At 41.5% G+C, this 1132644-nt stretch overlaps 7 protein-coding genes and 1 long non-coding RNA gene across 15 annotated transcripts; 5 read left to right on the top strand and 3 right to left on the bottom strand.

Annotated features, from left to right (window-relative positions):
* Positions 1 to 14895: 14895 nt before the first annotated feature.
* Positions 14896 to 140851, bottom strand: vamp2 (vesicle-associated membrane protein 2). 2 transcript variants are annotated; one of them, XM_087993701.1, is made up of 5 exons: positions 140705 to 140851; positions 30756 to 30897; positions 27635 to 27793; positions 21615 to 21666; positions 14896 to 20182 (listed from the first exon to the last, which is right to left on the bottom strand). In XM_087993701.1, coding segments are annotated over exons 1-5 (372 nt in total). In that variant the 5' UTR covers positions 140707 to 140851; the 3' UTR covers positions 14896 to 20165. The 2 variants fall into 2 exon arrangements, with proteins under 2 accessions (XP_087849827.1, XP_087849826.1); XM_087993700.1 differs by lacking the exon at positions 140705 to 140851 and adding an exon at positions 34966 to 35045.
* A 64582-nt stretch (positions 140852 to 205433) lies between these two features.
* On the bottom strand, positions 205434 to 770353 carry LOC122556323 (calsyntenin-2). 3 transcript variants are annotated; one of them, XM_087993699.1, is made up of 20 exons: positions 770017 to 770353; positions 769572 to 769795; positions 616917 to 616952; positions 525716 to 525838; positions 367667 to 367862; positions 364760 to 364968; positions 363214 to 363363; positions 361363 to 361548; positions 348713 to 348970; positions 346487 to 346608; positions 288184 to 288346; positions 253480 to 253646; positions 252912 to 253060; positions 240063 to 240271; positions 234093 to 234263; positions 232881 to 233026; positions 232555 to 232681; positions 229628 to 229812; positions 223801 to 223870; positions 215102 to 215224 (listed from the first exon to the last, which is right to left on the bottom strand). In XM_087993699.1, exons 1-19 carry the CDS (start codon positions 770034 to 770036, stop codon positions 223850 to 223852), a joined length of 2862 nt encoding a protein of 953 aa, XP_087849825.1. In that variant the 5' UTR covers positions 770037 to 770353; the 3' UTR covers positions 215102 to 215224; positions 223801 to 223849. The 3 variants fall into 3 exon arrangements, with proteins under 3 accessions (XP_087849823.1, XP_087849824.1, XP_087849825.1); XM_087993697.1 differs by lacking the exon at positions 223801 to 223870 and having other exon boundaries at positions 205434 to 215224; XM_087993698.1 differs by lacking the exons at positions 223801 to 223870; positions 616917 to 616952 and having other exon boundaries at positions 205434 to 215224.
* A 77795-nt stretch (positions 770354 to 848148) lies between these two features.
* LOC122555834 (nicotinamide/nicotinic acid mononucleotide adenylyltransferase 3) lies at positions 848149 to 911916 on the top strand. Of its 4 annotated transcripts, XM_087993695.1 has the most exons (6): positions 848212 to 848297; positions 855573 to 855718; positions 872079 to 872262; positions 881010 to 881113; positions 903647 to 903756; positions 909607 to 911916. In XM_087993695.1, the coding sequence occupies exons 1-6, from the start codon at positions 848254 to 848256 to the stop codon at positions 909658 to 909660; spliced, it is 642 nt and encodes a 213-aa protein (XP_087849821.1). In that variant the 5' UTR covers positions 848212 to 848253; the 3' UTR covers positions 909661 to 911916. The 4 variants fall into 4 exon arrangements, with proteins under 4 accessions (XP_043557951.1, XP_087849821.1, XP_043557950.1 ...); XM_043702016.2 differs by lacking the exons at positions 848212 to 848297; positions 909607 to 911916 and adding an exon at positions 848149 to 848171 and having other exon boundaries at positions 903647 to 904290; XM_043702015.2 differs by lacking the exon at positions 909607 to 911916 and having other exon boundaries at positions 903647 to 904290.
* An 8362-nt stretch (positions 911917 to 920278) lies between these two features.
* rbp1.1 (retinol binding protein 1, cellular, tandem duplicate 1) lies at positions 920279 to 946020 on the top strand. Of its 2 annotated transcripts, none has more exons than XM_043702022.2 (4): positions 920279 to 920530; positions 922990 to 923168; positions 937375 to 937476; positions 942075 to 946020. In XM_043702022.2, exons 1-4 carry the CDS (start codon positions 920458 to 920460, stop codon positions 942126 to 942128), a joined length of 408 nt encoding a protein of 135 aa, XP_043557957.1. In that variant the 5' UTR covers positions 920279 to 920457; the 3' UTR covers positions 942129 to 946020. The 2 variants fall into 2 exon arrangements, with proteins under 2 accessions (XP_043557957.1, XP_087849822.1); XM_087993696.1 differs by lacking the exon at positions 920279 to 920530 and adding an exon at positions 922313 to 922421.
* A 9199-nt stretch (positions 946021 to 955219) lies between these two features.
* LOC122555835 (retinol-binding protein 2-like) lies at positions 955220 to 991621 on the top strand. Its single transcript, XM_043702020.2, has 4 exons — positions 955220 to 955377; positions 981197 to 981375; positions 987554 to 987655; positions 991381 to 991621. Exons 1-4 carry the CDS (start codon positions 955305 to 955307, stop codon positions 991432 to 991434), a joined length of 408 nt encoding a protein of 135 aa, XP_043557955.1. The 5' UTR covers positions 955220 to 955304; the 3' UTR covers positions 991435 to 991621.
* Positions 991622 to 1062657: 71036 nt separating this feature from the next.
* LOC148148331 (uncharacterized) lies at positions 1062658 to 1069077 on the top strand. The gene is made up of 2 exons (XR_015759207.1): positions 1062658 to 1064725; positions 1064867 to 1069077. It is a non-coding gene; the product is annotated as an uncharacterized LOC148148331 (long non-coding RNA).
* Positions 1069078 to 1070559: 1482 nt separating this feature from the next.
* copb2 (COPI coat complex subunit beta 2) lies at positions 1070560 to 1101433 on the top strand. The gene is made up of 22 exons (XM_043702023.2): positions 1070560 to 1070892; positions 1074501 to 1074638; positions 1075068 to 1075154; positions 1076231 to 1076357; positions 1076582 to 1076730; positions 1076978 to 1077124; positions 1077997 to 1078096; positions 1079773 to 1079915; positions 1081750 to 1081949; positions 1083135 to 1083245; positions 1083328 to 1083416; positions 1084429 to 1084535; positions 1085798 to 1085941; positions 1086235 to 1086365; positions 1087311 to 1087518; positions 1089303 to 1089413; positions 1092664 to 1092878; positions 1093487 to 1093579; positions 1093691 to 1093874; positions 1093971 to 1094042; positions 1094686 to 1094832; positions 1101014 to 1101433. Exons 1-22 carry the CDS (start codon positions 1070890 to 1070892, stop codon positions 1101107 to 1101109), a joined length of 2802 nt encoding a protein of 933 aa, XP_043557958.2. The 5' UTR covers positions 1070560 to 1070889; the 3' UTR covers positions 1101110 to 1101433.
* Positions 1101434 to 1101614: 181 nt separating this feature from the next.
* mrps22 (mitochondrial ribosomal protein S22) lies at positions 1101615 to 1130303 on the bottom strand. The gene is made up of 8 exons (XM_043702024.2): positions 1130168 to 1130303; positions 1121305 to 1121459; positions 1120247 to 1120411; positions 1118458 to 1118601; positions 1110272 to 1110355; positions 1109265 to 1109410; positions 1106179 to 1106287; positions 1101615 to 1102683 (listed from the first exon to the last, which is right to left on the bottom strand). Exons 1-8 carry the CDS (start codon positions 1130301 to 1130303, stop codon positions 1102564 to 1102566), a joined length of 1059 nt encoding a protein of 352 aa, XP_043557959.1. The 3' UTR covers positions 1101615 to 1102563.
* Between the last annotated feature and the right edge of the window lie 2341 nt (positions 1130304 to 1132644).

Here is a 1132644-nt window from a genome sequence, read left to right as displayed (position 1 = left end):
TGTAAAACATGTGCTGGCTAAAATGCAGTTACATCACGAACACTTTAAGTGTTATTTTTATTGTGTGATTTTTATATAGTGTGCGGCGGACAAGAATGCAACTATCGCATTATAGAAGAAATGATTGTACGCGTGGATTCCTATACTTGAGTACATGTGACAATAAAATCTAATTCTAATTCTGACATGATAGAACTTAACATTCAGCTTGAGGGTGAGAAACTTGGGTTGGAAACAACTGTGTTTAACTTAAACAAAGGGAATTACAATGAAGTGAGGATAGAGTTAGTTAAAGTGAACTGGAGTGGATTGATAGGAAAGACAGTAAGCAAGCAGTGGCAGACAATTAAGGAAGTTATTTGTGACTCTCAGCCAAAATACATCCCAGTAAGAAGGAAAGATTTTCAGAGAGGAATAAACCAACCACAGCTAACTAAGGAAGTTAAGGAGAGTATCAAGTATCAAGTTGAAAGAAAAAATGTATAAGGAGGCCTAAGTTTGTGATACCCCTGAAGATGAGGATGAATCCAGAATCCAGCAATGGAGAACTAAGAAGATGGTAAAGACCGAGAAAATGAACAGCGAGCTTGCAAGAATTATAAAAACTGACAATGAGAACTTCCATAAATATACAAAAAAAGGTCAAAGCGAACATAAGCCCCTGAGAGAATGAATCTGGGAGCTGTTTTTGAGGAAGAAGAAAATGGCAGAGAAATTAAAGACATATTTTGCATTATGGTGGAAGATTAATTAACGTTAAAGTGTACAGGGGAAGAAATTAGGTACCATCACCATCACTAGAGAAGTAGTATTAGACAAACTAATGGGGCTAAAGGCATATAAGCTCTCTGGTACTGATAGCTTGTATCCTGGGATTCCAAACAGGTGGCTACAGAAATAGTGGATGTATTAGTTGTAATTTTCCAAAAAATGTTGGATTTTGGCAAATACCAAAGGATGGGAAAACTGCTCGTTTGACATCTCTGTTCAAAAAGAGAGGGACGCAAAATGTGGGTAACCATAGGCCGAATGGACTAACATCTATTATTGGAAAATCAATTATTAAGTGTGTAACAGCAGCACATTTGTTAAATCATAATCCAATCAAGCAGAATCAGGGAAGGGAAATTGTGTCTGACTAATTTATTGTTTTTCAAGAAAGTTTCAACCAGAGAGGATAGACCTCAACCATTAAATGCGTTTTATTTGGAATTCCAGAAAGCCTTTGACAAGATGCTTCACAAAAGATTAGGTCATAAAAACACCGTCTCGTTTTTAAAGTATCAGTTGTATATGGTAAAAATGACAAATAAAAAGCTACTCTACTCTAAGAGCCCATTGTGTGGGAGGTAGCATGTTAGCATGGAGAGAGAATTGGCACATGGGTAGGAAACAGCAACTGGGGAGAAGGGTTCTTTTTCAGGTTTGCACCCCATGACCAGTGGGGTTCTACGGGGCTCAATGCTGGATGTGCAAACACTGAAAAGCAATACAAATTTATTATAAATATTAATGACTTGGAGGAAAGAGGTGAAGGTACAGCCACCAAATTTGCAGATAACAGAAAATAATTGGAAAAGCAGGTTGCGAGAGGGATAAAACAGTTCACAGAAAGCTATTGATAGGTTAAGTAAGTGGGCAAAAACTTTGCAAATGGAAAATATCTCTAAGAAGAAGAGGGTGGTTATGATAGGGGACTTTAACTTTCCAAACCTAAACTTGAACTGCCATAGTGTGAAGGGTTTAGATGGAGAGGAATTTGTTAAGTGTGTATAAGAACATTTTCTGATTTAGTATGTAGATGTACTTACTAGAGAAGGTGCAAAACTTGACCTGCTCTTGGGAAATAAGGCAGGGCAAGTGAGTGAGGTATCAGTGGGGGAGCACTTTGGGGCCAGCGACCATAATTCTATTAGTTTTAAAATATGATGGAAAAGGAGATCTAAAAACTTGAAGTTCTAAATTGGAGAAAGGCTCATTTTGATGGTATTGGGTAAGAACTTTCAAAAGCTGATTGGGGACGGATGTTTGGAGGTAAAGAGACAACTGGAAAATAGGAAGCCTTCAAAAATGAGGTGAGAGTCCAGAGACAGTATAGTCCTGTTAGGGTGAAAGGCAAGACTGGTAGGTGTAGGGAATGCTGAATAACTAAAGAAATTGAGGGTTTGGTTAAGAAAAAGAAGGAAGCATATGTCAGGTATAAACAGGATAGATTGAGTGAATCCTTGAAAGAGTATAAAGGCAGTAGGACTATACTTAAGAGAGAAATCAGGAGGGCTGAAAGGGGACATGAGATAACTTTGGCAAATAGAATTAAGGAGAATCTAAAGAATTTTTACAAATACATAAAGGACAAAAGGGTAACTAGGGAGGGAATAGGGCCCCTCAAAGATCAGCAAGGCGGCCTTTGTGTGGAGCCACAGAAAATGGGGGAGATACTAAATGAGTATTTTGCATCAGTATTTACTGTGGAAAAGGATGTGTAAGATATAGACTGTAGGGAAATAGATGGTGACATCTTGCAAAATGTCCAGATTACAGAGGAGGAAGTGCTGGATGTCTTGAAACGCATAAAAGTAGATAAATCCCCAGGACCTGATCAGGTGTACCCTAGAACTTGTGGGAAGCTAGGGAAGTGATTGCTCAGCCCCTTACTGAGATATTTGTAACATCAATAGTTACAGGTGAGGTGCCGGAAAACTGGAGGTTGGCTAACGTGATGCCACTATTTAAGAAAGGTGTTAAGGAAAAGCCAGGGAACTATAGACCAGTGAGCCTGACATCGGTGTGGGTAAGTTGTTGGAGGGAATGCTGAGGGACAGGATGTAGATGTATTTGGAAAGGCAAGGACTGATTATAGATAGTCAACATGGCTTTATGTGTGGGAAATCATGTCTCACGAATTTGAGTTTTTAAGAAATAACAATGAGGATTGATGAGGGCAGAGTGATAGACATGATCTATATTGACTTCAGTAACGTGTTCGACAAGGTTCCTCATGGGAGACTGGTTAGCAAGATTAGATCTCATGGAATACAGGGACAACTAGCCAGTTGGATACAGAACTGGCTTGAAGGTTGAAGACAGAGGATGGTGGAAAAGGGTTGTTTTTCAGACTGGAGGCCTGTGACCAGTGGAGTCCCACAAGGATCGGTGCTGGGTTCACTATTTTCATCATTTACTGCAATGATTTGAATGTAAATGTAGGAGGTATAGTTAGTAAGTTTCCAGATGACACCAAAATTGGAGGTGTAGTAGACAGTGAAGAAAGTTACCTCAGAGTACAATGAGATCTTGATCAGATGGGCAAATGGGCAGATGATGGCAAGTGAAGTATAATTCAGATAAATGCAAGATGATGCTTTTTGGAAAAACAAATCAAAGCAGGACTTACACACTTAATGGTAAGGTCCTGGGGAGTGTGGTTGAACAAAGAGACCTTGGTGTGTTGGTTCTTAGTTCCTTGAAAGTAGAGTCACAGGTAGTTAGGATAGTGAAGAAGGCACTTGGTATGCTTTCCTTTATTGGTCAGACTATTGAGTACAGGAGTTGGGAGGTCATGTTGTGGCTGCACAGGACATTGGTTAGGCCACTTTTGGAATACTGTGTGCAATTTTGGTCTCCTTCTTATCAGTTTAATCCAAACTCTTACGACACGGGGTAAACTCTCCTGCTTAATTTAAAACCAGCGACACAGAAAAGATTTATCCTGTGCAGCAGTCTGTGAAAATTCGAGTGGCCAAGAACTAGTTAAAGTAAAAATTAACAACTTTATTTCTTAAAGTATAACAGAGAATAATTAACTAACAACTATTTACAATTCCTTCCTCTAACCTATCTTTTACCTTCCCTTCTATAATACTAGCCCGATAAAACTCTCAATTAAGATTTACAAAACAACACTTCTTATCACAAAACCAGGCAACTTTCAGTTTTCTCTGAATTGCTGTCTTCTTTTCTTCTTGGGGAGTCTGCTTCACAGGTTACTGATTGATAAAGATACTTTTTAAGAGAGCTATTTTTCTGGGCAGTGTGCAGATGTCGTTAGCTTGGCAGTTCTCCTCTCAACTGTTCAATTTTCCCTGGTCTTATACTCACAAAGCATCGGATTTCGTCATTGGCTTTTAAGATTGTCGCTATACTAAATTCAAACGGGGTTGGACTTTGGTATTTTTCGGGATATAATTTAAATTGATTGGACTAATTTGAATCTATTTTGTCGTTTCCTGGCAACCAGCTAATTTAGCTTTCGACCAAGTGTTACATTGTTACCTTATTGAGAACACTTGGTGCTGTCAGGTAGCTCTACAAGCTTTTAACTCTCTTAAAGGTACAGTACACCCACATCTTTATAACACTGGCAAGAAAGTCCAAAATATTTAGCAATTTTTTTTATCAGTGTTTCAAAGGAGAATCAATCACAGAAACCTGCAGCTGTGTACATTTTATACATTCAGTTGATTTACCTATTCTGGTCATTCTGTTCACCCGCCATCAGACAATGCCTTCAAAAGCTTTTATTTTGTGTCCTTTTACCATGCCCTATTTCTCTTTTATAACGTGTATGTTGTCTGTATTTTCTTAGTGTTGTGATTTCTCTTGATTTTTCTCTGTCCCTTTTTTTGTGTAAAGAATTGATAAACAAAACTCTAAAGATCACATCCATAAAGAAAAGTATTCCTTACAGGGGTGGTAGTAACACCACACCAAAAATAAGAATTTCCAACAAATGCAGGAAATGACGAGTCTGAGTTGAGTTCCCCAAAATAGTTTTACAAAGCCTGTGATCCATCCAAAACCATGACATTTTTCAGCTTCCAAAAATACCAGCCCATATACCCACCACAATTTCGAGTAGATACTGACTGATCATCATTAATACAGGCAAATTGCTAAATAACATATAGAGCAAGCTACATGAAATTAAATCCAATTGGAGTTTTGAATTTGGTTCCAAAATAACATTGAGTTAATTTCTTTTCAAATTATTTTTGTCAAAATAAATTTTGGTGTAGCCCATTGCAGAATTGAAATCATTTATCTGGTTTCACAAATAACATTGGAATAAAGAAAGATTTTGTTTGGTTGAGATTTATTGTAGAATCACAAATCATAATTTAATACAGAATCTGAGATGTGCATATTTCAGAAATTATGCTGCTGTTGCTGGGCAATTTAGCAGATTAAATTTTGCAAATATGTTTTAACGCTTAAGCTTCAATTGTAATCTTAAGTGAGGTCAGCGTCAGCTAGCAAGAAGCCCTCATGCATTTGTTGGGGTGAGGCCCAGGCAATTTATAATGCAGCTGACGGTGGCATCATGGCTTTCAGATGGGAGGTTAAACTAGCACAGAAGCTGGTCATTGCATGAGATGCCAGGAAATGGTCCCTTGCGTTCTGAAAGTGACAGAATGGGAGTGTGAGAAAAGTTGCAGAATAGGTGGTCTTCAATAGCAGCATTCCAAATCTAAATCTATGCATTTGCCTGGGACAAGTATATTATTGCAACTTCAGTGCTGTCATTGGGCTATGATCACCATAATTTGATTAAGCCCAGACAGATTTTCTGTGCTGGGTAGCACCATGCTGTGGAGTCATAGCAGCAAAAATGGCTGAGCAGAAGAATTGCTATCGTAATACATCAGCTTTCCCAGGCTATCAATTTAACCTACCCCCATTCCTAACTTCAATTGAGACTTCTGTTTCTCCTTCAGCTAAAACATTCAAAGGAAATTAACCTGACATGACACCCACTTTTTGATTTAATCGATAAATTGCATTTACAGGTTTAAATCCCTGTGTGCATTATTGTTGGAATGTTGATATAAAATTTTGAATGATTTAAGCACCTACGATGAAATAATATAAAACAGGCTGGTCTACAAAAATATATTCTTTTCCTTGTAAACCAACAATAGTTTAGAAGAAAAGAAACCAAGCACATAAAGTTCTGGATATAAACTTTTAATAATTAACAAAATTTATTCCCCAAAATTGGACTTAATATATTTTTTCTTGTCATCATTTGTTTTTGTCTTCTGACATGTTACAAAAAGGAGGTGAACTAAGTCAAACAGCCAGAAAAGCTCAACTCACCTCGTAATCTGTTAAAATATGAGTGACAGAGAACTCCCAAATTCTACAATTTAAAGGAAAAAATATAAATTTTTTTTAATCCTAAAAGTGAACATTAAACAACAACTATTCACAACTCTAAGCCCCTCTTTCTCTTAGCTGCATACTATCCGCCTTCAACTCTATAACAATATGCTGTTTTAATAAGGCACTTATTAAAATTATATCAACGTCATTTTGGAACTGCACAGACACTGTCATCTTCTGTGTCTTTCTTTTTCCAGCTGAGGATCTCCCTGGGTCATCTTCTTTCTTTTTACTGCAAGTATGTTTCATATGAAAAGGTACCATTGATAGAGAGTGTTTCCTAATTTCTTGGAGAGCAAGATATTAGCTCTCCATGCAATTCTCTCTCAACAGTAGTTGCTCTCTGACTAATTTTCAAAAGGTCCGCAGTTTATATCTCCCCAACATCGGATCGTCTCATTGGTTCGATGTTGGCAAGACAATAAAATTCAAACTCAATTGGATTTTATTATCCTGGGATATAATTTAAACTTGTTAAATTCAAATTGTTGTGAAAACAGCACCCAAAACTCAGGTATCCATTTCACAGCCAAATGCTACATCTTTTCAATTTTCCAATAGACTCTGCGATTGCCATCTAGCCATATACACAGGTGCTTGTAATCTCTCGGTCCAGAGCAACATTCTCTCTCTCTCTTCAAGGTACAGTACATGTTTTCAACTTCATAATAATATCAAGAACTGGAATTTAATTTTGTGTAGTGAATTTTTTGACTATGACTGATTTTTGCTTGGAGTAAATGTCTGTGGATTGAACAGTGTTGACATGAAATGTATCACTTAGGAATTCTTTCAATTTTCACATGAATATTCCTTGACTGGCAATTACATTCAGCCCTTAAGGTAAGAAAGTGTCTTCATGGATGAGTTTGGTCATGTTTTCTTACGTCATCAGCTTTTTATAAAAAAAAACCTTCAGTTTCTAGGATCATGTCATCTGACCCTCATGTCATTCATACAGAATCCCAACAGTGCAGAAGGAGGCCCATCATGTCTGCACCAATATTCCAAAAAGCATCTCACACTAGCCCCCAACCTTACATAAACCATGCATTTACTGTAGTTAACCCACCTAGCCCACACATCCCTGGACTCTGCAGAGCAATTTGGAACAGTCAATCCACCTAACCTGCACATCTTTGGACTGTGGCAAAAACCTACACAGACACAGAGAACATGCAAACTCCACACAGTCATCTGAGGCTGGAATTGAACTTAGGCCCATAAGACCAGAAGACACAGAAGCAGAAATTAGGCTTTTTGGCCCATCAAGTCTGGTCTGCCATTCGATTATGGCTGATTGGTTTCTCAACTCCATTTTCCTGCTTTCTCCCCGTAACCTTTGATCCCTTCAGCAAACAAAAACTTATCTATCTCTGTTTCAAATATACTCAATGACCTGGCCTCCACAGCCCTCTGTGACAATGAATTCCACCCTCTGGCTAAAGTTTCTCCTTATCTCTTCTAAAGCATCTTCCATTTCCTCTAAGGCTGTGCCCTCAATTCCTTGTTTCTCCTACCAATGGAAACATCTTCCCAACATCCACTCTGTCCAGGCCATTTAGTATGCTGTAAGCTTCAATCAGATTCCCCCATTTTCGCATTTTGAAGGCCGTATTGCGTTGGCTAGCAAGAAACCCTCATGACCCACTGAGCCACTATGCTGCCCCAATATATTATTGAAGTTTCAGACACATAGATCACAGCCATGAGAATTGCTGTGCTTTAAAACTTCGCTAGAAGCCTTGTGTTCCTGAGATTATTTTAAAGTTAAATTGTATTTGTCAGTTCTGAAGGATGCTCCAAATTCAATGCAAACCTCTCCAGTGTTACCCAGGAAAAACCCAACTGTGCACAGCTTGAAGTACATGCAATCATCAATAATGATTTGTGCAGGGTAAAGCTTTAAATTGCCAAAGGCAAATAATGCATCAAGTCCTTTACCATTCACAGCAATGTTACTGTATTATTGCACCGTGATTCCAAATGATTATATATGTATACATATACATACATATGTAAAACATATAATTTTAATTTTTATTCACAAAATTAAATTATTATTTGGAAAATAGTACTGGATCCTGAAGCGTGATTGGAAGGTAATTTCTGAGTTAAGCACTGACTCTTAAGACAAAATAATCCTACTTATGTACCTTGTCTTCTGTTCACATTTCAATGGAAAGTTTTGTTTGCTTTTCATCTATTCGGAAGATTGAGGTATCTCTGGAAAAGTCAGTTTTTATTTTATTCATCTACCCACCCTTGGTTTAGCAAACTTCAACTATAAGACTATAATGGCTGATAGTAATTGAGAGGTGATCTCACCAGCACCTTCTATAGCTGCAGTAACATTTCACTACTCTTTTATTTCCAGTCCCTTGAAATAAAGGTCAATGTTCTGTGATTAAATTTGAGAGGTCGTGGGTTCAGATCCCGGACAAGCCCCCAATACTGTTACAACATGGAGTAAACTCTCCTGCTTAATTTAAAAACCAGCAACACAGAAAAGATTTATCCTGTGCAGCAATCTGGGAAAATTTGATAGGCCAAAAACTAGTTAAAGTAAAAATTAACAACTTTATTTCTTAAAATATAACAGAGAATAATTAACTAACAACTATTTACAATTCCTTACTCTAACCTATCTCTTACCTTCCCTTCTATAATACAAGTCCAATAAAGCTCCCGATTACGATTTTACAAAGCAACACTTCTTATCTCAAAACCAGGCAGCTTTAATTTTCCTCTGTATTTCGGCCTTCTTTTCTTCTCCTTGGGATACTCCATCACAGATTACTGATCAATAAAGGTACCTTTTAAGAGAGCTATTTTTCTGCGCAGTGTGCAGATGTCATTGGCTAGGCAGATGGAATGGTCCAAGGATGTATGGGTAATGCTAGTTCATAATAAACTGTTAGGCAGACCTAGTGAGGTATTTGCCGCGCTGTGAGATGAGATGTTAAGAGATTATGAAAAGGTTAAACAGGCTATTTTAAGTGCTTATGAATTGATACCAGAAGCATATAGACAGTGATTCAGAAATACAAAGAAGGAACCAGGTTAAACTTATGTTGAGTTTGAAAGAATTAAACATAGTCATCTGATAGATGGGGTGTGTGCTTTAAAAGTAGATAAGACCCATGAGGCTCTACGAGAGATTATTCTGAGATTATTTTGCTGGAGGAGTTTAAAAACTCACTTCCAGAAATGGTTAGAATTCATGTGGAGGAATAGAAAGTTTGGAAAGTTAGAAGGACAGCAGAATTAGCAGATGAGTACATGTTGGTGCATAAGACCCGCTTCTGGCTGGAATGTTGTCCTGTGAGGGTTAGAAGTTGGGAGAAGGGGAGATCTTATACGATTAAACCAAGAGTAGAGAGCACTGGTAAGAATTTACCACAGAGTAAAAAAGAAGCCGAAGAGGCTGGACAGGAGGTGAAAGGCTTCAGGTGTTTTCACTGTAATGGAATGAGTACAGAAAATTACAGTGCCAGTGGTTTCAGAAGGGTACTGGGAAAAGGTGATTTCACTGCCAGAAGGTGGGACATGTAAAGACACAGTGCTAGTCATTAAAGAAAGGCACTGTAGGAAAAGATTTGGTAAAAGAAGCTAAGCCAGTGGCATTAGTTAAGGTATTAAAGGAGACCCCAAGAAGAGCCGAGGAGCTGCAGGACAGTGCACCGTGTAGGCAGGGGCTGGGTATGGAGTTAGTAACTGATCTCTACAAAGAATTTGCCTCTGTGGGTAAAGTTTACTCCGAAAGAACAGGGAAGAAGGACAAGAAGTTATAATTTTGAGAGATACAGGATTTCTCCAGTTGCTGATAGTAAGAGATGAGTGAATATGCTCTCTTTTTGATTTGTTAACCGAGAATGTAGTAATTTGTGAGATAGATGGACAGAAATTCAGCATTTCCCTATGTAAGATCAGATTGGAGTGCCACCTCAAGACTGGGGAAGTTACAACAGGAGTGATTGACAGACTGTCAGTTCCAGGAATTCAATTTGTTCATGGGAATGATTTGGCAGGGTCCAAGGTAGTTGTGACACACTTTGTTGTGGAGAAGCCCAAGGAAGACCAAGAAACTGAGGAGTTAAAAACAGGCATATCCTAGGATTTTCCCAGACTATGTGGTAACCAGATCCCACCATCATAAATCACAGCACGAAGTGAAAAGTAAAGAGAAAGATGAAGGACTTGAGGTTCAGTTAGCGGACACTCTGTTTGACGTAATGGTGCAGGAAAAACCTGACTAGGCAGTGGGTCAGACAGAATTGTTTAGCCGTGAAAGGCTAAGAGACTTGCAACAGCATGACAAGATGATAAAAGATATATATGTAGATGCATACTCTGAAAAGGAGGCAGAGAATATTCTGGAGGGTTAGTATCTGAAAGATAAAATCCTAAGATGGAAACAGAGACCACGGCAGGTTAGTGCAGAAGAGAAATAGGCCGATGTGCACCAGATTCTGTTGCCAGTAGCATACAGACAGGAGGTGTTATGGGTAGCACATGAACTATCTGTAAGAGGTCACCTAAGGGTATGAAAGACTCAGGCTAATGAACAAAAACATTTTCATTGGCCTGGAATGCACAAAGGTGTGGCTTACTTTTGCCAAATGGTAGGTAAGTCACAGTGAGTAATAAAACTAGCACCTTTTTGCCAATTCACACATTTAAAGAACCTTTCCCGTGGGTTATAACTGATTGTGTAGGTCCCCTCCCATGAACTAAAAGTGGATGTGGCTACAGATTTCTGGAGGCAATTGCATTACGGAGTATCAAGGCAAAAAGGGTAGTAGAGGAGTTAGTAGCTTTCTCCACACGGTATGGGCTACCCAGAGAGATTCAGTCAGACCAAGGGTCAAATTTTACTGCTAGACTGTCAAAGGAGCTTATGGATAGCTTAGGTCTATAGCACTTTAAATCCTGCGTGTATCATCCTGAATCTCAGGGAGCTTTAGAAAGGTGGCGTCAGACGTTGAAGACCATGTTGAGAACATACTGTCAGGATTACCCAAATGATTGGGATAAAGGTATCCCATTCATGTTGTTTGCCATTAGGGATGCCGCAAATGAATCTACTCAGTTCATACCTTTTGAATTAATATTTGGTCATGAAGTGAGAGTTCCTTTGAAATTAATTAAAGAAAAATTGACAGGACCAAATTCCGAGATCTCATACTTAGATTATGTATCGGAGGTGAGGGAGAGATTAAATAAAGTAAGTGAGTTAGCTAAACAGCACCTAAAGACAGCACAGTGTAGAATGAAACAGGTGGTCGATAAAAGCTCTGAGACTAGGATGTTTTCCTGAGGGGATGACATGTTAGTACTGTTACCAGTGATAGGAGATCCCTTCAAAGCCAGGTTTAGTGGTCCTTATCAATTTGAGAAAAAGTTGAGTCAGGTGAACTATCTAGTAAAGATCGAGAAAAAAAGGTATCGAGTATGTCATGTAAACATGTTGAAACCGTGTTATACTGGAGAGAAAGAACTAGAGAAGCGGGTGTTAGTTACTGCCTCGCAGAGTGAGGAATCAAATCCAGATGATGTGGATTTTGAGGTGCCTCAAAATAGATTAAAAAATAAAGAAGTCCTTGCGGAGAGTGATAGGTTAATAAGCTATCTGTTTCAGGAGCATAGAACACAGTTGAAAGATTTGTTACTGAGTATAAGGACATATGTAAGAATCAGATGGGGAGTGCTAATGCTATTGTACATGAAGTAGACACAGGGAATACTCTTTTGATAAAACAATACCCCTATCGGCTTAGTCCTTTCAAAGCCAGACAGATCCAGATGTAGGTGGAGGCCATGCTCGACAAGGACATCATCAAACCGAGCCAGAGCAAGTGGAGTTCGCCGATCGTTTTAGTTGCCAAACCAGACGGGACTCAACAATTCTGTGTGGATTATCGGAAGGTCAACGCCGTAACAAAATTGTACTCATATCCAATTCCTATATTGGAAGCAAGTCGGACAAGCCAGTTACATCACCAAGTTGGACTTAATGCGTGGTTACTGGCAGATACCTTTATCAAAGATGGCAAAAGAAATTTTTTGTGTTTGTCACTCCAAATGGGCTATATAGGTTAAAGTGATGCCTTTTGGAATGAAGAACATATCTGCCACATTCCAAAGACTCATAAACAGAGTTGTGGCTGGGTTAATAAACTGTGCAGTCTATTTGGAAGATGTAGTGATCTTTAGTAAGTACTGGAAAGATCACATGGTACAGTTGGCAGAACTCTTTGAACGACTATGAAAAGTAAAACTGGTGATAAACTTAAATAAAATGGAATTCGTGAAAGCAAAGGTGACGTTCTTCAGACATAACATCAATTATGAAAGACTGACCCCACAGAATGCAATGACAAAGGCCATTGAGGAATTTCCACGACCAACATCGAAGAAAAAGGTGCTTCGATTCTTAGAACTCAGCGGGTTCTATCGGATGTTTGTTCAAAACGTCAGCAGTGCCAAACATCGGCACCGTTAACCGATTTGCTGAAGAAGAACACAAAGTTTCGGTGGACAGAACAATGTCAGAAGGCGTTTCACCATTTGAAAGCCACATTAACCACCAAACCAGTTTTAGCTACACCAAACTTTTCAAAACTTCTTAAAATGATCATCAATGCTAGTGACACAGGAATTGGAGCTATACTCCTACAGGAAGATGAGGATAGGTTTGAACTTTTTGAAGAAGATCAACATCCACCAGAGGAAATAGTCCACAATCGAAAAGGAACCATTGAGCTTGGTACTGGCCTTACAGCATTTTAATGTATAGGTCACAAACAATATGTCAGAGATGGTTGTGTACACTGACCACAATCCGCTTACATTCTTAGAACACTTTAAAGACAAGAATATGAGACTATTTCATTGGTGTCTTATGTTACAGACTTTTGATTTAAGAATCATACATGTTGCGGGATGGAAGAATGTAGTCGCAGATGCGTTATCGTGGATTTAACTGATAAAGTTTAGATGAGATTTATATTTATTTAATGTTATATATACACAGGTATATGGGAAGAGTTTAAGTGAAGTTGTATTAAGGTTATCTGTATGTTAGGGTAATGTGTTTAAAAAGTAGGAAAAAATGAAGCCATCTTTTCTTTATGATGGTTCAATGTTTCTTAAAGGGGGAGGTGTTCTGAAAGTGTGGGGTGTACTGTACCTTTAAGAGAGATAAAAGCTGTTGGAGCCAACTGACAGCACCAAGTGTTCTCAATGAGGTAACAATGTAACACTTGGTTGAAAGCTAAATTAGCTGATTGCCTGGAAACGACAAAACACATTCAATTTAGGCCAATCAGTTTAAATTATACCCCAAAAATACCAAACTCCAAACCCGTTTGAAATTAGTATATTGACAATCTTAAAAGCCAATGACACAATCTGATGCTTTGTGGGTAGAAGACCAGGGAAAATTGAACAGTTGAGAGGAGAACTGCCAAGCTAACGACATCTGCCACTGCCCAGAAAAATAGCTCTCTTAAAAGGTACCTTTATCAATCAGTAACCTGTGAAACAGACTCCTCAAGAAGAAGAAATGAAGACAGGAATTCAGAGAAAACTGAAAGCTGCCTGGTTTTGAGATAAGACCATAAGACATAGGAGCGGAAGTAAGGCCATTCGGCCCATCGAGTCCACTCCGCCATTCAATCATGGCTGATGGGCCTTTCAACTCCACCTACCTGCATTCTCCCCGTAGCCCTTAATTCCTTGTGACATCAAGAATTTATCAATTTCTGCCTTGAAGACATTAAGCGTCCCAGCCTCTACTGCACTCTGTGGCAATGAATTCCACAGGCCCACCACTCTCTGGCTGAAGAAGTGTCTCCGCATTTCTGTTCTGAATTTACACCCTCTAATTCTAAGGCTGTGATAAGAAGTGTTGTTTTGTAAATCTTAATTGGGAGTTTTATCAGACTAGTATTATAAAAGGTAAGGTAAAAGATAGGTTAGAGAAAGGAATTGTAAATAGTTGTTAGTTAATTATTGTCTGTTAAGTTGTTTACATAAATTAGTTCTTGGCCAATAGAATTTTCACAGATTGCTGCACGGGATAAATTTTTTCTATGTTGCTGGTTTAAATTAAGCAGGAGCGTTTACCCCATGTTGTAATACCAGCAAATATTTCTATTTCTTCTCTCAATTGTGCAAGTTTTGTTCTGAATTAAGTAATGAAAAGGGTTCAGAAAAGAAAGGTTTATTATTATACTGTTCAATGTGGCTAGTTAATCCCTAATACATCTTGATTGTTACATAAAGTACTGATGTCTATTTATACACAGCCTCAAAATTAACAGAATTTGAGAAAGCTGAGATAAATTTGAGATTGACTCTAATTATAGTATATTAACTCTCACTCTCTCATATCTCTTAAAATAGACGGTCGGTAATTTACATAGGAATTAGCTTGTGTATTTTAGTGATTAAGGTCATGTCTTGATTAGCAGATCACATGATGAAAATAAGAAATGGCAAAGATCACATCCACAAGACTTAGATATTGTTCTATTCTCCTTGCCAAGCTATTTTCTGCCTATGGTGGTTAATGTAATGTTTCATGCTAATCACATGTAGATGTAAACCTTGTAAAAGACAGACTTGATGTTAACAATCTCAACATTGCAAAACCAAGCCTCATGTAGTTCTTCATCAACGTTTTTGAAGGGGAAACCTTTGAAAGCAAGTGAACAACAACCAGCAAAGTGTTTTTTAAAACAAAAGTTTATTTGCCAAGACAATTACATCAATGTTGCACATAACATGGAAGTTGCATTCACCAATTTAAATAAAAACACACACACGCTCACGCACACACAGAATACAAACTCAGTGTTAACAGGTTCATCATTGCGACATCAAATTGGTAAATACCTAATGCAACATTTCCATGCAATTCCCAATGTTTTATGTTTATTGGGGTGGTGGTGCTGTTAGGTGGGACAGGGACAGAAATGCACTCACCTCCAGGTTAAGCACTTAGAAAATCCAGTTTTGGCTCTTACAGGTTAACGTTATAAAGTACTATAAGACATTAAAGAAAAATACTAACAACTACAGATTCATTGGAATGTCCTTGAGAGCAAAAAGATATAAAACATTACAATTTTTCTAAATTGTGGTATAACAATATTCCAAAACCATTATAGAAAATTAACAACAGCATTGTAGGTGTCCATTTATTTTCAGCTAGTATGTTTCTTCAATTCTGGTATTTTTCATTGAGTTAAAGAAATCTTGGAGGTCTGAAGTAAAAATTGAAACCTCTGCTCTGACACAAAGTCCCGCCTACATTAATTTGTCATTTTTTCTTTTAAATACTGACTGACCCATTTCCTGCATTCTCAGTTTCCTTCTCCAACATATTTCATTGAGCTCTATTCCACTACCTACTAAGGTACAACAAAATATGCCTTGTATAATTTTTTCAACAAATTAATCGAGCAATCTGACTTACAGTAAGCATTTCCCAATGTTTCTTTCCCCTCCAAAGAACTGCTGAAATGTTCTGTGGCTAAGCTGTCTTTAACAACAGAAATCAGGTGAAATCTATATAAATTTCACCTTGTATTAATCTAGACTAAGTTAATATTTCGGATGTCCTGTTATCTAAGGTCAGTCCCAAGTATTATTCTTCTGAGCATGTCTGGTGACAATGTCATGGATTGTCACTTCTTGTTACGACACATTTCTGTTTGTGTTTTTAACCCTGGTTCTGACCCATAGTTCTAATGCAAACTATCAACTTCCAACTTTAACCTGAACATCAAAGCCTTAATTGCAACCCTGATACCTTGTCCCCAAACCCTAAAGTTAATTGTGGACCCTGAACCTAACCCCAACTACTCTAACTAAAAAAAAGTCGCTAACAACTCACCTGAATAAGTAATAATAAGCAAACTTCTAAATTTAACCACCAATTCTAAACCTAAAATAAAAGTGTGATGTAGGCCCAGCTATTGTGCCATCATTACGGATGCAGGTCAACAGCAATTCCATACTTAATTTAAATAAAAGAGCTAAAATACTTCCAGTTATATGGTTACTTGTGGAATTTTACATTTCCTCTGTTTCTTAATGAAATTGATGCATTCTCAAAATACTGGAGTCCGGGAAGGGATTAGGTGGGTGTCAGGGAGTTGTAAAGGAGAACTGGAGTCTGAAAGGGAAAAACCCAAAAGGCAAGAGACAGATGGGTGCTCAGAGGGGAAAGGAGAATCTGGTTCCTGAGAAGGTAGAGCTGAATGATGATGTGAAGGGGTCAGGAGAACCAAAGCTCAAAGTGAAGAAGAGAACAGGGCCTCGATAGAAAGAAGTAGGCAAGGCTCAGTGGTGGAATGGTGTGAAAATGTGTTGCTGATTATTTTAAATAGGTTAGTGCCTTTCTTAAATTAATGAACAGAAGAAGTCCATGTGAACACATTAATATTATCCTATACCAAAGTCACACATCTTAATTTCAACCAAAGCATTTTTATAAAAACGACTGTACGAAGCACGCCTACGGACCCCTCTCAATACTCCTTCCACTTCATTCATTTTTTAAACAAGATTATTCCATTTGAAAAATTGACTGCAGTGCTTGAACTCACAAGGAGTATTGTAAGTTTGGTATGGCCAAATGTTGCACAGCAGCTGTTCACAAATAAATCAGAACAAGTTGAAGAACGGGCTGTTGAAGACTACATTCACTTAACAGTGCTGAGAATAAATCAGTTCAAATATTCAAATGTAAAAAGAATAAACTTGATAATATTGTCAGTGGTCAGATCTGTGAAATAATTAATTATCCTTATATTCTCCATAACTTGGAAAAATAAAATTCTGAAGCATCATACAAACTACACCATATTAGTCAAACGTTTTATATATGGGGAAACTTAAGTTTGGGTCATGAAACGCTCACTGTATCCTCTGTGGATTGATCCTGTTGGCAATAGTACAGTTTAATTTAACAACAAGCATCAAATTGTTCAATAAATCATCAGAAAACTTTTTTTTAAAAAGTGACTTTTCAATTTTTGGTGAAGTGGACCTTCAGTTTAAAACTGACTGTAAACTTCTGACTGCCATGAGAACATAGTTGATTCAGGTAATCACATCACTCAAAAAACTATCAGAAGTCATAAGGCAAGGTGGTCACAGTGGCTCATTACCAAGGTGTTGCACCATAAAGAAATGGAAGGATTTAAGGTTTCCATTCAGGGTGGATACAGTTTCCAGCAGGTTATAGCATGAAGGGGCAGGTGGGAAGTGAGACTGAACACTTTCACAGCAGCAGAAAAAGGGAGACAACAAAATGATGAGAGGACAGTTGCAAAGGCTTCAACTGTACAGTATCCCATGAGTAAATTCAACTGGTGGCATTAGCAGACACAGAGTTCAAGACCAAACAACTGACTCCTTCCACTGATTGTGACCAGTGTGTAGGGGAATTAAGAATAGTAAAGGGAATACTAAAACTTAAAAATGGAGGGGAGATGTATGAAATATAAAGCTGTAAAGCTATATTATTTTTACTTTTGTGGGACACTGCAGAAATGCATGTACAGCATGGAAATATACACAAAGCTTTCAAAATCAGTGTACAATCAAACTACTTACAATACATTTAGCAAATAGGGATGCATGTATTCTGCAGTTCCCCTTTCACGGTTTCAGAGGATAGCACATTACAGATTACACCATATATACAATAATGGAAGAAGGAGGTAAACACTTATTAACCCAACATTTTAAAAATAGATTATGCAATCCATTCTAATATCACATAAGATAATTTCAGTGAATAGGGGATCCAGAAAGTTAAGACCTTTGAATAAGAAAAGACCCTTAATGAAGATATTATAAACCAAAAGAAAAAAAATGGACATCATGCAAAAGTGTGGAAATATCAGTTTTAATCAGGGAATGATGATTTAAAATTGAAATTTTAAAAAATATGAGAACTTCAGGGTTCTGCAAGTTATTTACAGTCAGGTCCCAGGTCACGGATTGGATGGTATTTAAATTCTGTGGCCCATTCAAAGCACATTCTGTTTGATTGTTGAAAAGAAATCACATGAAAAATCAATCTCTTTTTTCCTGCATTGGTATGCCATGATGGTACAATGGTCTGGTCGAAATCAATCTTTTGTTAAGTAACTCTGTCTGCTCAGAAGATGGGATTTTATAGGTCTTGTAAAAAGAGATCTTTAGTGACACCCATGCCATTTGACAAACAATCCACAAATGATCGAAGTGAATAGGTCTGCTGCAGATATTGAATATACTCTATTTATACCAAAACAGGAAGATTGTTGCTTACACTATTTTCTTAATTATTGTTTCTTTCTTTCCACAACCCAAGTTCTATTCTGAAAAGCGACTGATAATTGGGCAATACTTTATTAATATAATGTAATCCTGGAGACTTCACAGACTTTAAATACAGTGATTGCCTCTGCTATTTTATATAAAATCACTATAATTAGGCGAGATTGCAAAGTCCAGACTGAGTCTCTGTGCCACAGTATAGAACTGACCCTGTTCTAAGTCTTGGGTTTGGGTTGTGAACATGATTCAGGCAGATGCCCACATCATTTGCAGCATTTCATGGGCATCAACTCTGTCAATGATGGATCAGGCTGGATGAAATGGCCAAAAACATGCTTTCATTACTTGGGTGCTTCTTGGTACTATTGCTTCTTTACTATTGGAATTGGTATTGGAGGTGCCAATATACAGATGTTGTACAGCAAATATGTTTACATTAATCTGTACATGAACTGTAGATTAGGTCAGTAATCGTGAAATTTGTGGTGCAGATTGACATCTGTCAGTCCTGCTTTAAATCCTAAAATCATAATGAAGAACAAAATGGCTGGAAAAATCAGCTGAACTTAATCCATCGGAATTTTATATTGGGCATAAAAGGAAACAAATGATTAGAGGAAATTACTGCACCCCCTGTATCCAATTTGTGTGATTTCTGTCCAATTTGTGCGATTGGTCATGATTGTTGTCACAAATAAATTCAAGGGTGTCTCTGATCTCGATTTTGAAGGCGGCATTTCTAGTCAAACTTTTAGTATGTCAAATTTGGATCATTATTTTCTTTTCTCTTCAACAAGTTTATTGGAACTGTGTGTAGCTTAGTAAAAGTTTGATATATTCCACATGGTTTACTGACTACAGACAATTTGGGATAGATTTCTATTCTGAGAAACCAGTTACTGTCAGACATAATCCCTAAACCCAGCAAATGTTCACATATCCTAAACAAAACATTGTTTGCTCTGTGCTGAAGGCTATGGTCATGCAATTACCCTTACTCAGCCTAAAGTTGACCTTGTTATACTTTAAAATCAATTAACATTTCAGGGACTTTTTTTATCTGATCTGAGACAGCTCCAAATATTGAACAGTCTGTTTAATTTTATTACTCAGTTGTTATGTTCATAGTACTAACACCAAGCCTAATTTTTTGATTTTGTATCATCATGTGTAAGATCTGCAATGCAATGATTAACTTGTTTTAAAACTGGAATGTTATGTTCAGATCCAAGATGTTACAAATTTCTGGTGATTTTATATTGTACAATTTAAGTCTGGGATTTGTTCTGATGGTTGTTAAGGCTTTAGGCATTTCAGACAATTACCTCGGGATGACTTGACAAGTCAGAAAAATGTCACAGAGATATATTCAGAAACATGATCCAACTATTGAAGGCCAAACTATATTGTGCTAGTTTCATCTAGGAATGTTTAAGACATGAACCTACATACATAACTATTCGGCAGTAAATAGCTGGTTAAATTGTTATTCAGATTTAGATATCAATCGATGTACCCTTTTGAATAATTAGGGTAGCTTAAAGACAAAATAAAAACAACCATGGTTATAAGCAGAGATTAATAAATAATATCTGACACTGGAGAAGGTATGGCTGACGAGAACAAAGCTGAGCTGCATTTTCAGTCGGACTTCTTTCTCCTCAGGTGCAGAAATAGACTGGAAGAGAGCCACAAGGAAGAGTTGAGAATCAGATAGCACAACCATACTGGCAAAAGACAGGGTTCTGAAACTAAATCACTTTAAAAGGGAAGTGAAAACCAGTGTGTGGATTTACCATCCCAAAGCAAGGGCAAAGCTGTGTTGGGCCAGGAGACAAAGGTAGGCACAAATTCTGGGATTCTCACCTCTCTCGTTATTGTGTGGTATCTTTATGACCTTAGGATCAGGGTTGGGTTATAATCCTGACACCAGCAGCTCCACTTTGGAAGTGGTTATGTTAGAGCCCCCTTCAAGTTTCATAGAAATGGGCATATTCCTGATGACTGCTGTGTTTCTTACCAGTTTGGAGGTGTCGTGAACCATGGGTGAAACCATATTGGTCAGGTTAATGGTCACTAACCTTTATAAACAAAGCCATATTATCAACCCCAAAGTTAAGGTCACAAATCGTGCAGATTGTGACATGTGAAGTTAGCAATAACTTTTAAACTTGTGTGTCAATTGTTTCCTGACTCCAGAACAGGGTTCCATCATGGTTCTGATTCTGAAGTCATCATCCCCATAATGGAGTTAGGAGGCAGGAACTGCTGTCTGCAGACTTGTGAGCTGCAATCTTATTGCTATAAAAATAGCATACTCCAAAACAGGAATGAAGGTAGGAATCCCAGAATTATTCCCAATTCTTTTTACATTATCCTGATATGTCCTTGTCGTGATGGCAAAATTTAGGCTCATGTGTATTTTACATGCTGCTACTGTAACAAAAGCCATCCAGCCACTAAAACTAAAGCTAAAATGGCAAATGAAGCTTAATAAACATCAGACAACTTCAACTGGAAGTCAAGGGCGGGAATCATTCAAATCTCCAGAGTGAGAGCCTCCCATTTAGCAGATCACATCAAAAAAGAGTATCAGCTTGGAAAAGTCCCAAACTGGATAAAGGGGCAGAGAAGAAAAGATCATAACATTTTAAAAAGTAGGAACAGAATCATACCTGTTCTGCTATTCAATCAGATCATGGCGATCTGACTACTTCCGAGAACCCTGGAATCCCTTGTCGATCAAAAATGCGTTGAATGCAGTCGGTAATTTATTAAAGATCTAGTCTCTCTTCTTGGAGAAGAGAATTCTAAAGATAAATGTTCTGCAAATGACTCTCTGAGAGAAGAAATTCCTCCTCATCACTGTATTAAATGGGAGGCCCCTTATTTTCAAACTGTATCCCCAGTTTTAAAATCTCCCACAAAGGGAACATCATCTTGGTATTTACCCTATTTAGTCTCCTCAGAATGTGATAAGCTTCAATAAGAAAGCCTCTCATTCTTATAAATGCCAGTGAGTATTTCTTCAAATCTAAATTAAAGCTATGAGCTAAGACAGCTTGTTTAATTAATGCATAGTTATCATGTATTTCAGACAAGGTACTTACTTATGATAATGATGATAATGAATGCACATATTGCTCCAAGTATAATCATCATCTGAAAGTATGACAACAGAAAAATTAGTTTAGCAGTAAGACCAATGCTACAACATCATAAAGTCAGATTTAGTTAATTTAATTATTTTCTGAATACATTTTATACATCAATCCTCAATCACTTATAGTGATACATGTCACATAAAACATAAATGACTGGAGTTGTTATTGTAGGGTCAATAATGTGCACTTTGCTACAGAGTACTAATGTTGGTTAATACAGAAGTGCTAATAAGAATGGAAGATTGCTGTGTATCTGTCATTTTTACCATTATTGTGGATTTCAGTTTCGCACATACTACATTATGTCACACTTGCAGCACAAAACAAGCCATTTGGCACAACTGGTCTAGGCTAGTATTTATGCTCCACTGGTGCCTCTCAAATTACTCATCAGCAAACTCTATCACCATACCCTTCAAGTCATCTCTTCTCCTAATTTCTCCTCCTGTTCTGAACCCTATCTTCTGAAGTGTATCTATGCTCTTCACCTCAATACTCCTTATAGCAACATGTTCTACATTACTAGCACTTGGGATAGCACAGCAGCTCAGTGGTTAACGCTGCTGCCTTACAGCAGCAGGGACCCGAGTTCAACTGTACCCTTGGGCTGCCTGTGTGGAGTTGGCACACGTCTACATGGACTTCCTCTGGGTGTTCTGGACTCCTCCCATAGTCCAAAGATGTGCAGGTTAGTGGATTAGCTAAATTGCCCATACTGTTTAAGGATGGGCAGGCTAGGTAGAAATGCAGGGTCTAGGTGGGATGCTGTTCGGAGGGTCAGCACAGGCTGAATGGCCTGTTTCTGCACTGTAGGAAATCTTTAAAAACAGAAACAGAATATTATTTTCAAAAGCCTTTCAAAGGTGTCCAATTTTCAATGTAATCACGTCTTGTCTATAAAACTTCAGTTTGAGTGCTTTGAAAATGTTTTGAGTTGAAACTGTAACTCTGTTTCTCTCTCCACAGATGCCGTATGTCCAGCTCCACGTTTCTGATACTTTCCAAGTTTATTCACATACTAGTCAATCTGTAATGTAAACCAGGTGAAAAATTCTTCAGGTGAAGTGGATTTAGATGTGAAGGACATTTGGACCATGATAGAAAGAGGTCATTCAGTCCTAATTCTAAAGTCATATACTCAACCTAAATACTTAAATAATTATAACATTATAATGGTCATGATTTAATATCAAAATAGAAGTGGGACTAATGGTGCTTACCATTATCCTTTGCAAATTAGACAGCAACTCAGATGAGCAAAGATGTATAATTAAGCACAAAATTCCATGAGTTCTTGGGCAAGATGCACTCTCTGCATACGCTGTACGAAAGTAATGGCTCACTATTTGGCTCCCATTCTAATGCTGACAAACGACTTTAAATTTTTGAACTAAAGTCAGAGGTGAGCTAAACTTGCCACAAAAAGAGTAACTCTCACTTAGTCCACTTTAAGTTCTTTTTCTATCAGCATGATAATTCTTAACTGAAGCAATCAAGAATCTTTGAATAGTAGCTGATACAAGTGCGGAATCTATGCTTTTATGATTTCAATTATTGTTAGAGGTTTTAAAATGGTTAAAAGTTGATTTTAAAAATAATCATTATTTAACTGGTCTAGGGTGGCATGGTGGCTCAGTGGTTAGCACTGCTGCCTCACAGCACCAGAGACCCAGGTTTGATTCCAGCCATGGGCCACTTTCCTGTGGAGTTTGCACATTCTCCCCGTGTCTGTGTGGGTTTCCTCCAGGTACTCCAGTTTCCTCCCACATTCCAAAGATGTGCAGGTCAGGTGAATTGGTCATGCTAAATTGTCCATAGTTGTTAGGTGCATTAGTCAGAGGAGAGTGGGTTACTCTTCAGTGGGTCGGTGTGGACTTGTTGGGCTGAAGGGCCTGTTCTCACACTGTAGGGAATCTAATCTAATCAAAAAACTGCAACATTAAGGGACTTGGGAGTATTTGTAATAAAACACAGAAAGCTAGCACACAGATGCAGCAGGTAATCAGGAAGGCAAATGGAGTAATCACTCTTATTTCATATGAGTTGGATTATCAGAGTAGAGAAGTCTTATTGCAACTGTACACAGTGCTGGTGAGACCACGTCTAGATTACTGTGAGAAATTTTGGTCTCCTTATTTAAGGAAATATATCATTTAACCTGAAACAGTTCAGAGAAGGTTCATAAGGATGATCCCTGGTATGGAGCATTGTTTTTTGAGCAAAGGCTGAACAGGCTGGTCAGTACAGACATGGTGGGTCAAAGGGCCTGTTCCTGAGCTGTGTTATTCTATAGTCTCATTGAAACATATTGGATTTTTAAGGGGCTCGACACGAAAAATCCTGGGAGGGAAGATGTTTCCCCTCGTATAATCCTGGAATCCCTACAGTGCATAAAGAAATGATTCAGTCCATCAATTCCACACCAAACCTTGGTGAGATGCTCATCAGAGGTTTGGTGTGGAATTGATGGACTGATATATTTCCTCAAATAAGGAGACCAAAATTTCTCACAGTAATCTAGACGTGGTCTCACCAGCACTGTGTACAGTCGCAATAAGCCTTCTCTACTCTGATACTCCAACTCATTTGGAGTACCCCAGCCCCCTACCCTATCCCCTAACTGCTTCAGGTTAAATGATATATTTCCTCAAATAAGGAGACCAAAATTTCTCACAGTAATCTAGACGTGGTCTCACCAGCACTGTGTACAGTCGCAATAAGCCTTCTCTACTCTGATACTCCAACTCATTTGGAGTACCCCAGCCCCCTACCCTATCCCCATAACCCTGCATTTACCCTGGCTAACCCTAGCCTGCGCATTTCAGGACACTACAGACAATTTAACATGGCCAATTTACCTACCTGCATGCCTTTGGGCTGGGGGAGGAAAGCAGAGCACCAGATGGAAACCCATGCAGATGAAGGAAGAACATGCAAACTCTACAGAAACAATTGCTCAAGGCTAGACTCAAACCTGGATCCCTAGTTCTGTGAGGCAGCACTGCAAACCACTGACCCACTCTCATGGTAGAGTCTTAGAGCAGAAAGCATAGTTTCAGAATAAAGGCCGTCAATTTAAGCCTGAGATGAGGAGGAATTTCTTCTTTCAGAGGGTAGTAACTCTTTGGAACTCCTTTGCTATAGAGAACTGTGGGGGTGGAAGAAGAGTCCTTGTGTATATTTAAGGCTGAGATGATTAGATTCTTCATCAGTTGGGGAATCAAAGGTTATGGGAAAAGGGTAGGAGGATGGATGTGAGGAATGTCCGATCAACCATGATCCTGTTGAATGGTGGAATGGGCTTGAGGGACTGAATGGCTTACTCCTGTTCCTATTTCTTATGGTCTCCCTAAATCCAATTGATTTTCTCAGTCTATCTGACACAGAATTGAACTCTGGATTCTAGTTTGCATTCCCTGGTTTAGACCCTGTTTTTCCCAATAATAATTTTCAACCTGATTGATTAAGGAGATGCAGTTATTTGCCTTGATCATATCGGTCCTAGATCTCTTATTGAGGGCACAGTGCAGGTTAGATCTCCCACTTACAGCAGCATGTTTTGCGAAAGTTCATTGAAATTAGACCCACAAGAGAAGTCTAACTATTTGCTGGTTATTTAAATTCTGGCACATTACTATGGATAGTTGAATACCAACCCAAACAACAGCTTGGCAAGTGGAAAAGAAGCATTGGTATAGTATAATAGTCTCTCTGAAGTAGACAGTGAGAGATAACATAGCACCATCACTAAGAGGTGGCTGGAATTACAGTGTTAAATGTTTCCTTTACAAAAATGGAAACAGAAGGTTTCTAGTGGGAAAAAGAAAGTTGACACAAAGATGTCATAGGAAACAAAGTTTTATAGGGAAGAAGTGTATGTAATTGCTATTGATATTCATTTGGTTGTAATCACTTAGATAATTATTGTGACAAAATTCTGATTGCCAACATTCTTTCTTTCAAAAGCAACAGGTTAGATCTTCTAATTTGCTTCTCTGTGCTCAGGTTAATTTTGTCAAAATGATTGCTTATTATCTGTTTTACAGATAATCTGTGTGAATAAAAGTCTACACAAGCTTTCACAAGCTACACGAGCTTTTTCAGCTTTTATAGATTTAACTGCTGGTACAAATTTTGTGTTACATGACTCTGATTCTAGAAAGATTGTGACTCTTACTGTAGCAGTGGATCACTTGACTTCAATATGCAAAAAGGTTTGAACTAATCACATCCATGACATAACCTTGATAATTTGTGCTCACATTGCTGACATGAGAATAGCAGAAAAAAGGTCCTTGAATTTGCTTCCAAACACTTGAAGGTCCTGTTTCTCTAAAATTGCAGCAATCTCACAGTGGATAGTAGATCCCACATGACACAAAACATCTAATACAAATTAACTGGTTTTAAGTAAAGTATTGAATTATTAAAAGGTAAAAATGAGTGAAAGAATAGAATAGGAAAATTTTAACAAAGGTAATATTTCTCCAGTTGCAAGAACGTCATAAGTAGTGTTTTGTTTTAAAATTTGAGAGACATGTCAGAAAAAAACTCCAACTATTTAACAATTTGTGTTTACTTTTGAAGTAAAGCTAGTCTTGACATTTAAAAGGATTTATTCCTTCAACATTATTATGTTTTACTTTTTATGACTGAATTCATAAACTATGTGATAAATTTTGTGAAAATAATCTTACTCAATTAAACATAATATCAAGCCTGCAACAGTAAACATTTTGATTGCATTCAAAATGGTTTTAAATACGTTATTTAACAGAAGATTTGGGCAAATTCAGGACTGTAACAAAATTTAGAAGTTTAAATGTCATTCCTGAAAAACTGACATTTTGTGGTGGAAGTCTCCCTTTGTTTTTTAAGTGTGGGTGTGTGTGTGTTAGGTGATGGTACAGCTAAAGAACCCAGCAAGATAACACCCAATTTCAGCATATAAGAACTGCTGAGCAACTATCTCACCCTATCAGTATGAGTCACCAGACACTGCTGGCCAAAGAGAGGGCAGCAACATCAGGGTTGCGAAGTCTGCCAGTCGAGGCCTACTCCTTTAGGAATTCTGTGGCGAGATAAGAAATCATTTTTCCATTTTCGTTGCGGGTTGTAGGTGGTTAGGAGAAGCAGGTCACAAGGGTCAGAGGCAAGGACGAGGAATGGCTTTTATAAGAAACATCCTTGCCCTCATTCATACCTCTGACTGTTCCCAGACTGTCCCCAATCTAAGCTGGCAGGCAGTCTGAAATTAGCTGTATTTTCTTCTACGTGGGCAGGCAAGTGTTCAAAGAAGTGGAAAGTTTCGACCTTCAAATGACAATTAATTAATAAATCAAAGGCCTTAATTGCTGGCAAGTTGAAAAACTCCCACATAGATGTCCCTGCCCAGCTTTTAGTTGATGCAGAGTCCAGGGTCAACTAACCCCATTATCTCTCACCATTGCCAGGGACAGGAAATACTTCTTGCAGTTTATGCTTTTCCTCACAGACTTTGAAACTCTTTTCAGCAAAAGAAAGATGGAGAAAGCAGAAACTTGGAATATTTTAAAGGCACAAGCAGCTAGACTTCTGATAAACAAGGTTACGGGAGGAGGGTATGGAGTAGAATATTGGAGTAATCAGATTGGCCATGATCTTATTGATTGGTGGAGCATAGTGGCCTACTGTTGTTCTGAATTCATGTGTCTGTACATTAATGCAAAATCATCCATAATATCATACAGTTGCAGTGTATGCTTGATTTTCGTTTGTAGGCCAGGTATATATAGAATTGCACACATACTGTTAGATAGTTTAATGTACATATATGATAAATATCAATATTTGTACATCTTTTAACCTTCTGTAATATGGAAACTAAAACACATTTATCACCCACTGATGCCGAGTTCCTTACATTATGCTTCCAGGCATTGCTCAGTTTGAGAGTATATAATATTCTGTTGGTTCAAACTTCTCACCTTGCAGTTTTTCCACCAATACTTCCTCTTCAGCTTAGCAGCACTTGTTTCAAATTGTGATGCTCCAGCTTGGAGAGCATCTGCCCGGTCATCAAGCTCTGATAGCTTCTGATCTCGCTCGAGGACTTTGTCCACATTCACTCGCATGATGTCCACCACCTGGAAAGAACAGAACATTTCCCAGTGTCTCACTCTCATATACGTTTATTATTTTACTGCTGTCTCAATGCACTGTGTTAATCTTCAAGAGAGTTCCACGGCTTTCACAGGGCTTGGAAGGTGGAGAAATGCACTGTTGTGACAGAGTTATATAGTTCAGCTACAGGTCTTGGCAGGACACGTTCCATTCCATCCATGCACTCTTATAGTTCTTGGCTGGCTTTGCAGCCCTGGTGGAGACACCATTCTGTAGATGAGACATTAAACTCAGGCCCTGTTTATCTCCTCAGATAGATATAAAAGATCCCATAACAATGTTCAAAGAATAACAACTGTATTCTACCTGCATCCTAGTCAATATTTATCTGTTAACTAAAACCACTGAAACCAATTTGTGTTCATTTACTTCATTTTGTTTGTGGAGCGTTATTGGGGAAAAACTGTTGATGCATTTCCTGCATTATAACAGTGACTACACTTCAAAAGTATTTCATTGGCTGTGAAGAAGTTAGGGAAGTAAGGTTTGGAAAGGTGCTATATAAATGCAAGAGATTTTTATTTTTAAAAACCTGTGCATTAAACAGGAGCATACGTTTTCTAGTATTACTTCTCAACTTGGAACTTCACTGTACAACTTCTCCTAACTCACAGGCCTACAAGACAAATACCCATCACCCTGACATATTTCAGTATCTATGTATGTCTTTCTACCCATGTCAACACTCCATTGTGTGTTGTTTGTTGTAAAGGAAAGAAGAGCATACAACACAATAGAGGGGACCAAAACAGAGAGTGAATGAAGAAAACTTTGCCTCTCCACATCTAGGGATGTCAAAGCCCTGAAAATGTTTCACTCAACCGATCCCAAGTGTAACAGCCATTATTTATCTGACTGAGGGAAGAGGTGATTCCTCCGTTGCAAACGTTTGCACTTCAGTAGGTGATGGCTGAGATTTTTAAGGTTACGAATTGCAGTGCCAGACTGCACAATGTCCCTCACACCAACATCTTCATGCTTGAGAATGTCCAGCAGTCTCTGGATCCAATGAAGTAGCATGATATCAGGTCAAATATAGGCAAGGAAACTGCCTGATCATTTTTCAATGTCTTCATACCAAACTGCTTCACCTCACACTTTTTGAACATCATCTAAGAAAAACACTTGACTGGTACAACATGCACAAATGTTCACTCCCTTCACCACCGGTGTTCAGTAATAGCTATGTGTATACCATCCAAAAGATGCACTATCAAAATTTAACAAGGCTGCTTAGACAGCACCTTCCAAACCCACAACCACTACCATTTAGAAGGACAAGGGCAGCAGTTACATGGGAATAAAACCTACAATCTCCAAGTCATTCACTATCCAGACTTGAAAATATATTGCCTATCCTTCAGTGCTATTGAGTCAAAATTTGGAACTCCCTCCCTAACGACATTTTGGGTATACCCACACCAAATAGATAGCAGTAGTTCAGGTAGACAGCTCACCGCCACTTTCTCAAAGGCAACTATGGATTGGTAATAAAGGCTGGCCCAGCCAGCAAAGCCCACAACATATGAATTAATAAACCAAATTGTCCAACTGGATATAATTTTGATTTAACAGACAGGGAAGGAGTAGGGAGCATCAGTCCATTAGTCAAAAACATTTACGATTTAATGTCAGAAACTGTTCATATATTTTCCTGTAATTTCAGATGCAAGAAAAAGAAAACTAAGTTTACAGCAGATAATCTATGCCCTCTTCACGATTGATGAATTCCATCAATATATTGTGCTGTTTACAATTGTTTAAAAGCATAGGCTTTAAATATGTGTCTTTTAAACAGACTATTTCAAAAACAATTGAAAATATGTGTGTTTTAGAAATGTTAAAATCTTAATGGACCAGCAGCGAAAGAAGTCAAATTTGTTACCTATGAAAAATGTAGGCCTTAAATGTTCGAAAATGTCTCAATATTCTCCAAACAGCACAATGAGACAACATTTGAAATCAATAAAATGCGAGTATTGCAAGCACATTTGCAAGCAAATATGTTTATGACCTATATAAATTAGGTCTGTGTGTAGGTAATTCTCAGAGGCCAATAGTTTTTACAACATTTTTTGTTGTCAGCCACACCACCTCACATGGAAACATAGGGCCACCTAGTGACTGACTTACAAAAGTGGCAGAATGCTGAAAAGATTTCAGGCCAAGAAGTGGAGTTCATTCATTACTATGCACATATTGTGTTCAGACATATACTGGAATTTTAACCTTTGTTTTTATACCTTAGTTCTTTTTTGGAAGAGGCGATTAAGGGCATATTCCTAGACAGTTGTCAACGGAATGTACTCAGAGAAGTAGTATGCTGTTTTGGCTTATCTTTCCACAGTGCCGAACAGTGTGGTGCGGGAAAAGCAGAGTCGGTCAGGCTGCATCTGAGGAGCAGGAGAATCAACATTTTGGGAATAAGCCCTTCATTGATTCTCCTGCTTCTCGGATGCTGCCCGACCTGTTGTGCTTTTCCAGCGCCACACTTTTCAACTCTGATCATCGGCATTTTACACAGTGCCTCTGGCAGTTCGGCTTTTATTGAAACCGTTAAAGTGTGGAGCTGGAAAAAGCATAGCAGGTCAAGCAGCATGAGAGGAGCCAATGTTTCAGGTCGGAACCTTTCATTAGGACTACCTTTATTGGAACTTCAGGTTTGCTAATTTCATGCAATACTCCGACTAATCCTGCTCTAAAATCTTTCCACTGCAGAAACCATACTTTGGTTATGGACATGTTTTGAAGTGTTTGTAAAAGCTCCTTTTGTGCACATGAAAAGAATGATGAGGCATCTGATTATAATTTTAAAACCACCCCCTTTGTCCATTCTTGTGTGTCATATCTCAAATCAACTAAATCAAATGTCAATGGGCTAAAGTTTCCTTTTTCCCCACACAGCCCCAGTGGAAATGAATTTACCTCATCGACTTGAGCCTGTGTTTGCTGCAGCCTTCTGTTGCTGGTGGTATTGACTGGTTGTGTAGGTCCTCCATCTCCTGGATTTCCTGGCCCTCCTGGTGGACCTCCTGCAGGAGCAGCAGCAGCTTGGGATGGGGCTGACCTACAAACCAAAGTAAAACAGATCTCTTGTTGACAATACGGTACCAGCATTTCATGTGGATGACAAGTCACTGAACTTAGCATTCCTGAAACAGGTAAACCGATAAGGCTGTGGGGGCATTTTACAGCCAAAAGCAGATCACCACTGAAGGTCGAATTATTGAAAAATGAACTATTTTCAGGTATCATGATGAAACTCTTATTCATCCATGGAGGTGAACTCCATTTTACTTCAACCAAAATAAACTCAAATCCACTGAGCTAGTCAAATGAAGTTTAATTCTTCAGTTTTAATTCCAAACGTTGACTCCAAAGTTTTTGCCTTAATAAAGAAGACGTTGACAGTTTCAGTCTGCTTCGTAATTATGTTTTCTGAGCCATAATTTCATAAGTCTGGAGGAGAAAAACAGTCAGACCACAGAAAGGGAAGAGGGGAAGGATATTTTGTAGAGGAGTTAGGGCCATGATGCTTGGGTCAAACTAGATCCCAGCCCATGTTGGAAATTGTTGCCCAATATGAGTTTCAAGGAAGTGGTTTAATGAAGAAAGGAGGGACAGCCTCCCGATATTGAAGAGCGAATAGGAGATCGCTCCAGCACTGTTCATTTCTGGAGTATATTCATACCTGAGGAGCTTTCCTTTCTTTTGTGGGTACATCACATCAAAGTCATGTTAATGAATACTTTATATTAGAATACTTGTGTTGGTTACCAGTATTCTTGGTAGGAAAAAGTGTACAGAGATAAATGGAGTTTAATTTTGGTTAATTGCAAATGATCAAATCCTGATCTATTTTACAGATTAAAAAGACTCCCACTCAACAACTTATATTTATACATCATTGTATAATGATGACATTTAACAGAATATAAAGAATTCCAAATTGTGTGACAGGAATAATGTCAAGCAAGCTACAACCATGAGCTGAATAAGGAGATGATGACCCAGATTTTGCAGCCCCAATACAGGTGAACAGGAATGTTGTCATTGAGACCTGGGCGTTTGTACTTGCACTAAAACCTGTAGATTGCTGCACACCTCATTAGCTCCAGAGAACTCTCCATAGGACACCTTAGTGTATCATTCTGTAAAGCGGCAGCTCTCCATAGTTTGTCAATTTGGGAAGATGATCAAAACATAGCTTGGTCTAAAACATAGTGGTGTGGTTTTGTGTGTAGTTACACAAATTTACCTATCTCACACTAGGTATACAGACTGTTTATTTGAGGATCAGTAATGAGATTGCTCAGCAGGCAGACTTGTTCCAATAGCTCATCAACTAGAACAAAGAGAACAAAGAAGAACAAAGAAAATTTACAGCCCAGGAACAGACCATTTAGCCCTCCAAGCCTGAGCCAATCGAAATCCACTGTCTAAATGTGTCACCCAATTCCTAAGCATCTGTATCCCTCTGCTCCCCACCTATTCATGCATCAGTCCAGACGCACCTTAAATGAATTAATCGTGCCTGCATTTACTACCTCTGCTGGCAACGTGTTCCAGGCACCTACCATCCTCTGTGTAAAGTACTTGCCGTGTGTATCCCCCTTAAACTTTTCACCTCTCACCTTGAAAGCATGGCCTCTCATTATTTAATCCTTTATCCTGGGAAAAAGCTTATCTCTATTTACCCTGTCTATACCCTTCATGATTTTGTAGACCTCAATCAGGTCCCCCTTCAATCTCCTTTTTTCTAATGAAAACAAACCTAACCTATTCAACCTCTCTTCATAGCTAGCACCTTCCATATCAAACAACATCCTTGTAAACCTTCTCTGCACCCTCTCCAAAGCATCCACATCCTTTTGGTAATGTGGCAACCAAAACTATACACAGTATTCTAAATGTGGCCGAATCAATGTTGTGTACAATTTTAACATGACTTGCCAGCTCTTCTACTCAATACCCCGTCTGATGAAGGCAAGCAGGCCATACATCTTTTTGACCACTCTATCCACCTGTGCTGCAACCTTCAGGGTACAATGGACCTGAACTCACAGATCTTTCTGCTCATCAACTTTTCCCAAGGCTCTTCCGTTTACTGTATAATTCACTCTAGAATTAGACTTTCACCTCACATTTGATTGGATTGAACTCCATCTGCCACTTCTCCACCCAACTCTCTAATCTATCTATATTCTCCTGTATTCTTTGACAGTCCCCTACGCTTTCTGCTACTCCACCAATCTTTATGTCATCTGCAAACTTGCTGATCATACCAACATTGCCCTCTTCCAGATCATTTATGTATATCATAAATAACAGTGGCCCCAGCACTAATCCCTGTGGAACACAACTGGTCACCTTTCTCCATTTTGAGAAACTCCCTTCAACTACTACACTCTGCCTCCTGTTGCTCAACCAGGTCTTTATCCACCTAGCTAGAACACCCTACACACCATGTGACTTCACTTTCTCTGTTAGTATACCATGGGGGACCTTATCAAATGTGGACTTGTTGGGCCAAAGGACCTGTTTCCACACTGTACGGAATCTAATCTAATCTAAAATGCCATACTAAAGTTCATGTATATGACATTAATACTGTAACTACTGTTACAGGGAAGCACAGCTATACTCGGAGAAGTTTCACTTGTTCAACACTTTTCTATCACCTTTTCTCCTTTCAGGCGCTCTTTAAATGCTACCTGGTGTCTTAACACTGGAACGAAAAATGCTAACAAGCAGGATGTTGAGCATGTGATTAGTAGCCAATGCCAGGCTAGAATTGCAGCATATAATGTTAGACAGCAGTTGATGAACTATTTTATTTTCTATCAGCATATTGCTACTAAAATTCACAAAGGGATAGGTTGGCAAGATCAGAGTCATACAGCACGGAAACAAACCCTTCGGTCCAATGATAACTATCTTCTCCAACCCAAAATGGTCATGATAATTTTGCTCTGCATGATATTGTAAGCCTGTTGATAGTATTAGAAATAAAGCATACAATGTATGCCCAATAATTATGCATAATATGCACCACTAGGGTGCACCCCTAACCTTAGGAGGGTTCATAAAACAGCATCGGAATAAGATTTTAGAGGACTGAATTTCCACTAACTAGCCCACTGTTTTCTCTACATGGTAACTACTATGCAACTGCTTGGAAGAAAAGGTTGAATCTGATAATTACAATTCCCATTTAGTAAAAAGTGGGAGGAACATCCAGTTATATGTATAATGTTGTTTGAAAGAATATACACAAGTCTTTATGACAATAGTAAGCTGTTCCTAAACCAAGCGTCTCTGAGATTCACTGGGGAATTCCATAGAAATATAAATCCTAACTACAACCCACAAAGCCAAGAACTCAGGCTATTGTTAAACGGCTTCATCCCTCCTATCTTTGTAATTTCCTCTAGCATCATTGCACAGATCATTGCACTTCTCCAATTCTGTCCACTTGAGCATCTCTGATTTTCATTGCTCCTCTGATGGCTCTGAATTTCCCTCCCTAAAGCTTTCCTCCTTTATGAATCTGACTAGAACTATCAGGTCACAAGGACTCCAAGTAGCCCATTCTGGATGGAGAGAGGGAGTAAATGGTTAAAATAAGATTGAAAATGGATGTGCAAACTGAGACGTACATTTGATCTGCATTTGTTAGTTGAATTGTAGGAAGGACACCATTACAGCGTTGCCTGCTCATTTAAATAGGTTTAATGTGTACTCAGCACTTAAATTGTAACTTCCTAGCACCACGGCATGGTGGCACCAGGGCGGCACGGTGGCTCAGTGGTTAGCACTGCAGCCTCACAGCTAGGGACACAGGTTTGATTCCAGTCTTGGGTGAATGTCTGTGTGGAGTTTGCACATTCTCCCTGTGTCTGTGTGGGTTTCCTCCGGGTGCTCTGGTTTTTTTCCCACAGTCCAAAGATGAGCAGGTCAGATGGATTGGCCATGCTAAATTGCCTATAATGTTAGGTGCATTAGTCAGAGGGAAATGGGTTACACTTTAGAGTGTCGGTGTGGACTTGTTGGGCTGAAAGGCCTGTTTCCACACTGTAGGGTATCTAATCTAAACTACTTCTGAAGCTAGTCTACATGTTTTAAAGGGACATACCTTGTGACTGGCTCTGGCAGTTGGACAGATAATGAATCAACTTTGGGAAACAATGAAGAATGGCACATGGTGTGGAGAGCAGGCTCCAAGGCTTTTCAGTGCTGCATTAGAGATCTTGGTGGAAGAAGTGGAAAGAAGGCGAGATGTTCTGTTATTCAAGGGGGTATGCACCCTTCAATCGTATGCTCCGAAGACAAAGGGAGCAGATAGCTGAGGAGGGCAATACCAAGGGTCAAGCTGCAAGCATCTCACAAGAGTGACAAAGGTCTGTAAATGTATCTTCAAATGCTATAGTTCACTAGCTGGACTACTAACCTCAGATACTGCGCGATTCAACACACCCCCATTACTGATCTACCAACAATCTCTGTTAATCAGATCTCATGCCTCATATTCAGGTCATTTTACCTCAAACTCATACACTTGGTTCTGCTGCAAGCAGATCCAAAGCTATTCAACCAGGAGGGCCACATCTCCCAACAAATTGCATTGCTCTCATTGACACACTTCCCCTCTGTCTTGTGGGATTGGGTAGCATGACTGTACGTAGCAATAGTGAACCAGAGATAGAAAGCCATACCTCTGCCAACTGGAAATGGTCCTATCTGTTGTGTAATGGTCATGGCTGAGACCAAGACCATGGTCAGTGGTGGGACTGAAACCAAAGATGATAGTACCCATAAGCTTAGCTCTTGATTGCCTTCAGCCTAGGGTCTTAAATGTGGCAAGTTAGCTAGTTGTTGTGTTGGTTTTAATTTTCCAAAATTGCCATGATTTGGGAAAGGCATTGTTAGATTGGAAAATAATGAATGTAACTCCTTCATTTAGAAATGGAATGAGATGGAAAGCAGGAAATTACAGGCCAGCTAGCTTAACACCTGTCTCAGGAGGGATATTAGAAATGATTGTCAGAGCACTTAGAAAGCTTCAAGGTGATCTGGCAGAGTCAGCATTATTTTGTGAAAGGAAAATCTTGTGTAACCAACTTACTGAAGTTCTTTTAAGGAGTAACATGTGCTATGGATGAAGGACAGCAAGTGGACATGTTGAACATGGATTTCCAAAGGCATTTGTTAAGGTGTCACTTTATAGGTGTTGTGGATGACAACAGCCTATGGTGCACATGGTAAAATATTTACATGGAAGAAGACTGGCTAGCTGATAGAAAACAGACAGAAGGCATAAAATTGAAAATGGCTGTACAGACTGGCTCATTTTCTGGTTGGCAAGATAAATCAAGTGGTGTGCCACAGGTATAAGTGCTAAGGTCTCATCTTTTTACAATGTATCTAAATGACTTGGATGAAAGGACAGAAGGTATGGTTGTTGATGACACAAAGATAGGTGCAAAGTAATTTGTGAAGAGGATATAAAGTACGCTGCAGAGAGACATAGATAAGGTGAGTGGACAAAGATCTGGCAACTGGAGTTAACATGGGAAAATGTGAAATTATCAATTTTAACAGGAAAAATACACAAGAAGCATATTATCTATATGGCATAATTGTAAGACGTCAGTCAATTACAATTATAGATATTCTACTAAACTATTCAAATGCATTATAGCACACCTCTGGAGCAAGTGGAACTCAAACCCAGACCTCCTGGCTCAGAAATGAGGACACAACCACTGCATCACAAGAGTTCCTTCAATTACAATTAAAGGTTGACATGAGAGAGCCAGTCTAAAGTCCTAAATAATTTTATAGAATGTTATTAATTAGTAGCTCTAAAATTGCATCCATAAGTCAGGAGGCTGTGCTTCAGCTCTAAAAACCATTGGCAAGAAAACTGGAGTACTGTGGACAGTTTTTGTCACCTTACTTAAACAAGCCAGTGTATTGAAGTAGCTTGGAGCAGGTTAACGAGACAAATATCTTGTAGGACGAAAAATTGCACCGGCTAAGTCTGTATCTGCTGACATTTAGAGAGCAAGAAACCACTTGATTGAAATATCTAAGTTCCTGAGTGGTCTTGACAGGATGCATGTGGAAAGGATATTTCCTCTCTTGCGAGAATATGGAGTGTGGGGCTGCTGTTTAAAAATAAGGTTTCACTCTTTCAAGACAGAGGTGAGGAAATTTCTTTTCTCACAGAGTCATGAGTCTTTGGAAGTTTTTTAGAGTCATTGTAATAGATCTTACAGCACGGAACCAGACCCTTTGGTCCAAACAGTTCATTTTGAACATAATCCCAAATTAAACTAGTCCCACCTGCATGCCCTGGCCCATATCTCTCCAAATCTTTCCTGTTCATGCACTTATCTAAACATTGTAACTGTACCCACATCCACCACTTCCTCAGGAAGTTCATTCCACATTTGAACCAACCTCTGTAAAAAAATTGCCCTTCATGTCTTTTTTAAAGCTCTCCACTCTCACCTTAAAAATATGCCCCCAGTCTTGAAATCCCCCATCCTAGGGAAAAGACACCCTCCACTGACCCTATCTATATATGTTATGATTTTATAAACCTCTATAAAAGGTCACCACTCAAACTCTTACACTTCAGCAAAATCTCCCAGCCTTTCTTTATAACTCAAACCTTTCATACCTGGCAACATCCTGGTAAATCTCTTCTGAATTCTCTCTAGCTTTGGAAAAGCAGAGGCTTTGAATACTTTTGAGGCAGTGAAGGATAGATTCTTCAGCAGCAAGGGGTTGAAAGGTTATTGGGGATGGATGGGAAAATAAAACAATCAGATTAGGCATAATCTTACTGAATGGTTGAGTTGGCTCCATGGGCCAAATGGCCTACTGTTGCTTTTAATGTGTATCTATGTATACGGCTGTTCTAGCTCTGAAGTGCTGACCAAATCCCTTTGTGCACTTGTGACCCAATCATAATGCAGTGTCCAATAGCTGATATCTCAGTTTCCATTATAGCTCAAGCAGCTGATCCCCATCATCTGATTGCTACAGGAGTTGTTCAGATTGTTACCAGTTCAGACAGCTGATATCATGGTTGTGGATTACAGTACTCATAGACACTTTTGGGAAATGTCTCATTTGTTGTCAAAAGATAGTCCTTGTCAGTCATGAACTCAAAACATTGCAGCATTCCATCATGCACATAATGTACATTGAGAATAAATGTTATTGTTCCGAATTTTGATTGAGATGGAGAATTTATTGTATGCATTGAAATAACTGGACAGGCAGAAGGAAAACATTATTATCCACTGAACAATCGATCATCCAATACAGCTTGTGACCATTGGACAATTTATTGTCAGAAGGTTTTAAATCTTGAAATCTGTTGGCAATGACTGCAATGCCAGACATTTGACAAAGTGCCATTTATTGTGAATAAGTAATAGAATTGTTAGTTAAATGAGTTGATTAATAAAAAAAAAGCTGACACTGCATTTGAGAGCTCAAAGATTAATTTTAGGCACACATCTCTCATACTAGGAGAAAGTGAGAACGGTGCAACAGAGAACAGCAACAGAAAAAGTGTTGAGTACCCTCAATAACTTCTTCCAATCTTCCCACATTCTCCAAACCAAAGGAGTAGCCATGGGCACCTGTGTGGGACCCAGCTATGCCTGCCTGTTTGTCAGGTATGTGGAACAGTCCATCTTGCGCAGTTACACTGGCACCACCTGTTCCTCTGCTACATCGATGACTATCGGCGCCGCCTTGTGCTCCCACATGGAGGTTGAACAGTCCATCAACTTTGCCAACACCTTCCACTCTGACCTCAAATTCATCTGGACCATCTCAGCAATCTCCCTTCTCTCCCTGGACCTCTCCATCACCGTCTCTGGCAACCGACTAATCACAAACATATACTACAAGCCACCGATTCCCACAGCTACCTAGACTACACCACCTCCCACCCTACCTCCTGTAAAAATGCCATCCCTTATTCACAATTCCTCCGCTTCCACTGTATCTGTTCCCAGGATGACCAGTACCACCTCAGAATGTCCCAGATGGCCTCCTCCTTCCATGATTGCAATTTCCCTTCCCATGTAGTTGATGATGGCCTCCAGTGTATCTCCTCCACTTCACTCACCACTGGCCTTGAACCCCACCCCTCTCAACACAACAAGGACAGAAACCCCCTGGTCCTCACCTTCCACCCCACCAACCTCTGCATACAACGCATCATCCTCCACCATTTCCGCCACCTCCAAATGGACCCCACCACCAGGGATATATTTCCATCCCCACCCCTATCAGCATTCTGAAAAGACCATTCCCTCCGTGACTCCCTGTCAGGTCCACACCCCCTGCCAGCCCACACTCCCTGCCATCGCAGGAAGTGCAAAACCTGCACCCACACCACTCCTCTCACCTCCGTCCAAGGTCCCAAGATCTCCTTCCACATCCGTCAGAAATTCACCTGCACCTCTCCCAATATCATATACTGCATCTGTTGCACCAAGGGTGGGCTCCTTTATATTGGGGAGACAGGAGGTTTTCTTGAGATTGTTTCAGAGAACATCTCTGGGACATCCGCACCCACTAACCCCACTGCCCTGTGGCTGAACACTTCAACTCTCCTTCCCACTCCATCAAGAACATGCAGGTCCTGGGCCTCCTCAATGCCTGGAGGAGGAACGCCTTACGTTCCGTCTTGGGACCCCACAACAACACGGGATAAATGTGGATTTCAACAGCTTCCTCATTTCCCCTCCCCCCACATTATCCCAGTCCCAAGCCTCCAACTCGGCACCACCCTCCGGACCTGTCCATCACTGCCCCCTCTGACCTATCACCTTGTCCCTCACTTTCACCCACCTATCGCTTTCCCAGCTACTCCCCCAAACCTCACCCCTCCCATTTATCTCTCAGCCCTGAACCACAAGCCTCATTCCTGATGAAGGGCTTATGCCCGAAATGTCGATACTCTTGCTCTTCGGATGCTGCCTGAATGGCTGTGCTTTTCCAGCACCACACTTATAACATTCATCTCCCATACAGTTGCTTCCACCATGGGCAGAGTCTTTAATGAGAAGAAAGCCATGCTTAAAAAGATGAGAGACGCTACACTTGAGATACAAGGATCACCACAGAGAGGTAGAAGCATTGTGAAGTTTGCAGTACCCATCAGGGAATGTTTATGGTGACATTTGAAGTATGACACAGTAGCAAGTCACCAGTCAAGGACTTGTGTCTTTTTTTTTTCTGTTCATTAGTCCCTTTCTTACTTTGCAATTGTACCTAAACAATCACTTGCAATGTCTTCTCCTGTTCCTGTACCACTATCTTGTGAGTGGCATGGTGGCTCAGTGGTTAGCACTGCTGCTTTACAGTGCCAGGAACCCAGGTTTGATTCCAGCTTTAGGCGACTGTGTGGAGTTTACACATTCTCCCCATATCTGCATACGTTTTTCCCTTAGTCCAAAGGGAGGTTAGTGCAGGTTAGGTGAATTGGCCACGCTAAATTGCCCATAGTATTCAGGGACGTTTAGGTTAGGTGCATTAGTCAGGGATAAATGTAGGGGAATGGGTCTGTGTGGGTTACTGTTTGGAGGGTCAGTGTGGACTTGTTGGGCCAAAATGGCCTGTTTCCACACTGTAGGGATTACATCTCTGGTGTTTCTCAAGACTCTATCCTGATCCTCTGCTATTTATCATCTAAATGTTGTCAATTGGCATGATCACCAGAAAACACTTTAGCTCCCATGTGTACATTATGACACCCAGCTCAACCTCTTCCTCATTTCTCCCACCCTTCCACTGTGTCTAGCTTATTCTTGTCCAATGTGCAGAAATTCAAGTGCTAGATTGGAAGATAATTCTACTTATTAAGCAGTGGACTAATTTCTTTCGCTGATTAGACAAACTCTGTTTCCTGGACATGGACTCTATCACTTTCCCTGACACACTGTTCACAATCGCACTTTGGACCTCAAGGTGAGGTTCCAGCTGTGTGTCTGGGCCACCACCAAGAGTATCTACTTCTGCCTCCTCTGCCTGACTTTATTCCTGCCTCAGTTCACCTGTTGCTGAAACCGTCATGCATGCTTTTATTATTCAAAGAATTCCTGTCGCCCCCATATTACATCCTCTTGATGCCATCAAAACCTCCTGCCTGTGTCCTAATTTGCACTAAGTCCTATCACTTATTTGCTCATTAAGACCATAAGAAATAGGAGTGGAAGTAAGGCCATTCGGCCCATCGAGTCCACTTTGCCATTCAAACATGGCTGATGGACATTTCAATACCACTTACCCGCACTCTCCCAGTATCCCTTAACTCCTTGCGAGATTAAGAATTTATCAATCTCTGCCTTCAAGACATTTAATGTCCTGGCCTCCACTGCGCTCCATGGCAGTGAATTCCACAGGCCCAGCACTCTCTGGCTGAAGAAATGTCTCCTCATTTCCCTTCTAAATTGACCACCTCTAATTCTAAGGTTGTGCCCATGAGTCCTCGTATCCCCGCCTGATGGAAACAATTTCCCAGCATCCACCCTTTCTAAGCCATGCATTATCTTGTAAGTTTCTATTAGATCTCCCCTCAACCTTCTAAACTCTAACGAATACAATCCCAGGATCCTCAGCCATTCATCGTATGTTAGGCCTACCATTCCAGGGATCATCCGTGTGAATCTCTAGTGCCAGTATGTCCTTCCTGAGGTGTGGGGCCCAAAATTGGACACAGTATTCTAAATGGGGCCTAACCAGAGTTTTATAAAGTCTCAGTAGCACATTTCTGCTTTTACATTCCAACCCTCTTGAAATAAATGGCAACTTTACATTTGCTTTCTTAACCATGGACTCAACCTGCAAATCAACCTTTAGGGAAATTACGTCAGAGCTCACAAACAGACTTGCAGATATGGCAATGTCTAGATTTTAAAATTCACAACAGTGTTTTTAGGTTTCTCTCATAGCCTTGCCCCTCCCTATCTCTATAATTCTCTCCAAACTCACAACCCATTAAAGTATCTGTGCTCCACTGATTCTATTCTCTTGAGCATCTCTGGTTTTTATCTAAAGACTGCTGGTGGGCAAATCTTCTGCTACCTGAGTTGGAAGCTCGAGAATTACTTCCATAAACGTTCCCATTAAAGGTCCCATTAAAGGGCGGCACGGTGGCACAGTGGTTAGCACTGCTGCCTCATAGCGCCAGAGACCTGGGTTCAATTCCCGCCTCAGGCAACTGACTGTGTGGAGTTTGCACATTCTCCCCGTGTCTGCGTGGGTTTCCTCCGGGTGCTCCGGTTTCCTCCCACAGTCCAAAGATGTGCAGGTCAGGTGAATTGGCCATGCTAAATTGCCTGTAGTGTTAGGTAAGGGGTAAATGTAGGGGTATGGGTGGGTTGCGCTTCGGCGGGGAGGTGTGGACTTGTTGGGCCGAAGGGCCTGTTTCCACACTGTAAGTAATAAATACAAATTATGTTGTTTTTTAGATATAGTAATTTCACAAATCCTCTTCCATCAGTCACAAGTCAGACTTAAAAGTCATGAGATCTATAGACAGCACTAAGATGTTGCATCGCCTGTTATCCACGACATTGGTGAATTGAGCCAAATGTTTCCCGATCTGGTAATGGATGTGGAACAGAGGGTATTGGTTTTCCCTTTATCTGGTTGATCCAGAAGAATTGGCATACAACACTTCTTTCGGAAAGACAACTTCGGCACTTTGAATCTGGATCGCCAGAACATTACCTGCGTCTTTGGAGTAACACTCCAGTGATAATACCACTATGCCATCACCTCCCCAAACATTGGTTAGGCCACTGTTGGAATATTGTGTGCAATTCTGCTCTCCTTCCTATCGCAAAGATGTTGTGAAACTTGGAAAGGTTCACAAAAGATTTACAAGGATTGAGGATTTGAATAGGCTAGGGCTGTTTTCCCTCGAGCATAGGAGGCTGAGGGGTGACCTTATAGAGGTTATAAGATCATGAGGTGCATGGATAGGATAAATAGACAAAGTCTTTTCCCTGGGTGGAGGAATCCAGAACTAGAGGGCATAGGTTTAGGGCGAGAGGGGAAAGATATAAAAGAGACCTAAGGGGCAACTTTCTCACGCAGAGGGTGGTACGTGTATGGAATGAGCTGCCAGAGGAATTGGTGGAGACTAGTACAACTGCAACATTTAAGAGGCATTTGGATGGGTATATGAATAGGAAGGGTTTGGAGGGATATGGGCCATGTGCTGGCAGGTGGGACGAGATTGGGTTGGGATATCTGGTTGGCATGGACGAGTTGGACCGAAGGGTCTGTTTCCGTGCTATATATCTCTATGACTGTATGACTTTGTCAGCCATAAGCAGCTGTGTATCTGTGAGTTGGTGCTATGGGCTCCATGCTACAAAATATTGAGCAATTATATGAGCAATTATGAGCAATTTTAACAATGGTTGCAACTCGCAAGATTTACAATAACAATTCATAACTGTACTCAAGAGCATGCCCGAATTCATTCCCTCTGTTCCAAACCAATCATTGGACTTTGTGTTATCAGAACATAAGGCAGAGAGATTTGGAGAATCATGCATGAAACAATAGATTCCGCTTAAAAGAGAGTAAACAAGATCATACTCCTATGGGGAATATACTCAATCACATCATAAAATTATTTTCTGCTTAGAATTAGACTCGGTTATAACAGCTCTGCGACAAGCCCATGGAAGCAGTATTCCGGTAACAATATGTCTCTGCAACACTCCCCAAAAAGTGATTGTGTTTATAATTTTGTTGTGTTTATAATTTTGTAGGGAGACTGTTACAAATTCTTTCCTTCACCACAGGATTAGCAAAGCAGCAACTTCTACTATTCAGAGAGCAAGGATGAACAGAAAAGCAGTATAGTGACTCACCTACTGTCATTTTCATCCCTGACAGCGGATAAGTGACAACAGCTCCCTCTCAGTGTCCCTTCCCTCTGACAAATGATCATAAAGACATTTCTGTGTTCAGAAGCAGTGACCTTTCTGGATAATAGCTTCAGACACAACAACTGAAATTTCTTACACACAAGAGACATGTTCATGCAAATCCTTATTTTCTGGTTTATTTAACTATCGGACAAAGCAAAAGGATGATTCTATAGTTAACTGGATTCTATACATTGAAAGCACAGCAGTTGAAATACTAAAGTCCCCACTTCCACTTCATTTTCGAGCAAACACCAGATTAACCAGAGAAGTAGAAAGTCTCAGCCATCTGGGCCCCTACAGTGAATTTTCATCTTCCAACAGTGTTTCTACTGTGGACTGCGTATGGGAGATTAGAAAGATTTGTTCAGCCATGAAACATTTGTGCCTTCGGCGCAATGCAATACTTTATGAGAAGAATGTATTTAGCCACAAAACTTCCTCCATTCATCACTGGACAAAGAAAGCTGCAGCCCATTAATTAACTGTCAGCAGCTGCTCCTCGCCACACTCACACCCACTCAGGGTTCACTTTTAAAGGACAGCTCCACAAACCTCACCAGACATAACTGACAAAAAAAAATTAGCTGGTTTGGTTATATATTAATTTAAGACATTTGCGCATCTCCCATTGTGGGTAGGTTTGAGTCATTGCAGAAGGGGAACCTAGTTTCACAGAACTGATCCAGTGTGTTCAACCGACATGTTGCTTCCTGAAAACTGTCACTCCAGATGTTCAGCTTGTTCCAAGAAGCTGCATCGGTGAGAAGAGGAAAACCAAGGTGAAGTTTTTCTGTTCATTAACTGATATATGTTAAAGCCCTGTTTAACAAGCAGACGGCTAAAATGTTGAGGCACTCTCCACCCACACACATACATACACACACACTCATCTCCCAGCATCTGCCATCTTCTTCAAAAATGCCCTAATTAACATTTCAAGCAAATAGCATCTGGCAATGTGTGTGCATGAATTAATTTATGTACAAAATTTTCAAAAATATTTGTAGTGCTTCTGTGATTTGCTAAGTCAAACTAACGTTTATTTCAAGCTCAATGGGCATAAATTACTGGTATATATTTTGTTTTGTCAATTTATGCCTGACTAAATCACCTATTAAGAGACAAGAGTTTTCAGTAACATTTTCTTAATGTCAAATGTTGCAATTCCCAAAGTAGTTATTCAAAAATTTGTGGATCCATTAACCAGTGGTAATCACACATAGAGGTCAGTTCAAGCGTAGGTAATCATTGTACTCTAGCATTTCAACGGGAATTGCAGTCTGTTGGAGAATTAAAGCAAAGTATAATCAGAGCTGCAGACAAGTGGGCCATGGTTTATTCTTCCTCTGATATATTAGTTGTGATATGGAAGGACTTTGTCCTTCTGGAAAAGAGGTTTTCCACTTGAATAAAGCACAAATCAAAAATAGCCTTAATGTAACAAGATGAAATGGATTTGAATAAATACTCTCTTTGCAGATCAATGGTAAATGTATCTTAATTGTCAGTTCTTTTAGAGTCACACAGAAATAGACCCTTTAGTCCAACTAGTGAATATTGCGTGCAATTCTTGTCTCCTTCCTGTCGGAAAGATGTTGTGAAACTTGAAAGGGTTCAGAAAAGATTTACAAGGATGTTGCCAGGGTTGGAGGATTTGAGCTATAGGGAGAGGCTGAACAGGCTGGGGGTATTTTCCCTGGAGTGTCGGAGGCTGAGGGGTGACCTTATAGAGGTTTACAAAATTATAAGGGGCATGGATAGGTAAATAGGCAAAGCCTTTTCCCTGGGGTCAGGGAGTCCAGAACTAGAGGGCATAGTTTTAGGTTGAGAGGAAAAAGATATAAAAGAGACCTAAGGGGCAATTTTTTCACACAGAGGGTGGTATGAGTATGGAATGAGCTGCCAGAGGAAGTGGTGGAGGCTAGTACAATTGCAACATTTAAGAGGCATTTGGATGGGTATTTGAATAGGAAGGGTTTGGAGGGATATGGACCAGATGCTGGCAGGTGGGACTAGATTGGGTTGGAATATCTGGTCGTCTTGAATGGGTTGGACCTAAGGGTCTGTTTCCATGCTGTACATCTCTAAGGCTCTATTACTCTAGTCCACGCACACCATTTTCCCAAACAAAACTAGTCCCACTTGCTGCATTTGGCCCACATTCCTCCAAAACTTTCCTGTTAGAGTTTTTAAATGACATTTTTTATTGTTCATCAAGGAACCAGCATCAACTCAGAGGCTGATGAGCCAACACATTTTGATCTCCTTATTCTATGTATTGAGAGCAGTTTTGCCGCAATATAGAAGGAAATGCCATTTTGAGGGTGGGGAGAGATGTTGTCTTGCCAAATGTCACTGACACAAAATGGGCTGGATTTTCCAATAAAGCATCAAGACCTCAGACTTGGGCCCATTTGGAAATGCTAAACTTGACCCACTTTGTACAGCCTTCTGAACCCCTAACTGGCTGCCTCTGCACTTACCATCTTATTGAAATGATGGTGATGGTTGGTGGCAGGCGGGAGCAATGGGGTGGACTCCTGATGCAGGGAACCTAATCAGAGGCCTCATAGCGATGTCAGTTGGCACCTACACTGGGCAGCTGACCAGGTTTCTAGACATTCCCTGGGAGAGTCTCTAGGAGGCAGGACCGCTACCCAGCTCAGATCCCTTTCCATGAAGCTTGGAGAATTTAGTCCAATATTTTGTTGTGCTATGGTTCAACACCCATCCCAAGTCAAAGTGTTTAAGGAATGATCTTTCTACTCAAGTATATGCTTAGTATCGTACATAGTACGGTTTATCACTCGCAGATATAACATACAAATAAACACTTTTGATTAAAGTTTTTTATTCTTTTCTACTTGCTGTTGCATGTGTTATCCCACGTCTAATGCAGTGAAGCCAGATACTGGATGTGCTGGAGTTTTACCCAGGATTTATCTGACTGTTTTGGATGATTCATGTGTGGCTGGAACCCAACCCAGAAATCACACAACAGATGTATTGATATTTCAATCTGCAGCATTTGCTTTATGTTTGCTTTTCCCTTCTGGTATGTATTTTCCTTAATCATTATTTTGTTACTTATTCTAAACGTTTCTAAATGTTCTATTCTAAACAATTTCTATTTTTTGAATGAATGCAATTGGCAATTTTACTTTGCAAATCTGCAAGGATGTTGGTAGCATAAAGGAAATATCTACTAGCAAAGTAATTGTGTTTGGAGCTTCAGCATAATATTGGGACTCAATTTACCAGCTTTGGCATTACTCAAATTAATTATTTTTTTTTAAATTACCAGATTTAGTAAAATCACTTATCTCAATAGTGCTTTTAAATAAAAAGCCTCAATATCTATATTTTCAAATGGGTAAATAAAACATCTAGTGCTATCTGGAACCCAAGTAATAAGAGTGTTTCATGATTTAAATTCTGAGGCCAGATTCCTTCAATTAGATGCTAAAAGTTAGGGGATGACCGAATGAAGTATTGAAAATAATAAAAGGGAAACATGGAAATTTCCTTTGGTGGGAGAATTCAGAACAAAAGGTTTTAATTATTTGATGGGATGTTGGTAGCACTAGTAAAACAAGCATTTGTTGCCCGTCCCTAACTGCATTTAAGCTAAATGGTTTGGAATAGCCATTTCAGGGTCAAACACAGGCTGGAGTCACACTTCTGCAAGGCAAGCATTCAATGATAGTTCCATGGTCACCATTATTGAGACTAACTTTCAATTCCAGAATTATTCATTGAATATAAATTCTACCAGCTGCCAAAATGGGATTTAAACACGTCGCCAGGGTATTAACCTGCACTTTTCGATCATGAATGTAACAACACCACCATGCTACCATTTCTCTCTAATGTCACAATCTTAAAATTACAGCAAGACTTTTCTTAGATAGGACTAACTTGGGATATGGAGAAATTACAAATAAATGACATTTAGGTAAAAATCGACCATGATTGAATTACATGGCGGATATGGCTCAAAGATTTTAATGATCTGCTCCTTTCACCACCTTTCTTGAATCCTCCACTGTCTATGATTGTCTGACATCTAATACCTGATGAAAATACACTTCCTCCAACTAAAATTGGCAGGACTGAAGCCATTGTCTTTGGTATTTGTGACAAATGGCGTTCCTTTATCATTGATTCCATCCCTCTCCCTATCAATACTCTGAGGCTAAATCAGGCTCTTCGTAAACCTGTGCATCCTATTTGAGCACAAGATGAGTTTTCGGATTCCATATCTGTTCATGAACAAGACTGCAAATGTTCACCTCCTTAAGATCGTCTCTGTCCATCCTACCTCAGCTCGTCTCTGTTTGAAATTCTCACAGTCCTTGAGATTCCAAAGTCACCAGGCCGGCCTTTTGTCTTGTACCCACTGTAATCCTAAGTTCATCCACAATTCTAGTACCCAAATTTTGACTTGCACTAAAGCTCCCCCATCTCCTCAGTGCTCAGGAACTTACATCATTGCTTTTATAGCAACGATTTGAATTTAAAAATCTCTCCACCTTTGATCTTTCCCATCTCAGTCCCAAAACCTTCCAAGGCATCTGCACATCTCCAAGTCACCTTCACGTTCTTGCTCAATTTTAAACAATCAATGATTGATGATCTTGCTTTGAGCTGCCTATACCTGAATCTTTGGTGTTCCATCCCTAAATGTTTGCCATTACTTGAAGGTGCTCCTTCAATCTTTCAGTCACCGATCCTATCATCTCCTTATATGACTTCTATGTTAAATTCAGTTTGATAACACTCCTATTAAGCACCTTTGAATATTTTACAATGTTCAAGGGACCACATAAATGCAGTTTATTTCCCCAATGCACGATTCTATAACTTTAAAATTAGAAATCATAAGAACTGATACTCCGGAAAAAAAAGAGTTCAAAAATAGTGATTTGCAATTGCAAACATCTGATACTAAGTTACAAAAAAATGATGTTTAATTTCATGGCAGTATTGTGACAGTACTTGTGACAAAAGTGGAATCTTGCCCTGTATGCACCCATCATCTTTTGTTTTAATTCTGATAAACCAAAGTCACTTCTGCAAGGATGCGTTTCTAGAGGGTGATGATTAACAACATGTAATAAATGAGTAAGATTTAAAAATCTTCAGCCAATTGTAATAATTGCAGTAGTTGATTTGTCATGGTTAGTGATATGATTAGAAATTTGACATTAAACCTGGAGGGACGAAAAGGTTTCAGCCAATTACTTACTTAGAGCATATTGAACTACAGTGATGCCATATAATATTGAAAGTTAATTGGATTCATTGATTAATTTATGGAGTGATTGTTTTGGAAATTCATCTAAAGGATACAATCCCCAGATCATCAGACTTCTTGACTGAGCAATCTGGTAGAGCAGTTGTTGGTTTGGGGGCTACCTTAAATCTCTTAACATATTCTGCAAGCTGAAACAATCCAGTGGGTAAATGCATTACATAGAGTCATAGAGATGTATAGCATGGAAACAGACTCTTTGCTCCAACCCATACCTGCCGACCAGGTATTCCAACCCAATCTAGTCCCACCTGCCAGCATCCCTCCAAACCCTTCCTATTCATATATCCATCCAAATGTTTCTTAAACGTTGCAATTGTACCAGCCTCCACCACTTCCTCTGGCAGTTAATTCCATACATGTACCGCCCTCTGTGTGAAAAAGTTGCCCCTTAGGTCTCTTTTATATCTTTCCCCTCCCACCCTAAACCTATGCCCTCTCGTTCTGGACTCCCCGACCCCAGGGAAAAGACATTGCCTATTTACCCTCTCCATGCCCCTCATAATTTTGTAAACTTCTATAAAGTCATCCCTCAGCCTCTGACGCTCCAGGGAAAACAGCCCCAGCCTGTTCAGCCTCTCCCTATAGCTCAAATCCTCCAATCCTGGCAGCATCCTTGTAAATCTAAAGTCCTCAGCCTTACACAGGGTGACCAGCCCCCCCCCCCCCCCCCCCCCAAATGAAGTAGGAATCTGCTGGATTTGGAATCAATCTCCAGTAGCTATACAGGAAATTTGAAAACATATCAAGCAAAGAATGCCCATAATGGATGCAGAAGCTCTGATCAGCCACATTCATGCAAAAAGCTGATTTAATTGCATTTGCAACATGATGATGTAAAATGTAAACCAACATTCATGTTGTGCCCGGAAACATCACTGCACTGCCTGTTTTCCTACTGATGCTGAAACCTGACCCTGAAAAGCAGAGGTAAAAGGAGAAGTAACTGAATTTTCACTTGGCTGGAAAATCCACACATACATACCATAGCACCTAACAAGTCTAGAATGCTTTAACACACTGAGAACCTTGACACTTGAGGTAAGAGAATGCTGCCACTGGGGTTGAAAAATTAAATGTCTTTCCTCAGGGTGTAAGAATCCACTGTATGAAATTTTAACTCAATGGCTATCATCTCAACATAAATTGACCCAAATTGGCAGTTTCACTCCAAGAGTCTTGAAATGTGGCTGACGTAGAAAGTTAAAAAATACACAAGAGGTGTAGGAAGTGGGCACGCATCTGAGGCTGAGGTTAAAGTATGTTATTGCAGTAGAGTTGAAGAAGATGTAGCTTGAATTTGGCTGAGATTATGTTTATCGTAAGTATCTTTGAGGTTTACTTGGAGGTCTAAAGTAAAAAAGAAAGTTTCAGTTTTCTTTGAGTATTTAATAGTCTTTAACAACCTAATCATTTTATAAGTAGTAATGACAGTGGAAATGTGCTAGAAATTTGGAAAACCATATGAAAACAAAAGAGATAAGGATATAAAAATAACTTGTGGAGAATTAGCTCGAGTCAGACATAACTTGCTTTTTGTTCCCATCGCAGTGTGAGAAAGTTTGCATTTAAACCAACCAGCCAGCTGAACTGAGGAGAAAAAAAGTAAAAAAAGGGGAGAAGTTCAAGCTGCTCCACTATAAATCATGTGTTGTACTCAGCAGTCTAACAGCAGCAGCTGCAGCAGGCACAGCTCTAAAATGGTGTGGCTCTGTGACTGAAAGCTCTCTGCATAAAAATCAGGAAGTGTTGGAAAACCTCTGCAAATCAGGAAGATTCTGTGGACATAGAAACAGAGCTAATGCTGTAAGTCCAACATGATTCTTGTTCAGAACTCTCTGCATGTTCAAATAACCTAGAAAACAGTATCGCCTGACTGGAATGAAAGATAGTGTCTTTATTTCCCCTATTAATATTGTCAATGTTTTAATCTAATATAGAAGGCACATTGCTAAAGACAAAAAGAATGGGTCTCTGTTTACAAGCTTTGTCCATTCTCACAATAGGAATGATGGCTTTATGAGAACGGGGTGAACTGACACGTTGATCAATGATATTACCCATGATCAGAGGAAATGACACTTCTTTAATGGCTTCACTCAAAAGTTGGTAATCTTAGCCACACAGAGTAGGGGAAGTCTCTTGGTTTATGCCCCATTTGTGCTGAATAAGCTGATGCCAGTTAAACATAAGAAATAGGAAAAAGAGCAGGCCAACTGGATCTTTGATCCTGCTTCGCCATTCAATAAGATCATGGCTGATCTTTTCCTGGACTCAGCTTTACTTACTTGTCTGCTCACCATAACCTTTAATTCCTTTACTGTTCAAAAATCTATCTTTGCCTTAAAAATAATGAGATAACCTTCAACTGCTTCACTCGGCAGGGAATTCCACACATCCACAACCCTTGGGGTGAAGAAGTTCCTCCTCAACTCAGTCCTGGATCTGCTCCACCTTATTGTGAGGCTATGCCCCTAGTTTTAGTTTCACCCACTTCTGTCTTGACTATTCCCCTCATAATTTTATATGTTTCTATAAGATCCCCTCTCATTCTTCTAAATTCAAATGAATGTAGTCCCAGTCCACTGAAGTTCAAGTAAAGTTCCATATTTAATTCAAGTTGTTCTAAGTAATGGAGTCAAAAAGGAGGAAGTAATGGGGAATAATGGCCCAGTGATAAAAAAGGGATTTACACACGAGTAAACAAAAAAACAAGCTGACAATTTAGGAATTCCTAAAAGCTGACAGTCCCCTGGGCCCAATGGTTTTCACTCTCAGGTTTTAAAAGAGGTGGCCATCGAAATAGCAAATCCACTGAATCCCAGAATTCCCTAGATTGTAGCAAAATCTTCACGGATTTGAGAGCAGCACATGTGACCCTCCAATTCCAAAAAGGGGACAGAGACAAAAACAGGAAAGTAGGATGATTAGCTGAAAGATTTTAATGAGGAAGCAGCCGTCAGAGTGGAAAAGGAGGAAACTACTACACATAATTAGATCTAACGTAAATTTCAGAGAGTTTCATGGAGGATGTCTCTTTATGAGAACTATGAGTTTTCTCACACAATGTTATGCTGCTTACCTCTTTATGTATGCACCACACATCTTCAATACTGCTTTTGCACTATCTTTCTCTCACTGGTGAGTAGTGCACTCGCTGTCAGGTCTGTCCCACTTCCCCCAAACCAGTGCCACATTTGAAGCCCATCTGTGCACCAGTTCGATGCCTGGAATAGCGCTTCACTATTCCAGTATGTGAAGAATTGACTCCAAGACATATGAAAATAAAGTGAGAACACAACTGTGTTCAGCTGTAATAACTCTCCCATAGCTCCCAAGCTCAGCTCCCACAGCAAATACATTAACATTGGATGAGGTCTGGAAGGTGACCAGCCCCATGGAATCAACATCCAAATTTGGATACAAATTGTCACCACTGAGAGGAAAGAAAATACATAGGAGGGGCAGAAGAATGATGAGTGAGACTTATTGCCTCTCATCGGCAAGTCAAAGCACAATTCTCACAGTATCCTTCATTGACAAATCAGTTTTGCTCTCTGATCTTCTTTGATAATTTTGCCATGACTGAAAGATCAACACAAGAACATTTAACAATGGGATTACACCAATATAACAAAATCTTGGTTTACTGCATGCCAAACAGCAAATGTGTTGGCATATGAGAGCTATATGTTATCAAAATTATTTGTTACAGAACAAGTCATTTTCTCATGATGACGTCTGACAATGATAACATCAGTTCTAGTTAAAGTGCTAAGTGTGGCATATAGAATAATGAAAATCAGATGGTTGAGGTGGAATAGGGATGAAAAGTGGAATGGTAATCTTGTAAATGGAATTTGACATGGGGTATTTGATAATTTTGAACATAAATTCTGCTTAAGTTGAAATGAATGATCACAAATTTATGTACTAAATGGTATTAATGCAAGCCTGTATCTTCAGCTTTTTATATTCCCATGCCTCTTTTAAGGATAACCCCACATGCTGCAACAAATGTTGGTTTTCCCAGTGATTCTTACATCCTGCGAAATAATAAAATAAATTGCTACTTGAGAAAACACTCCTTCTCGCTTTGAAAAAAACACCTGGTTGCTACAGGTTTTGCAACATCCCAAAGTGTTGCAAAATAATTATTTACTTAAATAACAATATATCCATCTCAACTCAATTACTATTTGAGTACCATAGAGATGTACTTATTTGGAAACTGATTCATTTCCATGAGTAGAAGGTTGTTTCTGAATAGGTGATGAAATGAGCTGGGTTTCACTTCCTTGTCTGCTTTTCCATGATGAATGATAATTGTGTGGTGCAATGCAAGTAAGACTAGCCTCAGCTATGATGCTCTCAAAGTCTAACCTCACTTCTGAAGAATGACCATCCAAATAAAAATGTTCTTCGGAACAATTCGATGTCTTTGGGAAAAGAATGGGAGAAAACTGGAGCAAGGTTTGGGGAATGTGAACAGTGGCATGGGGGAAAGAGAGGGCAAGATAGTAAAAGGATAACTCCATTGCTTCAGTGGCATTGTTATGACTGCATATCTGATAGCCATCTGGATGAGCATCTCCTCTTGGAGGCAGTAATCCTGCCCTCAATGGCACTGAATCCCTGTGACAGGCAACAAACAGGCTGGTAACCATTGAATTTTGGAGTGTTTCCAAAAACAGTTATAACAGGATTACTTCTGGTTTTCTAGCCTGGGGACTGGGCCACCACCGTTGTCATTAAATTCAACCAAAGATGTAAGAGGAGAAAGCAAATTCCAATTCTTCTATTATTTAATCATCCTATGTTAATAGGGCAATACAATGGAATGTGTTGAAATCTGAAATTACTCCACGTAGGCTGGTATCCTATCACCAAGTCACCCTTTATTTATAGTATATGTCACTGATTCAGTTAGCTCAGAGCCAGCCCCTAGAGTAAGCAGAATCCCTGACACTCCTGTTTATATCTGTCAGCCAGGGCTCTCTGATTGGAGCTGTTAATCTGGTCCAATTAGGTAATTCAGTCCACCTGGCTGACCTCGTTCTAATCACCGTTGTCAGGTCCAGTACACTTTCTATTTAGAGATATTTGTATAACTGGAACCTACGCAAGGCCTTAAATGTCTTTGCAACTGATAAAGCAAACAAGACATGCGCAGAGACTAATGCAAGAGGCTTCTTTTTAGAAAGACAACACAACCAGAAAAAAATATACAAGCATCAGCAGAAATACATCTACATAATATGTTCTGTGGTTTTATTGCTTTCAAAACAATCTTTCAAAAATGATATTATGAATGTATATTTGCACAGACGTTCTAAATTGAGAACAACTAGAATATAGATAGCTCATGGAGCAGTACTGCATGGACAAGTTTACAAAAGAAATCAGAGCTACTTTAAACATTTTCTTGTCCAGGCTTAGCTAAGCTTACGTTAACACAAGGAAAGCACTTCAGTGACAATGTTTCCAAATATAAAATCTATTAAGGCATCACTGCAGAGATGATATGTCTGTAATTGAAAACTTCCCTCTTAGAATCTCTTTTGATGCCTTTGTATGATATATATGATAGCATTCCTTGTAAACCCTTAGCAACCTGCCAACTAACAATCTGAAGCATGAAGTCACATGACAATTTGATGAGCCAGTTACAGTTTGTCACAGACAAACAATCATTTCTTATGTTGAAAACACAGTTGTATAAACACTGATGCATGATCAATGACATATTCAGCAAGGGTATGAAATACTGATAAATTCAATGGATCACTGGAAGGGAGAAACCAACAGTTTTGTCTGCACTAACTAAAATAATTTTATATAATTGATGGTGGCTGGCAAAAATAATAAAACAGTGCAGCAGTCACTCAGCAATGCGGTGTCCTTTGTAGACAAGAATGATGCCCTGGTTGAGGTCAGAGTAGAGCTATAGCTTGTGATGAAGACCACATTCAGAATATCACCAGATAATCATGGGGCGAGGGACAAGACACTCCCTTATACATGGCCGTATAAATCTTTTTTTAAATGATTCCAAATTGCTTTGCCTTGGTGATTCCTTTTGATAAGCTGTTTATTTTGAAGTAAAATTAATTTCCAGATATCAGTCATAAAATTTGTCTTTTATTGGTTTAGGCCAATGTTCTCTCGCATATTCTTAATAGTTAATTTAAAGCAAATTTCTAGAATTATATGCTATCTCATCTATCATTTGTATACTATCATTTATAAGATCACTTCACAGTTATCTTTTTTCCAGGCTGCAAATTTTCTTCAGTTCGTCCTCATAACTCAGGCCGAGACATAATCAGGCTTGACAATCTTTGCCCTGGCTCCAGTGTTTGAATTTCTCCCTGGTTTCTTAGCAACCAGAAATGGATGCTACAATGAACAATATCTGACCAGACATTGTACAATTTTTTTCACTATTTCCTCTGTCTTATACTCTCCAGTTTCAGCATTGTAGTTCAACATGAAACTGGCTTGTTCATAGCTGTTCTAAATTTTATTCAGTATATTTGGCATTGAAACTACTAAGGAGCATTGAAGATCACTTCAGCTTCATTCTTAGCTATTTCAAATCCTAGAATAAACAGTTGCTTATTCTTCCTCAAGTGGAGTGCTTTATATTCATCTGCATCAAATTTAACCAGTCATTAGTATTTAGGTTTATTCTGTTCTGCTCATTTGGTGTGTAATTATTAAACATAGTAACACTACAAACAGGAGTGGCCCATTCGATCTCTCAGAGCTGTTCGGCTCTTCAATTGGGTCATTGCTGACCATTTGCTCCATATTTTTTAAACTGTGACCAATTAACTGTTTAGAATTCTTTCAATGACAGGTTTTTCACTGGTTTTTAAACTGTTTTCATCAAGAGCTGCAAGCCTCTTAACATAAATATATATTTGGCATGGGGTGGCAACACAATGTTACCATCAGCATTACCCTACTGTCAGAATGACATGTTTGCTGCATCTAAAACTGCCTGAAGATTCACACAGCCATTACAAAGCTGTCAGATCTGGGAATGTCAAAGATGACAAACTGCCTCCTGTAAACAGAGGAACTTCAGCTACCACGGCCATGGACTGACCCATTTTTATCATTGTACATCCTGTTACAGAGCCTGTTAGTTGGCATTTGGGAGATGTGGTATGCTAATGGGACTGGATAAACATGCATGTACCCTTGAGCTGTTGTTGAGGGGCAAGCAAAGTGACAGCTTGAATATAACATTTTATTTACTGTATTGTGTTCAATTCGATAGATGCTGACAATTATTTAAAAGAAAGGAATCCCCGGGCACCAACACCATGAAAATCAAATGTCAAAATTTCACTTTATGACATTTTTACTCTAACAAATTAATTAAAATCAATATAACTCAAATCTTATTAAACATGAAATCAATTCTTCAAATACAAAAGGTCAGTTTCACTTTAAACAGTCAGTGCAACAGAGATACTTTGTACAAAAGCACAATTACCCTTCATGAGCATATATGGCATTAAACTCACCTACTCAGTCCTATAGACTGCTCTATTTTTCAGGTCTCAGTACACCTGATTTCTACAGGCTCCAAAAAGCCAATCTTTCTCATCCTCCCAGCCTTGCTTTTGGTCTCGTTAAGTTACCAGCCACTTTCCATTTCAACTGTCATACATCTAGGTTCACAGTCCCTTCCCTGTTCTCAGTGACTTTTCTCTGCTTTTACACCAGGATCTGTGTCTGTGGATACAAATTTCTCCTCCCTGAGATGACAAGAGAAATGATAACCACGATGACTTATTCAGGTGAGAATCAGATTCTCACCGTTGAGACAATCTGTTACAATTAAATTGTTCAGCCTGAGATGACAAGATCCAAATCAGGGTCGGGAAGCCTATAAACATGTGTCTGTATCTCATTAATAATCCAATTTTCCACGTTAACTGTTACTTCCCAATTAACAAACCAATTGAGAAACCCTATGTTTTATAAACTCAACTGCAAAAAAAAAGAGGTAACTTGTTGAGTCTGATCCTTTTTGACAATGCATCCCAACTATGAGCTGCAAATTGGGGATATCTTTTCTCCATGATGCCAAGCTATAATAGAAATTGAGCAAGTGGGGAGTTGCTCATTGGCAGCCTCTCAGTCTCAACAGTTGCAGTGTTGCTTTGAGAACCCCACTGATGGGGAAAGTATATCCCTGGATGTAGGTTAGCTCGCTTAACTGGAAGGCTTGTTTTCAGATGTTTTGTCACCATGCTAGTGAACATGTTCAGTGACCCTCTGGATGAAGCACTGGTGGTGTAGCCCGCTTTCTATTTATGTGTTTTGTTTCTTTGGGTAGGTGATGTAATTTCCTGTAGTGATGCCATTTCCTATGGTGATGTCATTTTCTGTTCTTTTTCTCAGGGGGGTGGTAAATATTACTCATGTAATCTGTGAAAACACAACCGATTTTGTCACCTGCTCCATGTGTATATCACATGCCCTGGTATCTCAACTAGACTTTTTACCCTCAGTGTCCCTAACATTCACTGAGGTTAGGGACACCTCCAAAAACTAATCTCCAGACAATGAGACCATCTGCATTCACTCACTTTCTTGATTACGAATTGTACCAAGGTGTAGTGATTGCAAAATAACACATCCTTTTTCTGGCTGAAAATGCTCCACACCTTTCATATCAGATCACTTTGCCCATTCCTAAGGGAAAAATACAGCAAAGAGGCAGTGATGTAATGGTAACATCACTAGACTAGAAATCTAGGTTAATGCGCTGGGCCATGGGTTTAACTCCCACCATGACAGATGGTGAAATTCGATTAAAATCTGGAATTAAAAGCTAGCCTAATAGCAACCATTCTCAGTTTTAAAAAGCATGTGGTTCAACAATGCCTTTCAGGGAGGGAAATCTGCCATCCTTAACTGGTGTGGCATATATGTGACTCCAGATCCACAGCAGTATGGTTGTCTCCTAGCTGCCCTGTGAATGGCTTAGAAAGCCATTTAGTCCAAGGACAATTCTAAATGGGCATCAAAACCTTGCCTTTACACCATTGTACAACACAATAAAAAAACTCAAAAAAGAGAATAAAAAGCTAATTAAGTAAAAGATAAATAGAGATTTATGTCCCACCATTATGTACTTAATTGCTGTGGAATATACTATATTTGAGTAGCACCACTAAATGGCTCCTATATTCTGGCCAATTTAGAGATCAAAGAAACTTACAAAGAAACAAAGAATCTTGGAAACAACTTGGCATCAAAACTTCATTTTCCCAATTTAGTTGGCATTATACATTTAAAATGCTCAAAATCTAATGTATTACTAAGTATGAAATTATTGAAAATAACAATAAAATTCTGAATATTTTACCAGCTTTTTTCAGCAAAGTCAATACTCCTTTGTACATTTTGGTAAAAGACATTATAAATGAAAAGAGTGCCTTTTTTTCCCCAAAACACTAGGCTAGTATCGGCCCTGGAGAAGAGAAATATAGTATGATCATATTTGCAGATACATCTGATAAAGCAGCTAACTAACAGACAAATACTAGTCAACTGATGCATCTTGTCCTACAATGGGTAGTGTCCTTGCCTCTGAACCAGGATTTCTGTGTTCAGGTCCTACACCAGGAGTTGATAGCCAAGAAAGGTGCATTAATAGATGACCAAATAAGTTGAATATGCTAATATCGGAACTTCTATCGCCGCAGACTACAACACGCATGTAAAAGTACATGTTTCCACAACAACTCAGACTCCCTGTGTGAACTGTAATATCCCACCACCACCCAAGTAATTGAATAGTCACAGTAGTTATTATAATTGGAGGAATTTGATAATAATTTCAAAACATTGACCAATATTCAGGGATGGTAGTGTTGTAAAGTTTGAACTTAAAATTAACCAGTGATATAAATAAATTGCTTTTTGTATTCCTATAACACCCTCAGCAGAACTACATTTCTAAATGAGATTTGGGCATCACTAGCAGGTCTACTAATTATTACGAATCCTTTGTTGCCCTTTGAAGGTGGTGGTGAGTTGTTCTCTTGACCTACTGCAGTCCATTTGCGTAGATAGACCCATGATGCTGTTAGGAAGAGAGTTCCAGGACCTTGTCCCAGTGACAGTAAAGGAACAGTGGTATATTTCTCAGTCAAGATGGTGAGTGGCTTAGAGGAGAACTTGCAGATGGTGGTGTTCCCATGCATCTACTGCTTTTGTCCTTCTATATTGAATTGATTGTGTGTTGGAAAATGCTGTACAAGAATCTTTGATAAATTTCTGCATTATATCTTGTAGGTAATACACACTGTTGCTATTGAGCATTGGTGGTGGAGGGAATGAATGCTTGTGGATGTGGTACCAATTAAGCTAACTGCTTTGTCCATGATAGTGTCAAGCTTTTTGAATGTTGTTGGAGTTTTGCTTAAGGTCAGCAGCATCCGAGGAGCAGGAGAATCGATGTTTCGGGCCAAAGCTCTTCATCAGGAAGGCTCTGGCCCGAAACGTCAATTATGCTGCTCCTCGGAAGCTGCCTGACCTGCTGTGCTTTTCCAGCAACACACTCTTGACTCTGATCTCTAGTATCTGCAGATCTCACTTTCTCCTTGGAGTTGCACTTATCAAAGCAAGTGGGTTGTACTCCATCATACTCCTGTTTTTGCCTTGTAAACATTGGACAGGCTTTGGGAAGTCAGGAGGAGAATTATTCTCTACAGGATTTTTAGTTTCTGAACTGCTCTTGTAGCCATAGACTTTCCATAGCTGGTTCAGTTTTGGTTTCAGGTCAATAGTCACCTTGAGAATGTTAATAGTGGGCCTCCCCAAGAGCAGAAAGCAAACTAGATCATTAATGGGGTCAGATTATTTTCAACAAAACAAAGTCTTGGATCGGGCATGTTCTATGGTTCTATATATGTTCCATAAATAACATTTTGGGCAAGCAAGCAGGAAATATTTTTTGAGGTGTTTTACCATTGATAAACAATTTCAAAGGTGTCACTGGGCATTGGTGACTGACTGAGTAAAACTTTATTTTATGGTGGAAATCCACAGTTACTTTTGGGAGAAGATAACTTTGATTTTATAATTCTTATCCCTGTTTTCAAATCCTGTCATGGTCTCACTCTTCCCTTTCACTGTTATCTCCTCCAGCCTCACAACCTTTCTAATTTGGCTTCTTCATTGGTGACAGTTGCCTTGATCCTACTCTCTGGAATTCCCTCTCTGAGCCTCTTTATGTCTCAACCTCACTTTCCACATTAAAGATCCTCCTTAAAGCCTCCTTTGGTCAAGCTTTTGGCCAAGTGATGTAATGCCCTGCCTAATGTGACCTGGTGTAACATTTGCTGCTTGGAACCACTTTGAGGCATATTGTTTTGACACAGGTTATAAATAAACACAAGTTTCTGTTGAAGTTAAAAATACAAATAATTCTTATGACAAAATTGAAGAACATGTTGAATTAACCTTTGAACATCAATGGAAAAGCACTGATTATAAGCAGCAGCTTGGTTAGGTTCTGCATATCCGTTTGGGAATAATTAAGTACAGCGCTTGACATTTTGATCAGGACAGAAATCCACATGCTCCAGCCATCATGCATCAGATACACTGAAGGATGAGAAGAAGGATGTGCATCCTGAACTAAGTATACTTAAGGACGGAATCATTCCACTTACTGCGCAGAACTGTTTCAACTTGCACACCTACTGGGCCAAATGTCTTTGCCAGAGAAACCAATTCCCTTTTTCCATTTACAGCACTGTGGAACATCTTAATGAAAGAATTACAAACGTGATTCACAACATGTAACTCGCTATGGGCTTAAACGTGTTTGTCAAAATATTGTTTCTGATTCAAATTATTAAAAGCTAAGAATACACCAAGAAAATAGGAGGCGTCCAAAAATCTGTCAGGAACCCAGCAAATCTCCTTGAAGATGCAGCACAGAGGAAATACATCTACTCCAGGTCTTTTATTCATCCTAGTAAATGTTTTCTCATTTTTTATTATATTTCCATAGTTCCAGGAAAATAGCCCAACAATGTTTAATTATACAAAATTCGGAGATGAAAGATTAAGCATGGTTATATGTGAGTGTTCTACTCTTATTGTGAGTTTTGTTATTTTTGTGACAATGTTCTTTCTGCCAGAATTGATTGTTATTTATCAATCTGTACCAATCAAATCTTGTGTTATACATCATCAATTTAGCCATCGTGATTGAATAGACCAAATGAATTTGAATGTATGCATTTGACCATTTTACTGTGTATATTTTAGAGTTAAATGTGTTATCAATTCGGAGATGTATTATATTTTCAAGCTGACTCCACTTCCTCTCTGCTTCAATGTTACTGCATTATCCCATGTTTTGCTTCTATCCACAGATTACTCTATGTTATATCTGCTATACATTGCATCGTGTCACCACAGATAACTTTGTGTACCTTGCTAAGATTACAGAGCCTTATCTTTTTATTGATCTGCTGAACATCGGAAGCTCTGAACATCTCAATTGTATGTTCCACCAGAAGTCTGGTGAAACCATGAGCAGCATCTCTGTTCATGCTCTGTTTAGATATAGGTATCCCTGATGCCCTAGGAATCAGCATATTGTTTGCTCAGAATGATGGAGTGGTGCAAAATGAAGACATTATGATTGTTGCTAGCATATAGAGTATCTACTTGGTCCCACCCTTTGAAACCATCATCACATTATAGATTGTGAACTGTTGCCTGTCTTAGATGTTGAGTTGTTAATACCTCAAATGATCACAGTCATGGCTGTAAATGAGGCCCTCTACTTCAGAAAATCTGACAGATGGTAAAAATACAGCACCCTTTCATAATCTCACCTTGTTACAATGGGGAGAGAAATAAAACAATGCTCCTTTTGCTGATGTGTTTTCCACACTAAGGCTCAGTGGATTGAAGTACAGTCAATGCAGCAAGTGGAACTTATATTTGCTTGTAAGAATCCATTACATGAAATTTAATTTTGTGACTCCTCTTGCCTGAGGCGTGGTGACCATTAGATTAAATTTCCACCAGTTGTCTCTCTCTCTCTCTCTCTCTCTAATGAGAGAGCAGTGTAATGGTCCAGTGGAACTTTAGTTTATACAGATATGCAGGACTGTCTCCATGGTAGATCTTGTTTGTCAGTTGAGATAGGTGAGACAGCACAACTTCACAAGTGTCTCTTGAAATATGAAAGATAAAAATGGATATTTTCAGACATTTCTAAGTAGGTGTGTTAGCGTCTGAAGATTCAACTTCTGGAAAGAAGCCCAAGTGAGATCCAGAAGCCAGAGAGGAAACCACACCTGCTTTTGGTCCCTTTGGGTTCCTTGCCCTTCTCCAATACGCAATTGTCATTGGAATTACCATATTGAATACAGATGGCTGCTGCAAATGAAACAGTTGTCGGGAGCAATAGTGGTCAGGCAAAAAGGGCATCTGCCAAAGGAACACTGCAGTACAGAGCAAACAGAGTTAGCAACTTAAGTACCAAAGATAATGCAGGTACAGGTAAATAGAGAGAATGAGAATTTTGAAATGCTACAATAAACTGTGAATCACATCTTTAACAATAAATACTCAAATGATCTTGCACAAAACCTTGGCGGTGCACAAACAGATGTGAAAGAATAAAGAGTTGCAAAAGATTGTGGACTTTGGCACTGAGGTGATTAACTATAATATAAATGCCATAAGGTATCACAACTGCCTTTAAATAGTGGCTAAATTCTGCATTGTGTGAACAAACCATTCTGTCCAGGTGCCAACTCACAGACACCTCCTCCTACTGCCCCCCTCCCCCAGATCATGATCTCACCTACCATCACCAAATCATCATCTTTCAGACCCTCCACAAACTCATCACCTCTGGGGATCTCCCATCCACAGCCTCCAACCTCACTGTCTGTGAACCCCGCACAGCCCGATTTTACCTCCTTCCTAAGATTCACAAACCTGACTGGCCTGGTCGATCCATTGTCTCAGCCTTCTTCTGCCCCACCCATCTGAGTACCTTCACTCCTTCACTGTACACATCTGTCTGCCACGATGAAGGCCTCCAAGCCCTCTATTTCTTCCTGTCATGCCAACCCAACCAGTACCCTTCCACTGACACTCTCATTCACGTGGCTGAACTGATCTTCACCTTCTACAACTTCTCCTTCCAATCCTCCTACATCCTCCAAACCAAAGGGGTAGCCATGGGCACCCCATGGGCCCCAGCTATGCCTGCCTCTTTATCGGGTATGTGGAAGAGTCCATCTTCTACAGCTACACCGGCACCATTCCGCACCTTTTCCTCCCCTACATCGATGACTGTATCAGCACTACCTCATGAACAGTTCATCAAATTCACCAACACCTTCCACCCTGACCTCAAATTCACCTGGACCATCTCGGATACCTCCCTCCCTTCCTGGACCTCTCCATTTCCATCTCTGGCAACTGACTAATCACGGAAATCTACTACAAACCCATCGACTCCCACAGCTACCTGGACTACACCTCCTTCCACCCTGCCTCCTGTAAAAATGCCAATCCTTATTCCCAATTCCTCTGCCCCCACTGTATCTGCTCCCAGGAGGACCAATTCCATCATAGAACATCCCAGATGGCCTCCTTCTTCAAAGACCGCAAGTTCCCCTCCATGGTTGATGATGCCCTCGTGCATATCTCCTCCACTTTCTGCACCTCCGCCCTTGAACCCCACATCTCCAATCGCAACAAGGATAGAACCCCGCTGTTCCTCACCTTCCACCCCACCAATGTCCGGATATGCTGCATCATCCTCTACCACTTCCGCCACCTATAAACAGACCCCACCACTAGGGATATATTTCCCTCCCCAATCCTATCTGCATTTCAGAGTGACCATTGTCTCCATGACTTCCTTGTCAGATCCACGCCCGCCACCCTCCACAAGCTCTCACCCCACTCCCAGCACCATTTCCTGCCAACACAAGTGCAAAACCTGCGTCCACACCTCCCCCCTCAAATCCATCCAGTGCCCCAAATGATCCTTCCACATCTGACAGAAATTTTACCTGTACCTCCACACACATCAGCTACTGTGTCCATTGCAACCAAAGTGGCCTCCTCTACATTGGGGAGACAGTAAGCCAACTTTCAGATTGTTTCAGAGAACATTTCTGGTGAACTGGCACCAACAAACCCCACCACTCTGAGGCCAAACACTTTAACTCCCCCTCCTATTCCACGAAGGACATGCAGGTCCTGGGCTTCCTCCATTGCCAAACCCTAACCACTCAACACTTGGAGGTAGACAGCCTCATCCTCCACCTTGGGACCCTACCACACGGGATCAATGTTGATTTCACCTGTTTCCTCATTTCCCTTTCCCCCCCACCTCACCCCTGACCCAAGCCTCCAACTCGGCACCGCCTTCTTGACCTGTCTATCTTCCTTCCCACCTATCCACTCCATCCTCCTCTCCGACCTGTCACATTACTGCCCCCACCTTCATGTACCTATCACATTCCCAGCTCTCTTCCCCCAGCCTCATCCCCCTCCCATTTATCTCTCAGTTCCCCCCCACTCCGCGGCCCACCAATCTCATTCCTGATGAGGGGCTTATGCCTGAAACGTCGACTCTCCTGCTCCTTGGATGTTGCGAGACCTGCTGTGCTTTTCTAGCACCACACTCTCGACTCTGATCTCCAGCAATTGCAGTCCTCACTTTCTCCCTGTCCAATTATTCAGCGAGGCAAACTCTTGGAATGTGCAAAAAATGACTATATCATGCCAAATTTCATTTTCTTGGGTAACTAATACTTGGAACTGTGTTAAAAGTGACCACATTTTTATTTAAAGAATAGAACAATTCAAATCCTCAAAATAGGCAAAAGGCAAATGGAATAAATAAACACATCAGCAATTAGATTAGTTGGTGATCTTATGGAGGAATAGGAGCTGCTTTCACATATTCTTAATTATATTAAATCAATTTTCCACTTTGCTTGAAAGGATGTATTTATTAACCAAAGAATGAACTATTTAAGCCCACAAATTAACTTGTCATTTTAATTTAGCAATTAGCATTCTCAACTTTCATTATACCATATTTGCATCTGCATCAACCCATCTGCTACTGAAAACCTCAGAGCTTTTGTTACCTATGGACTTGATTCTTCAGAGAAGAAGGAAGATTCTGAAGAAAGGTCACTGGATGCAAAGTGTCAACTCTGATCTCTCTCCACAGATGCTATCAGACCTGCTGAGTTTTTCTAGCAATTTCTGCTTTTGGTTATTCTAATGCTTTCCAGGGCAATTTCCACTCACCATAAGCCCTAGCTCATCCAGACCTTTGTTGCCTGTAACCAAACCTGGATCAACTCCCATGCACACAGCAAGCCGATGTTTGCTTACCTCCACTGATACCCAGTGCACCAACATCGTGATTTAAAATTCATGTTCTGATGCTCAAATTCCTCCCGAGCCTCGTCCCTTCCCAAGTCCTGCTCATTTTCGCACGTGCCATTTTTGGCACCCATGCCTTCAGCTGTCCAAAGTTTTGAAATTTCCAACACAATCACCAATTTTCCACTTCTCCCTATTATAGTATTCCTCAAAGGAAGTTGTAGGGTTGTTAGAGAATTCGAAAGGACAGTTTTGTGTAAACACCCAAGTTACAACTGAGAATTTAAATGTCTACTTTGCAAAAGCATTCCTTCCGATAGACTATGCTCAGGCAATGCACAAATTAAACCAAGGCTGTAAAGTCAAACTGATGCAGATGTAATCCAGTAACAAATAAGGTATCCCAAATTAGATTCGGCTGCTGATACGGTTGCTATTCATCGAAGAGTATTTAAAAGTAGGAGTTGTGCAGAGTGAGCCTTTTTCTTAATTGGGTTGGGGTCTTCAAAGTTTCATAATTAGTACTGTAATGCTATCATAAAAAGAGTTTTGCTAAGATTAGTGAATGTGAAACAAGGACAATAGTGTTCTTCTGCAACTTCCATGGATCTGGAATACTGTCTCCAGTCTTGGTCCTCTCGTATGGTTAGTAATTTAGAAGCATTAGAAAGAATTAAAATTAGTGCCACTCAATTGCTATTTAATTTAAATGTCATTAGTAACCACAATAGGTTCAGAGAGCCATGTTGTTTTATTCTCGGAAAGTGTAGACTTTCTCAAAATTTGATTGACATCTTTAAAATAACGAAAGGATTTAATTGTGTCCATATGCATAGAGTATTTGAATTTTTAAAAATGAGTGTAGATTTCGCACTAGAATATGACTGTGGTAATTAGCAATGAGTTGTTTCGAATCATTTAACTTTGCTGCTGAGAGCAGGGAACATCTGGAGGGGATTCAACAAGTCTAAGAGATGGCAAAGAAAAGGAAGAGACAATTCTACTAAAATGTTATGATTACCCTCTCACTGTTGGGAGACTTGGTGGTCTTTAATCATTATTTCTAGCACTCTATGTGAGAGATGTGCCAACGTTAAATGTTATCGTGTCCCATCACACCATCGCTGTGGCCAGAGACAAGAGTAAAATAAATTTTGTCAAAGCCTGTGCTCTTCTCCCTCATCTTCCACATCAGCCTAAGTTACAGCTCACCCGGATCTGGGGATTTTTCCACCCTTTACCATGCATAAACATTCATTTTTTTCTTGGCTTCTGTATCAAATCGTTCAAGGAGTACACTGTCAGTCTCCCTGAATCCAGGAGCTGCTTCTCCCAACTGAAGACCGATATGAAGATAAACGGGGCATACTGTGCACAGAGCCACAGGATATGTTAACCACGGGCTTCATAAACAGCAAAAAGAAAGATGCAACCCCTTTTCCTAGCAATACGCTTCATAGGCACTCAACCTGGCTGCCGAATCACTCCTAACCCCATCTTTAGTTTCTTATTGAACTGATGCGGCTGCAAGCATTTCGTTTTGGCAAACTTCTGCAAATTAGCCAGATGAATCTCTGCCTGAGATACAGTGAAGCACCTGACATCTGTCACCAAATTCTAAGAAACAAACAGCACTTTGCTGCTTTGGATCTCATCTTCTGAGCTGACCACCCCCTCTCCCGCCCCAACCACCTCCCCCCTCCACTCCCCACCCCACCCAGCCCCAATCCCACTTCTGGCTTCTCTTTCTTTGTGGTGTAAAAGCTGAACTTAGTAATATCTCAGCAAATGTCTCGTCAGGAAGTTTGTCTCATCATTATGCATAAGTGACAGGATTTCTTAGAAATGCTGTTTTGACCTACCCCCAAAACATTAGTTTCTGATACTTAAAGAGATTCAGCTTCAAAGAACTGTAAAACCAAAAACCCATTTACCTTTACTTTAAAGCCCAAGTTTCAAAGAATAATAATATGTGATATATCTTCATCACAACAGAGAAAATTGAAAAAAGGAATAACACCATTGGAGGAAGCAAAGTGGGAAGAGGTGTATACATAGTAACGGTAGGAGTCGGGGTTTCTCATTGACATTTGTGAACAGCCTATACATAGAAATGGAGACAGAAAGTCAAAGACGAGCTATCGACAGTTCATGTGAAGAGGAGAGAAGGATGGAAATTGGATGGAAACTTGTTGAAATCTTCTAGATTGGGGTGAGAGCAGAAAATGCAGTCATCAAACATTTCTGTTTGTCCACAATTACTTCTAACATTTTTAGTTGATTATTATCTTGCTTCAATATACTGCAGCAGCAAGTTGGGAGAAATAAAACAGCATTAACAAAGTAACAGCAAATGATTTTATAAAATCCTAATCTGGTGATCCATGTGAAAAAATTCGTTATTTTTTAAAGCCTTTTACATTCAATATTTGTCTCCCATAGTCAAAAATCAAGAGACAATCAAATAAATATTACAGATGTAAATGTTGATAATCAATTGGAAATTAAAAATGTGATCCATACCTTAAGATTTGAAATTCTCCTCCAAGTTTACAATCTACGTTGAATTATATGGCTGCAACTTAAACATAATGACACTAGGGCACTGAATTCAGACAAACGTCACTCAATATTAATAGTACCTTTTAAAAACATAATGGTTTACTTGTCAAAAAAGATCAAAATCTTCACATCTGCATCAACTACTTCAATCTTCTGCTCCCGATCAAAATTATCTTCTTGCTCTATTATTCCACTTTTCTACCTGAAATCGTTTTAGACTAAGAATAATTGAAATGTGATTGCTATAATCTCCAGAAATATAAATTGCACTGTCCTTACAAATATAGGTTTTATTTAGAAATTAAAACATTCTCTAAGATATCTCCAGAACGCTGGCTATAATTTTTCACTCTCATTTTACCATCTGTGGCAGTCAAGCATTCATGTGATAAAAGGTGTGATCAATGATAGTTGAGATTTCACAGTAATGTGTGAAAATTATTGAATATTTAAAGACCAAAGCTTCTCAAAAGATCTGGAGGCAAAATAGAAAATACCGGGCTTAGATTTCTCATTCTGGTGCCATTAGCAGAACTAGATTGTTGCCAGTAAACACCTCGACACAATAGAGTAGTGTTTGACCTCAGGTTACATTTTGAATTAGCTCATTACAACATCAATTTGCAAGTGTGCACTAGCCTTAATGTAGTAAAATATGCAAAGTTGATTTATTAGAGTGCCATCAAAATACATTTGACACCAGCTACTTAAAGAGTAACTACCCAGGAAATAGTTAATGATCATACAACGCCAGATTCTAATCCAACAAGATTATTTGGAAGCACTAGCTTTCGGAGCACTGCTCCTTCATCAGGTAGCTGTCTGACGAAAGAACAGCACTCTGAAAACTAGTGCTTCCAAATAAACCTACTGGACTATAAGCTGATGATTGTACGATTTTTAACTTTGTCCACCCCAGTCCAACACCAGCTCCTGCACATCATGGCTACTCAGGAGATGTTTAACAGATTAAAACAAAAATAGGTGGGAGTTTGCAGAATAATACAAATAGTTTTGCAGAGGAATATAGACAGGATAAACGAATGGGCCAATACTTGACAGGTGGAATATATTGTGGGGAAATGTGAAGTTATGTACTTTGGCAGGAAAAGTAGAGGAGCTGAATATTATTTAAATGGTAAAAGACTGCAGAAAGCTACAGAGCAGAATTTTGTTGTCCTCATGAATCACAAATTCAGCAGGTAATGAGACAGACAAATGGGATGTTTTCCTTGATTTCAAAGAGGATGGAGCATAAAAGTAGGGAGGCTTTGCCAAAACTATACAAGGCATGAATCAGACCACAGCTAGAATACTGTGAACAGCTTTTGGCCACTTAGCTAGGGAAAGTTACATTGGCATTGGAGGCAGTCCAGAGAAGATTCATAAGGCAAATACCAGGTATGGAGACACTGTCTTATGAGGGCAGGTTGAGTAGAATTGAGCCTGTACTCTTTGGAATATTTAAGAATGAGAGGCAACATTATTGAAGTATACAAGATTCTTTGGGACTTCACAAGGTAAGGTTGTTTCTCCTCATTCAACAGCCTTTGACAAGAGGGCATAATCTCAGAATAAGGGGTCACAAATTTTAATCAGAATTGAGGAGGGAATGTCTTCTCTCAGAAGGGAATGAATTTGTGGAAATCTTTACAGTAGAGGGCTGTTGAAGCTGAGATAGACAAATTTTCAATCAGTCAGGAAATCAAGGGTTATAGGGAAATGGCAGGAAAGTGGAGTTGAAGATTATCAGATCGGCCACGATCTCATTGCATGACAGAGCAAACTCAATGGGCTGAATGGTCTATCTCTGCCTCAAGATCTTATGGTCTCAACATCTAATGTAAACTCCTGGTTAACCACAGAACTGATCTCAAATCACTAACCATGAACTCTCAGTCTCCCGTCTCTCCCCTGGAAGGTTCCATCAAGACCTGACTACACCCTGATCACCAAACTAGATCTAACCTGATCCAAATAATTCCCTAACCGAAACCCTGACCTGACCATATTAACCCCTTGACTTCCTGACTGATCCCCTTACATAGACATGACTTCCTTTCATCATTTGTCTAACACTTGGTCTGACAACTTTCCTACCAGACTATGTGTCCTGATCTCACTGTTATCTGACTCACCCACCCACTCACCCACCCACCTGCTATGAGCCCATGTGCTACCCTACCCACTCCATCATTTACCTTACCCACCTGCTCACTTTGCTAGTCTACCCTTTCATCATTATTCATCCATTCACTAGCATTCACAATGGACATTTAAACTTGCCCTACAGTAATTAGAGCTACAAAGAGGGAGAATGCTCTATATTCTCCTCTGCTCTGCTGTGATCTAATGGGATTATGTTCCACATTTCTTGAGAAACGGCTTCAGAAGACATGGCAAGAAATGCCAAGCACCATTTGCCTTGGCATCAGCATAATAGCTCAGTGGTTAGCACTGCTGCCTCACAGCATCAGGGACCTGATTCGATTCCACCTTCAGGTAACTGTCTGTGCAGTTCTCCCAGTGTCTATGTGGGTTTCCTCCAGATGATCTGGCTTCCTCCCACAGTCCAAAGATGTACAGGTTTAGATGGATTGGCCATGCTAATCTTCCCCATAGTGTCCAGGAATGTGCAGGTTAGGTTGGTTAGCCATGGAAAATGCATGATGAGGTGGGTCTGGATGGGATCCTCTTCGGAGGGTTGATGTGGACTCGATGGGCCAAATGGCCTGCTTCCACACTGTCGAGATTCTATGAAATGTGGAAGAGCATCGGCTCAGGGAAAAATTCAAATGGAGCCACCATTAGATGATACAAATATCGAAATCCATTCAAGTTCAGTAGGTCTAACAGCATTAGTGGAGAAAAATCAGAGTTAAAGTTTCAGTTTGCATGACCCATCCTCAGAACCGATGGTAGCTCGGAAAACGTTGGTTTGTATGCAGGCGATAGGGTGAGGGGAATGGGTATGGAGCCCAGAGAGAGAGAATAGTAGGACAGACAAAGGAGTGGATCACAATCAGGCTAGGAGGGTGAATAGCTCTTAATGGGGACCGCTAGTGGCTAGCAATGGGTTGTGTGCGATAGCAAACTATGTCATAACGAAGTCTGAAAAATGTGCTGAAAAAGCACAGCAGGTCAGGCAGTGTCTGAGGAGAATCAACGTTTCAGGCATGGGCCGTTCATCAGGAATGTGACCAGTGTGTGTCTCTGTGGCAATTACTTTTACATAGCGTTATCAGTGATGATGGAGACTTCCACTTTCTTTCCATTACATGGCTTGATTAGAAATCTCTCCAGTTCTTAGCACCTGCCACAAGGGTGTGTTGAAAGGATGTGATATTCAATGTGTTTGTCCACATCAGGAACTTCCTTAGGAATCCTGGAGTGGGGCTTAAACCTGTCTCAAGGACCACTGTGCAACAAGACCTCCCTGATAGAATTTTATATCTGCCTCCAAACAGAATTGTTGGTTTGAAAAATAATGTGGTATAAGATTTTAAGTCTTCTACCCTCAATTTATTCTGGTGACGGATTCATGCCCGAAATGTCGATTCTCCTGTTCCTCGGATGCTGTCTGACAGGCTATGATTTTCTAGCGCCACACGTTTTGACTCTGATCTCCAGCATCTGCAGTCCTCACTTTCTCCTTATCATAAAGCCTGGTGTGTTTTTTTGGGGCAGTGGCAGGAGGACTAATGGCAGATAGTGTCGGACACCACACCACAACAAATCTGCTTCGTTATAAACTTACTTTTAAATATAGAATTAGTGTTACCTCTCCCTAGGCTTATTTCCAGCTGTTGGATGACCATATGTTGCAGATATATGTTGCGAATATTTGTGTATTATATTTCCTCTGTAACTGTTTAATTGAGACGTGTTTTAACACTCGGCGTTTTGCAGGAGTTTGAAATGATGGAGTTGTACAATGATATCTTACTGCTCTTCTGTCAGTCCATGTTGCTGTGACCAATACACCATAAACTGTAGGAGCAGAAGTAGCCCATTCACGCCATCAAGTCTGTTCTGTCATCCCAATGAGATTATGGCTGATCTGATAACCCTCAATTTCATTTTCCTGCCTCTTTCCCAGGACCCTTAATGCATAAAAATCTGTTTATTACAGCCTCGAATTTCCATAATGAACTCTATGGTCAAGAATTTTACAAATTCACTACACTTTGAGCGAAGCAATTCTCCCTCATTGGTTTAAACGTGACCACTGTGGCAATGAGTACTTTTACATAGTGTTATGGTCAGTGATGATGAAGACTCCCACTTTCTTTCCATTACATGGCTTGATTAGAAATCTCTCCAGCTCTTAGCACCTGCCACAAGGGTGTGTTGAAAGGATCTGATATTCAATGTGTTTGTCCACATCAGGAACTTCCTTAGGAATCCTGGAGTGGGGCTTAAACCTGTCTCAAAGACCACTGTGCAACAAAACCTCCCTGATAGAGTTTTGCATCTGTCTCCATATGAAATCATTGGTTTGAAAAATGATGTGGTAGTGAGAACATTTTAAGTCCTCTATCCTCAATTTATTCTGAAATAAGTATTATTTATTCATTTTTAAACATAATTAGACTTGCACTTTAAATCAATAAAGATTGAGCAAGAGACAAAATTCCTTTGTGATTATACTATGAATGCATGACTATTAAAATAATCAATTTTAATGATCTCCTCCTTCTGGCTTAAAATATTGAAGTTGCACTTTATAGTGTAGGTCATGTGTCAGAGGAGCTGGCAGTATAATTAAATGATAATTATTCAGTGAGGGTTTGATGGTTTGACAGCCATGATCAATGTTTTCTACTGGCAGAAAGGAAAAGATGGAAAGTTGTTCGATGAGAGCCAGCGCTTAGGAAAGTAAGTGCTCCTTAGATTAACCTCAATTCCTTGTAAAGCAAATAATTTAAATCCACAGCTGAACCCTTTTCCTTTCAGTGAACATAAATCTGACCATTTCTCAGGTGAAGTCTTTTAAAGCACTATATTATTGTGAAAAGCTAAGATCAACTTCCCCTGTAGCCTGTTCTCTGCGTCTATTTGCGAAACAGAAAAGTGCAAGAAGCAGAAAATAGTTTCATCTGGTTGTTATTTTGCTCCAGTCGCAAAAAAAGAAACTTACTCAGCTGTCACTGTCCTCCAAGCTAGTCACAACATATATACAGTTCATGACTCTTTAGTTTGTGTTCAGTGCTTTCACATACAAGCCAAGAATTCTTTATTCATTGCATTGTAAGTTGAAGGACAGTTACACCGTGACAGTCGTGACCACCTTTAATCTTTCTTGAATACCTATGAGTCATGAGTTAAGTTTGGATTGCAATTATTTTATGTTTGGAGGCCTTGGAAGATGCAAGTACATTCATCAATTCAAGTGTAAATTTTAGCATAAATGGGAGCCCCACTGAGGTGCAGGTGACTCAGACAGAAAATAGCGTGTGGACAGGGGGGACTAATAAACATGCAATACATTGACATGTGACACATTGAGCCATACGTTTTCTGGCATCCATCTGGCATGTGTTAAAATTGGATCTATCCGATAGAATACTTTTTAAAGGTTTGTCATGGTCTCTTTCATCTGTTACCAGATCAAACATGCTATTGAACACTTTGGCTCAAACTACTGAGGCAATCATCACCTAATTGTCATTAGCTCTAAATTCTTCACATCAAAATGCATTTGCCTTCAAAATTGCTGTAAGTGAAATATCAACATCAAGAACCAACAGGCTATCTCCATAATCATTTAAGAATTGGAAAATAAAGACAGGAAAAAAGTGAGAAGTAGGATGAATTAAAACAGATGAATTCAATGTCAAGAACTGAAAAGTGAAATAAAATGAGGGGCAAAAGATTGGATCAAGAGGGAGTGAAAAATGACAAAAAGATAAATGTAGAAAAAAAATTATATTCAAAACTTTAAAATTAGCTAAAAATTCCAAAATCTGCAAGAATGATACTTCACACATTTCATACTTAATTGTAGGCATCAGAGAGGCTCACTGCCAATCATTAATACTTATCATAGTTAAAAAGCATGGTGCTGGAAAAGCACAGCCGGTCAGGCAGCATCCGAGGAGCAGCAGAGTCGATATTTCGAGCGTAAACTCTTCATCAGGAATTTGGGGGGGGGAGGGAGGGGGGGAGGGGGGGGGGGGGGGGGAGGAGTGTGCAATAGGGCTGAGAGATAAATGGGAGGGGTGGGGCTGGGGGAAGTTAGCTGGGTGAACGTGGGGGTGATGGTGCTAGACCACAGTGGAAGGTGGAACAGATAAGTGGGAAGGAAGATGGTTAGGTAGGACAGTTCAAGAGGGCGGTGCCAAGTTGGAGGGTTGGATCTGGGATGAGGTGGGAGGGAGAGGAGATAAGGAAACTAGTGAAATCAACATTGATCCCGTGTGGTTGGAGGATCCCAATGCAGAAGATGAGGTGTTCTTCTTTCAGGCATTGGTAACTAGGATTTGGCAATGGAGATGGCCCAGAACTTGCATGTCCTTGCTAGAGTGGGAGGGCGAGTTGAAGTGGTCAGCCACAGGGTGGTGGGATTGATTGGGCCATGCATCTTGGAGATACTCTCTGAAACATTCTGCAAATTGGCGTCCTGTCTCCCCAATGTAGAGCAGACCACATCGTAAGCAACGGACACAGTAAATAAGTTGCTTGGGGGTACAGGAAAATCTTGTTGGATATGAAAGGATCCTTTGGGGCTTTGGATGGAGGTGAGGGGAGAGGTTTGGGTGCAGGTTTTATCCCTCTTGTGATGGAAGGGATGGTGCTGGAGTGGAGGGCGGATTGGAGGAGGGACATGGACTTAACGAGGGAGTCGTGGAGGCAATGGTCTCTGCGGAATGCTGAAAGGGGTGGGGAAGGAAGTATATCGCTGGCGGTGGGTCTGACTGTCGGTTGCGGAAATGGCGGAAGATGATGCATTGTATCTAGAGGTTGGTGGGGTGGAAAGTGAGGACCGGGGGGGTTCTGTCTTTGTTACTGTTGGAGGGGTGGGATTCAAGGGCAAAGTTGCAGGAAACAAAGGAGATGTGCTGGAACTCCCCCTCCCGCTCCGCCAAGGATGTGCAAGTCCTGGGCCTCCTCCACTGTCAAATCCTAGCCACCTGACCTCTGGAGGAAGAAGAGCTCATCTTCTCCCTTGGACCCTCCAACCACATGGGATCAATGTTGATTTCACCAGTTTCCTCATCTCCCCTCCCCACATCTTATCCCAGATCCAACCCTCCAACCCACCCTCTTGAACTGTCCTACCTATCCATCTTCTTCCCATCTATCCGCTCCACCCTCCATTTTGATCTATCACCATCACTCCCCACCTTCATCTACCTATCGTATTCCTAGCTATCCTGCCCCCGCCCCAACCTTTTCTCATTCATCTCGCAGCTCCCTCGGGCATCCCCCTCCCCACCCCAACATTCCTCATGTTCCTGCTGCTCCTTGGATGCTGCCTGACCGGTTGTGCTTTTCCAGTACCACACTTTTTGACTTTGATCTCCAGCATCTGCAGTCCTCACTTTCTCCTATTTGATTAGCACTTATGTCAGCAAAAGAGTAATTATACTTGTCACGATAAGGCTTAATTTTCTATGATACAATTATTGGGGAAGTACAGCAAATCTTAAAACAATGTCAGGCTAAGGTCGAGATGTTTTCATGAAGTGACAAAGAGTTGCAACTGGAAAAGCAATGTTTGGATATTTATGTTTAACTAAGCAACTGCTTTTTGTCCCCAGTTGCTGCACAACCTACCCATACAGACTTAGCCTTTAGCTTTGCTATTATCGCGTCAGCAAAATTTGGCCCTCTGTATTTAATTTGTTATGGAGGTCATATATTCCTTATTTGGACATCACTATCTATGACATTCAGTAACTCCAGCAGCAGCATAGCTCCATCACACAAGCACTGTCTAATTAATATAGGAAGCTACAGTTTCATCAGTATACTCTGACGGAAATTAGCTTTATTCTAACCATTTGGCAAAACTAAAGGAATCCAAAAGTTAGAACTGAAATGTGCAGGTTAATTAATTCAACTGTCACGTTGTCTGAAAGAAATGTCCTCTTTTAAAACAAATGTAATGGAGATATCACACTGCACTTGCACTCATTTGAAGATTCAAAAGATGTCACCTTGAGCATCTCATTAGACACCTGGAACTGAAATTCTTAGTACTTGTTTAATATTGAAAGTCAAGCTAATGGAACAAAAATGAGTAAAAACTGCTGTTTGTTAACTTCAGGGCAACACTCTCCGTAACTTTGTTAAAATTAGCATCCTTCATCTGTAATATTTTTAAAGATAACAATTTATTGTTTATTTCTTATTGCAAAGGAATAACTGGAAATAAACTGACTTCCATATACAAGTACATTTGAATATCCTGACTCTCAATGTCATTGTGTAGCCCAGCGTGAGGCTCAACGATGCTAACCAGGCTACTCATTTAACTTTCAGTGAAAACATGTAATTTCAGCTACCACCAGAACTGTCAACATTACAATTGATGCCGGCAGGATATCCATTGCCTTATAACTATATATAGAGTCATAGAGATGTACAGCATGGAAACAGACCCTTCAGTCCAACCTGTCCATGCCGACCAGATATCCCAACCCAATCTAGTCCCACCTGCCAGCACCCGGCCCATATCCCTCCAAACCCTTCCTATTCATATACCCATCCAAATGCCTCTTTAAATGTTGCAATTGTACCAGCCTCCACCACTTCCTCTGGCAGTTCATTCCATACACGTGTCACCCACTGCATGAAAAAGTTGCCACTTAGGTCTCTTTTATATCTTTCCCCTCTCACCCTAAACCTATGCCCTCTAGCTCTGGACTCCCCCTCCCCAGGGAAAAGACCTTATCTATTTACCCTATCCATGCTCCTCATGATTTTATAAACCTCTATAAAGGTCACCCCTCAGCCTCTGACGCTCCAGGGAAAACAGCCCCAGCCTGTACAGCCTCTTCCTATAGCTCAAATCCTTGTAAATCTTTTCTGAACCCTTTAAAGTTCCACAACATCTTTCCTATAGGAAGAAGACCAGAATTGCACGCAATAATCCAACAGTGGCCTAACCAATGCCCTATACAGCTACAACATGACCTCCCAACTCCTGTACTCAATACTCATACCAAACGCCTCCTTCACTATCCTATCTACCTGCGACTCCACTTTCAAGGAGCTATGAACCTGCACTCCAAGGTCTCTTTGTTCAGTAACACTCCCTAGGACTTACCATTAAATGTGTAAGTCCTGCTAAGATTTGCTTTCCCAAAATGCAGCACCTCGCATTTTGCAAAGTAACCTTGGTTTACAAATTTCAATTTGAGTCTCAATTCCCATTAGAGTCATCAATCTGAAATGTTAGGCTGGATTTTAATCCATGGAAGGTGGGAAGTCTGATAAATGGTAGCATTAGGTACCAGGAAGAATGCCCATTCTGTGGTCTATTACAAACCATGGACAGCTCAATGGCATTGCCAACCACAGACAACTGTATGCACCAGTTAAGATCCATCACCTGCCTATAAAAGAAACAGGGACCAATACTCTGTGGCACCTTTCAGTGAACTTCAATGAAGTGACACTCATATGGCTTGCAGATGGTGCCCCCTCTGAAAGTAATAGCTACACTGCAGCTGTGGCTGGCACCAGGGCTGTGCACAATGTGAGAATTGGCTGGCATCAAGTAGCTGATTGGTTTGTGGAGCTGCGACCAGCTATGGATGACTGAGGCCATCTCCTTGCAACAAGTACGTGGTTGACTCCAGGTAGCTGAACAGCTTGTCGGTATGAACAAGATTGTCAGAAGCAATTGGACCTCCAGAAGAGGAGGTAGTATGTCTTGCTGCAGTAAAAAAATACCTGAAGCCTGAAGAAAGCCAATTTGTTTCTCCTCATTTGATGCTTTAAGCTGTTGCTTTTTACAATGAGTCAGAGACTTTGTAATTTTTCACTTTGTGCCTCCTGAAAGGAACTGAAAAAGTATCTGGAGAAAAAGAGAGTGAACAACAGCCAGTCCTGACAAGCATTAGATCACCACAGTAAACCCTGTGGACAGGGACCATTGAACTGCTTTCTCAGATTTCTATCCACCCATAACATTAATTTTTTTTTGTCTGTCTATTCCTACCTAAATGTGTATGTTTTCGTAGAGTTTTGTAAGGTGATTTCAGTTTTAACCAGTTAACAGTTAACAGTTCGTAGTTGCCTTTCTGCAATTAAACTCTATTTATTTGTAATAAATAAATAAATACTTTGAGGACAGTTGCTCAAAGTGAACAGTGAAGAAGGGGTAAAAAGAGATATAGTCATCTGGGTCCTTAAGGAGCTTCTTATCTCATCCTTCATTACATACACTATTGCTAATATCTCCTATTCATGAAGTCTATGCTCAATGCAATCTGCCACCTATTGCCCTTTTCTGAGGTTGCAGGTCCATGTGCAAGGATAGCACTTTTTATAGATGTAAAGAAGACTGTGAAATTTTTATGTTGCAATCCTGGGGCAAGGACCACTAACCCCTGTAGTTCAGTGTTCTCACAGTTTATTGTCCATTGCTCTGTGTGAGAGGTCAATGATGACCTGCTGAGGGAAACAAAGTGTGAGCAGAGCTTTGACAAGATAATGAGAATTTTTCCATAATTCAGGGCACCTTTGACTGCGCACACCTTGCTTTGCAGCAAACCGCTCTATTAACAATTGGAGGAGGTCATTTCGCCCATACAGTGCACTCTATCATTCAATTAAATCATGGTTGATGTGCAGTCTGACTCCATATACCTGCCTTTTCCTCCTATTCCTTTAAGGACTTCCTTAGCAAAAATCTATCAGATTTTAAAATCAGTCATTGATCCAGAATTAATTACAGCAGAAAGTTCCAAAATTCCACTATCCTTTGTATATAAAAGTATTTCTTAATTTCATTCCTTGGTCTGTTCTAACCTTTGACTGTATAGCTGAATCCTGAACCCCAAATATTGATCCAATTCATTAGAGATGTTGTAAACCTCAAGTAAATCACATTTTAGCCTTTTTAAATTCTAGGGAATACAACTCTGTGCAATTTCTCTGTAATTGAATCCATAGAGTTCAGATATTATTCTGTTAAATCTTGTTCCACACTCTCTTCAACGTCAATATGTCTTCCCTAAAGTGCAATTCCCAGATCCACTCTTAGTGCTCCAGTTGTGATCGAATTGGAACTTTGTCCAACTGAAGCATGACCATTACATCCTTGCATTCTATTTAATTAGATATTAAAGGACAGCATTCCGATAAACTTTTTTTGATTACTTTGTGGATCTGATTGTGGCATTTTAATGGATTGGACACCTGAATCACAAATGTCTGTTTCCAACTTTACACCATTTAGGAAATATTTTATGACACTCTATTCTCTTTAAAGTCCAAAGTGAATGACATTATATTTGCCTACATTGAAATTCATTTGTCATAGTTGTATAATGGCTGAAGATTCAACTATAGATAGCTGAGAATTTTGCTTCAGTCTTGTTTTTAGTTGAAAGTCATCCAAGATTGAACTAATTATAAATACATTAGGTTACAACAAAATTGAACCAACTGATAAATTTATCAATATAACCTCAATCTCTGCATTTCCTGCAATCCTTATGATCGAGTTTGAAAGTGTCAGATAATTAGCCATCATCTTTTGATCATGAGAAAACAAGATGCCTGTACTTACAAATCTTTTTAAATCCACATACGACATTGTCATGGCTGGTTTTTCATTGGGGATACAAATTACAAACAAACTCGGGAGCAGTTAATAAGTATCACGTAGGAATTGATTCACAGCATGCTTGTGTATAGAATAATTTTGAATAATTATCTTAATGTGTTTCTATTTAAAATTATTTCAGTACCCTCCACCTCTACCTCCCTTCCCCTCTCTGTATTTATACGCAGAATGGTCCGTCAGTAATGGGAGTAAAGCCTGTAGTTAAACAAGGAAGGGGGCCAGTAACCATCTACATTACAGAGTGGCTGAAAGATGAAGGTGAAAGACAGTTTCATTTTATGAGATATGCTACATCATTTCTGAAATTATCTCCAGGAGTATATAAGCCAAGCCAATCATTAACAGAGGTCACAAGATTCATTACTGATTGTTAAGCCCTTAAATTTACATAAATACATCAACATTCCACTACATGGCTTAATGTGCTATCTGTGGTGCATTTAAATACAAAATCACACATGACTGATTGGATAATAAGTTATCACCCCCATTGATGGCCATACTCTGGAAAATTCTATCTGAAATCATTAATTAAAAATTACATGGCATAAATGTTATCTCATTATTTTCCCATGTACAATGCATTTCTCTCCAAAAATGTGCTTTGTGCAACTCTGAATGTGCAATGGATATCTTTCTTTGATGCATTCATCAACATTGGATTAGTAACTTCAATTCCTGATGAAAGTAACTTTTAGGCTTAATGTTTCAAAGCAGCAGCTCTCATGTTTTGTAAAGTTTGATTTGTAACCAGAAGACCATAAAGTGTAGGTGCAGAAGCATACAATTCAGCCCTTCAAATCTACTCTGCAATTCAATAAGGTCATGGCTGATCTGATAATCCTCAACTCCACGTTCCTGGCTTTTCCCCATAACCCCTACTGATATATTTGTTTCAGAATTGAATATACCCAATGTCCTAGCCTCAAAATCTCTCTTCAATAAAGAATTCCACCTTCCTGCATCTACCCTGTCAAGTCCTCTAAGGATCTTATATGTTTAAATAAGGACGCCTCTCATTCTTCTATATTCCAATGAGTACAGACCCAATCTACTCAGCCTCTCCATATAAGACAGTCTCTCCATGCCCAGTATCAGTTTAGTCAACATATACTGGCAGTGGAGGCAATCCAGTGAATCTTTCCTTTTCTGAACTGCCTGCAATACCAGTATATCTGTTAACAACATGGTAGGCTAACTTTCCATGGTTTAGAACTAGTTAACTGCATTGAAAGGTTACTTACAAAATGCCCAATTGTCCCAAACTGCCTTACAATGCATATAAATCAAAGAAAATCTATCAAGTTAATACTGCAAGTTTGCTAACAAAGGGTTGTTTTTAACCTGACATTGCAATGCTTATGTTATGTCCCATAACATTAGAAACTGAGCATGGATATCACAGTATTATTTAGAAATAACTATTACATGCAAACTTAACTGCCTTGAGGCACATGATATCTAAGCTGACATTAAGGTGAAGATGAGGTATAAAACTTTTATACCCGCAGGTAGCATCTCAGATACTGTGATGATAGCCTGTGCACATCTCTTAAAGTATATCAACAAACTGACTATGAGTCATAACATATCAGTCTGGATTTTTTATGGCCCCATTTATGCCAATTTCACTCCCCTTCATCTTTGCTTAACTGTTTTTTGCAATGTTAATAATGCTGTGCAAAGTTTGAACTCCAAAACTCGGCAAGTCAATCCCTGGCTTATGCTATCTTATGACCAGCAAACTTTCCATACCCAACACCTTTCTTTTTTATTCACTCATGGGATATAGGAATGCTTGGCATTTGTTCCCCATCCTAGTTGCCATTGAGAAGGTGGTGGTTAACTGCCTTCTTGACCGACTACAGTACATTTGGTGTAGGTAGACCCACAAAGCTATTAGGGGATGAGTTCCAGGATTCTGACCTAATGACACTGAAGGAATGGTGATGTAATTCCAAGTCAAGTTGGTGAGTAGCTTGGAGGGGTATTTACAGATGGTGGGGGTGTTCCTTTAAATGAAGAGTACTTTTAAAAATCAGGTATTAGTTTCAGAAACTAAATTTATAAAAGGTAAAACGTTAGGGATAAATGCTTCCTAATGGCAGCGTGAAGGAGAAACACTATCCACAGAACAATACAAATATAAACGATTATTCATGTTGACCCTGATTACTTCACAAACTACATTGGTGCAGAGTAACTTTAGCTTCTTAATCTATCACATCATTCATGCCAAACTTCAAACTTCACTTAGTTTTACAATGTTAAAATAATATTTCTCACTATTAATAACATTTCTGCTCTTTTCCATTAACTCTTGTGCATTAATATGTGCAAACCACAAAAAATACTGATCATTGCTTTTCGTCATTTATATAGATGATTAAGATGTGAACATTGGAGGTATAGTTAGTAAGATTGCAGACGACAACAATATTGGTGGTGTAGTGGACAGTGAAGAAGATGATCTCAGTACAACAGACCTTGATCAGATGGGTCAATGGACTGAGGAGTGGCAGATGGAGTTTAATTTAGATAAAATGATAGGTGTTGCATTTTGATAAGGCAAATTAGGGTAGGACTTAGACATTTAATGATAGGGCCCTCGGGAGTGTTGCCGAAAAAGAGATCCAGGGGTGCAGGTATATTGTTGCTTGAAGGTGAAGTCACAGGTTACTGAAGAAGGTGTTTGGCATGTTTGTCTTCATTTTAGATCAGAGTGGTGCTGGAAAAGCACAGCAGGTCAGGGAGCATCCGAAGAGCAGGAAAATTGACATTATGGGCAAAAGCCCTTCATCAGGAATATTCCTGATGAAGGGCTTTTGCCCGAAACATCAATTTTCCTGCTCCTCAGATTCTGCCTGACCCCTGCTGTGCTTTTCCAGCACCGCTCTGATCTAAACTCTGGTTTCCAGCATTTGCAGTCCTCACTTTTGCCTATGCTTGTCTTCATTGGTCAGTTCATCGAGTATGAGAGTTAGGATGTCATGTTGCAACAGGATATTGGTTAGGGCACTTGTGGAATACGGTGTTCAATTCTGGTCTCCCTGCTATAGGAAAAGTCTTATGAAACTTGAAAGGGTTCAGAAAAGATTTAGAAGGACGTTGCCAGGCTTGCAGGGTTTGAGCTAAAGGGAGAGTCTGAGTAGGCTGTGGCTGTTTTCCTGCAGGCTGAAGTTAATAAGATTTATAGAGGTTTACAGAATCATGAGGGGCATGGATAAGGTGAATAGCTAAGGTCTTTTTCCCAGGGTAAGGAAGTCTAAAACTAGAGGGCATAGTTTTAAGGTGAGAGGGAATGGATATAAAAGGGACCTACAGGGCAACTTTTTCATGCAGAGGGAGGCACGTGTATGGAATGAGCTGCCAGAGAAAGTGGTGGAGGCTGGTACAATTACGGCATTTAAAAGGCAACTGGATGGATATATGAATAGGAAGTGTTCAGAGGGATATGAGCCAAGTGCTGGTAAATGGGACTAGATCAGGTTAAGATATCTGGTCAGCATGGAAGAGCTGAACGAAAATGGTCTCTTTCCATGCTGTACATCTCTATTACTCTATAATGTGCAGCTGAACAAGTTGGGAGCCAGCCAAAGCTTTTCTCAACATTTCCAGCATACATGTGTTTGGTCCAACTTCCAAACACATTATTACAATTTCAAACAATTTGAACTTTTACAACCCTGGGGAGTGAATCTATTTTAATAAGATACAAATGAAAACAAAGTGCAGCAACTACATTGCATTTCGGCTGTAGATGCAGCCACTCAACAAGTAAATGGTGCAAAACGAGGTTGCAACTGTCAATTAGCTGAAACTGCAATTTACCCAAGCCAAAATTTCCTTCTTTTTTCCCTCATATATTATTATTGATGGTCTCATTCTCCAGGTGGCTTAATGGGTATGTTTCTCCAGTATGTTTGGAACAACATTTAGCTGATCAGTCAAAATGAAGCACTTCTTTGTACACAGCATTCCTTGTGGCAGCAAATTTGCTGTGTATACTGTCACAACCTGATTAAATTACTTGCTCGTCCATTATTTATGATTATCTTGTGATTCAGTCACAGGTACTGAACATGCTTTATTATTTGACACCCACACTCACGTCAGCTGTAGTCTAGGCTCACAGCTGTTTGAAATTCAAATATAGCAACAAAATGGTGCAAATTAAGTAAATGAGGTGTGAATTCATAGAAAGGGAACATTTGCATCCAAGTAAGATGTCATTTAAAAGAAACTAGAAATCAGTTTAGCAGATATAAATCAGGCTTAATGAGTTAACTACCTAAAGTGGGCCTTTTTGAAAAGAGCACTCCTACTGGACAAGCATCCACAGTGGAAGCTCTTGCACTTGAGTGGTCTTTCAGACCCACAAAATGTTAAATAATGACATAGCCTCAGATCAGTTATCAGCCACACAACAGATGTCCAAGTGATAGGTTTATTCCTCAGCGCAGACAAAATCAGTTTCAATTGCTCTTCTTCAAACAAATGAAGTGATCTGGAGCACAGATTTGTGATGATTTTGTCCATCACACAGTTCGTCTTTGGTTCCTGCAAAGAAGCTGTAGTATTTGTGAGTAGAAAGATGCTGCCAACATTCCTCTCGATTGGGTCTAAGGCCTGTTTGCCTGATAATGGTAATGAATGACCACTCGTGAGTCTTAACATGAAGAGGCTTGTTTAAACAAGATGTAGTTGATTGCATGATATCAATTAGAGCTGGAAATGTGTTGCTGGAAAAGTGCAGCAGGTCAGGCAGCATCCAGGGAACAGGAGAATCGACGTTTCGGGCATAAGCCCTTCCTCAGGAATGAGGAAAGTTTGTCCAGCAGGCTAACCACCAACCCAACCTCCACTCCCGGCACCTTCCCCTGCAACCGCAGGAGGTGCAAGACTTGTGCCCACATCTCCCCCCTCACCTCCCTCCAAGGCCCCAAAGGAAACTTCCATATCCGCCACAGATTCACCTGCACCTCCACACATATCATCTATTGCATCCTCTGCACCCGATGTGGCCTCCTCTATATTGGGGAGACAGGCCGGCTACTTGCGGAGCGTTTCAGAGAACACCTCTGGGACACCCGGACCAACCAACCCAACCACCCTGTAGCTCAACATTTCAATTCCCCCTCCCACTCCACCAAGGACATGCAGGTCTTTGGACTCCTCCATCTTCAGACCACAACAAAACGACGGTTGGAGGAAGAACGCCTCATCTTCCGGCTAGGAACCCTCCAACCACAAGGGATGAACTCGGATTTCACCAGTTTCCTCATTTCCCCTCCCCCCACCCTGTCTCAGTCAAATCCATCAAATTCAGCACCGCCTTCCTAACCTGAGATCTTCTTCCCGACCTCTCCGCCCCCACCCCAATCTGACCTATCACCCTCACCTTGACCTCTTTCCACCTATCACATTTCCGATGCCCCTCCCCCAAGTCCCTCCTCCCTATCTTTTATCTTAGCCTGCTGGACAAACGTTCCTCATTCCTGAAGAAGGGCTTATGCCCGAAACGTCGATTCTCCTGTTCCCTGGATGCTGCATGACCTGCTGCGCTTTTCCAGCAACACATTTCCAGCTCTGATCTCCAGCATCTGCAGACCTTACTTTCTCCTCAATGATATCAATTAGAAACAAGCTATCTTAGTTGTTGGGCATGTTAGTGAGACAATTGTGAGTCATAGATGATACATCTGTCTGCTCTCAGATCTCAAATTATTCACCTGATTTTCCCATTAAGACTATATAATATCATCAGGTTGGGTGGAATTTAATGTTGTCTCCAACATTAGCCCATTCTAAACCATTAGCTTATACAATATCTTCCCCCAGGCATTTTCATCATAATTAATAGTTGTACACTTACGTATGTAATTATATTTATAACTGTCCCATATTCCCCCAATCCCCAATCATGTCACTGACTTGACAAATGGAGGCAGTCTGAAGGTTTCACGATTCTTCCAGAATGAATTCTCTTCCAACTTCAAAGTTTGACAAGCCTAAGACTTGAGGACAGGTCACCTTTATTCTAATCTTGACATTGTATGATATTTAAACAGTCTTTCTTTCTAAACTGTCTCCAGAGGAGCACAGCCTTTTATGTCTTGGATGTTCTTTATGGAGCACTTTATGTCTGCTATCCTGGGAGATTGGTCCATTATTTTATCCAGAGGACTCAGAAGCTCCCAAATGTCTTCCATAGAATAAGTCTTTCTTATTGAATCAGGCATCATAACTACATTTGGGGGATGGTTGATCTCATGAATTTATTGGAAACAACTACATTCTTTGTAACGGAATCCTGGAATGCTGAGCCAAATAATTCCTTATTTTTGACTTGCTCTTAAGTCTGTGAATCAATGACCAGTTGACCTAGTTAAGGGAAGTGGAAAAATGGCAGCATCCTTCTTACCCCAAATACCACATCGTGATCAGCAGTGAATATCATTGCTCAACCATATGAGATCATCAGGTTGAGTGGAGCTCGATGTAGTCTCCAGCATAATCCTTTCAGAACCACTACCTTGTGAAACACAAAGTAGGTGAGACAGCTGTCTGGGTCTGATGGGATCCATCCTCAAAGCTCCAAGATAAACAAACTTACCAGAGCAAGTCTCTCTTACAACCTGTCCATGTTCTATGCCTAAAATACCATTTGGTACCAATCCACTGGTCTGAAGCTTTCTGTGTCCTGTCAGCAGGACAACGATTTCAATGATAGATTTTTCTAAATTAGCATAGCCTTGTGTTTTAATTTAGGGAGGCATTGCCGACTGGTACTGCATTGTTTCAAGGGAACTACAATGAGTGAATATAGACGCCTGGCACAATAAATGAAAACAAACACACTGGGGATAATTTTGATTTTGTGTGGAAGTGTGACAGAGCAAATGAGAGGTTCACCATGACAGGACATGTGTGAGATTAAATATTTTAGATTTAAGACATGAAATACAAGATATCTTTTTAATCAGACCATTGCAAGATTGTGGAATGCATTACCAGTATTTTTATTGAAATTGAGACAATGTAAGCCATCATAAATAGGTCTAATAAGTTGTTGCACAAATGTGAAACTTTGCAGACACATTGATGCAGATTAGTTGAGTCAAATGGACAGCTTTTATACTGTAATTTCTAAATAATTCTAATTATACTTAGATGGTTTGGAAATGGAGTGGAAAGGACCTGTGATGAGCTCATTTGAATGACTCAGTTTAATTACTGAAACAAAATCAAAAATGTCTCTGACACTGTCCAAAATATCATCTAATGTAAACTTCAATTAGTACTCAATGATCTACTGTTTCAGAGTTCAAGGCATCAAATTGTCTGTACTGTACAATTGAAGATTTTGTTTTCGGAATGTGCGTGAACCATGTTCCATTCGCTAAAATACACAAGGCTAATTAGAATGACAATTCACGTCTCATTACCCTTTCTACAAAGGCCACAGATTCTAGACAGCATCATATTTTATTCCTTGCAGGTCAGTCACCATGGCTTTTCTTGCATGCTGATATCTGTTTGATATCGATAAAGAATAATGGAAAAAAAGATGAGTCATCTGTCAATTAATGTGACTGTTATATCATGTCATCCAGTCTGCAGTGTAACAAAATTAAAATAAGACAATTGGCAATGACAAGAGCTTTTATTGCTTCAGTAGAGCAAATATAAAATTTTACTTAAGTAATACGTAATTGCTCTTTTTAAATAAAAAAATGCGTGCACAATATTAAACTTTGCAATGTGTGCCAAGCAAAAAACATGGGGGGAAGATAAAGCGTGATTTTCAGTTGTGAACCATCGACCTGAAGTGCTGAGTCGTAGCAATAATATTAACATGGTTAAAAGCTGCAAACTGCATCTGTTGCATGGACCTCAGGAGACAGCCAAGTGGCATTAATATATTCTTCACTCTCTTAACCTCTTATCTCCTCCTCTCTTTACAGTCTATTTAGCTGAGTTTGAAAAGCAAGAGAGAACAAGGCACAGTTTAGAGGAAATGGATTTCAGTGTTGATAACAGGGTGGAAATACCACCAGTAAAACCATTAGATTGCCAGTTTTAATTGAGGCCTTTCAGTATCACAATGAATGCTGAGAGTGATAAGGCTTCACAGTGTTCTTATTTTCCCTTATGTTCCAAATTGAGAAAGCTAAACCAACTCCTCCAAATTACTGTTGAGCAGCACAATCTCTCAGTGGTTAGCACTGCTGCCTCACTGCACCAGGGATTCAGGTTTGATTCCAGCCTCGGGTGAATGTCTGATTGGAGTTTGCACATTCTTTGTGTTTGCATGAGTTTCCTCTGGGTGCTTCGGTTTCCTCCCACAATCCAAAGGTGTGCAGGTTGGGTGGATTGTCCATGCTAAATTGCCCACAGTGTGCAGGCCAGGTTGATCGGCCATGTGAAATGCAGAGTTACAGAGATGAGATTGATCTGGGTCGGATACTGTTCAGAGGATGAGTATGGACTTGATGGGCCAGCTGACCTGCTTCCACACTGTAAGGATTCTATGAACTACCATTACATTCCTTTCATTACAATAATGACTTTATTTGGAAAGCAAAATTGTTGGCTGCAGAGCACATTGTAATATCCTGAAGCTATGAAAGGCACTATGTCAATATTCCTCACACGTTGCAGATTACAACGCAGAGATTGAAGGATGGTGGATATGGAGTAGGATTGAGTTTGTTGGTCAGGACACTAACCAGCATCGAAGGGTAGTCCTGCATTGCTTCGGAGCACTGAGTTAACTACTTGCACCTTGGCAGACCATTTTAGGAAAGGAGTTCCAGAACTTCAACCCAGGAACAATGAAGGGACAGCAATGGAGTTCCAGTCAGGATGGTGGATGACATGGATGGGAAGTTGCAGTTGAGGGTGTTTTCATGTATCCGTTGTTCTTGCAGATGGTAATGTGTTTGGAAGGTTATACCAGAGGAGTGTTGGAAAATCTGCTGCAGAGCTTCTTATGGATGGTAAACATTCACCTATGTGTAAGGGAGTGATTGATTACGGTGGTGGATGGGGCAAATGGGATGTTTTGTACTGGGTTGTTCTGAACTTCTTGTGCATTGTTGCAGCTGCACTCATCCAACAAGTGGAGATTATTTGACCACACTCCTGACCTGTGCTGTGTAGATAGTCAACAGGCTGTGGGAATTTAGGAGGTGAATTAATTGTTGCCGAATTCCCAGCACATGACCTGCTTTTGTAGTCACAATATTTAAATGGATAGTCCTGTTTAGATTTTGGTTCATGGTAAACCCGAGGCTGTTGTCAGTGAGGGATTCAGTGGAAGCTATGCTATTTCAGCTATGGAGTGAGACTAGGTAGGTTTTGGTTATTTTTCTTTGAGCAGAGAATTCAGAGGTATACAAAGTCTGAAGGACATAGGCAGGTACAATAGGGAGAAACAGTTCCACTTAGTAGAGGGGTCAATAGCCAGGGTGCACAATTTTAAGTAGTAATATCTGGATGAGTCCCAGTGCTATGAGCTAGTGAGGGTAGGAATAGGAGGATAGAGCAGATGAATGAATGGCTGAGGAGCTGGTGCAGGGGAGAAGGGTTCACATTTTTTGGATCGCTGGAACCTCTTCGAGGGTAGAAGTGACTCATATGACAAGGACGGATTGCACCTGAATTGGAAGGAGACTAATATACTGGTAGGAAGATGTACAAGAGCTATGTGGAAGAATTTAAATAGTAAGGTGGAACCCAGGGAGATAATGAGGAAAGAGATCAGTCTGAGACTGGTACAGGTGGGAAAAGGAGTGAGTCAAACAGTCAGGGCAGGCAAGGACAAAGCAGAGAACAAGGTCGGACTGATAAATTAAACTGCATTTATTTCAACGCAAGAGGCCTTACGGGAAGCCAGATGAGCTCAGGGCATGGTTAGGAACATGGGATTGGTATATTGTAGCAATTACAGAGACGTGGCTCTGGGATGGACAGGACTGGTAGCTTAATGTTCCAGGATGCAAATGCTACAGGAAGGATAGAAAGGGGGGCAAGAGACAGGGGAGGAGTGGTGTTTTTGATAAGAGACAACATTACAGCTGTACCTAGGGAGGATATTCTAGGGAATACATCTGGGGAAGTTACTTGGGTTGAACTTAGAAATTAGAAAGTGATGATCACCATATTGGGATTGTACAAAAGTCAGCAGGAAATTGAGAAACAAACTTGGAAGGAAATCTCAGTTACCTATATGAATATTAGGGTGGTTTTTAACTTTCCAAAGATAGACTGGAACTGCTATAGTAGGTGAAAGTGTGGACTGCAGATACTGGAGATCATAGTCAAGATTAGAGTGGTGCAGGAAAAGCACAGCAGGTCAGGCAGCATCCGAGGAGCAGGAAAATCCTGCTCTCATCCTGCACCACTCTAATCTTGGGACTGCCATAGTGTTAAGATATTAGATGGAGAGGAATTTGTGAAGTAAGTACAAAAAAAGTTACTGATTTAGTATGTGGATGTACCTACTAGAGAATGTGCAAACCTTGACATACTCTTGGGAACTAAGGCAGGGCAGATGACTGAGGTGTCAGACGGGGAGCATTTTGAGGCCAGCGGCCATATTAGTTTTAAAATAGTGATGGAAAAGGGTAGACCAGATCTAAAAGTTAAAGTTTTAAATTGGAGGAAGGCCAACTTTGAGTAAGATCTCTCAAAAGTTGATTGGGGGTGGATGTTCACAGGTAAAGGGACGGCTGGAAAATGAGAAACTTTCAAAAATGAGATAACGAGTGTCCAGAGACAGTATATTCCTGTTGGGGTGAAAGGCAAGGCCCTATAGATGAAGGGAATGCTGGATGACTAGAGAAATTGAAATTTTGGTCAAGAGAAAGAAGAAAGCATATATCAGGTACAGACAGGAGAAATCAGAACCAATGAAATAGGAGTATACTTAAGAGGGAAATCAGGAGGGCAAGAAGGGGACATGAGATGCCTTTGACAAATAGGGTTAAGGAGAATCCAAAGGGATTTTATAAATATGTTAAGACCAAACGGCTAATTAGGGAGAGAATAAGGCCCCTCAAAGATCATTCGCAGTAGGGTTTTTTAATGGAGATGGAGAGGTCCAGGAAGGGGAGGGAGGTGTCAGAGATGGTCCAGGTAAATTTAAGGTCAGGGTGGAATGTGTTGGTGAAGTTGATGAATTGCTCAACCTCCTCGCGGGAGCATGAGGTGATGCCAATGCAGTCATCAATGTAGCGGAGGAAGAGGTGGGGAGTGGTGCCGGTGTAATTACGGAAGATCGACTGTTCTACGTAGCCAACAAAGAGACAGGCATAGCTGGGGCCCATACGGATGGTCTGGAGGAAGTGGGAGGATTCGAAGGAGAAATTGTTAAGGGTGAGGACCAGTTCGGCCAAAGGAATGAGAGTGTCGGTGGGAAGGGTACTGTTGTCAAGGCAGCCTACGTGTGGAACCACAGGAGGTGGAGGAGATACTAAATGCATATTTTGCGTCAGTGTTTACTGTGGAGAAGGACATGGAGAATATAGAATGTGGGGAAATAGATGGTGACATCTTGGAAAGTGCCCATATTACAGAGGAGGTGATGCTGGATGTCTTAAAATGCATAAAGGTGGATAAATCCCCAGGACCTGATCAGGTGTACACTAGAACTCTGTGGGAAGCTGGAGAAGTAATTGCTGGATCCCTTGCTGAGATATTTGAATCATCGATAGACACAGGTGAGGTGCCGGAAGACTGGAGATTAGTAATTTGGTGCCACTACTGAAGACAGGTGGTAAGGAAAAGCCAGGGAACTATACACCTGTGAGCCTGACATTGGTAATGGGCAGGTTGTTGGAGGGAATCCTGAGGACAGGATGTACATGTCTTTGGAAAGGAAAGGACTGATTTGGGACAATCAACATGGCTGTGCATGGGAAATCATGTCTCATTAACTTGATTGAGTTTTTTGAAGAAGTAACAAAGAGGATTGATGAGGGTAGCGTGGTGGATGTGATCTATATGGATTTCAGTCAGCAGTTCGACAAGGTTCCTTGTGGTAAACTGGTTAGCAAGATTAGATCTTATGGAATACAGGGAGAACTAGCCATTTGGATACAGAACTGACTCAAAGGTAGAAGACAGAGGGTAGTGGTGGAGGGTTGCCTTTCAGACTGGAGGCTTGTGACCAGTGGTATACAAGGATCGGTGCTGGGATCACTGCTTTCCGTCATTGATATAAGTGATTTGGATGCGAACATAGGAGGTAGGTGGTAAGTTTGCAGATGACACCAAAATTACACATGTGGTGAACAAGGTTACATCAGAGTGCAATGGGATCTTATTCAGATTGGCCAATGGGCCGAAGAGTTGCAGATGGAGTTTAATTTAGATAAATGTGAGGGGCTGCATTTTATGAAGGAAAATCAGGGCAGGACTTATACACTTAATGGTAAGGTCCTAGGGAGTGTTGGTGAACAAAGAGTCCTTGGAGTGCAGGTTCATAGCTCCTTGAAAGTAGAGTCACAGGTAAATAGGATAGTGAAGAAGGCGTTTGGTATGCATTCCTTTATTGGTCAGAGTATTGAGTACAGGAGTTGGGAGGTCATGTTGCAGCTGTACAGGACATTGGTTAGGCCACTGTTGGAATATTGTATGCAATTCTGGTCTCCCTCCTTTCGGAAGGATGTTGTGAAACTTGAAAGAGTTCAGAAGAGCTTTACAAGGATTTGAGCTATAGGGAAAGGTTGAATAGACTGGGGCTGTTTTCCCTGGAAGGTCGGAGGCTGGGGCAGGGGTGATCTTATAGAGGTTTATAAAATTATGTGGGATATGGATAGGATAAATTGACAAGGTCTTTTCTCTGGGTTGGGAGAGTCCAGAACTAGAGGGCATAGGTTTAAGGTGAGTGGGTAAAGGTTTAAAAAGGACCGAAGGGGCATCTTTTTCACACAGAGGGTGGTGCATGTATGGATAAGCTGTCAGAGAAAGTTGTGAAGGCTGGGACAATTACAACATTTAAAAGGAATCTGGGTGGGTTTTTGAATAGGAAGGGTTTTGAGGGATATGGGCCAAGTGCTGCCAAATGGGACTAGATTAATTGAGGATATCTGGTCGGTATGGACGAGTTGGAATGAAATTTGTTTCTGTGTTGTTCATCTCTATGACTCTATGAACAGCGAATTTAGAGTAGATTGGAGAAAAGCTTTCTTTTTACCCACACTATTGTGGGGGTCTGGAACTTACTGCCTTAAAAGGTGCTGGAGGCAGGAACCCCCACTCAAGATATTTAAGAACTATTCCGTTGAACACTTGAAATGCCATAGCACACAAGGCTATGGGACAAAGAGCTGAAAAATGAGATTAGAATAGAAAGATGATTGATGTCCATGCAGAGGGGCCAAAGAGCATCATTTCACATTGTGAACTCAATGACTCTATGACCTTCTATGATTCTATTAAATGTCTGGGAAATGGTTGGATTCTCTTCTGTTAGAAATGGTCTGTATATGGCATTTGTTTGATATGAAGGTTACTTACCTTTTAACAGGGCAAGCCTCTTATCCAGGCCCTGTTGCACATGGACATAGACTGCTTCAGTATTTGAAAAATCATGGATGTTGCTGAATATTGCGCTGATGATCGCACAGTACCTCCATTTCAGACCCTATGATAAAGGCAAGGTCATTGATGAAGCAGCCATAAATGATAGGACCTAGAACACTCCTGCAGTGATGCCCTGAGATTGAGATGTTTGGCTTCAATTACCAAAACCATCTTCCTTTCTGTGAGGCATGAAGATTATCCATGATTCCCATTGACTTCAGTTTGGCGAAGGCTCTTTGATGCCACATTTGATCAAATACTTCCTCAATGGCAAAGTCAGTCACTTCTACCTCGGCTCATGTTCAGTTCTTTTCTCCATGTTTGGACCAAGGATGTAATGAGGCCAGGATCTGAATGGTGAGAGGGTAAAGGGTGGCCAACTGCCACATGATAGCACTCTGATGATGCCATTGACTTTTTTTTAGAAATATCATTAAAAGCACAGAATACAAAAGGAAGGAAGTCATGATAGACATTTATAAAACACTGGCTCAGGCTCCACTTGAGCTCTGTGCCCAGTTCAGGGAACTATGATTTAGGGGAAATATGTAAAAGCTTCAGAGTAGGTTCTAAAAAAATGAAGGAGAATATTTCCAGGGATGAGAAACTTCCTTCATGAGCAATTGCTCTTTTAATGAGGTTGAGAAGAGAACTTACAGCAATCTGGACAGAGTAGATGTAGAGAAACTACCCTTTTGGTAGAGTGGTCAACAACTGGAGCCCAGAGATTTAAGCTGATTAGCAAAAGAACCTAAAGGTGATAAGAGGAGACTTTTTTTGAACTCAGTGAATGGTTAGGATCAGGATTGCACTGTCTGAGATTTTGAAGGAAGCAAACACAATTGTGGCTTTCAAAATGGATTGGATAAATACCCGAGAAGGACTATGGAAAAGGGCAGTGGATTGGGACCAGCTGAATTGTTTTTGTAGACAGCCATCAGCCAGCAGGCTGAGTTGCCTTCTATAGGCTCATACTACAATTCTGTGAACAAATGGAAATAACTAAATCATGGTCAGTGTTTGGACATAATCCACAAAGACAACTCTTTCCATTAGAAAGACACAATTGATTATATAGCTGGAAAGGCAACAAGGAACCCCACATCAAACAAGGGAAGGAAGCAGACTTCCATGGATAACAACAGTCATTACAGCGATTGCTGGTGTAATTCTAAACTACACTCCAGCTTCCTAGCTATCAGAGCTCACCAACCCCCACTTCATGCTGTCAAAGCAATTTTCATGGGAGAAGTTGAAAGTTCTGTGGGTGGTGAGGAAACTCCGGAGAGAATAATTAAAATGTAGGTGGGGGCCAGTGTTATGAAGTGGGAAGTATCTGTCTAACATTTCTAATACATTTCTTGTACACACAGCTGCAGCCTTGTCACTGTGGATGAAACTTCTGTTATGTACAAGTGTAAGGCAGTTTTTCCAATGTCTTTTTATAAATTGCAATAGCATTGTATCATTGTTGCTGACATTTAACAACAGGAAAATCAGGAGGCATGTCAACAGTTCCATCATCCCACCCCTGATTGTTTCATTCTAAGAACATTACTATTAGTGACAGAGCTAATTTAAGCTTAGCCACTGCAAGAGCCTGTAGCACATATTCTAGCAATGGCACATCTGTACAATATTCAACATATTTCACTTTTGCAGGCACCATGTTTTGAATGAGGTATTAAATGGAGGACTCTTCAACCATCACACACAGAACTAGAAGATAAAGCAGCACTATTTGGAAGATAGGTATGACAACTGTCCTGGTGTCCTGATGAACACTTATCCCTCAACCAACGTCACTAAGTTGGTCAGTTCCTTTATTTAATTTCTGTTTGAAAGACGTTGCTGTGTGAAAATTACATCACAAGAGTGGCTACAATTCAAATTACACCTCATTGGCTGTTAATCATTTGGAATGTCCTCGAACATAAGAAAGCTGCTACATAAATCCAAGGTCTTTCTCTTTAGACATCATGTACTATACAATGAAAAATGACAAAATGTAATTTCCAACAGCCTCAGGCCACTTTCCTTTCTCAGCCTATAAAAGTGAAGTTGCAACACTCACTGACGTCTCCTGGACATTGCATTGTGGTGCTGAGAAAGGAGTTAGTCAATGTCCAACCATGTGAACATGGTAGCTGAGCTAGAAAGAGTTTAATGAACTCACTCAGTTATCAAAGGGAATTAATGTATTTCCATATCACATACCCCAACCATTACACCATCCGCCTTTCACAATGCTCAATGCACAACACCTACATCTCTCACCATGCAACACTCCATGACATTCTTACACAACACCTCACTCATACATACCTTCCACTCTTATCAGCAGCACATTTAATTCACCATAACACTTGAAACCTGCAGATACTCAACTACGACAGGTACATCACTCCAACACATTGATGTTCTGCCCTTTTCCTTGTAAATAAAGGTTGCCCAGTCAAATAACACCAGGGTTCTTTTTTGCACAGAAGCCAGTATCCCATCACCAAGTCTCCCTTTATTTAGTAGTGCACAGTACACTGACTGTGGCCAGCCAGCTTGGGGTCAGTTGCCTGAACTGAGGAGATTCTAATCTCCTGGTTATATTGGTCAGCCAGAGAATTCCTGAATGACCTCAGAGTCAATGAGGGCAGCCTGGTTCCAATCACTACACCCACGGCAAGAAGGAGACCCACTAAGACACTCTAACACTTTCTGTGATATGCAATAAATTTCATATTTCCTCAGAAAGTCAGGGAAGAATTTCCACCAACATCTTTAAGTGTATGAAAAGCATCTCAACTTAGTGATCTTCTGATAACCTTAGAAGAGACTATTCTGTTCCATAAATTTGTTATTTCAGTAGTGATTAAGGAATATGTCCTAGTAGTATCGTCCAAAGACTCAGGTAATGTGATGGGTCAAATCGTACTATATGGAATAGAATTCAATATAAATGTAGAATTCGATGTCCAATAGTGACCATAAAACCATTGCTGATTGTTGGAAAAATCTAATTGGTCTGCTTTAGGGAAGGTAACTGCTGCTTACATTTGATTGTAGAACCACAGCAATGTGGTTGACTCTTAGCTACCCTCTGAAATGGACTGATAAGCCATTTGTTTGTAACAATTGCTGCACGATGGCTCACAGCACCAGGGTCCCAGGTTCGATGCCAACTTCGGGCAACTGTGTGGAGTTTGCACATTCTGCCTGTGTCTGCATGGGTTTCCTCTGGGTGCTCCAGTTTCCTCCCACAATCCAAAGATATGCAGGTTAGGTGAATTGGCCATGCTAAATTGCCCATAATGTAGGATGCATTAGTTAAAGGGAAAAGGGGTTTGGGTGGGTTACTCTTCAGAGGGTCGGGTGTGGACCTGTTGGGCCAAAGGGCCTGTTTCCACACTGTAGGGAATCTAATCTAATCTAAGTTTCAAAAAAGACATGGAACTGGATAACCATTGACCTAAGCACTGGAAATAACAATAATGTCCGAGAGCCAAAATTGAGACAGATGCTCAAAGATTAGTTTAGCAATAACTTAACACGGTCATGTTCAAGGAATCATACATTAAAGACATGTCAGGCATTATCATCACCATCCCTGGATACATCCTGTCTCACCAACAGGCCAGTCCCAGCAGAGGTGGTAGCACAGTGGTTTACAGTCAAGAGAAAGTTGTCCTCAAGTTCTCAATGTTGACTCTGGACACCATGAAGTTTCATGGCATTAGGTTAAACATAGGCAAGGAAAGCTCCTGCTGATTACCATGTATTGTCCTCCCTTAGCTGATGAATCAGTTGAACATCACTTGGAAGAAGCACTGGATTGGCAAGGGCACAGAATATAGTCTGTAGGGATTTCAGCATCCACCATCAGGTCTGGCTTGGCAGGACCACTATTGATCAAGCTGGTCAGGTCAAAAATGATGTAGCTGGGTCTGCAGCTCCCTCTCCACAAAGGGAAAAATGCATTTGGCCTCATCCTCATCAATCTGCCTGCAAATCATTCATCTGTCCATGACAGTATTCGAAGACTGACCACCGCATAGTACACTTGGAGTCAAACTCCTAGCTTCATACTGAGGATACCTTACAATGTGTTATGTGGCTCTATCATGCTAAATGGGACAGAATGAACTGTATAGCCACTCAATGGTAGGCATCCATGAGGTGTTGTGAGCTATTAGCAGTACATCTGTAATCTCATGGCCCAGCATATCCCCATCTAACATTAACATCAAGCCAGGGGATCAATCCTGGTTCAATGGACAGTGCAGGAGGGTATACCAGGAGCAGCATCGTGAATATCTGAAATTGAGGTGTCAAACTGGTGAAGCTACAAGACAGGACAACTTGTATGCTGAACAACATAAATAGCAAGTAACAGACAAAGCTAAGTAATTCTACAAACAATGGATCAGATCTAAGCTCTCCGCCCTGTCACATCCAGTTGTGAATGGTGGTGGACAATTAAACAATTGACTGGGAGGTTATGCTCACAAATTGGTGAATCACTAGCTATAGAGAAAAGCAAGTACCCTTCTCTTCTTCGCTTACAAGAAAAGTTTCAGATTCTTACTCACACTTCAACCTTTCTCAATGATTGCTAATCATTAAAAATAATTAACCAAATAATACTTTTTACAAAGCAATGTTAGTACACAATTGAAATCCCACTTGATATTTTGTCACCTGTAATGTGCCATCAGATACCTGGAATCAAGCACTTTTTTCTAATTAGTTGTCATGATATTTCCTCAAATTTGTTTACTTTTGGCAAAAACGTTTCGCTCAAAAGATTTGTGCAAGTTTGTATATGTAGAAGCACCAGGTAAAGTATTAGGGCAGGGAGATTTGAATTCTGGGTGGAAGAGGCCAAGGTTTCCTTGCGTGATCCCGGGGAAACAACTCTACATCTCCTGGCCCTCATAAAGCCAAAAAAAACAAAATTAGCTTCTTCTCACTCTACCACCTGCCATGCTTGGTTCAGGTGGGGTCATCACAATCAATCCACTGCGCAGACCGGACCTTAAAATTGCAGACACGCATTAATAATTTTTCATCCACTCGCTGTGGATGTCACTGGCCTGACCAGATTTATTGTTCATCCTCAATTGTTCTTAAACACTTTCTGAAATTCTTTTGTTGTTATATTTTGTTACAACTGAATGGCTGGGCAGGCCATTTCAGAGGATATAATCAGTGGCTGATCTGCATATTTAAAGGAGGACTGTGCTGTTTTATGGCGGACGTCCCTTTTATCTGGTAAAAAGAGCAAATTAAAATTGCAATATGTGTAACAGCAGCAGGAAGGTAGGGTAAGGCCACTGTGGCCACCCCAATTGGCCACCTGCCTGTTTGTGGGTTCAAATTTAGTTCTGCTGAGTCACAACAAACACGATGCTTCTTATGGAAATGATTTACAAAGCAAGCAGGATGATGCTGGGTATTAAACTGAATTGCTGCTGCAATAATCCAATTCTCAACAGATTTATCCCAATGGCTCTTCATTCAATTAACATTCACGCATTTAATTTCAGATTCATGTAAACCAAGACTTAATTACTTATTAATTGTCTTTCATCTTCCAGTAGAAAGTATGCATTTTACTTAGCAAAAGCTGAGAAATTAGAATATCTCTTTTGCACTATTCGAAGGAATTCAAATGATTAATCTAATATAAATACATTTTACCACCTTGTACACCCTTCATAGCAGTTCTCCCTTCTTAAACTCCAATACCACTCCCGTCCAAAAACCTTTTGGTTGTATTTCTTGGAATTTAAAAAAAGAGTTAAAGGCACACATAATTAAAAAAAACTATAGATTTACGGATATCTTGGAAAATAGACAGTACTGTCTTAAACTGCTTTAAATACTAATGATAATACTACTAGACTAGGAGGAAATAGGGAATAGAATTCATTGTTTTATCATAAATGAAATCCAATAAGGTTACTTCTTACTATACCTACACAAAAGTAACAGGACTGAAACAAACCATTCAACAATCAAGTCAGTCAGTCTACAGCTCCTCAGAAATATCCTACCACCTTCATGTAACCTCAGCAATGTAACTTCTATTTCCTTCCTCCTTCATTTAGTTTCCATTTAAATGCATCTATGATATTCACTTCAACTGTTCCTTGTGTTAACAATTTCCACATTCAAATACTCCCCGAAATAACATGGCATAACAGTTCAGCAGTTATAAAACAGGATATCCTCCAAATCCCAGTGGTAATTTTTACATACTGGCAGCTGGGCTTTGATGGAGGGTTGTTGCTAGTCGGAAATCCAGAAATCTAGGTTTTCAGCATGTGCAAACATTGGCCCTGACAGCTTCACCATCTGCAGACCAGGGAGATTGCTAGATTCGGCTTCTAACTGGAGTGCTGGGTGTCAGAAAGGAACACTCCTGCTCATTAAGACCAAGATTTCCAGCTTTGTTAGAAAACCGAAAATGTCAACCCTCAGTGCAGGGTGGTTTCCCCTGTCCCTTGCCCCAACTTTGTAAAGCATGTTGGAGCCTGGATGGGTGCAGTTCAAACAACACTCTAGAAACTTGATACCATCTAGGCCAAAGTATGCCACTTGAGTCACTGTACATCCACGTTCCCTTCACCACTAATGCTCAACAGCAGTAATGTGTACTATCTATTAAAGGCACTGCAGAAATTCACCAAAGCTCCTTAGACAGACCCACAAATCCACAACCAATATGATTTAGAAGGACAATTGCAGCAGATATGTGGGAACATCACCACCTTCAACTTCCTTCCAAGATACTCACCATTCTGACTTGGAAATATAGCACCATTCCTTCGCTGTCATTGGGTCAAAATCCTCAAATTCCCTCTGTAACAACATTTTAGATAAACCTACAACACATGGAGTACAGCAGTCCAAGGAGGCAGCTTCTCAAGGGCAGCTAGGGATTAACAATAAATGTCTGTCTATCCAATGAAGACCACATCCCATGAATGAATGTTTACAAAAAAAATTGATTTCTTCTGTCTTGGGGTTAGGAATTTACAAACACTGACCAACCACCCAACATCAACAGCATTAATCTTCAATTGATTTCAGGATGTGACTGCTTAGTGCATTCAGGCTTAGTAAAAACCAACTATATGTCAGACATCAAAATAATCCATTGCAATATACATGTATAATGTATCTAACATGATAAAACAACAAATTATTGAACATAGTGTGAAATGTCACAGCTGGTCTTTGAGTATTTAAATAAAACTGCATGTAGAAATAAAGATAGAATAATCAGAGTACTTCAGCTGCTTGTATTTCTCTATCAATATAAATTATTTATTGAAAAGGAGAACAAGTACAAAATATGCTTGTTCACCTTTTGCCTCAAAAATGGTAAAAATAATTTCTGCATCTTGACCAGTGGAAACACAAACCATCACTTTTGTCAATTGCAGTAATTCCTGCTGAAATCAGTGCTTTAATATTTTGACTGTATTACAGTAAACAGCCACTACATCACTAACATTGACACAACCGGTCTATTGGTGTTAAACTAGTGAAGTCTTTCCAACAGAAACAGGAGTTGGCCATTCAAACCTTGAAACCCGTCTTGCTGCCATTCAGTTAGATCAAGGCTGATCAACTCCAGTTACCTGCCTTTATTCTATATATCTTCTTGTATTTTTGTCAAGTAAAGGTTTAAATGTTGACAATTATAATTTACCCAGCTCCCACAGCCTTTTGAAAGAGTGAGTACTAGATTTTTGTCACTCTTATCTGAAAAAGTGCCTTCTGATTTCACTCCTAAATGATGTAGCCAGAACTTGAAGATTGTTCCCTCTCATTTTGAATTTTCCAATCTGAGGAAATAATTACAATGTTATTACACAATGGAATCTCGACCATTCTAAACAACCTCATTAGATCAGCCCTCAAGTTCTAATTTCAATGGGATTACACGCCAATTTTATATGTATCATTGGTGCATATTAACCTCATTCCTTACACCCTGCGTCGTGTCAAGCTTCAATATCCTTATGTATCCAACTTCCCACCATATTTCTGGACAGTTCTGTAATCTGACTTAAACTGTTCTGCAGGAATTTCTCACAGCAAAGTTCAATATAATTTCCCAAGTCAGTTCTGCTATTAACAATGAAACCTTCCATTAAACTAATAATCAGGGTAAAGGATGTATAGAAATCTTGTAAATTGTTAACTATTTAATTCCTTGGGAAATAAGCCTTCACTCTCTCTCAGATATATTGCATTTGGTGGGAAGAATATAAAATGTATTAAAGTTGTACAGACATAATGAGGTGAATGGACCCCTCCTTGAAATGGCACGATTTATATGAATTGAACAAATTGCATTGATTTCATTGTCACTTTTATTTTATTTCTCTGTTTGGGATTAATGACAAATAGACATGTTTAGCCAGCGATTGTAGCCTGATATTTATAGGCATTAGAGCAAGGTTAGAGGGAAATGGAGCTCCTACTAGATTTACAGGTATAATTTCATTCTAATTTATATTTTTCTGTTTCCTGTCCAAAAGCCAACCAACTTGTCAGGCCAGCTTAGCTGTTGATAGGTAAAACTAGCTACAGGTAACTGCACCAAGGGACCTTTAGATTGGAAAGGCTTGTGAAAGACAGCAAAAGCACCATGATACAGGAAAAGAGGAGACTGTCAGGAGAGGGAGGGAGGGAGGGAGACATGTCAGTGCTTAGGGGTTAATATCCAGACACATTTCTCTGACAGGTGCCCTGACCAATCAAACCAAATTATAAGCCTCTACTGATTCAAAAATAGGCAACCCAAAAAAAAGCACTATTCATTCCCCAATCATTTTGGTAAGAGCATCTCTTTCCCCATCTCTGTTTTGTTGTTTTCCTTCTGCATCTCTTGTACACACCTTCAATCCTGTTTTTCACATTAAAACAAAAGGCAGAGAAATTTAGACCAGATACCTATTCTCTCAGTTTTCAATGATATCACTTGGTAAAGAAAAATATCACACATTTTTGATCAGCTGATGCAATAATGGCACCATTTTCCTTATCTTCCTTGTGAGCTACAATTGCTTACCAACTTGGTTAGAAACATAAGTATTGAGGCTAAAAGAACAAGTTAGCCTAGTTAATAAGTGGTGAGCAACTCACCTGCTAATTCTGCAAAGTCTCTACACCTTCTACAATGCATAAACCTCACCACTACCTTCTCAAGGACAATAAATACTGGTCTTGCTGGCAACACTTACATCCCATGGATGAATAAAAATGAATAAAAAAACTGCAGTTGCAACATCCGGGGTAAAACAGCCTGCTTGGTTGGCACTCCATCAGCAAATTCAAACATTCACCCCCCAACCACAGTGCATGTGGTCATGTTTCTTCACAGGGTGCACAGCAAAACATGCACCAAAACTCCTTTCATAGTATTTTCTAAACCTATTTCTTCACCACCAAACATGAACTGAGGAACTCCTTCCTCAGGAGGTGGAGGGGAAATGAGACACAGAGACACAGAGAGAGCGAGAGAGAGTGAGTGTATTGATCAGTTCTAAGAGGTTGATCAGCTTCAATAGCAGATAGGGATGGGATAAATGCTGAATTTGTCTATGACATCCATTTCACATGAATCGAGTTACATTCTATTCTGGGTTGTCTTTCTTTTCTGTAACCTGCCTGATGTGTATCAGTCACAGAAAAAGAAATTAAATGAGAAAACTACTCTATGTTACAGAAGACTCTATACCTATTGTTATAGAGATGAAAGCATTGCACCTGATTGACTGATGGGACTCGATGGGATTCTCTTTGGAGGGTGGGTATGATTTTGATGGGCTGTATGGCCTCATTTTGCACTGTAGGGTTCCATGATTATGACTCCCAGAGAGAAGACAAACTCTTGGCACGCATAAGGAAAAAAATTGCTTAGCTTCCTGCGGATTATTTTAAATTAATATATTTGACATACATTTATTAATTATTCACTAAAGTTTGTGTACATAAGGTTTAAATTGAGATGGCATTTTCACTTTTATTTCACTTTTATTAAAACATTTTACTTAATTTGTTGAGCCAATCTTTAAGTCTGCTGTTGTGATCATTTAGACTTGCTCAGAACCACCAATTGTTTAAGTTTAAAATTTGCAAACATGAATTGCTGAAATAATCTTAAAATTTCAGTGAATCTACTACTGCCTCCATATTTGCTATACTTTCCAGTTATTTTCTTTTTAAACTAAATCAGCTTCCTTGTAAAGTACAGGCATAATTGTTCTTCAGTCCTAAATAAGCACCTAATACATTGTTTTTACAGAAACCATTGTGGTTTACTAGCAAGAGACCAATAGTAAAGGTTTTAATCTACCCTTTGTAAATTGTAAGATATAATGTCTATCTATTGTTTTAGTGAAAGATTGGATATCTAAATTTTGATGCTAATACAGTATACAAATAATGTTACACAGGAATCAATACGACCTATTGTCTATACGTCATTAATGCCTGAGTCGCTTGACACAGTGAAGTAAACAGCTAATGCTCAAATTTATTGACTTAAGTTTAGAGATCTATTTGTAACATTATGTGGTTGATACTATATATTGGATGTTAATATCTCTCAAGATTGGATTCAAGATTGTACTTTTCTAAATTTTTTTTGTAGGCCGCATTATACATCTTACCCTAATTACCCTAACAAGTAAAAGGAATTATGATCAGAACAGGTGAAAGTTTACAATGACTGTACTGTATGTAACTATGCTGTTAACTGACCTTCAGTATTTGTGCTTTGTCAACTAAATGTAAAACCTGCCCGAGAGTGGGGATGCAACATGTTACATTAAGTTATCTGGTAGTAGTACAAATATCAAACCTTTACCACAGAAGAGCTTAGAAAATCTAATATTTCTATCTTAATCCAATATTCCTGCAAAAGGAAGTGGCAGTAGCACAGTATTCTGTTGAGTATGTTTACCAAGTCAATAATGAAAACCATGTGCCTTATACTTGCTAATATTTGTTCTCTAATATCTGTCAGTAAAGCAAAATGAATTTTCATTATTTTATTTACATTGGGATATAGTGCAGAAAATAGATAATGCTTCAATAGTTCCAATTTTGTTTTGCTAACAGTAATTGATGCTTTCTCAAGTAAAATTGTATTTGTGGAATAGTCTATTTACTATGCAGGAGTAAATATTTGAGCCAATTTTTTTTAAGATCTTGCAAACAGCAAATAACATACAGGCAACAAGAAAAGCCTGTGTCTTTTTTTCTCAGGTGACCTGATTATAATTTCAGTCATGTGTCAAATACCTTGTTCCACCATGTGACACATCATCCAAGTCACTAACGTAAGGTGTGCAGTAGTCATTCGTTATCATAAAACTGTTGCTAAATATTTAATAAAAAGCCCAGAAAGTATTCCCATAGAATGTTGAAAGAAACAAAGATTATCTGCAGCATTTAAGTCCATTACTTGCTCTTGTAAGTTAAGGGGGAAACCAAACTTCAGTACTAATACACATATCTAATCATGATTTGGAGATGCCGGTGTTGGGCTGGGGTGTACAAAGTTAAAAATCACACAACACCAGGTTATAGTCCAACAGGTTTATTTGGAAGCACACTAGCTTTCGGAGCGACACTCCTTCATCAGTTGATCTGATGAAGGAGCATCACTCCGAAAGCTAGTGTGCTTCCAAATAAACCTGTTGGACTATAACCTGGTGTTGTGTGATTTTTAACTATATCTAATCATGGATTTCATTTTAATTGTGTTAATTCCAAAGCAATAATAAACTGCCAAATCATTAATCCCACTATACTTTCTGTTATTTGTCACATGATTCCATGTTTGTGTAAGTAGCAGACTTACTGTTCCGAAGTTACTAATAATTAATTTTGTCCACAGCATGACAATGCTACTACTCAAATGTTTTAGTACACTCTACAAATGGTTAGCAAAATAAAAAAAAGTCTTTCACTTTGGAATGCATTTGCAGAAAGCAGCAAATAGTTCATTCTAACTCAAGGCCATATTTCGATAATGGGTTCTACAGAATTTCATAAATCATTCATGTCTCATTCTTATGGTTCATTGCTAGAAACATGTCATTGAATTATAATTATGTAAGTCGTGGTCAATTCACTTTTTTTATTGTGTCATTTATTGTGGGTGAAGTGAAAACAATTATTTCATAAAGCATGAAAAAACATCATTTCAGTTATAATAAACATTAATGCAGTGCTGTGTGGCTTTTACAGTCTTCATTAAATGATGCTACTGTTATTATGAAGATGTTTTATCTGAATGTTAATTTATAATGCCATTGGCTGGATGCATTTATCCATTAATTTATAATATGATTGGCTGGACATGTGTGTCTTGAGCTTTCTGAAGAGAACACTTGCAACGAGGAGAACATCGGCTACAGCAGCAAAAATGTTGCATTTGCAAAGAATACAAGCTGCTGGATGGAAACACTGAGTTTACAAGACTTGACGGAGAGAAGGCACATGACCTAGTTTGTGGATGCAGAGTATGGTTTTGAACATAGACAGATAGTCAGAGAGAAAGTGCCTGACAAAACAAGCTACAGTCCTCTCTCTCTTTGTCTGAAACCTGAATACTCCAGAAAAAAAGAAAATTCAGTCAGTCACAATTGATCAAAAAGAGAAACCTCACTACCAGTAACTGACGTGGAAAGCAACTCTAGCTGCAGACCATCATTAGAATAATCTGAATAATTTTTTTTCTGATTTAATATATTAGTTGGCCAGTATTCTTCTCAGATAACAATCCAGAAAATTTTGTTCCCGTAGGAATAGAAGTGGTTATGTATGTGTTATTTTTCAAGAAATAGAATTGAACATGTTGCACTTTTTAAACATTTTGGTTACACAAGTATGTAACTTAGCTCGCGAAGTTTGAAGGTTTGTTTTCCGACATATTGTCACCATATTAGGTAACATCATCAGTAAGAGTCTCCGGTGAAGCGGTGATACTCTCTCTGATGATGTTACCTAGTACGGTGACAAAACATCTGAAAACAAACCTTCAAGTTCAGCAAGCTAACTTACATACTTATTAACCTGTGCTACAAATCTTCTGAAAAATTTTAGTTGCATCTTTACTTGAGTAGGCTTTTGCAATAAAGCTGACTCTTTATTTTTTAATCGAAGGAACTTGGGTTGACTCATTTCTGATACTGAACTATCTAGTTTCTTACTTATAGTTGGCAGCATAATTTCCCCTTTAAATTTAAACATGCATGTGGCCAGTGGGTGGAATGGGACAAGAAAAGGAATAACTCTAACCCCTCCAACATGGCAATAGCATCATTGTGAGCAGGCTATCCTTGGCCTCCTTCCTTCTGTCCACCCCATTTACTGTGAAATTAATAACAAAACTCAAAAGACGAAAATGTTCTGAAGTCTATCAAATAGGTGTTTATACTTTGTGGCACCGAATGATCCAACATTTGTTTTTCAGCTCAGTGAAGTCATGAGTCTATAAAATAGATTTCACAATGTGGAATTTTAGTGAATAATTTTACAATGTGCATGTGAAATATTAATTGAGAATATTATTGATTGGACAATTTTGGACTTTTTGAACAGAACACTTTGCAGAGCATTGGGGACAGATTGCAGTGTTAGCAAAGAGTGCAAGGTGCTCAGTGCTTCCAGGGAGAGACAACTTGTCCACATAGGTGAAAGCTATTGGATTTGAACACATTCATTGAGAGTTAACTTGCCTAAAGCAACAGCCTATACTCTGTCTTTATTTTCTCTGCAAACTTGCTCATTAAAGTGTGAGAGTTCATATCCCACATGATGGCTTTATCACCTCATGAGGAAAGTTGTTCAGGGAGAATTCCTATTCAACACTTGTAGCTTCAGATAAAAAGAATTCAGTTGGTTGTAGCTGAACCAGGAAGGAACACCAATGCCAACAGCTTGTGTACAAAGTGATTCAGCTACAGACCGATATTTGGACAATCTTTGAATAATTCTTTCTTCTGAATTTAATTGTTACTTGGCCAAAGTACCTTGAAGATGCACTTTGATTTTTAGATTTTTCTCACACATGGAGGTTGTATGCACATGTTAGATTTTCCACAAAAGGTAGTTATACATATTTTTACAGTTTAAACCTTTTGTTAATAATCTTTGCACATCAGTTAAAGCCATGTGTAATCACAGAATTCTGCATGTGAACCTCATGCAGTGACCGAGCATGTTGACTAAAAACCTGGCTTACAAGTAACCTTGATTCTAATTAATAATTACAAGCTAATACCAGTAATCTCTGTGAAACAGAAGTAATCTTAAGTGATCTGGAAAGTGTTAGCTGTGTCCCACAATTCCACAATAAGCTACATTAGGTGCCTTTCCTCACACATTGAACTGTGATGTTTTTACACCATTCTCACTTGCAAAACTGCCTTTCTTTAATCATTTTGGGGATGGGAGTTGGAGTACAATATATTCTTGTTCAAACCACACTTAAAATTTCCCACTGTATTTGTACAACATGGTTTGACCAGAATACATACAAATAAGACTTTTTTTAAAATTGGGGAATGTGGCAACACTGACTGGGCCAGCATTTATTGACATTCCTGGTTGCCCTTGAGAAGACTGTGCCACTGTGTTTATGTAGCGAATTTCTGGTCAATGGTAATCCCCAGGATGTTGATTCTGGGGATTCAGTGATGGTAACACCATTGAATGTGGTGGTTAGATTGTCCCCTATTATAGATTATTGTTGCCTTGTATTTGTATGGCATGAATGTTACTTGCCAATTGTCAGCTCAAGCCTGGATATTGTCCAGATCTTGTTGCATTTGAACATAGACTGCTCTGAGGAGTCACTATTGGTGTGAAACATTTTGTAGTCATCAGCAACCATCCCCACTTCTATCCATATGTGAAGGTCATTGATGAAGCAGCTAAAGATAGGTGTGCCTATGACATTATCCTGAGGAACTCCTGCAGGGATGGCCTGGAGCTTGTTGCTCAAGGCCAGAAGCTGTGAGAGTGACTCCCATGTCATCAGAAGGCAAGAGAGGGATTGAATTGCTCAATAAGGGTGAAATCTTGAGCACTTTCAGAAGACATTCACATTTCTGGAAATGGGAGAGCAGCACAGCATAATACAATGAATCTTATGTGGTTGTTGGGACATGGAGGCCTCAACATCCACAATCCTCTCCTGCTAAGGCAAGGATTGTCTCCTTGTAGAGGGTTAGCCACTAACCATCTTTAACCTCTCTGTCCTAATCTCGGCTGTTTTCTTCTGAAATGAGACAAGGAGAGGGATTGAGTGATATGTAAATAGCTGACAGAAATGTTATATTTGGAATAGGTGGAGGAAAGGTGAAATATCCTGAGTTAGTGAGTAAGCAGCATGGAGGGCACACAGGTTTAGGAATCTGTGGGAATGGTGTGTGTAGATGCTTTTGAGGGAACAGACCGTACACAATAGCAAGGCTAGCAGATCCTGAACCTGGGTAGGAGCTGAGTGCAGTATTGGAGTTAGAGTGAATGTGAGGTGAGAGATGAGAGCAGTTATTCTTGTGGAGTACAGAAGGTCATTTCCATTCTTTTTGTATTGTTAGACTTCACTTTAGACTGTGGACCCTGCACTGACCGGGTGGTGACTTCTGCCAGCCTGGGCTGGTGCCATGATCTCCTTTGGCAATCCTGCGGAAATAGAATGGCCCTGTCCACCAACACCTCCATGTCCTGGCCAGCAAAGCAGGTCACCAAGTTCCATCTTATCAGTCATTCTGAAAGTGTTGTTACTTTGAATGCTTGCAGTGTTTGACCTGGTGCAGTCCTGGGCTTTAAAAATGGTTGGGAAATCTGGGAGATCCTGACAGCAGTGATCACTGTGAAAGTGTGGTTATACCGAATGTGGTGAGCAATGTAAAATCGTGTAAATATTTACTGGAGCTCTTGGGGAGAAATGCTGCATGGATCTCCCTGGATTTGACATCTAGTCAAATTTTGTGAAAATTCAGCACAATGTAACAGCATTTACTTTCTTGAAAATTGCAATTGAAATCACATTGAATAGTTGGGTATATTCATTTCAACTATGAACTGCAATTTTGATGGCTTATATGGTTCTGAATATTAATTACTTAGTTTTGTATGCTCTATAGTTATGCACTAATGAAGTTACAATTTGAATCAGTAAATTTGTTAGCTTTACAGTTTTTCTTTTAATTAACCTTCTGATTTGCAGCTAATTAGAAAAACTTCTTAATTCTTCAATAATTAAGAATATTTATTGTGCTGTCATGAAAATATTCACATGTTTCTTACGGGTTGGACCCATTAAGTGACAGACAGGCAAGCAGACAGAGTATTGACAAATGGGTCTTGTCAATCTTTTTTGGCATATTATTAATAGTGGCAAGAAAAGATGGTTTAAAATGTTAAACTACATTTGGTCAAATAAAACATCTTTCTCCCACTCTCAAACAAAAAATGTCCCTTTCTCCATTAAAAATATCTATAACCATAAATGTAACTGCACACTCACAAATGCTCTGCGTACAACAGCAGAATAGTGGTTGGGTACTCTGTGGTGAGTAACCTACCTCCTAATTCCACAGCAGAAGTCAGGAGTGTAATGGAATACTCACCATTTGCCTAGATGGTGCATGTCCGAAAATACTAAGGAAGTTTGATATCATCTGGAGGAAAGGCTACATCATAGTTACTCGGTACTCACAATCTGGACACCTAGGAAATGTTCTGGGGATCCACGTCCGAATCCCACTATCGCAGATGATGACATTGAAACCCTTGTTGTCTTTAAAAAAAAATCCAGTTCACTAAAAACCTCTTGGGAAGGAAGTCTGCTGTCTTTATTTTGTCTGGCCTAAATGTGACTCTCGATCCCAGCAACGTGGTTGACAAATAATTGTCCCTGAATTGGCTTAGCAAGCCACTCTGTTGTAACAAGCTGCTAAGCAAAATAGGAATGAAACTGGATGGAGCATCAGGCATCAATCTCAGCAATGGAAACAACAATGGCAAACTCAACCCTGTAGAATGTATTCCTTACTAACATCTGGGGGCAAGTGCCACAATTGGGAGAGCTGTCTTAGAGGCTCAAGAAGCAACAGCTTGACATAATCATATTCACAGAATTGTATGTTGGACAGATCACCATGCTCCAGAGGAGACAGCACAGTGTCTCCTCACAGCCCTGGGAGTCTTCATGAATTCTCATGGTATCAGATCAAGGTAGAAGGAAACCGCACTACCCCCCACTCTTTGTCGATGAACACCATATAAAACATCACTTGGAGAAAGCACTGATTGCAGAAAGGACACAGGTCCGCACTGGGTTGGGTAGACTTCATTGTCCATCATCAAGAGTGGCTTGGCAGCTCCACTACTGACAGAGCCCTAAAGGACACAGCTGCTAAACTGGGTCTGAGCAGGTAGTGAGGTACCAATGAGAGGGAGAAACATACTTCACCTCCTCCTCACCAAACTACCTGTTGTTGCTATCAGAAAAATGTTGTGAAACTTGAAAGGATTCAGAAAAAATTTACAAGGATGTTGCCAGGGTTGGAGCTTTTGAGTGATAGGGAGAAGCTGAATAAGCTGGGACTGTTTTCCCTGGAGTGGAGGCTGAGGGGGTGACCTGATAGAGGTTTACAAAATCATGGATCAGGTGAATAGCCATGGTCTTTTCCTCAGGGGAGGCGAGTCTAAAACAAAAAGGCATAGATTTAAGGTGTGAGGGGAAAAGATTTAAAAAGGGACCTAATGGACAACATTTTAACACAGAGAGTGGTGCATGTATGTAATAAGTGTCAGAGGATTTGGTAGAGGCTGGTACAATTACAATATTTAAAAGGCATCTGGATGGGTATATGAATTGGAAGGTTTAGACTAATAAGAGTCAAATGTTGGCAAATGAGACTAGATAAATTCAGATATCTGGTTGGCATGGATGAGTTGGACCAGAGATTTTGTTTCCATGTTGTACATCTCTGTGACTCTTTAACTCAATGTTAATGTGTCTATCGTGACAATATTGGAGGAGTGACCATTGCACAGTCCTGATGAAGACAAAGTCCTGTCTTCAAATTGAGAATACCATATTGTCTGGCACCATCACTGGGTTAATGGCATAGATTTTAAGCAGACCTAGCAACTCAAGACTGCACCTCCATGGGCCATCACCGGAATTTGCAACCACAGATTGCAATCTCAAGGCCCAATAAATCCCCCAAACTACTACTATCAAGCCAAGTAGTCATCTTTGGTTCAAATGGTCATACCAGGTGCAGCACAAGCCTAAAAATGAGGGGTCAGCCAGGTGAAGCTACACAAGACGACTTGAGTGCCAAACAACATAGGCTGCAAGTGATCAAAAGAACTAAGAGATGATTAACTAAAAGATCGGATATAAACTCTACCATCCTGCCACATCCAATCATGAATGAAGGTGGACAATTAAACTATTCACTAGAGGAGGTGGGCTCCACAAATATCCTCATTCTCAATGCTAGGGGAGCCCAGAATACCAATGCAAAAGATAAAGCTGAAGTAGTTGCACCAATCCTGAATCAGGTGCTCAGTTAGCCTCTCTGTTAGCCTCCTCCAGGGGTCCCCAGCATCACAGATGCCAGTCTTCAGCTAATCACTCCACATGATGTCATGTAAAACCTAGAGGCACAGGAAACTGTAATGGAAATGGGCCTTGACAATATTCCAGCAATTATATTGAAGATTTGTGCTCCAGCACTAGCAGCAGCCCTAGTCAACTACGATATAATACTGGCATGTTCCAGGCAAATTGCCCAGTTTTGTCCTGTGCACAAAAAGCAGGACAAATCGAATCTGGTGAATTAGTGTTCCATCAGACTACTGAAGAAAGCGCAAGTATGATGGAGATGGCTGGATGAGTGCAGGTTTAACAGTCAAGTAGCTTGACACAATCCAAGACAAAGCAGCCAACTTTATTGGTATTACATCTACAAACATTCACTCCTTGTATCAGTAACACCGTACTATTTACAAGGTATGCTGCAGAAATTCAAAGGCTCCTTAAACAGCACCATCTAAAGCAACAATTACCATCATTTAGAAGGACAAGTGCATGGGCAATAAACATTGGGAACAATACCCACAACTTTGAACGCACAAAAGAAAGTAAGAGTCCATGATGGAGACACTCTGTGATCAATGAGATGGAGGGCAGTTTCTCATAATGACTCAACTTCTGTCTTTCTCTATTTCAGATATTTTCAGATATTATTTGTCTCACTGGGAACTACGTACAAGATGAGTCAAGCAATTTGAAAAAAGTTACCACTTCATCGTTAGAATACATCTGACTAATATGAGGCATCACTCATTTTCATACAATATTTAATGATTGGTCAGTACAGAGTTCCACACATTTGTATTTCTTTAAGTATAAGCTAAAGGAATAAATGCATTGAAAACTGTTTAAACTTTGTTTCAAGTAGTAGAGATGTTAAAGACCGAACATATAACTATCAGTTTTCAAAATACAAAATGGAAAAGATTGTGTAATATTGCCAGATTAAGACATTGTCCTTCTAATGACTGGATGTAGGTTCTTCAGCATTAGTTCTGGAGATTAATCAATCTACTTCATTTTTCTCTCAAACTTGGCTAATGTTTCCTGGTTTATCATTAATATGATTAGAAAATTAAGTCTGAATAAATTAATATAGTACTGATTTAGCAGTTAGTTACTATATGCATTTATTTTCATTCTTAAAAGGGTCATTCTTTTGTCTTTTGCTAATATTGAATTAAAAATTAGTAAAACAACTTTTATTCATAGACCACATTTAACAATGTAAAGCATCCCAAAGTGCTTCACAGCAGCGTTATTAAACAAAAGCCTCATAAGATGATATTAAGACAGGAAACTAAAAGGCAAATTTCAGAAGTACTTTTAAGGGAATGTTGTTAAAGAGGAGGAGAATGAAGTAGATACGCAGTAAGGTTTAGAGACAGGGAGGTTTACAGGGTGGAATTCCAGAGTATAAGGCCTCGGCAACTAAAAACAAGGTCATGAATCATGGAAAATAAAAATCAGGGATTTGCAAAATGCCAAAATTGACTGTGCACAAAGAGGCAAAAGAGAGGACTGCAGATGCTGGAAACCAGAATTTTGAATCTGTAGTCCGTACTGGTTGTCCTGTTCGGTTCCAAATTATGCTGGTTCACAAGGAGTTTGAAGCCATAGAAACATAGAGACAGAGAAAGTAGTGGAAGTAGTAGGCCTTTGGCCCTATGAGCCTGATCTACCATTCAATATGGTCATGGCTGACGATCCAACTCAGTCCCCTGTTCGAAAATACTATATTTAACTCCTTCTTAAAAACATTCAATGTTTTGGCCTTAACCACTTTCTGTGGCAAAGAATTCCACAGGTTTATCACTCTCTGGGTGAAGAAATGTCTCCACATCTCACTCTGAAATGCCTATTGCATATCCTTAGACTGCGATCCCTGGTTGTAGACTCTACAATTATTGGGAACATCCTTTTTGCACTTTATTCTGTCTAGTCCTACTAAAAGGCTGGTCATGGCATTAATCAACTCCAGCCTCCCCACTCTTGACCCACTCCAATTTGCCTATTGGACCAACAGATCCACGTTAGATGCCATATCACTTGCCCTTCACTATTCCCTAGAACATCTTGACACCAAAAACAGCTATGTAAGAATCTTACTCATTGACTACAGTTCAGCCTTCAACACTATTATCCCCTCGAGACTGGTTACTAAACTTAGTAATCTCAGACTAAGCTCCACTCTCTGCAACTGGAGCCTCAGTTTCCAGACCCACAGGCCACAATCAATGAAGATTGGGGACAATATTCAATCCTCACTAACACTCAACACTAGAGTCCCCCAGAGGTGCCTACTTAGCCTGCTACTATATTCACTGTATACCCATGACTGCGTCGCCAAATACCAGACTAATGCCATTTACAAGTTCGCTGATGACACCACCTTAGTCAGTTTAATCCCAGATGGCAACAAAACAGACTACTGGCAGGAGGTGGAAAACCTGGAAAAATGGTGCACTGAGAACAACCTAACTCTCAGTGCCGGCAAAACCAAGGAACTCATTATTGACTTTCGGCGGGATGTTAATCATGCCCCCCTACAAATTAACAGCACAGAGGTGGAACGAGTGGAGAGTGTCAAGCTCCTGAGAGTGGTCATCAGCAACAAGCTTTCTTGGACTCTTCATATGGACGCACTGGTTACAAAGGCCCAACAAAGTATCTTCTTCCTCAGACAGCTGAGAAAATTTGGCATGGTGGTGAATACCCTTGCCAACTTTTATAGGTGCACCATCGAGACCATCCTGTCTGGATGTATAACTGCCTGGTATGGCAACTGTACCATTCAAGATTGGAGACGGTTACAAAGAGTGGTGAACTCAGCTCAGACAATCACAAAGGCCAGCCTCCCATCTACAGAATCCAGCTACCAGGCCCACTGTCAAGGAAAGGCCGCCAACATGCTCAAAGATCCATCCCACCTGGCAATGCTTTTCTACAACATCGGGGTGAAGGTACAGAAGCCTGAACACACGCACCAGCCAGTTTCAAAACAGTTTCTACCCTACTGTTTTTAGAATACTCACAAACTCTTAGCATTCACCTATACCTGTGTTTTGGTTTTTGCCACTGTTTACCTATTATTTACTATCTATGCTACTTAACTGTGATCTGCCTGCATTGCTCGCAAGACAAAGCTTCATCAGGCAGCTGAGAAATTTTGGCATGGTGGTGAATACCCTTGCCAACTTTTGCAGGAGCCTCGGTATACGTGATAATAAATTCAATTCAATTCAAAAAGCTTCCATAAGATTCTCCTCATTCTTCCTAACTCCAGTGAATGCAATCCTAACTGAATTAATCTCTTCATACATCAGTGCTGCCATTCCAGGAATCACTCTGGTAAAGGATTGATGCACTCCCTCCAAAACTAGAATGTCTTTCCTCATAAGAATATTAAAACAGCTCCAGACACATTAGAGAAAACAAAACAATTCCACAGAGGCATGTATCCCGTCACCAAATAACCCTTTATTTAGACATGACCAGTTCTTGACTTTAATACTGCCTGTGTGGAATCGGTTATCAGAGGGTCATTATTTCTGACACTCCTGTTTATATCTGTCAGCCAGGGCACCCTGATTGGACTAGATCAACAGCCACAAACAAGGAACTCATTCTATCATGTCCAGCTGGCTGACCTCATCACAATCACTATAGTAAGTTTCAAAGAAAGAATAGTGTGAGGCAATGGAATTGGAAAACAAGAATAATAATTTCAAAACATCCCCTGACCAAAGGAATCAATGTGGGTCGGTGAGCACAGGAGTGAGGAGTGAATGGGGCTTTGTTAGAGTTTGGATAAGGACAGCTGTATTTTATATGAGTTTGTTTTTGGAAGGTGTATTAGGGGTTGGACGTGAGAAAGCAGTAGATGAGCTATGACAGACCCATTTCAATGTTCTATTTATCTTGATACCTGCAATAACAAGATGGCTGGAGTGCATTGGTCATTCTGGCAGAGGTTTGAGGAGGAAAGTTGATTTACAGATACAGTAGTGTTCTTGCAGATGCACAAAATTCATAACGTATTGCAGTGAAGTTATTATGTTATGCCTCACATGAATAGCACACTGGAAATCAAGTCCTAATATTCTTGGTATGGTTACAAAAGTTAAATATTTAGTAAAAGTTCACAAAATTCCCCTCTTTATTTGTCTTGTAGACCCTATTTGACATAAATCATGGAGCAGGTTTCTGTACTTAACAAGAATTATTACTTTCTAGAAATAAATAGACTGCAGCTCTAGGTAAACAATTATGAACAGTCAACATATAACTTTACTAGTTAAAACTCTAAATCACTTACACAACTTGTATACATACACACACAGACTGACGTACAGAAAGAAAGTTGGGTACCATGGGCAGAAGTAAAGGGAAGGCATTTCAATTACTGCTGCCGACAGCATTCACCAAGATGATCCTTTTGGTTCATCAGGACCCAGTGCTCCTTGATCTTTCTTCTCCAAGTTCTTTCATTTGCTTACAGGAGGCACAAGGCTGCATTATAAGGAGAGGCTGGATAGGCTGGGACTTTTTTCACTGGAGGTTGAGGGATGACCTGATAGAGGTTTATAAAATCATAAGTAACACAGAGAAGGTGAACAGCAAAATGTCTTTTCCTGAGGGTAGGGTAGTCCAATTCTTGACAGCATATTTTTAAAGTGAGGGGAGAAAGATTTAAAAGGGATCCAAGGGGCAACTTTTCACACAGACTTGGTAAGTAAACCAGAGGAAATGTAGGAACACTACAATATTTAAAAGATATTTGGATAAGTACATGAACAGGAGATGTTCAGAGGGATATGAGCTGAACGCCAGCAAGTGGGACTAGTTTAGTTTGAGAAACTTGGTTGGCATGGACAAGTTGGACTGAAGGATTATGATTGTCAAGGGGACAAGTGGGAGAATGGAATTGAGAAACATATTAGCCATGACTGAATGGCAGAGCAGACTCAATGAGCTGAACAACCTAATTTCTGCTCTGATGTCTTATGGCTCTGTTTCTGTGTTATATGACTATGATTCTCTGATTCACATTTATAATGTTTCCAATGTATTGGTTCAAAGGCATAGCATAGAGCAACTGATGAAGGAAAGAAACTGTCCTTCTTCAGGCTGGAGGTGCTATTTTACTATAGAGAAAGACAGCTTCTTCACCTTGGAGATCGGATTGTACCTGTTCAAATATTCACACTTACAACCTGTGCAACCACCTGGGAGCAAATCCCTGGCTGCTGGCAGGCAGAAAACCTTTGTCATTGACACCTTGTCACTGGTCCTCAGATCAATTAGCTATTTGGCTTTGACTTCTCTGCATCTATACATGCTTGAACAAACAGCAATGTAAACATACGCGACAATGAATATCCTTGAAAACGTGCTCTTGAAAAGGTTTTACATAATCTTTAGTTATCAAAACAATCCTTTTCCCATTTCAGTCCAGAATCAAAAATACAGAAAAAGAAACAGCGATGGTTTTTAACCATTAATCAACACCCCAACATTCATAAGTATTGTTATTTGCTGTATTGCTGGTTTTAAAACTGTTCAAGTAGAGTAATCTCACATTTACTGTACACTTCATCAACCATCTTATAGGATTTTGCATGACAGTTGGAGCTTCATAAGTTTTGTACATTCAAAAACAGACTTGTAGCTTAGGTATCAGTTTCTGGATTGTAAAAAATAAACATTAAACAGGGGAGCAATGTATACACATGTATGCTTTTTAATCCAGATACTGTTTATCTCAACAGTGTTTACATTATTAGACATTCAAAACCAATGAATATTAACTTCTATTAGAAACGTTAGCAAATCACAGAATGGGACAGAAAAATGACAAAACGTGTCATTATTGCTGCATTGTTCAATTTGCTTTTACATAAACAAGGACATCTTGAAATTAGATTCTTTGACAGCTCGTATAAACAAGTTGTGCATTCATGATGTTCCTTTTGTATGCTGTTTTACCAGAGTTGTGCATCTATTTAAAATATCTCTTTCAGAAGTTAAAGCAGAAAGTAATATTGCATTATTTTGACACACACATTATGCTTTATGTTGCCCCTTGGATATTGTATACTTCTTTCTAGTCAAAAATGGAATCATCTTTGATGTTAAGAACATTTATTGAAAAATAATCAAAATTAACAAGCTTAACTTTCAATGATACAATAATCTGCAACAATAAATCTTCAATCATTTATATATCTTCTAAAACTTGAGTTAGACGGGTTTTCAACTAATAAGATCTGAAGGAACACGTGAAACTTAATCATTGGGGTATGAACTTTAAGAAGTGAGGTTAATGGAGGTAGAGCTCTCACTAAAAATATGGACTTGAACTCTGTTTAAATACAATTTTAGCATATAGCATTGATATCAGAGAATGGTTCAATCAAATTGTAAAACTTCAAAGTATGATTACTCAGTTTTCTGAAAATGAGCCTCATGACCTGTAGAAAAATGAATTTACAATGTGGACCTAGTTACTTTCTTACCAGAGGAAACATGGCATGGTCTTAGTGCTTTCATTACCATACAGAAGTGGGATAAAAGCCAAGATTTTTTTCAGAATTGGAGTTTAATCATTTGAAAACAGATAATGATTTTGATAAATTGCTAACTTTCATGAATACAGCTTATCAAAAATGGATTCATTGAATGTTTGAGAGGTATGTTCAGATTTTGAAAAAAGTAGAAAGACTGAGGATATTACCACAGAAGAGTACATAATGGAATTCAGTAGATTATATGTAAGATTGTGGAAATTTAATTTGAAAATTCCCCAAACTGTGCTGACATTTAAGTGACTGAATTGTGCCAAAGCATCAAATATGGACAGACTTCCAGTTTTGATGAGCATTAAATTTACAGATAAACATACACTGCCATCACAAATGCTGGAAGTACTAAAATGGTTCCTAGGAGAGCATTTCTGTTCAGCAGCAGTCATGGTACAAAGGGGGAACTTGGTGATAACGAAGAATAGAGGATACATTGTTATCAAATCTGTGAGACTGTCTAGGTTCAGGTCACAGGACAACTGTAACTAGTAGAAATAAGAGCAGAAATACGATCTATAGTTTGACAAACAAACAGAACTTAAACAAAGGTTTTACAATAAGAAAACAAACTCAAAATGCTGAGGATGTTGTCAACTGATGCTCAGGTGTGATTTTAAAGTGCCCTTCATGCCATGAACTGCCCCAAATAATATCCTAAAATATTTGAAACTGAATATGAAATGGAAGATTTGGAGGAAGAATAAGAAGATACAGATTAAAGAGAAGACATTGTTTTGGAGACGAGGAGTTTCAGGCCAGTGATAAATATATTGTTGGCGGAGAGTGTCAATTGTGCAGTATTAAACGATGGATGCACCTCAACAGTGTTTGGAATAGACTGGCTAAAATGCTATTTAGACAGAGTAATAAGGATCAGGACAAAAATGAAGGAACATAAGTCCCACTTGTCTCAGATTTGGGGATGATAAAGCACTGAAATCTTTGAAAAGTTTCCATTCCTTCTAAAATAGCTGGAATCAATCATTTTGCTTGCAGGGATCAGTGTCCAGTGAAATAATACTGCTCTCAAAGTGACCACCGATGAAGAAAACACAGATGAAATTAGATATGGAAAAAGACAAAGCTATTGTATTTGGAAAGTCTATGTAAATAACACATTCACAACAGTATCCTAATTGTATTCTTTTAAAGGAACATTCTTTCCACTAAAAAATTGGGGAAAGGCCAATTTTGACGATATTAGGCAAGAACTTTCAAAAACTGATTGGGGGCAGATGTTCGCAGGTAAAGAGACGGCTGGAAAATGGGAAGCATTCAGAAATGAGATAACAAGAGTCCAGAGAAAATATATTCCTGTTAGGGTGAAAGGAAAGGTTGGTAGGTATAGGGAATGTTGGATGATTTAAGAAGTTGAGGGTTTGGTTAAGAAAAAGAAAGAAGCATATGTCGGGTATAGACAGGATACATTGAGTGAATCCTTAGTATCCTTAGTATAAAGGCAATAGGAGTATACTTAAGAGGGAAATCAGGAGGGAAAAAAAGAGGACATGAGATAGGTTTGGCAAATAGATTTAAGGAGAATCCAAAGCGTTTTTACAAATACATAAAGGATAAAAGGATAACTAGGGAGAGAATAAAGCCCCTCAAAGATCAGCAAGGTGGCCTTTGTGTGGAGCCGCAGGAGATGGGGGAGATACTAAATGAGTATTTTGCATCAGTATTTACTGTGGAAAAGTACATGCAAGAGATAGAATGTAGGGAAATAGATGGTGACAAAATGAAAAATGATAATGGGGGAGGAATTCGCAGATCTTAAATTTAGAGATATATGGGCAATGGTGAACATAATAGTTATGAATGTATAAAAACTGAAAAGAAAAGCAGATGACTCCAGGCTCAGAAGCCCTATTCTGCCACCATCTTGGAATCTATTGGTTGAAGGTCAGGTGTTAGTACAGATTCTTCTGCACAGTATGATTCTATGATTTTTGCAACTTTAAAATTGATGGTGGAGAATGTTGAGATCTCCAAACAGAAATGGGTGGTTCGATAGCTGATTGTTTTACGAAGAAAGCAGCAAGTTTTAAAAAGACTAACTGGCAAAGTGGGAAAAGCATGCATGAGACTTTGATATACAAAGAGAAAAAGGAAATAAAATCCGTTATCATTTTATATATTCTGCTTTGTTATTTTACATTATTGGATCCAGGTTATTTATTTAAAAATAAGAAAAAGTGAATCTGCTATCATCTAATAGTTTTTAAAGGGACTCCTGATGTGCAATGGAACAAGGAATGAGTATATTAAGACCTGAATTTGAGTTGGCTGTGGGTTACAAGGTTTGTGAAGTGTGGTTCACTGAAGTAAAGCTCTCTACAAGTTTGGATTTGGCCTCTATTCAAGTTCTATTACCTTCTAACAAGGCCATGATCTGGAAATAACTCCAAACCATATTATTTGTTAATGTATTTTGTAGATTTTGTAGTAATTTCATTGTATCAATTTCTATTTTGCCAGCGATCAACCATGCCAACTCTGAATGGTAGTACACTGTGAGATTAATGTATAGCTGTTTTGGCAAGGTTTGTTCAAGAAGTGAGGAAGGAACCTAAGGGGCAACCTTTTCATGCAGAAGGTGGTGTGTGTGTGGAATTAGGAAATGACGGAGGCTGGTATAATTACCACATTTAAAAGGCATCTGGATGCATATATGAATGGGAAGGGCTTGAAGGGATATGGGCCAAATGCTGGCAAATGGGACTATATTAGTTTAGGATATTTGGTTGGCATGGACGAGTTGGACCAAAGGGTCTCTATGACTGTAAGTGCACTTCAATTACCATGAACACCTGAGCTCTCCAAACCATTAAATATTTTTCATAAAACATGTATCATTGTCAAAACAGTTTCATCAAATGCTATGTTTGTTGCTATTGCAATTGTAGGGAGTGCTTAGCGGCAGTCCCATTGCCAGCGAGGACACAGAACTTATGAAATGCTTCCATATCTTACTTCAGGTAGCAGCCTGTTGCTCCTGAAATGAATCAAAGAGCATTGACCCAGAGGAATACCAAAAAGATCCCTCAATGCCTTAGCCACTGCTTCACTTGCTGTCCTACTAATTGAGATTGATAAGGCGAGCAGAAAGGTGAGCAGTCAGCAGCAATCTTTGTCAGCCATCACGGTGTTTCTCACTTTCTCTCTCACTCAAAACATTAACCTCTCTCAATAATTATACTGCATTGCTCCAACTTCTTATATTTCATTGTGCACAGCCCTCGGATGGAGCATCATATCATGCAAGTCTGTTATTTAACATGTCTTATGAAGCTAAGGCATTGAAGCAAGCAGAATTACTGTTAACAATAATTGTATTGCTCCAGCATAAAAACTAAAACATTTGACTGAAAGTAAATTATTTCTGTTTACTGAAAGATTCAGTAGGTAAGCAAACATAATCTTCTTATAGTCTACTTAATCCCAATCCCTACAGTATCTCAACATCTCATTATTTATCTTCTTATCAGATAAACACCTGTCAATTTGTTTTGTAAGTGCTAAACATTGCTTCCATACAGTTGCACATTTCAGGCCAATGAAAGGACATTACATTAGCAAAAAGACTAAAAGAGACTTCTTTCAAATAAATGTCTATAACCAAACATTCAAATTCCATCCAAATGGGCCATTGTGAACCAGATAAGTATGTGCCTGTTTGTTTTTGCCCACATTGTGCAAGGCTGTCACATCGTGTGTCAAAGCAGTTCGTCCTGTTATTTTTAAAAGACAGAATACTTTTCTCTAACACAGGAAGTATACTTATCCTGTTTGTTACATTCAATATTCATTATTTTTCTTTACAAACACAAATAATTTAACTTGTGTGGCCACTTGGGTTCATTGTTGCAACAAATGAATCAATTTGAAAGCCTCCATTTTAGTGTTTTGTTTTTGAAATCGATGCAAAACTGAATGACTCATAAGTGACACATCCAGCTTGTATTCAGGATGATCAGGAGCCTTCCATGGAAACATGGATTGCTTTGGCTTGGAAGCATACATTCTCTTCATTGCAAAATTCAGGCTTTTTTGCTTGAACTTAATTGAGAGTGTCGACACTTACTACCATCAATAGTCTAGTTTTCTTTTCAAAATTAACAAGCATTAATTAAATTTCATCAGCATGCGTCTAAACTCAAGATGCAAGTCGTACATATCTTAACTGTTTATGTTGGGTAGCATATAATCAAGTAGTTCTCTACTACTTTGCTTTTGACTACCCCTCCTCCCCATATGATAAATGTTCCGTTGAGCTGCATTAACACAGTACAAGTAGTGTTTCTGTTTAAAAGTTAGATATACCATTGAACAAAGAGTTCGCACAGACACAATGTGCTGATTGGTCTTCCTCTATGCTCAATGATCCATTCCTTGAAAAATCACTCGGTAGGAATACATAGAAACCCCAGCCCAGCCTAAGAGAACTCAATAAAACAGCAACTTTTGCCCCAGGACACAACTAAAATGCCAGCATTATTTATAGTTCTCGTCGAAAATTTCCTAAACTGAGGACCAAAACCTCCAGTAAAATAAAGTTTAAACAATTGACTTTAATTATAGGTAGAGTTTATTTCCAACTAATTTATGCAATGCTTTGACAAATTCTGGCTTGTTAAAGGCACATTGTGCATATTGGGGAGGATGAACTGATCTGCTACACAGCCATACACTAATCTGGCTTCAATTTTCCAAAATACACAAGTTTTATTTATGTATCTGTATTGGAAGCAAAAATATGTTTTCATAGCTTTGGCAAGATTCCTAATGGTAGTAATTACTTACTGAAAATATAGCAAGCAAGTCAGGAAATATACTGATGTATCTTTTACACGTAATTACGATATAATAGAGAGCAAAATAAATGACTGGGCCATACACATGGGATTTAGGTAGATGAAATCTCAGAAACAAACTTTTTAAAAATATACTGAAACTGTATCAGTTACCATACTGGAGAAACATGATATTCCACAAATATATTTGTTTTCTAGACACTGTTCAGTAACAATGAATTTAGTCCATCATTGAGTAACTCAAGTTCAACTTTTCAAAGATTTTCACAGTGAACCTAACTAAAAAGGGTAAGGTTTTATTGGGTCAGTCACTTGTATTGGATTGTACTCCGTGGTACTGCAGCAGTGTACTCTATGGAACAACGTGGAATCCTTGAAAGCAATCTCTGGATTTCCATGTTTTAGTGATGTGTATATGGTCTCCAAATTTTGTTGTCAATTCTAATGAGTAAATAGTGGTGGATGTTGTCAGATTCCCATTTTCATAGCAAAATGCAAGCCATTGTTAATATCTGATCATTGAGTATGACGTTGCAAAAGTAGTACTGACCATTTTGAGGACAGATTTCACAGCTTTTAAACATACGTTTATCATTTAATCTTTTCTGCCTCTCACTTATTGAACAATCAATGCCGAGGAATCAATTAATCAATATTAATAATCAAGAAATGTGATGCCATTCTTCCATGAAACAGTTTTGACATTGCCTGTATCTTGAGACAGCGATCAAACAGATCATATACTAACGTCTGTCAAGCCATCCCCACAAAATCAATACGTCTGGTATCACAGTTCACTTATATGACAAACAAGCTACTATTACATGACAAAGGCTGGCTAACAAATCACTTCATGTGCATTGGCCAAGTGTGTGTAATTTAAATGAAATGTCTTGCAAAACACAAGCCAAAGAACTTACGGCAACTGTCAGAGTTAGACGTTTGGCAATTCTCTTTAAATAACTCTGACATTCTGGAATTAAATGCTTTTTTTTCATAAGCTAGCTACAAGATTGAAATTCAAAGCTCTCAGGGATCTGTCTCTGCATGGTGGGAAGCTGAAAGGCTCAGCAATGTTGCATCCTTGACATATTTGGGCAACAAACTGCCTCTACACAAATACACAGAAATCTGTTGGAGACCTTTGTCCTTGACACTGGGGCTGTCAATCCCTTAAAGCTCCCTGTCTGTCTACAGAAAGATAATCTGTTCTAGGAATTAAACTGCATCATTGACAGTAATACCCCGGGTGATCATCGATTGTAAAGCTGTAGGAAGTCAACACGAAATAATCTTAGAAACAAACTGAAGGTTTGGCAAACACATTGTCATGCTTCCTAAGGGGCTGTGGAGCCTTGGTTGACAATCCCTGATCTCAACGGTTAAACCTGATCATTTTAAACTAACCATCATTTCTACTGAAGATATATTCCTATTGTTGCAATAATAAAAGCCAAACAAAATTCTGGGCCAAATCATTTTAAGACTATTGGGTTTTATAATGGAGCAGAATCAGGAACATGAAAAATAAGCTGAGCTGAGTAAATATATCAAACAGGTTCCGTACTTTCCAGTATTAGAGTGGCCTTTGGATCTATTTTCAAAATATTTTCATTAGTATTTATTAATTATTTTCAACAAGTAACACTCAGTGAGTCATAATGGAGGATGATAAACACCAGATATTAAAGGTTGGTTAGACTCCAGATATACAAATTTTCAAGTAAGTGTTATTCTAAATCACAAACAAAATAAAGCTCCAATAACATTGCTTCCTTGTTCCTCATATATGGATATTTTTCTAATCAAGCTGTTCAGAGACATAAGTATACACCTCTGGAGCAGGCAGGACTTGAAGCTGGCCTCCTGTATAGGGACACCATAACTGAGCTGCAAGAGCACAATTCCCTATGTACTTACACCCAATCAAATGTTCCCCAAATACCCCTTGATGAATGTATACTCATCACCTCTTGCTTTGTTCTGTTTGGTCTCAGACATCCCTAACAGACCCTGTTCGATTATAACAGAGGGAGAACAGAATAAGGATGCATCCCACGATTTCAACCCTATGTAGAGAGAACTATAATTATTTTCTAATGTCAGTACAATTGTTTTCTCAAATCAAACAATTGACAATGGTCAATTCAGCATGTACCTACTTGTTTCCCTCCCCCTCTTTGAAGGTCCTAGCTAATACTAGGAACCATTCCTAGGGCATTTTTGATAGTTTTCTCATACTTCTCTCAATTCGTCTTCCTTTAGGTATAAATAGATACTGGATAAACTGGAAAAGTCATGATTTAGACTTTTAATATTTCCAAATGCAGACTTTTCAGTACAAAGTATTGGATACCTATCAAGATTGGGCACCTGTGATCCATGCTGCCTGACCTGCTGCGCTCTTCCAGCAACACATTTTTAAGCTCTGATCTCCAGCATCTGCAGTCCTCACTTTCTCCCACCTGTGATTCATCCTATTCTGAGCTCATCAGTTATAAATTGAAGGATTCCATTAACTCCTTTACCCAATACAGTAAACTCAGTACAGATCAAATAAAAAGTTTCAAACTGGGAAGAGTTTAACAATGGAGCCATTTGAGCAATTCATTGTACACGTTAATATTACATTGAATGTAAAAACATTATGAGTCAATAAAAAACTGTATCATCTTGTATAGGCTATGGACTATAATGTGAATAAACATGACCATCCTGATGGTAGGAGTCAGTGGGAGGAACAAGAAATTAGCAACAGACTGGAAAATTATGGAGTCTAAAAATAACACAAAATAAAAAGCAAGTAAATGACTGGGTCACAGTATACTGTAAACAGTAATAGATCTCCCATGGTGTGGTTCATGGCTATTCTTGTATAATTTGATCTTTGTATTTATACTATTTTGGGTACCTAAACTTTTGTTCCCTGATTTGACCTTTTTATCCCCTTCCTCCAACATTTCTGTCTCCAATATCGATTTTTGTCTCTGTTTACTCTTATCTTCTAATCCCTTCTTAAAGTTTCCCCCTTGATTATTTCCACCAGTCTGACATATCAGCCCTCTGCAGTCTTTCTTTCAGCTCCGCTTTATTTGCGTATCCCTTATTTATTTCTATTTGTGTCTGGTCCTGGAAAATCTTTCTGGTGGTACATCCCAGCAATTTTGTCATAAAATGGAAAGCTACTAATTTCCTGGTTTCCATCAAGATCTGCATGTCTTGCCTTCATTTTGTCTTAGAATTTATATTTTAGAATGTTTTCTGCACTGGTTTGAATATTAACTTCTCTCTCAGCTTCGCCAACCTCCATCTGTCCAGCATTTCAAACTTAGTTCATGCATGTGTTGGATCTGCTAATGTGGAATGGGCAGGGTGGAACAGCTAAACTATAAATCAAAGTGCTAGGATGTTGACAGCGGGTAGCTAGTGGAGACTTGGGTAATCACGAGAGAGCAACTAAAAGGCCAAGAAGCAGTTGTGAATGAATAGCTTTGAAAATACAGTTACATTGGACTGGAGGCCAGTGACTAGTGAAGTGCCGCAGGGGTTGGTGCTGGGACCATTGCTGTTTGTTATCTATATCAAAGGTTTGGATGAAAATGCACAAGGCATGACTAGTAAGTTTGCAGATGACACTAAAATAGGAGGTATGTGTACAGTGAGGAAGGTTATCAGACCTCGCAGCAGGACCTTGATCAGCTGGGGAAGTGGGCTGAGAAATGGCAAATGGGATTTAATATAGATAATTGTGAGGTCTTGCATTTTGGAAAGTCAAATCGAGCCAGGAATTTCATGGTGAATGGTAGGGCCTCAAGGAGTGTAGTGGGACTTTGGAGTTCAGGTGCAGGGCTCTCTGAAAGTGCAATCATAGGTAGACAGGGCAGTGAAGAAGGCTTTTGGCACACTGGCCTTCATCAGTTAGGGCATTGAGTATAGAAATTGGGTAGTTATGTTGCAGTTGGTGAGGCTGCACTTAGAGTATTGTGTTCAGTTTTGGTCACCTTGCTACAGGAAGGATGTTATTAAACTGGAAAGAGTGAAGAAGAAATTTACAAGGATTTTACCAGGACTTAATGGTCTGAGTTATAGGGAGAGGTTGGACAAGGTAGAAGCTTTTTCTTTCGAGGGTAGGAAAGAAAAAGAAGTGTTTAATATCATACGAGGCATGGACAGGGTGAATGCACTCAATTTTTTTCCCAGGGTTGGGGAATCAAGGATTAGAGGAAATCATTTTAAGGTTAGAGGGGAAAGACTAAAAGGGAACCTGAGGGGCAATATTCTTACACAGAGGGTGGTATGCATATGAAATGAACTGCCAGCAGAAGTGGTTGAGGTGGGTACATTAACAACATTTAAAAGGCATTTGGACAAATATATGGAGAGGAAAGGTTTAAAAGGATATGGACCAAGTGCAGGAAAGTGGGGTTAGCATTGATGGACATTTTGGGTCGAAGGGCCTGTCTCCGTGCTGTAGGGCTTAATGACTCTATTAGCAGTTTTCATTGTTAATATGTAGAATTGCACAAAAGTTAAAATAATTGAAACATAAAACAAAAATGCATTAAAGATAAATAGGTTTTTCAGACGTACATATATTCATGTCTGAAAAACTTACTTATCATTAATATATTTGTCTTATGTTTGAATCATTTTACTTTTGTGAAATTTTACATACATATTAACAATTTCCCATAAGTAAAATAATACAAACATAAGACAAAAATGCATTAATGATAAGTTTTTTGGACATGAATATATGTATGTTTGAAAAACTTATCTTTAATGCATTTTTGTTTTATGTTCTATTATTTTAATTTTCTTTAAAGTCTACACACATATTAACAATGAAAACTGCTGATGTAACTATATATTCACTATTTTGATAGATTGATATAACTTAAAATGCAATTACTACTGAGTTAAACAGTTGCACTCAAATCATCCACTCCATCTCTGCTAACTGTGACATCTAAAGTTCTTGGATACATTATTGTCCTTAAAGCACCTACATACTCTGGAACACTATTGTTACCCTAAAACAGTAATTGCATTTTCTTCAATTAATCACTTTCTTCCTCTGACTTGGAAATATGATTGTGTGCAGCTGTTTTTCAGGCAGCAAAGAATAACCTAGTGTGCACACATAGGAAGTGTGGTGCTTGTCGTAATGGCTTATAGACCTGGTAGTTATCATTGCTGTTATGGAGATCGGAGCGAATACCTGATTTTGGGCCCCAAACTTTTAGTTGTTCAAGGAACAGTGAAGGTTGGAACCTGAACATTAAGCTAAAGATTGTTTGTTTACCTGAAATAGAGGCAGGAGTGCCTCTATAGAAGTGTTTCTCCTGCCTTCACAAAAAAGCTACAAGTGAATAAGAAGCGGCATGATGGCTCAGTAGTTAGCACTGCTGACCCGCAGCACCCAAGTTCGATCTCGTCTTGGGCGACTGTCTGTGTGGAGTTTGCACATTCTTCCCCTGTCTGCGTGGGTTTCCTCCAGGTGCTCCGGTTTCTTCCCACTGTCCAAAGATGTGCAGGTTAGGTGAATTGGCCATGCTAAATTGCCCATAGTGTTCAGGGATGTGTAGGTTAGGTGCATTAGTCAGGGGATATGTAGAATAATAGGATAGGGGTCTGGGTGGGATGCTCTTCAGAGAGTCGGTGTGGACTTGTTGGGCCTAATGGCCTGTTTCACACTTACGGACTCTATGTAATGGTCCATGTTCACTCTCCTCCCAATCACCTCTCAGACCTGGATTAACTTTAGAAATATAGAAGGTTTATGGCAAAAATAAGTGACATTTCAATCTATTCTGTCTGTGCTGACCAAGACATTATCCAGCCAATTTCCACTATCTAGCTCTTGGTCTGTAGCTCTGTTGATCACAAATTTGAATGCATATCACATCACATTACTTTTCATGATGTATTGAATCTTTCTCTTTCTTAGCAATAAATTCTAGAACTCGCCATCCTCCACCCAAGCCACTCAATTTTATACATCAAAATTATTTTCTCCACAGCTCCAAATGAAATAGCTCTAGATTTTCCAATTTTTAATAGCTAAAATTATTCATCCTGACAACATCCTTAATCCTAACCCTTACCGTCCCTGGTGTGATCTCCTTCTTCTCCATTTTATCATCCTGCCCAGCTACCTGCAGGAATCTGTGGATATGCAGACCAAAGTCACTCTGTTCTTCTAGAAATTTCCAGTTATCATGCCATTTATTGTGCATTCCCATGTATTGTTTTTTTACTTGCCAAAATTATTGCCTCACATCTTTTCTGGATTTAAATTCTATCTGCTATGTTTTGCCTGCCAAACCAATCCAATCCATTAATAGCTTGCTGTAAGCTCTTTCTTACTATTATCCATATGCCAACGTGTGTACTTAGTAGGCCCTCAATCAGCATTCCATACAACTAATCATGCTTCTGTTCCAATCTAGGCTTGGCAAATGGCCTTTTAGTGCACTTACTCCTGACATACAAATGAGACGAGTAGATGTATTTGCAATGGTGTTCAGCCATCAGCCTCCTTGGGCAAATGTTGCATTTGCACTTTCAGGTTACAAGCTAATTTAGGCACAAACCAAATTCTAGATCATATTTTCCAGACGTGATTTGATGTCAAGTTGAGAATTTTACTCTTACCTTAATTAAGTTTTAAAAAGTGAAGAAATGTATTATCACAGAAGAAAAACTTAGATCTTGTAAATTTATATCAATTTATGAAAAACTTTCTGCTCACACCAGAGGTGGATGTCGTTATGAATAATCGAATATTTTATCTATTTATGTCACAATCTAGAAGCATCAGCCATGTAAATATTGTGGCTACAAAAGGTGGTCAGAGGCTGGGAATTATGTGCCAATAACTGCCTTCCTAACATTGCCAAAAACATTTCCAGGATCTACATGTCAGGAGTGTGATGGAATACATTCCACTCATCTGAAATGAAACTTCATCAACACTTACTGTAAGAAATAACAATAGACCATAGACTCCTCTCAGCCTGTTCCACTATTCAATGCAATTGAAGCTGGCTCTACTTTCTTGTTCCCTTCCCATTTCCCTTAATTCTCTGAAACCAAAAATCGACCATCCTGTCTTAATATATTCAATAGTGGAGAATCCACAACCTTATAGGATGAATTATTTAAAAAGAGCCACAATCCTCTGATTGAAGAAAATTCTCATCTCAATCCCAAATGATTAATTCCTTATCCTGAGGTTATGACTCTATGCTTTAGAATCTCCAACCAGTGAAAACTACCTCCTAGTGTATACGCTTCAGATTCTAGTCCAGTCCAATGAGGTTGCCACTCATTTTTTGAAACTACAGAGAACATCCACTCAACTTACCCAGCTGCTCTACATACCATAACTCTCTTATCCTTGGGATAAACATAATTAGCATTTACTGTATTGGCTCTAGTGTAAGTAAAGCACCATTTAAATGTGGGAACCAAAAATGCATGCACTGCTCCAAGTGTGATCTCAGCAAAGTCTTGTCAAAATATGACAAGGTTTTCTTTTCTTATACACCAATCATCTTGTAATAGATACCAGAATATCATTGCCTTCCCAGCTGCTTCCTATACCTACATGTTATTTTGTGCTCCTTGATACAGTACACTCAGGTTTCTCTAAACAACAACATATAAAAGTTCACACCTTCTAAAAGGTATTTAATTTTTCTATTTTAATGACCAAAGTGAACAACCTTATGTTTCTCCATGTTATGCTTGATTGTCCACCTTGTAACCCAAACACCTAAGCTGCCTATATCTCTTTGCAGACTGTTCTTAATATGTCTTCCTTACAGTCTGTACACCTCTTCTCCTTCCCCTCCCCAACTCCAACCCCCTCTCTTTAACTTTGCATTGTCTGAAACCGAGACATATTACTCAAGAAGTAAAACACCATCTGGGATAAAAAACCTAGCTGACTAACATTCTATCAACCACTTTGAATATTCACTCAATGCACATGTTCCTGCAGTCCATCTTGCAGTTGTAAGATGGACTGCAGGAACTCATCAAGCATTCTCTGACAGGACCCACAATTTCTACCACTTAGAAGAACAAGAAGAGCAGATGATTGGGATTAGTGCCATTTACAAATTGCCTTTCAAACCACTGACTATTTTGATGGAACAAGATCACTGTTCCTTCACTGTTACTGGGTTCAAAACCCTGGAATCCCCTTCCTAGTGTTGTGGACCACTTGGCCTGTTTCCATGGTCTATGATTTTATAAAAAGGTTATTTATGTCATTTCCACCCTTCAGTTTAACTGGAAGAAAGCTTCCATTAGTGTTTCATCTAAAAACTTCATGAACTGATGTGTTCCAAAAAGTACCTTAGATGTTCTTTTAATTCATGATCTCCAGTTTGTTGATATTCTAAATGTTCTACCAAAATAAAGCAGAAAATGCTCAAGAGCTACATTATTAAGGTCTGCTTCAGCATGGCATATATAATTACAACATGGATAAATATTGAACTTATTTGCACACAAAAAGCTGAACATTCCTCAATTTACTTTAGTGACTTGCAGAGAATTAAATAATATTATCTAGATGTTAAGTCTCCTGACTCAGAAAATGTCCAAGGGTATTATGGCTATTTCCATTGGAGAAAGAGCAAATGAAACCCAAGTTACAAGATTTTGTGGTAAACAAAACCAAAGCTAAACTAAAACTTCAATACTTCATCAAATTGTACGTTTATTATGTTGTGTATTTGCCAATTGGTACAGGAGATGCTGCTTCAGTAAAGCCAGCATAGAAAAGAAAATTAAAGTTAAACTTAAATGCATTCCTAAATATGCATGACCAGAATATAAGGCTTCTCATCATAGGCATAAATTGAGAAAACAGGTTAATAACATTCCGGCAATAAATACACTGTCCAGTGAAGTAATGAAACAGTCATTCTGAGTCTATGTTGAGTTAGCAGATATGGATATGGGGTTACAATGGAACAATAGATAAGCCAATGTCCGTGCTCTTAACTACTTTTTAGTAGATGGTTTAAAACTGCTTTTGATGTTGGATTAGGAGAGGATTATATCCAACATTAGCGCCGGAGACCCGGGTTCAATTCCCGACTCAGGCGACTGACTGTGTGGAGTTTGCACATTCTCCCCGTGTCTGCGTGGGTTTCCTCCGGGTGCTCCGGTTTCCTCCCACAGTCCAAAGATGTGCAGGTCAGGTGAATTGGCCATGCTAAATTGCCTGTAGTGTTAGGTAAAGGGGTAAATGTATGGGAATGGGTGGGTTACGCTTCGGCGGGTCAGTGTGGACTTGTTGGGCCGAAGGGCCTGTTTCCACACTGTAAGTAATCTAATCTAATTAATGCCTCCATGGTGAGATTTTGCTGTTGATGTTTTAGATAAAATACCAAAGAGCTGTTGGTGCTTGAGGAATTCCATCCGAGCAAGAGCAACAGCCTTCGATGGAAAGAAAATGATCATAAAATAAATATACAATTTTTAACAATAACAGAATGTAATGGAAAAGAATTCAATCAAGATAAATAAAATTGTAAATGCCTTGAATAGCTTTGGTACATGTATTTATATAACAGAGCAAACTTCTTACTATCCTTCATCTTATGATCAAATAATTCTTACACATTTAAAAGTAAATACTACCTGCATTGGAATAACTTCCAAAATGGAAATCACAGCATACTAAGCATTCCATGGTATAAAGAATTCTAGGTCTGAGATTATTCAAAATAACAAGCTACTGTGTTTTTGCTCTTATTTTCAGAGACGACATTAACTAGTTCCCAGCATATGCATGCCAAGATACAACATTATTAAGCAACATCAATCAATATTTAAAACGCTTAAGTAATCTACTTTACTTCAATGATAACCTAGAAATCAGTTATTATTGACTTATGCTATTACACCATCAGCAATTCAGTGATGGGGAAATATCAGATGTGTGACATGGAGCTCAGTGGCCGCACATTTCTTGACACTAAATAATGGAAAGACACAAATGGAATGTTGATATGTTTATCCTATATATTAAAAACATTACGGATTCAAACTGAATATTTCTGGGAGTGTTAACACATGCATTGTGTACATATTATCATGTCCATATGCAAATGATGCAAAGGAGGGAGTGCACTGAAAAATGAACAAGAAGTTTGTTTTTAGGATAGGGAACTTAAATTTTCTTTGTATCTTGGCCATAAATTTAGACAATAGGGACTACACTTGAGCACTTTTAAGCACAGAGCTTTCGCAAGGGGGTCAGAAAGATTCATAGTGGAAATTACCATGACAGACACAGTGTGCACCAGTATAATTGTCAATGAGAAATTTGCAGCAATGCAATAATGTAGCAAGCAAGTTTTCGCTGTAAGAAATTTAGTCAAGGGAAGTGACTGAGAATGGCACATGAGGAGAAAGTGAGGTCTGCAGATGCTGGAGATCAAAGTTGAAACTTTATTGCTGGAACAGCACAGCAGGTCAGGCAGCATCCAGGGAACAGGAGATTCGACGTTTTGGGCACAGGCCCTTCTTCAGGAATGAGCAGAGAGTGTTCAGCAGGAGAAGATAAAAGGTAGGGAGGAGGGACTTGGAGGAGGGGCGTTGGAAATGTGATAGGTGGAAAGAGGTCAAGGTGAGGGTGATAGGTCGGAGTAGGATGGAGGCGGAGAGGTCAAGAAGAAGACTGCAGGTCAGGAAGGCGGTGCCGGGCTGGAGGGATTCGGCTGAGACAAGGTGGGGGGAGGGGGGATGAAGAAACTGGTGAAGTCCAAGTTCATCCCCTGTGGTTGGAGGGTTCCCAGTCGGAAGATAAGACGCTCCTCCTCCGACCGTCGCGTTGTTGTGGTTTGGCGGTGGATGAGTCCAATGACCTGCATATCCTCGGTGGAGTGGGAGGGGGAGTTGAAATGCTGTGCTACAGGGTGGTTGGGTTGGTTCGTCCGGGTGGCCCAGAGGTGCTCTCTGAATCGCTCCGCAAGTAGGCGGCCTGTCTCCCCAATATAGAGGAGGCCACACCGGCTGCAGCGGATGCAGTAGATGATGTGGGTGGAGGTGCAGGTGAATCTGTGGCGGATATGGAAGTTTCCTTTGGGGCCTTGGAGAGAAGTGAGGGGGGAGGTGTGGGCGCAAGTGTTGCACCTCCTGCGGTTGCAAGGGAAGGTGCCGGGAGTGGAGGTTGGGTCGGTGGGGGGTGTGGATCTGACAAGGGAGTCGCGGAGGGAGTGGTCTCTACGGAAAGCTGATAGGGGAGGGGAGGGAAATATATCCTTGGTGCTGGGGTCTGTTTGGAGGTGGCGGAAGTGACGGCGGATGATGCGCTGTACATGGAGATTGGTGGAGTGGTAGGTGAGGACCAGTGGGGTCCTGGTGGCGGTTGGAGGGGCGGGGCTCAAGGGCGGAGGAGCGGGAAGTGGAGGAGATGCAGTGGAGGGCACCGTCGACCACGTCGGGGGAGGAAATTGCGGTCCTTGAAGAAGGAGGCCATCTGTGTTGTACGTATTTTGAACTGGTCCTCCTGGGAGCAGATGCGGCGGAGACGAAGGAATTGGGAGAATGGGATGGCGTTTTTACAGGGGGCAGGATGTGAGGAGGTGTAGTCCAGGTAGCTGTGGGAGTCGGTTGGTTTGTAGTAGATGTCCGTGTTGATTCGGTCGCCTGAGATAGAAACAGAAAGGTCTAGGAAGGGGAGGGAGGAGTCCGAGGCTGTCCAGGTGAATTTGAGGTCGGGGTGGAAGGTGTTAGTGTAGTGGATGAACTGTTCAACCTCCTCGTGGGAGCACGAGGTAGCGCCGATACAGTCATCATTGTAGCGAAGGAAAAGATGGGGGGTGGGGCCAGTGTAGTTGCGGAAGATGGATTGTTCCACATACCCTACGAAGAGGCAGGCATAGCTGGGGCCCATGCGGGTGCCCATGGCTACTCCTTTTGTTTGGAGAAAGTGGGAGGATTGGAAAGAAAAGTTGTTCAGGGTGAGGACCAGCTCGGTCAGTCGAAGGAGGGTGTCGGTGGAAGGGTACTGGGTGGTACGGCGGGAAAGGAAGAAGCGGAGTGCTTTGAGTCCTTCGTGATGGGGGATGGAGGTGTACAGGGACTGGATGTCCATGGTGAAGATGAGGCGTTGGGGACCGGGGAAGCAGAAATCCTGGAGGAGGTGGAGGGCGTGGGTGGTGTCATGAACGTAGGTGGGGAGTTCTTGGACTAATGGGGACAGGACCGTGTCGAGGTATGCCAAGATGAGTTCGGTTGGGCAGGAGCAGGCTGAGACGATGGGTCGGCCGGGGCAGTCAGGTTTGTGGATTTTGGGCAGGAGGTAGAAATGGGCGGTGCGGGGTAGGCGCAGGGAGGCGCAGTAGTAGTTTGGCGCACTGACCTTTACACCGCTGAGGCCAAACGCCAGCTCGCAGATACCTCCTCCTACCGTCCCCTTGACCATGACCCCACCCCCCACCACCAAACCATCATCTCCCAGACCATCCATAACCTCATCACCTCAGGGGACCTCCCATCCACCGCCTCCAACCTCATAGTCCCACAACCCCGCACCGCCCGTTTCTACCTCCTGCCCAAACTCCACAAACCTGACTGCCCCGGACGACCCATTGTCTCAGCCTGCTCCTGCCCAACCAAAATCATCTCGGCATACCTCGACACGGTCCTGTCCCCATTAGTCCAAGAACTCCCCACCTACGTTCGTGACACCACCCACGCCCTCCACCTCCTCCAGGATTTCCGCTTCCCCGGTCCCCAACGCCTCATCTTCACCATGGACATCCAGTCCCTGTACACCTCCATCCCCCATCACGAAGGACTCAAAGCACTCCGCTTCTTCCTTTCCCGCCGTACCACCCAGTACCCTTCCACCGACACCCTCCTTCGACTGACCGAACTGGTCCTCACCCTGAACAACTTTTCTTTCCAATCCTCCCACTTTCTCCAAACAAAAGGAGTAGCCATGGGCACCCGCATGGGCCCCAGCTATGCCTGCCTCTTCGTAGGGTATGTGGAACAATCCATCTTCCGCAACTACACTGGCCCCACCCCCCATCTTTTCCTTCGCTACATTGATGACTGTATCGGCGCTACCTCGTGCTCCCACGAGGAGGTTGAACAGTTCATCCACTACACTAACACCTTCCACCCCGACCTCAAATTCACCTGGACCGTCTCGGACTCCTCCCTCCCCTTCCTAGACCTTTCTGTTTCTATCTCAGGTGACCGAATCAACACGGACATCTACTACAAACCAACCGACTCCCACAGCTACCTGGACTACACCTCCTCACATCCTGCCCCCTGTAAAAACGCCATCCCATTCTCCCAATTCCTTCGTCTCCGCCGCATCTGCTCCCAGGAGGACCAGTTCAAAATACGTACAACACAGATGGCCTCCTTCTTCAAGGACCGCAATTTCCCCCCCGACGTGGTCGACGGTGCCCTCCACCGCATCTCCTCCACTTCCCGCTCCTCCACCCTTGAGCTCCGCCCCTCCAACCGCCACCAGGACAGAACCGCACTGGTCCTCACCTACCACCCCACCAATCCCCATGTACAGCGCATCATCCGCCGTCACTTCCGCCACCTCCAAACAGACCCCAGCACCAAGGATATATTTCCCTCCCCTCCCCTATCAGCTTTCCGTAGAGACCACTCCCTCCGCGACTCCCTTGTCAGATCCACACCCCCCACCGACCCAACCTCCACTCCCGGCACCTTCCCTTGCAACCGCAGGAGGTGCAACACTTGCGCCCACACCTCCCCCCTCACTTCTCTCCAAGGCCCCAAAGGAAACTTCCATATCCGCCACAGATTCACCTGCACCTCCACCCACATCATCTACTGCATCCACTGCAGCCGGTGTGGCCTCCTCTATATTGGGGAGACAGGCCGCCTACTTGCGGAGCGATTCAGAGAGCACCTCTGGGCCACCCGGACGAACCAACCCAACCACCCTGTAGCACAGCATTTCAACTCCCCCTCCCACTCCACCGAGGATATGCAGGTCATTGGACTCATCCACCGCCAAACCACAACAACGCGACGGTCGGAGGAGGAGCGTCTTATCTTCCGACTGGGAACCCTCCAACCACAGGGGATGAACTTGGACTTCACCAGTTTCTTCATCCCCCCTCCCCCCACCTTGTCTCAGCCGAATCCCTCCAGCCCGGCACCGCCTTCCTGACCTGCAGTCTTCTTCTTGACCTCTCCGCCTCCATCCTACTCCTACCTATCACCCTCACCTTGACCTCTTTCCACCTATCACATTTCCAACGCCCCTCCTCCAAGTCCCTCCTCCCTACCTTTTATCTTCTCCTGCTGAACACTCTCTGCTCATTCCTGAAGAAGGGCCTGTGCCCGAAACGTCGAATCTCCTGTTCCCTGGATGCTGCCTGACCTGCTGTGCTGTTCCAGCAATAAAGTTTCAAGAATGGTACATGACAATTGCTTAAAGAAGGCAAAGCATTTCTGCTAAGTAGTTGTGCCCAACTTGTCTTGCTTTACACTTTCGCATTTAAATCTTCAAATTTTATCAACTGTTGTCTGATGCAGGGCTCCTGCTACATTGACAAATAGCACAACATTTAGTGCTTTATGAATTGATTGATACTGCCCTTTAGTATCAGGGTTTCATCTCTAAGATATTGACCTAATCTATCAATCATTTGAAGAAATTCTTTGTGAGATGAACAATTATTGGCTGTAGAGTTTCATGATTAACCAGTTAGGATTCTTATTGTCCTTTGACTGTGAGTACTCTTAAGATTATATGTGTCCAAAATATTGTGACAGTGGTGCCTCATTGATGTTGACTCCATGCTGGCCCTTCTCATGTTTGTTGCTGCATGCATTGTAGGTGGCAGTCAACAATCTCAAACAATATGCCTTCAATATATGACTGAATTTAATTTCTGTTTCCTTCTCGAAAAAAATATTAAAGATAACATATTAAGTCATTTTTATCCAACTTTTCTAATTTGAACAATATTCACACTATTATAATGCTCTCAGGCCTCCCATGCCAATATCCATGGTAAGTTCGTTAATACATGGTTTTTTTAAAGGACAGGAGAGTCATACCATATAAGGCACAATGCATTCACTCAACAGCCAAGATGGAGTCATTTCAAGCAACAGAGTGTAATTGTGGTGAAGTCAGCCAGACTTCAACTGCAGATTGGAAAGTATTGGTTTCACATTAACATTCCAGTCAAATGATATATAAAAATAGCTTCCTTTGCAACACTAACAATATCTCATTTCTGATGTGAAACTGATTCACACATAATATGAGGGTAAAATAACTAATTTAAAAAAACATTTAGATTATACTAGGTCTTCTTATGAACAAACAGCACGTGATAAATCACAAGCTTTTCTCAAAACCTTGTGCTGTACTGTATTTTAGGCCCATCAAAAAAACCTCATCCTTAATCTACACCAGAGCTTAGTTAGTAACCAGACAGAGTGTTGTGTAGCAACAAGTATCAGTGACAAGATTTTGTGCCAAAATAATTGTGCCAGAAAGAGAAAAATAGGCCACAGCTTACAATCCTGATGGCTGCCCAGTAATTCTCACTGGAACTTGTGAATGCCAAGTGTAATCTGAGTCTGTTTCACAACGATCCCTCCCATGATGGCTACTATTCACTGTCCATGCACATGACTGAAATATGATTATTTGCCTATGGTATCCAAGGTCCCTGCTGTCCATGGGGTTAATATGATGGGTGGGGCTAGTGGGTGGAAGAAGAATTTTTTTAAAGGTCATTCACGGTACATATATTACATTCAAACATAAAATAATCTTCTTTACACGTCTAGCTACAAAACATATAATTGTATTGTAAAAGAGAAGGGCTCTAATTGCGAAGGTTAATTAGGCATATGTTGATTTTGTATTCAAAAATAAACTGTGTGCTTTTTTTTTTAAATTTCAAACGCTCACAGTCGATTTTCCTATTAAATATTCATGGCGTTCAGGCAAATTGACAACAAGTGAATATTTCCAATTTCACTGACTGTGTTCAACAGTTACTCATGAGAGATTGGGAAACCCGAGTCAATTTTACGACCAAAACAAGTCACTCTTGGGTATAATACTTGTCTGATGCACTAATGCTCATTGGTGGAGGCACCTCGCTTATCCAAACGACAATCCTGGAAACCCGGTGCTACCTGACACGCTGAATATTCTCGCCCTTGTATGTTTTTATTTCAAATGTCCAGCACCCACGATATTTTGTTATTTATGCTTTGATCTGAGCTTCCATTTCAGGACTCGTTGGCACTCGAATCAAATGTTTTAGTCACACACGTACCAGTTAAAGCTGATTTAAACTATTACAATTCTATAAATAGCGCCGTTTTGGAAAAATAAAAAGTGCCCTGTTCCAAACATCGGCCACACAATTTCCACATTCAGTTTGTGGGGAAACAGCTCTCTCTCACAGGCACCAGGTTATTTACCTGCCGAAGTAAAAGGCTCATTTCCCTGGGGACTGTGTATTACGGTTGAAACATTGCAATTTAAGCTTCGTCAGTGTTGTCTTTCCAACACTGTCAGTGGCCAGTGCCAGTCCAAAGTGAAGCTGTCAAGTTTGTTCACTGCGGGCAGGGTACAACGCCCTGCCTTGTTTTACAGAGCGCCAGTGACAGCAAATATGAAGCATGAATCCTACCGGTGTCTTGTGCGGTGGGGATACAGCACATTGAAAAGTCAATGCAAAAGCAGTGGGAGAGCGGATCTTGCAACCATTTCAACTTTGAAACGTATTTAAAAAAAAAATCATTCCCCTTCTCTCTCTCTCTGTTGGAACAAAACGGGGGGGGGGGGGGGGGTGTCTCAGCATAACTGTCTACAACACACTCCCATTCATGCCTGGAGTCAGTCTCTCCACCAGACACATAGCAACTGAGTCCAAATGGCCACGGACCCCCCTAATTTGCAGCGCAGTCTTTCAGCACTATCGCAAGGGGACAGCAGCCTGCCTGTTCACCTGGAAACTATGGGGATCTACTGTAAATACAAGTGTACCAAATGCTGGAGCCCTCTGTTATCTGGGCTTGCGTTCCAATGCGTACCAGGCTCTGTCGCGTCCTTTCTCCCTCCTTTGTCTCCTGCTGATCGTACTTACATTTTTCTCCCCCCTCTGCTTCTTTCCGTCTCACACTCAAATTTCTGGATATTCAACAGGGTTCTCTCGGCTGCTCCGTCCCTCGGCTCGTAACAAAGATGGCTTTTTTCAGCAGCCTCCTGACGTCAATGATCCGGGTAGTTTGGCTCCTGGAGGCAGAGCCAAAAATAAACCACAGAGGCAAAAATCCAATAGTCACTCAAAGGCAACCAGAGACTGACGGAAAAGATAAAGAGTGGGGGGTGGGGGTGGGGGTATGAGATAAAGAAACATGGGGGGGGGGGGCGTGGGATCAAGCGAAGAGGGAGTCAAATTCATTGGTGACAAATAGAGATGGCATGGGAAAACAGTGCAGAGAAAGCATTACAGCAGAACTTAATTGATTGAATTGGTGAAACTGAAACAAATCCGTCAGATAAAATACTGTTCTTTATATCCAGAGTATTAGAATACCAGTTGGTTTGAAATCAACTTGACCTACAAAACTCTCTGGTTAGACTACATATTAACTGCTGCAAGCAGCTCTGGGTACTCCCCAGTTTAGTATATTTCTACTGGCCTTGCAGGGATTTGTGCTAGAATATGACCTGGACTCCAAAGGCTAAATTACAAAGAAAAGTTACACAAATTAGGATTATTGCATGGAATTTAAATCATAGTGATTTGATTGAACTTTGTTTTACATATTAAAGAAAGTGATTGGAAATATAACAGAAACTAACTTTGCTTGCTGAAGAATCTATAACTAAGGGAAATCAAATTGATAATAGACTAAGATCTTGCAGGATTGAAGTTAGGTAACACCTCTACATATAAAGGGTGTTTAGGAGTTTGGAATTATTTTCCCAAAACAGAAATTGATACTTGGTCAATTGTTCAATTGATAGACTGTTTTTGTTAATCAGAACTATTAAGGGATAGAAGGATATATGGAGTTGATAGATCAACTGCCACAACCTTAGCAAATGGCAGAATTTGCTCAGTTAGCTAAATGACCTTTTTCCAGTCCTATATTCAGAATGAAGAGGCTGGTTAAAGCCCCAATCTGTTTATATACAAATAATTAGAATCCCTTTTAAGGCCCAATACACAGATGTACAAGAAGATCAGGAAGACTAGGGAAGCGTGGATGGAAAATGCCAACAGTGGCTTGTCACCAAAAGACACACAGACGATGAAGCCACTAGGCTAAATCAGACAACCAGTGGAATGTAGCCATTTGACCGTGTCATCACTGCTGAAGTGACAGATGGGAATCAGAAGTGTCATATAGACAAAAATAACAAAAGATTGAATACAAGTTTGCAATTCTGTGTCCCCCACGTAGGTGAAAGTAAGCTACTGCACTTCAAAAAACATTTAAAATTTGTTTGATTTTTGCTCAGGTCACAGCGATCATTTGTCATGAAGCTAATAAAAAGAGAGAATCACAAAACAGTTCATGATACATGTTAACCAATTGTACCAGCATTTTACATTATATTTTGGTGATACACAAACAAATTCATATCATATATTCTATATTTAGTCAAAATTAGAACATAATGACAGATATATTTGATCAAATACAAGATGTCTTGCATGTTTAACTTGTGAAATTTAGAATATTTTGTTTTTCTACACAGTCTCTAACCATTACTTTCTGTCTTTATAATCATCTTTGATATAAGAGATATCATTTGTCAACTAAAGCACCGTCAGCAAAGACCCATGAAACAGTTTTCTTAAATGCATATCTTTATGTGGCTCTCAAAGATAAGTCTAGGTTTGTTGGCAAGCTGCATACATTGCCATGATATTTAATCTCCCTTTTTAAAATTCTGAATGTGTTTACCACTTCCCATACATTAGCTTAGCCACTTTATAAATAGCACACAATGGAAATTCCACAGTATTAAACCCCACTGGTATGACTAAGGCCTTAACAGTGGAATTCACAATTTGATTATTCCATGGGTGTTATTTATATCACAGATAAAAAGTTAGGTGTTTACTCATTTTATGGCTTGTGCAAACACTAGTAAAATGTGATTATTCATTTCTAATATAATCAAAAGATATCTTGTCTTCAGAAATGCAAATTGCATTTTAACTAGAACTCACGTGAAATGAAAGATCATTTCAAGCACTTAAGTGTTGTGCAGGTCATTTTCAAAACCTAAATAATTGTCTGCACTCCCAAGAACATTTATGGCTTACAATCAGCATTTTCTTTTTCAAAATGAAGAGACTTCAAACCACTTTCTCAAAATGTAGATCAACCAATGCAATCAAAGCATATTTTTGAACTCTTTGATATGAAATAACATGATAGTTAATACTTCCTTCATGAGACCATCATTAAAAAAAACTCATAACTGCTTCCTAATAACACCACAAAGCTTTACTGGCTTCTGCATGCACAAATCAAGAAATGCAACAATTATATTGTCAATTTATTGTTTGTTTAATGTCACTTATTAAAGATTATATTATTCATTTTCATGAACGTACATTAAAGATGTATTTATAATAGCATCTCAAGTGCACTTTTATACCACATAAAATTTATAGGATCCCATCTAGAGCTGCTATAGAAAAATATGGCATATTTATAGGAATACTAACTGTACATTAAATTCATTGTTAAATGAAAACATAAACTGGTTAGCATTGTCTTTAAATATTTAAACTAAGGATTTTAACAAATGAGTTAAGAATAGATTTATCTAGAAAGTAATTATAAGATATGTGTATGCATAGCACTTAACCGAGGGAGAATATAGATAGTCTTTGAAGAACGCTTGCTTGGCTCTGAACCTTGAGGGTTTTTGGATGAATAAACTCCACAGAGGCCAGTATCCCATCATGAAGTTACCCTTTATCTAAACACGGAAAGTCATTAACACTGATCCAGCTTCCTCTGAGCCAGCTCTGAGTGAGCAGAATCTCTGACATTCCTGTTTTTAATCTGTCAGCCAGGGCTCCCTCTTTCAACCAGGTTAACAGCCCCATTAGGGAACTCGTGATCTATGAGGTCCATCTGGCTGACCTCATTACAGTCACTACATTGGGTACCTCAGTAATACTTGAGATCGGCTACAGGACAGATTGCTCAATCACTGTAGGAATTTACAAATCTCTGCAAGTGCTGAAAGCCATATACATGACGGCATCAGTCTAAGCCCTGCATGGCAAAAAAGGTGTATCTCACAATCTCCATACAAGCTTCCAACACAGCAGGGAGATATCTTGTGGCTTTGTCTTACTGCATTGGAACTAAGACAATGGCCAGAAGATGTTCAATATGAATGTGTCTGACAGTGATGCTATGGATATTGCTTGTGACTTCAATAATGGAAAGGATGAGCTTAAGCTCTGAATGAAGTACTGTGATGTTGTGGAGTTGAATTCCTCTATGCTACCAGCCAATGAGTGGAGGTTAGTTGCTGGCCTGTCAAGGCACTGAGCATCTAGTATAAATTTTTGTCAGTCTGTTATTGTAGTTAGACCAACAGGGTGAATATCTGACTCCCCTGCAGCTGATCTCATCTGAGCCCTCACCCAGTCCTTATAAGTTGACCTTTCCTCGTGGCCTTAATGCAGCCCACTTATGGTTGGTGAATCCTTCTGCATTGATCTTGACTCTACACTTGTTTCTAAACTTCGTGCAGTGGCTGTGACTGAGAAGGTGGCTGCAAGTATTGTCTCCTCACTTCCACTTCCTCCTTCGCTTTGGAGATTGAGCAGTTTTTCATTCTTTGACTACTAAGAAACACAAACATATAAAGGCAGTGAAATGGTGAGAGGAGAGGTGAGGTGAAGAAATTATTCCAGTTATGGTTTCTATTTTATGGCACCTCTAAAGGAAAGGATGAGAAGTAAGTGGGGGGGGGGGGGGGGGGGGGGGGGGGGGGGGTGCACAAGGAAACAACTCTATATCCTCAGAAGCTTTCGATGGTTTTGTGACATTTCTACTGTTTATTAGTTGGATCGTTCCCTTGAGGATAGTGAGGGGTGCAGTTGTGTTTGTTCTCTATTAGTTTCTTCCTTTTTCTGTGCCTCCTGCTCCCATGAGAGAGAGAGAGAGAAGAACATAAGTAACTATTTGTCATTGTTCCCGCCATAACCAAATAAGAGTAGGCCTCCAGAGCCATGGAGCAGTGTATATGTGTAGCTGGCATGTTTTAAAGCTGGGTCTGGGTGAAGTATGCTATAAAGATCTTAGGAGTCAGCTCTGAGTCCTAGTTAATGCTGCTGGATGAGTGATGGAATTTGTAAGGGGGTGGGAGAGCCAGGGATGTTAGATTGGGTGTGATTTGTGATGTGTCAAAACCTTCAGTCACTTTGACCATCCATGTGATATCATTAAATGCTTTCCTCCAGTATTTCTAAAGCCATGCTCTCAGAATAACACTCTGTGCATTAAATGGCCTTACTATCTGCCCTCATTCTGTTCTAAGGGTCTTTATGCTCTCAGAAACATGGCTCTTGTCCTGACTCCATAACTGCATCACTGAATGAGGGAATACTTCCCCTGGAGCACCATGCCATGTCTCTTTAACTGGCCTTCTACAGTGATTACCCAGTTACTTTCACTCAATGAAGGCAGTTTCCCTTTTATAAGTATTAAGCCTTTAAAAAGGGAAACCTGCCTGGAGTATCTAATTTGCAGTGTACAAAGGCTAGCAGCAGTACTAGAGAGAGAAAATCACAGTGTGGGAATCACGCAAGGCCATGCTACAATCTTGGAATTAAGTGAGAGCACTCATATTGCATATTGCCAATCTCCACTGGGATCAGCATGAGTATGCTGCTAATTGTGGCCCACATTCCCAACAACTGAGAAAGCTGAATTTCCATCTCTATGGATTCACTACCATTGAAACAGAGAAACCCACTATGAAGGTGTAGTCATAGAATTGGAAACTGAGCATTTTCATTTAAAAATCAAGTCTTTCCAATTTGAATGATGTTTAAATTGATAATTTCCCATGCAACTATATCAAAACCAAATGTATAAATTGCACTGTAAAGACCTGAAAATTAAGCATTCAAAATTAATTTATGTGTATTGTGTCACGTGCACTGGCATAATATTTCACATTGTTTCTAGAAATCATATTCTGTGACTTTAATGAACAACTGGAAGTATTTTTAAGCTTAATTCAGAAAAACAACTCTGTTTATAATCTATCATAACCAGATGCAAAGGCATTGATGGTATCTTGTTACATGAGAGTTGCAATTCTTCTTCAAAATCTAATTTTCAAGATTCTGTGTGAGTTCACTTCATGCCTGGGGCACAAGTAGACAAAGAAAAATTGTTTTTTCATCTAAATAGACCCTGAATGATCCATAAACATGTACTGTTTTGTGTCCAAAAGAGAAAATGCTGGAAAGTCTCAGCAGGTCTGGCAGCATCTGTAAGGAGGGAAAAGAGCTGACGTTTCGAGTCTAACTGACCCTTTGTCAAAGCTGACAAAGGGTCAGTTAGACTCGAAACGTCAGCTCTTTTCTCTCCTTACAGATGCTGCCAGACCTGCTGAGACTTTCCAGCATTTTCTCTTTTGGTTTCAGATTCCAGCATCCTCAGTAATTTTCTTTTATATTGTTTTGTGTCTTTATTTAACAGTCTTTCTATTCTTAATTTTCTACACAGTGATTTCAAGGAAAAATGCTTATTCACATATTTCATGTATATAATTTACATAATGAATTACATTCCATGTTCTCCTCCTACCACCAGTCTCATAATCTTCCTGGCCATTTGCTGGTGGTCTTTAATCCCTCATTGATGTGGCCTAGGACATTGACTCTGGGGAGTATCACGCTCAAAACCAATCTTGTTGCCATATAATATCCACAAATATGTATGTTACTTTAGAGGGAACTGAGGAATTTTTTTTTATTCACTCATGGGGACATGGGCACTGCTGGCTGGCCAGCATTCATTTCCCGTCTCTAATTGCTTTTGAGAAGTTGGTGGTGAACTGCCTTCTTGAACTGCTGCAGTCCACATGCTACAGATTGACCCCTTAGGGAGTGATTTCCAGGATTTTAACCCAGTGATTGTGAAGGAGTTGTGATATATTTCCAAGTCTGCTGGTGAGCGGCTTGGAAGTGAACTTGAAAGTGGTGGTATTCTCACATATCTGCTTCCCTTGTCCTTCTAAATGGAAGTATCCGTGGGTTTGGAAGGTGCTGCCTAAGGATATATGGTGAATTTTTGCCATTCATCCTGCAGATAGTACACATTGCTGCCGCTGAATATCAATGGTCAGGGAGTGGTGCCAATCAAGGCACGGTGGCTCAGTGGTTAGCACTGCTACCTCACAGCACCAGGGTCGCAGGTTCAATTCCAGCATTGGGCAACTGCCTGTGTGCAGTTTTCACATTCTCCCTGTGTCTGCGTGGGTTTCCTCTGGGTGCTCCGTTTTCCTCCCACAGTCCAAAGATGTGCAGGTCAGGTAAATTGGCCATGCTAAGTTGTCCGTAGCATTATGTGCATTATCCGGGGGGGTGGGTTATTCTTCAGAGGGTTGGTGTGGACTTGTTGGGCCAATGGGTCTGTTTCCACACTGTAGGGAACCTAATCTAAGTTGACTACTTTGTCCTCTACTTTGTCAAGCTCAAGTGTTGTTGGAGCTGTACCAACCTAGACAAGTGGGGTGTATTCCATCACACTCCTGACTTGCGCCTCGAATTTGGTGGACACACTTTGGGAATACAGGGAGTGAGTTACTCACTGCAGCATTCCTAGCCTCTGACCTGCTTTAGTAGCCACTCTGTTTATCTGGCAAGTCCAGTCAAGTTTCTGGTCAATGGCAGCATTCAGGATATTGATAGTGGGTGATTCAGTAATGGCAACACTATTGAAAATCAAGGGATAGCAGTTAGATAGTGTCTTATTGGAGATGGTCATTGCCTGGAATTATGTGGTACATTGTGTGTTACTTGCCACTGAGATGCTGTTGAGATCTCATTGCATTTGAACATGGACTGCTTAAGTATCTGAGGTGCTGAACATTGTGCAACCCGATGCTGCTGACCATATTTTCAATTCCAAGAGCCTTTAAGGCCAGTCCTGGAGGGATGCCTCACATGAATCCATAAGTTTTTGAATATCCTGATTGATCAGAATATTAAGCTCCTTGTTCAGTAACCAGGCACATTTTCTAGCTATCTTGTGTTTTCAATAATATGTCTCTGATGTAACATGGATCTAATATCTTGGTATAATGCTCTTGGCAGAAGGAATTGTTTGCCCCTGAAACTTATGTTTCATGATATGGTAAGTTCATCTTTGTATGCATGAAATAAACAAATCTCAAGTACTCCTTTCCTACAGTCATAGAGTCATAGAGATGTACAGCATGGAAACAGACCCTTCAATCCAACCCATCCATGCCGACCAGATATCCCAACCCAATCTAGTCCCACCTGCCAGCATTCGGCCCATATCCCTCCAAACCCTTCCTATTCATATACCCATCCAAATGCCTCTTAAATGTTGCAATTGTACCAGCCTCCACTACATCCTCTGGCAGCTCATTCCATACACGTACCACCCTCTGTGTGAAAAGGTTGCCCCTTAGGTCTCTTTTATATCTTTCCCTTCTCACCCTAAACCTATGCCCTCTAGTTCTGGACTCCCCGATCCCAGGGAAAAGACTTTGTCTATATATCCTATCCATGCCCCTCATAATTTTGTAAAGCTCTATAAGGTCTCCCCTCAGCTTCCGATGCTCCAGGGAAAACAAACCACACCTGGATAGTGCTCTTTTGCAACTCTTGGTGGACTTAGTTAAAAATCACACAACACCAGGTTATAGTCCAACAGGTTTAATTGGAAGCACACTAGCTTTCGGAGTGATTTTTAACTTTGTACACCCCAGTCCAACACCGGCATCTCCAAATCTTGGTGGACTTGAACTTCATTGTGAACTGATATGTTTGCCCACATTTTTACCACTTCCCTTACTACCAGTGGTGTGGTGTTGTACTATTTTGCTGGTCACTTGTGTTTTGTTCTGGGGCCTGGCTTGGCCTTCAAAACCAGATTCTCTGAATATGGTTGCCCAATGTTCTTTGGTGCCCGACAGGTATTTTGTTTTACAGGAATCAAGAAAATCTGGACAGCTTTTGCATTGTATGACACCCCATACTTGTGACAGGTTTTATCGATTTGGTGTACTTTACTGACCATGGCAATAATGTAGGCTGCAACTAAAAAAGCAATTGTTCTTGACCTGCCACTATGGCTTCAAAATTGTATCCGCCCTCAAGTAATACGTCAATGGTATGGCCCCTTTTCTTGCCCAATAGATCTTTCCTAAAGGTTTTAAATAGGGTGGGAGTCTCTCTGATACTTCCTCTTTGGAAAAGTCATACTCATGCCCTTTGCATCAGCATCTTTTGACAAACTGGTCTTGGATTGTTGTCTGTATGACATGAGTGAGATACTATTAATCCAGAATCACATCATTGTCATGATGCAGGAAGCAATTCAGCCCATCTTTTCAACACTTACCTTGAGCTAGTCTTCAAAACTTTCTGGACCTTTTCTGAATCTTTCTGATCATTCTTTCCAATGATTAGCATGATTTTTAAGCTCTTTCCTTCAGATTGTCTTATCTGCAAAATGGAACCGCATATGTTTGAACAGCTGCAATTTAGTAAAGATGACACGAGATGTGGACCAATCCGGAATGAGTTTCTTTCAAATCATGATTCTGCCTTAATGCCAGTTCACTGTCCACCTTAAGCTGTATGGCTCTGTGTGTATATTAAAATTGCTGTTCTACTGGCCTTTGACCCTTTAAGTCAGCTGTTCTCTGCAACTTTATTACTGTTGCTGAAGAATTGAAAGCATGCCATTACACATAGCTGCCTACAGATGGCAGTCTTGTCAAATAAGATGTGATGATGTCCACTTCGGTTTTTTCCCTGCCAATTTATACAATGAAAATGGTGGGGCCGATATGGTCTGGGCATGTATAAGGCTTCTAAAAGTACAAAAAAACTTCTTAATTTAAAAAAAAGTTGTATTTTCCTCAAAAACACATTGTATCTATTCTTTCAGGATCATTTTAGTTGTTTTTTTTGTAAAACTGGATAAACAGCCTGTCATGTTTTTTTCAGGGCAGAGTGTACTCATTATGCTTTAGTCTGGGTCTGCAAATTTTAGTTTTGTTGGTATCTGTAACTTCAGCCATTTTAATGACATATATTGTATCTATTGCATATTCAAATCAAAAAGAAATTACCTCTGTTGATTTGGTGGTCAATGCTCTATCCACAAAGCCGTATGACTAATAGTATTCCCAGTGATTGATACTGCTGATTGAATTCTCTGATGTCCAAAGTTGGTGTGTGGTTGCTCTTTCAAAATATGCCAAAAAGATTTTGGAATTTTCTTTTTGCTGCTGCTAACCATGATATGATTTTTGTCTCTATCAGGGTATTATGATGATTACTGTTGATATTATTATTGGACAAGGCAGATCTCAGACCAAAATCTGGCTTGATAGATCATATTCTGTTTTAATGCAGTGGTCTCACACTGAAACATAAACACAAAATGTTACAGATATTGTTTTAACATTCAAACAAAAGTTTATAACACATTTGAAATGAAAACAAATAGAACAAAACTTCTTATTTACATAAAACATAAGCCTAAAAAAATTGAAACACAGGGAAAAAATATAATCCTATCAATCCAACTCTTTAAAGTATTCCAACCTCTCAGAAAGTAGTTCTCTTAGCTGTGGCATCAACTTTTGATTGTAAGAATCTTTTGGCTTTTCTTTGATTTGCCATATAACTGAACTCAGACCTACTTAGCTTCAAATAACTCCTATAGTGTTTTAATAAAACAATTTTGGTCTGGAACATCAATACTAAATGTCTCACACTGAGGCAACTTTTTTGTTTAAACATTTCTAAATTATCTTCTCCCTTACTCATGACAACTGCTTTACATAGCTTCATAGAGTCATAGAGATGTACAGCATGAAAACATGCCCTTCAGTCCAACCCGTCCATGCCAACTAGATATCCCAACCGAATCAGGTCCCACATGCTAGCACTCCGCCCATATCCCTCCAAACCCTTCCTATTCATATACCCATCCAGATGCCTTCTAAATGTTGCAATCTTAATAGCCTTCACCACTTCCTCTGGCAGCTCATTCCATACACGTACCACCCTCTGCATGAACAGATTGCCCCTTAGGTCTCTTTTATATCTTTCTCCTCTCACCCTAAACCTATGCCCTGTAGTTCTGGACTCCCCAACCCCAGGGACTATATGTCCGATTCATGCCCCTCATAATTTTGTAAACCTCTATAAGGTCACCCCTCAGCCTTCGACACTTCAGGGAATACAGCCCCAGTTTGTTCAGCCTCTCCCTATAGCTCAAATCCTCCAACCCTGGCAATATCCTTGTACATCTTCTCTGAACCCTTTCAAGTTTCACAATATCCACATATCTAACATCAACGAAGGATCCTGCAGAATTGCCTAAACTGGACCTAAAGGAAACCTTTTCCTTTAAGCTATGATGTTTTCCTAATCAACAGAGAAAAAGAAATCTCTGATCTCCCAAACTGGACCTAATATACTGCAGATCTCTGTGCACAATTGTAAAATTCTTCCAATATAAACAAAAACTTGTTACTTTAAAGGAAGTCTTTCTCTTACAACATGGCTACAGCAATAATTACAAGATAACCATTAAGCCCCTTCAGACATACAAAAATACCTAAATGTCACTAGCACAAAATCAAAAATCCAAACTCGAAAATAAATGAAATTAACATACAAAGAAATTACATTACAGTATTTTTTTGAAGTGGTAATGCTTATGTTACTTCCAGTAACTTAAAAAATTGGCTATGGATAGTGTTGTGTGGAAGAACTCAGCAGCCATTTATTATCTTAACTGTTATATCCAACTGTTATAATCCCAGATGTATCAAAGTGTGTTGGCTGATATTAAAAAGTCAAAAGTCTGTTATGCTTCATGGGATTCCAGGGTGAGATGGAGTATGAGATCTTTATGCACTCAGGTCATATGCTGTGATATCACAACAATATGACGAGCCTGTGTCTAAAAGGCGTAATGATGTACTGACTGAGACATAACATAACTTTGTCCTCAGCAATCTGTCGCAGATGCATCTTTCCATGATAATATGGTAAGAATGAACAACCTTTCTGGAGACAAAGTCCCGCCAAAGTGTTTTGTGGCTTTATTATTGTGTTAAATGGTACAGATTTTGAATACATCTGGAAAACTCAAAACTGGGTGTCTACGAGGTCCTATGAATCATTGGCAATGGCAGAATTGCAAACAACTACAATTTATAAAGTTAAAAATCACACACCAGGTTATAGTCCAACAGGTTTAATTGGAAGCACTGGCTTTCGGAGCGCTGCTCCTTGCCACTTGATGAAGGAACAGCGCTCCGAAAGCTAGTGCTTCCAATTAAACCTGTTGGACTATAACCTGGTGTTGTGTGATTTTTAACTTTGTACACCCGAGTCCAACACCGGCATTTCTAAATCATGACAACTTATAAATATATGGTGTAGCATAGCACCTACTACACCATTACTTTCAAGCTGGGAGATCAATCCTGGTTCAATGAAGAATGCAGGAGGGCATGCCAGGAGCAGCAGCCCATCTAAAAGTGAGGTGTCAGCCTGATGAAGATACTACACAGGACTACTTACATGTCAAATAGTGAAAGCATCGTACATCAGACAGGGTGAAGCAATCCCACAACTAATGGATCAGATCTAAGCTCTGCTGTCCTACTACATGCAGTTGTGAATGGTAATGGGCAGTTAAACAGCTAATAGGAGAGGGGAGATCCACATAATCCCCCATTCCTCAACAATGGGGGAGCTTCAGTACATCAAAAGAAGAGACAAAGCTTCAGTCAGATGTGTGAAACAGATGATCAACCTTGGCCTTTTCCTGAGGTCTACAGCATCACAGATGCCAAGGAATGAATAAAAGAAATATCAGCTCTGAAGTTTGAAGTTTGTGTGCCCTTCCACATATTCATCAAAGATCCTTAGACAATACCCTCCAAACCTACAATACTTCCATCTCGAAGAAAAAAGGCAGCAGATACATGGGAACACCACAACCTTCAAGTTCCCCTCCAAGCCACTCACTTGAAAACATATCATTATTCCTTCACTGTCACTGGGTCATAATCCTGGAAATCCCTCTCCAAGGGCATTGTGGGTCAACCTGTCGCACACAGCCTGCAACAGCTCAAGAAAGCAGCTCACCACCACTTTCTCAAGGGCAATAATTACTGGCACAGCCAGTGATTCTCTAGTCACCACAAGTGAATAAAAAAATTACTCAATCAAGATCAATAAAGATCAAGATACTTCTCCTGATCTACACATTGATGTTGTACATCACAAAGTGCAAGCTGCTTCGAATCTGTTACATTTTGGCCAGAACCAGTTGCAATTGGCAACTAGCATAGATGAACAACTCCAAGAGTTGCAAAAGACCACTATCCTGGGATGGTCTGACAGTGCTTGAGATAGTTGTTTATTTCGTGCATACAGAGATGAACTTGGCATATCATGAAACATAATTTTCAAGGGCAAACAATTCCTTTAAGAAAAAGCATTTTACCAAGATATCATTTCCATACTACTTCAGAGACATATTACTGAACACACAAGACAGCTAGCAAATAAGTCTGTTGAATGAACAAGGAGCTTAATATTCTGATCAATCAGGATATTCAACAACCTCATGAATACATAGGCAACCTTCCAGGATTGGTCTTGGAAGCTTCTGGAATTAAAAATCAATCTGCTGTGTGCAACTCAAGAGACAAATCATGCAGCATTAAAAGTTGTAGTCACTCTCTTTGAACAATTCTCTCTTCCAGATATAAAGATCTTGAAAATGGAAGTAACAAATCTCCTCGACTGACAGCCAAGCATCATTCAATCGAGAAATAAGTCTTTTGCTTTCCAATTGGCAAAGGAAGACAGTCTGTCACAAGATTAGCTGTGCTTTCTGTTTGACCCACTTATGTATCCTTTCCAGGTTGCCCTGAAATTTATCTTTCTTCAGATGCTTACCCAATTCCCTTTAGAAAACCAGGAGTGAACTTATTTCTATTGCATTCTTAGGCCATGCCTTCCAGGTGCTAAATATATGAAGGAAGCTTTTTTTTAAAATGCATTTATGGAACGTGGATGTCACTGACCAGGCTAGAATTTATTGCCCATCCCTAATTGCTTAGAGGATAGTTGAGAGTCAGCGACATTGCTTTGGGTCTCGAGTCACAATAGGCCAGACTGGGCATCGATGGCAGATTTCCTTCCCTAAAGGACATTCCTGTGCAGTCAACATCAGAATCTTAATCCCAGATTTCTTTTTTATTGAATTCAAATTCCACCATCTGCCCTGGCAAAATTTGAACCTGTGTCCCCAGAAAATGACCTGGATCTCTGGATTAATAGTTGAGTGGCAATACCACGAAGCCATTACCTCTCCTCTAGATCATTCTCAGCTTGCCTATTACCTTTAATCAGTGTCCTGTGGAGCTGCTCCTTAATGGAAACACATTTTCAGCCGAAACGTTGATTCTCCTGCTCCTTGGATGCTGCCTGACCTGCTGCGCTTTTCCAGCAACACATTTTCAGCCATAGCATAGCCAACTGCCGCCGTGACATCAACCGCCTCAACCTGTCCACCCCTCTCACCCACTCCAACCTCTCACCCTCGGAACGTGCAGCCTTCCACTCCCTCCGCTCCAACCCCAACCTCACTATCAAACCGGCAGACAAGGGAGGCGCGGTAGTAGTTTGGCGCACCGACCTTTACACTGCTGAGGCTAAACGCCAGCTCGCGGACACCTCCCCCTACTGACCCCACCTCCCACCACCAAACCATCATCTCCCAGACCATCCATAACCTCATCACCTCAGGGGATCTCCCATCCACCGCCTCCAACCGCATAATCCCGCACCGCCCGTTTCTACCTCCTGCCCAAAATCCACAAACCTGACTGCCCCGGCCGACCCATTGTCTCAGCCTGCTCCTGCCCCACCGAACTCATCTCTGCATACCTCGACACGGTCCTGTCCCCCTTAGTCCAAGAATTCCCCACCTACATTCGGGACACCACCCACGCCCTCCACCTCCTCCATGATCTTCCCTTCCCCGGTCCCCAACGCCTTATCTTCACCATGGACATCCAGTCCCTATACACCTCCATCCCCCATCACGAAGGCCTCAAAGCCCTCCGCTTCTTCATTTCCCGCTGAACCAATCAATACCCTTCCACTGACACCCTCCTTCGACTGACTGAACTGGTCCTCACCCTGAACAACTTCTCTTTCCAATCCTCCCACTTCCTCCAAACCAAAGGAGTAGCCATGGGCACCCGCATGGGCCCCAGCTATGCCTGCCTCTTCGTAGGATATGTGGAACAGTCCATCTTCCGCGCTACACTGGCACCACACCCCACCTTTTCCTCCGCTACACCGATGACTGTATCGGCGCTGGCTCGTGCTCCCACGAGGAGGATGAACAGTTCATCCATTTTACCACACCTTCCATCCCGACCTCAAATTCACCTGGACCGTCTCAGACTCCTCCCTCCCCTTCCTAGACTTTTCCATTTCTATCTCGGGCGACCAAATCAACACGGACATTTACTATAAACCGACCGACTCCCACAGCTACCTAGACTACGCCTCCTCCCACCCTGCCCCTTGTAAAAACACCATCCCATATTCCCAATTCCTTCGTCTCCGCCGCATCTGCTCTCAGGAGGACCAGTTCCAATACCGTACAACCCAGATGGCCTCCTTCTTCAAAGACCGCAATTTCCCCCCAGATGTGATCGACGATGCCCTCCACCGCATCTCCTCACTTCCCGCTCCTCCGCCCTTGAGCCCCGCCCCTCCAATCGCCACCAGGTCAGAACCCCACTGGTCCTCACCTACCACCCCACCAACCTCCATATACAGCGTATCATCCGCCGCCATTTCCGCCACCTCCAAACGGACCCCACCACCAGGGATATATTTCCTTCCCCTCCCCTATCAGCGTTCCGAAAAGACCACTCCCTCCATGACTCCCTTGTCAGGTCCACAACCCCACCAACCCAACCTCCACTCCCAGCACCTTCCCCTGCAACCGCAAGAAATGCAAAACTTGCGCCCACACCTCCCCCCTTACTTCCCTCCAAGGCCCCAAGGGATCCTTCCATATCCGCCACAAATTCACCTGCACCTCCACACACATCATTTACTGCATCCGCTGCACCCGATGTGGCCTCCTCTATATTGGGGAGACATGCCGCCTACTTGCGGAACGTTTCAGAGAACACCTCTGGGACACCCGGATCAGCCAACCCAACCACCCCGTGGCTCAACACTTCAACTCCCCCTCCCACTCCGCCAAGGACATGCAGGTCCTTGGACTCCTCCATCGCCAGACCATGGCAACACGACGGTTGGAGGAAGAGCGCCTCATCTTCCGCCTAGGAACCCTCCAACCACAAGGGATGAACTCAGATTTCTCCAGTTTCCTCATTTCCCCTCCCCCCACCTTGTCTCAGTCAAATCCCTCGAACTTAGCACTGCCTTCCTAACCTGCAATCTTCTTCCTGACCTCTCCGCCCCCACCCCCACTCCAGCCTTTCACCCTCACCTTGACCTCCTTCCACCTATCACATCTCCAACGCCCCTTCCCCAAGTCCCTCCTCCCTACCTTTTATCTTAGCCTGCTGGACACACTTTCCTCATTCCTGAAGAAGGGCTCATGCCCGAAACATCGATTCTCCTGCTCCTTGGATGCTGCCTGACCTGCTGCGCTTTTCCAGCAACACATTTTCAGCTGGAATCAGATTCACCCTATCGACCCTAGACCTTCCATGATTTTGAACAGCTTGATCAAATCCAGAGAATGCTGGTGAAACTTAGCAGGTCTGGCAGCAACTGTGGAATGAAATAAAGCCTTTTAAAGTCTGGTATGGCTCTTCTACAGAATTCTCAGTCAACTTTTCACAATACTACAGTATTTTGTTTTCACCTCCATTGAAGTTTCTCTCAACCTTCTCTTTTCTGAGGGCGACAGGCTCCTGCTTCTCCAGGCTATCCGTAACTGAACTTCCTCATGCCTGGAATCAATCTGCCGTTATGTTGCTCACTTTTGAAGAAAGAAACATGGAATCAAGCTCATCAGTCATGTTATTTAAAGGGTCAGGGTTGCAAGTTCATTACATCGAGAGGGGTGAGAGAGAGAGGGGTGAGAGAGAGAAGGATGAGAGAGAGAGGGGGTGAGATCGAGGGGTGGGGGGGGAGGGAGGGTCTGAGTAGGATGCTCTTCAGAGGGTCAGTGTGGACTTGATGTAGTGGCTCTGAGATTCTATGATTGTCTCCAAGGAAGGTGCAGATCCAGCATCTGTGTTGCTGATTATGAGCATCAGATCAAGAAATGGGACCTCTACCTTACTGCTGTGTTGTTGCTCTGTCTCCCTTAATCCTTGCAGGGCTGGGCAGTCAACAGTTCCTGGGCATTTGGAAACCAGAACCCTGAGCAACAAAGTGGGGTGGGTGGGTAGCAAGTGGTCCAGGCTCACACCATGAGCACATGACGCCAGTTAGCAGAATGAGGGTGAGCTGGGAGTTAAAGAAAGAGTGTGAGGCAGGAGCATGACACTGACTGCTGGTAGATGCTGCTGGCCACATTGCATCACGGGGCTAGTTGCAAGAGCCCATTAGGTCTATAGATTCTCAGCGATGTAGGCCTTTTACTGTTGGAGTGCTAATCAGCCCCAACAAGAGAGAGGGAAGAATCTAAATGGAGCAGAGTTTTTGGATTATGAGCCTGCTATATATAACGGAAGAGCTGGAGGAATCTGGAAACATGGAGGTGAATGTGAGGCTAATAACATTGGCAGCTGTGTAAATGTGAGGTGGAGTAACTGGATGTTTATCTTGGGGTGCTGCTAGTTGAGTGATACATTAAACAGTGTGAGAGATTATTGCTGTGGTAGGTAGGAAACGCTGAAGTTGCATTCACTTACATTAAACCACCCACGTGAGGTCATTACATTTTGTGTGGGCTAGTCCAAACTCCAAGGCATGACATCCTTGATCACAAAAATGGCGGAGTGAGAGTAGCGTGGATCTTGCAGCTGCTCCGGAGTTGTAGGTTTTCTTGTAGAGCTGGGGATATGGGCCAAATGCAGGCATGTGTGAGAGGTTTAGGTTGGGAACATGGTTGACGTAGACTTGTTGGACAAAAGGATCTGTTTCCATGCTGTATGCTCTATGACTTGATGTTCCCAGACACCCCCAGCCACTGTAGCACACTATGTCCTTCCTCTTGCCCGATCAATGCCCCCAGTGATATCAGTCAGTCTCAACCCTTTGGTCTGTCCTGGTTCAGTTAGCAAAGAATTTCCATTGTAGCAATTTCTTTGCATCTTCCCTTATCTGTCTTAGAAAATGAAGAGGCTAACTGTGCCACTTATCCTTAGGCAACAACAACGTGCCTCCTACTTTGTGTGGAGCTTGCAAGCAGTTTTGGGAAGGAGAGAGCTGCACAGGCAGTGCCTTCACCAAAATCATTCAGCTGAAGTGAGGAAGTGAATCTCATTTCTTATCCGCCTTCACCCCACAACCAAAAATGAACTTTCTACCTTCAGACTTCTTAGTGTTGCCCGGCAGAGAGTCTTCCTGCTGTGGTGGCACAGAGAACAGGCTTCTGCAAATAAGTACAACTGACTGAGATGCGTTGAAAAATACTCCAGTTCTTTCAGGCTGTAATAACCAATCTGGAGCAATAAGGCAATTTTTTTCCTCTATCCCTACCAATCTAACTCGAGAGTTTCAGCTATTCAGTCCTGTGTGCAGTTGTGTTTCTTATTTGTGGATTTGGACATGAAGTTAGAGCTGTTGCTTGTAGGGAATGAATAAAAGTAACAAAGCTTTTTCAAGTAATCTTTGTAAAATGAATGTTAAATAAGTTCAGCTGATCTCCACCTTCTCAAGGGCAACTAGGGAGAGAAAATAAATGTGACACCACATTCCTGATTGAATTCCACATTGTTTCAGCTTTTGTACTGTCTGAGCAGATTTTATCAAAAAGTTTGGGTTCTTAGAAATTTAGTTTGTCATGTTTTTGCGGAGGCTGTTGTGACTAACTGGAGGATTGCATTTGATTACAGCTTAAAAAATAATAACAATAAGTCCTGAGAGAATGTTTTATCATAAACACAGAGAACATCAAGAATCTCAAAAATGTTTTATTTCAATAATGTGAAGATCTCTTTTTGAGCTGTGACCTCTTTACTGAATACTTGGCAGTGACATGCCATTACCAGCAGAGGGAAAACTTTGAAAACAATTAAGCACTTTTGTAAAGTAGAAATCACTGGGATGAGAAAACGTTGTGGGTGAGAGATTTGATCGCATCACGTTTTCTCTGTAGTAATGCCATCCCAAATGCCCATTCACAAGCAAACGTACACCTTTCCTTCCCTCCATTACCATTTGCTTAACCACAGTACCAAAACAAAAGCTACCATCAAATACCAAAGGAGTGAATCAAATTTATAAATCAAACGATCCACAGAAATACAACGCATCATTTTTTGCCTAGTGCTCCATCAACTGCAGCATGGAATACCACTAAATTTCACAGGAACAGCCTGGCTGTATGATCTTAAGCATCCTTGAACCTAGAAAGCTCAGCTTGGAGTTGTTTTATAGCCTGGATTCCTGACCACAAAAGCCAATACCTTTAATGCAGATACACAACATGGGTCATGGTCTGTTACAAGATATACCTCTTTCTCCTGTTACTCTCTTAGTGTAATGGAGTCAATGTAGACAGTCAGTCAGTTACGTGTCAGTAACGTACTGTGACATCATTAAACAATCAAAAACAACCCTGTGTGTCTAAGCCAATGATATAGTAGCCTTGTTTATTTATGACAAACCGTCATAAAAACAGAAATTGCTGGAGAAACTCAGCAAGTCTGACAGCAAGTATGGAGAGAAAGCAGAGTTAACCAGTTGGGTTCAGTGACCCTTCATCAGAACTGATGTTAGTTAAGAAAAAATGTTTTTAATGCAGAAAATAGGGGGAGTGATGGGGTAAGGAGTAAATGTTAGGTGGGGATAGAGCCCATAGAGAGAGAAGGACAGTTGGACAGACATAGGAGTGGATAATGGTCAGCTGACGAAAATGAACAACTACTAATGGGGACTACTAGTGGCTAACAATGGTATTGCATGTAATAGCAGACGATGTGAGAACAAGTGTGTGTGGGGAATGGGTTTGGAGAAGGACATGGTAGATGGTGCCTCAAGCCATAAAATTGTTGAACTCGGTATTGACTCCAGAAGGCTGTAGATTCTCCAAGTGAAAAATGAAGTGCTGTTCTTCCAGCTTGCACTGAGCTTTTCTGTCATAAATAAACTTCAGATATCTGACTCATGAAGAACCCGACTATCTGTAATAAATGTTGCATGGACCAACATATAGTAAACAACAAACAGCATCATGGTGGCAGCATGTCAAGTCTGGGAAAAAAAATTAGATGACAGATCCCATATCCCAACTATGTGTCTTCAACTATCCACTGTACAGGATGACAACTCGGATACTGATGATATCCCATCCATACAACTGCACCTCTATAACAAATGATCCACATCCATCCATGATGACAGACAGTCAGCACACCATTGAATGATGCTACCCTGCCGAATTGTGATAATTATATAAGGACTACATTTTGGACATCCAACAAGGAATTACGTGGATGCATACTTGCGCACGTTATTGGAAAAGGGGTTTAAATGGAAAGGGAGGATGTATTATAGCACAAATTCCAGGCTGGATAGGCCTCTACTTTCAAGACAGTTTCACAATATTCTCAACCTGTGATGTTCCAACATAAAGGTATCCACTTTGCTTGTAGTCACTCCCTTGGTGTAGTGGAATCAATTAGTCAGTTATGTGTTTGTAATATACAGGAACGTCAATGAGCATAACACCCAGACTGTGCGCATAAGTCTATGTTATCATAGCCTTGTATATAATTAGGCATAGATATTCCCCTCAATTCCCCTATTTCAAACACTAATCAGATTAAACGTTTGTTCACCTTCGATGGATGTCTTCATTGTCTGACAGAGTGGGGTGGGGAGCTGCTGCTGGTGGTTCTGAACATTTTACAGTCTCACTTCTGACCTTATGATGAAAGGAAGGTGATTGATAAAGAAGTTAAAGATGATTGGGCCTAGGCTACTATCCTGAAGAACACCTGTAGGGATGCCATGGAATGAAAACAGTTTTTTTGTTTTTTTTGAGTTCCTGCCACATTTCTGGCAAAGGTACATTGGGAGATCAGGAGAATTCTGAGGAAATTACTAGTGAAAGCTTGTTTTCCTTGACTCTGTGAAGCCAATTAATTGTTTGCTGGAAATTCAATTATGCCCTCTCAAGAGTTTGAAATTCTCTGATTCATTACCTGTCATCTATAAATTGACAGCCTTGATACAGACAAAATCAATTTTTCTTTTACAACCCAGAAGCAAGTTATCATGACTTTCTGGATTTTAAAAATTCCACTCTTGTTTTTTTTAAAAAGTACAGCCAAACTGATCCTACAACTTTGATTTAAATTTAATCAATAGTTCCCAGCTCTAACTGTTAAATTTACATGGTTGCATTAAAAAAAAATCTGTCTGCAGGGCTCTGAACAGCAGTCAATTCATTAAGGTCTGTTTATTCACATCCATTAAATTAAAGAAAATATATACATTTGATTGTTACATCCCCTGGTAATAGGACCAAACTGTCCTACAGTCATCTCAATAGCAGAGCATCAATTCCTGTTGCTATAAAAAAAGGGCATCAGGTTCACTAGAACTTGCCTGCAGAATCTACTGGGGGGTTATTTTCTTTACTGCTTTGCCAGGGTTATTTCAATTCCTCTACTTCATCCTCTCCATCAGAACTGCTCAGAGACTCAGGTATGGTCAACTGTGTCTAACTGAAGCATGATTTCTATCTCCCTGTTTTCACACACTCCAGGTAAAATATCCATGATTTCAATCAGCTTTTTGATTATTTATTGTATCTTTTGGGACATTTTTACTTTTTTATTACCAATATATATTTTATTCATAAAACCTCTTTATCTACATTCACAGGTATTAAAGGAATTCTATATGGTCTTTGCCTCTCTGGAAAACCATTGGAATTTGGCATTCTGTAAAGTTGCAAAAACCAAAGGTATTTTCTACTTATGCAGGACAGGATTGAGACCCTGGGGGGCGGGGGGAGGTCTGATAACTGAACATACCTCCACTTAACTTCAGCAGAATGACCTCAGACAGTGGTCTTTCCCCACTGTGCCTTGGCAGTGGCTGCCCCAAGCTGTAGTGTGTCCTTCAGCAATTAGTGCTGGACCTTGGAATGTGTCAGTCTGCAACATTCAAGCGAGGTGAAAGTGAGGACTGCAGATGCTGGAGATTTCAGTCGAGAGTGTGGTGCTGGAAAAGCACAGCAGGTCAGCAGGAGAATCAACGTTCAGGCAAAAGCCCTTCATCAGGAAGTCAATTCCTTGCTCTGAAAGACCAATATGTTTTGGGCTGACCAAAATACGTCTTTCATTGAGTTGATGGTCCAGGGAACAGACTGTAGAGCACAGAGTCCTGTGTCATGGAACTCCTTGGGATGAACTTTAACAAAAACCATTGCATGTCTCTCTCCTTTGCGAAGACTCGTTCTAGGAGGAGATGTGTGACAGTCTCTTTACCAGCACAGCTGCTTCAATGGGCAGTGCGTTGTGGTATGGCGAGTCCAGACGTACATGAAAGATCTGATGGACAATGCACGTCTTACCAGCAGCTGAGTTATCTCTTGGTGCTTTTTGGAAAGTTCTGGTGATGAGCCATTCTGCTAAATGACTTTGTCAGTTTGGTCAGGGAACAAACTCCTACATCTGCAGGATGATGCTATGTGCTGACCACTGCCTGATGCAGTAGTGCTCAAAGGTATTTTTTTTTTGCTGGATATTTCCACGAAGGACACGTGATACAGAATGGTCCAACTACTCACAGTGTTCCGCAGCAACAAGGCCAGTCCCATCCTTCACAGCATGGGGGGCAGGTAGAACCTTATTACATATAGACACTTGGTGTTTGTGTACTGAGACTCTATTCCTGCTTGATGCAGCTGCACACAAAGATGGCCATGAGGATGAGGGCAGCATTCCTTGTCCTCATCTTATCTAGACCTTCGTACATGGTGTCCCTGTGGATCTCTGACCTCCAGATGAAGTGGAAGACGGCTCGGGTGACTGCAATAGTGCAGGTTCAGGGAACAGGCCAGACCTGCATCACATACAACAAAAGAGAGAATACCTCATAGATGATGACCAGGTTTTTACCTACAATGGAGAGGGAGCGGTGCACCCAAAAGCCCAGTTTGTCTCACCTTGGCAATACATTCCACCCTAGCTTTTGCGCATGCCCTAGCCCCTCTGAACCATACTTGCAGCACCTTCAGGTAATCTGTCCTGACGGTGAAGAGGATAAAGGATCGGATGGCCCAGTTCCCAATGAACATAGCCTCACTCTTGCCTCAATTTCCCATGGCTCCCAAGGCCAGTTTGAGTTGATCACAGATGCTCATGAGTCTATGCACTGACAGTGGATCTGAGCAGAAAACATCGATGTCATCCATGTACAGGGAGGCTTTGACCTGCAGGCCCCTGTTGTCTGGAATAACTGATTCATGACATCTCAACAATCAATATAATGATCATTAAAGCTTTCTTCAGCCTTGCTGCTTTTTTTTGGTTTTTTACTGTTTAAAAGGTACTCAGATCAACACTTTTCTGTCCGAAGTTGATGCCCTCATATTCACCAACATTAACGTTTTGTCTATGTATTTAATCCATTAATAAAAATTTGTAATATTATGCTTTTGCCTACAATACTGGCAATACTACCTTTCTTTGTGACATTAACAAACTTGCATATGTGGTTCTGTATTCCATCATCTAATTCATTCATGAATACAGAGTAAATAATTGAGGACTGAATGCCAATCCTTGAGGAGCAACACTGGTAATGAGAATTTCTGCCAAGTTCTCTTGCTTTTTGTCTCCTACCACTCAGCCAATACCCTAATTGGTTCAATAATTGCGCTTCATGAACTTGAAGTTTACTTATTAGTCCATTATGAGAAATTCTTTTCTGATAATCCAAATAAATAACATCCACAGATACTTGCCTGTCCATTTTGAAGTTGTCTCTTTAAAGATTTAACCAGATTTGTCAGGTATGAGCTACACTTTTCAAATCCATGCTAGTTCTCTCTGAAAGATTTTTTATCTTTTAGGTTACTTGTTGGTAATTTATAGAGAACAGTTAATAGGTTAATTGGCCTAAAGCTCGTTAGGACTGTTACAGAAAAAGACAATTTAAATTCAGTGACTGCCTGACAAAGTCCAATGTGGACGAATGACAAACTACTAGATTTTTATTGAATCTATTTTTCTAACCAACATTTTCAGAAATGTTAATACACACCTCTGGAGCAGGTGAGACTTGAACCTGGTTCAGGATAGACACACTACTGCTGCATCAAATGAGAGCACCAAAGATAATCAAATAAATTGTCAGGTAAATATCAAACAGGAAGAGATTAACAAGAAGATGTAAAGAGGTGGCTGAGTATTTCTGCCCTCTCAGCAGAAAACCACATCTTGCAGATATTCCTCCTTTAAGGAACGTTTGCTGAAATGGGCTTTCTCGTAAACAAAACTTCATTCAGGTCTGGAAGTAAAGTGTCTACAGTAGAAGTCTTCTTTCTTAAATTAACTTCTTTGTAACCAACCGAGCATGTGGGTAAATTAAGAAGGGGTGCCAGTTCATCGATTCTCACCTGCAAGCTTAGTAGCTTGGAGAACAGTCAGCTCTGCCATAACGCTTGTTTCTTCAACTCAAATTGGCATTAACACAATTGAAGACTTTAGATTGTTATTTAGAACACAAACTGTCCTTACCAGTATTGGCTATGTCACAATTCCGGCCCCATTAGTTTAAATAGTGCGATTTTCTTATAACGTGAGAACAGAAATGTCATGCTATATCAGAACCGACTGCATCCTGTGAAACCTCATCTAGGATCTGGTCATAAATTAAAGGGCCTCATCTGGGGCCTGGTCATAACAACAGGCCAGAAATTAATTACAAAGTTTTGAACAGCATGTTTTGCAAACATTTGCTAGCTAATCAATACATTAATAAAAGAACATTAAGTATGACAATAAATTAAGTAATCCCTTGAAATGTCTTCCATGTCTCGGGAGTATACCTTCTGCACTGTGGGAACCACAAAGACATCAATTTCCCTGACAAACGTCTGCACTCTGTCCCACTGTTACAAAATTCCAACATCTACTCTGTCCTACTGTTGAAGTGTAGTCTGGATTTTTCAGAAAATGTGTAAGATGAAGTTTCAAGCTTGGGTATAGAAAGCCTTCATAAATCACCAGCTGTAATGATGAGCATTGCACATAACATGGTTTAACAAATAAACTGGTGATATGAGATCCTAAAGGGCATATTGTTTAGGAAGGTCAATGAGAGAGAGAGAGAGAGAGCAAAGAGGATAGCGTAATTGGTGTTGCTGCTCTTAGGGAATCTAACGAGCCTCTTCAGAGAAAAACAAGAGAGAGCGATATACAATGTAAAAACCCAAAGTACGACTGATGCTGGAAATCAGAAACAAAAACATATATTGCTGGAAAAGCTCAGCAGGTCTGGAAGCATCTGTGGAGAGAGAAGTCAGAGTCAGATGTAGAGAGCAACTGTAGCCATATCCCAAGGAGTTCATGAGTATGACAATAACAGAAGAGAAAAGATGATTAAGGAGTAGGTTGAGGTAATTTGGGACAAATTACAAGAGAGGGGAGATGAAAGCTGGGTGACAGGAAGGGAACTGGACGAAAGCAGGATCTTGGGATTCAACAATAGAAATAAAGAGCTTGGAACTGAGGGGGCAACTAAAAGGTAGATGCAAATAGAGGCAGAAGATGCTTGGGTTACATAGGCATAGTAAAAATGAGGAGCTAATAAAATAACATGGTTATACTACCGGCAATGTTTTTATTTAAAAGACATGTGGATGGGTATATGAATAGGAAGGATTTAGAGAGGTATGGGCCAAATACTGGCAAATGGGACTTGAATAATTGAGGGTAACTGTCAGCAAGAATGAGTTGGACTGAAGAGTCTGTTTCTATGATGTGCGGCTCGATGACTATATAATTCATTGAGGAAAATTTAAGATTATTCTATGCTATATAACTGGGCTAAAGCAGATCAATTGATCAAGATTCTCTTTCTTATTGATAGATAATCTCTGAAAGACACAATCAAGTCTGGTTGTGGTGGCCTGTACAGTCTAAGAGCAATCCAACTGCTCAGTCTCAGACATGAAAAATAGCCCTGAGGTAAGAGAGTGCCTGACGATGAAATCATGCCCCAGGGCCCGTGACTATCCTCAGGGATTGGGACCAAAGGAGCTAAGCTGAAGTGAAGGCATTTTTCAGACAAATTAACAGATGATTTCTGCACATTCAGGAAACTCCCACTTCTCTCTTCCCTGACAAAGAATCCAGCTGACTAACATTTGTTAAGAAAATAGTGTAAACAGCATTTTAAGAACATCTGTATAGAAACCAAATGATCTTTGAACAGTTTGATACTGTTCAGATAAATACTTTTCTTTGATAAATTTGTGCCTGATCATATACAAAAGACGACTGGGATAACTTGGTGTTTTTCCCCCCTCTCCCTTTGTACATTAAGCGCAGAGCTTGACTGAACATTCATATATTAATGAGCCAGTCGCTTTTTTCCCTGCTTTCAACATTGAACCCACATCTGAATGTTGAAATGTGTCCAGCCACTTTCTCTTCTTTTTTTTGCATACTATTCCTCAAGCTACTGTTCAAAAAAAATTGTTTGAATAAAATCAGAATGTCAACTTTGACAAAAGGCTTGCCATTAATTTTTAATGTTAGCGACTGCGGCTACAGGTTTTTGATGGGAAGGAGAGAAAAGGCAGCAGGTAACTCATTAGTTGATTAGATTGTTTGACTCATTAATTTGACTCCATGCTGAGAGAGGAGAAAGACACCGAGTTACTGGAAAGTATATGTAGCTAAGGTTGATCGTTGATTTATTATTTCAACTTCCTTTGTGAAGAAATAATTTTCTTAACCTAATGTTGTACTTGCTGGAATTTGGAAGAATAAGCTGGGGGTTGGGGTCTCATAGAAACAAATAAAATCCTGATGGGATTGGATGTGAGTTAAATGTTCGCAATGTTGAGGGAAGTCCAGAACTAGGGGTCACAGTCCAAGAATAAGGGGTAAGTCATTCAGGACGAAGATGAGAAGGAATTTCTTCACTCAGAGAGTTGTGAACCTGTGGAATTCTCTACCACAGGAAGATTTTGGGGCCAGTTTGTTCAATATATTCAAGAGGGAGCGGGACGTGGCTCTCATGACTTAAGGTGGATGGAGAGGAAAGCAGGATACTGAAATTGCATAATCAGCCATGATCATGTTGAGTAGTGCTGCAGGCCCAAATGGCCTCCTGCTACACCTATTTTCTATGTCTGCCCAAATAGTGTGAATTAGTTATATGGAGATTCACAGGCGTGTGTGTGTAAGTGCTATGTGTATGTCTAAAGGGTATGTATATGTAAGGGGTATGTGTATGTAAGGGAATGTGTGTCTAAGGGTAATGTGTGTGTCTAAGGGTATGTATGTCTAAGGGTTATGTGTGTTTAAGGGGTATATGTGTGTTTAAGAGGAATATATGTCTAAGGGGAATATGTGCCTAAGGGGTATGTGTGTCGAAGGGGAATATGTATCTCAGGGGTATGTTTGTCTAAGGAGTATGTGTATGTCTAAGGTGTATGTGTATGTAAGGGGTATGTGTGCCTAAGGGGAATATGTTTCTAAGGGGTATGTGTGTGTCTAAGGGGTATGTGTATGTAAGGGCTATGTGTATGTAAGGGCTATGTGTATGTAAGGGCTATGTGTATGTAAGGGGTATATGTGTGTCTAAGGTGAATATATGTCTAAAGGGAATATGCGTCTAAGTGTTACGTGTATCGAAGGGGAATATGTGTCTAAGGGATATGTGTGTCTAAGCAATATGTCTGTTTAAGGGGTATGTGTGTTTCTAAGGGAAATATGTGTCCAAGGGGTGCGTGTATGTAAGGGGTGTGTGTGTAAAGGGTATGTGTGTCTCTAAGGGGTACATGTGTCTAATGAGAATATGCGTCTAAGGGGTATCTGTGTCTATGTGGTATGTGTGTGGAAGGGGTGCGTGTCTGTAAGGGATATGTATATGTAAGGGGTATGTGTGTGTCTAAGGGGTATGTGTGTGTCGAAGGGGTATATGTGTCTCTAACAAGTGTGTGTATCTAAAGCATATGAATGTATCTAAGAGGTGTGTGTGTGTAAGGTGTGTGTAAGATGTGTGTGTGTGTCAAGGGGCATGTGTCTCTAAGGGGTGTATGTACCCCAGGGCTGTGTGTGTCTAAGGGGTATATGTGTCTAAGGGGTGTCTGTGTGTCTCAATGGGGTGAGTGTATATCGAAGGTGTGTGTGCGCGTGTACACGTGTGTGTGTCTAAGGGGGGGCATGTGTATCGAAGGTGTGTGTGTGTGTCTAAGGGGTGTGTGTGTATCGAAGGTGTGTGTGTGTGTCTAAGGGGTGTGTGTGTATCGAAGGTGTGTGTGTGTGTCTAAGGGGTGTGTGTGCTTCTAAGGAGTGTACGTCTCTAAGGGATGTGTGTCTCTAAGGGGGTGGTGTGTATCGAAGGGGTGTGTGTATGTGTCTAAGGGGTGCGTGTGTATCGAAGGTGTGTGTGTGTCTCTAAGGGTGTGTGTGTGTCTAAGGAGTGACTCCATCTATGTTTCCCACTGCTATGGGAAAGCAGCCAACACAATCAAAGACCTCTCCAACTTCTCCAAAGACTATCTTCCATCAGGCAGAAGATACAAAGTTGGACAATGTGCTCTAACAGATTTAAGAACACCTTCTTCCTCACTGTTATCAGACTATGAATGTATTAGAGTTAATGTTTCTCTGCACCTTCTCTGCAGATGTAACACTATATTCTGCAGTCTGTTCTATTGCTCTGTTGTACTTCTGTAAGGTATGATTTGCCTGGGTAGCACACAAAACATTTCTTTTCACTGTATCTGAGCACAGTTGACAATAACAAATCAAATCAAATCCAAACAAAATGGCCTGCTTGCCTGGCACGTGATCCACTATTGTTCATGTTGGCTGGTCTGTCTGTCATTCACAAGATTCACTGCAGCCACTCTCCATGTCTCCTTCAACAGCACCTTCTGAACTAGTGACCTCTGCCAGTGAGAAGAACAAGGACAACAGAAACATGACAATACAACCACCTGCAACATAATCCTGACAGGGAAGTATATTATTATTCCTTCCCATTCACTGATGGAAAATCCTGGAATTCCCTATGTCACAACAGCATTGGGTATTGTGGAGTGGTTAATGAGGCAATTCACCCCCACCTTCTCAAGTGCAATTAGAGATGGACAATAAAAGCAACACCCACAGTCTGTGGAAGTATAACCATTTAGGAAAATGATGAAGAGGTGCCGGTGTTGGACTGGGGTACACAAAGGTAAAAATCACACAAAACCAGGTTAAAAAGATCTTACAATCTTATACTCCACAACCACCTGATGGAGGAGCAGCATTCCGAAAGCTAGTGCTTCCCAATAAATCTGTTGGACTATAACTTGGTGTTGTGTGATTTTTAATTTCACTCAAGAAAAGAAATTCAATATGAAAGGCTGTATCCTCAAAAAAACTAATCAACTGGATCCAAATAAGGTGTAAAACACATAGCTAACTCTGTCATGCTTTGGATTTCACTATCCTTTTCCACTGATATTGTTCCATCTCAGAAGGAAGTCAGAAGTCACACGACACCATGTTACAGTCCACAAGCTTTTGGAGCTCTGCTTCTACATCAGGTGAATGATTTTAAATAAACCTGTTGGACTATAACATGGCGTCGTGTGACTTCTGACTTTGTCAGATCCAGGGCAATACTGGCATCTCCACATCCTTGCTACCATCTGAGAAGAAAGCAGCAAACATAACATTTATCCACAAGGTGGCACCAGACTCCAACTTCAAAACAAGGCGTCCATCGCACGTATTGTCACACGTTCTGTTGGGACAAAAGCAAACTGAGCAACAAGCTTTTGATGTAACAGGCTGTCAGAAACAAACTGTTTCCTTCAAATTCAATTGTCATTCTATCACCTGGAAGACAAACTATCACCGTTTTGGATAAAATGACCAAATTACTCAAACATTAACGCCACCTGAAGCTTATTGAAGAGATTAATGTAGAGTTTAACATGGCCTGCAGAATCACAGTTGTTTGATTGTGCAACTAAATGGAGGAAAAACAAAGATGGTTATGTGGCATCAGCACACGTCTCTTATGGTTAGAGATTACAGGAAAGAAACGGACAATGTTATGAGGTTATGCTATCTCCAGCTAACACTGGCACCTAATAAGGTTAAAATCTTCAGGGCAAAATGAAGAATAAGCCAGCTATTATTTTACAGTGGCAACTCATAAAAATAGTTTTTCAGAGTATGGAAAGGATCAGATTGGATGAGCACATCTGCCAGTTGTTCCTCTTTATTGTGGTAGGAACATACAGTTCTGGCACCAAAATAGAGAATAAGAAATAAGATTTCATGATGAAAAACATGGAATAAGCTTGCAGTAATTAATGCTCAGCAGGAAAAGATGATGATTGAGCTTCAGCTTCTCGTCTGAACAGCTATAAATTGAGACAGTTGAAGGTGCAACAAAACCTGGGTGTCCAACATTTGCTGAAAGTAAACTTGCAGGTGCAGCGGATGGGAATGAATGCAATTGGTAGTTTGGCCTTCATAGTGAGAGGATTTGAGTACATGAGCAGGGATGGACATCTTGCTACAACTGTACAGTGCCCTGGCAAGACCATGCCAGGAACATTGTGTGCTGCTTTGGTCTCCTTATCTAATGAAGGAGGAAGTGTAACAAAGTTTTACCACATTAATTCCTGAGATGGCAACAATGACTTTTGAGGAGAGGTTGAATCATTTAGGATTATATTCACAGCAGTTCAGAAGAATGAGGGGAAATCTCATGGAAACATTCTGACAGGACTTGACAGGGTAAAGGCAGGAAGGATGTTCCCAATTGTAGAGAAGTCAAGAACCAAGGTTCATAGTCTAAGTATATGGAGTAAACCATTTAGGACCAGATTTAGATTGCCACTGACAAATGGAACAAAACATCAGAAGGTGATACAGTACTGGCATTCCAGGCGGTAGTGCGGAGGGTTTACGGATTGATTAAAGAAATTATTCGAGATCTTTAAAGAAGAAAGCTTGGTGGCATATAGGACTATGAGAACATCAAATAATCAGGATTATTCAGATTGCTTTTTGATTAAAATGTTTTGAATATTTCTTTTAAATAAAGTAAGGAAGGGGAATATGGAATATTGTGATACAATACATCTTTAAGAATGTTTTCTAAAGAGAAGAGGACAGTATAGCAAGAGTTAAGTAGCTGACTGAAGTTAATTGGTTTTTTGAAGTGACTGAGTAAATCTCAAGAGCAGCAGGTGATACTGGAGGTGGAATTAAATTTGTGACTAAGCAGTCAATAACACAAGAAGTTGCCTTGGTTTTTATTTCAGTAGAATGCAAATTTCCAAATTGATAATAACAAAAATAAATTATTGCTTGGGTCACTTTGAGTGTTTTTTGTACAAAGAAAGAAGTTGGAATATTGATGATTGCATTATATGGAATATAGAAAATATTAATGTTGTTACTAGTCATTTGTACTAAAAGGCAGCATGTATGATATGAAAACATATTTTGTTGAATTTTGATTAATTTTGTTTAGGACTGTTTGTTTGTCTTCAAATATTTTAAATGCGAGGTGTGGCATTTTGGGAAAGCAAATCTTAGCAGGATTTACACACTTAATGGTAAGGTCCTAGGGAGTGTTGCTGAACAAGGAGACCTTGGAGTGCAGTTTCATAGCTCCTGAAAAGTGGAGTTGCAGGTAGATTGGATAGCGAAGAAGGCGTTTGGTATGCTTTCCTTTATTGGTCAGAGTATTGAGTACAGGAGTTGGGAGGTCATGTTGCGGCTGTACAGAACATTGGTTAGGCCACTGTTGGAATATTGCGTGCAATTCTGGTCTCCTTCCTATTGGAAACTTGAAAAGGTTCAGAAAAGATTTACAAGGATGTTGCCAGGATTGGAGGATTTGAGTTATAGGGAGAGGCTGAAAAGGCTGGGGTTGTGTTCCCTGGAGCATCGGAGGCTGAGGGATGACCTTATAGAGGTTTATAAAATTATGAGGGGCATGGTTAGGGTAAATAGGCAAAGCCTTTCCCTGGGGTAGGGGAGTCCAGAACGAAAGGGCATAGGTTTAGCGTGAGAGGGGAAAGATATAAAAGAGACCTAAAGGGCAACTTTTTCATGCAGAAGGTGGTATGGGTATGGAATGAGCTGCCAGAGGAAGTGGTGGAGGCTGGTACAATTGCAACATTTAAGAGGCATTTGGATGGGTATATGAATAGGAAGGGTTTGGAGGGATATGGGCCAGGCGCTGGCAGGTGGGACTAGATTGGGTTGGGATATATGGTTCGCATGGATGGGTTGGACCGAAGAGTCGGTTTCCATGCTGTACATCTTTATGACTCTATTTGAAATAAAGAGTGGAATCTTTTCTGAACTGATTAAATTGACTAAATAGATATGAAAGGGCAGCCGGTGGGATAGAAGGAGCTCTAAGACTGAGCAGTTAATAAACTCTATCCACAAAATAAAGTCTTGGTTTCTCTCCTGCTGACTGGCAAAGGGGGACCCATGACCCATTCTCATCTGAGGCATAGATTACCTCTGTTTCCGATGCAGAAAATAAAAATCTGAATTTAACCTGCAGTCTTTGACGCAGTTGCTAGATATCAACAACAATACAAAATTTATTTCTCCAATCTTGACATACTTTACTGCAGACTGTTAGCAGCTTTGGCAAAGGAAAATAATTGAAATAGGTGACCTGACATGCGCAGTTATTTTCTCTTTAAATTTCTTGTGTTTCACTGTATAACGGGTCATGTTCAAAATAAACATCAAATAGAAATCTTCCAAACACAGATTTACACCATTTTACAAATCTTTGTAAGATACCAGGAGCTGGTTAGCTCAGTTGGCTGGATGGTGATGCAGTCTCACTGATATTATGAGTTCAGTTCCTGTGCTGGCTGAAGTTATCACAAATGACTCTCCTTCTCTTACTCTGACCTCACCTGAGGCTTGGTGACCCTCAGATAAAACCACCACCTGTCATCTCTCTCTAAAGAGAGCAGTGCTATGGTGGCTTTACCTTTACCTTTTCAAGACATTTAAGAAAAACACTCTGCAAAGAAAGCACATAGCTCTTTAATTTCTATGTTCATTGCTTTGATAGAATTTTTTTTTGTTACAAAAGAGCAGTCATATTGAATAACAAATGGAACCACAATGTTTTGGACAGTTTTAAAAAGACTTCCTAGCACAAAAGATGTCTTTGCTGCATTCTCAAGTGACAGAGTTTCAGCTCACTTAATTTGCAATGATGCTATATTGCCTTATTATGTATTACATAGTATGAGGCTGTCCAGATAAAATTGAGTACTAATAGTTTGCTCTTCTAATTGGAATTTAAATCAATTATAGCAGCAATAGGGGTATTTTGCTGCATTAAATACAAGTTGCTGTTGTTAATATAGGAATACTGTAGTTGGAATCTTCAATCTTTAAATGGAATATTGGTAAATATGCAAAGACCAGTTGTTATCCATGACTATTTATCAAGTGGATTTCATTATTATGAAGCTCATTGCACCGTTAAAAGTCATAATTGATCTGCATTTGATTATATTAGTCCATTCATGGATGTGTGTTCATTGTATTTAGTTGATTAAGCCTGGGACTGGAGCTAGACTGTTCAATAACTGACATCAGATGGAATGTTTCAGAAAGATCTGGGGTGAGGCCATGTGTGTAGAAATCTTCCCAGTCCTGAGATATTTGTAAGTACTGTAAATAAATCTGTTGTAGATTTAAATTGGTGTATTGCATGAGATAAATCAAACATCCAATATATCCAGGTAAAAACAATGACTGCAGATGCTGGAAACCAGATTCTGGATTAGTGGTGCTTGAAGAGCACAGCAGTTCAGGCAGCATCCAAGGAGCAGCGAAATCGACGTTTCGGGCAAAAGCCCTTCATCAGGAATAAAGGCAGAGAGCCTGAAGCGTGGAGAGATAAGCTAGAGGAGGATGGGGGTGGGGAGAAAGTAGCATAGAGTACAATAGGTGAGTGGGGGAGGGGATGAATGTGATAGGTCAGGGAGGAGGGTGGAGTGGATAGGTGGAAAAGAAGATAGGCAGGTAGGACAAGTCATGGGGACAGTGCTGAGCTGGAAGTTTGGAATTAGGGTGAGGTGGGGGAAGGGGAAATGAGGAAACTGTTGAAGTCCACATTGATGCCCTGGGGTTGAAGTGTTCTGAGGCGGAAGATGAGGCGTTCTTCCTCCAGGCGTCTGGTGGTGAGGGAGTGGCGGTGAAGGAGGCCCAGGACCTCCATGTCCTCTGCAGAGTGGGAGGGGGATTTGAAATGTTGGGCCACAGGGCGGTGTGGTTGATTGGTGCGGGTGTCCCGGAGTTGTTCCCTAAAGCGCTCTGCTAGGAGGCGTCCAGTCTCCCCAATGTAAAGGAGACCGCATCGGGAGCAACGGATACAATAAATGATAGTAGTGGATGTGCAGGTAAAACTTTGATGGATGTGGAAGGCTCCTTTAGAGCCTTGGATAGAGGTGAGGGAGGAGGTGTGGGTGCAGGTTTTACAGTTCCTGCGGTGGCAGGGGAAGGTGCCAGTATGGGAGGGTGGGTTGTAGGGGGGCGTGGACCTGACCAGGTAGTCACGGAGGGAACGGTCTTTGCAGAAAGCGGAAAGGGGTGGGGAGGGAAATATATCCCTGGTGGTGGGGTCTGTTTGGAGGTGGCTGAAATGTTGGCGGATGATTTGGTTTATGCGAAGGTTGGTAGGGTGGAAGGTGAGCACCAGGGGCATTCTGTTCTTGTTACGGTTGGAGGGGTGGGGTCTGAGGGCGGAGGTGCGGGATGTGGACGAGATGCGGTGGAGGGCATCTTTAACCACGTGAGAAGGGAAATTGCGGTCTCTAAAGAAGGAGGCCATCTGGTGTGATGAAAGGCTTTTGCCCGAAACGTTGATTTTACTGCTCCTGGGATGCTGCCTGAACTGCTGTGCTCTTCTAGCACCACTAATCCAGGATCCAATATATCCAGTAGACCAACGAATACACAACACTCACATCAAAACAAAGTATGACAGCAGAAGAGGCAAGTTACCGGAATAAAAATATGAAAAATTGAAAGATCTTTTATATAATTTGCAAGGTAAAGTAGTTGTAGAATATATTTACTTTACCACTGGTTACTTTAGTTCATGTTTATATTCAGTGCTCGCTTCCTTTCATTGTACAGGTAGACTTAAGACATTGTACTATTGCTTATTTTTTGTTTGCTAAGAAGTGAACATCATTGCAGTTTGTATTGCAACTCCTGCAAGAGAGATGAAAACCCAAAAAACTGCAGATGCTGGAAATCAGAAGCAAAAACATAAATCGCTGGCAAAGCTCAGCAGGTCTGGCAGCAGCTGTGGAGTCCAGCGATCATTCCTCAGAACTGACGGTAGCTCGGAAAAAGTTGGCTTTAATGCAGAAATTAGGGTAGGGGTTGGGGGGAAGGAGTAAATGATAGGTGGAGGTAGAGCCCAAAGAGCGAGAATTGGACAGATAAGGGAGTGGATAACAATCAGCCCAGGAGAATGAGTAATGGGGACTATTAGTGATATATTCAGTTTCATGACCTCAATACCATGGTAAGATTAAAAAAAAAATCCATTTTTCAAAAAAATCACATTCTTCAGATAAATGGTATATTGTAAAACTAAGAATATTGAAGTGAATTGAAAATATAACATCTTAAATTAATCAAAAAAATAAAGAACTTGTACAACAACAACTACATTTAACAGTGAAACTGACTGTACTTATGAATACAGTATTAAGAATAGTGCATTGGTTTCTATTCCTGGTGACAAACATCTCCACTTGTTTTTCCCTTTTTTTCAAAAATTAAAATATTTACAAGATGCCAGACCTGCGATGTGTTTGGAAGCTGTTACACAAAGTGACAAGATTAGTACCGACAGCTGGAAGCCACATTCACCATTTTAATTGAACACTAAAATGACGCACATAACACTTTTCACTCCTGCAATGTTTTGTGATCAGGAATAAACTTGCCTTTATCACTAAAGGTCAGTGTGAACATATTTTTCTGAGGCTCGATCAAAAACAAATGATTTTATAGGTAGCTAGGAAAACTGTTTGTCAAATATCCAACCTATCAAATGACATATTTAGTTGTAATAATTTAATAAAGATTTATAGAAGGGTACAACATATGCTGTTGGGTGATGATGTTTGTCCCATAGATTTCTCTCCATGTAATTACTAATCCCCCATAGGCCTTAATATTCCTCCTTCTGAAATAAGATTGCTTTTGTGAAGAAAGATACAGCTTGCTGAGCTTAGCTTTGTAACAATATTTTGGAAAATGATGCTCTGATCACCCTCTGTGTAAAGACACTACCTTTTTAATAACCTCTGCATATTGGTCAGAAATCTATCCTGCAGGTACAGAGCTGACTCTGTTGGCGTACTTCATTAATAAGCGATCCTTCAGTATCCTAGAATCCAACAAGATGAGTGGAATCAATAAGCTACAATACATGGTAATTGAAAACCTTTTCCAGTCTCAAGCTTTGAACAGACTTAATCTCATGTCCCATGTTCCACAGGGCCCAATCTAATGCTTGGATGAATGTCAAGTTACTTGTGAAATGATTTCATTCTCATTTTGTCAACTGAAGGAGCTGTTGCACCTAACTAGGTACTGCAATATATCACCAACATGAAGTACATTCACGGTTGTTACTATGCTTGAGAGAAGACAAAATCCATACCACCACCTCACAAACAAGCTTTGTAATTTGACTTCGCCAATGAAGTATTGATAATTGTTCAAGTTTGCAAAAAATTAACTTGTCAGAGATGATCACTTATGCATGAAATTGTTTGAGGAACTATTCACAAGGCTGTTGTCCATTCCACCAAAGATGGGATGGGGTAAGGCTTGCAGAAGCTGTTGCAATCCTAACATTATTAATATAACATAATGGACAAAGGGATCATTACCTTAGCAGAATAGAAACCTGGCAGAATCTTTGCTCCCAAGAGGGAGCTGAAAATGTGTTGCTGGAAAAGCGCAGCAGGTCAGGCAGCATCCAAGGAGCAGGAGAATCGACGTTTCGGGCATGAGCCCTTCTTCAGGAATTGCCCCTGAAGAAGGGCTCATGCCCAAAATGTCGATTCTCCTGCTCCTTGGATGCTGCCTGACTTGCTGTGTTTTTCCAGCAACACATTTTCAGCTCTGATCTCCAGCATCTGCAGTCCTCACTTGCTCCCAAGAGGGAACCCGTCAACAATCGAGGAAAAAGCTGGACACACGCTCCATAATGGAAAAGAAGAGCTGGAAAATTTAAGGCTAGCAGATGATCTCTGAAGACGTGACTGGGTCAGTGCCTTAGATAGGAGGTATCCTTGGGCTACAGAAGTGCGTCACACTATTGGGACATCTCTCCCTAAATCAGAGTTTAACATACCTTCTACTGCTTGCATAAATATTACCAGAATAATACTCCTGTCAATTCCTGCTAGAAGCAATGTTGGGCAGGTCACTGATTTCACCTGTATGTTTCATTTCCACGATGCCAATACCTGTCCCGGTTAAGAGATGGTGAGGATGGGATACAGCTGAAGGGTCCCTCTGTTTAACCTCTCTGCTATACCTGTGCAGTTTTGAATTCTGTCGTGTGACATAATCAAACTGAAACACAACCCTTTAAAAATTTAAACAAACTCAAAGTATTCAGATAAACTAAGAACTGGAGATCTGAAACAAACAATTTTAGAGACTGCCGGGAAACTCAGCAGAAAAACTGTGCACAGAAAAGAAGAGTTAATGTTTCAAGTCCCCACTTTGAGGGTGACTGGAATATCCTAAATAAAAAATATTCTGAATAGGGATGTGAGTGGTAAATGATAAAATGGCAAAAGTAAATGTAAAATTATACAAAGCAACAGTATCCAAAAATCTGAATTTAAATATCTAGATCAAAGACCTAGCATAGCATCTGAGATTACTCTAATCCTTTACAAGTTGCTGGTCAGGCCTGAGCTATAGTATTGTCAATTCTGGCCTTTATATTCAGAGGCAAATGCAAAGTTACACGAGGTGTGCCAACCAGCTAGACATAACCTGGGATGAGATCCAGGTATGAGGAGGGGTGGGAACATTTAAGGAGGTTATTTTCCATGAAAGAGGGAAGGTTAAATTGTACTCCAACAGCTGGTTTTTAAGGTGATGAGAATTCTAAATAGAATGGCTGGAGAAAGGCAATTCCCTTCGGTGAGTAAATCATTAGGATCTGGAATGTTGCAAAGGCTGTGGAAGCTGCTTCTATGAATGTTTTTAAAAGGAAATTGACATGTTACTTAGGAAGAGGGATTTACAGGATTACAGACCAAGACAAGGCATTGGAAAGAGCATAATTCCAAAAGCTTGCACAGGCAAGACAGGTCAAGTGGCCTCTGCCTATGCTTTAACATTCAATGAATCAATGCAAATTGATTCTGTTAAAAATGAGAAGTCTGGAAAATAACCGCTAAGTGTACATAACTGTTTTCAAAATTCCAAAAAAGCCTTGATTGCCTCATGTGTCACCTTCATGGTGACTGTGTTCCTTTTATCCTAATTACTCATCTTGTCCTTTTCCTACTTTCCACACCTCCTGTTGATATTCACATTCACATTGACAATTTCCTGGCAGACACTTGTGTTGTTAGATTAGCATCTGCAGTGCTTTCAAGTGGAACACCGGTCTCCTCATGTGAGAATCTCTTCACTGATAAATTTGTGCAATGCTGTATCGAGCCGCTCAAAAGTCAGTCTAATCATATGAGTATTTTGTGTCTCTCACACGTATTATGTTTTGCAACTTTGGAACATTAGGAATATTGGTACTTTTTTCCTTTAACTCACCCAGACCACAATCAGTTTTTCAGGGCTGGTGCTGGCAATTTTAAAATTTATTCACAAGGATGTGGATATTACTGGTAAGGCTTGCATTCATTACCCACCCCTAATTGCCAACAAGAAGATGGTGATTAGAAGTCTTCTTGAACTGCTGCACTGGTGTGGCACATGCATGCTGTTAAGGAGGGAGTTTCAGGATTTTGACCCAACAACAATGAAAAAACACCTGTACATTTCTAAGTCAAGGATGGTATGTGACTTGGAAAGAACATTGGAGATGGTGACTCTCACTAACACATGACTGTTAATTCCAGGTGATAGAGTTCTCATTTTTGGAAGATGTTGTTGAAGGAGCACTAGCTGTAAAGTTAGTAACTTAAAAAACTCAGTTACATCTCATCCAGCAAGGTGTGACTTTTCCCAAAGGTTTTACGGTGAGACAAACAGAAGTGGAAATCCTCATCAAATCACAACTGCAAGAAAGATTGCATTTCTAGGAGCAACATTATAGGACAATCAACCTATTAACAACTCCTTCTGGGTCACTGCATCATTCTGTGCATCTCTAAACTCCCAAAGTAGCTGCCAGTTTCAGTGGAGTAAAGACAATGAATCCTGACAGTTTCACTGTCAGTATCAAGGAAACATCTCAGCCTCTTAACATAGCGTGACCAGTGGCTGGGCAGAAAGTTTGGATATGTCACAAGTTCTCTCAGATCTCCTAAAAGTGAGAGAATCAACATTTAGTTAAACCTCAATTTAGGCTGTAACCTCTAGAATTAATAATAAATATTTAAGTAAACAGCGGCAAAAGCAAACTATCTCCAGATTTATGATAATGTATAGAACACAACCAGTTTGAATGCATAAAATAATGAACAAATGTATCACGTTACAAAAGAAACTCAAAGCAATGCTTGATGCTAACTTTACCTTATCTTGAAATAATTTGAAAAGAGACCTGCTTTCACTAGTTTGTGTTGGTGTTGGTTCCTGATATACTTATCAGTTTTAACATTGGAATCAATTTAAAGTAACAAGAGAAAAGAGCCCTGCCATGTCATGCAAGCAGACCCTCCAGGAGCAGGAGCAGGGTGGCCAAAGTATGTTAACCAGCAAATCTCATCAGCAGGTTGTTGGATAACTCCCTGACAACCACAGCCTGGAGCTGCTTGGTTATGAAAGTTAAGTGGGTATTGTCACCAGGAAAGAACATTGGAACTGAGGGTAAGTGATCAGGAGAGGTTGTGTCAGAATCATTGTCAGGGTGAAAAATGGAAATGGGATAGAATTGGAACTCATTGTAAGCTCTGGGCCCCGGGGGGAGAAATTCAGAAAGAAATACCTTTCTGGTGCTGATCAATTCACCAAAATTTCTCATCGACAGGGGCACCTCCATTCTCTACACGTTAGAGTACAGATTCTTATTGATGATATAATTAGAGCCAAACCTGCATACCTGTATTTACAAATTTAAAATTGCAGTTGGCTAGACTGGGGCAAAACCAGTGGTGAAGTCCCTTATTCCATTGTAACTGTTTCTTATTGGTTTCCACTGTCACAATTGGATGAAGATAAGCTACACCATGTCACTGTTCAAATAGTGAAATGTTACGATCAGCAAGGTATACTGTGGAAAAAATAAAATGGGGAGTTTCTCTTGTGTATTTCAGATCCATTACAGAGGCATTATTCATGCCAAGAAACATGAATAGAAGAACCTTCACACAGAATATCAATTGGCAAAGAAAGATGCTTTTCAGTTAGGTCACTGACTGCAAATATAGAAGGACAAGGTTATTGAAGCTACAGTTACTAATATTCATCTAATACAAAGTGAATGATGTTTAAGTCATTTATGACATTGATAGCTGTGTTTTGTGATGCTGATTTACTGACTCAGGTCAATAGTAAAAGACAACTTAAATGAATTTAAATTGCCATTTAATAACAGATTGAATTTCTACTGAAAAAAAGGGATTTAATTTTCAACAGTTCCTTAGCTTTTTCTAGTCTCTTTCTTCTGGCTTAAAAACAACCATGTTTTATTAAAATTGTAAATTTCAGAGAAATATTGGAGTGAGGAAGGTCTAAAAATTTCAAATATTTTATCAGTGAAAGGATCAATGATCAGGATACACCAGTTTACCAGAATGGTCTTCACTTGTTCATTTTTTAATGCTGTAGTGAAAAACCAAGCTCTTGCAAAAATGCAGCCAGTTGAGGGTGGGGGTGGGGGGTGGGAGCAGAGGGAGTGGCAGGGCTGGTGGGGGTGGGATTGCAGGTGAGCAATGTTTAGGAATAAGACTCCACAAGGCTTTATATTTATGTCGCACCTGTTACCAAGCCATGATAGGGTAAATGTATATGCGACAAATTAACATACAAAAGGAAGTAGGCACGTCATATGTTGGAATATTTAAATATAACGAACTGTCAAGTGAAATGAGTCACTTTCATAGAAAATTGATTGCAAAATTCACATTCCTGACATGGGCTGGATTTCAGGCAGCTACCCACAAAGATTGAGTAGGAAGTAGGTAGTGGTCATGCATGAAATGGTAAGGGAGGTAGGGAGCTGAGTGACCCTCATCTTAAAGCTGCCTGGTCGTGTTAGTTCTGAGGCCAGGTTAACATGCTGGCTCAGTTGGCAGTTCAGGAAGCAGATGCAGCATTAGCATTCATTTCGAGAGGACTGGAATACAAGGGCAGGGATGTGCTTCTGATGCTCTATTAAGGCTCTGGTCAGATCGCATTTGGAACATATTTTCTTATTCACTTGTGGGACTTGGGTGTCACTGGCTGGGCCAGCATTGATAGCCCATCCTCATTTGCCCCTGAGAAGGTGGTGGTGAGCTGTCATCTTGAAACGCTGCAGTCCACTTGCTGTGGGTTGACCAATAATGCCAGTAGGGAGGGAATTGTGAGCACCTTTGGGCCCTGTATCTAGGGAATGATGTGCTGGCATTGGAGGGGGTCTGGAGGAGGCTTACAAGAATGATCCTGGGGATGAAGGGCTTGTCATATGATGAGAGGTTGTAGACTCTAAGTCTTTCCCCAATGGAGTTTAGAAGGGTAAGGGGGGATCTCATTAAAACTTATAGAACACTGAGAAGTCTGGAGAGAGTGAATGCGGAAAAGAGGTTTCCACTAGTAGGAGAGAGACTAGGATTGAAAAGCACCGACTCAGGGTGAAGGGATGACCCTTTAAAAACTGAGATGAGGAGGAATTTCTTTAGCCAGAGGTTGATTAATCTGCGGAACTCATTGCTGCAGAAAGCTGTGGAGGCCAAGTCATTGAACGTATTTACAACAGAGATGTTCAGATTCTTGATTAATAAGGGGATCAAGGGTTATGGAGACAAGACAGTGGAATAGGATTGAAGTATATATCAGCTATAATTGAATGGAGGAGCAGACTCAATGGGTCAAATGGCTTAATTTTGCTCCTATATCTTCTGGTTTTATGACCTAATTGAATTATAATGGTGGCCATTTAATGCCCTCCATCAGCTGGCTGCTAGTGGATTCTCTGCCTGCTGAACCCAGGTAGCCTGCCTAGGTAATCAGTGGGGGTTCTTCTATTTGTGCAATCCCCCTGGGGCAGTGGCCATCATCCCTACCTCTGCTACCGTTCCCCCCCCCCTTGCGCCCCATCTCACTTGAATGTGTCTGACTTACCCTAAAGACTCACATTCTCTCTTACCTGGTTCAGAGGGTGGTGTCCTCCAAACACATCCTCTTTTTCCCAGCACTATTCACTGACAATTGGCAGCAGTATCTGTGCTGGGTGACCATCCATTAAACAGACAACAGCCTCAATGATGCCTGACACCAGTATAATACTAGCCCTGCTATCCGATAAGGTGAATCAGCCCCCGTTTGCTAACCCATGGCCGGAGCCCTACAGAATGATCAAATTAAGGTCATTTATGGGAAATTGTGAACATTAAACTTTTCACTTGAATATTATGTCTCTGCTTTCATAAGAGGGCCACAATACTTCTAGATTTAATTTAGTGTGTTGGTCTCAAATGTTAGTCTTATTTTAGGTATAATCACAGTTCCCTTTCAGTTCAACTATTTGTTCCTAAAACATACTAATATTTTTCCTTTTAATCTTAGGAATATTCATTGAACACTGTTTTATTAAAATCTAGTTAAGTAATCTTTGTGAGAATTATTGTATCACTGAGTACACAGTTTACAATGCAACAGAAAGTTTGGAACATGGTAAAATGCTCTAATGTAAGAACCCATATTTGATTTGTCTTCTTTCATTTCTAACATCTGCTTCAAACAATGTACATTACTATACCTGTAGAAGTAATTACAACTTTACTCCTTCTCACGAGTTTTAATTTTCTTTTATGCACGTCATGTAAATACTTGAAATACAATAAAATATTAATCACTACTCCCAGTAGGTTGTTTGTGTTTCAAGTTAACAGATCTTGATGTTCTGTTATAATGTTTATCGACAAATGAGACATAAGCATCATTAATCTTTCCCAAACTTCTAAACAGAATCCAATTAGTACAAGCAGAATTGTAAAAGAAGTAAAGTTCAATTAGGGTCAGACACTCGAGTCTTAAGGATAAGGAAATCAGGATTTCTTTTCTTTCAATGGATGAGTGCATCGCTGGCATTTATTGTGCTTCCTAGTTGCCCAGAGGGCAGTTTAAGAGTCAACCACATTGCTGTAGGTCTGGTGTCACAGACCAGATAAGGATAGCAGTTTCCTTCCCTAATCAACATTAGTGAACTAGATGGGTTTTTCTGACAATCGACATCAGATTTTTATTGGATTATTATCTGCCTGAATTCATACCCAGGTCCCCAGGACATTACCTGGGTCTCTGCATTAGCAATCTAGTGACAGCACCACTAGGACACTGTCTCCCCATGGATGGCAACAAAAGGCCTAAAGTCTGAAGATTGCACTCCTTTTGTTATGTGGTAGAAAGGAAAAGGCAGAACACAATGAATGATTGATGGTTAATGACTGAGAGATCACAGATGGCAATGTACCCCAGTTACGAAATTCTTCAACATGTGGAAAGCCAAAGCCAGCATTATAGTAAGACAGCTATGATTTTTTTGGTTGAATTTAATCTGTTTTCCTACTATTGTGATTCCTTCTCCTTATTCAAGTACCTCTGCACTATCATTATGTCACCTATCTTCCCAAAGCTGAATGTGTTCCCTGAAGCTTCCTAGGGAATTTCTGACTCAAATAGTTTTACTACTTTCTTCACTTAATATTTGATGAGTGAATCCCAACCTTCAGAGATGAATCTAAAGCTGGCAAAACTAGTGCCAATATCTGAAGTCATATTTAGCACAAATGAAGGTGGTTATGATTGTTGAAAGCTAATCATTGGATACCGGGACATAAATGATCTTGGAAAGTAAGAACATGACGTGATATGGAGATAATGCAGGAAAATAGGATAGAAGAGTTGATCAGCCATCAGTGGAATGGTGAGGTAGGCTTAATGGCTTGAATGGCCTATGCATGTTCCTACAACACCATAAACTCCAGCTTGCCCCTCAAATCACTTGCCCAAGCTTCACTCTGCACTTCAGTTCATCATGAACTCCAGGCCAGATCCAAGCCCGATCACCTATCATTCCTTTCCTTACCAGTTTCAGCATTCTACTCATTCCCCAGTAAGTCATCTTCAAAATCATTTCTTCTTACATATCTCCATGTGACTTCATTCCATCCCATCCTTGTAGCTACTTTCTCTTCTTCTTCCAATGCTCTACCAATTCTTATTCACTGTGAGTGTCCCCCTTGGTTTCCATACATGTTTGTGGTGGATTTTTCAGACATCTTTACCTAACGCTTTAGGATGCTATTCCTAAATAGTTCTGCTTCTCGACATCCCCCTCCAAAATCTAGCTCTTTGATCATGCTTTCCGTCATTGTCCTTAATATCCCTACTACTCCTTTGTGGCTCTGCACTTCTGCTGAAGAATTCTGTAAGTCCGAGAGATAAAAATTACCACATTGTACTTGGCACAACTGTTTACTTTCAGCTTTATTCAACGTGTTTGACTTGTCATCGACTTGTCCGTAAAATCTGGACAAGTCAGCAAGGGTTGATATCATGGTCCTTTAACATGGTAATGCAAAGGACCTAATCGCAGTGTCAAAAGAAAGCCAATAGAACAAATGTCCCTCATTTGATTAAAAATGGGACAGCAAACAGGCTTGAGACTGATACCCATGTGGCATTTGCAGTTCACTGTTTTCAGTATGAGAATACAATATTGACGCAGGGTCCTCTGCAACCAACAAAAAAAATGAAAGCAGTTCTGGCCATAAATGTTCAAAAATACCAAGGCTAAAACAAAGGGCACAATAAAAGGCTTAGAATTCATTAGAAAATCACAGAGTGAAAAGAAGTTTAATGGCCAGGAATATTCACAGAGAAACCTTGTGTTGAGTCTATCCTGAATGTACCCTCAGTTTTCAGGACTACATCTCAATCAATAATCTGTTAACAAGGCATCAGAAAGTGCTAACCTTTCTCCATATGACATTTTATCTGTGCAGTTTAACATTCTGCACACAACTCAGTACATTCTTACCTTTCTCTGTTACTTGTCAGAAAATACTCACAGGATTCAATTTTTCTTTATGGTTATCTCCCTCAAAATTAGAGTTTTCAATCTCTCATTCCTTTTTACATTATCTTAAGGTGACTGGTTCAACACTGGAGTAAGTGAAATCTATTGGCCTTGTCTTGAATATGATTGGTCCAGAAAGGCCTTTTTTGAAATTCCCTTTGGGCTTCTCAGTCTCTTATCTGGCCTCTGGCCTCTTGCTATCTTTCACTTTTCTCTATCCCCTCCTGCAATATTTCTAAGTTGTCCAGAAATCAATAGGAGTTTGGTCCAATCTCCTCTATCCTTTTCTGTTAAGACGAAGTTCAGCACTTCTACATTCCTGAAAGAAAAGCACAATTTTCACTTTTCTCCTTTCCATTCATCTCATAGCAACAGATGCCCAATAGGAGAAAGAAGCAGTAATGCCACTGAATTGCTTTTCGTTGCCAGAGGCTGCTGTAAAAACTGGCCAGCTTGTTCTAATAGTCTAATGGTAAAGTATCATCAGTTAACATAAGAATCTGGGATTTGAATATAATATTTAGACTAATAATAATCTATCAACATTTGTCATGATGTTTGACCTGGATGTTATGCAGTCATTTGGTAACTTTTCTGTAACATCTGTGGACTCTATGATTGCTTTAAGAATTTTAAAAGGACTTTTTGTTGTTTACATTGATTATAAATGGATCACTGTAATCTTCTTGGATGAGAAGGTCCATGTGAACTGATAACGTGTCCTACCCACATATAAACAAGGAACAAAAATGACTGATCTGATTTCAATTTCAGCTTTACATTCCAGCATATCCGCAATGATCTTTTATTCTCTTGGTAATCAAACTCTAACATGGCCTTAAAAATATTTATACAAACTTAGGAAGAAGGAACAAGACCTTGTCGGAGTACCAGCAGGAAGGAAATTTAGAAAGAAACCGTGAGGAAAGATATAAAGGAAAATTAGAAGCAGAAAAGCTGGATGGTGAAACCAATCAGTACACAGACACAAATGCAAAACGAAAGTAGGAAAAGACAAAAAAAAAGGAACACTATGAATTCTTGTGCAGAGCAGGAGCTATTCAGTTTCAGAACGATGTCAATTTGTTCTTTTAGGGAGAAACTAAGCATGGAATTCTTGGAAAGTTCTTAGGTGGCACAGTGGTTAGCCCTGCTGCCTCACAGTGCCAGGGACCCAGGTTCAATTCCAGCTTTGGGCGACTGTCTGTGTGGAGTTTGCACATTCTCCCTGTGTCTGCGTGGGTTTCCTCCATGTGCTCCAGTTTCCTCCTACAGTCCAAAGATGTGTAGATCAGGTGAATTGGCCATGCTAAATTGCCCATAGTGTTAGGTGCAATGGGTCTGGGTGGGTTACTCTTTGGAGGGTCGGTGTGGACTTGTTGGGCTGAAGGGCCTGTTTCCACACTGTAGGGAATCTAATCTAAGTAAAGCGTGAGCTGGTTAAAAATGCCTGGAAACTGTGTGAATAGCTTAGCAATGCTAAAGGGTCAGTTGTTTTCCTAGAAATGACCGAACTGTAGTGTTATTAATTGGTCAGTTTAGATTAGAGATTAGATTACTTGTTGAATCATGAATTCTGGAAAGCTATCCTACTAGGAGTGTTGTGACCTGGGTCCATACAAGCATGCTCTTTTGCTAATAATCATACACATCACCTTCCAGGTAAAAGCTGTTTTATGGATAAGACTCTTGACCTAGCTCATGTGAATACACTCTTTATCTAATGAAGGACCAGAAGTCCAAAAGCCTGTCATTTCAAGTAAACCTGTTGGACTATAACCTGGTGTCGTGTGACCTCTGACTTGGTCCACCTGAATCCAACACCTCCACAATGTACAACAGCATATTGTATTTGTAGCCATGTGGCATGACAGTTGTGCAGCAATGATGTGAATTCTTACAGTTGTGTAAGCATATTTCTTTTATATGCATTTAAAGTGAAATTTGTCCTTTAATTTGAACTATTGTTTGCTTATCAATTTGTGCTTGTATGTTAATTCAGATTTCTATTAAATTTACAAAAAGTGAAATCTTGTAGTTGCTTCTTTGAGAATAATTTGGTAATTCCCATGTTCAGTTTTCTCATGGCAACTGCAACAGTGCAAAAGATACAGTCAACTAAGGTCATTAACTAGAGATTAAAGTGAAATTGAATTCCTGGATTTTATACCTGAGGTTGGAACATGTTATGACTTCTGCTTTCAATAGTTTAAAAAATAACAAAGACTTGTTTCCTCATTGTAGATTTATATTTAAAATGTGTTCAAAAAGAGATTACAGAATACAGAGAAAAATGTATGAAAGAACGACATCAGCTCAGAAGACAGACAATAAAACCTCATACTTTAGACCTGTGTAGATTATGAGAGAAATCTCAAAGAAAGAAAGAATTTCTTTCCTTTCATCTAGTTGTCAAGACATTCTTCCTTTCCTTTCTAGTTTCGGCAGCAAACTGTTCTGTTTATTGACTGTGATTCAGTGACCTTCACAAAGTTCAGAGTAGAGTAACAGCAGTGAAACACAATACAGTGGAAATAATGTTATGAACAAAAGTTATTTTATCGAATATGTTCCTTTGACTACCCACATACAATCTGACAAATAATAGTTTCAAAACTTACATTTAATTTCTTAAAGTACTCAGGACAGACTTATCTTTATGTGGTAGTAAAAAGGACATAGAACCAGGAGTAGGTCATTCAGCCCTTTGAGCCCACTCCACCATTCAATGAGCCAATGGCTGATCTGTGGCTCAAATCTCTTAATACCTTTTCTTAACAAAGTTTTATGTAGCGCAGATTTAAAATTAACAACTGATCCTGTATCCAATGCCAGTTGTGCAAGAGGGTTCCAAACCTTCATCGCTCTCTGTGTGTATAAATACTTGATAACATCTCTCCTGAATGGTCTAGTCTTAATTTTTAGATTATGCCCTTAGAATCACCAACCAGTGGAAACGGCTTATCTTATCTCATAGAATAATTCAATCCCTATAGTGTGGAAACAGGCCATTTAGCCCAACAAGTCCACACCAACCCTCCAAAGAGTATCCCACCCAGACGCATTCCCCTACCACTCTATATTTCCCCTGACTTCTTCACATCCCCGAACACTATGGGCGATTTGGCATGGCCAATTCACCTAACCTGTATATCTTTGGACTGTGGGAGGAAACCGGAGCACCTGGAGCAGATGTGGGGAGAATGTGCAAATTCCACACAGCTGGAATTGAACCTTGGACCCTGCCGCTGTGAGATAGCAGTGCTAACCACTGAGCCACTGTGCCACCACCACTGAGCTACTGTGCCACCCTGATCTCTGAGCCACTGTGCTGCCCCTCGCTACACTGTCTTTGCCCATTAATACTTTGAAGACTTCAATCAGATCACCCTTTTAACCTTCTAAACTTTAGAGAAACCAGGCTTGATTGTACGATCACTCTTCATAACTAAAAACCCTGAAATCAAGGTTTCATTCTTGCAAATTAGGTTGCATTCCCTCCAAGACCAATGTATCCTTCCTCAGATGTGCTGCCCAGATGTGCCCACAGTACTCCAAGTGATGTCTAACCAGTTTTGTAAAGCAGCTGCATAACTTCTATGTCCTTATACTCCAATCCTCCAGATATGAAAGCCAGCATTATAACAGCTGCACATTTGGAGTACTGCTGTGTCATTTGGATTAGTAACGTCTTGCGTTCAATCCCTTTCTTGTACTGTTGTATCTGTTAGAATGTATACCTTTGTTGCAATATTTTAAAGTGCAAAATATGAGGTGTTCTACTGTAATTTTCCAAAATATTTCTCAAAACATTCATTTAGAAAATACATAATTTGGACATCCCACCCTTGAAACCGTATGCTTGCTTTGCAGAAAATTCAGCATTGGTTCATCAAATTTGTACTAGAGATTTGGTTGAGACAAATTAATTTTTAATAAACTTTCAATTAATTAAGCTAACTAACAGGTCAGGAGAATCCAGATAAGAGAAAATGACAAGAATTTAGAACTCAAGATATCCCGACCACGTCTGTCTAGAAAAAAGAACTTAGACACAGGGTTGGGAAAACATGGAGGACTTTGTCCCAGTCAATTGAGATGTTTAATGTTGAGAAACGTAATTGAGAATATAGGGCTTTAAAGAATATGGAGTAAAGAAAGACAATTGGGATTAAAAGAATTCAGTTGCTAAAATACTTAAGGCTTAATCGGCTAGATGGGAGCAAGAGGCCTCCTTGTCTTTTGTTGGGTGCAAAAGAAATTGAGGATTTGGAAAATGAAAAGATATGATCACAGTACTCACTCCTGATAACTAAACAGTAACCACAACTGGAAAACAAGCATTTGCAACAAGAAAATAAACAAGTTGTACCTGGCTGTTTTTGTTCATATACATGAATAATGGTTAGTAGACGAGATATGGGAGGGTGACCAGCTCCATGACTGGTACATTTCACCATTTCTCAACTAAGTATAACTTTGAATGTGCATGTACTTGAAAAGCTACCTTTATCTTTCACTGTTTACTTTCTTTCTCTAATTCTTGATTTGCCTCAACATTTTTGACCAAAATAGCTGAGGGGCTATACGTGAAAGTAAGATGACTTTTGAACATTTGTCCCCAGCATTCAGTATTTGGATGCCTGTTTTAATTTTTTATTTCTTCTTTAGTGCTGTATAGTTGATGTGGAAATGAGCTCTGAATTGTGATGGCACCAAAATTGGTTCTCAGTTTTACCAAAATGGCAGGCAGTGGTAGTGGCCTTACCTCCAGGCCAGGAGAGCTGGGTTCAAGTCCCACCTGTTCGAGTGATGTGTCATAACATCTCTGAACAGATTGATTTTATTTTAGAAAGAACAGCACACCTTTTAGATTAATGGTCTGGAAGAATGAAATGTAAAATAAAAACCGAGAGAGAATTGCTGTTGCTGGAAATCAGAAACAAAAACAGAAATTGCTGGAAAAAATCAGCGAGTCCAGCAGCATTTGTGGACAGAAATCAGAGATAATGTTTCAGATCCAATGACCCTTCCTCAGAACTGGAATAATATGTATTGGAAAGGATTAAATGGTTTCAGTTCAAAGTATCTTTTAACAAAGTAAGATACAAGTCAAAAAGAGCAGAACAAAAGATTAACATATGTACTCCAGACAGGGTAGGTGTAGATTTGAAAAGTGTGGTGCTGAAAAAACACAGCAGGTCAGGCAGCATCTGAGGAGTAGAAGAGTTGACATTTCGTGCGTAAGCCATTCATCAGAAATGTTAATCAGGGTAGGTGTAAAGACTGGCAAGGGCCATGCCAAGGTGATTTAAGGTATAAATAAGGAATGAGCACTTGCAGTTTCTCGGGGTACAGTATTAAACTGCCTAAGACTGGTTCTACCTACATGCTTGAATAAATAATTACAACTTGTACCCGAGTCTCGTGGTTATTTGTCATTAGATTACCTACAGTGGGGAAACAGGCCCTCCGCAGAGCAACCCACCCAGACCCATTTACCTCTGACTAATGCACCTAGCACTATGGGCAATTTAGTATGGCCAATTCACCTGACCTGCACATCTTTGGACTGTGGGAGGAAACCAGAGGACCTGGAGGAAACCCACACAGACATGGGGAGAATGTGCAAACTCTACACAGACAGTCGCCTGAGGCTGGAATTGAACCTGGGACCCTCGTGCTGTGAGGCTCCAGTGCTAACCAGTGAGCCACCGTGCCACCCATGTTGTACCACAACACAATGAGCCTGAATTGTCTGCCCTTAAGATATAGGTGCTGAATTATGCCATTCAGCCCATTGAGTCTGCACCATTTGATCATGGCTGATGCTTCTCAACTCCATTCTCCTGCCTTCTCCCAGTAATACGTGATCCCCTTACTAATCAAGAACCTATCAATCTCTACCTTAAGTACATTCCACGCCTTAGCCTTTAGAGCCTTCTGCAGCAATGGGTTATACAGTGTCACCACTCCCTGGATGAAGAACTTCCTCCTTATTTCAGTTCAAAAGGGTTGTTCCTTCACTCGGAGGCTGTGTCATCAAGTCCTAGTCTCCCCTATTAGTGGAAACATACTCTCCGTGTCCATGTCATCCACATCTCAGTATTTTGTAAATTTCAATCAGATCCTCCTCCCAAATTGATTCAAGGTTGTGCTGACACTGGGTGGCTCTTTATGAGCTCTCAACAGCAGATCTTATTCTCACAACCTTTCTGCACATTTAAACCTAAATTCTAAATCTGTAAGGATTACCTCTTGTCTGAACACCGTGTGATCTGCCTGTATTGTTCACAAAACAAAGCTTTTCACTATACCGAGGTACATGTGACTGCAATAAATCAAATGAAATCATCCTTGTAAAGTACAACGAGTACAAACCCAGAGTCCTTAACCGATCCTCATGTGGCAAGCCCTTCAACCCTGGGAGCATTCTTGTAAACCTCCTTTGGACTCCATTCAACATCAGCACATCTTTCCTTAGGTATCGTGCCAAAACCACTTACAATATTCTAAATATGGTCTGACCAGACCCTTACACTGCATCAGTAATATATCTCTGTTCTTGTATTCGAACTTTATTGAAATTAGTGGTGACATTGCATTTGCCTTCCTAACTGCTAACTGAACCTATCTGTGAACCTTAAGAGAATCCTAATATTCCCAAATTTCTTTGTGTTTCTGATTTCCAAAGCCTTTCCTTATTTAAAAAATGGTGTCCACATTTATTCTTCTTTCTCCTAGCTGGCCAAATCTTTCTATAGTCTCCACACTTCCTCAATACTATCTGCCCCTCCATCTATCTTTATGTCATCAGCAAACCTAGCAACAATGCCTCAGTTCCTTCATCTGAATTGTTAATGTGTAACATGAATAGTTGTGGTCCAAACACTAACTCCTGTGGAACTCAATGAGTTACTAGAAACAATCCTGAAAGAAACCCCTTTATCCCCATTCTCTGCCTTCTGCCAGTATCTTGCCCCCTAATACAGTATCTTATTTAATAGCCTCCTCTGTGGTACCTGGTCAAAAGTTTTATGGAAATTCAAATGGATCATGTCCACTGGCTCTCCTTTGTCTAACTTGGTCTATAACCTCCTCAAAGAATTCTAATAGAATTGTCAGGCATGACCTCCCCTTGACGAAGTAATGCTGACTCAGCCCGATTTTACCATACACTTCCAAGTACTCCAAAAACTTGAAAAGGTTCAGAAAAGATTTACAAGGATGTTGCAGGATTGGAGGATTTGAGTTATAGGGAGACATTGAATAGCTTGGGGCTGTTTTCCCTGGAGCGTGGGAGGTTGAGGGGTGACCTTATAGAGGTTGGTACGATTGCAACATTTAAAAGGCATCTGGATGGGTTTATGAACAGGGAGGGTTTGGACGGATATGGACCGGGTGCTGGCAGATGGGACTAGATTGGGTTGGGATATCACGTCGGCATGGACGAGTTGGACCGAAGTATCTGTTTCTGTGCTATACATTTTTATGGCTCCATGAATCTAAGTTCTGGCATGCTGCTGTTGTCTTCCATCATGGAGACAGATGCAAACTGTCTATTCAGTTCTACCATTTCTTTTTTCCTCATTGCTACTCCTTCAGCCTCATTATCCAGTGGTCCAACACCCACACTTGTCTCTCTCTCTCTCACCTTTTCTCTATCTAACAAAAAAACTTGCAATCTCCTTTTATATTACTAACTAGCTTACCCTCATATTTCCTCTTCTATTCTCTATCACAGCTTTAATTATCCTTTGCTGGTCTTTTAAAAACTTCTTAATTCTCTGGCTTCCCACTAATCTTCACCACCTGCTTTTTCTTTTGTTTTTATGCTGTCCCTGACTTCCCTTGTCAGCCACGGATGCCTTATCCTTTCCTTAGTATGTTTCTTCTTCCTTGGAATGAATTTCTGCTGTCTCCCGAATTACCCACAGCAATTCCTACCATTGCTGCTCCATCATCTTCCCTGCTAGGGTCCCCTTCCAAACCATTCTAGCCAGTGCCTCCCTCATTTATTTATTTATTTGATTTATTGTTACCTGTAGCTAAGTACAATGAAAAGTTTTGTTTAGAAACAGTACAGGCAGATCATAGTAAGCAAAGTCATACAGATTATAGAGTGAAAAACACAACTTGGACAGAGGTGTACAGGTCACACAGCACAAGGCTTATGCTAGGAAAGTCCACATTAGCAAGGTCAGCATTATTTGAAGCTAGAGAGTCCATTCATCAGTCTAATATTGGCAGGGAAGAAGATGTTCTTGAACATTTTGATGTGTATGTTCCAGCTTTTATAGCATCTGTCTGATGGAAAAGATTGGAGGTGGTCATTACTGGGATGTGATACGTCTTTGATGATGTTGGCAGACTTTCTGCGGCAGCGAACCATGTAAGTGGAGACCACGGATGGAAGGTTGGCATCAGTGACGGTCTGGGCTGTGCATATAACCTTCTGTACTTCCTTATGGTCCTGGGCAGAGCAGTTACCGTACCAGGCTATTATGACCCTGACAGTAAGCTTTCAATGGTACCTCTGTAAGAGTTATGAAGATCTTTTTGAATATGCCAAATTTCCTGACCCACCTGAGGAAGAAGAGGCATTGTTATGCCTTAACTGTCACATCTATGTGGAAAGTCCAGGACAGGTTATCAGTTATCATCACTCCAAGGAACTTGATGCTCTCCACTCTCTCAACCTCAGCTCCATTGATGTATATAGGGTGTGTTCTCCTTCCTCTTCTCTCAAATCAATGACCAGTTCTTTAGTTTTGCCGACATTGAGAGGTTGTTCTCATTGCACCATGTCACCAAGCCTTCTATATCCTTTCTGTATTATGTCTAATCCTCGTTAGATATCTGTGGTTTCATACTAAGGTGATGTCATCAGCAAACGTATGGGTGGCGTTCATTTGGAATTTCGCTACACAGTCGTGGGTGTACAGGGAGGATAGTAGGGGGCTGAGGACGCATCCATGGGGGCCGCCAGTGTTGAGGATTATCATGGAGGAGGTGCAGTTGTCTATCTTCACTGAGTGCGGTCTGTGAGTCAGAAAATGGAAGATCCAGTTGCAGAGGGCTGAGCTGAGATCTCGGAGTTTTGAGATCAGTTTGGAGGGGATGATGGTGTTGAAGGTGGAGCTGTAAACAATCAGCAGGAGTCTGATGTTGGTGTCCTTGCTGTTCAGATGTTCCAGGGATGAATGAATGTCTTTGTAATTACCTTTATTCAATCGTAATTCCATTACTTGTGATTCCCGCTTCTCCCTTGAAAACGACAGGGTGAGTTCTATCATATTACTGTCACTCTCCCTTCGGACCTCCTTCACCTTAAGCTCCCTCCTCAAGTCCTGTCTCATTACACATCACCACATCCAGAATTACTTGTTCCCTCGTGGGCTCTACCACAAGCTACTCCAAAAAAACTGTCTCGTAGACATTCCACAATTTTCTTTCCCTGAGATCCACTACTAACCTGATTTTCCCATTTCATCTGCCTCTTGAAGTGTCCTATAATCATTGTAATAGTGTCTTTCTTGCACGTCTTTTCTACCTCCAGATTTATTTTCTTCCCCACATCCTGACAACTGCCAGAGGCCATCAGGATCTTTACCCCTGAGCCATTCCTCAACTCTACCCACACAGTTTTCATGCCTTTTGACTTTATATCACTTCTTTGCTGTTGATTTCATTTCATTTCATACTAACAAGGCAACTCTGCCGTCGAATTGTCCAACTGTAAATAAAGCCCATACACGGATGTTGTGAGATTGACAAAATCTGGTTTAATTCACAATATTGTGGGAAGAGAAATTGACCGCACGTATGCAAAATGGACACTCTGCACAGCTGAGTCAAGACCTTCTTCCCCGAGCTTCAGGTACAGTCAGTTCTTATAGAGTTACAAATGGTCGATGTTAATTGCAAGAAAATACAGTTTCAAAAACGTACAACCCAGATGGCCTCCTTCTTCAAAAACCGCAATTTCCCCCCCCCCCCCCGACGTGGTCGACGATGCCCTCCACCGCATCTCTTCCACTTCCCGCTCCTCCGCCCTTGAGCCCCGCCCCTCCAACCGCCAGGACAGAACCCCACTGGTCCTCACCTACCGCCCCACCAACCTCCATATACAGCGTATCATCCGCCGTCATTTCCGCCACCTCCAAACGGACCCCACCACCAAGGATATATTTCCCTCCCCTCCCCTATCAGCATTCCGTAAAGACCACTCCCTCTGTGACTCCCTCGTCAGATCCACACCCCCCACCAACCCAACCTCCACTCCCAGCACCTTCCCCTGCAACCGCAGGAGGTGCAAGACTTGCGCTCACACCTCCCCCCTCACCTCCCTCCAAGGCCCCAAAGGAAACTTCCATATCCGCCACAGATTCACCTGCACCTCCACACACATCATCTATTGCATCCTCTGCACCCGATGTGGCCTCCTCTATATTGGGGAGACAGGCCGGCTACTTGCGGAGCGTTTCAGAGAACACCTCTGGGACACCCGGACCAACCAACCCAACCACCCTGAGGCTCAACACTTCAACTCCCCCTCTCACTCCACCAAGGATATGCAGGTCTTTGGACTCCTCCATCGCCAGACCACAACAAAACGACGGTTGGAGGAAGAGCGCCTCATCTTCCGCCTAGGAACCCTCCAACCACAAGGGATGAACTCGGATTTCACCAGTTTCCTCATTTCCCCTCCCCCCACCTTGTCTCAGTCAAATCCATCGAATTCAGCACCGCCTTCCTAACCTGCAATCTTTTTCCTGACCTCTCCGCCCCCACCCCAGTCTGACCTATCACCCTCACCTTGACCTCTTTCCACCTATCACATTTCCGACGCCCCTCCCCCAAGTCCCTCCTCCCTACCTTTTATCTTAGCTTGCTGGACAAACTTTCCTCATTCCTGAAGAAGGGCTTATGCCCGAAACGTCGATTCTCCTGTTCCCTGGATGCTGCCTGACCTGCTGCGCTTTTCCAGCAACACATTTTCAGCTCTGATCTCCAGCATCTGCAGACCTCACTTTCTCCCCAATACAGTTTCAATCACAGTTGATAGAAACAATGCTGCTAGTCCAGCAGTATCAGTCAGTTAACAATCACAACACGAGGTTAGTTAATCCACTGAAATGGGTGCTAATATTCAGCATCACGGCTGCTATAATTTCACAGGGCAGTGAGCATCCATATCAAGTACCCTGTGCCATTTAGTCTGCATGGGCATTGTGGTGACTGAGTTCCTAGGGAGATAGGGAGCACCTCAGGTCTTCAGGAGCTGCGATGCCAGTGTCAGGCAGTGAATCTCATTAGGTCAGCGAGATAGCATGTTCCTGCGGTCAGTAAAGGCTTAGGTAATGGCTCTTTTACTGTCCGTTCCTGAGTGTGGCCAAGTTTGAGGTAGCTGTAGCATTATGGATAGACTCTCTTTGGCTAAAGACAAACATGGTGCTTGGAAGCAAGTGGTCTGCAGGCAAAATGGGTTTTCCTTCCCCCATGGTGAAAGTGAGGACTGCAGATGCTGGAGATTAGAGTCAAGATTAGAGTGGTGCTGGAAAAGCACAGTAGGTCAGGCAGCATCCGAGGAGCAGGAAAATCGATGTTTCAGGCAAAAGCCCTTCATCAGGAATGAGGCTTCCAGACCTGACCTGCTGTGCTTTTCCGGCACCACACTCTTCCCACTGCTCATCTGCCTGCCCTTTCAAAGAACATGGATCCTTGGATATTTAGTTCCCAGCCCTGATCCCCTTGCAGCCACATCTCTGTGATACCTACAACATTATAACTGCCGATTTCAATGTATGCTACAAACTCATTTAACTTGTTTTGTTTTCTGTGTGCATTTCTGTATGACACCCTCAGACCTGCATTTATTGTCTTCCTTTTCCCAGTTGTCCCCTTATCTGCTGTGTCTAAAGTTAGATTCTTGACCCTTCCATACCTTTTATCCTGATGAAGCAGCAGTGCTCTGAAAGCTAGTGCTTCCAATTAAACCTGTTGGACTATAACCTGGTGTTGCACGATTGTTAACTTTGTACACCCCCGTCCAACACTGGCACCTCCAAATCATACTTTCTATCCTATTACTTGTTATGGTAAATTCCTCTTTCTACCAATATCATTTGTATCTACATGGACCACAACAACTGGATCCTTCTCTCTCCTACTCCAGGGTCCTTTGCAGCCCAGATATGATATTCTGAACCTGGGCATCAGGCAGACGATACAGCCTTTAGGACTCTCGATCCTGGTCACAGAAATCAGTGTTTAAGCCCCTGACAAAGTATCCTGGATTACAACTACATTTCTCCTTCCTCCCCCTTCTTGAATGGCCCTCTGTGCTTTGGTCAGTTAGCTCATCTTCCCTATAGGCCCCACTCTCACCCAGACAGGAAATCAGAATCTCAAACCTGCTACACAAACTCAAGCCTTCAGCTTCTTCAACCTGCCTCGCTTGTACTCACACCCTCCTGACCCTGTCCATTAATGAAATTGGAGGTAGTTAAGGGGTGGTACTGTCTCCTGAAACACAGCATCAAGGTAACTTCCTCCCTCCCTGATGTATCACAATGTTTGGTCTCCAGCTCGTCAACTCTGAGCCTGAGTTCCTCAAGCAACTTGCTACAGATGTGGTCACTATGACCCAAATGGGGTCCATTAGCCCCCACATCATGCAGGTATATTACATTTTATTTACTTCATTCTTTATTTGATTTTTAAAGAGTTCCTACTTGGCGTTAGGTTACAACTTGTAAATGTTTCCCCTGTTTACCTTCAGTCTGAAAATAGTCTATATTATGCAGTCAAATTAGTTGTTATTCCCAACCAATAACTTATGGTTTTCCTGAGACGTCACTCCTTCTTTTATGATTGGCTCCAATCCTGGGCTTCCATGTATCCTGTAGAAAGACTTATAAATGATGAGCCACAAAAATAAAAAAGTATATCTTCCCCTCTGTATCGAATTCTTTTGCTGCCTCCAAATTTCCCAACCTATGTCCTCACTCAGACTGTGTCTCACTGCAGACGTAATCTCTCCCTCCTGACCATGCGCAGCTTACTGTCGAAACAATTGACGTTCCTATTATTTATACATAAAAGCTACAACAAATGACAGGTATGTCATCAAATACCAATATCCAGATGTTAGTTCCAGAGATGGCAAACATGCTATCAGTTCTTTACACAAAAAGGTAAATTACAAAATAATACAAACAAAAGATTGAGATATGAGTTAAAGCAAGTTTTTTAAAAAGACATTATCATAGGTTTTAACAGACAGAAGTTTTTGGACTTTTCAGTTGACCCAAAACAAAGTCAATAATACAAGATGGGTGAAAAAATATCCAATAGGGGAAATTTCAGGCAGAACGTAATATTCTCCTCCTCCTCCTCCTCCTCATCATTATTATTATTATTATCCACCTCCCCGCTCCTCCTCCCCCCCAAAAGGCAAGCCTGTAGCAGGAGAGACAATTAATACCTACTTTATAGCCTCTGCTAATTAATACCTACTTTAGTGACGGCTGGCATTCAATTGGCAACATGTGAGAAGCCCTTGAAAAACATAATCTCATTGGGTTTGCTTATGGGTTGCTGAGAGACCACTTGGTGATGAGCCACCTCCCTCAATTTAATACAACAAATCAGAGAGGTGGACATCACCTAAATTAAATTCTACCATTTGTTACCAAGAGTGACAGAACCTGGAACATGCTGCTACCATCATATGATTGAGGTGACAGCAGTAATAAGTTTGAAGGAATGCCAGATAAGTATGAAGAAGAAAGCAGCTCTGTTGATAGAGTCAGCTGAAGTAAATGGAATTGGAGAGGACTTGTGTGAAGCAAAAATGCTGGCAGTGTGCAGGCTGTACTATAATCATAGTCATTTATATTGAATTTAAAGTGTGAGCTTGGCAATGAGTTTCTGCAAATAGCCAGACTCACGTGACCCTTCAATAGGTGTTCACTTCAACACGCTTCACAAGAGTACACTGACATTTCTTCTATTTCTAGATCTACTTTCTTCATTCCTAAACCAGGAATATGGAATCCTTGGAAGTGCTTTTACTGATTCTTCAGCGGAGATCAGTTGACCTGATATGGATGATAAAGCATCAAAACTGGAATGTTCACTTGGCTAAATGATTCACTGTCTCAGCTCGGAATCATTGTTTATTCAAACTCACAATCAAGTTCAGCAATTTTCGCATAAACTCTGCATACAAATCACATATGAAGAGAAAAATTGTTCAATACATGGCAAGGGATTTTAAGGTTCTGGACAGAGGATATTTAATATTTGCCATCTTGTCATAGATTTTTCAGAAGTGATTTACACCTAATAATTCTTCAATGCATGATCCAGAGTTAGATTTAAATACTAGAGGTAGAAGTTAAACTTCATGACAAATTTCATTTTTGTCAATTTATCCATTAAATATATTAGAAATGTAGATTCATATTAGGTCCCCAAGTAAAAATCTTTCACTGTTTCAAATATCGGTAAGATTAAGTCATTCAGATTCCTACATGAAAACAGCCTGCTTCTGTGAATGTGTGTGCAGCATAGTGTATCTGTGCTGAAGCATGTCTGAACAATACTTCCAGCATTTTACATGTGCTTATCTTTCTGTCTGGTATGCAACTATTTGCATGACCCCTCCTTGCTTATGTTCCCCTGGTAACAGTGTCTCCTGAGGCTCTCCTCTTGAAAATAATTGTGGCTAATTTTAATGCACTTGCTTTCCCTTATGTTAATTATCGGTTGTTCTTCCAAAAACATATTTTTTGTTCAGACAATGAATGCCTTGTCGACCACCTTCCGGACACAAGATTGGAGATGATACTGATTTTAAAAAAGTAACATTTAGCCAGCATCCTCCAAAGATCTTGCCATATCAAATTAATGTGTTATTTCTCACCAGATGCAGGAATTAATCAAGTCACTTTTGCTGCCGTTATCTTCAGTGCCAGCTGCTTATACCCAAATTCAGCACAATAAACAGTGGGAGAAAAGGATATTACAAATAATCTTATTTCCCTGTGCTGATGCCGAATATTCCTCTTCAAGCTCTATTGGAGATTGAACCCTCTGTAGACTATAAAACCACAGTCAAGGAAGCTGCTGGAAAATGCAGTTTGAGCTGAAATGAGACTAACAATTCCTGAAAGCTCAGCTGCCTATGCGTGATGTGAGACTAACTGTTTCTGAAAGCTGCAAAGAAAGGGCAAAGTCCCTAAATCCAAAATGCAAACTCTTACAGGTCACACCTAACACATTAGAAAACAAAATACAAATTCCACTTTTAAACAGGTTATCCAAACAATTTCAATGACTGTATGATACTTGCGAGACCATTGTCACGTTAAACAGTGAAGCTGCATCACTGTAAAATACCAATATTTAATTTGATCAAATCAAGTGTTGCTTAAGTCAAGCTTTGGGTTGCTGAGATGATATGTTATCCGAGCTTCATATTTATTATACTTAAAATGATAAGAGGTCTAAAGGTCTGGTGAATACAATCAGTCAAATTGTTAAAACTGAGCATCAAGCAACAACTGAAATTCCATACAGCAAATACCGTGGCCGAGAGTGGTTAGATATCTGGAATAAATGCATGCTAAAAAAATGTTTAATTAGATAATGTGGCAGATTAGCACCGACTGAAATGCTATCAGTGTTCATAATAAATGATTTGAAAATGATTGGATTATAATCTTGTTCTATCATGTCATAACTAATAAACATGCAAAAGCATAATATTAATTTAATATATATACTAAAACATACACAAAAAAGGTACAGAATTTCAAGTAATTCATTACTACACCAGTAGAAGTAACTCAGTCGTCTTGCAGCCTGATGTACTCATTAGATTGTTCATCATAAATTCATTGTTCCCATTCAATGATCCAATATCATGTGGAAGTAAAAGAGATGCCATCCAGAATGAGAGCCATAATGACAAATAAAAGAGCTGGATGATTTTATGCGATTGTACTGAATAACAGTTCCTTTTCATGAGCTAAATTGTCCTTGCATTTCCTTAGCAAATTATCACTGTACATTCATGATGCTTCACAGAAATTATTATTTTTGCTATTTTAACAAGTCAAGTTTAATCAAAACTTAGGAATTCTTGGACAAATTCTGCTATTCAGTGAAATTATGGCCGATCAACATCTCGACTCCAATCACCTGCTCCATATCCTCTTGTTGCACAGTTCAGCAAGTGCCTATCAGTTTAAGGGTTGGAAATTATTAATGGAGCTCATGTTTTTTTTGTGGGAGAGATTTCCACACCTACCAGCCTTTATATGAAAAATTGTACCAAAACTAAATGGTCTGATTTAAAGGTTATTTTCCCCGATATTTGCTCACTAATTACCCAGCCACTGCTTTTCAAGATCCTTAAAACTCAATCAAACCTTGAACATCAGATGATTTGGAGGAATCACATCAGTTGGATAATGCCATTGAAATATCCCCCTTATCAACATTATTTAGATTAATCTCACTTTTCTTCTGGAAATTATGGGTGAGATGTTATCCACCCCCAACCATGGGTTTGAAGCTAGGGGCTTGTTAAATCCAATAGGCAGGCTGCCTGGCAATAGCAAGGCAAAAGTGAGGACTGCAAATGCTGGAAACCAGAGTTTAGATCAGAGTGGTGCTGGAAAAGCATAGCAGGTCAGGCAGCATCCGAGAGCAGGAAAATCGATGCTTCGGGCAAAAGCCCTTCATCAGGAATGGTGAGGTGCCCTGAAAACCTCCAACACAGCAAAACAGTGCAAACCATTTGTTACCAAGAGTGACAGAACCTGGAACATGCTGCTACCATCATATGATTGAGGTGACAGCAGTAATAAGTTTGAAGGAATGCCAGATAAGTATGAAGTATGTTTCTGGAAGCAGTCTCCTATTTGGCCGCTTCGGTGTTTGTCATTCAATCAAGGGAGAGGTTTACACTGTTTTGCTGTGTTGGAGATTTTCAGGGCACCTCACCATTCCTGATGAAGGGCTTTTGCCCGAAGCATTGATTTTCCTGCTCTCGGATGCTGCCTGACCTGCTGTGCTTTTCAAGCACCACTCTGATCTAAACTCTGCCTGGCAATAGCTACCTATCCTTTCCCCTATTACAATTATACTAACAACATTGGTGGCATTGAAAAGCTCACATGGCTGTCGGACAATTGCCAACCTAAAGTGGGCAACCACATCTTACTTTTGACTTTATCCTGCTGCTGGGATTTAACTGGTCAGCAGGAGGCTCATATCAAGCATCCAACCATAATGTTCTACTTTCGCCCATACCTTCTCAAAGATCAGCACCCACACAAATTGCCAAGGCTTGCAGGCTTGGCACGCAGTGCAATCTTCCCAAATACATACCCAAATACTCAGAGTCATAGATTCATAGAACTGTGCAGCATGGGAACAGACCCTTGTCCATGCTGACCAGATATCCTTAAATTAATCTAGTCCCATTTAGCCCAGATCCCTCTCAACCCCTCCAATTTATATATGTTCCATACATGCACTACCCTCTGTGCGAAAAATTTACTCCTTATGTCCTTTTTAAATCTTTCCCCTCTCATCTTAAATATATGCCCTCTAGATTTGGGAAAAAGTCTTTGGCTACACAGGGGAAAGTGTGGACTGCAGATGCTGGAGATCAGCATCGAAAGTGTGGTGCTTGGCTACTCACCCTATTCATGTCCCTTATGATTTTATAAACCTTTATAAGGTCACCCCTCAGCTTCCCATCCTCCAGGGAAAACAGCCCCAGCCTATTCAGACTCCTCCCTAGAGCTTAAATCCTCCAACCCTGCAACACCCTCGTAAATCTTTTCCATACCCTTTCAAGTTTAACAACATCTTTCCTGCAAAAGGGAGACCAGAATTGAACACAGTATTTCAAAAGTGGCCTAACCAATGTCTTGCACAGCTGAAACATGACCTCCAAACTCAATGCACTAACCAATAAAGGCAAGTATACCAAACACATTCATCATTACCCTGTCTATCTGTGACTCGAGTTAAAAATCACACAACACCAGGTTATAGTCCAACAGATTTAATTGGAAGCACACTAGCTTTCGGAGCGACGCTCCTTCATCAGTGATTGTGGCCACAATCACCTGATGAAGGAGTGCCGCTCCGAACGCTAGTGTGCTTCCAATTAAACCTGTTGGACTATAACCTGGTGTTGTGTAATTTTTAACTTTTTACACCCCAGTCCAACACCGGCATCTCCGAATCATATCTGTGACTCGACCTTCAAGGAACTATGAACCCGCAGCTCAATGTTCAGCAACACTCCCCAGCACCTTACCATTATGTGTATAAGTTCTGCCCTAGTTTGTCTTCCTAAAATGCAACATCTTACATTTATCTAAGTTAAACTCCTTGGCCCATCCGACACTATACACCTCTATCCTGAAATAGAGGAAGACTGCCAGGAACTCTGAGGCAGGATCAGGAAAGGCAATCTCTTAACACCAGTTAAACTGTTAAATGGCCACAGGGCAGTTAGTGTCTCCTTTGAGAGGTTTTTGTACAATTCCTACCAAAGCAAACTTATAGCTGGGGGTTTAATTCAGCACCACATGGCAGTGTTATTTTCAGTACTGACATCGCAATAGCCTCTCAAATCCTCAGTGATGTTTCAACTCCACTTCTAAAACTCACAAACAGCATCAATTTTATTGATACTGAACTATGTTGTATAAAAAGTAACTAAAGCAAAGAATTAATAGTAGACTGCAATTAATCTCAAGATCAGAGAGACCTAAGGGTTCAGGGACCTAATCTTTTGAGGTTTACATCATGTATAATGTGGTTAAGAAGACATTTAGCACACGTGCCTTCATTGCTCACACCTTTGAGTATATTAGTTAGGACATTATGTTGAGGTTGTACAAGATATTGGTGAGGCCTCTTCTGGAGTATTGTGACCAGTTCTGGCCACACTGTTATAGGATAGATATTATTAAGCTGGAGAGGATTCAGAAGAGATTTACCAGGTTGTTGCTGGGAATGGAGGGTTTGAGTTATAAGGAGAGTTTGGATAAGCTGTAAGGTTGGGTGACCCTTTGAGAGATTTATAAAATCATGAGGGGCATAGCTAAGGTGAATAGCAGGTGTCTTTTCCCTAGGATGGAGGATTTTAAGACTAGGGGGCATACTTTCAAGGTAAGAGGAAAAGATTTTAAAAAGACATGAGAGATAATTTATTTTAAACAGAGAGTGGTACGTGTGAGGAATGAACTTCTGGAAGACATGGTGGATGCAGGAACATTTAGAACATTTAAAGGACTTTTAGATAAGTACATGAATAAGAAATATGGGATATGGGCCTGGCGCAGGCAGGTGGGATTAGTTTCATTTGGGATTATTGTTGGCATGGACTGCTTAAAACTGAAGGGTCTGTTCCTGTTCTGTATGCCTCCATCATATAGTCCAATCTCAACTTGTGAAAAAGTAGCTGCTAGTTTCTAAGGTTAATATAGAATAATACCTTTCATCACATCTTCCTTTTAAATTCCTTGTTTTTTCTGATATATTGTTTGCTAAACATCGATCTTCATCATATTTTAACTAATGTGGAAATACGCATTGCACATCAACATTTAAGCAATAACCTATGCACAAATGACACACAGAAAACAAATTTGGGGCAAATACTTTTATTTCAAACTTATTAGCACTTTACATTTTTTTTACTACTCGTGCTGTGGTGCATTAAAGAAACTAGTTAGCCTCTTTGGCGTAGTTAGTCACTTTTGTTCTATAGCTGAATAGATTGTGTACTGTTAGGGACTTTTACAAAAAAAGGGAATATAAGATCTGGCAGTCTCAGACATTTATGTCGGATCTATGGATTGACATCTGCAGGCAATGTTGATGACAAGCCAGATATTTTACACAGATTTATTTTAACATAGAAAAAATGTAACAGTACAATTACAGGCATCCATAATATGCTGCACAAGATGGTAAATCTCAAGCTGCTAAAAATAAAATTTAAAATGACAAGTCACAACACTAGAAAGTTATAACAGCAGTATCCATAAAAAGTATTTGTTTTTCTCTGCTTATACACACAGTCTACACACAAGCAACAACTACTTGATTAAGCTTTAGTGAAGTACTAATGTACTCAACTAGCATTTGATTGGTTGGTAAGTCAAAAGAAATTAAGAACTGATTATTTATTACCCTTTCAGCTCAGGGTCTGTATCAAGATTGTGCTCACTCCAAGTTAGGTTATACTTATGTCTGATCCTCAAGCATTTGTCTCAGGAAAAGTTTGTACACATAAAGTGATGGACACAAATGCACTGCAGCAGATTATCCGAAACTCATATTAAGCAAAGTAGAACACAATAATGGTTCTTTCTATTTAATGTTGCACAGATTGATTGATGATTTATTCCCATTAGACCACAAAACCAAAAGAAATAAGAAAACATGTAGGTCATTCGGCCCCTCGAGCTTGCTCTACCATTCAATAGGATCATAGCTGAACCAACTCTCCTCACATCCACTGTCCTGCCCTTTCCCCAACCCTTTGATTCCCCTACTGATCAAGAATCTATCTCAGCCTTAAACATATAAATGTCCCCACAGCTCTTTGCGGGAAGGAGTTCCAAAGACATATAACCCTCCGAGAGAAGAAATTTCTCCTGTCCCAGTCTTAAATTAATGTCCCTTAATTTTGAAATTATGCCCATTGTTTCCTAGACCTTCTCATGACAGGAAACATCCTCTTAGCACTTATCCTGTCAAGTCCCTTAAGAATTCTATAGGTTTCACTGAGATCACCTCTCATTCTTCTAAATTCCAATGAATACCATCCCAATGCGTTTAACCTTTGCTCATAAGACAATCCCTCCACATTAGGGATCATGAGTTTTCTGAATTACCTCCAATGAAGTAATAATATCTTTTCTTAAAAAAATGGGACCAAAACAAGACTTCCCTTCTCTGTACTCTTATATTCCAGCTTTTTAACAGTTAGAGATCATGGGATGTGCTTATTTTTACACTATTTCATGTTGATCCACCTTTGTACAGAATCATTAAATTATTAGCCTTTGCAGAACAGCAGGTTCACATTTAGGTGTAATGCACCTTTGGTGAAAATTTGGTACAATCTGATCCTGCATGGCTCATGCATGTTCCAGTTTCACATCAACCTTAGGATGTTGTAAACTCAGTAAGTATAATTGAATTACACACAACATTGTCTGAATAGAAGATATTCTGCCAATGGATGGAATGACGTTCATCACACCATTTATTGAAAATTGCACAAATGTCCTGAATGATAGAAACCTCAGTTTATAATTTCTGTACCGGAATCAAATGAACAGGAGGAGGTCAGTCAACCCATCAAGCCCTTTTTTGCCAATCGACTAGATCATAAAATGCATCCAATTAATTGCCTTGGTTACATGTCATTTTTAATTAAGTCTATCCTAGTTTTTAGCTTTGGAACTTCCAATTGATCTCACCTCTACAGGATATTTTTTTGGGGAAAATTGATCCAAATTTTCATAATCCCTTGTGAACAGTGCTTTCTGATACCTACATGGATGAACTCTAATTTAGTTACATGCCCCCTTGTTCTGGTCTCTTCCACCAGAGGAAATAGTTTAAATGGGGGTGCATTCAGTCATCAGACACACCTGGTGCCTCAAATGCATGTAAATATTGTCTTGTACAAGTAAGATATGCCTTTGGTTTGTTTGTTGGATAGAGTCAAATTTCAATGTTTGTTTGTTTCTCCTTATGCGACTATACGGAACCAAACTGCTTTAGGGACTATGTATGATATAAAGATACCTTGTATAAATCGAGTATATTTTTGAAATAAGGTTGTCTGCCCATTTACCTAGTCCATAAATCATTTAGTCAACTGAAAGCATATTAGTTGGTTCACCTCTTCATCATCTATACTGAAAGGAATACACACCTGTCATTGTATCTGTTCTTACATTTGAAACCTTTCAGCACTGCTACCATTCTGGCAAATTTGCAGTGTACTTTATCCAAAAGCAATATATCCCACCGCATGAAATGCAGTGTCTGGAACGAAATTCAGCACTTCAGGTACTGATTAATCACACATTTATACAACCAGTAGCATAATTTCCATCTCAATATGTTTGAGCCTGCTTGAGATAAAAGTAAACATTCCAACAATCTTTTTTTGTTGTAATCGTTTTCAGCTCAAAAGGAGGCCATTTAGCCTGTTGGATCTTCTACAACTCTCTGCAGAGCAAGCCAGTCCATCCCATTTCACCAATCTATCCACCTAGGCATGGACGTTCAATTCCCTTTGGTTCTAATACATTTTACTTTTTAAATCATCGATTGTCTCCACTTTCACCAACAATGGACAGGGCCCGGGAGAAAATTATGGCCCTGTATTTCTCCTTCTCCAGGGTCCATTGTACCCTCTGCTTCACCTCTCCCACCACATCCTTTAGGAACTGTTTGGAACTGCAGTCATAGTGGGTTCACATTGTTTCATATAAATTTAGCAAAATTTCTTGGTGTTACACCATTCCTCTACTTATAAAGTCTATTGAATGCTCAGGTTTCAGTGTGGTCCACTTCATGACTACAGCTTTGTTAGGCAATTAACACAATGTGGCTGTTCCTATAATACAATGAGTTCTGCATCATCGAACCTGGCGCTATGCAATGTTCAGACAGCAAAAGACTTAGAATTTTTTAAATAAACACAATTACATCTTGCATTGAGTGATAAATATATTCTCATTCTAAACAGAAACTGACCACATTTATCAATGTCCAGCACAAGGTGTGTAATAGAAGACCAAAATATCATAGGTGATTGAAACCTCAAATATAAACAGAAAATGCTGGAAGTACTCAGTAAAGCAGGCAGTACTGTTGAGAGAGAAACAGAATCAACACTTCATGTCTATGATCTTCACTAGTATTGTCAAAGGACCACTGACCTGTTTCTCTCTGCACAGATGTGAAACCTGGATAGAGTAGACATGAGAAGATGTTTCCACTAGGATGAGAGACTAAGATGCGAGGGCACAGCCACAGGGTGAAGGGGCGGCACTTTAGAACTGAGATGAGGAGGAAATTCTTCAACCAGAAGGTGGCAAATTTGCCGGACTCATTTTCACAGAAGGCTGTGGTGGCTAAGTCATTGAGTGTCTTGATTAGTCATTAACTAGTAAGGGTATCAAATATTGCATGGAGAAGGCAAGTGAATAGAGTTGAGAAACATATCAGAGCTGAAAATGTGTTGCTGGAAAAGCGCAGCAGGTCAGGCAGCATCCAAGGAGCAGGAGAATCGACATTTCGGGCATGAGCCCTTCTGCGCTTTTCCAGCAATACATTTTCAGCTCTGATCTCCAGCATCTGCAGTCCTCACTGAGAAACATATCAGCCAAGATTGAATGGCAGAGCAGACTCGATGGGCTGAATTGCCTAATTCTGTTCTTGTATCTTACGGTCTTATGCTGTCAGACACATTGAGCGTTTTCAATATTTCCTATTTCTTATTGAGCAAAAATAACCCCTTTTGCAGTCCTGCAAAAAGTAATCAGCCTCTTGTTCCCTTCCACTGGGAAACACAGCGGCAGTTGCCCGAGATCTAGATTGCCAATATTTTCAAGGTGAATGTAAAACAAAAGTTAATGTACAATTTAAGCATAAAGATGATGATGTCCAAAAACGAAACAGATAATTTATAAAATGAGCAAATAATAAAAATGACCATTAAGAAGTGACAAGCAGCAGAGCAATCACCTTTGTCTTTTTACTTCAGAAGCAGAGTGAGGTTGTAATCTTGGTCACATGGGAAGGGGAGGGTATGGGGACCAAACAACAGAGTTCTGGCTTACTAGCACCACCCTTGCCCTCACCTCTGGTAGCATAGATATTGAGGTGACCTCAGCAGAATTCATACAAAAGTGGAAGTCAGAGCATGTTCCCTTGCATAAAATCACAGAATCCCTATAGTGAGTAAGCAGGCCATTTCGCCCATCAAGTTCACACCGACCTGCTGAAGAGCATCCCATTCAGAGCCACTCTCCTACCCATGGCATTTCCCGTGGCTAATCCACTGAGCCTGCACATCCCTGGACACAATGAGCAATATAAGCTTGGCCCAATCTAGGTTTCCTCTATATATACGTCCAGTATGTTGCTAGGAGGAGCTGGAGGCTGAGGATGAATGTGTTTCCACTCTGAGTTGCCCCTGTCACTGTGTGCATGCCTGTCTCACACTCAGACTCACTCCAACACACACAGACTCCCTCACACATCCCTACTTGAGGGGGAGGGGAGGAATACTAGCCACCTCTCCTGAGCCCTGTCCTTGCGCATAACATTTCCTGTGTCACACAGTCATAGAGTCATAGAGATATACAGCAGGGGAACAGACCCTTCAGTCCAACTCGTCCATGCCGACCAGATATCCTAACTTAATCAAGTCCCATTTGCTAGCACTTGGCCCAGATCCCTCTAAACTCTTCCTATTCATATATCCATCCAGATGCCTTTTAAATGTTGTAATTGTACCAGCCTCCACCACTTCCTATGGCAGCTCATTCCATACACGCACTACCCTGTGTGACAAAATTGCCCCTTAGGGCCCTTTTATATCTTTCCCCTCTCACCCTAAACCTGTGCCCTCTAGTTCTGGACTCCTCCACCCGAGGGAAAAGACCTTGTCTATTTATCCTTGTCTATTTACACCTCTTGTTTCCCAAAACTAATCTTTTAATTAAAATCCTACATCATGGGACCCATTCTGATAACTCTCCTTTGCATTCTCAGAAGCCTCACAGTCTTCCTAAAGTGCGGGGATGATACCTGAATGCAACATCAAAACAGTCAGTGCTGGATAAACTGAGCAGGACGAGCAGCAGCCATGGAGTGAAAAAGATCTAATTAATACTTCAATTCTGATGTAATTCTTCCTCTTTAGTAGTATGTTTTTATTTCAGATCTCCAGTATCCAGTTTTTGCTCTCACAATGCACTAATTGCTGCCTAACCAGAGTTTTATAATATTTGGTGTAACTTCCTTGCTGTTCACATTCAATGCTTCTATTTATGTAACCCAAGATCCCACATACTTTGCTTACCACGCTCTTAATGCACCTTCCAGAATCTTTCACATACACGTCCAAGCCCCTCTGCTCCCGTACACCTTTCAGAACTGTGCCAGTTTATTTATGTTGCCTTTCTCTATCCCTTTTGCTAAAATGCACTACCTCTCACTTTTTTGTGCTAAATTCCCTTTGCCACTTGTCTGCCCATTATACCAGCCTCTGCCTTGTTACAACCAATTTATATCATCCTCACTACTTGTCACCCCTTCAAGTTTGGTATCATCAGCAACTTTTGAAATAATACTCTATATTCTAACAAGTCAAGCATATATCAGAAAAGCTGTAGTTCTAGTACTGACAATTTTTTTTTGGTGTGTGTCCATTTTTAATTTATTTTTCTATATAAACTTCAATAACTCTCTCATCCAGAGTGATTAGTTTTATTTTACTATGTGGAAAACAGTCTGATCCACTGTTTTTGATCTCAAATGAAATGGCATTGTTTTTCCCCACACACAAATTTTACCTGCTCCAGTTCCATTCACTCACTCAACCTAACACTGTCTCTCTACAATTTTCTTCTCCCACACATTTACAACACCACTTAACCTCACACCTTAAGCAAATATGCTCTCTACTGCTTCACTTAAGTCATTGTTAAGTCTATTGAAAAGCCAAGGCCTCAGTGCAGATCCCTGGAGGATATGGCTAGTTTACAAATTGGTGTACATACCTACCTTCTGACCTCCTCACCAATCCCTTAACAATTGGCCTGATATAGCTTGTATCATCAATCTATGGCTTGTCTCAAAGACCAAATGTAGAAAGATATTTTGTACGTGTCTATCTACACATGTTTAATATTATTGTCCACTTTTTCTGTCTTGTTTTTGAAGGCCTTAAATTATATCATGTACAGGGACTCAGTCTCAGTGATTTCTTATTGAGAACTTAGCAGCCATTTGCCATTAATGAGTGGATGCACTGTTTCCTGTTTACTGCAATAAATGTTTTTATGGCATAGCGCTCTATTAGTCTGTGCCTAATGAATTGATACCATACTTATATCAATCTTAACTTTTTAGGATCTCTGCTAAACTTAAATTGCAATGATTTCTTATTCAATTAATTGAACATTTAGAACATATTCAGTGATTTAAGAGCAAAGGCTACATCATTAAAATAATATAAATGTTGGAATATGAATTCAGAATTCATACCTAGGAGAGACTCACAGATTCTATTGATTAACTGGATAGTTTTAATATATAATTTCATTGGAGTTCGATTTCTGTGATAAAGTTTTTCTCGACTGTTATTATTTACTTACATGTAATCTTTTAAACAAGCAATGAACCCGAAATGAACATCCATGTGAAATTTTCTGCAACGACAATAATGTAAAAGTGAAGTGGTATGCAAAGCACCTTACAGTTCCAGGTGTAGATAATATGTAAGTAATTGATAAGGATTACTTTCCAGATGTTTAGAAATGGATTGAATTATATTTAGTCTTATTTTTCTGCTGGCACTAGTTACAGTAAATTATAGACAATTTGCTGATGATCCAAGAATAACAAAGCGAATGTGATTAAATAGTCAGGCTGGGTTATTTGACACAAATGTTTTACAGTGATTAAGAAACTGACTGAATGAACTTCATGTACATTTCCAAATCACAAACAGAAAGTGCTGGAGAAACTCAATAGACCTGGCATCATCTGCAGAGAGAGAAAAAGAATGAACGTTTCGAGTCCAATGTGATTCTTTCTTACATTCAACATGCTAAGTTTGTTTTGCTCTCTCTACAGATGCTTTCAGACCTGCTGCATTTCTCCATTTCTTAGTAATATTTCTTAGGTTAACATAATCAGTTAAGATATAGATACATACCAGACTAGATCAGCTCTGCTTAACTTGAGATTAGAAGACTGTTGCACAAAACAACGTCCAGGCCCTGAATTTCTGCAGTGGTTTTACTAACTTCCAGTTGCAACTCCTGCATAACACCAGTGAAACTTACATAAATTACCCATGTTTATTAAAGGTCAGATGTCAGTATCATTAAATTTCACCTTCATTCCCAAATGAACTGGAAATTTGTGATCCACAGAATCTCAAGATAACAGATTAATGTTTCCTACACAGAGATAAATTGTATAAACTCCAGTTCACTCAGCTCATTCCAACAAAGATTAATGGTCGTTTGTAAAAGTCATTTTTGAGTAGTCAATCATGTCTTCCATGAAGGGTATTTCAGCTCAAACATCTGTACTGAATAGCTGCAATTAAAGTTTTTGGGCATGACTAACATTTCACTGGCTTACCAGATATTTTCTAATCAACCTGTTCAGAGATATTATTATGCACTTCTGGAGCAGCTGTGGGGGATGGGTGTCTCCTGGCTCAGAGTTAGGGACAATACCGCTAAACTAAAAGAGCTCTATCACTGACATAACACTTCAATGATGATAATGAAAATCACCCTTTCAGGCTTAGCAACTATTCTTTGAAGTAAATTGAAGAATCATTGCAATTTAAAGTAGCAGACTATGTCTCGTACTGAAACCAAAAGAGAAAAAGGTGGAAAATCTCAGCAGGTCTGGCAGCATCTGTAAGGAGAGAAAAGAGCTGACGTTTCGAGTCTAACTGACCCTTTGTCAAAGCTGAATGGGAAGCAGTGGATTCTTTGGGGAAGAGACTTTTCTTTCTTAATTCCAAAACTAACTATTGCTTTCAATTGTATGTATCAATATTAATCGGCTCATTGACAAGCTAAGAATTGTTCATTGAGAATAATACTTATAATAAAGAGGAAAATCTATTGCACTAGTATGTACATTTACAGGTCATTGCAGGGCAATTGAAAATAATTCTGGGATATTACATAGAATACTCATGTTTTTACGAGTGAGGATAGGCAAAGCTTGAACTGTTTGTTAATGTTCTCTCATCTATATGAATTTCCACTGTTTATCCTGCTTTTCCACTACTAGTTTTATGAAGCTCTCAGACTCCAGGGCCTGTCATGATGATCTCTGTTAAGCCATGTGTTGGATGAAGGAGTCGAAAATGCTAATGAAAGTCCACAAGTGCCATCAAATCCTATGGACTGGGAGTAAAGATGTACAAGTCACACTCACAGCCAACTAATAAGGTGATTGCATAAACTGCACCTTTAGGGTTGAAGATTGCATGAAATTGCAGGCGTACAAGTGATATGGCATGTAGTTTCACCCAAGAGGAAGGGTAAACGTTTGTTTTGCTGCAGTTATCCTCGGAAACCATGAAATATACAATATTAATTCTTATCTAACTTTAGCTCAAGTGAATTGCAGTTTTAAGATTTTTAAACATGCCAGCTTCAAGAAACGCTTTTGGCAAATCTTTCATGTCACAATACAAAGCACATCAAACAAATATTTTATCACTCGCCTTGAAATAAGTAGGCAGCTCAATTCACTGTTCAATCCTCCTTGAAATAAAATGTGTCCAGCACTATTTTTGTGAAGACTGCACCTCACTAAACTAAATAAAGAAAATACATTAACTCAAACAAAATGTTACCTGTTAGTAATTTTAAATTCCATACATATTTTGATGGAATCAAACCGGATTTTTGTGGTTCAAAAGCTCTGTGAAATAATTATTATAGAATTTGATTTTTTTTCTCAACAGAGGAACGCTGAAGCAGACATAATTTGCACAACTGCTTTCTTTTGCTTATTTTCAATATGGTATTTACATGGTGAAATATAAAATTTAACTTTTCATTTTTAAACTTCCTCCATTTTTTGAATGACAGCATAACCCAATAGGGAAATTTTTTTTATTACAAACAAATAAATAAAGTACTTCAGAAAATTTCAAGTTACAGATACTGGTACGTGATTTCACAAAGTTAATAGTTCTTGGCGCAAAGATAGAACATTCAGATAACCACGAAAAGAACACTCAGATATAACAAAAGAAAGATAGGCATTATAACTATTGTTGGATGTTAACTCTTGGACCCAGATGATGATATGTCATTGCAAGTTGCTTTTGAATTCAGAAAATCTGAAAGTTCTTTACACATTACCAGCAACAGCAATCTAAATAATATCTGACCATACCAAACATTGCTGGACATCAAAACTTTGTTGAGGACTTGAAAGATTAGAGATTTCTTAATAAGGAAGTGTTGAATCATCCCACTCAAGCTGTTCCCGCCTGGTGACGTTCTGCTGATCTTCATGCTCAGCTTCCTCTTCTTCCTCACTTTCCTCCGAATCAGCGCTCGTGATGTCATCCTCCTCTCCTTCTTCCTCTTCCTCGCTCTCTTGTTCATTGTGATGTTGGTCTTCATAGTTCTGAAATATAGTCACAAACAGCCCATGTTTCACTGACAGTGATGAGGGGACATGACCCTGCTGCCTGCCACTATGTCAGGCTATATGGAAAGCAACTGCAGGATGTAATAGAGATGTGGTTGTGATGGCTGAGGACCATAATTCCTGCCCTCCATCATCTGTGTAGACTGCGGCAGATATCCCACTCTGACGCAAAGAATGGCTTAAAATGTTTGCTGCACAAAAGCCAACCAAGTGACTGGGTGTGCAGTGTGAAGCCCTGATAATGGAATCTGGCAAACTGTTCCAAAGTGGGCCCATGTGGCAATTAGTCATGCTGAAGACACGAGGGAACTTTAGTTCCATGCAAATGGGGAGCAGAAGCAGCTCAGGAAAACTGAAATTGTTGTCTGCTCAGTGTGGTGGTGCTTAGAAAAAGGAATAAACCATTCAGCCTGTCAAGCCTCCTTACCAATCAGTTAGATCTGGTTGATCACTCCTTTTCCACAATATCTCCATATCCCCAAGATGTCATTAGTTTTCAGAAACCTGTCAATTTCTATCTTGAATCTGCTCAATGACTGAGGTTCCACAGGCCAATGTGGAAGAGAATTCCAAAGAGTCACCACCCCCTAAACAATGAATTTCTTACTCTCAACTCAGTCTTAAATGTCCTATCCCTTATTTTGTAATTCTGTCCCCTGGTCAGAGAGTCATCAGCCAGGGGAAATATCCTATCTACTCTCACACTTCACACACTGTCAGAGATTTGCAAGTTTCAATGAGATCACATCTTATTTTGAAACCTCAGAGAATACAGAGCCCATTCCCTCAATCTCTCCTCATAAGAATATCCTCCCAGGGATTATTCTGGTGAACATCAACTAGGTGGAAGTGGGTACTACAGATACTGGAGATTAGAGTCAAGATTACAGTGGTGCTGGAAAAGCACAGCAGGTCAGGCAGCATCCAAGGAGCAGGAAAATCAACATTTCAGGCAAAAGCCCTTCATCAGGAATCTGAAAAAGCCACTCCTGATGAAGGGCTTTTGCCCGAAACGTTGATTTTCCTGCTCCTCGGATGCTGCCTGACCTGCTGCGCTTTTCCAGCATTACTCTAATCTTTATTCTGGTGAACCTCCATTGGCAAGAATATCCTTCTTTAGGTGAAGCAACAAGAACTGAAGAGAATATTCAAGTGGGTTCTAACCAATATATCATACTCCTGTACTCAACAAAGACAAGTACAGGTATACATTTGTTTTTCTACACCTGCATGTTAGTTTTTAATGACTCATGAACAGAGACACCAGGTACCACTGGATTCAATATTTACAAAATCTCATCATTTTTGAAATACTTTGTCTTTCTGCTTTTACTGTTAAATTACTTAACATTTCTTCAGATGATATTTCATTTGTCATATCCATTCACTTAGTCTGTCCAGGTCTGCATGAAGCCCCTTGCATACTCCTCACAACTTACATTTCCATCTACTTCTGTCTCATCAGCAATTTTGGGAATATTACACAAACACAGAATACTGGAGAAACTCAGCAGATTTGGTAGCATCTGTGCGAAGAGAAACAGAGTTAGCATTTTGAAACCAGTATGACTTTTCTACAGAATAATTGGTTTCCACATCATTTATGTAGACTGCAAAAAGCTATTGTTTCATGATCCATTTAATTCCTCCTCCCTCTTTTCTGTCATTTCAGATACCTCCAATCCTGATTAGTTTATTAGCCCCAATCCCATGAACTGTAAATTTCTTTACTAACCTCCTATACATACCTTATCAAAAGACTTTCGAAAATTGTGGCTCTCCTTTACCTATGTCAGAGGGAACAAGTTTAAAGTGAGGAGCAAATGGTTTAGAGAAGATATGAGAAAGAGGTTTTTCACCCAGACAGCGGTAGATATATGGAAACTGGTGTTTGAGAGGGTGGTGAAGGTAGATACCTTTGAAACATTTAAGAAGCATCAAATGAGTACTTAAAATACCAGAGTATAGTAGGCTATGGATCAAGTGTAGGTAAACTGGATTAGTATAGTTTGGTGTTTGATGGTTGGCATAGACATAGGGGTTGAATGGCCAGTTTCTATGCTGTAAGGGCTGTGTGACTCTCTGCAACAAATAACATTCCCAAAAAAAATCTCCTAACATGTTTGTCAAACATTATTTCCCTTTCACAAAGGCATGTTGAATCTACTCAATTTTAACCATTATTTTCAGTGTCCAGTAATTGCATTGTTTATTATTTTCCCTCCCAGTGACATTATCCTAACAGGTCTGCAGCTTTCTGCTTTCTTTCCCTATTCCTCCTTAAACTTGTGATGACATTACATTTGCCACTTTTCATTGTTGAACCTTTTATGCTTAATATTTCTGAGAGATGTTCGGCCTCTTCTTCTGTGAAGGCAGACCCACAGTAATTGTTTAGCTACTCAGCCACTACTATCTACTATCTTTAGTATCTACTGTCTTTACTGTTCTCTACTATCACTTCACTTGTCTCCATTTGTAATGGGTGCACATTTGTCCTTGCAAAACTCTTCATTTTCACATATTAAAGACGTTTTGATTGTCCACCTTTTTGATTCTCACTAGCTTACCTTTATCATTCTCTTTTCAGTCTTTTTTTGTACCAGTCTCTTGGTCATCCTTTGCTGGGTTCTAAATTACTCCTAATCCTCCATCTTACTGCTATTTCTGGTATCTTTGTTAGCTAAATCTTTTGATCTAATTCAGCTTTTAGCTTCTTTTCTTAGTTGATTCATTTGTCCAGTTGAGTATTTGTGCCTTAAAGGAATGGATATCTAATGAAGATAATGCAGTAATTATTATCGATACAATCCACTGGGTGCGAGCAGACAAATCTTTTAGTGTATTTTTCTGATTCACTACAGCCAAATTGTCCTTTCTATCATTATTTTTTCCTTTGTTCAGATTCAAACTGCAGTTTTGGAAGTAAGTGTATTATATTCAAAACTAAATGCAAATGCAAAATTCTATCACTTTAATCCGAAATAGGTTCTTTACAGCAAGCTTGTTAATTAGACCATCCTCATTACATTTTATGAAATCTTGAACAGACTGATCCCTAGTTGGCTTTTCAACAAACTGTCTGAGAAATCCATCTTCTGCACAATCTTGGAAAGTATCCAGGAACTCAGTATTACTGCTGATCAGGTTTACCCAGTTGACGTGTAAATTGAAGTCACCCATTCATACTCACATTACAAGCAGTTCTAATTTTCCAAGCAATACCATACCCATTATTACCACAACTGCTTCATGGTCTACAAACAATTCCCATTGATGTTTTCTGCTCCCTTGCATTTTCTGAACTGCACCCAAACTGATTCTACTTTTTGATCTTTTGCCCTAAGATCCTGCCTTATCTCTTATTAAATCTGCTACCTCACATCCTATTTCATCTTGCCTACCCTTCTTAAATGTCAAGTAATATTGAATATACAGTTCCCTATCCTAATCATCCTACAGCAATGTCTCCGTAACGGCACTTAAAAAGTCATACTAATAGACCACAGTTGGTGTCTTCAAATCATCATCAATGTTTTGAATTCAGCAAATATTCCACTGGAGTAACTTTAATAGGCCCTTGACATGATTCTGCATTTTGATACTATTTGGTGCTTGTCTTTTCTTCATATGTCTTCTAATTTAATCTGATTTGTTTAAAACTCCCACTCCCAGTTTTGGTTTCCTCCAATCTGAGCTCCCTCTTAGATTCCCATTCCCTGCCAATCTAATTTAACAGCAGTAGCAAATCTCACTGTTAAGAAATTAGTCACAGTCTTGCTGAGATTGTGACTACCTAACCACTTTGTATAGATGTCATCTGCTGCAGTTCTAACCCTAATACCTTAGAGTCTGCTATCCTCATTCTCTTACCAGTTCTCCAGCTACATGTCCAAACACTCAATTCTCCTTTGCCTTATTTTCACCAGCTTCTGTGAGTGTGCATAATCCTGAAATCATGCTACATTTGACATTCCTTTTTTTAAACTTCAATTTTGCTTTCAGAATCTTATTCTTCACCCTACTCATATCATCATGTTCAACCTCCCCTAGAAGTATGCCCTGCAGCTCTATGAAGAGGCTGTCAATTGCTCAGCATCATTGTGGAGCTGGGGCCCATGGTGAACAGGAGTTGCCTGTTTAATACAGTTACATATTTGGAATTGTGCAGTTAGTCAGATCCTGCAGTGCAGCCTCTGAATCCAGTGGTGCACAGTCTCAGGTGAAGAGGTTGACAGCTGGTAGTTGAATAGTGGTTGGGATAGTTGTCCTGATGCCTGACAGCTCATTGAAGCTCAGAGTAGTGAGAGGACTTTGGAGTTGGAACTACTATTGAAGGTAATCATTGGTCAGATTTTTTAAATGAGAAAAGCTGAAGTCCTTCACGAAGGACGAGTTGAAAGAACTTTTATAGCTCACACTGATCACTGACATCCGTGTGGGTTGTGGGAAAGTTCATGGTATCCATCTTGGTTTGTCTGTTTTTTACGTTAGGTTTGACCAACATTTGTCTGTTATTTCATGTTTGCGTCATTTTAAATCCAGACGTTAGAGTACAAGATAAATAGTATCCACTCTTTGTTTTATTGACTCTTGTAAAGTGTATTATGTTTGTTTGAAATGATGAAATCCTATAACTTTTTTTAGTGAACATTTAGGATTTCAAATTTTGTCTATTTGACAAAAAAATCATTGGTTCTTAATCATTTTGTAAGAAAACTGGGTCTCATTTAGGGCCCACAATATTTGTGAAAACATTTAACACTTGCTGACCTATCAGTGTGACCTTCAGCAAATGTTACACAACTGAAAGTAAGGGTTAATACCAACATAACATTGGTTCAGTACCTTAATGTCCTGTTGGATTCCCATTCCCAAAAGGTACTGAAGAAAGATAAATTAAAATCTTGTGCAAATAAAACAAAATAAACATTTGAATTTGATTTCTTTCCTACTTCATATGCAACTTTTCTGCCATTGTTTTACACCTTAAAAAAGAATATCAGCATGGGATGTAGATATTACTGGCTAGGTTAATATATTGCACTTCCTTAATTGATCTGAAAAGCATGGTGGTAGTGACCTGCCTTCTTGAACCACTACAGTCTTGGCTGGTAGCACTGCCCACAGCACATTTAGGAAGGGATTTTCAGCATATTGACAGATCAACAATGCAAGAAATGAAATAAAATTTTAAATCAGGAAGGTGAGTGGCTTGGAGGAGAACTTGCAGGTGTTGGTACTCCCATATATCTACTGCCTTTGTTTTTCTCGGTGGTAGGGTTCATGGATTTGAAAGATGCTGTTAAAGGAGCCTTGGTGAGTTACTGCAGGGCATCTTGTAGGTGGTATGTACTGCTATCACTGCGGCTGATGGGTGCAAATTACATGTTGCTTTGTATTGGTTGCTAGTGAGCCTCTTACATGTTTTTCCAAGCAGCACCACAGCAGATAAGTGGAATGTATCCTCCAATGTATAGCAGAGGCAGTACTGCAACCTTCTCTCTTCCCCTGTCAGTGAGATATTTCCAGAGGTGGCTAATAGAAATGTTGGTGTATTCTAAGAGATTCATTCTAATGGTTTCCCCCTCGTAGTGACCTTCTATTCTGTATTTTCTGCTTGGAGCTCAGTTGGATTAATTAACCTGTTGTGTATATTACCTCAGAAATAAATCTCTACCTGAGAACTTTGCTGAAAGCCTTTCAAATTCAGTCATACACAGTTTAATGTGTTTCTTTATGTTATTTGCTGCAGGTGTTCCATTTGGCTATAATGTTCAATTACCTAACCCAGTTACAGGGCAAATAATTGCAAAAGAAGCTAAGAGAAAATTAAGCAATAAGTGATATGAAAAGAACAGTGCTGAACATAAAGAGGTGGATTGTAATCATTTGCTATATTGAACTTCAAGTTATATAGTACAAAAATACATCTAAAATTTCAGTGAGGAATGGTTGTGTATTTACTTTAACAAATGTAATTTTATGATTTTTCTTAAATTTATTTGCATCAAACTACGACATGTCCAACCTGATAAATTAACTCCTTGCTACACACAAAACCGTGAAAGACCAATGCCTCTGTATCTCAACTAGATGAGTATGGACAGTAATGGTTGACAGACTGAAAAATAATAAAGAATTGCAGATGCTGGAAAATCAGAAACAAATACAGAAATTGCTGGAAAAACTCAACAAGTCTGACAGAAGAGTTACTATTTCGCATCCTGAGGGAACAGTCCCTGCAGAGTTCTGAGAAAGGAAGGGAGAAAAATGTGTGCCTGGTGGCGACGGAAATGGTGTCTAATGATCCTTTGGATATGAATGCTGGTGGGATGGTAGGTGAGGGGAAGGGAGACCTCATCGCTGTTGTAGGAGGGAAGAAAAGGGGTCGAGGACCAGTGTGGGAGGTGGCTCAGACATGACTGAGGGTCCTGGTGGGGAATCCTTAGTTGAGGAAGAAAGTGGACATTTTTGAGGTCTCCTTGTAGAAGCTGGCATCATTGGAACAAATGCATCGGAGACAGAAAAACTGGGAGGATGGAATAGAGTCTTTACAGGAAACTGTGTGAGGATGGGTAGTCCAGGTAACCGTGGCAGCCAGTGGGTTTTTAGATTAGATTAGATTAGATTCCCTACAGTGTGGAAACAGGTCCTTCGGCCCAACAAGTCCACACCGACCCTCTGAAGAGTAACCCACCCAGGTCCATTTCCCTCTGGCTAGTGCACCTAACACTATGGGCAATTTAGTATGGCCAATTCACCTGGCCTGCACATCTTTGGACTGTGGGAGGAAACCGGAGCACTTGGAGGAAACCCACACAGACACAGGGAGAATGTGCAAACTCCAAACAGACAGTCGCCCGAGGCTGGAATTGAACTTCGGTCCCTGGTGCTGTGAAGAAGCAGTGCTAACCATGGCAAGCCCATCCCCAGAAATTGAAACAGAGATGTTGAGAAAGGGAAGGGAGGTGAAGGTATGAAGGTGAAAAATGGAAGCAAAACTGATAAACATTTCCAATTCCAGATGAGAGAGGGAAGTAGCACTGACCATGTCATCGATGTACCAGAGATAGTTATGGGTGGGAGCTTGTGGGTGGGTGGGTCTGGAACAAGGAATGTCCACTTACCTCACAAATAGACAGGCATAACTGGGACCTACAGGAGAACCCATAGCCACACCCTTGACCTTAAGCGATGAGGTCTCCGTTCTCCTCACCTACCATCCCACCAGCATTCATATCCAAAAGATCATTAGCCACCATTTCCCCCACCACCAATTTTCCTCCCTTCCCTTCTCAGACCTCCAAAGGGACTGTTCCTTCAGGACTCGAAATAGTAACTCTTCTGTCAGACTTGTTGAGTTTTTCCAGCAATTTCTGTATTTGTTTCGGATTTTCCAGCATCTGCAATTCTTTATTATTTTTCAATTTGTCAACCATTACTGTCCACACTCATCTAGTTGAGATATAGAGGCATTGGCCTTTCACGGTTTTGTATGTAGCAAGGAGTTAAATTATTAGGCTGGAAGTGTTGTAGTTTGATGAAAGTAATGGAAAAGTTGTTTAAACGGCTCCATCTCCACGTATTGTGTTGTTATCCCCCTCCGCAACCCTATGTACCAACCTTTTACAAGTTAAAATCAGTTCTGGAGAAGGATCACTGGACCCAAAATATTAACTCGGCCGTCTCTCCACTGTTGTTGGTTGACAGATTGATTGCAGGATGGGACGCTGCAATGCATCTACTGGCAATTATAAATAATGAAACAAAAATACTACCTGAATATGAAGAAGGATGTTACAATCTCATAACAATATAGTAGAAACTATTGCAAAACAATCTCGCTCTCGGCTATTGTTTGACTGGAAGAAGCCTTTCATTTCAGACAGAAAATAGGATGTACTGCTGAAATAGTTTACATTTTAGAACTTTAGATGTTTGTCCAATTCAAATCATTGCTGCAATGCTTTGTGTGTCTGTGTCTGTGTCTGTGTGTGTGTGTATATATATAAAAACAATGAGCATTGTCTTTTTCCGGTCTGACTGATGGGCCTGTGCTTATTTATGAATCTTCAGTGATGATTGACTGATTTTGAAGTGGTTCAGGCAGGTGTGTCTAACTGGAAATGATAGATCAGTTTGAGGAAATGTCTCTTAAGTTTGTGAGCTTAGCTGTTGAGTACGTGTATGTCTTTTTTTATAAAGCCAGGATGGATTGTTCTTTCCATGTCTGTGCCCATTTCTGGGTCTTGCCCTCCATCTGACATTTTCAGCTGACAGATAGATTGTCGACCTGGAGCTATATAACATTAACCTCAGGAGACATCTAATGTGGCTCTGCGGCATGTCTGGCTGAGTTTCGTTTTTTAAGATTGGGTTATTTGACAGCTGTGGGCTGAGGGACAGCATCCCAAGTCAAAGGAATGCACTTTTTCTTAGCCATTCTGAAGGTTGACAATGAACAGTAAAATTCCTCAAGATTAAAAGTCACTTGGGGTTTAGTTGGTTACAGTTGCCCTAATGGAAGTAAAACAATCAATGTAACTCACCTTTGATTTCCATTACCCAGCTAAAGCATTCTTCAATTTTCCCTGGATCTCATGGGCTTTCACATTTCTCCTACATTACCCACAAGAAACTTCAATCAAGTCAAAAGATAGTCTTAAAAAAGAATATTTCACAAATCTTTAACAAAATCAATAATATTGTATTACAAATATAGTTCAGGTGTGTCAATAGTTTACAACATAAAAAGCTTTTCATGCTGTTTCCTAAAGTTCTATGCAGGAAGTGACACAGTTAAAATCATTAGTGAATGTAGAACATTGCATAGTGCTAAAACCATTGACTGTGATTAAAGTGCTTTATGAACAATTCCAATTGTAGGGGACTTGATTTCAGAGACAATGATTACAGAAGAGGCCAAACAACTTTCATACCTTTTTGGGAATTGGTGGTGTGAATGCAGACTGTAAAAGATGGCACAAAGGTTTGACCTGGGCAATAGCATCCTCCATTTAGAGTCAACATGTGGAAAAACATTTGACAGGCTACAGAATGTTTCTTAACTGAATTTGGGAAGTTATTGAAGGAAAAGAAATTCAGCCTTGAGGAGATATGAAAGACAAAGTGCAAACTGCTGGTTACAGGCAAAAGTGCTTTCAAAGTGTTACGATGTTGAAAAAGTGTCTGGTCACTTTAAGAGAGAGGTACCTTTTCTGAGCTGAGAGATTGTGATAGCACATGTGTCTGTGACTAGCTGACAGCTGCAGAGAGTGCAGAGAGTTGGCAAAATGTTACAATCGGCTAGGGGTTGTGTTTTGATGTCAAGGCAACTGGATTTGAATTTAACCAATTAATTTAAATTATGTCCAGGATACCAAAAACCAATTGAATTTGAATTTATTGTATTGACAATATCAGAACAATGAGAGGGTAAGATGTTGAGGGAATAAAAAGGAAGAACATTTTGAAAATTAGTCAGAGCCAACTGCCATCCAAAGAAATAAACATCTTGCTCTCAAAAGAAATCTCTCAAAAGGCATCATCTACTAAAGGTACCAGGAAATTGTATATAAAGACACTCGCTGAAAAAAGTTAGACGATGATCCATGGAGAAGACAGCAGGATTGAAAGGACAAAAGGAAGCAGTAATTCGGAAGACTGGGAGGAAAACAACATAAGAGACTGTTGGACTTTGAGAGATTAAGTTAATTTAAGGTTTAATAATTGTGTTATTGGAGCACCATTTCTATGCAGTTGGGGTCAGATAGTACTTAGTTAAGAAAAGGGGGGCTTGGATTTGTTAATAGTGTCTGTTCAGTGTTCACTGTTAGAGTTGGGAAATAAATTGTTATTTTCTCTTTAATCAATGGAAATCAGGGGTTTTCTTTCACTCACACAATTTTAGCAGATTCCAAGACAAGGCGACCTTTTCTGGGATGTTAGTTTTAACTCCTCATCATAACAAAAAGTACTAAAGATAATCTGTGCTTTACAAGGCTAGCAAACATACATGTAGATCGTGGGCAATTGGTTCCATAATCATTTTGATCTTAAGTCTCATGCACATTGCATTGGCTGTGACTTGTAATATTATGCTCCTTTGGACAACTGTTCAGCTCATTCTCTGTGGAATAATTAAATGCTGTCAATTTATTCCCTACATTTCCTAAATGGCAGAAGAATTGAACACACATTTTAGTTCTGTCTTCGCCACAGACAGCACTAATAATTTTCCAGAAATGTCTGGAACCAAAGTTCAAGTGAGAGAGAGGAATTGAAGGAAATCACTATTAGGAGAAAAGATGGTGCTCAAAATTAGTGGAATTAAAGACTAACCAATCCTCAGGCCCTGATAATCTGCATCCCAGGGTACAAATTAAGCAGCTCTAAAAATATCAGACATATCGGTGGTAATGTTCCAAAGTTACAGACCAATTAGCCATCATCAGAAAATGCTAGCATCTATCATAAAAGATGTGATAACAGAAGACTTGGAAAGCATTAATGGGATTAGACAAAGTTAACTTGTGTTTGACAAAAAAAAGTCACGTTTAACAAATCCATTAGTTTTTTTTAACATAAGAAATTTACATAAGGGGAAAACAGCTGGTGTGCTGTATTTTGGTTTTGTGAATGCTTTTGATAAGGTTCCACATTAACAGGCTAATGGGTAAAATTATAGGTGGTATGGTGGCTCAGTTGTTAGCGCTGCTGCCTCACAGTGCCAGGGACCTGGATTTGATTCCAGTCTCAGGTGATTGCACATTCTCCCGTGTCTGCGTGGGTTTCCTTTGGGTGCTCCAGTTTTCTCCAACAGTCCAAAGATGTGCAGGTTAGGTGAATTGGCTGTGCTAAATTGCCTGTAGTGTCCAGGGATGGTCAGGCTAGGTGGATTAGTCATGGGAAAACACAGGGTTGTAGAGTAGAGGGGAAGGATGCTCTTTGGACAATTGGTGTTGACTTGATGGGCCAAACTAGTGGTGTACTACAGGGATCAGTGCTTCAGGTCCAGCCAATGAGGACATAAATATTAATGACTCGGATGAGGAAGCCAAAAACAATATTTCTAAGTTTACTGGTGACACCAAACTAGGTAGGGTTCTGAGGAGGGTGCAAAGAGGCTGCAGGGCTATCTAGACAAGTTGAATATGTGGGCAGATGCAGTACAATGTAGTTAAATGTGAAGTAATACACTTCAGTTTGAAAATCAAAAAAGCAGAGCATTATTTAAATGATGATATATTGGGAAATATGGATGTGCAAAGGGAACTGGGTGTCCTTGTACATTAGATAAGGAAAGTAAACAGGCAAGTGTACCAAGCAATTAGGATGGCAAATGATATATTGGGCTTAACTGCAAGAGGATTTGAGTTCAGAAGTATGAATATCTTACTGCAGTGATACCAGGGGTGGCAGGACTGTTTTATGAGGAGAGATCAGTTCAACTGGGCTTGTATTCACTTAAGAAAATGAGAGATCTGATAGAAATTCTAACAAGGCTAGACAGACCGGACACATGGGGTTGGGGATCCTCAAAACAGTGTTCACAATCACAGGGTATGGAGTAGGTCATTTAGGACTGAGATGAAGAAATATTTCTTCACTCAGAGTGTGATCAACCAGTGGAAGGCTGTGGAGCTGAGTCACTGAGTTTATTCAAAAAGAGACATATGTTTTTTAGATATTAAAGACAACAAGTATGGAGAAACAGCTGCAATATGGCATTGAGATAGAGAATCAGCCATAATCATATTGAATGGCAGAATAGGCAATGGGGGCCGAATAGCCTACTCTAGATTGTCGTTTCTATGCTTGCAAACATATTTTTCCCCAGTTGTACATCTCTAATTCAACCAAAGGACCGTGAAGTTATTAGATCAATAAAAAGTACTACATGCTAATCAATTCAATGATACAGGCACAGTTTTTGCTATGTCTATGAACAGTTGTAGTCTGGTGCTCTTTAAAATGGGCCTTCCATATTGATTGGTGATTTGGTGTTGGGCAAATGTATGGATGATGGTCACTGGGAAAATCTTGTAAAATGTGTGGCACAGGTGATGTCCTTTAAATATTTTTGGTGATAAGGATACAGAGCTTTAAATGGAAACAAGGCCAAGGCAAAAGCAACTGATATCTTGTACTATGCCAAGTGAATGTAAAGTGATGCAGACATTGACCTAGACAAGGAAAACATTAGGAGATGGCTAAATTGTGAGGATAATGATCCAGCTGTTCAACAAGAAACAGATGTAGAAATTATTGAAATAGTTTTACATAAGTATAGAATGGCAATAGTGATGAAGAAGATAATGTTCCCATGGGGAAGGCTATTAAGAAGATAAATCTGGCTTCCTGTTTCACTGGCTTTCTAGAGCGATGATGCTTTATAAGTCAGCATGTACACAGGATCCAGGCTAAATCAATATAAGAACAGCCATATGAGGTTGTCGCAAATATTTGATGCATTTGGAAAGTCACACCACACGCACACCATCAACATCACCAAGCCCAATGCCATTTACCAGCAGAGAGGACCAAAGCCAAAGAATTAACTGTTCCTGCTGTTGATGATCAGCTACCTTCTTTGACACTAACTCCAACTCCAGGCAGCTGTCAGGTTATAAATGGGTCCTGTTTGAGTCCGTTTGCATTTCAATTTGTATGCAAACCACAACACAATGTCTGACAATATAATGGAGCTGTTTTGTATGTACAGGAAATGTTCATAAGTTGGATGTTTGTAAATTGGGTACCCTCCTGGTGAAATAAACAGTCTACAGAGTTACCTGTTCCTGCAACAACATCATTTTAGTACACAGCAGTTCTTTGGAAAGATGGATTATACAGCATTTACAGAAATAAAATATTTTTTATTAGTGCTTCATAACATTTTTCTACTGTTTTATGTCTCAGATATATAACTCATATCTGGTTTACACACTGTGGTTAGCATTCCAGTGCTATTAACAACACAGACAATTCTGAAATTCTGAAACACCTTGATCACAAGTGTTTCAGGCTGTAGAGTTTACTGAGTAATATCAGTTCTAACACTTAGAAATAATAATTAGCTCTATTCATAATGTTGTTTTTATAATGAGTGTATTAATAGATTATATTCTAAATTTTCTATTACAACAATTAAGTTAACATATTTCTTGATTCCTTGCATTGTTTGGATTCATCACTTTGGATCCAGTTGGAATTTATCACATAAATGGATTCCCTATCTAATTCCTCAGTAAAATTCTAAAATATCCCTTTATATCACAGCAACAATAAGTAAACCATCAGGAGGTATCTTCCGAAAAGCTTTTCATCATCCTATTATCTTACGTTACCGAAAGGGAGACCAGAGATTCATGACTTGTATGACTGAGGTGAATGCAGTGTCATCATGTTTATGGAGACATTAAAAAAAAATAGGTGGGAAGGCAAGTAGTGAGGATGGCACAGGGAGTTTGTAGAGAGTCAGCGACAGATTGAATGAGTGTGCAAGAAGTTGACAGATGGAATATAATATGGGAAAATGTGACGTCAGGTCCATTGGCAGGAAGAATAGAGGAGCTGAATATTATTTAAATTAGGAAAGATGCAGAAAACTGCTGCACAGTGGGATTTGGCTGTCCTACTGCAAGAATCACAAAAAGCTAGATCCATACTCAGGGGATTACAGGGAAGGCCAATGAAATATTGGCCTTTATTTAAAAAAGAAATGGAATATAAAATAGGGAGATCTTATAAAAACTACACATGGCACTTGTCAGACCATATCAGGGATACTGTGAGCCGTTTTATTTTACTTTGAAAGGAAAGATATACAGTCATTAGAGACAGGCCAGGGAAGGTTCAGTTGGTTGGTTCCAGATATATGGGTTTTCTTGAGGAGAGGATGAGTAGGTCAGACTGGGGCTTGTTATTCATTGGAGTTTAGAAGCATGAGAGGCAAGCTTTTTGAAATGTATCAAATTCTTAGGAGATGTGACAGGGTACAAATAGAGAGGTTGAAGTCATTATAGGGGAGAAGGCATAATTTGAGAATTGGTGTCCCTATTAAAGAAAAAGATGACAACGTTATTTTTTTCTTTAAGGGTAGTAATGCTTTACAATAAAAGACTTCCAAGGCTGGGCCATTAAGTATATTCAAGGCTGAGATCGACAGATTGTTAATCATTAAAGGAATCAAGGATTATGGGCAAAAGCAGGAAAGTGGAGTTCAGGGCTATCAGGTCAGCCACGAACACACTGAATGTAGAGCAGACTGGATGGGCTGAACAGTCTATTTCTGCTCCAATTTCATATGGGCTAATGCTGCTTCAGTCACAAAATATCAAATCAATCTTTAACCTAATATCTGGCATTACTCACCTCCATTGGGTTAACAGTAATGGTCAGAGCAGAGTCATCCCAATCCATTTCATTTTCTTTCCCATTCTCGTTTTCCCGACTAGTGTGCTGGTGAGCTGCTCGGATCCTGAAGACCCCCAGAACAATTATGAAGACTAAGAAACTAATGCACACCACAATGACAATTGTGGCAGCATTGGGAATAACTGAAAAACAAAGTTTTTATACACTGTGTGTCAGAAATGAGATAAAATGTTTAAGATTTTGAGATTCAAGAACTTGCCTGTAGCTAACATCTTGCATTTAATTCAGTTTTAGGGATGGAAAGAGTACATTCTTTTTATATGGATACTGTGCTCATTAAGATGCAGCATTTAATAAAACTCAGAAAGGCTTAGTTTAATTGTGCTGAAAATAACTTCAGTAATTATAAAATAGTTTGACAGTTGGTAATTCTGATATCGACATTGCTTGCAACTCCAAGACATTTTTGTTTTCTCCCAAGCTCCATATATTTTCCATAAATTTATTACTTGGCAAATTCCATCACGGTGCACATCTCAAAAGTGATTTACTGTGCATGCTTTGCTTCCTTGGCTAGCAAGTAACTTCTACAACAATGCAATGTGACAAAGTACTGTTTACTTCTGCCATAGCTGTCAGTACAATCAATCCTCTAAATAGATGCTGAACCTCAGCAAGCCCAATTTAAATGCACTCTGCTGCTGCCTGATCTTAGCCAGCAGAAAAGCCTTCAGAGAGATGAATTCTGGAAGCTACTGCAGTAATGTTCCAAATAATAGATTGCTTTCAAAATTATTTTCCTGGTAACCATCGCAACTGACTTAGAACCAGCATGCTTATTGAATCCTCATTTTATTTCTTTCTCTGGTCTACATACAGAAACACTATTCTGGAGAGGTTAAGATGGGGAGAGAGTGAAATATTGAACACGTCTGGGTGAGTGAGCTGGGAAATGCATGCAAAGAAATACACACTGTGTGTACTCAAAAGCAAGTGTGTGAGTGCATCATGTGAGCATATGTGCCACATGTATACACAAGTGACTGCAATGTTATAAAATAACTACTATTTTCAATAGAACATTTCATTGACTGTAAAGCACTTTGGGATGTCTTCACATCCTGAGGTTATGATGAGTATGCTCAGCTTTTGTTTTGGAGAGCAGATGTGTGTTATATGGTTATATACCAAATTATAATACAATAACAATTCTGTTTGAAAAGAAATTGGCCTTAGTCAACTTTACTGATCAAAAAGGCAATAATGAGTTTAGTTAAATAAAAGGTAAGGCACATAGGAGAGTTGTGCAGTACCATTTTGTTGATGATTATTCAGTCGAGCTAACTGAATATTTGTATTGGTAAAACTGAATATAGTCTTGGTGCAAAGCTAAAGGTTTTAGCGTTCACTGCAATGAACATAATAGCCCATGCTAAACACCCGGGTAGGAGAGAGTTGACAGGGAAGCAGATAACCTCATTGGGAGAGAGGTGGAGGTGACGGGAGTGAGGAGGTGAGAGAATGAAGGAATTAACAATGGGAAGAGGGAGACCAAAAGAGTGAAAGAGGAGACTGTACCTGATTAAAGTGATAGCACATGGCAGGGATGGGGTATGGGGTGGGGGTGCAGTATAGATAGACAATTTGAGTGTGAGGAGGAGGAGAAGAGGAAAGGGCAAGTGGAGGAGGAATGGGGAAGAAATATCAAATGCTCCAGTTGGTTGGTTTTGGCATAGTCTCTTAGTGCATTGGGGTGGATAGGCGAAGTATGTCAATGACTCTCTTTTCAGCTTGTAAAATATCTCTAAGAATGGTGGCAGGGAATGGGTAGAACTGAGGACCAGTTGCACATGATGGGGAAGAACAAGCAGCAGATATCCATCTCATGACCATTTTCAACAAAACTTCAATAGTGGGCGAGAAAGTGGTTTGAAAGTGACCTCAAAATAGATTGCTTATCCCTCTGCTAGGGATAAAGAAACATTGTATCATCGAGTTACTGCTTTCTGTAAAGGATGTATAGAAATGTGAAGACATGCTCATGTCCAATTCTCGTACTTTTGCCATTTGCCAGTCAGTGAAATTAAAGACCAGCAGTTCAAAGTAATTGTCCTCAAGCTTATTTCACACATTTAAGAGGATAAACAACGTTTACCAATCCACTGCATTCAGAGATTCATGGCACAAATGCAACTTTAATCACAAGCCTGTGTAAGGTGTGGAAATATGATCACAAGCTCATCTTGTGCTCAAATATGACATCACGTTTGGTTCAACCTCCAAAAGCTGACAGGGAGGAAGATGGAGTCAGTGGCTGGAGAGCAGAATCTGTCAGAGAGTCAGTGTTTTCCAAATCCATGAAGCTCAATCCAACATTCTTAATCATCTGGCTATATTTCGAGTTGGTGGTCTAGCTAGATCTATATATTTAGCATTATGATGAGTCCATCAGTTGGACAAAAATGCCAAAAAGAACTTCACATCTCTTGTAAGCTCTAAACTCAGAAAATTAAATCAGAACACAGAAATAGAGAAGAAATCCTAAGTTTTCCTGTGCTGAAAGGGTTTATTTAAAGGCTTGGAGCTGCAAGCATATTAATGGTTGGAGTTTGGACAGTAGAAAGCTTGCAGTTAAAATATCCAGTAGCCCTTTGGTATGTAAATCTATAGACCCCAGTTTCGAAGCCATGCAGGTTTCCCCCTATTTCTGCACAAACATCTGTTTTTACAAACAGTGGATATCTGATTATCAGAATTCCAACTAGTCCAAATCTAATTCTCAAGCGCCAATAAATATAGATATCTATCGCTTGTAAATTTCACAGCTGACCTTTTGATACATTTTTCTATTGTTAATACTTCCATATCTTTAAACTTAATATCATTCACTGTGTTTAGCTTCTTTAAGAAGATTGTTTTAGTACCTGAACTATGAGCAGCATTAAGGTTGTGACCTGGAAGATCAGGAAGATGGATTGACTGGAGGAATTGGGGCTGAACCATCACATGATTAACATGGTCCATAAGATTAATGTTGTGCAGAACATTCACCTAGACAAACGAAACCAAGGTGGTCAATAATCATCCTGTCAAATTAAATCAAATTTCACAGTCCTGTACCAGTGACAGTCTAAGTACATTACAGCTCACCAAGTAAATTCCAGCAACATTCATGAATTGAACAGCTCTTCTATCTGACCTTAATACATCAGCTGTCTCTAAGTCTACACTCAATTTGTCTTTTTCTCACCTCTAAATTGAATTCATTGCTTGTGTAGCGTCCATTGAGCTCTGAGCATGTCAGCCTAAACCTTCGGCCAAAAATGGATGCAGTTTTCCAGTTACGGTAACGGAGTTTACGAAGAACATGTTCATAATTTGTCATGGTGTCCACCCCTAATAAGCACAAGCAGACACGTTCATCATGTGGAAGATAGCTTTGATAATATGAATGCTTTCTGTTCATACAGGTGCCCACTAATAGTTTTGAAAATAATTCTTGTTAAAATAAACCATAACCTTTGGTTTGAAGAGTGCCAGATAATGTAATATTTCATACAACATGCTTCAACAGAAGTAACACCAGTTTCAACATGACACAATACTGAAGCAGTTCTCAATGGGTTATTAAAATAATTCATTTTTGTCTTCATATTAACATGAAATAAACCATTCTGTTGGATAACTATTGCACACTGTGGCTGCAATCCAATTAAGTTTCATACAGTTAGATATACATTTCATTGCAAGCATTATTTTATAGATATTGAAGTCTATTAATTAGCTAAAAATGTGAAATAATTACAAACATATTTGCAATTTGGTGATTTGGGGATGACTCGATCACCGTATCAAGTCAACAAGTATTCTGAAATATCAGTCAATTTGATGGGATAATAGACACAAAATAAATTTGCAGTATAATCAATTCATGCATTATTGTTACTGTTCCTCTTGTGTTCTCTCCCAAATGCAGATCTAACACAGAGTGTCATAACCTTTACCTCAGATGGGGCATGGAGCCAGGCCTTGAATCCATCCCAGTTGAAACAGGGATTGAACCTCGTCCATCTGGCACTGATCTGATCTGATCTGATCTACACCAGCCAACTGCTGCCACCGTCCCCCCTCACCAAAGGGATCTGGGTTACTGTGGCAACATTCTAATTTTACATGTACATCGTAGCTTGAAGCTATGGGTAGTCATGGTAAAGCTCCAATTTCTTCCCATTACATGACGAAACACGAAGCTCTCCCACTCTTACTGCATGCCATTGGCATATGTTGGAATGATTTATAAGTAGATACTCTACCTGTTTGGCCATGTTTGAACAAACTTGCATTGGCCATCAAGTCCTGGAGTGGGAATTGTATCCAGTGCTTCTGGCTTAGAGACAGGGATTCTACCACAGTGCCACAAGACATGCTTACTATTCTTCCCTAAGAAAGAATAGGAATTTACCATAAATGGACATTCCAGATGTGGAATTTGTGAACTCCAGATGTTTCCCATGCAACTCAATTGGCTCCAGTTCCAAACACTCCTCTTCAGAATTTAGTTCATCTCCAACGATCAAAATATCACAGTAATCTAGATTGTGAACAACCTCTTCTGGTCTATTAATATGATGGGCTACAAAAAAGAAATTTACAAGAGTTCAATGAACATAAAATTGCTTAATATCAAATTTTCAAGCATGTCTGAAATACAATTCCTATTTACGAGAAAAGATTACTATAAACCATTCCATTCCTAAATTCTAAAGTTTCACATCAGCCGTAGCAGTAGCTCAAGTGTTTGGCTTCTAGTCACAATTTGCGAATAGAAATCCGTGTTTTGCTCATCAAATTTATTCCTTTCCGACGGATGATTTTTCTCATTTCTTATCCAAGCTAGCTCGATGAAATTTCATGTGAAGCTGAAACATGTCCTTTAAGGAGAAAAGCTCATGTTTTCTCCTGGCCAGATTGCTGCTTAGGGAAGTACTGAAGTCAGCCACCATTCATAGCTTAAGCTGGGGCCTTCCCTTCCATTGCACATATGGAAGTGCACCAAACCTCCAGGCACCTATTATTGTAATGATGTGGTCACTACTTATTGATTTTCTACTTGCCCTTCTGTTGAGTCATTAAAATCTTAAACGCTTATTCATACCCTTAATAATTCTTTACTCTCCACACAAGTCTGGCCAAGAATAGAATATTAGTCTTGTACCTGAGAAAATATCTTTCAGAAGTCAGGCAGGACACATGAGGTACACAGTTGAACACTCACCCTCTTGCAACCTTCCTTATCTTTTCCTGTTTTGTTTAATCCTACTTTTGTTCACCCTGGGCATTTCCTGCTAAACAGAACTTACAGCTTCCAGTGGGGTAGGTCAGCATTTTCATCAGCTTGTTTCTTGATTAGCAGCCAATGTCAGGCCACAGAAAATCACAAACAGGTGGTTTTAATTTTGCCAGTTTACCAAAGAAAAATGAGTCAACTGACCGTCAAAAACCCTCACTGGTGTTATTTATCAGTATCCTTGACAATCTCACCAGCTTGAGTTTTAACTGGAACTTGCAAATGAAGGAACTTGGGCTATTCCACAGAATCTTTTCTTTCAATAAACAGACTGGCCTCTGGTGATGCAGGCAGGACCCAATGGCTACTTTAACATTAAGCCTGAGCGGGGAAAGTAGTTCAGCTTTTATTTTTCCCTCAATGTCCACCCAGCCGAAGGTAGAGGCTCAAAAGGCTCTTTTCATTTTTTATTTTTTACTCACTTGTGAAGCCAAGAACGGCAGCTCCCTTGTTTTATTCATTCATGTGGGCATTACTGGGTGTGCCAGCATTTTTTGCTCACCCCTGATTGCCCCTGAGAAGGTGCGCTGTCTTGTTGAAGCACTTCAGTTAGTTTTGTGTGGATATGCCTAAAATGTCATTAGGCGGAGAGATGGAGAATTTTGACCTTATGATACTGAAAAAAAAATTGTGATATGCTTCCAAGTCAGGATGGTGAGTGGATTGGAGGGTAAGTTGCAGGTGGTGGTTGTTCCCATGCATCTTCTGCCCTGGTCCTTCTAGACAGTTGTGGTCAGAGGGTTACAAGGTGTTATCTGAAGAGTTTTGGTAAATTTCTAGAGTGCATCTTCTAGATAGTACACACTGCTATTACTGTGCATTTGTGTTGGAGAGAGTAAACGTTTGTGGATGTGGTGCCAATCAAGTGGCTCCTTTGTCCTGGATGGTGCCTATCTTCTTCCGTGTTGTTGGAGCTGTGCCCGTCCAGGCAAATGGGGACTATTCTACCAAACTCCTGACCTGTGCCTTATCAATAGTGAACAGGGTTTGGGGTGTCAGGAGGGAAGTTATTTGCTGCAGGATACAGAGCCTCTGAACTGTTCGTTTAATCACTGTATGACTAATTCAGTTTAGTTTCTGGTCAATGGAAACCCCGAGGATATTGATAATAGGGGATTCAGTGAGAGTAATGCTATTGAATGTCAAGGAATAATGATTAGGTTCTCTCTTGTTGGAGATGGTCATTGCCTGGCATTTGTATGGCATATATATTACTTGCCACTTGTCAGCCCAAACCTGGCTATTGTCCAAATCTTGTTGCATTTGAACAATGACTGCTTCAGTATCTGAGGAGTCATGAACACTGCTGTCCTCATGTCTTATGATGGAGGGAAGGTCAATGAGGAAGCAGCTGAAGATGGTCGGGCCGAGGACATAACACCGGGGAGCTCTTGCAGAGTCGTCCTAGAGCTGAGATGATTGGTATTTAAAAACAACAACTTCCTTTCTGCTAGCCTTTTGGCCGCAATTGGGGTATTGCGTACAGTTCTGGTCATCACATCATAGGAAGGATGTGGAAGCTTTGGAAAGGGTTCAGAGGAGATTTACTAGGATGTTGCCTGGTACGGAGGGAAGGTCTTATGAGGAAAGGCTGAGGGACTTGAGGCTGTTTTCGCTAGAGAGAAGAAGGTTGAGAGGTGACATAATTGCAACATATAAGATAATCAGAGGGTTGAACTAGGTGGACAGTGAGAGCCTTTTTCCGAGGATGGTGTTGGCTAGCATGAGGGGGCATTGCTTTAAATTGAGAGATGATAGATATAGAACAGATGTCAGAGGTAGTTTGTTTACTCAGAGAGTAGTAAGAGTGTGGAACACACTGCCTACACCAGTTGTAGACTTGCCAACTTTACGGACATTTAAATGGTCATTGGATAGGCATATGAACGAGAATAGAATAGTGTAGGTTAGATGGGCTTCAGATTGGTTTTACAGGGTGGTGCAACATCGAGGGCCAAAGGAGCTGTACTTGGGTCTATATGACTCCAACAATCAGAGAGTTTTCTCCTGATTGCCATTGACTCCAGTTTTGCTGGGGTTCCTTGATGTCACCCTCAGTCAAATGTGGCTGTGATGTGACAGGTTATCACTCTCACCTCACTTCTGGGATTCAGCTCTTTTTTCCATGTTTTTCCTTAATGAAGTCAGGAGCTCAAGGTGCCCTGGCAGAACTCAGGATCGGTGAGCAGGTTACGGTGAAGCAGGTGTTGCTTTTTAGCACTGTTTCTGACAGCATCCATCACCTTACTGATGACTGAGAGTAAACTGATGGGCTGGCAATTGGCCAGATTGCATTTGTCCTGATTTTTGGGTACAGGACATGGTGGATAGCATTCCACTTGTCGGGTAGATATCTGTGTTATAACCATACTGGAATAGCTTGGCTCAGGGTGTGGTAAAATTTGGAGTACACAATTACTGTACTATTGCAGGAATATGGTCAGGGCCCATAGCCTCTGTAGTATCCAATGTCACCTCATGTTTCTTGGTGCCATGTGGAATGAATCAAATTGGCTGGAGACTGACATCTGAGGACCTGTGGAGGAGATGGGCCATCGACTTAGCCTATGCTGGCTGAAAATTGTTGCAAATGCTTCAGTCCTATCTTTTGCACTGAAATGCTGAACTCTCCCATCCTTCTCATCTAGTTAATTGTTTATTTTTTTTCCCTGCCATTCATGGCTGAATGACCTGATGGTTAAGGAATCACTGTCCATCACTTATGATGCTTGTTTCACCAGGTCGACACTTCACATTTTGAAATGCCAGGTGTTGCTCCTTCCATGCAATCCTGTACTTTCCATTGAGCATTGCCTTAATGGCAGAGTGGGGAATATGCTAAGCCATGAGGTTGCAGGTTGTGTTTGAGTACAATTCTGTTACTTCTGATGTCCCACAATGCCTCATGGTTGCCCAGTCTTCTGTTGCCAGCTATACTTAACGTCCAGTACATTTAGCACAAAGCTGATGCCATACAACACAATGGAGGGTCTTCTCAATGTGAAGACAGGACTTTGTCTCCACAAGGACTGTGTGGTGGTTGTTCTTACCAATACTGCCATAGATAGACTCATCTGCAGCATGCTGATTGGTGCAGATGAGGTATAGTATGTTTCTCTCTCCTTTTGGTTCCCTTGCTACCTGCCAGAAATCCAGTCTAGCAGCAATGTCCTCTAGGACTTGACCAAATTAATCAAAGATGCTGCTACCAAGCATTGATATTGGTGATTGATATTGAAGAGCCCCATTCAGAGAACATTCTGCACTCTTGCTACCCTCAGTACTTTCTGCAAGTGGACTACTGACTCATCAACAGAGGGAGGATGGTCTGTGGTAATCAGCAGGAAATTTCTTTACCCAGGTTTGGCCTGTTGCTATGAGACTTCAAGGGTTTGGACTCAATGTTGAAGACTCCCAGGCAATTCTCTCCTAACTGTATGTCACTATGCTGCTACCTGTGCTGAGTCTGTCCTGCCAAGGGAGAGGATATACTCAGAAATGGTGATAGTGTTGCCTGGACACACAACGTATGATTCTGTTAGTATGACTATAGTGAAGCAATAGCCAATAAATCTGTGAGGCAGCTCGCTCTCCCAGATGTTGATAAGACGGATTTTGCAGGAGTAACACAGCTGAGTTTACCCTTGTTTCTTATACCTAGATTGGTACCAGGTGGTCTGTCTGCTTCATTCTATTTAGAGACTTTTTTTTAGTACAACTGAGTGGTTTGTTAGGTTATTTCAGAGGGCAGTTAAGAGTCAAATACATTGCTGTGGGTCTGGAGTCACACGTGGGCCAAACCAGGTTGGGATATAGCATTCCTTCCCTAAAGGTCATTATTGAACCAAATGGGTTTTTAAGAAATCAACAATGAGACATAGAATTAGACGGAATTACTGAACACAAAGGCCACCATCTGCCATGGTGGGCCATGTCTCATAGGGATCATTTAGGCCGTCTACTCAGGACATCTAAACAGTGCTCCCCTTTACTCCCTTTCACAAGCTTTCACTCAACCAACTCACTTAGTAAGCTTCCAGGGAATGTTCCATGGATACCAAGCTGTGGTCTCCTGTCTGTGCTCTCCACCCAGTAACCAGCTTCTTCTTGCCACCAGTAACAGGTACAGGAGAATACAGACAATGCCCAGTAGTTAACATCACCCAAGCCTCAACACTGCTGAGATTAGGAGGATTTACCACCCCCCAGCTCTGCTCCACCCACCTGACCCCAGCCCGAGTTAAAATCAAAGTTAAAATATCAGAAAGTTGATCAAATTTCCAAACTTGTAGCATATGTGGTGCAAATTTCTTTTGTCATCTATAAGGAAACACACTGATATGAGCAACATGACTGCCAAAATTATAGCGCGGAGCCCATCACTTTAACAATGTAGCATGTTGTTCATCAAAATACTGTAAAATTCTGATACCATGAACTCTAGGTCTAATTGTGATTCCTAGCCAATATCTTAAGTCTGTTAAATATTTAAAATTCAGTTTTCAACTAATCAAGAGTCAGAATTATTGATAGAATAAATTAAATCTTCCAGTAAATTTAATCCGAACAAGAAGTATGGTATTATCAGGGATGAATCTTAGAAAATGTAACTATAAACATTTACTGCAAGAGGTGATGATTAAATCGATTAAAGGTCCTGATTTGAAGGTTGCTATGATTAGAATTGCATCACATAAAAAAACATCCAATGAAAGCTGTGTAAACAAGTAATGGATTTTGGTGTCATCAAAAGAATAGCAACTAACAGAACTGCTTATTACTTATGAACTGTTGGCACAGTGTTGCTTGTGCACTATTAGTACACTGGTCAACTACACAACTGGAACATACTTGTGTGGAATATGTGTTAAATTATTGGGTGACTTCTGGGATATGATATAATGTGCTGCTATTGTTGAAATAAAATCGGTTGCTGTAAAATGTGCACTAAACAATATATACCAAGTAAATAGTATAGACTTTGTTAAAAAGCAAAATTTGTATTAAAAAAAAATCCAATGCATCAAGATTTTTAACTTGGCGGCTTTTCTCTGCCTGTTTTGCATTGCCTCTTAGTTTTCTCACCTTTGCTATCTTCGTGTTGCCCTCTTCGGATTGTGCTGATGATTCTGAGGCCTGGGAAGAGTATCACGCCTCTGTTGTTTTCAAATTCAGATGCCGGTCTGGAGAAATGGTCCAACCCACTAATTGTAATCTTTGGTTCAACAGGCTGAAGGACTACAATGTATGCAGAAATGTTGGAGATACTGATACAAGTGTCCTCGCCGAAACACCTTCACAAGTAAATAAGACATTACAGGGAAACGTTCATTACCTTAAAGCCTAAAGTCAGTTTTCAGTGAAAGAACTTTATTAATTTTGTGCACAATTGCTTGAATCTTGCAAACAGGATCTGGAGATCCTTTTCAAGGCTCTCTGCTTTTATGCTGGACTCTTCCATATTACAACCAATCAAATAATTCTACTGAACTGAAAGATCCTGTTCACACATTTCCATAATTTTTCCATCGCCAAGGTGATTAGGATGATTAATATAACTAGGTTTAAAATTACTAAGAATGATGGATGCTGGAATGATCAGAAACAAAAATTCAAATTGCTGGAAAAACCCTGCAGGTCTGGTAGCATCTCTGAAGAGAAATCAGAGTTATTGCTTTCGATCCAATGATCCTTCAGGTCCACAGATGCTGCCAGATCTGCTGAATTTTTCCAGCAGTTTCCAGTTTTGTTTCTGAACATAAGAAAGTTTTGTCATTTTAATAACATGTGGGCATTCATAAGAGAATATTTATGTTGTAGAGGAAACACTAAGCTGATTGGAAGAGCATGACATGTAATTATTATTGTTGTTGCTTTCATTGTTTCAATTCCAATTCGCAGTCCCTCTGACATGTGCCTGATTGGAAGTGGATTGCATACAATACATCCCAACTATATTCTAAATGCAAAGTTTTATAAGATCACGATGTTTGGGGACTCTCTCTTGAGAATGAGACGATGTTGGTGAAATGAAGGAGATCATGTTATACAAGGGCTTTGGGAAGCTGGAGCAACCTTGCGACAATGTCATGAATGTGCACATCAGTGAGCATAAAGAGCAGTATGGATGGCTCAGAATGTAAGGAGAGCCAAGAGGACGAGCCCTCCAGTGCATCTTCTCCACTTCCCGCACCTCCGCCCTTGAACCTCACCCTTCCAATCGCATCAAGGATGAAACCCCCAGTCCTCACCTTGCATCCCACCAATCTTCAGATACAACGCATCATCCTCCACCATTTCTGCCATCTACAGTCAGACCCCACCAGCAGAGATACTTCCCTCCCCACCCCTACCAGCATTCCGCAGAGAATTCCCTCTGTGACTCCCTTGTTAGTCCATGTTCCCCCTCCAACACACCCGCCACACTTGGCACCTTCCCTTGCTACCTCAAGAGATGTAAAACCTGTGCCAACACCTCCCCCCTCACCTCCATCCAAGGCCCCAATGGGTCCTTGCACATCCGGCAGAGATTTTCCTGCACATCCATACACCTTATCTACTGTGTCTATTTCCCTTGATGCGGTCTCCTCTACATTGGGGATGCAGGGTCCTAACTTATAGGACATTTCAGGGAACATCTCTGGTACACATGCACCAAACAACCCCACCGCCCTGTGGCCGATAACTTCAACTCCCCCTCCCACTCCACCAAGGACATGCAAGTCCTGGGCCTCCTCCACTACCAAATCCAAGCCACGCAACACCTGGAGGAAGAACGCCTGATCTTCTTCCTTGGGACTCTTCAACCAGATGGCATCAATGTCAATTTCACCAATTTCCTCATTTCCCCTCCCTCCACCTCATCCCAGATCCAACCCCCCAACTCAGCACCGCCCTCTTGAACTGTCCTACCTGTCCATCTTCCTTCCCACCTATCCGCACCACCCTCCCCTCCAACTTATCTCCATCACCCCTCACCTCCATCTACTTATCGCCTCCCAGTTACCTTCCACCCAGCCTCACTCTCACCCTCCTATTTATCTCTCAGCCCCCTTCTCCCCCCCATTCCTGATGAAGGGCTTATGTTCAAAATGCCGATACTCCTGATCCTCGGATGCTGCCTGACCTTATGTGCTTTCCCAGCGCCACACTTTTCGACATTTAGTTCCAAGTTGACTATCCTCTAGGCCCTCAGTTGTAGATATTTTAATCAACCTGTTCAGACGATGTAACATCACACCTTTGGAGCAGCTGGGACATGAACATGGCCTTCCTGGCTCAGAGGTAGGGGCACTGCCACTGTGCCACAAAAGTGTGCACTCCCTCAACTCTATTCGAACTTACATGGAAATAACGTCTGCATGATTCACATTGCCCTGGAGATTGACTTTAGGAAGGAAGAATGCATAGGAATTATTGGTGGATCTGGTTGCAAATGTTTAGATAGAGACAGTGAAACATGGAAAATAGGAGCAGGCCTAACAGCCCTTCAAGCCTGTCCCACAATCTATTATGATCATGGCTGATCATCCAACTCAATAGTGTGAGCTTTTCCCTATATCCTTTGATTCCTCTTTCTCCAAGTGCTAGATCTAACACCTTCTTGAAATTAAACAGTTTTGGCCTTGACTGCTTTCTGTGGTTGTGAATTCCACAGGCTTACCACTCTTTGGGTGAAGAAATTTCTCATCACCTCAGTGCTAAATGGTCTACCCTGCATCCTTACACCATGACTCTGGTTCTGGACTCCATTGCCATCAGGAGCATCCTTCCTGTATCTACCCTGTCTAGTCATAGAATCATACAGCTTGGAAACAGACCCTCTGGTCCAATTAATCTGCTCCATCCAGACATCCCAATCTGACCTCGTCCCATTTGCCAGCATTTGTCCCATATCCCTCTAAACCCTCTATACATCCAAATGCCTTTTAAATATAATTGTACCAGCCTCCATCACTTCCTCTGTTGTGACAATTTAACTTTTAACGGTCATCTGAAATGGCCGAGCAAGCTATTCTGTTCAAGGGCAATTAGTATTGTGTTGCAAAATTAAACTTGAATTTGAAAAATAATAAAGGTATAAAGAAAACGTATAAAACTTTCTGACCTAAAAATGAGTGAAAGCAATGAATTTATAATTGTAAATATAGACTAATTAATATAAAAAACTTAAAATGTGCCAAACAATAAAGCTAACTCATAAACCTTTTTAATCTTTTCAATGAAGAAGTGGAAATATAGAGAGACAGTATTGCAAATGGATTGGTTGATGCTAATTTACTAAAACATTTTGCTATTTTGATCACTATTCCATACATGCACCACTCTCTTTATGAAAAAAAATCACCCTTTAAGTCCCTTTTAAATCTTTCCCCTCTCACCCCAAACTTATGCCCCTTCAAACCCCCACCCACTCCCCAGGAAAAAGATCTTGGCTATTCACCCTATGCATGCCCCTCACGATTTATAAACTTCTATGAAGTCACCCCTCAGGCTCCAACAGTCCAGAGAAAAAAAGCCCCAAACCTTTTTAGGCTCTCCCTATAAGTTAAACCCTCCAATCCTGTTAGGGTATTATAAATTTCTATGTGATTGCACCTCATTCTTTTCGACTGCAGTCAATACAATCCTAAATAATTTAACCTCTCCTCGTTGTCTTTCCTGCCATCCCAGAAATCATTCTGGTGAACCTGCACTGCACTCCCCCTGTCAAACTTATCAACTCAGTGCATAGACACATCTCCAGAATTCCAATAGATGTGTCAAGCATGATTCAGCTTTCATAAATTCATGCTGATTCTGTTCGATCCTGCCACTGTCTTCCAAATACTCAGCTACTATATCTTTAATCATGGGAACTAGCATTGTCTCCACAATTGATATCAAGCTTAGTGGTCTATAATTCCTAGTTTACTCTCTGCTCCCTTTTTAAATAGATGAGTTACATTAGCTACCCTCAAACCTGTAGGAACTGTTCCAGATTCACAGAACCTTGAAAGATGACCACCACTATTTCAATGCTGCTTCCTTAAGTACTCTGATTTGTAGATTACCAGGCCCTGAGGTTTTTATCAGTCTTCAATCCTATAAGTTTTCCCAAGATTGCCTTTCTACAAATGCTGATATTCTAAAATTATCTTTAAACATCACACACAGGGTCAGGCTGTTGAAATATGAGAGAGAGAGGGAGAGACAGAGACTGGGTGAACTGGGAGATGGAAGCAGCGAGTCTCAGTCATTCATCGTACAGGATGTGGGTGGACTCTTGCATTTGAATTAACAAGGACAGGTTTGTGAGGGTGTAAATGAAGCTGGAAGATTCACCTAGCTTTGGCTGGAAAGAATAATCTGTTATTCATTTCTCACCCTGAAAGCCAGTTCTGGGAGAAGAAGTATTCTGAATAGAAGAGGAAAATAAAGCTGAGAATATTTTTGGACTGGTTGCAGGAGAATGAAATTTATATCTCTGGGACAGAGTAAAATATAACAGTAGCAGGGAAGATTTTAGATTGCTTTAGAAAATAATTAAGTGGAAGATCTTTTCTGTCATTTGGAGTATAAGTTGCCTTCTGAAACAGTGTTTAGTCAATGCGCCTTTTAATTTATCACAGTAAGTCTTAAAACTTTACATGTCACATGGTCCTTTCAGTCATTCATTGGAAGCTTGAATTGCTTTTTAAAAGTCAGTCTCTTTGGAGATCTTAGGAAATTCAGAGATCTGGTAGGATTTTGAATCCTCATGATGAGATGAATACACTCAGATTTATCAGAGCTTAAATGAATTGGTTTATTTTGTACTGTGGAAACATTAACATGATATTTTCTGACTAAACTATTCAGAGGTGTTATTACACACCTCTGGAGCAAGTGGGGTTTGAACCTAAACCTCCTGGTCTAAAGTTAGGGGCAATACCACAATGTCTCAAGAGCCTAATACATTAACATCACTATGTCTATTGTGGAGGTGTTCCTCAAGGAGAGGATCTGTCCGAATGCCTTGTAACAGTTAACCATTGTTAATTTGAAGGCAATAGCATAAAAGTTAGAAATAAATTTACAAACAGGCACAAAGAAGGTAGAGATACTTGAAGCCATACTTGAACTTGGACAAAGCAGTAATCCAGATAAAACACAGGTAGAGTTGACCAGAATTCATTTGCAACTGAAACAACTTGAACTCGAAGGAAACAGGAAAGGATTGAACTCAGAAAAATAAAAAGAGAAAGAGAGGGAATGTGCAAATATGAATGAGGATTCTAAGTAGAAGAAAAAGATAAAGATAGAAGGCCAGATCTCAATGTCAACATTAGTGTTGCACACATTGCTGCTAACCCCAGAATGACACTACATGTACTAGATCATATTTCATTATTTCAGCAATAACATCCGGCGTGGTGGGCATGTAAAACCTTGTAAGAGAAAGATTGGCAAATGAAGAAGAGGAGCAGACAGAAGACATGACTCCTTCATATCACAGTAGCTTTTGCATTAAGCTAAGATTTTTCAAGTCTCAAGTCCTTCAGTGGCTGAAAGGGTTGAGTATGAAAGTCAGTGAGTGGGTGAGATGGTAGTCAGTAAGCAATAATTGACTCGAGGGTGTAACTGGGTCTGGAGGGTGGTGGTGGGACAGAGAGTTTGGATTAGCAAGTGATGGGAAGGGTGGGGTTGGTCATTTTTAATGCTCTGCTCATTTACACTGTCCAATCACTCGTTATACCAGAGATTAACCAGTGTGGCATTCTCAAAGTAAGTATCCAGCTGAAGTCTCACACATTTGGTTCAAGCCTCTGAGCCTGATCTCAGTGTTGGAGTCTTTGAGGCATTCTTTCAGGCAGTGAAGGTCAGTCAAGCAATATGCAAAAGCCATGGATTCTGCAGGATCCAACAAGCAACAGCAAACCCAGATTTTATTCCCCAGGTTCTTTGATGATTCGGGCTGCAAAAGTTTCAAATTGTGAGGAGTTACCCAAAAACCTGATGAGTCGACTTTATGTTCTTGCGTTGCCTTAGTAAGAAATATTGGCATCATGCCTAAATTCACTGAGGATGGAGTTAAAATGCATTTCAATTTGTTTGAAAAAATTGTGACAAGGTTGTCATGGCCGACAGAAATCTGGTCAATTTTATTTGTGTATTTTATTGGGAAAGCATTGGAGGTTACTTTATCCTTTTGGATAAACATTCTGCTGATTGTTATAACTCAGACAGGAAGAATCTGCTGGTAATCAAGCCCCTCTACTTCCCTACTATATTGTCCTAAACGTGTAAGTGCCTGACTGAATCACCAAGATGTTTGAATTCATTTAGTTTTTACTGTTATCGAGGAAAACAAACACTCTGACAGGGTTTTGTCAATAAACACAAAATCTTATTTACGGTGGACAAACTTAGTTTTTCCACAAGTGGTAAACTTCACAGACTTAACCTATGGCTTTTTAATCCCACATACACACATAAACGGGCAGGATACATAGCTCTGCTGAGTTATAATGGGTGGGGAAAAAAAGCAAGAAAGAAACACTGAAACTAGGAGCAGGAGTAGACCATCAGCCCTTTAGCTATAATCATATTGATTGGTGAAGCAGGCTTGATCATCCAACACAGTACCTGTTCCTGCTTTCTCCCCATACTCTTTGATCGTTTTGGCGATGAAAAAAAGAATTAATGAAAGTATTTAAAGAATCTTTGAAAACATAATGTCCTATTTAAAAGACCATGAAGGCAATCACAGAAATGTTAAGGCAGCTGCTTCTCTGTGTTGAAATTTGCATGATTTGAGGGGAACAGCATGTTACTTTTGCCATAAACGGGGCATGTAAAGCCTTGTTGCTGGAAGGTAAAAGCTAGGATTTTTGTGTTTGAAGGGATGGATAATGTCTTTTTTTAGAAAATGCTGTACTGGAGAATGAAGCTTGCAATAAATTGACATTATTAATGTACTTAGAGTGTGTGCATATTGGAAGATATAAGATTGTGGGAGTTTTACATGGATGAAATAACTCCATTTTTGTCTTGTTAACAGGCAAAACATTGAGCTTAGAGAAACAGGGTTGGCTCAATTCCTGATGTTAGCGAAATACATGAATTTCTCACTTGGAATTTCACTAAATAAAAATGTATTCATACAGGCATTAATGAAATCAGTTACCTGGTCCACTCAGTAGAGCAAATTTAATCTGTGCTTGAGGCACTGGCTGTTATTGTAAGAGAAGCATCAAAATTGCCTATTAATGATATTGACCTTATTGTTAGAAAAAACATCTAGGCTGGAAAACCTGCACAAACTCGAGATGTATCTGCAAAATTTAAACTTGTTAACGATCAGGATGTATCAGCAAGATTAATGGATGTTGAAAAATATATGTCTGTCTTTGAATTTGTTGTAAAGAATGATAGTTTGCTTCAAGGTATGAATTGTCTATCCCTAATTGTTCTTGAAAAGGTAATAGCGAACTGCCTTCTTGAACTGCTGCATGTCACGTGTGAGGGTACAGTTACAGCTGCTGAGACAGAAGTTCCAGGATAATTTTGACCCAGTGACAGTGAAGGAATGGTGATACAGTTCCAAGTCAGAATGGTTTGTGACTTGGTGGGGAAACCGAAGGTCAGGGTGTGTCCATGTATGTGCTAATGCTGTCCTTCTGGGATGGACAGGTCATGATTTTGCAGTTGCTTCGGAAGAAATCTTGATGAGGTGCTGCTGTGCATTTTGCAGGTGGCACATACTGTGCATCAGGGAGAGTAAATCTTTAAGGCAGATAACCAGGGTAACGTACAGAGCTAAACACAACTGGAAACAATCTGGTGCTGTCTGAATTAAATCTGCCTCCAGGTCCACAGGTGACAAAGTGGAATACAGCAGCTATTGATGGAGCAACAGCAATAGACTGCTTTGAAACAAGATAACGTGTCTGTAGCTAATGCTGATACTGTGAAACTATGAGGACAAAGTAGAATCTAAATACTTCAGCATAACAAAGCAGATGGTTACAGAGAGTGGTAAACTCGGGCCCAGACAATCACAAAGGCCAACCTGCCATCTATAGAATCCACCTATCAGGCCCGCTGTCAAGGAAAGGCTGCCAGCATTCTCAAAGATCCATCCCATCTGGCAACGTTTGTTTACAACCTCTACCATCGGGGAGAAGGTACAGAAGCCTGAACACATGCATCAGCCGGTTTCATAACCCTTCAGTTGTTAGAATACTGAATGTACACACAAACTCTTAACATTTGCCTGTTCCTGCGTTTTTGTTTTTGCTGCTATTTACCTATTATCTACTTATCTATGCTACTTAACTATGTGATCTGCCTGTATTGCTCGCAAGACAAACCTTTTCACTGTGCCTCGGTACACATGACAATAAATTCAATTCAATTCAATTCAATTCAGTTAACTCTGCAAGAAAGGGGTTTAACAAAAGTCATACTGAATAGGAAAAAAAAATTAAAACAATCCCCGAGCTTGCGAAGTGTGAGCATCAGGATTTCCTAAGTGAACGTTAATGTGATTTTCGACAAGATTCTTAAATCTGTAAAGAACTGTACTCCGAGCTTTAAGCAGGAGATGCATGATTCCATTGTTTGTCTGAGTGATCCTTTATTTACCAACTTGAACAATAAAATACTCATATCCATGAAAAATAAGAAAGCCCCAGAGGTGAAACCTGAATAAAGTGATTCACAGACTGATTCTAAAGAAGAAAAAAGACCCTACAGAAGCCACATGTGGAGTTGTGACAGAGGATTTTATCTTGATTTACAGCTTACACCTAATGGAATTTGAAAATCACAGGGATTGTCAGCAAAAAGCTGTGTTTCTTGTCACCGCTACCCAGACTGAACCAATTGTGTTATCTTTTAACCAAGGGCATCGAAACACTTGAAATTTATTTGACATGAGAAAGGAGATTTACCATGAAGCGTAGTGGAAAGAGAAGCCAGCAGCTGCAGAATGAACTCTCTGTCGGAAGAGAGCTTGCACCTTAAAGATCCGCGTAAGAATCAGAGAATCCCTACAGTATGGAAGGCCGTTCAACCCATTGAGTCTGCACCGACCCTCCGAAAAACATCCCACTCAGACCCAGCCACCCCTACCCTATTCCTCTAACCCTGCATTTCCCATGGCTAATCCACCTAGCTTGCACAATCCTGGACACTCTGGGCAATTTAGCATGGCCAACCCATCTAATCTGCACAGTTTGTACTGTGGGAAGAAACCAGAGCATCCGGAGGAAACCCACACAGGCACAAGGAAAATCTACACAGACAGCCGCTGAAAGGTGAAATTGAACCCAAGTCTCTGGCACCATGAGGCAGCAGTGCTAACCACTGAGCCATCTCCTAACAGTTACATGCTTTTGATTAACACAGGTTGTATGTTATGAAGGTGCCAAGGCGCGATCTTTAATGGCAAAATGTGACAGCGTTGTACGGGTGGGGGGTTGGCGGCATTTGCCAGTGAGAAGATTACTAATAATGTATGTGGTCAGTTAGTGACTATTCTTTACAATGTTATACTTCGGAATAGTGTTTGTGAAAGCTCTTAATGTTTCATTTTTTAGAGGTGAGGTGCAACAAAAGCAAAGTTTTAAAGGTTTGTTGTGTTTTGACACTCTTTTAAAGTAAAATGAATGAATGAACAGGGTCATGTGATGTGTTCGGAATTTTGGCTGGCAACAAACCTGAATACTTAGTAGTTCAAAGTTAAAAGGAGAGCCCAGGTTGTCTTACTGAATAGGAGGTGCACAACCTTCAAACTTGCAAACAATGGTCAGACCAGCTGTGCTGGTAGATAGACTGTAGTCTCTAATTCTCAAGGATATATTAGTAATGTCAGTTTTCACCCACAAGTATACTTTACACTACTATGTAATTTCAAGATTGAACTGAGTTTGGGAGGGAGGACGATAGCAAAGTAGCTTTTTGACCTGGGTTCAATTCTGATGTGATTCACATTGCTACTGACATGTGCTTTGACAGGGAATAAAACCACAGGAGTCATTGTAGAATTAGCGGTTTGACAAATATCATGATAGCATCAGCCTAGAAGAACCAGAGAGAGTGACAGCAAAGGAGAAAGTAAGGACTGCAGATGCTGGAGACCAGAGTTGAAAAATGTGATGCTGGCTAAACACAGCAGGCCAGGCAGCATCTGAGGAGCAGGCGAATCGACGTTTCGGGCATAAGCCCTTCTTCCTGAAGAAGGGCTTATGCCCGAAACGTCGATTCTCCTGCTCCTCAGATGCTGCCTGGCCTGCTGTGTTTTTCCAGCATCACATTTTTCAACAGAGTGACAGCAAAACCAGACACTGACCAGAAAAGTATTGACTAGGTCACCCAAGATAATTCTGCAGCTCTTCTTTGAGGGGTGACCTTGTGGGGGTTTGTGAAATCATGAGGGGCATGAGTGGGGTGGATGGGCGGGGTCTTTTCTCTGGGGTGGGAGGGGTCCAGGACTATGGGTGTGGATTTGGGGTGAGAGGGGAAGGATGTGGGGGAGACCTAGGAGGCAACTATTTCAGTCGGGGGGGTGGTGCGTATATGGAATGGGCTGCCAGAGGAGGCTGGTACAATTGCAACATTTGGAGGGCATTTGGATGGGTGTATGAATGGGAGGGGTTTGGAGAGATATGGGCCAGGTGCTGGCAGGTGGCACTAGATTGGTTGGGATATCTGGTCAGCATGGACGTGTTGGACCTAAGGGTCTGTTTCCGTGCTGTACATCTCTATGACTCTATAAATCTCCATTGTTAACTACATAGAATGTGGTGGGAGTTTGTCCTTGGATTGAAGAGGCCATCTTCATGAGGGTTTCAATGAAGGTTCTCTTAGCTTTAGGTAGAGAGTGAATCAATCCCTTACTGCAAAAGTCAGTTTGGGGAGCAGACGTTACCCGGGGTGGGTGGGGGGAACAAAAATAGAGGTAAGAATAGCTTTTGCGCTGTTTCCTAGATCATGACCTGTACACTTAAGAAACAAAGTAAGGTAGAATTATGGTAGGAGGACTTTCAGTTGATTTAAAGGGTTTCTGTAGTTTAGAACTTAATTTATCTACTAAATTATCTACTAAAGTTACCAAGAGTTTTTTTTAGATTAGTTTAGATTCCCTACAGTGCGGAAACAGGCCCTTCGGCCCAACAAGTCCACACTGACTCTCCGAAGTGTAACCCACCCAGACCCATTCCTCTACTCATGCACCTATCACTATGGGCAATTTAGCATGGCCAATTCACCTGACTTGCACATCTTTGGAGTGTGGGAGGAAACTGGAGAACCCGGAGGAAACCCATGCAGACATGGGGAGAATGTGCAAACTCCACACAGACAGTTGCCCGAGGCAGCAGTGCTAACCACTGAGCCACCGTACCACCCTCAAATTAAATTCTAAGCCATAGAAACACTTTAGATCAACTGAAAGTCCTCCTACCATAATTCTACCTTACTTTGTTTCTTAAGTGTACATGTCATGATCTAGGAAACAGCGCAAAAGCTATTCTTACCTCTATTTTTGATCCCCCCCACCCATCCCGGATAATGTCTGCTCCCCAAACTGACTTTTGCAGTAAGGTATTGATTCACTCTCTAGCTAAAGCTAAGAGAACCTTCATTGAAACCCTCATGAAGATGGCCTCCTCAATCCAAGGACAAACTCCCACCACATTCTATGTAGTTAACAATGGAGACTTGCTGTCACACTCTCTGGTTCTTCCAGGCAATGCTATCATGATATTTTTCAAACTGCCTAATTTTGTCACAGTAAATTTCTTAAAATCTGAAATCTTGATCTGTGATCCTTTCAGTCATTCAGGTGGAAGCTTGAATTTTGTTTTACAAGTTAGGGGTCTATATGGACAACTATCCAAGAAAAGTAATCAAAACGATGCTGAAGGTAACATATCATAAATTCGAACAGTAAATGACTTGTGGAGACTCAACTCATTGTGTTTTTTAAAGAAAATAAACAGCAAGTGCCATAATGCACCTTGTTTATAGTTGATAGTCTAAAAATCCCAAGATGTTGCAATGTTATCATCACATGTAATAGAGGCCAATGTTTATCACTTAGCTTTCAAGGGGTTAAATTCACAGGACAGCAGAAACTGCAAGCTTCAAATAGGACAATTGAACCACTGTACCTGTGACAGTGGGATTGATTTCCCTGTCATGATTCAGAGTTATTGTTGCTGTAGATTCAGCAGATTTCACCTCCATGTTAGACTAGTGGATTCTATTCTTGACGGAGGCAGTCAGCTTAACTAAACACTGACTTGGGTTTTAAAACAGAGATCTTCAAAATCTAAACGCAGTCATGCAAACAAGAGACTAAGGGAAGAAATGGAATGCAAGAGAAAGGAGTTAGGAAATTTGCTTCAAGTATAATTTCAAATATGATGACTCACTGAAGTGAGATAAGGTGTTACATTAGCGCACAAAATTAAGTTGCATCACTGAAACAAAGTGAATCTAAACACCAATGTAATTCTACACCTTCAACTGATGACTTTAGTGATTCATATGAAGTTGCATCTGAATAAGCCTTCAGAGTGAATGGAGAAATAAATACATGTGAGAAAGACAGAAGTGTCAGGTCCAAAGTTTGAGGTGTTGTGTTACATTGTTGGTGTACATGCTATATAAATAAATTTAGTGCTGCATCAGGCAACTCCTCTAAACGTATAGCACTTAAGAGAATGATTGATGCCTAAGAGTGTATTTATAGCTGGAACCAATTGAAAATTGGTTTCAATCATTAGGTGAACCAGATTGAGCTTCATATGATTCTTGCAAATTATTTTTTGACAATGGGATAAACTCAATAGACATCAATATTTATTGGGGGGAAAATTATATTGAAATCTTGTTTTCTGTTTATTCTGATTAAAATTAACCAACGCATGTGTGTGAACACAGAACATTGTAGAGGTAACCTACTGGACTGTGGTAGAAATGGTGTAGCGTCGAATACCAGGAGTTGGGAACTGCCTTGAGTTAATGTATGCAACCAACTGCATGGCTCGAGTTACAGTGTCGATGTCATCTCCCTCAATAACCAGGACGGACTGGGCAGGATTGAAGTGGAACTAGAAGAAAAGAGCAGAATGAAGTTGGATACATAACTTGATCAAAATTGCTTTTGACTTTTACAGATAAAACCTCTACTTCAACTGTCAAAAAAAATCATCCATAGCACTGGATTTCATCTGTAAGTTCCAAGTAAATTTGGAGTGAATCGATTTAGCAGCAAAATAAATTTATCATAGTTCTCAAATCATTAATGCGAGCATATTTTGAAGTTTAGTGTGCTCAAGAAAGATAAAGTTTAAATGCAAAACAATTTAGTATCAAATTATTTGTCAATATAATTAACAAAATTGTAATCTTTTAGTGCTATTCTTTTGCATCAAATTAATTGTACATGCATTTAGCCTTTCGTGAACAGTGACATACGTTAATGGAAAATCTTCAATCAACAGACTTATAAGCCATTATAATCCCTCACCTTGATTTCTTTGCCAAGACTCTCCAAGGAATTAATATCTAAGCCCTCCTTACAAGTCTGCAAGCAGGAGATAACTTTCCGACTCTCAATCTTGCCTGGACGTATAGATAAACCAGCAAGACTACCATGGAAAAACTGGGCAAATCGAGGCTTCACAATCTCCCCACCTAAAAGATAATTTTTTTAAGAAAAATCAATGTCTACTCAATGCAAGTACAGCAGTAGCTCCATCTTATTTAATAGTAAGTGTCCTGTTGTCCTTGTCATGCATAAACAAGCAAGAAGAGTATTGGTGTTAGAAAGGGATAACTTATAGCGTACCTAAACTTTCCAATTGCAAACATCTAGTTACAACAAAAAAAAACACCTCCTGCCAATTAGTCACTACTTTCCACCTCAAACTAAATACATTTGTCTTAAATGGACTCTCTTAAGCCCTTTTTAAACAACTCGAATTGCTGTTGTACAGAACAATTGCTGATAAAAGAAAGTTTGGATATTGTCAGTGGTTTTTCCAGAACTATGATTTAAAGAAAAGTTCTTGAAACATTGATGGATAGTTATTTCTGCACAGTAATTCCTCACTTCAAGCTGCAAATGTATTCCTGAAAAAAGCAACTTTAAATGAAATAACTTTAATTGAATCAGATTTCCATTACAACCAATGTAAAAACTTTAGTGATGTTCTGTAGGACCATTCTGCACTGAAAAAACTTCCTAAATTGACATAGTTGTAAATAAATACCTTTTAAATTAATTAAAACATATGAATAAAATTTAGCAACTATTTCAATGCACCCCCCACCATGCAGATCAGCTCTCTCAAAAGCTAATTCTCTCCTACTTATCGTTTCCCTGCCAACCCTCTCTCACTCACTACTTCCTCCCTGAAACCCTGAGTGTGGACTCAACAGAAGGGTAACAAGAGAGTAGGCGAAAAAGTGAGAGTCAGGAAGGGAAGCGACAAGTGTGAAGACTGGAGAGTGGGAGAGCCACAAAGGGAGGAGAGACTCTTGGGAGGAAATGGGAGAGTAGTTCAGAGAATAGGAGAGAATCTTGGGGAGCCAGGAGTGGCTGCTTTAAAATAGCACCAATTGGGAGATACATGCTCTGTCAGGTCCAGTGTGAAACAACACTAAAGCAAAAGTCTTCATGTTAAATAATGGCTGTATTGTATCATCATGATAAATAATGGTGAGGAAGGTAAACTAAAACTGGAATACACACATATTTGAAATTGTAATACAAACAGTACACACCAAACAAAATTTATTACAAACACATGCACAATCTTAGAGAGATTTGAGAACATTTGTAGCTCAGGTTGAGGTTCTGAGTATAGGTTTGCTTGCTGAGCTGGAAGGTTCTTTTTCAGACATTTTGTCACCATACTAGGTAACATCATCTGTGAGCCTCCAGGTGAAGTACTGGTAGTGTAGCGTACTTTCTATTTATGTGTTTGGGTTTCCTTGAGTTGGTGATGTCATTTCCTCTGTGACAACATTTTCGGTTCTTTTTCTCAGGGGGTGGTAAATGGGATCCAACTCAATGTGTTTGTTGAAAGACATCTGGTTGGAATGCCATGCATCTAGGAATTCTCATGCGTGTCTTTGTTTGGCTTGTCCTAAGATGGATGTGTTGTCCCAGTCGAAGTGGTGTCCTTCCTCATCTGTATGTAAGGATACTAGTGAGAGTGGGTCATGTCTTTTTGTGGCTAGTTGATGTTCATGTATCCTGGTGGTTAGTTTTCTGCCTGTTTGTCCAATGTAGTGTTTGTTACAGTTCTTGCAAGGTACATAGCTGAGAAATCGGCGGACTGTGTTTATTGGGTACTGGTTCTTTTTGAATACACAGTATAGGTGATTTTCTTCTGCTCTTCGTAGATCCTCTATGCTGCAGTGTGTAGCGGCTCGTTGAAATAATGTTCTGATGCAGCTTCGTTTGTGGATGTAGTTCAATAGTTGGTCCATATGTGTCATTTTCCTGTAGACGCTGGTTTGAAGTTTCCCATTGGCTGTACGCTCACTGTGACATCTACGAATGGCAGTTTGCTGTTGTTTTCCTCCTCTTTAGTGAACTTTATGCCAGTAAGGGTATTATTGATGGTCGAGGAGAAAGTGAGGACTGCAGATGCTGGAGATCAGAGCTGAAAATGTGTTGCTGGAAAAGCGCAGCAGGTCAGGCAGCATCCAAGGAACAGGAGAATCGACGTTTTGGGCATAAGCCCTTCTTCAGGAATGAGGAAAGTGGGTCCAGCAGGTTAAGATAAAAGGTAGGGAGGAGGGACTTGGGGGAGGGGAGTTGGAAATGCGATAGGTGGAAGGAGGTCAAGGTGAGGGTGATAGGCCGGAGTGGGGTGGGGGCAGAGAGGTCAGGAAGAAGATTGCAGGTTAGGAAGGCGGTGCTGAGTTCGAGGGATTTGACTTAGATAAGGTGTGGGGGAGGGGAAATGAGAAAACTGGAGAAATCTGAGTTCATCCTTTGTGGTTGGAGGGTTCCTAGGCAGAAGATGAGACGCTCTTCCTCCAACCGTCATGTTGCATGACGGTTGGAGGAAGAGCGCCTCATCTTCCGCCTAGGAACCCTCCAACCACAAGGGATGAACTCAGATTTCTCCAGTTTCCTCATTTCCCCTCCCCCCACCTTGTCTCAGTCAAATCCCTCGAACTCAGCACTGCCTTCCTAACCTGCAATCTTCTTCCTGACCTCTCCGACCCCACCCCCTCCGGCCTATCACCCTCACCTTGACCTCCTTCCACCTATCGCATTTCCAATGCCCCTCCCCCAAGTCCCTCCTCCTTACTTTTTATCTTAGCCTGCTGGACACACTTTCCTCATTCCTGAAGAAGGGCTTATGCCCGAAACGTCGATTCTCCTGTTCCTTGGATGCTGCCTGACCTGCTGCGCTTTTCCAGCAACACATTTTCAGCTATTATTGATGGTCTTCAAGGTTTCCTCTAATTTGTTTCATTTATTGATGACAAAGGAGTCATCCACATAGCAGACTCAAAGTTTCGGTTGGATGGTTGGCAGAGCTGTTTGTTTGAGTCTCTGCATTACTACCTCTGCTAAGAATCCTGATATTAGAGAACCAAAGACATGTACACCAAGCACCACCAAGTTCATAAGCAAGGACAATATCAAGTTAGTGTACCTATGCCTTACCACCCACTTCGCCTTAAACAACAAAACCTACAGACAAACCAACGGAACACCCATGGGATCTCGGATACCAGGGTTCTTAGCAGAGGCAGTAATGCAGAGACTCGAACAAACAGCTCTGCCAACCATCCAACCCATATTTTGGGTCCACTACGTGGATGACACCTTTGCCATCACTAAATGAACCAAATTAGAGGAAACCTTCAATACCATCAATAAGACCCGTACTGGCATAAAATTCACTAAAGAAGAGGAAAAGAACAACAAACTGCCATTCCTGGATGTTGCAGTAGAGCAAGTAGCCAATGGGAACTTCAAATCAGCGTCTACAGGAAAAAGACATATACGGAACAAATATTGAACTACAGAAGCAATCATTCTAACATCCACAAATGAAGCTGCATTAGAACATTATTTCAATGAGCCACCACACACTGCAGCACAGATGAACTACAAAGAGCAGAGGAAAATCACCTATACTGTGTATTCAAAAAGAATGGGTACCCAATGAACACAGTCCACCAATTTCTCAGCAACAAACCCAAACAAGCAGACAAAACGCATCCAGAAACCCTAGCCACTCTCTCCTACATCAAAGATATCTCAGAAATTACTGCCAGACTACTCAGAGCTCTTGGCATCATGGTAGCCCACAAACCAACCAACACTAAAACAGCAGCTAATGAACTTGGAAAACTCTATACAGATACCAAGCAAAACTGACGTCATTTACAAAATATCTTGCAAGAACTGTACCAAACACTGCATTGGACAAACAGGCAGAAAATTAACCATCAGGATACATAAACATTAACTAGCCACAAAAAGACATTGACCCACTTTCACTAGTATCCTTACATACAGATGAGGAAAGACATCACTTTGACTGGGACAACACATCCATCCTAGGTCAAGCCAAACAGAGAGATGCACAAGAATTCTAGATGCATGGCATTCTAACAGGAACTCTATCAACAAACACATTGGCTTGAATCCCATTTACCAGCCCTGAGAAAAAAGAACAGGAAATGACAACACCAGAGGAAATGACATCACCAAGCCAAGAGAACCTAAACACATATAAAGTGGGCTATATCAACAGTGCTTCATCCGGAGGTTCACTGATGATGTTACCTAATATGGTGATGAAATGTCTAAAAATGAACTTTCCAGCTTAGTGAACAAACATACATCCAGAACATGCACAATCTACTTCATTTCAACAAATGAGGTGTAATAAAACACTTTGAATCAGGCCTCACATGTACACTGTGAAATATATTCCCAATATGATGGAGACTACAGCACACACTTTGCTCTTAAGTCCTTGTTACCTTGTTGAAGACAGATTCCAGAGACGAGAGCTACCAGAATCTTGAATCAAGGCTGACATTTATGTGTGACATCAAGGAGAGCTGCACTGTTTGATTTGCTGACAGTCAGATGAAATGAGAAACCACACTGCTATTCAGTGTCTCAAGTGTGTGCTAAGGGATCCCATGCCATCACTGGAAGAACAGGGGAGTTCTCCCAGTGCCCTGAACAACATTTATCCCTCATACACAACATCAAAAACAGATTGAGTAATCATTATCCCATTGTGCCTGTAGGACAGTGGTTATGTAAATTCACTCTTGTGATTCCCTATGTTACAGCTGTGAATATACTCTGAAGACATTGCAATGGCAGTGAGTGCGCTCGTCACAAAAGGCACTTTATTAAGGCAAGCTCTTTAATTCTGAGCTAATGCAAGAAACCAGAGAGTAGACGAGACTGACGTCCTAGACTAAAAACAAATTCAATTGAACACTGCAATTTAATCTAAGTGGCCTCTGACTGGAAGAGCCAGTGAGTAGGGGGAGCACCATAACAACTGGGAAATCCAGGCATAAATTATTTGCCACCAGAGTTTGTCAGCCACCTTTAGTTGTGGTCAGTTGTATTTCACTAACAGCAGCTAATGGGGAACAGACTGGCTGAAGTCTGCAAACATTGCCTCCCATGATGCATTCTTGTGTGTCAGTATATCATTCCTGTGTGTCATATCAAACTGCACACACAGTTCCCCAGTCCCCTGAGAGACTCATCAGACTGGACAGAAAATGTACAGCCTTGTCTATTGGTTAGTTATCCAATTTTGCCAAGTATAATTGCATGCTAAACTGCTTATACATAGGCTTCTTCCCGAGAACTGGTGAACTGTCTAAGATGCAATGCCCCAAGAGTAAGGCTTGATGATTGAGATGCAGCAGGCAGCCCAGGAGTTCTGACTGTAATATGTGCATCGGATTATCTCCTCAAGGTCAATCTACAAGTTCTAACTTGCTGTCTGATGTTTGCTTTGACCATTGCAATATTCCTGAGCATTCAAAGTGTCACTAGCTACACTGATTTGTTTATGGTACTGTTATTGAACATCAACACATTTTGCCAGAATAGGGTACCTGCCAAGTCTATAATGGTTATGACACTAGTGTTTAATCTGCAACATCCCAAACATGAATTTTCCACTTTCAAAATACAATTGACATCCATGAATGTTCATTGTTCCATTTTTCTTTTGTAGAAAGCAAAATTACAAAGATTATATTTCTGAGATATGGAGACACAAAGGCCCTAGAAATGGGGAGGCATGTAGCAGAAATTATTGGAACCTCAAAACTGCTACAACACTTGATATAAGATGCCTCTGCTGTCAATCCCTGTTTTACAATAGGCTTCCCATCCAGTCCTATCTGTCTGTCTGTTTGTCTATTGAGCTCCCAGCCATCAATCGGTTTCGTTCCTCCCACTGACCAACTAGGTTGTACCCTCTGCCTGTCTTCACCTATCCCTGCTCTACTACCCTGCCCCCGCCACCCCCTTTTATCTGCAGCTCCCCCTACACCCACCTCCCAGTCCTGAAGAAGTGTTATGCCTGAAATGTCGACTTCTCCACCTCCTGATGCTGCCTGGCTTGCTGTGTTCTTCCGGCCTCCTGCCTGTCTACTGCTTGTCTATTGATACAGACTTCTTAAAAGTTATCTACACTGGGAAAGCCACTGGTCAGAAACCTACACTTCCAGCTGGTTTTATACAACCAGTATCATGAAAGGTTGGTGAATCCAAAGATTCAGGGCACAACTGACGGAGAGGAAGAGCTGGTGGTAATGGAGACAAATCTGAACCAGCTTTCCTGTGGATAACAGGCAGCAGAAAAATCACTGGAAAAATGTTGCTTTGATGAAACAATTTAGATACCCTCACACTCTGCACCTGGGAGAGTGCGAGAGAAGGTGAAGAACCCCAGGACAGCGGCAGGAGAGCCCCAGGGGAGGGGAGAGTGGTGAGAGCCCCAGGGGAGCTGGGAGAGTGGTGAGAGCCCCAGGGGAGCTGGAAGAGTGGTGAGTGCCCTAGGGGAGCTGGGAGAGTGGTGAGAGCCTATGGGGAGCTGGGAGAGTGATGAGAGAGCTGGGAGAGTGGTGAGTGCCCCAGGGGAGCTGGGAGAGTGGTGAGAGCCCCAGGGGAGCTGGGAGAGTGGTGAGAGCCCCAGGGAGCTGGGAGAGTGGTGAGAGCCCCAGGGAGCTGGGAGAGTGGTGAGAGCCCCAAAGGAGCTGGGAGAGTGATGAGAGAGCTGGGAGAGTGGTGAGAGCCCCAGGGGAGCTGGGAGAGTGGTGAGAGCCCCAGGGGAGCTGGGAAAGTGATGAGAGAGCTGGGAGAGTGGTGAGAGCCCATGGGGAGCTTGGAGGGTGGTGAGAGCCCCAGGGGAGGGGAGAGTGATGGAGAGCTCCACGGGATCTGGGAAAGTGGGGAGAGAACTGGGAGAGTGGTGAGAGCCCCAGGTGAGGGGAGAGCAATGGAGAGCCCCTGGGGATCTGGGAGAGTGGTGAGAGCCCATGGGGAGGGGAGAGTGATGAGAGCCACAAGGGATTTGGGAAAGTGGGGAGAGAGCTGGGAGAGTGGTGTTAATCCCAGGGGAGCTAACAGTAATGTTGAAAAGGGAAGATGCACTTTTTTGATGTCTATGATTGTTAATTTGCAGATAAATTGATTGTAATCATGATTTTTAGCAAGTTGATATTTTTGCATTTATGTCTATTTTGCTGTCAATTTTAAAAAATATTCCTGCATTTAATTTTTACTTTGCAGACATTGATCTAAAACTGAGTGTGATTGTGCTTTCTTAAGTTTTTAACTAATCAAGATATCAATAGTAAATAAACTATGTACCTGGTCTTTTCCCAGGACTTGACTTGTGCACAGTGTTCACAGCTGCTGTTTGACTGAACTATTGGGGTGAACTTTCCTACATTTTGGTTAATTGTCAGTTTTGAGGAGTTTCATGAAGGCTTTCCCCCTGTGAGTCACCTTGAATTTGCTTATGCAATTTAATGAAGTTTACCTCATCAAGTCTGCAGCATATTTCCACAGCATGACACTCACACAATCTGGCATCCAACAGCATTGGAAATGCTCACAAGTGCTTGGATCTAATGGGATCCATGCTGCAGGTGCCATATGTAAACCCCAGTTGTGCAAACGTTGCTCGCCAATCTTTTGAAACCACCCAGGTCAGTGCAGTGCCCATACTCCAGAGGAAAGCCCAGCAATTCCTCATGAAGGTTAATGACGTTCTTAACTCTGCAAGGGTGCATACAAACATCTTCATTCTGTTGCCTCACACTTACATTAATTCTGCCATTGCATCATGATCTACCACTCTCAAAGTTGTATGCAGTACCTTCCCACAATGGCTCTCACTCACTCAATCCCACCAAACTGCAAACTCTTCCTGCTCTCTGCACTTCATACACACTTTGTATCCTTACCATCGTTCCAGGCTGAGGATGGATGAGACCTGATGAAGGGCTTTTGCCCGAAACGTTGATTTTACTGCTCCTCGGATGCTGCCTGAAATGCTGTGCTCTTCCAGCACCATTAATCCAGAATCTGGTTTCCAGTATCTGCAGTCATTATTTTTACCCACCCTGATGGATGAGACCTGCTGAGCCATACAGCCATGGAGCTGTACAGCATGGAAAATGACCCTTCAGTCCAACTCATCCATGCCAACCAGATATCCTAAATTAATCTAGTCCCATTTGCAAGCATTTGGCCCATATCCCTCTAAACCCTTCCTGATGCCTTTTAAATGTTGCAATTGTACCATCCTCCATCACTTCCTCTGGCAGCTCATTCCATTCATGCACCACTTTCTGCATGAAAAGGATTCCCTTCGGTCTTTTTCATATTTTTCCCCTCCTCCCTTAAGAGTAGTTTTGGACTCCACCATCCTGGGAAATGACTTTGGTTATTCACCCTATCCATGCCCCTCATGATTTTATTAACTTCTACAAAGTCACCCCTCCCCCCACCCCCCACCCCAGTCTCCGATGCTCCAGTCTATTCAGCCTCAACCTATCGTTCAAAGCCTCCAACACTGGCAACATCCTTGTAAATCTTTTCTGCACCCTTTCAAGTTTCACAACACCCATCCTACAGAAGGGAGACCAGAATTGAACACAGTATTCCAAAAGTGGCCTAACCAATGTCCTGTAGAGCCACAACATGACCTCTCAACTCCGATACTCAATACACTGATCAAAAGCCTTCTTCACCACCCTGCCTACCTGCGACTTCACTTTCAGGGAACTGAATCTGCATTCCAAGGTCTCTTTGGTCGGCAACACACCCCGGGTACCTACCATTAAATGTACAAATACTACCCTGATTTGCCTTTCCAAAATACAATACCTCACATTTATCTAAATTACACTCCATCTGCCACTCCTTGGCCCATCGTCTTATCTGATCAAAGTCCTGTTTTATTTGTCTCGCAATTTCTGTTTTGATTTCAGATCTTCATCACTCGCAGTTCTTTGTTTTAGTTACTTGTTAGGGGTCAGTTCACCAATTCCCTTTTGTAGAAGTTGGGTTCAAATTGGACAAGGGAATAACAACAAGTGACAACTGCTCCTTGACAGGGTATAGACGACTGGTGATGTCTCTTTCGAACCAAGGCCAAGCAGTGTCAACTGTTTCCATTGTGAAAACCATCATTGCTCAGCAACTAAAATCAACCATTTCAGACCTCCTGTTCTTTCTTTAACCCCTTGGGTTTGTACGTTTTTATGGTTGTTCATGGTTGCATTTTGTCTGAAATTTAGTTTTGTTGAAGTGATACATATTCAGCTGCCTGCATTACTAAAGCTTTTTTTTAAACAGGATAACTTTCATTTTCAATTGCTCGAATTGAAGTCCCACATTTGTAGTCATTATTTTAGCGTTCTGCAACATAAGAAATGAAGGAAAACAACACCATTTGGGTCTTAGGGAAAATAGTTGCAAAGCAAAATTTAGGGAAAGGAAAAGGCCATTCAATTTTATAAATATGCCACTCTGGCAAAAGCTTGTTTAAATTTTCACCAAAATCAGAGTTATTTGAAGTTGTATCCTAAAGAAGAAAATATTTATGCTTAAATCACATTTTACTACCTCAGCCACAAATTGTTTCACTCACAATGAACTACTCTAAAGCACATTACTACATGGGCAAGCGCACACAGTAAGTAGATGAATGATCAGTTTCTCTTTATTTTTAGTCATGAAGATTGCTGGGAGAGCTTCCTGTTCTTTCTCAAATAGTATAGAATTTTTCCATGTGCCCCAGGACTAAAATGTCTTGTTTGATACAGTAAAACACTCTTCAGATACTTTCCTCATGTTAAAAAGCTGCTACTATAAATAAACCCCAGCTCCAATGAATCAAAGCAAAACATCTCAGGTGCTGTGAAGTGCCCGGGGTAATAAATAAGAACAATCAATCTCTTAGGCCTGATATACTCACTGGAAGTGGTTCAACGTACCTTATACTCTGCTTGGCTGTCTGACACAGATAATAGCACTGAGAGACAGTGCTCAATCTTTTAGACTTGGCAGTGGCCAGTTTTAGCAGACAACCTGTCTCTTGTCAAATGTACCTCAGCATCATTCCATTGAATCCAATGGGACAATTCCAGACTGTTGCATGGAGGGTGGGAAATGTACTTGGATCAATGTTGCTACAAGGGAATAGAAAATCCAGTGGTTATCTCAGACCTGACCTGGTTGCTGATGACTTGGAGAGATTTTTATTGACTATGTTCAACAGTGTTGAACATTCCTAATTTTTTCCCTCTCCCCATTCCACTTCTAGATGAGGTTGCCCTTCCTCATGGATTCGTACATGCTTACCAGCTAGAAGCATACTCTTGTACACTGAGTCACTGGACCCAAAGCTTTATATTTATATTCATTCATGGGATGAGGATGTCGCTGGCTGGGCCAGCATTTATTACCCATCCCTAATTGCCCAAAGGGCACGTAAGAGTCAACCACATTGCTGTGGGTCTGGAGTCACATGTAGGCCAGACCAGGTAAGGCTGGCTGTTTACTTCCCTAAAGAACATTAGTGAACCAGATTGATTTTTCCACCAATTAACAATGGATTCATGGTCATCGTTAGACTCTTAATTCCAGGTTGCTGTTGAATTCAAATTCTACCATCTGACGTGGCGGGATTTGAACCCCAAACATTTGACCTGAGTCTCTGGAATAACAGTCCAGCGATAATAACACAAGGCCATCACCTCCCCCGCGAACTCTAATTCTCTCCACAGAAGCTGCCAGACTTGCTGAGCTTTTCCAGAGTTTCTGTTTTTGTACTCTTGTACATGTCCAGCAGGTTTCAGCCAAACAAGTCCCACAGAGCTGAATGAAACTCAACCAGTAAACTGTTGCTTCCAGGTATTTTACTGTCCTCAAGGGATTGGAGGACCTCAGCCAGCTTGTCCATAGATAGTAACTTGAGTCTTGCAGACGGCGCATGGAGGCTTACTAGTTAGCACTGCTGCCTCACAGCACCAGGGACCTGGGTTTGATTCCAGCTTTGGGCAACTGTCTGTGTGGAGCAAGTTCTGAGATTGTCTGTGTGGAGTTTGCACTTGCTCCTTGTGTCTGCTTGGATTTCATCTAGGTGCTCTGGTTTCCTCCCACAGGCCACAGATGTGCAGGTTAAGTGAACTGACCATGCTAAATTGCCCGTAGTGTTCAGGGATGTGAAAGTTAGGTGCATTAGTCAGGGGAAATGTAAAGTAATAGGGTAGGGACATGTGTCTTGTGGGATACTCTAGAGGGTTGGTGTTGACTTGTTGGGCCAAATGGCCTGTTTCCACACAGTAGGGATTCTATGGATTCTAGAAAAGGGTTTATTGATCCTCAAAATGGCAGACTGAGATGATGTTACTGAGCTACCTCCTTCCTTCAGGCTGTTGATCTCACCACTCTCCCTCCTCCCCTTCTGGAAGGAGAGATGCAAGCACATTGCATCGTGATCGACAGAGCAGACCCTGAACCAGGGGATTACTTTGGAGGCCAGTAAAGCAAAGAACAAGGCTTACTGGCTCTTTACCTCCTGGAAATCCTTCTTGACATCAAACCCCTTTGTTTGCAGGAGTAGGTTCTGCAGATTTTCTGGAATTGGGATAATTCCACATATCTCTTTCCAGTCTTCTGATTATCTTTAAGGATGAAGAACCTCTTGATGATTGCTTTGACAGCTTCCCCACCAATGGGCTTGTGACTCAACCAGGGGCGTCTCAGTTCTTCCTTTAGATTTCATCAGTGTTTTTTCGGGTCAACAGAGTCACATTCAGCTCCCAGGCTCCCAAGCCTCCCATCTGGTTGTCTTATCAGTAACAGTCGGCCAGCAGGAGGCAGTGGTCGGCAAATTTGATTAAGATCGCTTGAGACACAAATGTGAAGTCTATTCTGAGCAGATAGGCCCTTCCTGCTGTGACCAAGTGTCTCTCCTTCTGAAGGATTGCTGAGAAACTATTCAGTTGCTTCTTGTTACTGTTAGGTGTCTGGACGGGGCATTGAGTTTGCTACCAGTCCCTCCGATTGTCCAGCAACATCAACAATGAAGTTGAAGTGACTGCCCAGAAAAATTGACCTGGATGTACACAGCAATAGTGGGAGTTGCTGAAGGACAGCAAAATGTTTACTCTTTACAGCCATTAATTAGCATTAGTGGTTCGTTTTTGTATGTAACGTCTGCTATTGTCCGCATTCTGCTCACCAGCTCCTTTACTTTGGAGATGGTGACATTGCTTCTCTTCAGTAGAATATACAGGCTGGAGGAACAGCAATGGTTACCTCCTGAGCAAATCAGTGGAGGTGTCTGGGACCACCAGCCCGACTATTTCCTGTAGCTGCTGAGATGCAGTATCCTGCATGTTTTTGCGAAATAGTAGGTTAGCTTTGATGTAAGCCAAAGTGGAAACACATTGCACAGTGACTTAAACACTGCACATGCTGATACTTGCAATTTTTAGATGCATCTTTAAATCGGATTACTGGTCTAAGTGTCCAAAAAACCCAAAGTTCTAAGCCTGCTCCAGATAAGCTACTACATTCTTGCAGTGTGAATGGACTGCTGTAGTCTCCTGAGGCTAAGATGGTGATCCTGTTCTCCTCTGGGGGCAGTGTCTTATGTGGGTCTCATGTGGGGAGACATGCAGCTGGGAAGATTAGGTTAAGCATCAGGCTCAGAATCTGGCAGGGATGTTGCCAAACTCCAATTCTGGCCAAGAGCATCACTGCTCCTGATTGCCCGGAGCTGGGGAATGCAGGGTGCATCGAGGCATCCGGCATTCTGAGGGAGGTCTTCCCTTTTCATCTCTCAGCTGGTGTTCCCTCATCTCCTTCCTTCCTTGGCACTTTGCTGCTTCTCCTGTTTGGGGCCAATCACCTGCACCAGAGACATATCTGGTTGGGTTAACTGCCACGTTCTCCTGCTCAGTTAGTTTGTGGTTATCTTCTTGTTTGCTTTTCTTTGGAGGTTCCTCCTCACTGTTTGCCAATCTCCTTGTCCTGCTGTTGCCTCCTCTTTCATCAACGGTTTTCTCCAAAGGAGGGTGAACTATTTTTGATGAGTCCTACTCCCATTGACGACATGTCTTACTCCCCTTCTCACTGTCCCTGCCCTGACAATATCTGAACTGAACTGGCTGCCAATGGACCATAGGGAGGCATGAATATCCAAGGTGGCTCTTTGACCTAGAAATTATTTCCTCCAGTTACATTTCAAGGTCAATATGCAATGGAAGGTTGGCTTTCAGTAATTTGCGTCGCTATTACGGTTTGCACATGAGCTGACTGCCAGGCATCTTTCAGAGTACAGGGCCTATAGCAATTCAGAACTTCAATTTAACTTACTCAAAGACACATGTAATTTGATTTATAATGATGGCCTTCCATTTTTGTTTTGGAATGTGAACACATGTGATTGATCCTGTCTGCAAATTGCAATGTACCAGCGGTACTCAATGGTTAGATTGGAAGAATCAGTAAGCCAGAAAAATCCCAATATTTTATTATCCACATTGATTTATCTTTCGATAAGAAGATTAATCTAACCAGCACATTCAAATTAGGTCTAATAAACATAGCATGTTCATTTTTCAATCCTTTAGTTAAATATGTCTTCCAAATTTCACAAAAGGGTTTTGCAGCTTTCTGGCTATGTATAATTAATCTAATTTGCATGCATAAAACTAAGCCAGCATATTTCTTTAATGAGCTATTAACATTAATATATTGTCTAAGTGCCTAATAGAAGCAATTCTTTCAGAGTAATTAATGAAAATGTTGGAGAGGTTGATACTGACAATGCCACAGCTACTGCTGGCTTTGTCCTCTGCTAACATTCCACAAGTATTTTGTTTCAACAAATTTAAGGATTACATATCTTTTCGAAGTTGTTATATGGATCCAACGCAAAAATATTTGCCTGGTGTTAAAAAGGCAAGACTTTATATTGTGAATGCTCTGTGCAGGCTGACATTAGGGCAGATTGCAGTACTTTCCCTTGAATTAAATGTCCCCTTCAGAATGTGCACACATTATCTAAACTGCCTCAATGTTGCACGAGGGAAAAAGTACTGGCTGAATCTTACTGTTTTTTTGCAAAGTTCTGTTTTTGTTGAGTTTCAGGGAGGATTTCACTCCATGATGCTGAGCGACTTTTCTCATCAAGTCATCCCAAGCCCACCTCATTCACTACTTTCCCCTCTCTTCTCTTCTGATATTAGCTGATTCTCCCACTCAGCATTGACAGAGGTCATTGTCAGAATATGATGGAATACCCCAGGATGCCTGGTACCAACTCCATTGTTAAAAGACCATTGTGCACCTTGTCAAGTACCGTCAGTCAGAGCTGCCCGGCACAGTACATGACATTTGCCTTGGATGTGGGAGAAAAATGGAAAATGGTGCCTTGTTTTGTGGACACAGATGCGGAAGTTCTCCTGGGGTGGCATGGTGGCTCAGTGGTTAGCACTGCTGCCTCACAGCGACAGGGATCTGGATTCGATTTCAGCCTCAGGTGTCTGTCTGTATGGAGTTTGCACATTTTCACAGTGTCTGCGTGGGTTTCCTCCAGGTGCTCTGGTTTCCTCCTACAGTCCAAAGGTGTGCTGGTCAGGTGAATTGGCCGTATTAAATTGTCCATAGTGTTCAGGGATGTATAAGTTAGGTACATTAGCCAGGGGTAAATGTAGAATAATAGGGACAGGGGAATGGGTCTTGGTGGGTTACTCTTCTGAGGGTCGGTGTGAACTTGTTGGGCTGAAAGGCTTTTTTTAGATTTTTTTTTTAGATTAGATTAGATTATATTACAGTGTGGATACAGGCCCTTCGGCCCAACAAGTCCACACCGACCCGCCGAAGCGCAACCCACCCATACTGTACATTTACCCCTTACCTAACACTACGGGCAATTTAGCATGGCCAATTCACCTGACCTGCACATCTTTGGACTGTGGGAGGAAACCGGAGCACCCGGAGGAAACCCACGCAGACACAGGGAGAACGTGCAAACTCCACACAGTCAGTCGCCTGAGGCGAGAATTGAACCCGGGTCTCAGGCGCTGTGAGGCAGCAGTGCTAACCACTGTGCCACCGTGCCGCCCGCTTGTTTCCACACTGCAGGGATTCTATGAATGAGGTGGTGAGAGGGGAGATGTTCTCTTCCTCAGGACTGGCAGGAGAGGCCACAATGACAGACACTGCCAGCCAAGATGGAGGATGCCACCCAACTCAGTACAAACTCAGCCCATCTGCAGGAATATATGTGTGTGAAGGAAGAAGGTTAATGATGGTCTCACTGTCTTCTCTCTTCTACCTCTCATCACTCCTTCTCTCCTACCAAACCCACATTCCAACAGGGGTCATGCTTTGCCACTCTCACTATTTCATGCAACAGCTCCCTTCAAACTTTCAACAACACCCTGCATCATGCTACTAAAACACAGCTCTCAATAGGACTGGAAGTGCTAGAATGGATGGTGGGCTCCTGATATTCAGCTTCTCACCCAATGGTCAGCATTGGGAAGAGGATCCCAATGCTGACCATCCTGACTGGCTAAATGATTGGGCCCAAGCCCGAACTGATCCCACAGGCCTCTCTTGACCTTGCTATGCTTGGACCCCCTGACTGATGGGTGTCTACCTATACTTCATAAAGCACTACTCCCCTTAAGACTTTGAGATGTGAACATTTAGTTGATGCATGTGCAGTTTGTTTGGCACAATCATTGTTGCCACACGGTGCAGATGAGAGATTCAAGTAGCCATGTGCCGTATAGCAAGATGTTCATCCCCTTCACTAATGATGGCCGATAAGCTGCCTGTCCACACCTGACTGCAGGGCAATCCAGCAATACTGTTCAATTCTGTCTGAGGGTTTCAAAGTGTCAAAATGCTTTGTGGGCATCCAGGTAGGTATGTAATGAATGAGTGCTGGGTGCAGCAGCATTGCAATGATAGGAAGACAGCACAGCAGTGCAGAAGTGGACTGATACAAGTGCAGATCGGAGATGAGCCATCGGTGTGCAGAGTGGTTGATACATGTCAGGTGCCAGGTACATGGATCTGGGGTTTGCACAGACACTGCCCATGGAGTTTGCCTTAAGATGTTGGTGCATGATGTCCAAAATATAGTCAACATGAGTAAGTGGCAAATTGAAGTCAGCAGGTACCCACTCATGTCAGGAATTCTCAGTGTCTAGTTTCTCCCCAGTGAGTGGAAGAATGAGACCTTGCACATTAATGAGGTGAGATTAGGTTGTAATCAGGGTGATACTAACCAATAACCCATGTTATTAGGCCTCTTGCTGTTCACTAGCAAGAACTACATCCAGAATTTAGTTGGAAAATGTGACAGCCAAATTATTCAGGGCCTGGAAAGATTTTGCCAAACGTTGGTGGATTTTATCCCTGGGGGAATAAAAATGAGAGTATTTACTCATTCTTTCTTTCTTGTGGTACTCACTGAAAATAATTGTTTATTTACTTTCTCAAAGCTGAAGCAAGCTGGTGGTCCTGAACACTGAGGGTTCACTTCCTGATGTAATTGCATTCAAAATTAAACTTTCGTGTATTAAAATTTTATGCAAAACTTCTCTATGTTTATAAATGTTTATTCTATCAAGTGGATATTTGTTCTCACATCTCAGCCTGTTATCCTTTAAGAATTGACAGCTCTTCACAGCCTTGGGAGTGCTGCAGAAATTAGTATCTTCTATACTAAATAGATGAAACCAACAATTCAGTTTGTAAAAGTAATTTAATAGTTTCAACACATATGGAATGGTATCACTTCAGTTCTGTTCAGTTGAATATCAGAATCCTCTTTATAGAATGATTTGATCATCCTTCTCTCTTATAAGGAAAACAAGGTCATTTTCTCCAGTCTCTGCAAATAACCGAAGTCCCTCTTACCCACTAAAGCACCTCTGCATCCATGTTATAATGCTGATATATATCCTATAACTGTGGTGTCTGAAACTGGGCACAATACTTCAAAGCCCAACCAATAATTTATAAAGATTTAGCATAACATCCTTAGCATTATATTCTATGGCACCATTCATAAAGCTGGGGAAATCTGACTGTGTTTCTCTCTCCACAGATATTGTCACATCTGCTGAGGCACGTGTTATTCTTATTTCAGTTGGGTTACCACCCTGGGGCGAGTTACTTAGATGGCCAGCATGTGCTTCACAATATTGCCAACAGCACAGGCCTAATTTCTGTTCCAGCTGAAGTACACTCAGGACCTGCCTCCTCACCCTGCCCTCAGAGTGCAAACCACTACTGCCAAGAAAACAGCTCAGAATAAAGCATCTGCAGATAGTAGATGAGCCAAGGAAATGCCTTGGACAGAGGGCATGCAAGTGAATTTATCGACATCTTGCGAGAATATTCAATATCTTTTACAGCACAATGAGATGATGGATTGAAAATGCTAAAATTACCACCTTTTTATTAAGTTATATGCATTTCAACAAGACAAAAACACTTATGTCTTTCTGAGCTTTCCAAACCTACCTTGTATTTCACTGAAAACAACGTCCAGTTACGGTTCCTGCTTACGCTAGGTGGCGTCATAATTCAAAAGATCATAAATCACAGATTATATCTATATGAGCACCAAAATTTGGAATTATAGAGATAACAGTGCGCAAATACAATACAAGACATGGAAAGAAAAACTGCTCCATCTCATCTATTGCAGTCATTAACATGCCAAGTGAATCATCTTCCATATCATCCCATCCAGTTGAGCAAAGAAAAACCATCTTTCATTTATAATAGGAAAAATAGTCGCCTGTGCTAGCACTAAATGCAAGAAAGATATATTAGAGCCTATGGTAATGTTTTTCTTATTTATTAGCTTATGGGGTGTGGGCGTCCCTGGTTAGGCAATCATTTAATGCCTGTCCCTCATTGCCAAGACAGTGAATGAACAGTGATATTGTTTCAAGTTAGATTGGTGAGTGACTTGGAGGGGAACTTGCAGTTGATGCGGGTCCCAATTATCTTTTATTCTCTAGGTGGGTGACATCAGGGGTTTTATCAATAATATCAGTCTTCTGCATTTTGCTACAAATTGTGATGTCATCAGTTCTCAAGAGATCTTTCTTTTTGAAAGGTTCATGATGGAGGTCTATACTGCTTCAGTATTTAGATCAGCTAGATGATTGGTTGATGGATCTTTGCAAAAATAAATCATCACTAGCATCGGTATTTAATCCATTCGTTGTTTCCTAACCATCCACGCATGCCCTTGACCATATATCAAGTTAAAGCACCTAGACATAACCTTAAATCATTTTCTAAATCTCTATAATTTAGCTACTTGACTTTTGTTAGCAGTTAAGAAAGCACATATTAGTTTTTTTGCTCTATGCTGTACAGTGTTGTTAACAAATTTGGAAGTATTAATACTGAGGAATGCTGTAAGCACCAGCCATTATCATGTTAAATGGCATATTGTGGACAGAATAGCTTAGGATCTTGAATGGGTGTGTCTAAAATCTGGTATTCCTCACAGACCTCGGAACAGTACACATCATATCAATGTAACCTACAACTTGTTGTTAACATGCAAGAAACTACAGCTTAATAACTACAAATCAGCTTCTGGTCAGACTGCCGAGTGGTTTTCCTGTACCACACTTGACTGAACAGGCCCTGGAGTTTCCTACATTTGAAGAGGATAGTGGCAGCAACGTTCAGATGAGCAGCAGCTGATACAGTGCAGTGAGCTGGTATGTCTATACAGGCAGCTCTGCAGACTTGGTTTGACAATACAAGTTGAGCAACAGTGAGAGATCTTCAAACTGTGCTGCCAGTGGCTCATATTCACACAGCCTGAGAGCTGAACATTTATGAATTTTACAGACAAAACACCTGCAGCAATCCTCAACAAGGAAAAAATACTCTAGTGTGCCTGGTAAAGGCATTTCAGATCTACTAACAGATGCTCTGCAACTGCAGAATTAGTGACTCTCTGGAAAAGGAGAATTAGTCAGCCCAAAGCATATTTCAATTGCATCACGGTACAGGATTTAGTGGTCCCGGGTCAGAGTTCACTAGTAAGGGGAGAAAGTGAGGTCTGCAGATGCTGGAGATCAAAGTTGAAACTTTATTGCTGGAACAGCACAGCAGGTCAGGCAGCATCCAGGGAACAGGAGATTCGACGTTTCGGGCACAGGCCCTTCTTCACTAGTAAGGGGACAGGCGTCAGGGTCTCTGTGAGTAAAGCTTGAAATTCCTGATGGATGAGGAGAAGTTATGAAATGGCTCAGTAATCCAGGCTGGAAAGTAAGTAGTTAAAAAACTACTTATAGTTCAGATTGAACATCGCCCACAGAGTGATCTGGCATCATGAAGCATGGCAACAGAAAGGGAAATGAAGGGCTATAAGAAAAGTGAGGTTACAGAACCAGGGAGATCATGAAACCAATAACTAAAAGCCTAAGCAGACCTGCTCTAAAAAGAGCAGAATGTTTGAGTGACTTTATTCAGGCTGCTCAAAAAGACAGAGATGTTTCAGGAGAGCAGGATCATTTAGGGAGTATCATTTACTTAAACTGGATGAGTGGGAATCATTCAATAAAAATTATAATTAAAATGTGAATTTAAAGCTGCAAATGGCAGGATTCATAAAGTGAAGCCATGAAAAGTCGTGCACGCTCCATTTTACCTATGGAATCCTCCATTTTAGAAATAAAGGTAGGAAAGCCCTCTACTAAAGTAGCACAGAGCAGCAGAGTGGCGATTATTGGGAATAAACCGATTTAGGTGGTGTAGGCCTCACACCTGGAGGACGGGGGGAGGAGGGGGTGCGGGTAAGAGGCCCATGGGTGAGGCAGTGTTGTCCAGGAGGGGTGGCCTCAGACTGGAGACCTGTCTGTAACCTGACATGGAGGTCTCAGACTGGAGACCTGTCTGTAACCTGGCATGGAGGTCTCAGACTGGAGACCTGTCTGTAACCTGACATGGAGGTCTCAGACTGGAGACCTGTCTGTAACCTGGCATGGAGGTCTCAGACTGGAGACCTGTCTGTAACCTGGCATGGAGGTCTTCTTTGATGCTTTCAGGTATCCCACCAGGCCACATGAAAGTCTCCTCCTGGCACGGCGGTCTATACCTGTAGTGGAAGTCTTATCTTGGCGTGACCTGTGTGCTGAAAAATGTGTTGCTGGGAAAGCGCAGCAGGTCAGGCAGCATCCAAGGAGCAGGAGAATCGACATTTCGGGCATAAGCCCTTCTTCAGCAGGTTCCTACCGGTGCCACTGATCGTGCAATCATGGATGCTTACCACATTCCTGAAGAAGGGCTTATGCCCGAAACGTCGATTCTCCTGCTCCTTGGATGCTGCCTGACCTGCTGCGCTTTTCCAGCAACACATTTTTCAGCTCTGATCTCCAGCATCTGCAGTCCTCACTTTCTCCTAGTGGACCTATGTGGCCTGGTTTTCCAGGGTACCCCATACCCAAGAGTCGCTAGTTTAACTGTGAGGAGCTTTTACTTCTTTTTGTCTTATTTGTGACTTCTGTCATTAATTTAGGTGTTGTGGTATGGGGGAGGGTGGCAAACGTCCTTAAATTCAGGGATGGGCCACTGAGAACACAGGAATAGTTATCTCAGAGTAAACAATTTCTCAGTTGAATACTGAACACAACATTACACTGAAGAAAAATGTTAAAACAGGAAGGTTCTGCATCCATTAGTGAGGCAAGCTGACAAGCAATTTGCAAGAAGGGGCATAATTTCCCTTCTCAGTATGTCAACTGAGTACAGCTCAGGCATAGTTACTGCACTCCAGCCTAACAGCACTATTTTAATGGTGTTAACCTTACTGTGGTAAGTTGGGAGAAATTCCACCCTATGTCTACGGTTGACATGAGTTAACTAAGTTACCCAAAAGTAGGGTCTCACAAAACTGGAAGCAAGTAGCAGGTTCCTATCAGTGCCACTGATCGTGCAATCATGGATGCTTACCATATTTATATACGGGGAATAGTTCAAGAGCATGTTCAAAGAGTACTCGTAGACTTAAAGTGCTTACAAGCAGAATGACTTACTCTTAACAGTAAGCGAGAATTCTCCAAGTAATATATTTTGGTTCTTGGGACAGAAGATATAGATGTGGATCCATGGGAAATTAAAACCATTGCAGAGTTCTCCACTTCAAGGTCAGTCCAGGATCTCCAAAGATTCTTAGGGATGGTAAAACCATCGGTGAAATTGTTTGCCTCACTTGGCAGCTACTACAGAAATTGTGAGACAATACCTCAAGAAGATGTAAAATGGTACTGGAATTCACAAGAAAAGATCAAGGACATGATAACATCATTCATGTCTTAGCTAATCTACACAAATCCATCCTTTCTCACTATCATTGCAATCAATACATCCGCTACAGACATAGTGCACTGGGCCCTGACTCCAGTCCGCACTGGACCTTGACACCAGTCCGCACTGGGCCTTGACTCCAGACCGCACTGAGCCTTGACTCCAGACCGCACTGAGCCTTGACTCCAGTCCGCACTGGGCCTTGACTCCAGACCGCACTGGGCCTTGACTCCAGACCGCACTGGGCCTTGACTCCAGACCGCACTGGGCCCTGACTCCAGACCGCACTGGGCCTCGACTCCAGTCCGCAATGGGCCTTGACTCCAGATCGCACTGGGCCTTGACTCCAGTCCGTACTGGGCCTTGACACCATTTCGCACTGGGCCTTGACTCCAGTCCACACTGGGCCTTGACTCCATTTCGCACTGGGCCTTGACTCCAGTCCGCACTGGGCCCTGACTCCAGTCCGCACTGGGCCTTAACTCAAGACCGCACTGGGCTTTGACTCCAGTCCGCACTGGGCCTTGACTCCAGACTGCAATGGACCTTGATTCCAGACCGCACTGGGCCTTGACTCCAGTCCGCACTGGGCCTTGACCCCAGACTGCACTGAGCCTTGACTCCAGTCCGCAACCAGATAATTGTCACAAGCTGATGTTCTATGCATCACAAATGCTAACAGATACACAAACATAATATACTGTGATTGAGAGGGAGGCTTTCTTGGTTACATGGGCTTGCAAGAGATTACTTCATGTTGAATGATTGGTTATTTTAGCTTTACTTCAGGAAGATGACAGAAGGAAGTGCCAGGCACACTTGCGAATCAACAAGTTCAGTGCCAGAGCTCAGTCAGTTGTGTCATGTCCTGATAATTTCAAGAACTTTGAGGTTCTCATCACAGCTTGAGAGACCTGAGCCATCCACAGCCGAGAGTAACAAAAGCCATTGATACCCATGACCTTCCCCACCAGACCATGGGCCAAAATCTATTTGCTTTAATGGAAGGACTTATCTTGATGTCATTGATTATTTCTCCCCATGAAAAGAAGTTAGAAGTTGCATGCAGCAGCTATGGCTGAAACTATCAGTTTGGCAATGGATAATTGAAATGCATGGTATTTTAGATTTGGTCTTTTTAGATAAGGGTCACAGAGTTCACAAATGAGTGCTTCAGCCAATTGAAGCCCATTCTGGTTTTGAAAATGTCACAAGCTTGCTGAAGTACCCACAACTGAACAGGAAAGCTGAACATGGCATCAGGGTAGTTGAGTCGCTCTTGAAGAAGAATATTGACCTCTATATTGCACTGGTACGTTTATAGATGCACCCCAGTGCAGAAGATTCAGCTGCCCACCATAGCAAAGGGGTTGACTTCACATTTACATCTATAGGAGCCTCAAAAACACATCAAAAGGAGCAGTTTTAATGTGCCTAACAGACCACTCACTACGATTAGCAAGATGGTTATGATAGTTAGGATGTTGGTAATAGATATGGATTAAGAATCCAAATAGAAATGCTACTGCCATCCGAAGGAGCTGTGGATGAGTAATAGATGGTTCAGACTGTCCATGGAGATGTTTGAAGGAACTTGGGGATCTTTAACCTATTAAAGGTTAATGATCCACCAGTGATAGAATGGACAGAAAAGTAACATGTAGAGACTTAGCGCTGGAGTTTTGTTTTGGGGTTAGAACTCTGAAATCTGCTAAATTTCTGGATTCCAATCCCAGATTATATCAGAGTCAGAGGTGCAATTTTTGTAGCGATGACCTATTAGTGCCAGAGAGCACAAATATATAAATCAAATGAATACAGTAGGTAGATCACCAGGGCTGGTGGGAGGCCATAAATCATAGGTACATCAGCGATGTCACTGTCTCAGAAGGAAGCTGCTGACGGAGGAGAAAGTGGAAGGAGGACAGAAGGAGCCCAGATATCTCACAATGGGGGTGCCCTCTGAAGGAAATTTTGAGACTCCTTGCATTAAAGTGATCACAGTTGCCAGGCCAAAGAGATGCAAGGGCACTCGATGGCCACAGTTCGATGAGACAGACAGCATTTCCACAGCTGGATGGCAAGATGGTATCCTAGCCCTCAGCCAGCTGCTGCAAAACCACCGTCAGTTCCCCCGTCATGTTTGTGGCCTCTGTGGGGCTGCCAAAAGCTGACTGCAAAGTTCGATCTGGTTTCTGCTCAGTCACTAAAAAAGCCAACAGGTTGGTCGAACAGACTGCCAATCACCCTCTCCTCCTGGAAATGATCCAGGTACACAGACCGAAGGAAACCTAGATGTTCACTGAGTACCAATTTTCAGTCAATCCTGTCTCTATTCTTTCTGTCCAGTCCAGTTGACAGCAATTTAGTTACTACTGATATTCTGGTGACTTGTTTCAAAAGTTTATTGTTTCGCCTGTCCTCATAACTTCCTTGCCATTTTCATACTGTCAAGTAATCCATTCTCCTTGCACTGTCTCCCATCGATGATTTATTTTCACCGTGCTATGATTTCCCCATTCCTTTCGGACTATCTCTCCCCCAGCATGATATATCCTCTTGCCTGTAATTAGCTATGCTGTGGACAGGAGCTTCAACCATTCTGTTCTCCAATTCAGTAACAACATCTCACATAACTCATGGCAATCATTCACAAATCCACTAAAAATTCCCAACACTACCTGTTCACCATGATAAGCTCCTAAGCAATTGCTGAATTTTGGGTCAAATTTCCTTCATTTTAGCGTCATTATAAGCAATGTTATCTTTTCCCACATCTAGATCAGCAACTAAGTACTTCTGACTTCCACTGCAAAGTTCCCCGTGTTCTTTAGATCTTCATGAACTGTAGAACTTATTTCCCAAATACTGTCCCCTTTTTCATCCTTTGCAACCCCCAGTTATAGAGTCATATAACAGACCCTTGGGTCCACCCTGTCCATGCTGACCAGATATCCCAACCCAATCTAGTTCCACCTGCCAGCACCTGGCCTTATCCCTTCAAACCCTTCCTATTCATATACTCATCCATATGCCTTTTAAATATTGCAATTGTACTAGCCTCCACCACATCCTCTGGAAGCTCATTCCATACACGTACCATCCTCTGTGTGAAAAAGTTGCCCCTTATGTCTCTTTTATATCTTTCCCCTCTCACCCTAAACCGATGCCCTCTAGTTCTGGATTCCCCGACCCCAGGGAAAAGACTTTGTCTATTTATCTTATTCATGCCCCTCATGATTTTGTAAACCTTTATAAGGTCACCCCTCAACCTTCCACGCTTCAGGGAAAACAGCCTCAGCCTCTTCAGCCTCTCCCTATAGCTCAGTCCTCCAATCGTGGCAACATCCTTGTAAATCTTTTCTGAACCCTTTCATGTTTCACAACATCTTTCCTATAGGAAGGAGACCAGAATTGCACGCAATATTCCAACAGTGGTCTAACCATTGTCCTGCAGAGCTGCAACATGACCTCACAACTCCTGTACTCAATACTCTGACCAATAAAAGAAAGCATACCAAACGCCTTCTTCACTATCCTATTAACCTGCGACTCCACTTTCAAGGAGCTATGAACCTGCACTCCAAGGTCTCTTTGTTCAGCAACACTCCCTAGGACCATACCATTAAGTGTACAAGTCCTGCTATGATTTGCTCTCCCAAAATGCAGCACCTTGCATTTACCTGAATTAAATTCCATCTGCCACTTCTCAGTCCATTGGCCCATCTGATCAAGATCCTGTTGTAATCTGAGGTAACCCTCTTCGCTGTCCACTACGCCTCCAATTTTGGTGTCATCTGCAAAATTACTAACTGTACCTCTTACGCTCACATCCAAAACATTTATGTAAATGATAAAAAGTAGAGGACCCAGCACCGATCCTTGTGGCACTCCACTGGTCAAAGGCCTCCAGTCTGAAAAACAACTCTGCACCACCACCCTCTGTCTTCGACCTTTGAGCCAGTTCTGTATCCAAATGGCTAGTTCTCCCTGTATTCCATGAGATTGAACCTTGCTCACCAGTCTCTCATGGGGAACCTTGTCGAAAACCTTACTGAAGTCCATATAGATCACATCTACCTCTCTGCCCTCATTAATCCTCTTTGTTACTTCCTCAAAAAACTCAATCAAGTTTGTGAGACATGATTTCCCATGCACAAAGCCATGCTGACTATCCCTAATTGGTCCTTGCTTTTCCAAATACATGTACATCCTGACCCTCAGGATCTCCTCCAACAACTTGCCCACCACCGATGTCATGTTCACTGGTCTGTAGTTCCCTGGCTTGTCCTTACCAGCTTTCTTAAACAGTGGCCCCATGTTAGCCAACCTCCAGTCTTCCGGCACCTCACCTGCGACTATCGATGATATAAATATCTCAGTAAGAAGCCCAGCAATCACTTCCCGAGCTTCCCACAGAGTTCTGCGGTACACCTGATCAGGTCGGGGGGATTTATCCACTTTCACACGTTTCAAGACATCCAGCACTTCCTCCTCTGTAATATGGACATTTTTTAAGATGTCACCATCTGTTTTCCTACATTCTATATCTTCTATGTCCTTTTCCACAGTAAACACTGATGCAAAATACTCATTTCGTATTTTCCCCATCTCCTGGGCTCCATACAAAGGCTGCCTTGCTGATCTTTGTGGGGCCCTATTCTCTCCCTAGTTACACTTTTGTCCCTAATGTATTTGTAAAAACCCTTTGAATTCTCCCTAACCCTATTTGCCAAAGCTATCTCATGTCCCCTTTTTGCCCTCCTGATTTCCCTCTTAAGTATACTCCTACTGCCTTTATACTCTTCTGAGGATTCACTCGATCTATCCTGTCTATACCTTACATATGCTTCCTTCTTTTTCTTAACCAAACCCTCAATTTCTTTAGTCATCCAGCATTCTCTATATCTACCAGCCTTTCCTTTCATCCTGACAAGAATATACTGTCTCTGGATTCTCGTTATCTCATTTCTGAAAGCTTCTCATTTTCGAGCCGTCCCTTTACCTGTGAACATCTGCCCCCAATCAGCTTTTGAAAGTTCTCACCGAATACGATCAAAATTGGCATTTCTCCAATTTAGAACTTCAACTTTTAGATCTGGTCTATCCTTTTCCATCACTATTTTAAATCTAATAGAATTATGGTCGCTGGCCCCAAAGTTCCCCCCCATTGACACCTCAATCACCTGCTCTGACTTATTTTCCAAGAGTAGGTCAAGTATTGCACCTTCTCTAGTAGGTACATCCACATACTGAATCAGAAAATTGTCTTGTACACACTTAACAAATTCCTCTGCATCTCAACCCTTAACACTATGGCAGTCCCAGTCTATGTTTGGAAAGTTAAAATCCCCTTCCATAACCACCCTATTATTCTTACAGATAGCTGAGATCTCCTTACAAATTTGTTTCTCAATTGCTCTCTGACTATTAGGGGGTCTATAATACAATCCCATCATTCTGTGTTTGGAGTATTCTCCTGATTAGCTCTAGACCTCCATTTCATCTGTTCTTGCCAAGCTGTATTGGATCCTTCAAATAAACTATCGCAGATATTGGAGACCTTAGAAGTTGTTAGAGGAGCTCAGCAGGTTTGGCAGCATCTTTGGAGAAAGAAACAGATTTAACATTTCTCTCTTTCGCAACTGCATTTTTGTCACTCAACAAAGTCAGAAGTCACATGACACCAGGTTACAGTCCACTACAAAGCTATAGACTCCCATAGCTACCTTCACCACAGCTCGTCACACCCCTACAAGGGCAAGGACTGCATCCCATGCTCCCAATTCCTTCGCCTACATCGTATCTGTTTGTATGATGCCACCTTCCAAAACAACGCTGCTGCCATGGCTTGCTTCTTCCATAACCGTGGTTTCCCACCCACTGAGATTGACAGGGCCCTCAACTGCATCCGACCTATCACCCATGCTTCCATCCTTGCCCCTTCCTATCACTCACAGCAGTGGGATCTGGTCTGTGCGCAAGTAAGATCCCGACCTTCCCGCAGTCGGTCATTTTAACACAGCGTCCTGTTTGCATGCATGCTTGTCTGTGCTAGGCATGCTGCAGTGTTCCAGTGAATCACAGCACAAGCTGAAGAAACAACATCTCATCTTCAGACTAGGTACTTTACAGCCTACTGGACATAATATTGAGTTGGAGAAAGTGAGGACTGCAGATGCTGGAGATCAGAGCTGAAAATGTGTTGCTGGAAAAGTGCAGCAGGTCAGGCAGCATCCAAGGAGCAGGAGAATCGATGTTTTGGGCATGAGCCCTTTTTCATAATATTGAGTTCAATGCCTTCAAATTGTGAACAATCTACCACTTATTTACTTTCTTTTAGCTTGTTACATTCTGTTATCATCTCCTCTCTCCCCTCCCCCCAACCCAGGGGGACTGTGTCCTTTCAAGCCTGGCCTGAGACACACCATTGTTCTGTTATTCGCACATTCTGATCACTGAATCTGAACTATCTATCAACATCTTTTCTCCAAAGCAACCTACACCCACTACCCCCACATCCCCCCTCCACCCCCCCCCCCCCCCCCCCCCGGCATCCCCATAACCGCTGTCCCCTCCACACTTCATTTCAGCTCTAATGAAGAGTCATCTGGACTCAAAACGTTAACTTGCTCTCTCTCCATGAATGCTGTCTGACCCACTGTGATCTCCAGCACTTGTTGTTTTCAGTGGATTTCAGCATCTGCAATAATTTACCTCTGTAGTTCAACAGGTTTATTTGAAATCACAAGCTTTCAGAGCATTACTCCTTTGTAATCCAGAGGGATCATTGCAAGATAATTCTAGGTAATTAAGAGTGCCAAAGGATCATACAAATAGCAGGAGTAGACAGGCTGAATAACAAGTCTTGCAGGTGATCAAACGTGTCAAACAGTGTGGTAAAGTGTCAATAGCTGAATAGCAAATTGACTGAAGAGATGAACTAGGATGTGATTAATTAAGGCAGAGAGATAATTATTAATAATAAAAAATAAGATGGTGCTACAGACAAATTAAATGGCTGGAATAACATGATAGGTGTAAGAGTCACATGATGAGGGTCTGACCAAAATAGCAAGTAATCCAAAACTGTACAAACCAATTGAGATAGCGAGACCATAAGTTATCAAAGTGATGGTGTCAAAACAAAACAGTAAATTTTTACAAACACAGAACAGTGTGGTGGGGTTACATGTACCGCGACATGAACCCAAGATCATGGTTGAGCCCATGTTATGTCGCTTGACTATCAGTTTCTCCTTGAAGGCTGTAGCCTTGTAGTAGAGTGAGGTACTGAGGCACCCTTTATTGTCCTATACTCCCCCAGAGTGGAGAAGCTATGTCATGTTCTTTGCAGCGTTCAAAATGTCATCATTGATGATGAGCATCTCACCAGGGCCTTCGCTAAGCCTCCACTTCTCACCTTCAAACAACCGTCAAACCTCAAACAGACCATTGCTCATTGCAAGTCATCCAGCTTTCATGAAAACAATGACCAGAACACCATACAACCCAACCATGGCAACCTCTGTCAGATCATTGACATGGATACTACCATCACTCATAGGAACACCACTCACCATGTACACAGCAGGCACTCATTGACTTGACCAATGTTGTCTACCTCACATGCAGCAGGCAAGGATGCTCCGAGCATTGGTGTATCAGCAAGGCCGTGCAGACGCTACGACTACGGACAAAAGGACACTGTGCAACAATTGCATCCGAGTCAGGTAAGCATCCTCCAAGATGGCCTTCAAGATACAAAGCAATGCAGAATTCACCAGCAGAAGCTGATAGCCAAGTTCCGTACCCATGAAGACTGCCTCAACTGTGATCTTGCGTTCATGATGCGATACATGTATCCCCAACATACGGTTCTGTGTCTGTAAAATCTTCATTACTGTGCTGTTTTGAAACCGTCACCATAACTGTTATGATCTCTCGACCTCAATTAGTTTGTACAGTTTTGGATTGCTTGATACTTTGGTGAGACCCTCGTCATGCCACTCTTCTACGTATCATTTTATTCCAGCCATTTGGTTTGTCTCTAGAAATATCTTATTTTCTATTTTTCATTCTCTCTGCCTTAATTAATCAAATCATAGTTCATCCTTTCACTTTTTATTCAACTGTTGATACTTTACTCTCACCATCTGACACTTTTGAGCACTTGCAAGGACTTGTTATTCAGCCTGTCTATGCTCCACTCACATCATTTGTACTATCTTTTGACACTCTTAATTACCTATAATTACCTTGCAATGATGGCATGGTGGCTCAGTGGTTAGCACTGCCGCCTCACAGCACCAGGGTCCTGAGTTCAATTTCCACCTGTCCATGTGGAGTTTGCTCATTCTCCCTGTGTCTGTGTGGGTTTCCTCCCACAATCCAAAGATGTGCAGGTCAAGTGAACTGGCCATGCTAAATTGCCCGTAGTGTTAGTCAGGGGTAAATATAGGGTAGGGGTTTGAGTGGGTTTCTCTTCAGAGGGGCGGTATGGACTTGTTGGGCTGAAGGGTATTGTAGAGAATCTAAATCTCTCTGCAGAAAAATTCTATAAAGAGCTGATGAAAAGTCATCCAGATTTTAAACGTTAGCTCCGTGGCTGCTATTTGACCTGCTGTGATCTCCAGCATTTATTGTTTTCAGTACAGATTCCAGCATCTGCAGTAACTTGATCCTACATTTTGTTTAATCAACTGCTGCAGCTCTGATGAAGAGTCATCTAAACTTGAAATGTTAGCTGCTCTCTCTCCATGGATGCTATCTGACCCACTATGATCTCAGCATTTGTTGTTTTCAGTACAGATTCCAGCATCTCAGTAATTTATTCCTAAATATTCTGTGCCTGTGCGCTTCCCTCCATTTTGCCTGATGAAGGAGCAGCACTCGGAAAGCTTGTAATTTCAAATAAACCTATTGGACTATAATCTGGTGCTGTATGACCTCTGACTTTGTCCACCACAGTCCAACACCAGCAACTCCACATCATGTCACCTAGCACACTAAGCAAAAGTCAGTTATGATGTATTTTGTGCAGAAGTATTTTGAAATCATGGCAAATCCTTGTATCGTATCACTCCACTGTATCTAAGTTCACTTCCTCAGCCTTGTACCTCACTCCTTCTATTTCTTTGACTCCAGGTTACAAGTGCATCTCCCAATCCTTTTGTGGACCATCAGGAACTGATTTTCTAGACTCTTCCCTGTTCACTATCCCCTTGTGAAGCACTCTGAAGGAATCTATTGAAATAATAGCAGTAAGACATGAAACAGCTTGTTCACATTGCATAAATCTAATAAGTCATATGTTTGTGTGTGGATTTGTGCCTGCTATCCCTCAACTTTTGTGTTTCTCTCTCCTCTCTCTGCACATTTTCTCTCTCTCATTTCTTGTGTGTGTGTGTGTGCGCACATCTGTCGTCTATATGTAGGGAACTCAAAAATATTCATAAAACTGTAAATTCTATCTTGATATTTTATTAAATATTTTGCATCGCAGAATCTCTTTTTAAATAAAGTTTACTGTGCCAGATGTTTAACATGATCAGAGTCAGTTAGAGGTTGTTGGAGGTTTTATTGTGCAAGTAAAATGTTAGCTGACATTACTAATAGATTTAATAAAATGTACATCTTTATTTGAAACAGATATGTGTCTAGGTAATTGAAACAGAATACCAGATCTTAAATTGCTAAATACATTGCATTCACCCATAGCTGTTTGCAAGAAATTTTACCATGCTGTGATTTCCCACTATCAGACCATAGCAATCAAATAGATGTCTGCAGACAGAAAACTGATTGAATTGGTGAGTTCGGCAGTTATGGAATTCATACCCTACAGTTGATCAGCTTCCTCTAATAAATGCTCTAACATCTAATGGAAAAGTTCTCAATTTAGAGCATTTAATAGTGTTTGTGATTTGTGACATTAGTAGAGCAACAAAACAGATGTCTCATTATTTGGAAAAGTCCTACTTGACTCTTCACTGTACTGGTTCCGATTGTGAATTCAATATTATTGCTTGTGTCAGACATTTTTAAAATTAGTAACCAATCAATAATTATCCCAGAAAAACAGGCAGCAGGGGTGTGTGTGTGTGTGTGTGTAGAGAATACTTACATAATCACTTTTATACTCTAAATAAAAACAAACTGTGAATGCTGGAAATCAGAAAAAAGACAGAAATTGCTGGAAAAAGCTCAGCAGCTCCGGAGGCAGCGGTGGAGAGAAATCAGAGTTAACACTTTGGCCCTTTTTCGGAACTCGATCTGAAATGTTAACTCTGATTTCTCTCCACAGATACTGCCTCACCTGCTGAGTTTGTCCAGCAATTTCTGTTTTTGTTTGTCACTTTCATGCTCTGTTTATTCAACTGCAATGGTGCTGTACAAAACGCTACTGTGAACAAGTTAGTGAGACTGTGATTTCTTACCAGCTTTTTGAGATAAAAAATTAACACCCTTCCTAAATTATATTCAATCCACTACTGTGTCTTTTTGGATGCAGACATGTTAGTCTTTTGTGTAGAAGGTAAGTCTTAACAACACCTCCCTTTTTTCTATTTTCTCATTGAGTTACAGTTCCACAAAGGCTTCTATTCCTTCCCCAGGTAAATCATTCTTCACGTGCAAGCAGGAGAGTTAGTTTGTCAGTCAATCGTTAAATATTTGAAGTAGAGAAGGCTCATCACAGCCAAGTACAGTTTTGTCCTCATGCCAAAGGAAAACAGACATAGACTTTGCATGAGGAGCTGTCTGAATAAGAACCCTTACAGATTTTTAATTTTAAGCCTCCTGAATCTGAGAATACAGAGGATAACTGTTGGAGGTTCTAGGCATCCACTGAAATGCCAAAGCACATGGACAATTATTTCCACGAGTGACTTTACACTCTTCAAAGGTATGGAAGACTATTTAGGAAAATTGAATGGACCGACTTAGCATCATCATAGAATCCCTCCAGCCTGGAAGCAGGCCACTCTGCCCATCAAGTCCACACAAACCCTCCAAAGAGCATCCAATCCAGACCCACACTCATACCCTATAACCCCACATTTCCCATGGATAACCCACCGAGCTTGCACATCCCTGGACACTGTGGGCAATTTAGCATGGCTAATCCACCTAAACCAACACATCTCTGGACTATGAAAGAAAACAGTTGAACCTGGAGGAAACCTGCACAGACATGGGGAGAATGTGCAAGCTCCTCACAGCTAGTTGTCCAAGACTGGGATTGAACTTGAGTCCCTGGTGCTATAAGACAGCTGTGCTAACCACTGAGCCATTCTACCTACAAGACATTTTGGAGCCTTTGCAAGAATTTTTAACTGTTATTGTTCAACTTACTTGGACGTAAATATGCTTTAATGGCTTTTTATTCTACAATATTTTATTTCATTTTCTCCTGCCACAGTGCTGTATTGTGGTTTTTGCCACAGATATTATTTTCATTTGGCACTTCAGGCCCAATGGTAAGTCTTTGCTTGATATGAGCCAGAGTGTACTTATCCGATATGTGGGCAATTTGCAGTAACCTCAGCAATCAAACTGAACCCTCTTATTGTGTTCTAGCACCCAATCTCTTGTACTATATTTCATCATCTCATTATACAATGTGGGGTAAATGTAGCAATTCTGTGATATCAGCCTCTAAACCTACAGCTATAAATTGGCACAATGTTACACAACAATGATGGTATGGTGACTCAGTGGTTAGCACTGCTGCCTCATAGTGCAAGGAACCTGGGTTTGACGCCTGCCTTGGGCAACTGTCTGCATGGCGTTTGCACATTCTCCCTGTGTCTGTGCGGGTTTTCTCCGGGTGCTCCGGTTTCCTCCCACATTCCAAAAGATGTACATGTCAGGTGAATTGCCCAAAGTGTTAGGTGCATGAGTCAGGGGTGGGTTACTCTTTGGAGGTCCGGCATGGACTTGTTGAGCTTAAGGGCCTGTTTCCACAGTGGAGGGAATCTTGCAGGTTTCTGTTAACAGAGGTGTCTTTATTTTTTCTTTCTTTCTTCGTGTGTGTGCAGGTGTACGCCACAGTGAAGAACAATAAGTGCAGAATCCTTTATTTATATTCCACCACCAGAAAGAAAGGAAACACCTGAGTGGCCAGTGACAAGCAATGCCTTTCTCAAAGGGCAATGCTGAGTGATCAAAAAAAGTGGAGGGGAAGGCAGGGACTAAATCAAGGTAGAATCAAAGGGGGAAATAAAACACTCCACACCCCATGGTGCCCACCTCTCTCTGAAAGCGTGGAGGGTGTTGGTAGATGCTGTGTGCTCCCTCTCCAGGGACACCCGGGCCTGCTGAGGTGCTTGAAAGCACAACAGCTATTAGAAATAATTACCAATGCTAATTAACTGCTGCTACTATAGCAACACATTGCCTCATTTAAATTTTTCATTCAACCAAGTAATTGAAGTGTAAATAAGAAAACACAAAGTTTTTGCACATTTAATAAATCGTCAACCAATCTGATCCAAAACATGCCAATTCTACAACTTGTAAAATCTAACATGATAATTTTAATAAACATAATAATGAGAATCATAATATTACTATGGTCTGGGGTTTGCTTTGCATTTGGTTTAGTAGATCATCTATTCAACAATACTCTACAAATCAGGCAGAGTAGAAACATGTAACAATCCTCCAAAATGTATTAATGATTCATAAAACATAGTATTTTAGACAAGGCCTTAGTGGGGTAAACATAAATGGTTTTTCTTGATCATCTAATGCACTACATAGAAGATGGATCACTTTGTGATCCCAAATTTATACACTAAATAAAAAGGAATTTAAAAACAAATGATAAACATCTATATAAAATTGGTAAATACAACACCAATGAGTTATGGGCAACAAATGATGATCTTGCCAGAGACACTCAGATTCCATTGAAAAAAAATGAGAGAACTCAAAATAATTAATTGTCATAGTCATATACACACATTACTGAAGCTATATATATATTTAATACCATTAGTGGAAACTTGATCAACAGCTTGATATACTCCACTTTGTTTCACCCAGCCATTTCTGATCCATATAGATTTAGTGTCAATCTCACAAATGAAGAGTTGGACTATAGAAAGGACTTGTATTACTCTATAAGTCTATGTAACCAGGACATTTCTAAAGGAATAACCTTAACCATTGTATAAGGCAGTCTTCTGATACCACATCTGTGATTTAAGCTTGGTACAAACCCTGTGACAATATTCAATTCTTGCTAACTTGGAATATAATCAAAATTCAACCCAAATTTTACCCATCTTCCCCACTAATTGAAAATCTTACCTTGCCAACAGGCTCCAACAGTGAGCTGCATGTCAATGTGTGATGGGTGGATTGGCCAATCATCCGTCACTAGGTATGGGTCGTAAGTGACTCCATCCACGTACAACGTCACCACAGGAAACTCAACATTAATGACATAATAATGCCATTCCTTGTCGCAGATCTGAAGTGGAGAAAGACACTAGCTATATTTCATTCTGAGGAGCACAAGCACCTTCGACCAATTTTTCTTAGAATATCCCAAATTGCAGAAAACATTTAATTATCCTTTTACTTTGATTTTATGTTAAAGCTCATTCAACAATGTCCTTCATTTTAGTGTTTTACGGCCATCCCTGTAAAATAAATTACATTAAGACAGGATAACAGACAATATGTGTTATTGCTATGACAGAATTGAAAAAATTTAATAGTGTGCACATTCTTGCTTGTGCTTGGTAAATGCCTGTAGATAGACTGAAATTTGATTACCATGATAAAAGTCCAATAAGACAGTGGTAATTTAAATTATAATCATATTTGAAAGAATTGCCAGCTCTATTTAAAGATGAATTCATTTGCCCTCCATAGCATGAATGCACTTGCTATTTTAGAATTGGTTTTTAATCTGAAAGCCATATTTGCAAGAGATGGGGACCATAAAACAAATGGGTCTGCTTAAAGCAGATGGAGTAAGCAGAATTTTATCATTATTCAAGGGGTCAGAATTGAGCTCTGAAAATCCATTTTTATTCATTCTGTCAACGAAAAATAAGTATGTAAATTACCGTTCTCAGTAATTTATTTTAAAACAAAGCAACTGATTCTTTGCTGCACATGGGTAGAATATAATTTAAGGTAATTACTTCATTCTTCAATCCTGGGGTATTCCCGCAAATAAAAAATCTACCTTCTTCAGGGTGCACATTATCCTTGTATTTCATGACATTGTTAGATTTTAGTTTAATACAGTCCCTTGCATAAACGCAACGCATTATGAGTAATCAGCAGCAATGCAAATTTGCTTTGAATATGAATATTAAAAATGGTGATTATGATAGTAACAAATCGAAAAAAAATTATTATAGTCTTCATTTACTTAAGATCATGGACATTTCTGAGCCATTGCAGAGAACAGTTTCTAATTGGTCAAATTTGCATAAGAAAACTGAGACTGATTGTGTTGCGACATTCCATAGACCCCTATCAAATCCAGAGATGTCTCGAGACTTTCCTTCTAATTTGTCAAACAGAATATTTAAATTCATCATGCTCATTAATGCAAATAATCGTCAACTGATACTTCTCATGGGAATGTCTCTTCTGTGTGTCCTGAAGAATGGATTTTTACAATCTCAAGTTGCACAGATATTAATGGACAAAGGAAACTGACAGCTCACAATCAGCAATAAACAGAAGTTGAGTCTGAAAAGTACTTTAGGGAAGCAGGTAGTCAGGCCAAGTAGTCAGCAAGCGGTTAACTTAAATGGACAGAGCAGGACCAAAAATGGGACCAGGAACCTTTTTGATAGTCATCGACAGTTCAGCATGTTGCTGGACTTGCAAAGGCGGAATATAATTCACTTTACGGAAGATAAACATTTTTATTGCCGCTGCAATCTATGTGAAACTGCCCTCTAAATGAACTGAGAAGGGGCTGATTTTCAGCTGTGCACAAACTCACTGTTATGGCCTTTAGAGAGTCAGCCAGTGACATTGATTCTTTATTTGTTCCAAAGCTACTCCCTTTGCCTTTGCAGTATCATATCTTTCATCCATTAACCTGTACTGCCTTCCACTACCGCTGTACTTGCCGTAACACCAGTTCATCTAAATTTTTACAGTGTTGGGCAAAGGGCAGTGCCTTGACCCATTACGCCTATCTGTTTCTATGTCTTCAGCTGCTGTCTGACTGACTGAATATTTTCATTATTTCATGCCTTCATCCAGTTACACATTGATTTGTTTTTTAAGATGCTTTGTGAATAATTTTACATGTAAAACTCTGCATTGCTCCCCATGTATTTCATTGCTCGAGATACTTTTCATACTATTTTACTGATACTGTTGTAAAGCCTTGAAAGGCTATTTTAATTGCAGTGTAGTCAGAGCATGATTAAGTGGTTAGCACTGCTGCCTCGCAGCGCCAGAGACCCGGGTTCAATTCCCGACTCAGGCGACTGACTGTGTGGAGTTTGCACGTTCTCCCCGTGTCTCCGTGGGTTTCCTCCGGGGGCTCCGGTTTCCTCCCACAGTCCAAAGATGTGCAAGTCAGGTGAATTGGCCTTGCTAAATTGCCCATAGTGTTAGGTAAAGGGGTAAATGTAGGGGTATGGGTGGGTTACGCTTCGGCGTGTCGGTGTGGACTTGTTGGGCCGAAGGGCCTGTTTCCACACTGTAAGTAATCTAATCTAATCTAAAAAAAAAAGTTGTTAATGATTGGGTTTATTGGCTGCAGTTTCTTCCTTTATTGGCAAAACTATTTAAGAAAATAACAGTGCTGTTTTATTTTGTAACCAGCAAGACACTAAAACATTAAATACTTTGAGCTTTCTCTGGAGGCTTTATTCTACAAATGACTCTTCAGGTGCAGAAAATTTGAGACAAAATGACTTAGAAGGGCCAACTTCCAGCATTGCCAGGACTGGCAGTCATGGACTTCATTGGAAAAGATGCTGCCAGATGACTCACAGTTTCATTCTGAACAGTAGGCAGGGGAAGATTTGACTCGGGACAATATTCAGATCAAAAGGCTTCGAGCCCCACATGCTCCAGAGGTGTGTCGTAACATTTCTAAACAGGTTGATTAAAAATATCTGCAGAACAAAAGGCAACACAAGCAAGGACAGTACAACTCATATCAATGGCATCATCTCCAGGTATGATACTTGCTCGAAAGCATCCTTGTAGGGAGCTTTCTGGATCTCCTGTTAGGCTCATCGTAACATCATCAACATTACTTTGTGTTCATTCATCCAGTTATCCCTCTATTTATCTTTTAAAAACATACTCCCCTCCCCCACCAAAAGACTTGTGCTGTAAATCTGTAGTCTCATTCTTCATAAATGATATGAGACAGTAGCCAAGCGGATGGGACCCAGAGAATAGATTCAACTACTCAGCCCAATCTGGTCCAATGAACACATGCAAGAATTTAGTATTAAGGATTATGGGGTAGCCCAGTGGAATATTGAATAATGAGAAGTGACCTTATTGAAATATACAAGATTCTTAGAGTACTTGACAAGGGAGATGTGGCAAATTGTTTCCTTTTCTGGGACAGTCTGGGATTAGAGGGCATAATCTCAGAATAAGGAGCTATACATTTAAGGCAGAGATGAGGAATTTCTCCACTCACATGGTAGTGAACCTGCGGAGGAGCAGGTTACTGCAGATGCTGGAATCTGTACTGAAAACAACAAATGCTGGAGGTCACAACAGGTCTGGCAGCATCCATGGAGAGAGAGCAAGCTAACATTTCCAGTCTAGATGACTCTTCATCAGAGCTGCCATTAGCATTTATTGCTTGCAGTGAATCTGTGGAATTCTTTTTCTCAGAGGGTTGTTGTGTTTGCCACAGTAAGGATAGTCAAGGCAGAGATTTTTAATCAGTATGGGAATTGAGGGTTACAGGGAAAAGATCACAGTATGTAGTTAAGGATTATCAGATCGGCCATGATCTCATTCAATGGCAGTCAAAAACTTTGTTGGAAAAGATGTTCCTGGATAACTGGCAGGTTCAAGACTGAACAATAAGAAGGTGAAGATTTGAGGTGAGCTGATGGGCTAAATGGCCTACTTCTGCTCCTGAGTCATATGATGGTCTTTCAAAACGAGACAGACTAGCTAATTCAAACTCTCCATAAACCAAAAACAGTAATAAAGCCATTGAAAATATAGGCAGTTCCAGCCTGACTAAAATCAGTCAATTTATCATAGATTAAGAAATAATCTTGAACTTTGTAATCCAAATGTTCTGGTGCACATATTATATTGGAGGAGCAAGGGCTATTTTCTAAAATGTAAATATCATTTCTGTCATACAATAAGATGGTGTAGTTGTACAATAGGTCTTTAATTTGATATTGCACAACCTGTGCCTTTCTAAGAACCACTCACTCCTTTCTTCCACTGTTGAAACAAAAAAAACTCTTGTCAAAGGCAAATTCAAATAACATACCTTTAATAATGTAATAACCAGAACACCACATGGAAAACATTTTGACACATTGTTTGCTCTACTGACAAGATGGAGTAGGATAAAAATCATACCAAACCATTAAATACAGATGCAGAGAAAGCTTGTGAGAATGCACTTTGCACGCCATGTAATTTATTCACCAGCTGTGGGAAAATAAGTTTAATTAAATCATTTGGAAAACAAATTGCATTATGACTATAAATTAAGTTTGGCTCAACTCATTTCTATGTAAGCTAGGAGATGGGGTCGACAGACAGTATCAGAACAAACACAACTGTACTTAATGAACTTGTTGGCTTGCCATAGTCGTGTCACTCCATCTCTGCTTTGAGTGCCCTTGTTTGCTGTCTGTTGGAGCCCTTAAGCAAAAATCACTTGAAACATGGTGTCAGGAAAAGTGCAACAGAAAATGCATGGATTTTCACAGTAGAAAGAGATCCAGTTTCTAGAAGAAACAGCAAGAAAGTAAAATGAAAACAGTCAGCAACTTTGAATTCCTGGGTGCGACTAATGGCTGTGTGCTTTTCACTCCCAATGCTGTGGTATTGAAGGAGACAGAATTGAATTTTTTTTCTGTCAGTAGTAAAACCGTGAAACAGCAACAGAATTAGTTCAAAACAAACCTGAATATACTAGAGCTGCAATCCTGCTATCTGTGCTGAGATAAGAATGCTACAAGCTTTTGTAATCTAGGTTCCACTGGGAAGCAGAAACCCAGATAGCAGAATTTTTGCAGACTTTGAAAACACATACTGAGCTCATATCAATGTTACTTATGAATGGTATTTGTTTAACATCAGAGCTCAAGGGAGAGGAGGACTACTGATCAGTATGTGACTGCATGAGTACATCTAGCTGACTCCTGAGTGTTTGGACAATTGAAAGATGACCTCTTCAGACATACGGCTATTTTAGACCAGAACAATCTTTGCTGTGAGAACAGAATAATCTATTCTCAAACCATGTTATCAACATGTGAAAATGTTCTGAGATTGTCAATCATCATCTTCAGCAGTAAAGAAAATCACCAAATGAAGTTGTTACATCCAAAGCCAAAATTTAAGTGGTACAAGATTTTGAATTTTTTGCCAGAAGCAAGCTCTCATAATATTGCAGACCCATGATGTATGAAATGACCATACTTAAGTCTTGATATTCTTGTACCTGTGAAGCTTGTTTATATCAAACAAGACTTCCTGAAGTAAGGGATTACAATGAACAAGGAATGAGAGTTGGCCATTTGGCCCTCCGTGCCTGCTCCCCCATTCAATAAGATCATGGCAGATCTGATTTTAAAGTCAACTTTACATTCCTGCATACCCCCAATTGATGTTTCACCCCTTGGCAATCAATAACCCATGTACCTGGTGACCTGACGAAAGAGCAGCGTTCCAAGAGCTTGTGATTTCAAATAAACCTGTTGGATTATAATCTGGTGTTGTTTGACTTCAGAGTTATCCTCTGATATAGGCTATGCGAGAATTCCTTTATAAATGATTTGCAGGAGCCGTGTTGGACTGGGGTGGACAAAGCTAAAAATCACACAATCACAGACGTATCTGGAAGCTCTAGCTTTTGAAGCTATGCTTCCTCATCAGGCGGTTGAAGAAACCAGCGCTTCGAAAGCTAGTGCTTCCAAATAAATCTGTTGGACTATAACCTGATGTTGTGTGATTTTTAACATTTTCCTTTAAAAAGCACCTTAAACTTAAGGACCTTGCTGAGATGATGCCCTGGCAAATAAACCAGGTCATGTCTGCACAGCACAGGGATGGGCCACTCTTAGTTGACTGTTTCCCAACAACAAAATGTAACTCTACTTTCTCAACCCAGTCAAGTTTAAATCTTTCCTGTCAATGGACCAATACAAGTACAATCCAAACTCCATGGTTACTTGATCCTACCAAAAATCAGACAGGGACAGTATAAATTAAGTGACAGCAAAATGTTGTCTTGCAGCCTTTAATCAATATACTGGCTAAAATCTACATGATAGGCTTGTTGTGTGGCACTTACACCTGTGGTGTCCTGATTGATTGTTTCTGTGCCTACAAAATTACTTTAGATTTTGAAACAGCCCTAAACAGACCTACTGTTCCAGATGGTCTGGCAATGCAAGGTATAGGCCTTCCTTGAGGGCAAAAGAATTAATAAAACATTTAGCAAATCTGTCTAAAACCAGAAGGTAAGACAAATGCCAAAGAAAAATGAAATAGAGAAAAACACATAGCAAGCCATTCATTTCTGAATGACCAATCATTTTAGTGAAAATAATAGGGACACAAAGACCTTTTGCCTGTGAAATAAGTCAAATTCTTACAGGGGATAATTGAAGCATAGTGCTGACACCAAAGAGCAGTCACAAAATTTAAATTGTGAAACAGCTTAGCAAGCACACAAAATAATCAGGATAAATTCCTACAATTTCATATCATTATTGAGAATGCACATGCTCTCATGAATATCCTAAAAGTGAAGGCAAAAAATAACCACACACCAATATCCTCTAATCAACAAGCTCAGTCACTGAATCTTAAACATCATAATCCTCCAAGGTTACTTACAAACCTTCCACTAAATGTCAGGACACAAGAGGAGGATCATTTACAAACATAAATATTGAGCACAGCACCCCAGGTAACATGTTCCTGAGCTAACGGATAAACTACAGAAGCAGGGGAGAAAGAAGCACCCAATAATCCAAATGGACGTGATTTCTTAACACATCATGGGTGGAATTTTCCCAGTGACTGAACAACATGGACTGTGAGCAAGTTGAGAAAATAGGTTGAGGTCGGCAGTAAAGAGATTCTCGATGTTGAGATCAAAAAGTCCCATCCTCCAGATGGGCACAAAGTGCTTTTGTGCGTTTGTGTTGAAAAAAAGGCACTCTCGCTTCTCGGCCTTTTGACTCGGAATATGTGTAGTTCCTGAGGACCAGAGGAAGAGATTCTGCTAGAGTGCTGTCGGTTCGACGCAGCAGACGTGTGCTGACGGGGGAGAAACCGCGGGGATCGTGCTACGATACGTCGGAGCTGCTGGAGACCATTGCTGGATCGTGATTGGACGTTGGAGGATCGTTTGCTTGTGCTGACCTGCTCTTGGTGGATCTTTATGCTGGCTTCGGCCTAACGCCAATTCAGGTACCAGCCAACCTCTGAGCTATGGCCTCAGCAGCCGCTCGCAGCCCTGGCCAGAGCATTTGCAACACAGTCAGGGTGACTGTGAAGAAGGTGGAGGAGCACACACCGGTCGATCGGACGGTGTTTGTGAAGAAGATTTTGCTGGAGTGCTACGGGTTTGAAGCAATGGACGTGTACTGCCTGCAGGATTTCCCTGTGGCAGGCTATTTCGATGTGACTTTCAGGAGTGTGAAGAATTGCGAGCAGCTCCTGAAGGTCTTCAAGGAGAAGGAAGGGGAACCTCTGTTCTCCATCTTGTCGGCGGTCCCATTGTGTGTGCTCCCTGCGCAGAGGAGTCGGATTGTAACAATCCAGATGTACAACCCTCACGTCCCAGCAGCAGATGTCCTGACCTTCCTGAGAAGATACGTCCAGGTCGAGGGAGGGAGTACCGATGTGGTCGATCCTTTTGGGATCTGGACCAGCAAACGACAGGTCAGGGTAACCCTAAGGGTCGATGCCAGTGGGAACATCCTCCACCCACCCTCCAGCTTTGCCATCGGAGGAAGCAGAGGTTACCTGACGTACGCAGGACAGCCAAAAGTGTGCCGAACCTGCGGGAGGTCAGGCCACATGGCGGCGGATTGCAAGGTGACCGTCTGCCAAAATTGCAAGCAGGAAGGCCACCCGACCAAGGAACGTAAGGAGGCCAAGAACTGTAAACTTTGCGGAGAGGCGGGCCACATGTACAAGGCCTGCCTAAGACAAGGGGCCGCCACCTACGCACAGATGGCTGGAGGTGGCAATGCGAGCCGTGGACTGCCCAAGACCAGCAAGGTACCACAAAACAGCACGGGAACGGTGTCTGAAGGCAACCAGAAGGAAGGAAGGGCTATAGTGGAGCAGACGGCAGACAGCGGGGAGGTGCAGTAGCCGATCCAAGCTCCTGCAAGACAGACGGAGGAAATGGAGGAGAAGGGACCAAAGGAAGCAGAGGATTGGATTACTGTGAAAAGCAGGAAGAGGAAACCTCCCAAAGCCACCCAGCGAGGGGGGAAGCGACACCTATGCGATGAGGACACATGCAGCTCTTCCGACGGTGAGGACGGGCGCAAGGTGGGTCGTCACCAGAGGAAGAGACAGAGCGCCGTAGAGAAAAAGGAGGGCAGCACCGCCCAAGCAGGAAAAGGTGATCCCTCTGAGGGGACAGGTAAAGGCCTCCCCCCCACCCGGTGAGAACCAAGAGGTACCCACCGGCCCACAGCTCCAGGTAACTGGGAGCAGCGGTCCTGTGACAGCCTCGCTGTCAGATGGAGAACTGGACCATGCGGACCCTGGGCCCGACCTGAAGACACCAGAGCGGGGAAATGGCTCCAGCGTGGAGCCGGACAGCTACCTCATCCCTGGGAGGGTCCAGCAGTTTGCTATCACCACGGGAATGCACACAGCTACCCCAGAGGGGCAAGACCAGCAGCAAATGGATACTGTTAACCTTGTAAACTGTTAAAATGGGGATAAGAGTTGCCAGCATCAATGTGCGTAGCATCAAATCGGCTACGCGATGTGTTTCTACGATGGCCTTCCTGGCCAACGTTAAAGCCGACGTCCTGTTCCTGCAGGAGTGTGGGATACCGCACCTCAGCAGCTACAGGAGATGGTCGAGCTTATGGGCCCATGGGCCGTCAGTTTGGTCGGGGGGCAACGTTAGCCACGCCTCCGGCCTGGGTATCCTGTTGAGAGGAGGCAACTTCACCATCTCCGAGGTTAAGGAGGTGGTGGGCGGGCGCCTCCTTGTTGCCGACATCATGGACAGGAATGCTCCCCTGAGACTGATTAATGTGTACGCCCCAGTGGGTAAGAGTGGACGGTTGGCCGTCCTGCAGCAGCTTCCACTGTTGCTGGCTACGTCCAGGCCGGTCATTCTGGCCGGAGACTTCAACTGTATCATTGATGCAGATGGACGATCCGGCGGGGGGGACAGTAACCTGGACACCACGTCCAGAGGCCTGATGGACACGGTAAAAGATGCCAAGCTGCACGACGTCTTCAGCACCCCTGCAGACGGAGCGTAGTGTAGATACACCTGGTCACGGGCAGACGGGTCTATCTGCTCAAGGATAGATTACCTGTTTGTGTCCCGAACGCTCTCGGTCAGATCCACCGACGTCAAGCCGGTGTTCTTCTCCGACCACAGCCTCCTGCTGGCCGACTGTCACCTACAGGACGAGCAGCGGGCTGGTAAGGGAACGTGGAAGCTGAACACCAAGCTGTTGACCCCGGGAAACATTGAGGAGCTCAAGAGGGACTACGCAGGTTGGAGAACCGTGAAGCCCCTCTTTGAGTCCCCAGCGGACTGGTGGGAAACAGTATAAGGGAACATCAAGAGGTTCTTCATCCTCAAAGGTGTTCAGGAGGCGAGAGAGAGGCGGGGAAAACTGTCCCAGCTCCAGGAAAGTATGCAGAACCTGCTCCTGCTGCAGATGATGGGGGTGGATGTCACGGAGGACCTCAAGGAGGTGAAGGGCCAGCAAGCCTCGCTCTTTGCTTCGGAGGCCTCCAAGTTAATCTTCTGGTCCAGGGTCCGCTCGGTGGAGCAGGACGAGACGTGCTCACGTTTCTTCTTCCAGAAGGTGCACAAAGAGAGCTCCGTGCTCAGCAGCCTGAAGGAAGAAGATGGCTCGATAACGTCATCTCACGCTGACGTCATGAGGATCAGTAAATCTTTCTACGCCAGTCTGTATGACGCGAAGCCGACCAACAGCGCGGCCTCCCAGTCGTTCCTGTCCTCTATCACGGAGGTCTTAGACGACAGAACACGGGAGAGGCTGGACCAGCCGCTATCTCTGGACGAGCTGACCAAGGCCCTCGAGTCCTTCAAAAAGAATAAAACTCCCGGAAGCGACAGCTTACCGGTCGAGCTCTATTCCGCTCTGTGGGACTTGATTGGCCAGGACCTACTGGAAGTGTATGTCAGTATGCTTCGGGCAGGTACCATGAGTGAATCCATGAGGAAAGGCATCATCACCCTCATCTACAAGCGGAAGGGGGAGAGGGAGGAACTCAAAAATTGGAGACCAATCTCACTGTTGAATGCAGATTACAAAATTCTGTCAAAGGTCATCGCCAACCGGGTCAGGTCTGCTCTAGGGTCGGTGATTCACCCTGACCAAACCTGTGCTGTGCCGGGCAGGAAGATCGCTGAGAGTCTCGCACTCCTCAGGGATACGATTGCCTACGTGCAGGACAGAGGGTTGGACACCTGCCTGATCAGCCCGGACCAGGAGAAAGCTTTTGACACGATATCACACAGGTATATGAGAGATGTTCTCTCCAAAATGGGCTTTGGGGAGGGAATCTGCAATTGGATCAGACTGCTCCACACCAACATTGTTAGTCCAGTCTTAATCAATGGGTGGGAATCAGATAGCTTCCCAGTCAGATCTGGAGTCAGGCAGGGCTGCCCCCTCTCTCCTGGGAGAAAGTGAGGTCTGCAGATGCTGGAGATCAAAGTTGAAACTTTATTGCTGGAACAGCACAGCAGGTCAGGCAGCATCCAGGGAACAGGAGATTCGACGTTTCGGGCACAGGCCCTTCTTCAGGAATGGCACCGCACGCTGCCCTCGAAGCGGCTGCGGGGGGGGGAACGAGACTGTCACACACCTCCTTCTGGAATGTGCCTATGCAGAGGAAGTCTGGAGAGGAATGCAGTAGTGTTTGTCGAGGTTCGTCCCGATCATTCCTGAAGAAGGGCCTGTGCCCGAAACGTCGAATCTCCTGTTCCCTGGATGCTGCCTGACCTGCTGTGCTGTTCCAGCAATAAAGTTTCAACTGCCCCCTCTCTCCTGCCTTGTTTGTGTGCTGCATAGAGCCATTTGCCGAGTCCATCAGGAAGGATGCGAGCCTGAGAGGGGTGACTATTCCTGGCAGCGGGGGCCTGCAGGTTAAGGCCTCCCTGTACATGGATGACGTCGCCGTTTTCTGCTCGGATCCGCTGTCCGTGCGTAGACTCATGTGCATTTGTGACCAGTTCGAACGGGCCTCGGGGGCCAAGGTAAACCGAGGCAAGAGGGAGGCCATGCTCTTCGGGAACTGGGCCGACCAATCCTCGATCCCCTTCACCGTCAGGACCGACCACCTGAAGGCGCTGGGTATTTGGTTCGGGGGGGCTGGGGCGTGCGCCAAGTCTTGGGAGGAGCGTATCAGCAAAGTGAGGCAGAAACTGGGCAGATGGAAGCTACGGTCGCTCTCCATTGCGGGAAAAAACCTGGTCATCAGGTGTGAGGCACTGTCATTGCTGTTATACAAGGCACAGGTCTGGCTTATTCCCAGAACCTGTGCCGCTGCAGTCACCCGGGCCATCTTCCAGTTTATATGGAGGTCAAAGATGGACCGGGTCCAAAGGGACTCACTGTATAAAGATCTGGGCAACGGGGGAAAAAATACACCCAATGCCACCCTCACCCTGATGGCCACCTTTGTGTGTGGCTGCATCAAGCTGTGTGTGGATCCCCGGTATGCAAACACCAAGTGTCACTACGTACTGAGGTTCGACCTGTCCCCGGTGTTGCGAAGGATGGGCCTGGCCTCGCTGCCGCGGAACGCTCCGAGTAGTTGGACCGTTCCATATCACCTGTCCTTCGTGAAGAAATTTATGAAGAAAAACACCTTTGACCACAAGTCCATCAGGAAGTGGTCAGCACGTAGTGTCCTTGAGACCCTTCGGGAAAAGGAGAGGGCGGATCCTATCGAGCGGTTCCCTGAGCAGACTGTCAAAGCCATTTGGCAGAAAGCCTCATCGCCAGAACTTTCCAACAAGCACCAAGACATGGCTTGGTTGGTGGTGAGAAGGGCTCTGCCTGTGAGATCCATTATGCACGCCCGGACTCTCAGCCGCACCGCACGCTGCCCTCGAAGCGGCTGTGGGGGGGGGGAATGAGACTGTCACACACCTCCTTCTGGAATGTGCCTATGCAGAGGAAGTCTGGAGAGGAATGCAGTAGTGTTTGTCGAGGTTCGTCCCGAGCAGCGCCGTGATGCGGGACTCCGTGCTCTACGGTCTGTTCCCCGCGACGCACACCAAGACGAACATCAACTGTGCCTGGAGGATCATCAACTCGGTGAAGGAAACTCTCTGGGTGGTCCGAAACCTGCTGATCGTCCAGCTGAAGGAGTTGACCCCGACTGAGTGTTGCAGACTGGCACATTCCATGGTCCAGGACTACGTGTTGAGGGACGCGCTGAAGCTTGGGGCAGCTGCCGGCAAGGCGCGGTGGGGAAAGACCACTGTGTAAAGTCTGCCTGCTAACGAAGAACAGGGGGCCCATGCAGTCATTTGGGCTCTGCTGACGCCTCAGCTAATTATATGGGCATATGATCAAAAAATGTACAGACCTGTATAAAAATGATAAGTTTTGATCTCTGTATGTAAATGTTTACATACGTATGGCATGACCAATTGTACAGACCATCAAATTATTTATGAATAAAGTATATTTTGGAAAAAAAAATCGAAGGATGAAATGAGAATCTCCCTAGTGGACAGCAAGAGGCCTACTTCCATGCATTAGCACGACATGATTAGTTAGACTTGCTTCACCTCCATGCCGTTTCCCATTCTCCCACCTGCTGGACGGAAACTAGACGGCATCAATTCCCCACATGAAAGTCGAGCAGTTTCTTAGTGACTCCAGTTTGCCACTTACTCTGGTCCTCCATCTTGGACAGCAGTCATCAATATCTCAGAGCACACTGTATAGGCAGTGATCGTGCGTACTCCCCATCCACTGAGGTTAGCTGGACACATACCATCCTCTGGCCCTCCAACTTGACACAGCTCTGATCCATTTACAATATAGTTCTGCGCTTCAATTCACCTTTCATCAGGATACTGCTGCAGGGATAATATATGCACAGGGGCATAAGGCCATCTCATGCAATGGGTTGGGAGTACACCTCATGGATCCTCGTTTTCTCCCTTAGCACTCATTCACTTTGTGCCTTTTTCAATATTTACAGCCTCTCTGCGTTGCCTTGTCATTTTCTGTTTTGTCCTCAGCCAGATTTGAAATGCCAGCAGTACTTCTGTCTTTACTGATCTTGACTGTCTTTCAGTGCAGCTGGTCATGGTTTTTCACAGTGATCAGTCAAGGGAATGGACATGATGCTTGACACACTGTGCAATGTCAATGTATTACTTGCAGTACCTACTAGCAAAATACCCAGCAAGCACACTGTGTGTGCAGCAAACTAATGGCCATGTGTCAAAATACAAAACAAGTAGCTTTCAGTTAAGGGAGACACCCGTCAGTCAGGTAGTCCCAGCAAAGTAAGTCAAGGGCAGCCTTTGAAATCAGTCCAGAGATTGGAACATGGTCAGTTAGGGTCAGGGGTCCCTATCATTACAGTCTGGGGAGCGGACTGCAGTCAGCCTTGAGAGTCAAGTGCAACTAGTCCAGGGAGCCGCAGTAAGTTGGAGAGCTTTATAGACATCAGTCAGGGATCTGGTCAGTCATCAGTTAGGGCTGTCTGTATAAGTTTGTCAACAGAGGAGGCCATGGTTAGTCCAGGGGATCTGTCAAAGGTAGGTTATCGAGAGAAATTGAGTTGGAGGGAAGCTGGGGAATCTCAACTGTCGGGATCAAAGACAGAGTGCTGGGATACAGAGGGGACGACAATTGTGAAGAGAGGATATGAGAATGAACTGAACATTCAAGGAGGGGATGATGATACAATATGGGTAGAAGGGGTCATTAACAGTCAGCACTACCCTAGCTTTGATGGATAACTGGCACAATGACTCGATATGGTCAGGACTCAGGGGGTAAAGATTTGGGAGGGTGTCACCTAGACAGTGAGGCTGACCATGCCACTTGCAATGCAACTCAAAAGTGTGCAATGTAGATGGAAATGGCTGCCACCACACCCAGAGTGGGTAGGATATGTTTTTCACTGTGAGGGAAGATGTTCTATTTTCATGCGATGTTAGGCCATTCAGTGAGTAATAATACTAAATAGATGGCCACATTGTACAGGTGAAATTCAATCAAGTGGGCGGCTTTTTCCTGGGTGGTGTCAAACTTTGTGAGTTGTTGTTAGAGCTGCACCTGAAAAGGCAAGTGATGAGTATTCCATTACACTCCTGACTTTGATACTGGGACCTCGAGAGGAGGCGGAGATGGATCATTCACTTGTCACTTCTGGCTGAAGACTATTGCAATTATTTCAGCTTTACCTTTTGCAATGATGGGCTGGGCCTCTCCATCATTGTGGATGGCAATATTTGTGGAGACTCCTCTTTGAGTGAGCTGTTTAATTGCCCATTACCATTTGGGAGACAATGTGGCAGCAATACAGAGCTTAGCTCCAATCCATCATTGTGGAATGGCTCAACTCTCGACTATTTTTTGTTGTTTGACATGCTAACGGTCTCATGTTGTGGCTTCACCAGGTTGGCAGCTCATTTGCAGGTATGCCTGATACTGGTCCGGGCATATCTGACTGCATTCTTCATTGAACATTTATTATGAAAGAATATATTTACGCTGTGTTCCAGATGGTACTCCATTAATAACATAAGAAAAACTTTTCAGGCCAGGCTCCTCAAACTGAGAGTCGCAATCCCCAGCTGACAAAATGTAGGAGCTGGGACTCCCAAATACTTAATGGTGGCCGTGGATTGCAGCAAGATGCAGGAAAGTCCTCAGAGCTCAATAACGCCTTCACACCCTGGTGTCTGAGGACCACTCCCTAATTGCACTCTGCCTGCAAAGGGCTCCTTCCCCTTGTGAGTGTAAGTGACCGAATGAGTGACAGAGTTTGAGTAAGTGTGCAAATAGAAAGTGTGCAATGCAGATAAAAATGGCTGCCGGTGATTATGTCTGACCATGAAAATGAGTGAAAGAAAGGATGGGAGAAAGAGAATGAAAGGAAGTTACTGATAGTTTCTTTTTCCATCATTTTTATTAACACAAGGAAAATTTTTACCAAGTGCTCAACTCGCAATTACTGGCAGTTTCACTCAATTTCTTGGGAGTCCTTCAACCTCGATCAGCACTATCCTAGCTTTGATGGATAACTGGCACAATGACTCGATATGCCCAGGGCTCAGGGGGTAAAAATTTGGGAGGGTGTCACCTAGACAGTGAGGCTGACCACGCCACTTGCAATGCAAATCAAAAGTGTGCAATGTCAATAGAAATGGCTGCCACCACACCCAGGTACATTTTCCATTGTGAGGGAAGATAGTCATAGAGTCATAGAGATGTACAGCATGGAAACAGACTCTTCGGTCCAACCTGTCCATGCCGACCAGATATCCCAACCCAATCTAGTCCCACCTGCCAGCATCTGGCCCATATCCCTCCAAACCCTTCCTATTCATATACTCATCCAAATGCCTTTTAAATGTTGCACTTGTACCAGCCTCCACCACTTCCTCTGGCAGCTCATTCCATACATGTACCACCCTCTGCGTGAAAAAGTTGCCCCTTAGGTCTCCTTTATATCTTTCCCCTCTCACCCTAAACCTATGCCCTCTCGTTCTGGACTCCCTGACCCCAGGGAAAAGACTTTGCCTATTTATTCTATCCATGCCCCTCATAATTTTGTAAACCTCTATAAGGTCACCCCTCAGCCTCCGACAGTCCAGGGAAAACAGCCCCAGCCTGTTCAGCCTCTCCCCAAAGCTCAAATCCTCCAACCCTGGCAACATCCTTGTAAATCTTTTCTGAATCCTTTCAAGTTTCACAACATCTTTCCGATAGGAAGGAGACCAGAATTGCATGCAATATTCCAACAGTGGCCTAACCAATGTCCTGTACAGCTGCAACATGACCTCCCAACTCTGTACTCAATACTCTGACCAATAAAGGAAAGCATACTAAACGCCTTCTTCACTATCCTATCTACCTGCGATTCCACTTTCATGTTCCTTTTTCATGCGATGTGAGGCCATTCAATGAGTAATAATACCAAACAGATAGCCATATTGTACAGGTGAAATTCAATTAAGTGGGCGGCTTTTTCTGGGTGTTGTCAAACTTTGTGAGTTGTTGTTAGAGCTGCACCTGAAGAGGCAAGTGATGAATATTCCATTACACTCCTGACTTGTGATGCTGAGACCTCGAGAGGAGGCGGAGATGGATCATTCACTTGTCACTTCTGGCTGAAGACTATTGCAATTATTTCAGCTTTATCTTTTGCACTGATGGGCTAGGAATGAAAACCAAGAAAGCCCATTGAGTTGACAATAGTTTTCTTCAGTACAATTTCAAGGCTGCTTCAGGGAGATCTGAAGAAAGGCCAAAATACCTCGTACACCCACAAATATTGTTCAGTGAAAGCATGAAGCCAAATAAGCTGAAGCAAAGCCGAGATTACATTGAGAAACTAAATCATTTTTGCTGGAAAAAGGAGCTTTCACAGCAACAACCTGACTTTAAGAGGGCTCCTTAGCATCTCAGAACAAGCCCAACGAGTAGCTTTTGAGATGAGTTATCAGATTGCACTGGCCAGGAAATCACACACAATTGCACAAATTATGTGGTTTCCTTTTAGTTTGTAGTTTTGATATGCTCCTGAAGGTTAAATACTGCCTTTTATTTCATTTTAACTTCAAATGCAGCAGTGAAGAAAGTTTATGTGCTGCTGTTTTGTTTGGTGTTAGCATGGACTGTCCCAGTGAAGTTTATTGTGCTCCTCTTGCAACTTTGCTTTATTTTAACAAGGAGCGCAGCAGTGAAAGTTCTTGTGTGACAGTTTGATTCTAATATGGATTTTACCCAGTTCAAAAAGGTTGAAATATTATGGGGAAGGACAGACAAAGAAAGTTGCAGCAATACCTCTTTCAAATAACACCATGTAACTGACCAGGAATCGACTTGGTGGAGCATCTGAAATGTATAGCTGCCTTTATCTTCAGATTGATCTGGGTATTGAGAACAATGATGCACATGCATTGTCTTTCACAAGATACATGCTGGAAGGTAGTATTGGGTAGCACTGTGTTTAGCATGGCTGCCTCACAGCACCAGGGACCTGGGTTTGATAACACTTTCCCGACTGAGTGGACTTTGCACATTCTTTCTAAGTTTGTATGAGCTTCCTCTAGGTGCTCTGGTTTCTTTCTGCAGTCCCGAGGTATGCAGGTTAGGTGGATTGGCCATGCCAAAAATTACCCAATAGTGTCCTGAAATGTGCAAACTAGATGGGTAAGCCATACAAAAACCCCATGTGGGGCTATGGGTGGAGGAGGTTGGGTCTTGGTGGGATGCTATCGAAGGGTTGGTGCTAACTCAACGGGCCAAACAGCGCCTTCTGCCCATTGTAGGGATTCTATGATTGAAGCTGTTTTGTCTCATGTTTCCTGAACATGAAATAGCACAGTTCTTAGTGTGAACTGGCTATCGGGAGGAGTGAAATATTCCAGTTCTGAGGAGGGGTCAATGGACTCAAAATGTTAACTCTGATTGAGCTCCACAGATGTTACCAGACCTGTTCAGCTTTACCAGCAAGTTCTGTTTTTGTGTGCAAATATTCCCTCGGACCAGCTGGTTGGATTTTATACTGATGGCACAGGTCTTAGTTTTTTAGAACACATGCCTTAGTGCAGAGAAATACTCCATATGCTATTTGGACTGTTGTATGATTCACAAGGAGAAACTGGTTACAAAAGAACTAGACACAGATATAGGTGAAGTATTACACCAAATCTCATCAACTGTGAACTACATTAAATCTCACACACTTCATGATCATGATGTGTTGCTGTTTCACACTGAGATCTGTTGGCTGTTCGGAGGATGGGCACTGCTGACATGTTTGGAACAAAGTGATCAACTTGCAGTTACAACTGACTTCCAAAACATTGGTTTCCTCTGTGATAAGATCACAATAGGCCTCCTCGCTTATATTGTAATCATATTTGTGATGCTGAATGAACTGAATTCAAGAATCCAAGGAAAGAACTCAAACATTCTGCAAACAAATGATTGGCCCAGAGTGAAGAAAATTGCATTGTGGAAGAATAATATAGTGAGGCTGAACTATGACTTGCTTTCCATACATTCCAAGTTTTTCTCAACAAATGACAACAAGTAGTGGCCCACTTGTGCGATCACTGACCACCTCAGTGGCCCGGAGATACACAATGCATTCTTTTTTGCACGTCAGCCTCAACAACTGAATTCACCTGCATTTGAAATTGAGCAGGCTCATTTAAATTTCATATCATTAATGTTTAGAAAAAAGAACATTTTCCAACAGGACTATAGTTTGGTGTGAAGACTTCATCCTGATATCATAATGCTTACATTGCAAACAGTGCTTGCTTTTGTCAGTGTGCATTTGTGTGAAGCTGGGATTTAGCACACTATTTTTTGAATCAAATCTTGATATCGATCAGCACTTGAAGACACATCAAAGCTGAAATGTCCACCACTGATCACAGAGCTAGATTGCGACAGACTGTGCGCAACATGAATGCCCATGTCCTCCACTAGGGTTGGACAAGTGCCCTAATATGTCATCAAGTCAGCAGTGGAGTAGGGGTCCCAAGCTGGGCTCATCTGCACAAACCACTTTTCTTTTCTTCTTTTTTGTTTGTCTTTCCTTTACTTACCTCTTATCCTGAGCTCAGTCAGCAACGGCAGTGACCCAGCACAGACTCCGTTTCTTCCTCTCCCAAAGTCCCCAACAGTACCCTTCCACCGACACTCTCATTCATTTGGCTGAACTGGTCCTCACCCTTAACAATTTCTCCTTCGAATCCTCCCACTTCCTCCAGACCAAAGGGGTAGCCTTGGGCACCCGTATGCCTGTCTATGTCTGTCTCTGATGGCTATGTATAACAGTCCATCTTCCATAATTACACCAGCACCACTCCCCACCTGTTCCTCCGCTACATTGATGACTGCATTGGCGCCAGCTCATGCTCCCGCGAGGAGGTTGAGCAATTCATCAATTTCACCAACACATTCCACCCCGACCTTAAATTCACCTGGACCATCTCTGACACCTCCCTCCCCTTCCTGGACCTCTCCATCTCCATTAATGACGACCGACCTGACACTGACATTTTTTACAAACCCGACTCCCACAGCTACCTGGATTACACCTCTTCCAACCCTACCTCCTGCAAAAATGCCACCCCACATTCCCAATTCCTCCGCCTCTGCTCCCAGGAGGACCAGTTCCACCACAGAACACACCAAATGACCTACTTCTTTACAGACCACAATTTCTCTTCCCACGCAGTTAAAGATGCCATCCAATGCATCTCGTCCACTTCCTGCACCTCCGCCCTCAAACCCCACCCCTCCAACTGTAACAAGGGCAGAACCCCCTGGTGCTCACCTTCCACCCTACTAACCTTCGCATAAACCAAATCATCCGCCGACATTTCCGCCATCTCCAAATGGACCCCACCACCAGGGATATATTTCCCTCACCACCCCTTTCCACTTTCGCAAAGACTGTTCCCTCTGTGACTACCTGGCCAGGTCCATGCCTCCCAACAAACCCCCATCCCATCCTGGCACCCTCCCTTGCCACCGCAGGAATTGTAAAACCTGTGCCTACACCTCCTCCCTCACCTCCATCCAAGGTCCCAAAGGAGCCTTCCACATCCATCAAAGTTTTACCTGCACTTCCACCAATATCATTTATTGTATCCTTTGCTCCCGATGTGGTCTCCTCTACATTGGGGAGACTGGACGCCTCCTAGCAGAGCACTTTAGGGAACATCTCCGGGACACCCGCACCAATCAACCCCACTGCCCTGTGGCCTAACGTTTCAACTCCCCCTCCCACTCTGCCGAGGACATGGAGGTCCTGGGCCTCCTCCACTGCCGCTCCCTCACCACCCAACGCCTGGAGGAAGAATGCCTCATCTTCCGCCTCGGAACACTTCAACCCCAGGTCATCAATGTGGACTTCACCAGTTTCCTTATTTCCCCTTCCCCCACTTCACCCTAGTTCCAACCTTCCAGCTAAGCACCATCCCCATGACCTGTCCTACCTGCCTATCTTCTTTTCCACAAATCCAAACCACCCTCCTCTCTGACCTATCACCTTCATCCCCACCCCCATTCACCCATTGTACTCTTTGCTACCTTCCCCCACCCTCCTTTCTGACCTATCACCTTCGTTCCCACCCCCATTCACCCATTGTACTCTTTGCTACCTTCCCCCACCCTCCTCTCTGACCTATCACCTTCATCCCCACCCCCATTCACCCATTGTACTCTTTGCTACGTTCCCCCACCCTCCTTTCTGACCTATCACCTCCATCACAACCCCCATTCACCTGTTGTACTCTCTGCTACTTTCTCCCCACCCCACCTCCCTCTCATTTATCTCTCCACCCTGCAGGTACCCTGCCTCTATGTCTGATGAAGGGCTTTTGCCCGAAACGTTGATTTTCCTGTTCCGCGGATGCTGCCTGACCTGCTGTGCTTTTCCAGCACCACTCTAATCTAGACTCTGGTTTCCAGCATCTGCAGTCCTTGTTTTTACCCAGCACAGACTCAAGCAAGCCCCTACTTAATTTGCTGAAGCCAGCATTGGACCTGGCATTGGAATCGGCGGCTGCTACATGTCTACACAACATAACAACACTATCCCCTTGTCACAGTCACAGTCACCCCTCTCTTTCCCCATTACAATTGCTCCTTTTTTTCCCAAACCCCCTTCACAGTTCCCCCTCTTGTTCATCACAACCCCTTCTCTTTAATTCCCTTTGTGTCTCTCACATTACTGTACTAAGCTGGTCTTGGTTTGTTATTTTGCTTATTGGATTGCCACCATTTTTAACACTGCTGGCAAGCCCTGTTTAAAAGCATATACACTGGTTTACACTTTCAAGCTGTGCCCTGTTTCTTGATCCTCTTATCTCAGCGAATAGTTTCACTCCATCTACACTGGCAAGACGCCTAATGGCGATGGAAACCTCAATCACATCTCGCCTTAGCCTTGTCCTCTCCAAGGAAAACAGCCCAATCTTTCCTCATGATTGAAGTTTCTCATCCCTGGAATCATTATCATAAATCTTATCTGCATTCTCTCCAATCCATTCAAATCCTTCCTTCAGCAAGGCATTCGGAACTGTACACAATTACTCCAGTGTCCTGCATGAGTTCAGCATATCCTCCCTGCTCATGTATTCTCCCTCCAATCTCATTAATGAAGCCCAGAATACAATATATTTTATTAACATTTCTCTCTACCTATCCTATCACCTGTAATGACTTATGTGCACGTACATCAACATTTCTGTTCCTGCATTCCCTTTATTTTATACTGTCTTATCATGTTCTTAATGAAGTGTACCACCTCACACTTCTTTGCACTGCCACCTATCCAACAAGCAAAATAACTAACCAAGACAAGGGAAACGCTAAGTACAGTCCATCACGCCATCAACCAGTCAATGTCTTTTTGAAGTTCTACACTGTCCTTCTCTCAGTTTACAATCTCCTATTTTGATTACCCAAATACTTTGAAAATAGTTCAATACTGTTCTATTCACCTATGACTGATACGCACAGATCTGAAGCACGTTGACTTTTACAGTGATGATATTTATATTTCTGATGACCTGCAAAAACACCTGAACAGTGTATAAACAGTCACCAGGTCATACAGCATGGAAACAGACTTTTCAGTCCAACCAGTCCGCTTGACCAGTTCCCAAACTAAACTAACACCACCAGCCTGCATTTGGCTCATATCCCTCCAAACCCTTCCTACTCATGTACTTACCCAAATGTCTTTTAAATGTTGTATCTGCACCTGCATCCACCACTTCCTCTGGAAGTTCAATCCACATATTAACCACTCTCTGTGAAAAAATGTTGCCCCTCATATCCTTTTGAATTTTTTTTTCCGCTCAGTTTAAAAATATGTCCCCTACCTTTGAACTTGCCCACCTTAGGGAAAAGACCTTTGCTATTCACCTTATTTATGCCCCTCATGATTTCATAAACCCCAAGAAGGTCAACCCTGAACTTCCTTTCCTCAATGGAAAAGGTCCCAGGCTATCCAACTTCTCCTTATAACTCAAACCCTCCATTCCTGGCAACATGCTGGTAAATCTTTTCTGAACCCTCTCCAGATTAATAGCATCCTTCCTATAACAGGGCAACCTGAACTGCTCATAGTAATCCAGAAGAGGCCTCACCAATGACCTGTACAATCTCAATATGACATCCCAACTCCTATACTCAAAAGGTCTGAGCAATGAAGGCAAGAGATTTAACAGCCTTCTGAACCACCCTGTCGACCTGTGATGCAAATTTCAAAGAATTATGTACCTGAACCCCGAGGTCTCTCTGTTTTACAACATTACCTGCACCCTAAAATTAATTGTGTAAGTCCTGCCCTTGTTTGTTTTACCAAAACGTATTACCTCACAGTTACACAAATTAAACACCATTTGCCACTCCTCAGCCCATTGGCCCATTTGATCAAGGTATCTTTGTAATCTTAGATAACCTTCTTCACTGTCCACTATACCAACAATGTTGGTGTCATCCACAAACTTACTAACTATGCTTCCTATATTTTTGTCCAAATTATTTATATTAGTGGGCCCTGGACCAATCCCTGTGGAACACCACTTGTCACAGGCCTCTGGTCCAAAAAAAACCCCACCACCACCATCCTCTGTCTCCTGCCATTAAACCAATTTTGTATCCAATTGGCAAGCTCACCCTGAGGCCCATGTGATCAAACTTTACTAATTAGTCTACTATGCAGAACCTTATTAAAGGCTTTACTAAGGTCCATGTAAACAACATCTACCACTCAGTACTCATCAATCCTTTTGGTTATTTCATTAAAAAACTCAAGTCAAATTTGGGAGTCGTGACTTCCCTCAAACAAAACCATGCAGTCTATCCCTAATCATTCCTTGCTTCTCCAAATGCATGTAAATCCTATCTTTCAGAATCACATTCATCACCTTACCCACTAACGATGTCAGACTCACAGATCTATCATTCCTAGGCTTCTCCTTTCTTAAATAAAGGCACAACATTAGCCAGCCTCCAGATCTCTGGCACCACACCTCTGGTTATAGATGACACAAATATTTCTGCTCGGATTTATGCAATTTCTTTCCTAACTTCCCATAACATCCTGGTATCCACTTGATCAGGTTCCAGAGATTTATCCACCTTTATGTTTGCTGAGACCTCCAGCACTTCCTCTCCTGTAAAGTGAACTGGTTTCAAAACATCAATATTTATTTCAGAGTTCTCTCGCCTCCGTTTCTTTCACCACACTAAAAACTGACACAAAATATGTATTTAATATCTCTCTCCTGAGGTGCAACACAAAGACTGCCCTTGACTGATGCACTCTGGAGGCTTGCATCATGAACATCAAAGAAAAATCCATCCCTTGGAATCAAGGATGTTGATTTCCTAGGTTTGAAAATAACTGGCACAAGCAGAGGCTTAACAGATGAATATAATTTAAAAATGAAATCACAACACTGGCTGCTCCAGAGCTTAGTAAAGCTGAACTCCTACAAACAGAAAAGAAAATTGAGATCTGGATTGAAAAATCAAACATAAAAAGAACACGACATTCCCTGAATGAAAGGCCACTAAAGTCAGCTTTACAAGCGGGACTGTCTCATAAATGATGCCATTATAGTATGGAAATTTCTATAATGAGAAATGTAAGTATCTGAACCAGAAAATAAAATAGAATTTCAAAAGGAAAACTTTTAAACAAATACACTGAATTTATACATTGTGATAGTTCAGCTCAAAAATTCAGGAAAAAGCATTAAAAATGATAGCTGGAGAGAAATTTGTAATTGCTACAGATTATCAAAGAGAAAAGATAATTTCATTGAATCTAGGGCCACGCAATGAACAATACACTGAAGGAGAAGTCAGAGATTAGACATCCTCAAAAGCTTTGGATCAACCAACTTGCCTGGATTGTTGCTATTATGCTAAAGTTTTGGTCTCCCTGCTACAGGGAGGACGTTGTAAAACTTGAAAGGGTTCAGAAAAAATTTACAAGGATGTTGCCAGGCTTGGAGGGTTTGTGTTATAGAGAGTAGGTGGGGCTATTTTTCCAGAACATTGGATGCTGAGAGGTGACCTCACTGAAGTTTATAAAATCATGAGGAACATGGAAAGGATGAATAGTCAAGGCACTTTCCCCAGGGTAGGGGAATCCAAAACTAGAGGGCAAAGGTTTAAGGTGAGAGGGGAAAGATTTGAAAGGGACCTAAGGAACAACACTTCCATGCAGAGGGTGGTGCATGTATGGACTGAACTGCCAGAGGAAGTGGTAGAGGCTGGTACAATTACAACATCTAAAAGGAACCTGGATATATATATACACATAGGAAGGGTTTAGAGGATGTGATGATGCTGTCACTTTGACAAGGTTATTTTGTCCTTGTGTTTTTTTTTAAGATGGGTTGTAAAGGCAGAGGTGCCAAGGGGTCTGGAAAGAGCCTAGTTTAACAATGGCAGGAGAGTGGTCAGTTCTCCCAGTTCAGGTTTTTTTGCTAGTTTGGTTTAGCTGCAGCAGTGAGAAGCTGCTGCAGTGCAGAAAGGTTCTAAGCTTCAACAGAAAGATTCCAAGATTCAGCAGATGATTCCTGACTGACCTTTCTCTTTGAAATCTCTTTGGAAGTTGTTTCCTCCTGCCTGTAAGAATCTGTGTTTAAATTTACCTTTTTGCAAAGGGGTGTGCTTTTGGGGTGTTGCTGATTTGGAGCAGTTCCTTCGTTAAGTTGCTGTGACAAGTTAGTTAAGTTTTCCATAGTTAAATTATTCTCAATTCCAATTGCTTTTGTTCATGTTTCAACTGTAGTGTTTAAATAAATTCTGTTTTGCTTAAAGCTGAGTGGTTTGACCAGCCTAATCACATCAGGAATATCCACTTCATATCTGCCTTTAAAATAAGAAAAATTTAGGGTCTAGGCTTAAAATATTTTGTGCAGGTCTGCCCTGGTCTATAACAAGGGATATGGGCCAAATGCTGGCAAATAGGTCTATATTAATTTAAGATATCTGGAGAGATATGGGTCATGAGCAGGCAGGTGGGACTAGTTTAGTTTGGGATTATGTTTGGCAGGAACTGGTTGGACCAAGAGATCTTTTTCTGGCTGTGTTACTCTATGACTCTAAGATCGGGATGGACGTCTTGAACCGAAAGGTATATTTCCGTGTTGTACGTCTCTATGAGTCTAAATGTAGTATAATAACCTTCTATACCCTTTTACTTCACTGGACAAGAAATGACATTTCAAACCAGAGCATAAACTAATACACCATGCTAAAAAAAAGGAAAATATAGTTAACCCGAGGAAGGTTAAACTAGATTATTAGGTAATACATATCAAAGGATGTAACAAGTATGGGATATATATTTTTTAGGGAACAATATGATCGACCTGATGACAAAAGCAGCAGTGGCTAAGCTCTTGGATGATAAACATATTCTAATGATTACTAGGACAAGAGCTATAGAAAACATGGATTCTGAACGGCAACAATTACTGTTTGTCTCAACCTCTTCCAATTAGATATCAAAAGAAATATTGGTATTGGTACAGAAGATAAGTTCTGACAGAACTGTACTATAGAAAACGTGGAATACCAACAAAACACAAACAAAATTGATTGTAGAAATGCACCATAGATTAGAAACTTAAGTCCAGGAGGACAAGAAACTTCCTGTACATTAACGGAATATTATTGATGGCCCACACAGCCTAGCATTGGAAGACTTGCATTGCAAAATGTACAGCCTGTAACTAGGTGAACAGATCTCTTACTTTAAAAACACTACCAATTGTAGTCAAAAAGGTAGATCATCAATTGGATCAGATTATAATTGATGTTATTAGATTGGGAGCATAATCAAATTGATACAAAAATGGGCTTACATTGAACATTGCACTAATTTGGTATGGTGTATCCCCAAAGGTGTACTTATTTTGTTTATTGGTCTTCTTGAAAGAATGCCACTTTCTATTGCTGGGATGCCAAGGAGTGTACTCTAATAGAGGCAAATCTTTCATTTCTAAAGCCCACCAAAATTGTGTAAAACAATAAAGGGATCATAGTAGAGCCAGTATACAATATTGCTCTGATTCAGCAGGAATGCTGGTAAGGAGAAACTATGAAGTAAAGAAAGGTATGTGGTGGTGAGTGGTGTACCATTCTAAAAGAGGTGTACCATTCTAATGCCTTTAACTAAACAACCATGATAGTCAAATGATACGGAGTCTCCCGTGAATCCCCAGTATATATTATTTGGTACACATATGGAAATACCTCTCACACAACCACTAGTTGAGAAATTCCAGAAATTACATGGGATTATCAGGCACAGCCATAACTTAAACTGCAGGTTACTCATATGATATATGAAAATGAACACCAAGAGAAAGAATATTAATGACAGAAAGCAGTAATTAATAAAGGCGAAAGTGAGGACTGCAGATGCTGGAGATTAGAGTCGAGAGTGTGGTGCTGGAAAAGCACAGAAGGTCAGGCAGCATCCTAGAAGCAGGAGAATCGACATTTCGAGCAAATCATAATTAATAAAGTCTGGTCTCCTCAAATATGAGGACCAGTACAAGAATGAACAAATCTTAGACTGGGAACACAGAGACTAAAGTGGAATAAAACTGACATAGTAAACGTCCACAGTGAAAGAATGGTTAAGTTCGTATCTATTGACAAAAAAACTTAGATGTAGAAAAATAAAATAACACAAGAGAAACTACATCAGAACAAAATACAGATGTTGTTGCTTCAGAGTATTAGGTTCCTTTCTGGTCACAACAACTTCAATTATAGCAATTTTTGCTGTGATTTGGCTCAGGGTGCAGCATGTTAGTGCTCAAACAAAAGAGATTTCATGATTATCAACAATTTTGAGGAATCTATAAAGACACAAGTAGGAAATTGAAGATCACTGACAAATGCCCAGGGCAATTCAAAGTGCAGCAATATTGGATTAAGAAATGGGATATAGAGGAGGAGCAATCTGCAACCATTCATCATGGCTAAAGATAAATATTATTTACCAATAGCTTTAAAGATTGAGTCAGAGATCATATTGGTCACAATATTCAAACATGTTTCATGCATTGGCAGTACCAAAGAATTCCTTTGGATCAAGACTTGGGGTGGGGAATGTAAAGAAAGTAACCAAAGTAATCCAGCAATTAAACAATTAAGGTGTTCAGTTTAAAGCAGAACATAAGCAGCATGTTTTTCAAATTTTGCCAGAAGGAAGTTCATCAGTAGTACTGCAGACAGAGGGAAGTATGAAAAGGTCTTACTAAATGTTACTAACCTTAGGCCTATGACAATGTTTACTTGAATCTAGATCTCAAGAAAAGGGGTTGTTATGTTCTTCTTGATCTCTCCACAATGGACAATAACAGCTTGACTTCAGTTACAGCAACAAAGACAATTTCTTAACAGTCAACATGTGAATATTGTTGAGATAAAGACACTCCAAACTGTTACGAAAATATAGTGGATAATGAGAAAAATCTTTTTCACATGTTTTTTGACTAGTCAATTGTGTTGTTCAGGTGGATTTAGATATTATAAATAAATTTAAAGCTTGTAATAACCATGTTTAATTAACATATTTTATACTATACTATTCATTATTACAATGTAAGCCAAAATTGATTCTTATAATAAACATTTATTAGTAAGTTTTTGATGCTTGCGGTCTCATACATAAATATCAGAAACAGATAAACATTCTGAGAGATTGTTAAGTTAGAATTCTATCTGTTGTGACGATGCTCCAGCTTTCAAGAGGTTATTTTGCCCATTGAAAACGGCTTGAGTAAACAGTTTGGGAAGCCTTTGACTTTTTGTAAACAGCATTAACGGATGTGGCCAGCTCTCACAGATGCAGATTTCTCAGTTTTGTTTCTTTCAGTAATAGCAGAAGGTATTGGGGTTTCTAAAGAGTTGGAGCTTCCGTGAAGGTCTCTTGGCTGCTAATCTTTCTGAATCTTCTCAATGTTTTTTCCCTCCTGGATTGGAGAACTACATGCAACAATCTGTGTCTGAATTTTCCTTTTTGCCGAGGGGTCTGTTTATGGGATGTTACTATATTGGAACTGTTAATTAGTAACAGCTACTGCATCAATTATTCTGTTGAGTTTCCAGTCTGTTAAGTTATTCTAAATTCCTCTTCCTTTTGTTGAATTTTAACTACAGTGTTTAAATAAATTGTATTTTGCTTAATGTTGAGTAGTCTGATCAGTTGTATTGCATCTGAGACACTTTACTTTTGCCTTTAAAATAAGTTATGGTCTAGTCTACCTTGTTAAAATATTTTTGAAGGGATCTGGCCTAGTCCATAACACTTTGATATTGGTTAAGAAATTGCTTCTACTATCATACCCATAGATATTTTTTACTCTGAGATAATTTTGCTAGTTTGGTCATTTTATTGCAAGCCATAGTCTGCAATAAATAAAGCTGATTAATTCATTTAATGATCTGACATTTGTCTTGGTTGAGGTTTTAATATAATTATATGAATGACAAGATAGGTTTGCGTTACTAAGGATAGAAGGAGAGAGAGTGGGGTAAAGATTGTGTAACAATTGGCCTGAGCCAATTAATGGGATATCAGATGAAGCTTTACATTGTCCTGGGAAAATATTGTTTCAACACAGCAGTGAACCCCTCTGTAAATTAAACCAAACACCCAGAAAAGCTCACCTCGCCTCATAATCTGTTAAAATATGAGTAACAGAGAACTCCCAACATCCATTATTTAAAGAAAATAATTTCAATTTATTCTTTCACTCTAAAAGTTAACATAAAACAACAACTATTCACAACTCTAAGTCCCCTTTCTCTTAACCTGCCTCCAACTCTATAACAACATGGTGTTCCAAAAACAGAGGAACCTTGATTATCTGAATGAGATGGGCAGGGCAGCATTTCGTTTGGATACTTGATTATTTGGATAACTGATTCAATTCCTTTCCTCTGGGACTCAGAATTTTCTGAAGTTTCCTTTTACCTCGTTCTGCCTGCCTTGTTCCACTTCTCTGTCTCAGGGTTTGTCTCTGAGCAGACACACACTTGTGTGTAAGGGACCTGCAGCATTGCTGAAGCCTCTCCCCGCTGCTGCTTCACTTCAATGGGATTGACAGAGGGAGCACTTGTTAAGTCTGTTCCCCGTTCACACCACGCACACTCCCCATCCCCGCTGTGTGCTTTCAACTCTCCACGTTTCCAGCCAGCGGATGGAGTGAAGTGGCCAGATGCTTCTCCCTAGTGGGACTCCAGAACAAAATCATGTAACAGAAGGGAGACAGCAGCTGGACTGGACACCAATAGCAAGACTGCTGCTGCCTTTGGGGGGTGGGGGGGGTTAGTCTCAAACAAACACACACACACACACAAAAAAACCAGCCACATACACAACTTTTTACTGCAACCTTTTGACAAGATCCCCCTCTACCCTGTACAAGACAATGTTGGAGAGATAATCTGGGGAAGGGGATTTATGGTACACCCATGTGGAGAACTTCAGGGAAAATGTGGGGCGAGAGAAAGAGAGGGCGGGCGGTCAGTCATTTGGAGATGGTGCCTGGGCTTCCAGCGATGTCCAGGACTGTTCTCGACAGCATTTCAGTAAGCCGAGTTCACTTTTAATCATTGTAAAGAAAAGACGCGATCAGTGTTGGAAACACCTCTTTGATGTAATGTTTTTATCGGGAATTTGGGATCTTCTTCGGATAATCCGAAACTCAGATAATTGATAATAGGATAATCGAGGTTCCTCTGTAAACACTTATTAAAATTTGATCAACTTAATTTCAAAATCGTACAGCGGCTGTCATCTCTGGTGCCTTTCTACTTTTGGCTGAAAATCTCTCTAGGTTATCTTCTTTCTTTTACTGCGAATATGTTTAATATGAAAACGTACCTTTGATAGAGACTGTTTCAATCTTTTGGGTCTTTCTTGATGGCAATTACTGTCTGACTTTCAAACTGCCTGCCTTTTTTATATCCCAACATCTCATTGGTTCAATGTTGGTAAAAATAATAAACTCAAAAGCCATTTGGGTTTTACAGCCAAATGTTACATATTTTCAATTTTCTACAACCTGGGGCTGCTAGTTAGTCATATGACAGGTGCCTGCAAGCTCTCAGTGCAAAACAGCATTAACTCTCTCTTAAAAGTACAGTACGCACCTTCAACTTCATAACAATATTCCAGGCTGACTGAGAGGGATAAATTGGAAAAAAGTAAGAAACCACTTTCAAAAGCGTTACGTAAAAGTAAAGGAAGCATGTCCAATGTGAGTAAAGCAGTTTGTAAAAAGCTGAATAACTTCACATGTAAGTGTTTCTGTACAAAGAAGCAGAACAAACCTGCAAAGATGATGGCAGGAGAGATACCATTGTTGATCCTGACTAATCAGTTTGTGTCATACAACAGGTTGTTTTGATCAGGTCTAAAGGTGATAAGTGATTTGTGTAGGGGCACTGTTGCTTGGTTGTTTAAGGCACATCTCTAGTAAACATAATATCCTGGATTCAAACCCAAGTGGTGCACATACCTTGCCTTAGAGATTCCTTGTTTAAACTTTCCTCCAATATAATCAATGGCTTGTAAAGGGCCTTCATGTGGCACAATGGTAGTGTCTATACCCCTCGACTGGGAGGCTAGGTTCACGTCTCACCTGATCCAATGGTGTGTAGTAACATCTCTGAACAGGTTAATTTAAAAAACAAGCTAAATATGTTTTTTTTTAAATCAAGTCGATCAAGGGAGGTCTTGTGGTACAGTGCCTACCTCTAAGCCAAGAGGCTTGGGTCAAGCCCCCAACTTGCTCCAGAAGTGTGTTGAAACACACCTGCACAAGCTGATTAAAAACAAATAAATAAAGAAATGGTTTGTGACTGTGAGAAGGATGACAGCAGGAGAGTATCAAGTTAAAGTGTAGTGTCAAATATACACCAGTGTTTCATGCAACTTCATGAGGTTAGCAAACCTGTGCAAAGTGGATCAAAATGGCAACCCAAAAATGAAGCCTTTAAAAGTAAGGTAGAAGCTATATGTTGAAACAATATTCCTGTGAAAAGGACAAACTAAGAACCCAGTCAAATGGAAAGAATAAATACTTGGGGAATTCTGGATAGTAGGCATTATGCAAAATTCATGCATTTCAGCTGAAGTAAGGTTAGGTGAGTAACCCGATATGTGGCAGAATAAATTTGCAGCAATTGGCATGGTTCAAAGGCATTGACCATTGAACAAATCCTAGAAGAATACGAAGATATTTCTGCAGTTCTTGTAAATCTTCCTGCCGAGTGTATTGTGGATTATCTACTAATCTGTAGACTTGGAAACACAATGGATGAAGGTACTGCAGATCATTATCTGAATCTACTGTGACTACTAGTCAGATGAATTAGCCTGAAGTCAAATACAATGTCCATGTACTGACAGAAAATAAGGAGCCTAAAAAGGTGAATGCTGCTGATATACAGAGCTGAACAGGCACGAAAGAGATGTAATGATCTGTTAGATTCATGAACTATTCAGCAAAGTTCATGTTTAATTTGCCACCATAGTGTGAATGCCTCACTGGGAAGGATGTGCAGTAGTCCCAGAGCACAGAACAAGCAACAGCTTTGATTAGAATTAAACAATCAGTGATGAGAATGTCAGCGCTGAGGTGTGTTGATGTCAAAGAAGGAGTCACTTCGCAGCATAATGCCAGTGAGACAGGACTTGGAGCAACCCTTATGCATCAAGGCCAGCTAGTTGAATTTGCATCCAGATTGTTAATGTAAATTGTTGGTTGCTAATGCCTGGCTGTTTTCTATGCTTGTGAGCATTTTTAGTCATAAATTTATTGGACAGAAAAAGAATGGAATCCGACCATATGCCAGCTCAAAGCTCTCAACCCACTTCTATATACTCCAAAGCATTTGTAAAGATTGTTACTTTGAGCACAGACATATAATTTGGATATGACATACAACTAAGGGAAGCTGGCATACATTACCATTGGGTTGTCGAGAGAAGTAATCCCTATGAAGAAAGTTGAAGATTCTAAGACATAAGCTGAAATCTTCCAGATTCAATAAGAAGCAAATACTTGACATACTCTGGAAGTCATCAACCTGAAAGACACACTGAATTGAAAAAAAACAAGCAATTTGCTCCAATTAAGTGAACTACACAACATTACTCTGCATCCGCAATGCAGGGAAAACTGCAGGAAGAATGGTCTGAAAACGTCAAGAACGCACCTGTTTTTGTAACAGAGTACTGGACATACAAAGATGCAGTCACAGACCAACAATGCACCTCATATAAGGGAAACAATTCCATTATCCAAAAAGGGGATGGGAAAGAATGAGATGCTCAAACACACTCACGCAAGCCATCCAGAAGTTGGGATGGTGGCTAGCATTGCTGCCTCATGGCTCCAGGGACCCAGATGTGATTCCACCTTCAGGAAACTGTCTGTGTGGAGTTTGCACGTTCTCCCCGTGTCTGCGTGGATTTCCTCCAGGTGCTCCGGTTTCCTCCCACAGTCCGACGATGTGCAGGTTAGGTGGATTAGCCAAGCTAAATTGTCCTTAGTGGGCAGAGATGTGCACGCTCGGGGTGGCCATGGGAATTGCAGCGTTAGAGGAATAGGGTGGGGGGCTGGGTTGGTCTGGGTGGGATGCTCTTCGGAAGGTTAATATTGATTAGATGGGCTGAATGAACTGCTTCCACACTGTAGGGATTCTATGATTCTACGAATTGACTGTAGTCAGAGGAAGGCAACAGAAGAGCTCAATCAGCTAAATATGAGCAATGAAATGAAGTACCATATCAGTCAGTAATAAATACTAAACAAGCACAAAAGCCACTTGTGATGCATAATATCCCAGATTGACCATGGATGAAACTTGGAAAAGATCTTGCTACTCTCACAGAAACCGATTATCTTGTCACTGTCATCTACTATTCTGGTGAAAGACAATTAGAACATCTAACTGCAATGATTACCAATGAGACTGTTGAACGCACAAAATCACAAATCAGTTATTATAGCATCTCAGACACTGTGATTAGTAAAAATGGCCCTCATTTCACATCTGAAGTATTCAGCCTCCTAATGAAAGACTGGGAAATTTAACACGATATATCATCTCGACATGCTCCCTGCGTCAAATGGTAAGAATTAGGCTGCAGTGAAAATCACCAAAGAAACTGTAGAAATTTAGAAGAGATTTGAACAAAGCAATCCTTAGGTAGAGGAACACATTTTCTGAAGATATGGAAAGTAGTTCAGTCCAAAGACATGCCATACCCACACTTACTCTTCCAATAGTGAAAAAAATACTGATGCCAGAAATAGTAACAAGCATGAAGAACAAAATTGATGTGAAACTGGAGGGTCAAATTTCATTCTGATAAAACTGCAAAGTTATTGCCAGAGCTGAGCTTTGGAGAGTCCTTCAGAGTACAAATATTCAGCACTCCCCTCAAGAGTTAGCCCATGTGGCAACTTGGGACCTGTACTGAATTGTTATCACCTTAAGGTGTTTGCAGAGAACATGAATGAACAAATATATAGTTCTAATCTCAGACATCTACATACAACTGGATAAGTTGTACCTTCACTGAAAGGAGCTGAATAAAAGGTGTGATCTCACCATCTGTACAGAGTTCAGGATGACCCTTAGATCCCTGATTCCCCAGAAACTGAAATGGGTTCACAAAATTGTTACCTCTTGCCATTGGAATGACACTCCTCTGGAGACAGAACAACACCCTAGAAGTCCAATGACAATGCTCACATGCTGTTAAGAAACCTGCAAATTTAAGTCCATGTTGGAACCACAACTATTCATGTTATACATTAACAATCTAGCTGAAAGAACTGAGGGAATTGTTGCTAAGTTTGTAGATGCCAAAAGATGGGTAGAGGGCAGGCAGTGTTGAGGAAGTGGGGAGGCTTCAGAGGACTTGGACAGGCCAGGACAGCAGGCAAAGAAGTGATAGTGCGGTCTATGGGAGTAATTAAACCAACGGGTAGATGGGATTCAACCAAAATGAAATGTGAGGTAAAGTACTTGAGGAAGGCTACATAGCAAGGGATTGCATTATGAAAGGCAGGACCCAGAAAAGTATTGAAGATTGGAGGGACCTTGATGTGCATATCCATAGACTCTTGAAAGTAACAGAGCAATAGATAAAGTTGTTGAGAAGGCAGTCATAGAGCATACAGCACTGAAACAGAACCCTCGCTCCAACCAGTCCATGCCGAACATAATCCCAAACTAAACTAGTCCCACCTGCCTGCTCCTGGCCCATATCCCTCCAAACCTTTCCTATTCATGTATTTATTCAAATGTCTTTTAAAAGTTGTAATTGTATCTACATCCACCACTTCCTCAGGAACTTCATTTCACACGCGAACCACCCTCTCAAAAAAATTTGCCTGTCATGTCTTTTTTAAATCTCTCTCCTCTCACCTGAAAAATATGTCCTCTACTCTTAAAATCCTCCATCCCAAGGAAAAGGCAACTATTAACTCTATCTATACCTCTCATTATTTTATAAACTTTGATCAGATTGCCTCTGAACCTCTAGTGAAACAAATCCCAGCCTATCCAGCCATTTTTTAAAACTCAAACCTTTCATACCCAACAACATCCTGATAAATCTCTTCTGAACCTTCTTCAGCTTAATAATATCCTTGGAACGGTATAAAAAAAACACTGGTTAGACCACAATGGGAACACTGCATGCAGTCACTGGTTGCTGCGTTATAAGAATGATATGAGTGTACTATATAGGACATTCACCAGGATGTTGCCTGGGCTGGAGGTTCTGACCTGTGAAGTAAGATTGGATTGATTTGAGTTTGCATTTGAGTAGTGACGGTTGAAAGGGGATCTGACAGATGAATAACATTATGAGGGGCATAGATAAGGTGAAAAGGAAGGCATATTGCCCATCTGCAGAGGGGTTAATCATGAGGAGGCACAGATTTAAGAGAACATCGAGAAAGCTAAGAGGAAAGTCGAAGAGAAACGTTTTCACCCAAATGGTGATGGGACTTTCACTGGCTGGGTGAGTTAGAAACTCTTGTAACATTGAAGCCATTGTTAGAGAACTCACTTTCATTGCCACAGCCTCCAGGGCTATGGGCCAAAAGCTGGTAAATGGGATTAATATATTCAGATCTTTATTAATTGGCATGGATGCAATCAAGGAGGAGAAAGTGAGGACTGCAGATGCTGGAGATCAGAGCTGAAAATGTGTTGCTGGAAAAGCGCAGCAGGTCAGGCAGCATCCAACGAGCAGGAGAATCGACGTTTCGGGCATGAGCCCTTCTTCAGGAATGAGGAAAGTGTGTCCAGCAGGCTAAGATAAAAGGTAGGGAGGAGGGACTTGGGGGAAGGGCGTTGGAAATGCGATAGGTGAAAGGAGGTCAAGGTGAGGGTGATAGGCCGGAGTGGGGGTGGGGGGCGGAGAGGTCAGGAAGAAAATTGCAGGTTAGGAAGGTGGTGCTGAGTTCGAGGGTTGGGACTGAGACAAGGTAGGGGGAGGGGAAATGAGGAAACTGGAGAAATCTGAGTTCATCCCTTGTGGTTGGAGGGTTCCTAGGTGGAAGATGAGTCGCTCTTCCTCCAGCCGTCGTGTTGCTATGGTCTGGCGATGGAGGAGTCCAAGGACCTGCATGTCCTTGGTGGGGTGGGAGGGGGAGTTGAAGTGTTGAGCCACGGGGTGGTTGGGTTGGTTGGTGCGGGTGTCCCAGAGGTGTTCTCTGAAACGTTCCGCAAGTAGGCGGCCTGTCTCCCCAATATAGAGGAGGCCACATCGGGTGCAGCGGATGCAGTAAATGATGTGTGTGGAGGTGCAGGTGAATTTGTGGCGGATATGGAAGGATCCCTAGGGGCCTTGGAGGGGAGTAAGGGGGAAGGCGTGGGCGCAAGTTTTGCATTTCTTGCGGTTGCAGGGGAAGGTGCCGGGAGTGGAGGTTGGGTTGGTGGGGGGTGTGGACCTGACGAGGGATTCACGGAGGGAGTGGTCTTTTTGGAACGCTGATAGGAGAGGGGAGGGAAATATATCCCTGGTGGTGGGGTCCGTTTGGAGGTGGCGGAAATGACGACGGATGATACGCTGTATATGGAGGTTGGTGGGGTGGTAGGTGAGGACCAGTGGGGTTCTGTCCTGGTGACGATTGGAGTGGCGGGGCTCAAGGGTGGAGGAGCGGGAAGTGGAGGAGATGCGGTGGAGAGCATCGTCGATCACGTCTGGGGAGAAATTGTGCTCCTTGAGGAAGGAGGCCATCTGGGTTGTACGGTTTTGGAACTGGTCCTCCTGGGAGCAGATGCAGCGGAGACGAAGGAATTGGGAGAATGGGATGGCATTTTTCCAGGGGGCAGGGTGGGAGGAGGTATAGTCTAGGTAGCTGTGGGAGTTGGTCGGTTTATAGTAAATGTTCGTGTTGATTCGATCGCCCGAGATAGAAATGGAGAGGTCTAGGAAGGGGAGGGAGGAGTCTGAGACGGTCCAGGTAAATTTGAGGTCAGGGTGGAAGGTGTTAGTAAAGTGGATGAACTGTTCAACCTCCTCGTGGGAGCCGATATAGTCATCGATGTAGCGGAGGAAAAGGTGGGGGGTGGTGCCAGTGTAGCTGCGGAAGATGGACTGTTAGCATAGCTGGGGTCCATGCAGGTGCCCATGGCTACTCCTTTGGTTTGGAGGAAGTGGGAGGATTGGAAAGAGAAGTTGTTCAGGGTGAGGACCAGTTCAGTCAGTCGAAGGAGGGTGTCAGGGAAGGGTACTGGTTGGTACGGCGGGAAAGGAAGAAGCGGAGGGCTTTGAGTCCTTCGTGATGGGGATGGAGGTGTACAGGGACTGGATGTCCATGGTGAAGATAAGGCGTTGGGGACCGGGGAAGCGAAAATCTTGGAGGAAGTGGAGGGCATAGGTGGTGTCCCGAACGTAGGTGGGGAGTTCTTGGACTAAGGGGGACCGGAACGTGTCGAGGTATGCAGAGATGAGTTCGGTGGGACAGGAGCAGGCTGAGACAATGGGTCGGGCGGGGCAGTCAGGTTTGTGGATTTTGGGCAGGAGGTAGAAACAGTCGGTGCGAGGTTGTGGGACGATGAGCTTGGAGACGGTGGATGGGAGATCCCCTGAGGTGATGAGGTTATGGATGGTCTGGGAGATGATAGTTTGGTGGTGGGAGGTGGGGTCATGGTCAAGGGGGCAGTAGGAGGAGATGTCCACAAGCTGGCATTTAGCCTCAGCAGTGTAAAGGTCGGTGTGCCAAACTACTACCGTGCCTCCCTTGTCTGCCAGTTTGATAGTGAGGTTGGGGTTGGAACGGAGGGAGTGGAGGGCTGCACGTTCCAAGGGTGAGAGGTTGGAGTGGGTGAGAGGGGTGGAGAGGTTGAGGTGGTTAATGTCGCGGCGGCAGTTGGCTATGAAGAGATCGAGGTGCAATCAACCAAATGATGTCCTTCTGTGCTGTAAATGTCCACGAGTCTCTGAGTCCGAATGCACATCACTTGAAACTTAGAGAGAGCTGGTAAAGTAAACAACCCTGAATGTGTAATGGCTTACATCTTAAAGCAGCATCAACAGTGCTGTATAAGAGCAGAAGGATGAATGGAAACTTAGAAAGAAGTAGGGAAATGGAATCTGAAGAACTGGAATTCAGAGATAATCCTGTGCTCTTGCAGGATCAAAAAAACCTATAACAGATCGAACAACTTAGTTCCTGAAGTGAGTTGGTTCAGAAAAAAAATGGATTTCTGCTCTGGCCAGTTTGTTCTTCCAATTTGGCTGTTAACGTGCATTTAAATGGAAACGAAAAGATTTGCTTCAGGACATGATTTGAATTGCATTTTTGTATATTGGAGATGATCTTTAAAGTTTACTTGAGAAATAATGGCAACAAATAAAAGCATGTTAGCATATGCTCATAAATTTTGCATGCTTTACTTCTGTTTGAAGTTTACATCATTAATGATTCAATACCAGAGGGAAGACTGTGCTCTATCTCTGAGACCTATAAAATAATGGTAATAGGACAGAGCACTATGCACATAGGATTATACCTCACTTAGGTCCTCTTATAATACTCATTACAGTGGGGAATGGTTTTTATGTACCGTATCCTTACCCATTAAGTTTTGAAAACTGGGTCATAGGAGAGAATAGTTCCCAAAATCTCAAGGTAGTAAACTTGATTACTTACAGAAGCTGTTGTGTACCTTTTACAATTCCAATATGGAACTCTTCAATTTGTATAGTACTTGAATAGCTAATCTATAATTAGATATGAATCTTTTCTATAAAAATAGCAAGGCACCTTGTTTGAAAATATTATCACTGAAAAAAGTTGTACAATGAAAGATACGATTCCTGATCATTTTCTGCATTAGTCTGTCCATCAGGGACAAATTTATTTCTATTTCCTGTCTTCTGATGTTCAATTTTCTTTTCATAATATTCTTTTAATGTCAAGGGGTTATAAAAAGCAAGGTGGTTTGGTGAGATTTGCTGCAATGTTTAAAATTTGAGGCATATTCCTGACATTCATGCAAATCATAGGAGCACAAAGCCGCAGAATATTAAATGTGAGTATTCAACACAAGAAAACCTTTATCTTTATCCTAGGTATTTTGCTGGAAGTTTGCTTACTTTATAGGATAGAATTCCAAATGAAGCAAACATCTTTGCTGAAAACAGAGTTCATTTATTTGGCTTGGAACGTTATTGATGAGAAAATGTGTTCAAGTTTGAGTGTGTAAAGAAGCTAAACAATAGTGCCTTTTGGTTGTTTTGCTTCCCCTTTTCTCCCTTAGAAGTTTTTTCCCTCTCGCTGGCTACAGTTTCATAGGCACATGTTTGCAAATGACATGTTAGTTGTATTAGATACTGAAGCCTAAACTGTTGGGAGATCAGAATAAACGATAACCATCAGAGATCACTGGATAGTCACCAGCACCAGGGATCGCAGATGATATCTTTCTTTACTCTAAACAAATGGCACTGAGACCAAAATGTAGCACAATGACTACCAGCCCAATAGACTCAGGATCAAACCAGAGGTTCTGTGCTGCAGTACCACACCATGTGTATCATTTACCCATTAAACTATTGCAGTTAAACTCAATAAACCATTTTGTTCCCAGTGTTAACAAAAAATTATACAACTGAATCCTTTAGCTGGAACTTTACTCAATCTCGACAGCAAGTCAGTCCAGAGTTTCCTATCATTTCAAACAAAATCCTTACATGGAGAGGTTTGTATATTTCCACTGTTTTAATTATGCATTGCAATGAATTCAGCATTAGGGAAAAGGGGCTGGCATTGTCAGATTCACCTAGAATTGAATCTTCTCCATTTTCGACCAACTATTCACATTCCCACAAAGCTCTTGTGAATGAGATAATCCTGTTCCCTGGACAGTTCCTGTCTTGAACAAGAGACACGCATTTGACTTGCAGAATGATGACCGGGAGACCTCAGTTATTCCGGATCAGGAACAGTATCTCCAACACCATCACACTAAGCATGAGGGCCCCCCAGGGCTGTGTGCTAAATCCACTGTTGGTTCACCCTGCTGACACATGACTGTGCAGCGATGCATAGGTTGACTCGCATCATCATGTTCGCTGACAGTACGACTGTAGTGGGTCTCATCAGCATGAACGACGAGTCAGCATAGAGGAGGTGCAGTGGCTAACGGACTGGTGCAGAATCAAATACCTGTCTCTTAACGTGGACAAGACGAAAGAAATGGCTCTTGACTTCGGGAGGGCACGGGGCAACCACTCTGTGCTGGACAACAACTGTGGAGATCGTGAAGGGCACCAAATTTCTTGGCATACACCTGGCAGAGAATCTGACCTGGACCCTCAACATCAGCTCCATAGCCAAGAAAGCCCAGCAGTGCCTCTACTTTCTGCGCAGGGTTTGGGAATTGCACTGTCTTGGATCGTAAGATCATACAATGGAGAGTGAGGACAACTCAGAAGATCATCGCGATCTCTCTTCCCTCCATGACAGACATTTACACCACACACTGCTTCCGCAAGGCTAAGAGCATTATGGAAGACCCCACACACCCCATCTGGCAGAAGATACCAGAACATTCGGTGTCTCACGGCCAGACTGTGCAACAGTTTCTTCCCCAAGCCATCAGGCTCCTTAAGACACTATAATCGGACTCTTTCCAATCTGAAATTCTTTCTTTTGCTGCTAGAAAAATGCCCATTATCCATCATTCTTCTGTTACACTGTAACTTGTGTGTTTTGCACTTCTTATGCACTTTATGCTGTGTATGATTGTGTAGTTTATGCTGTACATGCAGCACCCTTGGTACTAGAGGAACGCTGTCTCGCTTTTAGTGTATCAGTTGTATATGGTAGAAATGACAAATAAAAGCTACTCTATTCTATTCTTAAAGAGTCTGCTGCATCACCTAGTCCATCATTAACACAACAATCAGGATAGCTCAGGGTTAACATAAGTTTGAATACAGCATCACGAAGGGTGCATTTAGATATATTCGAAGTCAACGTGTTCAGAGATATTATTTCACATCTTGAAGCAGGACTTCCTGGCTCAGAGGTAGGGACACAACCACTACATCCCAAAAGCCCTATTAGACTTGACCTAAGATGAGTTCATTGTGACAATAGTTTTTAAATTTGTATTCAGGGTATAGTTCCAATGAAAGCTCACAATTCTAATAGGATACTCTATTTCTCTCTCCACCGGTACTAAGGATTTCCAGGACCCCGGTATTTTGCTTTTGGATATTTATCCTCCAATGTCCTGGCAAAACAGCAATCAGTCGGCCTTCAAGGCTGTACAGATAACCAAGGCATTTTACTAATTAGTGGGCATTACATGTCAACTTCACAGTAATAAAGTGTAGCCATACTTGTGTGTCGGTCAGCAGAAAATGAGTATGGGGAATTGGTAATGGGCAATATAGAGATGGCAGAAAAAAATTAAACAAATATTTTGTATCGGTCTTCACTAAAGGCAATACAAGCACAATCTTGGTAATGGCTTTAAATCAGGAATTGCAAGGGAGGAACTCTAAAATTACAATCACCAGGAAAGAAGTATCAAGCAAATTGCTGAAACTGCAAGTTGACAAGCCCCCAGGTCCTGATGGAAAAATAGTTGATGCAGTGGTTTTATTTTTCCAAACCCCATTAGATTTGATGAAGATTTCTTTGGATTGGCTTTCTTTAGCTAATGTAACTCCTTCATTCAAAAAGGGAGGGAAGCAGAAAGCAAAAAAAAACTACAGTTAACTTGAAGTCTATCATAGGGAAATGTTCAAAGCTATTATTAAAGACATTTCAACAGGGCACTTGTTCAAGGTAATCAGGCAGAGCCAACATACTTTTTTCAAAGGGACAAGTTTAATTTATTGGAATTCTTCAAAGAAGTCACTTTTGTTGTAGATTAATGGTAACCATATGCATTGTATTTATATTTCCAGAAGGCATTTGATAAGGTGCCATATCAAAGGTTATTTGGAAAATAAAAGTTCATGGTGTAGTGGGTAACATTTTGGCATGGACAGAAGATTGGCTGGTGAATAGGAAGCAGAGGATAGGAATAAATTGGTCTTTTTCAGGCTGGAAAGATGCTGCGAGCTATGTGCCATAGAGGTCAGTGTTGGAACTCAACCTTTTACAATTTATATAAATGCTTTGGAGGACTTGGATGATGATTTTGTGGTTCTTTAATTCAAATGATTTGGATTAAGGGGCCAATGATATGGTAGCTAAATTTGCTGATGTCACAAAGGCAAGTGGAAATGTTGTGAGGGGAATGGAATACAAGAATAGGAAGGCTATGCTTCAATTATACAGGACATTGGGAGACCACATCTGGACTGCTGTGGTCACTGTATTCATGGAAGTATACCACTCCATTGAAAGCAATTCAGAGAATGTTTATTCAACTAATACCTGTCTACCTTTAAGAGGAAAGACTAGATAGGCCAGGCCAGCATCCTCTGCACTAGGCGAAAGTGGGTACCGCAGATGTTGGAGATCAGAGTCAAGATTAGAGTGGTGCTGGAAAAGCACTGCAGGTCAAGCAGCATCCAAGGAGCAGGAAAATCAACGTTTTGGGCAATAGCCACTCAGTATCCTTTGCAGTTGAGAAGAATCATAAGTGACTTAATTGGAACATACAAGATTATATGTCAAAAAGGTGATTCCTCTCATTGCAGAATCTAGAACTAGAGGTCACAGTATAAAAATAAAAGGTCACTGATTTAAGACAGAGATGAGGAAACATTTTCTTTCTCATGCATGTTTGAGTGTCTTTGGAAATCCCTTCCTCAAAAGAAAGTAGATGCAGAATCTTCAAATGCTTTTAAGGGAGAGAGAGAGAGAGAGAGAGAGAGAGAGAGAGAGTGTGTGTGTGTGTGTGTGTGTGTATGTGTGTGTGTGTGTGTGTGTTGAATGGTGATGAAAGCTCACAGGGTCGAGGGGCCTACTCTTGTTCCTTGTGTGTAAGTTTTTAGCCCAGACCCTGGATGGATGAAACACTTACTTATCCATGGCTATTGATGAACCAGCTGGATTTTTATTGGTAAACTGTCAGACTTACTAAATTCAATTTCAGGACTTACTATTGTGGTTGACTAAAGGCTCATGGTGCCTTAAGTGCATTAACAATGCTAATATTCAATCCACTACTTGGGTTTCAATTTATCTATTTGATACTTGGGATGCATAAGAGCAATTGTTTGTAAATTTTAGCATCAATAAATCATATTCACTGTAAGTCCTGACACTGCTTGAAAGTCTCAGCTACAGTTTCAACCTGGGTGCATGAGCCAATAAGTCAGTGATATTATTATAATCGCGTCTGGGTGCGAGGGATTCCTGCACAAGCTGACTAGTTCATTTCACCTGCAATCCCTGGGTCATGGGTTTGAGGTCTGTGTTAGGAGATTGACTAGTTTTCTTGTAAAAACAAAATCAAAAATACATTTTCATTGATTTTTACCAACTCATTAAGAGATTAGAAACTGAAAGTCCGAGGCAGAACTGAGATCCCTCTTTATGATTGCCACCTCTGATATTGATCAGCATTAATTCCAAGGTTCATTTGTTATTGATTTTTAAATAGCTTTCTTACTTCATTATTTATTCTTAGGGATAAGGCTTCTCTAAAACACAGCATTCTACTGCCCAAAAGATTATTCAGCAGCCCTATGTAAATGTATCATCACTGTTATGACTTACAGACATATCAAATGTTTAATTCCAGCACATTTTTTTTTCAAAAAAGACTGCTATAGTGAAACAAATTAGTGAGTGTGTAAATTCAGTGGTTGTTTGGAGAAATACTTTGAGGGAGAGAGGGTGAGGGAGAAGAAGAGGGAGAGGGAGGAGAGGGAGAGGGAGACAGACTCTGGAATGTCACATCTGACAAAGTGCCAAGGAAAATTACAAGGAAAGCACTTATACAGGAGAAATGCACTGCAAAATTAAGTGTAATCTCTGAGGAATGAAGTGTAATCTCCTGGTCTGTGTATGTGTTTGAGACCAATGGTCTGCTAGTTTGGATTCAAGCACTAAATTGCTTGAAAGTCAGAGCTGAAGAACCACCCACTGTTCACCCCAATATTGCAGGTAAAGGTTTCAATTTCTCAGAGCGTTAGAAGCCAGTTAGCCTGCAAGCCAATCAGAAGGAAACAGGACAACTGAAGGACTCTCATGCTCTGTATGCTGCTAGCCAGCCACAGTCCAAAGAAAACAGGACCAAACATTTCAACTAAATCATAAATGCCAAGAACATCTAACATCAACTGTTCAACTGTCAATGTTCCACAATGTATTGCTCACAAATGAACCATACATCCTTGAAAATGTTTTTGGGCTTCCTTTCCATTTGTAATTTATGTGGGTTTTGTGCTGTTATTTGTTTTTGCGTTTAGTAACTAATAAAGTCGCTCTTTATTAGCTCAAAAAGCTGATTAAATTGGTTCCTTTTAAAAAAAATCCATTTGGCCTGAGAGAAATACACTCACAAATGTGAGCGGGCGGGCGGTGTGTGTGTGTGTGTTTGTGTGTGTGCGCGCGTGCATCCCTTCTTACCCCAGAGCTTGCTTATTCAGTGTATCGTATCTGGAACCATAAAAACCTGGGGATCCTGGGGAACCTTGATCTTTGGCCTGGTCATTACACTATTCCATTTTCAGGAGAGGGGCCTTGTGCTTTCTGTTTGCTGTTGTGAAGTAGTGAAAGTGCAGTGATGTTGGAGGGGATGATGAGATATTCCTTCGCCATGAAGGTAACAGTATTGGAGCTCTGGAAGGGGTGGAGTTGAAAGGCACTTCTTCCCACTCAAGACAGATCTAACTGCAGTTCCCCCTAGACTGCAGCATCACAGAGAACAGAAAAGATGTCCATAAAGCGAGGAGCATGAGGTGAAGGGGTGATCTTACTCACCCAGGGACTCCAAAGAGTAGGAGGAATATCTGCAGAGGCTGAACTTCAAATAGGTGACCACAGAAATGTTTTACCTCCCCGCAACACCCCCTTATGTCATTATAGCTGTCAGAATCAGGATTTCTAACTTGGGCTAGAAGTGTTCAGTGTGGCAGTGGGGTCTGCAACAGAACTGCGGCTCAGGACTAGCCCAGCTGGGGCAGGTTTCTCTTGGTAAGCACACTCACTCAAATGTGCAACCTCAAATCTTGGTCACATTTACCAAACTGAGACTTTCCAGTCAGTGAACCTCCGGTGTTTAAAATCTCTCAAATTGCTTTCGGAAAACTGCTGAAAGATTGATGACAAATCCAGTAGTCTCTCAGGGAATCCGGGAGGGTTGGAAATCCTAGACAGAATACTTAAGTCAGACCTGAAGACCCAAGGCATATGGATTTGTTTTGAAATAATTAACTTTAATCTACATGACAAAACAAGATATTAGTATAGCTCCAGCTAAAGCACTTGTTACTTACTTGGTAAATCTACAGCACAAACTGAAAGGGGAATTAATGAACCATTTTTGCAGTATTAGTTTCAATTTCAGAACACTAAACTATCTTGTGTAAGTACTTGACAACAGGAATCCTTCTCAGAAGTAGAAACATAATGACACTATTAATCGACATGCTGGGATCAATAAGGTTTGGTTAGGTAGCAAGATCCTTATTTGATAATACTAAATCTTTCTCTTGTATCAAACTTAACCAGGGTGAAAATGTTTCAATTTACATCTAAAAATACCTGCAAACCAGCATGCTGACCAATGAGAGCAAGATGAAGGATATTCTAGTCCACAAGTACTTCCTATATTGTGTGACACCCGTGATTATGTGTCAAATGTTTTTCCTTCAGTCACTTGCAAGACAGCTCACTGAAAGACAGCTCACAACTGAATGTAGCATTTGTATCCAACATTAATCTATATTCTAAATGGTTCTTTTGAGGGAACATTCTGTTCCAAACACCGTTAACAACAAGAACTTTAATGCAAGAGAAAATTTTAATAAAGACAAAACTACGTTAAACTGCAAATTGATGACGAGGAGTATACAGGACCATTTAACAGACTTTAATTAGTTGAGCAAAGGTAGCTGGTAACTGCTGGAATCAGTAAAACCAACTTAAGACACTATTGTCTTAACAGACTATTAAATAAGAGATATGCATTATGATTCTCACTAAACTTTAAAATCAACAGGAGGAAGAATGGATGAGTTTTGCCTGAAGGAACTAATCTTTGGAAAGCCACAATGTGTGAAGACAAATAACTCCTAGTTCCTTTAGATCTTAATAGAAAGAACGGGGGCATTGGGACACTGATCTGGACCAAATTGGGGTCCAGAAGCTACCCTTCCCAACAGCGGGACTGGCTTGACACTTACTGGAGGCAGTCTCATAACGAGCCACCTCTGGATTTGCTTCCTAATTAAAGGTAGTGAGTGGAATATAAATGCTGCTGGCCCAAAAATAGTGGTGCTGTTCTACAGCATCATTGGGAGAAGAGGATAGTGCTAAGGCTTCAGGGATCGAAATGTCACAGATGTTAAAACTCAAAAAGTGAAACATTCAAAAGCAATAGGGAATATCAGGTAAGCCCCTCTAATAGGCTGACTAAGATTGAAGGAACAGCCTTCCTTAACTGCAATCCTTCCTGAAGAATGGAATTGCTAGGTCCAATGACGACTGGATAGCTAATGGGATGTTGCCTTCCCAACACTTGTTAATTCAGGCAAATTTGGAAAGTCACCTTCAATAGAGCCTGTTGTTTTAGAAATTGCCCATCCACTTGCTTTTGGAACCTCCTGGGGATGAAGTTGTATTAGGGAGCCATTCTGGTTCAACTCCCTATTACCACAGACACTTGGAGACTCTTGCAAGATCCAATTTGAATTCTTATCTATTCTTTGTGACGAAATAATTAAATCTCTGAAAGACACTGTATTTGTATGCTTCTGTAAGACCAATTCAGTCTGGCAAGAACAAATGATTTCAATACCCTGAGAGCAAATAGGAATAGATTCCAATGAGTTGCTTCTCTTCTAAAATATGTGACTTTTGTATGATTTTCCTGTCTACTAAGTCCTTAATATACTGTTTATGAATGACTGTTCACAAAGGAAAGGCATTCATTTGTGTATGTTCTAAATATTTAATCAAAATAGCTATGTAACTGTGCATGAGATGTTCAATTGCCAATTTAAAATATAGTACGTGTAAATGCGACAGAGACACACAAGACGGACACCACACACACACACACACACACACACACACACACACACACACACACACACACACACACACACACACACACACACACACACACACACACACACACACACACACACACACACACACACACAAACAACAGAACCCCAGCTAGGAATAAGTTTCGCAATCTCAACAGCAGCACCTCGAAATAAGCCAGATCACCAATTTTCGATTAGCTCAATGGAACCATTCTGGGATGCATAAGTACTTCCCCAGGAACCCTGTTATCAGCTGGGTACCAGGTGTATAAACAGACTTGTAATGATAGATCACTATGAGAGGAAAAATGACTAATGAAGTCAAAGCTAAGACTTTTTTTTTGCTTGGGAAAGCACATCCCTTAGGCATTCTTTCTCATTTAATGATAAATGGACTTTTCTACAGCTCCTGTGCTTAATAATATTCAAACTGGTCTATTGACTTTTGTGCTGTTAATAGAAAAAAAGTATCCTCAGATACCATTCCTTTCAAATGAGCAGTGTATTAGTATATGTTAATATGTGATCACACATTTAACTGACAATTCAAAGACTTTAACCAAAGAGATTAATTCTTTGAAACGTTCAGAGTAATAATCAGAACTCTTGTTCTGTCATTTCTGATACCACAAGGAGTTCAGTGAAATCTCTAGAAAAGCATTTGAGAACTTGGACACTGTCCAAAAAATGTAGACAACAGACATTGGAAATGTTGCACTCAATTATGTCTTTTTGGTAATTAACCAAGAGAGGGACTTTATTTTTCAAAAAATAATTTCCACGCTCCTTAAGATTAGATTAGATTAGATTAGATTAGATTAGATTAGTTACAGTGTGGAAACAGGCCCTTCGGCCCAACAAGTCCACACCGCCCCGCCGAAGCGCAACCCACCCATACCCCTACATTTACCCCTAACCTAACCCCTAACCCCTAAGCTACTGAAAATGGAGGAAGTGCCATTTGTGATGATGCTATCACTTTAAAAAGGTTATTTTGTCTGGTACTTTTTTTTGATGAGTGGTTGTAATGGCAGTGGTGCCAAAATGGCTATGAGAAACAGTGTAAGTCAACAATCAGAGGAGGTCTTTAGTATTTTTTCAGAACAGTTGTACAATGAAAGTGATATGGCCAGTTCTCCCAGTCCAGGCTTTCTAGGTTTTTTTTAGCTGTAGCAGACGCAAGATGTTTGTGTCTAGGAGTATTGCAAGCTTCAGTAAATGATTCCTAACTGACCTTCTCTGAAATCTCTCTGGAGATTTCCCTCCTGCCTGTACGAATCTGTGTTCAAATTTACCTTTTGGAAAGGGGTGTGTTTATAGGATGTTACTGTGTTAGAACAGTTAAGTAGTCAAATTATTCTAAATTCTGCTTCCTTTTATTCATGTTTCAACTAAATAAATTGTGCTTTGCTTAATTCAGAGTGGTTGGACCAGTTGCATCATACCAGGAATACCCTCTTCATAGCTACCTTTAAAATAAGGAAAAGTTAGTGCCTGGGTTAGCTTAAAATATTTTGAGGTGTCTGGCCTGGTCCATAACATATTATTCAAGTTTTTGCAGCTTCTGATATCTTCTTAAATAACCGTTGACTTCAGAGAAGACCATGATTAGCATTCAGAAATTGAACCATGGAAGACAACAGGTTGAATCTCATAGGGGTCTGTGTGGTGTGGTCTACGGTAAGATGTACGGTAGAATTGAGAGATATGTTTGGTGAGGCGCATCCCCATGTGTCAAAATCATCCTGCCCCATCTTCTACATTTTTCACAAGCAGCATAGTGAGAATCTTGTCAGATAGTGGAGAATTGCCAATGGCCAGTAACTATTCCTTGGTAGGCCCCTCAATGATGGCCCACCGTACCTCATTAATAGGCTGGTTGCGATCTTACCAAATTTGCCAAACAAGGCGTCAGGAAAACCCAGTCTCCAGGGAACATTCCAGTGTCTGCAGAAGTTTGAAAGATCACCACCAATACATCTATTATCACCATGGCCATGTGTTTTAATAATTCATCATATAGATCATCAGATTAAATTTCACTGTCATTAAGTTCTCTCATGCAGTTACTTTATAGATATTAGTAGTGGGGGTTTGGAAGCTCGGAGAAATTGAAGGGTTAGGGACTGTTGGAGATGGGGGGGATGTTGAACAGTAAGCTGCAAGTTAGATGATCAGGAATGAGTAAAGGGTGAGTAGTAGAGGCAGTGGGAGACAGGGGGTTAGCGGTATGTCTGGAATGTTGGAAGGCCTGAGAAGAGGGAAACTAGGAATATATCTGATGACATGGTAAAACACTGTCTGCCTTCCACTTTTCACCTTTTATAAATTTGAGCTCATCAAAACCAATCTTGCATACCCTAACTGGCACAAATTTATTCAATAATGACCACCAATTTTGCTGAGCCATACTGGGCCCAAGTCTAACAATGCCTGATTTTAGAAATTTCACCAGGGTTTCACTCTCCTCAATCTCTGTAATTCCTTCCATCCTCACAACCCTTCAAGATCTCTGCATTTGTCTAAGTCTGACCTCTTGAGCATCTTCAATTTTCCCAACTCCAGCACAGATGGCTTCAATTACTGGGATCCTAAGTTTTGGATGTGTCCCCAGAAGCCACCTCCATCTCTCCAGCATTCTCCTCCTTTAAACCATTGTTTAAACCTTACGTCTTTGGCCAAGCTTCGGGCCACTGGCCTTAAATACCTCTTCATTTGACTCATGTAAAATTTTGCTTAACACTATGAAATGCTTTGGGGTGGCTTTGTTATGTTCCAGTTCATTACAGTTGTTGTTGCCTACATTAACATTTTGATACCTTACTAATAATCCAGTAAGACTATCAAACAAAGGCAAAGCATCTCATATGGAAAGTTAACCATCAAAAATTATTTATGATTCCTGGAAATAAGTGATCTTTCTGTGGAATATTCATACAATAAATTACATCCACCTGAAAAATTATTGACAAATAACCTCCAGTGGTGAAATTACTAAAACTTTCACCTATATTCTTGAATTATATTATGAACCACATTTTAAAGATATTCTATACAATAGAATCAGTATTTTAATATAAACTTTAAATTTGTCCTGACTCTTCCAAGTAGTAAAGCTCATAACATGCAAATTGAATGTTGCTGATTTGTTATAAACACAAACTCCCCTTATAAACATTCTACCCAATTTTCACATTATTACTTTTTCCTTCATTTATATAATTACTGGATTATGTAGAATTTAATATAGACTCTCTGATTTGGTAAAATTGCATTGCTACCCCAATTGACTGCCCACTAGATAGTTGCATGACCCCTATGTCAACAGGCAGCTTCTTTAGTACATTTCATCATTTTGTTGATTTTAAATGTAGACATTGATACTCCGCACATAAGATGTCTATACAAAGTTTTTTCTATAAATTTAATTGGTTTAATCGAAATGGTAAATCAAATTAAATACATTGCACCTGAGTGACTGTTCTCAATTCCAGAGGTAGAACTCATAAAACTGCAGTAAATTGAAGCCATCAATTAATTACTCAAAGTATTGTTTATGCATATTTCCCTTGAGTGAGTTTTCTCTGATGTCCTATTGATGTAATCATTAAATGACAAAGCTTGCTTAGAGAGGGGGAGGAGAGAGAGAGAACATTGGAGAGATCAACAAAGGTACTTCTTCACTGCTTGAACTTTATCATATAATCTAATTGTCAGCAATTATCCTCATTGCATTTTAATAATTTTAGTTTTAGCTACAATCCAGGATTTCTTACATTAATGTTACGAACATGTTTTGGTAGATTCAAACTCATTTGTTTTATTCTGTGTTTATAGCAATCCCTTTGGAATGTTAATTATGCACACTTTTTATTGCTATTGCAGTGCTGGTTCTTTTTTAGGTCAGATATTCAGCAGTAGCTTATATGGTTCAGACATGGCAGTCATCTGTTTAGCTGGGTAGAGCTGGCTGACTTCATCAGCTCTGTGATTTTAATCTCTCTGTTTGAATCCTCTGAGCTGCACCTGACTAATTACATCCTGGATTCAAGGCAGTTTTGTACTTGGATCTAATTCCGGTGGGGGGGCCCAGCCTGAGTTTGATTCATTTACTGTCCTGTGAAGTCACACATCACCACCCTCGGGACTCCCCCTTTTACTTTACTTGTGAGTTAATCCAGCAATTATCAGTGATTCGAATAACTAATAATGACTCACTTCTTCATCCAACAAAACTGTACAGAATAAAACAATATCTAAAGGGAGGGTTTATTGAAAATTCTTTTTAAAAAATCGAGTACTCTAAAGAAAATTCGGAAGACGTATTCTAATCAGAAGATTAAAAATGCAAGCATTTTTAGAAGGAATACAATCAACAGCTTTAGATGTGAATCCTTTACCAGGCTTCACACTTTGTACTGATTACTTACCCTGTTGAGTTATTAATATTGAAATTTTGTCAGATTGAATTTTTAGGGAACTGAATAATGAACCTGAATTGCTCGTAAGAAAAGTGTGGTTTGGATAAAGCCTACTGCAAAACCAGCGGACACTATAATGCTGGCTTATACTTAAGAAAAGGGAAATGGCACACTGAAATGCAATCCAACTTTACAAGCCATTGTAAAGATAATTTGCATGTAGTCCAAGTAATAGGTAACACTTCTCTATGGCAAACTGGCAGTGTCCCTGCCTTTGAACCGGGAGGCATCTGTGAATGGGTTGAATTGAAAAAAAAAGTTAATATTAACAGCGAATTACAAAATGAAACTAGTTTTCAGTGGTTTCTCTTACTTTTAATATGCAGACATGTTTGCTGGTAAACCACACAATCTAGCTAAGACTTTCATAACTGTCATTTAGGCAGTATTGTCTGGTAGGGGTGAGTTTTCTAACTCTCTCACCCAGTGAACAGCACTCCATCTCATTATAACAGGGAGAGGGGCAATACTGGCTGATATCAATGTAGAACTCTTGAATGATAAGACTTGATCGCATTCTACCAGGTCAATCTGGCCAATCTCCACACAGAGTAGTGTTGAATGGGAAGGTTCTTCTGAACAGGAGAAATGGGGCTTGTGATTGAGAAACCTGCTGATCAGTATTACCTGGAAATGATTAGTACCATTCTCATTATTCTATTTTCAAGAAACTCTTGCTGATAGGGAATTGGGCAGCAAGATAGAATGGGAACAGTGCTCAAATGGCTCTGGACACAGTCATACTGCTGAGATATCTTCTCAGTTGCATTGTTAAACAAGATGTTAAGAGCCACTTGACAGTGCTAGATGTATTTTGTTGACAGTGAAGCAGTGTGAGGTGATGGTGCTGCCAGTTAAATGAGGTGGTGTCACTCTGGTAGCATGGGGCAGGGGATCCAGTGGAAATGCTCTCACAACCTGCCACAGATGCAGAGATGGACCTTTATATACAGTGAAGCATTGATACCCAATGAGTTCATTTTCGTGTTAATTGCAGTAACATAAGAACTAGTCACAGTATTGGAAGATTCAATAGACATTTATCAAAGCTCCTGCTATTTACAAACATAAAAATCACAAGAACTTCAGTGTCTGTGCTAATACTAAGCAATGAAGTGATACCCTTTTACATATCTCCCTCCCAGCTGCAGACAGAAGGGTAGGATATCACGTTGAAATCCTGCTGTGGGAATGCAGTCTGACCCATACCGCTGTGGCCATTCAGTGCCCTTGCACTTCAGTGGCCTGTCAACTGTAGTCTTTAAAATTTTTCTTCAAAGGGCACCTCCACTGTGAGAGATGCTGGCTCTCTCAAGGGTATGGGGTCCAAAAGACATGGGGTGCAGGGGTGTGTGATCCAAAAGACATGGGGTGCAGGGGTGTGGGGTCTAAAAGACATGGGGTGCAGGGGTGTGGGGTCCAAAAGACATGAGGTGCAGGGGTGTGGGGTCTAAAAGACATGGGGTGCAGGGGTGTGGGGTCTAAAAGACATGGGGTGCAGGGGTGTGGGGTCCAAAAGACATGAGGTGCAGGGGTGTGGGGTCTAAAAGACATGGGGTGCAGGGGTGTGGGGTCTAAAAGACATGGGGTGCAGGGGTGTGGGGTCCAAAAGACATGGGGTGCAGGGGTGTGGGATCCAAAAGACATGGGGTCCAGGGGTGTGGGGTCCAACAGACCTGGGGTTCAGGGGTGTGGGGTCCAACAGACCTGGGGTGCAGGGGCGTGGGGTCCAAAAGACATGGGGTGCAGGGGTCTGGGGTCCAACAGACCTGGGGTGCAGGGGTGTGGGGTCCAACAGACCTGGGGTGCAGGGGTGTGGGGTCCAAAAGACATGGGGTGCAGGGGTCTGGGGTCTAAAAGACATGGGGTCCAGGGGTGTGGGGTCCAAAAGACATGGGGTGCAGGGATGTGGGATCCAAAAGACCTGGGGTGCAGGGGTTTGGGTCCAAAAGACATGGAGTGCAGGGGTGTGGGGTCTAAAAGACATGGGGTGCAGGGGTGTGGGGTCCAAAAGACATGGGGTGCAGGGGTGTGGGGTCTAAAAGACATGGGGTGCAGGGGTGTGGGGTCCAAAAGACATGGGGTGCAGGGGTGTGGGGTCTAAAAGACATGGGGTGCAGGGGTGTGGGATCCAAAAGACATGGGGTACAGGGGTGTGGGGTCTAAAAGACATGAGGTGCAGGGGTGTGGGGTCTAAAAGACATGGGGTGCAGGGGTGTGGGGTCTAAAAGACATGGGGTGCAGGGGTGTGGGGTCCAAAAGACATGGGGTGCAGGGGTGTGGGATCCAAAAGACATGGGGTCCAGGGGTGTGGGGTCCAACAGACCTGGGGTTCAGGGGTGTGGGGTCCAACAGACCTGGGGTGCAGGGGCGTGGGGTCCAAAAGACATGGGGTGCAGGGGTCTGGGGTCCAACAGACCTGGGGTGCAGGGGTGTGGGGTCCAACAGACCTGGGGTGCAGGGGTGTGGGGTCCAAAAGACATGGGGTGCAGGGGTCTGGGGTCTAAAAGACATGGGGTCCAGGGGTGTGGGGTCCAAAAGACATGGGGTGCAGGGATGTGGGATCCAAAAGACCTGGGGTGCAGGGGTTTGGGGTCCAAAAGACATGGAGTGCAGGGGTGTGGGGTCTAAAAGACATGGGGTGCAGGGGTGTGGGGTCCAAAAGACATGGGGTGCAGGGGTGTGGGGTCTAAAAGACATGGGGTGCAGGGGTGTGGGGTCCAAAAGACATGGGGTGCAGGGGTGTGGGGTCTAAAAGACATGGGGTGCAGGGGTGTGGGATCCAAAAGACATGGGGTGCAGGGGTGTGGGGTCTAAAAGACATGGGGTGCAAGGGTGTGGGGTCTAAAAGACATGGGGTGCAGGGGTGTGGGATCCAAAAGACATGGGGTACAGGGGTGTGGGGTCTAAAAGACATGGGGTGCAGGGGTGTGGGGTCTAAAAGACATGGGGTGCAGGGGTGTGGGATCCAAAAGACATGGGGTACAGGGGTGTGGGGTCTAAAAGACATGGGGTGCAGGGGTGTGGGGTCTAAAAGACATGGGGTGCAGGGGTGTGGGATCCAAAAGACATGGGGTGCAGGGGTGTGGGATCCAAAAGACATTGGGTGCAGGGGTGTGGGGTCCAAAAGTCATGGGGTGCAGGGGTGTGGGGTCTAAAAGACATGGGGTGCAGGGGTGTGGGGTCTAAAAGACATGGGGTGCAGGGGTGTGGGATCCAAAAGACATGGGGTAGAGGGGTGTGGGGTCCAACAGACCTGGGGTGCAGGGGTGTGGGGTCCAACAGACCTGGGGTGCAGGGGTGTGGGGTCCAAAAGACATGGGGTGCAGGGGTCTGGGGTCTAAAAGACATGGGGTCCAGGGGTGTGGGGTCCAAAAGACATGGGGTGCAGGGATGTGGGATCCAAAAGACCTGGGGTGCAGGGGTTTGGGGTCCAAAAGACATGGGGTGCAGGGGTGTGGGGTCCAAAAGACATGGGGTGCAGGGGTGTGGGGTCCAAAAGACATGGGGTGCAGGGGTGTGGGGTCCAAAAGACATGGGGTGCAGGGGTGTGGGATCTAAAAGACATGGGGTCCAGGGGTGTAGGATCCAAAAGACATGGGGTCCAGGGGTGTAGGATCCAAAAGACATGGGGTCCAGGGGTGTGGGGTCCAAAAGACATGGGGTCCAGGGGTGTGGGGTCCAAAAGACAAGGGTTCAGGGGTGTGGGGTCTAAAAGACATGGGGTCCAGGGGTGTAGGATCCAAAAGACATGGGGTGCAGGGGTGTGGGGTCTAAAAGACATGGGGTGCAGGGGTGTGGGGTCCAAGAGACCTGGGGTGCAGGGGTGTGGGGTCCAAACGATCTGAGGTGCAGGGGTGTGGATTCTGGAAGCTTTGGGGTTCAGCAAGAGATCTGGAAATGGCAGGGATGCGGAGGCAGGTGTCCAACAGACTCAAGTTGCTCTGCAGAGATGCCGCCGGGCCCAGGAGTTCCGGGACTGTTGAAGGAGGTTGAGTTCCACACTGTGATTGGCCAGGCCCAGGGATGTGGACAGGCTCTGTCAGGCTCAAAAGATTCCAGAAATGGTTTACCATGCCCTGATGTTTCACAATGGAGTCCATCAAGCCCTGAGAATGGGAATGTTGGGGAGGGGGAGACAGTGGATGACAGGCCATTCATTTTTTTTAATTAAGTTGTTGTCATATTAATTCTGATACTCTGAAACTTGGGCTGTGGTATAAATAAGGAAAATTATAGATATCAACAGCCCAGGAAAAAACAAAACTTCTTGCACTTTATCAGGTTATTTGTTGTCTGAATGTGCTAAATTGCTGGATCATCAAGAACAAAACAATGTGTGAGAAGTAAGAAGCAGAGTCAGTTTTTACCTAATTGCAGCCTTTCCCACCTGAGAAGACACAGAACAGAAACAAGACGAAGGTTGTAAAAGAAAGTGTATGTTATGTTTCCACTGATCTTCCAACATTTGAGAATTTCAAGGGGACCTCAATATTGACAGCCTTGCTAGACAAAGGGTCGAGAGTGTGGTGCTGGAAAAGCACAGCACCACATACAGCATCCGAGGAGCGGGAGAATCAACGTTTCAGGCATAACCCTGCTCCTCGGATGCTGCCTGACCTGCTGTGCTTTTCCAGCACCACACTCTTGACTCGGATCTCCAGCATCTGCAGTCCTCACTTTCTCCTTGCTAGAAACAGGCTCCATATATTTCAGCCAGGTACCCAAATACGTTACAAACCTTATTGCAATTTATGTTTACACCTGAATGACTAGGTGAGTTCACTTTGAAAACATTAGCCTAACATCTTTTTTTAAAAAGAAAACCTTTTGATGTGCCAAGATCACAAATAATACCTTTCCAGCTACTGGTCAACTCCACCACTTCAGCAGGATGACCTTCCTGTTCTTTGAGATCTTCCTGGTATCTCACCTTTGTGTAGGGATGCTGAATTTTCTACTCCGACCTTTCCCTTCCCTGAATCAGCACTCATTCAACAGGAGCAGCGCAACGGATTTACTTAAATGAGTCCTTATCACCAAAATTGATGGGACCACCTGCAGATAATGGGATTGCTTCACCCACCATGTGCCCAAAGTATCCTGAAAATGATAAATCACCCTCATAATGTTTTATACACCACAGTGCTTCATGAAACCTCGGATAATAGAGGCAGCAATCTCCGATTTCAATGCTGATGTATGTAAGTGTGAAGCTGGCAGCCATTAAATGAAATACTCTAAGTCATAATAAAATAATTTATCTAAAAGCTCATGAATTTAAAGCAACAAATCTGTTGCGAGAATTTCTCTCTGTGCAAAATTCAGCCTGAGGCAACAGCATATAGTGAAATGGAAATTCAATCATATGAACAGTTATTTCAGTAGTTGACAAAATGGTCTTAATCAGAGTGCTCAAATAAAAACTGCTATAAAATATTATTTTACATTCTTGGCCTTCTGTTTGCTTCTTGCTGTAATCTTAAGACACCTCTATCGACACATATTGAATAATCTCATTGGGGAGATTGATAACAGAATATTGTGTCATCCTCCTAAATGAAATTAGATTTATTTACTCGTTATTTTTTCATAGGATGAGGCTGACATTTGCTCCCCATTCCCATTTGCTTGTGAACTGAATAGCTCACTAGATCATTTGAGAACCAGTTAAGGAATCACCTGTAGACCAGACCAGGAAAGGTCGTCTGTCTCTAAAGGATATCAGTGAACTACGTGGACGTTTAAAACCATTCGCAATAGCTTTGTGTCTACCATTGCTCTGACCCATTTCAATTCCAGATTAATTCACTGAATTTAAATTCCATCCACTGTCAAAATGGAATCTGAAACAATGTTCTCAGTGCTTTAGGATTATAGTCCAGTGAGATTACCAGGACATCACAATCTTCTTTTACTAGAAATGGAAAATTTGCTTGCCAAGAGGAAGACAGCGCTTACAAAGAGCTGTCTGAAACATGATGACAGCAATGGGCTACTCCGGTGCTATACAGCTCTATAATAATTACATAGTTTCAAAGAGGCAGCATGGTAGCACAGATGCTAAGTATCAAAGTACTCTCAGAAAACATGATTTTCCACACACTGAGTTTATCATCTTGGACTCACACCATCAGATGTGTTGGCAGTAGAAAGGCCACATTAATCAAATACATGGAGAGGGAGGAGGAACAAATGAAGACTCACTTCAGGGTCACTGAAATACTTTGGAGCCTTCAAATGATTAACAACATAAAAAGCCATCTTAGAAAAAAGTTACTTGGTGGTCGAGTAGGCAATGGTGATCAAAAACGAAAGAAATAATGTACCAAAATCATCACTAAGCTAACAATATCAGGTTTTGTTTTGCTAGTTCACTGTGTACATACACCATCCCACCAACTGCTGCACTGCACTAAATCACTTCAGAATATGAGTTGAAAATATTGTCTCCTGACAACTGCATGAGTTGGAAAATTCTGTGGGGGCTCTGGGGATTGGATGCTCATTTGCAGCTATGAAAATAGCGGGCTCACACCTCTCTTATAAGTTGCAGTGAATTGATGCATTCTGCATACCACAGATGCAAGATAATACCAATTAATCAGTTTAATTTACACCAGTTCGAAGTTTCCTTCAAACAAAATAATTCAATCTGTTATATTTGTCATATGCATCTTGTTTTTTTCTCTTCAGTATTAATGGCCAAATAACTCGCTTACCTGCTCCAGTTTCCAGTGGAACTCAGCTGGACGAAAAGTGTCAATTTGATCAAAATCTCTACGCAGCAGAAATACGAGCCGACAGTTGTGAACATAGAGCGCGTAGTGGTGCCGATTCATCTCTGAAGGCAAAAGGAAAAGTGAGTCAGTGGGAATCCTGCACTGTTTAAAGTTATAACCCTTCATTCAAAGTAACCAATACAGATTGGCAAAGTTACAGAACATGCTTTTGGGTCTGATGATCAAAGAAAGCCATGAGACCAAATGGAGAAAATACAGTGATGTGGTGAACCAACCCGAACAAACAACAAAAAATATTTTTTATTATACCAACTGGATAGGATTTGAAACCAAACTTTTATTTACCTTATATTATGGAGACGCTAATGTCAGTATGGGAATGAATTACAGTTAGGAAAATGGGTTTAATACAGAATAAGGAAATACAGAAAAATATAAAAATAACCAGATCTCTATGACTTAAATTGTGTACACCTCCTTCTTTGTTTGTGTTATGACAGATGATAAGGCAGATATGGCATTTCACTTTTGGAAATTAAAATGTTGCATGCTGATTAAATATAATTATGGGCCAATGGGTCGATAAGAAAATTGGAAAAGATGAATAACATTAACATTTTGTGGAGATGCCTTTCAATACCACCGTTTTAGTGGGTTTAGAGCTGCCAAGATTATACGTACAATAATGCAGTCAGCATTATTTAATTTCACAGTTTCACTGGTTATTTGCATTAAACAAACAACATAACAACGACTGTTACATACAAATTAATGTTTGGTGTATCTAATCACTGTCAACTACTGAGTTGTAAATATTTCAACTGAACTATGGTGTCATTCTGCCCACTTTATGAGAAGATAAACTACAAAGGCTGTGATGGCTGCTGACAATCATTCCTTTCACAGTCTAAAGCTTTACAGTAGCTGAAGGATGTATGTACGATGCACACAATCAACCAGTGTACAAAAGAATGGTCAGTCTGCATTTTCTCCCATCCCTATTTAAGAGGTTTGTGACACAAACTTCCAGTTGATTGGTCAACACTTGCGGGCAAAGCACTGCATTGGTTTACCATTGCCTGCTGCAGGATGATGTGTTGCTGGAAAAGCACAGCAGGTCAGGCAACGTCAAAGGAGGAGGAGAATCGACGTTTCGGGCATAAGCTCCTACTCCTTTGATGCTGCCTGACCTGCTGCGCTTTTCCAGCAACACATTTTTCAGCTCTGATCTATAGCATCTGCAGTCCTCACTTTCTCCTGCTGCAGGATGGCTGACTAGCAGATTTCCTGTTCTTTCTACCTGCCTCAGGCATATTGGAAGGATTTACAGGCTCAAAGGTGTGGCGCTGAGAAAGCAAAGCAGGTCAGGCTGCATCTGAGGAATACAAGAGTCGATGTTCCAGCATAAGCCTTTCATCAGGATGAAGAGCTTATACTCAAAATGTTGATTCCTGCTCCTCGGATGCTGCCTGACCTGCTGTGCTTTTCCAGCACCACACTTTTGACTCTGATCTCCAGAATCTGAAGTCCGCACTTTCTCCTAGGATTTACAGGCTGGCAACCAACCTGTTTGCCCATGTTACAAACGTATCTTTCATGGTCAACATGTCCTGGTGTGGAACAGAGTAGGGATACTATAAACACGTGACATGAACTCCTAAGCACATGCTTCTAAAAAAGAACAGTAGGAATGAAGGGGAAACACTGCAAAGTGTGTTCTAGTGGCCTGGAGGGTCAAAGAAGTGCATTATATGAAAGTTGGAAATGTGTCGCTATGGGAAAAGTTTGGAATTTGTGCCAAATAATAGCTCATTCAAAAATCCACATCGAAAGCTACCAGGAGCATTAATCTCATTTGTGATCTCTCAGGTGCTAACTGATTTGCTCTTTATTTACAGCATTTCATGGTTTTAATTAAACTACTATGATTTATGGCCTTCTGTTCTTAATCCATAGAAAGCAGAAGCTAAACCCAGCACATCTTCATCCCCTGAATCAATATGAGGACAGAACGTCTCTGAAATGGGATTGGATTACTGAAATAGAGAATCAATGCACAAAACTCAACCAGTTTAGATCAGCAACAGAATGAGATTTCAGGCAAATTTCAGGATCATTCTGATGTCGGGTTACCTCTATGAATATAGTTTAACATTCATTAGGCAAGTCATCCAGCAGACTACACAAACTGTTTGAATCTGACACCTGTTTTATCAGAATTGCAGAGAATGGTTTCCTTTTCTGCTCGCAGCCCTGGGCTGGGTCCATGCTTCATCCACATTGTGATGGTAAATTGATCTGAGAGATTTTTGGGTATCACTCCATCGGGGATCTTTGCAGCATGCTTGCCATCAAACCGGAAGATCAAATCACTGTCATGCCCACTGTCCAGCAGGAGACCAGAGGTCCAGTTCGATAAACCATAGGGTGCTGGAAGCAAGTTCACACTCTCTGAAGAGGCACCTGGAGATTGAATGAAATTAATAGAAAGGGTTTTAATAATTCAGGAAGCAATTTGAAGTTGATGACTTTACCTTCAAGATGTTCAAGCATTGTTAACCTAAATGATTGAGATTCCAGAAAGCTGCAGGACCCAGCTGGCAGATTAATGAACAGAAAATAACGTATGGCACATAATTATGTCGTTGTAACAGCGCATTAGTGCACACAGCAAATTTTTCAGTGCTGAACATTATTGTCATTTATCAACCTTTTAGTACTGTATTCTGACAACTTGGGATGAAAGGTGTGAGAGACACATCAGTGGCACTGGACATAGGGGGGTTGCTGTGTGAGAGAAATGCAGCTGGCCACTGTCATCATAGCTGGCCAATTAATGGCCATTAAAAGTGTGCAGCCCATTCACTAAGTGAGTGGGGTCTGGGCCATGAAGTGGCAATATCACCTCACGGGGCAGGTACTGTTTCTAAAGGCCTGCCCACACTGCCATGCCCGAAGGAAGCCTCAGCACCCAGAATCCATACCTCCACTTCTGTGCCCGAAGGCGACCATCCTGACGAACCTGAGAAGGCGCAATTGAGAGGAATCACGGATTGGGCCATGGTGGGGGCTACAGCATTCACACCAGACAGAAGCTACCGGTCTTGTTCCCTGGTTTAGCGAATCCTGGTTGCTGATCCTCGGTGAGGCTGCAAGGGAAAGGTAGGAAGTGCTCTTCCTCATGGTCGACAGGATGTCTGACCAAGCAAATCTTATAGAGGCTGCAGTGAGAGTAATAGTCATCGTCCCATCCTGATACAATGGTACAATGATGTCAATGACTTCCTTCACACCTTCAAGGCAAATTCTCCTGACTGCTCTCCTCTTTTGAGGGTGCCAATACCAGACAGTGTGTATCTAGAGTTGCAGCAGCAGCAGATCTCTTCTGATGCATGGGATCATGATGCCAAGAGCCAGTGCCTGCCTTTGCTTATCCCCATGACATCCCACAAAGAGGAGGCATTCGGGAACCACCATTTTAATGACTCTGCTCTGAGATGCGGTAAAACTCAACTTCTGCTTGCAAGAACAACATCTGCACAATAATGACAGGTCTGATCTGATATTCCATCTCAAGCGCTGGTAACAGAACAAACTGTGGAACGCCTTGGATTGTATAGCAGTTGGAGAGGGTGAGGCTGGATTTTTAACCCAAGAAGATGTCAAGTTCATGACCTCCAACCCTCCTTCCCAGGCACAATGGAGACCCCTAGCAGATATGGAGGGAAGAGGGAGAGGTGAAATCTTTAATCCCCGTTTGTGTTCTCTCATATAGGGCTCAGGATTTCAGAAAATCAGACAGCTACAGAGAGTGGCGTCCTGGAGGTTGGGGTACAACGCACTTGTTACCTCAGTCAGTTGCACATTGTTCTCTGGTGCAGGGTGAGGTCCCTCTAGTGGCAAGGGTTAGACCTGCATCTGATTCACCCCACCCCTCTTTGGGTTTGGACAGTCTCTGGCATGTTGCCCTTCTTCACCGCAGTTAAAACACTTGCATGACCTCCCGGGGTCTGATCACTCCCCGTGGCTGTAAGTGGTGCTCCTCGTCCATACACACATCCCTTTCTTACCATTTGATAGGGTGGTGGTGGTTCCTTGGGACTGGTCCCTTTCCTTCATTCCTCCATGCCCTGCCTTGATCACTAAAGGGTGTCATTAATCCTCCTTGGGCCTTATGTCCTCTCACCTCCCTCTCTCAAACTCTGGGGACGAGGAGGAAATCTCAGAGGGTGGTGTACTACATTATGGGCTCATCATCCTCAGCCAGTGCATGATACTCGCATCTGCCAGTCAGCACAACATTAACCCATGTGCGTATTTGTCGGAGGCTGTAACAGATACAGTCACTCTGTGCTCTGTAGGTGGCCAGGTCCATGGTAGACCCCAAACAGCTCTGCCAGATGTTATTTGCAGTCAGGGACAGATGATGGAGGAATGCATCCTGACCATGAGTGCTGCCAGGTCTCAGGAGTGCACCGCCTGGCTTCCGCCATCCACAGGCTGGTGATCCTTGTGGGCAGTCAGATCCCAGACAAACCTCTGGATGTTGTAATAGTGTGCAGACCATGGCATTGGCCACGAGTGCCTTGCAGCACTCAGATGGTTGGAGTATTCATTCTTCTCAGGTCAGCAGGATATACAAGGGTATCTCGCAAGGGAGGTGGAATGTGGGAAGTTGGATATAAAACTTACTCAGTGACAGGAAACAAGAGGCAATGGTCAACAGATGTTTTGCAAATGAAAAGCTGTTTCCAGTGCAATTCCACAAAAAAAAAACCTCATTGTTGGGTACCTTGCTGTTTGTGGTGTATATCAATGATTAAGACTTCAATGTGAGAGACAGGTGTGTGAAATTTACAGACAACACTGAAGTTGGCCTTGGAAGATGATTTCAGCAGTATGGTTGAGCAGATGGGAAAGTTGCAATTAGAATTCAGTCCACAGAAGGGCGAGGTTATGTGGTTGGGAGCGTAAGCAACACAATAGAATACACAGTAAACATGAGGATATTGAGAAGGGGAAAGAAATAGGGAAACTTTGGTCTGCATGTACTCGGGTCCCTAAAGATGATATGACAGATAACTAAGGTGGTAAAGAAATTTATGGAATGCTTTCTTTCATTGGATGAGGTATTGAAAACAAAAGCAGCTAAGTAATTCTGGAAATCTACTTGACACTGGTTAGGCCTTACCTGGAGTTGTGTATACAGCTCTGGTCACCACAAGGGAATCACTTCCATAGAGACAGAGTACAGAGGCAATTTACAAGCATGTTTCCAGGGATTGAAAATTACAGCCTATTGGGAAAAATGGATAAACTAGGGTTGTATTCCTTCCAGCAGAGGGGTGCAATAGCTGAGATATTGAGGGGTTTGGACAGAGTAGACAGGAAAGACCTGATTTCCCTTAATAGAGAGTTGATTACCCCAGGGACACAGATTTAATATGATTGGTTGAAGTAGCAGAGGGAACATGAGGAAATACATTACGACTCAAAGGGTGGTAGGTGTCTAATGGTCATTGCTTGGTTTGAAGGTTGAAGTGAAAACCCTAAACTCGCCTGATATGCACCTGAACTACTGTAACCTGTAAGGTCACAAATCAAGTGCTAGAATGTGGGATTGGAGTGCAAGGTTGGTTTATTCAATCAGCACAGACAAAATGGGCTGAATGACTTCTTTCTGTGCTATAATTTTGTTTAGTGGTTTCCATTTGTTAAGGGAAAATCATATTTAATTAACTTGCTTGAGTATTTTAATGAAGTAACAGAGAGGGTTGATGAGGTCGACATGAAATTCCAAAGGGTATTTGATAAAGTATCACACAATAGTTAGAGCTGATAGGATAAAAGGGACTGTAGCAACATGGATACAAAATCAGTTTTGTGTGAGGAAATAAAAGAGCATTGGTAAACAGATGATTTTCAAACTAGAGAATGCTTTATACAGCACAGTTCCACAAGCATCGGTGTTAGAACTGCTGCATTTTTGATATGTATAAATAATGTCAATCTTGGTTTATAAAGCACGATTTCAAGATTTGCAGGCAATACAAAACATTTAAATATAATGAACTGGGAGGAGGGGTAGGTAAACCTTTAGGAGGACATAAAGAGATTGGTGAAATTGACAGACAAATTATGTAAAATTTAATGTGGAGACATTGAAAGATGTAGAAGGAAGATGTAGGATAAAAGATACAGTTCTAAAGGGGTTGCAGGAGCAGAGAGACCTGGGTGATTATGTGCATAAATCACTGAAGAAGGCAGGACAGGTTGAGTGCATGGTTTAATAATGCATACAACATCCTAGACATTATTAATAGGGACATAAGAGTACAAAAGCAAGGAAGTTATGTGAAACCTGTATAAAATACTGATACAATCACAGCTGGAGCATTCAGTTGGGCATCACCCTTTACAATGGGTGTGGAAGAGTGCAGCAACAATTTACAAGCATATCTCCAGGAATGAGGAATATCAGGGCCCTCCAACTTCCAAACGCTCATTTTTATGAATGGACTCTTGAACAGAACCCATTCTCAACTTGGGGACTGCCTGTACATGGAAAGATTGGAGAAATTTGGACTGTTTTCCTTGAGGAAAAACCTGGTTGAGATGAAATTTGCTCAAGGTACACAAAGTCATGAGGGCTCTGGACAAAGTAGATAGGGAGAAACTATGCCCATTCATGACTGGATCAAGTCTTAAGGTAATTGGCAAAAGAAGCAAGGAGTAGACATGACAATAAAAAGGGACTTTCATGCAGTATGTGGTCAGGACCTGGAATGCACTGCCTGAGTGTGTGATGGAGGGACATTCATTGAGGGGTTAGTGACTGAACTGGACTGTTCCCTGAAAAAGAAGATTGTGCAGGAGTACTGGAGGTGGAAGAATGGCAGTAGGTGATTTGTTCCTTCACAGAGTGCCAGCACAGATATGACGGGCCAAATGGCCTCATCATTGTGAGGCGGATCAATCTTGTGCACTGTTAAAAACTCAGTTACCTCCTTCAGTTAAAAAACCTGTAGTTTTTCAAGGAAGTTTGCAGCAAAACTAATAACATTGTGTATTAAACTAATAACTAAAACTAAATAAACTAAACCTTATAAGATTAGTGACACATTGGTTAGCACTGCAGCCTCGCATCAGGGACCCGGGTTCAATTCCAGTTTCAGGCGATTGTCTGTGTGGAACTTGCATGTTCTCCCCATGTCTCTGGGTGCTCATGTTTCCTCCCCAAAGTACAAAGATGTAAGGTAAGGTGGATTGCCCATAGTGTGCAGGGATGTGCAGGCTCGGTCCGTAATCTATGGGAAATGCATGGTCACAGGAATAGGGCAGGAGAGTGGGTCTGGATGGGATGCTCTTCAGAGAGTCAGTGTGTACTCGATTGGCCAAATGGCCTGAGTCTACATTGTAGGGATTTTATGCTTAAACAGAAAGGTCTTATCAGTGATTTCTGATTCGTTGTAATCTGGGGGCTTCATCAGTGCCCCCTGTAGAGATGTGTAGTATCATTGACAGCAACAGATTTCTATGTTCAACTGCACAACAGTGGACTCTGAAAGCTGCTATTTCAGAGGAAGACAGACAGTGAACACAAACCATTTAGCTGTCATTAAAACTGCAGACCTCTGCCCGACTAAGTTAGTTGCTCTCTCCAAAGGTGCTGCCTGACCTACTGAGTGTGCCCAGCACTTGGTTTTCATTCCAGCATCTGCAGCACTTCACTTTCGCATCTTACCAGTTTTCAAATTGAGTGTTAGGGTGGGGACGACAAGGGAAGAGGTGAGGGTGGTTGCTGGTGGGACTTGGGGACTCTGAATAAAACATTTTTAAAATGCCATGCGTCAAAGGACTAAAAGTGCAGGTGTTTGCAACATACCATCTGCTGCTGTTCCGCCTCAGCTCACAGCTGAGATCTTTTGATATGTAAATGCTTCTGGAACAATATGCTTGTACAGTCTGGTTTCCTTGTGGCAACAGGTCTCAAAAACATAACCGACATTCTGAACCCTGACACATTTCTACTGTAGAAGTCCTTTGTAACTTGTATAGGAATATGTTGACGATTCCTCTTTTGTGTCAATTCAAATCTGAAGCTCAGCAGGAGTAACGGTGATCGATTGTGATGAGTCAATGGCCAACTACGTGGACAGGGCCATCGATGGCAATAAATGATGCCACTAGAACGGGACACACTAGCTGCTTGTTAGTTGAAAAGACAAATGCAGCAGTGTAGTTGTTGATAAGACAATGGCAGAATGCCATTAGGTTGCAAAACGGTGAACAAGCAGAATATGTTGTAGGAATGCATAGTTAGTTAAGTTGAGGTGGATCCTGTGTTCTCAGTCCTGCCTGCAAATTCAACTATTCAGTTCATGTCTAAAAAAAAAATCCTTTGCTTGACCCTATTGTTACAGGTTGTTTCAATCTTGACTTTGAATAGTTACACAACCATATCACACATTATTATGTGCAATAGAATAAAAAGACAAGCTGCTTTGAAATTTAAATATTTTGTACAGATTGAGGGCAAAACAATTATGACATTTATCAGAAAGGACAGCTCTGCTGTCAGTTTATTAAATCAAAATGGAATTACTAACTGACACACAACTTCGAGAATTCTTGATCGCAATTTTGACTAAACATAGAAAATCTGTTGCCAGCTGTCACAGCTGGGATTATGAACCCATTCAGTTACTAAGATTAAAAATCATACTTTTTCTTCAGAAATACTCATAATTGTTTTTCTTTAGGTGGGTTTGCAGGTAAACTGCTTCTCAAATATATTGATGACAAAGTTCTGAATCTTTTATTTTGCAATTTTGGTGTCTACAACTGCCTCAAAGAAAGGCGACCAATTGGTGTGAGGTGACTTTAACGTTGCATGACCGTCTGGCAGGTGGAGGATGGGGCAATTCTACAAGCTTCCTGGCGAACTGTGTGGGACCTGATAATTTTTTTGGTTCCTACTTAGGCCAGCCAGGTGCCAATAAAAAATGTGTCCTCCAATAGGCAGCACATTGATCCAGAGGCAGGAAACCAGGTGGGATGGCCAAGTCATAGAGTCATGGAGATGTACAGCATGGAAAAACACCCTTCAGTCCAACTCATCCATGCTGACCAGATATCCCAACCTAATCTAGTCCCATTTGCCAGCATTTGACCCATATGCCTCTATACCTTTCCTATTCATATACCCATCCAGAGTCCTTTTAAATGTTGCAATTGGACTAGCCTCCACAAGTTCCTCTGGCAGCCCATTCCACACATGTACCACCCTCTGTGTGAAAAAGCTCCCGCTTAGGTCCCTTTTATATCTTTCACTTCTCACCTTAAACCTCTGCCCTCTAGTTCTGGATTCTCCCACCTCAGAGAAACGACCTTGTCTATTTACCTTATCCATGCCACACATGATTTTATAAATCTCTAAGGTCACCCTCAGCCTCCAACACTGCAGAGAAAATAGATTAGATTCCCTACAGAGTGGAAACAGACCATTTGGCCCAACAAGTCCACACCAACCCACTGAAGAGTAACCCACCCAGACCCATTCTCCTACATTTACGCCTGACAAATTTACCTACCCTGCACATCCCTGAATACTATGGGCAATTTAGCTTGGCAAATTCACCTGATCTGCACACCTTTGGACTATGGGAGGAAACTGGAGAAAACCCACATAGACACGGAGAGAACGTGCAAACTCCACACAGATAGAGGCCCAAGGTGGGAATCAAACCCAGGTCCCTGGTGCTGTGAGGCAGCAGTGCTAACCACTGAGCCACCATGCTGCCTGAATAGCCCCAGCCTATTCAGCCTCTCCCGGTAGCTCAAGCCCTCCAAACCTGGCAATATTTTTGTGAATCTTTTCTGAACCATTCCAAGTTTCACAACATCTTTCCTACAACAGGGAGACCAGAATTGCACGCAGTATTCCAAAAGTGGCCTGAGCAATGTCCTGTATGGCTGCAACATGAACTCCCCCAACTCCCACACTCAATCTACTGACCAATAAAGAAAAGCATAACAAACACCTTCTTCACTATCCTATTTACTTGCGACTCCACTTTCAAGGGGCTATGAAGCTACACTCCAAGGTCTCTTCCTGCACTAGAATCGCGGGGAGGGGCAAAAGAAGCAATACTTCACAGGAACAGGAAACATGATTGCAGAATCCACAGCAGTAATTAAACTAAGTTTAAACTCCTTTGGGCTCCAAAGTGTGCTATAAGTTACACTCCTAAACTCCACCTGCTCTTCCAAGTATAGCTAGTGAGTCCTTTCAGTTTAACAGGAAATGACTGTCTCCCAGCTTTTAAATAGAAGCACAGAAAATAGGGGCAGGAGTCGGCCATTCGGCACTTAGAGTCTGCTACTCCATTGATTGGGCAGTCGTTCGACAGGTCAAGAGGAAATGGCATTGGATCATTTAAGTCCAGTTTGTATATATGACCCGGCCTCATGCCTGTTTCAGATGGAAGCTCTGGCCATTGGAGATCAACATGAAAATCAGAACTTATAGCAATCTGGGCATGTCATTGCTTTCACTGTTCATGTAATATTGCTCCTGCTACTGTCCAGTTTCTTTAAGCACAAACTGACTTGCCACAAACAAAAATTGGCCTCAATATTTTTAATGGGGACAGAATTTACTTTTTGTTTGAAAGTATTGACAACATCCAAGAGATCTTGTCTCAGAGGAATATGGTTTCCAAAGGTACTGCTGACTGAACTAGTGGTCAAGCTGTCAAATATTATTGGCTGAATCTTATGCTTTTGCGGCAGAGTGGTACTGTTGTTACCTCTGTGCCAGGAGACTTGGGTTCAAGTCCCACCTGCTATGAGTGTGTCTCTGAACAGGGTCGATTAGAAAATATCTATGTTTTTGTGGCTAGGTGTCAGTGTTGTCAAGTTTCATGAAGAGTTTCTCTCCACAAGGCCAAACAGGCTTTCTCACCACATCTGACCAAACCCCCATCGTTAGTGACCAACGACATTCCTAAAGCCCACCTCTCATCCAACTGTATCCCCACCTTACTACTTGCTGTCTCCAGAACAACTCACCAATGCCGGGACATCCCCAAATGGACTGGCCTCACTGGCACCCGTGTAATGTTCAAAAGGTGTGTGTGCAACTAAACACGCACTGTTCATCCAGAGCTACCCTGTATTGTTACTAACATTTGGACAAAACCTAGCAGACAGGGGAAAGTATATGCCCCGTTTTGCAGTCAGGGACCTGGAGGTCCTGCTGGATGTGGTCATATAGAGGCAAGATATTCTCTTCCCCCAGGACATGCAGTGGAGGCCATGACAGCAGCCTATGCCAGCCTGGCCTGAAGTTGCCACCCAGGTCAGTGTCATCTCAGCTGTCTGGAAGAATGCATAGCGATGTAGGAGGGAAGTCAATGATCTTCTCCAATCCAACAGCCAAAGTGTCACCATCTTCCATCCAATACCTCACACTCACTCGATGTCTGCAATTCAACAAACGCTCTACCACGCTAACTATTGTCTGCACCATCTTTCACACTTATTCCAAATAGTGATTCATTCTCAATTGGAGACCTGTAAAACCAGTGGTGCTCCATAGGAGTGACTACTGGGATTGTAACTGTTTAAAATATATATTAATAGTTGCATTGTTTTGGAGCTTTGGTTGAAAACAGTTCAAAACAATGGTACTTTAAAAAGAAAGACGGCAGACAAAGGCAATAGACCTTTGATTCCTGGAAGACGGACAAAGGCAAGATTCCTGATGAAGAGCTTATGCTTGCAATGAAAACTCTCCTGCTCCTTGGATGCTGCCTGACCTGCTGTGCTTTTCCAGCGCTACACTTTTCATTTCTGATCTTCAGTATCTGCAGTCCTCACTTTCTTCCAAAGGTAACAGACCATATGGTCAGAGAAAGAAGTCTACACTGTCTGACACAGCAGTGAATCTGTACAGTTACTACCTTTGCTGTTTGAGTTCAAGTATCTTTGGACTTTGAGTGCATCTAAGAAAAATGAACAAACAGTGAAATTCACAGCTGACCTCAGAGGAACTTGTATTGGAGAGCTCACAGCACAGGAACAGATAGGTGCATAGTTTTTAAGTCTAACCTTGTTGTAAATCTACAATAGTGAATACAGCGGCTTCTTTTTTGATTTTATATTTTAGTGAGATCTGTCTCTTGATTAAATTTAAAAATATAAAACATAGGTACTCAGTTAGCTGAGAGCAGTGTTTTTCAGAACAGTAAGATGGTGTTATTTTCTGTGTCTGTAGATTGTTAAGGAGCAAGGATAATCTTTAGCAGGGTGATGTGCTCTTCCTGTTGGATATGGAGATTAGGGAGAGTTTCCACGTCACTGATGACTATATCTGCAGGAAGTGTCTTTAGTTGTGAATCCTATCAGATCACATAGATCAGTTGGAATGACATTTAAAAGAAATGAGGCATTTATAGGAGCTGGGGGTGTGATGAATAGCAGTTATAGGAAGGGAGAAAAATAGAGATACAATCAGGTAAATGGGTTAACTCCAGGAAAGATAGGAGAGGGAGGCAGGTAGTGCCTATCACTATCACAAACAGGTACACTATTTTGGAAAATGTAGGGAAGGATGAACTCTTAGGGGAATATAGTCAAGTTTCTGGTACCAAGAATGGCTCTAGGGTATGTCAGGTTTCAAGCGATCAATTGTGATAGGGGACCCTCTAGCCAGAGGCACAGACAGACATTTCTGAGGCTGGGAAAAATCAGAATACTGTGTTATTTTCCTGGTGCCATGATCAAGGATATCTCAGAGAGCATGTAGAATGTTCTCAAGGGGAAGAGGAACCAGCAGGAAGCCGCTGCGTACATTGGAGATGCTGGAGATCAAAGTTGAGAGTGTGGTGCTGGAAAAGTTCAGCAGGTCAGGCAGCATCTGAGGAGTGGGGTAATTGACGTTTCAGGCATAAGCCCTTCATCAGGAAAGGCTGATCACTGGTGACAAGCACGACAAGCTTCCTGGCTTTGCATGTGCGGTAAACAGCATGGCAATACCATGGTACTCCATGCGCATGGTATCACTAGCTGGGGGGGCAAGATACAAAAAGACAAGGCAGGGATGTTATGAGCATCGAAGGTGAAGGAGCTCTAATGGAGCAAGCGAAGAACCCAGGAATGCAGCCTGGTCTAGTCCATGAGTTGGGTGCGTCTCCCTGCGCACGCAGTGTTCTTGCTGCAAGATTACAATGAGAATTGCCATTTCACCGTGAGGTGCAGTACTGAAGCGCAGAATCAGGTGCAGGTGGATCAGTGATCTGCGGATGAGAGTTCTCAGAGGCTGGCATTTGTCAAATGCCAATGTCTGTGGATGTGGTGTGTGTGTGTGCGTGTGTGTGCGTGTGCGTGCATGTGCGCGCACGCCCAGGTAATATGCCTTGAGATGCCCATGCCTGGTGTGCAAAATGGAGGTCCTTTAAAGCAACCAGCGAGCTGAAGCCGACAGATACTCATTCTGAGTTCCATGGCACAGTGTCCAGTTGATATGACATATTGCTGCATATTAATAAACATTTGCAGCTAATAAAATAAATGTTGCAGAATATGAAATAAAATAAAATTTGCAGTTAATAAGGTCATTAACTTGCAATAATTTCTAGTTAATCAATAGCTGCCTATTGAGAAACTTGTGTCCATGTCCTTCTAAGATGCACAAGTCATTCCCAGACTTGAGACAGGACTTTCAAACACCTTTCCCACCAATGTTGATAGCATTCAGACCCAGTAAGATTCTGGCCTATTTGTTCCACCATATTGTCTCACAGCCACTAAAATAGGACCCAAACGTTGTATCACAAAAACAAGCAGAAATTTGCTGAGATTGTGAAACACTCAGGCCACTCAGATGTGGAGGCAGTCAAGAAAAACCTTTTGAAATTAGAAATTAGATCATCTGGTTGAGTCTTTCATTTCATCTTTTGGACCTGGGCCTGGAACTAAACCAAACCAAACTGATTTCTCTGCCATTTGTATTTTTTTAAAACAAGAATTTGAATCCATTTCTTTTAGGGAAATTGGGTTCTCTCAGCTCAAGATCAGCTTTCACTTGTAAAAAGAAAAATCTTGGGGACTGTTGGTGAAATGAGTTCTGAGTAGAACTCAAACTGCTGCAGCACAAGATAGATCTTCAAAGATGACATGAAAGCATATTGCTACAGCAGATTAGAGGGAGTTTTGACTTATACCTCTAATCACGTTATACTGAGAAAACTAATGCTGACACTAGATGATAAAGGAGGAAAAGGTATTCCATATTCAACACTGATATCTTAAACAATTCATAAAAGCAACTTAACATACATTGGTGAATTGAACATCTGTATTTTCACTCAAATCTTGAACCTAATGAGCACATCTTGAATAGATAACTATTAGAGCAGATGGAATGGAAACATTTAAAAATTGATTGGAATTGTAAGCATTAATAGTCTGAAAGCTTTTTTTGCTCACATAAGAGGAATTTAGCTGGCAGCATACATATGCGTCTCCCTTTGTTGGATAAACATCCTTTGTCAGGTACACTCCCAAGTGTAAGTGACCTGAATTCTAGAGAACTAGAGGCATCACACAAACATGAAAATGCGAGTCTGTGAATCTGGCCATTTTAAAACATGCAGAGAACCTGCATTGCACATCTAAACAGTTTTCATTTATTACAACGTGGAGCTTTACTGGGTCATAAACATCAGCATCTAACATTTAAATTAGGAAGAAGCTGCTCGTCCAATAATGAAACAACAGAAAAAAAAACACAATATCAATGCTACTGCATTGGAAACATTGTTCTGCATATTAGTTGAGTTGTCACATACCACACAATTTTTGTAAAGATTTCTCAGAGTAAGTGTCACGATCACAACCCTTTCCAATGTGGCTAGTCTGAAGATCTATTCTGGTCTGCACAGAAGAAACAGGTTCACCACAGGTCTCCAGATGGATGTTGGGAAACAATGCTTTACTGCCAGAGCCAGACTCATATTCTTTGCGCTTATCCCAACCTGAAAATACATAAACAACTTGGCCTTTTACTGCACATTGTAAAATGAACCAATGTTTGAAAACTAAGTTTTCCACTATGGGATTAATCCAAATAGTACAGTACAATTAATATTGCACAGTTACACTGTTTCATTAGCTAAAGTCAATGTTTATGATAAGTGTAAAGCGCAGATAGGGGTTTAAAAATGACAATATAGCTGGAACAGAAGTATTGAAAAAGGAGCTCACTACATCCAATTTTCCACACAAAATGAAAAAAATAATTGTTATGCTTGAATGGAGAGTGAAGGTCCACTATTCTTGTTGGGAAAAAATGGCATTCAATAAGTGAACATTTCCTTTGAAATGACATAATACAGCATTTCACTACCACCACACACAACAGAAGCACAAACTCATTTTTTATGAAGAATACACAAAGGAAATCCTCCCTCACATTGAGTATTAAGCAATATTTTAACATTGTTTGGCTACTTTGATTCCTAAAGAATCCAACATAAATGATTTATGATCAAGGAAATTGAAAAATAGGCTATCAAGATATTTCCAGCAGAAGTGACTCAAAGAGGCTTTAAAGAAATGATTCTGAATTGAAGCAGAAATGAGCATTGAACTCTACAATATGACATAAACTGGGGTTGTGCTATCTGCCATTATGGAGAGAACCCCTGTTGTACAATGGAATCTTTTTTTTGTGATACATGTAAAATACCACATAAAGGACAAATTTCATACTTCCAACCTCAAATAAACTAAATATTGGGAAGATCAAATCCATTGTCGTTGGAGCCCCTAAAGAACATTGCTACTAATTCCTTTCACGTTCACAGCTCAGGCTGAACCAGATGGTGTGCAACCTTGGTGTAATATTTGGTCATGTGATCAGCTTCTGCAATATATTTCACACCATAACAAAGGTCACTTATTTTCATTCCATAGCATCACCAACTCTGCTCCTGTCTCAGCTTATTTACCATTGAAACCCTCATCCATTACTCTACATATAGATGCATACATCTAGAAATGACCATTGAAATTCCACTCTATGCCAGCCTCTTGAGTTCGCCCTTGCACAAAATTGAAGTCATTCAAAACTCTGCTATTGTGCCTGAACGTTCAACAAGTACCACTCACCATCTTCCCTGTGTTCAATGATCTATACTGACTCTTAGTTAAATAACATCTTTACTTTAAAATTATCAACTTTACTTTAAATCTTTCTATGGTCACATATCTCCCCATCTCTGTAATCATCTCTAGTTTTTAAATGCTCTCTCCATCACCGGCAGATCGCTATGTTCCTCTAATTCTGGCTTCTTCAACATTGCCATTTTAACTGCTCCTTTAGCTGTCATGGCCCTCAGCACTGGAGTTTCCTGCATAAGGTTAGGTGAATTGGCCATGCTAAATTGCCCGTAGTGTTAAGTGAAGAATGGGTCTGGGTGGGTTGCTCCTCGGAGACTTTATTGTTAATACACTGTGGTCAGTTTATAACTGAACAACCATGAATTACAATGCTGAATAATTTATACACACTAAAAATTGAATCTGCCAACATTATCACTTTGATATAAGAGAAGTATAATATTTTTAGTTCCACTGTGATTTTTAGCAGCATTTGGAAGCAGTGTTAACAATGCAGGAAATATGTTAAGCATTCTTACCTTGCCAACCTGGCTTGCAAACTGGCTTAATTTCAATGTGAACCAATACATTTTCTGCCGCTTTCTTTTGACCACAATCATATGCTGTAACCATAAACTTGTATTGGTGCTGTTCATCATAGCTCAACTTCTCAGTGTTCCTAATGTTGCCTGACAAAAAAGCATGGAGTTATTGCTTTTACAACAATAGTAAAATGTCTCAAGGGAAAGAGGATGGCAAAAATGCTGGCTTCCCAGCAATACCCAAATGCATGAGCGAAAGATATATATTGTTACTGTAATAATTTTTCAAACTTAAATGTTGTTGAAAACAAATTTGCGAAGCTCAATACTTAAATGCAGAAGGGTTCCTTTGGATATATTTGTTCCAAGAAGTAAATTATTGGTCATAGACTAGTTCCGACTGCAGTATCATTTCAAACATCTCCTCTCTGTCTCACTTTGTTTGCTACATCACATTTGTTCATACACACCCAATAGTGCGAAAATCGACATGCGACACAAATTAATTCATGAGGAAATTGCTGGTGATATTTCATGGTTATTAAGTGGAATTGGTCCATGTCTTCACAGTGGTTCTTGCTTAGACTCTGAAGATGTTCTCTTCTGTTTACCACTGTTTTCACAGGTTTTTCATTCTATTTTCTTCCGTATACAAACACCTACATCTTCACCTGATTTTGCATCACATTACATGTGATGACAAGTTCCTTCATAGAATTATACAGCAAGGAACCAGTCCATTCAGCCCACCAGCCCATGCTAAACTAATCCCAAACTAAAATAGTCCCATCTGCCTGCTCCTGGCCCATATCGCTCCAAATCTTTCCTATTCATATACACTTATCCAATCTCTTTTAAAGGTAATTGTACCCACTTCCACCACTTCTTTCACTCCTTTGGTGAATCAATACCTGTGTAAAAAAATGCCATTTGTGTCTTTTTAAAATCTCTCTCCTCTCAGTTTAAACATGTGCCCCTTAGTCCCCCACTCTAGGAAAAAGACACCTACCATTAACCGTATCAATACCCCTCATGATCATCTTCTTACTCAAGATACACTTTGAGTTTTGAAACTTTAACAAATCTCTCATTGGAATTTTTATTCACATTACAAGCTTCAAAATTTTAAGAAATAAAATTTTTAAAAGTTTTGGAATTCAAGCTTGAATGATCTCATTGCACCAGGGTACCAATGAAATTGTTGAAAATAAAGGCTAATTCCGGAAGGTAGCAAATTCATGTAGAAAGGTACAGGATCAGGTTTCTCATCTTCAGAGTGCTGAGTTCACATTGTTCCTAGCACAGGAATGGGCAAAAATGCTGCCACTCTGTTGAATCAGTCAGGGTATCTTGTATGTTGCCCTTTGCTCATCCTACTATGAGGTTTCTCTTGGTCATCCATTCATTCAAGATACGCAGCAGCAAGGAAAATACCTTTAAAACCTTAAGGAGAGGAAGATAATCTGAAACATTTACGAAACAAGGGGAGAGTAGTTCCACTTATAAAAAGAAATACAGCACATTTTATTTAATTGGAACTTACCATTCCTGTCAATAGCATATGGGACATCAGGTGTGACAATTTCATAATTGCAAATCTGACTATATTGTGGAGAGCAGTCCTCATCCACAGCTTCCACCTGCAATATGTTGTCATACAGTTTCCCTTCTGTGATCACACCTTTGTATATTGTCTCTTTAAATGTTGGTGTGTATTCATTGACATCATTCACCTGAATATGCACTACTGCCCTGCAAACAGATCACAACACTTTTAGTTTTCCATTTACTAATCTCTTATACTGGTTCACATCTATTTTTATAGAACAAGAAATGGACAAAAATTTATACGCATAAATCAAAACGTCAATGGTAATGCTTCAGAAAGAATTCTTATTTTTCATGAAAGATTTGGTTCCACACAATTACTCAAGATGTTGCCGAGAATTGAAATAAAGTTGAATATAATAAAGCAACTTAAAAAGACAGATAATGCTATAGGCAGGAACTACTTATTTTTAATTGTAATACAGACAAATGCATCCCCTTTACTCAGAGAGACTATTGATAATTATGACCTTAAAGAAAACTCACAAGTGGAGAAAGCAAGTTGGGGTTACATTTTTCCCTACAAAATTGGCCAGTGCTGCATAGAAAAACTGTGTTACGTATTCCATTTCTGGTCACATCTTCAATATCAGTTAAGTCAGCAGATATTTGAAATAAAATGGAGAATCTTGGCAAATGACGGTTAAGTGAATTTTTGATTTCTTATTCCAAATCAGCAACAAAATTAGTGATGGCATGCACAATTAGGAGTACCCTTTTTTTTAATATAAGTGAAAAAACAATCACAAAGTATTATTTATTTTAAAACCCTTTCATGTTCTGTAGATCCTGGCAGATGCTAAACTGAGATTTATACATCGAGGCATGGAAAAAACAGGAAAAACACCAGAAATACTCAGCAGGTAAACTAGCATCTATCGTGAGGCAGGCTGCTGAATATCAATGGAGATGTCACCATGAAACCAGTGGCACTTATGCTTCAAATATGCACTTTAGATTAATTTGTACACAGTATTAGCTCCAATAGTTTCTCCAAAACGTTGATACCATTATTTTAATCAGTACTGAAATGCACTAGAACTTTTTTGATTTTTATTACAAAGAAGTGAGTGTTTTCTATATGGGCAGTCCTTAATAGGAAACTACTTTTCACTCAGCATTCCTGGTTATTAACTATACATTTACTGTGACTACTGTGTATGGATCAGGTCACCATACCATAAAATGGATGGGACACTGAAAAGAGTGCATAGAACACTTGCAAGGCTTATGATTAGATTAGATTCCCTACAGTGTGAAAACAGGCCCTTCAGCCTAACAAGTCCACACCGACCCTCCGAAGAGCAACTCACCCAGATACATTCCCCTACATTTACCCCGGACTAATGCACCTAACTCTACGGGCAATTCAACATGGCCAATTTACCTGACCTGCACATCTTTGGACTGTGGGAGGAAACTGGAGTACCCAAAGGAAACCCATGCAGACACGGGGAGAATGTGCAACTCCATACAGACAGTTGCCTGAGGCGGGAATTGAACCCGGGTCCTGGCGCTGTGAGGCAGCATTGCTAGCCACTGAGCCACCGTGCCACTACCTATGGCAGAAATAAATCAGAATTTCAAAATCACGAGTGGGCTGGATAGAGTGAATGGGGAGAAACTGTTCCTGGTCATAAAAAGAACGAGAACAAGAGGGTGTAGGTATAAAATGATTTGCAAAAGAAGCAAGGGTTAAGTGAGGAGAAACATTTTCACTCTGTGAGTAATTAGGGTTTGGAATGCACTGCTTGGAAGTGTGGTGGAGGCAGGTTCCATGTAGGTATTGAAGACAGCATTGAAAGATTATGTGGATAAATATAATATGCTAGAACGTGGTGAAAAAGCAGGAAATTGGCATGAGGCAATGATGCTCATTTCATGAGCTAGTGCAGGCAAAATGAGCCAAACGGTCTCCTTCTGCAACATAATACTTCTGCAATTCTACATGTGGGTGTACTTATCAGGAGCAGAATTACAGGCTGGATCTCTCCCCTCTTGGAAACATGTGCTTTAGGGTGACTTGAGAGGTCTTTAAAATTCTAAAAGGTTTTGGTGGTGAGCACAAAGAAACAGAATGTTCCTTTTAGTGGTAAATGCATAACAAGAGGCCATTAATAGAAGATAGCCACCAAGAGATCCAATAGGAAATTCAAAAGTAACACTGTCACCCAAAATGTGATAAGAACATTAAACTTGTTATCACAGAGAATGGTTGAAGCTAATAGTATAGGTATCCTTAACCACAAACTAGACACACAAATGAAGCAAAGGGTATAGATAGTTATGCCAGATTTACATGAGAAATGCTTTCAGTGGACAGCAAACAATGGCATTGACTGCCTGGGCCACATGGTGTGTTTCTGTGCCATTTATCCTGTGTATTGCTATTAAAAATATAAATTTAGATTCTGAATGACTTTATGTTACTCAATATTCTGAAATCCAAACCTTTAATAACTGTACAACATGTGCGGCATCTGAACTGTGTCTAGGTACATTAGTTTACAACTATATCCACACTGTTCAAGGTGTGTATATAGTTGTAACATAATGACAAGTTCTATATACATGGGTGTAAAGTGTGCTGTTCATTAATCACCAATCAATTAGCATAATTATATCCAAATTGCTTTCACCTATTAAGTTTCCAGAACGTCTTTTGAAATCAAATATATTTGGCATTCATGCACTGTACAATAAATCAATAGAATAGGTCAGCTTAAAATCTGGCTAATTTAAATCCAGTCCATTTCCTATAGTTATACACAATCAATCTTCTTACCAATGAATCATACAAGTAACAAATTGATTCAAACTATGTTAGGGTCAAGCTACCCACTTGTGTGATTTTTTCCAGTAAGTTCCACTAGGTCTGGCTCCACAGTCATATGCCTGAATGATGAATGTGTACTCTTTCTGAAGTTCACAGTCAATTGGACTTTTTGCAAGTATCAGACCTTGGCCAGATGTTCTGTTTAACACCACAGCTTCAAAAGGCACATCCTGTCCGTGGATCTTAAAAGCACAAATCTCACCTGAAATAGAAAAAAGTTTGCGTGAATTATGTAGAATGAATACTATAGGCACTCTCAAATGTGAATGATCTTGGCAGAAGTGAAAACGCTTAGCTTGAACTGTGATTATGCCAAAGGTTTATTTCTCATATTGCAATTGTTTGTTTTCAAAAAACAAAAATAATTGAGAATTTGACCATTTTCTACTGCCAGACGAGTTAATCATAAGTAGAAACTGCTAATTCATAAAGTCAGAACATTTTTACAATTGAGAAAGACTATTACCATCTTACTTCATCAATTACCATCTTATTTCAACATCTCTAATCACATGTTTTTGTTAATTATTCCCTTATTTCTATAACTGAGTCCATTTTAAGTATAATTACTCTTTGTAGTAAGTTGAATTTCAAGTCAACACTAGTTTGATCTGCCTTGTTCAATTCTGACTATTTAGTTTGAGATAACTTTCTGGCTTTACCTTTAAGATAGCAAAACATCTGAAAGATTATGTCAAATATATAGAGATACCAAAGATTTTTCAGCCCTGTTCTTTCACTCATTAGACAGTGACATAAAGATCAATCTTGTGCCTCTTTATTAGATTATTTTAGTTTTCTTTTTCTTTGTAACCAGACTATAAAAGATATTCAAGTTGCAGTCTAACTAAGGCACTTTATACTGAGTACTCTATGCTTTGAGATGGATTTCTCATTTTAGGTGAGGTTCAATATTATTTTGGTGCTTATTTTTGCTGCTCCCTGTTGATTGGATACAGTCGGCACCAAATCTGTTCATTTATTTTCTTAATGAAATTTTGCACATGACATTTCATCTCATCTGCTTCTTCCAATTTGCTTGCCCCTAATTACTTGCTGTCAGCTGAGAAATTTGCATCGAATTTCTGAATTTGTGTTAATGATATCAATCAGAAACAGTATTAATCCAACCTGTAACATCCCACTCAGTACTACCATTTGAACAAATTTTCTAACATATTTCCTCAAGATCACAGTGAGCCAATAAAAAAAATGTTGATCATCCAAGATTTGACAGCATTGGCTCTAATTTAGATAATTAATTACTTTTATTTTTTTTAAATTGATTCACATATCATTTTGGTAAATGTAGCTTTTGTGCATATTTACTTGAATGTTAACCATCATTCAGTGTGAAGCTTTTGAATACATCTCCTTCACTAAAGTTTGAAAATTAAGCATGGAGTTAACTGACACAACATATCACAGTATAATTGAGGTTTATGTCTCATAATTACTGAACATGCTGACTCTTACAAGACATGCCAGACCTGCCTCTGATCTCTGTTGAGAATATTTTCGGATGTTTATGACATTTCTTCATTGTTTATTTTTGGCAGGAAACTGATGAAATTGACATTGCTGCCGTGTGGTTGGAGGGTCCCAAGTCGGATGATGATGCGCTCTTCCTCCAGGCGTCAGGTGGTTAGGATTTGACAGTGGAAAAGGCCTAGGACTTGCATGCCCTTGGTGGCTTGGCGGGGGGGAGGGAGACGGAGTTGAAGTAGTCAGCCACAGGGCGGTGGGGTTGTTGATGTGTGTGTCCCAGAGGTGTTCTCTGAAATGCTTAGTGAATTGGCATCCTGTCTCCCCAATGTAGAGGGGACCACATTGAGAGCAACAGATACAGTTGATGAGATGTTTGGGTGTGCAGGAAAATCTCTGCCAGATGTGGAAGGATCCATTGGGGCCTTGAATGGAGGTGAGGGGGGGAGGTATGTGCGCAAGTTTTACACCTCTTGGGGTGGCAAAGGAAGGTGCCAGGAGTGGACATGGGGGTTGGTGAGGGGGGTGCGTGGACCTAAGGTGGGAGTTGCTGTGGGAATGGTCTCGGCAGAACGCAGATAGGGGTAGGGAGGAAAATATTTCTATAGTAGTGGGCTCTGACTGTAGGTGGTGGAAATGGCAGATGCATGATGATGCAGAGGATGATGCATTTTCCCCTCGCACGTGGTCAACAATGCCCTCCAGTGCATCTCCTCCACTTTCTGCACCTCCACCCATGAACCCCACTCCCTCCAACCACAACAAGGATGCAACCCCCCCGGTCCTCACCTTCCATCCCACCAATCTCCAGATACAATGCATCACCCTCCACCATTTCCGCCCTAACAGTCAGACCCACCACCAGAGATATTTTTCCCTCCCCACCCTTATCAACATTCGCAGAGACCATTCCCTCCGTGACTCCCTCATTAGGTCTATGCCCCTCCACCAACCCATCCTCCACTCCCCACACCTTCCCCTGCCACCACAACAGGTGTAAATCCTGCGTCCACACCTCCCCCCCCTCACCTCCATCCAGGGCCCCAGAGGATCCTTCCACATCTGGCAGAGATATTCCTGCACATCCAATCACCTCATCTACTGAGTCCATTGCCCTTGATGTGGTCTCCTCTACACTGGGAAGACCCAACCAACCCCATTACACTGTGACTGACCACTTCAACTCCCCCTCCTACTCCCCCAAGGAAATGCAAGTCCCTGGGCCTCCTCCACCGCCAAAGCCTTACCACCCGACACCTTGATGAAGAACACCTCCTTCTGCCTTGGGACCCTCCAACCAAACGGAATCAGCGTCGATTTCACCAGTTTCCTCATCTCCCCATCTCCACCTCATCCCAGATCCAACCCTCCAACTTGGCACCGCCCTCTCGAAATGTCCTACCTGTCAATCTCCCTTCCCACTTATCCTGTCAACTCTCCACTCCTACCCATCACCATCATCCCCCACCTGTCTATACCTATTGCCTTCCAAGCTACCTTCCCCCCAGCCCTACCCCCACCCTATTTTTATGTCTCAGCCTCCTTTCGCCCCTCCACATTCCTGATGAAGGGCTTATGCCTGAAACATCGACTCTCCTACTGCTCAGATGCTGCCTTACCTACTGTGCCTTTCCAGCACCACACTTTTCGAATCTGACTCTCCAGCATCTGCAATCCTCACTTTCTCCTAATTTACCCTTGAAGTCTCTTTACATCCATTCCATAACTCTTATTTCCACCAAGTGTTGTATCATCTGCAAACTTGGAAATATTACAACTGGTCTCACATCCAAACTACTGACAAGGTTGTGAATAGCTGGAACCTAAATGCTTCTCTTTGTGTGTAGGGGCAGAGAGAGAAATCAAAGGCTCCAGTGCTGCTCCTGGAAGAGTTACTGGCTCCAGTCTGCCCGCAGCCTGTACACAGTTGTCCTACACCCAGCTCAAGCACAGAGGCCTCCTACAGTCCTAGCTATTATGCCCTGATTTATTGTCCTGTCCTCGGGACTGCTTGTTGTGTGCCACTGTGTGTTGGTCCCTCCTGATAAGCATGACAAGCGGGCTGTGCTAAGGAGCTCATTCATCCTATACTGTCAATAGACTTTGGCTCTGGTTAAAGAATCAAGGTGTGAACTGGCTTGGCAGGTCTGGCAAAGCAAGACTCAGATGCTGCGAGCATGCAGGTAGGTGTTAAGTGAGTGTGAGCTAAGAGAGCAAGCGAGGACTCATGAAATGGAACCTGATCCAATCTGTGAGCTGGGTGCCTGCCTGTGGGCAAAGTGTACTTGCAGCAGTCTTTCAATACCCATTGCCAGTGTGCTCTGCATGTCTATGCTTCTTGCAACTACACTGGAAAGATGCCATGGTGACCAGGAAGACTTGGCAAATATTGGATGGAAATATCCATGGATGTGGGGTGTCAGCAGCTGGTGCAGGTGGGTCATTCTGAGATGCTGTTTAGTGCTTAACAACATAGAGCAAGCGGTAAGCTAAAGTTGCAAAGTAACCATTTTGATTTCCATTCAACATTTCTCGACATCCAGCATATTAGGTAGGATAAGAAACTGAAAATTAATGAGCCAAGTTGGTTCCCCATTAAGTGCAACTCAGCACAGCCTAGGAGAAACTTCTCTCTACCTGACAAAATCATAAATTATAGCACAAGATGCTCCTGACATCAAGATAGTTCAATTCTGCCACAAATCTTGTCATAATCCACATCATTAATCGCTATAAGATTCTCCAAGTCAGTGTGGCAAAATGCATTTGTGCATGTGTGTTATACTCAGGAGCTATGAGGAGTGAAGACAGAAGTTCTAACATTCCTTCCCTCACAAAGTTGACCAGGAATCTCTCCTGATCTTCCCAGCTGCTCCGGACATGCGTTAGGAGCAATTGCAAGTTGATCCTCATCCCGTTCATCTTCTTTAGCACAAGATTCAACTTGAACTTGGAGCTAATGGTTTAGAGGCCGGGACCACACCCAATGCACCAAAATACCTCCCCACAATCATATATAGAGATCAAATGATAAAAAAAACATATGTTTTATTGCTAACAACCACAGCTTGCAATACAAAACTAACACCTCCCACTGGAAATATAAGCGTTTATAAAAGAATTAGGAGTGAATTTCAAATTTAACAGGGCAGAAAACAGGTGATTCCACATGAGATTAGACAATTTGAAAAAAAATTGGGTAGGATGTACCACACAATTTTGCTTCTTTGAAGTTGAATTTCATGCCATTCAAACTTTTTTTCATGAGTTGTAAGTAATTTTAATTGTGCGGCTCGTGAATGTCTGACAGGTTAGCAATATTGGTAACAATGTTCAGATGGGAGAAACTGAAGAACATTTCATCAAAACATTAATTAAATTGAATTTGCAGCTTAATACATTTTCAGATGACTTAGTGGGAGGGATAAACCCGTTGGGCTGATTGATCTATTTATGTTATAGCCTTAAGAACTCCATAAACTATTTCACATTTTAAGATCACAATGATTGATATAAATAAAATTGTCAAGAAGTTTAATGAACAGTGTAAACCAAAGGCAAGGACTAAGCAACTATACAGTTATTCAAACCTTTGATTTTATGTACAGGAATTTGAGTCCCCATCACAGGCAGGCACCAAAATGTGGTACCACTGATCAGTGCGCTGGTTCCTCCACTTCAACCCAGCTCTACCATGGTCACTTTCTCAGAGAAAGGACAGCAGGGTTTCTTGCTGATAAGCAGTAGGGAGACAACTTAAATAACTGAAGGCCTTTTCATGGAGATCACGTGGGATTTTCTAGTCTGCCTTCAAATCTCTACAAGCAGCAGGGGACAACTGAGCTGTCTGAAGCTAGAGATAGCAGTGGAACTGGAAAGCTTAAAAACTACAAAGGCCTTCTTATTTATTTTAAACATAAAGAAAGGGATGCCTCCATTTTGGGGAGCACTGCTCTCACTCTGCTCCCAGGGCAATCTGCTGAATGGCTTCCCACAGACCTTCAGCTTCAAGAGCTTATCCATCTTAGTGATTGGGATGTCAAGTCCATCTTCTTGCCGTTGATGTAAACTCACAGGTGGGCAATTGTTTTCTCACACAGCCTGAGGGGCTGAGTGACCTACTCTTAATTCTCATGTTCTTAGTGTATTAGAGTTAGTTTTATGTCGGGGGTCAAGACCCCGTATGCTCCTAGTATAAAGGCTGAGGTTAGCCCAACCTTGCCAGCTGCTGGTTCACTAATCAGCCTGAGTCAGGCCTTTACCAATGTTTCGGATAAGTCCTGGCACTGAGCACCGCCAGGAAATCGAACGGCAAGTAACTTTCTTGTGGCACTATTGGGACGGATGGCCAATGCTGGAAACGCAGGCAGCCTTCTGAAAAGAAGGAGCCCAGGTGCCCAGATACAAGTAGGTTCAGAGCTAGGGCTCAGCAAAGAGGTGATGAGGGCTGGGGTGGTCAGGACAAGGAGGGAAGGGAGATTTAGGGTGGGAATAGAAAGAGGTGGGATGGGCAGTGGTGCAAGGAACTTCTGATGGGCATATGGGACCCATGAAGAGAGAGCCTCCCCGGCCCATCCAGCTGCCCACCTAACTGGCTGGACGCTTGATGCTGGCCTTCCTCATTGTGTTGCATCACAGCTGTGGTGGGAGATCATCCTTAAAGCAGGAGCTTTAGTTGGCCCATGGACAAGTTGACCATCCAACATATCCTCTACCACTGCTCAAAACATAATGGAGACAAGGCAAGCGACAGATACACTGTCTCTACCATGACATCCAGTTTACTGCTCCAAATGCCTGCCATTCCATTTTAATCTAGCCAAAATGGCAACAAATGGACAATGAATTAGGTTCACAGGCAGCAATTTATACATTCTCCAATTTTTTCATATAAGTCTGGGTGGAACATAGAAAGCGTGTTGAAAAAATCAGAACAAATAAAAGAGTAAATCCCTTAAACAAGATTGCTACCATGATACGTTTAATCCATCATTTAAATTTCCCAGGAATAATGTTATTTTCAATAATGAATATACCCTTCTCTTTCAGCACCTCTGAATTATAATCATGCTCAATTCAATTCACTGCTTCCATTTTATGCCATAGCAACTCTGTATCCAAGGAGTTGCAGACGACAGAAATGGGTGTCAAAGCCCCCAGAGCGTATTTTGTTATTTGCTTTACTTATTTTAGTTTTCCGAATTCAATGTCATGCATCTTCCCTTAATTTATTTTTAAAGATAGTCACTTTGAAACACATTACACCATCTGATTGCAAAGGGATCAGACAGTTGGAAGTCTCATTAACTTATAATAATCAGAGCATTCTCAAACTAAATGAAACGCATCGTCAGTGCAGCCAGCTAAATTCCCAAGGCTGTCAATTAGAAGCCAGCATCTGTGACTGTTTATTAGAAGCTGATAAATGAAAGATCCATATTTTACACAATATATATAAATATATATATGGAGTAACATTTTCCTTTTATTGAAATCTTAAACAGAGATGGATTTATATACAACTTCACATTACTCTGATAAAGGCTCCAAGGGGTTGTCACATCACAAATTTATCAAGTGGATTAAATGCTTTTATTGAGACAAACATAGCAAACAGTTGCATTCCGTGATTGCTTAATGAATGAATGACCAACTCTTTTCTTTGGTTAAGTTTGTTGAGGAGAGAGTGTTGGCCTGGAAATCGAATAATCTTCAGATCTCTGCTCAGAACCTTAAACATCCACTAAGTCACTGTCAAATCTAGAAAGGGTTTAGCTCTTACCATCTGAAGGAAAGTTTACAGCAAAGCTAAATAAAAACCAAAACAACTGCGGCTGCTAAATCAGAAACTAAAGCAGAAATTGCTGGAAAAGCTCAGCAGGTCTGGCAGCACCTGTGGAGAGAAATCAGAGTAAGTGTTTCGGGTCCCGTGACCCTTCCTCAGACCTGCTGAGCTTTTCCAGCAATTTCTGTTCACAACAACACTTCCCTGCAGCAGTTAAGCAACTAGCAAACTATTTAAATTCTCTTTTTTCCTTCACTTTTAATTAAAATGAACAGTGTGAGAAGTGGGGAATAAGGCTCAAGGGTTTTTTTTTAAAGCTGAACAATGATTAATAATTCAAGAAGTTTACATTTCTGGATAACTCCCATTATGAAGAATACCTGAAAAAGGAATGTACTACCACATATGGAAAGCAAGACCATTTTTTTAAGAATTGAGTTTAAACTTTCTAGACAATGGTTAAAACAACGTGAGAGTTGCTGACTTGATGGATTAGCAGCTACATTCACAGCAGATTTTAGGCCAGCTTCAATCAGTCTGTTTAGGTGAAACAACCTCAGGTTTCCCAATGGCAATTGTTAGCTAGTGACCCGACTGCAGAAACTATGCATGGATGGATTTGATTTCAACGTGATACCTCCCACTGCTTGAGTTCCTGTCAATACTGAGCACAGATGAAAAATGGTCAAATTTTGCAAGGTAACAGGGGCTGATACTGCCATCTGCACCAACACAACATCACTCTTGCTCATGAATCATTGCTTTCAAGATAGGGGTGGAAGGAATGGGGATAGAAAGTTAAATTGAAAAACAAATGAGGAACTAAGTTAACAAGCCTATTCAGTGTTCAAAACATGACAAAATCATCCCCAGCTTATAGGTAAATGTTGTCCCAGAAATGTTTACACCTCGACATTTTGAACATTTTGTTATTTTAAACATTTAGTCATTTTCTTCTTTATGAACTCAGAGTCTAAGGAAGTCTACAGTTTGGCTCATTAAGATATTAAATTCATGGCAGTAAAACAATCATATTTCAATAACTGTCAACCAAGTGGAGTCCCTCTGGAGAGAGCTCCAGTATTCTTTGCAGCGTGATTGGTTTAGTTTTCTGGTGGACCAGAACTTCAGTTTTAAACCATCCAAACAGAAATCTGATGAGTTTGGGGATATACTGTTTTTGTGACCCATTTAGTTTTATTCTCCGTTGCCGTCAAGCTCCCAATCCTGATTGTTTCCCACTTGGTAAATCAGGTTAAAATCACCCAACACCATCCACCATTTGCATTTAAAAATTCAGTCCAAATGTAGCAAATTAACAATTGGTGTGACTATCCCCTCCTGGTGGTGGCATTTAGGGTGACAAGATTAGATTACATTACCTACAGTGTGGAAACAGGCCCTTCGGCCCAACACGTCCACACCGACCCTCCGAAGTGTAACCCTTTACCCTCTGATTAATGCACATAACCTATGGGCAATTTAGCATGGCCGTTTCATCTGATCTGCACATCTTTGGACTGTGGGAGGAAACCGGAGCACCCAGAGGAAACCCGCACAGACAGAGGGACAGTCGCCCAAGGCTGGAACTGAACCTGGGATCCTGGTGCTGTGAGGTAGTAGTGTTAACCACTGAACCACTGTGCTGCCCAAAGAGAGCAATAGATTGGGAGAGTTGATACCAGAGAAGTTCTGAGCCTACGCTCACCACCTCCGCAATTAATGCTAGCCAAAAAGATTGATAGGCGATCTTTTGAACTGATCTTTTGCGCTGCTTTGAGCCCCATATCTCAGGAAGGATGTACTGGCCCTGGAGTGTGTTCAGAGGAGGTTCACGAGAATGGTCCCAGGAATGAAAAGCTTAACATTTGAGGAATATTTGAGGACTCTGGGTCTCTACTCCATGGAGTTTAGAAGGATGAGGGGGATCTATTTGAAGTATATAGAATACTGAATGGCCTGGACAGAGTAGAAGTTGGGAAGAGGTTTCCATTGGCAGGAGAAACTAGGACCTGAGGGTACAGCCTTAGAGTAAAGGGAAGACCTTTTTGAACAGAGATAAGGAGAAACTTCTTCAACCACTGAATCCACGGAAATCATTGACACAGAAGGCAGTGGAGGCCAGGTTATTGAGTATATTTAAGTTAGAGATAGATAAGTTCTTGAGTATCAAGGGAATTAAGTGTTACAAGGAGAAAGCAGGAGAATGGGTTAAGAAACATATCAGCCATAATTGAATGGCACAACAGACTCTATGGGCTGATTGGCCTAAGTTCTGCTCCTAGGTCTTCTGGTCTCACGGTCTTACGACAGCCCTAAGGTGATCAATTAACACCTACTTAAAGACCTCAATAATTGGCTCAATGATCTGCTTTTCCAGTGGCAAGAAAAGTGGTTGGTTTCTGGTGTAGAAAATCAGAGTAAGCTGCCTACTGGGTGGACTGAGGAGGAAGTGAGGACAGGGATGGGGCACATACCCTAGCCTTTGAATTCATATCCTTAATCTCCCTCTCCCATCAAGGCCCCAAAAGAAAAATCACTTCTCATTGCCTGCAGAAAAAATCTCTAGGACCCAGAGCTTCTGGTAGGACAGGGCCACTGTTGAAAGGCCTGTGATTCACTAGCAAGCTCATCAGTCAGCTCTGAAGTGGCTGATTACAACTTGTTCTGGAGTTTTCTTGTCGATCAGTATTGGGAGTCAGTTGGCCCCTGAAGAAACTCACCCTACACTGTGTGTACAAAGCACTAGACCTCAACCAAGGATTGAGTTTGAAAGAGAAAAAAACCCTCTACTAGTTAACTGTAGATCAACAAAATGCCTTTCTAAATAATTGGTCCAGCCCATGACTCCAGCAGGAAACGTCAAATAATTCTGGACCAACTACACATTGCGGATCAATATCTTCCAACACTCAGCGACTCATAATCAAGTCACCATCATGAGTTATACAAAGGTAGTCCCCAGAATGTTGAGTTAGCTAGTCTCAGTCAGCACATCAGTGGAAGAATCAGTTTACTTTGGGCATTCTGGGTTAGGAAAAGACAGGGAAGGAAGGTAAATGGAGTGGATAAAGACAAACATAGAGGACTCAATCAACAAGGGCTCCAGCTCTTCACCAGTGTTCAGTAAACCCTATTGGAAAATACACATAATACGATTGGTACAATCAGCTTTGAAACATAAGATTCTTTACGTGCTTTCTGCGGTGAACTGTTATCTCTCAAAGTAAAGCAAGCATTCCTCTGCTTCTACTAAAAAGAGCAATCTCACAGTCACGAATGCTACCTCAGCACAGTAAAATTCAAGCTGCCTTAAAATTCCTGAATATTTTTTGCCATCACAGGAAGGTGACTACTTTGATGAGTGGGAAATAATGACTTCATGCTGAAGCACAAACAACACAGATTAGCACCTTACGTCAAACTTTAAAGTGATCCCATCACTGAGAGTCACTTGAAACAAGAGAACTGACAGCAGCTGAGTTTAGGAACAAACATTAGTGAATTGACATCGAGTCTACAGTTGATTCATTGTGCATTCTCAATTGCTGAAAAGCACTGAAGCAATCTGGTAGCAAAGTAACAAACATGAGTTAGTATTATTGGGCCATTCTGTAGGATCCTTAGAATGAGACATTGGTGTAAAATGATCTACAATCTGTTCAAACTTCTTCATTTGTTAGGACTAAAGGATTGTGACTTATTTATACTTGTACAGGCTTTGAACATTAATTTGGTGTGTCACACTAAAACATTGCCTAAGTGGAAACTGGGACAATGTGTCACACGCTTTGGGAAAATAACTCAAATGTTGCAATTACGAGTCAGCTTGCTGCAGAAAAATAATTGCATATTCAATCTACTCTTCTCACAATAGGCTGACACGCGAACAAAGTTGCATTAATATAGCACCTTCACGGCCCAGCATGCCCCCCAAAGGACTGCACAGTCAATTACCGACTTGTGAAATGCAGTCATTGCTGTCACATAAAGTAAATGTGTCAGGCTATTTTCACAGAGCGAAGCTTCACAAACAGCAGTGGCAAAGGAGAAAATAAACTGCTTATTATGTTATTAACTGAGAGATAAATGCTGCCCAGGACATGGAGAGAAACCCCTTGTGAGAATTCAAAAACTGCCAGGAAATATTTCACAATTGTCTCAATGTTGGGTGGGGGTAGGGTAGGTGGTGGAGTGGGCGAACATGGGTACTGCAGATGCTGGAGATTAGAGTCAAGATTAGAGTGGTGCTGGAAAAGCACAGCAGGTCAGGCAGCATCCAAAGAGCAGGAAAAACAATGTTTCAGGCAAAAGCCCTTCATCAGGGGTGGTGGAGTGAACAGGCATCAGTTTATAGTCTCATCTGAAAATAATGGAGCACAGGAAATACCATGAAATGGGATGTCAGTTAGTCACCTACTGTTTTCACAGCAGAACGTATAACTGTAGTGTCGAGGAGCCTAAGATTTTACTTGTCTGTGTGATAATACTATGACTTTAAGAGGCGTATTTTGTCCTTTTTTTTTAACAAGAGAGGTCAAGTGTTCTGTTCCAAGCCAATAAGGTAAACACCTTGTGAGGCCTTGGTATTTTTTTTAAGTTGGCATAACAAAAACAGCATGAATGTGTGGAGTCCAGCTCCCACAGAACCAAGGCTTTAGTTTAGCTTTCAGTAATTGTTGGAGTTTTTTGAAGGTATTTGTCAAAGCTGCTACATCTTTCTCTCTGTTACAGCTAAAAGCTTAAGTTCTCACTCTGCTGCCAGAATCGCATGTGAGACAATTTGTTTCACTGAATTTGCCTTTGCCAAGGGTATGTTTATGGGATGCTACTTTATTGGTACAGTTGCTGTTTATTGGTTAAATAATCGATTATTCTGTTACGTTTTCCAATAGAGTTAAAAATAGATTAATTCTTCCTTTATTTGTATTTTAACTGTAAAGTAAGAATCAAGTGTGTTCTGCTTAAAGCTGAGTAGTGTAACAATTGAATTACATCTGGAACACAGCACTTTACACTCGCTTTTTGCCTTTAAATAAAAAAAACAGGGTTTACGTTATTTCCTTGGTATATTTGAAGGGGGTTTGATCTGATCCATAGCTCCTACCATCACAGCCTGCTGCACCTCTCAAAATAGGAGGCCACTGATTAGCTATCTAACTTTGAGAGAATGCCCATTCCTCTTAATTAGTTAGAGAACCTGACTCCATGACAATTAAGGTGACACCTTTGTTAAAATCCCAATGCCAAACCGGCTTCCTCAGGATCAGTTTAGGGCCAAAAAACAGTTTTGTACTGTGTTTTTTCAGAGGAAAAATTCAGCCCATGGTTCTTACATAACCTGCTAAGTTCCAAGAAGGAACAGGAGGCCAAAGTGTTAAACAGCCAAAGGTTTACTAAGAGATGTTTACCCTACAGGTATCAAGCTTAGACTAAGCTGTTTCCTCCCCAAAATGGTCAATAACAACATGATTATATCACATGATTGAACCTTAAAAATATCAACCCATCACATTTACATAAACGCTCAATATAATTTAATACAAATATTCCAGATTGACGCAACATAAACCATGTGTTTGGTCGAAACAACCACCCAATAGCTACAAATTTGATATAAAAACTGATACAGAGAATAATTGGAATGTACAGAAGAATTGGATTATACTCAAAATATTAGCTGTTCTCCCTGTTCTCTTTCAGATGCCTACAGAATTGCTGTTTCCAATATTTGCCAGCATATTCAGATAAATCCTACCATTTAAATTAAATATAACATAACTTATGTAGTAATATTTAATAGATGGCTCCAGGATAGATTAGTACAAAGGAGGAGGGAAAGTCAGTTTACAATTAACAAATAATTACCTATCAGTGGCTCTGAGAATCATCTTCACGAACTTTCAGCTCTTAGATTTAGCAATAATTTATACACAATTATTTCTTAGTCAAAGAATAAAGCATCTGAGTAAATACATTTACAGTTTCTTGTTGGTGTTTTAAGAAAAAGGTATCATCTTGATGAGCATATTGGCAATACAAATGTTAATTTTGTTGTGTTACTTGCTTTACTTGTTGTTTGAAGAAGCTTTACTAATCCAAGATATCAAATACTTGCCTGATTTTGGACAAAGATTGGGCAAGAAATTGCTCCAAAATCATTATTTTTGGTGATACAGCCATTGAATATGCCCAATGTGTGAGCCAATAAGAAAGGACCACTCAACTCCGTCAATGTAGGATTTGCTATTCAATTAGATCAGAGGTCATTGAAACCTAATTTTTCTTTAATTCATTGGATTGGATGTGGGCATCACTGGCTGGGCTAGCATTTATTATCTATCTCTAATTTACTCTTGAACAGAATACCCCATTAATTCAGAGACGTCTTAAGAGTCAACCACATTGCTGTCTGTCCAGAGTAACATGAAAGCCAGGCCAGGTAAGGAGAACAGATCTCCTTCCATAAAGGGCATGAGTCAATTAGATGTGTTTTTTATGATAATTGCCAATGTTTACATGGTTACCATGAAGCTAGCTTTTAATTCCCAACTTTTTCATTTGAATTCAAATTTCAGTTTGCTATGGTGGGATTCCAATTCTGTCTCCAGAATCTTCATTATCCAGATGGTCTGGATTACTGGTTCAATATTATCACTATGCCACCACAACCCCCACAAGATCTATGTCCTTTGATGTCCACAATAAATTAATCTATTTTGTGAGAGCCCCAAATGAGATCATGTTCCCGACTCCCATGAGATTTAATGTTTAAATAGTGCTCCTGATTTCACGAATGTTGGTGGAATAATGTTAAACTTCACTCTTCTTGATAGTGCTACTGAAACAATGCTAGAATGTCATAGGTACTGCCTTCAGCACTGCAAAGACACAAATTCAGAATGGCTTAATTATATTCCAAAACACTTTTAAGTTTATCTTCACTTATGCAGATTTGAACTCCTTTGCTAGTCACTGTTGTCAGCATCTGAAACTTGTAGCGGCTCATTCCCTCCATTGTCAATTTCCCATCAGTAAGGCACTGGGTTAGCGTTACAGTAGAACAAAAGTGTCTACGTTTATCAAACCCTGCAGAATTCCACAATAGCTTTGTCCAGGCAGAAGCTCATCAAGACTAATTTTCTATCCAACTCCCTTGATGCAATTACAGTTACCACAAATCTAAATTTACCTGTGACCACCACAATCTATTTACTACTTTTTTGTGGAAATCTGTGCACATTCACTTGCCCCTTCAAGAACAACACATGGACTGTAGGCCAGTTTCAAGTTTCATGGAGTTTCTGGGCACAAGAGATAAGGCTCTGACTTTCCTATCTACAGCTGGTGAAGCAGTTGGATTTCATGCTTCCTTAATGCATCATAGTTTATTTAAGGAGATGCAGGCACAGACCTAACTTTTATGATGCAGTGTGGTGATGCAGGATGCTGAATTATTTTGGCACTCCTAGAAGCTGACTAGTCAAGTATGCTTCCATGCCTGAGCAGTTTTAAAATGCACAACGGTGTCCAGCATGTTAAACAATCAATGTTTATTTATGTCTCCCATAGCAAAGACAAAAAAAATGGCAAACTACTACTAGAGGATGCAGCAACACATTTTGATACACTTGATACTTTTATTCAGCTAGTCAGGTGCAGTTCAGCTGTGACAGGGTTACATTCAAATTGTTTTCTGCTCTTCCTTCTTTATTAACGATTTTCGGTCCAACCAGCCATTGCAGATTGAAAATTAATCGTGATGCTGGTTTGGCAAGTTGAAACTGACATACCACCAGCCCTATTTAGGGAAGGTTAGCATTTCTTTTGAAATTGGTTTCTTCCTTTGAATAGATCTGCCTATTCCTGTTCACTTAAACAAGACTCCTGTATCAATTCTAATCTTGCTAAGGTACCAGACACTTAAGCAAATCGTGTTCAGTTAACACAGCTGAGCTGTCCTGATGAAAGCAGCTTCAGATTCTTTTAAGTTCTCGTTTCCAATCTACCTTGAAGCGATGTGAACCACAAGAGAATATTTTGAATAGAGTCCACATCACATACCAATTTAACCTATTCTATCGCTATCTTGTTTCCTATGCTGGGAAAGCAATTCACAATGTATTTAAGCATACAGATGGAAATGCCTCGGAGTTGGCACAGATTAAGCAGGATTGCCACAGAGCCAAGGAAGGTGGCTCAGAGGTGAATTCTGTGCTCCTGATGGGTTCCTGGCACAGGCCTTTCTTGGGCATACTTTAAAGGAGATTGTTTCGGACAGGCAGGGAGGGATGTGGGTGGTGCGTAGCCAATTAGATGATATCAGGGCCTAGCAAGTCTGGAATATTCCTGATGAAGAAGCAGTGCTCTGAAAGCTTGTACTTTCAAATAAACCTGTTGGACTGTAACCTCGTGTTGTATGATTTTAACTTTGGCCAACCCAGTCCTCCACGTCGTAGAAAATTCCAGACAGCAAACCCACCCTCCACCAATGCTGAATTCTGACTGATGGATGAATATGGCCTCTAGGTGCCAAGCCAGGGGGCTATTGATACTTCCATTATTGCTCCAAGCAGATCTTCCAGTGTTGGATGGCCTTTTAATAAACCTTCCAGACTCAGCAGCTCATCATCCTTGTACTGTCCTTCATTGGATCAGGATCCTAGTGGAAGCCAGTATTTGGTGCCTTGCTCCAAAATGTCTCCCTAGATCCCACTGCTGGCATTTGTGGGTTCCCTGCCTACATGTTACACTGACAGCAGAGTTGGAATCTTTGAGCAAAATGCTCTATAGTGTTTTCATACTTCTGACATGCACAACTAGGTACCTTTTTAACCAATAAAGTAGAATTAGCCCCTGCAAAATAGAATGCTTCCGAGTAGGTAGGTTTTCTGTTCAGAGGTTGATTGGTAGTTCAGCATATGCTTTTTTTAACGAGCCATTCAACTTGCCGCTTTCCTATTTATTTCCAAAGAGTCTTCTCACTGACAAGTTGAGCAAATTATACGTGCATTAAATGTTGCTATTGCTGTGTAACAGTTGTGTCACAAACGGAAAGTTGACAGCTATATCAACAATACTTATTAACTTACATCCCCTTTGTAACCAAGAAGTCTCTTTGATTTTCCACGTGATAACAGACATTTGGGCTCGCACCAGGATTTGCCATTGGTGGAAAGCCTATCCACAATCCCAAAAATTCCAGACTTATGAAATGACTGAATTGGCTGTACACACCCACATCCACCAAACCTCCCGAAAGCAGGCCTTCTTCAAAATGTGCCCAAGGTGGTGATGCAATCTACACACGTCATTAACTTCTTGGTTGTGGTTTGGGGACTTGAAGCCAAGCATTTTAATATCCCACACTTGGTCTTCGTGTATGGACAGGAAAATGTCTTTGTACACAATGCAGAGCCCATTTTTTTTTCCAAGTTTAATTTCTAATTGGGCTGGTATTTACAAATATAACCAACTGCCATATTATAATGTGTAAGAGAATTAGGACTCTGCAGAAATCTTACAGTGGTGGAGTTTCAGATCATTGTATAAACAGCAGTGTGAACTGAGTTCAAATATTCTAGCAGAGACAGGCTTGTGAGCACATGGACACAAACACACAAAGAGTGTTTACTACATACCTAATGCAACTATTGGCATCCATGGCTGTTAAATAGCTATTCCCGGGTTGAAGTAGTTAAAAATGGCTGTCGGTTCTGAAGTTGGTGGAGAAGCTCAATTTATGTACAGCTCCAAGATATCCCTTGACCCCGGGTTTGTGTCCTTATAAATAAAATGCACTTATCTCAAAATAGTTTCAGGCACACTTCTGGCAGTTACCAGATGAATAAAACTCTTTTAAAAACTGAGATGTTAAGCAACAAAAACAGAAATTGCTGGAGAACTGTTCTGAAGGAGGGTCACTGGACCTTTGATTTTTCCTCACAAATGCTGCCAGACCTGAGTTTTAACAGCAAATCCCATTTTTGTTTTTGTTTTCCAGAGTCGGCAGTTCTTTAGAGTTTATCTTTGCTGTTAAGCATCCATTTACCAGTAAAAATAAGGTGCCATTCATTTGAAGTGACCCACCAACCAATGCTCAATGAGTCTAATCATTTAGTTATTCACTTCAAGTGAAAGATATTCTGTTCAATTATTTTTGAAATTAATTTATTGAAGAAAATAATTAACAGCTATCTGTTTGTAAATGTTGCAAAATGCAAACACGTGTTATATTCAGGAAATGGATAAATAAAGGTTGCTTATATTTTTATATTTATGAACTGCAAATTCTAAATGGTACACACTCAAAGCTTTTTGTAGCAATACTAATATATCATGCTTGTTCAGGGGTCACTAAGAGTACAGAAATAGTCTCCTTCAGGGAGCGAAGAGCAGACAGGCTTGAAATGTTTTTGCATTATTAAAATTCACTGTTCATGACATCACTTTTCCGAATCTAATTATAACACTCCACAACTACACAGGGGCCAAATGTATCATTTGTGCTCAGACCATCAAAACTGCTTACAACATTTCTTGAGTATACAGTTCCAATAACGGAAAAAGTGCTTAAGGTGATCAACTACAATAGCACTTGCAGGAGCGTTCTTTTAATAGCCTATTATGAGCATAATTCAGAGGTGCTTGCATTGTTACATAGAGTCATAGAGATGTACAGCGCGGAAACAGACCCTTCAATCCAACTCGTCCATGCTGACCAGATATCCCAACACAATCTATTCCCACCTGCCAGCACATGGCCTATATCCGTCCAAACCTTTCCTATTCATATACCTATCCAAATTCCTTTTAAATGTTGCAATTGTACTAGCCTCCACCACATCCTCTGGCAGCTCATTCCATACACGTATCACCCTATGAGTGAAAAAGTTGCCCCTTAGGTCCCTTTTATATCTTTCCCCTCTCACCCTAAACCTATGCCCTAGTTCTGGACTCTCCCACCACAGGGAAAAGACTTTGTCTAGTTATCCTATTCATGCCCCTCATGATTTTATAAACCTCTACAAGGTCACCCCTCAGCCTCCGACGCTCCAGGGAAAACAGCCCTAGCCTATTCAACCTCTCCCTGTAGCTCAAATCCTCCAACCCTGGCAACATCCTTGTAAATCTTTTCTGAACCCTTTCAAGTTTCACAACATCTTTCCGATAGGAAGGAGACCAGAATTGAATGAAATATTCCAACAGTCGCCTACAATGTGGGCTGTCCAGCCACAACATTACCTCCCAACTCCTGTACTCAATACTTTGACCAAGAAAGGAAAGCATACCAAATGCCTTCTTCACTATCCTATCTATCTGCAACTCCACTTTCAAGGAGCTATGAACCTGCACTCCAAGGTCTCTTTGTTCAGCAACACTCCCTAAGACCTTACCATTAAGTGCATAAGTCCTGCTAAGATTTGCTTTCCCAAAATGCAGCACCTCGCATTTATCTAAATTAAACTCCATTAGCCACTTCTCAGCCCATTGGCCCATCTGATCACAATCCCATTGTAATCTGAGGTAACCTTCTTCGCTGTCCACTACATCTCCAATTTTGGTGTCATCAGCAAACTTACCAACTATATCTCTATATGATGGTCAAAAATATAAACAGCTGGTCTCAAACATTTCACAGCCAATATATCATTTATGTGATTACATCCATACTAGGAATAAGCAAAACAAAAAGGTATCTTGAAAAATACACTCGGCAACCATTAGGTGACTTGATAGAAAACCTAGCTGAAGTACATGGTCCAAATCGGATTGCGGTGACAACCCATTACATGGGAACTTCAGGCACAAGCCCCTAACTGCCTGTGAAGTTAACAAACAATACAGTAGTTTGAAGGGACTCAGGCATAAGTTAAATAACCTGTGCAGATAGCTCAAAAAAAGAGGCAATTATTGGACGTAATTATAATAAAGTCATAGAGATATAACGTGCATTATATTAGTATTGCTACACAAAGCTTTGAGCGTGTAACATTTAGAATTTGCAGTTCACAAATATAAAAATTATTTCTGCTATAATGCGTGCTTCGTTAACATTAATTCATGAAAATGCGATTGACGAATAGGGGACACTGTTTCTGAAGCATGAACTTTTAAAATGTGTGTTGGCTGTAACGTGATTACATTGCCAACACTTTGATAAAGCACAATTCTTCCAGAGCACGGGGTTGCACAACAACGCACCATCGTGTTTCTCGAAAAATGACCTGGATGCAGCACGGAAACCCTTCGGTCTAACTCATCCATGCTGACCCGATATTCTACATATATCTAGTCCCATTTGCCAGCATTGGCTCACATCCCTCTAAACCCTTCTTACTCATATACCCGGTCAGATGCCTTTTAAATGTTGTAATTGTCCAGCCTCCAGTACTTCCCCTGGTAGTTCCATACACACACCACCCTCTGCACGAAATTTCTCCTTAGGTCCCTGTTAAATCTTTCTCCTCTCACCTTAAACCTCTGTCCTCTAGCTTTGGACTCCCCACTCTCAGGAAGATACCTTGCCTGTTTACCCTATCCATGCCCCTCATAATTTTATAAACCTCTATAAAGTGAACCCTCAGCCTCTGACTCTCCAGGGAAAATAGCCCCAGCTGATACAGCCTGTCCCTGTATCTCAAACTCTTCAATCCTGGCAACATCCTTATAAATCTTTTCTGAACCCTTTCAAGTTTCACAACATCCTTCCGAAAGGAGAGAACAATCAAAATGCATTCTTTAAATAACAATGTACTTCACTTGCAAGAACCTTATTTCACAAGAATAACCGCTACAATTAAACAGTAGTTCATTGACTTTCATAAATTTTGCAGCTTGATAACTTATGATTGCATTATTAATGGAATAATTATGGCTGAAATTTATCACAGATGTACCCCTCAATGAAAAAATAAGTCCACCTTTGCAGGGCCCGGAAATCATGACTTTATTTTATGGCCATTAAGTCAAGTGGCTAAGGTCATGGTTTCCTCTCCCTTCTGAAACCATTGCTGGGACTACAGTAATCCACCACAAGGAGTCAAGGAGGAGACCACACGTAAAGTAGGGTCAGGTTGGCTTGCCAGGTCCAGTCAGGTGGGCGGGATCCATGATAAGGGACAACAGGGGAGTAAACAAGCACCACTAGCAATGATGATGGCAAGCCTCAGAAAATGCAGGGACCTCCCTACACCTAAAGCAGCAACCAGCTCACTATGGTTCCTCTGGTGGCCGTCCCATCGCAAGTAACGGCCAGCATGGATATTGCTGATCAACCTCTTGAGACATGTTCTAATCTACATTGGAAGAAGGTAGGACTTAAACCCAGGCTTCCTGGCCTCCAGGGAAGGAAATTACCACAACAGCCACAAAGGTATTAGTGAACCAAATGGATCGTTTAACAACGAAGGTTGTATGGTCACCATTAGATTATATTTTTAGTCCATTCAAATTTCTTCATCTGCCATGTTGGGATTCAAACCCACATACTCAGTACATTTGCCTGGGGTGCGGGAATACTAGCCCAGTGAAATTAGCACTACATCACCACCTCAGAACAGCACCCCTCAACTGTACAGATGTTTTCCAATCAAACTGTTAAGAGATGTTATTATACATGCCTCTTGACCAGGTGGGATATGAACCCAAGACTCTTGTCTAAGAGGTAGGGACATTACCACTGCACCACAAACCTTCTCCCAATGTCAGTGTAGGAGAAGGCTCTTAAATGGCCAGTAATTAGTCACTTAAAAGCCTCAATTGAACCAAAGGTAGGTGGGGAGAGGGTGGGATTGTTGTCCAAAACTTTACAGCCATTGGAAGAAGGGAGGGGGGCAACAGGCACAGCACTGTCATTATAGAAACCATATTTGTACGGCCAGCTTGCCAGCCACTTCTGGGGTGGTGTAAAATTCCAGTCTATACATTGGTTATTAATCACTATTATAACATATAATTAATCATAGTGCTATAAATGTGCAGTTCTTTACAATGCCAATGATTTTCACAGAATAGGAAAGTGCAGATTCCAGTTAAATACAGGGGATATTTTTGGTTTCTCTGTCTGCTTGTATGCATGGAGATGCCACACTTCATGAAAAACTTATTCTCCCACACTACCTTCCAAAGTTGTAAAGTAAGACTGTCATATGTGTCATATCTCTTTTACAGAGATTTCTAATTGATTTTCATCGACAAGGGCTAAGCAGAGAACCACTGTCAGCAATTCCAGAATTCCCACATTTAATGTTAAAAAAGATGCTGTCAGTTTCGCAGAATATTGGTGACAAATGCAGATGGCTGTACAGAGTCGAGTCACAGAATCTGAGCTATTATAATTTCATGGGGTTGCATGATCATTTTACATGTGAAATACTCCCAAAGGCCTGTTTTGTATGGTTTACTGACAATGTCACTGACAAATAAATGCAGGCATCAGCTTGAAATAGCCATAAGTACAAATTTTCCTGTCAATTTACAGTGCTGATTACATTTTAAATTAACTTTATTTTTATTTACCTGTCCTGACTGGTGAATTGTCAGGATAAAGCAAAACCACACTTCCTTTGTTGTTTTGAACTGAAGACCTGAATATACTGAATGGCCCATCCTCAACAGCCCTCCACGGTAAAAATATTCCATCGATTCACTAGCCTGGGAGACAAGAAATTCCTCTTCATCTGTCTTATGTGGGTGACCCCTTTACTTACTGGTCCAAGACTCTCAAGGGGAACCTATCTCCATCTGCTTGATAAGTACCCGAAGACTATTGCATAGTTCAGCAAGGTTACCTCTCATTTTTTTTAATTCCAATGAGTATAGACCCAACCTATTCAACCTCTCATCATAAAAAAGTCCCTCTATGCCCAGGATCAACATAGTGAACAGTCTCTGGACTGCCTCCAATGCCAGCACATCTTTCCTCAATAAAGGGACCAAAACACAGCAGTCTAAGATCATTATATTCTAAGTGTTGTCTAAATAGTACCATGTATTTTTCTAATAAGACTTCCTTGTTATCGCACCTTATTCCTTTTGAACTGAAGGCCAACAACCAGAAAAAAGATGGTGGCTCAGTGGTTAGCACTGCTGCCTCACAGCACCAGGAACCCAGGTTAGATTCCTGTCTCGGATGATTGTGCAAATCCACACAGACATTCTCCCCACGACTGCATGGGTTCCCTCCGGGTGCTCCTGTTTCCTCCCATAATCCAAAGATGTGCAGGTTAGGTGAATTGACCATGCTAAATTGCCCATAGTGTGAGGTGCATTAGTCCAGGGTAAATATAGGGTAGGGGAATGAGTCTGGGTGGGTTACTCTTCAGAGGATTGGTGTGGACTTGTTGGGCCCAAGGTCCTGTACTTACTACAGGGAATCTAATCTAACCTACACATCTTGGACACAATGGACAATTTAGCATGGCCAATCCACCTAACCTGCACATCTTTAGACTGTGGAAGGAAACCACAGCACCTGGAGGAAGCCCACGCAGATATGGGGAGAAAGTGCAAACACCACATAGATAGTCACCCAAAAGTGGAATCGAACCCAGGTCCCTGGCACTGTGAGACAGTAGTGCTCACCACTGAGCCACCTTGGCGCCCTACATCATACTTGATTGTTCTCTTTGTCTCATAGCAAGAAAAATTGGCATATGACTGGGTAGATTGGTATGAAATCAACAGGCATCTCCACTGTGATTAGTGATATGTTTGCATTTAGTATTATAACAAATGGACACATTCAACCCAGCAAATGTGGTGAAACATTGAAATTGACTTGTCCATTTTTTGGCTTAATAATTCTGTAAGTATAGTATGAGACCATTTTGCTTCACAAATCACAATGCTAGCCAAGAACAACTTTTTTCTGGTTAAGTTGCAGGCTCTGCATTTATTTTAGCATCCCTCGTCATTTCTGAGTAACATGGGATTCTAGCAAGCTGATGTTGTGACAACTATCAAAAATGACACAGATTATACATAAAATAATAGGCTTTACTTGTAGAGGTCAGAACGTGGGTCATCACATATGACTGTAAATAGCAGGACAATTTATAAGAGCAGAACAAGTCTGGTTTACATCTTCATAAGATGCAATGATTATGTTACAGTATGCTTTTAAGCATACTGACTCCTGCTCTGAGCTAATGTCACCACAATGATAACATACACCCCATCAAATGTTAGATGCCCATTTTCATGATTTGATTGACATATCTGTTTAAATTCATTCCTCATTACTAAAACTCCATTTAGAATGCTAATGACTTTAGATACACAAGTACACAGGGCACTGCAAAACATTTTCAGACCTAACATTAAGACAAAAAATTTTGGAAAGACACATAATATGTTAGACAGAATCTGCTAACTGTGACAATGCTGTCTCTTTAACAAGTTTATTTTGTCTTTGTCTTTTTTTCAAGAGAGGTCTAAAGGCAATCGTGCTGACTTGTCTGTTTAACAATGGCAAGGGAGTGGCCAGTACTCCCTGTTCAGTTTTTTTCTGGTTTGGTTTCGTTTTAGTAGGTAGTCAGAAGCTGCAGTGAAAAAATGTTCCGTGCTTCAGCAGATGATCCTTGTCTGAGTTTTCTCTCAGAAATCTCTTCTGCCTGCAAGAAGCTGTGTTTTAATTTACCTTTGACCAAGGGGTGTGTTTAATGGAATGTTACAGGAATTGGAACAGCTCCATGGTTAAGTTGCAGTATCAAGTCAGTTCAGTTTTCCAATAGTTAAGTTATTTTAAATTCTGTTTTTTTTTGCTCGTGTTTCAACTGTAGTGTTTAAATAAATTCTATTTTGTTTAAAGTCACATGGCTTGACCAGCTGCATTGCACTTTGAATATCCACCGCACATCTGCCTTTAAAATTAGAAGAAGTTGGGTCGAGGCTACCTTCTTGGAATATTTTGATGGGGTCTGGCCTGGTCCATAACATCACTTAACTGTTAACTGTCAAGGCTTTTTCAGGTTTTGGTTTTAAACTCTCAATTTCATCGATGTCAATACTTTCGGGAATAAGGTTTGCTAATTCATCAAACAATGTTAATTATTATTGAGAGACTAGTACCACTGCTTTATATTTGATTTACATCCAGGATCTAAGACTGGTTAATTGCAAAAACTGGGTGGCAAAAGTAGTCAAGACTGTAATCCAGGACTGGCATCATTGTTGAGTAAAGGGTTCAGACAGAAAGAGAAATGTTTGAAAATGAGGTCAAACGGCAATCTGCAATCTATAAAAATCTCATCACTAGAAGGACAGGTGCTGTATGCATGTGAATTACTTATGAAAGCACAATTTACAATTACAACATTTTGTTTTTCCTTTAGAAGAAATTCATTTTATTTATGTTGATACATACATTATTTTATTGTTGCAACTCTTAATAAAATTGCTTAATATTAATCAAAACAAAACATTGTAGGTATGGATATAAAAACAAATTCCTAGAAATACCCAGCAGTTTATCGCAACACTTGCAGAGACAGCATCTGTGTGGTAAGAAAAGAGATTATGGTCTGAAGTTGCACAATTCAGTGCTGAGTCTATAATTGAAATTTTCTCAAGATCATCAATATCAGGACCCATTTTGATTTCTTTCTTTGCACTGTTTTTTGCTCTCAGCCAGCAATATATAGGTCAAGAGTGTGGTGCTGGAAAAGCATGGCGGGTCAGGCAGCATCTGAGGAGCAGGAGAATCGATGTTTCAGGCATAAGCCTTTTATTAGGAAGGGCTTATGCCCGAAACCTAAGCCTAACCCTAACCCATTCCTGATGAAGTGCTTATGCCCGAAATATCGACTCTCCTGCACCTTGGATGCTGCCTGACCTGCTGTGCTTTTCCAGCACCACACTCTTGAATCTGATCTCCAGCATCTGCAGTTCTCACTTTCTCCGAGCAATATATGTGTACCTGGCAGATACTTTTTTTTTGCTTCTTTTCTTGCTCCATCACTATTCCCATTGACCCTGGGGGACTAACCTTGACACACTATCACCAACCTCACTTTTGTCCTTTACCCAAAGGTCACACCTTTCTAACTTCTCTCCACTTCCGATGAAAGATCATAGATTTGAAATGTTAATTCTCTACAGATGCCTCTGCAGCCTGCTGAGTGTAGTATTTCTAGCATTTTCTGTTTCTATTCTTGTTGTGATGTCACATCACTCACAATTAGGGCAACCCGAGTTGGAGCTTCCTGAATGATGGAAGAGATAGGTAACTGAAGCTGGAAAATGGTATATGACAGGTATCAGGTTGATAAGACTACTTAGAACTAATTGACTATAAGAATATCACACGAGAAGTAAAAAAAAATGGAGAGACAAAAATAGAGCAGAACAGACTGGCAGTTAACATAAAAGAGAATTTTAAAAAATTTTAAATAGCAAAGTGATTGCAAGATAAAGGTAAGGCTAATTAGGGATCTGAGTAAGCACCTATAAATGGAGGCAGAGGGCATGGCTGGGATACTTTGCATCCATCTTTCCAAATGAAGAATATATTGCCCTATTCGTTAAAAGTCACAGTTTACTTTCACTGCTGAATGAAAAGTAAACTGGTTTTCTTCCAGTATAAAGTTGTTTTTAGGGCAGAGAGAATAGAGTTCTTGATGGAGCTTTGACCACTCCCACTATCTTGTTCACAGCCTCATGACCTTCAGCTGTTGGGCAGCCAATCATAATTGGTGGCAGGCAGAAGGCCTTTGTCATTGATAACTGGACAAGAGTCCACAGGCCAATCAACTACTTGTTGCTGGCTGATTTCTAGTTGGACACACCCACAGCTCTAGCACATTTGTACTATCTCCCACATTTGCTTGAACTGGCAGCTATTTAAAAGTTCTTACAGTGAATATCAAGTTAATTGATTTCAAAAGTATGCAGGTATCCTTCAATAACTTCTTTCCCTGTTTAAAAAATTAACTATTAACAAGTATAGAAAAGTCAAAAGACACAATGATTATATCCTCCCCTATTAAGAGAATAAACACCATTTCAAATATACATTTGCTATTTGCATATCACATCTTTTGGAAGGAAAACACAAGAGTTACATCCACTGTGCCCCCTACCTTCCCATGGCCACCATGCAATCTTATGCAATGTTATTTCCTCAACCCTTAAACTTTCCAGCTGGGGTCAATGTAATTGTCGATGCATTCTCCCTCTGAGCAATGCGAATAATCTTTCATTTAAATGGTTGAAACAGAAGACTCCATTTGCATGGCCTTGTATTCAGAGTTTTAAACTTTTCAATGCAATCCAATCAATTGTATGTGAATTAGCATTTCCTTGTTAGTGTGTCAGACAAGGCTCTAGAACACGGTGGCACTGTTGCCTTCACTGTGCCAGGGATCCAAGTTTGATTCCAGCCTCAGGCGACTGTCTGTGTGAAGGTTACATATTCTCCCTGTGTCTGCATGGGTTTCCTTCAATGCTCCAGTTTCCTCCCACAATCCAAAGATGCGCAGGTTGGGTGAATTGGCCGTGCTAAATTGCCCATAGTGTTCATGGATGTGTAGGTTTGAATCATTAATCAGGGGTAAATGTAGAATAATGGGGAATGGGTTTGGGTGGAATACTCTTCGGAGGGTCAGTGTGGACCTGTTGGCCAAAGGGCCAGTTTCCACGCTGTAGGAATTCTACGAACACTGAATTCCAAATTTAAACCTAAAGGTCCACTTTTTGCAATAGACTGCTTCTCCTGATATGAATTTAATTTCTTGCATTAGTACCCTACTAGCTTCTCTATTCCTAACTCTTCATCCTGTACTAAGGTAGCCTCTATCCCCAAGGCATTTGCATAAATCACCACTTTAAAAGATATGGAAAAATCAGGGATATCTCACATTGATTAATTTAAAAACTGAAAGAACTGCAGATGCCGTAAATCAGAAACAAAAACAGAAATTACTGGAAAAGCTTAGCAGGTCTGGCAACATCTGTAGAGAGAAATTAGAGGTAACGTTTTGGGTCGAGTGGTCCGTCATAAGAACAGACAGACGCAAGGTTTAAAAGGGACCTAAGGGGCAATGTTTGCACACAGGTGGTGGTGCAATAATGGAATGAGCTGTCAGAGGAAGTGGTGGAGGCTAGTACAATTACAACATTTAAAAAGCATCTGTGTGGATACATGAATTGGAAGGGTATGGGGGAAATGGGCCAAGTTCTGGCAAATGGGACTAGATTAATTTAGGATACACGGTCAGCAGGATTGAGTTAGACCGAAGGGTCTATTACGGTGCTGTATGACTTTATGTCTAGCTAATATGATACATCCAGGCGTGCCTCTATAGATTACCCCATACTTTCTCAGTGGAGAGATCATCTTTTTTCTAAATAGGACACCCTGTACAACTGTTGCAATATATCTGTGTTAATTCATCTAATTATGGGAGGTTTGCATTGAGAATTGGCTAGCTCTCCTTTTTCTCCATTCTTATTATGTCATCTTCCATTACTCTAACCACCTGACACACTAGTTCTTTCCCTAGGGTGGGGGAGTACAAAACTAGGGGGCACATTTTCAAGATGAGAGAAGGACATTTTGAAAGGGGCATGAGGCACAACTTCTTTAGACAGTGGTTAGTGTGTGGAATGAACTGCCAGAGGAAGTGGTGAACGAGGTACAATTACAACATTTAAAAGACGTTTGGATAAGTGTGTGAATAGGAAAGGCTTTGGGGCGATATGGACCAAACTACAGGCAAGTGGGACTAGTTTAGTTGGATACATGGTCAGCGTGGACTAGTTGACTGAAAGGTCTGTTTCCATGCTGTATGACTCCATGGCTCAACTGAATAGTTCTTCAAAAACTGGTACATGTTTGATTAGATTAGATTCCCTACAGTGTGGAAACAGGCCCTTCGGCCCAACAAGTCCACACTGACGCTCCGAAGAGTAACCCACCCAGAATCATTCCCCTCTGACTAATGCATCTAACATTACGGGTAATTTAGCATGGCCAATTCACCTGACCTGCAGATCTTTGGACTGTGGGAGGAAACCGGAGCACCCGGAGGAAACCCACACAGACACGGGGAGAATGTGCAAACTCCACACAGACAGGCACCCGAGGCTGGAATCAAACCAGGGAACCACTGAGCCACCGTACCACCCCCGAACCATTACATGGTGACATTTTCCTAGTGCCTGACATGAATGACAATTCTGCAGAATTGCAGTATGCCTTTATGAAGTTTTAGTCATGTAAACTGCCTGTTTATTGTTTTCCTATTAGCCCTGCCAAAGGAAGTTCATGAGCTACTCACAGTATCTCTTTACAATTCTGAGTAGTACCATATTTGATGAACACCTGCCCTTTATCTGCAGGTTTGTCAGGTTGTCCTGACTTGCTGATCAAAAATCCATTTTTAATAGTAACAACAATCTGGAACCCCTTCAGACTCAGTTCCAGTGTAAGCTGTCTGTGCTAACTTACTTAAATCTGGATCTGCTTCTCAACCTGAATTAACAAAACCATGCCATTTTTTAGAAGTATATGAAATGCTTCAATTTTCAGGCCCAGGCTGACAAAGTATAAACTGAGTTTCTGTACTTAACAAGAATGACTAATTATTATAACTAAATAGACTCCAGCTACAGACAGTTTTGAACTATTGGCACAGTGAGTGTTAGGATCCTGATGCCCCTGTGGATTCAACAGTGTCTTCCTAAAGGGAAACGAAGAGGCATGTAACCAGAAAAGAGCTGCAGGATCATAGGAGGGAGAAATGTAACTAGTGGGTTTGCTCTTACTGAAAGCCAACACTGACATCACAGGTTGAATCAGTAAATCCCTTTGGCGGTTTGCAATCAGCAGAATCTAACTGTAATGGGTCAACCTGCACTCGCAAAATACAGTACATAACGTTCATCTTCAGATGTATTTCTGTATTTTGACAACACTTCCTGAACAACTCAGTGCTCCAAAAATGACACCAGCAACCAATTAAGCATCCCAGTTAGGTTCTCCCACTTCTGCTTGCGAGGAGTTACATATATTCATACACAGGGATCTATCCTGTGCAGGGAAAGACAACATGAAGAGTCAAATAGACTCGAAACATTAGCCTGCTCTCTCTCCATGGATGCTGTCTGACTCACTGCGATCTCCAGCATTTGTTGTTTCCATATCGAGGCACTGCTCCTTTCTGAAGCATGGGGGTCAATAGCTTCCTGGTAAATTCACCTTGACAATACATCAACCAATCAGGATTTGGAGGTGCCGGTGTTGGACTGGGGTGTACAAAGTTATAAATCACAGAACATCGGGTTATAATCCTGGTTTATTTGGAAGCACTAGCTTTCAGAGCGCGGCGCCTTCATCCACCTGGTGAAGGAGCAGTGCTCTGAAAGCTAGTGCTTTAGTAGGGATGCGGATGGGGCAAAGCCAGAGCATAGAGAGCACACAGATAAGTACAAGAGAAAGGGTTAAAGATAAATGAATAGCAGTACTAATCTGTAAATTTGATAGTGTCTATTCTTAGATAATCTTCATTTGAGAAAGCCAGAAATTGAAAATCCTGTTATTCAGTGTTCACGAAGGCATTTGTAAATAAATCAGGAAACATTTAGACTATAGAATTTGTCAGATACTGCAATTTACATTTTTTTAACCCCAATTGTGATGCTCACAAAAGTGCTTTAGCAATTCACTACTTCATTTTAGGAACACAACATGAATTAGTTCTCTCATTTTATGGCATTGTGCTATAGTTTCTAATGGATTTCACTTAAAATAATTAAGCTCAATTATCTGCTTCCACCTTTCAGTAAACAACTGCAATCAATAATTTCTTTTATTTTCAGGCAAATGATTCCTATTCTGACAAAGGAATAATCTTCAGTTTCTTCATAGTAAATATGTATTGTTCATGAAAAAGAAAGCAACACCATGTGTACCAAATGTAAATGAGGATCTGAAAAAACAACAATTACAGCATCTTTAAAGGCACTGCCAATCATCAAAGCAATTTGATCACTTTAACTAGGAATTAGGTGAGCTATTTAAAATCCGTTTTTGAGAATGCATTTCAAATACAAACTTGCTGCTGTCAGATTTTAAAGAAGAAAGATTCCTGCTATTCCATCAGTGCTTAAACCTGTCAGCTCTTTAACACCTTATGAAAGGAGTATATATATGACTAAACTTAGAGATTTGTCAGTACAACTATATGAATAAATATGTCTATCCATTTACTTTATTGTTAAAAGAGGTGGGGGAACAATTTCAAACTGCTGATGGTTTGGTTTGGATAGGAAGCAGGGTAAATGAAAACCACAATGTGTTTTCTGGATTTCCTCACCTTTTGCTAAACTCTTTGGTGGTTTATATCAATTTTCCATGGCATATGTGGGCATGTGTCACATAAAGAGAGGCAGGGTGGTAGTGAAGGTTTTTATAGATCACAAGTTGTTGTTCTAACATAAACTTTTACAAGCGTGTTGTAATTTGAAACTGTAGGTGGGTTTTCCATCATGTAGCTGACTGGGAATCTCTCCCTTTTCCTGCCTGCTACTGGTATATGTTGTGCGGATCTACAAGTGGCATTATGCAGACAACTCACTTGGATATCAGATCCTGGGGTAGAACTCATATCCAGAGTTTCTGGCTCAGAGGCATCTGCTACCCACACCACAAAAGTACTCAAGACAAGATAGACAAAAGCAATTTTTCAAAGTGAACTCGCATCAACTCTGAGATGGACTTCAATGAGATAACAAGTACAATAAAGATATGAGAGTGATTATAACTTAAATTTATGGAAGTAAAGGCATGAACAGACAATATTTTATCTGTTGCACTGTTGTGATTGGACAGTGGGTTGACTGAATTGTATGGGACTGATACATAGGGAGGACTGCAGCATGCGAGGTTTGTGTGACTGACAACAGTTCCTGGTGGCAGTTGTGGCAGAGATTTGAAGAGATAAAGATCAAACGAAGGTAAGGAGAAACCAACAAAATACTCTGGTACTGTGGAGAGGCCATGACAAAAGTGGGAATGGATAGGATGATGTGATGGAATGGGCCCAGCATGGAAAGGATGGAATGTCAAGGGATGGGAATTTAAGGATTTACTATTGCAATCCTGCCACTAACTGCAAATGGTTTGTGAATCTTGGTTTGTATACCAGTAAAGTGGGAGTCATTAGAAGGTTGATGCCTCATCAAAAAGTATTCAGGGTACAATTTTGATGTTTCTTCCCAAAGTTACTCTTGAATTTTTCCATCTGAAGTTACTACCCCTCAGTGAATTGTGTTTATCAGCACCAAGGGTCCCTGATATCTCATTTAGTGCAAGTATTACAATTAACATCAACGATCCTCCAACAGTTATGTTAAAAGATCATACACTCCTAATTATCATCATGCAAATTCAACAGGAAATTACTGCATGCGTGCTGAAGCAACATCATGTGTGACGCCCTGGAGTTAACATCAGCAGGCAAGTATGAATGGATTTTTGGGTGAAAACCTGTCTAAGCATTATTGCACACAGGAATGGAGAATGAAGATCTCTGCAAAGGGTAAGTAAAAGGCAGAACGGATTTAACATTTTATAAACTGGTTTTTCAGGAGAAAACTTGCTCAAGGCCTGTGTAAAATCTAAATTGAATTTTACTGTCCTTTGCCAAATACCTGCAATGAAACAATAATTATTCAAATCTCAGAGTCGTTCTACTGAGTAGCTTTACATTAATTTTTATTTAGTCAAATGAATAATAGATGTCCCCAGCCGGTTAAAAATGGCAACTGCTAACCAAGAATGAGAACTGGGAGAAGAAAAAGCATTCTTTCAACAGAGCATTATGAAATTATACCAGGAACCACACGTGCCCTATAATGCATAACCATTACTTTTAATTAAATTGGTACATTCATATTCTATATTAATTTAGGATGCTTTTTTTAAAATCAAAAAATATCCAATTTATTTCAAAATTACACTACTAATTGGGACTGCTCGGAGGTGCAGTCTGAAAGGAGTCTGAAAATATTTATAATCAGGCCTATTTTGTTATTTACAGCAAAATTTGATTTTAAAAATACACAAAAGAGTTTTGCCTTCTGAATTGTTCAGCAATTCAATTCATAAAGCAAACAATATTAATGCTTTCTTTAACAGCGGCACAAACAAGCAGCCATAGTCAGAATATTTGTATCAATTTGACTTGGGGATAAAGTATAAAGAAATAATGCAATCACATATCTTCACAAAGATAAAGTCTAATTTCTACTACGATTGGGAATTCATTTAAAAGTAACTTGCTTTCAGATTGGGAAACAATTATTTTTTAATCTAGTGCCTTCAATGAAACAAAACACACTTAGGTTTTCACAGAAGAAATATAAAACAAAGCAAGATACCAAGCCATAAAAGGAGCTGTTAGGTCAGATGACCAATATCTTGGTCAAACAGGTAGGTTTATGTACATATTTAAGGGGTAAAATAACAGAGGTAGTCATCGGGAGGGAATTCCTCACACAATTGCCTGCCTCTGTTGTCATCTGAAAAGACACTTCTTTTATAAGACCATAGACATGGGAGCAGAGGTTGGCTATTTGGCCTATTGCGTCTGCTCTGCCATTTAATGAGATAATGGCTGATCTGATAATCCGCGCCTCCATTTTTCTCCTTTTCTCCCCATAATCCTCAATTTCCTTGATGATTTAAAAACCTCTCAGCTTTGAACATTAATAACCGACTCTCGACAGTTCTCCGCAGTGAAGAATTCCACAGACTCAGAAACCTCTCGGAAAATAATTCTTCCTCGTCTTTGCCTTCAGTCTTATTCCCTTTGGTTTATGCCCTCTGGTCCTAGTCTGTTCACACAAGGTGAAACAACTTTTCTACGCCTACATGGATCAATGCAGATTACAAGTATCCAAACTGTACCAATGGCCCTTTAATCACAGCAAAAAATTAAAGGTCAAGTAACTTGGTCCTTTTTTTGTTTGTATTTCTGATTTAGTGGTATTTTATTTTGATTTTTTGGGGGATATGGAAATGGACATTTTATTGCATTAATAATGAATAGACCTTAAATTGGAACAAGACAGTTCATTAGAATCAGTGAATAGATATACAAATAGATTAAATGTTTCTTGTGGTCCCACAATCTGACAATATACACCAAAGCTACTCACAAGGGCAATATTTTCAATACACAATACAAGTTAGATAAATTTCATTATTTTTGTCTCATACTAATAAATAGGGCAACTGGTAACTTATAATGAACCAATTATACAGTATATTTCACAGGAGGTCGTATGAATTTCATATCCTGGTGTACAGTTCAGTAAATTAGACCAAGAGTTGGTAAGCAGCTTTAAGTTATCCCTGTAATCAGCAGATGCTAAGAGCTGTAGCAAAAGGAACAGGAATTTGCAACAAAATGAGAGCACTGCATTTTGTAGCGTCACAGCAGGCAGCTCTGAGTAAAACAGCAGATGACTGTTCGACATAGCATAACCCAAAGTAACAGACGACTTATGCCCTTGTGCTATTTGTGGCTGGAGAAAAGACTATGGAGACAGTGGATTGCAAATATTCTATGCTGAGTGGGATTGCTTTGAAAACATATGCACAAGGTGTATTAAAATGCTCCACAGCATTTCCCCATCAACTTCAATGTTACATTCTGTGTGAAAACTAATAGCTACCTCTTGCCAGTGTCAACTCTCCGTTGAAGATCAGGCAGGTTGCTTGGCTGTTTTGACCTGACCATGGAGTCCTTAGCTATAGCAGAACAAGTCTTGAGAAACAAAATTGACTTTTACTTTCCATCTGAAACAACACCAGTCCAATCTTTTTACTCAAATGAAGTAACAGATGAATGAGGAGCAGGAGTAGGCCATTAGGCTTCTCAAGCCTGCTCACCATTCAATGAGATCATGATTGATCTGATTGAGGTTTTTATTTCCTGTCAACCTCTGTACTCGAAAAGAATGTACGAATTAGGAATAGAACTCCTTGACTGCATGTAAGCTATTAAAAAAATTCAGCCAGCTCTCAGGCTTCAAGCTCAAATCACTCGAATATGGAAAGTTTAGGAAATTAATCACAGATCAACAAGTTCACAATTCCTCTGACTGAACAAAACATGATTCATGTGCTTGGATATATTTGTCACATTCAAACTTTCAATCCTTCTCACCCACCTTTCCATCATAACTGCCGACTTGGACAAATGAAACAGCTTTGCTTCTTACTTCTGACTGCGTTAAATACCAGAGAGATAAATGTGCTTTGTTACCTTTGCAGTGTGTTTGCAACTAGAAAACCACATTACCAGGATTTACCTCAATAAAGCTTCAATTCACAGAAAGAATAGCCTGAGCCTCCAATAGTATTCTGGGCAGCTGACCCAGCCACATCATTCCCTGGAGCAAGAAATGTCCCAAAGCATGATGGCCTGACAATGGAGGATCCTCTAGTGTCTTCATAAATGATTTTCAATTTATGGTAGCATTAAGTTTAAATGCTACACACTTTGCATAACCAGTTCAATCTTGCTGTCTTTTCACATGATTTTCACAGACCTCTTGAGTTAACCTACATCATTCAGGGACCTGTTGTATACTATGGGTGGAATCTTACAGGCCCCTGAATGACATGGGTAAGGTCAAGAAATGTGGGACAATCATGTGAGAAGTCAAGCAAGACAAAACTTGATGTTGGGAGCAACGAAATGAGTTCTGCGACAGAGCTCTTCATACTGAAGCAGAATCTCATTAAAAAGAGCACACGATGTCTATTCACGGACATTATTATGACTTGTTATCACCCTCATTAAAACCAGCTTCATATTGAACCATGGGATTGTTAGAAACAAGAAAGCCATAGTGTGCCCGGAATCACATGTTGGTAGACCAGGTAAGGACGGCAGCATCCTTCCCAAGATCATTAGTGAGTCAGATGGGTTTCTCCGACAATCAGCAATGGTCATCATTAGACCCTAAATTTCAGATTTTTATCAAATTCAAGTTCCTCCATCTGTCATGGCGGGATTTGAACCTGGATCCCCAGAACATTTCCAGGATCTTTGACTTAACAGTCTCACAATAATAATACTAGGCCATCACCTCTCTGTAACTGTCCAGGAAAAGCAAAGTAGAAGGGGACATGGAAGCTCTGATGCAGAATCAGATGACCAGGCAAGACCAGTACTCACAGTGTGTGAAAGCTAAACACGACTTGTTACTATAAAATGTCTGGGACAGAGCCTGGGCTTGGCTGAAACAGTGTCTGTTTGACAGGATGACATGTCGGCTCCTTGAGAACATGAGCGAAGGTCCTTAAAGGAGCGATGGTATCAGTCATGTACCTGCAGAGTGCAGGTTCACCCAATTTACAATCATATCATTGTGCAAATGAAAAGCAAGCGTGGCCTAGTATGTGGGCCACAAGCCATTTCTACCAGGTACTGGTGGTTGTGGATGCCATCTCTACATTGCAGAAGATAGGAGAAAGTGAGGACTGCAGATGCTGGAGATCAGAGCTGAAAAATGTGTTGCTGGAAAAGCGCAGCAGATCAGGCAGCATCCAACGAGCAGGAGAATCGACGTTTCGGGCATAAGCCCTTATTCAGGAATGCAGAAGAAAGCACAGCCAAGGTTTAAAGGAGGTAGCTGTGGCCATGATGAACACAGACATCCTGGGGTGCAGTGTGAATGGAACCGAATCCCTCTCCATCTGAACTCTCAAGTGCTAGGCAAGACTCACATATATACAATTATGTGTTTCATATGAAATATGAAGTAAGAAGAAGGAGGGTTCAGTATGCATAGAGGACTTGCATTATATTTCTATGTATTTGCGAAATAACCTGTGGAAAAACAAGGCTACAAGTGCCTATCACAAGATGATATGACAATTCGATACATGGGCCTCCTTCTTGGAAGAGTGTGTGTGTTGTCATCAGCAGGATATACAAGCATTGAATGTTCTCATAGCTAAGAACCTGTTGTATTCCTGATGTTCCCACAGGTTCATTACTGATGGATCCAGCTACCAGATGTATGATAATCACAGTGCCTGCCTTGGGGAAAAAGGTGCAGGGAGATGGAGGAAAGCAAAGGAGTAACAATAACCCAGCGCAGAAGCCAAAGAACCTCGATCACATTCATTAAGAGAGTAGCCAATGCCCTTTGTGCATGATCACACCAGTTCAGTTTTCCTTTCCCAAGATGTGACCAGTGTGCTGCCCAGATTCCACCAACTTGCACATCACCATCAACTGTGCATACGCCATACCGAGAGCACCACGTTACACTGTAGCTGGGTTCCTCAATAGTAGAGAGTTCCATTCCATCAAAATGTAAGCAATCTATGGTCACCGGTTCCACTTTACAGAGGTTTCCGCCCAATACTCTGTGAACTACCACAAATCCTGGAGAACTCTCATGATCCTGGTATGTCTGAGCATTCCGAGGCCTTATGTGGTGGTTACTGAGGGACTCTGCAAACATAGTTGATGACTCTGTTACATAAACCACTCACTGAGGCACAACAAAGGTGCAACGCAGCCCATTCTTCAACCACGTTAATAGTGGAGCAGGCAACTGCTGAAGATGAGGATCTGCTGCTTAGATCAGCCTGGGGAGCCTTGCAGTCCAGACAGTGTGCGCTGCAAATCTGAGTATAATGTGTTCTGCACAACTGGAGCAGACAGCAAGTGTTGTTGGGAATTGGGAGAGTGGGAGCTGTCTTCAGGGTTGCGGAATATTGAGCAGAGGAAAACTGACCTTGTACATGACACAGTGTAGCTGCATTGGGTGCAAGAAGCTAGACAGAATTTAATTGATACCCAGTTCCAACAGATAAGAGTTTGGTTCACTCTGACTGTGAAATATTTGTTGCTTAACATTCAAGCAATTCACGTGTATTCCAGGAAAAAAATGCAGTTTCTTCACCTTCTGTTGACTTTTGTGAAAAAAAGCTAAACTTTCAAATAATTCAGAAGATTAGCTGTATGTGATGGTCCCTCACTAAACAATGACAAGATGCTGGTCTATAATGAGCATTGGGACACTGTAGCGATGACTTAGAGAGTGATAAGATATGATGTAACAAAGGACAGGTGAGCTCTGAAGCTTTGTAGTTCATTAGTGACAGGGGTAAAAGAAGAACACTAAGTTTCTCTGGAGGGTTGGAGGCTGAGAAGTGACCTTACAGAGGTTTATAAAATCATGAGGGGCATAGATAGGATTAATAGACAAGGTATTTTCCCTGAGGTGGGGGAATCCAGAACTACAGGGCACAGGTTTAGGGTGAGAGGGGAAAGATTTAAAAGGGATCTAAGGGGCAACTTTTTCATGCAGAGGATGATGTGAGTACGGAATGAGCTGCCAGAAGAAGTGGAGGAGGCGGGTACAATTACATTTAAAAGGCATCTGGATGGGTATATAGATAGGAAGGGTTTAGGGGGATATGGGCCAAATGGATGTCTGGTTGGCATTGACGGGTTCGTCAGAAGGGTCTGTTTCCATGCTGTACATCTCTTTGACTCTATAAGAGTCACCCATGCCATTTCTAGCTATTTGGCTGTTGTGCCACGACAACTGTACTTGATCTAATTGATTCAGTATGGCAGTAGATTAGATTAGGTTAGATTAGGTTTCCACACATTAGGTTAGTGTGGAAACAGGCCCTTCGGCCCAACAAGTCCACACTGACCCGCCGAAGCATAACCCACCCAGACCCATTCTCCTACATTTACCCCTTCACCTAACACTATGGGCAATGTAGCATGGTCAATTCACCTAACCTGCACATTTTTGGATTGTGGGAGGAAACCGGAGCACCCGGAGGAAACCCACGCAGACACGGGGAGAATGTGCAAACTCCACACAGAGAGTCACCTGAGGTGGGAATTGAACCCAGGTCTCTGCCGCTGTGGGGCAGCAGTGCTAACCACTGTGCCACCGTGCCGCCCAAGTTACTGCAATAAGCAACAGAATCCCAAATAATCTTTATAGTGTAATGCTAATCATTTGCTTTGATAACAGTATTCAGTGATTAGCTGACCATGTTTAGCTGAGAGCAATTCAGATGAACAGTAAAAACTGGTACAACAGTTTTCTTTTTAAATGTACTATACCACATACATTAGTGAATCTTCATAGAATAGCCTAGAGATTAGTGAGTTGTTTTAGGTAGTTTGTTGGTTTCAGACTATTTCCAGGTAAATCAGAGTTAACATTATGCAGTTTGTGGCATCTAGCTGGCATGGTGTATAAAGATGCCAAGGTGATTTTGATCCAAGCCCTACCCCCTATAATTACTAAACGACACGTTTTACAAAAGCAAATAATGTATGACAGCATTATATGAAAGTGATACAAGGTACTTATAATACAGGCTTTCCTTTTATTGGGTACGTATTGAGTTTTATCAGAGCCAAGCACAACCATTTGCAATGAATTACATCAAGAAACAAACGGAAATTCCAAGTACCTAGACTTCAGTTATAATAAATTTTACAATGGCTTGCATAATTTATTCCTTCATAAAGTGATGGGTATATTGCAGTAAACATATGTTACTTCAATATTTATTACTTGGATACCCTATTACAGCACTCTCGCAAACAGGACGGTGCAAACATGAAAACAATCACAGAATCATTAAATTCAAAATAGTGTGAAATGTGTGGCTTGTCCACATAAAATTCATATGCGTGAAATTTCCTATTCAGAACAAAAGTTCATGTTTAGCTTGTGTTGCAAATTAGTGAACACATGTATCCACATGGTAGCAATATCAATACTGTACAATGCAACATGTTATCAATGCATAGTTGTGAAAAAAGATAAAGGCAGGTGGGTATTGTGTAAGACAGAAGGTTATTCATCATGAAGCCCAGAACTCCCGTGAATAGCTGTAGAACTCAAATTAAAGTCTGTAGCTTAATTGCTCCCAAAGAGTGAGGGTGTGTGGGTGTAGGTTGCTGCTGGTGGTGGTGGTGGTGGGGGCAATGTTACAATAATGCAGCCAAATTCATGGGGAGCTGGGGATCTGCAATCTTTTAAAAGTATTGTCATGAAAGATTATCTGTGTCAAATGCAATAGTGAAAGAAATATGCTGCTCTGCTATTTCAAAGGACTACATGCAGCATATTTGGGTGAACCTGATGTGGAGGTGCCGGTGTTGGACTGTGGTGATAAAGTTAAAAATCACACAACACCAGATTATAGTCCAACAGCTTTATGTGATTGTTAACCTTATATTTGAGTGAAGCCACTTTTAAGCTTATTCAGATCATCAAGATTTATCACAAATCTTGTGAAAACATAAATCCAACATGCATGACTGAGGTGTCCCAACAGCCAGGAAATGTTACTTTAACTCATACAAAATAGTGTAAGTGGTCCTTTGACATGGGATAGAATGCTATGAAGGAAGCAACAGTACAACATTCAGTATGAGGGAGAAATTCAGACACCTTTGCCAAACATTTCACCATTTTCTTTTCAAAAAACTCTCTCATGAAAACTGCTCCAAGCTGTGAACTGAACTGTGAAGTTGAAAAAAGAGAATGGAATGAGCTGCCATGAGAGTCCAATTCAAGGTAATAGGGATAATCCTGGGAAGTACAAACAAGTCAGTCTTATGCCAGTGGTGAACAAAGTATTGGAGAGGATTCTTAGAGACAGGATTTATGGTTGCTTGGAAAACCATCATCTTGATTAGAGATAGACAGCATGGCTTTTTGAGGGGCAGGTCATGCCTCACAAACCTTATTGAATTCTTTGAAGATGTGACAAAACAGGTTGATGAAGGTAGAGCAGTGGATGTGGCGTACATGGATTTTAGCAAGGCATTTGATAAGGTTCCCCACTGTAGGCTCAGTCAAAACATAAGGAGGCATGGGATACCTGGGAAACCTGCCTGTCTGGACATAGAATTGACTTGCCCATTGAAGGTAGGGGGTGGTGATAGATGGAAAGTATTTAACCTGGAACTCGGTGACCAGTGGTGCTCTGCAGGGATCGATTATGGGACCTCTGCTCTCTGATTTTTATAAATTAGTTGGATGAGGAAGTACAAGGGTAGGTTAGTAAGTTTGCTGATGACATGAAGGTTGGTGGAGTTGTAGTTAGTGTGGAGGGCTGTTGTAGGTTACAACAGAACATTGACAGGGTGTAGAACTGGGCTGATAAGTGACAGATGGAGTTCAAACTGGAAAAGTGTGAAGTCATTCACTTTGAAAGGTCAAATTTGAATGCAGAATAAAGGGTTAAAGGCAACATTCTTGACAGTGTGGAGGAACAGAGGAATCTTGGGGTCCATGTCCATTGATCCCTCAAAGTTGCCACCCAGGTTGAGAGGGTTGTTAAGAAGGTGTATGGTGTGTTGGCTTTCATTAGCAGGGGGACTGAGTTTAAGAACTATGAGTCATGCTGCAGCTCTATAGAGTCCTGGTTAGACCACACTTGGAATAGTGTGCTCAGTTCTGGTCATCTCATTATAGGAAGGATGTGGAAGCTTTAGAGAGAGTGCAGAGGAGATTTACCAGCATGCTGCATGGCATGGAGGGCATGACTTATGAAGAAAGATCAAGGGAGCCAGGGCTTTTCTCATTAGAGCAAACAAGGATTGAGAGGGGACTTGATAGAGATGTACAAGATGTTGAGAGGCATAGATAGAGTGGATAGCCAGAGACTTTGTCCCATGGTGGAAATGTCTATCATGAGGGGGCATAATTTTAAGGTATTTGGAGGAAGGATTAGGGGAAATGTGAGACGTACGGTCTTTACTTAGAGAGTGATGGGTGCGTGGAATGCACTGCCAGCAGTGGTAGTAGAGTCAGATACATTAGGGACATTTAAGTGACTCTTGGATAGGCACATATAAGTTAGTACAATGAAGGGTATTTAAGTTAGTCTGATTTTAGAGTCGGGTAAAAGGCCGGCACAAGATCGAGGGCTGAAGGGCCTGTACTGTGCTGTACTGTTCTATGTTCTAAGTTACTCGACCAAGGTCAGGGAACATTTACAGAATAAGAATTAGAAACATGAGCGGCATCACAAATTATTTTGAACACTTGAAACTGAACAAAATGAAACACTCCAAAGATTTAGACATAACATATGATGAGTTAGTAAGTAATGCTCGACTGACATAGGTTAGCACATTTTTCTAATAATCACAACTTTGTTTCATTCAGGGTCTGTTAAGGTGGTTGTAGGTGCATTGGAAATCCACCATTATTGGCAAACTGTGTGAGGTCAACAGCCCATGGGGTTATTGAGCTGTCTTTTTAAATCATCTTCATGAAGTTACATTGGGCTATGCAGCTGAGTCCTGACTATTTTCTATGGGTAAGTTAATACTTATTTATATTGAAATGCAATTCTGTTGAAAGACTGCTTAAGGAGAAATTTGCAAAGTGCACTAATTCATCCCAAAAGGCTTTGACAACCTAAAATATGGTGAGGTGTGATGAACAGACAGATTTGTAACTTCACAATATTTCATGGAAGAAACACAATCAAATTAAAGTGCAATCACCTGTTGGTTGATTACAATTGAGTAATTTAACAAGGTAACATCCAGAGTGTGAATGAAGCAATTTACACTATGATCAGCTTTTCTCTTGGTTTGGTCAAAAGTATATTTGGGCACTTTAATTTGCAAAGTCAATTGTTCTGTTGAACGTTAATGTTCAAAATAGTACAGCAATTCTGCACTAAATTAGGAAAAGATTAGCTGTGACTCGACTGTTTACAGTGGGGAGATGAGTCTGTGTAACTGAATTATTCAGACACAGGGAACATTGGAAAGTTATGCAGGTTCTTTCAGTGACTATATATTTCAACAAGTCTAACTTTCCAATATTTGACCTCCCAAGGCAATCCTGTGCATCTGGGCACATGGCCAAGAATATCTTCCCTGATAAGTCAAGGACAAAAAAAAATGCCCATTTGGCTCAACAAAGCCATCCGTCCAGCACCCCAAACTCTTCCTTTTTAGCATTACTTTAAACATCCCTAATGTTTTTGTCTCTTTTAGCTCATAGTGCAGACTTGAGAAAAATATATTCCTAGCACGTTTTAAGATTATTAGAACATTCATTTCACATGGTTCTGCTTTCTTGGTTTAATTTGCAGTATTATTCTAGATTTATTCTATCTAATGTTTTCCAAACTAGAAACCATTACTTATACTTCGCTTTTCTCAGTGGATGCCTTTTGTTTTATAAATAAAAAAGGTTTGCTTGGCTGATAGTACCTCATAACATCCAAGTATTTAACAGAATCAATAGTAGAAGAATCATGTATGTTATTGAAGAGGCAGCCCTTATTAGTCAATACCAAGTGGCAACAAATGGCACTATTACAGTATTCTGACACATTACCAGATTCACTCTCTTGCGTGATGCAGCTGAACAGAATCTGAAAGGGATTTAATTTGTTCTGTGTGTTTAAGAGGACAATATCTACCTTTACCATCTGGGAGCTGCTTTAAAGATCAATCTGATCTTAACACCTTTGAATGAAAATCAGGCTGGTTCTACAACAGGCTGATGATGACACAAGGTTACAAATAAACTGGTTTAGATTCAGATAGGTGCCAAGGAGAGAGACTGAGTCAGCAGTTGTTGTGGGGGTTGGGGGTGTGGGCAGAATGGTTTTGTGACAGGGACTAAAGGCATTGATTTCTGTTTCCCAACTGATCAGCTGGAGGAAATCCTTGCTCCTCCAGTGCTAAATGCTTGACAAGTTTGAGACACAATTTGGCAATACGGCAGGAGGCAAGATGATGAGGAAGAGCTCGGTATCATCATTGTCATGACTACTGATTGTCGCCCTAGACTTCCAACAGAGACATCAATTTTTTTTAATTCCAACGTGTTTTTTTTCCTCAAGAGAGCACAGCTACAGGAAAAAACAATGACCCTGATGTACATTCAGTAACTGCTTGTCCTGTGAGGACCCATAGAATGTCACACCACGACAGAGTGAGAAGACTAAAAGAACAAGACAATGAGAAGCTGAGTACCTGCTGGATTCCAGCATCTGCAGGTTTTGTTTGTCTCTAACCAAGTTTGCTCTGCTGTGAAGTCTCTTCAAAGGATGCCCACTTTAAAGCACCTAACCCCACTTCCCCACCCTGCCCCTGCCTCCCCCTTTATCTGCAGCTCCCCCACACTCCCACCTCTCCGCCACCCCCATCCCCCAGTCCTGGAGAAGGGTTGCACCCAAAATGTCAACTTCTGCACCTCTTGATGCTGCCTGTCTTGATATGTTCTTCTAGCCTCCTGCCTGTCTACCTGCTGTTTCTCAGCAGTAGACTGCCTCCTCCAGATATGTTTGTGTTTTACCTTTTCAGGATCTATGGAAACAAAAGGGTTTAGAAGTGACTTTGAACCCTGGTCTAGCGATGTTAGTGGCCTGACATTCCAGTATGTGGAGTTGTGAGCTGTGAGGGTTACAGCTTTTGAGAACAGCCATTAGACACTGCTGCACTGTAGGTAAGGAAAGAGAAAACTTTTCTGACTGAGTAATGCCAGCAAGCCACTATCAAGACAAAGACATTTCAAATTGACCTGTCAAGTGAAGAATCACAGAATCAGCTATTCAACTATCAATGTCAATGCACTCTAACATCCACTCTAATAGTTGCAACATTTCTAGTTTTTTTTCAAAATAAAACGTTTGTTCCTTTTGGACTCACTTCTTATTCTTAATCTGTGCCTATGTTTTGTTATTATTTCTTCACACATTTAGTAAATAATAAATCTTTTGTTCACTCAAAGCCTGGTTATGTTTTAAAACCTTAATTCCTTTGATGTGGGAAAAAGATTTCCGCAAGAGAAGATTTCCTGTTTGAGTAAACCTTGTTGCGACCAACTGAGGTTGCACGTGACTGAAAAAGGGGAAGCAGGTCATTTCTCCTCTCCTGGGAACTCGACAATCTGGGGATATCCCATGTGGAAACATAACAAATTGAGCAACTTCACCTGGGAATTGTGTGTAACATCATCGTCCATGTGAAAACACATGCTTCCGTTTTGGTGATGTCATTGAGTGGTGAACTCATGGATTGGAGACAGGAAGTGGTGAAGGACAGACATAAACATTTAAAACCTTCATATCTATGAGTCTGACCCTATGTCTGAAACCACGTTGAACATCACAATACCTCCTCCCGTCCACCCATGAACTCAGAGAACTCTATAATGCTCTAGACCAAGCTAATTGTGCGCTAATCCACCATTGGTGCCCATCTGGAAGCCACTTGCTGGAAACTCCACATGACACCCCTAGGCTTCCCTGTTTCCCTCACCCCTTCAACTGCTACTACATGCAATGTTTTTCCCTCCCCTTTTGGGCTTGCTGTCCATTTGCTTCAGAGCACACTGCTGTGAAGAGCACTGAGACAGATCTGCATCTTAGAAAGAGCAGTGTAAGAGATCATGTTGTTGTAAGACCACATGACTCCAGTGAGAAGCAGTTGGAGGCTGATTCTAAGTTCATGTAGTATTCTATTTGTGTAAATAGAGAGTCTGTAAAGAGAAATTCCTTGTTGAAAGTACACAGACAGAAGTAGAACCATGTAAAAGACTATCAGGCTCTTATCACCCCATCAAGGAGGTAAACAATAGAATAGGAGTTACTGTTCTTGCAAAAATAACATCTCACATCACTGAGTAAATACATCAAATGTTAGGCCTCCTGTGATTGAGTATAAATGATATGTACAAGCATTTCTACATAATCAGTGGCTAATCTCAATCCAACATTTTGATATTCTCATGGGGCCTGTGTCAACAGAACTATGATACTTGTCATTGATTAATTGCAGCCAAAGGTCTACAAGTTTCACATGAATAAAAATTGATGTTACACTGAATTTGTATTAAAATGATGAGGCTGGCTGAAGATAATGATTTCTCACAAAGTTAAGAGCATTGGGCCAGATTTTCTCAGTTGAATAGGGAGCATCGTCCAACCATTGGGACATTTTAATGAAGGTGGTATTGGAGGCCCACCAACCCCCCGGTGATGTGGAAATTGCATCTCAACACTACCACTGGCAGCAGCAGGAGCTACTCTGCAACTCTGCCACAAAGTGGCCTGTACGGATGGTTAGCTAGCTCCTGACAGTGCCTTCCCAGGGAGTTTGCAGCTTGGAAGCTTCAGCAGTGGCACGAAGAGAGGTGGTCACTGCTGAGGCACGCACAAGACCGTGACATCAAGAACAGGTAAGTAAAAGAATTTAAAATTCAGAAGGCTGAGGATTGGAGGGAAGACGTCTCCAGGTAAGTCTTTAAGGACTGGAAGAGCTGTGGCTCCTTCTTTGGCCTGCAAGGTTGCCCACTCTTGGGCTGTCACAGGGTCGTTGCACCTGTTTAGTTGGAGTTCTCCCCAAGCACTAGGAAATCTCCCCACACCTCAGCAAAAAGGCTGACCTGATCAAAATAGCCCTGAATATTGGCTATTCTGACTTCAGTAATCAAAGGCTTCCCTTGTTGGTATGAATGGGCTTCCAATACCATCATCAATTATATTTCAGTTGTAAATGTCCCAATGGGAGGATAATGCAGGGAGCCAATCTGATGTGGCTTGCTAATCATTTTATTTGGCACACCACCTCACTTCCTGTCTCCCAGAAACCAGTGAGATTCAGGCTTTTGATTAGCTTACTGCTTATAAATTAGAACTTTCTTAATTTTCAAATATAACCCAACCCTGGGACCTGTTGCAGGTCCCAGGGTTTAAATGTTTTAGTAGGTCAGAGGTGGAGGTAAAAGAGGGGGAGGTGTGGCATTGCTTGTCAAAGATAGTATTACATCTGTGGAAAGGACGATGGATGAAGACTCGCCATCTGAGGTAGTTTGAGATGAGGTTAGGAATAGGAAAGGTGAGCTCACCCTGTTAGGAGTTTTTTACCGGCCTCCTAATAGTCCTAGAAACGTAGAAGAAAGGATTGCGAGGATGATTCAAGAGAAGAGTGAAAGTAATAGGGTGGTTGTTATGGGGGACTTTAACTTTCCTGATATTGATTGGGAAAGCTATAGCTCAAGTTCGTTAGATGGGTCAGTGTTTGTCCAATGTGTGCAGGAGGGTTTCCTGACACAATATGTAGATAGGCCAACAAGAGGTGAGGCCATACTGGATTTGGTTCTGGGTAATGAACCAGGCCAGGTGTTAGAATTAGAGGTAGGTGAGCACTTTTGGGACAGTGACCACAATTCGGTGACTTTTACTCTAGTGATGGAGAGGGATAAGTGTGCACTACAGGGCAAGAGTTATAGCTGGGGGCAGGGAAATTATGATGCGGTGAGGCATGACTTAGGGTGTGTGGCTTGGAAAAGTAAGCTTCAAGGCAAGGGCGTAATTGATATGTGGAGCTTGTTCAAGGAGCAACTATTGAGTGTCCTTGATAAGTATGTACCCGTCAGGCAGGGAGGAAAGAGTCGTGTGAGGGAGCCGTGGTTTAATAAGGAATTGGAATCCCTTGTTAAATGGAAGAGGGCGGCCTATGTAAAGATGAGGCGTGAAGGTTCAATTGGGGCGATTGAGAGTTATAAGGTAGCCAGGAAGGACCTGAAGAGAGAGCTAAGAGCAGCAAGGAGGGGACATGAAAGGTCCTTAGTTGGTAGGATTAGGGGAAACCCTAAGGCTTTCTATAGGTATGTCAGGAATAAAAGAATGACTAGGGTAGGAATAGGTCCAGTCAAGGATAGTAGTGGGAAGTTGCGTGTTGAGGCTGAAGAGATTGGGGAGTCACTGAATGAATACTTTTCATCAGTATTCAATCAGGAACAGGACATTGTTGTCAATGTGAGTACTGAGTCACAATTAAGTAGAATGCATGGCTTTGAGGTATGTAGAGAAGAGGTGTTGGAAATTCTGGAAAGGGTGAAAATAGATAAGTCCCCTGGGCCTGATGGCATTTATCCTAGGATTCTCTGGGAAGCAAGGGAGGAGATTGCAGAGCCATTGGCCTTGATTTTTATGTCCTCGTTGTCTACAGGAGTAGTGCCAGAAGATTGGAGGCGAGCAAATGTGGTTCCCTTGTTCAAGAAGGGGAGTAGGGATAACCCTAGTAACTATAGGCCGGTGAGTCTCACTTCTGTTGTGGGCAAAATCTTAGAGAGAATTGTAAGGGATAGGATTTATGAACATCTGGATAGGAATAATGTGATCAAGGATAGTCAGCATGGTTTTGTGAAGGGCAGGTCGTGCCTCACAAACCTTATTGAATTCTTTGAGAAGGTGACTAAGGAGGTGGACAAGGGGAAAGCGGTAGATGTGGTGTATATGGATTTTAGTAAGGCGTTTGATAAGGTTCACCATGGTAGACTACTGCACAAAATACGGAGGTATGGCATTGAGGGTGAGTTGGAGGTTTGGATTAGGAGTTGGCTGGCTGGAAGAAGACAGAGGGTAGTAGTTGATGGCAAAGGTTCATCTTGGAGTGCCGTCACTAGTGTGTTCCGCAAGGATCTGTTTTGGGACCATTGCTGCTTGTCATTTTTATAAATGACCTGGAGGAGGGGTTAGAAGGTTGGGTGAGCAAGTTTGCGGATGATACGAAAGTCGGAGGAGTTGTAGACAGTGAGGAAGGATGTGGCAGGTTACAGCGGGATATAGATAAGCTGCAGAACTGGGCAGAAAGGTGGCAAATGGAGTTCAATGTAGCTAAGTGTGAGGTGATTCACTTTGGTAAGAGTAACAAAAAGATGGGGTACTGGGCTAATGGTCGGATACTTGGTAGTGTGGATGAGCAAAGGGATCTTGGTGTCCATGTACACAGATCTTTGAAAGTTGCCACCCAGGTAAATAGTGCGGTGAAGAAGGCATATGGCGTACTGGCTTTTATTGGTAGAGGAAGTGAGTTCCGGAGTACTGAGGTCATGTTGCAGTTGTATAAGACTCTGGTGCGGCTGCATCTGGAGTATTGTGTGCAGTTTTGGTCGCCATACTATAGGAAGGATGTGGAGGCACTGGAACGGGTGCAGAGGAGGTTTACCAGGATGTTGCCTGGTATGGTAGAAAGATCGTATGAGGAAAGGCTGAGGCACTTGGGGTTGTTTTCATTGGAGAAAAGAAGGTTTAGGGGTGACTTGATAGAGGTGTACAAGATGATTAGGGGTTTAGATAGGGTCGACAGTGAGAATCTTTTTCCACGTATGGAGTCAACTATTACAAGGGGGCATAGCTTTAAATTAAGGTGGGGTAGGTATAGGACAGATGTTAGGGGTAGGTTCTTTACTCAGCGAGTCGTGAGTTCATGGGATGCCCTGCCAGTAGCAGTGGTGGACTCTCCCTCATTATGGGCATTTAAGCGGGCATTGGATAGGCATATGGAGGATAGTGGGCTAGTGTAAGTTAGGTGGGCTTGGATCGGCGCAACATCGAGGACCGAAGGGCCTGTACTGCGCTGTATTCTTCTATGTTCTATGTTCTAAATCATTTAATTCTGGCCGCTGTATTTTCAAATTAGCTTTAAGCCCAGTTATATTGAATTCTGGTGCACCAAATACTTGGAATTAATGAACTTATATCAAGGTCGATCACATATCTGTTCTCTGCTGGAGAAGAAGCCTTGAGCAATAGGATTTTTAACTAGAAATGTTTCTCGATTATTAAAAGCTAAGTAAATCCATGTAAATATTAAATGAAGGACAAACATCCAAAATGCATGTGGTTCTGAACATCAAATCGCAATGGCACACGGAATTGTGCAGAAATCCAGCTAGGATCAATCAGCACTCTGAAGGTTAAAACTTCCTGTGTCTGTACCATGTGTTGGACTGGGCCTCCTCATTATTCTTAGGTGCAACAGCAGCTTGAGTCACGTCACTTGCCACTCACAATGTGAGAAAATATAGGCTTTTAACGTGAATCATGAGCAAAGTACACTGTTCTATCAGGATTTGTACCATGTGTATGAGCAGTTATCTGTTGAAACAAATAATTTAATACAGAGGGAAAAAACATTCTTTGCTGCAATTTCTGAAGACAATTCAGAATTACCAGTTGTACAGAGAAAATTGTTGATTATTGCCATCCTGGAAGATATTGAATTACATAAGTAAAATTCAGATTCAAAAGCTAGCTCTCAAACATGCGTTATGTTCTATATTTTGGCAACATATGTTGAAAGAAAAGATTGTCTTATGCATTGTTTCTGGGTGACATCAAGGACTTCAGTTTCAGACCAGCAGTTTTGATGACGAGACATCTTGGCAGAAAGCAACAAATTACAAATGTGAAATCCGTTCACATCAATTCGCCATGGGCATTCTTTAAAAAGTCAAATGCTATACTTGACAATCATCTGGAATGGTACTGCATACAATCCTGTATCTCTGTAGTTGAGTGCATGTGATAGTAAATGTAAATCTGAAAGAAATCTCCTCTTGGAACTGGACCAAACCAAGAGATTTAGAGAGGGTTGCTTGCTTTATTTTAATCCCATGACAGATGAGTGGGAGGCAGGGTAAGAAAGCAAATGGGAAAGTGTTAAAAATCAATCTCAAAATGCAATCCAGCCTGCTTGATGTACACTTTGTGCTTTTTCCCAGTGGGGTTCTGATCAGTGCTCCACTCTTGAGAGGCAGGGCACAATATTATATTATTTTGTTACTTCCACAGTACAAATTTAACATTGGTTGGACAGGTCTTGATGAGGCTCAGAAACATATCTGCTAAATAAACAGCCCACCTGCTATCCCCTACCACGCTTTTACTAGAGGCAGTGAGGTATCTAACAGTAATAGGATAATGGGCCATTTGCAGCACTTTAAATTAGCAATTAATGCCCACTCAAGGGTCTCGACCCACCACCACTGGGATTTAACCTGGAGTGGTCAAGATCCACACTAAGTGGCCAACACCTAGTCTCCTTGTCCAGGCTGGTGATGGGTAAATGAACTGGACTCATGAGAGGGGTCTTCCCACGAGAAACCCTGGGGTACCCTTCCTCCATTACATGAACTCTTTCCACATACACCCCCTAACTCCCCTCGCCGCCACCCTGTTGTTAACACACCCCTCCTAATCACTTACTAAGATCTGATTTATCACTGAACAGTTTCTCAAGCCCCAACCGCAGGTCAGGATTTGCCATTCCTCCCATTAGTGCTGATGGTACTTGAGAGTTGCTGGCCTCTGATTGGCCAAGAGGTCTCCATGGAGTGGCCTTCCTGTCCTCAAGAGGCAGAAGTCCAGTCTCCAGACTAATAATAGCCATAAATGGCTGCAAGAGCTGCAGTCCCTGAAAACTTCTGGCTGGGGGGAGGGTTGGGTAGGGGACAGTCATGGCTCTATGTATAATAATCCATGTTTTTTTCTTTTTTCACAATAAGTCCAATCTGCAGTCTCCTACTGGTGGCTTTCCCACGCAGCAGCATGAACCTCAAAAATGTGATACTGCGAATATGGGAAAGGCCTTAATGCTCCAAAGTTTCCTGCCTGCCAGTAACATCCAGGTTTGAGTGGTGATTAGAAGTCCTGGCTTTATCTTTGTCCTTTGCTGACTCAGGAATCCCAGGCTCATCAATAGTTCAAGAGTTGTGATGGCCAAGATCAGTTAATTCATTCAGCAGAATTCAGGGAACAAGCAAACCAAATGTAGAAGCGTTAGCACATGTTAAATAGATTTGAGTTTTTCAAATATACATAGTCCAGAAATACTACATAAATACCAAGCACAGCATGATTCAATGACTCTTCATAATTCAGATATCCAAGGGACATGAGCTCTCTCATTTATTCTTGACGAATCTGTTTCAGCGATGTTTGTGCTGTGATAATGAAATTCATGCTTTTGCAAATCATTGCTTAATGATATGTTAATTTTAGAATATATATGGAATATGTTAATAAAACATACTGCTTCATAATAATTAAACTGTGAAAATTCATCCTGCAGGAAAAATCACATTTTCAGCACTAGTCCTGGCATGTTGCAAAGCAGTTTTGACTGCTTCCATGGGACTACCTTAGTATACTATATCTTGAACATGCCATAATTAGACTCTTAAGGGGTTAAATTCACCGAGCAACAAAACTGGGTGATCTTAATTAAGATTCAGATTGGTTGTCTGAACTAACATGTTTTGGCCAGCGACCAATTTAACATCATGGTGTTTATTCACACTCACTGTTGCTGCAATAATGCTAGTCAATTCGACTCGGTAAGGATCATTGTCAAGTCAAATTTATAGATTCTGCACGTAAGTGATGGGTAGTCAATTTGATGGAAAGCTGATAATAAAGTTAGGCTGGCTTATGAAAAAGGGCAGACTGAAGTGAAGGAAGACTTTGTTGTGTTATGTTTCACAGTCAGTATACTTCTAAGAGGCATATTCATCATATCATCACTGTATTATAGCATAGATTACACAGGTTGGAGAACTGTGAGGTCCCCCTTGGAATCTCCAGCAGACGATCGTATCCCTGAGGAGTGGGAGGATCTCTCGAGTTCACCCAGCCTGGTACAGCACAGGTTTGGTAGGGACGAATCCCCAGTCCCAGAACAGACCTAACCTGGTTGGTGATGATCTTAGACACGATTTTTTAATCTGCATTCAGCAGTGATATTGATCCTCAGTGGGAGGTGTTCAGAAGCCAAGAGACAGATGGGGAAAACCGCCCAAACTCCAGAAAAGCATGCAAAACCTACTCTTGCTGCGGACAATGGGGATTGGTATCACTGAGGATCTCCAGGAGGCGAAGAGCTAGCAAGCCTTGCTCTTTGCCTCGGAACCTCCAACATAACCTTCCGGTGCAGGGTCTGTTTAGTGGAGCAGGATGAGAGGTCCTCATGTTCCTTCCTCTCAATGGTGCACAAGCAGAACTCTGTGCTCAGCAGCCTGAAGGAAGAAAATAGCTCAGTAACATCATCTCAATCTGACATCCTGAGGAATGCAAATCCTTTTATGTCAGACTGTATGACATGAAGCCCACGGGCAGTTCAGCCTCCCAGTCATTCCTGTCCTTGCTCATGGAGGTCTTAGTCAACTGCATGTTGTCTCTGGATGAGCCAACCAAAGCACTAGAGTCCTTAAAAAAGAATAAAATTCTCGGATGTGACCAGCTTAAGAGCCGAGCTGTAGTCAGCTCTGTGGGACTTGATTAGCTGGGACCTGCTGGGGGTGGATGATCGTATGCTTCTAGCAGGTAGTATTTGCAAATTCTTGAGGAAAAGAATCATCACCCTCATCTACAAGCGGGAGGGGGAGAGGGAGGCAATTAGAAACTGGGGATCAATATCACTGCTGAATGCAGATTAAAAAATCGTGTCTAAGATCATCACCAACCAGGTTAGGTCTGTTCTGAGACTGGGGATTCGTCCCTACAAAACCTGTGCTGTACCAGGCTGGGTGAACTCGAGAGATCCTCCCACTCCTCAGGGATACGATCGTCTATGTGCAGGACTGAGGGGTGGATGCCTGCCTCATCAGCCTGGACCAGAAGGCCTTTGACAGAATATTGCACACCTACATATGGGACAGACTCTCCAAATTGGGCTTTGGGGATGGAATCTGCAATTAGATCCAACTGCTCTACACCAACATGATTAGTGTAGTCTCAATCATTGGGTGGGAATCAGAAAGCTTGCCAATCCGATCTGGGGTCAGGCAGGGCTGCCCACTCTCTCCTACCTTATTTGTGTGTTGTACAAAGCCTTTTGCTGAGTCCATCAGGAAGGATGTGACCCTGATCCTTTATCCCCTTCACCATCAAGATGGATTACCTGAAGGTGCTGGGAATATAGTTTGTAAGGACTAGGGCATCTGCAAATACTAGAGTGGAGCGTATTGCCAAAGTGAGGCAGAAACTGGGCTTTGGGAGCACCAGTCCCTCTCCATTGCAGGTAAAAACCTGGTCATCAGCTGTGAGGCTCCCTCTCTGTTCTTGTATATGATGCAGGTCTGCACCATTGCAGTCACCCAAGCTGTCTTCCACTTCATCTGGAGGTCAGAGATGGACGGTGTCCGCAGGGACACCATGTACGAAGGTCTGGGGGGTGGAGCGCAGGGGGGGAGGCAAACATACACAATGCCACCCTCATCCTGATGACCCACCTTTGTGTGCAGCTGCATCAAGCTGTGTGTAGACCCTTGGTACACAAACACTGAGTATCACTACGTACTGAGGTTCTACCTGTCCCCCCTGCTGTGAAGGTGCTGGTCTCGTTGCTGCAGATTGCTCCGTTCTGTGTCACATGAACTCCGTGGAGAAATTTACAAAGAAGAACACCTTTGACCATGAGTCCATCAGGAAGTGGTCAGCACGTAGCATCCTCAAGTCCCTGTGGGAAAAGGAGAGGATGAATCCTGTCAGGTTGTTCCCTGAGCAGACTGTCAAAGTCTTTTGACAGAACACCTCATCACCCAAACTTTCCAACAAACACCAAGCTAGTGGGGAGAAGGGCACTGCCTGTGAGGACCTTCATGTGCACCCAGACTTTCTGCGCTACTACACACTGCTCCCGAAGCAGCCGCGGAGGTTAGAGACTATCACACATTTCCTTCTGGAATGTACCTTTGCAAAGGAAGTCTCTAGAGAGATGCAGTAGTTTTTGTCGGGGTTCATCCCAAGCAGCTCCGTGATGCAGGACTCTGGGCTCTGTGGAGAAAATGGGGTCTGCAGATGCTGGAGATCAGAGTCGAGTGTATGTTGAACGTGTTCGGCTTATGCCCGAAACGTCGATTCTCCTGCTCCTTGAATGTTGCCTGACCTGATATGCTTTCCCAGCAACACACTCTCCACTCTGTGCTCTGTGGACTATTCCCCGGGACATACACAGTGACAAACACTGACTGCACCTGGAGGACCATTAATACGGTGAAAGATGCTGTTTGTTCTGTCTGAAACTTGTTGGTCTTCCAGTGTAAAAAGTTGACCCCAACCAAGCGTTGCAGTCTGGCACATTCTAACGTACAGGACTATGTGCTGAGGGACACACTACAGTTTGGGGCAGCTGCTCCCAAGGCACAGTGGGAAAAGACCACCTTTTAAAGTCTTTTTGCGAAAGTACAGTGGGGGTCTATTGAGTTATCGGACCCTCCCGGTGCCTCAAATGCATGTAAATATAGCTTTGTATAAGTAAGTAATGACTTGTGTTTATTTGTCCTACATATGTAAAGAACTGCTCTAGTAACTATGCACGTATATAAGATTTTTATGAATAAAGTATATTTTTGAAATAAAACAAAAATCACTATTATACCTTCTGACCTGAGAAAGTTGTATACTCTGTCATACCTTAGATTGCTGAGGCCCTGTACTGGAAACATGCTCCTATGTTGTGAAATAACAGCTTAGTGTTAGCCTAGACATCTATGTGCCTGATGAATGTAAAATTTCTACGTAATGGTTGTAAAAAAGATCTCTTGGATTCTTCAATACCACAGCATTCCCCCGCAATTTCTTATGGGATTTCAGATAAATGTTGCCACATTGGGTAAAATAAAATGTTGAGGTCAACCTCACACTATGTTCTGAATAAGGTTAAAATTTACCCGCAGACTATGTGGATTGCTTGCTCCTCAAAGTGGTCAAACAGTTCAGGATCCTTTCCTTCTGAATCAACGCCAACTAATGTTTATTAATTATTGCAGAAATAATCCTCAGGCTTACTCCCGATAATGCCATTAATTAATGTCCACAAAATGCATCAACATAAAGCAGGCTAAATCCAACACAGACAATTATCATCTCATGAGTCTACTCGAGTGATAAAAGGTGCTAACATGAGTGCCAGTAACACAGCGATAACCTGCTCAATGACACTCAGTTTGGGCTCAATTATGGCAACTCAGCTTGTGTCCAAAATTGGACAAAAGAGTTGAATTTAAGTGAAGTAAGAGTGACTGCTGTTGGCACCAAGGCAGCATTTGGCAGAGTAATGACATCAAGAAACCCCAGCAAAACTGAGTCAAATGGGTATAACACTCCACTGTTTAGAATCCTAGCACACAGGAAGATGATTGTGGTCATTGAGGTCGCACGATATTATCGCAGGAATGTAAGATTTGCAGGAATTCCTCATGATGCAGCACAAGGTCTGTCCTGCTTCAACTTCTTCAAGAAAGACATTCTCTCCATTTGAATGTCAGAAGTGTGCATGCTTGCTAATGATCTCACAGTGTTCAACACCATTTGCGACTCCTCAGACACTGAAGCTGTCCAGTCCATACGGAGGATGACCTGGATAACATCCACACTTTGGCTAATGTCTAGTAAACATTACCTGCCTCTAATATACTATTCAATGAACATCCCCAACAAGAGAGAATCTAAATATTGCTTCTTTGTACTCAAACATAACTGGACCAGCCACATAAATACTGTGGATAGACAGCAGGTCAGAAGCTGGGAATTTGTTGGCAACTATCTCAGCTCCTGACTCATCCACCTTGAGAATACACACATCTGGGCTGTGATGGAATACTCCCCACCAGCCTAAACGCGTGTAGCTCCGACAACATCCAAAAAGCATGACGCTGGCCAGGATGAAGAGTTTATAAACTCATGAGGGGCATGGATAGGGTAAATAGACAAGGTCTTTTCCCATGGGGTGGGGGAGTCCAGAACTAGAGGGTATAGGTTTAGAGTGAGAGGGGAAAGATATAAAAGAGATCCAAGGGGCAACTTTTTCATGCAGAGGTTGGTACATGTACAGAATGAGCTGCCAGATGAAGTGGTGGAGGAGGGTACAATTGCAACATTTAAAAGGCATCTGGATGGGTGTATGAATAGGAAGGGTTTGGAGGGATATGGGCCGGGTGCTGGCAGTTGGGACTAGATTGGGTTGGGATATCTGGTCAGCATGGACGAGTTGGACCGAAGGGTCTGTTTCCCTGCTGTACATCTCTATGACAAAAATCGCCTGCTTGAATGGCACCACATCCAATTCCAAATTCAATAACCACTCCCTCCACCATCAACATTCCAACAGAGATGTTCACCATCTACTCGATGCACTGCAACAACTTGCCAAGATTGTTTTGACAGCACCTTCCAAACTTGCTATCTCCATTTAGAAATGATAAGGACAGAAAATTCATGGGGCCATTAACATCTGCAAGTACCCATCTTACCCACATATCATCCTGACTTGGAACAAAATAGCAGCGCTTCACTATTGTTGGGTCAAAAAACCACAATTGCCCTCCTAACAACAGTGTGGGTGTACCTACCCTATCCAACCCTTACAGACTGCAGCAATTCAAGAAGGTGGTTTCTCAAGACAAGAGGGGTTGGCATTAAAAGCTCATCTTGCCAGTGATGTCCACATCCTGTGAATGAATTTTTCAAAGAACATGGAAAGAAGAGCAAGCTACATATTGACAAAAATATATTTGTGATTTTCTTTTGTGGTACAATCACAATCTGAAGTACCACCAGAAAAATTTGCTTATTAGGAACATGAATTGATAACCTTTCTGCCATCTAGGTCCAGATTTCTTCTTCCTCACCCACCTGATTATAGAACAATTTGATACAGTTAACAATAAGGTTCTGCTCACTGGGAACTTTTCATGTGCTTGGTTTTCAAATTGTTGCGTCACATCAGTGTGTTGCACTGGTCGGAGTCGCAATGCTCAGCAGAGTTTTTGGAAGTATGTTCTGCAGTTAAAAGTTAATCAGAAACTCAGGGTCAGCACTAGTGTTACTGAGCAACCATTGTGTTTATTGCAAGCGGTGTTTGTCTCATGCTTTCTAAGCTGCACTCAATACTTTCCAAACACATTTGGATTCTTCTTGTTACTGTCACTCCCAGATATTGAGAAGTTAAAGGTTACATGAGAGACACAATGATCTCATTGTAGCCAACCAATTTGTGAATAGGAATATCGACAAAAAGGAATTCTAAGTCTGTGCTATCTGTAAAATGTAACACTATGGATGTGATACAGCTTCAGACTGAATCCAAACCAAATTTGATGCCACAGCAATTCCAAGAGGAATGAATTCAGGAGGGAGGTTGAAATATTTTCTAAAAGTGAAAGTTAGGGCCTGAACTGAGATGACTAAATTCAAAGTTCTACACCCAACAGAAGATTTCAAAAGACTTTGTCTCACTTATTTGTTCATGGAAATGTGAGGGTCAATATCAAAAAGAGCATTTATCAAGCATCCATAATTTGCTCTTGAAAACCTGGAGGTGAGCTGCTTTCTTGCTTTGTTTCAGTCCTCTTGGTGATGGCACAGCCACTCCTGTTTGGAAATTAGTTCCAGGGTTCTGACCTAGTATTGTTCCAAGTCAGGATGGTATGTGGCATGAAGTAGATGGTGTGTTCACAGAGCATTGCTGACTGGGCCAGCATTTACTGCCCATCCCTAATTGCCTACGGAGCAGTAAAAAATCATTGCTGAGAGTCTGGAGTCACAGGTTGGCTAAACCAGGTAAGGATGACAGTTTCCTTCCCTCAAGGTCATTAGTAAACTAGACAGGTTGTTTTCTGACAATTCACAATGGTTTCATGGTCATCATCAGACTCTGAATTACAGATTTTTATTGAATTCAAATACCACTACCTATCATAGTGGGATTGAAGCCCAGGTCCCCAGGACATTACTTGGATTTCTGGATTAACAGTCCAGTGATAATACCATTAAACCATAGCCTCCCCTAAATGCATCTTGTGTACTTGGCCTTCGACATGATAAAGGTCACAGTTTTGGAAGGGATTGTCAAAACAGCCTTGAAAAGTTGTTGCCGTCCCTCGTCTAGATGGTACACATTGTTGCCCCTGTGTACTAGTGATGCAGGATGGCCAGGCTGATTTATCTTGCATGGTACTGAGTTTCTTGAGTGTTGTCGCAGGTGCCTTCATTCATTCCGAGTATTCCATTACACACCTGACTTGCACCTATAGATGGTGGAAGACAATGTTGAGTGAAGAGGTGAGTTAGCTGTCACTGGATTTGCAGCTTCTGAACTGCTCTGTCAACTAAAATATTTATATAGCTCATTCTGTTATGTTGCTGTACAGCATAGAGATGTACAGCACAGAAACAGACCCTTCAGTCCAACTCGTCCATGCCGACCAGATATCCCAACACAATCTAGTCCCACCTGCCAGTATGGAAAATAAAGAGCATGAAAGCATGGGAAGGGTTAAAGCATGAAGACTTTTGGCAATTTGTGGTCTGTGGAAGGCAGAATGGGATAAGAATAGTGGAATGTTCTTACACCAATTAGCCCAGAGTAAGGTTCAGGCTGAAAGGTCACTATGGCGAGATGAGGTAATAGTTAGTAGTGCTAGTATCCCTGTTAAGTGTCATTATGACAGGATTGGGACCATAAATATTTGTGACATGACATTAAATATCTAATGAATAGTTAGTAGAGTCAGCTTGAGACAGGAGACTATTGTAATAGATGGAATAGCTAAATACCCATTATGACAGGTTAGTGTGGAATGGAAGACCACTGTAGCAGAGGTGGTAATAAATATCTAATCATGACATTAGGAAAATATTAAGTTGGACCTGGAATGAAAGACCATTGTTGCAAAGAGTTAGCAATAAATATCTAACCGTGACATTAGAATAACATTAAGTAGAATGTACAACTAAAGAGATAATGGGAACTAACATCACTGGTTTATTGTGTAGTTGGATGTGAAGTACCTTAATTAATATAGTTGGACATGCTGATAAGCTAACAGAAACATGATAAAAATAGATATAAAAATCCATAGACTCTGAGGTTCGTGAGCATTCAAGAATCTACTTTCTCAGTGTCACGGTTTTTTGTTTGCAAAAAGCTCTCTGCGTCTCCTGGTGATTCTCTACATTTTCTCCATGACACCAGCACCTGACCCATATCCCTCCAAACCCTTCCTATGCATATATTCATCCAGATGCCTTTTAAATGTTGCAATTGTGCTAGCCTCCACCACTTCCTCTGGCAGCTCATTCCATACACACACCACCCTCTGCATGAAAACGTTGCCCATTACGTCTCTTTTATATCTTTCCCTTCTCACCCTAAACCTATACCCTCTAGTTCTGGAGACCCCCACCCCAGGGAAAAGACCTTGTCTACTTTCCCCATCCATGCCCCTCATGATTTTATAAACCTCTAATAAGGTCACTCATCAGCCTCCGACACTCCAGGGAAAGCAGCCCTAGCCTATTCAGACTCTCTCTGTAGCTCAAATCCTCCAACCTTGGCAACATCCTTGTAAATCTTTTCTGAACTCTATTAAAATTTCACAACATCCTTCCTATTCCCAGAATGTGAATGGTAGGAAATTTAGTGATGCTAATGCTGCTGTATGTCAAGGACTGTCTTGTTAATGATGGTCATTGTCTGAACATTCATAGCATAAACACCGGAGTTAGTCTTACCCCGGGCCAGAAGTGTTGGTATAGAATCTGAAGAGGTTACTTGAAGTGAAGTGCATTTAAGCTCAGGTGTTGATAGCATTTTCCAGAACTATCTGCAGTTCCAGTATAAAAGTTGAAGCTTTAAGTGATTTTAAACCCACCAAAGTATTAGATATAGGACCACTAGTGTAAGCATTGCACAAGTGGTGTTTTGGGTGCTATACAACAGCTGCTGTTCTTCTTTTCCATTTATAAAAATGTGTTTTGGGATCAATAAGTTTTTACATTTACTATGTGTTTAAAAAATCATTGTGACTAGATGGTTTAGTTTATCTTCTTTTATCTTATTTTGTTAATAAATTTCTGTTTTATTATCTGCAGTATGTTTCAGTAGGATACCTCCATGTTAACACCAAAACAACTCAGTATGATCTATGAAGCCTGATTTCTGTATGGGAATTGACTTGTCCGGTAATAACATCAGCTGCGATCATCACGCATTGTGCAACATCGGTAGAATGCATGGAGCCAGTCTGTGGTTGGAGACAAAGAATTCTCAACCAGTCTCCAAGGTCCTAATACCTATGCCTGACCAAATGTATTTGTACTTATTGATAACATGCAATTAATTTTCTTGTCAGGCAAGGATGATGCTTCTTCTCTATCTGCTGTATGGTCCTGTATCCTCGACCACTAATCAACAGACAGGCCCAAAACAAAGGAGGATTAATGGTAGGAGAGGGTGTGAATTACCTCAAACAACAGTCATCCAATACCACACATGGATAGATGTAGAAAATACAGTAAGATATCAGAGCTTGTCTGCTGGACAATCACCACTGAATCAAAATTAATCAGCAGTTTAGAAATGTTGCTTGACAGCACTGTCCACTTTATTGATGTGTGAGCAGAGACTGTTGGGCATTAATTGGATTTGTCCTGTTTTTTGTGGACAATCCACCTTTGGACAATTATCCATCTGCTGCTTGTTTTCTCATGGGCCCTGATGACATCCAGTTCTAGCTCACACTGCCCCTCTCCACTCCCCCAAGCTGCTAATTTATCAAACTGCTAACAGCAATTTCCTTGAATTAAATATTGTTAAATCAAAAGTGATTGTTTCAATTCACACTCCAAACTCCATTCCCTAACCACTGACAACATTCTCAGACTGAACAATTCTGCTTTTGATCTTGGTGTTGCATTTCACCCAGAATTAAGCTTCAGATTATATATTCATGCCATCACTATGGCTGTTTATTTCCATACACACAACATTGTGCAACTTCATCTATCTCAGCTCAGTTGCTGCAGAAAGCCTCATTCATGCCTTGTTACCACAAGATATGAGCATTCCAACACACTCCTTACTAATCTCCCACGTTCTTCCCTCAATTATCTTAAGGTCAAAGCTCAAGTTCTTAAGCTCAAGGTATCCAAAGCTCTGTTGCCTGTAACATAATTTGCCCTAAATGTCCTTCATTTCATTCTATGTGACCTACTCTAGCTCTCAGTTGAGCAAAGCTTAATTTTAAAATTTGCATCCTTGTTTCAAGTTCCCCCACCCCTTACCTCTGTCATATCTTCTAGAAACAAAAATCATATCTGTGCTCTTCTAATTCTGGCCTCTTAAGCATCATCCATTACAATCACTTCACCATTGGTGACTGAGCTTTGGCTGCCAATCCCTAAATTCTGGCCTGTGGACTCCACATAACTTTGCTTCTCTACCTCACTTTTCACCTTGGCGGTCAGTTAGTTCATTTGGTTGAAAGACTGGTTTGCAATGTAGAGAAACGCAGACATTGCAGGGTCAATTCCTACTCAAATCTGTTCTCTGGCTGAGGTTTCCTTGCCCAATGTTGCCTTATGTTGTTCAGTATCATATGCTGTTTTAAAATGATCGTGTGAAACCGTCTGAGATGTATTATGATGATAAAAGGTGCCATAAAAGTATAAGTAGTTGTTGTCAGATACCATTGTTAGAGAAGTGGCTGTAATTGTATTCATTGTCAGTTTCACTACTGCAAAAAAGACAAGATAGACATTATCAACATGTGCACTGAATTACATTCCAAATTTGAAAGCCTGAACCAACATTACACACTTAAAGTAATAACTATCTAAATGTAAGAGTGAATTTGAAATAATCCATAGAATGCATAGTAGGGCAATAAAATTGAGATTTTCATTCTCATTTTTAAATGTATTGTTGCAGCATTGGCAAGGTAAATGTCAGATTCACTGATTCCTATAGAAAGTGAAAGCAAATGACATGATTGTCTCAATAGGAACAGATTTCAGGGGTTTAATATAAACTGCATAGTAAGCTAAATTGTAAAGTGTCAGCCAATTGAGTGACAAACTGACTCACAGAGCAGAATCTTCTTTGTTAGGTAGGTGTCTCATGAGCTGCCTGCAAAAGCAACGAGACACACGTTCTCAGTCTTAGAAAGAAGGCCTCTGGATCCTTAGCCCATCAGGCACTTAAGTAAACACCAGTGTCCGATCGCTGATGAAGGGCTTATGCCCAAAACTTCGATTCTCCTGCACTTTGGATGCTGCCTGACCTGCTGTGCTTTTCCAGCACCATACTCTCCACTCTGATCTCTAGCATCTGCAGTCCTCATTTTCTCCACCGGTTTCTGAGGACCAAGGACCCGGGACATGATGTCCCAGCTACCCGGAGAAGTTGAGTAATCACGGGGGAGACGATGTAAGAAAATTTATGAATTTACTTTTCAAAAGGCTAAGAGTTTTGGAGAGGCTATTACAGGTGAAAGGCAGCAATCATGAAACAAGATAGCGAGGTTGAGGGACAACGTTTGAGAGAACGGACAGAAGATGACTGAATGCATTTAGGCCCTGCAGATGTGAAAAGTTAAATTCACTACGTCTTCCATTTACCATCAAACATATATATATATATATATATATTATGAAATACTTGATTGGCAGTACAGAACTTAAAACATTATTAAGAGGCAACATGGAGTCAGGACAGAAACGGTGGCTCAGTGGTGAGCACTGTTGCCTCACAGCGCCAGGGACCCAAGTTCGATTCCAGCCTCGGATGACTGCCTGTGTGGAGTTTGCACATTCTCCCGTGTCTGCGTGGGTTTCCTCCAGGTACTCCAGTTTCCTCCCACAGTCTGAAGATGTGCAGGTCAGTTGAATTGGCCATTCTAAATTGCCCGTAGTGTTAGGTGCATTAGTCAGACGGCATTGGGTCTGGGTGAGTTACTCTTCAGAGGGTCAGTGTGGACTTGTTTGGCTGAAGGGCCTGTTTCCACACAGTAGGGAATCTAATCTAATCATCATGCAAGAAGTTATACAATGTGAGAAACGGGCACTGAACGGTTGAATCAACGTTGACATGGTGGCACAACAGGAACTGTTAACTGTCTTTGTTAACGCATTAAATTCCAACCAGGCAGATCAACTCTGATAGGCCAACATATTCCAGTGAGCATGCTGTCTGTCTCCATATTCCTTTATTCAATGAACAAGGTGCCACATGTTTTTGCCTGTGGAAGTGGTATGCGATTCAGTCAGATGGAATGTGAGAACTGTATTAACAGAGTGAGGGCCTCAGTATGAATGCTTGGCTGATCTCCAAGATTCACCAATAGGTTAGCTCAAGAAGAATAGATTTAAACATGTAAAGTGTTTGTTTTGATTGATAAACATTGCTTGGGGTTACAATGAGTTATTCTTCCTTTAATTTGTTTTCCTCAATGTAACTATTTTTATTTGGACATAAGTAAGTGTAGTGTTATTGATAGTGTGAATAGCGGTGTCTGTCTGATACTTGTCTAAAATTGTAACAAGACTAGCTTTCAAAGCACATTTCTGTGTGTATGTTTATTTATAAGCATCTTAAAACTTATTGCTGTTATTATACAGCTAATTGGTTTTGTACAAAGTGCAGACTGGACGAGTGGATGTGGAAGTGACATGGGCAGCATGGAAAGATATAACATACCTTTCAAAAGGTTCTAGGATCTAGGCTACGGTCATGACTCCTCTGAAAGTGCATGAGCCATTAGTCTGAGAGCACTTAGCCTGAAAATCACAAGGATGGGCTGGTGAAGGTAGGAGGATGAAACACATACACCCAAGATGGAACCAACCACATCAGAAATACTGGGTGTGGACCTGCTAACTGCACCCAGAAGAGGCTCCTAACCATTTCTGAAGCCCTTCAGATTTGACTTGACTGTGTCAAAATCCAGCTCAGAGCCTCAGTGAGAATGTGTCCACACTCTTAGACATTTAAGAGAAACCATAAAATATTCTCAGCAGATAGAGTAAATTAAGATTTTTCATTTTTAAAAAATGCATCTTCCATCAATGGAATATGTCACTGTATACGTTCAGTTATGTTATTCATTATATTTATTCCAATACGTTTTCCTGGGATTATATTCACTTTTTGGAAATTAGTTTCTGGTCATTTTCTAAGTAAGCATTTTTAAGGGACCATATCAATTCAGCACTGGGATTATCTCCCCCACGTGGGGGTTGGGGTAATAAGCATCTTAAAGAAATTCCTAGGCATGTAAAACATGATTGATTTCCAAGCAAAGATATCTGAGCTGAGGTTCTTCATGAGGAAAGAAGTAGTCAGATAAAAAAAACCCTTTCTGCTTGAGTATTTTTCATACACATGTTCATTTTGTGGCACTGTCTTATTGCTTAAACAATGAATGGATCCAGTTTGCAAAATACATCCATTTGTGAAAAATGAATCAATGCTAAGCATTTTTAATAATTCAGACTATCAACCAACCATGGACAACAAAAGAACATCAAATTGCCTAGACAATTACATTTACAATCTGTATCCTAATAACTTAAGACATACAATTACAATTCAATGATAATTTCATTTGATAAGACATGATACTTCAGAGGATATCTTATGATTTCAACTTGTCCCATATTAATTCAAAGCTAAATAAGGCTCTACTCCCCTGATGACTCAATAGCTAAGTGCAGCATTTACTAGGTTACGACAACAGCAAAGGGCAGACCAGACAGCTCCGAGGTAGAAGTTAACCGGATATATGCAGTGTGTGTATATTTATTAATATACTTTGGCAAAAAATTCAGTAATAAGAATCAGTACTTGTTCCAGCAATACTGTCACCGCCTTGCAGAACAGCACTATGTTTTAAGTTGGAATTCTCATGCTTGTTTTAGGAAATCAGGAATTCTACCCACAGTTGAGTTGGTTTCTCTGGCCACACAGGAAGTAATGGTAGTGTGGGATAAAGGAACAAAGGAGCCAGTGAAATGGGAGAGAGGAGTTGGAAGAAGCAAAACAACTAGGAGAAAGTGAGGACTGCCGATTCTGGCAATCAGAATCAAAGAGTGTGGTGCTGGAAAAGCACAGCCAGTCAGGCAGCATCCGAAGAGCAGGAGAATTCCTGAAGGGCTTATGCCCGAAACATCAATTGTCCTGCTCCTCAGATGCTGCCTGACCAGCTGTGCTTTTCCAGCACCACACTCTTTGATGAGAAGCAAAACAACACCAACTATGGTGAAGGGGAAAGAAAGTGTGTCAACACAAGAATGAAAATTGAGAGACAATAACTGAGAATGGTGAAGATGCTGGTGTGAAATGGAGAGAAGGGAATTAAGTAGCTCTTGTTGCATTAATGACTGAATGTACCTTACATTCCCTAATAGAGAGCTGGTATGTTTTTATGTAATAAACTAAGATAGTAAACAGTGTAAAATTTCTTCCCCCAAATTTTTTTTAAGTAAATTGCAAAATGTGGTCTGATTGCTTGCATGATTAAAAAAAGTCATGTCTAATTTTATCGAAAGACTACAAGTTTGACTCTTGGGCACGTCTGATTGTAAGATAATTTAGTTGTTAATTGAGAACATTTACAATTAAGAATAAACAGCAATCATTTAAGATGTAATTGGCTACACAGCAGGGCTCTTACCAATTAGCTTGGATGGTGGCCATGAATGCTTTTAAGCAGTTATGGTCGTTTCTGCATCACTGCAGTTCATGGCCATTTCTTGGATAATAATCTGCTTCAGAACCATTTAACAAGATGGCTGCATCAGCAGGATCGACACATAATTAAACATATTCAAGCCAGATGTTCACGTATAATAGGTAATTCCAATATTTGTAAAGAGAAAAGCAAAAATTATAATACCAGTAAATTATCATTATAAACAGTGGTGGTATTCTACTAATGGTCCTAAGCAGCAGGTAGAAGAGGCATACAATTTAATCCCCCTCTATAATGGAGATTTTACAAGTTTGAAAAAAAGCAAGGGACAAAATAGTTATGTCAGCATAGAACCATAGGAAGCCACAATTAATAACTTTTCCACAACTACCTTGGAACACCAAACCAATGTAATACAATTCTACACTTGAGGTGTCATGGTTCACTGAACAGCAACTTTACTGAGCCAGAAAACTGTGGGCTCAAAGTCCACTTTAATGCAATACAGATGGAACATTGCTATTTGTCAGAAGGCTGTACTTTGGGTGAGCTATTAATTTGAGAGCTTGTCTTCCTGCTCAGCTGGATGCAAACAATTCCATGGCGCCAAAGATGAGAACTCTTGATCACCTTGCTAACCTCACCTAATACCTTCAAAAACAGCATAAACGGACATTTTATAAAGCTTGCCTGTCAACTGTCGTTGCAGTATTATTCTCCACTTGATTCTTAAGAGTAATGGGTTTAACTCACTCTAGAGATTTGGTCTTAACCTAGGTTGACACATCATATTGAAGATATAATCTAGTCATTTTCTCACTACAATTTGTGGGACTTGGCTGTAACAGAATTGGCTACATTGAAACAGTGACAATACTTCAGAATGAAGCTGTGAAGACTTTGGCCATCATGAAGTTGTGAAATGTGCTACATAAGTTTGTTTATTTTGACTTGTTACAGTTGTTTCAGGTTGCCAGTGTTCTGCAATAACATGCATGAATTAACACATTTTTTAAAAAGTTGGAAAATAAAATAAAATTAGGATTTGTTGCTCAGCATAAAAACTTAAACATGGTCAATATCAACGGATCATTTGGGATAGCTTCCAAGACAATCTTATCCAGTTTTATCTCTGTGATAGAATCTTTTCAACCTCTCAATCAATCAAACTCTTAAATTAACCTCAGAAGAAACACAACCATTGATTTCCCAGCCTATTTCGAAGGCTAATTTACACAGGACTGTATCCCGCACTCTATCTGGCTGCTTTTAGGTGCTAATGGTATACTTTAAAACATGAAATTGATAGTTAACATGTATATTTGAAAAATATACTGGAGTTCTTATATATAGCATTGAGGAAGCACAAGTTCTGGACATTTGAAGAAATATCTGTTCAAAAACTAATTGTGAACGTAATAATTGCATTTGTAAATTGTCAGTAAATAAACATTACACCTAATATTATTTTTTCTGAATTCTAATTTAACTCACTTGCAGTTCTATTCTATGCTGGACCCCTGGGGACAGAAACAATTTCAAACTATATTCATGTCAGTAGCTCCCCAGATGGTTTGCAGATTAGGAAATCTCATATTGTGTTGCTGTGCCAAAAGCTGGATAACTCCAGGTTTGATTTGTAATCTTCGTTACACCAATAATTTTCTTGCTTCTCACATCTTTTACAAACTCCAAATTGCCTAAATCTCTGCCTCATAGATCATGTCGTGAAATGGAGCCTTCAATTTCCAAATTTCACTGCCTTATTCCCCTCTCACCAGCAACAGAAACCTCCTCCAGATTATCCTTTTGATTAAACTTTCAGTCACTTATTCTCATCGCTAACAAAAGCAGGTGTTGTTAAATGTTCTCAGCTAGATTGTCAGAACAGACTACAGTAGAACAAACTGGGGAAAATGACCTATGATCTCCATTTTTACAGTCATGAACTGATACCTGTAGAATATGGGTAGTGAGGACAGAAAATATATACACATTGCACACATGGATCTACTATCAAATTTTTACAAAGTTGTACATGGGATATTGGCATCACTAGGGCAGCATTTATTGCTTATCCATAATTCCAATTCCCTGGAGAAAGTGGCAGTGAGATGCCCTTTTGCACTGCTTCAGTGCTTATGATGTTGGTATACCCACAGTGTTATGAGGAAAGGAGTTCCAGTGTCTTAAGCCAGTGATAATGAATGAAGAGTGATAAATCAGGATTATGTGTGACTTGTGGTTGGTGGTGTTCATATATATGCTGCTCTTTGTCTTTCAGAATGGTAGAACTCATGGGTTCAGAAAGGAATGTCAAAGCACATCAAATCTCTCAGTTTAGTGTTTATGTGCTGATCACCTATTTGAATGAGGTACCAAAGGGCACTTCATGCAAATACATCCCAGCATGAGTTGGCTCCTTAAGGAAAGATGACTGAGCAGACGAACATAAATAATACAAACCAAACTCACATTAAATTTTAGAACGCAAAACATCGGGTTGCCATATCTGATAGATTTACTATTGACTTCCTACTTTTGGTCTTTGACTCCTTGACTACCTCTGAAAATGGTTTCAATTTTTAGCTGCAGAAAAATCTACTTATTGTGTGCTCAATATGGGTTGCAGCCATATCATTGCTCACTCTTAGCCACATCATGGACAGATGCAGAATTGACATACATTTGGTAAAAGCTACAGTTCTGTTCATAAACAAGGACTGTTGGTTTTGATGTCACATTGTCAATATGCAAATAGAATATTTACAAATAGATTTTTTCAATCTTTAAACAGTAATCTTTAAACAGTTGAATCTCTGACTAACAATCAAAAAATGTTGAAAGCGTTTTTCAATAATCCAAACATTCAGCCCAGTCAAATCCATCACTAGTTTGCCTATAAATATCCCTTCAATCATATTATCCAGGTTACTTATTTTAAAAGTTACAGACATTTTTATTTCAGACCAGTTCATCATTAAGTTCAATGCAAGTTTAAACATTTTAACACAAATTATACACTGTTACATGTATTATTTTACATGTAATGAACCATTTTCAAAGTCTCCACCTTTATTATTCTACATCAGTTCAAGTGAAAATAACAAATGTAAGTGAAAATAGCAACCAATCTGTCTCGCACAGTACACTGTGATTCCTAAAGGCACTTTATGATTAGCTACATAGCAAGGGAGAAAAGAACAAAAATGGAGTAGGTCACACACATGAGCAGAGGTGAATTCAGCCTAGATTTAAAGGATGAATGATATCTTTCTTTACTTGCTCATCAGCTGTAAAGATTCTATCTCAGAATGATTTCAACAGCTTCAAACAAATTAAGAACAAAGCCATCCATAAGCTTGGTTCAACTAGCAATCACATTCAGAGGTCACGAGGACAGCTTGAAAGATGCAGTTGAGGTGCTCTTCTGAAATGAGAGAAAATTAAAACAAGATGCGTATTACCCAGGACTTAAACTTGCTATGGAGGTAACTATGGGTCATTTAAAAACCAGTTAGATGCTAAGTTTCAATAGAATGATGACTAGGTAAGTGGTTGAACTTCTTCAACTGTGCTTAACACAGTTATCTGATTATACCTTACTGAGCTGTAATTCATGCTGGTAATTTTGTGGATGGAACCCTATTAACATTGCCATGAGTGTTAAATGAGAAGCAAGGATAAAAGATAATATTGCTACACAAGAATCAAGGCATATCAACAGTACATGGGTATGTTTCATCAGTACCTTGGGAGCTACCACTATTCAGTAGCACCTTGTGATCTACAAGGTATCATGCACCACTTACTAGCCGAGATTTCATCACACTATCATCAGTTTACTCCTGCAATTATTACATAAACCTTTACCAGAGATCATTTTAAATATCGAGTACTGCCAAGTCCTGAATACAGCTCTCTGCTTGTATGGTCTGTTGTGCTAATTGCTTCAGGCCCCCTATGGATTCAGGACCTCTTTCTTACTTTCCAGCTCCCCTAACACTGTAGCCAATTCTCTAATTTCCCACCACTCTTCAATTTTCTCCAAGTCAGATTTTTTAACATACATTTGCCAGACCCTGCTTGAACCACAGGACATTTTTCTTCAGGGGGTCCTTATTTGGCCGAACAGACAAGCTTTAAGTGGTACTAACATGTTACAATTTTATGCTCCTGTTGATGCATGTAATTAATGAAGACAGTTAAAAACTAACTGCTTCTAACAATCATTTATCTGAGCTGCATGCACAAAGATGGTTACCTGCATTTATCATGCAATGTGACCCCTATGGAGTGTCTAGTTTATCCCCCGCAGCCATAGATTGTGCCATAAATCGCTACGTAACCATATCAGTGCCTGTTCCCTCCATGCTATTGCTGGACCTGCTATCAGCATACCTACAGTGTATCTAGTGATCTTAGAAGCCAACTTCCAGGTGACAGTGCAGCCTTTCTTAGTCGATCTGAGGAAAGAAGAGAATTCTTTGGGAGACTAGCTCAGCATCTCCTTAGTAGAGGTAAAAACAATGACTGCAGATGCTGGAAACCAGATTCTGGATCAGTGGTGCTGGAAGAGCACAGCTATTCAGGCAGCATCCGACGAGCAGCAAAATCGACGTTTCGGGCAAAAGCCCTTCATCAGGAATTTATTCCTGATGAAGGGCTTTTGCCCGAAATGTCGATTTTGCTGCTCGTCGGATGCTGCCTGAATTGCTGTGATCTTCCAGCACCACTGATCCAGCATCTCCTTAGTGTCAGTTTAAGCATCCACTATCAATTCCCTCACTGTCTGAGTGAGTTCAGTTGTTAGGTGCTATATTATAATGTTCTGTAGTTGTTACATCCTCCATAGAAGACTATAGTGATGAACCTTCATAAGCAACTGCAACAAAAACAATAGAGGTCTCTCCTGGTGGTCATAATGGATATGTTCCTCACCATGCATTCTAAAGAAAACATTGTAATTCAAATAGCATCCTGAATAGAGGACCTTTGACGTCTGAAAGTGAGGCCTTTTCAACTGAATATCAATACCAACTGGCATTCAAATCTATCTGTTCTTTAGGCCATAAGACACAGGAGTCGAAGTAAGGCCATTCGTCCCATCGAGTCCACTCCGCCATTCAATCATGGCTGATGGGCATTTCAACTCCACTTATCCACACTCTCCCCATGGCCCTTAATTCCTTGCAAGATCAAGAATTTATCAATCTCTGCCATGAAGACATTTAACGTCCCAGCCTCCACTGCGCTCTGTGGCAATGAATTCCACAGGGCCACCACTCTCTGGCTGAAGAAATGCCTCATTTCCGTTCGAAATTTACTCACTCTAACTCTAAGGCTGTGCCCATGGGTCCTAGTATCCTCCTGCCTAATGTAAACAAATTCCAGCATCCACCCTTTCTAAGCCATGCATTATCTTGCAAGTTTCTGTTAGATCTCCCCTCAACCTTCTAAACGGTAATGAATACAATCCCAGGATCCTCAGCCATTCATTGTACATTCGACCTACCATACCAGGGATCATCCGTGTGAATCTCCACTGGACACCCTCCAGTGCCAGTATGTCCTTCCTGAGGTGTGGGGCCCACAATTAGACACAGTATTCTAAATGGGGCCTAACTGGATCTTTATGAATTCTCAGAAGCACATTGTTACTTTTGTCTTCCAACCCTCTTGAGATAAATGACACCATTCTCTTTGCTTTCTTAATCATGGACTCAATCTGCAAGTCAACCTTTCGAGAATCCTGGACTAGCACTCCCAGAACCCATTGTACTTTGGCTTTAGGAATTTTCTCATGGATTAGAAAATAGTCCATACCTGTATTCTTTTTTCCACAGTGCAAGACCTCGCATTTGCTCACGTTGAATTCCATTAGTCATTTCTTGGACCATTCTCCTAAACTGCCTAAATCTTTCTGTAGCCTCCCCACCTCCTCGGTATTACCTGCCTGTCCACCTAACTTTGTATCATCGGTGAACTTCACCAGCATGCTCCCAGTCTTCTCATCCAGATCACTAATCTAAAGAGTGAACAGCAGCAGCCCCAACACTGAATCCTGTGGGACACCACTTGTCACGAGCTGCCATTCCAAAAAATAACCTTTTATCCCAACTCTCTGCCTTCTGTCAGACAACCAATCCTCAATTCATGCCAGTAGCTCACCTCGAACTCCATAGGCCTTCACCTTACTCAGCAGCCTCCTTATCAAAGGCCTTTTGGAAATCTAGGTTGAAACTTTATTGCTGGAACAGCACAGCAGGTCAGGCAGCATCCAGGGAACAGGAGATTCGACGTTTCGGGCACAGGCCCTTCTTCAGGAATGAGCAGAGAGTGTTCAGCAGGAGAAGATAAAAGGTAGGGAGGAGGGACTTGGAGGAGGGGAGTTGGAAATGTGATAGGTGGAAAGAGGTCAAGGTGAGGGTGATAGGTCGGAGTAGGGTGGAGGCGGAGAGGTCAAGAAGAAGACTGCAGGTCAGGAAGGCGGTGCCGGGCTGGAAGGATCCGGCTGAGACAAGGTGGGGGGAGGGGGGATGAAGAAACTGGTGAAGTCCAAGTTCATCCCCTGCGGTTGGAGGGTTCCCAGTCGGAAGATAAGACGCTCCTCCTCCGACCGTCGGGTTGTTGTGGTTTGGCGGTGGATGAGTCCAATGACCTGCATATCCTCGGTGGAGTGGGAGGGGGAGTTGAAATGCTGTGCCACAGGTTGGTTGGGTTGGTTCGTCCGGGTGGCCCAGAGGTGCTCCCTGAATCGCTCCGCAAGTAGGCGGCCTGTCTCCCCAATATAGAGAAGGCCACACCGGCTGCAGCGGATGCAGTAGATGATGTGGGTGGAGGTGCAGGTGAATCTGTGGCGGATATGGAAGTTTCCCTTGGGGCCTTGGAGAGAAGTGAGGGGGGAGGTGTGGGCGCAAGTGTTGCACCTCCTGCGGTTGCAAGGGAAGGTGCCGGGAGTGGTGGTTGGGTCGGTGGGGGGTGTGGATCTGACAAGGGAGTCGCGGAGGGAGTGGTCTCTACGGAAAGCTGATAGGGGAGGGGAGGGAAATATATCCTTGGTGCTGGGGTCTGTTTGGAGGTGGCGGAAGTGACGGCGGATGATGCGCTGTACATGGAGATTGGCACCAAGGATATATTTCCCTCCCCTCCCCTATCAGCTTTCCGTAGAGACCACTCCCTCCGCGACTCCCTTGTCAGATCCACACCCCCCACCGACCCAACCACCACTCCCGGCACCTTCCCTTGCAACCGCAGGAGGTGCAACACTTGCGCCCACACCTCCCCCCTCACTTCTCTCCAAGGCCCCAAGGGAAACTTCCATATCCGCCACAGATTCACCTGCACCTCCACCCACATCATCTACTGCATCCGCTGCAGCCGGTGTGGCCTTCTCTATATTGGGGAGACAGGCCGCCTACTTGCGGAGCGATTCAGGGAGCACCTCTGGGCCACCCGGACGAACCAACCCAACCAACCTGTGGCACAGCATTTCAACTCCCCCTCCCACTCCACCGAGGATATGCAGGTCATTGGACTCATCCACCGCCAAACCACAACAACCCGACGGTCGGAGGAGGAGCGTCTTATCTTCCGACTGGGAACCCTCCAACCGCAGGGGATGAACTTGGACTTCACCAGTTTCTTCATCCCCCCTCCCCCCACCTTGTCTCAGCCGGATCCTTCCAGCCCGGCACCGCCTTCCTGACCTGCAGTCTTCTTCTTGACCTCTCCGCCTCCACCCTACTCCGACCTATCACCCTCACCTTGACCTCTTTCCACCTATCACATTTCCAACTCCCCTCCTCCAAGTCCCTCCTCCCTACCTTTTATCTTCTCCTGCTGAACACTCTCTGCTCATTCCTGAAGAAGGGCCTGTGCCCGAAACGTCGAATCTCCTGTTCCCTGGATGCTGCCTGACCTGCTGTGCTGTTCCAGCAATAAAGTTTCAACTTTGATCTCCAGCATCTGCAGACCTCACTTTCTCCTTTTGGAAATCTAGGCAGATAACATCTACTGGTTTTCCCTGGTCTAACCTACTTGTTATCTCTTTGATTTATTTAACACACTGTCCTGGGAGCTACGCTCCCAATATACTGCCCACTTAGTGTGACTTAACTGATATTTGGAAAGACTTAATGGCTAAACTACTTAGGTTATGGCAGCCATTCAATCCTATGATATCCTCAGTAACATGTCTCAAAAGAAACCCCATTAGAATTGTGCCTAAAAAGCAGCTTTTAAAACTAGATTTTGTAGCCAATGACGCATACCTACCTGCTTTACAGGACTGTATGTTAGAGATTAGGCAACTGAGTGAGTAACAGAAGAATAGTACTGGTCATGCCATTCATTGAGGCCTTTAACTCAAACATGTCAACCATGACCACAGAGTGAGTTGCCCAATGTGGAATGAGATGTCTAAATTGAGATCTACTTTTTCTAATGTTACACTGCTCCCTTCTACTATACACAGCTTCATCTTACAGGGACAGAAGTAATATTGAGATGTTGAAATTTTGAAAAATACAGAAGAGTGGTAATTTTGCCACTCAGCTTGTGAAAGATTAACTGAATATAACTCCAGGCAGGCTAGTTGTGTGTGAGGCTCACCTAGTACCTTTTAAGTGTTGTAGTTTTGTGGTCATTGGTCTTGGACTTTAACCCAAACCTCTGTCCTCCCACCTAAAGGCTGTTAAGGTGCCATTTTAAAAAATGCATTCGCACTTTTAAAACAATTTGGATTGCACATTTCAGGAGATAAAGGAAGCTGAAAATAACATCTGACTGTCATGGTAATGCCAAGCCAAAATACATCATTAGCATCACAGCCTTAAAAGTTAACAGGAAGTGAGGGAGAATCTCAAGCTATTGTATTTGTGGCAGTGATCAACTCTGAATTCGTTGAGAGGCTGGGAGGAACAGGATGCTCCTGTTAAAGATGTTTTGGCTAGGTCCAGCCCAGACTTCTGGATGGTCACAGCCTCCTCACCCAACTCCCATTACCAACTCAGCTCCTGTTTGTGGGATGGTCCTCAGATGCCAACAGCTGTGAATTCTGACGTTAGTGTTCCCTGCAACTGTGGGTCAGAAGATGGAGCAATAGTTTGATAATAAGCCCCAACTTCCATGTTCCTGGCCTGCTATCTTCTGACACTGCTTTTGGCCACTTCCCTTCCCATTGGAGCCTCCTTTTTTATCCGAACTCACCTAAAATTGTCACATTTCCAACAGCTTGAAGCAAGCTAATTTGACGGCTTTGACCTGTAGCCTCAGGCAGGATATGGCTGCAAGAGTGGGAGACATGTGCCTCCAACAAACGTTGCCCCTGTACTTGTTATGGTTCAGTTTGACCAGTTTTGCTTTGTAACTTTTCCTTTATCTGCATTCAAGCCTTTGGTTTGCTTGCTCCATCATCTGTTGCACATTACAGACATTTGCTCATTGAAGAGATCACCTTTAGGAGAGTAGTGCAGTCATAGAGATGTATAGCATGGAAACAGACCCTTCGGTCCAACCCTTCCATGCCGATCAGATATCCCAACCCAATCTAGTCCCAGCTTGCCCCCAGCCCATATCCCTCCAAACCATTCCTATTCATGTACCCATTCAGATTCCTTTTAATTGTTGCAATTGTACCAGCCTCCACCACTTCCTCTGGCAACTCATTCCATACAAGTACCAGCCTCTGCATGAAAACATTGCATCTTAGGTCTCTTTTATATCTTTCCCCTCTCACCCTAAACCAATGCCCTCTAGTTCTAGAACATAGAACATAGAAGAATACAGCGCAGTACAGGCCCTTCGGCCCTCGATGTTGCGCCGATCCAAGCCCACCTAACCTACACTAGCCCACTATCCTCCATATGCCTATCCAATGCTCGCTTAAATGCCCATAATGAGGGAGAATCCACCACTGCTACTGGCAGGGCATTCCATGAACTCACGACTCGCTGAGTAAAGAACCTACCCCTAACATCTGTCCTATACCTACCCCCCCTTAATTTAAAGCTATGACTTGAGCAATGTATCTTTTCTGATGAAAGCATGGAAGTAGCCTCCAACTTGTTGCAACATTTCCTAAACTTGTTCCCAGTCAAGATCAGTAGGCCCTATTATGCATCTAGATTTAGCCTTTAAAATGCTAAAGCTCTGCATTACTGTGACTGCTAATGTTGGCAAATCCCTGTTGCAAGGCTCAGTCCAGGCTGAGAACTGACTACAAATAAATAACTGGCTCTGTCCATGGAAATTGCATGAAATCACCATCGTACCTTGCAAATACTCTACTCCCTACCATGAGATTATGTGACTTCAGTGCCAGATCCAGGAGATTCTCCTCAGCTTGAAACTGTCAAAACCCCCGATCAAACGCAAATTCACTGTGACCCGACTCAACATTGTTCATTATGTCTTGCAAGGTGCAATATTTAACCTGCAGCCATACAGTTTCTGCAGCACCGATCCTCCAAATATTCTCTAATGCAAGAATTCATCTAAAACTCATGGTTGGCAGAAGAATTGAAACAATAATTATTTTGTTCTAAACCTTGTGATTAAATTCAGATCATTCCGACAGTGATAAGTTACAGGCTATAGGCTTGTTCAGGGCACAAACAAAATTGTATACGTGACCGGAAAATAGAAATGCAAGTAACCTGAAAGAACCCGCAAGTTAAGATAACTTTTGTCAAATTTAAAGCCATCTGCTGAGTTTGTATGCGGTGATAAAATCTCTAAACTGTACAACTGTACTGTAAATAAAACTCATACCTATAATTGCATTTCCACTCTAACTGAATCTAGAGGAGTTATGAACAGCAATTACCACCTAGGGATGTAATCTTTTAAAAGATAATATGCAGACACACTGCCCACTTTCACCATCTGTTTTATCACCATGTGCCTTCCAGAAACAGATTACTGTGACCACAGCAGAGAACACTGTGATAAAATTACAGATAGGTGTTTGTGACTTGAAGAAGAAAATTATTTTCTGATGAAAAAAGCTCCAGGAGTTCCCTCTACAGACAGGGGCAGTCATACAAAATCATTCAAGTCACACGCCAATGTTCAAACCCTGGTCTGTGCTCAGCTAATCTCCAGATTCCTGTATCAGGAAGGGAAAAGGGAAAATGAAAACAAAGACAGCCAGGATTTCTGCTCCTGAGCACCATCCCGTGACCTTTGGTGGTCTCGTACTCAAAGGTGGAGGGTAGAATTCAGCTCAGTAGTGATATGCTTGCCCCACTCAAGAAACAGCCTGCTACCATACACAGTCTTCATCCATACATGGAGTACCTGCTTGGATAAGATGCTAGAGAGCGTCTACAGCATTGCACCCAACAGGAAGAGTAGGCCATTCAGCCCTTCAAGTCTTCTCTGCTATTCAATATGATAAGACCATATGATACAAGAGCAGACATTAGGCCATTCAGCCCATCGAGTCTGCTCTGCCATTCAATCGTTGTTGATAAGTTTCTCAACCCCATTCTCCCACTTTCTCCCTCTAACCCTTGATCCCTTTGACAATCAAGAACCTATCTATCTCCATCTTAAATATACTCAAAGACCTGGCCTTCTGTGGCAATGATTCCAATAGATTCATCACTCTCTGGTTGAAGAAGTTAATTCTTAGTTCTGTTCTAAAGAGTCGTCCCTTTACTCTCAGGCTAGGCTGTTAGGTGCCGGTCTCTCTTACCATAGGCAACACCTTCCCAACATCCACTTTGTCCAGGCTATTTCAGTATTCTGTAAGTTTCAATTAGGTCCCCCCTCATCCTTCTAATCTCCATTAATTACATCCAGAGTTCTTGAACGTTCCTTGCATGTTAAGCTTTTCATTGCTGGGACCATTCTTGTGAACCTCCTCTGAACACACTCCAGGGCCAGTACATCCTTCCTGAGATATGGGGCCCAAAACTGCACACAATACTCCAAGTGTAGTCTGACGAGAGCCTTATAGAGCCTCAGAAGTACATCCCTGCTTTTATATTGAAGTCCTCTCCAAATAAATGCATTTGCATTTGCATTTGCAAGATCATGACTGGTCACCCAACTCAGTACTCTGTTCCCACCTTTTCCTCGTACTATTTTAGCCCAAAGAACGACACTTAACTCCTTCTTGAAAACATTCAAAGTTGTGACTTCAGCAGCTGTCTGTGGCAGAGAATTCCATAGGTTCGCTACTGTCAGGATGAAGAACTTCCTTCTCATGTCACTCCTAAATGACCTTTCCCATATCCTTAAACTGAGACTCCTGGTTCTGGACTCCCCAGTCATAGGGAATATCCTTCCTGCATTTACCATGTCTGTTCCTGTCAGAATTCTATAGGTTGCTTGGAGATTGCCCCTCCCCGCATTCTCCTAAATTCCAGAGAACATCATCGTAACTGATCCAGGCTCTGTTCCTCAATCAGTCCTGTCATTCCAGAAATCATGATGAAGGGCTTATGCCCAAAACCTTGATTTTCCTGCTTCTAGGATGCTGCCTGTGCTTTTCCAGTGCTACGCTCTTGACTCTGACCTCCAGCATTTGTAGTCCTCACTTTCTCCCGTTCCAGAAATCAGTCTGGTAAATCTTCATTGCACTCCCTCCACAGCCAGAGCATCATTCCTCAGATAAGGAAACCAAAATTGCACATATACCACCTTCAAGAGTAGGGAAAAAGAATGGAAATTGGAAACATAAGACATTTTTAATATATCAATATGGTAGCTGCTCCTCCATTAGTGTTAACTTGTGTTAGAGAAGCCTATATAAACCCCTACACTATATGCAGATATTCTGTTCTTCTTGGGAGATCCTTATTTGTGACTGTAAACAGTGCTTCTGACTTTCAAAACCAGGATCTTCTGGTTGCTGATGGACACGAGCAGAGCAGAAACCTTTAATCGCCAAAAGGTTATCATGGCACAGAGACAGACAGCTGAACCAAATGAGCCTTTCCATCTCTCTGTTTGAGAGAGATACAATCCTTTATATTCACACTTTGAGGTTAGAGCACCTCCAATGAACAAGTGATGACAGGTAGCCCTGAATGAGAGACTGGGGTCTGCTTTGTTTGTTCTTATTTTACACACAGAAGTGTTAACACACAACAGAGTGACTTTCCCACTAACAAACTCACTGTGGACCTTTTTTTGGTAAACTACTAACTACCACTAGTACTCATCAGTGTAGCCAAATAAATTACTATGCAAAGCACATGAAAGAAGTGGGGGGTAGGAGGACCTGGGTCTGCTTTACGTTTCTAAAACCTATTTTCTCATCAACCTGTTCAGAGATGTTAATATACACCTCTGGAGAAGATGGGTCTTGACCCCAAGCCTCCCAGCTCAAAGATAAGGATCACTACCAATGATCCACAAGAGGCCTCTGTGTTGGGTCTCTTTTTTTAAAAAAATCTACTTTTTAAACAACCTGTTCAGACTTGTTATTATACACCTCTGGAGCAGGTGGGACCTCCAGGTCCAGGGGTAGGGGCACTACTAATGCACCACAAGACAGCCAGTGGGTCTGCTTTTTTCCTTTCCTTAGTTCAATCAGGCCAAGACAGCAGCACAGCGAACTCAGCTTTGTACTTTTGGGCTTTTGAAAACAGATTAGATGAAGCTTTCAAACCTTCAATTTGTCTTGTCAACAGCTAAACTAATTTTCTGGGAAAACATAGATTAACAAAACTTTAATTCTGAACTCACTCCCTTATTAAGGAATTGTCTCTTCCCAAGGCCTCAGTTACCATTCAATAACTGCCATATACTACAACACAGGATCTCTTCCAGAATTGCCGGAACCAAATCCCAAGTACTGACTGCGTTAATATTCAACTTCTGCTGTCAATTTAAACATAATATTTTTCCTGGGTGCTGTGTCTGTCTGAAATCATTTTAATCAAGACTCAGTCTGCAATTAAGCACCAGGCCTGGCCCCACAAACAAATAAAAGCTTGTTTGATACATCCTTTTCTTTTTACCACAACCTATCAAAAATCCTCAAATCATTCCAAACTCACAAATCCCATTTCACAACTCTAAACCAAAATTGCTAAAAGAATAGAAATGTAAAAGAAACATGAAAAACCAGTGAGGGTTCTACCAGGTAGATTTGATGGGATGCTTCAGACATTGAAATTTCATGACAAGATTGATGGTTGTTACATTGGGTTTAGCACGTTGATTCTGACTATGTGCCACTGACCTCATACCTTCACATTATAGGAAGTATTATTCAAGGTTGTAGTAAAACTACCATCCCCAATTGAATCGGAAACCTCTGATGGTAAACAAGCAATAAACGTATGATCTGCTCCTGACATGTCTAAACTTCAACTCCCAGTTTACAATGGTCCTTTGAGATGCCAAGGCCAAAAGCCTATATTTCTTAGAGATTTGTTACATTAATTATGATTGCTATAAGACAGCGACGGTACTTTGGGGCTATTTGCAAAGTTCACTAACCGATACAATTCTACCAATTCATGTATTAGCCTACTTTCCCTATGGCCATCTTTTATCCAATAAATTCAGTTGTGCTGAGTGTTTGAAACAACAATTTATAAGATTAAAATAATTAATTATCCATGCAATATAATAAATGCGCAGCAAACTCTGAACTTCGAAAGGGCAGGATGTTGGATATTTAAACTGTGTTACAGCATTCCATAAACCCAACCTAAAGACTTGAGCTCCTGCTGGGAGCATTTAGATTCACAGCACCTCCAATTCACTCAGCTTTACTTTCTGATTTTGCATAGCACCTAGAAATACTTCAAATCCTGGAAATATTTAATAAAAGTGAAAAATGCTGGAAAGATGCAGCAGTTTTCTTTGCAGCTGAAAAGAAATATATGTTAATGGATCTGGGGTAACAATTCTGCTGAGGAGTACTCGCTAAAATGTGATGAATGTTTTGCATGTTGGCTGATTTGCTGTGCATTTAAGCATTTACAGTTTTTTAAATTATTTATGTTGCATTCTAAGAGGACACAGGAAGGCAATTTGAGAAGAGACAGACTTTTCATTTTATCTGTCTACCTAATCCTCCATCTTCTTTCATCTATCCCAAAAAGGTTCCAATACAGCACAGAAGATTTTACCAATAATATTGCATTACATTAAGAGAAAAATATTCAGTAATACACGAAAAAGTATAATTAGAGCCATGGCTAAATATTACGGTGAAAAAAACAGGGTAAATATATACGCCTACATTGAAGTGAATACATAATTGTACGTTCTACTATCAGCATAAGGACAAGTAATCACCCTCCCCTCCAGGTGAGCTAAACTCCCTATTCCCTTCTGAAAGATATTCCATCTTATAATTTGACTGTACTCCACAAAGGAGCAATTTAAGAAGCTGTTCATAGTTAAGCAATGCATTTTAAGTTTACTAACAGTGTACTTTCAGGAATACAACCGGAGTCTATATTTCAAGTTAGATCTCAATTTTCTTTTACTTGTTTCCAATGTCTATGTCACTGTCCAGGTCTGTGTTAATTAGACAGCCCTCGAGAAGGTGGTGCTGAATCTTCTTTTGGAATTCAACTGTGTCTCTTTCTCAGCTGTTCCACAGATAGAGTCAAACACATTGCTACAGAGGCACAGTGGCTCAGTGGTTAGCACTAATGCCTCACAGTGCCAGGGACCCAGGTTTGATTCCAGCCTTGGGCCACTGTCTGTGTGGAGTTTGCACATTCTCCCCGTGTCTGCATGGGTTTCCTCCGCATGCTCCAGTTTCCTCCCACAGTCAAAAGATGTGCAGGTCAGGTGAATTGGTCATGCTAAAGTACCCGTAGAGTTAGGTGCATTAGTTAGGGGGAATGGATCTGGGTGGATGGTTCTTCGGAGGGTCGGTGTGGACTAGTTGGGCTGAAGGGCCTGTTTCCACACTGTAGGGAATTTAATCTAATCTGCAATCAAAATGGCCAGACTAGGTAATGATCACACATTCTCTCCCTTAAAACACAAGAGTGAACCTGATGGAATTCTATGATAATCTGGATGACCTCATGGTCACCATTCTTCATACAAGTAGTTTATTTCACATTTACCCAATTAGCTGAATTTAAATTACAGAACAACCTCAGTAATCCGAACGTCAATTATCCAAATTTCGGATTATCTGAACAAGATTGCAAGGTCCCGTAAAAATGTTATCCAAACAATCAGTTATCCGAACAAAATACTCTCTGCCCATCTTGTTTGGATAATCGAGGTTGTTCTGTACTCCGTAGCTGGAGTAGAATTTGAGCATTTCTTTGGCTTATTAAAACAACGTTACTACTCCAAATGTATAACCAATACAGGATCACAGAATGAAGAAGTTAAACTGTGACTATATGCAGTGCATATTGTAGCTGCATGTCATCAAGCTTTTGAGAATTTTCAAATTTTATTCTTTTATTCCCTAATTTCTGAAGTAATATATATGTCGTCAATATGATCTTGTGGATTTGTTTCGACTGATGCACTTCTCAGATTTACTTCCCTTGATTGTCCTTAAGTTTATTTTTAACCTATTCAAGGAGATAAAATTCCTGATGGGATTACTGATGTGAATATTCATCCAATTACACTGCTCCTGTACTTGAGGCTCTGTAGAATAGGCTTGATGGACCAGCTGGTCTTTTACATAGCAACTAATGACTTAGGAATATCGCCATTGTGTGTCAGTCACAAGATCAAATAATTTGTTTCATCATCACATTCAACTAAAAAGCTGGCTAATGTCCAACTATCATCATGTTATACATTCAGACAGAGGGCTGAATCTTTATCAGAAATCAACTAAATGTCAATTTCAGCAATGTCATGGGAGGTTTCCTTCTCTGAATTGGAGCGTGTTTTTATATGCTATTCTCCAAAGTTCCCCTCATTAGCTTTGCACCAAACCTCTTTGGTGCCCCACTCACGCTACCTCGCTCGCACCAGAGGGAGAAGTACTCATCACAAGCATGCCTTTGATATTCTTATCAGCTACACATGCCTCAGAGGCCTATACTCTATCAGGGACTTCTGGAACTGGGCTTCACTGCTGTAAACAATGTGTCAATAATCACCCTTAGTGGAACACTGGAGCTGCTGCACTAACAGCTATGCCATCTCACTCCATCTCCCTCTTTTCTCATTCCAGGAGAAATGGCCAACAACGAGGGCGTGGTGATGTATATGACATTTGGCTCCTCAACCCCAATCAAGAGAGAATCCTTACCTTAGCTGAAGATGGAGACCAGCCATGCTGTAATGCCAAAATGTTTATGTCTGGGAAACTAAGTAAGATTCCTTGTCAAGAGCTATGCTGCTTTCCCATTACCATTGTGAATGTATTCTTAGCATTCCTAAACACCTCCTCCTAATTCATCTCTTATTCGCTCTTTTGTCTCCTGCAGACATCAGTGGCATCTGCATAGTTTCCAGGCTCATATGAACAGACGACATCATCCCCTTCTCCCCCTCACAGCCATTAGTTGGATGGGTTAGTTTTGAATGGTGTGTTCAAGAGGGCTTTGGACAAAATTTGTAACCAATACAGTGGATCAATACATAAACTGCATAAAAAAGCATTTTATGATAACAGATGTCTTTCGGCTGTACTGTGTCAATGTCTGTTAAAGAGCAAGGCAAGACAGAAGGACTGTGACCCTTCACTTCTGGCTGAGGCAGCAAAGCACAAAAAGGCAAGGCAAGGCAGAGATGGGGCGGGAATCCAAGTAGGTGCAGTGTGAACTCTAGGAGATACTGAGGACTGCGAGATGCTGGAGATCGGTGTCAAAAAGTATGCCGCTGGAAAAGCACAGCAGGTCAGGCAGCATGCAAGGAGTAGGAGAATTGACATTTCTGGCAGTTTCAACAGTGGAGCAATTATATAAATCAGGAAAGCACGGAATTAGAGAAGGGTGCAGATATGAGGTCACAGAGTCATACAGCATGGAAACAGACCCTTTGACGTAACCAGTCCACACTGAACATAATTCCAAACTAAACTAGTCCCACCTGCCTGCTCCTGGCTGATATCCCTCCAAACCTTTCCTATCCATTTATTCATCCAAATGTCTTTTAAATGTTGTAATAGTACCAACTTCCATCACTTCCTCAGGAAGTTCATTCCACTGCGAACCACCCTCTGTGTAAACAAAATTGTTCAGTGCATCTTTTTTATATCTTTCTCCTCTCACCTTAAAAATGTGCTCCCTAGTCTTGAAATCCCTCACCCTCGGGAAAAGACAACTCTAACTCTATCTATACACCTCATTATTTTACAAACTTCTATAAGGTCCATATCCCTCCAAACCTTTTTATTCATGTCTGTATCCAAAATGTCTTTTAAATGTTGTAACTGTACCCGCATCCACACTTTCTCTGGCGGTTCATTCCACACAGGAACCAGTCTGCAAATAAGGTAATGGGGCTGGAGGGCAAAGCGACAGGGAGGCATCGGCGGGGTGGGGGATTTGAAAATGAGGACGGAAATCTTAACACTGAGATTGTCTCAGAGTGCAGTGGAGGCAGAATCAAATCAACAGATTCAGGAAAGAAAGAAAAAAAATGTTTCTGTGATAAAAAGCAGGATAAAGGGCTATGGGGAGCAGACAGAAGAGTGGAGTTGAGACCAGGATAAGATGTTAAATGGCGGCGCAGGCACGAAGGGCTGATCTGCTTATTCCCACTCCTTAATCCTATGAGATGATGGCAAAATGGAAGCCAGTGCAGGTCAGCAATTGCACGGGACTATCTGCAAGTTGGCACAACCTCAAATTTGTGAACGCAGCCCGGAGTGCAACTCTGCAACTGTCCTGCAATCAGGAGGCCTTAAGGAACGGCCCAATCCACGCTATCCCAGTGCATTTACAAAATACACAGCCAATACTGCAAGAGCAAAGGGGATTCTCCCTGGTCTATTATTGGACTCTCACCCAATTTCACAAGGAAGTTTGGATCATCAATTGGATAAATTCCCTGCCGTCATTCCCATGATTATAATTCTAAATATGGAGGTGCCGGTGTTGGAGTGGAGTGAACAAAATTAACAATCACACAACACCAGGTTATAATCCACCAGGTTTATTTGCTAGTACAAGTTTTCGGAGCGCTGCTCCTTTGTCAGGTGGCTAGTGGAGTAGGATCCTCGGTCACAGAATTTATCGCCTGTGCCCTATTAATCTACTCCACTAGCTCCCTGACAAAAGAACAGGGCTCCAAAACGTTGCACACAAGAATCTCGATTATCTGATATTCGATTATCCTAATGCTGGATTATTCAACAAGATCGCAAGGTCCCAATGCTTGGCTAATCTATGCTATCCGGCATTCGATTAACCCTCCCGTGTCCTTCAGATAATCGAGGTTCCTCTATAGGTCCAAATTAACCTATTCGACTATAACCTGGTGTCATGTGATTTTTAATTCTAAACACCTTATTCACCTAAAAGTGCTTGGAGGTGCTGAATTTTAAATTTCCGAAGACAGGTAATGTTTAATGGCACAGATGCTTAAGTCCACACTGCAGTTTCAAAGGGTGAAGAAAGTGCCCCATCCTAGTTCATAGTTTCCTTAAATGGATAGAAATCTCATTGACAATAGAAACATGTGCATTCAGAGGGGAGCAAGGACATTGGTCAGAAACCCAGGTTTCTGCCATCCTGTGGCACCGCAGGCCAGTACGACAACCAGGCTTGAGAGAGGAGAGGAAGCGTTAAGTTAAATCTGGGAAGAAGTAACACGCATTTGTATAGTGCCCTTCAGGCATATGAGGCTACGGGTCAAATGCTGGAAAACGGATGCTTCGTTTTTGACTAGCTGATGAGCCGAAGAGCCTTTCTCAGTGCTCGAAGACTTCTCAAAGTACTTTATCACCAATTTTTACCTTTTTTAAAGAAATAAAATTCTGTAAAAATAGTCGGCTATGGAAGGAAGAATACTGCATTTGGAAAGGCACTAGGGAGATTGTCGGTGGGGATGGGGGTAGAAAGGAAATTTTATGATTTGATGGAAGGTGGGAGAGTCACTGGCAATGCCAACCTTCATTTTCCCCCAATCCCTCGAAGTATCGTTGAGGCTTTTGGCCTTGCTAGGCCCAATTTGGAGAGGAGGTGAGTGGTCAAGTTGTCGTGTGGCAGGTCAGAGCTGTTAAGGATGGCAGAATGCCCTCCCCAAGAGATTTTTAAGAAAATGGGTATTAGTGAAGTTCATGGCATTTTACCATAAGTGGCGATCGCAGCTATGGTTCCCTTTGCTTAGACTAGCTTTCTGTAGCACGTTTTTAAAAAAAGAATAAAGTAAGGTTGGTGATCAAAGCCTCAGGTCTCTAATAAACTGGACCACCTTTTTACACACACACAATTGCCCCAACCCCGCCACCCCATCCACGATAAGGAGTAGGAAATGGAACAGATTGTTTCAATGAACAAGAATACATTTTGGACTCAACAGCAAGGCAGGTCAACTCAAGATGAGAAGGATTTTGCTGGGGGCTGGAGGACAGAGAGAGAGGGGGGGAGAGAGAGAGAGAGAGAGAGACAGAGAGATGGGGAAAGGAAGTTCTGTGATGCAGTCAGAAAGTCTCACAAAGGCTGGCCTATAATATCCAGACAAACGGATGGGAGCCTTGGCGTCAAGTTTGCTCATGCAATCTTCAAAAACTAAACAGCCACAACAAGAAAAAGGGGACTTGACTTCTTACCATTTGCAAACATTTCTGCCTTTGTTTTTTTGAGAAGATACTGCAGACTCAGAACACTCGACTGCCCGTTATGTTGGAGGAGCTTTTTCCAAAAGATCAGGTCGACCACTTTTGTCAGGTGGCCTTATTTCCCACTATACAAAGCTATTACCCTATTCACTCAGGTCCCAGGCACCTCTCTGGCCTCACTGCCCTGTCAGCAGTTCATACTTCCAACTATTTAGTTGCCAAAGATTTTTTAAACTGAAGGGTGTAGGAGCATATGCAATTTTTGGTTAGGAGCTCTCCTACAGTAAACTAGAGCCAACCATGTAGAGCAGGAAGGAAACAGGAGAAATGTGCAAGCCTGAAATCATATATTTGCCTGGTTCCAGATGCGTTTTCTGTGAGTTTTCAGTATTGGCATATGCTTCACAAAAGTTAGCAGTGCTGGCAAACACATTTCTCCCGTTCTTTTAAGTTTGCCAGAATCAATAACCGAATCTGCTGAAACCTGCATCAGTTAGCATTTTAAATGCAATCAAAAAGGATTATATGCCAAACAATTATTCATTTGTTCTTGGTGCTGACTGACTTGCTACATGTTTCCAGCATTTTCTGTTTTTGTTTCAGATTTCCAGCATTTGCAGATTTTTCTTTGCTTTCCAAGTAAATCTAATTTATTTTTCATACAAGTGAGATGTGTAGAGCTTTTCACAGGAAAAACTCAGGACTGCAAATGCTGGAGATCAGAGTTGAGAACGTGGTGCTGGAGATTCTCCTGCTCCTCAGATGCTGCCTGACCTGCTGTGCTTTTCCAGCACCACACTCTCGTCTTAGAACTTTTCACACCCCAACACACAGTCACTTCAATCTTATCATCATTTTATGCAGCAACCACAATGACATTTACAATTCCTGATCCATTGGAGTGAATTTTCCTGGTGTCATGATGGCAGAAGCAGAGGCAGGGGTTGTGGGAAAAATTGAGAAGGGGAGTGATGGGTGGGTGAATGAGTGGCTTCAGCTCTCTACTGCACTTGTGTGTCTGAGGTGGTCTGACTGCCTATTGTACCAAAGTATTAAAGTATTAAACTCCACTAGACACTCCATGCTTCAAAGAGGGAACCCTACGAAATGGAGTTTACACCCAGAGCCCAATCAATTCAACTGGAGAGATCTCCCCTCTGATCTAACATCCTCCTCTGAAATACTTTCAATATTTTAATGCTTCCTCTTCCTGTCCCCGACCTGATTTAGCAAAGCCCTTCTCCCTGCGAGACTACTAGGGCTCTGGAACTGTCAGATCTGTGATTAGATCACCAGCGTTTGGAACAGGCTCACCATCCTTAATAGGACAGTGAGTGCGAAGGCACTCAGTGGGGAGGCTCCCCGAGAAAATACGGCCACCAGTTTGGCTTCTGACAGGAGTGAGTTCAGAACCCCAGCTGGTCTCCAAACCTGCAAGAGAATCCTACTGGAAGACCTTGGAGTAGTGTAAATTTGTGACAAAATAAAGAGTGTGATATAGGAAGTGGGAATTCAATCTCCTCATGTTGCTTTACAATACTTCCAGCAATAATTGCGATATCAGTGATAAGCAGATTAACTTCAGCACCAAGGCTGCAGATAAGAGTAAAAGCAGTTCAGAGCGAAGTCTAACCACGACTCAGCATTAGAATAAAGAATAAAGGCACTGTGGAAGAAACTGATTCACTGTTTTCCATGCTAGAGCAAAGTGGGAATGAAAGCGGACTTACATCCCACAAATTAAGCATTGGTGAACCATTGTTTCAGGATCACTCTAGCTGTAAACTTGCAATATGAATGTACTATTAATAATCATTAAAACAAATGGCATTAAATCTTTCTGATATGGAATAATTCCAGGATAGAAATGAAAGAACAAATTTGGAACTCAGTCCAATGGTTCATCATTATGCTAGCTCTAACTAATTTCCAAGGTACTCAATGTTTAAGAATACAGGATGTGTGCTAAATATCACTGTTATGTTGTAATTGGCTGTATGGCTACACAATGACAGTTGCCCTTTTAAAATGTTGCTGTCTTGAGACTGAGAAGGTCTCATTTATGGACAAGAAAGTACATGAACTTTAATGCGTACAACAATAATTTTGTGCCTCAGCATGTTGTACTTGTAATGAAAACATTTTTAGTAGACCGCATAAATTTATATGTTCCATATGAGGAATAAAAAGCTTCCGCAACAAAATTAGCCTTGCAAATTTATTTTAAAAAATACAGATGAGTCATTGACATTTAACCCATATTATCAAATAGATGGTCATTTAATTACTTCCTTTCCGCTAACTACTTCCTTGTTCAGTCAGTGTTGCTGCCTCTAACTAAAATATCACAAGACAATTACAAATAAGGAAGGCCATTTTCCCATTTGATTCATACACCCAGTGATCATAAAACCTCCCACACCCATTGTAGTGATAGATAGTTTCTGAATATTTTCTCCACTAATTAAGCTGGCAGCTTGACTCCCCATGTTCATCACTCTTTGCAATGCTGTGAAAATCTTACTCGTTATTTATTTGTTTTTGAATAAAACTTTTATTTTGGAGTTATGTTTCTGAACTGCAGATGAATGGGGCAGACGTTTGAGAAATTAAGAATAACTGATGTAAAAGCAGTCTGAACTATCAACATGTTTTCTTCAGCGGCACCCTACATCCATTATTCTCTGCCCGACGCAACTTCCCCCTACCCCACCACTACCCTTCTCAAGCTACAGCATAAATGCTGTCCCCTCTACACTTCACTTCAGCTCGAATCAACAGACAACTGGAGATGAAATATTAACTTGCTCTCTCTCCATGGATGTTGTCTGATCCACTGTGATCTCCAGCATTTGTTGTTTTCAGCAAACAAGCTTATGTTTATTAGACTTAAAAAGTAACCTCTGCCTCAAAAACTATAACATCACTAGATGTCGGAGGAGAGGTAGGCCATTCAGCCCATTGAGTCTGCTCCACCATATTTGTGTTGGATCACTTAGCTAAGTGCTTGTGAGTCTGAAAACCAGATAGATGTTGTTATGAAGGTTTATAATATATTAAAACTATAAGATGTAGGAGCACAGTAGGCTATGTGGCTCAGTGACTAGCACTGCTGCCTCACAACACCAGGGTCGCAGGTTCAATTCCAGCCTTGGGCAACACACTGTGTGGAGTTTGCACATTCTCCCCGTGTCTGTGTGGGTTTCCTCCGGGTGCTCTGGTTTCTTCCCATAGTCACAAAGATGTGCAGGCCAGGTGAATTGCCCACAGTGTTAGATGCATTAGTCAGAGGGAAATGAGTCTGGGTGGGTTGCTCTTCGGAGAGTTGATGGGCTTGTTGGGCTGAAGGGCCTGTTTCCACACTGTAGGAAATCTAATCTCTGCCTTAAAAGGGCAACTCCTTACTTTGTGATTCTGCCCCCTGGTCCTGGACTCTCCCAGAGGTGGAAACAACCTCTCCACATCGGCCTTGTCAAGGCCCATAAGAATCTTGTCTGTTTTAATAATGCCTCTCAAACTCCAAGGTGTAGAGGGCCAACCTACTAAACCTCTCCTCATAAGACAGTCTCTTCCATACCCGGGATCAGCCTAGAGAACCTTCTCTGGACCATGTTCACTTACAAAGTTAATTGTGGAAAAAAAACTTGCTTCAATTTCTATTTGAAATATCCCAAAACTTAACAATGCCATGGAGATAGTGATTTCAGGTAAAGTCTTTGTTTGAAGAATTTCAGGGTCAGGTGGGCCAGCACTCCAAGCAGAGGAAATATTAAATCCATTGTTTACCACAAAGAGTGTGGATGGGGCTGTATCCCAATTTGAATTTTGAGAGAGAAAAATAGGTAGAAGCAATGTAAGTTGAAGCTAGAAAAATAAATATATAGTTTTCATTGTAGAACTGTGTGGCAGAAAGCAGAGTTACTTTACTAACTGTGAGAAGGCAGTTGGCTTTCTACAGGCAACGACAACTGCTGAGACATTTGCCCTAAGTTTCAATACCAATACAGTGGCTTGCAGTTGGGTAAGAGTGCCACCACCAATTTTCATTTCTAGATTTTAGAATTTCTGACCCAATCCTCCTTTTAATGTGGAGTCTCAGAGCCTATCTAATTAGCAATATGGTCAGGTAATGCATGCTCTCCAAGAATGTTACAGAAATATTGACATATTTTCATGAGCATGGGCAAAAATTCAAAATGTGGAAGCCAAGTTTAAACCTGGCCGGACTGTGCAATTTGCAAACTGCAGAGCTGAGACAGACAGTATTCATGCAGCCGGGCCTTGGACAATCAACTTCCCATCGAAAGCCCCATACAGGCCTGGAACTGCCTGGCCAGGTGCTAATGGTCAGAGACAAAACAAACTGCAGGTGCTGGAATCCAAAATACACAGGCTGGAGGCCAGAAGAACACAACAAGTCAGGCAGCATCAGGAGATGGAGAAGTTGACATTTTGGGTGTAACACTTCTTCAGGGCCTTCAGGTGCTAATGCTTACATTATTTCAGAAGGAACTGTTGTTCACACACCATTATTCCAGTGAATCGGCTTTGTTAGAAGAATGCTGCAGACTTGGTGACAACCAGCTGAGTAAGGAGACTAGAGGCAGAGTGTGACAAGGACATCACTTCATAGTTGACACAGGCCACAGAATATTTGAGAAGGGCACAAAGAGGGGGTTAAAAGAGATAAAAACTTAAAGCTCTCTGCTTTTTATACCTTTCTCTATGGCGTCTCCAGACAGCACCTTCAACTGGCAGCATCTCCATCATGATATTAGATATCATGTTATGAGATATTGTGTTATAGGCTATCTTTATTAACTCACTCATCAGCTTGCTACATTCATTAATACCAGTTCCCATTTATTCATTCATAACCCATTACGAACCCGTTATTTACAATAACATGGTTTCATTCATTCATTCATAAAACTGCAGTTCTGCTGTATCCAAATTTAAAAACCTTTTCAAACCCATTACTGCATTTCCACACCTTATCAGCCCTTGCTACAAATAGTATTTACCTCTGAATATGTGTAGCATACAGAACAATGCCATCCCCACCAAGTCCCCCCGAAACATTATAATATGAAACAGCCCTTGCCAACCATCTCCTGGACCTGAATGGATTAAGTACCTGTTCAATATCTTTTAAATGGGCCATTATCCCTTTAAGAAACTGACAAAACAGCACTACTATGAAATTGCGTGAATGAATGAAACTCACACTGGCAAATAGTAAATAAATCTCACAACCCAGTTGTAGTAATCAATTTAATAGCCTTAATTCTTTTATATAGTGCTGGTACAATTTTTAACTTATTTTGAGAATATAGGCCTTGTTTATTTACTAACATTTACTAATGTAAAACACAAAAGGACTAACAGCTCTTAATTAGACCAGACAGACATCCCATCAGAAGTAGCAGCCAGCATTTAGCACGTTTTAACCCATCTCCTATCTCTCAGGACAGAAGCCTTAGTGTATTACAGATAAAAGATATAACACCATTGTAATGGAATTGTGATATATGTAATAACTGTGTATAAAGGGGCTCTTGTAAGAACCATATTTCGAGATTCTATTGCTGCCTCAAACATGTGCTGCAATTTCTGAATAAAATAGGCTATTTTTGTCACTGACCGATTTCGGTCATTTGAACACGATCCCACTGTGAACATCAGCCTGAGCAGACAAAGAAGAATCACCTCAGTGAGATGACCCGAAGACTAAAACCAGCCCTAGATGAGAGGGGAAGCCCAAATTGACAATTACAGATCCTGAAATATCAGCCAGTCTTCAAAGACTGAAAAACACCCTTACTTGGCTTTATTGCAAGGGTATTACCAGTCCTTTCAGAAAAACAGTTCCAGTGCAGCAGTAAGGACCCGTGGATAAGGTCTAGAGAATCTATATCAGATTCAAGCCAATGTCAGAAGTAGATAGCTACTGTAGATTTGAAACAGTTTACTTAGAGATTTGAGACTGTTTAATGGAGAGTCCTGTGAAGAGATTGATAGAATTTGATACAGTCGATTCTGCTCTAACGCAGTAGTTCCATTTTCATGCAGTCCCATGTTATAAGAAAATGGTGTTAATAGTAGCACCATTTAAACTAATGGAGCCAAAATCACACTAAAACCAACAAACGCATTAAAAGTTCACACTTTAGAAACAATGTCTTCAATTCTTCAATCGCATTACTGCATATTTGCATTAACGAAATGTGCGTTATAGTAGAACAACATGTATATTTTAATTAAAATACAATAGTAGAGTCTGATAAATATTGTTTTGCTTTGACAAACTGCTCAATAAAATTGTGCTTGACCTTCCTTTGACTCTTGCTTATCTCATTGTGTAATGCACCCGAGTTGATAAGGGTTACTACAAACTGGTCAAGGTTAATCAGGATACATTTACACAGCCTTTCACTTTACAACACCACTATTGAATCTTAGAGATGCGCTTGTTTTACACAGTATGATGACATGCGTGTCTCCAATGCTACCTGGTTCTAAACTCCTGTTTGTCCACCCAAAGATGGTGTGACATCATCAGAGTGGGTGGAGCTTAATGCAGCTTCAACATCAAGTCTTTCAGAACCATTGTATTAAACAAACGCATCTAGAGTCATGAGGTCAGGATTGGAAAGCTCATGCAGGTAAAAGTCCATTGGTACTGGCCTACAGAATCTTATTTCAGAGGAAAACCTGAATACCAAGGAGAGTTATTGTGAATTCCAGAGAATGGAGGCATGCCTTTGGATTTGTCTCCAGAGAACTGGCTTAATTGTAACGTATAAAGGAATTCTTGGAGTGGGTAAAATGTAGAACTGAATTATTATGTAAGAAATGCTAACCCACCGTATGAATTGAGCTTGCTTTGTTTAATTCTTCTTGTATTCAATAAAGGCTTTTAAAATGAATGTGAAAACTCAGGGCGTAATTCTGTTTGTTTATCGCTGGCTGTTTGAATTTCCTCTTTAAACATTAGCAGTAAAGACTAGATCATTAAGACGACTTTCTTTGTCTGTCCTAAAACTTCCCCAGATTGAAGTTGTATTCTCCCGCTCCTTTCCCATGGAATATCACTTAGAGATAACTATGTTAATTATTTTTTATATTTTTAATCTCAAGTACGTCTACATGATGCACCCAAGCTGCTTGCTTCTGTAAAAACACATACAGATAAATTAAAAAGATTAACCTTTGCACTAAGGTTTCACCAGAAATCATTATCTCCATGGCAACTTGGTATGTTTAGGGGTTTTTCAAATTTAAATTCAAACTAGCTTTTATTCACTATTAACCTAGGAATTAAACTTCCTGCTTAGGTTGAAATATTCAAGTTTATCAAGTCTTTTCTCAGAACCATGGCCTTTGGTATTGGTGTGACACAGTGCAGCATATTCATTATTCCCTTGTTTGATTGTTTTGTCTAACTATAAAATTGTCATTGTAAAGGCCACAATTGGGAAATCAGGGGATGGGGGAGACACCAATTAGGTCACACAGAAAACAAATCTCATGATGCTGAATGAGACTACAGGGTCCATTAACGTAATTATATTAAAGCAAAATTATGCTAAACAAAGCAATGTTAAACAGGAATTTTCTGTCAGCTATTCAGACTTCTAGCTGATGTTCAACTTAATCTGTAGCTATTTCAGCACCATGGAGGGAGTACTTGTGTTGGCAACATTTTTGCTTCTGCCAGATTGTAATTTTCACTCAGGTGTTATTAATTTAATGAAAGTATATCATGTGCTACCATTTAACCAGGTCCTTATTTATGGCGGCGGCAGGGGGGGAATGGTGGTTTCCTGGATTCCCACACTCACGTGTAAAGAGCAGCTTTTCTGGTGAAACTCTGTCAAAACCATTTTGAAGTCAAGATACACGACATGATTGGTCTACTGCAACCTAGTTGAGTTATCGCTTCTTCAAAGAAGTCAAATAGCAGCATCTACCTGTTTTAAATTCCTAATAACTGCAATTGCTCAATTTTTGCTGCACAGATGGCACTAATATTTATTCCAGATAGATGACACCAATATTTTATATTAAATGGAAGACAATTAGGACACAATAGTTTCCTGTGTTGACTTTCTATGATTATCGACACCATATTAGCTGATTTACAATCTTCTAGTATCTCCCTGGTGTCTAATAATTCCTGGATTAATGGTTATCAGTACTTCACAAATTTCTTTGCTGGTTCCCCCAGCATTCCAGGAGAAATACCATCCATCTTTGAGGAATCGATTTGCTTTGTTTTATCCGATTAACCTGTCTGGAACCTCCTTTGTAACTAAAGATAAATATTTGATTTGACTTAGGATATCATTGGGGATGACACATTGTTTTTCCTAAATATTTACTAGTGAAGATATAAGCAATCAATGGGAATATTTAGTACATTGGGTTTATCCTGTGTTTGAAGTAAGTTTGCATTTTTTCTGGATTTCACATTTTGCTGGAGCTCCTTTTTATTCCCTCTGGATGCTATTAAGAATTTGATTACTATTATTTTTGATGTTTGAAACCCTAGGAATTACACATGCAATATCTTACATCCGTCTTCATTTTTTAGATGCTTTGATCTCCCATTTAATCTTTCTGCAATTTCATGTATTTGTGTGTGCTATTTTAATCTGTTTCCAGCTCCAATAAGGGTCATGATTATTTAATCATGGTTACTTTTCCCATAAATTTACACTGGACAGATTTACACTGCAGAGATTGCTATCCTGTGTCAGAATATTTCCACATGAGGTTGTTTAGATGCCCCACCTAAGTTCTCTGGCACTGTGTTCTGTAATAGTAGCATATCAGACTTGAAACGTTAACTCTGTTTCTCTTCCCATAGATGCTGCCAGACCTCCTGGGTTTCTCCAGCACTTTCTGTTCTTATTTCAGATTTTCAGCATCTATAGTATTTTCATTGTATTTCAGTGTTCTGGAACTTTGACTTAGTTTAATAAAAGGCTGTTAGATCCTCTTCCCTTCATCCCTCAACCCAATGCACCCTATAGGCCATTCTACGCTCCTCCATTCTCTCTATTACCACCTATTTCCCCAAAAACCTCCTCTACACTCCCCCTGTATCATATGGTATATAAAAAAGCTTATGAGAATCTAATAGAGGAGTGTGAGATCAGTCAGTCATCTAGATGATTTGCACATAGTTTCAAGTAATGTCAACATTGGATGTTTGATACAAATTCAAGCTAAGGGAGAATTGGAAACAATCCCCTTGCCCTGCACTGACAATGAAAGCTAATGGAAAACCATCAATGACAACAAATACTAGGAAAAATCGTTCAAGGTGAAACATCAGCTGACAATGAGCCAAGGCCAGGCCTTTGGCAAGTATTTATGGAACTGATTCTAATGAACTTCTCACTTACACATGTTTAATACAGATAAAAAAGGTTTTTCATTTATGCTTCCTATTCAAAGTATTTAAATCCTCTCACATGTTCTATCTGTTGTTAAAAACAAACTTTTATTTAGCAACCACAACGATAGTTAATCTTTAATAGCCTCTTAAATGATCAATCCAAATTAAGTTACACTAGACGCTTGTCAATCAATGCATTTAAATACAGCACCTTTACCTTTTGAATTATAATTGACAACGGAGGGCTTTTCTCACGATTAAAGGACTGAGGATTTAAATGGTTTTGGATTATGAGACTTAAACATATTATCTGATCTCCAAGAGTATTTGCGTCTTCATTAAGCTATGACTCTCGCAGGGCACATAATTTGATTTGATTTATTATCATCACATGTACTAACTTAGTGAAAAGTATTGTTTTGTGTGCTAACCAGATAAATCATACCCTACGTAAGTATATCAGTGTAATAGAACAGAGTGCAGAATATAGTGTTACAGCTTCAGAGAAGGTGCAGAGAAAGATCAATTCTAATATATGAGAGGTCCGTTTGTAAGTCTGATAACAGCGGGGAAGAAGCTGTTCTTCTTAAGACGATAATTGGAGGGAAATAAGATGGTCTCTTTGAACTTAACACTATTTTCAAAGTGCCCTGCTGAGTTCAGATTTTCCCAGCTGTGGAATTTATGCCTCATTTCCTCCCCCCAGAGGGCAAATCTTTCCAGATATTAGTGTGCCATTTCAGCATTCAGATCAAAGGTATAATCAGAATAGACCTGACTCTGAAAAGCTGACCCAAGGGTCTATTTGGTTATAACAGATCTATGCTGCTATTTGTGCTCTACATAAGTTTCCCCCAGCCCTCTTCATTTCACATGATCAGCCTATATTCCACAAACTGATCATTCCACTTCCCTTTCAACATATCTGTGTAATTCATCTCAATTACTCATTATGGTAATAATTCCATATTCTCTGCAGTCACTGGGGAAATATATCTCTTCTGAATTCATTTATTGGTGAGTATCTTACCTTTTTGGTCCCTATTTTTGGTCTAACTACAAGTGAAAATACTATCTCTACATCAATCCTATCAAATCCCTTCATAATAATAAAATCCTCTATCTAGTCTCTGCTTAGCTTTCTCATTTCTGGAGAAAAGGAAAGCTTGCTCAGCCTTTCCTAATAAGTACATCCCCTCAGTTCTGGTATAATCCAAGTGAATCACTTTTGCACTTTCTTCAATGCCACTTCATCCACTTTTATAAGATTGAGACCAGAACTGTGTACAGTGATCTTGGCATGATCTTGCCAACATTCAGAATATAATTATCCTGTATGTTCAGCTTAATACCTTTAAAGGTTTCCTTTGCACCCTCTGCAGGCACTTTATTGAGAAACCTCTCAGTTTATTTGCTTTGGTTGTGCTCTCATTTCAGTGGATTTAGCTCTTTTAACATCATGCACCTTGATCTTGATCCAAGGGCACTTCTTAGTCACAGGTGATGCTAAACTTTCTGAGATCCCAGTTTCCTGGGAAGCAGCAATTACATTTCCCATCCTTTTCACAAACAGCAGATGAAAATGACTATTACCTCATGGGCTCTCATGCCTTCCTTGTGTTGGTTTTTGCAGCTCTCTGGATTTATCTCTCCTTACCCAGCTGTTGCATGCCTTCATCTCTCCAATTTGGCTCATTCGCAATCTTCGTTCCTTCCTGTCCACTTAAATCCATCTGTCCCATTTAAGTGATATTTTATTGTGGTCTCAACCTTCCATTCACATCTTTCTCTCCTTCCTTTTCAAAGTACAGCCATTCTTCTCAACACTTATCTTTCCAATTCTTGAAGAATGCACAGTTATTTGTAAACATAACGGTGTTAAAAAGTGACTCCCCACAATACTGTAAAAGAGGACAAGCTGTGCGTTAAGTACTATTCTACAGAAACTTTCCTGGTTCTTTTTCAACATGGTGCTGTGATGCAGAATAATTCATGAGTTGAACATATTCCTGATTAAGGGTGAAATAATGAATGAGGCAAGCACTAAAATTCTTCATCTTTTATTTTTCTTCACAGATAAATCACCGTCATGTGCGTGTTTAACTCATTGACTCCTAAAGATGGGAGAATAAGCTGATAGAGAAAGTGAGGACTGCAGCTGCTGTAGAGTCAGAGTCAAAAAGGGTGGTGTAGGAAAAGCACAGCAGGTCAGGCAGCATCCGAGGAGCAAGAGAGTCGACACTTCGGGCATAAGCTAATAGGCATAGACGACAGTGAGCCCTACAGTGGCATTAACATAATGAAAGTCTTTGCCTCTATAACTGGCACACAGTCACTTCTCCTTTCAATCCTGCCCAGGCTCGGTTTAGAAATTGGAAAGCCATCTTGAAAATTCATGATGGCTTTACTGTCAATCACTGTGCCTCAAAGGGATTAGGAATGGCCATTACGTTTCTGGTCCTATCCATGAAATTTGGTGCAAGATTAATGGAATGTGGTCTTTGATGTGCTGAATTAGACATCACTCACTTCCTATTCTATGGCTGACAGCTTGCCCAAGTGACCATCCTTCATATGTGAGTCACATTGACTGGAAGTCACCATGCAGAAGAAGAATATTATCATTGGAAACAGACTTCCCTCAATTGGCCACTAGCTAGTAAACATATAAGGAAAGTATTAAAAAGTAGAGGGAATGATGAAACTGTCTATGCTTATTCTATAAAGAGGTCCAACTCACAGCCAAACTTGGTGGACTGAATTGTTTTTTTTTGTTCCTGTAATTTTATCTCCTAATGGATTTTTAATAAAGTCAAAAATGAAATTAGTTATTTTTTCAAACAAATTCTTAATTCATGGTAATCAGTTCGGATTTAGTCAATGTAACTTCCTTCAAGTGATTTAAATTAGCTAATATTTAAAATTAAAATCAAAATCCCTCAAGAAAAACTGTGCCACCTAATAATACCTCAGGATTGGTAAGGTCCTATTTGAAGGCAATATTTCAAAAAAAGCAACCCTTTTAAATTCCTTTTCACTACTAGGGGTGATAAAATATGTGCTGCCTGCGTTGCCCTGACACCTCATTTGGTATTTTCCATTTGGTCTGTTATTGAGCTATTTAAATCCAGGTTTGATCTCTGGTCTTTACTAAATTACTTGACTTCAGACAAAATAATTAGCCTCAAGAGACTGCGACAGGTAGGAGAAATTAACATCAGCTGATTCTCTCGTTGATAGCTTTGTGAGAAATGTAAAATGGGATTTCTTGTTTTGTAATCAAGCTGATGCTTTCACAACTATGACAACTGGAAGGAATTCCATCCCACACAGTTAATGTAAGATCCTTATTGCAAATAAGGCACCTATTAAATTGGAAGGGAATACATTTGCCAGGCTAGTTTAGTCTGTTTTGGCTTTTTGGAACTGAGAAGGCTGCAGCTACTCATCATTAAACTGAAATGAACGACATCCACTTTGACATTCTGGCAGACATGGAACAGGATGTGGGTAAATTCTAATCCAGTAATGTCAAAAATCATGTCCTAATAATTTTACAACACCGTTTCATAGATATGTCCAGAAAAATATCATGGCAATCCCGTTACTGAAGCTACAAGTGTTGCAAAATAAACTGTTCCACATTTCAATTATAAGCCACCATGTTAAACAATAATATTCAGATGGGTGGTTGACGATATAAATTACAGAGCAAATTAAAAGCAGAGTTAAAATGATATTGCATGCCCATGGGAACACAAGTATTCTTTCTTGGGGATAGCTATTAGTTCAGACATATTTAAATAATAGATTCTGTTGTCGGTTAGGCTCAAAAGAAATCAGTAGTTTCTGATATTGCTGCAAACAAAAATCACAATCTGAGACGGATTATCATACCATCATCATACAGATCTAGAAAATTGGAACTTTATGACATTAAGATTAGATTACATTACAGTGTGGAAACAGGCCCTTCGGCCCAACAAGTCCACACTGACCCGCCGAAGCGAAACCCACCCATACCCCCACATTTACCCATTACCTAACACTACGGGCAATTTAGCATGGCCAATTCACCTGACCCTGCACATCTTTTGGACTGTGGGAGGAAACCGGAGCACCCGGAGGAAACCCACGCAGACACGGGGAGAACGTGCAAACTCCACACAGTCAGTCGCCTGAGGCGACATGATATTGGATATGCATGAAAAGTAACTTAGATAGAACTAAGAAGTAACAGATTTCTTTTGATGTTGCCAATTTTAATATTAAGAAATTAACTCACTGCATTTTTGATGTTTTGATGCAGACATGCTTTGAACTTTTGAGAGCGAAAGCAATGTTGAAGTAACAATTCAGATTGCTAGTTAATAGTATCCATAAAATTATTCAGCATTTCCCGGAAGGAAATATCAGTAACCCCTCAACATTACAAATCTGGAGACACTGTAATCTTTGCTAAGATCACTATTTCACAAAAAATGGAGCCCCTCTGAACTGAGGAGTCCTCTATTCCCATTTATATTTCTAATTTAAAAAAAAACTAAGAATTTTCAAATTGTTTTTATTATGAACTTGCTGGTTTTCTCTTACTGGGATTCTATCGTCCCTTCTTCTCCTGAGGTGCTGACTTACTGGTGCAGGACAGTTTAACCTATGTCAGGCATCATCTGCTACTTTATTAAAGTAACCACAATTAATGGAGGAGCCTGGGTATTTTGTGTTGACAAGCTGTTGAGCTACGTCTGCTCCTGTCCTCAATGTTATTTCTGTCTGCACTTTTACTATAAGGATACAGTACAGTGTTCTAGTGATGGTTGCTGGACAGTAATCAGAACAGACTGCCCAGATGCACCATTTATGCTACCATCCTGGCTAACTGAGAACAAATCTGCAGATCAAATCAGGGATGTTGATAGTTTGGAGTTCTCAATGACATAGCAGCTCAGCTGAGTCAAAACCACAGCTTGTAAGGTGCCGAAACTTGATAAATCAATCCAATGGTTGTTTACAATTCTCATTTACATTTTGTTGCCCTAAAGGATTAGAAAGGATAATTCTCAGCATTGTAAGCTTATTGGCAGATAAATCATGAATAAAAATGATTGTAAAATCTTGAGCTACATGTAAATTAATCTAATTTAATAATTATGGATTCAAACTGTACATGGGACTACATGTTAGACACTAATTCAAGGGACATAAAAATCTTGACTAGCTCTGCAGCAAATAAATTTACTAGGCCTCTGAGGGAGCTCAAGTAAATGATTTACGTTAAAGAATACGTGATCTGTGACTGCCTTTGTTCATGACCTGTGTCTTTCTCAATTGTGTTGAAACCCAACTCTAACAGACAGCAAACCTTATGTAATAGCCAAAAAAAAGCCTGATTCACTTTTCAGTTGCAGCCCACTGCACCTCATTCCAAACCTAATCCCCTGAGTTCAGAATCAAAGTCCACAACGTACTACAAAATTTAATCTATATTTCAGTTAAATGAGTCACTAATTGACACTGAGATTGTAGTGATCCCACACTCCCTCACTCTCATCCCTGCAACACTGCTGGATGGTAAATCCTTCATTGATGTTCGGTATGAAAGAGTTCTTTCATAAGTTCAGTAGTGAATAAACCTTCATATAGTGATCTCAGCACCACATAGCAATCAAGAAAGGACACTGGCTAATTTTCTCCCTACTTAATCCATGTCTAGTTTCATTCTCCATTGTTAACTAGCATAGCACAGAGACGAAAGACAGCATCTTTGCAAAATACATCACGAATATCATCACTTAGAGTCATAGAGATGTACAGCATGGAAACAGACCCTTCGGTCCAACCCATCCATGCCGACCAGATACCCCAACCCAATCTAGTCCCATCTGCCAGCACCCCGCCCATATCCCTCCAAACCCTTCCCATTCATATACCCATCCAGATGCCTCTTAAATGTTGCAATTGTACCCTCCTCCACCACATCCTTTGGCATCTCATTCCATACACGTACACCCTCTGCGTGAAAAAGTTGCCCCTTAGGTCTCTTTTATACCTTTCCCTTCTCACCCTAAGTCTAGTTCTGGACTCCCCGACCCCCAGAAAAAGACTGTGTCTATTTATCCTATCCATGCCCCCCATAATTTTGTAAACCTCTATAAGGTCACCCCTCAGCATCCGACGCTCCAGGGAAAACAGCCCCAGCCTGTTCAGCCTCTCCCTATAACTCTCCAATCCTGGCAACATCCTTGCAAATCTTTTCTGAACCCTTTCAAGTTTCACAACATCTTTCCGATAGGAAGGAGACCAGAATTGCATGCAATAATCCAACAGTGGCCTAACCAATGCCCTGTACAGCCGCAACATGACCTCCCAACTCCTGTACTCAATACTCTGACCAATAAAGGAAAGCATACCAAACGCCTTCTTCACTATCCTATCTACCTGCGACTCCACTTTCAAGGAGCTATGAACCTGCATTCCAAGGTCTCTTTGTTCAGCAACACTCCCTAGGACCTTACCATTAAGTGTATAAGTCCTGCTAAGATTTGCTTTCCCAAAATGCAGCACCTCACATTTATTGGAAATAAACTCCATCTTCCACTTCTCTGTCTATTGACCCATCTGGTCAAGATCCTGTTGTAATCTGAGGTAACCCGCTTTGCTGTCCACTACACCTCCAATTTTGGTGTCATCTGCAAACTTACTAATTGTACCTCTTATGCTCGCATCCAAATCATTTATGTAAATGACAAAAAGCAGAGGACCCAGCACCGATCCTTGTGGCACTCCACTGGTCAAAGGCCTCCAGTCCGAAAAACAACCCTCCATCATCATCCTCTGTATTCTACCTTTGACCCAGCTCTGTGTCCAAATGGCTAGTTCTCCCTGTATTCCATGAGATGTAATCTTGCTAATCAGTCTCCCATGGGGAACCTTGTTGAACGCCTTACTGAAGTCCATATAGATCACACCTACTGCTCTGCCCTCATCAAAGGGTGGATGCTAGGAAATTGTTTCCATTAGGCGAGGAGACTAGGACCCGTGGACACAGCCTTAGAATTAGAGGGGGTAAATTCAGAACAGAAATGCAGAGACATTTCTTCAGCCAGAGAGTGGTGGGCCTGTAGAATTCATTGCCGCAGAGTGCAGTGGAGGCCGGGACGCTAAATCTCTTCAAGGCAGAGATTGATAAATTCTTGATGTCACAAGGAATTAAGGGCTACGGGGAGAATGCGGTAAGTGGAGTTGAAATGCCCATCAGCCATAATTGAATGGCAGAGTGGACTCGATGGGCCGAATGGCCTTACTTCCACTCCTATGTCTTATGGTCTTATGGTCTCATCAATCTTCTTTGCTACTTCTTCAAAAAACTCAATCAAGTTTGTGAGACATGATTTCCCATGCACAACACCATGTTGACTATTCCTAATCAGTCCTTGCCTTTCCAAATACATGTACATCCTGTCCCTCAGGATTCCCTCCAACAACATGCCCACCACTGATGTCAGGCTCATGGTCTATAGTTTCCTGGCTTGTCTTTACTGCCCTTCTTAAACAGTAGCACCACGTTTGCCAACCTCCAGTCTTCCGGCACCTCACCTGTGACTATCGATGATACAAATATCTCAGCAAGAGGCCCAGCAATCACTTCTCTAGCTTCCCACAGAGTTCTCGGGTACACCTGTTCAGGTCCTGGGGCTTTATCCACCTTTAACCATTTCAAGACATCTAGCACTTCCTCTTCTGTAATCTGGACATTTTGCAAGATGTCACCATCTATTTCCCTACAGTCTATATCTTCCATATCCTTTTCCACAGTAAATACTGATGCAAAATATTCATTTAGTATTTCCCCCATTTTCTGTGGCTCCACACAAAGGCCGCCTTGCTGATCTTTGAGGGGCCCTATTTTCTCCCTTTTGTCCTTAATATATTTGTAAAAACCCTTTGGATTCTCCTTAATTCTATTTGCCAAAGTTATCTCATGTCCCCGTTTTGCCCTCCTGATTTCCCTCTTAAGTATACTCCTACTTTCTTTATACTCTTCTAAGGATTCACTCAATCTATCCTGTCTATATCTGACATATGCTTCCTTCTTTTTCTTAACCAAACCCTCAATTTCTTTGGTCATCCAGCATTCCCTATACCTACCAGCCTTCCCTTTCACCCTGACAGGAATATATTTTCTCTGGATTCTTGATATCTCATTTCTGAAGGCTTCCCATTTTCCAGCCTTCCCTTTACCTGCGAACATCTGCCTCCAATCAGCTTTCGAAAGTTCTTGCCTAACACCGTCAAAATTGGCCTTTCTCCAATTTAGAACTTCAACTTTTAGATCTGGTCTATCCTTTTCCATCACTATTTTAAAACGAATAAAATTATGATCGGAGGCTCCAAAGTGCTCCCCCACTGACACCTCAGTCACCTGCCCTGCCTTACTTCCCAAGATTGAGAGTTGAAAAAAAAGTGTTCAATAAATGAAAGGGACAGTAGACAGAAACTGATAAACTCAAGCAGCAAATCAGAGTAATGAGAAGGTCCTGGCCAAAATTTGTGAACAAGCATTTCTATTTTGGTGTGAGAACCCTGTAGTTTGTCGAAATATTTTCCTTGCCTGAGTTGTTACTTCAAATCATTGGCCAATTGAACATATAATCAGTCATGAATTAGCACAAATGGGCAATCTTTTGAAATATAATCTCAAAAGAAATTTTGCTTCAACAATACTACTTGGCATATATTGGAATGGAAAATTGGTGCAGTTTGATTAATATGGCGAGGATTGAACAAGTGTTTTAATCAGGGTCAGTCCAACACTGAAAATTCTTTCGATTTTGAATGACTGAAACATTCTTGAAAGACAAAAGACAAATCCAGTGTATTCAGCTTTGCAGAAAATTAAAAATTAATTCATAAAAGTTTTAAAAAGCACCTAATTAGCATTCTTACATCAAAAAGAAACTTAATATTTAGAACATCCAAATCTCACAAACAAATATAATTTGCAGAAAGTTTTACCAGCAATTAGTTATTTCTTTTAATTCATTGACAGGCTGTGGACATCACTGGTTAGACCAGTGTTTATTGCCCATCCCTAACTGCCCAGAGCACAGTTGAGAGTCAACCAACATTGCTGTGGGTCTGGAGTCACATGTCGGCCAGACCAGATAAGGTTGACAGATTTCCTTTCCAAAAAGAAATTAGCGAAGCTGATGGTTTTTTTCCAACAATCGGCATTGGTTTCATTGTCATCATTAGACTCTCAACCCCAGATTTTTTTTAATGGAAGGTAAACCCGACCATCTGCCATTGCAGAATTTGAACCTGGATCCCTGAACAATACCTGGGTCTCTGGATTAATAGTCAAGTGATATTTTTTATATCTTGATGGATATACACAAGTACCAAAGCAGTTTTGTACAATCTTTACATATAAAGAAAATAAAACAAATATTGGAATTTGATGTTCATCACAATTGCAAAAACCAAAGTCATTTCATACTCATGCCTCAATGGATGTAATTAGTGTTGTGCAAAGAGAGAGTCCAACTGAAAAGACCCCCATTACATTTTGGCAAAAAGCCCTTACACGGTAGTCTTTCTCCTCTTCATCTTGGCGGCAGCTACCACAAGCTTCAGTGCATTCCTTAGCAAGTAGTCCTAGATCTTGGAATGTGATAGTCTGCAACTCTTGGTTGAGGTCAACTCCTTGCTTTGGAAGACCAACACATTTCAGGCACACCAAAGAGTGTTGTTCACCGAGTTGATGGTCCTCCAGGCAGAGTTGAGGTTTGTTTCAGCATGTATCCCAGGGAACAGACCATATAGCACAGATTCCTGCATCACGGAGCTGCTTGGGACAAACTTTGACAAAAACAACTGCACCTCTCTCTTCTTTGCAAAGGCACATTCCACAAGGAGATATATGACAGTCTATTCACTATTGGAACCAGTTTGAGGGCAGTGTGCAGTGGCGCAAAGAGATCGGGCATACATGAAGGATCTGACGAGCAGTGCCCTCCTCACTGCCAGCCAAGTGATGTCTTGGTGCATGGTGGAAAGTTCTGGTGATGAGGCCTTCTGTCAAACAACTTTGACAGTCTGCTCAGGGAGCAACTCGACAGGATCCATCCTCTCCTATTCCTGTAGGGTCTTGAGGATGCCATGTGCTGACCACTTCCTGATGGACTTGTGATCAAAGATGTTTTTCTTTGCAAATTTCCCCACGAAGGGCAGGTGACATAGAACGGTCCAATTACTTGGAGTGTTCTGTGGCACCAAGGCTAGTCCCATCCTTTGCAGTGACGGGGACAGGTAGAATGTTAATACATAGTGACATTGGTGTTTTCATACCAAGAGTCTACACACAGCTTGATGCAGCTGCACACAAAGATATTCATCAGGATGAGGGCGGCATTGAGTGCATTCTACATCCCCCGCCTCCCCAATACAAAGCTTTGTATATGGTGTCCCTGCAGACATAATCCATCTTTAACCTCCAGATGAAGTGAAAGATAGCTTGGGTAACTGCAATGGTGCAGGCTCAGGGAATGGGCCAGATCTACACCACATATACTAAGAGAGAGAGTACTTCACAGCTTATGAGCAGGTTTTTTCCTGCAATGGAGATGGAGTGTTGCTCACATAAGCCTAGTTTTGGCCTCACTTGGTGATGTACTCCTCCAAAGATTTTGCTCCTCCAAACCATATGCCCAGCACCTTCAGTAATCTGTCCTGACAGTAAAGGGGGATAAATGATCAGTCGGCCCAGTTTCCAAAGAATACGCCTCACACTTACTTCGATTTCCCTTGGCTCCTGTGTACTGCTAGGCTATCACCTCCCCAGTTAAATCTGGCCAACTTGCCCAGTTGGTGAGTGAGGCTAGGTTCTGAAGGACTGTTTTTAAACCAGATGAAGTTGTGGTGAATGTAATTCCTGTTTAAATTCTCAAGATTTTTGCTCTGGCACAGCAACTATAGACTAGACATGCAAGATGTAGTTGATGAGATTCATTTTACAATGGTACAGATCTCAGAGATACTTACAGTAATTTGCATGCCCAATCCTTGAATCCATTTTGTGACTAAGTGAGGATCCACACCACAAGTCTTTGGTATGCAAAATTTATATACCATAACACATTTTGTTTTGATCTTAGAAACATTATTGTAGATACACAATTGGTAGTGTCAGCATATTAGTGAATGCAGGCATCCACTTATACTTAAATCTGTATATTAAGTTTTAATCTGATGAATGTCTCACTTGATCCCCAAGTTCCATGTACATGACAGAGTTGCTAACACTTACACAAATTGTTTTTGATTCAATTTCCTTACTGTGACAAGTTCTAGCAACTGAAAATGTAAGAAACTGGAGTATAAACTTGGATCAAAATCCAACTAGCCCTTCAGTAATCAGAATTGTTACAGCTTATAGTCATTCAAGCTTCAAGAACAAAGAACAAAGAAAATTTACAGCCCAGGAACAGGCCCTTCGGTCCCCCAAGCCTGAGCTGATCCAAATCTACTGTCTAAACCTGTTGCCCAATTCCTAAGCATCTGTATCCCTCTGCTCCCCACCTACTCATGCATCTGTCCAGACGCATCTTAAATGAATCTACTGTGCCTGCCTCTGCCACCTCTGCTGACAACGCGTTCCAGGCACCTACCACCCTCCGTGTAAAGTACTTGCCGCGTGTATCCCCCTTAAACTTTCCACCTATCACCTTGAAAGCATGACCTCTCGTTATTGAATCCTTCACCCTGGGAAAAGGCTTGTCTCTATCCACCCTGTCTATACCCTTCATGACTTTGTAAACCTCAATCATATCCCCCATCAATCTCCATTTTTCTAGTGAAAACAAACCTAACCGACTCAACCTCTCTTCATAACGAGCACCTTCCATACCAGGCAACATCCTCGTAAACCTTCTCTGCACCCTCTCCAAAGCGTCCACATCCTTTTGGTAATGTGGCGACCAGAACTGTACACAATATTCTAAATACGGCCGAACCAATGTCTTGTACAATTTTAACATGACTTGCCAGCTCTTATACTCAATACCCTGTCCAATGAAGGCAAGCATACTGTATGCCTTCTTGACCACTCTATCCACCTGTGCAGCAACCTTCAGGGTACAATGGACCTGCACTCCCAGATCTCTCTACCCATCAACTGTTCATTGTATAATTTGTTCTGGAATTAGTCTTGCCTAAATGCATCACCTCACTTTCATCCAGATTGAAATCCATCTACCACTTTTCCGCCCAACTCTCCAGTCTAACCATATCCTCCTGTATTCTTTGACAGTCCCTTATGCTTTCTGCTACTCCACCAATCTTCGTGTCATCTGCAAACTTGCTGATCATACCAACAGTGCCCTCTTCCAGATTATTTATGTATATCACGAACAACAGAGGCCCCAACACTGACCCCTGTGGGACACCACTGGTCACCTTTCTCCATTTCAAGAAACCCTTCAACTAATACTCTCTGTCTCTTGTTGCTCAACCAGTTCTTTATCTACCTAGCTAGAACACCCTGCACACCATATGACTTCACTTTCTCCATTAGTCTACCATGGGGAACCTTATCAAATGCCTTACTAAAGTCCATGTATCTGACATCAACAGCCCTTCGTTCATCTATCAACTTGGTCACTTCCTCGAAGAACTCTATTAAGTTGGTAAGGCACGATCTCCCCTGCACAAAACCATTTTGCCTATCACTGATAAGCCCATTCTTTTCTAAATATAAATAGATCCTATCCCTCAGTACCCTCTCCAGCACCTTTCCCATCACCAATGTCAGGCTTACTGGTCTATAGTTACCTGGAATATCCCTACTACCCTTCTTGTACAGGGGGACAACATGAGCAACCTTCCAGTCCTCCGGCACCTCACCTGTGGTTAAGGATGCCACAAAGATATCTGTCAGGGCCCCACCTATTTCCTCTCTCACCTCCCTCAGCAACCTGGGATAGATCCCATCCGGTCCTGGAGATTTGTCCACCTGAATAATCTCTAGCCTACCCAACACATCTTCTCTACTTATGTCAATGTGATCCAGACTAATCAAACTTCTATCTCTAATCTCAAGATTCATCATGTTCCTCTCCTCAGTGAACACTGATGCAAAGTAATCATTCAGAATCTCACTCATTCTGTTATTTTCGACACACAGGCTTCCTTCATTATCCTTTAGTGGACCAATCCTTTCTCTAGTTACCCACTTGCTTCTTATATAAGAATAAAATGCTTTGGGATTCTCCTTAATTCTGTTTGCTAAAGCTATTTCATGACCCCTTTTAGCCCGCTTGATTCCTCGTTTAAGACTTGTCCTACTCTTCCAATATTCCTCCAGGGCCCGTTCTGTTCTTAGCTGCCTAGACCTTATGTACGCTTCTCTTTTCCTCTTCGCTAGTCGTACAATTTCTCCTGTCATTCACGGTTCACGAATCTTGCCCTTCCTACCCTTTGCCTTCAATGGCACATGCCTATCCTGCACTATCTTTAACCTATCTTTGAAAGCCTCCCACATATCAAATGTGGACTTCCCTTCAAATAGCTGTGTCCAATCCACATTTCTGATCTCCTACCTATTTTTGATATAATCAGCCTTGGCCCAGTTTAGTACTCTTCCCTTAGGACCACTCTCATCTTTATCTACGAGTATTCTAAAACTTACAGAATTGTGGTCACTGTTCCCAAAGAAATCCACTATCGCAACTTCTACCACCTGGCCTGGTTCATTCCCCAACACCAGGTCCAATATGGCCCCCTCCCTTGTCGGACTATTGACGTACTGCTCTAGAAAACTCTCCTGGACGCTTCTCACAAATTCTCCCCATCCAGACCTCTGACGCTAAGTGTATCCCAGTCAATGTTGGGAAAATTAAAATCTCCCATCACCACTACCCTATTGCCTCTACATCTTCCCATAATCTGTTGACCTATTTGTTCTTCTACCTCACGCTCACTGTTGGGAGGCCTGTAATACAGCCCCAACAATGTAACTGCACCCTTCTTATTTCTCAGCTCCACCCATAATGCCTTACTATCCAAGACCTCCATAGTGTCCTCCTTTAGCACAGCCGTAATATCATCCCTGACCAGCAATGCAACTCTACCCCCCTTTTACTTCACTCCCTGTCCTGTCTGAAGCGTCTATATCCTGGAACATTTAGTTGCCAATCATCATGCCCTTCCTTCAACCAACTCCCCCAAGGACATTGGTTCCAGTCTGGTTCAAATGTTGGCCGTCCATTTTGTAATAGTCCCACCTTCTCCAGAACCGGTCCCAATGTCCAACAAATCTGAACCCCTCCCTCCCACACCATCCCTCAAGCCACGTGTTCATCCTGCCTATTTTTTTCATTTCTACGCTGGCTAGCACGTGGCACTGGTAGTAATCCCGAGATCACTACCTTTGAGGCCCTCCTCTTTAACTTCTCTCCTCGCTTCTGAATTCTTCTTTCAGGACCTCATCTCGCTTTCTACTTATATCATTGGTGCCTAAATGCACCAAGACAACTGGCTGTTCACCATCCCCTTTTAGAATGCACTGTAGTTGATCGGTGACATCCCTGACCCGAGCACCTGGGAGGCAACATACCATCTGGGAGTCCCGTTTTTGGCCACAGAACCGCCTATCTCCTCCCCTCACAATCGAATCCCCTATGACTACGGCCCTACGAGTCTTTTTCCTGCCCTTCTGAACAGCAGTGCCCGCCACGGTGCCATGATCTTGACAACTTCTGCCCTCCCCTGGTGAGCCATTTCCCCCAACAGTATCCAAAACAGTATACCTGTTTTGGAGGGAGATGACCACAGGGGACACCTGCACTGCCTCTCCTACTCTTTTTCTGTCTTTTGGTCACCCGTTCACTGTCTCCCTCAGCAGTTCTAACCTGCGGGGTGACCAGTTCACTAAACGTGCTATCCATGACAATTTAGCATTGCAGAATCCTATGTTATCAAAAACAGAGGACTTCGGAGCGCAAGTAGGTATTTCAACACTTTTGAGTCTACTCCACTATTCAACAAAATCATGCCTGATCTGGCTGTGGTCCTGACTCCTGAGAATTACCACTGCCCAGAAACTGAACTGGATAAACGCTGACTCAACAACAGACCTAGGATTTCTGTGTAGAGTAACTCATCTCCTGATGCTCCCAAACCTGTCCATTGTACTAACTATACCTCCTATGTTCACATCCAAATCATTTTATATAAACAACGAAAAGCAGTGATCCCAGCACATGACTGGTCACAGGCCTCCAGTCTGAAAGGCAACCCTCCACCACCACCCTCTGACTTCCATCTTTGAGCCAGTTCTGTATACAAATGGCTAGTTCTCCCTGTAGTCCATGAGATCTAACCTCGCTAACCAGTCTACCATGAGGAACCTTGTTGAACGTCTCACTGAAGTCCATATAGATCATGTCTACCACTCTGCCCTCATCAATCCTCTTTGTTACTTCTTCAAAAAAACTCAATCAAGTTTGTGAGACATGATTTCCCATGCACAAAGCCATGTTGACTATCCATAATCAGTCCTTGCCTTTCCAAATACTTGTACATCTGTTCCTCAGGATTCCCTCCAACAACTTGCCCACCAATGTCAGGCTCACTGGTCTATAGTTCCCTGGCTTCTCCTTATCACCTTTCTTAAACAGTGGCACAACATTAGCCAATCTCTAGCCTTCTGGCACCTCACCTGTGACTATCGATGGTACAAATACCTCAGCAAGGATCCCAGCAATCACTTTCCTCACTTCCCACAGAGTTCTGGGGTACACCTGATAAGTCTTATGCTTTTTAAGACATCCAGCACCTCGTCTTCTTTAATATGAACATTTTTCAAGATGTTACCATCTATTTTCCTACATTCTATATCTTCCATGTCCTTCTCCACAGTAAACACTGAAGCAAAATACTCGTTTAGTATCTTCCCCATCTCCTGCCATTCCACACATTGGCTGCCTTGCTGATCTTTGAGGCACCCTATTCTCCCCCTTGTTACTCTTTTTCCCTAAATGTATTTGTGAAATCCCTTTGAATTCTCCTTGACCCTATTTGCCAAAGCTATCTCATGTTCCCTTTTGGCCCTCCTGATTTCCCTCTTAAGTATAATCCTACTGCCTTTATACTCTTTAAGGAATCACTCGATCTCTGCATTCTATTCCTGACACATGCTTCCTTCTTTTCCTTAACCAAACTCTCAATTTCTTTAGGCATCCAGCATTCCCTATACCTACCAGCCTTTCCTTTCACCCTAACAGGATATACTGTCTCTGTAATCTCGATATCTCATTTTCCAAGTGCCCCTTTACCTGTGAACCTCCCCAATCAACTTTTGAAAATTCTTGCCTAATATCATCAAAATTGGCCTTCCTCCAATTTAGAACTACAACTGTTAGATCTGGTCTACCCTTTTCCATCACTATTTTAAAACTAATAGAATTATGGTCGCTGGCCCCAAAGTGCTCCCCCAGTGACACCTCAGTCACCTGCCCTGCTTTATTTCCCAGGACGGTTTTGCACCTTCTCTAGTCGGTACATCCACATACTGAATCAGAAAATTTTATTGTGCTCACTTAACAGGTTGCTTTCCATCTAAACCCTTAACACTATGGCAGTCCCAGTCTATGTGTGGAAAGTTAAAATCCCCTACCATAACCACCCTATTATTCTTACAAATTTGTTTCTCAATTTCCCTCTGACTATTAGGGGATCTATAATACAATCTCAATAAGGTGATCATCCCTTTCTTATTTCTCAGTTCCACCCAAATAACTTACCTGGATGTATTCCCAGCAGTTTCTTCCCAAGTACAGTCATGATACTATCCCTTATCAAAAACGCTACTCCCCCTCCTCTCTTGCCTCCCCTTTGTATCCTCCCTGTCACATTTGTATCCTGGAACATTAAGTTGCCAGTCCTGTCCATCCCTGAGCTACATCTTTGTAATTGATATGATATGCCACTCCCATGTTCCTAGCCGTGCCCTCAGGTCATCTGCCTTCCCTATTAGGCCTCTTGCATTGAAATAAGTGCAGTTTAATTTATCAATCCTCCCTTGTTCTCTGCTTTGTTTCCGCCTGCCCTGACTGTTTGACTCACTCCTTTTCCCAACTCTACCCAACTGTTCTCTTTCCTCAGTATTTCCCTGGGTACCACCATCCACCCACCCTCCTCTCCCATGCGCCCCCCCCCCCCCACCTTAATAGTTTAAATCATCCTAAGCAGCTATAGAAAATCTCCCTGCCAGTATATTATTCCCCTTCCAATTCAGGTGCAATACATCCTTCTTGTGCACGTCACTTCTACCCCAGAAGAGATTCCAATTACCCAAAAATGTGAATGCTCCTCAGCCACGCATTCATCTGCTGTATCTTCCTATTCCTACCCCCACTAGCTCATAGCTCCGGGAATAATCCAGATATTACTACCCTTGAGGACGTCCTTCTTAAATCCTGCCTAACTTTCCATATACTTCCTTCAGAATCCCATCTTTTTCCCTTCCTATATCATGAGTACAACAACTTCCTGCTGGTCCCTCTCCCCTTGGAGAACATTCCGCACTCTCTCCGAGGTATCCATAATCCTGGCACCAGGGAGGTAACACACCATTCTGATTTTTAGCTGCCGGCCACAGAAACGTCTGTCTGTGCCTCTGACTAGAGAGTCCCTGTCACAATCGATCGCTTGGAACCTGACGCACCCCTCAATACATTAGAGCCTGTCTTGATACCAGAAACTTGGCTGTTCGTGTTACATTTCCCTGAGAGTCCATCACCCCCTACATTTTCCAAAACAGCATACTTGTTTGAAATGGGGATAGCCATAGGAGACTCCTGCACTACCTACCTCCCTTTCCTACCTTTCCAGGAGTTAACCCATCTACCTGGCTGTATCTGCGACTTTTCTCCCTTCCTGGTAACATCATCCATCACATCTCCAAGCTCCTGTAAATTCCTCATTGCCTCTAACTGCCACTCCAACCATAAGACCATAAGACATAGGAGTGGAAGTAAAGCCATTCGGCCCATTCAATCATGGCTGATGGGCATTTCAATGCCACTTACCCGCACTCTCCCCATAGCCTTGATTCCTTGCAAGATCAAGAATTTATCAATCTCTGCCTTGAAGACATTTAACGTTCCAGCCTCCACTGCACTCCATGGCAATGAATTCCACAGGCTCACCACTCTCTGGCTGAAGAAATGTCTCCTCATCTCCCTTCTAAATTGACTCCCTCTAATTCTACAGCTGTGCCCATGGGTCCTAGTCTCCCTACCTAATGGAAACAAATTCCCAGCATCCACCCTTTCTAAGCCATGCAATATCTTGTAAGTTTCTATTAGATCTCTCCTCAACTTTCTAAACTCTAATGAATACAATCCCAGGATCCTCAGCTGTTCATCATATGTTAGGCCCACCATTCCAGGGATCATCCGTGTGAATCTCCGCCGGACACGCTCCAGTGCCTGTATATCCTTCCTGAGGTGTGGGACCCAAAATTGGACACAGTGTTCTAAATGGGGCCTAACTAGAGCTTTATAAAGTCTCAGAAGCACATTGCTGCTTTTATATTCCAACCCTCTTGAGATAAATGACATTACATTTGCTTGCTTAACCACAGACTCAATCTGCAAGTCAACCTTTAGAGAATCCTGGACTAACACTCCCAGATCCTCTTTGTATTTTGGCTTTATGAAGTTTCTTGCCCAAAGTTTTGTTTTATGTCATCAGTGAATCATAAGGGCTCCTTCCATGGAAGTTTTCATGGAAGAACTGACAAGTTCAAACAAAGATTGCACATCAATCATCAGAAGGTACAATTAAACCTAATGCTAAACCTGGAGTTGGAAAACTTGAAATAAAAGTCATGCTTGTTATTTTGTTAACTTGTTAATAAACATGTGATCCATGCGATCTGATTGGATTCGCAACCAGGCACACTTCTTAAAGACATAATCATCAGTAACATGGAAACTCTCCCTGATGTCCCACATCCAACAAGAAGAGCACATCACTCGATTAAAGGCCATCTTTGCTCCTTCATAATGTATAAACCCAGAAAATAGCACAGTCTTACTGAACTAAAAAACAGGCGTTTTATATTTTTAAAATTTAATCAAGAGACAGATCTCAATAAAACATATAATCAAAATAGAACCCACTTGACTCACTATCGCACACTTACAGTAAGGTTTTACTTAAACGCTATGCACTTAATTGTTCCTGTGCTCTGAGCTCTACACACAGGTTTCTCTAGGGTCAGCTGTGAATTTTGTTATTTGCTCATTTTTCCTAGATGCAGTCCGATGTCCAGAGATACTTGAACCCAAACATTAGAAGGAGTAACTGTGCAGATTCACTATGGTGTCAGACAGCAAGATAGGCTTCTTTCCCTGACCATGTGGTCTCTACTTGTGTTTTTCTTCCTCCTTTCCAAGTGCCATTGTTTTGATTTTTTTTCCCTCAAAACAATGCAACAGCTTATAAAACAGGAATTGTTGCTCCTGGAATTCAAGGCAATCATCCCCAACACCTAAAATACCTCAAAAAAGGAGCAGCTCTTACAGCCAATATTTTTCCCGTACTCCAGTAAAGTTCATTGGACTCTCAGGAGAGTCTATTTACCCGTCCATATACAACTCAGATTATTCCAACTGCAGAAATGCGCAAGTACAAATAATATAATCATAAATAATTCAAATCAATATATAATTACAGTCAACTTTCCATTCATATCAGATTCTCTTCTTTGGGAGCTGGGAGATCATAAACTCCAACGAAATTTGCAGTATATTGACGCATTTTATTTCAGACCTCCACTGTACATCTCTGTTCCTTCACTGTTGCTGAATCAAGATACTGGAACTCCCTTTCAAGTTGCACTGTGGATGTACACCACATGGACTGCAGCAATTCAAAAAAGCCAACTCACCAACATCATCTCCTAACCAGCAATATCCACATTCTGTGAAACAATCAAAAACAAATGTTGGGCTCAATTTAAAACTCTTAACATTTTGTGCCTTGTTTTGCACCTGGGAATGGAGAATTCCTCAATATTTGCCGTGGTTTTCATTACCAAGGAAGTTCATTGATTAAGTACAACAGTAACACAGTCAAGCAAGCCAACTGTAAAGCTTTGACAAGCCATCTTGGCAGATATGCGCACTTCCAGCACAGTTGCTACACAGTCTGTGTTGAGGGAATTTTTCTCTTCCTTTTCCGAGCAGACTTATCCACCAATTGCAACATTCAATTATCATTTTCATACTTGAGATTATGTATCCTGGTACAAAACAGAGATTAAACATTGGAAATTTTGCCTCATCACTTTTCACCTCCATTCATTCTCCATTCTCCATCATACTGACTCCTTAGAGGTGACCATCCTGAATGTACAATAGCTGGGGCAATTTAAACTTTAAATAGTGTTTAAGTGCACTGCAGTTAAATAATGTATCTGCAGCTTCAACCATCACCTGTAGCTGTTTAATTGGATAGATTGTTAATTGTTAATATTTCTGTTAATTGTTAATATTTCTTTACTGCTGGAGGTGCAGTGCATAACTTTCATAGAAATCATAATTAAATGTTCTGATGCAAGTGTGGAAAATTAATTGGAAAACCTGGTATTTTGGTGGAAGAATAAATTACCACCATCTGTAGAGGTTTATCTGCTATAAATTAGGCCAAGTGCTAATACCCAAGAAAAATGTATCTGTCATTACTGTAAACAAATAAGAGAGGAACCGCCAAACCCTTTTGTTCCAGTGTAGCTCAAGGCTGTCTTATATTCATGTCAATTTTACTTTGAAGGCCTGACTAACCTACTGAGATGGGTTGCTCTAACACTCATCAACAGATGTTAGCCTGGTGCTCGTATTAACATCAAAAAGGAAGCAGCCAATCAACTGAACAATTCTGGTTTCTCTTAACTGTCTCAGTGGGTAACATGACTGTTAAACTGACAGTCCTGCTTTTCCAGCACTACCCTATTCTTGACTCTAATCTGGATTATGGTCCAGTTGCTAGTAAGCAACACACACACCTTTATAGTGGAACCTGGCTGTGAAAATCACCTGTTTTTTACATTGTGGGTTTTTCAAGCAGCCAGACTCAAATCAAACAATTGCAAATGTTGCTGACTTGCATGTATTCAACAGCATCAAAATCGAATAGAGGCTAAATGTCCACATCTTTCTATTGACACGTACACAGTATCCATGATAGTATTCAAGAGGTCCTCGAAAACCTCAAATCTGTGACCTCCACATCTTGAGAACGGTATCCCACATCTGTGCTATCCAGACCCCTCACGGTTTTGAATACCTCTAATAATTATTGCAACTCCAAGGGAAACAATCCCAACTTATTCGCCTGCCCGAGGGAAGTTAACAGGAATGAAACATGGCTGTTTGTGATGTCAAAGCACTTTGGAGTTCATAAAAGCCAAAATTCTTTCCTTTGACCACAAAAACCATCTCCTTGGGATTGAGCAGACTTTGCTGAGTTACCATGTGCTGAAGAGCGAGATGTGAGTTACACGAGAAAAATGGGATTTCCAATATTACAGTACTCACATGTCTTGAGTTGGCGTGCAGTATCAATGATTTGCTGAAGCATGGCCTAAAGCAATATGAGCTCCCACTAGCATTGCTAAAGATAACATTCTTTTCAACCTGTGGGACAAATTCCACCGCAGGCAGATCAACTTTGAGCAAGCTTAGGCTATTCATGATGTAATGACTATTGTTGAATCAAGCATGTGTGGACCCTGGCTGATGCCAGGATCACAGATGGCCTTAATGGCTTTCATAGTAAAATGAAATCGATGCAGATTTTATGTTTGCAACAGAACTTTTCCCATCCTTGAAATAAAATACTTCAAAGCCAGTGAACTAATTGCAGTTGATGTTATTTTGTTGATGAACACAGCATTTTGCACAGCAATGGAACATGGGATTGAAAAATAAATACTTGTTTTGGGCGATTCTAGTTAAAGGCGTTACATCCTGTGGAGCACAGTAAACTTTTATTTCTACGCAAAAGTGGAACATCTTACATTAACCAGAACATACCATTCTGTTCCTGCACGATGACAATGATGCACTCAACGTACCTAATTGTCATAGAGTCACAGAGATGTACAGCATGGAAACAGACCCTTCGGTCCAACTCGTCCATGCCAACCAGATATCCTAATCTAATCTAGTCCCATTTGTCAGCACTTGGCCCAGATCCCTCTAAACCCTTCCTATTCATACACTCATCCAGATGTCTTTTAAATGTTGCAATTGTACCAGCCTCCACCACTTCCTCTGGCAGCTCATTCGACACACGCACCACCCTCTGTGTGAAAACCTTGCCCCTTAGGTACCTTTTAAATCTTACCCCTCCCACCCTAAACCTATGCCCTCTAGTTCTGGACTTCCCCACTCCATGGAAAATACCTTGTCTATTTACCCTATCCATGCCCCTCATGATTTTATAAACCTCTATAAGGTCACCCCTCAGCCTCTGACACTCCAGGGAGAACAGCCCCAGCCTGTTCAGCCTTTCCTTACAACTCAAATCTTCCAACCCTGGTAACATCCTTGTAAATCTTTTATGAATTCTTCCAAGTTTTACAACATCCCTCCGATAGGAAGGAGATCAGAATTGCACACAGTATTCCAAAAGTGGCCTAACCAATGTCCTGTACAGTCACAACATGACTTCCCAAATCTGATACTCAATGATCTGTCCAATAAAGGAAAGCATACCAAATGCTTTCTTCACTATCCTATCTACCTGTGACTCCACTTTCAAGGAGCTATGAACCTGCATCCAAGGTCTCTTTGTCCAGCAACACTCGCCAGGACCTTGCCATTAAGTGTATAAGTCCTGCCCTGATTTGCCTTTCCAAAATGCAGCACTTCACATTCATATAAATTAAACTCCATCTGCCACTCCTCAGCCCATTGGCCCATCTTATCAAGATCTTGTTGCACTCTGAGGTAACCTTCTTCAATGTCCACTACACCTCCAATTTTGGTGTCATCTGCAAGCTTCCAAATTATACCTCCTATGTTCCCATCTAAATCATTTATATAAATGATGAAAAGTAGTGGATCCAGCACCGATCCTTGTGTCCTCTGGTCACAGGCCTCCAGTCTGAAAAACAACCATCGACCACCACTCTCTGTCTTCTACCTTTCAGCCAGTTCTGCATTCAAATGGCTAGTTCTCCCTGTATTTCATGAGATCTAACCTTTTTAACCAGTCATCCATGGGGAACCTTGTCAAACATCTTACTGTTGTCCATACAGATCACATCTACTGCTCTGCCCTCATCAATCCTCTTCGTTACTTCTTCAAAAAACAAATTAAGTTCGTGAGACATGATTTCTCGTGCACAAAGCCACGTTGACTAGCCTTTTCAAATACATTGAAATGCTGTCCCTCAGGATGCTCTCCAACAATTTGCCCACCACCAATATCAGGCTCACCGGTCTATAGTTCCCTGGATTTTCCTTACCACCTTTGTTAAATAATGGCATCACATTAGCCAATCTCTAGCCTTCTGGCATCTCACCTATGGCTATCGATTATATAAATATCTCAGGAAGGGGCCCAGAAATCACTTCCCGAGTTTCCCACAGAGTTCTACAGTACACATGATCAGGTCGGAGGATCACAGAGCAGCACAGCATAGTACAGCACAGAAAAAGACCCTTCGGTCCAACCCGTCCACGCCGACCATTTATCCCACCCCAATCTAGTCCCACCTGCCAGCACCTGGTACATATCTCTCCAAACCCTCCCTATTCATGTACCCATCCAAATGTCTCTTAAATGTTGCGATTGTACCAGCCTCTACCACTTCCTCTGGCAGCTCTTTCCACACATACACGACCCTCTTCTGAAAAAGTTGCCACTTAGGTCTCTTTTATAGCCTTCCCCTCTCATCCTAAAACTATGCCCTCTAGTTCTGGACTCCCCCACCCCAGGGAAAAGACTTGGTCTATTTATCTTATCCATGCCCCTCATAATTTTGTAAACCTCTATAAGGTCACCCCTCAGCCTCCAACGCTGCAGGAAAAACAGCCCCAGCTATGAACTTGCACTCCAAGGTCTCTTTGTTCAGCGACCCTCCCCAGGATCTTCCCATTAAGTATATCAAGCCCTGCTAAGATTTGCTTTCCCAAAATGCATTTATCTAAAATTAAATTCCATCTGCCACTCCTCAGCCCATCTGATCGAGATCCTGTTGTAATCTGAGGTAACCTTCTCCATTATCCACTACACCTCCAATTTCGGTGTCATCTGCAAACATAAAGGCAACAATTAAATATGGACCTCAGTCAGAGTTGATCTAATCTTGAAACTTCAAAGGTCAACCTGAAAAATAAGAGTTCATAAGTAGGGCAATGGGATCTGTGTTCAGTGTCCCATGTGTATCACAGTAAAATTCAGTCATTACTCTTTCCCCACGATCCACATTCCACCCCTCTAGCCTCATACTCCAATTCATAGTCTCCTTGATTCTCCAGTCCCTTTCCCACAACACTCTCAAACTCCCCAATGTCAGGTTCTCTCATTCCAATTTTGCCAATGGCAGCCACACCCTCCCTCCTAAAATGGAGTCTGTGGCTGGAGCAGCAGTAAGGGGGCAATAATGTGTGAAATTTAAAATGGATTTCCCCAGGCTGCTTGTGGCATATTTGAGAGAGACATATCTCTTATTTTAAATCATGAGTGTGGTGGTGGAAAAACACAAGAGGTCAGGCAACATCTGAGGAGCAGGGGAATTGACATTTTGGGATAAGGGGAAATCCACATTGATCCCTTCTGGTTGGAGGGTCCAGAGGCAGAGGATGATGTGTTCTTCCTCCAGGCGTCGGGTGGTTCAGGAATGGCGATAGAGTGGGAAGGAGAGTTGAAGCGTTCAACCATGGGGTGGTGGGGTTGATTGGTGCCGGTGTCCCAGAGATGTTCTCTGACGTGCTCTGCAAATAGGCGTCCTGTCTCCCCAATGTAGAGGAGACTGGATCGGGAGTAACAGATACAGTAAATGACATGTGTGGAAGTGCAGGAAAAACTCTGATGGATGTGGAAGGCTCCTTTGGGGCCTTGGACGGAGGTGAGGGATGAGGTGTGGGCGCAGGATTTGCAATTCCTGTGGTGGCAGGAAGGGAGGGTGGTTGGTGGAAGGCATTGACCTGAAAAAGGAGTCGTGGAGGGAATGCTCTTTAAGGAAAGTGGATAGAAGTAGGGAGAGAAAAATATCTCTGGTGGTGAGGTCTGGTTTTAGGTGGCGGTAGTGTTGGAGGATGACGCGATGGACACAGATGGTGGGGTGGAAGGTGAGGACCAGTGGGTTCTGTCCATGTTGCTGTTGGAGGGGTGGGGTTCGAAGGCGGAGGTGCAGGAAGTGGATGAGATGTGGTGGAGGGCATCTGGTGTATTCTTTGGTGGAACTGGTCCTCCTGGGAGCAGATGCAGTAGAGGGGGAGGAACTGGGAATAAGGGATAATATTTTTGCAGGAGGCAGGGTGGGAGGAGGTGTGATCCAGGTAGCTGTGGGGATCAGTGGGTTTATGGAAGATGTCAGTGTTGAGTTAGTCACCATTGACCGCCTTAACCTGTCCAGTCCTCAGCCACTCCAACCTCTTACCCTTGCAATGCACAGCCCACTATGCCCCAGTTCCAACGTCATCCTCACCATCAAACCAATGGACAAGGGCGGGGGGGGGGGGTGCTGTGGTAGTATGGCGCACTGACCTTTACACCGCTGAAGCCAGGAACCAGTTCAAAGATACATCCTCCTACTACTGCCCCTTGACCACGACCTCACCTCACATCACAAAACCATCATCTCCCCGACCGTACATAACCTCATCACTTCAGGAGATCTCCCACCCACAGCTTCCAACCTCACAGTTTGGGAACCCCACACTGCCTGGTTCTACCTCCTATCCAAGATCCACAAGCCTGACCACCCCAGCTGACCCATCGTCTCGGCCTGCTCCTACCCCACCAAACTCATCTCCACATACCTTGATACTGTCCTATCCCCTCTAATCCAGGAACTCCCCACATACGTTCGGGACACCATCCACACCCTCCATCTCTTCCAAGACTTTAATTTCCCCAGGCTCCAATGCTCTCTTCACCATGGACATCCAGTCCTTATACACCTCTGTCCACCATGACGAGGGCCTTCAAGCCCTTCATTTCTTCCTCGCCCGACATCCCACCAGTACCCCCCCACTGACACTCTCATTCATTTGGCTGAATTGGTCCTCGCTCTCAATTATTTCTCCTTTGAACCCTCCCACTTCCCCCAGACAAAAAGGGGCAGCTATGGGCATCTGCATGGCCCCCGGCTATGCCTGTCTCTTTGTCAGCTGTATGGAACAGTCCATCTTCCGCAGTTTTATGGCACTATTCCCCCCTCCTCCTCCTCTACTTTGATGATTGTATCAGCGCCATCTCGTGCTTCCACGAGATGGTTGAACAGTTCATCAGCTTCACCAACACATTCCACCCCAACCTTAAATTCACCTGCACCACCTCAGATACCTCTCTATCCTTCCCGGACCCCTCCATCTCCATCAATGGTGACTGACTCAATACTGACATCTTTAACAACCGCCACCAACTCCCACTACACCTGGACTACACCTCCTCCCACCCTGCCTCCTGTAAAAACGCTATCCCTTATTCCCAGTTCCACCGCCTCCGCTGCATCTATTCCCAGAAGGACCAATTCCATCACAGAACACACCAGATGGCCTCCTTCATTAAAGACTGCAATTTCCTCCCCCCCATCACGTGATTGAGGATGCCCACCAGCGCATTTCATCCACTTTCTCCAGCTCCACCCTTGAACCCCACCACTTCAACCCCAACAAGGACAGAACCCCCCTGGCCCTCACCTTCCACCCCACCAACCTCCGTGTGCATCGCATCATCCTCTGTCATTTCTTCCACCTACAAACAGACCCCACCACCAGAGATATATTTCCCTCTCCACCCCTATCTGCTTTCCATAAAGACCATTCCCTCCGCGACTCCCTTGTCAGGTCCTTGGAACGCCTCATCTTCCATCTCAGGACCCTCCAACCACAGGGGAGCAATGTGGATTTATCCAGTTTCCTTATTTCCCCTCCCCCACCTTATCTCAGTTCCAACCTTGCAACTCAGCTCCGCCCTCATGACCTGTCCTACCTGTCCATCTTCCTTCCGACCTATCCGCTCTACCATTCTCTGATCTATCATCATTACCCCCTCCTCCATCTACCTCTCAACCTCTCAACCTCTCAGCTACCTTTCCCCAGCACCAACCCCCCCCTCCCATTTATTTCTACACCCCCTCAGCTCACAGTCTGATTCCTGATGAAGGGCTCATGCCCGAAACATCAATTCTCCTGCTCCTCAGATGCTGCCTGACCTGCTGTGCTTTTCCAGCATCACACTCTCGACACTAATCTCCAGCATCTGCAGTCCCCACTTTAGCCTATATCCCTTATTTTGGGCAGCCCAGAGTTATTTCAAGAAAATCTGTCAGTGACTTGCTCGGCCATTTCAGATTACATGTTCTTTCAGCTTGCTGGACTAGAGTGGACTGCATTGGCGCCACCTCGTGCTCCCGCGAGGAGGTTGAGCAATTCATCAACTTCACCAACACATTCCACCCTGACCTTAAATTTATCTGGACCATCTCTGACACCTCCCTCCCCTTCCTGGACCTCTCCATCTCCATCAGTGACGACCGACTTGACACTGACATCTTCTACAAACCCACCGACTCCCACAGCTACCTGGATTACACCTCTTCCCACCCTACCTCTTGCAAAAATGCCATCCCGTATTCCCAATTCCTCCGCCGTATCTGCTCCCAGGAGGAGCGGTTCCACCATAGAACACACCAGATGGCCTCCTTCTTTAGAGACTGCAATTTCCCTTCCCACGTGGTTAAAGATGCCCTCCAACGCATCTCATCCACATCCCGCACCTCCGCCCTCAGACCCAACCCCTCCAACCGCAACAAGGACAGAACGCCCCTGGTGCTCACCTTCCACCCTACCAACCTTCGCATAAACCAAATCATCCGCCGACATTTCCGCCACCTCCAAACAGACCCCACCACCAGGGATATATTTCCCTCCCCACCCCTCTCCGCCTTCCGCAAAGACCGTTCCCTCCGTGACTACCTGGTCAGGTCCACGCCCCCCTACGACCCACCCTCCCATCCTGGCACTTTCCCCTGCCACCGCAGGAACTGTAAAACCTGCGCCCACACCTCCTCCCTCACCTCTATCCAAGGCCCCAAAGGAGCTTTCCACATCCATCAAAGTTTTACCTGCACATCCACTAATATCATCTATTGTATCCGTTGCTCCCGATGCGGTCTCCTCTACATTGGGGAGACTGGACGCCTCCTAGCAGAGCGCTTTAGGGAACATCTCCGAGACACCCGCACCAATCAACCACATCGCCCAGTGGCTCAACATTTCAACTCCCCCTCCCACTCTGCCGAGGACATGGAGGTGCTGGGCCTCCTCCACTGCCGCTCCCTCACCACCAGACGCCTGGAGGAAGAACGCCTCATCTTCCGCCTCGGAACACTTCAACCCCAGGGCATCAATGTGGATTTCAACAGTTTCCTCATTTCCCCTTCCCCCACCTCATCCTAGCTTCTAACCTCCAGAAACTCGATCCCCTGACCTGTCCGGACTTGTCCGACCTGCCCAGCTCCTTTTCCACCTATCCACTCCACCCTCTCCTCCCTGACCTATCACCTTCATCTCCTTCCCCACTGACCTATTGTACTCTATGCCACTCTCTCCCCACCCCCACCCTCCTCTAGCTTATCTCTCCACGCTTCAGGCTGTCTGCCTTTATTCCTGATGAAGGGCTTTTGCCCGAAACGTCGATTTTGCCTGTCCTCGGATGCTGCCTGAATTGCTGTGCTCTTCCAGCACCACTGATCTAGAGTGGACCTGTGGCTATTTTTAGCAACTCAACAGTATAATTTTGCTCTGGTGTTCCTCCACAACTTGTCAGACTGACTGATTTTAATTTCACATCTTGCAATGCTGAGGTTTGAACTGAGCATCTAGATTGTCCTGTCCTTCTAGGAACACAATCACCACATGACCATATCTGCTCAGCTCTAAATTTGGATTATATTGGGCTCCAGCAATCAATAAATGAATATTTTCAGGAAAAGTTGCAAAGATGGATGGAGGTTGGAACAATTTTGCAAAACACATCGAAGACAAGAAATCTGAGATGCAAGCAAACAATATGCAAATAGTGTATTCGATTTACTGGACAAATCATTCTGTTAGCAATTTAGAATGATTTTGCTTTAATATCACTGCAATTACATGAGCAAATTACCAAATGTCGAGCCACACTGCAAAATTTCCCACTGCTGCTATTATTTATAGAATTACAATTTGATCTGTCAGTTTCTATGGCATTAAGCAGCTTATTTTATTATCAGTCCATGTAATTAAGTGGCATCAGCTCCATCACTTCATGACTCTCACCTATGCAAGCAAGATATCATAGCTGACATTGGCTGTAATTACAAAAACAATGACAGCCAGAAGCAGAAAGTCAGAGCCTTTCATTCGACAATATTCTGAAGGGTGGAATTCAGATGTGCTTGGGGCAAGGGTGCAATTTAATGGATAATTGGCAAATCAGTCGATATTTCCAGCTTGGCATCTTATCCATCACTAACACATTTCTCAGCAGTGTTACTCAGTACTTTTGTAGGCCTGACTAGCAGGCAAGTATGCCTTTCTGGACACCTGTGCTCCAAACTAAAGATCGCCTACCCTCCTCAATGCACATAATTCGCAGAAGGATGACAACAGGAAGAACTCTTCGGGCAAATAGGAACAAAAAGGCAATTAAGTGGTTGCACATTACAAGATTGCTGCAAACATTTGTGAAAAGTCATGCACCACATGACTGAACAAAACTGCAAAGTTCAGTCCTGGAATAAAATTGTAGGACTTGTTAAATGTGTATTCATTTTCCCAATGTTCCAGCCTCAAGCTTTGACTCTCTTCACAGGACATGAAATTATAGGTCTTCTTATTTCTTAACAATTTAACAACATCGACTTTCAGATTCTGAGTCAGCTATAGTAAACAGTAACAGCAAAAACCCCAAGTGACAATGAATGACTATTCTATTTCTAAAAACCTTTCGCAACCACTACATCAATGGTCACAAGTGATTCAAGTGTGGGATGGAAAATATCAGGCATTTACATGAAATAGCCAGACGTTTGATTGGCACATGCACTTTCTTTCAGGATGTGCTAATTCACTGTCAATAAGTAATATTTACATCAGTAAACTTTTAAGGTAGAGTTGTCATTCACAGTGTAGATGTGACACAACTTGCTCCAATCTGCCTGAAGTTAATAATTTCCTCTTTTTCTTTCTCCCTTCTTTTGTTTATGGATGTCAACAACCTATAATTTTAGAAGCCTAGAGGTTGAGTTGTGGCAGGCAATTTTACTAAGGGAGAGATTATCGAATTGATATTTTTTTAACAGAAAATAAATCTTTTCATCTATCAATAATATGAATTATTAGTCATATCATTGCATTGTGTGTGCACATGTAGGATTCATAATTCACTTGGGGTTATTGAGATTCTTTTGTACATTGCACGAGTCTGTCGAAGAAAATAATCCCAAATATCAAAGGTTGCTCCAACTTTTATCTGGGTTATGAGGCAACACGCAATTTAAAGATAGCTTCTACTGTCGACCTGTAATGAGTTACAACAGACTTTATTAAAATTAGTCTCTGGTTTCTCACAGACATATGTGGTCAGTGTCTATTCACTTTCTATAAGGCACAAAAGTACAAAAGGAATCTCAAAAAAAGACATTTCACTCAAAACATTAACCATCTTCTTTCTCAATGGATGCTGCCAGACCTGAATATTCCCAGCACTTCTGGTTTTCATTTCAGATTTCCAGCATCTGAAAAGTTTTGCTTTTATTTTAACTCATTGAAATAACTGCATTGAGGCCAGTATCCCGTCACCAAGTCACCTTTTATTTACCGATGCACAGTACACTGGCTGTAGGCCAGCCAGCTTGGAGACAGTTGCCTGAACTGAGGAGATTCTAATCTCTTGGCTTTCTAAGTCAGCCAGGGCTTTCTGGGTTGGGGTTGTTAACCTGGGCCAGTCAATGAGGTCAACCTGGTCCCAATCACAACACCCACAATTACTGTTATTTCAGTCTTGCTCAGAAAACGTTGCTGTATGAAATAGAATTCCCATTTCATATCAGTCACTTTCATTCTTTTGAATCTTGACTTTGAAGCAAAATAGATGAGGCTTTACATTTATACATAACATGGGAGTAGTTGATGCTGACAGCAAGTCTAAAATGCTTTAAATGGCCCTTTCATCAAATCTATCAGCTGTAAACTTGATTAGCACACAAAAAAGAAACTTGTTTCCCAGTAATAATGACATAATGGGAGTCTTCTGTATGTTATAGCATAAATTCTTAACCTAGGGTGTCAAAATATACAAGCCAAGAAGGTGGCAATTTTTATACTTGTCTAGCGATAAAATTGTTGACTTCAACAACAATTCACACGTGGTCCATTGCTCTGATTTTTTCCAGTTCTCGACTGTGTGAATTTTTCTAGCAAGTGTACATGTTCGGACTCCAGCTGAGAAAAAGATCAGGCTCCGTTATGGTGGTAAACATTTTATATTAACCTGTTGAAACATGTTGCCACATATTCCCAGAGCTGATGGCACTTGAACTCAGACTTTCTGGCCTACCAATCGGCTGCCAGAGCTCTTTTGACTACAGCACCCAACATGGGACTCCAAGAGTTAGGAGTCTCATGGTCAACCAACTGAGCTAGTCAGACTTCTGTTATAATGGCATCCATGCTCAAATATCTCAGCAACATTCATTGCCTAACAAATTAATTGCATGCATCACTTTTTAAATTTGAATTCCCAATACAAATCCACACTAACAAGTTACTTATTTTCACCTTTTCTCCTCTATCAGTACTTAGCCTCAGGTTTTAACTGTGCTACACGGGCAGACTATTTAACCAGAGAAACAACACAACTCAGCCAGGTCCTGTTCTCAACAGACATCCACATACTTAAAGTGAAGAACTCAGATTCTTCTATCATGCACCCTAACCTAACCTTGACTGAAATCTGCTTTTGCATGTGGGACCATCCTTTACACTTGCAGCTTAGCCAGTCATTGTGTAAACTTACTGAGCTAGCATCAAATACAATTAATCACATGAAATGGCTAACTAGCCATATATTTTAGGTTCAAGCACATTGCACTGAATATCCAAGGAAGATTGACAATTGAGTGATCAATTTACACTGTCTCTACACAATACCAAGCTGAATAAATATCACAGTTAGTTCATGCCATTAGAAAAGTTACTCAGTGCATGAAGAAAAATGATTTTGTGGAAACAAAGGCACAAAGTTAAACTAAACACTATTAAACTGAATATGCATTTGCCTGGTATGCTAAATTTTAAAAAAAGTAATTAACATCTCACCATTCTCCCTGACATATTAGTGCTACCCTGGTATTAAGGATATTTAATGGAGTCAATGAAGAGGAGAACAGAACAAAGAGATGAAGTGCCATTTTTATTGATGGGACTCTACGAAATTACACTGCAGACTTTAAATTGCATTTTCAATAATCCAGATTTTTTTTATTGTCATTATCAAGATAAAGGATGCAAGTGCAGGGCAATTAAAGTGATATTCCATTCCATTATTTAATTTACCAACATGTGTTAAGCAAAAACAGTACTAGTATAGCATTCATCAGATATAAATTAAACGTTAATTTATCAGCTACCAAAACACAATCGTTCTCCAAATTCTGTAGATTACTCAGTTACATAATGGTAACATTAGTATTTTTGGACACCAGCACTCTTGCCAACCAGTTTCGTTTCAGACATTAAGCTTGATAGCTTATGTCACTGCACCTCAAATAAAAAATTAAGGCATGCTCAATGTCAGGCTCCAACATTGCAGTGAAAGCATAGAAATGTGTTCAATGCATCTGTCTGTGACATTTACCACCATTTTACATCTGTATTTACCTTCGATTGTGCTATCGTAGATGTGATGCAGACCCAGGAAGTCATCCAATCCAAAAACAGAATTTGGAAGAGTTATGAGCAGTAACAGCAACTGTAAAAGCTGGGCTCGCACATTCACGGGCTTCCTTGACACATTGCTGGAGGCAGTGAAGAGTCAGCAAGTGATATCACACCCCAGCAAAAGGAGGAAGAAACCTGCTGTTGTCACAAAGGTGGTGTGACTGGATTTGGCCGAGGAGGTCAGTAAAAATAGCATTACAGCACACCTCTAGACTCAGCGCAGAATGTGCTTTAATAATCTGCCCAGGTCAGCAAAGGCAAGAGTAGCTGCATATTCATCCACATCTGACTGTACTCATCCCTCACCCTCATCCCTTCTCCCTTTGTCATGCCTACTTCACACAACATCATCTTGCAAGTGCACCCATTATTCTCTATCTATGCAATTTCTTCCATCTCCACCGATCCACCCAACACTGCCACTAACCCTGCTCCTTTTCCAGTTGAATACTTTTCCCCCGATCACCATCACCAGATTTAAACATCCGTCAGGTGAACATATGACATTGTGAAAACAGACCAGAAGCGAGATGCGAGTGCAAATCGCATCACAACACTGGAGAAATGTAAATGCAGTTTATCAAATAAATCTAAAATTAAAAGCTATTATTAGCAGTGATGACCTTAAAACCTCCAGATTGTCAAATACCAACTAACTCCCCGCTGGGGAAAAACACTTGAAATCATTACCTGGTTTGTCTGAATGTGACTCCAGACCCATGGAGGTGTGATGATTCTTAACTGTAGCATCTGTATTGGTCCAGTAAAAAAACTCAATACAAATATAAAAATCTCCTGGACTGCCACAGTTCAGAAAGCAGTTGACCACTTTCTTTAAAACTATTAGCGGTGGCAATAAAATCTTGGTTTGGGCCCACATCTGTGAATTGATTTTCTTTTTAAAAATACAATCACTCTGAGGTCGATTTTCCCCATGTTGTGGAAAGGTATTCAGGAAGAATAGGAAATGCTCCTATGTTTGTGTGATCATCAAATTTCAACCTCATCTTTGCAGGTTGCTCCTCTCTCAGCCCTTTTTCTACTCACTAACCTGCTGCTGCTCTACTGGTCTCCTCACATACCCTCTGAAGGATTTTGTTCATCTCCAATCCCTCAGCCACTAGTCCCTTTTGCTTCTAATGTCCCAGCTTTCTCCCCAAGATCCCAGTTCATACTTTTCTCTTTGATCAATGTATCTTGCTCAATTCTTGAAATGTTCTGACTTCACAATTTCACACTGCCCACTGTTCAAGTTCCAGATCAAGACACTCCAGAGTACAGGTATCCCAATCACTCCCTCACCGCTAAACTTAATTTCAATCATTAAGCACCCTTCCAACCCCCAAGGTTGAACAATGCCACCCTCAACTTCAGTTTAATTACTGTACGTGTACTCTGTGGAATGTTTACTTTGAAACAGCAATTCATCAGAACATCACTCAACTTCCACTGAAATCAGTATCTCAGCACTCAGCTCAGCACAAGCTGGAAGAACAACACCTCATTTTCCGCTTGGGAACTCTGCAGCCTTCTGAACTCAATATCAAGTTCAGTAAGTTTAGGGCTTGAACTCTCCCATGTCCTAGCCCCTTCCCGCGCACCAGGCCTTGTTATCACATAGCCTGCCATTACACACTACCTATTGTTCACCACTAACAGTCCCCATTAGTAGTTATTCATCCTCCTAGTCAGATTGCTACCCACTCCTGTGTCTGTCCAACTATTCTGCTCTCTCTTTGGGCTTTATCCCCACCCATCGCTTACTCCTTGCCCCCTCCCCCACACCCTATCCTCTGCATACAAACCAACATTTTCCTAGCTACTGTCAGTTCTAAGGGTCACCAGACCCAAAACATTAACTGATTTCTCTGCAGACCTGCTGAGCTTTTCTAGCAATTTCCATTTTTGTTACCTTAGCACTGATATGTGCTCATTCGCTTTCACTACTTAAGCTCTTGTCTGCACTAAAATCCATGTGCTTCTCTAAGTTAAAATGTGCCCCTCTAATTTACGCAATGAGGTCACTGCTATTTAAGCTTCCAATTTAAATGATGCACATTTCACAACCATTGATAACACAATCACACTTCTCACAATGCAGGAGGAGACCATTCAGTCCATCATGTCTGTGCCAGCTCCACAAATGAGCATCTCATTTAGTGTTGTTCTTCTGCCTTCTCCATGGAACACTGTTAGGTGCTATATGATAACATTTCTCTTGGTATCACTTTGTTTTTTTTTTAACTAATTATTTTATATTTCTGTACAATGGTCATCAATCCTTTTATAAATAGGAACATTTCCATCTGTTCATAACCCTCCTAATTTTGAACACTTCAATTAGATCTCCTCTCAGCCTTCCTTCTCTAAAGGAAGCTGCCTCAACTTCTGCAATCCACCTTCAAAATTGATTATCCTTAATCCGAGAACCATTCTCTTCAAGCTTTTCTGCACTCTGTTGAATGCCTTCACATACTTCCTAAAGTGTGATGTACAGAACTGGACATATCTCAGCTGTAGGAATATTTTGGAGTCTGACTATGGGGACAAATGTTCTTAAACATTTGGTCTCACTTTCTCCACTTGTATTGCACTATATTTGCTACAATGACTCTGCTTATCTTCAAACTAATTCCATTTCTCAAGGAAATCCTGCATTCTTGTGTGACGTTTGGCAATACTGCAACTTGGCACAACTAGACGCAAAGAAAATCAATGTTCAGGATTTGAACCCAGGACTTCTTGTATACTACTTCTCCACAACCCCCTAAACAAGAACTATACTCCTAGACCAATGAGCCATATTCACTCCTATATAACAAACCAGGTGATGCTGGCACTAAACACAGAATATTTCCTGCTGCAGGGATGTCCTTTGGATGAGGAAAGTGTTTCCATAATGTCAGACAAACAAGTAATGATTTTCAACAGTAAGCCTCTGAAGAGTAACAAATCCAGACCCATTCCCTTACCTTACTATCCTATACTCATCCTGACTGATGCACCTAACCTACACATCCCTGAACTCTATGGACAATTTAGCACAGCCAATTCACCTAACCTGCACATCTTTGGATGGTGGGAGGAAACCGAAGCACTCAGAGGAAACCCACGCTGACACGGGGAGGTCATGTTGCGGCTGTACTTGACATTGGTTAGGCCATCTTTGGAATATTGTGTGCAATTCTGGTCTCTCTCCTATTGGAAGGATGTTGTGAAACTTGAAAGAATTCAGAAAAGCTTTACATGGAGGAGGGAGAGGCTGAATAGGCTGGGGCTGATTTCCTTGGAGTATCGGAGGTTGAGGGGTGACCTTATAGAGGTTTATAAAATCATGAGCGGCATAGATAGGATAAACAGACAAAGTCTTTTCCCTGGGGTGGAGGAGTCCAGAACTAGAGGGCATAGGTTTATGGTAAGAGGGGAAAAATTTAAAAGGGACCTAAGGGGCAACTTTTTCATACAGAGGGTGGTGCATGTATGGAATAAGCTGCCAGAGGAAGTGTTGGAGGCTGGTACTATTACATTTAAAATATATCTGGGTGGGTATATGAATAGGAAGGGTTTCAAGAGATATGGGCCAAGTGCTGGCAAATGGGACAAGATTAGGTTAGGATATCTGGTCGGCATGGACAAGGTGGACCAAAAGGTCTGTTTCCATGCTGTACTTCTCTATGTCTCTGTAACTTTAACATGGATATAGACCTTTCAGTCCACTCACTCATGCCGACTAGGTTTCCTAAACTGAAACTAATCCCACTGACCTGCATACTCCTCTAAATCCTCCCTATACATATGTCTGTCCAAATGTCTTTTAAATGTTGTAATTGTACTCACCTCTACTACTTGCTCTGGCATATCGTTCCATATATGCACCACCCTCACAGATGAGACCAAAGTATTGTTGGGGAGAAAGAGCATTGGGGCAGTGCCAGCCATTGGAGGGGAAAAATGTGCGACACAACATTGCAATGAAACTGATGATTTTCCTGGATCACTATCAAGCAGAATCTTGGACTCGACACTGGAAGTGTCCCCTGACTGATTTATATTATGCCTGCATTTTGATAATTGCAGACTGAAGGATCGCCTGTAGGGAGGAAGCATATTGTAGCAATTATACTCCAGAGCTTTCACTTACACAGCTTGTTAGAGGTAAAGTGAATGGATCAGAGAATTGGAAATGAACACAGCCAATAGAGCACCACACCAACGAGAGTGTTCATTGAGCATGACACCAGCAAGAAAGAAAAAATCTGGCAGACTTTTGGCTTCAGATCAGAACCAGTCACCTTCAACCAAACAAAAATCAGTAAGTGGCTGTCATGTTGATAGCGTGGTTAATAAAGCATATGGGATCCTGGACTTTATATACAGAGGTATGCAATACAGAAGCAAGGTCTTTATGTTAAACCTATACCAAACATTGGTTTGACCTCAATGAATGTACTGGGTCCAGTTCTTGTCAGCACATTTTAGGAAGGTATGATGGCATTGGAAAAAAAAGAAGATTCAAATGAATGGTTTCAGGAATGGGGATCTTCAGTTATGCAGAAAGACAGAGGAAGTTGGGATTGCTTCCCTTGAGGAGAGGAGGTAAAGATGAGATTTATTAAATGTATTCAAAACCATTAGAGGTCAGGATGGAGCAGATATAGAGATGTTGCTCCCACCACCAGAAGGTCAAGCGCTCGAGGGCACAGGTTTAAGGTTTTAGAGAACTGAACAAATATTATTGTGGACACTGTACAAGTGTCACGAGAAAGATGCTGCGACTTATCCTCATCCTTGACTGGGTCTGAGGATGTATTTGGTTTACAATTTAGGAAACCTTGCCTCTCTGCTCTTTACATTTCCAATATCCCAGTCCATATTTAGATTTGTTAATATCCCCCATTATAACTACTCAAAAGGGTAACTAGAGGGAGAATAGGGTCCCTCAAAGATTAGAGCTGAAAATGTGTTGCTGGAAAAGCGCAGCAGGTCAGGCAGCATCCAGGGAACAGGAGAATCGACGTTTCAGGCATAAGCCCTTCTTCAGGAAGCCCTTCCTGAAGAAGGGCTTATGCCCGAAACGTCGATTCTCCTGTTCCCTGGATGCTGCCTGACCTGCTGCGCTTTTCCAGCAACATATTTTCAGCTCTGATCTCCAGCATCTGCAGACCTCACTTTCTCCTCCCTCAAAGATTAGCCTAGTGTGGAACTGCAGTAAATGGAGGAGATACTAAAAGAGTATTTTGCATCAATGTTCACTGTGGAGAAGGACCTGGTGACATCTTGGAAAATGTCCATATTACAGAGGGGGATGTTTTTAAATCCATAAAAGTGGATAAATCCCCAGGACTTGATCAGGCGTACCCTAGAACTCTGTGGGAAGCTAGGGAAGTGATTACTGGGCCCTTTACTGAGATGGTATCATTGATAGTCACAGGTGAGATGCTGGAAGATTGGAGGTTGGCTAACGCCACTATTTAGAAAGGTGTTAAGGAAAAGCCAGGGAATGATAGACCGGTGAGCCTGATGCCAGTGGTGGGCAAATTGTTGGAGGGAATCCTGAGGGACAGGATGTACATGTATTTGGAAAGGCAAGGACTAATTAGGGAGAGTCAACATGGTTTGATGCGTGGGAAATCATGTCTCACAAACTTGATTGTAAGTTTTTGAAGACTCAACAAAGAGAATTAATGAGGGCAGAACGGTAGACGTGATCTATATGGACTTCAGTAAGGCGTCTGACAAATTTCCTCATGGTAGACTGGTTAGCACAGTTAGATCACATGGAATACAGGGAAACTAGTCACCGAGATGCAGAATTGGCTCAAAGATAGAAGACAGAGGGTAGTGGTGGAGGGCTGCTTTGAAAACTGGAGGCTGTGACCAGTGATGTGTCACAAGGATCAGTGTTGGGTCCACTGCATGTCTTCATTTATATAAATGATTTGGATATGAACATAGGAGGTATAGTTGGTTAAGTTTGCAGATGGCACCAACATTGGAGATGTAATGGACAGCAAAGAAGATTACCTCCGAACAAAATGGGATCTTGATCAGATAGGCCAATGGGCTGAAGAGAGGCAGATGGAGTTTAATTTAGATAAATGTCAGGTGCTGCATTTTGAAAAGGCAAATCAGGGCCAGATGTATACACTTAATGGTAAGGTCCTGGGGAGTGTTGCTGAACAAAGAGACCTTGGAGTGCAGCTTCATAGTTCCTTGAAAGTGGAGTCTCCGGTATACAAGATAGTAAAGGCGGAGTTTAGTATGCTTTCCTTTATTGGTCAGAGCATTGACTAAATGAATTGGGAGGTCATGTTTCAGCTGTACAGGACATTGGTGAGACAAGTTTTGAAATATTGCATGCAATTCTGGTCTCCTTCCTTTTGGAAGGATGTTATGAAACTTGAAAGGGTTCAGAAAAGATTTACAAGGATGTTGCCAGGGTTGGAGGGTTTGAGCTATAGGGAGAGGCTGAATAGGCTGGGGCTGTTTTCCCTGGAGCATCGGAGGCTGAGGGGTGACCTTATAGAGGTTTATAAAATTATGAGTGGCATGGATTGGGTAAATAGACAAGGTCTTTACTCTGAGATGGGGGAGTCCGGAACTAGAGAGCATAGGTTTAGGGTGAGAGGGGGAAGATATAAAAGGGACCTAAGGGACGTCGTTTTCACGCAGAGAGTAGTGCATGTATGGAATGAGCTGCCAGAGGAAGTGGTGGAGACTGGTACAATTACAACATTTAAAAGGCATCTGGATGAGTATATGAATAGGAAGGGTTTGGAGGGATATGGCCCAAATGCTGGCAAATGAGATGAGATTATGTTAGGATATCTGGTCACCATGGATGAGTTGGACTGAAGGGTCTGCATGCTGTCTCCATAACATTTCTATAATTTCTTTCCAAACTTGCTCCCTTTAATTTTTTCAATTAGTTAGCAACCAATTGCACATTTTCTGCTCTCGTCAAATCAATTCAGTCTTCATATCTTCTGAAACATTCTCTTTCTTCACCACAGCAATGTTCCCATAGCCACAACCCTATCTCCTTTTCTTGCTTACCTTCCTTTCCTGAATATGTTGTATCCAGGAATATTAGGCACCTAGTCCTGCTCTTCCTTGAACCATGACTCTACTATCCCAACAACGTTGTAATTCTATATAGCAATCTGCGTCTGTAACTCAATAATATTATTTACTGTACTTTATGCAATCACATACACATCCTGAGACAGAATCTTTTAATTTCCTCATTAATCCAACTCTACATATACTTTATTTGCACTCACTGAGGACAAACGATCAGTCCTCAGCAAAGGACTCACCTTTATCCCCCTCCGTCCACGCATCAATAAATTTAATACACGCCGTGACGTTGAACACCTCCGCGGCCTCCGCCTCCGAGCTTACTTTCACAATCAGGACTCATGCCCACCTTCCGAGGACCCCTTCGCCCACCTCCAACACACTGCATCCACCTGGACACCCCGTGTGGCCTATTACCTGCCCTCGACCTATTCATTTCTAACTGCCACCGGCACATTAATCGCCTCAACCTGTCTACCTCCCTCCCCCACTCCAACCTCTCACCCTCACAACGTGCAGCCCTCCAATCCCTCTGCTCCAATCCTGACCTCACCATCAAGTCAGCAGATACAGGGGGCGCAGTGGTAGTCTGGCGCACTGACCTCTACAGCGCTGAAGCCAAATGCCAACTCGAGGACACCTCTTCCTTCCATCGCCTCGACCATGACCCCACCCCCCCATCACCAAACCATCATCTCCCAGACCATACAGAACCTCATCACCTCAGGAAATCTCCCACCTACAGCTTCCAACCTCATAGTCCGAGAACCCCGCACTGCCTGTTTCTACCTCCTTCCCAAGATCCACAAGCCTGACCACCCTGGCCAACCCATTGTCTCAGCATGCTCCTGCCCCACTGAACTCATCTCTACCTACCTCGACACTGTCCTATTTCCCCTAGTCCAGGAACTCCCCACCCACCCACGCCCCCCACCTCCTCCAAGACTTCCATTTCCCCGGCCCCCAACACCTCATCTTCACCATGGATATCCAATCCCTCTACACCTCTATCTGCCATGACCAGGGCCTCCAAGCCCTCCATTTGTTGCTCTCCTGACATCCCCAACAGTACCCTTCCACCGACACTCTCATTCGTTTGGCCGAACTGGTTCTCACCCTTAACAATTTCTCCTTCAAATCCTCCCACTTCCTCCAGACCAAAGGGGTAGCCATGGGCACACGTATGGGCCCCAGCTATGCCTGTCTCTTTGTTGGCTATGTAGAACAGTCGATCTTCCGTAATTACACCAGCACCACTCCCCATCTCTTCCTCCGCTACATTGATGACTGCATTGGCGCCACCTCGTGCTCCCGTGAGGAGGTTGAGCAATTCATCAACTTCACCAATACATTCCACCCTGACATTAAATTTACCTGGACAATCTCTGACACCTACCTTCCCTTCCTGGACCTCTCCATCTCCATTAATGATGACCGACTTGACACTGACATTTTTTACAAACCCACTGACTCCCACAGCTACCTGGATTACACCTCTTCCCACCCTACCTCTTGCAAAAATGCCATCCCATATTCCCAATTCCTCCGCCTCCGCCATATCTGCCCCCAGGAGGACCAGTTCCACCACAGAACACACCAGATGGCCTCCTTCTTGAGACCGCAATTTCCCTTCCCACGTGGTTAAAGATGCCCTCCAACGCATCTCATCTACATCCCGGCCTCCGCCCTCAGACCCCACCTCTCCAACCGTAACAAGGACAGAATGCCCCTGGTACTCACCTTCCACCCTACCAACCTTCGCATAAACCAAATCATCCGCCAACATTTCCGCCACCTCCAAACAGACCCTACCACCAGGGATATATTTCCCTCCCCACCCCTTTCCGCCTTCCACAAAGACCGTTCCCTCCATGACTACCTGGTCAAGTCCACGCCCCCCTACAACCCACCCTCTCATCCTGGCACCTTCCCCTGCCACCGCAGGAACTGTAAAACCTGCTCCACACTTCCTCCCTCAACTCCATCCAAGGCCCTAAAGGAGCCTTCCACATCCCTCAAAGTTTTATCTGCACATCCACCAATATCATTTATTGTATCCATTGCTCCTGATGCGGTCTCCTCAACAGTGGGGAGACTGGACGCCTCCTAGCAGAGCCTTTTAGGGAACATCTCTGGGACACCCGCACCAATCAACCACACCGCCCTGTGGCCCAACATTTCAACTCCCCCTCCCACTCTGCCGAGGACATGGAGGTCCTGGGCCTCCTTCACCGCCACTCCCTCACCACCAGACGCCTGGAGGAAGAACGCCTCATCTTCCGCCTCAGAACACTTCAACCCCAGGGCATTAGTGTGGATTTCAACAGTTTCCTCATTTCCCCTTCCCCCACCTCACCCTAGTTCCAAACTTCCAGCTCAGCACTGTCCCCATGACTTGTCCTACCTGCCTATCTTCTTTTCCATCTATCACCTCCACCCTCCTCCTTGACCTATCACTTTCATCCCCTCCCCCACTCACCTATTGTACTCTATGCTACTTTCTCCACCCCCCCCCCCCCCCCCCCCTCTAGGTTTTCTCTCCAACCTTCAGGCTCTTTGCCTTTATACCTGATGAAGGGCTTTTGCCTGAAACGTCGATTTTACTGCTCCTCGGATGCTGCCTGAACTGCTGTGCTCTTCCAGCATCACACTAATTTAGAATTCACTTGAAGAACGTCAATTCTGTAAAAAGCAATGCCATTTTAATTTCCTTCTCTTAACACCTTTATGTGGCAGAGTATGGCAATGATGTAGTGTTTTCCTTCTTTTAAAGCTTTTAATTCTGTTAAAAAACAATGCTATCTAAATGTACAACTTAGTGAGATTTTTCTTTTGTTCCCTGCACCAAAATGGGGCTTTTCTGCCTTCTGCAGGCAACGTGGAAGCTTCCCATTTTCTCGCAGACAAAAGAAATGATTTTGTGCTTCTCACAATGAATACACAATGCATGACCCCTTACACAACTTCCTCCAATAAAGCCTTGTGCCAATGGTCTTAAAACTTTCCACTCTTAGTATGGTCTCCAAATCTTCTAACCATTTCCTTCTTTCAGATTCTGTCTCCATTAAATCACTACCTTTAATGTTTAAACTCTGTCTCACTTCAGGTATTATAGCCTTGATATGAAGTACAGTGGAACTCCCATATCCATGGATTCTGTTACTATGGTTTACTGTCGCATGAAAATATTACCTGGAACATTCCAGAAATAATTCCAGGGGGCTGTTAGGGAGGTAATTTTCCCATTTAAATGATGGGGTTTGCTACTATCCATGGTTTCAGGCATCCGTGGTAGGTCTTGGAACGTATCACCTGCGGATATGGGGGGGGGTGGGGGGAACACCTTTACTCCCCTGGCCCAAGTTTTCCCTTTTGTAGATATACCCCATGCTGTGTAGTCATGATGGCAGCAATCACTCAATAAGAGATTCAAGTATTCCTTTCTTTACTTCCAACCTTCTCAGCATGATATTTGTGCAATTAATTTTAAGTTTTACCCTTGCTCAACAACGGTTTTTGACTTGACTCACTGAGCTCCAACACAGCTATTTCCTCACTAAACTTGTAGCTGGAGATGCACATTCCCACTTTCCATAACTGCCAGGGGCGAATGGTCATTTAGACCTTTTTGGCCCACATTCCTTAATAAGGTCCTCAGACGTAGGAGGAGACATAGGAAGAGAAGTAGGCCATTCAGCCCATCAAGTCTGCTCTGCCATTCAATTAGATCATGGCTGATCTAATAATGCTCAACCCCACTTTCCTGCTTTTTCCCCTTAACTCTGAATTCCCTTACTGACTAAACATCTGCCTCTCTTGCCCTTAAATATACCTGAATGATCCAACATTGAGAGCTGTCTGCAGTAATGAATTGCACAGATTCCCTCCCCTTAGAAAACCAATACATCCTCTCTTTTGTCATAGAAGGGCAACCCTTTATTCTAAGATTGTGTCCCCTTATCCAAAATTCTCCCATAAGGGGACATAATCTTTCCACCTCATCAGGTTTGTCTTTCTCCTTTTGGAAAAAATCACTTCAGGGTTTTAACCAAACAGTTTTAGTCCAGTAAAAACTCTTTATACTGAGGTGAACTATTTCAAAATAGTTCTAAAGCACCTCCCTTCTTCAGGAGCAATTGTTTTACACACTAAGCTTCCATTGAGACTTCTGCAAAACTGAAACCAGAAGGACATTACAAGTTATGGGTGTTTCCCTCTAAGTTATAAAGAAATCCAATTCCAGAATCTTTGAATTGAAGGCAAATTCACATCACCGTTTGTTCTGCTGTCCTCACAAATCTCTCCTAATGAAAACACATCTCTATTGGCCTCCAAGAACACTCTCCCTCATGCTGTTTTTAAAACAAATCACTACAGCTAAGAAATACAGATTTAACAATTGATCCTGCATCCATTGCTAATTTTGAAAAAGTGTTTGAAACATCTACCACCTTTTGAGCATAGAAATGCTTCCTAAACTCGCTCCTGAATGGTCTGGCCATAATCTATGCTCCCTAGTTCTTAAAGCCCGAAGCTATTAAATATATTTATCTTCATCCGCCCTGTCTTTTCTCATTAACATGTTGAAGATTTCAATTAGATCACCCTTTAACTTTCTGACTTTCAAAAAGAAACAGCCCTAATTTGCAGAATCTCTCCTCATAACTTAACCCCTGAAGTACATTAATCATTTGCCTTCAGTCTAGCTTCAGTGAAATCTTTCTAATGTGGGGCTTCATTAAATACATTCTGGGAGTCAATATAAATAACATTCATTGTCATTCCACTGCTCACTGATTTTCTCTTTGTAAGTGCAGTTAAATCAATCAAGTTGCTCTGGCATGGCTGTCCTTGACAAATCCATGCTGGCTCTCTAATGGTCAGCTGCAAATTTTCAAGGTATTTAGTGATAATCAATAATAGATTCCAGTAATTTCCTGACAACAGACATTTGGCTAGCTTTTCTATAATGTCCTGCTTTTACACTCTCACTGGCTTTATAGAGCAGAGTGAGATTGATCATTTTCCAAATAAAACAATGAATCTTCAGGAGATTGTTGGGGTATCTGGAAGGCTCTACTGAAAAGATGGCAGCTCAACTGCTTTGTCTGTTCCTTTTCCTTTTTTCTCTCTCTCGCGCAGAGTTGCAGTGGCCAGCCAATGGGGACAGCCAGCGGCCTGGAGCGGTGCAAGAACAGCCAGTGGACCCAGAGCAAAGATGGCTACTCGTTGGGAATTGGGTGGAGCTCGGTCAGACCATTTGGAAGCCCTCATAGAAAGACCAAAATGTCTATCCTTTTAGCTTTATTTCTTATTTTCCTAACTTATTCTCTGTATACCTATAATGTTGTGAGACTTGTTTCTTTATTTTCTCCATATTTTGTAACTACAATTTGTACCTAGGTACTCGGTACCTAAGATGGTGCCACATGTTGGTGACACTGTACGCTTATCAATGTTCTTTTGTAACTTGAGTACGTGCGACAATAAGCCTAATTCTAATTAGAATTTCTTTTAAAAATCTGAGATGAAAATTATGTGGTACTGGCCATTTGCGTTCACTTAGAGCCAGTATTATTTTCTTTACTGCTATTTGGTGATACATTTGGTATTTTGGTGAATTCCTATACCTGACTCAATATTAGTTTTCTTGAAATATCCAGCACAATATCCTGCTCTGTAAAGATAGATTAAGAGCAATCATTCAGCATGTTTGCCAAGCCATTATTGCCACTGACAATATCACGACTACTTATGTTTGAGGGGCCAATGTTGTTCCTGACTATCCTCTTTTTCATCTATTATTATTTATGTCAGTTTTAATTTCTCTTGTAAGTTCCTTTTATTAGCTCTTAATCTTTGTTTGTGATCTCCTGCTGCTCTTTAAATCTTAATTTTCATTGACTTTAAAGGATGTGCATGTTTATTTAATTTTGTCTGCACCAACAATCTGCTGACCATCCTTTCTTTGCTTAAATACTAGGACAGCAAAGAAAATAGCATAAGTCAGGCAAATTGAAATGGGCTGATTTGTCGTAACAGTAACTGTAAATTTGGATAACACACCAAACACAGATTTCAAACAATAACAATTGTTAAATCTGTGAAAAGGTACAAAACTTTTAATTTATATTGATTTAATAAATATTTGCATGAGGCCAAGAGAGCATTACTTAAAATTGTATTTTTTGGTGCCTTCAATCCTCTGTCCTCCCATGTTACATCAGCAGCTATATACTGCTGGAGTTCTCTAATGCACTCACAAAACACAGGCATTTGGAAACTGTCCAAGACCTTTCTTCAGAAAGTTGATAACTTGTCAGAAAGATCTTTTAATTAACTCTGGTGGGTTTCACTCAGAGAACAAATCGTAACACACCAGAGGACCTTTGAAATGCTTTAATTGGTGTCTATTTAAAAATTCTTGACACACAAGTTAATAGTTTCTACAATTACTGCCATGTTAGAGACAATGTTATATGCGTAATATATGAACACATCAAACTAAAAATTAGAAAGAAATATACTGGCCAACATTATAATCATGTATAGAAACAGAGTGCTGGAGAGACTCAGCAGGTGTGTCAGTATCAAGAGTGACTGGATTTGAAATGTTAACTCTATCTCCACTGATGCTAAAGACCTGTTGACTTTTTCCAGCAATTTCTATTTTTGTTTACTTGAGTTAACCAGCATTCAGAGTTCTTTGCTTTATTTTATAGTATGCAAAATAAAGAGCATAAGGGCATGTGAAGGGTTAAACATGAGGACTGGTGGAATGTTACAAGGATCCGTGGAATACTACATCAATCGGGTATAGAACAATGGTGATATAATTATGTTAGTTAGGTAGTATAATTAGGTTAGGTACCAACGGCAGCATAATCAGGTTAATCAAAATAATGTGACATATAGGTAAATGTAAGCATGTTGTAATAGGGTCAATCTAGGGACTGAAGACCATTGTGACAGATGTAATAGTAAATATCTAATCATAATATAGTAAAGTAAGATTAAGTTTGAAGTAGGAAAAACCATAGTGGCAGAAGTAGAGAGATAACATGAATTAACATTATTGGTTTGTTGTATAACTGCAGAAAGATAGCCCTGACTAACACAATTGGACATGCTGATAAACTCAAAGAAAGCATGATAACTAAAGGGTATTTAAAAAACAGACTCCAAGGTTGGGGGGCAATCATGAATTTGCTTTCTGGTTGTCACAGCTCTTGTTTGCAAATAAAAGATCATCTTCTTGAAGAACTCTCCGTGTCTCCTGGTAATTCTCCACGACAATAGCAACAATGCATTATGTATTACGAACCATGCATTCTCTTCCTAATGATATTTAATGAGTTAGTCATCACAGCTTTGGATCTCCCTGATCTGTTGGGTTCAGGAGAAATTCAACCAGTGGGCAGACTGGATGTTTCCATAACAGTAGGCTGGTGGGAATTGACTTCAAACAGCCAGGAATAATCAGGCAAACTCAAATGCAATTTCCTTCATGTCAATTATTTTGTTATCAAAAGTGAAATTTTTGCAAATTGAGAAATTATCTACTTCACATCATAATATTCCCGTGGGAGCGAGCATATTTCACAAACATTCACTTGAGGCACTCATTCCTGAATACATTGCTCTACAATTTCTAAACTGGAGAAATGCAATCCAGGAACTTGCTGTAAAATTGATTTTTTTACAAAAATGAACAACTTAAACTTTATTATGGAAAGAAAAAATCCTCTTAGCCTAAAACAGCAATAAAGTGAAAAGAAACGACTTACAATTACAAGAAAGATCCCTATTCCTTCTTTACTCCAGGTTGCTGTTTGTGATTTGATCAAATCCTGCTGTGATTAATGATCAATCTAATTTAGAGTCTGAACACACATTTCATTGCCAAAGATCTGATTCTTCCTCAAATCAAGCAGCATTTCAACAGAGTAAAACAGTATTGACAGTAACAGTAGAAAAAAAACATTCCAAGGTCAATAATTGTATCCTCACATGAAACCAGAAAGAGACTGGAGAAATGGAATACAAAGTCCGGCAATTTACCAATTCCAGCTGCATAATTCATGCACAATTTCACAACTCACTCATGTCTAAATTATACATTATGTATCCTAAAGTGTTTCAGTCTAATACTTTATACCCAATTATGCTATCCTTTCCACAAAATGGTGAAATTCAAAAGTTAACAAAAACTAGAAGTACATCATTTAGGTCTTTAAACAGGTGTCCAAAATTAATCTTGTAATCTATTTCAAAGTCAAGTCATCATTTGCAAATAATGTAAAGATCTTGATAGCAACCGAAAATCAAAAACCAATACAATCCGTAATACCCTTTTTAAAAAACAGTTTACATTCATAGTCATGTCTTCTTTTTTAACATAATATAATGATCTAAATGGGTTACACAGGAGTTGAATTAAAAAATATGAAGTGACTGCCATTAAGAGTGGCAACAATTACTTCTAGCAAAAGGGGGAAATTGGGGGAAATCTCTTCATTGGTTGGAGTCATACCTAGCACAAAGGAAAATTGTTGTTGTTAAAGATAATTCATTTCAGTCCTAAAACATCACTGCAGGAAATCCTCAGGGTAGCATCCGAGCTCCAATATATTCAACCACTGCTTTAAGACCTTTATTTGTATCATAAGGTCATGAAGCGGGCTGATGATAGCACAATGTTGAGTACCATTTGCAACTCCGCAGATACTGAAGCAATTCATGTTCCATATGCAGCAACACATGAATACAATTTAGCTTGAGCTGAGAGACTGCAGGTGACATGAGTGCCACACAAGTGTTGGACAAGGAACAATGCTAACAAGCTAGATGTCAATCAACACTCCCTGACATTTAATGTCATTATCATCACCTCAAAACAGGGCCGCATGGTGGCACAGTGGTCAGCACTGCTGCCTCACAGCACCAGAGACCCGGGTTCAATTTCCGCCTCAGGCAACTGTCTGTGTGGCGTTTGCACATTCTCCCCGTGTATGCGTGGGTTTCCTCCAGGTGCTCCAGTTTCCTCCCACAGTCCAAAAAAATAATTTGCAGGTTAGGAGAATTGGCCATGCTAAATTTCCCGTAGTGTTAGGTGAAGGGTCTGGGTGGGTTGCTCTTCGGAGGGTCAGTGTGGACTTATTGGGCAGAAAGGCCTGTTTCCACACTGTAAGTAATCTAATTTTAAAAACCCACAATATCCATCATGTGTAGTAGCAATGATGAACTGGAACAGCTGTGGTGACCACAGCAGGTAAGAGTTAAAGATTCTGTGGAAAGTATGATGAACATTTATGTTATTATTTTTACAAACTTGGATTCAAAATTAGTCATTAAGAGGTTTTAGATTTTGGTGACATGGAGTCATGACTTGTAAGAATAGAGCAGAAATTCATCTCAATCAATGAGCAAAAGATAGCCTTTTCAAGATAACATTAGTTAGATGACTAGCAAGTGACCTGGGGGATAATTGCTGGGGTGTTTATTAAATGCAGCTTTTAGATCTACACCAGAGACAAACAGCCAGAGTTCAGAAGAAAAAGTTCATTCCAGCAGGAGAACTGTTTGGTTTTATGTCTGTGGATGTCTTCAGGCCATCACAGCTAGAAAGAAGGCTTAAGCAGTTTTATTGTCCTCAAAATAGTCAAAGACAAGAAATGTAAGTAAGTTAGCTGGTCATTGAATCTTGGAGAGATATAGTAATGGAGAAAGAAGCACATTTGAGAAATGTACGAGAGGTTACCAAAAGGAAACAACTTCAACCATGTCAGTTCAAAAAAATATTCTACAGTGAAGAGAGCAGTGACACATCATTGGGATTGAGTGTCTGTCAAATATATTGCTGGAGAAAAAAGGCTCAATCTTTTTGCTGGTACAGAGTCAGCACAGAAATAACCTTTGGATCCATCAAGTCCGCATTAACTTACCTACACTAATCCTACTTGTTGGCAATAGGTCTTTTTATTTTGGTCTTTTTCTTTGCTTCCGTGTCAAAAACTTACACTCTTTTGTTGTAAATACAAAAATAGCCTCTTGTGAAAATGCTCAGTGATTGGCCAATTACAGCAACAAAATTGCAAAAATAAAACATGGGCAAAATCTTATAAGGGCTGGAGTGCACAAACTATGGGGAGATTTTTAACAACATTGGATGAGAAATCCAGCAAAGCCCATCTCTTATCAGTCACATTTCACTGCAACTTTTAATCTTACTACATGCAGGATAGTGTGATTTTCACTGGGCACAGCCAAATCGCCAATTGGTCATTAATTACCTTGTTAATACTACTGCTCACCTTACTAATATTCTGCTTCCCCATTTCACTAACGTGCCAAACAAGGTATATGTTGAGAAAATCCAATATGAAAATCAGATCAAGTAGCTGGCAACTTCAATTCACTACTTGCTCGAAAGGACCGTTATGTTGAGACAAAAGACAATAACATCTCCAGGCACACTCATTGGGCACTGGCCCCATGCACCCCACATCCACAGATATTGGTATCTTGCATGTGCCAGATTCTAAGAAGCCTCATGGTAGATCTCTGATCTGTTTATCAATTCTGTCTTGCTGCTTTGTGCAAACACATAGCCAGGAAGCTTGTCGTGATTGACAGCAGGCCTCAGTCAAGTCAAGTGGGACAGACACCTCTCAGTAAGTCAGGGGCAGTCTCTGGCATCAGTTGAAGGGCTTGAACACAGTCAATCAGCTACTTGTGTAGTCAGAGTCAGGATTCTTTCCGCACAAGGGATGAGAAACTGAATTTGGGGCAGTTCAACATCCGTTTGTACTCCCTCTGCCCCACTGTGGGCTGTTTTCCTCCTGGAATGAGAGACAGACATGTATTATGGGAGATGGAAGTAGTTAGAGCAGCTGTTATGTTTGGTACAGGAGATGTCTCAAGAGAGGGGTGCGGCAGTGCAGGTTGGCGCTGTCAGGAACTGAGTGGGTGACAGCCTATGAGGAAAGATGGTGCAGGCAATTGTGAGAGTGGTAGAGCATGAGATTTAGTGGGAGGTGGCTGTCATACAGAGATAGAGTGAGTGCAAGGTATGAGATAGAAGATGATGATACTTCTGTTGGGGAGTGCAGAAAAATGTTGACTTCTTTTCTACTGTGATGGGCATTTCTCCATACTGATAGGACTGGACTGAGCTGATTGGAAACCTTAGGTCATGCTGCCATGATCTCGTGTTGTGGGCTCCTCTGCTGGTCCTGAGGGAAGACTATGTCCTGTGTGCATCACCCCAGCCAGCTGAGCTTCCAGGTTCCTGCCCACACAGCACAGTGCTGATTTCCCCTTACCCAAGAATAGCAGCATTCATGTAAAGTCAGTTCTTCTTTCACACAATGGTTGTGTTCTTATGCAATGCCCAGATTCTAGAAAAATCGCACTTTAGAAACTGTGCTTATAGTGCTGGTGCTCTAATCGTGTTATAGCCAATACATGTTTTAAAAGTTTGCGCTGGAGAAAAAGTGTCCCCAATTCGTCAATCACGCTCCAGTGAATTTGTGTTGACGAAACGCGCGTTATAACAGAACAGCCTGTGTGGCAGCTCTGGACCAATAGTGATTGTCCAGGTGTACAGTAGCCTTTTAAAAATGGCACATGGAAGCAAGTGAATCCGGTCAGTTGAACATTCTGGCAGTGACAAGTTCTCCTGGGAAAGATTCATGGTAAGTTGAGGGTAGACTCAGACACAGGGATGCCATAGGGGCAGGGTAAGTACTTATTGAGCTGGGTTTGATAAGTTTTGGTGAAAAATCGCTGGAATCTAACTTGTCCAGTATTTCCATCAGCTATGATCAGAACAGACTGCTGACAGCCTGTTCTCCATATGCAGAGTTACAAGTCAGGAGTGTCACAGAATACCCTTCGCTTGCCTGGGTGAAATTCCAACATCAGTCAAGAACCTCAACACCATCCAGCTTGGAAACATATCACCATTCCTTCACTGTCACTGGGTTAAAATCCTGACACTCCCTTCCTAACAGCACTGCAGATAAACATACAATCCAACCCACCACGGACTACAACTGTTCAAAATGACAGCTCATCACCACTTGTTCCAAGGTAGTTAAGGGTGGATAATAAATGCTGGACTAGCCAGAGAAAAGTACTTGAAAAAAATGCAGACAGATGTGAGGGTAACTTATGAAAACTTTCTTTTAATATCAGGACAATCAAATGAAACATGAAGTAAAGCCAGACTGATGCAGGAAATGTTAACACAAATGATTTAGTCATTTTTAGGACCTTAATGTACACAAATATGGTTACTGTATTTCCTAAATCATAAGAATGATTTCACTTTAAAATTGACTGTGAAATTGTGTAAAATGCTGTATAAATGCATATCAGAATTATGATGGAGAAGTATTTTTGTGAAGTCACTAGTATCCAAAATGTTGAAAGGCTAAAATAGTGTCTGAGTGTTAGTTTGCATGAATGATGGGTGAAGGAAGATGGTTACCATGGTGCCTCAGGGATATTGCTCTGAAGAAGGATGATAGCCATGACAAGCATTTGGCGAGCTGCACCCGCTTAGATATATAATTCGGAAATTTCCACCATCTGGCTTCTTGCTTAATGAAAGCGGAATTGGAAATAGAGTATGCATGAGTTAAGTTGGGGCTAAAATGAGATGCAAATACATGGAAATAACTCAATGGTTGTCACTCAATGACGGGATTTTGAACTTGCCATTGGCTTGAGGGGGAAAGGAAGAAATTAGGAAACACTTTTCTGTTGTTGAGAACTTGATATTTTTCATTCTCACACCATATCAGTGAGGGGAAAACCCTACACTATCTTTTAAAGGACTCCATAACCCTGCACATTCTCACATCCTTCACTGGATGGTGGCAAGTTGTTAGAACAAAGCAGAAAAGTACATTTAATCACGATGGCCTAGCATGATTTCTGTAAGACGGTGCTGATGGTTTTGGCACAATTCTGCAGATATGGCACAACCAATGCAAAATGTCAGGGAATTTGTTTCTATATTGCATTCAGCAATTGAAGGTACTGCAATTTTTTGAGCTCGATTTTAAAAGTGCTTAAGAATGTCAGTACTTTGACCTTTTGACCAGAGTGGAAAAGCTACAGGTTTAACTTTTAGAAGGCAAGTTGGAGGTCATCAGAAAGATGGATTGACCTCGGCACAGTTGGATGACGGATATTATAGGGCATTTGCAGAAGAGCTACAGTGGATGTGTGAGGACGATGCAAGACAGATGAGCATGGTGAACCATGACAACACATCACCCTGGCAGGAGTAGCTACTAGCAGCAGCAGCTTGAAGCAAATCCCACCTATGAATCCATCTGTATCCCTGGGATGAAATAATCACCTTTGGGATTTTCCACGAATTACTTTCATTCAAGAAGTTCCAAGCTACAATCTTTGGATACAAGGATACCTTTTGAAAGGGTATGAATGTTGTTGTTAGATTTACAAAGGAAGTTATCATTCTCCAATCTAAATAGAAAATAATTTCGTATTATTTAAAAATTATTTTCAGTGCTTTAAAATTGGGTTACTTTTGGGAATATATGGTTATTGTGTTCACTTTTTTTTGATGATGGATAACCCATTTTCCACTGTGTTCAAAGTTTGCTATAAATCTGCACTAAATTAAGAATTATCCCGAAACCAGCAATTTTGAACATGCTATTTTATGTTGCACCTTTCACACAGTGGAACATCCCACACCAGTTAACAGGAGCAATATAAAACAAAATATGACTGCAAGCATAGAGGTGTCGGGAGGGAAATTAAAAGCACACTACTGATGATGTGGCAATTGTGATCGGGAATACACCAAAAGGAGCGCACATATTAAAAGATCGTGGTTGGAGGAGATTACAGAGATAGAGAGAGGCAAGGTCACAGACGGATTTGTAAACGAGGTAAGCAATTTTGAATCACGATATTGCTTGATTGGGAGCTAACATAGATCTGTGAACACAAAGGGTGAGAGGAGACCAGATCTGACTGATAGTTAATAATAAAATGGACAACAGAGTTTTGGATGATTACAAGTTTAGGGTGAAAAGAATGCAGCCAGCAATGCTAGCACGAAAGGCAATGAAGGCATGGGTGAGAACTTCATGACAGAAAAGAAAATATTTCTAAATCATATCTGATTGTACTGGTTTATGACAAATTCTCGGCTTACTAATACACAAGTGAGTGTAAGCAGAAACTCAGGAAAAAGAAAGAATATCCAAGCATTTTGCAGTGTTCAGATCTAAATTGAGTCAGATGCATCATAGAACATAGAACATTACAGTGCAGTACAGGCCCTTCGGCCCTTGATGTTGCACCAAACTGTGAAACCATTCCGAAACCCATCTAAACTATACTATTTCATTTTCATCCAAATGTTTATCCAATGACCATTTAAATGCCCTTAAAGTTGGTCAGTCTACTGTTGTAGCAGGCAGTGTGTCCCATGCCCCTACTACTCTGAGTAAAGAAACTACCTCTGGCATCTGTCCTATATCTATCACACCTCAATTTAAAGCTATGTCCCCTCATACTAGCCATCGCCATCTGAGGAGAAAGGCTCTCATTGTCCACCCTATCTAACCCTCTGATTATCTTATATCTTGCAATTAAGTCACTTCTCAAACTTCTTCTCTCTAATGAAAACAGCCTCAAGTCCCTCAGCCTTTCCTCATAAGATTTTCCCTCCATACCAGGCAACATCCAAGTAAATCTCCTCTGAATCCTTTCCAAAGTTTCCACGTTCTTCCTATAATGCGGCAACCAGAACTGTACGTAACACTCCAAGTGCAGCCGTACCAGTTTTGTACAGTTGCAGCATGAGCACATGGTTCCAAAACTCAATCCCTCTACCAATAAAAGCTAACACACCGTATGCCTTCTTAATAACCCTATCAACCTGGGTGGAGAAAGTGAGGTCTGCAGATGCTGGAGATCAGAGCTGGAAATGTGTTGCTGGAAAAGCGCAGCAGGTCAGGCAGCATCCAGGGAACAGGAGAATCGACGTTTCGGGCATAAGCCCTTCTTCAGGAATGAGGAAAGTTTGTCCAGCAGGCTAAGATAAAAGGTAGGGAGGAGGGACTTGGGGGAGGGGCGTCGGAAATGTGATAGGTGGAAAGAGGTCAAGGTGAGGGTGATAGGTCAGACTGGGGTGGGGGCGGAGAGGTCGGGAAGAAGATTGCAGGTTAGGAAGGCGGTGCTGAATTTGATGGATTTGACTGAGACAGGGTGGGGGGTTGGGAAATGAGGAAACTGGTGAAATCCGAGTTCATCCCTTGTGGTTGGAGGGTTCCTAGCCGGAAGATGAGGCGTTCTTCCTCCAACCGTCGTTTTGTTGTGGTCTGACGATGGAGGAGTCCAAAGACCTGCATATCCTTGGTGGAGTGGGAGGGGGAATTGAAATGTTGAGCTACAGGGTGGTTGGGTTGGTTGGTCCGGGTGTCCCAGAGGTGTTCTCTGAAACGCTCCGCAAGTAGCCGGCCTGTCTCCCCAATATAGAGGAGGCCACATCGGGTGCAGAGGATGCAATAGATGATGTGTGTGGAGGTGCAGGTGAATCTGTGGTGGATATGGAAGTTTCCTTTGGGGCCTTGGAGGGAGGTGAGGGGGGAGGTGTGGGCGCAAGTCTTGCACCTCCTGCGGTTGCAGGGGAAGGTGCCGGGAGTGGAGGTTGGGTTGGTGGGGGGTGTGGATCTGACGAGGGAGTCACGGAGGGAATGGTCTTTACGGAATGCTGATAGGGGAGGGGAGGGAAATATATCCTTGGTGGTGGGGTCCGTTTGGAGGTAGCGGAAATGACGGCGGATGATGCGCTGTACATGGAGATTGGTGGGGTGGTAGGTGAGGACCAGTGGGGTTCTGTCCTGGTGGCGGTTGGAGGGGCGGGGTTCAAGGGCGGAGGAGCGGTAAGTGGAAGAGATGCGGTGGAGGGCATCGTCGACCACGTCGGAGGGGAAATTGCGGGGGGGAAATTTCCTCATTTCCCCTCCCCCCACCCTGTCTCAGTCAAATCCATCAAATTCAGCACCGCCTTCCTAACCTGCAATCTTCTTCCCGACCTCTCCGCCCCCACCCCAGTCTGACCTATCACCCTCACCTTGACCTCTTTCCACCTATCACATTTCCGACGCCCCTCCCCCAAGTCCCTCCTCCCTACCTTTTATCTTAGCCTGCTGGACAAACTTTCCTCATTCCTGAAGAAGGGCTTATGCCCGAAACGTCGATTCTCCTGTTCCCTGGATGCTGCCTGACCTGCTGCGCTTTTCCAGCAACACATTTCCAGTATCAACCTGGGTGGCAACTTTCAAGGATCTATGAACGTGGACACTGAGATCTCTCTGCTCATCTACATTATCAAGAATCTTACCATTAGTCCAATATTCTTTATTCCTGTTGCTCCTTCCAAAGGGAATCACCTCACACTTTTGGCATTAAACCCCATTTGCCACCTCTCAGCCCAACTCTGCAGCTTACCTATAACTCTGTAACTTACAACATCCTTCAGCACTATCCACAACTCCACCGACCTTAGTGTCATCCACAAATTTATTAACCCATCCTTCTATGCCCTCATCCAAGTCATTTATAAAAATGACAAACATTTTTATGTTTACCTGTGGAGTCTATTTACCAGAAATAAATAGCAATAAATAGTGATGCTAGTTAAGTACAGAAATCTATTCTGTACATCCTGTCAATCTGGGTCTAAAAGAAAGGTAAATTATGGGGATTTTGTTTACTTTTATAAAATATTTAACTTTTATAGTGGACCCAAAACAGATCCTTGCGGTACACCACTAATAACAGAACCCCAGGATGAACATTTCCAATAAACCACCGCCTTCTTTCAACTAGCCAACTTCTGATCCAAACCACAAAATCACCCTCAATCCCATGCATCCGTATTTTGTGCAATAGCCTACCGTGGAGAACCTCATCAAATGCCTTACCAAAATCCATAATAACCACATCAACCGCTTTACCCTCATCCACCTGTTTGGTCACTATCTCAAAGAACTCAATAAGGTTTGTGAAGTATGACCTACCCTTCACAAAACCGTGTTTACTATCCCTAATCAACTTATTCCTCTCTGGATGATTATAAATCCTATGTCTTACAACCTTATCCAACACTTTACCCACAACCAAACTAAGGCTCACTGGTCTATAATTACCAGAGTTGTCTCTACTCCCCTTCTTGAACAGGGTCACAACATTTATGGAAAATATAGATTGTAGGTAAATAGATGGTGACATCTTGCAAAATGTCCATATTACAGAAGAGGAAATGCTGGATGTCTTGAAACGGGTAAAGGTGGATAAATTCCCAGGACCTGATCAGGTGTACCCCAGAACTCTGTGGAAAGCTAGAGATATTTGTATCAACGATAGTCACAGGTGAGGTGCCGGAAGACTGGAGGTTGGCTAACGTGGTGCCACTGTTTAACAAAAGGTGGTAAGGACAAGCCAGGGAACTATAGACCAGTGAGCCTGGCGTCAGCGGTGGGCAAGTTGTTGGAGGGAATCCTGAAGGACAGGTTGTACATGTATTTGGAAAGGCAAGGACTGATTAGGGACAGACAACATGGCTTTGTGCATGGGAAATCATGTCTCACAAACTTGATTGAGTTTTTTGAGGAAGTAACAAAGAGGATTGATGAGGGCAGAGCGGTCGATGTGATCTATATGGACTTCAGTAAGGCGTTCGACAAGGTTCCCCATGGGAGACCGGTTAGCAAGGTTAGATCTCACGGAATACAGGGAGAACTAGCCATATGGATACAGAACTGGCTCAAAGGTGGAAGACAGAGGGTGGTGGTGGAGGGTTGTTTTTCAGAGTGGAGGCCTGTGACCAGTGGAGTGCCACAAGGATTGGTGCTGGGTCCTCTGCATTTTGTCATTTACATAAATGATTTGGATGCGAGCATAAGAGGTACAGTTAGTAAGTTTGCAGATGACACCAAAATTGGAGGTTTAGTGGACACCGAAGAGGGTTACCTCAGCTTACAACAGAATCTTGACCAGATGGGCCAATGGGCTGAGAAGTGGCAGATGGAGTTTAATTCAGATAAATGTGAGGTGCTGCATTTTGGGAAAGCAAATCATAGCAGGACTTATACACTTAATGGTAAGGTCCTAGGGAGTGTTGCTGAACAAAGAGACCTTGGAGTACAGGTTCATAGCTCCTTGAAAGTGGAGTCGCAGGTAGATAGGATAGTGAAGAAGGCGTTTGGTATGCTTTCCTTTATTGGTCAGAGTATTGAGTACAGGAGTTGGGAGGTCATGTTGCGGCTGTACAGGACATTGGTTAGGCCACTGTTGGAATAATGCATGCAATTCTGGTCTCCTTCTTATCGGAAAGATGTTGTGAAACTTGAAAGAGTTCAGAAAAGATTTACATGGATGTTGCCAGGGTTGGAGGATTTGAGCTATAGGGAGAGGCTGAACAGGCTGGGGCTGTTTTCCCTGGAGGGTCGGAGGTTGAGGGGTGACCTTATAGAGGTTTACAAAATTATGAGGGGCATGGATAGGGTAAATAGGCAAAGCCTTTACCCTGGGGTCGGGGAGGCCAGAACTAGAGGGCATAGGTTTAAGATGAGAGGGGAAAGATATAAAAGAGACCCACGGGGCAACTTGTTCACACAGAGGGGGATACGTGTATTGAATGAGCTGCCAGAGGATGTGGTGGAGGCTCATACAATTGCAATATTTAAAAGCCATTTGGATGGTTATATGAATAGGAAGAGTTTGGAGGGATATGGGCCGGGTGCTGGCAGGTGGGACTAGATTGGGTTGGGATACCTGATTGGCATGGACGGGTTGGACTGAAGGGTCTGTTTCCATGCTGTACATCTCTGTGACTCTATGACTCTATTTGCTATCCTCCAGTCTTCTGACACTATTTCTGTAGACAACGATGACATAAAGATTAAAGCTAACAGCTCTGCAATCTCCTCCCTGGCTTCCCAGAGTATCCTAGAATAAATCCCATCTGGCGCAGGGGACTTACCTATTTGGACACTTTCCAGTATTACTAACACCTTCCCTCCTTGCAAACATCAATCCCGTCTAGTCTAGTAGCCTGTGTCACAGTTTCATCTATGTCAAATGAGCAAGTCTACTCACATTTCTTGTATACATCTTTGTAATGCTTGTTACTAGAGTCGAACTGCATAATGAATTTCATTTTGTCACAATACTTCTAGCGAAATTCTGCATTTAAGTATTATTGAGGAAAGGAGATCAATTGTCTGCAACACAGTAATATCATTCTTGAAGGGTTTGTTTCGGTCCAGTGCTGTGTGAAATAACATGGATCAAATGTTAAGAAATCCATTGACCTAAATTATTTCCAAGATTTCAACTCCTTAAATTAACCTTCTCTATCCATCCTCTACCCTGCCCAAGCCTACCTGTTATTTTTTCTCTAGAATGTGGCAACTTGTGTTTGAGATTAAATTTCACAGACCATAAGATCTTTTTACTATTCACACAAAAAAAGGAGTACTCTTCACCTTTGAGCCTCCAAACAAATTTTCTTCAAAAGTAAACTCTGATTCGAGGATATTTGCGTAACGTAACTTGAAGAGCTGCACAAATTGCATTTATACACTGATGATTTCTTTTGAATATTATAAAATCATACAATGATTTATAATTACCTTAATGTAACTAGTGAAAATTATTGCATTTTTATTATTAGTTTAAGTTAAAGGTGGATTTATTTCCATAGTTTTAAAGGGGCCCTACCAACAGAAATATACAGTTAATTTAATGTGCAAACACAAGAGCAATCTTTGTGAGTTCTGCTATGCCTCACAGCAGTAGCATCCTTGAAACCAAGCTCCGTGGTTCCGAGCCATTACAAAAGTTAAAGACTTTATAAAAGTAAACAAAATCCTCACAATTTAGCTTTCTTTTAGACCAGATTGACGGCATGTACAGAATAGATTTCTGTACTTAACCAGCATCACTATTTATTGTTACTTATTCCAGGTAAATAGATGCCACAGGTAAACCATTATGAACTGTTGACATATAAGGTCACTACATAAACTCTAATCCCCCTACACATTCGAACACAGATATTGACAGGAAAAATATCATGGGTGTTATGGGCAAAGGGAAACATGGGAGATCAGTGTAGTATTCTCTGTTCTGCAGAGATGGTTTGTACTGATCAGAACACTGCTTCTCAGTCTTCCTTTCTTCTGCTTCCACTCGTTTGTCAGAACCAGAGTCTGGCTCACACTTATAAGAGATCTCTGACTTATTAATTAAAAGTCAGAGCTTGCAACAACTAAAGGAAAAATACACTGGCCTCCTTCAGGCCTAAAGTGTGTTTTGCTGTAGAGAACAGCTGGTCAGCTGTTCATCTGACCATCTGACAGCTGACCATCCTGAGCTGGTCAGGATCTGATTGCTTCTCTCATTATGTTGTTCAGGTCTTTGTTAGTGATAACCGATAACTGGTTCACAATCCAATCAGGATCTTGTTGCTAATTGAATCTCCACTTGTACACATCTTTTGGTTCTAACTCATCTACAAACTACACTTCTGTAAACAGAGTGTGCCAGGTTACTTGCTTTCAGAAACATGCAGTAACTTTTCAGCAATCCTTCACTTTAAAACAGTTCTTTACCCATTTCATAATTAAAACTTTGGCCTCAGGTCTTTCCATGATAAAGTCTCTTTGCATAATGTTGATTGTGCCACAAATATAGATTAAATCCTCCAAACAATAACAGGGTTGGTGAAACAAGTGGAACACAGCAGAGATCTGAACTAATAGATCCAGCAGGTAAAGAGTCAGTCAGAAAAGGCAATAGTATGCTAAGTTGTGAAACATTAACTAGACAACCTTTCAACATATTGGAGGCAAAAGTAGCGAGGAGAGCGGGGGTGTGAAAAGTATTTGCGTAACTATGACTAAATTGGCACACACTCGGATCTTACTTGACTTCAGGTCAGATTTTCAAAGCCTCCAACAAATTATGAGAGGTTGGATAATAAATTCAAACTATGCAAAATTTTGTTTGAAAACCAAAGCACATTAAAATGGGGATTCCCTAAATTATCCCTGGGAAAGTTATTTCAAGCTTAATTAGCTGAAACTACTGGATAATAAACATACTTCAACATTCTCAAATTTTAATTATCTCAACAAAACGCTAAAATATACTGTTACACAAATGTTAACTTACAGCATTAGAACCAGCATGACTTGAATTCATTAACGATTCAGGGTCACAAATCTGTAGCTGAATAGATATTATCCTATTAATTAAATGTATCTGACAGGTCATAACATGAGACCAAAGACTAAGAAATACCTTGAAACTATTGATATCAACAGCACTATACTAATTACATTCAGAGACCCTAGCTATATTCGGTCATTAGGAATCAACTAGTTGTGTAAGACTAATCTATTTTAATGATTCCAAAGCCAAGGGTATTAGTGAGCCTTGTAATGGTGTAAATTATTATTGATGACATCAATAATAGTGCAATTATTCTTGCTATTTTCATACAGCTGTCAAATTAGAATCAGATAGCTATCCCTTTCAATGGCAACCTGATCAATTCAAATCGAGTTTCTCTCCAAATGCACTTCATAAACCTGCACACCTTTTATTTTAATAGCTCCACTAATGGTCTTGTAGCCACAATTGCAAATTACAGGTCACCAACCACAAATAAAGTGCATTCATTGGCATGTACATAGGTACACATGTCCCAAAACTAAGGACACAGAATGGATTCCAAGCACGTTTAAAAAAAACTCTTACTTTTTGTTCACTTTCTCTACACCCTGCCAACCAAGTTGCTGCTAGAAAATCTGCAAATCTATTTGCTTCTTTCAAACACAAGGTGGAAATGTTCCAGAGATATAGAATTGAGCATTGCAAGATGTCAAAGAATCTGTGCAATAGTTATCAATCAGTAGTACATCGTTTCACAGACACAATGAAATATAACAAGAGCGGTAATAAGGTTCAGTTCTTCAAGATGACGAATGATGCTTCAACTCACCTGCATAGCGCACAGGTGCATCCTTATCCAGTGCAACCAGGGGTGGATCCAGAAAAACTGTATCATTGTTCTCTGTTATTGTACCATGGTAGGATGTCTCAATCCATGGCTTGTGCTTGTTTACTACAAACAAAAATGATGCAATTAGACAAATGTGAAACAGACTGTGCCAATACAGATACATTTCAAATAAATCATACTGAATAAATGCTTCCAAATCCAAATGTCAATGAAAAATATTTATTTTGTTTTCTGCTCAAGTTGTACATTTCTTCCACTGTCTCATATTCTGCTCTTTTGATTTCTAATTTTAAGGGCCCTACACTAAACTACTTGCTTCATTATTCTGGAATACTGACTCTGCCATTGTCATTAACAGTGGCACTGAAAATAGCTTTACAGCAGATTAATACTCTGCTGGTCAATTCTGTTACACTGCACATTTTCTCTGCCTGATGATTCTGTTTGTGATGTTGATTTGCACTAAGTGAGTGTGTCATCAAAAATTGAAAGCAGAGCCTTTCTGGGTTTTAATAACCAGAATTCAACAAAGCTCCTTCTAAACCATCTTTCTTTAACGTTAAGGGCAACAAATGCATCAGAACATCATCTACAAATCTCCCTTTCCATCATGCACTATCCAACTTGAACATATATGCTAATTTGTTCACTGCTGCAGGATCAAAATCCTGGAAGACCTTGTCTGACAGCACTGTACATATACCACATGGACAGCTTCATTCCCAAGCAATGGGTTCCCATCATCACCTTCTCAAGGGCTATCAGGAATGAGCAACTAGTACCCTTGCCAGTGATACCCAAATCCCATGAAAGAATATTAAAAAGAAATCAGAAATCCATCATACAAACTGACTTAGAAATTCACCTAACTTGAAATTTGCTAATACTACTAAAGTGATTCTCTGTAGTGTACCTTGGATCTCAAGTCTACAGTACATTACTGGGATACACCATTTTGCCATCTATTGCTTTGAGGCCATTGTAATTACTGCTGACGCATTATTGCTGAACAAACTTTTGCAAGAGATTCTCTTGAATGGAAAATAATAATGTAACTTCAGTTCATTGCAATTGTTGCCAAATTCCCAATAATTTCTCAGGCCTGCTAGAAATAGATTTATGATACATGCAATGTATAATCTTCAGACCCTCGTTACATCAGTCACAAATATATTTCAACCTGAAAACTCAAATTACAAGTTTAGTCAGAATTTAACAATTTAGGTTGACTTTGGGTCACACTTTTGACAAAACACGTTGTTCTGCTTGGAACTAATACGAACAGTAAAATTTTCAAAAGACAGGAATTAATCCTCCTGCATCCTAGAAACCACAAAATCATTGAGAAGTCCTATCAATTTAATTGTCAAATGCAAATAACTGCATGGTACATCAATAAATTCAGAAAGAGATAAATATTAATGGGCCATCTCTTGTTTGATTGGGATTGGTTGTACAAAACATCATGTAATTATTAAAGAGTGATAAATATCCGGATGTTGTTACAGATTACTAATGTTGGTTTGATAATTGACTTCAGTTCCCTATTCATTAACCTCATTAGTGAATTAATTAACACATTGCCATTGTGAGGTCAACTAATAAACTGATATAAATGCAGGACGGCTGCAACAATAATACCATCTGGCACAACACTGAACCTGGGCACTATACTGTCAATTGTATCAATGGCATATTTTGACCCAGTTAAGTTAATATCCTGAACATGTAGAATTGGTCGACACTTTCCATATCAAATTAGAACGGTGATTTATTTTTTCCATCTTTTGTTCTCCACTTCTCCCTCAAGGAATATTAATGACTGTGCAAGAATTTACAAAAATGATGACACCCCAAATAAAACTCTACCCAAGTGGTCATTCTTCAACTACGTACTGATGAGTTACTTATCAAACCCAGTCCTGTTGTACCATTCGTCTTGCAGTTCAAGTAAAATTTGATTCAATCAGCAGTGGATACGGTTTTGTGATTTTATTTTTGCTTTACGTTCATTTATTAAAGCTTTCAATGCAAAAAGAAGGATGAATAGAGGACAGTTCAGTCCATCCACAGAATGCTGTGTGCAGGTTCAGCTGTGAGTCAGGCCCTTTAAAAGGATTCAATTGCTGTCTTTCTGGTAAAGGTTCTGTGACGCATAACCGACAGCACTTCATAACATTCAACATTGACATTTCACTTTTTTTGTCAATTAATTAAATCAGGATTTTTTCATTTGAATTTTAAAAGCTTTCAGCCCAATCATACAATATCAATAGACCTACTAATCTATGATTGAAGATACTCTTGTAATGATAAATAGATGATTGGTCAAGCATGTAATAATCCTGTTGTTTGCGATTCAATATCATTTTTCCTGAAATGACTTCCACGAGCTGTGCTGGGGCATAGTTTACGAATGATACATCGAATGAGATGTGGTCTGCTGGGAATTATACTTCCATATTGCATCCCACAAATAGATGAAAGTTATCACTCCTGCCTTACTGATCCAATACATACATGCATAATGAAATATACCTGTGACACCTCAAAAAATTTCAACCCTGCACAAAATAATAAAACTTTATTAAACGCTGCAACGGATCAATGTCAAGAGGCAATAACAATAACTATTACTTCCATGTAATTGCGCATAGCTCCACCCCACTTTTAAGATGAAGCAGGTGATTAATTCAGAGGACTATATGGTGGATGAACAAGGTGGGTATGTCAATACGATTACATAATTGAAAAGAGAGAGTTTGTTCATGGTCACACACTATATAAAATCAGTAGTTAGGGCTATCTTTGAGCCAGAAGGACTGGGTTCAAATCCCACCTGCACCAGAGGTGTGTCATAACATGTCTAAACAGGTTGCTAGAAAGTACCTATTTTTCTTAAATCAGAATAGCTTTTCTACAAAGGTTATATATCTAGATTAGGAAATAGATTGCTTATGTTAATTAAAACAAGCCACTAATTGTATGTTTGGCACCAATAAACAGAATTAAAAGTGGCAATCACATTAGGAGACAAATATTACCACTGCTTGTCAAAAAAACCCTTCCTTTTGAGCACCAATTAAATTTTAGATAACTGACAAAATCAGTTGAATTTGAGCAAGTGGAATTACTAAGACAATATTAGTCAGAGTAAGCCTCAATACCTCCATTGCTGAAGAACCACCTTGGATAATATGCTTCTTAATCTGTCACTTGGACATGAAAAATTTAATGGTGTTTAATGGATACCTCAAAGTGAATTACAGGGCATTAATCCTGTCAACTTCAGATAATATCATGAGCCCTGATAGTCAAACTTCAGCTGTTTATAATCCTCTCAACCAAAAAAATTGAATTATTGCCTTCAACTCACTTTATGACAGCAGTTAAGGGTAAGAGGAGTCAATCTGACTTTGTTTTAAAACTGCTAAAAAAAATCATTTTAACAAAGATTTTTAATTTGGTCAAATCTAAAGTTTAACAACAGAGTTACATCACGACAAATGACATCAGCACCCATAGCTTGAAGAGCAGGAAAGTGTGGAAGATGACTTTATTCTCAAGCTTCTCATTGTTATAAACATACCTTTTCTAGATTATCCAGTGGGGAAAGCATTCAACCCCTCCTTAACCAAAGGAATGATCAACGACTGCTGTCTACACTCTGTTAAAAATAGCTACATAGATTGAGGATAATTACTTGATTTCAAAATGTATGATCCTAAAGCCTACTGAACCAAATGACATCAAGACAGGTTAATGAGCTCATCTGAGATTCTTACAACTTGAATATAAGTAATTTTATTGAGCAATACATTGAAAACCTGGCATTCTTTAAAAGGATTATTTAAATATGTGTTTCCAAATTAAGCATTGGTAGATCTGAATTTTCTACTGAGCTGAACTGAAGAATTGTCATCTTCGTTATCTTCTCTTCTGCCATTTATCCCAAAATTCAGTTTCTTCAAAAAAAACCCACATCACATTTCAGTTGATGCCATGTTTTATCTTGAAAACTGTCTCATCCTATAGCTATAATAGTCACTCTGCATGTGGAACATACAGTTTAAAATCCTTTCCTGGTCATGTCGGACAAACATGAGGGTGTGCAGTTCCCCTTCCCTAACGAGATGATAAAAGCTCCACCACAATCTGATAGACTAATGGGCTTTCATTTCACCTGCATGGTCTTTCCAAGGACATTGCCATCAGTCTCCAAGAATACAAGTGAAGTGACAGCCTCAGCACCTTGCTTTAATTTGTAAACAACAGCAATCCACAGTTCATGAAAAGTTTTCAATACAAAAGCACTGCCTAGTATGTTACTGGCCAAAATGGAATAGAAAGTGGAACTAGTTTAAGTAATAGTGTATTTTTGGCAGTACAGACTCAATGGATTGAAGGGTCTCCCTGTACTGTACAATTCTGTGTCTTCCCAGGATGTGGGCACTACTGGATAGGCTAATATTTGCCATCAAGGATTTTCTTGTTCCAACTCAATTTACTGGGCAGAACACTCTCCCTGAGCTGCACTGGCGTGCAGTACAATGAACAGGTATTTCAGGTAGCATTAGGGGTACTTGTATTTTGACCTCTAAGGTCTGTCCCCAACAATTGTAAAGGGAGTACAATTCAGCACCTGTAATCGAATAATCTCTACAGAAATGAAATGAGAATTACACAACTTAAATGCTTCGTGTTATGTCTCATGGCTGTTACATAACAAACCTTTAAGAGGCCTACTCACAATATCATCACTGTAGTGCAGCATGTGACCTGATGGTATGAATATCTCAGTCTCCATTTTAATGGGGCCACTCACAGTATGACATGCTAAGGGAAACATGCAACTGTGAAACTGAATTGGTCAGTCCAAGCCATTGCACAGCACTGCATGTGACTATAACATATGTAGATACCAGGAGCTATAATAAATGTCTATTGCATCTTTCAGTCTTACCTTCCCCCAATCCAATTCTTGCTAAGAGAGCCATTGTCTCATTAGGTACAAATCCCCTGAAAATAAAAATTCGTCACTATATCTACAACAGTTCATGAAGGCAAATCAGATCAAAATATGCACGTCTATCTTTAAACATTAACTGTACCTGAGGACTTTCAGTGGAGATAGTAAAAAGATAAGAAAAAAACCACAGTCTCAGGCTTAAAGATTTGCCTTGGATAATCTCCCATCAGTCATCTTTTAGTCTAATTAAAGAAGTGTACATGTCGCCCAGTATTACATGCCCAAATACAATATTCATCAGATGTTAACTAAGTTTCTTCAAATTAATTTTTCTGCCACACTAACTTCTGGGGTCAACCTCTAACCTCTGGAAACCGGACAAGATCACCAACTGGTGTGTGCACGCCAGTGCAGCTCAGGGAGAGTGTTCTGCCCAGTAAATTGAGTTGGAACAAGAAAATCCTTGATGGCAAATATTAGCCTATCCAGTAGTGCCCACATCCTGGGAAGACACAGAATTGTACAGTACAGGGAGATCCTTCAATCCATTGAGTCTGTACTGCCAAAAATACACTATTACTTAAACTAGTTCCACTTTGCAGCTTTTGGCCCATTGTCTTGAATGTTATGACATTTCAAGTGCTCATCCAAGTACTTTTTAAAGGTTCTGAGGTTTCCCACCTCAACTACATTCCCGGCAATGCATTCCAAACCGGACAATCCTCTGGGTGAAAATGCTTTCTCTCAAAACCTCTCTAAAAATCCTGCCTTTCACTTCGAATGATGCCCCCTTGTTATTAACCCTTCGATTAAGGGGAATAGCTGCTTTCTAATGACTCTTCTATGCCCTCAATCTTCTACACCCCAATCAGGTCCCCACTCAACATTTTCTGCTCCATAGAAAGAAAGAATAAATTGAAAAAAATTCTCAAGCATCATCTTGCGTGTCACAAGCAAAGTAACTTCCATCTTTCTGCATTTCAATTTTTGTAGCCAACTAACTGTGGTCTTCTCTACCTTTTACTTTTTGGTCTGCTTTGTGGTTAATCTGTGGGTAAGACAGTTTCCAGACAAGAACAAGAGGGCTCCTAAATTAATGGTGCACATAGTCTTTTTTCTAATAGTAAGGTAAATTAATGAATTAACGTTTCATGTTAAAAAAAATCTTTGAGGGGAAAAAAACTTCAACATCTGGTTCAGAAGTGTGCATACACTTTAAATATTTTGCACGGCCAGACTGTAAAGGGACCAAGATGTGCCTGAGCTGTGTAAAACCCTTCCTTTTGGATGTCCTTTAAAAGTTATGCAGATATATTTAATTTAAAGCACAGTCTTTCAAATGTTCCAAAGTATGAAAACCTGGCCAAAATGTTGGTTTTTAAAGAGAAGGATGGCATGGAAGACAGTATCCAACACAAACAATTTAAGATGTGATGCCTTTCATTACTGGAGGAACTCATTCAATAGCAATACCACAGTTCAGAACTTTTGAGAAATTAAAGATGAGATAGTAGCTTTGAAGCATAGAGGGATCAAGTTTAGAAGAGGCAAGCAATTTTTAAATGGAAGGATCATACTGAAAGCTAAAGAAGCTCTTTAGTTGTGGATATGAAGAGGTAGCCAGACAGGGAGAGAAATTCAGAGAAGGATAGGTGGGTCATATGGGACAAGTAAGCTTGGACAGGGTAGGGAAAAACAAGTGAGAAACTACAGAGTGTGAGGGATCAGACTTAGAGTAGGTAGAAAAATCAGGGTAATGAAAGCTGACTACTTATTTAACATCTCAATCTGGCCAATGATTTTTACAGTGATATTCTACTTCCTGGAATCTCTTGTGGACAGACATATTGCTCCTAATGGTCAATAATTTACCTCCATCAGTCAATACTCATTCATATAAAGTTACGCAGGATCAATGTCAAAACAAACCCTCATTCTTAGTCATAGAGCATAGAGATATACATAGAAACAGATCCTTCAGTCCAACCTGTCCATGCCAACCAGATATCCCACCCCAATCCAGTCCCATCTGTCAGTACCTGGACCATATCCCTCCAAACTTGATCACATCCCTCCAAACCTTTCCAATTCAAACACCCATCCAGATGCCTTTTAAATGTTGCAATTGTACCAGCCTCCACCACATCCTCTGGCAGCTCATTCCATACACGTACCAACCTCTGCATGAAAAGGTTGCCCCTTAGGTCTCTTTTATATCTTTCCCCTCTCACCCTAAACCTATGCCCTCTAGTTCTGGACTCCTCCACTTATCCTATCCATGTCTCTCATGATTTTATAAACCTCTATAAGGTCACCCCTCAGCCTCCGATGCTCCAGGGAAAACAACCCTAGCCTTCTTGTGGAAGAAACTAAGAAATAAGACTTTGGGCAGAACCTTCTAAGGGTCTCAATGACATGGGCTTGGGTCAGATGTGCGACAGAATGGAATAAGACTTCCAGCTGGGCTGACTTTGATATTGAGGGGATCACCCTCCACCTCAAATGTTTTGGATGAGTGGCATGGCTGTGGGTGGGGGGTGGAGGGTCTCAATAGGCAACAGCAAGTTGCCAGTGAAAGGGGATTATTGCTATTGAATTCCATGTTAATGACCCGACTCGGCTCATTAATACTCAGCTTTCTGTCTGACCAAATGATCAAACAAGGTAAACAGCGAGAAAACCTGACTTGAACATAAAGCAGGAACCTGGTGATTTTAGCTTGCTACTTGCTCCAAAGGACATAGACCAGGCACCAGCATCACAGGGTATGTTCCATGGGCATTGGTCACATGCATTCCACATCAGTGTACATTAGCAATCATTGTGTGGCAGCCTCTAAGAACTCCAATGGCACACCTCCGATCTGCAGATGCTTGATGCTGCTCTTATCACTGTTGTGCTGTGGCAAGCAGATGGTGTGCTCAGGACCACACATCCAGCTCAAGGATTGGACCAGGCTGCATCTCTCGACTCTTCACTCTGTCAGTCTGCTCACTCACTCTGAACTTACCTGGATGCTCACAGTATTCCCAGCATGAATTGTTTTGCCTTGCCTTTTTGCATTTTGCCCCCTCAGCCAGAGAAAACAGATTTTGATTACTTCTATTCTATTTTGCCTTGCTGTGGCACAGACACAACAGCAGGAAGATTGTCATGGTCTTGAGCAAGCTTCAGTCAGGTCAATGGAATAGCCTTTACTCAGGGAGTCTTGAGTAAGTGAAGGCAGCCTTTGATATCAATGTCAGACTGAAAAAGCCCATCTAGGGGCACAACAGACTTTTACTATGGCATGGGCACAGAGGTACATGGTGACGGCAGTGCTGGGGTGTTCTCGGAATGGTTAGTGGTAAGACAGGGTCGAATCAGACATGAGGGATGTATTGGGGGTGTTCGTGTAACGAGTTAATGAGATGTCACTGAGCCTTGTGGCAGAAATCCCTCCAAAAGGTTCAGTTCAACTCAGACTTGACCAAAATAACAAATTTAGCTCGTTCATTTATACAGGATCTTTTGTGGCCTTAAGAGTCTCACAGCACTTTTGCTTTGTAGGAAATATGCCAGGCATTTCTTCTTCATTTATTTTAACAATGGATGTGGCCATCATTAACCAAGTATCGAGCTAAGCTTTGTTGCCCATCCCTGACAGCCTGGTTTAGCTACTCCGCTCAGGGGCAATGTCAGAGGGTAGTTAAGTCAGCAACATTGCTATGGGTCTGGCATCACATTTGGGTCAGACCAGGCAAGGAAGGCAAATTTCCTTTTCGAAGAGACATGTGTGAACCAGATGAGATTTTACAATTGATGTTCGTTGTCATTGTCATGAATGAAACCTGATTTATAGTTACTATGAATCCTATCAGCGGCTGTGGTGGGGTTTGAACCCATTTCCCCAGAGAAACATTCTCTAGTTTACTAGCTTAGTGACATTAACACTATGCCACCATCTCCACTAAACTGTGGGAAGAAAACTCTCACAAATGATAATGCAATAATAACAAGAAAATCTGATTAATATTTGTGGATTGAGGGATAAATATTGGCCAAGACACTAACAATAGCTCCATTATTCTTCAGTTGAAACTTATATCCAACAGATTGCACCTTCAATGATGTAGCATCACCTCATTATGGCATTTGTGATGAGAGATTAGATGTACATGCTCAGAACTCTGGAGCATGATTTGTGATAATACAAACCTGAGATCAGAGATATGAGCCATGACTGACCAAAGCCAGTCCACCTATTTCTAACATCTGGAAAGGGTCTAATTGTGTGGTGAGAACAACAGGTTTATTTAACTTCTGTGAAAACAAACAGTGTCCCAAAAATTTCAACATGATATTTCTTTTGCTCCTTGGAATATAACTTCACCAAAATCCCTGTTAGTGTAGTAAGTCACTTCAGAATATTGAACTCTGGAACCAGACACATGGAAACATAGAATTCCTGCAATGCAAAATCAGGCCATTCAAGGCTGCACCAACCTCCAAAAAGTATTCCACCCAGATCCATCCCCATAACCCCAAATGGGGTTTTTCCCAGGGCTAACCCACCTAATCATTCATGTACATTACAGTGTAACTTTTTTTAGCATAGTCAATCCACCTCAAATGTTAGAAAACCTAGTCTCTCCCTCAGTCTCTCTTTCACTCCAAACTTGTGTAAAAGCTAACAATATAACTGAAAACCCAATTTTTATCCATTAGAAGTTGACCAGGGAACTGAACCTGTTACAGCTCTTCTGGCTGATGGCTATCATACTTCCCTATGGACTTTAGTGAGGAAAGCCATTGTACTTAGTCTGAGGTTGCCATGGATTCACAAATGTATCATCGACATCAAGTTGATGTAGTGTATGAGGTTGCAGTGCCAAATGAACCTTTAAAACAGAGTCCAGGTAAAGTAAGAAAAAAAGCTTGCCTACATAACCAGTCATGACTTGTACGGAATGAACTGAATTGAAAACAAAATCTCTTCTGACAACTTAGCTGCATAGTGAGACTAAAGCAAATGTTCTTAGGAAAATAACAGTGCAAGCAAGCAAGAGACACTAGTGTAATAATTTACAAAGGCTAAGTCTTGGGAACCTGACAGAACTTACAACAATGTTCCAACAATGCACAAATACCTTTTTCTGAAAGCTGGACTTCAAGGGCTTCACATAACGGAAATTTACTGGATAAAGGGAAAGAGAGATTGACAGCTTTCCCGGTGGATATAAATCATATGATTAAAACAAAGAGCAGAGAATATTAGGCATTATACTATTAAAAGAATTTTTATAAAATGGGATGGCCTATATATATCAGAACACAGATTTAAATTCTAAACAGGGTATAAGAGACTCAATATCTTAGAAATGTTTGCTAAAGTCCCAATAGACCAGCCTTGGAGTCAAGAGAAGGAGAAGGCTTGACTAGATTTCAGAAAATGGAACCTATCCAAGCCTCTGTAGGATTTGGCTGCAATTAACAAGAGATAACCACTTCAACGATTGTATGAATAAGCTTCCAGGTAATATATTTGAACATTCCAATGCTAGATACTGTTGAAGCATGCATTTCCTGGGAACTAAAGTATTGGAAAGCCAAACTATTGTTAGCTTTTATTATAATTTTCATTTCTCATTCTTCTCAACCTATTAAATCCATCAACATTTTCTGTAAACATTTTTAATTATTCTGTGATCATTTTACATTTGTATGTGTCTGAAATCATTAATCATAAATACATACAAAGTGACCCCATTAAGCATAACTTTTCAGTGGATCCATTTCTTGTCTTGCAATTCCTAAGTTAAAAGTGTTTAGAATAAGAATACCCTTTAAGACACAATTCTGTAAGATACTTAATTTGATCCTGACTGTTAGATAAAATATTTATTTCCAGATAATGTCTGAATTGTGTTAACAGCTTGCTTTCTAAATCTAACATAGGATAACAATTTTCTTGAAATTAAGTTAAAACGTCAAAAATCTCAAAACCCAGCACTCTCCATCTAGTATGCAGAAACAAGTAACTCTCTGTTCCTGTGAAAGGTTTCTGACAAGAGGTCATCATAACCTAAAATATTTTTTTCCAGTTTCTCTCCATAGATACTGCTTGAGCTGCTGATTTTTTCCAGTATTTTGTGTTCTTGCTTCAGATTTATAGGAATCACGCTATTTTGCTTTTGCATAAACACTCTGTACTTGGCCTTGGAGGGATCGATGAAGGAAGCAGACTGTTAGCAATAGGCAAAGAGAGATTTTCTTGCCCCTGTCATGAAAACGCGTGGAAAACATAACATCAATTTTGAAATTTAGATCGATTTAAAAAGAGAGGCATATGGATGTGGGTTTCTTTTTTTATCTAAACTGCTCCAGTTCCAAGGAGAAATATGACTAATCTATGGTCTGGAAGAAGCCATAGCTTGTAATAGAATAAGATATTTATGCTTTTGGGTTATGACAGGCAGTCTAACTCCATCAAGCCATTCATTAGTTTTCAGTTCATTTCAGAAAATACCAGTTTTAGTTGAGAGGAACCAAGAGTTGGAAAAAAAAACTAGAGTTGAGCAGTTTTCAGAAGCAAGTTTTAGGTTCTTGGCCAATCTGATTTCTCCCACTGTGTCGAAACCTGTAACTACAGCAGCAGTGTATGTCTTCTCTGACTTGTGAAGTTCTCAAACCAGGAGAGAATGTTCTGAAGAAGGGTCTCTTGACCCAAAAGGTTAACTCTGCTTTCTCTTTACAGATGCTGAGTCAAAAAGGGTGGTGCCGGAAAAGCACAGCAGGCCAGGCAGCATCCAAGGAGCAGGAATCGATGTTTCAGACATAAGTTCCTCATCAGGAATGTGGGGGCGGGGCAGAAGGGGGCTGAGAGATAAATAGAGGTATGGGAATGGGCCTGGGGGAAATTAGGTGGGAAGGTGATAGGTGGATGCAGGTGGGGTGTAATAGTGATAGGTCAATGCAGAGGGTGGAGCAGATAGGTGGGAAGGAAGACGGACAGGAAGGAGAGGTCAAGAAGGTGATGCTGAGTTGGAGGATTGGATCTGGGATGATGTGGGGGGAGGGGAGATTTGGAAACTAGTGAAAGTCAATGTTGATGCCGTGTGGTTGGAGGGTCCCAAGGCGGAAGATGAAGTGTTCTTCTTACAGTCGACTCCACAGCTGTTGCCAGACCTGCTGGGTTTTTCCAGCAATTTCTTATTTTGTTCCTGCTATCAGACTTGGGAGAGTGATTGTAAAACTTTCTCTACAGTTCAAGAATCAGACACTGGAAAGAGTCAGTGAAGTAGAAACTTAAGTTGAAATGAGGATATAATTTCTCTGCACTTGAATCCTTGTAATAGACAGTGTTTGGAAACTTCACTGAAACTTTCTTATGATATTTGGTGTTGTTATGGTCTTTCTAACTGAATATAGCTTTGTTTGTTTTCTTTCTTTTGTGTAATAAACTTACATTGTTAAAGAACATCTGAAGCCTCCTGTGAATGTTTCATTGTCTTACCAACAGAAACAAACATTATTCATCAAGGAAATTTTAATTCTGGGATGTGACTTGTCCAGTAGCACTATCAGCACGACACATTGTGAATGACTCTGATCCGGAACCAGGATGTTCTTGTGTAGTACAGCAATATTCTGCATAAAGGAGTCAGATAAGCAATTATGGGTGGCAAAACTGGGGACTGTCCAAAAAGTGAAGTCATCCATTTCGGTAGGAATAACAGTAAAAAGAACTATTACTTGAAAGGTAAAAAATTGCAGCACACTGCTATGCAGAGGGACCTGGGTGTCCTTGTGCATGAATCAGAGAAGGTAATTAAGAAGACAAGTGGAATTTTGTCCTTCAGTGCTAAAGGGATTGTGTTTAAAAGCAGGGAGGTTATGTTGCAGCTGTATAGGGTGCTAATGAGGCTACACCTGGAGTACTGCATGCAGTTTTAAGCTCCTTACTTGAGAAAGGATGTACTGGCAGTAGAGTGGGTTCACTAGGTTGATTCTGGAGTTGAGGGGGTTGGCTTATGAGTAGAGACTGAGTAGACTGGGATTATATTGGGGGATCTTAGTAAACATATAAAATTATGAAGGTAATGGATAAGATAGATATGGAGTAGACATTTCTGCTGGCAGGTGAAATGAGCATAAGGTTGGGGAATAGCCTAAAAATTGGGGGGAGCAAATTTAGGACTGAATTGAGAAGGAACTTCTTCACCCAGAAGGCAGTGAATCTATGGAATTCCCTGCCCAGGGAAGTAATTGAGGCTTCCTCAGTAAACATTTTTAAAGCTAAGGTAGATAATTTTTGAACAGTAAAGGAATGAAGGGTTATGGTGAGAGGGCGGGTAAGTGGGGCCAAGGCCACAAAAAAGATCAGCTATGATCTTATTGAATGGTGGAGCAAGCTTGAAGGGCCAGACAGCCTACTTCTGCTCCTAGCTCTTATGTTCTTATGTAAAAAACTAAGAAAAGATGGGGGATACTTGAGATGCCTGGCAGAAGTGAGGGATTTAGAGGGAGAAATAAATGCAATACCACAAGTCAACTAATTCTGAAAAGATGCCAAATATGTAGGAGATCAGAGGACAAAGAATTGGAATTTTTATCAACTTGTTAGTGTTGTAAACTGTAGAGCTGAAAGAAATACACCAGTATTTTTTTTTATATAGTCACACCTGCTAACAGTTAAATGGTTAACTGATACAATTTTATTTGTTTAAATAGCTATTATTTTTAAAACATTATTTAGCTCTCTTGGTCTACGTTGGCAGTGGGATCCAGGTATGTCCTGACATAAGCACAACAAATCCAACCCAGCCAATTACCATCCCATCAATCTATTCTTGATCATTAATAAAGTGATGCAAAGTGTCATTAGCAGTGGTATTAAACAGAACCTGCTCAGTGATGCCCAATTTGGGTTCTACCAGGGCCACTCAGCTCCTGACCTGATTACGGCCTTAATTCAAACATGGACAAAAGAGCTGAATTCGCGGTGAGGTGAGAGTGACAGCCCTTGGCATGAAGGCTGCATTCGATCAAGTATGCCATCAAGGGACCCTAGCAAAACTCCAATTAATGGATATCAGGGGATAAACTCTCCGCTGGTTGGAATCATACCTGACACAAAGGAAGATGATTGTGGAGGTTGGAGATCAGTCATCTTAGCTCCAGGACATCTTTGCAGGAGTTCTCCAGGTTAATGTCCTCGGTCCAACCATCTTCAGCTACCTCATCAATGACCATCATAAGATCAGACGTGGGGATGTTCACAATGTTCAACACCATTCGCAACTCCTCAGATACCACAGAAGTCCATGTTCAAATGCAACAAGATCTGGACAATATCCAGGCTTGGGCTGACAACTGGCAAGTAACATTCGTGTCATACAAATGCCAAGCTATGACCATTATCAATAACAGGCAATCTAACCACTGCCCCTTGTCATCCAATGGTGTTACCATTACTGAATCCCCCACTATCAACATCCTGCGGGTTATCATTGACCAGAAACTTGACTGGACTCACCACATAAACACAATGGTTACAAGAGCAGGTTACAGGCTAGGAATACCGCGGCAACTAACTCAGCTCCTGTCTCCCCAAAGCCTGTCCACCATCTACAAGGCACAAGTCAGGAGTGTGATGAAATACTCCCCACTTGCCTGGATGAGTGCAGCCCCAACAAAACTCAAGAAGCTTGACACTATCCAGGACAAAGCAGTTCAGCTGATTAGCACTGCATCCACAAGCATTTACTCCCTTCACCGCCAACACTCAGTAGCAGCAGTGTGTACTATCTACAAGATGCACTGCAGAAATTCACTAAAGATCCTCAGATAGCACCATCAAAACCCACAATCACTTCCATCTGGAAGGACAAGGTCAGCGAATATATGGAAACGGCACCAGCTTCAAGTTCCCCTCCAAGCCACTCACCATCCTGACTTGGAAATATGCCACTGCTCCTTCACTGTTGCTGGGACAAAATTCTGCAATTCCCTCCCCATTGGCATTGTGGGTCAACCCACAGAAGTAGACAGCAGCATTTCAAGAAGGCAGCTCACCACTATCTTTGCAAGGGCAACTGGGGATGGGCAATAAATGGCCAACCAACAATGCTCACATCCCACAAATATATAAGTAAGTGAATAAATAATAAATAGATAAATACGATTTTCTCCTCACTTTGACCAGGTGCGCCGTTTCAGCACTAGCTGTCTTCTAAGAAGGGGACATGCTTAAAAAGCTAAAATGATTTTAATTTTAAAATTTTGTAAATAATAGCCATCTCAATGAAAGCATGTGGCTAATTTCATGGCACCTTTCCCCCCAGTTGGCATACACTAAGAGGCAGAGGGGTCATATAAAATAGCATGTGTGGCTATTCTAATACTTTCGCAATATGGTGGGCAGCCTGGTGACAAGGCTATTAAGGCCCAATCTCTCAAAGTACAATAACACACCAGCTGGGGAAGAGAGCACAAAGGAGGCCAGCCTACTATTTAAACTCAGATGAAAAGGCATGAAGGGAAGTGTGTGGCAGTGTCTTCCTCCTTTCATCCTCATGTGGGGGAGTTGGGAGGACGGAGGGTTGTGGGGGAGGTGGAGGTGACACCTAGTAAGATATGTGTGTGTGTGTGTGCGTCTAGGTGACAGGGTGTGGGTGGGTGTGTCTGTGTGTGGGAGTAGTTGTATGTGTGCGCACATGGTTGGGTGGGGGTTATACTACTCTAGTCCCCCATATGATTCAACATATAGAAACTGCAGAAAAACAGAATTGACTCCTCACTCCCAAATGAACTTTGCAAGCTGCAAAGCAAAATAACACACCATTCTGCACGATGTGCCTCCTCACCTTTGCACACTTCTGCGCTTATTAGCAGTTGGAAAACTGGTCTGGAATGTCAATTGTCTGTTGTAAGCCTGTGAAGCTGGTAAATTTTTCTTTTCACAAACCACCCAGCTTTAAACCCTGTCTAAAGAATGAAAGTTCAAATTAGCATATTTCCAGAGCACTGATTAAGAAAATAAAGCCAAAACCAGAAATAGACATCATTATGTAACAGCTTATTTTTCAACTTGCACTTAACTCTGTAGGAAGATGAATTTTCTTCAGTCGAACTTTGATTATTAAAAATCATCTGGCCTTCCCTTCAATATTTTGTTTTCATCATACTTCATGAAAGAAACTAGCAATACACCTCAAAAAATATACAACATTTAATTCTTCTACAACTATGTTACCTTTTGTACTATTTTTTGGCAAGCTTGCGCAGAACTAATACTTTTCCAGACATAATAAACCTGAAATGTTCATTCGTGTTCTTTTTTCATGGAAGCTGGCTAGCATCTATGTATTTCTACCATTTTCTGATCTTATTCCAATACTAATCTCCAAAGGATCAATTGACACATGCCCTTCCATAAGATCCAACGATTCTTGTAAACTATGAGCACCTATGGGTTTGACATGCTTAGTTTTGTTAACTCAGGAAGTAAGTTGGCACAAAATGGTGCAATAGCAGTTGAAAGTGTTGATGTATTATTCCTGAAGGTCTAGTGCTGATAAGAGAATTCTGCTCATCTATACTTTTCTCCACTCCTTCAGAATAGATTAATGAACATAAAACAAAAGGTGACATCAAAAAGCAATTTCTTTTCTTTGCCACCGCCTCATTAATCATCATTATCACAATCACAACAACAATCAGGGTTTCACCCATGCTATAATATTAGAAAGATTAGTTTTTGAAGTCACATCGGCAGCAACATGACTGTAACGATCATAAACTATTTCCTCCTCCTGCTTCTCCAGCAGCCATTAACACAGCTGACCACACCATCCTCCTCCATTGTCATCAAGTTGTGAGGATGCCGTCTCTTGTTCCCATTTTTATTGATTAAATTATAAGCAAACAATCATTTGTAATGGCTTCTCTTCCAGCTCCCTAATCATTACCTCTGCCATCTCCCAAAGATCTGTCATTGGCCTTTTCTATATTTCATCGACATACTTACTGCCCTTGCACCCAGCATTAGCCTACATATGTACACTGATGACACCCCCAGCTCTATCTCACTAAAAGACACCTTCTTGATTCCTTTGCTGCTGCTCAGGGCCCCAACAATATTCCAGCAATAGTACTGAAGACATGTGTTCCAGAATGTGCTGCACACCTGGGCAAGCTGTTTCAGCACCGCAACAACATGGGCACCTTGATAGCAATACGGAAAATTGCCAGCTAGTCCCCTGCATAGATAGCAGGACAACTATAACTAGGCAGTTATTCTCTATTGGTCTACACTTGATCATCAACAAACTCATGGAAGGAGTCACCAACAGGAGCAGTACAGTTGCTCAGTGGTTAGCACTGATGCCTTGAAATGCCAGGGACTCAGGTTTGATTTAAGACTTGGGCAACTGCCTGTGTAGAGTTTACATGTTCTCCCAGGTACTGTGTGGGTTTCCTCCGGTTGCCTCACACAGCCCAAAGTTGTGCAATTTAGGTGCACTGGCCAAGCTATATTGCCCATAGGGTACATGGATCTGCAGGTGAGGTGGGTTTGCAATGGTAAATGTGGGGTTACAGGGATAAGGTGATCTAGGTGGGAGATTGCTTGCAGACCTGAGGCTAAATGGCCTGTTTCCATACTGTAGGATTATATTCTCTGATCCTATGAACAATTCCATTAAGAAACACTCTTAAAGCAACTTGCCTGCTTACTGATGCTCAATTCGGATTCAACCAAGACCCCTCAGTTCCTAAATTTATTCTGGCAGCATCGATGCTAACATGAAAAATGACCTGACCTTCAGAAGTGAGGGAAGTGTGACTGGCCTTTAGATCAGGGCAGCAGTTGATTGAATGTAGATTAAGGAGCATGGGCAAAACTGGACTCAATGGTTATCGAGGAGGAAACTCTGCTAGTTAGAGTCATACCTGGCGAAAAGGAAGATGGTTATCATGGCTGGAGGTCAGTCATCTCCGTCCCAGGACATGAGGCAGGAGTTTCTCAGGGTTGTGTCCTAGACGCAACTATTTTCAGGTGTTTCAACAATGACATTCTTTCTATCATAAGATCAAAAGCGGAGAACTTTCCTGATGATTGCACAGTGTCATTTGCCACAAAACCTGTACAAAAATCAGGCTTATGATGCAAATGACAAGTTACATCCATACCACACATGTGGCAGGCAATGACCACTTGCAATAAGAGAGAATGCAACCAATTTCTCTTCCCATTAGGTGGTATTCCCATGACTGAAACTCCTCACCATTAAAGTTGGTTGATGGGGTCGCAGTCCCTGTCCTGGGTGGTATCAATCTTCTCAATTGTTGTTAAAACTACACTTATCCAAGCAAGTAAAAAATATTCCACGACACTCATGGCCTGTGTCTTGTAGGGTGGACAGGGAATGGGGAGACAGGAGGTTTATTACTCAATGCAGAGTTCTCAGCCTCTGCCCTGCTGTTGTAGGCACAGCATTGATATGTCTGGTCCAGCTCAGTTTCTGCTTGAAAGTAATGCCAGGATGTTGACTGCAGGAGATTCAGCGATGGCAATGGCATTGAAATTAAAGGAAAAATGGTTAGAGTCTTTGTTGTTGTAAATGGTCATTGTGCCACATGAATGTTACTTGCCACTTATTAGAAAAAGCTTGATTATTATCCAGACCTTGCTGCATATGGACATAGACTGCATCAGTATTGGAGGAGTCCATAATGGTGCTGCATGTAATGCAATCACCAGCAAATATTCCAACTTCTGAGCTTAGGTTGGAAAATATAGAATGTACTGTTTTGCCAACAATTGCTTTTATTGATGGGTGAGAGTTAGAGATACCTATTTGTGAGAAGATGATGATGCAAACCAAAAGAAAAGGAGATCCTTTCAATAATTGCTTTGTTCTGCCAAACAGCAATGTGCAGCAGATAACTGCATCTGACCTGACCAAACTTAAGGCTACATTCTGATTGTCTCTCACAGAGTGAAGGAATCCAGTCACTCAAAATCTAACCTATCTGATTCCAAATTACAATTGCTCCAACAATGAAAACAATTTCTTCAATTGCCTTAAGCCTCAAAGTCTGGAATCTTTTTACCTTCACTTACTTTCCTCATTTAAAAAACCACAATTAAACCTATCTGCTTTACCAAGCTTTCAGGCACTTACCCTTAAAATCACTTAGTTGGCTAGGTGACATATTTGTTTTTTGTTGCTCTTGTGAAGTATCTTGGGACATTTTATTACATTAAATGTGCTAAGTCATTGCTATTTGAGCCAATTAATTATATCTGAAGTGTAGCTACTCATTATACAACGAGATGACAGTCATTCTCTCACGATAAGAATCCATATATAATAACGAGATAATGACGAGTTAATCTTGGTTGAAGTAGAAATGTTCGTTAGAACTTGGAGCATTCCCTTACATGTTGAAATTCATTGAAATTCTATTTATATTTGACCTAACTTCCTCAATCTTTCACACAGATTTGGCTGCTTTCCAATGAATTGCGAACTTGTGGAAAATCTAGGTGTTAGCCTCCAACTTTTCCTGAGGTCCATATCAGAAATTGACTAATTGGCCTGTCAATCAAAGATAGCCCCACAGAGGCTGTGAAGCCTGTTCAATTAAGATCCCTTCTTGTTCACTGAGGATAAGTCCTTTCAATTTTCTTTGCGAAAGGTGCTGAACTCTTCTGAGAAATCTCAAGTTAATATTTTGGACACAAAATACAATTTTGTTAGCTTAGTGCTGACTACGTGGACATAAGTAGAGCTTAACTATATTCTTTTTTTCCCCAATGCCCATATCCTTGATAAGTTTTAAGTTTTATCTAATGAGACAAAGCAATTTGACCTAAAGAAATTCCTTTTTACAATACATAATCTCTGTTCTTCACAGCGTACATATTGAAATTTAATTGTACTAATCAATTCACTTCATAATTTTTACTACATTCTTGCTAATATTTCTCAGTGTCAGTACAGCCATTGTTGAATATATTTGACAAAGATTACTCTTCAAGCCGAAATGTGTCTTGTGCTGGTTTACAATGATTTGTTACATTGCTCAGTGCTTTTTTTTGGCTCACCAGCAAACATCTGAGTTTGTTTTTAAAATATGACATACATTCTGAATGACCTATTGAAAGATTTGTAGGCTATCTGTCCTCACCAAAAGCATGCATCCAATGTTCTACACAGCAAGGAATCAGGGCATTGGGGATTTTTCGATTCTGATTGAACTATGATCAGCAAATACTGCAGATCAGATTTGAATATGGGTCAACCAAATTGGACACATTCAGATATTTTCTAATCAAACTGTTCAGAGATGTTATTACAGAGCTCTGGAATGGGTGAGATTTAAACCAAGGTCTATTAGCTCAGGAGGTAGGGACACTACCACTGTACCACAACAGCCCTCCTTGGACTCATTTATTCATTTATTTATTTTTAATTGTGTCTTTTTTTACCTACCTCTAAGTGCTATTACACACAACCTTCCCACCATCAAAATTATGACTAATTTTTTTACTTTTTGTTAAACATGTAACCATCACCAGTAAAAACACTATGTGGCCAATCCAATATTTGCATGCAAACCCCACTAAGGGCAATTGTCACAAAGCTAGTCCCTTTTTGCTAAAAGCTGTTCCTTTTCTCAAGGATGCTGTGTCCTTGATTTTTTCGGAGCAGTTGTAAACGTGCCGGGCTCCAACTAGACTAGTTTGGTACAGAGATGAAAAGGATTATGAGAGGTCTTTTGTTTATGTATACTGGTGAGACTTCAGGCAAAAGTGGTCATGTTTTAGAAGTAACCCGTATAATGAAAGGGGAGTGGTCAGCTCACTAGCTGAGCAATTTAGTCCAGAACTAGTTGGGAGTTCAGCAGTGGACTGCGTGGACAGGCTCTTTCTCTCTTTCTGTCCTCCTAACTTCAACCTGTAAGCATCTGTTCCTTTTTTTTACAGTGTTTTAAGGGGGTTTACTTATTGGGACTGTTGTGTATATTCGGAAAAGCATTATTAAGTTTAGTTTGGATAGACTGAGTTCTGTAGGGGTTCTTTATTCTGTTCTTTGTGTTTCATTGTGTAATTTTGTGAATAAATATTTGTCTGTTTTAAAACCTGGTAGTCAACCTTGCTAACTTACTCTGGGTAATTTTCACTGTACACTTACCAAAAGGAATTGCAAAGTTTTGGTCTGGGCTGCCTGCTTAAGAATGTTTTGAGTGGTCTAGCCTCGTCCATAACACAATGCAAGCCATCAAACATGACGGGGAGGTAGGGAGAGAGGGAAGGGACTAAACCAAAATGGTCTTGGAGAGGGAAATAAAGCACTGCATCATCCATGGTGCCCATCTCTCTCTAAAGGGACTGTGAGCATTGATGGACAGTTCATGCTCCTTCTCCAAGGACCCTGGGGTTCAAACATAACTGCAGAAGAGGGGCAGGGTGTTGGCAGATATGACTCCCTCCAAAGCGTGCTTGGATGCATATACCAATTAAGTGAATCATTAACACCAGAGGAATTTTTAAATGATAATTTCTTGGAGGAGTGCTGAGATTATCTCCTTTCGTTTTGTCATCATTAGCAAAATTGCATGAGAAATTTTGCAAATCCAAAAAAGTAACTACTGCAATTTTGCTGGGAAGCTAGCAACTTCTTAAAGGCTTGCCTCTTTACAGTGGAGCCCAATTTGCCTCTGTCATGTCTTTTCTCACATGAGTTTTCAGTATTGAAAACAGTGCAAGATATTTTCATATCAGTCACCATAAACCATCAGTTTTAATTTTAAATGGACCATCTCTGTGAAAATGACCACTTAACCACGTGTCCAAATCTTTCACCTACATGTAATCAAAACAGATTTTGATTTATTTCATTGCCATAAATCACTGGCCCTGGACAAACTAATCCATCAGCATTTACAGTAATTTCTGTTTTGCCAGGCTTTCTAAAATAACACTAACTCTGAACTCAACAGCAGCTTCTCAGATTCCTGCAGCGACAGTCAGCGAAGATTGTAGAATGGGGTCCACAAATGTGGTTCACGTGTTTCTGTAACTTCAGGTTGCACATTCAATGAGAAAAAACACAACCTTGGTTGATATGGATTAATACAGATGAGTAACGTGCAGGTCAATAAATAACCAAAGCAACTGGTCATAGTCAGGATAGCAGAAGAACATTACAACTGCTCTCAGCATATTTCGGGTACAAAAGAAATAAAAATATGCTAAAGCTTGGACTTCCATTAGCTGTGTAGTAACTATTTCTGGACATGCACATGCATGAGAGCTGAATGAGGACATTGTTAAGTTTAACTGTGGTGTTCCCTCTGGTCTTAAAATTATGCCCTCTATTTTTAGACTTCCCACTCTGGGATAAAAAATCTTGGCTATTCATCTGATCCGTATCCCTCATGATTTTATAAATCTCTATAAGGTCACCCCATCAGCCTCTGAAGCTCCAGTGAAACATACCAGTACTATACGTCAACTGTTCCAATATAGTAACATCCCATAAACATAACCCTGGCAAAGTCAGTAAAATAGTTTGTCTCACATGCGAGGTTTCTGCAATCCAGGAGAAATGAACATCAACTTCTGGCCAAGAGGGATGTTTAGCATGTCCAGAACCAACTTCAAAACTGAAAAATTAAACCAAAACCCTGGTTCTGTGGCAGTCTGCCTCCACCCGTTCATACTGCTTCTATTGTTCTAACTTAAAAAAAGGACATCAGAAGCTACTTACTTTATTGGCTTTAAACAGACAATTCATCACCTCTGTCTCAAAACATAAAAGGACAAAAATTACCTCTTAAAAGCTATAGCATCATCACATACTTATTATTTAAACAAAACTTGGAATGCCAATATTCTCTGATCTTTCAAGTCAAACTGTTCCTTATTTTGTAAGCTTTTCAGCAAAAATTGAAACATTTCATATTTCTCATTGATCCAGAGATGCAACCAAATCCCAGGACTTTGATCCAATGACAGTGAAGGTGCAGCAATGTAGTCCCAAGTAGGATAATGCGTGGTTCAGAAACGAGCTTTCACGTTTCCCATATATCTACAATCCTTGTCCACCAAGCTGGTACAAGTTATGGGTATGAAAAAGCTATTGAAAAAGCCTTAATGAGGGACTGAAATGCATTTTACAGGTTATCAATCATTATGCATCAGAGATAGATGGAAGGAATTTTTAAGATAGTGGATAGGGTGTTAATCAACCAAGCTTCTTTGCTTTAGATGGTGTTGTTAGTGTTGCATTCATCCAGGCAAATGGAGAACACTGCATCATACTCCTGACTTGCGCCTTGTGGTGGACAGGCATTGGGAAGTCAGGAGTTGAGTTACATGCCGCAGGATTCCGGCATCTGACTTGCTTTAGTAACCACAGTATTTACATAGTCATAGAGACGTACAGCATGGAAACTGACCCTTCGGTCCAACGCGTCCATGCCGATCAGATATCCCAACCCAATCTAGTCCCACCTGCCAGCACCCGGCCCATATCCCTCCAAACCCTTCCTATTCATATACCCATCCAGATGCCTTTTAAATGTTGCAATTATACCATCCTCCATCACTTCCTCTGGGAGCTCATTCCACACACGTACCACCTTCTGCGTGAAAACGTTGCCCCTTAGGTCTCTTTTATATATTTCCCCTCTCACCCTAAACCTATGCCCTCTAGTTCTGGACTCACCCACCCCAGGGAAAAGACTTTGTCTATTTACCCTATCCATGCCGCTCATAATTTTATAAACCTCTATAAGGTCACCCCTCAGCCTCTGACACTCCAGGGAAAACAGCCTGAGCCTAGCACAAATCTTCCAACCCTGGGAAACATCCTTATAAATCTTTTCTGAACCCTTTCAAGTTTCACAACATCTTTCCAATAGGAAGGAGACCAGAACTGCATGCAATATTCCAACTGTGGTCTAACCAATGTCCTGTACAGCCACAACATGACCTCTGAACTCCTGTACTCAATACTCTGACCAATAAAGGAAAGCATACGAAACTCCTTCTTCTCTATCCTATCTACCTGCGACTCCACTTTCAAGGAGCTATCCACTTTCAAGGAGCTATGAACCTGCACTTCAAGGTCTCTTTGTTCAGCAACACTCCCTAGGACCTTACCATTAAGTGTATAAATCCTGCTAAGATTTGCTTTCCCAAAATGCAGCACCTCACATTTACCTAAATTAAATTCCATCTGCCACTTCTTAGTCCATTGGCCCATCTGATCAACGTCCCGTTGTAATCTGAGGTAACCTTCTTCACTGTCCACTACACCTCCAATTTTGGTGTCATCTGCAAACTTACTAAGTGTACCTCTTATGCTCGCATCCAAATCATTTACATAAATGATGAAAAGTAGTGGACTCAGCACCGATCCTTCTGGCACTCCACTGGTCACTGGCCTCCAGTGTGAAAAACTACCCCCTCCACCACCACCCTCTGTCTTCTACCTTTGAGCCAGTTCTGTAGCCAAATGGCTAGTTCCCCTGTATTCCATGAGATCTAACCTTTCTAACTTGCTAACATGGCTGGTCCAGTTCAATTTCTAGCCAATGGTAAACTCCAGAATGTGGTGGTAAGCAATTCAACAATATTAACACTGTAGGATTTCAAAGGAAGATAGTTAGATTCCTTCCTATTGGAGGTGATCACTACTACTTGTATTATATGAAACTTACTTGCTAATCGTCAGCCCAAGTCTGAATTTTGTTTCTGTCTCAAGGCATACAGGCACTGCCTATTTTAGAAATTGAGTCCTCACAAACTATACTGAACACTGCAATCATCATTGAACATCCCTATCTCTGACATGCTGAGGGAAGATTAGATTTGGTTCCCTACAGTGTGGAAACAGGCCCTTCGGCCCAACAAGTCCACACCGACCCTCCGAAGAGTAACTCACCCAGACACATTTCCCTCTGACTAACGCACCTAACCTTTGGGCAATTTAGCACGGCCAATTCACCTAACCTGCACATCTTTGGACTGTGGGAGGAAACCGGAGCACCCCGCAGACACGGGGAGAATGTGCAAACTCCACAGCACCTAAAACACACTCTGCAGTCAGGGCTACGCCTTGTGGCTGGAAATGAATAATTAAAACATTACAGAAGGGTTATAGCACTGGAAACCACTTGGCCCAGTAAGCCAATGTTGGGTCTCTGGGTCACTTTCTCACCTTTTTGCCTCAGCCCTACAAATCTTGATCCGTTCTGAGGTTTATCTATTTTCCTTTATTGTTTCAATGTTTGTTTTCATTAACAGATGCTTAATAGCAATATTTGGTGAGCACCAGTAGATCAAAATAAAGTGTCTCATTTTCAGCATGAATAATGGAAGATGGATTGATTTAATAACTATCTAACTTCTCATGAACAAAGCATCACAAACTGGTCAAGTTTTTGTTAAAAACCATCCACCTGGCACAAACATTTACCATTCCAGTTTGATATAATATATTCTCATGATTCTTTTGAGGCAATACTTACGCAATAAAAGCTATAAGACTGAGCAGTACAAAGCAATGTTCTCAACGTATTTTTTCACCACGCTTTGATGAATTGCATTTCTTCTGTGTGGCATAGTTGCACTTAGACAGTTGAACTATTTCTGCCAGTGATTTTTCCCAACTTGTTTGTTGTTATAATTTCTGTGATTAGGGCTTGATCCAAATCAGATAAATCAGGATATTGCAAATGCTTTCTCCCATTGTGACAAGATCGTAACCAACCTTCAGTGACCTAGCTCAGAAATGGTCATCCAAACCAGGCAATGCAAGACAAGTGACAGTCAATTTCTTTGCTTATACAGAAAAAGGATCTTCACTTGTGTTGTATAATTGCTCTTTGACTTGTCCATTTACCACCTTCTCTAAATATCTTCCGCAGAGGACAATTCACTCTGGGATACAGTGCCATTAAATGTCTAAGTCACCCAGGAAACGGAAACATAATTGTTAACAAGCAATGTACATATACCTGAAGTTAGAAGTATGTGGCACAGTTCCTGTTGTGTTCCATTGTTTGGTATTTAATCTGTTGACTGTTCTTTCTGTGCTAGTCAAACCCATGTGTGGTTACCAGGAAAGAGAAATTAAACTGAAGCAAGCAGCTAGAAACATAAGAGTGGGCAATTTAAATAATGCTTGTGAACAAATTCCAGTTGCATACATGGAAATTATTTCTGAACATCTTCAAAGTATAAGGCACAACAGTTTCAACATTAGGAGTCACCTATTTAAGATGGAGAGATGGAGGAATTCCTTCCATCACACAATCTCTAATGTTGGAAATTCTCTATTCCAGAGAGCAGTAGCGGTTGAATAATTGAATATATTTGAAGCTGTGCTAAGTTTCAGAGCTAAGATTGCAATCACATCAGCCATTATCCGATTGAATGAAGGGCCAGATGACCTACTTATATTCCATTTGTTTTTACATCATATATCCTCACTGAATGCCAACATATGTGATAAGATGCAGAAGTTATTGAACAGCAAATAATAATGCTGTCCAGCAATTCTCTTCTGAACCCAAGGACATCTAAGTAAATTGTGTAACACCAGTGATAAAATAATCTAATTCAGTACATTCAGGGGATCAAACCCGGATCTAATCTACCTCTTGGATTCCATTCTATATCATACAGCAGATTACAAAAATTAAATTAAGGACAGGAACTCACTAATTTGAATGCAAATAAATTGGCAATGGAAAAATAATCAGACTATTCAAAACAATTTTTTAAAAATTATGAAGATTTTGTGAATGCTTTGGTCATGACCTTCCAAAATTCTCTTGTTTCAGGAAATTCTCTTGAATCAGAAAATTGCCAAAATCATTCAATTAGAAAAAGGGACTAATAAGGAAATTGCAATCTTATCTGTCTGTTGCAGAAAAATTAGTAGAAGTTGTTATTAGGGACAGAATGCAACTGAACACTGGAATAAACAAACTGCTCAGAAAGAGCAACATGGATTTATAAAACATGAGTCAGGACAAACAAAACTCATTATGTTTTGAGATGCAAGTAGCAAAGCGGATAAGAAAGCATTTACTAAGGTTCAACACATGGCTGAAAAATTATAGCACATAGAGTTATAGACTAATTATTGACATGGGTGGGAAATTGCACATCAGTTCGTTGACAGAGAGCAAGGGCATATGTACAAACATTAACAGGGTGTGACTAGTGATGACCCCACCAGTAGTTTGTTTTCACTGTATATGTAAAAACTAAATGAAGGACTGAAGAACCACACATCTATGTTTGCTGTTGAGATCAAAGTAGGTGGCACAGTAACAAGACTAACCGGAGCAGAAAGAAGCAAAGGGATAAATTAAGGGAGTGGAAAAATTGTGGTAGATGGGATTCTGTGTCAACAAAATCAATTTTGGATCCAAAGTAAGGCAGATTGTTATGGACCAAGCCAGACTCCCTCAAAATATTTTAAGAAGGTAGCCTAGACCCTAACCTTTTCCTATTTAGGGTAGATGTGAAGTGGGTGTTCCAGGTGTGATTCAACTGGTCAACCCACTCGGTATTAAACAAAACGCAATCCATTTAAACATTACAGTCAAAGTACAAACAAAGGATATGGAATTTTGAATAACTTAATTATTGGAAAACTTAACTGAATACTCAATACAGTAACTTAACTAATTAATTGTTCCAATACAGTAACATCCCATAAACACACCTCTTGTCCAAAAGGTAAATTTGAACACAGATTTGTACAGGCAGGAGGGAACAATATCCACAGAGATTTTAGAGGAAGTCAGTTATTAATCGTTTACTGAAGCTTGCAACCCTTCTGGACTCAAACATCTTGTGATTGGTACAGCTAAAACAAAACCTAGAAAAGCCTGAACTGGGAGAACAGGCCACGCCCTTTTCATTGTACAAAAGTTTCAAAATTACCCTAAAGACAGTCTCTGATTGTTGACTTAGGCAGTTCCATGTAGCCATTTCCACTGCCTTTACAACCTCTCTTCAAAAAAAAACCCAGAACAAAATAACCTTTTTAAAGTGACAGCATGGTCACAAGATAATTTTTTTTTCCTAAAATTGTGGAGGGACAGTTGGATTCAAAGTGAGTGGGCAATTATAAATGTAGTTGAAAACACAAACGGATTCTTAGTACTTCTCTCTAAGTGATGGCCATTGTTTTAGTTAACTAAAGCTTTGGTTAGATCTCATCCTGTACTGTATTCAGTTCTGGGCATTGTATCTCAGGAAGGATAAATTGATGTAGCAAACGGCTATACACAGATTCATTAGATTTATGATGGAGTTAAAGGGTTAAAATTCCAGAACTCGGCAAGATGGTGGTGAGAACTGCAGTGGACAGCTCTGCCTAACAGCCAAGGCATACTAGTGGTTTTTGCCATCCCTGGCCAACTTATGTGGTGGAATTATTAGTTTAAATCTTTACTGAACACATCTTTGTTAGTATTTGGGAGTGGGAAGGATGCCAAAGGGAAAAGGGGTGAGCAAACAGCAGCAGGGAGGACACTCCCCTGCAGCACCTACAGCACCAGAGACTACAGCAGCAGCAGCCTCTCCTGAACCCCCCGGGGACCTGACAGACTCACAGGAATTGGCTGCAGCGATGGAGAGACTTACCCTGAAGGTTGGGGCTGTGATTGAGAAGTTCCGTGGGGAGATTCGTGCCCAGGTCCAATCTATCACATCCATGCTGCAGAAGCATGAGCAGGAGATCCAGGGCCTCGGGGAGTGGCTGGAGTAGGTGAAGGGTTAAACTAAGGCTTCGGAAGCTGCGATGGAGTCCTCATGCAGTCAGATCCAGGTGCTGGAGCGAGAGGTGCGGGCCTTGCGAGACCATATCGACAACCTCGAAAATCGAGGTTGGAGGATAAATCTCTGAATTGTCGGGCTCCCTAAAGGTGAGGAAGGTGAGCAGCCAGTCAGCTAAAGAAGCTGACTGCCGGAGTTTTTGGGCCTTCACATCGAGTCCAGCAGGCTGCAGATTGAAAGGGTTTATTGGGTTACAGTGCACAGGTCAGGTCCGGTGCAGCACTTCCGCCCGGTCCTAGTGCACTTCCACTCATATAAGGACAAGCAAAAAGTCATTGAAGCTTCCACATCCCTGGGAAAAGATCTGCAGGCACTGCTGCACAAGGGGTCAAAAATCATGTTTTTCCAGGATTTCTCGGCAGCTTTAATTCGAAAGAGGAAGTCCTTTGGTGAAGTTAAAAAGAGGCTGAGGAACCTGGGCATCCAGTACTCCATGAGATACCCCGCAGTGCTCCGTTTCAGCCACGAGGACTCAGTTTATACATTTGACTGAGTGGATAAAGCTAAAAACTTTGTAGACACTTTAAAATAGACGGATTGGCCTGAAGAATACGGTTAATGCTTGTTCTTTTCTATCTTTCCCAATGTTTTCCCTTCCTTTTTTAAAAATTCCTTTCTTTCTCCCTAATAATTTCCTTTTTGGAAAGGGGGGAAAAGGCCTTGGAATAAGTTGTTCCTTTTTTTTAATAACTGGATTTTCTGATGGGAAATTTTATGGATGTTCTTTGTTGTCTCTCCACTTTTCTTTTGTTTGTTCTGTTTCTCTTTTAGTCACAAGTAGGGGTGACATGAAGCCAGGGATGGGTGGAGTACTCATCCTGACATGGTCTTTTTTCTGTTGATTTAAGGATCATCTCCTTGTTTTTTTTCTGGCCTAAGGCTGGGGCACAGTCCGAGTTTAAAGGAGCTGTGAAGGAGGGGATGGGTAGGGTGAGAACCCCCTATGGGCAGGGGGAAGAATCTTCCATTCAAGGTTTTATTGTTGCTTTTCTTTGTAGTTTTTTGGTAGTAATAGTTGTTTATAGGTATGATAAAGTAGTTTTTGTATATATAGTTCTTCGAATCTATGAGTCTTTATTTACTTATGCTCGGTGCTTTGTAAGCAGGGTTCTCCCTCCCAGGGGTTCAAGGGTCTCTGAAAGGGGAAAAGGCTAAGTGTCTTATTAAATGGTGCATCTGGAACATTAAGGGAAGTCATTCACCTGTTAAAAGGAAAAAAGTGCTTTCTAGCCTTAAGAGGGAAAGGGTTGATATCGCTTTGTTGCAGGAAACCTATCTTGATGATGGGGAACACCTGAAGTTACAACAGGGGGATTATGACCAGGTATTCTTTTCATCCTTTACTACTAAAAGTAGGGAGTGACGGTACTTATCCAGAAAAATCTTCCGTTCACATTATTAGAGCAGGTGAAAGATGACAAGGGACAGTTTGTGTTACTTAAAGCCCTGATACATGGGGAGGAATATGGCATTTTAAATGTCTACTGTCCTCCGGCGCATCCCCTCAAATTTTCGATTAGTGCTTTCTCTAAGCTGAGTGCATTTGGAACACGACACATTATTATACAGGGGGATTTTAATTGTCTTTTTGATCCGACCGTGGACAGGATACCTTGTGGGCCCCAAACTATTTCTTTGCAGGCCAAGCAGGTGGCTGATTTATGTGAGGAGTTGGGGCTGGTGGATATTTGGAGATGTCTTCACCCTACCAGCAGGGACTTCACCTTTTTTTCAATACCACATAAATTTCACGAGGATTGCCCTCTTTCTGGCTCCCTCGGCCCTTCTGGATTCGATTATGAGTTGTAAAATTTGGAATATAGCTATCTCTGATCATGCAGCAGTGTATTTGGAGGGTAAGGCCAAGAGTGAGGGGCTAGGTTTGCGGCACTGGCGTATGGACTCTTTTCTCCTTAAGGATTCCAAATTTGCGGAATTCTTTTTGAAGGGGTTTCAGGAATTCTTGACTATCAACTCAGGCATGGCTAGTAGTCCATTTATGCTTTGGGAGACTGCTAAAGCCTTTGCGAGGGGATTAGCTATTCCCTATTCGGCTAGCCAGAAATGACAGAAGGAGGAACAGCAGTGTCTACTTGAGACGCGGTTGAAAGCCACCGAAGCGGCACATTTTGCGCGGACTTCGGTGACTAAGCTAAAGCGGATCACGGCCCTCCGGGCTGCCCTGAATTCAATACTGACACAAAACACACAGAAAGAACTTGCTTTTGCTAGACAAAGGCTGTTCGAATATGGGGATAGGCCAGGGAAGTATTTAGCGTACCTGACTAGGAAAAAGCGTGCTCCCCATTCCATTAGTGCAATCAGAGACAGTGACGGGGTCCTTACATATGATGCTAAAAAGATTAATGAAGCTTTTCAGAGTTTTTACTCTGAATTGTATTGGTCTGAAGGTTGCAAGGACAGGAGGGCTAACATGGAGACCTTTTTAAAGAACCTGGACCTCCCAGGGGTAACCTTGGAACAGGCCTCTCTCCTTAATGCCCCCTTGACAGTTCAGGAAATACAGGAGGCAACTAGGCAACTTCAGAGTGGGAAAGTGCCTGGCCCTGATGGTCTTCCAGGTGAGTTTTATAAGGAGTTTATAGGGATTCTGTCAGGGCCGAAGTTGGAGATGTACAGTTACTCCTACATGCATGAATGCCGACCACCATCTTTGAGAGAAGCTAATATTTCCCTAATTCTTAAGAAGGGGAATGTTCCTGAGGATTATGCCTCATACAGGCCCATCTATCTATTAAATTCAGATTTCAAGATTCTATCCAAGATCCTGGCGCTGAGATTGGAAAGGGTGTTGCCCCATATTATTAAAGAGGACCAGACAGGCTTTATAAGGGGCTGTCGGTCCTCCAATAATATTAGAGGGTTGCTGAATATGGTCCACGGTTGTCAGCCACGATCACTTCAGGGGTTGGTGATTTCCTTAGATACAGAGAAAGCATTTGACAGGGTGGAATGGCCATATCTTTTTTATGTCTTAGAACAGCTTGGGTTAGGTGGAGTCTTTGCTTGGTGGGTAGAGGTTTTATATCGCCATCCTCTGGCTGTGGTCATCACCAATGTGGTGAAGTCTGGGAATTTTAGGATTGGCAGGGGTAGTCGGCAAGGCTGCTCCTTTCACCGTTGTTGTTTACGTTGGTGATAGAGCCGCTGGCAGAGGCCATTCATCAGAACGTCCACATAACCGCTCCGGAAGTGGGATCCAGGGCACACAAGATTACACTGAATGCGGATGATGTCCTTCTGTTATTATCGAACCCAATAACCTCCGTACCCCATTTGATACAATGTATCAATTCATTTGGGATTATTTCAGGATATAAGATTAGCTTTGCAAAATCGGAGGCTATGCCTTTGGGGAACCTTAAGGATGTGCCAGAAGTTGAAGGTGGCCCTAAGTTCCCTTTCAAGTGGTTATGGGCAGGGTCCGATACCTAGGCATTTTTATTACCCCCAAGTTTGATCGGTTATTTTGGACTAACTTTGCTCACTCGCTCAACAATATTAGGCAAGATCTCCAGAGATGGGAGGCTCTTCCAATTACATAGCTGGGCCGAATATCTCTCATTAAGATGAATGTTCTTTATCCCATGCGTATGCTCCCTATAATGATTAAATTAGATTAGATGATTTACAGTATGGAAACAGGCCCTTCGGCCCAACAAGTCCACACTGACCCTCCGAAGAGCAACCCATCCAGACCCATTCCCCTACATTTACCCCTTCACCTAACACGACGGGCAATTTAGCATGGCCAATTCACCTAATTTGCACAGTTTCCCAGGTCAACGCTGCGGAAGCGTATGTGGTGATTTGGTTTCTTTGTCTGGCATCGTGGGTGGCCCCTCATCAAACTTACTAAATTGCAGTTGCCTCAAGGAGGGGGAGGAGTTGATTTCCCCGACATCAGGAGGTATCAGTTGAGTTCCCTGCTGTCTTTTGTCTGTGATTGGGTAGGTAACGATCAGAACTCAGTATGGCCTCCCAGGCAAAGTGCCCTCTTATTAACCTGTTGTTCATGGATAAGATGAGGACAGTTATGGACCATTGCCGGAACCCCATTGTCATTAGTACAGTCAAGGCATGGAGGGCGATGCATCAGAGTGAGGGTTGTTTATCCAAGACTTCGCCACTTACACCTATAGTTGGCATGCCAGGGCTCTGACCAGGGATGGTGGACTCAGGGTTCCAACTATAGGCAGCGAGAGGAGTTTCTAGTTTGGGAGACTTGTTTGAGGGGGAGGTTATGATGTCTTTTGAGCAACTGAGCCGCAAATATGGATTACCCAGCAGAGACCTTTTCCATTTTTTTCAGGTTAGGGATTTCATCCAGAAGAAGACTACCCTTCTCACTTAGCCCTATAAGCCCAATACAGAGAACTTGTTGCTACGTTCCACAAGCACCCTTTTGGTTAGTGCCCTCTATCGCCTGCTGGGTGGCAAGGCCTCCAGGATATTAACTGGTTATGTCAGGTCTGGGAGCAAGAGCTTAGAGTGGAGATCTCTTCTGAAACATGGGAGAACATATGGGAGAATACTCAAAAGATCTCAATCTGTAATAGGACATGCATTATGCAGTTAAAAGTTCTGCTCATCTGGCAGCAGACCGTATGGCGAAGTTTAATAAAGGGGCATCTTCAGTGTGCCCCAACTGTAAAATACGTGGAGGTACTCTTACCCATTGCTTCTGAAAATGCCACAGGCTCTGTGTTTATTGGAGCACTGTGGCAGGAGAGATAGGGAGGGTATTGAGGACTGAAGTCAAAGTAGACCTGATATCTCTCCTCTTAGGTCTACCAAATGTACCATCTTTAGATGGGAAGAAACTATTTAATATTCTTGCAGACTGTGCACAGAAGAATATTCTGATGAATTGGGTGTCTGAGAACCCGATGGAGCACATTCCCTTGGACCTTTTTACAAACATGGTGCACCACACAATAGACAATTTTTATAAGACATGGCAGCCCGACTTGAGTTATTTGGAAATAGATTTGTCAGTTATCCTAACTAGGGTGTCTATTTAACCAGGATGATAAGATTTGTCAAGCCCTGGGCCCTGGTAGGGGTCTCCCAAGTTAATACGGGTATATATATGATGCTCCAGTTCCTTTGTTTGGAAGCTTTGCGCCAAGCATAGCTGTTCTGTATTTTGTGGGGTTTTTTATTTGTTTTTGCTTTTCTTTCTTTTTTTTGGGTGTTGCTTTGCACAGTGTTAGGGTTTGTTTTGTATTATAGGGTAGGTTAGTAGTTAGTAGATAGTAGTTGGAGGAGAAAGTGAGGACTGCAGATGCTGGAGATCAGAGCTGAAAATGTGTTGCTGGAAAAGCGCAGCAGGTCAGGCAGCATCCAAGGAGCAGGAGAATCGACGTTTCGGGCATGAGCCCTTCTTCAGGAATGAGGAAAGTGTGTCCAGCAGGCTAAGATAAAAGGTAGGGAGGAGGGACTTGGGGGAGGGGCGTTGGAAATGCGATAGGTGGAAGGAGGTCAAGGTGAGGGTGATAGGCCGGAGTGAGGGTGGGGCGGAGAGGTCAGGAAGAAGATTGCAGGTTAGGAAGGCGGTGCTGAGTTTGAGGGATTTGACTGAGACAAGGTGGGGGGAGGGGAAATGAGGAAACTGGAGAAGTCTGAGTTCATCCCTTGTGCTTGGAGGGTTCCGAGGCGGAACCCTCCAACCACAAGGGATGAACTTCGATTTCTCCAGTTTCCTCATTTCTCCTCCTCCCACCTTGTCTCAGTCCCAACCCTCGAACTCAGCGCACCCGCCCCCTCTCTGGGGCAGCTGGACTGGATACCAAAAACAAGACTTCTGCAGTTGCCTTTATGGAGTAAGTCTCCAAATAGCACATGCACACACGCAACCACAACCCTACCCCCCCAACACACACACACACACACACACACACACACAGACACACGATGCTGTGGGTCTGGTGTCACGTGTCAGCCAGACCAGGTAAGGATGGCAGTTTCCTTCCCTAAAGGACATTAGAGTCATAGAGTCATAGAGATATACAGCATGGAAACAGACCCTTCAGTCCAACCTGTCCATGCCAACCAGATATCCCAATCCAATCTAGTCTCACCTGCCAGCACCCGGCCCATATCCCTCCAAACCCTTCCTATTCATATACCCATCCAAATGCCTCTTAAATGTTGCAATTGTACCAGCCTCCACTACTTCCTCTGGCAGCGCATTCCATACACGTACCACCCTCTGCATGAAAAAGTTGCCCCTTAGGTCTCTTTTATATCTTTCCCCTCTCACCCTAAACCTATGACCTCTAGTTCTGGACGCCCCGATCCCATGGAAAAGACTTTGTCTATTTATCCTATCTATGCCCCTCATAATTTTGTAAACCTCTATAAGGTCACCCCTCAGCCTCCGACGCTCCAGGGAAAACAGCCCCAGCCTGTTCAGCCTCTCCCTGTAGCTCAGATCCTCCAACCCTGGCAACATCCTTGTAAATCGTTTCTGAACCCTTTCAAGTTTCACAACATCTTTTTGATAGGAAGGAGACCAGAATTGTACGCAATATTCCAACAGTGGCCTAACCAATGTCCTGTACAGCCACAACATGACCTCCCAACTCCTGTACTCAATACTCTGACCAATAAAGGAAAGCATACCAAACGCCTTCTTCACTACCCTATCTACCTGCGACTCCACTTTCAAGGAGCTATGAACCTGCACTCCAAGGTCTCTGTTCAGCAACACTCCCTAGGACCTTACCATTAAGTGTACAAGTCCTGCTAAGATTTGCTGTCCCAAAATGCAGCACCTCGCATTTATCTGAATTAAACTCCATCTGCCACTTCTCAGCCCATTGGCCCATCTGGTCCAGATCCTGTTGTAATCTGAAGTAACCCTCTTCGCTGTCCACTACACCTCCAATTTTGGTGTCATCTGCAAACTTACTAACTGTGTCTCTTATGCTTGCATCCAAATCATTTATGTAAATGACAAAACGTAGAGGGCCCAGCACCGATCCTTGTGGCACTCCAATGGTCACAGGCCTCCAGTCTGAAAAACAACCCTCCACCACCACCCTCTGTCTTCTACCTTTGAGCCAGTTCTGTATCCAAATGGCTAGTTCTCCGTGTATTCCATGAGATCTAACCTTGCTAATCAGTCTCCCATGGGGAACCTTGTCGAACGCTTCACTGATGTCCATATAGATCACATTACTGAAGAAGATGGATTTTTCCCACCAATCGAAGATTGTTTCATGGTCATTATTAGACTCTTAATTCCAAATTTTTATTGAATTCAGATTCCACCATCTGCCACAGTGGGATTCACACCTGGGTCCTCAGAACATTACCTGGGTCTTTGGATTAATAGTCTAGTGATAATACCACAAGGCCAGGACCTCCCCTGTCAGGAAGCAATTCCAGACATTGTATTGTAGGAGCCTACTCCATGACAAAAGCAATTGATGCTAAATAAATGGAAAATGTCAAAACTGAGACTGATAGAATTACGTTAGTTAAGGACATTAAAAAGGTACAGAACCAAGACAGTTTCAGCCATAAGTGAACAATAGAATCAGCTTGAGGGCACAATGGCCCATGCTTGTTCTATTGAATCACTCACTATGTAAAAATAGGTGCATTCACAAAACATTTGGCATCTAAATCGAGTAAAAAATGGTTGTGTTGTTTTGACATTATTCATTTTTCAGAAGGACTGATTTGGTAACAATATATCATGGTTTCATCTGGTACCACCTATATCAATAAACCAGCATTCATCATTTAATAGCTTATATTGCTATCACTGAAGTAACAAAGATGGCAAGCCACATTTCAATTTTCACTGTTTGCAATCTATGTCTACATTCTATCCTAAACTGCAAGAAAAGATGCATGAGCTGTCTCTCAGGTAATCAGACTAGGAAATTAGTACTGTATTAATCAACAGATATTAATCTAAAACATCTATGTGCCAACCTCATCCTTTCAGAACCTCTCCTTCAGATGACATTCTCCTGTCAGTTGCATTGTTTACTCAAGCCCAGATGTGTAGCCATTAACCATAGGAACATCCTTTTAACTGCCCGAAAACAAGACAACCTCCTCCTTAAAAGGAGGCAGAGTCCAACGTATTATGTTCTAACACAGTACTCTGAATTTTTCACTAACTATAACAACACATCTACACAAGTGTAGTGCTTGATCAATAAATTACTGGGGAGATTAAAACTGTCCCCACAGATTCACCCTGTATATAAAAATGGGTGCATTCACAAAATATTTGGTATATAAATCAAATGAAATATTACACTGTTGTGCTGTTTTGTTATTATTCATGTCTTCATGTTCATGTAATGTTCCTAACTAATGAAAATCTATCAATCTCAGTTTAGACATTTTCAATTGATTTAACCTCAGCAGCTTTTATTGTGGAGCAGCTTCCATCCCTACATTACTTTGTCTTGATTTGCTTCTTGACATCACCAATGAATGACCAAGTTCCAATTGCATAGTAACCATTTATTAAAAACATCAAATTGGAATTTAGAGAACATACTAAATCATGACTTTTGTGCTGTATAATTTCAAAGGTGCGACATCATGTGCTGTCAATTATTGCATTGTTCAAGTTTTATTTTCAATTTTAAAGCAATAGGACAAAAACAGCAACAAATAACGCACTGGCGGACAGAACAACAATGGAAAACTAGACAGTGCAATTACCCCGTTGCAATCATATGGCATTTTGCATAAATATAGCAAAGAACTGCAGATGCTAGAAATCTGAAACAAAAACAAAAATTGCTGGAGACTGTTCTGAAGAAGGGTCATGAGACTCAAATTGTTAACTCTGCTTTCCCTCCAGAGATGTGCCACGCCTGCTGAGTTTCTCCAGCAACTTCTGTTTTTGTTTCACAAGGCATTTTGTCCCTTCCTGTTAAGAGCTTGACTACAGAATCAGCACCCTCCACTACCACATCCAAGTACTATCCTTTATTTGTGAACTCAGGCAAGGGTTACCAGCAAGTTAATTAACTGGAACATGGACACCACAGACAAGCTGAATCCTATCCATTCCTAATGTCCATTCAGTATGGAATGCAACTTGATACTCTTGCATTGCTGAGTACTTTATATTATAATGAACAAACCTGAACTTGTGTACTTTATTGCTCGAAACTGCACCAGTTATCAACCTGGAACTTCAGATTATTTCTTAGAGGAATACATGTCAGTTTAGCTCCAGATAAACTGGCCGAAGTGGTTTTCAAAAATTGAAAAGCTATCAGTGCCCACTTAATGGCTGTCTGAAGAATTTACTTATTAAGAGCAATCCAGGAGAATTAAACCGAATCAGAGATTCATTGCTATTATCAATGACTGTCTTTGTTCAATATTAATGTAGTTGTTTGATGTAACTTGACATCGAGAGATGCAACATCTACGGCTTTTGTTGCAGTTATTTGAAAAAGGTCTTGTGAATACAAAACAGCAATTGGACCTGATTAGCAGTAGTGTTTGATATTAAGATTGTTAAGGAATCAAGTTTATTGGTTTGTTGCAGTCTACTTGGTGCCAAGAACTGTTAACAATACTGAAAATAATACCCTCTATTCCTAAGACTGTCTGCTCTTCAAATATTATTCAGAAAGGCAAACATAACTCTCAGTTTTCTTCAATGTTATGAAGACTTGCAGTTCCCTGCTTTACCCCGATTCCACCAGAACTTTATTTCTCCGAAGTGTGCTCTCGTCCTGATTTGCATCTTTCTCTAATTTATCTCCATTCCTCCTCATGCCATCTCGCAGCTTACCTGGTTGATGAGATTCATTTCTTATGTGGACCCCACTAAACTGCTGACACCCAACCTCATTTCCTGGCTGATAGTGTAAACAGTTCTTGCTTCTCAGACATGATATCACTCTCCTTCAAACCTGGCATTATGACCAGTGTTGGCTATGGCTCTGGTGACAGTACATATGCCACTAAATCACAAGATTCTAAGTTCAATTCCTATTCCAAGGCTTCAGCACAAAAAATCAAGGCTAAGGAGGTGCTGTGCCTTCAAGAGATGCTGGCGCTTGGATGATACCTTAAAATGAAGCTTCATCTGTTTGCTGGATGTAGAATATTCAATAGAATTTCCTTACCAACATTTATTCCTTAAATAAAATCAAAAGGAGAGATTACCTGGTCATTCACCAATGGTGAATGTAAAATAGCTGTTGTGGTTCTTACATTATACTTAGAAAAAAACCCATTTCATTCACTATGTAGTGCTTTCAGCTATCTGATGGTCAAGAAAAACAAGTCTTTCTATAGTTTCTTTTCACTCCTCACAAAAAAAATTAATTTGACTCCTAGCAAGCTAACAAGCCATCTGTAATCTTCAGTTCCTCTCCAAAATCCTTGAATGTGTCATCATCTCAAGTGCCTATTCTTTCTTAGCATTTCATTTTTCAAGCCTGCCAACACAACTTTCACCCCAAGTCAGCCTGAAGTCTTTTGATGTAGTTGATTAAGAAATTGCGCTCCAAAGCCTCTCCAACAGAGAGAATCAGAAAAGCCATTTACAAAAGTCACTTCCAATGGCTTCTCTTCACATACCCACACAATTCCCTCTAGTGTGGGCTCTAAACAAATGAGAGAAGAGGAGGGCCCTGAAGAAGGGATAAGTAATCTTCCAAAACAGAAGGACTTGGTGGCATTTTAGATCAGCTAAGTAATAAAACCCACAGTGGGGTAGGAAGAAATGAAATGCACATTAAGAAACTGGGTCGGGGGGGGGGGGGGGGGATAGTGGCAAAAAGGATATATTAATGGCTTTTAAATGCACAAGCATTAGAAAAAATGGGGACATGCAAAGAAAGGGCAGTACATTAATCATGGGTGACTTTAAACTTTATATAATTTGGGAAAATCTAGGTTAAAAGGTTCCCCTATAAAACAGTGACCATAGCATAGCAAAACTTAGCATTCAGTTTCAGAGAGAGAAACCTGGGTCAGAAATAACTGTGCCAAACTTAAACAAGAGTAATTTCAAAGAAATAAGGACAGCACTGGCTGGAATAGACTGGGAAATAAGTTTACAGAAAACATGGTTGATGAACAATGGCAGGTATTTATGAAAACTGGGTGCTTGTTATGCCTGTCTCTTTATGGGGTCTATGGAACAATCTTTATTCCAGTCCTAAACATGCCCCTCCCACAACTCTCTTCGGTACATCGACAACTGTTTCGGTGCTGCCTCATGGTCCCATCAGGACTTTGAAAAATTTGTTCATTTTGCCTCCAATTTCCACCCATCTATAATTTTCGTATCATCTGACATTTCCCTTCCTTTCCTTGACCTGTCTCCATTTCGGGGAACAAACTGTCAACTGCCATCCATTACAAAATCATTGACTCCCAAAGCTACCTTCAATACAGCTCTCCATAATCCATGTTTTGCAAGGACTCCATCCTACGCTCCCAATTCCTTCACCTACGTTATGTCTGTTTGGATGATGCCGTCTTCCAAACCTGCGCTGCTGCCATGGTTTGCTTCTTCCATAACCATGGTTTTTCACCCACTGTGATTGACAGGGTCCTCAACCACATCTGACCTATCACCCGGGCTTCCACCCCTGCCCCTCCCATCACTCACAGCAGTGGGATCGTGTCACCCTTGTCCTTATTTTTCATCCCACCAGCCTCTGCATTCAAAAGATCATTCTCCACCATTTTGGATAACTCCAGCAGAACATCACCACCAAACACATCTTCCCCTCACTCCCTTGTCTGCATTTCTCAGGGATAATTCCATCTGGGCCACCCTCAATCATTCCTCAACCACCATCAACCCCCTTCCCATGTAACCACAGAAGGTGCCAGCACTTGCCCCTTCATCTCCTCCCTGCTCGCCATCCAAGGGCCTAAACAGTCTTTCCAGGTGAAGCTGCATTTCACCTGCACCTCCTCCAGTCTTGGGTATTGTATTCATTGCACCAAATGTGGCCTATACTCTTCATTGGAGAAACCAAACACAGACTGGGTGACAGAACACCTCTGGTTTGTGCACAAGCATGACCTTGACCTTCCTGTAGCCGATTATTTTAACACAGCATCCATCTTGCATGCCCACTTACTTGTCCTCGGAATGATGCAATGCTCCAGTAAATCACAGCACAAGTTGGAGAAACATCTCATCTTCAGAATCGGCACTTTACAGCCTTCTGGACTTAATATTGAGTTCAGCTCCTTCAAATTGTGAACAAACTCCCATTTAGTGACTTTCTTAGATTTTTACTTGTTACATTCTCTGTCACCATGTCCTCGCTCCCTTCCCCGCTCCCCCCCACAACCCCTCCCCCCACCCTAGTGAGACGATCTGTTTCACGTTTGGCAGGAGACACACCATTGTTCTGCCATTCTCACATTCCAATCACTTAATCTGAACTATCAATATCTTTTCTCTCCAAGCACACTACACCCCAACACCCCCCCTCCCAACTATAGCATAATTGCTGTCCCCTCCACACTGCACTTCAGCTCTGAAGAGTCATCTGGACTCAAAACGCTAGCTTGCTGTCTCTCCTTCAATGCTGTCTGACCTGCTGTGATATCCAGCATTTGTTGCTTTCAGTGTGATGGAATACTCCCCAATGGGCTGCATGAGTGCAGCTCCAACAACAGTCAATGAGCTCAACAACATTTTGAATAAAGTATCTCACTTGATTGGCACTCAATCTACCATTGTAAATGTCGACTCCATCCACCCCCAATGTACAGCGGCTGCAGTACATACCAATGCAAGATGCGTTGCAACAACTCACCAAGGCTTCTCTTTCAATAGCACCTTCCAATCTCATAACCTCCCCCACCAGAAGGACAAGGGCAGCAAATGCATGGGAGCATAAATACATGGAAACTTCCCATCACAGTAACGTCCACATCCTGAGAAAGAATTTTTAAAAACCTTTCCTTTTCGTGTCACAGTTCCAAATCAGATGTGAAGCTCAGTTAAGACTGGAAACTTGCTCCTCTGATTTATATGGTTTCTCTCTATTTTGGATGTTACATTACAAATTCAGACACCAAAGCATTGTTTCTAAACATCTGCAGAAAAGTTGCAGGGTGGAGAGATTACTGACAGCAAATCGGATCAATTTGAACCTTAATTTACTTGATCACTTATTTGCAATTTAAACTTAAGCAACAGTAGATAAAACACAAAGAAAAATGCAGCATTTCATAATGAAGTCGTTAAAACCTTTCCTAAGCTTTAGACAAAGATGACAAGACTACTCTCATTGTTATAATTATTTTCAATCAATCACTTTGGGACTTGGAGTGACCTTTAAATGTTGAGCCTGTAATCAAGAACTGGTGCAATTAAATGAAAAGAAAATCAATTGATTGCTTGGACTTTTACACCAGGATCAGTATCATGCTTAGATCATACTTGAATGCATAAGCAGTACTATTTTATTTATAACTAGGGCCATAAGGCTGACGGTCACCATTATCCTTGTGAAAAGCCTTGATTATTTCCTCTCTCACGGGAGCCAAATTGCAACGTAACTAAATCCATAAACCTTCTCCCTCAGGGATATACATCATTCAGAATTATCGGCCTTGAGGCTACTGGGATGCCATTGTGTTAAGAAAATTGCATTTATTATTTATAAGTAATCTCAGCTCATTTATTATTTTCAAAATAAAAAGCACCCAGAGAGAATTTATCAGAATCCCTTTCCAATAACATTTATTATAAATCTTCCAAACTGTCTGATTAAAAGTGTTCAATAAATTCCATTAATTTAATGATCTCTTCACAGCTCCTTCAGGTTGATTTTCATAAGTGAAAGCAACAATTGGATAGAAAAATTAACAGCCCCAACTATCTGATATCCCCAACGGGAAACATTAAATACCCAATCCCAGAGCATTTCTATCCAACTCCCACTCTGCAAAGGTATCAGCCAGCACCTGCTTATCCCAAACGGTCGGCATCTTTCTTCCTATTTTCCACTGTTCTCCTGAAATCACTGATCCTCATCAGGCATGATTATTTTTGCATTTCCTCTTCACCTTTCTCCACATTAGCAAGCAGAGATTTTCCAGCATGCAAGTTGAATAGCTAATTCACTCATTTGTGGCTATTGGTTGGAGAGGAATGTTGACAAGAATATTGGGAAAAATTCTGCTTCTCACTGGAATAGACATTCCATCCAGACATTTTATTTCCATCAGAGAAGGAAGACACAGCTTTGGTTTGGTACACTATCCAAAGAATGACATTTTTGAGCAATACTAATCTCGCAATATTACACAGATGTTTGATACAAAGTCTAGATTAGAGTGGTGCTGGAAAAGCACAGCTGGTCAGACAGCATCCGACGAGCAGGAAAATCAATGTTTCAGGCAAAAGCCCTTCATCAGGAATGCCTGAAATGTCAATTATCTTGCTCCTCAGATGCTGCCTGACCTGCTGTGCTTTTCCAGCACCACTCTAATCTAGACTCTGGTTTCCAGCAACTGCAGTCCTCACTTTTGCCGAGATGTTTGATATAGCCCATCTCCGAGCAAAATTCTCTTACCCTCAGCAGTTGATATGACTCTACACCACAATTGACTTTCTAGCCAAGATTACCTGATTCAGTACAAATGACATTAATTCTCATGCTATTTTGTATCTTTGCATTATGCAAACCTCTTTTAAAGGTTAATAGCCATAATATGAATTAAAAATACCAGCAATTTTGCAGTCGGTCCCTATCAGTGTCAGCCACAGTTAATATTGCTGTCTCTGAATCAGAAGCTTACGGGTTCAAATATCTCTGTAGGAACTAGAGAACAAAAGAGAAGTTGATCCTCTGGTATAGTACTAAGGATGCATTATTGGGATGTTCACACAAGGGTATTCTCTCAGATAGATATAAAAGATCCCATGACACCATTTAAAAACGATAGGGAACTCTCCCTGAGTGTCACAGGAATTATTAATCCATCAAAATCACTAAAATATATTTCTGTTTGTGGGACCTCGTTGAACACAAATTGGTTGCACACTTCTACGTTGATTATACGTTAAAAGTACATAATTGGTTGCAAACCATTTTGGGAATCCCTGTGGTCATGAAACGGTGCTACAGAAATTCAAGTCATTTCATATCGAGTTTATTCCCACTTGTGAGAATGAGTTTCAGAATACTTTAGTTTCTCACAGAAGAAGAAATAAATAATTTATAATCACATTTCAAAGTACTCTATATCGAGTGAATTACTTTTGAAGTTCAGACATGATAATTAGTTTGAGAAACTGTTTCACAGTGGGATATAAAAACAGCATGTAAGTTGAATAGCTAATTCACTCATTTGTGGGTATTGGTTGGAGAGGAATGTTGACAAGAATATGGGGAGAAATTCTGCTTCTCACTGGAATAGACATTCCACCTAGACATTTTATTTCCATCAGAGAAGGCAGACAGAGCTTTGGTTTGGTACGTTATCCAAAGAATGACACTTTTGAGCCGTACAGTAATCTCTCAATATTACACAGATGTTGATACAGCCAAGACTCACCAGGTGTGCATAAGAGCAGGAATTCACCATTATTTGATTTGGAGTCAAGGGTATTATGAACTTAAATAAGCAGACTTCATAGTATTCTTTTATGCTGTTAGATTGCACATTTTCTCAATTAATAATTAAATCAGTTTGAATTTTTAAAACATGATCAAGTTTCACAGTTTAAAGCCTGCAATGTCATTAAGGTCAAGGACATCCATTTTCAAAGAGAGAGAAAGTGAGAACAAGCACAGGAGCAAGAGCGATGGATGCTCGCTATTATTTTCACACTCTAACACTCTTGGGATTTACATGTTTGAAACACACTGTAGCCTCAACCAATCACAGGGCTGTTATCAGGCGACATTTCGTGAACTCAAAAGATTCTTGGTGTAGCTCAGTTTCAAATTCTTCTTTCTACTTCTTCCAAAAAGCAACATCGTATTGCACAGATCAACACTTGATTTTCAAGCAAACATTTTCTGGTATTCCACTTACAGAAGAGCAAGTTCAATTTCAGGTTACAGTCCCAAAAAAACAGAAAGATGTGTATCCTCTTACATTTGTCAGGTTTCCCGAACAGAAGTGAACACAGGGGTCTCATGGGCATTTGCACCAAGTGTCGGCATCAAGAAACCTTGCAATTCAACCTCATCTTGGAATGGAGTAGGTTTTGTGAATATAACTGTCAACAGCAGATGACTTTTCTAATACCTCCCTGAAAGACTAGGAGACCAAAACCATACCCACAACCATCACAGATGTTTTCACCTTTGCCTACTTGTGTGAATATCTTGCACCTTCTTCCCAATAAAATGGAGCTCTTATTAACATTGAAAAACCAAGACACCCAAAATTTGTCGTGGGCAGCATGCCAAACAGGTCACATGACCTCTCTTCATTCCTCCATATTACTCCCAATTTAAGGAGGTCCAAAACATTATTTCATAGCCTTCACATTTTTCCCACCAGCATGAAATCATGAAAACAGGTGATGCATTTACCTATTGTCTTCAGTTTAAATAAAAAAATCTTAGATTCAGAAAGACAATACCACCACAAGGCAAGATGACCTTTGGATTTGTTTTACATTCATGTTTTAAAGTGACACCATTTGCAATAAAAGAAAAATAAATTCAGATATACACTTTGTGCTCAAGGATAATGTACTAAATGCTATAAAGAGCGATTGATGCTGGTTATCATTATTCATAACTTCAAAAATCTCTTGCCCTGCTAATAATGGCTTTTGCGACCAATATTTAGGGAATTTAAGCTAGAATTATGCATCATTTATTCTCAACACTTATTTGGTCTAAAAACTAGAACTTTCAGTCCTAAGTCCATATATTGTGCTTGAATTTTAAAGACAATGGGAAATAAATGTTTTAAATGTCAATTAAACTGATCAGTGGCACAAAATATAATATATTGCTATTTCTCATCACTAATGTTGATACAGAAATCATGTCAAAACTGTGCAGTAAACTGCCATACAAAATATCTACTTCAAGAAAATGGAATTGCTTTTTCCTTGGTTACTTGTACATTTGTGAGTATATTTACTAGAAAGAATAAGGATACTTGTAACTGAGGTTTATAAAACGGTCAGCTCTGGTTGATGTGGTGACATTTCTAAAGTCATCAGTACACTGATCTCTGTGGAGAGACAAAGTCCATTAAGAAAGTGCTTCCATAAATGTGTCTTACACGTGAAGCTCAAAAAAAACATGAGGTACATAAAAATCACCGTGTCACTGTATGGTCCATTCCTGTTGCTATGCTCCAAACAGTGTTGTTGTAAAGTGGATGAGCCATTAATTCAGCTTCAACATGTTTGAAGTCCAGTCAAAAAGCTAGTTTTTGCTCATACTCCTGGAGACAGCAACAATTGTATGAAAAATACAAATGTTGCTACTAATGAGACATGTCATTTTTTGACCCACAAGTCAGCAATCAGCTCAACTGTACAACTCAGCAACGCTCTTGCCCATTTCCATCCCATTCTGTTATTTCCTCATCAGAGATGAACAAGCAGGCAACAAGTAGCCTTGTGAAGTTGTGTTCCAAATAATAAGTATGCACAAAATTTCTATACTGCCCAAATTCTATACAATTTGCTTCGCAATGTAAACAGATTTGACTGTAAGTCAAAGAATAAATGCTTTAACGCTGTAAGAGGGACATGACAAAACATACAATAGCCTGCAGAAAAAGCACATAGTGCCAGAACAATTATTTCTCAGCCTGACAGATGAACAAGCAGCTGACAAATAGTTCTTGATTTATGTGAGGAATTAAAGGGAAATCAAGACTGAGAACATCTTGAAGCATTGCCTTCTTAGTGCAAGGAAAGTTGACTGCAATCACGCGTTCCACTGCCTGAGCTTTATATTCCTGCAGGGTCTCTCATTGGCATTGATACAATTTCTGTGTCAAAATTAATCCCAACTGATAATAGCTTTACTGTGATTCTTTTTATTAACATTTCCTATATGCTGGGAGTATCAGTGCAAATAGCATGGCTGAAGCATTTAACAAGAAGTGCCAAGTGGATGATCTATCTTTGTTTTCTCCTGAGATCCCCAGTCATATAGATGTCTGTCTTCAGCCAATTTGATTCATTGCGTATGGCATTACGAAATAGCTGAAAGAACTGGACAGGTGCAAAGGCTATACTCCCTGACAATATCATAACTGCTATATTTGTGCTCTCAAACTAGCCATGCCCCTGGACATGCTATTCCAGCACAGCTACAACATTAAAATTTAGGCCACGTTGTTAAATACTGACCAAGTAAGTCCTGTACACAAAAAAAATGCATAAATTTAAGCCGTCAATTACCAATCCAACAGAACACTCTTGACAATCAGCAAAGTAATAGAACATGCCATCGACAGTACTATCAAGCAGTACATACTTAGCAATGAACTGCTCATTAATGCTCAGTCCATCTCTCGACTTCATTATAACCATGGTCCAAACATGGAGAAAGTTGAACTCCAGAGGTAAGGTGAGGGTGACTGCCCTGGACATCAAAGAAGCATTTGACTAAAAAGGATCTCTAGCAAAATTGGTGTCAATGGGATCAGGGAGAAGCTCTCCACTGGACAGAGGCATACCCAGCAAGAAGGAAATTGGTGCAGTTAGTTGCAGGTCAATTGTCTCAGTCTAGGACAATACTGCATGAGTTCTACCTTCTGTTACTTCTTCAATAGCTTTCCCTCTAACTAAGTCAGAAGGGGGATGTTCACAAACAATTGCACAGTGCTCAGTACCATTCACGACTCTTTAGATACTGAAGTGGTGTGTGCCACTTGACGCAAGGCCAGGACAACATTAAAGCTTGGTCTGATAACTAGCAAATAACATTTGTGCAGAGACGTAGCAAAAAAAAATCATCTTAAAGAAGAGGAACAACTAACCGTTGTTGAATCTTCCACTATTAACATACTGGGGATTACTGTCAACCAGAAACTGAACTGAACTGATCATGCACATACTGTAACTACGAGTGCGGGTCAAAGGCTGGAAACTCTAAGGCATGTCACTTACACAAATTAGGAATGTGATGGAATACTCCCCACTTGCCTGGATGAATGCAATTCCAAACAAATTCAAGAAGCTCAACTCCAATCAAGACAAAACTGTTCACTTGGTTGGCACCCCATCTGCTACTTCAATCCCTCCACCACCAATGCACAACAACAGTGAGTACAATCTATAAGATGCACTGCAGTAACTCACTAAGGCTCCTCAGACACTTCCTTCTAAATCCATGAACAATATCAACTGGACACACAAGAGCAGCCGATGCCTGGAAGACCACCACTACTTACAAGTTCATCTCAAAGCCATACACCATCTCATTTCCTTCACTATTGCAGGGTCATATCCTGGAGCTATTTTCTAATAATACCTTGGATGTCCCCACACCCCAAAGGCTGCATCAGTTCAAGAGGAAGCCCACTACCACTCTCAATGACAATTAGAGAGGGGTAACAAATGCTGTCTTTGTCAACAATACACACTTGCATAAGATGTTATTCGATGTCAGCTAGAGTATTGTTGACTGTTTTAGACACCATATCACGTGAAGACACTGGAGACAGCATAGAAGCAATTTACAAGAATAGTTCCGGGATTGAGGAATTTAGTTACACAGATTGATTGAAGAAGTTGGGACTGTTCTCCTTGGAGAGAAGGCAGCTAAGGGGAGATTTGATTGTGGTTTTCAAAGTCATGAGTGGGCTGGATAGAATAAATAGGGACAAACTGTTCCCACTTGCAAAATGAACAAGAATTAAAGGATCCAAATGTAAAGTGATTTGTGAAAGATGAGTGAAGCCAGAAAATTGTTTTCACTAAGCCAAGTAGTTAAGGGATAGGATACATTCCCTGGAAAAGTGTTGGAGGCTGGTTCAATTGAAGCATTCAAGAGGCATTAGATGTTCATTTGGATAAAAGTAATCAGCAAGGGCATGATGAAAAAGCAGGATATTGGCACTAGGTACTAAATTTAAAAAGCCAGTGCAGGCATGATGGACCGATTGCCTCCCTCTGCATCATAAGAGATCGGAGACTCTGCAAAAAACAATGTAAAAAATATCCTTTTATAGGTCATTTCTAGCCAACTCATTTTGTGTATAAAACATTGAAATGTGATTTGATTGATTTGATTCTCAACTTGCAGAGATTGTATCATGATATTTACAACAGGTCACAATTGTGATGGATAACAATTTTGAATGGCTTCAAATCAACCATGTATGGCTGTGTTATTGGCTGTTGACACATTTAAAATTGTCAACTATTGCAACATTAGTTCTTTCTTCATCATGGTTGCAGTCAGTAAGTCAGCAAAAATCACTAAATTAATAATATCGAATTTACATAAATCTGTCAACAAAATCTAAGTCAGCAATTTGTGGAATCCTTCAGTTATGTTGAATACTTGTGTGTACTGATGCACTCAACTTATGCTGAACTCTAGTGGGACATACTCAAACATTTCAACACTCATCCCACCTCCATCCACATTGCCCTGTTAAACAGTCCTTTTTATCATCTCAAATGGTTAATAGACAAAAGATTTTAAAAAAGAAAACAAGATTTTTTTTTAAATTAAAAAGATTGTATTCTTTTCTCTCCTGAGTTGTTCACAGAATATTTTAGAATTAAAAGCTTATACTTTGGAGATTCTGGGACAAACCTTAAGAGGTGGAAACCCTAGTAATAACGAGATTGCCTCTCTTTGTATTAACCTTTAAGAGATTTTAAAATAAATGGGGGCACGTGTTTGAGTGTGAATCTAAATTTTCCAAGCTCTCACTAGCTGTACACTAAAAGAACTGTTGAAATTGCCCCTCAATACATTCATTTCCTTCTCTGTCCTTTCCCAGACAGAAGTCTTTGCTGTGATCCATCTCAAGTACTTTGTCCAAGTAAACACTCTTCAAGTTATGAGTCTAGGAAAGTGCCAGAAATCTATTTGATTATGAGGGTGTCACAACTGTAATTGATTCTGCCCTTGTGAAGCTCTTCAAAATATTAGGAAGCTGATCATAACAGTAATATCTCAGTTGTAAAGTTTGAGATCATCTAACTCAGCCCAGGACCTGGACAGTCTTGGAGATTCACCTATAAACAAGCACGATCATTGTAAAGCCAAACTACTCCGGTGGTAAACTAGCTAATCTTCAAGAGTCAAGAGGAGCTAATACTTAAGAAAAATCTGGAAAACTAAGTAAGGAGCACATATTACTATCAGCAAATGGCAGAAAAGTGTAACAACTAAGAAAGAATCCCAAATTAAAGACAGGCCAAAATAGATTTGTATTCAAAGGAAGGAGAGAGATTTACAGACTGGTCACATTCTCTCTCACCTACAGTATTCAAGAGTCTCCAATGTTAAATCTACCATTGATATTACCAGAACTGCATCTGTGGCAGTTAATAAAATACCACAGAAATTAATCAGTGCACCACAATTTATTTTAAGGAATGATTAAACTAGGTCAATCCACATTTTTCAAATCAAATGCTGGTGGAACAAAATCAGCTACAATTCCGCCCAATTAGAGTCAATGGGTAAACAAACTAAAAACAAAAACTTCTGGTGATCACAGCTGGTCAGGCAACATTCATGGAGAGAAAGTAAGCTAACGTTTCGAGTCTAGATGACTCTTCATCAGAGCTGGCCAATGGATAGGAAAGATTCTTTTCTTTCTGTAGATTAATAAATAACAACAACATAAGCATGTAAGTTAGCTCACTGAGCTTGAAGGTTTGTTTTCAGACATTTCGTCACCATGACTAGGTAACATCATCAGTGAGAGTCTGTGGTGAAGCGCTGGTGGTATGTCTCACCTCTCTACTTATAGGTCTTGGTTTCTTAAGGTGGGTGATGTCATTTCCGGTTCTTTTTTTCAAGTGGAGGTTCTAAATCAATGTGTCCATTGATGGAGTTCTAGTTAGAATGCCATGCCTCTAAGAATTCTCGTGCGTGTCTTTGTTTCGCCTGTTCTCGGATGTGTGTGTTGTCCCAGTCAAAGGGGTGTACTCCTTTGTCTGTATGTATAGAAACTAATGAGAGTGGGTCGTGTCTTTTTGGAGGCATGGCATTCTAACCAGAACTCCATCAATAAACACATCGACTGAGATCTACCTTCCCTTGAAAGAAAACTGGAAATGACATCACCCACCTTAAGAAACCAAGACCTATAAATAGAGAGGCGGGACATACCACCAACGCTTCACCAGGGACTCTCACTGATGATGTTACCTTGACATTGTGACGAAACATCTGAAAACAAACCTTCCAGCTCAGTGAGCTAACTTACATATTTATCATCAACCTGAGCTACAAATCTTCTCAAAAATCAATAACAGTATCTCACAGGAATGGAAGTTTTACTTTGGCAATACCTTAACTGTAGTAGAAGACAGAGGAGAATCTAGTTTTGTGGTTTTATTCCTTCAGAATAACTTTTTTCCTTATTGTCTCAGATTAACAAAGCAAGAGTGTCTCAGGCCTATAACTCTCAGCAAAAATAAGCTCAAAAATAAGACATAAATGATCCATTATTTACTAAGTCTTCTTTCATTGTCAATGCAATGTTACTGTGAACATCTCCGCACCAAGCCTTTTAATCGCAAAAGATTGATTCAACTGATACTTCTAATTCCACAAACTTCACAGATATTAATGAAGGATTTCAAATATCTTAATTAATAACTGGCCATTCAAAGCACTATATCAAGCTTACTTATTTTTATGTCTAATGTGATACATAAGTGCACACCATGCTAATCTAATCTATTCAGAAGGCTTCAATGAGAAGACAGGTGATTTTACAGACTATAAGCAATCAATATGGAATTAAAATTCACTCCTTCAAAACTGCTCCTCCCTTCCCCCACCCCTTCACTCATTAGCACATGCAATTCTAAGGAATCTTGGAAATGTTTTAATTTTATTCAGTAATATGGAGCAAATTAACATTAGTAGAATTTTTATTTTCAACTCTCTCAAGTTGTAAGTACACACAATCTACATTGCATTGTAATGCAGTTAACGCAGGGAGTGCTGCACTGCATGGGCATCATTCAGATATTTAGGTAGCTAAATACCTCAGGTAGTTGTAAATAGAGTGCAAAACTCTTCAAAGAGAAGCTGATGACCTGACAAACATTTATCTTTCAAACAACATTAAATTATTTAAATAGATGCCCTGGTCATTTATCTAATTGCAAATGATGGGAGCTTGCTATGTGCAAATTAACTAACAGTTACATCTCCCTACATTTCAAGTGATTATTAGGAGATTTACCAATAAATGCTTCACTAACGTAACTCACTTGATGTAACAAAAGATGCCACATGAAGGAAAGTTATTTGAACACATTATGCTCATTTGCTTATTTTAAAATTATAAATCTACAATATACATGAAAAGGAGAGTGCCTTTAAAATGGATGGAAAACTTTTATTCATTCATGGAATGATAGGCAGAACAAACTGGGCCAACATTTACCACCTAGACCTTGTTGCCCGAGAGAAGGTGGTAATGGTTATAGGTGATGTCATGAAACGGTTAACGGATTTTAGTTTAAAAAGGCTTCCTCAGGCCAATCCATTCTAACAGCCAGATCAACACTTCTCAAAATTTCCAAATTTTCCACCTTTCACAAGTTCCGAACAATTCCTTACATATTTCCTGAATGTACACGCCCTTTCCAGTTCTGCTGTACTCAGATGAAAAAGAAGCTCAAGCTCCAGAGAGTACATTTTTAAAAATTTCAATTGTCCATAAACATCTTGCGTGGGTTGAAGGGATCTTGGATGGCTGAAAAAAACACAACGAAGTGAGTCCAATACAAGGGCTTTAATCTTAAAATAAGAGTTAGGCCTTTCAGTAATGTCAGTAAGTATACTATTACAGGAACAGTCAAGGAAATCTAGAACTCAAAGCTTCAGCTTGACACTGAGCGTCCAGTTGCCTGCCACTTCAACACACTACCCTGTTACCTGGCCAACATCTGTCTCCGGCTTACTGCAATGTTCCAATGAAGCTCAGTGCAAGCTGGAACACTAACGCCTCATTTTCCGCTTGGGCACCCTGCAGCCTTCTGGACTCTACTTCGAGTTCAATAACTTCAGGGCTTGAACTCTCCCATGCCCTTCCCCAATCCCCACACACCAGGCCTTGTGATCACTTAGTCTGCTATTACACACAACTGTTAGTCACTAACAGACCCCATTAATAGCTATTCACCCTCCTAGCTAGATTGTTATCCACTCTATTGTCTGTCTGACTGCTCTTCTCTCTCTGGGCTCTATCCCCACCTAACGTTCACTCCTTAACCCTGCCTCTCACTCTATCATCTGCATATAAACTGACATTTTCTAAGCTAGAATCAGATCTGCAGAAGGGTCCCTTGGTCCAAAATGTTAACTCCCAATTCTCTCCACAGATACTACCAGACCTGCTGAACTTTCCCAGCAATTTTTTTTTTGTTTCTGATTTACAGCATCTGTTCTTTTGGTTTTTACTCAAAGCCCCAGAGCTGTTGAGTCCAGGTCAATTGAACTTTTAAAGATTGAGATTAATAGGAAAAGATATCAAGAGTTTTGGAACCAAGGTAGTTGGAAGGACTAAAGATAATGATCAGCTGTAATATAATTAAACACAGTACAAATTCAATGGGTTGAATGGCCTACTGCTGATCCCAGAACCAAAAGCAATCACCAAAATACCTTTCAGGTTTCATTTTGTGGAAGGAAGATTAAAGTCTAAATTTTATGGCAAATACATAGGAGATCTTGTTGCAGAAGGTGGATTGTTGCATAAATCCCTCTCAGTTGAATATCATGGAATGCACTACGTTTCAATTAACAAAAAGTTGATTTAAAATTTACCCCTTTATGCTACTGCATAACAGCATTAAGATATATGGAGGACATTTCTGCAGCAATTATAATTTTCCCCTTGACACTATAGGAAAATTGTTCTGGGACATATTCAATTTTCCAATAAATTTTTCACAAGTAATTTTCCAATTAATCCTTCCCAGCTCAGTTCCTCTGCTGCTTTCTCAGGTCTGGTACTATAACTCTGGCAACAATTGTCACAAAAGTCAAATCAAAAATAATAGGCTCATTTGCGACCAACGACCTTTCACAACTGATTACCAACCTTTTCGGGGGTTAATGATCAAATATTAAACATACAGCAATGTCTGCCCTGCACATACTGCATTAAGAACAGTATTATATCAATTCAGTAAATGCATTTTCATCACTTCAAAGGTGATCCTGGTTCTACCTGATGAAGGAGCGGCGCTCCAAAAGCTAGTGCTTTCAATTAAATTTGTTGGACTATAACCTGGTGTTGTGTGATTTTTAACCTGGTTCCACCCAGTTTACCTTGACATTAAATATCATCCAAGATTTGAGACCCAATTTCAACTTTTTCGAGGAGAAAGTGAGGACTGCAGATGCTGGAGATCAGAGCTGAAAATGTGTTGCTGGAAAAGCGCAGCAGGTCAGGCAGCATCCAAGGAACAGGAGAATCGACATTTTGGGCATAAGCCCTTCTTCAGGAATGAGGAAAGTGTGCCCAGCAGGCTAAGATAAATGGTAGGGAGGAGGGACTTGGGGGAGGGGCGTTGGAAATGCGATAGGTGGAAGGAGGTCAAGGTGAGGGTGATAGGCCGGAGTGGGGTGGGGGCGGAGAAGTCAGGAAGAAGATTGCAGGTTAGGAAGGCGGTGCTGAGTTTGAGGGATTTGACTGAGACAAGGTGGGGGGAGGGGAAATGAGGAAACTGGAGAAATCTGAGTTCATCCCTTGTGGTTGGAGGGTTCCTAGGTGGAAGATGAGGCGCTCTTCCTCCAACCATCGTGTTGCTATGGTCTGGCGATGGAGGAGTCCAAGGACCTGCATGTCCTTGGTGGAGTGGGAGGGGGAGTTGAAGTGTTGAGCCACGGGGTGGTTGGGTTGGTTGGTCCGGGTGTCCCAGAGGTGTTCCGCAAGTAGGCGGCCTGTCTCCCCAATGTAGAGGAGGCCACATCGGGTGCAGCGGATGCAATAGATGATGTGCATGGAGGTGCAGGTGAATTTGTGGCGGATATGGAAGTATCCCTTGGGGCCTTGGAGGGAAGTAAGGGGGGAGGTGTGGGCGCAAGTTTTGCATTTCTTGCGGTTGCAGGGGAAGGTGCCGGGAGTGGAGGTTGGGTTGGTGGGGGGTGTGGACCTGACGAGGGAGTCATGGAGGGAATGGTCTTTTCAGAACGCTGATAGGGGACGGGAGGGAAATATATCCCTGGTGGTGGGGTCCGTTTGGAGGTGGCGGAAATGACGGCAGATTATCCACTGTACATGGAGGTTGGTGGGATGGTAGGTGAGGACCAGTGGGGTTCTGTCCTGGTGGCGGTTGGAGGGGCAGGGCTCAAGGGCGGAAGAGCGGGAAGTGAAAGAGATGCGGTGGAGGGCATCGTCGAACATGTCTGGGGGGAAATTGCGGTCCTTGAAGAAGGAGGCCATCTGGGTTGTACGGATTTGGAACTGGTCCTCCTGGGAGCAGATGCAGCGGAGACGAAGGAATTGGGAATATGGGATGGCGTTTTTACAGGGGGTAGGGTGGGAGGAGGTGTAGTCTAGGTAGCTGTGGGAGTCGGTCGGTTTATAGTAAATGTCCGTGTTGATTCGGTCGCCCGAGATAGAAATAGAAAGGTCTAGGAAGGGGAGGGAGGAGTCTGAAGCCCGAGATAGTGTTGAAACTTTATTGCTGGAACAGCACAGCAGGTCAGGCAGCATCCAGGGAACAGGAGATTCGACGTTTCGGGCACAGGCCCTTCTTCAGGAATGAGCAGAGAGTGTTCAGCAGGAGGAGATAAAAGGTAGGGAGGAGGGACTTGGAGGAGGGGCGTTGGACGTGTGATAGGTGGAAAGAGGTCAAGGTGAGGGTGATAGGTCGGAGTAGGATGGAGGCGGAGAGGTCAAGAAGAAGACTGCAGGTCAGGAAGGCGGTGCCGGGCTGGAGGGATTCGGCTGAGACAAGGTGGGGGGAGGGGGGGATGAAGAAACTGGTGAAGTCCAAGTTCATCCCCTGTGGTTGGAGGGTTCCCAGTCGGAAGATAAGACGCTCCTCCTCCGACCGTCGCGTTGTTGTGGTTTGGCGGTGGATGAGTCCAATGGCCTGCATATCCTCGGTGGAGTGGGAGGGGGAGTTGAAATGCTGTGCTACAGGGTGGTTGGGTTGGTTCGTCCGGGTGGCCCAGAGGTGCTCTCTGAATCGCTCCGCAAGTAGTCGGCCTGTCTCCCCAATATAGAGGAGGCCACACCGCCCGAGATAGAAATGGAAAGGCTAATTTCAACTTTGCCTTGAAGACCTGCAACAGTTCACTGCAGTTACTTCACCAACCTCCTAACTTGTTGCTAGTTTTCAAAAAGCCAAGTCTAAATACTTATGCTCCCACCTAACCCCCTATCCTACCGTCCAAATATGGTTTCAATGCACAGGTACGTTCTATATCGAGGTAACTTGTGTTTGTGCCCAGATCAAGGCCTGAAAATGCTAACCATCAGCTGTTCCCCATTTAGCATGGACACAAGGGATGCCATTAACTCAGGTAGTCAGAGGAAGTTGCACTGAACTTGTACTTTGAACACTCAATATTCCACTTTTCAGTTTCAGCTTTAGGCTAAATCAATCAAAACACGAATCCTGAAGGACCCAGCTGTAAAAAACATTCCAGCTTTTCTTCAGCAAAGCAGAGGATAAATTAATACACAAAAGACCATGAAGTATGTTTGATTTCAACTATACTGTAATATTTAAAGAAACTCCTGAAAAAGGAAGAATGCTGCAAATTTTCCTAATGCCAAGTGATCAAGTGCTTTACACACGAATGTTTTTCATGTGGTTGGCTGAGTCAGTACAGTACTTCCCCTGAACTATACAGTGACTGTTAACAAATGGATCAAACCCCCTTGGAGTTGTCACTTAAATACCAACTTCCCTCAGGGATCCACAAATCATACTAACTGCAGAACTGTTGTCAGAAGAATAACAACTTTCTTTCCCATATATTCAGTGATGATATTCTTCACACAGCAGCTGTCTTTTGCATTTTGCACCTTTCAATCATGGCATTAATGCAATGTTGGAAAACTTCCATAAAGCACCAGCTGTGACATTAACAGTTAATTTGCACAGTCATTCCAGCTAGATACAAAACAGTGTCACTCCATGGCTGCACTAACTCTCCAAAGCCTCTCTTATCCATTGGCACTGCATGAAAATTGGACAATACAGGTGATTGGAAGAATCAGTTTCACTATTGAAGGGGCATTTATAACAGCATCTAAATACGTTATTCTGAAGATTAAAGTCACCAATCATTACAAAGAAGCCAGTGCTCTTTATCAATTCATTCACAGAATTTGGACTGCACCGACCAAATTGGTATTGATTGTCCATCCAAACCATGGCATTGTGCCATCATATTGAACTGCTTCTGCCTGAATTTGATACATTACCCGGCTGTTGGATAGGGAATATAAGGACTTTGACCCAGTATCATGTCAGTAACCTGGAGGGAATCTTGCTGGTGTTGTTGCCTTTGTCTTTCCAAGTGCTAGAGTTCATGAGTTTGAAAGGTTCTCCTGCATAGGCTTGGCCAGTTGCAGGAGCGCATCATGTAAATGCAGCCAGGTACACTAATGGTGCAGGAGGTGAACCTTAATCTGGTGGTGGAGTGATAAATCAATCAAATAAATGCTCTGTCCTTGATGGCGTCAAGCCTCAAGTGCCATGGGAGCTGCACTCAACTTGTCAAGTAGAAAGCATTCAAGTCCATTTCTAACTTGATGATGGTGGAAAGTCAGGCGTTAACACATAATTTCCAGTCTCTGACTGGCCCTTGTAGACTGTTCAGGTTCAGGTTTTGGTCGATAAGATGTTGATAGCAATGGATTCAGCAATAGCAATATTTAATATTAAGGGTTAGATCCTCTTTTGCTGGAGATGGTCTTTGCCAGTCACTTTGGGTGTCAAGGATGTTGCTTGTCACTTATCTGGTGAAGTCTTGTTGTCTATGGACACAAGCTCCTTCAGTAGGTAAAAATGATCCTGAACATCATGCAATCATCAGTAAATATCTTTGATTCTGACACTATCTTGGGGCAAGGTCATGAAGTAGCAGCTGAAGATAACTGAGCCTAGGATCCAACTTCAAGAATAGCTGCAGCATGTTCTATAGTTGATGTGATTGGCAGTGAACCACCACCCTCTTGTTGCGTTTAGTATAATATCAACTTCTGGAGAGACTTCCCATCAATTTCACATTGTGGAACAATTTTACCATGGTTCCTTTGATGCCTCAACCTGTCAAATGTTATTTTGACATCAAGGACACGCACACTCCCCTCCCCTCAAGAATTTAGTTCTTTTTGGCCAAGTTTGGACCAAGGTTGTATTGAGGTATGGAGCCAAGTGATCGTAGCAGAGCCTAAGGAAAGCATGGTTGAGCAGGTTATTAGTGAGCAAGGTTAGCTTGGTCGCACTAGCAATGACATCACTCACGTTGAGATCATGGCAGTGGTTGATGAGGTGACCATCAGCCAGATAAAACATATTCTGCTTTTTACAGAAAATATCTGTGCAAATTCCAGCTTGGCAGATAGGTAACAATTGGAACTGGAACTGCTGGGCTAAGAGGTACAACTAGTTCGAAAGCACATGCCACTGGCAGTATGATCAAAATACAGGCTCAGCTTTATCCAGTTTGCTCTTTTTCCTCACATCACAGAGCCAATTGAATTGGCTGAATTCTGACATCTGTGATTTTAGGGTTCTTAGGAGCAGGTTGACTTTTTTTATCTACTCAGCAGTTGCAGTTGAAGGTTTTTGCAAATGATTCAGCTTTGTCTTACGCTCATATGCTGAGAGTGTTATCATTGCTGATGGAAGTGTTTGTGGAACTTTCCCTTTCGTTAGTTCGTTCATTACTCACTATTACCACTGACTTGGTGTGACCAGACTTCAGCACTCTGATCTGATCCATTGGCTTTGAGATCACATAACTCTGTCCCTACACACTGCTTCCTCTATTTAGCCTGTGTGCCAATCCTGTATTGTAGCCTCAACATACTGACACACCACCTGGGGCCTGGTGCTCCTCCTGGCATGCTTCCTTAAACTCCTCAGTGCAACACAGTCAGTTCCCAGTTTAAGTGGAAATGGCAAATTAAGGAACATGCTGTATCATGAGGTGGAAGGCAATTCTGCTCCTTTTAAAGGCCCAGAAAATCTCACAGATGCCCAGTTTTGATCAGGTAGGTATGCTCGCAATCACTCTCATACAATGTTGGTACCAAATGACATTATGGACAATGCTGGTAGTGTGAATTTCAGCAAGGGTTGTGCAATATTCACTTTGACAGTGCAAGTTTATGCCCTCATTTTAGTCTAAATTCCTCACTTTATTATTTCAATTGTTTTAAGGACCCAATTAACATTTTTTGGAACTTCCAAGAAATAATTTCCCTTTTAAGATATTTTTCAAATGTTGCATTTGAATAATCAGTTTGATAATAATAGGTCTAATAATAAGTATATAACTTGTCGCTGAAAAGACAAGGTTGGAAACTGACAAAATAAAATGTCACTTAACAAGTACATTCTGAGAGAAAACAGTGAATCAGCATTTACAATTGCTTACCTGAAAATGATTGAGGTAGAAAATGAAAATGTAATACTCTGTTAAAGTGTGACAGCAGTAACATTATGGTTATGTAACTGAACTAATAATTCAAAGACCCAGAATAATGCTCGAAAGATAAGTTAAAATCGGTCCATGAGAGCTAGTAAATTTAAACTTAATAAATTCAATTAATCTGGAATAAAAACAATCAGCTTTCAACATCACAGACCATAAGACAACCAGATTGCTATAAAAAAACCATTTGGTTCACTAATGCCCTTTACGGAAGGATAATTGAGATTCCTGGCTTATGCGTGAATCTTAACTACAGTAACTTTATTGACTTTTAACAATGCCTTGAAATATCTACCAAGCTACTCAGTTGTATTAAACTGTTATAAAAAAAAAGAAAGAATTAAATAAAAATCAGAGAAACCGCTCATAACCAATATAGCCAACAGGTTCAACAAAGGCTCAGTTGACCTTGCAAAGCTCTCCTCACATACACCCAGAATCTTCTAGCAAGATTGGGAATGTTGCCGTATAAGGTAGTCAAGCAGCAGCCTTACTCAGCCACGCTCACCAAATCACACCTTACATCCAATATCACAAACACCATTTCTGAGTAAGGAATATCCTGTTAGAAGCGTTCTGGGAGTACTCAACATTGACTCAAGACTGCGTGAAGTCCCACGGGAGGACAAAGATGGGCAAGGAAACTTCGTGTTGATGATTACCTATTGCCCTCCTTCAGGTGATGAAGCAACCCTCACAAAAAGCACTGAGGATGACAAAGGCACATATATCCCCTGGGTTGGGTGTTTCAATGTCTATCATTAACAGGGGCTCGGCAGCACCACTTGTGACAGGTGAGGAGAGAATCAACATGACGAACAAACCAATTTAACTAAGAAGGGCTTATGCCCGAAACATCGATTCTCCTGCTCTTAGGATGCTGCCTGGCCTGCTGTGCTTTTCCAGCCCCACACTTTTCAACTTAACTCCATCCTCACAAGCTACCTTTCATAAATGCATGAGTATTTGTGGAAGAGACAAACCCACAGCTCTTATGGAAACAAATGTAGACAAACAGGAGGCAGGAAGAACACAGCAAGCCAGGCTGCATTGGGAGGTGGAGAAGTCAATATTCTGGGTATAAACATACCCCAACATCTAGAACTGAAGTGTTGACTTCTCCACCTCTTGGTGGTGCCTGGCTTGCTGTGTTCTTCCAGCCTCCTGTTTGTCTACTTTGGATTCCAACATCTGCAGATTTTTTTGTCTCTACCTTATGGAAACAAATATCTGTGTTCAGAGATGACACTCTCCAGCAGGTTGAAGTAATTGAGATAGAGCTCAAGACTATCAACTGGAATTACACTGACTGCAAACTAAAACTCCATGTCCTAGCAGATCCTTCACTTTACCAGTACAATGAAGCAGGATTGGACCCCTGGCTTGATCAGGATATAACAGGAGCAATACTAGACATAACAATAAAATGGAGGTTCTAATCTGGTGATACTGCACATGGGAACTACTTGTATGTTGCATATTTGGAGCAACATGCTCCAGACAGTGGAAGCAATTCCATGGCCATGGGATTAATGCTAATCTCTGCAGTCCTGCTGTAAGCAGTCTTGAATAGTGCTGGACAATTTAAAGACTAACAGGAGAAGGCATATTTTATGAATATCTCCATCCTCATTGATCGCATTGCCATATGTGAAAGCAAAAGACAGACCTGAAGAATTTGCAAATATCTCCAACCTGAGACACTGAGTTGATGATACAGCTTGATTTCTACTCAATATCCCCAACATCACAGCTGCCAGCCTTCGTCTAACACTTTCTTGCACACACAATATCAATAAATTAATAGATTAGATTAGATTACTTACAGTGTGGAAACAGGCCCTTTCGGCCCAACAACCCACGCAGAGAACGTGCAAACTCCACACAGTCAGTTGCCTGAGGCAGGAATTGAACCCAGGTCTCTAGCACTGTGCCGCCCATGTTGCACTGCATTCACAAAACTCTTGTCCTCAAGAACTAGCCCCTAGCCAATATGCTCCAGTACAGCTGCAACAGTGGCATCTACCTGATAATGTGGAAAATTATCCAGAGGTACATTTGTCCACTAAAAAAAAATAAAATTTGATGAGAGACTGCCCTATCAGTTCCTTCTCAATTATCAGCAAAATTATGGAAGATGCTGTCAACTGAGTTATTAAATGCTATTCACACAACAATAACCTGCTTACTGATGATTCTCAGCTTGGGATTGGCCAGGGTCACTTAGCAACAGACCTCATGACACAACAGAAAGGGCTTATGCCTGAAACGTCAACTCTCCTGCTCCTCAGATGTTGCCTGACCTGCTGTGCTTTTTCCAGTGTCATGCTTTTCGACAATGAGTCTCCAGCATCTGCAGTGCACACTTTCTCCTAAAGATTGCCTTGGCCAAATGAGCTGAATTACTGAGGTGAATCAGGAGAGTAATGTTAAGGCAATATATGATTGAATGTGGCATCACGAAGGCAAAGGAAAATGGTTGTGATTGTTGGAAAGTTGAGCATTTCAGCCTAAGGACTTCAGTACAGGAGTTTTTCGGGGTAATGTTCCAGCCCAAGCAATATTACTGGCTTCAACAACTTCCACTACATTATGATAAGGTCAGAAGAGGGAATGTTTATTAGCAGTTGGGTAGAATTTAGTATGTTTCACAACCCTTCAGATAATCAAGTGATTTCTACTCACTTGCAGCAAGACTTAAATAACCTTCATGCTCGAGTTGATAAATGGCAATTAATATTTGCACCACACAAATGGCAATGACCATGTCCAGCCAGACAGAACCTAGACAGAGTCTTCATTCAATGGGCTTATGAATGCTAAATCACTGTCAACATGTACAGAGCTTGCTATTCAGTAAGATTCCAACTGGGTGAGAGACATAAATACTGCATGAACAAGAGATCAGATCAGATCCTGGGAACTCAGAATTGTGTAACTTACCTCCAAATTCCCCAATGCCTGTCCACTATCCACGTGTCAGGCTTACAGTAGAATACTCAAAACACATTTAAATAAGTATAACTTTAACACCACTCAAGAATCTTGACACAACCAAGGTCAGAGCAGCACATAATTGGAACCTCATCAAAAGCCTTAAACATCATTAACTTAAAAATCACACAACACCAGGTTATAGTATTGGACTATAACCTGGTGTTGTGTGATTTTTAACTTTGTACACCCAGTCCAACACCGGCATCTCCGAATCTTAAACATCATGTTTCTCTCCATTAGTGCACTGTGACAACCAAGTTCATCCTCCACAAGGCGCACTGTAGCAATTCTAGAAGATTCCTTGTGAATTCTACTACATAGGAGGATATAGCAGCAGGTACCTTGAAATACAATTTCTCCTCCAAGTGGCTCAATACTCTGTCTTGGAACTAGATCACCTTTCCCTCATTGCTATTAAATCGTTGAACTCTGCTTATAATTGTGCCGTAACTGCAGCAGTTCATGAAGATAGCTCACCACCACCTTTAAAAAGAGAATTAGGGATGGGTAGTAATGCTGACCTTCCCGGCAATGTGTACACACACACACACACACACACACACACACACACACACACACACACACACACACACACACACACACACACACACACACACACACACACACACAGAAATACAGAAGTCTTTCTGCATCACTGTCTTATGAAAATATTACATAAACAGTTTGGTCATAGTCAATCATTGTTGCAGTCCAGATTTTATCATTGTGTATTTTGTTTACCCAATATTCCTCCCCAATGTTTGAAAATCTCCTATTACTGTACAGTAATTTTTACTTCCAGTTCAACCATGTACATTGACTATCGTGGACTGAATCTTATGTGTTCTGGCTTAGTGCAAGTGTTGCTTGAGGTTTTTTGGAGACATTCTCTCTGCAGGGCCCAGTGTTACTTACCACTATATCTTACCAACATGTACACAAATGAAGCAATTTCATGTGAGGCACCCTCCTAATAGACTGTCTATGTGGCACCCAATTGAGTATTATGGCAGGATTATGATGTGGGTAGCCCAATACAAGGACCAGCATACTGAACAGCCACTGATGAGATGGGAGAAAGTGAGGACTGCAGATGCTGGAGATCAGAGTCGTGGTGCTGGAAAGGTACAGCAGGTCAGGCAGCATCCAAGCAGTAGGAGAGTCGACGTTTTGGGCAAAAGTCCTTCATCAGGAATGAGAGTTGATGAAGGGCTTTTGACTCCTGATGAAGGGCTTTTGTCCGAAATGTCAATTCTCCCGTTCCTTGGATGCTGCCTGACCTGCTGTGCTATTCCAGCACCACTGGTGAGATGGGGTCTACTGAGGGAGATAGGGGAACATGAGGGCACCTCAAAGTCAGATGTCTGTCAATCAAATCCACAAAAACAAATAGTGCAGAAGCATTATGGCCATCAGTGCGAAGGGAAACCCTCTATTTAAACAATTGTGGCCCCCAACTGGAAGGGCCTGGCGATGCCATCATTGGGTTTCTAACAGACAGCTCTGCTGGTTCACCCACACTACTACCTGCATACAATCCCTGAGGTACAGGCTCAGAGTGCCTATCTGCCATTGTAAAGTGTTATGATTAACCTCAATGTGGGGCTTTTAGTGTCCAATTACAATGAGGGGGTAAATGTCTCCCTCTCAGAAGCTGCATGAGGCCAGTACAGCATTGGGAAGCTATTCCAAAATGTTGTCCAGCAACTATCACAGTCCCCTGCCACACAAATCCTCGACACGCAGGGCTGAAAATTCAGTCTAGCATAAACATTGAATATAAAAAAAGATGTTGTACCTAAAAAAAAACTAGGCATTAATTAGGGATTGCAAGCATAAATAATCAGCCTGCATACCATTAGCTACAATATTCAACTGATATGCATTTGCCGATCTCTGAAAACATTTGCTGCTTGGAAAAGTGAATGCTGCATATTTGCATTTTCAAAGTCACCTTCACGCATGCTTTAATAATTTGTATTGGTAACCTCTGCCAGTTTATGACATTCACCAACATATTCTACACAGTCACACACCTAAATCTTAGAAAAAGAATATTTTTAGGACATTATGGCAAAATTACTGCTGACATGAGTGATATATATTTCCTTGTCAAAGCTCAGTGCAATATTTTCAACTGAAAACTGGCACTCTGCTGCAGCGTTATTTAATCTACCTGAGTCTAATGTTTTAGTGAAATAATCTTTAACAATGAAACTAACTGTACCTCAAGGGAGAAAATCAAACTCATTGCAGATGCCCCCTGCTGACTGCCTTCACTTCGGATGCATTCAGCTTGCTTCAAAGACATTTTAGTTCCTAATTTGCTTTTAGCTGGGCACCTAATTAAATGTTCTCTTACTCATTTAGGCCTTTTTAAATGCATTACAATAAAGTTGCACAAAGCCTGAACTGGCAACACTGCAGTGAGGAAATCAGGGCACCTGGGATCTGAATGCACTGGGCAAGCAATTTTTAAAATCTCGTTAATGAATCAGACTGAACAACTACAAGAAGTTAAGACTGAGAAGGAATTGAAATTAAAATGGGTCAACTCAATGTCTGATTAGTTATAGAAAGATGAAAAGAAAATTTGGATTAAACTAGAATAAAATGGAAAAAAGAAATAATATAAATATTTGTTCACATAATTCCAAGCAAGCAAAACCCAAAAGGCACAAAACTACATACTTATGTTAATTTTAAGTGCTAGACAGACCTAATGGTTCACATTTTGTTTTAGTTAGGTACTGAGATTGAAATGGTCAAGAATAATGTTCCCATTACGCAGTATGGATTCATACCCACTCAGCAGCTTAAGTTATGCTATATGCCTTGTAGAGGATGAAAATATACATATATACACGTGCACAAAAATTTAAAGAAATTGCTCCCTATACATTCAAGAGATTGTTGGACAAGATCCAAATGTAGGAAATAACTTCTGCACAGAAACAGCAACTTTATAACATTCAATGCATTTGTTTATCAATGTTAGCAGAATAATTCCATTGTCACAAAGGCAACAATCGAATGACAAAACTTGCTGAAATTTTGAATTTAATTGCATATTTAATCTTGACTCCAAGTTGCTGAGTGATTGAAATCAAAATAATAGTGATTCTATTGGCCTCACCATTAATTTGACAGCAAATTATGGCACATTAGAAATTCATTGTTAGTGTGCCAACATCGTGCTGTCAGATTCTGAGAACCTGAGGGATTTCCTAGCATCTACACTTAAAAATATCTTTAAGGCCAAGAAACATTGGATCTTTGCACTTGACTTTAGTAGGTTACAAATTAATTCAGGGAGCCTATGTTTACTCAGAATGCAGAGAATACTACACCATAACAGCAGATTATTCAGCCCATTATTCTGATGCCAGTGCTCACCAGAAATCCTTAATTAATCTAGTCCCATTTGCCAGCATTGGGACGAGATTAATTTAGGATATCTGGTTGGCGTAGACGAGTTGGACCAAAGGGTCTGTTTCCATGCTGTCCAGCTCTATGACTCTAAATAGCTGTCCCTAATTTATCTTCCTTGCATTTCTATTTTGTTTTATTTTTCACATATCCATCCAAGTTCCTTTAAAAAGTTTCCATTGATTCTGCCTCCAATACCCTTTAATTGCATTCCAAGGCATAATTACCAACTGCATTGAAATTTCCTACTATTTTCCCCTCCAGCAATTTTCACTATTAGCTTGTATGTGTCATTTGGTTATCAGAACAGTTCCTCCTTATTTAGTCTATGAAAGCTGCTGATAAATTTACATCTAATTGGAGCTCAGTGCAGTTCAAAGTTAAATCCATTTGAACTGGTTGCAGAAATCGGTGTAACACTGAAAGTAATTTAGAATTGGAGAATGATGCAAATTCCTAGTTCTCTTGATGCAGGGAGCAACATGTTGCTACTTATCTGCACATTGATAATGCATCAGGAGGAGAGGCAAACTGGTCTGTCAATATGGCAAACTGATTCCTTTTCTCATGCGAGGCATGGATCACCTCTTCCAATTTGTTTGTATTGATATATTTGTGGGATGTGGAAATTGTTAACAAGTCTGCATTTAATGCCCATCCCAATTGACCAGAGAAGGTACCAGTATGCCACTTTCATAAACCATCAAAACTAACATGGTGCCTACATTCCTACAGTATGGGGAGTGGGAGTGGGGTTGGGACTTTCAGCACTTTGATGTGGAGATGTGAATGAATAGTGACAGTGATGGCAATCTCACACATCTAGTTCCCTTATTCTTCTGGGTGGCAGACAGTACGAATTCCAAAAAGGGTTACTGAAGGAGCCTTGGCGATGGAATCATAGATGGAAGTCATTGCTGACACTGAGCGCTGGTGGTGGAGAAATAAACATTTAAGGTAACGGGCAGGATGCTGATCAACTGGACTGCTTTGTTGTGGATGTTGTTGAGCTACCATAATGTTTTGGAGCTGCATTTATCCAGGTAAAGTGTTCACACCTGGGTAATTTTCCACATTGGTCTTTAATTGATCTTTGTGGTGGTACTGTAACAGCACGGGTGGAGGCACAGCTAATTCTGGAACAATCTTTGGTACTACAACACAATTCTTGTTGTAATCCATTGTCTTTGCGGAGTCCAGTATGACCAGCCTGTTCTTGTTATTATCTGGAGTGCATCAAATTGGCTTAACGAGGTCTTCATTGATGCTAGGGACTCTCTTGGATGAAAATGGTTGTAACTACATTAGCTTCATGTTTTACCTGTCCCTGGATTGAAAGTGGGTAAGCAAAATTACCAAGAGTTTACACACATCACTAAGAAGAGACACAGTTGTACAAAATGCATGGAGGAAATCTATTTGCATTTCTGAACACAAGTTTGTGACTTTACTCCCACATTTGGTTTAGGTATAAGAGACCTTTTGCTTACATAGAACTAACTTCAGGACAGATGTAAACAGAAGGAAGAGAAACGGACAAGAGATTTTTTTTAATTTTAGGACAACATACACACTTTCTTTAAACATTAACATACATATTTATCAGTAACTGACTAAATTTAAAAAGTTTACACAATGTAACTGTTTTCTATTGTGAATAGTGCTTAATTCGACATGGCATGCATTACACACAGATCCATATTTCATCCTAACTTAATTCAACACAAGACTTTGAATAGAATGTCATCAGACAATCCAAAGGAATGGTGTTGGACCTTCAATGAGAGAAACTGCAGGAATTCGGTGATCAGTATGACCTCCCAACATGCAAAATTATTTCCCAAAAAAAAAACACAGGCCAGAAACAATTCCTGAACTGCTGATCGGCAAAAACAACAACCCACCCTGAAAGACCACTCAACATGTTCTCTTGTGAGAAAAACATCTCAAAGGCAACTACAAATAAAGCCACCTGCAATGTACCCTCCAATTTACAGCCAGGCATGAATAGAGAGAGTTGGACTCTGAAACAACTTGTAATTCAATAGATCATTAAGAATTTTTATTGATTTGAGAGATGTTAGTGAATTGTTTCCCTCAAATGTTCACAGTTATTGACAGCAGTACAAACCTCACTTTATGATTTAGTTTGCAATGGGGTAGGGAGATTGATTTGTCAAAATTAGGAAGCTCAAGATTTTTACTGGATCAATTTAATCTCTCAAACTCATTGTCAAGAGTTGTGAACTCCTAGCTGCCATATTCTGTTCTGAGACATTTTAACAGATCAATTTTCTGGAAAGTTGAAAATATACTCACTGTGTCTGATGGATTGGAGTGCTGAATAAGCCAACCAGCTTTTCAGCAAATGTATATTTGGAGATGAGATGAAGAACAAATCAAGATGAAATGCAAGAGGGGGGAAGAGAGAAAGACAGCAAGAGAGGGGAAGAGAGGAAGAGAGCGCAACAATCTTGCCTGATGCAGATGAATGATTTCGCCTGAAATACTTACAGAACAAAGAACAAAGAACAAAGAAGAATACAGCACAGGAACAGGCCTTTCGGCCCTACACACTTGCACCAACACGTTTTGCCCTTCCATCCTAAAAGTGTCCTCACTTACAGGATCTGTATCCCTCCATATTCCCTTCCTATTCATGTATTCTTTGTGAATGCTGCTATTGTGTTTACTTCCACCACCTCCTCTGACAGTGCCTTCCAGGCACTCACCACCCTTTGTGTGACCCTCATGTATATCAATTGTCAATTTACTGCAGTATTCCTGCTTCCAATTTGAAGCAGAGAATAGATTAATTACAAACTACTGTTTAAAAGCTTGGGAAGATTCTTGACAAATATTGACAGGTAAATTTCAGTTACTTTTTACGAAGTATAAGGATTTGGCTGCCTAATATTATTTTTAAAAGTGTCCTACACCTGGGTTAGCCACTGTCCTAGTAACATGGTTTCAGTGAGCAATCATGAAGCAGCTAATCTGCTGTATATTACACATACAGACTGATGCTAACATGCTGATTTTAAAAATTAAGGTGGCCTCTGACAACCATTCTTCAAAGCAAGCTCCTTTGTTCAGGGTCAGATGGGCTCAGCTGGTTTGAAGGGTTTGATACAATGAAGAGCTTCCCCAAGACTCCAATGCAATATTTGCACTGACACCCCCAAGTACAACAATGTCAGAATACTGCAGTTAATAAATGAGTCAACCATTAATTGTACAAAGGGATGATTGAAAAGGGGATCGGAAGAGTCTTCCAGTGCTCTGAACAATATTCCACTCCAATTAACGAGACATTCATCTCAGCTTGGTTTGCAGGATCTTGCTAACCACAAAATAACTTTGTGCTCTCTTATACATATCGACATTTCAAATCAATTTATAGTAATTCTGGAACATAATAACATTTACTGCATCAATGTAAGATGTTCAATTTCAGATTGTAAATTTTAATCCAGGGTAATGAGGCCAAATTGTGATACTGAGGTCAGTTCAAAATAGGGAACAAACACACCAGAAAGGACTAATCTTAAAAAATAACAAAGTTAATTCAGAAACAGGGAATCTGATCAAAACGAACTGGACAAAGCAATCAACAGGATGCCAGCTCATTAATAAGCTTCTTCAAATATGAGTTTTACAGATTGCAAAAGTGTATGTCCCCAAAAAGGGGAAAACAGGGGTGAATCCCAAAATATAGAGTCCCCCAAATTAAGAGACATCAAACAATTAAACTCTGATATAAATCCTGAAAAATACAGAAGGTGCAGTGAGAGTTGCAAAGCATTATTATTGGATGAACCAAAGTATGAGAAAAAGCTAGCAAGGGAGATGAAAGAGATTTGTGTAAGATTTTACTATAAATTATATATCAAAAGGACCTGCAGCCTCTAAGGGGGAATTGAATTTTGGAAGATGATGGTACAGAGGGGACTGTTAAATCCATATTATAGAATAGGTTTTACAAATGATAATGCAAGTAAACATCCTAAAGAAGGATGAAGGACTGTAGTTAAAGTTAACTGCCCAGAAGGAATTTGTTCTGGAAACAATTAGCAGAATTGGGTAGATGATTGACTTGGGCACAAGATGGCATTTTTTTTGAAAGGAGAGAGCTGAAACAGCCTTTAATTACATGAGCCCTACAATTTAGACCAAAACAAAGATTGTTCTTACCATAATTAAATGGTACATGACCCTGACACAGACGTCAATTCAGTGGCTTACCAAGCCACCATTTTTGAAGGTATTGAAGGTATGTTGCCCAGAGGAGAGTATAGCTTTTACACCTATGATTTTGTGTAGAAAATCTGATTACCAACACTTACTTGAATTATGTGGGGAATTAAGTTTTCTGATTTCTGTTCATGTTGGGGCCTGGAAAACCATTCATTCTGGGATCAACCCATTACATTCCAGCACTCAGCCTAAACACATTTCTTGTACACCTTGGGAGTGATTTTGGCATCAAGTCACAGGTTGGAGCTACTTTCAAAGTTTCTGCATTTTTTTTGCAAGATGCTATAGTAGTCTCTTGTTGCACTGCTTTGGTCATGGTCTAAAAGAAAAGGTGAGGGTATCTCAATCTAGTATTCTGAAGGATTCCTTGGTTTTATCCAATTCAAATTTCTGAATTAGGGAACAAATAAAAGTACACTGTCCCTTGCTTTCCCATTGTTTGTCATGAAATAGACCTTAGTGCATGTATGTTCATATACCAGTATTTCTGCAATGGAGACCCTTGGAATAACTTGAGACTCTGATTAAGGCAACTGAGCTACTGAAGAAAAATTGCGAATCTTATCATGAAATTATTTGCTGTGCAGCCTATCCCAATAATACACACAGTCAGTGCCTTTAAAAGGTACTTACCTTTATTCAATATTATTAAATTTCTGTTTTGCCCTACCGTAAGCTATTATTGTCTGTCAACATTTTTATTTTTGTTCTGTTATATTTGGAAACTTGTCAAAATGGAGGCTTGTGTCAGACTTCAAACCATTTGCCTGGTTTAATCAATACAATATCCTTACACTTTAGAGTTTGAACCCACTCTCAGCTGTCAACAATAAAGATCTCAGCACTTACAACTTGGCTGTTGAGATCAAGAATTTTATTTGACAGAATAATGATTCTGGAGAGTGTAAATGCTATTGCTTGAACCTTAACATTACAGAATCCTTGATATGACCATTAGCAACTTAAGTCAGCAATTACTGGTTGATTGCTATTTTAAACTGTCACAAACAGAAGCCAGATATTTGTAATAGAGAGAAGAAAAACTGAATGTACACAATTTCATGTCTTGAAACTAATGATACCATCAAGACCAAGGTTCTTAGACTCATGGAGTCATAGAGATGTACAGCATGGAAACAGACCCTTCGGTCTAACCTGTCCATGCCAACCAGATAAAGTGAAGTCCAGAAAATGGTTTGAATTTGGAAGTGTAATAAACAAATTTTGATGTCAATCACAATGGGAGAAGGCAAGGAGGTTCATTATCAAAATCATTAAGACACGAGTTTATAAGGCAGAGCTTGCATTATACAAGAGGTGTAGAAAGGTAGAAGATTTGTCAAAGTTATCAGGTAACAAGGAAATAAAAGGTTCAATTTTTTGTGTACCACCAAGACAGGGATTGGAGGTGGCAAGTTGCAAAAACAGCAGAATTTTCAGTGTGCTAGAGTACCAATGGACTTCAAGACAGCCAACAGTTTGTGTGTCAAATAATGGGCTACCACGGTTCTGTTTTTAGAAAAAAAATAAACTAAATTCCACAATGTGAACCAAAATATGAACAGAAGTCCTGAAATCCAAACTAATGATAATAACTTAACACACAAAATTTCTGAAATAATGATCCATGTGAAATTTGCTCATCACCTTAACAAATGAAAGAGATTTTATTTCTTGGATAATGGCAGGAAAGTTAAAAGAGTATTGCTTTTGTTTATAGGTACCACATTTTCTCAGTTGAAGTTGTGTACATAGCAAAAACAAAACTGCTTTGGTTTAAATTGGAGTCATCACTCAATGCTGAATGGAAAGTGCCCCTGAGTCACAGTGACACATTGCTAGTGCCAAATTGGGAAGGTGGGGTGGGGGATTGCTGGCAGTGAGCATTTCTTGGAAGAGTGCACAACAGGCAGATCAGGAGATGAATCAGTGTGGAAGTTGATTTGATGCCAGAACTGCATTTTGGAGATCAATACCTTGCTCATGTCCTTTCCTTAGCTGAACACATAACTGAACACTTCCGCAGCAGCAGCAAGAACCTACCAATTGTGCTCTTTGAAGAAATCAACTACTTACAGTAATTTCTGCTTTCTTTCAACTAGCTGCCATCACAATTCAACAAGAATTTTAGAGCTCTTTGAATCTGCTGGAGTCTCCAGGAAAAATAAGGAAGGTGCTGAAAGCTTTTGTGCTGGCTTTCAGGATAACTACATAAGGCATTGTCAGATCTGGAATACTGTCTCCTTATCTCAAGGAAGCTATCCTTGCTATGGTGTCAGGCCTGCAAAGATTCACTAGGTTGACTCTAAATATGGAGAGATTTTCAAATGAGGAGAAGTTGTTGACTAAGTTAGACTAGTACTCATTAGAGTTAAGAAGAATGAGCAGATACCTTATAGAAACACAAATTTCTAAATGGGCCTGACAGAGCAGATGTTGACAGGTTATTTCCCCGGTAGGGGAGTCAGGGCCAGAGCTACAATCTCATTTAAGACAGAGATAAGAAGAACTTTCCTCTGAGGACACTGAAGCTGTTGAATTCTTTACTGTGTAGGGCTGTTGAGGTTGGGGCACTAAATATATTCAAGGCTGAGATATACAGATTTTTAATCAGCAAAGGAATCAAAGGATATAGGAAAAAGGTAGGAAAGTGGAGTTCAGGATTATCCATTCAACTATGATCTCATTGAGTGGCAGATTTAAACTAGCATCCACTTTGATACCTAGTTACTGTAATATTTGCTACTTTAATGTCCATGTCTAAAATCAGAGGAACAATATCAACTGCATTTTTCTTAAGACTGTTTCTTTCATTTTCCTTTTGTTTGAGAGAACTGCTATCTCACCAGTTTACGAATTTCTGCATTGAGTTCTTATATTATCCTATTCCTAATGAGGTCCATAAGTACCATATTATGTGCATAGTTCAAGATCATTTTATTGATGCCCTCTGATCAACAATCATTCATAGAGAGGATGAAGAGTTAAAGGAATTGTACAAAGCCCTAAGGAGATCCAATGTTTGTTAACACAAGCTCTGAACAGTTAACATTAATTAACACCTATTGGAATCTATTGTGAAGGAAATTACTGATCCAAAATGAGAGCAGGATTAACATCAAGATTTTATAATTTTTCAATAAGCGCAGCTGTTTGCATACTAAAAGTTGGAGAAAAATCAAAGATAGCATGTCTATAATTGGCGAATGTATCTGTATTATCTGTAATGTTCTGGCCAATATATATTCTTCAATTACGTTTTTGAAACATTTTCTTTGAGGATGTGGGCATCACTGGCTAAGCCAGCATTTACAGTCCATCACAAGTTACCTTTGAGAAGGTGGTGGTAAGCTGTCCTTTTCAACCACTGCAGTTCCTAAGATTTAGCAACAGCCACAATGCTGTCACAGTTCTGCTAAGGAGGGAGCTCCAGGATTCTGAACCAAAACAATGGATAGCATCAAAATTCTTGAGTGTTATTGGAGCTACATTCATCCAGGCAAGTGGGGACTATTCCATTACACTCCTGACTTGTGCCTTATAAATGATAGATAAGCATTGGGGAGATAGGGGACAAGTTGCTCACTGCAGAATTCCTAGCCTCTGACCTGTTTTTGTGGCCACAGTATTTATAGGGTTAGTCCAGCTCAGCTCCTGCTGAAAAGCAAACCCCAGGGATATTGCCTGTGGAAGATTAATCAATGTCAAGGGAAGGTGGTTAGATTCTCTCATGGGGGCAGTCAATTTTGCCAAACAATTGACAAACAATAAAACCAAAGAACTAGGGATGCTGGAAAACTGAAACCACAACAGAAATTGCTGGAGTAACTCAGCAGGTCTGGCAGCATCCGTAGATCATTTCAGGTCCAGTGACCCGTCTTCAGAACAGTTCTGAAGATGGGTCACTGTACCCAAAATGTTAGCTTTGCTTTCTCTCCACAGATGCAACCAGACTAGCTGAGTTTCTTGAGCAACTCCTGTTTTCATAATTGACAGACAATGTTACATACCATTTATCAGCCCAAGCCTAAGTATTATCCAGGTCTTGCTGTATTTAGACACGGATTGTGTCAGTACCTGAGGAGTTACAAAAGGTGCTAAGTATTGTACAACCAGCTAGTATCCCCATTTCACACCAAATTGAGGGATAACCATTGATGACACAATGTAAGATGGTTTGGCTTAGAAGTGCTGCTACCTCTGAGTCAGGAGGCCTGGGTTCAAGTTCCACCAGCTCCAGAGATGTGTAAAATCCTCTGAACAGGTTGATTTGAGAAAAAAATACTCTTTGGGGCTTTTGTGGAATAGTGGTAATATCCCTACATTGGATCAGGAGCCTAGGTTCAAGTCCCACCTTTTCCAGATGCATGTCTAAACAAGTTGATCAAAAATATCTATAACACTATTCTGAAGAACTTGGGGTTCTTGTGGTAGCGGTAGTGTCCCTACTTTGAGCCAGAAGGTCCGAGTTTAGTACCATCTGTACCAGAGGATCTGTCATAACATAACTGAACAGGTGGATATAAAAAAAAAACACCCTGAGGAGCTTCTGCAGCAATGTCCTGGGTCTCAGAAAATGAGCTTCGAACAACCACAACCATCTGCCACTGTGCTTGGTATGATTCAAACTTCAGATTGGTAGGGTTCTTCAATGGAAGCCACTCTCACCTCTGGTGTTCAACTCTTCTTTGGTCAAGGAGCCAAGAGGCCATGGCAACACTCCAAAGTGAGATGCAGCAACTAAGGTTATTACTGAATAAGTGATTGCCAATTAGTAGCTGATCCATCAACTGTCAACGTTATTTGTTTCCTGCTTTTGCTGCAGAGGACATATGTGAGCAAATTTCTATATTGCCCGGAAATAGCTAATGCTGTAGGTATACTAGAACAATTTGGCAAAGGACTTAGCTGACATTAGAGTACAAGTTTTCAATATTATTATTAGGTGCTGTCAAGTATCCTTACCAGTACAGAATGCCTTCAGCCATTTCTTGACATCATGTGGAGTGAATTTAATTGACTGAAGTCTGGCATCTTTGACACTGGCGACCTCTGGAGGAGGTGGAGATAGATCGTCCACTCCACTTCTGGCTGAAGTTGATTGAAATACATCAGCATTATCTGACAATCCCTAACATTGCACTTCTCAAGCCTCCAGTAATGCACCTTGCAAAGGTATTTCTCACTTCTAAATGACCACTACCATCCACGATTGGATGTGATATGACTGGAGAACTTAGCCTGACCTGTTCATTGTCCAGTCACCATAAAATCATTAGATATAGGAGCAGCATTAGGCCATTTGGCACATTAAGTCTGCTCTACCACTCGATCATAACATCATTTAGCTCCCATCTATCGTATGTTGCTTCCATTTCTTTTGGCAGACAACTACCTTCCAACTCAAAGGATCCACATTGCTCAACTCCCTTCCCATTCGTGTTTTTGGATAATATCAGGAAACTGTTGGAACAAACAGTGGCGAAAATCATTGCTAGGAGAGTCACACTAAAGAAGCTCACTGCAGTGCGGGAGAGAGCTCGATGGCGTGAGAGAAGCAGTCACGGTGAGTACGTTTATCTGCAAAATTTATTATCCTGTCAACCACAGCGTCCAGCATTGTCCAGTGCTCTGTACCTACATCATCCACTTATAGACGATCTCCATCTGTCGGCACTCAACCCAAACACCGATATCCTTCATCTCCTGTTGATGCACTGCAAATGCTGTCACCTCATGACACCCATATCACTGCTGAGGAAAGTGCTTATCATGAATAGGAAGGGTTTGGAGAGATTTATTGAGCCAAATGCTGGCAAATGGGACTAGATTAGGTTAGGATATCTGGTCAGCATGGACGAGTTGGACCGAAGTGTCTGTTTCCGTGCTGTACATCTCTATGACTCTAGTCCTGTGTTGTAGCTTCACCAGGATGACATCTCGTGTTTAGATTTGTCGGGGAACTGCTTCTGACGAGTTCTCCTGCGTTCTTCATTTGTGTCAGGATGGATTTTCTGCCTTGATGGTAATGGTAGAGTGGGGTACATGCTGGGCAATGAGGTTATAGTTTGTGGTCAAAAGGAATTCTAAGGTTGCTGATAGCCTACAGCAGCTCATGGATGTCCAGTTTTAGGTTGCTAGGTATGGTCAGAATCTAACTTAGTTACCACAGTGATAGTGTTACACCAGACAATGGAAAATATCCTCAATGTGAAGATGTAAATTTTGATTTCCCACGCTGGAAATAACTTTCCTGCTGCCTGGAGGACCTTGTATTACTCAGATACCACAGGGTCATTTTCTACTGGAAGCTGTACAGCCTCAGCATCAGTAAACAGCCGAGGAACCTGAGAGAGGACAAAGAGGAAGGGGGCAGGAAACCCAGACAGCCCCTTTCTGTTTAGGCTGTCTGTGAACAACTCATTTGACTGGCATATACATAAACTTAATCTTAATCTCCCACGCCATCCTACACCCACATCTTCCTTTCCCTATCATAGCTACTAAGCACCAGAATGTCAAAACAAAATAAATCTTGCCATTTGGCATACTAATGTTCATGAATCACCTTTGTGCATCCAGTCAGTGCCTGGCTTCTATATGCTTTTCCTTAGCCTACTGCTCTTGCTGGCACACTAGCTTCTGCTGAAATGGAATTTTCCACTTAAAACATCAACTCAATTTCTCTCTCCACAGATCTGCTGGACTGACTCAGTTTTTTCAGGATAATTCTTCAGTTTCCTGGTCAAATTGCTCATCTGGTGAGCTGAGACCTGCACAACCAATGTCCCTGCACTATCTACAGGCCACTTGAGCCTGTTATCCCACTCCATGCGGATCCCACCTGTCTCCTTTAAGTTTAGTCCAATGTCCGTGAGTGCTTTGGTCGTTGTAAATGTTTTATGAAGTAAAGGTATTTCTTCATCAGTGCCTGACTTCTCTTTCTCACTGCTTGTTCGGTTGCAGTTCCAGGGCATGTGAAAGGAAAACAGCGCAGGGTCAAGTTGTGGCAAGTTCGAAATACACGACTACAACAAATACAAGTTAGTAAGAATGGGAATAGATTTCTGGGGGAATGTGGGATATGAGAAGCCACATTACATATGAGCATTCTCTCAACGTCAATGGTTTCAGCCTCACTGCTGACCATGGTGTCAATCGTGGTTGCTCCAATGAGAGGTGAGCACAGTCTCTTCTGAGGGAGTTGAGAACATACATGCGGTTAACTAAACGTAGCTGGAGCAGTGTGTCATCTCATGATGCAAGAGAGAGGGAAGTGACTCAGTGAGTGTCATACAATCTGTTGTGGTGATGTGACTGTCATGGTTCAATATCTGGAAGGACATAGAAGCTGTACCATCTGGGTGGGGGGCTTGCAGCCAACTACGTGAGCATAAGGTGAAACTATCGGAAAGATGTTGCGAAACTTGAAAGGGTTCAGAAAAGATTTACAAGGATGTTGCCAGGGTTGGAGGATTTGAGCTATAGGGAGAGGCTGAACAGGTTTGGGCTGTTTTCCCTGGAGCGTCAGAGGCTGAGGGGTGACCTTATAGAGGTTTACAAAATTATGAGGGGCATGGCTAGGGTAAATAGGCAAAGTCTTTTCAGGGAGTCTTTTCAGGGAGTCCAGAACTAGAAGGCATAGGTTTAGGGTGAGAGGGGAAAGATATAAAAGAGACCTACGGGGCAACTTTTTCACACAGAGGGAAGTGCGCATATTGAATGAGCTGCCAGAGGAAGTGGTGGAGGCATTTGGATGGGTATATGAATAGGAAGGGTTTGGAGTGATATGGGCCGGGTGCTGGCAGGTGGGACTAGATTGGGTTGGGATATCTGGTCGACATGGACGGGTTAGACCAGAGGGTCTGTTTTCATGCTGTACATCTCTATGACTCTATGAAAGTGAGACAGCAATCTTGATTGAAATAGGTTGATGGAATAAGCAGTGGGGGTGGAGAGTATTGAATAGTGCCTTAGGTTAGAGGTGTAGTTGATAATGATATGGGGCATTTGAAGATGAACTTAAAAACTTACGTTACATTACCAAACTGTAGCACTGTATCCAAATCCTCAGTGACTGTCTCCTGCTACTGACTGCCTGCTGAGAATTTGGTTTCAGGGCATTCTGTGGATACAGCACCTTTTTATTCCAAAAATATATTTTATTCATAAAAAAATCTTTATATACATACTTAGTCACTCAAGCAGTTCGGTTCTGTACAGTCTTTACAAATGGAGAACAAACAAACCCAAGGCATTTCTTACACATACAAGACTACATTTACATACGTGAGAGACTAGGAGCTGGTAATAACTTAATGGCTCTTCATTTAACTTTAGCAGACAGACCTTAGATGGTGGTTTTCCTCCACTGGTGGAGCTGCCTCAACCTTCAGTTTCTTTTTATTTTAAATATATACTTTATTCATAAAAAATGTTTATGTACAAACAATCACTAAAGCAGTTCAGTTCTCTACAGTCTTTGTAATGTTGAACAAATGAAAACCCAAGGAATTTTTTCTTATGCAAGATATTACTTACACATATCTGAGGCACTAGGAGGGTCTGATAACTGAACTGACCCCCATTGTACTTTAACAGAAAGACAACTGACAGTGGTCTTACCCTCCCTGCGGCAGCTGCCCCAAGCTCTAGTGCGTCCTTGGAATGTGTCAGTCTGCAAAATTAGGTCAAGGTCAACTTTCTTGTTCTGCAAGACCAATAAGTTTCAGGCAGACCAAAGAGATCTTTCACAGCATTTCTCCTTTGCAACACTTCCATTGAAACCTCCAGTGCACATCCAAGAACGTTGTTTCCCATGTTGTGCCTTTATCCAGCTCATTTCCACATTTGGGTGACGTGTAGAAGGGCTTCCACTGCTTTTCCCAATCATAATACCCCACCCCTTTATCAGGTGCAGATTGACTTTAATAGTATGGCTGGCATTACCTTGTGCTAACATCTCACAAATTTGACACTATTGCTGAAGTGTGCAGGTGCCCAACATCACAGTTAACACTGGCTTCATGGTAATCCGCTGGGAGATTAAATTGGAATGACGTCTGTATTACAATGAATGATTGTAAGTTAATCATACATTGCAAACCTCCACCAATTTGAGAGCCTGTCCAATTGATTTCCACCGATTTGGGCATATTAGAATGCTGGCAATTCAGGATCGAAAGAGAAAATGTTTTTGGAAGACTAACAGCGTGTACATACCCTTGCCCCTCTAATTATGCTTTACCCCAGCTTTTTCAAATATTGATTTAATTGCAGGCCTGTTCACTTTTGAGCTCAGCAGTCACTGTCTCAAAACTGGCTTTTATGCCACAAAACAAAAGTAGCATGTCCCAACAATACAGATGTGAGACCTATGAAGTTAACTTGACCATATGATTTTGTTGCCACATGAAAGCTGATAGACATGGGGGCTGAATTTGAACTGGATTCAGAATATTTGAACTAGACTCTGTCTCACTTTAACAACATCACTCATGGGACATGGGTGTTGTTAGCTAGATCAGCATACATTGCCTATCACTAACGGCAGTTAAGAATCAACCACATTGTTGAGGGTGTGGACTCACATATAAACCAGTCTGGCTAATGAGTCTAGATTAACTTTGCGAAAGAATATTAATCGACAATGGTTACATTAGTCTAGCTGGGAGGCGCGGTGGCTCAGTGGTTAGTACTGCTGCCTCACAGGTCCCAGGTTCAATTCCAGCCTTGGGCGACTGTCTGTGTGGAGTTTGCACTTTCTCCCTGTGTCTGCATGGGTTTCCTCCCACAGTTCAAAGATGTGCAGGTCAGGTGAATTTTCTTTACTCAGCGAGTTGTGAGTTCATGGAATGCCCTGCCAGCAGCAGTGGTGGACTCTCCCTCTTTATGGGCATTTAAACGGGCATTGGATAGGCATATGGAGGATAGTGGGCTAGTGTAGGTTAGGTGGGCTTGGATGGCGCAACATCGAGGGCCAAAGGGCCTGTACTGCGCTGTATTTTCCTATGTTCTATGGCCATGCTAAATTGCCCACAGTGTTAGGTGCATCATTCAGAGTGAACTGGGTCTGGGTGGGGTCAGAGGGTTGGTGTGGACTTGTTGGGCCGAAGGGCCTGTTTCCACACTGTAGGGAATCTAGTCTTCTAATTCCAGATTTTTACTGAATTAAAATTTCACCATCTGCTATTTCAAACTCATGTCTCCAGAACATTAGCCAGGAGTCCTCGATTAGTAGCCCAGTGAAATACTCACTCCCAACCACCTTCTCCCATAATAAGTTGCCAACAATAATATATATTGTTTGGAATTTTAACTAAGGTTGAATAACAAATGCAGATGGATCTGTCAATCATGAAAACGTTTGTGCTTTTCAATTGCAACCTTCGCATTAATCTGCTAACTAGATAAGTGCCACAATGTAAAAATGGTTCCGGAAATCCTTTCTTGCTTCCTTTCATTCAGAAAACAACAATTCAGATATTTGAAGGGACTTGAAAGAAATAACCTGCACCTTATTAATGATGTTAAAAATCACACAATAGCAGGTTATAATCCAACAGGTTTATTTAGAAGCACTAGATTTTGGAGCGCTGCTCTTCCATCACACAAACACCTGATGAAGGAGCATCGCTCTGAAAGCTAGTGCTTCCAAATAAACCTGTTGGACTATAACCTGGTGTTGTATGATTTTTAACTTTGTCCACCCCAATCCAACACTGGCACCTCCAAATCGTAATTAATTATGGATGTGTTTGTGTAGTCCTAAGATGAACCAATCAATTGCTGCCCAATGTAATTCTGAACCAAGATGTTAAAAGGACATGAACAATTGTGTTATTCTTACCTGTGAAGGGTCATAAAATGATTTGGCACAAGAGGTGACTATTTGTGCCATCCTGACCACCATCTCTTGGAGCTATCCAATTAGTCGACTTCACTTCTTTCCTGCGAAATACCTCATTCTAATGAACATACAAATCTTTTCTTGAAGCATTTGCTCAATTCAGCTGTTGAAAATCATTTATGAATCTATTTCTATCTCCCTTTCAGATAGCAATACATTGTACCACACACACACACACACACACACACACACACACACACACACACACACACACACACACACACACACACACACACACACACACACACACACACACACACACACACACACTGTATCACGGGGGGAGAGAACTGCCACCAATTCTCCTTGTTTTGCTACTCGAAGGAGGATTGACTACAAATAAGTCTCAGCAGAAGATGCTCTTGCTTTAGATAATAGAGATAGTCTGCTATATCTTAGTAACTAAAGACAGGTTGCATTTCCACGGAGACAAATTAGCCTTTACTAACAAGAGGTAAGTAAGACACATGCATCTCCATCAGGAAGCTGTGCCCAACTACTGTCTGCCTGAACTGTTTGCAGCTAGATTATGTGTCAGAATGAGGGGGGAGGGGGGTTGGGGACTTCATCCGAACTCGAATTAACCCTTTCATATCCAATACTTTATAGATCAACTTCTCCAAAACATTTTTCCCCTTAGATAATCCATTATAAAATGGTAAAGACAATTGGTTCATTAACCAATCCCATTCCTCTTTCAGAAATTGAAGTAAACCGGTGAGATGATGACTTGGAGAATGTGTTTGTTTCAGGCTCAGAAGATTGACAGATCATCGGTGTGAGGATTGTTGACCTGGAGGTTCAGTGTTGATTTATTTCTCTCTAGAAAGTATTTTATTTGACAAATATCTTTTTTTCAGAACTTGGTTGACCATTGATAGAGTTATTGTTGGTGGTCCATTATTTTATCTGGACACTGATTTCCTCAAAATCCACAAAGGAAGACAGTTGTGCTGATGAACTGTAAAGGACATGCAACTCGTATCTCTCAACAAATTGGGCACCTTCAGTCATCCCGCCTTTTCTTTTGCCTGATGTGGCAGACTTTTTTTTTAAACATCAATGTCATCAGTTGGTTTAACTGTTCAGTGTCACCCCTGTATGTCGCAGACTGTTGTGCTGTCAGAGCTGGTTAGATTAAAACTATACTAATGATCTTGGATGGACCATATTACATAACTTCCATTGCAATGTTTGGTTGTCATCTCAAGTCTTATATATATTTTATACATCCTCCGAGGATTCTATCATACCTGGTGTAGGTCTGGGGATGGGAAACGTATTTCCTATAATCCAGTGAAATTTGTGGTTTCTTCCATGCTGACAATGGGAAAGTAATCACTGTGATTTCTGATTTGGAACATCAGCTAAGGAAGATCATCTTGCTCATGCGCTGATTGTAACAGTGTCTGTATGACACCTAGCTTCATGCCCATCCAGGGTGCATCATAGATAGATGCCAGGGTGGAGCCACTGCCTTAGAATTGCCAGGGATTAGGGAGCCTGCAGGCCGTGTCCACATTGTGTATAATGTTAGTGCCCTCTAAAAGAATTGTACACATTGGTGGGATTTGCAGCTCCCCTCCTTCACAGTTTAAGGCACCTACCCCACACACTCCAGAGACGGTAACTGCCACTCTCTTTCCCATTGTGTGCATTCTCAATTTTAACTACTGGTGGAAGGCAAGATGAGTACTCTTCACTCAGTAGCTTCCAGCTTTCAGCTCCACATATCAGTGCAGCACACAGCATCCTGATCCCCTTCCTGATAACCCTCCCTGTGAACCCCCTTGGCTTTGCACCTCCCTAGGTCCTCACCTAACCTGCCCACATTTATCCCCAGTCCCAGCCACAGAAGATGACCATGAAAGGTGTGGCCATACATTACCAACACCCTTGCCCTACTGAAGCCTGTGTGCTCCTGACTATGGATGATACCGTCCCGCATTATCCCATTTCCATCCTTGTTTTACTGTACCTTCCCTTACAAATATAGTTGCCCCTTCACAACTGTCATCCTGCCCCGCCTGCAGACCCCTTCCCTACAATTAGACCCTGAGCCTCTTTCCTGTGAGAGTGGCCCTCCTCGTATCCAGCTGACCTCTTCATCCTTAGTTTCTGCATCTACCATTTGAACAACTTAATCAGACAGACCCGGACATGAAGTTGCCAATCCCTGACTGATGCCTGTTTATCACCTCAAATTCATTAACACTCCCTCCAGGACTGTCCACCACGTAGCCACAGGACTGATTCTAACCCACTCTCTAGACTGCAGAAGCATGGACATCTGACCGAGAATGGTCTAACAAAAGGCTTGACTCTAGCCAATCTCTAGTCTGGTTTCAGTGGCTGGTCTTAATCATCTGTGCTGGGAATGGGTTCCTCCATGGACTTCAGTGAGCACGATTCCTCGAAGACATTGAGATATGACAGTAAATACAGTCTGATTTCCACGTAAGCTGCTAATATGTGGTGCAAGCACGAGATGAACATAACCTACTGCCATACGCCCCCTTGGCTGAGGACTGCTGAGCAGCAAGGCAAGTTGCCTGCTTGTGTGACTATGCGAATTGGCACTGCAAAGCATGGTGCCTGTGAGCATGCAGGTTGGCATTACATAAGCGAGCGTGGTGAAAGCAGCCCTGACCCAATCCGAGAGCTGGGTGCCTGTCCCTGCTTGCAAAGTGTACTTGCTACCATCTTCCAAAACTAAGCAGGAGAATACAAGGAGCTGGGTGCTGTAGGGATGTGGTGCATAGTTAATGGGGGGGGGGGAGGGGGGGTGGAGTTTGAGAAGATGGTATGAGGAAAAAATGGCAAGCCTTGAAGAGAGAAACCCTCCATGAAACTTTTCAAAAAGAGTCACATCCAATTTCTGATAAGATGCAACCCATTATGTAAGGATATTTCTTCCAGTCGTATTTGGACCACTGCGTTAACTTGTTCAGGTGTACATCAAGCAGTACCTCTGTTTATTGAAAACTGTTGTTGAATTCTAGTCCAAAAATCCAACCTGTTTACAGAACTGACATTGTATTACAACTGGACACAGTTTTGTGTGTATTGATTTTTTTTGTACCACCATGTTGACATAGATGCTTATAACCTGCTGCTTTACCTTCACTTGGTGTTCACCTATCCTGTCGATGTTTAGCATATTAGTACCTTCTCAAGTTGGCAGGTTTTATTGGTCTACAGTAAAGATATTTCCATTCTTCTTACAGGAATCGCTGATGATTTTTCATGGTCTCTGCTTTTGAGACAATTTAGTTAGTTTTTCCTAAACTTAAGTCTTCCTTGGACCATAAAAGATCCAATAAAGATGGATTAGAAATTGCTGACAAAAATTCCATCTCTTATCAACTCTACTTGTAAAGCTCCATATTAACTTGTTTCAACAGATATACATAAATCATTGTTAAAGCTCTGTCTACCTTTTCACCTGCAAGTTGAATTCTTCTGTTGAATTTCACTCATTCAATAATTGCGTGTGCTTAATTAAAACAGTTATCAAAGGCTCTTATAACATCAGTGAAGCTGCCTGTACCTTCTGTTATTTTCTGGTGATTGATAATGTGATCTGCTAATGGACCTAATGAACACTGTGCTTTATTAACATATTCTGTTTTTGATTTGCTGTTCAGCTTTGAAGCTCTTCTATATCCAAGGTATTTGATGACATCCATTTCTGATATCTGTCAGGACTAATACCAATCTGGAGTGTGGTTACATATGTCATCCTTTTACCACTGCTTCTTAATATGCTGATTAAGCTAACCATTTTAAAATGTTTTAAATCTGAATTCTTCAATCAGCTGGACTTCTGTATTTAGAAATACTGTTGCAGTTTAAACTGTTGTAAAGCCTGTTATTCTTTTGTAGCTTCTTATTTATTTTCTGGTTTTTCTAAGCTCCATATAGCTGTTGAACAATACCAAATTGTTCTAATAAAGCTTTAAATTGGATGAACTAGTTGTTCTGTCACAATTTATTGCTTTCATGTTTTTTTTAAAGTCTTTTGTCTCGTAAATACGCTTTTTGTGTAAACTGTCTTGTCTTTTACAGATTCTTGCTCTTTAGAGAGTCTCGCCTTTTATTGCACCTTGTCTTCTTAATGCTTCTCGCCTTTTAACTTGTTCTTTCCTGAAATCCCTTTCCGTGTAAAAGTTCACGTATTTTAAAAAAATCTTTAGACTGTTAAAATTCCATTAAGAACTTGGGACAGAGCTTCTAAAATTCTTTCAGATGTTTCAAAGCTTGTAAATTCTGAAAAATATTTTTTAAATCCTCTCCTTGAACATTGTTTTGAAGTATAAACACTTAACTTCAAGTTCAGGTTCAGGTTAAGGACTTAATATTTTCTTCTCGTTATTCTATTCAAAGAATTGATTTCTATATTCTCCACTTAGTAAAAGGTTCAAATGAGCTGTTGCAGTTATAGAGTCATAGAGATGCATAGCATGAAACATACCCTTCCTTCCAACTCATCCATGCTAACCAGATATCCCAAATTAATCCATTCCCATTTGCCAGCATTTGGCCCCCTCCATATCCCTCTAACCTTCCTATTCATATACCCAACCAGATGCCTTTTAAATATTGCAATTGTATTCGCCTCCGCCACTTCCCCTGGCAACTCATTCCGCACATGCACCACCCTCTGCATGAAAAAACTTCCCCTTAGGTTTCTTTTAAATCTTTCCCCTTTCACCCTAAATCTATGTCCTCTAGTTCTGGACTCACCCACCCCAGGGAAAAGACCTTGTTTATTTACTTTAGCCATGCCCCTCATGATTTTGTAAGCCTCTGTTAGGTCACCCCTCAGCCTTGAACACTCCAGGGAAAATAGCCCCAGCCTATTCACCACTCCCTATAGCTCAAACCCTCCAACCTTGGCAAAATACTTGTAAGTCTTTTCTAAGCCCTTTCAAGTTTCACAACATCCTTCCTATAGAATTGCACACAACATTGCAAAAGTGGCCTATCCAATATCCAGTACAGCCATAACATGACCTCCCAATTCCTATAATCAATGCACTGACCAATAAAGGCAAGAGTACCAAATGCCTTCTTCAATATCTTATCTACCTATGAGTTATGTCACTGTTTATAAAAACATTCACAGGAGCTGGCTGACTGGTCCTTTCTTCAAAGGTATGTGCACTCAAAGTATTTTTTATTTTTAATTTGCAAAATTTATTCTGTTCTCTTTTTTTGGATTTTTCTGGATTCTTTCTCCTGGTGATGGAAGTCACATCTGCACCACTACCATCATCATCATGTTGGAATAAGTACTTGGCTTGGTTAGAAGCATGAGAGGCTTGTGGTTAGGTTGTGAGCTCCACTAGCTAGGCCAACTCTATGTTCCGAAAGAAAGTGGCAGTGAGCTGCCTTCATTAACAAATGTAGTCCTTGGAGTATAGGCACATCCATAGCGCTGCTATAGAGGGGGCTCCAGGATTTGGATCCAGCAACAGTGAAAAAATGGCAATGTAGTTCCAAGTAAGGATGGTGTGTGACTTGGAGGGGAACTGTCAAATGGTGGTATTCCCATTTATCTGCTGCCTTTGCCCTTCTAGGTGGTAGCAGTTGTGGGTTTGGAAGTTGCTGCCTGATGAATTTCTGCAATCTATCTTCTAAATGGTATACACTGTTAATATTGCTGTTGCCTGTCAGTGGACAGAGTGAATATTGAAGCATTAGATGGGATGCTTTGTCCTGCTGCACTCAGTCAAATGCTGCCTTGATGTGAGGAATAGTCATAATCACCTCACCTCTGGAATTCAGTTCTTTTGGCTGCAATGGAATCAGGAATTGAGTGGTCCTTACGAAATCCCAAGTGAAACCAGTAAGTGGGTAATTTCTATATAAGTGCTGTGTTTCCACTGTCAGTGATACCTTCCATTTCTTTACTGATGGGGACAAGCAGACTGATGAGTGGCAATTACTGGAGTTAGATTTGTTCTGTTCTGTGTATACAGAACATACCTGCGTAATTTTCCATACTGTCAGGTAGATGCCAGTGTTGTGACTATATTGGGACAGCTTGGCTTAGAGTGTAGCTGGAAATATGTGATGGGCCACAGCATTCAATCCAGCATCACCCTCTCTAACCAAGGTTGCTGCCTTTGATAGTGTAAGGGACTTTTCATTTCTCTTTTGCGGAGGATGAACTGTGACAAAATATCAGCAGAAGGTAGTTTATTGCAACTTAGCAACTACAAATAGGTTGCACTTACACAGAAGCAGATTAAACTGTTAATAATCCGAGGTAGGTAAGACAAGTGCTATCGAGGTGATTGTGTGTAACTATCGTTTGCCAAAACTCCCTGATGCTCCAACAGTGTGGGGGTTATCAAAATAGGTGGAGCTTCAGCTTAGCTCAGATTAACACTTTTATTTTCATTACTTTGTACAGTGGTTTGCCAATTACCTTAAATGTATGTCTTGGTTATGACCTTTCTGCCATTAAAAACAGCTTCTCCTTAATTGCTTGAACAGAACCATGCAAGATTTTGAGTAACTCCACCAAAATTACTTTTAGTCTTCTCTGCTGTAAAGGAGAACAACTGCACCTTTTCAATACTGTTCTAGTAGATCTTCTCTGTGTCTTCTCCAAGTTTTTGACTTTTCCTGAAGTGTGTTGCACAGAATTCGGCACAATACTGTCTGATCTGAAGATGGTTCTCACCTTCCTTACCGTTTACTACATTTATAAATTTCAATTTATATATGAATACGGAAAAAAAGCCCTGCATATCCAAGTCGTCGAACAATGTAATCAAACAAAAGCAAAAGAATAGTAGTTCGAACACAAAGCTCTGCTTTCTTTGTATCCATACAACCACTTCCATTTCAATCATCTGAGCCTCAATTTTGCTAAAACATCTATTGTGTATAATAAATTATTCTTGATCCACAATGTGTCTAAATTAATCTTCAGTATCAACATAGTAAGAGAAGAATTGAATGGCACATTATTCCCATGTTGCACTCCTCAGTTAGTGTTGTTGCCATAGCTCCAGAAACAGTAAAAGATAATCAAAGTTTAGATAGAACATAGAACATTACAGTGCAGTACAGGTCCTTCGGCCCTCAATGTTGTGCTGACCTATCGAACCAATCTGAAGCCCATCTAACTGCACGATTCCATTCTCGTCAATATGCCTATCCAATGACTATTTAAATGCCCTTAAAGTTGGCGAGTCTACTATTGTTGCAGACAGTGCATTCCACGCCCCTATTCTGAGTGAAGAAACTACCGCTAACATCTACCCTATATCTATCACCCCTCAATTTAAAGCTATGTCCCCTCGTGCGAGCCATCGCCAACCGAAGAAAATGGCTCTCACTGTCTAACCTATCCAACCCTCAGATTTTTTTTAGATTAGGTTAAATTCCCGACAGTATAGAAACAGGCCCTTCAGCCCAATAAGTCCATACTAACCCTCCAAAGAGTAATCTATCCAGAACCATTTCCCCACCTTATATTTACCCTGAGTAATGCACCTAACACTATGGGAATTTAGCATGGCAAATTCACCTGACCTGCACATCTTTGGATTGTGGGAGGAAACCAGAGCACCCAGAGGAAACCCACGCAGACACGGGGAGAATGTGCAAACTCCACACAGACAGTCGTTCAAGGCAGAAATCGAACCTGGGTCCCTGACGCTGTGAGGCAGCAGCGCTAACCACTGAGCCACTGTGCTGTCACTAAATTATCTTATATGTCTCAATTAAGTCGCCCCTCAACTTTCTTCTCTGCAACAAAAACAGCCTCAAATCCCTCAGCCTTTCCTCGTAAGACCTTTCCTCTATACCAAAGACATCCTAGTAAATCTCCACTGAACCCTTTCCAAAGCTTCAATGGTTTACGGGTAATTCAAGCGTCATTAAACAGCTGTCAGATTTTAAAGAAAGAGCTAACAAATGTGCACACAATCTCAGGGTGGCAGAGATATCACACAGGCATAGAATTGCCACAGTGTGGAAAGAGGCCATTCGGCCCATTGAGTCCTCACCTTTCCGCTTGAGGGCATCCCATTAGATCTAGACCCCTACCTTATCCTCAAGACTCCACATTTTCCATGACTAGTTTTAATCCCCGTACCCCCCTCCGTAATCTGCACCCCCCCCCCGACCCTGAATCCACCTAATTTACATAGCTTTGGACTGTGGGAGGAAACCAGAGCACCCAGCAGACACGGGGAGAATGTGCAAACTCCATACAGTCACCCGATGGAACCAGGCCCCTGGCACTGTGAGGCAGCAGTGCTAACCACTGAGTCATGAAGTTTTTTTTTGCAATGCAGTCACTATTCTAACGTTGTTTTAAGAGGCCACAAAATGCAGAGATGAATTACCAATTAAACCTTTAGTGATTTTGGCCAAGAAATAACTATTGACCAAGACAACAGGAGATGGCCCCTGCTCTCCTTCTACTAAAAAGATGAGATCTTTTACACCCATCAGGGGGAAGTGGCACCTTGGTTGAACATCTCATCTGAAAAGTGGTGCTTCAGAAGACACAGCAGCTCATCAATGCTACAATGTCAGATTACATTATGCAAGTTTCTAAATTTGGGTTCGCACTTGTGGACTTGTTGCATCAGTTATGTAAATTGACAAGTAGACATAATGAGCAATAGATTAAACAAAGTGTTTCAATCCATAATGATAACCTTCATCCTATTTTATCAACTCCCACCATCCATTTCCTGAATGCAGTGACTCCTTCAGATCAATCGGAATAAACCTTTTCCATATGTCAACCATAAATTAGGCTGTCTGACTGTGTGTGGCATTACAGTGGCATTCTGTATTTATCTCATATTTGTGCAGATCAAAAGCAGAATCCTTGCGCATTGTTATTTCTTCCAAGAGAACACAGTGGTTAACTGCAAGCCTCACTCTTTCCCAAGTTATACTTCCTGCATGTACAATAGTCCTTTAAAAGGTGCAGCACTGTTGCACTCATACATATGTAAACTGCTCACAATGTGCGTCTGTCTGACTGCTTGGAGCAAGATAGACACTATGTGTGCATTGTACATGTAAACTAATCCTGAAGGGCCCCCTTGTTGCAATGGTCAGTAAATATGCAGCACCAAATACTAATAAATTGTGTATTCAAATTAAAATGTTCACACATGTCACAAACATCTATTGTGAAGTTTAAGCTGTTGATCACAAATTAAATAAATTGCACCTGGACTATGTACTTAATCCTTACCAAGATTCTAATTTGTTCAACCTCTCCAGTTCAGGCAATAAGCATGACACATTATTTTTCAGATGAGGTTTCAGTAATTTATAATTAGAATGCATGTCCAATAAAAGAAATGAGGTTACTATCATCTTGTAAGATATCTACCATGCTTAAAATAAATAGAGGAAGCGGCAATGATCCACTTCAGTAAATAATGGCACTGTCATGCCGCAAATTAATTCCTTAAGATTGGTTTCAGTAAAAATGTAGAAATTTGTAGAAACAGATAGCTGTTACTATGGTGATTGTAACAGGGATTTTGAGAAGGCATATTTAGAAAGTTGGCTTTGGTGAAAAAAAAGCCCAAAATTGATGATTGCTGAAAAACTATTTTCAATCTGCTCAATCACAATTTCACTTTAATTTCAGCTACCTGGATTGGGGTAAAATAAAGGAGTCAGAGCGCTCGACCGAACTTTTCCATCCAATCATTTGTAGTAAGTCTAGCTCAAAGTACTGACATAATGGACATGATAATTTTGCTTCACTAAACAAAATACAACCATAGTTCCATGATTAATGTTACAACCAGACAATAAGACAACAGTTCCGGACCATGTTAACATGACATATCAAATTATCAAGCTTCTATAAATATTTGCCAATACTGCATTGTGATTGGTTCTTGAAGGTTTGAATGCAAATGAAAGTGCAATACCTCTTTTGTAGTTGTGGTTGACCCCGAAACTGTGTTCTGTGTAAGGAAGGAGAAAAAAAATACAATTTCAGTTGAGAAGCTTATTAAGGAAAATAATAATAATTGCAGACGTTCATAATGAACTTTACCTTACCAAAAATGCTTGTGAAAAAGAAATTCATAAGATGGATAATGCTAATACTAACTTGAGTGTGGTTTTGGATAGGGATAAAATGGGCTCGATTGTACAAATTGTTGTGTGCCCCACTCTCCCGATTGACAAGTCAGGTGTGAGCCCGTATCCCAACTCTGAAAGCCTGCAGCTTTGCAGTGATATCACTATTGGGCAAAGGAGCCACAAGGCACTACAATGCCCACTAACTGGTTGTTAAGGAACTTCAATTGTCCTAACATTAGGGGAAAGGCTGCCTGATACCTTTCTTAAACCACACAATAGGCTGAGCAGAAGGGCAGTGGGAAAGTCACAAAGCTATGTTTTACAAGCCACCTCTATCACAACCTCCCTCCCCTCCTAGGCTGTCCGATGGTCTCCTCAGATTAGAATGAATTGGTACGATTGTTTGTGATGTCACTGTACAATAATCTGTAAACTCAGCAATTACACACAAATCATTGAATTCCTACAGTGTGGAAGCAGGCCATTCGGCCCATAAACCCACACTGACCTTCTGGAGAGCATCCCACCCAGATCCAACTCATACCCCTGTAACCCTTCATTTCCCATGGCTAATCCAACTAACCTGCAGATCTTTGGATTGTAGAAGGAAACAAGTGCACCTTGGGGAAACTCACGCAGACATGGGGAGAACATACAAACTCCACACAGTCATGCGAGACTGGAATTGAACTAGGGTCCCCGACACTGGGAGGCACCATTGCTGACCACTGAGCTACCGTGCCACCCAACAAAGTCCAGCATAAATTGACTAAGACATATGGACTGGTCAACCTCCGTCATTCTGAAATCTAATAGTATCGAAAACTACGTTTTGGAGCTGGCTTGAGCTCAGAAAACAACTTTAGATGCAACAAAATAGAAAATGATGGAAACATCTAGCAGGCTGGGCAGCATCTATAGTGAGAAACAGAATTAACATCTCAGGTCAATAACCTTTCATTAGAAAGCTTAGAAATGTCATTGGCTTCAAGCGAGTACAGAGAGCCAGAAAAGGAGAGGGAAGAAAGATGGATAAAGAACAGAAGGCAAGCTCCACGCTAGGATAAAAGTGGGACAAAATAAATGACAAACAAAGATGGCAGATTTCCTTCACCAAAACAAGATTAGTGAATCCATGGAGTTTCGCAAAAACCTGGTCGTTTCAGGCATTTTCCATTGATCCCATTCAGAGATGCCAGTAGACACCTCTGAAGCAGGTGGCACCTGATCCCAGCCTCCTGGCTCAGAGTAGGGGTGCTACCCCTCCACCACAACAGCCTCCCTGGCAGTTTCATTGTCTCCTTACTGAAACTTTCCTACACCACAATTAATTGAGTTGAAATTCCCCAGCTGATGTTGTGGGATTTGAACAGATTGCTCTGGTTTTGGGGCCTCTACATTATTAGTACCATGATAAAGCAAAATGTCTGCCCCAATTTTCATTTTTAATCTAATCGGTCAGATTCACAAACAAAAATATCAATTGACTAAGACTGCTTCATATTTAGCAAGATCATGGTAATTGTGAAATTAGGACAGATTCAATGTTATCCATAAACCATAGCAACACAGGAACAGAAGTAGACCATCCATCTCGTTGAGCCTGTCCTTCTATTCATTCTGATCATTGCTGATAGAACTCTTCAATGCCCTTTTACTTAGTCCATCTCCATAACCTTGTACACCACTGCTGTCAGAAATATATCAATCTCTATCTAAAATGAACCTCAAAATTGAGCTTCCAGAGCCCTCTGCAGTAGACAATTCCAAAAGTTCATCACCTGGGGTTCAAAAGAAATTCAAGTATTAATGTTCAGCATTGTATATGAAAAAAACTAAGTTTAGTTTATTTCTTTTACTCATTCAGTGGCTTGTCCAGCATTTATTGCCCATCTCTAATTACCCAGAGGGCAGATAAGAGTCAACCACATTGCTGCGGGTATGGAGTCACATGTAAGCCAGACCAGGTAAGGATGGTAGTTACCTTCCCTAAAGGGCATTAGTGAACCAGATGTTTTTTGTCCTGACAATTGACAACGATTCTTGGTCATTATTAGACTCTTAATTCCAGATTTGTTTTTAGATATATTGAATTTAAATTCCATCATCTTCCACAGTGGGAGTCAAAACCAGGTTCCCTGGAACATTACCTGGGTCTGTGGATTAACAGTGCAGCAGTAATACCATGATTTATTGGACTGGGGAGTTAAAAATTGACCACAACCACCTGATGAAGGAGCAGCACTCTGAAAGCTATTGCTTCCAAATAAACCTGTTGGACTATAACCTGGTGTTGTGCAATAATATCACTACGCTATCACCTCTCCCATACAGAATCACTAAACATAATGAAGCTACATTAAACTGAAAGTCACAATCTATTAAGTTTGACAATAAAGTCCAGATTCAGAGCAAAACCCCTTTCCCTCTTAAATCCCTTGATTGACCATACAAGTCTGTTTTCATTCACATTCTTCATACAATGCAGTATGTTTTGAAGCAGGCAAGAAACTCTCACTAACCCCTAATGGTATCCACTTCGATGAGATACAGTCAATTAATTTGAAAACTGTGCAATTAAAGAAAAGGGCTGAGATCATATCATTGAAGCTGTTATACTGGCTTTGTAGCCCAGAATACAAAATGCGAAAACGAGGAGATAAAGCTGAACTGAGAAAGGTTAAACATGTGTCAATGAAAAATAGAACTCATTAAAAGCATTGTATTATATAGAAGTGGAGCAACTGATTACATTGTAAATATTTCATTAGATTAAAATGTTAAAGCCCTTCAATACCCCCAGAACCAGGAGAGGGCCAGATAGTGCTAACCAGATAATTGTGTGCCCGGGGCTGAGTTCTTCTACAACGTATGCAAGAACTGTTCATTGATTAGCACACAGTAAGTTCTAACACCATGCTGGGCTGGAAACACACTTCAAAAGCTCTGCTGCTTCCAGAGCGCCACAAACACTACTGACTCTCATCTGTCAGAGCATAGCATGTATAACGGTAGTTATGGGAGGTCAGTCAAGGTACTACAACATAGAATTTGACAGGCAGCCAAATCATTTAAATTCTAATCTCTTACGACTGGAATGAAAAAATATTGCGCAATGTGTTTTTGTGAAATACAGAAAAAGCAGGGCACAAATGGAAAAGGGCCACAATTACATTTCTTTACACTTGCAGCACAAATGAGGTCAAGCAATGAGCTGCAAAGCAGTTTCAAATCAAAGTAGAGCAGCTCAGATCGGTTTCTCAATGTCATCTCCGGCTATTCCAAGTAAATGCAGTATCGAATGGCAATCCAATGAGAATTCCTGCCCCAGATCTAGTGATTCCAAGTCTCCTGGTATGATCAGCATTTGTGCGCTCTTGACATGGTACCTTGCATCCCTTGTGTTAGGGTTGAGGATGTCACAGAGTCCTGGAGAGGAGTCAACAGCCAGAGTTTGTGATCCATGTCAGCATCAATTTCTTAGGTAAGGCGGTACGATGAGGTCCTGAAAGCAGATTTGAGGGAGCTTGAAAGTATTTGGACATGCACGACCCCTAAAGCAGTCAGATCCAGATTGCTTGCTAGTGCTGTGCGTTAGTGAGCATACTCGGAGAACTGTGTGACTGAACACATAGCTAGAGAGAGAGAGAGAGAGAGAGAGTGTGTGTGTGTGTGTATGTGAATGTAAGTGAGAGTGAGCATGTGATTGTGAGTGAGCATGTGAATGTGTGTGAGAGTCAGGACTGTGTGAGTGAGAGTGTGTGTGTGTGAGAGAGGGAGAGAGAGAGAGAGAATGTGTGCGTTTGTCAGCGTGTGAGTGAGAGAGACTGAATGAGTGAGAGATAGATTTCAGGTGCTTTGGGATCACTTCTGGGGCATATGTTGTACAACTTGGATGGGTTGCATCCTTGCAGGACTGGAATGAATATTCTCACAGGGAGATTTGCTAGTGCTGTGGGGACAGGGGTTATTTTTAAATCAAACTTCGTAGTGGGTGTCAACCTGAGAGGGAACTCGGATTTAAGGGAAGCAGAGTTGTTAAAAGAAAACAGAAAACTAAACAGCAAAAACTGAAGATAGATGAATTAATGGCAAGCACCAAGTAAGATCAAAATATTGAATTTTGTTAATAATTAGAAGTTACATGGCCTTGAACTTTAACTGTCCAGCCATCCCTACCATTGAGTGGGACGGTAGAAATATCTTGATTATGTATCATAGCTTCATTTAATTAAAGAGTCCCTGCCAATAAGGAGAGCATTTGGTTCGCCACTGGGATTTCATGCACATTCTCTGCCTCCCTGTCAATGACTCTCCCACACCTACAGTTCAGCAATTCCCAGGATGGTGATAGAGGTTACCATTGACCAGAAAATGAACTGGACTAGCCATTTTAATACATTTGCTAAAAGAGCAGATCTGAAGCTAGAAATCCTGCAGTGATAACTCACCTCCCATCTCTCCAAAGCCTATCCACCTCAAGGCACAATTCAGGAATGTGATGGTGATAAAGTATTGGGGAATCAATGGTTAAAAGTCTCCGTTTTGTAAGTCTCTATTTTGTAATAATAATTTGCCTTACAAGTTCAAAATGGCAGTTGCAGTCACAGTGACAGTGAGAATATGAATTACAAGAATGCAGGACTCTCTGCATAACCTTGGAGATGTTTCTGTATACACTTCTTCCCAGTACTATGATTAGGCTGATCAATAGAACGTTGTTAATCGGCTTGTTTTATCTACTTTTACTTACGACAACTTAACATTAAAATGTGTGGGAATGATAAAATATGCTGCCTTTCTGTTAGAAATCAGAGATCAGTTATTGGTATATTCAGGGTCATCTCTGATATCCTAGATTTTTGTCGATTGATCTCTCACCGGCTTAATTACAAATAAGAGAGTGCTATTTTGCAACCTATGAGTGGTCCAAGAATTTTTAAGTCAACAATGGAATACTCCTCACTTGCCTAGATGGGTGCAGCTCCAACAATACTCAAGAAGCTTGATGCCATCTGGGACAAAGCAGCCTGCTTAATTGGCTCCACGTCCACAAACATTCACTCTCTCCACCAAACACATGCTCAATAGCAGCAGTGTGCACAATCTACAAAATACACTGTAGAAATATCTGAAGGCTCCTCACACAGCACCTTCCGAACCCACGACTACTTCCACTTCGGACGACAAGGGCAGCAGATACATGGGAACATCACTGCTTGCAATTCCCCTTCCAAACTACTCACTGTCCTGATTTGGAATTATGTCACTTTTCCTTCACAGTGGCTGGGTCAATATCCTAGAATTCCCTCCCTAATGACATGGTGCGTCTACCATTTACCTACAGTACATGGTCTGCAGCAGTTCAAGAAGGGCAAATAGGGATGGATACTAAATGCTGGCACAGCCAGTGACACTCACAGCCCACAGATTAAGTAAAAAAAAAAGTGAAAGGGAAAAGAGAATGTGACATTTGACAACATCTGCCCAGAGATAAGCATGCAGAGAAAAGGCTCCAGGTAAAAACAAACAGAAAGTAAGGTGTAATCATTTATACCTGCATATGAGAGAGAAGGCAGCAGTTCTTACTCTTTACAAACTACGAGTGAGACCAAAAGATTGATGTAAAAGACTCACTCAAGTGTTGCTGTGCCAACAGGAAAAAAGCTACTTATTTTGAGTTAACCAGCAAACAGAAGGCTGTTAAGAACAGACCCCTGGTTCAAAGAAACAAAGTTTGGGAAGAACTAAAGAAATTAATTTGGTAATGTTCAAAGTGTTGAGTGAAGGGGACTATTCACAAGGATATAACATTTACCCTGCTAGGGCAGGGAGAAGAGATACTGTTAAAGCCAGGAGGGCTCGGATCTTTATATATGATCTTATAAAGGGTTTTTTCAGTTGTAATGTGTTTGCAGGGAATACTTTTTTCTGAATTTCATTGCACTAGCTGTCAATGAAGTTGTATTTAGAGAATGATGACTTTGGTGTGCTTAATACAATAAAATTCTTAAAACGTGGAAGTTTTGTGATCCTTTTCAGAATGAAAGGTCAATGGAAATTTTCTATTGTTACAAGTTATCAGTCTCTACCTTGAAAAGAAATAGTCTAATATATAAAGTTCAGAGCAGATACCAGTACACACACAAATTCAAATACGTTTTCAGAGACGTTTTGCGGCTTTATCTGGTAGACTCTCTGAAAGCCTGTTTAGTGCATTGGCCTTTTAATGCTGACCAGTTCTCAAGGTGTTTGCATGTACATTTTCTAATGAAGATATGATCGTTGATTGTATTCATTTAGCAGGTCTTCATTATTTTTAAGACAACGCATTGAAGAATGAAAGATATGGCTTTGGACATGCATTGATTGATAAATCATATGCCATCATAAACCATTTTTATTTTCACTGGTTATGTTTACATTTGACATAGAACTACATTATTTGGGTAGAAAAGATATATTCCTAAAAGCAACATCTTAAAATGCATGGATCCAGGTGCACAAAATTGGTTGTGTGTTATATCATTGTGATCATGCAAATTGGAATTGAAAAACAAAAAGGTGTAGTAATTTTCAGACAGCCGGCGAATAAACAAAGGCACAAATTGTTGGTGAAATGCAGTAGATCTGGCAACATCTATGGATAGCCTGCTTTCTCTGTCAGATGCTGGCCATACCTGCTGCATTTCTCCAGCAATTTCTGTCTTTGTTTTAGATCTTCAGCAGTTCTTTGTGTTACATTGGAGAACAAACAGTTTTATTCGACAATATGCTCCTGTGTTGATTCGTGGCTTTATGAATTAGTTATTGAAATCAGGTTACATGGCCAAAAAGATGCCACCGGTACTCTCTGTTTAGATTAGATTCCCTACAGTGTGGAAATAGGCCCTTCAGCCCGACAAGTCCACACCAACTCTCCAAAGAGTAACCCACCCAGACACATTCTCCTACCCAATATTTACCCCATATGTGGCAATTTAGCATGGCCAATTCACCTAACATGCACATCTTTTGGATTGTGGGAGGAAACCCACACAAACTCCATAAAGACAGTCGCCCAAGGTGGGAATTGAACCCTAGTCCCTGCCGCTGTGAGGCAGCAGTGCTAACCACTGAGCCACCGTGCCACCCTGTTAAGGAGTGAACATTGTTCATTAGCACAAAATATTAAAGCAACTTCAAAACTCAAGTTGGTTTGAAAAAAAGTGATATTTCAAAAAATTACAGCAAGTCTAGTGTGTGATACCAATATTAATTATAAATACTTAGAATCTCTGTGGATAACAACTAAGGACTCTCCACTACCACCTTTGCTATCTAAAATAGAAAGAGCAGGGAAAGAACATGCAATGCAAATGAATGGTTCACACGAAGAAAGAGACAGACTGACTTGAGGGACTGAATGGCTTGTTTCTGTATGATTCTTTAATGGCACTGCTGCCTGGAGGTGTCAGAATGATTAATTTATAAGAAGCTAGCTTGTCCATACTTTACCAGGATTTCTGTCCCTTTTTCTGAAATGTTGTGGCAGAGGTCTATCTATTTAATAAGCAGAGGAAATTTTGTGTGAAAATCATGAGAAAACTAGGCAGCTAGCCGTTTCATTGCAAGTCCTCAAACGTGGGCTGGCACCAGCAATGACTCACTGCAATTGTCTAAATAGAGAGTGTGACGAGTAAGCCTTGTACTTGGAAACTGTTCCCTTTGTTGTAGAATGTACTTTGAAGTCCTTTAACACCCGTGAAGAGCAGCCTCAAGGTAATTTGCCTGTACCTTCAAGTCACAGAAATCCAGACAGAACAAAGACTAATGAGAACAAGATCCTTCGTGCACTAAAAGGGAAAATAAAGAATTCGCCAGCAACATCACTTTTTTTTATCTCTAGCGACCAACTGGCACCTGATTCAGAGCTCAACAAAGCACAAGATTTTCCCTCTCATGAACACAATACACATTTCCTAGAATTACCTACTGTTCCATGACCTACAGTGAATGGACCCATATAACAATGTTTTTTAAAAACATGAAAATTGGAGATTTGAGGAGTTACCATGTCATACAGTCATACAGCACGGAAACAGACCCTTATGTCCAACTCATCCACACCGACCAGATATCCCAACGTAATCTAGTCCCATCTGCCAGCACCTGACCCATATCCCTGTAAACCCTTCCTATTTGTATACCCATCCAGATGCCTTTTATATGTTGCAATTGTACCACACACGCACCAACCTCTCCATGAAAAGGTTGCCACTTAGGTCTCTTTTATATCTTTCCCCTCTCACACTAAACCTATGCCCTCTAGTTCTGGACTCCCCCACCCCAGGAAAAAGACATTGTATATTTACCCTATCCATGCCCCTCATGATTTTATAAACCCCTATTAGGTCACCCATCAGCCTCTGTCGCTCCAGGGGGGTTCAGAAAAGATTTAGAAGGATGTTGCCAGAGTTGGATGGTTTGAGCTATAGGGAGAGGCTGTCTTCCCTGTTTTCCAACAGTTGAAACTTTATTGCTGGAACAGCACAGCAGGTCAGGCAGCATCCAACACACAAGCAAGGCAGGAGGGCGCGGGCAGCCCTGCCTGACCCTGCATCTGATCGAGAAGCTGATTCCCTCCCATTGATTGAGACTGTAGTAATGATGTTGGTGTAGAGCAGTCAGGTTCAATCCCTCCCCAAAGCCCATTTTGGAGGGTACATCCTACATATAGGTGTGTGATATCCTGTTAAAGGCATTTGCCTGGTCCAGGCATTAACCCCCATCTCCTGCATGTATGCGATCGTAACCCTGGGGAGTGGGAGGCTCTCTAAGGCCGTCCAACCCAATACAGCACAGGTTTGGCTGGAGAGAATCCCCAGTCCCAGAACAGACCTAATCCGGTTGGTGATGACTTTAGACAGGAATTTTTAATCTGCTTTTGTCGGTGATATTGGTCCCCAATTTCTAATCGCCTCCCTCTCCCCCTTCCGCTTGTAAATGAGGGTGATGATTCTTTTCCTCATGGATTTGCACATGCTACCTGTTAGAAGCATACCATCATCCACTCCCAGCAGGTCCCAGCTAATTAAGTCCGACAAAGCTGAATACAGCTCAACCGATAAGCTGTCACTTCTGGGAATTTTAATCTTTTCTAAGGACTTAAGGGGCTTGGTCAGCTCATCCAGAGATAACGGCTGGTCCAGCCTCTCCCATGGGCTGTTGATTAAGACCTCGGTGACAGAGGACAGGAATTACCCCGGGAGGCTGCACTGTCTGTGGGCCTCATGTCTGGCAATAAAAGGATTTGCTGATCCTCAGGATGTCAGACTGAGATGACGCTACTGAGCCATCTTCTTCCTTCAGACTGCTGAGCACACAGAGCTCTCCCTGTGTATATTCTCAAAGGAGAAACGTGAGCATGTCTCATCCTGCTCCTTGGCACGGACACTGGACTGGAAGATTATCTTGGAGATCTCCGAGTGAAAGAGCAAGGCTTGCTGGCTCTTCACCTCCTGAAGATTCTCCGTGATGTCAGCCCCCATCATCCACAGGAGGAGAAAGATCTGCATGGTTGTCTGGAGTTTGGACAGTTTTCCCCATCCGTCTCTCACCTTCTGAACATCTTTGAGTACAAAGAACCTCTTGATGCTCCCCTTAGCAGCTTCCCACCAGTCCACAAGAAATTCAAGAAGGACTTCATTGTTCTCCAGTCTTAACAGTCTCATTTGGGTTCCTCAGTGTTTTCCGGGGTTAAAGGTTTCACATTTGGCTTCATTTTCTGGCCACCTGGTTGTCCTATAGGTGACAATCAACCAGCAGAAGGCAATGGATCTGACCATGAAAAGTTGTGTCAGAAACAGGAAATTATCCTTGAGTAGATAGGCCCATCTGGCCATGACCAGGTGTATCAGTCCGATCAACTGGTGTACCTTCCTCCAGCTTCTTCATATTCATCCTGACTGTGTTCCAGACACCCTGCCTGAGGCTCAGACACTTGCAGCAGTCATAGCATTGATTGGCTGGACCCTGAATTGGTGTTGGGCCGAAGCTTGCATAAAGTTCCACTAAGTTACAAACAAAAAAACTGCAGATTCTGGAATCCAAGGTAGACAAGCAGGAGGCTAGAAGAACACAGCAAGCCAGGCAGCATCAGGAGGTGGAGAAGTCAACATTTAGGACGGAAGAAGGGTTACACTCGAAATGTTCTTCCAGCCTCCTGCTTGTCTACCTGAAGATCTACGAACAGCAGCTCACCTCAACTGACAATCCACTAACAACCAATCCAGTGACGATCTCGAAATCCTCTGATGACCCGCAATATGGAAATTACACTTGATCTGAACCAAAAGGCCGAGAAGGGGATGACTAACAGTGTTGATAATTGGCAGTCCTTTTGTAATTTAGTTGACAGTCAGATCAGACTGAATATTAATCATGTGTCCAAAGAATATTGATTCAGAACATTAGAATTTTAATTTATACAATAATGCTGGCTGCAGTAGAAATAGCAGCATTCTGCAGCTTTTGCAAATGACTGTGAATCAGAGCTCACATGTGGAAGGAGGTGAAGAGAAAAATCTGCCAGACCTCTTTCTAAAGATAGGAGCAGCAGGGAGAACTGGACATGTTAAATTCACACATGCCTTTGTGTATACAAAGGGAGTTTTTAAGTTGGTTCGAGTTTTAACAAGTAAAATTACAGGCCAATGGCTCATAATTGCAAAGCTATAGTTAGAAATTTTCATTCCAGTTATTTATAATAAATATTCATTCTTATTCAGTACAGAAACTCACTTCATGATTCCCATCAACCTGGTATAAAAGACAGATAAATTGGGTAATTCTGTATACTTATTAAAATCTTTGACTCTTGCAATGACTCCAGGAACAGCAGGGCTATGATTTCATATGCACTTTCCCAGTGCAATATTACGTCTGCTACAAATGATAAAAGTAAAGCATTTCAGATGCTGGTGATCTGAAATAAAAACAGCAAGAATGGTGAACACAGCAGGTCCATGGATAGAGAGAGAGAGAGAGAGAAGAGCAAATGCTTCAGGTCTAACTTGGCTCTTCTCGGAACTTCCATTTTATTTCTGGTGAGAATGTTTCTGGTGCAGGACAAGGATCATTGCCTTGCAGGTTCAGCTCTGCTCAGAAAGACCTGGTGGATTTGAGAAAAGCTTGTGTCTTCACACATTCACACTTCTAACATGTTATTTCTTAAAGCGCATTTCTGCATTAATTGTTTCCTGGTGATTTGATTTCTTTGTCGCTTAGCTCTCAGCAATTCTCAAAGAGCTTGAGGCACCCTGACCCTTTTTTCACACCAGGAAGGCTTTCTCCACCTTCCTCCTGTGACAGGAACTTCCCTCGATCAGCTGCACTAGCAGCCAAAGCTTCAGTTATCGTGATATGCCCTTGTGATTGTTGCAGTCCACCACAACCATATTGCTGATTCACAACCTAGATATAGACTGGGAATATTAGGTGTCACCAGTACCATTTGTATATGCACAGGCCATGACAGCCACCTTTGTCTGCTATCCTAGTGTTCATCATCCACATATTTGCTTACTTATTCATTTGGAGAAGTCTTCAAAGTATTGTTCCTATGTCAGATTTTTCACAAAAGTTACCCAACTAAGCATCTCCTAAATCATCTCACAATACTCCATAAGGCTTTGCAACTTTCAAAGCCATCCTAAGTTATCATGAGCTGTGCCAGTCACTGCTGGATAAGCACCTCTCTACAATTACTGCAGAGGCATCGCAATGCCTAGAGATTCTGAAACATGCTAAGTGACTGTACTGACAAATGAGGCTTTAAGTTCTGCATCCACTTCCCAAATGTAAGTGTTTCGATGCAAAAAAGCTCTCTCATCTTCTCAGTTCACTGATGAAGATGATCATGGCAAGTGTTAAGTCAAAAAATGTCACTGTTCTGCACCTGAATTGTCCTTTCCATCACATATTCAAAAGGTGGAAATAATCAATTGCTCATGACTATTCATTACATGAGCTTTTGCTTCATACACATCACCATGAGTTCAACCATTAGCTTGTGCTTTAACAATATTAAGCTCCATATTTAGTCCTCCACTGACATATGTAGACCATACATCTGATATTATACATTGTATCATGTTTCTTGCTGTTACAACCTCAGAGATTGTATATTATCTTTCTTTTCTAGATATATTTTTTCCTAAATGCCTATTTCACTAATGGGCTTCTGGTGCGTGAAATTAAACTCCGCCTGGCAGGGTGACCTTGTGTTGCAAGGCAACACATCCAAGTAAAGCTATTATTTAACACGCAATCCAAGATGATCCATCAGGCTTTATCAGTGAGGGAATATAATTAGAACAGGACTTGAAGAAATGTTGATGCATTTAAAAATAATCAATTATCTAATAGACACCAACTTAGCAAGGCCATACGGTGGAAAATGTGATCGTTTTTTCTGATTTCCTTTCAAAGTACTGTTTTACACACACACTTTCATCAAGCACAAAAAAAGTTTAATATCGGAGGCATTTTCAGTGCAATGCTCTGCAAGTCACAAATGAGTTTACTCGATTAGAAATGCTCTTTCTGGATGCATTGTGAAAAGTGGGATACCATGTACATAGTCTTGTGGCGCACCAGTACCATGCTAAGTGAGACAGATCTAGGACAGGCCCAGTGTGAGGGTTCTGGATCAGTGGTGCTGGAAGAGCACAGCAATTCAGGCAGCATCCGAGGACAGGCAAAATCGACGTTTCGGGCAAAAGCCCTTCATCAGGAATAAAGGCAGAGAGCCTGAAGCATGGAGAGATAAGCTAGAGGAGGGTGGGGGTGGGAGAGAGTGGCATAGAGTACAATAGGTCAGTGGGGAAGGAGATGAAGGTGATAGGTCAGGGAGGAGAGGGTGGAGTGGATAGGTGGAAAAGGAGCTGGGCAGGTCGGACAAGTCCGGACAGGTCAGGGGATCGAGTTTCTGGAGGTTAGAAGCTAGGATGAGGTGGGGGAAGGGGAAATGAGGAAACTGTTAAAATCCACATTGATGCCCTGGGGTTGAAGTGTTCCGAGGCGGAAGATGAGGCGTTCTTCCTCCAGGCGTCTGGTGGTGAGGGAGCGGCGGTGGAGGAGGCCCAGCACCTCCATATCCTCGGCAGAGTGGGAGGGGGAGTTGAAATGTTGAGCCACTGGGCGATGTGGTTGATTGGTGCGGGTGTCTCGGAGATGTTCCCTAAAGCGCTCTGCTAGGAGGCGTCCAGTCTCCCCAATGTAGAGGAGACCGCATCGGGAGCAACGGATACAATAGATGATATTAGTGGATGTGCAGGTAAAACTTTGATGGATGTGGAAAGCTCCTTTGGGGCCTTGGATGGAGGTGAGGGAGGAGGTGTGGGTGCAGGTTTTACAGTTCCTGCGGTGGCAGGGGAAAGTGCCAGGATGGGAGGGTGGGTCGTAGGGGGGCGTGGACCTGACCAGGTAGTCACGGAGGGAACGGTCTTTGCGGAAGGCGGAGAGGGGTGGGGAGGGAAATATATCCCTGGTGGTGGGGTCTGTTTGGAGGTTGCGGAAATGTCGGCGGATGATTTGGTTTATGCGAAGGTTGGTAGGGTGGAAGGTGAGCACCAGGGGCGTTCTGTCCTTGTTGCGGTTGGAGGGGTTGGGTCTGAGGGCGGAGGTGCGGGATGTGGATGAGATGCGTTGGAGGGCATCTTTAACCACGTGGGAAGGGAAATTGCGGTCTCTAAAGAAGGAGGCCATCTGGTGTGTTCTATGGTGGAACCGCTCCTCCTGGGAGCAGATACGGCGGAGGCGGAGGAATTGGGAATACGGGATGGCATTTTTGCAAGAGGTAGGGTGGGAAGAGGTGTAATCCAGGTAGCTGTGGGAGTCGGTGGGTTTGTAGAAGATGTCAGTGTCAAGTCGGTCGTCACTGATGGAGATGGAGAGGTCCAGGAAGGGGAGGGAGGTGTCAGAGATGGTCCAGGTAAATTTAAGGTCAGGGTGGAATGTGTTGGTGAAGTTGATGAATTGCTCAACCTCCTCGCGGGAGCACGAGGTGGCGCCAATGCAGTCATCAATGTAGCGGAGGAAGAGGTGGGGAGTGGTGCCGGTGTAATTACGGAAGATCAACTGCTCTACGTAGCCAACAAAGAGACAGGCATAGCTGGGGCCCATACGTGTGCCCATGGCTACCCCTTTGGTCTGGAGGAAGTGGGAGGATTCAAAGGAGAAATTGTTAAGGGTGAGGACCAGTTCGGCCAAACGAATGAGAGTGTCAGTGGAGGGGTACTGTTGGGAACGTCTGGAGAGGAAAAAACGGAGGGCTTGGAGGCCCTGGTCATGGCGGATGGAGGTGTAGAGGGATTGGATATCCATGGTGAAGATGAGGTGTTGGGGGCCGGGGAAACGGAAGTCTTGGAGGAGGTGGAGGGCGTGGGTGGTGTCTCGAATGTATGTGGGTATGGAGGTGCTGGGCCTCCTCCACCGCCGCTCCCTCACCACCAGACGCCTGGAGGAAGAACGCCTCATCTTCCGCCTCGGAACACTTCAACCCCAGGGCATCAATGTGGATTTTAAGTTTCCTCATTTCCCCTTCCCCCACCTCATCCTAGCTTCTAACCTCCAGAAACTCGATCCCCTGACCTGTCCGGACTTGTCCGACCTGCCCAGCTCCTTTTCCACCTATCCACTCCACCCTCTCCTCCCTGACCTATCACCTTCATCTCCTTCCCCACTGACCTATTGTACTCTATGCCACTCTCTCCCACCCCCACCCTCCTCTAGCTTATCTCTCCATGCTTCAGGCTCTCTGCCTTTATTCCTGATGAAGGGCTTTTGCCCGAAACGTCGATTTTGCCTGTCCTCGGATGCTGCCTGAATTGCTGTGCTCTTCCAGCACCACTGATCCAGAATCTGGTTTCCAGCATCTGCAGTCATTGTTTTTACCTCGTTGATTTTAACCCTACTGCGAATCCTCTTGCAAGGATGCCTGCCTTGAAGAAGTTTTCCTCCTCTCTCTACAAGAATCTCAGGGAGTCTCTCTCTCATTGCAACTCCCAGGTCATTTCCTCAGCCCTGAAGCTCTTCAACCATGTCCTGAAACAAACTCGGTATCACAGCCACATTTGCTTCCTCAGTGCCTGTCTCCGTAACCAACTCACCCCACACGGACTCCGGACCACCTTTAAACCAGCAGAGTTCGGACCCGAACAGGACAAACAGTACAGACTACAGATTCAAAAACACCAGCAACGGTTCTCCATCAAGATCCTCCGCTCCACGCTCGCAGCAATGCGCCGGTACCTTACCTCTCTACAGTCTGCCCTGCCTCAGCTGAGGGCCACACTCTCTCAGAATTGCAAAGGACCCACTCTGTACTACATCCTCAGGAGAATTCATACTCTCAACAAACAGTATTTCAATTCCATCTCAAACATCAAAAACTGTAAGTACAACAAACTTTTATCTACCCAGCTCCATAACCAGCGCTCCTTGAACATTCCAGAAGATTCCCCTGGCCTCGGAAACGCCATTAGCCATGCGGCTGATGCAGCTACCACCCCCACGCTGATTGATGATGTCACTTCTGCCCCCATCATGGCCACTCCCACAGCCACTTCTGGCCCTCACATCATCGCCGATGCCACACCCTCAGTGACTTCCGCCACCCCTACTGCCGTGTCTGCCACCACTTCCGCCCCCACCAGCGCCACTCACCTGCATTCTGCTGACACGCCCCCCACAGACCCCACTGTCACTATCCCCACCCCCCAGAACCCTGAGGGGAACACTACCCCTGCTCATGACTCTACCCCCATTCCCCCCACCATCACACCCACTCCAGGTACTGGCTCCGACCCCACTCCCAGCTCTACACCCACACCAGCTCCCAGCTCCCAGCCCTGCCGAGTTTTCACCATCCCCCCAGACCTCCCCCTTACTGAGGACGAACGATCAGTCCTCAGCAAAGGACTCACCTTCGTCCCCGTCCGTCCACGCATCAATGAATTTAATACACGCCGTGACATCGAACAGTTCTTCCGTCGCCTCCGCCTCCGAGCTTACTTTCACAATCAGGACTCCCGCCCACCTTCTGAGGACCCCTTCGCCCACCTCCAACACACTGCATCCACCTGGACACCCCGCGCTGGCCTATTACCTGCCCTCGACCTCTTCATTTCCAACTGCCGCCGGGACATTAACCGCCTCAACCTGTCGACCCCCCTCCCCCACTCCAACCTCTCACCCTCACAACGCGCAGCCCTCCAATCCCTCTGCTCCAATCCTGACCTCACCATCAAGCCAGCGGACAAAGGGGGCGCAGTGGTAGTCTGGCGCACTGACCTCTACATCGCTGAAGCCAAACGCCAACTCAAGGACACCTCTTCCTACCGCCCCCTTGACCATGACCCCACCCCCCATCACCAAACCATCATCTCCCAGACCATACAGAACCTCATCACCTCAGGAGATCTCCCACCCACAGCTTCCAACCTCATAGTCCGGGAACCCCGCACTGCCCGGTTCTACCTCCTTCCCAAGATCCACAAGCCTGACCACCCTGGCCGACCCATTGTCTCAGCATGCTCCTGCCCCACTGAACTCATCTCTACCTACCTCGACACTGTCCTATCCCCCCTAGTCCAGGAACTCCCCACATACGTTCGAGACACCACCCACGCCCTCCACCTCCTCCAAGACTTCCGTTTCCCCGGCCCCCAACACCTCATCTTCACCATGGATATCCAATCCCTCTACACCTCCATCCGCCATGACCAGGGCCTCCAAGCCCTCCGTTTTTTCCTCTCCAGACGTTCCCAACAGTACCCCTCCACCGACACTCTCATTCGTTTGGCCGAACTGGTCCTCACCCTTAATAATTTCTCCTTTGAATCCTCCCACTTCCTCCAGACCAAAGAGGTAGCCATGGGCACACGTATGGGCCCCAGCTATGCCTGTCTCTTTGTTGGCTACGTAGAGCAGTTGATCTTCCGTAATTACACCGGCACCACTCCCCACCTCTTCCTCCGCTACATTGATGACTGCATTGGCGCCACCTCGTGCTCCCGCGAGGAGGTTGAGCAATTCATCAACTTCACCAACACATTCCACCCTGACCTTAAATTTACCTGGACCATCTCTGACACCTCCCTCCCCTTCCTGGACCTCTCCATCTCCATCAGTGACGACCGACTTGACACTGACATCTTCTACAAACCCACCGACTCCCACAGCTACCTGGATTACACCTCTTCCCACCCTACCTCTTGCAAAAATGCCATCCCGTATTCCCAATTCCTCCGCCTCCGCCGTATCTGCTCCCAGGAGGAGCGGTTCCACCATAGAACACACCAGATGGCCTCCTTCTTTAGAGACCGCAATTTCCCTTCCCACGTGGTTAAAGATGCCCTCCAACGCATCTCATCCACATCCCGCACCTCCGCCCTCAGACCCAACCCCTCCAACCGCAACAAGGACAGAACGCCCCTGGTGCTCACCTTCCACCCTACCAACCTTCGCATAAACCAAATCATCCGCCGACATTTCCGCCACCTCCAAACAGACCCCACCACCAGGGATATATTTCCCTCCCCACCCCTCTCCGCCTTCCGCAAAGACCGTTCCCTCCGTGACTACCTGGTCAGGTCCACGCCCCCCTACGACCTACCCTCCCATCCTGGCACTTTCCCCTGCCACCGCAGGAACTGTAAAACCTGCACCCACACCTCCTCCCTCACCTCCATCCAAGGCCCCAAAGGAGCTTTCCACATCCATCAAAGTTTTACCTGCACATCCACTAATATCATCTATTGTATCCGTTGCTCCCGATGCGGTCTCCTCTACATTGGGGAGACTGGACGCCTCCTAGCAGAGCGCTTTAGGGAACATCTCCGAGACACCCGCACCAATCAACCACATCGCCCAGTGGCTCAACATTTCAACTCCCCCTCCCACTCTGCCGAGGATATGGAGGTGCTGGGCCTCCTCCACCGCCGCTCCCTCACCACCAGACGCCTGGAGGAAGAACGCCTCATCTTCCGCCCCGGAACACTTCAACCCCAGGGCATCAATGTGGATTTTAACAGTTTCCTCATTTCCCCTTCCCCCACCTCATCCTAGCTTCTAACCTCCAGAAACTCGATCCCCTGACCTGTCCGGACTTGTCCGACCTGCCCAGCTCCTTTTCCACCTATCCACTCCACCCTCTCCTCCCTGACCTATCACCTTCATCTCCTTCCCCACTGACCTATTGTACTCTATGCCACTCTCTCCCACCCCCACCCTCCTCTAGCTTATCTCTCCATGCTTCAGGCTCTCTGCCTTTATTCCTGATGAAGGGCTTTTGCCCGAAACGTCGATTTTGCCTGTCCTCGGATGCTGCCTGAATTGCTGTGATCTTCCAGCACCACTGATCCAGAATCTGGTTTCCAGCATCTGCAGTCATTGTTTTTACCAGTGTGAGGGTTGTTCAGTGTACGGAAGGGAGGAGGATGTAACACTGCAAGAACAGCTGTGAAGAAAGGTCACTGGAGTTGAAATGTTAACTCTGGTTTCTCTCCACAGAAGCTGTCAGATCTGCCAGACCAGCAACTTCTGCTTTTGTTTCAGATCTTCAGCATCTTCATTTCTTTGTTTCAGTTTACCATTTATTGTTTGCTTTGGTGACTAATGTAACATTTCTTCTGTTTGTTTAATACTGTTGGTTTTATTCTTTTAGTGAATACCTGGGATTCACCTATTTTATAAAAACAATTCCTCGCAGAACCATAGATGTGCCTATGAAGATGAAATGTACCTGTTCAATGTAGGTCATCACCATAGAGTCATCGAGATACACATCAAGGAAACAGACCCTTCAGGCCAACTCATCCATGCCAACCAGATATCCTAAACTAATCATGTCCCATTTGCCAGTACTTGGACTATATCCTTCTAAACCCTTCCTATTCATATACCCATCCAGTTGCCTTTTAAATGTTGCAATTGTACCAGCCTCCACCACTTCCTCTGCCATCACATTCCAAACGCGCACCACCCTCTGGGCAAAAATGTTGTCCCATAGGTCCCTTTTATATCTTTCCCCTCTCAACCTAATCCTATGTCCTCTAATTCTGGACTCCCCCACCCCAGGGAAAATACGTTGTCTATTTACCCTTTCCATCCCCCTCATGATTTTATAAACTTCTGTAAGGTCACACCTCAGCCTCCTACCCTCCAGGGCCTTCAAGAACAATTAATGATAAGCAGAAAATTCTGGCTAGAGACATCAACATCCCATGAAAGAATTTTTAGAAATGCTGGCTGTTATAAACCACAGCTGACTTTTCTTCAGATTGGACAAGATGAATGACAGACATCCACTCCTTTCTAATTCTACCTGCTTTACAATTCTGTTCACTTTTAGAGTCATAAAGTCATAGAGATGTACAGCATGGAAACAGACCCTTCGGTCCAACCCATCCATGCCGACCAGATATCCCAACCACCTGCCAGCACCCGACCCATATCCCTCCAAACCCTTCCTACTCATATACCCATCCAAATGCCTCTTAAATGTTGCAATTGTACCAGCCTCCACCACTTCCTCTGGCAGCTCATTCCATACACGTACCACCCTCTGCGTGAAAAAGTTGCCCCTTAGGTCTCTTTTATATCTTTCCCTCTCACCCTAAATCTATGACCTCTAGTTCTGGACTCTCCGAACCCAGGGAAAAGACTTTGCCTATTTATCCTATCCATGCCCCTCATAATTTTGTAAACCTCTATAAGGTCACCCCTCAGACTCCGACAGTCCAGGGAAAACAGCCCCAGCCTGTCCAGCCTCTCCCTATAGCTCAAATCCTCCAACCCAGGCAACATCCTTGTAAATCTTTTCTGAACCCTTTCAAGTTTCACAACATCTTTCTGATAGGAAGGAGACCACAAATGCACGCAATATTCCAACAGTATCCTGTACAGCCGCAACATGACCTCCCAACTCCTGTACTCAATACTCTGACCAATAAAGGAAAGCATGCCAAACACCTTCTTCACTATCCTATCTACCTGCGACTCCACTTTCAAGGAGCTATGAACCTGCACTCCAAGGTCTCTTTGTTCAGCAACACTCCCTAGGACCTTACCATTAAGTGTACAAGTCCTGCTAAGATTTGCTTTCCTAAAATGCAGCACCTCATATTTATTGGAAATAAACTCCATCTTCCACTTTTCTGTCTATTGGCCCATCTGGTCAAGATCCTGTTGTAATCTGAAGTAACCCTCTTCGCTGTCCACTACACCTCCAATTTTGGTGTCATCTGCAAACTTACTAACTGTACCTATTATGTTGGCATCCAAATAATTTATGTAAATGACAAAAAGTAGAGGACCCAGCACCGATCCTTGTGGCACTCCACTGGTCACAGGCCTCCAGTATGAAAAACAACCCTCCACCACCACCCTCTGTCTTCTACCTTTGAGCCAGTTCTGTATCCAAATAGACAATAGACAATAGGTGCAGGAGTAGGCCATTCTGCCCTGCGAGCCTGCACCACCATTCAATATGATCATGGCTGATCATCCTTAATCAGTATCCTGTTCCTGCCTTATCTCCATAATCCTTAATTCCACTATCCTTGAGAGCTCTGTCCAACTCTTTCTTAAATGAATCCAGAGACTGGGCCACCACTGCCCTCTGGGGCACAGCATTTCACACAGCCACCACTCTTTGGTAAAGAAGTTTCTCCTCATCTCTGTCCTAAATGGTCTAACCCGTATTTTTAAGCTGTGTCCTCTTGTTCAGTACTCACCCATCAGCAGAAACATGCTTCCTGCCTCCAGAGTGTCCATTCCTATAATAATCTTATATGTCTCAATCAGATCCGCTCTCAGTCTTCTAAACTCAAGGGTATACAAGCCCAGTCGCTCCAGTCTTTCAGCGCAAGGTAGTCCCGGCCTTCCAGGAATTGACCTCGTGAACCTATGCTGCACTCCCTCAATAGCCAGAATGTCTTTCCTCAAATTTGGAGACCAGAACTGCACACAATACTCCAGGTGTAGTCTCACCAGGGCCCTGTACAACTGCAGAAGAACCTCTTTACTTCTATACTCAATCCCTCTTGTTATGAAGGGCAGCATGCTATTAGCCTTCTTCACTACCTGTTGTACCTGCATGCTTACCTTCATTGACTGGTGTACAAGAACACCCAGATCTCGTTGTACTGCCCCTTTACCTAAATTGATTCCATTTAGGTAGTTATCTGCCTTCCTGTTCTTGCCACCAAAGTGGATAACCATACATTTATCCAAATTAAACTGCATCTGCCATGCATCTGACCACCCTGTATTCCATGAGATCTAATCTTGCTAATCACTCTCCCATGGGGAACCTTGTCGAATGCCTTACTGAAGTCCATATAGATTACATCTACTGCTCTGCCCTCATCAATCTTCTTTGTTACTTCTTCAAAAAACTCAATCAAGTTTGTGAGACATGATTTCCCACGCACAAAGCCATGTTGACTATCCTGAATCAGTCCTTGCCTTTCCAAATACATGTACATCCTGTCCCTAGGATTCCCTCCAACAACTTGCCCACCACTGAGGTCAGGCTCACCGGTCTCTCGTTCCCTGGCTTGTCTTTACCGCCCTTCTTAAACAGTGGCACGACGTTTGCCAACCTCCAGTCTTCCGGCACCTCACCTGTGACTATCGTTGATACAAATAAATTATACTGCCTGTAATAACAAAAGAAAAAGTAGGAAAATATAAGGGGTGCCAATTTAATAAAACCTATCCAGTGGGAAACTGGTGATCCATTTTAATGTCATGCCTAATGAACTGGATATGTTATAAAAGTGATCTGATCCTATTAGCTATCACCCAGTGGGAATGGGGTAAAATAAGCAGAAGTAACCTTTTAAAAAGGTTACATTTTGAGTAGTGCAGAAATATTTTAGTGCTCTACAGGGTTAATCATGGTATCAATTAACCATGATATTGGAACAACGTTAGTACCCTGTTTATTCAAGTATCACTGTCCATGCAACGTTTATTTGAATTTTTTTTTACCTGACTGTAATGTCAATCCTTTAACAATGTCTTATTTCGAACTTATTTTTTAAACTCTGTGAAATAATGCAACTACTTTTTATTCCTCTTTTGTATCAATAATTTGTGCCTAGGTCCTTGTACCTAAAATGACACCACAAGAGGCAGACATTGTAAAAGATTTTCACTGTACTTTGACAATGGAATACACGTGACAATAAAGGATAAGATATTCTACGAGCTGAGAAGAGCCAAAATGACCAGTGTCTGAAATGGATTATTTTCTGAAAGAAGTCTGCATTTAACAAGTTACTCTTTTAATTGAGAAATTTACTAATTTGACCAATTTTCTAACTGAATAGTTCTATAAGTAAATGTCAGTTGTGTCATCAATTAATTTGATAGCCTGGGCAGAGGTTATGTGCTTACCCAGATTGTGTCACCAGTGTTTGCTCTTGCATATTTCCCAGTGGCTAGTTTAACAGCAAGAACAGAAATGTGGAGAAGGATTAATTTCCTTCTGTCACAGTTCAGGGGATTGGTTGGTAACTTGAAGATTAAGGAATGGAAAAACAAAACAAAGGTCAAAGAAATTTGCTGACCGGCTTTTCCCTTCACACAAGCACTTTAGCAGTTCAATCAGAACATACTGTATGTAAACCAACTTAGTTTAGAATTCAGCTTCAACAATCTGATTAACAAAACACTAAGAAAAATTGAACTGTGCCCATATGTGAAGCGGTATAACTTCAACTTTGAATTCTCCTTTTAAAATGCTTGAGAGATTCAAATCTCTAAAAAAAATGATTATGGTGTTATGTGTCTGTCAATCTGAAAGGCAGAACACATATCGAAGAATAAAGCGACCTCATTATTATCGATTTCTTTTCATGCCATTTTTCTCCTGTCCACAAGTCTACAACAAAATTGCTGCTGCTGCTACAGCTATTCTTTTCAACAGAAACCTTTCAAGCCGGGGAATTTTACCAGCACACTTTAAAATCAGAGCACATACAATGGAAGTATTAACTTTTCACATCATCCAAATTAAGTGGATTTTTTTCTTAAATGTTCATCATCCAATGCAAAAGCACACCCACAGAATCCTTTTCTAAACAATCAGAAACCTGTGATTCTACAAAAAAAAAACACATCCACAACACAAATATCGAATTTTAATTATCTTGTATGTCATGCCTTTTGAGAGGCACCAACATTCCACTCTTAAGAATTTTTTATAAAATGCCCATTCAGATGTCATGCTCAGAAATAGCTTGATTTAATCCATTCCAAGTTTTTTCTATTTTTCTTAGAAATTGTAAGAAACTTAGTTACAAAAGACCAATGACAGCGTCAAAACTGAACAGTCTGTCCACAGGCAACTAATTTCCATCTTCAATGCAGAATACAATGATCAAGCCTTTGATAGATCCATGATTAATACACATTCCTGTAGTGACTTCCACAAGTTAAGTTAATATGTCACCATGAGACCTGCTATGAGACCTGGACCATGAGCAATGCCTCTATTGTATTGTCTTCCCACTGAGCCTGGGACAGTCAAACAACTGTCCAATTCAAAGCCAGCTGTGCAAGCATTCAGACAAAACTCTTGCAAAATCACTTACAATGAACTGAACATTGTAGCCAAAAGGCTGAAAAGCATCACCCAAACCAGGTCTTGGCTTCTCAACTCTCAAATGGTTCTAGTGGAGGGCAAGCAAACTGCTGCAAAGGTTTCCCGAAATTCAGAAACAGTAATGTGAATGACTGGGGAGCTTTATATCAATCATTCAGAAATATGATAACTGGCCCATGGAGCTGCATCATGCTTCGAGTTCAAATGCCTTTATAGCAAAGCAGAGTGGCAGAAGAGAACAAAAGAATGTTGGATTCTTTTCCCTTGTACAATGTTTTGCCCCAATTGCCCAAGGATCTGCAGGTTAAGAATCAGCCAGTTCAGTCCCATGTAGACCCACAGTAGAAATTTGTGAACCTGAAAGGACGTTATCCACAAATCGAGGGGCAGCTGCCAACGACCACGACTGTATCACAATAGCATAATTAATATTATATCAAACTTTGCTGAATTCTTTTAAGTAAAGCAAGAGATTTGTTAGTGTAATTCAAAAGATACTCTAAATCTGAAGGTCCAGAAGGAAAGCTCCAGACTGGAGATTTATTCATAAATTGAAATCCCAAAGAATGAAACCAAATGAGATAGCAGGGATACAAAAGTGGCTCAATGGCAGGAATAAACAGTGGTGGATGGGATTGTTTCAAATGAGGTGGTGATTTGGCAGTAGTGTTCCCCAAGGGCAAATTTCAGTCCATTTTTTTCTTCAATCTTTATAAAGGTTCTACGCTCAGCTTTAAGGACCAGCATTACAAACTCTGGTGATTATCTGTTGCTTTGCTAAGTTTAGCACAATGATGAGTATAGCTGTAGACCTTTGGATAACATCAAAAGGAGATTGAAATGGGCAGAAGTAGGCATGTAGTATTCAATGAAATGAAATGTGAAGTGAAGAATTGTGGGATGGGGAACAAGATGGAGAGACGGTTTAGTAGACATGTTACAACTTTGAAGTGTAGATGAACAGAGAAAACTGAAAAAATGGCAAATTGGTAAAAGCATTTAAATTATTGGGTTTAAAGACAGAAGTAAAGTAAAAAAGCAAAAAGATCACCTTCAAAGTTTATAAATTGGTGGCTAAGTTTCAGCTAGAATATCCTGAACAATTCTGGTCAAAGATGAAAAGGCTTTCAAAGGGATACAGAAATGGTTCACTGGAACATTACCAGGGATGACGGACGTATGCAGAGAACTTGGAAGAATTTGGGTTGTGCTCTTTGACACAGAGAGTGAAAAAAGGTGAACTAATATGGTTTTCAAGATTTTGAGTGATTTTAATTGATTTTAATTAAATAAAGTACTCCATTTAACAAACAGATCAAAAGGTGTGAAATCATTGACAGATATTCAAAGTAGGAGAGAATTATTTCACTTGAGAGTCATCAGGATCTGAAACAATTCACTTGAAAAAGGTGACAGCAACTGATTCCATAAATGATTTTAAGAGACACACGATGATGAGGAATTTACAGAGTTAAAGGCAGAAAAGCTGGAGGGTAGAAGTAAGCATGACTGCTCTTTCAAAAAGCACGGTACAGTGATAGAAATTAACAACACAGGAAACCCATCAACACAGCATCAAACAAATGATAGATCATTAAAGTAATTCATTTGTTCTTGGACTTCAAGCTACCTCACTGCATTAGTGAATTTTATTATAAACACATTTTTTGAAGAATTCCCTCCCATCTTAAGATTTGTTAACCCATGTTCTTTTCACTGTACACATGATAAAATACCAGTAATCCAGAAAATTCTGCATGACACAGAATGCAGTAGAAACAGAGCACAGAAACCATTCCTGCTAAATGACAATGCTGTTTAAATTTTCTGATGCCACATGATGACACATTAACCATTAAAATAATCAAATCTTTAAGATAATAAAGCGTGTATGAGTCATGTCAGGATGCATTACTGGGAGCCTGCTTTAAATGCAAGAATTAAGTTATTCTACCATAAAACTCGTCTTCATCGCCTTGGAGCTCACATTAAAATGTTAGAAGAGGAAAGGAATGTTGAAAGGCTTTGAACAAGAGTGCATCATGCATGGGATATGAATCAATGGCACTATTATGAAGGAATATGCAGATTTGCTGAATTGATTTCCTTCTTTCAAGTTGCATTAGCCCTCTTCCTTCAGCTCGCTAGGCTGAAATCGTTCAGATAACCTAGTTATTCAGATCCTTCCAAGTTGATCTGTTAAAAGTTTGGGTGAAGATTTGTAGCTCAGGTGCTCGTTGTGGTTCTGTTCGCCGAGCTGGAAATTTTTGTTGCAAACATTTCGTCCCCTGTCTAGGTGACATCCTCAGTGCTTGTGAGCCTACTGTGAAGCGCTTCTGCAGGGATTCCTCCGGCATTTATAGTGGCCTGTCCCTGCCGCTTCCGGTTGTCAGTTTCAGCTGTCCGCTGTAGTGGCCGGTATATTGGGTCCAGGTTGATGTGTTTGTTGATGAAGTTTGTGGATGAGTGCCATGCTTCTAGGAATCCCCTGGCTGTTCTTTGTTTGGCTTGCCCTATAATGGTAGTGTTGTCCCAGTCGAATTCATGTTGCTTGTCGTCTGCGTGTGTGGCTACTAAGGATAGCTGGTCGTGGCGTTGATCTGTTAGTTTGGCTTCTTAAATCATTATTTGGAAACCTTTTATTTATCTACATACATCAGCATTGGAGACGTGAATTCTCTCTAATAATGATAGTATTTGAAAAACTACTCTCAAGATCAATTGAAAAAAATGTTCAATGTTTCAACAGTGCAGCTGAAGGACGAAAGGGAATGTGGAGGAGGAAAGAGGGCAGAGATGGGATGGAATCAGGGGATTAAAAAAGAAGAGGAGAAACTATCCTCAGACCTCCTGTAGCCAATGTTCCTGTGACAGCGTGCATCACACATCCAATGTTTCCTTCAGGCCTTTTGCCTCTCATTCATAGTTTCAGGACATGTAATACCTTTTCCATTCAACATTTCTGCCGATTCCCTCCAGGCACACAATCACTCTTCCAATAAGTACATTCAGGTGTTAATCACAGCAGTGAGTACAATACTTAACCTTAAGGAAAAGTCAGAAATAAAACATGGAACAGGTTGACAAACTATTGAGGGGGCCATTTTCTCTCCTACAAATTATTCCTTCTGAGCACCTAAAAATAAGCTTATTATAAACAGTTGTCTAATTAATTCTTCAATTTTTATTGATCAAAATTAAGTCAAAGAAATATCAAACTTTTAGTTCTATAAATTGTTTTCAGGTTAAAACAAGCTCCATCTTTCATGACTTAATACATCAAGAGTTACATTAAATAAAATCTGCATTATCATTGAGTAGTTCAAAGCAACAGGATAATTAAAGAAAGAATAATTAATTGTCACGAATGGATCAAGTGAAGTTTGTCAAATGTTCACTTGCCAAACCTACCAGGTTTCTTTCAATTATCAAACCATATCCCACTTTCCTGACATAAGCACAACTAAACAAGAACATATCGGGCATGCTCTGTTTTATTAAAGGCAAGTAGAAAAGATAGCCATTAGGAAAACAAAATATCTCACATATTTGACAATGTTAATTACACAATGTTTAGATTTATTTATTCTCCCTGCTCAACATTTTTTTCCCAACACTGTCCGGTTGGTGTAGTGGAATCTGTAAATACATTCAATTCAACACGGTTAACAAGTCAGAATAATCACAAAAATCTTGCTCTGAACCTTAACTGAATAAAAGCAAAAATGGTTCAGCGTTTGCTCAGGATATCTTTGTATGATATCCTATAGGGAGTTAGTGATTAGTAATTATGTCCATTGATTAGGATATTTTAATAGTTAAACAAACAAACAGATTTTAATAATCAGCGAGTGCCTTCCAATAACAGATGAAAATGAAAGGGACCATAGACAATCTATTGTGGCTGAATTATAAGTTGATTAAATGGAATGAAGCCATTCAAATATATGTCCTGTTCAGAGGTTATGCAAGCATAACTATAAATTCAAAATTCAAAACTAGCCTATCTGTGTCTTTTCCTCTTGAACCTTTGCTCATCCATCTACTAACAAGACAGTTACGTGGGAAACAAGGAAAAGGGACACTCCATTAAGCACAAATCTCTGCTGCATTTTTAACCTAACATCATTACAAATACACAGCTCTTTCTCGAGGCTTTTCTTACCTGGTTGATGCTCTGTAACTGCAAAACTGAAAAATAAATCTTTTTACAACGAACTCTCATCCTACACCCAACGACCTGCTCTGAAAATTCTGATCACAATTTTGGCAGCTGTGACTAATTGCACCACAGTAGCAGATACAATCCAAACATTCTAAACTGATCACCATATTTGAAATGAAGTAACCCATTATTATTTTAAAAACAAATAAATTCATCCCATCTCCCAGCTTTAACAGATCCTTTAAAAAATTTACAGGAACTTGGTCTGCATCTTTACCATAAACTAAAGAATCTTTAGTTTGCCAGGTTGCGCTGCAATCTGTTCCTGAGCCTTTGAGGTAATATGTTAGTTTTAAACAGCCAAACAAGGGACCAAAATATTACCTCCACCCACCTTCAAAGGCAGAGGTAATATCCAAACTGGCATTCTAAAAGTGTATTATAAAAATATAAAGTTTTGCATGGTCACTATGTATCATCGACACTAAAAATAACTTAATAACTGCCCTTAACACCTTTATCCACATATGTTAAAGAATAAGCTTGATGACTAATACAATGGTTGGCATCACAATGACAAATTGCTTGGTTGTTTCTAAACAGATTGAGATTCCCATTGCAGCCTTGTATTATCAGTTCTGCATTCAGATGCAAGTCTTGTGTTGTTATTCCAGTTTTTCGCTTCTAAATTGCTGTCACATGCCAGTTACCTACCAGAACTCCATCCAAGTGACAGTTTTTGTGTGATTAAGCAAATACAGACAGACTAGAAATCATTAATTATATCGGGAATAAACAACATCCACTTGTGCATTTTTAAAATTAGACACCAGGACAGTAAAGTTTCTAGATTCAAAATTCTAGATTCAGCAGAAGTGTGATCTAAAGTAAATGACTTCAGCAACCCAAATCCCGTCTCCCTAACTTTTCCAGAAAGCCCAAAACACCACGTGCAGAACAGAAGGGAAAATGGCCCATCTACATCCCTTCATTTGAAAGGAGATGGCCAGACCTTCCCACTAAGATCCCTTCACATAATTCAAAGTTTCGTTATTCTTTCATGGGATCTAGTTGTCACTGACATGGCTAACATTTGCTGTCTATCCTGAATAGCTATTGAGGTGGTGATGGTGAGTTGCCTTCTTGCACCACTGCAGTCTATCTGGTACAGCATGAGGAAAGGCTGACTGAGTTGGAAAATACATAACAAGGAATAACTCACACAGTTATTTAAAGATTGTCCATTGCCTACTATATGACTGCCAGCAAACTCAAAAAAGATTGGTCAACAATGGCTGAAAAAGCAAGTAAAAGATTGTATAAGATTCAGAAAAGACTTTTAAAGTGGCAAGTAATAGGAATAAAAGAGATTAGTAAGGAGGAATAGAACACACATGCAATAAAACAAAAACATAAAAATGGACTGTAAAAGCTCCTAGAGGTACATAAAAGTGTAATGTTTGGCTAAGCCAAATGTTGGCCCATTAAAAGCATAACCAGGAGAATTTATAACGAGAAATACAGAAACAGAAGACCCGCTAAAATGATGACTTTGCGTCTGTTTTCTTTAAGGAAGATACAAGTAATCTTCTGACGAAGGAAAATGAGGAGTTGAATGAAATTAGTATTAATGAGAGGTTGCACTGGAGAAAATTAATGGGACTGAAATTTACTAAGTCCCTGGGATCTAATAATCCTTATACAAGGCTGTTGAAGAGAGTGACTATACAGACAGACCATGCATTGGAGGTTATCTTCCAAAAGTTCACAGATTACCAATGTTTCCTTTCAATTTAAGAAGGGATCAAGCAAGCAGGTATGGAGGGTATGCAGGAACAGATCTACAGATCTATCAGCCTTCCCATCAGTTGTAGGAAAAATGTTAGAATCTGGACATGATAATTGGACACTTGGACAAAATTATTTGATTGGACATTTACAGCAAGGATTTGCAAACGGAAAATCATGTTTGACAAACTTGGAGTTTTTGAGAATGTTATGAACAGGATTAATTAAGGAGAGTCAATGGATCAAGTGTCTATTTGGATTTTCAGAAGGCTTTTAGTAACATCGTCCAATAGGAGGTTCATAGTAAAATTAAAGCACATGGGGGAGGAAGCAATATACTGGCATAGATTAAGGCTTGGCTAATAAGCAGAAAACAGAATAGGAATAAATGGGTCATTCATGCATTGGCAAGCTGTGACTAGTGAGGCACAGTAAAATCAGTATTTAGGTCCCAGTTGTTAACAATTTTTTTATGAACAATTTAGATACAAGGATCAGGAGACCCTCTTGTGGCACAGTGGTAGTGTTCCTACCCCTGGACCAAGTCACCCGGGTTCAAGATTCACCTGTTCCAAGAGATGTGTACACATCTCTAAACAGATTGATTAAAAAAAAGGTTAATAAAAAAAATTAAAATTTTAGATGTGGGGATCAGAGTCCCTCTTGTGGTGCAGTGGTAGTGTCCCTACCTCGTGGACCAGGAGACCTGGGTTCAAGTCCCACCTATTCCAGAGGTATGTATCTTTAAAAGATTATCCATTGCCTATTACAAGACTGCTAGCTCAAAAAAGGTTGGTCAACAATGGTTGGCAAAGCAAGTGAAAGAATTGCATAAGATTCAGAAAAGGCTTCTAAAGAAATAGGAATAATCTAGGAATTGGGATGCAGCAAATCAAGACCAGAGAAATGATTAGTAAGGAGGAATAGAACAAATGCAGTAAAACAAGAATATAAAATGGACTGTAAAAGTTTCTACAGGTACATAAAACTGTATTGTTTGGCGAAGACAAAAGCTGGTCTTTTAAAAGCAGAATCAGGAGAATTTATCCCAGAACAGGTTAAACAAAATACTTACACATAGGGACCAAGTGTAATATTTCGAGATATGTGAATGATATAAAGTGGTGTGCATATGGGTTGTGAGGAAAATGTAAAACATTTTCAAGCATATTTGTGAATGGGCAGATTGAATAGAATGTGGAAAAATGAGGTTTTCCACATGGTGGGAAGAACAGATAGTGCAGAATATTTCTTAAATGGTGTACAAAAGTTAAAAATCACACAACACCAGGTTAAGTCCAACAGGTTTATTTGGAAGCACTAGCTTTCGGAGCACCGCTCCTTCACAGGTGGTTGTGGAGTATAAGATCGTAGGACACAGAATTTGTAACAAAAGTTTACAGTGTGATTAGATTACTTACAGTGTGGAAACAGGCCCTTCGACCCAACAAGTCCACACCGACCCACCGAAGCACAACCCACCCAGACCATTGCATTATCTGGGCCAACGTGGCACCTATTGTTGAAGTTCACTTGAGAATGTAACTTTAAGAAAGTTGTAGAATTTACATATAAAAGAACTGAAATTCAAACTCAGATCCCCAAACATTTCTTGGGTCTTCATGGTTTGCGTGAAGATTCATTGCTTGGGTGACAGTTGCCGTGGTTGTGGATATGTTTGCCGAGCTGGGAAGTTGATTTGCAGACATTTTGTCCCCTGTCTAGATGACAGCTTCAGTGCTTTGGAGCCTCCTGTGAAGCGCTGCTGTACTGTGTCTTGTGGAATTTCTTTGGTTCTCTTTCTGCTGCTTCCGGTTGCCAGTTCCAGTTGTTCGTTGTAGTGGCTGGTACATTGTTGATGGAATCCATGGATGTGTGCCATGCTTCTCGAAATTCTCTGGCTATCCTCTGCATAGCTTGTCCTATGATCATTGTGTTATCTCAGTTGAATTTGTGGTCTTTGACATCTGCGTGTGTGGCTACACGGGACAGCTGCTTGTGGCATTTAGTGGCTAGTTGGTGTTTGTGGATGTGGATGGTTAGTTGTCTGTCTATCTGTCCAATATAGTGTTTCATGCAGTTCCTCCTTGGAATCTTGTAAATTACGTTAGTCTTGCACATGATGGGTATAGGGTCTTTGTTGTCGGAGCGTGGCTGTCGGTTGAAAGGCAGTCATGAATCCGAGTGGTCAGAGAAGTCTGGCTGTCAGTTCTGTGACCTTTTTTATATAAAGTCGTGGTTAGCGCATTTCTTCGTGGCATGTCTTCATCGTGTTGCTTGTCTGTTAGGCATCTATGGATGAAGTGGCAGGGGTATCTGTTCTTGTTGAAGACCCTGTAGAGGTGTTCTTCTTCTCTTCGCAGTTCGGGAGTGCTGCATTGTGTCGTAACCCTTTTGAACAGGGTCCTAACACAGCTTCTCTTGCCTGTGTTCAGGTGTTGCTGTTGTACTTCAGGATCTGGTCCATGTGTGTGGCTTTTCTGTACACTTTTCTAATGCATTCACCATTCTGTGTTCTTTCTACCATCACATCCAGTATTGGGAGTTGGTTGTTAGTTTCCTCCTGTCATAAATTTGATCTCTGTGAACATGGTGTTGATAATCCGATGTTTGTTCTCGATTTCTGTTCTCTTAATAATTGCAAAAGTGTCATCCGCATATCTGATGCAGAGTTTGGGTCGGATTTGTGGGAGGGCTGTTTGTTCCAGTCTCTGCATCACTGCTTCTGCTATGAGCGCAGAAATGGGTGAGTCCGCAGGTATCCCATTGATCTGTTCATACATTGATTGTTGAGTGTAAAGTGTGTCAACATGCACAGGTCTAGTAGTTTGAGTATGCAGTCCTTGTTGATAGGTTCCCATCGTGTTGACTGTTCTGCTTGTCCAGAAGGTTGGTTATTGTCTCTCTGGCTGGATTCTGTCAATTGAAGTGAACAGTGCCATTACATGTTACTTGTTCATGTTTATTTTCTTGATGTTGTCTAGGAATTCCTGTGATGATTATAAGGAGTGTTTGGATCTGTTGATAAGATGCTTCAGTTTTTGTTGGAGATCTTTTGCCAGTTTATGTGATAGAGTTCCTGGTAGTGCCACAATGGATTGAAGTGGTATGTCTGGTTTGTGTACCTTGAGTAATCCATAAAATCTTGGGGAGTTGTGGCCTTCTGGTTTCATCGGTTCCGTAGTGTGTTGTTATTCTATTCGTTAGCTGTGGTGTTGGGTCACACTCCCGTTGTAGGTAGGTGTCAATACCTGCAAGTAGTTTCTCTGCTTTCTGAATATATTTGTCCATAATAACCGCCATTCTGCCTTTATCCGCTGGTACTATGATAATGCTCTTATCCTTTGAGTGTTTTTAGGGCTTCTCTCTCTTTGGCATTGAGGTTGTTTATTTGTCTTTCCTTTGTTAATAAGGGTACAATGGTTTGTCTGGTTGCTTGCTGTGTCGCTCCTGTTAATCCGTTAGTTCTGAGCGTACATTCTAGTGCAGCTCGGAAGTCTGTTGTTTTTGCGTTCCTGTGGTTGTCCTTTCACTCGTATGGCTTTTCCTGTCATGATTTGGAGATTCCGGTGTTGGACTGAGATTTATAAAATTAAAGATCACACAACACCATGTTATAGTCCAACAGGTTTAATTGGAAGCACAAAATGTTTTTTAAAGTTACATTCTCAACTGAACTTTAACAATTGGTGTCATGTTGACCCAGATAGTGTATTGAAGGTGTGAGTTTCACTGTGTGACACTGTCTGTGCCATCATGGTCAGACTGATTCTAATCTAAAAAACAGATTTACAGAATCTTACATAGATTCATGCAGTTTTTGAGCTAAGTAAAATGTAATTCTGCAAGTACAGATTCACCCCACAAACTTATATGTGCATGTGTGTGTGTGTGTGTGTGTGGGGGGGGGGGGGTGATGGAAGCCATGGTTACGGGTATCTGTGAGAGTGTGTGCATGTGTGTAAGTGTATATTGGGTATAAGTTTGTGCAACGGTGCGTGTGGGAGTGTATGTGCGAGTGTATGAGAGAGGATCTGTGTATGTTTGTGTGTGCGTGTGCGCGTGCCTGTAGGAGAGTGTGTGTGTATAGGAGCGTCTGTGTATGTGTAGGAGTTTGTGTGTGTGAGTAGGAGTGTCTGTGCGTGTGTGTAAGTGTGCGTGCATGTGTAGGAGTGTCTGTGTGCACGTGTGCGTGTAGGAGTGTCTGTTAATATATGAAATATATAATTTCAGTTACATCACACTGTAAACTTTTGCTTTAAATTCTGTGTCTTACAATCTTATTCCCCACAACCACCTGATGAAGGAGCAGCGCTCTGAAAGCTAATGCTTCCAATTAAACCTGTTGGACTATAACTTGGTGTTGTGTGATTTTTGGCTTTTTCAATGTCTGTGAGCTGTCTGTTGGAGAGGTTTCTTAACCAGGTGTCTGTCATGTTGTCTTCTCTGCTGTTGGTTAGCTTTGTCATTCTGTCTTGTAATGTCATTTTCTTGCTGTATGAGGTTCTTTTCTGTCTTATGGCAATGGAGATTGAGAACACACCGGATTATCAACATCATGGATCAAATTTATGAGAGAGGAAGAAACCAACAACCAACTCTCATTCCTGGATGTGATAGTAGAAAGAACACAAAACAGTGAAAGCATTACAAAAGTGTACAGAAAAGCCACAAATGGACCAGATCCTGAACTACAACAGCAACCACCTGAACACAGACAAGAGAAGCTGCGTTAGGACCCTGTTCAAAAGGGTTACGACACACTGCAGCACTTCCGAACTGTGATGTGAAGAAGAACACCTCTACAGGGTCTTCAACAAGAACAGATACTACTGCAACTTCATCCATAGATGCCTAACAGACAAGCAACACGATGAAGACATGCCACGACACAATGCGCTAACCACGACCAAATAAATTCCAGAAGACACAGTACAGCAATGCTTTACAGGAGGCTCCAAAGCACTAAAGGCGTCACCAACTCAGGGGACAAAACATCTGCAAATCAACTTCCCAGCTCGGCAAACATACCCACAACTACAGCGTTTTTTTATCTTTCTGGATTAATTGTCTTATAATAATACTACCATACCCTCACGTAAATAGAATTTAAAAGCATTGAAATATCTGATTCATCATGATTGTAATAAAAGAGGAACAGGGTCAACAGGATGTATGGCCTACTCCTGTTCCTATATTCCTGCATACTGCGAGGGTGCAATAAGAGTGGTATGTATCTGATGTTAAGGTCCATGGACATAGGGGTGCTGGTAGTTCCTACACATGAGATTTGGTGACTGGTCTCCATATGGAGACCTGGAGGAACTGGCAGAGAGTTGTGCTCGGACTTCCATATTGTCACTTGCAGAGTTTCTATCTGACAAGAAGAAGAATAGGAAACTGAACATCATGAGGGGAGATTGGTTGATACTGAAATAGTAATAGTAATCTCCTACCACTCAATAGTGAGATTCTCATCCCCCTCTTCAAAACTTGGTTGTGAAGAATGGGACCTGTTGCTCTCAACACTGAGAATATCATTCCTGCTGATCCTGTCTGATTTTCCTAACTTTCTCACCAATGCCTACTTTGCTCTATAGCTGGAAGAATTTGCTCAATGTAATTAAATTGCTAAATTAATTGGGCATTTCTGTAACATGTAATAGGGTGAAAATGTTGTGTAAGACATCCATGTCAAAACACTCATGTACACACCTTGGTGTAGATGGTATAAAATTGAAAGTCCCTCAACCGTATTGTCTTAAACCAAACATAAAAAGGTGCAGTCTCTAACAAGACCTAGTTTCCAACTTTCAAAATAGAAGACAAACACTGAAAAGATCTTCCAAAAAATAGCAACATACTGAGAGTGTCTATATTAAATTTACAGATGAAAAAGTACTTTCCTGAAAGACACTACTGAAAGGAGATATTTACTTCAACAGGAATTAAATAGCACAGCAGGGCAACCTGGAATGAAATATAGCATTTGCCAAAGCAGCAACATAATAGGAAAATAAATCTAGCATTATTACTAAGGAAGGATCTTCAGTGTGCCATTCACACATTTATAAAATGATATGTCATGATGAAAATATGCAGCAACACTAATGTTCATTTATATAGCATTGCAAAAAGAATAGGAAGTCTCCAGGTGCTTCAAAGCTTTAAATGAAAAGCACGAACACTGAGACAAAGGACTGCAAAACAGCTGATGCAATGAAGAAACTGAGAGAGAAAAATATTTCAGGCAGTGGGAATACTAGTGAAACTGGAGTCAATGAGAGTCAAGGGGTAAACTCGCCAATGGTTGGAATCATATACTGTACAGCACAAAGTGTGATGGATGTGTCAGGTGAAGGTCAATCATCTCAGCCCAGGAAATCGCTGCATGAGTACTTTCAGGTAGCCCCTTATTTTCAACCACCTTTAACTGCTTCAATTATCTTCCCTTTAGCACAGGGTCAGAAGTAGAAAATGCTATTGCTTGCAAAATGGTTATTGTCATTCATAACTCTCCAGCTAATGAAGACGTCCGTGCCCACATATAGCAAAACTTCGGCAACATGCAAACTTGAGCTGTTAAATGGCAAGTGACATTCAAACCAAACAAATGCTAGACAATGATAATCTTCAAGAGGAGAAGATCTAACTCCCTCCCCAATTAACATTTAATGGCATTAATAATGTTTAAAGAGCACCACCGATGTCCTGAGGGGTGTGACCAGAAACTTAACTGGCCCAGTCACATTAATTCTGGTGATAACAAAAGCAGGTCAAAAGTTAGTTCATCTACATGAGTGACTAACTTTACTCTCAAAAGCTTTTTCACCGTTTTCCACTTATCTCCCTGAATGCAGCTCCAACAACACTCAACAAATCCCATACCAACCAGGCCAAAGGAACCTAAGTGTATGTGGTCCGATATTTATTCCCTCCACCAGTGTGGCATAGTGGAAACAATGTCCAAGATTGCAATTCATCGAGATGTCCCTCTCATTAGCTCCTAAATCTGCGACCTTTACCACCTAGAGGAATGAAAAAGGTGGTATATGGCAGCAGCATCACCTGCACGCCCCATCCCAACACCCACACCAACCTGACGTGGAACTACATTACCACTTCTCCATTCAGACACTCGATTAAAGTCCTGAAATTCCCTCTCAGAACATTGGGTGCGCCTACATCACTCAAAGGACAGCAGCTCAGGAAGCTGGTCCACCACAACTTTCGCAAAGGAAACCAACAGTGGGTAGCAAATGCGGGCAAGGCTAACAGCTCACAATATGAACCACTAAAGAAAGCAGTCAGGGCTTCCCAAAGTATGTGCCACAGCACACCAGTATGCCATGGAACTTTTGCAATGAAGTAATTATTATTTTAGTAATGCAAATTTATTAATTTAATAAGTTTTTAGAATTTCAACTTGGATTTTTTCTTTCTCCATGGTAGAGTCTATGACAATAATTTCTGCCTTTGATCAAGGGTTACTGCTACACCTCCCATAGAATTATTTACTTGGCCACACTGCTTTTTAGACTCTTAGTCATTTACAGCAGCCATCCAGCTTCTCATTTCAATGCTAATTGACAAAGGTCTTAATTTTGTCTGCTCCAAGGAAAACAACCTCGGTCTATCCCATTCTTCCTCACAGCTCAAACTTTCCAGCTCAGGCAAATCTCCTCTATACCTTCCTTATTGCATCCTTCCTATAAAATGGTGACCAGAACTGCAAGCAGCACTTCAGTAGTAGCTTCATCGATGTTTTATACATAACCTCCTTGCTAATAAAAGGCAAGTATCCCAGGTGCCTTCTTAAATACCTTTTTATCTTCCCCGCTATTTTCAGGGATTTGTGGATATGCACAAAGTCCCACTGATTTTCAGGCCTTTCTAGGGTTGTCCCATTCATAGTGCAATCCTTTGCTTTGTTATCCCTCCCCAAGCACCTTACTTCACATTTTTCCAGGTTGAATTTCATTTACCACTACATTGCACAACTGACCAACCCATTGATATCCTCCTGCAGTTTAATGGTTATCCTCCTCAATATTTACCAACCTAACAATTTTTGTGTTATCTGCAAACCTCTTGATCATTCCCCTTATATTTAAATTCAATTCTTTAATGTACACCAGATATAACAAGGGCTCCAGCATCAAATCTTGCAAAACTCATTAGAAACTAACTTCTGGTCATAGAAACATTCCTCTACTATCACCCTCTGCCTCCCAGCCAATTTTGGATGTAGTATGTCACATTGCTTGGTATAACACAGGCTCTTGCTTTCTTCAAAAGTCTGCCATGATGGACCTTAAAAATAGCTTTGCTAAAGACCATGAAGACCACATCAAATGCACTGCCCTAATTAACACTCCTGATTACCTCCTCAAAAAATTCAAATTTATCAAACAAGATCTTCGCTGAATAAATCCTGAATTAATATGTGCCTCTCCAGGCACAGAGTACAGTGTATCTGCAATCCCATTCAATTTTGGTCTTTTTTCCCAGGATGGAAGTTCTTTGATTTAACTTTACCATTGCCTTTGTTCTGCGTTGTAGACATTGGTGTAGCTTGCAAAAGTATATTTTTTTGCAGAAAAGTATAGAAGTTCACTTATACTTCAAGAAAAAAATTCAGTTAATTATGTATAAAACAACTATGATTTAAATTAGGGTAGTCCACGCTTTTTTGCAATGAGGGCAAAATTAAATAAAAGAGAATAAACAGTTGTGCCATATATGTAAATGGAACTTAACCTTTATTACATGAAGCATGATTTGGAGGTGCTGGTGTTGGACTGGGGTGTACAAAGTTAAAAATCACACAACACCAGGATATACTCCAACAGGTTTAGTTGGAAGCACTAGCTTTCAGAGCGTTGCTCCTTCCTCAGTGGTTGTGGAGTATAAGATCGTCGGACACAGAATTAATAATTGTGCTCATTGCATGTTTTACATCAGATGATCGTCAATAAAGGTTCCATCCAACTTATAAGATTTGGACTTGGAAATTAACACATGAAGGAGGAGAAAGTGAGGACTGCAGATGCTGGAGATCAAAGTTGAAACTTTATTGCTGGAACAGCACAGCAGGTCAGGCAGCATCCAGGGAACAGGAGATTCGACGTTTCGGGCACAGGCCCTTCTTCAGAATTAACACATGAACACAGGCAATTATTTTTATATAATAAGAGTCCCATCAGATGGGCTGCTGAATTTGCAAAAGAGTAACAGGAGCAGTGAGTCAACAAACAAGATGACAAAAGTACAAACAGACGGTACTATGATGACTACTTGACATTTGGATTCACCCGCTTCAGTGATCTTGCTGCACCTCGGCTTGAATGTCTGATTTGCCAAGATTTGTCAAGCTGTCAAATGAAGCCATGGTTCCAAGCAAATCAAAATTATATCCCTTCACAAAGCATCCCCCTTGCCGGCAATGTACACTGGTTACTTAAACACTTGCAAGAACAGAATGCAAAGTTCTCTCATGAGAACATGAGCAAAAGTCTTGATTGTGCACAAGAGGCCAATTGCAATGTTGCCTGATTGATTGTCAAAGCCAAAAAAAGCCCCATACAATTGCTCAAACTCCTGGCTTGTCAGGAAATTGTCTGCATGTTAAACAGTAAATGACGTGGCAGGAGTTCCACATTCAAACAATCCCAGCAGCAAGAACATTGAAGATATATCACACAACAGAGCGGTAACATTCATCCAGAAAATTCAAGGAGCAAGAAAGATTTCCCTGCAGATTGATGAACCTTGGGACATTGTGCACAGTTAATTGCAGGTGTTCACCTTTCTGAGGAGAACAGCTTGAAAGAGCATTATTTACTCTGCCAGGAAGATCCAAAGCAAACAACAGGGAAAGAAACATTCAAAGTGACCATTGGGTATTGTGGCAGAACTGCAAAAGTTCCATCAGCCCCTGATTATGCGGCTACAATGTCAGAGACTGTGAAAGATTGTATATCCAAAGTATGATATGAAAACACAGAGGTCCAAATCACTCACTCGGTTCTTCATAGGGAGGCTTTTGTATTATCTAGCTTGTCTGCTAAGCTGAAATCCATGCTAATTAAGGCTGTGAAAATCATCACCTTCATGAAATTCAGACCACTTCAGTCACACTTTTTGTTCTGTTCAATGTGATGGAATAGGAGAATAAACTTGATCCTTTTAATATCATAGTGAAGCTTGCTGACTTTAAGAAGCAAAATTTTGTACAACGTCTATAAGGTAGGTGAGCTTGCTGCATGGATAGGTACCTGGTACTTCAATGATGTGGCCAATTTGGAGACATGGATAGAGCAGGGCGAGGAATGGATGTTGCAGGTTCCAGGGTTGAGATCTTTCATTAAGAAGAGGCAATGCGGTAAAAGAGGGGGAGGCATGGCCTTGTTAGTCAAGGATAGTATAACAGTGGCTGAAAGAACTTTTGATGAGGACTTGTCTACTGAGGTACTGTGGGCTAAGGTTAGAAACAGGACAGAGGTTACACTGCTTGGAATTTTTTATAGGCCTCCGCAGAGTTCCAGGGAGGTGGAAGAGAGGATTAGCAAAATTATTCTGGGTTGGAGTGAAAGGAACAGAGTGGTCATTATAGGGGACTTTAACTTCCCCAACATTGACTGGAAGTGCTATAACTCTAGTATGTCAGATGGATCAGTTTTTGCCAACGTGTACAGGAGGGTTTCCTGACACAGTATGTCAAGGGCCGACAAGAGGGGAGGCCACATTGGATCTGGTGCTTGGTAATGAACTGGGCCAGATGTTTGATTTAGTTGTAGGTGAGCACTTTGGAGAGAGTGACCATAATTCAGTTATGTTTGGTTTAGCGGTGAAAAGAGATAGGTACATGCCACAGGTCAAGAGTTATTGATGGGGCAAGGGCAATTACAATGCGATTAGGCAAGAATTAGGATGCATCGAATGGGGTAGCAAATTGCAGGGGATGCAGACAATTGAAATGTGGAGCTGGTTTAAGGAACAGATATTGCATCTCCTTGATAGGTATGTCCCTGTCAGGCAGGGAGGAAGTGATAAGGTAAGGGAACCGTGATTTACTACAGAAATTGCATCTCTTGTTAAGCAGAAGAAGGAGGCTTATGTGTTGATGAGGCAAGATGGTTCAGATGAGGTGATGTGAGTTACAGATCAGTTAGGAAGGATTTAAAGAGAGAGTTAAGAAGAGCAAAGAGAGGACACGAGCAGTCTTTAACAAATGGAACAAAGGAGAACCCAAAAGCTTTCTATAAGTATGTGAGGAATAAAAGGGTGATTAGGGTAGGAATAGGGTCAGTCAAAGACAGAAGTGGGAAGTTGAGTGTGGACCCTGTGGAGATCAGAGAGGTGCTAAATGAACATTTCTCATTGGTTTTCACTCAGGAAAAGGAGAATGTTGTGGAGGAGAAGAATAAGGTACGAGATATTAGACTAGAAAGGATAGAGGTTAGTTACGAAGAGGTGTTATCAATTCTCGAAAGAGTGAAAGTAGACAAGTCTCCTGGGCTGGATGGGATTTATCCGAAGATTTTCTGGGAAGCTAGGGAGGAGATAGCAGAGATTTTGGCTTTGATATTTGAGTCGTCATTGTTTACAGGTTTAGTACCAGAGGACTAGAGGATAGCAAATGTTGTGGCCATGTTCAAAAAGGGCAGTAGAGATGACCCAGGTAATTATAGACCAGTGAGCCTTACTTCTGTTGTAGGAAAGGTTTTGGAAAGGATTATAAGAGATAAGATTTATAATCATCTAGCAAGCAACAATTTGATTGCAGATAGTCAACATGTTTCGTCAAAGGCAGGTTGTGTCTCATAAACCTCATTGAGTTTTTTGAGAAGGTTACCAAGCATGTAGATGAGGGTAGGCCAGTTGACGTGGTATACATGGACTTCAGTAAAGCCTTTGATAAGGTTCCACATGGTAGGCTATTGGAGGAAATGCAGAGGCATGGGATTGAGGGTGATTTAGCAGTTTGGATTAGAAACTGGCTTTCTGGAAGAAGGCAGCGAATGGTGGTTGATGGAAAATATTCAGCCTGGAGTCCGGTTACTAGTGGTGTGCCACAAGGATCTGTTTTGGGACCACTGCTGTTTGTCATTTTATAAATGACTTAGATGCCGGCATAGGTGGATGGATGAGTAAATTTGCAGATGACACTAAAGTCGGTGGAGTAGTGAACAGTTTGGAAGAATGTTACAGGTTGCAGGGGGACTTGGATAAACTGCAGAATTGGGCTGAGAGGTGGCAAATGGGGTTCAGTGCAGCTAAATGTGAGGTGATGCACTTTGGGAAGAATAACAGGAAGGCAGAGTACTGGGTCAATGGAAAGATTCTTGGTAGTGTGGATGTAATGAGGGATCTTGGAGTCCAAGTACATAGATCCCTGAAAGTTGCCACCCAGGTTGATAGTGCTGTTAAGAAGGCATATGGTTTGTTAGGTTTCATTGGTAGAGGGAATGAGTTCTGGAGCCGCAATATCATGCTGCAACTATACAAAATGCAAGTGTGGCCGCACTTGGAATATTGTGTACAGTTCTGGTCGCCATATTTTGGGGAGGATGTGGAAGCATTGGACAAGGTACAGAGGAGATTTACCAGGACGTTGCCTGGTCTGGAGGGAAGGTCTTATGAGGAAAGGCTGAAATACTTGGGACTGTTCTCATTGGAACGAAGAAGGCTAAGAGGGGATTTGATAAAGACATACAAGATGATCAGAGGATTATCAGCCACATTAGAGAGATCTCAACAAAACTTGGATAAGCATATGGATGATGATGGGATGGTGTAGGGGACAAGCTGGGAATGGTTCACAGGTCAGCGCAACATCGAGGGCCGAAGGGCCTGTTCTGTGCTGTATTGTTCTATGTTCTATGTTCTATAAATTGAAGGAAGAAATCATCCATGCACAATGAGCCCAGATTTCTAATTTGCTGCAAGATAAATACTGGCTGGAAAAACTGGCCAATATGTGTTTGTCTGTGAACACCTGAATGTGCTGAATCAGAAGCTGCAAGGACACAATGAGAATGCCCTAACATAGACAGACAATCTAAACTGGCTCAAATGAAAACTTCAATTTTGGAGAGAAGGCACAGGGCATGGTTTATTTTCAATGTTCAAGTGAGCTTCTAGGTTAAACCCAGAAGAAAAAGGTTTCTCTCACTCATGGAGCAACATTTGAAATTGCTTCAAGACAAGCTTGAGCATTATTTCAGATCATCTGGGAAAGAACAGTTTCACTGGATTCAAAATCCATTTACAGCGTCTTCAGAAAAATCAAAACTACAAGTTTCTCTTTGAAGGTGAAATAAAATTCCCAGACTGCAGGCGTAATGCACGCCTGAGCTCAAATTCAAGCAGATTCCATTCAATCAATTTTGACTATACTTGAGAAATTAATATCCCTTGATCTCAAAGCAGGCATTAATTGTTCTGCTGCCTTACTCAACTATCTCCCTTGTGAACTTAGGTTCCCTTCCCTCTCACTTATCAAGAATCTGAAGACATCATGTTTATAAAGAATGGTTCAGGAGCTTCATGTAGATCTTTCCAGAATTGAACCAAATTTTAAACAATATTTTTAATGAACCTATATTACATTGAAATTCCAGTCAAAAGATGTCAAACATTTCCCATGCAAACGGTCGTCTATTTATGTTACATTCTAAATAAATTTTATTTTGTGAACAATATTGCAGATTACTTTATTTAAAAAATGTGTACCATTAAAGTTTGGATGTTAATAAATTATCCTTAAGCTAAAGAGAGTTTGGAGAGTACTGCTCTTATAGAATCTATTATTTCCCCTATTCATATTATTGAGTACTATATTGAGTATTCTCACTCACTTCAGGATCTTAGTTCAGCTAAAACATTTATTTGTTAATAAGTGATGAGCCATTATCACAAAAAATATGACAATGACGCAACTAGACATACAATCAATCAATTGAACTCTTCCACCACAGTTCATTATGAAGAATTATTAACACAAAATAATTATGTTAATAGAATCACTAGCGCACCTAGCCAAATTTAATACTCACAGTAGGTTTTTCTGTTTATAATGACAGTAACGTGCCCAACATATCAAAGCAAAGGAGTATGATATTAATGATTACATGAGGAACTGAATTTTGAGGGGCAAGTGTTATTAACATTCAACAAAAGCTTTTAAAATAACATGTTTGCAATAACTGAAGTGCAAACATTCTGCTGTGATCATCAAATTTCTGAATTTTGCTCCATCAAATGATATAATCTACACAATTCTTTCTCAATGGTCATACTTCTGCCAAGTCACAATTCATCATCCCCAAGCCAGACTGTCTTTTTCTGATCAACCTCACCAATGTTCACTGAATCAAATGTTAAAAATAAGGAATAATTTAAAATGCATTGTGTCTATTAAAATCATTTTAGACATACAAAGCCTTAAGGGACTTTATTTTTTTAAATTCTTTATTCTCTCATGAGAGGTGGGTGTCACTGGTGGCCAGCATTTATTGCCCATCCCTAACCGCCCTTGAACTGAATTGCTTACTAAGCCATTTCAGAAGGTAGTTTTGAGAGTCAACCACATTGCTGTGGGTCTGGAATCACATGTAGGCCAGACCAGGCGTGGATGGCAGATTTCCTTCTCTGAAGGACATTGGTGAGCTCAATGATTTTTCTGACAATTGGCGATGGTTTCATGGTCATCAGTAGATTCTTAATTCTAGAACACTTTTATTGAATTCAAATTCCACCATCTGTTGAGGTGGGATTTAAACCAAGGTCCCCGAACATTAGCCAAATTTCTAATTTAACAGCCTAACAACAATACCACGAGGCCATTGCCAGCCCAAATAACAGATGATAGGGGATTGGAGGAAATTTCAACATTGTAAACAGATCACGACTAAGCTCCACACTACTTAACTTCTTCACTTTCTCACCCTGTTCTTCCATCGTATATGTTTCAGTGATTACATCATTATGCAAACAGCACAATAAACCAATTTAAAATCACTCAAATAATACATAATAACGGTGTTGTTATCCCTGATGGGTGCTATTTCATAAATGCAATATAATTAACTAAGAACATTAAAAATGCAGATAAGTGCAGCAGAGGGAAAATCTAAGCCAGCTGCACATTTTTTTACATGTATCTTTTGTAGGTTTGCACAGATACAGCTAATAAATATGGTCACCAGTGCAATAATAACCATATGGGATTGAGAGTACTTGAGGAGTTAAATGAACCAGGAACATCAGAAATCTGGTTCCAATCTAATTACATGCCAGTTTTACGGATACAGAAAGAGAGACGCGCAGCCATTTCCAGGGCCTTTGCTGCCATACAGAATACCTGACAACTGTAACAATGTGAGCTCACCAGCAAGAAGAAGTCAAGTGCCATCCCAGCAGCTCTTGAGGGCTAGGAAGAGCAATATGGCTTCTTTCTGTGCCCCTCAAAGCTCCCCATTCTGACCAGCTCTCCACCTGTGCCCATTTGCAGAGTCAGTGATCAGACCCCACTTTGTGATCAGACATGTTCTGCTCCAAACCCGATTTCTAGAGTTGAATGTATCTGGCTCGGTGGCCACTGCCAGAGTTTTCCCACCCAACTAAAGGGCCTCCTCTGGGAGTTAAAATGACACTCTGTTGTGAAACACAGACTTCCTTGTTTCCCATGCGCTGGCAAAACCTTGCTCCAGGCATTGAGAACAGCAGCAGGTCTAAGTGACTCCTCTGGATTTTAAGGGCTAGAACACATATTTACATTAGCCCTTTACAGGTTATAAAATGGAGTAATATTGACCTTGTCTAACTCTTCATTGCAGCAAAATAATATTCCCCCACACCCCATACTTGTAAATGTGCCTGCACCAAATGAGCACCAAATAGTAACTCAGCACAAGCTTTGAGTGAACTTACGGCTAGCAATAAATGCTAGTGTTACCAAGAACATCCATATCCCAAGAATGAATAAGAGAAGTGTTAATTTATAAGGCTGCAACACATTTTTATTTCAATAACAAAGCCATTTTATGATTGCATTGCACTGCACTGACTTTTTAAACCTGAATTCCAAGAAATTGCATTTAATATATTTTGGAAAGGTTTTGTCCATCTCTGCATATGTTAAGATAGTACACAATCCATTAAATTTGAAAATGTGCAGAACTAGAAATTACTGTCCCTTTGGACTGTCATCCTAGAAATAAATAATAGTAACATTTGCAAATGAAATTCAGGTCCAACTCTTTTTGTATCCTTCAGCAAAAGGGGATCAGTCTGCTCATTTTCAAATAACTCACTTTGCTTTCCTGTACATAGTATCTAGAGCATACCTGGAAACTACAGTGTTCTACAATGCTGCATTTATTCATGAATCAGTTTATTTTTCCCTCTTGACAATGACAGCTCATTCTTGATTTTGTTAATACAGTCAGGTGCTACTGTCTCCCTTGGGGGTGGGGGGGGGGGGGGGTGATGTGGGGGTAATTCTGCCAACTTCTGTGTAAACTAATCAGCTCCAAAATGTCCCTTCAATCTTACTCCTCTCAAGGTTGGGGCTACATCCTTTCTTGAAATTTTGAGATATTCAAAATAAAAAGCAGCTAACATTTACTTATCCACTTGAAGATGTCTGTATTTTCATGTGAGAAGCCAGTCTATGTCTGGCTGCAGGATGAAGGTAGGCTAGCCAGTAATATTCAAAATGATAGTAAAAGTTTCTTTCAATACATAAGAAACAAACGAGAGGCAAAAGTAGAAATTGGGCCGCTCCAAATTGATGCAGGAAATCTAGTAATGGGAGATAAGGAAATAGCTGAAGAACTTAATAATTACTTTGTGTCAGTCTTCACAGTGTAAGACATGAGTACGATCCTAACAATTAAGAAGAGTCAGGGACAGAATTGAGTATGGTAGCCATTAGAAAAGATAAAGTGCTAGAAAAGCTGAAAAGTCTAAAAATTGATAAATCTCTTGGCCCCGATGGGCTACATGCTAGAGTTCTGAGGAAGGTAGCTGAGCTAATAGCAGAGGTCGTGGTTGTGATCTTTAAAAAATTACGAGAGTCAGGGAAAGTCCCAGATGATTGGAAAATTGCTGTTGTAACACCCTTATTCAAGAAAGGATCAAGACAAAAGATGGAAAATTATAGGCCGATAGCCTAACCTCAGCTGTTGGTAAAATTCTAGAATCCATTGTTAAGGATGAGATTTCTAAATTCTTGGAAGTTTAGGGTTGGATTAGAACAAGTCAACATGGATGTAGTAAGGGGAAGTCATGCCTGACAAACCTGTTATAATTCTTTGAAGATGTAACAAGTAGGTTAGACCTGGGAAATCTAGTAGATGTTATCTATCTAAGCTTCCAAAAGGCCTTTGATAAAGTGCCTCACAGGAGGCTGCTGAGTACGGTGAGGGCCCATGGTGTTTGAGGTGAGCTACTGGCATAGATTGAGGACTAGCTGTCTGACAGAAGGCAGAGAGTTGGGATAAAAGGTTATTTTTTAGAATGGCAGCTAGTGAGAAGTGGTGTCCTGCAGGACTCAGTGTTGGGGCTGCAGCTGTTCACTTTATATATCAATGATCTGGATGAAGGGACTGAGGGAATTCTAGTGAAACCCACCAATGATATGAAGTTAGGTGGACAGACAGGTAGTATTGAGGAGGTGGGGAGGCTACAGAAAGATTTAGACAGTTTAGGAGAATGGTCCAGGAAATGGCTGATGAAATTCAACATGAGCAAATGTGAGGTCTTGTACTTTGGAAAAAAGAATACAGGCATGGACTATTTACTAAACCATGAGAAAATTCCTAAAGCCAAAGTACAAAGGGATCTGGGAGAGCTAGTCCAGGATTCTCTATAGGTTGACTTGCACATTGAGTCCATGATTAAGAAAGCAAATGTAATGGTGTAATTTATCTTAAGAGGGTTGGAATATAAAAGCAGTGATGTGCTTCTGAGAATTCATAAAGCTCTAGTTAGGCCTCATTTAGAATACTGTGTCCAATTTTGGGCCCCACACCTCAGGGAGGACATACTGGCACTGGAGCGTGTCCAGCAGAGATTCACACGGATGATCCCTGGAATGATAGGCCTAATATATGATGAACGACTGAGGACCCTGGGGTTGTATTCATTAGAGTTTAGAAGGTTGAGGGGAGGTCTAATAGAAACTTACAAGGTGATGCATGGCTTAGAAAGGATGGATGCTGGGAAATTGTTTCCGTTAGGCGGGGAGACTAGAACCCGTTGGGCACAGCCTTAGAATTAGAGGGGGTCAATTTAGAAGGGAAATGAGGGAGAGTGGTGGGCCTGTGGAATTCATTTCCATAGAGCGCAGTGGAGGCTGGGACGTTAAATGTCTTCAAGGCAGAGATTGATAAAGTCTTGATCACACAAGGAATTAAGGGCCATGGGGACAGTGCAGATACGTGGAGTTGAAATGCCCATCAGCCATGACTGAATGGCGGGGTGGACTCGAAGGGCTGAATGGCCTTACTTCCACTCCTATGTCTTATGCTCTTATGGAATACATCCCAACTGATTCACTCACATCGTTTGCATTTGCAGGGCCGGCGGGGGGGGGGAGTGGAGAATTATCTCTGAAAAATCTCTGAACCATAGCTGAAGCACTCTCACACTTCAACCTGGCTTTAAAAGAAGCAGAAGCTTACAAAAAGAAGCAGCTGTTGCACTTCAGAGGACAAGAGGAGAATAGAAATTACAGGAGCATTCTTGAACAGCTTTGTGCAGTTCACATTTCTTCCTGCCTCTTCTCGTTCTGGCACAAGCAATCCAGCCACCGCAGTCAATATTTTGCCATTAATTGACTCTGAAGGCTCGATAACTCTTCATTCCTGACTAATTTTAATGAGACAAATAAGCAGTCATTAATTGCAGATGTCAAGACAGAATAAATAAAATAGTCATAAAAACCACCTTGCTTTGTTTGGCAGAATATATTCTGCTACACATGATGGATTCCAGAACCAAAAATCATAAGAAGCTTAAAAATATTAAAATAATGTTTGAACAACACACCTTCAGCTGCACTTCTGCGAGCCCTGAAAATGCAGCTAAATTCATAATTGGTAAGAAGTATACTTCTTAATAGCTCAGTTTGATAATCTGCTGATAATCACTATCAATAAACATCAGTAGTGGGAAATAGGCCAGTCTGGTAACACAGGGCAACCATGTTGCCAGCAAGGTATAAGAGTCTTCAGGGAAACTTCCTTTAGCAATATGTTCCTGGTCAATGAGGCAGGAGTCACTGCTGGTTTGGGTATGGAGGGAACGTAGTGGGTCAACTGGATCAATTGCCAGTATGGGAACACTCAGGGAACAGTGATCACAGTATCATATGTTAATGATTAACTCTGGAAAAGACAAGAAGCAATCTAGAATAACAATACTTGGTGCGGGGGAGGGGGGGAGGGCACTTGTAGTTGGAGCAGAACTAATCTGCTACAAGAAAATTGAAATCAAAAATTGGAAAGCAAAATTATAAAGGCACCATAAAAGCTGCCTTTAAAGAGGAAGTGACGCAGGTACAGTCAAGGTACATTCCTACGAAAGAGAAATATAGACAGAGTTTCCTGGATGATGAGAGATAGAGAGGAATGAAGAAAGTGCTTATGAAGACAGCAGGAGTTCCATCATAAAAGTAAGAACCTAGTTGAATACAGAATGTTCAGAAGGGAAGCAGAAAATAAATGAAACAAAGAGGATTCTGAGAACAGACTGACAATTGAAAAGTCATCCACAGGCACATAAATAGTAATGGGGTGTGAGGAGGAGGGATGAAGCTGATTACACCAAGACACATGCACACATCCTTCTTGCCATCACCCTATAACCAAAATGTATAGAATCCCTACAGTGCAGAAAGAGGCCATTTGGGCCATCGAGTCTGCACTGACCCTCTGAAGAGCATCTCACCCAGACCCCCAAACCCTATCCCCATAACCCTGCATTTGCCATGGTTAACCCACACATCTCTGGTCTCAATGGGGCAATTTACCATTACCAATCCACCTAACCTGCACATCCTTGGACTGTGGAAGGAAACTGGAGCACCCAGAGGAAACCCATGCAGAAAGAGCAAACTCCACACAGCCAGCCACCCAAGGTTGGAATCAAATACAGGTCTCTGGATCTGTGAGGCAGCAGTGCTAACCACTGACTTTTTAAACCTGAAGTTAGACAGTACACTGGCTTCATGCATGAATATACAGATATCTTCAAGTGGATATACAAATTAAATATTAGTCAGCTTTTTTTTGGAATACCTCAAGCCTTACAAGAGGATGTAGCCCTGACCTAAAGAGGACTGCAATTGAATGGGCATTTTGTCATTGGTTAAATTACACAAAAATTGACAGAATTAACTGCCAATGGAGATAGTAGCATCTGAATATATTTACAAAATCAAAAATGAGCTGACAGAGTTTCCAGTGGGGGGGAAAAAACCTAATTTCTAGTTCTGTGCATTTTCATTTTCTGATAATTAACTTACATGCACAGATGGACAAAACTTTTACAAAATTGTTAAAATGTAGTTGCTTGAAATCAATGATTAAAAAGCCAATGCAATGCAAGGATAAGATAGCTTTGATATTGAAACAGAGCGGTTGAAACTTGTCATGGTGTTAATAAATCCAGAGAGTTGAATGTGAAGGACCAAGTCTGAAGGTTCAACAGAACATGCTTTTGCAACATGTGGTACATCAAAGGTGGTGATGCTCAAGGTCTGATTCCATCCTTCTTACAGTCTGCATCCTCCTCCTTTAAGGTAAAGCTTGCTCCTGTCCCTCAAACTTTGTGCCCTGTCCTTAAAGAAAGAACTGTTAAGAAATGGGTCCAGAAAATTATGATTTGAAAGTGTAGGAAACAATCCAAGAGTTAATGTTTGCAAAACATTGTAAAATCCAAGAGGTTTTCTTTCATCTGGGGATAAATATTCTCCATGCTAGAAAAAATACTAGTGGAAGCAAATAAACTATCCTTTGCAACCTACCTTTTATTTTAGCCTGCTTGGCACACTCTCCTCATTCCTGAAGAAGGGCTCATGCCCGAAACATCAATTCTCCTACTCCTTGGATGCTGCTTGACCTGCTGCGTTTTTCCAGCAACACATTTTCAACTCTGATCTCCAGCATCTGTAGTCCTCACCTTCTCCTAAAGGTACTGATCAGCCATGATCATATTGGTGTAGCAGACTAGAAGGGCTGAATGGTGTGCTCTATTCCTATTTTCTATATTTCTATCTTATCTGGTGATCATTTTCTCTTGTAAAGTTCTGATCAGACTCTTGCAAGAGAAAACTGTGCTCGATTTGGTAAAAGCCTGACTCACCTAGTGGAGACCTTCAAGGAGGTTTCTAGGTTGGAAAGGTTACCATGGCAATAATACACTTCTGATTCTCTATGAAAGCCAACAGTCTATTTACTTTATTGAAAAACTTCAGTTTTCCTTTGCAGCACAATATTTATCTTCACTGCTGTAATCAAACCCTGTCACATTATCTTCTACTCTCATCTTTGACACACAATTTCAAAATTATACAACTCTGCTTATCTATGGTATTTACTTATCCATAATCTTGTCTTTCATTCTTTGCAATTTAATTTTTGCTTTGTTAAGCTTACATATGAAGAAACTGTCTGAACCAATACCATGAAGGAAAACATTAAGCAATATGCAATTAAAATTAAAACTGCATCATGGTGTGACAGACATAACCACTGAGCATAAGAATTCCCTTTTCAGTGTCTGTCACCCTCTATCTGCCTCAATCTCACACTCTATTCAAGTTGATTTATTATTCACTGCCCTGACCTCATTTATTTCTGGGGGACAATGAACCACTTGGAGTACAGGACCCATCCACTGGAATCTGACCTTTGATTACCCAGACTAATTTCTATTCTAGAGGTAAACATATAGATGAGGTTGGCTTCTCTGAATTCTGGTGAGGAAACAAACCCAAGTCTTAAAAAGTAAAGCAGACCTACTTGTGTTATTGAGGACTTTCTGTTTCAGCAGGTTTTGAGAAGACTTGTAGCTCAGATTGAGGTTCTGGATGTAAATTTGCTCGCTGAGCTCGAAGGTTCATTACCAGATGTTTTGTCACCATACTAGATAACATCTTCAGTGGGCCTCCAGGTGAAACACTGCTGATAATTCCTGGTTTCTATTTATATGTTTGGGTTTCTTTGGGTTGGTGACATCATTTCCTGTGGTGATGTCATTTCTGGTTCTTTTTCTCAGGTGGTGGTAGATGGGGGTTAAACCCGATGTGTTTGTTGATAGAATGCCATGCTTCTAGGAATTCTTGTGCATGCCTCTGTTTGGCATGTCCTCAGATGTATGTGTTGTCACAGTCAAAATGGTGTCCTTCCTTATCTGTATGTAAGGATACTAGTGAGAGAGGGTCATGTCGTTTTGTGGCTAGTTGATGTTCATGTATTCTGGTGGCTAGTTTTCTGCCTGTTTATCCAATGTAGTGTTTGTTACAATTTACACTAATGTAACAAACTAGGCATCAGGATACAGAACATCAACTAGCCCCAAAACGACATGACCCTCTCTTGCTAGTATCCATACATACAAATAAGGAAGGACACCACTTCAATTGGGACAACACATCTATACGAGGACAAGCCGAACAGAGACATGCTGAAGAATTTCTAGAAGCATGGCATTCCAACTGGAACTGTATCAACAAACACATCGAGTTCGACCCCCATCTACCACCACCTGAGAAAAAGAACAGGAAATGATATCACCACAGTAAATGACATCACCAACCCAAAGAAACCCAACATATAAATAGAAAGCAGGAATTATCAACAGTGCTTCGCCCAGCGGCCCACTGAAGATGTTACCTAGTATGGTGACAAAACATCAGGAAATAAACCTTCCAGCTCAGCGAGCAAACTTATATCCAGAACTTTCTGATTGTTAGAAATCTTATAATTTGACCTTTTTATCCCCCACAATCGAATTTGAAAGGCGCAGTCACTTGGTCAAACAGAACTTGAAAATTGCTGAAATGAGAGATGCATTGCCCAAGTTTTTCACCTTGCATTCATCAGCAATGCCAAGTTTCAAGTGACCAATATGGAGATTGCAGTGTACTGGTAATGTCATCTGAGTAATAACAAAGGTTTGGCTAATCCTCTGGGTCGTGGACTCAAATCCCACCATGGGAGCTGGTGAAATGTTGTTGCCAAAGAAATTCAGAAATTGTAGCATTAATGAAGTTGTCAATTATTGTGAGGCATTTAAGAAGGTATTAGATGATTATTTGGTGTATCAGGATATCAGAAGACAACAGGAGATTGGAGCGAGGTAATAGTGCTGGTGCAGGCATGATTGGACAGATCATTTCCTTCTGTGCCATAATAATTCTCTGATTCTACTATACAATGGGGTTAGTTAGTTCAGTTAATTGGGCTAGTTAGTTAACTGAGGTTAATGGGTGCTAGTTAATTCAAGCACAGTGATGCTTACAGTGTGGGTTTAATTCCTAAACTGAAATAGTTTACAATGAAGAACTTTGCTTGCCAATTTCTCCCCTTGCCTGAGGCGTGGTGAATCTCATGTTAAACCATCACTAGTTATCCTTCTCTAATAACAGAGCATCTCTATGGTCTGGTAAGACAACGGCAATTTTACCTTTGCTTTTGAATAAAAGGATGACTTATGTTTGGCAGGTCGACTCTGATTGACCAAGGCACTGCCATAGAGGCAATGGGGAACAATAGGCTCCCTAAGCTCCCAAGTAATTCATTAACATTTACATAAGTTCATCCTCAGAGACCTGTCCTCTGCAAACAAAAAATCTACGCTCAACCTTGCATCTTTTTTGAATTAGAGCAGCTCAGTGGCTAGCTCTGGGCCCTCAGAGCACCAGGGATCCTGGTCTGGGTAGGAAGCAGTTCAGAGGGGTTGTGGGGACACAATGGGCCAATGGTCTGCTTCCACAGTGTAGGGATTCTAGGATTCTATGAATTCCCTGGGGAAGAGAATAACACTAATCATAGCGCTTCAACAATTATTTAAGTTATATGTTAATTCAACCCACTCACATGGGTAGAATTAATATGATTCCTCTGGGCTATTTTTCAGATAAAGTCAAAAACAAAACACTACAGAATGAAGGACAACTAAAACAAATCTAAAATTGGATTATATGTTATCAGTTACTTCACATCTGCTTTCATTTAGTTGCAGTGAAAATGCTCCTCACCAAACTATCTTCTGAGAATGCATTTGTAAACACAACAGTGGCTTTGGTGTAGAGTGGTTCTGTTTATATGAATGCAACCACTGGAGTGTGCAACTCAGCGCTAAATCTGAAGGCACATTAGACACTTCTACGTACAGGAAGAAAGTCTGTAAGAGACTCCACAAGAGAAAACCTGAGTCCACTTTGTGCTAAAGCAATTTGGGATCTTCATTGCAAAGTTGCACTTCACATTAATGGTAAAGTTGCTGTAAGTGTAACATTAATTTCCAAAAACTGTCAGGCTGTAAACAGGACGTCTTGGGAAAGTAAAATAGACTATGTGACATCAATAAGTATTTGGAAAATGATAATGGTTTAAGTTGTAATCTGATTTATTACAGGTATCAAATACAGTAGAACGGATGCCTGGTTATTACAGTACAATTTGTAGTGGCTGTGGTAACTCTTTGCTAAAGGAAATTTCCGGAAGTAACCGTACTGGTCTTCGCCCTAATGCCTGTATTTCACTCTGAATTTTTTTTAGCTCCAAATACACATCCAGTTTCCACTGAAAGGAAAAGTGATCTCTGACTGCAAGAATGCTTTGAAGCAGGAGGTCATGTCCAACAGCCTGCTGCGTAGATACATTTCTCCAAACCTAACCTGCCATTCCCCAGAGTAATTATTTTTAATTTATGGCTTCTAGTCACTGACTCCTCAACCAAAGGAGCTAGTTTGCCACTTAATTACTTTTTAATCATTGGACCCCCTACAGTGTGGAAGCAGTCCATTCAGCCCATCGAGTCCACACCAACCATCTGAAGAGCATCCCACCCAGACCCAAAACTTATCCTATCTCTATATTTCCAATGGCTAATCCACCTAGCCTGCACATCCCTGGACACAATGGCAATTTAACATGGCCAATTCACCTGACCTTCACATCTTTAGACTGTGGGAGGAAACTGGAGCAGCCGGAGGAAACCCATGCAGACATGGGGAGAATGTGCAAACTCCACACAGATAGTCGTCTAAGGCTGGAATCAAACCCGGGTCCCTGGTGCTGTGAAGCAGCAGTGCTAATCACGAAGCCATGATGCTACCCCCTTTTCTGTAACGGTCTCCTAAAACTGTTCAGACTGGCTTAATTTTAGATAAAGTAATATTCTGGCTAAACTCATTCTCATTTCTATTTTTGTGCATTTTTATGCTAGTTAGAAATTTCCATGTTCTTGAAGACTTTTTTTTGGATTTATTTACCTGCACAATGACAATTATACATTTAAATCCATTTATTTCTATTCATATCACATCCAACAGTATTTCCACTGATTTTAGGTAGCACCCTTCAGTACAACTGCAGCAAAACAATACAGCATGATTATTTTCAAACAGGGTTCCTCAGATGCCTTTGCATGGGTTGGGGGATGGAGAGAGTTAAGTACAATGTATGCAAGGTGCACTTTCTGTATTTGCTTGTTTACCAAATACAGCAATAGATTTTTCTCTTAATCAGAGGATTGGACATCTTCTGAAAGCTCATCAGGCAGATACCTGGATCCAGAAGTGTCTGAAGACTCTTGTGAATCCATCAAGTCCTCACTCTCAGGTAAGATTCTTGGTTGTCGATTCATGTGAAATTTGGCTGACCAAGTTGTAAACCTTGATTGTCAACAGCCTCGTTATCACCCCTAAAGGTAGGTCACAGTGTGGGAGCTGCCCACCCACTTTCATGTTCTGATGAAGTCAGAAATGAAAGGTGGAGGTGGGTTTGTATTGAGAATCAGAATTTTTGGACATCAATTCCCCTCCTGACTCAAGGCCATCAATTTCATTTTGGGTTAAGATTTAGTCCTTTATTTCTACTGCTGTGCACAAACTAATGTTTTTGCATTGATAAGCACTATCTATCTAACGTTAGGCCAGGTGGTCCTGCAGTCACCCATGTGAAAATTACTACTGGAAATTTGTAATGCTCAATAACAAGGAACTACACAGAATAACTTGCTATTAAATATGCTGGTTATAAACATCTTCAAAGAATTTTCATTAATTATGTAGATTTATTCACATGTACTACTTTGATAAAAAAAATTATTAAGGAAAGAGGGGTTCGGTTTAAGTAATCTGGTGGTTTCTGGCTTCGTGGATGCAGGGTTTGGTAAAAGCACAACAGTGTTGAAAGTGCTTGGTGGATTTATTTTTGCCCTCATTTATATGGAACTCCCTATATCACACCATGTGCAAAGAGTGTAACACTGGCCTTCTGTCCTCTGGGTATGGAGCCTGAATTTGAAGAGGATTATGACATTCTGTGAACCAACTTCAGTTGTGTGAACGATTGACAGCTGGTCTTTTACCCACTTAGAGGAGCATGAAGAACTATTTAATCCACTGCATTAACAGAAGCTCAGGACAGTTAACACAGCAAATCCTAAAATGGCCACTTTACAGGTTCAATAGAATTGAGAAGAAGGTTTTTTTCATTTGCTCATAATTCCACTTCAGAATTGCAAACTAATATCTTTATGATTAAGCTGTCAACACTGGGTAAACAGTGCAGCTGATATATACAATGAAAAATGGCAGTTCCATTCAAATTGATTTACAATCTATCAAAATTAAGAGATTTGGCATTTTTCATCCTAATGAGCAAGTCTTAATAATTCTGTTCCACCATGGAGGACAAGTGGCATTTTTTTTATTTTGCAGTCATATGACATCATTACAACTTTCATTAAAGTCATTTTACAATCTACTTTTGATTATCAATTATTGGGTTTTTTTATTTACTGACAACATACATTTGTAAGATTGTGTGTATGTGTGTCTGCTGTAATCAGCAAGTTGATTGTCTATGTAAGAACAATTGTCCATGTCAAGCTCATAAATTTACCTCCACCTATTGCCAAGGAGCTTAATTCTTGTACTCTCCCATCACAATCTCATCAGAATAGAAAGGATTGAGGCAATGTTTTTAATGTTCCTTACCTGCAACCATGAACAACCTCTGAATAAAACAAAACTTTTTTTTACATTACATTCTCAATGTGAAGTAACTTCAACAATTTCCTTGCCTCTTTCCACAATCAACATGATTAAAAATTTGGAAATTTCAATTCAGCAAAAGGTCATTTAGCTGATTATAGCTGAATCCTTGCCAATTTGATCCACCATTGGAAATATTCTCCTGTCTTTTCATCCCCAAATGTTGATTCCCTTTCCCTTAATTTCTGTATTGCACCATGTATTTGAACCAATCACTCATATTCTAATTCTGAATTGTGTCAGGTGGCAGTAATGTTCCAATTCCAAATGGTTAGAGGGTGAAATGAATTGTCTGAGGAAGTGGTAGATGCAGGTACAGAAACAAATTTAAAAGGCATTTGGACAGGTACATGAATAAGAAAGGTTTACAGGGATATGGACTAAACACAGGCAAATTGGACAAGTCTAGATTGGGAAATTTGATCGGCATGAATGAGTTGGACCAAAAGATCTGTTTCAATTCTGTGTGATTCTATGATCTGATCCTGATAGAGTTCACAAATTATACATTTCACCTGCTACATCCAAGTGTGGGGAAGGCTGCAGCCTATAATCAATATCAACAGCACAGGATGAAAGAGGGGTGCGATCCCGCAGACCGATTTTAAGGAACTTAGCTGGATATTAGCAAGATAGAACTCAACAAGTTGTAATCTCCATCTTATGCCAGGTACCACATGATAGTGGGTTTGAGAAAAAGAGGAATCAAGAGGTTGAATGCACAGCTGGATAGATCATGCATCAGTGAAGGTTATAGATTCCTGGGACATGACCTGGAAGAGAAGAGCTCTCAACAAACCAGATGGATTGTAACTCAACAGAGTGGGAGGACTGGAGTTCTCAGAGAAATAATTGCTGAGTGCTGTAAGTGAAAAGGGTCTAAATTAATTTAGCAAGGGATTGGAACCAGGATGTTCCATCAGACAGGAAAGGAACAGATCAAGCAGCACTAAAGAAAGAAACAGTAAGGTATCACTTTGGGTCAGATGAAAATGGAATGCAATAAAGTCTAAATTAGGTTTACAGTGCATATTCTACACAGACAAGCAAGATTGATGAGCTGCAGGTGCACAGATATTGGAATTCCGGCTCAAAAAAGGATATGACCGGACACTAAATATTCCTGGATCCAAAGGGCAGACATGGGCTCCCAAAAGGTATTTGAAAATGAAAGAAAAAGAATGGAAGAGTTATTAGGGAAAGCCAGGATGGTGTGACTTGTCAATTTGCTCTGAAAGAGAGCCTCGTTCTGTGCTTCAAGCATTCTATAACACTATTACTTGTTTTTACAGATGTTGTGTCCAGGTTACCATGCTACTGCATAGCACATGAGCATATATTAACGATAACCCAACTGACTTTGGAAAATTTCTCCTTTCCGGTATCATATCAGACCACAAATTACTGGGAAACTAGAAAGAAATTCTGAGGAACAATACAAATCATTTAGAAAGGCACAAATTAATCAAGTCCCCATAGATTAATGAGGGAAAAGGTCACTTCTGGCTATTTGGACTTATTTTGTTGAGGAAATAATAAGGGGTTTGATGAGAGAAACACATTTGATAATGCAAATATGGATTTTAGCAAGGCTTGTGACAAAGTTCCATGTGCCAGGCTAGTCATATTAGTAATAACCCATGGGATCCAAGGTCAGGTTGAATCAAAATTGGCTGAGTGGGAGAGAAAGAATAATGGTTAATGGGTATGTTCATTAATTAAAGCCTATTGACAGTGTCATCGTGCAGAAAGGTAAATATCCAGGGGGACATGCACCAAAACATTTTTTTTAAAATCACTTGAGTCTCATTGGAAATACAGTACTGTAACCCAAAGCAGGGCAATGTACAAAGAGCCGGATAGTGGGACTAGACACGAGTTTGATCAGTCTCTTTTTCCCACTAGCATAGTCAAGATAAACTGACTGATAATTATTATACCATAAATTTGCTATGTTTTATGCATTGAATAACCATGAAGGGGAAACTGATATATGGGGATCACAAGGTACAGTGTAAAACTGAGGTGACTGAAAGCTTGATTGTTAGCCATAAAGAATCACATGAAGAAACTAATCAAGAGGTAGACAGGTTCGGAGAAGACAGTAAGGTGAGAAGATGATGTAATTAAAGAAACAATTTCTTATATGAAAATAACTGTATAAATCAACTACTCAAATCTTGTATTTCTTGAATTTCTGCAACTGCTCACACGTAGGACTTCCTGAATATAAATAAAACAAAGAACTGCAAATGTTGGAGCTCTGAAACAAACAAAAACAGAAATTGTTGGAGAAACTCAGCAGGTCTGACAGCATCTGTGGAGGGAAAACAGACTTAATCTGTCGAGCCCAGTGACTCTTCTTCAGAACTCCTGCCCTTGCCTGCTCATCGCTATTAAAGATTGCTAATTCATAATGAGACATGCAACTCTCAAGCTATTGTTGGGTAGTGGAGCAAGCTCTCATCTTTACAACTATGATAACTCGCTGATATTTAACATCACACCAAACTACTTGTCAAATTAAGAGAGTTCATTTTGAAGTAGCTGTTAATACTGTAGTTCAGCCAAGCATAGCAACATGCTTTTATTCATTCTGTTTAAGATGTATAGTTTTAACTTTTGAAACATGCATCAACTGTTTTGATATTTTATTATTAAACATTTCAAATTTGAATATGCTAGATATTTTGCAGTTTTACTGCTACATTAGTTTTTTGTTTCCTCCATTTGACTTTAAGGTGTTACAAAACTCTGCAAATAACTGGAAGAGGGAGTGAGTGTAAGGCTGTTGTTTGATCTTGGTGTGAATATAACACCTGCAAACCATTTGAACTGCATATGATGTCATCTGTACCCTGGGAGTAAATCAAAGCTTATTGCTCACTCCCAAATATGTGTGTAATTTTATATTTATAACTTTCATGGAAACAAAGTCCCCAGAATGACAAGATGACATCATGTAGTGAATTCAACTTAATTTCTGCATCACTGTTCAATTATTCCAGGTACAAATCCACAATATAACACACCCAACCACATCACAAATATGTACACAGGTGATGTCAACATGGGAGATGGTGCCACAGTCATGTCATTGGACACATAAGCTAGAGGCTCACTCTGTGGGTATGGAAACAAATTCTACTTGACTACTTGTGGAATTTAAGTGTAACATTAGAAAATCTGGAATTTGTATTTAACTGCATTCGTATTAATTGTTTAGGAAGGAGCTTGTAATCTTTACCGAAGAATAATATCTGTTCTTGAATTATCTCAAGTTCATTTCGTAGCATTTGTACTGGGCATGTTTATTAAGCAATGTAATGGTATTATACAATTGCTGGTTAATAAAGCCCCTATCTCTCAAAACGCCATAGAGCAGATCATGCAACAGTACATTACATAACATAACTAAATTACACGCCTTATTCAAGCTTGCAAAGAATTTATGCTATTAACATACAAATGCACCTATACCTAAAATACATTTCGCTTGCTTTCTTAAGTGTTTACTGTCTAATATTTTTCATAATTAGCTGCTGTGGTGCAAAAATAAACTACGCAAGAGTTCTTATTGCCAATACTGCTGTCCAAACATAATGAAAATAACATGTGGCTATTTTAGCTGCCTGTCAGCAGTCAGTAACATCAATCAAAATGCAAGAGGCAAGAGTAAAGAACATGTTCACACTGTACATTGAATTTTACTTAGGGACTAGGGAAGTAGTTTATTGTCGCAGATATGCAAGCAATTAAGGTGGGACCAATACAGGAAAAACCTATTTTTAAAAAAGCAAAACACATTATATACAAATTAATTAACTCATTGACTCTCAGCCTTTATGATTTTAAAAAAAGACTTCGAGTCAATCCATTGCCAATGCAATTAGAATAGCGCTACCTTATCTCGAATTGCTTATAACTGTAGCGTGCCCCTGGGCCAGCTATGGAGCTAGAAATGACAATGGGCAAATCTCATCTGTTGCTGCAGAACACTTTGAAAATAGCCTCTGACTATCATGGGGTGAAAATACAGAGCTAAAATATTTTCAGTGCATGACTGCACGAAATACTAGACCCAATCTCAAAACAGGTGCAGTTCTCTTCTTTCAATGATATCCAAAAAAAAATCTTGGGTGGCATCATCACCAGAAAAAGTACAGCAATTCAAAAAAGCCTACCATCCTTCTCAGGCAAATGAGAGTGTCACTTGTGATGAGCAATAAATGGGGCCTCAGGTTTTCAGTAGCATCAATATCCTATGAATAAATTAAAAACACAATCTCACCAGCAGCAGTCAAGAATCTGAATCTGATAATGGACTGGATTAAGTCACCCTGCTGGCAACACCTGATTGGCAACCTGCAATGCATAAGCCACCAAATTTTCTGTTGACCACAGGGACCACATAATCATTCCCATTGGATGTTAGGTCGTTTTGATCCAGTGTGGTTTTAAGCAGGTAGCAAATATTCAACATTTGATCTTTAAGTAATGGAATATTATCCTCGCTCCCTTGAATGTTTGCTTTCAAAAGGAGCAGTCATGGAAAAGTGCCAAACAATTGCTCAAGTCTTAAGAGGAGTTTCATGGACAATAATATTACTGAGCTAGAATGTGCCAAAACCTCCCAGTTACAGAGGTAAGAAGATTCCCATTTTAACGGTTCTCTTTCAAAAAAAACTCCATGGAAAATCCACATATAATTATTGGAAGATTAAACTTGTACTAAACAGAGCTAAACACATCCAAACGGTAAACAGATGGACCACCAAATAAAACTTGACACAGCTACTCAAAGCAGGATCAGGACAGATGCCTGGGAACTCATTGAAAGAATTTGGTTTTAAGGAGCAGCTGGAATGGAGACAGAGATTAAAAAGATTGTGAAGTCTGGGGTGGTTGTTATCGACTTAAGAGAAATGGTGGGATAAAAGTTTTCACCATTTTCTTCATCACTTGATAAACCAGAACGAGAGGTACATTTTTGAAGGTGAGTTTTAAAACCTTCTGGATATTGTAACTTTAAAAGAACAGACATGAAAAAGGCTTTCTGATAAATTTAAATCAAAAGAGAAGTGCTTACCTTTATATTTCAATGAAAGCTCTAAACATATAGGCCGTAACAAGACATACAAAAAGAGTTTCAGAAATGAAACATGCAGTTAGGCTATTACCAGAACAACAAACTAATCATTTATTACACTGATCCTTTAAGAAGCATTGCAAATTATAAAATTCCTACAGGCCATTCAGCCCATTGAGTTCTGCCCCAACCTTCCGAAGAGCATCCAACCCAGACCCAGCCCCCACCCTATCCCTAGAATCCCACATTTGTTATGGCTAATCCACTAATCCTGCAAATTCCTAGACACCTTGATACAATTTTGCATGGCCAATCCATCTAACCTGCACCTCTTTGGACTGATGAGTTTCTTCTCTTCGTTCTGTGAAGACAAATAGAGGGTGAAAGTCTCTGGGCTTTTACACAAAGTTGTGGTAAATTTTTGTAGAGACAAATCTTGCAGCTGAAGATAACCTAACTCCAATCTCATTGTCTGTGCTGTTGTTATTGGGCAAAATTCCTTTCATTATGCTGGAGGATAGACCCTCTCATGTCGTGTAGGACTGAAGACTGTTCTTCCACTGGCTGGTCCTTTGAATCATAAAAGTGTGCTATTTGTGTTTACTTCGACCATGTGGCCACATGATCAATAATTCTATTATCCCACATAAGACCTGATGTTAGAGGTCGTTGTTACATTATGGAGGATGAATGGTGGCCAATCACATCTCCTTATGATAGGTTGATTTATTTCAAAAGTCTTTGTTAGGTTTCAAATTCACAAACACCAAGTTGGAGGACAATTGTATTTGAGTTCCTAGAAATACTAAAATAACAGAAACAGTAAATTCTACAAATGGTCTCATAATTAGAATGCCTTTTCAAGGAAGATTTCTGAACCTAAAAATATGTACATTTCAGTGACCTTTCATCCGTGTCTGAGCAGAATTCATAAGACCAGTAGACATAGGAGCAGAAATTAGGCCATTCAGCCCATCGAGTCTGCTCTGCCATTCAATCATGGCTGATAAATTTCTCAACCCCATTCTCCTGCTTTGTCCCTGTAAACCTTGATCTTCTTGATAATAAAGAACTTCTCTATCTCAGTCTTAAATATACTCAATGACCTGGCCTCCACAGCTTTCTGTGGCAGTGAATTCGTAGATTCACCACTCTATTGTTGAAAAGGTTTCTCTTTATCTCTGTTCTTAAATGTCTACTCTTTACTCTAAGGCCTTGGGTCCTTGTCTCTCCTACAATGGAAACAACTTCCCAACATCTACTCTGTCCATTCAGTACTCTGTTCCAATTAGATCCCCCCTTCATCCTTCCAAATTCCATCGAATATAATCCCAGAGTCCTCCATCGTTCCTCAAATCTTAAGTTTTTCATTCCTGGGACTATTCTCGTGAACCTCCTCTGAGCATGCTTCAGGGTCAGTACATCCTTCCTGAGATAAGGGGCCCAAAACTGCACACAATGAAATGTTAACTTATTCCCTGGACTCCTCCTTCGGTCAAAGAAATTTATTGTTAAGTCAAGGTTTTTAATAAGTTAAAAGCATCAATTGGCTTTTCACAGCCATTTCAGTGAAGCATCACTGAATTATTTCTGTCCAACCACTGGCACAGTCAGGTCAGCGTGTATCTGTGTCCAGATCAATAGGGAGGCTTTGATGTCCTTCCGGCCACTATGCATAAAACTACCTGCCAAACCCCGATGGGTGATAGGAATAGAAATACCAGCCAGATGAAGGCTTTCCCTGCAATCAATGCACAGGGTCTCTGTTGAAGAATGCTACCTAATAAACAAAGTTGGCCCAAGAAGAAACCCAAAAAGGAGAAGTGAAAAAGATGACCAAGCTCAAAATAACAATTCTCAATGTCAGTGACATGACAGGGAAAAGTAATAAAGTAACTAACCTCATGGGATGTAACAGAATGTAAATCACATGAATCAGGTCTAATATTTCATACATATAGTCACGCACTGAAAATATTTTCACTCTGTATTCTCACCCCACTATAGTCTGAGATTATTTGATAGGCTGTACACAAAACAATAATATTAACTGATAAAGATGGCGTAGGCAGGAGATAAACTACTTCCACTGGTTGAAAATTCTAGACCCAGTAGGCATATTCTGAGAATTGGGGCTGGGCCATTGAGGAGAGAAGTTAGAAAGCACTTCTGCATATAAAGAGAAATGTAGGTTTGGGACTCTTTTCCTCAAATGGCAATTGAAGCTAATTCAATTGTTAAACTTAAATGTGAGAGAGACAAGTTTTTATTAAGCAAGTGTTCAAGCGATATGGGTCCAAGGCAGGTATACAGAGTTGGGCCACAAATCAGTTATGATTTTAATCGAATGGCAAGCAGGAGTAAGGGGCTGAATGGCCCAAGCCTATTCCTACGTTCCTAACATTTTTCAAGATGGCAGCAAAGTGGCAGGGCTGGGCCTGGGCCTCGTTCGCTCCTGTTTTCTCCTTCTCTTTGTTTTCTTCTTTTCACTTTTGCTCATTCCTTTTTTCCCCTCATTCTTGTTTGTTTTCTTTTCTTTAAAGTCTGGAAAGTGGAGGCTTCAGGCAGCGGCAACACCGGGATGAGCCGGACACCGAGTCTGGTATCTCCTGACGATTGAGCTCCTCGGCTGACTCCGCGGCTTGGACCCGCAGGCTGAGCTGATGATCCATATCAGGAGCTCGGTCCAGGTGTCTGAAGGAGCAGAGGCACTGGTGAAGGGGACGGATAGCGGACTGTTGGATGAAGAGCAGGATGTATGGAACCTGCGTGTCCCCAGGACCATGGTTCCAGCTCAGACATGGAGGTCCCAGGACTGGCGGTGGCCGAGGCCAGCAACCAAAGCCCGGAGTCTGTCATGGAGGCCCCGCAGCCCATTTTAGAGACCCCAGCCAATGTCGAGCAGCAACTGGGGGAGCAGCGGAGGAGGAACAAGAAGATGACAGAAAGACAAATTCTATTGCAATAAAATCGTGCATTACATTCAGTGTTTCAAGATGGCACTGGAGTGTGGCAACACTTTGCGTACAACGCGAAAGAAACACTTCTCGTTGTATTTGTGTATACATGACAATAAATCTAAATCTAATCTAAGTAATGTGGAAGAGCAGCAAAGAAAAGGAAATCGCTAAACATAGATTTACTACTATAGTCAGGATGGATGATGAATGTATAGTGTCAAGTGAGGAAATGAAGGACAAGATACAGGGAGGAGTCAAAATCAACAAAGTAAAGCTCAATGTTAGGGGTTGAAATGTGGAATATAGTTATTTGTTATGCACTATAAACTGGATGTGGATCAGGGAAGAACAAATAATTCTGGGATCCAGCTTTTAGACCCAAGTCAACAAAAGATGTGATAAACATACGCACAACCAAGGATGTAGGTAATCTTCATGAATGAGGGTGGAATGAAAAAGAATGGTGGGGCTAACTCAATGAAGTAAATCTGAGAACATAGACAGAAGAGGTTGCTTCAAATCAAGGAATGAAAAGTATCAATCTGATAACTCAGAACAGCTCTGAAAGGAATCCATGAGCTATCACGTAGAAATGAACCAAGCTAGTTAAGTACAAGGTCCTGGACAAGTTATTTAGTTACGTTACATTGAGAGAAAATTCAAGGTAATGGAAGCAAAGCATGATAGTTCCAAAATCCAAACAAAAAAAGACGTGCAAGATTGCAAAAATGATCAAGGATTAGATATCATACCACACACCTTCAAAACATTGGAGACTTTCATAGATAAGAGACTGAAAAAGAGTGTGGAAATCATAAAGGCTAATTTGGATTAATGGTCCAAATCACCACCATTTTTATTTTGAAGTAGGTGATGGTGAAAAATCAAGGCCAAACAACCCTATAGTTGCTTTCTAATTCAGAGAAGTCTTATGGCAGGGTCCTTAGGGAGGAAGGTTGGGAAGGTGCAAGATTCATGGAGTCTCTGAGAAGTACATCTGCTTATTATAATACCTGGAAAAGGAATGATAGATAGGAATAAGAAGCGGTGTGAGGGGAATGGTGAAAATTTCAAAGCCAAACTTGGATTGCACCAAATATCAGCACTGATCTTCTTCCTCTGCCGGACTGCCTATGAATCTTTGAAGTGAATAAGTGAGACATTTGCAGATAATATTGAGCCATGTGGTGGGGATGGTAAGAACATGATCAAGTATCTGGTGAATTGGAGAAAAACACCGGATGACTGTGCTATGATGATCAGTTGACCAAAGAACCAAATGAGAAAAGGTCACTTTGAGCCTGGAAAATGAGTCAGAGTGAAGATGTAATGGCAATGAATAGACTTGGAGAAATTGAGTGGTTTCAAGTGCCTGGAGTCGGTGGTGGCAGACAATGGAAGCATGGTTATGGAAATTAAGCAATGATGAGCTCTGTGTTGTGGTTCTGTTCGCCGAGCTGGAAGTTTTTGTTGCAAACGTTTCGTCCCCTGGCTAGGCGACATCATCAGTGCTTGGGAACCTCCTGCGAAGCGCTTCTTTGATGTTTCCTCCGGTGTTTATAGTGGTCTGTCCCTTCCGCTTCCGGTTGTCAGTTTCAGCTGTCCGCTGTAGTGGTTGGTATATTGGGTCCAGGTCGATGTGTTTGTTGATGGAGTTTGTGGATGAATGCCATGCCTAGAGGCATTCATCCACAAACTCCATCAACAAACACATCAACCTGGACCCAATATACCAACCACTACAGCGGACAGCTGAAACCGACAACCGGAAGCAGCAGGGACAGACCACTATAAACACCGGAGGAAACATCAAAGAAGCGCTTCGCAGGAGGCTCCCAAGCACTGATGATGTCGCCTAGCCAGGGGACGAAACGTTTGCAACAAAAACTTCCAGCTCGGCGAACAGAACCACAACAACGAGCACCCGAGCTACAAATCTTCGCACAAACTTTGAATGATGATCTCTGGTTGGAATAACTGGAAGAGAGGGGAGTGTTGTGTGAACAGTATTGCTGAAGCCTGAAGGAAACGTTAGCAAAACTGTTGTGGAAAAACCATAGAAATACCAAGAGAGAAACAGTAGCTAGATATTACAGAAATGCAAATGCTGAAATGGTTATATAAAATAATGATAAAGGACAACATCAGGATGCAGAACATCAGGGTCAACTAGGGAAGATCGTAGGAGAATCACAAAAAAGCAAACAGATTGAAATGTTCCGAGGTGAACGTAAAAAGAAAGTAAGGAGAGATAGGAAAAAAGAGAGGAGAGATAAGAAAGAGAGAAAAGGAAAAAAAAGTTGAGAAAACTTATTATTCCAAACAAAAAGGTATTATCAGTCCAGATGCCAACGTAGGACAGTGAGTACAAAGGTAATGACTGCATGGGGCTTGGTGCGAGCTGGAACTCAGAAAACAGTTGTTTTGAATGAGTTTAAGTTTACAGTGGGACAAATCTGTCATGAGAACAAAATACACCAAGTACCTCAGAGGTTTCATGAACACTCCATGGTACAAATATAGAACATTAATGGTTCAATCCCTGGTTTGAGTTTTGAGGACAGTACAGTTGGCTTCAGCATCTCATGACTGAAGGAGGGATTGGGTGTGATCAGACAGATTTCTTGTTCTTGTATTTCTATTTAAATAAACTTGAATGACTCCTTGCTGAAAAACTGCTCAGTGCAAACAATCTCATACCCCACTGGATTGATTGAAGATTCTGCCACCATGCACTGTCTACGTTCACTGATGAAAAATGATTACCTGTAAGGGGTAAGTTAGGGCTGGTGGAACATGCATGAGTCATTGTTCACAGCAGTGAGCCTTATAAAAAGTTAAAAATACATAGCAGTATGTTTCAAAATGAGTACTAACTCAAGTATCTTTTATTCAGAAAGTTTTCACAGTATTAAACCCATTGTGTTGACAGTTTGAGAATGTGCCAAGACTTTTCATTTATGGATCACAATGGTGGAATACCAATATCCTCCACCACTCTTGAAATGTAATTTCGTTGCACTTAAATTGTGGTCAGCAGAATTCCCATACATTTATTTGCCGTTTCAACAATTTATCACCATTCAATCGAAAAGATGACTTTCCCCATTATCTCCGGTCTAGTGGGTAGAAACATTTATGTCAGTGCACGATATAGAATCAATCACAATCTAGCTATACGGTTATGCTTGAGAGTGCTCCCAGTGGAGCTCCCAATCAGCCCCACAGCATAATGGCAAAAATAAGCAATCCACGTAATTTAGTACAACTCCAAATGAATTTGCAATGATTCAAGTACAGAGCTCATTCTGTACCAGCAAAATCACAATTATGGATTCGTGAGTGAAACAGTTACAAAATTGCATGCCCTCGTGTTTACCAGAATTTGATGCAGAATAGATTCATGCCTAACCATAAAAGGAAGACTTTAATATGACAATGCAGGTTTCTAAACTCAGCCTTGATGTAAAATTCATTTTGCAAGATTATACCTTACTTTATTTAGCAATTATAAATTCAGTACGCATTAATTTATGTTGATGCATTTCAGTTATTTTAGCTAAAGTCTTAAATAATACTGTGTACTCACAGCTGGTCCACATTCCAATGAGTCATTTAAAATACTTATGTTAACGCAGGATACCAATCGAAAATACAAAGCTCATAATAGATCACTATAATCCTCCAGACTACTGAAGACCAAGTAGATAAGAATATCCTATTCCCAATTTAGAAACAGTAAGAGGAATTCTCATGTTACCACCAGTTTGAGGGCAGATTTCAGGCAGTCAGGGATCATAATACATTCTTTAAAGCCTTAAATACATCTCCAAAAATCTCAATCTGCATTTTCCTTCCAGAATATTGCCGGTCCCTTCCAGAGGACTGGCAGAAATGCTTGTTAATCCTTGTATGGCTGGTCCTGTTGACCCTTTGTCCACCTTTTGCAATCACATACACATCCCATGTAATATATACCACAACAAAGGTGGCAGCGAAGACTTAGCTGGGATCCCCAACTGAGACACTTTGGAGGAAGCCATCTTGCGAAGCCGCACCGAGGTTTTCGGTGTCTTTTCCTGCATTCCATTCTATAGAATTCTCTGTGGGACAATTCTCTGCTACTGTTTTTACTAAGTTCTGCTCAACGTATTGCTTAGCATTCTGGACATGTATTTCCCTCTGGGAATAACTTTGCTTTTCCACTTTACTACGAAAGAGAGAGAGAGAGAGAGATGGAGAGAGAGAGAGAGAGCACTATAAGTACATTCTGAATTAGATGAGGTTGTTCCCTCTGGAGCCTTAAAACTAGAGATGTCTAGCCTCATAGTTGCTGCTCCCCACATAAATCAGTTTCTGGCAGATTTACACTTGGAATTGTAAGTGTACTTGACCCGTGTCTGGCATTCACTTGAGAAAGAATGCAGACTTAAGGAGGCAAGTAAATGACAATATCTGGAGAGAGTGGTATCTGCTTCCCCACCAATTCAAATGAGCAACTTGTAAACCCTGTGAAATTGTCTTGTTAAAAAGTATCCACAGAGACAGTGGTAACCACCAACTACCTTGAAGTTGACACTTACAGCTCCTTCAAAACACTGTGCAGGCAGTTTTCATGACTCACCATCTCAAATAAATGCACAGAAACCATCTCTACATGAGATTTATACTCAATTAAATGTGTTCTTCCAGAACTTGACCCCTACATTTGAATCCCTAGATTCCTCTGCTATAATCATTTACTTCTGCTTCTTCATAAAGGCCTCTCTCTTTGTTCCACTCCAAGGCTCAAAGTCTCACTAGTGCTCAATACTTCACCCACTGACAAACATCCTGATTCACAAGGTAGTGCCTCACGGATGGGCACTTTGATGCATGCCTGGATAAACTGTCACAATGCAACTGGAGGTGAAGGGACAGGAATGAGAGACGCGGAAGGGTAGCAAGTAATTCTTTACATGTGCTGGTCTCTTTTTGCAAGGTACACTTTTGAAAGGCACTCTTCCAGCTTTGCAGACAATGCCATTGCCTTTCCAAAATCTACTTGGTCAAGTGTTAAGGGTATCGCTTTACTTTGGAAAAGCACCTCAGTTCAGCAACCTTATCAGAAGTCAAGTCAGCTTACATTGGATTATCTACAACTTCTATCTCTTGCAGACTTCTGGCATCTGCCAATAATTTACACAGTGTGTGTCAGCAAATCTCTCACACAAAAGAAGTCAGGAAGAGAGCAAAGTTCTATTCTTGACAATTGGATTGGCACCAATCTGAGCTCTGACTTAACGGTAGCCATCCCACGAGATGATGCAATGTCTTTCTTCACTGTGTAGCTGTTCTAGCAATGATGAAGGTAAACCCAGTCATGTCAATCCAGATTGCCTATACCTGCCTGTTCTTGAGTCTCTGTCAATTGCAAACTCCACTGATGCTTCTCAAACCCTTGAGCCTCTTGTTGCTGTTGCTACACTTGACACCAAAGTGCTCACTGCCTTTGCAGGGTCCAAAGCAGCAAATATGCCCTCTTTTAGCAGCCACCCAAGAACAAGTTCTCCTGCCCATCCAGAGATGTTAAGTCATTAGATTGCCATTTTCATAAAATCCCTACAGTCTGAAAGCAGGCCACTGGGACCATCAGGTCTACACTGACCCGTTGAAGAGCATCTACCCAGATTCATCCCACTCCTGTAACTCTGCAGTTCCCATGGCTAAACCACCTAACCTTCACATCCCTGAACACTATGGGCAATTTAGCCTGGCCAATCCACCTAACCTGCACATTTTTGGACTGTGGGAGGAAACTGGTGCACCCAGAGAAAATCCACACAGACATGGGAAGATAAAGCAAACTCCATTTAGATAGTTGCTTGCGGGTGGAATCAAACGTGGGTCCCTGGCGTTGAGAGGCAGCAGTGCTAACCACCGAGGCACTGTGCCACCGAAAAACTTTCTCGCAACAAGTTGTTCCTGTATGCATACAAGGGTTCAGGGACTATACAATATGGTTGACAGCAGCTTCACATTTGTGGACTGTCCCATCAGAAACCTGCCAATGGGAGGCAAATCCAGATAACATCTTTAAATTTTAATCAGAACTATTTTCATATTAGTTTTGCATTTTTCTTGAAATGAAGTACAATGTATGACATGGCAGAGATTGGTAAACTCGCAGAACAGGACACACGTCAAGTAGAAGAAATCAATTCTAAATTAGGTTAATGAGCATTGTCAAAACTATTGATGAAATACTGCTCTAGAACAATATATTCATTGGAATACAACCACTTAATCTTAATAATTATCTACAATGTAATTATCCACACTAAAATCTATCATAAGGTGCATTCTAACAGTTTCAAAACCATGCCACTCGCGCTTTCCAGTCAATCTTTGTTAAGTGGACTATAATAAATAACAGAAAATGATGGCTACTAGAATTCTTACAATGGCTATATAGAACAAAAAACTCACTCAAATGAAGAGGACATTTGAACGGCTTTAATCTTCAGGACGCTGATTATTTTCAACATTTTTGTCTCAGTTAAAAAATACCAGGTCTGAATTTTTATTGAAAGGTTTGATCATCTTCTCCTTACTGAGCAAGATAGCTATAGAGTTGTGATATATGAGATGTATGTACTTAAATAAGGAATTCTTACTTTTCTTTAATAAAGATTCACCACTAAAATCAGTTGGTAGCAAGTCCATTTATTTTACTTCACATTGGTATTTGCAATAGCCAAGAGGGTCCAAAACAAACAGAGTTTGCAGCCACACACTTGCTTTTTCTGCTGCTTCAATTAACCTAGTCTATCATTTAAGCAAGATTACAGCCAAACCATCAGGAGAAGTTCAATAACAAAAAAACTGCATTCTCCCAGAAGAACTTCATTTATGAAAAAATGCTTAATTGCATACAGTATTACAATTATAAAATGTTGGAAGTATTGTTAACCCATCATTCTCCCTAGATTAGCTTAATTGACTCCTTCAATGTTAAAATGTTTAGTCTACTTTTTGGCCATATATTATTCGATCACAATATTGACTGTGTCATATGAGTGGCATAGTGGCTCAGTGGTTAGCACTGCTGCCTCACAGCATCAGGGACCTGGGTTCAATTCCTGCCTCGGGGGACTGTCTGTGTGGAGGTTGCACATTCTCTGTGTCTGTGTGGGCTTCCTCCCACAATCCAAAGATGTACAGGCCAGGTGAATTGGCCTTCCTAAATTGCCTATAGTGTTTGGTGCATTGGTCAGGGGTAAATATTGGGTAGGGAAATGGGCCTGGGTGGGTTAGTCTTCAGAAGGTTGGTGTGGGCTGAAGGGCCTGTTTCCATACTGTAGGCAATCTGATCTAGTAACTAAGGCCACTAGGACAAAACTACCTTGAAAACCTGTCCAACATATTAACTTTTGATAACAGTGTCTTTTACTGAGCTGTAACACACCCTATTCATCCACAAGACTACAACTTCCAACATCTCAAAAGATTCTGCTCGTAAGCATGGCTTTTATAAATTTTATGTTGGCGACGAAACAGCAAATCACAACTTGCAATTATCCAACACAGCTCACAGTTAAGTAACAAATATTTGTCTTTGTTTTACCTGAAACAAATGCAATATGATTTAAATCATGTCAACTGTTACCAACCATCTAAAACAACAGGGTATAACAGGTTATAAATTTCAACTTGTTCCAGCTATTCATTTTGTTTTAATTGCTTTCAAGAAGGTAAAGCAGAATAGATTGCTACTCCTGCACTTTTAACTGAAAAATAAAGGCAAATTAAAATATTTCACAGCATATGCCTCTTTAGTGTCTTGTTATTTCAGGTGGAATACAGGATTCTCTAATAGTGTCTTGAATCCACAAGTCTCAAAACATCAAAACAAAATCCAAGATTTTATCTTTATATGCAACTTTTGTAGGCCAGTGACCCAAAGCTTTTTGATGAAACCAAGTTGTAAGCATATGTCCATTGGCCTTTTCCTTAAAACAAAAGATAAATTAAACATAGTGGCCACTTCCCTCAATCATTGAAGCTATCAAAAAAAAACAACAATTAGTCCTAACAGTAAACTGGATTCTATTCCTGTGTCACAATGAATGAGGAAAATGTGGTAGAAGCGGTTCAAAAAGTACAGGACCAATATAAAAGGAAAAGCTCAGTTTGTGTATTAATGTGTACCCAAACAACAGAACTTTTAAATAACATATCATTGAGTCACTATGTCTATGTGCAATCTTACTCGAATTTTTAATTATGATGGTGGAAGCATGGCAATGCACAGACACCAACACAATTCACAGTGTAGGTTGCACCAATTGAACAATGAAACTTACAGACTGATGGCATACCAATGCGCAGGAATGGATCATTTTTCTACCCCTTGCATTCAGTGCCAAGTACTGAACTCCTAGGTCAAGAACTTTATGAGCAGCAAACTCCTACTCTGCTCTCAACTGGACTGACAATGTCAGAATTGGCCTCCCTAATACATCAATATGACATTTCCATTTTCCACACTAGTCAATCCAATTACGAGAGCTTTGGTTCTAGACTCATTGCCAGATACTGACCAAACTCAAACTAACTATTTCACATAATTTATCATTGAATTAATCTGGTTTGTAACAGGTCCAAAAGATGACTCTCCCCCATTAAGCATCTAATGCATACCATTAGAATTCTTGATTATTTACTATAATATTGGGGTTACATAAGACTGATATGAAATCCAACTCAAACAATTAATTCTGTTTAAAAAAAAACACAGATTTTTGAAAAAAGATTGCTCACAGAATGCATGCACTGCTGACAAGGCCAGTATTTATTGTCCCTCAGGTTGAGGTCAGCTTCCTGCTTCAAGTGCTGCAAGGCACACCACAGGGATAGTAGGAAGGGAGCTCCAGGATTTTGGCTCAATGGCAATAAATGTTTCTACATTTTTAGGAGCAATCAGCTTTGTTATGTGGAAAGTCAACTACTTTGTTGCACCACTTGGGCCAGTTTCTGACCAGAACTAGTAAGGTTTGTCCAAATACAATGCCTTGAAGGGATCATTTCAGATTATCCAGAATGAAAGAGAAGCATTCAAGCTACTGGATGGTAGGTTGGAGAGAGTTGAGCTCCCATAAGGGGACAGGAAAGCTGACTTCTTTCACATAAAAGAGTGAAAGGGACACCATCACCATCACCACCATCGCTGAGCATTCTCACAACCCCTTGATGTATATCTACTGATTGCATTACATATCAAATTCAGATGCACTTTCTTAACGCCAGGCCTTTATAACTGCTCTGACAAATGTAAATTCCTATTTGTATCAGGCAACTCCATTGAACTACAAAGAAACAGAGCACTGTTCTTGCCTATGATCGTCCATCAGAAAAATTAAGGTCAAAAGGATCCAGCTATCCTTTAAGTAAGCTCTTGATCCATTTTGTTCAAAAATACCTAAAATCAATATTTGAAGAATTCAATTAAATCACACATGATAGATGCATTCAGTGCTGTTACATTCATACCTTTGATCCACTTGCCCAATATGATCATAAGTTGGCTACTCATTGATAATGTTTTCCAGCTTACTCATCATATAAACATCATAAATCACAAGCAGAATAACAAGAACTTTTATTAAAAGATATACTACAGTTTTACCACCAAAGTGGAAAAAAAAGTCACCTCGTTAAAGATGAAATAGCATTTTCCACTGCCTTCTCTTTCTCCCCCTCCTGAGCCACATTAACGTGCAGCCCAGGTACAATTCATTGCTTCGTTCCCTTGTCAATGCTATCGTTTCCAGCTGCTGGCAAGTCTGGCCGACCCTAATTTCAAAAATCATTAACTGTTCCTACCCAGTAGTTGACAATTTTTTGACATGAAATAGAGAGATGACATAAAACTGGTAAACAGATTAGTCGATATTTTGCTCTAACGTCTTTATCAGCGATATCTCACTTTCCCGATCCCAAATTCTAATCTTCCCTGCTTTAATCAGCCTGATTTGTAGGTAATGATATGATAATTACTAGCTGGAGTTGCTGAAATAATGCTTTTTTCTTCAAAAATGTTTGCTCCACAAATATTAAATTCAAAACAAAAGCCATACAGCAGACAACAATCACTTTTCAACAGATATGGATTAATGCATTCCTAATCTTTAAAGCATCAGGCGTACAGCTATCCTTCCTCCAGCAGTTAACGATATCTCATTCATTTATCAATGTCTGAATTATAACTGCATAAAGCAAAAGGAGATTCAGTTTTCTAATCATCAGCGCTACAATGTAGCAGCAAATGCATTGTATGAAGACATCCCAAAGGCACACTGAAGCATCTTGTAAGCTTGAGGTACAGCAGAAAAAAATCTATTTTTACCTCAAATAATATTTCCATTTCTACTGTAAGAATTACCTTCAAGCTACAACTTTTTCATTTTAAAAGCATGTGAAATTGAGTTTTACAGCAAAATCCAAATTAATTCTGCTTTCCATTTTAAATTCCACTGTATAATTTTGCTCCAGGACTTTATCAGTTAAATGTATGGTGCCATGAATGTACTGACTTCTTGAATCTTCAAGCAAAACTTGGGAGCCATGATCAAACTTCAAAATATTACTGACAAACATTTATATTTTCAAGGCAATTTTCATCCCCCTGATGCACGTTTATTTTGGCGTTTGAAATCCTTCATCAGTAATAAGTTAACAAAATGTTCTTAAGCAACCATTGCAAAATTTATTCCGTCATAAGGGAGAAGAGCAGATATAGGCAGCACATGGTGAGGACAGTGCAGGAGAGAGAGAGACAGACAGACAGAGAGAGAGAGAACCAGCACAGTTACCGCCTTTGCTGTTTGAATTCGTGTATCGCTGGACATCGGAGTGCACCTGGGAAAATTAACAAACAGTGAAATTCACAACTAATCTTGGAGGAATTGTTGGGCGAAGTTCACAGCACAGAATTAGACAAGTTAATTGTTGTTTTAAGTCTGTCCAAGAGAAAGGCTGCAGTGAGCATAGTGAATTCTTTCTTGATTATATGTTTTTGGAGGTAAGTCTCTTGATTAAACTTAAAATATAGGCCATAGCTATTAATTTAACCTGGGGCAGTGTTTGTAGAGGAATAAGACGGTGTTATTTTCTGGGTCTGTAGATTGTGAAGGAGCAAAAATGGCCTTTGCAGTGATATGTACTTCTTGTCAGATGTGGGAGTTTAAAGAGAGTTTAAGGGTTACTGCAGATTATATCTGCCATAAATGCTGTTGGATGTGAATCTTATCAGATCGAGTGGATCGGTTGGAGAGACAGATAGAAGCGATGAGGAATTTGCAACAGCAACAGTATGGGGTGGATGGCAGTTATAGGAAGGGGGGAAAGTCTCAGATACAGTCACATAGATGGGTAACTCCAGGAAAGGTAAGAGAGGTAGGCAGCTAGTGCAGGAGTCGTTTGTGGATATACCCATTTCAAACAGGTATGCTGTTTTGGAAAATGTAGGGGGTGATGGATTCTCAGGGGAATGTAGCACAGACAGCCAAGTTTCTGGTATTGAGACTGGCTCTAATGCAATGAAGGGTACGTCGGCTTCCAACAAATCAATTGTGTTCGGGGATTCTGTAGTCAGAGGTACAGACAGATGTTTCTGTGGCCAGCAGAGAAAAAGCTGAATGGTGTGTTGTTTCCCTGGTGCCAGGATCAAGGATGTCTCAGAGAGGGTGCAGAATGTTCTCACGGGGGAGAAGGGCCAGAAGGAGGTCATTGTCCACATTGGAACCAATGACATAGGAAGGGAAAAGGTTGAGACTCTGAAGGGAAATTTCAGAGAGTTAGGCAGAAATTTAAAAAGGAGGTCCTCAAGGGTAGTAATATCTGGATTACTCCCAGTGCTACGAGCTCGTGAGGGCAGGAATAGGAGGATAGAGCAGATGAATGCATGGCTGAGGAGCTGGTGTATGGGAGAAGGATTCACATTTTTGGATCATTGGAATCTCTTTTGGGGTAGAAGTGACCTGTACAAGAAGGACGGATTGCACCTAAATTGGAAGGGGATTAATATACTGGCAGGAAAATTTGCTAGAACTGCTTGGGAGTATTTAAACTAGTAAGGTGAGGGGGGTGGGGGGGTGGGACCCAGGGAGATAGTGAGGAAAGAGATCAATCTGAGACGGGTACAGCTGAGAACAGAAGTGAGTCAAACAGTCAGGGCAGGCAGGGACGAGGTAGGACTAATAAATTAAACTGCATTTATTTCAATGCAAGTGGCCTAACAGAGAAGGCAGATGAACTCAGGGCATGGTTAGGAACATGGGACTGGGATATCATAGCAATTATGGAAACATGGTTCAGGGATGGGCAGGACTGGCAGCCTAATGTTCCAGGATACAAATGCTACAGGAAGGATAGAAAGGGAGGCAAGAGAGGAGGGGGAGTGGCATTTTTGATAAGGGATAGCACTACAGCTGTGCTGAGGGAGGATATTCCTGGAAATATATCCAGGGAAGTTATTTGGATGGAACTGAGAAATAAGAAAGGGATGATCACCTTATTGGGATTGTATTATAGACCCCCTAATAGTCAGAGGGAAATTGAGAAATAAGCTTGGAAGGAGATCTCAGCTATCTGTAAGAATAATAAGGTAGTTATGGTAGGGGATTTTAACTTTCCAAATATCGACTGGGACTGCCGTAGTGTTAAAGGTTTAGATGGAGAGGAATTTCTTAAGTGTGTACAAGACAATTTTCTGATTCAGGATGTGGATGTACCTACTAGAGAAGGTGCAAAACTTGACCTCTTAGGAAATAAGGCAGGGCAGGTGAATGAGGTGTCAGTGGGGGAGCACTTTGGGGCCAGCCACCATAATTCTATTCGTTTTAAAATAGTGATGGAAAAGGATAGACCAGATCTAAAAGTTGAAGTTCTAAATTGGAGAAAGGCCAATTTTGACGGTATTAGGCAAGAACTTTCGAAAGCTGATTGGAGGCAGATATTCGCAGGTAAAGGGATGGCTGGAAAATGGGAAGCCTTCAGAAATGAGATAACAAGAATCCAAAGAAAGTATATTCCTGTCAGGGTGAAAGGGAAGGCTGGTAGGTATAGGGAATGCTGGACGACTAAAGAAATTGAGGGTTTGGCTAAGAAAAAGAAGGAAGCATATGTCAGGTATAGTCAGGATAGATCAAGTGAATCCTTAGAAGAGTATAAAGAAAGTAGGAGTATACTTAAGAGGGAATTCAGGAGGGCAAAACGGGACATGAAATAGCTTTGGCAAATGGAATTAAGGAGAATCCAAAGGGTTTTCACAAATACATTAAGGACAAAAGGGTAACTAGGGAGAGAATAGGGCCCCTCAAAGATCAGCAAGGCGGCCTTTGTGTGGAGCCACAGAAAATGGGGGAGATACTAAATGAATATTTTGCATCAGGATTTATTGTGGAAAAGGATATGGAAGATATAGACTGAAGGGAAATAGATGGTGACATCTTGCAAAATGTCCAGATTACAGAGGAGGAAGTGCTGGATGTCTTGAAACGGTTAAAGGTGGATAAATCCCCAGGACCTGATCAAGTGTACCCGAGAACTCTGTGGGAAGCTAGAGAAGTGATTGCTGGGCCTCTTGCTGAGATATTTGTATCATTGATAGTCACAGCTGAGGTGCCGGAAGACTGGAGGTTGGCTAACGTGGTGCCACTATTTCAGAAGGGCGGTAAAGACAAGTCAGGGAACTATAGACTGGGGAGCCTGAACTCGGGGTGGGCAAGTTGTTGGAGGGAATCCTGAGGGACAGGATGTACATGTATTTGGAAAGGCAAGGACTGATTCGGGATAGTCAACATGGCTTTGTGCGTGGGAAATCATGTCTCACAAACTTGATTGAGTTTTTTGAAGAATTAACAAAGAAGATTGATGAAGGCAGAGCAGTAGATGTGATCTATATGGACTTCAGTAAGGTGTTCGACAAAGTTCCCATGGGAGACTGATTAGCAAGGTAAGATCTCATGGAATACTGGGAGAACTAGCCATTTGGATACAGAACTGGCTCAAAGGTAGAAGACAGAGGGTGGTGGTGGAGGGTTGTTTTTCAGACTGGAGGCCTGTGACTAGTGGAGTGCCACAAGGATCGGTGCTGGGCCCTCTACGTTTTGTCATTTACATAAATGATTTGGATGCGAGCATAAGAGGTACAGTTAGTAAGTTTGCAGATGGCACCAAAATTGGAGGTGTGGTGGACAGCGAAGACGGTTACCTCAGATTACAACAGAATCTGGACCAGATGGGTCAATGGGCTGAGAAGTGGCAGGTGGAGTTTAATTCAGATAAATGCGAGGTGCTGCATTTTGGGACAGCAAATCTTAGCAGGACTTATACACTTAATAGTAAGGTCCTAAGGAGTGTTGCTGAACAAAGAGACCTTGGAGTGCAGGTTCATAGCTCTTGAAAGTGAAGTCGCAGGTAGATAGGATAGTGAAGAAGGCATTTGGTATGCTTTCTTTTATTGGTCAGAGTATTGAGTACAGGAGTTGGGAGGTCATGTTGCGGCTGTACAGGACATTGGTTAGGCCACTGTAGGGAATATTGCGTGCAATTCTGGTCTCCTTCCTATCGGAAAGATGTTGTGAAACTTGAAAGAGTTTAGAAAAGATTTACAAGGATGCTGCCAGGGTTGGAGGATCTGAGCTACAGGGAGAGGCTGAACAGGCAGGGGCTATTTTCCCTGGAGCGTCGGAGTCTGAGGGGTGACCTTATAGAGGTTTACAAAATTATGAGGGGCATGGATAGGATAAATAGACACAGTCTTTTCCCTGGGGTCGGGGAGTCCAGAACTAGAGGGCATAGGTTTAGGGTGAGAGGGGAAAGATATAAAAGAGACCTAAGGGGCAACTATTTTACGCAGAGGGTAGTACGTGTATGGAATGAGCTGCCAAAGGATGTGGTGGAGGCTGGTACAATTGCAACATTTAAGAGGCATTTGGATGGGTATATGAATAGGAAGGGGTTGGAGGGATATGGGCCGGGTGCTGGCAGGTGGGACTAGATTGGGTTGGGCTACCTGGTCGGCATGGACGGGTTAGACCGAAGGGTCTGTTTCCATGCTGTACATCTATGACTCTATAAAGAAACAATGTTTGGAGGCAATTTCCCGAAATAGATAAAAGGAGATTAAACAAACTTTTGAGGATCTAACAAATAGTCATCTGACCTCGTTGTTGCAAAACATGTGAAGCAGCTTATCGATGACTCATTCTCTAGTTCTTGAAAATGACAGGTTCAGTGTGTCTTTCCGGTAATTAAAGATCAAGAACAATAATAATCCTGCCCCCTTTGTTTAACCACTCCCTTGCAAACCAGCAGTAACATTTTGAAATATCTTCATGGGTGTTCATTGCATTAGTAGCTCTGCTAAGTATCAGAAGTAGGTAAAAACAATGACTGCAGATGCTGGAAACCATTTTCTGGATTAGTGGTTCTGGAAGAGCAGAGCAGTTCAGGCAGCATCCGAGGAGCAGTAAAATCGACGTTTCAGGCAAAAGCCCTTCATCTGGAATAAAGGCAGAGAGCCTGAAGGGTGGAGAGATAAGCTAGAGGAGGGTGGGGGTGGGGAGAAAGTAGCATAGAGTACAATGGGTGAGTGGGGGCAGAGATTAAGGTGATAGGTCAGGGAGGAGGGTGGAGTGGATAGATGGAAAAGAAGATAGGCAGGTAGGACAAGTCATTGGGACAGTGCTGAGCTGGAAGTTTGGAACTAGGCTGAGGTGGGGGAAGGGGAAATGATGAAACTGTTGAAGTCCACATTGATGCCCTTTGGTTGAAGTGTTCCAAGGCGGAAGATGAGGCATTCTTCTTCCAGGCGTCTGGTGGTGAGGGAGCGGCGGTGAAGGAAGCCCAGGACCTCCATGTCCTCGGCAGAGTGGGAGAGGGAGTTGAAATGTTGGGCCACAGGACGGTGTGGTTGATTGGTGCGGGTGTCCCGGAGATGTTCCCTAAAGCGCTCTGCTAGGAGGCATCCAGTCTCCCCAATGTAGAGGAGACTGCATCGGGAGCAACAGATACAATAAATGATATTGGTGGATGTGCAGGTAAAACTTTGATGGATGTGGAAGGCTCCTTTAGGGCCATGGATGGAGGTGAGGGAGGAGGTGTGGGCGCAGGTTTCGCAATTCCTGCGGTGGCAGGGGAAGGTGCCAGGATGGGAGGGTGGGTTGGACAGGGGCGTGGACCTGACCAGGTAGTCACGGAGGGAACAGTCTTTGCGGAAGGCGGAAAGGGGTGGGGAGGGAGATATATCCTTGGTGGTGGGGTCTTTTTGGAGGTGGCGGAAATGTTGGCGGATGATTTGGTTTATGCGAAGGTTGGTAGGGTGGAAGGTGAGCACCAGGGGCGTTCTGTCCTTGTTACGGTTGGAGGGGTGGGGTCTGAGGGCAGAGGTGCGGGATGTGGACGAGATGCATTGGAGGGCATCTATAACCACGTGGGAAGGGGTTTCAGAATCAGCAGTATCAGAAGTGGTTATGATATTAAAAAGTGTATTTATTTAAAACTGGGAGCTCAATTATCTGTTGGTTATTTGTCATTAACAAATGGTGCAATCTAACACGGAGGTAGAAATTTACTCAGATCTCATAGTTTGCGAAGTTACCTCCATTACTGAAATGAAACAGTAATTTAACTGCAGATATTTACAGCAATTAGACTGTGGCTTGAGAAGAATAGGTAAAGTTTTCTGAGTTACCCTGAGAAATGAACCAGAGAACAGGTATGACCTATGTAGTGGAGCTGAAACAGGGGCATGGCAAGTACATGTTCTATTGACAAAAAGTAGGATCCTGTAATAATATATGCAGCTACCAGCATGTGCAAGTCTACTACACAATACTACAAAGCTCTCATTCCTGATGAAGGGCTTTTGTCCGAAATGTCGATTTTCCTCCTCCTCGGATGCTGCCTGACCTGCTGTGCTTTTCCAACACCACTCTAATCTTGACTCCAGCATCTGCAGTACTCACTTCCACCCAATAATACAAACCTGACTGACCATCCTAAATAAGTTGTCGGCATAACTTTTCACACACTCAGGACTATTTATCAGGTGTGATTCTGCAACAGAAGAACATTTAATCAAGCTACCAAGTACAATTAGCCTTTGAACTTGTTGCAAACATAAGACAATGATGCTGGTCATTATTAAAGTGAAATATTTGAAACTGGAAAAATAGGGGCTAAAAATGAGCTGTTCAAATTTGGATCACAAGGAGGACACACCTACCGTGGACATAAGACTTGCCAGACCTCCTCTCCACTATTTAATAAGAGATTCCAGCATGTTCTGCTTACACCCAGGTAATTTGATTTTTTAAAATTTGTTTCACAGGGAATTATTTGTTCATATGGTAAGAGACAATTGGCCAACTTGTAAACCTTTGCTTTCAAACTACAGCTTCCAACATGGGAAAACAGCAACCTGAAAAATTCAAGAAACTTGCTTTACAGATAGACGTGAAATCAAGAGAAAAGTAAAATGAGCTTACTAATTATTTGTGTACCAAAGTAATACGCAACAGAGCAGTATCGCATGGGAGTTGCCCTCCATTCCCCCTGTGATCCTAATCAATGTACAGGCGGGTCCTGAAGCTTCACTTTTCTAAAGGAGACAAATCAAAATTGAGAGCCAAGTTTTGGCTGTCTTATACATATCTTAAATCATTAGAGAACACCAAAGGTCAACAGCCAAAAGGTAATGTGGAAGACTGTAAATATTTTGGAACAGGTGATTGGTTACATCAGTGAATGGCCCCATACAATAATAAATGCAAATCTCCACCCACAAATAAAGCAAATGTCAAGGGGTCTGCACTTGGTCTTCATTTGTACGCTCATTAATAAAGGTTTGAAATAACCCAGAAATAAAAGGGAAACAGGGAAGAAACAAAATTGGTAAAATTGTGTTGTTTTCTTTATAAACATAAATTCTCAGAACTTTAGGTCTGAATACACATAAAAAAGGGAAATGTGTTGTATTACTGCTCCCTCTATACACTTTTCACAATATTTTGTGGCAAAATACACGTGATGATAAATCATATCAAACACTGCATTACTTCAGGGAGTTAAAACCCATACAGGCATCTAAAAACATGTCAAACACAGAACACTTATTCAACCAATTGCTGGCAATAACACCGATGAAGTAAACATATTTACTTTTCAGTAACATATTTAGCATCAATGCCACAACACCATTAATTTGCAAATCTAAAGCCTAATACAATTTCACCTGTAACCCTAGAAAGCAATTAACAAGCATAGCCAATGATAATAAATCGCCTTATCCTATTATTCTGTAACTAAATAAATGACTTCTGCCCCAACATGCCTGTTAATATCCATGAAGAATTTTGCAATATTTTGTGACATTCTTTTTGACACTTCTGTTTCATTAATTTGCCCATGTCAACCAACATAGGATATTTCCATGCACTAAAGTAGTTAGATTTGTACCATAGTGGGACTTGTATTAGACCCAATGCAACTAGACCCTAGTAACTTCATTTTGTGCATCATAGATGGATTTATCATTTTCATTGCACATGGTCTTTTCAGTAAAAAGCAATTTACTGTCCTATCAGTACCCATCGCTAACCTAAAACTGTCACTCCTCCAATCCTGAAATTATTAAAAAGCACAAACATTATTGGATTTGAGATCTGCGTTTTTGCTTGCAATAGGAAATGATGCATTGATTCTTTATGCTTAAAATAATGTAACTTTTCCCTTACGTTTTTACAGATTGTTTTTCTTCCTCCGTATGTCTCACACATCACTCTCCACAAAAGAAGGAAGATGATCAACCTGATCTTTTAACTGAATTGCACAGCAGTTACTCAGAGTGAGTTGTCCATTTTTTCCCCTTGTTGCATACAAGAGAAACTGTCTTTGACTTGACTATTTTTTTTTCCACAATGTATTCTAACGTAAAAAACAGAAATGAACTTGACTAGTGACAGGAAGCCAATAGACAGTCAATGAATCACAAAAGATTAGCAGGTACAGCATGTAAGTAGGAGGGCAAACAGAATGTTGGTTTTAAAGTCTGGCTACAGCTTTCCAGGTAAGACTGGTAAGACTGCACCTAAAATGCAATGTTCAGTTTGGTCTCCTTAAATCACAGAGGAAAGTTCACCAAGATGAAAGACTGTCTTATGAGCAAAGGTTGGGCAGACTGTGCCTGTACTCAGTGGAGTTTAGAAGATGAGAATTGAACTGAATTGAATTTATTGTCATGTGTACTGAGGCACAGTGAACAGCTTTGTCTTGCGAGCAATACAGTCAGAGCATAGGCAGAATTTGTGAGTCCATTCAGTATTCTAACAACAGTAGGGTAGAAACTATTTTGATACTGGTTGGTGTGTGTATTCAGGCTTTTGTACCTTCACCCTGATGGTAGAGGTTGTGGAAAAGCATTGGGTGGGATGGATTTTTGAGAATGTTGGTGGCCTTTCCTTGACAGTGGGCCTGGTAAATGGACCCTATAGATGGGAGATTGACCTTTGTGATTGTTTGGGCCACGTTCACCACTCTCTGTAATCGTCCACGAATTTGAATGGTACAGTTGCCAAACCAGGTAATTATACATCCAGATAGAATACTCTCAATGGCGCACCTATAAAAGTTGACAATTCATGCCGAATTTTCTCAGCTGCCTGAGGAAGAAGAAATGTTGTTGGGCCTTTGTAACCATTGCGTCCATATGAAGAGTCCAAGAAAGCTTGTTGTTGAAGACCACTCCCAGGAGCTTGACACTCTCCACTCGTCTCAACTCTGTGCTGTTAATGTGTAGGGGGCATGAGTAACATTCCACCAAAAGTCAATAATGAGTTTCTTGGTTTTGTCAGCATTGAGAGCCAGGTTGTTCTCAGTGCACCATTTTTCCAAGTCTGTCACCTCCCGTCGGTAGTCTGTTTAGTCACCATCTGAGATTCAACCAACTATGGTGGTGTCATCAGTGAACTTGTAAATAGCATTAGTCTGTTATTTGGCAACACAGTCACGTGCATACAGTGAGTACAGTAGAGGGCTGAGTATGCACCCCTGGGGTCTCCAGTGTTGAGTGTTAGTGAGGATGAAATATTCTCCCCAATCTTCACTGACTGTGGCCTGTGGGACAGAAAACAGGATCCAGTTGCAGACAGTGGGACTAAGTGCTCTTACTAAAAAAGAATTCTGAGGGGGCTAGACAGAGTCCATTCTGTAAGGTTGTTTCCCACATTGGAGAATCTAAAAGTGGGTAACAGTTTCAGAGTTAGGGGTCACTTGTTTAAGGCAAGAAGGAACTGCTTCCCTCAAGATCACAAATTTTCCGTCTCAGGAGATTTGAAGTGGTTAGGTCATTGAAAATATTCAAGATCAAATTTGACACATTTCTGAACTATCTGGTCAACTATGGCCTTATGGAATGGAGGAGATGGTTAAGCACCTGAATGGGCCACCCCAATCTATTTCGTGTTTGACCATCTAACTGCCATTTACTTCTATCAAATGATCAGACCTGTCATCAACTTGCATACTCTACCATCAATGTCAAATTCGCTTTCAGCTCATATTTGGGTGAAAACACCCGATACACATTTGCAGCATTTCTGCAGCAAAATCCCAATCTTTGAATTTGTATGAGCTGAGTACATACAGGCTTAATAAGGCTTTAATTTTATCTGCTCAGGCCTCATAATGCACAGACTAAATGTGAATAAGATCAGTTTGAATAGGGCATCCATAAAACTCAGTGACATGCAGCTCATTTTCCCTTCTGTGTCACTGACACCTTCTTCCCATTGGTGAGGGAAGAGGCCAGCACATCTGCCTTACAATATGAATAAGCAGAAATGAGGAGCTGTGTATGTCATGTACCACCTAATGAACAAACGTATTCATTGATATGTTTCTTTTCATAATGAATAACATTTGACATACAGCAAGTGTTATTCCCACAGCAGAATAACATGTTGGGTTTCTGCATCTCTCTTGAGAATTTTTCCAGAGAGAGGCTGATATTGATTAAGAGATTGTTGTCAATCATGGTCAAATCAAGATGGCTGATGAAGCCAACATATATTCCTGTTTATTTGCTATGATTCTACTTCCTTCCTTCAATAAATTTTATTCACATCTTTAATGCAGCAAATGTAGTTAAATGTGTGATCAATCCACATAGCAAGTTTTCATGCTCTCATGAGTCTGAGTAATACAGGACTAGTCCTGTAATAAAGAACTAGATCCAGGGAAATATTGGGAGGAAGCCAAAGAGCGAATCATCTCCCCATCCACACAGTTAATGATCTAAATACCGCCAATGATTTTACCACCAAGTAAAATGCAAGACCCAAAGAAAGGTGTGAACTATATTAATGGCATAAAGTACCAAATCAAGAGTGTGGTGCTGGAAAAACATAGCCAGTCAGGCAGCATCCAAGCAGGAGGAGACTTGTCGCTTCAGGCATAAGCCCTTCATCAGGAATGTGGCTTGTGGGCGGGGGAGCTGAGAGATAAATGGGAGGGGCGTGGGGTTGGCAGGAAGTTATCAGTGAATGCGATAGGTAAATGAAGATGGGAGAGCAGGTGATAGATTGAAGAAGTGGGTGGGGCGGATAGATGGGAAAGGCAATAGGCAAGTCAAGAGGATGGTGTTGAGTTGGAGGCTTGGAACTGGAATAATGTGGGGGGAGAGGAAATGAGGAAACTGGTGAAATCCACATTAATTCCATGTGGTTGCAGGGTCCCACAGCAGAAGATAAGGCGTTCTTCGTCCAGGCATCGGATGGTTCGGGCTTGGTGATGGATGAGGCCCAGGATCTGCATGTCCTTGACGGAATGAGAGGGGGAATTGAAGTGTTTGACCACAGGATGGTGGGGTTGGTGGGTGCAGGTGTCCCAGAGATGTTCTCTGAAATGATTTGCAAGAAGGCGCCCTGTCTCCACGATAGAGAGGAGACCACATGAGGTGCAATGGATACAGTAGATGACATTAGTAGAGGTACAGGGAAATGTCTGTCGGATGTGGAAGGATCCTTTGGGGCCTTGGACAGAGGTGAGGAGAATGGTGTGGGTGCAGGGTTTGCACTTCCTGTGGTGACAGGAGAAGGTGCTGGGAGGAGGGTGTGTTCTGGTGGGGGTTGTGGACCTGATAAGGGAGCCGCGGAGGGAATGGTCTCTCTGGAATGCTGATAGGGGTGGCGAGGGAACTACAACCCCAGTGGTGGGGTCTGTTTGTAGGTGGCAGAGGTGGCGAAGGATGATGTGATATATATGGAAGTTGGTGGGATGGAAGGTGAGGACTGGGGGGTCTGTCCTTGTTGCATTGGGAGGGGTAGGGTTCAAGGGCAGAGGTGCGGGAAATGGAGGAGCTGTGCTAGAGGGCATCGTCGATCACGTGAGTGGGGAAATTGCAATCTTTGAAAAAGGAGGTCATCTGGGATTTTCTAAGGTGGAACTCGTCATCCTAGGAACTGATGCTGCAGAAGCAGAGGAATTAGAAATAAGGGATGGCATTTTTACAGGTGGCAAGGTGGGAGGAGGTGTGATCCAGGTAGCTGTGGGAGTCGGTGGGTTTGTGATAGATGTGCGCGGTTAGTCATTCGTCGGAGATGGAGCTGGAGAGGCCCAGGAAGGGGAGGGAGGGGTCTGAAATGATCCAGGTGAATTGAGGTTGGGGTGAAAGGTGTTAGTGAAGTTGATAAACTGTTTAACCTCCTTGTGGCAGCATGAGGTGGCACCAATACAGTCATCGATGTAGCAGAGGCAAAGGGTGATGAAACAGGTGTAGTTGCGGAAGATGGATAGTTCCACATACCCGGCAAAGATGCAGGCACAGCTGGGGCCTATGCGGGCCCATGCATAAAATACTAAGTCAGTGTTATAGGTTTTGTTATGCAGAAGAAAATATATCTAGAATACAAATATTTTGGCAATAACAAATTTATATTTTTTATGTTAATAGCATGTCCCCCTATATTTAGTTTAAAGCAAGTTAACAAAAGAAAGCTATCAAAAGCAAGATCCATAAGGTTTCCAATATAAAGACGTGAAAATCAACAGATTCTTTGAAAATGCTGGAGGGCATCAACGATCATGTGAGAAGGGAAATTGTAATTACAAGACTCATCTGAAGTAAGGGGAAATTTTCCCAACTGAATATATAAATGCAAACCCAGCAAGTGACAAGGAAAGAAAACTTAAAGCTCTTCTAAAGGTTGAAGTTTGTAAGATTAGTACCTTGCTGCATCTTCTCCATTATTGGCTCTAGCTTTTAAAGGGACAATGTTCTTAACTCTGTACTGAACACTGATGTCTGTAACTTTCAGATAACGTCCAAGTGCTAAGTATTAATCTCAGATGACCTTCACCAACCTGCTGTTGCTGTTCAAAAACTGGAATAAAAAGACACAAGAATAGTTCATGGTATTGCTAAGTACAAGATAACAGCAGTTAGTTGAGATGCAGCTCAAAACACGCTTGAACCAAGGTTACCACAAACCTTGCAACCTTGGAAATAATTGAACCTACCTATAAAAACTTTGTGACCCAACCAACTGCTTGTAAATACTTCAAATTTATCCTTGTGAAATACAGACTCCCTACTCTACTATAAGAATTAAGGACATTATAGTAATGTGGAACCATTTCCTCTCTGAAGTACAAGGTGTTCTATTGCTATTGAATGCAAAGATAACTTGCAGTCATGGTCAATATTCGTGCAAGAGCATATCAGAGAAAAAGAAAGCACACAAGGATAATCTAAGCCTTCCATTGTGGCATTTCCATTAGGAGTCGTTAGGTTGAATAAATTCTTTACTGGGGGAGCAAAAGGTTACGAATTGCACTTTTCAAGTTCTCTCTCAATTACTACTGCTCCAGTCCATTCTAGTAAATATTTTGCATTATTTACACAAGTAATAGAAAGAAAACAAAAGGCTTCCATACTTATCGCATTTTGCCAAGCTTTCGTTTGGAAGAAATTCAGTTCATTTTATGCAGTATACAGTTATTGACTTCAATCAATGTCCCTTTGCAGCGACCTTCTGGCTGAAAGGTTACAAATTTGACTGATGGTTCTCATACAGCTGAAGTTTCAAGTAATGCATTGCATTGAAAATTAGTCTGGTTTTCAATTCTTATGCGTTACAAGGTCAGGAAGCACTACTATAAGATCAGTCAACTAACTCTCAAAAATCAAATGACATATTCTGTCTGCTATTTTAAAAGAAGCATTAACCCATTTAATTTAAAACAGGTCACTGTAGCAATCAAAAGAGGCAAAACCAGAGTGTGATGTGTATGACTTAAATCCTCACCCATTAAATGCCCAGAGATAACTTATGGTCTACCACTGCATACTTGCAAAAGAGACAGACAAGCAACATTGCAGGGAGTATCATCACCTGCAAGGTCCACAACATTTATTTAATCAGCAGACTAAAGAATTGATGCCCATGTTGGTTCACATGATGGAGTCCATTCTATAATAAATGACTGGGAACAGATTCTTCTTTATGTTGTAATTTCCCCTCCTTGCAGGGAACCAGGACACATACATTTTTCCTTCATTGTCCTTGGAATTCCTTAATTACAGATGAATCATTATCATAAGGACTGCTAAGACTTCATGGAAGAAATCCACAACCACCTCATCAGTATAAAGGGCAATAAATAGAACCTATGCAGCAAAGTCCACATCATAAAATCAAATAAAATTTACATAATGAGATTCCTGCATGGAGGGCAAATTATAACATGAAGAAGAACTTGTCCCCAGTCGTTCATTATATAATGGACTCCATGATGTGAACAGACATGGGCTTCTATTCTCCAGTCTGTCGATTATCACCCACAAATGAATCTTCTTCATTAATGATAATTAGTGGTAAATAATGAGTTATTTTTAAGCATAATGACTGTTCAACCAGTTCTTATTATTTCAATTCCTAGGAGAGAATGACAAAGAATACAAATGCTTTGGTTCTAAGATTCTCAGTTTCCTTCAAGCATTCAATTTTGAATCATAAGAATGGTGCTGAAAATGGATTTTGATACAATGCATATTTTACATTGTGAGCTGGAAAACAGAGAATAGAAATGTGCATATTGATTTTATGAAATGTCATACTGTCAGTTTTTATTACTTCTGTGAAAGTTATACTGTAAGAAGAAAGTGAAAACAAAATAGTTTCGGTACAGATTGACAGCAACAATATGTTTGTCACGTTTACAGTAATTATAGCCCCTATGGCAACTAGGACACTGGTGGGTCATTCAGAGAGCCACAAAAATGCTATTGCGAGTTGGAGTGCTTTAAATATGATAAATTCATGTTCCTGCAAACGTTTTTTCAGCAAAACCGTTGACAGATGTGGGAAATAGACAAATGCCATTAAAAATAAAGAGGGATGTACTGAAAAATTCAATTGGGACAAAGAAAATGAAATACTAATAATTGTTATTTCTTTAAGAAAAGCTCTTAGCAAGAGATAAGCTAACGTTATGACTAGCAGGAATTCTCATCTTTTATGACATTTGATAAGGTTTTTTCACATCCATGACAATTCTTGTATGTAGAAAGGTGACAGGGTTCTAATTCATGGAAGCAGAAATGGGAAAATCACTGATGTACAGGGTATTTTCAATTCTAACTCATTAAAAAAATATATTGTGGAAAGTCTAAATTTGTGAAATCATCAAGATGATTTTCAAAGATTATTGTGTGTGATCTTACAGCCAAAAGAGAATATATCATGCCATTGCTGGCGGCTAATAAAACTTGTCACTGAAGTTATCTTTTATTTGATCATGTTAAAGGCAATTGCCAAGATCCTGATGGACACAGATGAGTTTTTTTTGTGAGATTGCTGTGGGAGAGATGTGAGAAACATTTAAGAAGTAGGAAAGAATCAAAGATAAAAAAAAAGAAGCAATAAGAAAAATAACAAGAATAAAGAAAAAGGGTTAAAGAACAGAGTGAGAAACAAAAAACAAATGCAAACCCAGAGAAAAATGAAAAGACATTGGAAATCAGAGACAAGAGAATAAATAAAATATGTTATAATCATGGATTAAGATCTCAAGGGTAAAATTTTGACTTTACTGCCTGTGTAGCATAAGACTTGCCTGATTTTTGTTTTGGCAGTGGATACCAAATTTGTTCATCCATTCAAGCTATTCACAGACTCTACTTTCTTTTGTTAGTACTCAACAGAAAATTCATAGATCAGTCAGGAAAGTATGAAGTTGGAACTCAGCAAGTAACATCCAAGTTAGAAACCAGATAATCATCGAGTAACTGTGCACTCATTCAAATCAAAGATAGTGTTGACTGTATGTATATGGTGTGAATCATAAAGACCTACCTAGTAGAAAACAAATAGTTTAGTTTTTATTCAGGAATTACTATCAAATCTCTTGCAATGTTTGTGCTCCAAGCAAAATCTCCCATTGTGCACATTTCAATGGAAAATAATTGCTTTCCCTAATCTGCAAGGCATTTTTCTCACTTCCAATTCATTCTCATCCAGTGCACTAATCTCCCGTTAGAGCTTAAAAATGTGTTGCTGGAAAAGCGCAGCAGGTCAGGCAGCATCAAAGGAGCAGGAGAATCGATGTTTCGGGCATAAGCCCTTCTTCAGGAATTCTCCTGCTCCTTTGATGCTGCCTGACCTGCTGCGCTTTTCCAGCAACACATTTTTAAGCTCTGATCTCCAGCATCTGCAGTCCTCACTTTCTCCTCACTAATCTCCCGTGTCCATTACACCAAAATTAACTTCGAAGAACACCCTGAATTATTTCAGACTGGAGGGAAGTAGTGTGCCCATGAGTCAGTATTAGCACCACTGCTTTTTGATAGATGATCTTGATTTGAGCACAGAAATTTGCAGATGAGACAAAGCTTCAAAGGGTGTTAACAATGAGAATAGCAATGTCAGCAAAATGAAGGAGCTGGTCATTGACTTCAGGAATCAGAATGAAGGGCATGCCCCTGTCTGCATCAATGGAGTTGAGGTGGAGACGATCAAGAGCATCAAGTTCATGGGAGAGACAATCACCAACCATCTGTCCTGCTCCACCCAGGTGGACAAAGGTCAAGAAAGCACAGAAACACCTCCACTTCCTCAGGAGACTAAGGAAATTTGGTCAATCCACAAGGGATCTTACTCATTTTTATTGATGTACCATAGACAGCATCCTATCTGGATGCATCACAGCATGGCAATGGGAACTGCTCTTCCCAAGATGGCAAGAAACTTCAGTCATGAACGTAGCCCAGTCCATCAGGCAAACTAGTCTTCCAATCATTGACTCCATCTATAATTCCCACTGCCTTGGGAAAACAATCAACATAATGAAAGACCCCCATCCACCCCGGTTACACTCTCTCTCATTCTCTTCCATTTGGCAGAAGATATAAAAGTTTGAATACATGTATGAACAGATTCAAGAACAGCTTCTTCCCCTGCTATTGTCAGACTTTCAAACGGATTTCTCAAATGTTAATTCTGGTCTTTCTCTCCGAACCTTCTCCATAGCTGTAACACTAATCTGCACTCTTCTGCTACTCTGGTGCACTTTGTACGGTACAATTTGCCTGTATAGCTCATAAAACAACACTTTTCACTGTATCTTGGAACATGCAACAACAATCAATTTATCAATCAATAGTAGAACTTCAGCAGAAATTAGGTAGGTGGATCAGAAATGAGCAGACAATCATTGGGAACAACTTACATTGATATTTCACCTTTAACATAATAAAGATCCAAGATGTAGGAGCATTATAAAACAAAATGAGCCATCAGTGAGCTTTGCAGAGTCAGGAAGGAGAGATCACATCCTGAGTGTGACACAGCCTGAGTCAGTGCAGAGATCAGGGAATTTGGAGGCAGTGTGGGAAGACAACTGGTAACTCTTCTCTTTTAACTTTCTAAATGTTTAAAATTCAGTAGTCCAATGAAAAGGTTAATAAGGTAGCTAACTCAGTGACAGTTATCAGTCACCTGAAGCCTGAATAGCGACCACATCTGCAGCAATGTTGGTTGCTTGAGGAACTTTGACCCAGAGTTGATGAGCTGGAGTCTGATCTTCAAACACTGTGATACATCAAGGAGGGGGATTATTACCTAGATCCTGTGTTTCAGGAGGCAGTCACACTCCTTAGATTAACAACCCCAAATTTGGTCAGTGGTCATGGACAGGAGGGTATGAATACAAGCAAGGCACGTAGACAGATCTAGGAGATATTGCTGAAGGAGCCTCAGCTCTTGAGCTTCTCTAACAGGTTTGAGATTTTTGTTTCCATTTGTGTGAAGCTGGGAAGCATAGTGAAGATGAACAAATAGTCCAGAGCACGAAGGTACAGGGAATCATTCGAGTGCGGGAAGGAAAGAGAATGTAGTTGTAATTGGAGATAGTTTAGTCAGTGGAATAAACGCTGTTCTCTGTGGCCAGGATTGAGAGTCCCAAAGGGTGTGTTGCCTGCCTGATGCCTGAGTTCAGGATATCTCATCTGGGACGCAGATGAACTGGGGGCGGGGGGGAATCCATTGCCATGGTTCAAATAGGCACCAATGACATAACTAGAAAGAGGAAAGAGGTTCTCTGAGGGAACGTGAGCAGCCAGGGGTTTAAGTAGAAAGTGGAATTATTAAAGGTGATAATATCTGGATTACTATCTGCGTGGCAAGCAAATTGACACAATAAACCAGATTAAAGAGGTAATTGCCTGGCTCAAAGAATAGCGAGGGAGAAACAAGTTAGAATTCGTGAAATATTTTTACCAATACTAGGGAAGAAGGGAACTGTTCCAGTGGGACAGCCTTCACCCAAATTATGCTGAGAACAAGGGCTATGAGTTGGTAGATAATGGGGAATTATGGAAAATTATGGAAAGAATTAAAGTGGGGGGTGGGGGTTGCTCAGCAGAGCTTCCAAAACAAGCAATAAGACAGAGTATGGAAAGGCGAAAGTGAGGACTACAGATGCTGGAGCTTAGAGTCAAGATTAGAGTAGTGCTGGAAAAGCACAGTAGGTCAGGCAGCATCTGAGAAGCAGGAAAATCAATGTTTCAGGCAGGAGCCCATCATCAGGAATGGGCTCCTGCCTGAAACATTGATTTTCCTGCTTCTCGGATGCTGCCTGACCTGCTGTGCTTTTCCAGCACCATTCTAATCTTGAGAGTATGGAAAGGGTCAGGAATCTAACTTCAGATACAGCAGATGAGGGGACAGCTATGAAAAGGGGCACAGTCAATGCAGGACAGAGGATGTTAAAGGCATGCAGAATACAAAACAAGGTAAATGAGCTTCTCGCGCAGATTGAAATTGGCAGATACAATGTTGTGGATATCACAGAAATGTGGCTGCAAGGGATCAGAGCTGGAATTTAAATATCCAAGGACACATGTACCTATTGGAAGGGCAGGCAGAGGGGATGTGGTTGCATTCTTGATAAGAAATGAAATTGCATCGATAGCAAGAAGTGATATCAAGTCATACTGCATAGAATGTATAGGTATGCTTGAAGAATTGTAAAGGGGAAAAAACACCCTGTTGGGAGTTGTGTACAGGACTCCTAACAGTAGTCATGATGTGGGGAAGAAAATACATGTAAATTAGGAGATAGAAAAGGAGCAATTACAATAATTGTGGGGAACTTCAGTGGGTGGGTGAACTGATGATATCAGTTGGTAGCGGATCCCAAAAAAAAGGAATTTGTGGAATGTATTTGAGATGTTTTGGAGCAGCTTGTGGTGGAGCCCATTAGGGAGAAAAAGTCTGGATTTGATGCTATGTAATGAATAGGGGCCTCAGGTGAAGGAACCCTGGAGGTGGGGCAATAGCTATGAGAGAATTCACCCTGCAGTTTGAAGGGTGAGAAGTTGGAATCAAATTTTTCACGAGCAGGAGAGACTAAGAATCAAGGGAACAGCCTCTCAATGAATGAACAGCTCCTTAGAACTGAGATGAGGAGGAAGTTTTTTCAGCCAGATGGTGACTCTATGGATCCCAAGTCATTGAGTGGATTTAAGACAGAGACAGATTGGTGAGGGGATGAGGGTTATGGGGAGAAGGCAGATGAATGGGATTGAGAAACATGACTGAATGATAAAAAAGATACAATGGACCAAATGGCCTGCTTCTGCTCCTATATTTTATGGTCTTTTACAAGGGGATATTAAAACATGTGGCCAAATTGTTTGTTCAAAGAGGTTGGAAAAAGCATATTAAGGAAGAAAAGCCACGTAGAGAAGTGGAGAAATGCATTCTACAGCTTGGGGGCCCATACGAATGAAGGCGCTGCTATCAATGGTGGATAGGATAAGGCTGCAGGATCAGTCGAGTGTATATAATTGACTGGAAACATGCAGCTGTAGGATATTTTCCTGAACACAACATAGGAACACAATATTCCATTATTCTAGTCTACATACACATAATTAATGTGTCTCATTAGAACTATTCTACAATGTTCACATCTCCCTGAGGATCCTTTCAAATTCCCTGAAGATCTATTCATCTGCATCCTTCCAACAAGCAAAAGTTGGAAAGGCTGTTTAATAAAAGAAAAGGATCTTTGGCGATATCAATGAAGGCATAGAATTTTTTTAAATAATGAAGTTGTGCTGAACGTATACATTTAAAATAATCTTGTCAGGCCTCATCTGGAACACTGTATTCAACTCTGGGCACCACACTGTGGGTAGGATGTAAAACCCTTGCACAGAGTGTAGAAGAGATTTACTGGAATTATACCAGGTCGAGGGATGTGGAGGGTTTGGCGAAATTGGGTCTGTTCTCCATTGAGCAGTCGATAGAAATTTTTGAATGATGTTCAAAATAATGACTGATACCATCTCTGATGGTGAATGTACCACCTGCACGAAAGGTCAGTGGGCAATCCATGCCCAGTCCTGGTGGCTGTGCTGTGGCCAGCTGATGGACAGGCTGCTGTCTCCCATCCCAGCAGCTGGAACAATGTCCAGCACCAACGGGATTCCCACAGTACAGGAGCGCAGGGTGCAGCAGAGGTCACAGAATGGATGACATCACTCGGAGGGACCAAGTTGCAAAGGGCCAAGGTGGGAGGGAAGATGTGGACATGTTGATGAGTAGAAGGTCTTGGGTACAGCCACTCTCCTCTCGTCCCTGCCCAAGCTGGCTAACGTGCAACCCACCCATGCATCCCTGACCTCCAATAGCCTGCCAGAATATTGTGGCTATGCAGGAAGAGGCCCGTAAGAGCAGTAATTGTGGGGAGGATAGGTGGGCCACCCAGCCTTGACCACCCTCGGAAACCACTACCAGGTTGGGGGTGGGGGGACGTACTGGCAGTGCTCACCATATGGGCTTCTCTTTCCTCCAAGACAGTTGGCTGGGGATTATAAAAGGGGAACGTGAGGACTGCAGACGCTGAAGATCAGAGTCAGAAAATGTGGCACCTGAAAAGCATAGCAGGTCAGGTAGCATCCGAGGAGCAGGCGAGTCAATGTTTCAGGCATAAGCTCTTCATCAGGAATGTGAGTGGGGCCCAAGGGGGCTGGGAGATAAATGGGAGCAGGGTGGGGCTGGGGGAGGGGGAGGGGGGGAGGTAGCTGGGAATGTGATAGGTAGATGAAGGGGGTGATGGTGATAGGTTGGAGAAGAGGGTGGAGCAGATAGGTGGGAAGGAAAATGGACAGGGAGGACAGTTCAAAAGGGTGGTGCCAAGTTGGAAGGTTGGATCAGAGATGAGGTGGGGGGAGGGGACATGAGGAAACTGATGAAATCGACATTGATTCTGTATGGTTGGAGGGTCCTGAGGCGGAAGATGAGCCATTCTTCCTTCAGGCACAGGTGGCATGGATTTGGCGGTGGAGGAGGCCCAGGACTTACACATACTTGGCAGAGTGGGAGGGGGAGTTGAAGCTTTCGGTCACAGTTTAGTGGGGCTGTTTGGTGCGTGTGTCCCAGAGATTTTCCCTGAAATGCTCAGCAAGTTGGCGTCCTGTCTCCCCAATGTAAAGGAGATCACATCAAGATCAATGGACACAGTAGATGAGGTATTTGGATGTGCAGGAAAATCTATGCCAGGTGTGGTAGGATCCTTTGGGGCCTTTGATGCAGCTCTCCTTCAGACCAAAGGGGTCGCCATGGGCATCCACATGCACTCAGCTATGCCTGCCTCTTCATTGGGTATGCCTGCCTCTCCGACAGCTACACCAGCACCATTCCCCACCTTTTCTTCCGCTACATTGATGAGGAGGTTGAATGTTCATCAACTTCATGAACACCTTCCACCCTGACCTAAAGTTCACCTGGTCAATCTCAGACACCCCCTCCCCTTCCTGGACCTCTCCATCTCCATTTTCGGTGACCAACTCAACACAGACATCTATTTCAAATCCACCGATGCCCACAGCTACCTGGACTACACCTCCTCACACCCAGCCTCCTGTAAAATTGCTACCACTTACTCCCAATTCCTCAGCCACTGCTGTATCTGCTTGTAGAAGGAACAATTCCATTCCAAGACATCCCAGATGGCCCCTGACTTCAAAGACCACAATTTGCTCTCCCACATGGTCAACAATGCCCTCCAGTGCATCTTCTCCACTTCTCGCACCTCTGTCCTTGAACTTCACCCCTCCAACCGCAACAAGGATGGAATTCCCCGATCCTCACCTTCCACCTCACCAATCTCCAGATACAATGCATTATCCTCTCCCATTTCCACCACCGACAGTCAGAGCCCACCACCAGAGACATATTTCACTCCCTCCACAGCTCCCTCATTAGGTCCATGTCCCCCACTAAGCTACCCTCCACTCCTGGCACCTTTCCCTGCTGCCACAAGTGGTGTAAAACCTGCGCCCACACCTCACCTCCATCCAAGGTCCCAAAGGATTGTTCCACATCTGGCAGAGATTTTCCTGCACTTCCAAACACCTCATTCACTGTGTCCATTTCTCTCGATGTGGTCTCCTCTACATTGGGGAGACAGGACGCCAACTTGTGGAATGGTTCAGAGAACATCGCCAGGACACACACATCCAACAACCCCACTGCCCTGTGGCCGATCACTTCAACTCCCCCTCCCACTCTGCCAGGGACATGCAAATCCTGGGCCTCCTCCACCGCCAAATCCCATCCACTCAGCATCTGGAGGAAGCATGCCTCATCTTCTGCCTTGGGACCCTCCAACCACATGGCATCAATGTCGATTTCACCAGTTTCTTCATATCCCCTCCCCCCACCTTATCCCAGATCCAACCCTCCAACTCGACACTGCCCTCTTGAACTGTCCAATATGTCCATCTTCCTTCCCACCTATCCGCTCCAGTCTGACTTATCACCATCAACTCCCCCCCACTCCCCCCATCCTCATGTAGCTATCATATTCCAAGCTATCTTCCCTCCAGCCCCATCCCCCTCCCATTTATCTCCTAGCCCCCTTGGGCATCATGCCACATTCCTGATGGAGGGCTTATGCCCAATATGCTGACTGTTCTGCTTCTCGGATGCTGCCTGACCTGCTGTGCTTTTCCAGTGCCACACGTGTGGCTGAGGATTATAAAATTCTGCTCCACAGGCCACAGATTTCACAGTGGTTGGCAGGAGAACTGAAGTCATCACAAAGAAACTTGATCTTTCACATAAATCAAGCACACAGTTGTGGTTTGGACTTGTTGTTGCAAAGCTGCTGGGAAGAGATTCAATAATGACTTTCAAAAGAGAATCAAATCAATACCTGAGGGAAAAATAAATGGAAGGTCTATGCTGAAACAGCAGCCAAGGAGACAAATTAAATCAGTGTATCGAAAAGCTGGCATAGTAAGGAGGATTGAATGGTCTCATCCTGTGGAACTGTATCATTCTAGGTTTTAGCAAGTCAGTCATTTTCTGCAACCAGTCAGTCAATCAATCTACAAGCCAAATAGAACAACTTTAATATTTCCCTGCAACAGTACAAAACCATTTCAATGACTGTAAATCATTTGGGGTCACTGAAAAATCATGAAGGGTGTTATATAAATGTAAATTCTCCCTTTTCCCTGTCACAGCTTTCCATGAGCAACTGCACTTTCACTCTTCCCATCTTTCTATTTATGCCAGTGCAGTAATGTGTTTTAGACTTCATTTATCCTCTTCCCTTAAAAGTGTGATTGAAGTTATCGTGATTTAATCATGCTTTTCATTCTGATGCCTTTTGTGAAAATCCTGCCGAGAGCATTGGGATTGTTATCACACTGAAGCCGCCTGAGCCAACTTTATCTCCACTCAACTTTTGGCAATCATTTCTAAACATAACTTTTGTGAAAAATGGGTTGGCAACAACTTTTTTCCTGCCTGCAGGCAGCCATCCTTTCTGACCGCTTGCTAAAGTTGTCCATCATAACTGCCATGGAATGTATTTTCCAATCTTATTTGTACATCTGTTAGAGAAAGAAATGGTCAATCGATTCACCTCCCTTCCTTCCACATGGCTGTCTCTTCACTGTTTCATGCTAACACAGCACAATAACTGGCATCATGTTTTATCCAGGCTGGACTGTTGGTTCTCTAGTTTCCAGGCCATAAACAGGTTCTTGACATGATGTGTTCTATCATCCTCGAGATTACTAACTCCAAATGTAATGCCCTATACAAGGCTAACTGGACCAGAATTAGTCAAGGCACAGCTCTGGAAATTTCCTTGTCACACGCAACCAAGTTAATAGCTAATAGAGACACAGTCACTTTATTTCAAGGACCCAGACAGTACAAATGGAGCAGGTAGCCCTGGAGATGGATTTCAATCATATTGCAGCTGAAAAAGTGTGACAAGTCATTTGCTCATCTGTTCATGGTGAAATAAGTCAAAGAAGAAGTTCACCTTTGCATACGCTGCAGCTGGTCCTGACTGGGATTCTCAATCTCAACCCAATGAAGAAATTGTAGCTGAAGAAATGATCCTTTGAGCATTCACCATCCACAGTCCAATTTGATCACACATTCCTGTGAGGAATTCCACTTGCCCAGCCCTGGTAATGCTTGATGAGCTAATACATTGTTAAAGCTGAAGTGGAAACAATTATAGAGTCATACAGTCACAGAGATGTACAGCACAAAATCAGACCCTTTGGTCCAACTCGTTCATGCTGACCAGATATCCGAACCTAATAGAGTCCTATCTGGCAGCATCTGGTCCATATCCCTCCAAACCCTTCTTATTCATATACCTATCCAGATGCCTTTTAAATGTTGCAATTGGACTAGGTTCCACCACTTTCTCTGGCAGCTCATTCTATACACGTACCACTCTCTGTGAGAACAAGTTTCAAAGTTTGTGCGAAGATTTGTAGCTCGGGTGCTCGTTGTTGTGGTTCTGTTCACCGAGCTGGAAGTTTTTGTTGCAAATGTTTCGTCCCCTGGCTAGGCGACATCATCAGTGTTTGGGAGCCTCCTGCGAAGCGCTTCTTTGATGTTTCCTCCGGTGTTTATAGTGGTCTGTCCCTGCCGCTTCCGGTTGTCAGTTTCAGCTGTCCGCTGTAGTGGTTGGTATATTGGGTCCAGGTCAATGTGTTTGTTGATGGAGTTTGTGGATGAATGCCATGCCTCTAGGAATTCCCTGGCTGTTCTCTGTCTGGCTTGCCCTATGATGGTAGTGTTGTCCCAGTCGAATTCATGTTGCTTGTTGTCTGCGTGTGTGGCTACTAAGGATAGCTGGTCGTGTTGTTTCGTGGCTAGTTGATGCTCATGTATGCGGATTGTTAGCTGTCTTCCTGTTTGTCCTATATAGTGTTTTGTGCAGCCCTTGCATGGTATTTTGTACACTACATTAGTTTTGCTCATGTTGGGTATCGGGTCCTTCGTTCTGGTGAGTTGTTGTCTGAGCGTGGCTGTTGGTTTGTGGTACCGTTATGAGTCCTAGGGGTCGCAGTAGTCTGGCTGTCAGTTCCGAGATGTTCCTGATGTATGGTAGTGTGGCTAGTCCTTTTGGTTGTGGTATGTCCTCGTTCTGTGGTCTTTCTCTTAGGCATCTGTTGATGAAGTTGCGCGGGTATCCGTTTTTGGCGAATACCTTGTATAGGTGTTCCTCTTCTTCTTTTTGCAGTTCTGGTGTACTGCAGTGTGTTGTGACCCTTCTGAATAGTGTCCTGATGCAGCTTCGTTTGTGTGTGTTGGGGTGGTTACTTTCATAGTTTAGGACTTGGTCTGTGTGTGTGGCTTTCCTGTATACCCTTGTAGTGAATTCTCTGTTTGGTGTTCTCTGTACCATCACGTCTAGGAATGGGAATTGGCTATCCTTTTCTTCTTCTCTCGTGAATCGGATTCCTGTGAGTGTGGCGTTGATGATCGGGTGTGTGTTTTTTTCTATTTCCGTGTTTTTAATGATTACAAACGTGTCATCGACATATCTGACCCAGAGTTTGGGTTGAATTTGTGGTAGGACTGTTTGTTCTAACCTTTGCATAACTGTCTCTGCTATGAGTCCCGAGATTGGTGATCCCATGGGTGTTCCGTTGATTTGTTCGTATATCTGGTTATTGAATGTGAAGTGTGTTGTGAGGCACAAGTCCAGTAGTCCAACACAGGAATTCTTGGACATCATCAGAAATATACACATAGACAAAGAAGAAACCATGATATCATTTGACGTGACGGCACTGTTCACTTCGATTGACAAAACCCTAGCCAGAGAAACAATAGCCAACCTACTGGACATACAGAACAGAAAACAGGACGCTGAACCTATCAACAAAGACGGCATACTTAAACTACTGGACTTGTGCCTCACAACACACTTCACATTCAACAACCAGATATATGAACAAATCAACAGAACACCCATGGGATCACCAATCTCGGGACTCATAGCAGAGGCAGTTATGCAAAGGTTAGAACAAACAGTCCTACCACAAATTCAACCCAAACTCTGGGTCAGATATGTCGATGACACGTTTGTAATCATTAAAAACACGGAAATAGAAAAAAAAACACACCGGATCATCAACGCCACACTCACAGGAATCCGATTCACAAGAGAAGAAGAAAAGGATAGCCAACTCTCATTCTTAGACGCGATGGTACAGAGAACACCGAACGGAGAATTCACTACAAGGGTATACAGGAAAGCCACACACACAGACCAAGTCCTAAACTATGAAAGTAACCACCCCAACACACACAAACGAAGCTGCATCAGGACACTATTCAGAAGGGCCACAACACACTGCAATACACCAGAACTGCAAAAAGAAGAAGAGGAACACCTATACAAGGTATTCGCCAAAAACGGATACCCGCGCAACTTCATCAACAGATGCCTAAGAGAAAGACCACAGAACGAGGACATACCACAACCAAAAGGACAAGCCACACTACCATACATCAGGAGCATCTCGGAACTGACAGCCAGACTACTGCGACCCCTAGGACTCATAACGGTACACAAACCAACAGCCACGCTCAGACAACAACTCACCAGAACGAAGGACCCGATACCCAACATGAGCAAAATGAATGTAGTGTACAAAATACCATGCAAGGACTGCACAAAACACTATATAGGACAAACAGGAAGACAGCTAACAATCCGCATACATGAACATCAACTAGCCACGAAACAACACGACCAGCTATCCTTAGTAGCCACACACGCAGACAACAAGCAACATGAATTCGACTGGGATAACACTACTATCATAGGGCAAGCCGGACAGAGAACAGCCAGGGAATTCCTAGAGACATGGCATTCATCCACAAACTCCATCAACAAACACATCGACCTGGACCCAATATACCAACCACTACAGCGGACAGCTGAAACCGACAACCGGAAGCGGCAGCGACAGACCACTATAAACACCGGAGGAAACATCAAAGAAGCGCTTCGCAGGAGGCTTCCAAGCACTGATGATGTCGCCTAGCCAGGGGACGAAACATTTGCAACAAAAACTTCCAGCTCGGTGAACAGAACCACAACAGAACAAGTTTTCCCTGAACTTATGCCCTCTAGTTCTGGACTCCCACACCACATGGAAAAGACTTCAAGCAAACGTAAGGAGTGCAGATGTTGGAAACCAGAGTTTAGATTAGAGTGGCGCTGGAAAAGCACAGCAGGTCAAGCAGCATCCCAGCAGCAAGAAAATCGATGTTTCGGGCAAAGGCCCTTCATCAGGAATGGAGGCAGGGAGCCTCCAGGGTGGATGGAAAAGACTTTGTCTATTTTTCCTATCCATGATTTTATAAACCTCGATAAGGTCACCCCTCAGCCTCCGACGCTCAAGGGAAAACAGTACCAGCTTGTTCAGCCTCTCCCTATAGCTCAAATCCTCCAACCCTGGCAACATCCTTGTAAATCTTTTCTGAACCCTTTCAAGTTTCACAACATCTTTCCGATAGGAAGGAGACCAGAATTGTAAGCAATATTCCAACAGTGGCCTAACCAATGTCCTGTCAGCCCAACTCCTGTACTCAATACCAAATGCCTTCTTCACTGTCCCATCTCCCTGTGACTCCACTTTCAAGGAGCTATGAATCTGCACTCCAAGGTCTCTTCGTTAAGCAACACTCCCAGGACCTTACCATTAAGTGTATAAGTCCTGCTAAGATTTGCTTTCCCAAAATACAGTACCTCACATTTGTCTAAATTAAACTCCATCTGCCACTTCTCAGCCCTTTGGCCCACCTGATTAAGATCCTGTTCTAATCTAAGGTAACCTTCTTCAATGTTCACTACATATCCAATTTTGGTGTCACCTGCAAACTTACTAACTGTACCTCTTATGCTCGAATCCAAATCATTTATGTAAATGACAAAAAGTAGAGGACCCAACACTGATTCTTGTGGCACTCCACTGGTCACAGGCCTCCAGTCTGAAAAACAACTCTCCACCATCACCCTCTGTCTTCTACCTTTGCGCCAGTTCTGTAACAAATGGCTAGTTCTCCCTGTATTCCATGAGACCTAACCTTGCCATCCAATCTCCCATGGGAACCTTGTTGAACACCTTACTGAAGTCCATATAGATCACATCTACCATTCTGCCCTCATCAATCCTCTTTGTTACTTCCTCAAAAAACTCAATCAAGTTTGTGAGACATGATTTCCCATGCACAAAGCCATGTTGACTATCCATAATTGGTCCTTGCCTTTCCAAATACATGTACATCCTGTCCCTCAGGATTCCCTCCAACAACTTGCCCACCACCGATGTCAGGCTCGCTAGTCTATAGTTCCCTGGCTTGTCCTTACCACCCTTCTTAAACAGTGGCCCCATGTTAGCCAAACTCCAGTCTTCCGGCACTTCACCTGCGACTATCGATGATATAAATATCTCAGTAAGAAGCCCAGCAATCACTTCCTGAGCGTCCCACAGAGTTCTGCGGTACACCTAATCAGGTCGGGGGGATTTATCCACTTTTATGCGTTTAAAGACATCCAGCACTTCCTCCTCTATGTCACCATCTGTTTTCCTACATTCTATACCTTCCAGGTCCTTTTCCACAGTAAACACTGATGCAAAATACTCATTTAGCATTTTCCCCATCTCCTGGGCTCCATGCAAAGGCTGCCTTGCTGATCTTTATGAGGCTCTATTCTCTCCCTGGTTACACTTTTGTCCCTAATGTATTTGTAAAAACCCTTTGAATTCTCCCTAACCCTATTTGCCAAAGCTATCTCATGTCCCCTTTTTGCCCTCCTGATTTATCTCTGAAGTATACTCCTATTGCCTTTATACTCTTCTGAGGATTCACTCGATCTATCCTGTCTATACCTTACATATGCTTCCTTCTTTTTCTTAACCAAACCCTCAATTTCTTTAGTCATCCAGCATTCCCTATATCTACCAGCCTTTCCTTTCACCCTGACAGGAATATACTGTCTCTGGATTCTCGTTATCTCATTTCTGAAAGCTTCCCATTTTCGAGCCGTCCCTTTACCTGTGAACATCTGCCCCCAATCAGCTTTTGAAAGTTCTCACCGAATACCATCAAAATTGGCCTTTCTCCAATTTAGAACTTCAACTTTTAGATCTGGTCTATCCTTTTCCATCACAATTTAAAACGAATAGAATTATGGTCGCTGGCCCCAAAGTGCTCCCCCACTGACACCTCAGTCACCTGCCCTGCCTTATTTCCCAAGAGTAGGTCAAGTTTTGCACCTTCTCTCGTAAGTACATTCACATACTGAATCAGAAAATTTTCTTGCACACACTTAACAAATTCCTCTCCATCTAACCCCTTAACCCTGTGGCAGTCCCAGTCTATGTTTGGAAAGTTAAAATCCCCTACCATAACCACCCTATTATTCTCACAGATAACTGAAATCTCCTTACAAGTCTGTTTCTCAATTTCTTGCTGACTATTAGGGGGTTTATAATACAATCCTAATGAGGTGATCATCCTTTTCTTATTTCTCAGTTTCACCCAAATAACTTCCCTGGATGTATTTCCAGGAATATCATCCCTCACTACAGCTACAATGCTATCCCTTATCACAAACGTCACTCCTCCTCCTCTCTTGCCTCCCTTTCAGCCTTTGCTGTAGCATTTGTATCCTGGAACATTAAGCTGCCAGTCCTGTTCATCCTTGAGCCATGTTTCTGTAATTGCAATGATATCCCAGTCCCATGTTCCTAACCGCCCAAGGGTGGCACGGTGGCTCAGTGGTTAGCACTGCTGCCTCACAACACCAGGGTCCTGGGTTCGATTCCCGCCTGACTGTGTGGAGTTTGTACATTCTCCCCGTGTCTGCGTGGGTTTCCTCCCACAATCCAAAGGTGTGCAGGTCAGGTGAATTGGCCATGCTAAATTGCCCACAGTGTTAGGTGCGTTAGTTGGGGGTAAATATCGGGTAGGGGAATGAGTTTGGGTTGGTTTCTCTTCAGAGGGGTACTGTGGACTTGTTGGGCTGAAGGGCCTGTTTCCACACTGTAGAGAATCTAATCTAAACCATGCCCTGAGTTCATATGCCTTCCCTGTTAGGCCTCTTGCGTTGAAATAAATGCAGTTTAATTTATCAGTCCTACCTTGTTCTCTACCTTGTCCCTGCCTGCCCTGTCTGTTTGACTCGCCTTTGTTCTCATCTGTACCAGTCTAAGATTGATCTCTTTCCTCACTATCTCCCTGGGTTCCCCACACCCCACCTTACTAGTTTAAATCCTCTCGAGCAGCTCTAGCAAATCTCCCTGCCAATGTATTAGTCCCCTTCCAGTTTCGGTGCAATCTGTCCTTCTTGTGCAGGTCTCTTCACCCCCAATGATCCAAAAATGTGAATCCTTTTCCCATACACCAGCTCCTCAGCTATGCATTCATCTGCTCTATCCTTCTATTCCTGCCCTCACTAGCTCATAGCACTGGGAATAATCCAGATATTACTACTCTCAAGGACCTCCTTTTTAAATTCCTGCCTCTCTGTAATCTCCCTTCAGAATCTCAACCTTTTCCCTTCCTATGTCGGTGGTTCCAATGTGCACAATGACCTCCTGCTGGCCCCTCTCCCCTGTGAGAACATTCTGCACCCTCTCTGAGACATCGTTGATCCTGGCACCAGGGGAGCAACACACCATTCTGCTTTTTCTCTGCTGGCCACAGAAACGTCTGTCTGTACCTGAGACTAGAGAGTCTGCTAACACAATCGTTTGCTTGGAGCCTGACGTACCCCTCATTGTTTGAGCAAGTCTCAATACCAGAAGCTTGGCTGTTTGTGCTACCTTCCCCTGAGAATCCATCACCCCCTACATTTTCCAAAACAGAATACTTGTTTGAAATGGCGATAACCACAGAAGACTCCTGCACTACCTGTCTACCTCTCTTACCTTTCCTGTAGTTAACCCATCTATGTGACTGTATCTGAGATTTGCCCCCTTCCTATAACTGCCATCCATCACATTCCCTTGCTCTCGTAAATTCCTCATTGCCTCTTACTGCCTCTCCAACCGATCCATTTGATCTGATAGGATTCAAAACTAATGGCATTTATTGCAGATATAATCCTCAGTAACCTGTAAATTCTCCCTAAACTCCCATCCAGATTTAAAACATTCCCTACATACCCTTGCAATGTGGACGTCGAATTCCAGTATGCTAATACAACAACATCCAGCAGTCACACTGCAATCAGAGTATAGCTTAAAATTAATAATGCTCACCAAAAGCAATCTATACCTCTATCATTTGTAGTGAAACCTCACTTTCAGGACACATCAGAAATACAACATGAAAGGTATCTATGCAAGAGTAACAGAGATTTTTAACTAACAGCACAGCTCTGAGGCTCAGCCATTGCAACACATGCTTTTGAAATTCTAGTATATGCTTAATTTTCTGTGTGATTGCTTCCTCACAAACCCAACGAGCATTTGTCACAGAATAAATATCAAAATTGCCAAGTCATGTGCAGAAAATCCTTCAGTGCTGACAACAGCAGACTGCATTCCAGATTTCTTTTGAACAATATTGATTTACAGCTGGATGTAGACATTGAAAAGATATTACATGAGTTATGTTAGATTCATTCATATAAATGTGCCTGCAATTCATTGACACTCTTAGTTTTTTACAAGTTGAATACACACCCAAACTCATCATACTAATTCAGCTATTTTGATGTTATTTCTCCAAGGTTCTTATGCAAAGCAAGTCCTTATAAAGATGTTTGAAGCTAGTGCTTCCAAATTAAACCTATTGGAATATAACCTGGTGTTGTGCGGTTTTTAATTTTGTACACCCCAGTCCAACAAAGGCACCTCCAAATCATCAACTGAATTGATCTTCTTTACTCAGGCGATGCACACTTAATCCTAAATGCACACTGCACAAAGAATAGTGTGACTCATGTCACTGTTGCCTCTTTTACCAAATGCTCCAAATTCTTCAGCTTGGTTCAAGCTATTACTTGGCCAGGCCCATCGCCCATTTGAAACGTCCATCAGCCCAGTCTGGATTTTTCAAAGCCATCCCAGAAGATGTGCAAAGACAGCACAATATCAGTAAATCATAAAATCTACAATATGTAGTTCTTCTCAAAATGGCAAGTTCCAAAAACAGAAACAATTGGCTGTACATGAAAGGAAGAAAAGGCTGAACTTGCATTGGAATAGTAGTAGCTTTTAAATTATGCACCCAATGTAAAAAAATATAGTTGTAAATGATCTTCTTATTGTAATCTTCTGCCACACTCCTGATCATTTAAATCATTCTCCAGATCCTTCTGCTCAGCTAATATTAGAAAAACTGTTCCCTAGTTTACAATGAAGGCCATGTTACATTGATAGAAAATAAATGTAAGTGTAGATTTGAATGATAGCTCTCAATGCATCCCATTGACAGTGAGGCTGAGCTGTGAGGAACGGTTGGCTGCTCCCATATGATCAAGTTCCAGCGAAAGGACGTTTAATTTACTCAGAAGCTGGATTAGATATTGTTATTCTTTCAATTGAACAAGACTGCTGGAATGAAGGGCACAAAGTATCTTAGCTTTAAGTTTGGAAAACAAAAAACTGATTTATTACTTCACTAAGTTGTGAAGAAGAAACTTCAACTAACATTTTCACTATGAAAGTATTGGTTGAATTACTGAATCAAAGTTGAATTATTGAAAAATACATGTACTGTGCTTTGGGCCTCAAACATGCAGACATGACACAGATTGTGTATTTGAATGGGAATTTTACTACAAATGGTTTTAAAATGCCTGCAGCCATAACAATTTACATACATTTTCTCTGCAAAGACACTAACAGGTCTGACAAACAGCACACAGCACGGAGTAGTCAACAGATGCACACCATCCAACACCAACTGTTGAGCACAATATCTTTGTCTCCCACATAAAATGAAAGAATCTTAAATCCTGCTGGAAAGAAAAAGTCCTGTTGAAATTTTGTGTCTCTCACTCGTCAGGACAATTTGCCAAATTAAAACTTCATGGGGAAATCTAACATGCATACTGTATGAAAGAAGGGGACAATTGGATGTCTCAGGGACTCTGACTGGTATAGTGTTGCCATGGAAAATGCACCAACTAATAAGGGTAGACTATTAACTCCCAGGCTTTGATAATGACTGAATGAGTCAACTTCTACCAATTGCTCCAATGTTCACAAGCATAAATGCAGGCTCATGTTTCCAACTCTCTTGCTGAGTGTATTCGATTTCCAACAACATGCTGGGTGCTTTAATCATTTGTTAATTGCTTCCTCCAATGTTTTGAGAGCACAATCATATTTCCTAACATGTGTTGTAGCATATGTTTCTGCACAGGGTTTGAAATGCATGAGGACTGGCAGAGACGCTATCTTTTACTTCAATATGGCAATCAGGTTACTGCATGATTGTCCACTTCCATTATATGTCTTTGTTTAATAACTTTTGAAGATGTGCCATGATCTGTAAATTTAGGAAACGATTTGCGATCAGGCAGTAGCAGTGAGAAACAATGCTAACTCATTTACGCTAGACAGGTCAGAAGTACAGTAATGGCTTTGACATCATATTGAGCAGGCTTTACCCCAAGCTACTGTCACATTGAACACTAGCATTCAATCTCAAAATGTCTTGAATACACAACTGTCATTGCTCAGTGGGAAATAGTGTTGAATGGAGTGAATACTGCTCATTGTATTCCGCTTGGTGCCTTCCATGAACAACCATGTCGCCCAAGTAGGTTCAGTGTTCTCTCACATTTGACAAACTGAAGGTTTTCTATAACATGCTCAGTGCTGAACTTAGTTGATAAGAGTGTTCTGCTATACAGAAGTACATCTTCACTACTCACAAACGCAGCAAGGTATCAGCTTTACTTAAGTAGTGGCATCTGAAGATTGCTCCGTTGACCTGGAAGAGGGGTTAGAAGGTTGGGTGAGCAAGTTTGCGGATGATACGAAAGTCGGAGGAGTTGTTGACAGTGAGGAAGCATGTGGCAGGTTACAGCAGGATATAGAGAAGCTGCAGAGCTGGGCAGAAAGGTGGCAGATGGAATTCAATGTAGCTAAGTGCGAGGTGATTCACTTTGGGAAGAATAACAAAAAGATGGGGTACTGGGCTAATGGTCGGATACTTGGTAGTGTGGATGAGCAGAGGGATCTTGGTGTCCATGTACACAGATCTCTGAAAGTTGCCACCCAGGTAAATAGTGCGGTGAGGAAGGCATATGGCGTACTGGCTTTTATTGGTAGAGGAATTGAGTTCCGGAGTCCTGAGGTCATGATGCAGTTGTATAAGACTCTGGTACGGCCGCATCTGGAATATTGTGTGCAGTTTTGGTCGCCATACTATAGGAAGGATGTGGAGGCATTGGAACGGGTGCAGAGGAGGTTTACCAGGATGTTGCCTGGTATGGAAGGAAAATCGTATGAGGAAAGACTGAGGCACTTGGGGCTGTTTTCACTAGAGAAAAGAAGGTTTAGGGGTGACTTGATTGAGGTGTACAAGATGATTAGGGGGTTAGATAGGGTCGACAGTATGAACCTTTTCCCGCGTATTGAGTCGGGTATTACAAGGGGGCATAGCTTTAAATTAAGGGGGGGTAGATATAGGACTGATGTTAGGGGTAGGTTCTTCACTCAGCGAGTCGTTAGTTCATGGAATGCCCTGCCAGTAACAGTGGTGGACTCTCCCTCTTTATGGGCATTTAAGAGGTTATTGGATAGGTATATGGAGGATAGTGGGTTAGTGTAGTTTAGGTGGGCTTGGATCGGCGCAACATCGAGGGCCCAAGGGCCTGTACTGCGCTGTATTCTTCTATGTTCTATGTTCTAACATGTCAAGTTTCATGAGCCCTCTGGAGTCATGTAAAGATGCCAACAGTTCTCAGAAAGTACCAAGTGGATAATTATCTGGAATAATTGTTTTGTTGCCTGTCTTCAGTCAATGCATTTCCCACGTTTGCCATTTTTGCATCACACAATAACTAAATTGGATATCCATGGGGGTGAGTTGATACAGTCAATAATTTTATCTGCATGAAGTCATTTTAGCTCCTGTGACCCTTTGGTATGGATCACATAGATACCAGTTTGTGAAACTGATAGAGTTGATGTGCTAATGTAATGAGCATGACAGTATCCCATAACCTCCCCAGATTTGCTAAATAAGAAAAGATACCTTTCTGAATAGTCAGTGTCATTGATCATGTTCCTGTGCACACCAGTGAGATCTTCAAGTTTGAAGCCAAGCATGTTGAACAGGCCTGGCCCATAAGGTATTGTCTTTGGATACACAAATAGGCACCCTATCAAGTTTCATGATTTTGTAATATAATGCAAGAATCATCATTACCAAAAGCTTAATAATTAAGTCATTGCAAGCTTCAAGTGTGCATACCACAAAAGTGAAAGAACGTTGCCCAAACAATTCGAGTTTTATAAACATAGATACTTTAGCACCAATGTGAATGAGGAGAGATATAGAAATGTCCATAATTGCAACTTTGATACTTTAAAATGGTCTGTGATAGTATGAATTTGCTATATTTCAGCTTCAATAAGAGATAAGTGAAGTCTTCTTCGACAATCTACATACTCTTGTGAATTGATTCCATTTGAAGAATGATTTGCATTTTTATTTTGCCCTCAAGCTGGACATGGTGCTGTGAATCTATGCTCACCTCTGTAATTTGGGTATCTAACCTTGGCAGGACATATATCAAACTAAAGTGGTCACATATTTCCCAGTACATGACAGTCTGCTCTCTAAATTGTAGAACCAATGTATTTTTAATCAGTTGTGCAGGAATTCGTTTGTTGATTAGTGTGTCATGTTTACAAAACTGCTACTACATTGCCACATATGGTTTTATGGGATCAATCTGACCCTGGCATCTCTGCTGCAATATATTATCCCCTTTCTCTTCTGTCCAAACTATTTTGAGGGCATTTACTGCAGTATTAAACAAAGACATATCTTATGCGAACTATTCAAATATGCATTAGCTTTTTATCCAGAGGCAATGAATGAGTATAGCCTTCCTGCCATCATTGCTACCTGCAGACCGACCTTACCAATCATGGCCAATAGATTTTGAACCCCAAAATACATTGATCCTACAGCAGAGGAGGGATTCCCAGTGAAGAAAGAGGTAGTGCTAGTAAATTTAAACTGTTCCCCATCCTTTCCAGGGTTATTGTTTTGTGCTCCAGAGATATGCAGTCATGAGACACCTGGCTCCACACACAAACAGGAGCTCTACTACAAATGTGTTTCCAGATGTCTGTGGCCACTATTAAGCTTCAAGATCAGTTTTAGTTTCTCTGTTACTGCACCCAACGGCTTGACTAACAGCACAGAGTAGTCAACAGACACACGACCAAAATTCAAATGATCAAGCAATAAGTGTCCTTTTATCAACCTCAGAAGTTGAATGAAAATAAAGCATTCCAGGACTTTGTTTCCCTCAATATGGTTTCCAGTGATGGTGCTCATTTCCCTCATTTGTTTCAGTTCTAATTTGTATTTAAACAAATTTTAATTTCAGTGGAAGCTGGAAAACAGACATAGAAACTGAAAATGCTGGATATTCTCAGCAGGTCTGACAACGTCTGTAGAAAAAGAAGTGGCGTTAACATTAATTCTGCTTTTGGTCCAAATGTGCTGTTACACCTGGTCAGTATTTCCAAGAATTTCTACTTGTTTTGTATTTGCTTTCAGAAGTTTAATGCCGCATAGCAAAGACCCTAGTCTGCTCCTTTAAAGCAGTTGCCTCTGTGCAGTGTCACTCATGATAATGCAGCTGATTGCAAGGTCACTGTAAGGGGAATAGTCCAACACTGTTGTTATGCATCATCACACTGTTCCTTTTCCTTTTCAAAAATTACTGCACTGCAAGAATATGGGGACTGGATTTTCCTGACAGGAGGCAGCAAGCAGGAGGTACACACAATGCCTGGTTCTGAACCTGCCACCTTCATAAATCCCGTCCTACCAGAAAGTTTGCAACCCTCTCATGGGAGGAGTTCATGCATTCCAAGCCCAACGTTCTCCCCGAGACAGGGCCTAAATGAGGTAAAGGGTGAGTCTGTTGTCTAGTGAGGCTGCCAAGATTGGAGATTGAGGCAGACTCAATCCAGAATAGACAGGATAAAGACGCTTCCCTTGAATGTCAGTATTGTACCTGAATCATGCTGCTCACTTTTTGTCCCCCAACTCTAAAGAGTTGACAATAGACATTGTGGCAAGAGAATAAAATAACTGTTTCTCAAGTGACTCACTGCTACTCCCTCATTTGTAAGACCCTCCGCAAACTGGCCTGCCAAAACAGCATATTCTCAGTTGTTAACCGTTTTGAAGAATACATTGCTTGGAGCCTTCACTTTACTGGGTTCAGAGTTCCTTTGCTAATGCAGCCAATGAAGGCTCTGAGCATTCTCTCTTCTGTTCTGGAACCATGAGAAATAGGAACAGGAATAAGCTGTTCAGCCCCTCAATCATGGCGGATCCGATCTTCCTCCTGTCCACTTTCCTGGCATTTCCCTATAATCCTTGATTGCCCTACTCATCAAGAATCTATATCAGCCTCAAAGATACACAAGGACTCTGACTCCATAACTCTCTGAGGCAAGAAGGGAAGAAATCCTTCTTACCTCAGTATTAAATTGGCAGCTATTCATTCTGAGACTATGCCCTCTGGTCCTAAACTGTTCCATGAGGGGAACATCTTCTCAGCATTACGCTGTCAAGCCCCTTAAGAATGTTTTAACAAAATCACCTCTCATTCTTCTACTCTCTAGTGAATAGAGTACCAACCTGTTTAGCCTTTGCTCATAAGACAATCCCTTCATACAAGAGATCATCCCAGTGAACCTTCTCTGAACTATTTCCAAAGAGTTAATATCTCTCCTTAAACAAGGGAACAAAGCTGCTCACATTAATTCAGCTGTGGTCTCACCAGCACCTTGTTTTGTTGCTGTACAACTTCCCTGCACTTGCACTCCAACCCCCTTGAAATAAGGGTCAACATTCCATTAACCTCCCTGGTTACCTGCTGCACCAGTGTGCTAGCTTTCTGTGTTTCACATACAAGTACCCCCCCAAGTGCCTTTGTGTTGCAGCTTTCTTCAGCTTTTCTCAGGATGGGTAGCATAATGGTTAAGTGGTTAGCACTGCTGCCTGATAGCACCAGGGACCCAGTTCAATTCCAGCCTTGGGTGACTGTGTAATTTGCACATTCTCCCTGTGTCTGCATGGTTCCCTCTGGGTGCTCTGGTTTCCTACCACAGTCCAAGGATGTGCAGGTTAGGTGGACTAATCATACCTAATTGCCCACTCGTGTACAGATTAGATAAGTTAACATGGCAAATGTGGGGTGAAAGGGGTGGGATCCTCTTCAGAGGGTTGGTGCTGACCTAATAGCATCTATTTTCACTTCTATGATTTATATAACATTGTTCTTTTGCTGTCCCTTCCAAAATGTACAACTTCATAATACCCAAATTATACTCCATTAGCCAAATTTTGCCCACACACTTAACCTATCAAAACCTCTCTGTAGACTGTGTGTATCACTTTTACAACTTGTCTTTGCTCTGACGTTTGCGCCTTCCACAAAGATGGTTATGGGACATCTACTTCCTCCAAATTATTGATCAGCCTGTGTGGGCAGTTCAGAAAGATATCCGCAAAGTGTTGCAATAGACTAGACCAGTCTTTTTGAGGACTCTCTCTCCACACACAGTTGACAACTCTACCTGCTCAACCCAAAGATGACAGTCCACAGAATGAACAGCTCCTAAATCCCGGCTGCCTCCTGCAAAGTTCAAATGGATCTAAAGTGAAGACTTTCATTTGTTCCAATAGCTTCATAACAGGCACAGGTCTATTCATATATCTGAGCCATTTCCCACACTACAAAAACAATGGAGAGTTGACACTAAGCCAAAAGTCCCACCATGCTGCTTGACAGCCAATACTTCCACTATCCAACCTCAGTTCTACCCCAGTTTGGAACAGAAACATCTGGGCCCCTAGAATAGTAAGACCAGAAATCAAGGATTGTTGCTGCAGTGAATTCTGTACTTCGCTGCAGTTACACCCTACACTGACATTGTATGATACAGCCTAGCATTGTCTATGACCTTACTGGGAGGAACAATTTTGCACTCAGCATCAACGGTTCATGCTTCCGTGGACTTACTGCAGTCAAATAGCTTACTCAGCTCAATGCTCTTGCATCATCACCATCACAGTCAGACAGTTGCCAGATCAATGAAAAAGGTGAGGGTGATTAGTTACTTCATTAACAAACTTTGATTCTCAACATGCAAGAGCATTTTTTCTTACCTAGCATTAGTATTCCACAGAAATGTATCAATGTAACCAAAGTCTGACAGCCATCTTCCTCATACCTAGTCAACAATGGCAAAGATTTAGAAGGCAAAGTAATAACTATTAAATTCTGCCCTTGGACACTCTTCAAATCTCTGCTTGAATATTCAATTTAAATTGAATGCTTGACAAGAAAACTTTCCAGCAACATAGATGTGGATGTTCTAGGTTAGCTTAACACAGGCTGGCAAAGTTCATGCATTCTAAAAATGCTAATTTAGAGTGAAAGTATGCTTCACATTATGGTTAAAAGGATCCAAATTCACTTTGAATGACAAAAAGTATCATCGAGCTGCACAGCATGGAAACAGAGCCTTCGGGCCAACTCGGTGGGGGGGGGGGGGGGGGGGGGGGCTGGGGGAAGGTAGCTGGGATGGCGATAGGTGGATGCAGGTATGAGGTAATTGTGATAGGTCAATTGGGAGGGTGGAGTGGGTAGGTGGGAAAGAAGATGGACAGATAGGACAGATCAATTGGGCGGTCTCTCGATTTGAAGGATTGTATCTGGGATGAGGTTGGCGATGGGGGGGGTGGGAGATTTGAAAACTAGTGGTCGATATCTCTCAGCCCACTTCCCCCTCTGCATTCCTGATGAATGGCCTATGCCTGAAACAGTGACACTCCTGCACCTCGGATGCTGCCTGACCTCCTGTGCTTTTCCAGCGCCACATTTTTTGACTCTTCATTGTCCAGCGTCTGCAGTCCTCACTTTCTCTATGGAGTATGAACCCAAATTATATTTTGTGTCTTGCATTTTGGCATTTCAGCTTTAATTGTGCACTGGTTACCGAATGTAAATATCACCAAATCATGAACTACTTAATTGATTTCACATTTACATCCTTTCATAAAACATATCACATCACTCCATTGATCAAGACACCATTAATATAAAATTAGGACAGCTTCCTTAGAATACTACTGGTGATAATGTAAACAGAATATATATTAAATGAGCAGCAAAACAGGTTAACAACCTGCACCTTGATCAGATAACCTAATCTAATTTAGCTCAAAACCTGTTTCAGATCTCCAGCTCCCACAGTTATAGAGTCATAGAGATGTACAGCATGGAAACAGACCCTTCAATCCAACCCATCCATGCCAACCAGATATCCCAACCCAATCTAGTCCCACCTGCCAGCACCCGGCCCATATCCCTCCAAACCCTTCCTATTCATATACCCATCCAAATGCTTCTTAAATGTTCCAATTGTACCAGCCTCCACCACTTCCTTTGGCAGCTCATTCCATACACGTACCACCCTCTGCATGAAAATGTTGCCCCTTAGGTCTCTTTTATATCTTTCCCCTCTCACCCTAAACCTATGCCCTCTAGTTCTGGACTCCCCGACCCCAGGGAAAAGACTTTGTCTATTTATCCTATCTATGCCCCTCATAATTTTGTAAATCTCTCTAAGGTCACCCCTCAGACACCAATACTCCAGGGAAAACAGCCCCAGACTGTTCAGCCTCTCCCTGTAGCTCAGATCCTCCAACCCTGGCAACATCCTTGTAAATCTTTTCTGAACCCTTTCAAGTTTCACAACATTTTTCCGATAGGAAGGAGACCAGAATTGCACGCAATATTCCAACAGTGGCCTAACCAATGTCCTGTACAGCCGCAACATGAGTTCCCAACTCCTGTACTCAATACTCTGACCAACAAAGGAAAGCATACCAAATGCCTTCTCCACTATCCTATCTACCTGCGACTCCGCTTTCAAGGAGCTATGAACCTGCACTCCAAGGTCTATTTGTTCAGTGACTCCCCCTAGGACCTTACCATTAAGTGTATAAGTCCTGCTAAGATTTGCTTTCCCAAAATGCAGCACCTCACATTTATCTGAATTAAACTCCATCTGCCACTTCTCAGCCCATTGGCCCATCTGGTCCAGATCCTGTTGTAATCTGAGGTAACCCTCTTCGATATCCACTACACCTCCAATTTTGGTGTCATCTGCAAACTTACTAACTGTATCTCTTATGCTCACATCCAAATCATTTATGTAAATGACAAAATGTGCCAGTTCTGTATCCAAATGGCTAGTTCTCCCTGTATTCCATGAGATCTAACCTTGCTAATCAGTCTCCCATGGGGAACCTTGTTGAATGCCTTACTGAAGTCCATATAGATCACATCTACTGCTCTGCCCTCATCAATCTTCTTTGCTCCTTCTTCAAAAAACTCAATCAAGTTTGTGAGACATGATTTCCCACGCACAAAGCCATGCTGACTATCCCGAATCAGTCCTTGCCTTTCCAAATACATGTACATCCTGTCCCTCAGGATTCTGCCCACCAGTTCTTTGTTTGATTTTAATTTCAACTCAGGTTGATAACGTATTTCCATTTCAACACCTTGTCCAAAGAGAAATACGTTTCAATCCCACTTCATTAATGGCATAACAAAAATGGCCCATATTCACTATGTTTCAAACTCAGCAAGCATATAACAGCTGTTTCATGAAGTCAAAGTTTAAGTTTCAGGCCAGCCTTAAACAAAGAAAACATTACACTGGTCACTCACAGAAGAAATCTAAACAGCTTACATACAGAAGTGGTCAATATCTAATAATGAAGTGGTGCAAAGCAAGAGATGGAAAAAAATTATCCTTGATAAGCTGAACTGATTTTCATTTGTGCTCGCAAACCTTCAGAGGATTGGAAAAAATGCAAATTAGTTTTCTTTTAAATATAATCAAAGTAGATCAAAATAAATAGTGATCAAAATAGGAACTGCAATTAACTCTCACTGGAGTCCAACTCACATTTACATCCTTTCATAAAAATATCACATCACCTCCATTCAACAAGACTCCATTAATATTTCCTGGTTAGCCTTCCAAATCTGACTGGCTCTGAAATGGAGTTTGCCACATTTTCCAGACCCGGGCTAGGAATTCTTTCCATTATTGAATAGCTGCTCCTGTTGCTTATGCCTCTTACATCTATGCTTTTGGCAAATTGGTGGTCTATGGTTTTCGTGGCTCCTTGATTCTGCCGACGAAGAGGAGGCTGGAAAAACACAGCAAGCCAGGACTGGTCCTGAAGAAGGGTTAGGCCTGAAACATTGACTTCTCCACCTCCCGATGCTGCCTGGCTTGCTGTGTTCTTCCAGTGTCCTCTTTGGCTACTCTGGATTCCAGACTCAGCAGCTTTTTTGCCTCTAACCCTGATTCCGTAATCCATCAGAAGAACTCCATATAACAGTTACTGCTCCTTCTTCTGAGGACTATATCTGTTAGTTTAACAATGAGAGAGGTCCATTCTGACTTAAAGAATCTGGGGTGTGTCAATGGAACATCAGTGATCTAACTGGAATAAAATTATGAGTCAAGACGTTCCTGAAGTTGATATGACTAGCTTCAACACAGCTTCTGGCCCATTAACAGATATGTTATTTCTCAAAGCTATTGTGGTACATCTTCGCCAGCTGAGATGGTATAAACAATTGTTAATATGGCAATAAAGACGACATAACATGCATTACTACTATTTCTACACCTGTTTAACATAGACATAAAACTAACTCATTTTGGATAAAAGGAGGACAGGAAGTATATGACCCTCACATTTACTGGCAGCACACATTTGGTACTCAGAATCCAAAGTAGCTTACTGTATAACTTGCGTATCACACAAGCCCATGTTCTATGTCCTATGATGGTATATCCAGAAATCCCTGCACAGAAAATTCCAATGATTTATAGCTGTTTAAAGTGAAATACATTTGTCTTCCCATCCTTGGACTGTGCCCTTTTAGATTAGATTAGATTACAGTGTGGAAACAGGCCCTTCGGCCCAACAAGTCCACACCGACCCGCCGAAGCGAAACCCACCCATACCCCTACATTTACCCATTACCTAACACTACGGGCAATTTAGTATGGCCAATTCACCTGACCCTGCACATCTTTGGACTGTGGGAGGAAACCGGAGCACCCGGAGGAAACCCACGCAGACACGGGGAGAACGTGCAAACTCCACACAGTCAGTCGCCTGAGTCGGGAATTGAACCCGGGTCTCTGGCGCTGCGAGGCAGCAGTGCTAACCACTGTGCCACCGTGCCGCCCAATTCCCAGCAAAAAAAGGGAAAATATTCAGCATCCAACCAGCCACGCTCCTCAAGAAGCCCAGAATGCAATTTATCTTTTAAAGGCCAATCATAGACACATATAATGACTGAGTAGTTAAACTGACCAGAGGAATGTCAGTTTTAAAATGTGTTTCACCATGAGAAACATGGCTTAAAGCTGACTTTGAAAATTACAGTCTTCAGAGGGTCCAGAAATCTGCCTCTCTAGCCTTAAACACATTCAATGACGGCATACAAAATAATGAATAGATAGAATGAATAGCCAGAGACTTTTCCCCAGGGCAGGATTGACTGGCACGAGAAGTCATAGTTTGAAGATATTAGGAGGAAGGTATAAAGGAGATGTCAGAGGTAGGTTCTTTATGCAGAGAGTTGTGAATGCATGGCATGCGTTGCCAGTTGTGGTGATGGAAGCAGAGTCATTGGGGACATTTAAGTGACTGCTGGACATGCACATGGATAACAGTAAGTTGAGGGGTGCGTAGGTTAAGTTACTATATTTGACATTAAGATTAAATCTCGGCACAATATCGCGGGCCAAAGGGCCTGTTGTGTGCTGTACTTTTCTATGTTCTATGTTCTATGATGTAATATCCAGAAAGCCCTGCACAGAAAATTCCAATGGTTTATAGCTGTTTAAAGTGAAATACATTTGGCTTCCCATCCTTGGACTGTGCCCTTTTGTTCTGAATTCCCAGCAAAAAAAGGGAAAATATTCAGCATCCAACCAGCCACGCTCCTCAAGAATCTTGAATGTTTCAATGAGATCATCTCTCATTCTTGAACAATCCAGAGAATACAGGCTCAAATTAGCAGTGTCTCAATATAGGACACCTCTCTCATTCCTGGGACTGAGTGAACATTTGTTGTACTATATCCAATGTAAATATATCCTTCCTTGAATACTCTCACCAGGACAACTGTAGCAAGTTTCCTTTATCCTTTTATCCCTTTGCACTAAAGGGATGTTATTTCATTTTCCATTTGCACACATCTTAACTTGTGAGTCCCTCACATGAGAAACTACATATTGTTTGGAATAAAAACTAGAAAAATGGAAGTTTTGGACAATGCTCAGATTAGAACATAGAACATAGAAAAATACAGCGCAGTACAGGCCCTTTGGCCCTCGATGTTGCGCCGATCCAAGCCCACCTAACCAACACTAGCCCACTATCCTCCATATGCCTATCCAATGCCCGTTTAAATGCCTATAAAGAGGGAGAGTCCACCACTGCTACTGGCAGGGCATTCCATGAACTCATGACTCGCTGAGTAAAGAATCTACCCCTAACATCTGTCCTATACCTACCCCCCCTTAATTTAAAGCTATGCCCCCTCGTAATAGCTGACTCCATACGTGGAAAAAGGTTCTCATGGTCAACCCTACCTAAACCCCTAATCATCTTGTACACCTCTATCAAGTCACCCCTAAACCTTCTTTTCTCCAATGAAAACAGCCCCAGGTGCCTCAGCCTTTCCTCATACGATCTTCCTACCATATCAGGCAACATCCTGGTAAACCTCCTCTGCACCCGTTCCAGTGCCTCCACATCCTTCCTATAGTATGGTGACCAAAACTGCAAACAATACTCCAGATGCAGCCGCACCAGAGTCTTATACAAATGCAACATGACCTCAGGGCTCCGGAACTCAATTCCTCTACCAATAAAAGCCAGTACGCCATATGCCTTCTTCACTGCACTATTTACCTGGGTGGCAACATTCAGAGATCTGTGTACATGGAAACCAAGATCCCTCTACTCATCCACACCACCAAGTATCCGACCATTAGCCCAGTACCCCGTCTTTTTGTTACTCTTACCAAAGTGAATCACCTCACACTTATCTACATTGAACTCCATTTGCCACCTTTCTGCCCAGCTCTGCAACTTATCTATATCCCGCTGTAACCTGACACATCCTTCCTCACTGTCAATAACTCCACCAACTTTCATATCATCCGCAAACTTGCTCACCCAACCTTCTCGCCCCTCCTCCAGGTCATTTATAAAAATGACAAACAGCAATGGTCCCAAAACAGATCCTTGCGGAACACTGCTAGTAACTGCAATTGCAGACAGTTTACCATGTGACTGTTTGGAACTTTGATGTCAAAGGTGGAACTGTTTATGCTTCAATTATTGTTTATAAAATGTAAGGTTTTGGAATAGCAGACCTGTATAGAGAGGTAAGATGGATTTGTGTCATTTGCTGGTCAAAGATGAAAGACAACAGCAATCTAGGTTTGTTCAATATATCATTTCAGTTGCATGACACTGTATCCTTTTGCTATGAATTCTGTGTCTTATGATGCTGCTCCACAGATACCTGATGAAGGAGCAGCACTCTGAAAGCTAGTGCTTCCAAATAAACCTGTTGGACTACATCCTGGTGTTGTGTGATTTTTAACTTAAACCAGTAGAAGGTGCATTGAGCTACAGGTTGCCTTCCAACAACTATTATTTTCTGTTTTGTCAAAGATTGCAGAGTGTAGTAGTTGAAAAGAAACTTCTGAAAAACCTGCAACAGAGGGACATGTCTCTTCCTCTGGAGAGAGAAAGCCCCTTTTGTTCTGAAGAGGTTTACAAGGAATCAGTGATCTCCTTTGCTCCCACTCTTATTCTCTCCCTGTGAGAAAAAGGCAACATTTCAACATTCTAAAACTGAACAAACTCAATAAAAGGCCTGGGTTTAACTGACCAGCTGTATTAACTAGGGATCGTCCACTTCACTGAGGCTGACAGTGTTATCGACTTGTCAACAGAAATTGAAAGAACTGTGAGAAAGTCACTTTATTCCACCTTTGTAGTTTGGACTCGATACAAGGTTTTTGTTTTTCTATTATTTATTTTCCACCCATAATAACTTTGCAGAGCTGTACATCCACGTCTCAAATCAGTCTGTGTATCAATCTGTGAATGTTTGGATTTAAAGGGAATACAGGTTAAGGTTACATTGAGGTAGTAAATAACCTGTTTTGCCATTTGTTAATGACTAAATTTACCCATAATAAATGTTTTTTGCAATTAGTGATCAAACCTGGTGAGATTCTACCTTTTTTGGCTAAGATAACGATACAAGTAAAACAATTTGACAATCTTGGCAATATTTAGCAGAGTATCCCAGGAAATTGGGACCCTTGCTTTTCCTGACATTCATATATGATCTTGATCTTGGTGTGCAGGAAGCAACTTCCAAGTTTGCAGATGGCACAAAATGTGGCCAAATTGTAAATCAGGAGAACAGTGTGGAACTTTGAAAATCATGATTTGGAGATGCCGGTGTTGGACTGGTGTGTACAAAGTTAAAAATCACACAACACCAGGTTATCATCCAACAGGTTTATTTGGAAGCACTAGCTTTCGGAATGCTGCTCCTTCATCAGATGACATTCACCTGATGAAAGAGCAGCGCTCTGAAAGCTAGTGCTTGCAAATAAACCTGTTGGACTATAACCTGGTGTTGTGTGATTTTTAACTTTGAACTTTGAAAATACATGGACGCATTGACGGCATGGACAAGTTGGTAGCAGATAATGTTCAATGCAGAGAAGCATCAGGTAATGAATTTTGGTCCAAACAACAAGAGGCTGTATAAAAAAGGCTAACACTATATAGAGTGTGCAGGAGCAAAAGAAGTGAATACAAGTCAGTAAAGCTGGCAGTTAGATGGAGAGAGAGATTGGTTACTAAAGCACATGGCATTTTAGGCTTCATTTAATAGGGACATAGAACATAAGAGCAGGGAGCTTGTGAGGAACTTAAATTTAAGACACTGCTCAGATCTCACCTGGAGCAGTGTGTACACAGTTTTGGGCACCAAACAGGAAGGATAGAAGTGCATTGGAAAGAGTACAGACAAGGGTTATGAGAAATGTTCCAGGCATGAGCCTTCATTATGAGGACAGCTTGGAGAAATTAATTCTCTTTTCCTTGTGGAGGATAAGGCTCAGAGGTGATTTGATAAAAGTTTTCAAAACCTTGAGAGGTCTTTACAGTGCGGATAGATATAATCTGTTCCTACTTGTAAATAGATGAAGAAGTAAAAAAGCATAATTAAGAAGTATTTTGGAGAAGAAGCTAGTGCAAGGCAGGAAAAACTTCCTCAAAAAGTCAGTAGTAAGGGTATAAATGCTCAGCCCTGGAAATGTGGTGGAGGTGTTTGACTGAGCCACAGTTACACTGGATGGTTTATTTCAATAGAAACAAGGTGCAAGGTTACACAGAAGCGGCAGGACATTGACAGGTAGTTAAAATGCTCAGACAACTAGTGCAGACATGATGGATCAGATGGTTCCCTCCTATACTGCAAGAATTCTGAATTGTGAGCTTGTTACTTAGGTAAAGGTTAATTCTGTAGGAACTGTATGGAGACCATTAAATATCAATACTAGTACCTTAGAACCAAAAGAAAGACTTCCCCTTTAATCCTAGAACAAAGTATTTGTATAACCAGAGTCTTAAAGATTTAACCCTCTGAAGTTCTGATCATAAAAAAGGAGAAAACTTAAGATTATTACACAATGTTTTTCTGAACAACCTTAATTTAGTTTCTTAATGTTGACTATTTGGTCAATTTAAGACTTTCCTGTAGTTGTTAATACAATGGAGGCTGTACAAAGTGCACCATTTACTCAAACGAATTGTGTAACGTTCACCACTAGGGAGTCTAGCAGCTGCCAAATTTGTGTTTCATCTCAGAATCATGTATAAATATTAGTACAGCTGAAGGGACACACTTCAACGTCTCGTATAGCAGGTAGTGAAAAATGTGACACATCAGAAAACAACAGCTGAGAGTGTAGCCATTTAACTATAAGAGAAAGTTGTAGCACATTTTCTGCAATATCAGTCTCCTTTTTTTCTGACATAAGTAATGTGTTAAGTAGAACTGCTGTAACAAATATATATTTGCCAACTGTTAACAGTGCACTCAACAGAGGATAGAGTTCTGAAAGGGCCAAGACTTTAGTAAGTCATTCCAAACATATTGATTATTGATTAGTGCACACAATAACTCTTTAAGTTTCTTAATTTTTTCATCAGAAAAAAATCACAGTGAACTACAATCTTGATTTTGTATTTGCTGATCCAGTGCTGAGTGAGCATCACACAGAGAAAGTTAGAAGGCAATTTTTCCATTATGGTTAGATTACTTACAGTGTGGAAACAGGCCCTTCGGCCCAACAAGTCCACATCGCCCCGCCGAAGCGAAACCCACCCATACCCCTACATTTACCCCTTACCTAACACTACAGGCAATTTAACATGGCCAATTTACCTGACCTGCACATCTTTGGACTGTGGGAGGAAACCGGAGCACCCGGAGGAAACCCACGCAGACACGGGGAGAACGTGCAAACTCCACACAGTCAGTCGCCTGAGGCAGGAATTGAACCCGGGTCTCTGGCGCTGCGAGGCAGCAGTGCTAACCACTATGCCACCGTGCCGCCCACTATGCCACCGTGCCGCCCACAAATGCCACCGTGTTGCCCACAATGCCACCGTGCCGTGTATCCACAAAGAGTCTAATTCACCAAAGTGTTTATTAAGCACTCCCTCCTATCGGAAGGATGTTGTGAAATTTGAAAGGGTTCAGAGTAGATTTGCAAGGATGTTGCCAGGGTTGGAGGATTTGAGATATAGGGACAGGCTGAATAGGCTGGGACTGTTTTCCCTGGAGCATTGGAGGCTGAGGGGTGACCTTATAGAGGTTTATAAAATCATGACAGGCATTGATAGGATAAATAGACAAGGTCTTTTTCCTGGGGTGGGGCTAGTTCAGAACTGGATGGCATAGGTTTAGTGTGAGAGGTGAAAAATTTAAAAGGGGCCTAAGGGGCAATGTTTTCACACAAAGGGTGGTGCGTGTATGGAATGAGCTGCCAAAGGAAGTGGTGGAGGCTGGTACAATCACAACATTTAAAAGGCACCTGGATACGTATATGAATAGGAAAGGTTTAGGAGGATATGGGCCAAGTGCTGGAAAATGGGACTACAGTAGGTCAGGATATCTGGTTGACATGGACGAGTTGGACCGAAGGGTCTGTTTTGTGTTGTACATCACTATGACTCTGAACGATAGGCACAATAGCGGCTCAAACGAGAGAAACAAAGATTTAAATCACTTGCAAAGACAGACCCCTACCAACAAACACCTCCTGGAAAGCTACTTAAAAGATTTGGTCATAGAGTCATACAGCATAGAAACTGGCCATTTGGCCAACAAGGTCTGTGCTGACCAACAAGCACCAAACTACATTAATCCCATTTACCTGCGCTTGGTCCACTGCCTACTAATATTGCCTTCATCATCCTCTAAGGCAGCATGTTCCATATTTCAACCACCGTCTGGTTGAAAATGTTTTTTCTCAAATTCTTTATGAACTGCTAACTTCTCACCTGAAACTTATGCTTCTGGTCTTAGACACATCTGCCTTGGAGATAAGATTCTCATGATCTGATCTGTCTCTGCTTCCCATAATTTTATATAGCTCAATCAGATCCCTGCTTAGACTCCTCTGATCAAAAGTAAACAAACCCAGCCTACCCAATACCCCGTATAAAAAATTGAAAAATTGAAGAAACCAAAAACCAGAAGGAATGGTGAAAAACTTCAGCAAGTCAGACAACATCATTGGAGAGAATGCAGCAATTAATGTATTAAGAGCGATCCCTTCGGTCAAACTTGGAAGGGAACAGCATTTGAAAAGAAAACAGGAAAATAGGGAAAGGAATGGAGGAAAGAAACAGAAAGCTTCCAATGTTCTTAAATGACAACATACAATGGTTTACTGGTAGAGTGACAATATGAGATAGAAAAGAAATCCAGAGAAAGAAAATAAGAAACAAAATGTGAATAACGGGCAATAAGATAGGTAGATAGAGGAAAATGGGTCACTTGCAGATTTGAAAACATGATTTTAAATGGTTGGGAGTGATGAAAGTTCAGTTCTGTTTATACTCCTTTTTCATTCCCCTCCAACACCATTAACACCAATATAGCCTAAAAAATTGAGTGAGCTATGACATAGCAAGTAATCAATATTCATCCTTTTCTCTTAAATGGCTGAGTTTAAAATAATAGTTTTGCCATCAAAACCTCTCTACTCAAAGTTTCCTATCCCCTGCTCTGCTTTGCCAGTGTTTCGTGTTTCTCTTGTATCCTATCTTCTAGTTTTGATAAGGGTAATTACATGAAACAACACTTCTGTAGTCTGAGCTGATGATGCCCAAAAGTTTCAGTTTTCATTCCAAGTGAGATAATCAACAAAGCTATGTGACAGAGTAACCATCAACATAGTTTAACATAGTTTGAGCCAACATGTTGCACTGTGAATCTTGTCAAAACTTTATTTCCCAATGGAGTATGACAAAAGGGAACTTTTTAAAAAAAAGCCCTTGCATATACACTCTTTCCAGATTCATAAAATAATAGCCATCTTGTGGATTTACACATGCAAAGGCATTGCATTGTTTCATAAAGTGAGATTATTCCACCCCAGCAACAACTGATTGATTTCCTGAAGAGAAGGATACATCTCATCAAAACAGTCTCTCTTTCTGTCAGTCGTATCTAATGAATGAGCAGCCCTACTGACTGGTAAGATGATGGTGACTTTTCTCCCACCTAATAATTTAAACAGGATCTCTCTCTTTACAACCCTCCTCATAAAATGAGGTCAACAGCTTTCTGTCTTGTTGGTTTTCTCCATCCAGCCTCCATGACACCTTGTCTCCTCCACTCTACAAGAATTTGGAGATACTGTCATCCCTGAATGAGTGATTTTTCTTTGCATTTTCTCATGTCTTTGTTTGTTCTTACCCCCACCAGAAGCAAATCTCTATTCCCCATCTAAAAATTCAACTGCATTTTCACAAAGAGTTTCCCCCAAAGCACATCTTATACCCTTCATTCAAACCTGTTGACATGGTCATATCTTTTCGAAATCTCCAGGTGATGCACATAAGTAGTTTGACCCTTTGCACAGGTACACCAGGAGTTTGCTGGGTACTTAAAATATCTACTATTCTCAGTTCACAACTAAGATATTTTAAAAATAAATGAATCTGACAATGTCCCCTGTACTGAATGTTTACAGTGTACATTGAGTGAAGCTCTTCAAATATTAAAGCTGTATTTTATGCATTTCAAGTCGCATTATAGAGATGAGCTAAGTGGGATGGATAAAAGAAAGTCAAGTTTCTCAAGAAGCAAAACAGACCTGAGTCTATTTTCATTCAAAATTAATCACATATTAACAACATTCATTTTAGAGAAAATATGCTTCAAAGCTGTTTTCTCACAATTCTGCTACTGAGTTGCTGGAGAAAGACTGGAGTTCTCCCACTTCACAGCAGAAAGACCTTTAAACTTCAAATCCCTCATCCATTGGCAATCTTCCAATATTGTAATGAGTCACATAGGAGAAAGTAATGATTCAATAGCAAAAAGATACCCATTACAATAAATCATTCCATTGGGAAGATTGGTATTATTTTTGCCTGGTTTCGTTCTTTAACTTTAGTGATATAACCTTTTTGTGCCAGTATCAATAAGCGTGATGACCTTTTGTCATGTGAGACTTGAGGTTGTTGGGGGGGGGGGGGGAGGAGTTGTTTAGGTGATGGTGGTAGTTGGGGGTGGAGTAGGTGGTGGCGGCCATTGATTTTCATTGAGTCAATCATGATCACGTCATTTTTGCTTTTAAACCAAAGAAAAACATGATCCAATGAGCTGCCCCTAAATAACTAACTATCTAGGATAATACATGTTACATCAAAAGATAGTCAAGAAAGATGTACAGCATTACAGCGTCAGAAATTTGGTATCTATTGGCTACCATGAAACAAAGGTGTAGCAACATCAGAAAGTATAAATTTGTAAAAAGACATGGTTTTCCCTGTACCTACAGCACCATACCAATAGATGTTTTTATCTGGGGTCATCTAACTTAACAAGCAAGTATAAATTAAGCAATCACAACAGTGTTTAAGCAAAAATCATAAGGCAGCATAAAAGGGATCTAAACTGCTACTGGTATTTTGAATAAATTAGCAAACAATATTTTGTGGGTGCTCACATTAATATTCAATGCAGAATTGTTCATCCACCTTTTAAAAGAATTCCCAGGATTGTATAACTGAAAAATTAATGCCAGTCCATCTGACAGAAATACTTAAGCGATCTATGCAAAGAGTTACACACAGAAATCTTGAACCCATCGCTCATGATTTTTAAAACTGATTTAAGCCGAAGAACATCAAATTATGATACCAAGATGTTTTGACAGTAAGTGGTGTTAAATACAGTAGTATTTCAAAGTCAATTGATCTTTTAAAAAATTCAATTATTAAAATGACCAAAGACGTACAAAATGTGAAAGTCTGAAGTTACATGTTATTGGTAAACTAGAAATTCTAAATGACAATAGAGGTATATATCATGTCACTGGTTTTGTCTTGAAAAGTCCCATAACTATGTAGCAAAGATACATTCCAATCCCCTCAGAATATATTCAAAGACCCCATCCTTATTAAACACAAGGATAAAGAATATATTACATCAATACGTCAGAGATATACCAGACAGAATACCACAGGGCTAAGTAAAACAGGAGCACCATACTTTGATCAATAAATTTTGATCATTTCTAAACATCTAAATGAAATCAGAAAATATGCAAAGGGATATAATGAGAATGTGAAATTTGGAATGGATGACTGTTCTTACTACAGTTCACCTACTTTTCCAACAATTTCTTCTCAACAGAGAAAGTACAGCATTCTTCTGCCTCAACACAACAGGCCAGCTTTGTAACGTGTTTATCTCAAGGGACTGTCATTAACAGCTGTTAAGTTCAAAAAGAGTTGTTGGTAATGTTGTTTACATACTCTATTGCTATTAATAGGTGGTTACTCACTTGGCAGGGTTAAATATATTTAAAAATATATAAAGTTGGACAACTTACACATGTAATGTGTCAAAGATTTCAGTTTCAGGATGATTCTTCTATTTAATATAAATGATAATATATCGAGTCATTGAGTCATAGAGATGTACAACATGGAAATAGACCCATCAGTCCAACTCATCCATGCCGACCAGATATCCTAAATTAGTCTAGTCCCATTTGCCAGCACTTGGTCCATATCCCTCCAAACCCTTTCTATTCATACACCCATCCGGATGCCTTTTAAATGTTGCAATTGTACCAGCCTCAACCACTTCCTCTGGCAGCTCATTCCATACATGAACCCCACCTTTGCGTGGACAGGTTGGCCTGTAGGTCTCTTTTATATCTTACCCCTCTCACCCTAAACCTATGTCCACTAGTTCTGGCCTCCCTCACCCCAGGAAAAAGACCTTGTCTATTTACCCTATCCGTGCTCCTCGTGATCTTATAACCGTCCATAAGGTCACCCCTCAGCCTCCAACACTCCAGGGAAAATAGCCCCAGCCTATTCAGCCTCTCCCTATAGCTCAAATTCTCCAACCCTGGCAACACCTTTGTAAATCTTTTCTGAATCCTTTCAGGTTTCACATCATGTCTCCTATAGGAGGGAGACCAGAATTACACACAATATTCCAAAAGTGGCCTAACCAATGTCCTGTACAGCTGCAACATGACCTCCCAATTCCTATACTCAGTGTTCTGTTCAATAAAGGAAAGCATACTAAACGCCTTCTTCACTATCCTATCTACCTGTGACTCCACTTTCAAGGAACAATGAACCTCCACTCCAAGATCATTTTGTTCAGCTACACTCCCCAAGACCTTACCGTCAAGTGTATAACTCCAACACTGATTTGTCCGGCACCGATTTGCCTTTCCAAAATGCAGCACCTCGCATTTATCTAAATTAAACTGCATCTGCCACTCCTTGGCCCATTGGCCCATCTGATCAAGATCCCATTGTACTCTAAGGTAACCTTCTTGACTGTCTACTAACCTTGGTATCATCTGCAAACTTACTAAATATACCTCCTGTGTTCCCAACCTAATCATTTATAAAAATGACAAAAAGGGAGTGGAGGTGGCACTCCATTGGTCACATCCTTTGCACCACCAGCTTTCCAACCAATTATTTCTATAAAAGAACTCAGCTTATTTAATTGGGAATATTTATCTAGAAGACAAGAAGAAGGGAAAAATGTTTAGCTAAGAACCATTTAACCATTTCACAGGTAAATTAAGGGCAAACATCCTCTCATCTTTGGTCACATGGAGGTCAACCCGATATATATTGGAAAATGTTTCCATCACAAATAGATTCAATCCAAAGAGAAAAAAAAGAGCTTGGATGCCTGCATCAAATGACTGCAGCTAATGGCATGGCTTGGCATAAATTTTTAAGGCAGGACGGTGAAGTTAAGGATTTTCAGCTTAGCCATGATCTCATTGAATGCCAGAGCAGACTCAATGGGCTGAATGATCTCCTTCAGTTCATATATCCTACCATCTTGTGGTGCAGGCTCACAGTAGTTCACTCTTGTTTTGGCGCTTTACACAGACAGAAATCCAGGCAGCTCAGAACGTCTGTAAGCAATGATCCATCAATGAAATGGACTAAGTGTCTTTTTCCCTGTCTGAGTACATGGACTCTACTTGTGAGCTATGTGAGGACCTTAAAAGGGGGCAATTGTATTAAGCAGGCAATTACGCAACACCAGTTAATGATATCTGCAATTATAATTCCCTACCTGTGAAACCCATGCAGTGTACAACAATGTAACATGACTCTAAGATGATTTCAGGTCACAATCTTGATTGTGTCATGGTCATTACAGATTGATGTAGACATCTCTGTGGAACAGACACAACCACACTCAATCTTTGAGTATTGTGGCCTTCAGATGAAATGAAAAAATCCAAAAACATGTAGGTTGCACAAGGGCATGGAGCTGATTTCCTCTCAAGTTCAATAGCAAGAATTCACCAACATACTCTTAAATGCAATGCTGCCTTTCTTGCATGGAAAGGGAGTTGGGGTCAAGGTTTCAGTAATTCAGTGTGGTCCATTAAGTCAAAGTTCAATGTAAAGGCATTCCATGGCCCTTCTTAAACACAAATAGAAATTGCTGAAGAGACTTAGCAAGTCTGGTAGCACCTATGGAGAGACAGCAGAGTTAACATTGCCAGTCCAGTGACCTTTTTTCAGAAGTTGCATGCGTACCATTTGTGTGTGATGCGAATACAGTTTGCTCAAATTATTAAGAACCTGTTTGATTTCTATTCCTCTCACAGGCCACTGGCACCTTGGCCAATGGAAATAGTCACAGCAGAGGTCATCATGCTCTGGCCATAGTGCTATAAAAGGCACAGAAAAGTTGAAGAGGAGCAGCAGATGCAGTAACAAACCAAGCACAAGCAGCAACTTCCAGAGGCTGCTGAACAGTCCTGTTACGACAAGGTTAAAGCTGAAAGTACCTTCAAGATGTGCAGGAGTTCCAGAAGACCCAGCATCTATTGCTCCTGATACCATTTCCTCCACCTGAGCAAGGTGTACTGCCACTGGAGACTGAGAATGTTCTGGGAACTCCAACTGCTGGGCCTGTGACCTGAAGGGGGTTCAAGACCATCAAATTCCAGCGGCTAAAGTGACAGCTGCACTAAAGTTTTTTGCAACAGCTTGATTCCAAGTGAGGATCTGTGTGGGATCTGTCTAACCTCACCCCACAAATATATCAAGACTGTGACCAGTACAATTGGTGACAAACCAAATTGGTCCATCTCATCTCCCCATGACAAGATCAGTGCTGCAGCCAAGCAGCAGGCTTTGTAATATGGTTTGCTTCCCTCAGGTGCTGAACACAACAGAGAGCATCACATCATAATGCAGCAGAAAGCGTTAACAGAAAAGGGTTCGATTCCATCAACATACAAGTCATCTGTGATCATCGGTTACACATTTTTGAAGCTTGCACCATGTGCCTAATTCATTTCAAAGGCTGGATATCTTACAACGATGGCTACTGGCAGACAAGGCCAACTGTCTGCAACCATGGGTAATGACTCTATTCTGCGAACCCCTGACTAATGTTGAAGATAGATACCACGCAGTTTATTCTTCAATTGGGGCTATCATGGAGCAGCCGACTGGCCTCCTCTTGATGGGGATACGATGCCTGAATCAGTCTTGGGTGGAGCGAGGGGGTGTGGTGAGATGTTTTTAATACATTCCAGGCAAAGATGGGATTTGACAGATGCTGAAGCATTTGGGCTGAAGTAGCAGTCTTCCAAGGAAGTCGATGAGGATACTGAGCAGGAGAAATATCATCTCTAACATTATAGAATGGTGCAACATTGAGTGCATCAAGCCAGACAGAACTTAACCAATGCATAGGTCCAAAAGATGTGAACTGAATGCAGTGAGCATTCATTGACCGGAAATTCAATGCTCCTCAAAGTGATGAGCAGTCCCTGTCTGTTCCCAGAGGCAAATGCAGATTTTCCTTTTCTTTTGCTCTTGTGCAATAAAAATTAACATATTCAACCATATGACAACCTTCCACTGTGTGATGCTCCAACACTGAACCACAAAAAGATGCTATGATAGATATTAGGAAAGAAGAGCAGCACTCCTTAGGTGTAGTTCTGACATGGTATGGTGCTAAGGCCATGTCGACTGATTCTTGTTGCTGCAGGTGGAATGACAATCGATCAGACAGATTGTAAAATAGAAACACTTTTACAAATGTGTGTGTATTTGCAAGCAAGTGTCTCCCATACCACTCATGTGCCCTCGAAGCATTTTTTTTTTGTTTTCCTCCCCTTTTCCCTGTGTGTACTATGAAGGGCTGACAGCCATTGACCTGGTGCACAGCTGGGGTTTAAATCTGTCACCAGTGTTAAAGCTCTTGGAAGGTCTTGGTAGTACTTCCACCTCTGGTAAGTGCAGGATAGTACAAGCAGAACGGAGATGTGCTGTATACAGAATGAGGGAAGCAGCAGAGAATTGCAAGAGTTAGCTCACTCGGACTCATGGAAAGAAGCCTTTCTTGAAACTTCCCAAAATTGACAAGCCAATATTTGTAAAATGCAGCCCATGATATTGTGCCCCCTGATTTTTTCTTAACAAACGTACCACCTGAATCAGAAGAAACAAATCCAATTATTTGTTTAAAATATGCTTCGATATGTTTTTCAGCTCAGGGGCATCCTAATCATGTCTATATTATTCAGTGATCTCCAAAAAGTTTAAATTCATCTTCAATAATTTTTTAAAAACACCATTATTATCCTAATTTAATCCATTGAAAACGGCAATTATTTTAATGATGTAAAATAATATATTGTGTATTGGCATAGAATATTCCTGTAATCAGCAACATATTGTTTTTGATAAACTTTCACAATGATTTCTGTATGAACATCAACCAGCAAGTACACGAGATCCTGGTAATTACTCATTAGAATGACAGATGGTCCTGAACTAAAAGTTTCAAAAACTGAACAGAATTACTAGTGAAATTAAAATACGTACTTACTTACAATCATATCTGTAGCTGAGTGACTGCAAGGCAGTAATCCATTAATGAGGTTCAATAATAGTTTCAAGCAGCTTCAGCTTTGCAAAGTCAAATGGCCTTTTAATTGCAATGCACCCAGTAATCATTTTTCAATTCCACATGAAGTGTCAGATATTTTTAATCACAAAAGACCATTTTTTTCTCTTACAAAATAGTTTTAGGTGTTTTAACTGCACCAGCCCAATTTGCAAATACTCAAAGAAAATGTTCTGAAGCCTGTCACCATCTTGGAATGAGGAGGTACAGGACTTGAGTCCATCCACTGTGCTTGCACCATCCCTTTGATAGAAGTTTTCACCTCACTTTTCTCACTGCTCTTGATAACTCCTCAAGGGGAGAAGATTTAGATTCCTTTTTGAACGTCACCATCGAATCTATTTCCACTTCCCTTCAGAGATTGTGTGTTCTAGATGACTGTGCACAAAAATACTTCCTTATCTGACCCCTGGTTGTTTTGCCGATGACCCTTCTGCCATTGGTGTCTTTTAAATAACTCTATCAAATCTGGAGATGCCGGTGTTGGACTGGGGTGTACAAAGTTAAAAATCACACAACACTAGGTTATAGTCCAAGAGGTTTAATTGGAAGCACACTAGCTTTCGGAGCGACGCTCCTTCATCAGGTGATAGTGGAGGGCTCGATTCTTGCTATAAATTCTTGCTATAAATTCTGTGTTACGACTGAGCCCTCCACAGTCACCTGATGAAGCAGTGTCGGTCCGAAAGCTAGTGTGCTTCCAATTAAACCTGTTGGACTATAACCTGGTGTTGTGTGATTTTTAACTCTATCAAATCTGTTCACTTCCTCGGTAAAGCCGAACAGCTCCAATTTCTCCAGTCTGCTCATCCTGGATGCCATTTCAGTAAATTTTCTTCTGCATAATATCCAATTCTTTTTGTGTTGTGTCCAGACCTGAATGTAATACTCCAGCTGACAAAACATATTTTTCTTCCTTGCTTTGTACTTTAGGTGTATATTTGAAAAACAGATCCTGTATCTTATTTCACAATTCTCTCAACCTGTCCATTCTCAAGAGTTTGATCACTTACACCTTCAATCTCTTTGCTCCTGCAACACTTTAATAATTGTATAATTTACTTAATTTTCCATTTCCTCATTCTTCCTACTAAAATGCATCCCTTCACAGCATTAAATCTCAGTTTTAGCTTCTACTTAGGGAGGGGATGGCCTAGGGGACTGTTAATCTCGAGATTCAGTTAATGTTGTGTGGACCCACAACAGCAGATGGCAGAATTTGAGGAAAATAGAGGAAAACGAAATATCTGGAATTAAGAGTCTAATGATGACTACAAATCCATTGTTGATTGTCAGAAAAAACATCTGGTTCACTACTGTCCTTTAGGGAAAGGAACTGCCATCCTTACCTGGTCTGGCATCCATGTGACTCCAGACCCACAGCAATGTGGTTGACTCTTAACTGCTCTCTGGGTAATTAAGGATGGGTAATAAATGCTGCCTAGACAGTGACATCCTCATCCTACGAATGAATTAAAAAGTACTAGTTTCTAGTACTAGTTGGTGGGCAGCACGGTGGCACAGTGGTTAGCACTGCTGCCTCACAGTGCCTGAGACTCGGGTTCAATTCCCGCCTCAGGCAACTGACTGTGTGGAGTTTGCACGTTCTCCCCGTGTCTGCGTGGGTTTCCTCCAGGTGGTCCGGTTTCCTCCCACCGTCCAAAGATGTGCAGGTCAGGTGAATTGGCCATGCTAAATTGCCCGTAGTGTTAGGTAAGGAGTAAATGTAGGGGTATGGGTGGGTTGCGCTTCGGCGGGTCGGTGTGGACTTGTTGGGCCGAAGGGCCTGTTTCCATACTGTAATGTAATCTAATCTAATCTAATCTATTTCCCTTAAGTGGTTTTAAGTGTCATCCTTATTGTTTACATGTTCAACTTTTCCATCATCTACAAACTCTGAAATGATCTGTGTACCTGAGTCCAGGTCATTAATCATTTGTGCCAATAAAACAACATTTAAAAAAAAGTACTAATATTCTGCCAAACCACAAACTCAAGAGATTGACGTGTTACATGTGTCCTGGTTTCATTACCTGCTATCCAGATGGTTTGAAAGAACAAAATGTAATGATTGAATGAGATTCGTAACATGTAAAACTCACTTACATCAGCTGTAATTTAGTGATAACGTAGACTAGTCACATCAATTGTCGAGAGCAAACATCAGGGGGTCACATTTGACATCTGTTTAAAATTAAGAGATGTGGATTCCAGTTGACTAATTATCTCTCTCTACAGAAGCACAGTGAATTAATTGTACAGAGTGTTCAATTAGTTGAATCAGTTTTAGGTGAAACACTGAACAAAAGAGAATAGAACACTGAATTTGCCATCAGGTGGGTATGCAATATTACACACTGGCAAAAGCAAGAGAGTGTCACCATTATAAAGTAATCATAACAGAAGATCTTCCACTCTGCATGAGTACATTTTATTTTACAGTGTTCACAAAGCTCTGTGTACATTATCTTCCGTTGAACTGAAAGCTACAATTCTATTCTTACTGGATACTGCTCTGTCTAGCTAACCTGGCTTTGTGAATTGAGATACACAACATCACTTCAAAGGGAATAACTGTTAACTCTTTATTCACTGGCTGAGACCATTACTTGTAAAATTCCTTTCAATAACAAATGGTAACTTTCAGCACCCGAAAGGAACTAAAGCATCAGACACATATATCCATCACTATCTGCAAGTTCCCCCTCCAAGTAACATTTCCTGATTTGGAAATTTTTCACCATTGGTTTTCTGGAAATGGACCAAAATCTTGCACCTCCCTCCTACAGCAATAAGGGATCACAGATATATCACATCAGTGGGAACACGGTAGTGGCTCATCACTTTTCTTGAAAGCAACTAGGAAGAGGCAATACATTGTGGCTAATAAGAAAGTTGAGAATAACTAAAACCATCCCAAGCCATTTCTAGGGAGCTTTATCAAATAAATTACACACAGTCACTTAAAACAGATGTTAGGACAGGTTGTTGGTACAGGTTTTAGGCAATGTCTTAAGGGAAGAGGGTTAGGGAGGGAGAAAGTACAGACTGTACCCAGGACCTGTTCACAAGTTGATTAGTACACAAGTCAAACACAATGCAAGACAATATAAAGCAGCTGTTTGTAAATACAGGAAATGCTGAAATGACGTTGTCTTTAAAATTAAACTCAGATGGGATCGTATTCATAAATCAGATGTTTGAATATCAGGGACCCCCTGTGTTAGGAAGACAATTCCAAAGGCTAGGACCCAAACAGATAAAGGCATGATGGCCAATAATTAAACAACGAAAATTATGGATTTGCAACGAGCCAGAATTAGAAGAATGACAAGTAATTTTAGACAGTTGAACAACTAGAGAATGTTTCAGAGATTGGGAGACACAAGGCCTTGGAATAATCTTCAAATATTCATGGGCGATTGGTGGCATTGGCTAGGACAGCGCTTAAGGTCTACTTTGCCTGACCTATGGTGGTGAGCTGTCTTCTTGAACTGCTGCAGTCGTTGAGGTGTGGGGACACACACAATGTTGACAGGCAAGAAGTTTCAGGATTTTTACCCAGCAACAGAAAATAACTGGTGATATATTTCCAATCAGGATTGTGGATGTCTTGGAGAAGTACTTGTAGATGGTGGTGTTGTCATGCATCTGCTGCCTTTGCTCTCTCACTTGGCATAGATTGCAGGTTTTGGAACGTCAAGACAGAAGAGGCTTGGTGAGTTGTGGCAGTCCATCTTACGGATGCTGCACACTGCTGTAACAGTAAATTGGTGATTGAAAGAGTGCATTCCGAAGGTGGGGTGGATGGGGTACCAATCAAATGGGATGGTTTGACCTGGATGCTATTGAGCTTGAGTGTTGCTGCAGAGAATTCCATCAGACTCCTGCATCATGCCTTCTAGTTGGTAGATAGTCACTGGGGAATTATTCACCAGAGAACAAAAAGCCTCTGGCCTGCTCATTTAACTACAGCACTTAAATGGGGGATACTGATCAGTTTCCAGTCAATGGTAACCCTTGGATACGAATAATGGGGAATTCTGTGATGGTGTTGAACGTTATCAGGTGATGGTTCAAATCTCTCTTGTTGGAGAAAGTCACTTTCTGGCACTTGTCTGCCGCCAATGTTACTTCCCGTTTATCTGGATATTGACAAGGTGTTCATGCATATGACCATGAACCGCTATAGTGTTAAGTGCCACAAATGGTGCTCACATTATGAAATCAGTGAATATCCACTCTTCTGATCTTGGGAAGATGTCAACACACAGATATGAACTTTAAAATGGAGGCATTGTTTGAGCAGGAACAAAGGTTGATAAGCACAGGGGAGATAAGTGAATGGCAAGTGAGAATTCACTAGCATCTAAAATAAGTGCATTAAAAGTCGATACCGTACATAAAAATGGAAATGTTACTGAGTGCAGTCTCATAAGATGCCATCATTGGCTTTCAGCAAAGAAGCCACTGATGTGTTGGACAGACCTAGTGAGATGGAATAAGTTAGTCTGACATTGAGTGAAGTAACAGACATTTGGCATTGTCACAGTAAAGCAATGTAGAAAACAGGAAAGAAATGAAAAGAGGTTGGATCTAGGTTTCCAAAAGCAATTTAAATTTCAAGAAAAGCTTTCTGCAGTATTAGATTTCTAATTTTCAAATGGAAATATTTCAATCTTTTATTCATTTTCTACTTGTTACAGGCAACAAGAAATGCATTTTTAAATTAGCTTTTCATTGTAGTTAATAACATTAATCTTTCTACACAAGTAATTCTCTCAGCACATTTTCATTAAAATATTATAGACCAGAGCTCAGATTTTCAACCTCACCATCCTATATAAAGAAGATTGACAGCTTTGATAGTTAATTAATATTTTACAATCTAAGAGTGTGCAGTGTTGATAGGACATCATTAATCAAAATATTTCAACACACAAACATAGCTGCTGAATCGCACTGAATAGTTCACCTGCTCAGTGGGTGTGTCCCTCACGCAATCTAATTTACAGCCATTCTTAGTGGCAGAACTTTTAACGAAATATCACAGATGTTTCAGATAGTGTGAAAAAGATTAATTACATTTATAGTTTGAATACTGCTATGTCGCAAACATCACTGCTTCTAATTGCAGATAGTTTAAGGCTGCTACAGGTCATGGTTAATGAAAATTAGGGAATATAGTCAAAAAAATTGTATGTTGGGAATCTGAAATAATAATATGAATATCAAGGGATCAGCCAGCATCTGCACAGTGGGAAATAGTGAAAGGGCACTAGCCTGAAACATTAAGGCAGGTAAAGTCTTGCCCACTTAGTTATAGTGTTACAATCAGGCTAATCATTTTGTTCCCTCTTTCCAGGGCTGCGTGACCAGCTGAACACTTACAGCATTTTCTGTTTCCATTTTTGCATGGTGTGTGCTGTGGCATCTAAATAACTTTAAACACAAAGTATATATAGGCAATAAGGGTTCAGAAAAAAGTAACTAAAAGTAGATCTTGGCAAAAGACAATTTAAGAACGAAGACTCATCGTTATTTTCAGGGGAAGAAAAATCATAAGGGGAAATGGAATGTTACTTCAACATAAATCAAAAGTCATCCAAATCCAAAGTACACAACGTTTTAGAGCTTGAGTAAACATGCAGTGGAAGGTAGACAATATAAGAAGACTTCTCACATGGTTTGGTGAGTGAATGATGATTGTAAATAATGTGCTAATTTCAAGAGCCTCTGCAAAACATCAGCATGTAACCACAGCTGGAAGGGCTTTCATGGCACAGTGGTAGTGTCCCTGCTCCTGAGCCAGGAGGCCTGGGTTCAAGTCACATTTGCTCCAGAGGTGTGTCATAACATCTCTGAACAGGTTGATTAGAAAATATCTATATTAACTGTCACGTGAATACTATAGTGATGGTGCACTACATTGTCTTAAGTATGTTCCTTTGGATAGGATGATAAACTGAGATGCTCAAGTACAATAAATTGAATGACATTTTTAAAAAGGATAACAAATGGAGTTCTTCTAATATCTTAGTCAGCATTTATCCCAAAACTAGAAGAACATATTATCTGGCTGTTAATGTCATTGCTTTGAATGTGACCATGCTGTGCATAAACCCACTGCTATGATTCCCAAGATTAGAACGATAACTATACTTCACAGCAGCATTTGAATGACGGTGAGGGATTTCAGGATGATCTGAGAATAACATAGGATGCTAATGTAAATGTAGATTTATTCCCTGAAAAGTATTGCTGCAATATCCATCAAAATGAAATAAATTATGGACTCATCTACTTAAATAAAAATCAGCAAAACTGCACTGGTATCTAAATTCTGCTCAAATCCATTTCAGTCTCGCAGCTGTTTTATGGTCAGTCAAGTTCACAGAATCACTTGGTGATATTCTGTTAATGAGTAGTTTTAGTGAATCAATGTCACTATAGAAACAGGTCATTAAACACCAATAGTCATAAAACTTCTAATTTTCAGGAGGCAACTTAGTGATTCTACAAATACTCACAAGTAAACTATTTATCCGTAAATTCCTGTGTCCTGATGGAATTTATCTCAGAATATTGAGGGAGGCAAGAGAACAAATTCCTGGAGCATTGACAGACACCTTTAGCCACAGGTGAGGTCCCAGAGGGTTGGAGAACAGCCAGTGTTGTCCCATTGTTTCAGAAGGTTAACAGGGATTATCCTGGAAATTACAGGCCTGTGAGCGTCTCGTCGGCGTTAGGAAAACTATTGGAAAAGATTCTCAGGGATAAGATCTATATCATTTAGAAGCAATTGGACTTATTAACCATGGTTTTGTGAGGGGGAGGTCATATCTCACTAACTTGATTGGGTTTTTTGAGAAGGTGATTAAGATAATTGATGAAGGAAAAGCAGTTGATGTTGTCTGCATGGACTTCAATAAAGCCTTTGACAAGGTCTCTCATGGCAGACTGGTACAAAAGGTGAAGTCATATGGTATCGGGGTGAGCTGGCAAGATGGATACAGAACTGCCTTAGCCAGAGGCTAATACCAGGTCATAGTTCAACAGGATTATTTGGAAATACAAGCTCTCGGAGTGCTGCTCCTTCATTAGATACCTGACAAAGGAGCAGCACTCCGAACGCTTGTACTTCCAAAGAAACCTGTTGGACTATAACCTGGTGTTGTGTGATTTTTAACTTTGTCCACCCCAGCCCAACATTGGCACCTCCACATCTTAATCATAGGAGATAGAGGGTAGCACTGAAAAGGTGCTTTTTGGAATGGAGGGTTGTGACTAGTGGTGTTCCACAGGGAACAGTGTTGGAACCTCTGCTTTTCATGATCTACATAAATGATTTGACGGAAAATGTAACTGGTCTAGTTACAAAGGATGGGAATTTGCAGATTGTGAAGAGGATTGTTAAAGGATACAGCAGGATATAGATTGGTTGCAGGCATGGGCAGTAAAATGGCAAATGGAGTTCAATCTGGATAAATGTGAGGTGATGCATTTTGGAAGGTCAAGTACAAGTGGAAGTTATACAGTGAATGGCAGAATCCTTGGGAGTATTGATTTGCAGAGGAATCTGGGTGTGCAGGTCCACAGATCACTGAAGGTGGCAGTGCAGGTAGATGAGGTAATAAAAAAAGGTCTATGGCATGCTTGTCTTCATTGGAATAAGCATTGAATGTGAGGATAGACAAGTTATGCTGCAGCTTTATAGAACTTCATTTAGGCCACACTTGGAATATTGTATACAGTTCTGGTCACCATACTACCAGAAGGATGTAGATGCTTTGGAGTGGGTACAGAAAAGGTTTACCAGGATGTTGCCTGGTATGGGGGACTTTAGCAATGAAGGTTGGCGAGACGGGTTTGTTTTCACTGGAATGCAGGAGATTGAGGGTCAACCTAATACATATTTATAAGATTGTGAATGGCATGGATAGAGTGTAAAGTATGAAAATTTTCCCCCAGGGAGAAGGGGTCAATTTCCAGGGGAGACAGAGTCAAAGTTTGTAAGAGGGGCTTGAGTTTAAAAGAGATATGCAAGGCAAGTTTTTCACACAAAGGGTGGTGAGTGCTTGGAATGCATTGCCAGAGGAGGTGGTGGAAGCAGACACAATAGCAGCACCTGGATGAATATATGGATAAGGATCCCGTAAATGAAGACAGTTTTAGTATGGAAGAGCATAATGTGGCAGCAGAAGCTTGGAGGGCTGGAGGGCCTGTTCCTGTGCTGTTTTGTTCTTTGTTCTTTATATAGTAGAGGCCTAAATCTCTTCCTTCTAGATATAAAAATGCATTTACCTTTATAAATAATTTGGCATGGTAAAGATCTTAGTTGTTTTATTGTGAAATTCACCCAATTATTGAGAAATGCAAACATAATTGCAAATTATGACATTGTTGCGCTATTGCATTATCTATACACATCACATGTAAATAGCAATTTCACTCATCCCCGCTTCAGTCATTCTGAACTTTTCATCGTCTTTGCTTCCTGACTACAGTCTCCCTCCAGCTCCTTGTTATCATTGTCTTCTCACTGTCTCCTCTTCATTAGTCAGCCATTCAAGATGGCAGCACCAGATATGGCCCATCCGTATTCTTTTCTCCCCTCCTCTCTCCTTCTCGTTTCTTTTAAAACATACCTTTAGAGTTCTGGAGAGAGGCAATAATGGTGATGGCATCATTGGGCGCAAGGCAGGGGCCATGGGTCAGGCTGGAGGTCCGGTGTGTGGAGTGGTTGTGGGCCTGAGTCCAATGTGGTCAGAGCGAGCCCGACATGTTGATGAGGGACGTCCCCTGGCATGTGCAGCGTCAAGAGCAGGAAGCCAGAGGTTTCCCAGAGAGTGAGCCAAAGCGAAGGAGACTAAACCCTTGCAAAGAGTGCACTGTTGAACTTCTACCTTCATTCCCCCCACTTAATAGAAGGAAAGACTCTAATGTTAACTTTTAACTTTGTTTCTTTAATTTCTACTTATATATTAAGAATAACAGTAAACCTTTACTGCAACTTCATTTGTCTAGATTACTACTTGTACCTAGGTTTTGTACCTAGGTATCTTCAGAACTAAGATGGCATGTGTGAGGCAACATTGTATGCTTTTCATTGTGCTCCTGTACTTGAATCTACATGACAAGAAAGCTTAACGTGTAAGTAAATAAAAAAGCAAAAAGATATAGCTGTTCATTCATTGAAACATGTTAAGATTATTTTATGCATAATTATTTGGCTAATCCTTTTCATTTGCAAACTTTCAGGTATAGGAGATCACAGTATTTACTGAACAGATGGTCTTCACGCTAGTTAATAGATTCCATATTTTATTCGCACAGTTAAAACCATTTTAAGATGTGATAATTGTAATTGAGTAGTAAATATTTAATATAAAATTACATTGCAAAGAGGGTGGAGTGAGAAAGTTTATTCATCTGAACTGTTCCATAATTGAAAGGGAAATACGCACGCTTGGTGCCCAGGTTATTTGCTATTCCAATGCTTTAAATTTAAAAGCTACTGACTAGAGTTAGCCAACCAAGCACATATTAGGTTGATGACTCACTCGTCAGTGACAGCAAATTCCACTTCACTGATCTGATGAACTGGAAATGCACCTTCCCTTCACAATTTACAATGTCATTGGAGCACAAGTTTGTTCACAAAATGCCTACTCCCCAGCTGCCTCCAATCAGCAATTTTAGAGCACAAGGACAAGGATGTTGAGAAACACTTATAATTCTAAATGTTTCAAGTGAATATATGACAATGTAAATGCATGTAGAGGCTCCAAAAATCCTACACATTTAAAAATGTTACTTTTATGATAATGATCATTCACCTCACAGGGGTAAATGGTGAATCAGCTTCTCCCCTTCTAAGAAACCTTCCTTAAATCCAATTCTTTGGACTTATTTTTCAAGGCAATGGTAAAACACTGAACTTTGTTGTAAATAACCATTAGGGAGACTCCCCAAATTTGAGTACTCTGCTGCTATTTTTGAAGCTGTGCATTAATAAACCATGAATGTAGTAAATACTGGTATAAGTGCACAATGAATTCCAAATAAACCATAAAACATGGAGGAAAGAAATTCATTAATTTTTAAAATTAAAAATGCCTTTACAATGAATGTTAAAATTCATTTGACCATAAATTAGCTTTAACTGTACATAATCTTGAAATTGTGACAAACGTTTAACCAGATACTGATTGGAAAAATATGTGACAATGCTGAATAGTCAAGCAGCAGAAATTATCATAATTATATTGTGATGGAGGAAAAACTGTTTCTCTCTATTTACATCAGTCCAGACTTCTGTCCTAATAAACTGAATGTAATCTAAAATTCTTAAATTAGAACAAACTTAACTTCTTTTTCATTGAATGTGGCCATCAACGGCTGAATCAGCATTTATTTCCCATTATGAATTGCTCGAGGTGATGGCGCCCGCTTGAACTGTGGCTGTCTATATGATGTAGGTACACATTAGTGAGTTCCATAATTCTGACCCAGCAGTAGCGTCAGAACAATGGTATTGATTTGAGTCAGCATGATGTGTGACTTAGAGGAAACATGGAAAAGATTGTGTCCCACTGTTCTTCTAGGTGGTCGAGGTCATGAATTTGGAACATGATGGTGAAGGACCGTGGTGAGTTGCTGCAGTGCATTTTATAGTACACATCATAGTGTATCTGTGTTGGATGGAGTCAACAATCAGTAGACCTTTTTTGACCTGGATGGTATTGAGCTTCTAGAATGACATTAAGGTGCACTTATCAAGCCAAGAAAAGAGTACTTCTATCACACTTGTGACTCACGTATTGCACATAAAAGACACATTTTGGGGTGGCAGATATGGATTTACTCATCACAGAATGGCTATTGTATTCACAATATTTATTTTGCTGGTCCATTTCAGTTGCTGGTCAATGGTAACCACCCCAGAACATTGATAGTGAGAAGTCAGGTCATAGCAATGCCATTGAACATCAAGAGGAGATAGCTAGATTCTCTCTTGGTTGGAGATAGTCAGTGCCTGGCACTTGTGTTATAGAGTCATAGAGTCATACGGATTTACAGCGCAGACCCTTCGGTCCAACCCATCCATGCCAACCAAATATCCCAACTCAATCTAGTCCCACCTGCCACCACACGGTCTATATCCCTCCAAACCCTTGGTATTCATATACCCATCCAATGCCTTTTAAATGTTGCAATTGTACTAGACTCCACCACTTCCTCTGGCAGCTCATTCCATATACACACCACCCTCTGTGTCTGCAAATGTTACTTGCCACACATCAGCTCAAGCCTAAATGAAGTCCTCAACTTGCTGTTCAAGGACAAATACTGCTTTGGTATCTGAGGAGATAGGAATGACACAGGATACAAGTGATTCTCCTATAACGTATGTTTATTAAACGTGATTTGGCTGTAACGCAATTAGTGAATTGCAGACCTTTCTTTTATAAAACGTGCTCCCATTCATTGATACACAAGATACGCAATTCCATCTCTGGCACTAGCTGAATGGCAAAATCCAGCCTCAGGATCCTCTGCCTGCAAAATGCAAATTCAGCGTTTTCAGCTACAACAGCAAAGCAATCGGTTCTCAAGCCTTGAAACTTAGCTTGAAACTGGGAATTGTAGTCTACATTTAGAAGGAACTTTATTTCAAACCCGGGGAGAATCTTCAGGAGAGCTGGACTTCCGCGTCAGCATTATGTAGTCAGTCAGCTCGCGCACTTTCTGATGAAGAGCTTTGTGAAAGATACAGTCTTGTAGTCAATGATTTTAGTGTTAAAGTCATCACAGAAATCATAGAAACCCTACAGTGTCGAAACAGGCAAGTTGGCTCAACCAATCCACACAGACCCTCGGAAGAGTAACCCACTCAGACCCATTCCCCTACCCCGATTACACTGCAATGCTCCTGACTAATTCACCTAACCTACACATCCCTGAACACTATGGATAGTTTAGCATGGTCAATTTGCCTAACCTGCACATCTTTGGACTGTGGGAGGAAACTGGAGCACCTGGACGAAACCCAAGCAGACATGGGAGAAATGTGCAAACTCCACACAGATAGTCGTCCAAGGCTGGAAATGAACCCAGGTCCCTGCTGCTGTAAGGCAGCAGTGCTAACCACTGAGCCACCCATGACACCAGGTTAAATTTAATGTATTATTTCATTAAAATTTATAATTTAAAGATTTATTTAGACTGTGATATTGTTTGCGTTCGGCTAAGTATTACTTTAGTTTTGATTTTTTACATATATCTTTGGTGGTTCGCTGTTCAATGCAAACAAATACAAGCAAAGTATAGATAATGGAAATGTTAACGTAAAATTATGTTAAATTTGTCAAAAGCATGATTTTTGCTATATAGTAAAACCAATTCCACATGAAAAGACCAACATTTACAATTTACTCAAGGTTGTAACTCATGATAGTGCGTAATACCCAGGTCTGTTGAGTAACAAAAGGTCACCCATGAAAGTAAGAACAAAGTCTGTTGAGTAACAAAAGCTCACTCATTAAAACAAGAGCAAATGAAATAATTAACACCTAAAAGATTATTAAGTGGATACAATGTACTGCAATAATAAAATAATGCAAGATATATAGTTGTTACGGCGTGACCAAGGTGAATGGTTTATAGAAGGATTTTACATCCTGTGTATTTAGGGTCAACAATAACCTGAGCTGTGATAACCAGATCCTTAAAGTAATTCAGCTCATTTGCACGGCTATCTCTGATTTATTTTGTTGACTCTTAGAAGTTTGGCAAGGACTGTTCTTTGGCTTTTCCTCATTGAGAGAATTGTGATTCAGTGATATTGGCATTTATTCACATTCTATTAGTATCAGCAACTTGAAACACAAGAATGGAAACTGGAGTTAAAAATTCGATGGGGCATTATTTTGACTCTGGATGAAAGTGTAAAAGAAGTGACCGATTCAACTGGGTGGTCTCGAAAATGTACTCTCTGAGCTTCTATTGTAAGCAGCGATATAGCACATGAAGTGCAAATGATTTATAACATTCTATAAATATCCAAAATGTGTAGAAATGTGGTTTCCCACTAATTATTTACTAGGTTCTTTATTCTTTTGCATGATTTAAATGCACATACATTTGCTATTTATAGCAACTTTAAATTTTAAATGTGACTTATATGAGAGTTGAATCTACTTGCATTAATTTCAGGTTCAGATAAGAATATCTGATATACAATATATGTACCATGTGATGATGTCCATTATTAGGGTATATGTATTAAGTAAACATTTTTAGAAACTGGACTGAAACAGAGCGCTCAATGTGAGAAGTAATGACTTGCAGTTAGCACCTTTACTACAGTACAATATCCAATACACAATATAGTTGTATCAACAAAAAGACATCCAGTCTCATAATGAGAATGAGGCAAGCTGAACAAAAATTGGTCAAAGGATGTAGGTCTGCAGAATATCTTAAAGGAGAAGAGGGGATTTGGTGTATCAATTCCTGAGTTAAGGGCCTAACAATCTGACAGCATAGCCAGTAGTACTGGAATGATTAAAAGAGAGATGTTCAAAAGGTCATGGTTGAAGGAGTACAGAAGGAGTACAGATAGGGAGAAGTGAGGCCATGGAGAATGTGAAAACAAGAATGAGCATTTCAAACTTGAAATGTTGTCAGCCTGAAAAAACAACGCAAATCAAAAAGCACGAGCTGACGAGTGACTGGATTTATCATACAAGCAACAAATTCAAATCTGAATGGGTTATATTATACAAATTGCTTATTTCTCACAAATTCCAGCAAGAGTTTGCTGGACACTTTTTCTCAAATGTTCACATGTTCATAGATTTGACTACCGTAACAGTTAACTTCTGTACTCCTAAAGGATTCTGGTGAATTGTTGTTAAATCAGATAAGATGGCAGAGAGAAATGGAAGAAGTCCTCCAATCCAGACTGAGTAAAATAATTTACAACCAGGGATACTGGAATACCGAAAAAGACCAATTACCTTTACTAACTTAAATTGTTCTTAAATTGCCAGGCTATCCTATATCTTCGATTTTCTGGTTTGTCCCCAGATCTAAGTCAGCTGTGGTTGAATGGATAGCCTCCTTGGCTATGCTAGGTTCTTTGGCGCTGACTCCATTCAACTTTGAGAGCTATTGATGGTGCAATAGAGATATCCAAATTCAGCTTAATTGGGATACAGAAAACGTTCATAACCTGATGGGGAATGACAAAAAAAAAGTGAAACGTTCCTTAATTAGAACTGCTAAAAGCCAGAGTCAGTCAAGTAAATGTGTGGATGAAAGCCTGATTAAAATATTGATCAGATGGCTTTTGTCATACTTTGAGGAGAAAGTGAGGTCTGCAGATGCTGGAGATCAAAGTTGAAACTTTATTGCTGGAACAGCACAGCAGGTCAGGCAGCATCCAGGGAACAGGAGATTCGACGTTTCGGGCACAGGCCCTTCTTCAGGAATGAGCAGAGAGTGTTCACTCCCTCCGCGACTCCCTTGTCAGATCCACACCCCCCACCGACCCAACCTCCACTCCCGGCACCTTCCCTTGCAACCGCAGGAGGTGCAACACTTGCGCCCACACCTCCCCCCTCACTTCTCTCCAAGGCCCCAAGGGAAACTTCCATATCCGCCACAGATTCACCTGCACCTCCACCCACATCATCTACTGCATCCGCTGCAGCCGGTGTGGCCTCCTCTATATTGGGGAGACAGGCCGCCTACTTGCGGAGCGATTCAGAGAGCACCTCTGGGCCACCCGGACGAACCAACCCAACCAACCTGTGGCACAGCATTTCAACTCCCCCTCCCACTCCACCGAGGATATGCAGGTCATTGGACTCATCCACCGCCAAACCACAACAACCCGACGGTCGGAGGAGGAGCGTCTTATCTTCCGACTGGGAACCCTCCAACCGCAGGGGATGAACTTGGACTTCACCAGTTTCTTCATCCCCCCTCCCCCCACCTTGTCTCAGCCGGATCCCTCCAGCCCGGCACCGCCTTCCTGACCTGCAGTCTTCTTCTTGACCTCTCCGCCTCCATCCTACTCCGACCTATCACCCTCACCTTGACCTCTTTCCACCTATCACATTTCCAACTCCCCTCCTCCAAGTCCCTCCTCCCTACCTTTTATCTTCTCCTGCTGAACACTCTCTGCTCATTCCTGAAGAAGGGCCTGTGCCCGAAACGTCGAATCTCCTGTTCCCTGGATGCTGCCTGACCTGCTGTGCTGTTCCAGCAATAAAGTTTCAACTTTTGTCATACTTTGAGAAGTATTCTCAATGATTTGAAGTATTACAAGTCAGTAAATGCGAGTCACTGTCATTTTGAGTAGTTTTAGGAGGCTGTAGTTTTAATTCCACTTGCCCACAAAATCAAGACCTTTGTTTCTGTGAAAGCTAAACTGTACAGAAAGCAAGCACAGTTTGATATATTGTTGAGCAGGCCCAAGAATGTTGCTTATAAATCAGCTTGAAGCAATAATCAGTGGGGTCAGACTGGGGGCAGGTCATTCAGTTTTTATATCGGGTGTCTGTGAAATCATTAAATACAAACACAATGGCAAGCTGCGACCCCGTGGGTCATGCACTTTGACTCGGCGTATGGAATATCAGACTACTGTCAAGGTGGCTCAGACTGATTGCTGGAGGCTTTTTTTGACAGTGATTAGCCCTCTTTTTGGCAAGTAATCGGCATTCCCCTGTCCTTCAAGAATCCATGCAAGCTACCTACCTACCCCACAACAGAAAGTGCTGATATGATGACCTGAATTTGCAACCCATGTTGAAATCATCCCAGTCACTAATATTATATCCCAGTTACCTCAAAGCAACTGCACAATGTTTAAACTTTTGTGAACATTGTGAGTGAGGGGGGTTATGCCATTCTTAATTCTAGAAGAATAACTCCTCAAATCTAATCAGCCAGGACACAGTCATCTCCACATCTCTGTGGGAAACCTCAAAGCCAAAATTCTTACAGAATCATTCTCAATTTCCCACCAGGCGAGTTTTCGTCCAGACGGTGAACTTGACACCCTGTCTAATTTACGACTGCATTTCTTCGCTGGAAGAAACCCGAAGTTAAAAGAGAGATTCACCCGATCGGCAGGTTGGGAAAAAAAACCACGCCTCCCAATCTGGCACATCTTATCGCGAAGCTGAATTAAAACTTTGAAACATGAAACCGAATGACCCATCGTATTTGTATCATTAAGCCTGTATTGTGTGACTGTACTCTCTTAGGTAAGATTTATGTATCTTTTTCGATAATGCAGCAGTTTTCAAAGGCTCCACATAAATCATGCACCATTAAACTGGTTGAAGCAGCATGGCACATTTCTGTTGCTATTCCAACCGTGAGAGACTTAGTTCCCTAGTCATTCTAAGTGTCCATTGTAAACCCGATGCTTTGCAAGTTCAACTTATCTTTTCGCAGTTGTTCATCTGTTAAACTTCACATCTGCCACTCCACTGCACCCGATGTGTATGCAAATGTAAATGCGACCAAATTATTGTTCTTAAGCAGAAATACCTTACATTTACTTTCAGTGTCAAATGCAATCATGTGGTTTAGATGACCGAGCTGAATGTAAATCATCCCAAGGACCGTGACGGCAAACGGACAGGTCACGCTCAGGGCACTGAACTGATCTGGGAACATTCTCTGGAAACCACATTAACCCTTTCGTTAGCACTGGGCACAATCAATAAGGTTCGTTTTGATTTAGCAACATCCCTTTACAACTTAGTGTTTGGAATCGTTAAAGGTCGATTCTGTAGCATTGAGCCCAACTGGTGATGGAGACAAAGCTTGTTCCTCAACAGGCAGAAGGAACCGAGCGTGTACTCAGCGGTATTGCCACAGTTACGCCTCCAGACCTGTGCGTTTTTTCTCAGGTTCCGATGACCTGAAAGGTGAACTTCAGGCATTTTGTTTTTATTGCGGATTTCTGGCATCGACATTGTTGTTGAAACTTAGAATAGGTGACATCAAGGGTTCTTCCCCACCCCACCCACCTCCCCCAAAAGCTGGGAGCCATTTATTCAGGTGACATATTTATGGTTGTGGGACACCAGGTCGTTTCCCGTACATTTCAGATTTACACGTGCTCATTACCTATCGCCTGATTAACTCAGCAATTTGGTCACTGACACCCCTTTCTTTTTGGGAAGTGATTGGAACTAATGGAGCAGAAAACTAACTTGTCCTCCGGGGCTTTTTTTCTAAAAATAAATGTTCACAACAGGCAAGGCATGATAGAAGGTTAGTTAGTCATGGCTGTGGTCGGCTCCAACTCTCAACTCCTGCTAAATACACAGTGGAAGGAAAATCTGAATTGCAGATAATGTGGCCCAAAACAGGCGGTTGCGGATCTGCCACCTCGATTTTCCGAAATTCTTCCCTGCGTTTGTTTACACACAAGAGCCACCCATCCGCCGTGAGTATAGTGTGCACGCTACTAAAGGATGCAAGATGACAGGCACTCGCTTCAACCTTTAGCATGATGAGGAATGGGCATAGCAGATACCGCCCGGGGACAAATACTGACTCGGTAAACTGGGCGGGAAAGGCGTTTAAATCCAACAGTAACCTTCCCACGTTCACTCTAATGTGATGCTTGGCATATCGGTTTTCGTGGAGCCTTGCCTTCAGAAATCGGAACGTACCCAGATATCAAATACTAAACTCACTCAATTGAAGTGCAATTCACTTTTTTTGGGGGAGTGGGCAGGTGTCGCCGCGAGGGAGAGCGTGATTCTATCACATGTAGTAAGAGCTTTCAGTCTCACTCTCCCCTGGGAGAAGGAACTGAGTTCCCTGGAGAAGGTTCTAATATCCTGGCAGCCGCTGAGTTATTTTCTCCAAATGCTAACTGCTCCAATTCACAAGTGAGCGAAAATCCGAATGTAAAACATGTCAATCCTTCCTCGCGCCCTGAACATTTACTCGGTGGCGAACCCCCAAAACGCTGCCTATTTCTCTTTGCTTAATTCCAAAGGGGACAGGGCTTAACCGGAGGTGGTTATTTGAAGGAAAATTACTCAGGTCGCTGAGCTGGAGATAACCTCGTCCCCGGAAGTCACCACCTGATGGTGAACCAAATGCGCTTAATGATCATAATCCCTTCTGTACAAGAGTTCACCCAAAATTGGGACTCTCTCTGAGTGTATACTGAATGCGAGAACACCTATCATGAGTACTGACCCAGGGACTATCATGTTTATCAGTCCCTGGGTCAGTACCCTTTAGTTTAAGAAAAAAAAGACTAGCAAATATGGAGAAGTTTTCACTATTGGGATTTACAGTGAACCTGAATCTAAATTATGTCGGCACACACTACTAACACAGTACTTAACATAAACCAACCCAAACATCTGCAACTTAACGTCTGCAAGATTGAGGGTGTATTCTCTTTGGTTAGGGAGGCTGCGAGTGAGGGTCAGCCGCCTATCACACAGTCGCTGCCGGGGACCCGGGAGAGTTCTCCATAAACCCACCTCTGTGTGCAAGGACGCCGCAAAGCCAGCCGAGGAGCAGGAGCACAGCGCTTTCCTGGGCGCACGCTGTTCTCAGCTGCATGACGGCCACCGGGTTGTGGTTTCCTTTTCGCCCTTCCCTCTCTTCTCCCTCCGAGATCCTCCCTCCGAGGCGGTGTCGAGTGCGGGAAAACGGGCGATAAAGCCAGCAACTCTCCGCGCCGGCCGATGCTGAAAAGCGGCCACTACTCGCCGCATTAAAGGGAGAGAGAGAAACAACAGATTAGCGCAGCCCGGGACCACGGCGACGTCACGGAGAGGAGAGCTGGAGATTCATACATATTCATTGCCAACATCAAGTTCCCAACTCCCCAGTGAGAGGGCACTTGGTGCATCCTTCTGTACCGTCATCCCGATCTCTTTTCGCTGAGTTCCCTCCTTATTTCCATTCATTGATCTCCCTCACCTTGCACTCTGCCGTAACATCGAGTCCAATCTGGGCTGCACATTAATTGCTTGAGTCCATTGCACTGTCGGCTGCCCTCCGCAGACATGCAACTTTGAAGTTTCAGAACGTTGAACCTGGTTAAGACCTTCCGCCGACAGTATCTGGGGCTTTTGGTCCTGAATCAGCTTTTGCAATCAACAAGGTGCTCTCAGGAACAATCCAATCTTTGTAAAATGGAAGTACAAAGCGGAAAAGTTGATGCGTTTTAAAGATAGGACCGAAGTAGTGATTTTACCACAGCGCCATTATAACGGAGTGAATATCACAGTGCCTTCAAAGCAATGTAATCAGACAAATGACACCCAGCCAAAAGGGGATATGACCGACACAATAATTTGGCTGCTGCAGGATTTAGACCCTTGACCCTCCTGTACCACACAATTGGATCACGGCTGATCTGATTAGTCATCAGACCCACCTACGCTCCACTATCCCACATCCAAACCCCACTTGCTTGTCAAGATTCTATTTCTTCCTTTAAAAGATTCAGGAATTCTGCTTCTGCTCGTTTAGAAAGATCGTACCAAAGACCCCCCCCCCCCCCCCCCCCCACTCTCTTGTGAGAAAAAAAACTCATCTCTGTTTTAAAAGGCTGATCACTTATTTTTTAAAGCGATTTTCCCATAAAGGGAATATTCTCCCCACATCAACCCTGTTAGGATCTCTCCAGATCCTTTATGCTTCAATCAAGTCACCTTTTACTTCAGTGGATACAAGCCCACCCTGTCCGGCCTTTCTTCATAAGATAACCCACCCATTCCAGGTACTCGTCTCGGAAATCCGGACTGTTTCCAATGCATTTCCATCCTTCCTTGGCTAACAAGATCAATACTGTCTACAGTACTCCAGCTTATCAGGTCAATGACTAAATATTTAATGGAGGAAAGAGAGGTAGGAAGGTTTATAAATGGAGTTCCAGCATTTAGAGCTTTGATTGCTGAAGGCAGTATTCCCTATGATTAGAGAAAGAAAATAGGAAATGTGCAAATAGGCCAGAATTGGAGGAATGGAGAATTTTGGGAGGATTGTAGGGCTGTAGGAGGTCACTATGACAGAAAGGCATGAGATTATGGAAGGGTGAGAAGGAAGAGTGCCTGGTGTGAATTGTGGATGGCTGGGTTCTGAATGAGCCCAATGTTACCGAGGGTGGGAGGTGTCCAGGAAGTCAATGGGAAGATCAATCTGGACATTCAAAACCCAAGGTTCCAGCAGCAAGGCGAGTGTTGAGTTGTGGTATGAAGGTGAAAATAAGTTGTCTGGTTGAGATATTGAGGTGGGAGCTCAACTTAGGAGCAAATAGGACACCGAGGTGGTAAACCTAAAAGCCAGAGATATTGGCCAGTGGGGGTGGAGTGGCGGAGAGTGGGGGGGATGTTGAGGCTCAGTAGCTGGGAAACAGAGACTGTGACTGGAGCCCATGATACTGATGTGGGGCTTCCCAATATTTCAGTGGAAGAAGGTGTGGTGCATTGAAGATTGAGTAGTAGGCAAGCAGTTTGACTAAATAGATGCGCTTGAAAGGATTGAGAGAGACATTGAGGGGCAGTTGTAGGTGTCACCAACACACATGAAGCCTGATCTCATAGGCTAGATTTTATCACAGGTTTCAGAGTCAGATAAGCGTCATGTGCTGGGACTGAGTTTCCAGAACAAATTGGTCACCACTAGTTTTGCTCTCCTACTAAGGATGGTGGGCATGCCTCTGATGCTGCACACCCAACCAGGATGGAGTTGGGCACTGCTGAGGTGCTGTCACTGTGGTCAGTTACAACACAGAACCAAGAGTGGTAAAGCAAGCAGGATAGATGGGGAATCTCCTCTGCTGGCTCGGGATTGGTCACCAGGCCCGTCAGCATGGAGCCTCTGGCTCTGATGGGCTTCACTAAGCTGTGACAGGAAGGACTTCACATGTGGCAGAGGGCCATGTCGACACTGACAAAATACTGGCAAGGCCACAAATTTGCCGATAGCGGGTCTTTAATTATACTAATTGGCTGCCATTTCAGATTCACAGGCTGTGCCTCAGAAAGTTGCCTGACTGTGCAAATGCTTCAGGGCGCTACCTCATCGCTGCTCCTGATGATTATCCCAGCCTGAGCCACCACCTCCACCTCCAAGCCAGGAAAGGTCAGCACTGTGTCTTTAAATGATGTTGCCATTGGCAGCATGTGGATTTAAGAGAAACAAGGAGACAGATTTGCCATGCTCAATAATAAAATTGACTGCTTAATTCAGCAAATAAACTTAATCAAATATTTCAAGTGAGAGATGTTGCGGAAGACTGAATTTGTGACAAATGTGATTTGTAACATTATGACGATTTCATCTGTTCATATAATCTCTCCCTACTTGAACTCCCTCTCTAATAGCATTGTTGTGTATTTGCACCAAACAGACTACAGTAATTCAAGGAGGCAGCTCACCACCACCTTCTCAAGAGCAACAGGAATGAGTAATGAGTGCTGGCCAACCAGCAATGCCAACAGCCCATGAGTGAATGGAAAAAAAAGGGTTGCTTCACATTTATCGCGTGCACTCCCTTTTTAATGTTAGCTGATGTGATGGGAGAGCCAAAACTTTATTTAAGATTGGGATTCTTTCCACCCAGTACTGGATCATCTCACAATGCAATATCCTTTACAAAAGGAGACATGTTGTGGATGCTGAATATCCGAAATGCCATCTGTAAATGTGCTGGAAATACTCAGTGGGTCAGACAGCAAGCATGGAGAGAGAAATAGACATAATATATTAGGTCCTAGCAAAGGACTTGACAAAAACAAATCACAGGTTTGGAATGTTGGTCAGAACATTACGCTTCTGTGGCGAGCTCAGACCCATCCATATCAAAAGAAAAAATGTCGGTGGCCTGGAACATGCCCTGAACAAGGCCACCCCACAGATGTAATGCACTACAGGTGAGCTAAATGATCTCACAGCGAATGGCCAGCAGTTCTAACTGTGCTGACAGCACCAGAGCTCCATCATATATGCTGTTGTGACTGTAGGAGGCCCAACGAACACTGGAGTGGGGTAGGTCCACAGTCTTGGTGTAGCAGGAGTTCTAGACCCCGAGGAAGAAGATTTAGGTTTTTATGAATAGTTTTTATCTTCTAGGGGAGGGGATTGTCCCTGATGGTAAGGGGCACCCTTTAATGATAGTATACCCATTTCCTTCCAGCCAGTTTATAATTCTTTTTTAAAAAAAAAGCATGCCCACACTCATTGTTCTGCCACATCCATGTATTACCATCGGGTAATGTAGTACTGGGGTCAAATGAGCTTTTGACAATCTCAATTCACCCTTAGTTATTGAATTATATACAGCAGGAAGGGTACCGATTTTGGTGCCTAACCACCTTCCTTTATGGGGGGAGTAGGGGAGTGGGTGAGAAGATGATGGGTTAGCCATTTAACCTATGTTACATGCATTCCCAAACTCCACCCCCTCCCCTCCCCCACAGCAAACATACACTCAATGGGGACGTGTATTATTTAGCCTATTAAGTCTATTTCTCTCCCCACAGATGCTCTTTGACTCGCTGAGTACTTCCAGTGCTTTCTCTTTACATTGTCATGCATAGAAGTTAGATCGTGGACTCCTATGGTACTATGGTAATGTCCCTATCTCTGAGCTAGAAAATCTGGATTCAAGTCCCACCTTTCCAGAAGTGTGTCATAACATGTCTGAATAGGCTGATTTCAAATATCTTAACCTTGGATGGTTCATACTGATAGATACTGGTGAACAAATTAGTGCTCTGTGTGGCAGCAAATTCAATAGTTTGAGCCAGATTAATAGGAACGGTTGTCCATTCAAACATTCAAATTTGAACATTGAACTGGATTTGTGGAGTCCATCGGAACAAGCAAGATGGTGGATCGATTTAGACAATTGTGCACTAGAACCCAATGCTGGGAAAAGGGTACTTCATTTTGTTGGCGGTGGGAAGATAAGGATTCAGGAAACTTGTCTGTTAGCATTGGGAATCTCATCTTTATGCATAATTAACCACTTATGTTTCAGTTAAATCCTATTCCTTGTGATTCTGCACACTCTCCCAAGTTAGATTAAACTTATTCAAGTCTCTTGTGCCTTTAATAGTCTACCCATTGAATGCTGGTGACTTAGAAGTGCCTTACCTGACTCATTGTGTGAGAGTCTTTTCGATTTGCAGGAAAGTGAGTCACAGAGCAATGGATTATTTTTGGAGGTTTGTTTCTGTGTTGAAACAGGATAATCTTATATTCTAAGGGATTGAGACTGAGGCAGCAAGTTCATAAACCAAGAATATTCCATGCAAGAATTAAAGGGGCAGCACATAGTTAAGGAATGGTGTTACCACCCATTAATGCAGCATTAGTATTTGAATATAAAATGAGAGGACAATTCAGAAGGTAAACTTTAAAAGAAAAGAGAGATTGTGGAAAATGGGGATTATTTACTCTGTACTTCTTTATGCCCGAAAACTGGAGAGGATCAGCGTTGAGAGGAGCATCATGCTGTGAGATGCAGCTATAATATAGGGCTATTTGCCCTTTAAATATGGAGCCACCTCCTGCATGAGAATTGGGTAATGCAGCTTCTTGATATCTGTGCCAATCCCACCTCACCCAGATTCTTGAGCTTGCTGCAATGTTAACTGTCTCGGCTTTTGCATCTTTGTCATGCCGGATTTATCACTACCTCTGAGCCCACTGGCACAGACATCAACGGCACGATTACATACAACGTAATTTGCCAACCTGCATTTAAAGGGTACATTTAGACTTTGAGAGTGCAGAGCAGATGTAAATCCTGAGGTAGGGCCCATTGGAATGGAGTAATCTCGGGCTATTTCGGTGTTATGCCTCACAGAATGCAACATGTGACCGAGTGCAAAAAGTGCTCATGGGGTCTGTTGGAAATCCTTTATGCTTTTTAACACACGCTATAATTCATTTAAAAGTTATAAAGCAGATATCCAGAAAATACATTGCTTTAATATTCAAATGCAATTGCTGGGAAAAGAGCCCTGCATGTCCATATACGTAAGACTCTTGTATCGCAGCAGTAGTACCTGTACCTCTGGGCCAGGAGACCTGCGGTTCAAGCCTCACCTGCTCTAGAGGTGTGTCAGAAATCTCTGAACAAGTTGATGAGAAAATATCTACAGTGCACAGTGCTGTCTTCTGAGGCAGACAGCTGAAGTTACTGCTTGCTAGTATAAGCAGGGTAATTCTCTGTGGAACACCCAAACTGCAGCAATTGTTATCTACCCTTATGTAAAATGATTGCTAGCATGTGGGGAGATAGCATTCATTCTCATCAGGTCAGAAAATTACATCTGCAGATTTCCCTGTCGTTCAGCCTGAAAACAATAAGTTTTACACTGGCACTGGTTTCATTACAAATTCCAAGAGATTAGCATCCATGAGCCAGCCTTGAGAATTTGCATGACTAAATCTGGCTCCCTTCTCCTGTCAGCATAGTAACAGAGCCATGAAATTCTGGTTAATAATCTATGAATTACTGTCAGCCATAAACCTCGGAATGTCAGAGTAGAATTAAAAGTAGCCCTGCTTTTTGCAACTGGAATAAAGCCAAATGTTGACATTTTGTAAAGACAATTGGTCTGGTGTAAAGCAGCATTACACCTGAGGGCAAATTTCAAAACCCATGGCGAGAAATGCAAAATACTGGCTTACCAAGCACACAGAGAATTCAAAACAGTATAAATGTTCAGTTAGAAACCATTAAATGCATCAAACTCACCTTAAGGAGTGTGTCTTCAGTTCATGATGTAAAACGTAACATGACGTGACATGACAGGACTTGTGTCTAGCCACCAGGGCTCCGGACCCACCTCAATGCCTCAGTCCACATTTATTGTCCCGTATTGCCTTCCAGAAGGTGACGGTGAGCTACTTTCTTGAGTTCTTGGAGTATAGTGCTATCAGGAAGGGATTTTGACCCAAATGACAATGAAGGAACGGCAAGAAATTTCCAAGTCAGGATGGCTTGTGTAGCTGAGAGGTGAATTTACTGATGATGGTGATCTCATGCATCTCCTGCCCTTGTTCTTCCTGGTGGTGGAAGCTGTTGATTTGGAAGGTGCTAACAGATGTGTCTTGGTGAGTTACTGCAATACAATTGTAGACAATGCACACTGCTGCCATTTGCAACAGTGGCGAAAGGTGTGAATGTTGAAGGTGCTTGTTTAGATGCCAATCAAGTGGCTGCTTTGTCCAGGGTAATGTCAAGCTTTCTAAAAATTGCTAGAGTGTCACCCACCCAAAAAAATAAAGAGCATTTCATTCAACCACTGACCTGTGCACTATAGATGGTGGAAAGTCATTGGAGCAACAGGAGGTGAGTTACTCACCACAACAGTCCTGGCCTCTCATCTTCTCAGTAGCCATAGTATTTAAATGGCCTGGTCAATGGTTAACCCCTAGAACTGATACTGGAGAAGTCATCAAAGGTAATGTCATTGAACATAAGGGGCAATGGTTAGATCCTCTCTTGTTGCCAATTATCATTGCCTGGTTCTTGTGCGGCAGAAATGTTACTTGTCATATATCATGCCAAACCCTGTCTGGCTGCACATGGACACAGGCCATTTCAGTTTCTGAGAAGTCCTGAATGTTGCTGAACATTGTGCAACCATTGGCAGATGTCCCCCACTTCTGACTTTATGATGGAGGGAAGGTCACTGTCAATGCGGCTGAAGATGATTTAGTGAAGACACGATCCTGAGGAACTCATACAGTGAGATCTTAGTGCTGGGATGATTGACCACCAACAACCATAACTATCTACACTTTTGTCAGGTATGATTCCAGACAACAGAGAGTTTTCTCATTGATTCTGTGGTTCCTTGAAGCCTCACTTGTTCAAGTCCTGCCTTGATTTCAAGGGCAGTCACTCTAACTTCAATTCTGGCACCAGCTCTTTTGTCCATGTTTGGACCATGTCTGTAAATAGGTTAAGAACCAGATGGGTCTGGTGCAAGCGAAACTAAGCATTAGTGAACAGATTATTGTTAAGCAAGTGCCATTTGATAGCACTGTAGATGACCTCTCCATCACTTTGCTGAGGAATAAGAGTAGATCTAGTTGTAGACTTTGTTACAGAATGACAAGTTGTCATGCAAATCTCAAATTAGAGAGAAAAATATACTAATACTGTTTTAATTCTAAGACTTCTTGCAACCCTATAAAAATCCTACTTTTCCAGGGCAAAAGATTTTGAAAAAATGTCAACTCATGATCTGTGATGTTAAATTTAATGCTAAAATCAACTTAATAACACTACTCAAGTATTTTACTCCTACACTGTGTCTGAAATTACCAAAATAAATAGAGCAACCCAATTTTATATAAATTATATTTTAAAATTTTATTTATGCTTCCTTTATCTTCTCATATCTTTGTCTATTTTGCTGTAATTTTAATATTATTTTCCGTAATTAATCAATTCGGTTCTACTATGTTAATCTTTATCTTCTATTCTGTTTTATATTCAGATTGTTTTTCTGCAATGTCAATAACCATTATGGAGATGAATAAATTTGAAATAAATTGCTAGTCGATTCTCCAAAATTAATTCCAAAGCTTGGTTTGGTGTACAATAAAATAGCAAAGAATACAATAAATATTTCTATGTCAATAGTTTATTGTAGAAATGGGAAGAGATGGCCTCCAAAACTGCATAGAAAATAAACTGATATGTGAAGCACATAGAAAAAAACTGTTGTTACTTAGAGTGGCTTAATATAGTTCAATATCGAACACAGCAACCTTCACACAGTTCCTAAAGATTAAAATTTCCAGCACTGAACATTTTCCTCTCAACAGTCAAAACAAATGAAGGTTATAGCTTTCACATGATTGTAATAGAGAGAACAACAGAGAATTAAGTATATTGTAAGTTTGTTGCACATGTGTGGTGTTCATGTCGTATTTGGATGACATGAATATTTGTAAAGTTGTAGAAAAATTCATAATATCATTTATCTTGCATTTTATGAATCTCTATCATAATTATAAAATCATACTTTAAGGTATAACGGTAGATTTCAGCTGTAAAACAATATGAGTATTAATACATAGACAAGGTTTTCTTACTGGAAAGGAGCAGTTCAGGATTTCCTGTCTACAGTTACTTGTCTACAATTACCTATTTACAGAGATATGTCACTCCTCCAATTGAACTTGGAATGCTTCTTATAGACATGAGGGTAAAACTATAAAATGGTTGATAGAAAATTTATGGCTTGTTTTGTATTTTTACTCAGTGTGGTAAGAATATCAAGTTTCAATGTAAAATAAAGGCTGAAGTGCTATTTTGTGTCACTGCACAATATAAATTTCACAGTTTGTTCATCTGTCTACCCCCATAATCTCCTTTAAGCCCTACAACCCTCTGAGATCTCCACACTCTGCAAATTCGGACTCCTTGTGCTCCCATATTTTAATCACTGCACTTTGGTAGCCATTTCTTCAGGTGGTTGGGGCCTGAACTCTGGAATTTTCCTTCGAAACCTTTCTATCTTGCTCACTTCCTTCATAATGCTCCTTAAAATGAAGCCATGATGAATTGCTGAACTACATTTGCAGATGGTGCTCATCAGGGGGTAGGAGGGGAGCAGTGATAGAGACTGCAATTTACTTCAAGATTGGCAAGATATACAAGATATACATAACAATTCTATAAAAATATCTAAACGAAAACTTATAGTGCAAACATTGTGTCTTTGCTATCCTTGGTATTATAAAAGTCTGTTAAAGATTGTCATGAATTTGCAAGACTCTTTCAGTAAATCAATGTATCTTCAAGACTTAGTTTTTGTCGAGTAAAACAAAGAGCTGTGGGTGCTGGGAATCTGAAACAAAAAACATAAAGTGCTACAGAAACTCAGCACTTTTGGCAGCATGTATGGAGAAAGAAATTGAGTTCATGTTTTTGTGTCCAGTGACCCTTCGCCAGTACCTTTCAGGATCACTAGACTTGAAATGTTAACTCAGTTTCTCAATCACTTCCTGTTTTTGTTGGCTATTGTAGATTCCATTAAATGATAAAAAACCAAATTTTACCACAGTTTTTCTATTCCTCAATCAAATCATCTGAAAACATTTTTGAAATTGTTAAACACTTGTGTTGAAGCAGAGGAATGACCTTCACATTCACTGATGTTCATACAATATCAGGACTAATACCTTGGTTTCTGTTTGATTTATTTGGCCAGTCTTTTTTGTAACTATACCTACGCAACTTTCAAATGGCAATTAATCTGTCTATTGGATAGTAACGGGACACTATCATGTTCAATTGTTGAGTAATTCTTTTTTCATCTCAGGTACATATGCAAATGTCGGTTTTATTATTCCAACCACACACAGATGGTATAATACTCAGTTTGTATACTAATTCTGAATAGAATACATATTGATTGTTTCCAGTTCCTTGTTTTCCTTGGCTTCTTATCCCTATTCCCAATGAAAATATTGTTATTTGATTGATGATACATTATTTTCACTCAATTCGTTTTCCAATAGTTGCCTTGCACTTTCAGGCTACATATTTTTATGCAAACAATTCTTTAGGAACTCTCTGCTTAGTTAGTCAGCGGTTGCCTTTTTGTTTTATTACCTTATAAATTTAGAATTGGATGTAATGTAACTGGTTGTTGCTGCTTATTCACTTTCATCTCACTGTGAAGAACATTTTGTTGCTTTCTCTCACAGGAATATGAGTTTGTAAAGTAACACAGCCAAGCAAGCTTCCTAAAATAGGATTTATGCCTCATCTACTTTTCGGAAAATCAAACATAACTTTAGAAACAAAACAGGTGTCAGGACATTGAAAGCAAGTATATAGCAGATGCTGAAACGGGAAATACAAATAGAAAATGCTGGGAGAAAGAAACGCTCAACAGGTTAAGCAGGATCTGTGGAGAGAGAGAGAGAGAATTAATAAGCTTAATCATAAACTTTCTTTGGTAAAGTGCAATTTGCATCAAATGTTTTGCAAGTGTTCCTCGCTTCAAAGCCCAGTCAGATATCCTGCTATATTTTATCAAACACACTTTATGAACTACCTATCAACCAACAACCCCCCACACTACCACCTCCATGTGTCCCTTATGTCTGATTCTATTTCCAAATTATCATGTGCCGTTCCCAGAAGAACTTGCCACTTAGTGGAGATTCTCCAAAAGACCTGCATCCCCTGCTCCTGTGCCACCTTAAAAAGCCCGTTGTGCACCCAAACAAGCAGTATGCTTCCAGAACTGTCCTGCAGGATTTCTGACATTTACCACAGATATGGCAGACAGGGAAATCTGTGATTGCTTTGTAGGAAGGGACCTGGACAACCTGCTGGACAGGGGTAATGAAGACGCCAGGGCCAGCAGCCAAGACTACAAAACCAGATCATGCCAGCCTGGTCCAACGTTGCCTCTTCACAGCAAGGATCATGCCCTATCACTCTCAACATCTTCCATCACTCGCTTTTACCCACTGCAGCTCCTGACAGCACTAACACAGCATGCCCTCTGCATTGCCTACTCACTTACCTGGAACACCTCTTCACCTGCACTGAAGTAACAGCTGTACCACTCACTTTCACCTCTGAAACACCTCCTTTTCATTCCAGGAGGAAAACAGCCCACAGTAAGGTAGGAAGAATCAAGACAGGAGGTGGGCTGCCTGACATTTGGCTCCTCATCATTTATGAAAAATATATTCTAACACTGACTGACCTGAGCTGACTGTTTCCAGGATGCAGGACTTATACTGGAGGCTGCCCTTGATTTACTGTGCTGGGACCATACTTGAGTAAAGGCTAACTTTCTTGACTTGACTGAGGCCTGCTGACAACCATAACAAGTTTCCTGGATTTGTGTCTGCACTAAACAGCATGGCAACACAGCAATAATGTGAGCATGGTAATTCTGGCTGAGGGAGCATTGTGCAAAACGTTTCAACAAGGCAATGCAAGACAGGGATGCTGTAAGCATCCAGTTAGTCCCACAGTGAATGAGCACTATGGCTGTGAGTGGTGAGGCTAGAGGTGTAACCTTGTCCAGTCCATGAGCTGGGTGTGTGTCCCTGAGGGTACAGTGTCCTTGCTGCAGCATGACAATGATAGTTGCTGTTGGGTCATGAGGTGCAGCATTGAAATTCAACATCATCCTACAAGTGAGTTAGAGATGCATCTTGAGAGTTTTTAGATCTTGCCACATGTCAGATGTTAATGTCCATGGACATGAGATATGTGTGGTTTTGGTGCCCGTGGAGCATGCTGAGATGTGTATGTTCAATGTCCAACTTAAAGGCTGGTTACAGCCAGCGATGAGCTTAAGTAGCCAGGCACCTGCTTGGACTTCTCGACATCTGGTTTATTTGGCGTGTTTGGTAAGACAAGAAGCTCAATATTAATGAGATAATTACAGCCTTAATAAGGCATTTAACAAGCTTCAATTCCCTCAGATTGCCTCCTCACTGCTGCCCAGTAAGAAACTCACACGCCACTCTGCAAAAGTATGAAAGATGGCATCCAATGTTCCTAACATCATGACTGGTCAGATTTCCTGTCTATTTATGTTTCAAACTTCCCTATAGCCCAAATTATTCTAATCCCCCGAAGATTTTGATCTGTAAATTCAATCAGAACTGGGAAAAGTTAAATACGGAATGGGATTGGTGTTGGCAGGAAAGAATCCGAAGCAAGCTCTTTAATAGAGTGGAAGACAGGAGACTCTAAATAACAGAACAGTTCATTTTCCAGGACCAGAGGCCATTGGGATGGGCAAGAAAAGAAACAATAAAACAAAAGATGTGCCTTAAGCAGATGTGCTGCTGATGGAAATAAAATAAAATAGATTGAGCAAAGAAATAGAAACAAAATGGGGACAGGTTTTTCTCCTGGTCTGAAATTGTTGAACTTAATGTTGAGTCCAGAACACTGTAAAGCATCAATTTGAAAGATGAGGTACTGTCCCTGAAGCTAACACTGATCCTCAGAGGAGCAGTATGTTTGATTGAAGACCTAAATAAAAGCAAGTTGGAGAATTAAATGACAGGTCACTGGAAGCTCAGGGTCATGTTCTTGCAGACAGATTGGATGTGTTCAACAAAGTCTTCACCCGATATGTGTTTGATCTACCTGTGTATTGGCAATTGCATGGTGAGCTGTGAACAGAGTACACTACATGAAACAATATACGTAAATTGTGACATCACCTGGAGGGAATGCTTGGGGCATTGGATGCTAAGGAAGGAGGAGTTAAAAATCAGATGTTGCATGGTAAGGTGCAATGGGAATAGGATAGGGTATTGTGTCTGAATGAGGAAGGGAACCTGGTTATCATGGAGAAACAACCCTCTGGAATGATAAAATGGGAGGAGGAGTAAAGATGTATTTGATTGTGGAATCACAATGAAGGTAGTAGAAGGTGATCCATTGAATATGGATGTGGCTGGAGAGCAGGTGAAGACAAAGAGGAACACTAATTTGGTTCTGGGAGGGAGGGGAAAGGTGACCGTGTCCACACCAGTGAACATCATGCCATCTTTCCGATGGTGCAGCCTCAGCAGTGACTATCATTAGCAGTGGGGCTGCTAAAATAGCAGACCTCTGACAGGACCATCATCTCTTTGAACCAGGCCATCCAACAGCCACATGGAGAATACTCCCAGATTGTATCTTGCTGTTGTAGGTTACCTCCGAATTTTGGAACCTATGGTGGGACTTCATGGTCCTCCAAAACATTCAGTCCCAAACCTCAGCAAGATAGACAACTTCAAGAAAGTGCACAACACGTTGACTCCTTAGTTCTTTTGTGTCCTCTTTTCTTGTGGAATTTCTATCAGAATGATAGTTTGTACATCTTTGGGGTAATCTATTATTTTCCCACTGAAGATATTTTCCAGGTCCTCTCGCCTGCATCTATGATATGGTATATAATCTATACATCATATCATTTTCAGAGTTTGGATTTCAAAATACAGTCAGTTCTGATATAATGCCATAGTTCCATTCTCGTGTAATCTTGCATTAGAAGAAAATCACATAATAGCCACACCATTTAAACTGATGGGGCCGCAATGGTGTTGTAGCCAACACATGTAAGGAAAGTTCACACTCTACAAATAAAAGTCTAAATTCTTCAATCATGTTAAAACCAATTTGCACTGAAGAAACATGCATTATAACAGAACTGACTGTAATGGAATCAAGATGTTGAGTACTTTTGAGAATTTTTTTTTGAAAGGAAAAAAGGTCAGAAAGCCCTTCCAAGACAGTGACCTAATCCAATACATGTCAGAGAGCAAGAGACCATGATCACCCAGAACAAGATGTTTATATAATGAAGCTTATGGGATAGGTGCATGTTTAGTACATAGAACACTATAGCGCAATACAGGCCCTTCGGCCCTTAATGTTGCGCCGATCTGTTAAACCAATTTAAAGCCCATCTTACCTACACTATTCCATTTTCATCCAATGACCATTTAATTCCCCTTAAGGTTAGTGAGTCTACTCCTATTGCAGCAGGGCATTCCACACTCTTATTACTTTCTGAGTAAAGAACCTACCTTTGACATCTGTCCTACATCTATCACCTCTCAAATTAAAGCTATGTCCCCACACGCTAGCCATCACCATGTGAGAAAAAAGGCTCTTACTGTCCATCCTATCTGATCCTCTGATCATCTTGTATGTCTTTAAGTCACCTCTGAACCTCCTCTCTAATGAGAAAGCCTCAAGTCTCTCAGCCTTTCCTCATAAGACCTTCCCTCTGGTAAACCTCCTCTGCACCCTTTCTAATGCTTCCACATCCTTCCTATAATTCGGCAACCAGAACAGTACACAATACTCCAAGTGTGCTGCACCAGAGTTTTGTACAGCTGCAACATAACCTTATACCTCCAAAACTCAATCCCTCCTTCAAACTGTACTTCTTCTTAACAACCCTTTCAACCTGGTGGCAACTTTCAGGGATCTATTCACCTGGACACCAAGATCTCTCTGTTCATCCACACTACCAAGAATCTTACCATTAACCCAGTACTCCTTCCACAATGAATCACCTCCCACTTTTCCCCATCAAACTCCATTTTTCACCTATCAGCCCACCTCTGCAACTTTTCTGTATCCCTCCTTAACCTGCAACATCCTTCTGGACTGTTCATAATTCTACCGACCTTAGTGTCATCTGCAAATTTACTAGGGCTGGCACAATGGCTCAGTGGGTTAGCACCAGGGACCCAGGTTCAATTCCTGCATCAGGTAACTGTCTGTGTAGAGTTTGCTCATTCTCCCCATGTCTGCGTTGGTTTCCTCCGGGTGTTCCAGTTTCCTCCCACAATCCAAAGATGTACAGGCCAGGTGAGGTGAGGTGTGAGGTGAATTAGTCAGGGGTAAATATAGGGTAGGTTAGGGGAATGGGTCCGGGTGGGTTATTCTTCGGAGGGTTGATGTGGACTTGTTGGGCCGAAAAGCCTGTTCCATACTGTAGGGAATCTAATCTAACCCATCCTTCTACACCCTCATCCAAGTCATTTAAAAAAATGACAAATAGCAGAGGCCTCAAAACAGATCCTTGCACTACACCACTAGTAACTGAACTCCAGGATGAACATTTCCCATCAACCACCACCCTCTGCCTTCTTACAACTCGCCTATTTTCTGCAATAGGAGAAAGTGAGGACTGCAGATGCTGGAGATCAGACCTGAAAATGTGTTGCTGGAAAAGCGCAGCAGGTCAGGCAGCATCTAAGGAGCAGGAGAATCGACATTTCGGGCATGAGTCTGAAGAAGGCTTCCCAAAGAACTCAATAAGGTTTGTGAGGCATGACCTATCCTTCACAAAACCATGTTGACTATCCCTAATCAAATGATTCCTTTCTAGATGATTATAAATCCTATCTCTTATAATCCTTTCCAACACTTTGCCCACAACAGAAGTAAGGCTCACTGGTCGATAATTACCAGGGTTGTCTCTATTCCCCTTCTTGAACAAGCAGACATTTGCTATCTTCCAGTTTTCTGGTACTATTCCTGTAGACAATGACAACATAAGGATCAAAGCCAAAGGCTCTGCAATCTCTCCCTAGCTTCCCAGATAATCCTAGGATAAATCTCATCCAGCCCAGGGGACCTTAACTATTTTCACACTTTCCAGAAATGCTCGCACCTCCTCCTTATGAACTTCAATCCCCTCTCGATTAATAGCCTATATCTCAGTTGTTTAACATGGAGTTATGAATTGTGGTTGCAGAGGGTCTCATTTTCTTTCCATTTTGTGACTGATAAGGAATTCCTCCCACTCTTACTACCTGGTTTACAGTAATGTTACATGTAATGCTTAAAGGAAATATCAGCCACATATGGGTTTGGTTCACCTTAAAGACACTGGTGCCTAAATTGATGGGAGAATAGAAGGTTGCAGAATAAACATTGCAAGTCTATTAGCTTGTTTTCAATTCAGAATAAACAAGAATTGAATTTAGTTTATAAAATCCAGAGGTTGAAAATTTTAGAGTATTTTGGAGGAGATCTGTCTGGAGTCAGAAGCAAGTTTAGTTTTCTCTCCTTATATGAATATTGGACAGTTCAAGGAAAGCATATTCAACTTGGTAGAAATGTCTATTTCATGAAACTTCCAAATCAGAAAAGCTTGGTTAGAAACCTGTAGTTTGTTAGAAGTGAAGAAAGTTTAAATTATAATTTCTTATGACTATTAATGAAAGAAGACTTTGCAATTCACAGGAGATAAATTGGGGAGAATTGATTAAGTGAAAGATTTGATATCGAGGAGTAATTTCTCTGCACTTGAATTTCTGTAATTGATGGTGTTGGGAAACTGATAGCGAACTTTGATTTGTTGTGTGAATTAAGTCTTTTCTAAACTGTGTTTTATATTTATGTAGCTTGATTTTAAAAAATCCTTGTGTAGTAGATACTCTGTTGTTAAAGAATGTTTCAGTGATTGACGACAACATTAACTAAAATAAACAAATGGATCCATGAAGCAGATTTCATTCTGGCATCTGACTTGTCTAGTACTACCATCAGCTGGGATCATAGCACCTTAATTCAATAACATCTGTATTGTTTTATACATGTATCTGAATATGCTTTTTTTGTATAAAAGGTATTGAAAGCACACTGACACTATGATTTCAGAGGAATGCATGTCGATAGAAAACAACAATAGACCTTTGTAAGATACCAAAAGGTGATAATGTGGGAGTAGGAAGAGTAGCTATTGCATTTAAATATTCTCCTAACAGTTTTGTCAATTGTGTCCTTAAAGTGAACCAAAACATGTGGTGGAGATTCCTTTGATTATTATGTGTAACGTCATTGTAAACAAGGCAGTAAGAATAGAAGAGATTCCTGGTCAGCCATGTGATGAAGCCTCTACAATCACAATTCAGAACTCCAAGTTACAACATGCATGTAAAAGTGTATGTTTCCACAAGTGACAGTCGGTTCAGTTGGCTGGATGGCTGATATGGATCAAACTGGTACCAACATGTTGTTCATTTCTTATTCCACCTGGATGGATTCAGGACGTGTTTCTTGCCACACTCATGAGGGAGGTTATGGTGCTATGGGTCAAATCTGCCTTTGTGCATGGAACTGAAGAAGAAGTGTAAGTACACGCTTTATAAACGAGCAACAGAAGCACCCTTCTTCCTATATCATCTTTCGACCTCAGGAGCTGATTGTCTTAATTTATGTGCTCAAATGATAATCAGAGAAAACACATATAAGTAAAAAATGTTGTTGCAAATCTTTTTGCTGTTGGCAATTGTGTCATTTTAAACAGCACAAAGATTTTCTAATATTGTGACTAGTGATGTGATACAAAATGTTACAAGATAGATTTTTTTGCTGGTGATATATTGTGTTCACCCAGTGGGACTACTAAATTGGTCAAAGTGTCAAGAATTCCATTGAACATATGAAGGAAGTTTCTCAATTTAGATAATGGAGTAAATTTTAATTTTGATTTTCTGCAATAGGTGATAGCAAATCTGCAGTTGGGTTTGTGTTACACCCTTCTGTTATTTCCATTGGCCAATAAGGATAAAAGAGAAGGCTGAGTTCACAACTTGGACTGAGACATCTAAGTTAGTTGAACAAGCAAATGGTAAAAGTAAAAAAAAGATCAGAACAGCATTGACAGAAGTATTTTTACCCAGTGCATAGGTACAGCAGCCATTCCTGGTTATTTAAGTGGGGAGTTGTGGGTGGAAAAAACAATGGAGGAAGTGGACTTTGTAAAGAACCCGCGAGACAGAACAGCAGGTCCAATATCCACAGATTCAAATCTAGTCCTTACATGGAAATAATTCATGATGAAGCTCAGGTTTGACAGAGAAACTATGATTTGGTGTGCATCACAACTGCCTGATGCAGCCAGTTAATTGTCTACTCTGCGATCTAGTAAAGGTTATGGTTGGGCCTTTTACAGCGCACAGACGGAAGCTGATATTTCTTTCTAATACAAACATTTCAACAGGAACCAGCAGCAGCAGCAAGGACAACAGAGTATTCACTATGTTGCTTGCTGTCCTGAGGCATCATTGATTAAACACAAAGAACCATTTGTGCAACTGTCAAAAATCCTGTCCATTAATATGCAAATGCTATGTTACTACTGCTGGAAAATGACACATATCAGTGTACATTTCTCAAGGAATAGACATGATTCCTCGATCTTAAGACAATCAAACATGTCAGAGACCTTTCATGGTAAAGTAAAGCTGGAGGGCTGATTCCTGTGTGATGTGGAGTGTAGCTATCTCTGTGCAACTCCATATTCTAGCTGTGATAAGATACATTGGCGCAGATCTTTCAGTCTCTAGATAATCAGACACTGGCAGTACAATCCAACATCTGCATTGGGACCCCACAGAAGTCCTAACATGCTGTCCTCTTTGGGAATTATCCAGGAATTTTGAACATCTGGTGAGCAATTCCCTGCCTTTCTGGGATTCTCAGTTAAAGTTTTAGACTTGAGGTTAGATTTGGACATTTGCGACTATTCCAATTTTACTTACCTGGATATTTACCCAGGAACTATTAAACAAAGAAATTGTCTATCTCCAGCATACTTATACAACTCACCACCAAATCATTTACATTGATGACCCAACAATTCCTCACATTAAATGCCTCCCCAGTACCCGTCCTGAAGTGACCCACTATCTCACAGACTTGGCCTGATTCGTCCCCACTTCCAGACTACCCCCTGACTTAACTACTCCTCTCAACCCAACCCATCTTCCCTATGGTCCATTTACACCTCCTGAACCCAGACCCATTTGCCACCCTACCCATCTCTTACAGTACCACAGTAACCCTAAACCTACCACCTGACCCCTACCTGCTCACCTGTAATCTCATTGTCCTACTCTGCCTTTCACTCATTCTTTCACTTACCCAGTCACTCGCATTCATGTTAGTCATTGAAATTTATCTTATGGATTGCCATTGCTGCTTTATGGAACATCCCAGCCAACTGAGTTACATCCCAAACTGGGACCCTGACTAAGTAAGCAACTGATTGCATAAGCATTACAACAATTGGAGAGGGATTGGCAATGTTCCCTGATGGAAAGGGTCAAATTGTAATATTATTGCCATCACATGGGGACATAGAGTCATAGAGATTACAGCATGGAAACAGACCCTTCAGTCCAACCCGTCCATGCCGACCATGTATCCCAACTCAATCTAATTCCACCTGACAGCATCCAGCCCATATCCCTCCAAACCCTTCCTACTCATATACCCATCCAAATGCCTATTAAATGTTGCAATTGTACCAGCCTCCACCACTTCCTCTGGCAGCTCATTCCATTCACGTACCACCCTCTGTGTGAAAATGTTGCCCCTGAGGTCTCTTTTATATCTTTCCCCTCTCACACTAAACCTATGCCCTCTAGTTCTGGACTCCCCGACCGCAGGGAAAAGACTTTGTCTATTTATCCTATCCATGCCCCGCATAATTTTGTAAACCTCTATAAGGTCACCCCTCAGCCTTCGACACTCCAGGAAAAACAGCCCCAGCCTGTTCAGCATCTCCCTGTAGCTCAGATCCTCCAACCCTGGCAACATCCTTGTAAATCTTTCCTGAACCCTTTCAAGTTTCACAAAATCTTTCCAATAGGAAGGAGACCAGAATTGCACGCAATATTCCAACAGTGGCCTAACCAATGTCCTGTACAGCCACAACATGGCCTCCCAACACCTGTACTCAATACTATTACCAATAAAAGAAAGCATACCAAAAGCCCTCTTCACTATCCTATCTACCTGAACTCCACTTTCAAGGAGCTATGAACCTGCACTCCAAGGTCTCTTCGTTCAGCAACACTCCCTAGGACATTACCATTAAGTGTTTAAGTCCTGCTAAGATTTGCTTTCCCAAAATGCAGCACCTCACATTTATCTGAAATAAATTCCATCTGCCACTTCTCAGCCCATTGGCCCATCTGGTCAAGATCCTGTTGTAATCTGAGGTAACCCTCCTTTGCTGTCCACTACACCTCCAATTTTGGTGTAATCTGCAAATTTACTAACTGTACCTCTTATGCTCGCATCCAAATCATTTATGTAACTGACAAAAAGTAGAAGACCCAGCACCGATCCTTATGGCACTCCACTGGTCACAGGCCTCCAGTCTGAAAAACAACTCTCCACCACCACCCTTTGTCTTCTACCTTTGAGCCAGTTCTGTATCCAAATGGCTAGTTCTCCCTGTATTCCATGAGATCTAACCTTGCAAACCAGTTTCCCATGGTGAAACTTGTCAAACACCTTACTGAAGTCCATATAGATCACATTTACTGTTCTGTCCTCATCAATCTTCTTTGTTACTTCTTCAAAAAATTCAATCAAGTTTGTGAGACATGATTTCCCACGCGCAAAGCCATGTTGACTATCCCTAATCAGTCCTTGCTTTTCCAAATACATGTATATCCTGTCCCTCAGGATACCCTCCAACAACTTGCCCACCACTGACGTCAGCTCACTGGTCTGTAGTTCCCTGGCTTGTCCTTACCACCCTTCTTAAACAGTAGCACCACGTTTGCCAACCTCCAGTCTTCCGGCACCTCACCTGTGACTATCGATGATACAAATATCTCAGCAAGAGGCCCAGCAATCACTTCTCTTGCTTCCCACAGAGTTCTAGGATACGCCTGATCAGGTCCTGGGGATTTATCCATCTTTATGCATTTCAAGACATCCAACACTTCCTCCTCTGTAATATGGACATTTTGCAAGGTGTCATCATCTATTTCACGACAGTCTTCCATATCCTTCCATATCCTTTTCCACAGTAAATACTGATGCAAAATACTCATTTAGTATCTCCTGCATTTTCTGTGGCTCCACACAAAGGCCGCCTTGCTGATCTTTGAGGAGCCCTATTCTCTCCTTAGTTACCCTTTTGTCCTTAATATATGTGTAAAAACCCTTTGGATTCTCCTTAACCCTCTTTGCCAAAGCTATCTCATGTCCCCTTTTTGCCCTCCTGATTTCCCTCTTAAGTATACTCCTACTGCTTTTATATTCTTCTAAGGATTCACTCGATCTATCCTGTCTATACCTGACATATGCTTCCTTCTTTTTCTTAACCAAACCCTCAATTTCTTTAGTCATCCAGCATTCCCTATACCTACCAGCCTTCCCTTTCACCCTGACAGGAATATACTTGCTCTGAATTCTCATTATCTCATTTCTGAAGGCTTCCCATTTTCCAGCCATCCCTTTACTTGTGAACATCTGCCCCCAATCAGATTGAGAAACAGCAGCAAAATCTTAAAGGTCAACTACTGAAAACACAAGATTCACCACAGCACACACAACATTGCAGCCAGTTTGAAAGACATGGCTTCTTATCATTCCTTACATTCCTGGTGATGTCTGCAGTTATGCAACATAGCTTTCTTTTGAACATGTACATGGGAACATCTTGCTGTGATACATGTCTAGTTTTAATTAAATATGTTTAACTGGCTTTCCTTGGGAAATGAATTACTGTCCTTTTCTGGAAAGCAATAATACTTCAAATATATTGAAAGTGGATCCAATTTTAGTTTGGTCATGAGTGTTTGTGTTAACTAAGTGATGTTTGGTGTTAATTTTAAAGTGATGCTTCTTAAGTGTATGAATTGTAATATGTGCATGGTTTGCAAATTCACACAATTGTAAGTGTTTTTTTTCCACAAGTTTACAAAAGAAAAAGAAAAAAGACCCAAGTACAAACATTAATATACAGTTAAATCTTAAATAAATGATAACCAAAATCTATCAAACAAGAAAACAGAAATACCAAGAGAGAAAAAAAGCAAGAACTCAACTAACTACTCGTCTAAGTTACAACTAACCAGAGAGTATCATTAAAATTCTTACATTATTCAAGAGAAAAAAAAAATCCAACGGATAACACATAAATTGAGCAGTGATATACATGCTCGGAATATGTTAACATCAGATCACAACAAAACCCGTATTTATCCAAAACATCCCGAGCATAGAGCATTTAAAATTCACAAAAATAAAAGCTCTTTAGTACATGCAGATCAATATAATAAAAAAAACTATTTCTAAATAGTAAATAAAAAGTATAAAACATATTTAAATGGAGATCTTCCCCCTTATTCCAAGGGGGCATCACTTCCTTTCCAAAAAACCCATCATAACCTCACCCAACCAGTGCTCTACCCTTGACCCAGGCACCCCACGAAAGAAAATTCAAGTATACTACTGAACTAGAATTAACAGTGAGTACCCTATTCCCCCCCCCCCCATCCACACCAACACCTGGATATAATTGGTAATGTTAATACCATATATGAACATATATGACTATAAAATTACTATATATGACTATAAAATCAGCAAATAATAATTAAATATATTAATACAAAATAACAGGGGAAAACAACCCCGCTTCCAACGACAAAATAAGATAAGGTAGCCACCTTCCCCCCATCTACATTAACTAGACCCCCTGGCCTTTATATATAAAAAAAGGGGGGAAAGGAAATCGCTAAGTAAAGGATGAATAAATAAGCCCTTCTTTCCACCCCCCGGAGATAATATTAAACAGTGAGATAATGAAAGGAAAAAAAAGGGGGGTAAACCGGGGTGGGGGTAGGGCAAAACACCATCAATTAACACTTATAATTTGTCTAAGAGAGTCCAAAAGTTCCTTGGCCTTCTCCGGTGATCCGAAGTTAAACATGGACCATTCATGGCTAAAGCGTAGTATAGCTGGGTAGCGCAAGGAATATTGAATGTTTAAATCCCTTAAACACTTCTTTGCTTCATCAAACGCCTTCCTCTTTCGAACCAAAGCTGGGGAAAAGTCCTGAAATAACATAATCTGGATCCTTTATGAGTCATGGCTTGTGGATCTTTCCCAAGATTTCTGGAGGCTTCCAAGATCATCTGCCTCACCTTATAGCTCTGCTGCCGGAACAGGACCGGGCGGGGGCGCTGGTTCGAGCCAGGCCCGCGTATTGTGACCCGGTAGGCCCATTCCACCCTTACCTGGCCTGATCCAGCCTCCAGATTCAATAACTGTGGAAGCCTCTGTTCAAGGAACCTTGTAAGCTGGCCTTCTTCTTCCCGTCCAGGAAGGCCCAGCAAACGAATATTTTTTCTCGAGGTCGCCAATGTGCTGCTCGAGAGTCCGGACCCAATCCACGGCTGATTCTGCAATGGCCTCGGAGGTCGGGGCCTTTAGCCCCGCCCCTCTGACTCGGCATTCAATTTCTTCGATGTCCCGGCTGTGCTTTTGTAGTGCGGCCGAGAGTGAATTCCACCGACTTTGGGACTCTTCTATGAAAGCATCGATCTTCACGTTGAGTTTGGAGATTATTTCCGCGAGGCTCGCCGCCGTAGGTAAGTCCCACGGGGCGGCTGCGGACGCCTCTCTGCAGCTGGGGAGGGTGGGGAAGGGGCTCCTGCCTGCTGAGAGCTGCAGGCTCCTTTCCCCCTAGTCATTTTTACAGGAGACTGAACTGTATAAATTTAGTACTAAACCACTAATTACATTAAATAAAAACTATTTTTAGTTGATTTGGTGAGTGTGGTGGGGGAGGGTGGCCCACTTTGCCTAGGTCTTGGGAGGAGCACTATAGACTCAGACTTGTTGAGTCGCTGTCATCTTGGATCTCTCCAATTGTAAGTGTTAATGAATGGCTATGATGTGCACCAAAATGCCTGTGTGAGTCTACTGTTGAAGTTGCAAGTAAACATAGAATCACAGACTGGTTGTAAAACAGAAGAAGGCCATTTAGCCCATCAAATCAATTCTGGTTCTCTGCAGGGGCAATGTAGTGACATTCCTTTCTAATGTGCCTATTACAGCTACCTGTGTTGGTTGAAAGTGCTGCTGACTGTGTTGCCACTTGTCTGCCCTTGAGCTTCGCACATGACATAATGGAAACATCTCCATAATTGACCAATCATTCTGTGAATGTAACTCTTCTATAAGATGTTGAAACCAAGTGGTTGTCTGTGAAACAGCCTTGACTGTTTTTTTCCACTTCAGTGATGTAATCTTGGGATCAAAAGGACAAGTCTCTGCTCCCAAAATAAAGATTGGATTGCCCCAAGCATAGTATGACATTGATCTTCTTTAGCCATTGTTCAAGACAGCAAAGGAAATATTCAATAACAGTACAGTTATGAATGCAGAACAGACATTCTTGTCTAAAATCAGTCTTTGACAATTGATCTCACAAATTGTAACAGAAATAAGATACCAACAGCTTGTATTTATATAGCATCTTTAATGTGACAAAATACCCCAAGAATTTTCTTCAGAACACTATCTCATAAAATATTATATTGAGCCACATAAAGAAATACTACAAGAAATGGACAATATCTTGGTCACTAGGCTTCAAGAAGCATCTTAAAAGATGGGAGAGAAGTGTTGAGATGGAATGTCAGGGCTTATACCCATGCAGCTGAAGGCATGGCCACCAAAGGCACAGCAACAAAATTTAGGAATGTTCAAAAGGCTGGAATTGGAGGAATGCAGAGATTTTAAGTATTCTGTGGCAGCAAGAGTGTGCAGGGCTAGGTACACGTCCAATTCTGACCATTTGAACATTCATAATTTTTATTGCTTTGCCTTTGCTGGCCTCAACTTCATTTGCATGAGGCGGGTGCGGGAGAGCAGTGAGGGTGGGAGAGTGGAGAGAGGTAGTGGAGGAATTTGAAAACAAAGATGACAGGCTGCAATTTCATTTATTGATGCTGATCCCACCATCAGGTCAGGAAGCAAAGAGGAAGTGGTGGAATGTGGGTACAGTTACAACGTTTAAAAGATGTTTGGAGAAGTACACAAATAGGAAAGGGTTGGAGGGATATGGGATAGGAGCACATCGGTAGGACTAGTTTAGTTTGGGATTATGCTCAGCATGGACTGGTTGGACCCCAGGGTCTTTTTCCATGCTGTATGACTCAATGACTATTATGGAGATGGCAGAGACACCATCCAAATTAAGGGCAGTGACAGAACCTTTTGACAGGGTGTTCAATGATCACATCTGCAACATACAACCATATGAAATAGGAGCAGCATTAGACAATTCAACACTCAAACCTTTTCTGCTATCCAATAAGATCATGGCTGATTGGTTGCATCTCGAATTCCACAATTCACTTTCCCTCTGATAACTTTTGATTTCTCTGGCTAACAAGAATATATCCAATTCTGGCTTTAAAATATTCAATAACCCCACCTCCACAGACAGCTGAGGCAGACAGTTCCAAATTCACACAATTGTCGAAGAGAAAATAGTTTTCCTCAGCTCTGTCCTGAAAGGGTGATCCCTAATTTTAAATCAGTGCCCCTTTGTTCTGGACTGACCCACAAGAGGAAACATCTTTTCCATGTCCACCATGGCAAGACTATTTGGGATTGTATACAATCAAGTCACTTCCCTTCAACCTTCTAAACTCCAGTGGAAAAAGCCCAGTTTCTCCAACCTAAAATACGCCCCACTCATTGCAGGTGTCAATCTCGTAAACCTTTTAGGATCTGCCTCCAATGCATTTACATTCATTAAATAAGGAAAGTACAACTATACATGGTATATTGGATATGGTCTTGCTAATCCTAAATGAAGCTTAACACCATTAATTTTAGATCAATTCCTCTTGTAAAAAAGGACAGCATCCCATTAGCCTTCTTGATCATGTGCTGTAACTCATACACCAAAACACTCGAATCCTTCAAAGACTGCAGTTTTTCTCTGTTTAAGTAATACTCTATTTTTTCATTCTTCTTGCCAAAGTGAAGATTTCCCATAATATATTCCACCTGCCAGGTCTTTGCTCACTCACTCAGCTTCCCTATAGCCATATGCAAATTGATTGCATCTTCTTCACAATATACTTCCCTACCTGTTTGGTGCCATCTGTGCATTTAGCTACCATGCAGAGAGGATCACAGAATGTTATGTTGCAGAAGGAGTCTAATTGGTCCATCATGACTGTACTGGCTCACTGAGCATTGTAACTTGATGCCAATCTTTTGCCTTTTCCTAATAACTGCATAACATTTTTTTCTATTTGAGTAATCATCTGATGCTTTCTTGAATGCTTCAATTGAACATGACTGCATTTCATTCTAAATCACTGATATAAGTTATAAACGTTGAAGCATCAGCGCAGGCTCCTGCAGGACTCCATTGTCACATCCTGACAATCAAACAATGACTCATTTATGCATTCACTCAGGTTTCTGCCTGCCAACCAATTTTCTGTCAACACTAATGTGTAATCCTCGAGCTTTTATTTTCACGAATAAACTATGGTGTGGCACTTTACCAAATGCCTCCTGGAAATCCAAGTATAATCTGTCTACTGACTCGTCTTTATCCACAGGACATGTGACTCTTTCAAAGTTCTCCAATAAACTGGTTAAATTCTACTCCACTTTAACAAAATGTTGCTGACACTTCCTGATTACTGTAAGCTTTTCTAAGTGTGCAGCTATAATCTCTTTTAATCATTTGGTAGTGCAAAACTTGATTATTGGGAAAAAGAAGTATTCTGTTCTAGTGCAATTAATTCAACAAATGATAGATTCTAACGCCATCTCCATGACAGGCATCAAGCTAACTGGCTGATAGTTTCTTACTTCCTGCCTTCCTCCTATCTTGAAGAGAAGGCTTATATATGCTACTTTCCCTCTGATTAAAGCTTTCATGACTTGAGTGGATTTTGAAAAATTAACACCAATGCATCCATAATCTTTTTTGACACTTCTTTTAAAATTGTAGGTGGAAGTCCATCTGGACCTAGAGACTTGTCAGCTTGCAGCTGCATCAGTTTGCTTAGTACCACTTCCCTCATGATTGTAATTTTGCAAAGTTTGTCTCTTGCTTTCACCTCTTTATTTACAACTAATATTGAAATTTTTTGTATCTCTATAAGGGAGGTGGAAGCAAAATATTTGTTTACTTCATGTGCCAGTTCCTTGGTACCAACTATTAATGCATCATTCTCACCCTTTTAAGGACCAACACTCACTTCACTTACTCTTTCCTTTTTAAGTGCCTGCAGAAACTCTTGATATGCATTTTAACACACCTAGTTAGCTTTCTCTATACTCTAATTGCTTCCTGTTGATTAACCTTTTAGTTATTCTCAATTGTTCTTTATATTCTAAATAATCATCTGACCTGCCACACAGCTTTGCACAGTTCAATACTGTTTTCTTTTGTTTGATGTTTTCCCTTGTTAAACAACAAAGTTGGGTCATTCCTTTGTAAATTTTCTTTGTAGTGAAAATATACTCATTGTGATTATTTGGAAATACCCCCTGAAATGTTTGGCACTGTGTCTCCATTGATCCATCACCTAGCCAAATATGCAGTTCACTTCGGCTTGCTCAGTTTTCATCACCCATTGATCCTTTATTTAGCTTCAAACCAGTAGCAGGATAACTAATCTCAGAATGTTGGCTGTGGGGTTGGGGTTTGAAGACATCATCAGCAGTCTCCATCCCCCTCGGTCAGGGTTACAAAAGATCTGGTTCATCTTTAGATAATAATCAAGAAGAAGGGAGAGCTGAAGACAAAGCACCGTAGTTTGTCGCAGAGACCATAGTCTTTAAAATCATCAGAAAGCTTTCTTGTTTTTGTAGTATGTACTTAGGTATGTAATCTGCAACCAATGAGATAATTCGGTATTAATATTTAAGTACTGAGATATATTTAGTGGTTTTCAATTGTGATTGATGAAGATTCCACTGAGATATAGATTGACCTTAACTAGGTGGAACAGTTTTATCGCCAAAATAAAAATGAAACCCATATAAAAGAAATGTCCCAAAGATGTGCAGTGGAAAATGCCATTTCAGAGAAAAAAAACCTGTCTTACCTGGGATCTAAAATGTCACGTATATGCAGACTGAATCATTTCATAAGCCAAATGTCCCAAGTTCAAAAATCAGAACAAATGTAAATGGCTGCTGTTTGCTAATTGAATATGAGAGGTCAGTGGGAGTTCAGCCCTGATGTTCCACGGGAAGAATTTTTTTCCTTAAAATTAGCATTTGTCTAAGGTGAAATAGTTATGAGGTAATATATCTCGGAACACTAAATAAGAATTAAGATGATGAGAGTGGACAGAAAGACCTAGAGTTACGATTGTCAAAGAATATTAATAGAAGGGATACATCACTGTTTTAACAGATTAATGCCAGAATAAGACACAATAATTATGTTGAGAGATTTGTGATACTCAGGCTATTTTAGCAAAGAAAGCTAAATGGAGATCAGTGGAAGTTTTTTAAAATTAAGAAATATTTTGTTTGAGCAAATAGGGCAAATCTTCTTTCGATGGTTCATGAGCCAGGGAGCATAATACCTGGAATGCCTATGGGTATAAATCAATCTTCAGTTGTTTTATAATATTCAGCTTGTGATCTGGACCATGAGAGTGCTCTAAACAAAATTTTATCTATGTTCACAGAATAATACTTCAGCAAGAGTGAAAAACTGATTGTAGCTGGCCAGTGCTCTGTAATTTTCCATTCCAAGGTTTTCAGATTATCTCCATGGTGCACAAGTATCAGGACATTTTAAAAAGATTAGGAATGGCCCATTCAATCCCTTGAACTTGCTCTGTGATTTAATTATATCATGGAAGATTGTACCTCAGCTGTTATATGTGTTGTGGTTATGTCCACCAGAACCATCTGAGACACCTTGTCAAGGTTCACTACTACTAATCCTTCACATTAATATTAGCTTAAGTCACTGATACCGAATGGGGAAGGATGCCCACACAGAGTCTTCTCCAAAAGAATGGCTTGGTCTTGTTGAACAGAATTGGTTTATGACATTGTACTTAATAGTTAGCCGTATTATATCTGAAATATAGGACTGTCCCTTGTGAGATCTCAGGTTAAATGCACGACGAAGTACACATTACAATTTAGTTACGTGGAACATAGCACTGGAGTACAACTGAACTGGTAACTAATTCACTCCTCCCAGGAACATTCCTTTATGTCCTTACGGAGCTTATTGAATGGTATCAGTTAAGACTTTCAGTGATGAATTGTCTATGTAACAAACTGCATTTACTCCATATTTTCAGATCTCCTTAACTGACAAAATATGTTAATTTGAACTTTGCTTGTCCAATTGGCCCAACATCCAAAGTCTTTTTTGAGGGAAGAGAATTCTGCATTTATACTGACTTTTGTGTGAACAAATGCTTTCTGATTCCCTTTCTGAACTGTCTAGCTTGTAGTCCCAATCTTCATGATTTGCTCCACCAGAGAAAATAGCTTTTCTCTATCTAACGTATTGATCAATTCTGACATTTTAAGCACCTCAATAATATTGCCCCACCATCGTCAACATTCAAAGGAGTACAAGCAATCTGTTTTTGCAACCTGTCCTCACAGTCCAACCTGCTAAGTCCCAGTATCATTTTGGTATTGTACCTAATTCAAGGCCAAAGTATCCTGTGGTGCAAATACAACATTATGCAGCAAAACTTCAACTAAAGGAGAAGCTGGATTTTGATTTGCTTCTTCAAGTTGATGTTGTTGATTCATTATTGTGCAACTTTTAGGAAGAAAGTTATCTTGTTATGACTGAGGTTACAACTGTGTACTCTTGCTCTAGGCCCATTATTCCACTGTCACAACACAAAATATATATTTGTTTGTGTTTCAGTGACCAAGCTGCCCAATTAAACATTTTATCCAAATCATGTTTCAAATAAATGACCAATCAAACAGTTTTTTAAAAATAAATGCCTTATTAGGTTTTTACATTCTTTTGCTTCTAAATATGAAAGTGTGATATTTATCCTTCCAACGTTTCAATGTCACCCAGCTGTATAGTCAATGGTTCAATTTGGGAATTGTTCATATTTCCCTTTGCACTCAGTCTCACTATCCTTTTAACCCTCTTCTGCTCTTCTGGCACACCTATACTTGCTTATCCTCTTCCTCCTGATGTTGATATTGATTCCACATGTTGCTGTGACACAGTTAATACTATTTTTCAGCAATCAGATAATTGACTTTACCAAATCTTTTAAATGCCACTGAACTGTACTTGCACTGTTTCACCTTACAAAGGCAGTAACACTAACTCCTCATTCCCTGATCGAAATAGTCAGGAGTTTGAATACTTGTCAGCCCATTGTTTTGTTCTATGTTACTTTAAGTTGTTCTTGTCCAACTTTGCAGGTTGCTATAAGCTTCTGTTCGAACACAGCTACATAGTCTAACATGAAAGACACATCCTTCAATCCTGAAAAATATGTCTTTAATTTGCTTCAGAGATCCTCTTATCTCATGAGCATAAACTCTTTCAGAAGGACTTAGACAAGTAGATTCATTAGCTGAATCCCATGTGGCAATCATAGAAACATAAATCCTTTGTCCCAATTATGAGGATATTCCTGACACTATGCTGTGCTCACTGTTTTGCCAGTTTTGTGATATCTTTTTAAAGCTCCTCTGGTCTATTGGTGGTAGTTAAAGGTTTTTGATGAGATCCCCTACAGTATGGAAACAGGCCCTTCGGCCCAACAAATCCACACCAACCCTCTGAAGATTAACCCACCCAGACTCATTTCCCCTCTGACTAATGCAGCTAACACAATGGGTAATTTAGAATGGACAATTCATCTGAACTGCTCATCTTTGGACCATGGGAGAAAACTCACACAGACAGGGGGAGAATTTGCAAACTCCACACAAATAGTTGTCCAAGACTGGAATTGAACCTGGGGCCCTGGTGCTGTGAGGCAGCAGTGCTTACCACTAACCCAGTGTGTTAAGAGTATTAGAATCAAACTACTCAGAATTTCTCATAAAAACATTTGACTGGAATTTTCAACCTTGATCTTGGCGGATCTCCATCAGCAATCCACATTGAAATAAGAACTGGGTTAACTTCTCGGCTACTAGATTAGAGTGGAGCTCTATTCCTGACGAAGGGCTTTTGTCTGAAACGTCGATTTTCCTGCTCCTCGGATGCTGCCTGACCTGCTGTGCTTTTCCAGCTCCACTCTAATCTAGACTCTGGTTTCCAGCATCTGCAGTCCTTGTTTTTACCTTCTCTGCTACTACCATAGCAGTAATTGTTCTCAAAAGAACATCTTCTTGGAATTGAGCAGTCATATCCATGAATCCATGTAGGATTGTTTCAGGAATAAATAGTTACTTTTGCCCTGGAAAAGAATGCCTTGTAAATCTCAGGTACCTTGTTTGCTTCCCCTGCACTCACAGCACTGTATATAATTCTCTCAGCTGCAGCTCAGAACTACATCCTGTTGTGTTATACTGTCAGTCTGGGTATCTTTCTTTGCATGGGTCTATTTGGATAATTCCCATGGATTTACATCATAAATTTCATCAATCTGCATGAAGGTGTGACAATGGAAAATACTTGGGCCTACTGAAATCACTTCCACTGTCAGCCCCTTCCTATGTAGCGTAAAGAGGACATGCTGGGGAATTTACAGTCTTGCATTGCAAAATTCTGAGTTTTGTATCTGAGTTCTTACTGACATAGGGAGTGGCATTTTAAATTCTTCCAAGAGAATTCCAAGGGTTTCTTACATAGTCTCTACCTTTAATACAATTTTACTTTCATCTCTCAACTTCTGGATATATCTGCAAAGGTCGCTTCCAATGTTCCAAAATATTTTACTGTAAGCTTTGGGGAACCAACTCATATGTTAGAAAAGCTTTTTTGCTACCTCAATCTATAGAAGCCTCTTCAGAAAGCAAGGTGTAAACTTCATAGACTCTTCCCATCAACTTGCTTTGTCTGAGGAATATCTAGTTTTCTTTTGGCTGTTTTTATTTACTTAGATATCTTTTCAGAAGAAGCTAATATAGCAGGGGGTGGGAACCTGAGCTATACACTGGTGGTGAGAGTTGATGGAGATGAGGCAATAGCAAGAGGTAGCGCAGCCAGTGGGAAGGAATTTCCTGGGAAAGAACCAAGGGATCGATTAAAGTGTGTTTGCTTTAATGCAAGGAGTATCGGGAATAAAAGTGATGAGCTTAGAGCATGGGTCAGTACCTGGTGCTATGATGTTTTGGCCATAACAGAGATATGGGTTTTTCAGGGGCAGGAATGGTTGCTGGATGTTCCAGGGTTTAGAACATTTAAAAAGAATAGGGAGGGAGGGAGGGAAAAGAGGAGGGGGTGTAGCACTACTAATCAGAGAGGGTATCACAGCTACAGAAGTTACCATTGTCGAGGGGGGTCTGCCTACTGAGTCAGTGTGGGTGGAAATTAGGAACAGTAAGGGAGCAGTCACCTCATTAGGGGTTTACTACAGGCCCCCCAATAGCAGCAGGAAGATTGAAGAAAGCATAGGTAGGCAGATTTGGAAAAGTGTGAATGTAGTAGGGTTGTTGTAATGGGTGACTTTAACTTTCCCAATATTGATTGGAACCTCCTTCGATGAGATGGTTTGGAAGGAGCTGTTTTTGTAAGGTGTGTTCAGGAGGGTTTCCTAACTCAGTACGTTGACAGGCCGACAAGGGGAGAGGCCATTTTGGATTTGGTGCTCGGTAATGAGTCAGGGCAGGTGTCAGATCTTGCGGTGGGAGAGTATTTTGGTGATAGTGACCACAACTGCCTCACATTCTACATAGCTATGGAGAAGGAGAGAAGCAAGCACAATGGGAGGATATTTAATTGGGGAAAAGGAAACTATGATGCTATAAGATGTGAGTTGGGAAGCATGGACTGGGAGCAATTACTCCATGGAAAGGGCACTATAGACATGTGGAGACTGTTTAAGGAACAGTTGTTGCGAGTGATGCATAAACGTGTTCCTCTGAGACAGGCAAGAAGGGGTAAGATAAAGGAACCTTGGATGACGAGAGCGGAAGAGCTTCTCGTCAAAAGAAAGAAGGCAGCTTACGTAAGGTGGAGGAAGCAAGGGTCTTACTCAGCTCTAGAGGATTACAGGCAGGCGAGGAAGGAGCTCGAAAATGGTCTGACGAGAGCCAGGAGGGGGCACGAAAAAGGCTTGGCAGGAAGGATTAGGGAGAATCCAAAGGCATTTTACACGTATGCGAGGAATAAGACAATGATCAAAGAAAGTGTAGGGCCGATCAGGGATAGCATAGGGAACTTGTGTATAGAGCCTGAGGAGGTAGGGGAAGCCCTAAATGAGTTTTTTGCTTCTGTATTTACTAAAGTAAAAGACCTAATAGTGAATGAAACCATGGAGGAGCAGGTAAGCATGCTGGAACGGATAGAGATTGAGGAAGCTTATGTGCTGAAAATTTTGACAAACATTAAGATTGACAAGTCGCCAGGGCCAGACCAGATTTGTCCTCGGCTGCTTTGGGAAGCGAGAAATGTGATTGCTTCGCCGCTTGCGAAGATCTTTGCATCCTCGCTCTCCACCAGAGTCATACCTGAGGACTGGAGGGAGGCAAATGTACTTTCTCTCTTCAAGAAAAGAAATAGGGAAATCCCCGACAATTACAGACCAGTCAGTCTCACATCTGTCATCTGCAAGGTGTTAGAAAGGATTCTGAAGGATAGGATTTATGACCATCTGGAAGTGCATGGCTTGATTAAATTCAGTCAGCACGGCTTTGTGAGGGGCAGTTCATGCCTCACAAATCTAATTGCATTCTTTGAGGATGTTACTAGACAAGTTGATGAGGGTCGAGCGGTGGATGTGGTTTATATGGACTTCAGCAAGGCATTTGATAAGTTTCCCCATGGTAGGCTCGTTTAGTAGGTCAGGAGGAATGGGATACAGGGAAATTTAGCTGTCTGGATACAGAATTGGCTGGTCGACAGAAGACAGCGAGTGGTAGTGGAAGGAAAGTATTCTGCCTGGAAGTCAGTGGTGAGTGGTGTTCCACAGGGCTCTGTTCTTGGGCCTCTACTCTTTGTAATTTTTACTAATGACTTGGATGAGGAGATTGAAGGATGGGTTAGCAAGTTTGCAGACAACACAAAGTTTGGAGGTGTCATTGACAGTATAGAGGGCTGTTGTAGGCTGCAGGGTGACATTGACAGGATGCACAGATGGGCTGAGAGGTGGCAGATGGAGTTCAACCTGAATAAATGCGATGTGATGCATTTTGGAAGGTCGAACATGAAAGTTGAGTACAGGATTAAAGACGGGATTCTTGGCAGTGTGGAGGAATAGCAGGATCTTGGTGTGCAGATACATAGATCCCTTAAAATTGCCACCCAAGTGGACAGGGTTGTTAAGAAAGCATATGGTGTTTTGGTTTTCATTAACAGGGGGATTGAGTTTAAGAGCCGTGAGATCTTGTTGCAGCTCTATAAAACTTTGGTTAGACCGCACTTGGAATACTGCGTCCAGCTCTGGTCGCCCTATTATAGGAAAGATGTGGATGCTTTGGAGAGGGTTCAGAGGAGGTTTACCAGGATGCTGCCTGGAATGGAGGGCTTATTTTATAAAGAGAGGTTGACTGAGCTCGGACTTTTTTCATTGGAAAAAAGAAGGAAGAGAGGGGACCTAACTGAGGTGTACAAGATAATGAGAGGCATAGATAGAGTTGATATCCAGACACTTTTTCCCAGGGCAGAAATTGTTAACATGAGGGATCATAGTTATAAGCTGTTTGGCGGAAGGTGTAGAGGGGATGTCAGAGGCGGGTTCTTTATGCAGAGAGTTGTGGGAGCATGGAATGCGTTGCCAGCAGCAGTTGTGGAAGCGAGGTCATTGGGGATATTTAAGAGACTGCTGGACATGCATATGGTCACAGAAATCTGAGGGTTCGTACCTTACATGAGGATCAATGGTCAGCACAACATCGTGGGCTGAAGGGCCTGTCCTGTGCTGTACTGTTCTATGTTCTATGTTCTATAAATGAAAAATGTCTCGAAGTCCCAGCATTTATTGCTCATCCCTTAAGAAGATGGTGGGGAGCTGCCTTCTTGAACTGCTTCAGTCCATGTGCTGCAGGTAGGCCTGCAATGCCAATAGGGATGGAATTCCAGCATTTTAACCCAGCAACAATTAGGAAGGAACAGTGATATATTTCCAAGTCAGGATGGTGAGTGGCTTGTTGGAGAACTTATAGTTGATGCTGTTGCCATGTATCTGTTGGCCTTGTTTAGATGAAAGTTGTTGTGGGTTAGGAAGGTGCTGTCTCAAAAGCCTTAATGATCAACTGAAGATGATCGATAGTCGACTGATAGGACAGTAATTGGCCGGGTTGGATTTGTCCTGTTTTTGCGTACCGAACATACCTGAGCAATTTTCCACATTGTCGCCAGTGTTGTAATTGTACTGCTGAAAAATGTGTTGCTGGAAAAGCGCAGCAGGTCAGGCAGCATCCAAGGAGCAGGAGAATCGATGTTTCGGGCATAAGCCCTTCTTCAGGAATCATGTCCGAAACATCAATTCTCCTGCTCTTTGGCTGCTGCCTGACCTGCTGCGCTTTTCCAGCAACACATTTTTCAGCTCTGATCTCCAGCATCTGCAGTCCTCACTTTCTCCTTGTAATTGTACTAGAACAGAACTTAAAAATGTGTTGCTGGAAAAGCGCAGCAGGTCAGGCAGCATCAAAGGAGAAGGAGAATCGACATTTCGGGCATAAGCCCTTCTTCAGGAATGAGGAGGGTGTGCCAAGCAGGCTAAGATAAAAGGTAGGGAGGAGGGACTTGGGGGAGGGGCATTGGGAATGAGGTTAAGGTGAATGAGGTTAAGGTGGAAGGAGGTTAAGGTGAGGGTGATAGGCCGGAGAGGGGGTGGGGGCGGAGAGGTCGGGAAGAAGATTGCAGGTCAAGAAGGCGGTGCTGAGTTTGAGGGTTGGGACTGAGAACACGATGCCTGGAGAAAGAGCAACTCATCTTCCGCCTAGGAACCCTCCAACCACAAGGGATGAATGCAGATTTCTCCAGCTTCCTCATTTCCCCTCCCCCCACCTTTTCTCAGTCCCAACCCTCGGACTCAGCACTGCCTTCTTGACCTGTAATCTTCTTCCTGACCTCTCCGCCCCCACCCCCTCTCCGGCCTATCACCCTCACCTTAACCTCCTTCCACCTATCGCATTCCCAACGCCCCTCCCCCAAGTCCCTCCTCCCTACCTTTTATCTTAGCCTGCTTGGCACACCCTCCTCTTTCCTGAAGAAGGGCTTATGCCCGAAACGTCGATTCTCCTTCTCCTTTGATGGTGCCTGACCTGCTGCGCTTTTCCAGCAACACATTTTTAAGCTCTGATCCCCAGCATCTGCAGTCCTCACTTTCTCCTAGTTGATTTTAACCTACTGTGAATTCTCTTGCAAGGATGCCTTCCTTGAAGAAGCTCTCCTCCTCCCTCTACAAGGATCTCAGTGAGTCCCTCTCTCACTGCACCCACCAGGTCATCTCATCTGCCCTGAAGCTCTTCAGCCACGTCCTCAAATAGACTCGCTACCACAGCCACATCTCCTTCCTCAGCACCTGTCTATGGAACTGACTGACCCCGCATGGACTCCGGACTACGTTTAGACCAACAAAATTTGGACCCAACCAGGACAACCAGTACCTACAACAAATCCGAAGCCTCCAGCAACAGACCTCCCTCCGGATCCTCCGCTCCACGCTTGCAGCCATGCGCCGCTACCTACATTCCCTACAATCAGCCCTACCCCAGCTCAGGACAACACTCTCACAGACCTGCAAAGGACCTCTACTGTTCTTCATCCACAGAAGAGTCTATACACTAAACAAACAGTTCTTCCTAGCCAAATCAGAAATTAAAGACAGTCAGTACCAAAAACTTTCACGTACTTACCCCCACACTCCGGATTCCTCAACTGTTCCAGAATCTTCCATCGGCCTCCGGAAGTGCTCAGGCGCCATTAACCATGCGGCCGCTGCAGCAACCGCCGTGGTGAAGCATGACGTCACTTCCGCCTCCACCGACCATGCAACCTCCGCGATCATTGCCCAGACAACCGCCAGGAAGACCATCGCCGACAGATTCGCGGCCTCCGCGGGGTCCACAGCCACCGGGAACAACACCGTTTCTGCATTCGCCGCAGCCACTTCCGCCCCCGGAGTTGTCATCGCAGCATCTACCTCCGCCCCCAGTGACGTCACTCGCCTACACACCGACCACGCCGAATGTATCTTCGCCCCCGTGCCGATCCCCGCTCCCTCGCCGATCTCCACCCCCATGCTGATCAACACCCCCACACCTAACCACGCCCCCGCGCCGATCCCCACCCCCGTGCCTAACCCCACCCCCACTCCCAGCTCCAGCCCCACACCAGGTCCTAGCTCCCAGCCCTGCTGTATTTTCACCATCCCTCCAGACCTCCCCCTCTCTTAGGATGAAAGATCAGTCCTCAGCAGAGGCCTCACCTTCATTCCCCTACACTCCCGGATTAACGAATTCAACACATGGCGAGACGTCGAACAATTCTTCCGCCGCCTTCGCCTCCACGCCTACTTCTTCAACCAGGATTCTCACCCACCCTCTGACGACCCCTTCTCCCACCTCCAACACATCCCATCCACCTGGACACCCCGTGCTGGCCTCTTACCCGCCCTCGATCTCTTCATAGCCGCCAAGACATTAACCGCCTCAACCTCTCCACCCTTCTCACCCACTCCAACCTCTCACCCTCGGAACTTGCAGCCCTCCACTCCCTCCGTTCCAACCCCAACCTCACTATCAAACCGGCAGACAAGGGAGGCGCAGTGGTAGTTTGGCGCACCGATCTTTATATTGCTGAGGCTAAACACCAGCTCGCGGACACCCACTCCTACTGCTCCCTTGACCATGACCCCACCTCCCACCACCAAACCATCATCTCCCAGACCATCACTTCAGGGGATCTCCCATCCACCGCCTCCAACCTCATAGTCCCACAACCCGCACCGCCTGTTTCTACCTCCTGCCCAAAATCCACAAACCTGACTGCCCCGGCCGACCCATTGTCTCAGCCTGCTCCTGCCCCACCGAACTCATTTCTGCATACCTTGACACGGTCCTGTCCCCCTTAGTCCAAGAACTCCCCACCTACGTTCGGGACACCACACACGCCCTCCACCTCCTCCATGATTTTCGCTTCCCCGGCCCCCAATGCCTTATCTTCACCATGGACATCCAGTCCCTGTACACCTCCATCCCCCATCATGAAGGCCTCAAAGCCCTCCGCTTCTTCCTTTCCCGCCGAACTAACCAGTATCCTTCCACTGACACCCTCCTTCGACTGACTGAACTGGTCCTCACTCTGAACAACTTCTCTTTCCAATCCTCCCACTTCCTCCAAACCAAAGGGGTAGCCATGGGCACCCGCATGGGCCCCAGCTATGCCTGCCTCTTTGTTGGATATGTGGAACAGTCCATCTTCCGCAGCTACACTGACACCACCCCCCACCTTTTCCTCCGCTACATTGATGACTGCTCCCACGAGGAGGTTGAACAGTTCATCCACTTTACTAACATCTTCCACCCCGACCTCAAATTTACCTGGACCGTCTCAGACTCCTCTCTCCCCTTCCTAGACCTCTCCATCTCTATCTCGGACGACCGACTCAACACAGACGTATACTATAAACCGAGTGACTCCCACAGCTACCTAGATTACACCTCCTCCCACCCTGCCCCCTGTAAAAACGCCATCCCATATTCCCAATTTCTTCGCCTTCGCCGCATCTGCTCCCAGGAGGACCAATTCCAATACCAAACAACCCAAATGGATTCCTTCTTCAAAGACCACAATTTCCCTCAGACGTGGTTGACGATGCTCTCCACCGCATCTCCTCCACTTCCCGCTCCTCCGCCCTTGAACCCCGCCCCTCCAATCGCCACCAGGACAGAACCCCACTCGTCCTCACCTACCACCCCACTAACCTCCAGATACATCGGATCATCCTTTGTCATTTCCGTCACCTCCAAACGGACCCCACCACCAAGGATATATTTCCCTCCCCACCCCTATCAGCGTTCTGGAAAGACCACTCCCTCCGCGACTCCATTGTCAGATCCACACCCCCCACCAACCCAACCTCCACTCCCGGAACCTTTCCCTGCAACCGCAAAAAATGTAAAACTTGCGCCCACACCTTCCCCCCTCACTTCCCTCCAAGGCCCCAAGGGATCCTTCAATATCCATCAGAAATTCACCTGCACCTCCACACACATCATTTACTGCATTCGCTGCACCCTTTGTGGCCTCCTCTATATTGGGGAGACAGGCCGCCTACTTGCGGAATGTTTCAGAGAACACCTCTGGGACACCCGCACCAACCAACCCAACCGTCCCGTGGCTGAACACTTTAACTCCCCCTCCCACTCCGCCAAGGACATGCAGGTCCTTGGCCTCCTCCATCGCCAGACCATGGCAACATGACGCTTGGAGGAAGAGCGCCTCATCTTCCACCTAGGAACCCTCCAACCACAAGGGATGAATGCCGATTTCTCCAGCTTCCTCATTTCCCCTCCCCCCACCTTTTCTCAGTCCCAACCCTCAGACTCAGCACCGCCTTCTTGACCTGCAATCTTCTTCCTGACCTCTCCGCCCCCACCCCCTCTCTGGCCTATCACCCTCACCTTAACCTTCTTCCACCTATCACATTCCCAACGCCCCTCCCCCAAGTCCCTCCTCCCTACCTTTTACCTTAGCCTGCTTGACACACCCTCCTCATTCCTGAAGAAGGGCTTATGCCCGAAACGTCGATTCTCCTTCTCCTTTGATGCTGCCTGACCTGTTGCACTTCTCCAGCAACACATTTTTAAGTTCTGATTCCCAGCATCTGCAGTCCTCACTTTCTCCTCCATTGTACTGGAACAGCTTGGCAAGTGGACCGGCAAGTTCTGGAGCACAAATCCTTCAGTATTATTGCTGGAATGCTATCAGGACCCTTAAGCTTTGCAGCATTCAGTGCCTCCAGCTGTTTTTTGATATCACATGGAGTGAATCATGTTGGCCCAAGATTGGCATCTGTAATGTTGGGGGCCATTGAAGGATGCTGAGGTGAATCATCTACTTGGCACTTCTGGCTGAAGATTGCTGTGAATGCTTCAGACTTATCTTGTGCACTGATGTGCTGGGCTTCCTTATCATTGCAGAAGGGGATATTTGTGGACTTTTCTCTTCAAATGTGTTGTTTAATTGTCCAACAGTATTCACAACTGGATATTGGTTTGCAGAGCTTAGATCTGATCTGTTGGTTCTGGAATCGGTTAGCTCAGATCTGTCAATTGCTGCACAAGCCAATATAATGCAACTTGTCCTCATTATTAGGCCATGTCAGCTGCTGCTCCCCCTGAAGCAAAGCTCTCTGACCACCATACACAAGTATGGTGAACCTCAATTTAATATTCAGAGACCACTCATTGTAGTTGTCTGCAGAGATGTTCAAGTTCACCAATTGCAAATTTAATGGTGAGAATGCAATATTTAAGCCAACAACTCAATGTAAGAATGATCTAAATGCCATGCTGTTGGGGCACAGTTCAAATTATACAATTGAAGAGAACTATAAGATATTTTACTCACTTTTGCACATTGTTTCAATAATCCTGTCCAAGGCAAATTGCATCGGTTTGTAGACTGGTGGTCCCCCACAACAAGATTTTGCAAAAACATTAAATCAAAACTTCAATTTTCTATTTTATAAAAATTAGCTCATCCAAACCTATGCCACTACTAAAAGTCTTTGTACATTATACAGATGGATGTATCAAATATAAACCATTTCAAGAGTTCACTAGAGCTTTACCTCCTGGAGAAATGCGATGGGAATATTACTTCAGTTGCTTTTTCATTCACCAGACTATCTTCCAAGATGGATTTATGTTGAATAGATGCATCCTTAGCAAAAGAACTGTTATTCATTTGGAATGCCTAAATTCTGTAACATCAGGAGAATCAGCATTTTGATTCCAACAGGCATATTCCCCGCCCCCCACCCCCACCACACACACACGCACACACACACAATTACTCTTTCAGAAATGTTTCAGAATGACAGGATTTTTCTCTTCCTGGTGTGGTAAGAATAATGGCAATTATGGTGACAAAACATGGCGAGAATGAAGTAATCAAATTCTTGATGTTGAGAAAAATGTTCCAAGATTTTCTAACAAGCCTTAAATGGAGACTTCAGAGTCTCAACTTTGAGCGAAGACTATCTTATTTCCATGCATTTGCATCACATTAAAATCCCAACTCTTTACATTCCTCATCCAATTCTGTTCTCTTCCATTGAGAAACTAGGTAATACAAATTCCTGACAGGCAAATGAATACTGTGGGTTGTAGTCATTCAGCCTTGGTGAGATATGTGTGGAGTGGCAGAGTTAGACTGAGTTCTGGCCTTTCAGTGTTTGTGGATGATGACAATTACCTTTGCAGAGCACAGGAGATCACTGACCTCCTTGCAACACTGCTGAGTGTCCCTTTTTAATGGGGACAGAGAACTGCAATTTTTGTCCTGGCTGGCCAGGTCTGTTGGTGTGTCCTCCTTTGGTAGTCAACAGGGAAATAGCCATTCCCCTTCTCCACCAGCCCATCCACCAGCACCTCCAGATCCATGTCCTCGATGTGGGCAGCTAGCTTGCTTTTCCTCTTGGACACTTCTGATGACATACACCTCAATGTGAGAGCTAGTTCCTCTTTTATCTTGATGCCATACTGTGAATTTGGGTTCAAAGTTTCATGACTAATTACACTTTCATATTAAATATTGTTACATGTAGTAATCATTGATATATGTGGCTCTGATTTATAGTTACTTAAGGCAAAGACTAAACTACCTTCTTTATTAATGTCCATATGGTCTCTGAATTTCTTTCAAGGAGTTACAGTCTAAAGTGTTTCTGAGTGATTATTCTAAAATTTTCTTAACTCTGTCCACAATGAGTACATCTGCTCAGAAAAGAGCATTGTCATAGAAATCATCTCATTTACTCCAAAGCTGTGAAGTCCATCAAAGACACTGATTAACATTTATAGACGTTCCTAAATGAGCTATCTAAATTACTTATTTTTCTTGCACATATAGGTAATCTCCCATTCAACCCCAAGACTTGATTCAGTTGTTTTGATAGGTAGATCAGAAAGGTCTTTGACAAAGTAAAGAAACACTTCAGGTAAAGTTGGCTACTTGATTTTTTCTTTCTGCTGGCTTACTTTAGATCAGGGATTCAATCAATTTGACTGAAGAGATTGTGTGTCATACATGCTGGAATGTATGAGAGATTGAATTGGTTCTCCTCAGTCATTCGCATCTAGATCAGGTAACAGTGTTAATTCAGTGAATTAACAATCATCAATAATTGTTAATTCATTCCACAAACACTCCTGGGAGTTGATATCTGCTCATGAAGCTTAATCTCACCAGTATCCTATTTATTCTGTTCACTATTTGATGTGGTGTCCAGTCATGAAGCTGTTGGTGAACTTAGGAATTGTGCTTCCCATATCTGCCAATTCATTGATGTATCAAATGGATCTGACAATTATTATTTTTCTGATGGAAAAACTGATGCCAGAGAATGTTGATGCAATGTCTGATTGTTGATTGGACTTGAAGTCGTTGAATATTTTCTTGATTTGGAAGAATATTTTGAGTTTTTTTTATCTCCTTCTACTGCACTAATTTTGTAGCCTTGTATTCTCAGTTGAGGATAGTTGGTGTTGAACCCTTGTTCTTGTAGGTTTTTGTAGGAGTAAAACAAAAAGCTGTTGACATTTGTGATGTTTTAAATTCTGAATGGCATCTTCATTGACACAAATGAAGCTATTTCTTGGCCCAAGATGGCTGAAGGATTTCCAAAGATTTGTGGGTAACATTTACTCAATAAAATTCTGTATCGAAGATGGCTGCCATTCAGTTTTGTTTTCACTGTAAAGAGAGTTGTCACGACTCATTAATGTCCATTTATTTCTGCTTCTGAGGCATCTTTTGTGCTGCAATCAACAATATGTGGTTGAATTTACACTTTTCTCTCTGTTTTCAATGCCAATTCCATTAAAATTAATAAAGCATCTTAGTTACTAATTAAAATTTCTCACCCAAACATTCAAATTAATAAAGATTTCACTAACATCACTTTTAAGACTCTGATACTTTAAATTGCAATAATGATTTTTTTTCCTTGATTTCTTTTCCATTTTATAATTGATATTTTTTTAAGTCAGTAACTGACAACTGATCTTATCTTGCTGCTGTTTACATTGAGTAAATAGTTCAGAAATTTGTTAATTCACTGCTGGAGAGGTCTTTGCTTTGCTCCTCAACTTAGTAATCAGCTTTATTTTCACAGGGACTTGATTCAGATTTATTGCCTTAGCTGCTGGTGGTCTGCTCATTTTTGGAGCTTATTTCCCCTATTACTGGCTACAAAAGGCATTTTAAGATTTACAGTGTTCTGGTGTGCTCTCTCCAGGAGATTTGTCTTTAGAGAAATACCTTTTATAACAGGTATTCAGTTTTTCTGGTGACTTTTCTGTCTTAAAACTGTATTGACAACTTTTTTGAAAAATTATTTTTTCTAATTCGTTCCTTCTTCAGGCAACCTGATCTCAGGTATATTCCTTGATTTTTACTGCTGCCAGGATTTTTTAGGCAGTGAATTCCATTATTGTCATTCTAATGCCACATGATACATTTAGGTTTGATACAGCCTGGCTGACGAGAAGGCAAAGCAGGTCTTCGGGCTTAGACTTCAAAGTTACACGATTTATTGTACTTTTGTATTAAATATTGTTATATCTAGTAATTACTGATAATACTACACACTGATTTATAGTTACATCAAGTAAGGACTAACTAGTGTACTTGTGTGTTCCAGTGCGTTACATTGTAATGTGTCTCTGAGTAAGTTCCTTATAACTATTCTAACCAAGTCCACACATTGTGCCATATAAGGGGTAGCTGTGTGATAGGGTCCTGAAGCACTTACATAATAGTTCCTGCTTTACAGTGTTTAAGGTAGTGAGCAGCTGGGCTTTAAATATTGTGCTAGCAGTTTGGAAACTGGAACATCTGACCAGAGGGGAGCACTTTCTCTTTGCCTGCCACTTGATTCCCCAGGAAGCATGCCCTACAACTCAGTTGAATATTTCATGAGGTGGAAAATGGAAGATTAGGTGAGAAACTACACCATGGGCCTGGATACCATGAAACACACTCGCCACCACATTTTAACTGTAAATAGAAACATTCAGTCCCTTGTTTAGTACTGATACACTCTCACTGTGCTCTGATCCTTATCAGTATTAAATACTTTATTCTGGATTCAAGTTGCAGAATCAGCTCAGTGGTACATCCTTGGATTACATACAATATTTTCTGAGCTGCATCAGTGTGCTCTCAGTTTCAGTGTTGGCTTAAAACAAATAGGATAAGTGGGAAATATATTTATTTTGCAGAATTTTCCAAATGAAGTACAGAAAACAACTTAGTACAAAACACAGAAAATAGCTCAATAGATAAATACATCACCTGGTATTGTATTGAGACATATAGGCCTGTTAGGTCCTGGGTCCTACATTCGATTGTTCAATTAGCTTGTCTCAGCCATGTCAGCATTTGGCTGCTAAAATTAGGTCCAGTGTTCCTAGACTAGGCAGCAGAAAATTCATTATAATTCTGGTTTCCATCACATCATCCTTGATAGAATATGTAGGCTATCTGTTACTAAGTGAGACCAGGCTTAGGCAAGGCTTTTTGTAAAAATAAAGTCTAGATTGTTATCACACACCTTTGGAGCAGGTGGCACTTGAACCCAGACCCTCTGGCTTAGAGGTAGGGACGTTACCACTTGTGCCACAAAAGCCTCTGATTGAATTATTTGTCATTCTATTTGGGTAAGGAAGGTGACAATATTCATCAAACTCTATCCAATGAAAGAAAAAGCGAAAAGGTGCTGCCGAAGGACCCCTGTTGAATTATGGCAGTGTACATTGTACATCACACAACATCAGGTTGTTGTCCAACAGGTTTATTTGGTTGGCACTAGCGTTTGGAGTGCTGTTCCTTCATCTGGTGTTTGTGGAGTAGAAGATCATAAGACACAGAATTTATAGCAAAAGATTACTGTGTAACAAAGTGATATATTGAACAAACCTGGGTTGTTAAGTCTTTCATCTTTTAGAATGCAGGTTTTGCATCCGGGTTTGTTCAATATATCACTGTATGACACCATAATCTTTTGCTATAAATTCTGTGTCTTATGATCTTATATTCCACAACCACCTGATGAAGGAACAGTACTCTGAAAGCTAGTGCTTCCAAATAAACTTGTTGGACTACAACCTGGTGTTGTGTGATTTTTAACTTTGTATATCCCAGTCCAACACCAGCACCTCCAAATCACATGTTGTACATGGTGTATAGAGACCCTCACTATTTTTCTTTCATTTTTCTCAATTTTTGGAGGGTGAAACTAAGATTGAACTTTGAACATCTGCATGTTTTAAAAGAAAATAAAACAATGACTTGGATTTGAACAATGGAGGTATAGTTAGTAAGTTTACAGATGACACCAAAATTGGAGATGTAGTGGACAGTGAAGAAGGTTACCCAGAGTATAACAGGATCTTGATCAGCTGTGCCAATGGGCTGAGGAGTGGCAAATGGAGTTTTATTTAGATAAGTGTGAGGTGCTGCATTTTGGGAAAGCAAATCTTAGCAGGACCTATACACTTAATGGTAAAGTCTGGGGGTTTTGCTGAACAAAAATACCTTGGAGTGCAGGCTCATAGTTCCTTGAAAGTAGAGTCACAGGTAGTTAGGACAGTCAGGAAAGTGTTTGGTATGACTTCCTTTATTGGTCAGAGCATTGAGTACATGGGAGGTCATGCTGCAGCTGTAAAGGACATTGGTTAGGCCACTTTTGGAATATTGTGTGCAATTCTGTATTCCCTTCTATCGGAAGGATGTTGTGAAACTTGAAACAGTTCAAAAAAGTTTTACAAGGATGTTGTCAGGATTGGAGAGTTTGAGCTATATGGAGAGGCTGAATTAGCTGGGGCTGTTTTCCCTAGAGTGTTTGGAGGCTGAGGGATGACCTTGTAGAGGTTGATAAAATCATGAGGGGTATGGATAGGGTATATACACAAGATCTTTTCCCTGGAGTGGGGGAGTCCAAAACTAGAAGGCATAGGTTTAGGGTGAGGGGGAAAAACTTAAAAAGGGACCTAAGGGGTAACCTTTTCACGCAGAGGGTGGTGCGTGTATGTAATGAGTTGCCAGAGGAAGTGGTTGAGGCTGGTACAATTACAACATTTAAAAGGCATCTGGATGGGTGAATAAATAGGAAGGGTTTAAAGGGATATGGGCCAAGTGCTGGCAAATGGGACTAGATTAAGTTAGCATACCTGGTCAGCATGGATGAGTTGGACCGACAAGTCTGTTTGCATGCTGCACATCTCTATGACTGTAAGCGCAGATATTTTCTGTTGGTGACTGGCTTGGAGATCATGCAACTTAATTATCAATCTCAGGAACATGAAGGACTATTTAGCATTAATGTTGTTATGTTCTAGGTTGGCAGTATGTTGGATGTTGAGTTGGTCAATCAAGGGAGGACCAGCCAACCTGACTGGTTTTAGCAGGTGCAGAGTAAGATTGGAAGCTTCACAGTTTTTGATCCAGCTAAAGAATTCATGGATGTTTTGAGAATAGAATTCCAGTCCGTAAGAAATAAGTAAACAATTCTGGAAGTCTACTCAAATTGTTCATGTTGACTGGTGACTTTGAAATTATCGATACAGTTGCATGCCTGGGAACAACTCATTATCTAAGGATTGCACTAAGGCTTGGCATCCATCATCTGAAATGCTTTAATTTAACTGGCAAATGACAATTTTGTTTTATTTTATCCCTTAACTGTCTGTTGATCTGTCGGTGTGTGGGTTATAAAGAAGATTGGGTTTAAATGATGAATATTAATTAGATTACCTTGTTTAGTTTTTTTCCTGCAAAAGTTAGACTCAGTAATAAATTGCTAATTTTTGTTAAAGTTTTGAACTCCGCCATTTGTAAAGTCTGATGAGGAACAATTGGGCAATTTTGAGCATCATTGAATGTTTTAATTTCACTGTGTTGCAAATCCTTTGATAGGTTGATTTGGTTTGGCCTGCTATCCCTGTGTTGTGACAATATATTTTCCTATGAATGTAAGCTGTTGGTGGGAGATAGTGAATGCTGAAGGTGGTGAAAGGGGTGCCAGTCAAGCGGATTGTTTGGTATCAAATGGAGTCAGCCTCTTGATTTGATGGAGCTGTACTCATACCAGCAAGGAGGGAGTATTTATTCATATTCTGACTGCAGATGGTACATAGGGTTCAGGAGTCTGCTGAGATGCATGATGCAGGATTCTCAGTCTGTCACCTCTTCTTGTAGTTAATGTATTTACATTTTCTAATCCAATTAAGTTACTGGTCAATGATGTTGATGTTTGCAAATTCAGACATTCTATTGAATGCCAACATCAGATGGTTCAATTCTCTCTTTTTGGAAATAGTCGTTGCCTCACATTTATATGGTGTGAATGTTACTCACCACTTATTAATCCAAGCCTTGTTGCACATGAAGCTGAGAATGCTATTGAAAATTATGCAATCATCAGTGAATATCCTACTCCTGACCTTATGCTGAAGGAAGGCCCTTTAATGATCAAGCAGCCGAACATGTTTGGGCCTTGGATACTACCCTGTGAAGTCTTGCATTAAAATTTCAAGGCTTAAAAAAACACGATTCTTTAAAATAATTGAAAATAATAGATCACACTAAACATCATTTTAAATGTCATAATTTCTTTTCAAAATATTTTGGCATTAAGAAATGTCACATGAACATGAAGAAAGACATATATTGTTTCTTTCTCTACTGAATGTGCAATCTCTGCCAGTTACAATAACCTATTTACTTTTTTTTCTAACCTTTTTGTGGAAAGACACTGTTCATCATCATTAAGTAATTCAAAGCTTCAACAAGAATTTATGCAGTCCAGAAGTCATTACCCAATTACAATTATTTGGATAAATACTTTTATTTTGTGTATGAAGTAGTTTCCTTCAAGTCATTAAGAATTGTATTGAAGCTTATACAGACAAGTAATAGCTGAACAATTAGCATTATGCTGTAAATTATTCTATAGTTATTGAATTGGCAAAGCAATGTATTCTTCTGAATGTTACAGCATTTCTGAAAACATGTTAGAGAAGCTGAATTACTAATGAATGTAGTTAATTAAGCAAGAAAGCATTGATTTTGAGACCAGGTAGGGGATATAGTTTAGTCTATTATTCAAGAATGTATTGATTTGATGAAACAAAAACTAACAGCTTACATTCTTAAGATTGTAAGAAATATATGGAGATAGAGAACGACTGTGAAAACAAAAGCAAATTGAAGAGTATTAGGGGCTAAAAAAATGGCACAATATTCATTGTGAGGGAAAATGAGACATGCATTGTATCACTAATAGGATGGAAGATTTTCTCAGGATGTATCAGATAATTAGTTTAAGATATTCCAGATGAGTCAGTTAAATCAATGTTTCTCAGACAGGGTGACATAAACCTGGGCCTGGTTTCACTTATATTACAGCATAAATTGTGTTACATAGATAGAAAGCATATTGCATTGTGCGAAAGACTGTGTTCTCTTTTCACATTGATAGGTTAAGAGTATTATTGCAGAAATAAAGCTATTCCTGATGAGTGAATTGCTTCATCACTGTCAAATTAATATTTCAGTACCCAAGCGGAAAGCAAAGTTGGCCTTTCAAATGACTGGTAGAAATGTGCTGCTATTTTCTTATGCCTGGATGTACTTTTCCCAATTGTGAAATCATAAAATTTCTTCCAAGTTTGCAAAGTGCTTTTTAAAATGTGACTTTATTTGTCACAATTCAGCTGAGAAAGTGTTATAATCTGCTTCTCAGAAAATATTCTATATTTATGGTGACCTAAGTGTCCTTGACCAGATTTCTAGTCATCACAGGGTAATGGTTCAGTTCCAAGGATAAATAATCTTCTTGGGCAATTAGCCGCTAAACCATATATTCATGCTGTGGTTGCAGATGCTCCAAATGAAGTGCAGGAATTATGAGCTGGCCTAGCAGTATTATACAGAATTTCCTCTATTAAAAAGAAAACCACTAGATTCTGTGTTCTACTAATGACATTTTAGAATTTTTCCTGTCATTTATTATGTTTCAGAATCAACGTTGGCCCACTTCAACAATCAGCTTGAGCCTGCTTTTGCTAAATCTGAAAACCGTACTTTTGAGAGGGACCCTGACTCAGGAAAATAAATGCATCTTACTGTAGTAATGTGGTGACTAGACAGAAGTATGTACTAGGCACATTAATTTTAATTAAGTGCTCATCCGAGTTACTTTCAAACCATTCTTTCCTGGTGCCCTAGACTGCCGTTAATGATCTTGAACGAGCAGAATTTTTATTGCTTTTGAGCGATAATGGTCTATCAGAAACAGATACTGGTATTCTTCTCATATTTGTACAACTGGTAAGTTTATGTTACCTGAGGGAATGCTAACATACTCTTTCTAGGGTAGCCTCGGGTGTCAAGTACATGTGAGATTTTAAGCAGCATCCATGAAACTGGTTGAAATGATAGCATGGCTCTCAGCCAATAAACCATAATGCCTGGACATTTTCCAAAAAGCCTGCAGCACACTAAGATTTTTTTGCTTATGTCAAGTAAAGCAAGTTGTCAGCCTCAGTTTGCTTTCAAACAAAGTAAGCTTGGGTTGTGTTCCGCATTGGGTCCGGTTATGCGCAGATCAGAACTGAGAACACCATTTAGGGTGTAGGTTTGCTCGCTGAGCTGTAGGTTTGGTATCCAGACATTTCATTACCTGGTTAGGTAACATCATCAGTGGCAACCTCCAAGTGAAGCGAAGCTGCTGTCTTCTGCTTTCTATTTATATGTTTGTCCTGGATGGGGTTCCTGGGGTTTGTGGTGATGTCATTTCCTGTTCGTTTTCTGAGCGGTTGATAGATGATATCTAGATCTATGTGTTTGTTTATGGCGTTGTGGTTGGAGTGCCAGGCCTCTAGGAATTCTCTGGCATGTCTTTGCTTAGCCTGTCCCAGGATAGATGTGTTGTCCCAGTCAAATTGGTGTTTTTTTTCATCCGTGTGTAGGGCTACGAGGGAGAGAGGGTTGTGGCTTTTTATGGCTAGCTGGTGTTCGTGTATCCTGGTGGCTAACTTTCTTCCTGTTTGTCTTACGTGGTGTTTGTGGCAGTCCTTGCACGGAATTTTGTAGATGACGTTGGTTTTGTCCATGGGTTGTACTGGGTCTTTTAAGTTTGTTAGTTTTTGTTTGAGAGTGTTGGTGGGTTTGTGTGCTACTAGGATTCCGAGGGGTCTTAGTAGTCTGGCTGTTATTTCTAAAACTTCTTTGATGTATGGTAAGGTGGTTAAGGTTTCTGGCTGTGTTTGGTCTGTTTGTCGTGATTTGTTCTTGAGGAATCTGCGGACTGTATTTTTTTTAAACCATAGAGCTTGATCATATTGAAATGCATCTTTGGCAAGCTCCTTCGGATGGACAGTATAGGGAGGATGAGGAATGGTGAATCTGTCCATCCAATGGAAACCAGACTCTTGGGCAAATAAAACGCATTAGTCACTTAACTCATAGTAAAGGACTAGATCCCACATTTCCAACTGACAGACGGTAAGGCCACACGTGCTTGGTAAAATCTAATTTAATCATTGGATTATTACCGTGATTTTATTTTCAGCTTAAGCAGGGAACTCATATAAACTCCCACAAGGAAAGTTTAATTCATAGAAACACAGAAAATAGAAGCAGGAGCAGGCCATTTAAGGTATTAAAAGAGATGATGAGAGAAATAACAAATGCGCTCATGGTAATATACCAAAATTTGCTGGACTTTGGGGCAGTTCTAGCAGATTGGAAAACAGCAAACACTTTACTTCTGTAGTGGGGAAAATGCTTGAGTCTATCATGAACAGTGAAATAGATAGGCATTGGTATAGAAATTGTCCCATTGGGCAGACACAGTATGGGTTCATGAAAAGCAGGTCATGTTAAACTAATTTACTGGAATTCTTTGAGGACACTACAAGCGTGGTGGACAACCTGGAACTGGTGGATGTGGTGTATATGGATTTCCAGATGGCATTTGACAAAGTGCCGCAAAAAAGACTGCTGCAAAACTAAAGGTGTACAGTGTTACAGGTGATGTATTAGCATGGATAGAGGATTGGTTAACGAGCAAAAAGCAAAGAGAGGGGATAAATGGGCATTTTTCTGTTTGCAGATCACTGGCAAGTGGTGTGCCTCGGGGATCAGTGCTGGGACTGCAATAGCTTACAAGCCAGGATTCAGTCTGGGATCTAACTTATCCAATAATAACATCAGCTGGAAATTATAATAATTGTTAGAAGTTTAATTTTCTTTTATCTCTGCATAATTTCTGAAGTCTTGATAACGGCGGACACAGAGGAGTGACTGTAGACTGGGATGGAGATATAATGATGGATGGAGGTAGCATGGGACATTGAAGTTGTTTTAAATTGATTGGCTGTGGAGTAGATATAAGTGAATTGGTGGCCTGTACTATGAGTGCCCAAGATGTTGGCATTAAGGTGTGGGTCAATGGAGTATTAAGGGCATGGAGGTAACACAGGAGATGAGGAGGAATGGGGATGGGTGCGAAAATGTATGCTAGAGGGCCTAAGTCTTTTATCAAATTGGACCAAAGTCTTAGAGAACCAAGGTGGACCTTCGAACCAGCCGTGGTTCTAACCTTGGCATTCACCCACATCTGTAACCATCTCCAAACTGCCCCTAAAGACAGAAGGCCCAAATAGATAATGCCTCCATCCACTGGATTTAAAATTGTATGTGAGGGGTTCAATACATAGTGACTTGGCTTGCCAGGTTACAAGACTTATAGCGATGTACAGTATGGAAACAGACCCTTCAGTCCAACAAGAGTTTCCTATTTGAGCATTCCACCTCACAATAGACATCCTCATGGTGAGGTTACTATTATCCTCACTCTTCACAAATTTCTGAGCTTCGTATCATGTGACAACTTTGAAGTTGTTTCCTGTATATCCAAAATAGCAATGATTTATATTATTTTAAAGAGACAAGTGGTTCTTTAGTCTGCGGGTAATTGCATTGACAACACTGAAAAACAACCATTCACAATTGCTTTGCCTTCTGTCCCTTCACCAATTTTGTTTCCGTGTAGCTAGAGGTCCTTTAATCACTACAAGCTTCAATTCTGCGAACCTGTTATTGCACTTTATTAAACACCTTTTGAAAGTCCATCGATACAGATTAACTATATTATCCTCCTCTTTATTTCATTGAAGTTCTAAATTAAGTTATTCAGAAATGTTTTGCATCCAACAGTTCCATGCTGATTTTCATTTATTAATTCTTAACTTTAAAAAGCACCAATTACTTTTATCCTGAAGTAACACCTTTAAATGTTTGCGCTCCACTGAAGTTCAGCTGATTATCCTGTAATTGTTAGGTTTATTCAGCCTCCTTTTTTGTGCAACATTTGTAATCCTCCAGTCCTTTGGCAAATTTCCACATTTGTGAAGGAGTGGAAGATTGTGGACAAAACTTCTACAATTTCTACCCTTACGTTTCTCAGGGTCCTCGGAAGCATCCATCTAGACCGGGTGACCTTCTATTTTGATCCTTGACAATGTTTGAAGTCCCTCCTCTTCATCTATTTCTAACGTAACTAGTTTGACTACTACAGTCTCCACCACTACAATAACAGCATCATCTTTAATAATAACAGATGAAAGTACTCATTTATTACCTCCATCATGTTCTTTGCTTCCACAAGAATATATTTGCTCCTTAACTTGTCCACCTTTCTTCGACGAAGTTTTTATTTTGTTAAACTAAAAGTCCTTAGGGTTTCTTTGATTCTCTTTTTTACTATTTAAGTTTTCCCTTGTACTTTTTGAATGTAGCTTGATTCTATACTTAATTATGAGCTCAACAAAAAGGCCTCCTTTTTAATCTCTTTAAGTCATCCAGATAGTTTTGACTTTTGATATTCTTCCTTCCCTCCTCATGAAATGTGTCGCAGTCTGTACCGTAACTATTTGTTTAAAGATTTCCCAGTGCTCTTTCACTGTCTTAACAACCAAACTTTGATTTCAATCCACCTGATTCCTATATATTTGCAACTCAGTAAAAGTAGTTCTTTCCATGCTATGTTACTCAGTTATTCTAAGTCAAGTTATACTGCAATCATTACTTCCCAAATGCTCTCCTGCTGATATGTTTCTACTTTTTCCATTTCATTCTTCAGAGCTACATCCACCTTTGATTAATCCTCCTTTGGGTTTGAAATATACTGGGCAACAAAGTTCTCTTGTACATATTTTAAGGAGTGGTTCTTACTTTCCCAGTCTAAGTTAAAGAAAGACTGCTGATATTTCTACTCTAAAGTCTTGCATTCAAGCAATGTGCTGGCAATTTCATTTGGTGTTCATGTCCTCACTTCTTGATGGCCTCCAGTATATAACAGAAAAGTATTATCTCTTCTATTGTTTCTTATTTCTAACTAAATAGATTATCAAAGGGAAAGGGCATACCCTCACATTAAAGCAGTACTTACCAGACTACATTAACTCCCAGGAGAAAGTGAGGTCTGCAGATGCTGGAGATCAGAGCTGAAAATGTGTTGCTGGAAAAGCGCAGCAGGTCAGGCAGCATCCAGGGAACAGGCCCGAAACGTCGATTCTCCTGTTCCCTGGATGCTGCCTGACCTGCTGCGCTTTTCCAGCAACACATTTTCAGCTACATTAACTCCCAGATGGCACTGTGAACCATTATTTACATAGTCTCTGCCATGATAGCCATCGACATCATTAAGGAAATCCTCACAAGCAGTGACCCAGGATGTAGTCCGTGTCCAATTGAATCTATATAATCTGCCTAAGTGGCACGACATGATCTCTTTGAATTCTTAAGTGCTTTCTCACATTGTAATTGTACGTCTGATGAGTACTGACACCCCATAACCCCAATCCCTTTTCTTCCTTTCCTAAACACATTGTAGCAAGGAATATTACATGACATTTCTTTCTACATTTGAGCCAACTCTCCATTATTGTCACTATATCACAATTCCAAGGCTACTGTGTTTGCAATCAATTGGCTTATTTATCACAATGTACTTTATGCACATGTACTTTCAATCTTTAGACCCATTTACATTTTCCCATTTTTGCCCACAACTATCTGATACATTCTATTCCCGATCCACCCTTTGTTCTAATGCTATTTGTCTCTCCCAATCTTGTGTATAGTTTATATTTCTTCCCTAATGGTCATTCTGATGTCACTCCAGCTGCCAAATTCCACTAAACCTTCCTTATTTCCTTATGGCACTCTTTGCAAAGATATTGCCCTTGTCTCATTCAGGTGCAGCGAGAACCTATCCCAGAAATGATTGCCCTGCCCAGAATTATGAATTCCTGCCTCTGCACCATTTCTCCAGAAACATATTAATTTGTCTCATTTGATCCTATTCTCTCTAGCATGTGGCAGTGACAGTAATCCAGAGACCACCACATTTGAGGTCCTGTAATTTTTTAAATATCTCCACGTGAGTTCTTGAAACTCTATCTGTCTGTCAGACTCAACCCTTCTTTCACCGATGTTCTTGGTTTCAACATGGACCTTGATGTCTGGTCATTCTGTTTCCCTGCAGCATAATATTCAGTACCCATTTAGTGATAACCTTTGCCCTGGAATTAAGATAAGCAACCTACCTAGTGCTTAAGCTGCTTCCAGTGAGGTGACAATTGAGTCATAGAGGTATACAGCACCAAAACAGACCCTTGGGTCAATGCTGACCAGATATCCTAAACTAATCTACTCCCATTTGCCAGCACTTGGCCCATTTCCTGCTAAACCCTGTCTGTTCATATACCCTTCCAGATGCTTTTTAAAATGTTGGAATTGTACCAGCCTCCACCACTTCCTCATTCCATACACGCACCACCTTCTGTGTGAAAAAGTTGCCCCTTCGATCCCTTTTAAATTTTTCCCCTCTCACCCTAAACCTATGCCGTCTATGTCTGGACTCCCCCACCCCAGGGAAAGGACCTTGTATATTTTTCCTATCCATGCCCTTCATAATTTCATAAACCTCTACAAAGTCACCCTTCAGCCTCTGATGCTCCAAGGAAACTCAAATTGATGGTTACAGAAATCTCCTCCTAATTACTGAATCCACTGCAACCATTGCATTCACACACTTTGCTGCATTCCTGTAGTCATTTACCCCATAGTACTGTGGGTATGTTCTGTACATATTTGAGGCATTGTCACTTTCACCAGCACTGAAAACTAGTCTGAGGATGGCACTTACCCAATGGATTCCGTCAGTACCAGTCTTTTCCTACATTTATGGGTGGCCATTTTACTTCCAAACCCCTTGTGGTCAATAAGACGATAAGATACAGGGGCAGAATTAGTCCATTCAGCCCAGAGTCTGGTCCACCATTTGATCATGGCTGATTTGTTTCTCAACCCCATTCTCCTACTTTGTACCCATAATATTTACCAATCAAGAAGAACCTATCTATCTCTGGCTTAAATTAACTTAAAGACTTGGCCTCTACAGCCTGAGGCGGCAATGAGTTCCACAGACTCACCACCATCAAGCTACAGAAATTCTTCTTCACCTCTGCTCTAAAGGGTTGCCCCAATCGCTGTGAGGCTATGCCCTCGAATCTTTGTCTCACCAGCTAGTGGAAATATCTTCTCCACAACCACTCTATCCAGGCCTCTCAGTATTTTGAAATTGCTGGAGAAACTCAGCAGGTCTGTCAGCAGATATGGAGAGAAAGAAGAGTTAATGTTTCATCATTTCTATTTTGTTACAGAATTCCAGCACTCGCAGTTCTTTTTTATTCTCTCAGTATTCTGTCAATTTCAATGTGGTCCCCCAAATCCTTGTAAATTCCACCAAGCTGCCTCATGGCCATCTCCCAGAACATACAATATTGGTAAATCCCAGCCTCCTGCATGGCGTGCAGTGACTCCAGGTGGGTGTTAAGTTCAAAGATCCTCAGAATAAGTTTGAACAACTTGAGCACTTCCTAAATACATAGTTATCCAGGAAACATTAATACATTCTTGGGGTCCCCATATGGCACAGAAAATTTTGGCAAAGCATGGAGCTGTCCTGTCATTTTGCTTAAAATCCCCTTTACTCATATTTAATGCATCATTTTAGTTTTTCCATTTATTATTTAATTACTTATGTATACAAGATTTTTACTTCATATAATTCTGATCTCTTTAATGTTGACATACTATTCAATTAATTTTAATATTATCCCCTTACATCTAACTAATGAGTCTGGCTATTTATATATTTACTTATTTTCTATTGTCTCTTGCTCTACTGAGCACCCTAATTAACGTTATCACTCAATGTAGAAAACAGAAACTTATAGACCAGTTAGCTTAACATATGCATAGGGAAACTTTTATTACTAAACAAGATATAGCAGACCACTTAAATAGATTAAAGGTAATCAGGCAGAGTTAACATGGTTTAGTGAAGGGAAAATCACATTTAACTGATCCATTGGAGTTTTTTTCAAGGAAGTAACGTGCTGTGGATTACAGGGAATTGATGGATGTATTGGGCTTAGATTTCCAGAAAGCATTTGGAACAGAGATGTTATTGGAAAAAATAAAAGCTAAGGGATATCATACTGACGTAGATAGAAGATTGGAGCTGAAAATTGTGTTGCTGGAAAAGCGCAGCAGGTCAGGCATCATCCAAGGAACAAGAGAATCGACGTTTCGGGCATAAGCCCTTCTTCAGGAAAGAGGAGGGTGTGCCAAGCAGGCTAAGGTAAAAGATAGGGAGGAGGGACTTGGGGGAGGGGAGTTGGGAATGCGATAGGTGGAAGGAGGTTAAGGTGAGGGTGATAGGCCGGAGAGAAGGTAGGGGCAGAGAGGTCAGGAAGAAGATTGCATATCAAGAGGGCAGTGCTGAGTCCGAGGGTTGGGACTGAAATAAGGTGGGGGGAGGGGAAATGAGGAAGCTGGAGAAATCTGCATTCATCCCTTGTGTTGGGGGGGGTCCTAGGCGGAAGATGAGGCGCTCTTCCTCCAGGCGTCATATTGCCATGGTCTGGCGATGGAGGAGGCCAAGGACCTGTTCCGGAAAGACCACTCCCTCCGCGACTCCCTCGTCAGGTCCACACCCCCACCAACCCAACCTCCACTCCCGACATCTTCCCCTGCAACCGCAAGAAATGCAAAACTTGCGCCCACACCTCCCCCCTCACTTCCCTCCAAGGCCCCAAGGGATCCTTCCATATCCGTCACAAATTCATGTGCACCTCCACACACATCATTTACTGCATCCGTTGCACCCGATGTGGCCTCCTCTACATTGGGGAGACAGGCCGCCTACTTGCGGAACGTTTCAGAGAACACCTCTGGGACACCCGCACCAACCAACCCAACCACCCCGTGAGTGAACACTTTAACTCCCCTCGCAGGTCCTTGGCCTCCTCCATCACCAGACCATGGCAACACGACGCCTGGAGGAAGAGCGCCTAGAAACCCTCCAGCCACAAGGGATGAATGCAGATTTCTCCAGCTTCCTCATTTCCCCTCCCCCCACCTTATCTCAGACCCAACCCTCGGACTCAGCACCGCCTTCTTGACCTCAACCTTCTTCCCGACCTCTCCGCCCCCACCCACTCTCCGGCCTATCACCCTCACCTTAACCTCTTTCCACCTATCGCATTCCCAACGCCCCTCCCCCAAGTCCCTCCTCTCTACCTTTTATCTTAGCATGCTTGGCACACCTTCCTCATTCCTGAAGAAGGGCTTATGCCCAAAACGTCGATTCTCCTCCTCCTTGGATGCTGCCTGACCTGCTGCGCTTTTCCAGCAACACATTTTTCAGCTCTGATCTCCAGCATCTGCAGTCCTCACTTTCTCCTAGTAGATGGAAGATTGAATGGCTAACAGGAAATAGACAAAAGTGGATCTTTTGGAGTCTTTTTCAAGATATGGTGAATATTCTGCCTCAGGGATCGATGCTGGAATTCAACTGAGTAAAATTTATATAACAGACACGTTGAAGGGATGGTTGCCAAATACGCTGATAACACAAAGGTACGTACAAATATGTTGTGATGAGGGCGTAAGTAAGTTACAAATCAAAGATAAAATAAGTAAGTGGACAAAGATCTGGCAAGTACTCAAAATGTGGGAAAATGGTAAATTACTCGACGGAAGATTAAAAAAAGGGAGCATGTTATCGAAAAGATGAGAGATTGCCAAGGTCTGAGATGCAGAAGGATATGGGTGTCTGAGTGCATCAATTGCAGGTACAGCAAGGTAGTCAGAAATATTAGAATGTTTTCATTTATTCATAGAGTCATAGAAAAGTACAGCATGGAAACAGACCATACAATCCAATTTGTCTATGCCGACCAGATATCCCACGCCAATCTAGTCCCACCTGCCAGCACCCGGCCCATATCCCTCCAAATCCTTCCTATTCACATACCAACCAGATGTCTTGTAAATGTTGCAGTTGTATGAACCTCCACACTTCCTCTGGCAGCTCATTCCATACGCGCACCACCCTCTGTGTGAAAAGATTGCCCCTTAGGTCTCTTTTATATCTTTCCCCTCTCACCCTAAACTTATGGCCTCTAGTTCTGGACTCCCCCACCCCAGGGAAAAGATCTTGTTTCTTAGCCCTATCCATGCCCTCATGATTGTATAAACCTCTATAAGGTCAGTCCTCAGCCTCTGACGCTCCAGGGAAAATAGCCCCAGCCTATTCAACTTCTCCCGAGAGCTCAAAACCTCCAACCCTGGCAACATCCTTGTAAATCTTTTCTGAACTCTTTCAAGTTTCACTACATCCTTCCGATAGGAATGAGACCAGAATTGCATGCAATATTCCAACAGTGGCCTAGCCAATTACCTGTACAGCCGCAACATGACCTCCCAACTCCTGTACTCAATACTCTGATCAATAAAGGAAAGCATACTAAACACCTTCTTCACTATCCTAGCTACCTGCGACTCTGCTTTCAAGGAGTTATGAACCTGCACTCCAAGGTCTCTTTGTTCAGCAACATTCCTTAGGATCTTACCATTAAGTGCATAAGTCCTGATAAGATTTGCTTTCCCAAAATGCAGCACCTTGCATTTATCTAAATTAAACTCCATCTGCCACTCCTCAGTCCATTGGCCCATCTGATCGTGATCTCATTGTATTCTGAGGTAACCTTCATCACTGTACACTAACCTCCAACTTTGGTGTCATCTGCAAATGTACTGACTGTATCTCTTGTGCTCACATCCAAATCATTTCTATAAATGATGAAAAGTAGTGGACCCAGCATCGATCCTTGTGGCACTCCATTGGTCACAGGCCTTCAGTCTGAAAAACAACCCTTCACCACCACTCTCTGTCTTCTATCTTTGAGCCAGTTCTGTATCTAAATGGCTAATTCTCCCTGTGTTCCATGGGATCTAACCTTGGTAATCAGTCTCCCATGGGCAACCTTATCGAATGCCTTACTGAAGTCCATATTGATCACGTCTACCGCTCAGCCCTCATCAATCCTTTTTGTTACTTCTTCAAAAAACTCAATCAAGTTTGTGAGACATGATTTCCCATGCACAAAGCCATGGTGACTATCCCTAATCAGTCCATGCCTTTCCAAATACATGTACATCCTGTCCTTCAGGATTCCCTCCAGCAACTTGCTCACCACAGATGTCAGGCACACCGGTGTACAGATCCCTGGTTTGTCCTTACCACCCTTCTTAAACATTGGCACCATGTTAGCCAACCTCCAGTCTTTTGGCACCTCGCCTGTGACTATCGATGATACAAGAGGCCCAGAAATCATTTCCCTAGCTTCCCACAGAATTCAAGGGTACACCTGATCAGGTCCTGGGGATTTAACCACTTTTTTGTGTTTGAAGACATCCAGCACTTCCTCCTCTGTAATATAGACACTTTTCAAGATGTCACTATCCATTTCCCTACATTCTATATCTCCCATGTCCTTTTCCACAGTAAACACCGATGCAAAATATTCGTTTAGTATCTCCCCCATCGCTCCACATAAAGGCTGCCTTGCTGATCTTTGAGGGGCCCTATTCTCTCCCTAGTTACACTTTTGACCCTAATTTATTTGTAAAAACCCTTTGGATTTTCCCTAACTCTATTTGCCAAAGCTATCACATGTTCTCTTTTTGCCCTCCTGATTTCCCTCTTACGTATACTTCTCTTGCCTTTATACTCGTCTAAGGATTCACTTGATCTATCATGTCTATACCTGACATATGCTTCCTTCCTTTTCTTAACCAAGCCCTCAATTTCTTTAGTCATCCAGCATTCCCTATACCTACCAGCCTTTCCTTTCACCCTAACAGGAATATACTGATTCTGGATTCTCGTTATCTAATTTCTGAAGGCTTCCCATTTTCCAGCCGGCCCTTCACCTGCAAACATCTGCCCCCAATCAGCTTTTGAAAGTCCTTGCCTAATACTATCAAAATTAGCCTTCCTCTAATTTAGAACTTCAACTTTTAGATCTGATCTATCCTTTTCCATCACTACTTTGAAACTAATAGAATTACGGTCGCTGGCCCCAAAGTGCTCCCCCACTGACACCTCAGTGACCCACTCTGTCTTATTTCGCAAAAGTAGTTTTGCACCTTTCTCATTGGTACATCCACATACTGAATCAGAAAATTTTCTTGTACATGCTTAACAAATTCTTCTCCATTTAAACCCTTAACACCATGACAGTCCCACTCTATGTTTGGAAAGTTAAAACCCCCTACAATAACCACCCTATTATTCTTACAGATAACGAGACAGCTCCTTACAAATTTGTTTCTCAATTTCCTGCTGACTATTGGGGAGTCTATAATACAATCCCAATAAGGTGATCATCCCTTTCTTATTTTTCAGTTCCACCCAAATAACTTTCCGGGAATATCCTACCTCAGCACAGCTGCAATGCTATCCCTTATCAAAAACACCACTCCCCCTCCCCCTCCTCTCTTGCCTCCCTTTCTATCCTTCCCATAGCATTTGTATCCTGGAAAACTAAGCTGCCAGTCCTGTCCATCCCTGAGCCATGTTTCTGTAATTGCTATGATATCCCAGTCCTATGCTCTTAACCATGCCCTGAATTCCTCTGCCTTCCCTGTTAGGCCTCTTGCATTGAAATTTATTGCAAGGAAACTGAGTACAAAAGTAGAGAGATTATAATCTACTTATATGGACAGTGGTGAAACTACATCTGGTGTGCTGTGTAGAGCATTGGTCACCTTATTTCAGGCAAGTATAAATGCACTGGAAGCAATACAGAGAAAGTTTATCAGATTAATACCTTGCATAGGTAGGATTCGTATGAGAAAAAGTTGGACAGGTTAGACTTTTATCCCCTGGAGTTTAGAAGAATAAGAGGTAGCTTGATTGGAAATTTTAATGATCTTGAGTCGTTTTGTCTTGTAGATGTGGAAACAATATTTCGTCTTGTGAGGGAACCTAGAACAATGGGTCACTGTTAAAAAATCCGGGGTTATCATCTAAAACAGATGAGGTAATTTTTTTTCTCAGAAGGAGACTTATACTTTTGGAACTCACTTCTTATAAAGAGAGTGGAAGCAGAGTTTTTGAGCAGAATGTTTATGGGGAAAAGTGGAAACATGCTATTGAGTTGGACGATCAGCCATAATTGTAATAAATAAGGGAGCAGGCTTTAATGTTCTACTCCTGCTCTTATTTTGTTTGTTTCTCAATATGTTAAAGTTGGAGATGGATAGATTCTTGGCCAGCAAGAGAGTGAAAAGTTTTGGAGTGGCAGCAAAGTGAATTTGAGGATTAGTATGATTTTAGTAAATTACCAAGCAGGCTCAATTGGCTAAATGGCCTATTCTCGCTCCTTATTCACACATCCACATTGTCACCCTGTTTAACAAATTTCCTCAAAAATCAACTATGCTCGTTGTTCTCCTTGCTTTCCTTCGCCAACATTCTTTCTCCTTGAATGATGAGAATTATTAACTATTGTACTTCATAACTCTTTTCCTCTTTTCAAGAGTTATTGAATGGAAAGATTAATCTGATTCATCCTTTTATTCTTGTAACACTTCTGCTTAATTTTTGTCAGACTTCCTACTTTGTTAGTCCTGTCCCTTGGGTGGAGCCAACTTGCTTTACTTTACAATAAAATTTGCATAAACTTTGTGTCTTCCAGTTCTTCTCATTAAATTGCATAAAATTATGTCTTTGCCTTGGTGAAAATACAAGTGCAAGATGATATATTGTCAAATTAACTCCAGTGTCTCATGAGTATGATCCTTATGTGCAGTGAATGTGGTTTATTTTACCACATTCTGTACCACATTCCCACTTTTTTATGTAATTTCCCTCTTCCCTTTTTATTCCTTATTCCATGAGCATGGTTGGAAAAGTCAGGATATATGCAGCCAACTATTAAAAGCTGAAAAGCATCAAAGAACTTGCCTGAGGAAAGCTGAAATACAGTAGGGATTTGCACAGCCTGATTGAGCTGGGAGTTGAACTGGAATATATCCAGAGAGCTGTGAAAATGTAGGCTTCAGTGTACACATTAAGGTGCTAAAAGTACAGGTTCACAGACCCTGATCTACAATCTGCTTAGTAGAAAATTTCATCTCCAGTGACATTGGCACATATTTCATACTCAAAGTTATTCTGTTCAATAACAATACCTGGAAAGAATATCTCGGTTGCTATCTTGTTCAAATCAAAACAGAAACTGCTGGAAAATTTAGCATGTCAGGCAGTATCTGTGCAGGGAGACGTAAATGTAATATTTCCGGTCAACAATCTTTCATCAGAAGCACAAAACTTTACAGATGTCCAAGATTTTAAACAAGTTCAGAGGCAGGGAACTTGGGGAGAAATTAAAAAACAAAAGGGACTGTTTTGAATTTTGTTGAGCTCAGAATGGGGAACCTTCCAGATTCCACAGGCCTAATTCAGGAGCAAATTGATTTTCATTCCAAGTGTAGTGGTGCAAGTGAGAAATGGAGTTAGAAACACTTCTCCTGTAATGTGTGTTAAAGTGTGTGGCAGTGAAGGGGGATTGTGGGGAAGGTCAACCTTGGTGATAAGGACTTTGTCAAAGCTATTAATAGATCAAAATAAAACAAAACAAAGCCCACTAATCCTCACCACACATACCCTTCCACATTCTGTATACATCTCCCATGCCCTACCCATGTCAACCCCTGCCACCTAATGTGTTACACCAACTCTGCCACGGCCCATCATATCCTTTGATTTATGCCCTCTATGTATTCTGATGGCTCCCCATACTCTCCAATGCAAACCTATGCTTGTTTACTCATCTAATGGTCCTCAACAGCACTTATTATAATCTGATTTATACCAACCCATGCCCCCTACCCAGAATCTTTTGCCTTTACAACTTCCATGGCAATTAATCTAGTATCTGCCAGAAGTGGATCTCAGGACTCATGCTATGGTGAAATAAAATTAACTTTTTAAACGTGTATTGAATTCAATGTTCAAAAAAATCACTCTGATAAAAGTCCATTCATTATAATTAATTTGCTTCTATTACTTAATCCTTTATAAAAACAAATACTTGTCTTCATAGTTCTGCTTCAATCAAACTGTGAAATAATAGGGTGATAAAGATGGTTGTAAAATCAGTCATACAGCACAAATCCTATAATGATAATCCTTCAGAGTATCCCAACAGAGTGAAATAGCAAAGACAGATCTTTTTTATAGTGCAGACATTTAAAAGCAAACTAAAGGCAAGGGGTGTTATCCACAGTACATGTTACTCCTTCAACAAATTCTAAATATTGAACGGGATATGACACAATCACAAAACTGTGCTGTCCATTCCTGATTACCTTGAGTTTTTCTAGTGCCTAGTCCTTAACAATTAACTCAAACACCTTCCCATGACTGATATCAAAGTATAGCTTCCTTTTTCTGCCTCCCTAATTTCTTGAATCTTTGCTACTTTATAGTCTGATGGAACAGTCCTGAAATCTAACAAGTTTTGAAAAGTTACCACTGACACGTCTTCTTCTTCATTAGCCAACTCTTTCAAGAGCCTCAGATGAAGTCCATCAGGACTCTGAGACTTATCAACTCGCAGCTTCATCAGTTTGCTCAATTCTTGACTGATTATAATTTTGCCATGTTCCTTTCTTTCCTCAATTTCCTGATTTACAACTAATGCTGGAACTTTTTTTGCATTTTCTATAGAAAAAACTGAAGTAAAATATATATTCATTACACATGCCATTTCTTTATTAATTAATATTAACATCCCAGTCTTACCCTCTATAGGATCAGCACTCAATTTGCTTACTCTTTTCCAAGTTAGATACCTACAAAAACTCTTGCTATTTGTTTTCACATTTCTAGCTTCCTTTCATGCTCTAATTTATTTGTCCTGATTAAATTTTCAGTCATTCTCTGCCATCTTTGATATTCTGATGACACATCTGACCTGCGAAAACTCTTTGTGGAATTATGTGCTTTTTCTCTTATATTTGGTACTTTCCTTAATGTTTTTAGTTAGCCACCAATGGTGGGTCCTCCCCTTGTAATTTTTCTTAATAGTATGAGTGTACTTATTCTGAGTATTCTGAAGTATCCCTTTAAATGTGAGCCACTGTTTCTCCCTTAATCGATTTCCCAGCCTAATACCCCAATTTCATGCACACCTTGTAGTGCTTTTCTGTAAAGTTTCAAAAATACTAATCTTAGGCTCGTTCTTCTCTCTTTCAAACTGGATATAAAGATCAGCCGTATTATGACTTGCTGCCACCAAGAGATAGCTTTACTCTGATGTCCTAAATTAATCCTATCACTTTACATAATACTTAGCCTAGCATAGCCTGCTATCTAGAGAAAGTGAGGACTGCAGATGCTGGAGATCAGAATCGAGAGTGTGGTGCTGGAAAAGCACAGCAGGTCAGGCAGCATCCGAGGAGCAGGAGAATTGATGTTTCAGGCATAAGCCCTTCATCAGGAATGCTGTCAACTGGATAGCCTGCTATCTGTCTGGTTCCAGAATGTGCTGTTCTTAGAAAGTAATGTAAGAGACTTCTATGGACTCCAAATCAAAGCTGAATTTTCCACCTTATTTATAGATTAAAGTCACCCCATGTCCAATTTAGAATAGAAGGAATAAGTAGAGAAATGAAAGTTAAAGATGTGGAAGCAATGAGTTTCTATTCAGGCATTTGCATCCACAGTAGGGAAAGTGACATTTGTACAATTGGGATGGTGTGTATCCAAATCATACTGTGACTGGTGTTCTCGTGTTCTTTAGCACAAGAACTAATATTTCTTCTTGTATACTTATATATTGGTTACTAACTGAAGGCCTGTAGATCACTCCCACTCATAACGTCTTTCCCTTATTATTCCTTGTTCTTCACCCAAACCAATTCTTCATCCTTCTAAACCATACACATCTCTAACTATTGCGGTGTTCCGCAAGGATCTGTTTTGGGACCATTGCTGTTTGTCATTTTTATAAATGACCTGGAGGAGGGGCGAGAAGGTTGGGTGAGCAAGTTTGCGGATGATATGAAAGTCGGTGGAGTTGTTGACAGTGAGGAAGGATGTGTCAGGTTACAGCGGGATATAGATAAGTTGCAGAGCTGGGCAGAAAGGTGGCAAATGGAGTTCAATGTAGGTAAATGTGAGGTGATTCACTTTGGTAAGAGGAACAAAAAGATGGGGTACTGGGCTAATGGTCGGATACTTGGTAGTGTGGATGAGCAGAGGGATCCTGGTGTCCATGTACACAGATCTCTGAAAGTTGCCACCCAGGTAAATAGTGTGCTAATGAAGGCATATAGCGTACTGGCTTTTATTGGTAGAGGAATTGAGTTCCGGAGCCCTGAGGTCATGTTGCAGTTGTATAAGACTCTGGTGCGGCCGCGTCTGGAGTATTGTGTGCAGTTTTGGTCGCCATACTATAGGAAGGATGTGGAGGCACTGGAACGGGTGCAGAGGAAGTTTACCAGGATGTTGCCTGGTATGGTAGGAAGATCATATGATGAAAGGCTGAGGCACTTGGGGCTGTTTTCATTAGAGAAAAGAAGGTTTAGGGGTGACTTGATAGAGGTGTACAAGATGATTAGGAGTTTAGATAGGGTTGACCATGAGAACCTTTTTCCACGTATGGAGTCAGCTATTACGAGGGGGCATAGCTTTAAATTAAGGGGTGGTAGGTATAGGACAGATGTTAGGGGTAGGTTCTTTACTCAGTGAGTCGTGAGTTCATGGAATGCCCTGCCAGTAGCAGTGGTGGACTCTCCCTCTTTATGGGCATTTAAATGGGCATTGGATAGGCATATGGAGGATAGTGGGCTAGTGTAGGTTAGGTGGGCTTGGATCGGCGCAACATCGAGGGCCAAAGGGCCTGTACTGCGCTGTATTTTTCTATGTTCTATTGAACAAATGCCAATTTTGATTAACAGTGCTACCTCTCCAATTTTACTGAGCTCTCTATTCTTCTTGAATGTCATACGCCTTTAACATTTTTAACCCAAACCCTCTAATGGCTATCAGATCATAGTTGTTCACCTCAAATGTACACTGTCAATCTATTTACTTTGTTTTGAATGCTGCATGTGATCAGGTACAGAGCCTTTAGCTTTGCTTTGATGTAACCTTTGTGACACCTAATCTTAATTACTGGAATATTCTTAAATGTTTTTCCCCTTTCTCTTCCTGCCACCTTTGAACCTTTATTTTCCATGTTAGTATTTTTATCTCCTGTTCAGAACCTTATCCCTTGATTTGTTACACTTTTGCTAACATGAACCTTATCATCACTTCTGCCCACCTGCCCCACATTTTGTTTAAAGCCTGAGTTATGTAGCTCACGAGAACACGAGTCCCAGTATGATTCAGATGCAAACCATCCCAATTGTACAAATGTCACTTTCCCTACTGTGGATGCAAATGCCTGAATAGAAACTCATTGCTTCCACATCTTTATCTTTCACTTCTCTATTTATTCCTTCTATTCTAAGTTGAACATGGCTTAGGTAATAACCCTTCAATGTTCTGCCTTTTAATTTAGTACTAATTATTTTATTCTCTTGGCAGGACCTCTATTCTAGTTCTATCTATGTCATTATTATTAACCATGACTATTAGATCCCCTCCCTCCCACTGTAAATTCTTTTTCACACAAAACAGATACTTGCCAAGAATCACAGCCATCTGGAGTTACGTTGTTTGGCACAGAGAACAGTGTCAATCCTCCTCATTATACTGTCCCCTACTAACAGTACATTCCTTTTTATTCATCCCTCTTGGTTGACTTCTTATATGACAGTGCCATGGGCAGTTCGTTCACCCAACGTGCAGCCCTTAGTCTCAACTAAACAAGTTGAAAAAACATTAAACCTAATGGACAATTGAAAAGGCTAAAGGCCCTCTGCTCTTGCCTCCTTGGTCTCCTTACCTGCCTCATTCATAGTCATACCCTCCTGGCCCTGACCACTGACCAAATCAGAAGATTCTATCCAAAGGAGTATGTCTGACTCTGGAACCAAGTAGCTTTCCCTCCCTCTGAAGTGTCATAGTGACTCTAACTCAGCCTGTGCTGAAATTCCTGTGAGCACTTATTGGAGGTGTTTGCACCCTGGATCAGACTGGCATTGAAAAGCTACTTAATTTTGCAACTGCAGTACAACACCTGCCCTGTCATTTCTAATACATATCGACTAATCCATGACCTGTTGCACTGATTTCTTCCTAGCTCAATTCCACTTTTTTCTTTCCTTGTATAATTTCTTCTTACAATTCACAATTTTTCCAACACCCTGCACTATTTTAAGACTTCAGTTTTCTGACCCTGCCTGTCTCCTTTTTATTAGGAGCACCAATCCCTCTGCACCTCCTCACTCCATCTGAAGATGTTTTGCATCTTCTTTACACAATACACCAACCCAGTTCCCATCCACATCACATTCTTCCACCTTGCTATTTCTCCTTTAATTTCCTGCAATAAAACAAAACTGCTATGGTAACTTTTAGGGTGAGGATTTGTAGTCATTATTATGGCACAGAAGGAGACCATTCATTTCACTGAGTCTCTAGTGCCTGCCTACATGGGATCTGTGGAACATTCTGCTTGAATTCTAAATCATGTAGTCTTTGTCGCCTCTTTCTCACTACACTATATCGATGTCATGATCGACTGTGAATGTATTGGAAAAAATAATCAAATTTGCTTTCAATTTCCATCTTTTCCTCACATTCACATGATTCACTTCTGGCTCTTATTTTCTCTTCTGTGACCCCTTTATCTCCATTACTGACCTTGGCCATGGTTCACTATCAGCACTGACTCTTCCAGCTTATCTCAATTACACTTTCTCACACCCCACTTCCTGAAATACGTTTATTCCATTCTCCCAACTCCATCACCATTGCACTGTTTGTCAGTTGCTACTTTCCATGCGAGAGCTTCTGATATATGTTGCTTTTTTTCTCAATTGAAGCATCCTTCCTTCCCTCTAGCCCCACCATGCAGATAGTGTTCTTGACCAAGCTGGTTTCATTTCACATACTTCTGTTCACCATTTCCCATCCTCCCAAAACCAAGATGTGCTCCCCTTTGTCTTCACCTTCCACCACCTTCAGGGCAATGTCACAACAAAATGTATTTTTTTCCACCTCCACAATCTCCACTTCTCTTCCAAGGCACCTTCGCAATCAGGCTCAAGAGATGCAGCACGTGGTCTATTACCTCAACCTTTTCTACCATTCAGGTCCCCATTCAGTCCTTTGAAGGGAAATAGTACTTCAATTACTTGTATATTTGTTTACATTTATAAGTTTATGATAATGTGGTCTCCTCTACACTGGAGTGGTCAAACGCAGATCAAGTGATCACTTTGAGGAACATCTCTAACTAGTCAAGAAGCATGAACACGAGCTTGTTATCACTGGTCAGTTTAATTCTCTACACCCCACTCCCAAACTGATCATCCTCTTAAGGGCAATTAGGGATGGGCAACAAATACTGGCCTAGCCAGTGACACCCACAACCTTTGAATGAATGGGAAAAAATTCTCTGTTGTCAGTCTCCTATACCATTTCAATGACTCTCATTGTAAATTCAGGAAATGCACCTCAACGTTTAATTAGGCACTTTAACAGCCTTTTGGACTCCACCCTGAATTTAATAATGTCACATCCTAACCACTACTCCATTTTGTTTTTAACAGCAGCAGTTCCACATCCCATAGACCCTTCCTCTGTTTTTCACTTGAACCATTATCATTTCCATTTGCTTTGCACCATCATACTTTTTGTAATTTGATATCACCTAACTTCCATTCTATCAAAGTGCTCCCATTTGGTATTTTCCTTTTCCTTCCTCCCTCTCTCTATTTTTGTCTTTATATACTTGTTTAAAGCCGAAATAAACTTTTTCAATTCTAACCAAAGGCGATCAACCTGAAACATTTTCTTTGTTTCTCTCTCCAGAGATGCTGTCGATTCTGCTGAACATTTCCAGCAATTCTCTTTTTTCTTCAGATCGTCAGCATCCACAGCGTCTTACTTTTGTTCAAATAACTCATTTCTCCAGTGAGAATTTGATCATTTGCCTGAAAAGAGAAATGATTCAAACAGCTAGTTGATCCAATCACTTCTGAAGTCAACATTCTTTAGCTGCAGGTCGGAAGCTGTAACTTGTGAAGTGTTAGACAAGAGTAGTCAATCAAAATGAACAGCTCCCCTCAGGGAGATTTTTAAACAAACAGACTGGTACTAACATTTTGCAAGCTGATCATTTTTTTGCACAGTCTGCAGAAAGTTTGTTTAATGTATGACAGAGAAACAAGAAAATAAGTGCATGGGTAGGGCATTATACCCTATGAACCTGTTGCATCATTCTATATATTCATGGCTGCCCATCTAATTCCGCATGCTGTACCAAAGTGTTTGCCACTGAGTTTTTTATCATCTGCAAAATTGGAAATGTTGCAACTGGTCCCATATCCAAATCATTGATAAAGTTTATGAACAGCTGGGGCCTATGTACCAGTTGGGCCCTTGAGGTATTCCACAGGTCACAGACTACAAGGCTGAGGATGAACCATTTATTCCAATCTTGGTTTTCTGTCAATGAACCAATTCTCAATCCATGCAAGTATGTTAACCCAATTATATGCACTTCATTTTTCTTTACTCACCTCTTGTGTGGGACTTTATCAAAACCTTTCTGAAAATCTAAATTTCACAAATCCGCTGGTTCCTCTTTAACAAAGCTACAAATAACATCCTCAAAATACTCTTCCAGGTTTGTCAAACATGATTGCACCTTCATAAATCCATCTTGATTTTGTTCAATCAGACACATATTTTCTCAATGTCCAGTAGTCAAATCCTCTATAACAGATTCTAGTATTTTTGCCACTCCTGGCGAAAGACAAATAGGTTTATAATTCCATGTTTTCTCTCTCTCTCCTATTTTAAATAGTGGGGTTGCACTTGCAACCTTCAAAACTGCAGTTCCCCTTGCATAATTAATAGAATTTTAAAATATGCCACTAATCACCTAATTATGGTCACTGACCAAACTATCTCTGCAAACATCTCTTTCAACTTGTTAGGGAAAGGTCACTGGGTCCTCGGGATTTGTCAACTTCAGGTCCTATTAATTTCTCCAATACTACCATTTTACTGAAATTAGTTCCACTCTTCTGAAGAGACCCTTGGGTCTTAATTATTTCAGGGAGACTTCTCGTATCTTCCTCTATGAAGGCTGACAAAATTTAGTTTCTCTGCTATTTCTGTATTCCAGAGAGTCGAAGAGTAGAAGAGGCCTTTTGGCCCATTGTGTCTGCATTGACCTATCTGGACTAATCCCAATTTATTTCCTTTGTACTTGTTAAGTACCACCTTTTCCTTCTTCTCCAGTTCTGAATATTCCTAGACATCCAGGGTTCTCTAGGCTTATTGCTCTTATATTTCACCCTAAAGAGAACATGTTGGACTTGTACTCTCCCAATTTCCTTTTTCAATACCCCTCACTGTTCTGCTGTAGATTTTTCCACAAACGGGCTGTTCCCAGTCTACATTGGCCAGATGATGCCTTCTTTTAATAAAATTTGCCTTCCCCACAATACAAAACTGTTTTTTTTGCAGGCCATCTTCTTCCTTTTCCAAAACAAACATTAAATGTATGGTGTTGTGGTCACCAAAACTTAAATGTTCTGCCATGTGCATAGATTCCTGAAAGTTGCCACCCAGGTTGACAAGGATGTTAAGAAGACAGATGGTCTGTTAGGTTTTATTAGTAGAGGATTGAGTTTCAGAGCCATGAGGTCATGTTGCAGATGTACAAAACTCTAGCGCAGCTGCACTTGAAGTATCGTGTACAGTTCTGGTCACCGCATTATACGAAGGATGTGGAAACATTGGAAAGGGTGCAAAGGAGATCTACCAAGATGTTGCCTGGTATGGAGAGAAGGTCTTATGAGGAAAGGCTGAGGGATTTGAGGTTGTTATCATTAGAAAGAAGAAGGTTGAGAGGTGACTTAATATAGACATACGAGATAATCAGAGGATTAGATAGGGTGGACAGAGAGAGCCTTTTTCCTCGGATGGGGATGGATAGCATGAGGGGACATAACTTTAAATTGAGGGGTGATTGATGCAGGACAGATGTCAGAGGTAGGTTCTTTACTCAGACAGTAGTAAGGATGTGGAATGCCCTGCCTGCAACAGTAGTGGATTTGTCAATTTTAAGGGCATTTAAATGGTCATTGGATAAACATTTGGATGATAATGGAATAGTGTAGGTTAGATGGGCTTCAGATTGGTTTCACTAGTCGGCACAACACTGAGGGCCGAAGGGCAAGTATTGCGCTGTAATGTTCTATGTTCTAATGCCCCCTCATACATGTGTTTGGCTTCATTCCCTAATAACAATAATTCTTCATTATAAATTGTTTGGTTTTTGCTTGTAATTAACATTTATCTTTTTTTTTCTTTTTTAACGTACCTATAGAAACTTTCACATTCCATTTTTATGTTTCTTTTTATTTACATTCATATTTCATTCTCTATTTCTTTATCAATTTCTTGATCCTCCTTTACTGAATTCTAAATTTTTTCCCAATCCTCAAGTTTACAACTAATATTTGGTAACTTTTTTAGATTAGATTAGATTACTTTACAGTGTGGAAACAGGCCCTTCGGCCCAACAAGTCCACACCGACCCGCCGAAGCACAACCTAACCATAACCCTACATTTACCCCTTACCTAACACTATGGACAATTTAGCATGGCCAATTCACCTGACCTGCACATCTTTGGACTGTGGGAGGAAACCAGAGCACCCGGAGGAAACCCACGCAGACACGGGGAGAATGTGCAAACTCTACACAGTCAGTCGCCTGAGGCGGGAACTGAACCCGGGTCTCTGGCGCTGTGAGGCAGCAGTGCTAACCACTGTGCCGCCGTGCCGCCCACTATGAGCATCCACCTTTGATCTAATACAACGTTTAACTTTCCTAATTAGCCATGGCTTCCTTGCTTTTCCTTTTGGATTTTTTTTTGCCTGAAAGGAATGTTTTGCTTTTGAAAACTGGTCATTAATTATTTAAATATTAGCATTGCCTATCTATTAGGAGAAAGTGAGAACTGCAGACCTGGAGATCAGAGTCGAGAGTGTGGTGCTGGAAAAACACAGCAGTCAGACAGCATCCGAGAGCAGGAGAATCGATGTTTCAGGTGTAAGCCCTTCATCAGGAATGAAGCCCTTCATCCGACATTCCTGATGAAAGGCTTATGCCCGAAATGTCGATTCCCCTGGTCCTCGGATGCTGTATTGCCAACCTATTGTCAAACCTTTCAATGTATTTTGTCAATCCACCACATCCAACTCTCTCCTCATACCTTCAAACTGTTTAGATTTAGGACTTTAGTTTCAGATTGAACTAGATATTTTTCAAGCTTAATGGGAAGTTTTATCATACTATGGTTACCATTCCTGAAAGGTTATTTTACACAGAGATTATTAGCTAGGCTTTTCTTGTTGGGTAATACTAGAGCCAAATAGTTCTGGTTTTTACCTCAATGAATTGCACCAGCAAACTATCTCTAACACAGTCTAGGAATTCTTACTCCACAGCATTAGATTTATCCAGTCTGTACGTAGATTCAAGTCACCCATGCTACGTGCACCTCTAATTTCTTGATTTATACCACACCCTACATTACAATTTCTGTTTATAGAGTTATAACTCTCTTATCCCTCTGTTGCCACTTGCTGTTTCTTTGCTCCACCCATACACCATGCTCGTCTGATTAAAGATCCCCTCTCAAAAATAAGCTGATCCTGTCCATTATTACCAACACTGTTCAACTTACTTTTCCTTTTTGTCTATCCCTCCTCACTGTTCCTTTATTTTTCAGTTCCAGTCTTTGTGTTCCTGCACCCATGGCGCTTAAATCATGTCATTGTCTGCTGACACCCAATGTTGGTTGTAGCCATGCATACACATCCACATTGGAAACAGGCAGGTGTACAATTTTAAAAATGCTACATCATCACACAGAATTCCAATGGCCCAATACGCAAAGGAACTGCACATGCTCAGAAAAGAAACGAACTATTGAAACAGAGTTCAGCACAGGGCAGTGAAAGCGGGGGGCGGGGGCGGGGGGGGGGGGGGGGGTTGCGAGTATGGATTGGGTAGCAAGGATGGAAGGAGGACAGAGGGGAGGAGGGAGACAGAAAGAGGACTTGGAGGGGCTCAGCAGTGGGAGGAGGAGGCCCAGGAGGGGGAGGAAGGTCAGTGGGGTGTGCTAAGAGGAAACGGGGCTACCATCCCCCTCCCCACTTTCACAGCGCCCTTCTACCTGTCACAACTCCCTCCACCCCTTCCTTCACAGCCCCCTTTTCTCTCTTTGCAGCCACACCAGGTTTAAAGGTGAGCCTGCTTAAATGCACAGGTACCAATTCCTATAAATAGATATGCACAAATTCCTGCAGTGCATATATGAGTGATGTCAATAGATATGTCCTTTTATCATACCCTTTTACTTCTACTTACACCATTAGTTCACTTATCATGTTACAAAACTGCACGCATTCAGACAGAGAGCAATTATCTCTGTCTTTTTAACACTAATCTGTAATTTGACCCTGTTTGATTCTGAGATTTGTTTCTGCTGCATTCCAGGTTTAGTTATAGCTATTCCATATCCCATAACCAACTCAATTTTTATTCTACCTGATTTCTCTCTCATATTCCCATTCTTCTGATAAGTTTTTTAAGCATTCCGTAACAGCACTGGCAAATCTTCCTGTGAGGATATTAGTTCTGATTACTCTTCAGAGGGTTGGTGTGGACTTGTTGGGTCAAAGGGTCTGTTTCCACACTGTAGGGATTCTAAATTTAAAAAATATACAGGAATTGCTCCCAATGTCCAAGACCTCTCAAGCATTCCCTCCGGTAGCATTTTTCCAGCCACATGTTTGCACATTTAATTTCCTATTTCAGTACAGGAAACAATCCTGAGGCTACTGATTTTAAGTTTCTGCTTTTCAGTCTCATGCCTAGCTCCTTAAATTCTACCTTCGGGACCAAGTCTCTCTTTCTACCTATATCATTGCTACCAATGTTGACTATCACCTCTGAATCTTCACTCTCTCCCTAAAATAACATCCTGTAATCACTCTACAATGTCCTTAACCTTGGCACCAGGGAGGGAGGGGGTATACGATCCTGAAGTCACATCTACAGTTGTAGAAATGCACCTCTGTTTCCCTTGCTAATGAAATCATTATCAGAATTGCTCTTTCATGTCCTGTACAGCTGAGCAACTAGTGGTGCCACAAGTTTGGCTCCTTCTATATTCCCCTCTGATGAACCATTACTCTCATCAGTATTCAAAATCCAAAATAGATTAGTGAGTGAGATAAACTCAAGGGATTCTTACATATCCTGCTTTGTCTTCCTTGATGGCCTAGCCATCACCTACTCCCTCCCTGCCTCCCTGCTTTTAATCTACAGTTATAGCAACTTGTCAAACATGCTATTCATGTAGATTTCAGCCTCATGGATGAACCACAATGACTCTTACCTCCAGGACAGGATTCACTAATTTTATTGCCGGCCCTCTGAGTCCTGTGTTCTGGATATGGAAGTCAATGCCACGATCAGTGTACTGTCACCGATCCCTATGCGCCAAACGTCGGAGCAGCTGCATGCGCACATAGCTGAGCAGTCTAGAGGGAACTTTGCTCCCAGAGCACAAGCTTTTGAAGCTGGAGAAATTTCCCACACAATTGTCTCGGCATGTGAAGTGTCCATAGCTCCTAATATGGCAGAGGATAGGCATTCCGCACAGCTCAGCAGTCCTGCCATTTCTTCAGCTTACTTTCAGACAACCTACTTTAAATTGGAGAGTAGAAAGTAAAATTGTTCATTAACTTCAACGATTCCAGCTGAATTACAAACAAATACCAGCTCATGACTTTGCTGTGGCATGACTGAGTCTCTCAAATCTAGATGCACACTGATTCTCACCTCCTGCCTACATGTACGAGGGAAGGGGAGACAGAAAGAGAGAGAGAGGTACTTTGCAGATAAGTGAAAGCCTTGAGCCTAATCTTGATTTATATTTTCCCATTCTGCTGCTTCACCAACTCACAGGTAAAAAAGTGTCTGAGGTCTTGGTCCCAATTAATACCCTCCTTCTCCACTGTATTTTCAATTCTTAGGAAGGTTTTGCCAGAACGTAAACAGAATTTGTTGTTGCGGTAGGTTCGTAAAACAGAGTTATTGGGTTAGAGAGCCCATACAAGGTCTTATAAAGGCAAAGAAGACTTTAATTTTTAAATGTAATTGGACAGTTTAAACTTAGCAATGATCAATTGTGGGCCCGTAAAATGGCAAACAAACATTAAACCTTGAGAACGAATGTCAAGTGTGGCTGGAGGATAACATATATGGAGCAGCACGGTGGCTCAGTGGTTAGCACTGTGCTACCTCACAGTGCCAAGGACCCAGGTTCAATTCAAGCCTCAGGCAACTGTCTGTGTGGAGTTTGCACATTCTTCCTGTGCCTGTGTGGGTTTCCTCCCACAATCCAAAGATGTGCAGGTTAGGTGAATTGGCCATGCTAAATTGTCCATGGTTCAGGATGTGTAGGTTGGTTGCATTAGTCAGGGGTAAATACAGAGTAGTAGGGGGATGGATTACTCTTCAGAGGGTTGGTGTGGACTTGTTGGGTCAAAGGGTCTGTTTCCACACTGTAGGGATTCTAAATTTAAAAAATATACAGGAATAGATCATTCTGTTTGTTGAGGAGCAACAGGATACTGGGGCTATTGGATAGATTATTTTTTGGAATTTAAAAAAAAAATCAAGATTCAGAAGAAATTTTGAAAATATATTCATGAGGTCCAATGAATGAATCAACTTCAGTTTCTGTTCAAAACCACAGAAGGCATTATGATCGTGAAAGAAAAGACAGCTGGAATACCAGAGGAAACAGCTTGAACACTGTTGATAGGTCACAGAGAGACTGGGCTTATACAGGATTCTCGGCCTGGATAATATAAAGTCATACAGGGCCATGGGATGTTGAACTGCCCATTTCGAGCTAAAGCAATATATATTACAGAAAGGTAGGAAGGGGTCACCGAAAGGGTTAGGCGCAGCCATGTTTTTGTTGTTTATTGATCAAGTCAATGCACTAGGTAGAAAGACAAGAATAAGCATAAAAAGCAAATCCACAACAGTTAAACATTAAAAACTGGAAATGTAAATGTGGCAGGGAATTGTTCCTGTGCTTTGGAAATGACCGGTGTTCAATCATGACATTAAGGATGCTCATAAATAGTTGGTCACAAGGAGCAAATTTTTCCCAGCCTCAGTCATGGACATTAGTAAGCCAGTTGGAAAAGTAGGGAGAGATTGGCAGAAATTAGATACTTGACATTGAGAAATAAAAAAGGTCTGATATCCAACCAGATTTTGAATGAGGAAATTAGATTTTTGCTCGTGAGCAAAAATGGTCAATTTGCAACTACTTGCATGTATACGGCTTAGGCTTGCTCCATGGGCACTGACCCTGTGCACCACTCACACTCATGCCAGGTGGTGGCATTGGCCACATACCAGCCTCACCACACTGATGTGGCACATCACTTACAATACTGCTCTGCACTTCAATGCTGTACTTTGGAGTACACTGGCAGCTATTATAATAAATGTTGCTGCAGGGTTGACTAACTGTGTTGGGTCCCCTTAATCTAAATGAGCATGGCTCCCCTTAGATTTTGAGACTTGGCTATTCGGTTGATGCCCATTCACTATGCTTTCTGTGTGGGCAGGTGTGAGGTGTGATGTAGCTCAGTCATCAAAGTAATACAAATTGAGGGATTGCTAACAGAACAAGTAAGGAGAGATGCACCCCCTCTACCTCACCCCCGTCCCCTACCCCCTTACTCAGCCCTAGTCCCCTCCCTTCTCTCCTCCCCCTTACTCAGCCTCATCCCCTCACCTGTCACTCACCCCCTCAATCCCATTCACTCCGCTGTCCAGCCCATCCTCAACACTTTACTTACACACCCCAACCTTGTTCACATTCCCTCTCCTCCCCACCCCACCCCTCACTCACATCTCCCCATACTCACTCAATACCTCACTCCTCTCACACACCCACCCACTCCTCAATCAAAAACCCCCTCACCCATTACTCCTCACTTACTCACACACCCCTTCACTCCAACCCCTCTCACAACCCATCCACTCCTCATTCACACACACACCCTCATCCATCCACTCCTCACTCACTCACACATCCCTTCACCCACCAACCCCTCACTCACAACCCACCCACTCCTAAATCACACACCCTCTCACCCACCTACTCCTCACTCACTCACACATCCCTTCACCCACCAACCGTTCACTCACAACCCACCCACTCCTCAATCACACACCCTCTCACCCACCCACTCCTCACTCAATCACACACCCCCCTCACTCACCCACTCATCACTCAAACACCCCTTCATCCACCAACCCCTCACTCACAACTCATCCACTCCTCACATACCCCAACCCTGCATTAATTAACACTTTTCCCATTTCTTCCCACTCACCAGTAATAACTCCTTAGTTCAATTGAAGACCCCCCCACCCACCAACCCCGTGTAATTTAACCTTTGCAGAGAGAGAAAGTGAGTTAATATTTCTTTCCCTCTCTCTCTGTCTTTATAAATACTGCCAGACTTGCCGAGGTTCTCCCCCGCTCTGTGTGTGTTCCCGATTTCCAGCATCCGCGGTTCTGTAGCTGAACAAGTAGCTGGGCTGGTGTGAGAATAGGCTGTGAGTTGGTCTTGTGTAAGTAGCTGCTGTTGTGAATTTTTGACTGTGTGTTTCGTCCCTTCTCTTATTCCGTTCTGAGCAACCCTGGAGAATCAGCCAGCAGAGGGCGAGGGAAAGGAATAGACTTGAGACTAAGGTGAGTCTGATTCCTGTTTGTTCCCCCACCACTCCTCTCTCTAGCTGCCCCTCAATGTCTCACAACTAGGATTCACAACAGAATGGTCTCTGAGTGTCCCATGCACGGGAGCTTCCCCTCTGATGGGTAAGGGAGCTGTATAAAGACATGAACCTTCACTGTATACAACTGGAAGGCACCCTCTGCAGACCGAATACCACAGCGTGAAAAAGGAAGCAAATCTAGACGTGTTGCTGCATTTGTTTTGGGTGGGAATCAGCCGGAAGCCAGGTTGAGGCGGTGTTGCCGAAATGTAAAAGTTGTACTTAAGTTGGAGCAAAAAGTCCTGTTGTCGAAATTGGAGCAGTTTAGGCCCGGAAGAATGAGCTACCTTTCAGCTAAAGCAGTTCACAGTAAGAGAGGAAAAGCCTCACGATTAAGGAGGCAAACAGCAGTGCTGGTGAGGGACACATACAAAAAGGAAAACATGACTTCCTTCCTGATTTTATAACAGCCTCCTTGAGACAAGGGTTAATGTTCATTAACCTTTTTGATTGCTTTTAATTTACATATATTATCCCTTCAAAATAGGAGAGAAACAAAATTGGAAAGGGGTAAAAATATATCATTTTAAAGAAAACCCATATCATGTACTTAAGTAGTGGGAGAGGGATTGCATGCACAAACTACATACATAACTAGAAATTAGATTTAAAAAGCAAAAAGACAAATATACATGCTTATCTGGTATCTCAAACACTTTTTACTTTCAACTAAATGTATTTGCAGTACCTGTTAAGCATAAACACAAGCAGCCAGTTTTGCAGAAATGAAATTGACTATTTCATCTATATTTGACAGAAGGAATGATGTCGACGGTGACACACGCTCTTGTACAAATAGTCTGCTGGGATTTTTAATGTCCACCCTAAATGGTGCCAATAGAACCTTGGTGCAATATTGCATTCATTAAACCCCGCTGCACGTTATGCAATCAATCTTTGGAATAAGACAGAAACCCTCAATTTTTTCCTTTCATTAATGAGTGCTGCCAACAAGAATCCAGCTGAAGAATAACCTGGTCAGTTCCATAATCACTCTTTGTTACTGAAGGCACCCAGTCAGGAGAGATTTGTATGTACTTTTTTTAGATTACTATAGATTTAGATTACTTATAGTGTGGAAACAGGCCCTTCGGCCCAACGAGTTCACACCAACCCTCCGAACAGCAACCCACCCAGGCCCATTCCCCTACATTTACTCCTTCATCTAACACTACAGGCAATTTAGCATGGCCAATTCACCTAACCTGCACATTTTTGGACTGTGGGAGGAAACCAGAGCACCCAGAGGAAACCCATGCAGGCACGGGGAGAATGTGCAAACTCCACACAGACAGTTGCCTGAGGCGGAAATTGAACCCGGGTCTCTGGTGCTGTGATGCAGCAGTGCTAACCACTGTGCCACCGTGCCACCCATGAATTTTACTAAGAATAGACTTGCAACTTTTCTTCTTTGTTCATGGCATGTGCACATTGCTGGCAAAGGCATTTATTGCCCATCCCAAATTGTCCTTGAGAAGTTGATGGCGAGTCTCCTCTTGAACCCCTGCAGTCCATTGCACAGTAGGTACACAACTGCAGCCTTGACCAATCTCCCTCTCTTGGGTCCCTTCAGTGGACAAACTAATCGTCCTCAGTGACCTCAATGCTAGAGTTGGCAAAAGTGCAGACCTTTGGGATGATCTAATCGGGAAAGAGGGAGTAGGGAAGCAAAACTCCCAACGGCATTCTACTCCTGGCCAAATGCAGCAAACACAACCTCCTCATCATCAACACACTGTTCCGCCAAAGGGACAAAAAGAACACAAAATGGCAGCAGCAACGCTCCAAACACAAGCACCTCTTTGACCATGTCAATTGTCAGAGCGAGAGATCAGAAAGACATTAAAATCACCCATGCTGTGACAGGAGCTGACAACTGCTAGACGGAACATTGTCTGATCTGAGCCAGGATCAACATAAATATTTAACTCTGTCGCAGTGGAGACAATAGAAGCAGTGCTGTAAAAAGCTCAACATTGAGGCACTTAAAGACCCAGAAAAGAGAACCACGTACAACCATCTTCTCTCCACAAACCTAGCGACGCTGAGTCACAGGATTCCAACAGCCTCTGCTCTGCCGTCAAGGCCACCACCATCATCAATGCCTATAAAAACCTGGCTGGTCACTTAACCAGGAAGCACCAAAACTGGTTTGACAAGAATAATCAGGAGGTCCAAGAGCTGATAAGCCGGAAGCGTATGGCATTATTGAGTGTCAAACAGAAGCCGCACTCGGAAGAGAAAAGACAGGCCTCCAGGCGACTGAAGGCTGAGGTCAAACAATGAACCCGTGACATGGTGGGTGGAGAAAGTACTGGAGGCCCAAAGAATGGCTGACAGCCATGATGTGCAGAGTTTCTTCCGTGCTGTCAAGTCCATTTACACACCCAAGATGCAAAGCCCCATCCCACTGCTGGTCAAGGACAGAGCGACTCTTGTCAAAGACTAAGAAGCCAACAAACAACCCTGGGGGGAGCACTTCTGAGATTTCCTCAACCTAGGTTCTGTCATCAATCTGAGGATTCTTGACTGAATCCCACAGCATGCTATGTGGCACAGGCCCAGCAATGCCCAGCCCCACACAAAGGAGAGATGATCATCTGCCAGCTCAAGACCAACAAGGCTACTGGAGCAGATGGTAACCCCGCTGAGGCATTGAAGTGCGGAGGCAGAGAGCTCCCAGTGCAGCTACACGCCTTTGTCTGCCTTATCTGGAAGGAGGGGAGCTACCCAGGAGAGCTCCGAGATGTCACAGTGTGAGCAGTTTCAAAAAAGGGAACAAGTCTGACTGTGGTAACTACAGGGGAGTCTCCCTGCTGTAAACAGTTGGGGAAAGTCATCACCCAGGTCCTCCTCAACCGTCTCCTCTCTGCGGCTGAGGAACTCCTCCCGGAACCGCAGAGGGGCATAACAGACATGATTTTCACTGCGTGACAGCTGCATGAGAAATGCAGAGAAAAGAACCTCTCCCTGTACGTGGCTACCTTCGACCTTACAAAGGCCTTTGACGCCATCAATCGGGAAGCGTTATAGAGCGTCCTTTACTGCTTTGGTTGCACCATGAAGTATGTCACCATCATTCGCCTGGTCCACAATGACTTGGAAGTTGTGGTAATGACAGATGATAAGTGACACCACTGACCCATGCCCCATTCGGACTGGTGTCAAGCAGGGCAGTGTCATTGCCCGGGCACTGCTCTCGATATACCTGGCTGCAATGCTTCACCTCATTGCTGACGAGCTCCCTGCTGGAGTGGACCTAATTTACAAAACCTGTGGGAAATTATTCAACCTCTGCTGCTTTTAGCCAAAACAGAGTCACCCCAACCAGTGTCATCAAGCTTCAGTACTCCGATGATGCTTGCAAACTCAGAAGATGAACTCCAGACCATCATCAGCACCTTTACAGAGGCATATGAAAGCGTGAGTCTTGCGCTGAACATCCACAAGATGAAGATCCTCAACCAACCTAGCCCAGCATTGTGGAGCGAACCCCAGATCATCAAAGTCCACAGGGAGGCCTTAGAGAACGTTTACTACTTCCAATATCTTGGAAGTGTCCTGTCAACAGCTATTGATGAATAGCCTGAGGAAAAAGGTATTCAAGGCCAACATCATCAGATCTGACACCAGGATCATGGTTTACAGAACTGTGGTGGTTCTTGCCCTCCTGTATGGCTATGAGACATGGACTGGCTACAGCAGACACCTCAAGGTGCTGGAGCAGTACCACCAAAACTGCCTGCGCACAGTCCTGTGAATCTTCTGGGGAAAACAAATCACCGACATCAACCCCCTTGGGGGGGTCAGTTGCGTTGGGCTGAGAACATCATCCATGTGGCCAACATAAGACTCCCCAAGCTGGTGCTCTACTCCCAGCTTTGAAACGGCAGGTGAGCCCCAGGTGGGCAGAGGATGTGCTTCAGGGATACCTTCAAGGACTCACTGGCAAAGTGCAGCATTCTCACAGACACCTGGGGATCACCTGCCCAAGACCGCCCAAAATGAAGGAGAAGCATCTGGGAATATACCAAGCAGCTTGGGATTGGTATAAAAAGCGGAAGCCAAGCAAAAACAGTGTAAAGAACACACTGCCACACCAACACCCCACCGTCCCTTTCCCATGGCCACTTTCTGCCCCATGTGTAATGGTGCCAGTGGAAGCTTCATCGGTCTGTACAGCCACCTACAGACTCACCCTGAGAGTAGAAAAGAGTCACCTTTCATTCAAGAGAGGCTACAGATGACGATGTTGAGGCACCCCTACGATGTTGTTAGAAAAGGATTTCCAAAATTTTGATTCAACAAGAATGAAGAGACAGTGATATGGGTCTTGGAGCATGGGGCCTGCAGGTGGCGGTGTTTCCATGTATCTGTTGCCTTAATGTGGCAGTGATTGTGGGTTTGAAAGGGGCAGTCAGAGAAGTTGTGGTGAGCTGTGGATGGTACAGGCTGCTGCCACTCTGTTGGTGGTGGAAAGAGTGAATGATGAATGGTGTGCTAAACAAGCTGCTTTGTTTGAGAAGACATTGAGTTTTGGGTGTTGACGTTGCTGCACTCATTCAGGAAAGTGGTGAGTATTTCATCACAGTTTAGACTTGTGCTTTCTAGATGCTGCACAGGTTTTGGGGAGTTTGGAATACGAGTTGGTTCCCCCCACAGAATTCCACATGCCTCACTTGCTGTTGTAACAAAAGTATTTATAGATTTTATTTCCGAATGAACCCGTTCAGGAATATTATGACCCACCTCTGGAGCAGACTGGACTTGAACCTGGGCTTCCTGGCTCAGAGATAGGGACATTAGGGCAGTACAGTGGCTCAGTGGTTAGCACTGCTGCCTCACAGCACCAGGAACCTGGGTTCGAATCCTGCCTCGGGTGACTGTGTGGAGTTTGCAAATTCTCCCTGTGTCTGCGTATATTTCCTCTGGGTAATTTGGTTTCCTCCCACACTCCAAAGATGTGCAGGTTAGGTGCGTTGGTTATGCTAAATTGCCCATAGTGTTAGGTGCATTAGTCAGAGGGAAATGGGTCCGGGTGGGTTACTCTTTGGAGGGTCATTGTGGACTAATTGGGCCGAAGGGCCTGTTTCTACACTGTAGATAATCTAATCTAATCTAATTACCACTGCTTCCCAAGAGGTGCTGGTCCAGATCAGTTTCTGATCACCAGTAACCCTCAGTATGTTTTATAGTGGAGGTTTTGATGATGGCAATGTTGTGCATATTACTGGGAGATGATTTAATTTTTTTTTGTTGGAGGTGCTCATTGCGTGATGTTGAATCATGTTTGCATAACGTTTGTATTTCAGATTTCCGGCATACGCAGTATTTTACGTTAGTGCTTGAACTTGCCAGCTCAAGGCTGAATTTTGCACAGCTCTTGCTGCATGTAGGCATGAACTGCTACAGTAGATGAGGAGTTGCAAATGTTACTGAGCGCTGTACAATTACCTGCAGGAATTCACACTTTTAACCTTTTGAAAGAGGATTACATTTCATTGGATAGCATTAAACAGAATAAAGTCACTATAGTAACAGGGTTGCTCTCTCGTTAAAGAGAGACTACTGGTGATGGTTTAATTTGAGGGTCATCATTGCCCAGTGAGGTGGAGAAAGCATGACCTTCATGCTAACCTCAGCTGGTATGGGAAATGAACCCACCAACTGAGCTAACTGGCCTCCAATGTATGGTACAGAAATGTGGCAATGTCTGTGCTCCATTCAAGCCTCCCATTTTTCTTGTTCTAAATTGACCAGCATAAGCCTTCCTCACGCGCGAGTCGAGAGAAGATAATTGATTAAGCAACCGAGAGGTTGGGCCTGACAGATTCCTGAAGTGATGACCTGGGACTGATATGATTGACCTCTGACACCCACATATCTTTCAATGTGCTAGCTATGATTCCAGCCATTGGAGAGTTTCCCCTGATTCCCATTGACTTCTGTCTTGTTAACACATCTTTATGTCACACCTAATCTAATGCTCCCTTCATGTCAACGCAGTCACTCCTACCGCACTTATGGAGTATGGCTACATTTTTTTCCATGTTTGCACGGAAGCTGTAATCATGTTAGAACTATGTGTCCCTGCGAGAACCTGAACTGAGCATCAATGAGTCCATTATCGATGAGCAATTACTGTTTGATGGTATTGTCAATGATACCTTCCTTCACTCTGCTGATCTTTGAGAATAGACTGCTGGAGTAGTAACAGTCTTGTGGACAGCCACATGTAAGTAATTTTCCCCATTACTGGGTACATGCTTTGTGTAGCTTTACGAGCACATCTCAGTAGGTCACAGCTAATTCTGGAGCGCAGATTTTCAGCATTTTAGCTGGGATGTTGTCTTGACTCCTTCACTTAGAATGCAGTTCTACACTGCAGCAAATGAGCTGTCTAGTTCAGTAATTTCTGGCTTCAATTTGGTATTATTATAGTATCAGACATAAATAATGGTTAGAAGAAAAATAGGGCTTTCACAGAATCCTGTAGGATGATAACACATACTGGTTTGAAATTCATTGTTGCACTATTTTAACAAGCCCATTTATTTTAAACTGATTTGACATTTGTTCAGATAACAGAGGGAGCTTTTTGATGAAACCATTAAATGTTTTGAATGCTTTTCAACAGCATAATTTCAAGGTCTACATTTATTAAAACTTGAGAAAATGCTACTCTTCTTGAGAGTTTTGGATTCGTTTTTCCTTTATTCATGGGGAGCGCTGTCAATTCTGTTGTTTGAGCAATGAGAGGCAGAGATTTTAAGTTTGATTTTGAGGCATGGTTCACTTACATGCATCTCAAAATGAAGCTGTTGAGTGTCATGTTCTCAGATGAGGGTGGGAGAAAGTGCTTTGATGTTCAGAGAGAATTCCGATGCATGGCACACTGTGCAAAGTGAAGTAGAAAGCAGCACTGTCACACATGCATGACAGTGTGATGCATGTCATTGGATTACTGGGTTGAAATAAATCACAAAATTTACACTAATGCATTATCCAGTGAACTGCTTGAGCTCTGGAGTTGTAAATACAGGCTTTGATTTCTTTAGAATTCAAAATCACTCATTACCCTCACAGCCATAACAACTATCTCCACTGTTTGGGTCACTCCACTATACTGTGTACTAATACAATTTTCTTTGTTACATTTTCTGAGTAGATATGGTGTTTACTTCCTTGGCCTGAGTCTATTAAATTCCCACTTCTTATTTTGTATATCATTCCATGTCCAAGTACGATTCTGTATGTATCTCAGAAATATTTGTCCATGGTTCTGACCAGCTCAATTATATTTCTTCCTTCCTTTAAGCTTTAATTTTGGCGTCAGACACCAGCACTGTGCTAAAATGATTAACCGTATTCCAGTTGCATTGATTGCCTGCGGCTCCTTCAACCCTATCACAAATATGCACATGCGAATGTTTGAACTTGCTAGAGATCATCTTCATCAAACAGGTCAGTTTTCTTGCAATTTTAAAAGGGGCTGTGTTACATTTCAACTTAAAATGACCTGAAGATAAAATGAAGTATTGAAATTACCTTTTTTCATTCGAAGGAGATTCAGTTGACAATAATGACCTATTTTGTAATGAATATGAGTGCGTGAAAACAGAATGAAAAGCAAATTTACTTGGACAGCTGTTGAGTAGATGAAAGGTGACCAGTTACATTCCTTCTGATTCCTGCTATGTCTTTCCATTTGTCAGAATGATGGGTATCAGCACTGACGAGCTTACCATTATTCTGCTGTTTTCCTGCGCATCAGGTATTAGTCTTTCTCAATTCAGGGTTAGCACATTTTGGATGCAGATTGAAGGTCACTTCACAATCCTGTTTAAATGTATCACTGTTTCTATCTTGAATCAGCATGCCTGTTCCAGTATTTCTTCTGAGGGAAGTTGTTAACTAGTTCAGAATTAGGGGAAATTCTGTGAATCTGCAGTCAGTGGTTTATTTGAGCCTGGCTAAACTCACTGAAGTTAGGATTTTTACATTAGGTTCACGTTCAGGCCATCAATTTGGTCTTGAACTAGTTCCAGAATCTTGCAGGGAACGCCATCACCCACAAATTCCTCTTCCAGCTATACACCAACTTGAGATGGAACTATATCCTTCGCTGTCAGTGGATCAGAAACCTGGAAACCACTCCTTAACAGTACTGTGGATGCATCTGCACCATGTGCACTATTGCTGTTCAACAAAGTAACTCACCAATAACTTCTTTGGGACTCCTGGGATTGGGCATGAAATGCTGAGTTTTGCCAGTGTTGCTGACATCCCAAGATAGGTCTTCTCTAGTCATGCCACTTGACAGTGTCCTATACTTATATAGAAGATGGTAATGAGTGGTTATTAGTAACTAGTGATTATTCATTTGTGACTTAGACAAATCTGTTTTTATAGGGTTAGCATCATGTAAAATAAGACCAGGAATGTTGCCAGATTTATATAATTACCCATTATTCCCTCATATCTTTTAGAGAAGGTAGCTGGCCATATCTGTCTGTGACTCTAGTCTCACTAAGTAGTTAATTCGTAATAGCCTCAGAAGTATTGACCAAGCTACTCAGTAGAGATGGTCATGATCTCACCATTACTATGTATTAGTATCAATAATTGATTTTATCTCATCAGTCCCTGTCCTAGGTATGTAACTGAGCTTGTGGTGCCTTTCAAGAGTAGTTTTCACACAAGGATACCGTTAGCTGTCATGAGAATGAATATTGTGCATTTTTTTTACTGACCATTTAAAGAAGTTTAAATGATCAGATTCTTTTGGACAGAATAGAAAATTGTAAGAGGTTTATCCCAGAAATATGTAAAATATTAATAAAACCAATGCAGCTCAGATGGTAGAGTGATCGTGCCTCCTCTTTTATGAATTGTAAATTGTCACTGCCATTGTATTAAATCCATGCTGTTGGCCATGTGCCACAGAAGTGCTGACAGGTGGCACATTTGCACCACTTGGTTGTCACAGTTAAACCTCTATTCTTAACAGTGAGCTATAATTACGTACAGGGTACAAGTATGCCATATTTGTGGGTTAATTATCATGAACGTCTGTGAGATCTTTAAAAATGCACATGGTAAAAATGAAATGAAAAGTCATGCTTTCTGAATCAGAGGGGCTAGAACTCGACATTAGTAATGATACAAATCAGTGAAGTGATTGGAAAAGGAATTGGAGCAGAGAGTACAGACGGCAGCAGATGTACTGCTCCTGTTTTGTGCCCTCTGTGAATTTGAATTTTATCCCCAGGGTTCCTAATCACAAATCGTTTTAATAAAAATAAAGCTGGGAATGAAATTGACTCTTTCACTGTTTTTGCTTGCTTTCTATAAACTCAGATTCCAGTAGAGGTGAAATCTATAAAAGTGTTGTTAATTTAAAGATACAGTATGCATTTTTGAAATTTTACATGTAGGCAACAGTCTGAATTAGTATGAAAACAGAATTAGCATTTCTGTTACAATGTATAGATATACTGTAAATTTGTCCTCTTTTAGTTTTCTGCTAAATTGGTTTGTAACATCCCCACTCTTCCTGTTGATGATCCTGTCTAGTCAATTCTAAATCTATTTATTGATATTTCTCAAATTCAACATGCTAACTAAATTATCATTCATGTGTTGGCAAGCCACAGTTTGAAATGCCAGTATGATGTAGCTGTTGGCATTCGTGTATTCAACTATTAATTAATCCCTTGAAAGATCAATCCTAATATAAGGGTTAAACTCAATAAAAGAAGGCCAGCTACCAAGTGTTTACAGCTCAGAAACACCCTAACTTTGGGGAGGTGCTGAACTCGTAGTAATGTCACTGGATTAATAATCTAGAGGCCCAGGCCAGTGTCCTGGAGAAATAAGTTCAAATTGCATTGTGGCAACTAGTGAAATTTGAATTCAATAAAAACCTGACGGGGAAAACGCTACGATAATGGCAACTATGTAACCTTTGTCGATTGATGTAAAAGGTAATCTGGTTCACAAATATTATTTAGGAAATGAATCTGCTGTTCTTTCCTGGTATGGCTGACATTTGACTCCAGATCTACAGAAATATGGTTGACCCCTAACTGCTGGCAATAAATGCTGGTCCGGTCAATGACAACTTTATCCTATGAACAAATGGGGGGCAAAGAAAACTACCCAGTCTGTCCTTGTTAGTGCTTGTATTACACATGAACTGCTTCTAACTTCAACTGTCTTGGGAGTTATATCACTAGTTATTGACAGTCACTGGGTCAAAGTCCTGGAGCTCCCATCTTAGCAACACTGTGGTGTCCACCACATGGACTGCAGCATTTTACAAAAGCAGCTCACCACCACTTACTCACAGACGACAGATGTTGGGCAATAAATGCTGTCCAACCAGTGATGCCTCCATCCCATTACCAAAATTTTAAAAACTGCACCCATCTTGCTTGATTGGACCTTAGCCACATGGCAACATATCTTTCTACTCCCCTGCACCCCCTTTTGACCATGTATCCTAATAATTCCTTTTATGGATTGATATAAATTATGGCTGATAATGATCCCCCTTAGTATTGTGATGCTTTATTACCTTGAAAGTGCTATATAAAATACAAGTTATTATTGATGCTGAGAGAAAGCTAATTCCACCCAGTGCAGAACAATCAAAACTTCAGCTGTACACATCATAAAGCCCAATCAGATTTCAGTTCAAATTATAGCTATAAATAAAACATGACAAGGCTTCAATTTAACATTAATTATAGCTTGAACATTAGATCTATCAATGCAATCTCTAAATTTATGTTGAGACTGCGTTGTTGGAAGTCATAATGGTTACAATGCATAAGTATTCTGACTTGTTGACTCGGTAGTAAGCTAATATTTAATGTGGATGTCGCTATATCTAATCAACATCTCCAGGACTATAGTTGTTAACTCTTTTCTGTGCATATGATATTATTCTTTTGGTTATTGGCATTCTTAAGTTTATCTTTCTTTCATGAGTCAAATTAAGAATGGGGATGTCTTTTCGTATTACACCCTTGGGGTCCCTGGGAACTGGAATTGCAACAACCTATGAGAAATTATTTTTCTCCTGAAATAAATATTGCCCTTGGGGCACTCCCACATTTTTAATGCAGCATCTCTAATTCACACAACTAGCATAAACATAAATCTCTGAGTCCCATGGTTGCCATTCATTGTAAAGTCTGGAAACTTTGATTTTTCTTCTTTCTGCAATCACTGCACACTAGGAGTTCAGCCCGGCTCGATAAGTTTTAAGGAAGTGATGTGCTGAGCTTACAAGATACTGATGATACTGACGAAAGGTGGTGTTGTGTCTAATACTGTGTATAAGATGAATAAGATATCATTCTGCCAGTTTGCTTCTCCCCAGTTAACCCTTCTTCACATTCATGCCAAAGTTCTCATCATCACAAATTGGCGTTAAAAATGGCACCACTTTTTCTTAGAGGAATAGATGGATTTCAGGCAGCACCCTATCATCCTTCTCAAGGGCAACCAGCAATGGCTAATAAATGCTAGCCCAGCAATACCCACATCCCACGAATGAATACTAAAACAAAAATTACGCGCCTATGGTACTATAGCTAACACGGGGAACTGCTCGGGTTCTCTGTAGTTTCCATTGCCAAAGGTGTCAACACCAACTGTTGAGCCTCCACAAAAAAAACCTTTATCTCACATTAAAGACTATGATGATTGATGCTCAAGACTTAGTGTTCGATGATGTGCAGATAAAAAGTTTTGGGGATTTCTCTCAGGAGGTCAGTGAGGGAATTCAAACTTCCAAAAGATGAAGGCATGATTTAAGGCTGATGGAAAAGATGAGGGATTGATGGAGACATTGTCATGAATGTGGGAAAAAGACAAAAATCAAAATCTTGCTGGAAATCAAACATGAATGGTACGCTGGAAATGCACAGTGAGTCAGGCCGGTGAGTGAGGAGAGAAGACATCAACTTTGGGCCATTGATTAAAATTGAAAATTGACAGTTTTAGTTATGGTAAGATGTGAAGTTCAGTTCAGATTGAAACAGTTTGCTGAGTTTGTGAATTGCCACGGCTAGCCTGAATGAACAATTGAAGCGGATGGAAGTGGTAGCTCAGTTTCAGATCCGAATTTGTCAACAGTTTTGATCTTATCTTTATTCCTCTAGAGAAGGTTGTAGTTTATTAAACAATCCCACTGCATAATAGCAATGGATTGTATGGTGATGAGTTTAATTGGCATGTAGAGATTATGATTACTTACGGACAATGTCAAAAAGAGGCAGCATACAGGTGCATACTTGAAAGGAACTCTTTTCCAAAACTTGTTTATCTCTCCTGCAGGTCCAAAGTACCCTCAGAATTTATCACTTTACTTCAGGTACTTCCCAGTTTTGCTTTAGTTGGTATATTGGAAAGAAATACTGGACTTGTGAATATTTTGTTGTACCGCAGGAGTCCCATACGTGCTCAGAGAAGGAGAGGAATTATTACTTGATGTTGTTGAGCCAGATCTGTGGTCAGCTAAGCCAGTTGCACACCATGGAGTAGATATTAAAATTTCTTTGTCCCTAACTAGTGCAGGATGCCAACCAATCAACTTACTGGTGCCAATGGAAGGTCCAGTCTATTTTAAAGCCACCCCATAAGCTTTCAGGCAGCAGACTGAAGCTACCAAGCACTGCAGCTTATCTTTTCCAGGCTAGTGCAAATGAGTTGGAAGAGGACTTGTAGCAGACTTTGTTATTCCTGCAGAGGAGACAACACATTCTTTCGTTGTGCTTTGCAAACATTTTACTGAGACAAAATTTTAATTTGAGGCGAAGTGCCATCTACTGCATATGCATATGATCCGTGACCTTGATCAGAGACAACGTTAAAGGCCAAGCTGGTGTGTAGAGCATTACCAAGAAAATCCAGACTGCGGAAAGTGGCAGATGGGCAGAAGGAAGGAAGACAAAAGCATTGGTTCCAGATAACTTGGCATCAATGATTTATTTCAAGATTGTGAGTGTACAAAAAATATAATTTAAACCAAGGAGCTGGCCATGCATAGCCTATATATTGGTTGCACTATTGCTGACTTCATGACCTGGGGCAAGTTGTTGCTGCACTGTATGGTGGCTCAGTGGTTAGCACTGTTGCCTCACAGCACCAGGGACCCGGATTCGATTCACACCTCTGGCGACTGTGTCGAGTTTGCACATTCTCCCTGTGTCTGCGTGGGCTTCCTCCAGGTACTCCGGTTTCCTCCCACAATCCAGGTCAGGTGAATTGGCCGTGCTAAATTGCCCATAGGTTAGATGCAGTGGTCAGGGGTAAATATAGGGTAGGGAATTGGGTCTGGGTGATTTGCTGTTCGGAGGGTTGGTGTGGACCTGTTGGGCTGAATGGCCTGTTTCCACACTGTAGGTAATATAATCTAATATATCTAATCTAAAAAAGTTATGCTTTGTAAAATCGCCAGCATGCATCCTCTTTCTAGAGTCATGAGTATGGTGCTGGAAAAGCACAGCAGGTCAGGCAGCATCCAAAGAACAGGAGGGTCGATGTTTCGGGCAAAAGCCCTTCATCGGGGAGCCCTGCATCCTCTTCCTAGCTGAGAAAGAAGATTGAATAACTTCATACGAAAGATTTTGAGGCAGGTAATAAGTGAATGGGGAGCTGGAAGAAATGCCACAACTATTCAGTAACCATCAGACTTCCTCTTTGCAGCAATGATCATTTCAACAGGCAAGTCTGAGCTTCCTAGTAATTGACATTGATGTATCTCATGGGTTAAGCAGATATGATATAGGATTAACCCTTGTCGCAAACTGCTTCACCATTTAATATACTCAACTGACTTTTCTCAATACTGCATTCACCAATGTGCTGACAGCGCATATTAAAGATAAGCTATAAAGCATAGTTATTGTGATTCATAAAAAATCTACAAAGCAAAATGAATCAGTGGATAAAGAGCAGTTGCTATTTAATTCATATCAGTACTTCAAGAGGTATTTGATTTCATGGGAGCCTTAAATTGAGGTTCTTCATTTTAAATGATTTCTGCGCAGCAGCATTTGCTGCCCTGGGACTGGATTTCTGGTGCAGCCTGGTCTGTGACAGCCCAGCTAAGATGTTGGTGGTGAAACCCCCAACCCACCATAGTGACTCACCAGCAGTTTACCCCTGTGAGTGGTGTTAATTTAAGGCACTTTAAGGTGAGACTTTCCCCTCCCTCTTGAGAGGAAGTTCCACTTTAGATAGGTGGGACTAATCAGCTGACAGCTCTGTCACCATGGCAGTGTAAGGTTGGAATGATGGTCACTGCTGTGATTACAGGTAGTTCCAATGAGGAGTAGCCTATTGTAATGGTAACCCCAGGTTGTTATCGGGGCTATGTTGGGCAGGCCCCTGTGAGATGGGGACAGAGGGTACAGGGTATGAAAGAAAGTGAGGGCGGCAGATGCTGGAGATCAGAGCTGAAAATGTGTTGCTGGAAAAGTGCAGCAGGTCAGGCAGCATCCAAGGAACAGGTGAATCGACGTTTCGGGCATAAGCCCTTCTTCAGGAAGAAGGGCTTATGCCCGAAACATCGATTCTCCTGTTCCTTGGATGCTGCCTGACCTGCTGCGCTTTTCCAGCAACACATTTTCAGTACAGGGTATGAAAGGCAAGGTGATGAGTCTAAAAGCTGACCGGAGGGGAGGGTGCCTCTGGGTATCGGGGGACCTTAGCTAAAGCTACCAAGTTTTCCCACTTTTTTAAAAAATAACATACAGAATGACTGTGGCTGACTAGGCCAGCGTTTAATGTCCATCTGCCCATGGGATGGCACAGTGGCTCAGTGGTTAGCACTGTTACCTCACAGCACCAGGAACATGGGTTCAGTTCCCACCTCTGGCGACTGTCCGTGTGGAGTTTGCATATTCTCCCCATGTCTGTGTGGGTTTCCTCCGGTTTCCTCCCACAATCCAAAGATGTGCAGGTCAGGTGAATTGGCCATACTAAATTGTCCATAGTGTTAGGCGCATTAGTCAGGGGTAAATATAGGATAGGGGAATAGGTCTGGATGTTTTACTCTTCGGAGGGTCGGTGTGGACTTGTTGGGCCAAAGGGATGTTTCCATACTGTCTGGATTCTAATCTAATCTCATCTCCAAATGTGATGTAGGCCTCCTTCTGAATTAGCAGTGGAGCACCAGTTAGCAGTGGGAGCATATTGAGGCCATGAATAGACATCAATACCAGAAATACCAACATACAATGGCACCCAGTGGCCACTATTTATTCTATAAACATGATCAAACCTGACCCTCATGGACTGGTCTCTTCAGCCATTGGCAACAAGGCATCTTTCCCCCCAACTGAATTCTACCCACACCCCAACCCCACACAACTCCAGTAAAACTGATTTCTGGAGTGTCCATAGTCTTACATAGATGGAAGGATACTGACAACTGTAGATTAATTATGGAAAACCAGCACAGATCGAATTGGAATTAGAATCCCTACAGTATGGAAACAAGCCATTTGGCTCAACATGTCCACACCGACATGTAACCCACCCAGACCCAGTCCCCTATGGGTAATTTAGCATGCCAATTCATATAACCTGCACATCTTTGGACTGTGGAAGGATACAAGAGCAGCCGGAGAAAACTCACGCAGACACTGGGAGAATGTGCAAATTCCACACAGACAGTTGGTCGAGGTTGGAATCGAACCGAGGTCCCTGGCACTGGGAGGCAGTAGTGCTAACAACTGAGCCACCTTGCTGCTGATTGCTAAAGATAAGTCTAGTTGACTGAATTTGTTAGAGGTATTTAATTACATTGGAGGACTATCTGGGAGTGACAGGAAAAGTTTGAAGTATTTGAATGTCTTCTGCATTAAGATTTTAATATGTGATTTTTTTGAAAATGAAGCAAATCATTTTATGTGCTGTAGGTTACTTGTTTTATTTTACTGTAACAGTGACTTTGATGAAACAGCTAAGCAAAACTGTCAAGGAGTTAAGAGATGCAGTTTATTGCCCTAACTACTGGAAAAACCTGGCTTTGAGAGGATTGGAGGCTTCTCTGCTAACAGTTACCTGGCAACCCTTTCTGTTTTTACAGACCCAGAAATCTGAGTAAAGGAGACACCCTTGAGCTGTTGAGTCTCTTTCCTGAAATCCTATTCTCAGTGAAGATGGGAAGATGAGAGTTTCCAAGTACTGAAATTACTTGGTAAAGCTTGAAGTAGTGCACTGTGACCAATTCATAGAGACACAAATCCAAGTTGGTTTGAATTAGAACTGGACACATATGATCAATCTATGATTTTGTGGTATGTTCGGCTTCGTAGACAAGAAAAGGTGGACGAGAGAAGTTGCCATATTCCATCTTTAGTTTCTGGATCTTTGGCCATCCTGGATCATTTGACTTTGTTTTTATAAGAAAACACCATCTCTGCAGAGAGTTTTCTCTTTGTGTTGTGAGAGTGTGTCTGTGAAGGGATCCAGGGATATAGTTTAATCCTAAAACACAGCTGCAATATTAATTTGCTGCTGTCATTTGTTTTAAGAATAAGTTTTGTTTATACTAAGTGGATTAAGGTCATTCAAAAAAGCCTGGTGGATGTTTGCTATGTTCTGGACAGGAGTACAAAAGAGTGGAATTGGACATTTTGGTAATTAAATCAACACATTTACACAAATGGTGCAATTGGTTGAGTTGGGGCTTGTTTTATTTGTGCATTCTGGGAGGAGTAGTTGCAACAGACTTTTGTTGAGAGAACAGATGCAGTTGAGGATAATGTTTGATATTGTGTTGTGTGAATGGAATTCCAAAAGGTGCCTGCAAAAGTGTCATATAACAAGCTTGTTAGCAAAGTCAAAGATTGTATGTAGTAGCAGTGTGGATGCTACACTTGAATAATGGCAAATAGAATGTGGTGAGAGACAATTGTTTTTCCTACGAAGTACGTAGTATGGTTTCCCTGTGTTGTGTTAGAGTCCCAGCTTAAGTTTAGATATTAATACAGAACTACAGAGCAATTTCTGAACTTGACAGTGACACATGATTGTGAACTGTGAGGAAGTTAGGGATAGTATCACAATCCCAGGCTAGACAGGCAAATTTCTGCTACCATCCCAGCCAAATAGGTAACCAAATTCCATTAAAACTTTGTCTTCTAACCAAATAATTTAAACCTTTCAGCTTTGAGATGGGACCTTGGAACTCTCTCTGCTCTAAATCAGATTGAACAACTCATCTCCCAGTGGTTCAGTCTCTCCTGAGACTGGGTTTCACTGAATTCACACAAAGCTGGGCTTCTGTCTGAAAGCATGACTCCAAATTAGCTTCTTGCAGCCATCTTTCTGACTACTCACTCTTGGACTGCTGTTCAGTGACCCTTCAGTTGTTTCAGACACTTCAGGAGCATCTTGTCCTTCTTATTAAGCAGAATTAAATGGAGCCAGCAATGTGATATCCTATGCTCCTAATGTTACCATCTTCACAGCTGCTAGATTTCCCAGCAAACCATTATATAGAAAATGGATTTTATCATAATAAACTTCAAGACGGTGTAGATGAGTTGGTAGAATGATGCATACATTTAATCCGACAAAATGTGAAACAATACATTTTGGAAAGAAGAGCAAGGAGAGGTAACACAAATAATGTATGTAGTTCTAACAGGAGCAGTGCTAACCTACACCGACGATGTATGTGCTTAAATCAGTAACGTTGGTCGGGCAGATTGAAAAAGTGGTTAAAAATGCAAGTGGTACCTTAAGCTGAGTAAATAGAAATATTCAGGCCTGGATTTTCAGCCTAGGAGACTCTACAGTCCTTTTAAAGAAGACTCGTAGAGTCATAGAGATGTACAGCACAGAAACACACCTCGTTCAACTCGTCCATGCCGACCAGATATCCCAACCCACCTGCCAGCATCCGGCACCTATCCCTCCAAACCCTTCCTATTCATATACCCATCCAGATGCCTTTTAAATGTTGCAATTGTACTAGCTTCCACCGCTTCCTCTGGCATCTCATTCCATTAATGTACCACCCTCTGAGTGAAAAAGTTGCCTCTTAAGGTCTCTTTTATATCTTTCCCCTCTCACCCTAAACCTATGCCCTCTAGTTCTGGATTCCCCTACTCCAGGGAAAAGACTTTGTTTATTTATCCTATCCATGCCTCTCATGATTTTATAAACATCGATAAGATCACCCCTCAGCCTCCGACGCTCCAGGGAAAACAGCCCCAGCCTGTTCAGCCTCTCCCTATAGCTCAGATCCTCTAACCCTGCCAACATCCTTGTAAATCTTTTCTGAACCCTTTCAAGTTTCACAACATCTTTCTAATAGGAAGGAGACCAGAATTGCACACAATATTCCAACAGTGGCCTAACCAATGTCCTGTACAGCTGCATCATAACATCCCAACTCCTGTACTCTGACCAATAAAGGAAAGCATACCAAACGCCTTCTTCACTATCCTAACTACCTGAGACTCCACTTTCAAGGAGCTATGAACCTGCACTCCAATGTATCTTTGCTCAGCAACACTCCCTAGGATCTTACCATTAAGTGTATAAGTCCTGCAAAGATTTGCTTTCCCAAAATGCAGCACCTCACATTTATCTGAAATAAACTCCATCTGCCACTTCTCAGCCCATTGGCCCATCTGGTCAGGATCCTGTTGTAATCTGAGGTAAACTTCTTCGCTGTCCACTACACCTCCAATTTTGGTGTCATCTGCAAACTTACGAACTATACTTCTTAAGCTTACATCCAAATCATTTATATAAACAATGAAAAGTAGAGGACCCAGCACCGATCCTTGTGGCACTCCACTGGTCACAAGCCTCCTGTCTGAAAAACAACCCTCCACCACCACCCTCTGTCTTCTACCTTTGAGCCAGTTCTGTATCCAAATGGCTAGTTCTCCCTGTATTCCATGAGATCTAACCTTGTGAACCAGTCTTCCATGGGGAACCTTGTTGAATGCCTTACTGAAGTAGATATAGATCACATCTACCGCTCTGCCCTCATCAATCCTCTTTGTTACTTCTTCAAAAAACTCAATCAAGTTTGTGAGATATGATTTCCCATGCACAAAGCCATATTGACTATCTCTAATCAGTCCTTGCCTTTCTGAATACATGTACATCCTGTCCCTCAGGATTCCTTCCAACAACTTGCCCACCACCGACGTCAGGCTCACCGGTCTATAGTTCCCTGGCTTGTCCTCACCACCCTTTTAAACAATGGCACCACGTTAGCCTACCTCCAATCTTCCGGCAGCTCACCTGTGACTATCGATGATCCAAATATCTCAGCAAAGAGCACAGCAATCACTTCTCTAGCTTCCCACAGAGTTCTAGGGTACAGCTAATCAGGTCCTGGGGATTTATCCATTTTTATGTGTTTCAAGACATCCAGCACTTCCTCCTCTGTAATATGGACATTTTTCAAGATGCCACCATCTATTTCCCTACATTCTATATCTTTCATGTACTTTTCCACTGTAAATACTGATGCAAAATATTCATTTAGTATTTGCCCACCTCCTGCGGCTCCACATAAAGGTCTTTCCAATCTTGCTGGTCTTTGAGGGGCCCAATTCTCTCCCTAGTTACCCTTTTGTCCTTAATGTATTTGTAAAAACCCTTTGGATTCTCCTTAACTCTATTTGCCAAAGCTATCTCAGGTCCCCTATTTGCCATCCTGATTTCTCTCTTAAGTATACTCCTACTGTCTTTACACTCTTCTAAGTATTCACTTGATCTATCCTGTCTGTACCTGATATATGCTTCCTTCTTTTTCTTAACCAAACCCTCAATTTCTTTAGCCATCCAGCATTCCCTATAGCTACCAGCCTTTCCATACACCCTGACAGGAATATATTGTCTCTGGACTCTCGTTATCTCATTTCTGAAGGCTTCCCATTTTCCAGCCTTCCCTTTACCTGCGAACATCTGCCCCCAATTAGCTTTCGAAAGTTCTCACCTAATACCATCAAAATTGGTCTTCCTCCAATTTAGAACTTCAACTTTTAGATCCGGTCTATCCTTTTCCATCACTATTTTAAAACCAGCAGAATTATGGTTGCTGGCCCCAAAGTGCTCCCCAATTGACACCTCAGTCATTTGTCCTGCCTTATTTCCCAAGAGTAGGTCAGATTTTGCACCATCTCTAGTAGGTACATCCACATACTGAATCAGAAAAGTTTCTTGTAGGCACTTAACAAAGTCCTCTGCATCTAAAACCTTAACACTATGGCAGTCCCAGTCTAAGTTTGGAAAGTTAAAATCCCCTACCATGACCACCCTATTATTCTTACAGATAACTGAGACTGTTGGAATCTGATTCTGGATCCATGCCCCATTTCTCCAGTGATGTTTTCCAGCCCGAAGTCTTTCCCAGGCTGTTTTAATGGTTTACCTTGAGCAGTCCAGGTCTAGCTGACCAAATAAGAGGTGTCTAGCTCCTCGGCTATTGGTTCAACCTCAGGCGCACTCAGCAATCCAGATGCAAATTGTACTACTTTAAATTTGCCTTTTCTCTTGAGTTTCCTTTCGAACGGATTTACATATCACTGAACACACACAACCTGTCACAAATGAATGCATTCTGACAGTGGTTTCAAATGTAATCTTTTTCAAATTACCTTACAAATATTCATTTATATGATTCAGGATGGTAACTAGCTGGAAATGGCTCATTCCACAGTATAAGCACTAATTAAGGATTAGTTGAGTGAGAATTGATTGTGTGAATAAGGAGAGCAATTGGGATGGGGGTTTTCTGGAGTGTGACAAACTAAAATAAAACTTTCACAGCAAACGTAAATTTTATGCGGTGCCACCTCAGCAAACAAAGCCACGAGGTCTGTAGTTAGTCTGAACAGACGGAACAGTTCCTCAGGTGATACCAATGGGTGGCACAGTGGTTAGCACTGCTGCCTCACAGCGCCAGACCCAGGTTCAATTCCCGCCTCAGGCAACTGTCTGTGTGGAGTTTGCACATTCTCCCCGTGTCTGCGTGGGCTTCCTCCGGGTGCTCTGGTTTCCTCCCACAGTCAAAAAAATGTGCGGGTTAGGTGAATTGGCCATACTAAGTTGCCCGTAGTGTTAGGTGAAGGGGTAAATGTAGGGGAATGGGTCTGGGTGAGTTGCTCTTCGGAGGGTCGGTGTGGACTTGTTGGGCCGAAGGTCCTGTTTCCACACTGTAAGTAATCTAATCTAATAATGAAAATGCTATTATCCTCTAGTATACAACAACTATAGGCACTACACTTGACTCCTTACACCCCTGGACTCCTGATCACCAGAGCATGCACTGCCCAAACAAGATTCCAACATTCTACCACCCTTACTCCGTCCATCCATCCCTTGGCATCCCTTACCTGATTTTCCCTGTGTCCCTGCCAAACGCCCCATCTTCCAGCTCGACTGAAATCAAAACATTCCCCTGATGCCTACCCCTTTCCTGGATCCCAGTAACCTCCCTCCAACCTCTTGCTGGTTATCTTAACTTTAGTCAAATTGTTCCAGAAACTCCAGTGCAACCTGGCAGAAGCTCCTGACCCTACACTTCAGTATAAATTAATGCAGTGATGGATGAAGATGGTTCCTTGTTGACTTAGCCCTTCATATTTCACCAAAAAACAAAATGCTGAGCAGACAGGTGAAGAACTATGACAATGAGAGGCAGGCAGAACTGGAACTATCAGATGATCATTTTTTCCACTCGCTTTGGATTTTTTTAAAAAAGAGAAACTGCATGAAATTATAATATTAAATCTTTTTATTTCTTGAGCAGCTATTGTGTATTTCTAGCATTTTATTTTTGATTTTTATCTCACACTTTTAGCGTGAGGATAGTTTTCTCTTTTTGTTTGTACCAATCACAGACATCCTGGACTTTTTTTATTTCTGCAGTGCAGCACTGAAGATGTATCATGTGCAGCAGATTATTCTCACAAACCTGTAGGCTCACGTCTACCAACGAATCCTTAGAAAGTGAACTTTACCGAGCTACTGAATACCTTCTTTTATGTAGTCAGTTAATTGTGTACTTTTTGATTTGTTGGTGTTAAACCGTAGTTGGTGATTGGTTGTTTCCAGTGACAAAAGTGTGCTTGATCGCGCTCTGCTTTCCATTCTCATTGAGTGAAATATTGTCCACCACTGTGCCCCTCTAACAGGAAAGGAGCCATTTTGTGAAATTTAAATGGCAACCTGTTGTCCAAACAATCTGAACTATACGGAATTAATATGTCAGTCTTTCCCAAATTCTTTACTGGTGTGAAACCATTTTAATGCCTTCGACTTCATGTGACTCCGGGTGGAAATTTGAGTCATTGAAGGCGGTGAGTTGTTGGGGACAGGGAGCGATCCTTTAGTTGAGCCATGAGGGAGAGGAAGAAAGGCCTCCATTATATCAACAGATGAGAAAGGCCCCATCTTCCCTTTCTCACCTCCTCATCTTCCCTCCCCTTTGATCCCCTCATCAAAATTCAGTTTCTCCAAAAACAAAGCAGACACCTGTCCTTTCAGGCTTAAGGTGGTGCCAATCGGCATTCCTTGAGTAGTCAATTAGGCAATGCCCACCAATAAGAAATAAACAAGCACTTAAAGGGCTCTTGCGGCTGTCAGAAATCATGCTGGAGCTGGTGACCCCAAAACCTCTTCTGGACCCACCATTTGGGAAGCCCTGAAATGCATCATGTAGAATATTCTGAGAGCATGCCCTATTTGCTACTAACAAGTAAACCATTTTCCTAGCTGATGTTTACATGATGGTGAGTATTTATCAGTATTACTGTTGAGCTTTCTTATTTGGACTTTGAATTGAAAGGGTTCAATGTGTTTGAAATGGATAGGTTTGAACACATTTGGATCTCTTGATCGTTTGGGTGCAAAAGAAAATAAAGAGTATTTTTCAAGGCAGGTTTTTTTTTAAAGCTACCTGTTTGTCTTCGTGGTGCTGTCAGAGACTTGCTACATGAACCTGTGAAGCTGTGATTGCGGCGGTGTTCTCTGGAGCGCATGTCTTTAAGCTCATCCACATTATTGGTGAGAATGCAGTGTGGATAAGGCGAGGGAAGTGAACAAACAGAGGTACACATGTGGAATTGGAAATAAAGCAACATTTGCCTAGTCATTCAGTTGCTCTGCTCATCGAAGGTGTTTTATATAGTGACACCCAAGCCAGGTGGGTGAGATTGTAAATTACATATTGAAGCAAAGCTTGTAGTCAGTGGTGAAGGGATGACACCCACTGCTGACTTTTGACTTACCCGCAGATTTAATTGGCTTTATATTGTGGATGCTGCTTTGACATGAGTTTCAGTCTTCTGACATCGGTCCAGAACCAACTAAGCTATCACGACCAAAACTTCTATGGCAATATCTAATTTTCCTCAGGAAGCCACAACATTTTCTCCAACTTCACTCAAGTGTAATGTCCTTGCTAAGCTGTGCGGTGTGTGCGGCTATACAGTAGCCTAAAAGGCACCATGCAGTTCTGGTCCTATGATAAATACTGTACTTATGTTGCCATGCAGAAAGATAAAGGGCCATGCATGGTAAAGAAGAAGCCACACAGATTCATTCACTTTTAAAGAGAACATTGGTTCTTCAAACATGTTTCGTTTTTAAAAAGTAAACATGTTTTCTCATTCTCACTGTGACAGAGATGGATAGAAAGAGATAATAAATCTGAAAGCATATCTTATCATAAAGTATATTCACACAATAAGTTAACTGAACGTCAACAGGTGCAAAATTTTGTGAGTGCATTCAAACTGGGGCTGAAATTCTTCAGTTTTATTTGCAGGACTGTATGAAGTTATCAAGGGTATCATTTCCCCTGTTAATGACAGATATGGGAAAAAAGGACTAGTGACAGCAAAGCATCGTGTTGCAATGGTTCAATGTGCTCTGGAGACCTCAGACTGGATTACCCAGGACCCATGGGAGAGTCAGCAGGAACAGTGGGTGGAGACTGTAATGGTGCTGAGGTAAAACTCTTTTTGCTTCTTTTGACACAAGCAAATAGCTTTTTCTGCCTTAAAACCAGTTTTGGATCTGTGGTGTGCTTTCATTTTAGAAGTTGGGTTACTCATTAATCTATAGCAAAATAGATTAGCAAAATGATGGATCACAAAGATCTCTGAGGTGGCAACTGTGCCTCCCAAACACAAACACTTTAATTGAATTTGTTAATAACTGCGGAATAATTAGTAATTTCCCTTTCCTGGCTATGTTTCGCTGTCCAAGATGACTTTGTATAGTTTAAATTGGGACATATTTGAATAGTGATGAGGAACAAAAAGAACACATGAAACAGATCAAAATTTATTTTGGAGATATGAAGATGATATTGATTTTGAATTCTGAAGATATGAGAAGGAGCAGAAGCCATTGGCCATGTCTTTGCCATGTTTGCTGTATCCAAACATTTCTGTCTCTCGTTGTACCTTTAAACCTCTGTAATTTCCACCAGACTAACAACACTTCGAGGTAGTTCTGCGTGGGTATTTCAATCTTCTTGAGCATCTATAATTTTAGATTTTCCACACCTATTGCATTCTGAAAGAGGATCACTGGACATTAAATCTGCTTTCTCTCCACAAATGTTGCTGGATCTGCTAAGCTTTTCCAGCAATTTCCAACTTTGTATCTCCCTGAACACCTTTTAGTTTCTTCAGCATCTTAAAATCTAGACTCAGTAAAAGTCTGAAATCATGTAACAGCCACTGTAAAAAATATTAACGTATAATGACCATAGACTAATTTGTTCCATAATCTGGTTTTACAATAGCTTTGTTCCTAATCACTCTTAATTGTATCAAATTATCTACGGTAATCTAATTTTTCTGTCGGTTTTTAAAATTTATTTTCAATCACTCATCTGCATCCATTACATATTGTCCAAGTATTTTCTTATGTGATGGTTTGCATTGAGACATGAAATGATGTACAGTGGAGGAGGAGGGTATTCAGCCCATCATGTCTGTGGTGGCTGTGTAAAACATATCTAGTTCCAGCTTCCATATTCTAATAACCCTCTCTGTCAAAAAAATGTTCTAACTAGCCCCTTTGTTCTTGTAAGTGTCTTGAGTTTGTTCCCTTCATTGCCAAGGTAGTGGAAGCAATTTATTTACTATTTATTCCTCTCTGAAGTTTTTCTCTGTTGTGAATATCGTTAGATTCCCTCTTCTACCTCCCATGTACTACTGAAAAAGCTGCAATTTTTGAGGCTTCCTGCATCATCTTTTGTCCTTGTATCAACTTCACAAATCTTTTCCTGGCTCCAACATCTTTCCTGTAATAGAGTACCAGAACAGTAAACTGTGCTCCCACTTATGGCAAGGTGGCTCAGTGGTTAGCACTGCTGCATCACAGCACCAGGGTCCCAGGTTCAATTCGGGAGACTGTCTGCGTGGGTTTCCTCTGGGTGCTCCGGTTTCCTCTCACAGTCCAAAGATGTGCCGGTCAGGTGAATTGGCCATGTTAAATTGCCCATACCGCTAGGTGCATTAGTCAGATGGAAATTGGTCTGGTTGAGTTACTCTGTGGAGGGTTGATGTGGACTGGTCGGGCCTGTTTTCACACTGTAGGGAATCTAATCTAAATATCTGACACAAATTCAACCTTGCTTACTTTTTTACATACATTGCTCTTGATATAACAACTGCTGGAAAATCTCGCAGCTGTAGAGAGAAGTAAAGTTGGTGTTTCAAGTGAGATGCACTTCTTCACTTCCAGATGTGTTTTGAATGAGTGCAAGTTTATGAAGGATGAGAGACCACTCAGGGAGCAAGGAGTGGCCACATGTCCAGTTAATAGTCACAGGTGAGGGTTTCTGTAGCAAATGAGCACATGTTGCTGTGGGAATGAGGATCCAGACAATGGTATAGAAGTTACCAACCTTGGTTCACTCAGTCAGCTACCAGGAAGACAATAGCATTGATTTCTAAGAAGTATAAACATCAGGATATCCAGTTTGAGCTTTTCTATCTTTTTTGTTTGTTCATTCACAGGATGTGGGCGTAGCTGTGTGGCAGTATTTATTGCCCATCCCTAATTGCCAAGAGGGCAGTTAAGAATCAGCCACATTGCTGTGGATCCAGTCACATTTAGGCCAGACCAGGCTGGTTTCCTAAAGGGCATCAGTGAACCAGATGAGCTTTTAGGACAATCGACAGGAGACACGTGATTGCTATTAAGCCAACTGCATATTCCAGATTTTTTTATTAAATTCAGATTTCACCTTCTACCAGGGTGGGATCTAAATACATGTCCCCAGAATATTGGCCTGGGTTCTGAGTTAACCACTCGGCTACTGTCTTGCATAATTGTTGGCAGGGCACCTTTCCACTACTGAAACATAAGGTCTGACAGCTATGTTCAACTGGGTGTGGCATAAAGGAGCCCTCCCAAAACTGGAATCAATGGAATAAAGGAGCCTGAGCAAAACTGGAATCAATGGGAATCGGGGGCAAACTCTCTGCTGGTTGGAGTCATACCGGACACATAGGAAGATGGTTTTGGTTGTTGGAGATCAGTCATCTCAGCTCCAGGACATCTCTGCAGGAGTTCCTCAGAGTGATGTTCTAGGCCCAACCACCTTTAGCTGCCTAATCAATGACCTACCCTCCATCATAAGATCAGAAGTGGGGATATTCGCTGATGATTGCACAATGTTCAGCACCATTCACAACTCCTTAGGTACTGAAGCAGTCCGTGTTCAAATGCAACATGTGGACAATATCCAGCCTTGGGCTGACAAGTGGCAAGTAACATTCATGCCACACAAATACCAGACTTTGTCCATCACACCTAAGAGACAATCTAACCACCATCCCTTGACATTCAATGATGTTACCACCACTGAATCCCTCACCGCCACAATCCTGGGGGTTACCATTGACCAGATTCTCACCTGGACTCACCATATAAACACAGTGGCTACAAGAGCAGTCCAGAGGTTTGGAATATTGCAGTGAGCAACTCACTTTATGATTCCGCAAAGCCTATCCGCCTACAAGGCAGAAGCCAGGAGTGTGATGGAATACTCCCCACTTGCCTAGATAGGAGCAACTCCAACAACACTCAAGAAGTTAGGCAGCATCTGAGACAAAGCAGCCCACTTGATTGGCATTACATCTACACAGCACCCACACCCTCTACCACCAAATCTCAATAGCAGCAATGTGTACCATCTACAAGATGCAATACAGACCAAAGATCCTCAGTCAGCACCTTCTTAAACCCACAATCACATCCAACTAGAAGGACAAGGGTAGCGAGTGCATGGGAACACCATCACCTGAAAGTTCTTCTCCAAGCTACTCACCATCCTGACTTGGAAATAAAATGCCGTTCCTTCACAGACACTGGGTCAAGATCCTGGAATCCGTGCCCTCCCCCGCGCGCCACCCACCGAAAAAAAAGCATTGTGAGTCAACCCATAGCAAGTGGACTGCAGCAATTCAAGAAGGCAGCTCACCAAGACGCTTGGACTACTAGGGATGGGAATAAATGCTGGCCAGCCAGAGATGCTCACATCTCAAATAAATAAAAATAAGTGGATACATGAGAATGAGGAGAGAACATTACCATGCTTGCCTAGAATGTTCTGCGTGATTGAACAAGCCTGCAGACATTTTCATAGTTTAGACTGAGCGTCATGAAGACATCCACTTTGGCAAGATATTTGAGAGTCACTGCTGCCCTTGGGGATGTAATGAGCACCATCTATTTCTACAAGGGTGTTGGAAATGGAAAATATTCTGAATTTTATTTGCAATCCCAACCTTGTTCCCCATTGCAACACTAGGTGTCTTGTATTATAGTCTGTAACCACAGGATCTCACACTGCAACCACCTGTCAGAAGATGCACAAAAAAAAATCCTTGCTCTATTTGTCTTCGCCTTTTGTGTTCTTTCCTGTGAGAGAAAACAAAACTTCAGGTGACTGTTTCTGAGGAATTATGATTTGGAGATGCCGGTGTTGGACTGGGGTGTACAAAGTTAAAATTCACACAACGCCAGGCTATAGCCAGACTATAACCTGGTGTTGTGTGATTTTTAACTCTGAGGAATTAGCCACTGATTGTCAATTAGCAATGACCAGAGCTTGTCAAAGGTGTTACACAAATGCAAATTTTTCCTTTCTCTCAACACAGAAGATGTCATAAGTAACTCATCGCCTAAACTGGACGAAAAATTACAGTGACAAAAAGACTTCTGCAGTCTATGATTCATTGCAATGACACCATTCTTCAAGGGCACTTCAAGCTCTGACTGATTCTTGAATTTTTTTTTGAAAAGGGGGAAATAATTACCTTTAAGAATTTTCAGGATGAACAGTAGTGAGCATGATTGTCATCATAAATTCTCAGAGCTCTGTAATGGAAAATGTATATGCCAATATAGAACAGAGCTCTGGTCATTGCAGTGATGCTTTTAAAAAAAAGGCTTGACTATTATCAGTACAGAGCATTTTCTCCACAGTAAATGATCATTTCCAGCATTGGCTGTTGCTATCATATGTGTGTTGACTGTTGCGATACAATTGCAGATACCATGAATCACAACTGAATGCAGGATAAGGACAGTGTACAATTTGGAGCTAAAATTCAACACTGCAGTCCCCGTATTATCAAAGTGTTTGATGCTTTGCTTGTCGACTTTCTGGCTATTAGGTAACGTACTGATAAGCTTAGTAAACTCATTTTTCCAAATGCTGATACCAGTTCAGCCATTAGATTGGAATCCTGCCCTTTGAGCAAGCTGATAAATGCAATTCACGTGTCCAGCGATTATATTTTAGAAGCTGCTTTTGTCATTTGAATGGGCACGCTGGACCTGCAGAACCAATTTCTGATCCAAATCCAAATTAAATTTTTTATTTGGTTCATGGGGTTCAAAGCATTGCTGAATTAGTGCTGAGCTGGAAAGCTTCTGGGCAGGCTTATTGCAGTCTCTCTGACACACACAGTAATTCAAACGAGTAGTGACAGGAGCATTGTGACTGAGGGTGTGAATAATCAATCTGGTGCAGCATTGAGATATCCATCGGATGCTCTGCTTCAGCAGTGCAGTGAGGAGACGAGCTTCTCTCAAGGAAATCTATTTGAGCCAGAGGGAACTACAGTTGGCTTCATGGTTGACTGAAGCTCAGAATCTAAAAGTGGCTTTTTTCCATTGGTAGCACTTCTTGCAAACCAGAATGTTTTCATGAGAGAATGATTCAAGGCACTTTGAGGAAATGAATGACATTAATAAATTTATTGAAACTGTGACTTAGTTAAAATAGGAATTTTCTAGTGGTTATATTATCAGAAACCTGGTTGTGCTGAATATTGTTCAGTTTTATTTGGTCGTTCACCTGCCAGATTTCAATCACACCACTATCTCCACCATTGGTCGCTGTACCTTTTTTAGCTGTGTTGACCATGAGTGAATGGAACCCCGCTCCCTAAACCTCTCCACCCTGCTCTTTTTAACCTTTCGTTCTGCATTTAAGATTCTCCTTAAACTCGTTTTTTTTTAAAAAATCAAGAGGAGACGGGGTGGAGGTGGGGAGGGGTGGGATGAACTTAAAATGATCACCAACACCATAGAAACGGTGCTTGGTAAATTATTGGAACAGAAGGATGACAAGTCCCCAGAACTGGATGGCCTAGCTCCTGGGGTCTTTGAGGAAGTGGTGGGATAGAAAGTAGATATGTTGATTATAATCTTCCAAACTTCCTGAGTTTCTGGAAGGATCCCAGTGAGTGTGGTTAGTAGGAAATGTAGCACCTTCTATTCAAGGAGAGGAGGAAGGCAGAAAGTGGGAAACTAAAGGTCAGTTAATCAAATAGAACATAGAACATTACAGTGCAATACAGCCCTTCCGCCCTCGATGTTCCACGGCCCTGTGAAATCAATCTGAAGCCTTTCTAACCTACACTATTCCATTCTTGTCCATATGCTTATCCAATGACCATTTAAATGTCCATAAAGTTGGCGAGTCTACTACTGTTGCAGGCAGTGTATTCCACACCCAAATATTTGTCATTGAGAAAAATCCACTATTAGAAATTTATAATATGGTACGTGGAAAATCACAATGTGATCAGGCAATAAGTAGTGTCAGACAAAGTAATGTTGTGGTGGATAGTGGGGAACCCATAGATGTGGTGCATTTGGATTTCCAAAAAGCATATGATGAAATGCCACTTCAAAGTTTGCTGCACAGGGTAAGAGCATGTGGTTTAAGGGGTAGTACATTATCATGAATAAAGGACTGGTCAGATCTCAAAGAAGAAAGTAGGGATAAATGGATAATTTTCAGAGTGGCAGGCTGTTAGTAATGGAGTCCCACAGAGATCAGTGCTGTGTCCTCCACTTTTTACAATCTATATCAATGTTTTAGGTGACTGGACCAAATGTATTAGAAGGTAATACATTTGGACATTTTCTTATTGCCAACAACACCAAGATAGAAAGGAGAATAAATTGTCAAGCGGAAGTAGAGAGTACGCAAAGAAATTTCGACAGGTTATTAGTCGGCAATATGAAAAAACACCATATGTTTAAATTAAGAGACATTGCAGAACTCAGTGACAAAGGGATGTGGATGACTTGGTACGTATATCACTGGAAGGTTACTATGCAGCTATAGCAAGTGATTAGGAAGGCAAATGGAATGTTATTATTACAAGGAGAATGAGAATATAAAGGAAGGGAAGCTTTATCAAAGCAATACTGGGCTGTAGACAGTTCATAGTAAGTTCACTCAACTTATTGCTGAGATGAAAGGCTTAATGAAGAAAAATTGAAGAGGTTAGGCCTATATCCATTCATGTTTAGAAGAATGAGAGTTGATCTTATTGAAACCAACAAAATCTCGAAGGGACTGTGAAGGATGGATACCTGGGAGAATGTTAGGCAAACGTGAGAACTGCAGATGCTGGAAATCAGAGTTTAGATTAGAGTGGTGCTGGAAAAGCACAGAAGGTCAGGCAGCATCCAAGGAGCAGGAAAATTGACGTTTCAGCAAAAACCCTTCATCAGGAATCATGGGGGAATGTTCCCCCTTGTGGAGAAAATCGTACAAAGGCACTTAGTTTGAGAGGTTGTAAGGCACGGCAGGAGATTTCTTTTCTCTGAAGATAATTAGAACGTGGAATTCTTTTCTCCAGAATTTTAGTTTATTCAAGTCTGAGTTAGATTAACAATTGATAGGCAAGGGAGTGGTGAGTTATTGGGTGCAGACAGGATAGTTTAGATCAGGTCACAACTGGATCAGCCATGATTTTATGGATTGGTGGAGCATCTTGAAGTGTCTAATGATCTGCTTCAGCCTCTGTGTGCCTCTTTGACAAAGCTATTCTTTGTTCCTTCTTAATCTTTCCTTATGTGGCATGGCATCAACTGATGTTTGCTTACACTCTTCTCAAGTGTTTTGGGATTTTTCTGTTAAAAGCACTGTATAAGTACAAGTAAGTGTAGCATGATAAATTAGATGCTGCTGTTCGTACATCTGATCCATAGATGCAATTCCCTTGTTTATAAACAGTTTCTTTCAGATTATAATGTTAAATATTGCAGGTTCTGAAAAGACTTGCCCTGTTTTTATACATGTGAACTGATTAAGTATTTAGTTCTCTTTTTAAACTAGCCATGCAGGAACTAGAATAATACAGAATGTTTACACGGACTACTGAAAGAAATAAAACTTGCCTCTTGGATGCCAGGGAGGAGTGTTTGAAATTTCTATTTGGACATTTTCTTATTGTTAATGGAATGTGATCAGGGATTGTTTTGATTTCATAACAGTATAGACTTGAAAACTGCTTAAGTATTGAGGCAGTGTTGAAATTGTAACGCAACTGGCTGAAGTTTTAATGCAGTAATTGACTAGTGCAGTGATTGATTACTGCAGTGATTTTTAAATCTGATTGCCACTAGAGGGTGTTATGCAATTGTGGTGTGAGAAATAAAGCAAGATGACATATTTAGGGTGGTGAAATCTTTGCTTACCCACATTGGATTAAGGCTTTCTAAAGGCTTCCAGAGTTTTTCCCCCTCCCCATTTCTACCACTTCCTTTTAAATTATCTCAACCTCTTTAAATGGAAATGCCAATGAATATCCTTGTCTCAACCTAGAGTGCCCTCGATTATACTTATCTCAGTCCGGACTTGGCATTGATAATAGTTACGCCAGATGGTTTTCCCCTGAAGGACTAAGTGCTAGTCACACTTGACTTTTCAGACCAGATTTGCACAAATGATCGGACTAATAGCTAGTCCAAACAGCTTACAATATTGTTAGGGTTACTGTTCTCCCGTAAAGTCATTTGTGCAAATGCCTTGGTTTCACTTGCAATTTAAACTATATATAATTCATGTACCAGCTCTTACAGTAAATGAGAGTGAAATTTGTGGATATTATTCCATTGTGATACATCTGAAATAAGTGTTTCTCACAAGCGTGCCTGCTTGATCTGCAGAGCCTACTGTGGTGAAGGAGATCAACGAAACAGTTTGCCATTGAGCAATACAAGAGAAAATTTGTTACAGCTTTTGTAAAATCTCTCATTTAACCAACAACTATGTGCTGAAGTTGGCTAATAACTAATTAAAACTTGAAGTGATGCCTTGTACTCCTTGTTCAGAGTTTGCTATGAATTGTAATAATCTCCTTGCACGTCTTTCATTGGATTATCAAAAACACTGGTCTTGCTGTATTCCTTTCTGTTTATGCAGGCACCATTACAATGTGTTGTTTCATCAATATCACCCTAAGAATGGAACGTCTCCAGAAAGCTCAAAAGCTCTAAAACAGGCGGATTTGTCCAATGCTCAGTCAGGTCAGTACTTTTTTTTCCCCAAGAGTTTATTTTTCTCTTTCTTTCTAGACTTTCTCCCAGCACCAAGTTCCCTACATAAAAATACTCATCCTTCTATGTACTTTGGATCTGCCGCCCCATCCATACTTCACCTGAGAGGCTAGATTTACATGTGCATGTTGACATTGACTGCCACTGGGCTGTTCCACTGTGGGGGCATCTGAGCCAAAACTGACATCCCTCAATAATTGTATTTGTGGGCACGTCCAGCGTGGTTTCATTCTACAGAGATAAGGATGAAACTCCTGTAGTCAGCTTTACTCCCTACACTCTCATCATCTAATGATAGATCCCACAGTGAGTGCAGTGGTTCAAGAAGGCAACTTACCACCACCTTCTCAAGGGCAAATAAGCATTGGCAATAAGCATTGGCCTAGCTAATGATGCCCGATTTCTCATGAATGAGCCAAACAAAAGTGCCATTTATTGCTCCCAAAGTACAATCTCTGACTGAGGACAGAACAGGGATCAAATCTGGGGGACCTATTTGGTCTGAATGCGCCATACCGACTAGCTAAACACTCAAGACATTCGGGAAGCATTTACCTTTTTTCTTCTTTTGATCAAAAGAGCCTTTTCCTACCTGACTAATTTGTGGCTGTCCTCCCAATTGGTATGATTATTTTTTCAAAACCTAGGATATCCAAAGCATAAAAAGCTCTGCCTTTCTCTCTTCCTATTTAGCTGTGAACTTACTAATTTAAGCCATGGAAAACATTTTCAAGGCTAGATAGAAATACTAATCCATTTTGAGTGGCAGCGAGTATGACAACACTTCTGAAGAAACTGTTAGGTAATCGTGTTAACAAATTCTCAGCACTCTACTCCTCTGCTGTAACCTTTTCAAATTGGACGTCAGTATTCCGGTTTTGGAGTAAATTGGCCCAGATTTTGCTAGTGTGCCTTGTCAGTTAGAATTTTTCTCTTGCCCTTCACCTGACAATGTTTTGTTGCACAAGTTGTTGAAAGTCCATCCTGATAATGGCAGCAAAGCATCTGGGACCTTTGTGAATGATCAGATTAATAGTCTATCTCCTTTACCCTGAAGTTTTAAGAATTGAGTGGAGAAAGGAGTTATGTGAATGGGAGTTCAATTGGGTGTGCAAATTGAAATAAAAAGGGAAAGGATTAGCTTGAGAGGAAGAAAGGCAAGCAGGATAAGTATCAATGTTTTATAAGTGGTGTGCATATACGGCTTAACTGTGGAACAAAGATGAATTCTCTTTTTAGATTGGAGATGTTGATTTGGTCTTGCAGAAGTGTAAATCCTCTCATTGAACATCTACTGACATAATTTTGAGTAGCAGCCCTCACTGCTAATTAATACAGAAGTGCAAGAATTCCACAAAGTTTATGGAGTGGTTGAGGCTGAGCGGCCATTATGACAAAGATTATGGTGGAGCAGTATAGGTCATCCAGCAACTTGTGACAGGAATTTATAATTCCTGAATATCTGTTCTCCATCACAAGTTGCTGGACTGTTTCCATATTAAGGGCAAGCATCATTAACATATTTTTTTTAAGAAATAGAATCAGTCTGAACGTTGGGGCACAGACTGCATCACGCAGGGCATCTCACACCTTCAATGCATTATCTGAGACGACATGATACCTTTTGTTAAAGTTCACTTGAGAATGTAACTTTAAAAAAAGGTTCTGGAATTTACATATGAAAGAACTGAAACCAACATGGTCAATCTAAAAGATGAGAGATGTAACAAAAATTCCAGGTCTTTTTCAATATATAATTTCAGTTGCATCATATTGTAAACTTTTGCTATAAATTCTGTGTCTTATGATTTTATAATCCACAACCACCTGATGAAGGAGCAGTGGTTCAAAAGCTAGTGCTTCCAAACAAACCTGTTGGACTATAACCAGGTATTTTGTGATTTTTAACTTTGTACACCCCAGTCCAACACTGGCACCTCCACATCATCGTTAACCTCATTGCGTTGGCAGCAAAATCTAGACCACTAAATTAAGTCTGTCCTGTCAGATGGACATAACCAGGCATGTGTCACTATTCAGAGCAGAATGGAGTATTGCCTGAGTCACAGACAAATGTTCAAACAGCGTAATCTAAAAAGATGACCTAGCCAGTTATCTTATTGCTGTTTGTGAAACTTTGCAATGCAAGAGATGTGATTCCCTATGTTACAACAGCGGTAGATCTTCAGAAGTATTCCATTGGCCAGAAAGCACTGTGGACATCCAGGGGTCATGATGTGTATAAATGCACATTTGTTAGTTTATTCTTTATTAGTATGAGTGGCCTTCTGAAAAATCCACATATTATTTTTACCTATTTAGTAAATTTCCAAGTGAAAAATGAATTTTGGAGATTTTCAGTTTTTGTTCTCTCTGGGAGAGAAAGCTCACTTCTGTACTTACCCCAAGTATGTCAGCGTAAATATTATTAGAACACTGGCAGGATCTCTGAGAAAGAAAACATTGGCAGGTTTTAGTCTTCTTGGGGAGATGAAACCTTAGTGTCATCAAGGAAAAGAAAGTCAGCTGAAGCCTATTCCTATGGTTAACCTCCAGCCTTATCAAGTGTTCACAAGCCAGATATAAAATAGGATGGAAGCAGGCTACCAACCAAGTACTGTATTACCTTAACTAGTCTCCGAAGAGAAAATGTTACTGTACTACTGAGAATTCTATTTTCCACAACATGCATTCCTTTGATCTCTGAGTGACATTTTTCATTAATGTTCAGAAGCGCCAGAATTTGCATTTCCCTCAGCTTTCATATGTACCAAAAGTTCCTGCAGCAGTCCTACTTTTTTGCAGCACTGATAATAATGGCAACCTTCAACAAACAGCTATACCCTGCTCTAATAACTCTTGTTTAATTATTTAAACTGTGGTGTGGTTTTACTGCCTGTTCAATTTACCAGCCCACTTTTAGAATTCCTCACTGTACTCTGGGATCTTTCTGTACATGTGCAGCCGACTTAGTAAAGTTACATCTATTATTGTGGTCCTATTATCAGTTACAATAAGAAAGTTCTTAATCAGTAATTAATTCTATTTCCTTTTCTTCCTTTTCATGTGGTCAGCCCAGGAACTAAAATTATTGCCTATTTCCCAAGTGACTTGGATTATTTTGTCTACTTAAATAACTAGCAGCTCTAATCTTGTCTTCAAAACCAAGCCTAGAGACATATGTAACCTATTTACAGAGTAGCTATTGACTGCGAAATAAAAAAGTTTTCAATAAATCATGATGGATAATAAATAATTCAAGACCAACTAATCTCTCTACTGTTCTGGTGTCCTCAAAGTCTAAATATATCATGCTTGGATCTTCACGCATGGTGCACACACACCAATTAGTCACCCGTGTGTCACTTAGGTTTCAGCTGATCTTCCTGACAATTCTAAAGGAGCTCATTGTTTTAGTCATTGACCGACACACACACTCACTCAGAGGAAGACTTTACTCTTCCCTGCAAAGGTGATCAATGCCTTTCAGGAGGTTATCACATTATGATTATGGGGCAAGATTAATACTTTATAATGAAGCTATAGTTGGACGTAGAATTTGATTTTGCAGTTGTGAATGGTGTATATAACAGTTCTTAAAAGTCAGTGACCGTAATAAAGGCAACAGCTAAGTTGTTATAACCAAAGCAGGCTAATGAATCACAAGGAAGAAGTGAAGAGTTGTTCAGAAACAGAGCTGCCGTGTTACAGGGCTTGAGGACGGAGCGAAGTGCAGGCCAGAATTCTTGAAGATGATTGACAACATCTTGCACTTATATAACATCTTTTTAAGCTAGAAAAATTCCCAAGGTACTTCACAGCACGATTAGATTTGATATGAAACAAAAGCTGGAGAAATGAGGAAAGGTCAAAGAGTTACATTTTAAGGATTGTCTTAAAAGGGAAGAGAAGCAGAGAGCAGTATATGGAAATTTAAAAGCTTACTGCCTGGGCAGCTGAAAGCATCGTTACCACCAGTGAGTTATAGAGTTATGTAGTACAGAAACAGGCCCTTTGGCCCAACTCATCCATGCCAGTCATCCTACACTGAACTAGTCCCATTTGCCTGCATTTGGCCCATATCCCTTTAAACCCTTCCTGTCCATGTACCTGTCCAAATGTCTTTCAAGTGTTGTAATTGCACTCGCCTCTACCTCTTCTACTGGCAGCTTTTTCCATACATGCATCACTCTCTGCATAGAAAAGGTTGCTCCTTGGGTCCCTTTTAAAACTTTCCCCTCTCACCTTAAACCTATGCCCTCTGGTTTTGGATTCCCCTACCCTGGAGAAAAAGACTTTGTTGAAGGAAGTATGGATGCTGTAGAGGCCAGTACTGCAAGACATCTGATGAAGGGCTTTTGCCCGAAACGTCGATTTTGCTGCTCGTCGGATGCTGCCTGAATTGCTGTGCTCTTCCAGCACCACTGATCCAGAATCTGGTTTCCAGCATCTGCAGTCATTGTTTTTATCTCAAGGCACCTTTCAGCTGATGAGATACTTTTGAATTGTAGTCAAGGAAACACAGCAGACAGTTTTGTTTTTTACACAGCAAACAGCAAAATGATGATGGCCAGATAATCTGTTCTTGTGATGTTGCCTGAGGGATTAATGTTGGTGAGACATTGGAACTAACGCTGCTGCTCTTCTTTGCAGTAGTGCCATGGAAGTTTTGACAGGCACCATTGTGGGATTTTCACAGTATTAGAAGCAGGGGTAGGCCATTTTGCCCGTCGATTCATCATCTCAGCTTCTCCTACCTCTATTATCTCCACAATCCTTAAATCCCCTACTATGCAAAAACCTATTCAACTGTGTCTTGAATGTATTTAATAAAGCTGCCTCTACTGCTTCCTTGGGCAAAGAAGTCCATAGATTCCCTACTCTCTGGGAAAAGCAGATCCTCCTCATCATTTTCCTAAATCTACTCCCCCTATTCTTGAGGCCATGTCCCCTAATCCTAGTCTCGCCTACCAGCAGAAACAATTTGCCGCCTCTATCTTATCTATCCCTGTCATAATTTTATATGTTTCTATAAGATCCCCTCTCATTCTTCTAAATCCTAGCGAGTACAGTCCAGGCAGCTCAACCTCTCCTCAGAGGGTAATTCCCTCATCTCCTGATTTGGAGATGCCGGTGTTGGACTTGGGGGGGAGTGGGGGGGGTGGGGGAGTGGTACAAAGTTTTAAAAAATCACATAACACCAGGTTATAGTCCGACAGGTTTATTTGGGAGCACTAGATTTCGGCACGCTGCTCCACAACCACCTGATGAAGGAGCAGTGCTCCAAAAGCTAGTGCTTCCAAATAAACCTTTGGGACGACAACCTGGTGTTGTGTGATTTTTAACTTTGAGCTGCCTCATCTCTCAAAACAATAGGCTGGAGGAAGTTGCAAAGATATAGGTGAATGAGATCTTTGAAGAATTTGAATGCAGATCATACAATATTTGAAAACAATATTGGTTGGGTTGCACGTGTTTTGGTTCACCATTGAAGAGCACGGTATTTTCCTTTTTTTTACATTCACATCTCTCACCCTTTGAGGTGCTCATTGAAGTCCGCATTGACATTATGAGAGCACAACCCTTGTCACCGGGGCTGTAGAGGGCAGTTGAAGGAGGAGAAGGAGGCAATCAATATGATCTCTTTTTGGCCAGGCATTATATGATTGTCAAGATGGCCTATTCATTGTTGAGGATGAGGTGGGAAGAATGGTCCCTGGAGGCCATTTATTGGGGCGTAGGGGAGTTGTCATAGCTTCCTGCTGTTGCCCAAACTCCTCTCTTCTTCAAGAGCTCAAACTCCTCTGCTCAAGCTACTGGTCATGCTGCAGAACAACCACAATGGAGATTAAGGCACTCATGACTAGCTGCAAGGGTATGAGTGAAATCCTTGATGTGAGAACCAAGACCACCACATGGAAGACCCCCCCACTGCAGAATTTAGTTTTAAATCGCAGTACAAATGTCCTTATAATTCTCTAGCAGGCAGAGGAAGTTCATGAGCAATGAACATGTTCATTCTTTTACATATAATAGCCTCTAAATAGCTTTTGTGCTGTTGTCTACTTCAGCTGTGCAAGGTAAAGAGAGGGTGGAGACTGGAGCATTGATGTTGACATTGATACCGCTGGATCAAGTTTGTGTTATCTGTTGACATTGCCACGTGTTTACACCGCATAATTGACACACTGTCCTATTGTCAATGCTGCTGACGTACCCAAGAATGGACCTGGCAGAAAGCAAGATTGAAGTGTGTGAACATAGCCTGAACACAATTTTGGATGCAAAATGGCACACGTAGCAGTGAAGATGCAAGCACGTTGGAACCCATATCTCCAGACCAAAAGTTCCAGGGACATAACCATTGTGCTGCTGTAACTACTTTTAAACCAGACTTTCTTCCCTTCCCTTTATTTCTCTCTTTTTGGATAGTATCTAACTCTATTTTGCCCTATTTCCTTTACCATCATTTCTCTATTTCTTATTGGAGTGAGGGAAGTATGTTCTGGAAACTATATGTTCCTTGTGTTACCATAGCTATGTTACCATAGTGAGGGTAAGAGCCCTATAGTACTGATTGCTAGGAAATAATTGCATTTGTTATGGTAATTTGTTTGTGTCCAAGATAGACATCTGGAATGATAAAGGAGAGAAAAAAATGTAGTTGATATGACAATTATCCAGCTATGCTATCCTTCCCTCCTATTAGATGCTAATAAGCAGATGAGTAATCTGATGAAAAGTGCACTTGGATGGGGGGATATCTATTAAATAGAGATAAATCTAGGCAATTGACAGTATTAAAGAATATTTATTCGCAGTTTTAATTCCAATAGAAATTATTTGTTCCCATAGCTGTGGGAAATAATGGCATTTGACTCTCATTGCAAGCTACCAAATTGTCCTGGACACTTATTCAATATGTGGATGTACCTACTCGAGAAGGTGCAAAACTTGACCTACTCTTGGGAAATAAGGCAGGGCAGGTGACTGAGGTGTCTGTGGGAGAGCACTTTGGGGCCAGCGACCATAATTCTATTCATTTTAAAGTAGTGATGGAAAATGATAGACCAGATCTAAAAGTTGAAGTTTTAAGTTGGAGAAAGGCCAATTTTGACGGTATTAGGCAAGAACTTTCGAAAGCTGATTGGAGGCAGATGTTTGCAGGTAAAGGGAAGGCTGGAAAATGGGAAGCCTTCAGAAATGAGATAACAAGAATCCAGAGAAAGTATATTCCTGTCAGGGTGAAAGCAAAGCTGGTAGGCATAGGGAATGCTGGATGACTAAAGAAATTGAGGGCTTGGTTAAGAAAAAGAAGGAACCATATGTCAGTTATAGACAGGATAGATCGAGTGAATCCTTGGAAGAGTATAAAGGAAGTAGGAGTATACTTAAGAGGGAATTCAGGAGGGCAAAAAAGGGACATGAGATAGCTTTGGCAAATAGAATTAAGGAGAATCCAAAGGGTTCTTACAAATATATTAAGGACAAAAAGTTAACTAGGGAGAGAATAGGGCCCCTCAAAGATCAACAATGCGGCCTTTGTGTGGAGCCACAGAAAATGGGGGAGATACTAAATGAATAGTTTGCATCAATATTTACTGTGGAAAAAGATATGGAAGATATAGACTGCAGGGAAATAAATGGTGACATCTTGTAAAATGTCCAGATTACAAAGGAGGAAGTGTTAGATGTTTTGAAACAGTTAAAGGTGGATAAATCTCCAGGACCTGATCAAGTGTACCCGAGAACTCTGTGGGAAGCTAGAGAAGTGATTGCTGGGCCTCTTGCTGAGATATTTGTATCATCGATAGTCACAGGTGAGGTGCCGGAAGACTGGAGGTTGGCAAACGTGGTGCCACTGTTTAAGAAGGGTGGTAAAGACAAGCCAGAGAACTATAGACCGGTGAGCCTGACCTCAGTGGTGGGCAAGTTGTTGGAGGGTATCCTGAGGGACAGGATGTACATATATTTGGAAAGGCAAGGACTGATTCGGGATAGTCAACATGGCTTTGAGCGTGGGAAACTATGTCTCACAAACTTGATTCAGTTTTGAAGAAGTAACAAAGAAGATTGATGAGGCCAGAGCAGTAGATCTGATCTATGTGGACTTCAGTAAGGCGTTCGACAAGGTTCCCCATGGGAGACTGATTAGCAAGATTAGATCTCATGGAATACAGGGAGAACTAACCATTTGGATACAGAACTGGCTCAAAGGTAGAAGACAGAGGGTGGTGGTGGAGGGTTGTTTTTCAGACTGGAGGCCTGTGACCAGTGGAGTGCCACAAGGATCAGTGCTGGTTCCTCTACTTTTCATCATTTACATAAATGATTTGGATGCGAGCATAAGAGGTACAGTTAGTAAGTTTGCAGATGACACCAAAATTGGAGGTGTAGTGGACAGTTAAGAGGGCTACCTCAGATTACAACAGGATCTGGACCAGATGGGCCAATGGGCTGAGAAGTGGCAGATGGAATTTAATTCAGATAAATGTGAGGTGCTGCATTTTGGGACAGCAAATCTTAGCAGGACTTAAACACATAATGGTAAGGTCCTAGGGAGTGTTGCTGAACAAAGAAACCTTGGAGTGCAGGTTCATAACTCCTTGAAAGTAGAGTTGCAGTTAGATAGGATAGTGAAGAAGGCGTTTGGTATGTTTCCTTTATTGAGTACAGGTGTTGGGAGGTCATGTTGCGTCTGTACAGGACATTGGTTAGGCCACTGTTGGAATATTGCGTGAAATTCTGGTCTCCTTCCTATCAGAAAGATGTTGTGAAACTTGAAAGGTTTCAGAAAAGATTTACAAGGATGTTGCCAGGGTTGGAGGATTTGAGCTATAGGGAGAGACTGAACAGGCTGGGGCTGTTTTCCCTTGAGCGTCAGAGGCTGAGGGGTGACCTTATAGAGGTTTACAAAATTATGAGGGACATGGATAGGATAAATAGACAAAGTCTTTTCCCTGGGGTCGGGGAGTCCGGAACTAGAGGGCATAGGTTTAGGGTGAGAAAGGAAAAATATAAAAGAGACCTAAGGGGCAACATTTTCACGCAGAGGGTGGTACGTGAATGGAATGAGCTGCCAGAGGATGTGGTGGAGGCTGGTACAATTGCAACATTTAAGAAGGTATATGAATGGGAAGGGTTTGGAGGGATATGGGCCGGGTGCTGGCAGGTGGGACTAGATTGGGTTGGGATATCTGGTTGGCATGGACGGGCTGGACTAAAGGGTCTGTTTCCATGCTGTACATCTCTATGACTCTATGACTTGCAGCTGTTGCAAACTGCGTACCTCCCTCCTTTATGAGATATCAACAGGGTGAACAATGTTACAGCCTTCCAGACAGTCGTTAAATAATCCTTTCTGAGACATACATTGCATAAGCAAAAGAAGTGCAGATTAGAATAATTTATTCAATGCATCATTTGCAGTAAATAAAATGCAAAGAAGGAAAGCAAGATTGGGTCAAGAGGGAGAGGAACAAAAAAAAATTTAGATCTCCAATTGTAATTAAAATCTGAAGGTCTGAGACATTGCATTTTAAAAATATAATTAGCAGTGCAAGAAAGGTTGCTAGTAAAAACACCATACTGTCATTTAAAATAGACTTTTGTTTGTTTGGACGAGATCCGAAATCACCTGGTGAGGTATGAATATAATGGAAGTAGTGGAGAAACTTCCTAAGTCCTGCATTTAATTGTGCAGTTATCAGAGGTTGCCCTTTGATTTACGGCTTAGAATCAGTGAATGCTAAATGCTGTTAACCTGCTGCAAATTCTGGAATACAATGCACAAAGAAAATTTGATGCAAGTGCTGCTATTGTTGGGCTGGCTTTTGCAGTAATTTGGTTCTATGTAGTATACTGAGTATTAGAAACCAGAAAATTGAATCATTTCATGCTTGGATCATGATTTCATCCATTAGCTATGTCCATTTAGATCAAGAGTGCTTGGAGGAAATGAGATAAAATACGTTTGATTGGCACTTGGTGCTTTGATCGGATCTTGTTTATTGAGATAATTCACATATTTTGATTTTTCTATCTCTCAAAGTTAGTTTAGTTTGGATTTCATTCATGACTGCTACAATTTTCTCCCATTTTTGTTCCACTTTTCTTGCAAAGAATGCAACCATTGCAATCGGGATTTAAGGCAATCTGTCCTCCAAATGAGTGGCATTCCACCACCAACCTACAGAAGGCATTCAAAAAACTGGTCTGCCCTAACTTTCACGGTTCAGCCTTGGTTCGAAAGCAGCTCGTTAATATGAACGTTCTCCACCTTCTTTTCAAGTCCTTTCATGCTTTCTCTTGCCCTTATCTCTGACTCTCTAACTCTGGATGATATCTGAGTTCCAAGACTGGTGTCTTGAGCATTGCCAGTTTTAATTGTTCTAGCATTGGTAGCAGCGCTACTAATTGTCACCCTGATCACTAGAATTCATTCCCTAATCATCGCTACCCTTCTTTTCTTCTGAAAAATGTTCCTTTAAATCTACCGATTTAACTAAGTTGCCTTTACCATCTTTTGTGACTGAGATTCGAATTTTGATTGATCATGTCCGCATGAACTGAAATGTTTTATGACCTTTTATAGATTTTATAAATTCGAGTTGTTGTTTCCACAGCGTAAGGCCTAATTTTAGCTATGTCTTACCCACTCACTTTTTTTCTCCTCCACTGTCTGGTCACAGGCCACATTGGAATAAAACCAAGATTTGCGTATGCTGGAAGTGTAAGTTGCTGGAAAAACTCAGCAGGTCAGATGAGGAGTCACCAAACTTGAGAGCTGAATATGATTTCTTCCCACATTTTCTGCCAGAACTCCTGAGTTTCTCTAGCAATTTCTGTTGTGGTTACAGGCTGCATTGGGGTCATAAAATAGACATCAAGGCCCTTGTATCGTAATATTATCCAGAAATCCTATTGGTTGCCTCATTTTAGAACTTGATTACCTCATTTTAGAACTTGATTACCTTGGCCTCTGGTGCTGTAAAATATTTTTCACATTGCTTTCTATCACATCTGTAATGAGGCCTCAGCCATTTTACACTGGCATCATGGGAAGGCCATTTCTTTACTGACACTTTCTGTTCTGTGTGTCTTTTGGCCCCTTTGTTGCTTGCATTACTTTTCTGGTTCCCCAATATCTTTAGCTTTTTACAGGACTTAGGTCACATTTTGCATTTCTGCGATCGTCGTTATTGACTATTGTACAAGCAATGACACCACCATAATTTTTCATCTATTACTTAAGACCATAATGCAGAGAATTTAAAACTAATTTAGAACAAATCAATTAATGGACTCGATCACCTGGTCAGTGGCAATTCTGGGTGCATTACTTTGCAAAAAGGCCTTTCTTTCTCATTGGACAGTACTGCCCACTTCTTCTGACCTTGGCTAAAGCATAAACTGACATGGACGTGATTTTTGTTATTTTGCTAGGTGTGACATTTTGGAGTCGCGCTTTCTCAGACTTACAGAAACATAAACTGCTGCTAATGGTATGTTACTGTGAATGTCACTGAAAACACTCAGTTATTGAAATTCTGTCCGACTGGATTAAAAGGGACTTAAGAATTTTTTTTAGAATGTAGACTTCCAAGTTCTTTAGCAGGACTTAATAAGGAATATTTGCTTCCGTATTAACTGTTTAAATGTCACGGCCATGAGATTTTCTTTTGTAAGAGGTTAGGTGATGATGTGCAATCTTTTTAAATCAGACGAGGAAAACCATTTATTATAATGCAAAGTATATCAGAAAAAGTTGTAAGAATAGAATTTCACTGTGTTAATAACGTTTCAAAGTAATAAGATTTACTACAGTGTGTGAACGAGTAAATCAATTTCTCCATCAAGTTTCCAAAACATCTTGTATAGCAATAAATCAAGTGTACTTTGAGAAATTAGAATGATGTGTTACACAGGGTAAGCTCACAATCTAAATCATGGAAATTTAATCTGGAGAAGATGACTTTCTTGAACAATAGCTGTTTTTTTGCTATGTGCAGGTTAAAGTGTTTAATGAAGCATAAGTGGCAATAACCACACAATCTATTCATTATATTACTTTTATATATTTTCTATGAACACTGATAGGATACTAAATATATCTATGTTCTTTAATGAATTCACTGTTGAGCTTGTGATTATCCTTCTTTAAAATGGTTATAAGAAAACACTTTCACTGAGTTGGGAGCATTAGGGACCACTGAAGCAGATATGCATGGATTTCCTCAATAACAGGCTGACCTTCACATTCTCAAGACTTTCAAGGAGAACAGTCACATGAATTGCATTTTTCTAATCAGCTGGACCCCGGATGAGGAGAGAAGTTAGAATTTCTATTTTAATTTATTCCTGGGATGTAGGCACTTCCAGCAACATTAGAATTTGTCCAACCCTAATTGCCCTCGAGAAGGTGATAGTGCAATGAGAGATGTGATTTATCTATTTTGGTGCTTGGATTTTAAAATAGTGTCATTAATGTGTTACTTTTGGGAAAGGTTTATTCTTAAAAATTACTAGCTTCAATAATTCTTTTGGAACATCTAGAATGTATTGGGGAGCAAGGCCTGGAGTAATGATAAAACAAATGTTTTTTCTTTGGTGATTTGTAACTGGGAGTGTAAACATTGAAGACCATTATCTTGTTTTTGTTTCAGAATAATCAAAAAGTTTAACTTAGAAAATCCAGAGTCTGGAAACTTTGAGAGAAGTTTCAAACTGAGTCAGGAGAAAATATCATTTGTCTCCCAGAAAGGAATTTAGGACAATTCAGGAAAAGCACAGTTACCTCCCTGTAAGAGTTAAATTTTTGTAACTTGCAAGCAAGGAATATGTGGTTAGAAATCTGCAGGTTATTAAAAGCTGAGGAAGTCTGAACTTTGCTTATTGTGTAACAAGACTTCATTGTTCAGAGGGGGAAAAATACTGTTGAGAATCAGTTTTAGAGAAATTTGATGATTTGACATAAAGGGGTAATTTCTTCAAATTTGAGTCTGTAAGACATAATGCTGCAAAATAGGATGAGAGTTTGCTTTTCAATTGTGGTCTTTTCTTTTGTAATAAATTTCTGTTCTGTTGCTAAAGAATCCCATCAGCCTTGAGTAGTTACTTTTCAGGAATGACTGCTATGTTAACCAAAATATCAGAAAATAAATTTACCTGGCCAGTTTTTGTTCTGGGATCTGATTTGTGCAGTAGTACCATTAGCTGACATAATAACAGTGCTGAATTGGCTCTTTGTACTGCTGCAGTTCACATAATGAAGGTGTCCTGTGACTGCTGCTGTTAAGTAAGGAGTTTAAAATTTGGCTCAGTGACAATGAAGGAAAGGCAGAATGGTTTCAAGTAAGGATGGGGTTTGATTTGGACGTTCTAAGGCCTGCTTCCTTGGACCTTCAAGGTGTTAGCCTTTGTAGGTATGGAAAGCACTGTAGAAAAAGTTGACAAGTTGTTGCACTGTATTAGGTAGATTTTAGAGACTCTAGCTGAGATATATTGAAGATGGAGGAAGTGAATTGTATGATAGCGATTGAGTGCCAATAAAATGGGCTGCTCTGACATGGGTGCGGTGGAGCTTTTTGAGATTTTTTTCAAACCTGCAAATTATTCTATATTCTGTATTCACAGTATCAGTTGTTATGCTCTTGCCTCTGAAACAGAAGCTTGTGAGTTGAAGTCTCCAGAAACTTAAGCAGAAAATCTAGGTTGACCTTGCAGTATCGCAAGTGTGCTGCAATTTTGAGATGGGAAACCAAGGCCCAATCTGACCACTTGTGTAAAAAATCCCAGTGCACTTTCTGAGGAAGAATAGGAGAGTTCTAGCAAACATTCATCCTTGAGCTAACATCATCTAATACACATTACCTGGGCATTAGCACTTTCTGTTTTTGGGAACTTAATGTGCACAAGTTGTTTATTATATTATCAATAGTCTCAGAATGACCATACTTCAGAAGTAGTTTATTGGCCGCAAAAGTGCTTTGGAACAAATGGAGGCTGTACAAGGTGCTATATAAATGCATGACTTTCAAGTGCTTCTTTCTTTAAAATTCAACTGAACTTTTAATTACTCAAAGGGAAGAATCTTACGAATTTGGACCCTGGTGTCATGGTGTGGCTATTTTTCATTTGCATGCTTTACTCTTGCTTTGCTGGAGGAAAGCAGTGTTTCATAACATTCTTTCACAGGGTTAGGGATGTTGCTAACTAGGCCAGCATTTATTGCCCATGCCTAATTGCCTTTGAGAAACGTTGGTGAGCAGCCACCTTGAACTCCATATATGATGGATCCATCTACAGTACTGTTAGAAAGATTGTTCCAGAAGGGATGGTCATTTAGTGCGAAGTCAGAATGGTGCGTGCTATCGAGGAGAATTGCAGGTGGTCATGGTCCACAGCATGCTACCCTTGTCTTTTTAGGTGGCAGTGTCCCAAGTTTGGAACGTGTTGATGGGAGTACCTTTGTTTGTTGCTGCAGTGTGTCTTGTAAATGGTACACACCGCCACTATGTGTTAGTTGTGGATAGAGTGCCAATCAAGTTGGCAATTTACCCTGGATTGTGTCAGGCCTCTTGAGTGATGTTGGAGCTGCACCCTCGTTCAGACAAACTGAGAGTATTCCATCATGCTCCTGACTTTACTTTGTAGATTGATGGAGTGTTCAAAGGTGAATTGTTCAGCACTGAACTCCCAAACTCTGATCTACTCTTGCAGTTGAGCATCTGGTCAATGGTAATTGCCAGGATGTTGATAGTTGGATGTTCAATGTTGGTAATGCTGTTGAGTGACACATTTCCTTCTGACGAATGCATCTAACACTATGGTCAATTTAGCATGGCCAATTCACCTGACCTGCACATCTTTGGACCATGGGAGGAAACCAGAGCACCCGGAGAATGTGCAAACTCCACACAGACAATCACCAGAGGCTGGAATCGAACCTGGGATCCTGGTGCTGTGAGGCAGGAGTGCTAACCACTGAGCCACCCATAAAGTCACCATCATTCTACCACACCATAGGGCTGCGCTGTCATTTGAGAGAGACGACTGGTGATGATTTACCGTGAGGTCACCACACCTCAGGCAAAGGGAGAGGTTGAGAAGGAGAGTCCTTCATGGTATCCTCAGCCACTGCAGGGATTGAACCCATGCTGTTGCCATCACTTTGCTTTGTAAATCAGCTGTCCAGCCAACTGAGCCAACCAAACGTCACAACTCACAATAATTGCTGAAGGGAAGATAAACTGGTGTTCTTCAGAATTAAGTGGGTTTTGACTGCACTGTGCACAGAGAGGCAGCTCCTGAGCTGGTGGAGATCAAATCACTTGCCTCTCTCTGTTGCTCCTCGCTCCAAGCTGTTGGGTTACCTGAGAATCACTCTCGCTGTTGTTGGCAGATAAAAGGCCGTTGTCATCGGTAACTGGTCACTATTCCATAGATCAACTTCTTGTTGCCACTCAGTGGGTAGCTGTACACCAAAACCATTGGCTCCAGTTCATCTACAACCCAAACTGCAAATACTGATTGATCAAACAGCTGTTCGTGCAGTGCTTCCTCTAAGTGTCAGGTTACCAGCTTTTCAGAACATCAATTCTTTAAAAGCTGTCAATCCTTTAAAAACTGGTTCTAAAACAGTTCTTTCTCATTTCCATCCATCAATTTTAAAAAGAAGTGCAAAAATAAAAAGACACTCTTTACAATAGAGCATTTGTTATCAGGAGTATTATTTGTATAGAATGTCAGATTTTTTGTTTATGCAGAATGCCTTTTGCTTGCTACAGGATGGAAATAGCACTTGAAAACTAATTTGTGAAGTACTCTGAGACAAATTGTTACAGTAAGATACTGTGTGACCACAATAATTGTCACAGCTTTCATTTTGGAATTCATTCTCAGGAGATCGCATGGTAGTGCATGGAGGAATAGCTCAATTTCTTTCACCTGCATAATTTATCAAAGTTGATTGCAACCTAAAGGAAAGGGACAACATTTTTTTTTAAAGTGTCCATTCTGTAAGAGAGCATGCAGTGTCAATTTCTGTTTGGAATCAATATGGAGACTCTTTTAGAGAATTTTTCCATGCAAGTCGTTGCTAAGTAAAATCTCTTCAACAATACAATACAAAAATCTCTTCAACAATTGTCTTTTCAATCTACTTTTGGCTAAGGCAGAGTAAAATTTCTTTTGTTCAGCCTTCTGCATTTTATTTGAGCAGTAAACCTAAAGGGCGTACATTAAAATTATTATGTCGATCCTTTTTCAGAATAGGTTTGTTCTATAATGGGCACTTTGGAGGCATGGAGAATATTATTAATTTTCTTTTATAAATACTTGCCTTTAATGAGTTAAGAGGATTGACTGTGCTTTTCTGAGGGAGAGGAAAAAATATGGAAACTGTTTTTAGATAATACTTTGGTCAATTGCGTAATTTCTTTAAGTAATTATGTTTTGAAAAGAAAGAAATTTTAGGGATTTCTTACTGATGAAGTATTGTTCTGATCTATGATATGGAATGCAGAATAGTCAGTAAGATTTTTATAAACTCTTAATTTTTCAAGTTAAATGATAAGGAAATGTTTAATTATGATGCTCCTGGTGCCCATGGTGAGGACAGGTTTGTCAGGGTCTGACAGCAGACTGGCCTTGAATCTACTTTAGTCAAAACGTGGATTTGACCCAGTGCTGTTGGTGTTATTTTAAAACACATTAACCACTATCCAACTGAGCTGACCAGCTCAACAAGGAGAAAGTGAAGACTGCAGATGCTGGAGATAGAGTCGAGGGTGTGGTGCTGGGAAAGCACAGCAGGTCAGGCAGCATCCGAGGCGCAGGAGAATCCATCCTGATGTAGGGCTTCTGCCCAAAATGTTGATTCTCCTGCTCTTTGGATGCTGCCTGACCCGCAGTGCCTTTCCAGTACCATGCTCTCTTACCAGTATGTTCCCATGCATTCATAAAAACGATAAATAGCTTAAAATTGACTGTATTTGTTAACTGTTGATTAGTTTTGATCATGGCAATATTTGCGAAGGATATTTTGAGATTTGACTGGTAATTTGTTCAAGAGAAAACAGCCCAATTATATGTTCAAAAAACATTATTGATAAGGGAAATTACAAAAACAACAACATCAGTGGAATATGCAAAGCAAATAAATTAATATAAAAAAAATCATAGAATCTCTACAGTGCAGATACAGACCTCATTTGGCCCACTGAGTCTGCTCTGACCCTCCCACTGAGACCCACCTTCCCTATCCCTGTAGTTCTTCATTTACTGTGGCTAATCTACCGAGCCTCCATGGCCGATCAATGTAATCTGCACGTCTTTGGACTGCAGGAGGAAACTGGAGCACCTGGTGGAAACCCACAAAGACACAGGGAGAATGTGCAAACTCCACTGAGACAGTCACCCAAAGTTGGAATCAAACTCGGGTCCTCGGCACAGTGGGGCAATAGTGCTGACCGCTGAGGCCACCGTGCCGCCCTTAGCCGTGGCTTATCATCCAAGTCAGTAAGTTCCCACTGCCTCCCCTTGCCTTCCAGAGCTATCAAAAGCCAAGGTGAGACTTGAACCTGGAAACTCTGGTCCAGAGATAGGGGGTGCTACTGCACCACAAGTCCAGCTGTAAAATGAAAGGAAGGTGAAGTAAAACCTGAAGAAAGAACAAAAAAGCAAAGGTGGAAGTTAAAAAAAAGCCCCTAAAGAATGCTAATAAAAGTAGCAAGAAAAGGAGGATTAGATAAATGGACAATAAAACAAATGAAGCAAGCAAGTGAAAACAAAATTATATGCAAATTGATGATTGAATGAACCAGACCAGAAAGGTGAATTCAGAGAAAATAGTGATCCTGATTCAGTAAGGCATTCAACAAGGTTTTTCTTGGTCGACTGGTTAGCAAGATTAGATCACATGGAATACAGGGAGAACTAGCTATTTAGATATAGAACTGGCTCAAAGGTACACATAGAACATAGAACAATACAGCACAGAACAGGCCCTTCGGCCCACAATGTTGTGCTGAACATTTGTCCTAGCTTAAGCACCCATCCATGTACCTATCCAATTGCCGCTTAAAGGTCACCAATGATTCTGACTCTGCCACTCCCACAGGCAGCGCATTCCATGCCCCCACCACTCTCTGGGTAAAGAACCTACCCCTGACATCCCCCCTATACCTTCCACCCTTCACCTTAAATTTATGTCCGCTTGTAACACTCTGTTGTACCCGGGGGAAAAGTTTCTGACTGTCTATTCCTCTGGTCATCTTATAAACCTCTATCAAGTCACCCCTCATCCTTCGCCGTTCTAATGAGAAAAGGCCTAGCACTCTCAACCTATCCTCGTACGACCTATTCTCCATTCCAGGCAACATCCTGGTAAATCTTCTCTGCACCCTCTCCAAAGCTTCCACATCTTTCCTAAAGTGAGGCGACCAGAACTGCACACAGTACTCCAAATGTGGCCTTACCAAGGTCCTGTACAGCTGCAACATCACTTCACGACTCTTGAATTTAATCCCTCTGCTAATGAACGCTAATACACCATAGGCCTTCTTACAAGCTCTATCCACCTGAGTGGCAACTTTCAAAGATCTATGAACATAGACCCCAAGATCCCTCTACTCCTCCACCTTACTAAGAACCCTACCGTTAACCCTATATTCTGCATTCTTATTTGTCCTTCCAAAATGGACAACCTCACACTTGACAGGTTGAACTCCATCTGCCACTCCTCAGCCCAGCTCTGCATCATATCTAAGTCCCTTTGCAGCCGACAACAGCCCTCCTCACTATCCACAACTCCACCAATCTTCATATCATCTGCAAATTTACTGACCCACCCTTTGACTCCCTCGTCAAAGTCATTAATAAAAATTACAAACAGCAGAGGACCCAGAACTGATCCCAGCGGAACTTCAATTGTAACTGGGCTCCAGGCTAAATATTTACCATCTACTACCACTCTCTGACTTTGACCGGTTAGCCAGTTTTCTATCCAACTGGCCAAATCTCCCTCTATCCCATGCCTCCTGACTTTCCGCATAAGCCTACCATGGGGAGCCTTATCAAATGCCTTACTAAAATCCATGTACACTACATTCACTGCTCTACCCTCATCCACATGCTTGGTCACCTCCTCAAAGAATTCAATAAGACTTGTAAGGCAAGACCTACCCCTCACAAATCCATGCTGGCTGTCCCTAACCAAGCAGTGTCTTTCCAGATACTCATAAATCCTATCCCTCAGTACCCTTTCCATTACTTTGCCTACCACCGAAGTAAGACTAACTGGCCTGTAATTCCCGGGGTTATCCCTATTCCCTTTTTTGAACAAGGGCACAACATTTGCCACTCTCCAGTCCCCTGGTACCACCCCCGTTGACAGTGAAGACGAAAAGATCATTGCCAACGGCTCTGCAATTTCCTCTCTTGCTTCCCACATAATCCTAGGATATATCCCGTCAGGCTCGGGGGACTTGTCTATCCTCAAGTTGTTCAAAATATCCAACACATCTTCTTTCCTAACAAGTATCTCTTCTAGCTTACCAGTCCGTTTCACACTCTCCTCTTCAACAATACGGTCCCTCTCATTTGTAAATACTGAAGAAAAGTACTCATTCAAGACCTCTCCTATCTCTTCTGACTCAATACACAATCTCCCACTACTGTCCTTGATTGGACCTACCCTCATTCTCGAGGGTAGAAGACAGAAGGTGGTGATAGAGGGTTGCTTTTCAGACTAGAGGCCTGTGACTAACGAGGTGCCACAAGAATCGGTGCTGGGACCACTGCTTTTCATCATTTATATAAATGATTTGGATGTGAACACAAGAGGTATAGTTAATAAGTTTGCAGATGACACCAAAATTGGAGGTGTAATGGACAGCAAAGGAGATTACCTCTTGAGCAGATGGGCCAAGGAGTGGCAGATGGAGTTTAATTAGGATAAATGTGAAGTGCTGCATTTTGGAAAGCCAAATTAAGGCAGAACTTATACACTTGCTGAACAAAGAAACCTTGGAGTGCAGGTTTATAGCTTCTTGAAAGTGGAGTTGCAGGTAGATAGGATAGTGAAGAAGACGTTTGGTATGCTTTCCTTTATTGGTCAGACTATTGAGTATGGGAGTTGGGAGGTCATGTTATGGCTGAACAGGACATCGGTTAGGCCACTTTTGGAATATTGCGTGCAGTTCTGTTCTCCTTCCTATCGGAAGGATGTTGTGAAACTTGAAGGGATTCAGAAAAGATTTACAAGGATGTTGCCAGAGGATTTGAGCTAGAGGGAGAGGCTGAATAGGCTGGGGCTGTTTTCCCTGGGACATCAGAGGCTGAGGGGTGACCACATGGAGGTTTATAAAATCATGAGGGGCATGGATAGGGTAAATAGAAAAGGTCTTTTACCTGAGGTGGGGAGTCCAGAACTAGAGGGCATAAATTTAGGGTAAGAGGGGAAAGATTCAGAAGGGACCTAAGAGGCAACCTTTTTATGCAAACGGTGGTGCATGTATGGAGTGAGCTGCCAGAGGAAGTGGTGTAGGTGAGTACAATAACAACATTTAAAAGGGATCAGGAGGGGTATATGAATAGCAAGAGTTTAGAGGGATATGGGCCAAGTACTGGCAAATGTGACTAGATTAAGTTTGGATATCTGGTCGACATAGATGAGTTGGACCAAAGGGTCTGTTTCTGTGCTGTACATCTCTATGACTCTATGACCTGGAGTACTTGTCCCAAATATTACTGTCATCACCCGGTTTTAATTGAAGAATGAACCAAGGGTAGGTCCAATCTCTGCACTTGTGCAGAGATTATTAACTGTCTTGGTGCCAGGTTGCAATTAATGTTGAATCAATACATTTTGTTGAATCAGTGTTGAATTAATACAATACAGTCTGGGATTGATTAATAGATTTCTGTAAACCAAATGTATTGAGCGACATGGGCAAGGCCGAATATATGGAACTTCGTCACAGATCAGTCATAAAATTATTGAACAGTAGCATCAGCTTGAGAAGTGGTGTGGTCTATTCCTGTTCAAAACTTCCATATATTTTCTGATATTATATAGTGACAGCTGATGAACTTCATTCAAACAAAGTTTTCCAACTATTGACTATGAATAGTGAGGCAACATTGTCCATAATGCTGTGCTTTACCTTTTTATTCCCCTTCCCTCAAACGTCAGGGTCAGTTTCTGTGCCCTAAAATAGGCATAATGTGGCAGCCTAGATCATGAGAATGAGCAAGGAGAATAGAAATTACTGAAGAAACTCAGCAGGTCTGGCAGCATCTGTGGAGAGAAAGCAGAGTTAATGTTTCGGGTCCAGTGTCCTCCTTCAGAATTCTGCTTTCTCTCTGCAGATCTCGCCAGACTTACTGAGTTTCTTGAGCAATTTCTGGCTTTGTTTTAAATTGCCATCACCAGCAATTCTTTGTTTCGAAAGAGAATCAGCCCATTATTTCGCTGATTCTGATCTCCTATGAATACCATGTATACTCTCCCTAATAACAGCAAATAGATCACTATTAGAAGCAGGAGCTCCAACCTATTTTCCCCTTCTTTTGCTTAGGGTCACTGACAATTGTGTTGTTCTTACTGCATCCTGATCAGAAAACTCAACACTAAATACAAATCAATCCTGGGACCTAATGATCTGCATTGCTCAATTATACACTGGCTTGTTTTCTTTTTCTGTTGTTGTGAGATGGGATTATCAATTCCCACACAAATGGACGTCTAAACCCTGACTACCTTTGTGAAGTTAGATAAAGTCTTTGGCAGTGAACTGAGAGAGGAGAGGGTCGAATCAGACGGAAGAGCTCACTGCAGTTCAGTGTGGCAAATCACCTTTGTGCTGCTTGGTTATTTTTTAAAAAAACAAATTAATAAAAATCATTTACAGGAATGCAATCAATAGTCCTCCAAAGGTTTCTTAGCCATTTAAAAATTAAGGCTCCCCCTCTGTTGGTTATAGCAATGAATGGTGTTGCAGATTATCAAGCATCACTTGCACCCATTATTATGGCCAAAATGATTAAAAATTTATCAACTGACCTATTTGCAAAATGCCTTTCCACTCAAGGACAGATTGTTTGTTCTCTCATCACAATCGATAGGCAATCCTAGAACTAGCAGGGGAGAGCAAACCAGCTGTCGAGCAGCTCCCATGCATTTGTGTTTAACCAATAACCCGTGCAAAAATTTCAGCCTGGTTCTTCAATGGCTGAACTATTAGGGAGCAGAATCACATCTTTCATGTAGAGAGCAGCGCATCAATTAGGTTCGCAGCTTAGTGACTATAATAAACCCTTGTGTTAGGTACTGTTTCAATTTGTTTTACAGTACACTGTTGCATGTCATGTTATAATAGAATCTGTTGAAGCACCTTCTACTTATCAGCCTGAAACAGTTTGCCTTCCAGGTAAACGTATTTTTATCACAGATATTTGGCTTTCTCTAATGGTGTGAATTCTGTGTTTATCTCTCTGCAGTTGCACCAAGGCTAAAATTACTTTGTGGAGCGGATGTTTTGAAAACCTTTAACAATCCCAATCTGTGGAAGGATGAACACATTGAGGAAATAGTTCAGAAATTTGGTCTGGTTTGTATTAGCCGTGGGGATGTGCATCCACAGAGGTTTATTTATGAATCAGATATTCTCTTTAAACATAGGCACAATATCCATGTGGTGAGGGAATGGATACTGAATGATTTAAGTGCTACTCACATTCGACGTGCATTACGTAGAGGACAAAGTGTGAAATATCTACTCCCAGAAAGTGTCATTGACTACATCCAACAACACAATATATATACTGCAGAAAGTGAACTGCAGAATATTAATGAGATGCTGCAGCCATTAAAAGCTCAGCACAGTATGATAAATGTGCTAAATGATTAAAGTATAATTGATAATTTAGTTTGTCAGAGTCAACAAATGTTTTGTAACTTGCAACGAAAAATGCTGTTTGAAAATGTCATGATGATGTGGAAGAAATGAGTTCACATTTTAACTGTATTTCTCTCTTACCACCTGAAAAAAAATGATTAAAGTTTATTGGGTTTAATTAATTAGGCATTTTCAATATTGAATTCAAGTCAATGGAAATTAAAAGAGAATGCTGGTTTGACTGAGGATACATGTCAAAATAGTAAGCCATTATAGCTTTTAGAGTCACAGCGATGTTGTGAGAAAAAAAAGGGAGAAAACGACAAACTAACTTGCTATCAAGGTTTTAAGATGATTAGATACAAAACTTTGCCTCCAGTTATCCCAAAATTTACACTAAACTCACCCTTTACTTCCATGGGTCATGGGTATCACTGACAAGGAGAAAGTGAGGACTGCAGATGCTGGAGACCAGAGTTGAAAAATGTGGTGCTGGAAAAACACAGCATATGCCCGAAACATCGATTCTCCTGCTCCCCGGATGCTGCCTGGCTTCCTATGTTTTTCCAGCACCACATTTATCACTGACAAGGCCAACATTTGTTGCCCATTCCCAACTGACCTTGAAAAGTTGGTGAGGAGCTGCTTGTTTAATTGACTGCAGTCCCTCTGTTGTAAATGCATCTACAGTGCTGTTATGAAGGGTATTTCAAGGTTATGATCTAGTGACTGTGCATAAATAGTGATTTTTTGAGTAAGGATGGAGTGTGGATTGGAGGAGAATTTCAGGTGGTTGTGTTGCCATACATCCACTCCCCTTATCCATCTGGGTGATTGTGGCCATGGGTTTGGAAGTTGCTGTCAAACTTGGTAACTTCTCCACAGTCTATCTGTGGACAGATACATGGCTGCCACTGGGAATGAGGAGTCACTTGGTATCCTGGAATAGGTTAGAAATCGTGAATGCTACTAGTAACTGAGACAAATACATGCAGCAAGTGTCACTAGCTGCAGAACGTTGAACTTAGGATTTTGAAACTTGAGCATTGACTGCAGTCAACATTTGTCAGATTGAGGGATATGTGGGTAGCCAATTTAGAGAGGCGGTCATGGCAGATTAGGAGTTTGGAGTCCAAAAAGGAATGAGTGACCACTGGGAGTCCAAGAGAATTAGTCAGGGTTCTCACTTGCACATTGGTTTCTGTTTGGGGTATTAGTTCCTCAGGAGTTCACTCTCTGTGCCAATTTATGCATTAAAGGGGTCTGTGCTGTACAGATAAGGAGAGAGAAGAAGAAAAGAGCAGTAGTGATGGGGGACTTGCTAGTTAGGAGAACAACAGATGTCTCAATGGCCGTAGATGTGAGTCCAGGACGATATGATGCATTCCTGGTGCTGGGGTGAGAGATCTCACAGCAGCAAAGCTTTCTTCTGGAGGAGGGTGAACAGTTAGAGGTGGTGGACCATTTAGGTCCATTGACTTATGTCGGAAGGGGTTGAGGTACTGAAAGCAGATTTCAGGAACCCATGAAGGAGATGCTAAACAGCACCTCTTAGCACAATCATCTCAGCATTACTACCAGTCCCATGTGAGAATAGGAACAGGTGAGTTGAGCATGTGGCTGGAAATCTGATAGGCTTTAGATTTTTTTTGCAGCACTGAAGCTGCTTCGAAGCAATGGAAGGTACTTGACAGGGAAATTTGCTGATGGGGAGGGTTTAAACTAGAGTGGCATGGGAATAGGAACTTCTGGGGAAATTCAGAGCAAGGAATGGGAGATAGAAAACAAGTGACTCAAAGATTTTCAAGCAAAATAGCGGAGGGAGGAAGAAAAAGGCTGAGGTAGCATTTGGAAGTGCTAACTTTTGGAGCACTGCTCCATCAGGTGGTTGTGGAGTATAAGATCGTAAGACACAAAATTTATAGCAAAAGTTTATAGTGTGATGTAACTGAAATTATAAATTGAAAAAGACCTGGATTGTTTGTTAAGCCTCTCATCTTTTAGAATAACCATATTGGTTTCAGTTCTTTCATATGTAAATCGCAAAACCTTTTTAAAAGTTACATTCTCAAGTGAACTTTAACAACTGGTGTCATGTCGGCCCAGATAATGCATTGAAGGGGTGAGCTTCCCTGTGTGAGGCTGTCTGTGCCACAATGGTCACACTATTTCTAATCTAAAAAATGGATTTACAGAATCTTACATGGATTCATGCAGTTTTTGAGCAAAATAAAATCTAATTCGGCAAGTACAAATCCACACCACAAACCCTTTATGTATATGTGGGTGTGTGTGTGCGGGGTGGGGCGCGCGGGTTATGAGTATCAGTGAGTGTGTGTATGTGTGTGAGTGTAAAAAGGGTATAAGTCTGTGAGAGGGTATGTGTGTGTGTCAGAGTGTATGTGTGAGCGTATGAGAGAGGGACTGCGTGAGTGTCTGGGTATGTAGGAGAGTGTGTGTGTGTAGGAGTGTCTGTGTCTGTCTGTGTGTGTGCATGTGTCTGTGTATAGTGCAATGGGGTCACCTGTAGTGTGACATGAACCCAAGGTCCTGGTTGAGGCCATCCCCAAGGGTAGCCAAGTTCCTGTATAGCTACATCATGACCTCCCAATTCCTATACTCGAAGCTCTGACCAATAAAGGAAAGCATATCAAATGCCACCTTCACTATCATATCTACCTGTGACTCCAAATATTTATCCAAATATTTTCAGTATTTTTTAATATAAACATAAAGGGTTTGTAGTTAATTTAAATCCAAATCCAATGGTACTATTTCTTATTGGTAATGTCAGCAACAATTTGAACTTCCTTTGAAATCCCCTTACCTGACTTGTATTGATTTACAAAATTAACAAAGTAAATGCGATCACCCTGTTAAACATGATGTATAATGGCAAAATACTGTTGCTAACTTGTAACAAACATTTCTTTTTACTTCAGAGCAATCTGCATTGCAGTTTTACTCTGAGCTACATTCTTGAAAGATTTGTTGTACATAATATGGTCTTATAGAAGATCGATGTGTAATTTCAGAAAAGGCCTTGATGTTTTTTGCGATCGGATGAGATCCACTGGACTAATAAATAGTACAAGTAATAAAAATGTTGAGAGGCAGAATGAGGCCTTTAAAAGGTGGCCTAATTCCGAAAGTCGAGTTGCTTGGTGACACCTTTAATATGAGTCTCACTTCATATCGAGTGAAGAGATGCATAATTGGTGCAGGTCAGTCCAAATTTAGATTCCCTGCATTTTTTATTCATTGTTTTGGTCTCCAAAGCTTTCAATATAATTGAATACGGGCCAATCTTTCAGCAGCCTTAATTTCACAATCATGAGAAACACATGCTGGGTTGCTGATAGTGCAATTCAAATTATTTCCCTTATGTTTATGGCCTCAAATTTCTTTGAGGATCAGGAATGAATTAAGGGTGTAACTGGATCAGAGGATGGGTGATCTGTAACTTCAGCTGCCTTTGGTTTGATGCCCAGGATTTCCTCAGAATAACAGTATTAGCGTGCTTCTTGTTTCTATTTGTTATCTGGATGAGCTCATGAAAAGAACCCAGATTGATGGCAAGGTGACATTGTATGCCAATGTACAGGTGCCGTATGTCTATATGAAGAAAACAAAAAGTCCTAAAACCTCACAGAACAGATCTCACTAAGGTGGGAAATGTCATTTCCCTCTGTAAAGAAGGCAGATTTCCGAGTCCTATTTTTGTCACAGTTATTGTCCAAAACAGGCTCTCGTGGATTCTATGGATACAGCCCTCTTGGCTGATGCATGTTGAATGTGCTGCTGGCATTAATTCCTGACAATATAGCTAGCAGCCATGAGTTACTGATCCCTGGACAGTTAGTTCACTTTCACAGTCAAAGTAGAAGTGGGCATCTTTATGTACCGCATTGTCACATAATATCTCAGATCTTCTGGTCACCAGAAAGTCCTCTCTCAAATACAGTCCAGGACCCCTCAGAATTGACTCTCCCGGAACTGTCTTGGAAGTTTAAATGTCTCATGGAAAATTGCCCTGTTTCCAGAACATTCCAGAAAAAGTCTTAAACACCGTGATGCTACTGAGTATTGCATTTAACTTTCCTGGATATTTACCCAGGAAAAGTTAAACTGATTAAAACACATTCTACCACTGGTGGAACTAAACAACTAACCCAGAAGGATGCTTGTGATGCTGTGGTAGTGTCCCTGCCTCTGATCCAGGAGGCTTGAGCTGAAGTCCTCCAGAAGTGTATGATAAGATGTAAAAATAGGTTGATTAAAAATACAGCTGAGCCCCACCCTCAGACATGACTTCACTACCCTACTGGCCCAGCCATCCAACTTAGCTCCTGATCTACCATATGCCATGTCACCTACGACTGTCACCCCATACAGCTGCCAGCCAGCACATTAGCTGTTCTGCCTCCCTACCCTGCCATCTTACCAAGCCAGCACCCCTCCCAATCCATGTTCACACTTGCAAAGCGACAGAGTCACCCAATTTCTTCATACAATAACACAAGAGAATTCCTGGCACAATTCCTGGTAAGCTTTACATCCCTGAATATTGCTCCTGGTGCTAAAAAAGGAAGTGTGTCTTCCATCCAGATTCTTTGTGTTGCTCCCATGTAGGAACTCTAGTTCCTGATTTGGATGTGATGAATCCACCATAGGCAGATCACTCAAAATAAAATATAGAGGGAGGTAAGTGGATAGGATTTTGTTTGATCTGGGGTCAGGAAGAGGAGGTTTCTGATCCTGACTAGAAGAACTGGATCAGTAACACACAACTGTTCTGCACCAAATCATCTGTCCCAGCACAGTTAACCTATTACCAGCATGAGTCTTCAACCTGGTGTTTTTCACAATGATTAATTTCTTTCAACACGTGTACAGTCACAGTGTTAACTTGTAGTAGGTATGCTCCACTTTGTATATATACTTGATAGTTCCATCTTTTTCCCCTTTGTAAGATAGCTTAAGATAAAATGTTTGAAGCATTCCTTAATCTCCTGGGTGCACCATTTCATAGCATGGCAGTTATGGAATCATAGAATCCCTCCAGTGTGGAAGCAGGCCATTTGGCCCATCGAGTCCACACCGATTGTCCAAAGACCATCCCACTCAGGCCCACATCTCCTCCTCTATCCCTGTGACCATGCATTTCCCATGGCTAATTGATCTAGCTTGCACATCCCTGGATACTATGGGCAATTTAGCATGGCCAGTCCAGCTAACCTGCACATCTTTGGACTGTACGAGCCTTTTGCTTTCCAGCAGAGATTTTATAATTGTCTATTAACAAACTGACCTCTCAACACTGAGTTGCACCACCATGTGCTGACCTGGGTACTAGATCTTACTTATCTTCAACAAGTTAGATCAACCTCTCAAAGGAGTCTCTCTCATAACCTCAAATGTTTACTTCTAAAAACAAATTGGTGTCTGCATTGGGGAACTATAGCTTTTGGGTCTCGAACTCGCTCTTTGGTTCGATCTTCGCTGTTGTACAATACTGATTTGATTTTGATTTATTGTTGTCCCCTATGTGTTTACTGGCAGATTTGTACTATGCAAGTGCATCAGGGTAACAGAACAGAGTGTATGATACAGTAATACAGCTGCTGAGAAGGTACAGAGAGAGATCGACATTAACATTAATGAGGTGCATTCAGAAGTCTGATAACAGCAGGGAAGAAACTGTTCTTGAATCTGTTCGTACGTGTATTCAAACTTTTATGTCTTCCGCCCAACGAAGGAAAGTATAACCAGCGTGGGAGGGATCATTGATTATGTTGATTCTTTTCCTAATGCGGCCAGAAATATAAATGAAGTCAAGGGATGGACTGGGCTGTGTTCACCACCCGGTAGTTTTTTTCTGGAAGAGCAATTGTCATGCTACGCCGTGTTCCATCCAGATTGGATGCTTTCTGTGGGTACATGATTAGACTCCCTGCAGTGTGGAAACAGGCCCTTCGGCCCAATTAGTCCACACCGACCCTCCGAAGAGAACCCGCCCAGACCTCTGACTAATGCAACTAGCACCATGGGCAATTTAGCATGGCCAATTAACCTAACTTGCACATCTTTTGACTGTGAGCGGAAACCAGAGCACCCAGAGGAAACCCACACAGACACGGGGAGAATGTGCAAACTCCACACATGCAGTCGCCCGAGGCTGGAATCAAACCTGAATTCCTGGTGCTGTGAGGCAGCAGTGCTAACCACTGAGCTACCATGCCGCCCATCTACAAAACTTTGTAAGTGTCTTTATGGATGTGCTGAATTTCTTCAGCCTCCTGAAGAGCCATAGAGGTTGCTGTGCTTTCTTGACCATAATGTCCGTTGGATAGACCAGGGCAAATTGTTTCTGATCATCACTCCCAGGAACTTGACGCTCTCTAGCATCTCCACCCCAGCACCATTGATAAAGACAGGGTCGTGCCCTCCACTCCACTTCCTGAAGTCAATGACCAACTCTTTCGTTTTGCTCACATTAATGGAGAGATTGTTCCCTTTACACCATGCCATTAAGCGCTGTATCACCTTCCTGCACTCTTGTTGTTGTTTGAGATCTGACCTATAATGGTGGTGTCCTCGGCATAATTCAACCTTTTGTATTGTTGAATATGAACCTCTCAAAAAATACAACTTTTGAGTGTTGACTGCACTGAGATACGTTGTTCAGTTGCTCGGGCTAAAAGGGCTACCCCAGTGCTAGCTTCAAACACAGTCCAGCCCATGAGGAGGAGACTTTGTGTGCTTTGTTCCCAGTCACTGTAGGCAATGGTTCTACCAGATTGTATTCCATTTCTCAGCCAGTTCTATCACCAGAGAGCAGCACCACTGCTCACTTGAATCTCTTCAACTTTTCTGCAATATTTTTGTGATGTGTTTGAAGAATTTGAGGTGTGGTAGAGCACCTCCTCGCTCTTTAGGCTTCAGTTTTTGCATATACTAAAAACCATGCGAGCTGTCAAGATAGAATCCCCACAGTGTGGAAACAGGCCATTCAGCCCAACACATCCACTCTGAGTCACCGAGCAGCATCCTACCCAAAGCCATCCCCCTACCCTACCCCTTTACCCTGCATTTCCCATCGTTTACCCACCTAATTTACACATACCTGAACACCATGAGCAATTTAGCATGGCCAATCCACCTAACCTGCACATCTTTGAACTGTGGGAGGAAACCAGAACACCCGGAGGAAACCCACGCAGACAGGGGGTCATGTGCAAACACCACACAGTTGCCTGAGGCTGGCATTGAACTAGAGTCCCTGGTGCTGTGAGGTAGTAGTGCTAACCACTGAGTAACCAAGCCACCAAAATAATGATTTTTACTTTAAACATTCCACCACAGACAGAATGCATCAATATGTCTTTAAATAGTAGACATAGGTGAACACACAGGGAATTACTTGCTGAATCGCATAATGATTATTCACATGCTACTCAGGTTTAATAAAATATGACCTGCAACACTCCAACAGCCATCTTTGACCTTGTGCTAAATTCTTCCAGGATTGCAATATCAGCATGAAAGTAATAGTTCTGGTTTTGAATGCACGTTTATAAATGATTTGTGAGCATCAAGAAAGTATAGCATCTTTAGCTTATGGTCCATTTGAATATTTTGTTGTACTGAAAGCAATGTTAACGGTTCACAGAACCAGTGTTGAGCTATGTCAGAAATAAATAATGGCAACAAACAACTCTACCACGTCATATTATATGAATCTCTCAAAAGGTTTTTCCTTTCCATTTATTAAAGTTAACATAAACAGTACATGTGAATAATCATCTTTTGATTGTAATGTCTCCAATACATTGGAGTCTGTCTACATGGTTTTATAATAAATACTGATAGAATTTATTGTTTGTCTTGCGTCAATACTAATGTTATTCAAGCAGCGCATATGTATTTTCAAGATAGGGACTTTCTGATTACAGTTTTTTAAAGATTGTATGAGGAATGGTGAATTGTCAACTGTGAACCCTGGATGTAGCTTCTATATGCAGTTTTTAAGTACCTTAAGTATATTGTGTTGCAAGTGAAAATAATGTGATGGTCATTGTTCACAAATATTGTTCAATTTCATTCATATAAGCCTATTTTTATGCAAATGTTGATCAGGATAAAATGTTGTCCCCCTTCTGCAAAAGGACCATACCACACTTGCAATATTAGAGAAAATAATCTGAATACAATTCAGTTTTCAAAAGCAGGTTGCACTAATGATCAAATTACAGTGTAGCATGGTGTTCACCCCCTTGGTTTCATTGCACATAATGTAACTGTGCAGTAACCTAATTACAATACTAGTGATGAGTGACTGCAGCTTTCTACCCACCCAAAGGGCTTAAAGACCTAGTGCAGTTACAAGGGACAAGGCTTTATATTAAAAACATCTGATATGCATTCAACCAGAGTCCATCAGAAATTCTGACCACTAGCTGCTTAGTCATCAGGTAAGAATGTAAAAATGTATTTTTTATTTGAGATCCAAGCTTAGGTAAGTAAATTATAATTATTAAGGCAACTAAATTACCAATAAAAAAGAACAATTTAAAACGGTCCAGCTGTTCATCTTGGACACACTGATCTCAGATATTGAATGAAGCTGCCCTGCAATTTCAATAAAAGTTTCAATCAGCGTATGTTAGTTTGTGCAACTGTTATTTTTCATCTCCAGGTAGCAGGCTTAATTATTCAAGGGTTGCCAAACCGTGTCTTATGCTGTGATTTTCCAAGGGTTGGGGCCAGCCAAGGATGCAGACCCTAGGCTACCTAAGCTAGAACAGAGAAATAAACAATACACTGGTGGCTAATGTGTGGTTCAGAATAATGCCATCTGACCGCACTTGCCTCCCAAACGTTATTAAATTTTGAGAAGCTCTGATAACCGATATAGGCAATTTGTTAATAGAAGGGAGGTGCTGAGAAGTATAGAGACAAGCTGTCAACATCACTTACCTGCTGGGAAATATGGGACAAGAATACTGAAGAGAAAGCATTTTATGCACATCCACATATATATCTTTCCCTCTCCCACCCACCACCATGCAGCACAAAAAGCCCTTACCAGTATTAATGGATTTGATCACTATCAGGCAAGGAGAAAGATTTAAAAAGGACATGAGGGGCAATTTTTTAACAGGGAGTGGTTCATGTGTGGAATGAGCTTCCAGAGGAAGTGGTGCGTGAGGCTACCATTGCAAAGTTAAAAGACATTTGGATAAGTACATGAATAAGAAAGGTTTGAAGGGATACGGGCCAAGTGCAGTCAGGTGGGACTAGTTTGGTTTGGGATTATGTTCGGCATGGACTAGTGGGACTGAAGCGTCTGTTTCCATGCTGTCTGACTCAATGACCTGTTTCTCCACCACCCCTTCACCACACGGACTCCCGTCTCCGGACCAAACTGATTAGGAAATGCCAAGAACAAGCAGGTTGGTTCAACACTCTAACTAGTATTGCTCACTGTACCTACACAGTCGTACCGAGGAGCTTCAGATACATTGCTTGCACGAGCACCAGGCAGTGAAAATATGTCAGTAGTACTTTTGTAAAATATACATGTAAATAAAACAAATATGTTACATTTGGAAAACCTGCAATAGGTCAGGACATCAGATAACTTAATTTTTACTTTGCTAAGATAATTGAAGTTCTTGGATTGAATATAAATTAGTTACAGATGATTGCATAATTGAAGCAGGATATGAACACCTGAATGCCATTTTATATAATGAATCAAGTGATTGACATGTCATCAAGGCCTGTTTTAGTGTGATATACTGATGATTTGCCACTAACACAATGGTGTTTACCTTAGCTTCAGTAACATAAGGACGAGATGTGGATTACATTGTACTGAAGTATTCAATGAACTTTTGTTGTAGCACCTGGCATCTGAATATGTACATTACAATCACAGGCACTTGTGTATCTGTGCTTAAGTGAAGCAATTTGGAGATACTGCAGCATTCTTCACTTAGTGAGTCATGTTGCAAAAGGATACAACTCAGTAAGATGGGGACTGCAAACTTTATATTTTACAGGTCACATACCATGGTATGGTATGTCATCATAAGCAGTCACCTTAAAGGTATATTGTATATCTTGCTTTGAGGCATGACACAACATCACTTCTTTTAAAAAAAAATCCCAAACAAATATACATCATTGTACAAAGGCAAGTGTTGTCAATGCAATAATTACAGAGACATATAAAACCAAGTTAACAAGATTAATAATTCAAAGTTCAATATTACATTTTGAAGGATTGATTGAATTGTTCTGATCTGGTGATCATATACTCACCAGGAAAGGTATGTTATCGGTGGATGCCCTTGGCTGGCAGTCTGCTTGTCTTGCTGCTAGCTGCTGTTGCTCAGGATCTTCGCACAGCTATCACTATTGGAGCTTTTCTCTTGCTCACTATGCGCATGGTTGGTGTGTCTGGATTTCTAGGAGAAAGTGAGGACTGCAGATGCTGGAGACCAGAGTTGAAAAGTGTGGTGCTGGAAAAAAATAGCAGACCAGGCAGCATCCGAGGTGCGGGAGAATAGACGTTTCGGGCATAAGCCCTTCTTCAGGAATGAGGCTGGTGTGCCAAGCGGGCTGGGATAAAAGGTTGGGGGGAAGGAATTTGGGGGAGGGGCGCTGGAAATACAATAGGTGGAAGGAGGTGAGGGTGAGGGTGATAGGCCGGAGAGGGGGTGGGGACGGAGAGGTCAGGAAGAAGATTGCCGGTCAAGAGGGCGGTGCTGAATCCGGGGGTTGGGACTGAGATAAGGTGGGGGGAGGGGAAATGAGGAAGCTGGAGAAATCTACATTCATCCTGTGTGGTTGGAGGGTTCCTAGGCGGAAGATGAGGTGCTCTTCCTCCAGGCATCGTGTGGCCAGGGTCTGGCGATGGAGGAGGCCAAGGACCTGCATGTCCTTGGTGGAGTGGGAGAGGGAGTTAAAGTGTTCAGCCACGGGGCAATTGGGTTGGTTAGTGCGGTTGTACCAAAGGTGTTCCCTGAAATGTTCCACAAGTAGGCGGCCTGTCTGCCCAATATAGAGGAGACCACATAGGGTGCAGTGAATACAGTAAATGATGTGCGTGGAGGGGCAGGTGAATTTGTGATGGAAGTGGAAGGATCCATTGGGGCTTTGGAGGGAGGTGAGGGAGGAGGTGTGGGCGCAAGTTTTGCACTTCTTGCGGTTGCAGGGGAAGGTGCCAGGAGTGGAGGTTGGGTTGGTGAGGGATGTGGACCTGACGAGGGAGTCGCGGAGGGAGTGGTCTCTCCAGAACGCTGATAGGGGTGGGGAGGGAAATATATCCTTGGTGGTGGGGTCTGTTTAGAGGTGGTGGAAATGACGGAGGATGATACGATATATCCGGAGGTTGGTGGAGTGGAAGGTGAGGACCAGTGGGGTTCTGTCCTGGTGGCGATTGGAGGGGCGGGGCTCAAGGGCACAGGTGCAGGAAGTGGAGGAGATGCGGTGTAGAGCATTGTCGACCACGTCGGAGGGGAAATTGCGGTCTTTGAAGAAGGAGGCCATTTGGGTCTGGATGTCTGGATTTCTAACTCGCAATCTCTGGTGCATGTTTCTGGTAGTTCTGTACCCCCTCACTGAATTTGTGTCTGTTTCATTCTCCCTGTGTTTGAAGACAGAAGACCTGTAGTTCCTTCATTCTCTGTGGCTGTGACTGTTGTTTGAAGCTGATGCACAGTTATGATGTTGAGTTCCATGTGTTCTGGTAACCCTGCCACTGATGAACCAAGGATATCTCTACCAGGTAAAGGATTTCAGGAATTAAAGTACAACTTGCATTTTGGCACTACAGTGTGAATTTACTACTGCATGGACTCTCTGAGTTCACAGATGAAACAAAGCTGGGTGAACTGTGGGCAAGATGCAGAGATGTTTCAGTGTGATTCGGACAAATTGAGTGAGTGGACAAATACATGGCAGATGAAGTATAGTGTAGATAAATATAAGGTTATCCACAATAGGAACAAAAGCAGCGAGGCTGATTATCATCTGAATGATGATAGATTGGGAAAGGGGGAGGTGCAGTGAGACCTGGATATCTTTGTGCAACAGGTCAGGCAGCGTCCAAGGAGCAGGACAATCAACGTTTCGGGTGTAAGCCCTTTATCAGCATTTCTGTTCCTGGATGCTGCCTGACCTGCTATGCTTTTCCAGCACCACATTCTTGACTCTGATATCCAGCATCTGCAATCCTCATTTTCTTCCTGTCTTTGTACTACCGGTGCTGCAAGTAAGTATGCAGGTGCAGCAGGCAGTGAAGAAGGCAAATGGTGTGTTGCTGTTCATTGTGAGAGAATTTGAGTACAGTAGGAGAGATATCTTGCTGCAATCTTACAGGAGAAAGTGGGGACTGCAGATGATGGAGATCAGAGTCCAGAGTGTGATGAAAGGCTTATGCCCGAAACGTTGATTCTCCTGCTCCTCGGATGCTGCCTGACCTGCTGTGCTTTTCCAGCACCACACTCTCGACTGCAATTTTACAGGGCCTTGGTGAGAGCATACTTGAATATTGTGTGTAGTTTTGGTCTCCACATCTGAGAAGGATGTTCTGGCTATGAAGGGAGTGCAACAAAGTTTTAGTATTGTGATTCCTGGGATGGCAGGAAAGAAACTGGATTGGTTAGGACTGTGTTTGCTGATGTTTTGAAGAATGTTGGGGGAGGGGGGAGCTCAGAGGAGAATCTCACAGAAGTCTATAGAATTCTAACTGGACTAGATAAAGTTAGTGCAGGAAGGATGTTCCTGGTGACCAGGGAGTCTAGAACCAGGGGTTCAGAGCCCAAGGTAGGCCTTTGTGGAGTGAGGCGAAGAGAAACTTCCTCACCCAGAGATTGGTGGGTGGGCCTCTGAAATTGTCTGCCACAGAAATTGGTTGAGGCCAAAACATTGAATGTTTTCAAGACAGTTAAAAATATTTCTTGAGGCTAAAGAGATTAAAGGTTATGGCGAGAAAGTGAAAAAGGGTACTCAGCTGAATGATCAGCCATCATCATATTGAATAATGGAGCAAACCCAGAATGCTGAATGGGCTATTCCTGCCCTATTTTCTATGTTTCTGTGAACTGTTATATGATGTAAGATGGGTTTTTGTAGGTTGTACTAAGGAGAATAGCCAAGGCCTTTTCTCCAGCCGAGGGGAGTCCAAACCCAGAGGGCATGGGTTTAACATGAGAAGGGAAAAATTTAAAAGGGACCAATGGTGCAACTTTTTATGCAGAGGGTAGTGCAGGAATGGAATGAGCTGCCAGAGGAAGTGGTGGAGGCTGGTACAATTACAGTATTAAAAGGCATCTGGATGGGGACATGATTGGAAGGGTTTGGAGGGATATGGGTCAAATGCTAGTAAATGGTATTTCAGTACTTGGTTAGCATGGACAAATTGGACCGAAGAGTCTGTTTCCATGCTATACAGTTTTGTGAGTTTAAGTGTACTTGTTGGGGTATCTGTCTTTTAAAATGCAAAGTGGTAATATGGGGTTGACACTATCTCCTGTATCAATTTTGGCTTTCAGGGTGTGTGAACCTGCCTTTTGGGGACATACAAAGCTAGTGATCATAAAATCGCCTCCTTGTTTTAGACCCTCGATGTAGCACGTGAAGTTGACGATATGGAAGGCTTGGTCATCTACCAAAGGTTGCTTTTCAGTTTGTTGGCTGTTCACTTTGTCGAAATGTTTGTACCTGTTTGGTAGAATCTCAGTGCTGAAAATGTGTTGCTGGAAAAGCGCAGCAGGTCAGGCAGCATCCAAGGAGCAGGAGAATCGACGTTTCGGGCATGAGCCCTTCTTCAGAATCTCAATGCTGCCTAAGTTGTAGTGTTGTACCACTGTGTTGGTTGCCTGGTTCTTGTTCTGGCTCTGGTTCAGCTTTTGAGACCAGATTTTCTGCCTGTGTGTCCAATGTCCTTGATGCCATGTGCTTTTCAGATTGGAGGAAATGCCAGATAACCTCTGTGGGTGTGACAAACTGCATCTATGATAAACCTTTCTACTTTGGAGCTCTATGCTGACTATAGAAATAATGTTATCAGCATCCAAAGTATGGAATGGCAGTTGGCCTGCCTCTGTGGCTTCATGCTGGTAGCCATCTTCCAGCAATGTATTGATGGTATGGCCCTGTTACTTACCCAGAAACTCTTTCTAGAAAGCTTTGATCAGAATAAAAGTCATTACAAGCTCGTTAAGCTGCCATGTGAATTCTTGCTCACAGAAATCATACCCATGCCCTTTGCAATGGCATTTGATATCAAAGTCATCAATAAATCTTTGGGCTTTCTGTCTATACACCATAAGTCCAAATTTGTTAATCTGGAAGTTGAATTGTAGTTTGAGCTGGTCTTCAAGTACTCTTCAGATCATCACCTGGTTTTCTTTTATTGTCCAAGGAAAAAATCGATGTGCTTATTTGGTGAAGCCCCTCCTTTCTGAAAGGGAGTACTATTTTAAGAGATCCATTGGGATCATTTGGCACAATCTGCTTTGCAAAGCTTGTGGAGCTCTGGTTCAATGAAGATGTCACTTGCTGCCCAATTTGCAGACAAATTGTTTGCCTTCCATTTCCTTTTGCAACATTTCGAGTCTGATAGAACCAGGATGAAGAAGAGTTCTATTAGACTGTACCTTTACTCAGTCTTTCTTCACAGGTTTGCTTCCAGACCTGCTAAGTTTCTCCAGCATTTTGTTTTGATTTTAGTTATGCTGATAGTGTCCTTTGATTGTCAATGTTAGCTTTAAACATGTTAGAAGTATTTTTAGCAGCAGATTTTACTTTTAAACCTGTAAGAAGCCTTTTACTGCTGTGTCTTAATTTTTATATTGGGAAGGAAATTGAAACATTATGCTTTAGTTTTGTAAAAGAGTTAGAGAGCGGCTAGCTTAATAGTTCTTGAACTGTAACAAGACAGAAGGTGCATTTGCTTCCTGGTTATTTAAGTTGGAGATGTGTACTCACTTAAAGAATTTAGTGTGCTTGGTTGTCCAAACACTTTGAAGTCCAGGGCTGTCTAACCTTCAGTGGAGATTCTTTTATAAGCAAATTTTTTTTTACTGCATTGCCAATATTGTGTGAGGTGTTACTAAGATGTGATATACCTTGATATACTGATGATACGCCATTATCATGCTGTGATACATTGATTCTGAAGAAGGCATTCTTCTATTGCGCTTCATCAATGATACATACCAGCTTTAATGTGTACCAAGATGGTACACAGCAATTCACCAAGGCTCCTGTAACACCTTACAAACCCATGTGTTCCACCATGTAGAAGAACAAGAAGCACCTGCATGTTCCAATTCACGCCACAAAGCATCTGGACTTGGAAGTATAGTAGCATTCCTTCAGTGTTGTTGGTTTAAAATTCTGGAACTTCCTTGCACTGTGGGTGTCCCCATACCCTAAAGAATACAGTGGTTCAAGGAAGCAGATGGCCAGTGCATTCTCCAGGGCAATTAGTCAACAATGCTCACATCCCATGAACAAATTTTTAAGAATGATCTAATTGAAAGTTGCAGCAGGTTTTTGGATGTTGTAAATGACCTGCTTCTGTTTCTGTGTTCATGGCTGGGCTCCAATTTAGAAATCCTGCAGAAATGCCACTCTGGTAATTCAGTACATATTATCAAGATTGAGTCTTACGTTATCAGAGAAGCAGAATGTTTGCAGATAGTAAGTGTTAAAAAGAAAGCATTTCAAAATTAGGAAGAGTTTGGATAAGTTAAATGAGGAAAAATGTTTACAGATTATTGGCATAACAGCTGAATATTTTAAACAAATTGCTTGCAAATTAGGCAACCCTGGTCATTTTCCAATTTATCAACTGGGCATAATTGCAGCATTTGTTATGGTTCGTAATTAGAACAGAGGAAATGTTCAGACAAAGAGCTCCAAACCCCCATTGTTCCCTGTGAACATTGCCCAGAATATTAATTGATTTTATACACGCAAATAAAGAAAATATATATTTTTGTGACTATGCTTAATGAACAGTTAGATAATGTGCACAATGGGAAGAAACCATTTGGGTTTGGCTCTCATCTTATTATGATGTCACTGTAATCAGGAGTATTCTACTTTCAAGAAAAGAAATTAAAGCATAGAATCCATCTTTTGTGAGACACAGAAGGCTATAATAAAGGGTTACTTAATAATCATCATTGATTTCAGCAAACGGGATTTCTGAGTCTGACCGGAAAATGCATTGCAGCATTCTCCAATTAATCGGATCAAAAGACTTGCATTGTGAGAGTCGGGCTAATAAAGTGTGTTGGACTATAGTCTCTACATGTTTGTGAACTCAGTGAGGACAAGCCTGCAAACCGTGGCAAACACTTCAGCTCTTCTGTTTCTGAAGATTTAGAAATGTCAACTGATTTCAGTGGATACTGGAAAATGATATCCAACGAGAACTTTGAAGAGTATCTAAAAGCACTAGGTAAAAATCTGGCCATTGGTGTTGATGTAAGCTGAAATTGCACTCAGTATTTGGCACGATATTTAAACTAATGCTTTGAGAATTGACAGTAAGGTGACAAATTTGATATCACCGCAACTTTTCAATGAGAGTAATATTGTCTGTTGAAGTGTTTCTGTGTTTTGTTATGGAATCAATTTAACTAGGGCTTTGTTTTTAAAAGGAAATTGTTGCTGCAATTACAGATACATTATTAAAACCTAATTATAAAATATCAGAAGTTTTTCATTGGTGATGGAGTGCTTTGGATGCTGAAAGATATAAGAAAATGCAAGTCTTTCATTAATACCAATTCAACAATATGCAGCATGACTGAATTACAGGTGATTTAATTTATAGCTTACTTTAGGAATTTCCTCCTACATCAAACATCAGAGCCTTCATTTTGATTAATGTCAGTGTCATATCACATATCAGATAATGTTTAAAGTTAGAGGCTGTTCAGATTACGTTGACCCCACTCATTCCTAGTACAGACTTAAGAGGAAAGGTGGAACAGGTGAGCCCTATATCCTTCGGAGCTTAGAAGAATGAGAGATAACTTGATAGAAAGATAATAAGATTTACCTGCTGAGGTTGGCTACCAAGTAAATGCTCCCTTTGTGTGGGAGACAAGAATAGAGAGACACTGTTTAAGAATATGAGGTCTCCCCTTTTGAAATGGAGACAAGATGAATTTCTTTTCTCTCAGAGGGTCACGACTACGTGGAATCCTCTGCACTTAAAGCAATGGAGGCTGAATTAGTGATTTTTTTTCCAGACTGAATAAAATAGATTTTTGATAATCAGTGAAGCCAAGGGACAAGAAAATGGAGTTGAGACCACAGCCAGAGTAGTCATGATCTATTATTATTATTCACAAATGTGATGGGAATGTCGCTAGCTGGTCAAAATTTATTGCCATTCCTTAGTTGCCCTTGCGAAGGTAATGGTGAGTTGCTGCCTTGAACCAATGCAGTCCATGTGCTGACAGTTGACCCACAACACTCTTAAGGAGGGAATTCCAGGATTTTGACCCAGCGACAGTGAAGGATCGGCGATATATTTCCAAGTTAGGATGGTGAGTGTCTTGGAGGAGATATTGCAGGTGGTGGTTTTCCCATATATCTGCTACCCTTGTCCTTCTGGATGGAAGTGATTGTGGGTTTGGAAGGTGCTGCTGAATTTCTGCAGTGTATCTTATAGTTAGTACATACTGCTGCTACTGAGTGTAGGTGCTGTTGAGAGGGGATGCTTGTGGATGTAGTGCCAATCAAGCGGCTGCTTTGACCTAGATGGTGTCAAGCTTCTTGACTGTTACTGCAGCTACATCCATCCAGGCAAGTAGGGACTTGCCCCTGTTAGATGGTTTATAAGTGCTGGGGAGTCAGAAGGTGAGTTAATTGCTTCAATATTCATAGCTTCTGACCTAATCTTGTAGCCACTGTGTTTATATAGCAAGTCCAGTTCAATTTCTGGTCAGTGCTAACACCCAGCATGTTGATAGTGAGGGATTCAGTGATGATAATGCCATTGACCATCAAGAGATGGTGGTTAGATTGTCTGTTATTGGAGATAGTCATTGCCTGGCATTCGTGTGGTGTGAATGTTACTTGCCACTTGTTAGCCCAAGCCTAGATATTGTCCCAATCTTGTTGCATTTGGGCATGGACTGCTTCAGTGTCTGAGGAGTCATGAATGGTGCTGAATGTTGTGTAATAACTGGTGACCATCCCCATTTCTGACCTTATGATGGAGGGAAGGTCATTGATGAAGCAGCTAAACATGGTTTGGCCCAGGACACTACCTTGAGGAGCTCCTGGAGCTGCAATGACTGACTTCCAACAACCACAACCATCTTCCGATGTGGCAGGTATGACTCTAACCCACAGAAAGTCTTCCCCTGATTCCCATTGATTCAAGTTTTGCCAGGGCTCCTTGATGTCTAGGACTGTCACTTGTTAAATGGTGAAGCAGGTTTGAAGAGCAAGAGCATACAGCTGTCCCTAAGTCCTGTATTCCGATGTAGTCATATTAATGGATTCAACTCATAATACCACATTAACAGTATGTAGACTAGACTGTATATATGTCAAAAAGCGTGGCACTGTAAAAGCACAGCAGGTCAGGCAGTATCCAAGAAGCAGGGGAATCGACTTTTCGGGCACAATCCCTTCATCATATGCCCGAAACGTTGGCTCTCCTCGGGTGCTGCCTGACCTGCTGTGCTTTTCCAGCACCACACGTTTTGACTCTGATCTCCAACATCTGCAGTCTTTACTTTTTCCTAGAGTGGATATATACAAGATAATAATGACATTTTTTTTAATTTTACTATAGTATACAATTTTCACTTAATACCATGACTAATGTCACAGTATAAAGTTCAATGTTGGATTTTGTTTCAGTTCAACATATTATTACCTTCCATTTTTGCATAGATGTAAACATTGCTTTGCGGAAAATTGCGGTTTTGCTGAAACCAGACAAAGATATTGCTCAGACAGGAGATCACATGATCATTAAAACCATCAGCAGCTTCCGGAATTATCTCATGGAATTTGATATTGGCAAGGAGTTTCCTGAGGATTTAACTGGGATAGATGACCGCCAATGTACGGTAAGCATTGTGTGACTGAAGGATCCTGTTAAACCTCTGATTAGGATGGCTTTTGCTGTTAGTCCAAATTTTGGAAATACTGCCAAAACTAAGCATACACCAATCACTGTGAGGCCAGGATTGTAACCAGCGTTTTAGTGCTTCTATATATTGAGTCAAATTTGCAATGGATACAAACATTCTGTATGTATTTCAGACAGATTTGTGCCATTTTGTACTGTTAAAACAATGATGCACCAAATGGTACTGGTATATTTTCTGTGTACGTAGTTCAGTAGCTTCCAGGGTATAGTTACTATATATACATGGTTGAATGCCAGTAGCCAAAGTTGCTGTTCCAGTTCTACTGCTCCATCAGTAACTTTACAAGAATGATTTCATTGTCTACCTCAATAATGACTTTTATTAAATGGCATGTTATTGCTGTAATTTCTGAATTGATATTGCCAGAGATCATTAGGACAAATAGGTGATGTGCAAACCTGTATAATCAATTAACAATGTCCTAAGTGTTAGTTTTAGGTTCTGAAAATCAACAACAAGAAATGCAGAGTCCCGTTTCTTCAGGTTGTGAATTGTTTTCAGAGATTTTGATGAAACAACATTTTAAGAAATATTTCTTATTTTCCTTTGTGTTTTTTTCTCGCTTAGCCCAACCTTTTGTTCCTCCTCTTTAATTCGCTTTTCGCATCTAATTTGTCATGAAATTAATTCCTTTAATTCATTATCCTCATTTCTTCTAGTTGTTTTTCAATTATTAAATCTCATCGGTTCAAAAGACACATTGTGAGACAGGTACCCTGTTCATTCAGATCCTGGATGCTCTGCTGCCCTGCCCCTCACTTTCAGGAACATGGAGGGAAAAATGTGTGTGAGCTGAAGGTTGCAGCGACTCCTGCACCAGGACATGAGCACATTACATTGTCTGCCATTCCAGTGCATTACTGAGGAAATGTTGATAGTTTCTGTTTGAGACAGTACATCGGGGTTTCACCTGCTGTCTGAGGTAGACACCAACGATCCTCGGAGAAAGTGAGGATTGCAGAGTCAAAACGTGTGGCACTGGAAAAGCACAGCTAGTCAGGCAGCACCTGAGGATTTGGGCATAAGCCCTTCATCAGGAACATGGAGGGGAGGTGGAGCCCAACAGCAGCTGAGAGATAAATGGGAAGGGGTGGGGCTGGGGGGAAAGGGAGCTAGGAATGCGATAGGTGGGTGTAGGTAAGGGGTCATGGTGATAGATCGGAGTGGAGGGTGGAACAGAAAAATGAGAAGGAAGTTGGACAGGTAGGACAGTTCAAGAGAGCGGTGCTGAGTTTGAGGGTTGGATCTGGGATGAGGTGGGGGGAGGGGAGATGAGGAGACTGATGAAATTGACGTTGATCCTGTGTGGTTAAAGATTCCAAATTCTAGCCCTCTGATGCCTGGAGGAAGAACGCTTCATCTTCTGCCTTGGGACCCTCCAACCACATGGGGTCAATCTCAATTTCGCCAGTTTCCTCATCACCCCTCCCCCCACCTTATCCCAGATCTAACCTTTCAACTCAGCACCACCCTCTTGAACTGTCGTACCTGTCCATCTTCCTTCCCACCTATCCGCACCACACTCCACTCTGCCTTCCCACCTATCCGCACCATCCTCCACTCTGCCTTCCCACCTATCCATGCCACCCTCCACTCTGCCTTCCCACCTATCCACACCACCCTCCACTCTGCCTTCCCACCTATCCGCACCACCCTCCACTCTGCCTTCCCACCTATCCGCACCACCCTCCACTCTGCCTTACCACCTATCCACACCACCCTCCACTCTGCCTTCCCACCTATCCGCACCACCCTCCACTCTGCCTTCCCACCTATCTGCACCATCCTCCACTCTGCCTTCCCACCTATCCACGCCATCCTCCACTCTGCCTTCCCACCTATCCATGCCACCCTCCACTCTGCCTTCCCACCTATCCATGCCACCCTCCACTCTGCCTTCCCACCCATCCGCGCTACCCTCCACTCTGCCTTCCCACCCATCCGCGCTACCCTCCACTCTGCCTTCCCAACCATCCGCGCTACCCTCCACTCTGCTTTCCCACCTATCCGTGCTACCCTCCACTCTCCCTTCCCACCTATCCGCGCTACCCTCCACTCTGCCTTCCCACCAATCCATGCCACCCTCCACTCTGCCTTCCCACCTATCCGCGCCATCCTCCACTCTGCCTTCCCACCTATCCACACCACCCTCCACTCTGCCTTCCCACCTATCCATGCCACCCTCCACTCTGCCTTCCCACCTATCCGCGCCACCCACCACTCTGCCTTCCCACCTATCCGAGCCACCCTGCACTCTGCCTTCCCACCTATCCGCGCTACCCTCCACTCTGCCTTCCCACCTATCCATGCCACCCTGCACTCTGCCTTCCCACCTATCTGCACCACCATCCACTCTGCCTTCCCATCTATCCATGCCACCCTCCACTCTGCCTTCCCACCTATCCGCGCCACCCTCCACTCTGCCTTCCCACCTATCCGCGCTACCCTCCACTCTGCCTTCCCACCTGTCCGCGCCACCCTCCACTCTGCTTTCCCACCTATCCACGCCACCCTCCACTCTGCCTTCCCACCTATCTGCGCCACCCTCCACTCTGCCTTCCCACCTATCCGCGCCACTCTCCACTCTGCCTTCCCACCTATCCGCACCACCCTCCACTCTGCTTTCCCACCTATCCGCGCTACCCTCCACTCTGCCTTCCCACCTATCCGCGCTACCCTCCACTCTGCCTTCCCACCTATCCACGCCACCCTCCACTCTGCATTCCCACCTATCCGCGCCACCCTCCACTCTGCCTTTCCACCTATCCACGCCACCCTCCACTCTGCCTTCCCACCTATCTGCACCACCCTCCACTCTACCTTCCCACCTATCCATGCCACCCTCCACTCTGCCTTCCCACCTATCCGCACCATCCTCCACTCTGCCTTCCCACCTATCTGCACCACCATCCACTCTGCCTTCCCACCTATCTGCACCACCATCACTCTGCCTTCCCACCTATCCACGCCACACTCCACTCTGCCTTCCCACCTATCCGCGCCACCCTCCACTCTGCCTTTCCACCTATCCATGCCACCCTCCACTCTGCCTTCCCACCTATCCACACCACCCTCCACTCTACCTTCCCACCTATCCGCGCCACCCTCCACTCTGCCTTCCCACCTATCCGCACCATCCTCCACTCTGCCTTCCCACCTATCTGCACCACCATCCACTCTGCCTTCCCACCTATCTGCACCACCATCCACTCTGCCTTCCCACCTATCCGCGCTACCCTCCACTATGCCTTCCCACCTATCCGCGCCAACCTCCACTCTGCCTTCCCACCTATCCGTGCCACTCTCCACTCTGCCTTCCCATCTATCCGCGCTACCCACCACTCTGCCTTCCCACCTATCCGCGCCACTCTCCACTCTGCTTTTCCACCTATCCGCGCCACCCTCCACTCTGCCTTCCCACCTATCCGCGCCACACTCCACTCTGCTTTCCCACCTATCCGCGCTACCCTCCACTCTGCCTTCCCACCTATCCGCGCTACCCTCCCCTCTGCCTTCCCACCTATCCGCGCTACCCTCCACTCTGCCTTCCCACTTATCCGCGCTACCCTCCACTCTGCCTTCCCACCTATCCGCGCCACTCTCCACTCTGCCTTCCCACCTATCCGCGCCACCCTCCACTCTGCCTTCCCACCTATCCGCGCTACCCTCCACTCTGCCTTCCCACCTATCCGCGCCACCCTCCAGTCTGCCTTCCCACCTATCCGCGCCAATCTCCACTCTGCCTTTCCACCTATCCACGCCACTTTCCACTCTGCCTTCCCACCTATCCACACCACCCTCCACTCTACCTTCCCACCTATCCATGCCACCCTGCACTCTGCCTTCCCACCTATCTGCACCACCATCCACTCTGCCTTCCCACCTATCCGCACCACCCTCCACTCTGCCTTCCCACCTATCTGCGCCACCCTCCACTCTGCCTTCCCACCTATCCGCGCCACTCTCCACTCTGCCTTCCCACCTATCCGCGCTACCCTCCACTCTGCCTTCCCACCTATCCGCGCCACCTCCACTCTGCTTTCCCACCTATCCGCGCCACCCTCCACTCTGCCTTCCCACCTATCCGCGCCACCCTCCACTCTGCTTTCCCACCTATCCGCGCTACCCTCCACTCTGCCTTCCCACCTATCCACGCCACCTTCCACTCTGCCTTCCCACCTATCCGCGCCACCCTCCACTCTGCCTTTCCACCTATCCGCGCTACCCTCCACTCTGCCTTCCCACCTATCCGCGCCACCCTCCACTCTGCCTTCCCACCTATCCACGCCACCTTCCACTCTGCCTTCCCACCTATCCGCGCCACCCTCCACTCTGCCTTCCCACCTATCCGCGCCACCTCCACTCTGCTTTCCCACCTATCCGCGCCACCCTCCACTCTGCCTTCCCACCTATCCGCGCCACCCTCCACTCTGCTTTCCCACCTATCCGCGCTACCCTCCACTCTGCCTTCCCACCTATCCACGCCACCCTCCACTCTGCCTTCCCACCTATCCGCCCTACCCTCCACTCTGCCTTCCCACCTATCCGCGCCACCCTCTACTCTGCCTTCCCACCTATCCACGCCACCCTCCACTCTGCCTTCCCACCTATCCACACCACCCTCCACTCTACCTTCCCACCTATCCATGCCACCCTGCACTCTGCCTTCCCACCTATCTGCACCACCATCCACTCTGCCTTCCCACCTATCTGCACCACCATCCACTCTGCCTTCCCACCTATCTGCAGCACCATCCACTCTGCCTTCCCACCTATCCATGCCACCCTCCACTCTGCCTTCCCACCTATCCATGCCACCCTCCACACTGCCTTCCCACCCATCCGCGCTACCCTCCACTCTGCCTTCCCACCCATCCGCGCTACCCTCCACTCTGCCTTCCCAACCATCCGCGCTACCCTCCACTCTGCTTTCCGACCTATCCGCGCTACCCTCCACTCTGCCTTCCCACCTATCCGCGCTACCCTCCACTCTGCCTTCCCACCTATCCACGCCACCCTCCACTCTGCCTTCCCACCTATCCGCGCCACCCTCCACTCTGCCTTTCCACCTATCCACGCCACCCTCCACTCTGCCTTCCCACCTATCCGCGCCACTCTCCACTCTGCCTTCCCATCTATCCGCGCTACCCACCACTCTGCCTTCCCACCTATCCATGCCACCCTCCACTCTGCCTTCCCACCTATCCATGCCACCCTCCACTCTGCCTTCCCACCTATCCGCGCTACCCTCCACTCTGCCTTCCCACCTGTCCGCGCCACCCTCCACTCTGCTTTCCCACCTATCTGCGCCACCCTCCACTCTGCCTTCCCACCTATCCGCGCCACCCTCCACTCTGCTGTCCCACCTATGCGCGCAACCCTCCACTCTGCCTTCCCACCTATCTGCGCCACCCTCCACTCTGCCTTCCCACCTATCCGCGCCACTCTCCACTCTGCCTTCCCACCTATCCGCGCCACCCTCCACTCTGCTTTCCCACCTATCCGCGCTACCCTCCACTCTGCCTTCCCACCTATCCGCGCTACCCTCCACTCTGCCTTTCCACCTATCCACGCCACCCTCCACTCTGCCTTCCCACCTATCTGCACCACCCTCCACTCTGCCTTCCCACCTATCCGCGCCACCCTCCACTCTGCCTTTCCACCTATCCACGCCACCCTCCACTCTGCCTTCCCACCTATCTGCACCACCCTCCACTCTACCTTCCCACCTATCCATGCCACCCTCCACTCTGCCTTCCCACCTATCCGCACCATCCTCCACTCTGCCTTCCCACCTATCTGCACCACCATCCACTCTGCCTTCCCACCTATCTGCACCACCATCCACTCTGCCTTCCCACCTATCCACGCCACCCTCCACTCTGCCTTCCCACCTATCCGCGCCACCCTCCACTCTACCTTCCCACCTATCCATGCCACCCTCCACTCTGCCTTCCCACCTATCTGCACCACCATCCACTCTGCCTTCCCACCTATCTGCACCACCATCCACTCTGCCTTCCCACCTATCCGCGCTACCCTCTACTATGCCTTCCCACCTATCCGCGCCAACCTCCACTCTGCCTTCCCACCTATCCATGCCACTCTCCACTCTGCCTTCCCATCTATCCGCGCTACCCACCACTCTGCCTTCCCACCTATCCGCGCCACTCTCCACTCTGCTTTTCCACCTATCTGCGCCACCCTCCACTCTGCCTTCCCAACCATCCGCGCTACCCTCCACTCTGCTTTCCCACCTATCCGTGCTACCCTCCACTCTCCCTTCCCACCTATCCGCGCTACCCTCCACTCTGCCTTCCCACCAATCCATGCCACCCTCCACTCTGCCTTCCCACCTATCCGCGCCACCCTCCACTCTGCCTTCCCACCTATCCGCGCTACCCTCCACTCTGCCTTTCCACCTATCCACGCCACCCTCCACTCTGCCTTCCCACCTATCTGCGCTACCCTCCACTCTGCCTTCCCACCTGTCCGCGCCACCCTCCACTCTGCTTTTCCACCTATCTGCGCCACCCTCCACTCTGCCTTCCCACCTATCCGCGCCACCCTCCACTCTGCTGTCCCACCTATGCGCGCAACCCTACCACTCTGCCTTCCCACCTATCTGCGCCACCCTGCACTCTGCCTTCCCACCTATCCGCGCCACTCTCCACTTTGCCTTCCCACCTATCCGCGCCACCCTCCACTCTGCTTTCCCACCTATCCGCGCTACCCTCCACTCTGCCTTCCCACCTATCCGCGCTACCCTCCACTCTGCCTTCCCACCTATCCACGCCACTCTCCACTCTGCCTTCCCACCTATCCGCGCCACCCTCCACTCTGCCTTTCCACCTATCCACGCCACCCTCCACTCTGCCTTCCCACCTATCTGCACTACCCTCCACTCTACCTTCCCACCTATCCATGCCACCCTCCACTCTGCCTTCCCACCTATCCATGCCACCCTCCACTCTGCCTTCCCACCTATCCATGCCACCCTCCACTCTGCCTTCCCACCTATCCGCACCATCCTCCACTCTGCCTTCCCACCTATCTGCACCACCATCCACTCTGCCTTCCCACCTATCTGCACCACCATCCACTCTGCCTTCCCACCTATCTGCACCACCCTCCACTCTGCCTTCCCACCTATCCACGCCACCCTCCACTCTGCCTTCCCACCTATCCACACCACCCTCCACTCTACCTTCCCACCTATCCATGCCACCCTCCACTCTGCCTTCCCACCTATCCGCACCATCCTCCACTCTGCCTTCCCACCTATCTGCACCACCATCCACTCTGCCTTCCCACCTATCTGCACCACCATCCACTCTGCCTTCCCACCTATCCGCGCTACCCTCCACTATGCCTTCCCACCTATCCGCGCCAACCTCCACTCTGCCTTCCCACCTATCCATGCCACTCTCCACTCTGCCTTCCCATCTATCCGCGCTACCCACCACTCTGCCTTCCCACCTATCCGCGCCACTCTCCACCCTGCTTTTCCACCTATCCGCGCCACCCTCCACTCTGCCTTCCCACCTATCCGCGCTACCCTCCACTCTGCCTTCCCACCTATCCGCGCTACCCTCCCCTCTGCCTTCCCACCTATCCGCGCTACCCTCCACTCTGCCTTCCCACCTATCCGCGCTACCCTCCACTCTGCCTTCCCACCTATCCGCGCCACTCTCCACTCTGCCTTCCCACCTATCCGCGCCACCCTCCACTCTGCTTTCCCACCTATCCGCGCTACCCTCCACTCTGCCTTCCCACCTATCCGCCCTACCCTCCACTCTGCCTTCCCACCTATCCGCGCCACTCTCCACTCTGCCTTCCCACCTATCCGCGCCACCCTCCACTCTGCCTTCCCACCTATCCGCGCCAATCTCCACTCTGCCTTTCCACCTATCCACGCCACCCTCCACTCTGCCTTCCCACCTATCCACACCACCCTCCACTCTACCTTCCCACCTATCCATGCCACCCTGCACTCTGCCTACCCACCTATCTGCACCACCATCCACTCTGCCTTCCCACCTATCCGCACCACCATCCACTCTGCCTTCCCACCTATCCACACCACCCTCCACTCTGCCTTCCCACCTATCCGCGCCACCCTCCACTCTGCCTTCCCACCTATCCGCGCCACTCTCCACTCTGCCTTCCCACCTATCCGCGCTACCCTCCACTCTGCCTTCCCACCTATCCGCGCCACCCTCCACTCTGCTTTCCCACCTATCCGCGCCACCCTCCACTCTGCCTTCCCACCTATCCGCGCCACCCTCCACTCTGCTTTCCCACCTATCCGCGCTACCCTCCACTCTGCCTTCCCACCTATCCGCGCCACCCTCCACTCTGCCTTCCCACCTATCCGCGCCACCCTCCACTCTGCCTTTCCACCTATCCACGCCACCCTCCACTCTGCCTTCCCACCTATCCGCCCTACCTTCCACTCTGCCTTCCCACCTATCCGCGCCACCCTCCACTCTGCCTTCCCACCTATCCGCGCCAATCTCCACTCTGCCTTTCCACCTATCCACGCCACCCTCCACTCTGCCTTCCCACCTATCCACACCACCCTCCACTCTACCTTCCCACCTATCCATGCCACCCTGCACTCTGCCTTCCCACCTATCTGCACCACCATCCACTCTGCCTTCCCACCTATCTGCACCACCATCCACTCTGCCTTCCCACCTATCCGCACCACCCTCCACTCTGCCTTCCCACCTATCCGCGCCACCCTCCACTCTGCCTTCCCACCTATCCGCGCCACTCTCCACTCTGCCTTCCCACCTATCCGCGCCACCCTCCACTCTGCTTTCCCACCTATCCGCGCCACCCTCCACTCTGCCTTCCCACCTATCCGCGCCACCCTCCACTCTGCCTTTCCACCTATCCACGCCACCCTCCACTCTGCCTTCCCACCTATCTGCACTACCCTCCACTCTACCTTCCCACCTATCCATGCCACCCTCCACTCTACCTTCCCACCTATCCATGCCACCCTCCACTCTGCCTTCCCACCTATCCATGCCACCCTCCACTCTGCCTTCCCACCTATCCGCACCATCCTCCACTCTGCCTTCCCACCTATCTGCACCACCATCCACTCTGCCTTCCCACCTATCTGCACCACCATCCACTCTGCCTTCCCACCTATCTGCACCACCCTCCACTCTGCCTTCCCACCTATCCACGCCACCCTCCACTCTGCCTTCCCACCTATCCACACCACCCTCCACTCTACCTTCCCACCTATCCATGCCACCCTCCACTCTGCCTTCCCACCTATCCGCACCATCCTCCACTCTGCCTTCCCACCTATCTGCACCACCATCCACTCTGCCTTCCCACCTATCTGCACCACCATCCACTCTGCCTTCCCACCTATCCGCGCTACCCTCCACTATGCCTTCCCACCTATCCGCGCCAACCTCCACTCTGCCTTCCCACCTATCCATGCCACTCTCCACTCTGCCTTCCCATCTATCCGCGCTACCCACCACTCTGCCTTCCCACCTATCCGCGCCACTCTCCACTCTGCTTTTCCACCTATCCGCGCCACCCTCCACTCTGCCTTCCCACCTATCCGCGCTACCCTCCACTCTGCCTTCCCACCTATCCGCGCTACCCTCCCCTCTGCCTTCCCACCTATCCGCGCTACCCTCCACTCTGCCTTCCCACCTATCCGCGCTACCCTCCACTCTGCCTTCCCACCTATCCGCGCCATTCTCCACTCTGCCTTCCCACCTATCCGCGCCACCCTCCACTCTGCTTTCCCACCTATCCGCGCTACCCTCCACTCTGCCTTCCCACCTATCCGCCCTACCCTCCACTCTGCCTTCCCACCTATCCGCGCCACTCTCCACTCTGCCTTCCCACCTATCCGCGCCACCCTCCACTCTGCCTTCCCACCTATCCGCGCCAATCTCCACTCTGCCTTTCCACCTATCCACGCCACCCTCCACTCTGCCTTCCCACCTATCCACACCACACTCCACTCTACCTTCCCACCTATCCATGCCACCCTGCACTCTGCCTACCCACCTATCTGCACCACCATCCACTCTGCCTTCCCACCTATCCGCACCACCATCCACTCTGCCTTCCCACCTATCCACACCACCCTCCACTCTGCCTTCCCACCTATCCGCGCCACCCTCCACTCTGCCTTCCCACCTATCCGCGCCACTCTCCACTCTGCCTTCCCACCTATCCGCGCTACCCTCCACTCTGCCTTCCCACCTATCCGCGCCACCCTCCACTCTGCTTTCCCACCTATCCGCGCCACCCTCCACTCTGCCTTCCCACCTATCCGCGCCACCCTCCACTCTGCTTTCCCACCTATCCGCGCTACCCTCCACTCTGCCTTCCCACCTATCCGCGCCACCCTCCACTCTGCCTTCCCACCTATCCGCGCCACCCTCCACTCTGCCTTTCCACCTATCCACGCCACCCTCCACTCTGCCTTCCCACCTATCCGCCCTACCTTCCACTCTGCCTTCCCACCTATCCGCGCCACCCTCCACTCTGCCTTCCCACCTATCCGCGCCAATCTCCACTCTGCCTTTCCACCTATCCACGCCACCCTCCACTCTGCCTTCCCACCTATCCACACCACCCTCCACTCTACCTTCCCACCTATCCATGCCACCCTGCACTCTGCCTTCCCACCTATCTGCACCACCATCCACTCTGCCTTCCCACCTATCTGCACCACCATCCACTCTGCCTTCCCACCTATCCGCACCACCCTCCACTCTGCCTTCCCACCTATCCGCGCCACCCTCCACTCTGCCTTCCCACCTATCCGCGCCACTCTCCACTCTGCCTTCCCACCTATCCGCGCCACCCTCCACTCTGCTTTCCCACCTATCCGCGCCACCCTCCACTCTGCCTTCCCACCTATCCGCGCCACCCTCCACTCTGCCTTTCCACCTATCCACGCCACCCTCCACTCTGCCTTCCCACCTATCCGCGCCACCCTCCACTCTGCCTTCCCACCTATCCGCGCCACTCTCCACTCTGCCTTCCCACCTATCTGCGCTACCCTCCACTCTGCCTTCCCACCTATCCGCGCCACCCTCCACTCTGCTTTCCCACCTATCCGCGCCACCCTCCACTCTGCCTTCCCACCTATCCGCGCCACCCTCCACTCTGCTTTCCCACCTATCCGCGCTACCCTCCACTCTGCCTTTCCACCTATCCACGCCACCCTCCACTCTGCCTTCCCACCTATCCGCCCTACCTTCCACTCTGCCTTCCCACCTATCCGCGCCACCCTCCACTCTGCCTTCCCACCTATCCGCGCCACCCTCCACTCTGCCTTCCCACCTATCCGCGCCACCCTCCACTCTGCCTTTCCACCTATCCACGCCACCCTCCACTCTGCCTTCCCACCTATCCGCCCTACCTTCCACTCTGCCTTCCCACCTATCCGCGCCACCCTCCACTCTGCCTTCCCACCTATCCGCGCCACCCTCCACTCTGCCTTCCCACCTATCCGCGCCACCCTCCACTCTGCCTTTCCACCTATCCACGCCACCCTCCACTCTGCCTTCCCACCTATCCGCCCTACCTTCCACTCTGCCTTCCCACCTATCCGCGCCACCCTCCACTCTGCCTTCCCACCTATCCGCGCCAATCTCCACTCTGCCTTTCCACCTATCCACGCCACCCTCCACTCTGCCTTCCCACCTATCCACACCACCCTCCACTCTACCTTCCCACCTATCCATGCCACCCTGCACTCTGCCTTCCCACCTATCTGCACCACCATCCACTCTGCCTTCCCACCTATCTGCACCACCATCCACTCTGCCTTCCCACCTATCCGCACCACCCTCCACTCTGCCTTCCCACCTATCCGCGCCACCCTCCACTCTGCCTTCCCACCTATCCGCGCCACTCTCCACTCTGCCTTCCCACCTATCCGCGCTACCCTCCACTCTGCCTTCCCACCTATCCGCGCCACCCTCCACTCTGCTTTCCCACCTATCCGCGCCACCCTCCACTCTGCCTTCCCACCTATCCACGCCACCCTCCACTCTGCTTTCCCACCTATCCGCGCCACCCTCCACTCTGCCTTCCCACCTATCCGCGCCACCCTCCACTCTGCCTTTCCACCTATCCACGCCACCCTCCACTCTGCCTTCCCACCTATCCGCACCACCCTCCTCTCTGCCTTCCCACCTATCCATGCCACCCTCCACTCTGCCTTCCCACCTATCCGCACCATCTTCCACTCTGCTTTCCCACCTATCTGCACCACCATCCACTCTGCCTTCCCACCTATCCGCACCACCCTCCACTCTGCCTTTCCACCTATCCGCGCCACACTCCACACTGCCTTCCCACCTATCCGCGCCACCCTCCACGCTGCTTTCCCACCTATCCGCGCTACCCTCCACTCTGCCTTCCCACCTATCTGCGCCACCCTCCACTCTGCCTTCCCACCTATCCGCGCTACCCTCCACTCTGCCTTCCCACCTATCCGCGCTACCCTCCACTCTGCCTTCCCACCTATCCGCGCTACCCTCCACTCTGCCTTCCCACCTAACCGCGCCACCCTCCACTCTGCCTTCCCACCTATCTGCACCCCCATCCACTCTGCCTTCCCACCATCCGCGCCACCCTCCACTCTGCCTTCCCACCTATCCACACCACCCTCCACTCTGCCTTCCCACCTATCTGCACCACCATCCACTCTGCCTTCCCACCTATCCACCCTACCCTCCACTCTGCCTTCCCACCTATCCGCCCTACCCTCCACTCTGTCCTATCACCATCACCCCCACGTTCATCTATGTATCACGTTCCCAGCTACCTTCCCCCTAACTCCACCCCCTCCTATTTATCTCTCAGCCCCCCTTGGGCCTCCTCCACATTCCTGATGAAGAGCTTATGCTCGAAACATCGATTGTTTTGCTCCTGAGATGCTGCTTGACTGACTGTGTTATTCCAGCACCACACTTTTTGACACAATGATTCTTTGGTATTTTCAAAGAACTGCAAGGTGCGTCCAGTGATCTAGCCAATATTTTTCCCTCAGTTACCAATTTACCAGCTCTATAACTTATTAGCTATAATTGGAGATATACATTTTGATGTTGTTAATGATGAAAATGCTATGTACCTGACTATAGCTTTTGTTTTAAAACGTTGAGTATATACTACGCTCCAATAAGTCAAAGCACGTTGGAGGATGAAATAAGCTCTCTCTCTGCAGTCAATTTGTTAAGTCAAACATCTGATTATCTGAGTTAGAGGCAGTATATAGCTTATATTCAATTGTATTTATTACTTTGTTGTGCATAGTGCACAGAAGATATACTTTGTGAAAGTTAGAAACCTGAAGACTAATGTTATCTAGTCAGTCACATTTCAGGAGGTCTCATCTAATGCACACATTTAATGTATGTTTTGAAAAGTTAGTTCATTTTAATCAATTTAGTATCAATTCAAATTCTTAAGACTTCAGAAGTTACATGCCATTTGTGACATCTTAGCTGTAATGACCAATTGGAATTACTATGTGGAAATTTCAGGAAAAATTAAGAAACTACTGAACATTTCAGGTGCAGTGGTTTCTGATAATTCTTGTACAAAATTGAAATATAGGCCTTCAGACTTTATATAATACCTAAGGTTCCAAGTTAATTTTGCATTATGTAGAGTATCCATACAATTGGCAGTCATGCTTCAGTCATTTAATTGAGTTGAACTATAGTGAACTTAAAATGTAAAGGAAATGTTGGCTGATTTATTATCTGAATTAAAGTACATCCAACAAAGAAGACTTCAGCTGATTAGAGACAGTGACTTTTCACAAGTATACAATTGAGGCTATGACTGTTCAAGCAGAACTGTGGAGCCAATGAGAAATGCTCCTGATAAAAGTCTTTAGATTAATAGGGAACATGAATTATTATTGCCAATTATTAGAGAAGTACGAATCTGAAATTGATTTAGCAACGGGATGGGATTAATTTAGGATATCTGGTCATAGATGCGTTGGACTGAAGTTTCTGTTTCTATGTTGTACATTTTTATGGCTCTAATAGTTTCTGTTATGGACATTTTACGTTATTTGAATTGTTTTATGTTTCCATTTTAGACCACAGTGAATTGGGATGGAGATAAACTTGTGTGTGTACAAATAGGAGAGAAACAGGGTCGAGGATGGACACAGTGGGTGGAAGGTGATGAACTGCATCTGGTATGTCATTTGTTGCTGAATAATACAATGTTTTTATATGTTCAGAGGACTTGTATTTTGCAAGTAAGTACAATTGGCTTTTGCTGTTTGAAACTTACAGAATGTCAGCCGAGAAATTCCATATCTCCTGATGCAGTCAGTATTCAAACTTCATGCTACCTTCCTCAATGAAATGATTGCAGTGTCCAGCAGGCACTGAGTGTACTGTCAAGTGGCTGGAACCTTCACCAGGGCCCGCAAAACCATATGAGATTAATTATTATGGCCAATAGTAAACATGTAGAAAGCTGAAATTAATTTAGAAGAGATTCTGTTATGTACATTTGACATTGTTTTAATTGTATTTTGTTTCCATTTTAGACCACAGTGAATTTAAACTACAGGGTGGCATGGTGGCTCGGTGGTTAGCACTGCTGCCTCACAACGCCAAGGACCCGGGTTTGATTCCATCCTCAGGCGACTGTGTGGAGTTTACACGTTCTCCCCGTGTCTGCGTGGGTTTCTTCCAGGTGCACTGGTTTCCTCCCATAGTTCAATGATGTGCAGGTTAGGTGGATTGGCCGTGCTAAATTGTCCATTGTGTCCAGGGATGTGGAGAATAGGTGGGTTAGCCAAGGGAAATGCAGAGTTACAGGGTTAGGATAGGTGGGTGGAATCATCTTCAGCAGGTCGGAATGGACTTGATGAGCCGAATGGCCTGCTTCCACGATGTAGGGATTTTGTGAGCACAAGGTGGGGAGGAAGAAATGTTGCCTATCTACTGAGGGCCCGGAAACAGGATGAAGGACCCTGTAATGGTCCCAACAACTCGACTGCAATGTTGTATATGATCTCTTAAGCTAGTGGTCAGTGAAAGCATCTTCAAGTGCCCATGTCCCATATAACCATACCCCTATCCTCACTTACTCCTCAATACAGCAGAGCCCCATCACTCATTTACCAACAATATCTACTGACCATGACTAATTTGGACATTTCATATTCCTCATTCAGCCCTCACACTCAGCAATGATGTAAGTCTCTTATCCACATCGCAGTTTGTAAATACTGTCACCTTCTCAACCCTGACATCAGCATCATTGAAACACATTGCACCATACTCACTTACACTTCCTGTTGTATCTGAACAAGGTGGCATATGGTGATAGGAGGTGACAGTGCCCAGCCAATAAGGATGGGCACAACTGCATGTTTTCATCTCAGAGGAGGAGACAGTGCTCACAATTATTGGAGCAGCCATGACTTAAGCTAAAGCCAACAGCAGGACTTCAATAACCATTTAAGATGATGGAAACTTATTCCCAATCCTCTTCCTCTGGTCCCATTTTATTTCCTCATCCCATTCAGTTCTGAAGAAGAATTGTACTGGACTCAAATATTAACTTTGTCTCTTGTTCTGTGGATGCTGCCAAACCTGCTGGATTTCTTAGCATTTTGCATTTTCAGAGAGGACATTCTTCATGATGCAAGGATAGCTGATATGCTGCTGCTTGCCGAGTTTGAGGTAGGAGAATGATTTCTTGAACACCCTTGGTGGTGTAGTTTCCAATTGAGAACCCCACTTCACCACCATTGCGTTCTTGTCTCTGTACAGCAGCTTGTGGTGCCTCTTCTCATTCTTCCAGTTCAGCTACAGGCCAGGGGATTTGTTGAAGGGAGTGTTTGCACAGAATCAGTGAAGTAAGGACAAACTCCAAGAGGACCTTTTGTTTAGGTTACCAACTTTAGACAATCCTGGAAGCCACAGTCACAAGAAAAAGTAGTAGAAAACAATTAGCAACTAACCTGGAAGTAGTGATAATCTTGTTAGCACGGTTGAATGGGGTTTCTTTCTGCTGTTGAAAATATGTTCATTTGTGGGTTTGAGTAGGCTTTAGACAGATCATTAATCCCCAAAATGGCAATACTGACCTTAAGTCACATGTTGCATGTTGACCTGTGTCACATACCTCCAGCAGACACATCTGATATCCTCAACGAAATGGAGTTCCATGTGATTAGCATCAGAATTTAAGTTATCTTCAATTTGAACTGAATGTATCGCTTATCAATAAATCAGTATTGCCTCCCATTTTCCAGGACTGGTGATTAATAATCCATTAAGGTTTCATGATGGGAGTCAAATCTCTCGGCACTGCTGTCTCTCCAGCCAGTCACTTGGTTTCAGCTCTTTCAGAATAGACAAAAGATTTTGTAGAAGACTTCGCTTCCAACAAAATTAATTAGGTCTCTCAAATGTTAAAACAAATATAATCTGTACTTGGTTAAAGTCTAACCTGTTCTTACAATCAGGATTTATAGTATGATAGATCTCTCAGATGTTCCATTCACTTCTATGTTGAGATAGATTAAAATAAATTACAAATTAATCTGCATTGCTATCTATGATTCCCAGATACTGATTTGAGTGGCATGAGTAAAGGACAAAGGGGATTTTGCTTGCCAAGCTAAGTTTTATGTGTAAAACCATTACTTTTTTTTAACTTAAAAGCTTGGTCAAACGTGGGCAAGAGCCTGAATTTATAAATAAATCCAGCATTCTAATTTCTGTGATGTGTCTTATACAATTAGTAAAGCTTAAATTTGGCTACTTGTATTTGGTAAATTATTTACTCGCTCGCAAGCAAGCATTTTTCAATTTTGTACTTAACAAATTCCAGCAGTTTTAACCCCACCAGCCAAACATATTTTGTATGGATGAGCAGTTAAAATCACCCACAATATTTACTAGCCAAAACCAGCCTGAAGTCACTCTTGTGTCCTACTGAGTAGGCAACAAGAATTCCACCCCACCAAATGTGCCAGATTCATCTGTTACCCAAGTGTGTTGGGTCCTGATGATGCCGTTGAGACCTGACTGTAATTTTGACTGATGGCCTAACTCGGAAAACCAATGCAGCATTCCCATTGGGTAAAAGACCCAGGGCCATTCGGAGCACCAATTAATATGCTTTTGTATTTTACATATCAAGATAGGGGGAACAGAGCTGGCCCCTTATACACAAGACAACCAAAAATCTAACTGTACCGCGACCTAGTGTCAGTGGATACTCTTAGGGCTGTGTGTTTTTTTTTCCCTGTCTGTTCCAGGTGTGAAGTTAGTCAATAGGGTTTAGTTGATGTCCTGTATATTAAAATAGCCCTGCTTTGTTTCTGGAACAGTGGATGAGTCTCCAGTTCACTTCATTGCTGACCATCTGGTTCATGTCTGGAGTTTAACTGGGATCAGTGGTAGTTAACATGGTAGTTTGCACCTATACCATGCCACAGAATCATAGAATCCCTATAACGTAGGGAAAAGCCATTTGGCCCATCAAGTCTGCATTGACTGCCCGAAAAACATCCCATCCAGACCCTATCCCCATTACCCTGCATTTCCCTGGACACTATGGGTAAGTTTGCATGGCCAATCCACCTAAGCTGCACATCTTTGGACTGTGGGAGGAAACTGGAGCTCAAGGTGGAAACCCATGTAGACATGGGGAGAACATGGAAACTCCACCCAGATAGTTGCTCGAGGCTGGAATCAAACCTGGGTCCCTGACGCTGCAGTGCTAACCACTGAGCCGCCTTGCCGCCATGTGGCAACCATCATAATGCTGCAACATTGTTTTTAATTTGACGTGTTAAAATAGGTTTTCCTCTCCTCCTCCCGAGGCTGGTAATTAATCTTGGATTCTGAACTCATTATGTATAAAACAAGGGCAATTTTGTTTGGTGTCAGTTTGGCCTGTCAGCAGAGATTAAACCTTTGTTCATGAAGCATCCAGGTCTGAGGTCACTGTTTCAGTTTTTCACTCCCTTCTCTACCCTATCCTTGGAAACTAAAGTTTATTGAAAACAAATTAACTCAGCATAGAGCAGGAAGAAGACCTGAGAACCAAATGATTCAATAACAAATTCTTACAGTTCATGACTTATGTTTGATTTGGGAAAATGTGGTGTCTTCCACGCAAACAACAACTTTTACAGTCTGCAATGTCAGGACTCCAATGCCCTTTCTGAAGCTGTGTTAATTACAATAGGGTTTAGGATCAGGACAAATCCTGACCACTTAAAGAATGACCTGAAATATTATTTGGTAAGTCAGCACTTGAGTATTTCTTTTAAAAAGAGACCTGCTGTTGAAACTACTTTTTGCACTCATGAGTCAATTGCAAAAATATCAAATTTCAAAAGGAAAAGTATTTTTACTGCATGAGAAAAGAGTGTCAAGGTATCAGGAACTTGCACTGTGGCTCACTTAGGTTTACTTGAAGTTACTTACGTTCATTCACAGGGCCCTGACTTCTGCAAGTAGAAAATGTGTAGTATTATACTTTTGTTGAATAAGCAAAAAACATGAGGGAACATTGTTCTCTGGTGCACGAGAGCATCTTAATCATTCAGAGTCAATTGGTCTTGCTTGAAGAGTAACTGTCCATTGGTGAGTCCTCCATGGCCTTGGTTAGAGTCTACTTGCTAATCATTCAGCACCCTTTACAATGCAGAATAAATTGTTTCCCCCCTTTCAAATACAGTTTACAGATGGTTAAAGAGATTGATTAATTTTATCTGTTTTAATTTCCTCTCTTGCCCTCATCCTCACCCACTTCCAGGAACTGCGGGTTGGTGAAGTAAAAAGCAAACAGGTCTTTAAAAAAGTCCAATGAAGAACCTCAGCACACAATCGCAAACTAAACATAAAGGAGATGTGCCAGCTAAAGACAGAGAATCTCGGCAGCCTCTAATGTAAAGCTGTTCAACACAGTTAAATGTTCACCTTATCAAAAGATACCAGAAATAACACATTCTATGAAAATAATTTGAATATTATTTGGATAATAGTTTACTAAATTGCATTTAGTTTAATATTGTGTTTGAATTTGCAGTTTGTGATATCTCCTTTTATCTGTATGGAGATCAGTCTATCTTCCTGCTTTCCAATCATGCTTTCTATGTCTTGTCTTACCTATCTGTTTTTCTTTCACACTCTCATTTTCAAATCGCTTTCTTATTCAGCCATTCAGTTTTGTGAAGATAAAAGAAACCATTCTTTTTTCTCTCATCTTGCATCCCTGTCATTAGTCAATGTAAACTGGGAATTGTTTTTGCTTCTGACCTTCAGAAACATGGTTTTCACTCCCTTTGCACAGTGTGCTGCACTTTATCCTTAGACCTGCACTTTCTGCCTACTTTTATGACTTGAACTTTGCAGCCTAAATGAATTTTAATGAAATGCATTGTATCAGTCACCATATCTGACTTGAGTTAGTTAGCACTTGGATATTGGTTTGATCTTTATTGCTGTTGCTTCTATTCAAACAAAACAGTTTGCTTAAGCAAGATAAGCTTTGATCAGCATTTCTGTAGGCTCTTCATTAAGAATATTGCGCCATTTGAGTTAAAGTAAATTGGAAAATGTCTTCATTGTACAAATAACTCCTCCTCCAAGTGTTCCGTGGCATAATGTATTTTGTGAACTTTATTGAATATGTTAGTAGACATTTTTATTCATTCATGGGAATATGGCTGCCATTGGCTAGACCAGCTGCTATTGTCCATCCTAATGGCCACTGAGAAGCAGAAAAGTTGCAATCCAAGTTGGGCAGGTACACTGGCAGAGCTGTTAGCAAGGTAGTTCCAGGGCTTTGAGCCAGAGGCAATGAAGTAACAATGATGTAATTGCAAGTCAGGCCACTGTGTTCAAGAGGACCTTGCAATTGGTGGTGTTCCCATGTGTCTGATGCCGTTGCCATTTGAAGTCAGGGTTTGGAAAGTGCAGATGAGGAAGCTTTCATGAGTTACTGTACTGCAAATTGTGCATGATATACAGATCTGTTACTATGTATCAGTCATGTAGAAAGTGAACATTTAAGGGGGTAGTGTGCCTATCAAGTAGGCTGTTGTGTCCTGAAGGCTGATGTCAATCTTCTTGAGTGTTGGAGTTTAAGTCTTCAGCACTATTGCCAGGCCCCATCGCCTTTACATAATCTATCCAGTGCAAATAAATATTCATTAGCACAGAGTTTAAACTTAAATATTCAGTAGCACAGAGCTTAAATGTTGTTAAAGATAGGCAGAAGGCAAAAGCGTTTCATCTTGCATTCATTTGGATTGAAATACAAGAAAAAAACAACTTAAGAAGAATGCAGCAATTTGTAAAGAGTCAGTTTATTTCAGCTATTTCCTTGATATGACAGAGAGTGAAGCTTGGGACCTCAGGAGGAGGCTGAGATGGATCATCTGTTCAGCAATTCTGGATAAAGATACTTAATGCCACTAATACTCCTAAATCAAAATAAAAGCCTTGTGTCTTAACTTGAGAGCAAAAGATAAAGTCAGGTTCTTCTATTATACTCTAGGTTAGAGTGGTGCTAGTAAAGCACAGCAGTTCAGGCAGCATCTGAGGAGCCGGAAAATCTCTCCACCCTGCAGGCACTCTGCCTCTATTCCTGATGAAGGGCCTTTGCCCGAAACGTTGATTTTCCTGCTCCTCGGATGCTGCCGGACCTGCTGTGCTTTTCCAGAACCACTCTAATGTAGACTTTGGTTTCCAGCATCTGCAGTCCTTGCTTTACCTTCTTCTATTATACCACATACTTACGTGTGTAATATATGAATCTAAATGGGTTAACATTGAGGAATGCCATAAACACCATTTACAACGATGATGTTATTTGGACTTTTGGGCAAACATTGTAGGCTATTGAAGCAATGAGACCCAACTCTGATCATCCTTAATGTCTCTGTAATAAGTCCACCATGTCAATGTAATCTGCAACTGGTTGCTGACATGCAATAAATGAGAATTTGAAGTGGTTTTCTTCTGTGCCACTAGACCAAGTAGGCCCTGTCATCTCATAGATGTAAAAAGCTCCACCATAAGAATCAGCTCATACATTGTTGTGAGCTGACATGCCCTTGCAACACTGTGAAGGGGACTGGGGCGCAGAAAATACTATTAGTGCTGTATCGCAAACTTTCAACATTGCACGTGCCTTATCCAGTTCTGCTGATGAGGATTAACTTGGAAGTGATACATGGGAAAAAATAGATCCAGGATGGGAAAATTGCTGTCAGCTGAACCGATGTGTAAAGAGCTGTTTGAAGTCTGGCCACTTGCCAAAGTTTTGTGCAATGTGGAGTAATGCTGTGACAATTTCAAGTGTGCTCAGAGAACATTGAAGTGGACTGAAACTTGTCATCCAGTAGCATTAGAATCTTCCTTGTACCTCTTGAATAGAATACATATCTCATACTGAAGGATACAACTGTCGATGCAAGTGGTAAAAATCAAATCCTGACTTTGTGTTGCAGATGACTGACATGCAGGAATGATGGCCCTGATGCTAAGCAATTAGAGACTAAAAATGTGAATAACTGGGGGACACTTTATTCCTTGATTGAAATTATGTATTGAAGGATTTGGTCTCAGCTGGGAATTGTGTATAATGACAGTAACTGGTTCAACTCATTGATATTCCATGCTTCAACCAAAAATGTATGTTTATCTGTAGTCAATTATATCCCAAATGACAATAGCTTTTGAAAAGCAATAACCCATATTAAATAACTTGATTAAATGTTTTGACAGATTTTATCAAATCTGACAGGTCCACAGAGTCTCGATGTGATAAGTATTTGTCTTACTGCTTTTAAAAGAAAATTATTGAGGCCAGTGACCTCGGTATCCAGTCTGAAAATCATGGCACATAACCTCTACCTCATTACAAATAGATTAAGGGCAGAGTTGAATAATTCCTTGTGGTTAAGCTCCACAGAAAGTAATAATTATCATTTGAATTGTAAATGGTAATGATGTTTGCAGAACTGAACAATATCTTTTACCATTCATTGTCCAAGCAATTATAGAGAAAGGCGTCACAGAATGAAATTGAAACGTTTTTTTACATGAAATACAACTTGGCACCCTGTGTTGGTTACTAATTACAACAGCAAGTCTGCAAGTTTCTAGTCAGCTTTCAATGTAATTGTCCAGGTTTGTTAAAATTGGCAGTGAATCCTCGTGGGATTTTTGTCCGTCAAAACACACTCTCTTGCACTCTCCTCATTCTTATTAATACTGAGGCACTGAGTATTTAAGAACACATCAACTTAATTTAATTTGAAGAATGTGCCATGATTTTGACTATATTTTTGTCCAAAATGTCTAAATCTATTCCCATGAGCAGGCGGTTATCTTCTGTTTTCCAGAAGTTTTTTTATCCATTTCCTGCAGGCTGATCTCTACCAAATATCCCACTTGTGGAAATGTGTGCGCGAGATTTTATTTTGGTTTCTCGTGAACTATCAACCTTGTTTTGGCAAGTTAGTTATTGCTGTTTAAACCAGATGTTCAGAATAAGTAATTAATGATTTTAATTTGCAAATAAACAGCCAGGGATTTGATTGTGTTGCAGTTATGTTACTGGTCTAGTCATCCAGAGAACTGAATTAATGCTCCAGAGAATGTGACTTCGTATTTGAAAACTTGAATTGAGTGTTTTAAAAACATCTGGAAGTATTTTTTTTCTCGAATTAAAATTTAGATTGTTGTAGACATTCTTTTGGTCCCATAGCCTCCTTTAAGTAAGAAAATCTGCCAATCTTACCAGTGTTCAATTGATCAATGTGTTGAATTGATCCCTATAATGACGGTGTTGTCATTTGAGGATAGATTGACTGGAATGGGCTCCAACTCTCTCAAGTTTTGAAGTTACAGAGCTTGAGGAACTGTTTTGTTGCTCAAGAACCTAGACCCACACAGGGTGCTTGTCATGACAGCTGCTGATACATGGTACAGGTGTGAGACTGACACAGCAAGGTGGCATCTGACAAGATGTCCGCCTCCTTGACTGAGGATTGCTGACCAGAAGGGCACGCCGTCTGGATGTGTCATTACGCTAATTTGCAGGCCAGGCAAGGCAAAGATATGGTTAACATGCAGGTAGGCACTCATGAACACATACTAAGAAAGCAAGCCAGAAGCCCTGAGGTGCAGCCTTGTCCATCCATGAGCCAACCCTTTGTCTCTGCACACAAACTAATCCCTGCTACAGCATTTCAATACCAATTCAGCCTGCAATGATTAGATTAGGTTCCCTACAGCGTGGAAACAGGCCCTTCGGCCCAACAAGTCCACGACCCTCCGAAGAGTAACCCACCCAGTCCCATTTCCCTCTGACTAATGCACCTATCATTACAGGAAATTTAGCATGGCCAATTCACCTGACCTGCACATCTTTGGACTGTGGGAGGAAACCGGAGCACCCGGAGGAAACCCATGCAGACACGGGGAGAATGTGCAAACTCCACACAGACAGTCAACCAAGGCTGGAATCGAACCTGGGACCCTGGTGCTGTGAGGCTGCAGTGCTAACCACTGAGCGACTGTGACACCCAATTGCATGTCTGCGCTTGCAGATCATCCTTCCAGTGTGTGGGAGAGGTGCCATGATGGTTGTGAGGGGTTCGAGAATGCCAGATTCAATGTCTGTGGACAAGGGGTGCCCGCAGCTGGTACATGTGGATCTTGTCCTGATCTGCAGTTTGGCCATACACAACATGGAGGTCATTCAGCGTAAGGAGTCTGTTGAATCCACCATCTACTCACTTTAGTTTGCATATTGAGTTTTCTTGGCATCCAGCTTGTTTGGCAGGTTTGTTGAAGTAGAAAGGTGAATATTAACATGCTGAGTTTGGCTATCAATGAGGCATTTAACAAGCATTGTTGCCCTAATTGGTAGCTCGCTGGTGCCAAGTGAGAAACTCACCTCGCTGCTTGTGAAAAGCATCATAGATGGAGCGAGATGCTTTCACCATTGAGATAGACCTTGCTGGATTGCTCATCTGATTCTGTCACATATTTCACCATAGCAGATGACACTAAGACCCTATAGGACTCTGCCAAATATCTTGTCTCCAAAAGCTTTAGTGAAATTCTTGTATTCTCCTGCACACTGCCCTGTGTTCTATATGAGTCTGAAAGAGTTAATACTGACAAGTGTCATAATCACTACCAACTGTGTTGATATTATACTGGCTAGGGGCAGAACTACTTGGTGGCTCAGTGGTTAGCACTGCTGCCTCACAGCACCAGGGACCCGGGTTCAATTCCCACTTCGGGCAACTGTCTATGTGGAGTTTGCACATTCTCCCCATGTCTGCATGGGTTTCCTCTGGGTGCTCTGGTTTCCTCCCACAGTCCAAAGATGTGCAGGTTAGGTGAATTGGCCATGCTAAATTGCCCATAGTATTAGGTGCATTAGTTAGGGGAATGTGACTGGGTGGGTTGCTCTTCGGAGGGTCGATGTGGACTTATTGGGCCGAAGGGCCTGTTTCCACACTGTCGGTAATCTTATCTACTTAGAATCTTAAGGAGTGCAAGTTAATATGAGATCTTCCTCAAAGTCTCTGTAACCTACCATCTTATATCTTGAAGTGCTTTTTCTCTACCACACTAGACCAGCCAGCTGTGTAGTTTCCTGGGAGGATGGTGGCTATGGAGAATGCAGCAATGTTGCTCTGAAGAACTGTTGTATGTTTCAATTTACTTGTTGGGAATTGGCACCAACTAGATTTCTGGGGGTAGGAGAGATTTGGAATTGGCATTTTTTTAAAAAAAAAGCAAGTTGGGGTATTAATAAGTTCCAAATGCATGTAAATAAGGTAGTCACCACGAAGCAGCGTGGTTCTGAAGACGCTATTTAAACCTTAAGGGGAAGGTTGCAAACCCTTTTCTCAATGGGAGATTCTGTTATTTTCATGCTGTCAGTGGCTTCCCAATCTTTTGCCATTGCTCATGCCACACCAGGCAAAAGACATTCTGCCCATAGTTTCAGGTTAGAGAGTCATTCATTTAGAACTGCAAAAGACTGAGTTTCATGATCACAGAACCAAAGGATGAGGTCAAAACTTTACGGTCCTACTGCATTCAAACATGACAGTTAGACACCTAAGAGGAAGAAAAGGTGCCGTGAAGTTTTATATCCTCAGGCAGATTCTAATGCGTGTTTGCCAACAAAACAAAGCTGGCACTTCCAGAAATGCGCAAGTTGATAATTGATCCAAGTCTGATTACTCAAACATTACAGTTGTCACATAGTCATACTTATTCCAAATTATATTAAAAAGCAGATGAATATATTGGATTCATCAAAATTATGGTCTGTTAAAACATACTGGCTGCAATCAAGCACCTCACCAATAACTTGTGCATTGATGGTCAGTTTGGGTTTCACTAGGGCCACTTGATATGTCTGAGGAGAAAGTGAGGTCTGCAGATGCTGGAGATCAGAGATGGAAATGTGTTGCTGGAAAAGCGCAGCAGGTCAGGCAGCATCTAGGGAACAGGAGAATCGACGTTTCGGGCATTAGCCCTTCTATGTCCATGGGTTCGTGACAATAAGCACTAGAAATGCACTTGATTCAGGAGCAGTAGTCTTCATTGGATGATGAAAACCAGCATAAAGTTAAGAATGAGGCTGAAGATTGAAGGGTTACATTTGCCATTCCTTTAACTGTATTGAATAATATTGAAACTATTCAGATGCCTTCTATGTTAATGAGAGGTTAACAATACAGAATCAGAAGCTGTTATAAAACTTCAATCAACTAAAGTGCACACATGATCAAAGTGATTAAGTTTAAGCTAAATGCAAAACTGCCTTGAAATAATTCCTCGATAAGTGTCAACCCATGGTTTCTTTTACAAAAGGAGACTAAGTGTTCTTATTCTGCAAAACACTTCTGTAGTGGCCTCAGCAAAACTGATTAAAATATCCTATTGCTCATACAGTGATTCTGTGCTGAGTTAGAGGAACAAAGGGAGTAGAATGGTGAGTGGAGAGGTGAAAGAAGTTTTGGCCAATGTTTGTAATGAACCCCAGTCTTTTTTTTTATTTCAAAAATATACTTTATTCATAAAATATTTTGATGATCTGTACAATTGGTCATGCCATACATCCGTAAACATTCCATTTCTTGGTATACAGAGACAGAGTAATCATTCATATATACAGGTCTGTACGATTACTATCCACATATTTAGCAGGGGGGTCAGTGGAGACCCCTTACTGCGTCAGCCCCCTGTGCTTAGGCAGGCAGACGTTACACGGTGGTCTTTCCCCACCGCGCCTTGGCGGCAGCTGCCCCAAGCTTCAGCGCGTCCCTCAACACGTAGTCCTGGACCTTGGAATGTGTCAGTCTGCAACACTCAGTCGGGGTCAACTCCTTCAGCTGGAAGATCAACAGGTTTCAGACCGCCCAGAGATCGTCCTTCACCGAGTTGATGATCCTCCAGGCACAGTTGATGTTCGTCTCGGTGTGTGTCCCGGGGAACAGGCCGTAGAGCACGGAGTCCCGCGTCACGGCGCTGCTCAGGACAAACCTTGACAAACACCACTGCATTCCTCTCCAGACTTCTTCTGCGTAGGCACATTCCAGAAGGAGGTATGTGACAGTCTCGTTTCCCCCCCCTGCAGCCGCTTCGAGGGCAGCGTGCGGTGCGGCTGAGAGTCCGGGCGTGCATGAAGGCTCTCACAGGCAGAGCCCTTCTCACCACCAGCCAAGCCATGTCTTGGTGCTTGTTGGAAAGTTCTGGCGATGAGGCATTCTGCCAAATGACTTTGACAGTCTGCTCAGGGAACCGCTCGATAGGATCCACCCTCTCCTTTTCCCGAAGGGTCTCAAGGACACTACGTGCTGACCACTTCCTGATGGACTTGTGGTCAAAGGTGTTTTTCTTCATAAACTTCTCCATGAAGGACAGGTGATACGGAACGGTCCAACTACTCGGAGCATTCCGCGGCAGCGAGGCCAGGCCCATCCTTCACAACAGCGGGGACAGGTAGAACCTCAGTACGTAGTGACACTTGGTGTTTGCGTACCGGGGATCCACGCACAGCTTGATGCAGCCACACACAAAGGTGGCCATCAGGGTGAGGGTGGCATTGGGTGTATTTTTTCCCCCATTGCCCAGATCTTTATACATCGAGTCCCTTCGGACCCGGTCCATCTTTGATCTCTATATAAACTGGAAGCTGGCCCGGGTGACTGCAGCGGCACAGGTTCTGGGAATAGGCCAGATCTGTGCCACGTATAACAGCAATGACAGTGCCTCACACCTGATGACCAGGTTTTTTCCCGCGATGGAGAGCGACCGTAGCTTCCACCTGCCCAGTTTCTGCCTCACTTTGCTGATACGCTCCTCCCAAGACTTGGCGCACGCCCCAGCCCCCCCAAACCAAATACCCAGCATCATCAGGTGGTCGGTCCTGACGGTGAAAGGGATCGAGGATTGGTCAGCCCAGTTCCCGAAGAGCATGGCCTCGCTCTTGCCTCGGTTTACCTTGGCCCCCGAGGAACGTTTGAACTGGTCACATATGCACATGAGTCTGTGCACGGACAGCGGATCCGAGCAGAAAACGGCACGTCATCCATGTACAGGGAGGCCTTGACCTGCAGGCCCCCGCTGCCAGGAATAGTCACCCCTGTCAGGCTCGCATCCTTCCTGATAGACTCAGCAAATGGCTCTATGCAGCACACAAACAAGGCAGGAGAGAGAGGGCAGCCCTGCCTGACTCCAGATCTGACTGGGAAGCTATCTGATTCCCACCCATTGATTGAGACTGCACTGACAATGTTGGATTGTAGAGCAGTCTGAACCAATTGCAGATTCCCTCCCCAAAACCCATTTTGGAGAGAACATCTCTCATATACCTGTGTGATATCCTGTCAAAAGCTTTCTCCTGATCCAAGCTGATCAGGCAGTTGTCCAACCCTCTTTCCTGCACGTAGGCGATCGTATCCCTGAGGAGTGCGAGACTCTCAGTGATCTTCCTGCCCGGTACAGCACAGGTTTGGTCAGGGTGAATCACCGACCCTAGAGCAGACCTGACCCGGTTGGCGATTACCTTTGACAGAATTTTGTAATCCGCATTCAACAGTGAGATTGGTCTCCAATTTTTGAGTTCTTCCCTCTCCCCCTTCCGCTTGTAGATGAGGGTGATGATGCCTTTCCTCATGGATTCATTCATGGTACCTGCCCGAAGCATACTGACATACACCTCCAGCAGGTCCTGGCCAATCAAGTCCCACAGAGCGGAATAGAGCTCGACCGGTAAGCTGTCGCTTCCGGGAGTTTTATTCTTTTTGAAGGACTCAAGGGCCTTGGTCAGCTCATCCAGAGATAGCGGCTGGTCCAGCCTCTCCCGTGTTCTGTCGTCGAAGACCTCCGTGATAGAGGACAGGAACGACTGGGAGGCCGCGCTGTTGGTCGGCTTCGCGTCATACAGACTGGCGTAGAAGGATTCACTGATCCTCATGACGTCAGCCTGAGATGACGTTAGCGAGCCATCTTCTTCCTTCAGGCTGCTGAGCATGGAGCTCTCTTTGTGCACCTACTGGAAGAAGAAACGTGAGCACGTCTCGTCCTGCTCCACCGAGCGGACCCTGGACCTGAAGATTACTTTGGAGGCCTCTGAGGCAAAGAGCGAGGCTTGCTGGTCCTTCACCTCCTTGAGGTCCTCCATGACATCGACCCCCATTGTCTGCAGCAGGAGCAGGTCCTGCATACTTTCCTGGAGCTGGGACAGTTTTCCCTGCCTCTCTCTCGCCTCCTGAACACCTTGGTAGATGAAGAACCTCTTGATGTTCCCTTTTACTGTTTCCCACAGTCCGCTGGGGACTCAAAGAGGGGCTTCATGGTTCTCCAACCTGCGTAGTCCCTCTTGAGCTCCTCAATGCTTCCCGGGGTCAACAGCTTTGTGTTCAGCTTCCACGTTCCCTTGCCAGCCGGTGGCTCGTCCTGTAGGTGACAGTCAGCCAGCAGGAGGCAGTGGTCAGAGAAGAACACCGGTTTGACGTCAGTGGATCTTACCGAGAGCGCTCAGGACACAAACAGGTAATCTATCCTTGAGCTGATAGACCCGTCTGCCCGTGACCAGGCGTATCTATGCTGCGCTCCGTCTGCAGGGGTGCTGAAGACGTTGCGCAGCTTGGCATCTTTTAGCATGTCCGTCAGGCCTCTGGACGTGGTGTCCAGTTTACTGTCCCCCCCGCCGGATCGTCCATCTGCATCAATGATACAGTTAAAGTCTCCGGTCAGAATGACCGGCCTGGACGTAGCCAGCAACAGTAGAAGCTGCTGCAGGATGGCCAACCGTTCACTCTTACCCACTGGGGCGTACACATTATCAGTCTCAGGGGAGCGTTTCTGTACATGACGTCAGTGACGAGGAGGCACCCGCCCACCACCTCCTTAACTTCGGAGATGGTGAAGTTGCCTCCTTGCAACAGGATACCCAGGTCGGAGGCGCGGCTATCGTTGCCCCCCGACCAAACTGACAGCCCATGGGCCCACAAGCTCGACCATCTCCTGTAGCTGCTGAGGTGCGGTATCTCACACTCCTGCAGGAACAGGACATCGACTTTAACTTTGGCCAGGAAGGCCATCATAGAAACACATCGCGTAGCCGATTAGATGCTATGCACATTGATGCTGGCAACTCTTATCCCCATTTTAACAGTTTACAAGGTTACCAGTGTCCATTTGCTGCTGGTCTTGCCTCTCTGGGGTAGCTGTGTGCATCCCCCGTGGTGACGGCAAACTGCTGGACCCTCCCAGGGCTGAGGTAGCTGTCCAGCTCCACGCTGGGGCCATTTCACCGCTCTGGTGTCTTCGGGTCGGGCCCAGGGTCAACACAGTCCAGTTCCCTGTCCGACAGCAGGGCTGTCATAGGACCGCTGCTCCCAGTTACCTGGAGCTGTGGGCCGGTGGGTACCTCGTGGTTCTCACCGGGTAGGGGGAGGTCTTTACCCATCGCCTCAGAGGGATCACCTTTTCCTGCTTGGGCGGTGCTGCCCTCCTTTTTCCCCGCGGCGCTCTGTCTCTTCCTCTGGTGACGACCCTCCTTGCGCCCATCCTCACTGTTGGAAGAGCTGCCTGTATCCTCGTCGTGTAGGTGTCACTTCCCCCTTCGCTGGGTGGCTTTGGGTGAGGTTTCCTCTTTCTGCTTTTGACAGTAATCCAATCCTCTGCCTCCTTTGTTCCCTCCTCTTCCCTTTCCTCTGTCTGTCTTGAAGGAGCTTGGATCGGCTGCTGTACCTCCCCGCTGTCTGCAGTCTGCTCCACTACAGCCTGCCCTTCCTTCTGGGTGCCTCCAGACACCGTTCCCGTGCTGTTTTGTGGTACCTTGCTGGTCTTGGGCGGTCCACGGCTCGTGTTGCCTCCTCCGGCCATCTGTGCATAGGTGCCGGCCCCTCGTCTTAGGCAGGCCTTGTACATGTGGCCCGCCTCTCTGCATAGATTACAGTTCTTGGCCTCTTTACATTCCTTGGTCGGGTGGCCTTCCTGCTTGCAGTTTCGACAGACAGTCACTTTACAATCCGCCGCCATGTGGCCTGACCTCCCGGAGGTTCGGCACACTTTCGGCTGCCCTGCGTATGTCAGGTAACCTCTGCTTCTTCCAATGGCAAAGCGGGAGGGTGGGTGGAGGATGTTCCCACTGGCATCAACCCTCAGGGTTACCCTGACCTGTCGTTTGCTGGTCCAGATCCCAAAAGGATCGACCACATTGGTACTTTCTCCCTCGACTTGGACGTATCTTCTCAGGAAGGTCAGGACATCCGCTGCTGGGACGTGGTGGTTGTACATATGGATTGTAACAACCCAACTCCTCTGCGCAGGAAGCACACACAATGGGACCACCGACAAGATGAACCCCAGTCCTTGGTTCATTGGCATTGATTTTACTGTCTATCCCTTCTGGATATTATACCTGGAGATCTTCCTGTGACTGTTGGGACACCATGTTTTCCTCCTTGTTGTGACCTTCTTTACCACCACCTCTATGGAGATAATCAGAAAACCTTTGGGAACTGCCTGACAACACAAGAATCTGTCCAAAAGTACGACAACAGTCAGTGCAACCTCACTTGAAAAGTGTATTGCTCTTCAAACTAAGCAAGTGCTTATATGCAGAGACAAACAGAGTTAATATTGCATCCAATGACTCTTTGGAACTGAAGGGGGCTGGAAAATGATGGTTTTTATGTTGCTGAGAAATGGGAAGAAGGAGGGAGTGGAAGAGATGGTGAAGGTGCCTGAAACAGCAGACGAAGAGCAATGGTAATGAAGAGTGATCCCAACTCAAAATAGATATTCATGACAGCTGTGGATATTTGAAAATAGATTGGTTTTGCGAAGAGGAAACCCAAGTACACAAGACACTGGAGGGGTAAGCAAAATGGAGGACAACATTCATGCTCTGAAGTTGTTGAACTCTGTGATTTGTCTTGAAGGTTACAAATGCCAAGATGAAAAATAAGGTATTGTTCCTTCATCCAATTCCTGCTTCTGATCAAAATTGAGTCTTGTATGTCACAAATAGCATGGTCTATTTAAACTAATTCGGCCAATTACTACAGACACAATTTGAATAATTCAATCAAATAATTTCGGCCTCTGTCAGAGATACTAATAGAAATAATAGCTTGGTTACCCTTTGATAATTCAATTGCTTTATTTTAGGAAGAGTTTCCCATACTGTAGTCTTATTTCTCACATAGGTTCTAAAGTTGTGCATAAAATTATTGAATCACCCCATCCTTGGAATTTAAATTGATTTTTCCATTTGCCAACTAAGCAAAGATGAAAAGAGCTTGTGCAATAGATAAATGTTTTGCAATTCCCTAATCTGATCGTATTCTCTAATATGTTGAACTACGGTCATTCATGAGATAACTGGAGCAGTATAAAAGCATGTGCACTCAGCACTTTGTTCTGGTTGATCTTCAAACAACAAAGATTTGCTTTTTCTTGATTCTTTGCTTCAAAAACTGACAAGATGCCAGCAGATTACAATGGTACATGGGAGATGATTGAAAATAACAATTTTGATGGCTACATGAAAGCTTTGGGTAAGTTTAGACTTATCTATGGGATAAATTGAAAGCTTGGCAATCATAAAGTTTCTTTTAAATTTTGGTGTGAAACCTATACATAGATGGAGCTCCAGGCTTTAACCTTGAATCCATGAAAGTGTGGTCGAGCAGAATTCAAGATTTGCATGTTTCTAAAAATAACTAATTTTGTTTTGTTGGTTTTATACTTAGCAAATGGCCACTGGCTTTGAAGAAAGCTGTCCACTCTGATCTCTGTGGAATGAATTTCCTCTTTCTTTTATGTCAGTTTAACTCTAGAAACAAATTAAGAGGATCTCCAGACATGCAGCAGCAGTAATGCCTGCAAGCAGGGCCAGGCAATCACTTTGCAGTCTTCACACTCTGTGTTCAAAATTTCATTTTTTGAAAGGTAGAAAAATAATGCCACTCCTGATAATTTAACCATCATTTCCATTTAAAATCCAGGCCAATATGGTTGATAATACTTATTACTTTAATTCTTGCTTCCCTTCCTGAAAAATGTGTCCTCTTGTGATCGGTATGTTATGTGAAATGAAGGGCAACCGAAGCTAACATGATCACTCTGAAAGAGGAAAGACGCAAGCTAAAATTGTTTAATGTTACATTCCATGACACTGCAATCCTGTTGCTCTAAATTCTGTGTCGTATGATTCTGCTCCACAACCACCTGCTGAAGATGCAGCGCTTCGAAAGCTAGTGCCTCCAAATAAATCTGTTGGACTATAACCTGGTGTTGTGTGATTTTTAACTTTGTCCAGCCCGATCAAACACCAGCACCTCCAAACCGTAAAGAGCAATATCAGTTGGCACTGCCAATCACTTACAAACGTATTACAGTTTTAGGAAAATACTTTTCTAGCATATGAGATTTGCTAGGCAAAGAGTGGAAACACAGATGTCTTATGCCATTTAACCTGCATGGCACTTCAAGTGGGCACCATTACCAAGTGCCAACCATCTGCTTTCTTCCCCTACTACTATATCTTTATCATAATTTGGCATATTACTTTACCCAGATAATTGTCTAATGCCCTCTTGAAAGCTTCATTTGAACCAGTCTCCACTACACTTCCAGATAGTGTATCAAATGCACTGATTACTCACGGAGTGCAAAAGCTTTCTCTTATATTACCTTTATTTCTTTGCAAATCAATTCATGCCCTCACATTCTGGTTCCTTTTATAAGTGGGAACAGTTTATCCATATCTATATCTGACCTGCTTATGATTCTGATAACCTCTATCAGATCTCCTCTTAGCTTTCTTCTCTTCAAGGAGAACAGTCCCAAAATCTCAATCTATCTACATAGCTCTTGTTCCTCATTCCTGGAAGCATTCTTGTACATTGCACTTGTAACACTTTCTCCAATGTGTTCACTTCTTTCTAATAATGTGGCTCCCAGAAATGTACCCAACATTTCAACTGAGGTTTAACAAGTGGTTTTTGTAAATTCAACATCACCACCTTGCTCTTGTATTCTATGCCCCTAATACTAAAGTCAAGGATACCGTAAACTATATTTAATGCTCTCTCTAACTGTTCTGCCATCTTCAACTATCTGTGCGCATTTACATCTTCGCTTCTGCGCCCCATTTAAATTTGTAGTCCTTATTTATAGATGGGATGTGGGAGTCACTGGTTAGGCCAACATTTATTCTCATTCCTAATTACCCAGATGCCAATTAAGAGTCAACCATGTTGCTGCGGGTCTGGAGTCACATGTGGGTAAGGATGGCTGTTTCCTTCCTGAATGAACCAGATGAGTTCTCCCCTAACAATCAACGATAGATTCATGGTCATTATTAGACTCTTAATTTCAGAATTTGTTTCTCTCTTGAATTCAAATTCCACCATCTGCCATGGCAGGATTTGAACCAGATCCCCTGAACGTTAGAACATTACAGCACAGTACAGGCCCTTCGGCCCTCGATATTGTACGGACCTGTGAAACCAATCTGAAGCCCATCTAACGTACGCAATTCCACTTTCGTCCTTATGACTATCCAATGATTCTCTGGGTTTCTGGATTAAGAATCCAGCAATAATTCCTCTAGGCCATTGCCACTCCATTTTATATTGTCTTTCAATGTGCACCATTGAAAATTTCATAAAACTAAGGTTAGGTCATGCCATACATTTTCTAAGTGCAGTAGGGTGTATTTTACAATAAATCATATTTGCAAAGAAAATCTGTCTAAAATTCATAAGATATGCTTCTGTTGTCTGATGTAGGGCAGCTTCAAGTGGGGATCCGTTTCCCAGGTTGAGTTATGAGCTGAATTGGGACTGTCGGTCATGAGGCACCAAAGGCTCACAAATGCAGATCTGACAGAGTTGTAGTAACTGTGATCCTTTTCAAAAAGGCCCCTTCTCTTACAGACCCCTCTCCACACTCAGAGCTCTTCCCTACTCTTGCACTCACAGCCTTCCTCTTGACCACTCCCATATTTCTCATTGAAGAGCTGTAACAATTTCTAAGCCTCAAACTGGTGTCACAGTGGGAAAATGCTCAGGAAACACTGATCTAAACTATCCCATTTTTCAATTATCTTATCTGCTATTGCCAATAGAGAGATAAATTTCTGTATTGAGTTATTGGGGATGTTTTTATAATGCTAAAGGTATTAACCAAACATTGCATTATCTGTTAAATATTCTCTGATCATAATAAATTGCTTAAATAAATGTGTATTTATAAAAAGATCAATGATATTGTATTTCACTTTATATCTACTGTGAATATCAGTGGAAAATAAAGCAACATGTTTGTTAGAAAGGACAAGAGCAAAGTAATTCAAATGCTGGAAGTTTTAAATAAAATCAGAAAATGTTGGATAAACTCAGCAAATGTATCTGCCGCTGATGTGAGCTTGTGAAGATTACCTTTCCTCAACTCTTATTATTTTGTACCTTCATATACATATGGTACTGAGGCACAAGCTAAACACCTTAAAGGTTTTTGTGAGATGCTTTCTTTAAAAGGCCATTTTCACAGAGACACGAGGATTGTAGAGTTGGATTTGTAATAATCTGTGACAGGCAGTCACTTTGAAAGAATGAGACTGAATTTGAAATTAACTTCTATGGATTAAAAACATGAATAAAAAATTTTCTAAATGCTCCGGCCATCTAACTTTAAACGGTTTCTTCTGAGAACCTTCACACAACATAGGACAACAATCCTATTTTTGATCTAATCAAGAAAGTATATACCCTTTATCATGTGATTATTCATGGACCCATGTCAAAGTATAATATGGACAATCAATGGATTTGAGTCATGCGATCAATGTTGCCTTTTGATATGTAGTGTTCATTGTCACAATTTAAAGACTAGTTACATTTTTAACAAGTATTAGAATCAACTGAAAAGCTTGCAAAAATATTTAGGACCATGTAGTGCATGTCAATTTTATTTTGCATCACACATGACAGCTACGGACCTATAATTCTAAGGTTTGCATTTAGAAATGCCAAGCATGAGGTTTTCAAAGTTATCTTCAGGATGAGTTCGGGGTTCCTGGGTCAGCTGTTAACCCAGGCACAAAACAAGTCCAAGTGAGGTAGGGCGAGGCATTCCTCTGCTCCCATTTCATTTTTCATCATAGGCTTCCAGAATCCTTTCTTATTTGCAAATCTAAGAATAGATTACTCACTTTAAGTAATGCTGATCTTTCAAACAAAGCGTATGCGCTTTCAACAGAATCTGAATTTAACAACTTTCTGGTTTAGCAATAAACTTGTCTTTCTTCAAGTTTAATCCAAGTCTGAGGCAAATGACAGAACCTTTGGAATGTAACTAATGGCCTTCACTATCCTGTAGACAACCGGCAAACAAGGGAGGCGCGGTAGTAGTTTGGCGCACCAACCTTTACACCGCTGAGGCTAAATGCCAGCTTGCGGACACCTCCTTCTACTGCCCCCTTGACCTTAACCCACCTCCCACCACCAAACCATCATCTCCCAGACCATCCATAACCTCATCACCTCAGGGGATCTCCCATCCACCGCCTCCAACCTCATAGTCCCACAACCCCGCACCGCCCGTTTCTACCTCCTGCCCAAAATCCACAAACCTGACTGCCCCGGCCGACCCATTGTCTCCGCCTGCTCCTGCCCCACCAAACTCATCTCTGCATACCTCGACACGGTCCTGTGCCCCTTAGTCCAAGAACTCCCCACCTACGTTTGGGACACCACCCATGCCCTCCACCTCCTCCATGATTTTCGCTTCCCCGGTCCCTAACGCCTTATCTTCACCATGGACATCCAGTCCCTGTACACCTCCATCCCCCATTACGAAGGACTCAAAGCCCTCCGCTTCTTCCTTTCCCGCCATACCAACCAGTACCCTTCCACTGACACCCTCCTTCGACTGACTGAACTGGTCCTCACTCTGAACAACTTCTCTTTCCAATCCTCCCACTTCCTCCAAACCAAAGGAGTAGCCATGGGCACCCGCATGGGCCCCAGCTATGCCTGCCTCTTCATAGGATATGTGGAACAGTCCATCTTCCGCAGCTACACTGGCACCACCCCCCATCATTTCCTCTGCTACATCGATGACTGTATCGGCACTGCCTCGTGCTCCCACGAGGAGGTTGAACAGTTCATCCACTTTGCCAACACCTTCCACCCCGACCTCAATTTTACCTGGACCGTCTCAGACTCCTCCTTCCCCTTCCTAGACCTCTCCATTTCTATCTCGGGCGACCGAATCAGCACGGACATTTACTATAAACCGACCGACTCCCACAGCTACCTAGACTACACCTCCTCCCACCCTGCCCCCTGTAAAAACGCCATCCCGTATTCCCAATTCCTCTGTCTCCGCCGCATCTGCTCCCAGGAGGACCAGTTCCAATACCGAACAAACCAGATGGCCTCCTTCTTCAACGACCGCAATCCCCCCCCAGACGTGATCGACAATGCTCTCCACCACATCTCCTCCACTTCCCGCTCCTCTGCCCTTCAGCCCCCCCCCCCTCCAATCGCCACCCCAGGACAGAACCCTACTGGTCCTCACCTACCACCCCACCAACCTCCATATATATCGTATCATCTGTCGTCATTTCCGCCACCTCCAAACGGACTCCACCACCAGGGATATATTTCCCTCCTCTCCCTATCAGCATTCCGAAAAGACCACTCCATTCGTGACTCCCTTGTCAGGTCCACACCCCCCACCAACCCAACCTCCACTCCCGGCACCTTCCCCTGCAACCACAAGAAATGCAAAACTTGTGCCCACACCTCCCCCCTTACTTCCCTCCAAGGCCCCTAGGGATCCTTCCATATCCACCACAAATTCACCTGCACCTCCACACACATCATTAACTGCATCCACTTCACCCGATGTGGCCTCCTCTATATTGGGGAGACAGGCCGCCTACTTGCGGAACGTTTCAGAGAACACCTCTGGGACAGCCGGACCAACCAACCCAACCACCCCGTGGCTCAACACTTCAACTCCACCTCCCACTCCACCAAGGACATGCAGGTCCTTGGACTCCTCCATCGCCAGACCATAGCAACACGATGGCTGGAGGAAGAGCAACTCATCTTCCACCTAGGACCCTCCAACCACAAGGGATGAACTCAGATTTCTCCAGTTTCATTTCCCCCCTCCCCCACCTTGTCTCAGTCCCAACCCTCGAACTCAGCACCACCTTTCTAACCTGCAATCTTCTTCCTGACCTCTCCGCCCCCACCCCTACTCCGACCTATCACCCTCACCTTAACTTCCTTCCACCTATCGCATTTCCAACACCCCTTCCCCAAGTCCCTTCTCCCTACCTTTTATCTTAGCCTGCTTGGCACACTTTTCTCATTCCTGAAGATGGGCTCATGCTCAAAACGTTAATTCTCCTGCTCCTTGGATGCTGCCTGACCTGCTACGCTTTTCCAGCAACACGTTTTCTGCTCTGATCTCCAGCATCTGCAGTCCTCACTTTCTCCTTCACTATCCTGTATCCAGGCACCATTTTTGGTGTGGACTCAAGTGCTGCCATCAGTCAATTCTATCATCGTATGATACTGTACATATTTTAGAATGGGTCATGCACTCAATTCTAGTCCTCCATGATCAGAAATATATCATGTTAGGCAACTGGAAATGGGCAATTATTACCTGCATTCTGAAAATGATTACAAAACGTCAGAATGTTGAGCTCCAAGTTCTTGTAATCATATTTGTAAGGGTAGATTTTCTAAACCTCTTGTATTGAAATGCTTCATATCCTGAAAATAAGCATTAGACAACAATAAGTCCTCTGTTTGCTAATTTCTAATTCACTTTCATGACATCCAACATACCTCACCATTGGGAGATCAGAAAATCTTCTTTGTGCCAACATTCAGATTATGCTGAAAATGAGCAGATTAGAGTTGTTGTGGGCCAGTTTTATCCTTGACAGTTGGTAAGGTACTTAATATTCCATACTGAATATATCAAGATGTGAACAAAATGTATGGGTCCACCTCCCATTACTCAAGCCATCATGTAAATGTATACAAATCAGTTTCCACCTAAATCCAACATTGTCAAATAACTAAAGGCATGATGAATCATTCTCATATTATTTTCTCTTTGAGTGACTATTAAGAATGCCTTTCCGAAAATTTTCTCCTATTGTCATTTCTTTTTATCCCTCTGAATAATTATTCTGCTTCCTTATTAACATGTAAGTTTTCTAAACTATATAAGCTGAATTCAGAAATATGAAGTGAACTGAGCGTCAAGGGAATTTGATTAAAATTAAAAGTGGGAATTTTGCTTCCTTTGCAAAGAAAGCTTCTATGAGGAGAGTTATGGTCTGAGGTAAACTATGCCCAAATCATTTATCAAATGCCAGATTTAAACAATAACTCGCATAAAATAATTTAATGCAGTCACTATCCATTTGATAGTGAGGTTGGAAATTCTTACCTATGTGCATGAATTTTAATCACACAAGTAAGGGGGAAGGTTGGGTCACAGGAATATGGAATAACAGCACCATCAAATATCAGGCCATTATTTCTAAAGCAGTCACTAACCCCGACTAGCTTAGCATCTTTTAATTAATTTCTCTACCTTGAAAGAGCAAAGCCAAAGGCAAATTCTCACTATGTTGTGGGAACTCAAAAGGAAACAGGGAAGGGTAGAATGCAGAGGGGAGGGGGAGTTTGGTGTGGATGGTGGAAACTGACAGCTTTGCTAAATGGCAAAAAGTGACATCTTTAAATCACATAAAATACTTGATGGATTAAAAAAATCAAAATGGACCCAAGGTTATGGCAATATGGCATTGAGATAAAGAATCAGTTATGGTCATGTTGAACAGCAGAGTAGACTTGAAGGGTTGAATGGTCCAATCCTGGTCTTAGTAGCCCTGTTTAAAGAGTCTGTGAGGAATCTGAAAAGATTCTGAGCAATATGGGTTATGGCAAGATTTGTGGCAGAATCAGGAACAAGTGGATCAAGGTATATCTTGACATTGATTCATTTCGCTCCATCTTTTATGCTTTTCACAAGTTGCATGGCAAGATCGTCTCTGGGCAGTGGTGGGATATGAATTGATAATCATTACTGATAGTGAAATGCCTTACTAACACCACAAGTCACCTTATTATTATTCAGACTGTCAACATAGCTCTCTAAACAAGTTATATTTTGGGTAAACTTGGCAAGGTAACTAAAGGAGATGTCTGGCAGATTCAGTTAGCCACTTGCTTGCAGTGACCTCCACGCTAGATACTTGCACCAATACCTCAGGGCAAGCTCCATGGGCACTGACTACTTACAACTCATGACCACGGTCATTGGCATTCAATCTGTCAGCTTCTGAGAATGCTAATGTACATGTTTACCTGCACCTATCATTGAAATGTTGCAGTAAAAACACTTTGCGCTCCGTGACACATATTTAGCTCGTTGACTGATCCAGGCTATATCTGTAGCTCTTTGCTTGCGCTCTTCCTGCTCACGCACTCAGTCTGAACTTATCGAGAGGGTTGGAATGTGAAAGCAGTGATGTGCAACTGAGACTTTATAAAGCTCTAGTTAGGTCCCATTTAGAATACTGTGTCCAGTTTTGGGCCCCACACTTCAGGAAGGACATATTGGCATTGGAGTGTGTCCAGCAGAGATTCACACGGATGATCCCTGGAATGGTAGGCCTAACATACGATGAACAGCTGAGGATCCTGGGATTGTATTTGTTAGAGTTTAGAAGTTTGAGGGGAGATCTAATAGAAACTTACAAGATAATGCATGGCTTAGAAAGGGCGGATGCTGGAAAATTATTTCCATCAGGCTGAGATATTGGGACTCATGGGCACAGTCTTAGAATTAGAGGGGGGTCAATTTAAAACAGATATGAGGAGATATTTCTTCATCCAGAGAATGGTGGGCCTGTGGAATTCACTGCTTTGGAGCGCAGTAGGGTGTGTGAGAATGAGAGGTGGAGATGTCACATGCAATTGTAAGAGCAGTAGAGTGTGACTATTCATGTGAGGTGGGTAGAATAGCAGAGGTAGAGGGAGTCTGAGTATTGGATAGAAAATGTCTTCATGGCAGAGATTGATAAATTCTTAATCTCACAAGGAATTAAGGGCGAGTGTGTGTAAGTGGCGTTGAAATGCCCATCAGCCATGATTGAATGGCAGAGTGGAATTGATGGGCCAAATGGCCTTACTTCCAGTCCTATTTCTTATGGTCTTATGGAGGTGTTTACAGCAGCTGTGTTGAATTGCCTTGCCCTGCCATTCTGCACGGTCCGTCTGCCAAAGATATCGGTCTCATATTAACTTCTGTGTTGCCTTGCTGTTTAGTGTAGACTCAAATCCAGGAATATTACCATTGTTGTCAGCAGACCACAGACAATTCAAATGGAATAGCCTTCACTCGGGGCTACCTGGCACAGTTGGTCAAAGGCAGAATTTGATGCCAGTGCAGGGCCTGTTCGAGATAGAGTCAGGATCCTCTACTCATAAGCAACGAGGAATTAAATAATGAGTAGCACATCACCTGTCATGCTTCTTTCTTCCATACTTGGAATGAGACAGGCAGGTATTATGGGAGATGAAAATGGGTGGTTCAGTGATTACTATTGACGATGATGGGGAGATATCTTGTGAGAGTATGAAGGTAGCACAGAGTGCATGTAATATTAATGGTGTTGGGATTAGGGTGTGTGAGAATGAGAGGTGGAGATGTCACATGCAATTGTAAGAGCAGTAGAGTGTGACTATTCATGTGAGGTGGGTAGAATAGCAGAGGTAGAGGGAGTCTGAGTATTGGATAGAAAATGGCAGCACATGCACAAGCAGGGCAGAGAAGGTAATTGACCTCATTCCTTCTGGACATTCCTGTAAACATCTCACATGGTTTTAATGCAGGCAGCAACTTCAGAGGAGGTCTCTGGTCTGGTGTCCATTCCTGAAGGAAGCCAAACTCCCACATCATTTCCAACCATCCAGCTGCATCTCCAGGGCATTAAAACTCTCTGGATTCACAAATGGTTCCATTAGATTAGAAATAACTCCTTTATTTAAAAAGAGAGGGAGTCAGAAAGCAGAAAACAAGAGACCAGCTAGCAATTCCATAAGGAAAAAAAGGAAGCCATATCTAAAGATGTTTTAGCAGGGCACTTATATAAGTTAAATATTACCGGCCACAATTAGCATGGTTTTACGAAAGGGAAATCATATTTGACAATTATTGGAGGTATTTGAGTGCTATGAGCTATGGATAAAGGGAAACCAGAGGATAAATTGTACTTTCTAGTAGACATTCAGTGTCAAGTAAAAAGATTACTGTAGAAAATAAAAGCTCATGGTGTAGGTGTATCATATTGGCATGGACAAAAGATTGGCTATCTAAGAGGAAGTAGGCAAGAAGCATAACTGACTAATATTCTGGCTGGCAAGACATAACAAGTTGCTTGGCATAGGGATCAGTGCTAGATTCTCAACTGTTTACAATTTGCATAAATGAATTGGATGAAGGGACAGAAGAAATGTTTGCCAAATTTATCAATGTTATAAAGATAATTAACAAAGGTAAGATGTGAAGATCACATATGACGATGACAAATGGATATAAATAGAGTAATGAGTGATCAAAGATATGATAGTTATGATGTAGGAAATTGTGGAAATGTCCATTTTGGTAAAAAGAATAAAGAGAAGCTTATGATCCAACTGGCGAGGCATTACAGAGCTCTGAGACACAGTCGGGATCTGAGTGTCCTCGTGAACGAATTACAAGAGGTTAGGATGCAAGGTAATTAGGAAAGTTAATAGAATGTTATTATTTTTGAAAAAGGGAACTGAATTCAAAAATCAGAAGTCACGTGACACCAAATTATAGTTTTGGACTATAATGTGGTGTTGTGTGACTTCTGATTTTGTCCACCCCAGTCCAACACTGGCACCTCCACATCATGAATTCCAAAATGGGCAGGTTATGTTTCAACCGTGCAGGGCAGATGAAACTACATCTGAAGTATTGTGTGTGGAATTTGGTAACCTTTATTTAATATATAATGTAAATGCATCAGAAGCAGTTCAGAGAAGGGTTACCAGACTAATATCATAAATAGGCCTCATATGCCTCAAATGTCTTATGCAGTAAGGTTGGACACATTAGGCTTTATCATTTGACTTCTGAAGAGCAATAGGCAACTTAATTGAAACATACAAGATATTGAGTGGGCTTGATGGGGTAGAGGTGGGGGAAAATGTTTTCTTGGATGGCATAATCTCGAAATTGGGGGTCAGTGTTTAAAAATTGGGGTCACCAGCTAAAATAGATGAGGTGAAAAATATTGTGAAAAGATTCAAAAATAATCTTTTGAAATTACTTCCTAAACACATGGTGGAAACAAAGTCTTTGAATACTTTTAAGGCTGGGGTGGATATATTATTGATAAGTAAAAGGGTGAAAGATTATCAAGGGTAGACAGGAAGATGTATTTGATGTTATGGTCAGATCAGCTATCATTTTATTGAATAATTGAACAGAATCAAAGGGCAGTTTGACCTATTTGTGCTCCTTGTTTGTTTGCATGTGTATAACAAAGACTGACCAATTCTTAAAATCCAGGTAGCATCAAAATAAATTTGTTTCTGCTAGGATTCACTTGGTATGCAAACTTCCTTCAAAAGTGATTAACGTTTAGCTTGTTCAACCTTCAAGAAATTATGCTATTTACATCGGTGTAGCTATTAATAATTTAGATCCTGGAGTCATTGTTGATCTAGAATTAAAGTATTCCACTTAAGACTGTGACAAGTACAATTTATATATTTACAATGCCACAAAATAATTTGCATTTATATTGCACTTCTAAAATAGTGCAATATTTCAAAGCATTTCACTGAACAGCATTTGACATCAAGCCACATAAGGAGGTATTAAAACAAGTGGCGAACAATTTGGTTGAACGGTTAACTCTAAAGGAAGGAAAAGTTAGCGAAGCTTATTGAGGGAACTGAAAAGTTTCATGGTTAGGTAATGACAACAACAGCTTATATTAATAAGCTGCAGGAAAAGCTAAAGACTAATATAACAAGAAAAATCAGAGGTGTGCAAGAGATCAGAATTGGAGGAACACAGTTACTTTGCAAAGTTGTGGAGGCTGGAGAAGGTTATAGCGATGTGGAGACGCAAGGTATTGAAGGATTACAATTCAAAGATGAGGATTTTAGAAATAAAATTGCAAGCCTTGCAGGTCATTGAGTGTAATGGTAGTGGGTGAATGGTACTTGATGCATTTAGGAAATAGATAATAAAGTTTGGACCAGTTTCAATTTACGCTAGCTGAATAATAGTAGAAAGAATAATGGAATTCAAGGCTCAAGGTAAAATAAGTAAGGATTAAGATTTTAGCAGCAGTCAAGCCAAACCTATATCCATTTGCATGAGAAATATTTTTCATTGCCTTTTACTTAAAGCAATAGAATTCATCAAAACAAACATGTTGCATGACACTGAAAATGGTTTTGGCAACTGGTCCACTTCCAAATGGACCAAAATGCATCCGACTTAGTACTTGTACAAACCCAGCTCAGAAGGCATGTAAGATTTAAATTGACTTTAATTTCACAACTGTGGTTTGAACACACATGTTGAGGTTCAAGCCTAATGTTGCTGTTTCAGTAGAATCAGAACAACAGAATTATTATAGTCAATGAGTCTTCCAGTATCTTACCTATGACATTACAATTTTGTGCACAAAGATAGGAAAACTTGCTGATTTAACTTCATTTTTAACAAAAAAGTCTGTCTTTCATTTTGAGACAGTGATTGTTATTGTTCAAGAAACATAGGACTTAGCTTGTTGCTAATTTTGTCACTTTTTCCACATCTTTGAAAAGAGATACATCAATGACCTTTCTTCTGTCATAAGAAGTGGGGATGTTCACTGATAATTGCAGTGTTCAGCACCGTTCGCGACTCCTCAGATACTGAAGCAGTCAATGCTCAAATGCGACAAGATCTGGACAATATCCAGGCTTGGGCCGACAAGTGGCAAGTAGCATTCATCCCCTCGTACAGACAGAGAAAAATATGCATGTAAAGAAGACATCCTCTGCTTCCTATTTATAGTAAAATAATAAATATGTTCATAACAGCTAATTATTCAAAACTAACAAAATCACAGTCAGGGAAAACTTTCCCTGTAACTCTCCGAGAGGTTAAAGATTAGATAATAATTTGACCATATTTAGGCAAATCTTGAATCTTGTTAGAAAAATAAGGACATAAGCAGACATATAGGTAATAAAATGATAAGAAAAATGATTCTAAACTCACCAAATTCATGGGGTTTTTAATGCAATTTCCATGCTCATTGAAATCTCTCAATCGGATGACACCAAAATTGGAGGTGTGGTGGACAGCGAAGAAGGTTGCCTCAGATTACAACAGGATCTTGATCAGATAGGCCACTGGCAGAGAAGTGGCAGATGGAGTTTAATTCAGATAAATGTGAGGTGCTGCATTTTGGGAAAGCAAATCTTAGCAGGACTTATACACTTAATGGTAAGGTCCTAGGGTGTGTTGCTGAACAAAGAGACTTTGGAGTGCGGGTTCATAGCTCCTTGAAAATGGAGTCACAGGTAGATAGGATAGTGAAGAAGGTGTTTGGTATGCTTTCCTTTATTGGTCGGAGTATTGAGTACAGGGGTTGGGAGGTCATGTTGTGGCTGGACAGGACATTGGTAAGGCCACTGTTAGAGTATTGCATGCAATTCTGGTCTCCTTCCTATCAGAAAGATGTTGTGAAACTTGAAAGGTTTCAGAAAAGATTTACAAGAATGTTGCCAGGGTTGGAGGATTTGAGCTATAAGGAGAGGCTGAACAGGCTGGGGCTGTTTTCCCTGGAGTGTCGGAGGCTGAGGGGTGACCTTATAGAGGTTTACAAAATTATGAGGGGCATGGATAGGATAAATAGGCAAAGTCTTTTCCCTGGGGTCGGGGAGTCCAGAACTAGAGGGCATAGGTTTAGGGTGAGAGGGGAAAGATATAAAAGAGACATAAGGGGCAACTTTTTCACACAGAGGGTGGTACGTGTATGGAATGAGCTGCCAGAGGAAGTGGTGGAGGCTGGTACAATTGCAACATTTAAGAGGCATTTGGATGGGTAGATGAATAGGAAGGGTTTGGAGGGATATGGGCAGGGTGCTGGCAGGTGGGACTAGATTAGGTTGGGATATCTGGTTGGCATGGACGGGTTGGACTGAAGGGTCCGTTTCCATGCTGTACATCTCTATGATTCTATGACTCTAAATTGTTTCAATACACAACTACAGCTAAAATGTAAGTGTTTGCATCATTTCATTCAGACTCTTGTTGTAATTGAATGAAACTCCAAAATATAAAAGAAATGACAACCATTCATTTTACAGGTTTATCATCTTCCATAAGGACGATCAGTTGCACTCTATTCAGCTATATGCTTTTGTATCTTAAGAAAATAGTAATGTTTTAAATGTCATTGGAAATGTGAGAGGTTTGATGATCTTAGAAGAAAACAGAGCACTTGACTGTGAAATGTAGTCTTAGTGGGAGTGTCAACTAGCACTTGATAGCTTGTTCTCCATCTGCTATATACTTTGGCCAAATAACCAACTCTGTTCTTTGGCAACTCATTTCTATTCTTTTAAAATTTGAAATCCTCCCCCCCCCTCGCCAATGCATTTTATAATGATTCATTTGTAACAGACAATTCTTGTAGGAGTTTTCCATCATCACGTTCATTTTTCAGTCTAGCATAGCCAATTGTATTGTGGAAGAGAGCGATCTGTGAATATTGTAATATTCAATAAAGTGGAACAGTCACTGAGTGGTTAGCACTGCTGCCTCACAGTACCAGGGACCTGGGTTCCATTCCACCTGCAGGCAATTGTCAGTGTGGACTTTGCACATTCTCCCCATGTCTGTGTGACTTTCCTTTGTGTATACTGGCTTTCTCCCACAGTCCAACGATGTGCAGGTTGGGTAGATTGGCCAAGCTAAGTTGCTCACTGTGTCTAGAGATATGCAGGCCTAGCAGATTAGCCATGGGAAATGCAGATGTGCAGGGATGGTGTGGGTCCTGGTGAGATCCTCTTTGGAGGGTTGATGTGGAATCGAATGGTCTGTTTTCACACTGTAGCAATTCTATGATTCAGGGAACAGGAAAATGTTCTACTGCTGATCAACACAATCAGGTTTTGCCGAGTAATAAATGGTGCAAAGTTTTCACCACTCTGAGCAAGTTTAAGAATGACTGAGCAATTAGGTGGTGACAGTGTGTGAGAGAAAACCAGAAGCAGACTCTATGCAGATAAGAACGGTAAAGCTTTGTTGGTGATCTCTATGACTCAATGACTCTGTGAAAAAGCACCATAAAATCATTGGTTCTACGTAGTTAGGACTCAGAAAGTAGTCCAAATCCTGGTCAGTACAGTCTTGGGGGGCCAGGGGGGAAATATGTTGAAAGGATGCATGTTGAGGGCTGGCTCCATAGGGATGAAGAGAGTTTGGGTCAGCTCAGGAGTGGGATACATGGGTCCGGATCTAAGAAGTAGCCAGGCAGGGCTATTAAATAAACTGAAGAAGCAGTGGATTCAGGTCAAGTCTGGAGGGGGTTGGGTTGGGAAGCTGGGTCAGAATTGGTATGGAGTGAGGAAGTGGCTGTTTATGAATTCACGGCAGTTGTCTGTGTTAATGCTTGGGGTGTTTGGTTTCAGAGTTAGTTAGGAGCTGGAGCAGCTTTATTTCCTCTTTGTTATCTATTTGGGCAAGTCAGACAGATAATTGAAGCCTCTGGTCTTAAACTCAAAGTTAAGATACTTTTGAAGAGTGCAAAGGCTACAGAGATGGTTCCTACAATAGGAGCTACACCCAAATAGTAATTTTTAAAATTCATTCATGGGACTTGGGCATCGCTGGCCGGACCAGCATTGATAACCCATCCTTATTTGCCCTTGAGAAGGTGGTGGTGGGCTACATTCTTGCTGCAGACCACTTGCTGTGAGTTGACCCACAATGCTGGTAGGGAGGGAATTCCCTCTTTGCTCTGTTTTATATCCTTGCTTTTCTAATAACAGCTTCATGTTTATATGCGGGCCAGAAAAAAAGACTTTACAGCAGTGGTGTTTTCTAAATTTGTTCTCTCATGGAATATGTACCCCACTAAAAATCCAGTGTATGTTGCCCATTCTCAATTTCCCTTGAACTAACAAAATTGTGAGCTGTTTCAGAAGTCAGCCACATTACTGCAGATGTGGTTTCTTAACTCCACCAGGTTGGGTAATGATTACAGATTCACTTCTGTAAAGGACATTAGTGAATCAGATGTTTTTATAATGATCGATGATCATGGTTTCTGAATCCAAGTCCAGATTTTATAAGTTGAATTTAAATTCCACCAGCTGCCTTGGTGGATTTGAACCCAAGTGCCCAGAGCATTAGCCTGGGCCTTGGGATGAATAATCCAATGATATTACCACTACATCTATTTCCCCATGGCTGCACCCTAATCAATTTTTATCATCTGTTGACTGAGCACAGAGACCTCTCTGTGAGCAGAGAGGCTTGAGCAAAGGGAATTTTCGCAAAACATCATTTCCTTGACTATCAGATTGATTCTGTCATTAGTTGTTGCAAATCTTATTTAAAAGTGCAACACCAGGGAGGGTTTGAAATAAAAGAAGTAATACGTGCTATTTTTATTGCTGCTGGCATCTGTGAATCTCGTGTTTAAATGTCAAGCCGAGTGTGATACACAGCAGGAAGGTCTCTGGATTTGTTTCTATGTTTTGCTCAGTTGATTCCAGTCAGACCAGCCAGGGCTGAAAGCAGGAGCTAACCTTTCACCAATGGGTGGCAGAAATCTGGATGGAATTTCAATGGTGACAGCCAATTAACAGGCCAATGCCAGAGCTCTATACAACCACATGTCACGGTGACTGCTGAGGTACCCTTAAAGACAGGTAAATTGCTTTCATCCAGGCAAACCGTGGAAATAGAAGACGGCACAGCTATGTGACACAGCCACGGGGGCAGCTATTGCCATCAGGGGGCTTCACCCCCTGGGACCAACTCTGAGGTAACCAGGGTCTACCCACTGTGATAAAATCATAGAATCATAGAGGTGTACAGCGCGGAAACAGACCCTTCAGTCCAACCCGTCCATGCCAACCAGATATCCCAACCCAACATAGTCCCACCTGCCAGCACCCGGCCCATATCCCTCTAAACTCTGGCTATTCATATACCCATCCAGATGCCTTTTAAATGTTGCAATTGCACCAGCCTCCACCACTTCCTCTGCCAGCCCATTCCATACATGCACCACACTCTATGTGAAAAAACTGCCCTTTTGGTCTCTGTAAAATCTTTCCCCTCTCAACCTAAACCTATACCCTCTAGTTCTGGACTCACCCATCCCAGGGAAAAGACTTTGTCTATTTATTCTATCCATGCCCCTCATGATTTTATAAATCTCAATCAGGTCACCCCTCAGCCTCCAACACTCCAGGGAAAACAGTCCCAGCCTATTCTAAGTTTCCCTATAGCTCAAATCCTCCAACTCTGGGAACATTCTTGTAAATCTTTTCTGAACCCTTTCTAGTTTCACAATCCTTCTGATAGGAAGGAGACCAGATTGCACACAATATTCCAAAAGTAGCCTAACGAAACTCCTGTACAGCAATGTGACCTCCCAACTGCTATACTCAATACTCCGACCAATAAAGGCAAACATACTAAACGCTGCCTTCACTATCCTATCTACCTGTGACTCTACTTTCAAGGAACTATGAACCTGCACTTCAAGATCTCTTTGTTCAGCAACATTCCCGAGGACCTTACCAACAAGTGTATAAGTCCTGCTAAGATTTGCTTTCCCAAAATGCAGCACCTCACATTTATCTAAATTAAACTCCATCTGCCACTCCTCAGCCCATTAACCCAGCTAATCAAGATCTTGTTGTAAACCGGTAACCTTCTTCACTGCCCACTACACCTCCAATTTTGGTGTCATTAGCAAACTTACTAACTATTCCTCTTATGCTCATATCCAAATCATTTATATAAATGATGAAAAGTAGAGGACCCAGCACTGATCCTTGTTGCACTCCACTGGTCACAGGCCTCCAGTCTGAAAATTACCTTCCACCATCACCATCTGTCTTCTACCTTTGAGCCAGTTCTATATCCAAATGGCTAGTTCTCCCGGTATTCCATGAGATCTAATTTTCCTACCAGTCTCCCAAGGGGAACTTTGTCAAAAGCCTCACAGAAGTCCATATAGATCACGTCTACAGCTCTTTCCTCATCAATCTTATTTGTTATTTCTTCAAAAAACTCAATCAAGTTTGTGAGACATGATTTCCCACGCACAAAACCATGTTGACTACCCCTAATCAGTCCTTGCCTTTCCAAATTCCAGAATTCCAGAAGCAGCAATTAGTGTTTTATATGTACATCCTGTCCCTCAGGATTCCCTCAACAACTTGCTCACCACCGACGTCAGACTCACTGGTCAATAGTTCCCTGGCTTGTCCCACGTTAGCCAACTTGCAGTCTTCTGGCATTTCACCCATGACTATTGATGCTGCAAATCTCTCAACAAGAGGCTCACCGATCACTGCCCTCGCTTCCCACAGTGTCCTAGGGTACACCTGATCAGGTCCTGAGAATTTATCCACTTTTATGCATTGTTCTCCCCATCCAGTGGCAAAGTGAGCAAAATGCTGGCAAGCAGGGGAAGTTGAACCTTCATTAGACCCTTATCATTCCACTGGTCAGTTGGTGGGCACCCACATCATTGAGATTCCCATCACTGTTCCCATACCATGGTGCCAGGGAGATATTTGGGATTCTTTCCAAGGCCTTCCCTTACCATATCATCATTTGCAGATATCTGCTAGTTGGTGTTAATAAAAACCTATTTATTTAAATTTCGAATGCCCGTTGTCCAATCATTCTTTTCAACATAGAAAATGGGAGCAGAAATAAACCATTTGGGCCTTAAAGGCTGCTCTGCCATTCAGTATGATCATGGCTGATCATGCAACTCAGTACCCTGTTCCTGCTTTCTCCCCATACCCTTCGATCACTTTAACTCTGAAAATGGAAGATGGGAAAAAATTGGGACTGTAAGAGCTGCTCCTTTTTTGAGGTATTTTAGATGTTGGAGGTGATTTCCTCAAATTCCAGAAGCAACAATTAGTGTTTTATATGCTGTTGCATTGTTTTGGAACTTTGGGAGAAAAAAGATCAAAACAACGGCACTTTAAAAAGGAGGAAGACAGACAAAAGGTAGCGACCACATGGTCAAATGAGGGAGAGAGAGAAAGAAACCTACACTGTTAACTGATACAGCAGTGAATCTGTACAGTTACTGCCTTTACTGTTTGTGTTCACATATCTCTGGACATTGGGATGTGTCCAGGAAAAATTAACAAACAGCGAAATTCACAGCTGACCTTGGAGGAACCTATGTGGGAGAGCTGACAGCACACAAACAGATAAGTGCATAGTGTTATAACACATGACCTTGCTGTAAGTCTACAGTAGTAAGTAGAGTGGGTTCTTTCTTGATTATATGGTTATTGAGAACGGTCTCTTGATTAAATCAGAAAAATGTGAACCATAAGTACTAAATTAGCCTGGAAAAACATTATTTAGAGCAAAACGATGGTGCTATTTTCTGGGTCTGTAGATTGTAAGGAGCAAAGATGATGGTTGGTAGAGTGGCATGCTCTTCCTTTCGGGGGTGAGAGTTTAGGGAGCGTTCCCGTGTTACTGATGATTATGTCTGCAGCAAGTGTCTTTGGTTGTGAATCATATCATATCACATGGATTGGTTGGAGCAGCAGTTATAGGCAATAAGCGATTTACAAGAGCTGAGGGTGTGATGGATGGCAGTTATGGGAAGGGAGAAATTCCACAGATACAGTCAGGTAGAAGGGTTAAATCCAGGAAAAGTAGGAGAGATAGGCAGGTTGTGCAGGAGTCTCCTGTGGCTAACCCCATTTCAAACAATGTAGGGAATGATGGACTCTCAGCGGAATGTAGCACGGACAGCCAAGTTTCTGGTATCACGCCAGGCTCTAATGTAATGAGGAGTACGTTGGGTTCCAAGCAATCAATTGTGACAGGGGACTCTCTTGTCAGAGGCACAGAGAGAGACGTTTCTGTGGCCAGCAGCGAAAAATCAAAATGGTGTGTTGCCTCTCTGGTGCCGGGAACAAAGATATCTCGGAGTGGGTGCAGAATGTTCTCAAAGGGGAGTGGGACCAGCAGGAAGTCATTGTACACTTTGGAACAAATGACATAGGAAGGGAGAATACAGAAAGTTTGGCAGGAATTTTAAAAGGAGGTCCTCGAGAGTAGTAATATCTATATTACTCCCAATGCTACGAGCTTGTGAGGGTAGGAATAGGAGGATAAAGCAGATGAACACGTGGCTGAGAAGCTGATGCAGGGGAGAAGGGTTCACATTTTTGGATCATTGGAATCTCTTCTGGGGTAGAAGTGACCTGTACAAGAAGGACGTATTGCACCTGAATTGGAAGGGAACTAATATACTGGCAGGGAGATTTGCGAGAGCTGCTCAGGAGCATTTAAACTACTAAGGTGGGGAGATGGGACCCAGAGAAATAGTGAGGAAAGAGAACAATCTGAGACTGGTTCAGTTCGGAAAAGGAGCGAGTCAAACAGTCAGGGCAGGCAAGGACAAAGCAGAGAATGAAGTAGGACTGATAAATTAAACTGTATTTATTTCAATGCAAGAGGCAGAACAGGGAAGGCAGATGAGCTCAGGACATGGTTAGGAACATGGGACTGGAATATCACAGCAATTACAGAGATGTGGCTCAGGGATGAACAGGACTGGCAGTTTAATGCTCCAGGATATAAATGCAATAGAAAGGATAGAAAGGGGACAAGAGAGGAGGGGAAGTGGCATTTTTGCTGTACTTAGGGAGGATATTCCTGGGGATACATCCAGGGAAGTTATCTGTGTGGAACTGAGAAATAAGAAAGGGATGATCACCTTATTGGGATTGTATTATAGACCCCCTAATAGTCAGAGGGAAATTGAGAAACAACTTGTAAGGAGATCTCAGTTACCTGTAAGATTAATAGAGTGGTTATGTTAGGGAATTTTAACTTTCCAAACATAGACTGGGACTGTCATAGTGTTCAGGGTTTAGATGGAGAGGAATTTGTTAAGTGTATACAAGAAAATTTTCTGAGTCTGTATGTGGATGTACCTACCAGAGAAAGTTCAAAACCTGACCTACTCTTGGGAAATAAGGCAGGGCAGGTGACTGAGGTGTCAATGGAGGAGCACTTTGGGGTACAGCGATCCTAATTATATTAATTTTAAAATAGTGATGGAAAATGATAGACCATATCCAAAAGTTGAAGTTCTAAATTGGAGAAAGGCCAATTTTGACAGTATTAGGCAAAAACTTTCAAAAGCTGATTGGCTGCAGATGTTCACAGGAACATGGAAAATGAGAAGCCTTCAAAAACGAGAAAACGAGAGTCCAGAGACAGTATATTACTGTTAGGGTGGAAGGAAAGACTAGTAGGCGTAGGGAAAGCTGGATGACTAGAGAAATTGAGGGTTTGGTTAAGCAAAAAAAAGGAACCATATGTCAGGTATTGACAGGAGAGATTGAATGAATCCTTAGAAGAGTTTCAAGGCAGTAGGAGTATACTTAAGAGGGAAATCAGGAGGGCAAAAAGGGGACATGAGATAGTTTTGCCAAATAGGGTTAAGGAGAATCCAAAAGGATTTTATAAATGCATTAAGGACAAAAAGGTAATTAAGGAGAGAATAGGACCCCTCAAAGATCAGCAAGGCAGCCTATATTTGGAGCCGCAGAAGATGGGGGAGATACTAAACGGGTATTTTGCATCAGTGTTTACTGTGGAGAAGGACATGGAAGATGTAGAATGTGGGGAAATAGATGGTGACATCTTGAAAAATGTCCATTTTATAGAGGAGGAGGTGCTTGATGTCTTGAAATGCACAGAAGTGGATAAATCAAGTGTATCCTAGAACTCTGTGGGAAGCTCTCCAAATGATTGTTGGGCCCCTTGCTGAGATATTTGTATCATCGATAGTCACAGGTGAGATGCCGGAAGACTGAAGGTTGGCTAACGTGGTGCCACTATTTAAGAAAGGTGGTAAGGAAAAGCCAGGGAACTATAGACCGGTGAGCTTGACATCAGTGGTGGGCAAGTTGTTGGAGGGAATCCTGAGGAAAAGGATTTACATGCATTTGGAAAGGTAAGAACTGATTAGGGATAGTCAGCATGTCTTTGTGAGTGGGAAATCATGTCTCACGAACTTGATTGAGATTTGGAAGAAGAATTGATGAGGGTGGAACAGTTGATGTGATCTATGTGGACTTAAGTATGACATTCGGCAAGGTTCCTCATGGGAGACTGGTTAGCAAGGTTAGATCTCATGGGATACAGGGAGAACTAGCCATTTGGATACAGAAAACGCTCAAAGGTAGAAGACAGAGGGTGGTGGTAGAGGGTTGCTTTTCAGAATGGAGGCCTGTGACCAGTGGTGTGCCACAAGGTACTGGGTACTCTGCTTTTGGTCATTTATATAAATGATTTGGATGTAAACATAGGAGGTATAGTTAGTAAGTTTGCAGATGACACCAAAATTGGCGGTGTAGTGGACAGCGAAGAAGGTTTCCTCAAAGTCCAATGGGATCTCGGTCAGATTGGCCAATAAGCTGAGGACTGGCAGATGGAGTTTAATTTAGATAAATATCATGTGCTGCATTTTGGAAAGGCAAATCAGAGCAGGACTTACACAATTACTGGTAAGGTCCTGGGGAGTGTTGCTGAACAAAGAGACTTTGGAGTGCAGGTTCATAGCTCCTTGAAAGTAGTCATGATTTAGAGTTGCTAGTGTTGGACTGGGGTGTACGAAGTTAAAAATCACACAACACCAGGTTATAGTCCAACAGGTTTAATTGGAATCACTAGCTTTCAGAGTGCTGCTCCTTCATCAGGTGGTTGGACTATAACCTGGTGTTGTGTGATTTTTAACCTTGAAAGTAGAGTCGCCTGTGGAGAGGATAATGAAGAAACCATTTGGTATGTTTTCCTTTATTGGTCAGGGCATTGTATTTAGGAGTTGGGAGGTCATGTTGCCGCTGTACAGGACATTGGTTCGGCCACTTTTGAAATAGTACATGCAATTCTGGTCTCTTTCTATTGGCTGGGTGTTGTGAAACTTGGAACGGTTCAGAAAACATTTCCAAGGTTGGAGGATTTGAGCTGTAGGGAGACGCTGGATAGATTAGATGACTTACAGTATGGAAACAGGCTCTTCAGCCCAACAAGTCCACACTGACCCTCCGAAGAGCAGCCCACCCAGACCCGTTCCCCTACATTTAACCCCTCACCTAACAATTTAGCATGGCCAATTCACCTAACCTACACATGTTTGGACTGTGGGAGGAAACCGGAGCACCCGGAGGAAACCCAGGCAGACATGAGGAGAATGTGCAAACTCCACACAGACAGTTGCCCAAGGCGGGAATTGAACCCAACTCTCTGGCGCTGTGAGGCAACAGTCCTAACCACTGTGCCACCGTGCCACCCACAGAGGCGGATAGGCTAGGGCTGTTTTCCCTGGAGCATCAGAGGCTGAGGGTGACATTATAGAGGTTTATAAAATCATGAGGGGCATGGATAGGGTAAATAGACAAGGTATTTTCCCTGGGGTGGGGCAGTCCAGAACTAGAATGCATAGGTTTTGGGTGAGAGGGGAAAGTGAAAAAAGAGACCTAAAGGGCAATTTTTTCACATAGAGGGTGGTAAGTGTATGGAATGAGCTGCCAGAGGAAGTGGTGGAAGCTGGCACAATTGCTGCATTTAAAAGTCATCTGGATGGGTATATGAATAGGAAGGGTTTAGAGGGATATGGGAAAGTGTTGGCAAATAGGAGTAGATTAGGTTAGGATATCTGGCTCAGCATTGATGAGTTGGGTCTGTTTCTGTTCTGTACATCTCTATGACTCTCTGACTCTAACTATATCCAACTTCTTTTTGCAAACATTCAAACACTTTGTTGCAGAAGATTCAATCCGTTGACTATTCTCTAGGTGAAAAAAGTTCTCCTCATCGTAGACCTCAACAGCTCACTCTTTAAGCTGAGATTGTGACATCTGGTTCTGAACTCCCTGGTCATTAGGAACATCCTTCCTGTACTTACCTTGTACAGTCCTGTCAGAACTTTATAGATTTCTAAGAGATCCTTTTTCATTCTTCTAATCTCCAGCGAATATAGTTCTAATCAACCCACTCTTTCTTCTTAGGTGAGTCCTGCCATTTCAGGAATCAGGCTGGTAAACCTTGATTTCCCTCCCTCTACAGTCAGAATATCCTTCCTCAGATAAAGAGAAAAAAACTGCACACAATACTCTATGTGTGGTCTCACCAATGCCCTTTATAGTTTCAACAAGACATTTTTGCTCCTGAATTTGAATCCTGGTTGAAAAATACAATGATTTTGAATATTGTGCTCCTGGGCAATAACTGAGACTTTCTCCTCAGCTAAGGGTAGCCTTTAATTTTAATAACTAGTAAATATGATGAAATAAGAATTGCTGTTCTCCTGAAACAGTGCATGACCATGATATCATGACAGAATCCTGAATATTCTGTGATTCCAATAATTTACTTTCAAATTAATTGATACATTAAAAGTGTTTTAATTATAAGAATGTATAAAAGAACAGCCAGAAATAACCACAAAGCAAGAACCCATGAAACATTGTGGGGGAGAGGGGAGGTAATGGTAAAGTGGTAATGTTGCTGGAAAACCCCGAACCCTAACATTCTGGAAACATTAGTTTGAATCCCACCAGTGCAGAAGGTGACATTTGAAGTCAGTAAAAAAAAATCTGGAACTTAATAACCAAGTTAGACCCGTGGCATCCATGTAACTACAACTGATTATCACAAAAACCTATCTGTTTCCAAAATGCCCTTCAGGGAACTCTGCCATCCTTATCCAGTCAGACCCTACATGTGGCTCCCAACCCACAACAATGTGGTTAAATCTTATGTCCCTCTGGGCAATAAGGGATGAGCAATAAATAAGTGCATCCAAATTTTGTGAATAACTAAAACAAATATTGTCGATTTCAAGATTGAGAATTATATAAAAAGCTGCTATCTGAACCTCGGGTTTAGATAATCTTGAGTCATTCTTGTCCATATATCTTTTAAAATCTACAATTTAAATTCATGTTGAAGTCTTATTAAAGTTTTAATTGATTTTTTGCATACTTGACTAGACTTCATGCATCTGGTATGCGGCCAGGAATCAAAAATAAGGTAGGAGCCTAAAATCTTCGGCTAAGCTGTCATTTCTTATTAGAAAACGTTATAGCATTACCGAACAAGCCATGAATACTTTTAGTTCTGTTCTTAGGGAAATAAAGGATTCAGACATCCGTGGCTTAACCATTGAGAATAGACCTTCAAGACAGCTTTGCATTCTTCAAATAGATTTTTCGTTGTTTGTTGTTTAGTATGCTTTAAATAAACTTTAAAGTAACTTTGTCTCATCGATTGAAAAGTCACTCCACAATTTCCCACCTTTTAAAAAATGCTGCCTACAGTGAGAATTAGTGTCCTGTACTGTAAATATTTGTGCCTATTTAGTTCAGAGTTTTAAATTCATCATGACTCATTACTTTTCAAACAGATATGCCACAATGACCTCCAGTGATAATTCACAGCTGTAATATACTTACTCTATTTTTAGTTTACAACAGCATCTTCCATTTATCACCATTTCCATCAATAAATTCATCTCTGACCACACGATACTGAGAACTCCCTCAGTTGCTGAAGGATCAATGGTGTTCCAACATGTGTCACTGTGCAGTGGGAGGCAAATTCTAAGTCACAGGATCAGGCTTGGCAATATTCCTCTTCTTAGAAAAAACTTGCCCACAGATGAAATGAAACAAATTCTCACTGCGGATTTCCAGCCATAACTGTAAAATCACTGCCTGTATAATACAAAAGAGACCTGAGCTGTGCAATAACCTTCTCACCAAATACAGTCTTGATCATTTCCCTTAAGCTTACTTCCCTAGCCTTAAAGTGCTATTTCTATTTGTATGTCATGTCATGTCACAGCGTATAAAACTCTGACTTAAATTTTTCAGCTTGATTACAAGACATAGCCTTTCAAGCAGACAGCAAGCTTAAATTCATCTGTAATAAAGGCTTTAGATTTTTTACACTGAACTGACTTTCTTCTCTTCATTGCAGATATTGACTTTGCCACCAGGAAGATTGCTCTTCACCTCAAACAAACAAAAGAATTCAAACAGGAAGGGGACAAGTTTATCACTAAAACCCTAAGTACCTTCAGAAACTACAACCTGGATTTCACAATTGGAGAGGAATTCGAGGAATGCACAAAAGGCTTAGATAACAGAACAGTCAAGGTATACAGCAAAGATTATTTCTCCATGAGGATTTTTTTGTTGAGGTATTATTTCTGCCATTTGTAAAATATGCTTTTGGTGGTTCTTGGGGATGCATTTCTCCCATCAAAGAAGGTGGGGGAGGTGGGAGGGTGGGTCTCTTGCCAGTGTGGAGTCGCTGGTGTATCAACAGGTGGAATCTCTGGGTGGATCCCTTCCCACATGCTGAGCAGGTGAGTGGTCTGTCCCTGGTTTGGGCTCTCTGACGCTCGGTGGGATGGGCTGGTCACATGGATTTGGTGCTGCGGTGGCAGCACCTGGGCTGTCTTTCCTTGGTGTGGGTGTGTTGATGGGACATCAGTCTCCTGGAGCTTTTGTGGCCCTTTCCGGTTTGGGCAGGTGGGTGGCCTCTTGTTGATGTGGATTTACTGGTGTGCTGGTAGATTGGATATCCGAGTAAGTCTCTTCTGTCACAAAGGACAAATGGTTAAGTGAGTGGGCAAGGATCTGGCAGATGGACTACAACATTGGTCATCCATTTCGGTAGGAGTAACAGCAAACTGGAGTATTATCTAAATGGTGAAAAATTGCAGCATGTTGCTGTGCAGAGGCAGTTGGGCAACCTTGTACATGAATCACAAAACATTGATTTGCAAGTACAGTAAGTAATTTGGAAGGTAAACAGAATTTTGTCCTTCATTGCTAGAGGATAAAGTTTAAAATATGGAGATTAAGCTGCAATTGTACGGGATGCTGGTGAGGCCACACCTGGAATACCGTGTACAGTTTTGGTCTCATTATTTGAGAAGGAATATACTAGCACTGGAGGGAGTGCGGAGGAGGTACACTGGGTTGATCCCGGAATTGAGAAGGTTGGCTTATGAGAGGATATTGAGTAGACAGTACTGCAAACCAAAGCCATGCTAATATTCAGTCCCATCATAATACTCCCAAACAGATTGTTTTAAAAAACAAAGAAATGCCAACCAAGAACTTTGGATGATTACATTTTACAATGATTTCTCTGTTTTAGTTACTCAAACGAGATAAGTTTAATATGATACTGTCCCTAATGTAGATACGCATCATCATTACAGTTGTATTGGGGGAGTTGTAATGTGCCTCAATTTTTCATCCTTTCACTTTATTTAAGTTAAGGTGAAAATTCCAAACGGAGAAGAGAGTCAATTGTCTCTGCCTGTCCTTTCCCTCCTCCCTCTCAACTACAGCTCGGTCATTATTTTTTGGGGATTATCTTTGTCTATTCCAGGAATTCTCCACAACTGCTATGAATAAAAAGAGAGGAGAACGAACTGAGTTCCTCTATCAGAGACAGACATTGACGTGCTGGACTGAGTGGCCTCCTTCTGTGATGTAATCATTTTCTGACTCGATGACTTTTTAACTTTCCTTCTTAGTTTCTATGTCCTTGGCCCAACCATCCTCAGCTGCTTCATCAATGAGCTTCCATCATAAAGGTAGAAGTGGAGATGTTTGCAAATGACTTCACAATGTTTAGCACAATACATGACTCCTCATATACTGAAATAGTCCATGCCCAAATGCAGCAAGACTTAGACAATATCCAGGCTTGGGCTGACAAATGACAAGTAACATTCATGCCACACAAATGCCAGCCAATAATCATCTCCAACAAGAGAAATTCTAACCATGGTCCCTTGATATCTAATGGAATCCTCTACTATCAACATTCTGGGGGGTTACCATTGACCAGAAACTGAATTTGACTATTGAGTACAGGAGCTGTTGCAGCTGTACAGGACATTGGTTAGGCCACTTTTGAAATACTGCATTCAATTCTGGTCTTCCTGTTGTAAGAAGGATGTTGTGAAACTTAAAAGGGTGCAAAAAAGATTTACAAGCATGTTGCCCAGATTGGAGGGTTTGAGCTAAAGCAGAGGCTGAAAAGGCTGGGGCGATTTTCCCTGCAATGTCGGAGACTGAGGGGTGGTTGTATAGAGGTTTATAAAATCATGAGAGACATAGATAAAGTGAATAGCCAAGAGGGTAGGGGAGTCCAAAATTTAGTCATAGATTTAAGGTGAGAGAGGAAAAATTTAAAAGGGTCCTCAGAGGCAACGTTTTCATACAGAGGGTGGTGCATATATGGAATGAGTTGCCAGAGGATATGATGGAGACTGGTATAATTACAACATTTAAGAGGCATCTGGGTGGGTGTATAAGTAGGAAGGGTTTAGAAGAATATCGGCCAAATGCTGGCAAATGGGTCTACTTTACTTTGGGATATCTGGTCGAAATGGACAAGTTGGACCAAAGGTTCTATTTCTATGCTACACATTTCTATGACTCTATATAAGTACTGTGGCTACAAAAACAGGTCAAAGGCTAGGAATCTTGTAGCAATTGACTCACTTCCTGACTTCCTAAACCAATCCACCATCTACACAGTCAGGAGTGTGATGGAATGCTCCCCACTTGCCTGGATAAATGCAGTTCCAAAAATACTGAAGAAGTTTGATACCATCCAGAACACCACCCATTTGATTGGCACCACATCCACAAACATTCAGTCACTCCACCACCAATGCTCAGTAGCAGCAATATGTACTATCTGCAAAATGCACTGTGGAAATCATTAAGGTTTCTTAGACAGCACTTTCCAAACCCATGAAACACTACCATCTAGAAAGACAAGAGCAGCTGAGATATGGAAACACCACTACCTGCAAATTCCTTCCAAGGTGCTCACAATCTTGATTTGGAAATATATCAGTGTTCTTCAGTGTTGCTGAGTCAAACTCCTGGAACTCCTTCCCTAATAGTATTTTAGATGACAACAGCATGTGACTGTACCGGTTCAAGAAGGCAGCTCAGCACCCCTTTCTCAAAGGAGAAAGTGAGGTCTGCAGATGCTGGAGATTAAAGTTGAAACTTTATTGCTGGAACAGCACAGCAGGTCAGGCAGCATCCAGGGAACAGGAGATTCGACGTTTCGGGCACAGGCCCTTCTTCAGGAATCCTGAAGAAGGGCCTGAAGAAGGATTCCTGAAGAAGGGCCTGTGCCCGAAACGTCGAATCTCCTGTTCCCTGGATGCTGCCTGACCTGCTGTGCTGTTCCAGCAATAAAGTTTCAACCCCTTTCTCAAAGACAACTATGGATGTACGAAAAATGGAAGTGAAGCTCATACCCCAGGAATGAATAAAAACTGTTCCCATTGTTTTCTTGTCTGTTTGGAACAGGGTACCACTCCAAGTTGTTTTTCACCTTCCTCCATCTCACCCTTAAATGGGAAGATGTTTTACATCTTATATTACTTTTCTTCGTATATTAATGACAATAATTACTGCAATTATTTCTCAGTTGAGTTGATAACCCCTCCTTTGGGTATCTTCTCTGATCATTTCTTTTAAGTTATGGATCATAACTAAGAACCACATCAGTTTAACTTGTTGATTATGTATGCCTAAGCACAGAAAATCATTTCCAGTATAGACAGTTTCACATATACAAAACAATACATATAGGAACAATTGCAAGTTCTTGTCCAAGTGAATAGGCATTTTAGTCACAAACAGAGCATTATTTTTATTGGAAAAAGACAAATTCTGAACATATTTAATATTTTGTTGACTCATTATTATTGACATTTAAGATACTAGTGAGGAAAACACCTATGGATTTTATTGGTGAGGGAATATCAATGCAATTTTATCACTCCTTCCCAGTAAACTAGTGTTCTGGAGTTCAGCTGGTATTTGTTGTAATTAAATAAGATTACTTTTACATCAATTTGAAATTAGATTTTCTTAAAATTATGTTCTTGTGCTTATCTCTAAAATATATTGAGATCGGTTTAGAGTGAGAGGGGAAAAATATAAAAGAGACCTAAGGGGCAACTTTTTCATGCAGAGGATGCTTCATATATGGAATGAGCTGCCAGAGAAAGTGGTGGAGGCTGGTACAATTACAGCATTTAGAAGGCATCTGGAAGGGTTTAGAGGGATATGGAGCAAGTGCTGACAAATGGGACGAGATTCGGTTAGGATATCTGGTCAGCATGGACAAGTTGGACAGAAGGGTCTGCTTCTATGTTGTACATCTCTATGACTCTCACTCTATGACTCTGTCTCACAGAGGATGGTGCATCTATGGAATAAGCTGTCACAGGAAGTGGTGGAGGCTGGTATAATTACAATATTTAAAAGACATCTCGATGCGTATATGAATAGGAAGGATTCAGAGAGATATGGGCCAAGTGCTGGAATTAAGGACAAAGATTTATTTAGGATATCTAGTTGGCCTGGATGACTTGGACCAAAGGGTCTATTTCTATGATTCTATGACTCTATATCATTTTATAAATACCTCACCCAAGTGACCACCATTTAGGACTGAACCTTAATTGTGAGAGTAGGCAAAAGTTTTAACTGCATGGGTATTGGGGCAAAAACTGTATATGAACATCTGACTTATGTGCAGGAGATGGCCATTCAGCCCCTTGTGTTTACTCCACCATTCATTGAGATCATGGAGATCTGCTGGTGTTTTGAATTCTGCATTCCCAACTATTCCCAATAACCTTTGATACTCTGGCCAAACAAAAATTTATCTACCTGCTCAAAAATGTTCAGTAACAGTGCCTCCACTATCCTCTGTGGCAGACAGTTTTAAAGTCAAACAACTCTCTCCTCAATTCTGTCCAAAGAGGTCAACCCTTTAATTTTTAAGATTTCCCGAGTTCAGGACATATCAACAAGAAGATCTTTTCCACATCCACCATGTGATGACAATTCTTCTACACATCAATTGAGTCACTCCTCACTCTTCTAAGTTCTTTTGAAAACAAGCCCAGTCTGTTCAATATTTCCTCATTAAACAGCTGTTCATTCTGGTTATCAATTCTCTGAATTGCCTCCAATGCATTTGCATCCTTCCTTAAATAAGGAAACCAAAACTGTGTACAGTAATTAATTTGTGGCTTCACTGTGTCTTGTATAGCTAAGCTAACACCCTTACTTTTATGTTCAATTGCTGTCATAATAAAGTATAGCATCTCTTAGTTTTCTTGATTATATACTGTACCTACCTATTAATTTGTTGTGCCTTGACCAGGAGAACACTTAGATCTCTCTGCATCTTGGAATTTTGCAGTGCTTCGCCATTTAAATAATAAACTGCTTTTTCATTCTTTCTGCCAAAGTGAACAATTTCACATGTTCCTCCATTATATTCCATCTGCCAGTTTCTTGCCCACTCATTCAACTCATCTATTACCTGTCTGCAACTTCCTTACGTCTTCTTCATATCATATTTTCTTATCCATCTCTGAGTCATCTGCAATCTTAGTTGTCAGGGATTTGCTCACCTTATTTAAAAATAACAGATAGAAATTGCACCAAACTGAGGTCACTGCACAGACATATGTGGGATCCAACTCGTCATATCTTGCCAATCAGACATAGCCATTTTTGCATTCGCTTTCCTTGAAATTTTGTTTTCCACAATAGCCTTCATGTGACACCTTGTCAAATGATTCAGAAAATCCAAGTACGATACGTTACAGGCTCCTCCTTGTCCAGAGTGCATGTTACTCTTCAAAGAATTCCAATAAATTGGAAAAATGTGATTTCCCTTTTACAGCACCATGCTATTATTCCTGATTATCTTTAATTTTTCTAATTATCAGCTACTAGCTCCATAACAATCAATTCCAATACCAACTTCATCAAGCTATAGTTTCCTGTTTTCTGGTTCCCTTCTGTCTTGACTAGAGGACTTATATTTGCTACTTTCTAGTTTTATGTAAACTTCCAGCGAATCTTTGGAAAATCAGTACCAACCCATCAACTATTTTGTTAGCCATGACTCTTAAGACCCTAGGATAAAGTCCATCAAGAACCTGTGAGTCCATCAGTTTCCTCAGTATCACTTCCCATGGTGATCTTAATTTCAAAACATTCCTCTCTTCTTTCCACCTCTTGATATCATCTCAGTCAGGTTCACTCATATTCTTATGGATGCTTACTGGATATCAAAAAGGAGCAAGAATTTGAAGTGATCTTCCACCCTTGGCCTTAGGATAAAGAACTCAATTGTAGCAATGCAGCTCAGATCAACAAACAAGATTGAACCAAAGGCTTCCTGATCAGTATTACTCAAAGTAAATGTACTTATTAGTCTCAAAGCTTTATTGTAAATGCATCTGTTTCTTTGCAGACGCTGGTGCAGTGGGATGGGGACAAACTGCTCTGTGTCCAAAAAGGTGAGAAGGCGAACAGAGGCTGGAAACACTGGATTGAGGGGGACAAACTGCACTTGGTAGGTGTCGCTATACAGTAATCTTATTAGTATTCCTCAAGAAATGTGTTAAGATATTATTAACTGAACTATGCATTAACTACTTTGCTAAAGAAAACAGGTTATCCTCGTAAAATAAGGCAAACTGTTAATGGTCTCATTTTCTGTTACTACTCCATCACTTCCCTCCACAGAGAGCAAGGGGAAAGTCACCCTATGCTGTCAAGATTATTGTCAACTTCAATCCTCCATTGAAAGGAATTTCAGATGAGTAAAGGAACTTAGCTTTACCAGCTAGGGACTGGTCCAGATATGAAATATCCTTCCCCACTACTCCACTCAGGCATTTTCAAACCAGAAACGTTACCTTAGAGTTTATTATATCTATAGTCATATTAAATTAGAAACAACTTATCTTTAAATTTACTGATATCAGCACTGAGAATCTAACCTATGATATTCTTAATTGCTTGTGAGGGATTTAAATATCAGATTACAACATCTTTTATAATTACATATGAGTCTTTATCCTATCAATCAATTCTATATAACATTATAGGAATGAATACTGTATCACAGAGTATATACTTAAAGAAAAAACTTCATTTATACAGCTAATCACTGCTCTAAGAAAAGTTATTATTCAATGTTGTATTCCCTTAAGGTGAGTGGTATCTCTTTGTAACATGACTATTCTACTTTAAGTTTGTCAACAATGTTTAAATCCATCTTAAAAACAAATAGATATTCAATCAAATAAGATTTAAAGATAACTAATTTTATAATCCAGTATGATTTCTCTACAGTGTCTTTACTCCAACCGAAGGGAGGGAGTTCATGGTAAACTCCATTATAAGATGTCTGATCCATCACCCTGTTCATGTGTACCTGTGTGTGTTGCTAAGATTTATAATCTGTCTCTGTGCAGTTTGAATAGGCTTTCATTGTGTAACCACAAAAATTAATCTTAACACCTTTCGTATGCTGGCTCTTTATGAATATTCAAGATATAACTGGTATTACCCTCTGTCTTCTATCACAACTGTTTGGCTATCCTCCAGTCACACAACTTAAAAGGTTCTTAGCATTTCTATACGGTGTATATTTTTAGCTTCTTGGCATGTATTCAAATGCTGCTTAGAGAGCCATTTATTTTCATTAAATCCTACCAACTTAATTAACACCTTTTTTTCATTAAGTTGGTCACTTCACTTACAGAACAAGTGGTTTGAAGTTAATGTTCCAGTAGTTTAAGTTCAAATAGGAAATACATTTGGACCTCACAATAGGAGAATAATGCTACTTTTGGAGACTAAAAGGATAGAATTACCATTGTCACTCCTTCCTAAATCTCCTTCAAGACACTGCTGGCTCACCAGTTGTGTGTCTATGAACAACACCTTTAATGTTCACTGTAAGTCACTGATGTGTGGATCAAATATTCAACAGGAAGGATCACAAGCATATTCTCAATGCAACTATAGGAACAGGAGTCAAGATTAGAGTGGTACAGGAAAAGCACAGCAGGTCAGGCAGCATCCAAGGAGCATGAAAATCGATGTTTCAGGCAAAAGTCCTCCATCAGGAATGAGGCTGGGAGCCTCAGGTGTGGAGAGATAAATGGGAGAGGGGGTGAGGCTGGGGAGAAGGTAGCTGAGAGTGCCATAGGTGGATGGAGGTGGGGTAAAGGCGATAGTTCGGAAAGGAGGATGGAGCGGATAGGTGGGAAGGAAGATTGACAGGTGGGACAGCTCATCAGGATGGTGCTCACCTGAAAGGTTGGAACTGGGGTAAGGTAGGGGGAGGGGAAATGAGAAAACTGGTAAAGTCCACATTGATGCTATGGGGTTGAAGGGTTCTGAGGCAAAAGACGAGGCACTCTTCCTCCAGGCGTCGGGTGGTAAGGGAGTGGTGTTGGAGGAGGCCCAGGACCTGCATGAAATGTTTGGCTATGGGGCGGTGGGGTTGATTGGTGCATGCCTCAGTCTCATCCTCTGTAAAAAATTGAAGCAGTACAGAATTATATTAAGTGAAAAGTGACTTTAGAAGGAAAGTGAATTAGAGCTGAATAATAAAATAAGTTGATGTTGTGGTTCTGTTCGCCGAGCTGGGAATTTGTGTTGCAGACGTTTCGTCCCCTGTCTAGGTGACATCCTCAGTGCTTGGGAGCCTCCTGTGAAGCGCTTCTGTGATCTTTCCTCCGGCATTTGTATCAAATTCCTCCGGCATTTGTATCAAATGCCGATGGAAAGATCACAGAAGCACTTCACAGGAGGCTCCCAAGCACTGAGGATGTCACCTAGACAGGGGACAAAACGTCTACAACACAAATTCCCAGCTCGGCGAACAGAACCACAACAACGAGCACCCGAGCTACAAATCTTCTCACAAACTTTGAAATAAGTTGATATTGTCCTTTCAATCCAGCTGAAAGTTATTAGGGCAGAAGCTTCCTCTTGAAATTATTAGTTTGAATCTAATTCCCAATTAGCACAGATTGTACAAAATAGCTCATTATTTGACATTAGTTTGGCGCATCATTCAGAAGGACCACAGGATAGGTAGCAAGGGAAATGGAAAAATGTCACACAGGAATGCAGAATGCAGTTACAATGTTGGTGTAAAAGCACATTAATGGTGTACAGCTGACAGGAGACTACAATGTATCAGCAGGTGCTGTTGACATTATCAGGTAGATTTTAATTATGAGGTGGTCAGTGGAACACAGTTGAGTCAGATGTTCATACTGGATGAGTTTTGAAATGACAGTGGCTGAGAGGGTCACTGATAATTAAGCGTAAAGTTTTCAATCCCATTTTAACATCCTCATTACGGGTTTACCAGTAATAGCATACCCTGGAAGTAAAGGAGATAATAATGGTACAGTACTTATTGTAAAATAAGGAAACTATGAATTTCTGTGTCCAATGTAAACCAGGAAGAGTAGGAGTTTAAATGGAATAGGTTACTCTCCAGTACACTATAATTTCAATGCTGATATATTTTCCGGTGACCAAGGTATTATTAGAATTAAAATGCTAATTTGGGTCTCAGACTGGGCCATGATAACATTCAGCCACCTTTGATTCCAACATCTGCAGTTTTTTTGTGTCTAACATTTGAACTGAGAGGGAAGGTCACTGTGCTAGACCCTCAGTAAAGGCTAGCCTGCAGGAAGACGAATCACAGCCAGGTCAGTGGGAAACTTAGATTTATGGGTTCAGGAGGAACAGCAGTGCTTCTCTCCGCTCACAAGGTACTCTGAGCCTTTGTCTTTTGCATCTTGCATGCAAGGTTCTTCTGACATTCTCCACTGACTCCCAGACCTCTATTGCGATGTAATTTAGTGCAGCCAGAAGCTGTTCTGCTTCCCTTTTCTACTCCCTTCATGTGGGTAGTAAATTGAACATGTGGACACAATGCTGAGCGTTCATAACTGACCAAACACCTTGCTGCTGATCTAGGGGGGCCACCCAGCCAGATTTCCGCCTGTGAATTAAAATTGCACCTTCAACGTGTGTTAAAAAAATAGAATTCTCGTTTGCTAGTTTTTATTTGTTATCATTTCTACCATTACCAAGGCCCTGCTTATAGATTAGATTGTGTCAAATACCATATAGTCAATGATTTTTGAGGGCTGTTCAACTGGGGGAACATCCCGGTCAAGTCTGGCCTTGTGAATGTTTTCTTTCATTGGTGACATGCTAAGTAATGTATTCTTATTTATCATTTTTCTCACCTTCCAGGAATTAACGTGTTGCGATCAAGTGTGCCATCAGATTTTCCAGAAAAAGAATTAAAATGATCGATGCACATATTTGTTAATCAGCAAAGATCTGGAAATATTTCTTACATGCAGCAGATCCTGCCCAATGTCATTGTGTATATGTTTATGCTGTTACTGTATATACAGTGATTTAAATCATGAGGAGTTTATTTGTACTCTACACCATGTGGAATAAAAACATTATGTTCAAAACCTTCAAAGGCTAAGTTTTATTGCTTCCAAAGTGACAGCACTTGCTGTTTAAAATTCCTTGCCAGTAACACATCAGTGTCATAGAATCCCTGCAGTGTGGAGGCAAACTATTCAGCTGATCGAGTTCACACTGACCCTCTGAACAGCGTCCCTACCCAGATCCCCCATGGTTAGTCTACTTAACGTGCACATTGTGGTCAAATATCAAGGCCAATCCACCTAACCTACATATCTTTAGACTGTGGGAAGAAACCAGAGCACCCAGGAAGAATATGTAACCTCTACACAGACAGTTGCCCGAAGCTGAAATTGAACCCAGGTCCCTGGTGCTCTGAGGGCATCAGTGCTAACCACTGAGCCACTGTGCTGCTCTACATCAGTAGGACTTAGATTTACCTTTAGGTGCCTGAGGCAAGCACATCTCCTGTTGACCTATCCTCAGAGAAAAACTCCATCTGTGTTCTTAAAAAGTCGTGTTTTACCAGCTGGTTGTTCAAGGCTAGAGAGATGAAACAGTTCCCAAGTTCAGGAAAGCAAAACCAATTTCTTTTGAATTTCTACTTTATTAATTCTGTTTTTGATTTATGCTTATTAAACACCTAATATCAGGTGCTGAAGTGTGGCATTATGGGAAATTGAAGTAGATTAGATTAGATTACTTACAGTTTGGAAACAGGCCGTACGGTCCAACAAGAAAGAATGGTAAAAATAATTAATTGAAGTTTTTTTTGTAATCAATAGGACTTTATAAATCGTAAAAATGCCACTGTAACATGTTTAACAAAGCAAGATCTAATCTCACTTTTGTATTTATGCAAGGCCAAACAATTTACAATAACTGGAATTATTGTAGTAACTCAGCAGGTCTGGCAGCATCAGTGGAGAGAAAGCAGGGTTGACGTTTCGAGTCTAATGAAGCTTCTTCAGAAATCTTTTCTGGGTCACTTGACCCAAAATATTAACACTGCTTTCTTTCCACATATTAGAGGGATTGAGGGTGATTTAGCAATTTGGATTAGAAACTGGCTTTGTGTAAGAAGGCAACAAGTGGTGGTTACTGGAAAATATTCAGCCTGGGTCCAGTTACTAGTGGTGTGCCACAAGGATCTGTTTTGGGACCACTGCAGTTTGTCACTTTTATAAATGACTTAGACGCAGGCATAAGTTTGTATAAGTTTGCAGATGACACTAAAGTCGGTGGAGTAGTGGACAGTGTGGAAGAACGTTGCAGTTTGCAGGGGGACTTGGATAAACTGCAGAATTCGGCTGAGAGGTGGCAAATAGAGTTCAATGCAGATAAATGTGACGTGATGCACTTTGGGAAGAATAACAGGAAGGCAGAATACTGGGTCAATGGAAAGATTCTTGGTAGTGTGGATGTATAGAGGGATCTTGGAGTCCACGTACATAGATCCCTGAAAGTTGCCACCCAGGTTGATAGTGTTGTTAAGGAGGCATACGGTGTGTTAGGTTTCATTGGTCGAGGGATTGCTTTCCAGCACTGTAATGTCATACTGCAACTATATAAAACGCTAGTGCAGCCTCACTTGGAATATTGTGTATAGTTCTGGTCACCCCATTACAGGAAGGATCTGGAAGCATGAGAAAAGGTGCAAAGGAGATTTACCAGGATGTTGCCTGGTCTGGAGGGAAGGTCTTTTTATGAGGAAAGACTGAGAGACTTGGGTCTGTTCTCATTGAAACTTTATTGCTGGAACAGCACAGCAGGTCAGGCAGCATGCAGGGAACAGGAGATTCGACGTTTCGGGCACAGGCCCTTCTTCAGGAATGAGCGGAGAGTGTTCAACAGGAGAAGATAAAAGGTAGGGAGGAGGGACTTGGAGGAGGGGCGTTGGAAATGTGATAGGTGGAAAGAGGTCAAGGTGAGGGTGATAGGTCGGAGTAGGATGGAGGCGGAGAGGTCAAGAAGAAGACTGCAGGTCAGGAAGGCGGTGCCGGGCTGGAGGGATCCGGCTGAGACAAGGTGGGGGGAGGGGGGATGAAGAAACTGGTGAAGTCCAAGTTCATCCCCTGCGGTTGGAGGGTTCCCAGTCGGAAGATAAGACGCTCCTCCTCCGACCGTCGGGTTGTTGTGGTTTGGCGGTGGGTGAGTCCAATGACCTGCATATCCTCGGTGGAGTGGGAGGGGGAGTTGAAATGCTGTGCTACAGGTTGGTTGGGTTGGTTCGTCTGGGTGGCCCAGAGGTGCTCTCTGAATCGCTCCGCAAGTAGGCGGCCTGTCTCCCCAATATAGAGGAGGCCACACCGGCTGCAGCGGATGCAGTAGATGATGTGGGTGGAGGTGCAGGTGAATCTGTGGCGGATATGGAAGTTTCCTTTGGGGCCTTGGAGAGAAGTGAGGGGGGAGGTGTGGGCGCAAGTGTTGCACCTCCTGCGGTTGCAAGGGAAGGTGCCGGGAGTGGAGGTTGGGTCGGTGGGGGGTGTGGATCTGACAAGGGAGTCGCGGAGGGAGTGGTCTCTACGGAAAGCTGATAGGGGAGGGGAGGGAAATATATCCTTGGTGCTGGGGTCTGTTTGGAGGTGGCGGAAGTGACGGCGGATGATGCGCTGTACATGGAGATTGGTGGGGTGGTAGGTGAGGACCAGTGGGGTTCTGTCCTGGTGGCGGTTGGAGGGGCGGGGCTCAAGGGCGGAGGAGCGGGAAGTGGAGGAGATGCGGTGGAGGGCACCGTCGACCACGTCGGGGGGGAAATTGCGGTCCTTGAAGAAGGAGGCCATCTGTGTTGTACGTATTTTGAACTGGTCCTCCTGGGAGCAGATGCGGCGGAGACGAAGGAATTGGGAGAATGGGATGGCGTTTTTACAGGGGGCAGGATGGGAGGAGGTGTAGTCCAGGTAGCTGTGGGAGTCGGTTGGTTTGTAGTAGATGTCCGTGTTGATTCGGTCGCCTGAGATAGAAACAGAAAGGTCTAGGAAGGGGAGGGAGGAGTCCGAGACTGTCCAGGTGAATTTGAGATTGGGGTGGAAGGTGTTAGTGTAGTGGATGAACTGTTCAACCTCCTCGTGGGAGCACGAGGTAGCGCCGATACAGTCATCAATGTAGCGAAGGAAAAGATGGGGGGTGGGGCCAGTGTAGTTGCGGAAGATGGATTGTTCCACATACCCTACGAAGAGGCAGGCATAGCTGGGGCCCATGCGGGTGCCCATGGCTACTCCTTTTGTTTGGAGAAAGTGGGAGGATTGGAAAGAAAAGTTGTTCAGGGTGAGGACCAGTTCGGTCAGTCGAAGGAGGGTTTCGGTGGAAGGGTACTGGGTGGTACGGCGGGAAAGGAAGAAGTGGAGTGCTTTGAGTCCTTCGTGATGGGGGATGGAGGTGTACAGGGACTGGATGTCCATGGTGAAGATGAGGCGTTGGGGACCGGGGAAGCGGAAATCCTGGAGGAGGTGGAGGGCGTGGGTGGTGTCACGAACGTAGGTGGGGAGTTCTTGGACTAATGGGGACAGGACCGTGTCGAGGTATGCCGAGATGAGTTCGGTTGGGCAGGAGCAGGCTGAGACGATGGGTCGTCCGGGGCAGTCAGGTTTGTGGATTTTGGGCAGGAGGTAGAAACGGGCAGTGCGGGGTTGTGGGACTATGAGGTTGGAGGCGGTGGATGGGAGGTCCCCTGAGGTGATGAGGTTATGGATGGTCTGGGAGATGATGGTTTGGTGGTGGGGGGTGGGGTCATGGTCAAGGGGACGGTAGGAGGAGGTATCTGCGAGCTGGCGTTTGGCCTCAGCGGTGTAAAGATCAGTGCGCCAAACTACTACTGCGCCTCACTTGTCAGCTGGTTTGATGGTGAGGTTGGGGTTGGAACGGAGGGAGTGGAGGGCTGCGCGTTCCGAGGGTGAGAGGTTGGAGTGGGTGGGAGGGGTGGGGGAGTTCAGGTAGCAGTTAATATCGCGGCGGCAGTTTGCTATGAAGAGGTCGAGGGCAGGTAGGAGGCCAGCACGGGGTGTCCAGGTGGACGGGGTGTGTTGGAGGTGGGAGAAGGGGTCGTCAGAGGGTGGGCGAGAGTCTTGATTGAAGAAGAAGGCACGGAGGCGAAGGCGGCGGAAGAATTGTTCGGTGTCACTCCGTGTATTGAATTCACCTCACTTTCTCCTCTGTTCTCATTGAAAAGAAGAAGGCTAAGAGGGGTTTTGATAGAGACATGCAAGATAATCAGAGGATTAGCTAGGGTAGATAGTGAAAATCTTTTCCCTAGGATGATGATGTCAGCTTGTATGAGGGGGCATAGCTACAAATTGAGGGGTTATTTAAGACAGATGTTAGAGGCAAGATCTTTACTTAGAGAGTATTAAGGACGTGGAATGCCCTGCCTGCCAATGTAGGTAACTCAGCCACATTAGGGAGATTGACACAATCCTTGGATAAGCACATGGATGATGATGGGATAGTGTGGGAGGACGGGCTTAGACTAGTTCACAGATCAGCGCAACATCGAGGGCCGAAGGGTCTGCTCTGCACTGTATTGATCTATGTTCTATATTCTATTATGCCAGACCTACGAGGTTTCTCCAACTATTTTTGTTTTGGTTTTGGATTTCCAGCCTCCAGAGTTTTTTTGTTTTTTTTCTAATTTAGGATTCTGGGTAATCCAAGATGGAGGATGGGAAATTTTTCTGGCTGTAAGAGCTGCTCCTTTTTTTGAGGTATTTTAGATGTTGGAGGTGATTTCCTCGAATTCCAGGAGCAGCAATTACTGTTTTATATGCTGTTGCATTGTTTTGGAACTTTGGGAAAAAAAAGTCAAAACAACAGTAGTTTAAAAGGGAGAAGAGCAGACAAAGGAAGCACATGGTGAGGACAGTGCAGGAGAAAGAGAGAGAGAGAAAGAGAAAGAGAAAGAGAAAACATGAACGAACCTGCACAGTTACCGCCTTTGCTGTTTGAATTTGTGTATCACTGGACATCAGAGTGCATCTGGGAAAATTAACAAACAGTGAAATTCACAACTAATCTTGGAGGAACTGTTGGGCGAAGTTCACAGCACAGAATTAGACAAGTTAATTGTTGTTTTAAGTCTGTCCAAGAGAAAGCCTGCAGTGAGCATAGTGAATTCTTTCTTGATTATATGTTTTTGGAGATAAGTCTCTTGATTAAACTTAAAATATAGGCCATAGCTATTAATTTAACCTGGGGCAGTGTTTGTAGAGGAATAAGACGGTGTTATTTTCTGGGTCTGTAGATTGTGAAGGAGCAAAAATGGCCTTTGCAGTGATATGTACTTCTTGTCAAATGTGGGAGTTTAAAGAGAGTTTAAGGGTTACTGCAGATTATATCTGCCATAAATGCTGTTGGATGCGAATCTTATCAGATCAAGTGGATCGGTTGGAGAGAGAGACAGAAGCGATGAGGAATTTGCAACAGCAACAGTATGAGATAGTTGGCAGTTATAGGAAGGGAGCAAAATCTCAGATACAGTCACGTAGATGGGTTAACTCCAGGAAAGGTAAGAGAGGTAGGCAGCTAGTGCAGGAGTCTTTTATGGCTATATCCATTTCAAACAGGTATGCTGTTTTGGAAAATGTAGGGGGTGATGGATTCTCAGGGGAATGTAGCACGACCAGCCAAGTTTCTGGTATTGAGACTGGCTCTAATGCAATGAGGGGTACGTCGGCTTCCAAGAGCTCAATTGTGTTAGGGGATTCTGTAGTCAGAGGTACAGACAGATGTTCCTGTGGCCAGCAGAGAAAAAGCAGAATGGTGTGTTGTTTCCCTGGTGCCAGGATCAAGGATGTCTCAGAGAGGGTGCAGAATGTTCTCACGGGGGAGAAGGGCCAGAAGGAGGTCATTGTCCACATTGGAACCAACGACATTGGAAGGGAAAAGGTTGAGACTCTGAAGGGAGATTACAGAGAGTTAGGCAGAAATTTAAAAAGGAGGTCCTCAAGGGTAGTAATATCTGGATTACTCTCGGTGCTACGAGCTAGTGAGGGCAGGAATAGGAGGATAAGAGCAGATGAATGCATGGCTGAGGAGCTGGTGTATGGGAGAAGGATTCAATTTTTGGATTATTGGAATCTCTTTTGGGGTAGAAGTGACCTGTACAAGAAGGACGGATTGCATCGAAATTGGAAGGGGACTAATATACTGGCAGGGAGATTTGCTAGAACTGCTTGGGAGGATTTAAACTAGTAAGGTCGGGGGGGTGGGGGGGACCCAGGGAGATAGTGAGGAAAGAGATCGATCTGAGACGGGTTCAGCTGAGAACAGAAGTGAATCAAACAGTCAGGCCAGGCAGGGACAAAGTAGGACTAATAAATTAAACTGAATTTATTTCAATGCAAGGGACCTAACAGGGAATGCAAATGAACCCAGGGCATGGTTAGGAACGTGGGACTGGGATAACATAGCAATTACAGAAACATGGCTCAGGGATGGGCAGGACTGGCAGCCTAATGTTCCAGGATACAAATGCTACAGGAAGGATAGAAAGGGAGGCAAGAGAGAAGGGGGAGTGGCATTTTTGATAAGGAAGAGTATTACAGCTGTGCTGAGGGAGGAAATTCCTGTAAATATATCCAGGGAAGTTATTTGGGTGGAACTGAGAAATAAGAAAGGGATGATCACCTTATTGGGATTGTATTATAGACCCCCCAATAGTCAGAGGGAAATTGAGAAACAAACTTGTAAGGAGATCTCAGCTATCTGTAAGAATAATAGGGTGGTTATGATAGGGGATTTTAACTTTCTAAACATCGACTGGACTGCCATAGTGTTAAAGGTTTAGATGGAGAGGAATTTCTTAAGTGTGTACAAGACAATTTTCTGATTCAGTATGTGGATGTATCTACTAGAGAAGGTGCAAAACTTAACCTAATCTTGGGAAATAAGGCAGGGCAGGTGACTGAGGTGTCAATGGGGGAGCACATTGGGGCCAGCGATCATAATTCTATTCGTTTTAAAATAGTGATAGAAAAGGATTGACCAGATCTAAAAATTGAAGTTCTAAATTGGAGAAAGGCCAATTTTGACGGTATTAGGCAAGAACATTTGAAAGCTGATTGGAGGCAGATGTTTGCAGGTAAAGGGACGCCTGAAAAATGGGAAGCCTTCAGAAATGAGATAACAAGAATCCAGAGACAGTATATTTCTGTCAGGGTGAAAGGGAAGCTGGTAGGTATAGGGAATGCTGGATGACTAAAGAAATTGAGGGTTTGCTTAAGAAAATGAAGGAAGCATTGGTCAGGTATAGACAGGATAGATCGAGTGAATCCTTAGAAGAGTACAAATAAAGTAGGAGTATACGTAAGAGGGAAATCAGGAGGGCAAAACAGGGACATGAGATAGCTTTGGCAAATAGAATTAAGGAGAATCCAAAGGGTTCTTACAAATATATTAAGGACAAAAGGGTAACTAGGGAGAGAATGGGGCCCCTCAAAGATCAGCAAGGCAGCCTTTCTGTGGAGCGACAGAAAATGGGGGAGATACTAAATGAATATTTTGCATCAGTATTTACTGTGGAAAAGGATATGGAAGATATAGACTGTACGGAAATAGATGCTGACATCTTGCAAAATATCCAGATTACAGAGGAGGAAGTGCTGGATGTCTTGAAGCGGTTAAAGGTGGATAAATCCCCAGGACCTGATCAAGTGTACCAGAGAACTCTGTGGGAAGCTAGAGAAGTGATTGCTGGGCCTCTTGCTGAGATATTTGTATCATCAATAGTCACAGGTGAGGTGCCGGAAGACTGGAGGTTGGCAAACGTGGTGCCACTGTTTAAGAAGGGCAGTAAAGACAAGCCAGGGAACTATAGACCGGTGAGCCTGACCTCAGTGGTGGGCAAGTTGTTGGAGGAAACCCTGAGGGACAGGATGTACATGTAATTGGAAAGGCAAGGACTGATTCAGGATAGTCAACATGGCTTTGTGCGTGGGAAATCATGTCTTACAAACTTGATTGAGTATTTTAAAGAAGTAACAAAGAAGATTGATGAGGGCAGAGCAGTAGATGTGATCTATATGGACTTCAGTAAGGCTTTCGACAGGGAGACTGATTAGCAAGGTTAGATCTCATGGAATACAGGGAGAACTAGCCATTTGGATACAGAACTGGCTCAAAGGTAGAAGACAGAGGGTGGTGGTGGAGGGTTGTTTTTCAAACTGGAGGCCTGTGACCAGTGGAGTGCCACAAGGATCAATGATGGGTTCTCTACTTTTTGTCATTTACATAAATGATTTGGATGCGAGCATAAGAGGTACAGTTAGTAAGTTTGCAGATGACACCAAAATTGGAGGGGTAGTGGACAGCGAAGAGGGTTACCTCAGATTACAACAGGATGTTGACCAGATGGGCCAATGGGTTGAGAAGTGGCAGATGGAGTTTAATTCAGATAAATGCGAGGTGCTGCATTTTGGGAAAGCAAATCTTAGCAGGACTTATACACTTAATGGTAAGGTTCTAGGGAGTGTTGCTGAACAAAGAGACCTTGGAGTGCAGGTTCATAGCTCCTTGAAAGTGGAGTCACAGGTAGATAGGATAGTGAAGAAGGTGTTTGGTATGCTTTCTTTTATTGGTCATAGTATTGAGTATAGGAGTTGGGAGGTCATGTTGCGGCTGTACAGGACATTTATTTGGCCACTGTTGGAATATTGTGTGCAATTCTGATCTCCTTCCTATCGGAAAGATGTTGTGAAACTTGAAAGGGTTCAGAAAAGATTTACAAGGATGTTGCCACGGTTAGTGGATCTGAGCTACAGGGAAAGGCTGAACAGGCTGGGGCTGTTTTCCCTGGAGCGTTGGAGGCTGAGGGTTGTCCTTATAGAGGTTTACAAAATTATGAGGGGCATGGATAGGGTAAATAGACAAAGTCTTTTCCCTGGGGTCAGGGAGTCCAGAACTAGAGGGCATAGGTTTAGGGTGAGAGAGGAAAGATATAAAAGGGACCTAAGGGGCAACTATTTCATGCAGAGGCTGGTATATGTATGGAATGAGCTGCCAGAGGATGTGGTGGAGGCTGGTACAATTGCAACATTTAAAAGGCATCTGGACGGGTATATGAATAGGAAGGGTTTGGAGGGATATGGGCCGGGTGCTGGCAGGTGGGACTAGATTGGGTTGGGATATCTGGTCAGCATGGACAAGTTGGACCGAAGGGTCTGTTTCCATACTGTACATCACTATGACTCTATAACAGCCTCTGGTTTCCCAACAGAATTGGTCAACGTCTTGAAGACCACAATTACACACATTGTATCGTCCATATCATACAACCCCCTCTGCCTCTTTGAACCTGGCCTTATGTAACATCCAGACAGTAATATCCAAAAAATAATTTGCATTTGAAACACTAACTCCATGTATAAATGAGAATACCTTGAACTAACAGTAATGTTTTCCATTCGCACATGACTTCTGGTTTCATTTTCTGGATCAGTGGTGCTGGAAGAGCACAGCAGTTCAGGCAGCATCCAATGAGCAGCAAAATCGACATTTCGGGCAAAAGCCCTTCATCAGGAATAAAGGCAGTGAGCTTGAAGCGTGGAGAGATAAGCTAGGGGAGGGTGGGGTCGATTTCGCTGCTCGTTGGATGCTGCCTGAACTGCTATGCTCTTCCAGCACCACTGATCCAGAATCTGGTTTCCAGCATCTGCAGTCATTGTTTTTACCTTCTGGTTTCATTTCTCAGTTTAAACATAGCAAAAGGTACCAATAAATTAGAACCAACAAAATCGCCAATAATATAGAAAAATAGAAGTTAGGAGCAGGAGGAGGCCATTCAGCCCTTTGAATCTGCTCTCCCATTCATCACGATCATTGTCCAACTCAATAGCCTCATATTGCTATCTTCCCACAACCTTTGATCCCATTTTCCCCAAGTGCTGTATCTAACGCCTCTTGAATATGTGTGCTAACAGAAAAATTACACTTGGCATTGAGTGATACATATTTTCACATTTTAAGTTGTAACAACTCGTGCTTATAAGTGCCCAGCTTGTAACATATAATAACAGAGCAACGCATCGTAGATGCTGGAACGCTGAAATATAAATAGAAAATGCAGAAATACTCACCATGTCAGGTAGCACCTGTGGAGAGAGAGAAACAGAGTCAATGCTTCATAATCTGCACTAGTTCTGACAAAAGGTTAGTGACCTCTGATTGAGCATTTCCAACACTTTCTGTTTACTTTGGAATAGAAGTAATCCCTTTTGCCAGTCCTGCAATAACTAGTCAGATTTCCGGTCAGCCTCTTTTTCCCCTTCAGCAGAAACACTGCTGCAGCTGCCTGAGATCTAGTGTAGCAGTTGACATGAAACTGAACATGATTTGTTTAAAACTAAAGTAGAAAGAAATTGTTAATAATTAACTGAGAAGAAAGAAGAAATAATAGACTGATAATTTATGTTAAAAGTTATTAATTAATAGAGTGACCATTAGAAAGTGTCCAGCGCAAAAGAAAACCAATGTTCTGCCTTTATGTTTAAGAAGCAGAGCTAGAGGTGACAAGGCTTGGTCGCCAAGGAAGGGGTGGGGGACTGGTGCTACCCTGAGGGGTTCAGTTTAACTAACACCATTTCTATGTACACCTCTAGTGCTACAAATCTGACCTGATCTCAGCAGAATTCATTTGGAAGTGATTGCCTTTCAGCCTAGATTTTCATCCTCCCTCAGACTTACAAAATAATTGCGAGCTGAAACATTTCCAGATCCTGACTCTGCTCACGGCACTGGCAGCTTGAAAGTTATTCTATCTGAAATGCAAACAACTGAACAACAAGTTTTGGGAATAATGTGGCTGATCTTTCTAACCTTTCCTGTGATTCTTCTGCAGGATTTTCTTTGTGCACCAGTCTCAAGCCACCCTCCTTCTGACTTCCTCTGGACTCCTGCTTTGTTATTTTACTTCCATGCATGTCAGTGAGCAGCTTTTAATGGCCTCATAATATGATAATGTTATTCTAATACAGCTTAATAAAAGACTGTTGTGGTTCTGTTCGCCGAGTTGGGAATTTGTCTTGCAAACGTTTCGTCCCCTGTCTAGGTGACATCCTCAGTGCTTGGGAGCCTCCTGCGAAGCGCTTCTGTGATGTTTCCTCCGGCATTTATACAGACATAACAGACAACAGGACGTTGAACCTATCAACAAAGACGGCATACTTAAACTACTGGACTTGTGCCTCACAACACATTTCACATTCAACAACCAGATATACGAACAAATCAACGGAGTACCCATGGGCTCACCGATCTCTGGACTCATAGCAGAAGCAGTTATTCAAAAGTTAGAACAAACAGTCTTACTGCAAATTCAACCCAAACTCTGGGTCAGATATGTTGATGACACGTTTGTAATAATTAAAAACACAGAAATAGAGAACACACACCAGATCATCAACGCCACACTCACAGGAATCCGATTCACTAGAGAGGAAGAAAAGGACAACCAACTCCCATTCCTAGACGTGAGGGTACAGAGAACACCGAATGGAAAATTCACCACAAAGGTTTACAAGAAAGCCACACACACAGACCAAGTCCTGAACTATGAAAGCAACCACCCCAACACACACAAACGAAGTTGCATCAAGACACTATTCAAAAGGGCCACAACACACTGCAGTACACCAGAACTCCAAAAAGAGGAAGAGGAACACCTACACAAGTTATTCGCCAAAAACGGATACCCTCGCAATTTCATCAACAGATGCCTAAGGGAAAGACAACGGAACGAGGACATGCCGCAACCCAAAGGACTAGCCACACTACCATACATCAGGAGCATTTCCGAACTGACAGCCAGACTACTGCGACTACTAGGACTCATAACAGCACACAAACCAACAGCCACTCTCAGACAACAACTCACCAGAACGAAGGACCCGATACCCAACATGAGCAAAACCAATGTAGTGTACAAAATCCCATGCAAGGACTGCACAAAACACTACATAGGACAAACAGGAAGACAGCTAACGATCCGTATCCATGAACACCAACTAGCCACGAAACGACACGACCAGCTATCCTTAGTAGCCACACACGCAGATGACAAGCAACATGAATTTGACTGGGACAACACTACCATTATAGGGCAAGCCAAACAGAGAACAGCCAGGGAATTCCTAGAGGCATGGCACTCATCCACAGACTCTATCAACAAACACATTGACCTGGACCCAATATACTGGCCACTACAGCGGACAGTTGGAACTGACAACCAGAAGCGGCAGAGACAGGCCACTATAAATGCCGGAGGAAGCATCACAGAAGCGCTTCACAGGAGGCTCCCAAGCACTGAGGATGTCACCTAGACAGGGGACAAAACGTTTGCAACAAAAACTTCCAGCTCGGCGAACAGAACCACAACAATGAGCACCCGAGCCACAAATCTTCTCCCAAACTTTTAATAAAAGACTGTTTTTAAAACAATGCTTGAACTTTGTAAATAACTTTTAAATGATGAATCGATTCTTTCCTCTCAATTACTTCCTAACATTGCAACCAAATGAATCTATGAGTGTTTTTGAAAATTCAAGCTGATTTTTTCACAATTGATTCAGTTGTTTGTCCAACAAATTGGGCTGAAAAGGTGGTTCCCTTGGGGGAGGGGGGGGGAGATTTGGCAGGAAAATCACAGTTTGTCATCTACCTACTGCACCTGTGCATGCCCAGGTGGGGTCACGCAATTCCCACTCCATCTGTATCATTGCAGCATTGGCCTAAGGCAGTTCCAGAATTGCATTCTCTCATCCAAGTGACTATCATGCTTCATGTGGTCGATATTTAGCAATGCTTTTTCAAGTATTATTTGAGGCAGTTTGGCCTCAAGGCTGGTTTCAGAATTGTGACATTTAGGTGGTCTGTGGGTACAGTTGTCTGCTGCTTCTATCCCTTTCTCATTCGAACAACTAAATCAGCACAAAGCTGAGTTCACAGTTTCACAGCTGAGGTTTTGCAAGAGAAGTGAGCCAACCCGATCGCTTAGCTAAACGTTGGAGCAGTAACATGTTCAAGCTCCAAACGCAGCACCCTGTACATTACTATGGTTACATTTTTGCCATTAGGTTATCTCTTCATTTCAGCTTTCATAAAATTAAAACATCCCCATTTGAACTCATGGCCCCAAGGTATTAACATGGGGCTCTAGATAACTAGCCAAGCAAAATTGCCAGTATGCTGCTACCTCTCCTTACGAATTTGCAATATGCTGAGCTATAAACAAAAAGAGGGGTGTGAGCTTTGAGTGCCTGCTCTGTCAAACAGGCTTCAGTGCAGTTTCTATGAGTCAATGTTTATTGAACTGAATAACTATGAATGTCAACAGCTTTTCATTTATAATAGCAATGGCTGCAAACTAAGATCAATAGTTCAGTGCAGTTGCACATTCAGCCATGATTGACTGAGCTCACAACAATATCCCTCGTATTTCCAACACCTTTCAATCCATGTGGTCCCTCCCAGCCAGGTTTTCTTCATCCTCCCTTTTGAATCTGCCAGAGTCCACATTCAATGGATCATCCCCTGCTTGTTCTGCTTTCTGCAGCGTGCTACAAGTAGCAACTACTTCTCTTGCCCTTGTAGCCAAAATATTCCAAATGTCCCCTCTGTGTTTGTTGGTCCATTCCTCAATTACCCTCAACACACACCTCCCTTTTCATTTCCTTCAAGTGTAGGAGATGAAACACCTTTACCTTCTTCTTTCTACTTTATATGTCTTAAAACACATAACAATTTAAACTTGTACTGATTGCTATTTAACACACTATGCTTGCTGCTTCTGATGCTCTACATTGGGAAGACCAAACACAAAATGAATATTCACTTTGAGGAACACCTCTGTTTAGGGTGCAAGCATGGCTCTTGTTTTCTGCTTACTTATTATTATACTAATTTTCTCTCCAGTCCTTAGCCTGCCGTACTGTTCAAAGCAGATTGATATAATCTTGTGGAACAATGTCTCACCATTTTATTGTGCACTTTACGGTTTCTCAGTTTCAACATTAAGTTCAACAATTTCAGGACATAACCACCACTTCTATTTTATCATACCATAGGTATTAATAATAATTGTTATCTCATTTTATACCTTCTCTAGATCCATATTTTGTATCTGTAATTGTCCCATAACCATGTCCAGTGTCTTGCACCATTTGTCACTTAATCGCTGCTGCCTTCCACCCTATTGTAGACCTTCCTTTTTGTTTATTTCTCCCCTGTCTCTCCCCACTGCCTCCTTCCTTGCCTCTGTACTTCCATAAATGTATTACATCTCTATCATTTTCCCATTCTGTTGAAAGGTTATTGATCTCAAACTTTAGAATTATTTCTTTCTCCAGAGATGTTACGGGACCAGCTGCCCATCTCTAGCATTTTCTGTCTTATTTCAGATTTCCAAAATCCAGCATTTTGTTATCATATTGCTTGGCTATTGTCCAATCATGTAAAATAAAATGGGGAACTCTCAGTTACTGGAAAAGCAAACAAGTTTAGTTCATTTTGTCTTTTTTTGGGGGAAGGCATTTTGAGCTCGACAATTTTCTGCTGGCTCCAAAGTTTTTCATGCACCGATCAGGATTATACCCTGCCTGAATTGGGAATTCAATCTCATTGCAGTGAATAGTCTTGATACATTGAAATTCTGTGCTTGGATCCTGGAATGCATTTATCCGCAGTCAACTGTATCACATTTGACAATGGCTTTTGAAAGCAATAACCCATGCTAAATGCATTGATTAAATATTTTGACAGATCAGATCAAATCTGACAGTAACTTGGAGTTTCTATATACCAGAATATTGCTATAGTTTTACCTTATTGAGGCCTCTTGTTTTGTGAACATTCAGTGTGGGAAATAATAAGAGATAATGGGGACTAAATCATAAAGCCCTCCAAAACAGATGTGGGGGCCGTAATAATTATTTCCTGTAAATTCCATATCTGTGCAGTCATGTGGCAATCTTGAAGGTATCATGAAGTTCTGTCCCAAGTTGTCCACCTTTTGATTCTATATGTTTGCTGCCGCACAAAAAATATCAAAAGCACCATCCATTGAAATGTACAGATTATGTTCAGCAAAACTATTTGGAGGAATTTTCAATCATGGCATGTGATAAAAACATTGGCTGGAAACCTGATTGAGGGATCAGTATAATGTACGGCTAGCAACAGATAGAGTTAGGCGCTACTGCTTAATGTTGACCTGAAACTCCTAAAAGGGCTTGTGGCTGGCAGTCAGACAATAAATTAACTTAATCCGGGAGAATTGAACAATGGCATCAATGGTACATTGTGAGCTCTAAGCTTTTTGGAAACAGCATTGGAGGTTTTGGTGGAGGAATTAGAAAGGACAGACAGTCAGGGTGGGTGCAGTATGCCCTCTAGACAATACTCAAAAGTCAATGGGATTAGATAGCTGTGGAGGCCAATTCACTGAACATGAGGAGGAACTGCCATAAGAAGTAAAAAAGACCTCACATTACTGCTCAAAATCAATTAATGCAGCTCCAAATGCTACATGTTATCAACTCCACTACCAGCCTTATTGGGAAAAATTGTGCCTGTTTGTTCTTGATGGCGCCAGAACCAGCAGTGGGACCTAAATTACTGTAGAGTGACGATATCCTGATATCCAATCCTCCATCACACATCCCACCTCTTCCTCATACAATAATCCCTTCTGATTTACAGGCTTCAGATTGTGTCAGTATGAAGCTCTTATTTTTCCAAATCTTCGCACCTCAGCCTTACCCCTTACTACTTTGCATTTTCAAATACCCTAAAACTGTAACCTGCCTAAGAAGTGGAGGAACAGGAAGAAGACAAAGATAATGAAGACACATTGTCCATTGACTTTATACGCACAGACACCAATACAACTATTGCTATGGTTGGTATCTTAGAGGCAAGAACAGCATGCGGCAAGATACTGGGCATGCAGCAAGGACAGGCCAAGTGCCAGTTTCCTGGAGGGTGATGTGACATCCAGGTTCCACCACAGAGGACTCAGATGAGCACTTTGATGTTATGTGTGCCAGAGAAGAATGCTGTTGGGTTGGCGGAACAAACCCTTGGTAAATTGGCAGGCCTGCAATCATATGAGGATCAAAGAGGGGTACAGGACAGTGTGCAGAGCTTTGAGGCCCTTCTTTTTGGCTTGGAGCTGGTGACCAACCATTAGCACACATTGGCCTAATCCTGATGCAACATCTGATAATCAATGACAAAGCTTCTGTTGCAATACAAGCAGAATCGCTCCATGCTTTCTGTCTCCAAATATATCTCAAACTGTTAGCATCATGACTGTGGTTTCCCTCTGCAAATGTAGGGTGTCACAACTATCTATTCCCCAACAGAGAGCTAATATGTGCTGTAGGGAGTGGCAGGGTCTCCACGGAACATGAACCATGTTCCTCTCTCACGATAATAGCAATCATCTTTTCACTCCTATTGCTCTGCCAATGCCTTACAGTTTTTCTGTCAACAATCCAGCCCAAACTGCAGCCACACATCCTGACACAATACAGTCCTCAGCATTGCAAACAACTTCACTGAAAGTCAATGGCTTTCTACCAGTCATGCTGCATCCACTGGGGTAGCCCTGTATAGAATCAATAGGACATGCAAAAGTGAAGAAACGCTAGGCACTAGGGGGAATGAACAGAATGATTAGGTGACTTTTGTACATAAATTGGAATGATTTTATTTATGAACTCAGTTTGTTGTCACTGGTGTCTCACTTGGTTGAGGTATTCACAAATAGTTTGTGCAGAAAGGGGCTGCCTTGGTTCACTTCTTTCTTCTGATGTGCTTGCTATGTAAGTGGTTTCAATGGCTATTCCACCATAATACTGAGGTTGTGTGGTAGGCAGCAGAGCAACATATCTTGAACACCACAACGCTCTTCCAGTGTGTCTCACTCAGGGGAAACATTCTTTCAACAATGCTGATCAACTGCTGTTGCAAAACAAAATTTCATTGAATGCCTACCATGACCATGTTTTGGATTCTGGAGCCAGCATCACTAGCCTTTGTTTCCCATTCACAAAACTTTGGTTTGCCAAGGTGGCTCAAATGCTGTTGGGACTGTAGACTGTCACCGAATTATGGTTAACAGGCTAAGGCCTGCATGATTCTTTGGCCACACACCAGATATATATTGAGAGTGTTGGTTCTGGGTATAAGACCAAGTCAACAAATAATGCTTACAAAGCAATGTATGTGAATGTGCGGGCACCATTGATCAGGATGAAGCCTGCAGTCTAAGTGAAGCCCTGTGCTAGCTGTCTGTCTCTGGCAAGACAAAACAAAGTGTAACTATAGAGAATATCATAAGGGTGGCACTGTGACTCACAACGCCAGTGACCCGGGTTCAATTCCAGCCTTGGGCGACTGTCTGTGTGGACTTTGCATGTTCTCCCTGTGACTGCATGGGTTTCCTCTGGGTGCTGTGGTTTCCTCCCACAATTCAAGGATGTGCAGGTTCAATGAATTAGTCAGGGGTAAATGTTGAGTAAGAGTGCAGGGGAATTGATCTGGGAGAGTTACTCTTCAGAGGGTCAGTGTGGACTTGTTGGGCCAAATAGCCTATTCCCACACTGTAGGGATTCTCTTCTCTCTCTGATGACAAACTGGGGGAGAGAGAGACACACATAAAAGTTCACAGCCACTAGTACTGCAGCCCTCCCCTGCTTTGAGATTGACATTGCTTTTGCAGTATGTGGTAGGTTTCAGTATATCTGAATCAACATCAATCACATACCATTCTTCACTGCAGTTCAAATAGAAAAATTGATTCCTGAACACCCTGGAAACATTAGGTGTCCTGCTGAGAGCTCTCCTCTCATCTCCATCCTCTTACGAAAGCCCATCGTTTGTCCTATCCTGTAAGTTGTCTCTTTATTCTCCAAATCCTGCTGTATTCTAAAGAAAAGGGTTATCTATGCCTGAGAACAACTGTTTTGTACAAACGTTATGAAGTTATCAAAAACTCCTTCAGTATCTACATTCCATTCTCTGTAGACATTTACAACCGTGGAAAATGTGGAAACCGCAAAACAACTGTAAAATCAGAACAAAGGCCAGAATAACTGCACAGTGAGTAGCAGCACACTGGCTCACTGGGTGGCACAATGGCTCAGTGGATAGTACTGCTGCCTCACAACCAGCACCAGGGACCTGGTTCAATTCCACCCTCAGGTGACTGTTTGTATGTTCCCCTTGTGTCTGTGTGGGTTTCCTCCACATGTTCTGGCTTCCTCCCGCAGTCCAAAGATGTGCAGATTAAATGGGTTGGACAGGGTAAATTGCCCCATTGATGCTTGGATTGTGCAGGTAAGGTGGATTACCCATGGGATATGTGCAGTTACAAGAGGAAGGTGGGCTGGGTGGGATGCTCTTTGGAGGGTCGATGCAGACTTGATACTAATCAGCTTCCCTACTCCCCACTCCTTAATTGTGGGCTGTGACGTCTAACAGGATTGTGAGAAAAAATTTCATTCATGAAAGTTCAGAGACAGCAATGGTTGGTGTGGAACTCAGATGGATTTCTGACAGTGTGAGGCCACTTTAGAATCCTTGCTGTTTTTGGCCAGTGGACATGGCCTAGTGGACTGCTCTATGAAGCCCACTGTTTCTGAAAAAAAAAAGTCAATGACAAGAAACACATCATTGTTTTTTATATTTCATCATACCCAATTCCTGCACCACCATTACCACTGGTCGAGAATCCAAAGCCCATCTCCCCAACCATAGCTGAATCCTTTGCCTCCAAACATACACTCTTCCGGACCACAACACTCAATAACTTTGTATGCTCCTAATTTTCTCTCCAGTGTCACATGAAGTCTGAGGCATTAAAATGTGGTCACATCAGGGAATGTAGTAGATGATACTGGTAAATCACTTGGCCGGATAGAGGTGGGTGGAGATAGATGTCCTTCCTGTTGGTGACCATGCATTTAAACAGTCATGGTACGATCACACTGATTCACCTGTCATTTACCTACTTTGATTAGGTTATGGCTGAGAGAATCCACAGGAAAAATGGGCACTGATATTAATTTAGAGGAGCACTGGGGGCAGAGATTTCAATATCACATGAGAAAGTTTGAGAAATCGTATATTGGTCAATGGCATTTTAATGCCGGCAGTATTTTAACACTTTACCTCTTTGTTCGGTGTCAATCCCACTGCTGCAGGCATGATGAGTGTTGTATATGAGTCTGAAAAGGTTAGTACTAAGCAGTACCATAATCACCATCCACTCTTCTGATGTCACATGGATATATGGCTTATCAGATTAGGATCTTGGAGGAATAAAGCCTAATATTTGATCATCCTTAAAGTTGATCATCCTTAACGTTTATCACAGTGATGAATCCCATAACTAGCTAGGAACATGCAATAATCTACCAGCTCCTTCTTCTATTTAGACCAGTAACTGATTCTCTTCTACCACACCAGACCAAGCAGGTCCTGTTGATCCCTACATCCAAAGACAGCGGTGGCAGTTAAGTGGTGAGGAGCAGACTTGGTTAATCCGCACATACAGCATTGAGGGCACACGTGAAGGGATCACAATTCCAGTAATTATTGGCCAATATCATATTGTAAAATTTCTGTTATTTAGCAGAATTATATAAATTTTGTTTTAACTGCATTACTTTCAGTTCTTGTCCAATCTTAGCGGCTGGTTGGGAAGTCCCCTTAGTTTCTTTGATGTTAAATGAGATGACATGAATTGGTGGGAGCTATGAGAATTATTCATTGGTTGGGCTCTTTGTATCAGTGATATTGTGAAGGAGTGGGAAGAATGGCCTTTGAATCAGGTTCTGATATTGTTTGACTGCAGTAATTAAAGTGAACTTTGCTCTCACTAATAAGGGCACCTTTGGCATCACATTATGTACCAACATAAGTAACTGGGTATGCACTATCCCTTTATTGTGTTTTTCTTATTTTTCTTCACTTTCCTTGGAACTGTTCACAGACATCATGTGCTCTGTGCCTAAGACTTAGACTGAGATTGTGTTGTTAGAGTTTACTGCTTAGGTTTCTGATAGATATTCTCAGCCAACTTTGGACATATTATCTCTCATTATCAACACCCTTTAATTGAGTTGACAGATCCAAAGAAGTCAGCAAGCTTAGACAACCACAGGACAAAAGCATCAATGCAGCTTCTCAGGAAATTCTCCCTACACCTGCATAAATATTTCTCTATGGTTGCACACCATGTGTACATTGGTGGAGTGAAAAGCTATTCGGTTGACAAATACTCCTGGTCACGCTAGGGATGTCAGATTGAGCCATGCATGAAAACTTTACCTGTGTAAAGTTAGCAATAGATACAAACCGAAGCAACCACTTGTTCTCACTGTTGTGATTGCAGGGGAAGTTTACATAATTGACATAGCCCTGGAAAACCAGCCAAAAAAGCTGACTGCAAGATGTTGCCAACAGCACCCTGAAAGGATAGAGAGACAAAATGGTCAAGAAAAATGGTGACTCTGACTGTCACACTGAGGCCACCTGGTCCAATACAGAGCTGGTCCTTTAAAACTTCAGATGCCTCGACAGTCTGATTTCCCTGAGACATATCAAAGTTAAAAATCGCACAACGCCAGGTTATACACCAACAGGTTTATTTGGAAGTACTAGCTTTCAGAGCACTAATCCTTCATCAGGTAGCTGGATGGAAAACCAGAGGTATGGTCTGTTTCAAGTTGATATTGTGCTGCTGCCCAGTTGTTGGTCTCTCAGCATCACAGGGCTGCTGGTGTTGATAATGTTGCTTCCATCTGGAGGTCCAATTGAGGCATCTAAGGCACCACTCAGCCTGACATGATTTACAAAACCTCAGAGCTGTAGAAAGCAAACTCAAACCTGAAGTGCCATGAAAAACAAATCTTTCACATGAGTATGATAGATGGTAGCAGAAAGTAGAGTATTTAGCAGCAGTGTTTCCATTAGTTTCAATTAGCACCTCTCTTGCTGTTGTCAAAGTAAAGTTACAGGAAGATAGCAAATCCATGGGCGTGGGTTTAAAATTCAACTGTGTTCACCAATTGAAAAATTAACATATGTAAATAGGTAGCTTACTTCTTTCAAAGGGATAGATAATTCAATTTTGGCCAAACATTACCCACATAACCCAAACCCAGATTAGAACTCTGCTGTATTTCCAAGCCTCTGCCACTATTCATCTTTATTCAGCCATTTGAATGCATGCCAAATTGCATATGCATATCTCTCTCATTTCTAATGGAATTCTATATCTTCATTCATTCCCTATCACCCTTTTGTTCTTACTTTCTTCTCCTCATATCATTCAGACCAACGTGCACGATCATAATTATAATGAAGAAGTGCTATCTTTGTTAATTATTCTGAAGTTCAACTAAAGTCCTGAAATTCTGCAACTGGAGCATACAACAACATTTTTCTTAAAGTGGCTAAACACAATGTTTTAGATGTAACTGCTGCAGCATGATAATCCAAAGCTTTTATTGAGTAAAGTTTATTTAGTTGAACAAGGAGGCCTTGGAGTGCAGGTTCATAGTTCCTTAAAAGTAGAGTCACAGGGAGAGAGGTTGGTGAAGAAGGCATTTGGTATGCTTGTCTTTGTTGGTCAGTATAAGTGTTGGGAAGTTATGTTTCAGCTGTATTTTGGAAAGGCAATTCAGAGCAGGACTTATACACTTAATGGTAAGGTCTTGAGGAATGTTGTGGAACAAAGATCCCTTGGAGTGTAGGTTCACAGTTCATGAAAATAGAGTCACAGATACATTGAATAATGAAGAAGGTGTTTGGTACGCTTTCCTTTATTGATCAGAGCATTGAGTATAGCAGTTGGGAGGTCACATTGTGGCTGTACAGGACATTGGTTTAGCCACTTTTGGAATATTGTGTCCAATTCTGGTCTCCCTTGTATTGGAAGGATGTTGTGAAACTTGAAAGGGTTTAGAAAAGATTTACAAGGATGTTGCCAGTGTTGGAAGCTTTGAGCTACAGGGAGAGGCTGAACAGGGTGGGGCTGATTTCCCTGGAGCGTCGGAGGCTGAAGGGTGATCTTATAGAGGTTTATAAAATCATGAAGGGCATGGATAGAGTAAGTAAACAAGGTATTTTCCCTGGGGTAGGGGTGAGGGCATAGGTTTAAGCTGAGAAGGGAAAGATTTAGAAGGGACCTAAGGGGCAACATTTTCATGCAGAAAGTGGTGTGTGTATGGAATGAGCTGCCAGACGAAGTGGTGGAGCGGGTACAATTGCAACATTTAAAAGGCATCTGGATGGGTATATGAATCTGGATGGGTTTAGAGGGATATGAGCCAAGAGCTTGGACTAGATTAGGTTAGGATTTCTGGTCAGCAGCTAAAAGTTGGACCAGAGGGTCTGTTTCCGTGTTGTACACCTCTAAGATTCTGTAACTCTAGCCAGTGTTAACACTCCTTTCAGAAGTTATGTTAATTGAGAAATATGGAATGGCCATCCCAGTATTAGTTTCTATTAGAGAGTCACTGAATGGAATCTATACATTATTTAAATAAGATGGATAGAACAGAATTTCCCTTCTCTCCTTGACCTCATTACAGGTGGCAATAGCCCATTTTTCCGAGCAAATTTTGAGAAACCAATGACCTTGCAGTGGAGATAATTGGAAATTATAGCACTGGCCATATTGCCCTGCATAAAACTGACTACAGATTCAGGGTGTTGATGTGCTTACCAAAACATCTGATTATTGATTCTTCCCACCATTTTCACTACTGCTTCTTAGGAGAGCAAGATCCCAACCTGCCAAATGAAGTAACTATGAAAGGAACTGTTCAATGGAGTAAAGATGGAGAAACACTTTTGAAATATCTTGTTGATGCATGGGAACTCCAACAGTTGCAAGTTCCCCTCCAAGTCACACATCATCCTGACTTAGAAATACATCATTGTTCCTTCACTATTAGTGGGTCAAAATCCTGGAATGCTCTTTGTGATAGCACCAAAGGTGTCTCCACTTCCTCAAGGACTGCAGTGGATCAAGAAGACAACTCATGACCAATGTCTTCAGCACAACTAGGAATGCCAAAGATGGACTTATCCTAAGAGAAAATTCATAATCTGATGAATGATTTTTTTAATACTCCAATAGTGGAAACCAGAATGAAATCAGAAGGCTTAATTTATTTGCTCAGCAGCTCATATTTTAAAACACAGTTTTTAAATTACATCTTCCTTTAAGATCATATTGTAGCAAATTACAATAGTAGAAAATGAGAACTTTAATCATTACATGATGGTTTTGAGTTAACTTAGATCGTTCTCAATCCTGTACAATAATGGCAGTGTAAAATCGTTTTCTTTCTATTTTGGTGAACAGACTTAAAATTGCTAATGAGAAAATTTTTTATCAGTAATATGAGATGGCTTGAACTATTCTTTTACCCTTGCAAAATAATGGAGAAACTGGAAGTGCCAGCCTCTGAGAGAAACTAGAAATTAGTCTCACCATGCACCATGACAGCTCAGTGAATGGGTAATTATTTCCAGTGTTTCTGGTCAACAAATCTATACTGGATTTTTTATTGCTGTGATTTAAATGTATATTAGGCCCAAATTACTATAATGCAATTTGTATAACTTATTTGCAGTGCTGTGCAGTGAATTCACAGAAGTATTCAATGGCACTTAGAGGAAGAAATCAATGGAGAAATTAACATTTATTTCATTAGTATGTGAGGAAGTTGCATGCACTAATGACAATGGAAAAAAAGATAACTTAAATCAGAGTCAATTCTTGTATTGTATTGTATCCGTTTAAATAATCAAGTATTGTTTTTGACAGTAAGTAGATTATAATTAGAGTTATCTTTGTACAGTTATGTAACCGTTGATGATTACGCAAATGATAAGTTCATTATCATTATATAAATGAGTATGAAATTATTTGCAAGTTCCCTGAACCCGAATTGAAACTGCCTTGTTCAAATTCAACCTATCAATGTAAATTAGCAGCTTCTAGATAACAGTTGACTCTCCACAGACATTTACAGTGATCTATTCATCAGTACAGTGCACACCTCTGTTTCAGAAGATTTATACATGCTACTGTGTTGTTTCAGTATAAACATAGAAGGAAAATTTTCAGCGGAATTGCAATCAGGGAATTTTTCCCCTTTAGTTGGCATCCCAAATGCTGACCAGTTTAAATTCACTAACTCAGCCTCAACTGAGAATTAACTGAGAAACTGTGGTTTGTATGAATGAGTACAACACCAACCTATCTTCACCCTTCACCAATTGAGTAACATAAAAATTAGTGTTTTATTAATGAGAACAAAGAGCGGTTGATGATAAATATAATGTACTTCCTCCTTATACATTGTTAAAATTCACATAAATAAAGACACTTCTTTCTGTGGCACTAAATCATTTGCATTACAAGATATTAGATTCAATCTCTACAGTGTGCTGAGTTAGTTCATCTTAGTGAGGGCCTTTACAAGTGACTGCAGGATCCGACTTCAGAAAGTTAGGGTGAGGATTTCACCCCACAAGCCTGTTTCAATAAAGTTATTAGCTGATAAGTGAGTAGAATCCATTAGCATTCAGTTGAGAAAAATATTTTAATGCCAGATTAAAACATTTATCGGTAATTGCATGCAGAAGTATTTCCAATAACCAGAGTCCTGAAAAGCCTGGCTCAAACTTTTAGGATGATTCTCCAGCCGAACGAAAAACGTTTTTCTCCAATAAAACCATCATCAACTCTGCTTATCATCTTGAAAGCTTTGAACAGTTAACCCTAAAGTCCAGGGATGGTAATATTATTTTGCATAAAGTTCCCTTGTAATTTAACACTTTTAGTCCAGGTAGCATTCAGTTCAACATATGCAGCATTAATTCCAAAGGCCAAACTTTTCTGAAGGTTTGGTGCCCAGAGCTGTTCCCATTACTCCATGTGTGGTCTGACTAGTGCCTTGTAAAACTTTAGTGGACTTTTACTTGCATTTAGTTCTCTGAATATAAAGATCAGAAGAGTATTGACCTTTTTTGATTGTTTTCTGTGCCAGTCCCTAACGCTTTAATGACCTATCGATGTGGGTAGCAGAGACTGGGATTTTTCTGTCCCAAATTGGGACAGTGTAGAGGAAGGGAGAGTAGGTGAAATGATACTAGTGGAATGGCCTACTACCTCTATGCCTGGCTCTGCTGATTTCCCTGAGTAGGAATTTGGGGGAAAGGGGATGGTGAAGAGAGGTCATGTGGGAAAGGAAGTTGACTGCTTTGTTAAATGAATGGCTGGAGAACATTAAGAAGCAGATACAGAGCTCACCTTCTGATATTTTCATGGAGCTAGGCAGCTTTATGATCTCCCTAAAACCTGTGTCTCAGATCTAATGTCTCAGCCTCTGAGATTGATTTGGAGACTTCAAACAGTTACAATGTATTTGCCTAGATATTTACCCATGAATTGTTATACAGGAAGAAACCTAGCTCAACTCTTGGGTGACGACAGAACTAAACACAATTACGCAAACTAACCTCTCTCAGTGCACCCCTGCGTATCCCCATAATCCAGGACCATTCACATGACCACTCTGACTTTCCCCAGCCCTGCATTCTGTCATGATTCTGAGTATTCTTCGACCCAACTCTGCTACTGACCCACCTAAACTGCTAAGCTGACTACCCCTGATATTAGATTACTTAGCTTTTTAAAGAAGTTTTTGGGCATTTACACTCTATGCTCACTGGAACACAACAGCCAATGCTGTGAAAAATGGAGATACTTTTGCACAAATTCTCAGCATTGCTGCCTCTGAAGTTTTCTGTGCTGGATGGGTTCTGAAGGAAGATCCTTCAGAAGATCACATAGAAAAATTGGATGAAGGTAACTATTTTTTTGTTTGATAAGATTTCAGTTCCTAGTTGTAAAATCTGTGCTTTTAGAATTTAACATTTGAATATGCACAAATTTCAATGCTATCTGTCTTTGTGCTATTGACTCTCTATCTCATCATTTAAGTCACTAATAAGTTTGGCAAATAGTTGAGACTCCAATGCAGATTCTTATGGGACAATATTAGTCACACCTCCTGCCAGACTATTTGCTCACTATCCCTATTCTCTGTTTCATGCCAATCTGTCAATTTCCTAAGCAGGCTAATCATTTCCCTTCAATTCCATGGAGTGCAGATCCAACTAACAATCTCCTTTGGGGGACTTTATCAAATGTCTTTTCAAAGTCCATTAAATAAGCATAATTCTACCTACTTCTTAAAATGTCAGCTTATAACATACAGTCAGAGTCATCAGAGTTGGCTGGTCCTTTACACATCCATGTTAGCTCACTGATCTGCTGAAAAAGTTCAAGTTGGTCAGTCACTCTCTCCTTAGTTTGAATATCGAACTGGCTCAAAGGTAGGAGACAGAGGGTGAGGGTTGTTTTTTAGACTGGAGGCCTGTGACCAGCAATATGCTGCAAGGGTTGGTACTGGGTCCATTGCTTTTTGTCACACATATAAATGACTTGGATGTGAATATAGGATGATTGGTTAGCAAGTTTCCAGATGACACCAAAATTGGTGGTGTGGTGGACAGTGAAAAGGACAAAAGTACAAAAGGACCTTGATCAGATGGGCTGATGGGTTGAGGAGTGGCAGATGGAATTTAATTTAGGTAAATGTGAAGTATTTTGGAAAGGCAAATTAGGACGGGACTTATATACTTAATGGTAATGTCCTGGGGAGAGTTGCCAAACAATTAATCTTGCATGCAGGTTCACAGTTGAATATAGGAGTTTGGATGTCATGTTACGGCTGTACAGGACATTGGGTAAACCATTTTTGGAATATTGCATTCAATTCTGGTCTCCCTGCTTCAGGAAAAATGTTGTTAAATTTGAAAAGGTGCAGAAAGGATTTACAAGGATGTTGTTAGGACTAGAGGATTTGAGATGTAGGAAGAAGCTGAATAGGCTGGAACTATTCCCTGAAGCTTTGGAGGTTGAGGGATGACCTCACAGAGGTTTATAAAATCATGAGGGGTATAGATAGGAGAAATAGACAAGGTCTTTTTCCCAGGGTAGGGGAGTCCAAAACTTGAGGGAGTGGGTTTAAGATAAGATGAGAAAGATATAAAAGGGACCTAAGGGACAATTGTTTCACACGGAGGGTGGTACATTTATGGATTGAGTTGCCACAGGAAGTGGTGGAGGCTGGTTCAATTACTACATTAAAATGGCATCTGGATGGGTATATAAATAGAAAGAGTTTAAAGGGATATGGGTCAAATGCTTGCAAACGGGATTAGATTAATTTAGGACATCTGATCAGCATGGACGAGTTGAATCAAAGGGTCTGTTTTCATGTTGTACAACTCTATCGCTCTAATTAAATAATGTGAAACTTCTCAGCCGCAGACATTAGGCTAACTGGCCTTGGTGCCTTGGTTCCCTCCCATACCTTTCTAAAGCAGCAGAATGGCATGCACAATTTTTCAATGTTTAGTGAGTCGCTCAAATCAGTAAAAATTTGGAAAATTATAATTCAGATTTCTGCAATGTGCATCACCTCCTTTAAAACCCTGGATGTAAACTTTGGGATTTAACACTTATTACTTTAAATATTTTCTTCTTTACTATCATTTTACTTACATTAATTTTGCGTCATTTTCAACTCTGCTTCAATATTAGATTCTTTGGACGGTTCAAGATTGCTATTCTCCTGCATTTAAAATAAGGATTTCTTCAAAATGTCAGTGGTGGCCTTATTTCTATTTAAACAATTCCCACTTTCAGTTGTCAAAGGGCCATCTTGCCCCTGAACAACAGACCTTGTAAACTATGCAAGTATGAGTGGCTGTATAACAACCCAATTGGGACAGCACAGGTTATTCAGAAGTTGTCTTTTTAAAGATATCTCTGCATATGGCTTGTAAAAAAGATGAAAGGGGCTGTTCGTTCAAATAAGTAGCCTGCCTGAAACAAAACCAAAATCTGAGGAGATGTTGCTCCCAGGCACCCTCTTCTTTGTAACGTTGTTGTGCGAGTTATCTGTCCTCTGAAACTTTCTATTCATACTCACTTTTGTGGTTCTTTCTGATTTTTTTCACTTCTGTCTGTTCTTTGTATCCTTCTCAGATACCAGAATCTGTTATTTGTTTCACTTTGTCCTTGAGTTTCATGTCATCCTTTGCTCACTCGTGCATTTTGTTTTTTGGTGTATAAAGTTCTTGCCACTCACGGGTATGAAATTATTTTTGAACACCTCACACAAGTCTTTTATTTCCTTACCTAGTCATTTTCCTAGTTTGCTGTGGACAATTTCTCCCTTATTCTGTTGAATTCAACCTTATCGAAGTCTCCTCTACATAGCGGACACCAAATGCTGACTGGGTTGCTGCTTTGCCGAAGACCTCTGCTCAGTCCCAAAGATCCCAACCTCCCAGTCACAAGGCCATTCCAACACACCAACTTGTCCTTGAGCTCACATTTCTATCGTAGGCCTCATACAATTTCCTTGAAGCCCAGCAGAAACTGGAGGAATGGCACCTCATTTCCGTTTCAGCACTTTACAGTCATCTGGACCCATCACTGAGTTTAACACAGAGCCAAAGAGTCATAGAATCATGTACAGCATGGAAACAGACCCTTCAGTCCAACCCGTCCATGCCGACTAGATATCCCAACCCAAACTAGTCCACCTACCAGCACCCAGACCATATCCCTCCCAACCCTTCCTATTCATTTACCCATCCAAATGCCTCTTAAATGTTGCAATTGTACCAGCCTCCACCATTTCCTCTGGCAGCTCATTCTATACACGTACCACCCTCTGTGTGAAAAAGTTGCCCCTTAGGTCTCTTTTATATCTTTCACCACTCACCTAAAACTATGCCCTCCAGTTCTGGACTCCCTGACCTCAGGGAAAATACTTTGCCTATTTACCCTATCCATGCTCCTCATAATTTTGTAAACCTCTATAAGGTCACCCCTCAGCCTCTGACGGTCCAGGGAAAACAGCCCAGCCTGTACAGCCTCTCCCTATAGCTCAAATCCTCCATCCCTGGCAACATCCTTGTAAATCTTTCCTGAACCCTTTCAAGTTTCACAACATCTTTCTGATAGGAAGGAGACCAGAATCGTATGTAATATTCCAACAGTGGCCTAACCAATGTCCTGTACAGCTGCAACATGACTTCCCAACTCTGTACTCAATACACTGACCAATAAAGGAAAGCATACCAGACGCCTTCCTAACTACTTGCGACTCCACTTTCAAGGAACTATGAACCTGCACTCCAAGGTCTCTTTGTTCAGCAACACTCCCTAGGACCTTACCATTAAGTGTATAAGTCCTGCTGAGATTTGCTTTACCAAAATGCAGCACCTCGCATTTATCTGAATTAAACTCCATCTGCCACTTCTCAGCTCATTGGACCATCTGGTCCAGATCCTGTTGTAATCTGAGGTAACCTTCTTCGCTGTCCACTACACCTCCAATTTTGGTATCATCTGCACACTTACCAGCTGTATCTATTATGTTCACATCCAAATCATTTATGTAAATGACAAAAAATAGAGGACCCAGCACCAATCCTTGTGGCACTCCACTGGTCACAGGCCTCCAGGCTAAAATACAATCCTCCACCACCACCCTTTGTCTTCTACCTTTGAGCCAGTTCTGTATCCAAATGGCTAGTTCTCCCTGTATTCCATGAGATCTAACCTTGCTAATCAGTCTCCCATGGGGAATCTTGTCGAACGCCTTACTGAAGTCCACATAGATCACATCTACCACTCTGCCCTCATCAATCCTCTTTGTTACTTCCTCAAAAAACTCAATCAAGTTTGTGAGACATGATTTCCCACGCACAAAGCCATGTTGACTATCCCTAATCAGTCCTTACTTTTCCAAATAAAGTACATCCTGTCCCTCAGGATTCCCTCCAACAACTTGCCCACCACCGATGTCAGGCTCATTGGTCTATCATTCCCTGGCTTGTCCTTAACCACCCTTCTTAAACAGTGACACCACGTTAGCCAACCTCCAGTCTTCTGGCACCTCACCTGTGATGATCGAGGCCCAGCAGTCACTTCTCTAGCTTCCCACAGAGTTCTAGGGTACACCTGATCAGGTCCTGGGGATTTATCCACCTTTACCCGTTTCAAGACATCCAGCACTTCCTCCTCTGTGATCTGAACATTTTGCAAGATGTCACCATCTATTTCCCTAAAGTCTGTATCTTCCATTTCCATTTCCACAGTAAATACTGATGCAAAATATTCATTTATTATCTCCCCCATTTTCTGTGCCTCCACAAAAGGCTGCCTTACTGATCTTTGAGGGGCCCTATTCTCTCTCTATTTACCCTTTTGTCCTGAATGTATTTGTAAAAACTCTTTGGATTCTCCTTAATTCTAGTTGTCAAAGCTATCTCATGTCCCCTTTTTGCCCTCCTGATTTCCCTCTTAAGTATACGCCTTTATACTCTTTTAAGGATTCACTCGATCTATTCTGTCTATACCTTACATATGCTTCCTTCTTTGTCTTAACCAAACCCTCACTTTCTTTAGTCATCCAGCATTCCCTATGCCTACCAGTCTTTCCTTTCACCCTAACAGGAATATACATTTTCTGGATTCTCGTTATCTCATTTCTGAAAGCTTCCCATTTTCCAGCCGTCCCTTTACCTGCGAACACCTGCCCTCAATCTGCTGTCGAACGTTCTTGGCTAATCCTGTCAAAATTGGTCTTTCTCCAATTTAGAACTTCAACTTTTAGATCTGGTCTATCCTTTTCCATCATTATTTAAAATTTAATAGAATTATGGTCGCTGGCCCCAAAGTGCTCCCCCAGTGACACCTCAGTCACCTGCCCTGCTTTTTTCCCCAAGAATAGGTCAAGTTTTGCGCCTTCTCTAGTAGATACATCCACATACTGAATCAGAAAATTGTTTTGTAAACAAATAACAAATTCCTCTCCATCTAAACCTTTAACACTATGGCAGTCCAGTCTATGTTTGGAAAGTTAAAATCCCCGACCATAACCACCCTATTATTCTTACAGATAGCTGAGATCTCCTTACAAATTTGTTTCACAATTTCTCTCTGACTATTAGGGGGTCTATAATACAATCCTAATAAGGTAATCATCCCTTTCTTATTTCTCAGTTCCACCCAAATAACTTCCCTGGATGTATTTCCGGGAATATCCTCTCTCAGTACAGCTGTAATGCTATCCCTTATCAAAAATACCACCCCCCCTCCTCTCTTGCCTCCCTTTCTATCCTTCCTGTAGCATTTGTATCCTGGAACATTAAGCTGCCAGTCCTGTCCATCCCTGAGCCATGTTTTCGTAATTGCTATGATATCCCAGTCCCATGTTCCTAATGATGCCCCGAGTTCATCTGCCTTCCCTGTTCGGCCCCTTGCATTGAAATAAATGCAGTTTAATTTATTAGTTCCACCTTGTCCCTGCCTGCTCTGACTGTTTGACTCGCTTCTGTGCTCAGCTGTACCCGTCTCAGATCGATCTCTTTCCTCACTATCTCCCTGGGTCCCACCCCCCAACCTTACTAGTTTAAATCCTCCCAAGCAGCTCTAGCAAATGCCCCTGCCAGTATATTAGTCCCCTTCCAATATAGGTGCAATCTGTCCTTCTTGTACAGGTCACTTCTACCCCAAAAGAGATTCCAATGATCCAAAAATGTGAATCCTTCTCCCATACACCAGCTCCTCAGCCATGCATTCATCTGCTCTATCCTCCTATTCCTGCCCTCACTAACTCGTAGCACTGGGAGTAATCCAGATATTACTACTCTCGAGGGCCTCCTTTTTAAATTTCTGTCTAACTCTCTGTAATCTCCCTTCAGAATCTCAACCTTTTCCCTTCCAATGTCGTTGTTTCCAATGTGGACAATGAGCTCTTTCTGGCCCCTCTCCCCAGTGAGAACATTCTGCACCCTCTCCGAGACATCCTTGATCCTGGCGCCAGGGAAACAACACACCATTCTGCTTTTTCTCTGCTGGCCACAGAAACATCTGTCAGTACCTCGGAATAGAGAATTCCCTAAGACAATTAATCTCTTGGAACCTGACGTGCCCCAGTCTCCCATCATTTAGAGACAGTCACCAAACAAGCTCAATGCCAGGAAAACCTGACAAGCAAACCAGAGCAAACACCTAACGGAATCAGTTCTCTACTTGCTCCAAACTAACTCCATGTTGGATGGCGGGAACCAACATCTCAGGGCATACTCTGTGGACACTGGCCATGTACACCCCGCTTTCATCTGACATGTGCCACTCTCTAAGAATAATTATTAAGAACAAGGACACCTCTGGATCTCTGCCTGAAAAACAGGGAAAGCCAATTTCCCCAGGTTCATCATACCCAGTGCAAATGTCAGCAACTTTGTAGGGCAGTTCTAGATTAACAGTGGTTGTCCAGGTGCAAAGCAGCTTCTCAAAGATGGCATGGGTATAAGTGATGCCAGTCTTTCTGCAGTTATCCGCTGAATTGCAAATTGTTCTGGGAACTGCATGTGGTAAGATGAGGCAGAGTGCAAGAGTGTGAAATTCAGAAGTGTGTGCTAATTCATAATGAGGTGAGTTTGGTGAGATATGCTGAGAGAATACATTAGATCCCGCACTCACAAACCCCCCAACAAACTTGACTCTGGATTTGGATTAAGCTAAAACAATTTAGGATTTGCTCTGATAACTTGTTTTCATGTTTTTTGTGTTGTCAATCAGGGCTGATCTTTATTCTTCTAATAACATGCATTCTGGACACATACATCATCTTTTTCTCTCCAAACATTACTATTTCTGTTGCCTTTTGTTCCATGACACCTTTAATTTCTTATCTCCCTCGTGCTCTAACCTTTCACTAATCTTCCCTTTCATTCCACTTATCTCTTCCTCATTTCTCAACAGCATAAACCTATTACATTTCCACCTCTTAATAGTTCTGCAGAAATCATATTACACTCAAGGTTTTAATGCTTGTCTCTCCATAGTTGCTGCTCGAGCTACTGAGCATTTCCAGTATTATCTGTATTTATTTCTAGAAGCTTAATCAGTATTTTGTGTTTCTCTACACAAGGTTGAACTTCATCACTGTTTATTTGGGCACTGTTTATTTAGTTCCTTTTCTAAGGAGAGGGTGGCACAGTAACTGGGAGCAGCTTTGCATCTCAATGGTTAGCACTGCTGCCTCACAGTGCCGGGACCTGGGTTCAATTCCAGCCTCAGGCAATTGTTTGTCTGGGGTTTGCACATTTTCCCCATGTCTGCGTGGTGCTCCAGCTTCTTCCCACAGCCAAAAGATGTGCAGATTAGGTGGATTGGTCATGGTAAATTACCCATCGTGTCCAGGGATATTCAGGCTTGATGGATTAGCCATAGGAAAAGCAGCACTTCAGGGATGGGGGTAAGGGTTGAATGTGAGTAGGATGCTTTTTGGAGGGTTGGTATTGACTCAATGGGTCAAATGGCCTGCTTCCACACTGTAGGGATTCTATAAGTCTAAATGGAAATTCTCTTTCCAATACCACACTTAAGGCTTTGAGTTCATATAATAAATTATTGAATTATCTTCAATTTGCATGATTTTCCATTAGGGCTGTGCACAAAATCTAAAAGGAATTAACTTTCATTCTCTTCAAAACTACAGGGTATTTGAATTTATCCAGCTTATGCAGCTAATAGACATATTACTTCAGTTGCAGTTGAGTTAAATATTTGTATAGTGGTCTATAAAAATTCATGGATGAACGTTGGGGAAAAGAAGATGCATGAATTTAAAAATGAGGATTCACCTCTGAAATTATTTGATGCACTTGACTCACTATTTCACAAATTATTATCTTTCCTGCTCATTTTTAATGAAACTTTAATTAAAAGCTATTGTTTGAGGAATGCACATAAAGCACAAACTCATTATACAAGGAGGATAAGAGCATCTCCATAAAGACACCCACTACCAGTTGCTTTATCACTGTCTCTTTGAACTTCTAGCACAGAGAATTGCATTGGAAGATGGAAATTAACCTGAGCTACTGTTTCAACTCATTCTCAGGGGTCACTTCAAAACAGATCTTATGCCACTCTCTTCAGTTAAGATTTTTGCATTGTGAGTTAAGAGCTGCATAATTATCAGTGCAATGGGCTACAGATAACTTGTGTTTGCGGAGAATTGCAGGGGCCACTTTTCATCTTCAGCTCTGAGTCAGTTCTAAATGATGACAAATGATTACATTCTTGACTGAAGAATCAAGCATAGATAGCACTCAGTTCTCCTGCATTTCACAGAGCCAACGCAGAATCAAACAGGTCCAGGAAAGACACTGGTGGTGGGAAAGGTAAAATTTGCTTGCCAAATTAAAATTGACAAAACTGGTTTCAGAGGACAGCTACAGAGAACAGGGGGAGATCAGCAAAAAAGATCTGCATGGCATCTTCACCCATTAAAATGCCAGAGTTGTATTTTACATTTTGCAATGAACTTCCACTTGCGTTAGACTGTCTTTCATGAGTTGAAACTTGATCAAGCAACAATAAATTAAAAATCAGGAGGAACCAACTTAGCTGTCCACTATACCTTGTGTGTGACTGACTAAAATAAGATTAAGGCATGGTGTTTTGTCACAAAACAATATCAACACATTTTATTGATTTGGTAGCATGACCTCAAGTATTGCTGAAACAAATCACATTTTATTGAAGTTGTTTGTCTTGCCTCATCAGAAGAATTCACAAGAATACCAATTCAAGGGGAAAATCAATATTTATACTTTTTGAGAGGACAGAACTGCTTGGTTGACAAGTAGATTCTGATTGGTGGAGGCATTGCATGGAGAATGTACCAATTAATATTGATTGATTGCCAGGCTTTATTTAAATAATAAACCAGGTAGCTTGACTCTGACTGGTTGGGACATAACCCCAATAAATGCACTAATGAATGGCTGCCTATTTTGTTGTGTTGAAACAGGCATAGTTCAATATATGTTCATTCTGTCAGCAATGTACAGAATGCAATGAATTAATATATGTAGATTTTCCACTCTACATGTCTGAATGAAATTTTTCAATTTGTTGACAACATAATTATTTACACAATCAAGTCTCCCCAGTTAGTGTCATCCAGTTGTGGAATCCCATCTAAGATGGACAATATGTTGCAAGTTTTGCAAGTGTCGGCTTGTCAGGTATGGTCAGTACCTTGCTTGTTGGAAAGAGCTGATTGACAAGATCCATCTTTGTTATGTATGCCAACATAACTGGAATCACACCAGCTCTTGGAAGGGCAAGGTATCTCAAATGTTTGAGCAACAGGTGAACCTAACTGTTTCATGCTGTTGCTGTGCAACATCCTGTTATTAACAACATAAGTGATGTTTGTGCTGCCTGAATGCTGCTTTTGAGCCAAAAAGACATTCTTGCCTATCAAATGAGTAACGTTGCATTTGAATGACAAAGAAAAATCCATTTTTATAGCTTGCACTTATAAAAATTGCATCACTGTGTCCAACATTAGATGTGATTCTGTCATTGGACACAACTTGCTGGAAAATCCATAATGGGAAATAATTCTGTGGAAAACCCAACTTGCCTGGTTTAGAGTTTAATCAAAGTCTGCCAATTAACTATTATTCTTCAGCAATTAGTACATTCTGCATGGCAAAGCCTTTACCAATCAGAATCCATGTGTCAATCAACTCTCTCCTCTCATATAGTATGTTTATTTTCTCTCTGAATTGATGTATTTGCAAATTTATTCTTGTAAACTGATGACTGCAAAATAAAAGGTTTCAACATAATGTCTCTTTTTTTCAGCAATACTCAGCTACCAACTTGTACTGGGCATCATCACAGGCTTATGCCCGAAACGTCGATTCCCCTGCTCCTTATATGCTGCCTGACCTGCTGCGCTTTTCCAGCAACACATTTTTCAGCTCTGGGCATCATCACATTCAATTACATAGAAATTGTAGCATAGAAATAGGCTGTATGCTGGTGTGTAAGCAACAAGTGAATCGCCTCCTAGCCTAACCCTATCAGCGTATCCTTCCCATTTCTTTTTTCCTCACATAGTTATCTAATTTCACCTTAAATGCTTTCATTGTATCGCCTCAACCTCACCCTGCGTTGCAAATTCCACAGTTTAACTTCTTGCCAAATAAATAATTTTATCAAAAATTCTTTATTGAATTTATTAGTGACTATACGTTAGTTATGTCCTCCAATTGAACTTGCCAGCAAATGCAAGTATTGTCTCTGTCTGGACCCTGTCAAATAGCCTTATAAGTATAAAGACCGATAAGCTCTCTTCTCACCCTTCTCTTTTCTCAGTAAAAGTACACCAACTTGTTCAAACGTTTCTGCTTATGCAGTCAGTTCTGCTATAATGCATGTTTCTTCAATGCAAATTGGCTTTCACGTGATTGAAGTGTTTAGACCATAATCTGTACAATGTGGATTTTCCTTACATGTATTTACTATAATGAGATTCCAGTCCCATTAATTTAAATGGTGCAGATATTGTGCAATTTTGTTATAGCACGAGATCACATGAGAATGGAACTATCACATCACATCAGAACCAACCATCTCTGATATTGTTCTTGTAAAACTTTGTTGTACCGTCTGAAGGGCTTTTATATCCTTACTGTAATGTGAAGCCAAAATTGTGTACAATATTCAATGCCCAGTCAGTTGTGATCTAATGTGATAGTTCTGCTTCCATGCAATCTCACATTATAAGAAAATCCCGCAATAGCGGCGTCATTCAAACTAATGGGGGGCCGGATTCGCTTTAGAGCAAACACCGATAAGGAAAGCTCGCGTTCATCAAATAACGGTCTAAATGGTTCAATTGTGTTAAAGCTAATTTGTGTTGAAGAAACATGATTTTTTTTGGTGTTCTCTGAGCCTTTGTAGTACAGAGATATTTGCAGGGAAGTTAACAATGCCTTTGGTCTATATGCACCAACCAATCCCACCTTCCTGTCGCCATCCACTTCAACTCCCCCCTCACTCCCTTGAGTATATGTCCATACTAGGCCTCCTCCATTCCCTACACAAGGCCACCTGCAAACTGGAGGATGGACACTGCATCTTCCACCTTGGGAACCTACAACCACATGTCATGAGCATTGAATTCACCAGTTTCCAAATCTCCCTTCCCCCCACCATATCCCAGATCTAATCTTCTGACTCAGCTCTGTCCTCTTGACCTGATCTACCTGTCCATCTTCCTTCCCATCTATCCACTTCACACTTCCCACCAACCATCACCCCTTACCTTCATTCACCTATCGCCATCGCACTTATCTTTCCCTTAGCCCCACTCCCTTTATTCATTTCTCAGCCCTCTTCCCTCTCCTCAGTCCTGAAAAAGGATTATGCCTGAAAGGTGGAGTCTCTTGCTACTCAGATGCTGCCTGACCTGCTGTGCCTTTTCCAGTGCCATATTTTCTCAACATTGACTCTTCAGCATCTGCAGTCCTCACTTTCTCCTTGGCCTTGAAGACCAATTTCGTTCTTGACTCATGCCAATATAAATAAACTGTTAGAGTTTATGCAATCAATATCATTCTTTAGCAATCAGTATATCAACTTACTTATGGAATGTTGAAGGATAAAGTCCACTACACTCATATATCAATCAATGCAGAACCTACAGAAGGTACTCATGATAATTCTACATACGTTTTGTTTGGTTTAGTCTGTCTCAGTCAGGGTTCATTGGAACATGACAAAAATTATAGCATGCTGCTCTAATTATATAATATTCTATATACAGTATAATATTCCATCTCATTAGCTTAGCCGCAAGACTTCACTTCTACATTTTGCAACCAAAAGACTCCATAGGGTATCTAGTGAATAATTATTCATGGATTCATAGATTGACAGCACATCTCCACTTGCCAAGTAGTTAATTAGCCTTTGAATGGCTTGGTTAATATTTGATCTGATACTGATAATGCAGATAGAGAAACAACAAATGGCAAACTATACCTAGTACTGCCAGCAGAAATGATCTCATTCTGATAGTAACTACTTCCACTGAGCAATCCAGAGAGATAGTCTCAAACTGCACAGATAATTTAGATGAGGAACTGTCGTGAAGAGATTCAGAACTGACAAGAAAATTACAGGTTAATGTCGTAGAGGTGGAACATGATGCATCTTAGTAGGAACACAATAGATAGACAGTTGACCAGAATAAAATAGCTAGCATTTACAGAGTGCTCTTAACACTACAAAACTTTGTAAAGTACTTCACAAGACCATTATAAAACAAAATTTGACACCAAACTATACAGAAAAGTTTATAGAGAGTATGATCAAATATCTGGTCAAAACAATAGATTTTCAGGACCATCTTAAAAGAAGAAAGAGAGGAAGAAGGATAGAAATGTTTGGAAAGAGAATTCTGGAGCTTAGGACCTAACCAATTAAAGGCACAGACACTAAAGGTGGGTTGATTAAAATTAAATATTCTCAAGAGGCCAAATGAGATACCATGGAGTTTTGTGCAGCTTCAGTATTGACAGAGATGGCATGGTATGAGAATATGGAGAGAATTAAAGCAGGAAATAGAATTTTAAATTTTAGTTGCTACATAACACGGCATCAATATAGGTCAATGAGCACAGGGGTGAATCTGAATGGGACTTGACACATGTTAGGACACAGGCAGCATAGATTGAGATACCCTTAAATTGATGAAGGCTAGAACTTGGGAGGTTGGCCAATTTAGAGGTCAATAGTTGTGTTGTTTCACACCTTTGCCAGGAGGAATAATGGAATTAATGACTGAGGACTGGAAGTTTAGGCAGGAGCAATAGGCAATTGTTTCAGTTTTCTTAATACTGAAAGTTTCTGCTTAACCAACACTGGATGTCGGATAGTTCAGATAGTGGAGAGAATGAGATAGTTAGTGGGGAGATAAAGCTGGTTATTGTTATTGTTATTGTTATTGTACATGGAGAACTGGTGCTATGTTTTCAGGTGATAATGTTAGGGACAGCACTTAGATCAGAAATAGGAAAGCACTAAGGATCAATCTGTGAAGGATGTTAAATAAGGGAATGATTCTGAATGATTTAATATTGACGGCAACATTAAATTCCACTCAATCTGACAGTGTCATAATGCTTGAATGGGAAAAGACAAAACATGTTAGAATCTTACAGGATGCAGATTTACGTCCAAAGGTTTCTCAGTCATCTTTGCAATAATGTCTAACTTACTAATGGAACTTGTACCTGATTGCTATCACACAATAAATTACATCTTGCTTAAGATAACAGCCTCTCTCATTAAGATAGATTAGTGGTTTTCATCTACAACTGTAAATCAAGTCATTCTTCAGACCCAGTCAAGGCAAGGCAGTAATGGTTTCAAACTGGCCTAAACACAAACTAGTAATGGTTAGCATCACAGCACATACAACAGAGGACCCCAGAAATAATGGTGCGATGGCAGGAAGAGAAACCTTTGCAGTTGATTCTCTGGCTAAGAATAGATAGATAAGAATGGATTCAGGTGAGTATAGTCTAAACAGCTGCATGGAAGAGGGAGATGTGATGCACAGTGTCAAAGGCTGAAAACAGGATAGCAGAGAAAATTGTACTTTTGTCAAAATCATATAGAATGTCACGTGTAACCTCGGTATCAGCCATTTTGAGGCAGTGACGGGGTGGAAACCTGAGTTTGTGAAAATCTGGAGAAGCTGGCATGAATTTCGGGGACATTACACACTCAAGGACTTTGGAGAGGAAAGGAAGATTGGAGATGGGGTGGTAGTTTGTGAGAATGAAGATGTCAAGGGATTTTCTTTTGGAGGCGAGGGATGATGATGGCAAATTTGGAGGAATGGAGGTCAATGCTTCAAGACAATGGACCATTCACAAAGTCAGCTAACATCAGGGCCAAATAAAGAAATTCTGTCTGTCTTAGCTGTCCCAGCATGGACCTCTGATAAGGAGCAAGATGACAACCAGCATCGACATTACCAGCAGCAGCAGGAGCAACACCAGCAGGAACTGCAGCAGTCTTCTCCTGACAGATCTACACAGGAATAAGGGAATAAGCAGTGGACTGAAGCTTACAGGACACAGAGTGCACAGGCAGCAAGCAGATCAGCTCCTGGGACAATCTGAACACCTTGTGTCTCAGGAAGCTGTTCACCTTATGGCAGTCGCAAATATTTATAGCCAGATGGAAGAAGACCTGTGACATATTGCCCTGGTGCCTACCTTTTATCAGTCTCAATCTGCTGGAGGGAATTGCAGGATTACACAATTTCATGTCCATTACTGCATGATGCAGGTTGCTGATGCCATGTTTACCAGCATAGCCAATCACATGTACATTGCCAATGTTAGTGTTAGTCAGAATGAGTGGCATTCAGGTTTCTGGCTCTCGATGCTGTCACACACACATCATGCACTGCACACATGTGCCAATCAAACCTACTGTTGCTGTTGTAAACCCCAAAAGATATTTATGATAGATGTATGCAAACCCTTCAAGTAACTAACGTCGTGTTTTTGTCCTTGGCAGATCACCGTCGCTTCATTGACTCGAGACAAGAAATTCCTACTGACAAGTTGTCTGCTGAAACTGAAAGAAACCCAAGCAATGAGGGCTGGGAGCACGGTAGTGAGAGCTAGATGAGGCACTGAACCAGGAACCAGCATTCTGAAAATGTGCTTCAGGTGCCTCCATGCATCTAGAAGTGTCCTTCACTAGGTTACACTCCAAGTCTCCAGGCCGGTCATGGTGAGCTGCTCTCCATATAAGCTGCTCTCCTGCTCAGCAGTGGGGCTTGACTATTCAAGTGAGCAAGGAACAGATGTGTTCACAGCCTCTTCGGAGGGGGAACATGCTATCACAGTTCACCTGTGGCATGGACTTTACTGCCTGCTGTGCAGTTACATTAGTCAGACTCTGCTGGTACACCAATCTGACAGCCACACACTTTATAACCCATCAATCTCAGATTACAACAGGATCTGAACCAGATGGGCCAATGGGCTGAGAAGTGGCAAATGGAGTTTAATTCAGTTAAATGCGAGGTGCTGCATTTTGAGAAAGCAAATCTTAGCAGGACTTTTCACATAACGGTAAGGTCCTAGGGAGTGTTGCTGAACAAAGAGACCTTGGAGTGCAGGTTCATTGCTCCTTGAAAGTCGAGTCGCAGGTAGATAGGAAGAAGGTGTTTGGTATGCTTTCCTTTACTGGTCAGAGTATTGAGTACAGGAGTTGGGAGGACATGTTGTGGCTGTACAGGACATTGGTTAGGCCACTGTTGGAATATTGTGTGCAATTCAGATCTCCTTCCTATCAGAAAGATGTTGTGAAACTTGGAAGGGTTCAGAAAAGATTGACAAGGATGTTGCCAGGGTTGGAGGATTTGAGCTATAGGGAGAGGCTGAACAGGCTGGGGCTGTTTTCCCTGGAGCGTCAGAGGCTGAGAGGTGACCTTATAGAGTTTTACAAAATTATGAGGGGCACGGATAGGATAAATAGGCAAAGTCTTTTCCCTGAGGTCGGGGAGTCCAGAACTAGAGGGTATAGGTTTAGGGTGAGAGGTGAAAGATATAAAAGGGACCTAAGGGGCAACTGTTTCACGCAGAGGGTGGTACGTGTATGGAATGAGCTGCCAGAGGATGTGGTGGAGGCTGGTACAATTGCAACATTTAAGAGGCATCTGGATGGGTATATGAATAGGAGGGTTTGGAGGGATATGGGTCGGGTGCTGGCAGGTGGGACTAGATTGGGTTGGGATATCTGGTTGGCATGGACGGGTTGGACCGAAGGGTCTGTTTCCATGCTGTACATCTCTATGACTCAAATGTATAATACATCCATGTGTGAATCCTTGTATAATTTCAAATCTTTATTCTCCCAGTTCCTTTAGTTTCAGTGGAGGCAGCCTGGTCAGATCATTGCTCTGTCTTCTGAGAGGCTCTTAGTTGATGTCATTTGGCTTTGGAGGCTACAAGGGCCTGATCAAAATCTGCTCTACTTTCAATGGGAAGGGGCAGATTTGCTCATCAGGTGACAAGACAGCATGTAGCATACCCACTGAGTGAGTGGCAATGGGTGAGAAATGTAAATGCTTTGGCAGAGTCCTCACTTTTAAGCCTTTCTTTTCTATCAGCCTTCTCATGATCCATTTGCAGTTCCCTCTGAGCAATGTGCAGAACAGCTGTAGATCAGAAGGTTGTTGAGTGGCCAAGGCTCAGATTTCCTCAATCCTATTTAAGCTGGCATCCACTGTAAGTAAGCTATTGGTGACAACCTGCATACAAATGTTTGATGGCTGTATTTGATGCCAGCACACTTTCCAAAGGCAATGAATCATCACAAATGCTTGCAAGTGTGCACAGAGCAGCTTGAACATCTACCTGGTCATCAGAGTCTTTGCAGGTGCTCCAGAGATAACCCTTCATCAATAGTTGCTGATGTTCAATCCAGCAAAGTAAGTCTTTGAGTGTCCTGTTTCTTTCGGAATAGATTGCTGCTGCTTTCTCTGCCTCTATTGTCTGTTCTTGCTTACTTGTGATGTACGAGACTTCAGGTGAAACCCAATTTTCTGTTTAACCAGACACAAGGAGCGATTTAAACAGGTGCATGGTCAACACCCTCTGATGGTATACTCGTGAAAGGAATCGATCTCAACAATCGAGTCCACCAACTGCCACTGTACAGTCCAAGGTGTTGGAATAGAAAAAACATGATGCAGTGTTATTTCAGTAGAAATGTTGTAATATATCCTTTATTCATCTTCAATATTTGCTCAAGGCCTTGCTGTTCCAATCTTTACTGCTGTATAAAGTTGTCCAAAGTGCAGCGCACTGTGAAAATCCTGATTGCTCATTAATAAATCACTCTTCCATGTACCTGAAATTTATTGAAAATGCCAGTCTCTTGCTCAATGACACATCTGGTTGTCTTTTGGTTTTCATTGTATTGCTGCTGAGTACACTAATAGGTGCACCCCAAGTTGAAGGTGATATTCCTTGCTTAGTGATCACCCCTTAAGTCTGCAGGTCAAAATGATCATGGAGAGAGGACTGTCTCATTATGAAAATATTCTGTCAACCCATGTTCGTCTTTGTATAAGGCTTCTTTTGATGTGGACACTAGCTGCACTTTGGATTGGAATTGTGTGTGTGTGTGTGTGAAAGGATTTTCTGATTGATAATTGACCATGCCCCTTCTATGGTTATCAGGCCCTGTGGTGGGATATGGGCCTGAAGCTTCTGCCAAATGTGTTCTGCTGATAAGACCCAGAACTTTTAGGAAACCAACGAGAGATCCAGATCCTTTCAGCTCATTCTGGCTGATTTTATAATACATAACATTGGCCTAATTGCCAAGCCTAATAAACATCCTATCATTGAAACTGATGCTGCTGAATGAAAGATTCAGGATATTTCTCCAATAACATATTAGAGGTAAAAATGTTCAGGTTATTGTTCATGTTCCAACCATAGGCAATGTGCATCCACCAGATCCAGGAGGTAGGTCTTCATGTCGGTGTCACACGAAATGACAACCTCAGCTGTTGGAAGTAATGTGCTTTGAGAGGCAATGATGGTGAGCCTATACCTAGGTACCTTACTATACTGGTAGTGCCTCCTATTGGCTCCACTTCGCTGCTACTCCCCTTTCTGTAGCTTCTGCTCTTCAGATCTCTGCAAAGAATCCGTGGCTGTTGCTATTGTCATCTTGCTCCTCATTCAAAATGCAGCCTAATGTGCCAAGGTGCAGTCTGTGGGCTATAATAGCTGAAGATATCTTCAGGTCTGGAATTTGGCCCCAAGTGCCCTGACTTTCCAACTTAATTCAGACTCATTTGGCAACCTCTTCCAAAAGTTATGCATGAGACCCACCAGGAGCTGCTGTGGTGTTTTCATTTTGAAACACTCTTTGAACTCTTTGGATCTGCAAACAAGCTTTTAATACAGCACCTCTCCTGATCTGACTTGCAAAATTGTATGTGCAAACAATAACCTCACATGACAAGAATGGAAAATTTTACCAGGACTTTGGAGGTGGACTTGTTGGATGGCTGGGTGGGGATATGGGAATACATTAGGGAAAATTGACATTGGATAGAATGCTACTGTGCTTCCCCGTCTCCTGGTTTTCATGCCAGCCAACTGTATGGCAGACCATCGAAGTTGTTGATAAAGCAATTAATAGGTTTTCTTCAAAGTCAATGGAATTTTATTGATGGTACATGACACCATGCATTAGTGATGAAGAAGTGATTGCCATTTTCTCTAGTCATACGGCATTTGTCTTGCCTGCTTTCATTCTACTCACTTCAGCATTACACTCAGCGCAGACACAGGGAAGGCTGGTTGGTCATCTTTGCAACTATCTGCTCTGGATTGACTTGCCACTTCCTTAACCTGTCTGTCGTTCCTAACTGGATCATCTCAAAGGTCCTAATTAGTGACATCCCAGAAGATTGTTCTGGCAGTCCTGCTGCTGTGAAGATTGGAATTCAGGCTGAAAATGGTCTCATTTTTTAGAAAGGACTGAAGGTAAAAGAAAAAGTGATCAAAGTGGCTATATAAAATCAAAACTTCAATGACCTAAACCATTAACTCTGCTAGTGCCTTGGATCATGCCTTCTTTCGGGAAGGACTATATCATCAGTAACTGGTTTGATTAATTTTTGACACTTATGATGTTCAGGTGACATACGAGCTAGAAGAGAGAAATGTTAAAATATGATTTCTTGGCAGAATAATATATTTCTCTTTTTATCATGAACCTTGTTCCTGACAGTAATTTCAACAACGGTCCAGCATGGGGGAAAGTGAATATAAGAAGCAGGCAATTAAGCATCCTGCTGAAAACATCTTAGTGATGCATAAAATACGTATGGATGAAAAAGAACCATTATCATTAAAATCCCTTCCTTCCATTGTACAGTCTTGGTGATAACATGAATGCCAGTGACTGATTATTGACCTAGCAAATTCGGATGAGTAAAAGCATCTAAAAAGAAAGAGAAATTCAGATTATAAACATACCATTCACATTTATTGAAAACTATGCGTAATAGATATTTGTTTCCATTTCAACAATCACTAGACTCTATTTTAAATCATATATAAGCTTTTCTTCAACTGTGACAGTGAAATTCATTCTGACAGTTAAAGAAACAGAAAGAATGGTAACAGCTTCTGGCTGTGTACGAAATTGGTCCCAATTTTCACATTCCATTCAAAGACACAACTTAAGTCTTTCTTGCTTAGGGTCTCCAGAATACGAAATGCAGCATTCAAGTAAAATCCCAGTGCGGCATTGTATGTGAAGGAGCCATTTTATTCATTGCATCAAGCAGAAATAGCTGCAGAGAAACCATAATATGGTAAATGGACAGCTCTTCTACATTTTATGAACTGTTTATACACCTAATGCATTTTGAGCTGCTGTGATACTGTCTCATTGGGATCAGGAGACTGCAAATCTTTCCTTTTGTACAGGATTGATTTGTATGCAGATAAGGACATTAACTAAAAATGTACTGTCTTCTTGTTTATTTTTATTTTAAATCACTCAGGAGAACACTGATGGCATATTATGACTACTTTTTTTCCAGGACATTCTCTTCTTCATTTATCCTTCTGTTCTCCTGACAATTACTAAACATTCAAAGCATCCTTGCTCATAGTGTTCCATAAATTTCAACGGTTTGGAAAAGCACTGAAGCACTACTGATGTGTGACTCATTTACTTTAAGTTGATTGGCTCTGCACCTTCCATTAAAGATGTGAGACTGGAAGTCTTTTTGCTTCTTTAATTGTTCTGTTTTCACCCCACCTTTTCCCCCACCTTGACCTTTTTGCTTTTGCACTGTCATCACTCTTTCCATTTATATATTTATGCCTACCTCCACATCACAGAGAATTTCCTTTTTTTTTGCCTCCCCTCACCCATCACCAATCCTTTCCCAGGTTCTGTACTTGATTAAAACTATTAATCTCCAACATCTTCTTGTTACAGGCCATCAACCTGAAACACTACCTCTTTTTCTCTCTCCCCTGATGCTGCATGAATTGCTAAGTACTTCCATCATTTTTTTTGTTTTTAATTATGATTTTAAAAATCTAATTGGTTTGCCTCTGGCAATGATTACAACTGACTGGCCTTCAAAAGCAGACATTTAATTGAATAGTGCAGTGGGTTTGAGGGACGTTACGGCTGAGGCCTGACTAACATACTTAAATACCATCCTGGATCAAACAGATTAATTCTCTGCTTTGGGACAATAAAGCTTTGGAAATTTTACAGGTGTCTCAGTCCTATTTTACTTTTTTTTGTGCCAGATTGTAAAGTGGGGAGAAATCCTGCAGGAACCTCTCTGCACTGAGATGCAGCATGGAATCTTTTTCCCACTGGGGTGGTGAGACCATTTTAAGGCTTGGAATCCAATTCTCCGAACAGTGGATCCAGCTGTTACTCTTTACCAGACAAACCAATCACCACTGTTACCAGTGATGTGTCTTTCATAGCTGCCACACGCAAAGACCTTTATAGCACAGCTGGAGGTCACATGATTCTAGCAAGCCAGCCAATGTATTAGGAATACAATTGCACTTCTCCATTTTCAAAAAGAAATTGCCTGCACTATCATTTACAATTTATGAAACTTACCCAACATCCACTGTCATAATTAAAATTAATACTTATTATCAAAACTGTGTGCTAACTCTGAACAGTTCCACCTTCATCAGTCTTTGCAGATGTGACACAGACATAGGATGGAATTTTCTACTACCTTTAGCCACGCAGGCAATGGCAAAAAATTTGGAAAATATGGTGAGAATGAAAAAAAGTCAGCTCAGATATGTTAGCTAAGTTAAAAAGCTAAAAATGCTGGAGAAACTCAGCATGGCTGCAAGCATCTTTGGAGAGAGGAAGAATTAATATTTTGAATATAATGTGACTCTTCTTCAGTACTGATACCTGAGCATTATGGAGTGAAGTTTCTCAATCACAGAAAATGGCATAATGACTGCTGCATAAGGGACCGTGGCCTCCACAATGCTCAACTTCGCCGCTAGATTCATATATTCCTGGCCAGGTTCATAATGGGGCCCCCATCTAGCAATCTCCAGCAAAGCTCAAAAGTAAATGGTAAGCATTAACCAGAGTTGGAAATTGGGTTTCTTGCACTGATCAAAATATCTGGGCCTATCTACTTGTGAAATCCCAATAAAAACTCAGGTTTCTGCTTGGTTCAGTTTATAACCATTGCTTTGTTAGATTATTAAACACAACTTAGTTCTTCACAATTATGCAACCAGCTCTGTTTCTTTCAATATCCAGACAGCAACATCCAAAAGACATGAAGCACAAGCCAACATCTTACATACAAATGAGAATACATGAATTAACAGCAACATATTCCAGTGCCTGGTTTCACTTCCAAGTTTACAAAATAGCAAAAACATTTTAGTAAATTAGCATCAACCAATCCATTTGCAATACTGTCTCTCGATATTTCCACTTCTTCATAGAAAAGATAAAAATGGTTATATGAGTTAGCTTTATTGTTTGGCACATTTTAAGTTTTTTATATTATTTAGTCTGTCTTCACAATTATAAATTTATTGCTTTTACTCGTTTTTGGCTCAGAAAGTTTTATATGTTTTCTTTATACCTTTATTATTTTTCAAATTCAAGTTTAATGTTGTGACAATTTAACTTTTAATGGTCATCTGAAATGACCTCACCAGGGACATCCACATCCCAAAAGAAATGCAAGAAAAATGAACACACAATGGTGATCAGACTCTCAGCTCTCAATTTAACATCTTTTCCTCCACCTAGATAGAAAAACTGTGAAAGTGAATTCCAGTTCAGGGTGAAAACTTGCAGTAATGTATATGCCACACATGTGTCATTCAATGACTATATCCAACACAAAACAATCTAACCGCCACCACTTGATGTTAAAGGCGTTAACTTCACTGAATTCAACACAGTTGACATCTTGGGTGTGTGGGGTTAAATTGACTAAAACCTGAAAATCGGGCAAAGTCAGCATAGTTTCATTAAGGGGAGGTCATGCCTGACAAATCTGCTAGAATTATTTGAGGAAGTGACGAGCAGGTTAGACCAAGGAGAGCCAATGGATGTTATCTACTTGGACTTCAAAAAGGCCTTTGAGAAGGTGCTGCACAGGAATCTACTGAGTAAGATAAGGGCCTATGGTGTCAGAGGCAAGGTGCTAGCATGGATAGAAGCTTGCTGTCTGGTAGAAAGCAGAGACGGGGGATAAAAGTGTCCTTCTCAGGATGGCAGCCGGTGACAAGTGGTGTTCTGCAAGGTTCAGTTTGGGACCACAACTTTTCACTTTATACATTAATGATCTGGATGAAGGAACTGAGGGCATTCTAGCTATTTTTGCAGTTGATACAAAGATAGGTAGAGATTCGGATGGCATTCAGGAGGCAGGGAGACTTTAATAAAAAGAATAGAGGCAAGGACTATTTTCTAAATGGGGAGGAAATTCAGAAGTCAGAAGTGCAAAGAAACTTGGGAGTTCTAGTCCAGGATTCTGTCAAGGTAAATTTGCAGGTTGAGTCAGTAGTTAGGAAAGCAAATGCATTAATAGCATTTATTTTGAAAGGATTTGAATATAAAAGCAGGGATGTACTTCTGAGGCTTTAAAAGGTTCTGGTCAGACCACATGTTGAGTATCATGCATAGTTTTTGCCACATCTCAGGAAGGATGTACTGGCCCTGGAGAGTGTTCAGAGGAGGTTCACGAGAATGGTCCATTAATGAAAAGTTTAACATATGAGGAACATTTGAGTTTGGGTTTATACTCAATGGAGTTTAGAAGGATGAGGGGGGATCTAATGGGGCTAAGAAACACATCAGCCATGATTGAATGGTGGAGCAGATTCAATGGGCTGAATGGCCTAATTTCTGCCCTTATGGTCTTATGATCTGCCAAATCAACTTGGTGTCTGATGGAATGTTCTCCATATGCCTGAATGGATGCAGTTCCAAACAACCCATCCCTCTGCTCTGAGTCTCCACCCACACTGATCGGCAGGTCGGCTTCTTCACTTCCAGTTTCGCCAGGCCACTGCACATGAACCTTGGAGGTTCACAAAGCTGCTGTAGAAATTAGAGGGAACATAGACTTCAGCATCGCTTTCAAGAAGCTCAACATCTTCCAGGGTAAAGCGGCATGCTTGTCTGTCCCTTTCAACACCTTTCAATACTCACTCTCTTCCTGATCAATGCATAGTGGCATCAGTGCACACTATCTTTAAGATGCAGTGCATCAGCTCACCAAGACTCCTTTGATAACAGCCCCCAAATGGTCAACATCTACCATTCAGAAGGACAAGAGCAGCAGATGCATAGAAGCACTGGTACCTGCAAGTCCTACTTCATGTTACACACCATCCTATATCATTGGAGCTATATCATTGTTGCGGGATCAAAATCTTGGAACTCCCTTCCAAACAGCACTGCCAGTTTACTTATAGCAGGCGTACTGCAGTGGTTCAAGAACTAGCTCACTGTCATATTCTCCAGCAAAACTTGGGATGAGCAATAAATGCAGGCCTAGCTAGTGATACCCACTTCTATGAATGAAAAATAAATATCCAGTGTTTGGTATTTTTTCTTCTTCCAGCTTGATTTCAGTGCTCATCCTATTCACCCCATGAAGGGGCCTGTAGCTGAGGAGAAAGCAGTTCCTGTTGCTGCTGGAGCAGTTGGGATGTGACCTCTGCTCTTTACTCCAATCTGAAGCTATATGAACTGGTGATGGCTTGCAGCAGCAAAGTGCAGCTAAAGGTGGGTGATGAGTTAGACCAGTGAATCACCTTCTGAGAAATCTCCGATTACCTTTCAAACAGTGAAAGCATTCTATGAGAGAAGTAGTGCTTTGAGCAGTAGGTTGTCAATGGTCATTTCTGGAGCTCTTCAGTGTAATTGGTCAATAGTTTCCCAGTTTATCAGTTTCACTAAAGCACCTCATCCCAGTGTCTACCCCCTAACTGATCCTGGCAACATATTTCATGGCTGGAAATCTAGAATTCAGGGCTAGAGCAGCTCATAGTTTCTGAACAAACTCAGGATCTATCTAATCACTGATGTGACTGATTGATACGAGTTACCCCATCCATTGTCTATGTTGTTTCAAGGAAAGCTGGAAGATGTCAGGATCAGGAGGGGATCAGGATCCAATATGAATGTGCACATCAACTTGGAAAGGAAATTGGCACTTGCCCACTACTAAAGCTGCCTCCACTGGGCTAGGAAGGTTTGCTGCTTCGACAAATGTGACCTTTGGAAAGCCACAACGTTTACACTGATTAGGCATTTACAACCAATAAACTCCATATAAAAGCTTAAGGGAGCAGAAGCCATTGTCTGAATGAATGACAAAGTATATTAACATGAAAATTTAAAGTTCCAGGGTGGTCTCCACTTTAACAGAAAGAAAGTTTTGCGCAAATAGTAAAACAGATATTTCTGTTTGGCTGAGTTACCTTTTCCTATCCTTTTTCAGTAATGCTCAGTGTAATAGGATAATTGGGAGGCCAGTGCTTTCTGTGCACAAATGATCCTGCTGATAAAGCATATATAACTGAACTGTGATCACAAATGTACTTTGTCTCAAATATCCTGACTTCAAAGGTTACAGATATGATTATGAATCATTGAAAAATTTTAGATAATAGAACAGATAAATTACATTTTCGATGGTAAGCATATTCCTCAGTATTAATTATTTTGTTGGCACTGTATAAGCATTTGACTTTGAAGTAAATCATTCACTTTATCATCAAAATACTTTTCAGCTTTGACATGATCCATAAAATATTACAGGCAACTCAGAGTATTTAATATCACCTTTGGGATCCATGTTTACATCTCAGCCAGAAAAGATAAAAAATCTCTTTCCCAGTAGTTGTGTTAACTACTGAAAGATTGTATTAATCTAGGCTTTGCTGAGTTGAGTTCAACCATCACTAAATGTGCTATATTAATGGGTATAGAGGACCCTGGATGCATCACCCTTTAAGTGCAGTACGTTTCTAGTTACTGTATAAGAACAAAGACATAGAAAGTGCAAACCAAATTCACAAATCTGGGACCAGAATTCACAGATTATGGCCCGGGGCCAAAGATTCAAGATATTGGGCATTTTGCTTTTGAAGCTAACTCAGAAAAGATCTTATAAAGTTATGATTGAGGCATACAAGGTCAATGTAGAAAGAATGGCTTCAGTTTTACCAGCTCTAGGGCATGAAGATAGCTAGGCTGGAAAACTAGCCCGAAGTTCCCCTACGTGGTCACACCACTGGGCACACTCTCCTTCAGTGAGCTAATAATCAAGTGACAGCCAGCTGAACTGACATGGACAACCAATTGGGATAACTCAAAGGCAGTGCTGGGTCACTTTCCCAGGCTGGCAGCATTTTTCCAGCAGCAGAGGAGTCCTGTCCTGGATGTGGAAGCTGCCAGTGGGTCTTTGTGAACGTAGTCAAATACTGCCAGTCAAGAGCTGCCATGCAGGGTTCCTGACATTTGCCTCAGACCTGGCAAACAAGGAAATTTTGCAGATAGGGACCTGGAGGGCCTGCTGGAATGAGTGGTGCAGATGTGAGAGATCCTCTTCCTCTAGGACCAGCCGAAGAGTCCTCAAGACCAGACACTCTCAGTGTCTGAAGAATGCCCAGCACTGCAAGAGAAAGGTCAATGACCTTCTCCACTCTGCCAGCATATGTGGCACCATCTTCCATCTGATACTTCACACTCACTATTTCTGTAACTATACCCACGTCCCACCCAAGGCTCATGCTCACTGTTGCTTGCAATGTTTCCCTCACTTGCTCTTGTCCACTCCAGCCCCTGACTGAACAAACCCAGCATGCACTCTGCATTGCCTACTCATTGACCTGAAACACCTCCCAGCTCACCAAAGGTAATAACTGGGCCACCCACATTTTTCTGCTTTCAAACCTGACACCCTCTCATTCCAGGATGTAAACAGCTCACCTTAAGCCAGAAAGAGTCAATACAGGTGGTAGCTGCACAATATTTGGCTACTCAGCATGAGAGGATCCAGACTCTGACAGCCCCAGGTGGCTTACTGCCTACATCCAAATCCCTGGACTGTTGCTGGAGACTGCCCTTCACTCACTACAGCAGAATCCCCGACTGACGGCTATCTCCTTTGACTTGACTGAGGACTACTGACAACCGTGACAAGCTTCCTGGCTCCCTGTCTGCACTAAATGGAACGTCAATACAGCAGTGAAAAGAAATCTGTAAGACTGAGGATGCAGGAAATCTGAAACAGAAACAGAAATTGCTGGAGAGCAAACAGAGTTAACGCTTCGGGTCAAATGATCCTTCTTCAGTTCTGAAGTTCTCTCCACAGATGCTGCCAGACCTGCTGAGTTTCTCCAGCAGTTTCTGTTTCTGTGCCAATACAACAGTGTTGTGAGCCTGGTATTTCTGGCTAAAGAGCAATACGATAAAGGACAATAAAATGATGTGAGAAGCAGATAGGTTCAAAGTGAATGAGCGCTAAGAGAGCAACAGCGCAGGTTGATCTGTTTGTGAGCTTGGTGCATGTCCCTGAGGGTGCAGCTGCATGACAGTCATAGCCTGAGGAGTCGCACTGAAATGCAGAAGTTGATCGGAGATATGAAGAGCAAAATTAAGCCATTCAGCTCATTGAGTCTTCTCTGCCATTCGATGGTAGTTGAAATGTTTCTCAACCCCATTGTCTAGCCTTCACCTCATAATCCTTGATCCCTTACCAATCAAGAACCTATCCATCTCTGTCTTAAATTCACTCAATGTTTTGGCCTCCATAGCCTTCTGCACTAATGAGTTCCACAGAGTCACCACTCTTTGGGCTGAAAATGTTCCTTCTCATCCCAGCTATAAAGGGTGTTCTCTTTAGTCTGAGGCTGTGCCCCCGGGTCCTCGCCTCTCCTTCTGGTGGAGACATCTTCTCCATGTCTGCTCTATCCAGACCTCCCAATATTCTCTAAGGTTCAATGAGACTTCCTCTCATCCTTCAAACTTCTATCGAGTACAGACCTAGAGTCATCAACGGGTGCTGGCAGGTGGGACTAGATTGGGTGGGGATATCTGGTCGGCATGGACGGGTTGGACCGAAGGGTCTGTTTCCATGCTATACAACTCTATGACTCTATAACCGCCCTTCATATGATAGGTCCTTAATCCCTCAGATCATTCTTGTCAACCACTTCTGGACCAACACCAACAAGAGCAATCCTTCCTTAGGTACAGGGACCACAGATGCCACTATCTGTGGAGGTTGGATGCATGTTTTCAGTGCCCTTGAGAATGCCCTGAGATGTTGAAAATGAGCAAGTGGTGAGCTGAAGTTACTAGGTAACTGCTGTGATTTCCAAGTTGAGAATTCTTGATGTGTAGCTTGCTCGCTGTGGATGATAGACAATAGGAAGCCACATCCTAATAAAGTGAGATATGTAGTTAATATGATCATTAACAGGCAATAGTTCTCCTAGATAGGCAGCTCACTGCTACCTGGTGAGAATCTCGCTTAGTTTGTCAAAAGGGCTTCTTTAAGTGCTGTATATTCTCTTTGGTTATACATAACATTCATAAATTAATTAATTAAACGTGGTGGTTCTCCTTACAAGCCGAATAATCAAATCTTCCATCTTATTCCCAAAAACACTCCTTTGTATGAATTCTATGCAAATACGTTACATTGCTGAGAAACATTCATAATGGAGGAGTGGTGAACATTATATCTAGTATTAATTTCATTCTGTCTTCCACTTGACTTTTGCTCCTTATTCTGCTCCCCTGAAGGTAGTGCCTCTTGCTGAAATATTGAGAGTTCTCTTCCTAACTTTATGAACTGTGCAAACGATCAGAGTTGAATCTTACAATGCTCATATTCAATAAGTACACAGCTGCACACATCCATTCTTCCATTTAAAAGAAAATGTAAATTACTGTCTCACAAGACACCTCAGCTAATTAAGTGGAAAGAAACAACTGGACCAGTGCTCCATCCACTGAGGTTCCCCTGGGATGAGCTGTTGGCAGCTGGGGTAATTAAAGTGCAAGGAAGGGCTTTGAAAAAGAAACAGGCTCTCCTGAAAGCTGACAAAAACGTCCAAAATGCAATTTTGAGACTAATACAAATCCTGTTGAATAGACACTGGCATCTCTCATGAGCACATGAAACATATTAGGCTATAAAACTTGACAGGAAGAAAGTAATTTGATTGTTAAGTAGGTGGAAACGATTCTGCTTAAGATTACACTGTACATTGTCCATTTTATTTCTGCATTCACAGGATATGGGCGGCATTGGTCAGATGATTTATTGCCATTCCTAAGTGCCTTTGAGATAATGGGTGATGGGCAAACTTACTAACATGCTTAGATACAGCAATGTGGTACAGATGAATGGCTCGCTTAAGGTATTTCAGATTGCAGTTCAGAGACAACCATATGCTGTCAGTCTAGAGTTACATACAAGCCAACTCAAATAATGATAGAAGATTTCCATCCCTCTAGGACACCAGAGAAGTAGATTCTAGAGTCTTCAAAACATCAACAGTTTCATTGTCCTTGTTGCTGACACCTGCTTTTATTTTGTGTTTAGTTAATTAACTGAATCCATGGATGTGGTGGTGGGATTTGTACTACTGTCACAGATCATTAGAAAGTCTAAATTGTGTAATACTAAATGGGACAAAACTAATTGATCTTGCTTTGAGAATGCAAGGCTAGTTTATTTATTGCAGATTGAATGATGAACATACCTGATGTCCTAATAAATACAATTGACATCTTGATAGCATTTGGCATCTTTGGAGAGGTAAAGGAGCTGGCGTGTCTAACTGATCATGGCAGTGACACCTCCAGAATATTTGAATTATTGACCATAAAATCATTGGGCTGGATTTAATGGAGGTCCTGAGACATCCCTTTACAGGAAGGCCTGTTAGACTTTGGATTGTTTAGAGCCCAGAAGGTGTACTGAACAGTAGTGTCACTGCTAGGCAGTGGCTGCTGAAGGTACTACACACATCAAAGGCCCAGAATCATTGCTGGATCCAAAGACATAGACAAGTGATGGTGAGGAAGGGAGTCACAGGGCAGGGGTAGAGTTTCAGGGGTAGTGGGTAGAGGTATCATAGCATGGATGAGAGGGAGAGGGTAGGTCTCAGTGGTCTCCTTCTTTCCTAATCTTGCTCCTTCGATCAGGCGCGGGGAGGACACTAAATTTCACCCATACAAAAGTGACAGCTCAAAGTGAGACGTATTCATGTTGGCAACATTGACATTAGCTTGATTTCAAAGACAAATGAAAAGTAAATTCTATTCTATAAACTGCATGATGCATCTTTCCAAGATGGAAGGATTAACCCTTTGATCTTGGGAACAGAAAACTAAATGCAATACTTACTTCACGTTGTCTGTTCACTGAAAGAAATACCGTTCAAAATTTAAGAGTGGATTAAAAAGATAAGAAAAAGCACTCTAATGAGTAACACTGATTCACAGAATGCATCAGAAATTTGTACCATTACGTATTCCAAATGGTATAAATGTAATTTATGGCTGAAGATTTAAATTTTGCTGAGTTAGCTGATGACAGTTTGAGCAGTGAAGGGATGCTAAAACTATCGTCCATGTCCCGGAGGTATGTAAATTAACACCAGTCGCCTTTCAATACTTCTGGATCGCTAATCAGTGACTTTTGCTGGGAAAATGCTTTCCTGTTGACATATGATAGAGACAAGGCCAGCTAGCCGTGATCTAACAGAATAACATGTGGTTTCACACAATCTAATCTAGAATGGCCAATTGGCTGAAGTATAGGAAGGCTGTGGAAATGTAGCCTAATGAGAGTGCCAATTCAGGGAAAAAAAAGAGAAAAGATGTCTCTATTGGAGAGAACATTTGACTCTTCTTGTTCAGAGTTGTGACAATTGTAGCTTCTATTTTTGTTCTAATTTCAAAGCAGAAAATAAGTCCCAAGGTGCGACACCGGTTGAGATGCCAAGACAACAAAGGGAGCTCTACGAAACGTGACTAAAATTTTGATCAAAGTGTTGGGTTAGTTTTGAATTAAAATTGCACAAAAAAAGCTTCTGTCTTGTCTTATTTACATCAATTAAACTAAACTGCAGGATCATTCAAATTTTTAAAATTAAAAATACTTTCAAATTAACAGGTGTAAATGCTTTTAAAATCCACTAGCTGTGTATATTTCAAATTAAATATATCAGCAATCATTAATAGAGCTGTAAAAATAAAATCAGAGAAGAATAAAGGACAAAATGTCCAGCCAATAAATTTTCATTTCTAAGCTGAAGTTCCTTTGTGTGGTTTTTTTTCCCCACTTTGTGTGAGTGCTTTTGTGCTCCAAAGTAAAAGGTGTATATGATTTAAATATTCTGTTAGCCTTCTGTTGGGAGATGGATCCCTCTGCTGGTATACAGCAATAGTACATTATGTAAATAAACACCATTCTGTGTATAAATTTCCACTGATCTCAGCACCTTGTGAATTTGCAGAAATGATGACAAACAATTCAACTGTGGATGAGATGTCATAACCTGTTCTACAGAAACAATTTCCTTTTACAGAAGTATACAAGCATTTGTTAAAGTCAAAGCTTGTTGTAAAATGCTTTGCTTTCAAAACAAGGATAGGTCTGATCATTGTACAGTTCTCCAACCTCAGCAGAAGTGTCAGGTATCATGGTGTAAACCTGCACTTCTGATCTCAGCAAAATAAGTGGGATCCTGATTTCAATATCACTGGTGGGTGCCCTTGCTATCACAACACTTTACAGGAAGATACATTTTTGGAGAATGTGGGTCTTATGGCTGTTTGAAGCCTCTGTGAAGAAGTGCCAGTGTCACTGGCACAGAAGGATAACATCTCTGCCTCCTTTATGAGGAGGCCTGAAATATTTTAGTTGGCAAATCATCATGTGTTGATGCCAAGTTAGCTTTGTGACCTCCTGGCCAACAGGTGGAAATCCACTGGATGGCTATCTGATGGCAGCTAGGCTGTGGTAATTGAATCTCCCACAAAAATAGATACGCCTCATCTTAATGCTATAATACAATGTAGTTATAGCCAGATAACCTGTTTTCAGGTGTTGGTGTAAATATTGATAGGACACAGGGGAAAATTCCTGGCTCCTCCTCAAAGAAGGACATACCTATTTAAAATGGCAAGCAGGGCAACAGTTAAGTATATGATTCATAGCATCTGTAGCAGTGCAGTCTCCCTCAGACTGGACTGATGTGACAGCCTGCATTATGAACAAAGAAACCTTGGAGTGCATTTTCATAGTTCCTTGAAAGCAGAGGCATAGGTAGACAGAGTAGTGAAAAACATGTTTGTTATGCTTTACTTTTTTTGGTCAGAGCATTGAGCATAGACGTTGGGAGTTCATGTTGCGGCTGTACAGGACATTGGTGAGGTCACTGTTGGAACACTGTGTTCAATTCTGGTCTCCCTTCTAAAGGAAAGAGGTTGTGAATCCATAAAGGGTTCAGAAAAGATTTACAAGAATGTTGCTGTGGTTGGAAGGTTTGAGATATAGGGAGATGCTGAGGCTATTTTCCCTGGAGTGACGGAGGATGAGGGTTTATAAAATCATGAGGAGCATGGTTAGGGTGAATAGTCAAGGTCTTTTCTCCAGGTTAGGGGAGTCCAGAACTATAGGACATATGTTAAAGGTGAGAGGGGAGAGACTAAAGGGGCAACATTATCATGCAGAGAGTGATGCATCTATGGAATGAACTACTAGAGGAAGTAATGGATCCTGGTACAATTACAACATTTAAGAGGCATGTGGATGGGTATATGGTAAAGAAGAGTTTAGAGGGATATGGGTCAAATGGGATTAGATTAATCTAGAATATCTGATCAGCATGGACGAATTGGATCGAAGTGTCTGTTTCTGTGCTGTACTATCTATGTGGAAGTGGGAATGTGGGGTTGAGACTACAGTCACAGCAGCAATGATTGTATGGAATGGTGAAATAGGTTCAAGGGGCTGAATGGACCTCCTAATTCATATTTTCAAATGTAACCACAAATGTGAGGCCAATTTAGGCGATACTGTTACAACTAATATCATGGATGATGAGAGAAAGGTCTTTTACATGTGTGGTCATTTGGAGCTGGCTGAGGCCATGACGAAATGTCCAGAAATATGCCAAACCAGACTTGGCAACAGTACAACCATGTCTGATTTACAGCAGTTGCCTGTTGCAAGGCCTGCAAAGCTTTAGGCTCAGTGTGCCTTTGGTGGTTTCCATAGCCAGGACTCTCAGCTTCAAAAAACATTTTGACTGCAATCTGGAAGTTGGAATTTGATGCAAATGTGCTAATTAAACAGACATTAGATGTCCCAAGAGAAATTTCTTCAAAAGTTGGTATGCCAATCGATGACTATTTCTAGCACTTGTGCAGGAAACACAAATGAGAATGAAAAATCATATTGCCAATAAAATTATATCTCAAAGCATTATGGACTATTATGAGGTAGTAGTCTGGATAATAATGACCAAATTGCAACAGGAAGGGATGGACCATAAAAATGCAACAAATGCTGGGTTAAAAATACAGTATAAGACCAAATTAAAGTCTTTATGTCAAAATGCACATGTAATTTGTAACAAGGTGGATGAATTAATAGAGCAACTAGAAAGAAATGAATATGATACAGCAGCCAAACAGAGGCAAGTTTAAAGGTGACCAGTGCTGGACTCTGAATATTCAAGGATATTTGAACTTTTGGAAGGACAGGAAGATGTAAACATGATGTGAGGCAGCTTTGTTCATGAAGAATGAGATCAGTACAGTCATGTGAAGTGATCTTGGTTCAGAAGGTAAAGATGCAGAATAAATTATGGTGGACACAATGAATAACAAAGGAAATAAGTCTCTGCTCTGTGTAATTGTGAAACAGACTATTGAGAAAAAATGGGAGCTAGTAGGAAAAGTATTGCAATAACCATGGTTGATCTTAATTTTCACACCAATTAAAATCAAATTGGCAAAGGTGATCTGGAAAGTTCAAGAAATGTAGTCTGGACAATTTCTTCAAAAAGTATCCTCTGAAACCAATCAGAGATTAGATTACTTTAAATATGGCAAAGTTAAATTGATGCATGCTTGATTAATGAGCTTACAGAGTGAAGGTTGATCATAGCATGATAAATTTTACACTATGTTTGAAGGTGAGAAATGTGTATTTCAAAATTGTTATCTTAAATAAAGGCAATTACAATGGATTCTGATACAATGCCATTCTTGTGCAATCTCATGTTATAAGAAAATCGAGCAATAGCCGTATCATTTAAACAAATGGGGCCGGAATCACATTACAGTCAATACAGGTAAGGAAAGCTCATGTTCTGCAAATAACATTCTAAATTCTTCAATCGCTTTGAAGCTTATTTGCATTGAAGAATCAATTGTACAGGAACATGAGGAAAGAATCTATGACAAGGACATACTTCTATCCATGGTTAATGAAGTTAAAGATTATACCAAATTGAAAGTAAACATATACATTTCTAGAGTACAGTAATTAGCGGTAGGCCAGAGAACTGGGAACAGGTCACAAACCAGCAAAGGGCGATTACAAAAAAGGGAGTTATTAGAGTATGAGAGAAAACTTTCAGGAAACATGAAAGCATATATTAAAAGCTTCTGCAAATATATAAAAAGGAAAAAAGGAATGAAGGGAAGTGATAGTACCTTTGAGGGAAATAAGGAAATGGTAGATGATTAGAAAAAGTATCTTGAATCTGTCTTTACAGTCGAAGAGACATTAAAAAGGCCTCTCAAGAATAGTAGAAAATCAAAAGGCAAAATGAAAGGGCAAGTTAAAAGGAATACAACTGTTGTAGAAAAGTACTGGAAAAATTATGGAACTAAAGGCCAATAACTCCTCTGGACCTGACAGCATGCATCCTATGACCTTAAAATAAGTGGCTGCAGAGATAGTGATGCATTGTTTGTGATTTTGTAAAATTCCCTCTATTCTGGAAAGATCCTAATAGAATGAAAAACTACAAATTTAACACCCTGTTCAAAGATGGAGGAAGATAGAAAGCTGGAAGCTAACAGCGACTTAGCCTAACACCTGTCATTGGGAAAATGCCAAAATCCATTATTAAGGATGTAGCAACAAAGCAATTAGAAGATTATATGATCAGACAGAGTCAACATGATTTGTAAAAGGAAATATGTGTTTGACAAATTATTAGAGTTGAGGATGAATAAGCAGGTGGATAAAGGGAAATCAGTAGTTGTGGCGCAGTTGTCATTTGACATGGTAACAACCAAAAGCTTACTGTACAAGATAAGAACACCTGGTATTAGGATGATGCACTAGCATGGATAAAGAAATCATTAGCTAATACAGACATCTAGAAGCAGTGGCTCAGTTTAACATAGAGAGTATACAATTTAAGCCAAAGATGTGCAGAATGCTTTTTCAGAGGTTAGTACTGTGGAAATCAGTAGAGGTTGTGTCATTGAATATATTCAAGTCTGAGTTAGAATTTTGGTCTGCACAAGAGCCAAGGGTTATGGGGGATGATTGGAAAAGTGAAGTTTAAGTAGATTTTATTCAATATTGGACTAGGCAATAAATGCTAAATGACCTACTACTCCTCCTATTTCTTGTGTTTTTTTCTGGATGAGAATTACATACATATTCTACTGCTAGTGTCACTTTGTTATTCAGTAGTTATTTATTCAATGTAAAGATAAAGCCGACTTGTGACCGCAATATATGACTTTTGTTTAACATACTTCTTTAAGCCCATTTTGTCTGAAATCTTGAAATGCAATCTATTAACTGATGAACTTATAATAGTTTTTCCTCATACTGCAGCATCCAATTTCATTGGTTTAATTTGGGGGAAAAAATGGCTCCTGTAAGGGAATGGCTGAATAAGGAAAACCAGCATAATTTATGTTTTCCAAATGGGCTTTTGACAGCTGAGAATCCTGCAGTACTTTCATCTAAGTGTATAAACATAGTTTTAATTAATGTTACCTTCCAGACAGATGGGACAGATACGGGTTTTGTTTTCTTCTCATACTTGAATTGTGTATCAGATTGCCAAGAACAACACTTCCAGACTACAAGGCTTGTCCAACCTTTCCATGCATCTAACGTTTTAATCAGCAGACAATTTTGATGCAATTAAGAATCACTTCCATCTTTGAAGCTGACGAGGCAAGATAACTACCACAGAAAGGTTTGTATTTTCTGACAGCTTTTGCTTGTTCTTTAAACCATACTGTAAAACAAATAATGTCATTTTTTACAAAAAAAAACAAGCAGCTAAGTTCTTTTACTGCAAAGTTTTGTGTAAACCATTGTCAGGTAAACTCTTACCGTGTGAAACAGGATGAGCCTGATTCAGTCTGACTCCCTTCACATGCACCCATCATTCCTTTGCTTCCCACTGTCCCTTCCTTTGCTTTTCCTATTTTTTCCACATTTCTTTGCATGAAATCATGTTTATTTTTTCATTTAATTTTCATGTCTATCTTTGTTTCTTCTTCGCATTTTTGCATTTTCTGTGATTCTCCCAGCTGCTGCTTCTCTTTGTGTGCTTCTTGTGTTTTTGTTTCTTTTGGCCTTCCTCACTATTTTTTTGTTTCTAAGATCTTCTCACTTCTTAGGTAATTTCTCTCTCTTCTTTCTCTGTTCCTACATGTTCTCTCTCTTTTCCTTGAATGTTCCTTTATCTCACTTTCTTTTCTTTGTAGCGCTTCATAGTCCCTTTTCTCACTTTTAACAATGGTTCCTCCGTTCTTCCTTCGCCACTTGCTCCATCACTTTTCTCCTCTCTTCTATATGCATTTCTCCTGTTTGATCCCATCCCTTTCATTATATTTTTACTATATTCAGGTGTGATTGAAAATCTATATATAATTGTGCATGCATACATAAGTATTCCACTTTTGTTGTGGTTGCAGGTGTCAATGACTAAAATCCAGGCATCTTACAAGGATATAATGCTGAATTACATAGAAAAAAATCAATCCCAATTTGGGAGAGAGAAACTGAGTGAATTGTCTAAAATTGAAGCAGTGCATCAAATATTCACCAAAACCCTTCGACAGCACCTACCAAACCCATGACCATTTCTATCTAGGACAAGGGCAACGGATATATGGGAACACCACCACCTGCAAGTTCCCCTCCAAGATACTCACTATCCTGACTTGGAAATATATTGTCATTCCTTCACCGTCACTGATTCAAAATCCTGGAATGCTCTCCCTAAAGGCATTGTGGGTCAACCTACAGCATAGGAATTGCAGCGGTTCAAGAAGGCAGTTCATCGCCACTCTCTCAAGGATAACTAGGGACAGGCAATGCATGCTGGTTGGCCTGGGACACCACATTTTGTGAGTGAAAAGAATATAGAATAATGTGGCTGCTGCAGCAGTGAAAAAAGCAGCTTCAGTTTAAGATGAATTGTGAGGTTGATGCTGTTAGAGTTAGAAATGCAGGTTTCTTCAAAGCTCAAATAGATGACCACAAGTTAATTTAGAACCAGTGATGCCCATTGGAATGGCTTCCTCAGCCTGAAGAGCATGAGAATCTTAATCTCAGGGGTATTGGTTTGAGCCCTTGCTGGTTGGGCAACTTATGAACTTGTGGCTGTGATAGTGTCTCTTCCTTTGAGCAGAGGTCCAGGTTCGAGGCCCATCAATCCCCGAGGTGTGTCATAAATATAAAGAAACATAGATGAAATATAAAGACCTGGATTCTGTGGAGGGAGTGTAGGGTGTGGGCAAGTCAGAGGACCTCCTCCTCGGCCATCAGTACATCACATTCAGCTGTCCATGACATGAGAGTTAAGGTTGACTGCCTTCCCTTCTGCCATAGCCATGTTTGTAACTGGGTGTCCATGGAGTGAGCGCATAGGATCTACCAACACTCTTAGTGCCTTTAGAAAGGGGTGGGCACTGTAGGAAGTGGAATGCCTTATTCCCTCTCCAACTGCATTTTCATTTAATACCCACCTTTCCTTATCCTTCCATGTTGCTTTGCTAATTGTTTAATGAGTGACATGAACTGTCAACATTTAATTCTGGTAGTTAAAAAGCTAGCCCTTTCTCACACATCCCAACAACACCCCCGACAAACAAACACAGACACACACACACATGCACGCATACGCGCGCACACACACACATGCACACACACACATACTTATATATACAGGCAGAGACAAAATTGTGTAATGGGTGGAGGAAAACAAAGTAGTGGAGATATATTTTCAAGTCAGGATGGTGAGTGACTTGGGGGGAAACTTGATGGTGAAGGTGTTCCTATGTATCTGCTGCCCTTGCCCTTTTGGTGGAAGTAGTCATGGGAAGGTGCTGTCTGAGGGTCTTTGGTGAATTTTTTGCAGTGCATCATGTAGATAGTACATACTGCTGTTGCTAAGCGTCGATGGTGGAGGGAGTGGATGTTCGTGGATGTGGTGCCAATAAAGCAAGTGGCTTTGTCCTGGATGGCGTCAAGCATCTTCAGAGTTGTTGGAGCTGCAATCATCCAGGGGAGTGGGAAGTATATCATCCTGACTTGTGCCATGTAGATATTGGTCAGGCTTTGGGGAATCAGGAGGTGAGCTGTTTCTGTGTCGCTGGCTCAAAATCCTGGAATTGCCTCCTTATGGGTATTGTGGTCAACTCACAGCAGGTGGACTGTAGCAATTCAAGAAGGCAGCACTCCACCACCTTCTCAAGGGCAAATAGGGGCAGGCAATAAATGCTGGTCCATCCAGTAATGCTCACATCCCGTGAATGAGTTAAAAGAAAAATCCAAACAGGTTTCAGTCAGGAATAGAAATATTCAGGGCTAATATTGAAAGACACAAAGAGCTGTTCACAGAAGTGGTAATAAGTTCAGACAGTTAAAGAAGATTCCCAGAAGCTTATAAAAGTATAAAATATTTTTTTATTTTACTATTCCATTTTAGGGTTCAATGCCCATGTGAAGCAACATTGCCTGAGCCACCTTTGTAAATAGCGAGGTTTGGCTTTTTGTCTGCAATTTAACAGCAGGCTTGGCAGCTACTATTGCTCAAATTGTTCATTCTGTGAGAATGATGTACTGATGGAGGCCAGCCTCAGAAGCTACAGCATTCCCTTTGTGTTATAAATAACCACATTTCAAGGCCTGTCAGCATTAAAGGAATAAGCAAAAGCTTTGTCCGACAGTTTGAACCCAACATGGCTCTCCTTGTCTTCATATTTGTTAAACAGGAATAAGGTCTTTGAATTAGTCTTAGATTTAAAGAAGCCTTGCTTCATTATTGATATCAATAGCAGAAGGGTATCTATATTTCATGAAGTTATCATGCCTTACACCGGATCTGCATAAATGGTTTGGTCTATTTACGTGATTCATGGTAATAGTTCATGCCATGGATGTAACATGGTCTGTTTAACTATGTTTAGTGCAAATTGCAACTGCAAGGATTCCCAATATAGAATGCAATTTCTTGTGGCTTAGGACAAAGGAGATTTATACCAGCCTACAAACTCTGGGTATAGAGATGAGTAGCACTCTGTGATCCTCACTCTTAGCCAACCGTCATGAAACTGTAATGTATGGGCTATTATCTTTGATTCCATTGATTGATTTGCTATTTGGGATTTTTGTTTGAAAGAAACCACGTTTAAAATAACTAGGACTCTATGTTTTAAAGAGTTGCAGAAGCCACTTGACCTGCATGTTGACAAAGTGCTATAGGAGCTTATGAAAATGGATGATGAAACAATGCTAGTAAGAAATTGTTTCACATTAACTTGGTCAAATTGATTACAAGCAACAAACATCTCATCTGAAGGAATGGGCAAAAACAAGAAAATCTACTAAAAACCATTGCACAAAAAAAGTGCCCAAGACTCCCCCACCGTTTCTGTCACATCCTGACAGCTGTGACAATGGGAGATTGAAAGTCCCTCAATGACCGTGAATTGTCTCCATTATGTGCAATAGTCAGCTAGCGCATGACTAAAACTTTCCCTTGAGAAGTGGTATGAATATCAACTTATCTATTAGTTACAGGGGAGACAACACCAAGAAGATCTGCAAGATGGAATAACAGCATTTCTCTGCCAATTGTTTTTCTCAAGCCTGGACCCAATCTTTGTGATGTATTCCAACATATAACAGAGACAGGGAATTTAAAACGAAAAAGAACTTCAAGTACCATATCACCCACTCTGGGAAAAACTTTCATTGCAATTTGAAAGAAACAGTCTCCAGAAAAGCAACCAGCTTACATTAGTCAAAGTGCCACTGGATTTCCAGATCACAAAGGGAACATTAGAATGTGCAACTTCTTCTATAATTATGGCTTTTGCATTTTTCCAATCCACATCAAACACCCTATAATTTGTTCTATTTACTTAAATGCTAGTGTGTGTATATGTTGCAGCTTTTAATAATGTTCAATCTATAACTTTAAATCTAAGCATTTATTTTTAACTAATATTACAAACTCATTATTTCCTAACTCAATAAATCTGGCTGGCTTGTTTCTTCATTGTGTTATACGTGGATATATTGATTTGAAAAAGCACACCTTTTGAAAAAGCCAAACTCTATTATAATCAACCTCAGGAGTGAAAAGAAAGGGATTAATTCACCAACTGCACTTGGTTGCAAAGCAATTAAAAGGATTAATTAAGATTATTTCCTAAAAAGAAATCAGAGGTTGTCAAGAACAAGGATAAAAGTTAGAACTCACCATCTCCATTGACACAGTTTCAGCATTGTGTCTATGGTATAAGTACCTTTGAGACATGGTTCAATGTCACTTCAGAAGAAAGATTTTGCCTGAGCTGCTAGCACTTGAGGGAGCCTGGGCTCTCGAGGGATACAAGCTTCCGTACTCTTTTTTCTTAACTGTTTCTGACATCTTACCTAACACATCCAAAGTAATGAACTGTTCATTTAGAATCATAAAGTCATAGAGATGTACAACACGGAAACAGGCCCTTCGGTCCAACTCGTCTATGCCAACCAGATATCCTAAATTAATCTAGTCTCATTTGGCAGCACTAGGCCCATATCCCTCCAAACCCTTGCTATTCATACACCCCTCCAGCTGCCTTTTATAATTGCACTAGCCTCCACCACTTCCTCTGGCAGCCCATTTCACACACTCACCAGTCTCTGCGTGAAAAAGTTGCCTCTTGGGTCCCTCTTATATCTTTCCCCTCTCACCCTAAACCTATGCCCTCTAGTTCTGGACTCCCCATTCCAGGGAAACGACTTTGTCTATTTACCCTATCCATGCCCCTCATGATTTTATGAACATCTATAAGGTTACCCCTCAGCCTCTGATGGTCCAGGGAAAACAGCCCCAGCCTATTCAGCCTCTCCCTACTTTGTTAGTTCAGATACAATCGAGGAACACAATGTTAAAAATTCAGATCCTAGATATACTATGTTAGACAATCTTAGACCCCAAAGACAGTCCAAGATAAAAAGAAAATGGAATTTTGAAAAAAGTTCACTGATCTGAAATGACTGAAGGAGTGCAGGGCTTTGTATTGTATATTGAAAATGTGTATACAGCAGAGAAACTGCATGCTGTACAACTAGGAAATGAGGCATCCAAGAAAGAACTCCTGAATCTCAGGTCAGAACTTCAACAATATGCGCTCCAAACAGAAGAACCGTTAGAAAAGAGAAGAGTGGCAGTGTTAAGCTCAGACAGCAAATTAGCAAACCGAACGTGCAGCATAATTTTGAACTACAGTCGGAGAATGATTTATTGGAGACGAACAGCAAACTGTGAGAAATGCTAGTGTGTTTAAAAGAGGAAAAATGAAATACAAGAAGCCACAGATAAGGGGCATGGTAGGAAAGTGAAAACCTGGTGGAGAAAATGTTCATAAGTAGTTGGGTGGGAAACCTCTCAGCTGCAGAAGCATATTGTAGACCTTGAGGAGTAGTTATACCATGACAATGGACTTCAGTAAAGCCTTTGATAAGGTTCCACATGAAAGACTGTTGGAGAAAATACAGAGGCATGGAATTGAGGGTGATTTAGCAGTTTGGATTAGAAACTGGCTTTCTGCAAGAAAGCAGCGAGTGGTGGTTGATGGAAAATGTTCAGCCTGGAGTCCGGTTACTAGTGGTGTGCCACAGAGTCTGTTTTGGGACCAGTGCTGTTTGTCATTTTTACAGGCATAGGTGGAAGGATTAGTAAATTTGCATATGACACTAAAGTTGGTGGCATAGTGGACAGTGTGGAAAAATATTACAGGTTGCAGGGGAACTTGGATAAACTGCAGAATTGGGCTGAGAGGTGTCAAATGGCGTTCAATGCAGCTAAATATGAGGTGATGCACTTTGGGAAGAATAACAGGAAGGCAGAGTACTAGGTCGATGGAAAGGTTCTTGGTAGTGTGGATGTACAGAGGGATCTTGGAGTCCATGTACATAGATCCCTGAAAATTGCCATCCAGGTGGATAGTTCTGTTAAGAAGGCATACGGTGTGTTCGGTTTCATTCATAGAGGGATTGAGTTCCGGAGCCGCAATATCATGCTGCAACTATACAAAATGCTGGTGCAGCCACATTTGGAACATTGTGTACAGTTCTGGTCCCCATATTTCGGGAAGGATGTGGAAGCATTGGAAAAGGTGCAGAGGAGATTTACCAGGATGTTGCCTGGTCTGGAGGGAAGGTCTTATGAGGAAAGGCTGAGAGACTTGAACCTGTTCTCATTGGCAGGAAGAAGGCTAAGAGGGGATTTGATAGAGACATAAAAGATGATCAGAGGATTAGATAGGTAGACAGTGAAAGTCTTTTTCCTAGGATGATGACATCAGCGTGTACGAGGGGGCATAACTACAAATTGAGGGGTGATAGATTTAAGACAGATGTCAGAGGCAGGTTCTTTACGCAGAGAGTGGTAAGGACGTGGAATGCCCTACCTGCTAATGTAGTCAACTCAGCTACATAAGGGAGATTTAAACAATCCTTAGATAAGCGCATGGATGATTTAGGGATTGTGTAGGGGGACGAGCTGAGAATAGTAGTTCACAGGTTGGCGCAACATCGAGGGCCGAAGGGCCTGTTCTGCATGGTATTGTTCTATGTTAACCACGCTGTGCGGCTTTAACTGGGAAAAAGAGGCACAACATTTTATCACCAAAGGGTTTTGATGTTAGTTTAGCCTCCAGAATGTTTATTTATTTGATGCAGCAATGCTTGCATCATCCCTTGCAATGAAAAACTAGGGTGGATAATGTGATATTGAAGAATTCAACAGATTTTTATTACAATGAGCTACTCTGCATAAACATTACATTTCTGTGGTAACATTAAGCTATTTGATTACAACTGAGCAATATGCTTTCAAGAGCATGTCATAATTTAAGTGACCTGAGATAAAATGGAGTTTATGATCTTAGTTACTTGCTATGGTATTATGTTGTTGCCATGAGCATGCGCCTTAAAGGAATACTGACATACTGTGTCTCTTAAAGGCATACTGAGCATGAGACATAACAAAAGATTTCCCTTTTTGCAAGGATAAAAAAAAACCCAGATATATATAAATGTACAAAGGCAATGTGTTGTCAATTTGTAAATTAAACAGATATGTAAAACAGAATTTACACAATTAATATTTCAAACTGCAATGTCATGCTTTGGAAGTCTGGTAACTTGTCCTGAGCTGGTAATCGTGTACCTGTCCTGATAAGTACATGTTGTTTTCTGTTGCACTTATTTGACAATTTGTTTGTTTTGCTGCTGATTGTTGTCACTGGACATGACCAGACAACCAGCCTCATCAAAGTGTACTTCCTCCATCTCTTCCAGCACGAGTAGGGTGTTGCATGCTGGTCTGAGTTGGCTGCTGTTCCTTCATAATTTATCACCATGATCAGGAATTATCAGGTATTATCTTGGCTGATGGCATATTCCAGAAACCTTTGCTGATATCCATGTATTTATATTTGTATTTCTGACTCATGCTCTTTGTCAGCACTCAGTTTTGGCAATTCTACGCCTGATTTTCTTTTATTCTAGTCTGTCTTTGAAGAAAAATGTCCTGTGTCTCAGAATGTTTAAACAATTGGGCACAAGGCAACGCTGTTCTAATGTGTCTTCAAGCAGAAGTTCTTCTGCATAAGATAAACCCTTCTCCATTGATATTTCAGGAAACTGGAGCAACACAGCTCACAGATCTTGCTCTATTGTGTGACACTAATTGATAAAGGATTTGTTTGTGTTCTGCCGGACTGTTAAAGTATTGATAATGGACTGACAGTGTGATTTGGGTCACGCCCCACTTAATGTACATTCCTTGATTTGTCAGGGAACTACAGTCCATTAAAAAAAAGGAAAGAATTCCAGACACTGGAAGTGTGAAATGAAAACAGAAATTGCTGGAAAATCTCAGCAGGTCTGGTGGCATCAAGATGGAGAAATCAGAGTTAACATTTTGAAGTTCTGAAGAAGGGTCACGGGACCCATAATGTTAACTCTGATTTCTCTCCACAGATGTTGCCAACGTTGCTGAGATTTTCCAGCAAATTCTGGTTTTGTAACTACAGTCCATTGTCACATTCCTGATGAAGGGCTTATGCCGAAACGTTGACTCTCCTGTTCCTCGGATGTTGCCTGACCTGCTGTGCTTTTCCAGCATCACCATTTTCGACTCTGACTTTCCAGCATCTGCAGTCCTCACTTTCTCTTAGTCCACTGTCAGACACTACCCATTTCAAGATACAGAATAAACTGAAAGTATTGTTAAAAAAAAACAAAGAACTGCAGATGCCAGAAATCAGAAAGTACAGGTATACAATCCTTTATCCGAAATCCTTGGGGCCAGTTGCTTTTCGGATTTTGGAATTTTTTGGATTTCAGAATAAATGACATTTTCACAGTGAAATAAAGCAGCAGATCCACGCATGACAAGTACGAGCACTGAGACACAGTTGATGCCTGCCAGTGCTGGGCCACGCGGCCCTGTTACATATGAGTGATGTGGGTCAAGTGAGTGTGGAGTTGGGTCATCTGTTGCATGCCAAACAACCTTGTTATGCAGAAAAATACGAAAAGAAACTTCGGATTTCGGAGCTTTTTGGATTTTGGAATTTCAGATAAAGGATTGTGTACCTGTATTGCTCAAACAGTCAACAGCTGTTACATTAGTTGTGTTCCTAAGATTTTAAAACAATAGGAAATTTGGAAAGGTAGTTAGTTCAAAGAATGTAATATTCCCCATGCACTATGAACAAGTCTGGTGATACTTTTGTCCAAGGAATGGCTGGAAAACTATGTGGATTTAAACATTCCTGTGCTGCTGAGGTTGATACATTGGGCATGCCTCACATGCATTCAGGAGTCATTGACTATCCTGATTCATCACTGGCCAGTATAAGTTCATATGTTAATTTGGTCTTGTACGTTCAATACCTATCTGTCTCTGGTCTAACGTGGAACTGATATCTTGATGTAATGCTTTTGATACTAGGACCAGCTTGCCTTTGAAAATGACTTGTGATAAACCAAGTTCATCTCTGTATGGCCAATGTGAAAAAATCTTATTGGATAAAACTTTAATACAGTTAGCCCATCCCTGATAACAGTGGTTTCACAACTCTTATTAATTTTGACGTGTGTCAGTTGGGAAGATTTACCCTGGTTCTGGCCAAAGTGGAAGAGTTTAACCTTGAAACTATCTTTAGCCTCTTGGTCTAATGCATCAATGTGAAGGTCAAGAGGTATATCTTAGTCTTTATGTGGGTTGCATAATCTGCTCAGTTTGTCAGACCTGTATTTTGCCTCAAAGTCATATCCTCGCACCTTAACAAATAGATGTTGCAATTGCTCTGGTGCACTCATTAGCAATTTTCAGCTGATCATTTATAATGGCTTATGATCTTTCAGCAGTGATTTTTTTGCCAGTTAAGTATGTGTGAAACTACATGTGGGATATAAATGAATTAATGTTATTTCTGCAAGTATAAATTCTGATACAGAATAGGAATGAGAAAATACATATTCAGCAAAAAGAAAGGATATGTGAGCATGAGACATGAATACAGAACAATGGTGGATATATGGGCAAACAGGAAAACATCTGTTCTCCTCGCTTGTACAGAGACACAGGAACAAACCCTAATTAAAGAGGTCAAAGTGGCCTCTGGATGGAAATAGATGCTGATAGAAGAAAAGATATGCCTAATCAATAATCTATAATAGACTGACGTCAAACACCCTTATGGGAGTCAGAGATAAGAGTTTGTCACGGACAAAACAGGATAAACAGAAGTTGTGGGATAAGTCTTAAGGAAATGAGTGACGTAAGCGAAGCAGGGAACAAACAATGGAATAAGGAAAAATATGGGGATTCAAACTGTATAAATTTCGAGAGTTTGTTGGATTTGGTGTGCATTTTGTCATTACCTTACCTGGTAATGAGACAGGGCACCCACCTATAGGTGTATAAATAAATGGCGGATTCAGATATTTGTCTCGGACTGAAATTATTAAAGTGAGTGAGCTTTTGTTTCTCACAATTGGGGGCTCGTGTCCGGGATTTTCTTCCATCACCGGGTGGAGTGGCTGGCCTTGGACACTGGGAAGACGCGTCCCGTTCCCCATTGAGGAGCGGTCTCGTGTCCCGGTTTGGTCTGCTCCCTTGGGTGACTGATGTGAATCCTATAAGAGAGACATCTGAATCAGACAGTGATAGGAGCTCGATAGAAAATACGGTGACAAAAGGGGCCAGGCAACTCTGTGCACAGACCAAGGTAAGAAAATTGACTTTTAAGTATTGCCTTGGTGGCCGGGATTGAGTTTTAGTAGTTAATAAGGGACTAACGAAGGAACTCAATATGGCTTGCGCTTTGGGTTAGGAAAAAGCCTCCGGGGAAACAAAGTAAGGAAAAGGCAATGGAAATGGAGGCGGGGTCCCTTACAACATTCCTCCGGAAAGTCCTTTGGGCAGGATGTTGTGGAAATTGGCAAAATAATACTTGTGCAAGGGAGAAAGATGATTAAATATTGTTGCTTTGTATGGACTAAGGACTCCATTCTTCGTCCCGCTGTCTTCTGGCCAAAGTACAGATCGGACGAAGACTGGGTTTGTGAATATCTGAGTTTATATGTCAATGTGCGAAAGAGAGAGAGAGAGAGAGAGAGAGAGTGTGTGAGAGAGAATGAAAAGAGCTGTACCGCTGGTAGGAAGTTTAACCCTTTGTGATTTGGTTTGAGTGAACATTTGTTTGTTGGTGATTGAATGTTTGTGTTTTATTCCCTGGAGCTTGTGTTCCAGGACTGTTTTCAATCTGATTTTGTTATGGAAACTTAACATGATTTCTTTTAAGGTTAAGGATTCTATTGTGATTATGAAAAAAAAAAGGAATGATAACTCCTGTTCTTTTTACAGATCATGACTGCCTTACTATCAGTTTCTAACTAATCTCTTTTATCTTTACATAAAAGCGATTTATGGAGGACAGTTGAAGTTTCAGTTCAACATTAGATTGTAGTAAAAGCAAAATTCTATGGTTAATATCTGTGACCTTGGATTCAGCCATTGTTCATGCATTAGAAGTTTTTTTTTTAAAAACTTGAGTAGACAAATTCTTTTAAGGCAAGTTCTGATTATTTTACGACCTATAGTATTGTAATTGAGCAATGATTGGTCAGGACTATTTAAGAAAACTAATTCTGGATCTAAATTAAAGGACTAAAACTGGGTAATTACAGTGAATTGCAAAATTGGGAACTGTATGCATTTTGCATTTTGACTATTAAATACTGAAGAAATGAACGTAAATATATATAAATATATTTATAAGTTAGGAACAGGCTTTGAAGGTTAGTCAAGCAGTAATTGATGAATTGGTGTTTGAAGTTATGGGGAGCTAGAAATATTGCAATATTTCTTTAAAAAAAAGAAAAAGGGGAAAAACGTAACGACTTATCCCCTTTGGGAGGTGCCCATAGGGGACAAAGAGATTGGGTTTGTAAGTGCCCCCCTCACCAGTGGGGAGGTCAGAACATTTAAAAAGGAAATGGAGGTCCTGGTTGAGGATCCGGTGGGGTTGTCTGAACAAATTGATCAATTTTTGGGGCCCAGTCTGTATACCTGGGCTGAATTAATGTCTATTTTGAATATATTATTTACTGGGGAGGAAAGGGGACTTGTACGAGGAACTGCCATTAAAATATGGGACAGGGAACACCCGATTGGAGATGGGGATGCTGGACAGGGAGAGATGAAGTTTCCCCTCAGAAACCCCCAGTGGGAAAACCAAAACCCAGAGCATAGAGAAGAAATGAGGGAATTGAAAGACCTGATTCTAAAAGGAATAAGAGAGGCAGTTCCGAAGTCACAGAATTTGATTAAAGCCTTTGAAATTAGACAGGAGAAAGATGAGACTCCCTCAGTTTTCTTGCAAAGATTAAGGGACTCAATGCGGAAATACTCTGGAATGAACCCTGAGGACCCAGTGGCACAGGGTCTTTTGAAAGTACATTTTGTGACAAGAGCATGGCCAGACATACAGAGAAAGATACAGAAGATAGAAGGATGGAGCGAAAAACCATTAGATGAATTGTTGAGAGAGGCACAGAAAGTGTTTGTAAAGAGGGAGAGGACAAGGGGGAACATTTGATAGAGGGTTTGAGCGACAGGGGCAGAGATGGAAGTCGCTACAGGAAGGATGCTATTATTGTGGAAAGATAGGGCATTTTAAGCGGGAGTATCCTGATCTACAAAGGGAAGAAAAAGGCAATTCCGCTTATGAATTATGATGAAGAATAGGGGTGTCAGGGGTTCCTGCCCTCGGGGGCCCACCAGGAACCCTTGATAAACTTGAAGGTGGGACCGTGTAGGGAGGAGGTAATCTCCCTAGTAGATACAGGGCAGCACGGTCATCGTTGAATTTTAAACCAAAGAAAGTAGAAATGTTTACACGGTCAATTACTGTTTCGGGGGTGAAAGGGGAAGGATTTACTGTTCCAGTATTTGAACCTATGATGATAGAAGGTCCTAAGGATAGGATCACAGGGGAACTGCTGTATATCCCTGATATAGGAAGTAACTTACTGGGGAGAGACCTAATTATCCTTATAGGACTGGAGATTGAAATTCAGGAAAAAGAATTAGTTGTACAACTGGCAATATTGACAGAGGATGCAGAGAGAGAGATAGACCCTATTGTATGGGCTAGAGAAGGGAATCGTGGAAAACTACAGATCCCTCCCCTTACAATAAATTTAAAACGGAAAGGGGACGTTGTCTGTGAGCGACAATATCCTATTTCCATAGAAGGTAAACGAGGACTGCAGCCAGTAATTGAGGGAGTGATTAGAGATGGTTTGTTGGAGCCATGTATGTCTCCTTATAATACCCCAATTCTACCAGTGCGGAAATCTGATGGAACTTATCGATTGGTGCAGGATTTGAGAACATTAAATCGAATAGTACAGGTCAGGCACCCAGTGGTGCCAAACCCCTATATGTTATTAAGTAAGATCCCTCATGATCACAAATGGTTTAGTGTGATAGATTTAAAGGATGCCTTTTGGGCTTGTCCCTTGGCGGAGGAAAGATTTGGGACTATCCCCCTATGAAATCTTATTTGAATTACCTTATCTGGGAACACAGGGAGAATTGCCAATTCCCGAAACTAAAGATTTGTTTTTAAAGAAGTATATACTGGGCTTGTCCTCCTCTTTATCTTTCCTCAGAAAACAGGGTCTATTGGCACAGACTCCGCCCCTTGAATTTGCTGTTCATCCCATCCGGCCAGGAGATTGGGTCTTAATAAAATCATGGACAGAGACTAAGCTGCAGCCGGACTGGGAAGGGCCGTATCAGGCTCTTTTGACTACTGAAACGGCAATAAGGACGGTGGAGAAAGGCTGGACTCACTACATTCGGATCAAAGGGCCAGTGGACCCTCCAGTTGAGGAAGAAGTCTGGACAGCCGAATCAACGCAAGACCCGCTGAAACTCAGACTAAAGAGACTTTGAGTAATTGACTATACAGTGGCGACGCGAGCGCGGGATTATTTCTGTAAGATTGTATATTAAGCCTTTTTGTGTTCTAGCATAATGATCAGAATACTGGGAATGCTTAGAGTTATGATGCTAGCCCTCTTGGTATTAGGATTTTGTCACATATCATTTTCATATGTATTATTAATGGTTCCTGAGTCTGACAATCCACAAGTAATAGACACTGATATATGTAGCTTAGTAAATTGTGGGAATGTAGCTAATCAGAGACAATACCGCAGCTCAGAGATACATCTTAAGTCCTATGGGGATGGCCTCGGGGATGGTACCTGGTATAATGGTCTTGTCACAATACACCGGGCCCCCTTTCGACCAGCACCGATAAAAAGTGTAACCCCATATATTTAACGATAAGAAAAACCACATGGCACGGAGCGGTTTTGGGAGGTGGCACTTATGAGGTACAATTAAATGAAACATTTGGGATTGAAATGAAAGCAAATAGGAAGGAGTTTGTGGGCTGTTGTTTTCGAATTAGCATAGGACAGGGAAAAATGGGTAGAATTACTGGGTAATGAGATACAACCTTTCACCCCTCCCAATGATCCTACAGTAGTAAAAATTATAGAGGTAAAGGATTTGAAACAGACCATCGAGATAGAGACTGGGTACGGGGATGCAAATGCCTGGGTTGAATGGGTAAAGTATACTGTAAAAAGTCTGAACAAAAGCAATTGCTATGCATGTGCCTCCGGTAGGTCAGTGGCCCAGGTGGTTCCCTTTCCGCTTGGGTGGAAGCGAGACAGGAAGGGCATGAAATGTATGATAGCCCTGTATCAGGATGAGACTGCATGGAATGATAGGAATTGTACCTCCCTATCTCTGGTGTTCCCTCCCTTGGAGGAGAAAGATGCAAAAGTTCCCCCCACATTTTCCGCCGCAGTTGGAAATCACACGTCATGTGTGCACAAGCGAGGTACGAGTCGGTCGAGAGATTTGGGGGAGCTGAAATTATGTACAGAGATTAAGAATGTTACCGAAACGGAGAAGGGAGGGAACTACTCAGCATTAAAGGTTCCCCGAGCGGATCTGGGGTGGTACTGTGGAGGAAAAATATTGAGACCCACCCTACCTCCGGATTGGAGAGGGATATGCGCAATTGTAATATTGGCAATTCCATTTACCCTGGCATTTGAGAAGGAAAAGATAGTAGGGAAAAAGGGAAGGGGTAAGAGATTACTGTTAGATAATTCTTTTGATGACGGGATTTATCTTGATTCGGTAGGAGTCCCTAGGGGAGTACCTGAGTTCAAGGCTCGTAACCAGATTGCAGCAGGCTTTGAGTCAGCTCTCTTTTGGTGGGCAACAATTAATAAAAATGTAGACTGGATAAATTACATTTTTTATAATCAACAGCGATTTATAAATGATACAAGAGAGGCGGTTAAAGGAATATCAGAACAGCTTGATGCGACAAGTAGGATAGCATGGGAAAATAGAATAGCCCTTGATATGATTTTAGCAGAGAAAGGGGGTGGTGGTTTTTATCCTTACTTCCCTGATAGTAGTAGTCAGGGTATTGGTGGCCAGTGGCTGTTGTGTCATACCCTGTATACGAGGGCTCACCCAGAGGCTGATTGAAACAGCCTTGATGAAACGAATGCCCCTGAGGGGAATCAGACAGAGGAACTTTATCAACTAAATAATAAGGAAATGAGTGAGACTAAGATGGATGAAATCTCTGAAATGATGCTTGCGAATTTTGGGAACAATGTTTAAAAAAAAAGAGACAAAAATGCAGAAGATAACAGATAGTAATGAAAAGAAAAAGGGGAAATTGTGGGATATAAATGAATTAATGTTATTTCTGCAAGTATAAATTCTGATACAGAATAGGAATGAGAAAATACATATTCAGCAAAAAGAAAGGATATGTGAGCATGAGACATGAATACAGAACAATGGTGGATATATGGGCAAACAGGAAAACATCTGTTCTCCTCGCTTGTACAGAGACACAGGAACAAACCCTAATTAAAGAGGTCAAAGTGGCCTCTGGATGGAAATAGATGCTGATAGAAGAAAAGATATGCCTAATCAATAATCTATAATAGACTGACGTCAAACACCCTTATGGGAGTCAGAGATAAGAGTTTGTCACGGACAAAACAGGATAAACAGAAGTTGTGGGATAAGTCTTAAGGAAATGAGTGACGTAAGCGAAGCAGGGAACAAACAATGGAATAAGGAAAAATATGGGGATTCAAACTGTATAAATTTCGAGAGTTTGTTGGATTTGGTGTGCATTTTGTCATTACCTTACCTGGTAATGAGACAGGGCACCCACCTATAGGTGTATAAATAAATGGCGGATTCAGATATTTGTCTCGGACTGAAATTATTAAAGTGAGTGAGCTTTTGTTTCTCACACTACATAATGTCAATTACCAGACTTAATGTCTTGTACTCTTTATCGGAATAATTGGCTTACCGAGATGACAAGCTTTTTGAATCAAAAACAATTTTTCTATCACCTTGCCACAGACAAATGTGAAGCCTTTGCATGATATATTTACTTTGTGAATTATGTTTTTCCTTGGGTCACAGAATTGCAATAGTGAGATCTTACTGACAGGGCCTGCTTGAGAGTATGGAAGACACATTAGTGATCATCTTGCTACTATAGAGACATCCTTCTTGAACAAATCTCTCAGCAGATATACCTTGCTCACTAAGTCAGAAAAATATGGTGAGAGGAAGGTAAAGCAGGGATTTGGCGAGAGTCTAGGAATGCACAAAGTGAACAAGTGCTAAGACAGCAACCATGCAGGCAAGTCCAATCCGTGTGCTGGGCCCTTCTTCCTCAGGTGGCTTAGGAAATTTGGCATGTCCATAAAGTCTACAAATTCTACGATGCACATAAAAAGCACACTATACAGCTGCATAACAGCATGGAATGGCAACTGCTTTGCCCAGGAACATAAGAAACTTCAGAAGGTTCTATGGGTAGCCCTGATCATAATAGAAGCCAACCTGCCATCCTTAGACTCCATATACATGGCTCGCTGCTGCTTGAACACACGTAGCAGCAGGTTCAGGAACAGTTTCTTCCTAGCCGTTATTATACCGACGAATGGACTCTCTAACTTCAATAATAAAGCTAGTGTGCTTCCAATTAAACCTGTTGGACTATAACCTAGTGTTGTGTGATTTTTAACTTCAATAATACTGACCTTGTTAATGTTCTGTGCAGTGTAATGTGTATGCCTCACTCTGGCTAAGCTCTGTAGGTCCCTCCTTAATATGATCTGCCTGTCCTGATTGCAAACAAAGCTTTCACTGTACTTAGGTGCATGTGACTACAATAAATCAAATCAAATCACTTGTCCCTGCCCCCAAAGTGTCCTACCAGCAGCATTGCAATAATACGTGCAGCATGGCAGCACAGAACGATAATTGTGATTGGATTACAGATGTGCATAATAGTCTGGCTAAGTCATACTGGATGCCGCCATACATGCACGTGGAGTCCCAGAAAGCACGCTGTGTGCTGAGATCCTCCTGACTACTGTGGGCATTGTGAACTGAGGTCCTCCTAACTATAGGGGACACTGTGGTCTGAGGTCCTCCTAAAAGTAGGGGAAGTTCTGTGCCAAGGTCCTCCTAACCACAGTGGGGCGGTGTGTGCTGAGATCCTCCTAACCGGAAGTGTCGCAATGTGCTGAGGTCGTCCTAACCAGAGGGGGTGCTGTGTGCTGAGGTCCTCCTAACCACAGGGCGCGGTGTGCCGAGGTCCTCCTTGCCGGAGGGGATGCTGTGTGCCAAGGTCCTCCTAACTTCAGGGGGCGCTGTGTGCTGAGATCCTGTAAACTTGAAGTGAGGGTACATTGTGTGCTGAGGTCCGCAGTGGTGTGCTGTGTACTGAGGTCCTTCTATCCGAAAGCGGGCGGAATGTGAGCCGAGGTCCTCCAAACTGGAGGGGGCGCTGTGTGCCGCGGTTCTCCTAACCGGAGGGGACGCTGTATGCCGCGGTCCTCCTAAGCGGAGGGGGCGCTGTGTGTTGACCGGAGCGGCCTCTCTCGCGAGCTTTGCGGAAATCCCGTGTTTCGTGGCTGAGGAGGAAGCTCCACGTCAGAGGAGCCGTCAGATCGGCCGGGCCTGGGTGTGGGCACAGGCTGAGGTGCTGCAGCGATGGTGGGTATACGGCTGCTGACAGGGGCTGGCAGTGATAGGGCGCTCGAGCCTAGCTGTGGGTGCGGGAGGTCGGGGGGGGCCGCTGGAAGTTCACTCCCCCCCCCCCCGTTATCAATCAGAAAGTGCCCGGGTCCCACACAGGCCGCGGGAGGGTCCTCGGTGTGGGCAGGCTCCCTGTCTGTACATGGTGCTGATACAAGGGCCAAGGCAGCCCCAGGAAGCTGAGGGGAACTGCAGCTGCAGGGCCTCTCGTTCTGCAATTAAACCCAATTAGTGCGGAGCCTGGCATCTGAAACAAAAGCAAAACACTGGAGAGCATCAGCAGGTCTGCTAGTCTCTCAGAATGAGGGACAAAAGTAAACTGCAGACGCCCGAATCCAAGGGGGACGAGCAGGAGGCCTGAAGAACACAGCAAGCCAGGCAGCATGAGGAAGTGGGAGTCAAGATTAGAGTGGTGCTGGAAATACACAGCAGGTCAGGCAGCATCCGAGGAGCAGGAAAATCGACGTTGCGGGCAGGAGCCCTTCATCAGGAATGAATAACTCTTCTTAGGATCTCAGGATGATGCAGGATATGGCATATTTTTAATGATGAGGAGGTGCTGGTATTGTATTCACTGGTGTTGAAAGTTTTAAAAAAAACACTCACAGGTTATAGTCCAGCAAGTTTATTTGGAAGTTTAAGCTTTGGGAGCACTGCTCCTCTGGCAGGGAGCTAGTAAGGCAGGATCATAGGACACAATTTATAGTAAAAGATCAAAGTGTTATACAACTGATGCGATATATTGAACAAACCTAGATTGCTGGTAAGTCTTTAATCAATTAGAATGGGGGTGCAGGTTTCGAGTGATTAATATGTAAATCCCAGAATTTCTTTCAGGTCATAGCCCTGAGGTAACTTAAGATCTGAGGAGAGGAATCAGAACTCTTCATTATTGTTCCTCGTTTTCAGGCCTGTCTTTCGAATGGTATTATCTGAGATTTGTAATTAAACTCTATTTTAACTTACACATGTTTGTACTCTGTTAGATATTTAACTCATTATAACTTCTAACCATTTGAGTCTATTGGCAGTGAGTGCTGAATTCCTGAATGGGAATATAGTTGAAGGGTTTGAGGATGTTGTCACTCAAAAATGAGGTCGAAGTGTGCTTTAGTAAACAGTAACATCAAGAAGATGAGTCCTATTGAACAAAACATGTTGGCTGTTTCTCTCCCAAAATTGCTTCCATACATGATGTGTTGTATAAACACCTACATGCGAGAGACGACAAGACTTAATGAATTTCTCAATTTTTTCTGTTCATAGCAGGATTAACCCTCTCATCTGACCAGCAATTTGTAGAATTGCAGACTGTAGAGGAATAGACTGATTTGAACATGTCTGTTGTTTACCCAACTCTTCAGATGCTCCTTAAGTGAGATCTAAGTGGACAAGTCAAATTCTTATAACCACAAAGCATTTCTGCTTCCAGGTCAAAAGTTGTTGTGATGTGATTTATGTAATTAAAAATAATTTTGCAAATTATTAATTAGTGTGATGAACCTGCATTAGATGTAAGACAGGATTTAAATTCAGTGATGCATTTTGCCATCTGTTCAGTGGGAGCAAAAGTAGGCCATTGGGCCCTTTGAATCTGCACAGTCATTAAATGAAGTCATGGCTGATCTGATAATCCCAACGATATACAAAAACAGAAATATTTGGAGAAACTCAGCAGGTCTGGCAACATCTGCAGAGAGAAAGCAGAGTCAGTATTTTGGGTCTCGTGACCCTTCTTTAGAACTGATTGCAGCTGTATGTTTTGAAGATGGGACTTGATATTGAAACCTGAAGGTTGCAGAGTCCCTAGGCAGAAAATGAGATGCTATTGTTCCAGCTTGGGGTGAGATTCAGCAGGCCCAAGACAGCAATGTTGGCCAGGGAGCACAGGGTGGTGTGTTGAAGTGATAGGCCAACCTGAAGTTCGGGGTCATTTATGGAAACGGAACATCATCTTTCATGTCTTACCCCCTGCTCTTACACGCCAGGCCCTGTCATCAGATGGGCTGCTTTCACCACATCATTACCAACTGTTTTTTTCACCATTCTCCATTCTGTTATCTGTTCTTTCTGTCTGGGCTCCATCTCCACTCTTTCCCCTACTCGTCTTCAGCATACATACCAACCTTTTCCTTGCTGCATTCAGTTCTGAAGAAGGATCGCTGGACTTGAAATGTTGATTCTCCTTTCCACAGATGCTGCCAGATCTACTGAGATTCTCCAACTTTTTCTGTTTTCATTTCAGATTTCCAACATCTGCAGTTGTTTCTTTTTTTGTTTAATCTGTATTGCTTCATCAACCTGCCAGATGTAAAGATGTTTAAAATGTACTTGCAAGTAGTTAGCATTCTGCTTCTGTCTGAAGTTTCCTGATTGTCAAACTCAGGCAGCTTTTCATTGTTTCCACTGTTGCTTGTCAAATTGTAGTGCATCTCGAGTAATGATTGCTTTGTGTTCCTGCATCATTCCCTCTGGAGTCCTGAAGAAATGTCAGTCACATTCTCATTCACATGCTGCCTGTGACAACACTATCCAAGAACGTAAACTGACACTCTGTTTTACTTCCCCACTGTGCTATCAGACGGCTTATCTGACATGTAGTTTTAGGAGTTGCAATTTCTATTAATTATACCTGGGGAATATCAAATCTGTTGACATTGATCCCTATCAAAAAGTCTACCTTTGGCATTAAATCTGTCCCCTTCACTGACTGTTGTCAAATAGTGAACTACAGCCCTTCCTGAAGAAGGGCTCATGCCCGAAACGTCAATTCTCCTGCTCCTTGGATGCTGCCTGACCTGCTGTGTTTTTCCAGCAACACATTTTCAGCTCTGATCTCCAGCATCTGCAGTCCTCACTTCTCGTGAACTACAGTGTTAAAGCTATGATCCAAGTTGATTTTTCTTTTAGAATGTACTTTGGGAATTGACAGTGGTTACTTAGAAATTCATTTGCTGTAGGATTTAAGGTGGATTTTAACCATCCTCAGTAGAAATACTATTTTTGCTGAAATATTTATTTTGTTTCTCCCTCTCTTAAATGTAATAACTTGCTCCATATAGCTCAATAGAAGGTAATATCCCTTAGCTATCATGTGTGAGTGGCTCATTGTGTATAAATGTGCAAAGGGAATGGGATTGGCTGTTGTAATGTTAAATTTAATGAATTTATCCAGTTACAATCTGCCATGAAAACTCTATATAAAAAAAGGAAAGATTTAAAAAAAATCTATGTACCCTTCATGACCTCAAATCATTCCAATGTGGTTAATATGTTAATACTTCTTTTACAGAATCCCACAAAGACCAGGCTTGAAGCATTTAACAGTGCCAGAATCAAAGTCCCATATTTTATGTCCAGTCAACCTCTAGAATAACTCAGTAAAACAAATGCAACAGATTTTACACTTAATTAGATTCAATTAAAGAATTGAGGGGCCTCTTTGATAACCTGGAAAGTGCACTAATGTCTGATGTCCCTATCGTTTTAAACTCACGAGGTGTGCAATGTTTTTAAAGTATACTTTCTTTGGCATTGCAGTAATGTTGAATTTCTTTGATTTCTAGCCTCTGAGACTTGACATCAAGCGGAAGCTGACCGCTCGTTCTGACCGAGTGAAAAGCGTTGACTTGCACCCAAGTGAACCATGGATGTTAGCCAGTCTTTACAATGGCAGCGTCTGCGTGTGGAACCATGAATCTCAGGTAATATATTTTTGCCTTTTCCAGTCTAGTGAATGTTACAATGTGTCACTTAGAGTTGGCAATGGGAATGTCTGAGGTACATTGTGTAATAGGATGGTTTTGAGCTTGTGTTAAATGATTCTGTATAACAGTTCATACATGCAGTTCCTGCTCTGAGTGACAAAAAATAAGAAGAAATATTTAATTTTTTCAGCCCCATTGTCCATATCTACAAAACTTAAAAAGTAAACATATTAACCAAGTTTCTGTCTTGATTATTCAAAGTGGTTCCATCACATGGATCATTCTTGTCCTCATTTCTTACAGTATTTAGTTTAACAAATGTATACTTATGTTGAATTTTGAGTGGATGACACATCACAGTTAATGTGTGAGTTTTGACTGAATTGATTGTATTTAGTATTTTACACTGTTTCTGTACTCTTTCAGACTCTTGTGAAGACATTTGAAGTTTGCGACTTGCCTGTGAGGGCATCCAAATTTGTGGCACGAAAGAACTGGGTCATCACAGGAGCAGTAGGTATCTTTGATTGTAAACTTTATTATTCTAAAGAGGTGCGCTTCTTTGATAACGCTCATTAAAAATGCAAGGTAGCACCATCCACACCAGAAGAGTATATGAACAGTCTGTAAGCTCTCTTCTACTAGTAGATGTCAGCTAGATTGTAAGGAGGCAGTGATTTGGCCTCTCAATCATCAGTAGAGGAAACGTCTTGCATAGATTGTTTCAATATCATAAAATGTCCCAAGCTTTAGATGTCATTTATGTAGCAGAGTTCCAGAAGGGTAAGACCAACCATAGCTGCATCCAGTGACCCAAGTTGAAAGTTTGTGAGCCTTCAGCTTAAGCTATGATCATCCTTCCATATTCAATAGTCAATTGACATTCAGTACCAAGGTTCATATTTGAATAGTTTCTTGGTTGAGGGATAAAGCTGTCTGGGTGGCTACATGAATAGGGAGGGTTTAGAGGGATATGGACCAAATGCTGGCAAGTAGGAGTAAACTGGCATGGATGAGATGAACCAATGGGTCTCTTTCTGTGCTGTATAATTCTGGCTCTCTAATAAGAGCGTTACTCTTAAGGAATCGGCACATCAATATGAGAACATAGTTTTTAAATTCAAAAATGAAGAAGGAACAGTTACCTTTTTAAAATAAAACTACACTCCTAAATTAAAAATGGTTTAAGTTTTATTTTTTTATTTGCCAGATTTTTTCCCAAATAATGAATTAATTTTATTTGATTGTTTGAAAATGTTTGGAGAATCCAAAGGGCTAGCAAGTCTAAGAAAGACAGTTACTGATGTATTGGTTAGTCTCTCAGTGCTTTGACAATACCACTATTTCATGTTTTGTGAAATCAGCCATTTGTCCTTCAAGTGATATAATCAGTGAATCAAGGTTATGTCTGTTGCTCACGTTGCTATTAGAAGGATAATGTGTGTCATTTTGAAGTAGTGGTTCCCGGAATCTTGTATGTCTTAGATTTCCTGTAAGATCTAAGGACAATATGAAGCCTAACTTTAAGAATCCAAGTGACTAGTCTTAAATTTGTAAGGCTTTTCATTATTTGTTTTCTTGTAATTTAGGATGATATGCAAATCAGAGTCTTCAATTACAATACACTGGAGAGAGTTCACATGTTTGAAGCTCATTCAGATTACATTCGTTGTATTGCTGTGCACCCAACTCAACCGTACATCTTGACCAGCAGTGGTGAGTATATTTCTTTCCTTTTAATCTAAAGCTTTCCAATGTGTTATCTACAAATGTAACATTAATATAGAATTTTTAAAATTTCTTTAGTTTTTTTTAGATTGAAAAGATTGTTAAAATCTTGTGAGTGGAAACCTGTCCCCGCAGATGCATGTTTTGGTAGTTTTAGAATCTTGCTGATTTCTGGAATAGTTTTAAAAACTGATACATTGTTTCCTTGGTAGATGACATGCTTATTAAACTGTGGGATTGGGAGAAGAAGTGGACCTGCACCCAGGTTTTTGAAGGGCACACTCACTATGTTATGCAAATTGTCATCAACCCAAAAGACAACAATCAATTTGCAAGTGCATCCTTAGATAGGACCATTAAGGTATGTGAACAAGCTGATGGGTGTGGCAATACCATTTGAAAAGAAAGAGTTGAGTAATCTCTTATACAATAGCTAAAATCGTTCAGTGTAAAAGGACGTATAGAGACACTTGAAAATAATGATGAATTACTCTTCAGTCTTAAGAAATGGAAAAAAATAATGCTGTGCTAGACTGTTGAACTTGGTTCAAAAACATATTTTATTTTGTAAAGATCGATGTTGAGTAAAGTGTTTTGGTACACTTCAGGTGTGGCAGCTTGGGTCATCCTCACCTAATTTCACCTTGGAAGGCCATGAAAAAGGAGTGAACTGCATTGACTACTACAGCGGTGGTGATAAGCCCTATCTGATTTCTGGAGCTGACGATCGCCTAGTTAAAATCTGGGACTACCAGGTATAGATAAATTATGACATTGTCAAATAATTGTTCATGCATGTGTAGTAAATATGTAAGATTATTTTATGGTGCACTGGATTTTTTTAATAATAAAGTTTGATTCTGAAAAATTATGGAAACAATGTTTACTTTGCAAATATTTACATAATGATTTAATTATACAAAAATGCTGCCTATATTCATGTGATTAAAAGGCAAAACTTCAAACCACATGAGTCTGTGGTTTAATTGCTGGACTATTCATCCAGAGACCCAGGTAATGTTCTGGGAACCGGGGTTGAATCCCAGTACAGCACATGGAGTTTAAATTCAATAAATATCTGGATTTAAAGGTCTAATGGTGGCCAGAAAACCTTTGCCGATTGTTGTTAGAACCCCATTGGATTAACTAATCTCTTTTAGGGAAGAGAACTGCCTTCTTTGTCTGGTCTAGCCCACATGTGATTCCAGACCCATGCAATGTGGTTGGCTCTTAACTGCCCTCTGGGCAATTGGATACCCACCCCACTCCGGCCTATCACCCTCACCTTGACCTCCCTCCACCTATCGCATTTCCAAAGCCCCTCCCCCAAGTCCCTCCTCCCTACCTTTTATCTTAGCCTGCTGGACACACTTTCCTCATTCCTGAAGAAGGGCTTATGCCCGAAACATCGATTCTCCTGTTCCTTGGATGCTGCCTGACCTGCTGCGCTTTACCAGCAACACATTTTCAGCTATGGGTAATAAATGCTAGTCTAGCCAGTTATGTTCTTATCTAATGAATACATTTTTAAAAAAGTACACTCAACCTAAAACTAATCCAACTTTTTATTTTAAATTAGTAAATAAGCATTGATGTTGTAAGTGAAATAATGCTGCTTTGTTTATAGAATAAGACTTGTGTTCAGACTCTGGAGGGCCACGCTCAGAATGTCTCTTGTGTTAGCTTCCATCCTGAACTTCCAATTATCATCACTGGATCAGAGGATGGTGAGTACTGTGTATGTTTCAGGAATTACTATTAATGCTCTTAAAAGTGCAAGTTTGTTTTGCTCCTATTTTATACATTTTTTTAATAGAATGAAGTTAACTGTTGGTTTCTTGCCTAGTAACTTGTTCCACAGTTTGCATGTTTTAGATCAAAAGCCACTTACTTCTCCAACGTTCATAATGATTAACATGTAACCGCTAATATTTAAACAATTAATGGTAGTGAACAAAGTGCCTTTAAAGTTGAAGAGAGACTTTCGAATGAATATAGAAAATTTGAAATGACTATGTTAAAGAATTGATAATTGCAGTTTTGTCATGTAGTTTCTTTGGAACATGGTCATTTTTGATTGACATTGAGGGGAACTGTCTGTAGCTTAGTGAAGGTGTAAAACAGATAATGAAGAAATTTTTTAGTATTAAATGTTGCTAAAGAAAATACCATAAATTTAAGCTTTTCATCTTGCACTTGTCAGGACAAGGATGCAAAAAAGCAGACTTAAAGTAAGGGACAGCTGTTTATGCAGCATGTACTTTTCTCAAGTCTGTTTCTTATGACCTAGTCCTGATGGGTGCAAATGAAAAGCTTTGACTTCTTATCTCCTTTTAGTAATGTTTGAGTTCAGTGCTCTCAAGCAAAGATTAGGATTAATCAAGAAGCTGTTTTGAGGAAAATGACTTATTATTGTGATGAGAAATATATGATCTGAAAGTATAGTTTTTCATTGCATTGTAAAGCGCAGACTTTAAAAGCAGATTGGAATAAACTTGAGTTGAATTGCTTTGATTGTATCTTCACAGTGTCCAGCATTTCTTTGTATGTTACTTCTATTTGTAAAGCTAATTAACATGTTTCAATATTTTGTCCATTTCCCATATTATGACAGGGCAGGATTTTGATTCATTACTTAGCAATCAACTCAATATTTATAGCTGGTTTAAAGAAAGTCGTGATGGAAAGCAATAGATGTGATTAAGAGTGAGAAGAAATGATCTTTTAAGTTATGTTTGGCTTTGTATTCAGGGTTTTTTTGTCTTCACTGGAAAATGTAAAATTAGTGGAAAGAGGTCAGGTGACAGGTAAGAGGTTGATTTCTGAAATAAAAGGGGCTGAGTTTTGAGGAAGGATATTCCCCTCCCAAACCCCAAAGAGTTCATTTCCTGAAGAAGGAGGAGGTGAGAGGGACTGATGAAGAGTCTGAGCTGAATGGCCTTATCCTCCTATTACTTATTGATCTTCTAATCATTCACCTAGTTGGAATGCAGCTGTATGTTTATTGGAGATGAGAGGGATGAAGAAAAGATCCAAGTTTCTATTGGATTGGAAACTTTGGATTGAGGAAAATATTTTTGCTGGCCCCAAAATTCAGGGATGAGGAATGTGCAGTTTCAAATCAAAGACATTAGAGAACAATAATATTTAGGTAACTTTATACCTTATAGATTGTGATCAAATTGTGAATTAGATTACTAATTAGGGTGATGAAGAAGGTAGCAGGTTTTAAAGAAGGAATGTATTCTTGTATGTAAAGAGATATGGTGTAATAGTTCAAGATTCATTATTTAAACTGATGTGAGTGTTGGAAGAATGGATGATATGAACTAATCTCCTTTTGATCCAAACATTACTGTTTAACCATGTAAGCAACTGACCAATTGCTTTTAATTCTTTAAAGGTACTGTTCGTATCTGGCACTCGAGTACTTACCGTCTGGAGAGTACTCTGAATTATGGGATGGAACGAGTCTGGTGCGTGGCAAGTCTGAGGGGCTCCAACAATGTGGCTCTTGGCTATGATGAAGGCAGTATCATCATTAAGGTTAAGCTAAAATACTTTTGCTTGAGCATCTATAATTTGCAGTTTGATAATGCAGTTCTTTTATGTTCACATCATTGAATGATTTGATTTCTTGATTCATTAATTGCTTTATACAGGTTACCTTATCCCTTAACTGCCATACGTAGAACTGAGTACAAAATGGTGCAATTTTAGAGGATTCCTGAATGTCTATGCACCCCCTGATTCTCAAAAGTTAGGTTGCAGGTACAACAAGTAGTTGGGAAGATAAATGTTACCTAGAATAGAACAGTTGAGAAAAGTTGTTACAATTCTGCAGGGCAACTAATTGGACAACATCGAGGTGTACAGCTTTAGAAGCAATTCACAGAAGGTTTATATGCTGATAACTGGCACAAAAGGGTTGTCTGAGAAGGAAGATTTTAGCAGGTTTAAAAGAAATACAGGTGATCTTGAAGGGGATTAACAAGGTGGATACTGAGAGGTTGTTTCCACATAAAGTTCCAGAATGAGGGGCACAGTTTAAAAATAGCGATCTTTTTTTAAAGTTGGAGTTGAGGGATTTCTTCTCTCATGAGGTTATTCCCTGTATAATTCTTTTCAACAGAGAATGATGGAAGCTGTGTCTTTGACTCAGAGAATGAAAGGTTGTTGGAGGCAGTCAGGGAAATGGAAGTCAGGTCACACTCATAACAGTCAGGATCTCATTGAATGGGAAGCAGAGTCTGAGCTGAATGGCCTTATCCTCCTATTACTTATTAATCTTCTGATCATTGACCTAGTTGGAATGCAGCTGTAGGTTTATTGGTTAGAGAGATTTTGTTGGGAGGAGTCAAGTATTGCTGGAGAAACTCAGCAGGTCTGAGGAGAGAAAGCAGAATTAATGTTTCAGATCCAGTAATGCTAAGCACTTTTATTTCACTCACTAATGCACTTAGGTTTCAATGAAATGATTATGAGCAACTACTTTTTAACTTAAACCAGTTATCTCCATGTGGGCTTTTTTCTAAGTTATAAATTTGATCTTCAAGATAGCAAATGTAAAAGAATATAACCTGGCTTTCACTTCTGACACGTGTAAAAGTATTCTGAGAGCAATGTAAGTGCAGAATAAAAAATAAAGTTGATTTTACTCAACCAAGCAGTAGATCTAAATTCGTTCACACACTTGAAAAGATTAAACATTGTGGCATTACTCTGAAATTTTCTATTATCCATAACCACTTACCCTATGCGTTGTCTGAGAAAGTTAAAAATCACAACACCAGGTTTATTTGGAAGTACAAGCTGTCAGAGCTCTGCTCCTTCATCAGGTAGCTAAGTCCTGACAAAAGAGCAGCGCTCCGAAAGCTTCTACTTCCAAATAAACCTAATGGACTATCAACTGGTGTTGCGTGATTTTTAACATCGTCCACCCCAGTCCAACATTGGCACCTCCACATCATGGTTCTCTGAGAAGTTCACTTATGTAAATGGATATATATTCAAATGGAGCTAAGGTGAGGCTGCTTGATCCTCATTTCAAGTAAGACCCTGGCAACTTGTAGAAGAAGAAGAGAGAAAGCTTTCAACCAGGTGTTAATCGAAAAGGTTGCATGAAAATGTATTGCTGCTCATTTTTCCCTTCGCCTTATCTAAGTTAGTCTTTTTGAAACATTTGCATTTCAAAATAGAGAATTTAGAAGCGTCACTGGAATCAAAACAGTAACTCTGCATTTTCTCTGCAGATGCCACCAGACCTCCTGTGTTTTTCTTGGAATTCCTGTTTTTGTTTTAATATATATATAGGTCTGACTTGGTTTTCAAATGTGAGAGAATAGTCTTGTACTTGACAGATTTATACTTCATACTTTAGCTGGGACGTGAAGAACCTGCAATGTCTATGGATGCTAGTGGTAAAATTATTTGGGCCAAGCATTCTGAAGTCCAGCAGGCTAACCTCAAAGCAATGGGAGATACTGAAATAAAAGATGGTGAAAGACTGCCTTTGGCTGTGAAGGACATGGGAAGCTGTGAGATTTATCCACAGACAATTCAACATAATCCCAATGGAAGGTAAAGCTTTAACTTTCCCAAGTTTAAAAAAGTATTTTTTTAACAATTGCATATTACAAAATAGACTTAAGATTAATATTTATTTTGTAACAAAGTAAAATCAAAATATGGTTACCATAACATATTTCGATTACTACAGGGTACTTGTATAACTTAATGTGACCTTTTCTAAAATATCGAAATTTACTGTTTGGAGTATTAGAAATGGAGTGTAAAGAAATTATAATGTGTCAGTGTTTGGGAACTTTTGGTCCAGTGCAGTACTTCCCGAACATGTTCCCACTGTTATTTCATATTGAGACTTGTAAATTGTCATGAATCCTCAGTGAGAGTGAGTGGGTTGGTGGAGAAACTTGAGAGGATGGGGTGGGAGGAAAGAAATCTGCATGAGCTACTTGCAGACAGGCAGGTGAGGGCTGAGATCGTATCCTCTGAGTGCAAGTGCCTGTTGGATCTGTATGGCGACATGTGCTGCCTCAAAACTTGCAACCACCGTATGTTAGTGTTCACGACCCTGATTGGGGTCGAGACCTCACTTCGGGAAGTCTGGGTTTGGTGTGATTGTTTTTAGTTTGCGAATAAACTCTGTATTAAACAGTGGAACTCAGGAGCACCATTCTGCACGGCAGTTTTTACTGCATTTGCTGCAGATGAGGATTGTAGCCCAAGAAGGTGCAGGATTTGCTGACCTATATTTTCCTTGGGCCTGATGCTTAGCTATAAAAAGTTTCTCTTTCTTATTGGCTCTTGCAATACCTCTTCAAACATTCAGATTCCAGAGGTTGTGGTCATTGATGACTGTCTTCCAATTGGCTGTTATTGGTGTTCATCCCCTGTATGTTTGCTTGCAAGTGCCATTGTAGCGGACGTATGGATTTCCAGCAGGTTAGAACACAATTCACACGCAAGAAATCTTTGGCTACATGTACATAACCCTTCTGAAAAGTGTGGCTCAGCTATGGCAGATGTTAGCTTTACAATAAGCATATGCTGCTGAAATAGCACACTCAAGGCAGGCGATCTGGTGACCTTGTCCTACTTAGCAACATCGAGGATGTGTCAGAGGCAGCAAGACTAGACACTTTCTCTTGTTGGGAATATGTTGTCCAGATCTGACCAACATAGAAGCTATTTTTGGGAATTGGAAATTTTTATTCATTTGTTCCTTTGAATTTTGATACTTAGGTTTGTGGTAGTCTGTGGTGATGGTGAATACATTATCTACACAGCAATGGCTTTGAGAAATAAGAGCTTTGGATCTGCGCAGGAGTTTGTATGGGCACACGATTCTTCTGAGTAAGTAAAATTTCAATAATTTGATTTTGATTTATAGTCAAGAAACACTTGAACAATTAATGTATTTTCCTTTGTTTTTAAGGTATGCAATCAGGGAAAGCAACAGTGTAGTGAAAATATTCAAAAACTTCAAAGAAAAGAAATCATTTAAGCCTGATTTTGGAGCAGAAGGTAAGGTGTTTCACATTAGCAACTGTATGTAAGCCACATTTAGCAAATATCCCTTTCCTTAGTACACCCGGTAAATTGAACTTTTTTTTTTCCCCCCAGTATCCAATCCCCCACTTCAAAAGAAAGTCATGTTAAATCATTTGGAGTGGTTTTTTTTGTGTGAGCCAATAGAGTGGAGAAACATGGGTTATTTCTAAGTTGCTTCAGGAAATTCTCATATGTTGGGAATAAAAGTACAGGAAAAGAATTAGATTATTTCTGTCTGTTGTGTATAAAATTGGTAGGTTCAGTGGGAAATGCTTCAATGTTTGTGTAGCCAATCTGTAGTTTATGTGAAATCCCAGGTAGATGCAAAGTTTAAGTTTGCTTTCTTTTAGTACTTGCATGAAGCTACCCTTTTCAATAGATGATACATTGTAAATCAATAATGTAACAGCTTGGATTGCTTTTTAAATAAAAGATGTTCAAAGATTTGAGTTACACTGGAAGATGATGAGAGATATCTGTTCTATAATTCAGAACTAAAAAGAAACCTGTGGCAGATACATTGTCCCTGATGATAAATTAGAAAATAGTTCTGCACTTCAAATTATATGAAAGAATAAGTTGAGTAGAGACCCTGTTGAGAGTGGGAATTCAAAATAAATGTGGGAGATGATGTAATCAAAAGAAAGGAATGATAGGTTAAAAACCAGGAAGGGGAAAAAAAAAAGATGACCAGATAGTATGTAGGTCTTTTATCTTGTTGAGTTGCTTACTTTTTCATGTCACTGTTTTTGGTTCATTCTTAAAGATGCAATGTGGTTAGATTACACCCTGTAATTTTCAGTCAGTGGAGCACGTGCTAGATTAGATTATCGTTGAAGTCTGAAGAGTCACGTCTGGAATGAAGTCATAAACATGTGTTCTTCCAAATATTTTTGCAAACAATTTGTCTTATTTGTTTTTTGCTTTTGTGTGATATTCTTGTAATGTTCTTATTTGATAACTTTAAAGCTTTTTGTGTTCATAGGCATCTATGGAGGGTTCCTCCTCGGTGTCCGCTCAATGAATGGCTTGGCATTTTATGACTGGGATACCACTGAACTCATCCGCCGAATTGAAATACAGCCCAAACATGTGAGTAATATAACCTGACCATTTGTGTTACACCAATATTGCAAATTAAGAATAAAATTTGACTTTTCAGTGCTTATCTTAATTTAAATAAATTTTTTTTAGAATATATTCCATTCTGGAACATTATACTTATGAAATGTTCTTAAAATGTAAAAATGTGACTTCTTTGAGCTAATCATTTTTATATTGCTCTCATAATAACTGGGCAATATGTTCCCCTTGGAAATAGCACTGGTATAAGAGGATTTATAGTGTTTATTGCTGAGATTTTTGTTCGGACCTTGTGCTGTGGCCATGTATATTTATGCATAACAATGTGCACAGTCGGAGCTTTCTGTATACTGCTGGGCATGTTCAAAATTAATGAACTATTATTTACGTTGTGGTCAGAAAACCCAGGTTGCTTGTGTACGTGGTTAGAACTTGCTATAAAGAACTAATATATATGATTGAACTTGCAAAAAATGAAGGGTTAACTTAAGAGAAGTGACTTAAATCTCCAGAAGTAAGATAAGTTTTACGGAGGAATAACTTTTAAGTATCTTGGGGAAAGGAAAGTAATTTAGTATGATTAATGCTCTGATGAATGTTTGCTTTATAAATTATTCCAGGTTGAATAGAAATAGAGAAAATTGTGATTGGTAGCAAGGGAGTAGAAATGAAAATGGTCTGATTTATAGACTTATAGAGTCACACAGAGTGGAATCAGACCCTTCTGGTCAACTGGACCACACCAACCATATTCCCAAACAAAACTAATCCCATTTGTCTGCATTGGCCCATGTCCCTGCAAACCTTTCCTCTTAATGTACTTATCCAAACGTCTTTTTAAATGTTGTAACTGTAATTGCATCCACCACTTCCTCTGGCAGTTAATTTCCACACACACATACTCCTTTCCTGAGGACACTGTATATTTTAAAATGCAAATTCACATGCAACACTTTCCCTGTTCCCTTCTTTAAGTATCAATTTTCTCCTGAGACCAGATCTGAAGTGTATGTATACTACTCCCCGGTATAGGATATCAGAGCCAAGTCTGTTGTATTTTTGCACATGCTGTTTACTGTTTGGATCACTGGATCATGAATAGTTATGCAAATTTAGGCTGATATTGTTCCCCTAACCCATTGCAATGCTCAGTCCACTTGTCTAAACCAGGACTGAACTGTTCCAAATTATTTGGTACTAAATCTCACAGTGCATTTGCTACATCAACCTTAGCTCCTGATAGCAATGTGTTACCTTTTTTTTCTGTGCAGATATTCTGGTCAGACTCTGGTGAACTAGTGTGCATTGCTACAGAGGATTCCTTCTTTGTTTTGAAATATCTTGCTGAGAAGGTGGCTACAGCACAGGAAACACATGAAGGAGTTACAGAAGATGGCATTGAAGACGCTTTTGAGGTAAGATGCAAGTACTTAACAATTGAGACATTACTTCAAAACAGTAAAATAAAAACTGAAAAGTTTAGGTTATAAAAAGTTTCTTAAATAAAACCTGTCTATCACGGGCATGATGAGCTAATGACTTGCAGTGCAGAAAATCTTATGTTTTTAATTACAGTAGGTGGCAATTAACACTGTTCCAAGCTTGTCATGTTTTTGATTGTTTTGAATTTTTCTAATTGCTTGGTGCTGAGAAATTACTCCACTGAGTTAAGTGGTTTGTTTAATTTCTTTGGACATACATTTTTCAGGTTCTTGGTGAAATTCAAGAAATTGTTAAGACTGGTTTGTGGGTAGGAGACTGTTTCATCTACACCAGCTCTGTGAACAGGCTGAACTATTATGTTGGTGGAGAGATTGTCACGATTGCCCACCTTGACAGGTGAGTGGGAGAGCAGTGGAGGACTTCCAAATAGCGCTCAATATTAAATGGTTTGGCACAATTTGTTTTTAATTGTTCATGGAAAGGTGTCACTGCTGGCCAGTATTTTATGACCCATCCCTAAATATTCTCAAAGGGAATGGTGAGCTAACAATGATTTGTGTGTTTTCTGCATTTGTTACACAATCTATAGCTAATATTTGGCAAGAAAAAACATTCGAGAAGTAGTTACTGTCAGGTATGTTGATTTCTGGTTACTTACCAGATCAGCTGCAAGTATGAATAGTAAATGTGCAGCATTCAACAGCCTGTGAGTAAAAGTTAGCTGCATTGCCCAAAGCTTGCCGAAGGACCAATTATAACTGTTTACAGCTGTAAACCAAAGACCATAAATTTGCAGCCTAAAGTAACAATGTGATAAATTGGTGTGACTGTCCACACTAAATATATCAATTGTAATTTCCCTTCCTTTCCCATTAAACCAGGGGTTTACAGTCTGAAAACTACTTTTCTTCCGCTCATAGATATTAGAATACAGTTCCATGGACATTCATTGTGCTGCTATACTGAGCTAGCTGTACTTTGTGTGTGAAGCCTGGGACTTTGTGTCAATGGGCTGTTTATTAGTTGGGGTATCATAGTCAAGCTCAATGGTATTTTTCATACAGCATTTACTGACAGTGATGCCCTCTATAATTTTCTCATCTCTTTTTAGTGCAGGACTTAATTAGAGACTTGTATTAAATAGGATCAGCTAACTTCGCACAGAACAAAGGTTGATCTGGACATTTGTGCTCTTTGTAATTTGGTCTGTATTCACTCATTGGTTATAAAAGAAACTTTGAAGTCTGCTAATTGAACTTGTATAATTCGAAAATGATCTACAAAACTGAAACTTATTTTCACTAAAGTGTTGCAATTTAAGTGCCAACATTATCATTTCAGAACTATGTACCTTCTGGGTTATATCCCGAAAGATAATCGACTGTATTTGGGAGATAAAGATTTGAACATCGTCAGCTATTCTTTGCTTGTCTCTGTTCTTGAGTACCAGACCGCAGTCATGAGGAGGGACTTTTCCATGGCCGACAAGGTTCTGCCCACAATTCCAAAGGAACAGAGGACAAGAGTAGCACACTTCCTTGAGAAACAGGTTAGATGGAATATAACAACAAAAACGTCAGGAGTATGTTTTGTAGATGAGTTAATTCAATAGGGGCATTTCTCAACAGAAATGATTCACAGCTTCCACAATACTTAACTTAAAGTAAGCAAGCAGTTAAAAATAGTTCTTATTGAGAATAAAATATTCTTATTTTATAATTGCTAATTGTTTTATGTGGAATTTGTTTCCAAGCATCGAGTTTTAAATATTCTCGTTAAACACTTGTTTCTGTTTGCAACATTATTTAGCTGTTCTAAATTGTATGTCAAAGCACACCTCATGTTAAAGAACACAGGAGGCCGGTCAGTTAAAATTGAATACAATACTTGTTTGTATTTATTTGTTTTGTCTAAAATAGATTGAGATATGGAAAATCTGGCTTATGGATGGGTGAAAAAAATTCCACAAGATAGGTCAACAGGACAAGAAAAGATTAGATATTGAACAGTGAGTGCACAGCTTGGCACTGGTAAGATTGTGGTGGAAGAGAAAGTACAAAGAACCTTTAGGGAAAGTTTATCCAGAAATGGAAAATAGGAAAGGAAGAAAGAAGAAAAAAAATGTTTGTAGTACTGATAAGTACTTTTGGCTACAGTATGCTTAATGACTTTAAAATTGCAGATGGTAATTTTTGTTGTACTTCCTGATATAACCTGTAGAGTTATATTTTCGGATAGAAGAATTGACAATCAAAGTTACTTGAAAACTAGCTTCAAGTTCATATTCATGGATGCTTGCTATCTTAATTCTCATGAAACAAACTATGCCCTTGACAATCCTTTTCCTTACACTGATGGATTTAAACTGCATCAGTAACTTATAATAAGTTGAGCAATAGGAAAACTGAAGTAGAATTCTGCTTATTACATCATCTAATGAACAAAATCAGTATTTGATTCACCATTTTCCCTTTAATTAGAACCTATCCCAAAACTATATTCTCAAGTAAGAGATAATCATTAACAGCAGAAATAATTTCTCCTGTGTTTCTCTCCCAAGTATTTATCCTTTATCATGTCAATTTTGTAGATATTATTTCCATAATTTTCTATACTTGAAAGCTGTTGATCTCTTAGTTTGCAGAAATCTTAAAATAATATTGTAATGTTTACTTGTAAAAATATTATTCATCATTCCTTTTTTAAAACTGTATGCAGAAATTGAAATAAATAGTGTTCGGCCCTGTGGTTGGTTTGGAAGGAATAGATTAAGTTGCAGTGGTGTGACATAGAAAATGGTAATGTGTTTCTAGGGAAGTGAGAGAGCAGCATAGAAATTAAGATCATTTGGTAAACTTTCCGTTTTAAATTACAAACAAATTACAAAATTAGTTTCTCTTACAATTTGTTTTGGTGAGTGAAACTGATGGGCGACGCTGTCTATATCTAATTAGTCACATTATTGTTAGTTGTCTTGCAACATTTCCCTGCTTTGAAGCTGCTAAGCAATTATAAATCATTTGGTTCAGCGGTTTGGCAATGTGGTGACATTTCACTGCAAGATAAATAAAAGTTCATTTTAAAAAAAAATTGCATGACTAATTTTGGTCCCAAAAGAAGAGACTTGTACATGAGTAGGTTGTGCGGATGGACAAATTAAATTTTCTATTTTTAATCCAAACTGACATTTGGTGGAGAATACATAAATGGAAGTCATTTTGACAGATTCAGACAGGTAGATTTTCTCTATAGCATCTTAGTTAAGCTAGAAGTGAGAATGTTCCTTGCTTTCCAGTTAAGTGTCTTTAAGCTGTTTACTTTTTCCATTCACAGGGTTTCAAATCACAGGCTCTTGCGGTATCCACTGATCCAGAGCACCGCTTTGAGCTTGCACTGCAGCTTGGAGAGCTCAAGATTGCGTATCAATTGGCTGTAGAAGCAGAGGTAACACTTACACTAATTTGTTTCTTTTATTCATTTGTGGAAAATTGGTTTCGCTGATGTTTGTTGCCCATTCCTAATTGTTCTTAATAGAACATAGAACAATACAGCGCAGAACATGCCCTCGATGTTGCACCGACCTGTGAACCAATCTAGGCCCACTCCCCTACACTATTTCATCATCATCCATGTGCTTATCCAAGGATTGTTTAAATCTCAATAATGTTGCTGAATTAACTACATTGGCAGGCAGGGCATTCCACATCCTTACCATTCTCTGAGTAAAGAACCTGCCTCTGACATCTTAAACCTATCACGCCTCAATTTGCAGCTATGCCCCCTTGTTCAAGCTGACAGCATCAACCTAGGAAAATGACTTTCATTGTCTACCCTATTTAATCCTCTGATCATCTTGTATGTCTCTGTTAAATCCCCTCTTTGCCTTCTTCTTTCCAATGAGAACAGACCAAAGTTTCTCATAAGTTGTGACTTGTTAGGTTATTTCAACAGACAGTTAGAGGAACCACATTGCTGAGAGTCTGGCGTCACATGTAGGTCAGACCAGATAAGGATTGTAGATTTGCTTCCTGAAAGGACATTAGAGAACTAGATGGGTTTTCACAGCAGTTGATAGTCTCATGATCCCCATTACTGAGACTAGCTTTAAATTCCAGATTTATTTATTGATTTGAAAATGCACCAAATTACCACCATGTTACATCTACCCTGATTTCTTCGGTTTGAAAACTAAAAACTCTTAAATGGAGAGGTAATGTAGATTTTTAAAAAAATGTTCTTGTGTTTAATTGAAATTTTCCAAGGTAATTTCTTAGTCATAAACTTCTATTGTGTTTGATCCTTCTCATTTTCCAAATACTAGAAATTGAAGCAAATATCAATACTTTAGAGCATTTTTTGTCATTTGTATAATTTCAAAATTAACTCTTTCTAGTTTTGTTACTATTTCATTTAAAGTCATAGTTCTACAAATTACATAGAAGCAAGAGTAGGCCATTTGGTCATTCAGCCTGCTTCGCCATTCATTATGAACATTGCTGAGCCTTTATCTCAGTGTTATCTCACCTGCTTTCACCCAAAACCCTTGACATATTTTGCTGACTATAAATCTTTGAAAAATATATTCAGTGATTTAGCCTCACTGGCTTATCTGGTGGGGAATTTTCACAGATTCACCACACCCTATAATTTCTCCTCATCTTAGTTCTGTACGGTTTAATCCATATCGTGAGAGCATGACCACCTTGTTCTAGATTCCTTCCCCGCCTCCGGCCAATGGATACATTATCCCTCTATCTGGTCTGTTTAGCCCTGTCAGAAATGTCTACGTTTCAATGAGATTTCCCTCTCATTTTTCTAAATTAGTGAGTACAGCTCTAATCTCTCTCCCAGGTGAAAGGCCTGCCTCCCCAAGGTATCAATCTGATGAACCATTGCTGCACTCCTTTTATGGAAAATATATCTTTTCATATGCAAGGAGACAAAAACTGCTCATAATATCACAGGTTTGGTCTCACCAAGGCCCAGAATAACTACAGCAAGGCATCTTTGCTATTATATTCCAATCCTCTTGCACTGAAGGCCAACATACCATTTGCTGTCCTAACTGCCTACTATATCTTCCTGCTTGGCATAAAAGGACCAACAATTTCCAATCTCTCACTATTTAAATAGTTTCTCTGACATTCTGTTTTTCCTGCTGAAGTGGATAACTTCATACTATCCACGATATACCGCCGTTTATTTGCTGACACTCAATTTATCCACTTTGCCTTAAAACCATTTTACTTCCCCTCGTTACATACAATTTCTCCTAGCTTTCTGTCATCAAAAAAGTTTGAAATATTCCATTTGATTTCCTCCTGAAAATCATTGAGATAGCTCTATACATATAGTGAATTGTGGGGCCCAAGCGTTGAACCCTGTAGGATCCCACTAGTTGTTACCTTGCTCTTCGAAAAAGACCCATTCTTCATGAAGAGCTTTGCCCGAAACCTAAATTTTTCTGCTCCTCGGAAGCTGCCCGACTTGCTGTGCTTTTCCAGCACCACACTCTCGACAAAGACCCAGTTTTGTCCACTCTCTGTTTCCTAGCTTCCAATCAATTCTCAATTTTAAAAAAAAATCTCAATCTTCATTAGTCTAAGATTGTTTGTTACAAATATCCCAGCTTTGGCTGGGACAAAGGACTAAGAATCTTGAACCAAGGCAACATTCTACTGTTCATGCCTTCCTAGTTTTGGAGTGTGATGACTGTATGCAGTGCCATGTATTTTTACGTACAAAACCAGAAATCATGGAACCACTAGGCAGGTTAAGCACCATTTAGAGTGGACTAATAATATTTCAGGTATAGATCTCTGAATTAGAGCAGAAAGGTATACAGATGAACAGAATTTATATTTCAAAAAAAAAGAGCCAGGGCACAAACATATGCAGACAGAGGAAAGAGCGTTCTTAAGAGGCTGGGGATGTTTTTCCTGGAGCATAGGAGGCTGAGAGGTGATCTTATAGACGTTTATAAAACCATGAGGCGAATGGATAGGGTAAATAGACAAGCTGTTTCCCCTGAATCCAGAACTAGAGGGCATAGGTTTAGGGTGAGAGAGGAAAGATTCAAAAGGGGCAACTTTTTCACGCAGAGAGCGGTGTGTGTATGGAATGAGCTGCCAGAGGAAGTGGTGGAGGCTGGTACAATTACAATTTTTAAAATGCATCTGGATGGGTATAGGAATAGGAAGAGTTCAGAGGGACATGGGCCAAATGCTCGCATATTGGACGAGATTAATTTAGGATATCTGGTCGGCACGGACAAATTGGACCAAAAGGTCTGTTTCCGTGCTGTACATCTCTGACTCTTAAATATAGAGCGGCACATTAGGCATAACTAAAAGTAATTACAAGGCTAAATAATGGATGGTGGTATGATGCAACTAAAACTACTGAAAATGAAAGCACAGGAAAAATGAGCAAATTCAGGAGCTTGGAACAGAAACAAATGCCAGTATTAAGAATGCAGACTGTCCTGTTAGAGGTATTTTCTGATTTGGCTGTGACATCTCAACCAGGTTTCAAATATGGAGCTTGCTTGTTTCATTTAATCCTGCTGTTGATTTTAAGTCTGTGATCCCCTACTCATTTTCTGAAAATTATCTATAAAATTGTATTTTGATTCAATTTTTAAAAAACTGGTCTGTTTTCTTGGGAAAAAAAAAATTCCTTCTTGTCCCCACAGTCAGAGCAGAAATGGAAGCAGTTGGCAGAGCTTGCGATCAGTAAGTGCCAGTTTACCCTTGCTCAGGAGTGTTTACACCATGCACAAGATTATGGTGGACTATTGCTGCTGGCTACTGCCTCTGGCAATGCTCCAATGGTTAACAAATTAGCAGAAGTTGTCGAAAAAGATGGCAAGAACAATGTTGCATTTGTGACTTACTTCATGCAAGGAAAGTAAGTACTACATCTTTAAACTTTACTTTTAACCTCTTTGAACAGACATCCTAAATTTCAATCACTTGGTGTTGATTGCTAACTATAATTCACTTTTATAACAACTAATGCATTGTATATTTTAGAATTTTATTTTCAGATTTTCAGATTATGATAGTGATTTCGATACAGTTTGGAGAGCCTGGGTACACTCACTTATGGAAATTGTCTCTTTAAATACATCCTGTGGAAGATTTTAAAATATCGCAATTACATTATCCCAAACTTTTTATAGCCAAGGAAAGTAGACCAGGTTTATCTAACCTGTCTCTTCAGTTTTACCTTTTAAGCTCTTGTTGAATGAATCACCATTTCCGTCCAGATTTGGTATATTGTTCCTATATTTTTTTCCTGCTATTTGGTGCCTAAATTGAATTGTTATGTAGAATATACAACATAGAGACCATTTTCCCTGATATTTAACCATTGAGGTACACAACCAAACCATCCCCTAAACAAAATCCACCCACCAATATTGTAATATTGACCAGAGTTGTGAATTCAAAAAGCAGTTTTGGCTATTCTATTAAACTTGCAATTATTTTATTTTTAAAAATGATTTCATGCAGGCTTGACAATTGTTTGGAATTGCTGATAAAAACAGGACGTCTTCCAGAAGCTGCCTTTTTTTCCAGAACCTACTTGCCAAGTCAGGTCTCTAGGTATGAGTGTGCAGTTTCAATTTCATCATAGCACAGTGCAATCTTGCATGTTTACATACACAAATACATGACCATAGTAATTTGCATTCTCATGCTAACTGTTCCTTCTAGGGTTGTGAAACTCTGGAGAGAGAATCTTGCCAAAATAAACCAAAAAGCTGCAGAATCTCTTGCTGACCCCACAGAGTACGAAAACCTATTCCCAGGCCTAAAAGAAGCTTTTGTAGCTGAGCAGTATCTGAAAGAAACCACCAAAACTGAAGAGAGACCTGCCAGGGAGTACCCTCTTGTCACTGTAAGTCATAGCATCCTTCTTATATAAATGTTGAGAATTTGGATAAAAAAGGAATTTGCCAGTGGTAATCTTGTTCCTGCTTCTCTTGCTCACTAGCCAAATGAAGAAAGGAATGTTATTGAAGAATCAAAAGACTTTACACCATCTCATCATGGAGCATCAGTTAAGGTAGTTGGTAATTACAAAATACATACATACTTTCAGAAATGTTTTTAAAAAGTGTTGGAAAAGTTCAGATCTGGCAGTGTCAAAGTTAACTGAATTGAGTCCAATTTATTCAGTGCTAGAGAGTTGTATGGAATTCAACTGTCTGCAGATACCTGCCAGACCTGCTGGGTTTTCCCAACACTTCCTATTTTTATTTCAGATCTCCAGCATCCTTGATAAATTGCTTTTATTCCTTAATTTTTGAATTGGAAAGTTAATGTTGAAATCAAAACCTCCACCACTATTGGACACTAATTGTAAAGATGGTGCATCATTTATCTAATGAAAATATTTCAAACTGAAGTTGGATACAGTTCATAAATCAAGAACTTGCATGTCTCGGTTGAGCTGCTTGATCTTGTAGCCTACCACTGGAGGACTTGAGGAATTGACAAATCCACGAAAGGGCTCTGCTGGCAGCATCTTAGCCCTGTAGTATTATAAATACAAACAAAGATTTTTTTGAAAGTGACTGATCCCCAGACCAGCATAATACAAGAAACATCTTTTGTCTTTTTTCTGGATACATATATAATTATATAATGACTTATATAATTAGAAGATTTCAACATTTCTAAATTAATTCAGTGTTTTGTCATTATAGAGTTCTGAAGATGAACAGGAAGCAGTGGCAAATGTGTCTACACCAGTTGCGTCAGTGATAGCAGATGCAAAAGCTATATTAGAATCAGACCCTGCTTATGTGGCGACTAAAGCTGGCTCAGGAGGAATAGACATTGAAACTAAACAGGTATTCCAACTTGAGCAAGATACGAAAACTGATGTAAGCAAATCCGTGTATGTAAAGATCAATATAGACTAACGTTGTAAAAACAAACTCCATTGATTGGGCAGTCCTTACTGAGCTAGGACCATTGGTAAGATGAAAATGGAGTATCTGCCAAATCAATGTTATTGAAAAAGGAAACAATTGATATTCCTGGGTTAAAAGGAAAGAATATTATAAAGCAAAGCCAAATTGTTGATTGATTAGGTAGCTTGGGCCAAGATTATGCACCTTGAATTTTTCAGAACAGTTAAACAGAATACCGCACCATAAACTACTAAATAATTTAGTCCCCTAATGGATGAGGAGGCATGTTTTTGGTTGGATAAATAATTGATTGCATTCTTGTAGATGCAAATTAGATATTAAAAGTAATGGAAAATATGTACTCACGGAGCCCCCAAAATTGACATTCTTCACCATACGTAAGAGTGGTGGATATAGACTATCTGTCTCTTATAAGATTTTTGTCAGTGTGCAGAACTTGATGAAATGAGATGTAAATTCCATTGTAGTAGGTCTAACTTTAATGAGAAATTGACTTATATCAGGCAGATATCATTTATTACACATCAATGTAACATTACGTAGATGGATAGACAAGTTCAATTTTCTCATAACATTGCACAGATATGAAGGTCTGTATCCAATACCATGAGATTGCTGCCAGGATGATTGAATATATAGCGTGAACTATCATATTGTCTTTATACAAGGCCTTGGTTAGGCTTTATTGATGAATGTTGTGTCAGGTTTTGGTGTGCCCACATGCTGGGTTAAGTAGCAAGTCTGAAGAAGTTTCAGAAGTAGACCGTAAGATTGAGATCTAGTTTTGAAGGCCTTTAGAAACCACAGATGGCTTAAGAGATTTGGGTTTTGTTTTACTTTGGAATAGTGTAACCTTTCAGGATGTTTATATGAAATGTTTAAACAATGAAAGCATTATGTGGTGTGGTTAGGCCAAATTTAGTCGGACAGGTAAGGATCAGGTGACCATGAATACAAGTTTCAGGGGCATAGAATTACATTAGATTTCAGGAGACATTGAATCTATTTAACAAATGAAACATTCCACACAGCAGGATAAATGCCTGAATGTACCTTCCAAACTTATTCTTGGAACCTGATTTTCGTTGTGGTAAGAAGAGCCATTTGAATTAAACTGGCATGTTCTTGCTTCCAGAAGACTCTGTGGATGCTTTTATTACCTCCAGCACTGACCCTTGCTTCACCCTACCACATTTTATCCTCCATATACTTGAAGTTATCCTGTTTTAAGTAGCACCAAGTTCTGTCTTCTATCACCCATACTTTTGTTGACATACATAATCTCCAGTTTAAGCAAGATCTTTACTTTAAGTCTCATCCTTGTTTTCAAATCCTCCATGGCCTTACCTCTCTCCATCTCTAAAAGTTTCAATCTAATTATGACACCCTATGCCAACTGAAGAATGGACTTAGGAGAGCTAGAAGGGGGCATGAAAAAGCTTTAGCAGGTAGGATTAAACCCTAAGGCATTCTACACTTCCGTAAGGAACAAGAGGATGGCCGGAGTGAGGGTAGGGCCGATCAGGGATAGTGGAAGGAACTTGTGCCTGGAGTGGGAGGAGGCCCTTAATGAATACTTTGCTTCAGTATTCATTACTGAGAGGGACTGTGATGTTTGTGAGGACAGCGTGAAACAGGCTGAAATGCTCGAACAGATTGATTGTTAAGGTAGAGGATGTGCTGAAAATTCTGAAAAGCATAAGGATTGGTAAGTCCTCTGGGCCAGATGGGATACACAAGGTTACTACAGGAAGTGAGGGAAGAGATTGCAGCACTTTTGGCAATAGTCTTTGCGTCCTTACTGTCCACTGGAATAGTGCCAGATGATTGGAGTGTGGCAAATGTTATTCCCTTATTCAAAAAAGCAATAGGAATAATCCTGGGAATTACAGACCAATTAGTCTTACATCTGTATGGCAAATTATGGAGGGGATTCTGAGAGACAGGATTTATGATTACTTGGAAAACCATAGTTTGATTAGGGATAGTCAGCATGACTTTGAAAGGGGCAGGCGGGTGCTGCATTTTGGGAAAGCAAATCTCAGCAGGACTTATACACTTAATCGTAAGGTCTGAGGGAGTGTTGCTGAACAACAAAACCTTGGAGTGCAGGTTCATAGTTCCTTGAAAGTGGAGTCGCAGGTAGATAGGGTAGTGAAGAAGGCGTTTGGTATGCTTTCCTTTATTGATCAGAGTATTGAGTACAGGAGTTGGGAGGTCATGTTGTGGCTGGACAGGACATTGGTTAGGCCACTGTTGGAATATTGCGTGCATTTCTGGTCTCCTTCCTATCGGAAAGATGTTGTGAAACTTGAAATGGTTCAGAAAAGATTTACAAGGATGTTGCCAGGATTAGAGGATTTGAGCTATAGGGAGAGGCTGAACAGGCTGGGGCTGTTTTCCCTGGAGCGTTGGAGGCTGAGGGGTGACCTTATAGAGGTTTACAAAATTATGAGGGGCATGGATAGGATAAATAGGCAAAGCCTTTTCCCTGGGGCCGGGGAGTCCAGAACTAGAGGGCATAGGTTTAGGGTGAGAGGGGAAAGATATAAAAGAGACCTAAGGGGCAACTTTTTCACGCAGAGGGTGGTGCGTGTATGGAATGAGCTGCCAGAGGAAGTGATGGAGGCTGGTACAATTGCAACTTTTAAGAGGTGTTTGGATGGGTATATGAATAGGAAGGGTTTGGAGGAATATGGGCCAGGAGCTGGCAGGTGGGACTAGATTGGGTTGGAATATCTGGTCGGCATTGACGGGTTGGACCGAAGGGTTTGTTTCCATACTGTACATCTCTATGACTCTATGTCTCACAAGCCTTATTGAATTCTTTGATTTGGAGATGCCGGTGTTGGACTGGGGTGTACAAAGTTAAAAATCACACAACACCTGGTTATAGTCCAACAGGTTTAATTGGAAGCACACTAGCATTCGGAGCGACGCTCCTCCTTCAGATGATTGTCAATTACCTGATGAAGAAGCGTCGCTCCGAAAGCTAGTGTGCTTCCAATTAAACCTGTTGGACTAGAACCAGTTGTTGTGTGATTTTTAACTGAATTCTTTGAGGATGTGACAAAAGAGTTGATGAAGGTAGAACAGTGGATATGGTATACACGGTATTTAGTAAGGCATTTGATAAGGTACCCCATGGTAAGTCCATTCAGAAATTAAGGACACATGGGATACTGGGCAGTTTAATTGTTTGGATATAGAATTGGCTGGCCTGTAGAAGACAGAGGATGGTAATTAATGGAAAATATTCAGCCTGGAGCTCGATGACCAGTCGTGTTCCACAGGGATCTGTTCTGGGACCTCTGCTGTTTGTAATTTCTTGGATGAGGAAGTGAAAGGGTGGGTTAGTAAGTTAGCCATGACATGAAGATTTGTGGAGTGGTGGATAGTGTGGACGGCTGTTGTAAGTTGCAATGAGACATTGACAGGATGTAGAGCTGGGCTGATGGAGTTCAACCTGGAAAAGTGTGAAGTGAATCCCTTTGGAAGGTTGAATTTGAATTTGAATACAGAATACAGGGTTCAAGGTAGGATTCTTGAGTGGAAGAAAAGAGAGATCTTAGGGACCATGTCCATAGACCCCTCAAAGTTGCCACCCAATTTGATTGGGTTGTTCAGGCGGCACATGGTGTGTTGGCTTTCATTAGCAAGGGGTTGAGTTTGAGCAATAAGGTTATGCTCCAGCTCTGGAGCCCTGGTTAGACCATACTTAAAATATTGTGGTCAGTTCTGATAAGGTTCCCCATAGTAGGCTCATTCAGCAAGCAAAAAAGCGTGGGATACAGGGAAATTTGGCTGTCTGGATTCAGAATTGGCTGGCCCATTGAAGACAGAGGGTGAAATTAGATGAAAAATATTCAGCCTGGAGCTCGGTGACCAGCGGTGTTCCACAGAGATCTGTTCTGAGACCTCTGCTCTTTGTAATTTTTATAAATGACCTGGATGAGGAAGTGGAAGGGTGGGTTAGTCAGTTTGCCAATGACACGAAAGTTGGTCGAGTTGTGGATAGCCTCATTGTTGGAAGGATGTGGAAGCTTTGGAGAGGAGGTTTACCTGGATACTGCCTGGACTGGAGAGCGTATCTTATGAAGAAAGGTTGAAGGAGCTCGGGTTTTTTTCATTGGAGCAAAGAAGGATGAGAGGTGTACAAGATGATCAGAGGCATAGCTAGATGGTTGTTGGGGTCGAGAGTGTGGTGCTGGAAAAGCACAGCAGGTCAGCCAGCATCCAAGGAGCGGGAGAATCAAGCTGATTCCTGATGAAGGGCTTATGCCTGAAATGTCGATTCCCCAGCTCCTCGGATGCTGCCTGACCTGCTGTGCTTTTCCAGCACCACACTCTCTACTCTGATCTCCAACATCTGCAATCCTCACTTTAGGGGAGATGTCAGGGGTAGGTTCTTTACACAATGTGTGGTGGGTGCATGGAATGCACTGCCAGCGGTGGTGGTAGAGCCAGAGAAATTAAGGACATTTAAGCGATTCATTTAAGCGACAGGCACATGGATGATAGTAAAATGAAGGGTATGTTGATTAGTTTGATCTTAAGAGTAAGATAAAAGGTTGGCACCACATCAAGGGTCAAAGGGCCTGTACTGTGCACTACTGTTGCATGCTCCAAACCTGATTGAAATGCTCCACCGTTGGTGATCACACTATCTTGGAGCTAAGCTCTGGTATTGCCTCTCTGCATGGTCTATTTCACCTCTCTCTTTTAAGAAATGGTTGAAACACTGATGTAAAGTGACTAGGTAACATTTTGTTTTATAATGTTCCTAATGATATTTTATTACATTAAAGCTGATAAACTATAATTGTCTCTTGTGTGCAGGAGCTATATTATGATAACAACATGTGTACTTTACTTTTATATATTTGTAAAACGTAATGCAGTAAAATATTTTGGGAAAACAAAATGTAAGGTACAATTTAGTAAAGGCCCTGCTGGCAGTTATCTGCAAAAGGGAAGCTTGAGAGCAAAGAATCACGGAAGAAATGTTTTAGATACTAGAGAGCTGATCAGATCAGTGTCTCAAGTCTTGCCCCATTCACTTTTGAAATGCGGTTAATAGTATAGTGAAGAAGGCGTTTGGTATGCTTTCCTTTATTGGTCAGAGTGTTGAGTACAGGAGTTGGGAGGTTATGCTGCGGCTATACAGGACATTGGTTAGGCCACTGTTGGAATATTGCATGCAGTTCTCATCTCCTTCCTGTCGGAAAGATATTGTGAAACTTGAAAGGGTTCAGAAAAGATTTACAAAGATGTTACCAGGATTTGAGCTATAGGGAAGAGGTTGAATAGGCTGGGGCTGTTTTCCTGGAGTGTCAGAGGCTGAGGGGTGACCTTATAGAGGTTTATAAAATCATGAGGGGCATGGATAGGATAAATAAAGTCTTCTCCCTGGGGTGGGGGAGCCCAGAACTAAAAAGCATAGATTTAGGTTGAGGGGGGAAAAGATATAAAAGAGACCTAAGGGGCAACTTTTTCAAGCAGAGGGTGTATGTGTTTCGAATGAGCTGCCAGAGGAAGTGGTGAAGGCTGGTACAATTGCAACATTTAAAAGACATTTAGATGGGTATATGAATAGGAAGGGTTTGGAGGGATATGGGGCGGGTGCTGGCAAGTGGAACTGGATTGGGTTGGGATATTAGATTACATTACAGTATGGAAACAGGCCCTTCGGCCCAACAAGTCCACACCGACGCGCAACCTACCCATACCCCTACATTTACCCCTTACCTAACTCTACGGGCAATTTAGCATGGCCAATTCACCTGACCTGCACATCTTTGGACTGTGGGAGGAAACCGGAGCACCGGGAGGAAACCCACGCAGACACGGGGAGAACGTGCAAACTCCACACAGTCAGTCGCCTGAGGCGGGAATTGAACCCGGGTCTCAGACGCTGTGAGGCAGCAGTGCTAACCACTGTGCCACCGTGCCGCCCACTATCTGGTCAGCATGGATGAGTTTGACCGAAAGGTCTGTTTTCATGCTGCACATCTTTGACTGTAAATGTGAAACATCTTTGATTTGCTATGTATTGCTGGAAGTGGAAAATATGTCTTTTTTTTTCCCTTGTTTCTAGTCTCTGACTGATCTTGATGATGATTTGGATAACTTGGAGTTGGAAGACATAGACACTTCAGACGTTAACTTGGATGAAGAATTCCTGGATGATTAAATTGAAAACCAAGTATATTTAAACGTGACCAAATTTCTATTAAATGAATATTCAACATTTGCTTTTAGAAAGATGTTGCAATTTATTATAAGTTTGGACAGAGGTTCTGAAATGATACAGCTGATTGCCACTGTCTTGCTGCCCATTCTGAAATGCATTTTGCACCACACTACAAAAGGTGGCGCTGTTGTCATGCCAGCAGATCAGAGTGCATGGCTGCATTGAGACACCTGTAAAGTACGTCGTGGAGTTAGTGCTTCATAACTGCATAGAAGTTTGTATTGTTGTGTTGTATTGACTCTAAATAAAACTGATTACATTTTTCATGGGACTCTGGTACATGTGGCTCGCCCACTTTAATGGAACACTAATCCCAAAAGTTGATTGTAGACATAGAATTAATTGAAATTCCCTGATTTTTCATGCACACGATGGATATTGCATTTGAACTTGGAATGCAAGTTATGAATATGTTAATTTTAGCATTAAAACCAAATTGCACCTCTAAGTGAAGATTAATTTTATATTGAGAATACCTTCAAAGTAGTGACATGTAAAACATTTAATATTTTATTACAAATGTAGTGAAAAATAAAATTGGACAGTTAAATAATTGCTAAAAACAGTTCCTTTTTTAAAAAAAACTACCAGTGTTTGAGGACAATTGTTTGCTTTTAGTGATTTTATTGCAATGTGAACAGTAGGACATGTATACTACTGACCAAAAGCACTGAGAATGGTTGGTGTGAAACCTAGTTTTCTTGGGTGACTTTAGTCTTAACCACTCCCATTCCATCTATAAACCATGTGGGAAATAGCACACTCACTTAATTCAATATATAATTGTTCAAAACAAACATTTTAAAATCATCAGTTAGTGATTATTTCAAGATGGAGGCAATCCATGAATAGAGTGCACTACTGAATAATTTTAATTTTCAGTGTGTTATATTGTTAAAAATGAAACCAGAGCATATGCCAATTCCTTCACAGTACCTAATGCTTATTTCCTGGATGATTATAATTTATTTATGCCACTCATTAAAATGCCAAATCACAATATAGGATTAGATTGTTCTATCTCTAGAAAAATCCATTTAGCCAGTGTGTTAAACTTTTTAACAATTGGGTTTCAAAAATATTGTATATTTGTGGAGAGATTAACTAGGTTGGGCTTCATTATTATTTGATTATGGGTGAGATCACAATGACAGTGTTGAAGATTACACTGTCCATGGAACCATTCCCTAGTGCTAAACATTCTCCTTATACAAGTCCAATAATGATATAATGTCTGGCCCCACCTGCTCACATTTGAGATTTTTTTTTAAAAAGAGTATTAGAATGGACACAACACGTCTCAGTAAACACTTTCTTTTCCGAAAAACAAGTGGAATAGAAATGATAAAAGTTCAATTGCTCCAAGTTCAGAACTCTTGAATTGGATGGACTGATTAATTTTTTTCTCCATTCCGACATGGATCTTGATTAGCAGAGCTGTTGAGTGTGTCCAGGTAAACTTGCAAAGCTAATTCAATGTAGCCTCCTTTTTGGGAATCTGTATGAGAAAATATCTAGAGAAAAAGACATTTCGAAGTTTAGCTTGAATTTACTTGACAGGGATTCATCTTGCTTCAGTTATCTGATAACAGTGTAAGATGAAACAAGTCTTTGCATAAAAAGTCTGCTTTAATTGCAAAATGGAAAAGAAAAATATCCAGAAATGGTGTTTAACTTAAGGACTACATTTTTTATCTACTGACCAAACTTCCAGTGTATTGCTTTTTAGTTTGGGTTCTGCCAGGTCATTTAGGTCCTGACCTCGAGGCAGCCTTGGTTCAAACATGGACAGCCCATAAAGGCCATATTCAACTGCGTGTGGCATCAAATAGCCCTAGTAAAACTGATATGGGGGCAAACTCTCCAGTGGGTGGAGTCACACTTAGCATAAAGGAAGACAGTTGTGGTTGTTGGAGGTTGGACATCTCTGCAGGAGTTCCCCAGGGTACTGTTCTAGGCCTAAGCATCTTCAGCTGTTTCTTCAATAACCTTGTCTCCATCAAAAGGGCAGAAGTGGGGAAGTTTGACCAGCTTCCCCGAATCTTGTAAATGTCGAGCAGCATTCGCGATTCCTCCAATACTGAGGCAGTCCAACTTCAAATGCAACAAGATCTGGACACTATCCAGGATTGGGCTGACAAGTGGCAAATAACATTCATGCCACACATGCCAGTAAGACGATCTAACCACTGCCCCTTGTCATTCAATGGTGTTACCATCACAGAATTCCCCCACTATCAACTCCTTGAGGTTATCATTGACCAGAAACTCAGCTGGATTTGTTATGTAAACGCTGGTTACAAGAGCTCGTGAGAGGCTAGGAATACTGTGGCAAATAACTCACCACTGACTCTACAAAACCTGTCTGTCCATCCATCTAGAAGACACAAGTCAGGCATGTGATGGAATACTCCCCACTTGCCTGGATGGGTGCAGCTCCAGCAACAATAAAGAAACTTGACACCATCCAGGTCAGAGCAGCCTGATTGATTGGCACCACATTCACAAGCATCGACTCCCACCACCACTCAGTCACAGCAGTTTGTACTATCTGCAAGATGCACTGCAATTCCTCAGACAGCACTCCAATTCCACGACCCTTATCATCGAGAAGCACAAGGGCAAAGATCAAAGATGGCTGTGGAAGTAGGGCACTTCAGCCAAAGCTCATCTGCTTCACCTGTTCTTTTTCTTTCTTTGATTCCCCTTTGTTCGCTTGTCTCTTGGCCTCTGGCTTGACTCAAAGCCTCCAGGGACTCCCGACCTCAGCACAGACACGACAAGGATAGGCCTGACTTGGCAGTCTCTATGCCTGTAATGGCCTCAGTGCAGTCTTTTGATACCATAACAATCTCCCAGCCTCACGATCCTCAAGGTAGAGTCCAACATGGACTGGGGTTTAAGTGCTAGCATGGTCTGAGTGGATGACCTGCTGTTCTAAACTTTTATTTCTCTATTTTCTAAGGCCTTGTAAATGGAGAAGCTGTACCTTTGTACTGAAGATGGTGCTGTAAGCAACAATGTATAAACCTTTCACTGTGCTCAGTTGAGTGCACGTAACTACAAAACTAATTCAATTCAATACATGGGAACACCACCTGGAAGTTCCCCACCAAGCCACTCACCATCTTCATTTGGAAATATATCACTGTTCTTTCACCGTAACTGGATCAAATTCCTGAAATTCCCTCCCTAATGGCACTGTGAATCTACCTACAGTACCATCTTCAAGGGCAACTAGGAATGAGCAATAAATGCTGACCAGCCAGTGATGTCCATGTCCCACAATTGAATTAAAAAAAGTAAATTGTAACTGCAATTATACTTTCAAAACTCTAAATTGAAATTAGTGCTATACTTTGTGTTTACTTTTAAAAAAATACTAAGTAAAAGATGAAGGAACAGCGCTCTGAAAGCTAGTGCTTCCAAATAAACCTGTGGGACTGTAACCTGGTGTTGTGTGATATTTAACATAAAAAGGATTTATATGATGGTTTTCCTATTTTCCTTGCCTATTTGGACCCCCCCCCAGAAATAACCTGTCTACTTTGCAGAAACTGGGCATATCCTGAATTGGATCAGCTGCCAGATTTGCACAAGACACAAAAATAGGTGGGAAGGCAGGTTGCAAGAGGGATATTGACAAGTGAGTGACAAAAATTGGCAAATGGAGTATAATGTGAGAAAACGTGAAATTGTTCATTTTGCCAGGGAGAACTAAAGTACAGAGTGATTTAAATGCAGCAAAACCGCAGAAAGCTCGCGCACAGATTCAGCAGGTAATCAGAATGGTTAATGAAATAAAGTACCTTATTTTAAGCGGTTGGAGTGTAGGAGTAGAGAAGCTTTACTGCAACTGTACAATGTGCTGGTGAGTCTACATCTGGAATACTGAGAGCAGTTTTGGTTCCCTTGTTTCAGGAAAGATATCATTTTATTAGAGGAATTAAGAAGTTCACTGGGTTGATCACTGATATGGAGGGATTGTTTTATGAGCAAAGATTAAATAGGTTAGGTCTCTCAGTGGAGTTTAGAATAATGTGAGGTAATCTCATTGAAATATATAGGATTCTTAAGGCCCTTGATAGCCAAATGCTGAGAGGATGGTTTCCCCTCATGGGAGAGTCTAGGACCAAAGAAAACGAAGGAGAGTCAATTTCAGGCTGAGATGAGGAGGAATTTCTTCTCCCACAGATGGTTAAGAGTCTTTGGAACTCCTTGCTACAGAGAGCTGTAGGGACAGAGTCCTTGTGTATATTTAAGGCTGAGATGAATAAATCTTGATCAGTAGGTTATAATCCAACAGGTTTAATCGGAAGTACTAGCTTTCGGAGGCTCCGAAAGCTAGTACTTCCGATTCAACCTGTTGGATTATAACCTACTGATCAAGATTTATTCATCTCAGCCTTAAATATACACAAGGAGGCTCCGAAAGCTAGTGCTTCCAATTAAATCTGTTGGACTATAATCTAGTGTTGTGTGATTTGTAACTTTGTACACCCCAGTCCAACACCGGCATCTCCAAATCTTGATCAGTAGGGGAATCAAAAACTATGGACAAAATGCACAAAGGTTGACGTGATGAATGTCGGTTCAGCTATGATCCTACTGAATGGCAAAGCAGGTTTGAGGGGCCAAACAGCCGACTTCTGTTCCTATTTCTTCTTGTTCTGTATCATTCTCAAGTAATTTCTGACCTTGTGGAAGTTTAATTCCAATCTTTTAGATGCAAATTAAAATCTCCTTTCTATAATCTAATAATGTATCTTAAAACCAGTCCAAATGCACTACCTCCTGCATCGCTTTACGTTTTACAGATCTTTATGTTCATGAATTCAATTTTTTAAAAAATGTACCAATCTCTTGATCACGAGGAAGGAGAGGTTATTAATTCCACTCATCAGATTTAAAGAGTGCATGTCACTCAAGTGCCAACATTTTACAATTAGCAGCAGCACATATTTGAAAACTACATATGCATTCTTAAAGGAAAAAAATGTGAACTACACCTTAATCAGGTCAAGACCTTTGGCTTGCTGTTGGTTTGCCTCCTTTGACGATTGACAGTCTGGGTGTAGCATGTGATATAAATGAAGTACGCTTATAGCATCCTCTAATCTGCAAAAAGAGTTAAAATGCTAACTAAGGTAACTAAGTCAAAACACCTAATACACTCAATAACAAAATTATATAACAAATTTGGAAGAATAGCAGTTATAGCTCAAATATGTTATTAGAAATTAATTGGTTTCCCGTCCTTTATCCCTCTCTCCCTTGTCCCTGAAGAACAAGTGATGTTAAAACATTTTAATGTGTCTGATTTTGTGGTGAATAATTGTGAGGTTATCCCCATGCATTGTCATTATGTCATTGTAAAGAGACCGCAGCTTCCCATATTTGTTCATGCTCTTCAAAAACTGGCAAACAGTTTGCCCTGTTCCACAAGTGTATTGTCAAGAAATAAGGCATTAAATCAGAACGCGAAGATCAGGTACATAGCCGTTAAACTCACCAAAAAAAAGTTCAGGTTTATTCATTTTAGTTTAAATGACTTTTTAATGCTGTAATTAAGTTTTAGTTACTGTCAAACAACCTCTCCATATTTGTAAGTTTTTTTTTAAAACCTTAGCGTCATCATTTGGCTTTTTGCCACTCTTTTCCTTCACTCATTATTTTGAACTCTATACATAAAATTATATTGAGTTAAATATTCTAACTTGCATTTCCTGGCTTAGGTTCCTTCTGCCCTTCAAAAAGGATGCTTCAACTGGCTGAAGACATGCTGATGCTGAAGCTGTTCACTTAGGAGCCAGACAACAGGAAAAGACAGGCAAACAAACTATTTCTACTGAAATAGGGCCAGACTGTTCAGGAGGGACGTGAGGAAGCATTTCTACACACAAAGGATAGCAGAGGTTTGTAACTCTCTTCCACAATTGGCAGTGCATGCATTATCAGTTGTTAATTTTAGATCTGAGATAGATAAGTTTTGCTAAGTAAAGGTATTAAGGGAGATGGGCCAAAGGCAAGTATATGGAGTGAGGCCACAGATCTGCTACGATCTCATGGAACAGACTCAAGGAGCTGAATATCCAGTTCCTATTCTCATATTCTTCCCTACGTTATAGAAGTCAGAGTTTATACAGCACAGAAAGAGGTCTTTTGGCCCATTGTGTCCATGCCAGTCATCAAATGTCTATCTATTTTAATCCCATTATTCCAGCTCTTGGTCCATAGCCTTGTAGTGTTCATGTAAATAGTTATTAAACATCTTGAGAGTTCCCACCTCTATGACTTTTTTAGGCAATGAGATCTGCTGTGCATAAGTTTGGCAGCCACTTGTGACTTGAAAACGTCCTTCGTGAGCCGGAAATTGGGAAGAATCTGTGGGTGGTAATTAGTCTATTAAATGGTGGTGCTGTTAGTTCATTGTGGAGCTCACGTTCTAGCCCAGTTTATTTGTGGGTCAGTTTGCTGAGTTGGCTGGATGATTGGTTTGCAATGCAGAATGATGCCAATGTGGGTTCATTTACCAGAGGGAACTGGCTGAGTATCACTCCCTCTTGACCTTTCTACTCATCTGAAGCTGGTGACCCCCAGGTTAAACTACCACCAGTGTCCTCCCTCTCTCTGTGATTAGAAAGAGCAGTTCTATAGCCCAGGAGGACTATGGCAACTTTTAGTATTAACGGTCCCTTCAACAAAGACTATGGCCTAACCTTTATGTATATTCCTCCCACTAGATGGTGCTATTGTTTTAAAGTCACTGTAACCATAAGCCACTGCACTCTGTTACAAGTGATAATTCATGATCAAAAAATACCATATATGTTGTAGCACTTTAGTTTCACTAGCCCACATGGGTGTATTTTGGCTTTAGATTTTGATGAAGGCAAGATATCTGTTCCCTGTCCTCATTCCGTATGTGGAGTTTGGATGTGGATGACATTGAAACATCCTGTTAACACGACCAAATAAAGTACGTGTTGAGTGTCAGAGCTAGAAACAGACTTTTACATTCTTTCCCAGGAACATTATGATGTCACAGAAATCACGATTGAGGGTTGGAACATTAACTGAAATGCATAAATTCAATTGCCTCATACATTGCATTAACTTTGATTTAATCACATATCATCCATTTGTTAAAAGTTAATTGAAATTTGCCAAACCTACCATTTGCTTAAAGTTTTATCCATCTCCATTCATAATAGTTGAGTGCAAAATTTAAATACATCAACTCCATGTAACAATAACACACAATCAATTAGTAAGTCTCTGCAAAGGGTGGTATGCATTATTGTGCCCACACGTTGTATAATTTAAGGAGAAAGTGATAGAATCACAGATGACTGGGCTGCCAGGTTTCAAATTTTCTGCCAAAATTTCCAAGAGGTTTTGTGGGAATCAAGGTCTCTTTGTCATGAGAACTAGTCATTCACACCATTAGACAAAATGTTAGAAGTTCTGAGATGGGAGGCAAAGATGGTGGGAAATGCTAAAAGTTGAGTTAATTAACTTTCAACCAATGATTACGATTCATTATGTTACTAAATTTAGGCATGGTATGAGTGGACTGAATTGATTCATTTCAACTAATGTATCTATCTCCATATATTCGTCATCATCCTAGTATTTGTAATGTTCTGGGTTCAATACTTAAAACCCTGTTCCCCAATATGATACATAAGGGAGATCTGGATTTTTCTCTTTGTGGGCTATATGATGCATACCATGGAGATAAACTTTACATGTGGCACACATTTCAAGCTGTCTACACTGAATTTCTCTGCAGAATTCATCTATTAATAAATTACTGAAAGCACCCAAAACAGCCTTATTCAAATCCTCCAGTTTAGAATATTCAAACAGGGCAATCCTCCAGAAAAAACATTTCAGTAAGCTTGACTTTGTGCATTTGATCATTGTCAGGGCTTGTAGTATGTGTTTGGTTCTAACACTGCAGTTTGATTACTTGCTCTGAACGGTGGGAAGGTAAAGCTAATTTTTACAAAATAAAGCTCCACAAAGGTAATTTCAAGCATTCTATGTAAATCTGATGATAGAAATTTTAACTCCTTCAGTTTGTACTTACAGGTCTCTTTGAATCATGTCGATAAGTAAACCATCAATTCTCCTCCTGTTGACCAGGTACCACACCAATCCACCAAAATGTCTTGTTGAACGCAAAAGATCGTACTTGCCATTTTTATCAATGTCTTCATATGTTTGGTGGTGGACCTGATAAAGAGAGCCTTGTGTTCATACAGCACTATTCACAACCATCAGGTATCTTAAAGTACTTTGCAGCCAATAGAGTATTTCTTGATGTGATAGAGGGTTTGAAAGTTGAGTTGTTTCCAAAACAATTAAGAAACTAATGTTTATAAACAAATTGGCTAAAACATTTGCAGAGCTACAAAAGTTTTTAGCTAAAATTTATACACTATCCGGGTAATAAAATAATTGCAACTCAGATAAAGTGAGGACCGCAGATGCTGGAGATCAGAATCGAAAAGTGTGTTGCTGGAAAAGTACAACCAGTCAGGCAGCATCCAAGGAACAGGAGAATCGATGTTTCAGGCATAAGCCCTTCATCAGGAATGCAGCAGTTGAATCGATGTTTTGGACATAAGCTGTTCATTAGGATGAAGAGCTTATGCCCGAAACGTTGATTATCCTGCTGCTTGGAAGCGGCCTGATCTGCTGTGCTTTTCCAGCACCAATCTTTTTAACTATAAAATAACTGCAGTTGAGTAGATGATCAGCTCAGAAGTGATCAACCTGAGGGGGCTACACAAACACACACACACCCTCCCTCACGGAGAGCAGATAACCTCTTTTTCCCTCATGTGACTTTGAGATAACAGTAATCAAATGTGACTCAACCGCATTGAGTTAAGCACTAGGCTGGGGTATAAAATACAGCTGTAGGACATCGAGCTGAGACTTTTATAAGTTACATACTAATTTCAAGAGGCACACATTTCTTGTGAAGCTACAATGCATTTAACAAACTGTAGCAATTTTGATTTGCATTGATATTGTATAGTCAGAGCTCATTTCATCAAACAACTCTAGTCTGATCTGAAGAGTACTCACCCGAATGTAATCGGCAGAATTTGGCTCAAATTGGATAAGGCAGAGATCAAGAATATCTTCATAACGATCCTGAGCAAACACAACCTGAAATGGGCAACATGGATCAAATCAAACTACAACACAACAACGCAGTCAAATCAAATAGAAAGAAATCCATCTGGAATGCACACACAGCAGATTGCAAATTTAAATCATGAAATTGAAGGAGGTTGAATGATGTGATTGCAAGATGATATCTTTCCAGATTCTGTTAGACCTGTGTGTTTTTAGTTGCACAATTATCCTTATGAATAGTTCAACATGTGCAATTTACAAGCAAGTTACAATTTTAACACCTCCCCCCCCACCCCCCAACAGATTAATCTGCAAAATCAGCAGGCTAGATTTGTGTTTGGACAGGTAGAAGAGAGTGCAGAACATGTACTTCAGCCAACAGTACTTCAGAAAGTTTCAGTTTTAGCCTCATTCTACTAATTTTAGGAATCTCCCTACCCATTTTAACTTAATTTACAAAGGACGTTGACAAAGACATATCCTGAAAATCTAAAGGGATATCGATGTACAGTGAGGGAAGAAATGCGTGCTCTTCAAGAAGGCTGTAAATATATTCAGTGATCATTACAGCCTTCTTAAAGGCTGTATTCAGCTCACACTTTGAAAGGGATATTTCAGAATACACAATAGATACATTTCAAAGGGCAGATCAGTAAACTACAAGATCAATTAGTTTAACATCTAGAAGCTATTATTGAAGTCATTCTAGCATGGGTACTTATATAAGTTCAAAGGTAATCAGGCAGGGTTGTCAGTTTTGTGAAAGGGAAATCATGTTTAATTAATTGGAGTTCTTTGAGGAAGAAAGATGCATTTTGGATAAAGGGGAATAAAGAATCTATTCAGAAGGCATTTAAAGGAAGTGTCACATCCAAGATTACTGCGGAGAATAAAAACTCAGGGAACAGCGGTACAATAGTGGCAAGGTTAGAACATTGGCTGACTAACAGGAAGCAAAGAGTAGGCATAATGGGTCTTTTTCAGGTTGATATCAACAAGTGATGTGCCATACGGATCAGTGCCAGGACTTTAAATGTTGGTAACTTATAAATGAGATAGGTGCAAAGATAGAATGTATGGTTGCCAAATTTATTGACAAGACAAAGATAGGGAAGTAGCTATGAAGAGGACATAAGGAGGCTGCAAAAGGAACTAGGTTTACGGAGTGGGCAAAGATCTGGTAAATGGAGCATAATGTAGCAGAATGTGCAATTGTCCATTCTGGCAGGAAGAATGAAAAAGTGCATTATCTAATTGACAAGAGATTGCACAGCTCTGATATGCAAATGGATGTCCCATTACACGATTCCCAAAAATCAATATGGAGGTACAGCAAGTCATTAACAAATCAAATAGAATGGTATAGGCAATAACTCAGGAAGTCCAACTGGAAAGGAGCATCCTTTACTGTTGAACACTAAAATTGAGCAACTGTTTGTGGCACACATAGGCTAGTCCCAGCCTGGAACAGACAGTTCAGCAGATGAATTCCTGGGTCTATACCTATATTCCTAATCAACTTGTTCAGGGATGTCAGTACACGCATCTGGAGTAGGAGAGACTTCAACTTGAAGAGAGATTTATCATGCACAACGTAACGCCCTTCCTACCACCAAATCACCATGACTTTTTAAAAAAACTGTTAAACACCAGCAGTAAATCACCCATGAAGCCAATCAGAAATTCACATGCTTAGCTCATTAGGCAATGCAAACTATCAAGTGTGAAGATGATTGGGGCGGGGGGGGGGCAGGAACACAGGTGAAAATCAAGCACTCCATAGTGCCCACCACGTACTCCCACTCCAGTATTAAATTTTCAATGCTACATTTATGAATTGAATTTAAATTCCACCATGGTAGGATTTGTACTCCTGTCCCAGGGTATTAGCTGGACCTCTGAATTACTAATCCAGTGACTTTATCACTATGTCATTATCTCCAGTGTATTTGCTTTATTTTTATTCCTAACCAGAAGTGGCATCACTCACAACTAAGTGACTTTCTCAAGATTGTGAATTTGAGATTACAGTAAGATCAGCCATGATCATATTAAATGGCAGAACAGTATCAAGAGGCCAAATGACTCACTTCTCCTTACTTGTATGTTCATGCTGATGCCCAGCATTTTGGCCAGAGAATGTGTGTAGCAGTATCACAACCATTAAAACTGTGTTGCCTGCAGAGAAACCTTATTCTTTCTTTCAACCAAGCATCGAGGTAGCAATAATTTGCCAAAGGCACGGGACATAGCTTTCATTTCTGTACTACAGTTCACTTTCAGATAACAAGAGTGATACTAGGCAGTTGATATTGACTTTAAAAAGGTCTTTTTACTCTGCCAAACTCGGAAAGAGTTTGAGTGCAGCTTCTCTTTGATCATGTTAACAATAAGCCATCTGCTTTTCATAACATAAATATTGGTGCCATAGCTTCTCCAGAGCACTCAGGAAAATTCACAGAATAATTACTGGAAAATATTCATATATCTAAAAGCTGCAAGTTAGTTTTGAGTCTAAATGCTACACACAGCAAAAAAACCTAGCATCTTTGAAATATAACCAGTCACAGCACATGGTAGATGTTTGCAGCATCTTCAGCTTGCCTGGTTTAGTGGATATTTGTGAAGGAGGTAGATTTAGAACTGGCTTAGCTTAAGGTCTTTTTTTAGATTAGATTAGATTAGATTAGATTAGATTAGATTACAGTGTGGAAACAGGCCCTTCGGCCCAACAAGTCCACACCGACCCGCCAAAGCGAAACCCACCCATACCCCTACATTTACCCCTTACCTAACACTACGGGCAATTTAGCATGGCCAATTCACCTGACCCTGCACATCTTTTGGACTGTGGGAGGAAACCGGAGCACCCGGAGGAAACCCACGCAGACACGGGGAGAACGTGCAAACTCCACACAGTCAGTCGCCTGAGGCGGGAATTGAACCCGGGTCTCAGGCGCTGTGAGGCAGCAGTGCTAACCACTGTGCCACCGTGCCGCCCAGCACAGTTCAATCTGGGGATTGAGAGGGCAAGAGAGGCATGATAACGTGAGGAACAAAGACACATGGAAATCAGGTGCTCAAGACAAGAGAAATACGTCATAATTGCAAACAATATTTAATGAAAAGACACATTTAAGATATTTTGAGGAAAAAGCTTTATCCCTTTAAATTGGGAATTGATAAGGTTTATTTTTAATGCTTGGCTTTCATGGGTGAAAGTGCCATCAAGTTGATTCTCCCCAGCAACAAAGAAATGTGTCCAACACTTACGCGTTTGTAACACACAATACCATACGGTTAGAGCATAAAACCCAGAGGGACTTAGCTTCAGTACTGTGGAAGTCTAGCTGCCCTCATTTGCCATACATGCACCCCTAAATTTTGTGTGAAATTGAAAATCAATCCTAAAATTTGTATCTGATTTTTTTTTGAAGGAAAGGCTGTTTTAAAATCTACTCTTTCCTTTTCCTTGAGATTTTATGCCATCTTTGTGGATGGGCACAGGATTTAGCAGGTCTTTGACACCCTTTCGGATAAGTACTGAGCAAGTTCCCTCCTAATATGGAAGCTGTGAATCTGTTTACTTTTCTATTAGGGACAGCATAGGTGAGACAGTTAATCTGCCACACAGTTCACTTGAGAGCCACATCCTAAAGGGGTTTTGGAGCTCAGAGATAAATAATTCTTCAAAATAAACGCTTGGTGCTACATACTTAAACCAGAAATATGAAAGATCCATATCAAGGAGGAAGCATTAAAAAAATTGAAGAGACAGATTGTTCTATTATAATCCTTCAGCACTGACCTAAACCATCGATCTTTATAAATAATGTCTCGAAACACAACAATAGATTTTAAGTGCTTCGACTTCTTAGGAGCTTGGCATGATTGAAACAAAATCCATTTATAATCCATTTCTGGAGCACAATATGAAGAATCTGTTTGTTATAATCTATATTTCAAGTTTTTCATTTTTTTCCAATGTAAGGTAAACTTGTATAAGCAATATTCAATTATTTTGAGAATGGAGGTTTTCAGTTTGTAAATAATGCTGTGCTGTGGAAATTAGTGCAAAATTATTAAAAGATTGAATGTCCGCACCCAAACGGCAGTCAGTTTAACTGATCGAATTATTGTTCTAATTATATTTACCATCATAAAGTTCTGTTATTTGAAAAGTAAAGGGAACACTACATATCATTTTCATTTTACATCAGTAAATAAAATGAGAAAAAGTTAGGTATAAGAATGAATAGAATAGATGAGTTGTAACTATTACAATCCACTTATTGTCCACTTCCTTCACAAGTCTTGCTGACACTCCGGTATCTTTGCAGTAAAGATACTGGTCTCACTCACTGCTACAGCTGTTGATGTTCCTCTGTGATATACTCAAAGTACCAGCATTGAAGAACATGTATATTCACACACGGAGAGGAGAGCTTTGAACAATTGTTTTCCTCATTTATCCTGAAAAATTCAGGCCTGTTTTCAAATGAGTTCAGTAGCTAAGGTGATCAAAAGGATAACTATCGTATTGTTCAGGAGATCCTATTCCATTTTCTGATCTTGAGGTCAGACATTTGGCTATCAGATAATCCTTGTTTAGAAGTGATGGCACGCAGGCATTGTTAATCAGACCATATTTCCATGTAATTTACCAGTCTCTGTATAATCAGTGAGAACAAAGCAAACAGGCCAGTCACAGTCAGAGGAAAAAACTGTGGCCAGAAACTTTTTGGATGCCCCGCCACATAATTGGAAATGGCCAAAAATGATACCACATCCAAAGGCTGGGCATAGCTGCTGTGTCTAATCATCATTATCTTCCTCAAACGTCTCCAGAATATTCTGATTTGAAAAGGCAATGTAGCTTTATATGACAGATGGGTTGAAAATAGATTTATTTTACCACCATTTTACTTTTTCAGAGCTTAGAACTGATCCAAATTCAGAGTGAATTTAATCAGTAATCATGAAGTTCCCATTCTGCAACCAATGCCCACATTCACAGGATTACACTGAAGTCTGAACTCAGAGCAACACTGCAAGAGACCACACCAAAAGCTATTTTGATCACAGATAGCCAAATCATTCAGCACTGGAACTGAGAACTCCTGATGGCTCAGAGTAATAAAACATAACGAATGAATGTAAAAATTAACTCTGGCATTGATTCCCATTTGCAATACCCTGAGAAGATGGCAGCAGGACCTTTTGAATTGCAGCTGTAGATCCAGTAGTTTATTAGGCTGCTTCAGAAACTGTTTAGTATTACATCCAAACTACATCTGGTAAGTATAGCAGCTTTCCTTCCTTGAAGAATACCAGTGAACAGTTGGACAATCTGACAAATATGCTGGTCACTTTCACAAAGTACAAATTTATTTTTGTAACTTACACATTTTTCAACTGAATTCAGATTCTCAAACTGCCATTCTTGAATTTGAATTCAAAGGGAAACGGCTTACTGCTCAGATAATTACTGATTACTATTTCAGCCACCTCACCACTATATTACTGTACCTATACTTGTTACTTAGAGAAGTGAACAGGTTACATTTAAGTATTTAATAAGCAAACCATATTTTAATAGAATTTGCTTTCCTCCAATCCATAACCATTTTTGCCTACCGTCTTTTCCCTTTTCCATAGCAAATGTAAAACGCCAGCTGTTGTGGTCACTATCACTACATCCTGCCCAATGGCACCTCCAACTCCTGTTCTTCATTCTTCAGGAATTATACCCAGCAGTATACCATCCCTTGTAGGACCATCTACATGTTTATATAAAAACTTCTCTTGGATACATTTCAAGAAATTTGTCCCGTTTATACTATGATTATCCAATTAATGGTAGGGAGGTTGAAATCCCCTAATATAATCACCCTAGTATTAATAATTACACACCTTAGTGAGTTGTTGCACATATCTGCTCCTCTAATCCTGCTGTTTGGGTACCTATAACACAAGCCCAGTATTGTGACTGACCTCTTCTTAGTCCTGAACTCTATCCACAATGCCTCATTTGATGCCGCTTCCAAGATATTGTCCCTCCTTACTATAGTAACTGACTTAATTAACAATGCTGCACCACCTCCTCTTTTATACTCTCCACTGTCTTGCCTGAAGATCCTATAGCCCTGAATGTTTAGTTACCAGTCTTGTTCCTCCCTCAATCACATCTCTGTGATGGCAACAACATGGTAATTCCACGTGTCAATCCACAATCTTAACTCCTAGCATTAAAGTAGAGGCCATCCAGTCATGCCTTGTACCCTTGAGATTCAACATGTCTGAACTCTATCTGTATAGGTTCCTTTTCTAAGATACGTTGTGTCAATATTGAACTAATGCACCGTGTCCCATTTCCTGGCTGAACTAGTTTAAACTCCTCTCAGCAGCACTGGTAAACCCTCCCTCAAGGATGCTGGTCCCATTATGGTTCAGCACAGACTGTCCTGCTTGTAGAAGTCCCACCTTCCTCAGAAACAGTTCCAGTAGATCTCTGAATCTAAAACCCTCCCTCTTGCACCAACTCTTGACCCACACATTAAGCTGCTCTAATCTCCTATTTCTGTACTTGTTAGCACATGGTATTGGGAGTAATCCAAAGATTGTAACCTTTAGATCCTGTCATCTAGTCTACTGCCTAGCTCCCTGAGTTCTTGATGAAGGCCTCTTTCCTCATTCTACCATATTCATTGCTAAAGTCACCGTAGTCCTACCAAACCACTGGCTGCCCTCTCAGTAGAGTGGGTGATGGTTTCATCCGAGGGTCACTATGCATCAGGCGAGGGGAAAAGAGGTTCAGAAGGAGAGTCCTAATGGCAACCTCAGAGTGCAGGAATTGAACCCTTGCTGCTGGCATTACTCTGCATTGTAAACCAGCCATCAGCCAACTAAGCTAAGCAAACGCCATGTATGAGACAACTTCTGACTTATCAACCTCCCACTGCCCTGCAGTCACGATAGACATCCCTGACCTTGGCATCAGGGAGCAAACACATCATCCTGGAGTCATGTCTGTAGAAATACCCATTTAACTAACGAATCCCCTGTCACTGTCACTCCAGTTTTCTTCTTCCTCCCCTCCTAATACAGTCAGGCCAATTGTGGTGCCAGATACTTAGAACTGTCTGCAGTCCATTGAGGAACCAACACCCTCATCAGCATCCAAAATGGAAAACCCAGGACCCAAGGGTACTCCTGCACAACCTGCCTCACACTGTTTGACTGCTTGGTGGTCACATATTCCCTTCTTTCCTCCGGTCTCTCTTGGTGCAGTGTGCTCTTCTCTATAAACCCTCTCTATCCATGTAACACTCCGCCTCGTGGACTTGTCACATTGTCTCTCTCCAGCTGCTGCTCGAATCCAGAGCTCACATTTCTGTAGTCGGCAGCACCACCTGCACACGTAGTCACTAAGAGGCAACTATTTTCACACACACAGTGGTGCATGTATGGAATGAACTGCCAGAGGAAGTGGTATGTGAAGGTACAGTTACAACAACAAAAGACATTTGGATAGGTGCGTGAATAAGAAAGATTTAGAGGGATATGGGCCAAATGCAGGCAAGTGGGACTAGTTCAATTTGGCAACCTGGTCAGCTTGGTCATTCATGCCGGTCGAAAGAGTCTGTTTCCATACTGTATGCCTCTATGATTGATTTAAATTTAAAACGTAGTCTTGCTAGCTAAGTTAGTTAATCTAAAAATATATGTCCCTTCCTGTTCTTTTCTTATTCTCTGACTGTTACTAATCGCTGGTGCTTTACAGTTAATCTTCACCTAATCCCTCAGTAATTTTACAAAGGAAAGTTGGTAATAAAATCAAGGAACTGATCTGTAAAAGGCCACCAGGTAAATTCCCTGGTTTTTATGACCCAAACATTTACAATCTATTCAAAATATGTCATTGTGATTTGCTTAATATTTCTGATGGCAATGGTGGAGCAAACACAGGCTGAAGTGGTCTGTAAGCAAACCCTCAATTTATTTATTTATTCAGTCCACATATTCAGCATAACTTCAACCAAAGAAAATAAAAACTTACTTCTGAGCCCCAGTTGCTAAAGAGATAGAATATAACAGCTCTTTGAGTTGAAATAAAGAAAATAAGATCTTACCACAAGTTTTTCATTCTTGAAAATGGGTGGTGGAACTATCCTTCGAACATCACGTGGGAAGTAGACTTGTACCATCCTATCCCGCTCTTCCCAGGTTGCTTTCCGCAACACCCCATTTGGCTCTCTAACCACAATAAATCGTTCCTTGGAAAAAGAACAAGTGGAAAACTTATTTCGAAATGAGCTCACAGTAAATAAACACTGGAGAAAATTTAACCAGGGTGTGCAAGTGTAATTTGGACTCAACTTAAATCATATATTGTGTCTTGCAAACACCTTGGAAATTCCTCATGCATGGCACCATGATATCTAGACAAACAAATATGAGTTGTATTTTGAAACAGAATGAAAACCATTCAATTGCCAACATCCAAGGTTAGACTGGATAGGTAGATAATGGAATATGAAAATATGTAATGTTGATTTGAATAGAACTATTGATTACTTAGAGAGTAAAGGATGATGCAGACATGGGCCAAATGGCTTCTTAACTTCTATGTAATAATATGTACCAGACCTCACATAGGCTCCCCTATTTTAATACACCGTGGGCGGCACGGTGGCTAGCACTGCTGCCTCACAGCGCCAGAGACCCGGGTTCAATTCCCGCCTCAGGCGACTGACTGTGTGGAGTTTGCACGTTCTCCCCGTGTCTGCGTGGGTTTCCTCCGGATGCTCCGGTTTCCTCCCACAGTCCAAAGATGTGCAGGTCAGGTGAATTGGCCATGCTAAATTGCCCGTAGCGTTAGGTAAGGGGTAAATGTAGGGGTATGGGTGGGTTACGCTTCGGCGGGTCGGTGTGGACTTGTTGGGCCGAAGGGCCTGTTTCCACACCGTAACGTAATCTAATCTAATCTAATCTAAAATCAGATGACTATTTCAGGTCTTGTGGCAAAAAAGGGTACCTTTCTCTTCTTATTCTCATCTTGTCCATACAATTAGACATTCTGGACAACTGTCTTGGAAAACACAAGGACCACCATCAGTCCTACAAATCCAAGAGGCCTTGGTTCAGTGCCTGTCCACCCGAAAGCAGACAGGTTGAACTCTTGCTAATAGCTACCCAGTCTTAGGCCTGCACCCGGGAGATTCAATCAGCACAAACCATATCTTCTCTTCCCCACCAGCCCAACAATACATCAACTGACTACAACCTTGACCAATAAATCCATCAGACATGCTGGATTAACTTCCAAAAACAAGAGCCTAATAAACTACTTCATTCCCCTATCTATGAACCTTTCATGGCAAGCACAGTCATGCCAAGATAATCAGATGTTGCACTGCACATTGCTTCAAAGTGGAATGCAACATGCTAAATAGGATTTTATGTATTCAATAATAATTCATGCTTAAAACTAGTGGTAGCTAGCACACGGGCACTAGATGTGGGACAGCTAATATTTGTAAATGTGTTTCTAAAAGCATCATTGTCCCAGCTTTGTCATTTGTATTCTTATTTATAAAGTCCTGTTGTTCAAACTTATTCAATTTGAAGCTAAGATCATTCAAATTTAAACAAGGTAGACAACAAAAAACTATTCTCAGTAGAATACATTTACATTTCTGGGCAAGGGATACATGTGTTTGCACAGCACTATGGTCTCTGAGGGAAATAAACTTGTAGGGATGGAGCTACAGAAAGCTGGTATGGGATAAGTAGCTAAATAACTTTTTCTGCTATAATGACTCTAAGATTGAAAGGAGATAGCAGATACATAATAGGACAAAACAATGATTAAGTGTTAAGCCTATTCAGGCCCTTATTCAGACCCTAGAAAGTACTTACTTTGTGTGGAATGTCAAAAGTTATATCTGTGAATACATATTTAGCCGTTTCCAGACCATCAAGAATCTTATCTTCTACTAATATATCATTGATTGGTTCTCTTTCACTTAGTACTGGTGGCATTTTTAGTCGAGTTTGAGCTACTTCCACAGCTTTCCGATGAGCCTGTGAAAAGATGTCACATTTACTTTAGCCATATTTCCCAGTCACAAGTCCTCAACTACTCAGATGCAAATCCATTCCATAATGTGAAATTGTGACTTGCAAATTAGTTTGTCAATAAGATGCTTAACATGAGTGGGGAGCCACCACCTGTCTAAAATTTCTTCAAATCAAGCTACTGAGAAATCTAATCAGCCAATGCAGCAGAAAGAATTTCCATTTTGCCTGATTGCACACACTTCACAGTCTCACAAAAGATATTTATTCAGTCCTCAGAGGTACAGCTTGATATCAAACAAGGCTCAGAGACCCCAACTGTGAGCCGTGGTATTACAGAAAAGATGTATATGACCATATGAATTAGGTACAGTAGGACCTTTGGCCATTTCAAGTCTGCTCCATCATTGGTGGCTTCAACTCTACATACCTGTCTTGTCCCCTAATCTAACCAGATAAAAGCACAAGTTACCATCACTAAGCGTTGGTAACCCTCCCAGCGATGGTCCAGCCAGTTCACCATACTCATTTACATCATGCTGTAGGTGGCAAAATATTTCAGCCTACAGCTGTATGTCTATCATGTGTGATTGCTAATCAATCTCAAATGGCACTGCTGCCCCACAAAGTTCTAATATTGGATTACCAGGTCTGACAAGCATTAAAAAAAAAGCAATAGATTAAACCAACAATAATAAATCTCATTGCAAAACCATTTTCAGATCTTTTTCAATAAACTAAAATACAGATCAGTTCTACCATAGCAGAAAAAAATCTAGTACATTCAAAACAACTGAGTAATAACTATCCAAATGGCAAGAGAGGGGTTTGACTCTGTTTCTCCTCCCTTGGTAATTTATTGAAATTGAATGGAAGAACGCAAATAGCAGTAAATGTACCTCCTCAAGCTGCTCATTTGTCATAAGCTTGTATGTAGGTGGTCTCAGTTGCTGCTGTACAGGTTTGAACACCTTCTCAAGATCAAGGCCTGTTATTCTGGTAAGGATACATTGGACATCTTCATCCATAAACTGGGGTTTTCTGTTTCCAGCTTCTGTCAAACAATAGTAGGCGGAGAGGATGGATTTTTTTTTCACATTTCTACATAAATTTAATATCAGTAAGATTTACTTGCACACAATTCAATATCAGATTCCAACAAAAGGTTGCAAATACCCTGTAAATTCCTCATGCCAGACACCATGACGTCTAGATAAACAAATCCCTGACCCAAACAAACTATTAATGTGCAATTTGCCCCCATTAATGTACAGTTTGTACAATACATGATCAAAGGATAGAGTTTCTTGGCAATTTAGGTAAATGCTAATCTGAATTCAGGTACTATACACAATGCGATACAGATTGCTGAACGAAAATATCACCATTAATGCTGCCAGATATCGTTAAAAAAAAACCAACTGGTTTTTGAACATCCATCAGGAAAGAGAACAGGCCACCCCTGCCCACTGCGCCTATATGTGACTCCAGTTTCTTGCAACATGGTTAATGCCTAACAAAGTGTAGCACGGCTTTCTGTCATTTAATAGAAAAGCTACTTGCAGTTTGGGAAGCCAGTCACCATCTCACACTTTATTAGGGATGGTGGGCAATAGATGCACCTTGCTCATGACCATCAATTTTATAAATTTGTACAATGGAGAGACCTCAAACGATATTTAAAAACACAATAGCTTGGAATGCACTTTTAAAAATACAGTACAATTCATTCTGAAGAAACATTAGTGTATCATGCTGGAGTTTTACTGCATTTTGTATAATCTCAGGCTGCCCTGTGAATATGCCTCAAAACACTTGCATTTAGTGTACTCAAGAGTCAGTCTAACATTAAGCACCCAATACTTTCACTTTTCAGATCAACATACATACAAACTATTTGCATTGATGGGGATTTAGGATTGTAATAGGAGCTTAAATGACTCCATCTTTTAAGTATTCCCTTCCTTCAGATTCCAACATTTTTATGTTCCCAAAAAAAACACAAAAACTGTCAACTCTCAAATCCCAGTCCATCCTTCCCCAAATTCCATAACTGAATCCCTCCAAATAAATTTCTTCCCTTGCCAATGAATCTGACTTTTATTAAATATATCTGAAACTTGCAACCTCTCTTTTCACCTTCAGGAAGCTTCTTAAACCTTCATCTGTGAAGTACTTTTGATCACTTGCTCTAATAGCTCTTTATGTAGATTAGTGTCAAGTTTAGTTTGATAATGTTCCTGAGAACGCCCTTGTAAGGTCTTACAATGAGTAATGTAACCATTAATTATTATGATATCCACCGTTGTCATGGACGATTGCAACCACGATTCAACATACAGGATGCCACCTGGGGCAAAAAGAAAGAATCCATTAACAGAGTGACCTGCACTTATGTAGCACTTTTCATGATCAACTGACTTCTCAAAGTGCTTTACGAAGTACTTTTTGAAATGTAGTTACCGTTGTGTTGTAGGAAATGTGAATAGAAAACTCCCACAAACATCAATGTGATAATGACCAGATAATCAGATTTTGTGAAGTTAATGGAGGGTAAATATTGACCAGGCAAACTCCCTGGCTTCTCTTTGAAATGCACCTACATTAGCAGATGGAGTCTTAGTTTAATGTCTCCCCCAGCAAAGAGAAAGGACATCTGACAATGCAGTGTTCCCTCAATAATATACTGGAGAGTTAACTTTGATTTTTATACTCAGCTCTAGGGGTGGTACTTTAAACTTTCACTGCTGACCAGCTATGCTGTTCAATGGTGATGCTATGTAATTAAAATTGACAATTATCCTGCAAGCTTGATCTCCACGGTGGACAAAATAAAGAGTTTGTGGGGATCTCCCTGTCCCTTTCCAAGATACAACATTCTGACCTGGCCATACATGATCATCCTCTGTCGTTACTACATGAAAAATCTAAAATTCCATACGAAATTCCATCATGGGTTCATAACCATCTGAAGACGAGCGAATGCTAGTGGAAGAACAATCTGCACCTCAAGAAGATCCAACATTACTTTCTCACAGCAATTCAGTGTAAGCAATAAATCCAGTCCTCCCATTGTCATTCAAATGCTATGAACAATTCAAGAAACAAAGTCTACAAGAATGGGTAACCATGGTGTGTGGGCTGACTGAATTCAGCAGGTGTCTAAATCATTTTCACCACGGCAGCTTTGAGATGCAAGGATAACATGAGCAATTCATCGGGCCTCACGCACTCTATGGCCAGTTTCCTTTCATAATAGATTTGTATGGTGTGAATGGTCATCAGTTTAAACTTTTTGAACCTTCAATATTAAGTCAGTGGTGCAAAAGTATCTCACAGCACTCAGTTCACATTTGTTTCAAGGTGGTGAGCAACAGTCAGCTTTCTGCAGCTTCTGTTAGGTCAGTGGTTTTCCTTAAATCTATGGAAAACGTGTTGTGAACAAGAGAATTGCAACTTGGAGGGAGACTCAGGACTGGCAAGGGTGTGTCAGTGCCAAGGGAGCGATGTGGTTTGTGGTCAAGGACATGGAAGAAGCACCCAAAACAGGACAGAGGGAAATTAGGAGCATGAAGGAGTGAAAGAGGGAGGGGGCTGGCATAATGGCCATGGTACAGGTGGTGCGAACATTCAATCGAACAGTCAATAATAAGAAAATTAGGGGTCTGAAGATGATATCTCTGCTGTCTGCAAGTGGATCAATCTCAGGCTGTTGGCTTGCTGAATCCTTACAGAGCTTCTGCACTTCACCTACATTTCAATTATTCCAATCAAATGCGATTTTGGACAGGATCTGAAGTAAGTGAAACCATTATAATGGGAAATATTTACAACAAAAGTTAATTTTGAAAAGCAAAGATGGGACCATCTTTGCACCCTCAGTTAGTTTTCTGTTCACGGGAATGGAGTTGCGAAGGCTACTTATGGTGCACTGCCTCTCAGTTTGACTGGCCGACTCTTTAATAGCTCACCCGTACCTGCTACACTGTCAGCAGGTATATCCACTAAAACTCTCTCTCTTCCCCCTCCCTGCATTGGTATAGCTTGTGCACGTCACAGCATTTCAATTTTAGCTACTGTACAGAGAAACCTGGATTATCCGAATGAAATGGGCAGGCACTATTTCATTCGGATAATTGATTATTCGGTTAATTGATTAAATACCTCTCCTCTGGGACTCGGAATTTTCTGAAGTTTCATTTTTTCTCGCTCTGCCTGCCTTGCTCCCTCTCTCTGTCTCAGGGTTTGTTTCTGAGCAGACACACACTTGTGTGTAAGGGACCTGCAGCATTGCTGAAGCCTCCCGCCACCCCTCCCCTCAAACCCCATCAGTTCAATGGGGTTGACACAGCGAGCACTCGCTATGTCCGCTTGCCATTCAGGAGACAAGGCAGCAGCTCAACTGGCACCCCCCACCCCCCCACCAAATCTGACCCACAATCTCGCCTGTCCGCCCCCTAACCCCATCTAGCCCTGCCCCGTCCACTCCTCCCCACTCTCTGCCCTCCAACACCATCCAAACCCGCCCCCATCCATCTCCTCCAATCATCCGCCCCCACAACCCCATCCAAACCCGCCCCCCCATCCGTCCCCTCCAATCATCCGCCCCCACAACCCTGTCCAAACCCACCCATCTGTCCCCTCCAATCATCCGCCCCCATAACCCCGTCCAAACCCACCCCCCACCCGTTCCCTCCAATCATCTGCCCCCACAACACCATGCAAACCCACCCCCCCTCCATCCCCTCCCACCGTCCGCACTACCAACCCCATCCAGACCTGCCCCTATCTGCCTCCCAACCCCCTCCAAATATACTCCCTGACCGCCCTCACACCGGCCCCCCTCCCATGTTCCACTCCCCCGTTCCAACCCCCATCCTCTCTGGAACAGCCAGACTGGACACCAACAATAAGATGCTGCTGCCTTTCTTTTGGGGGGGGGAGAAGTCTCAAAATAGTTCATACGTATATATATATATACACACACACACAAAACTTTTTTTACAAGTTCCACCTTTGCCCTGTACAGGACAATATTGAAGAGATTATCTGGAAAGGGGGTTGGGGATTTAGAGTTCACTCCTGTGTAGAGCTCCAGGGAAAGTGTGGGGGGAAGAGAGTGAGAGGGCAGGCGGTTAGTCATTTGGAGATGGTGCCTGGGCTCCCATTGATGACCAGATCTGTTCTCAGCAGCATTTCAGTAAACTGAGTTCATTTTTAATTATTGTAAACAAAAGATGTAATATGTGTTGGAAGCACCTCTTTGAAGTAATGTTTCTATTGGGAACTTGTGATCTTTTTTGGATAATCTGAAATTTGGAAAATTGTTATTTGGATAATCGTGGTTCCTCTGTAATTGTGAGAGAACCAGCAAAAGGCAAGAGGGGGAAATGGTGCTCAGTCCCTGTTCTGCGATCAGGAATGGCCCATCATCATTAAAAGTCTAACTAAAGACTCTGACAAACAGTCAGCAGTGTCACAAAGGGCTCATTCTCTGCTGCCAATCCTATGCTATGGAGTGAAAGCCACATGTCAGCATTGTGAAGCACAGCTCCAAAAGGATATCATGGTTTGTATTACTTGGTGGATCAAACCATAGCCACAGTGACACTTACAAGTAAAGTTTGGACCCATGTCTATTTACTTGTTTGATAACAAATATTATCTCCAATACCCCATTTACGGATGAAATGTTTTAAAGCTTTTCTGAAATTTAGCCAGTTTTTATCAAAAATGTTATCAGTTACAACAATGGCACTCAGACACATTTTGGAATCAGAATCCATTGCTGGTCCCTGATTTATATTACCCAATAAGCAATTATTAATGATCCACAGCTTTCTAAAGCTCCAAAAGGGTGGGGCTAAATACCAAGAAATCATGAATAATAGCTCTAGATACATCAATCTGCAGCAATCATAGTTGTGCCCAAATCAGATGCCAATATTACAAAGTTAAAAGACATGCCATTACAACGTATTTATTCATTTACTGTATTCTTTAAACAAAGTATAATACCTTGTTTGAAAGCACTAATTGGTTTATCTTTAAAACTTCATATGTAATCTTTATGATAGGACATAGTGGATATTCCAATTCATTCTCCCAACATTAAAAATGAGTTATGAGTTCAGTAGGTCACAGTACCTCTGGATCGGTCAGATATGGTCAGTTTGCAATAGAACAAATGTCTACTGCCGATATCACTGTAACTCAATAATTGCAGCCTAAAATAATCATAAATGACTTTTATTTATTGGCACCTTTAACAAGTCAAAAATGCCTCAAGGTGCCCCATAAATATTCCAAAGGAAACAGACACCAATCCAAGAATGGAGAATTAGGGAGGTAACTGAAAGCTTAGTCAGAGAAGTGGGTTATGAAGCAACTTCCAAAGATGGGGGCGGGTGTTGGAGGTGCAGAAAGATTTCAGTACAGAGACCCAGAATACAAGGTTCTGCCATCTGTTGACAGTGAAATGAAGATAAAATACAGTGTAGGAGCTAGAGAAATAGAGTGATAGGGGATGATACATGGAAAGGGCTAAGACAGTGAAAAGGGGAAGATGTCTCTCTCTAATGAGATAAGTGATGTGAACAATTTCTTGTTCACTCCAAAACAAATCCCCTTTAAAAAGTTACACATTTTATTTCCAGGCCTCTTTCCTGACCTGACACATTGATGAAGAAGTTTCTTGTGTCATCAGCTGTGTGCTCGTGTTCTAGAGACAAAGGTGACACTAAGTGGGCCACACTGACACTGAAGTCCTTTTCAAGTGGTGAATGAAGATTTTATTATTCTTAAAATATGTTTGTGTACTGTAAAGGTAGTAAATGAAACAGATCAGTTCTGTACAATAGCGTATGAAGAAACTAACACTGAAGTTTGACACTATTCAGCAAACAAACCACAGGCCTTTCTTTACTTGGGTAAGACTTTATTTACATGTATTCGAGGGTACAATAACTGAACAGATGCCCATTTAACTTCAGCAGAAAGACCTCAGACAGTGGTCTTTCCCCACTGCGCCTTTGTGGTGGCTGCCCCACGCTTCAGTGTGTCCCTCAGCATGTCGCCCTGGACCTTGCTATGTGTCAGTCTGCAACACTCAGACAAGGTCAACTCTTTACACTGGATGATGAACACATTTCAGGCAGACTGAAGATGGTCTTTCAGTTCGCTGATGTCCTGCAGGTGCAGTCAATGTTTGTCTCAGTGTGCGTCCCGGGGAATAGACCGTAAATCACAGAGTCCTATGTCATGGAGTTGCTCAGGATGAACCTCAACAAAAAAAAACACTGCAACTCTCTCCAGACTTCCTTTGCAGAACAAGATGTGTGACTGTCTCTACTCCCCAACAGCCACTTGGAGAGCAGCATGCGGTGTCACAGAGAGTCTGGGCGTACATAAAGGATCCGAAGGGCAGTGTCCTTCTCACCACTAGCCAAGCTACATCTTGGTGCTTGTTGGAAAATTCTGGTAGTGAGGCATTCCGTCAAATGACTGAGAGTCTGCTCAGGGAACAACCAAACAGGATTCACCCTCTCCTTTGCCCACAAGGACTAGAGGACACACTATGCTGACCACTTACTGTTGGACTTGTGGTCAAAGGGGCTTTTCTTTGTAAATTTCTCCACGAAGGACAGGTGACACAGAACGGAGCGTTCTGCAGCAACGAGGCCAATCCCATCCTTCACAGCACAGGGGACAAGTAGAACCTCAGTACATAGTGACACTTAGTGTTTGTGTACTGAGGGACTACACACAAAGGTGGTCATTAGGATGAGTGCTGCATTGTGTATGTTCTCCCCCCACCTTGTCCAGATAGCTTCACACATGGTGTCCCTACAGACACTATCCATCTCTGACCTCCAGATGAAGTGGAAGACAGCTCAAGTGACTGCAATGGTGCAGACCTGCATCACATACAACAACAGAGAGGGTTTTTAACCTGCAATGAGGAGGGAGTGGTGCTCCCAAAAGCCCAGTTTCTGCCTCATCTTGCGAAACGGTCCTCCCAAGGTTTTGCGCACACTCTAGCCCCTCCGAACCATATTCCTAGCACCTTCAGGAATTCTGTCCTGATGATGAGGCAGGCATCCACCCCCCATGTCCTGCACATAGATGATCGTACCCCTGAGGAGCGGGAGGATCTCTGAGATCATCCTGCCCAGTACAGCACAGGTTTGGCTGGGGCGAATCCCTAATCCCAGAGCAGACCTGACCCGGTTGGTGATGACCTTAGACACGATTTTTTAATCTGAATTTGGTGGTGATATTGGTCCCCAATTTCTAATTTCCTTCCACTTCCCCCTTCTGCTTGTAGATGAGGGTGATGATACCTTTCCTCATGGATTTGAACATGCTACCTGCTAGAAGCAAACCGTCATCCACCCCCAGCAGGTCCCAGCCAATCAAGTCCCACAGAGCTGAATACAACCTGGACCTTCGTCAGCTCATCCAGAGATAATAGCTGATCCAGCCTCTCCCATGGGCTGTTGACTAAGACCTCAGTGTTAGAGGACAGGGACAACTGGGAGGCTGCACTGTCTGTGGGCCTCATGTCTGGCATAAAAGGATTTGCTAATCCTCAGGATGTCAGACTGAGATGACATTACTGAGGCATCTTCTTCCCTCAGGCTGCCGAGCACAGAGCTCTCCCTGTTCACCTTCTCGAAGTAGAAACGTGAGCACGTCTCATCTTGCTCCATGGTGTCGATCCTGGACCGGAAGATTATCTTGGAGATCTCCGAGGCAAAGAGCGAAGTTTGCTGGCTCTTCACTTCCTGGAAATTCTTTGTGACATCAACCCCTATGATCCGCAGCAAGAGTAGGTTCGGTATGTTTCTCTGCAGTTTGGACAGTTTTCTACGTCTGTCTCTCTCACCTTAAGAACACCTTTGAGGATGAAGAACCTCTTGATGTTCCCCTTGACTATTTCCCAACAGTCTGCTGGAAATTCAGAAAGAGGCTTCAGGATTCTCCAATGTGTAATCCCTTTTGAGTTACTCAATTGTTCTGGTGCCGACAGTTTCACGTTCAACTTCCACATTCCGTTGCTGGCTCGCTGGTTGTCCTGTAGGTGACAGTCGGCCAACAGGAGGCAGTGATCAGAGAAGAACACCGGCTCGACATCAGTGGATCTGACCAAGAACGTGCAGGACACACAAGAGTCATACAGCGCAAAAACAGACCCTTTGGTCCAACCAGTCCATGTTGACCATAATCCCAAACCAAACCAGTCTCACCTACCTGCGCCTGAAACCGAATATTTCTTATTCATCAATTTGATGTCTTTTAAAAGTGGTAACTGTCCCTGCATCCACCACTTCCTTTGGAAGTTCATTCCACACATGAACCACTCTCTTGTGTAAAACAAAATTGCCCACGTCTTTTCTAAATGTTTCGCCTCTCACTCTAAAGAAAATGCCCCGTAGACACTAAACAGGAAATCCATCCTTGACAGACCCATCAGGAGGCATTATTTTGTGTCTCTAACAGGTTTAACTATTTGAAGGGCATGCTGTGGGATTCTGGATTCCCAGTCACCGGCAGCGAGACCCCCGAAGATGAGCGGCGTTTCCGCGCTGGGGCTGGGGCTGGAGTTGGGGCTGGGGCTGGGGCTGGGGGCTGGGGGCTGGGGGCTGGGGGCTGGGGCTGAGACACAGCACCCCCCAACCCCCGACAGGACGGTGCGGGCCATTGCTGCATTATAAACTGCAGTCTTGCAGCGTACAGCCCAACAATGAAGCGGCCACTCACCTGGACGCCCGGGGCTCTGGGCACAAAGGGCACGCCGCCCGTGCCCACCTCCACCTGCAACCACACAGGGGAGCTCAGCATTGACAACAAGCCGAGAACTCCCCAAGACACGCCGTGCAATCCTGAACGCAGCCATCTTCACTTCTGCAAGAGGCAGCGGTGACCTTCCGCTGGGAGGAGCGCTGTAACACAGCACTCTGGGAGCTGGAGTTTACTCTTTGCAGGGTTTGTGCACACGCAGATTTGTAATGGGAGTGCAATCCTGTTTTCAAAAGAGTCATGGTCACATAGTGCCTATTTGAAGTGAGAGTCGCAGTGTTTTTTTTTAACAGCTTCATTTTTGTTTGGAATTTCAATCAGAAAATGCAACTACTAATTTTAATTGCAGAATATATATTCCATTGATCTATGGTGACTCTTCCCGAAATACGATTCCTGAGCATAAAAGAAACCTCCAACCTAAAATTATAAAACGTGGGAATTGGATGAGTCTTTAAGCGGACTGAGCCGGATCTGCAGAATTTGGAAATACAGCAACTGCATTTCTGTAGCACTTTTTAATAAAATGCCCCCTGGGTGCTTCGCAGTATCATATTGCCAAAACAAGTAGGTTTCATAAGAAACAAAATTAGAAATAGTTAGAGGAACAGCATCTGTGCAGAGAAAGACGGCTATTGAATCCACCAACCCTTCTTTCAGAACTGATAGCTAGGAAAGGGTGGTACAAAAGGTGTTCATACCACCTTTTCCTAGTAGCTATCATAAAGGGATACAAAACGTTAACTCTGCTTTCTCTCTATAGATGCTTCCAGACAGGCTGAGTTTCTCCAGCAATTGCTGTTCGTGTTTCAGATCTTCCGCATCTGTGGTTGTTTGTTTGATTTTAAGTTTTATAAGATTGACTTAAAGGAAAGTGAGTAGGAGACACGGGGTGGGGGTGAAGGTTAGTTTCAGGGTCCAAGCAGGTGAAGGTATGGGCAACCAACACTGGAACAATTAAAATTGGGATGCTCAACAGGCCAGAATTAGAGGAGCTTTGCTAACTCAAAGTATGATCCTGGAGGAATTTACAGAGATAGGGATGGGCAAGACCACTGAGAGTTTTGGAAACGAGAATGGGGGATTTTGAAATCAAAGTTTACTTAACCAACAGGGCCAGCACCAGCATGGAGTGAGGCAAACAGCACAGGACCTGGTACACATGGGACAAGGATAGTGGAGAAGGTGGAATGTGGCAGTCTAATACCCTCGTTTCCCCTTCCCCCATCTCACCCCAGCTCAAACCTTCCACCTCAGCACTGCCCCCATGACTTGTCCTACCTGCCTATCTTTCTTCCCACCTATCCACTCCACCCTCCTCTCTGATCTATCACCTCCATCCCCACCCCCATTTACCTATTGTACTCTATGCTACTTTCTCCCCACCCTCCTCTCATTTATCTCTCCACCCTGTAGGCACTCTGCCTCTATTCCTGATGAAGGGCTTTTGCCCGAAACGTCGATTTTTCTGCTCCTTGGATGCTGCCTGAACTGCTGTGCTTTTCCAGCACCACTCTAATCTAGAATCTGGTTTCCAGCATCTGCAGCCCTTGTTTTTACCTAATAATATTTGAAATAGTCAACTATGAAAATTTAAAAATATATATGAATGAGATTTCAGCAGCAGATGAACTGAGGCAGGGCCTAATTAGGTGATATTGTGGAAGTGGAAGTTGGTGGTCTTGGAGATGAAAGTGGATTAATGGTCAGAAGATCGTTTCTGAGCTGTTTCCTATACCAAAGTATCAAACTGTCTGGTTAGACCCCCAACAGCTACCAGGGAGAGGGATGAATCTGGTGACCAGCGCTGAGGTTGTCTCAAAATGGAGTTGGAGAAAATATCCAGTTTGGATATCAAATACACAGTATTTTCCGTGAGCTAATAGGGGTGCCGAGAGAGATGATTGTGAGATAGTGTGGGGTGCATGTAGAAGCTGGTGTACTTTCAGGTAATGTCATAGAAGGGCAGCATGTAGATGGGGAATAGAAAATGGAACAGCAGAATTGACAGTGCAGGAACGGCGAGTCGGACCATTATAGGTTATTCTCTGGTAGCGACAATTAAATAAATAAAAATGCAAACCGAGCTGAATAAAGGTGAAGAGGTGTGATTATTAATACCTGTATTGCTCACAAGACAAAGCTTTTCACTGTGCCTCGGTACATGTGACCATAAATTCAATTCAATTCATAGTTTGTGGCAAGATTATGAAAGGTTAGGAGTGAGGGTTTACCTTTGTAACAGTCACATAGAAATGGATTTTATGGGCCCTAGTCACCACGCCTGCCTCAAGAGTCCATTAGGTGTCCTGTCATGATCCACTGGGTGGCAGTTTTACTCCGGGAATAATGATACATGATTTTAGCAAAACCTCCTCCCATTTCATAACAGAAAGTCCCACTTTGCAGAGTTGCCAGCTCATCAGATGGCCCTCAGC

Source organism: Chiloscyllium plagiosum, unplaced genomic scaffold (genome assembly GCF_037043375.1).
Source record: "Chiloscyllium plagiosum isolate Xiang-an unplaced genomic scaffold, Cpla_swu_hap1 HiC_scaffold_13, whole genome shotgun sequence".
NCBI classification, from domain to species: Eukaryota; Metazoa; Chordata; class Chondrichthyes; order Orectolobiformes; family Hemiscylliidae; genus Chiloscyllium; species Chiloscyllium plagiosum.
The sequence above is the reverse complement of the archived record's forward strand: the minus strand, read 5'-3'. Positions and strand labels throughout refer to the sequence as shown.

Excerpts from the sequence above, each read along its gene's own strand:
- vamp2 (XM_087993700.1), bottom strand. The coding sequence starts at position 35,033 with ATGTGCCATTCTTCATTGTTTCCCAAAGTTGATTCATTATCTGTCCAA. Across the intron at positions 30,898-34,965 it reads CTGCCAGAGCCAGTCACAAG|GTCAGCCCCATCCCAAGCTG; the intron begins GTATGTCCCTTT and ends TTTGGTTTGTAG. Across the intron at positions 21,667-27,634 it reads ATTGGTGGAAAAACTGCAAG|ATGATGATTATACTTGGAGC; the intron begins GTGAGAAGTTTG and ends TCATACTTTCAG.
- LOC122556323 (XM_087993697.1), bottom strand. The coding sequence starts at position 770,036 with ATGTTACGGCAGAGTGCAAG. Across the intron at positions 361,549-363,213 it reads TTGCAAGCCAGGTTGGCAAG|GTTGGGATAAGCGCAAAGAA; the intron begins GTAAGAATGCTT and ends ATGTATTTTCAG. Across the intron at positions 253,061-253,479 it reads GTCTTGGCAAAGAAATCAAG|TTCCACTTCAATCCTGCCCA; the intron begins GTGAGGGATTAT and ends CTTTTCTTCTAG.
- LOC122555834 (XM_043702015.2), top strand. The coding sequence starts at position 848,254 with ATGGTCTCTGAGTGTCCCATGCACGGGAGCTTCCCCTCTGATGG. Across the intron at positions 855,719-872,078 it reads AGATCATCTTCATCAAACAG|GACTGTATGAAGTTATCAAG; the intron begins GTCAGTTTTCTT and ends TTTTATTTGCAG. Across the intron at positions 881,114-903,646 it reads TTTGTCCAATGCTCAGTCAG|TTGCACCAAGGCTAAAATTA; the intron begins GTCAGTACTTTT and ends ATCTCTCTGCAG.
- rbp1.1 (XM_043702022.2), top strand. The coding sequence starts at position 920,458 with ATGTCAACTGATTTCAGTGGATACTGGAAAATGATATCCAACGAGAAC. Across the intron at positions 923,169-937,374 it reads TAGATGACCGCCAATGTACG|ACCACAGTGAATTGGGATGG; the intron begins GTAAGCATTGTG and ends TTTCCATTTTAG. Across the intron at positions 937,477-942,074 it reads AAGGTGATGAACTGCATCTG|GAACTGCGGGTTGGTGAAGT; the intron begins GTATGTCATTTG and ends ACCCACTTCCAG.
- LOC122555835 (XM_043702020.2), top strand. The coding sequence starts at position 955,305 with ATGCCAGCAGATTACAATGGTACATGGGAGATGATTGAAAATAACAAT. Across the intron at positions 955,378-981,196 it reads TGGCTACATGAAAGCTTTGG|ATATTGACTTTGCCACCAGG; the intron begins GTAAGTTTAGAC and ends TCTTCATTGCAG. Across the intron at positions 987,656-991,380 it reads AGGGGGACAAACTGCACTTG|GAATTAACGTGTTGCGATCA; the intron begins GTAGGTGTCGCT and ends CTCACCTTCCAG.
- copb2 (XM_043702023.2), top strand. Across the intron at positions 1,076,358-1,076,581 it reads GTACATCTTGACCAGCAGTG|ATGACATGCTTATTAAACTG; the intron begins GTGAGTATATTT and ends TTTCCTTGGTAG. Across the intron at positions 1,079,916-1,081,749 it reads AAGGCAGTATCATCATTAAG|CTGGGACGTGAAGAACCTGC; the intron begins GTTAAGCTAAAA and ends TTCATACTTTAG.
- mrps22 (XM_043702024.2), bottom strand. The coding sequence starts at position 1,130,303 with ATGGCTGCGTTCAGGATTGCACGGCGTGTCTTGGGGAGTTCTCGGCTT. Across the intron at positions 1,120,412-1,121,304 it reads CAAATGAGCAGCTTGAGGAG|GCTCATCGGAAAGCTGTGGA; the intron begins GTACATTTACTG and ends ATCTTTTCACAG. Across the intron at positions 1,102,684-1,106,178 it reads AAGGTCTTGACCTGATTAAG|ATATTTTCTCATACAGATTC; the intron begins GTGTAGTTCACA and ends CTTTTTCTCTAG.